The sequence below is a fragment of the Plecotus auritus genome, assembly GCF_963455305.1.
Source record: "Plecotus auritus genome assembly, chromosome: 3".
NCBI classification, from domain to species: domain Eukaryota; kingdom Metazoa; phylum Chordata; class Mammalia; order Chiroptera; family Vespertilionidae; genus Plecotus; species Plecotus auritus.
Window position 1 is genome coordinate 88,765,843 of NC_137772.1, and position 1,153,433 is coordinate 89,919,275.

Genomic DNA, 1,153,433 nt, shown 5'->3' on the forward strand with positions numbered 1-1,153,433 from the left:
ATTTCCTCCCATAAAAGCCAATAGCACTGTAGTAGTGACACTCTTCATAAGTACATTGCACAATAGGACAAATTACTTCCATATATTTTTTCCATTTTATCCTTATAATTTCCCTAAGTCAAAATATTGAACAAACGTTATTCTCTTTCCACAGATAAGGAGAAATTTGAAGAGGGTTAATGGGAATGCTCAAGGAACAAGCCTAGAAAAAAAAAAATACACTAGACTCAGATCTCTTCCATTCTCCTAGTCCAGTTCTCTTTATACTCTGTACAATGCATGTGCTCATGTTCTGGCATGTATTGCTATCACTCTGTGTCAGTGTTATTTTCCCTATGAGACTGTAAATTCTTATAGGCCCTAACTTATTAGGCTTGCTAATAAAAGTAACTAAATGAATAAGTTAACAGACCCTCAAACTTTAAATTCAGGAATAGAAAAAAGAAATATTTCTCTTCTTGTAAGCTGCTTTTGCAATGAGTATAAAGGGCAAAAATTCTGCCAAGTCGGTACAGGAGTTGGAAAACAGTATACAGGCTTCATTTGTTGGTTAATTTTTGCTCAAAAAGGCTTGACTTAAAAATTAATAATATGATGGGTCTTCCTATATGCAAGTCAGCACAAAACCATTTGTGGGGAGTGAGATTTCTTCTTTGCAAACTCATTTTAAAAATAGTCATTCATATGGGGGAGAGGGTAAGCAAATTGCCTCTAATATTGCTTTCGGGCATGGGAGAATTGTGGCATTAAAGTATGATCAGTAGTTGGGTGTAGGAAGAAGGGTCTGGTGTGGGTCAGGAACCTGCAGGCACTGCAGTTTGATGAGACCAACATCAGCTCTAATGATTAAACCCAGGCCCTTGGCGCTGCTTGGGGAGGCCTAGTGTTGGCTTTGGACCCGAGAATCTGAAACATACAAAACGTCCTCCATGTCCCAGGGGACTCACACTGAGTCTGACTCTTGGCTTAATGGAACAAGTTGGCCAGCGCCTGGGTGAGAACCAGATCTCCCCGTGGTGACCTACCCTCTTTCACCTGCGCAGAGGCCCGGCCTCGCCTAAACCCGCGGAGCAGCGCGCTCACTAGTTTGTCCCTGCGGCGCCCCGTAGGCGGTGCCCGGCGTCTCATCTCCCTGGGCGCAACGCCATGGCTGCCTTCGGCGGCGTCGCCCCCGCCGGCGAGGGCACCCGCCACGCCGAGTACTCGCCGCCCTCCACCAAACAGCCTGACGCGGACATCGACCGGGGCCTGGTGAGTCCTGCCGGTGCTCCCGCCTCTCTCCGGCTTCGGGCGGCCCGCTAGCAGCCCTGAGTTCCGCCCCTAGTCCCCGCCTCACCTCTGCGAACCTCCTTCCCCTCGAACCCCGCTCCTGGCATTCATTCTCCATCTCTGCCCCACCGTTCATCGGTGACCCGCCGTTCCGGCGCCGAAACTAGGCGTGTTCAGAGAATGTCTGTTCCCTCAAGGAGCTTCCAGTCTCCTGGGGACGCAGACCAAAACGGGCCGTTGGAGACCGAGCATTGCGAGTGCGGTAGGATGGTTCCCTGCATCCCTTAGGAGACCCCAGGCTGGGAGGGGGCTGGGAGTGCGGTCAGGAAAGGTTTCTCAGGGGAGCAGTAGTTCAGCACCGGGATGGGAGGATGAGGAGCAGGTCACTCAGCGAAGAGAAGACGAAGTGTTTCAGGCACTAGTAGAGGTGTCTACAAAGTCGGACACAGCAGGTGGTTTATTCAGGCCGAAATGTGGAACCGGGGAAAGGAATCCTGCAAGAGAAGCATGCTGCCAGTCTCATGTAGGTTTAAGTTTTCGGTAGTCACATTAAAAAAGTAAAAAGAAATAGGTGAATTTAATTTTAACAGTGTATCTTATTTAATGCAGTATAGCCACAATAATGTTTTATCGTGTAGTCAACATAAAAATTGTTCCTGACATTATAGATACAGATATATGCTGTCTAAAACCCAGTGTGTATTTTACACTAACAGGACACCTCAATGTGGGCTACCCACACTGCAAGCACTCACATGTGGCTAATGGCACCTTATTGATTCGTGCAGTTCCCAAAGATAATTGGGGGCTAGAACGTCGGAAGCATCTGCTAAACCACCGGAAACAGTTGGGGTATTCTGAGGGCCATGGTGCCATTTTGCTGTTTTAAGCAAACAGGTGATAGGTGGGGCCATTGTAAAGTTCTGTGTGTAAGATGAATGAAGTCGATGGGGAAAGTACGGAAACATGGCTGTTTTAGCCATTTTCTACACCACATTCCCTGCTCCTCCAGCCCACAGTGATCTATTTTGCCTACTTAATCTCCAGTAGAGCCTTAAAATTTTGGGGGATGAAGACAGTTCTTTGTTGTGCAGGGTTGTCTCATACATGTTAGGATTTCTCAGATCAATAGTTCCCCATCCACCAAGTGTCTTCCATCCTACCCAAATTATTGTGACCAAAAGGTCGACAAATTTTCAAAATGTCCCCAAAGGCCTGTTATGCTTCTGTTGAGAACCATTGGTCCAAGTATTGACCAATGATGAGGTAGAAGATAAGAGAGTTGATAATAACTTTGGGGAATTTGGAAGTACTGAAAATAATGGGAAATTGACAAAGGTAAGTGTTAAGAAAGAATAAATGACCTAGGTGTGGGACATATTCAATAATCTTTTAGGAACCAGTAGAAAATAGTATGTTTTTCAAGGAGTTAAAGAAAAAAATTTCAGACCATTTTAAAAAAAAGGTGCAACGTAAAGTTTTTGAAATATGTATCTGCAGAAGTAGATGTCAAATAACTTTTTCTAAAGTAAGCTTCTCTTTAGGAACTACGAATTAATGTTTATTAGTCTGCTTAAGAGATTAAAAAGATTAAAATGTTGGCAAAAATACCTGTGTAGTACCTTGAATAAAATAGTAACTTACAATTAATTGTTAATAATTAGAAGTCATGTGAAAACTTTGCTTTAGCAAAGCTAGTTCTCACAGAAAAGTAGGAAAGACACTTTAAGATTAAAGAGAGAATATCATCGCCCTAGCCTGTTTGGCTCAGTGGATAGAGCCACGGACTGAAGGGTCATGGGTTTGATTCCATTGTGGCTCGATCCCCTCAACCAATCAGTGTGTCTCTCTCACACTGATGTTTCTCTCTGTATCTCCCCCTCCCTTCCATTCTCTCTAAAAAAAAGGAAAATTATCCTCAAGTGAGGATTAACAACAACAACAAAAGAATATCATCAATTTTTAAAGCAGTTTGAATAAAACTCAATTTGTATGAGTGTTAGCCTTTTAGTTTCCAGTACCTTCCTGGATAATATAACTCCTAGTGTTGTTAGAATAGTGCAGTGATTTTCAACCAGTCTGCTGCAAGAATTTTTAAAATATGCGATAACTGACTACTTAGTCAGGGTTACTACTGACCTCTTTTACCTTAGGTTGTCACATAAAAAAATGATAACAGCCAATACAACAATAGCCAGTGGTGTGAATGAATCAAACGAACACCTATTTTTTATCAGATTGCCAAAAATATATATTTTTTGGTGTGCCAAAGAATTTTAGTAATTAGTTTTTGTGTGCCATGAAATGAAAAAAGGTTGAAAAATCTCTGGGATAGTGTAATGTATAAGAAAATTAGCCACGCATGTATTTCAGTATGAGCAAACCTGATACATCTGGGTAAAACCTATCAAACACATAAATTATCAAGTATTCATTACCGAAAAAAAGAGACCACTTCTATTATTTTTCAATTCCAATTTGATTTAAAACATATTTAACATACCTGGAGTCTTCCCTTTGAAGAAATTACATGGATCATGTACTATCGTATATCCATATTTTTTTTGCAAAGTTTTCCCTTACTCTAGTTCCCTTTTCCTAGTAGAATTAAATTACTTTATCCAACGTATTTCCTTATAAAGTCATACAATTTTTTTTTAAAGTTTTTTTTTTTAATTTTTATTTTTTAATATATATATTTTATTGATTTTTTACAGAGAGGAAGGGAGAAGGATAGAGAGTTAGAAACATCGATGAGAGAGAAACATCGATCAGCTGCCTCCTGCACACCCCCTACTGGGTATGTGCCCGCAACCAAGGTACATGCCCTTGACTGGAATCGAACCTGGGACCTTTCAGTCCGCAGGCTGACGCTCTGTACACTGAGCCAAACCAGTTAGGGCATCATACAATTTTTTAATTATAGTATTTCTTGTATCAAAATTATATTTGCATAAGAACCTGTGAAGTCTTTAAGGCAAGGACTTTTATATGCTGAGATTGGCATTGTAGTTACTTAATTGTTTATTAAATAAACAGCTATTAAGTTTACTACTATTAGTAACAATAAAAAACTTGGATGTTTGGTTCTAACATATTGATGCATATTTTCTATAGGGTTTCTCCTTTATGTTAGCCTCTAAGGGAAAACAGTAATCTGTGTCCGTCTTTCTCACTGCGTACTCTCTCTTTCTCTCTAGAACTTAGCACAAGGCCTGGTGTATACAAAATTATTTTTGTATATTTATATGGCAAGTGTTATCAATGTCATAAATAAATGTTTGTTGAGTGAGTGAATAGTCTCCAACTTTCCTCTCCATCACAATTAATACTTCCCTTTTTTAGGCAGAAGAATAATTATTTTCCTTGTTAATTTCCCTCTGGTATAACTGTTGTCTATCTTGAACTTAAATGTTGCAGTCTCAAGATAGAAGTTTTAGCATTTTATAACACTTTCAGGCAATTTATATTTATCTAGAAAGTTATTTACTGCTTATGCTGTTTTGAAAGAATAAAATGCCTCAGGGAATTTGTAAACAATGTTGATGCCTCCCCCCCCACCTCAGCAGTAGCAGCTATGATGGAGTACACTGTTTTACCAGTTTTCAGAAATTCTCTGATTCATGGTAGATATTTGAGACTAGGTGACACAGATATCTGACTTGGTCTACTTGTTGATTTGCTGGGATTATTTCAGTAGCTCTTATTTTCCTGTTTGAAATATGTGTTTTAACTAAAATTAGATATTTTTTATAGGCAGGGACCAAGTTTTAAGGATCCTCATTCTCAGCTCCTAACATAAACCAGGCACATGGTTGTCACCAAATAACATTTTTGTTGAATGATTAAATTAACAAATGAATAAAACAGCTGGATGGGAGAAAAATAGAGGATTAGAGAAACATTTTCTAGAGTGAAGAACTGATGGCCTTAAGGAATAAAAAAGAATAAGATAAATGAGACTCTATTCTTTGACATAAAGAGAGGCCTAAATATAAGTATCTAATGTTGTATGTAGTTTGGTTATTTTATTGCTTAATGCCTTTAAAAACACAGGCATTCTCCACTTTATTTTTAAAGTTTGTTATTTCAATTTAGTGTAATAGATTTTTTTTTGAACACCAAATAAATGGGAGCAATATACTAAGTGTGTGTGGAGAGCATAGGAATAAACCAGAATTTCCACCCTCAAGGACAGAGGTCAGCAAACGTATTTTGTCAAGGGCTAAAAAGTAAGAATTTTAGGCATTGCAGGCCAAATGGCCTCTGTCACACTAGTGAACTCTGCCAGTGTAGAGTGTAAGAAGCAATGACAATACATAAATGTGGCTGTGCTCCAATAAGCTTTATTTACAAAAATATGGGGCCAGAGTTGGCCTGTGGGTCATAAGTTTGCCAACCCCTGCTCTAGAAGGCAAATTGGATCAAATTTAAGCATCCAATTGAAGACAAACTTTATTAGGTGCTATCATTTATTTGCTCATTTAACATGTGTTTATAGTGTCTCACTTTTTTAGGTTAGGTACTGAGGCTAAGTGCTGTAGTAGACAAAAGATGAATAAAACATGGCTTTTGTCCTCTAGGGACTTGAAAAGTAAGAGAAGCCAGAAAAAGAAAAAAACAACACGTTTTTCCAAAATATAGATCATATCAATGAAACAAAGTAAGGAAAATAAGTTGGGATAGACTCTTGATAGCCCTGAATGGTGGGTTAAGGACTGGATCATGTCTGTACATAGTTGAAGTTTTGTAGGAGCTGTGTGATCAGGGAAGGGCTTTGGGAAGGTTAAGCCTAGAGCAGTATTTAAGAAGGGTACAGGATAGAGAAGCAGAAGCAGGCAAGACTATTAAAGAATGTGGGCAATATTCTGGGAGTACAGTACAGAGGAGAAGATGATGGCAAGGACAGTGATGGTAGCTAAATTGTTTTGTGCCAGATTTTAAGCTAATGCTTTAAATGTGAGAACTCATTTAGTCTGTGTGATACCTTTGTGAGGTATAGATGCTGTTATAATCCCCCACTTATAAATGAGTCACTTGAGGCTTAAAACAGTGAAATAATTTGCCCAAGGTCACACTGTTGGTGCATGGATGAACCACAAGGTACTCTGCTTTCTTGCCTCTGTGTTCTTACTCAGAATATATTCTCTCTTTATTTCTCTTTCCTTTTCCATTTTTCTGTGAGTGTCAAAGACTAATCAGGAAAACAGACATAATTTAAGTTATATAAAACAAATGTAATGCAGAGAATTGGCTTTATAGGTAATGGAGTTGTAGAGAAGCCAAACAAGGTTGTGAGGCAGTCCAGAGGTTGAGAACAGCAAGAAACCACTAGCATTCCTAGGGCTGGTGGGCTAAAGGAAGAATTCATGTTTTCAAAACCACTCCAGTTAACTGGGTTTTGTCCACAGGGAGGTGGAGCCACAGAGACACTGCTGCTGCTAGAGCTGCTGCTCATGACAGAGGGAAAAAGGGGGGAAGCAACCTGCTCTCCCTCTCTTTACCCTCCTATTCTTCACCATTGCATCTCATTGGTCAGACTCAACTGGAGCCAGCTGACACCAGAGCCTGCAGGATTCAGGTCCTTTCCAACAGATCAGAGGAGGGAAGGGCAGGAAATGGATCAGTGAGTGCAGACAGCTCTGGGACCAACATACTCATTTTATTTTCAGCTGCAAGGTGATTTGAATGCCACAGATGTTGAAAAGTTTGAAAGCATTGGCTTCTAAAAGCAGTGTTATAGAACACTATTATGAATGGAGTTATTCCCTTAGCCCACAGAAATCTATTTAGTCTACAGGGTCAGAGAAAGAGAGTATTTTTTCATGGAACTCCATTTTCACTGTCTTATGCTTTCTGGATATTATTTTAATGCTATTAGGGATTAAATAAGCATTGTTAGCTCTCATGAAAATCTGATTACCATTTATAACATTTTTTTTCCTTTTAAATTGACTTTTTTCTTTTAAAAAAACAGTAGTTTTAGATTTACAGAAAATGAGAACACAAAGTCCTCACATACCCCACACTCAAGTTTCCCCTATTAACATCTTGTGTTAGTGTGGTACAGTTGTTACAATTAATGAACCAATATTAATGCATTATTATTAATCAAAGGCCATACTTTATTCAGATTCTTAGTTTTTACCTAATGTTCTTTTAATGTTCCAGGATCCCATCCAGGATCCCACTTCTCTTCAGTTTTCATGTTTCTTTTGGCTCCTCTTGGCTGTGACAGTTTCTTAGACTTGTCTTGTTTTTGATGACTTTGACAGATTTGAGGAGTACTCACAATTCTATTCAGGTGGGAGATGCCTCTCTACTGAAATTTGTCACTTGTTTTCTCACAATTAGACAGATTATGGGTTTTGGGAGGAAGAACAGAGAGTCAAGTGCCATTTTCATCACATCATATGTAGAATACATATAAACATGACTTATCACCATTTATGTTGACCTTGATCCAGTCTGATAAAGTATTTGTCAGGTTTCTCCATTGTAAGGTGCTCTTCCACCCCTCCCCCATTTCCATATTATTATTTCTGAAAGGAAGTTTTTTTGTGTGGTCCATATTTAAGGAGTGGGGAATCTTGATCCCCCTTCTTAAGGGTGGAGTAGTCTATAAAATTATTTAGAATTCTTCTGCATGGAAGACTGTCCCTTCTCCCCCATTTACTTTTTTTTTATCAATCTAGATTCACGATACTTATTTTATACTTTGGTTTATAATCCAATACTACTATTTTGTTGCTCAAATGGTTCCAGCTTTGGCCATTGGGAATCTCTTATTGGCTTCTGTGTACCCTTGACATACCACCGTTACTGTGGATTTTTTTTTTAGCACTTCCTTACATTAAGCACTTACAGGGTGCTATAGCTCTCTGTGTATATTTCTTGCCCCCAGTTCTAGAATCAGCCATTTCTCTAAGAAGACTTGTGTGTATACTATTTTATCTCATGAGAAACTTCATTCTAGGTCACAACCCTGGATCCTAATAATCACATTTTTATCCTCTTACCCAACTCTTTCCTAGTTTTCTTATCTTCTCCCTGGATAGCTAATGAGGTATGCGAGTAAAAGATTTCCTTGTCTTGGGATCAGTGATTACTGCTTTCAGTCCACCAGGGAAAGTGGAATTACCCCTGCAGCTGCAGCGAAGCTCTTTTTTGGTTGATTAGTTTTGGCTTTATTTTTGTTTTTTGATATCTGGTGTTAGGGACTGCTAATGGAGGGTCCTAAGGGATTGTAAAAGGAAGGAGAGACCCATCAATCTTTCTGTATAGGCATTCCTCAGAGATATATCGGGTTCCGGTCCAGACCACTATAATAAAGCAAGTATTGCAATAAAGGGAGTCATAATCTTTTTCCTGGTGGAGGGTCTTGCCTTCAATTTGTAAAAAACATAATACCTGTGAAGTACAATAAAGTGAAACTCAGTAAAATGAGGTATGCTTGTATTCATACTTTCAAGTTTGTTATGGAATCTCATTATGGGTCAGTGAGCAGAAGCACCTATCTCCAGGTCTAAGGTAAAATATGACTGCGCATTCCTCTAAATCAGCCGTGGGCAAACTACGGCCCGCGGGCCGGATCCGGCTGTTCTATCCGGTTCTCTTGCTCTCCCCTCCGCTCCTTTACTTTGAATTTATATTAGTTCACACAAACACTCCATCCATGCTTTTGTTCCGGCCCTCCGGTCCAGTTTAAGAACCCATTGTGGCCCTCGAGTCAAAAAGTTTGCCCACCCCTGCTCTAAATGATTAAATGTGATCTTCCAGAGAATAATTTTCACTTTCTTTTGGAATACCTAGAATTTAACAACCACCACCACCACAACTGAAAAAAATAGTTTGTATAGCAGATATATAAAACTGAAGGGAAGAGAATTAAACCAAGGGTGAAAACCAATTACAGAATGGTAGTATAAGTAGCATTTCCCCATCCCAGGTATTGCCTAGTTACAGTGATGGTAGTTTTATTCACCAAGAACTGTACTACTTTATAGAACTTAGAACATTTCTAAATATATTATACTAGAGGCCCGGTGCATGGGATTTGTGCACTGGTGGGGGACATGGCCTGCGGGGATCGGCCCACTGTGGCAGCACCACTCATCCCGGTCAGCTGAGCGGCTGTGGACCCGCCTTCTGAGTGGCTGTTCCCGCTGTGGGAGCTCCGCTCATCCTGGTCAGCTGAGCTGCGCTACCACTGTGGGAGCACACTGATCACCAGGGGGCAGCTCCTGTGTTGAGCGTCTGCCCCCTGATGTTCAGTGCCTGTCATAGCGACTGGTTGACTGGTTGTTCTGGTCATTTCACTTTTTGGTCACTGGGCTTTTATTATATAGGATGGTTTTTATAAAGTATTTTAAGTAAAAGTTTTAATAAGTGCCATGAATTGATACCCTAATGTGTATATTCTGTTTAACTATTTTGGGGTAATCCATTTCAGCCTTTCTTTCCATTCTAGAAAACTTGTGGTATTCTACCATTTAGAAACAGTTGGAATGTCATGCAGTTTAGAATTGTTGACTCATTCATTCTTATTTTTAAGTGTCAATAGATCTATTTCTAACACTAAATTTATTATCTGTATTTTATCAGAGCTATAAGATTTTTTGACTATGAGATTTTTAAAGGATCATTTAGTCCCTTGCAGTAAAAATTCACTTTTAGCCAGTACAGGTGGTTTTCTGTGTTTGTTTGCTTTAAAAAAATTTCCCAATATTTTTAGATATAATGTCTTTTTTAAGGTGAAAATTTTCATAACTGTCTCCTGCCCCATAATATCAGTTGTATTTTCTATTTTTATTTATTGACTATATAAAATAAGATAAAAATTAATGATATGTATGAATATATTGAGTTCATGATGTGCAAGCAAACAGTTAAGGAGGAAGTGAATCAACATTGAATGAATGTCTGCTATGTACCAGGCACTGTGTTATTTTCCCATTTCTCATAATAGCCCTGTGAAGTTAGATGTTACTTTTCACCATTTTCATATAAGAAAACTGAGGATCAAAGAGGTTAATCAACTATCTCAAGGTTATACAGCTAGTAAGTGGCAGGATTGGATATGAAACTAATTTTGACTCCAGAAGTTGTTAACCATATTGCTGCTCCATCATTTAGATATCAGAAATTGAGGAACTGCAACTTAAAGAAATGGTTTATAGTCTTAGTATTTGTGATAATTTTCAGAGTCTTCAGATGCTTCAAGGTATGTTTAAGAATTCTTAAACTTCAAAGCACAGTTCATTTTATTTTACCCTAACTGAAAAAGGAAGGAAAGAATACTGTGTAATGAAATTTAAGCTGTAAGCATTACCATTTTAAGAAATTGCTGCCTTGAAATAAAATAGGCTTTTGTGAGAGAGTAAAAGCAGTTTTCAGAAAATTGGGTGATTTCCTAAGAAGAATTAGCAAAGCTACAAAGTGTTGCAGGTAAGGTGTACATCAGATGTAGGCCAAGAGAGTTTAAGGGGTACGTGCTAAGGACTTCACAGTCAGTATGATAAAATTCTGTAGAAGTACATGATAGGGAGGAGGCTAGCTAGCAACGCAGCCAGATCAGGTACAAGGATAAAAAGGGGATACCAAAGATCAGTGCGTTTGTTTTCATTGAAGAGTGCCAGGAGAAATTTGTTTTTAAAGTTTCTTTTAAAGTAGAAGTTTTTCTGACTTGAGAACTTAAAAATTATTAGGCTGCTTTGAACAGGCAGGATCTTCCCAAGATTTTTCTAATAACTTTTATTTTTCTCCTGAATTTTTGTTGTTGTTAATCCTTACCTGAAGTTTTTTTTTTTTTTTTTATTGACTTCTAGAAAAAAATGAAAGGGATGGTGGGAGGGGGGAGGGAGAGAGGGAGGGAGGGAGGGAGGGAGGGAGAAAGAGAGAGAGTGAGAGAGAGAGAGATTGAGAGAGAGACATCGATTGGTTACCTTTTCCATGTGCCTCAACTGAGACCCGGGACCAAAGCTGCAACCCATGTACCAGCCCTTGGCTAGGAATTTAACCTGAGACCCTTTGGTGCAGGGACTGATGCTCTAAACACTGAGAACACAGGCCAGGGCTTCTTCTGATTTTAAAAGAAACAATCTATATATGTAAAAGGCTAATATGCAGAGTGTCCCCTCGGGAGTTAGACTGGGAGACTGGGAATTTGATCACTCACTATGACGTGAGCTGACCACCGGGGGCAGCGCGGAACATGGCGGGCGACCAGTGGCGGTGGCAGGGCGCTGAGGGAGCGAGGGAAGGAGGAGGTGGAGAACTGCACGGTGGCGGCACGTGGATGGTGAGGGAAGGAGGAGTCGGGGAGGTGGGGAACCTGATCAGCAATGATCGCCGGCCAGGCCTAGGGACCCTACCCATGCACAAATTTCGTTTACTGGGCCTCCAGTCCTATATAATAAAAGCCTAATATGCAAATTGTCCCCTTGGGCGGTGGTTTGGGAGTTTGACTGAGCGATTGGGAGTCCGACTGCTCACTATGATGTGCGCTGACCATCAGGGGGTGGCACGGAACATGGCGGGTGTCGGCGATGTGGCGCTGGCAGTGGGTGGCAGTGGAGGCTCTGCCGGCCCCGATGGGCCCCAACGAGAGCAGGACCACGGCGGGATGGTGGAGCAGGTGAGCAGGCAGCTCCAGGCCAAGGCGGGTGTGAGCAGGGGCCCGAATGCCCTACTGATCGCCCCGCAGACGGCGGGGGGCAGGGCAATTGCCTAGCTCCCAGGCGCTGAGGAAGAAAGGGCAAATAGCAATATTAAAATGTTTCTTCTAAATATTTCCCTTTCAATGTGCATGAATCCGTGCACCGGACCACTAGTTGTTAATAATATTATATGGTAATTGTATAGCTACAATTTATTAAATATTTACCACATGTAAAATACTAGGTGATTTGTATGGATGTCCTCATTTGTGAAAATTCATACCAACTTGAGGAAGTAGACATAATTATTACCCTCATTTTGCAGGTAAGGAAACAGTAGTATAGAAAGGTTAAGTAACTTGACTAAGGTGAGGGACTTGACAAGTAGAGAGCCAAATTTCAAGCCATATTTCTTTAATATGTAATCCAAAGACATTCTCATGATAAAAGATAGGTACTAAGAATATATAATTACTGTTAATATTTTGGTTTATATCATTTTGGTTGTTTTTCTGTGTGTATATGTGGTACATTTTGTTATAATTTGCTTTTATTTATATTTAGCATATTGTCTGTAAATTTTCCTTAATATATTATGTAATTGTCAATGCATATTTCAGATATGTCCTAATTTATTTACTTATTCACCTACTTTTGTGTATTCTAATTGTTTCCAGTGTTTATGTTATAAATAATGCAGTGATGTTATTCTCATGTATAAGTTTATGCACTTCTCTGATTATTTTCCTAGGATAATTTTTAAGATTGTAGTTATGTCAGCGGGTTACTAAATAAATGCAAAACAGTACTTAAAAGATTATTCTTAAGAAATCACTGTGTAAAGCAAGGATTTAAGTTTGGAGAATTTTAAAATTATATTAGAGAGTGGAGAAGTACTCATTTGTCATAAGCCTAAGAGTTTTGTTTCTTATTATGTTTGGCTTTTGGTTTTGCTTTGCTTTGTTTCTGTTTTGCCCTCCTATTTACCCTAGTATTGCTGTAGAAATGAATGCTTATCTGTAGTTTAAAATAAATTAAGTGACTTTGAAGTGGAGCAAATACAAATTAATTAGCTTTGCCTTTCCTTTTTACTCAATTTAAGGTTTTCATGGAAATTGGTGTTTTGTAAGAAGTTCAGATGTTTTTGTTTTTGGCAATGGAATAATAATGGTAAGGGCTAGGTAGATAAGTGGATTGATTCAGTTTAGATATGAAAATCTGTGAAAGTCATGTTGGCTTGTCTTGAAAATTTTAGAGAATGATAATTGTAAAAATTCTCTTTCTAAAGTCATTTTACCATTTCTGATACCTGAGTATAAATTCCCTTCCCCTCCTTTTGATCTGCATATTTAACACCTCTCCCAAATTCTGATCTTCTGGCAATCTTTCTTGTTTCCTCTCTTTTTTCTCTTCCACTTGCTTTTGTTTATATTCAAAGAGCTTTTCTGGAAATTGAATCAAATAATAAGGCAGCATAAAACACTGAGTTCAGCAGAAAGTGATTTGCTTGTGATTGACCCATAAGAATTGAATCACTATAAGATAAAGAAAGCATGTTTTTTTGAGACAACCTGCTCATTCTTCTTTTCCACTTACGTGAGACTTTTTTAAAAATTTTTAAAATAATGCTGTGCTTGGGTTTTTATTTATCATCTCATAATGGCATGTTTTTAGAAAAAGAAGTCCAAAAGAGAGCTTATGACATCCTTTCTGCCCCCAGTCCTCTCATAGTCTTTCAACAAAAGGAAACTCCATTAAGGCAGTGGCCTTGGCATCCTTTTTCTCCCGCAGCTTTAATTGACAAATGAAACATTGTATATATTTAAGGTATACAACATGATTTGATATGTTTACACATTGTGAAATGATTACCACAGTAAGCTAATTAACACATTAATCACCTCACCGTTACCTTGTGTGTGTGTGTTTGGGTGTAACGAGATCACTTAAGATCTACTCTCTTAGCACATTTCATATATAAAACTTTTAAAGTTTGACCAACATATGCCTATTTCTCCTACCCCCAGCTCCTGGAAACCACCATTCTACTCTCTGCTTCTATGAGTTTCACTGTATTTTACATTTTTTTTTAAATCCATTCATCTGTTAATGAATACCAATTTCTCTTTTTCTTTCATACCTCATATCTAATCTCTCAACAAATCTTGTTGGTCAGAATATTTCCAGAATCTGATAACTTTTCCCTATCTCCATCACTAATCACTTTGGTCCAAACTACCATTATATCTTTCTTGGATTATTTTAATAGTTTCCTAACTCACCTCCATGCCTCTGCCTTTGACATGTTTAATCTCAATATGACAACTAGGGATCATTTTAGAATTCTAAATAAGATTATCTTAAGCCTCTGCTCAAAACAGTAATGTCTCATTTCACTCTGGAAAAAAAAAAAAAAAAAAAAAAAGCTGAAGTCTTTATTTTGACCCCTAAGGCCTGTCATAGTCTAATCTCCAGGTTACCTTTCTGACCTCATTTCCTATTCTTTATTTACCCCATCTCACATTCTGCTCTGTGCACACTAACCTCCTGGCTGTGCCCAAGTACACCAGACATACCCTGCCTTAGAACCTCCAACCATGTTCCCTCTACCCACAGTGATTTTTCCTTAGATATTCCTTCTTCATTTTCTTTTTTTTCTAAAGGCACCTTTTCAGTGAAGCTTTCCTTGCTCACTCTGAATTTGCCACTCTCTCCATACTTCATTTACTTGCTTACTTTTTCTATGTAGCTCACTATTGTATATTTTCCTTACTTAGATTGTTAGTATTTGGTCTCACATTAAAATGTAGCTTCACAAGGATAGGGATATCCCCAGGACTTCGAATTGTGATTGGCAATTCTAATAAACACTTACTGAGTGTTTTTTGAAATTAGTCAACCAATCAGAGATAGGAGATGACCTTCAAATGGCTACTTGATAAATTACCTAACTCTTTTATTGGGAGTTTCTTTATTTTTGTTAATGTTTGTTTAGCAAGTCAATTATTCCTTTATGCTTTCATACTGTGGATTATCTTTCTTTCATTTTTATAATAAAATTTACCTGACACAAGGCCCTAAACATCATTTTCTTTGTCTTCCATGAGACTTTTGGGTATATTTACCCTAGTCCAGAATATTTTGAGGCATGGTTACATGTCAATCTCTTAATCAAGTTTAACTATCATTATTCATAATATTTTCTCATTTCAAAACATAATTCCTGTCACTAGTAGACACCAGTACAGTACACAGAGCCATCTGGATGGTAGGGAAGCTTTTTAAGACCATTTTTATTCCATTACACAAACTTTTTAAAAACACACTACGGGCCAGGTACTTTGGTAGATTTTGGAACTCCAAAGAGGGAAACATAGTTCCTACCTCCAGAAGCTCACACTTTAAAGAGATTTGAAATAGGTAAACCATCTATACCAGGGGTGGGCAAACTTTTTGACTCGAGGGCCACAATGGGTTCTTAAACTGGACCGGAGGGTCGGAACAAAAGCATGGATGGAGTGTTTGTGTGAACTAATACAAATTCAAAGTAAAGGAGCAGAGGGGAGAGCAAGAGAACCCTCCGCTATTTCGGCTCCGCGGGCCGGATAGAACAGCCGAATGGGCAGAATCCAGCCTGCGGGCTGTAGTTTGCCCACGGCTGATCTATACTAATAATAGAGGAATATGCAAATTGGTCAGTACACTCTCACGCAATGACCAAACAGCAGGCTGCGTGGGGCGACCAGGCTGGCAGGGGGAGCAGTGAGGGGTGACCAAACGACCGAACAGCGGTCTGCGTGGGGCGACCAGGTCGGCAGGGGAGGCAGTGAGAGGCGACCAGGGGGGCAGTGAGGGGTGACCAGACCAGCACGGGGGGGGGGGGGGTGGTGAGTGGTGACCAGGCTGGCAGGGGGAGCAGTTGGGGGCAATCAGGCCTGTGGGGGGGGCAGTTGGGGCTGACCAGGCTGGTGGGGGGTGGGGGAATTTGGGGTGACCAGGTTGGCAGGGGGGGCAGTGAGGAGCGACCAGGCCAGCAATGGGGGGCAGTTAGAGGTGATCAGGCCAGCAGGAAGAGGTTGTTAGGGGTGATCAGGCCGGCAGGTGGGGCAGTTATGGGCGATCAGGTGAGCAGTTAGGAGCCAGCGGTCCCAGATTGTGAGTCGGACATCCCCTGAAGGGGTCCCAGATTGGAGAGGGTGCAGGCTGGGCTGAGGGGATCCCCCCCATGCACGAATTTCGTGCACCGGGCCTCTGTTCCTATATAATAAAACCCTAATATGCAAATCAATAGAATGGCAGAATGACCGGTCGCTATGATGCACACTGACCACCAGGTGGGAGACACTCAACGCAGGAGCTGCCCTCTGGTGGTCAGTGCACTCCCACAGGGGGAGTGCTGCTCAGCCAGAATCCGGGCTCACAGCTGGCAGTGGCAGTGGTGGGAACCTCTCCCACCTCCACAGCAGCGCTAAGGACCCCTTGGGGGATGTCCTGCTGGGAGTGGGCCTTAGCTGGCAGTTGGACATTCCCCGAGGGGTCCCGGACTGCGAGAGGGCGCAGGCCGGGCTGAGGAACCCCTCACCCCTCAGTGCATGAATGTCGTGCACTGGGCCTCTAATTATTAAATAATATACTAGCTATAATAATAGAGAGGTCTGCTAAGTACTAAGGGACACTGAGGTGAGGAAGTGGGGAGGAAAAGCTTTACTGAGAGATGACCTCGAAGCTGTTTGTTGGTAAGTAGGAATTTTCCAGGAGCACCTAGCAGAGTGAACAGAGAGGAGTAAAGTATGCAGATGTATGCCTGGAGAAAGGACTAACAGAGTTTTTGCCATGTTTAGACTGTGTGCTGGTTACTTTTGTAACCTTATCTTATAAATCATTATGAGCATCTTACAACATAGATATTCACAATGCCAATTTATAGATGAGGAAATGGGCCCAGGGAGATCAGTTCAGGGTCACAGCTGGTAAATGTTAAGTTGGAATTGTAGTCCTAGCCTGGTTAACTTTGAAGCTCATGGACTATCTATCTGTAGCACCCCTCTACATACATGCAAGGGTGAAGTGGTGGAATATTGAAGGAGTTCTTGCTTGCTGCATGGATGAGAAACATGAAGGCTTATGAAAAAAGTGAAGGTTTACCATAAGATACTAAGGGCAAAAAGGGAAGGGTACCAGTTAAGGATGAGGAAGATGATGATATAGAGCAGAGTTGAAGGCTCATACTTTTGTAATGATCCTATTTGGTGTGGACATAAATTTTTTTTAAATTGATTTCAGAGAGGAAGGCAGAGAGAGAGAGATAGAAACATCAATGATATTTCTGCCTCCTGCACTCCCCACTCTGGGATCGAGCTCACAACCCAGGCATGTGCCCTTGACCAGAATCTAGCCCAGGACTCTCCAGTCCTCAGGCCGAAGCTCTATACACTGAGCCAAACCAGCTAGGGCTGGACATGACTTTCCTTCACCAACACTTAGTGATCTTGGAAAAGGATTCTCTATGATAACTGTCGCGATTTTGAAACCAACCAATGATTCTATTGAGCATTTACCTCTAAGCTGATTGCTGTGGTGCTATTAAGCATATGCCTGGAAATATTTAAATCTAACTTATTCATGCATTGTATATGGTCAAAGGAAATGCAGTGCAAACTATGTGTTTTGGCCGTTTTGACAAATATAATCTAAAGTCATGCATTTTTTAAAATTTAAATATTTTTATCAATATCAGATAAATTTGTTATGCACATTTTTATCATGTTTGTTTTCCATGGTGACCATGGTGCAATTGTTAAAAACTGAATTTACAAATATGGTGTAAATACAATGTTTTCTATTTTCCTAGTCTGGCCCAATTATAAAAGAATTTATTGGTGGGATTTTTAACTGGTTTGTAACTGGTTTATATTTTAGGTATATATGTGCACATATTTCTCGAAAGATCATCTTGTTCTATGTATGTGCTAGCCCAGTTTTGTACAGCACACACACACACACACACACACACACGTATGTATGTGTATATATATACATATATATATATATCTCCTATATAATAAAAGGCTATTATGCAAATTGACTGAACTGCGGAATGATCGGTTGCTATGACGTGCACTGACCACCAGGGGGCAGACGCTCAGCTCAGGAGCTGCCCCTGGTGGTCAGTGCGCTCCCATAGGGGCAGGGCTGCTCATCCAGAAGCCGGGCTCACGGCTGGCAAGCACAGTGGAGGTGGCAGGAGCCTCTCCCACCTCCGGGGCAGTGCTAAGGATGTCTGACAACCATCAGTAGGACATCCCCTGATGGCTCCTGGACTGTGAGAGGGTGCAGGCTGGACTGAGGCTCCCCTCCCCTGCCCCCCCCCCCCCCCCCCCCCCCCGCCGCGAGTGCATGAATGTGCACTGGGCCTCTAGAGTGTGTGTGTGTGTGTGTGTGTGTGTGTGTGTGTGTGTGTGTATATATGTATATATATACACATATATATATATGCATTTAACTAGATCTTCTGCAGGCTTAGAAAATGTTAGTTATTTTTATTTATTTTTAAAAAAATATATTTTTATTGATTTCAGAGAGGAAGGACAGGGAGAGAGAGATAGAAACATTAATGATGAGAGAAAATCATTGATCCATTGCCTCCTGCATACCCGCCGTTGGGGATCGAGCCAGAGCCCGCTACCTGCATATGTGCCCTGACTGGGAATTGAGCCGGGACCTCGTGGTTCACACCAGCCGGGCTGTTAGTTATTTTTCTAACCCATATACATCTGACTCTTCAAAGAAAATGTTTTAAAATTAAAACTTGCCCAAGCAGTCTTGTAAATATATTTTTTTAAAGTAAAGAACAAAGAAAAGCACCTTGTATGGCATCTACACTTACAATTCACTATCTCCTACATATGTGTAACATGTATGGCAGTTTTAGCTTAGGCCACTGTACTGGTATATACACACCTTTCTTTTTAAATCACACTGCCTGATTTTATTTTCAGCACACATTCTAATTTTTCTAAGTCAAAGAAATCACAGCATTTCTCTACTTTCTATAAATGCACAGATGTACCATGCTGTCAGTCAAGTTGCTTGAGCAATTTTAGACATTTAACCTGGTTATTGCCTATTTGGTAGAAAATGATTGTACTTGCTGTACTAACACTATGCCTGATTCACCATTTTGCTTTGAAATTGCCTTTTCAATATCATTTGTGTCATCTGTTACAGGCAATTTAGATTTAAAGCATCATTGTTTAAAAAATATTCAAATAAAAATTGAAGTACATCTTTGTTCTTGCCACTGAATCAAATACTATGTTACATATGTAAAAGAAACAAAATAGATCCTGGTAACCTGAGGATACAGTACTGAAGTTTAAGTAAATGTGAAATAGCATAGTGATAAAGCATATGTGAAATTTTTTCAACAGAAGTAAAATACAGATGTTGATGGAATTCTCTATTAACATAGCTATGCTAAATGAACCATGGGCTATTTAAAAACTCCACTGTGTGTTAAATATTATTTTACTTTTAAAATTTAAATAAAGGTTAGGTCAGAGTTCTGTGTGAACTACTTGCTCAGGTATCAGATTGACTGTATTGTACTACCTATTTCCTAAATTTGCAATTAGTTTCTTTTCTGTTTGGGTCATTCACAAATGTGGAAGGTTGGGGGAACTTGTGTTAGAACTCTCTACATTTGGGTCTGAAAAAAACAAAAACAAAAACCAATGACTTTAGTGAATGAAAAAATGTTAGGTAGTAGATACGTATTTTTTTCTTTCTGGGAAACAAATAATATTTCTATTTTGGACCAGTTAACATTAAAGGTTTAAGTTAATTGAGTACATCTAACAGCCATAGTATTTTTATAGAAAACTTTATGAGGACCTTTATTCTTATTTGAGAGGACAAAATCTAGTTGTGTAGAACACATTATATATTTTTTTAAATTTCAAGTTGGGCTCAGCTTCCAAGTAATATATGTTTGTTTGTTTCAATTGTTTATGCTAAAAAAATATAAACTGATTTAATATCAAGTTAATTAAAATACAATTAAAGAGGTAGATCAGGTATAACACCTTTCTAACAAGGAATTTTAGTTCCAATAAAGAAATGAGACTTTGATTAGCTGTGCTATACTTTGTCTTCTCAGTATGGATCAGTAAGATTTTGATTGCATAGTTTTTAGTCATTTATTGAACATCCTTTTTGCTCTAGTGATCCACCTAATTTGGGTTTCTTTTTGTTGTTTTTAAAGGTGTATTTATCTTTCAGTAAAGTTGGTCTTTAGAAATAGAGATCAGTTCTTGGAATCAAAGTTATTTTTCTTGTATTATTGAATGAATAAAAAATGTATATATAAACAGCAGGTCCTTGTTCTAGAGCTTAAAGGTGAATGAGATACTCCCCTGGACCTCAGTGAGCTTGTTATTTATTTATTTATTTATTTATTTATTTATTTACTTACTTACTTACTTATTTATTTATTTATTTCAGGGGTTCTTATGTTGGGGTTTGTGGACTGTATACATATATACATATATGTATATATGTGTGTATATATATATGTGTGTATATATATACACACACACACATATACATATATATATATATATTTTTTTTCTGGTTTACTGTGGTGTCCATAGAATTTCATCATATTTTTAAAAGGCTCTTGATATCTACAAAAGCTAAAGGAGGCAGAACACCTAACTATAATTTAGTGCAATAAATGCCATAATAAAGGTCTTTGGGAGGTTAGCATAAACATTGGAGGCCCACTATGTTCTACACAGGACCCTTTGCCTTGTTCCATGCTACTATATCTCTTGTACATAGTATAATGATTAGTATATAGTGTGATGTTTGTATCAGTGAGGGTCCTGGTAGTAATAGATGGATGGCTTTTTTTGAAGATAGTTTAATGAAGGGACTAATTGCAGAGGTGTGGGCATGATTAGGTAATAAAAAAGGGATGATCATTCTGTCAGGGACTTGGAACAGTTGAAAACTGTTAACCACCCAGGCAAAGGGACAAGGAAGGGGATTGGAATTGTATTCTAGAACTCAAGAGTTGTTGGCATGGAAGAGGAGCCACAAAATAGGAGCTGTGTCCAAAGAGGAAACAAAGCTGGGAATAATTTGTACTATTATTTCTACCTCCTTCCACTTTTTGCTTTTCTGCTGATGCTTCCTGTTGAGAAAGGCAATGTCACGTGCACAGGCTTTTGACTGCCTACTCAAGCTTCCAGCACTTCCTTACTAAAAGATGAGAAGCCACTCTGACTTTGCTCAGTTTATCACCTTCCTGGGACTATTAGTCCCTGATTCAGGCTCTTTAAGTGGTCTTTGTTCTGCTTAAGGCATAGTGTCCTCAGACATGCCTCCAGCTTTCAGTATTTTAGAATCCATGGGTGGGATGAAGTGGGGTGGAGGGGAGGGTTATGGGGTCTTTCTGCTGCAGAATTAGAGCATGCTCCTAGGCTTGTTTCCTTTTGACCACTGCCAGGGCACCCACTAGCTATAAGGGACCCATGCTCACACTTGGTGCTGACTTTGGTCTGTTTCTTCTCTATGTGAGTAGAGAGCATTGTTCTATCCAGTACTTGACTGTGTTGTGTTTTCCTTGGCAACTTTGACACAGAGATATAATGGGCAGAAGTATTTGGAGTCCTGTGTTGGGATTGGTAAACTAAGTGTAGCATTCTGTTCCACATGTAGTCCTTAGAGATAAGGGAGGCAGAGGTGCAGAATAAGGCAAAGAAGGGTGGAAAATGCATCTATAGGGACAAATGGAGAATAATAAACAGTGTTAAATATTTACTTGTTCATTTAAACTGAATTCTTATTGTTAAACACAATTTAGCCTTATATATTTATGGTTTAAAATGAAAAATGAGCAAATGCCTCATAGCTTAATGTTTCTGATAGAAATACCTCAAGATAAAAATCCCTTTGGAATTGTAGAGGCAACTGTTTGTTTCATATATTTTGAATAGTTGAAATAGTAAAAATGATGCAATAATTATTAATCTATAAAAATGTGAAATTAGGCCCACCTGGTGTGGCTCAGTGGTTGAGCGTCTACCTATGAAGCAGGAGGTCACAGTTTGATTCCAGGTCAGGGCACATGCCCAGGTTGTGGGTTTCGGGCTTGATCCCCAGTGTGGGGAGTGGTTCTCTCTCATCATTGATGCTTCTATCTCTCCCTCTCTGAAATCAATAAAAACATATTTAAAATGTGAAATTAGGTTAACTCAACTTTTTAAGGTTTTATATTTTTGAAATAATGCATTTTTCATAATGTGAAAATTTGAATTATTTAATCTAGGGAAGTACAGTACATTTTCTCGAGGCTACCTCAAAAACCACTTCTATGAATTTTCTCAGACAAATTTAAATGTTATAAAACATTATTCATACTTCTGTTAAGCCACTTATATTGAACTAGAGGCCTGGTGCATGGATTTGTGCACTGGTGGGGGGCAAGGCCTATGGGGGATCTGCCTGCTGTGGGAGCACCACTCATCCTGGTCAGCAAGCGGCGCTCCCACTGTGGGTGAGCACTGACCACCAGAAGCAGCTTCTGCATTGAGCGCCTGCCTCCTGGTGGTCAGTGCACGTCATAGCGATTGGTCGACCAGTGGTTCTGCTCATTCCGCCGTTCGGTCACTGGGCTTTTATATACACTCAGTGGCCAGATTATTATGATCTCTGAACGCATAATAATCTGGCCACTCAGTATATATATATATATTAGAGGCCCGGTGCATGAATTTGTGCATGGGTGGGTTCCAGCAAGCCTGACCAGGGGGAGGGGACATGGGCAGTTGGCTGGCCTGCCTGCTGGTCGAACTCCTGGTCGAGGGGACAATTTGCATATTAGCCTTTTATTATATAGGATATACACTGAGTGGCCAGATTATTATGCATTCAGAGATCATAATAATCTGGCCACTCAGTGTATATAGATAATAGCTAGTTGTTTTTACCATGTGCCAAGTTTCTATACATACATTAATAATATATTTTTATTGATTTCAGAAAGGAAGGGAGAGAGAAAACATCAGTGATGAGAGAGAATCATTGATTGGATGCCTCCTGATTAATCTAGTTTTAAAAGATTTTTGTTGGCTCTGACTTACCTTTCACACCACTAATCAGACAAAAACATTTCTATGGTATATCTCCTTAATTCTGTATCCATACTAAGGGAGGCTTGGAAATATATGTCTGTCTAAAAATGTAATTCTTGATCCCATAGAAGAAAAGGAGAATGGATATGGTGGGGCAACCATTGATCTGTGATACATAAGCCTTTTTCTGTTGTGGCACACCTATTTTTCTAAAGTGATTAGTGTGGTGTGAGAAGTAAATCCCTAAGATCCAGCAGAATTATTATTATTTTATTTTTTTATTGATTTCAGAACAAGAAGAAGGGAGAGAGAAAGAGAAATAGTGATTTGGTGTTTCACTTATTTATGCATTCATTGATTGTTTGGCATATTGAGACCATGCTGTAACCAACTGTAAGATGGAGGGCTGAGACTGAAAAGCATATAATAATATGGGGTATATACCAATTTAAAATAGATTTTTATCAGAATGAGCTCATATCTTTAGATTCTGAACTCTTGACTCTTTTTTAATAATTTTTACATCATACTAGGAAGGTAGAATTAGACTAGCTTTTAAATTATTTACATTTTAAATGGTTTTTGGAAATTATACATATTTACTAAACATGCATGTAATGTTTTACTAAATTTTTACATATAGTAAATGTCATTGAGTATTGCAAGTGTAATGGAGGAGGAAAAATGTGCCTTTTATCTTTATAAAAGATAAATATATTAAACCCACTATTAAGAATAGTCTGTAGAAAACATTTTAGCAATAGGTAATGTAAAAGCTCTAGGTTATAATGAATTCAAATTTATGCAAATTAAATGGAAATCTAGAATTATTTTAGTTCACTGAAAACTAACTGATATAGTGCACAGCAGATATAATCCCATCAACTACAGATTTTTAAGTTCTATTGACAGAAGAACTTGAAGAAAATGTAGTATTTAACATAATTATTTACATTACTAGAGGCCTGGTGCACGAAATTCGTGCACAGGGGTGGGGGGTGTGTCCCTCAGCCCAGCCTGCACCCTCTCCAATCTGGTATCCCTCTCACAATCCAGGACTGCTGGCTCCTAACTGCTTGCCTGCCTGCCTGCCTGATTGCCCCTAACCACTTATGCCTGCCAGCCTGGTCACCCCCTAACCACTCCCCTGCCAGTCTGATCGACGCCTAACTGCTCCCCTGCCGGCCCGACTGCCCCTAACTGCCCTCCTCTGCCAGCCTGGTCACCCCTAACTGTCCTCCCCTGCAGGCCTGGTCGCCCCCAACTGCCCTCCCCTGTAGGCCTGGTCCCCCCCAATTGCCCTCCCCTGTAGGCCTGGTCCCCCCCAACTGCCCTCCCCTGTAGGCCTGGTCCCCCACAACTGCCCTCACCTGCAGGCCTGGTCCCCCCCAAATGCCCTCCCCTGCAGGCCAGGTCCCCCCCAACTGTCCTCCCCTGCAGGCCTGATCGCCCACAACTGCCCTCCCCTGCCGGCCATCTTGTGGTGGCCATCTTTGTCCACATGGGGTCGGCCATCTTGTGTGTTGGAGTGATGGTCAATTTGCATATTGCCTCTTTATTATATAGCATTAAAAATGATTTACTTTTAAAACCCAGTGTGTAATACTGTGATTATTATTTTTTCCTCCATAGGCAAGAAGCTTGATAGCTGTAGGACTGGGTGTTGCAGCTTTTGCATTTGCAGGTAAGATAAATAAAGCTTACATATGAATAAATGTTAGAAAAGAAAATTTTCCAAATCACTCCTTAATATGCAGACTCCTCGTATTCTAAGGTTTTGGGTTTTAAGACATACATTCCCATTCCCTTCACCATATATAATTATTGAACATTTGTCAGTGTAGCAAAATCTAGATAAACTTTGTAGTGAAGAAAAGTGATGATACAAAAGTTAGGACAACTAGCCCCAATAATAGTGGATATTCCTGGCAATTTTTAGTCTGAAATATTGTGTACTACGAATAAAACATCTTTAATATGAAACAGTATAATTGATATGGGGTTTCTTTATTCTTCCATATTTATTTCTTCTTGAAGGTAGGATTAAACATTTCCTGAGCTGTCAGTTCTTTCTGGTGAGTGTAGCTATTCCCTGTAGTGTATTTATTACTTCATTTTTAAAATATTGGTGTATTGTCTTTGATAAACTGCCAAAATCACTTTTTTAGAAAGAACACTTATAAAGAGTTAAAGCAAAATTGCTGTCTCTTCAATTTATAGTTTAGAGTCATCAACTTACAGTTTTAAATTGCATAGCTACTCCCTAATTAGTGTTTATGTTAGAGCATTTCCTTGTTGATAAAGATTCACAATATTTTCTTTTAGCATTTGTGTCTAAGTTCCATGGATTTGCTCTTGTTAATTGGATGATCTTTTTGGGTGAATTTACTTTCCATTGTGGTTATATGGGGTTTAGTGAGATCCAATAGAAAACTGAGCAAAACGAAAAAAAAAAATTTTTGTTTTTTTTCGTGTACTATTTAATTTTGTACAAGTCTTGTTTAAAGCACTTTAACAATAAGACCTTTAAAATCAAGAAGATCAGTGATTCAGATTCTCTTGGTCTTTATGCCATCAAGATCTTGTGTCTCATTATATAAATTACTGAGTTTTCCTGAGAAGAATATCATATCTAAATAGAATTCTAATAAACTTGCCACATAACCATAAAACAATTTTAGTAATAATAATTATAGAATGGGCATAGTTATTTCAAATTCAAATGTAAGATTTTTATTTGAAATTAGAGAAAGATGTACTTTTGCTAGGGCCTTTCTAAAATCAGAATTGGTATTTATATTCTGTACATACCACACTGTTGCCAAATTCCTATTACTAAATAGAATTCTATATAATAAAAGGCTAATATGCAAATTGTCCCCTCAACTGAAGTTCGACCAGAAGGTCAACCAGGGGGCGAGGCCAGCTGGCCAACCACCTGCGAACCTTCCCTGCATCTGGCCCTGTCCCTAATCGGCCCCCCACCCCGATTAGGGGTGGGGCCGGCCTGCCAGCTGCCCTTGGCCCCTCCCCCCTGGCCAGCCCTGATCGGGGCAGGCTAGCTGGACCTCACCCGTGCACGAATTCGTGCACCGGGCCTCTAGTCTACATATATAAAAGCCCAGTGACCAAATGGCGGAATGACCAGAACGACCAGTTGACTAGTCACTATGACACGCACTGACCACCAGGAGGCAGACACTCCACGCAGGAGCTGCCCCCTAGTGGTCAGTGCATTCCCACAGTGGGAGCACCGGGATGAGTGGCTGCTCCTGCAGTGGGATCAGCCGCTAGCAGGCCCATGGTGAGGCTGAGTCTCTGCATCTATCTGATACCTGAGACAATGCAGACTCTGGCCTGACCCCACCAGTTGATGCAGGCCCTCTAATGTGTGTTCTGGAAAGAGCATGGGGAGCTGGCATAGGCAGATGGCAAGAGGGGATGTGACTGTGGGCCCCCTGGGAAGGCTGTTCTGATGGCTGAGGGTCCTGGATCATGGCTGCCCTCTGTCTCAGGATTCAATAATTTTTATTATTAGGATATCTAAGAAAGTAAAGCCCAAAAATAAAATAAATGTTTAGAAATTGCTAATAAATATCCTTGGCAAATATTTCTTACATATTGCTCTTTTAGTTTAGAGCTAATTCCATTAAAATCACTCCTGCATTTTATAGATTCTGAACAGTATTTGCTTTCTATATATTCCTAAGTGATTATCACTGTATAAAGCAATACAAATAATCATTGCAGATTCATGAGTATCTTCATGTTAAAAGACTTCATCTACAGTTTTTGTGACCTATAACATTGCATAAGAAATGTATAACATTGACATTTTTGATTCTATAATGAACTAGAACTTGATAAATTTAATAGCCATGATAATGATATTCAATAAATTTGAAATTTGAAAAAAAATATTGAAATAAGCTATATAAAATAAAGTATCAATAAATACTATGATAAGCACTTTGTGGGTATTGATTTTGATTATAGAAAATATATTTGCTTCTATTCCTTTTGCTGTTTAGGTCGCTGTGTATTTCAGATCTGGAAACCTCTGGAACAAGTAATCACAGAAACTGCAAAGAAGATTTCAACTCCTGTAAGTTAAAGACAGCTTTCATTAGAAAGCTCATTTTGATTTTTAAGTATCATATTTGACAGTAATTCAAAAAAATGTCTTGGATTTTCCAATTTTGTGTAAAGTTTACTTTTATTATATCCTCAGAGAGTTTGTCTCATTTATTGATATAGATTCTTTTAAGCTTCTTGGTCACATTTTTATGTCCAAACTTTTTCATGGTTTTGACATCTAATTATTTCTTTATTCTTTTAGTATTATTACATCAATTTTGAGGTAATTTATTTTCCTTGTTTAATTAATATTCATTTGTTCACTTAGTGACTTGAAATAGAATAATAAGAATGAAAATAATGACATAGTTCTAAACTTTTTATTTTTTATTTTTTTCCATTTTTAAAAAATATATTTTTATTTTAGAGAGGAAGGGAGAGGGAGAGAGGTGGAAACTTCATTGACGAGAGAAAAATCATTGATGGGGTGCCTCCTGCACTCGCCCTACTGGGGATTGAGCCCACAACCCGGGCCTGTGCCATAGACCAGAATCAACCACAGACATCTTCAGTCTGCATGCTGATGCTCTAGCCACTGAGTCAAATCAGCTAGGTCTCCCTATTTTTTTTAATGAAAAAAAAAAAAGGTGAATGAATGATATAGTTCCTTTTTTAAAAAAAAAACATTTCACATTTATTTACACCAAAATTGAATGTTTTATCACCATTCACTCACATTTAAAATCACTCTTGCCTGGTGTTCTATTTCTTTTTTATTTATTTATTTATTTATTTATTTATTTATTTTCATTTTCTTTATTGATTAAGGTATTACATATCTGTTCTTATCCCCCCCTTTACCTGCCTCCCCCCCCCCCCACCCCACGCCGGCTCATGCCTTCAGCCCCCTGGTGTTTGTGTCCATTGGTTAAGCTTGCTAGTACTAGTATATGCATGCATACAAGTCCTTTGGTTGATCTTTCCTCCTTACCCAACCCTCCCCTACCTTCCCTCTGAGGTTTGACAGTCTGATCGATGCTTCTCTGTCTCTGGATCTGTTTTTGTTCATCACTTTAGGTTCATTATATTCCACAAATGAATGAAATCATGTGATATTTATCTTTCTCTGACTGGCTTATTTCACTTAGCATAATGCTCTTCAGTTCCATCCATGCTGTTGCAAATGGTAAGAATTCCTTCTTTTTTTATAGCAGCATAGTATTCCATTGTGTAGATGTACCACAGTTTTTTAATCCACTCATCTGCTGATGGGAACTTAGGCTGTTTCCAAATCTTAGCTATGGTAAATTGTTCTGCTATGAACATAGGGGTGCATATATCCTTTCTGATTGGTGTTTCTAGTTTCTTGGGATATATTCCTAGAAGTGGGATAACTGTATCAAATGGGAGTTCCATTTTTAGTTTTTTGAGGAAACTCCATACTGTTTTCCACAGAGGCTGCACCAGTCTGCATTCCCACCAGCAGTGCAAGAGGATTTCTGCATCCTCACCAGCACTTGTCATTTGTTAATTTGTTGATGATAGCCATTCTTATTTGTTGATGATAGCCATTCAGGTGTGAGATGGTACCGCATTGTCCTTTGGATTTGCATCTCTCGGATGATTAGTGACTTTGAGCATGTTTTCATATGTCTCTTGGCCTTCCTTATGTCCTCTTTCGAAAAGTATCTATTTAGGTCCATTGCCCATTTTTTGATTGGATTGTTTATCTTCCTTTTGTTAAGTTGCATGAGTTCCCTGTAAATGTTGGAGATTAAACCCTTATCGGTGATAACATTGGCAAATATGTTCTCCCATGCAGTGGGCTTTCTTGTTGTTTTGTTCATGGTTTCTTTTGCTGTACAAAAGCTTTTTATTTTGATGTAGTTCCATTTGTTTATTTTCTCTTTAGTTTGCATTGCCCTAGGAGCTCTAAAGGTGAAGATATTGCTTCAGCATATGTCTGAGATTTTGCTGCCTGTGGATTCCCCTAATATTTTTATGGTTGCCTGTTTTACGTTTAAGTCCTTTATCCATTTTGAGTTTATTTTTGTGTATGGTGTAAGTTGGTGGTCTAGTTTCATTTTTTTGCATGTATCTGTCCAGTTTTCCCAGCACCATTTATTAAAGAGTCTGTCTTGACTCCATTGTATGTTCTTGTCTCCTTTGTCAAATATTAATTGAGCATAGTGGTTTGGGTCGATTTCTGGGTTCTCTATTCTATTCCATTGGTCTATATGTCTGTTCTTTTGCCAGTACCAGGAAGTTTTGAGAACAGTGGCTTTGTAGTACAGCTTGATATCTGGTATTGAGATCCCTCCTACTTTGTCTTCGTCTCAGGATTGCTGCAGCTATAAGGGTCTTTTTTATTCCAGATGAATTTTTGGAGAGTTCATTCTAGGTCTGAGAATTATGCCATTGTGACTTTAATGAGGAGTGCATTGAATCTATAGATTGCTTTGGTAGTATGGACATTTTAATGATGTTGATTCTACCAATCCATGAACATGGTATGTTCTTCCATCTGTTTATGTCTTCCTCTGTCTCGTTTTTCAGGGTCCTGTAGTTTTCCGAGTACAGGTCTTTTACCTCCTTAGTTAAGTTTATTCCTAGGTATCTTAATTTTTTTGGTGCAATGGTAAATGGGATTGTTTTTTAAATCTCTCTGTAAATTCACTATTGGTGTATAAAAATGCCAAAATTTTTTTTTAATTAATTTTGTATCCTGCTACATTGCCGAATTCATTTATTAAGTCTAATAATTTTTGGATGGAGTCTTTAGGGTTTTCTATGTATAGTATCATGTCACCTGCAAATAATGACAGTTTTATGTCTTCTTTTCTCATTTGGATACCTTTTATTTCTTCTCCTTGTCTAATTGCTATGGCTAGCACTTCCAGTACTATGTCAAACAGGAGTTGTGAAAGTGGACATCCATGTCTCCTTCCTGTTCTTAGGTGAAATGGTTTTAGTTTTTGCCCATGGAGTATGATGTTGGCTGTAGGTTTGTCATATAATGCTTTTATTATGTTGAGGTATGATCCCTCTGTTCTCATTTTGCTGAGTGTTTTTATCAAGAAAGGGTGTTGTATTTTGTCAAATGCTTTTTCTGCATCAATTGATATGACTGATTTTTTTCTCTCAATTTATTTATGTGATGTATCACGTTTATTGGTTTGTGGATATTATACCATCCTTATATCCCCAGGATAAATCCTACTTGGTCATGGTGTACGATCATTTTGATGTAATGCTGGATCTGATTTGCTAGAATTTTGTTGGGGATTTTGGCATCTATGTTCAGGAGGGTTATTGGCCTGTAATTCTCATTCATTGTGTTGTCTTTATCTGGTTTTGATATTAGGGTAATGCTGGCTTGATAGAATGAGCTTGGAAGTGTTCTTTCCTCTTGCATCTTTTGGAATAGTCTGAGGATAGGTTTTTGTTCTTTGAATGTTTGGTAAAACTTCCCTGTGAAGCCATCTGGCCCTGGGCTTTTGTTTGCTGGAAGCTTTTTGATGATTGTTTCAATTTCCTCCATAGTTATCTGCCTATTGAGATTTTTAGATTCTTCTTGATTGAGTTTTGGAAGTTGTATTTTTCTAGGAATATGTCCGTTTCCTCCAGGTTGTCTAGTTTGTTGGAATAGAGTTGTTCATAGTATTTTTTTTAAACAATCATTTGTATTTCTGTGGAATCTGTTGTTATTTTGCCTCTATCATTTCTGATTTTGTTTATTTGGGTTCTCTCTCTTTGCTTCTTGTTGATCCTGGCTAGAGGTTCATCAATCTTGTTTATCCTTTCAGAGAACCAGCTCTTGGTTTCATCGATCTTTTGTATTATTTTTTTGCTCTCTATGTCGTTTATTCCTGCTCTGATCTTTATTATCTCCTTCCTTCTGCTCACTCTGTGATTTTCTTGTTGCTCTCTTTCTTATTCTTTGAGTTGTAGGATTAGATGATTTATTACTATTTTTTCTTGTTTTTTGAGGTAGGCCTGTAGATCTATAAACTTCCCTCTCAACACTGCTTTCACTGTGTCCCATAGATTTTGGATTGTTGTGTTTTCATTGTCATTCATTTCTAGGATGTTTTTAATTTCTTCTTTGATCTCTTTGGTAACCCAGTCATTGTTTAATAGCATGCTATTCAGCTTCCAAGTGAATGACATAGTTCTTTAAATAAAGGTTGTTTATGTCTTTACTATATTTATATATAGTAAAGGACAATTTACAAATTTTAGAAATCTTTTGTCTTACGTTATAGTTGTTTTTATAGTAGAGGCCCAGTGCACGAAATTCGTGCACTTGGGGCAGGGGTCCCACAGCCTGGCCTGCGTCCTCTCGCAGTCCAGGAGCCCTCAGGGGATGTCTGACTGAGGAACCTTAGGGAGCGGTCCTAAGCCATCAGTCAGACATCCTTAGTGCTGCTGTAGATGTGGGAGAGCCTCCTGCCAGCGCTGCTACGCTCGCTGGCCGTGAACCTGGCTTCTGGCTGAGTGGCGTTCCCTCTGTGGGAGCACACTGACAATCAGGGTGCAGCTCCTGCATTGAGCGTCTGCCCCCGGTGGTCAGGGCAAGTCATAGCGGTTCAGTCGATTTGCATATTAGTCTTTTATTTTATAGGATCATGAATAGAAGACTCCCATGTTTTGTAGAACTAAATTCTTTAATATTGTAAAGGATGTGAGAGAAAATGAGAAAATTTTCATTTGTCTGTGGAGGCTCACAGATAAGGTAGAGTAGTTCAAGAGGTTGTCCTGGGTATACTGAACTTGGCATCTGCATTTCTTGAGAAAGAAATGATGCATGCCCACCTTTCCCTTTCCTGTGGCTTTCAAGTTAAGAAACATGGCTTTTCATAAATTGTGCCTTGTTTTCACAAAGTTCTTGCAGTTTGCAGTGAACCATTTTAGAATATCTTTATAAAATTTTTCTTAAAAACTTATTTGCTTCCTCTACACTTTAATATCATCTTGTTCTTAAATCTCATATTTCTTTTTCTCATATTTTTTTTTGTTCTTTTTTCATTTTGCTGGAATACTGTCTACAGTAAATTTTCCTATGGGATTCATGGATGATAAATGTTTTAAGTTCTTTGTTAAACAATTTGTTTATTTCGCCTTCACTGCTGGCTCCTTGGAGTCCGGTGGAACCAGTACTAGAGAAGTATAGTCATCTTCCCTCAGATTGAATCTCAGTGCCCTTGTGCATGCTTTCCTGTGTACTCGCAGCCAGATATTTTTGGTACTCAGACTCTCAGCAGATTTCCAGGTGTTCTTATTCCTTGGTACTCTTTTGATTTTCTTTTGTTGTTTGTGCTTTTGGTTTTTAGGTTTTGGTGATTTTTGTTTGGTTAGTGCTTCAAACTTAGGGGGTTTTCTCTTTATTACTGATGTTCTGAAACTTTAAGAAATTATTAGTGAGTCTTAATTATGTGAAATTGTCTATCCATTTTTTTGTAAGATTCTCTGATATTTTTTGTTTGTTTGTTATTTTTTTTCTATTGTCTCTCTTTTCTGCTCCTGGAACTCTTATCAGAAAGATGTTGGACCTCTTAGTCTATCCTTTATGTCTCTTGACATTTTATCTCTTAATTTCTATCTCCTTTATTTTTTTATTCTACATTCCACAGTATTTCCAGAGGTTATTTTCTAGATCACCAGGTTGGCAATGGCCATTCTGTTATTCAGTCTATCCAGTAAATTTTTTACATCAATAATTATTTAATATACAAGAATTTTCTTGGCCAAAACCGGTTTGGCTCAGTGGATAGAGCGTCAGCCTGCGGACTGAAGGGTCCCAGGTTCGATTCCGGTCAAGGGCATGTACCTTGGTTGCGGGCACATCCCCAGTAGGAGGTGTGCAAGAGGCAGCTGATCGATGTTTCTCTCTCATCTATGTTTCTGACTATCTATCCCTCTTCCTTCCTCTCTGTAAAAAATCAATAAAATATATTTAAAAAAAAAAAGAATTTTCTTGTTTCTTTTTCATAGCAAATTCTTTTATGAATGTGTTATTTCTTTGAATAGCTCTAAAAACACTAATTCGCATTTCTTTCTCTTCTGCTTCCTTATTTATCTTCTTCCTTCAAAGCCAGTTGTTAACTGTTCATCTTTTTTTTTATGAAGGAAATATTTATCGCATATTATTAGTGATCATATTTTATAGCAAAATTAAATGCATGCACTTCCACAAACATAAACTGGAAATCCAGGCATCTATCAAATTTATATGCTGAACCAAAGTTCTGGTTTTCAGAATTCAACAGTCAGTCATTATTCTGGTCCAGGGCCACCAGTCCACGATTTCTAAGTGTTGAGGATCTTGTCAGTAATTTGAACAAAATCTCTTTATATGTGACAGTTGTTTCCTACATAAAACCCTTTTGGGGGCACATTTATATCATCATTTTGCTCTAATTTACTAGTTGGCTCAGGGATTTCATTTGTTGAGACATCTTTTTGTTCTACTTCATCATCTAATGGTTTGCTCTTTTTCTGGTTGAAAAAAATCAAGGAGCCCAACATGGTCCAGGTGCCCAATGTGTAGACTATGGACATCCACCAGCACCAAGACATAGCCTGGTCCAGACCCATGGCCTAGTTGTTCATCTTGGTTCTCTTTTTCTCCCTTGATATTGGATTTGTTCAAATACCTGATGATCCTTGGTTATTGATTTATGTTTATGAGGACCAAGTTGATTAATATAAGTGTTCTTCCTCAGCAGTTTGGTAGGCTTGCTTCAAAATTTAATTGAATATGGATTAATATTCAAAAGGATTCTAAAAGTATTATTGGTGGTCTGTGAATAAATAGGTGGGCCATGTCAATAGTTATGTCTTCCAAAGCAAGGAGCCCAGAGACAGGCTTCGGACCTCCAGAGTCTAGGAGCAGAATATTACGTGTAACTGCCCCCCTCTCCAGCCTTCTGAGATTGGAAATGTGATCTGTTGGTACTCTTCTTTGTTTCTCTTTGGATCTACCACCCACAATAAGATGCATCACAGACATGATTCTCTGTTTAACCTGAGAGCTAAAGCAGCAGGTGGCAGGCTTCTTATGATCTGTATTAATGGAGTTAGGAATGTATTGCCTCTGCTGTACTAGTTTAATTACTCTGATATTATTTTTTCTATTTGTTTACTCTGAATTTAGTGGCTTTTTCCCTTGATTTCTGAGAAGTGCTTCTCTTTTTCCTCTGGGGATTGGGGTTGCTATGAGTTTTGAGTATGTGTAATCTTATCTTTTTTCAATCTTCCAGGATTTCTTTAAACTTTCTGTTTTTCTACTTGTCCCATTTCTTGTTTTCTAGGCCTATTATGGATTTTTGTTGTTTAAAATAACTCTGTCCTCATTTCAAGGTCACTTTGGAAAGCAAAATACCTAAATTATTCAGTGTGCTGTTTTGAACCATTACCTTTTTGCTTGGTTCTTAAAGTATTAATGTATATTATTGACTCAGCTAATGTCTAATTATCCCTATTTTTTCCTCTGGTGGGGGATAAAAAACAAGTCATTTATCTTCTTTTGAGGCTTTTATTTTCCTATATGTGAATTTTTCTTTTTACTTGAATACAGTTTTTCAAATTGAACTTCTATTGTTTATAGTTAAGCAAAATTCATGGAAATAACGCTAATTAAAACCATCCTTCTATGGCTCTATAAATTAAATAGATTATTGTACATAATAAAAGTTTACAGTTTATGGTAAATAAGACAATGGAATGATATAGTTCTCTGGTAGTCTGGAGGGTTTTTTGTATTCCAAGCTATTGACTGCTTGATTAAAATAGCTAATGACTTTTTGTAACTTGATGCATTTCATATATGCATCCTTCAATAATATATGGCACTACAACATTTAATGCTAATTTTAGAAGGAAAACAATTTTAATTTCTATTGTTTATATACAAAGGTGGGCAAAAGTAGGTTAACAGTTGTGAATATATGAAGCAGTTTATTCTTGTACTGTTATTTATTCTTATATATTTTTTCATATGAACAACTGTAAACCTACTTTTGCTCACCCCTGTATGTACTTTATGAATAGAAAATACAAAATAATGTGTAAAGTTCAAAGTGTATATCAAATAGACAGCATAATAAAACTAGTGGAATTCCATTGTTTTTGTTCTTGGAAATTTTATTAGAAATATATAACCCCCTACTTTGTCTTTTTTATTATATTGTTGTTCTTTATTATAATAATCTTATGTTTATGGATCTAAACATTTCCTTAGCCCACTAGTGTTGTCAAAAATGATTCTGCATTGTGTTATATCTATATATCCTAATGTAATGCGATATTGGTATATTATTTGTAAGCTTGAAAGGGCCTTTTAGTTCTATTTAAGGGAGGAGTCAAGGGATACAGAATTATAACTTTGTGCTTGCTCATGATACAGATAACTAATTTAAATTGAATAATATATTTAAAAACTCATAACATTTTATTCTACTTAAAATTATGTAATATATGACCTAAATTTTATATGAGTTTAGAAGGCATGATTTTCTCCGAAGAAATGTGTATCATGAGCATTTTTTTTGCTTTCTGTTTTTCTGTATAAAGTTCCCAAACATTAAATTTCTATCCTCAAAAGGATCTAGTTCTTTTAGAAGGGTTGAAATGATTGTATATATACAGATTGACTTACTCATAAGTAGGCGTGTTTTAGGCTATGAGCCTCATCCAGATGTAGTTTAGTCTTTTCTGAGTTTCTCCTTTTTTTCATATCCCACATGTAGTCCACGAAGCAAATGTTAGTTCTGTTTTCAAAATACATCCAGAATTTTACCACTTTTCACTTCCTCCTTTATGTTAATTCATACCACCATCATCTCTTGTCTAGATTATTGTTATGCCTTCTTAACTGGTCTCTTGCTCCCACTGTTGCATCTTTCTTTCTATTCTGTACATAGCAGTTGTTGGAGGAATCCTTTCAAAACAAAGTCAAATTGTGTTACTTCAGTGCTCTGGCTTCTGAGAATAAAATTCTAAATTATTTCCATTGTTTATAAGGCCTTCCACAGTTTGGCCCTATTTACCTCTCTGATACTACTCTCCTTGCTCATGCCCCTCCAACCACATTGATCTTTCAATCCAGTTTTCTGGCATTGCCTATCTGTTATCCTGACATCCTCCCCACTTTGTCAGTTTCTCTATCAGTCTGTCTATTAGTTCAAAAACAATGTTGGTCATATCACATGAACTGATTTGGTCAAGGTTATCCAATGAGAAAATTACTTCAAGACTTAGAAAACGATCAAGCCTTTTGCTTTTACTGATCTCATATTCTTTCAGTTATATCTAAGTATAGAAAAATTTTTATATTTGACAGTTAAAAAATTGGTAACATTTTTTAGGTGTTCATCTTGCTATTAGTAAAGGATCATTGTTTAGTGCCCCTCCCCCCCATAATTTCAAGATGACTTCTAGTAAAATGTGTTCTTCTTACTGCAACTATGTGAGGGGATTGAGGTCAATGCCCCCTCATATATGGAATTAATTCTTTCTTGCTCTGTTTTTCCTGTACAGAGCCTTTCATCCTACTATAAAGGAGGATTTGAACAGAAAATGAGTAGGCGAGAAGCTAGTCTTATTTTGGGTGTAAGGTAAGTGTGCTGCATAAGTATTATTTTGTTTGTGCCCAAGCTTATATTTAAAAAGGAGAAAATGTTACTGAAAGTTATTCTTATATTTTAAATTATGAATAGGAGGCAGAGGAGAAAATACCAAGTTTTTACATTTTAAAATCTCTAAGAGAAAACCTCACACTCCTAAAAAAAAAATCAGGCAAAGTTGTAATGCGTCTTTATTCTGTAACAAGGAGCTATTACATTTCTTCCTTTTCTTTTTTAAAAAATTGATTTGAGAGAGAGAGAGAGAGAGGAAGGGGGCGGGCAGAGAGAGAGTAAGAGAGAGAAACATTGATTTGTTGTTCCACTTATTGATACATTCGTTGGTTGTTTCTTGTATGTGCCCTGACTGGGGATTGAACCCACAACCTTGACATATTGGGACAGTACTCTAACCAACCAAGCTACCTGGCCAGTGCTCAGGAGCTATTATATTTTCAATATTAAAGTTTAAAAGCAGTTATCATAATATCCCTCATTATGATACTGAATTGTTTCTGGATTCAATTTTATAATTTGATATGTATCATATTTTCTATTATAATATGGGCCCTGTTTCACAATTATTTTCTAGTTCTGCAATTTGACATTTAGCATATTTTCTTATACTTGTTTCACCTTTTATCCATTAGGCCCGGTGCACGGATTTGTGCACCCAGTGGGGTCCCCCGGCCTGGCCTGCGCCATCTTGCAATCCTGGACCCCTCGGGGGATGTCGGACTGCCAGTTTTGGCCCAATCCCTGCAGGCCAGGCCGAGGGACCCCACTGGTGCATGAATCCATGCACTGGGCCTCTAGTATGCATATAAGATCTTTGGTTAATCTCTTCCCACCCTCCCCCCTCCCCCCTTTCCTCTGAGATTCATCAGTCTGTTCCAGGTTTCCATGCCTGTGCGTTGAGTGTCTGCCCCCTAGTGGTCAGTGCGCATCATAGCTAGTGGTGAAACGGTCACTTAGGCTTTTATATATATAGAGATTTTCTAACTTTGGTCAGTATAGGAGAAAGTTAATGATATTGTATGATTCCTGTGTGATATCATTTAACACTTAAAGTTAAGAATACTTTCCCTACCATAGATTTACCACTAGTTATATTCAGTTTTTTGTTGTTATTAATCCTCACCTGAGGATTTTTTTCCCCATGTCTTTTCAGTGAGAATGGGAGGTAGGAAAGACGGGGGAGAGAGAAAGAGAAACATTGATTTGAGAGAAACATATCAAAAGGGGGTGGGGAATGAACCCATAACCCAGGCACATGCCCTTGACTGGGAATCCAACCCGAGACCTGTTGGTGCATGGGCTGATGCTCCAACCACTGAGCAACACCAGCCAGGTATATATTTACATTTTTATCTGATGTTCCTTTAGAGCCTGTTTAAATTTTTGTGGGAGTTGGCTGTAGTATAATACGTCATATACAACAAATCTCCTGGTGATTTAATCAACATAATTAAGCAAATAGATCTTAAAGTCTTATATTGGTACAAAGTTTTAAAATCTCTTATACACTAGCAGATTTTTAAGGCCAAAACATTTTATTATTTCTTATGACTTAACAAGAAAAACAAAAATGGGGAGAGAGGAAATAAAAATAGATCAGTTTAGCTTGGTACTTTATTAAAATACTAGAGGCCTGGTGCATGAAACTCGTGCATGGGGGTGGGTCCCCTCAGCACAGCCTGCACCCTCTCTAATACGGGACCCCTTGGGATCAGGCCTAAACTGGCAGTCGGACATCCCTCTCACAAGCTGGGACCACTGGCTCCTAACTGCTCAGCTGCCTGCCTGCCTGATCGCCCTTTACTCCCCCCCTGCTGGCCTGGTCACATCCAACTTCCCACGCCCTCCTCCCCCCCCCCCCCCCGGACGGTTGCCCCACATAGCCTGCTGTTCGGTTGTTTGGTCACCCCTCACTGCCCTTCCACCCGCCGGCCTGGTCGCCCCACGCAGCCTGCTGCCCAGTTGTTTGGTCATCCCTCACCAACCCACCTGCCGGCCTGGTTGCCCCATGCAGCCTGCTGCTCAATTGTTTGGTCGCCCCTCACTGCCCTTCCACCCCGCCGGCCTGGTCGCCGCACACAGCTTGCTGCCCCGTTGTTTAGTCGTTCCTCACTAACCCCCTGCTGGCCTGGTCACCCCACGCAGCCTACTGCTCAGTCGTTTGGTTGTCCCTCCCTAACCCCCCTAACCCCCCTGTTGGCCTGGTGGCCCCACGCAGCTTGTTCGGTCATCCATTCGGTTGTTTTGGTTGTGACGGTCGCTTAGGCTTTTATTTATATAGATAAGAAGAGATGAGATCTCTCCTTATCTGAGAATAGAAAAATTATTTTAAATAGGGGAACCAAATTAGAAAGTTACTTATATTGCTTACTATATCTTGCTTTACTATTATTCAGAATAGCATTGTAATTTTTCTTGCATTTTTATTGGGCCCCTATAACATCCCATTCATAGTCTTGAAATGCACCTATGAAATGTTTTATAGATACATTATAAAACCAAACACAAAGGTTTTTGAGAATCCTATCTAATAAAAGAGTAATATGCAAATTGACCATCACACCAAGACACAAGATGGCCGCCCCCATGTGGTAAAAGATGGCTGCCCCCATGTGGACACAAGATGGTCGCCACAAGATGGCCTGCAGGGGAGGGCATTTGGGGGAGACCAGGCCAGCAGAGGAAGGCAGTTGGGGGAGACCAGGCCAGCAAGGGAGGGCAGTTGGGGGGACCCAGGCCTGCAGGGGAGGGCAGTTCTGGGGGACCAGGACTGCAGGGGAGGGCAGTTGAGGGGGGAGGCCTGCAGGGGAGAGCAGTTGGGGGGGGACCAGACCTGCAGTGGAGGGCAGTTGTGGGGGACCCAGGACAGCAAGGGAGGGCAGTTGGGTGGGACCAGGACTGCAGGGAAGGGCTGTTGGGGGGGACCAGGGCTGCAGGAGTGGGCAGTTGGGGGGGACCAGGTCAGCAGGGGAAGACAGTTGGAGGGGACCAGGCCTACAGGGGAGGGCAGTTGGGAGCCAGCAGTCCTGGATTGTGAGAGGGATGTCTGACATACCTCAAGGGGTCCCAGATTGGAGAGGGTGCAGGCTGGGCTGAGGGACACCCTCCCCCCCCATGCATGAATTTCGTGCACTGGGCCTCTAGTATCATATATCATTTAAGGCACTCCTATTGTTAAGACAGAAAACTGGAAGTTGACTTAAAGTACATTAGGTACCTGGTTGTAAAGTTTTATCCATTGAGCTGGAAGTTGTACAGAATTTTACAAGGAAAATTCAGTGGTTAAGAACACAGATTCTGATAACAAGTGACTCTGGGTACGAGTATCAGTTTTACAATGTACTAGGTGTGTGACCTCAATTTTATCATCTGGAAAATAGAGGTTCTATTAGTATCTACTGCATACAGTTGTGCAAATTAACACACATGAAAATTTTAACATATTCATGGCACTTAGTAACTACCCAATAAATGCCAGTGAGGCAAAACAGATTCTTATTCTGGTCAAATTATATTTAGTTTTTCTGTACTTTAGTCTCTTCATTTTTTAAATGCTTTTATCTATTTTTAGAAAGAGAGGAAGGGAGAGGGATAGAGAGATAGAAACATTGATGAGAGAGAAACATCCTCGATCAGCTGCCTCCAGCATACCTCCCACTGGGGATTGAGTCCACAACCCCATCTTGTGCCCTGACTGGGGATCGAACCAGCAACCTCTTGGTTCATGAGTTGACTGCTCAACCACTGAACCACACTGGCCGGGCTCTTCATTTTTGAATTGGAATTAATAATATGTAGCCTTGTTAGAATAATATTAAGTGATATAATGATATGTTTTTATTTATTTATTTGTTTGTTTATAATATGTTTTTTATTGATGATACTTTTTTATATAAGTATCTACCAAATAACAGGTGCTGAATAAATGTTGGCTCCTCTTTCTTCCCATTTCCATCATGAATACAGAAGTTAAATATTTGCCCTTAACCATTAAATAGAAAGATAAAACTTATTTGCTTCTAGCTCTTTCATTCAGGCAATGATGATTTTGAGAAAATTTTCAAGATGTAATTACAATGCCATTTTCTCTGGTCAGTGAATCTAAACTACTTAGACTATATAACCAAGTAGGTAAAGGCAAAATGCAGCTGACTCTGTTGACTTATTTAAAAAATATTGTGTGCTACAAGTGATTCTGTACATTCTTACAAAATCTAAAATATTTTACTGTCCAGGAAAACTGTTACTACACCTGGTGTTTTCTGAAATGATGCACATTTCTGACTTTCAAACTTTCTAAAAGCTTCTGTGCAACTCTGTTTAAATGTTGTTCAAAAGAAAAAGATGAAACCAGATTCTACTCCATTTGCTGCAGGCTTAAGGAATACCTCAGTTCCACCCCACTGCCGCACTCCCAGCAAAGTGTGTTCCAGGGAGCACAATTTGAAATGGCTGATCTAGGCAACATGGTATTTAAAGTTACATTTTCAGTTTCATGGTGAAATTGTCTACACTGGAGATACATCAGAGCTACATTTCATTTTTATATTATGTTTAAGAACTAGGATTCTCCCCTGGCTGGTTTGGCTCAGTGAATAGAGCATTGGCCTGCAGACTGAAGGGTTCCGGGTTCAATTCTGATCAAGGACACATGCCTGGGTTGTGAGCTCGATCCCCAGTAGGGGACGTGCAGAGGCAGCCAATCAGTGATTCTCATCATTGATGTTTCTAGCTCTCCCTTTCCCTTCCTCTCTGAAATCAACAAACAAACAAACAAACAAACAAACAAATAAATAAATAAATGTGTGTGTGTGTGTGTGTGTGTGTGTGTGTGTGTGTGTGTGTGTGTGTGTGTTAAAAGCCTAAAGGCAGGTGGACATCTCTGAGGGGTCCTGAACTGCGAGAGCATGCAGGCTGGGCTGAGGATCTCCCCCCTCCCAATGCACAAATTTTGTGCACTGGGCCTCTAATCTATATAGCGACCATTGTAACTGAATGGGCGACCAGGCCGGCAGATAGGGGCAGTGAGGGGGGGCAGTTGGGGGTGACCAGGCCAGCAGGGGGAGCCAATAAGAAGTGACCATGCCAGCGGGGGGGGGGGGGAGGAGTTAGGGGCGACCAGGTCGGCAGGAGGAGCAATTGGGCATGACCAGGCCATCGGGGTGCGGGGGGAGTTAGAGGTGATCAGGCAGGCAGGCAGGTGAGCAGTTAGGAGCCAGTGGTCCCGGATTGTGAGAGGGATGTCCGACTGCCGGTTTAGGCCCAATCCCACAGGCAGTCAGACATCCCCTTAGGGGTCCTGGATTGGAGAGGGTGCAGGATGGGCTGAGGGCCACCCCCCCCCCCCCCGTGCATGAATTTTGTGCACCGGGCCTCTACTATAAAATAAAGAACTAGGATTCTCCCATCTTGTTTAATCTTTATAACAACAGGCACATGTATTAAGGTCCTAAGGACTTAAAGAAAAGGGGATAAACCTTGCACACAAAGGATACTACTTTCTTCATCCCAAAGCTAACCACTAGGAGTCTGATCATTATTTTCTTAAAGGTAGAAATGTGCATATGAACTTTCCACTGACTTCAATCTAGTTCATTGGTTGGTGGACCTTAGTGTACGTAATGCTTATGGAATTTTATATACAAACCCACATGCATTGTTATTATAGGCAATTCAAATGATTTTCAAGGATAATTTTGACAGAAGTGCTAAATATTGTCTTATTTGTTAAATTAAAGCTTAATATCCAGAATAAGGTGCAACTTACCATATACTTCCTCCCCAAAAAAATACATACAATGAAAATTTGAATGAGTAGTCTGCATTTGATTAGCTTTATAAAATAAGGTTTTTAAAGCTTCCCTTTTTCATTTTAAGATTTTCTACAGTACAATAATCTTTTAAAATGCTCATATTTACTAATACAGAGCCTTTATTCTTTCAAGGACTTGAACTTTTTACTGCCATTTATTTACAATTGGAGGGTGGTATAAAATGTGTTAAGCACCTATTGCACATTTAATACTAGATAGTATTTTAAGATCTGCCCTTTAGTAGTTTAGTGTCTACCTAAAGAGACATGTCAAATATATACACAAAACTAGGAAACATAACTAATATAGGAAAGAAGTGTTATAGAGCAAAAGAGGGGGGAAATTATAAATGTAGATTAAATATAGTAAACTAAATCATACTAGAATTTTTCACAGTAACATCTTTTTTATTCTTGAGTGTTTGTTGTCCTGGTACAATGTTAATGATTTTTCTCTCAAAACTTGGTAGTCTTTGTCTCTTTGTCTGAGGAGGACTCTACAAACCAAAAGTAAGTTTGAAATAGTCTCTAAAAGACTTCTACAAACAGCCAAAAGGAATACCCATAAGTCTTTATACAAAAATACTTATTATTTATTTGTTATTTATTAACATTTTTAAAATACCTACATCCCAGTTTTACTGAGATATAATTGGCATATAACATTGTACATTACTTTAAGTTGTACAACATAATGATTTGATATTCTCTATAATAATAAAAGTGTAATATGCTAATTAGACCAGACATCCTTCCTTTTGACATCCTTCCTTCCGGACAAAGCCTCATCAGGCAGAGACCGAGGCAGAGGCAACAGAGGCCCCCAGCCATGGTGATGGCAGGCAGGGGCCGAGGTAGAGGCGGCCGCTGCAGCAGCGGGGCCAAGGCCCTTGCACGAATTTCGTGCAGTGGGCCTCTGGTATATAATAAAAGCCTAATATGCCAAGTGTACAACCGTTCAACCAGTCGCTATGATGCGCACTGACCACCGGAGGGCAGATGCTCCGACCGATAGGTTATCTTGCTGCTGGGGTCCGGCCAATCGGGACTGGGTGAGACGTGCTGAACACACCTTGGAGCCCTCCCACCGTTCCTCCCCGGCTGTGATCATGCACTGGTGAGATCCCTCGGCCTGGCCTGTGGTCTCTCGCAATCCGGTACTCATTGGGGGTTGTCGGAGAGCTGGTTTCAGCCCGATCCCCACAGTCCAGGCCAAGGGACCCCACTAGGGCACTGGGCCTCTAGTATGTATATATTGCAAAATGATTACCACAGTAAGTTTAGTTAACATCCTTCAATTCATATAGTTACAGTGTTGTTTTTTTTCCTTGTGGTGAGAACTTTTAAGATGTACTCTCTTAGGAACTTAGAAATATATAAACAGTATTGTTAACTAGTTACCATGCTGTACATTCCATCCCTGGGATTTACTTATCTTATAACTAGAATATGTACCATTTCATCCATACTCCTCCACCTCTGGCTTCTACCAGTCTGTTCTCTGTTTCTGTAAGTTCAGCTTTTTTAGATTCCACAAAAAAGTGAGATCACACATAGTATTTGTCTTTGTCTGACTTGTTTCACTTAGCATAATGTTCTCAAGGTCCATCTCATGTTGTCACAAATGGCAAGATTTCCTTTTTATGACTGGGTAATATTTCTTTTTTTTCTTTTTTTTTTTTAAATGTATTTTATTGACTTTTTACAGAGAGGAAGGGAGAGGGATAGAGAGTTAGAAACATTGATGAGAGAAAAACATCGATCAGCTGCCTCCTGCACACCCCCCACCAGGGATGTGCCCACAACCAAGGTACATGCCCTTGACCAGAATCGAACCCAGGACCCTTCAGTCCGCAGGCCGGCGCTCTATCCACTGAGCCACACTGGCCAGGGCGACTGAGTAATATTTCATTTTACATATATACAGTAGTGGAATTGCTGGATCACATGGTAGTTTTATGTTTAAGTTTTTGAGGAACCTCCATTCCTTTTCCATAGTGGTTGTACCAATTAACATTCCCACTAACAGTGTACAGGGGTTTCCTTATCTCCACATTTGTTCCAACACTTGTTATTTCTTGTTGTTTTTTTTTTTTTTTAGTGATGATGTGAGGTGTGATATCTCATGGTGGTTTTGATTTTCATTTCCCTGATGATTAGTGATGTTGAGTATCTTTCATGTACTTGCTGGCTGTTTATCTGTATGTCTTCTTTGGGAAAATGTCTGCTCAGGTCCTCTGCCTATTTTTTAATTGGCTTGTTTTTCTGAAATTTAGTTTTATAAGTTCTTTATATATTTTGAATATTCACCCCTTATTGGATGTATGATTTGCAAATGCCTTCTCCCATTCAGTAGGTTTTCTTTTTATTTGTTGATAGTTTCCTTTGCTATGCAAAAACTTTTTAGTTGGTTCTAATCCCATTTGTTTATTTTTGCTTTTGTTCTTTCTTAAGGAGATTGATCCAAAAAATATAGCTAAGACTGATATCAAAGAGTTTACTACCTATGCTTTTTTTCTAGGAGTTCTATGGTTTCAATTCTTATGTTTAAGTCTTTAATCCATTTGAATTTATTTTTGTAAATGGTATAAGATAGCAATCTATTTTTATTCTTTTGCATGTAGCTGTCAAAGGCTGTCTTTCCCCATTGGATATTCTTGCCTCTTTTGTTATGGATTAGTTGACCACATATCTATGGGTTTACTTCTGGTCTCTCTATCCTATTCCTGATCTATGTCTGTTTTCAGTTACAGTTGGCATTCAGTGTTATTTTATATTGGTTTCAGGTGTACAGCATAGTGGTTAGACATTTATTTAATTTACCAAGTGATCTTCTAATAAGTTTACTACTCACCTGGCACTAAGCATAGTTATTACAATATTATTGACTATATTCTCTGTGCTGTACTTTACATCCCTATGACTATTTTGTAACTACCAATTTGTACTTCTTAATCCCTTCACCTTTTTGGATGTAATCTCATTTGATTACTTTTTCTTTTGTTTCCATTGCCCAGGGAGGTATATCAGAAAAGATATTACTAAGATCAATGTCAGAGAGTTTACTACCTGTGTTTTCTTCTAGGAGTTTTATGGTTTTGGGTCTTACATTTAGGTCTTCAATAAATTTTTAAGTTTTTTCTTATATATGGTTTAAAAAGGTGGTCTAGTTTCATTTTTTTATGTATCTGTCTAATTTTCCCAGTACCATTTATTCAATAGACTGTCTTTACCCCATTTTATATACTTGCCTCATTTGTCATCTGTTGATTGATCATGTAAGCATGGGTTTATTTCTGAGCTCTCTATTCTGTTCCATTGATCTACATGTCTGTTTTTATGCCAATACCATGCTATTTTGGTCACTAGAGTATTGTAGTATAGTTTAATATCAGGTAGTGTGATACCTTCAACTTTGTTTTTATTTCTCAAGATTGCTGTGGCTGTTCAGGGTCTTTTGTTATTCCATATAAATTTTAGTATTTGTCCTAGTTTGATGAAAAATGCCGTTGCTGTTTTAATAGATATCGCATTGAGTCTATAGATTGCTTTGGCTAGTATGGGCACTTTAAAAATGCTGATTTTTTCTATCCATAATGTAAGAAACATGCCTCTGATTTATCTTCATAGAAAAGAAGCAGCATGTGGCCAGGCAGCTACTGAATTTCTGCAGAGCAAACAGGATGTGGGGGTGGGGAGAGGAACACGTCGCTGATAGCACATGTCCTAGGAAGATTCCCCTAGGGAGATGGAGGCAACTAGAAAAGGCTCTAGCCCATATTTTCAATAACCAATGGGAGACAGCAAGACCTAGGCAACCTATTAGGAAATAGGTGACTAAATAGTACTCAGCCAATGAGGAATTGGAAAAGGGTCTAAATAAATAGACTATGTTCCCTGCCCCACGTGTGTTCCTGTATAATGGTCGCCCACTCTCGAGTGTTATTTAGTCTCATTTTTGCCATGCTTCTGTTTCCTCGTCCATCATTTGAAATTTGGAGAGGTGAGCCATTTCTCACAATTAGTATGGTATATAATTCCATTTATTTGTATCTTCAATGTCTTACAATTTTCCAAGTATTCCAGGTATTTCACATCTTTGGTTAAATTTATTTCTAGGTATTTTATTTTTTGATGTAATTATAAATGGATTGTTTTTTAATTTCTCTTTCTGATAGGTTAATATATAGTTCATGTATATAAATGAAACCTATTTTTGAATATTAATTTTCTATCCTGCTGCTCTACTGAATTAATTTTTTGGGCTGTAATTGCTTTTTGGTGGAATCTGTAGGATTCTCTATATATTGTATTATGTCAACTCAAATAATTACATTTTTACTTCTTCCCTTTTATTCCCTTTTCTTATTTAATTGCTGTGGCTAGGGCTTCCAATACTTTATATATATACATACACACACACATACACATACTAGAGGCCAGGTACATGAATTTGTGCATGGGTGGAGTCCAGCCAGCCCGCCCCAATGGGGACCGATCAGGGCCAGGCCAGTGGCAGGGAGGGGATATGGGAGGTTGGCCACCGGCCCCAACCCTGATTGGGGCCAGGCCAGCCGGGGGGGGGGCCGTGGGAGGTCACCGGCCTTGCCCCTGATGGTGGAGGCCAATTGGGGGTGGGGCTGGCTGGGGGGAGGGGACATGGGCAGTTGGGGGGGCGATCAGGGCCCTGATTGGGCTGGTTGACTGCCACAGTGTGTGTCATAGTGACCTGTCGTCCTGGTTGTTCTGATCGTACCATCGTTCCAGTCACTTGGTTTTTATATATATAGATATACACTAGAGGCCCGGTGCACGAAATTCGTGCACGGGGGTGTGTGTTGCTCAGCCCAGCCTGCACCCTTTCCAATCTGGGACCCCATGAGGGATGTCCAACTGCCCGTTTAGGCCCGATCCTGGTAGAATTGGGCCTAAATGGGCAGTCGGACATCCCTCTCACAATCCAGGACTGCTGGCTCCCAACTGCTCGCCTGCCTGCCTTCCTGATCACCCCTAACCACTCCGCTGCCAGCCTGATTGATGCCTAACTGCTCCCCTGCCAGCCTGTTTTCCCCTAACTGCCCTCCCCTGCAGGTCTGGTCACCCCCAACTGCCCTCCCCTGCAGGCCTGGTCCCCCCAACTGCTTTCCCCTGCAGGCCTGGATCCCCCCCAACTGCCCTTCCCTGCAGGCCCGGTCGCCCCCAAATTCCCTCCTCTGCCGGCCTGGTCACCCCTAACTGCCCTCTCCTGCTGGCCTGGTCCCTCCCAACTGCCCTCCCCTGCTGGCCATCTTGTGGCGGCCATCTTGTGTCCACATGGGGCAGTCATCTTTGACCACATGGGGGCAGCCAACTTGTGTGTTGGAGTGATGGTCAATTGCATATTATTGTTGTATTAGGTAGGATTAGATAGGATAGATGCCTGGTGCATGGGTGGGGTCCGGCTGGTTTTCCCTGAAGGATGTCCCGGATCAGGGTGGGGGTTCCCTTGGGGTGTGGGGCGGCCTGGGTGAAGGGCCTGTGGTGGTTTGCAGGCTGGCCACGCCCCCCGGCGACCCAAATGGAGGCCCTGGTATCTGGGATTTATTTATTTTCTATAATTGAAACTTTGTAGCCTTAAGCGGAGGCCAAGGTAGGCCAGGGCTGTGGAAACTTGGCTTCCTCCATTGCCGGGGGCAACTCAAACCTCCTGATTTCTCCAGCTCTGTGGCTGCCGCCATTTTTGTTGGGATTTATTTATCTTCTATAATTGAAATTTTGTAGCCTTACGCAGAGACCAAGGAAGGCCAGGGCAGGCGGAAAGCTTGGCTTCCTCCATTGCCAGGGAAACCCAAGCCTCCTGCTCTCTCCATAGCCGCAGCCATCTTGGTTGGGCTAATTTGCATTAGCCCTGATTGGCTGGTGGGCGTGGCTTGTGGGTGTAGCAGAGGTACGGTCAATTTGCATATTACTCTTTTATTAGATAGGATATGGCTAAGCGACCATCTGACTGGTAGTTATGACGCACACTGACCACCAGGGGGCAGACGCCCAACACAGGAGCCGCCAAGCTGAGGTGACTTGGAAGTGGCAGTTTTCAAGTGACGCACCCAGAATCAGAGAGGAGGGAGCCTGATTCCAGGGTGCGTCACCTGAGAACTGCCCTCAGCAATATGGGACCTCTCGGGGGATGTTGGAGAGCCAGTTTTGGCTTGATCCCTGCAGACCAGGCCAAGGGACCCCACCTGCTGGAGGGAATCTGCTCACTTCGCAGATGACATTCAAGCCACGGCGCCGCCCCAAGTGCGGCTGGCCGGGGAGGGACCGCGGGAGGTTGGCTTCAGGGTGTGTTTGGCCCATCTCGCCCAGTTCCACCCCACTGGCCACCTAATTAATTTCCTTTCAATGTGCACAAATCCGTACACTGGGGCACTAGTATGTTAAATAAAAGTGGTGAAAGTGGACAGCGTTGCCTTGTTCCTGATCCTAAGGGAAACACTTTTAGCTTTTCTCCATTGAGTATGATATTAGCTGTGGGTTTGTCATATATGGCTTCTTTATGTTGAGGTATGTTCCCTCTATTCTCACTTTTCTAAGAGTTTTCATTATAAGTTGATGCTGTATTATGTCAGATTTTTTTTTCTGCATCTATTGATATGATCATATTATCTTTATGACTTATTTTGTTGATGTGATTTGATTTGCAGATATTGAACCTGTTGGGAGGTTCTTATTAATTTAATTGCATTACTAGTACTAGATCTATTCATAATTTCTATTTCTCTATCATTCAGTCTTGGTAGGTTGTTAGTTTCTAGAAATTTTTTCAAATATTTTAGATTGTCCAATTTGTTGGCATATAATTGTTCATAGTAGTCTCTTACGATCCTTTGTATTTCTGTGGTATTAGTTTAATGTCTCTTCTTTTATTTTTTATTTTATTTATTTGATTCCTCATTTTTTCTTGGTGAGTCTAGCTAATGGTTTGTCTATTTTGTTTATCTTTTCAATAAGACAGCTCTTAATTTCACTAGTCTTTTTTGTTGTCTTATTACTCTCTATTTCATTTATTTTCATTCTAATCTCTATTGTTTTCTTCCTTTTACTAACTTTGGACTTAGTTTGTTCCTTTTTTCCCGTTTTTTGAAGTGTAAAGTTAGGTGGTTTATGTGAGCTCTTTCTTTCCTCTTAATGTAGTATTTTATTGCTATAAACATTCCTCTTAGAACTTCCATTTTTATTGGCCTCAAAGTATTTTTTTATTTCTCTTTTGATTTTTTTCTTTAACTCAAGACATATTTATTTTATTTATAGAAGGGTATTTTAAATGCTTATTTAGCAATTGATAGTACACTTTAACATGCTTGGTGAGTTGTTTAACTCCAGGAGGTTAGAAGTAACTGGCAAGAGATTGAAACAGTGGCGGAATCAAGGATTGACAACTGACAGCAAGGGAGGCAGTGTTCATTCAAAACAGATTGAAGTTAAATGAATAGCATTGTACAACCATTTAGTAGAAGGGCAAGCAATCTTAATTCTTTCTTTGTGTGTGTGTGTGTATGTGTGTGTGTGTATATATATATATATATATATATATATATATATATATATATAATACCTGTCTTTTACTCTCTCTCTCTCTCTCCCCATATATATATATATATATATATATATATATATATATATATATATATATATTCATTAGCATTCTTTATATTCATAACTAGTGACCCAGTGCACGGATTCATGCACATTGAAAGGAAATTAATTAGAAGAAAGATTTGTGTGGTAATTACATTACTGCAAAAAAAAATTACATGTCAAAATAGTATTATAATATAGTATTATAAAATTAAAACATGCATTCGATTGGCACCAGCCGGAGCTGTATATGTATCGCGCATGCGCGAGTCAACATTTATTTTTAAATTGCCAGTGTGTGTCATATGTACCGGCTGGTTGGTTGGTCGGATGGTTGATGAATAAATCACTATGTGGTTCACTTTGAATGTCAACAAAAACAACCAAAATCACGATCGACAATGACAGATCGAAACACATGGGTGCAATTGGCACCAGCGAGAGCTTTATATGTATCATGCATGTGCGAGTCAATGTTTATTTTTAAACTAGAGCCCCAGTGCACGAAATTAGTGCCTGGGTAGGGTCACTAGAAGCTGCTGGGTGCCGGCTGGGGCCTCCTTTCCCCTCGGCTCTCTGCCCCCACTGCCCCCTGGTGGTCAGCATATGTCCAACTCCCAGTTGGTCGAACTCCTGCCCATGTGGACAGTTTGCATATTAGCCTTTTATTATATAGGATTGGCAGTGCACATCATATGTACTGGCTGGTTGGACGGATGGACAGACGAATGGTTGGTCACTTACCCTTTTATATACTGTATAGAGATAACTACAATTCTCTGAACACTAACTGTATGCTAGTCATACTAATCTCTTTACTTCTATTACCTAATTTTCCCTTAAGGTAATCCTGGAAAGTTGTTTTATTATTTCCTTTTTCCATATGAGGAAATTATAATTTATGAGGAAATTAACTAAACAAAACAAATTGTATGGCTAATGAATGGTGGAATCAGGATTTTGAAGATTTTTCTGAATATTTCTATAAGTACCTGCTTTTATCCACTACAGCATGAATCACCCATACAAATTAAATTACTTTTAGCTTAACAACAACCAACCTGTACTTTGTCAGGTACTATTATTCCCATTTGAGGTCCAGATCATTTGAGTACCTTAGATAAGATCTAAGTAGCAATACCAGGATTTTGTTGTTCTTGATCTTATTTTTTTTCTTGCTTAGAAAATGTACTAATGAGAAACATTTCTAATACTAGATTTTACCAAAATAGTTTTAGGTTTATATAAATTAGGTTTTACCAAAATAGTTTTAGGTTTATTTAACTTTCTTTAATTATTGTTTAGAGCATAGATTCTAGCAGCCAAGCTTTTCCCATAGAGTTCTCAGAAAGTTAAATAAATTTTGAGCTATGACATGTTTTGAGATGCTCTGTTGAAACATAATAATAATAAAGCAAACTATTATGGGACACCTGTTACACAGCAGGCACCATTTTAGCACTTTGTTGGCATTAACTAATCCTTACAGTTGCTCTACTAGGAATATGTTTTTCCTGTGTTTTACAATGAAGAAACTGAAGCACAGTGAGTTAACAAATTGACCAAGGTTAACCCATTCTAAATGGCAATGGGATTAACATCCAGCAGTCTAGTAGCTCTGGAGTCCAAATACCTGTCTTTTACACTCTACACTGAGTGGCCAGATTATTATGATCTCTGAACGCATAATAATCTGGCCACTCAGTGTATATCCTATATAATAAAAGGCTAATATGCAAATTGTCCCCTCGACCAGGATTTCGACCAGCAGGCAGGCCGGCCCAACCACCCATGTCCCCTCCCCCTGGCCAGGCTGGCTGGACCCCACCCATGCATGAATTCATGCACCGGGCCTCTGGCCAGATTATTATGCGTTCAGAGATCATAATAATCTGGCCACTCAGTGTATATACTGCCTTTCCCCCAAATAAGTTGAAGCATGCATTTTCAAACTTAAAGTATAGTCTATATTGTTTTTTTTTTTTAATGGGTTGATAATAATGACTGATATTACAAAGGACTGAAGAAACATACACGCAGCATTGAATCAGTTGTTTATTTTGGTGGTTACTGGGATTAAGTGACAGGCTGTAATTTCATATTTATCCACAAGATGGTGAAATCCTCATTAGTTTTTAATTTCTTGAAACCCATATAAATTGTTAATTTATAATTTGACACCATTTCTTGTAAGCACTTTAATTTCTTTTTACAGCCCATCTGCTGGCAAGGCCAAGATTAGAACAGCTCACAGGAGAATCATGATTTTGAATCACCCAGATAAAGGTAAGTAAAATTCTTACTTTTTATAATATGGGGATCAGAATCTGCTCTGAATTCCTTTCAGTTTACTTGAACTCATTATAAATGATTTATAGTTTAAATGGAAGATTATATGCCATTGTATTGTGATGTTTCTTATAATAAACTAGAGGCCCAGTGCACGAAGGTCCCTTGGCCTGGCCTGCGCCCTCTTGCAATCCGGGACCCCTCGGGGGATGTCAGAGATCTGGTTTCGGCTTGATCCCCGAAGGCCAGGCCGAGGGACCCAACCAACTAATCTGTGCATTGGGCCTCTAGTATGCATATAAGATATTTGGTTAATCTCTTCCCACCCTCCCCACTTCCCCCTTTCCCTCTGAGATTCATCAGTCTGTTCCATGTTTCCATGCCTGTGCTTTCAACTCCTGCGTTGAGCGTCTGCCCCCTGGTGGTCAGTGCACATCATAGCTCCCGGCTGGTCGGCCGGGTCGGCTGGTTGCTTAGGCTTTTATATATATACTAGAGGCCCGGTGTATGAAATTTGTGCATGGGGGGGGGGGGAGGTGTTCCTCAGCCCAGCCTGCACCCTCTCCAATCTGGGATACCTCGAGGGATGTCCGACTGGCCGTTTAGGCCCGATCCCAGTAGGATCGGGCCTAAACGGCCAGTCGGACATCCCTCTCACAATCCAGGACTGCTGGTTCACAACCGCTTGCCTGACTGCCTGCCTGATTGCCCCTAACCGCTTCTGCCTGCCAGCCTGATCACCCCCTAACTACTCCCCTGCCAGCCTGATCAACGCCTAACTGCTCCCCTGCCGGCCGATAGGCCCTAACTGCCCTCCCCTCCCAGCCTGGTTACCCCTAACTGCCCTCCCTGCTGGCCTGGTCGCCCCCAGCTGCCCTCCCCTGCAGGCCTGGTCACCCCTAACTGCCCTCCCCTGCTGGCCTGATCGCCCACAACTGCCCTCCCCTGCCCTCCATCTTGTGGTGGCCATCTTGTGTCCACATGGGGGCGACCATCTTGTGTGTTGGAGTGATGGTCAATTAGCATATTACCTCTTTATTATATAGGACTAGAGGTCCAGTGCACGACAATCGTGCACTGGGGGTGGGAGTTCCCTCAGCCTGGCCTGTGCCCTTTCGCAGACCCAGAGCCCTCAGGGGATGTCCGACTGACAGCTTAGGCCTCTCCCTGCCAGGCTCCCGCCACCACTGTTGCGCTCGCCAGCTATGAGCCCAGCTTCTGGCTGAGTGGCGCTCCCTCTGTGGGAGCGCACTGATCACCAGTGGGCAGCTCCTGTGTTAAGCATCTGCCCCCTGGTGGTCAGTGCATGTCATAGTGACTGGTCGTTCTGCTGTTCAGTCAATTTGCATATTACCCTTTTAGTATATAGGATAGATGAGGCTTTAGATTGAAGTTCAGTGACCTGCAGAAGTAGCAGGGTATATTCTCAGCTTTTACGAACTTAGTTACTGATTTTTATGTAGGAATACCTCACCCCTTTTTGAAGCTGCTAGCATTTTGAGTAAGAAAGAGAAAATGTGAGTTGTAGATTTTCTGATTATGTAAACTGATTAGTGCATCATGAGTTATATTTGTTTAACCTTAAATATAAAAGCACAATATTTAGAGGATGTCCTCTAAATCTCTGAATGTGATATGTCATAGATGATTCTGAATGTCTTAATTTTATTCTGGAAGGTTCTGAGGCTGAGCCATTTATTTTTAACTGGCCAGGTTTTTAATGTAAATTTATCTTACAGAAAGACAATTATTATAACTTTAACTACACTACAGCTGCTTGAGAGTGAAAGCCCATATGTTCATTACTGTTTTTGCTCTAAAATAACAGATGGTATAAAGTTGCACTGTATTTCAGAAGTCAAGGTGGGGAGTGGAGGGAGAAAAAGGAAGTGTTCCGTGGATTCTTAATTTAGACTTTCAGTTTTATAATTATTTTGAAAAAAATTAAAAAGAAATTTTGGATTCATACCCATCTTAACTGACACCCAAAATAAGACTTTTTCCCCCCAAGCTTTCCCACTTAATTACTTACTATAACAATTATTTTTATTAAACATTATCTCCTTTGGTTTTTGATCTTGCTGTTTTTAGTGTGAATAAACAAGGGAATAAATTTTGAAATGAGGTTTTTCTTAAAATTTCTAAACAGCTTCAACAGTTACTGAAAGATCCACTCAACTAATTAACTTTGTATTGTGGGCTTTCAGAGTAATTGCCTCAGAAAGAAATGTGGTTAAGTGCCTCCTTGAAGCCTTCTGTCTCCTAAACATCCTCTGTCCCTTCCAGGTTTAGTGTATGCCCTTCTTTTTTTGATCACAGTAGGATCAAGCACTCGTCTTTTAGATGATTGACAGATTATTGATTGTGCCCACTGGCAAGGAAGCAAATTCTAAAATGTATCTAAGAGAATATGTATTTTTAGATATCTTCAGTAAAAAATGTTTATATATCTTATGATCCATTAATGTTTAAATAATTAATAACTTGATTTATTCTGAGATTGTATACTTATCAGAGGTAGATTTGTATACTTATCAGAGGTATTGTTGACTGCCTGTAGCATGTTTACTAATATCCTCCTGTGTGTCCCTGTGTGGGTAGCAGGTGTGAGGGCCTGGAAGTAGGAAGCCAGCATTTTTCTGTCTTCTGTCTTCTAGTTAGCCACAGCCTAAACACTCTCCTTAACCTCTCCAAATGTCAGTTTCATTATCTACAAAGCGAAGGGATTTATTTTTAAAGCCCTTTTTGATTATATGGTACATAATATCTTTACATACCTATTTAATTAATGAAGAACCTATATCATATATTTCTATTCAGATCACATTTTTAATTTAATAAAGATTCTTTTAATCTTTTTTGGATTATTGTTCTCTATAAGAATGTACTGACAACTGTGCACATTTGCCCATATAATTGCTCATTCACCCAAAATTTTAAAGTATTTGAATATAGGACACTTCATAAAGTTCCTAAAACTTACTCGTATACACATACTTAAGAATTCTTTCTCTAGTAAAAATATGGTGAATTAATGAATACTGGAACTACTGTAGGGAAAGAACTCGTGTATGATAGAGTTGGGAGATGAAAGCTTATAAATCTGTAAATTGTCTTGTGAGAAGGAAGGTTGTTTTATTTTGTTTTTAATGGGAAGAAGATAACCAGTTTTAAACAAAAATGTCTGATTTTCCTTGGAGAGAAAGTCAGGAGTATTTGAGAAAGTATGAGACTGGCAACACCTTTTTAAAAAAACCATTTAAAATTTTACAATTACAGTTGACATTCAATATTATATTGATTTCAGGTGTACAGCATAGTGGTTAGACATTTATATAACTTAGGAAGTGATCCCTGCCCCCATAAGTGTATCTACTCAGCACCATACATAGTTATTACAGTATTATTGCCTATGTTTCCCCTGCTATACTTTACATCCTATGACTATTTTATATCTGCCAATTTGCACTTCTTAGTTCCTTCATCCAGCTCCCCAGCCCCCCTTCCATTATCTAGCAACCATCATTTTGTTCTCAGTATCTATTAATTTGTTTGTTTCGTTTATTTTGTTCTTTAGATTCCACATATAAGTGAAATCATATGGTATTTATCTCTCTCTCTGTCTGACTTATTTCACTTAGCATAAAATCCTCTAGTTCCACAAGAAAGTGTACTCTTAATTTTGCCTCCTCTTTTTATAATTCTTCACCATGTTTGTTTTGGCCAAATCTGGGGATTACAAGTGGTTGCAAAAATTTAAATCCTTTACCCAGTGCTTCTGAAATTCATGAAATGTTCCCCCACCTCTACTCCTCCACTACCCCCAAGAGATTTTCTGTTGCATTTGCTACCTGATGGTAAAATAAAGTTAGAACTTCAAATGTGTAATCAACTGTAATTTATTACACATTTCATTATTAGCATGTGCAAAGAAAGTGACACCAGAAAATTAAGTGTGAGAAATGGCTGAAAATAAATCTTACGTAACCAGTTTCAAATGAGCATTAAGATGTGTTTTGGTAGAAAAGAAAATTTTGCTATTTTAATTTAATTAGATAAAAGGTTAATTAACGCAGTAAAAAAATAATGCTTTTAAACTAATACCTTTTAGATTATGCTTTTTCAATTGCTGAAGAAAGCAGTTTCTTGTCATGAAATTAGTAGTTTGATATTTATGCCCAATGACTATAAAAAGGAGGACAGACGAGGTAAATTTGAAAAACTGTAGAACCGCAGAGATATCTTACAGACTGTGTAATCCATTCAAAGTGTAGTCCACCTATTCATGCCAAAACACACTTTGTTACCTATGCGTACCAAATTAAAAACAAAAGTCAAAAGTAAGCATTTGGGACAGCAATTTTCAACCAGTGTGCCACAAGAATTTTTAAAACATGCAATACCTGGGCTGGCGTTAGCTGAGCATTTCCTTCAATACAAGCCTTTGTTTGCCAACCACTCTTGCTTGAGAGAGTGATTTGAGACCTACAGGTGCCCTCCTGCCCTTAAAAAAAAAAAAAAGAAAACTTGCAAACATGCAATACCTATTTAGTCAGGGACACTGACCTCTTTTTCCTAATATTGTCAAATTAAAAAAAGGACAATAGCTAACACAACAATAACTGTCTGGTGTGAATGCCCTGTCTTGAACCATAAATATATGTCATATAATGGAGTTGCATCTTACTGGTAGCGTGGCATAATAAGGTTGCGTCTTATTAATCCTTGGTACCAGAAATCCTTATATGTAAGTATAGGCAGCTAATTTTTTAAAAATATTTTTTTATTGGTTTCAGAGAGGAAGGGAAAGGGGGAGAGAGATAGAAACATCAATGATGAGAGAGAATCATTGATCGGCTGCCTGCTGTACACCCCCTACTGGGGATTGAGCCTGCAACCTGGCATAGGCCCTGACCGGAAATCGAACCATCATCTCCTGGTTCATAGGCTGATGCTCAACCACTGAGCCATGCCGGCCCGGCCACCTAATTAAGTCACTTTGCAGCAATAACAGTAGGTAATTACTATTATTTTTTTAAATCAATCAAAATTATACCCATTTTTATGGTCAGTTTAATAAAAGAATATATTTTTTAGTGTGCCCCAGAATTTTAGTAATTAATTTATGTGTGCCATGAGATGAAAAGTTGAAAATTGCTGATTTAGAAAAATTTATAGCGATTTGACATTACCATGACATCCAAATGTGGGGTACTTTTGTATTGTGTAAGACTATTGGTCCAACACAGAGTGGAAAAAATTTTTTAAGTGTTTTTGGCCTTAGTTTGAGGGACACTGATCCAAATCAATACTGCTTTCTAAGTCTAGATTGTTTCTGCTCTCTTATGAAAAACAGCTTGGTACCTCTCCTTAGAGATTTTTAGTGATGGAGAACTTACTGTTTTTGCAAGGCAGCCCTCTGGTAGGCAGCTCTAACTACTAGAAAGCTCTTTCTTACATTCAGTTAATATTTGCTTGCCTGCAGCATGAGATTCTCAATCTATTTTCATTATGTCCCCTTTCAATGACCATAATATTCTCTTCTGTAATAGTATTTAAAGCAATATTAGATTAAATATTGCGATTAAAAACAAATCAAGATAATAATTATATTGTTGAATGGATTTTTCTGATTACTCTTCCTGTAACAAAATAAGCTAAATTTGACATGAAGCCTTGGTAATAATATATTATAATTTATTACAGTATATTACACTTAAAAGATGAATTGCAAACATTTAGAAAAAGAAAGGTGATCGTCAAGAGTCAACATGAATTCAGTAAAAAAAGAGTGATGCCTAATTAGCTCAATTTTCTCTTTTGATAAATGTATTTAGATTATTATTGGTTTCAGAGGGTTCATCTTCCCTTCCTTTCATTTCAACATGTTTATTAGATTGAAGGCATTGTATTTGAGTTCATTATTTTTTTATAAAAAGATTATTTTATTTTATCATGTTGCTTTTTCTTAATAAATGGTGAGACCTTTAAAAGTAAAGAACATCACATAAAATTTATAAACTGTATGGCTGACATTTAGTAAACTCCCACTATAGTATATATAGTGAATGAACAAGCAAATGCTTAAAAAAAAAGGCATACAAATAAAATTTATAGACACAAAAGAATTGAGTAATAACTAATATAATTATACCAAAATTTATAAAGACTCTTGATTGATCTGAAACTATTATTTTATTCATTTAGAAATTATTTATTCAACTTCTATAGGGTGCCAGACATTGTACTAAATGTTGGGACTTTAACTGTAAAACAAGATAACTGGATCCTTATCCTCATTGAGCATACATTCTAATGGGATACAGACAAAAATCCAGTAAATCTATTTCAAGTTGTGGTAAGTGCAATAAAGGGTACAATGGACTGAGATATGGGAAAGAGGCAGCTTTATATAAGGTGATTTTGGGAAGGCTTCTCTGAGGAACACTAAAGAGCATGTTGTGCTGTGTTGTGAAAGTCAAGGAACTAGCATGTGTAAAGGCTTTAAGGGAGGAAAGAATTTACTGTGCTTAAAGACTTGAAAGAAAAATAGTGGGATGCGGGTATAATAGTCAAGGGAAGAGGTAGCATGACATGAGGTGGTGCAAGATTTTGAAAACTATAGATATATTTTATGATAATGAAACACTGTAGGTTCTGTATAATATTTGAACTTCATTCTAAGAAGTTACCATCAGTTTTTATGCAATAGAGTGATGTAATTCAATTTAATTTTTAAAGAATCACTTTTCTTTCAACCTAGTATTAGGAATATTTCTCATTGGTATATTTTCTAGGTCAATAAGTAAATAGAAGACTTAAACAACACTTTAAACAAGAAAAAAAATAAAAAGACTAACAACAACAGAATCCTAGTATTGCTACTTAGATCTTAACTAAGGTACTCAGGTTATCTGGGCCTCAAATGGGAAAAATAGTACCTGACAGGGTACATGCTATTTGTTGTGAAACTCAAAATAATTTAATTTGTATGGATGATTAATGCTTGTAGTGGATAAAAGCGGGTGCCTTTAGAGATATTCAGAGCCCAGGTCTCAAAAAGCATAGTTATTACTCTCTTAGAAGCCAGAGACTACCAGGCGAAGAAGACCAGGCTCACCTCCTGAAGGAAGAAAGACCAAACAGAGAGTCCTGGCCATCCCAGCTGAAGTCTCAGTAGGACATCCTGGACCATCCAGCCCTAGTTGACCTGACACAGCTCAGAAGAACCATCCAGCTAATGCATAGAATAGTGAGAATTAAAAAACGTTGTTTTTAGCCACTAAGTTTTGGGGTAGTTTGTTATACCATAACTAGAGGCCCAGCACATGAAATTCATGCGCGTGTATGGTCCCTAGGCCTGGCCTGCAATCAGGGCCATCTTCACCAGCTTCCCGCAGCCGCCCCCCCGCCCCCCGGTGCCACCCACCCCCGGTTCCCCATTTGCCATTGGGTGATTGATGCTTGATGGGCCAGGGGAAGGAACAGAGAGGTTGGCTGTTCCTGCCTGCTCGCCAGCCTCCCCCCAACCCCCACCCTGCAGTGGATGGCCATTAGGCCATCGGAGACTGCCGGCCGGGGATAGGGACCAAGAGGTGGTCAGTGTGCCTCATAGTGACTGGTCCAGCAGTCGTTCTGCCGTTAGGATCAATTTGCATATTACCCTTTTATTATATAGGAAGGCTGATATAGAAAATGCCATGATAAGTACTTTTAAGAAAAATAAAGCAGAATGGGGGGCAGGCAAGATAGAGATTGGCAGCTGGAGAGGAGGCAGTTGTAGTGTTTCTTTATAGCCATCTTAGAAATTCTCTGAAAGGAGATAATAGTTGAACAGAGACTTGAGGGAGTAATTCATGCAAAAATAAGAAGAAAATATTTCAACAGAAGAAACATCAAATGTGAAGATCTTGAAATGAGAGCATATTTTGTATTTCTAGAATTGTAAAATGTGCAAGAACATAGTGAGCAAGGGAGGAGTGGTAGGAAATACAATTGGAGAGGATGCCCAGGGCCGAATTAACTTGCAAGCTTTAGTAAGAACTTTGGCTTTAATTTTTAAGTGTTATGGAAATGATATCTAATTTACAATATTAAAAGGAATACTCTGGCAGCTACAGAGAAAATAGGGAGTCTAGAATGGAAGCAAGCCATAGAGAGGAAAAAATGTATCTATATATATAAAAGCCTAAGTATCCATCTGACCGGTAGCTATGGCGTGCACTGACCACCAGGGGGCAGACAATGCAGGAGCTTCCATGGCATGCACTGGGGGCCACCATGGACCTGGCACCAACAAACCAACACTCGGCTTCCCCCAAGTGGGACACAGGTCCTGCCACCACACCAGAGCAACACCCTACCAAATCGCAGCCAATGCTGCCAAGACCCCATGGCTAAAAATGCAGCCCATAGCCCAGCCCAGCCTGGAAACGGTTGCTATGGGCACCGGGTAATGACATCACATAGCAACGCCTGTCTTCCTCTACCTAGCGACTAGCCTCCTTGGAGTTCCTTCAGACCAGAAACATGACTTGCTTTATAGCCAAGTGCAAACATTTTACACTTTAACCAAATGTTGTGAAGCATTTCTCACAGGCCACATCTCATTTGATCCTCACAGAAGTCCTAGAGTAGGTAGATAGAAGACTCGGTAGAATCCTATTGTTTTCTTTTCATTAGCAAGAAAACAGAGATTTAGAAAGTTTAGAAACTTGACCCGACTGAAAAGAAGTAAGAAATGGTGGAACTTGAAAATGACTTCAGGTTTTCTTTTCTTTTTTTTTTTTTTTTTTTTTTTAAATATATATTTTATTGATTTTTTACAGAGAGGAAGAGAGAAGGATAGAAAGTTAGAAACATCGATGAGAGAGAGACATCGATCAGCTGCCTCCTGCACGCCCCCTACTGGGAATGTGCCAGCAACCCAGGTACATGCCCTTGACCGGAATCAAACCTGGGACCTTTCAGTCCGCAGGCCGACGCTCTATCCACTGAGCCAAACCGGTTAGGGCTCAGGTTTTCTCACTGTGCAGATTATAGTCAAACATGGCTACAGTTAAATATTTTACCTTTGTTCTCCCTGCATGATCTACAAAAATAATCTGCTTCATGTTGATATTTACTGCTGTGTTGCTGACAATTACCTGAAAGAGAAGTTGGGGTGCTTCACTGGGCTGGAAAAAGTTTAGCGAAATCATCAAGCAGTTTTAATTAAGCAAGTTTATTCTATATATATAAAAGGCTAAGTTGATTTGCGCATGCTTGCTACATATAAAGCTCTTGCTGGGCCAGTTGCGTGCGTTTTGATCTGTCATTGTGAATTTGTTTGACACTTCTATTATAGAGAAAGGGCGAATAGTGATATTAAAATATTTCTTCTAGTTAGTTTCCTTTGAATGTGCACGAATCCATGCACTGGTACACTAGTATATACACTGAGTGGCCAGATTCTTATGATCTATGAACGCATAATAATCTGGCCACTTGGTATATTTATACACACACACACACACACACACACACACACACACACATATGTGTATATATATATATATATATATATATATATATATATATATATACGTACATACATATATACATATATATATTAGAGGCCCGGTGCATGAATTCGTGCATGGGTGGGGTCCGGCCGGCCTGGCCAGCTGGAGGGAACATGGGTGATTGGCCAGCCTGCCTGCTGGTTGAACTCCTGGTCGAGGGGACAATTTGCATATTAGCCTTTTATTATATAGGATATACACTGAGTGGCCACATTATTATGTGTTCGGAGATCATAATAATCTGGCCACTCAGTGTATATACTAGAGGCCCGAAATTTATGCACTCGGCGGGGGGGTGGTCCCTCAACCTAGCCTGCACCCTTAGGGGGGGATGTCTGATTGATGGTTTAAGCCCAAGCAGGCCTAAGCCATCAGTCGGACATCCTTACCACTGCAGTGGAAGTGGGAGAGGTTTCCGCCACTGCGCTCACCAGCCGTGAGCCCGGCTTCTGGCTGAGCAGTGCTTCCCCTATGGGAGCGCACTGACCACCAGGGGGCAGCTCCTGCATTGAGCATCTGACCCCTGGTGGCCAGTGGGTGGCATAGCGACCGGTCGTTCCGCAGTTCGGTCGATTTGCATATTAGCCTTTTATTATATGGGATAGCTTAATCTAGTTTATCAGACTTTCCCATTATAGTTAACTAGAGGCGCAGTGCACAAAATTTGTGTACGGGTAGCATCCCTAGTCCTGGCCGGCGATCAGGACCAATCTGTGGGGCAACCAGCGGGGCAATCGGGGGGACCCTGCTGGCACCTGCCTTGGCTAGCCTAGCACTGCCCGCTTGCTGGCCCTGCCCCATACTGCCGCCACCTGTCGCCTCTCTATGGGGTGACCAGTGGGGCAATGGGAGCCCCCCACTGGCTCCCGCCTTGGCTGGCCTGGTGCCACCCACTCACTGGCTCCACCCCCTGCTGCTGCCACCGGTCAGGGCCTGCAGGCTGGGGGCCGCTCCAGCATTGAGCATCTGCCTCTGGTGGTCAGTGCACGTCATAGCGACCAGTCGTTCTGCCATTCAGTCAATTTGCATAGTAGGCTTTTATTATGTAGGACGCTTTTTTATTTTGTTTAGGAAATTTTTGCCTTTCTCAAGGTCATGAAAATCTCTAGCTAATAAAGATAATTTATGGAAACTTACATAATTATATCTATAATAAACTGGAATTGATTTTTGTATATGGTGTGAGATAAGAGTAAAGCTTCAATTATTTATATATAGAAATGCAAGTGATCCAGCATTATTTATTGAAAGAGAGAGCATTCCTTCCCCAGTGAGCCACATTGTTGCCCTGTTACTAATCAAGTAACCAGATATTTATGGAAATGTTTTTGTATTTTCTGGTCTTTTCTTAATTTATTTATGTTTGTGCCATTACCACAGTTTTAATTTATATAGTTATATAACAAATATTTTTTTTCTGGTAGTATAAATCTGTCAATTTTTGTTATTTAAGATTTTTTGGCTATGTTTGGCCCTTTACATTTTAAAATAAATTAAGAATTGTTTCAATTTGCACCTGCACATGTGTAAACACACACATTCACACACAAACCTCCTAGGGTTATGATTGGAATTAGTATGAATTTGTACATCTATTTGGGAAACATTGACGTCTTTACAATATTGAATTTTCTAATCCATGAAGAAGGCATATCCTTTCATTATTTAGGTCTCTTTTAATTTATTTCAATAAGGCTTTTCAGTTTTCTGGGTTGTGGACATATACATAATTTGTTAAATTTGTTCCTAGTATTTATTTTTTATTGTTACTATATATTATGTTTTTATTTATTTATACTGTATAATTATTTGTAGGACATAAAAGGTGCATTTTGTATATATTACTATTATGTCTAGCAACTCATTAAGTTCATTTATTACTTAATTTTTGTTGCTACATCCTTTTGGATTTTCAACAAACTGTCATATTATTTAAGAAGAATAATCACTTCTAGCCCTGGCCGGTGTGGCTCAGTTGTTAAAGCATCACCTGTACTCCAAAGTGTCATGGCTTGAATTCTCGGTCAAGGGCATGTACCTGGGTTGCAGATTCAATCCTGGGCCCCGGGCATATGCCGGAAGCAATCAATGGATGTGTCTCTCTCTGTCTCTCTCTCCCTTTCTTTCTCTTACCCTCTCTCCCCTTCCCTCCCTCCCTTCCACTCTCTCTAAAAAATATCAACAGAAAAAAATATCCTCGGGTAAGGATAAACAAACAAAAAATAACTTTTTTTCCAACCCTCTTTCTTTTTTTTTTTTTAATCTGGGATGGAGGAGGGTATTTATTACTATGATTGGAACCTCCCTTATAGTGTTAAATAGAAATAAAGATAATAGGTATCCTTTTATTTTTGTTCATCTCAGAGCCAAATATTTCAACAATTTACTACTAAGTATGATGTTTGCTATATTTTTATAACCTTTCTTTATTTTTAGTTTACTAAAAGTTTTTATTACGATTTTTTTTAGTTTCCTGCATGTGTTGAGATGATTATATGACATTTATTCTTTATTCTGTTAATGTGAATTACAGTTATAAATTTTCTAATGTTAAACCCAATCTTGAATTCCTGATATAAACCTAGTTAAATCAGAAAACAAGAAACACATCTAGGGGATCCAGTGTTTGGAAATTTATCAGTATATTAATCCATGCATCAAGGAAAATATCAGAATAAAAATTAGCATTCAGAGAATTAACAGTGTCTATTTATTAATTTGCTGGGGGGATAAAACACACCTAATGAACTTTATACTAGAATATTTAAATTTAAATGAAATAAATTCCAGGAAAAAAACATTTCAAAACTGGTATAAGAAGAAATGGAAATCAAAAGAATCCTATCTAGGGGAGTTCCAAGATGGCTGCCGATGGGACAGCAGGCTGCAAGATAGTGTGGGAGTGAGAGAGCGAAAGGAGAATACGTGGACGTGCAGGGAGTGTCTGTATTAGTGAGTGAGGGACAGTTATATTGCACAGGACTGTTGGGGACTGGTAAACAGGCTCCCCTGGCCAGGCAGCCTCTACCACTGCTAAAATCTCTCCCGGAGCAGCCGGCTCTGCCACAATGCCATCTTAAAGAGAAGAGTAGCTGTGATCGGAAGCCCAGCCTTCAACTGGGGAGATCTTGGATATCTCTCAGGACCCTACAACCACAATGCCCAGGGACCAGCTGCATCAGGTGCGAACCTACGATCACCGAGACTGTAGCCTCCACGGCCGTGGGTGCCTAAAAATTTGTACAAAGGGAGACAAGGTTGCAGCCGAATATGAGGACAGGTCCTGCACCTTCTCACAAAGCAGATAGAAGGAACAGCTGAATCGAATAACATCCACCCAGAATTGGCAAATTAAACACAGCTGGTGAGGCAATCTATGTATGGAAAGGTCAGAGATAACCTAGAGAGAGGTGAGATGTGGGATCCAGGCTGGAGGGAGAAACACATGCAGTGGGGACTAGAGTCTCAGAGGGAGACTGCGCCCTACCAAATCCACGGCCCTTGGGGTCAGTGTAGCCTTCTAATGTGGAAGGGGGTCCACAGGTCTGATCGCAGAGGGGGACTCTAGATCTAAGCCCACAGCCATGGAAGACTGTGCCCAGAAAGGCAGCCCGAAGTTCTATACCAGCCGCGCAGTGCCTGGAGGAGAAAGACGTGAGGCTGCATGGTTGCTTTGTCTTTATTCTTCCTTGCTTTCACTTGCAAAACCCAGTGCATAGGATCTTTCAATTAAAAACACTCACCGAGACTGCAGGGAAAGTTGTTTTTGTGGAAACTGTGGATCAGAATAAGGAGAAACAAGCAGGAAACCAGCTCTGGGTCAGTCTGTCCCTCTAACCCAGTATTAAGTGTGGCAGGGAAAGAAGTATCTAAACACTGGGTTGAGGGTCCATTTGATCCTGGAAACTAATAAAAGACACTCCCACCCAGGGGCTGTGTCAGAAATTGACTCTATTTTATTTTATTCTGGGATTACATTCTATTTTTATTTTAGCATTATTTTATTGTATCTCAATTTTTTCTTTATGCCAACACTCTCTTCCACACTTTTCCCCTTTTTTGTCCTGTCTCTCTTAGCCTTTTCCTGCTTTAGTTTTTCTCTATCCTTTCTTTTTACTTGCTGTTAAAAATTGATCTTACTCATATCTCTAATTTCCTCTCCCCTGCTCCAAGGTCATGCACACTTCTATCTTCTCTTTCTTCATTAGCCAAATTTTTTCTTTTTATTTTTTTCTTTTTTCCCCCTTTTTATTTCTTTCTTTCTGTCTTGTTGTTGTTGGTTTGATTGTTAGTTTTTTTCTGATTTTATTTTATTTTTTGCTTCTGTTTTTCCTCTCCTCAGTTGTTCTCTTCTTCTAATAGCTTAATCAGTTTCAGTCACCAACTCAGGGCTATCTACTCTTTATAAATTTCCTTTAATATATATATATTTCTCTTTTTTATTTTGGTTTTTTACTTTTCTTCTTATACACTCATTCCCTTTCTACCTCCTCTATACAAAATTGTGGCCATTTCCCCATTCCTTCAATTCCTTGACCTTACCTTCTGTAAATAAGCTCTGCCTCTTCAGATTCATCTGGGTCTTTGTTGTTTGGGTGTTTGTTGTTTGCATTCTTCTCTGGGTGTTTGTTTTTTGCATTTTTTCAATTAGTTGCTGGTTTGTTTGTTTTTTGGTGTTTTCTCCCCATATATATATTTTCCCCCTTCTTTTTTATTCTTTCTTTTCTCTCTTACATTTTTTCCCTTTCTCAATATCATTTTTGCACTATTTTTTCCCCTAATTCTCTTCTCTTTAGTGTTCACCTTTATTTGGGATTATTGGTATTGTGAATACATTTGTCATTGGTGCCCTGTGTATTGTGACTTATTGTGTTGTATTTTGTGCCTTTAAGTCAATGCAGGAGAGAGAGAGCTACATAACCAGAAACCCTGAGAGGAGCAAACTTGGGGAGACAAAGAAACAGCCCCCATACAAAAGGAAAGGAGGAATGACTAAAAAAGGAAATAAATGAAATGGAGGCAAGCAATATGTCAGAGAAAGAATTCAGCGCAATGGTCCTAGGGACTCGAAAAAGTATGGAAGACAACAAGTTCAACAATATGTGTAAGAACCAAAAGGAAATGCAGAAGAACCAAGAAGAAATGAAGAATAACATCGTTGCAATGAAGAACACAATAGAAAGCATCAACAGTAGACTAGAAGCAGCGGAGGACCGCATTAGTGAGCTAGAAGAAGACAGGTAGGAAAAAAAATACCCAAGCAGAGCAGCAATTAGAAGAAAAAAATTAAAAAACAGGAGAGCTTAAGTGAACTTTGGGACAACACAAAACGAAAGAATATCCACACAATAGGGGTGCCAGAAGGAGAGGAAATTAACCAATGATTAGAAAATCTGTTTGAAGAAATAGTGACAGAAAACTTCCCTGATATTGGGAAGAAAAAACTCACAAAAGTCCAGGAAGCTCACAGAGTCTCTAACAAGATGAACCCCCAAAAAACTGATACCAAGACACATCATAATTAAGTTGGCAAACACCAACGACAAAGCAGGAATCGTAAAGGCACAGAGAGACACAGAAAGTTACCTACAAGGGAATCTCCCATCAGACTGTTGACTGATTTGTCAACAGAAACACATCAGGCCAGAAGGGAATGGAATGAAATATACAAAGCAAGTACTGTACCCAGCAAGACTGTCAATGAAAGTTGAGGGGTGAAATCAGGAGCTTCACAGACAAGAAAGGACAAGGGAGTTTATTACCACTAAACCAGAAATGCAAGAAATGCTAAAGGGTCTGCAGTAAAAAGAAGAAATAGGAAGGAAAGAAGGAACACAGGCATAAAGAATAAAAATGGCGACAAACAAGTACCTATCAATAACAACCTTTAATGTAAATGGTTAAATGCCCCATTCAAAAGACATAGGGTACCTGGCCCATATATCTGCTATCTATAGGAGACCCACCTTAGAACAAAGGACCCATACAGACTGATGGTGAAGGGATGGAGAGAGGTTTTTCAGGCAAATGGAAATGAAAAGAAAGCTGGGGTAGCAATACTTATATCTGACAAATTAGACCTCAAAGTTAAGTCCGTAACAAGAGATAAGGAAGGCCACTTCATAATAATAAAGGGAACAATTCAACAAGAAGATATAACTGGTAAACTTATATGCACCCAATACAGGAGCACCCAAATACATAAAAAAGTTCTGGAAGATATCAAGGGAGAGATTGCTAGCAGTACAGTCATAGCAGGGGACTTTAATACCCCACTAACACCACTGGACAAAATCCCTAAGGAAAAAAATCAGCAAAGAAACATCAATTCTAAATGACTCACTAGATCAGATGGAATTAATTGACATCTTCAGAACATTTCACCCCAAAGCCACAGAATATACATTCTTCTCAAGTGCACATGGGTTATTTTCAAAGATAGACCACATATTGGGACACAGGCCAAGTCTCCTCCAAATTCAAGAAGATAGAATTTATATCCAGCATCTTCTCAGATCACAATGGTATAAAATTTGAAATCAAATACAATAAAAATAATGGAAAAATCAAACACCTGGAGGCTAAATAGCATCCTATTAAACAATGATTGGGTTACCAAAGAGATCAAAGAAGAAATAAAAAGTATCATGGCAACAAATGACAATGAAAACACTGCAATCCAAAATCCATGGGACACAGTGAAAGCAGTCTTGAGAGGGAAGTTCATAGCTCTACAGGCCTACCTCAAAAAACAAGAAACAATGGTAATAAATTACCTAACCCTACAACTCAAAAAGTTAGAAAGAGAGCAACAAGGAAAGCCCAGCATAAGCAGAAGAAAGGAAATAATAAAGATCAGAGCAGGAATAAATAACATAGAGACAAAAAAACAACAACAACAGTCAATAAAACCAAGAGCTGGTTCTTTGAAAGGATAAACAAGATTGATGAACCTCTAACCAGGCTTATCAAGAAGCAAAGAGAGAGGACACAAATAAACACAACAAGAAATGAAAGAGGTGAAGTAACAACTTATCCCACAGAAATACAAAGGATTATGAAAAAATACTATGAACAACTCTGTCCCAACAAAATGGACAACCTAGATGATATGGATTTATTTTTAGAAAAATACAAGCTCTCAAAACTCAATAAGGAAAAATCAAACCGGAATAGGCCGATAACTACCAAAGAAATTGAAGCAGTGATAAAAAAAATCTTCCAGCAAACAAAAGCCCTGGTCTGGATGACTTTACAGGGGAGTTCTACCAAGCATTCAAAGAAGAACTAAAACCTGTCCTCAGACTATTCCCAAAAATTCAAGAGGAAGGCACACTTCCAAGATCTTTTTATGAAGCCATCATTACCCTAATTCCAAAACCAGATAAAGACACCACAAAGAAAGACAACTATAGGCCAATATCCATGATGAACATAGATGCTAAAATCCTCAATAAAATTCTAGCAAATTGGATTCAGCATCACATTAGAAAGATCATACACCATGACCAAGTGGGATTTATTACAAGGATGCAAGGATGGTACAATATCCACAAATCAATAAATATGATACATCACATAAACAGATTGAGAGACAAAAATCACATAATCTTATCAATCGATGCAGAAAAAGTATTTGGCAAAAGCCAACACCCTTTCTTGATAAAAACTCTCAGCAAAGTGGGAATAAAGCGATCATACCTCAACATAATAAAAGCCTTATATGACAAACCTACAGCCAACATCATACTCAATGGGCAAAAACTAAAATCATTTCTTTTAACAACGGGAATAAGACAGGGATGCCCACTTTCACCACTCCTATTCAATATAGTACTGGAAGTGCTAGCCATAGTGATCGGACAAGAAGAAGAAATAAAATGCATCCAAATTGGAAAAGAAGCATAACTCCTTTTTCACAGATGACATGATCTTATACATAGAAAACCCCAATTATTCCATCAAAAACCACTAGACCTAATAAATGAATTTGGCAATGTAGCAGGATATAAAACTAACACCCAGGAATCTATGGCCTTTTTATACACGAATAATGAATTCACACAAAGAGAAAGTAAAAAACAATACCATTTACCATTGCACCAAAAAAATTAAGATACCTATGAATAAACTTAACTAATGAGGTAAAAGATCTGTACTAAGAAAACTATAGGACATTGAAAAAAAAGAAAGACATAAACATATGGGAGAACATACCATGTTCATGGATTGGTAGAATCAACATCATTAAAATGTCCATACTACCCAAACCAATCTACAGATTTAATGCAACCCCCATTAAAATACCAATGGCATATTTCAAAGATCTAGAATAAACTCACAAAAAATTCATCTAGAATTAAAAGAGACCCTGAATAGTTGTAGTAATCCTGAGAAAGAAGAACATAGTTGGAGGGATCACAATACCAGATATCAAGCTATATTACCAAGCCACGGTTCTCAAAACTGCCTGATACTGGCACAAGAACAGACATATAGACCAATGGAACAGAACAGAAAACCCAGAAATTGACCCAAGCCATTATGCTCAATTAATATTTGACAAATGAGGCAAGAACATACAATGGAGTCAAGACAGTCTCTTCAATAAATGGTGCTGGGAAAATTGGTCAGATACATGGAAAAAAATAAAACTAGATCACCAACTTACACCATACACAAAAACAAACTCAAAGTGGCTAAAGGACTTAAATGTAAGACAGGAAACAATAAAAATCCTTCAAGACTCCATATGCAGCAAAATAGCAGACATATGTCCTAGCAATATCTTACCAACATAGCTCCTTGGGCAGTGGAGACTAAGGAGAAAATAATTAAATGGGTCTACATCAAAATAAAAAGCTTCTGCACAGCAGAAGGAACCATCCACAAAACAACAAGAAAGCCCACTGCATGGGAAAACATATTTGCCAATGCTATTTCAGGTAAGTGTTTAATCTCCAAAATTTAAGAGAACTCATACAACGTGACAAAAGGAAAATACCCAATCCAATCAAAAAATGGGCAAAGGACCTAAGTAGACACTTTTCAAAAGAGGACATACAGAAAGACCAGAGACATATGAAAACATGCTCAAAGTCACTAATCATTCATGAAATGCAAATCAAAAATAACAGAGAGATACCATCTCACTCCTGTCAGAATTGCTATCATCAACAAATCAACAAACGACAAGTGCTGGCGAGGATGTGGAGAAAAATGAACCCTTGTGTACTGCTGGTGGGAATGCAGACTGGTGCAGCCATTGTGGAAGACAGTATGGCGTTTCCTCAAAAAGTTAAAACTGGAACTCCCATTTGACCCAGTAATCCCACTTCTAGGACTATATTCCAAGAAACCAGAAACACCAATCAGAAAGGATATATGCACCCCTATGTTCATAGCAGCACAATTTACAATAGCTAAGATTTGGAAACAACCTAATTGCCCATCAGTAGATGAGCGGATTAAAAAACTAGTTCATCTACACAATGGAATACTATGCTGCTATAAAAAAGAAGGAACTTTTACCATTTGCAACAGCATGGATGGAACTGGAGAGCATTATGCTAAGCGAAATAAGCCAGTCAGAGAAAGATAAATATTGCATGATCTCACTCATATGTGGGATATAATGATCAACATATTTTGATGAACAAAAATAGATCCAGATGCAAATGGCAGGGGAGGTAGGGGTGGGGGTTAGAGAGCAACCAAAGTACTTGAATGCTTGCATATCAGCATAACCAATGGACACAGATACTGGGACAGTGGGTGCTTGCCCAGGTGGGAATGGCTGGGGGGCAGGGGGTCTATCAGGGGAAAAGAAGACATATGTAAAACTTTAGACAATAAATTTTAAAAAAAAGAATCCTATTTATTTGTAGTTAAAAACTTTCTTACAAATAAAACATTTGGCCAGGATAGTTTTACAAGTGAATTTCTTCAAAAAACCAAAGGAAAAGAAAATGCATTCTAATTCTTTTTATGAGGATAGCATATCTTTGATAGGAAGCCCTGATGAAGCAAGTTCTCAAAAGATATACATAAAAACAAACAAAATATTAGCTTATTATAACTGTAAAATTTCCTTGATGTTTGTTCGCATTGCCAGTCTGTATCCCCATTTGGGCTACCATACATTAGGTATCTCTTTTCTAGCATTCCGTATAAGTGGAATTGTATAGTATACCAGGGGCCCAATGCACAAATTCGTGCATCTTTAAAGGAACTGTGGGCCACGAGGCTACAGTAGGCACAGAGGTGGGTCTCGGCCCATCCTCTGTGCCTCCGTCCAGCCCCTCCTGCCGTGATCCCCGGTTCCCCTGTCTGCCAGCAGCCCCACTCCCTCCACTGCTGCTCCCACACACTGTCGGCGCTGGCCCCACTCACACCCACCGATGGTGAGGATCGATTGGGGCCAGCGCCAGCAGCCGGTGGGAGTGGGGCCGGTGCCATCAGCAAGTGGGAGCGGCAGCTGCTGCCCTGATCACCCTTCAGGAGCAGGGGGAGGTGCAGAAGCCCTCAGGGATGACTAGGGCCATCAGCCGCCGCTCACACCCGCTAATGGCGCTGAGTGATCAGGGTCGGTGCCGGGCACGAGCAGTGGGTGCGAGTGCTGGGCGGGATCGTGGTGCACGGGAGCAAAGATAGTAACTACCAGAAGCTCGCCCAATGACAGCGACTAGTTCTCCGCCTTCGTCTGGCGCCTCCGCTCACCTGCTCCACCATCCCGCTGCGGCCAAGCCCGCCATGTTCCGCACATGCCCCCTGGTAGTCAGCACATGTCACAGCAACTGGTTGTTCAATTCTGTTCTATTTGCATATTAGCCTTTTTTAATATAGGATACTATCTGTTGTTTAGCTTCTTTGAAGGGAAAAATCAGTGCAGAATGTTGGGCTCATCACAATGCAATTTCCTTATCTCTAGGATCTTACCCTCAACACTTGGCTGACTGGTTAGACCTCCTGTTCTTTCATATTGATGTATTGTATTTTATTCAACTCTTCTAGTTAGTGTTAATGGGAGTGTGGGTCTAAAATATGATAGTTCATGACAGCCCAAAGCAGAAGAGCTCCAGCAGTGTTTAGTGGAAGTACAAAGGTGCTGAGGTCAAGGGTGAGATGAGTATTCTAATTAAGTAGAATCTAGATGGTTCCCCAAGAAAACTGAGCAAAATTGAAAGATTCAAGTGTATATTGTTCCCATTAAACATAGGATATATATCACATATTGTTATAGCAATCAAGAGTCAGTGCCAGAAACAAGATGCGTTAAGCAGGAGGGCATTTAGTGCAGGGAACTAGTGGTTTCAAATTGTTGGAAGATCTGAAGGAATAAATTCTAGGCCTATAAGAATAACTCCCCAAACCAGCTGCTCTGTCAGGAAAGCTATTGCCTCATAGACTGCCACTAGAACTGTACTGAGGCACTGTTGCTGTCACTGCTACTCCACGACCTCGCTTGCTGGCAGCAGTAACAAAGAGGCCCAGCAAGAAAGCCTTTCCCTCACTTCAGCTTTTCAAATTTCACAATTGTAGCAAACACTACTTGAAGGGAATGTAGGAATTGTAATTTTTGGCTTAGGAACTTTTCCAAATCTTAGGAGGGTGGAATGAGAGTCAAGCCAAAATTTCTACCGTGCACGTAAGTGAAAAGTCCAGCATTCTTCTAGCATTGCCATCAATGAGTATAATGTTTAATGAGACTTTCGATTTGTATTTTTTATTTTTTTGTCTGCTAAATGAGCATTTATAGCCTGTGATTTAAATATCCAGAATGCATACCAATCAATTAAAGATTGTGTTTGAGTTAATATTTTAATATTTATTGAGGACATACAAGATGCCTGACATTACCTTGGTAAGCTCTAAAAATTTAAACAACTTAGAAAGATTGGCATTACCTAATTCCAAGATTATTTTCAAATCATGAAATCAGTTTGTTTCATAATCAAGTTTGTATGGAAACTTTCATCAACTTCATATATAATTCTTATTGTATATTCAAGGACACTCTGTGATACATTCCATAAGTATAGCAATTCAGATCTTGATATGAAAATGTAACTGGTATACTCAAGGGCAAAAAGCTAAATTTAGCTTCCTCCTGCATTGTTCTTTATACTACAACACCATGTTTGTTGATCTGTTTTCCCTGCTTTCTTTTTCCTTAATCAATAAAAGGTTTGAATAAACTCAGGACAATTTACACCAATAATATCTATATGTTTTTTGGATTGTTTTAAGCTAGTGAGGTCTTATGATGTTTTCAATAGCTATCGATGATTGAAAACTCAAGGAGAGAATAAAAACAGAGAAACTGGTAAACTATAGTGATTGTTAGCTTGACTGTTAAGCAATAAAGTGTTTAGGACTAGAAGTTCGAAGATGTACGATGCTTAAACAGGTTTAAAATGACAATGTGGGGCTAGTATTTTTGTATGTCAAATAGGTTCTGTTTGTGATTTATAATGATTCTGAATTTGAAATTCAGCTCAATTTTTCTCTTGCTGTTTGCATTAGAAATAATTCATTTCAAAGAACCCTAAGAAAAAACTGTTTTAATTTTATTTTAGGGCACAGTAAATGTGAGATTGTATTTCATAAGTATTTTAATAGGATCATTTCAGAGACCAGGGAGCATTTCCTTTAACATTATTTTTATTATCATTCATTTATTCGTTCATCTGTATTAGTAAATATGATTTTTAGAATTGGGTAGTACATAGTTGCCTTTTTAACTTGTATTTTATTTTTGTGAAATTCTAAGGTTTAATTAGACTCTAAATGAGCCCTTGGATTTCTTTATTTACCTAACCATTCACTTAACTTCAAAAAATTCTCTGGTTAAATATTTGAATGGTAATGTCTGATCAGCAAAATGTTTGGGTGTTTTTCAAATTATTCCTGATTATAACTTTCTTTCATTATCTTTCTCAGATGTTGTCTTTGATTATTGGGTATCTGTAGTGCTTCATTAAACAAATTTAATTTATGCTGTTTTGATTTCTAGTCAACTTATACATTAATTTGTCAGAGAATGGATGTGTGGGAAAATATCAGAGAATTATAATTAAGATTGTATTTCTTTTTGAGACTTAAAAATGTCAATAATAAAGTGTGTTTTATCAATTATTTTTCTTTGTCCTCAGGTGGATCTCCATACTTAGCAACCAAAATAAATGAAGCAAAGGACTTGCTGGAAGAAACCACCAAATATTGATTGATGCTCAAGGACTATAATGAAGGAAAAAAAGAGGGTGCTTAAAAAACAAAGTCCTGTGTAATTAATCTAAACCACTACTGGCCATCGTAATTCCCATGTGCTAACCCTAAATAATTTATTCCACTGTTATGTGGTATAATAATAAAAGATTAATAATCTGTCTTTTTATTATCTTTTAAAAGAACACCTTAAAATTCTATAACATCTTTTTTTCTTATTGTCTTACTTTCTCTCTGATAAGCATGCATTTTAATATTTCTGTTCTATTAGTTTTAAATTCCCCATATTCTTCTCTCCCAAAAAGTATCCAAAAAATATGATCCTCTATAATGTAATTGGTATTTGTGAGCAATAAATAGAAATGTCTTTACTGTTTATACAGGGTAGGCAAAAGTAGGTTTACAGTTGCATTGTGGTATTCTTTTGAGTTAATAAAGCTACTTACTGTAAATCTACTTTTGCCCATTCTTGTGTTTATACTCACATTGTTCCCATTTTCTCAGAGAAATTTAGTAGTCTAGTGTGTAAGGGGCTTTAAATGTTTTGAAACCTAACACTGACTGCTATCCCATGGTGAAATGATCTGAAACTTAATGGAATTTACAGAATGGTATTTTCTAAAGTAGTGGTTAGGACTCGTTAAAGAACTCTGCTCTCTCTGAGACCCTATAGCTGAAGCATGAGAACTTGGAGAGCTACTAAAATGATTAAAGATTTACAAAATGAGCCCTCTGAGGAAAGGCTGAAAGAGCTGTGAGAAGTCTGAGGAGTTTGTATTTAATTATAGTCATCCAGTACTATATATTTACTCAATTATTCATTCAAATATTTATTGACCACTTACAATGTGTAGGATGCTGTTGTGGGCCCTGTGGGAGTTACAGGTGTGAACCAGACATGGATCCTGACCCAAAGGGTCTTATATTTCAAAAAAAGATAAATCATATGAATACTATTAGAGACATATAGATGATATGCTAAGGAAGTTAAAGAGAAGAAAAGAATATTTAAAACTGAGAGCATTGGGAGAGCTCCATAGAGTAAGTAGCATAGAGCTGGGCTTTAAAAACAATAAGTGGTATTGTTTTTATATGATTGGAGAGTCAGTATGTTTTTTCTGAGATCAGTCAGAATAGCAGAAATGGGATATTTATTACTGTGACTAGAGTGTGGGATTTCTCAAAAGCAAAGGGTTAACATATGGTGTTGAGGGGCTGGCCCTTTGGTTTACACTGCATTAAATTACTTCCTTAAAACAGCCACTGGTCATCACCACTTTACTATTCCAAAGGTGAAAAAACAGATTCAAATACAGATTTACCAGCATTATTTTTTAGCATGTACTACTTTACAAATTCTGAGTTCATCCTAGATAAACTGAACTACTGTATTTTATCTATCTTAAAATAATTTTTAATATCTAGATGCATCTTTGGTTTATTGCATCCTGTAGTTCGGAAGTTCTCTATGTTGGCAATATTATCAGTATTGAGTTGAATAATTCCTGTTTGTGGGAGCTCTCCTATGCAGTGTCAGGTGATTGGCAACATCCATGCTTGTACCTGCTAAAGAGCAGTAGCACCTCCTCAGTTGTGACAACTACAAATGTTTACAGACATTGCCAAATGATCCCGGGGGTGCAAACTTGCCCCTGATTGAGAGCCATGCTATAAATGTATAGTATGTTTTCTTTTGGCACATAAACTAATGGCCTGACTCAAAGTTGATTGAATTTCAGAGTTAGTAAAATATCATTCTTGCTTTAAAGTCTCCTTGCACATCTTAATTTTATTGCGCTTTAGTGTTTTTCATTTTTCTGCTCACTATTATCTTTGTACCTTAGATGCCCTTCTAATCCTCAGATCTTCACATGCTCAAAGTCTAGAGGTCCTGAAGCTACATTGGCACCCAATAAATATTTGTTAGTGAATGAATGAATATTCCCACTCCACTTTATTCCTCACTTTATAGTACTTACATCTTGGTACTGTGTGTAATATGCCTTATTTCTCCATTAAAGAACTTTTTGAGCAAACATGTTCATTTATCTTTGTAACCTCTTCAGTGTGGAACATTGTATTTAGTAGCCATCATAAAGTTGTAAGTACTAAGAAAATGTTTTCTGAATACTATACTTTACAAAATATTATCGCTAATTTTGAAAGTTATGCTAAGCAATATATAGGCACCCTGAGGACATACCTTTTAATTGACATATTTTCTAATGCATACTATATTCATGAGAATTTGAGTCCCCAGCATTAACTTGGAATTTCTTTCATTCCCATTTTCCTCTAAGCATGTGCCTTAGAGTTAGATGTGGTTTTGAATATTATCCTCCTATAACATGATCTTGGGCAGTGTCTGTAATTGCCTCATCTATAGAATAGAGGAAATGATAATCCTAATAAGGTGTTTTAGGAAATAAGGATGTGTAAAGCATTTAGTCACATAGCAAGTACTCAAAAAATGTATTACTTCTTTCACTGCTCCTTTAAATTTAAATCTTTGAATATCTTTAGTTAAGGTTTGAGGTGTGCCCTAGTAATCATCTTACTCTTGAATCTGCAATTTGGGAGCACATGGTGGGGATGGCTCATCTCTATTTCATGCAGCCTCAATTGGGGCAGAAGGAGCCACTTCAAGTTAGTACTGGCTGCTGGCTGGGAGCCCCGGTTCCTCTTCCATAGAGCAGTGGTTCTCAACGTTTCTAATGCCGCGACCCTTTAGTACAGTTCCTCATGTTGTGGTGACCCCCAACCATAAAATTATTTTCGTTGCTACTTCATAACTGTAATTTTGCTACTGTTAATGAGTCATAATGTAAATATCTGTTTTCCGATGGTCTTAGGCTCCACAGCAGCGGTTGAGAACCGCTAGAGAACCGCTAGCAGGGTCGCCTAAGACCATCGGAAAACAGATATTTACATTACGACTCATTAACAGTAGCAAAATTACAGTTATGAAGTAGCAACGAAAATAATTTTATGGTTGGGGGTCACCACAACATGAGGAACTGTACTAAAGGGTCGCGGCATTAGAAAGGTTGAGAACCACTGCTCTAGAGGCTTCTCCAGTGGCTACTAGAGCATCATCACACAATGGTAGAAAGTGGTCCAAAGAGACAGGAAGTGGAAGCTGCAATTCCACCTGATCTGAACAATGACAGTCATAGAGCCTGCCTAGATTTCAAAGGGAGAGGATAGAGAGGATTGTGAAATAATTAGTGGTCATCTTTACTATGTATCAGGGCAGGATTTGGGTCCCCCCAACCCTAGTCAAATCAGTTAAGACATTGTTTTTAAAAAAGATTATCAGGAATGTCGAATTTAAGTACAACTACCTGAAACAGTTTCAGATGATACAACTGCTATTTTAGGTAGATATTAATTCAGTAGTCATTCTCTAAGTGGCAGTGTCATAAAATAGGATTTTAAATAGCTACCCATCCTCCTTATTATCTGTAAAGGCTTATTTGAATGGTTACCTTTCTTCAGTAAAGATTGCTTTTACATATTTGCTGTCATTGCATATTCTTCTTAATTAAGTCTTTGTTGCTATTGCAGCTTCTGTTTATTCTTATATCTTAGATGCAATCTGAGGGAGCAGGAAAGACCTTTTAAAAACAAAACAATTTCTTAGATTCCAGAGAAAGTGTAAGTCAAATGGACAGCTAATTAAAGGGGAGTCCAGGATGCCATTTAGACTATGGTTGATGGTGCCAATCTCCAGCATAAAGTCAAAAATGGAGAGGAGTTACTAAGGGAAAAGTGTGTCAATTGTGGAAGACTGTTTTATTCAGTTTTAAACCATTTATTTATTTGATTTGAAATGCATTTTAGTCATTCAGCAAATATTGTACATTTACTATGTCATGCAGTAAAGATATAAATTCATCCTTAAAATGTATAGTATGCTCAAACTAAATAGAAAAGATTCTTAAACATGGAGAGTTGTCTTTTTTTCTTGGTACTTTTGAATTAAGAAACGGAAGCTTATGATTACCCAGCAGGGTCATTAGAAATAACATATTTTATCCAAGTACAAAAATCCTTTGGTTGTCATAGGAAACCTTGAACACAGTAAAGAGCTTCTAATGACATATCTTCAACACAGTTGGCAATTAGCTTAAGGTAGTTTAATGACATTTGTCAGAGAAGATGAATTAGCCAGGCCCTTGATGTCAAAGATGTGACGTTTCTCTGACTCAACCCACTTAGGATGAGCTACAGAGGCTGAGTGAGGAGTGAAAATCCAAGTAGGCCAGCTCATTTCACACCGTGGAACCATGCTCTCTCAGGCACTGCACCTCGCTCAGCAGTCACCTCCTGAAATAAGGCCTCTGCTGCATGGGGGATTTGATGGCAGTGAGTAAATGTGTCAGATCGTTCCTCCCTCCTAATGGAAAGGCAACCAAAAGAGCCTATCTCATTAACACTAGATCAGTACCATGTACTTGTCAAAAACATTGCATGAATTATGAGCTGAAATTTCATTTCTGGTGGAGTTACACATATTATGAAATTAAGATTTTTGTTAGAATAATTTATTAGCTGGTAAAATTGAGAAGGTTTTCGGGGCTCATTTTTTTAAGGTAGAATCTAAGTGATCTGGATTATTGCCTACCAGTGAAATTGCTGGGCATGGTAGACAAAGAAAATGTTCCTTCTAATGATTTTTATGAGCTGAGTAGCTATTGTTTCCAGGAAAGTGCTCTTTTCCTTTTTATATTGTAGCTGAGCAAAAGAATTTATAAAAAGCTTTAAAAAATATTAAAAACCCTGCTCAATTAAAATTCAAGTTCATTAAGTACTGTTCATTTCTCTTCCTGCCATAATAACCCTTTCCCCCTCTGCTCTGTTGAACAGTGCCTAGCAGCACTGGTCAACATTTGAAGTCTAAACAGACTATGATACAGGTATTCAATCTCCAGCATTCAAGGTGAGTTTAACATTGGCAGGATAAGATCACTCAAGATAGATGTTAGCCAAAAATTTCAAATTCTTACCTCAACTTAGAGAAAGAAAGTGCCCCTGGAAAATAAAAATCAACAGTGGGAAACTTAACTTGATTTTGACAAGATGAAAATCATCTTGAGATACTGCTGCAATGCTGACATCTAAGCTTTAGTGCTAAAGACCAACAAATTAGAATCAGCTCCTTTCATTAATCCAAAATAAATTTTTAAAGTGTTACTGATTTCAGGGAGAGGGGGAAACTGATTTGTTGTTTCCACTTTTTCATTCATTGGTTGCTTCTTGTATGTGCACTGACTGGGGATCGAACCCATAACCTTGGCATATGGGGATGATGCTCTAACCAACTGAGCTACCTGACCAAGGCTTTATATATATATATTTATTTTTTTTATTTTTTAAATCCTCACCTGAGGATGTGTTTTAATTGATTTTAGAAGAGAGGAAGGGAGAGAGAGACAACAATGTGAAAGAGATACATCGATCAACTGCTTCCCCTAAGTGCCCCAGTCGGGGATCAAATCCGCAACCTGGGTATGTGCTCTGACGGAATCGAACCTGCAACCTTTTGGTGCATGGGACAATGCTCCAACCAATTGAGCTACCCAGCCAGGGCTTAAAATATTTTTAAAAAATTTTTTTATTAATAGCTAATACTTGTTAAGTACCTTATGCCAAGCTTCCTATCCCCATTACTTCTCTTAATTTTCATAGCACCCCTAAGAGATTGGTACTATTATTATCCCCATTTTACAGGTGAAGAAACAAAGGCTCAGAAGGGTTTAGAAACTTTGCCAACATTATACAGCTAGTGAGTAGTGGGACTAGGATCCGAATCCAATTTGGCTTGACTGATGCTCTTCCCATTATATTGTACAAATTCTGGATGCCTGGAAGTCATAGTCAAATGAAGGGGCTTGCATGGCTCTTGGCTCATTCTTTGGTGGTTGTGACGCTTGGTTATAGATTGTGAAAGTAGGTTTATGGAAAGATCCAGTGTCATTGGCATGAGCAAGGAGTACCTAATGTCTTTAATTCTGCCCTGAAAGCTTATGATGTCCATCCAACTGCACATAGCAAAAGTTCAGTTGCAAAGTTTATCAGTGTGGGTTTCTCTGACTTAGAGTGAGGAAACTTTGAGATTTTATTTGAAACATTAGCAAGAGCTTCCAAGGAGAACATGTAGAGCAGGCTCAGAAGACAGCTCATGATTGTTCAGTAAAATTTTTAAAAATTGCTTTCCAATATTCTCAACTGTGAACTGGGTTATTTGTTCATGTCATGCTTTTATGTCAAAGTCCAAATTTATATTTTGCACAGTTATAGGGTGTCTATTATAACCCATAGAACTTTAGTCACCACAAAGAAAGTCTTAGAAATTATGCTTTTCAGCTGCTCAAATCAAGTAGTGAAAAGATTCTAACCCCTAGAGGTTTCTAACACCTCCTCATCATAATGATCATACTTAACTTGTGAGTTCCCTGAATGTTAAGTACACCTATATTCAAAAATAAGTGCATTCTGAAGCCAACTCAATCATTTTTCCATTTACCTCCTGTTTTGGACTATCAGTGTTTTTGCTCTTCCCTTCTATGAATATAGATAATCAGAGTTGATTTCAGAAGTGTTTAATGTTGGCTTCCAAGCCTCTGGAGCAGGAAGAAATGATCTAATAATGTCTGTCCTCTGGTGGTGAGATGTCAGACTACCCCTGTAGTCTGCTTCTCTCGGGCTGTCCTGGAATGCTGTATAGTGCAGCGTTTGCAGAAAGAGCAGCAGGTACACACAAATGCAACCCTCCTAATTAGCCCTGCTCAGATCTGACTTATGCTTTGCTCCTCAGCTTCTAGGTACTTAGGTATTCAATTTGCATTCTAATCTATTACATTTTATACCCATACTGTATACTTACAAACAGATTTTTAAGTCTAATATGTAAAAATAAATAAACACAGTTGTGTTTGTTTTGCTTTAAAATTGTAAGAGAAAAACTAGATACTTTTATCTTTCTAGTTTCCCCAATACAGTTAAAATAAAATCTGACTTGCTAAAATTGAATTGATACTCAGTTTTTCCGCGGTACAACTGGTAAAAGATGCTAAACTTGGGTAGCTCTTCCACACTGAGCATGAAGGACTGCTGCCTTTTCCTCCTTACTTCATGAGATGTTTGGCCTAGTTGTCCCTCAGGATACAGTATTGATTAGTTCACTTCTAAAAACAACTACCAGAAACCAAAATCATAGACATGCACATTTTCTCAGAAGAAATTAATGAAACTTGGGTTTTTACCCTTATACCCAAATAAGCAATGAAAATATAGAAATCAGCCCAACAATACTTTAACATTGACTTTCTGCAGCACTTTAGACTGCATGAAGAACTCTAAGCATAGGCCTTGGTAATAGAAATGCTGACACAACTGAACTGTAACCCCTAAAATATATTGTTGAATATGTCTGCACAAATGCCTGGATCCCATACTTCATGTAAGTGAAGAATAAGGCCACTGTTCAGAGTCCAGCGTCTAACGGGAAGAGAGGAGAAATGGACATGCCCTCTGTTTCTCCTCTCGCCCTTTCATCATCTTCCTCCCCCTCCCCCACACACTATGCCCCATGGAATGGCCACACCTTAATGATCCACCAGGGCCAGTTGGACATTCAGTGGTACAGTGCACTCACTTCACTGGCATGGAGATTCTCTTATCTGTGATCTGTTTTCAGATCAGATGAAGGGTTGACAGTGTTGGGTTAACATAACATAAAGGGAATATCTACCATAAAGCACAAGTCTGAATTTTGTTTTGTCAGGGGAGGAATGTTTTTCACAGTAGTCTTCTGAATTAAGAACAATATATAGGATCACATGGTGAACATATTATCTCTGACTCTGTTGATGGAATTTATGTATGGAACATCAATTTTCTTTACAGACATAATTGAGTACATATTACCATGATATGAAACTGCAAGAATCCGTATGGAGTGTGGTATGTTAAATTTTAACAAATGTAAATGAAGGGGAAAATCAGAAAAGCTGAAAATATATAATTGATAAAATTATTCATTTGAATTTTTTTTGCTCAAAATATATGCAAAGCAAAACCATTCCCTACATATTCTCTGTGTAGAAATACAAAGGCAGATTATTTTAAAGTGTTACCATGTTTGTGTGTGTATGTGTGTGTTTTTTAATACAGCATGACGGACTAAAGGGTGGTTGCTAGGGTCTGGTGTGTGGCTCAGTGATGCGCTCAGCTCCTTCCGTAGGGCTCTGAGTAGTGTCCAGTATCAGCGGGTCTGCGGGCCTCTTGTATTTCTTAATATAAAGAAATTAGGGCTTTTTCCCCCAAAGCTGAGCTGACAGTTACTCCTGGGGAAGGAGAACCATCTGGCTAATTTGTCACTGGTCTAACTGACTGGAAATATCTGGAGCCACGGACACCTCGTTAGTGGAGGTTAGCAGGAGGTCAGGCGGTAATTGCTCAGAATCTCATCACTGGCGGCAGTGGAATTACCCTAGTATAAATTGGTTTTAGGGGAAACATTGATCAACCAAAAGAGGTTTAAAGAGTTTTAGTGTTCAGATTCCAGCGAGGGTTCCTACTTTCTGGACTCAATGAGGAAATGCATGGCCAGGGACTCTATGGTTTGTGTTCTCCTTCTCACCCCCTACAGCCACTTCTGTTCTCAAGGCTGCTAAGCCTAAGACAGCTTTTGGTCTTTGCTGTCTTGGAGTTATAAATCCACAATGGTAGGAAAACTTGGGGATTTTTTCTCCTAATAAGGCTGTCTGCCTTTGTCTTCTCTGACTCTTGCCCTTTTTTTACTTTTGTACCAGTTACACCATCAGCCAGCGAGACACGGCCTTTGGGCACTGAGGCATGATGCCTGCTGGGCGGTTGGTAAGCTGTGTTCAGAGCTCAGCTCCTCAGTCTGCCATGCCTCGCCTTGCTTTCTCGTGGAATACCACCCACCTTCCTGCCCACAGAGTGAGACCGCGAGTCTAATGAGAAAGGTGTGGGAAGTAATGAGAAATGCATTGAATGTTCTGGACTCCTTGAAGAGAGGTGTTTGTTTGAGGCATTACTAATATTTTTGCGAGGAACAGCAACATCAATTTCTCATCTGAGAACCATTCTGCATTTGCACGGTCACTAGAGTGTTGAACCTTTCTCTTTTCTAAATGGGGGAGTGCCTCACCCACGACCTAATAGCACAGACTTTGACGTTGGTAGTTTTTATTTCCAGCTCCAAGCATAAATCTTTGCTGCATTTTTCAGGTAGCTGGCTAGGAGAGCTTATATTTGTTTAAATCTATCTTGGGTAATTCTGCATTATTTTGTTTTCTCTCTGGGGCTGGGTATATGAGTCAGCCAACATCCAGCATGTACTACATTGTGCAGAGTGCCCTGGACAGGCCCCTGCTGAAACTTATCACATTGACACATTTAAAATTTCCTTTGCAACCTAAGCCAATTAGAGTTTTTCACAGAGCCAGGTGCAAAGCTGCCAGGTAACATCTGCAAATGACTGGCATTGCTCTAATGGGATCTGCATATGTTCGGCTCCATATGAAGATGTTTTTCATTTGACACAGTCATCTTTGGTCTTGTTCTCCACCCACTCCATTAAGCAGACACACCTACACGTGTTACCAACTTGATCCACTTCCATGGGCAGGTGGTGCTCAGTGTTTCTCTGCCTCGAGCTAATATTTATGCGGATGCCTTTTGGGAAACTATCCACCCATCTCAAGCACTTTCAGAAGGAGAGGGGCAACAAATCTTTATGTTATTATCAAGGCATTTTCTGACAGTTACTGCATGTCTTACCTAAGTTATCCAATAAAGGTTCATTTAAGAATTTTATTTCTTTTTAACAATATGTTTAAAGATGGCAATTTTTCTCAAATGAGTTTCTGTAAGTTGGAGGACTGAATACTTGGGTTCTAGTGCCCTAGATCTGCAGCTAATGAGCTCTGTAACTCGGAGCAGGACACAGCCTTTCTCTGAGTCAGTTGGACTGGCCACTCCTGCTCTCCAAGGAGCATACTATACTGTCTGTAGAAGCAACACACATTCCCGAGTCACTTCTCTGATACACTTTCTGTCAGCAGAGTGATCTTAGGGAAGTTTTGGTTTTCTGACTCATAAAATGGGTATAGTAATGTAGACCTTAAAGGGTTATTTGGGAAGTTTAATGATTTTACAGATATGGATGTACAAGTTAATGCCATGGTAGCTTTTTAAAAATGTTCATTTGTATTGCTTATCTTTTCGGCTCTACTGTTTTTTTTTTTATTTCAAAGACAGTACAAATATTACAACAATAATAAATGTTTTATAAATTAAAAAAATTACCAGTAATCTCAACATCCTGATATTAGTCATTTTCTTTTTTTCTGGAGCCCCTTCCAGTACATCTTAATATAGAGACTAAGGGATTTGTCATAGGAAATGCCTGTGAACAAATATGCATGTGTCTTGATTGGAAATCAAACTATAGTATTTTACAGTGACATTATAATGAAATTAGGATCTCTTCACTAAAATAAATAGCTGATCAGCAATACTTTGCCTTAGTTATTGTCTAATAGCTGGAAAATTGATCCAAGAGAGTTTAGAGAAAAAAAGATAGCTCTTTTGCCAGGTTTATGGCAAAACAGGTATGATATTAATAGCTGTCAATTACTGAGTGGCTGATATCTGTGCCAAACATTATGTATATACATTATCTCTTTGATCCTTACAACAACCCAGCAGCTAGGTATTTTTATCCCTGTTCCTTCCATGGAGAGTCGGTTCAAGAGCTTAAGCACCTTTCTCAGAATCACAATTAGGAAGGGACATAGTTGGACCTGCTGCCAGGTTGTCTCACCCCGAAGTCCAGAAGTCTGTGCTCTGTCCCCGTATCCTGCTGCCTCCCAGGGAGCATTCCCAGCTGAGTACAAAGCTTGCCCCTAAGAGTCTCAGCCTAAGTTTCTGAAAATTTCCCTCCTGGCTTAAAGTGCATACCTGGAATTTTATTGAATTTTATGGTCATTCATTCCGAAGTGACAACAGTTCAAGGACCGCCCGGCCTCTCAGGGCATCTGTCACTTGTCATGTTGCATTTAGGACACCAGAGAAGGCATCCAGCAAAATGAACTGGAGTCACTTTTGTGACAGACTGAAGAAGCTGAAGCTGGAACTGGAAATGACCTTGTGGATGTCCAGACCTTTAGCTGCCGTCTGATGGATTTCCAGATCTGTGGCATTTTTTCAAGCACTTGATTACCGCGAAGAGAATAAACACTGAGTCAAAAGGGAGAGCATTAGGTCTGGGAGCAAGAGAGAATGTTATCACATGTATGTTCGCTCCATTGGGAAACAGCAGGATTCTAACAACTCAGGCTTTAGAGACAGACTAATGTGAGTTTAAATTCTAGCTCATTTGCTTACTTGCTTTGGACAAATTACTTAACCTCTTTGGGTCCTCAGTTTCCTTATCTCTAAAATAGGGATAACATTACCCACTTCACAGGATTGCTGTGAGGATGAAATAAAGTGATGTGTGTGAAACATCAAACATAGTGCCTGGTCCATAGCTGTGTTCGTAAATGATTTCCTTTGTTACTTTGGCTGTTTCTTGGAATCACCTGTGTAGCTTTTACAACCCTAATGTTCAGGCAGCATGCCAGACTGGCAGACTTTCTGCAGTGGGAGCCAGGCAACAGTGTTTTTAAAGCCCCACTGGTATTTCCACGTCCAGCCTAGGTTGAGCATCCAGTGCTAGATGCAGGCTGAGTGTCCCGGTACTTGCTCAGGCCTGGTCTGTCTGCTTGGGGTGTGGGGGCATAGCTCAGGAGGCAGCAGGGACTGAGGCCCTGGGGCAGTGTGAGAGGGCTCTTTCTGGAAGCTGTGGGCAGGGACATCCCCAGGGCCTGATGGAGGTTTACCACTCTGGGGCCTCTCCGTCTCCCCTCTGCCCCCCTATTTTTATCCAAGTGAAACCAGCTTAAAATGGAATTCCAGGGGAGCCTAGCGAAGAATCATGTATAAAGAAGGCAGCTTAAGGAAGGGTGGTAAGCCAGGGGGAAAAGAAACAGAAAAAGGATATGGTGAGAGCAAGCCTCTATCCACAGGTCCTGACCTTGACAGCACTCTGACTTTCAATGTAAGATGCTAAGCGTGATCATCTCTTTCTCCCTCCAGGAGGCAAGAACTGATAGACTCATCACTGAAAATGCAGTTTTCTCAAATTATTACCAGGAAGTGCATTGTGGTCATTCCCAGAACCAGCAGCAACAGCCTCACCAGGGAGCTAGTCAGAAATGCAGAATCTCAGACCCCCTTGCAAACCTGCTGAGTCAGAGTTGCTAGGGGTGGGGCCTAGGGCTGTGTGCTTTAACAGGATTCCCCAGTGATTAGCACACTCATTAAAGCCTGAGAAGCACTGACAGCATGGATGGACCTGCAGGGCATTATGCGAAGTGAAATAAGTCAGACAAAGAAAGACAAATACCATGTGAATTCACTTACATGTGGAATCTAAAAAACAAAGAAAACTAGCAAACAAAATAGTAACAAACTCAGATACAGAAAGCAAACTGCTGGTTGCCAGAGGGGTTGGGGAACTTGCTGAAAGAGGTGAAGGGATTAAGAAGTACAAATTGGTAGTTACAAAATAGTCAAGGGCAGGTAAAGTACAGCACAGGGAATACAGTCAGTAATCCTACATAATAAAAGCCTAAAATGCTAATTGTCGGGTCATCCGGTCCTCCATTCAACCAATCAAAGCATAATATGCTAATGATATGCTAAGGCTGCTCAACCACTTGCTATGACATGCACTGACCACCAGGGGGCACACACTCGGACTGGTAGGTTAGCTTGCTGCTGGGGTCTGGTGGATCGGACTGAGCGAGATGGGCTGGACATGCCCTGGAGCCCTCTCACAGTCCCTCCCTGGCTGGCCAACCTCCTGCATCCTTCCCCAGCCCCTATTGTGCACTGGTGGGGTCCCTTGGCCTGGCCTGTGCCCTCGCGTAATCCAGGACCCCTTGGGGGATATCGGAGAGCCAGTTTCCGACTGATCCTGCAGACTATGATTCATGCACCAGGCCTCTAGTATTGTAATAACTATGAATAGCAACAGTTGGGGTACTGGAAATATCAAGGGGAACACTACATAAACTATATGATTGTCTAACTACTAAGCTGTACCCCTGAAACTAATACAAAATAAAATTGAAAGACAGAAAAATAGAGAGAGAGAGAGAGAGAGAGAGAGAGAGAGAGAGAGAGAGAGAGAGAGATTGAGAAGCACTGCTATAGTGAAAAACTTTAGGAGGAAACCATGTTTCTGAGTTTGAACTCTGGCTTATCATGTGATCTTTGAAAAGTTACTTATTGGTTCTAAATTCCTCTTTTCTCATCTATAAATTGGAGATAAAATATTTGCCTTAATAATAGACTGACAAAGGAATTGTGGATGGGATATAGGGGGGTCTATAGTCTTGAGTAGGAAAATAATCATTGGTATTTTTACTAATCTCTAACTGAAATTTAGCATGATTCCCAATTATGAATGTAGGCAACAGATCACTGTAGTGTTAGCAAACTGTACCTTTGTCAGCAGTAAAAATCTGTTACAATAACTGGGACAGATATTTTCATATTATGTTACAATTATTGCAGATATCTCTACTTCAAAATTATAGTTTATAGACTTGCTGTTAGATCTTGAGATTTTTAATGTATTAACATTGAGGCATATACATTACTTGATCATAAATGTTTTTTAGTTTTATGAAAACTATTTTAAGCTAATTGGTTTCATTTAAATTTTTATTTATTTTTTATTGTATATATCTGAAAACTTTATTCTGAAAAGGGATCCAGAGGCTTATAGCCCCCCAAAATTGAAGAAATCCCTCTCTTGCCTTGCAAGTTGTTATGATCTATACTAATAATAGAGGAATATGCAAATTGTCCAGGATGCCGTCACAGTAACAGTAATGACCGAACATAAGGCTGCATGGGGCAACCAGGCCAACAGGGAGGTTAGTGAGGGATGACCAAACGACCGAACAGCAGGCTGCATGGGGCAACCAAGCTGGTGGGGGGGCAGTTGGGGGCGATCAGGCCGGCAGGGGGGACAGTTGGGGGAAACCAGGTCAGCAGGGAGGGCTGTTGGGGGTGACCAGGCCAGTGGGGGGGGGGGGCAGTTGGGGGGTGACCAGGCTGGCAGGGGGGGCAGTTGGGGGCAGCCAGCCCGGCAGGGGAGGCAGTTAGGAGTGATCAGGCCAGCAGGCAGAGATGGTTAGGGGTGATCAGGCTGGCAGAGGGGGCAGTTAGGGGTGATTAGGCAGGCAGGCAGGTGAGCAGTTAGGAGCCAGCAGTCCCGGTTTGTGAGAAGGATGTCCGACTGCCGGTTTAGGCCCGATCCCCAGGATCGGACAGTCGGACATCCCCCGAGGGGTTCCAGATTAGAGAGGGTCCAGTACCCCAACTGTTGAACCCTCTTTGGGTTCCTCTTATTTGGGACTCTGTGCTTCCTGGACGAATTTCATGCACCGGGCCTCTAATGATTAAATAACAGAATCAAACCTGTCTAACACTTAGCAGGCAGAGACACCCATAACAGCACCCTGATTATGCTGATCACATTATCCTGCTTTATCCTAAACCTAGACCAGATGATTTTCCAGCCTCTTCTGGGGGTACATTAGAATGCACATTGTGTCTAGTCAACTTTACCTGCAGGCATTTGTCTTGCTAGTTTGGTTTTTATTGAATGAGAATTATTGCTTATTGAGTGCCTGCTCTATGCCAGAGAGGTGAAGTATCACACAGCTAGTAGCAGGGAAGCTGGTGTTCAACATCCACACTGTCATGCATACTCCTAGATCCAGATGTGGGGGGACAGGTGAAGGGCTCCTATATCCGTTGGTTCAAGAAGGTAACAGAGGTAATATCAGCTGGATCACTGAACATCTACAATCTCTTAACTCTTATATATTCAACAAACATTTATTGAGCTCATATGATGAGCTTGGCCCTGTGCTGGTTGCTAGGATATCCAGCTCATGAGCTCTGCCTCTAAGAAAACACTATGTGCTCTGGAAGTGCAGAAAGAAAGCCCCTAATCTAGCAGGGGCAAGAGGTGAGGTGGAAATAAGAATGAGCACTTTGGATACAATGCAAAGACTGTAATGGTTAATTTTATGTGTCAACTTGGCTGGGCCACAGTACTCAAATATTTGTTGAAACATTATTCTGAATGTTTCTCTGAGGGCGTTTTTGGCTGAGTCTAACATTTAAACTGATGTACTTTAAGTAAAGCAGATTGCTCTTCATAATGTGGGTGGGCCTCATCTAATCAGTTGAAAAAATTAGTACAAAAATTAGAGTGACTTTCCCTGAGCAAGAAGGAATTCTGCCAGCAGACAACCTTCAGACTTAAACTGCAACACTGACTTTTCCCTGGTTTCTAGCTTGCTGGTTTACCCATCAGCTTTTGGACTTGCCAGCCTCCATAATCATGTAGGCCATACTCAAAATAAATTTATATTATTTATAAATATATATCCTATTGGTTGTGTTTTTTAGGAGGACACTAACTGATATAAAATCCAACTGGACCAGGACAGTCAAATAAGATATCCCTCAATTATAAACTTCCCTACAACAACAATAAGTTAGCTCTAATCCATGGACAAAAGTGTCTTTGGCAGATGTATAGGATCCAGCATCACACACTAGGGTCCCAGAAAAAAATTTTTTTTAATCTTTATTGATGAAAATATTATAGATGTCCTCCTCCCCCCCCCCCCCCATTGGTCCCCTCCACCCAGTTCCCACCCCACCCCAAGCCTTCACCACCCTATTGTCTGTGTCATAGGTAACACATATATGCATATAAGTTCTTTGGTTAATATCTTCCTGCCCCTCCTCCTGGCTTCCCTCTGAGATTCATCAGTCCATTTCATGTTTTCATGCCTCTGGTTCTATTTTATCCATTAGTTTATTTTGTTCATTAGATTCCTTGTTTGTTTATTTTGATTTTTAGACTCAATTGTTGATATGTATTTATTGCCATTTTATTGTTCATATTTTTTTAAATATTTTTTTTTCCTTCTTCCTAACTGCTTTTCTCTTGATGCTTTTAAGATTCTCTCTTTGTCTTTAACCCTTGAGATTTTAATAATGATGTGTCTTGGTATGGGCCTCTTTGGGTTCCTCTTATTTGGGACTCTGTGCTTCCTGGACTTGTAAGTCTATTTCTTTCACCTGGTAGGGGAAGTTTTCTTTCATTATTTCTTCAAATAGGTTTTCAATATCTTGCTCTTTCTCTTCTCCTTCTGGCATCCCCATAATATGAACATTGGCACCCTTAAAGTTCTCCCAGAGGCTCCTTACACTATCTTCATATGTTTGATTTTTTATTTTTACTCTTCTGATTGGGTGTTTTTTGCTTCCTCATATTCCAAATTGTTTATTTGTTTCTTGGAAACCTCTACTCTACTGTTGAATCCTTATAAATTATTCTTCATTTCAGTTTGTGTGTGTTTAATTTATGACTGGTCCTTTTTCATGTCTTTGAAATTCTCACTAAAGACCTTGAAATTTTCACTAAGCCCCTTGAAGCTGTCATTAAGATCCCTGAGCAACCTTATAACCATTGTTTTGAACTCTGTTTCTAGTAGTTTGTTTGCTTCCATTTCATTTAGTTCTTTTTCTGGATATTTCTTCTGTTTTTTAATTTGTGACATGTTTCTTTGTGTCTGCATTTTGGTGTTTGTTTCTATATGTTAGGTAGAGCTGCTATGACTCCTAGGATTGGTAGAGTAGCCTTGTGTAGTAAATGTCCTGTAGGGCCCACTGGCTCAGCCTCCCCAGTTACCTGATCTGGGAACTCTAAGTTTGCCCCTGTGTGGGCTGTGTGCACAATCATATTGTAGTTGAGCCTTGATTGCTATTGCCATCACTGGAAGGAATTGACCTCCAGGCCAATTGGCAGTGAGGACCAGCTGCAACTAAAGTGGAAGAACTGCTGTTCAGGAGACACCTCTATGGAGCAGGACTTGCTTCAGTGGGGCTTTGGTGCTCACTGAGTCTGCCCCGTGAGTTTGTTGCTCATGGATGTGTAAAGTTGTTATCTAGTGTGGTCTGAAGCTGTCCACCAGTTGCACTAGCTCTTGGGCCCCCAAGAGGTACAAAGTCAGCCACTGCTTGGGGACACTGGGCAGGAGTTACAGAGAAATCTGCAGATGGTTGCTACCTGTGTTGTGCTTGGAAGAGCCCAGGTGAAGTCAAGCTATCTTGAGTCTCTTATTGATGGGTGTGGGGCATGTTGATGCTAGCTGCTGCTTGTTTGAGAGATTTTAGGAAAGTTTGAAGCCTGAGTCAGGATAGTCCATTCATATGGAAAAGTCACTGCAAATAGCTTGGGTGGGGCTGCAAATTGTGTCACACGAGGTCTCAGGGAATCACCAGGGTGGAGCAAACAATGTGAGCCAGGCTGCCAGTCAGCTCTGCAACAGGGAGGTCTCAGAATGGGAACAATGACCCCTGCAAGCACCCCTGTCTGGGAGAAAGCATCTCTGAGTCTGATACCAGACAATCCAGTTTCTCCCTGTATGTCTCCAGATCCCCCGAGCCACTGCCCCAGCTCTGGAGCTCAGAGGGAGTGGGACTGTGTAAGTTCATGTGGTGGTCCTTTAAGATGAACTGCCTGGGACTCCAACACCCACTGTGTCACTCAGCCACAATCCCCACTGGTTTTACAGCCTGAAATTATGGGGACTTCTCTTCCCAGCTCTGGAACCCTGGGCTGAGAATCTGGGCTGTGGTAGGGACCCCTTAATCATCAAGGGAGGCCTCTGTAGCCAAGATATCCCTCTATATTGTAAAAAAAATGCGACATGTGGGAGTTGAAACAGCCAGTTCTGTGCCTCCGCTCCTCCTACCAGTCTCCATGTGCTTTCTTTCTTTTTTTAAATAAATCTTTATTGTTTAAAGTATTACATATGTCCCTTTTTCCCCCCATTGCCCTTTCCACCCCCTCCTTCCTAAGCCTTCATCACCCACTGTCTGTGTCCTTGGGTTATGCATATATACATATGAGTTCATTGGTTGATCTCTTCCCCCTCCACTCTCTCCTGTCCATGTGCTTTGTTCTTTACTTCTCCAGTTGTAGAACTTACATTCAGCCAGATTTTAGGCAGTTCTGAATGATGATTGTTCTGAATTTTAGTTTTGATTTTGAGGTGGCTGTGGGAGGCCACTTGTACTGGTGTTTAGCTATGCAGCCATCTTGATTCCATGGACGATCCTGTCCATGCCATGCATCTAGCGATAGGTATATAGACTTTGGTCCCACTTACAGACTGAAGAGGCCCATGAACTGGCTAGTTCCTCTCAGCCACAGTCCAGGAACCCTTGGAGAATGCTGATTTAGAAAGTTTTCATAGGCAAGAGAGCCTTTGTGGAAGTTCAGTGGAGATGTTTCAGAAAACCACTGGAGAAAAATACCTGAGATTGGATGCATGAGAGAAAGTAAGAGGAACAGTTTGACTTTGCTTTTGTTAACTACTTCTCCCCACTCCAAGATGGCACAGCTCAGGGCCAAAAGAGCCTTTCTCAACCTGTGATTTTTCCACAGGGGAAAGTGAGAGCATGTGAATAATTGCCTGGCTTCCCCAGTTGTGCTGCTAAAGAGGATCAGTTCTCTCTCACTCCATCTAAAGTACTGAGTTGTAAGTGTCATGACTAGGAACAGTGATCAACTGAGAAGACAACAGCCAGGGCTTTAGAATGGAACATATCAAAGGGATGTGGATCTTATTAACTATGTTATGGACTCCATTGGCAGGCCTTCCGATTAGCTGCTGGTTAGCTTAGCCTGCAGATCTCCCAACTGGCCCATGAGCACATCCCACACTTTGGGCACCTCATCCCCACAAACACAATCTGTAGCCAGCTCCCTATGTGCACTCCCAATGACAAGCATGACCTTTGTCAAGTGGTTTGTAAGCACATGCAGAAAGCCACCCTGAATCTGCATTATGGGAGATACCACAAACAAGCATTTAGTACCACCCTTGGGGAAGCAAAAATGAATCTGTCAGGACTTGGTCTTGTACCTTGCTGAATCAATGAAAGATATATGAGCTTAAGACTTCTGCCACAAGAGAAAGTAAAAAGTGTGCAGTAGGCATATCCATAAGAGGACTGAGATTGCCTCAGAATCCCTTCCAGGGCTGACTGATGAAAGGTATTTTTCTACTAAAAGTCAGTTAGTAAAGACTAGAGGAGATGATGCTACCTCAAATGCAAAGACAGGAATGCAAGACTTCAAGGAACATGAAATATCAAGAAGCATGACAACATGAGAGGACCATAATAATCTTCTAGTAACTGACCCCAAACATTTGGAGATCTGTGATTTACCTAATAAAAAATACATAATAGCTGTTTTAAGAAACTATAGGGAAACACAGAAAGACAATTAAGTGGAATCAGGAAAACAATACACAAACAAAATGAGAAGTTTAAAAGAGATAGAAATCATAACATAGAAACAAATAGAAATTCTGGAGCTGAAAAATACAATGTATGAAATGAAAAAGAAAATGCAGTAGAGAGCATCAACAACACAATGGATTAAGCAGAAGAACTTATGAAGTAGGACCTTTGAAATTATCCAGTCAGCAAAAAATAAAAAAAGTGAAAAAAAAGTGAAGAAAAGCTGTAAGTGTGTTTCTGCTTCTTGAGTTTCTTAAAACAGCCTTGTGAACTATGAGTATAGCTCATCAAGAGAAGCAATCTGTGGAATATTGGCATCACAGAAAGAGAAGAGAGGCAGAAGAGAACAGAAAGCTAATCAAAAAATAAATGGCTGAGAACTTCCCAAATTCGAGGGACAAGCAGATAGTGGGATAATATATTCCAAGTGCTGAAAGGAACAAGCTGCCAACCAAGAATACTTCATCTGTCAAAGCTGTACTTCAGAAATGGAAAGATAAAAAATTACCAGACAAACAAAAGCTAATAGAGTTCATCACCACCAGACCTATTTTACAAGATTGCAGAAAGTTCTGCAATCTGAATTGAAAGGATGCTAATTGTTAACATGAAAATATACAACAGACCAATAAAGATAAGTATATACTCAAATTCAGAATATTGTAATACTGTAACATGATAGTGTGCTAACCACTTAACTAGCAAAAACATTAAAGGACAAAAGCATTAAACTATAACTAAAAAATAAGTTTCTAAAAATTATCTTAAAAATTTTTTATGAAAAATGACTACAGCTACAATTATTTGTTAATGAATACACAATATAAAAGCAGGTAAATTGTGACATCAAAACATAAAAATGGAGTAAAAAATGTAGAGTTTTTATGTTATTAATGTCAAATACACTATTATCTTTCTAAGATGTTTTATGTAAGCCTCATCATAAATATAAAGCAAAAACCTACAATGGATATACAAAAAAATGAAGAGAAAGAAAGCATACCATTATGGAAAATTATCAATTCAAAAAGAACAAAAGTAAGAGAGGAAGAATGTAACAGGGAACCATAAAACAGCCAGAAAAGAATTAAAAAGAAAGTATTAGCAAGTTCTCACTTATCAATAATTACTCTAAATGTAAGTGGATTAAATTCTTCAATCAAAAGGTAAAGAGCGACTGAATGAATGAAAAAACAAGACCCAGCTATATACTGCCTACAAGAGACTCACTTCAGCTTTAAGGACACACGTGCTCAAAATGAAGGGATATGAAAAGATATTTCATGCACTTAAACAACCTAAAGAGAGCAGAAATAGTTATACTTATAAAAGACAAAGTAATTTTTTACTCAAAAGCTATAACAAAACACACACACACACACACACACACACACACACACACACACACACACACCACAAACAAAAAGCAAAGCTGTAACCAAAGAAAAAGAAGGTCATTCTATAATGGTAAGGGATCAATTCATTAAGAGAATATAATAATATATGCACCAACATTGGAGTACCTAAATGTATTAAGTAAATACTAATAGATCTGAAAGGAGGAATTGACAAAAATTTAATAATAGTATGAAACTTAAATCCCCCAATTTAACAATGAATAGATCATCCAGACAATAACCCTTACATATATGGTTAACTAATATTTGACAAAGGAGTGAAGAATAGTCAGTCAATAGAGAAAGGATAGTCTTCAGTAAATGATGCTGGGAAAACTAATCACATGCAAAAAAACACACAAAACAAAACAAATTAGGACTCCTATTTTACGAATCTCACAAAAATGAACTAAAAATGGACTAAAGACTTAAACATAAAACTTCTGGAAGAAAACATTGGGAGAAAGCTCCTTGATAATAGTTTGGGCAATGATTTTTTTTTTTTAATTTGAACCAAAAGCAAAGGCAAGAAAAGCAAAAAATAAACAAGTAGGACTGTATCAAAAGAAAAAGTTTATGCACAGTAAAGGAATCAATCAGCAAAATAAAAAGGCAACCTACTAAATGGGAGAAAATATCTGCAAATCATATATCTGATAAGGGGTTAATGTCCAAAATAGATAAATAATTCGTTTGGCTCAATAGCAAAAAACCCGCAAACAACATGCTTTAACAATGGGAAGAGAATCTTAATACACTTTTTTCCAAAGAAGACATACATATGGTCAACAGGTTCTTCTGGAAAATGCAAATCAAAACCACAATGAGATATCACCTCACCCTTGTTAGAATTGCTATCCTGATAAAGATAAGAGCTAACAAGTATTGACAAGGATATGTAGAAAATAAAACACTTGGACACTGTTGGTGGGATTATAAACTAATGCAGCAACTAAGGAAAACAATATGGAGGTTCCTCAAAAAATTAAAAATAGAACTACCACATGATGCAACAATACAATTTCTGGGTATATATCCAAAGAAATGAAATCAGGAGAGCGAAGTGATAGATTCACTCCCATGTTCAGGGCAACATTATTTTCAAACAACTTACATATCCATCAATGGATAACTGAATAAAGAAAATGTGGTTAAAAAAATGAAAATGTGCTATACATATACAATGGAATATTTTTCAGCCATGACAAAGAAGGAAATCCTGCCACTCACAACATGAATGAAACTTGAGGACATTATGCTACATGAATTAAGTCAGGCAGAGAAAGACAAACACTGTATGATCTCATTGATATGTGGAATTTTAGAAAGCTGAACTTATAGAAACAGAGAGTAGAATGGTGGTTGCAAAGGGCATGGGATAAACGGGGAGATGTTATTCAAAAGCTATAAACTTTTAGTTATAAGATTAATAAGTTGTGGGAATCTATTGTACAGCATGGTGACCATAGTTAACAATATTATATTATACTAGAGGCCCGGTGCATGAAATTTGTGCACGGGGGTGTGTGTCCCTCAGCCCAGCCTGCACCCTCTCCAATCTGGAACCCCTTGAGGGATGTCCGACTGCCTGTTTAGGCCCGATCCCCGTGGGATCCCGGTGGGATTGGGCCTAAACGTTCAGTCGGACATCCCTCTCACAATCCAGGACTGCTGGCTCCCAACCGCTCACTTGCCTGCCTGCCTGATTGTCCCTAACTGCTTCTGCCTGCCAGCCTGATCACCCCCTAACCACTCCCCTGTCAGCCTGATAGACGCCTAACTGCTCCGCTGCTGGCCCAATTGCCCCTAAATGCCCTCCCCTGCAGGCCCGGTAACACCTAAATGCCCTCCCTTGCCAGCCTGGTCACCCCCAACTGCCCTCCTCTGCTGGCCCAGTCATCCCTAACTGCCTTCCCCTGCAGACCTGATCACCTACAGCTGCCCTTCCTTGCAGGCCTTGTCCCTCCCAACTGCCCTCCCCTGCTGGCCTGGTCCCTCCCAACTGCCCTCCCCTGCTGGCCTGATCGCCCCCAACTGCCCTCCCCTGCTGGCCTGGGTCTCCCCAAACTGCCCTCCCCTGTAGGCCTGGTCCCCCCAACTGCCCTCCCCTGCAGGCCTGGGTCCCCCTGCAACTGCCCTCCCCTGCAGGCTTGATACCTCCCAACTGCCCTCCTCTGCTGGCCCGATCACCCCTAACTGCTCTCCCCTGCTGGCCTGATTGCCCACAACTGCCCTCCCCTGCTGGACATCTTGTGGTGGCCATCTTGTGTCCACATGGGGGCAGCCATCTTTGATCACATGGGGTAGCCATCTTTGACCACATGGGGGCAGCCATTTTTGACCACATGGGGGCAGCCATCTTATGTCTTGGAGTGATGGTCAATTTGCATATTACTCTTTTATTAGATAGGACTAGAGGCCCATTGAACAAAAATTCGTGCAAGAGTAGGCCTTCCTTCCCTAGGCTGCTGGCACCGGCTTCCCTCCAGCACCCTGGACTCGGGCTTCCCTCCTTCGGCCACCCGCAGGCACCCAGGATCCAGCTGGCTTCCCTCCGGCTCCAGCTTTGTCAGGAAGGACATCCGGAATGACATCCGGAAGATGTCAAGTTTAATTAGCATATTACCCTTTTATTAGTATAGATACTTGAAAGTTACTAAGAGTAGATCTAAAACGTTCTCAGCACAAAAATTAAAAATGCTAATTATATATGATGTGATGGAAGTGATAACCTTATTGTGATAATTATTTCGCAATGATTATACTGTATATGTGTATCAAATTATCACCTGGTACACCTTAAACTTATGAAATGTTGCCCTGGCAGGGTGACTGTTGGTTGGAACATTGTCCCATACACCAAAAGGTTGTGGGTTTGATTTCCAGTCAGGGCACATACCTAGGTTGCAGATTTGATCTCGGTCAGGATGCATACCAATCGATTGTTCTCTCTTACTAATAGATAAATGTTTCTCTCTCTGTCTCTCTCCCCCTTTCTCTCTTCTCTAAAATCAATAAACATATCCTCAGGTGAGCATTAAAAAACTTATAAAATTTTATATGTCAACTATATTTCAATAAAGCTGAAACAAAAATATTTTTTAAACAAAAATATTAAGGCATAAAAAAAAATAAAGTCCAACTGGCTCTATCCATTTGTGATTATTCTCCTGTGTGTTTTACTTTCTGTTTGATTATGTCTTGTATTACACAGCTCCTGGCCTGGGGTTCCAGGCCCCTGAGAGATTTTTGTTTCATTACAGACCCTGTGAGATAGTGGTGTATCTAGGCTAATGTAAGTAGTGCTGGTTCATTGGGCACAGATCATTTGAGGAGCCTGTGGTTAGGAGGAAAAGGAAATGACATTTATCGAGTGCCTATTGAGTGTGGGCACTATGCATTTTACATTCATTTTAACTTCTAATTACTAGCTCAAAATGGTAAGTACAATTATCCCCATTTCACAGACAAGGAAACTGAAGTTTGCAGACAGCCTGAAATTACCCAGCTAGCAAGAAGGAACAGAATTGGAATCCAAACCCTAGTCTGTCTGCCTGACACCCAAGACAACCAAGGTGGGCTCTTTAAACCACAGGGTATGGTCACCCACAGAGGGTGATAGGCAACGGGAAGAAGAGCCTTGCTCTACAGAGCCATTGCTCCCTGGCTCAGGACAGCGTCAGACCACCACTTGGCCCTTGCAGACACACCATCCCTCATGTGAGCAATTACCTTGTACCCTGCTTAAGCGCATGAGGATGTCACCGAATTATTAAATAAAGGATATTTCAGTCTCAGTAGAGTCTTTGAAATTCCTACTTTGATCTTGACTAAGAGCTCGGGTTTTATTCAGGGCTCTCAGAACCTTAGGCATGTTGGTCTTCAAGTGCCACTTGACCCCTCCCTCCAGATTTTGCTCCACTATGATCCTGCCATGTTGCCCTGCTGATGAGAATATCACCCGGGGCAAAGTCAAAACTCTCTGCCATCCTAGGAGATTGCATCTATTGCTCGTTTCCTTATCTGTGCATGCTTTCATACTACCAGACAAGGAAATTAAATTGGTCTGACACCATTTGCTCTCCAGAAAGCTACTTTGGCTGCTAAGTCTACCAAAGAGGGTGGATTTGTTTGGGTGCTGCTTTCCACAGTGAGTGAACAGTCCTTTTCAGAGTCACCCACAATTAGCTGTAAGTCCTGAGCTGCTGCGCCAGGCCCACCTGTCAAGAGGATTGCAGCCAACTGGGGCAGATGCAATCCAAGCAGGGCCAGCAGCTTGCCTCTTAATTTAGCCCCAGAGGCCTTTCCTGCTGTGCTCTGCCCTGCCTTGGAAATAGGAAAATGTGGAAGGCAAGAACATGTGTCAGAGAAAACCATCCAGGAGTCTGGACACATAGACACAGATGAACAGTGTGCTAATGCCCAGAGGTAAGGGGGGCAGGACGGGGTGGAGGTGAGCAAAGCGGGGCGGGGGCAGGGGCGAGTGGGGATATCTGTAATTGTGTCAAGAATAAAAATAAAGTTCAAATAAATAAATAAAAATGATTAAAAAAGAAAAAACACACCTTCAGACTGCAACAGTGATTGGAAGAAAATAGCTAAAAACCAAAATTAAATATTGGTTCTGCTCATGCTGCCTGGAAGGCTCTCCCTTGTCTTGTTCTTTTTTGTGAATAAATGTCTACCTTTCCACCCTCAAAGGTTTCCCCTCTCAGGAGCTTTCCTTAGCACTGTCCGCCCCCTCGCCCCCCCCCCCACACACACCTTCCCAGGCAGAGCCCACTGGACCTTCCTTATGTGTCCTTAGCATGTTTGAATGACTTTTTGGCATAATTTTGGGCACATCTCTATATATCCTATATATATAAAAGCCCAAGTGACCGTTACAATGGAACAACTGTAACAACTGGTCGCTATGATGCTCACTGACCACCAAGGGGCAGGCACTCAACACAGGAGCTGTCCCCAGCCCACAGGCCCCAATCGCTGATGGGGCCTGCCGGCCAACCTCCAGGTCCCTCCCCACGTCCCTCCCCCTAGAAAGCAGGCCCTGATCACCTGATCAGGGCTGAGATGGGGAACCAGGGGTGGGTGGTGGCAGATGTGGGTGGCAAGGGAAGGAAGAGGCAGGGAGGTAGGGAACCTGATTGGCCTGATTGCTGGCCAGGCCTAGGGACCCCACCCATGCATGAATTTTATGCACTGGGCCTCTAATATTATTAAATATTTTTATTTTGACATGCTCCAAAAGCAAGCTAGGGTAGATTGCAAATACACAATTAAAATGTAAAATAAAGCGCTTACTTTAAAGGAGGTGGCAAAATCAGGGCAAAGGGGCATCAAGTTAGAAATATAAGAAAAAACAAAGAATGAGGTTTATGTATAAAATACATAGTCTGGGGTCTTCAACTCAGATTCAGGTGGACCACGGCTTGGCCCTAAGTTTTCTGGCTGCCAACTCAACTCAGTGAGCAGTTATGAACAATAACCTGAACAATGTCCTTAGAATGGACATAATATTTTCATAAGGCTGTGTCATGTCACACCCTTTACTATCCACCTATGGCATCACACCTCAGTGCTCTTCAGGGAAAGCAATTCTGCAAGGCAACCAATATAATGGGATTTATCTGCGCAGGCTTCTGATGGCCTGGCTAGATTCACTAGAGGCTTTACTGAAGCAGAGGAACTGCAGATACTGATGGCCTCCATGAAGATTTGGATAAATGCTGTGTGGTGGTCATGAAGAAATATTCATTCTTTTCATCATTGAGCATCTGAGCCCTCTTCCTAGTTTTGTGGAATTCCCTGAGTTAAGGTAGATCCTGCTTTCTATTGTATAAGCTCAAAGTGGCAACTATTTGCTTTGCCAGACTCCTTTGCAGCTAGCAGGTAGGCAGATGACTCAGACACCCCAACCTGTCCCAGAGCTATGACAATGACAATGGCTGCAGAACGATGACCATTTGAGAGCAGCACTGGCAACCACCCTGACCAGTGGCATCTAGTAATTGATGTTAGCAGTATCAATAATGTAGACAGTGACCATTTGACCCAAGCCGCTGCAAGACCCCCAATCTGGTTCTTCTGTCTTCCCAGTGATTCTGCACATCTCTCAATATCCTTGTAATGATTTTATTTTCTTCTTATATCAACTTGAATTGGTTCTAGTTGCTTGCAAGGAAAAAACCTGCCTGATGCAAGCAGCTCTTCTACTCTGCTTTCTGCCCACCTACACACAGAGCAAAGGAAAGTCAAACTGCTATGAAAGTCATGACTGCAGAAGGACTTAAGGATACAATCCAAATCTGCCCACAGAGAATCCTGAGGAGGCATGGACAGGAAAATTGAACAAAGAAAGACTTCCAGTTTGGGCCTACCTAGAATCTCAAAACCTGGCATAGCATTGTCCAATATGGTAGCCAGCAGCCATATGTAGCTGTTTAAATATGAGTTTAAATTAAATACAATTAAAATTATTTTCTCAGACACACTAGCTACATACCAAGTGTTTGTTCAATAGCCACATGCACCTAATGGCTACCATTTTGTACAGCAAAGATATAGAACATTTCCATCATTGAAGAAAGTTCCATTGGACCATGCCAGCCTAGAACCTTGAAATTCCAGGCTGAGTAGAAGGATGACTATCTTATTTGGACACATCCATTGTTTCTGGTGGCTGATAAGGCTAGGAGTGCAAAGGCAGCAGTTCCATGCTTCTCCAACCTGGTAGACCTCACACCCACACCAGCTGGCAGGACAGGAAATACTTGCTGGGTGTACCCTATGAGAAATGGCAGAGGCATGGGGAGCCCCATTTACCCTTCTGCATCTTCTTCATTATGTCCCTTATATTGCTTGTTGTTGGCTGCCTCAAGGAAAACAAAAGTGAAGGAAACCTTGAATCTAATCCTCACCCATCATCCTCATTGTTCTAGGACCTGGACGAGGCTCTGCAGCCTTAGGGATGCCAGGACATGTGTTAGCAGTGAGGCTATGTGCTTACCCAGGATCTAGCACAATGTTTGGCATATTGGAAGCACCCAACAAACATTCATTGGTTGACATACATTTAATGCAGACCCCAAGGGACCTGATATAAGACAGATAATTTTTATGCTAAATATCTTTCATTCAAGGAATGAGGGAGGCACTATAATTATATGATGGTACATGAATAAAAAATGAAAGTTTAGAGTATGATTTCATTATAATTAAATTATGCAAAAATAGGTTACACATGTGAATATGGTTGGAGTTATGAGAATTTTATTTTTATTTATTTTCAAAAAACTTTTTTTAAAAAATAATAATATTCAAAATTCTTATTTTAGAAGTGAAAAATTATTTATTTTTTCCAAGAAAAACAATTTTAAATATAAAAATGTTACATGCACTAAACATTAACATTTCAAGAAAAATGATCTTAAATATAATAATATTTTTTAAAATTCCTAAATATTGTTATATAAATTAAAGTGGTTAAAATATGTTCAGACAAATGTAATGCCTTCTGTGAAATGGAAGCAGTAATAATACCTACTTCTTGGGATGTATGAGAAATAAGTGAGATAATGCATAAAAGCATTTAGTATGGTACTTGGCACATAACAAATGCTAAGGTGATTATTACTGTTATTTTTGCCCTGGAAATCTGAGGGCTAATAAAAGATCGAGGACCCTTGTCATTCCTTTCATGTTGTGGTTTTGATCCCCTTTCCTGAGGGCAGGGGTGGGAAGGATCTGGGCCAGAAGGTGGTTTCTGGACCCTGACAGCCCCAGCTTTCTGCCCACAGGGCAGCTGTCCTGTCTCCCTGCATGCTCCCTTCTGAGGCGCTGCCAACCTTCTCTTCCCTTTCTATGCTTCTTGGTTTAAGCCATGGGGTGGCGGTGGGGGGTGGGAGGAGGGAGATTTCTCTTTTAATTCATGTCTGTCAGCTTTGCAAACAATTTTTCCCTTTGCAGCAATTTCACCCTTAACCCAGACATTCTCTGGTGTTCTTTCTGTTGCCTTCACGCCTCTATTTTGTTTACAACCTATAGCTACTTACGAGGGCCTGTCAGCTCCCAGGAGGATCCAAGGAGTTGCTATCTATCTATCTATCATCTATCTATCTATCTATCTATCTATCTATCTATCTATCTATCTATCATCTATCATCTATCTATCATCTATCTATCTATCTATCTATCTATCTATCTATCTATCTATCTATCATCTATCTATTGATCTACCTCTCTATCTGTCGTCTATCCATCAGTATATCATTTATCTCTGTGTCTCTATATTTCTTTTCTTTTTTCTTTTTACTTTTTTATTGAATTTATTGGGGTGAAATGGGTTAATGAAATTATGTAGGTTACAATTCTATAATACATCATCTGTATACTGTATTGTGTGTTTACCACCCCAAGTCACCTCTCCTTGCATCACCATTTATGCCCCTTTTGCTTTCTTCTACTTCTCCCTACCCCCTTTCTCTCAGGTAATCACCATACTATTGTCTGTGTTTCTGAGGGTGTTTTTTTTTGTTTTATTTTGGTTTTTTTTTTTTTTTTTTTTTGCTTAATCCTTTAATCCCTTCACCTTTTCCACCCACACTGCAACTCCCCTCCTCTCTGACAATTGTCAGTCTCTTTATGGATAGGCCTGTTTCTATTTTGTTTGTTAGTTTATATTGTTCATTAGAGTCTACATATGAGTGAAATCATATGGTATGTGTCTTTCTCTGGCTGGCTTATTTCACTTACCATAATGCTTTCCAGGTCCAAAAGGTAAGATTTTCTCCTTTTTTATGACTGAGTGGTAATCTGTTGTGTAAATGTACCACAGCTTTATTATCCACTCATTTGCTGATGGGCACTTGGGCTGCTTCCAAATCTTGGATAGTATAAATAATGCTGCAATGAGCATAGGGGTCCATGTACTGTCTCAAATTAGTGTTTCAGGTTTCTTCACATATATTATCAGAAGTGGAAATGGTGGATCATAAGACAGTTTTATTTCATTTTTCGAGGTAACTTCATACTGGTTTCTACTGTGGCTGCACCAGTCTGCATTCCCACCAGTGGTGCACAAAGGTCTGGTTTTTCCCACATCTTTATCTACACTTGTGGTGTGTTGATTTATGGACAATAGCCGTCATGAAAGGTGTGAGGTGATATCTCACTGTGGTTTTAATTTGCATTTCTCTGATGATTAGTGATGTTGAGAATCTTTGCATATGTCTATTGGCCATTTGTATGTCGCTTTGGAGAAGTGTCTGTTTCGGTCCTTTGCCCTTTTTTAATTGGATTGTTTGTTTCTATGGTGTTCAATAGTATAAGTTTCTTATAAATTTTGGATATTAAGCCTTTATCAGATGTATAATAAGCAGATATGTTCTCCCATTGCATAGCTTGTCTTTTTTTTTATGGTTTCCTTTACTGTGCAAAACCTTTTTAGTTTGATGTACTCCCATTTGTTTATTTTTGTTTCTCTTGCTCGAGGTGATATGTCAGAAAAAAGTATTGCGAAGAGAAATGTCCAAGTTTTTATTGCCTATGTCTCCTATGATTTTTATGATATGAGTCTGACTTTTAAGTCTTTAATCCATTTTTAATTTATTCTTGTGTATGGTATAAGAAGGTGGTCTAGTTTTATTTTTTGCACCTATCTGTCTAATAGACTATTTTTACCCCATTATATGATTTTGCCTCATTTATCAAATATTAATTGACCATAAAAGCATGGTTTATTTCTGGGCTCTCTATTCTGTTTCATTGATCTATATGTCTGTTTTTATGCTAGTACCATGCTGTTTTGATTACAATTGCCTTGTAGTACAGTTTGATATCAGGTAGCGTGATTCCTCCAATTTTGTTGTTCTTTCTCAAGATTGCTGTGGCCACTCAAGGTCTTTTGTGGTTCCATATAATTTTTGAATACATTTTTTTTAGTTCTGTGAAATACACCATCGGTATCTCTTTTCTTTAAATATATATTTTTTATTGATTTCAGAGAGGAAGGGAGAGAAAGAGAGATAGAAACAGTAATGACGAGAGAAAATCACTGATCAGCTGCCTCCAGTATGCCCCACATTGGGGACTGAGCCCACAACCAGGGTATGTGCCCTGACTGGGAATCGAACCGTGATTTCCTGGTTCATAGGTCAATGCTCAATCACTGAACCATGCTAGCTGGGCTACACCATTGATATCTTTATAGAAATTGCATTAAATCTATGGATTGCTTTAGGTAGGATGAACATTTTAATGATGTTAATTCTTCCTTTCCATGAACGTGGTATATGCTTCCACTTATTTGCATCTTCGTCAATTACTTTCTTAAGTGTCATAATTTTACAATATGGGTCTTTTGAATCCTTGGTTAAATTTGTTCCTAGTTATTTTATTTTTTTGAATTGTAAATAGGATTGTTTCTTAGTTTTCCATTGTAATAATTCTTTACTGGTGTATAAAAATGCAACTGATTTCTGGATATTTATTTTACATCCTACTACTTTACTGAATTCATTTTTCAGTTTTAATAGTTTTTTTTTTTGTTTGTTTGTTTTTTGGTGGAATCTTTCAAGTTCTCTATATACAGTATCTTGCCATCTGAAAATAATGACATTTTTAGTTCTTCCTTTTCAATTTGGATGTTTCTTATTTATTTTTCTTGTCTGATTACTATGTCTAGGACTTCCAGTACTATGTTGAATTAAGAGTGGTGAAAGCAGACATCCCTGTCTTATTCCTGATCCTAAATAAAACGCTTGCAGTTTTTGCCATTAAGTATGATGTTGGCTATAGGTTTGTCAAATATGGCTTTTATTATGTTGAGGTATACTCTCTCTATTCCCACTTCGCTGTGAGTTTTTATCATAAATGGATTTTATTTAATGCTTTTTCTGCATCTATTGATATATTCATGTTATTTTTATCCTTCATTTTGCTTATATCACGTTTATTATTTTTGCAGATATTAAACCACACTTGCATCGCTGGAATAGATCCCACTTGGTCCTGGTGTATGATCTTTTCTTTAAAATAAATTTTTATTTATTTTAGAGAGGAAGGGAGAGGGAGAGAGAGATAAAAACATCAATGATGAGAATCATTGATCAGCTACCTCCTGCACGCCCCCTACTGGGGATCAAGCCTGCAACCTGGCCATGTGCTGAGACTGGAAATTGAACTGTGACCTATTTTATAGGTAGACACTCAACCACTGAGCCACACTGGCCTGGCATGATCTTTTTAATGTATTACTGGATTTGTTTTGCTAATATTTTGTTGAGCATTTTAGCATCTATGTTCTCAGGGATATTGGCCTAAAATTTTCTTTTTTTGTAGTGTTTTTTTATTTTTTATATTTTTTTTAATATGAAATGCTTCACAAATTTGCATGTCATCCTTGCACAGGGGCCATGCTAATCTTCTCTGTATCGTTCCAATTTTTAGTATATATGCTGCCAAAGTGAGCTCTTGTAATGTTTTTATCTGGTTTTGGAATTAGGATAATGCTGGCTTCACAAAATGATTTGTGGAGTCTTTCCCCCTCTTAAATTTTTTGGAATAGCTTGAGAAGGATAGGCATTAGTTCTTCTTTGAATGTTTGGTGAAGCCAAGCTAGATTGTTTATTTAATATCCCCCACCCCCCCTGTTTCTGGAGATAGCCTGTAATGCAATGAATTTCCCTCATAAGACTGCTTTCACCATGTCCCATAGATTTTGGGTTGTTGTGTTCTAATTTTCATTTGTTTAGCAACATATTATTTATCCTCCATCTCTTTGTGTGTTTTTTAGTTTTTTCCCCTCTTAATTGATTTCTAGTTTCATACCATTATAGTTAGAGAAGCTCTTGAAATGATTTCAATCTTATATTTATTGAGATCAGTTTTGTGTCCTAGCATGTGCTCTATCTTAGAGAATGTTCCATGTGCACTTGAATAATGTATATTTGGCTGCTTTGGGGTGAAATGCTCTGAAGATATCAGTTAAATCCATCTGATATGTGTATCATTTAAGGCTAACATTTCCTTGTAGACTTTCTGACTGGAGTATCTATCCATTGATGTCAATGGGGTTTTATAATCTACTGTGACTGTATTACTGTCAGTCTCTTCCTTTATTTCATCAAGCTTTGCCTTTACATATTTAGGTGGTATGTTGGGTGCATAAATGATTACAAGGGTTATTTCCTCTTGTTGGATAACTCCCTTTATTTTTAGTAGTGTCTTTCTTTGTTTTTTACTGTAGCCTTTGATTTAAAGCCTTTTCTTCAGATACAAGTATTAGTACCCCAGCTTTTTTTCTTTCCATTTGCATGAAATACCTTTTTCTATCCTTTTACTTTTAGTTCATGAGTATCTTTTGTTCTGAAGTATGTACTTATTGCCATTTTATTTGTTAACTATGTATTTATTGCCATTTTATTCTTTAACTATGTTCCTCCTCTTTATCCCCCTCCTCCTCATCATCATCATCCTTTCCCTTTCCCTTCTCCTTTTTCTTCTTTTTCTCCTTCTTCTTCTGCATCTTCTTCATCTTCAAGAAGACCCTTTAACATTTCTTGTAATACTGGCTTAGTGGTAACAAACTCCTTTATCTTTTTCTAGTCTTGGAAGTTCTTTATTATTTTTTTCAGTTTTAAATGATAGCCTAGTTGGGTAAAGTAATCTTGGTTTTAGTTCCTTGCTTTTCATTACTTTGAATATTTCATGCCAATCCCTTCTGACGCAAAATGTTTCTGTTGAGAAATCAATTGACAGTCTCATGGGAGATTCCTTGCTGCTTTTAAGATTATCTCTTTTTGTGTAACCTTTCCCATTTTAATTATGATGTGTCTTGGTGTGGACCTCTTTGGGTTTATCTTGTTTGAGACTCTCTGAGCTTCCTGGACTTGTATGTCTTTTTTCTTCACCAGGTTAGGGAAGCTTCAGGTCTTTATTTATTCAAATAAGTTCTCAATTCATTGCTCTTTCTCTTCTCCTTCTGGTACTTCTATAATTGCAGATGTTGTTATGCTTCATGTTGTCCCAAAGGTCCCTTAAACTCTCCTCATTTTTAAAAATTCTTTTTTTCTTTTTGCTGCTCTGATTGGGTGTTTTTTCTACCATGTTTTCCAAATCACTGATTAGAGCCTCTGCCTCATCCAGCCTGCTGTTTATTCTTTATAATGTAATCTTCATTTTAGATATTGTGTTCTTTATTTCTGACTCGTTCTTTTTTATAGTTGTCATTTTTCATGCTCTTGAGCAGCCTTGTAACCATTACTTTGAACTCTTTATCTGACAAATTGCTTACTTCCATTTCATTTAGTTTTTTTCCTGGAGATTTCTCCTGTTATTTTATTTGGGGTCTCTTCGTCTCCTCCTTGTGTTTGTTTCTATGTATTATATAGATCTGCTAAGACTCCCAGGTTTGGTGGGATGGCCTTATGTAGTAGGTGTCCTGTGAAGTCCAGTCATGCAGTCTCTTGATTACCTGATCTGGATGCTCCAGGAATGCCCCCTGTGTTTTTTATGTAGACCATCCTGTTTTAATTGAGTCTTGTTTGCTATTGGCCTGCTTGTGCATGTGATCAACCCTCAGCTTTAATGACTCTGAAATGCAGGTGCTGACCAGATGAAGTGGAATTCACTTCAGAAGGTGGTGGTACCAGGTGAGATGTCCCTTTCGATATGCCACTTGTAAAGTTTATTGGATCCTACTCTTGTGTTGTCTGAAGCTGGATACTGAATGTATTTGTTTTGGGTCTCTTGGGATGGACTTGGGTGCAGGCCAATATCAGATGCTGCCTATGACTGGCCCTGAGCAATCTGTTTGGAGCTATAAGCAATCCACAATTTGTGGCTGACTCTGCTGTGCCTGGGTACTAACGTGAAGGACCAAGCTACACACTAAGGTGGGCTTTAACTAGCAATAGGCCTATGGGAAGGTCAGCAAAAGTCCCAAATCACCTCAAGAACCACCTCCACCTGCCTCTTCCTGCCAGTTACCTGGTAGGCTCAGTCACTGAAAGAGCCTCTGGCGATAAAGGAGTTGCATGAAGTCGATTCTCAGTGAGTTACCAGGTAGGGGCTAGTGGACTTTACCAGATTGATATATGTTCAAATTCAGTGCCAGTCCTGGGTCTGAGACCACTTAACAAATGTCCTCAGTTATACCAAGTCTAACTGCCACCTGCTGTGTGTTCAAACACCTTTGTGTTAGAGCTTGGTCTCAGGGAGTCATCATGGTGAGGCCAGCAGAGTTTATCAGGCTCAAGCAGACCATGATTTGGCCCTGTGAAGAGAAGGTTCTACTTAGTTGGGGGTGGGAGGGAAAAATGGCCCCTGTCAAAAAAAAAAAGAAAGAAAAAGAAAAATGGCCCCTGTCATTGAGTCACACAACTCAGTCTGTCCCAGATTCTGCCAGGGCAGAGGCAGAGCTCAGCAGGGTGGGGAGTTAGGACGATAAGGTTAGTAGATCTCTGGTGAGGAGGAGGTGCTAGTCAGGCTTTGGGGAAAGTGGGAGGGGGGTGGTCACTGTGTCAGAGTCACATAACTCAATTAGTCCTGAATTTCACCTCAAACTTGGCAGGGTTGAGCCACTAGGAGTCAGGTAAGTAGAGCCCCCCAAGCCAGAAATGTGGGTCTCCTAGAAGCTTGAAGGGTGGTTCTAGCAGATCTCCTATGATGGGGAAGCTCTAGTCAGGTTCATTGGAAATTGGGAGAATTGCCCCTGCCTCAAAGCCACATAATTCAGTTACTGACACCCCCTGAGTCTGCCCAGAAATCTACACCCTGGCCAAGGCAGCTGACTCCTCAGCAGGTGTATGCTTAGCAGGGTGAGACTAGAGAGTCTAGAGTGTGGGGCTATTACTTTTCCCCAGACTGATGCAAGACAAAGGGGAGTTCTGCAACCAAGAAAGATAGTATCTACAGTACAGGAGAAGGACTCAGTACAGGGATCCTGGTGTCTGTCTCTTCAGCTCTGTTCTCACAAACCCCAAATTCTCCTCGCATGGCTCTAGTCTTCTCTGCCCACACTCTGCCAAAAAACAGGCTGAGTGGCTATGAACAAAATTTTGTGCATTGGCCCTTAAAGAGGGTGCCTGTGTCTCTCCCTGATAGACAGAAGCCCTGCAAAGCCAGATGTTATGTGGATGCCTCTTCCTGGCTCTGGTGCTCTGGGCTGGGGAGCCCAACATTGAGTTGAAACCCACACTTCTCAGGAGGGATCCCCCACAGCTGAAAAATACCTCTTGAGCTTTAGCTGCTGCCCATGGGAGTGGGGCCAAGCACTTTTCACATCTCAACCCTTCCTACTAGTCTCAATGTGGCTTCTGTAAATCCTTGGTTGTAAGACTTCTCTTCAAATAATATTTAGTTGGTTATTCAGGATGATTATTTTATAATTTAGTTGTAATTTCAGTTTGGTCCTGAAAGTGAATATAGCTTCCAGCCACCCCGATGCCATTTTGAATTCTATGTAGGTGAATCTTAAATGCTGCTGGCACGTTCATGGGTGAGGTTCTCAGGTTGTCTGACTGTAAGGATAGACCTAGATCACAGTGTTTGAGTTGCTGTGCAGCAGCTTCTTCCTAAGATGGAGTTGTTCCCAGAAGGGTCTGGTCCTGCCAGAATCCTTCTTTGGTTATGCTAGTTGCATAGAGCTATGGTGTGGTCTGAAGCCCACCTCTGGTTGCATTGGTTCTGGGTCCACTTTGGTGGGGTTCTGGTGCAGGCCAGTGTTAGATACTGTGTGGACTTGGGCTACCTGTCTGGTATACCATGCTATTCACTGTGTGTGGTTGGCTCTAATAGGCTTGGTTGTGTGTGGAAGCAGCCAAGCTATTGACAAGTGTTGGCTTCCTCCAGCTCTGAGCTGGTGGAAGATCAATAAAAGGTCTACCCTGAGGTCCTTCTTTACCTTTTGCTACTTTGCCACCCCTTGAGGTTGTCTGGTCTTCCTCCAGGGTATTTTGAAGACTATAGAGTGGGCTCAAGCTGGCCACAACCCACAGACCCTTCCGTAAGGTATGAATTCGGTAGGGCAGCTTCTAGTAGACTTCTTCCTCTTTCAGGTGAACAGAATCCCTGCTGATTTTCACTGCCAGATGCTGTGCGGGCTCCTCTTCCAGGCTGTGGTGCTTTGGGTTGGGGATTCTGTCATGGGCTTAAGACCTCAAACTTCTCAGAGGTACTTTTGCAGCTGATATATCCCTCCAGATTCTTAACCACCACACATGGGTGCAGGGGAAAGCCCTTTCTGCATCTCTGTCCTTCTTACCATTCTTTTATGTGGCTCCTTCTGTAAATCCTAGGTTATAATATTTCTGTTCAGTTGTCCTTTAGTTGGTTATTCAGATTGCTCTATAATTTAGCTGTAAATCTGGTTTGGCACCAGGAATGGATGAGTGTAAGTTCTATCTACCCCACAGACATCTTGAAATCTAGAACAGAATTTTTGTAGCTCTTTGATTTAGTCTACTAATAGACATGCATAAAAACTAACAATAAAACGTAATTAAAACATTGTGCTTTATCTTAACCCTTTCATAATCTTTTTGGATTAAGTATACCACTCTTTTTGCTTCTTAGGATAACCTTTTTATAGTAGGAAAGGTGGTATTATTATCATCTCTATTTTTTAAAGTGAGAACTGAGGTTCAGAGAAATGTGATGATTTGCACACTGCCACAGAGTTAGTTTCATTGCTCCAGGACCCAGAATACTCATTTGCTAGGGAGTGTGATCCCTTGTCCTTCCCCTCCATGTCCCTGTCAGCACCAGGTCTCTTGTTCCCACCAGAAATTTCAAATGACTCAGTCCAGAGTTGCCCAAGAGAATCTGTATGCCTTTGATGCATGAGGTGTCCTCTATAAATCATGGTCCATGGCTCACATGCTTACTGCGGCTCCAGGCTGAATGGCTGCTCAGAGATCTAATCACTGTCCTGGTCTTAGACTACTGCAGTGAATCTTACATCAGAGCTGCAAGTGCTAAAGCAGAGACGCTGGCGGCAGAAGGAGCTTTCTGAGGGTTTGGTGGAATAAATTACTCAAACACTTGGGATTCTCTGAAAGCAGTGAAATTTAATTCCTGGTATGATATGGAGATAAACAAAATGTAATCTACAGCATTGTCCAGCTCATCCAAATCACATCCTCATTTTCCATGTAAGTAATTGAGAAAAAAATTGCAGAGACCTTCTGGAGCATTATCTTATTTGGATCCGATTTTAGACAGAACACCGAGTATTTCATACCGAAGGCAAGTGTATAGTAGCTGTAACTGGAGGCAAACTGCAAGGTGAAGTTGCTCCCCTGTACAATCACAAATGCAAATGTTTAAAGCTACTCAACAATTTCCCCTTGCAGCTGCCCATTTTATTTCTTGCAAAACTGGTAATGATATAAGCAGTTGATTATGGTTTACAATAGCAATAAACCTCTCACAAATGGTTGTTTCCAAAATAAATAGCCATTCTGTTAAATGTTAAATAACAAGTCATAAACTGCTGAAAACAACCAATTTCTTGTGGATTATTGCTTGAATAAATTTCAAGAGGAATGGCAGATCATTAAGCTGTGAATGCCACAGATCAAAACCATGGAATTAAAAAATCAATCAATTAACTAATCCATCAAAAAAACTTCCATTTATAAACCAAATCTCATCACATATTGTATTGTATTCTTTGGATCTTTTCCTTTGTTGGTCATGGTTAGCTCTGTTCTTGCCCAAATCCTCCCATACTTTTTTAAAGATTAAAGAGCATCTAGCCTGGTGGTTAAATTTGCCCATTTTGCAGGCATGGGATTTCACTCAGCAGTATTTAATAAGCACCATATTTAAAGTCCACAATATTCCAATTAATAAAAGACAGACCTGTTCACTAAGTTAAACATTCGAGTCAAATATATTCAAACTGCAGCCTTAATAGAGGCTGTTCTTGCAAGAGGAGCCAACTTCATTGGGGTGATTGACAGAAGATTCCTCACCATAGCAACCAGGGTTATCTCTCTGGAATAACAACATTAACCTCCTTCATGACCAGTTTTTCATCCTTAAGTATAAAAGGCAGTTGCATACATCTTGTGTGATTCTTTATTTTTGAATGAAGACTTAGCACTTAGCTAAAAATAGGACAAGATGCAGGGAAAACAAATTAATTTTGAAGTCCTTCTAAAATAAAAAAGCATTGCAATGGGTCTTGTAGGCAACACAGTTAAAGGGCAGGAAGGGTCCCAATCTCTTGTGAGCACAGGGCCATGGCAAATTTCTATTCATATGCTGCCTCTGAAATAGCCCAGTGCATTGATTTGCTTTGTGCTGTCATAGGGCTAGGGTGGAAAGTTTTTTTCAGATTTTATTCCTAGCTTATTCTTTGACCTCAAATCCCTAATAAATGTGGACATGCACGTGCGTGTGTGTGTGTGTGTGCGCGCGCACACACACACACACACACACACACCTCTTACCTGTTATTGAGTCTAAAATAATGAATGATCTGTATAAAATAGTGTGAAAATGCATATTCTATCTGGAAAAACATGCGTGTCCTACCATCTTTTTGAAAGAAATTGCTAAATGGATCCTAAACCACCTCCGCTGCCTTACATCTAATGTTCAGTGTAAGCTGTAGACATCATTGTCTTAACATGTCACCGAATTACCTCCCCAGCCCTTGGCAGAGATACTGTGCCAATGCTCTGGACCTGACTTCGCATGCCAGTCTCTGCAAGTGACAAGTGTGGTGCACGAGCCCTGAAGAATGTGGAGACTGGGACTAGGAAAGGCAAACTGTAACCTGGCTGGGCCACCACTGGGTCCTGTTCTCTTTGTCTCTGGTCTCACCTAAAGTCCATTTCCTTTTGGGTCTTTCCAGCTTAATTGCAATCGCTACTTGGAGAGGTCAGGCAATCTTTCTTGAGGCTTATGTATCATTTAAAGTCACAGTTTTGAAACCTAAGGCCTCAGGTATAACCTCAGAGAACTCCAGTCCTCTGCTGAGGGAAGGGGCTGGCAGGGGTGGGGGGTTGGATGGGGGGGAGAGAAGAAAGCTGCCACGGGGGCCAAAGCAAGAGGAATCTGGGAACATGACATTTAAAGAGTGAAACAATGTGCGGCCGAAGAGGGGAAGAGGGCAGTCTGTCAGTATTATTCCAGGTGAAGCTCTGACCTGATTTGGATTTTAAGCAAACAAACTACCCAAAAGGCATGACAAATGGATTTTGAAAGATGTTCTGTAAAGCAACTTTATACTAAGTTTGGAAATAGGGAGAACTCTTTGAGATCCCTGTTGTATTAGACGCAAACATTGGAGGCCTCCTAATATTGCCTTCATGACCACTTTATTTCTGGAGATGCTGCCCATATCCCCACCACCACCAACAGCTTTGTTGCCTTTGCCAAGTTCTGGAACTGCCTGGGCTCTAAGCTGAGCCCTGAGCCTCACAGCCTCATTCCCAATTGCTCTCCACTCCAGAATTTGGATACAACCAATGCCACAGCGATAGGCATGGGACCTTATTACCTGAGTGGCTCCTGAGGGAACAGATAACACCCAGGAGGGCAGGGTCTTGCTTCCCTGGTAGTGAACCTGGACCAAGTTACCTGAGAATTCATTGTCTTCACCCTGAGGTGCACTTTCTCCTGGAAAACCTCCTGCAGAAGCCCGTGGGGCCAAGGAGACACACCTGCAGAGCAGCTTGTGTCTGGCAGCTCACGGATAAGCAGTGTCCAAGGCAGCACTATTGTATCTCTATTGTATCTCATGCTTCCTGTCTTCCCTGTCTCTCTCCCCTTCTTTCCCACACCCTCTTCCAGGGTTTTACTCCCCAAATAAAGTAGCTGCACTGTTATCCTTGCCTGAATTTCTGCATGGGGCGGGCTTACTAAGAAAACGACCTAGAGCAGTCACACTCAGGGCTGCGGCAATGTTCTCTAAACAGCATTTTAGGGAAAGGACTGGGTGGTGAAAAACGTTGCCCTTCTCTCTGAATGAGTCCAAAGTCTGCCCTTTATTTGCTAGATGATTCTCTTTCCATTGCAGCCACCTCCGAAAGTTGCAAGTTTTCAGAAGGCTAAGGTTTGGGGAAGGGTTGGTTCACCATTTTTAAATGGGCCTTTCTTATTCATTGACAAAGGGTAAACTTGGAGAAAACTAAGCCTCACTGTGGTAAAGATGTTTTCAATTAGTTTCTCTTTAAACAGAAGAGAAATTTCTTTTAAAAGTCAGAAGAAGTCCTAGCTGGTTTGGCTCAGTGGATAGAGTGTCAGCCCTCGGACTGAATGGTCCTGGGTTCGATTCTGGTCAAGGGCACCTACTTAGGTTGCAGGTTCGATCCCCAGCCCTAGTCCAGGTGCCTGCAGGAGGCAACCAATCAATGTGTCTCTCTCACATTGATGTTTCTCTCTCTGTCTCTGCCCCTACCTTCCACTCTCTCTAAAATTCAATGGAAAAGTATCCTCAGGTGAGGATTAACAACAGCAACACAAGTAAAAAGAAAATAGTTCATTGCAGTGTTATTTACAATAGCCAAGACATGGAAGCAACCCAAGTGCCCACCAATAGACAAGTGTGTAAAAAAGCCATGGTGCATATACATGATGGATTACTTGGCCATAAAAAGAATGAAATCTTACCATTTGTGACAGCCTGGATGGACCTAGAGGTATCCTAAGTGAAAAAAGTCAGAGAAAGACAAATACCATATGATTTCACTAATATGTGAAATCTAAAGAACAAAATAAACAAAATTGAAACAGACTCATAGACACAGAGAACAGACTGGTGGTTACCAGAGGGAAGGGGGTGTGGGGGACAAGGTAAGAAAGGGGAAGGGAATAAGAAGTACAAATTGGAAATTACAGAATAGTCATGGGGGTGTAAAGTACAGCATAGGAAATATAGTCAACAATATTATAATAACTACATGTGGTGTCAGGTGGGTAATGGAAGTATAGGGAGGGATACTTATAAAGTATATGATTGCCTAATCACTATGCTGTACACCTGAAACTAGTACACAATACTATTGAATTTAAACTGTAATTGAAAAATAGAATGTAAAGTTCTTTTAAAAAATTACAAGAATAATAGCAACAGCAGCAAATCCTGAGTTGCAAATTGCTGGTGGTGTGTTCAGATTGAGGAGACCTGCTGCCTATCTGTAAACACACAGAGGTGGCACTGCCTTCCCTGGCCCAGAGGAGAAAAGCAGATGCCCTTGCTTTTCCACTCAGTGCTCTCCTCAGAAGTCTTGCTAACCCTGTGCCTCATGGAAACATTTCATTATTTACAGGTGTGTCTGTTTACTCATGCTCCGGGCCCAGCCACCCTGTGATCTCTCTGTTTTGTGGATTCTGTATGTGACTGCTTGGTTGCAGCTGGTGCTAATGAGGCCAAAGTCTGGGTTCAATCCCCACAGGGGCCAGTTAACCCCACTCTGCTCTACTGCCAGAGGCTGCACCCAACCACTCTGGCTGGGTCTTGCGTGTGGCCCACTGGGCAAGGGCACTGGGGTGTCAGGCGGTCCCCACATCTACTGAAGGATTGCCACTCCCTGCCCGTCTTCCCACTCTGCAAAGGTCCAGGATTACTGGCTTGATCCTCTCTGAGGTGTTTGTGTATGTGTTTTCAGAATCTCCCCCTTTCATTCGATCGCTTATATTTACCAAGTGCCTATTATGAATTAAAGACTGGGACACACTTCTTTTGCTTCTATTCCTTGGCTTGTTCATTCTTCATAAACACCGTCTCCGGGGGTGGAGCTGAGGGGATATTGGTGGACATCAGAAAAGAAACTAAGTGGAGATAGAGATTTTTATAGTGTTTTGTGAAAATACATAAGAAAAAATCATGCATTTATCTACTCACTCAACAAATATTTGTTGACTATCACATCTTGGGCAGTAGGGCTACAGCAGCGAAACAAAACAGACGGAAGAACTCCTGCTCTGTGGAGTTTATGTTCCCGTGTGGGGGCTGGTAAATGAGAAAAGCTGGTAAACAGTATGTATGTTACCGGATAAGTACTAAGGAGAAAAGGAGAGCCGGACTGGGGACAGAAGTTGCTGGGAATCCTATCTAATAAAGAGGGAATATGCTAATTGACCATCACTCCATCACAAAGAGGGCTGCACCCACAGCTGAGGCCAAGTTCCCTTAAAAAGCCTTAATGAGCAATCAGCAGGGACCTGAGGCTACGCCCACCCCTGTGGGGCTTCACAGGGGACCTCAGGCCATGTCCCCCACCCTGGCATCAGGCTGGGGGACCTCAGGCTGCACCTCCTGCCTTGGCACCAGGCCAGGGGACCTCAGGCCATGCCCCCCACCCAGCAGGGCTTGACGGGGACCTCAGGCCTTGCCCCCTGCCCCAGTGCCAGGCCAGGGGACCTGAGGCCATGCTCCCCGCCCCTTGGGGCTTGACAGGGGACCTCAAGGTGCACTTCCTGTCCTGGTGCTGGGTTAGGGGACCTCAGGCTGCTTCCCCACCCCAGCACCGGGCCAGGGGACCTGAGGCTGCGCCCCCTGCCTGGCGGAGCTTGACAGGGGACCTAAAGGTGCACCCCCAGTGCTGGGTCGGGGGAACTCAGGCTGTGTCCCCTGCCCAATGGGGCTTCCTGGGGGACCTGAGGCTGCGTCCCCCTGCCAGTGGGGTTTGACGGGGGACCTCAGGCCATGCCCCCCACCTGGCGGGGCTTGACAGAGGACCTCAAAGCACACCCCCAGCCCCATCTGGGGGACCTCAGGCCACACCCCCCATCCTGGCACCTGGCCAGGGGACCTGAGGCCATGGGTCCTGCCTGGTGGGGCTTGACAAGGGTGGGACTGGACAGGTCTGGATTAGCCCAATTGGGGGGGGGGAAGCCGGGTCTGGGTTTCAAGTGATTTTGAGGCGCATGTGGGTAGCCGGGGACTTGACTCTGGGTCCCCCTTTTAATGTGCACAAATTTTGTGTACCAGGCCACTAGTGAAACTATAATTATAAATATGTCAGTCAGGGCAGACTTCACTTGCAACAAGGACCTGAATGGGGACAGAGAGTGAGCTGTTAGGGGACATCCCAGGCAGAGGGAAACACAAAGGTAGAGACCACACAGAGGGGGTGTGCACAGTGTGTGCATGCGAGAAACAGTGAGGAGGCTGTGTGGCTGCTGCGGAGTGAGCCCCGGGAAGGAGCACGTGAGGCAGCAGGGATGAAGGGAGGAACGCTATCAGGAAGGTCTGCCGGCTCTGTGAGGGCTTTGGCTCCTGGCTTCTGGAATCAGAAAAGGCTTCTTCAAAGACCTGACTTTGGAGCGAGCTCTACAGGCAGAGTAGTGTTGACACATTTGTCTGCATTCCCATGTGATTTGGGAGATGGCATGTGCACGTGCCAGGCTATGGTTTCAGACTTGAAGACTGAGTGGTTAGCACCTGCTCCCTGCCCCACCCTTTGCCCCACACTGTTTCCCAATGCCACATGCTACAGCCCAGGAGTCACGTGGACACATGGTGGGGGCCCACACAACTGGGATTATTTTAGCCACCAGCCAGGCATGTGGGGGCTCAGAACAGATACAAAAGAATAAGGAATTGAGTAATTTCTTTCCCTGTAAGTTATGGTCCTCCATTCATGCTTGCCAAAGAAGTATGTGAAAATTATCAAGCAAGGCAGCCCAAGGCCAAGTGATTCAGGGAGAAAGAAGACACTCCCTGAGCTCTAAGCAGGAAGAGGTCCCCTCAGGACTACCAGGGGGCTTTGGGAAGGGTAATATAGAATACTAGAGGCCCAGTGCACAAAATTCGTGCATGAAATTCATGCACAGGTAGGATCCCTAGCAGCTGCCAGCTGCAGGCAGGGGCCTCCCTTCCCCTGGCTGCCTGTCATTGCAGCTGGCTGGGGTGGGGCCAGTGGGCCCCACCCCCTGGTCGAACACCTGGTTGAACTCCCGGTGGAGGGGACAATTTGCATATTAGGCTTTTATTATATAGGATGTAGAGGAGGTGTGACAAGTGAGTGTGTCTTGATGCTTAGATGAGATGTGGGTCTGTGAACAGGAGCAGGGAGAGCGCTGCAAGTCTATGTCCCTGTGAGGGACAGTAGGATATTAGACATATTTGGGGGTCAGGAAGAGGATTTCCCAGGCTATGATGGGTGACTGTGTTGGGAAAGAGCAGGAAAAGGACTGGCAAAGGGGGGCAGATTGTGCAAGTCCAGGCTGAGAAGTTCTGACTTTTTCTGAAGGCGATTCTCTGCTTTGGGTGGCTGGGCTGTAGCAGACAGAACCATGCCTATTTCCTTCATGCATATGTATGTGTACGTGGAAGCCTTGCCAGATATAAAATACAGGAGTCCCAGTTAAATTTGAAGTTCAGACTAACAAAAGATACTTTTTCAGTATAAGTATGTCCCACAAAATATTTGAAATCTAAATACAGGACACCCAGGCTAATTTGAATTTCAGATAAACAATAGACAATTTTTTTTTTAGTATAAGTGTGGCCCATTCAATATTTAAAACATATAGTAAAAAAAAATCAATTGTTTATGTGAAGTTCACATTTAACTGAACATCGGGCATTTTGTTTGCTAAGTCTGGCAACCCTGGTAGGTGGTGCTTAGTCAATGCTGCTTTCTGATGCTGTGGACTCCAGAGCAGAACCCCTCTCCTGCTCTACTAACTGGCCTGGACAGCTCTGTCCCCAGCAGCTCATTTCCTGGCCACCCCTAGGTGACAGCTCAGCTTACTGATGGCTCCAGTCTGTGAGTTGCTTGTGAGAACAGTCAGGCCCCCAGCTGTCTCCCAAGGGACAGCTGCAGCTCCCCAAATCTGCCTCTCTAGAGCACAGAGTAGGAACCCTGACTTTCGCCAGCAGAACTGTCGCAGAGCTGAGAGTTGATAGGCAGTCCTGATGTGCAGGGTGGGCTGGCATACCACCGGCTACCCTGAGCCACTACTGATTATGCAAGCGGGCTGTCTGTAAACCAAGCAGGCATGCTGAAATGGGATGACTCTTCAAATATCCCTCAAAGTCATCCGGGCTCAGAGGGAGAACCAGCAACTTCTCTCACTAATGCAATGCCCTGGGGAGCTGCACCATACCCTTTTTTTTCTTTTTAAATGCAAAGCCAAGGGGGTAAAAACTCATAACAGTCTTCTCTCCATTGGGACTTTCTTCAATGTGGGTCATTGTTCAGTTTAAGAACCACAGCACAAAACAGAAAAACTAATAGAAATTGCATTGAAAGCCTAGAATGTGCTGAGCATTAGGTATGTGTTATGGGGTTTTACTTATAATAATTTTATGAGATAGATATTACTGTACCATTTTTCAGATTAAAAAACGGAGACTGACCAAGGCTCTTTGTCAGGGACAGGCAGCCTGCCAGCTTGGTTCAAGCCCATGTCAGCTTGACATGCTTGTAACACTGAATGCCTGATGAAGGAGCTGGATATGTTGCATACACCACTGGTCTGTCTGGCTAGCCAGTGGTCATCAGACTCATTAGTCAACAGAGCGGCAAACCGCGGCTCACGAGCTGCAGTTTGCCAACCACTGGGCTAGCCTGTCTTTTAAAATTCCTAATTGATAAATATCCTCTGACAAACTGTCTCTGGTTGCTCTCAAAAATATCAGGTGCCTCTCTCTGCTCTCAGATGATTTCCTTCTCATCTGTGCTGTAGAAACTCCCTCGTTGTGCTATAAAAAGCACTCACCTTTTTGCATCTCCATTTATCCCTGAGGTCCTCAAGGTTAGGGTCAAAGTCTTTCTTTAAGAACAGTGTCCTTCTCTACCTACAGAATCTAGAATATTGCTTGGCACACTGTAGACTCTCAATAAATATCTATATTGGATGCTATTACTGGATTTCTAATTCTCTTTTCCCATTAGGTTAGGGAGCTCCAAGGATACTGTCTTGTGGATGTGTTTTATTGTCACTGCTGGTCTTCTGCATTCTTAACTATGGTTTTCCACTGAGTTTTATATTTGCCTGTTTTCACTGAGCATTCATCTATTCAATAACAATACTGGTAGAAGTTTCTTCCATGGTTGAATAATTGGACAAGCATGGTTGCCAAAATGGCTGTATTTGCAGAAGCCCAAGCTGATCTTCTCAACTGCACTTCTCTGCGATTTGCTGGAAGGGTTTGGGGGAAGCAAACCGAATAGGAGGCTTAACTTCCTGGACTTAAGGCCAATGTATTTTCAGTCATAGTGATATAGGGAAGAAGCTAGAAGATGCCAATGAAAGAGGATGACAGATTGGTTCTCATCCTACCTTTTCACAAAAGCTTCTTAGAAAATGTCAACCTATTTTTGAAAAGAGCACATGTTTCCATAAAACCTCCCAGGAAGTAGATAGGCAAAATTTTCTCATGATTCTGCTTGCAGAAGGAAATGGTATAAAGAGAAACGTGTGAGGTCATGGGTACCCTGGTCCTCAGGGGTGAATGGGCTGTGGAACTGATAGTCAGAACTCATGGACAGGCACTGGCAGAGAGGGTTGCATGGACTGGGAGCCCAGCCACCTGAACCTCAGGCCAAAGGGAGTATACACATGGAGATTACAGCATTGAAATGTTCTTCCGCAGGTTTAAGGTCCTTCGGGAAGTTTTGTGACTAACAGTGATTGCCCTGTCCCATGAATTCATCTCACACCGACTGTTTTTCTTCTAGGAACTGTCTGGGGTGAAGATGACTGTGACAGAAATCTGGGATTATTCTTTTTTTATTTATTGTTTAAAGTATTCCATATTTCTGCTTTTTCCCCGATTGCCCCCCTCCCCACCTCCCCACCCCCGAGCTTGTTCTTGCTGACTGTTAATTTTGGTCTGTGTCTCTTCTGCACAAGAAGAAAGCCTGAGCTGCACTCAACAATGCCTTGATGATGAGTCTGCAGGTGACTTCGTCTCTCTCATCTTCATCCTTTGCTTGTTTTTGTTACTGAACATAGTTCAGAGATGTCAGTATTTTTTAAGGCTCCACCTTGGGGGAAGCTCAAGAAATGGTCTGTGTTAACATTGGTGAGGTTGAGACAGTTTTATGAATAAGAGCATGGCTGTTTATTGATCCCATAGAATAAGAAACCATTTGGAATATCCTGGCTGTGAGAAATGTAACCCTGCACCAGCCAAAGTCATTTGTCTGCCTCCACTGTTGAGAGAAGAATATTTAAAACTAGAGGCCTGGTGCACAAAATTCGTGCACAGGGGTGTGTGTCCCTCAGCCCAGCCTGCACCCTCTCCAATCTGGGACCCCTCAAGGGATGTCTGACTGCCCATTTAGACCTGGTAAGATTGGGCCTAAACGGGCAGTCAGACATCCCTCTCACAATCCAGGACTGCTGGCTCCCAACTGCTCTCCTGCCTGCCTTCCTGATTGCCCCTAACTGCTTCTGCCTGCCAGCCTGATCACCCCCTAACCACTCCCCTGCCAGCCTGATTGATGCCTAACTGTTTCCCTGCCAGCCTGTTTGCCCCTAACTGCCCTCCCCTGCAGGCCTGGTCACCTCTAACTGCCCTCCCCTGCAGGCCTGGTTGCCCCCAACTTCCCTGCTCTGCTGGCCTGGTCACCCCTAACTTCCCTCCCCTGCAGGCTTGATTGCCCCCAACTTCCCTCCCTTGCAGGCCTGGTCCCTCCCAACTGCCCTCCCCTGCTGGCCATCTTGTGGCAGCCATCTTGTGTCCACATGGGGGCAGCCATCTTGTGTGTTGGAGTGATGGTCAATTTGCATATTACTCTTATTAGATAGGATTCTTCACCTGGGAGGAACTTCTTCAAAAGATTATTTCATGCACATGAATACACTTTGTGGACTTGAATTACAATTTGGATTAGAAAAATGAGCTTGTTATGTCTGGGCCTACATTTTGTAAGAGACCATCTTGAGAATGAGAATGTGGATTAGACAAGGGTTTCTTGTGTATGATCTATCTTGGAGTAGGTTTCAGATACAGTTTGCTCCACATCCCATAGGGGGTTTGGAGTTTGAACTGCTGACACTGTTGATTTAAAGCTACAGGTTGCTGGGGAGGAGTTTTGCATTTTAAAATAAAATGTTAAAACATGCTGGGCAGAAATGGAGAACAGTTCTCAGTTCCCACTGTGGAAGTCTTATAGCTAGTTACTGGGGGGAAAACACTCCAAAAATTAAAGTCAGAGATTCATATTTTTGTACACATTTTGAATGTGGGAGAATGTTACCCTTTCCTCCAAAGGTTTTGTTTTGTTTTATAAAACTAGCCAGGTTCTGTGAAATGCATTCTCTAAGGAATGTTGAAGAAACTTTCAACCCAGATTTTAAGTTTCGAGTGGCCCCCAGAGAGCTCCGGCAGCCAGCCTACCACCGCTGCCAGCCCAGTTGCCATCACATCCAGGGAGCAGCCTGGGAGATCCAGCAGCCACCCGACACCAAGCCTGGCACCATGGACCGCAGCACGGAAAAGGGTGGCCCCGGTGGCCTGCCATCAGTGGTGCCTGCCAGCAGGAACAAGAAGGTCATCATGATGAAGGTTTTGGGAACAGTAAAATGATTCAGTGTGAGAAATGGATGTGGTTACATGAACAGGAATGACACCAAGGAAGATGTATTTGCACACCAGACAGCTATAAAGATAGGTGACTCCAGGAGGCACCTTTGCAGTGGGAGATGGAGAGAGTTTGATGTTGAAGGAGAAAAGGGTGCAGAAGCAGCCAATGCCACAGGCCCTGGTGGAGTTCCAGGCAAGGTAGGAAATATGCAGCAGGCCGTAGCCATTATAGATGTTATCCATCTCGCAGGGCTTTCCACACAATTGCAGCAGAATCACCGGAATAGTGAATGGGGAAAAACATGAGAGATCGGAGAGCTCCTGAAAGCCAGGCCCAACAACCCTGGCCTTGCCGCAGGCTGCAATTCCCACCTTATTGCATTGGGAGACCCTCTGTGCATCGCCCACAGTCTTGCAGCCCGCCTGTGCAGGGAGGAAGGGTGGAGGGTGCTGACAACCAGGGGACAGGGGAACAAGGTAGACCAGGGAGACAGAATATGTATGGGGGCCATAGACCCTGATTCCTCGCCAAGGACAGCCTAGAGAGGACAGCAATGAACAAGATAAGGAAAATCAAGGCCATGAGACCCAAGGTCAGCAGCCACCTCAACGTCGATACCGCCACCACAACTTCAATTACTGACTGACGCCGACACCCAGAAAACCCTAAACCACATGGAGGCAAAGAGACTAAAGCAGCAGATCCACCAGCTGAGAATTCGTTGGCTCTCAAGGCTTAGCAAGGCAGGGCTGAGTAAATGCCGGCTTGCTATCTCTTCCATCACCCAGTTTAGTCATCCCACAAGCAGAAATGAATATGAAATTCCATCAATAGGAAATGAACAAAAGGTTAGAGCTGAAGACGTTAAGTGCTTGCTTTTGCCCATTGACCAGATAACTAGAACTATCTGCATTATTTATGCAGCAGGTTTTTTGTTTTGTTTTGTTGTGTGTGTGTGTGTGTGTGTGTGTGTGTTTTGTTTTGTTTTGTTGTGTGTGTGTGTGTGTGTGTGTGTGTGTGTGTGTTTTACTATTTTTCATTATTTTCTTCTTTTTGGACATCTCTTTTTGGTAATGGCAAATGTATTTTTGTTTGTTTTTTAAAGGCTGGCTTTTTCTATATACCTTCAAAGGGTTTGAAATGGTTTCATATCTGCCCAAGTTGAGATTCTTATGAACCTCATTTTTAATTTTTAATGAAGTTTACAACTTGATTTTTTTCAAAAAATTCAACAACCTGCATTGCACCTGTTAATAAAGATACATTGAAGTCCTAACTCGAAGACCTCAGGTATAATCTTATTTGGAAATAGAATCATTGCAGATCAAATCAGTTCAGATAAGGTCCCACTGGAGTAGGGTGGGTCCCTAATCCAATAACACTGGTGTCCTCATGCCAGGAAGGCTGCCTGCACACAGAAACACAGGAAGAGCACCATGTGGTGATAAAGGCAGAGGTTGCCGTGACGCACATATAGGCTCAGGACTGACAAGGAGGGCTGGCAACAAAGAGAAACTTGGAAGAGAAGAGGAAGGCTCCTCCCTTAGAGTCTTCAGAGAGAGTGTGGCCACCTTGACTTTAGACTTCTAGCTCCCAGAATTGTAAGGAAATGAATTTCAGTTGTTTTAAGTCACCTGATTTCTGGTACTTTGTTTCTGAAGATGTAGCAAACGAATCCACCCTCTTATGGCCCTTACAGCAGGATTGTAATTGCATTTCCTTGTGAGCATATCTGATGTCAGAGGACTGGAAGACCTTGGGTTCCCTAGAGCCAACGCGGACCACAGTACACAGTAGTAAATATTGGTTGAATGAACAAATTTTAGGAGATTAGATCTTAATGGTATATTAAATACAAACAAATATGGTATGAGAATTAGCAAGGGAGAAATTCTTGCTTAGATTGGTGCGTGTATTTTATTCATAACAACATCACATAATCTCATTTATGATTTGCATAATTGAACTATTTTGCTGTAATTTGAAACCCAAATGAGTGGCCTCTTTCTAAAACATGAATAAAATAAAACAAAATTCTTCACCTCCTCTCTGAATGTTAAAGGTGATTGTTGTGTTAGCGAAACTAGGCCCGGATCTTCACCATCCGTTAACTTCTCAGCAGCTTTTCTGGTTTCTCACGGAATTGGAATGGCTGCTGAGGGACTCTGCCTGCCTGTGAGATTTACATTATTGGAGATTTAAAGTAAACACTATTTCAAAACTAGCAGTAACTTCAATAATTGACTGAAGTTAATGCCTCAAGGTGGAATCTCAGATCATCAATTTAACTCACCTGCTTCTTAATCCCTGGGCAAGAGCTGGCATCTGGGTGATTGCTGTGTACCTAAAAGGCACAGCAGGAGGGACCCAGTGACTTGGGAGAGATCTGGGATGTTAATCTCATTGGGTCTTTATTTCTTCATGGATTCCTTTCTGAATAGCAGCTTAGCAGATACTCAACTGAGAGGGACAACTGCATGTGTGTGTTCATGCATGAGCTAGACCCAGCAGAGGGAAGCCCACGGAGGATCCACACTATACTCACTTAGGGAGGATATAAATAGTCTCCCTTATCCGTGGTTTTGCTTTCCAGGGTTTCAGCTACCTGCCATCAACCTTGGTTCAAAAATATGAAATGGAAAATTTCTGAAATTAATTCAAAAATTTTAAACTGTGCACTGTTCTGAGTAGCGTGGTGAACTCTGGCTTTCCTGCTCTGCCCTTTGTCATCTCTTTGCCCAGCACACCATGCTGTATGTGCTCCCCACCTTCAGTCACTTAGTATCACAATGCTTGTGTTTAAGGAACCCTTTATTTTACTTTGAAATGACTCCAAAGCTCAAGACGCAAGAGTAGTGATGCTAACAATTATGCCAAAGAGAAGCTGTAAAGTGCTTTCTTTATGTGAAAAGGTGAAAGTTCAGTACTATCTGAGGTTTTAGGCATCCACAGGGGTCTCAGAGCGTACCCTCCATGAATAAAGGAGGACTACTGCATGTGCCTTCTCACTCCCTCCCCCAGAATTAAAGTCATGAGGCCCCCAGGGAAGTCTGGCCTGACCTCCCCACTGAGTCACAGATGGAGGAGAAGGAACCAAGAGGGGAGACACCTGGCTGGGCTTCCCAAGAGCAGGCCTGTCTGGCTTGTGACCCCCCTGCCAACCCCATACCATGGAGCCTGGGAACTCACAGGAACCATCTGCCTGAGCACAGATGGGCCATGAGAGCAAGAGAGGGCTGCGCCTGCTCCCACTTTTAAGGCCAAGCAACCCTCCCCACTGCTATGTGCTATGTGATGCCGGGACTAGCTTCCTCCCTGGACTTATCAACCAGGTCATTTATTCCTCCTTTGGGAAGAGTGAAGAGAGGTTGACAAAGGGGACAAAAATACTTATGCATCTCAATGTTTCTTTCTGATCTTGAAGTAGAATCCCCCTTCCTCCCTGAAAATGTGCCTGTGCTTTGGGTGGGAGAGGTGGGTGAGGCAAGACACAGGACTGCCACACACCATCTCCACAGAGTACTTCCAAGTGTGCAGGAAGGATTAGAGTTGGAATTCTCAGTAATCATTTCTTTCTCCCACACCTTCCAGACGGGCCTCCGTGAGGAGGTTGTCCCCTCATAGACCCCTCAGCTCTGGTCTTAAATTTCTTCCCTCTAGTCACACACCCTCTAGCTTCTTCCCCAGATCTTCGTGCAGGGACCCCATAGCCACACCAGAAAATGGCCTGCCTTTCTAAATGGTTTCTCCTAGAATCCTGTGCGCTGGAGCTCTGCCTACCCATGCAATCATGTTTCCTGTTCTGTCATCATAGCTGCAAGCTGGGGTGGGCTGAGGACTCCTGACTGTGGCCCAAGGAAAGCTGTGGGTGGGCTGACCACCTTATTGGTCATCTATGAAGATGCTACTAACAAGACAAGTACAGATTTTCCTCAGGGACCACACAGCCCAATCCTAGAATCCTACGTGGGGAAAGGAGTATGTTTCCAATTTGCCTGCTCTGGGCCTTGCCTCTCAGGGATAGTGATGCCCACTGCCCACCCCCAGGCCCTGCTGCCTTTACAGGGCCACCAGGAGATGCCCCCTGCTGTGGAGGAAGGCTTGGCTCCAGGCCTGGTGCACTGCCTCGCGTTAAACTGTGTTGAGCCAGGTCTTCTCTGTTAAAAACAAACAGGAAAAAGGAAGGGTCGCTCACCCCAATATAGATACAGTAATAAGTGAGATTATTCAGGAGAGAGAAGGGTAGGGGCTCCAAGGGAAATGCTGAGAAAACTTTGAAGCTTTCATAGACTGGAAAGCTCAGCTGTGGGCTCGAGAGGCAGCTCTGGGGGAGGCAGGGGCAGGCCAGGGACACTGAGAGGGACTGGAGGGGACAAAGCAAGTCCAGCGCCTGTTCAGAAGACATGAGGGTCACCGTTGGCTGTGGTGTAAGAAATACTTCGGGAGGTGGGAAGACAGGAAAAATATGAGGGCTGAAAGCCAGGCTGTGGAGTTCACACTTCATGTGAGAGGCATCCTGCAGTTACTCAAGGAGTCTGAAGAGAGTGATCTGATCCAAGCAGCACTTTAGGAAGATTAATCCCATAATGCTGTGCAGGATGAGCTGGGGCCAGTTAAAATAATGAGGAGGAGGAGCAGGATAGTGGTGATGAAGAAGATGATTCAGATAAGATTTATAATGACATTCACTGTCTTAAGCACTTTGCATCTATTATCACACTACTATGAGATAAGACTACTGTTTCCACCATTTTGCAGATAATGACACTAGGAACAGAGAAGTTAAGTAAGTTGCTCTGGGTCACCCAGCTAATAAGCGAAAGACCTAGGGTACAGCCAGATGCTCTAATCTATCCATCCAGGCTAAACACAATGAGGGACAGCAAAAGTGTGACAGTGGAACTAGAAAAACAGGTGGGTTGTGATGTGATGGAATCAGAGGCCACCTTACCTTTTGTGATGGCAGGGGGAGTGGAGGGTTTGGGAGAAGGCAAAGTGGAAAGGCTCACTCAACTTACTGCCATAAGGCTCTGGGGAGCAGGGGCCATGCCATTGAAATAGGGGAGCCCAGAGGAGGTGCTGGTCTCTGGAACAAGATGGAGCATTGGTGTTAGCCAGCAGCATCTCTGCTCTGAGCCACTGCAATCCTACAACAGCTTTCTCACTGCGTTTCCTCATTTCCCCTGTGCCTTTAATCCATCCTTTACATGAAGATCTCTACATAATGTAAAGCAGATCACACTAGTCCCTGCTAAAATCCATGTGCCTAACTCTGACTGACAACCTCACATGAACTGGCTCCAGCCAGTCTCTCTGACAACACCTCATAACCCTTCGCCCTGGTCTGCCTTGCTTCAATCTCTCTGGCTTTTCATTTGTTCCCCATATCCATGCGGCCCTGCCTACCTGCGAGCCACTGAGTGCCAGCCAGCGGTCTCTCTCTGCTCCTGCTCCAGGCTCACAGGTCCTTGTTGAAATGCCCACTTGCAGACAGGTCTGCCTGGGCTGTGTCCTCTGCAGTGACCCCTCCAGTCACCATTAATCACGTCTCCCAGTTTTATCAATCACCATGGATGTAATCATGTTTAAGTGTACATGTATGTAAGTATTAGCTCCTTATTGCTGCTGAAACAAGTTACCACCCACTTGGTGACTTCAAACAATAGAAATTTATTCTCTCACAGTTATGCAGGCCAGGAGCCCAAAATCAGCATCACTGGGCCAAAGCTAAGGTGCCCATCATCAGGGCCACACTCCCCCTGGAGGCTCTAGAGAACCTGTTCCTGCCTCTTCCACCTCTGGTGCTCATTGGCATTCCTTGGCTGCCTGTGGCTGCACCGCTTCTCTCTCTTGTTTTAACTTCTAGAAATTGTTTGTTTTCCATCAATCTTATTTCCATTCTGTTAAGTGTTTGTGGAAGGACACCTTAGGACCACTCAGTGGTTGTTCCTACCCTCTCAGTGGCCTGAGCAGTGGGGGCTGCCATCCTGCCTTCAGTGGCAGCTGAGTGCTCCAGTCTTCAGTAGGGAACTGCAGGATAGGCCCAGAGGGCACCTGCAAACAGGTTGAGCAGCACGAACTCAGGAGCGGGGGCAGTCCATTCACCCTGAAACTCCTCTTGGTCACAGCGTTTTCAGCTTGTCTAGGGTCACGCAGCTGTGGCCTGCTCTTCTTTTTCAATCTCGTCAGGATCTCTATAGAAGCAGAGTTCAGGTATGACCTCCCATCGGCGTTCATGGTAGATGGTGCCATTCAGAACTTCCCAGGGCAGCATCCACCACATTAGAGCCCCCTTGTTTTTCCAAGGGATGGCAATGTGCCCATGGCACATAGGAAGAGTGTGTGTTACACAGAGCAAGTGATGGTAGATAGGTTGACCATAGACCTGTGAGAGGTCCTCTCTGTGAGAGGCTGATGGTCAGCCCTGGGATCAGGAACCACCAGAAGTCTCGGCTCCTGGAGGGCTCCCCGGGCTGCTTAGTGAAGTTTCTAGGAGTGAAGTGTCCATCAATGGGAGTGGCTCCAGTGGCAGCAGCAAACTTGAGCCAGCTCGCTGGATGGTGCTCCTGGACGTATGGCACTGATCCCAGTGGGCTTTTCAATGGCATGAGCTGCCAGCAGAAGCTCCTCCCAGGTTCTTTACAGATTCACGATGTAGATGCCATCACTTTTCCTTTTGTAGATGTACTATTCCATTTGGAAGTAAGGGTCAGTGCCACCTAAGTGGGTTCCTGCTGCAAGGAATTTGAGGACATGCTCTTCCTCCATTTGCTGGACATCAAGGGCTCCGGACATTGTGAAAGTTTCCCTTTATCTTATGTGGAAACCGAGAACAAGGCCACATGGGCCTCTCTCTGGGTATCGTGGCAAAGGCTGCTCCATTTCAACCCTCAAGGCCAACATTTCTCTGCTCCATCTTCCATCACCTTTTCCTTAACGAGACTGTGTCAAAATCTCCCTCTGCTTCCCTTTTAGAAGAATAATCTTCCATGTCAAGACCCCTAACGTAATCACATCTCCAAAGATCCTCTCTCTGTGCAAGGTGACATTTACAGGTTTCAGGGATTAGGGCTTGATGTCTTTGGGGGGTCATTATCTAGCTTCCGACAATTTCCATCTCCCTTCTCTTGCTCAGTGAAGGAAATCTGCTGCCTCCTGGGAGCCTAGAACTTATTGGAGTTTCCATTGGTATTTATGAAATGAGTAAAAGATTCATATAGCCAAGAGTATCGTATTCTAAAAAGTATTTTTCATTATGTGTTCATAATTTAATAATAATACTCTATGCTGTTCTAACTTCTATAACAATAAAATAGCTCTGATATGACAATCATCTTACATAAATGAAAACATGAGTTAATAAAATGGCATTTTATGAGCTTTAGGCAAAGTAAATGTTTGAATTACCTTGTTTAAATTAAATGGCTCTTTTGTGTTCAGTTGTAAGCATCATGAAGTGTGTCTATCTTACTAATACAGCAGCATGGTTATATTCTAAATTATACAATTTAATTACATGTAATTTGGAATCTAAACTGAAATCTTGTTGTGGTACAAGCCTGACCTTTGTATCCACTCATTGCTGTTTCTTCAAGTGATGTGACACCCAGAACATTTTTTAAAATCTTATAATTTTAATGGGATAAGTAAACCATAGGAAATGGACATATCTGATTCTAACCACTGCTTTCCCTCGTATTACCTGAGTAATCCCGGGCATGATATTTGAGACATGGTCCTCCCCCTATAAAATGGAGAAGAATGAGCTAAGGTAAGATGTGCCTCTCAGCTGTCAGCCACTATCAGTTACCTCTTTGTTCTTCTTTTCCCACAAACATGCCAGGAAAATTGGATCTATTTTAAATCTGATAAATATCTCCTAAAACCCACATACACTGAGTGGCCAGATTATTATGACCTCTGAATGCATAATAATCTGGCCAGTCAGTGTATTTGTATCTGAAATGGGTACCAAAAGTATTCTAGATTTTTGCTGGAGATCAACCACCTATTTGCCCTGAGCTTTCTATCAGCCAGTGCAAAGGGGAAAACTGATCAGCACAATTTATAGTATCGTTGATATCAAATAAATGAGGTACTCAAGAGAAGTACACTGAGTGGCCAGATTATTATGCGTTCAGAGATCATAATAATCTGGCCACTCAGTGTATACTATACATGAACATATTGGCCTAAAATACTAGTATATACATATTAGCGTGTGAAGCGCTTCCCCTTCCAGAGGCCTGTGCTTGCTTCCTTTGCCACTGTCCTATGCTCCCAGAGCTGCCAGAGGGAAGAGGGCAGAGGAAGGAAGAGTGATGCTGAGCCCATTCAGGGAGGATGCTGGACACTGGCCTTTGAGAGTCTGGTGGTTAAAGAGAAGCTCCACACCACAATTCAGGCTGTTCAGACTGGCAGGGGCTAGGCGAGGGGGGCTGCCTCAGAACTGAGAGAGAGAGAGAGAGAGAGAGAGAGAGAGAGAGAGAGAGAGAGAGAGAGACTGAAGCATGGAGATGACCAGGTTTCTTTCAAGGAGAAAGAAACTATATACAGGGTGAATTATTTTTGGAATATGAACAAGGGCCAGTTTACCAATCCAAGGCTGGTGCCAGAAATCACAGAGTATATGCTGAAGAAAATATATGTCACATCTCACCCATTTAAAAGAGTGTTTTCTCATTTCCCCCTGTACTTCCTTTTATTACAGCTCACTATTTATTTCACAGAATTTGGACACAGAGGAGTTGTTAGAGATAATTTGGCTCAACTTCCTTCCAGAAATCTTTACAACTTTCAAAACAGATAGCTAGTCATTGTGGTGTTGCTTTTGTTATAACCTATTTTCTTTAATAACTAGTTTTTATCGAACATCACTAAGTTAAAAAATTTATTTTTCAAGTTCCCATTGAAATGATTCTTTACTGTGTGTGTGTGCACATGTGTGTGCATGCGTGAGTGTGTGCGTGTGTGTGTGTGTGATATGGGATTAGACCATGGGACTTTCTGCCTCTGGTGGCTCCACCTATTAGCAGGGGCAGAAAAGGGGAAAGGACTTTCTGACTTAGCAACATTTCTGGGAAGACTCAGTGCCAGGGAGTGGGGAGGGAAAGGTAGGAATAATCAAAAAGAAATCTCAGCCCTAACTGGTTTGGCTCAGTGGATAGAGCATTGGTCTGTGGACTGAAGGGTCCCAGATTCAATTTCCATCAAGGGCATGTACCTTGGTTGCGGGCACATCCCCAGTAGGGGGTGTGCAGGAGGCAGCTGATCGATGTTTCTCTCTCATCAATGTTTCTAACTCTCTATCCCTCTCCTTTCCTCTCTGTAAAAAGTCAATAAAATATATTTTTTAAAAAAGAAAGGAATCTCAGCTTGAAAAAGGTCCTTCTGACCTTCAGTGTTGTTTTTTTTTCAAATAATGCCAACTGAGATTTTCTCCTTATATCAGTAACTCAGTTCAGAGAGACATTTTAGAAATACAAAAAAAAAAAAAAAAAAAAAAAGAAAACAAAACAAAAGCAAAAAACATTTGAGGGTCCTGAGATTACAATGTTTCTTCAGTTTTTACATTCTGCTCTTCACATTATATCATGGACATTTCTGTGTTGTTAAACATTCTTCTGCGACGTGATTTCTAATTGTGCACCATATTCTATTGTATCTTCTATTGTACAGCTCTTTCTAGTTTCCCTCCCCTCTTGCCTCCTCATGCTGGTCGGGGAAGCTGCCTCTGGCAGAAGCACTTCTTAATCTGCCTTGACTTTCATCCAGACACATAAACACTTGTCCCAGTGCATTTGGATGGGACGATACAATTGCAATGCATTTCCTGGGAGTAATCACAGCGGTGCTGCGGAGTCCATCTTTGGGTTTTGTGTGGATGATGTGTTAACTACACTCTGTCAAATCACAAACTTCTATTCCCCAAGCCTTTCTCAGCAAATACAATAATTTGTGTTTCATGTCACAAGTGAGAATCAGCCTAAATGGTCCCTTTAAATCAGCCTTGGCTGCTAACTTTGGCTCCATTGATGTGCTATAGTCAAGGCTCAGGCAAAGCAGGGCCAGCGGGCTCAGCCTTACTGGACCAGAAGGACTGCGCAGGACTACAGCCCCGCACGCTGTGACATCTGGCCCAGGCCAAAGGCGGAACCAGGGCTTCGGCTCCCGGAGCAGGCAGCCCTGCTCACACACCTCCCCTTTCACCTGCCTGGCTTCTGCTGTTCCTAATCCAACAGGGTGTTGTGCTGCCCTGTGGTTGCTGATAAGAAGTGGCAGCGGGGCCTGGAAGCACAAGGCAAACACTTGCAGTGGGGTTCCAGGGGAACCTCCATGACCTGCTGCTTTGTGAGGGTCATAAAGGATCGGGGCTTTTAAAGATACAGAATCTTGAATCTGCTTAGAGCTGACTGGCTTATTCACCTGGGTTATTCAGCCCTTTAAAGACACACACACACACACACACACACACACACACACACACACACACACACACTTTACAAGAAATCCTAGCCAATAAGACTCACCAGCTGGTTTGACTGATGAGTTCCCAACTCTCCATGTCATTTGGTGCCAACTGAACAGCTGTCCATAGGCCTGTCTTGGCACAGTCCTTGACCTTCCGGATTCTAATCACTTCTGCTATCTCTTCACCTAGATCCACACCCTGGATAGTGTCACATTCTTTCTTTATCCTACTTTCTCTTACATCCTGTGCCGGATATTACTACTAACTTCACTAGGGGTCTTTGGGCATTAGACTTGAATTTCCATATAAAAGAATGCCCTTCTTCCCTTCTTGGTAATGCTTTCTGTCACTTGGGCCTTTATCATGTGGCTTTGGAGGCACTGGACATAGACACAGGAAAGAGCAACAAAGAAAGACATGTGTCAGGGCCTGTGGTGACCGTTGACTTTTACTTACTTTCTCCCAGTGACAGACTTTGCCTCCTAGCTGCAGAAATGGGCACAGGAATCTGCACTAGCTAGTCACAGTGCCCTCTTTCTCGACCCACCAATCCGCCCAGGTGTGTCCGTGGGACCCACACAGAGTGAGTCTGAGTCACCCATAGGATTGATTTAGGTAGCCATGTTCTACGCCATGTGGACAAGGAGAGAAAATAAAGCCATTACATAAAGAAGAACAAAGACAGCAGAGAGGAGAGACGGGAAAGAGCAGTGTTGTGGAGGCTCTGAGCACTGGTTCTGGTCGTTGAGGCCTTGTGCCCTCCAGTGCTACTTCAATTACATGAAAATCCTCAGCATCCCTCTTAAAAATGGGAGCCAAGCATTCTCTTATCTTGCACAAGCTAGTTTGTGATGGCCTCTGAACACACATGGCCAAAATGGCCCTGACAAATGCACTTTCAGATGCCAGCAGGTGCCAGTTTGATTTGTGAATATAGGTGAGACAACCCTCTAGGGACGTCTGGAAATAACACTCTGAGAAAGACCCATTTCCTACAGGCAAGCAGGATGAGGTCTCCTGTCATAATAATTTGGAGTATAAAAGGGAAGTATGACCTTGTTCTGTAATCGTAGGCTGGTGAAACCAGTGATATACAGGTATACCCTCAGAAATTCATGCAAATCTCTCACCCAGTCTGGCCCTGGGCTGGATCTCCCCCAACTGCCGGTGCCCCAGCCTGAAACCTAGCTGTGAAATCACTTGGCTCCAGCCAGACTCACCTTCTACTTCCCCCAGCACTCTACAAAGGGTAGTTTCTAAGGGAGAATTGTGGAGGTTTTAATGGGCAGATAAATGTACAAGATGGAGAGGCAGGAGGAGGAGGAATAATTAAGGGCAAAATCAAGATTTAAGGTTGTGAGGGAGGTGTTTGGTGATGCCATTAACTTAAAGTAAAAATTATTGAGGGGAGAGGAGGTATGTGGAAGAGATCAATTCAGAATTGAACATATTACACAGACGCACATGTAGGACTGAGACCCACTGTTCCCGCTAACCAGACCCACCTGTTTAGTAGGTGTTTGGAAACACAAATCTAGAACTTAGGAGACACTCCAGGCCAGCACTTAAGAACTAGATGTCACAGGCACATAGATAGAATTGAAGCCATGAGGAATTTTAATTCCTAAAATTACTTAGGAATATAGTGTATTGGTTTCCTAGAGCTATTGTAACAAATTATAACAAACAGGGTGGGGGGCATAAAACAGCAGAAATTTATTCCCTCACAGTTCAGCACGGTAAAAGTCTTAAATCAAGGTGTCAGGGCCACACTCCCTTTGACGGCTCTAGAGAAGCATTCTTCCTTCCCTCTTCCAGCCTTCTCGTAGTTTCTGGCAATTGTTGGAGCTCCTTGGCTTGCAGCTGTGTCACTCCAGCCTCTGGCTCTGTTGTCACATGGTCTTCTTTCCTCTGTCTCTCTGGCTTTGTGTGTCCACTCCTTTTCTCATAAGGACACCAGTCCTATTGGATTTAGGGCACACCCTAATCCATTACACCTCATCTTAACTAATTAAAGCTATCAAGACCTTAGTTCTAAATAAAGTCATATTCTCAGGTTCTGAGTAGACATAAATTTGGGGACACACTAAGGATAGAGGTGAAGAGAGAGGAAAAAGAAAGCAAAGGACAGAATCATGAGAAGAGTAACCATATGGTTAGGATGGAAGTGTCAACATTGAAACGAGAGATAGTGGAAGGAGAAATGAGAGGGAGGAGGAAAGCAAGCCAAGGGAGTGAAGAGTGTTCTGCAGACACAGGAGTTAACCCACATCCACAACTTCTAAGAGGTCAAATGTGTGGGATGCAAACAGATCACTGTGTGTGTTCATTGGAGATTGCTGGTCACCTCTGTAGAGTGAACAAACATCCAAGATTGCATAAAACTGAGGGGGAGGTGGCTGCCTCAGATGCAGGACTTTCAGTGCTAAAACCTGCACAGTACCAGACCCACCCTCCCTCAGCACCAGCAGTTACTTAGAACTGAGGGTGGAGAGAAGACAGCGATGAAGCATAATGGGTTGGGGAGTGAATGGGACTTAAGAAATGTACTTGCCTGGGGCATGATTGTGGCTCTTCTGACAATTGCACCACATTGGGAATTTTCTTGGTTAGAATGTGGTTTTGGGTTTTTAGTCCAAAGTAAAGTCTTCAGTAAGGTCAGCTCAGTCCCTCACTGCCAGACTTCATGGAACAACCAAATTACTAGAGATGGAAGTGCCCCTCAAATGCAGTGAAAGCCTCTGTGACTGTCCTTGTCTGGTGTTCTATCCATCTACCTATCTATCATCTATCTATCTATCTATCTATCTATCTATCTATCTATCTATCTATCATCTATCTATCATTTATTTTAAATATGTCTTTGTTGATTTTAGAGAAAGAGAGGAGGGGAAAGGGAGAGAGGAAGAAACATTGATGACAGAGAACCGTCCATCAGCTGCCTCCTGTATGTCCGCTATTGGGGATTAAGCCCACAACTCTGGCAGATTCCATGACTGGGAATGGAACTGGTGACCTTTCAGTGCATGGGATGATGCTCAACAAATTGAGCCACACAGGCCAGGGCTAGGGCATGCTATTTAAATGAACTCAATTTTGAAAGTTCAAAATTGAGTGTGAGAGCTATCTTGCTCTGCCTTCAGAGTCCTTATCTTCAAAGCATTCAATGCTAGGTAAACACCTTGATTTTTTCCTTAAAAGGAAATTGTCAGACTATCTGACTCCATCCAGACCTTTGGAGGTGTGATTTCTTTATTCATGGTCGGCGCTCCTCTTCTGGCTTTTGATCTGTAGTTTACAGAATACAGTATGTGCATAAGGAGGCTCTCTTTTCCATAAAGTGATCTCTTTACCCTCTCAGCCCAGAATAACTTTCCATTTATTCCTCTGATAAAGCATTGATGCCATGAGCCAGCATATATTAAATCTATCATTATACAAACACAGCACTAGACTTTTATCCAGCCCTGACCAGCAACCAGATCACTGTCAGTGCTCCTCGAGTGTTTGCTGATGATGGACACTAAAGGGACTTAAGGAAATTTTCATGACCATCAAATCTGAAGAAGGGCTCTCTTCTGAGAACTGTTCAAAAAGCCTATTGCCTGTCTCCCAATTATATTACTAGCTTGCCAAGCTGGTTAAATAAACCATCTCAGTCTTTTAAAATACTCATTCAAACACCACTTAAATAAAATACTTCAGTGGCATCCCCCCCTCTTTTCTGATGGAGACCAATATTGTTTGCATGGCTTCAAGGACACTGCCTACCTCTCCAGCCTTGCCTCACCCTACGCTCTCTTCCCCTTCTGCTCTCAAGCTTGCTGCCTATTCTCTAATTCTTCAGATGTGATATTTTCTCTTCTGATACTTCCTCTGAGTTCAGCTTTCTTCATTTTCCCTTCCATCTGGTTATCTCCAACTCAACCTTCTCAATTTTCACATGCTCAGGGAAGCTTTTTCTGGTCAATCTTATGTCTCACTCTCCTACTCACCCCAGATCCCTAGGCTAGATCAGAGTCTTTTATTTGCTTTCACAGAACCTCTACCAAGTCAAAATAGGCTGGATTTATAAGCACAACATCATCAAAATCTCAGGGGTGGCTGAATGAGGATTCACTGAGCTAGAGACACTCATCCTTCGAGGGTCAATGCCAAGTCTATGAACCTTCCCTCTCTTGGGAGCTCACAAGTGCAAGTGTTTATCTGTCTATCTGTCTATCTATCATCTATCTATCTATCTATCTATCTATCTATCTATCTATCTATCATCTCTATGGCTCTATATAGTTTTGTAACACAATTGTGTTAAATATAGACATACAAGTCTTATTTATTATTCATATTTCTAGATAATAAGCTCTTCAAGAGCAGGACGATATTGTGTCTGGTTCACCTCTGAGTCCCCTACAATGCTTAATCATGCACTTATATGGTAGATAGTAGATGCTCTATAATGTTTATTGAATTAATTAATTAGCTAATGTATGAATACTTATTGATAGTATTTTCTTTACTTATGTATTTCTGAGAAATGTAAGATTCTTAATCTCCTCTTAATAAAAATATTTTTAGAAAACTTCATTTCCAATGGCTGTTAATAATGTAATTAAAAATCAAAGACATTTATCTAAATATGTATGTGTGATTTAAAAAAATGATTTTAGAGAGAGGATGGGAGAGAGAGAGAGAGACAAACACTGATCAACTGTCTCCAGCATAAACACACCAAGGATCAAACCCACAACCTGACCTCAGTAATCAAACCACCACCCTTGGTGTACAGGATGACACTTCAACCAATTGGCCACACCCGCAAGGGCTATCTATAATATTTTTTTTATATATTTTATTGATTTTTTTACAGAGAGGAAGAGAGAGGGATAGAGAGTTAGAAACATCGATGAGAGAGAAACATCGATCAGCTGCCTCCTGCACGCCCCCTACTGGGGATGTGCCCGCAACCCAGGTACATGCCCTTGACTGGAATCGAACCTGGGACCCTTGAGTCCGCAGGCTGATGCTCTATCCACTGAGCCAAACCGGTTAGGGCTATAATATTTTTGACCTCATAAAGAGTCAACATAGTGTCAAGTGTCTGTGCTGTCCAAAGATCATAGTGTGGCAATAGTATGCTTATTTCAGTGGGATAATTTGGGATGAAAAAATCTCCAACAAGTTTGGATTCTCAAGTCTAATTTTAGCAGTCATATGGCAATTCTTTCATTTTTACACTATGGCCCTTCTTCCCTCTCTCCCTTCCTCCCTCCCTCCCTCCCTCCCTCCCTCCCTCCCTCCCTCCCTTCCTTCCTTCCTTACACGAAACTTTGTTGAACACCTATTAGACATGGTCATGGAAGCTCTGGATTAGATATTTTGGAAGGAGTGAGACAAAAGAAGTGCTTATCTTTGCTCATTTGGAAAGAAAAAGTTCGGTAAATAAGGCATTTGACAGAGAACAAGAAACCTGGGTTTAATTCCCACCCCTGCTCTGTCACTAAGTAGCAAAGTGAACTTAGCAAGTCACTTCCACATATCTGGACCTCAGTCTGTTATATATAAAAAGAGGCTATCAGCTTGATATCAGAATATTAGGAATTAGAAAGTCATTGCTCCAGATGGCTTTCACCCGTCACTAGAGCTGCTTGGCAGGAAGACATAATACCATTTTTTTTGGCACCTATTGATCCCTATCCCCTTACATGGGACAAATGTTGCAAGAATCCAGTGGCAAGTAGGTCAAATAGGAGGTCCTCTCACAATACCAGGGACTGAGTCCTGCTGCTGCACTTTGGCTTCCTCTTATATCTACAAAGATGGAAAACATCTCAAAGCCCAGCACACCCTGTTGAACCTAATGCATAGGATTGGATATTTTATTAGCATTTTCAACTGAACCAGTGATTTGGAATAGATGATATGTCTCTTAACTAGTAATTATAAACCTTTATGGAAATATAGCTCAAAATCTAATAATTTCTATTTACTTTCTAATATTTTATATGATTGCTCTGAAGGTATATTTAATTTTTAAAATTTTGGTGGATAAACATAAGTAATGAAAATAACTGGAGACACTCATGTATGAATGATTATCAAAATGCTTCTTAAAAAGACAGAAAGAAGGCCAAGAGGCATATGAAAACATGCTCAAAGTCACTAATTATCAGAGAGATGCAATTCAAAACAATAATGCGGTACCACCTCACACCTGTCAGAATGGCTATCATCAACAAATCAACAGATGACAAGTGCTGGCGAGGATTCAGAGAAAAAGGAATCCTCGTGCACTGCTGGTAGGAATGCAGACTGGTGCAGCCACTGTGGAGAACAGTGTGGAGTTTCCTCAAAAAACTAAAAATGGAACTCCCATTTAACCCAGTGATCCCACTTCTAGGAATATATCCCAAGAAACTAGAAACACCAATTAGAAAGAATACCTATATGCATCCCTATGTTCATAGCGGCACAATTCACCATAGCTAAGATTTGAAAACAGCCTAAGTGCCCATCAGCAGATGGGTGGATTAAAACGCTGTGGTACATCTACACAATGGAATACTACACTGCTGTAAAAAGAAGGAATTCTTACCATTTGCAAGAGCATGGATGGAACTGGAGAACATTGGAGATGTCCTCACTGCCCTCTGCCTGCCATCTTGACTCAGCCATTCTGTATTTCCAGATATGTTATTTGTGATGCTCTATTTACTGCAACCAAATAAAAAAAGAAAGTGTTTAGCTACAAGTAAGAGAGAACCTCAATAACAGCGCCTTAAACAATAAATATGTTTTTATTAACTTAAGAAGTCGAGGTGGTTCCCAGGTAAATTTAGCATTTCTATGACTTTAAGACACCAGGTTATTATCTCATCCAGTTTTTAGCTTTCTGCTTGTGGTCACAAGGTGGCTGCCACAGTTCCAGGCACTATATCCTCACCTAAACATGTCCAAAAGACAGAAAGAAGGGTCACATAAAAGTGTTCTCCTGCATGCCTCCTTCCTTTGACCGGGGAGGAAAAATACTTTCCAGAGGCCTCTCAGCACAGTTCTATTTATTAGCACTAAAGACTCATGTTGCTAAGAAGGCTTGTATCATGAGTCTGTAGTATTTTCACTCTTCAAAGTGGGAGGAAGGAAAAAGGGAAGGGAGATTTGAAGTGCATATAGCCAGACAGCAGTGTTTGCCATAGGATTATGCCTATCTATCTCAGTCCTTCAACCTCCAACTTGGAAATAGATAAACCAGCTGTTTTCCCTTCCTGGGGAGTAGCAAGTTATGAATAATTTGTGCTCTCAGAGCCTAGAGAGTTTTTAAAACAATGCCCTCATTTCATTAAACCTACATTAATTTCCATTGCTTTTGTAATGGCATCTGATTGATTCCTAGGATAGAAAGTATTGGAAGGATAGGAGAATGGAAGAAAATTACCTCAAATCTACTCTACTATTCTTCTCCCCAGTGCTGAATAATCATGAGAACCCCAGGTACTTTACTCATTTCTGAGTAGCAAGTGAGTTGAGGCTATAGGTAGGGAGATTGATAAGTTCCAGAAATCTCTTTGCTAGGGTTTTGGATAAGGCCATTCATTACAAAGAGAATAGATTACTGATGGTGCAAACTTAGCCACCAGTGAGGAATTGGAAGTATGGAGGAGCACTGTGCTTTCATATGCCCCTGAAACAACATCTTGATAAAGCTGCTGTTCCACCTTCCTGCCTTCAACACTATTCTCACCTCACTATAATTGTCTTCTCAATTTTCTTAATCTCAGGATTCTTAAAAGGTTTTAAGCAAATTTCCTTTCATTTCCAGATGTTTCCTATGGAAGAGGCCTGGCTGATTGTGAACCCATAGATGTCATCTAGAAAGCTTGAACATATAAGAGAATGAACAAGGCAGGGTTCCTTAAAGAATTAACTGTAGCCATGTAAAAGTTATTATCACTTCTGGCCTGAATCTTTCACATTGGCCCAGCCTTCCTATGCTAAAGCACTGGGAATACAAACACAGACACCAGCTTGTACCTCTGCATCCCCTCTACACTTCTCCCTTACATATCTCACCCACAACTCTGGTTTTCCTCTTCCTTTCTTTGACCCTCATTGCTTTGCCAATCTGGCTCATAACTCTGATGCAATTTGTTTCTTTGCTCCCTGATGTTTGGGGACACATACAAAGGCCCCACTGACCACTCTAGGCTCCTAATGACCCATACTGCTCTGGTTGGCCTACTCAGGTTTCCTAGGTCCATCATTCCAAGCACAGAAAAGTAATTGTAATTGTGAATACTTCCTGGATCTTGGAGGTTACTCTAAACTTTAATTGGCTTCTGTGGACATTTTCTGGATCTGGCCTGCACCTTTCCTGGTTCATGGTCAGTTCCCATGTTTCCCCCTCATACTCTGGCCAGTGTTGGTCTGGTTCACAGAAATGGGAATGATTCATGCCTTTCACACCAATGCCATCCACTATGATCTCACCTCCATGGGCTGCCAGGGCTTGCTTGTGAGCCCTGACTTGACATCTGGTTTCTAGGTGCGCCAATACACTCACAATACCATCAAAACTTGGCCCAGCCTTGAATTCATTAGTTTGAAAACTGTGAATCAGAAGAATTTGTAGCCCGATGGCACTTTTTTTTTTTGCTTTTGAGATTCAAATGGCATTGGCTTCAGAGCACATGAACCGAAATATGGGCCCTAGACTCTATTTTCCCAGATCCCACATCTGTGTACTCTTTTTACTCACTGCATGATCATGTGCAGGTGACTGAGCCTCTCTGTTTCTTTGTAAAGTGGTCATAAAAACATCTTTGTAAATTTGAGTTTATGATTCAATAAATATTTCAATTAAAGCATTAAGAACCGGGCCAGGCACACAATGTCACCATGAGCTCTGCCCCAGGAGGAGGAAATCCCTGTGGAGTAAGTTTACAGTTCTTCTGGTTATTATTGGCTCTGAATTTCTGCTTCAGCTAAAAGAGGCCAGTTCCAGGGACTGTCTTATCATCTCATGTTGTCTGATTCTTTTCTACACAGCCGCCCCATGCTCATTGCCATCCTGATGTCTTCACTTCCCCAAATACCTCTGCTCTATAAGGTTGGGTATGCAGAGGGATTTCTGAGGTTTTGGGGCAATGAGTGGGATTTATAATGTAGCACTACAAAACTTAGATTTAAATATAAGACATCTGATCCTTAAAAGTTCTTTGAATTCCACAGCCCTCAGCCTTTATACCTGTTCCCAACTCTCTTTTCTGATTGCTTCTTTCCTTACCTTTGTTTCTTTGTCTCTTTAGGGCTAAGTCCTTGGGGCTTTATCTTCTCTATCAAAATTCCCCACAAGTTATTATTTTTTTTTAACAAAGACAATTCTCTTGTCCTAAGAGGAACTTAAGTTGCAGTGTTTTAAATAATAAAAATTCCCCTTTGTATATGTTGATGAGGCCCGGTGCACGAAATTCGTGCATGGAGGGAGGGGTGTCCCTCAGCCCATCCTGCACCCTCTCTGATCTGGGACCCCTCGAGGGCAGTCGGACATCCCTCTCACAATCCAGGACTGCTGGCTCCCAACTGCTCGCCTGCCTGCCTCCCTGATTGCCCCTAACCGCTTCTGCCTGCCAGCCTGATCATCCCTAACCACTCCCCTGCCAGCCTGATTGATGCCTAACTGCTACCCTGCCAGCCTGTTTGCCCCTAACTGCCCTCCCCTGCAGGCCTGGTCCCCCCCAACTGCTCTCCCCTGTAGGCCTGGTAGCCCCCAACTTTCCTGCTTTGCCGGCCTGATCACCCACAACTGCCCTCCCTTGCAGGCCTGGTCTCTCCCAACTGCCCTCCCCTGCTGGCCATCTTGTGGCAGCCATCTTGTGTCCACATGGGGGCAGCCATCTTTGACCACATGGGGGCAGTCATCTTGTGCGTTGGAGTGATGCTCAATTTGCATATTACTCTTTTATTAGATAGGATAATAACTAAGTGTGACAAAGATTTAAATGGGCACTAATAATAAATGGCAACTAACAAATATCATTATCATGTTTTACAGTCTACAAAGCACTTTTAAATTCATTGTCTCATTTGAATAAATTTCTTTTTCTTTTTATGCCCTAAGGCATAAAGGGTTTACAAATAAGGGCTTCATACTAGAGGAGGGACAGGCATAAATACACACATAGACACACATGCACATAGCTTGCTGCTTTGCATGGGCTCTGTGATGCTCACAAAGAGCTGCATGAGGGACAAAGGGTCAGCCCACAGACAAAGTCATTGGTGTGGTAGCTATTGATCCTGAGTTCTAGGCTGGAAACCCTTGAAACTCTGGGCCACTGTGGGCCACCTTGGGGAGCTATTACATTCTTGATCTTTTAGTGGATACACATATTTGGTTTCTGAAAACTCAGAGAATAGATAGGTTCATCTTTCTCTTGGATCATTTCTCAGTATGTCTGAAGCCTGAATAAGAGTGAGGCCCTGATGGATCACACTCAGCATTCACAGTTCAAGAAGGAGAAATCTGAAATTTGAATAAAGATTTAAGTACTTATAAGCACACAGCCTTTCATCCCGAAGGACTAATTCACAGTATGCATTTTATAAGTTTTTATAGGGTCATGTTGCCATTCCTGGACCCTATTTCTTAGCAAATGGGAGGGGGGTTGGAGTGACATGTATAAGTGAATGTATTCAGTGGAAAAGCTTGCCTTGACACACATTACATTGGGAGAGGCCATAAATATTTTCTGCACATGTGTTTGTATATCCCCATGATGCTTCATTTTGGAAAGCAACATTAATAATTGCATCATTAAGCAACAGAGAAGCTAATGTGTCAGCTGGCTGAATGGGGATGACAAACCAGTGGTCATCTTGTCAAGTCATAAAATGGACCATGCTCTGCCACCAGCTGCCTGCTCGTTTCCAGGTTTCACAGTTCCAGGACTTGAATTTATTAACCTTATGATCATGACCTCAGGCAACTTACCAGCTTCCTTCTGCTCTCCAGGGTCCCAGCCATGACTGAGATGGGAAGTTGCTGGACCCCACACTGGGGATAGTCATTTCCCAGGCCTTTTCAAAGTGTCCCTGAATAGCTGCAGAAATGGAGCACAGGCGTGTCCTTAAGGGTCTTTGCCACCTTTTGACACACAGCATTGTAATGGCTTATCACTTTTCAATCTCCATCATTAGATCAAAATCTCCGTGCAGGCAGAGACTGTGTCCTATTTATCTCCATATATTCAGCTTCTAACACAATGCCTAGCATATAGTAATTCATTAATAGGCTTGTTAATTAAGTGTATGAATTGCTGTATCCCAATTGGACAAAGGAATTTAGTGTGTGTGCAGTTTTTTTTTGTTTTTTTTTTCTGAGCTGAGTAGTTCCTCTATAACAATGCTTACCTCCCCTAATTCCATTTGGATTATTTTGTATTTCTTGTGCTGCATGTAGGTAATGAATATTGAGAACATTTACACTTTATTTATTCTCTCTCCCCTCCAAATATGGCAATATATATGGCAAGAAATAATCAACAGATATGGCAATAAATATTCTGATCATAAAATCAGATCAAAGGTTAAAGGGAGATATAACGGCTAGCAACATAGGAGTAGGGATGCCTAAGTTGGTCCAGAAGCCAAGCAACATGGTGATGTATGAGCACTTCAGCTTAGAGTAGGTCTTAGTCACTTCCTAGGGGCAGTTTGAAGTGTGGGTGGTTGTGTTTTTCATGACTAGAGAGAATTAGTGGCCCTTGATGGATGAGACTGCAAGATGCCATCCACTCAGTAACACTGGGTCAACCCTTACGATGAAGAATTATCTGCTCAAATGCCATTAATGTCCCAAATGGAAGTCATCTTTTATATTGTAAGTTAGTTTAACTTCAGGATATGATGTTTCTCTCCTCCCTCTATATCTTGAGTTACTGAGATCTGTGGGTGTATTTGTTACACTACATCATAGCCTAGTATATACTGTTGATTTGGGTTATTTTCCTGAGCAGGATGCAAAGGTGATTTCTTTCTTGGGTCCTTGTCCAGATGGATTAGAAAAATACAGCCATGGACAAAAGGTGATAGGTGAAAAGGGTGGAAATTTATTGAAAGCAAATACAAACTCCCACGTAAAGAGAGGGTCCCAAGGGGGTAACCCACTAAGCCCATTTTTCTAAGGTTTATAAAGGCTGCAGTTCTTTGTCTCTTCATGCTCCCTTTTAATTGGACCCCTTCCCCACTTTATGATCCTATGCTCTTCTAATTGGTCACTCTTTTTGCAGAATATCAGCTTCAAAGCCCAAAACCCCACGTGGTGCCCTCCTCCCTCTCTCCCCCTTTCTCTATCTCCTGTGAAAATCTGTTTTCCTCTTTCTGCCATTTATCGGCATTTCTCTATCCTTTGTGAAAGTTTGTTTCCTTTTCCCCATACTCTGTAGCTTTTTCTTATCTTCTGTGAATGTATGTCTTCCTCTCCCCTTATCCTGTGGCACCCCCCCGCCCCCCATTTTGTTTTTCCTCTGTGAATGTATACCTTCTGGTGGCTCCAAGCCCTCACCTATGCATTCCTCCCCCATGGACCCTCTTTATTCCTAAAACTCCCTAAACCTGCCTATTTTATTCCTAAATTTCTTTTCACTATGATGAAAGATCAAAAACGTTGAAAGAGCACTAATCAATGAACTGTTGCTGGTTACCAGGAGAAAGTGATAAATTGCTGTATGACAAGGCTCTGCTATCTGCGTATTAATGATCTGATAAGGACACTGCTATATGCTGATCAAATTGGAAACTGATAGGAGACAGGAGCGTATACCTTGTATATCTGATGATAACATAACAATCTAAAACTAACTAAAAAAAATTAAAGTAACGGGCCAAAATAAATATATATTTCTATAGGGCTGAAAGGAAACTCCTACACTTATGTTCAAAAAGCCAATTTTACAAGTTTAAAATGGATGGTATGTGAAAAATGACTTTAAGGTTTAACATGACAGTAAGGTCAATATAAGTTAATATGATGAGCATATACAAAATAATCTTCAGCTACATTAACAGAAATATGGAGTCTGAAACTAGATATAGTCCCATGCTACTGGTATTTAACACTGATCAGACTGGTACTGAACTTTTTCATTGTCTCAGATTAAATTTTAGAAATATCCCTGTAGAAAATAGTCACCAATATGTAGGGAGTTAAATTAATGGTATGGGGAATGATTGAAGGGACTGGACATGTTTTCTCTGGAGAAGTCTTACAGGGACTTTGAAAAAAATATTTTTGAGACATAATTCACATACCACAAAACTCACTCTTTTAAATTGTATAATTCAGTGCTACTCATTGACTTTTAGTATATTTACAATGTTTTGCAAGTATCACCACTAATTTCACATACCACATGTGAAATGTTTGTGTCGCCCCGAAAGAAATCCCACATCCGTTAGCAATCACTCTCTATATTCCCTTTCCCATAGTCATAAGAAATTACTAATCTACTTTATGCCTTTGTATTTGTCTATTCTGGACATTTTGTAAATAGGATTATATAATATGTGGCATTATGTCTCTAACTTTTAACACTTATCAAATTATTTTCAAACTTTTTCTATTTTGTCCCTGCCAGGTAGCTCAGTTGATTAAAGTGTCATTCTAATACACCAAGGTAGCAGGTTCATTTTCCTGGTCAGGGCACATACAAGAATCAACCAAAGAATGCATAAATAAGTGGAACAACAAGTCCATGTTCCTGTCTCTCTAAGATCAATAAAACACAATTCATCTATTTTGTAGGAGGTATCAATATTTCATTCCTTTTTATGACTAAATAATATTCCATTGTATGGATATACCACTTTTGTTTACCCATTTATCAGTTGATGTACATTTGAGTCCACCTTTTAGCTATTAGGAATAATACTTCTAGGAACACTGATTCACAATTTTTTATGTGACATATGTTTTTAGTCCTTTTAGGTATATACTTAGGAATGGAAATACTGAGTCATCTTGCAACTCTATTTAATGTTTTGAGGAACTTCCAAACTTTTTTTCCAAAGCTGCTGCACTGTTACATTCTTACCACCAATGACAAACATCACAACTTCCCCACATACTGACCAGCACTTGTTATTTGTCCATGTTTTCTTATTATAGCCCTTCTAGGGATGTGAAGTAATATCTCACTGACTTGCGTTTTCTTATTGAGCATCTTTTCATGTGCTTATTGGCAGTTTGTATATTTTCTTTGTAGAAATGTTTATTCAGATCCTTTCTCATTTTTAAATTGTCCTGTCTTTTTATTGTTGATGTGTAATGGTTCTTTTTATATTTTGGATACTAGACTGATCAGACACATGAGTTGCAAATATTCTATTCCATCTTGTGATTTGTCTCTGCAGTTTCTTGATAGTGTCCTTTGATGCACGTACATTTTTAATTTTGATGAAACTCAATGTATTTTTTCTTTGATTGCTTGTTTTTTAGGTGTTATATCTAGAAAATTATTGCCTAATTCATGAAGATGTAACCCAATTTTTCTACTCTTATATTTAGGTCATTAATCTATTTTGAGTAAATTTGTGTTTAAGTAAATTTATTTTGAATAAAAACATGTTGTGACGTAGAGGTACAACCCATTCTTTTGCATATGTATATCTAGTTGTCCCAGCATCATTTCTTGAAGACACTTTCTTGTCATATTGCATGGTCTTGGCACCCTTGTCAAAATCCATTGGCTACCTTGCAGCATGGATCCCGCTGAGCCACCACTTTAGCGTTTTTTGAGTCAGGAATTCCCAGTCAGGCGCGGGGTGTCCTGGGGCTGCGGGCCCCAGCTCAGGTCACTATGGACAGTTTTTTTCTTCGGCTGTGAACTCTCCAGCCACACCCGTCCTTTCACCTTCAAGGTAGAGGAGGAGGAGGATGAGGATCATGTGCTGGCTTTGACCATGATGAGGATCATGTGCTGCCTCACCAAGGGCGCCAAAGATGAGTGTAATGTGGTATGGGGCCCCAGACCATGACCACCGCGAGACTGCAGTCCCTGTGGCAAACCTCAAGTTGTCTGCTCAACCTCTTGTAACCTTCCGACTGAAGTCAGGTTCTGGACCTGTGCGGATCACTAGGTGGCACCGGCTTGTTACTGTAAGCAAGAAGAGAGCGAAGAGAGGGGAGTGAGGAGGAGCAGAAAGCTCAATTGTGCTCTATCCTGCCTACCAAGAAGCAGAGGGCCAGGCCTTAGCCCTCCTTGGTCAGCTAGCTGCCTGCCATACCTGCCATGCACCACGTTTAAGTATCGAGAATTTTAAATGTCTTCTTCATTGAAGAGAAGGGGTGAGAGGTCTTGGGCTGGTGCTAGGAGAAAGGGGGTCCCATTCTTCAGATAGCCCTGATGTTCCTCTAATTTTATGCTATGCCTGGGGCTTCCCTTTTCTCCAGGAGTGGGTGGAATTCTGACCTGTCCTGGCCCTCTCTTTCTACTTGCCTTTGAGGTTGAAGAGGTGAAATAAAGTGGTGTAGAGTTGTTGTTTTTTGGAAAAATAAAAATTAAAAAAATAAATGAATTGACCATAGCCTTGGTCCATGTTTCTCAGTGGTTAGAATGTTGGACTGTGCATCCAAGGGTCATGGGTTTGATGTACCTGGGTTGCAGGGTTCCATCCCCCACCCTGGTCAGGGTGTGTGCAGGAGGCAGCCAATGGATGTTTCTCTCTCACTCTCAAATTAATAAATAAAAAAGAAAGAAAGAAAACCCGCACTGCTGGAAATGACCAACCGTTCCATCCGTGGCTGGGAGTCATGCTTCTGAGTACCACCAGAACCAGCACATGGGATCTGTTGATTGTTTTCTTTGGGGTGAAGAAGCATTTTAGATTGATGCAATCTCACCTACCTATTTTTGCTTTTGTTCTTTGTGCTTTTAGGGTAATATCCAAAAGCTCATTGTCCAGACCAATGTGGATATTTTTTCTGTTTTCTTCTAGTAATTTTACAGTTCCAGGTTTTACTAGGTGTGCCAGTTAATAATGCGGATTTATTTCAATAGATGGAGTTACACATATGTTGATATATATGCAATTTGATATGTATGCTATTTTGTTGTATTGACAGCAAGCTTCAAAACTTCATATGTCAAAATTGTTGAAGGTGTTAACATCATAGATATTTTTACTCTTAAAAATGTTGAATTTCGTGCTAAAAAAAGAGCGTTTGTGGGAAGTTTTAATACATTACTTTAGTTATCGTATACTTCGGGAAGCTTATGGTGAACATGCTCCATCTCAAGATACTTGTGAACTCTGGTTTAAACGCTTTAAAAGTGATGATTTCGATGTGAAAGACAAAGAACATCCAAGTCAACCAAAACAGTTTGAAAACCAACAATTACAAGCATTATTGGATGAAGATGTGTGTCAAACTCAAAAACAACTTGCAGAAAGATTAAACATTGCTCAGCAAACAATTTCCGATTGTTTACAAGCAATGGGAAAGATTTTAAAGGAAGGGAAATGGGTGCCACATCAACTGAACAAAAGACAAATGGAAAACCGAAAAATCATCAGTAAAATGTTGCTTCAACGGCACAAAAGAGTCTTTTTTGCATCGAATTGTGACTGGTGATGAAAAGTGGACTTATTTTGAGAATCCCAAATGCACAAAATCATGGGTTGATCCAGGTCAACCATCAACATCGACTGCAAGGCCAAATCACTTTGGAAAGAAGACAATGCTCTGCATTTGGTGGGATCAGGAAGGTGTGGTGTGTTATGAGCTTCTAAAATCAGGTGAAACCATTAATACTGATTGTTATGGACAACAAATAATCAATTTGAACCACGCTTTGATCATAAAATGACCAGAATGGGCCAGAAGACATGGCAAAGTAATTTTGCTTCATGATGATGCACCATCACACACTTCAAAACCAGTTAAAGACATGTTAAAAGACACGTTAAAAGGTCTTGCCTGGGAAGTATTAACCCCACCCGCTGTATTCACCAGATCTTTCTCCTTCAGATTACCACTTGTTCCGATCGATGGCACACGCACTTTCTGAGCAGCACTTCAAAACATACGAAGAAGTGGAAACTTGGGTGTCAAGTTCTGTTGGGACGGTATCCACAAATTACCTGAAAGATGAGGGAAAAGTGTAGGTAGTGATGGACATTACTTTGAATAAAGCACTTTTGATTTTTCTCTTGAAATTATCGTGTTTACTTTGATTACAAAATCTGCTATTATTAACTGGTACACCTAGTACATTTAAGTCTTTAATACATTTAGAATTAATTTTTGTATATTGTATGGGGTAAGGGCCCAATTTAATTCTTCTGGATGTAGATATGCAGTTTCCCCATCACCATTTGCTGAAGAGACTACCCTTTCCCCATAGTGTGTCCTTGGTACCCTGCTTGAAAATCAATCAAATTTGTTTCTGAGCTCCCTATTCTGTTCCATTGGTCTGTACATCCATTTTTCCCAGCACCAGATTTTTTTTTGCTTCTTTTTTTAAATTTTATTATTTTATATTTATTTTTTCCAATTTTTTAAATTAAGGCATTACATGTGTCCATATCTCCCCATTGCCCCCCCCCCCCACCCCCCAGCCTTCCCACTGTAATTTGACAGTCTGTTCGATGCTTTACTGCCGCTGTATCTATCTTTTTGTCCATCAGGTTATAATGTTCTTTATTTCCCATAAATGAGTGAGATCATGTGGTATTTTCTTTCACTGACTGGCTTATTTCTCTTAGCATAATGCTCTCCAGTTCCATCCATGCTGCTGCAAATGGTAAGAATTCCTTCTTTTTTAAAGCAGTGTAGTATTCCATTGTGTAGATGTACCAGTTTTTTAATCCACTCATCTGCTGATGGGCACTTAGGCTGTTCCCAAATCTTAGCTATGGTGAATTGTGCTGCTATGAACATCCTTTCTGATTGGTGTTTCTGGTTTCTTGGGATATAGTCCTAGAAGTGGGATTACTGGGTCAAAAGGGAGTTCCATTTTTAAAAAAATATATATTTTTTATTGACTTTTTACAGAGAGGAAGGGAGAGGGATAGAGAGTTAGAAACATCGATGAGAGAGAAACATCAATTAGCTGCCTCCTGCACACCCCCTACTGAGGATGTGTCTGCAACCAAGGTACATGCCCTTGGCTGGAATTGAACCTGGGACCCTTGAGTCCGCAGGCTGATGCTCTATCCACTGAGCCAAACCAGTTACGGCGGGAGTTCTATTTTTAACTTTTTGAGGAAACTCTATACTGTTCTCCACAGTGGCTGCACCAGTCTGCATTCCCACCAGCAGTGCATGAGGATTCCCCTTTCTCAGCATCCTCGCTAGCACTTGTCTTTTGTTGATTTGTTGATGATTGCCATTCTGACAGGTGTGAGATGGTAGCGCATTGTTTTTTTGATTTGCATCTCTCTGATAATTAGTGACTTTGAGCATGTTTTCATATGCCTCTTGTCCTTCTTTATGTCCTCTTTCAAGAAGTATCTATGTAGGTCCGTTGCCCATTTTTTGATTGGGTTGTTTATCTTCCTTTTGTTAAGTTGTGTGAATTCCCTGTAAATGTTGGAAATTAAACCCTTATCGGAGATAACATTGGCAAATATGTTCTCCCATGCAGTGGGCTTTCTTGTTTTGTTGATGGTTTCTTTTGCTGTGCAGAAGCTTTTTATTTTGATGTAGTCCCATTTGCTTATTTTCTCTTTGCCCTAGGAGCTGTATTGGTGAAGATATTGCTTCGGCAAATGTCTGAGATTTTGCTATCTGTGTATACCTCTAGTATTTTTATTGTTTCCCTTCTTACATTTAAGTCCTTTATCCGTTTTGAGTTTATTTTTGTGTATGGTGTAAGTTGGTGATCTAGTTTCATTTTTTTGCATGTATCTGTCCAATTTTCCTAACACCATTTATTGAAGAGACTGTCTTGACTCCATTGTATGTTCATGCCTCCTTTGTCAAATATTAATTGATCATAGTGGTTTGGGTTTATATCTGGGTTCTCTATTCTATTCCATTGGTCTATATGTCTGTTCTTGTGCCAGTACCAGGCTGTTTTGAGGACAGTAGCTTTGTAATACAACTTGAAATCTGGTATTGAGATCCCACCTACTTTGTTCTTCTTTCTCAGGATTGCTATGACTATTCAGGGTCTTTTTTATTCCAGATGAATTTTTGGAGAGTTCTTTCTAGGTCTGTGAAATATGCCATTGGTATTTTAATGGGGATTGCATTGAATCTATAGATTGCATTGGGTAGTATGGACATTTTAATGATGTTGATTCTACCAATCCATGAACACGGTATGTTCTTCCATCTGTTTATGTCTTCCTCTATCTCTTTTTTCAGTGTCCTGTAGTTTTTTGCATATAGGTCTTTTACCACCTTAGTTAAGTTTATTCCTAGGTATCTTAATTTTTTTTTGGTGCGATAGTAACTGGGATTGCTTTTTTAGTCTCTCTTTCTGTATGTTCACTATTGGTGTATAGAAATGCCATAGATTTCTTGGCATTAATTTTTTATCCTGTTACCTTACTGAATTCATTTATTAAGTCTAATAATTTTTTGATGGAGTCTTTAGGGTTTTCTGTGTACAGTATTTTGTCATCTGCGAATAGGACAGTTTTACTTCTTCTTTTCCAATTTGGATGCCTTTTATTTCTTCTTCTTGTGTGATAGCAATGGCTAATATTTCCAGTACTATGTTGAACAGGAGTGGTGAGAGTGGACATCCCTGTCTTGTTCCTGTTCTTAGGGAAATGGTTTTAGTTTTGTCCATTGAGTATGATGTTGGCTGTGGGCTTATCATATATGGCTATTATGATGTTGAGGTATGATCCTTCTATTCTCACCTTGTTGAGATTTTTTATCAAGAAAGGGTGTTGGATTTTGTCAAATGCTTTTTCTGCATCAATTGATATGACTATGTGATTTTTCTCCTTCAATTTGTTTATGTGATATATCACATTTATTGATTTGTGGATATTGTACCATCCTTGCATCCCTAGGATAAATCCTGCTTGGTCATGGTGTATGATCTTTCTGATGTACTGTTGGATCCTATTTGCTAGAATTTTGTTGAGGATTTTGGCATCTATGTTCATGAGGGATATTGGCCTATAATTCTCTTTCACTGTGTTGTCTTTATCTGGTTTTGGTATTAGGGTGATGCTGGCTTCATAGAATGAGCTTGAAAGTGTTCCTTCCTCTTGAATATTTTGGAATAGTCTGAGGAGGATAGGTTTTAGTTCTTCCTTGAATGTTTGGTATAACTTTCCTGTGAAGCCATGTGGCCCCGGGCTTTTGTTTGCTGGAAGCTTTTTGATGACTGCTTCAATTTCTTCCATAGTTATTGGCCTATTGAGATGTTTAGAATCTTCCTGATTGAATTTTGGAAGGTTGTATTTTTCTAGGAATATGTCCATTTCCTCCAGGTTGTCTAGTTTGTTGGAATAGAGTTGTTCATACTATTTTTTAACTATCATTTGTATTTCTGTGGCATCTCTTGTTATTTTGCCTCTATCATTTCTGATTTTGTTTATTTGGGTCCTCTCTCTTTGCTTCTTGGCTAGAGGTTCATTAATCTTGTTTATCCTTTCAAAGAACCAGCTCTTGGTTTCATTGATCTTTTGTATTGTTTTTTGGTCTCTATGTCATTTATTTCTGCTCTGATCTTTATTATCTCTTTCCTTCTGCCCACCCTTGGCTTTTCTTGTTGCTCTCTTTCTAATTCTTTGAGTAGTAGAGTTAGATGGATTACTACCAATTTTTCTTGTTTTTTTTGAGGTAAGCCTGTAGAGCTATAAATTTCCCTCTCCGGAATGCTTTCATTGTGTCCCATAGGTTTTGGATTGTTGTGTTTTTATTGTCATTAGTTTCCAGGATGTTTTTAATTTCTTCTTTGATCTCATTGGTAACCCAATCAATATTTAATAACATACTATTCAGCTTCCTAGTGTTTGAGTGTTTTGGATTGTTTTTATTGTAGTTTATTTCTAATATTATGCCTTTGTGGTCTGAGAATATGCTTGGTATGATTTCATTCTCCTTGAATTTGGAGAGACTTTGCTTGTGACCCAATATGTGGTCTATTTTTGAAAATGTCCCATGTGCACTTGAGAAGAACGTATATTCCGTGGCTTTGGAGTGAAATGCTCTGAAGATGTCAATTAAGTCCACCTGATCTAGTGAGTCATTTAGGATTGCTGTTTCTTTGCTGATTTTTTTGTCTAGAGGATTTATCCAGTGATGTCAGTGGTGTATTAAAGTCCCCTACTATGATTGTATTGTTGTTGATCTCTCCCTTGTTATCTTCCAGGAGTTTTTTTATGTATTTGGTTGCCCTTGCATTGGGTGCATATATGTTTACCAGAGTTATATCCTCTTGTTGTAGCCATCTGTTTAGTATTATAAAGTTGCCTTCTTTATCTCTTGTTATGGCCTTCACTTTGAGGTCTATTTTGTCTGATATAAGTATTGCTACCCCAACTTTTTTTTCATTTCCATTTGCCTGAGAGATATTTTTCCATCCCTTCACTTTCAGTCTGTGTGAGTCCCTTGTTCTGAGATGGATCTCTTATAGACAGCATATATATGAATCATGTTTGTTTTTTTTTATCCATTCAGCCACTCGATGTCTTTTGATTGGAGCATTTAGTCTGCTTACGTTTAACGTTATTATTGAAAGGTACTTGTTTGTAGCCATTTTATTTTTTTGTGCCTGTGTTCCTTCTTACCTTTTTATTTATTTATTTTTTTACAACATTCCCTTTAGCATTTCTTGCATTGCTGGCTTGGTAGTGATAAACTTTCTTAGCCTTTTATTGTCTGTCAAGCTCCCGATTTCCCCTTCAATTTTGATTGGTAGTCTTGCTGGATAGAGTATTCTTGAATTCAATCCTTTGCTTTGCATCATTTTGTATATCTCCTTCCATTCCCTTCTAGCTTGGTGTGTTTCTGTTGCAAAATAATTTGATAATCTTGTGGGGGATCCTTTGTAGGTAACTCTCTGTCTCTCTCTTTCAGCCTTTAGGATTGTCTCTTTGTTATTAACATTTGCCATTGTAATTATGGCATGTCTTGGTGTGGGTCTTTTGGGATTCATCTTGCTTGGGACTCTCTGTACTTGTGTAACTTTTTTCTTTCCCATATCAGGGCAGTTTTCTGTCATTATTTCTTCAAACAGATTTTCTAATTATTGCTGCTCTTCTTGTCCTTCTGGCAGCCCTATTATACACATGTTACTTCGTTTTGCATTGTCCAAAAGCTCCCTTAGGCACTCCTCCTGCTTTTTAATTTTTTTCTCCAGTTGCTGTTCAGATTGGGCTTTTTTCTGTACTTTATCTTCCAACTCACTAATTCAGTCCTCTGCCTCTTCTAGTCTAATGTTGAAGCCCTCCATGGTGTTTTTGATTGTAGCTATATAATTTTCATTTCTTCCTGATTTTTGCATAGGTTGTTGATTTTCTCATCCATCTGGTGTATGAACTGTATGACCATTACTCTGAATTCTTTTTCTGTCATGTTGCATGCTTCCATTTCACTTATTTCCTTTCTTGGCTATTCCTCCTTTTCTTTCCTCTGGGGATTGTTTCGTTGTCTCCCCATTCTGACTATCACCAGAAGGTTTAAATGTTGAGTTGTGGGGGCCTGGGCTGTGTGCAGTGGGAGTTTTGCACTCCCTCAAGTGTCACTGTAGAGCTCTGACACCAAGACGTGCAGCTGCTGTGGGTTTGTGGGAGCCACGCTCGTACCGGGTCAGAGTCACAGGCACTTAGTGTGGCCTCATGTGCGCACCTAGAATCAGGGACCCTGTCTGCACCATGTTGAAATAGAGAACCTGCTGGGGTGTGCCAAAAATCAAAGTTCCCTAGTGCGTGTCAGGGGTCAGAGGCTCCCTGTGTCTGCACCAAGAATCAAGCATCAGAGTCTCTGTTGCCTGGTGCTATCTCGCACCGAGAATCAGGGTCCCTGTGTGCGCATGCACCAAGAATTGCAGTTGCTGGCTCTTAGTGTGAATGTACTGGGAATCAGGGATCCCAGGTGCACGCAATGAGAAACAGAGTCTAGTCCAGGGGTGGGCTAACTTTTTGACTCGAGGGCCACAATGGGTTCTTAAAGTGGACCGGAGGGCTGGAACAAAAGTATGGATGGAGTGTTTGTGTGAACTAATATAAATTCAAAGTAAAGGAGCGGAGGGGAGAGCAAGAGAACCGGATAGAACAGCCGGATCCGGCCCACGGGCTGTAGTTTGCCCAAGGCTGGTCTAGTCACTGGTGCTCATTGCTGCCTCTTGCGTGGAGATTCAGGGTCCCCCATCTGCTTGGGAGACCGGGTTACACTGTCACACTGTGTTGGTAGGAGTTCCACTCCTGCCATGTGATAAACAGCCTATTGTGTACGCTTGCCCTGAATCAAAGTCAGGTGGCACTGCTGCTTAGTGTGGGTGTGGGGTCTGGTCACATGGGTGTGCACTGTGGGAAACAAACTCCCCGTGTCCATGCACCCAGGCTCAAATTCAGCACTGCCCCCCTGTGTGGGAACAGGGTCTGGTTGTGGGGAACCATCTCCCTGAGTTCACACATCCAGGTTCAAATTCAGTGCAGCCTCTCTGCTAGGGTGCAGGGTCTGGTGGCAGAAAACAATCTCTCACCTATGCTCAAATTCAGCACAGCCTCCCTGCCTGGGAGCGGGAAACAAATTCTCTGAGTTTGCACATCCAAGCTCAAATTCAGTGCTGTCTCCCTGCCCTGTGTGGGCATGGGATCTGGTCACAGAAAACAATCTCCCCAAGGATGCACACCTAAGGTCAAATTCAGCACAGTCTCCCTGCCTGGGTGCGGAGCCTGGTCATGGGAAACAAACTTCCCATGTCCGATACCAAGGCTCAAAGTCAGGTAGAGCTGCTGCTGCTGTGTGTGTGCAGAAAGCCCTATTGTGCAGCCAGGGTCTGGCAGTTCCTATGCGGCTGCCTTGGGGGCAGCAGGGGAAAGGGATTGGCTTTGTGACTCACAGAAATCTGCAGCCGGGGTGCCTGTAGTCTTGGTGTCCCTGGGTCTGCAGCTGTGGTCGCAGGTCTTCTACCAGAGCGGCTGTAAGGTCCCGGTTTGCTACCGAGACCAGACTGGGTGGTGGCGAGGCTAGGATCCTAGTCTCCAGCAGTTCTGTTCTTCAAGATGGCGTGGTCTTGGTGCTGCCTGTGTCCTCCCCAGAGTGTTTGTGGTGGCAGCAGCGTTTTGCTGTCTAAGACTGCCCGGATTGGTAGCCCCTTGGAAGACCTGCAGGATCTAACTGTCCCTATTTCACTCACACACACACCCACACATGTCCACACGCTTCTCTGTCGCTCCCTCACTCTCTCACACATTCTCCTTCCCTACCTTCCTGCCTGTCACCACCTTTTTCCCTCATTTAAACTTTTCAATTAATAGGCCTAAAATTGTTGATAATAACCTCTTATGATGTTTCTAATGTAGGATGTTTCTAATGTAATGATATCTCCTTTTTCATTCCTAATTTAGTTGTTTGTGTTGCCTTTGTCCTATTTTCTCTTCTTTTTCTCTTTCTTACAGACATGTTTTGCCCATCTTGCTAGAGCTGATCTTTTCAAGGCTGGCCTTGGGCCAAATCTAGCCTTGTGCCTGTTTTTATAAATAAAATGTTATAGAGACACAGTCACACCTATTTGTTTATTGTCTCTGGCTACTTTCACACCACAAGGCCAGATAAAGAGTCACACAGAGACCTTAGGCCTGCAAGTTTAAACGAAATTTATTTTGCTCTTTAGAGAAAAGTTTTCTTACTTCTGGTCTATGCTATTCATCTACTGAAAGAGCCAACTTTTTTCTTTGTTTCTCCTCTGTCTATGTTCATTTCAATAATACCTTTTCTTGTTTTTATTATTATTTCTTCTTGTTTATTTCTAGTTTTAAAAAACTTCTTGCAATGGTTACTCAGATAAATTGGTTTTCAGTTTTTTTCTTTACTAATTTATTTATTAAGAGATAAACTTCCCTCTAGGTAAGGCTTTAGTTGCAACTCACAAACTTTGATAGGTTTTCAATACTATTCAGTTAAAAATGTTTTGTAATTTCCATTGTAATTCCCTATAATCCTTGGACTATTTAGAATTGACTCAGCAAGTCCAATTCTGTGAACAAATCAGAAAGAAATTATTAGAGATGCCAAAAAGAGATTTATACATAAGGATATTCAGTACAATATTTAGTAGAGAAATGGTTGTAAAGAAAATAGTTAATGGTTAGGACAATAATTAGATTATGGTACATCTACATGATAAAGTAATGTGTGGTGGTTAAAAATCATGTTTTGAGAAGTATTTACTGATATGGGAAAATAGAAGATATAAATAAAGAAAAAAACAGAATATTATAGGTTTCATATGGTATGATTCCAATTTTAAAAATAGGTATATCTTCAGAGCTAAAATGCTAGAAAGTTATAAAACAATTTTTAGTGTACTTAACTCTGAATGATAAAATTAAAGTTATTCTTTTTTACCAGATCATTTCCCCGCCCCCAGTTTTGTTGAGATATAATTGATATTCAGTATCATGTAAGTTTAGGTGTAGAGCATAATGTCTTTCATATATTGTGAAATGATTACCACAATAAGTTTAATTAATACATCCATCATCTCATATAGACACAAAATTTTTTTTTTCCCTGTAATGATAACTTTTAGGACCTATTCTCTTTAACAACTTTCAAACATACCATAAAACAGTGTTAACAATAGTCATCACATTGTACATTATATTCGAGAGTTGTTTTAATTTTATTTTAATTTTTATATGTTTTTGTATTTTCAAAATTTTTTTATATTGAGTATGTACTATTTTTATAATCAAGAGTCACAAAAAACTAATTCCAAAGTTCACTTTTAATTCAGTGGTTATATAAATTATTCCTTTAATATGAAATCTTTAGCAAGCTAGAGATTCTTTACAGTTTTAAAGATTTAGTTCCTATATTTCACACTGAGAAATCAGACAAAGACACTTGGAGGGAACCATATAGGAGGTGGCTGGAAGGTGACCCTGGGCATCTTTATGTTGTTCCAAGGAGTAGTCTGCTCCGTGGCTCCAGTGTCTGTTGAATAGCTTTCAGCCCTTGCAGCCTTGGTGGTCTTCAGAGCTTTATTGATTGAATCGATACTTTCTTATCTTCCAAAGTAGAATAGACTTTTTAAAAGTCTTTCTCATTAAGGAAGGATTCTAAAAAGAAAAGAAAGGAATGTATCCAACCAGATTCTATTAAGTAAACATTTTGTTTTTATTAGATCCTATTAACTAAAAATTTGGTTGCAAAGAAAAATTACATTTTCTTTACAGCATCAGGTCATTAGTGGAAGGATCTTCAAAGAGGAAAGCTGAAAAGGGGTATTTTGGTTACTTGACTGACTGCACAGCATTTCCATATGGGATGTTTAATTTCACAATCTTGAATTAATCTTTAGCTAGTTTCTCATATCTGATGTCTAGTCCATTTGGGCTCATATAACAAAAAGACCACAGACTTGGTAGCTTAAACAACAAACATTTATTTCTCATGGTTCTGAAGGCTGGAAGTTCCAAGGTCAAAATACTGGCAGGTATGGTATCTGGTCAGAATGCACTTCTTGGCTCATAGATGGCTGCTTTTTGCTATGAGCTCTCTTGGAGGAAGAGGCAGAGGGAACTATCTGGGGTCTCTTTTATAAGGGCACTAAACCCACTCATGGGGGCTCAACCTCATGATCTAATCACATCCTAAAGGCCCCACCTCCTAATACTATTACATTGAGGGTTAGGATTTCAAAATACGGATTTTGGGGACACATGAACGTTCAGTCTATAGCAACAGACTTTTCTTCTTTCAAATGTTGATGAACTAATATATTCTTTTCACCCTATCAGCCTTCTTTTCCTAGCTGAGTTTCAGAAAACTGGTGAATTTACTTTGAGTATTTCTTCAGACATGGATGGTTTAGGAACTTTCCAGTTTTTCATTGATCATCTTGGCCCAAAATTTTCCTGATATTCCCAGAACCCTGAATTCTGCCCTAATTCTATGATATGGTCTGTTTTCATTTTAAAATTTTGACCTGTAAGAGTAAGACCTTCTTTTTTTTAATTTAAATTTTTTATTGTTTAAAGTATTACATAAGTCTCCCTTTCCCCCCATTGACCTCTCCCTGGCTGACCCTATCCCTCAGCAAATGCCCTCACTCTCCCCAATACCCCCCACACCGTGTGTGTCCATTGGTTATGCTCATATGAATGCATACAAGTCCTTTGGTTGATCTCTTACCCCCTCACCCCCACCTTCCCGCATAGATTGGACAGTCTGTCCCACGCTTCTATGACTCTGGTTCTATTTTTGTTCATCAGTTTATGTTGTTCATTATATCCCACAAATGAGTAAGACCATTTGATATTTATCTTTCTCTGACTGGCTTATTTCACTTAGCATAATGCTCTCCAGTTCCATCCATGCTTCTGCAAATGGTAAGAATTCCTTCTTTTTTACTGCAGCATAATATTCCATTGTGTAGATGTACAACAGTTTTCTAATCCACTCATTTGCTGATTGACACTTAGGCTGTTTCCAAATCTTAGCTATTGTAAATTGTGCTGCTATGAACATAGGGGTGCATATATCCTTTCTGATTGGTGTGTCTGGTTTCTTGGGATATATTCCTAGAAGTGGGATCACTGGGGTAAATGGGAGTTCCATTTTTAGTTTTTTGAGGAAACTCCATACTGTCTTCCACAGTGGCTGCACCGGTCTGCATTCCCACCAACAGTGCAAGAGGGTTGCTTTTTCTCTGTATCCTCTCTAGAACTTGTTGTTTGTTGATTTGTTGATGATACTCATTCTGACAGGTGTGAGATGGTACCGCATTGTTGTTTTGATTTGCATCTCTCGGATGATTAGTGGCTTTGAGCATGTTTTCATATGTCTCTTGGCTTTCTCTATATCTTCCTTCAAAAAGTGTTTATTTAGGTCCTTTGCCCATTTTTTGATTAGATTATTTATCTTCCTTTTGTTAAGTTGTATGAGTTCCCTATAAATTTTGGAGATTAAACCCTTATCTGAGATAGCTTTGGCAAATATATTTTCCTATGCAGTGGGCTTTCTTGTTTTGTTGATGGTTTCTTTTGCTGTGCAGATGCTTTTTATTTTTATGTAGTCCCACTTGTTTATTTTCTCCTTAATTTCCATTGTCCTAGGAGCTATCTCAGTAAAGATATTGCTACAACAAATGCCTGCTATTTTGCTGCCTACAGCTTCTTCTAGGATTTTTATGATTTCCCATCTTATGTTTATGTCCGTTATCCATTTTGAGTTTATTTTTGTGTATGGTGTTAAGTTGGTGGTCTAGTTTTATTTTTTTGCATGTATCTGTCCAATTTTCCCAGCACCATTTATTGAAGAGACTATCTTGACTCCATTGTATGCTCTTGCCTCCTTTGTCAAATATTAATTGAGCATAATGACTTGGGTCAATCTCTGGGTTCTCTGTTCTGTTCCATTGGTCTATATATCTGTTCTTGTGCCAGTACCAGGCAGTTTTGAGAACAGTGGCTTTGTAGTATAGCTTGATATCTGGTATTGTGTCCCTCCAACTTCGTTTTTCTTTCTCAAGATTGCTGCGGCTATTCAGGGTCTTTTTTATTCCAGATGAATTTTTGTAGAGTTTGTTCTAGGTCTTTGAAGTATGCCATTGGTATTTTAATGGGGATTGCATTGAATCTGTAGATTGCTTTGGGTAGTATGGACATTTTAATGATATTGATTCTACCAGTCCATGAATACTGTATGTTTTTCCATTTGTTTATGTCTTCCTCTATTTCTTTTATCAGCATCCTGTAATTTTCTGAGTACAGATCTTTGACCTCCTTAGTTAAATTTACTCCTAGGTATCTTAATTTCTTTGTTGCAATGGTAAATGGGATTTTTTTTTTTTTTAGTTTCTCTTTCTGTGAGTTCATTATTGATGTATAAAAAAAACCATAGATTTTTGGGAGTTAATTTTGTATCTTGCTACATTAGCAAATTCATCTATTAGTTCTAGTTGTGTTTTGAGGGAGTCTTTATGGTTTTCTATGTACAATATCATGTCATTTGAGAATAATGACAGTTTTACTTCTTCTTTTCCAATTTGGATGCCTTTTACTTCTTTTTGTCTGACCCCTATGGTTAACACTTCCAGTACTATGTCAAACAGGAGTGGTGACATTAGGCATTCCTGTCTTGTTCCTGTTCTTAGGGGAAATGGTTTTAGTATTTGCCCATTGAGTATGCTGTTGGTTGTAGGTTTGTCACATAAGGCTTTTATTATGTTGAGGTATGATCCTTCTATTCCCACCTTGCTGAGAGTTTTTATCAAGAAAGGGTGTTGGATTTTTTCAAATGCTTTTTCTGCACCAATTGATATGATTATGTGATTTTTGTCTCTCAGTTTGTTTACGTGATGTATCATGTTTATTGATTTGCAGATATTGTACCAGCCTTGCATCCCTGGAGTAAATCCCACTTAGTTATGGTGTATGATCTTTCTAATGTATTGCTGGATCTGATTTGCTAGAATTTTGTTGAGGATTTTAGCATTTAAAATCAGGGATATTGGCCTGTAATTTTCGTTCTTTGTAGTGTTTTTATCTGGTTTGGGGATTAGGGTAATGCTCGTTTCATAGAAAGAGCTTGGAAGTGTGCCTTCCTCTTGAACTTTTTGGAATAGTCTGAGAAGAATAGGTTTTAGTTCTTTGAATGTTTTGTAAAATTCTCCTGTAAAGCTGTGTGACCCTGGGCTTTTGTTTGCTGGACACTTTTTGATGACTGCTTCAATTTCCTCCTTAGTTATCGGACTGTTGAAATTTTTTTATTCTTCTTGATTGAGTTTTGGAAGGTTGTATTTTTCTAGGAATATGTCCATTTCCTCTGGATTGTTCAGTTTGTTGGAGTAGAGTTGTTCACAGCTTTTTTTTTTTTTTTTTTTTTTTTTACAATCCTTTGTATTTCTGTGAGGTCTGTTTTTATTTCGCCCCTTTCATTTCTGATTTTGTTTGTTTGGGTCCTCTCTCTTTGCTTCTTGGTGAGCCTGGCTAGAGGTTCATCAATCTGGTTTATCCTTTCAAAGAATCAGTTCTTGGTTTCATGGATCTTTTGTATTGTTTTTTCTTTTCTTCTTTTTTTTTTTTTTTGTCTTTATTTCTGCTCTGATCTTTATTATCTCCTTCCTTCTTGTTGGTCTCTTTCTAATTCTTTAAGTTGTAGAGTTAGATAATTCTACCAGTTTTCTTGTGTTTTTTTTAGGTAGACCTGTAGTGCTATGAACTTCCCTCTCAGGGCTACTTTCACTGTTTCATAGGTTTTGGATTGTTGTGTTTTCATTGTCATTAGTTTCCAAGGTGTTTTTAATTTCTTCTTTGATCTCTTTGGTAAGCTAATCATTGTAATAGCATGCTATTCTGCCTCCAAGTGTTTGAGTTTTTTTTATTGTTTTTATTGTAGTTGATTTCTAATATTATGCCATTGTGTTCCAAAATGATGCTTGATATGATTTCAATCTTCTTGAATTTAGAGAGACTTTGCTTGTGACCCAATATGTGGTCTATTTTTGAAAATGTCCCATGTGCACTTGAGAAGAATGTATATTCCATGGCTTTGAGGTGAAATGCTCTGAAGATGTCAATTAAGTCCATCTGATCTAATGAGTCATTTAGGATTGCTGTGTCTTTGCTGATTTTTTGTCTAGAGGATTTATCCAGTGATGTCAGTGGTGTATTAAAGTCCCCTACTATGATCATATTGCTTTCAATCTCTCCCTTGATTATCTTCCAGAAGTATTTTTTATGTATTTGGTTGCTCCTGCATTGGGTGCATATATGTTTACCAGAGTTATATCCTCTTGTTGTTTCAATCCCTTTAGTATTATGAAGTGGCCTTCCTTATCTCTTCTTATGGCCTTCACTCTGAGGTCTATTTTGTCAGATATAAGTATTGCTATCCCAGTTTTTTTTTCTTTCATTTACATTTGCCTAAAATATATTTTTCCATCCCTTCACTTTCAGTCTATGTGAGTCTCTTGTTCTAAGTGGGTCTCCTATAGACAGCATATATATGGGTCATGTTATCTTATACATTCAGCCACTCAATGTCTTTTGATTGGAACATTTAAGCCATTTATGTTTAAAGTTATTATTGATAGGTACTTGTTTGTAGCCATTTTTAATTTTTGTGCCTGTGTTCCTTCTCCCCCCCCCCTTTATTTTCTTCTTTTTGCAACAGTTTTTTTGTTTGTTTGTTTGTTCTGTTTTTTTTTTTAGCATTTCTTGCATTGCTGACTTGGTAGTGATAAAAACTCCCTTAGCCATTTTTTGTCTGTGAAGCTTTTGATTTCCCCTTCAATTTTGAATGATAGCTCTGCTGGATCGAGTATTCTTGGATTCAGTCCCTTGCTTTGCATCACGTTGTATACTTCCTTCCATTCCTTTCTGGTCTGGTGTGTTTCTGTTGAGAAATCATTTGATAATCTAATGGGTGATCTCTTTTGGTAACTTCTTGTCTCTCTCTTGCAGCCTTTAAGATTCTCTCTTTGTTGTTAATGTTTGCCATTGTAATTATGACATGTCTTGGTATGGGTCTTTTGGGGTTCATCTTGTTTGGGACTCTATGTGCTTGTATGACTTTTTTCTTCCCCAAATCAGGGAATTTTTCTGACATTATTTTTTCAAATAGGTTTTCTAACCCTTGCTCCTCTTCTTGTCATTCTGGCACCCCCATTATACGTATGTTGCTTCATTTCATGCTGCCCGAAGCTCCCTCAGGCTTTCCTCCTGTCTTTTGATTTTGTCCTCCAATTGCAGTTCAGATTGGGTATGTTTTGCTTCCCTGTCTTCTAATTCGCTAATTCAGTTCTCTGCTTCTCCTAGTCTACTGTTGAAAGCTTCCATATTGTTTTTTATTGTAGCTATATCACTCTTTATTTCCTCCTGATTCTTACATAGGTTGTTGATTTTTTTCACCCATCCGGTTTATGAACTGTATGACCCTTATTCTGAATTCTTTTTCTGAAATATTTCATGCCTCCATTTCATTTAGGTCCTTTTCTGAAGATTTCTCATTTTCTTTCCTTTGGGTGTTGTTCTTCTGTCTCCCCATTTCTGCTCTCACCAAAGGGTCTAGGTGTCAAGTGGTGCAGGCCCTGTGGCTGAAGTGGTGAGCTTGGTGGCAGGTCACATGGTCGTGAGCGGCGCTGCTCCTCAGGTGGTCACGGGCCGGCTGCTCCTTGTGCATTCGCAGGGCAGCAGCTGCTTGTGGAGCAGCTGTTTCTCATGTGGTTGTGGGGCAGCTGTTCCTCAGGCAGTTGCAGGTGTCAGTTCCTCCTCGGGTGGTCTCGGGTGGTTCCAGGTGGCAGTTGCTCCTTGGGCAGTCACGTGCATTGGCTGCTTGTGGGGTGGCTACTCCTCATGCTGTTATGGGTGGCAGCTGCTTCTTTGTGCAGTCACGGGCAGTAGCTACTCCTCTGGTGGTTGCGGGTGACAGCTGCTTGCGTGGCTGCTAGAGTGCTCATGGTTCCTGGGGCTGCTGTGTGAGGCTTGGCTGTTTGCATGTGTAGTCACAGTGCCTGGGGCTAAAGCCTCTGGCTGGGGGGAGGGGAGCGCCCTCCAGAACTCACAGGAGCCCTCAGCTGGGGTGACTGGAGTCCCAGTGTCCATGGGTCAGCAGCCAAGGCAGCAGGTCTCTGGCCGAGTGTCTGTAGGATCCCGGTGGTATCTGAGAGCACCCTGCAAGGATATGAGGCTGGGCTCCCAGTCATAGAAGCTCTCCCCTTCAATATGGCACAGCCTCTGTGGCAGAGCCAGCACTCTGAGAGAGATTACAGCAGTAGCAGAGGCTTCTGGTTATGCAAGCCCTGTCCGCCAGCCACCAAAGGTCCTGCGAGATCTAGCTGTCTCTCATTCAGATACACACACACACACACACACACACACACACACCACAGGTCCACACACTCCCCTTTTGCTCCCTCATTCACTCACACTGTCTCCCTCATTGCCACCATCCTCCCAGCCACCATCTTGGAATTCCCAAGTAAGGCCTTCTTGATACAGCCAGGGTCAACTACCCTGAACTGTCACTCAAAAGCATATTTCAATTTTACTTAAAAGGTGTTTTTTTATGTGTATTCCCCAAAAATAACATTAGCTGAAAATAAAATTTTAGTTTAGAGCTTTCTCTAGACCAGCCGTGGGCAAACTACAGCCTGCGGGCTGGATCCGGCCCGTTTGGCTGTTCTATCCGGCCCGCGGAGCCGAAAGAGCGGAGGGTTCTCTTGCTCTCCCCTCCGCTCCTTTACTTTGAATTTATATTAGTTCACACAAACACTCCATCCATGCTTTTGTTCTGGCCCTCCGGTCCAGTTTAAGAACCCATTGTGGCCCTCAAGTCAAAAAGTTTGCCCACCCCTGCTCTAGACCAATGTCTCTTTCTTCATTCCTGTATACCAATAGAATTGTGCATTTTATTTTAATCTCAATAAAATTTTAAGCTAGGGTTAAGAGCTTTCTCTGCTAGCAACTCTACCTGAACATATTATTTCCAAATAAATCTGTCCTGGAGAACACACAGCTCAGCCCTACTATATATGCCAATTTATCTGTACTCCCTTAGTTGCAAAAATATCAGAATCATTTAAGAGCTAAAGTTTTGTTTTAGCTTTTCAATTTTATAAGACGTTTCCATGTTATCTTGATCAGCATGATTTCTGGAGCTGCTGTTTCTCTTTGCTCCAGTCCCACAGCTCTTATCTCTGGCTGGGGGAAAAGAACCTCCTGTGGTGATTAAGAGGCATTAGGGTGGCTACCCCTGGCCCTCTCCTGCTGGCCCTGTGCCTGCCTTGGTATGTCTCAGTGGAAAAAGAAGGAGAAGCCTTTAGGGAAGGAGATGCCTCTCCTGGACATTTTTGGAGTGGATCCTTGATCTAGCCCCCAATGTTTCACTGACCTCGTTTCCTTCTCTCCTCTTTGTTCATTCCTCTCCAACAATGTCAATCCTCAAACATGCTGAGCACTCTCCCACCTCAGCATCCTTGCACTTAGAATTCCCTCTGCCTGCAGTGCTCTTTCTCTACATATCTTCATGGCTCTCTCTTCAACTGCTCAAATGGCTCCCCATCAGACATATTATTCATATATAAAATTCATACTCCACTCTCAGCTTGCTCTTAATCCTCTTACTCTGCTCTATTTTTCTTTTCTTTTCTTTTCTTTTCTTTTCTTTTCTTTTCTTTTCTTTTCTTTTCTTTTCTTTTCTTTTCCTTTTTATAAAATATAGTTGTTATTGATTTTTTTTAAGGAGAGAGAGAGAGAGAGAAATATCGATGTGAGAGGGAAAGATCAATAGTTACCTCCTGCACGCCCCTACCATGGATTGAGCCCACAACCCAGGCATGTATCCTGACCAGGAATCAAACTGGCAATCTTTTGGTGCATGGGATGATCCCCAATCAACTGAGCCACAAGGGCTAGGGCTGCTCTATTTTTCTTCATAGCACTTGGCATCACCTGACATAAATATATATTTGATCATCTCTCCACAACTTATGAAAAGGTAAACTCTGTAAGAAATAGGACTATGCTGCATTCCAACCATATCACCAGAACCTAGAACAAAGCTGGGCATGTAGTAGGTACTCACTGTTTAATGAATGAGTGAGTGAATAGAGATGACCTCATACATCTCTGCAAGAATTGGAAAGCCTCCTACAAGAACTTCTCATAAAGAAATACAGACTGCAAGAGTTTTAAACAAGATCTGAGAAGAGTAATTCTAAAGACTGAGTAGTGGCTATCTTTAGGTCCCAAGCCCATTGGACACATGTTTGAACTTTGGCAAACAGTAAGATTGTAAATAAAATCAGAAAGATCCATTTTCCTGAACTATAGAATATTGGTGCTGAAACAACACTGCCCTGGGGCTGTTGAATAGAGATAATTGTTTCTCTGATTTTGCCTTGTGTTAGTTTCCTGTTTCTGTATAACACATTTCTAAAACTTAGCAGCTTAAAATAGCTATTCATTATTTCACAGTTCTCTAGGTCAGAAGTCCAGGCAGGCTTGGCTGGGTTCTCTGCTTAGGATCTCATAAGTCCGAAGTTGGTGTGATTCAGATGGAAGCTGCAGACTAATCAAAGGTGAGTTATTACTGATCAATTGACTGTGTTTGTGTGCTTAGGGTAGAGAGGACTGGAAAAACGTACTCGGGTCAGAGAAGATGTTACTAACTTAATCTGATGAGGTCTTGAAGATCTGATGTATGACCTTCTATGGCCTTCTCCTTTCAGTTTCAAGATTGAACCTGGCAAATAGCTAGCCAGCATTCACCTGCAACCTGTCAAGCTTAGAAGCCCATGACTTCTCTTAAGCACTCTGCCAGGGATAGGCAACATGTGGCATGCTTGCTGTGACTCACCACTCCCATGTCCCGTCATTGGCTGACCACACAGACCTTCCCTCTGTGACCTGTGTAGCCTCAGAATCATCAAGACTGTGCTCCCGACTGCCATGTCAATTACACAGAGTTGAAGTCCAGGGCAGAACTCGTCTCTCCCTATCTGGGCTACACTTTACCTCAAATTTTAGGAATCCCAGAAACAGCAAGATTTCCACCTATTTCTTATTTTAGCTGCAAAATTACATATTGTAAATGTTAGAGGAACACCTTGACTCCCTCTATTGTGTACCATTAACTGAATCTGACTAGAGAAAGGGAAGTGCAGAGAAGTGAAATCTTTTATACATTTTTTAGGGCTATTACTTAAACTTATATGAATTCTGGGATTCTCCTCTCCTAGAATTTCTCTTTTCTAAAGAGTGTAAAATGAATTAAAATGATTAAATAGAAGGAATATAGACTCAACATGCATGTAGTAAAACCATTTGGGCTGTTTAACCTTCTTAAAGGGAACTGAAAATATTACTATTAAGAGGTTGTATTCTGTTCCCACAGAGAGGTGAGACAGCCTTAGGTGAGTCATTGGGAAGCTCAAGCTTATAGGAAGTTACTGGAAGCTATGAGGTCTGTTTTCCTGAGAGGTAGAGGGGTCTCCTGAATAGTGTGGCAGCTCTATTTGGATCTGGGAAGGTAAAGAAGGGGCTGCTGGAGCCCTGTGCAGTTCTGTGGTTTGAAAATGGAAGATTAATGAACCCAATGATCTAACCCCTGCCTACTCATCATTTCTCATTATCTGGATGGGAGTCTTGGGGGTTGCAAGTCTTTCTGTGTGACTGTTCTTTCTCCCTGGTTTGCTCTTTCCTAACTCTTTGTCTAGCTAACTCCTATCCAGTCCTCAGATGTCAAATTAAATGTCATGCCCTGCTGTCCTGACCAGATGCCCCAGTTACACACCTGCCTAGAGCCCTGCACTTGGGCTCAGTTACACTTGTGATTACTAAATAATTCATTGCATAGTTCTTTGTTTAATAGATTGAAAGTTCCTTGAGGACAGGGTTGAACTCTTTCTTCCTCACTCCTTTCTTCGCAAAGCCTGGCTCAGTATTTGAAACTCAGGCAAGAGCTCAGTAAATATTGGTATGTGTTAAATGAATGATCGAAAGAACCAAAGGTTAGGACAAGACGTTTGGAGTGCTTGCTATGATAAAAAAAAAATGCCATAGGTGGGCTTTATTTTTAGTATACCTTTCCCTCTTGTAGCACCTCTCTTTTTGCAACAAACATCCACATATTCTGGGCTCATGTGCATAAGACTTAGCTCTCGGTTGTCTGTTAGGTATTTCCTCATTGTCAGGAACTAAGCTGATAATGACCAAGGTTATTGTAAACTATTTTTGGAGAATCTTAAACAAGATATTTCAAAGTTCAGCTGCTTGGAAGTTTCTAAACTGGTAACCAAGATGTTGATCTAGGACAGTGGTCGGCAAACTCATTAGTCAACAGAGCCAAATATCAACAGTACAACAATTGAAATTTCTTTTGAGAGCCAAATTTTTTAAACTTAAACTTCTTCTAATGCCACTTCTTCAAACTAGACTCACCCAGGCCGTGGTATTTTGTGGAAGAGCCACACTCAAGGGGCCAAAGAGCTACATGTGGCTCGTGAGCCGCAGTTTGCCGACCACTGATCTAGGACATGTCATATGCGATAAGGAAGTTTTCCCTAGACTGCTAGAGGAATCTCCAAAATCAGGCCACATGGCAGCTGGGGATGGATGGGAGGAAATTTTTTTGTGGTGGTGGTAGTAGAGGGGGGTTGATCAAGTAAGGAAAGAAAAGGGTCCTGAAGCTGGTCCTCTAAATCAATATGGAGAGATAATGATGAACCTCCCTAAATTCCTCATTTGGCATGAACCCTGGGGGCTAGTCAGTACACCTCCTGCAGAGTTTCAAACTAAAGGTTAATGATTACAGAAAACAGTGACTGTCCTTTCTAATCCAGTTAAAAATCATCTCAAAGGCTTTCAAAGTAATTCGGTTGTTTCTAGATTCCCTGAAGCCATGGGGCACAAGGACTCAACCTTATCTTTCCTAGACATTCTTTCCTTTTGTTGTAAGACTGTTTATTATTAAAATGTATGGACTATAATTGAAACTTTTGACTTTTCTGCCTATAGAAGCACCACTCCTTTTGGTTGGGGAACTCTTGCAAGGCTTCTGGGTTATAGTCCTCAGTAAGGCCCAAATAAAACCCTTAAATTTTCAGGGATTCTATTTTTCTTTTTGTTGACAATTGTGATAGTTGAAAATGCCTGACAAGACATCTGACATTTTAATTAAGCATCCAGAAACTGAACATGTGCCTTATAGTCAAAGGCTCTTCTTGGTTGGTTGATTGATAGGTGGATTGGTGGGTAGGTGGTTGGCTGGTAGGAAAATTGGTTGTTTGTTTACTTCTGGTCAAGGTTGGACTTTCTAATTCACTAGCAAAGTCATGAGGCCTCCTTTACCTTGTTTGAAATGGGACTTTTTGTTCAGGATTAATCACATGGGCCTTGGTGATCCCACAGGCAGCAGTCCACTTAGGACAGGAAGGTGGCCACTCTTAGTCCCCTTACTCTGCTCTGTTTTGTGCATCACAAGTTAGTCCTTAAGACAAGTGTGTTCATTTCAACTGATTTGATTTTATTAGAGTTGTCACCATCACTGTCCTCTCCATCACTACTGAGCATTGATTTGCCATGGAGAAATAGTTCTAAAACATTTGGCTTCCTTTCTTTTCCTCCCTCCCTCCCTCCCATCTTCCTAATTTCCTTTCTTCCAAGTTTCCCTTCTGCCTTTCCTTGTCTCCTTTCTTCAACCTTCCCTCTCAGTCTCATGCTCTGTCTTTTTCTGTTACTCTCTTCCCTTCCTTCTCTGTGCCATGTAAGGGTTTGTAAGGTGTTAACTGCACAAGGACACCTTGCCAAGAGGAGAAATGAGGGCGGAAATCCAGCCTACACTGTGCTTGCTGAAGCATAAATGCTGGCATGGGGTTTTGTTGGCCCAGAGGAGTCATCTTTTCCTAATTTACACAAAAGCATTTTTGGAGCTAACAGTGGTTTTCTCTGCCCTAGACTATTGCCAGGGGAAGCAACTCTTTTGCATTTTTCTCTTGACTCAGGCTTCCTCTGAATTTTAATAGAAACCTCCATTGCCCTCCTTCTCCCACCTGCTGACCAATCCTGGGCAGGTTGCAATTGCATTTATATCAGAAACGTACTATTAAAGTGTTTCTGCAATATTCTAGAGCTTTCATCTTTTGTTTGCTGATCTTTCAATTTTGCTGAGACTCTTCTGAGTAGAAAGAGCTAACCTTTCAATCACTTGCCTTAGATGTTTAACTCTAATTTTCTCTTCTCAGTTGTCTATATAACTAAGCTCTCCTAAGCTCTTGTTGATCCACTGGCAATGGTGGTGCCTATTTGACAGTGGTGTTTGTTCCATAATCTCTGACTGAAAATATTGAGGATGGGTGCCTCTGTTTCTACAAGCTGTTGGACTATCAGAGAACTGTGGACTTGGAAGTTCAAGTTCTTGGAATGCTCTTAAAATTAAGGTTCATTTCTAAATTTCCTTTGTATCAGTAATGCTTAACACGCTACTTGGCACAGAATAGGCATTTATCAAGACTGTTGAGTGTCTGAGTGATGATGTGCCTAAATAAATCCTCCTCTAACTGTGGGCTTCCTAGGAGACTCATCCCTGGTGCTAAAAGTAGCGATTATAAATCCACATCAAGGATGGTGCCCTGACCCTCACATCCAGCTGTCTAGGGGTATAGTGAGATGATACCTGTGTTAGGTTCTTATGAGATGCAAGAAACAGGTGCATGCTCAAGTTAAGCCAGTTTAAAAAAACATAAAGTATGCAGGGAAAGCCAGGGAGATTGGAAATCAGCTCAACAGCCATAGAGAAAGGCCTCATGTCAGGTCACTCAGGAGAGAAAGAGAGATTGTTCCTTGATTCACTACACTACCATTGTGGTGACAGCAATTTCAGTCTGTCTATGTTGTTCCTATTGACTGACTTTTTTGCTTTTTAAATCCTCATCCAAGGATATGTTTTTATTGATTTTTAGAGAGAGGAGAGAGAGAGAGAGAGAATCATGATGTGAGAGAAACATCAATCGGTTGCCTCCCATACATGCCCAATGGAGGATGGAACCTGCAACCTAAGCATGTACCCTGACGGAGAATCAAACCCACAAACTTTTTGGCTTATAAGATGACCAAGGACCATTGACTGACTTTTGCTGTCCTCCAACCTTACAGTTTCTGATTAGTGCCTGGTCTTAGAGTTCCACCTTTCTATGACTCTTACTCTAGTCCCATATCCAGCTTTTAGAGAGGGCTGGCAGGCAATATTCAGCAGAGGCCCGATTGCAACATGCAGAGTCCTTGTACCAGCCTGCCTCAGGGATAAATAGTGAGCTCCTCAGACAGGGGCTATGGGAGGCAAATATTCGAGGCTTCCCAGGTATGGTCAGAGAGAATGGTCTACATGCCTCCTGAGGATTGCTGCTTTCTCCTGAGCGTCAAACCAGAATGTTTTATGGTTACAGTCATATCCCATTCAGTACTCACCCATTTAGTGCAGCTTGTCCCAGGAATAATTTTTTAAAAAATTTTATTGATTTCCGAGAGGAAGGGAGAGAGAGATAGAAACATCAATGATGAGAGAGAATCATTGATTGGCTGCCTCCTGCATGCCCCCCACTGGGGACCGAGTCTGAAACCAGGGCACATGTCCTGACGAGGAATTGAACTGTGATCTCCTGGTTCAAAAGTTGATGTTCAACCACTGAGCCACGCCGGCCAGGCAGGAATACTTTTATGTTACATGTTCAAATCCAGTATGGTACTGAACTTTGTAGTAAAAGGACAGTGAAAAGACGATGGAACAGGCCAAACAGTAGAGGAGCACCATTGAAGCGCCCCACCACTGGGCACGTGAAGTTCATGAAGACCTACTTTCCCTTTTCACAGTCACTTTTACTTGCCTGTGAGTTCTCTTTATGTCACTGAGTCACAATGGCTGCCAAAAGGTACTAGAGGTTCCTCAAAAGTGTCCAGGAAAAGTACAACAATGGTGTGTTTTACTGAAATTTGAGTCTCCTTCAAAAAAATGGTTCAGAAAACAGAATTAGGCCATTAGGCAGAATCATTTGACATTATGAAAGAAGGGCATCATAAAACTCACTGCAGCCTGGGAGGACTAACTATAGTTTGTATGGGATTAGGAGAAATGATGGTTGGAACTTGTGAAACTTCAGGGGATTTAATGAGAACTGTCACCATTTCTATTTGTTTCTCAATTGAAGCTTACATTCAATGTTATTATGCATTAGTTTCAGGTGTACAACACGTTGGTTAGACAATCATGTACTTTACAGAGTGGTCCCCTCTGGGGCCTCTGCTGAATATTGCCTGCCAGCCCTCTCTAAAAGCTGGATAAGGGACTAGAGCAAGAGTCAGTATTTTAAGTACCCACCTGGCCCCATACACAGTTATTTTGATATTATTAACTGTATTCCCTATCATGTAATTTAAATCTCTGCGACTATTCTATAATTACTATTTTGTATTTATTACTCCTTCCACCTTTCTCACCCAGCCCTCCAAATCCCTTCTGCTTTGGCAACCATCAGTTTGTTCTCTATATCTATGAATTTGTTTCTATTTTATTTTGTTCTTTAGATTTACATATAAGTGAAATCATGTGATATTTGTCTTTCTCTGACTGAATTATTTTAACATAGTACCTCTAGGTCTATCATTCGTGTTGTTGCAAAAAGGTAAGATTTCCTTCTTTTTTTTATGGTTGAGGAGCATTCCATTGTATATATGTACCACAGCTTTTTTATCTACTCATCTATTGATGAATACTTGGTTTGCTTCCATATCTTGGCTATTGTAACCAATGGGCAGTGAACATGGGGTGCATATGTGCTTTCAAATTGGTGTTTTGGTTTCATCAGATATATTTCCAGAAGTAAAATTGCTGGGTCATAAGGCAATTTCACTTTTAATTTTTTGAGGAATCTCCACACTTTTTTCCATAGTGTTGCACCAGTTTGCATTCCCACCAATAGGGCACAAGAGTTCCCTTTTCTCCACATCCTCACCAACAATTTTTATTTGTTGATTTATTGATCATAGCCATTCTGATAGTTATAAGGTGGTATCTCATTTTGGTTTTGATTTATATTTATCTGATAATTATTGATGCTGACCAACTTTTTATATATTTATTGACTTTTTTTACATCTTCTTTGGAGAAGTGTCTATTTAGGTCTTCTGCTCACTTTTTCATTGGGTTGTTTGTTTTTCTGGTGTTGAGTTGTCTGAGTTCTTTATAAATTTTGGATATTAACCCCTTATTGGATGTATCATTGCCAAATACTCCCACTCATTAGGTTGTCTTTTCCTTTTGTTGATGATTTCTTTGCTGTGCAAAAACTTTTTAGTTGGATGTAGTCCCATTTGTTTATTATTTTTTGTTTGTTTACCCAGTCACCATCTCTTTAAGGATATTTCTATAATGATTCAGTTTGTGCTCTCATTTTGGGAAATGCATTATCATTACTCTGCCCTACCCACCCCCCATGCTATTTTCCAAGAAATGAACACAAAACAATAACCAGGAGAAGAGCCCAGATCTTTCTCCCATCCTCACACAACTGTCAATTACTGGCTGGCACCTTCTCTGTTCTGTGAGAAATAAATGCTGCTGCATCTCTTCTCTTGTTCCACAGTGAGTGTCATGGTGAGTCCAGGTTGTTCCACTTTTGGGGCCTTGGCAGGTAGCTCAAGCCTTCTGCCAGGGATTGGGTTGTAGGGACTTGGAGAGAGGCTGCTCAGGTCATTGTTCTTGTCCCCTTTGATCTCTTCCTTTAAGCAGCAGTTTCAGTCACTGGCGCTATCAATCTAGCACATTTCATAAACAGTAAATTCATTTTAAAAAACCTGCTGCTGAGCAGCCATCTGTCTCCATTTTTGTCAATCTGTTATTATAACAGTGCAACTGTGCTATGAGGTCGTCTTTCATGGAAGATTCCTTGATCTGAAGGCGAACATGTTAAATGTGGAGACAAGAACTATGGGCCAACTGACAACATTTCCGCCCACTAGCCTTTCATCACTGGAGCTTGGAATTTAAATCTTGTTTTTGACCTAAGGTGATGATATTGATGGTTTCTATATGTTGCTGTGCTTGATTTATATACTTTAAGATTACAGAATGTCCCAACATCCTGATTTATTATTTGTTAGGTGGGAAGAAGGAAGACAAATGTTACTACCATTTGAGTACTGCTGGTAGGTAAACTAAGGCACAGAATGCCCACGGTCGGATAGCAAAAGAGGAGAAATGGTAATGTGTCTCAGAGCTATGATCTCTCTCCTGAACAACTGAGTCATCTTTCTTTATCTTTTTTGGTACCATTTAAGCAATTCACAGAACTGCTACATGTGGACATTTTGCTCTCCAGAGGTCAGTCTGAACATAGGCGAGAGAATTGGGATTGGCTCTGAGCTGAATTGTAAGAAGAAGCTGACACCTGCACCCCAAGCCAGTTTTTAATACATTACATCCTACAATGTATTCTCCTTGCAGCACTTATGACCTCTTTCCACTAATCATTTTTATTAGGGGAAACATTTTAAAAAACCTTCAACAACATAAAATCAATGAAACCACCCAAGGATGCAGACAGCACCAGGGGGGATTGTGGGCACTGGAAACTCTTATTGCAAAGGCGGCTTGTTAACTTATGCTAAGTTCCCGCATGCTTCTCTCTAGATGGGACCATTTACAAAAGCATGGAGTGCATTTTACTGTACTTACCATCAATGAATACCTTTAAAAGCTATTTTGGATGATAGAAGAATTTAGGTGGGTAGCAGGTTTTCAGAGCTCTTGAAAATTCCATTATTTCCATGACTGTGGCACATCTTATCTGTTAACATGGAGACTTATCTAAAACAAGTCAAATCTAACCCTGTAAGCATGGATTTCAAGGAAGAAGCCAACCTGTTGTGCTCATTCCTGCAGAATCCTGGGCTGTTACTACCTCAATCAGCCCCATCCACCTTCCTCTGACACATCCCCTCTAGTCTCTGTGTTAACCCTCTTTGTAGCTTTCTCACTGCTTTGTTTTTGTTTTGAGCACAGTGCCTCCTTCCTGCTGGAATGGAAAGGGCCAACTTTCCTGTGAACAATCAGTGGATGTCAAGAATAACACTTTTGATTGCCTTACTCTTCTTCCCTGGAGTGATGGTTAAATTTAAGTGTTAACTTGGATAGGTTATGGCACCCAGTTGTTTCGTCAAACACTAGTCTAGATATCTCTGTGAAGGTATTTTTTAAGATGTGATTAACATTTAAATCGGTAGACAGGTTTCATTCAATCTGTTGAACACTTTAAGACAAAGAGAGTTTTCCCAAAGAAGAAGCAATTTGCCTCAAGATAGCAACATAAAAATTCTGCCTGAGTTTCCAGCCTACAGGACTGCCCTGTGGTTTTTACATTCAAGACTGCAACATCAACCTGAATTTCCAGAAAGTTGTGCTGCCCTATGAATTTTGAGTTCGCCAGCTTCCATAATTACATGAACCATACCTTAAAATAAATACAGGGTGAGGCAAAAGTAGACTTACAGCTGTTTGTATGGAAAATAATACAATAATTAATAAATAATAATCTATATATATAAAAGGCTAAGCAACCATTATGACTGAAGGACCAAATGACTGACCAGTTGCTATGATGTGCACTGACCACCAAGGGGTAGATGCTCAACACAGAAGCTGCCTCCTGGTGGTCAGTGTGCTCCCACAGCCAACCTCCTGTGGCCAGCCAACCTCCCTTGCTCCTTCTCCTAGCCAGCCAGTCCAACCCTGATTGCCGGCCAGGCCAAGGGACCCCATCCATGCATGAATTCATGCACCAGGCCTCTAGTACAAGAATAAAATCTGTTTCACATACTCACAATTGTTTTACCCCACCCTGAATCTCTAACTCTATCTCTGTCTCTGTCTCTCTCACAATTTCTCTCTCCATATCTATCTATCTATCTATCTATCTATCTATCTATCTATCTACCTACCTACCTACCTAGATACTTCCTATGTATTGGTTCTGTTTCTCTGGAGAACCCTGACTAATACACTTTGCCGGGGGCCATAAAAGAAGAATTTGGTCTTACTTCCTGGTCAGCCCTACTTCCTGATTGAGCAAGGACAAAGCAAGGACAAGAAAAGCCCGCGCGCCCAAGGGCCAGAAGAACCCCCCATATCAGAATAACCGATCAGCTAGGACAGATACCCAGTCCCCAACCAATCATCCCATGGCAACTCCCTATCCTACCCCTCCCCTCTTGAGTGCTTATATACCGCAACACTCGAATAAAAAAACGAGGCTTGATCAGGAACCTTGTCTTGCCTCCGTTCTTCGAGTTCCTTGTTTGTTTCATTCTCTTAGGTGGTTCCTGCGTGCCCTCGTTGCTGCCCCGCGGGCCGGGGCATCTGGCGCCCAACGTGGGGCACCCTGGGGACCCCCGACGAGAACGTCTACCGGAGAAGCCCTGGCCAGGCACCCCCCAGAGTCGCCGCGAGGACCCGCGAGTGAAGACTCAGCATTAGATCGCCACGGTCCCACCCGCCGTGAGACAGATCGGAGGAAGGTAGGTAGACGATTTTTCAAACAAGATTTCAGAACATTTCACCCCTTTTTGCTCGACTGCTATTATTGGCTCTCTTGGTCGATTCTTTCCTGCCCACTAATAAGCACTCACTTGCCGATTTGGGGAAGAGTGAAGGGTACCCATCTCCGGCTGTGAGAACTCTGATTCACTTGAATTAGTACCGTCGCCCGGCTTTCTTGTCGTGAATTCTCTCCAATTAGATCTACTCTTAAAACCTTGAGCTTGCTTTGAACAAAAGGTCGTTCACCTCACAGACTCAACAAAGGGAATTCCTACTCCCTGAAAAGGGCAAAAGGGGTCTTCCCGTCTGTGTGGATCCGTGTAGGCGGATTATACCTACCGACTGTTTCACGCAAGCAAGGGAGTAAAGGGTAGAGTCGAAAAGAGAGTAATTCTGCCTGAATCCCTGGGTTGACGGGAAAATTCAGGCTGACCTGGAACGGGGATTATACGTCCCAGAGGCTTACGTGGGGGAAGGAGTCACTCGGAGAGCCATCCAGTCGACCAATAATGGGGAATTCTGAGTGCCCATGAAATGTTCCTTGACGGTGTCAAGATATCCCTCAGAGCGCGAGGAATAAGGGTTAAAAGAAAAGACCTTAGGCAGTTCTTTGAGTTTGTTCATGATACCTGCCCTTGGTTCCCCCTAGAAGGAACTATTAATCAAAAACGCTGGGAACGGGTAGGAGATGCCCTACAGGATTTTTATCGGGCCCTTGGCCCTGAGAAGATTCCCGTTACTGCCTTTTCTTATTGGAACTTAATTCATGACATTCTAAAAATCCATTCTCAAGACCCTGATGTTAAAGAGGTCATCAAAACAGGAGAGGAGATTCTTAAGGAAAACTCCCGTCCATCTGACCCCATCAGACAAGCTAAAATAACCCTTGCTGGAGAAGTTTCTTCTTTAAAGGAAATTTTACAGCAGAAACGAGAGCATGTCCAACTTATTAAAGAAATTCAAGCCCTGGAGGCTGAGCTTTCCACACTAAGTCCTACCCAACAGAATACTCCTCCCTCAACAAAATCACCCCCCAACAGATGAAAAACTAAAACTAAAGCCCCGCCCCAGGCCCTATCAGCTAAAATACAATGCTAATGAACCTTGTTAAAAAAGTTAACTTTTAAGGCCTAGGAGAACATAAATAAATTTGTCTCTCTTATAGAATTTATCCAAAGTGAATGCTTGAAAATAATTATAATTGACTCTAGAATCTCAAAGAAATTGTTGAAATATAGATAAATAATGTATTAATTATAAAGAGCTAAGTAGCCCAGGTAGACGCCCTTCCCCCAGAAGACAGGTAATCTAGTTTCCTGCCAGGAACTATCTTTGAAAAATGTGGTAATTTACATTAGAATAAACCAAACCGAGTTTTACAGAGCTACTGGCAAATAAAAAGTAAAGTTTAAATTTGCCTCATAAAAAACCTAGAGGACAGAATTGAATCTATTAATTGATTATGTCTTGTATTTTTCTTAAAAATGTAAAAGTATTATTGATTTGAGAAATGCTAAGTATTTAATTTGCTACCTAAAATTTGAAGCTCTGAAAGTTTAAGGTCTCTTTTCTCGCCATGAAAAGGTTTTAAAGCTAACGCCCTTTGTTAATGGAGGAAGGGGTAGACGCCCTTCCCCCAGAAGAACAGGTAGACCAGTTCCCGCCAGCAGCCATCTTTAAAGAATGATAATTTGCATTTAAATGGCTACAGGTTTGCTAGCCGCCCTTCCCTGAAAAGGTCAAGCGGCTAGGCCAAAAAACCTGTTTTGGTAGCCTAAAAGTTTTTCCTTTAGTGGCAAACTCTTAAATAAAAAGTGGCTCCTTTGAAATCAGCTTTCCGCCAGTAGCCATTCTTTAAAGGCCATTTTACATTTGAATACCTACAAGTTTGCTTCTCAATTGCCCCGGGCAGAAAAAACATGGTCCATTTAAAGTTAATTATTGGATTTTGAAATATATTCTTAAAAGTATAAAGGGTTATTAATAAAGAACTACTAAATATTTGACTTGCCAGCTCTAAAATTTCAAGGTTCAAATTAAATTGGGAGAAATTATATAAATGTGGTAATTAAATGCCTAAAATATAAAAATGTGTTTTTGAGAAAATAAAATACTGTTTTCTCTGATAATTAGGAATTCAAAAAATATTACTTATTGATCTGATTTTAAAAAGAGGATTAATTCTGTGATTCAGTATAGATTTAATTGATATTCTTTAAGATAATTTAAGTATATAATCTTTAAAACATATACATAAATATATATATTTGATCTTTCCAAGTATATTTCAAGGTTTTGAGAATAACTTTTGGACATTTCATGGGCCCTGAAATGTTTTTCAAAAGTCTGTTCTCTCTTAAAAGAAATATTTTTAAATTTAACCGATCTAATATACTTGAAATCGCATGGAAAGCGTTATCAAATAAAAATTAAGTAATATATTTTACACACATATATATATATTAAGTGTTATGAAGGTTTTCGCCTCTGAAAAGGGCAAAATCAATATATTTCTTAAATATAACCAAAAATTTCAACAGCAGTAGAATTTCAAGAAAGACAAAAGTTACAAGCAGCCTGCATTTTGAATGGGCTGGGGTAGAACAGTGTTTATGCTTTTGGATCAGACCAATAAGTATCAGACTTATAATTTTTACTGAATAAGTTTCTTTGCTTTTTAATTAAAGATACCTACTTAAGTTAACTTATAAATTAGCTTTTATATTATAATCAAGGTCTCATATAAATTAAGTTACATAAGAAGCCAATGTTTTTATCCAAGTAAAATTTAAGAACAGATTAGAAGCCACCATTTACTGCCTGACTGGTAGCCGCCTGCATTCTTAATTAAGCTAGAGGCGGGGCAACATTTGTGGCTTGTGAATCAGATGTAATTTTGCTTTATTTTTAAATGAAGATACCTACTTTAATTACTTAAATAAATTAGCTTTTTAAATTATAATCAAGGTTTTCAGCTAAATAAAAAGCCAATATTTTTATAAACAATTCTAATAAAGACCAGAAACAGCTAGTGAGATTTTTGTTTGTCTGCAATATAAATTTGACTGTCTTTTAAAGGAACGGATTAGACAGCCACCATGATGGCCACATGTCTTGCCGCTCCCCCTGGGGCCGCCACCTTGGAAGCCATAGGGGCCAACCCTTTCCTTTGGAATAAGCCAATGTCTTTGTAAGCAATTTGATTAAGTATTCTAAGAAAGTTACTGAAGGCTTCCCATGATCCCTCTGTATATGCAAATTAGCTAATGGGGATACTCTTAAAAAATAAAATTCCAGCTTAATAAAAAAGGAGAAATTTGAGAGGTGCAGAAATGTAACTAGACCTTGTCTATACAAAAAGAAATTGACAGCCAGTTTGAAATTGAATTGTCATGGCTTAGAGCAAAGAATATCCTTACATGATATTATTCTACAATGTCATAATTTTTGATATTTTACAAACAGCATATTGTACAATTAATCCAAACAAACTTAAAAATCTAAAATTTTTTTTTAATGTTTGGCAGCAATTTAAAAGGGACATGAAAGGATTCAATTCCTTCCACTGTGTGAAAGGCCCCTTGGGAAGGTACTTGAGCATTCTATATTGGCCCTTTTTGTCAAAAGGAACCCTCTTCTCACAATTCAATTGCCCACAGCTGTTGCTTGAGTTTTCAGTTCATTCTGAGGTTGAAACCTCATGTTGGATGGTACCATAGATCTGTCTCTCGCACAATGGTGTGAGCTGGGTCCTCCCTGGAGAAGAAACCTGGGTTCCCCAAGATATATGATCAATGCCGGGCCCCCCCACCAGTGGGGGGATCCCAAGGCAGGTGCTGGGCATGGAGGCCAAAGGGGCATAGGCTACCAAGGAGACAGAACTGAACCTCACATCACCCTGCTTGGCCCCGGAGGATGGCTGGTTAGTCAATGACGGGTAAGACTCCTCAAGGGAGGGGCAACCTAAGACAGGCACAGTCGCAGGGGGCCATCAGGAGAGAACTTGGGGGTCAACAGAGGTGTGGCACAGATCCTCACCCCCCCAACATTACAGGGGCTTGAACACTCGCCCCTTCTGAGGGAGGTCTCCTGCCCCATGGCTGCTTCGTGCTTCCCATGCCCAGCTCAGATTGGGACCCAGGCAACAAACAGATTTGGCCCAGCTAAGACTGAGACCCAGGCAACAGAGAAGTGGTTGATGGCAGCTGCCCTATACCTAAATCTAGCCTAAATCCAGGAGTGCTCAGGGCTTTCTCAAGGATGCATATAATCCTTTCCATTAACTAAAATTGTTGTTAAAATATTAAATTTGACAGTAAAATAGTCAAGTTTTCAGATTAATTTAAATTGGCTAAATGAAATAAGGGAATATTCAAGAAAATCTAATTGTACAAAAGGCTGTTCCTAAAGTATTAACCAAAATTTCTATTTGTAGTTCATTTCATGGTAAAATTGCTTAACATGCAATGAACCTAAAGCAGTCATATTTTTGTGCAAAAAATTAAAATTTAAAGTTATCAAGACTGTATTATATATTTTCCAAAAGCCTCCTAATAATTAAATCAAAAAAGGGGGATAGTGGAGTAATATTATGTAAGGAAAAATACCTTGTAAGTAAATTACATCTAGAAAAATTTTTACTTTGAAAATTAATTTTCATTTGTTATGCTAACAGCAAGACACCCATGAAAAACACACATGATGTCAAAATAAGCCAAAGGAAAATTAGTTGGGCAAAAATAAAAAGGATCCCAAGTCAAATTTATAGAAAAGACACCTTTATTAACTTTTGGTCGAGAATATGTTTGTATATTTTCAGAAAAAAACTCCAGGACCATGTGGATTCCTGCAACAGAGAGGAATTAGCAGGAAATAATTCAGCCATGAAGACAAGAGGAGACAGTCATTACCTGTGGGCTTGGGAAACCCATGGGAGGAGCCGTGTCACTACTCCCTCGCTAGGTTAAAGCCCACTCCCGCTTAAAAACAGAAAGGGAGGAGATGCCGGGGGCCATAAAAGAAGAATTTGGTCTTACTTCCTGGTCAGCCCTACTTCCTGATTGAGCAAGGACAAAGCAAGGACAAGAAAAGCCCGCGCGCCCAAGGGCCAGAAGAACCCCCCATATCAGAATAACCGATCAGCTAGGACAGATACCCAGTCCCCAACCAATCATCCCATGGCAACTCCCTATCCTACCCCTCCCCTCTTGAGTGCTTATATACCGCAACACTCGAATAAAAAAACGAGGCTTGATCAGGAACCTTGTCTTGCCTCCGTTCTTCGCGTTCCTTGTTTGTTTCATTCTCTTAGGTGGTTCCTGCGTGCCCTCGTTGCTGCCCCGCGGGCCGGGGCACACTTAATACCAAACTCATTTCTTTCTTTCCAAAGGACCATCAGGTGATTAAAGCATTTCAGAGTTTGTCCAGTTCTGCCTCTGGCTAGCTGTGTGATATTTGTCAAATTATTAATATCTCTGTCTCTGTTACTCAGAATTTACATAGGAATAAAGAGCCTTTCTCTACTACCCAGAGAGGTCCATATGGCATTGTTTTGGGTTCACATTGAAACTTAAAAGGAAACTTTTTTTTTTTTAAAAAAAATCTTTATTGTTGAAAATATGACTTATGTTCCTTTTCTCCCTATTGACTTCTTCCAGCCCACCCCTGCCCCTCACCCCAGGTCTTTAGAACCCTATTGTCTATGTCCATGGGTTATGCATATATGCATACAAGGTCTTTGGTTGATTACCTCCCACCCATCCATCCTCCCCCACCTTCCCTCTGAGATTCCTCACTCTGTTCCATGCTTCCATGTCTCTGGATTCATTTTGCTCATCAGTCTATTTTGTTACTTAGATTCCACATATGAATGAGATCATGTGATACTTATCTTTTTCTGACTGTCTTATTTCACTGAGCTTGATATTCCCCAGGTCCCTCCATGCTGTCACAAAGATTCTTCTTTTTTACTGCTGCATAGTATTCAATGGTATAAATGTACCACAACTTTTTAATACACTCATCTGCTGATGGGCACTTGGGCTGTTTTCAGATCTTAGCTATTGTAAATTGTGCTGCTATGAACATAGGGGTGCATACATTCTTTCTGATTGGTGTTTCAGAATTCTTAGGATATATTCCTAGAAGTGGAATCACTGGGTCAAATGGCAGTGCCATATTTAATTTTTTTGAGGAAACTACATATTGTTTTTCATAATGACTGCACCAGTCTGCATTTTCACCAGGAGCGTACTAGGGTCCCCTTTTCTCCACATTCTTGCCAGCACTTGTCATATGTTGATTTGTTGATGGTAGCCATTCTGACAGATGTGAGGTGATACCTCATTGTCATTTTAATTTGCATCTCTCTGATGATCAGTGAAAGGGAAACTTTCTTTCACAATGTCCAGAGCCCTTGATGTCCAACAAATGAAGAAGGAGGATGTCCTTAATTCCTTGCAGCAGGAAACCACTTAGGTGGCACAACCTTGACTCCAAATAGAATAATGCATCTGCAAAAGAAAAAGTGATGGCATCTACATCGTAAATCTGAAGAGAACCTGCGAGAAGCTTCTTCTGGCATCTTGTGCCATTGTTGCCTTTGAGAACCCCACTGAGGTCAGTGTCATATCATCCAGGAGCACCAGTCAGTGAGCCACTCCCATTGCTGGATACTTCACTCCCAGAATCTTCACTAAACATATTCCAGGTGGGCTTCTAGGAGTCGAGACTTCTGGTGGTTACTGATCCCAGGCTGACCACCAGCCTCTCACAGAGGTGTCCTATGTCAACCTGCCTACCGTCTCTCTGCTCTGTGTCACACACTCTCTGTGCACTCTGTGGATATTGCCATCCTCAAGCAAAAACAAAGGAGCTCATTCAGTGTGTGATGTGGCCTGGGAGGTTCTAAATGGTACCATCTCCTGTGAACACTCATGGGAGATTATGCCTGATCTCTGCTTCTACAGAGATTGCACAAGAAGAACAGGCCACTGCTGAAAACACTGCTGAAGGCCTGCAGGCGCCCTCTGTGCCTATCCATAATTTCCCTACTGAAGACTGGAACTCTCAGCTACCTCTGAAGCCTGGGCTGAAGCTCCACTGCTCAGGCCACTGAATGGGTAAGAACAACCACTGAGTGGGGTTCAGATATTCTTCCTAGATTCTTAAACAGAAAATGGAAATAAGGTTGACAAAAAAGGTTTAAAGAGAGTGTTTGCTCTGTTAGGTTGTTATAAGGATTAAATGAGCATCTATCTGCCACATAGTGAACACTATATGTTATTTAAACTATCTAGTATTATAGTCTATTGATTTGGTGTTGTGGGCATAAAAAGATGTCCATGTGCACACTGCTGTGTGAGGAGAGGCAGGGAGAAATGTGGGATGTCTGTCATGGTGCTCCCAAACCATTGTTTCTAGTTTTTCTGAAGGAATAGTGTTAGTAGCAGTGAAGGAAAGAGCATAAGCATTTGGAGGTAGATAAACCCATCTTCAAATCCTGGTTCTTCCATCTGGTAGCTGTATGCTTTAAAGCAAATGAATTAGTTGCCCTAGCCAGTTTGGCTCAGTGGATAGAGCACTGGCCTGTGGACTGAAGGGTCTGGGTTTAATTCTAGTCAAGGGCACATGCCTGGGTTGCGGGCTTGATCCCAAGTAGGGGCGTGCAGGCAGCCGATCAATGATTCTCTCTCGTCATTGGTGTTTCTATTTCTCCCTCTCCCTTCCTCTCTGAAATCAATAAAAATACATTAAAAAATAAAGTAAATGAATTAGCTTTTTGAGACTCCAGACTTTTTAACATTCTAGTTTGATCTTAGCTCAATAAGGGTGGAGGTCTTTTGTTCTTAGATGAGTCCATGGAGACTTCACTCTGAGAGAGAAGGAACTGGAGGATGCATGCTTTGGTGTATCACCCTGGCTCACAGCACTGGGAAGTAAGACTTCTGAATATGACACTTTGTCATGCCACTGTAATACTCCCGAATTTTTCCACTAAATTTGTCCCAAAGTGCTAAAGAATGTGGGCTATAGAAACTTGGATAATGATCACCTTATTAGAACCTTGGTAAGGAGCTATAAAGCCTGGTGAGTAGACCAACAAATGGTATTGGGGGTGCAGGGCAAGTGGAAAAGAAACGGAACAACTGCCAAAAAAATCTGACTTGAACATCTGTGAGAAGTCCCGACTACACACAAAGGCGATGGGTTGGAGGGAAGCTTGGCACCTATAAGACATTACTTGGTTGCGGTAGGAGTGGTATCCATTTTTAACCAAAAAAAAAAAAAAAAGAAAGAAATAAAAAGAAATAAAAAATAAATAAAAATTGGGATTTTTTTTCCCCTCGCATTGTAGAGCAGTGGTCTTTAACCAGTAGAGAATTTGCATCCCGGGGGATGTTTGACAATGTCTGGAGTGCTTTTTGATTGCTACGCCTGGGGTAGGGAGTGCTATTGTCATCCAGATCTGTTAAACATGCTATGCACACAAGAGCACCACAGCCAAGTACTATTTCCAGGCAAAATGTCAATAGTGTTGAGTCGGAGAAACCCGCACTGGAGGCCCTCCCTGACCTAAAGGACAGGGAAGCTAGCCTAGTATATACTGCTAGATTGGTGGCAGTAGAAGTATAGGAGCTGTGTTGCTTCCTTCTAGAACAGTAGACTTAAATATATTTTAGATGTTTCCTCCAAGGCAAAGAATTTCATTGAATGCTTAGTGTGGTGCTGTGTGGGTACTGCCTCACCAAAAACAGATATTAGACCATAGATCTGGAAATGACTTTGAGACTAATGCACCTCATTGCCTCTGCCTCAGCAAGATGGTGAGATAAAGCCAAAATGGATCTCATGACAGTAAAATGGTTTCTGTGACAAAGTGACCATACCTCTGCCAATCAGTTGGTATTTTCCATGTGGCCTCAAGTTTTATGTCCCTAGGGCAAACACAGAGCAGCCAAGAGCTATGAATTCTTCTTTTTTTTGAGCCTCCTACCATTCCTACTAAAGGGCAAGCCCTCAGGAAAACAATGTTTAATAAAGGAAAGTTACCACATAGTGTAATGTAGTCCAATAGGCTGACAACCTGAAAAAAAAAATTAGGACCGGAAGAAGGAAACCATCTTTAGTGATTAATGTTCTAAAATTAGAGTCTGCAGTACTGGTATTTCCTCAGAATATTAATATGCCCTCACTGGAATACATCATTTAGATTTCACTGGAAAATTAGATAGGGCTAGGGCAGAGTTTCAGGCTGCAAGGATATTTTGAATATCTTAAATGATTAAAATAAACACATTTAAAAATGAATGTGTTATGTTCAGGATAAGGTTAATAACAAGGCAATAAGTTTTAGTTTTAGGTCATTTTTATGGTGGCAGATGGGGAACCCTTATAGAATTCTTGTGTCCCAAAGAGCTGTTCATCAAAACATTTCCCAGATTCTTTGAGCTGCAAGGGAACATAAAGCATGGCACGTCCAATCTACTCTGCTTAAGAGGTTGTGACCTACTCAAGATCACTTAGGTAGTAGCAAAGCCAGGACTAAAACCAATTTCTCAATTGCTAGACTGTCACCGTGTGCTGCTGTGCCTGCCATTTGTCATGGTGTCTGACATTCTACCGCTGACAGGAAAACAGATAAAAGATGATGGGGTTTGGTCAGGCAGACATGGGTATGCATCCTAGCTTCGCTACACTTTTTCTGTGGGGGTTCCTTAACTTTTCTGAATCTTTTTTTTTCCATCTGGGAGCAGAGAGAATGATTACTATGAGCAGTTATCTGTGCCATGGAAATGTCTAGGTCTCCTAAAGCTCTTTATTGGGGTGCAGTTATTACAATGAGTTTTCTCAGACTGTGACTCAGGGAACACTTGTTCTGCAAGATGGGCTCAACTGTTTTCTGTGATTAATGTTGTTAAAGAACAAAATTTAACTGAGCAAATTTAAATGTCTAGTCAGCTTTATTGAAGGATTCATGCATCAGGCACCATCCTATCTACTAAATAGAAGGGGGCTCCTAGGAGTTGTACAAAATGGAAGGTTTTTATAGGCAGCAAGAGGATGGGACAAGGAAATTTAAAAAAGTAGGTTCTTTCAGTCAAGGTCACCTTCTTGAATGCTCTTCCCTTAGGAGAAGGTAGGGTGTCTTATTAGACAGATTTCAATACTAGAATTGACCAGGAAATTCTAAGCTGATTGGTTTAAAATTCCACTCCCATGAGAGACTGATATTGCAGTCAGGCTAAGCATTAAGTCTTGTTGTGGCCTAGCACTACTGATTTCATTTCTTTTAACAGTGTTTCATGGTTAAATAAGTGTTGGAGGAGATACCAGTTAAACCAAGGTAAAGAGACATAGAAATTCTCAGAGGCTTTAATAGGTTAATGGGAACTGTGTCTTACCAAGAGGACATAACATGCAGAATTTCATAAATTTGCATGACCATAAAACCACTTTTTAGTGGAATATCCCATAACATCTAGGACACTTGTTCTCATGGCAGACACTTGGGAATTATAGTGGGTTGATTGCATTGATGGCCCCAACCCTTGTTTCTGGATTAAGCCAGGTGACTTATTTTGGTCAATCAGTTGTTAGCAAGTATGATGCAAGCAGAGGCTTGGAAAGTCCTTGTGCTTTGAGGCTGACTCTCTTGCTGCTTTTCAAAATCATGACCTTAATCATACTCTTCTTTTGCTCCATGAGTGTATGCTAGGACTAGTCTGCTGAAAGGATGAGAGAGACTTGTGGAGATTTGTCACAAATGAGATCATTTGGGATATGCATGCCCCAAGCCAAACATCACCAAAAACATGATTCCAACAGCAGCCAGCTGACCTAGAAAACATACAAGTGAATTCAATGAAGATCATGAGAAATATTCAATTTATTACAAACCTGCAGACCTGGGAGCTAAATAAATGATTGTTGTTTCAAGCCATTCAATTTTGGGTAATCTGTTATTCAGTGTTTCGCGTGGCAATAGAAAACTGATACAGTCATTGGAATGGAAACTGATATAGAAGTGGAATGTGTATAGCCTGGTCCCAACTACCCATTTTATTTCCACATCCAAAACTCACTCCTTTCTCCCAATTTCCCTAAAGATCCCATCTAATCATATTATCAGGCTCAATGTCCAGGATCTCAAGATATATAACAGGTTCAAATTTGGCTCCTTGGATGCAGGTCCTTTGAATTGAAAACCTATGAACTAAAAAGACAAACTATTTGCCTCCAAACTTAATACACAAGAGCAACAAAGGACAGGGTAATCATGGGAGAAAATCCCATGTTAAAAGAAGAATAGAAAAACACATTTGAGTCACTGGTTTTTACCAGTTCTGAAGTCTAACCTAGCAAATGCTTTAGGACCTCCAGTTCAAAGGAGGGGAATGCTCCTGGATTAGGCCTCAGTTCTGCCCCCTGAGAGTGACTCTCCTGTCCATTGTTTCTGTGGCTCTGTGCTCTACCATCTGAGACGTCTTTACTTTTGCACTCTCCTTGGTCATCTCTGTGTCCTTTGAGCAATTTTTTCAGCCTACTTCATGCTTGTGGAAATGAGAAAACCAGGGGTTTTCTTTCATTTTCAATTTTTGACAACTCAGTACCCTAAAAATTTTTGTGGGTTTCTTACAAATCTGATGAGCGTAAAGTAACACCTATGATTCTTTTAGAGTTAGATCTCTCTATAGACTTAACCACTGTTATTTGTGTAAGTCAGGTTGCTGTGGGACAATGTTCTTAAGATTCCCTTTTGTTTACTATAGAGGTTCTGCTAGGTTCTACTTTATTTCTTTAAGAGACCATTAATAAAAGTTCTTAAATATAAATATTTGATTGGGTCATTGCCCCAGACTATGTTTTACTTTGAGAATCTTTTGCTAACTGGAGAGACCAGAGATGAATAACAATTTCAATTTTCGACCAAGAAGTTCTGGTTCCTCTGTAGACCATCTAAATTTGCCTACACAGTGGTCAGTTATTTCTCTAACCATTCTTTCATGCAGAAACATATCAGTATGCAGTTAGTAACAGCCCCTGATATGTTCAGCAGTCTGCCTGAAAATGTTATTGCAAAGTTCATTAGGTAAATTTTCTATCTTCTGAATTACTATATACAGCAATTTTACCATTTATTTTTTTGCTGCTGGACAACCCATGTTACCATTTTCCACCTTCTATAGCAGTTGTCTCATCAGTTTTCCATACTTTGCCCACTGCTTGATCTCAAAGCCAATGCCACATTTTCTTTTCTTTTTTTTTAGTTTTTGCTTATAATAGCACCCTAACTCTAAATCACAATTTCTGTGTCAGTTATCTATTGCTATAAATAATGCTGCATGACAAGTCATACTAAAATTTAGTTGCTTAAAACAAACACTTATTTAGCTCACAAATCTGCTGATCAACAATTGGGGCTGAATTTTACTTCTTTCTCTGACATGTTGTCTTGAGAGATCAACTGGCTGTCAGCCACTTGCCTCAACTACATATATTGTTCATTCTCCTACGGGCTAGGCCAATGTGTTTTCATAACCACATCAGAGTGCAAGAGTGCACAAACCTAGTCATGCAAGGGGCAAGCAGGAACTTAAAGGTGCTTGTCCAGCTTCTGCTAACTTTTCATTAGACAAAACAGGGTACATGACCAAGGCCAGAGGTGGAGTGGGAAAAGATCGCAAAGTTACATGGAAAGAGTTTTGGATATAAGTCATCCATTAAATTGATTATTAACAGCCTCCATCTATGACAGGAATCTTTTCTGTGGAAATAGAAAATTTACTAAGTTAGAAACTTACCTCAGTGCCTCTCTGGACCGTGACTCACTGATGTACTGCTCATGGTTGGGCTAGCTTACTTTCTTTGCTTTTTTGGCTGTTTTGTACATTTGTTTGGGATATTTACAATCCCACCTCTATTACTTGACAGTATCATCTTTTCAAAGTAAGTCCCATATATTTATTACCTACAGGGTTGAGTGGCATCTTTTCTTATTTGTCCTAAGTTAATCATCCTACTGGGAAGCACGAATAGCTGATAGAAATGGAAGAAGGAGAGGGAAGAACCTGAGGGATCTAAATTGCTGAAAGTAAAAGTATTTGAAGGTCAATGAAATTGTGAATGTGTGTAAATGTGGCTGTGTCTGAACATTTGCATTATGTGTTATATGTGTATGTGTGACAATTTTTATTAGTGCACATGGTGGTAGGTATTCCTTCCCAGTTTATTTAAAAACACCATTACAGCCCAACCGGCGTGGCTCCGTGGTTGAGCATCAACCTATGAACCAGGTGGTCACGGTTCAATTCCCAGTCAAAGCACATGCCCAGGTTGTGGGCTCAATCCCCAGTGTGGGACATGCAGGAGGCAGCTAATCAATGATTCTCTCTCATCATTGATGTTTCCACATTTCTCTCCCTCTCCCTTCCTTCCTGAAATCAATAAAAAATATTTTAAAAATAAAAAATAATAAAAATACCACTACATTTGCCCTGATAAATCAATGAAACAGTGAGATAAGTATTGAAAGGGCAAAGCCACAAGGGAAATGAAGGAAACATGAAATAGGAGTCAACTCTCGGGGGCTCGTGCACTAAAAGGTTTGAGACTTTCCAAGTGGCAGTAATGAACATTTACTTACCCCTTCTCTCCATATATCCTTCTTTAAACTTGGATGATGGGGAAATATGGGGTAAAACATCCATGTTGCCTTTTCATGAAAGTAATATGAAACAAAGAAGCACAAGATAGATTTTATCCCTTTAATTCTCTCACCAAAATGCCCCATCCTAATTGGAGATAAAAGGATCAGAGAGAAGATATCTAGTTCTTTCTCTGTCTCAAAAGTGGGTTGTTGTTCTATTCCCTCTGAAACACTTTATATTTGGAAAAAAAAAACCACCAGGTGAGTCTTTGCCAAGACTATCTTCCAAGAGGCCTGATTTGAGTTAGGAACTTTACTGGTTATTCATTGATTTCATGAGTCCCTCAAACCTCCCAGTGAGGCCACGGAGTTCTTTGGAAGTCCTAGTTCTAGTCCCACACAGTCCACCAGGCTCTCGGGACAGCTGGGAGGTTTCCTGTTAAGTTTTGTGAAAGCATTTGTTAGTCCACTTGATATGTTAGTGGTGACCTCTAAGAGGAAATACTTTTCAACTGGCAGGCGAGTGTGAGGCCATGAGATTGAAACTTTTATTAGAAGAGTTCTATAATCTTAGATGACTTAGTAAAACCCAGTTAGTGGATAAAATTACAGAAAGCCTCTATAATATAGTTGCTACTATTATCCCCATTTCAGAGATTAGGTATCAAAGAGATGAAATCATGTGCCTATGATCACTCACTTGAGATGAATCCAGAATAATGCTCTTGAACACCTCACTGTATTGCCTCTACTGCCAGGGCATCTGACCCCTTCCAAGACCCAAAGGCTGGAAGCTTCATTTGCCAGCCCCTCATAGTAAGAATCAGTACAAATACTTGACTCTAGGTTGGTACAGTCTAGATTTCACTATCTGTTCTCTGCTACCCTAGTTTGATTGCATACCAGACCCAGCACCACAAAGCCTTCCTTGGGTATGCATTGAACCTAAGTTACCTTCATGTGCTCAAGGAACAGATAATGTGACACAAAATCCTATTCAGATATTGCTCAGAAGTTACAATTATCCTCAGTAAAAATGCATAGCACTTCCTACTTGAAACTTGATTTACTGTGATGGTAAGTCATAAAAATGATGCATGATATATTGATTTCATGTAACAATCAATATCTGTTTAATAATAAAAAATGATTCATACTGGTTTTTATACATTATCTTTACCTGAAGACAGTTTTACTTCCCAGTCCATTCTTCACATTCTGTCTTAAAAAATACTAGAGAAACAAATCCTTACTTTTGTATAAACATATTCAAAGGCAAAGATTTATTTATTGATGAAAGCCTCAAATTGATCAATTTTTAGCTTTTTCTTCTGAAAAGAAGAATGCTTTTTGAAAAGAGATTGCTACCAGATGTAGTGGATTACATAGCACTTGTTCAGATATGAAAAACAGATGAAATGAAATATTCTGGCTTCTGATTCAGTCCTTTTCTTATCTACACTGTTCTTCTTAAGTGAACTTGACTGTATTGTGGGCTGATATGAAGATACACTACTTTGGTAAACAAGAAAAAAGGTTTTTATTCCCTACAATAGCAAATGAGCATTATAATAGAAATTTTCTTGTGCGGGGGAAGATATTACAATTTTCAACACAATAAATATATTTTCTAGGCAAAAAAATGCATTTCATTACATGCAATGTTCTATTGTATATTAACCACTTTTTGCCATGTATGGAAAAATGTCATTCTCTACTGTAAAATGTCTGCAATTTATTTTTATGAGTCTGTTTTTCCTATGAAGTAACAACATTCCATTACATAGATCCATACCAATAAATGTACATTAAATTAGAGGTGATATGTGCAGTACAAACGTCTGAGCTTTATTGTCTGGGTATCTGTACAGTTCTGAGAGCAGGGAAACCATTAAAATTTGGCCCAGAATAGCTAATTTTATTAATACAACCAGTCTGTAATTACTAGATTTACTGGAGTCCTTTACTTTGATACTCTCAGCAACTATAATGGATGTGTATATTCTCTAAAATAATACCATTGCATGCTCCTACTACAACTATATTTTTTCCTGACAATGTTTCTGCTGGGTTAAAAAAAAAACACACCATAATTAATACTTTATTTAATCCTTGCATACTCTGTACTTAGTTGACCATCATTCAAAATGGCAGTTGCCCAGAGCCATATAGTTTCTTCACAGTTGAGTGTATTTGACCCTGATTAGTGTTTATTGGAAATACACCAAATAAGTGAAAAGGAGCTGCAACAAAGAATTCCAGCTCCACATTTTCCCAGTGCTGAGGGTTATTGCCCATCTGCTTTGTAAAAGTTGCACAAGTCTTTGCAGCTTAGAGAATTACAATTATTTTGCTTATGTCAGTCTTACACTTGAAATATTTAATGGATATTTTGAAATGATTATGCTTGTCTTATATTTATTTATTTATTTTTATGTTTTTATTGTTTAAGGTATTACATATGTCTCCTTTTCCCCCCATCGACCCCTCCCCAGCCACTCCCACCCTCCAGGACAAGCCCCCACTGTCCCAGTGTCCGTGATCATTGGTTATGCTAATATGCATGCATACAAGTCCTTTAGTTGATCTCTTACTGTGCCCCCCTGCCCGCACCCCCCGCTCCCCACCTTCCCTCTGAGTTTTGATGGTCTGTTTGGTATTTCTCTGTCTCTGGATCTATTTTTGTTCAACAGTTTATGTTGTTCATTATATTCCACAAATGAGTGAGATCATGTGATATTTATCTTTCTCTGCCTGGCTTATTTCACTTAGCATAATGTTCTCCATCTCCATCCATGTTGTTGCAAATGGTAAGAACTCCTTTTTTACAGCAGTATAATATTCCATTGTGAAGATGTACCACAGTTTTTTAATCCACTCATCTGCTGATGGGCACTTAGACTGTTTCCAAATGGTAGTTATTGTAAATTGTGCTGCTATGAACATAGGGGTGTATAGATCCTTTCTGATTGGTGTTTCTGATTTCTTAGGATATAGTCCTAGAAGTGGGATTACTGGGTTGAATGGGAGTTCCCTTTTTAACTTTTTGAGGAAACTCCATACTGTTCTCCACAGTGGCTGCACCAGTCTGCATTCCCACTAGCAGTGCACAAGGGTTCCTTTTTCTCGCCAGCACTTGTCATTTGCTGATTTGTTGATGATAGCCATTCTGACAGGTGTGAGATGGTACCTCACTGTTTTGATTTTACATTATATTTAGAAACATAAACATTTACTATTTATCCCTAAGGACTGGGATAGGCTGATAGTAGGAAAAGGGCTTGACTATTTTGCTTGGTTGGGATGATGTATCTAAAGTACTATTTTTGAGGAAGCCAATGTCTTCAGTCTGCCTGGTTCAGTGTTATGTGCTGTATGCAGGCTATCTTATTTAATCATCAGGGAAACCTTATGAAGTAGGTAGCTACATTATTTCATGAATCTGGGACTAGTGCCTCACTGTGGTTAGGTAACATGCTTTAACATCCCAGCCTCTAACATTAACAAGGCTAGTGAATACTGTGGCTGAGACTAGACCCTGATACAAACTCAACACTTTCTTACACAATATGAGTAATTCCCAAATGTTTGAATTCCATCAAAACACACACACACACACACACACACACACACACACACACACACACACTGTATCACTTCAAATCAAAAGAGGAAATTTAGAGGTAGTAGAACTAGACACAATATTTTTAGTGAGCTAATATATAAACACATTCAATATAACTTGTTTAACTCTGAAATGTTCACGTTTGGTGTGCCACACACAAAAAAGTATTTTTTAATAAAAAGTAGTTTATTCAGATACTGATGACAGACTGATGGAATTATTGTGTAAACCTTTTACCATTTTAATATGAAGTGAGCCAAGCTGTAGGATTTTAGGAATCTATCATCTTTTTATTTTCTCAGCTTATAAGAAGAAACTATGAATTTTATGGTATCATAGTTCTTATGTTTTGGAGGTAAAATATTCTTTATTGAGTCCAACAAGTAAACACGGCAGCCATTTTTAGAAAAGAGTTGAAAAAAAAAATAACAAACTCCAAGTAAAACATCCCCAAACCCAAGAAAAAAATGCATATCACATTTATTACAATGGGTATTTGCTTAAATAATCTTATTTTCTACAAATTACTACCAACTTCTGATTTTGTCATTTCATTTTATCACCCTACTAGAGGCCTGGTGCATGAAATTTGTGCATGGATGCGGAGTCCCCCAGCTTGCACCCTTTCCAATCTGGGACCCCTCAGACATCCCTCTCACAATCCAGGACCACTGGCTCCTAACTGCTCACCTGCCTGCCTGCCTGATGACCCCTAACTACCCCCCCTGCCAGCCTGATCACCCTTAACTGCCTCTGCCTGCCAGCCTGATCGCCCCTAACTGCCCTCCCCTGCTGGCCTGGTCTCCCCCAACTGCCACCCCTGCCAGCCTGGTCACCCCATGCAACCTGCTGTTCGGTCGTTACTGTTACTGTGACGTCGTCCCGGACAATTTGCATATCCCTCTATTATTAGTATAGATATAATAAAAGCCTAATATGCAAATTGTTTAACTGGGAGTTCAATTGCTTGCTATGATGTGCACTGGCCACCAGCAGGCAGTGTGGGACATGGTGGGCATCGGCGATGCGGCGCTGGCAGTGGGCAGCAGTGGAAGCGCTGCCAGCCCCGATGGGCCCCACTGGGCCCTGACGAGAGTGGGACTGCGGTGGAATGGTGTAGCAGATGAGCAGGTGGAGCCAGGCCAAAGCAGGTGGAAGCCGGGGCCCAATCCCCTCACCAATCGCTCCACAGGCAAGATGGTGGAGTAGGTGAGGGGGTGGCACCAAGCCACGGTGGGGTGCCAGGTGGGGCTGCGGGGCTGCGAGGTTGGGGGTGAGAGCTGGGGCTGCGAGCCTGGGGGTGCGAACTGGGGCTCGATCCCTGCAGGGCACCCTGAGGGACCCTACCCGTGCATGAATTCATGCACCGGGCCTCTAGTCCTTAATAAAAATGAGAGGTTTATCTAAATAGAAACAAACTTTCTACACTTTCAAATGTTATTTTTGATGTTGTATTTAAAAAAAAAAAACACATTTAAGTACAGTATTTTCAAACATAGACCACTGACTTTTCCTTGCTGTAATAGGTAAATGATACCTAAGCCAGCAAGAAGAGTTTTCTTATAATGGAATATTATTCAATCTTGAAAAGGAATTAAGTTTTGCCACATGCCACAACATAGATTAACCTTGAAGACATTAGGGTAAATGAAGTGAGTGAGACACAGAGGACAAATAATGTATGATTCCAGTTACATAAGAGACATAGAATAGGCAAATTTAAAGAGACACAAAATAAGAATAGAGGTTACGAGGGACTGTATAGGGGTTATTATTTAAGGGCTACATTAAATTTTTTGTGGGAATGATGATGAAAAAATTTTAGATATAGAGGTGATTGGTTACATAACATTATAAATGTATTTAATGTTATGGAATTGTATAATTGTGAATGGTTAAGATGAAAAATATGGATATTTTACTACAATAAAAGAAATAGGTAAGAATTCTGCCGAGATTTTACAACTGAGGGACAGAAAATTTAGCCTCTATTTCTGGACCTAATACCTGAATATGTTCCATTTCAACAAATTCAGAAGGTTCATGTGTGGGCTTTAATACATTTGGTTTACTCAGCCAATAAATATTTATTTAAAAGTCACAGTATGTCATGTCAGACTTCCAGGGACTAGATGGATGGTCTCCTGCCACCAGGACTGGGAGAGACAGCTACATTCATAAACGATGAAAATACAGTGTAAGGGCTGCAGTAGAAATAGAAGGAATAATAGTGGGAACACAGGGGGAGAGGTTTCTGCGGGGATCAGGGCTGCAGAGGAGAGCTGATAATTGATCTAGGTTTGAAGTGTGAGAAGGAATTGGATTGCTCAGATGTATTTCAATATGCAGAACATTCTCACATTTCTGCCTTTAGTCTTAGACTAAAGTATGTACAGCCTTTTCAAATATTTTAAATTTTTCCCCCTTGTGTACAAGCAGACTCATCCCTGGAGTCAGAAAAAACATCTTGGTTAATTCTCTGTCCCATTTTTTAAATATGTGTAAGGAAAACCACTTTGAGAAATAACTCCAAGTCAATGAAACATGCTAAGATCCCGTAAAAGTATGCAATTTCATAGGGAGATGAGACAGAGACAGTTGGCCAATAAGTCTGAAGAAACAGTCAATGCGGACTGGCTGTGCAGAGGCAGGAGAAATGACTTCTGCTGGGAGATGGAGCAGCACTTCCTGGACAGGGCGGGTGGGGCGGGAGGCGTTTGCATTTTCCTCTGAAGGCTGTGCAGAATAAGGATAACTAGGTGTAAGTTCACTTCATTTGGATAGAAATGTATGAGCAAAAGCAGAAAGGCAAAAAATATTAGTCTTACTCAGGGAAGCAATGAAAAGGCAAGCCAGAAAGGCCCGTTGGGGCCAGATTATGAGGCTCTCCAAACCTTTAATGTTCTGCTTATTCTTGGAATCCGAGAAGCATGATTTGTTACTGTGTAGATTTAGGAGAGAGAGGCCAAGGAGTCTTCACATCTCTATCCATGTACAAGGGATGGTGGAGAAGAAAGGAGAAGAAAGGCAGTGATCCAAAGGCGCGGCATGGGCACTGGGCTCGTGGGAGGCGTGGGAATAGATTGAACTAGAAGCATGACATGGTGATAAAAAGAACATGTTTTGGAGTCAGTCAACCTTGGGTTCAATTTCTGTATTCAAAACGTACTAACTATGCAAACTTAGTCAAATTACCTAAAACGTCTGAGTCTTATTCTCCTTGTGGGAAAATAGTACTAACTTTATATAGGGCTATTCTGAAGATTAGAGAGGATGGGGTGACAGACTTCTGTAGACTTCAGATGGCCCTCAGAGATACCAGGGCTAGCTCCTTCCTTGGTAATTTCTAAAGTACCAGCTGAACACGAATGCCTGTGAAAGAATTTAGAATTTTTTTTCTGCAAAAATAAGTGATTCACATAATTGAAGTTAAAACTTATAATTAATATATTCCTAGATAACTACTGTAATTACTTTTAAGTATAAATAAAAATACCATAGCTGAAATAGATTTTCCTAGTGCAGACAATTATCTTTGGGGCTTACTCAAATATTTTTGAAAGCTGAATTAAGCATTTCATTCCTCTTAGTTGCCATTTAGGGCTCAGGACCACATGTTTAAAAAATAGTGTCTTGTTATCAGATCTAATATAAGGTCCCTCCAATTCCTTTTCCTAATCAGAGCTCTGTGTTAGGGTTTTACCCTGTGCAGAGTATACTTCTGCTAAAGTGACTATGGGCCATACTCAAAAGTATGAATGCAAATTTGAAAACATCCCCCATGCTTTCAATCAGAAATAGTCTACATGGTGGTACCTTATGTCCCTTCCAGACTTTTATGTCTTAACTAGCTTTTTCTTCTAATTATATTTCAGGTGACCCTCTTAGATTTTATATTTTACATAATAACATTATCTGTAAATAAGGTCATTTTTTTGACTGTTGTGTCCTTATTTGTGCCTCCAGATGTAGAGATAAATGTGCCAGGATGATGGTGGTAGTGGGCATCAACAGATGGAATATTAGTGTTTCAACATTTGATATGACATCGCCATTTAGTTTGAATCCCATAACACCCTTGTCACATCTTTCCTGTCACCTGGCTCACATCATATAGGAACTTCTGGGAAATGTCTTTTCCTCACTGAGCTCTGTGCTCATTAAGGAGAGGGTCCTTTCTTATTCATCTCCATATACACAGCATTAGCATTGAGCCTGAACATAACATATGTGTAGATATTTATGGGAGGTACAAAAAGTACCTTAATTAAGCAGGGCTCAATAAAAAGATCCTGAGCACAATAATCCAATAGGAAATGATGAACCTCTTTTTATAATTTCAAAGATCATTCACTGTCAGCTATTTACCTAAAAAATGTTTTACTTAATTGAATCAATCTTGAATAGTTTTCTTTTTGGTTATTCTTATATAAGAAAGCAGGAAGGAGATGCAATTTAAAGCTCCATTTTACTTGTAATTAAAAGAAAAGGAGAAGCTCAAATTCTGTTTAGATTATTAATCCAAGTATGAATCCTTTAATTTTTTTGTAACTTGTATGTATTCCAGCAAACATACAAATAAATAAATCCAGGAATTAATAAGATTAACTAATTGGTTACTCTGTAACTGCCCATAATGCACAAAACAAAGGTAAATTTTATGTTGACTATCTTTGGATGTTATTCTTGGTATTCTCAAACAATTACTCTAATGTTATATGATCTCCTTTTCTTAGTACTTCTCACTTCACAATTTTTATATATTCCTGTTTTAAATAATGTTTTGTCTCTTAATGTCACTCATGTATTTAATAATTTGTAAAAGATGGGATATGAGATGGGACTGAATAATGTGAAAATTTCTTAAGGAAGAATTAAAATATAACAAAGAATAATTTGCAAAACCAATATGGTAGAAGTCATATTTATTGAAAAAAATTAATATCTTTGCTATAAAATTTGTAACAGGAATATTTACTGAATGTTTATTTTGATGCATAAACCTGAATATTACATACCAAATACAAGACAGTAGCACTAGTTTTTCTTTTATTTACATTTTATGAAAATTTATGCAGTCCGTGTTAAAAGAACTTATGATGGAGAATTGTTACATTAGAAAAATAATATTCTTGGTAAAGCATAGCAAGGAGTCCAATCACATTTTCTGCCTCTTCAATAAGGCAAAAATCCCTGGAATACCATATAACTTAATTTACAAAATACAATAACTGTTCAGACACATATTCAAGTGTTCTTTTGGTATGATTTTTCCTCACTGTAAAATTACTTTTTTCTCTCTTTTCCCCCTTTTTTTGCTAAAACAGAAACATAGATTTTTAGGAAAATGTCATTGAATGATTTTAGCTATACATTACATATACAACTCTGTAGCCTAGCAACAACCATTGCTACACCATCATTAACTTTAAATATTTTGTTTGGTGAGCTATTCTCAAATGTAGCATATTTTAAGATTTTGCCATCATTATGATTGTGGAATCATTGTTTGGTTTGCAGAGGACACAGACCTGTCACTGTAGAAGCTCTGTTTGTTTAGGGAACTGGTACACAATTACATTTCCACTCACAAGAGAACGCCACAGATACAACTAAAGTCAGGCTCTGATGGCTCCACCGAGGTTCTGCCCTGGACAACCCCAACCTCCTGCCCTCACTGCACAGCCCTGGACAGGTGCAGGCAGCTTCATTTCCAGACATGTGTCTAGTTTGTTTTTCATAGTTAGGTGGTTTTAATTCCTTCAAAGGCACATAACTTCCACCTTTTCTCCAGCGTTGCTCCCACGCCTGTGAATTCCTGTTTAAACATGCGAGGCAGCCTCATCAAAAGCATTTCAATTTCATTTGCAGATATCTGTTAGAAAAGAAGTAAAGTCAGTTTTAGGAAAGGAACTCATCTTAAAGGTGGCGAGGGGCTGGGATGTGCTTTTTCAGTGCGATAAACAGCATGTGGTTTTATACGTGGCTGTCAAGTAGGGTCCTTATAAAAGGAGCATGAGGAAAGGGCTGAATGTGATTATTTCTCATTCTGTGAGCAGCTGGTGGTGTGGGGCTTGGGGCAAACAGACAGAAAATTCCAGGTTCACCCTTCAGATGGATGGCACCCTTGCTGGTGGTGCCATGCCTAACCAGCCCTCCCTTGATATAAAAGGAGATGGGGGAAGGATTTAAGAGAGCTCCGAGTAACTTACCACCACTCCCAGAAAACCACTGGTGTCCTCACTCTGCTCTACAATGACAGCACTTGTATTAAACTCGGTGAGGGTAGTGAGGGCATGGGTAGACTTCTTGACAATCTAAATTCTTTATCTACCTTTAACTTTCATTGGGACCAGATCACAATAAAGGATCAGGAACAGAAATAAAACCCAAAACCTATAGCAATAAATCTTTTTATTAAATATATTTTTATTTATTTCAGAGAGGAAGGGAGAGGAAGAGAGAGAGAGAAACATCAATGATGAGAGGGAATCATTGACTGACTGCCTCCTGCACATTGGACCAAGCCCGCAACCCAGGCATGTGCCTTTGACCGGAATCGAACCTGGGACCCTTCTATCCATTGAGCCAAACCACCTAGGGCAAAAGTCTTGATATCTAGTCATAAAATCCAGGTAGATTTTTTTAATTCAATTTTTTCTTCTACCAATTTTTAAATTTCATACCTTTTCATATGAATAATTCATTTTCTCTTAAAAAAAAAAAAGAGCTAATTAACCACAATCCTGCTCGAACACAGCCACTGCTCTTGTTTTCTTGTGCATGCTTCCTAACTGTACATGGAGGAGGATCTTATATAGCCAGGCGACTAAGACCTTGGGTTTGGGGGTCTGACATTTCTGTTTGAATCTTCTATCTACTATTGTTACGCACTAGTGACCCCTACCAAGATAGTTAGTCTCTCTAAGCCTCAGCAAGTGGGAGTAACATTAGGATGTGTAAAGACCACTGGCTTAGCACAGATTGGGGCACATAGAAATGTTGGATGAATCAGACCGATTATTATTTTCCATTTTAGAGTCTACACTTTTCATTTAACACAATTAAGACTAATTTTAAAGAGAGACCAAAGAGACCAGGAAGTCAATTCAACTGTTGACTTAATATTCACATGGAAAAGATTTCACATGGTGAATTCAGTATTTCTGAGCCTATAATACAAAACTTTAAGTAGTGGTAGCTCTAAAAGTTGAAATCAACAGTATTCTAAAATTTTCGGGTGAATTATTTTGAAATCTGGATACATTTCCCCATAAAATCATGTTAAATGGATAATTGGATTCTCAGATCAACTCACAAAAGCCTACTAAGCAGATGATGAAAGGTTCACAGTGGTTTTGACAAGCATACTTCAATGAGCACTGTGCAAAACACCTCCACCAGTGTCCTCATTTCATTCTCATAGCACTCCTGAGACCTGCGAGGCAGCTGTTACATTCTCCACTTTATAGCTAGGAAACGGGAGTGAATGGCAGAACTGCTTTATGAAAGATAGACTTTGGGGTGAACCTGCTGCATGTCGTTGGGACCAGAGCACTGGCATGTTGTAAGCTCTCCCCAGGACTGTAGTCAGTTGCAGGTGAAGACTCACGGGTGCAGCTGTTTTTTTTTTTTGTTTTTTTTTGTTTTTTTTTTTTTAAATATCAAGCACCTGGGGCACTTACTAAAAAAACAAATGAGCCCCTTCTCTGGAGACTCTGATTTAGCTGATCTTAGGTTATGGACCAGATAATCTATTTTTAACAGTCACCCCAGGTATTTGTATGTTCAGGCATATTTAGGTTAAGAATGAGAACTTAAATCAGACAGGCTTGGATTTTAATCTGCACTAGTTCTCAAACAAGCTGTGAGACTTTGGACAGGTGATTGAGTAGCTGCAATTCTCAGTTTCTTCATGTGTATAATAGAAATAACACTATCCCTCCCAGTGTTATTGGGAGAATTATATATAAAACTAGAGGCCTGGTGCACGAAATTCGTGCATTGGGGAAGGGGGGTGGTTGTCCCTCAGCCCAGCTTGCACCCTCTTCAATCTAGGACCCCTCAGGGGATGTCCAACTGCTGGTTTAGGCCCGATCCCACAGGTCTCCCACAGGGATCTGGCCTAAACCAGCAGTCGGACATCCCTCTCACAATCTGGGACTGCTGGCTCCCAACTGTTCACCTGCCTGCCTGCCTGATTGCCCCTAACTTCTTCTGCCTGCCAGCCTGATCACCCCCTAACCACTCCCCTGCCAGCCTGCTCGACGCCTAACTGCTCCCCTGCCAGCCCAATTGCCTCCAATTGCCCTCCCCTGATGGCCTGATCGCCCCTAACTGCCCTCTCCTGCAGGCCTGGTCCCCCCCAACTTCCCTCCCCTGCCAGCCTGGTTGCCCCCAACTGCCCTCCCCTGTAGGCCTGGTCCCCCCTAACTGCCCTCTCTTGCAGGCCCGGTCACCCCTAACTGCACTCCCCTGCCAGCCAGGTCACCCCCAACTGCCCTCCCTCCCCTGCAGGCCCAGTCGCCCTCAACTGCCCTCCCCTGCTGGCCTGGTTGCCCCTTAACTGCCCTCCCCTGCTGGTCTGATAGCCCACAACTGCCGACCCCTGCTGGCCATCTTGTGGTGGCCATCTTGTGACCACATTGGGGTGGCCATCTTGTGCGAGGGCATGACGGTCAATTTGCATATTACCTCTTTATTATATAGGATGTAGCACAGTACCTAGCACAAGTACACTTTCTATATATAGCATATGCCAATGCTGATAGATGTAACACACTAATATCAAACCTTTTGTGATAAGTGGTTCAAGATCTGTGTTCCTAGAACACAAGAAGTGAGTACAGAGAGACAGTATTTGAGTAACCTTATACTGTCAAACCAAATTTCTAGTTGGTCTGGGAGGCAGTTTTCCTTCAGCTTTATGAGGCCAAGTTCTCCTTTAAACAAGCTCCTGTGGATGAAAGGGGCCACATGCTGACCTGACAAGCTCAGGGAAGGCCTGCATGGCGGTCTTGCAAACTCAGAGACCTAAAGTAACCACAAAGGATGGTCTGAAATTAAACTTTAACTAAAAGTAGTTATGGTGGGTAGTTACATCCTAAGCCGGTATCTTCACTGACAAGGTCAACCTTTACCTTAACTGAGCCTATCTGTCTTTTTGCATCTATGATAACATACCCTTGAAATGTCTGGGTAACTTGTAACTTCCCTTTTTCTGGACACCCTGGGCACAACCTAATGTGCTGGGTGCCAGGACAGATGCCACAAATTCCTTCATTATCATGTTTATTGTTCCTGCACCCACCTAAGTATCTGTCTATCATTTTACTTTTTATCCAATCCCAGGGGTTTCCCTGCTTTGCTTTCTCCTGCCTCTCTAGTCTATCACCAATGGATTTCATGTAACCCACCTATGTCCCTTCCCTTTGATTGCAATGTATAAATATAGATGTAACCCACCATTCTCCAGAGCATTATCTCAATTCATTGAGGTTCTGCTTCCTGGCATATGTCAACAGCTTGGCTCAAATAAACTCACAAAAATTCTTTACAGGTTTCAAAGTGTTTTTTTTTTTTATATATTAACACTCCCTTCTTTCTTTGTAGGAGGACAGCACAGGATGAGCAGTCCTTCCTTAGATCAAGCAAAGACTATAGAGAAGCTGGCAGACCAAGGTGACAGCCCATCCTTCAGAAGATTATTTCTAGTATAACTACCACCTCCCTTAGCCTTGTGCTATTCATTAGGAAGGAAGAAAAAGCTGAATTCTTTTTTTTCATTCAACTTAGAAGATTCTAAGGATATTTTTAAAAATCTTTATTATTCAGATTATTACAGATGTCCCTCTTTTTTCCCCCTCACAGCTCCCCCCCACCTGGTTCCCACCCCACCCCAGGCCCTTACCACCCCACTGTCCACGTCCATAGGTACTGCATACATGCATATAAGATCTTTGTCCAATCTCTTCCCGCACCCCCCCCCACTCACTTTCCCCCAAGAATTCTCAGTCTGCTCCATTTCCATGACTCTGATTCTATTACATTGACCAGTTTATTTTGTTCATCAGATTTTTTATTCATTTGATTTTTAGATTCACTTGTTGATATGTATTTGTTGTCACCTTGTTGTTCATAATTTTTTATCTTTACCTTTTTCTTCTTCCTCTTCTTAAAGAATACCCTTCATATACTACTGGTTTGGTTGTGAAGAACTCCTTTAACTTTTTGTTGTCTGTGAAGTTTTTTATCTGACCTTCAATTCTAAATGATAGCTTTGCTGGTTAGAGTAATCTTGGTTGTAGGTTCTTGCTATTCATCACTTTGAATATTTCTTGCCACTCCTTTCTGGCCTGCTTAGTTTCTGTTGAGAAATTAGCTGACAGTCCTATGGGGACTCTCTTGTAGGTAACTAACTGTTTTTCTCTTGCTGCTTTAAGATTCTATCTTTGTCTTTTGCCCTTGGCATTTTAATTATGATGTGTCTTGGTGTGGTCTTCTTCGGATTCCTCTTGTTTGCGGTTCTCTGCACTTGCTGGACTTGTAAGTCTATTTCTTTCACCAGGTAGGGGAAGTTTTCTCTCATTATTTCTTCAAATAGGTTTTCAGTATCTTGCTCTCTCTCTTCTTCTGGAACCTCCATAATTCAGATGTTGGTAAGCTTGAAGATGTCCCAGAGGCTCCTCACACTATCTTCATATTTTTGGATTCTTTTTTCTTTTTGCTCTTCCAGTTGGGTGTTTTTTGCTTCCTCATATTTCAAATCTTTGATTTGATCCTTGGGATCCTCTAGTATACTGTTGAATCTCTGTATATTATTCTTTATTTCAGTCAGTGTATGTTTAATTTCTGACTGGTCCTTTTCCATTTTTGGCATTCTCCCTAAGATCCTTGAAGTTCTCACTAAGTTCCTCAGAGGTTTCTAGGAGATTCTTGAGTAACCTTATAACTGTGGTTTTGAACTCCATATCCAGTAGTTTCCTTTCTTCCATTTCTTTAATTTGTGACTTGTTTCTTTATCTCCAAATGTTGGCTGCTTCCCTGTGTTTGTTTCTATGTATTGGGGAGCTGCTAAGTCTCCTTGAGTTGATAGAGTGTCCTTGTGTAGTAGGTGTCCTATAGGGCCCAGTGGCTCAGCTTCCCCTATCACCTGAGTTGTACACTCTTGGTGCACCCCTTTGTGGGCTGTGTGCACAGTCTTGTTGTAGTTAAGCTTTGATTGCTGTTGGTATCACTGGCCAATTGGCTGTGAGGACCAGCTATGTCTACAATGGAAGATCTGCTGTGCAGGAGACACCCTTATGGGGCAGAACTTGCTTTAGTGGGCTTTGGTGCTCACTGAGTCTGCCGCTTGAGTGTGTCACTTATGGATGTGAAGAGTTGTAATCTGGTATGGTCTCACACTGACAACTGGGTACACTGGTTCTTGGATCTCCAAGGAGGTGCAAAGTCAGCCACTGCCTGGGGCCTCCCAGCAGGAGCTACAGAGAGATCTGGAGATTCCTCCTCTTTGTATTGGGTTTGGAAGTGCCCAGACGAGGCCCCGCTGTGAAGCAAGGCAGGCTGGTGCTGGTGCCGGGCTTGGGCCTTCTTTTGATTGCTTTGGGGCTCCCTGACCCAGCTGCAGTTTGTTTGACAGGTTTTAGGCTGACAAAGGACAGGGCATTCATGTGCAAAAGCTGCTAGGCACAGCTTGGGTGGGGATGTAAATTGGGTGGGGCAGGGTCTCAGGGAATCTCCAGGGCAGAGCAAACAGCAATGGCTGCCAGTCAGCTCTGCACCAGGGAGGTCCCAGCACAGGAACAATGACCGTTGCGAGTACCTCTGTCTGGAAGAAAGCTGCCCCCGTGTTCCTGCCCCAATGCCAAACCGTCCAGTTTCTCCCTGTGTGTGTCTGGGCCCCCCACAGTCTCACCAAGCACTGGAGCTCAGAATAAGTGGGAGCTTGTATCTCCCTCCCGATTAAAAAAGCAACATACCCAGGTGCCAGCACGTTCCATGCCTCTGTACCTCCTACCAGTCTCAATGCACTTTCTTCTTCACCCCTCTAGTTGTAGTACTTACACTCAGCCAGCTTTCCCACAGTTCTGGATGATAGTTGTTATGTATTTTAGTTGTAATTTTGATGTGGTTGTGGGAGGCAGCAAGTACAGGTGTTTACCTATGCCGCCATCTTGGTTCTCTCAAAGTTGAATTCTTGAGGGTAAAATAAAGACCTGATCTGAAGATAATCTGTATGTGAGAGGCCAGCTGGGGTCATCAGGTCAGGCAATGCCACCCAGCAGCCCTGCAGCTGGTTGTAAAAGATGTAAAAGCTGTCACCTAGAACCTTTTCCTTGCCAGACTCTTCTGAGTAGGGGAGAGCCTGTAGGGGCCATGTGGGAGGCAGTCGATCAATGATTCTCTCTCATCATTGATGTTTCTATTTCTCTCTCCCTCTTCCTCTCTGAAATCAATAAAAATATATTTCTATTATAAAAATGAAAACGCTTTTTTTTAATCTTACTACACTCTCATAAAGGAGGTAATAATTTACAAATGACAAAACTGAAGTCCAGAGAGATTAGGTACCTAGTGCAGGGTAACTCGGCGTAAGTGTGGAGCTGGGGTACAGATCCAGGCTCCTTGGCCTTGTTCTGAACCACAGTTGTCAATCACCACAGTGGGTGGGGACTGTGGAAGGAGAACCAGAAATAATCCTCTTGGTCATTGCTTCCCTGTTCCTGGATAGGGGCCACTGGGGGAGGGCTTCTTGTAAGGAGGGCAGGATCTCTGTGATAAATACTTTAGAGTGACATCAACATCAAAGCATAAAAATGGAAAATTCCCAACTCAAGAGGCTTGTATGCATTCATATGCTAACAAACCCCACATGAACCTTTCACCAAAACAGCAAGCAGATCATGGGGAATCTTGTTTTCCATGGTTTTTTGACCTGAGATTAACTAATTTCAACCGCAAAGGCAGCAGAAGAAAGGTAGCTGCCATTTCCTGAGTCCTCACTGAATAGGGCACGGAGTGAGTGCTTTATGTGCGTTATTTCGTAGAAAGTTTATTAAACAAGCAAACAAACTCCTCACTTTCTGGAAGAAAGAAATGTAGAGGTAAAAATTTGGATTCTACTCCTGGCATAACCATTAGACAGCTTCATCACCTTGTCTAAATCACTTTATCTTTTGGGTGTTTTCTCATTTGCAAGACAAAGAAATGGGGGAAAAACTCACTGAATGATCTGAAGACTTGGATTTGAGTGCTGGCCCCACCATATATTAAGCTCCCATCTTTGGGCAAGACATTTAAAATTAATCTGCCCACTAGGTTGGGACAAAGATTTCAAATTGAGAGGATGTAATAGGTCTTTTGGATACGTTAAAGCACAAAACAAATGGCAGCCAGCACTTAGCACTTACTGTGTGCCAGATAATGTCCCGAATGCTGTCTATATATTGTCATTTAATACAGAGGGTAAAATTGAGGCGCAGAGATGTTAAATAAGTTGTCCAAGGACACACAGCAACAAAGTAGTGAAACTGGGATTTGAAATGCTTCTGAATACTTACTTTGAGTACCCAATTAACCATTCCTCAGATTTTGACATAGCTAGAAATTAATATGATGGAAATTAGTGTCCTCAAAAGTAATTAACTCTAAGTTGCTGTTCGTAGTGCACAGTGATAGCCTGATTCTGCTATTATATGTAAATAATGTGAACAGGGATGTGTCACAATTATAGAACAGACCAGCTCAAATGAAAGTCTAATATATCCATTTAATAAGGCTCTCAGCTGAATTCTGGAGTATTTCCTTAAAGATGTTTGTATCTCATGCCAGAAGAAAGTTCAAGGAGAAACTGCTTTCAGGTTAGGTTAATGGTTTTTAAACATTTTCCAAGCCCGAACAAAATAACTTTTGTAACATATTCCATTTTGAATTTTCAACACAAATTCAAGAGAAAATTCAATTTGTCTTCCTTTTTTTATTTTATGGCCAAAGAATTTTTACTTTACAAATATCTTCACTTATTTTATTTCCATTTTCTGAAATCTCAGTTTCCCACACATCTTGTATTTGGTGCTCTAGAAGGTGAGGAAGGATGTCATAAACAGTTTTACTACCCTCTTACCCAGCTGGCTTTTGTTCCAAGAAATTGGGGGTCTGTGTATTTTCAGCCTTTGATGTTGTCAGTGAACCCTCCCATCCCTGTGTTGCTTAAAAATTTCTAAGTCTAACATTTATTCTTTTAGAAAAGATAATTTTGCTCTAATTTAAAAAAAGAAAAAAAGGAATGATAATAAGAAATAAAGGCTCCATGTGTCAAAGGGGCTGTATGGTTGGTAACACCACAGAAGTAATTTGTAAGGCCTGCTTGAATTTTTTTTCTGATTTGTTGATTCTAGTCCAAGCCCTCTGCCTCCTTGCCAGGCCTCTAAGCACATGTGTAAATTGACACAAGCAGACCTGAACCAATTTTATTATTAGGATGGTTGGCTCTACATCAGTCAGGCAAGGGGAGCCGAGGGATAGGGGTTCTTGTCTGAGGCACAGAAGGACACCGGCATAGGCTTTGTCAGGGCTGTGCCATCAGAGTAGCCGACTGTAAACCCAGATTTCCTTCCACAAGATAAACTGACTGGTAGGCTGTGGTGCAGTTTTCAAAACCCTGGGCAAGGCATGGCCTCCCGCACAGATACCGTGCCGGGAACATTTGCGAGAGAAATACAGCAAGTGGGTTTGGGGAGGGGAGGGAGTGGGAGGAGGACACAGGAAGGAAGTATGGAAGAAATAAGGAAAGAAGATAAGTGAGGAATGAGGAACAGAGGAAAAGAAAAGGAAAGAAGAAGATAAATAGAAGGAAACAAATAGGAGAAAAGGAAAGACCTGGATGGAAAAATGGGAGAAGGAAAAACAGAAAGAAGGAAGGAAGGGGAGAAAGAGGAGAAAGGGAAGAAATGTGGTAAGAAGAGTTAACATGTCCCAGAGGGAAGCCACAAGGATAAGCATGGATTCAAGGATATTTCCCGTTAATAATCATGACTCAGTGATTTCACTCTTCTCTAACTTATATTTCACTAAGTATTTGTCTGCCCAACCTAGCACTTCATTAGTTCATGTCTGATTCTCAAGATGGTTTATAGATATTAAAGCATTTCCTCAACTAGACCACAAGCTTTTTTAGAGCAGGGTTCTTAAATTTCTTTTGTTCTCTGGCTATTCCCTATTCTTCCTAGTCCCTAGGACAGTGCTGAGTATCTGAAAAGCAGTGAATTACCTGAGCATTCACCAGGTCCCTGGTAACTTTGCCAATTTCTCTCGCTGTAGGTGAGCAACTGTCTTTTTTAAAATATATTTTTATTGATTTCAGAGAGGAAGGGAGAGGAAGAGAGGGATAGAAACATCAATGATGAGAGAGCATCATTGATCAGCTGCCTCCTGCACGCCCCTCACTGGGGATCAAGCCCACAACCCGGGCATGTGCCCTGACTAGGAATCTAACCATGACCTCCTGGATCATAGGTCAAAGTTCAACCACAGAGCCACGCTGGTTGGGCAGCAACTATCTTTTTATTCTTTATGTAGCCAAATGGAAGTATTGTTACCTCCAATGCTTGTCATATGTCGTAAGTTTTCCTGAGGTGTTGTGGTATCTAAAAAAACACATTCATTATAGCCTGTCTAAGCAACAGAAAACTAATTCAATCATTAATACATTGTGACAGGTAGTTATTTAGGAGAACATACATACTATTAAATATACATAGTATTAAAAATCACTCAGGTGGGCAATCTTACAAACACTACTGGAAACATTTAATCTACCCCTTTGCCTAGCTACAGTCTGGGAATGAATGCTCTCCAATTAAGGCTGATTTGAATCTCCTTGAAACTGACCAGATATTTTAGTTTTGTATTTCAAGAGATATGTTTGTTTTTTTTTTAGTACAGAAATGCAAATGGTTCAACCCCGTGGTGGGAAATGTACATGTGGCCATGCACCATACAGTGGTATCGTGCCCAAATGAGAGGCCTTTCTAAATCCTCCAGCATCTGCAGCTACGTTATGTCAAGTCTGGTTTCAGAATCAAAGCTTCCACTCAGTGGGCCTTGGGAAGAGGCTGCAGGATATAGAAGGAGCAGCCAGACACACTTGGAGAACTGGGTCTTAGTCTCCAAAAGAATACACGAGTTGGGGGAGGGGCAGAGGGTCTGCCCCATTGACTGTAAGATAGGCATATTCACCTGCTAATGCTCCTTAGGATTGAAGAGTTCTGGGCTGATGTGGAAGAGTCTATGTATTGATCAGAAACCATTTTCAAGATGGTGCTGCCATCTGAAGAGCTTACCTGCCTGTGCCCAGGACATGGTTTTTGACTCAGCACAGCTTCTGTGAGCCATGAGCCCCTACTGCCTTTTCCCTGTCTTCCTCTGAATGAATTATTTACTTGGTCATGTTTTTGATACGGCAGAGCTAAGTGAATGAGAGCGAGTGGTTTTAAAGCAGCAGAGAAAGATATGCAATTATCATTTTCAAGAGCAGGAATAATATTTAACTGGAAAATGGTCCATTATTGGCTTTCACAGTTTTAGGGAGCCTGTGCAATTTACATGACCAGGAGAACTTAAATTAATTCCTGTCTCTCCTTCCATTTCTCATCATTCTTATACCCGTATGTGACCTTCGGGAAAATCCTAATAAAAACAGCTGCAGGCTGGATTGAGCCTGTTTTCCTTGCTCTCATCAGCACTGGGATAGGCAGAATGTAAATGTAATTTTACAACATGTGTGGTGATGGCGATGATGTCCTATGTGAAGGAAATTGTTGTTCTAAGTGGAATTTTTAAAAAGTATCCTACTGGAGTCAGCACCCCTCCACCCCTGTGTTATGAAGGGCAGAGGGCATTTAAGCCACTACCTAAATGCAACATTGACCAAACCTTGTGTGTGAGGGGGTCAGGGGAGTGCACCCTGTGACCCTTGAGGCAGGTGCACCAGGCCACTGCACTGGACAGCCTCAGCATGACCAGGCTGGCTGCGGCTCTGGCTCCAGGATTATGAGCCTTTCGCAGCTGATGCAGGGACAAGGCCCTGGTGGATACTTAGCCAGCAACCTTTCATTATTTTGTTTTCTGCTTAAAGCCCCGAGGATATGGAATCCCAGCATAGAGCAATAATTTGCTCTCTGGATTAAAAAGTCAATATCCTTTCAGCTTCGCTGGGATAGAAAGAATATTTAGTCCAATCACTAGCACCCAGGAGTTTTTAAGTCAGAGCACTTTCTCCATATTTATTTATTTATTTTTTTTTACCTCAGGCATGAGAAAAAGGTTTGACAGTTCTCCTGAGCATTTCATTCAGGAGATGAAGGGCTGTCTGGGGGAGACCCTGTGTATTTCGTCATTATCTTGTAAATGAAAGTACCAGTCTGAGATGCAGTAGAATTCCCTTTGATTGAATCACTTCCTGGAAGGCCCATCATTTGATGACCAGAGACCAGGTATGTGAATTCCCTGCTCTGAGATGTCTGAGGAGACCACACAAGCCTCACCCGAGCAAACGGATGACGGACACTCTGTTTTGAGGGTGAGAATAAAACAAGAGCTTCTACTTCACCAAAATAATTCATTATTTATCACCCCAGGTAATTCTACAGGCACGTACACACACATACACACACACACACACACATACATACATACTTTACAGATGCACAGATAAGCAACCCACAATGCTGGAGCAGATGGGACAAGTGCCCTGGAATACATAGATAAAGAACAAGTGGATTCTTTGGCCATTTCAGCTCATACTAAAACCCAACAGCTTCTCCACAAAGGCTTCCCACTAAAGATTTCCATAAAGGGAAGGAAAGACATCAACAATACAATATAAGGGAAGATAATGGCAACAATAGGAATAATTTATTGAGGGCTTATTCTAGGCCAAACACATTGGTGCCAACGGTATTACATTTAACTATCCAGGCAAAGGTAGTGGACATATTAAGGAAGAGTGGTATTGGTGAAGGGAAAGAAGGCAACAAACTAAGAATCCTTTCAAAGGGTTATTTCAACAAAGTGACATCTCCAGCTCTCCCCTCTCATTTCATGTGAGCTAAAATGAGCATCTTCTGTCACCTCCCTATCCATACGAGGGGAGCCCACCAAGAAGACAACATTATGACTCTGAACTTCAAGAATCCTACAGTCTCCTCATTCCCTTTCGCTCTGTTTGGCCTACCCTATCACCAGCTGTGAGAGAATAAAAGGGCATGCATCTCTGTGACTAAAAAATACTTTTTGTTCCAGTTGACTTCTCTCAAAGGCAAAGTATAAGCCCCATTAGAAAGGGCAAACAGTTGTGGGATCATGAATTGGTAAAACATTTGAATCAAAATAAGAATACAGTGTAGTGATGTAATTGATACTGACCACCGTAAATTTAGAATGACTTAATGCGTGCATTTCAGGATCAGAGGACTGCCAGCTGTGCTCCTGGTCCTACACACCCCATGCACTTTGCTGTGCTCCATGGAAGAGCTTCTTATTTCCATTTTTCTTCCCAGCTGGACGTTTAACAAGCTACTCAGTGACAGGCCCTGCCTCTCGGTTTGATTCTGTATCCATCCCTTTCCAGGGCTTCCGCAGGCAGTACTGGCTAATGACATCACTTTATTTCGTCAGGGGCCCTCTCATTGTTCCCTGGAATTCCACACAAAACAATTTGTAGATGGAAGAAACAGCCACAGAGAAATGAGGAGTGATGTCCTGACTCTGGAAGTGACCCTGGAGGGACAAAGCTGACTCAACAGTTATTTTGTCATTTAGAGAATAATGCTGAAAAGCAACCATTAGTACAGTTTTCTTGAGAGTCATATGAGATCTTTATGTTATTTGAGGTGATTTTTTCCTCTCTTGTGTGGAGTCCTTAACATAGAATTCTGTGAGAACATGGTCTAAGGATAATGCCCCATTAGCTATCCTGACCTGATTTCTCCATTGTTTTGGGAACTTTTGGGACAACCTGCAATTTTAAATCCCTCATCTGCTTTTTAAAGTAATTTGGCATCTGCTGAAAAAGTCACTGCCATTTTGGATAACTGCTCTTCTTTCTACAAAGACAAAAGTGAAAAGAAAACAACAATCTGCCCCAAACCCAGGTCTTGTAGAGGAGAAGTACTGACTGACCTCCATATGTTAGTGCACCCCTAATGCAGCTCACAGGCCCCCCTGCAACCAGAAACTGGCATGTCAATTCCAGCAGTGCAAGTCCCCTGGAGAGAAAGAGTTTACCTTGGAGTCCAGCTGCTGCATGTATGACCAAAGATATTCTATATTGGCTCCGAAAGGATGGACATGAAGAAACGTTGATATGATGCCTGAATTAAAGAGAAAAACATTGGACATTATTAAGAGGCAAATAAGAGTCTCATCTATGAGATGGCATGTCATAATGTCACCTAACTCCAATGAGGTTTTGTCAGGCTAAGTTATTTATGGTCTTGCCATTTCTAACAGCATTCAACAAGCATTCAGTGACAGCTGCTCTGAAGTCAGTCACAGTAACACAACAGACAGAACTACCTCATGGATTATAGCAGCTGGAGAAGCAAGAGCCTGAGAGAAGATGTAGATGAATAAAGGTGTTGCTAAACAAAGGCCCCTGGAAGCATTTCAACTACCAATTTTATGCTTGATTTACCAATATAGAGTTGTAGTTATTAGAAGGATAAAATTATCTCCTTTCTTTCCCTCGGTGGACTTCGTCGTGTGAAAAAGGCTCGCACAGCTGTGTCAGAAATTACTCTGCCTCAAATGTCCCTGATAATTATAGCTGCTAGTTACGAAAAGTATTTAATCCATATTTCCCCTAACTGCCACTGAAGGAAGCATAAATCCTTTCTGAAACCTTTGCTATTGCTCCCTGGTTGCTGCTGCTGTTTGAAGGGAGCCCGTTTGCTTTCTCCTCCTCTCTGCTGTACTAGTAACTTACACGATCATTCAAAAGGTCCAGGAATGGATGGTTTGGCTGGAGTCTGATATAAATCAGAAGGCTTTATAAATAAATAAATAAATAAATAAATAAGTAAGTAAGTAAATAAGTAAATAAATAAATAAATAAGGCTTTTCTATCGTGAAAAAAATCAGCTGTCAATAGTATACTGATAAATGAAAAGCTTGATGTTGGTGTCAGGGCTGAAGTAAAAGCATTGCCTTTCTACTCTCCCTGCTCTCACATACAAAATTAAAGTAGTGGGCATGAGGACCTTGCTTCTATTTGCTAAGAAACCGTATTTGGATGACACTTGTTTAGTTCTCTGTTAAGCAGGCTTTGAGATGACTTAAATCTGAGGATAAGCCCTCACATTGTTTACTTGGAAGCTTTGATGCTTGAAAGCGAAAGCAAAGGGACGCCCACCTTGTATGAAATGCAGTCAGGGAGAGCACTAGAGAGCTCCACATTCTTGTGCGAGGGCACCCTGTGAGTAGCCGGTGACCCTGGATTAATCTGGGATAGGCTCTCACGGTGCCCTGATCTCCTGTGTGATACTTGAATCTCTGGGATGCTTGCCAGTTTTTAAAGAAAAGTTACCAGTTTATTCTGAAGTGTCTGGATAAGCGCTCTCAAACACCTGTCCTCAGAAGCCTGCTTTCAGGTGGGCTGTATTGGTTTGCAGTGAAATGAGGAAGATAAAAATAATTCATCACATTTCTCCTTAAAGCTCAGACCTCACTTCCAGAAGTTGATCTCTTTTTCTTGAGATATTAAAGCCCTACTATTTTATTCTGAGTTCACATTCTTCCTTTGTTTTTCCTGCTAAAATGTCTTTTTATGAAATAATGATGATGATAAAAGGTAATAATGGTAACTTTAGTGTCTTTAGGTGGCAAATCGCCACTTTTAGTGTACTTAGGTGGCGTTGTTTGGCGCCCCTCCTAACCGCTGGGTGCATGTGGGAAGGGCCAAGCTGCACAGCAATGCTGGCTTTTCCCAGCACCAGGTCCAGGGACAGGTCAGCAAAAGTCCCAAGGCACCCCAAGATGCACCACCCCCCTCTCTCCCCACCAGCTGCCTGTTAGGCTTAGTCACTGAAAGAGCTGCATGAGGTAGGTTCACAGTGGGTCACCTGATAGGGGTGAGTGGTGTTCACCAGACTATCGGTTCAAACTTGGTGTCAGCGCTGGGTCTGAGGCCACTCAGCAAATGTCTCCAGTTATACCAAGTCTGGCTGCCACCCACTGGGTGCTTGCACACCTTTGTGTTGGCGTGGGGTCTCAGGGAGTCATCAGGTGAGGCCAGCAGAGAGTGGGCCTACACTGACTAGTGCTGTTTAAAGATCATCAGGTCTTGTGGTTTGTCACCGGGCCAATCCCTCCTACTCCCATCTTTTTGTTTTGTGAATGTATAAAATTTTTTGTTTATCTGATGTGATCAAAATATCAAGTTGTACATTCAGTTTAGTCAGTGCAGTATTCTCTTTGAGTTGAATGAGAAATGGGACCCTACCAGAATATACTTTCCTTCCTCAGGCTGCTTGGAGTTTCATTCCACACTGTGTCACCTTGTATAGTTCTGGCTGAGATTAGCTTTCCCTACATCCACACTGGTTGCTAGTCTTCTGGGAAGCCCGGAAAACTGTGGGCCTATCAGCTCACTGGAACAGGGGGGCAGTCCTAGGATGTCCAGGAACCTTAGCACTGCAGAGGAACAGCTAACTCTCTAGAAACCAATGGAGGCCTGACCATAGCCAACCTGAAGTATTCTTGCTTCCTATAGCAGCCCATACAAAGGCTCTAAGGGCAGTGACCTGGAGAGTAGCAGGGATGATGCTATGTGAAATCTTGGTTTTCCACGAAGCCACAAGGGCACAGTTGTCTGTGGGCAGCTGCAGAGTGATAAAGCAATTATGGGATGTGGAGAGAGTCAGTGGCAGAAGGCTGATCAAACACTTGTGGTTTGAGCTGATGGTTCTCAGCACCTTGGGATTCTAAAAAGCTTAAAGTCCAAAAAGTAGTTTGGTCCACTTATTTGGTAAGTACTATATTTGAGCCTTTCAGTAAATTTCTCCTTGTGTCTGAAATGGCCTTGGAACTCCCTTGTTTATCCAGAGAAACTTCATGTATTGTTTCTTCTGACAAGGCACCTATAGCATAAGTAGCCCCTCTCTGTGTTTCTGATTTTAGGATGAATTACATTTCATTGTCATTAACTGCTTTCTTTCTCACTCATCTATGAACTTCTTGAAGTAAGAGAATGTCACCACCATTCCTTTGCTAACACAGTTCTTGTCATATGGCAGGCCAGTAGTGCTCAAAACATGGTCCCAGAAGTGCCTGCTTCAATATCACCTCAGATTTTAATTTCACAATACACAGAAGCTGTGCAAGTGTGGCTAAAGATTCTGCCTTTTAAACAGGCTGCTTAGATTAGTGGTCACCAACCTTTCAAACCTCAAGGACCACCAGTGGTCCATGGACCCCCGGTTGGCAACTGCTGACCTAGATGATTCATTCCCACAATGAAGGTCATTTTTATAGAAAGTTCTTGACAAATGTGTTCTGATTTATTGATATGGACTTTTGTGTCTGGAAACAAGATTTAGGTTACCTTTCATGTGCAATTACAGTAAGAGGACAGCTGTCTATGAGGAAGTGGGCCCTCAGAAGACACAGAATCTGCCATACCTTGATCTTAGACTTCCCAACTTCCAGAACTGTGAGAAATGCATTTTTTGTTTATAAGCCCCCAATCCACCTCCTCCAAAAAGATTTAGGTCAATGACTCATTCTTTATGGTCAGTAGTTTCTAGAGGAGAATACATTCCCCCGATTACTTTTTTCAGGTGCAACCTACTAGTATAGTCTCAACTCTATTCACTGAAAACATCAAAAAATCACCACTCAACCTTTGTTAAGTGCATGTGTCTACACTGCATTCTACTTCCTAATACCCAGGTATTAAGAGGAACATTCCAATTCAGATGTAAACTGGTCTGTGCAGATGTGTGAAATCAGACAGTGATGGAAACCATGGTGGTGGTAGGGGAGTGCTTGATATAAAGGAGCATTTTGGTTACACATAAGATGTATGTCCTGATCTGTAGAGGAGCCGGGATGTATGTAAAGAGTGTGCCTGAGCAGTAAGACCTGGAGGATGCAGTAAGACCCGGGGAAGTTCAGAAGATCAGCTGTTTTATAAAAAGAGTTGTTGAGAAGGTTTGGACTGTATCTGAGTGGGATTTACAATGATGACTAGCATTGACAGGGGGCCAGGGCTGCTGGGATTAGAAATCTATGGTAACAGAACAAATTAAAAAGCAAGAGAATTTGGAGTGATACAAACGCAGAGTTTCTCTGTCAACATCTCTTCAAAGCTATTTGTCTATCAATAAAAACATTTTGACCCATTTTCCTTCAAAACAATAGCCAGTGGTTTCCAGCCAAACACAGCTCCAAAGCTTTGGTACTAAATCAAAAGTATTGACTCATTTTATCCCACACAAGTTCAATGCATGCCAAAACCAACATGTAGGCCATATGTGAAATGAAGGAGGAGTTACAGCATAGGCACCAGGCAATGTCAGGCTGCTCTAATGTGTCGTGGGATATAAAATGCTATGCCCCCATAAAAATGTAATCCTTTTATGTCCCATTATATGTCAACCTGTCTTCACAAGGACTGATTGCTAAATTATCCAGACATTGCAATAATAAAGTGCTTTCTAAAGGCCTATCTCCTTTAGTTGAATTGAAACATAGCACTCTGTCCCCATTACCTGCCAAGCAGAAAATCTGACAGAAAGTTGGAACTCCCAAGGGACTTAGGATTCAAATCTATAAAGCTCCAAATAATGTTACCAATGAAATCCCACTGATCTTCTGTGATAGGCACCTAGTTTATATGCTTAAAGACTCCAATTTTATCAAAACGGTCATGAGAATGTCTAGAAAGAATACATACTTTTTGCCCAGATAAATTAGCGTCACAGATCATCACTAATAACTAGGATTGCCTGTTGTTGGGAAGTTCTAGCCCTAGTTTTTTAAATCCTCACTGGAGGATATATTTCTTTTTACTGATTTTTAGGGGTTGGGGGGGGAGAGAGAGAGAGAGTGAGAGGAAAGAGAGAGAGAGAAAGAAACATTGATCTGCCTCCCATATGTACCCCAACTTGCAGGGATTGAACCTGCAACTAGGCATGTACCCTGACTGGGAATTGGAACTGCAACTTTTTTTTTGGTGTGTGTGTGTGTGTGTGTAAGGCATGATGCTCCACCAATAAAGCCACCTGGCTCTGGCCTGGACAAGCCTCAGTTTTATGTTTTCTGTAGATGGAAGCCATTTGAATAGCTTATTTCTCACTCCCTCTTTACCTTTAGGCAATTAAGACAAGATTGTGCCACTGCATTTTTTTTATATAACATTTGTCTGTCTCAAAAGGGTATTGAATTGTCTGAATATATTCACATATAGCATATACTATAGGCATCCAGATGTGATGAAGAGTTTACCAATAAGTATTTCCAATAGAGGGCAGATTTTTGTTGTGCTCCTGGCCTTCCAGACTGACTTAGAGTAGGCCCATTGTCTTCCATGTGATGCAATTATTCTAAGGGAAGATTCAGGGAAATTGCTAAGAGTATTCCTGACTACAGACATATCAGACATCCAGGAAACTCCCCAAAATTCTATTTATAAATATTTGTTGGGGGAAAAAAGTAGCTCCAGCACTAGAAACTCCTCTCTTTAACTAAGGCCAGAGTTGGGACCCATATTTTGTCATTCTGTCCCTATCAGAGTTCTTATCTAGATCCTAGAACCTGTAGGAGTGGTCTTTATTGTCCAACATTCAGGTATCTGCAAAGTATGAATGGCCAAAGTCATTTAGCAGAGGGACTATTTAGAAGACTGTGTAAATAAACTGTGTTCTCCAAGTAGAACATAAAAGGAGAAGCAATCTGAAGTGAGAAGCGGGAAATGAAATAAAGAAAATAGAGGCCCATTCCCACTTTTTTGAACCTTAAAGTGGTCTGTATTATTCAGACTTAAACAAAGAGGGAAAGTGCACTGCTGGTCATTATGGGCTTTGCTCAGACCCTAAAAGCATCATGGGGGAAAATCACAACTTTGTCACACTGAGCAAAAGAGAAACAGTTGTCAGAGTTTGACATGTTTTCCAATAGAAGAAAAATCCAGTTGCTAAATCCATATGGGTTCATTTTGGGTTCTTGGAAACTGATAGCACATCAGCATGTCTTATGAAACTGGCGCAGGGCATGTTATTACAGCTGTATATCATCAGAGAGAAAAAAATAATTGGTTTTCCTTGGAGTATCTCTAAGTTGATGTCATATTCAATAACCCTGTAGTTGAAAAATCTATATATGATGGATGAAGTTTGGACTGTCTTCTGAATTTATTCCTCCTGTGCCAGCTTCTCAAGCCCTGGTGTACCTGTCATTTTGAGGTGAGTGTATGTAGCATTTTGAAAATGCAACCAGGTGCTCCTTCTGCCAGATAACGACCTAGAGAAGAACAATGTGTCTCACATGGATAGCAGTCTCATTCTTCACTCGTAACCGTGCCAAGGAGGAGCCCACACTGGGCCCAGTGCCAAGGTGCAGCTGGAATCAGTGCTGTGTCTCCAGGAGTGAGAATGGCAGCTGCTCCTTCTCTGGATTTGAGGACGTGGGGGAGTCTTAAACACAGTGGCTTCTAGGGTGGGGTTCCAGGCACATCACCAACACGGCCTCAGCAAGGACTCCTCCTTGTGAGGATAAGTACCATTGCTGGATCTGCTGCTGATGATTATCAAAAGAGAACTTTTAGAGCTTTGTCTCTGGTCCAGACAAAGAAAAAAAATTAGTTGTATTTGGTGGGGCAACTGAATGTTTTTTTTTTTAATTTTAATTTTATTTATTTTTTAAGAGAATCTTTATAAGAGCTTATTTGACCTAAACTGATGACATCCGCTAGGGAGCAAGATCTGAAATGCCCTCTGACTGAACATTTTTAGGTGAAAAGCAATGTCCTTCTTCTTTTCTCTTCCTTAATAGGCAGCTTATTTTACTTATTTGGATTAACAGATCCGAACGGGCAGGCTGAGAAGCCAGGATTAGACTGTACCGGTGCAGCCTAGCATTGGTATTGATGTCCCTATATGGTCAGTGTGGGGTCCAGAACAAGTCACCACAAGATGTGCTTCTGTGCTATGCAGATTGTTTTGACCTAAAGACAACATTAGCCACAGGCTCAGGAAAAACTTCTGCCCCAACACTTAACTACTTAGAAGAATCTGAATTATAGTCTTTGCTCATAAACTTTTCAACCCATGTGCATGGCAGGGTAAACTTTTATTTACTAAACATCTGCTCTTCTTATCCTGCGATGACCCTTTGAAGACTCCAAGGTGCATTACATCATCCCTAGCTCAGAATGTCTTATATACCTCAAACCCCTCTCTCCTGCATGTGGGGTCTCTGATTCTCTCATATATGCAATGTTTCCACACATACATATGTATTAAATTTGGTTACTTTCTCTTCCTGTAAGTGGGCTGAAATAGGGTTGCTATTCACTTGACCCCCGCTCCCAAAAACACACAATCATACAAATCAGCAGGTTCAAATCTGTATGCACTTTAAGAACACTCATGAAACCGCACAGGCCTTCATGGGTGTGCATATCCGCAAAGACACTGAAGGCTGTCACTATACAGAAGCGATGTGTGCCATTCCATCGTTACGATGGTGGAGTTGGTAGGTGTGCCCAGGCCAAACAGTGGGGCTGGACACAGAGTTGGTGGCCCAAAAAGGGTGCTGCATTTTTGCTGCTTAAAAATGCAGAGAGCACTGCAGAGTTTAGAGGTTTAGCTGTAGGCTCTCTGGTCATGGAGCACATCCAGGTGAACAAAGCTCCCAAGAATTGACGTAGAACTTACAGAGCCCCGTGGTGGATACAGGAGCTCTCCCTGCCACAGTGAAAGGACTCTGCTGAAAAAGAGGAGGCTGTTCCTAAACCAGAAGAGGAGGTGGCACAGAAGACAAAGATATCCCAGAAGAAACTGAAGAAACAAAAACTTATGGCCTGCATGAATTCAGCATGAGATGAATGCTAATGAATGAAAGTAAAAGGGGAAAATTTTTTTTTTGTCTACTTGTTATTTTCTCTTGCTAATCTGTCTCATGTCTATTTAATTATTAGACCAGCCAGAAGAACCTTAGGGGCAGAGGTATTTGTTCCTCCCCGAATAGTTGGCTGTGGCTGGAACCTCACACTTACCCATGAGGCTGCTGCAGGTGAGGGGTTCCTGGGGCATCTGACACAGGCCGGCAGAAGCCCCAGCTACACTTCTGTAACTGGACTAAGGGAAATGGGACTTTGAAAACCCAGGAATATAATTCCACAGAAATAAAACTTTCTACCTGTGGGGCCTCCAGAAATGCTTATTCTAGCAGTACCCCAAGAACCCCACTCCCACTAGCAGTGGGATGAGGAAAAGCACATGGATGCTTTTCTCTGATAACAAAAGCTCCAAAATAGGGCCAGACAGAAATGTGGGCTGAACTCTGTTAATGGCTATCAAACTGCTGCTAGCCTTCAAGGAAACTGTAAGCTAAAATGATAATAGCTATTATGAGGAATGTGCCAATTAGGAAAAAAAAAGGGGGCTAAATAAAGTGAACCTTGATGAAGTTAAAACAAAGATTTTAGCTCAGCACTACCAAAGACTGAATGGGCCAAGGTGATCCCCAGTTGGTCACCTAAGATTAAAGGGCTCCAAACAAGTCTGCTTCGAGTGGAGAAATTGAAAAGACTCTGAGGAAGAGGTTGCAATGAGAAACCTGACCAGCAATCTCTGTGGGCAACATTCAGGCTGGTTAAATACCAGGTCTACGGTCCCATGGCTTTACCCCTTGCTGGGGACTCAAAGCCTTTTTACTCAGGAGTGGGTAAAATGATCAGGAGATTGAAAAGAGAAATTTCCAGAAAGCCTTTATATGGGAACTAGAGGCCGGGTGCACGAAATTCGTGCATGGGGGAGAGGGGTGTCCCTCAGCTCAGCCTGCACCCTCTCCAATCTGAGACCCCTTGAGGGATGTCCGACTGCCCGTTTAAGCCTGATCCCAGTGGGATTGGGCCTAAATGGGCAGTCGGACATCCCTCTCACAATCCAGGACTGCTGGCTCCCAACTGCTCGCCTGCCTGCATTCCTGATTGCCCCTAATTGCTTCTGCCTGCCAGCCTGATCACCCCCTAACTACTCCCCTGCCAGCCTGATTGATGCCTAACTGCTCCCCTGCCAGCCTGTTTGCCCCTAACTGCCCTCCCCTACAGGCCTGGTCACCCCTAACTGCCCTCCCCTGCTGGCCTGGTCCCCCCCAACTGCTCTCCCCTATAGGCCTGGGTCCCTCCCAACTGCCCTCCCTTGCTGGCCATCTTGTGGTGGCCATCTTGTGTCCACATGGGGGCAGGATCTATGACCACATGGGGGCAGCCATCTTGTGTGTTGGAGTGATGGTCAATCTGCATATTACTCTTTTATTAGATAGGATAGAGGCCTGGTGAACAGGTGGGGGCCAGCTGGTTTGCCCTGAAGGGTGTCCCGGATCAGCGTGGGGGTTCCCTTGGGGTGTGGGGTGGCCTGGGCGAGGGGCCTGTGGTGGTTTGCAGGCCGGCCACGCCCCCTGGCGACCCAAGTGGAGGCCCTGGTATCTGGGGTTTATTTATCTTCTACAATTGAAACTTTGTAGCCTGGAGCAGAGCCAAGCCTTCTGCTTGCTCCATGGTGGCAGCCACTTTTGGGGGGGATTTATGTATCTTCTATAATTGAAACTTTGTAGCTGTAAGCGGAGGCCTGGCCCGGCCAGGGTGTGCGGAAAGCTTGGCTTCCTCCATCACCGGGGGCAACCCTAGCCTCCTGCTCTTTCCAGCTCCATGGCTGCCGCCATTTCTGTTTGGGTTTATGTATCATCTATCATTGAAACTTTGTAGCCTTGAGTGGAGGCCTAGGCCGGCAAGGGCAGGCGGAAAGCTTGGCTTCCTCCATCGCCGGGGAAACCCAAGCCTCCCTCCTGCTCTCTGTGGCCATAGCCATCTTGGTTGGGTTTATTTGCATATTTGCTCCTGATTGGCTTGTGGGCGTGGCTTGTGGGTGTAGCGGAGTGATGGTTAATTTGCATATTACTCTTTTATTATATAGGATTCCTGAACTGTGGTACCAAAACCCAATGGTGAAGTCCTGACTCAGGCTGCAATTAGATTAAAAGAATATGGACATGAAAGGAGAAGATTATGAAAACTGAAATTGTATCAGAGTGAAATGCTTCCTCTCTCTGGCCTTCAAGTTTGCTAATAGCTCCTGCTATACATATGCTAATTAACTAGAGCAGCCCCTTTGGCAGTGAAGAGGTGGGGAAACATGCACTAAGTAATGACTCCAGAACCAACTCAGATCAGCAGGTGTCAATAGACTGACCAAGAACAAAGGGATTTAGAAGTTTTGTGCTTTTCCTCAGCTCCTGGCTTTCTACAGTCCCCACCTACCTCTTTCTTACCCATCCTCCCTTCCCCTGATACATAAGATGCCTGAATTTTTAGCTCTCTTGTTTGCCCTAGCCAGTTTGGCTCAGTGGATAGAGCATCGGCCTGCTAACTGAAAGGTCCCAGGTTCATTCTGGTCAAGGGCACATGCCTAGGTTGTGGGCTCAACCCCCAGTGGGGGACTTGCAGGAGGCAGCAGATCAATGATTCTCTCTCATCATGGATGTCTCTATCTCTCTCTCCTTCTTCCTTCCTCTCTGAAATCAATAAAAATATATTTTATAAAAAAAGATGGATTTGAGAATTTGTTCTTCCATCTTCTTGAGCTAGGCTTTCACAATCAATAAACCTTTCCTTGCTCCGGAACTCTGATCTATTGAATTTGGTCTTTCTTTTGAAACACTGTGAACACAAACTTCGTACTGATTATAAAATGTTTAAACAGGCTTTATGTTAAAAAAAAAAAAAAAAAAAAGTTATGTCTCCTGGCGGGTATGGCTCAGTGTTTGAGTGCTGACCCATGAACTAGGATAGAAGATCACAGTTCAATTCCTGATCATGGCACATGCCCAGGTTGCAGACTGGATCCCCAGTAGGGGGTGTGCAGGAGGCAGCCAATCAATGATTCCCTCTCATCATTAATGTTTCTATGTCTTCCCCCTCCCTTCCTCTCTGAAATCAATAAAAATATATTTTAAAAAAGTTATGCTAAGTTTCGTTGACTGCATCTCTTTTACTTGATTGTATTATAGAAAAAGACATTGTGTCTCATTGGGGAACTGGGACATGATGGCCATCAGTTCTTTCTTTTGGCTATCAGAGGGAAGGTAACCTTTGCTCTCTCTTGGGTCCAAGGACTTGTGTAATAATGCTAGAAATATTTACTATATGCCCCAACTGAAACCTGACAATATATTTGAAAGGATTTACCAACTTTTTGATTAGAAATTTGGCCAAATTGGAAACTAATGTCAGGGCCTGATAAGAAATCTATCTAGGGGGAAAAAAAGCTTCCAAAAATGGTTGGATGAATCTGTCAGTCCTCTGCCAACATTTAGGCGGCAACCCATTTCTTTAGGTATTATAAAACAACTGTCCTTTTTATTTTCTACAAATGAAGTCTTTACAGTGCCAGAGTTGTGTCTCTAGAAACAACTCAAAGCCTACCAATTCCTTTTTTATTTCCCAAACCTACCCTATTCATCTCAAAAGGCTTATAAATATTGGCTTTATGAAACCAAAGTCCTTCTAGGAGGTGCTTGCATTTCTTTCCTTGTACCTTTGAGATGTAAATACATAGTCTCCTCCAGGAACTCTTATCTGGGCCATCTTTTAAAATGAAAATTTCAGGGAGGTAATCCTATATAATAAAGGTAATATGCAAATTAACCCTCACACCCTCACAAGATGGCTGCCTACAACTAGGCCAGCAGGGGGGTTAGTGAGGGACAACTAAACGACTTAACAAGCAGGCTGCATGGGATGATCAGGCCGCCGGGGGGGGGGGGGCAGTTAGGGGCGACCAGGCCGGCAGGGGGGGCAGTTGGGGGCGATTAGCCTGGCAGAGGGGTCAGTTAGGGGCAACTAGGCTGGCAAGGGGGGCAGTTGGGGGTGACCAAGCCAGCAGAGGGGGGACAGTTGGCAGTGACTAGGCCAGCAAGGGGGGCAGTAAGGGGTGACCGGACCAGCAGGGGGGGCAGTTAGGGGCAATCAGACCAGCACACAGAGGCAGTGAGGGGCAATCAGGCTGGTGGTGGTGGGGGGGAGCAGTTAGGGGTGTCCAGGCAGGCAGGCAGGTGAGCAGTTTGGAGCCAGCAGTCCAGGATTGTGAGCGGGATATCTGACATCCCCCGAGGGGTCCTGGATTGGAAAGGGTGCAGGCTGGGCTGAGGAGACCGCCCCCTGCCCCATGCATGAATTTCATGTACCATGCCTCTAGTTCTTATTAAAAGAAAAAAACAAAAACAGCAACAGTCATCTGAGCAGTTCAATTTAATTTACTCAAACTATTTTTTTCTAAATTAGTGACATTTGTTTTATGCTAAAAGATCTGTGTATCTGTATGTTAATGTGTATTATAGTATTTTCTATCTCTGCATGGTATTGTTGATTTATTTTAAAAAGAGCTCTATTATATTGGCTTAAACAAGCTTTTATATGAAAATTCTCAAAAATATAATAGAAACTAACCCAATGCTTTTCAGAATCATGTGATCTGGAAAATATTTGATATTAAAGTTGTTTTTTTAGTTTAGTTTGTATGAATAGGAATATCTCTAAAATCATCAGCATTAAATTACTACTTTTGTTCTACCTGGGTTTATTAAATAAGTTGATGATATCTCTGTTGCAAGATTTATCAGCAAAAAACTTGGTTTGATGAAGTTTTCACAAGTAATCTAATCTTAATTGTTAGGAACAAGTAAATTAAATAAATGTAAATAGGATAAAAGGTTTTTAGGTGAACTCTTCAGCAATAATTATATTGTTAAAAGTTGTTTCCTAAATCTCTTTGGTAACCTGAAACTATAAAGTTTTGCTAGCTAAATTAAATGATGGATATTCATTGTCTGTCTACTCTAGACCATTTCCAAATAAAACAGAATAATGAATCATTAATTACTGAACATAGATTTATCTACTTTCTGCTTATTATAGAGGAACTAAAGATATTTGGGTCTGATATCATTGTAATTACCCAGTTATTAATAGCATAAAAGGAGCAAAGAGAAGACCAAGTATTATAGGCATGTCATTTGAGCAGCTTCGCCAGGACACTACGACTTTACATATTCCAGGGATCCAATGGAGGGGAGATAGACACATGTCCAATAAAGTTGGGGTGACATAAGGAAGGTACTTGTTTGTCAGTCACACCTGAGAAAAGGTCATTGGGCAGAATAGGCTTGGCCACTGCAAAGGCATGAAATTTGAAATATTTAAGCCCCTAACAAAGGAGTTTTCTCTATTGTGCTCTTGATTTCTCTTGGCTTTCCTGGGATTCTTGTTGCTTGGGGCATGTTTTCTTGGCTCTCCTACAATCTCCCCCATGGTCCATGCCATGTGGACCCACACACACAATGGACTAATGGACTGCAACCAGCCTGGTACTGAACTGAACCCAGCTCCAACATGGAAAGGAAACTCTGGACACTTGCTTTGCTTTTAGCTCTACTGAAACCCCAGCTACACTTCTTCGGTGACTGGAATGGGATTTTAGATAGCCAGGAATGTAATTTTGAAAAAATAAAACTTTCTACCATATCTCACCCTCCTGTAAGAGCCTCTAGAATGCTTATTCCAGCAGCACCTCAATAACCACACTCCCACTAGTAACAGGGAAAGACCACCCATGCTTTCCTCCAATACCAGGTCCATTAGCAATCATGTCTGGTGCCACATTAAAAAATGTGCTATGAGGAAATATATTTTTAGAAATTTTTAAATGTGTTTATAAATGTATGAACCTAAAAAAATACTGGTATAACATATAATACACAATTATTTACTTCTTAGTTTTCACTAGAAATTAAGTTTTTTTTAAGGTTATGAATTCTGATATATGTAATTAAGGCTACAGAAATCCTATCTAATAAAAGAGTAATAGGCAAATTGACCACACCTCTGCTACACCCACAAGCCATGCCCACAAGCCACGCCCACAAGCCAATCAGGAGGGAATATGCAAATAAACCCAACCAAGATGGCTGTAGCCACAGAGAGCAGGAGGGAGGCTTGGGTTTCCTTGGCAATGGAGGAAGCCAAGCTTTCCGCCTGCCCTTGCCGGCCCAGGCCTCCACTCAATGCTACAAAGATTCAATTATAGAAGATAAATAAATCCCAACAGAAATGGCAGCAGCCACGGAGCTGGAGAGAGCAGGAGGGTAGGGTTGCCCCCGGCGATGGAGGAAGCCAAGCTTCTGCAGCCCTGGCCTGCTTTGGCCTCCACTTAAGGCTACAAAGTTTCAATTATAGAAGATACATAAATCCCAACAGAAATGGCTGCCGCCACAGAGCGAGCAGGAGGCTTGGCTCCATTTCAGGCTACAAAGTTTCAATTGTAGAAGATAAATAAATCCCAGATCCCAGGGCCTCCGCTTGCATCGCCGGGGGGCGTGGCCGGCCTGCAAACCACCACAGGCCCCTCTCCCGGGCCACCCCACACCCCAAGGGAACCCCCACCCTGATCCAGGACACCCTTCAGGGCAAACAGCTGGCCCCCACCCGTTCACCAGGCCTCTATCCTATCTAATAAAAGAGTAATATGCAGATTGACCATCACTCCAACACACAAGATGGCTGCCCCCATGTGGTCATAGATCCTGCCCCCATGTGGACACAAGATGGCCACCACAAGATGGCCAGCAGGGGAGGGCAGTTGGGAGGAACCAGGCCTGCAAGGGAGGGCAGTTGTGGGCAATCAGGCCAGCAGGGGAGGGCAGTTGGGAGGGACCAGGCCTGCAAGGAAGGGCAGTTGGGGGCAATCAAGCCTCCTGGGGAGGGCAGTTAGGGGCAAATAGGCTGGCAGGGGAGCAGTTAGACATCAATCAGGCTGGCAGGGGAGTGGTTAGGGGTGATCAGGCTGGCAGGCAGAAGCGGTTAGGGGCAATCAGGAATGCAGGCAGGCGAGCAGTTGGGAGCCAGCAGTCCTGGATTGTGAGAGGGATGTCCGACTGCCCGTTTAGGCCCGATCTTAGTGGGATCGGGCCTAAATGGGCAGTCGGACATCCCTCAAGGGGTCCCAGATTGGAGAGGGTGCAGGCTGGGCTGAGGGACACCCCGCCGCCCCCCCCCCCCCCCCGTGCACAAATTTCATGCACCGGGCCTCTAGTTAAAAATAATAGGAAAAAGAACTGTATACAAGAGAAATAGTGTAAGTTTTTGCTTTTAGAAAGTGGTATGAGATATGAAGATGTGTTTTTGTTAAGGAAAGTGAATTCTGTCCTGGTTATTTCTGAATGTGTGTGCATGTATTAAAAGGGACACAGAAAGTTTTAGAAAGTTTATAAAAAAGGAATGTTGAGAAAGGAAGTTTTATGTGTGGTGGAGCTGAATAAGACTGAAATTTAATCAAGTAAATAAATTAAAATATCACAAGTCATGTGATACAAAATCAGAGTCTGGTTCTCTGGGAAAAGGACTATTAGTCTGAGGCTGATACCATGAAAACACGGAGCCACGATTCTGTGTTTTATCACAATAATTTCTCTTGTCTATTGTCTCAATCAGGTCCTTGATTATTAAGAAAATTGAATTTCCTCAGTAGTAGCAAATAAGGTTTGCTAACAATTATGTAAACTTCTGTATTTTCTTCAAAAATTTTCATTGCCACTTTGGTCAAATGGATAAGTAAGTATCACTTCATAATGTCTTATGATCCTATTTAGTCAAATGTCCAAACCTCTTTATATATTTTGACAAACTTCCCAAAATTTAAATTATAAATAAGAGTATTGACCGGGGAATGACTTTGAGGCTTCCAGAAGGGCCCCTGGAACACCTCAAAAAAGTCTGTTTTCTCTCCTTATAAAAGAGGAATGTTAAACAAATTAGGCTTATTTTGGTGTGTTGAAATTACATGGGAAGCACTGTCAAATAAAAAAATAATGTTGAGCCTTCTTTATGTTGTATTTATATAAGTTTATGCTATAAATGGTCTAGAAATACTTGTAAAATTGCTGAAAATCTGAAATGTCCTGAACCAAAATGTCCATCATCAAAATTGAGGGACACACTAAACAGCTGAACCTCAGTATCAGATTGTGACACACGTGGATGAAGGCCACTGTATTTCTGCATAAATGACCTCTTATTGCCAGACTTTTGCCATCCTGATGTCCATGTCACATGGCAACACTCTGCTCCTGAATCATAGAAATTAAGATGGGTAAACAGTGACTGTAAATGACATGAATACTTGGGGCTAAGGGAAAGCCAGGACAGCTGCGTGGTTCTTCCCGGCTCCCTGCATTTTTTCCAGTTTTTACATTCCTTCATCCACCGTAGTTCATTTGGGCTGGACTTTGTTCAATTGCCACTTCATCCGGGTTAACAGTATATTCTTGTTGTGTGAATGTTTTCCTACATGAGCTGAGGCTTTCCTTTGTCACAAGGCTGATGTCCTCACAGTGGCAAAGAAACTATTAAAGGATTAGAAAATGTGTTTTCCCATTTGGGGTGTACCTTCCAAAATCTCTAGTGAGCGAGGCACCCACTTCACTGAGTAAAACATGAGCTTTGATGGACAACCTTGCAAACTTCTTGGAATTATCACTGGCCGTATCACCCTCAATTTTCAGGTAAGGTTGATAGAACTAATGGGAAAACTAGAATCAGACAAACCAAGTTTAATTACACAGGACAGAATGAACAGATAAGAAGGGTCATAATTTTAGACATTTTACTTGAAATATTGCTAATTTTTAAAATCTTGTTTTCCAAATAACAAATTTTTCTGCTTTACACCTTTGTTATTTTTTTTTCTCTAAATAATCCCTCCAGACTTTGCAAACTCAATAATTAAGTAATTTTATATTCATGGATATATATATATATATATATATATATATATATATATATTGCATATGTTCAATAGGAATCTGTTCTCTTTATAACAGGGCACAGTTGGAAACTAGATATATTATGGGGCTTTGATTGGAATGTCATATTTGAGAGAGAAATGCCTAAGCTCATATATGACTAGAAAGCTTTAAGGAATTAAGATTGACTTTGAAAGCCAATAAAAACAGTGAATAAAAAAAAAGGTACCAGCTTGAAAAAACAGTCTGGTACCTTGCTAACCATGGTTCACCATGGTCTTTCCAGATAAGGAATGAAAGTTGCTTGCTGGGAGATGCAAATAAAGAAATTCAGGATATTCTGGGAACCCTGAGAAGAAAGGAATTAACCCCAAATCTAGAGTTATTGTAGGCAAAGTCTGATGGCTAGTATGCAGCTTGGCTTCTTAGCTTTGAGAGGACTTCAAAATTCAATCTGAAGATTCCTTCCAAAAAAAGTCCAGCAAAGCCAATTTAAGAGAGCCTATGTGGTTGATTATTATTCTTGCTGGACTTATATCAGGCCAAGTTTATTGAAAATAACTTGCAAATAAATTCATTTCCATTTGGCTATCTTTGACAAAAAATGAGGGTCATTTTAGAGAGAAAATGGTTTCAATAGAAACTATAATATACCTCTGTGGATATTAGGTTCTAGTGCTGTTTATTGTCTTTTCAGTTAAAAAAAATTTTTTCTGCCTATAAACTAAACTGGGTCCTGAATTTTTGTATTTTTCTTAAATATCTGGCTGCAGTGCTCCAAATTAACATTTTCATTTTCCTATCTATTGACTCAGAATCATCGGAGACTGAAACTGCCTGTTTGTCAAGTCCAGGCAATCTAAAGTGGGACAACTTGACGTAGACTTCGGAGAAATCACCACAACAACTCATCTATGTACAATCTTTGTTCCTGCTACAGAAAGATCACCACAGACAGTCAAACTTCAGACCAGGGAAATCTATCAGACTGTCACTCCTACCATCCACCATATGAAGATGATTTGAAACAGACAACTAGAGATCTTGATCACCTTGCCTTCAGTACTCAGAAACTGAGATTAGAGTCTGCTCTAAGCATGAAACTTGTTTTTCTTTTGTTTCCATAGAGAGGCTTCTTACTAAATACCTGACTGCATGCACCATAGGCTTACCCTTGGGAGCCTACTTGCATCACTGCCTCCTGAAATGAGACTTAACTGTTTACCTGAACTGAGCTTTCCTCAAGTCTGAGACTGGTTCAATGACATATAGAACAATCTAACGATCCAACTTCTGCAGTGTCAGACTTCCAGGAAGTTTCAGACAAAAGTCACCCTAAGATGTGCTTCTGTGCTATGCAGATTGTTTTGAGCTAAAGGCAACTTTAGCCACAGGCTCAGGAGAAATTCTGCCCCCAACCCTTCTGTGCCTAGAAGAATTTGAATTGGAGGACTTATTCATAAAAGATTATCAGTGATAACCTTTCAACCCACCTTCATGGCAGGGCAAACTTTTATTCATTAAACATCTGCTCTTTCTATTATTCTGCAATGACCCTTTGAATCCCTCAAGGCGTATTTCCACATCTCTAGCTCAGGATGTCATATATGCCTCAATCCCCTTTCCATGCCAACCTCTTCTGCATGTGGGGTCTCTGACTCTCCCACTTAAGCAGGGTTCCCATTCACATGTACGAATTAAATTTGATTATTTCTCTTGCTAATATGCCTCATGTCTATTTGGTTATTAGACCAGCCAGAAGAACCTTGAGGACAGAGGAAAGTTTTTTCTTTCCCCACATCAGCATTATAGTTTTGGCCTCAGAACATGGCCTCTCTTGAGCCTGGGAAATGTGGCTTGGTTTGGTACTTTTGGACTGGACACAACTTGGCCTCTAGTTAGAAGCGATGTGTCCCAGTTTTGAAATTCAGATTCATAACATGTGGGATGCATATTAATCTGTCTTCCTGTATTCAGTTTTATGTCGGACAAACAACTAATATACATGGTTACAGAAGAGCAAAACCCCCATTGATTTGTACATTCCTAACTTGAAACGTATGTAATGTAATCTTGATGAAGCAAATCTCCCCTCTGCCCAGAAGGCAATGCTGTTTAAATTGTTAACATGTTGGAGGTGAACTGCTTAAATATTTTTAATTGAATTACCTAAGAATTACTTAAAAGAACAGATGAGGAAAACAGAACATCCTTACCAATTAGTAGAGCTTCTTTCTCTGATTTTAAGCCTTGACTTCTCTTCTCAATGTTGTTCTCTCGGTCTTGGTTGACCAATGCAACTGTCAACACATTGATTTCCTATAAAATTAAAAAAAACAAATAGATATTTATGTAGATTCTGTGCATTTCAATAAAAGCACCAGGTCCCTTAAACTCTAAAAAGGAGGTCATCACTTATATTTATAACTGTATATCAATTTTTATAAGTAATTGCTCTATTTGCCCAGCGGTAGAAAATAATTCTAAAACTTAGGCTCCTGGCTACAGCTCCCAGAAAACCAAGTAATTCTCTGCAAAAATGGCAATTTGGTGCAAATTATCTTAGGTTTTTGTCCATCTTCTGATTTAACTGTTACCAAAAATGATATTTAACTGTAGCTACTTTAACAAATTTTATTTAAAATATGATAAATTTTCTGAAAAGCATACACAGGATGATTTATAATTCTATGCTAGTAATGTGTGTGTGTGTGTGTGTGTGTGTGTGTGTGTGTGTGTGTGTAAACAGGGCCTATTGGGAAAGTGAGATAGAGTTGTTAGGAGTGTTTAAGTTGAGTAGGTATATATCCTTATACACAACTGCAAACAGTAGATAAAGAAAATGTTGGGCAATTCTTTTCTTTGGAAACTAAAAATGAAGAATTGTACAACAAACCAGTAACATGCAATATTGAGGCTTGGCTATTTTTAGTTCTTTCTATAGTCTTTTTTATTTAAAATCAGAGAAGAAAGATTTAATTAATCTTTTCAGACTTGATATTAGGACTCAAAATGGAGAGTGATTTAACAGAAAGTCAAGTTTAATTATCAGAGACCTGAATATGTGGGGCGGTAGAATCATTAGGGTAGTTGAATCCTGTTGGGGGGGAATTTCTTTCTGATAGATAGGTCTCAAGGAAGAATTAGTATATTGAGCAAAGAGTTAAGGATAATGTTCTAATAGATAGTAGGGAATCTGCCAGAGGACACAGGATAGGTAGGTAGGAACGAAGGAGAACTTAGAAAGTCTGGGCAAATGATTTGGCAGGTCTTGCCAGGACTGGAACTGGCTATAGGACATTTAGCTAGTTACTACAAATTAACAAAATTGGCCAGGTAAAAGAATACAGGAGATTGTTTGGAATAATGTTGAGCATATAAAGAACACAAGTCCCATCTGAAGGCTTTCAACTAAGAGAAGGAAAAAATAACCCTCAGTGCATGCCAATAAAAATAGATCTATGAGCTGATTTTAATTTACGATCTACTACTTTGTAAATCAGGGATAATCATAAATTACCAGGAAAGAAGGTCTTGTTAAAAAATTGCAGTTACTAAAGCAACATTTGTTGAGCATGTTGGAGGCTTCTCTAAAGGTCACACTTACCTGCTGAAGACTGAGTGATCAAGTCTGAGTGAAAGGTGAAGATAGGTAAGACTGGGGAATCAGTGCTGTAACAGGTCACAAGGAAGGTTTTGGTAGACTAGAGGATAACAACTGGGGCCTGAGGCTGGTGGTAGGAATGTGCCCATGAGGACAGGGGTCAGAAAGTTTGGGGGAATGGGCTAAGGAAAGTATGGAACCAGCGGAACATACTAGTAAAAGGTCATTAGAGAAGAAAAATGTCTGGTAGCACATGATAAAACCTCAAATGGACAGTTGCCAAAACCCCTCGCAGTAGGGACAGATGCACCATAATAATAAACACTAAGGTAGCACATTCTCAAGGACATCAGAGAACACAATCAGTTTATGCTTCATATTTAACTCTGGAGAAAATACGGTCCGATTCTTAAGTGCTATCTTAAGAGTTTCATGTTCTCTATGTAGGATGTTCTAACTTATCTAGTTAGTAATTGGGCAACACATTTTACTGGGACATTGGATCATGAGTTAGCAAGGCTTGTTCCTTTCTTTAAAACTTCACTGTCCTTGTTACTTCCTCCCACCCCAAATCCTGAGACAGTGGACAGAACATGAGAATGGGAAAGTTTCATTATTAGAAATACAAAATTATGAAGATCCTTTTTATTTATCACATTAAAATCCTTTTCCAATAGATCTAATATGCCCTGAAGAATGATATATCTACTAGATGTTCAGGAAAAGGTTCCAGATGCATAGAAATTGAAAACTGGACATGGATAAGAGCGGATGGGGCTGGGAGGTAAGGGAGGTTACTAAGAACAAATTGTTAATGGTGTGAAAATACAGAGGGAAAGAACTTGGGGGTTGGAGGATCAAGAGTTTCTGCACAGTGTGGTCAACAGGATTATGAAATAGTATTCTAAGGAAAGTGGTAAAAGTATCATTCACTTACAGAGTGAGAAGCACTCCAGACTAGAAATGCACAATAGGTAACAGCTCTGCACTGGGAAGCAGAATGGACAACATTATCTAATAAGTCTTCTCTCTTACCTTTGACTGTAATTTCTAGAAGAAATCATTAAAGGGCTGGAAGAGGTTTTCAATAACTAGAAACTAGATTTCATGGCCATTTTTTTAGACTTCTTAAAGAGTTAGCTACTTGAAGTCAGAAATTTCCCCTCAAAAGTGTCCTTATCAATTACTTTGAGAAATGATCCTTTTAGAAAATCTCTTTTTCAATAACTTGCTGAGTTAGAATTTGGTTGTTGTTTTGTTTTTGTCCCACTCTACTTACCCAAGCCCCCAAGAACCAAGAATAATGGTTTTCAGATATTATAAAATCCGTTCATTATTCCCTTCATTTCATTATTCCGGTGGCCTCCTTAACTTTGGTGCAGTTTGCTTTCTACTGCGAAGCTTCTTGAACATGTAGTGTTTACCCACTGTGTCTACTGCCTCATCACTTGAAATCTCAGCTTTCTCATGAAACTATCTTTTGAAAGATTTTCAGTGACTTCTGTATTTTCTCAGCCCTCTTACCATGTGATACTTGACATCATTGACATCAGCACCTCTTAAACCATCTGCGTCACTTGTTTCTGTTACATAAGATGTCCTGGTCTTATTCTTCTTAATTTTTTTTTAGTCTTCACTGGCTTTTTGACCCCCCTCTGCTGGCCCAGCATACATGGAGAAGGTAGCTTTCTTCTTCTTACGCTCTGACTTTGGTACTTGCCCAAGTTCAGTCACCAACTTTTCTTCTCTTTTCCCTTTTATCAGAATTCTTTTATTTTCATGGGTTCAACTATCATCACACTTAATTTTTTAACTGTGTCTTATCATCACCTGACCATTGGGCTTGTCTTCTTGAACCGATCACTGCCCAGTTCGAATTCAAAGTGAGAGGGGGTTGGGGAGGCAGACTTTAGCTGTGGCTCTTTCGCTAGGAACTGGCTGACCTTGGGCAAGCCCTCTCCTTAATTACACTGTTACACACAGTACAAGCCCCGTATCTCTCAGAGGCATTTATTCCAAGCTGCTTGCAAGGTTTCCTTATCTCAGCACATTTCCTTTGTCACTCATGTAGCAGTTGATCACTTACATGGTTAGATAGAACTGACTTTCACCGGAGTTTGTTTTTTTCCAACAAAACCAGCAATTCCTTCAGGGCAGTCACAATACCTGACAAGGTGAATCAGCATGGCCAAGTGGAACTGTGTTCTGATTCTGTTACTGTTATTTATGTGTTAGATAATTTCAGGTAGGGCATCTCTTAACTCCCTCTTATGTAAGACATGCTATGCCTGCCTATTACCCAGGGCTACTGTGAGGACCAAATGTCAAACGTGAGATGGTGCTTTTGAAAATTGGAAGCATCTATGAATATATTGTGGCATCATTATTACCAATATTATTTATAGGACTGACTGGATACATAACAGCTGCATAATACATACTTGGGGTACAGAATCCATGTAAAAATTATGTATTAAACTTTGACTGCAATCATCCATATATATATATAAAAGGCTATTATGTAAAGTGTCCCCTCGGGAGTTCGACAGGGAGACTGGGAGTTTGATTGCTCGCTATGATGTGCGCTGATCACCAGGGGGCAGCACAGAACAAAGGAAGGCCCTGGCCAGCAGCTGAAAGGGCCCTATCGGCCCTGATCACTGGCCAGGCCTACGGATCCTACCTGTGGATGAAATTCGTGCACCAGGACCCTAGTATAAAATATGTATGCAAAAACATATACACTATCTGTGGTAGTGTTCAAATAGTGCATATTTTCTATTTTCTACATGTTCTGTGGCAACGCTGTTATACTGCTATCCTTATAATTTAAAAAGAAATAAGAAGAAGCCAATGACATACAGATATCATTTTAAAGAGCTACATGTAAGCATAGAGTGTAGCTGACTACTTCATTGAATAACACACTGAGCGACACTCCACTACACATACACAGTAAATAAGGACACTATAATGTGACTTCCTCTGTGGGCCTCCAAGGGCTACAGCTACTAGTGCAAGGTGAGTGGGACAGTTGTCAGGATCTGCATGGTGAGGATTCACCAGCTCACCTCCCACTCTGTCAACACCATCACAAGGTTCTTCTCATTCCTTCTCTGCTTTCCTTGTTCCACAGCCCCATTTTGCTGTTTGCTTCTAAATCCTGCTCTGAAATATTAAAGTCCACAAAAACAGGGGCATTGTAGCCACAGTCAACATGCCAATCAGCTATTTCAATATCCTTTACTCATTTTTTTTGTCAAGGTATCAAAAGCAATCCACCAACTGATATACCAGTCTCCACTAAGCTATTGCTCTTAAGATTAGAACTGTGGTTGAGAAGGAAGGAAATAGCAATACCTCTCACACTTCTCTTCCAGAGCCAGTGACTAGCATGTAGCAGTTGCCCAGTGGCTGATAAATAAAGGAGTGACCCACAAAAATAAACGTCTTGAAATAGTGAAGAAATGATGGATTTAAAAACAGTAGAATGGTTTTAATGCCACTGACTTGCTATAATCTTGTTTCCCTATTTTTATTTGTAGAAACAGATGATCTACAATGTCTTTTTGCTCTAAAACTCCATGCCTGCTTTGTTTCCTCTTTCCTGAGATGGAGTTTCCCTTCAGAGTAAAGCAGCTAACTTGGTGCAGACAATATGTACTTATCCTGGATTTCAATGCCAAAAATAAAATTAGAAAGGGAAGAGGAGGTAGAGGGAGAAAAACAATAAAAATGCAGATGGATGAGAAAAGGGTTGATGAGAATGAGTGATGAGTAAGTTTCAAAACATTTTATGGTTTCAGGGAAAGTAAGAATTCGCCAATCCCCAAGTGCAAACAGGATCTCAGGACCTTTCTGTGGGTAAGAACTCCCAAGGCCCCACTAATACCCGCCTGTGCAGAGGGTTGTGGACTCCCACCGATCTGTGCCCTTTCCCCAGAAGCCTTTGATGCTTAGGGCCTGCATGAGGGAAGCAAGAGGCCCAACAGGCTTCCATGTCAGAGAGACCATTTGAAAGCAGACATGTGAGACTCCTGCCCTCAGCCAAGATTCAGCAACTCATCACAATGCAACCACATTCTGCATGCTGAGATGTCCCACCTCGTTGGGGTTCAGCTGCTGGCCATGCAGCATATATTCATGGATCACTCCAAAAACTGTGTTTTCTAATATTTCCAATTGCACAGATTGAAGTCTTTCAAGAAACAGGTGTGGTTTAGGTGCCAGAGATCCCAGATGCAGCACTTCTCCTGGCGGCCTTCCTTTCAGAGCATCCTTCATTATATTTATCGAATAAATCTTACGTAGTGCTTACTCTGCACAAGTAGTATTAGAAGAACTTAACAAATATTAACTCATTTAATCCCCACCATAGCTCTATGAGGTCAGTACTACTGCTTTCCCATTTTACAGATGAGGAAATTGAGACATAGTGATGCTGAAGGTCACAAACTAGTAAGAAGCAGACTCCGGACTTAACCAATGCTTTCTCAATACAGATTCTTTACTGTACTAGGTCACCTCTCTTGACTGCACTCTGGGTACCTATAACCCTTGTCAATTGAAAGTGCCGAGTGAGCACTGGGACCAAATGCCCTCCTGTCCTGACCATTCAGAAGCCAGCAGGGGTTTCAGGCAGGACCAGGGAGCAGTTTGCACAGTTATGAATGCAAAGGGGAGCAAGGCGGGCAGCCAGGAGGGGCCTGGCTGAGAAACAGTGCTGGTAGGGACGGGGCCAGCTCTATGCTGCTATTAAGTGGTGACAGTCTTCCTTTGTACAAATGTGACTTGTAATCATGCTCTTTGTAACAGGGAAGGGATTCAAAGGCAGAGTGCCGGGACAATGAAGAAGATGCAGCACACTGCTCTCCTGGTTGGGAAGATGTTGGGGAGGAAAGCCAAGATCAACGCAGCACTCCAAAGACCAAGTGTGGGCCATGTGCAGAGTGCAGGGCTGACTGAGCAGGTGAAGAGGCTTGGGCAGAGGGCCCATGTGGTAATAAGGCTGAACCATTGAGATGAAGGGAAGAAAAAGGGGTACAGAAGCCATTCTAAAGGAGAATAGACCAATTCTGTGTGTAGATGGAAAAAAGGAGAGTGAATTTTAAAAAAAATTTAGAGAAGTCTGGATGACTAGCAGAATAATACCAGAATCAAAGATCGTAAAGAATGAGAAGTTACTGGCCCCAATATTTCAGAAATATAGGCCGTGAGGCCTTGGAAAGGCAGCAGGAAATACAGGGCAGCGTCAGGACACCTGGGCTGGGAGTCACTGTGCAGTCCTTCTTCTGCCTCTCCCTGTCCTGCATGGTCCCAGTGCACACCTGTTGTTCCTGTCACGTCCAGCAGTGCACCTGCCTGGACTGTATGTGATGGCTCTGTCTGTAATTATCCCTCTACACAGGAACAATGTCCTCAGCACCTAGCACACTCTCCTGCACAGGCTAAATCTGCAACTGATACTTTCTGAAAGAACCGCAGACCTTTGGTAATATTTATTGCATTATATCAAGTGACTCTGTTACTACATAGATAGGATAAATTTCAGAGGTGGAACAGACTGGCCTCTGAGATTTGGTTAGTATCCTTGGCCTGTAGTGATTTATTAAAAGTTGGTAAGGAATATATACAGTGGCTAGTGAAGAACAATGCAATCACTTTGGGTATTTTACATCATTTTGGTCCCTAAAATGCATTTATGATTGTATCATATTAAAGTAAAATAATTTCTTTACTATCTCAGATTAAAGAAGGTGAAAGGTTAATTTTGAATTTGTATCTATTATTAATGCTTTCAATATGGCTTTAATCTAAATTAACTTTTTTGAAAACCATAAGCTTATAAACTTTTCCCTTTCCTTTCTTTTCCAAAATTTAAGAAAATTCTCTAGTTAACTTTAATTCTTAGTAATAACATTTCTTGGTTTTCTCATTGTAAATATTATATATATATATATATACACACACACACACACACTCAATGTGGAAAATTTACAAAAAGAAAAAGAAAATTAAAAATAACTGAAATTCTACTACTCAGATATAAGCACTATTAATATTTAAATATTTACCTTCTATACAGTTTACAGTTGTTTGTATGGAAAGCAATGCAATAATCAATAAATAATCAGAATAAACTCTGTTTTGCATACTCACAACTGTAAACTTACTTTTTCCCCACCCTGTATTTCATATATAACCCTCCTCCCACACATGCATATATGATACATATACTAGTACATGTGTGTATATGTGCACACACATGTGTATGTATATATTACTGTTGTTTAGTTCCTTATTTGAAAAATAGGATGATTCCCACATATACTTTTAATCAGAGAACAAAGACTTTGATGAGTAATTTCAATTTGGCGACGTTTCCCATTAAATACTAAGAGCATCACTGCTGCCTGGATCATAACTTAATGATGGGTAGCACAGTTCACACCACACTTAAACTGTGGTCTCAAGCTGGCAATTAAATGAATTTCTTTTGGCATAGTTCTGTGACAGCCATGCTAAATAAAATCTACTGAAGAATAGAAAAAAAAATTCTTTGTATTCTAGTAACTCCATTCATGATTTAAAGTGTAGGTTGTAGTATTTTATTTTTAGTTGTATTATATGCCACTGTAGATGTTACCCAATGAAAAAATACACTTGATCTCAAAAACATCTTTGTGTTTCTCACCACTATGTAAAAATGTCACCCACACTGCCATATCCATGTAAGTCCATTCCGTTCATAGCCTGAAAAAGTGCTGACATGAAAAATCTTCTCTACCAATAAAAATGAAGCAGCAAACAGAAGAAAATAAAGTGAAATACTTTTAAATGTATTTATGTGCATCCAGAATTAGTCGGTTTGATTTATCTTATATGATACTGACTTTATTCCTGGTGAAGATTAATTGTATTACGGTGCTCTTGGCATGTTATTTTCCCAGTCCATTTCTCAGTATGATGTTTCTTATTTTTCTCTGCTACACAGCACCCACCATCATAATTTTCACCTGCAGAGTTTACATTACTAATGGTAATATTAAAATTTAGAGTATTTTTGACCTTTGTAGTGGTAAACTGGGTCATGAGAATAGATGGGATGTAGTCTGATAAATAAGAAAGAGAGGCATTTAATTATTAGTAAAGTAAAATCAAATTTCACAAGGTTTGCTGGGCATGCTATGAGATCTCAGTAAATATTAAATATTCTCCCCTTCCCAACAAAAAATCCAATTCTCTCTCCTCACTGCCTTCTCGCAGATACTGTGCATGATAAATGTTCCGAGAACTGTGTGCTCTGGATTGCCGATACATGGTGCCTGGTGGATGAGGAATTTGAGGTCCTAAGTAGGAAATAGTATGACTAATGACAACGATGATAATACTAATAGATAAGCTTACTGGGTGTTTGGTAGATACCGGGTTCTAGTACTTGTATCCATATTTTGCAAATGAAAAAATTGAGGCACAAATAAGCTTCCTAAGCTAACGTACCTAAAATGTGGCGGTTCCAAGACTGGGCCCCAGGCGGTCAGACCCTGGAGCTATTAGTCTTTACTGCGTGTGTCTGAGGGAATCACAACTTTTTACTTTGTTCAAGCCCCTGATCCCACCCAAGTCTTCTTCCTTGTGGAGAGAACTGAAGCCAATCTTCGTGGAGTTTCCTTTACAGTCATATGCTACCTCTTCAGTGGGCCGTTGCCCCATGAGGATAGTGACTGGGCTCCCTATGTCCACGTGGACTTAGATGGACATAGTTAGGAGTGGCTCGCGTCCGTCATGCATACTCTCCAAATGAATACGATTTCTTATGAACCAGAACCTTAAAAATTAGTAATTGCATATTTTTCTCATTGGGTTAAGTAGCAACAAAGTTCAACATTTAGACTGAATAAGGTCTCAGTTCAGTATGATCTTATTACAATTTATTCAGCCTCCACCCTTCTTCATTCATTAAATATTTATTGAGCACCTACTATAAAATAGGCTAGACAACAAAATTCCAAAGTGATTAATAGCAGTTGCTGCTCTCAGAGAATGTAAGTCTAGAGGATGGATAGGTATGTAAAAATTGTTAAAATACAGTGAGATAAAAGCTATGACAAGGGTTGGCCCCAGGTGCTATAGAAGCCCAGAGCAGCACCTACCCTGGACTGGGATGGAGAGTGAGCAGCAGTTACTCCATGTGTGGTCCACAGACCGGTAGCACCGGTATCCTCTGGGAGCTTAGTAGCCAGACCTTCCCAATCTTAAACTCTGAGGTGGAGCCCGGCAATCTGTGTTTTAAGAAGCTCTCTGATTCTGTTCCTTACTCAAGTTTGAGAAATATTGCCTTTGAAAATGTAAGACTCACAAGTACATAACAATTAGTCAAGAACACATACATCAAATTAAAATCTGTAAAATAAGAAAGTTGGATGAGGTGACCTCTATCACCTCTATTCTAACTTTCATAATCCACAGGATTAATGCACATGACTTAAAGTGAACTGGAATGAAATGTGCTTATCTTCAAGATCCCCTGCAGATCATATACAGAAGGAGTGTTTGCATCACTTACCTAACCAGGCCAAACATACTGGCAGAGCTGTCTGAAGTTGCTAGAAACTCTATGTCAATTCATCATCAAGCTAATGTATTACAGGTGTACCCATCTGCATAGGCTTATCACTGTGTGAGATTCTGTAAGGCACACATACACAACACCTCTGCAAGGCACTTAGATCTGAGCTGAAGATAGACCTATCATAACTGGGCTATTCAGAATGTCTGCAATGATGAAAAATACTGTGGGAGAATGAGGCAATGGTAATGTTTGGGCTGATCTTAGAATAAGGCCCCAAGAAATAGGAATTGAGCTGGGCTTAAAAACAGGTGGAATTTGCATTGCAGGCAAAAAGGAGGACATGATAGATGGGAAGTGGAATTATCAATAAAAAATCTAATTACTTAGAATTTTTAATGAATGGTGCAGTTAGCTGAATTCGACCTATTGACTAAAGCCATTTATTCAACATAACCAGGCCAACAGTTATTCTGTTCTTACCAAGGGGGACAATTTGAATATTGTTATATAAAATAGCCAGGAACAGTATGTAAGCTCCCTGCTGGGAGACGTACTGTGCCCGTGTTCATGGGTATGTGTGTGTTAGTGTAGCCAGGGAGTGGGGATTACACCCACCCAATTCGGGGGCTTCACACAGCCTGTATTTGTAGACCTTTCTCATAGTTTCAAGTCATCACTCTCAAAGCTGGCATGCAAAGAAACTGCCTGTGAAAATTAGATTCTGAAAGTCTCATAAACATAAGTGCTCATCAGCACACACTGAACAGTCTGGAAATTGCCCAAAGAAAGCCACTCTGTAATCTCATGGGGAAGCTGACATAATAAACACAATAGCGATGCTGAGCATCACAGCCACAAATCTCCTCCACAAGGCCAATGCCAGGGTCCGGAAGTCTGAGGCATGTAGAATTTTCTTGATAACAAATAATCAAATGAACAGAAATCTGGAAGTAGCTATTAATAGTTCCGACACTGGTCAGCCTTTCCATGGGAACCTGCAGCGTTTTCGGAGCAGGACTTCCAGAGACCTGGCGAGGGACCGCTCGCTGTCTCCCTGGGACTCTCACATGTCCACACGGCTGCGGCCCGGGCAGAGGGCGACTGCCCTGGCTCTGACACTGGCACAGCTCAGAACTGCAGACCCATTTCTTCAGGAAAACCCTACAGCATCTCTAGAACAAGCATATCAAACTCAAAGGCTAACATGGGCCAAATAAACAAGGTTTAAGTTTATGTGGGCCGCAAAACAACAAAAGCTTCAATTTTCATAGAAACGTTGGTTTATTTAGAAAAGTATAGTATATAAAAAAAGAATAAGAGCAATGATGAAATTAATGTTTTCTTCCTGACACTTGGCATCTCTTCTCTGCTACTATCTTTCCTGCTTCCAGGGAAATCTTGTTCTCAGTGATTACTTTCAAAACTGACCCAAGGTGAATGTCAGTAATTCTGGATCTGACAGGAGACTTATTTCCTTTCATAATTGTAAATAACTGCTCACACTGTTATATTGGCTGGGCCACAAAAATATTTGTTGTGGGCCGCATGAGGCCCGCAGGCCACGAGTCTGACATGCTTGCTCTAGAAAGAACAGAAGACATGCAGGCCTTTTGCTTTTGAGAACAACTTTTCTTCACAGTTTTACTTTTCCTCTGTGTGAATTAGGAACACATGGAGGGGACTTACACCGAGGTGTGGTTTGCTGAAGTTCTGAGGCTTCATGATGTCCTAAATAAGATTTAAGTGTGAGGACAGCAACTTTCTTGGAGGTTTGATTACAATGCCGTTACAGGCGACTGCAAACAAACATGGTGTCCGGTGCCAGGGTGAGCGGCTGGGCTGGTTTCTGATCTCCAGTCCTGGTGTCCCTCTGGGCCCAGTGGGCAGGGAGGTGAAGCTGGCGGACCCACCGGTTAGACCCTGAGGAGGGAGGGGTCATGGAGAGGCGGCCCCAGAAGAGCTGGGAAGACTTTTGAGGCTGAATGATTAGAACACCTTTTACTTTATTGTGGGTGTTTGAATATATTTATTTTGATGTCCAACCTTTGTAGTTTGCCCCAGAAAGCCTACCAATATTTTATTGGCAGATTAACACCTGAGCTTTTAGCTTCGAATTTGAGAACCTTATTTTTGGCTCAAGTTTGCACTACGTGTTTATATTGGGGCAGGCGATTTCCCTAGGAGAGTGGCCAGGGTGCAGGGATGGTGAAAGCCCTTGCTCCTTGACCTGCTAGGGTTGACCTGGAAGTGCTGGCGGGCCCAGCAGGGGAGCAAGCCGGAAAACTCCTCCTGCTGCCATCTTGCCTGCCCTCACCCCCTGTCTTCTTTCTCACCTTCCCACCTGCTTTCCTGCTTTGTCATCTTCCTACACATTTCCTCAAAGAAATGCCACAGTTCAGTGCATTATGTGGCAACATGATGGATGAGCTCTGGCAACGAGCAGTGTGTGGAAACTGCCTGCCCTTTGCAGCATTGCCGAGTCTCCCAGGAGAGCCGGGTGTTGAGCTGAGCCCCTCAGGAAGGCCAGGGGCACAGCAGGTGAGTGGAGCAAGGCAGGGCCAGCCCTGGCTGCTACATTTCATACCTCTCCCCTCCCGGGCTCCCCTGTGGTCAGCAGAAACCAAGAGTGTGGAAGTCACTGCGGAATGTTTAATATTATAAATGACAACCACCACCATCCAGAAAGCCCTATGGCTCCTGAGTCAACTTACAGAACTATCAAGAGCAGGTTCACCTACTAGTGAATCTTTGTTCCTTTCTGTTTTCTAATCTTTAATCCTCCTGACACATCTCCTGATGCTCCCCTACTGTCTTCCAGAGGCACTAGGAGAAAATTCTGCTTCTGTCCACCTTTTGGGTTCCTGGCTTTTTTTTATAAATGCTCCTAAACTTCTTTCCTGTTCACTTTTGATCAACACACCAGGCAGTGCTAAGCTGTATCTCTTGGGAGGCAGGGATACTGTGACTGAGACTTCTAGGTTTATTCGACTTTAAAATTATTCCTTGCACTCAAGGCACATCTGTATGTTTATGTATGCCTCTCTTGTTGATGCTTTAGAGCTTGCATGCATTGCCTCGGCCATATTAGAAATAAAACCTTAATGTTCCGTTTGGGGCTAGGACTTGTTTTGTTCTTCTACTTACTAACTCCTCTCAATTTCATGTATTCTCCTGAGAGGGCAGACAAGTCCCATTTGGGTCGTGATGGCCTGAGTCCCTGAGCCTTGGTCTGGGTTCCCACAGGGCCCGGCTCCACAATCCCCAGACCAACGAGAAGACTGATCTGCAGTTTCCAGCACAAAACCCTAAATGGCAAATCTCAGCATAGTTCTAAATTATTTACCAAGTATAGACAATTTGCCTTTTTTCTCCCAAATTCAAATATTCTTGGGAGTTATTTTCCTGTCCTGTGGAGGAACTCAGAATCCTCTCTATGTAGTACTACCCCAGACATTATTATTGGCTGTCTATTTCATCACTTACCAGGGAAGGGCTGCGCTTGGATCTTTTAAAAGAAGCAGTGGATCTCCCTCTATCTCTAAATCCCAATCCAGTGGAAGGGTTCTCCATTTAAAAAGTGCTTAAATGCCCGGCTGGCATGGCTCAGTGGTTGAGCATTGACCTATGAACCAGGAGGTCACAGTTTGATTCCCGGTCAGGGCGTGTGCCCGGATTGTGGGCTCAAACCCCAGTGTGGGATGTGCAGGAGGCAGCTGATCAATGATTCTCTCTCATCGTTGATATTTCTCTCTTTCTCTCCCTCTCCCTTCCTCTCTCTCTCTAAAATCAATATATATATAGTGTTTAAATGGTGTATGAATTAGCTAATACATTGTTAAAGAATATTCATTGCATACTATCTGTGACAGCAAAAACAAATAATATTTTAAGTCCCACGGAAGGGGCTCCTTAAATAAACTGCAGCATATCTGTGGCATGAAGTATTAGGCACTCATTAAAAGTCATATTAAGAAAACATTTAATAACATGGGAAAATACTCATGATTTATTAGGGAAAAAGTCTAGACTGTAAAACTTCCATATGATATGCTATAAATTTGGTAAAAAACATATATATGTGCACAAAGACAAAGATGAAGGACACACAAAGAAATGGAAGCACTGATTTTTAAGTGGTGAGACTGCAGATGTTGTTGTTTTTTCCTTATATTTTTTCTGCACTTTCCAAAATATTCACCCCCAAACATGGAACTGTTAGGATAAGAGCATTTATATGTATGTATACTGACTCCATAGAAATTACAACCTTCTGTTCTAATTGACGGCGTTTGCTTCTGCATCAGGTAGGATCATCGTGGATCGTGTGGGGGAAGTACAGTCTGCAAAATGGAACACGTGCATCTCAGATCTTGGCTGCAGCCCTGTAGGTGCCAGGAGCATGCAGACCATCTCCCTGGAGCTGGCATTCGTGTCTCCTGCTTTTCTTGAACCTGGCCTCGGGGAAGAAGGTATTTTCACTTCTCTAAACCCAACCTGTCAGCTTTACTAAACATGCGCTCATCCTGTTACATGCTCCAAATTCACTGGTGGCAAGCGGGCCTTACCAACTCCTGTGCTGACACGAAGGGCAGACGGTAGCCCCAGGTTCCAGCTGTGGAAACACACTGTCAGCAGGCAGGCAGGCTCCTGGTAAGGAAACTTCTCCTGAGTGTTTACTGGAAAGGAGAGCACTAACCATGAAGCCAGCCCCCGCCTCTGCTTCACGCAGCTCCCTCGCTTCCTGTGGGAAAGCGGGGGCACTAGCAGGGTCTCCCCTAGCCATCAGCCTTTTTCAAGGGTGCTGGGCTGGGATGTGAGTGGGTTTTTCGGATAGGATTATGGATCTCACAGCAGAAAACATGGTTAACCAGCCGGAAAAGCCCAGCTGGTGGGGGCAGATTTAGAGAGTGGAGGTGGGGAAGGAAGCATCAGTGGCAAAAAGCAATAATTTACAGGAGCTGCAACTTGAGGAAAAGGCCAAGTTCGAGGTGTGAGTATTTAATATGGAAACAGGGTCATATATTACAGGGTAAAGGGAATATTAGTCCATGCAAAGTCTGCCTTATTGATTTCAGACATGTTCAGAGCAAGGGTAACCTCAGGCATTCACAGACACGAATCCATCCTTGCCTGAAGAAAGAGACAGTGGTTTTTCAGAGGGCCTTACACCCTATATACCCGCACATTGCACCCAATTCCCATCAGACTCTCCTCTCCATAGAGCCAGTCCTTCCAATAAAGGTCTTGTGTGTGTGCAGAGAGTTTTTGGAAACATTCAAACAAGCCTGTTATTCCCACCATATAACTGACAGGGACACGGAGTCCCGATGGAATGAAACAGTGGACAAGCTTTGGCTAGGACAGTGAGGCAGCCTCACCTGGGGCAGGAACCCCAAATCTCTAGAGCCCCGCATCAGGCACGCAGAAGACTGGAATGCTAGCAATACCTAGCATGCACTGCCCACATTGCCCTGCACGCAACGCTCACATCCACCCTATGAGGCAGGTGTGAGTATTACTTCATTTTAGAAAAGTATATCGTTCAGGGTCACCCAGACAGTAACCAGCAGAGCTAGGATTAAAACCAGGCCACTTGGCTCTCAGCTCTGTTCTGAACCTTACACTCTGCCCTCTCCTTCAATGGACACTTGTTGATTTACTGAGCACAGTAGTACAGTAGGCTGTGTGGGAACACAAACTGAGGGACTCTGTACGGGCCAGGGACAGAAGGAGATGGTGAGAAGAAAGACAGGCAGGGGCTGGAAGCACCGTGTCATTGCAGTCTCACACCACAGTGTCTGCCAGCTCATCCTCGGCCCTCTCTCCTGCTCCCTGCTCCCTCTGACAGAGCCTGTGGGATCAGGAGCAGCAGGTGTGAATCCTGACAGGAGTTGTTCCTTACTGTCTCCTCTACTCCTCTTACAGTTCAAGGTCAGGTCTCCCAAGAGCAGGGGGCAGGTGGTTACGGGAGGAAAGCATAGAGCCTGAGTGGTCTTTGCCCTTTGAGGATGTGGTCCTATTTCCTGGTGGGGATTTTTCTTTCCCTTTCTCACCTTGTTTAATACATTCATATGTATTCTTAGCTCACGTGGTTAGCTGCCTAAAGCAGTGATTTTCAACCTTTTTCATCTCATGGCATACGTAAACTAATTACTAAAATTCTTCAGCACACTAAAAAAAATATGTTTTGCAGATCAGACAAAAATAGGTATAATCTTGATTCATTCACAGCAGATGGCTATTGTTGTGTTGGCTGTTGTCCTTCCTTCCTTCCTTCCTTCCTTCCTTCCTTCCTTCCTTCCTTCCTTCCTTCCTTCTTTCCTTCCTACCTTCCTTTCTTTTCTTTTCTTTTTTTTTTTGACAACCTAAAAGAAAAGAGGTCAGTGCCCCTGACTAAAAAGCCAGGAATTGAATATTTTAAAAATCCTCACGGCACACCGGTTGTAAATCGCTGGCCTAAAGGATGAAAGCCACGTTTCAAACTGGGCAAAACACTGGCACTGGTGAGTTCTGCCACACACACCATTAACATGCGTGGTAACAGGAGCTTGCTGCTGCTGCGTGCTAAAGCTGAAGAATGCTCTTTGCACAGCATTTCTCCCGTGCACGCCTAACATCTTTACTCTGCCAGGTTTTTTTTTTTTTTTTTTTTAATATATTTTATTGATTTTTTACAGAGAGGAAGGGAGAGGGATAGAGAGTTAGAAACATCGATGAGAGAGAAACATCGATCAGCTGCCTCTTGCACACCCCCTACTGGGGATGTGCCCGCAACCAAGATACATGCCCTCGACCGGAATCGAACCTGGGACCCTTCAGTCCGCAGGCCAACGCTCTATCCACAGAGCCAAACTGGTCAGGGCACTCCGCCAGGTTTAAAGACAACTCTTATGGAGGCAAAGTGAAAAACTGAAGTCTTTTCTCTTTTGTGTGTCTATTGTGGGGCGGAAAGGGTGTTTACTTGACAGTGGTAACCTTCCTCATCACAGATTAACCCTCTTTACAGACTGCAAATGATTTCTCTGACCACAGTGTGTGAGCCTGAATTGTGCATGTAGGGAGTATGGGGTGGCAGCTCTCCTGCAGCAGAAACAGGGCGGGAGGAGAAAAAAATTCATGGGAAGCTCTTAGACCAGATTGGCCATTGAAGGCTGAGGCTGCCACTTTACTTGATTCCTCCTATTTGTTCCTACATTCCTCCTGTCCTCTCCCTTCCCCTCCACTTTTCCACCAAACATACACGTTAGGTGCCTCTGGGAGGAAGGTCACCAAAAAAGATGCCAGATGGGGACTTTATCTTTTCTTAACTTAAGATTAAGTTATCCATTATGCATAATTGCCAGGGACCAGGCTACTCATTCAGCACTTCTGGAGATTGGAAGACTGCTCAGTGATGGAGATGAAACAACAACACATAGCTTTGCTTTTAAGGAAAGAAAATTGGATCTGGAATAACTGAACTCTCTAAGGGAACTGTGATAAAGGCCAGTTTTAAACTTGGGTCCACTTAAAAGGTTGAACTGCCCACTGTCATTAATACGTCCCGTTCCACATACAAAGAAAACCCTGTGTAAAATCAGCGAGTGCAGTCCTCTTGGCGAGCAAGGCCTTTGAGGCTGATCTCAGTGTCTGGCTCTCACGGTTTTGGAGTAGTCTTCCCAGAAAACTTTTCTTATGGGCACAGGCTTCCAGAAGCTCTGTCATGTGGGGACAAAGGTGGGCCTCCTGAGGGTGCCTCTGTTTGGGGACCTCAAGAACACCAAACAAGGTGGTCAGATACTGTGGTTGCTCAATAAAATGTAAAAACAATAGAAAAGCAATAGTAACCGACCAAATCTAGATTAGCCGGCATCCTGTAAGCTTCCCAACTCTCGAGACTAAGGCAAAGGGTTGTTTGTAAATTGCAGGACTCAACATATCATTTGGAGGCTCCCTCCAGGACAACTAATGGATTCCACAAGTGAGCATCTGCCACGCTGACGTTCTGAATGCCAACGACTCTGTGAGTCCGAAGCTGCCTACCAGACTTCATGGCACAGAGATTAATATACAGAATGCCCCGGAAACAAATATGAGAGAAGCAGACTGAGATTTATGGGCATGTTAATTGCAGCATTATTTATAATTGTTAAAAAATGGGAAGTTAAATGCCTAACACATAGGTGCATAGTTATATTATTTCATATCTACATTATTCAGCTATTAAGAATCATGTCTTCAAGGAACATTTGGTGACAAGAAAAAAAACTTATGATATAATGAGAAATCAAAAAGGTACAAACTTGAAGACAATGGTAATATTTATTTATTCTTTTATTTATGGCTTTCCCCTCTGGTCATATACATGCACATGGTAGAAATGAACTAAAATAAAATATTCATAGTGGTTATCTTTGAGTAATGAGAAACTAAATTACTTTTCTTTATCTCTATATTCTTTTCTGTAAATTTTTAGTTTCATACAAAGTTTACCTTTCTACTTGTATAATAGTATAGTTTTTAAAAACCAATTGTCAACCTTCACAAGAATACCCAGCTATACTAGCACCATTCTACTGTGTAATTATTACTAATAAATGATAATATAGTGAATCACTACCCTAATATGTGAATAATTATACACACAAAAACCATCTATTTGTCTCAGTCAACAACCTCTGGGCCAGAGGCTTTAAGCCTTAAGATCTGCATTAAAATGTATCTTGTCAAAGTACTGCCTACTATTCTATATAATAATAGAGAAATATGCAAATTATCTGGGATGCCATCACATCACGACCATTCAGCAGGGTGGGCGGGGCTGTGGGGCCCTGGGGCGGGACTCTGGGTCTCGTGCGATTTCATCCCACCCAGGCAGACTCCCCCATGGCCTTGCAGCCAAATCCCGATGCAGACCCGGAGTTTACTAAACTTAACTGCTCCCCACACCCCCACCCCCTGCCCCAGGACCATGCTGCCCACAGCAGGGCACCCTGGCAGTCTCCTGACAGGCAGATGGCCAGGGAGAGCCAAGTGGGGCAGGGGCAGCCGGAGCCAAGTTCCTGGGGGTCTGAGGAGAGTGCCTGACAGGAATCTGGACTGCAAAGAGGGAAGAGGAAGCTGCCATGGGGAGCTCTTCCAATCCCCCTGCATGTACACCCTATCCCAGCCCCCGCACCTCTGGGGGGCGGGGCAGGAAGGCTGACTGGACGGGGAGAAGACCACCCAGCCGTGGGGGTAGCCACAGCCCACACCTCCCACATCCAATTTCTTCCCCTGCCACTCCCACCAGGGGCACTCACAACAATAGCACGCCAGTGAGGACCCATCAGCACCCCTGGGGCCCATGGCCTGCCACTGCCGGGCCACCTCTGCTGGGGCCTGGCACGCCTCTCCTCCCTACAACTCCAGACCTGGGTGGAGACAGGCCTGAGTGGCCCCCCAGGGTCAGACCCATCCCCCCTGACAGCAGCGGCGCCGTCTCTGCAGCAGAAGTGCACTAAACCTCGCTGGGGGCCATGGCTAAACCCTCCTAGCCTGCCTAGCCCACCTCTGGCCCGGCCCCCACCCCGCTCCAGGAGATCGGAGCCCCGCCCTAAGCATGCACAGCTGCAAAAATACCATGTACAATTTAAAGAATGTCGCCAAGCGGGGAGGTTTGACAGTTACTCCCCCTTTGGCTTCGCCTCCCTCCTAGCACCCCCCTACCAACCTCCCAGTCAGTGCGTCCAGATATGACCACCTACAGGGCTGCTGGCCAGAGCCCACCCCTCCGAGGCCTGCGGAACCCTCTGCAAAGCTTCCATAGCTACAGTCCCAGGAAACAATCATGCCCTCCTCCTCCAATCAGCACCTGCTTCCTGCAAGGGTACCCGTGGGCTTAAAAATAACAATCCCTTCCCATCTAGACATCACTTACTTGATGAAACATTTCTAGGTTTATTAGCTCAGAACCTCCTCATGACAACCCAGTGAGGTAGGCAGAGACGAGATTACAATTCCCATGGTATATGTGTATGTATTCAGAAATGAAGCTCAGAGAGGAAAAGTGTCAAGTCCAGTGGTTCCCAAGGTGCAGCACACGCCCCACAGGGGGGCAATTTGATTTTAAGTGGGGGCAGTTTGAGAATGAGTTAACAGTGAATTTTTTGCATTTCTTATGGTTCCAGGGGTCCTCATCTACAGCGTATCCTACATAATAAAAGGATAATATGCAAATGACTGAGTGGTGGAATGACTGGTCACTATGATGCATGCTGACCACCAGGGGGCAGACACTCAATGTAAGAGCTGCCCCCTGGTGGTCAATGTGCTCCCACAGGGGGAGCACTGATCAGCCAGAAGCTGGGCTCACAGCTGGCGAGCACAGCGGTGGTGGCAGGAGCCTCTCCTGCCTCTGTGGCAATAATGCTAAGGACGTCTGACTGATGGCTTAGTGGGCCTAATCCATCAGTCGGACGTACCCCCAGGGCTCCCAGACTGCGAGAGGGTGCAGGCCAGGCTGAGGGAACCCCCCCCCCCCACCCCCGCACAAGTGCACAAATTTCGTGCACCAGGCCTCTAGTATTAAATACTGTTGATATTGATACCAGAGAAGGTCACTAATACTTGAGTACATGCCCTGGGCCAGGTGTTTATCTATGTGCATTCATTCAACACACTTAAGGATGAGGAAGGTGAAGTTCAAAAAGGATCAGATAACTTGCCATGGTCATAAGGCTGTTTAGTGATCAAAATAGATTCAAACCTTCTCCTCTCAGTCTGGTGTGAAAGCCTTGTCTTCTTCGACCACCACGGGGCTGGTGGAAACTTCAGATGACACCAAGACTTCATTTCAGACATTTAAGAATGTCCTCACACAATATTTTGCTAGCATCCCCAATGTGTGGCCCAAATAAGTGATTTTTGTTTCTTTTCTTTCTCATAACGCTCGAGGAGGTGCTAGGGGAACTGTGCAAAGGAGACAACATTACAGACAAGAAAGAGGACACGTGCACAATTCACCTACTGGGAACCCCTGAGAAAACAGGTTGTAAATGTAGCTTGGACCTCTGCAGCGGAGACTAATAGGTGCTGCTGGTTCTGTGGCTCCACAAGTATCTCACCTGCCATTGGTCAAGGTGCTGCTCCTCCCTCCTACTGGACCTGAACCCCATCTCTCAGCAGACAGGTCTCTGGGTTGGTTGCAAAGCCCACATCATCGACCCAATACAGGTATTTTTAAAATCTAAAAACGTTCCCTTAAAAAGGCCAAAGCCTTCAAAGATGATCTCCTTTAACTTTTTCCATCTCTATATATAAAAGCCTAAGTGACCATCAGACTGTCCAACCATCTGACCGGTAGCTACAAAGTGCACTGACCACCAGGGGGCAGATGCTCAATGCAGGAGCTGCCGAGCTGCAGTGACTAGGCAGCTGTGGTTACTTGGCAGTTGCAGTTCTTGGGTGACATACCCGGAACCAGAGAGGAGGGAGCCCAATTCGGGGATGCATCATCCGAGAACTGCCCTCTCACAATTGGGAACCCCTTGGGGTGTCAGAGAGCCGGTTTTCGGCCTGATCCCCATAGGCCAGGCCAAGCGACCCCACCAGTGCAGGGTCTCCAGTTTAATAATAAATGCCTTTCAACATTCCTCAAAACAGAGCCTCAGGGCTAGATGTGTGTCATCTAATTTAATTCAATCAGCAGATGAGATTATAGTAGTAACAACATCCTACTCAGGTAGAACCTCACTGTGACCAAATGCTTCCACATCCATCAGCTCCTTTGCTTCTCACACTAAGCCTCAAGGAAGGAAAGACAGGCAATATTACCTACAATTTACAGATCGAGAAGTTAAGGCAGACTGCCACTTTCTCTGGCCCACTGGATTACCCACAGCTTCCTTGGAAGGCACAGAGGGCCTGACTTGGGGGAGTGCATATGAAAGTTTGGGCTGAGAATATGGCAGCAGTGTGTCCCTGAAGCCAGGATCCTGAAGAAGATTTTTAGGGTAAGAATAGGGATAATGAAACACTGAGGTGGAAGACATCTCTACTTAGGTCATAGTGTCTCCTATGGGGATCTCTGAATGAATGGCTTCCTCCTCAAGCTTTCCATTTTCTTAATTCCATCCATTCTTCAAAGTCAAACACCAATGCCACAGATCCAGGAAGCATTCTTTATTATCCAGCACAAAGAAACCTCAATAATAACACCTTAAGGTTTTCATGTTCTTCAGCTCATTACAACGTCATGATATGTTTTTGAGGAAAAGGAAGCTCAGAGGTTTAAGTAACTTGTCAAGTTGACACAGTTAACAAGCAGCAAAGTCCGAATTTCAAACTACATCATGTCACAGTGGCCTGGACCTTCCTGTATACTTACCACATCTTATATATTGCCCATGTGCTCTTTAACTCCTCAACGGCTTCACAAGTTCTTTGAGGGCAGACAGCAAGCCTCACAATTCTTTTTGTTTAAAAATTTTTTTAATCCTCATCCGAGCATGGGTATATATATTTCCCATTGACTTTTAGAGAGAGTGGAAGGGAGGGAGGGAGGAGGGGGAGAGAGATATAGAGATAGAGATATAGAGAGATAGAGATAGATAGATTTAGAGATAGAGAAAAATCGATAGATAGAAAGATGATAGATAGAAAGAGAGAGATTGATGTGAGAGAGACACATAGATTGGTTGCCTCTTCCACGTGTCCTGACTGGGGCCTCGGGGATCTAACCTGCATCCCAGGTATAGGCCCTTGACCAGGAATTGAACTCAAAGACCTTTGGTGTGCAGGGCAACTCTCTGACCACTGAGCAACTCCAGTCAGGGTCTAACAATTCTTTGTAAACTACTCCCTCCCCAGTACCTTGCAGAGCTCCATGTACACAGTCAGGTCTCAATAAGCATCATATATTAACTATCTGTTTGGTGGGAATAGTAATTAATAAGAGGGAATTTCTTGTACTCTGAATGTCAGGCTCTCTGCTGTATAAAATTAAAACAAGAGTAAACATGAAATGAGTCATTTCTCCTAGCTCTAGTTAATTAAGCATTGATTACCATGTCTGATTCTGTGTTATGTGAAAAGAACTGCTTAGTAAGCATTTTCTGTGATGAGGGTAATCAGATACATACAGATATCAGATATATTTTTAAAAAGACAAAAACAGGACCATCAAACATATGGAGAGACAGTGATCTACATGGTATAATATTGCACCTGAGACTGAGAAACTTCCAAGGCAAAGAGAGCACTTAACTAATTTGGGGCAATTTAAGGAGCACTAAGAGCGGAAGTCAGGCTGCTAACTGGGGCCTGTACCATTATGCCTGTATCAAGAAGACAGATGCATCATGCTACTGTTGTGGGTCTGACACAGAAGAGGGGTACACTTTCCAGGGCTTTACTGGGAGAAGCAGTTTGCCCTGATACCTCCTCAACATAGCGATCATTTCATTACCATCTGCATTGACAGGCAAATTGAATAAATATACACGCAATGTCTTACTTATTAACCTGTTGGGTCTCATTCCATCTGGCCTCCCAACACATCATTAGTTTATAGCTTTGGAAATATAAAGGGCTCAAACAAATTCATTAAGATTAGAATTTTTATGGTAGAGATTAAGTCAGATACTTCTATGTTGGCATCCTGTAACCTGAGCTATCAATAGCAGCACCTATCTACTATATTTGATTGTCAAACCAATCACAGTGATCTTAATAAGCCACTGAGAGGCAGGAATTCTGATTTCCTTTGTGTTATGAATAAAATGCCACATTCCCATGAGCATTCAACCAACATCAATTAAGAAAGAAGAACAAATACCAGGTTTAGGGTACCTACATTTGTATCCTCATGGCTGTGGCCATTGGTCTCCACCAATTCCTTGGTACCTTTTAACTGCAAATTAAAAAAAACAACAACAACAACAAAAAAAAAACAAAAACACCAAGTGAATAAGCAAGTATATCTATTAAGTGATTTTCATCTTATTAACTCTGGTTCGTCTGAGGTTGCACTTTATAAAACTTCCAAGGAGGAAAAACACAGATGGGGCCCATAATTCTAATGAATCTTACTGAAACCACTTTGAGACCAATATTTTATGAAACTTGATGGCTGGCAAAAAATAAATGGATCTTTTTCATTATTTTTTAAATAATAAGATTTGAAAGCAATTCCATAGGCATAAAATGTACAAAAATTGGTGCTTAAGAATAAAAAATGATTTCATTTCCCAGTTGCATTGCTATTAATTTAAGCCCTGCAGTGCTTGCAAGCTGCCACCAGCCAAATGATGTGATAGTAACAGTTACTGGTGAAGGATGATTGGTTGACTATGCCACAGAGCTACTGTCATGTCCTCTGTGAACATGTTTCAATGGCTGACATGGTGTCTGGAGGGGAGGCCTAAACGAAGATGGTTTGTTTCTTTTCGTAAAGGAAGAACTGGGAAAACATCTCCTTGGTCACCGAGGCATTAGCAGAAAAGCTATTTTGGACAGTGAACATTTGAAAACACTACTCCCTGGACTCTCTCTCAGAGGATCAGGAGAAATCAGCTGTTACAAGAGTTCTGGAACCTTTAATTGGCATTTTATCCTAGCCTGACTCAAAGCAGACATATGGAGGCAGAGAGCAAGGGCAAAGGGTGAGCCGGCCTTGCAGCTGGTGCCAGTATTTCTTCCTGGCTTATTATGCTTCGAAGCAGCACCTTCTGTGCCATTTTTAATGCCTAAAATAAAGAATTCATGGTGAGAAATGAATGCTTAAAGTTTGAAAGAAAATAAATGCATATATACCATCCATGTGCTTGGTTCGAACACTGGTTTTCATGGCTATTTGTACACATTAAAATGAAAGCTTCATTATATTTTTAAGGAAATCTCAAACTCTAAGCAAGAAAGCCATATGTTCTTTGTGCCAAGAGAGGGGCTTTGCCAAAAAAATGGTGACTGGAAGACAGTGAGTGTGGGGCAGCTGGTTATGGACCAGTGCAGCTGATCATGGCTCATGTCCACATCTCTCCCACTTACGAAAAAAATTCTGCCCACTAGGCTTCAGGGCCACATCATTGATGTTTTTACATATGACAAGTATAAGGGAGCATGGGCAATGGGTGACAGGTATGAAAAGAAAAGGGCACGCAGTGATACAATTGCCATCTATTATCAGTGGGCACAAAAGGACTTTAAAAACCCCTCTACATTTTCCTATTTTAAGGTTTTCTTACTGTAGGTGTTCCTCACCTTCTTCCTCTTTGTCAACTCTCTCTGCTCATCCCACCTTAGGGCTGTAACTCATGCCACTGTGAGTTAGAGTGGAGTTAGCTCAGAATGTTTTGTTATTTTCAGCAGAAGTACAGGACTGTGCTGTTAAAGTGCTTCACCTTTGCAAGCTTAATGCCATCAATGTGCCCTTCTCCCCTTTAAGTCAATTCCATCTTCCTCCTCCATGTTCTCATTATCTCTGCCCTCGCTTCATCCACTATGAATTTGTTCTCATCTCTCCCTCTTCACCAGCATTGCCGCTCCCCTGCTCTCCTCTGCCAGGACTGATGACCACAGGTCATGCCTCCCTCCTGCAGATTCCCCTTTCCCAACAGCTGGAGCCCCTCGCTGGCCTGCTCCTTGGTATATGAGTCTTGCTAACAAGACTCCCTGTTTGCCTCGCTGCTCCCTCCTCCAGATGGAGGGATCCAACATCATGTCTCATGGGACTTGGGTCTTTTGAACAAGCTCCAGGTATCAAGCCAGTGGGGCCTGGAGGGACCTGGAAGCACTGCATCTTAGCAAACAGAGAACTCAAGGAATGAGTCTGCCCTCCCTGGAGGGGTGGGGCCGCTGATGTTAAGGTGCCCTCACAATCTAGTCTTTCTTTTCAGGATTCCCAACAAGTGGCAGTCACTTTGAATAGCAAAATTCCAAGTCTTCTGGGAAGGATCCGTGTGTGTGTGTGTGTGTGTGTGTGTGTGTGTGTGTGTGTGTGTATAAAAGCAAGACTCCAGATCCAAACAATCAAAATCTCTAGCAGTGAGGCCATTTATCGAGGCCCTATCTATGCAGGCACTGAAAAGGTGTTCATACATGTAGTTACCCTACCCAAGTCCAAAGAAAGTCTCGGAAGGCAATGCTCATGGAAGTACATGTGCGTTTTAAATGTACATCTTGGCGGGGAGGGGGGAATGGGTGGCTACAAGATGAAAGGAACACGCTCACTGCATGCCACCATCGGCAGGGGTGACAGGGGCACCAGGACAGGGGCTATAAAAAAACAGCTGGTGGTAGGGGTAGCACCCAATGCATTTGGCTGCTGTGGGCCCACTTAGATTTAAATATTCTCAGTGCCTTTGCTTAAAAAGAGCCATCCCATTTAAATAGTACAGCAGAATTAAAAACGCGTTATTCCCAGTTGTGTTTCCTAGGTTTGTAATGCTTTTAGTGGTTCTGAATCTTCTCCACATTCCCATTTATTTTTTAAGTAATGGAGAGTGAAGTGCGATGCCTCACCAGTGACTGTGTCTGCGCTTTGCTATTTAACAATGCAAACCCTACAAGAATATAACAATACTCTCTGCAAAACTGGGGTTCAGACTTCAAATCAAAATAAAGGATTTGAGTCACTCAGAGAGAGACTGCACACATGCAATCACAGGAGTAGAAACCAGGAAGGTGAGAGCTGTCTGTTTGATGGGGAGCAAGTTTGAACCAAATCAGCTCCACTTGGCTGGGCGTCTCAGCACTGCAAAGGCGGAAAGATCCGTGACTGCAGGTCTCAGAGACAGTCGGCCATGTGAATTTAGTAAAAAGTATTTTTCAGCTCCATCTAACTTATCCAAAATCATACAAATTCAGCCTCAGTCTAAGTTACTGAATATATATCAATTATAGAATGATTTGTGTTACAAAGCATCTTCCTCCAAAGCTATAGAAGCTTATAAAGTATCCAACACCTTCACTTTTCCCTCACAAATCACTTACACTTTTAGGGGAAAGTAACTAAAAATATATTTTCTTGACCTCAACCCATTAAAAATAAACATTTGTAAAGTGACTGAGTCACAGCTGACTAGGGTCATACTCTCCCAACTTCATAATTTAAAAATGTCACTTTTGCAGTTACTTACATTGTACAAATAATGTTTCCATAGATCACTGTAAGTTAAAAATTTAAAACGCCTGAAATTTGGTTAGGGTTGGAGTTACTCTGTGTGAGCTCCCCTCCCAGCTACATCTCAGGCAGCAAGTGCAGGCCCGGCCCAGACTAGGGAAGCATTCCAACAGCTCCCCCGGCACCCCCACACACCACCCCCCGCCCCTGCTCCTCCCGTGTGGATGCTGGGCTGGACTCACTCTGCGCCGAGCCTTCCGTCTTACCCAGCTGTAAGATTGCACTTTCAAATCCACTTATCACTGTCAGGCCACACTTTGCTATCACAGGAAGCCAGGATGAAACTATCAGATTTACAAACTTCATATAAAAGGTTTGCTGCTCACCGGGGTGAGATCGGTGCCCTGGGGCACAGGGAAGGTATTTCTTTAATGTTGCCATGAATCTGTCCTTCTTATGCACACGTCTTAGGCGTGCCAGGGGTATGCTAAACTCATTTTCCTCACTATTAGACTTAAGAGGAAACTAGCTGCTTGCTAGGAAATATATCTGCACCTCCAATATTTTAAAACTTTATCAAAATTCATTTATCTTCTGGAAGAAACTCTCCCACATCACTGGTGGGCTAGGGTAATCTAAATAGGGATCTAAGAGTGGCAACAGAGGTGCTGGGAATGAGATTATAAATTCCACAGAGCAAAGCCCTGGGAGCCTGGCTGGGCAGGAGGCAGGCTAGTTGCACTGCAGGTTCACTTCCGTCACGCTTGCGCTCCCAGCGCCCAGGAGACGCGTGCCCATGTCTGAACCAGTTCCCCAGGCAGAGCTGCTGCGGTCACTTACTTGCTCCTGGAGGACTTTGAGTAACGCCTGTGTGTGCGACTGCTCTTCCTTTGCTTGTTCCAGTTCTGACTTTTTGTTGTTTAACTCCTCCTGGATGGTCAGCAATTGCTGTGAAATGAAAGGATATGTAGGGTAAGTAGGACTGAAGGCCAGTGATGGTAAGACATCCAAAATATCCACTCAAGACCATGAGGAGATTTCTACAAGTCTTAGAGCTTAGTCCATAATTCAATTAACTTCTGCCTGTGTTCCTTCCCCCCCAAATGAGTGTAACAAGTCTTGTAGTTTAGGGACACATAGGCTGTTTGTGACATTGCTGCACAACAAAGCCAGTTGGTTGTAGTATTTGTAAGGCACCGTTATATTCCTTTTGACAAATGCATATTTGTGAAAATATGTAGAATAGTGTTAATGAAAATGTATATATCCGGTCATCTCGTCCAAGATGACTTCATTTTACTTATGACAGTAAAACTACTTCACCAGGTGGCTGGGGCCACGAAGGATCCTTTTACTTTCTCTGTTATGACAGTGATGTTTTATTAGATCAGCAGGACTGAAGTCCAAACTGCAATCAATATATCAGCCGAGAAAACTGCTGATATAAGCTGTCAAAACGCTAAGCTATGGCCTACACTGCTATTTTTAAGCCGGGCCACTGAGGGGATTTTGGTAAACCTTTCCTCGCCCTCTCAACTGTAACTGGTGGAGGCTTGCCTGTCTGCCAAGCACAGCGCTGCCCAGCACTAATTCTTTGGAATGGGTTGTATATTAATACACACATAGGCTGGGGCACATTCAAGAACCTCAGAACAGGCTCTGGAAACAGCTAGGTCTATTCAAAGCCTCCTGACAACAAAGGACAAGTTTAAAAAGACAGAAGCACATTTCTTCTGCTACTGTCCATAACAGATGCTGCCCTAATGCTATGAAAATATTAGTGTTTCCCTGCCACTTCAGGCCCTTGACAAACTGGCTGCAGAGCTTCCCGGCCAGTTCTTCCCTGAAAGGCCTGGATAAACACTGGCACTGGGTTTCTGATGCATAAACCCACCAACTGGAAGGATTAAAAGATTTCCTTCAAAACCACTCGTTTCAGGGCATGCTTTCCCTTGTTTGGCTTGCTCTGTTCCCTACTCTGGCACCAGATACAAGCTGAAGAACCTACCCTGGTCCTCTAGCATAAACAGTGATTTCCTTGCAATTTTCTAAAAACTCAGTGCCTCCTATTTCACCAGCTGCTCGCAGGTGAGGTAATACACACACCCCACACTGGCTCCCTGAACACTTCATGTGATTTATGAATCGACTGATTAAGGTACAGAAACCAGGGAGCCCATCTTGTACTTCGGCACTGTGACAAGCACCTCAATTGACAGTTTACAAACAGTGAGCAATGGCTCTGTTCCTTCATTCTCATTCATGACTCGTCCAGTTCTGAGGGGATCTGGTGCTGACTTTGATAATGTCAAGTAAATGTTTTTTGTTTTTTTTAATCCTCACCTGAGGACATGATTAGAGAAAGGAAGGGAGAGAGAGAAGAACACGCATGTGAGAGGGAAACATCAATTGGTTGTTTTTCGTACACTCCCTGACTGGGGATCAAACCCTCAATCCAGGTATGTGCCCTGACCAGGAATCAAACTAGCAACCTTTCAGTGCACATGACCCTCAACCAACTGAGCCACTCTGACCAAGCAATGCCAAGTAAATTTTTACATCATTAGATAATTTTAAATCTAACCTTAAGCCTCCTTTAAAAATGAACCAAATTGAAGGGCGGGAAATTATCTTCATAGGCAGGTTGCTTATGTTGGTTCCCTGAGCACTTGGAATAGCAAAATTTAGAACAACCTCTGTCCAGCAGAAGGGCTTGGCTGCATTAATGATGGCACATCTGTACAATGGAAAACTATGCAGCCATTAAAAATGAAGCTGCACAGCCTGGCCAGAGTGGCTCAGTGGTTGAGCATCGAACTATGAATCAGGAGGTCATGGTTCCATTCCCAGTCAGGGCACTTGTCTGGGTCTCGGGCTCGATCCCTGGTAGGGGGCGTGCAGGAGGCAGCTGATCAGTGATTGTCTCTCATTATTGATGTTTCTATCTTTCTTTTCCTCTATGAAATCAGTACAACTATATATTTTTTAAAAAATGAAGGTGCACAAATGTCTCAGGACATAGAAGAAGTGTATCAAACACTGTTCCCTGAACAAAAATTTCAGGTTTCTAAAAGGTTTCACTGAACTGCAACATATTCATAGGAAAGGATTAGGATACCATTTCTGGGTGAGTGGGTTTAAGAATCTTTCTATTATTTTTGCTTGTAATTTTCTGCTGTGTCTCTAAGGAGCATATACTGCTTTAGTAATGAGAAAAAAATCAAAAGAACTTGATTAAGGTTGGGGAAAGGACAAAGAAAAGAATACTACTTGGGTTTAACTCTCAGTTATTATTACCAATGCTGTGAATAAAGAAGAGGGAAAGTGAGAATCCCATTAGAGTCTGCTATTTCATTTACGCATTTATAACACTTCTTCATTCTATTAAATCACGCACACACACAATGTCATGGGGATGTAATGTATAGCGTAGGGAATATAGTCAATAATATCATTAAAAAAACAATATAAATGTACTTAACACTAATAGACTACACTTAAAATAGCTAAGATGGTCAATTTCATGTTATACAAACTGTACCACAGTTAAAAATTAAAATTTTAAAAAATTAAATACACATATACACACACCCTTTCCCTTTATGTCACTGCCCATTTTTAAGCTTTTGTCCTATCTCATTCTTTCTTGATATCACACTTTTTAAATAAAATGTCTTCTTTCTTATTCTTACTTCCTTTTATTCTCATATGTAGGTAATCACTTCCAGTGGTTTCTACTTTTTTATTCGAATATGTTTTTCCAAAAAATATAATGTTCTTGAGTATGCATTTTTATGTAAGTGACATTGTCTCATTTATTTATTAAGCATTATGTTTTTAAGGTCCATCCATTTTAATATGTACACAGGTGGAGCAAAAGTAGGTTTATAGTTGTGAGTCTACAAAACACAGAGTTTATTCTTGTATTATTATTTATTAACTAGAGGCCCGGTGCGCGATATCAGTGCACTGGCGGGAGAAGCGGGGGAAGTCTGGGTCTGTCAGCCTGGCCTGCGCCCTCTTGCAGTCCACAGTCCAGGACCCCTCGGGGGATGTCCAACTGCTGGCTTAGGACGTCCCCCGAGGGGTCCTCAGCATTGCTGTGGAGGCAGGAGAGACTCCCGCCACCACTGCTGTGCTTGCCAGCCATGAGCCCTGCTTCTGGCTGAGCGGCGCTCCCCCTGTGGGAGTGCACTGACCACCAGGGGCAGCTCCTATATTGAGCATCTGCCCCATGGTGGTCAGTGCGTGTCATAGTGACCAGTCATTCCACCGTTCGGTCGATTTGCATATTAACCTTTTATTATATAGGATTATTGTATTATTTTTCATACAAACAACTGTAAACCTACTTTTGCCCCACCCTGTATAAATAATCTATTGCTGCTGACACTGCATAATATTCTTTGGAGTGCATTCCCCCAATTATACCTAATGTACTCTCCCAGAGAAGGCCACTCAGATTATCTTCAGTTCTCCCTCCCCTACACAAGGCTACAAAGGAACATGCTGGTGCACGTTCCCTAATGGGCCTAGGGAGGATCCCTTGCCATGTTTCCAGCAGCAGAACTGCTGGTCCATAGGGTGTGCCTAAGGAGTTACTTAGCCAAAGCTGCTCCACAGAATGGCTTCACCAGTCTACCTACCCACCGGCAGTATGTAAGAGTTACTGTGCCCACATCCACAAAAACACTTATCATTATCCAACTTTCTAATATTTGTCAGTCTAATAATATAAAGATTCTTCATCCTTTAAAAGTTTTGTACTTCTCTGAATCCTTGTGGTTTTAAGCATCTTGTTAGCTGCTGAAGTTTATTTATACTTAAAAAAAAATGTTTTCCTTACCCAAGGACATACTTTTTCAAAACTGATTTTAGAGATAGGAAGGGAGAGAGAGGGAGAAAGAGAGGGTGAGAGACATCACCAGGTTTCCCCCAGTACAGGTCCCACCTGGGAATTGAACCCGCAACCCAGGTATGCGTCCTGACCAGAAATTGAACCTGCATTCTTCAGTGCATGGGATGATGCTCTAACCAGTGGTCGGCAAACTGCGGCTCGTGAGCCACATGCGGCTCTTTGGCTCCTTGAGTGTGGCTCTTCCACAAAATACCACAGCCTGGGCGAGTCTATTTTGAAGAAGTGGCATTAGAAGAAGTTTAAGTTTAAAAAATTTGGCTCTCAAAAGAAATTTCAATCGTTGTACTGTTGATATTTAGCTCTGTTGACTAATGAGTTTGCCGACCACTGCTCTAACCAACCGAGCCACAAAGAATAGTCAAGGATAGTGTTTTTTAAAGCTGGGGGCCCTTGAATGCTGATTCCTGGGCCACATAGAAGACCAATTAACTCAGAATATCTAGAGCTGTGACCCAAGCAACTATGCTTTTTTTTTTTTTTAAAAAAAGCAAACAACTTCACATATAATTTCACTTATATGTGGAATCTAAAATCCCAAATAAACAAACAAACAAAACAGAAACAAACTCGTAGGTGCAAAAAACAAATTGGTGGTGGCCAGATGGGAAGGGGGTTGGTGAGATGGTTGAAAAGGTGAAGGGATTAAGAAATACAAATTGGAAATTACAAAACATTCACAGGGATGTAGAATACAGCATAGAGAATACAGTCAATAATATTCTAATAACTATGTATAGTATCAGATGGGTACTAGACTTACCAGGGTGATCACTTCATAAGTGATGTAAATGTTTCATCCCTATGTTGTACACCTGAAACTAATATAATATTATATTTCATCTGTAACTGGAAGATAAATTAATTTTAAAATATTGACAAAGCAAATAACAAAAACCTATCACAGATAATTCTAAGGAGCAAATGGGATGAAAACCCATTTCCTTTCATGATTATTTAACCGTCATTCTACTACAATGTGAGTTCCATCCAAAGTACCCTACTCAAACTGTTCTCACTGAAGTAACCAATGGTTTTCTAATTGCCAACTAAAGGCCAAGTTCTGTTTTTTTCTCTAGATACACTCTCTCTCCAGGTGATCCTATTCACACCCATGGCCTCAAGTACACATCTCATCCACTTATGCTTCACAAAGCTGACTATATAGTCTCCACCTCACTCCTACCACTCGCTAGACACTTACTGTTTCAAACCAGGCCTATTATTACCATCTCTCCACCCCAGCCTAACTCTACTACTGGGGTATCTACAATTAAAACCTTGAAGTCAAACCCTGCTCCTTCATTGCCCTCACAGCCTCTCAGCCCATTCCTCTGCCTTATCTCCACCCATCTTGGCTGTCATGGTTAAGGTGACCACGGATTTGCTCCTTCCCTGTCATCCACTCCACACTCCTGGGAGAAGTGACCATCTAGGAATTAAAGTGCTCCCATTCCTGAAAAATACTGTTGGTTCCCCAACCTCTACTGGATAAAATCCAAACCACTGGCCTCTTGTCCTTCCCCAGAAATACCAGGTCCTTTCATCACTCTCTGACCAGCTCACTACCCAGAATCAGGCCTTCAAGTTCCAATTCATTTTTTAAGCCAACTTAAAGAATGCATTTGAGCTAATACCAACCCATATGCTGACTTTATACAATAGAAAAGAGGCCCACCCTATAGGGAGACAAAATTTCCCACAGGAGCACATGGTTAGGTAGGGAGGTTGGGCTTGATTTCAGTCCCACTTGCCCATTTGGCCTGGTGCCCTCCTCCAGGACAGAACCTGCACAACTCTGCGCAGTATGCATGGGTTCCTCCTCAATGAAGATCTTGTCCAATCACCCAAGCCAAGTTAGTTGCTCTAACATCTATACTCCCAAAGCACTTACTATGGTGTATTACATTTCATAAATATTTCCCCAACCAGACTACACCCATCCAATAATAGGTTCAGTCATTAGGTTATCTCTCACACATAGTAGGTGATGAAAGAATGAACCTCTAACACATAGTAGGTGATGAATGAGTGAAGAAATGAATGAATGCTTGCTCTGGTTTCTCCCACTTCTATAGGATTAAGCCATGATCTAGCAAAAACAAAAGAAAACTGCACACACAGACAAAAACCAAAACAACCACAATAACAAAAAACACCTGAGAATCTATGACTGGATTATTTATTGTTCTAGACATATGGACATATGAAACGTTCAGAGGAAAATAGCATTTAAGACATTTTGATTCATTACTCTGGCAGTTCCAGATGTCTTTCTTAATATAAAAGGGAATATTTCTTAAAAGGCTAGAGAAATCCAGTCAATGAATTTATCATTATGTAATTTCTTTCCCATGTTCCACCATAAAAAAAATTAATAAAAATAACAAAACCACCAATGGAGGAAAAATAAAATCAATACCCCTAGACTGTTTTCTGCATTCTTCAAAATTAATGCTTTATTTTGTTTATGAAGCATAAACTCGTGAATCTAATATTTATGTATTCAAAACAGTGGCGATTCAAACATGCTCTTCTTCACTTGACTAGATGTCCTATAAAAGCAATGTGATAATCCACAACTACATAACTGAAGTCAGTCTTTCTGGTCCCCTTTCAGTTGAAATTTATGAGCCTGTACAATATTCTTCTAGTTTGAATTTTTAAGCACCAAAGTGCCTCAATTACAGAAGTTCACAGGCAGCTAAAACTTAATCAGAAGAGTCTCTCGGTTGGATTGGCTGACTGCAGCATAATTTTAATTTAACATTGGAGAGTATGGCATTAAACAGATGCACTATTACATTTTTTTTTTTGGTGGTTACAATCGAGTGTGTTCCAATTAGACAATTATCCATATGCCAATCAAGTTCAAAAACTCTGGTGGACAATAACAGGTAAAATAGATGCGGTACCTGATACATCTTGGTATTTCTAGGCCACTGACTTAATAGGATCATTTGTAATGCTCTTTGGGGATGCAGACTTCAGTGTGTACTGGGTCTTTTTCTCTGACAAATTCAAAGAGCATTACAAATGTTATTTGGAGCCCCAGAACAAGTGAGGTCATATTTCCATTTTTACAGATGGGTGAATCATAGGCACACAGAGGTTAAGTCACATATGCAAGGCCATACTGGGAGAGACCACATGCACAACTCAATTTCCTGCTTCAAACTATGATTTCTACCCTGGCAACCACACTGCACTGTCACTTTGAAATGGAAATCAGGACACGCCAAACTAAAAATCCTTCTAGCTACAACTTCTACCTAGGTGTTCGCCATGTCCTTGAAGGGATGGGGGCTGTTGGCGACATGCTTTTGTGTATACGTCTGAGTGGTGTGGTGGATTTAAAGCTGTAAAACCACCCCTCCTTGCCTTTTTTTCTTAAATTTTACAATTTTGTTACCAAGGTGAAGTTTTTATATAACTAACAGAATACATAAGGTTAGATCTCATGAAAATCACAGACTAAAGTGCAAATACTCAATATGAAATATACCAGCAGCATCTCATTGTAAGCTGACATTCACAGAATTGTGATAACTCAGGAATCTTTGGCAGGACTGATGGGTGGCAGGGGGGTGGAGGTGGTGGCTGGCATAAGATAGAGCAGACCCCTAAATGGAACACTGATTTTTGTGTCATGCATGGTGGTGGAAAAGTAGTTTTTCTAAATTTAGGTCAGTGGCAGGTAAGGTGAACTCCTGCTTCCAGGTAGCTATATACTGATAGTGACTGACACCTTCATACACACACAGACACATGTGCGTGCATGTATCAATGCATACTTTTCCTCTTCCCGTCTTCCCCTCGCTTCAGGATTTCCCCAGTGCTTGGCTCTATGTTCAGTTCTTTTATAAGAATCCGTTGATATTCATTCATTCAAGTCATTTGATCAATCAATAATTCATTTATTCCTCAATCAACACTGATCTACTGTGTACACAGTGCTGGGCTAGATCATGTGGAAGATACCAAGGAAACAGACACTAAGCAGCCTGTCCTCTCGATGCTGGCTCTTGAGAATGCTATTATACACACCACAACTAATTTAAGGAGGCACAAGGTACCAAGAATGACTATATCCAGTGGGATTTCCATAGCAGATTTGGGGGGATCAATGTAGGTGTTAGGAAAATGGGCTCAGGAGATCCATTTTGAATCAGCACTTGTTCTACTTGTTAGAAATGAGCCACGGAATATTCATGCATGAAAGCCTGGAAACATGAACCCATGGAGTGTCATCAAGTTAATGTGTTTTTGGTTGATTCAGCTTTAATAAATGTTATTCCATCTCTATGACTTTGCTACAAATCAGATGCCCTACTCAGTGGGCTATGCATTTAAGGCCAGTAGACTGTCACCTGAGAAAATGAGGCCCAGTGACATCCAAAGAGAATTGTCCGCCCAAAGCCATGGCGGGTGTGGCTGTGCCTGGTGGACTGTTTTCATATCCATATTGTGTCATATTGACTATAATCAAAGGTCTATGTGGCGATGCCCTGCCTATGCACCTTGCCTCCACCCTGAATTCTCTGCATGTTTCAGCCTGCCACCTGAGCCCCACTGTGGCCAGCTCTGCAGAGTCTTGTTCCCTCTTCTTGCTGTACAGGGAGAGGAAACATCCATTAATCTTGCCTCCCTTGGTGAGATCCTGCTACCCAAACACACAGTGTACAGCTGCTTCTTCTCTGCCCAGCACTCTCAGGGCCGCCCCCTCAGCCCTGCTCTGGCTCTCACTGACTTCAGAACCATTCGGGCCAGTCAGCCTTAGGTCCTGCCCATGAGGTCTGCCTGTGCCTGTTTTACATCTACCACTGTCAATCCCGAGCCAGATCCAATTGTTAGGAAAAGTTTGAGGTGTAAAAAAATCAAATACTATTATTATAACTTAAGAGCAAGGCTTTGCCTAAAGGCAAACATATCTAACGGTGGCGGGGGAAGGACAGTCATTTACCACCTGGAACTACAAGGTTCGCTTTTCTCCTTGGGGGAAAAGAGATGGAATTGGACTAGCTTAAATTTTCTTGTCACAGGAGGTGGTAAGGCTACTCAAGATCTATTCTCGTTTAAAATGTCATCTGCTTCCACCTGGGGATGAAACTGCACTTCAATTTAGGGCGAGATACAAGGGTAACCAAGCTCGTGGCCCGGTTTATGATGCCTGGCGCCTGCCTCTCTGCCTCCAGCGCCGAGACCCCTGGGGGAGAAACATCTCTGGAAGAGAACTCCACATTCAGATGACTGATAACAGGAACACTGGATCATAGAAATGAAATTGTGCTCAGAGTCTAATATCCTATTACACTAGGCTATACATATTTAATTCCTTGGGTCTTTCCTCATAAATCAATTCCTTCAGGCCTTTAATCTCGTCAATATCTTTTCTGATACTGAATTTTAAATGCCATTCTCATTGCTAGGCAGAAAGGCAATCTCTTCTTGTGCTGGAATGCGGCTTCATTTATAGCCTGGAGCTTGGACCTGTTCCCTGACCCTCCTGTTAAGATCCTAAAGTCAGCCAGAGCCCACAGCCCAAGTGCAGGCCTGACTGGGCTTGTCCCCTGGGGTCATGCCTTTCAGTGCCCTGGGAGCCTGGGGCAGCTCTGGAGACTGGCGCAAAGGCAGAGAGAAATCAGTGTTTTCAATGTTCTGAGACCTCAAGATGGGTGCCTGCTCCCACACACACAAGGATTCTTTGGATTTAGAATCATTTGAGCTTGTTTTAGGGACAGTGTCTCCAACCCTTACATATATGCCTACATTTCCACATAAGATCTGAAATCAACGATGACAGTACAGTTACGACAAAGACTAAGAACTGGAATTTGAATTACTTCAATTCATTCCACAAGACCTCTTAGAGAATGCTTACATTTAAAACTTAAAACAGCGAAACATTGTGAGAAACATGAGTTGTATTATTTTAGGTTGGTTAGTGCAAATTTTCATATGTAAAACATTTTTACTAAATTTTAATATTTTAAAAATGGAAATATATTCTTTTAAAATTGTTAATAGTTTGCTCTGAAACAAAAGAACAAATCAAGAAAATGTACCAGTGGTACAATCAGTAGTTGTACTGGCTTTATTAAAATTCACTTACTGGATAATTATTTACATACTATGTTATATTAACTATAATCAAAGGATCAAAGTTCAAACTGTTAGGTAGATTACAAAAAACTATTGAGTAGATAGTTGTGATTTTTTTTTTCATTTCACTGTACTATTTTATTTATTTTTTACAGGCATAATTATATGTGAAATTTAATATAAGAAACATTTCACTGCCTGAATTTCTTTCTTGGCTATTATGATTATTACTAGAGGCCCGATGCACAAAATTCATGCAAGAGTATTCCTTCCCCCGGCTGCTGGCACCGGCTTCCCTCGCAGCCCCGGCTTTGTCTGGAAGGTTGTCCGGGGACGTCCGGTCTAATTAGCATATTATGCTTTTATTATTATAGATTTTCATTTCATGATTATTACTGCAAATAATTTTGTTAGTTAGAGGAGGAGGACCTTTACAAAAGGATCCTCTCTTAGTGTCAAATTACACTAAGCATACCACTGGTAGGAAGCCTGATGTCTGAGCTGGAGAAGGAGATCATGACCTTGGCCTTTTGAGTTGGGGAGAGGAGGAACTCTTTCAACAGATATAGCCTTAGATACCATTTATTTAACGTGAATATCCTACTGGGAGGGACTTGTGAAAGACAGATACTTTTTAGCATTTGTAAAATCCAGTGGAGTTACTGGTCATGATCCACTATTTCCTGATAAGGCAACATTATTACAAAAAATATATATAGCCAAAGATTGTCCAAAAGGGAAAAAAAAAAAGCCACAAGTCATTATTTCAAAGGTTAGCATGACTTGCTGTGTGACTTTGAACAAGCCACCTTACTGCTCTGGTCACCTCTTTTTCCTCACAATTGTCTCTTGAGAATAATGTATCATTTGCAAAGCAATACATCAATTTCTTCAATGTTGAACACGGGGAAAGAAGATGTAAAAGTGGTTTGGAAGGCTCTAAAACCCATCTTCTCCTCTTCAGCTGATTTTTCAAAATTGTGTAATTTGCAGGGTCATTTCAGCTTCCTGTTTTTTTTGTTTTTGTTTTTGTTTTTTTTTTCATTTTCTTCACATGTTAAAGTTAACAATACTCACCATGGAGTACTGTGAGACTAAAGAACATCAATTAAGTATGTGAGGCTCCTTGGATGGCAAAGGGTACCAAGTTAAAGGAAACTGCTGTCATTATCCTCTTTGCAAAAAAGGAGAGATTAAGACCCAGCAAGGTTAAGTAACTTTTAACTGGCATGAGCAGGCACTACTGGGGATTAATATTCAGAGAGAAAAAGGTCTGTTGTTGAGCCCCACCCTCTGGTTGCCCTCCTTCTGCCAATTTTCAAAGCACAGGGCCAGCCAGCTTGAATTAACACCATTCATGCAATTCTCAGGAGATAGTGTCAAATGCCTTGCTGAAGCAGGTATATGTATCAGTGATATTATCTCCATTGCCTATGCTGGCAAGTCCAGTGCAAATGATTATCCAATTTGCAGTGATTTATTTATTCTTATCACTTTCTTTTTTTGCAACTACATGAGGTAGTCATCACCCTGGCCTCTGGGCACATGTACAGCTGGTAATGTCGAAATTTAAAATATTAACATGCTTTCCAGCCAGGTTGGCCCATTTACTTCAAACAAGAACCTGATTGAACAGCTGGGCCTTGTACTGTGGCCCAAAGGCCAGTAGAGATTTGTTGGGTTTATAACTCAGTCATGATCAGAGCTTATAGCTAGAAAACCCTTTTTGGATGGCTTTTGACCAAAATCCTGTGGCCATCTTTGGAGGTGTCTTACACAAAGTGACCTGGGCCTTGTTCCGGCAGCCCCTGGGGGGCCGAACCATGCTCATTCTAGCATCATTAATAGCAGATATTACCACCATCACTAACTTCCTTGACTGCAGTTTTAGGAAAGCAGCTTTTGACTTAATGATTATGGAATAAGAATGTGTTGGGGTCTGAGATATTTTGGTTGAATCCTAGTGCTGAGAAAGTTCTAATGATCAAACATGTTCTGCAGATAAACAGATATAATATAGCTAAAAGTTAGTGTGTCTCTACATCAGCCACAGATGTCTAAGGATGGAAACTCTCTGTATTGTCCATCTAGAAAGCCTTCATCACCTATGCTACTTAACTCCTGATTAACTGTAGAACTTTAGGGAAACTAATTCAGTGATTACAATATTCCCAATTGTCGGAGCACAATTGGGAATATTCTCTGCTAGGGGCTGTATCCCCGTGGACGCCAGGTATTGGAAGACCATATGAGCAGTCATAGGCATATAGGAGACACTTTATTGCAGACCAAGTAGCCACTGTTAACAAGGAGCCATCAGACAAAACAGTTCTTCGAAGTAGCCCCATAAAGCAGCCAGCTGGTCAGTAACACATCTTTATAACAACTCAGACAAAAGAGGCTTCTTGTCAAATAGTGATATCAATATTTGGGTTACAGAAAGGTACGCCTGTGCAGTGTATACAGTAAGATTGCTGTGTCATTACCTTTGCATATGCGCATGGCAAATTAGCCTTGACCATCCAAGGTACTCTGATTAGGGTTCCCACACCAATTTTTCTTTCTTAATACAAGTTCACATTTTTATGAGGAGGAGACCGACACTTTAGGGCCCGGTGAGAAGAGAAGAGCCCTGAACTGGTTGCCACCGGATCTTTAGGTGCCTCTGGAACAAGCTCTGCAAATAAATGGGCGCATACATCTATCCCAGGAGAAGTGTACGGCAGACCACATCTGCTCCTTCTCCCAAAGTTTCCCAGTTGTTTTAATACACTTAGGTTGGTCTGGAACCCCATGGTTTAGGAGTTTCAGAGTAATCAGAACCTCCTGGAAATTCCAAGTTTCACCTGTTCCCTATGCCAAGCCCTGGAGAGACAGGTGAGGGCTGCAGCAAGTAAAACCAGCTTCCCTGAATGGCTTCGCTCCTCTGCACATAGGTGTTCCCTGTGGCAGCTACGTAGCCTCTAGCGGCCTATCTCAGTTTTGCCCTGTCTCTGAACTTCAGATTGCCTTTAAGAAAAAAAAAGCAATAGCAGCAGCAGCAACAAAAGAAAACCTCAACAAATAGTGCCATTGCAAATAGTACCATGTTCCCCGAAAATAAAACATCCTCCGAAAATAAGACCTACTTACAGGTTTCCTTCTGAGTGAAATATAAGGCATCCCCCGAAAATAAGGCCCCCAGGCTCTGTCTCAGAATGAAAATTAATTTACCATAAACTGGTCGCTAGGGCCACCCCGACTGGCGTCTAGCAACCAGTGACGTTACGCGGAGTCCTGACGTCACTGCTGTGTGGAGGCGGAGTGGAGGTCGGAGTGAGCGGTGAGTGCGGGGCGGGAGAGAGGAGGAGACTTTCTCAGATGCGTGTAGAAGAACAGGAGGATTAGAGGGGATGGGACGCGGTGAAGGTGGTGAGTGCTGGTCTGTCTCTGGTGACACTACCTGATGCTCGCGGCTGCCTTCATGATGACTGAAGGTTCTCAGTCAGTGGCAGACCCTGCTCCAGCCCAGATCCAGGCCCCAGCAAGCCCAGTGACAGTCCCCAGGCAGGTCCCAGGGGGTAAATGTCTGATAAAGGGGTAGGGGGGATGTCTGGTGAAGGTGTTCAGTGGCACAGGGGTGGGGGGAGGGGGATCACTTAAAATGACACAGGAGGATCAGAGGGGGCAATCAAAATGACACAGGAGGATCAGAGGGGACAATCAAAATGACACAGGAGGATCAAAAGGGGTTACTAAAATGGTAATCCCCCCTCTGATTCTCCTGTGCCATTTTGATTTTCCCCTCTGATCCCCCCTGTGTCATTTTGAGTGATCCCCCTCCCCCCACCTTGATACCGCAATTCCTTTTTTTTTACCCCTACGGTAGAAATGAACGCAAAAAGAAAAAGCTACTCTGTGGAGTACAAGAAAGGAATCGTGGAAGACTCTTAGACCCGAAATCTTACTGCTTTCTGCAAAGAGAAGATGTTGAGTATTCGATTGGTCCGAAAATGGCGAGCAGAGTATGGTAACCTCATTGAACAAGTGGACAAGGGAAATGCTAAAAAGCGCAAGTGTGGATCAGGTCGGCAACCATTACTTTCCGAGCTGGAAGACCTGATCTGTGAATGGGTTGTTGACAGGAGAGCAAAGGCTTTGGTTGTGAATAGGGCTCAGATTCAAGAATTTGCCCTTGCAATGGCACCACAGTTTGACATAGCCCCCGAAGACTTCAAAGCATCACAACACTGGCTGGATAATTTCCTTCAGCGAAGTGAACTGTCTTTAAGAAGATCTACAACATTGTTTAGGTTGGAAGATACTCAAGTTACTAAGCGAGCACTTGTATTCAAGTCCTTTATTGATGATGCTGACTTCTCTAAATACAATCTTTCCAACATGATTGCTATGGATGAAACTGCAGTGTTTATGGGCCAATCATCTCAAACAACAATTGAACAGCGGGGTGCCTCCTTAGCGTACATTCCCTCCACTGCTTACAAAAGTGCACGTGTTTCCTATATTTTGGCAATTCATCTGTATGGCACTAAAATCCCACCTTTAATCATTTCTAAGGGCAAGAAGGAAAAGATTGAACGTGTTTTGGGCGTTTTTATTCTTGAAACTGAAAAAGCCTGGGCCACACAAGCAGTTATAAGGAAGTGGGTCGATTTAATGCTGCCGCTTGTTATGCGAGGGAGCCAAAGAGGTCTGCTAGTCTGGGATGCAGCCAGCACTCACTACGCTAAAGACATGAAGACATTTCTTCACGAAAGAAAAATAGATCAGATAATGATTCCCGCAGGAATGACGGCCTATCTCCAGACTCTTGATATTGCAATAAACAAGCCATTCAAAGACAATTTGTGCATGGAAATTAATGACTACGTTGAAAATAGAATGGAGAGAAATCAGAGTGGAAACTTTGTGAAACCTAAACTGCAAGAAGTTGTGACTTGGGTGAAGAATTCATGGGAGAAAATCACTGCCAGTTGCATTGCAAATGCACTGCGAGCAGGCTACCTTGACAAGAAGTACTCATTTAAAGACAGTGCTATTGCTAAACATGAGAGATTTGGCCCACTGATTCTGAAAGAAATGGAGTCACAAGAAATTCACCAGGAAATTCAGGAATTGGATTGTTATGATGATGTTCCAGAAGATGATGACATGATTGTCATTGAATAAATGAATAAATTCTTGATACTGTAGGATTCACAGTTTGTCTGGTTTGTGTTGACAACTACCGTACTACCGTACAGTATACAGGTAATAAATTTCCTTTATTTTCATTTAACAATAAATGTGTACCGTATTCTTCTTCATGGAAAAATAAGACATCCCCTGAAAATAAGACCTAGCGTGTCTTTGGGGGCAAAAATTAATATAAGACACTGTCTTATTTTCGGGGAAACACGGTATTAGTATCTGGGGCTGAGATCTATTTGGTAAAATAAAATATAGTACTACCCAGCCTGCACAGATCTCAAAATCTGTGCAGACAGAAAATTACCATTTTTAAACCAATCTCTTCTGCTTCAGAAACATTAAATATGGAAGGCATTAAAGAAGTGAGCTGAATTACCCAGGCCCTTTACATAAATGGTGTCAGGATGGCCATGAATGATAACAGCAAAAAAAGAAAAGAAAAAAAAAAAAGAAAGGCTCCCAAGGTATAAAAATTAGAGCTGTTACAGCTGTAGCTTTATGCTTAATGACCATATCCATTTATCCTGTGATGAAGTGTTCCTCCAACCTCAGCAATCCCCCCACTCGTGATCAGCAATTGCATGCATTTTAAATTACATGTGGAAGTCTACCCATGTCCTTTTAATGAAAATTTCTATCACAGGTTTTGCTGAATTTAGCTGAAAGGCCAGCTCCTAAGGATGATGGCACAGATGAGATCATCATCTGTGATATGAAGCTAGTTCATTAGGGAATAATACCAAGGTTAGTGTTGACTTTTAATTTTTCAAAAGGAAAGAATAGGGAAACCACAATTTTAGGGCCTGCTAATAGACTTTGAACAGCAATCTTTTTAATTTTTTGTTTTTAGATGACAATTTGAAAATGTAAATTCTTATACAAACCAAGTGATATAAAGCAGTTACATTCTAATCCAAGTACTGTAATTGTATTGGGATTAAAAGGATTATATCAAGATTACTCTGGGAGGGTTAAAAAAATCAATTGTTTTGTCACTGAGCTCACTATGGATAGTCTTTAACAGGGTAAGTTCTCTTGTATTGCAAGTTGATTAAAACCTCATTTTCTTTTGGTTGTTTTAGTTTTAAATCATGAATGGATATTCTGTAGCCAATTAAAATGATTGTATTAATCTGGTTTAACATGTTGTAATGGAATACATTATATTAATAGACATTTGTAATGTAGAACCAACCTTGCATTCTTGGAATAAATCCAATTTGTGGTTTACACAATACCAGAATAAAATAGCTTTTTTAAAAAAGAATTTAAAATCTATATTCATAAGTGAGAGTGACTTGTAATCACCCCCCCCCCTTTTTTTTTTACGGCCCTTGTCCTATTTTGGTATCAAGTATACTAGCCTTATGAATGAGTTAGGACATGTTTCCTTCTTTTCTATTCTCTGAATGACTTTGAGTCTTACTTTGATGACACATTTTAAGGTACTAATTTAATTTTTAAATGAGATCATTGAGGCTTTCCATTACTTCCTGATTTAATTTTAATAAGGTATTTTTCTTCCTATAGGATATCATGTGTCTACATCACCTAAGTTTAAAAGCTTGTCATAGAGCTATTCCTGATATTCTCACATCTCTTTAATCTGTCACATCTGTAGTTACACCTGACTTTCATTTTTTATTTATTTTTTCCATTTTAATTGCTTTCAGAGAGGGAGAGGGAGAGATAGAAACATCAATAATGAGAGAGAATCATTGATTGACTGCCTCCTGCACTCCCACTACTAGGGATCAAGCCCACAACCTGGGCATGTGCCCGGACCTGGAATTCAACCATGACTGCCTGGTTCATAGGTTGGTGTTCAACCACTGAGCAACACTGGCCAGGCCTCATTTTCATTTTTAATATTTTTATTACATCCTTCTCTTTTTTGTGATCAATGCTGACAAAGGTTTTCAATTTTATTAGTCTTTTCAAATAAATAACACCTGGCTGTGTTGATCTTCTCTATTGTATGGCTGTTTGCTATTTTAGTAATTTCTATCCTTATCTTTATTTGTCCTTTCTTCTTTGATTTATTCTCTTTTAATAAGAGTTGTATGTTTACTCTAGTTTTCTCTTCTCTTAAAGCAAACATTTAAATTTTTTAATTTTTCCTCGAAGTTCTGTTTTAGTTGAATCCCACAAGTTTTGATATGTTGTATTTTTATTATCAATTACTCCTATATATTTTAAAATTACAATTCTGTTTTCTCTTTGGACCTGTGGGTTCATATGTACATTTTTAAATTTCCAAATATATAGGATTATTTTAGTTAGCATTTGTTTCACTGATTTCTAAATTTTTTGTGTGTGATCAGAAAATATGAAAACACTCCTTCGGAATGACTGAGACTTGCTTTCAGGTCCAGCATGGGATTACTCTCTTTAAGTGTTTTAGGTATGTCTGATAAGTACAGTTTTCTATGCATGTTTTACTCATCAAGTTTGTGGAGGCTGAGTTGTATGGAAATGCTTCATCCACTACAAACACTGGTAGCAATAGCAAGAGGCAGGGAACAGCAGAACTGCTTAGAAAAATGTCCTCACTCCCTGACATCTTCGAGGGTCTAGCACTGAAGAGTTTGATTGGCATGTTCCCCATTGCCCTTTATGTCTCAATTTGTGACATGTTCTCACTTTCGACATCAGGACAACCAATTAGAAAGAAGTTGTAAGCACTGTACTGTCTGGTTTGGAGACGCCTCACCCACCCTTTCTAAGCCTTGGTTCGTTGATAATGAAAACATCATTAAGGCTTGTAAAGCATCTGGATAGTAGAAAGATGTTCTGAAGAGAAACACTGTTGACTGCACATACACATACTCTACAGAATTGAAAACACCACAGCATAATTCCCGAGGGTGCAGTCATTCTTTGGAGTCCTGGGGCCTCAGGGGTTGCTCTGAGTAAGGTCGGTGACTAATACTCTAGGATCTTTAATACCAGCAGAGAGCATTTGTGACCTTTACAGATAGAATGACCTCATCAATTTTTAAACTTCTACACAGTCTGCCAGAAAGCTAGTTACTCTCAGTGAAATGAGGTACTTATTTACTTGGGCCTAAATAGGGAAAGCAGTGAAGATTAAGAATTAGGGAAGTTGGTTCAGTCTTAGAATAAAACGTGTGTAGTAATTCAACAATTTGTTCTTTTCTTCATTCATTTATTCAGATAGCTGGTGGATATGAAGTACTAAATTAGCCATAAAAGACTGGTCTTAGGTGTCAGAATCAGTTTCAAGTCCAACATCAGAAAAAAACCACAAAAAACTAATACTTATTTAACATGTCAGGGGGAAATCATAGCCACTGTGTCTCAACTCGTGTTTTCAGGGAGGGAGGAGACAGATACAAATGAATGTAAAAGGAAAAGATTCTCAGAATGCAAGCAGAGTATGAACTTGAGGGCCAGGAATCAGGAGCTCTGGGCAGCTAGATGAGGCTGGAAGGGCGAGGGGCTTAGCTCAGTGACTTAACCTCACTATTTGATTAAAACTAGGAAATAAATGTTAGAGCCCGCTCATGGCCCTCCTGGTTTTAACAGCCTGTATATTGCTGTATATATGCTGTAACAACAGTGATAAAATTGAGCCCAGGTCCAGTCCAAATTTTATATCTAAAGCAGACTCCTCATTATTGCATTCTATCACGCTTTCTTACTGTGAGTGGACCATGTAGCCAAAGCAAGGCATGGGTTTCACATGAGTAATGGCCAGAAAATTGTGGGTTTAAAATCAAGCAAGTTGGTCACCAGCTGGGCAGAGAAGCTGTCTGGAAGGCCCAGTGTAATCAATGGAGTCCTAAGGGCCCAGGAGGGAAGGGCCAGGCCTGGGAGTGCTCCTGAAGTGACCTGGCGATTCTCTGAGATCAGTCTGAGTTCATATTATCAGGTGTAGGGCAGAGAAACTACATTATGAACTCCTGTTTTTTTCCTTTCCCCCAAATGATATGTAGGAGGATTACTGCAGGGGGGAGGGGGAGACTATATTTGTAAAGAGAAACTCGGCATGTCAGCTTTTTTATGGACTTTACAGTTAGGTCATTATCCAAATCTTCCTGAAATAAACTGAGTAGCGCTGGAGATAATAAATACAAACCACGAGGGAAGAAATATAAACCCAGGAGAAGAGAAGACAAGGCACACAGAGAATCACCAAGGGACAGACCTGCAGGGTACCACTCTGCTACATGACGGAATGACTCCCTCAGGACAGGAGGTAAATCGTGGGTGAGAGGCTACGTCTCCAATACTGTGAGTGAGAGACCCTGTCTTGCCACTGAAACCCCTCTGACTGGAATACCTGAGTAAGGCCTGGCTTAAATCAATTAAATTGGTGCTGGTGGTAGAAGACATAAAAAATAGAATGTATATGCACAAAGACACCGCAGAATAAATTAGGAGAACAAAAGGAAGAAGAAAAAGAGATAACAATAAAGCTTTGAAAAGTCACTCTGCTCGCCCTGCATTTAAAAGCATTACTTGCAACAACCCTTCCTTGGAAACCCACAGAGTTCAAGTATATTGTCTCCTTTTCTATAGTCTCCATCACTTCCAGCAAATATAGCTGTTGTGGCTATTTACTAAGTGGTGTGTGTGTGTGTGTGTGTGTGTGTGTGTGTGTGTGTGTGAGAGAGAGAGAGAGAGAGAGAGAGAGAGAGAGAGAGAGAGAGAGAGAGAAAGGAAGGAAGGAGAAGGAGAGGGAGGCACAGAGACACTCAGAGATGAAACAGAAACCACAAAAACATGGAGAGGTAATAGCCAAACTGAGGAAGTTGCATCCAGAAAAGAACTTCCTGAGGCAGGGGCTTTGCAATGATCCATGGAATGAGATGGGTGGTCTGTAAAGCGAGGACCAGATTGGGCAGTAACTTTGTTTAGGTTTCCCTTGATGACTATTCAGGATGCTTTGTTAACAGGGGAGAAAACATAGTCTTTAACTAACCATCTAACAATATCTTGGAACTGAATTCCCCATTCCACACTGTGGGTACAGTTCCAGAAACTTTAACTGACTAAGCTTGGCTATTCCCTTGGTCAATATTTAAAAATGATTACCCTTATATGTGTATGTGAACCTAGAGAAAAAGACTGAAAGGATACATGTAAATGTTAACAATAGTTTTACCTGGGAATCATTTGTTTCCTTTTATATGCTTCTTTTATGTTTCCAAGTTTTCTGCATTGGTATATATTCTTTTATAAAAAGGAAAATAAAACAAAAATTAAAATGACAAACCTAGATCCAGAAAAACTGCAACTCCCACCTACGTTTCTCTTCCTCTCTGTTTATTCTCTTACTCAGAGAAGGAGGACTTTTTTCTCTGACTTGATCTTCTCCTTTCAGATTGTTTTCATGTGGTATTCTCTCACCCCCACCACATGCCTCCCTGCTTTCTCTTCACAGCCTTCATTTCTGATGAGAAGAAAATTGGCTGGTCTTTCTAATCCTCATGCTTCCTCCCCTAACCAGCTGCATGGAGAAAGCCCTGCAGCACGAATCCCTCCCAACTGCAGCCCACTGTGAGAGATGGATAATTACATCAGTCTGGCTGCGAGCGTGGCACCTGCTGTATACAGGCGGCGGTGTGTATGCCCGTGGTCAGGGCTGCAGTGTGGATGAGGCTGCGGCCTTGCACTGGCAGACTATACCGAAAGGAAGTCAAGGCCAGGCCACAAGGATTCATTTTAGCATCCGTGCATGGAGGGAGACACAACAGTGGTCAGACAGAGTAAAAGGCCAGTATGTGTCTGCAGCAAAAGCCTGTTTTGATTTACAGCATTTAAGGAAAGATCCATTTCACTATAAATCTGGCACTCGTGGTGTGATATGGCCTACAAGGCAGGAGGCAATTTCCAAAAGAGGGGGTGGAGAGGAGGGTCACGCAAAGGTCATCCAACCACACAGCTGATGTGTTGGGAACAGCAGAGCTCCTTTGTCCGGGGAATGGCTGCAAGTCTGCGGGAGACGCTGCAGCCTTTAGGGACGAACAGCAAAAGGAAGAAGCCTGAAGATTTTAATGTGTGCAGGGCAATGCCATTAGTTCTACCCCTGGCTTCTACATAGATTCTCTGCTAGCCTCATTATTTTTAGAATGGACAATTACTAATGAGGAGGAATTTAATGATCAGATTAATCAATGGCAGTGCAGGATAACAAATGATGTGATGAAGACTCCCCATAATTAAGTTTTATTAGGGCTTCTCTTTTCATTCCCAGAAGTGAAGAGTTTTATTTCTACAGTCCAAATTAATAAGGAAAAGCCACATATACGTTATTTTCTTTTTGCTAGCTCTCACTCCACTAATGTAAAGACCAAGTTAAGGGCTAAGGCATAGAATCAGAAAACAGGCAATGGCTTTTGCCAATAATATTTCCAGCAATTGACAAGCACAGGAAGGATAGAGCGGCCTGTCTCTCCTGCTCGCGTGATGACAGCGTTCTGAGCACGGTGTCCAGAGCACCAGTGTAAGCTGCAGAAAATTACGGGGTAACAGGGAGAGCACCAGGGGCTGGAATGTGCCAATCACAATGTGCATTTGTACAACAGCTTTTCAAAATGCATTCACATACATAACCTCACTTTATTGCAACAAGTTTGGTCTGAGATTGGCAGGACCCATTCTCCAGAGGAAGGACCCAGGGTCCAGACAGCTGACTCTCAGAAAGTTGTACAGAAAACAGGCTGGAGCCACCTTTTCCTTCTACTGGTGCACTGTTTTCATGTTCTTGTGGAAAAGTCTGGCACCCCTTGGGTGGCATGAAGGCAGCTTATCTCATTCCTTATTGTGTGATCTCTGTTCAATGAAAACAGCCAGATGCCCAGTGGCCCCTTCTTGTTTGAAACTGCTAAAAAACTTAGAAAGGCTTCCTTTCTATTATCTTTACTTTTAGGCTTTGTATCTTGGACAGAGTCAAATGGGAATGTGCTTTAAACTCCAAACCCCTTAGCAGATGTCAGGTGTGATCATTTCTAACAGGTAGAACTTTGTAATGTAAAGCCCTGGGCCTGGAATTGAAGAATTGGTTTCTATTTCTGGTTCCAAATGCACCAACCATGCCTTCGATAGTCTCACACTGCAGTGGGATACACGCTTTCTTCAGATGTGCCAGAGAATGCAATCTGCAGATGTTAGAAATGCAAAGGCTGCCAGCAGGAACTCTGCAAATGCTTCAGCCGCCTGATGAACGGTGCTGCTGAATTATAAATGAGGATTATCGTCACCATCTTGTGTGCTGCTATTATAAGGCAACATCCCAAGGTGCTTGGCTAAAGAATGGGTAGGAAATGAAACAACAAACTCTAGGGTAATTCAGTGAAAGGAAAAGAAGACCAGAGTGGATTCCAAATTTGGCAGTTACTATGTACACTGATGTCCAGTCATTAACCTTTTTAAAGCCACATCATCTGACAGATGTGCATTTAATGACTATTCTGATTCTACTAAAATGTCAAAGAACTTCTAATATGAATGTGGGAAATGTCTTGTGAGTTGTTTTCAATTTAAAAAGAAACTTCAGCCCTAGGCAGTTTGGCTCAGTGGATAGAGCACCGGCCTGCGGACCAAAGGGTCCCGGGTTCAATTCTGGTCAAGGATAGTACCTTGGTTGCAGGCTACTCCCCAGTCCGGGCCCTGATCAGGGATACTGCAGGAGGCAACCAATCGATGTGTTTCTCTCACATTGATGTTTTTCTCTGTCTACTCTCCCTAAAAATCAATGGAAAAGTAACCCCAGGTGAGGATTAACAAACAAACAAAAAAAAAAGAAACTTCATCTGGGTCATTGAAATAAAATCAAATAAATATAGGGTATGTTACTGCAGTAGTAGCTTGTAATATTCCATATTTTTTGTATGTATATGATATTTATAGTCACACATATTTTTTGAACTTTTAAAAACTAAATGTCTTTCTATTTACCCATGAAAATCTAAAAGAAAGCCCCTTTCTCTATACCTCAATAATGTGATTTTCCTGCCCTGTCCAGCGATACTGAATTATTTTCTGCACTGATGTATGTTTCATATATTAATGATATTATGATAATGCTGTTACATGCTTCTTCCCCAGTGAGTAATCAACCAGATAATCATGGATGTGCTATTCTCTTCCAATTGAACAATTCTGAGCTTCTTGAGGGAAGAGTCCTACTTAGAGGGCAGATCCTCATAATATATCCCACGGATTCCAAGCTAATCAATCTTTCGTTTTTCACATTCTACATCTAGTTCATTTATCTAAATATTTTGCAAAAGATCTTAAAATATAATTTATCTTTATACAAATGTTGAGTCTAATCTTTTAGACATTTTTTTTCTCTTTTTATCCTTCCATATTTGTGTCATTTTCCTTTAAAAAAAAAAAAAAACTCTAGAGGAAGAACTGCTCTTCCCCTGCCTTTCCCTGACCTCTGTGTGTCCTCACCCCTCCTGCCCTCCTTCTCCTCTTCTCCTCTTTGCACATCCAGCTGCGCTTAGGCTGCCTGCCTTCGTACTGTCAGTTTTGTTTTCTGTGTTTTTTTTTTATTCCCTGCCTTCTTTTCTTCTTGGTCAAAACATCAAATCAGAATGGAAAATGATTAACCATGCCCCTATTGTTATTATATATTGCAGCCTCTTCATGTCACCTTTTCTGGACTGTCTTCCTTTCCTCCTCCGTCAAACCCATCTAATCTGTGTGTCTGCCTCCTCATTCCGAGGCAGCTATCTGTAGTCCCCACGTTCTTTTCTCTTAGACATTTGGAAAGTGCTTACGGTTGGTTCTTCCTCTCCCTGTCTGCTTCTGGACAACCAGAATAACCTGTAATACACCACCCTGCCCCTCCCTGGCTCACATGCCAACCAAGAATTCATTCCAGGGCTGCATTAAAGTTAAAAGCCCCTAGAAGGGTTTTTGTTCAGACTATCAGACGCAGCCCATGGGTGTTTGCGTTTTGTTTTCCTTCCTCCAGAGACTCTATTAAAATGCCTGTCAATGAATAAACTTCAGGCAGCAAAGGGAATGGGAAGGGAGTTCTAGGGAGTTCCTAGTGTAGGGCAGGTGTGGCGTTTGTGGGATCTCCAGCTCTCCTGCAGAGGAAGCCTGCCAGCCAGTCCTCATTCATGGGAGAAAGACCATGTGGGGAGACAGACACCTGGGCTCAGCAGGGAGCCAGCCAACCCTTTCACTCCCCAATACAAACAGAACACCAGGTCCCCTCCCATGAGAAAAAAACCTGTGGCATGAGAGAAACAGACTGAGATACAAAAACCAAACAGCCAATCCGGGAATATATAGAAATGATTCAGGAACAAAGAGAATTTTTAAAATTCCGCTTAGTATTCTCAAAATGATTTGAGAAGATAATGAAACAAAAAAATAAGGATAATATTACATGAAGAGATAATAATCAAAGAACAAAAATAACATTTGCAAATAAAATGATTATCAAATAGAAACTTCAATAGAAAGGATAAAAGATAAAGTTTAAACAGATAATATGAGAAAAAGAAAAATGGACACAGAGCATCAGCCTAGTAGTTCATTTTCTGACCAGTGAACATGTCAGGAAGGAAACAGAAAACGAAAGTGTAAAATTATCAAGAAAACTCTGATCACTTTGGTCTGGTTCTTTGCCCGCAGCACCTCACCTAATGTAGCACCACCTTTTGATTTCCACTGGGAGCAGTGGGGCTGGGCTTTCGAGGATTTTCACAATTTTCAAGGGACACGCTTTTTTTTTCAGAAATAAAAATAAATCTCTAAAATTTTCTTGGATATGCTCATTTTTACCTGTCTGTCCCCAAATTTTCTAATATAAAAAACACCACCATCCCTGCCACAGCCACCTTCTCCACGGGCACCTTAACCACTATAGCCATCATTGTCACCCCAGTCACCATGGTCAGACAGCCACGTTCGTCAACACAGTCCCCTTCATCACCCTCAGTCCTACTGCCATAATAATTATCCTGATTTTGACATGTACATATAAAACTTCATCATGTATGAATTTCAGAGAGCAATTGAGTGCAAACTATGTACTATCTCTAAATACTAAGCAACTGAATAGCATAATGGAGATTTTAGAAGAGATGCTTAATGTAAGTGGTCAGATGCACTCACTGATGTTCTATTTTCAACACACTTTCATTTATTTATTAATTATATTTCATAGACCATTTCTTGCCCAATTTGGCAAAACTAGCTGGGGTTACTTTATACTTTAGTTTCTAAAATGGTGTTGATCATAATAATCTTCTTTTTCCCAATTTTTCTGATCTTCCCTTGTTGCAAGTTATCCTGACAGCTGACCTGCCCTGGTCTTCATTAGTGTCAAGCTTCTGCTCTTTGTGAATCAATGATTTACTGGCCGAAGACAGCTGGTCTGCAGACAGCATTTGTTAATACTACGTAAAAGCATCAACTTAAAGTATTCATGAGAACGTCTTCTGACATAATCATCATTAGTCATACATAGTTTTATGATCAGCAGCTTATAATTGTTTCCTGTTATTTTATGAATATTTATCAGTCCTTTCAATATGATTTATACATGGCTTCAAAAAGAATTCTGATTTTTTTTAAGTCGGTTATTTAAAAATATGACATATTGACCTATCCTCAAGAATGAAAATACAAGTATTGTTTAAATTTAGGTGTGGTTAGAACACAATGAGATAACACTGTACACTTACTGTAGTGGCTAAAAAAAAAAAAGACAAACCAAAACTAACTGGCCATATCAAGTGCTGACTGATGGGGACACAGAACAACTAGAATCCTCATGTAGTCCCATGGGAATGCATAATGGTCCAGACATTTTGCAAAACATTTAATCAGTTTCTTAAAAAGTTAAACACCCTTACCATATGACCCAGCAATCTTACTCCTGGGTATTTACCCAAGCAAAATGAAAAATATGTCAAACAAAAAGTTTGTAAGTGAATGTTTACAGCAGATTTATTCATATTTGTTCCAAACAGGAAATCACCCAAATGTCCTTTAATTAATGACCAGATAAACAAATCGTGGTTCTTCCTTACAATGGAATACTATTCAGCATAAAATGGAATGAACTGATACAGCAACATGGATGGATCTCAGCTTCATTATGCTACATGAAAGACGCTAGACTCAAAATGTTGCATACTGTATGATTCTACTTACGTGACATTCTGTAAAAGGGAAAACTACAAGGACAGAAAACAAATCAGTGGTTGCTGCGAGTGAGGGTAACTAAAAAGAAGCATCAGAACATTTTTTGGTGATGATGGAACTGTTTCATACATTGACTGGGGTAGTGGTGGTTACTTAAGTGTATGAGTGTATGAATTTGTCAAAATTGTTAGAACTGTACCCCTAAAAAGAGTATTTTATTGTATGTATTTTTTACCTCAGTAAACCTAAGAAAACAATTCAGTGTGGAAATCTGAAGATAAATAAGCATTTAAAATATGCATTATTGCCCTAACTGGTTTGGCTCAGTGGGGAGAGCGTTGGCCTGTGGACTGAAGGGTCCTGGGTTTGATTCTAGTCAAGGGCACATGCCCAGGTTGCTGGCTTGGTCCCCAGTATAGGGCATGCAGGAGGCAGCCAATCAATAATTCTCTCTCATCATTGATGTTTCTATCTCTCTTTCTCCCTCTCTCTTCTTCTCTGTAATCAATAAAAATCTTAAAAAAATAAAATAAAATATGCATTTTTTTTTCAATATATACCTGAAAATACGAATGAAAGCCAACAACCTCACTATCTCTGTGGCAAAAACAGGTTACTTCATTGCTAGCTTAAGATCAGGAAAAGGCTACTGTGTTACCATGGTTGCAAGCTATTACTGAAACCTCTAATAATAAATTATGACTCACATGTAATGTAGGGGTAGAGTGAGAAACAACCTGACAAAATCACCCAAGGACTTTTCATTTTTAGGGACCTTGCCCATGTTTTCTTCATGAACATAAGAGATACTCTGTGATGCTAGTGAACATTTACTTAAGGAATTGAAAGAAGAAAGGTTAGAAACTTTTTGGCTAAACTTGAAGTTAATTCTAAAATTTCTATGCTAGTTCTAAGGCTGTGGAAACTTTTTTTTCCCTTTTGTTTATAACAGAAATAATTTCCCATACATGGATTGCTAAAACAATGACATGTGGGAGGCTAACCCCTTCTCTACCTATTGACTTTCCCATGACATCATGATTTTTTAATTTAAAAAGTAGACAGCAGATAGATTGAGAGTAGGTTTTAGAGCAGTGGTTCTCAACCTTTCTAATGCCGCGACCCTTTAATACAGTTCCTCATGTTGTGGTGACCCCCACCATAAAATTATTTTCGTTGCTACTTCATAACTGTAATTTTGCTACTGTTATGAATCGTAATGTAAATATCTGTGTTTTCTGATGGTCTTAGGCTCTACAGCAGTGGTTCTCAACCTGTGAGTTGCGACCCACAGGTTGAGAACCGCTAGCAGGGTCGCCTAAGACCATCGGAAAACACAGATATTTACATTACGATTCATAACAAAATTACAGTTATGAAGTAGCAACGAAAATAATTTTATGGTTGGGGGTTACCACAACATGAGGAACTGTATTGCTAATTCTTGCTTCTGTGTCTTTGTCCATTCATTCCTCCATTACTATCTGTAAGCCACCCTAATATTCTTTTGATGTTGTTTCTGTAAATGCTGACTCTGACTAATATGTAGCTTGTAGATAAACAGCATCATAATGTATAAAAACCCTGGGTTGTACCATCCGGTAATGACTGAGGCTCGACCAACCAGAAGTCAGTCCTGCAGTCAGTGCTGGGTTGCCATGGCTTCTTCTGTAAAATGGTGCCCCAAAACTGACTGCTGAGGGGGCTGCAAATCAGGGCCAGAGAGAGGCCTGAAGAGAGAAACAGGGACTGATCCATTGCCTCTGTGGCAACTTTTGATCAGGACTTGCCCCTCTCTTTTTCTCCCAGTCTGGCCAGCAGCCATGCCTCCATTTCTCTCTAGGCCTCCACCAGGGCAGCTGATAAGCCCCGCCTTTTTGATCAGGCCCCATTGATAGGCCCAGAGACTCTGAATAGCATAGAAACCAACCAATCAGAACCAAATCTGGGTGAAGTGTGAGGAGCCAATGGCTGCCTAGGAGGCGGAGCTTTTGATGCTGACTGGCATAGAAACCGACCAATCAGAACCAAATTGGCCAGCAAAGGAGGGCAGTTGGGGGCAAGATCAGGCTGGCAGGGGAGGGCTGTTGGAGGTGAGATCAGGCTGGCAGGGAAGGGCAATTGGGGACAAGATCACGCCAGCCGGGGAGGGCCATTGGGGGTGAGATCAGACTGGCAGGGGAGGGAAGTTGGGGGCAACCAGGCCAGCAGGGGAGGGCAGTTGGGGGCAAGATCAGGCAGGCAGAGGCAGCTGGGGGCGAGATCAGATTGGTAGGGGAGAGCAGTTGGGGGTAAGATCAGATTGGCAGGGGAGAGCAGTTGGGGGCGAGATCAGGCCAGCAGGGGAGGGCAGTTAGGGGTGGGCAGGCAGAGGCAATTAGGGGCAATCAGGCAGGCAGGCAGGTGAGCGGTTAGGAGCCAGCGGTCCCAGATTGTGAGAGAGATCCCTATGGGATTGGGCCTAAACCAGCAGTTGGATATCCCCCAAGGGGTCCCCGATTGGAGAGGGTGCAGGCTTGGCTGAGGGAAACCCCGCTCTGTGCACAAATTTCATGCACCTGGCCTCTAGTGTTTGTATAAGGATCCTAGGAACTAACTTCAGAAGATACAGACTCTAACCTTCAGTCATCCTAGTTCTAGGAGAATTGCTGATCTTCAACCATAAAACCAAAATGACATAAAACCAGGATAATGAAAATCAGGGTAATGAAAACCAGGATGACTCACAACAGACCCTCATTTGACCAGTTTCGAGGTCCTTGTTGGAGTGGACTCCGCTGGTCTGCATGCAGAGACCTTTTCAACCCTCTCCCTTTTATCTCTTTGTTCTGCTTTCCTTCTTCCTCTCTATAAAAACCTCTGCTTGCACTGACATGTGAAGATGGCTTTAGGACAAGACTCCCTCATCTTCCAGAGGGTCAGCCCCTGAACAAACCTTTTTCCTTTTTCACAAGCACCTGACTCAGAAGTTTGGCTTTTGTGGCAGCAGGTAGCCAAACCTTGGTCTCGGTTACATATATACTATGTGATTGTTACTGATTGAACTGTATATTCTCCCACCAAAATTTATATGGTGAAGTTCCAACCCCATGCACCTTAGAATGTAACCTTACTTGAAAAGAGTCATCACAGATGCCATTAGTTAAGCTGAGGTTACACCGAAATGCAGGGGCCCCTTAATCCTGTAACCCCTCCTGCTGCCACTGCTGTGCTTGCCAGCCGTGAGCCCGGCTTCTGGCTGAGCGGCACTCCGCCTGTGGGAGTGCGCCATCAGGGAGCAGCTCCTGCACTGAGTGTCTGCCCCCTGGTGGTCAGTGCACATCATAGCAACTGGTCATTCTGCCATTCGGTCGATTTGCATATTAGCCTTTTATTATACAGGATTTAATTTCCCATTATCCTACTTATATTTCCCTTGTTTAAATAAAAGCAATCTCTTTTTGCCAGGAAAGAATGGTTAGATTTACATATTCAGAGGGGTAAAAAAAAAATGCCCATGTATGATGATATTTTGTGCTATATTATTCTATGATAACTCAAAGGTCCAAACACCCTAAGTGTATCAGATATCAATTGATGTTTTCAGATATAAATCCAGCTGTGAATCTTTGATTTGGTTCCCCCACTGCCAGGGCTCAGCTTTCCCCTCTCTTCAACCCCTCATTTCCCACAGTCTGTGTTCCATCCCCTTCTTTAGAAGCCCACAGTATCTGCCTCCTTCTAGTAATTGCTGGAAATACACATTAAACTTGCAAGGTATCTGGAATTCATTAACAAAAGCACACATACTGACTTATTTCTGAAGTTGCCAGTTCCCCCAAATTCCAGTGCTTCATCCTTCCCTTCAACAAGTATGTCTTAAATATAGTGTGCTCATGGAACCTGACTAGATCCCATGTATAACCCAGAAGAAGTGGAAACAATGTAGCTTATGTTTTCATTGATCTTGAAAATAAACTCCCCATGCTTCTGTAAATCAGTCAGCATGCTTTTAATTTAAAACTTCTGAGATTACAAAGCACTTGTGTCACAATCAGGATTTTTTGACCATTTGCTGCGAGGCTCAATGTCATATGCAATCCTTTCCATCGCCTAGATTTTCTTCCTGTGTTTCCTACCTCGAGGGTGCTTTTCTCAACATAATTTCTTTATCTGGGGTTTTCGCCAGGTTCTACCCTCCCACACATAGTCATCACACGTTCCTGTCCTAGCAACTTCACTTTTCAGTTGTCATTTCTTCTCCTTCACCTGTCCTGCAAATGGCTCTCATTGCACTTCTACTGACTACACACATCCCTTTTCTAAAAAACAAAACCAAACAACAACAACAACATGCCTGGGCCGGTACCTGCTGCATGCCTTGCATGGTCTGCTGCAGGAACTGGAGCTGCTGGTCCTTGGTGAGGTTGTCTTCTGTTCGGAAAAGCTGCTCTTTTTCTTGTTTCAGCAGCTCCACCTCATTCCTGTAGGCATCCAGCTGCCAGCGGAGACTGTCATTCTCCTCTTTCAGGGCGTAGGCCTGAGCCGCCAGGGCTGGAGGGCAAACAATGAGTTCAGGTGAGTTACCTTCCTGCTTAGACTGACGGGGCCTTCTATGGGAAGGGACTCTCACCCAAACTCTTAACAGCTGGCCCCAGCTCAGAAGGAAAACCAAAACGCCTTATTCCAGGGCTCTCTGCAGTGGGTGAGCATCATTTCTTTTGCAATTTTCATCTATTCTACTTGTCTTGTCTTACATAGGAATGTTTACTGTGGGCATAGGATTAATGTCTCCCAAAGTTTTGTCTCATGACCTCTCCCCCTATCTAGGCACCCTCTCGAAGGTCAGTATGTGCTGCTCAGCGAGGGCAGTGTTCTGCCTCCCAGGCAACAGCCCCATCCACACCCTGCGCCCTCTCCCCTCTGCTGGGCTGCTCAGCTCCTCACAGCGCCGCCTTCTCTCACACCATTGGCGGTTGCACAGGTAGAGGCGGCAGCAGCAGCCCAGGGGCGGGTGGGTTTATCTGCACACCATCTGCCTGCTCTACTGCTGGGGCAAGTTGTTCTAATTCCTATCAGAATGGTAACCTAGTTCCATCTGCTTTACCAACAGTTTAAGCCGCTTTTTCTCCACAAGGCTGAGTGGGTCCGCAAATACTCCTCCCTGAAACCTAAAGTTCTCTGTATGTAGATCCAGGCCTCAGTCACATCTCCATCTACTGAGAAACCGAGACAGTTCACTCAGGCTCATACACATCAAGGCTTCAGAAACAACGAGCCTGAATAAAAGCGGAGAATGAATCATCAAAGAGAAAATTAAGGATGGGGAACTCTTCCCCACATTCCAGCTAATTGCTTCGTGGTCTCTCCAGTATGAGTAACAGCTTGCTGAACACTCACCATATAATGGACACTGGGCCCTGAGCTTCCGATGAACTGACTCACTTTTACAACTACCCCCCACGAAGCCTGCGATGCCGGTGCTGCTGTTATCCCACTCTTTGCAGATGAGAAAAATGAGGGATGGGAAAGTCAGAGAACCTGTCCAGTCCCACAGTGTAAGCAGCACAGCGTTCACACCCAGGCTGCTGGCTCCGACTTCGCTTTCAGTCACTGGGCTGCTGTGCCGTCCAGATGTGTTCAGTTCCTACCAGATTGTTCAAAACCAGTCTTGCACTCTCCCCTTTCCCTCTCCCACCAGTTTTCCACACTCTTTTCTTGCTCCCACAGAAAATTCATTCTCTACTCTTGGAAGCAAGAGACAAGTGAGAGAGAAATGTAAAAGCTTGTTATCAGTAACTTCTGCCTAGACGTTTGTGGGGCATAGTGTGGACCTACTGCACAGCTGGTTCTCAGTCCGTGCTCACTGCCACCACCACCCCGATCCCAATCAGAGAGCAGCCTCCCAGAGGCTCTACCTGCCCCTCACAGTACAAGGATGACAGGTGTGTGCCGAGCGCTGTGACACCCGCTGCATTCTCTCCTCAAATAGCAAACATCAATTTATGTCACTAATAGTCTTACAGTTGAGTGTTTTACGGTATTCTGCTTTTCAAAATGATAATCTATGTATAGTAAACACTAAATTACTAATCAAATAGAACATGCAATTAACCAGAAAATTCCCTACCCCCAGCCAGCCATTAGGGATCAATTAGTCAACAATCATTTACTGCATACTTACTCTGTGCCCAGACCTGTCTGGGCATCTTGGATCAGGAAAAGGAGACAAAACATATCTCTTCTTGGAAGGAGCTTAAAATGTAATAGAAAGTGACACATTTGAATGAAACTAACACATTCAAAGGAAGAGAGGGCAGTTTGCTGCCTGCCATAGAGTCAGCACTCAATAAATGTTGGCTGAATGAGTAAACAAGCAACTTAGTATCAAGGGATGTAACAAGGGAATCACCAATGGGAGTTCAGAGAAGAGAAGGAAAAATGCAGGCTGGAATCATCAAAGTGGCTTAGAAGGATGAAAGCCAAGAATTGGGAAGGGCAGCTAGTCAGGGGCCGAAGCACAAGCAAAAGTCCAGAGACCAGGACTGAGGAGCGAGTATTTGGGGCAGGAAGCCGGGGAAGGTTGACAAAACAGGGAAGGGTCTGTGTGGAAGCAGAAAGAGACAGGTAAACGGTGTCAGGTGATGAGAGAGGACGGAGGCTCAGGAGTAAGAATGCAGAGTTGGGCTCACTGGAGTGACCAAGTGAGAAGGACTGACGGTGCTCGGGCAGGGGGAGCCGTGAGGAAACTGGTGACTGAGGATAATTAGTTTGGTGCTGGTCGTGGGATGAACTGGAAGCTGAAGTGAATGAATAAGGGAAATTCTATTTGGGGTATATGTGGGAGTGAAACTAAGGATCAGCTGATTTTAGAGTTTTCAGGGACTGAGAAAACCAGAAATGGCCCAGGGTACACCCAGGAACATGAGCTAGTGTGTTTTGGCTCTGGGCAGCCCAACTTCAGACCTTGTCCACACCCTGAGACACCAACTCCTGACAATTCAGTTTCCCAATCCATAAGGAAATAGTTATGAGGCATCATTGGAGAGAGGGATGTTGTAATAGGACAAAATTACAGAAAATGCAAATGATGAAGAAAGTGTTGGCACTACATAAGCACATTACTACATTTAGCAGCATTCAAAGACACTTAAGTCATTTCCTTAGGAAGCTCTATTTGGCCCTTTCTCAATTCAGACTGGCATTTTTATTATCATAACTGATAGCAGGTGTTTGTGAAGAAATCGATTAGTATGCAGGGATGAAAATTACATTTTCCAAATGAATTGCATAGTCTGCACGATATGCTGAAATCTGTGTAGCAAATTCCAAGCAGCTATAAAGCATGAGCCAGCAACATTATTTAAATAAATTATCTGAACATAATATGTATAGGAGAGTGCGCCATCCATTATTTTATGGGTTCTCTTATAAGCCTGTGAAGTGGCACTACTGACAGTTCTTATTCTTGGCTAAGCCAAGTGACCACTGTGCCTGCCAAGCAGGATACAATGTTGTTGCAATTCTGGAATTAGAATGTGATATCATTGTCTATATAAAAAACCCAACACCTTTACCTCCTCTACCCTGCCCCCTATTTCCACGCCTCCCCGCCCCCTCCCCCCCAAATCAATGCCATAGCCAATCGCATCAATGTTTTTATAATTGGGCATATAACTGATTTACATTCTTGATTAAATGATTTCAAGCAAGATATTTAAAAAAATGTGGTTACTCATGTGGCAGCAAAATGGTTATCTTCTAAAGGGTGAGAAATTGTATATTGACTCCACTTAACTCCAGGCCACCTGTTTGTAAACATTATTCAGCATCATGTTGCAGCCAACACTGACTCCACCCCGGAGGAAGCTATTTTATGTTTCTTGGACCGGAGCTCTAAAAGAAACAAAATCCTATTAATTTCTAACCAACATAATTTCTCAGTGTATTAAAAATTCCGAAATTTAAAAGGTCCACTCATTCATTTCTCTTTAGTTCTTTCTGGGACACTGTATTAAATTAAATGGTTTTGAAAAATGTGTAATGAAGCTTCCATGGTAAAATTTACCCTTGAGAGACTGCACAATAAATCCACTATTCAAATAAGCTTAAGGATTAAACATAAACTATGGTATGCATCTTTTTGTAAGAATCCCCAAGGAGTGCACTGTGTTCTAATAAAAGGAATATTTAGCTAACAGCTACCACATGTGGATGACTGATTTTCAATTTAAAAAAAAAAACCATACAATACGACACTTTAAATGTAAACTCTTCTGAACATAATTAAATCTTCCTTTGGCGATTTTAAAGGAGCTGCTGAGTGTGGTGATGCCTCTGGATTATCATAAATCATTCACCATCTACCACTGATCCAGAAGCAGGTGCGAGGAGCTGTGGCAGACACCAGGGTAAGTAAGGCAGGGCAGCCATCGCTGTAGACTCACCCAGGACCTTAGAAAAACTGCTACTGAAATTTTTGGATTGAATAAAATGAAATAACAACATTGAAAAAGCTTTGCTAAACAAGATTAAATTACACTTTAAAAATTAGCACCAGATTACTAAAATTACCAAAGTGATACTAGTATGAAAATTGATCCAAAGGTTAAATTACACTGCTGAAGAAGGGGTTTTAAAGGTATTACGTCACCTCACTGTACTCTTTCCTAGATGCCACATAAACCATTATCCTTTATATTAATTATGGTCAAAGCGACCTCCTCCTCTGTCTCTTGTATTACTTATGTGTGTTTCTATGGAAACAGATAAGGGCATGCATAACTTCTCTAAGTAAATAATCTGATGAAAGCCTTGAAATCTCTCTCTTACCGGGCTGAGCCAGCCTCAGAAAAATAATTAGCACTAAATGAAAAATGTAAGTTATTTTGGGTTATGTCCCAGTAAGCTAATAGTATGTTAATATCTTTTTCATGCTCAGGCAAGAGGTAACTAACTAATAAAACGCTTTAACAAATTGTTTCTAACAATATCGAGATTTCTCAAGAACAGTTTGTCTTTGTGTCTTTGGGGAACTCTGTGTTTAACATCTTCCCTCTGCTTTGCCAGATGTCCTTCTGGAATGTGGGTGGAATGCCCAGGGATGCGGCTAAACTGTGCTGCTTTCCCATGTGCCAGGAAAGTCCTTTCCGAGGATTTCATCGGTTGCTGCCCAGAGAGGGGGTGTGCTGGCAGGTCCAGAACCCTGGATGACTGGATGGCTCTGAGGCCTTGAAGGTATCCCCGGGGTATCTGCTCGCCTTCCGGCCTGGGTGGCCTGATGACTTAGAGACACTCCAGGCTGCAGGCCTCGCTGCAGCCTTCTCTCCCGGCAGGGCACGGGGTCTCCAGGTGGTCTTCTGTGGCAGAGACGGTCTTCTCAGTGCAGTGCTGCTCTTGAGAGGTGAGTGCCTCAGGGGTCACCGTGTGACTAGTTTTCACCAGTGGAGCCTGAAGGGAGAGACCTTTGCCTTCTGTTCAATCCCTAGTTCTCTCCCTATTGCTGGCATGCGCCTGGGTCTCTGAATCACCACTCAGAGGACAGGTGCCCACAGATCAAGAATATCCGTTTTGGAGTCTTCTGTGCCCATGAAATAAACGTACGCTTGCTAAGCCACTGAAGATTCGGGACTTACTTATAAAACAGTGGTGTTATTCTAACCCCGTGGTCGGCAAACTGCGGCTCGCGAGCCACATGCGGCTCTTTGGCCCCTTGAGTGTGGCTCTTCCACAAAATACCACGGCCTGGGCGAGTCTATTTTGAAGAAGTGGCGTTAGAAGAAGTTTAAGTTTAAAAAATTTGGCTCTCAAAAGAAATTTCAATCGTTGTACTGTTGATATTTGGCTCTGTTGACTAATGAGTTTGCCGACCACTGTTCTAACCCAGTGTTCCCTAGATATTGGCACATCAGACTCCGCTGGTGGGCGTGCTGAAGCACGTATTTCTGGGCGGTACAGTATGGTTTATCTGGGATGAAGCCTGAGAATTTGCATTCCTCCGAGTCCCAGGTGGTGCTGCCGCTGGTGGTGCCAGAGGACGCTGAGAACCACTGCTCCCGCTGTTACCTGGCTCCGGGACCGCGGCTCTGGTGGCTTACTTGGGCAACTACTTCTGAAGGAAACTATGTGCTTGGCTTGTCCTTCTGGTTTCATTCCTTGACTTTCTTTTGTATGGACCCCTGCTCCATGCTCTGCACCCTGAGGGCGGTCCTATGTCAGCCCTGTCCTGGTGCCCTGAGCACCTCCGTGGGGAGTGAGGAGGAGATTTGGGCAAAAAGCCACTACTCTGTTTTCCCCAAATAACAGCAGCAATAGCAGCAGTAGTAATAGTAATAGTGGCAATAAGAGCTAATATTTTTATGTGCCAGGTAATGTGAAACGTTTGCACCCTCACAGAATCATCAGGCAGGAATTAGCATTTCCATTTCCAGCTGATGAGACCGAGTTTGCAGACACGAGTTGCACAGGCTGATGCTGGGTGGAGGGTTTGCACTCAGCACGTGTGACTCCAGAGCCTAAACTAGGATGCTCTGCATCGGGGCCTTGGGACAGGTGGACGCAGCGGCTCAGGAGGGAAGGGAGCCAGGGCCCTCTGCATGGCTAACTTGCTCCTGCAGAGGGAAACTCCATCCCTGCCTCTGTCTGGGGAAGTGTTCTGCTGGAGGGAGGTTCTGCTAGGAAAGCAGAGAGGATGCCCCCTCCCCCTTTAAGACAAACACGAATATGTTTACTGCAGGAGAAATTCGGAAATGGTCCCTATAGAGGTTAAACCCACCTGTCTGGCTGCCTGAGGCTGACAGGAGCCACTCAGGGATCCCTTCTTCTGCCCCGCGGTCTCTACGGAGCCACGCTGATAGCCAGTAACTGCTGAGCTCAGGAGCCTCAGCAGTTCCTAAGTTCCATTTGGAGAGCTGTGTCCCAGGACTCATGCTGCTCTTGGGACTCTGGAAGCACCTAGAGTGCCTACCAACTGCCTCCTCACCTACGTTCTGCTTCTGTAAGTGTCCTGCGCCTTTAGTTAGAGTAAAGGCGGCAGAAACCCCTCTGCCCACACAGGTCCGGCCCCAAGGTCTGAAGGGGCTGAGGAAGGTGCAGCCCTACCCTCAGATGATGAGGTGAAGCACTGGCTCCTGGGGCTGCGGTCCCTCAGTCGTCCCTCAGTCGCCCCTCGGTTGCTCGGTGCTCCCAGCATCCAGGCTCTGATCTGGGAAGCATCGTGAGGTGCCTGAGCATGGCCGGTCTCCTGCTAGATAGCCTTGTATGGTATCCACGAACCACAATCGATCTGTGTTTCAGTAACACCTGTCTCACCACTGATACAGCAATCTTACTCAAATTGCTCATGGAAATTCCTTCTGCTATATTGTTGCAGGATGATTATTATTACAACTTAGCATTGACATAGCATTTTATACTTGCAGTGTGTATTACAGTCTGCACATTAGTTATTATTGGGGAGAGCTAAACAGAAGCACAATGCAGTGTCTGTTTTCCTTCTTTGCGTGAGACCAATGGAATGAGGGTAATTTGGAGAGTGCAGGTAAAGTAGATCCTGTTATTATAATGGCTTAAATGTTAGTCTGAAGGCACAACCAACAGCAGGCGACTCGGAAAAAAATCCTCTGCCCTCCTTCCACACAGCTCTTCCTAATGAAGTGGTCTGCACAGAGGCAGCCACTGAGTTGCTTCTGGGCTACTGACACTATTGAGAATTCACATCACGCTTTATCACTTTTCCATTGACATTATCGTCAGATGCCTCCCGAATCTGCCCCCACTGTCCTCAGAGGAAAGAGGGGAAGGAAATAGGCTTCCAACAGCAGGATGCCTCTGCCATTTAGAAGGTCGCTGCAGGGCGCTATGCTGGTGAGGGATGCCTAACCCCAGGGAAGCACATCTGCAGTGACTCCTGGGAACCTTAGCTAAGTGCCTGCTCTAGGCTCAGAGCGGCTCCCACCTGGCCTCAGAAGTGCCCCCCCGCCCCCAACACAGGTATGGGCCTGGGGCAGCCTCTGAGAACTGCCCTGGGGGGGAGGGCTCTCCCCACAGGGTGTTACAGTGGTAGGATCCAGGGAGAGGAGGCTCCAGGCTGGGAAAGCAGAGCTGAGCGAGGGCTCTTTCATGAAGAAGGCGAGGCTGGGCAGCAGAAGTCAGCTGGGGGAAGCAGGAGTGGGGCTGCCCGCCCAAGCGGAGACATATCCACAGAGGCCCAGCAGTCTCCTGGGAGAGTGCCGAGGCTGAGGGCAAGGATCAGTGAGGCTGAGGAGAGGAGGCTGCGCCAAGAGCCCCAGGTCCAGGCGGCAGGCACATGCAGAGGGGCATCGCCTGGACACCTTTCTTTTGATTAGACTTCTGTTTCCTTTTTCACTTTCAATCCCTGTTTCCAATTCCAAGGTACAGGACTACTTTTTCCTCCACCCTCTGAGGCGTTAAAGATTCTTTATAGGGAGTCAGACTTAGACCAAGGTAAATCCACGCTGACATGGTGACCCCGCCCTGGGCCCCGGCCCTCCTTGGGAACAGCACTCCACCAGTGGGCTCTGCTCTGTAGACTTCACCCTGCGTTGTCATAGACCTTGTCCAAAGAGAGAAGCCTCTTTCTTTCTTTTCTTTTCTTTTCCCCCTCCTCCTCCTCCTCCTCCTCCTCTTCCTCCTCTTTCTTCTTCTTCTTCTTCTTCTTCTTCTTCTTCTTCTTCTTCTTCTTCTTCTCCTCCTCCTCCTCCTCCTCCTCCTCCTCTTTCTTCTTCTTCTTCTTCTTCTTCTTCTTCTTCTTCTTCTTCTTCTTCTCCTTCTCCTTCTCCTTCTCCTTCTCCTTCTCCTTCTCCTTCTCCTTCTCCTTCTCCTTCTCCTTCTCCTTCTCCTTCTTCTTCTTCTTCATCTTCATCTTCTTCTTCTTCTTCTTCTTCTTTTTCTTCTTCTTCTTCTTCTTCCTTTTCCTCTTCCTCTTCCTCTTCCCCTTCCTCCTCTTCCCTTTCCTCCTCTTCCCCTTCCCCCTTCCCTTTCCCCCTCCTCCCCTTCCCTTTTCTTTTCCCCTTCCTCTTCCTCCTCCTCCTCCTCCTCTTCTTCTTCTTCAAAAAATAATTCTTTATTGAGAAAAGCTTTGAACAGCAACCCTTCCCCTGAAGGAATTACTCCTCTCAGATGATCTGCCGACAATGTTAAGACCGTCACTTCTTCCTCCTTTTAACTTGGAGGTTTCTTTCCCTTTTAACAAAAGATCACTTCTAATTTTCTTCAGGAAATCTTGCCTCAGGAAGTAATTTTTCCTACTCTCCCTAACCCCCCTAAACCTCCCCCACACAGTCCTAAACTGGTGGCTACCACAGAAAACGTCCACTTCCTGAAATGTGAAATGAGGGTCAGCCCCAAAGTAAGTGTGTTCTCAGTATGAGGCATTGCCATTTGCAAGGATCCGTGACTTTTCCCACAAAGTCTTTACTTTATAGTAAAACAGCAAATATTCTGGTAACAAAGATGAGTTGAAAAGCCCCCCTTCCCCGCTTCAGGTGTTGCCTTATATAAACTCTGTCTAGTCTAAATGGGAACCAAGACTTGGTTTTTAAGCTTGGTGGGAAGGGACAGGCTGCCCGGCAGCCTTCTCCTGCCCATATCCTTGGCACCAACGTTGAGAGTGATTTATGCACGCCTAGGTGTGCCTGGCATTACCACTCAGATCCTCCCTAAATGTGCAGCCAAGTAGAAGGACACTGGTGTGGCCTGGAGATGCCAGTGTGTGTGCCACAGACAGCCCCTGTCTGTCTCACCTTGGGATCTCTTAGATGAGACTTCTTGATCCCATCCCAGATTTCTGAACCCGAGTCTTTGGAATGTGGCCCAGGGACATGCATTTCAACACATTTCTAGGATGATGCCAATGCATGCTGAAGTTTTAGAACCACTTCCCAGCCTTTTAAAAAATGTTAACAGTATTACAGATGTCCCTCTCCAATCTCCCCCGCCCCCACTGACTCCCTCCACTCTGCCCCCTTCCTCTCCCTAGGTCTTCCCTGCCCTATTGCCTGTCCATGGGCTATGCATATATGCATATACATTCACTAGTTAATCTCTTCTTGCCCCCCTCCCATCTGAAATAGGTCAGTCTGTTGCATGCTTCTATGTCTCTGGATCTATTTTGTTCCTCAGTTTATTTTGTTCATTAGATTCCACATATGAGTGAGATAATGTGATACTCTTCCTCTGACTGGCTTATTCACTTAGCACAATACTCTCCAGGTCCCGCCATGCTGTCTCAAGGGGTAAGAGATTCTTCTTTTTTACGGCTGCCTAGCCTTTTAAAACCATCCCTATTTCCTCATGCTTTCTTTATGACCGTCTTCCACTCTTAGAATTCTTTCATTATTTTTTGACACCTGCTTTCTCTCAGGCTTTTCTAACAGCTTCTCTGTTATTGAAAGACCCTCTCCTCTCCAGCTTTTACCCATCCAACATGGCCGTTAGGAGTCTCTGCCACTTGTCTTGCCTTCTTACATTTCGTTAATCTACCCACCTGTTCCTCTCTGAAAGCCGCTCACGGCCTCTCCTGTGAGGATGCTGTGATGGCATGCTTTCAGAAATCCTCAGCGCAGTCTCTCCAAAACACAGTGTTCTGATCTCCTAGATGTTGGCTATTACTTTTCTTCGCAGCCCTGTTTCTGGAGAAGGTTCCTGCTGCAGCGGGCTGTGGCCTGCACCCAGGAGCGGCCCTGCAGTGCTGTGTCTGTGGGAACTCACCACGCTGGACCAAGCCTCTCACAGGAGGAGTCAGGGCCAGGCCTGTGTGCAAGCTCTCCCCAGTCAGCCGCTAGATCTGCTGTCTTTTCTCTTTGTTATATGTCCACGCATCCCTGCTTCCCTCTCTCACCACTGACAGATGAGCAAACAGTCCCTGGCTGTTCTCCCAGAGTCAGAAAAAAAAGAAAAAAACAGGGATTCTGTCCTTGGTTCTCATCACATGTCTCTGCATCAGCCTACCTTCATGTCTTCTGTCCTCCCAGGTTGCCTTTTTCCCAACTAACCACAGGCTACTTCAAATGCCCCTGGCACGCCCAGGATCCGGGGAATTCCCCACCTGTGTCACATACGTCATACTTAAATTAAAAAAACGACCTCCCTTTCATTTCTTCCTTCTGTTTTTTTTTTTAATTATTATTATTGCCTATGCCAGTCACTTCCTTCCCACTATACCACTTTATCTCTTACTCCATTTTTATTTTCCTCTCATTCTCATATTTTATTGCCTTACCTCAACCTGTGTTTTTTTTTCCTTCTTCCCAACCTATTATTGACAGCCATCAATCCTCCTGTTACATGCCAGTGTCTTCAATCTTTTGTGCCCCAGAATCACTGAGGGGCGTTTGAATAACACAGCCGCCAGGGCATTAACTCCCAGCCATTGGTATTTGTATGTAGCTCCCCAGGTCTGCCTCATGTGCAGCCAAGGCTGGGAACAACTCATCTATACCTTCTGTTAATGCTCGCCAGTGTCAATTCTCAACATTGCCAAAGTGCCTGGAATTTGCAGCTGCCACGGAATCCCTTAACTGGTTATTTCTTACAACCGTGAGGAAACTCTTCTGGGATGAGCCTTATGTCACTGCCGAGGCTTGGAGAAGAGACCTCATTTGCCAAGTCTCCCCGGAAACAAAACTAAAATGGTTCAAGGGGCTTCTGACCTTGTCTGGTTCACTCATTTCTTTGCTCTTTTCAGTGACCCTAAACTCTCTCTTCCAGGGATACCAGTTCTCACTCAGGTGGGCCACCTTTTCAGAGCCTTTCTAACGATGCGGCTACCCACATGACCCTCTCTTCCAAAGAGCTTCCAGGAGAGCTTGACATTCCCCAGTCAGTCCTAGAAAATGGGAATGAGGTCTCTTAAAATTTACTTCAGAACTCTTAGCTTCTCATTCATTCAGTTGGCTCCACTTCACATTCTTCAATAGGACACATCTTCTCATTACTTCTTCTCATCCCCAGAGCCTGAGTACTACAAAATCCTGCTTCCATAAACTTAGCATTCATCTTCTCTGAGTCCTTGGGCAGGGAGAATGCTCATATTTTAAAAACTGTCTGCCCCTGGCTGGTGTTACTAAGTGATTAGAGCCTTGGCCCACACAATGAAGGGTCTTGGTTCCATTCCTGGTTAAGGGCACACACCTGGGTTGCAGGTTCGATCCCTGGCCCCAGTAAGAGCGTGTGCAGGAGGCAACCAATCTGTCTTTCACATCGATGCTTCTCTTTCTCTCTCTCTTCTTCCCTCTTTCTCTCCCACACTCTCTGAAAAGCAATGGAAAAAGTACCCCCTGGTGAGGATTATCAAAAACCCACACAAACAAACAAATAAATGAAAAACTGTCTGATAGCTAAATTATAGCAATATTTCCCTGGGAGATATTAAAACCCTCTATGTATTGATCATGATAATCTCTCTCAGTTCTCCAGAAAAAGCCATTTTTGCTTTGCTCCTTAAGATGATTTGTTTTTGGTTTCTGATGAATATATTTTCAGATAGCAATGATTTATTCTTACTAGCAAGTCCTTAAAAACCCTCTGCAAGTGCTAAAGCCCCAGTTAAGCACAAATAATCAAACACTAATGCTTTTAAACACCTCTACCCCTTTTTCCAAGTGAGAAATAGAGCTGTTTGGGCAGGTTTATGAGGTGACCTTGATTGAATTAAAGAGGTCAGGGATGGAACAGATTTCAAACTTATGCTCAATGATTTTAAAGAAATGACTTCCACCCAATTAAGCAGGAATTAGCATGAAATATTTTATTTCTGAAAGGTTAAAAGAATCCCTCTGAGAAAGCAGCTCTCTTGTTACTAGCTTTTTATTGAACATGAGAGAGAAGGTGCCATGTATAGTTTTACATAAAGTGCTTTGTGAACATGGTGCTGATGATCTGGCATCAATTATACTATTCCTTGGGGCCTAAACGTTCTATGGAAGGGGCAAACAGTCCAATTAAGTTTTAATTTCTATTTCAAAAGCCAAAGGACCTAATAAATTCCAATTACTGAAAAAAATAAAATAAAATAAATCAAGATATATTTTCCAACTGCAGTAGTCTCAACCGAGTTCTAGAGGAAAAAGTTTCAAATGTTACCTTACTAATTTTTTTCTTTTAGCTCCATCCTTTACTTTGCCATAGTCCCCCATCTTTTAATGACCTGAGAGAACATGTCATTCTTCCTGCTCTAAAGTGTAACAGAGTCTCTGATAATTAATTGTGGAGCAGAATTCCACAGAGGAGTGAGGAGAGACTGGACTCAGTGGTAGTTTGGGGACTAGGAGGTGTTTCTAAGGAGCAGAGACCTGAGAGGAACTATGGCGATGCCGATCAGCATCTCACGTTTTGGTACAGTTGACCTCAGAGTGCCATGTGGACATGATTATATATTGGAAGGAGGCCACAGGGTATTAGAGAGAGGTGGGGCTTTAATTATACCTGGGGTCCTCATCTGGAAAACAGTCAGTACTGTGACAATTAAGTAGATAGTGTTTTGTTGTTGTTGTTATTGTTGTTGTTGTTGTTGTTGTTGTGTGTGTGTGTTTCCTTTGGACTAAAGTGAAAAAAAATATCCTTCAACAGATTAAAATTTAATTCTTCCTAGTTTTTTAAAATCCTCACAGAGGATATGTTTTTACTGATTTTAGATAGAGAAGAGGGGAAAGAAAGTTAGAGAGAAGCACTGATGTGAGAAAAACATCAATTGGTTGCATCTCATACGAGTCTCAACTGGGATCAAACCAGGAGCCCAGGTATGTGCCCTGACGGGAATCAAACCTGCAACCTTTTGATGTACCAGATAATGCTCCCACCAACTCAGCCACTAGCTAGGGCTCTTCCTAGTTTTAATTTCCTATCTATTCATTGAACAAATTCTTGTCCACTTACTGTGTAAAATGCAATGCACTGGCTAGAGAGAAAAAGATCCCGAACTAGTCTTTAAGGAGCATATGGGGTAGAAGGTCTTCCCATCTCAGCATGTTTTCAAAGAAACAAAACAGCCCTGGCTGGTTTGTCTCAGTGGATAGAGCGTCAGCCTACAGACTGAAGGGTCCTGGGTTCGATTCCAGTCAAGGGCACATGGCCAGATTGTGGGCTCGATCCCCAGTTGGGGGTGGCAGAAGGCAGCTGATCAATGATTCTCTATCATCATTGATGTTTCTATCTCTCTCTCCCTCTCCCTTCCTCTCTAAAATCAATAAAAATATATTAAAAAAAGAAACAAAACAAACCTTCTCCAGGTATAAGACAGAGTTCTGAGGAACAGATTTATACAACTTCTCAGATACTCTCAGCTCTCGTAGTTTTTTTATGGTAGACTTTATCTGTTAGTCTTGCTGAGACTTCTGAGAGTAGAGAGCAGGCACTGTATGAAACCATGACCCAATGCTATTCCAGAACAGAGAGAACTCTGATGATGTGCTACTAGGATTTTTTTAGAGTAGATAAGCAACACTCTTAGATCAAAACAGAATATTAGTCTTAGAAGACTTCACTTGCTAATTTTTTCCTTAATCTGGCACTGCAAGTAAAATGATATCATGTACTCATATACATCATGAGAATTCATTGGATATTTGTTGTTTTAGTTTTATCACTGCTTTATATTATGACATTGCTTAAGACAACTCAAGGAGGAAAAGAGCTAAGGATAGAAAAATGAATGACTAGGATGCTCAGATCATGTAAACTACACTAGCGAAGTCTAGGAGAGCGGGTGGAGACATTTCTTAAACAACTGACTGATAGATAACTAAAGGAAGAATGAAATCCCTTATCCTATCTCCAAAAGATTTGCCAAATAAGTTGTGCCTGAAAACTTGTAATTACAAAAATTACCCACTATAAACTTGCAGAACTTTTTCAGCCTTCAAACTAATTATTGTGGGGGATAAAAACAACAACACAAAACACACACAAAGAAAACACCCACATTTTCTCATTAATTTAGAACATGGGGTGGGGTGGGAGAGGTCATATTACTTCTAAGATCTCTTCCAGGCCAAATCTTCTCTGAGTCTGTGCATCTCAGTAAGATTGATATTATTGTAGATCTTCTCCCATAGATTCTTATTTTAAAGATTTATTGGGAGGTACATCTCATAAAGAATAGCCTCAGGAACAGGAAGCAGGAAGAGCACTTCAATTAAATGCTGAAGTTAGATGGAGAGTCAATAAAATGGTGATGGGCAGGTAGGCTCTCCCCGGCCCTGGGAATGCAAAGAAACATGGGAAAAGAAGGGAAGTCAAAAGGCTAGTACTGTAGCTCAGATCATTGCAGATCAACCATCAACTCTATGCCTGTGCTTTGAGAAATGTCCTTTTTTAATTTTTATTTATTTATTTACTTTTTTTTTTGGAGAGTTAGGCAGTGTAAACATGGGTTGTGACAATGTGCTCTTTACCAAAGGAACACATTTCTTCTTTCTCTTGCCTAAAGCCATTGAGCAGATCGTTTCTGAGAAAATACATATCACCCAACTAGAAAAGGGATTGTGCCAATTTCCTGAATATTTTTAAAAGTTGGAATGAGCTTAAAAACAGTTTCTGGATACACCACCTATGTTGAAGCCAATCTCCAGTTAGCAGAAAATACAGAAAATAATGGAAAGACTAAGCATAAGCCCCAGCCAGCTTTGTTTGGGTTAACATGTAATAAGCATCTCCAATATACCTTTGCCTCCAAATGGCACCATAGTGCCACACACATAGCAGACATTCAAAGTCCCTGGTGGATTTTATTGGGCAACTGACTCTTATGATGCCACTTAAGGCATTTCAGGAATATTCTGGAGCTTTTCTCCCATGAAATTAGTCATGCCATAGAAAAGTCATTAGCCTAGAACAGTGGTCGGCAAACTGCGGCTCGCGAGCCACATGCGGCTCTTTGGCCCCTTGAGTGTGGCTCTTCCACAAAATACCACGGCCTGGGCGAGTCTATTTTGAAGAAGTGGCGTTAGAAGAAGTTTAAGTTTAAAAAATTTGGCTCTCAAAAGAAATTTCAATCGTTGTACTGTTGATATTTGGCTCTGTTGACTAATGAGTTTGCCGCCCACTGGCCTAGAATGAAGGAAACTGGTGTTGACTTCTAGACTTTCCACTTACTATCTTGGACAAATAAAATTTCTCAACATGGGACTTCATATTTCTATTTGTGAAAAAAGGAGGAGGCTACACAAGATGATTCCTAAGGGTCTCTTCTATGCCGGAAAAGACTCATCATTGCCCATCTCTGTGGGTAAGAACTCAACATGTCTGTCTGGTTTAGAACTTGAATTATTTATTGGATCTTTAATAAATAGTTATGCAAATATGATCAGCCCTTGAAATAGGAAATGGTAAGACAGCGTGGTCTAGGAAGGTAAGCATATTATGGTAAATTAAATGTGGAAATTCCCTAGTTTAAAGCAAAAGAAGGCAATCAGTAAATGTCCATCTGATACTTGTTACTGTTCTTTACTACTTTTGACTGTCCCTAATGATTGAAAATGGCCAGGTAGTACTGCCCTATCACTAAGAATTTTACCAGATTCTCTTAATTTAAAATTAATATTTATGGTAGCTTAATTATTAAAATAAAGCAATACATGTATATATTGTGGAACTTTTTCTGAGATGCACAAAGAAGAAAACAAAATCATCTTTTCTCACACCATCTAGAGATAATCACTCAGAATGTTTTGACCTATATCTTTACAGATTATCCCCTAACATACAAATTGTGAGTCTAACACATACACAAACACACAACTGGAATGGCCTATACATTGATTTGTAACTGCTTTGACTATGTGAACAGAAATATCTGAAATGGAGTTGCTAATGTCAAGGGGTCCTGAGGTGGAGACAGAAGGCCATGGGGGCAGTTGGTCTTATGCACATCCATACCTGTATGGCACCTGGCCTCTTAGATGGTGCCAACCACAACCAGCTTCATCTGCTGCCATGCTCAGACTGAGGCTTACTTCTATGAACTGCAACCTAGCAAACAGCATGGTAACCTATCCCACATAAATTAATGTTAGTTACTGTTGTCTATACCAACCATAACTCTTTCAAATCAACTACATAAGCCTGCGGGTTGTACTTTTATAAACATTGTCTTTTCCTCCAGCCTCAGAGCACAGTTCCTCTTGAATCCCTAAAGTCCCCACAAAGATTTGGACTGCTTTGCAGCCTCAGTTATTTCTTGTTTAACAATCACTTAGCAATATATCAAGAACCTTCTCTCATGCCATTATATAGTTTTCTAAACATGATTCATTTCAAGGCTGCATATCTATAATAATAAAAGCATAATATGCTAATTAGACCTGACGTCCTTCCGGGCGAAGCCGGGACTGCGAGGGAAGCCTGGGTTCCAGGTGCCTGCCAGCGGCCAGAGGGAATCCCGGGTCCCAAGTGCTAGGAGTGAAGGGCGGGTCCCGGGTGCCAGAGGGAAGCCGGTGCAGGCAACCGGGGGAAGGAAGGCCTACTCTTACACGAATTTCGTGCATCAGGCCTCTAGCAGGCATATAATTAATTAACCAGTGCCCTGGTGTTAGATATTTACATGTTTCTAGAGTAATTCTGATAACTGGAGAGTTAGGTAACTGTGTCAAGTGGCAAGGACCCACATGGCCCAAGTGGAGAGCTAGGGCCTCTGGGACCCAGCAGCTCTAGAAGTTACTGTGGGCTCACTGAAGAACCTGCAACACCCAGCCTGAAACACTATAGCATAGACTCTGCCTTATAACATCCGTCCCTCCTTCTCTGCTAGTATGGGAGTCAAATATAACTTCCTTTCTCTAGCCACCTCCCAGAAGGCTTCCACATTGTGCCCTAGAACTGGGGAGAACAGTTGCTGAGTACTTATACCTCGCTGGTATCAACAACATTCACCCAAGTGAGAGAAGTGTCTCTCAGCCATTTAGATATGGGAGGGCTTACTATCACAATTTTTAATTAGCAAACTTCAATGTCCAGGCCTTCTCAGTACAGTTAAATCCTCACTTAACATAATCCATATGTTTTTGAAAACTGTGACTTTAGGTGGAACAATATACGACAAAACCAACTTGACTATAGGCTAATTGATATAAATGGGAGTTAAGTTCCTGGAGCATATTTCTGGTCACAAAAACATTACCAAACTTCTAAGCTTAAATACTTCTAATATTAAACATTGAAATAAATGTAAGCCATACATTCATTTAAGAAAGATTAATGAAGACAAGTAGTAAGATCATTATTTCCAACCCCCATTGTTCCAGTTAAGGGTTGAGGTGGGTCTGCAGAGCCTATCCCAGCAGCTCAGGGCACAAGGTGGGAACTAGCCCTGGCCGGGATAGGACACCATTCCATCACCGGGCGCACTGACACCCATATCGCCCAGATGGGGACAACTTAGACACTTAACCAATTCACCTCTCCTGGACATCATGGGGACGTGGGAGGAAACGAGAAACTGGAGAAACCCATGCAGATGTGGGAAAACGTGCAAATTTCACACAGACAGTAACTCCAGCCAGGAATCAATTTTTTTTCTCATAAACATTATAATGAAATGGCACTGAACAAAAGGATGTTATATGAGGACCTGCTGTATCAGTATCATATAGCAGCAGGTGGAATTTCTAAGAAAGGGGAGAAAGTAATTATTTCTTTCAATTATTTTTTTTTCATTAGTTACGTGGCACTGAATGTGTATGACTAATTGGAATTCTGTAAGACATTCTCCTGTCCTCACTTTTTATATTCATACAATAAATCCAGCATCTTTAGGTCTTTGATTAATGAAGCTTATGAGCAACAGCATTAGGAATCAAGATATAATAGCTTTATGCCACCAACTGTGCTTTGATGAACAATGCAGTATGAAAGCAGAGGAGAATTAGGACAATGATGCTCAGAAACAGTAAGTACATCAGTGTGCTAAGAAGTTGGTCACAACATATGTTTTAATATGGTCTGGTATTGATTCTTTTGGCCAGTGTCCCACTTTCACAGTGTTAGAGTCACAATTGAAGGTGTAATTGGAGAGGTACAGAGGAAAATCAGTAGATGCTCTCTTTCCACTACCAACCAGCTAGGTATATACAGCTTCTCTGCCACACTCACATTTAAGGGATCTGGAACATGCTTTTGGGAGGGCTGGTCCAGTTTTCAGGATTTTAATAACCTTAGGCATCCACTTTGAACACCTCAAAGATTATAGCATTAATTCTCATAGGTTCCTGTGAAAGAGCCCATGATCCTGAAAGGATACACATGATTTGCTCTAATTTTCTATTTCATTAACATATAAAAAGAAAGCTTAAAAATTCACTTGTTATAGAAGATCTGTCTGAAAACAAAATCACGTAGAATTATTGTGTCTGAGCTTTAAAAATACATAGAAAAATGCTTACATAGTTAACCTGTGCAGAAGAAAAAAATTAGAAACCACACAGTCTTTTTAGTGCTGTAACTAACACAATTTTATTTTCTTCTTTTTTTAAAAAAGTTCTCACCTAAGGATAATTTTTAAATTGAATTTAGAGAGAGAGGAAGAGAAAGGGAGAGAGAGAGAGAAACATCATTGGTTGGTTGCCTCCTTATATATGCCCTGACCAGGATCGACTGTGCAACCTAGGTATGTGCCCTGACTGGGAATAAAACCCGCAACCTTTTTGGTCTATGGGATGACCCTCCAACCTATTGAGCCATCTGGCCAGGGCTATTTTCTTCTTTCTTTATTATTCATTATTAGATCTTCCCAAATGACCAGGTGTTATTTTTATATGAAAAACAGGTTTGCCTTGGCTGGTGTGGCTAGGTTGGTTAAGCATCATTTCATGCACCAAGGGGTTGCTGGTTTGACTCCCAGTCTGGCACATGTCTGGGTTTGGGGCTTGATCTCTGGTAATGAGCATGCAGGAGGCAGCCAGTCAATGTTTCACTCTCTTATCGATGTTGATGTTTCTCTCCCCCTCTCCCTCTTCCTTCCTCTCTTTCTCAAAATCAATTTAAAAAAAAAAAAAGTTTGAAAAAGAAAAACAGAATTTATGTTTAACATGTTACATGCTACTGGAGGGCAGTGAGCTGATCTACTAAAAGTGTTTTCTATGAGCTCCAATAGAATTATAGAAGAGCACTTGACAAATTGTGTCAATGTTGAAAAGGATAACCCCTATTCCACAATCAGAAATTCCTACTTATTATTTACAAACTAAAAAGCAAAATTAGGAATAAATATTACTAAGAATTCTTTCCTACATTTAGGAAAGAGAAAGAAAACTTACAAACTTACCCAGATAAGGTCATCTAAATTCCCTCAAAAATATTCTGATTTTTTTTTCAGAAGTTGTGAAAACCGCACTTAAAATCTAACAGCACAGTGTTAATTCTGCTCAAATACAACCTGAAAACATATTTTAACATCCTGTCAGAATGAGATACTAAGAGTGTCGATAAAATGACACTAAAATAAATGTAAATTTAGATTGCTGTTACAAGTGGCTGCCTGGCTCTGGAAAGATGTTAGGTTGCTATAGTATTTTCCATAGCAACTTTGCATCCTATTACATAAATATTCCCTCAGTGTCCTGAAAGCCTGCTAAGAAAACAGGATTGCATCTACTCTCCTATGCAATGAGGCTGCATCAACCTATCAGAAGATACGCCCAGAGAACATAATAAACTGTAATCTAGATCCCAGTGTCCCTGGCAGCGGAGGGGAATCCACGCACCAGGGGCTGTGCACCAGCAGCTGGGCTGGGGCCTTGTGCTCCTGGTCCTTAGGCTACACTCTTCCTAGGACAAGGTCTGTGTGGTTCTTTGAAAATTGGCTGTTAACTTCCTCACTCTTCTCCTCTGCCTGCGAATGGCCCAGCAGCCCAAGCCCTTCACAAGGCTCCATAGGCTCATGTCACTAGGCAAGAAGCCAGGGCTACCAGAGGCCGAGTCTACTCTGCACATGCAGCTGGAGAAGGTGCTGGCCCGGAAACCAGTGAGAGCCCACCAGCTCCAAGCCAGCATCAAGCAGGTGGTTTGTTTGAGAACCTCCGTGAGGGCACGCCCGGTTTTGTGGAGGTGCAAGGCAGGTGAGTAATTAGCATGGCAGGGAAAATCCGTGCTTTCCTACACACAATGCAATTTCAGCGGCACGGACCAACTTTACATAAAACACTCAATTACGGGAAATGTGTGCATATCTGAGAGCGATGTCAGGAATAAGGCATTGTCAGGCACCACATAAAAATACGATTCTAAGGGGGCTAAACTTAAAGACAATGTAGGCTCCAAATGTGAATTTACAAAACAGATAAACACAGCCTGGCTGGGCAGAAGGAGTGCTTCCCTTCCATTTAATAGCACCTGTCTCTTGCATTTAAAAGGTAAAGCAATTTACAAAATGATGATTTTATAGTTTCCAGGAACATGTTCATTATGAAAAGAGAACCGTAACAGTATATAAAATCAGGGCACTGAAAAAAATCTATCCAAAATAAACATATATTGGAATTATTTGGCAAGATTAGCAAGGAAAAAAAGAAACAGAAAAAGCCTTGGCTCCTTGTAAATGAAGCTCTGTTCCCAGAATTTAGGAATGAAGCAGGCTACCATGCCCACCTCGGAAGTCTTATTTCATCCTCTTGAAGCCATATTAGCTTTAATTAATCATCTTTCTTGTTAAGCATTTGGGCTCCCAGAAGACATTCCTTTGTGGTGAAAATAAAACGCTTGTCTTTAACGTGGTGGTCGCTGCTAGACACACACCACTGCGGGGTTCCTCCCTCAGGCTGTCAGTACATGTGCACACAGAAGGCGACAAACAGCTTACCCTCCCAGGCCTCCTCTCACCACCACATGCCTGTCTCTGGGGTCTGCTGGTGCAGGAGCTCCACCCCTACGGCGAGTGGCGTGGACTCACTTCCCCCGTCTGCATGCTACTGGCCCTCTACAGAGCTCCGAACAACTCCAGAGTAAGCCTGCTCAGATCCCACTCAATTCAATGGGAAGCGTCTACCAACTGCGAGTGTAATGGCCCCGGCCTCCTTCGGTTGGCCCTGGCCATGGGCTGGAGGACCCTGGGCTCACCTCCAGTGGCCCAGTGTGGGGCTGGGGTGGCAGTGAGCCTGACTGTAACCTTCCCGTTGGGCATCCTTTATGTCTATCAAAAGCACTCCCATGCAGGAAACAAACTAAATCAGAAAAACAGGCAGTCTTGGTGTTCAAAGAGATGAAGGGGATAACAAGAGAGAGCCTTATTATTAATTTTTTTTAAACTAATGCTTCCAGCTACATATAAAACTATTCAGGCAGACTGAATACTGCTAATTCCAACTGAACTTAATTATGAGTCTCAAATCTGACTCGGTTGGCTGAAAGATTTGGCAAATCTTTCCAAATGATTTCATATTGAAATTTTGTAAAAAGTCTGTACCTATGATGTGGTGCATTTTCATGGAAAATTGACAACCCAGAAAACATTCTTTATAATTAAAAAAGTATTTGCTCCCCTAAAGAACTCAGAGCTTAAATGAGGTGTAATTAAAACCCAAGAACATTTGTGCATTATGGAATGGTTTAAGGGTTGTCTATTAAGCAAAGGACATATAGTTTTATTCTTCTAAAATTTGTGTTTGATATACAATGTATACTCACTAAATATTGGATGAGGTACATACACTGGGGTAATTATGTTCATTTTGGTTTATACTGAATTTAAATTCATGGCTTTAGAACATATTTGCCATTAGGCATTGTATTTTTATTAGGTTAAAATGTTTTTTCTCTTCTAAAAGCATCTCACATGCTTGAGGGCAGGATAGACTGTCTAACCTTCGCCCTATGCCCAGGGTCCACAGAGCCTTGAACACAGAAGGTGCTTGACAGATGTTTAGTAATAATTAGAATGACGCCGGGTTTCAACTTCTGAAGTGTAGACTATTAAGAATGTGGTACTGTATTTTGTATGTATACATGTTCAGACCATGTAAGGGAAATGAATTATCTTTGTTTAAACATGCTTAATACTTGCCATTTAATATTCTTTTTATTTTAATTAATTTATTTTTTTAACCTTCACCCAAGGATATGTTTTTTATTGATTTGAAAGAGAGAGGAAGGGAAGGAGAGAGAAAAACATCAATGTGAGAGAGAAACTCATCGGTTGCCTCCCATCCGCACCTGGAAGAAGGATTGAACCCCCAACCTGGGTATGTGCCCTGATGGGGAATCAAACCTGTGGCCTTCCAGTGTATGGAACAGCACTCCAACCAACTGAGCAACACCTGCCAAACTAATGATTGCCATTTAATTAGAACAAATGTTCTTAGGGTTGCCATCTTCCTATAAACTTATGGGAAAAAAGCATAAAAACAAAGACCAGAAGAAGGGAAATATGCAGCTGAAGTCAACACACTTTGCTTGAGTGCTGACTTGGTGAAAGGCCTGGGGCCAGGAGCTGGAGGATGACCAAGATAATAAGCAGAGTCAACACTAAGCAAGGGCTTTGCATGCATTGATTCATTGGACGCTCACAGTGCTAAGACTAATCAGGTTCTCCTGCAGCCTTAAGACCTAGGACAGACTTCCTCTTTTTTCTCCTTTTTTCCTTGAGCTTTCTTGCCTCACCCCTACAGTCAACCTGGGGAGGAGGTGGGACGAGGAGGAGGAATTAAAAGAGAAAAAGAAGAGAAGGGGGAGGAGGAATAGATATGGCTTTTAAAGTTTGGCTTGATTTCAGTAGGAGGTAGACTAGGCAACAATAAATTTTAATTTTTATCAAAAACTATCTTCACAGGCTTCGGAACAGGATGCCAATCTTCTTGAATGAATGCTTCGATAAATCTGTCTTGGTTTTCAAATTTATTAACGAAACTCATTTCATTTTTATCAGCATCTTAGTTTTGCTTCAGCAAACTGTGTTCCCCTTTAAGATCCAGCTGATGAGGAGCAGTGAACAGCCTGCCCAGAACTATATTGTAGTGAGAGCAGTACGGGGAACTGTAGCCAGACATGGTAAATTATTATGTGTGGTGAAAAGTGGAAGCACAATGAAATATTCTTCATAACCAGAAGATCAGAGACATATTGACCAATTTTATTATTTTTTTAAATATGTGTTTTGTTTTTTTGTTTTGTTTTGTTTTCTTTTAAAACATATTTTATTGATTTTTTTACAGAGCAGAAGGAAGAGGGATAGAGAGTTAGAAACATCGATGAGAGAGAAACATGGATCAGCTGCCTTCATAACCTTTCAGTCCGCAGGCTGACGCTCTAGCCACTGAGCCAAACCGGTTAGGACAGCAAATTTTAATTTTTTAAAAAGAATTAAGCACAAGGTATCATACAAATCCTTCCACATAATACATTGTGTCTTCTCTAGAAACCAGTTCTCCCTGGCTGTCCCTCAGAAATAAAACTGCGTGTTAGCTTTTGTTCCAGGACACAGAGGAGGAGGAGGAAAGCCAGCAGCACTGGTAGACCAAACTCAAGCATCCTGTGGGGGCGGCCTCACCACAGGCCTCCCACAGGCCAGGGCTCCCAGAAGGATATTCCTCTCAGATTTCCAAGAATGTCTGGGACAGCTACTGCTCAGAGCATCCAAGACAAAAATCTCATTGTTTTAGCAGAAAGGAAAAGGACAAGAGATTCTTTAGAAGATAGAGGATTTTACTTCTATTTCAGCATTTGGCAATTCCCCTCAGTGAATTAGAACTACATTTTGAAGAGGCCTGCTCACAGGCGCCTGACAGATGCAAATGTGTGCCTACAATTAGTGCTGGGTCACCTGAGGAGTTACCACTGAAAGATCCCCTCAGGTTGCCAGGCCCCCCTTCTCGGTCCCTGGGTCCCTGCTTCAAGCAGAGGTTGGAAGGAATCTGTCTTAGGCTGGGTAAAAGACCAGATGGGAATTCCTGCTCTCAGACAGTGGCCCCAACATGCAGCTGAAAGAAAAACCGCTGCCTGCTTTTGGCAGGATCTTCAGGGCCCAGTGGAGTAAAAAAGGTTAGTTGCTTTCCTTTCCCTCTAATCAGTCCTGAGCTTTCCTCATAAACCACATGCCACGTTCCCTGGTCCATCTCATTTTGAAAGCACGAAAGACTTTGAACTCCTGGGGGCCTGGCATTTGAACTCCATTTCTTTCATCTTTTCCCTCAGCACTCAGTGGAGAACATGCCGTGTTGTGCTCATTAATTCTACTGACCAAGTAACAAGCCTGGTGAAAGCTTCTGAAAGTTCAGGTCCCACTTCCGGCTCTTGCCAGATGCCTGGGGAAAACGAAGAGAAGTCTGGGAAGACAGCTCTTCAGTCAACCTTCCAGAGAGGACCCTGTGGTCCCTGTCAGGGGAGAGGTCTTGGCACCTCTGTGGATTCTTCTGCAGCATAGCTCAGGGGCGGTCCTACAGGTACACTCCTGCTGCCGTGGTCTGTAACCTCCCCTCTGTCTGCCACTGTTCTCAGTCATCGTTCTGGCCCTATCCTAAGCAGACTACAAAATTATACACATTTCTTACTTGGGAAATTGATAGGTTGTTTTTTTAAAAAAAAAAATGTCACCCCTTTCCTTGCTGAAAAACCACAGGTTCAAATAAAAATTTCTCATTAACTCAATTCCTTTCTCCTACACCTACTCATTAGGTATGTTAAGGATACAAGTTTCATGTAGACCTGCCTCTCACTTAGAAACTTCAAAAATGACGAAAGCTTTTTTTGAGAAAAAGTATTTTATATTTTTATGGGAAGATGCCATTGAGTTTAAGAAAATCACACTAAAACCTTAACTGGTTTGCTCAGTGGATAGAGCATCGGCCTGCGGACTGAAGGGTCCTGGGTTTGATTCCGGTTAAGGGCATGTACCTTGGTTGCGGGCACAACCCCAGTAGGGGGTGTGCAGGAGGCAGCTGATTGATGTTTCTCTCTCATTGATGTTTCTAGCTCTCTATTCCTCTCCCTTCCTCTCTGTAAAAAATCAATGAAATATATTTAAAAAAAAAGAAAATCACACTAAAATTTATTCTTTTCCTTTGATAAATGAAGGTGCGCAGAATAGAAATGCCGTGAAGAAAATTGTTTCCTCAAACAAGCAAATCTAAACCCAATAACCGAGCAGTCCTGAGAAATCTGTACCATCTTACTAGGAGGCATACAGTGACACATACATGCTAGCTTCGTTATTCAGACAAAGGCTTCAGAAAAGAGTGGCATGGTGCCTTCGTTTATGCCAAACTTCTGAAAGATATAAATAAGTGGAATTTGAGGCTGAAAGGAAAATGTTCTAAGGCAGTGGTCTCAAACGTTAGCATGCATCAGAATTCCCTTGCAGGGCTTAAGTCACAGATTGCTGGCTCCCACCTCCCCCTCCTTGAGAGTTTCTGATTCAGTAGGTGTTGAGCAAGGCCTGAGAATGTGCATTTCTAATAAGTTTCTAGATGATGCTGGTGTTCCTGGACTGAGGACCACACTTCTGAGAACCACTGCTCTAAGGACGCTGAGCCCCCTCTGCTACCCCTGGACAAAGCAGCTTTCCTTGGGACCATCATTTACGCCTCTGATTCTCCTTGAAAGGCCTGGAGAAACATGGCATGCACGCCAACCTCTCTGCAACCCTGATGACATGACCATTTTTGGAATCTTGATTTTGGCTTCTACCAACAAATTAGCAAAGGTCACCTGTTTCTGCTTACCCAAATCTTCCTGTTAAAAAGCTTGGGACAGGTGAGTGTTTATTCACCGGTACATACAAGGAGACAGATCAAATCTATGCCATGCCTCTATTTGTCTTTTATTTTTGCAATAGTGGCAACTGTGGTTCTTCATGGGCCCTTTAGACCACACTCTTACCCTTGGACAAGCAGTCCCCCTTGGTGTCCCCTATGTGGAGTGACCATGTCCCTGGCCTACTTCTACAAGACCAAGGGGTTTACATATACACAATTCAAGGACAGAGTTTTATATCAGCATCTCAGATGAGACGGAGTACGTGAACCAAGGTTCATTCTGAGCTCCTCTCCTTTTTACAGCTCAAGAGTGATGCCCCTTCCTTGGTACAAAGTGGGCCAACCCTCTGACGGCAGGTTAGGTGAACTAAAGTTCACTGGAGAACAGTCTAATTCTCCAGCAAGCTCTTTCAGAGGCTAGAAAGCTTCCTCAGGGATTAAACAACTCGCATGTTAGGACACTGACTGAAGCTAGATTTTATCTGTATTTCAGTATCAGTGGTGGCTACCATACTATGGAAAAGGATTTTTATGGGAACAGGCAAATATCCCTGAAAAAACTATAATGGCCCCGGACCTACTCATGAAGAAACAACTGGAACAATTTAAATTACTATGTTCCTAAGAAGTGTAATGTTCTATTAATAAAAAACACAGTCACTCAGAGATGAAAGTTTAGTATAACTCAATAAAGGTGAGTTATGTGTTCATTTCCCAATCTATATGCCCCACCTGGGATTAGGGAGATCATTGAGATACCTCACGGTCTGTGGCAGTTTTCAGCATTACCTGATTCATCGACTCTCATTTTCTTAGTTGGGCTGTCACAGTTCTCATCATCTGACATTTCCATCTCCTCTTCGCGGCGGATGCCCATGAGTTGCTCACTTTGAGCATTCCGGAGCTCCTGAAAGTTAAGAGTACACAAACGTCAGTCACTTTCCCAATGGTCTTTTAGTGTATTATGGCTGACACATGAGCACCTAGAATCTGCAGTTTTTCCCTTCCAAACATTGCCCCACCTAATCTAGGAAAACATCCTGAGGGGTACAGAGGGTGGGGGTGAAAAGACAGGAATCTGGTATCGGACTTGGAATAATTCCTGCTCACCAATGACTAGTTAAGGGCTTTTCAGAAAATTATTCATTTTCTCAAGTTTCAATTCCCACATTTGTAGAAAAGGAGATAATAACATCCACCTAGCAGGGCTGTTGTAAGGATTACACAGAAATACCTATCACCATGAGTGGCACACAGGAGGGGCTCACGAGCAAGGGAACGTTTAAGAGACCTGGTCTGCTACTGACCCACTGTGTAGCTCTAGGGATGTTTCTTCATCTCCCTTAGCCTCAATTTACTCACGGAAATATTGTAATGATCATACTTCTGAGAATAAAATAAATTAATGCAGGTAAGATACTTAGCCTCATGTTAAGCACATGGTTCTCCAAGTTGAAAATGTAGACCTCTATTATTCTTCCTGCAGAATAAGGGCCCTGCATGTGAGCATGTGGCCCTGTGTGATATCACCCACCCTACACACACACACACACACACACACACACACACACACACACACACACACACCATTCATATATCCAAGTGGTCAAATTTAAAAATATGTTGGAGGACAAAATAAAAACAGATGCCTTCTTTTTCTGGTGTTTTACATTTATTGTTTTTGTTGTGATGGTTGTTTTAGCATTACTTTATGATCTTAGGATTATATCTTACCACCTATTACAGGAGTGACTGTAGCCAAGGCATTTAATTTCTTTGAGCCTTTGTCAACTCACACATAAATGGGGAATAGTAGTAATAAAGGACATTTGAATGCAAACATGCATGTGAAAACTTATAAAAAGTAAAGAATTACAGAATATTTTTACAACTATATCTAAAAAATCAGGACACTGTAATCATTTATGTTAAATAATTACATTATCTGTATAAATTTCTATATCATGTATTTGTGAATCCTTATCTATTCTGTTTTCTTATATGTGTTTCCATTTTTTACCTCATTTAAACTGAAGTCTCTAAATAAAGTCAAATAGTTAAAATCATTCCACTTTATAATAAACCTTTGAGTAACAATAAAGCTAAAGTACGATGAGGTACTGATGGCATGACTTCAAGCATAGTTCTAGGGCCCATTCAATCAATGTGCACATATTAGTCTGTGTTATAGGTTCTTTCAGTTGTCTTCCCTGCTTAGCTCACAGATGTGTACCGCAGCATGATGGGAAGGAAAGTGTTTCTTGCTGACAGTATTTGCATGGTCAACTCTGAACCCTGGGAATCACCATTACAGAGGACAGGGAGGGGGATCAGCAGAGAGGCAAGGTCCCTGGGACACGCATCAGGGCAGTCCTGAAGGCCACCAGGCTGACGGCTCAGGCCTCCTTGCTTGACCATGCCACCGAGTAGGAAGGGGTGCCAATCCTGCCTTAAACAGCACCATGGTGTAAGAGGCAGATGTCACATGTGATTAGTGGGGAAGTTTTTAGGTTGTGGACAGCTAATTTTTCTGATAAAGAGGCCAATTCCCAAAGAGGTGGCCTGAAAATACTCCAAACAAGGAAAAGTCAGGCGGAGAGAATAAGTGAGGCTGAAAGAACCTGTTGTTGAGTCCCTACAATTAATGACAAGCTGTCATACAGTAGCTGTTCCAGCGGGGGAGAGTGGCAGAAAGGAAAACAATGGGTGGAAAAAAAGCAAGCTGAGGGTGTTTCCACAGGGTGCCTCTGGTTCAGCAGTAAATCACTAGCACACTCTAATAAATCTGCAAAGGTGTTGCAGATAATTAACAGATGCTGTACATGGGAACGCGGAAAAAATCAAGCCAATTATCAAGCTTATGTGCAACTGAGAAATCATCCACAATGTAAAATTACCAACTGGTACTTAATCAATTAAGCAACATGTCGGAGAGAAAATCAAAGGTAATTTAGAATCCTATTTCCTAGTACATCCAAAGAGCTGGCGGGAGTGGCAAGCAGCCATAAAGGCCCTTTGCAGGTGCAACTTCAGGACAGCATCCTTTCTGCCCCTCAGCAGGGAGCAAGGCTCGCAGGCTCCCCTGGAACAAAGCTGGAGCCTGGAGTATCCTGCTCCGCAATGGAGAGGACAGCCCTGGCCCCAGCACGGGGGACGCCAGGGGAGGGGACCAGACATGGCAGGAAGTGTGAATTAAATCAGTAGCCGATATTTGCTGACACTCACTACTAATGCCAGCCTTTTTATGCACAGGTTTATTCAGCATCATGCCACTTGCCTTTCTCTTAATATTTCTTTTAATCATGTTGGTTTTTACGTGAAGGAAAAGAATAAACAATTCATAGATTATTCCCAAATCTGAATCATGGTTCATGGATTCTGTGTTTCATAACCATCAATTTGTATATTTCATCATAAACTAGGGCTCTTTCCTCCAGAAAATCAACCCTTGACTGGGGTCTCGATTCAGTGTCTGGGGGAGCAGTAGGGAAGCATCCTGGCCCCTGAAAAGTTAAAGAGAAACCCCACCTCCTTCTTACTCACAATCCTGAACAGAGGAACAGAACTGCATCACTCACCATCCACCTTCTTAGGCATTTGTGAACAAAATAAAAAATGTCCTTCTTAACAAATTGCACTAGCACTTTAAGTGTCCCATTATTGTGAAGTCATTGGCATTCACCATAATAACAGTGATAATAAAGGATTCATTTGCTATTCATGTGGATATTATATCTAGTGCCATTGGTATTCAACTGTAATTTAGCATTAGTTAATGGGCACTTAAAATGCTACCCAAATGATTGATATCACAGTACTTTGTGGTTCTTCAAACTCTATGTAAAACGCTTATTTTACAAGTGGGAGCCAAAATCATTAAATAAATAAACCTTACCTTCTATAAGTTTGGGATTTTGAAAGGGGAATATCATTTAGAGAACTCTGATATCAACATGCTAGAGATGGAGAGACATCCACATGAAAAACATTCTCTCATTAAAAAAAGAAAGAATAAGCAAACAAAGACAGTATACTTACTGTTAAATTACAGGTTCAAAGCGTACACTACACTGTGGAGTTAAAAATAACAGCCGGACGACCAATGACTAATGACACATTTTGGCCCTTCTAGGTGTCAAAGAAGGTCAAGTTCTGGACTCTTTCCTTGGGGTGAATACTCACATTCACACATGCATTGCTGCAGAGGGTAGAGGTGGCTAGCCCGGCTGCTCCCTCCCCTGAGGAAGTTTGCTCTGGGAGAGAGAGGTGTGGTTTAACCTGCTGGCTAGCACAGGGACTAAGGCATTGCTCATGATGAGAAAACGTGCGTGAGAGGCATACCTGCCATTCTAGACCAAAGAACAAACTGTCCTCATCACGTAGCAGAACAGCGAAAAAAAACACCATATTTATTAAAAACTGGTTTTCTGTTTTACATTGTATTTTATTTCATAACCACCAGGCAAAGTGGCTTGGTTTATTTCTGAGTTCTTGGGTATGAATGGAAGACTTTCTGCTCTCCCACTGCAGGGGAGAAGAGCTCTCTGTCCTCTAAGCAGGAAGTCAGCTCTTTGCTGGGTCAGGAACAAATCTGAGCTGGATTTGGGTGACAATGAGACAGGACAACGGCAAGATGACTGCCCACTGTAACAAAAACCGTAATGATTGCAGCCACACTATTCTCTGCCAATCCAGCTGTGTGATGGTGTTTAAAAAGTAACAATAAAATCACCAACCTCAGAATGTTTTCGCCAAATGTCTATGTTCTTGCGCTGAGCTTTCGAGAAATGGTCCCAAGCTTTTTGTCTGGTAGAAGCGTTGAAAACGGCCACAATCTGCTCAACTTTGGTGAACAAGGAAGTCAAACAAGACAAGTAATTTATGTTGTGATCACTATAGGGAAGCAAAGCAAAGACACTAGGAGTCTATGGATGATGTCACAGTAGAAATAACATCATCAATATCCATCCAATTTGTGCCTTTTGTACTTACATTTTAGCAAGGTTGGGAAGTCTCCCTTCAAGTCTGTCTCCATAACTTTAGGTTAAAACAAATTCTAAATATGACTGGGGAAAGTCCAGGGGAAGCTGGCTTCCATGCATTCTTTACCTTGTTTACAAATGGACTTGGTATATCTACAGACTGCATGGGCACTGGAGTTGGCATACAGATATAGGTATATAGACAATGTGATGCCTTGGTTGGGGGCTTAGACATGAAGTTGGGGTGGAGTGGCTGAATGAGGAAGAGCCAAACATATATCTTTTTCTCTTTTGGTCTCTATCTCAAGGGGTCAAATGGAGCCCGCTGAAGACATTACTGGGTCCAAGTTCCAAGTTGGGGCAATGAGTAGCTGTGTCACATCTCCCCTCAATCTCAGGGCCATATTTACTCCTTGGCTCCTTTTTCTTCCCCTGTTGTACCCAATGCAGCCAGCCCACCAGCCCTTGGGCAGGGAAGAGAGACTGAGGCTCGCCCAACCAGCAGCTCTGGCATGCAGACCTTACTTTCACACCATATGGCACCCTCCACAGTTCATCACGACAACATAACATTCTCTGTTATTCCATTTTTCACTTTCTTAAGGCTCCCCTCCCTTGGCTCCCAAACCCCTTGAAGTTCCGACTCTATCACTTAGACCTCATTTAGAACTTCCGTGGCTTGCAGGCACAGTGCTATTGGAATAATAAATGCCGAGGGGTTGTGAACAAAGCCATGAAGAGAAAGGAATGGGCTCTTAATAGTGGATGCCACAGGTGGGGCCAAGCAATTGCAGATTCAGTCTTGCTTAAACAGTTATTTGTTTAGTAGGCATGGGATTAAGGAAATTATAGCACTGAATTAACCATATGATTAAACATAAACTTCTAAATATTAAGTTAGGAAGGGATAGTTAAAATTAGCTTCTCATAGATGCTAACACTCTATCAAACATATTTTTTTCTTAAGTGATTTCCAAGGCTCTATTATAAAAAAGGACATCAAAGCTCTTCCAAATCTTCCAGGTGTCCAAAGAATGTCAAAGAGCAATAGGATAATCTGAACAGAAGAACAACACCTGGTGCCACAATTTTAAAAATCAGCACACAAAATAAACAACTGTCTGATGGAGCATAGGAAGCAAGCAGAGTCCATTGACGTCTCACACTGTAAATATCTTCTCATGCTAATAAGCAGCTATTTCCCGACCTATGGGTAGTTCTCACGGGGGCTTTTATGTTTACTGTTTTCCACCTCAAGAGAATTCCAACTCCAAACTTTCCTATCTATCAAACTTTATCATCATGCCATACAATGAATTTATTGCACTTAATGTTAACAGGAGGATTTGCCATCCGCTTATCTCACATTCTCCTTGAGTGCTGGGGGTGTCCCTCTCCTCAGCTCACCTGGAGGAAGGAAGGCTGCCAGGCTAGCCAGGCTGAACTGCTCTGAGGGTTGCCTTTCACCTGACCACCTAAGCCCAGGGCCGGGCTGCCCCGCAGCATCGCTAGCAGAGGAGAATGCTGCAGCTCACTGCCCGGGCTTCCTGCTGTTTTGTCTGCATGCAGGCTGGGTTCCCGGGAGACTTCAAGCTGCCTTTGCAAGGGCAACATAGAGTAGTCAGCCCCAACGGTCATGGTAAAACCCTGTCAGATGAGAGTATCTGGCAGGGATAGCGGTGGTAGTGATTGTGAGATTTTTTTTTTTTTTTTTTTTTAAGATTCTGTGGTCAGAAGGGACTGTTCAGAAGCTGATGATTTTTTAAAAATATATTTTTATTGATTTTCAGACAGGGAAGGAGAGGGACAGAGAGTAGAAACATCAATGATGAGAATCATTGATCAGCTGCCTCCTGTACACCCCCCACTGGGGATCAAGCTCACAACCCAGCATGTGCCCTTGACTGGAATCAAACCAGGGACCCTTCAGTCCACAGACCTATGCTTTATCCACTGAGCCAAACCAGTGAGGGCTGATTGTGAAATTTTTAACGAGAACTGGTCCCTTTGCTTTTAATAGCAGAACAATTGGTTGGAATCAGAAGAATAAGAACTGTGGTGTCTGAAACCAGGCCTAAGGGGAAGGCACAGTAAGGGTTGAGGCTGAGAATTTGGGTCATGATGGCCAAAATTCTGCCATTGATCGGGGAAGGCTGTTAATAAAGGTGATAGCACTAGAGAGAAAATTGTGTTCATATGTTTATGTGTGTGTAGAGCGGAGGGAAGCTAAGAGAGACTAGTAATGCACTTGGAGGTGTACAGGAGGGAAAGCACTTAGAAGAAAGACCCAATGGCCAAAAACTGCACATGTTCAAGGTTAAAACTAGGTCCCCGAATGTTTATTCAAGTCCTGTTGCAGATATTCCCTGTTTCAGGTTAAGTGCCTCAGTTGCTTAGGCCATGCTATTAACATATTCTGGGCCATAAGTTTAATTAATTCATTCAGCAAACATCTGAGATCCTACTGGTTACTAGGCACTTGACTGATTGCTGGAAATATATGATTAAGACATGCTCTTGCCCTTGATGAGATTACAGAGAAATCTCATCTGGGGAAAAAGCAGATAATTACCCTATGCCAGAGAGGTATGGATGACACCTATGGGGACACAGTAACTAACTCAGTAGGTAGAGTCAGGGAACACATCCAAAGAAAGCCATATTTTTGCCAAGTCTTAAATAGTGAATCAAAACCTGCTCAATTGAGAAGGCAGGACTGCCAGTTAAAGGCTGGCGTGGAATGTGTAAGGACTTTGTGTGAACATAGGTGGCAGGGAAGGGGCTAATGCTGGCTGAAAATAAATAAGGACCATGTATGCCAAGCCAGATTGTGAACTTTATATTGCAGGCCAGAGATGGCAGATCTGAGTAGGATTTGCTTGGGAGAAATGAGGAAGGCTTGAATTAAGGTGGAGCGCTGGAGTGGAGGGAGAAGCAGGAAGTCATTTGACAGAGCAAGATATAGGACACAGTGTGACTGACTTGCTGTGTGGGAGGTAAAGAGGGAGACCAGCACGACTCAAGCTTGGGAAGTACATCAGAGCCCCAGAGGATGAGCACAGGTGGAGGTCTGAGAAGAAGATAAAGTATTTGCTCTTGGACATGCTGAATTTGAGAGGACTGAAGGTCATTCAGATGGACCTGAAATACATACTGCGGGTCCAGGAAGAAGTCAGAATTCAAAGAGATATGATGTCTTAAATTGTCTGGGCATATCTCGATTTCATGTAATTGTATTCTTTTCAATAGGGGAATTAATTAAAAGCAAAACTAAATGTGATTAGGTTTATACTTCTTTTCTTATTAATTTTTATACTTCCCCCTCCCCCACAGTAACAAATAAAAAAAAAGAACCCAAAGAACAAAATCTGTAACTCAGCTTAGGTTTAAAAAATAGTCTCACAGTATTTCTATGGCCCAGTTTTCTTTTGTCTTGCAAATGACAGCTCTTGGGCACTCAAAAGGACCCAGAAAGAGTGCTCAGATCAGCATAAATTCATCATTAGAGAAAAACCACCTCAGAGCCTCTACCCTAATGAATGTGACTCAAAGACAGCATATTTTAAAGACCATAAATGGGGTGACCACTACAATTGATGTCACAGGTAAAGACCATACACTATTCACTATCTCTAGCAGAGAGTACCAAAAACATGTCCATAAATTTGACTACCACACACTACTTCTCCAATATAATTCTTACACTCATTCCATATATAATGAAGCTAAAAGCAGTTACTAACTAAATGGGATATTTAAAATTCTACTTAGAAGCCCAGAGAAGAGATAAGTAGTAGACAGGATGGCATTGTGATGCAAGCAGAACAAATTCATATCTCTCTCCTCCACCACCCCACCCGTCCGCCACCAGTGCCTTTACCACCTCTAGTGGTCTAAAGTGATGGCCAAAGGCCCACAGGAGCCTATATCAGTTAATATACATAAACATTCTTGGAAGTATTATCAACAGAAAGAGTTATCAGTCAGAAAATTTAAATTTATACTTTGCAAATATTTCTTCCTTAATTCTATGTTTGACATGTTTTGCCCAAATTAGGTTGTTTGAGGAGCATAAAAAAAAATTACCTGACTTTTCAGAAATATGCTTGAATGTCAGTCGTAGATGTCATAATATAGTCCCTCATATATATCCAGCAGGTATCAATGAACAGAAGGGGAGGATAAACAGAGCTGTGATGAAGTTGTTCATCACTCTTTGCAAATCTTTTGTTATAAGATAAACTAGGGCATATTAAAAATTTAAAGAGTTTATTTGAGCAAAAATCGATTCAAATTCGGCAGTGCCAAACTGGAAGTGGTTAGGAAAGCTCCAGTAACAGGAGCTGGGGAGGGGCTTTTATAGAGAAAAGGCAGAAGGAAAGGAAGGAAATTCTTGATTGGCCATAGCTTAAAGTCCTTAGGTTTCAACCTTTAGGCACCTGACAGGCTTAGATTTTGGTTTGCTTACATAGGCCACCATAGCCTTAGAGCTACCCCAGGCTAATGGCTCCTTGTTTGATAAGTGTAACACTCTACTAGTGGTTGATTATTCACTATCTTATACGTGTGTAAGTGAGGAAACATGGATACCCACATGCACACATATAACATACACACATATATGTGTATAGTTTTCAAAATTTCAAAAAATAATCTATAAAATCAAGCATATTTAACACCCTTTTCAGTACTTTCCCCCAAATGCTTGAACATCTGCTGAGTTCAGAGCATACTCCTTACTTGAAAGGGGACTTTATAAATGATCTTGAGAAGAAGTTGTCTTCAGCCTTCTCAGGGAAGAACAGCTTAGGACAGGGCATCCATTTACCCAGAAACAGGACAATTTAGACAAGCTTCCTGAACAGGGCACCCAGCACAAAACCTCAGATTTCTGGGCAGCCCTCTTGAACTTTGAGCTCTGGACAGAAAAGCATTGGAAGCAGTGGAAGAGAAAGGTTAGGTTCCTCCAACGAACACTAACAGGGCCCTTTCTCCTTCAGGTCCTCCTTGCTGCATTCCTTCTCATAGTTCCTGCACTTTCTGCATTTTTTGTTCCAGCTAAACAGCTGTGAAAGAGCCTTAAATCCACTTAGTGTCCCAAATATCTGGAGAAACCGATTAAGTCCTCACCAGCAGCAGGCCTGCCTAAACAGAGCACCTGGAACAGATCTCCAGGCTTAATTTTTGGTTTTAATGCTATCCCGGCTCGTGATAGAGCCTTAAGTCTGTAGGGTTCAGAGGAAATTTCATTTTCCTTTAAGGGATAACATTTTTTTCCAAATCCTCTCTGAGTAGCTCATAAGAAATTTTCAAAGGCATATAACAAATCAAATAGGAGACCTCTGCCACCCTAGCTTGTTATTGTTGTTTTTAAATACTCAAAGCTGGGTGGGACTGATGAGCCTTGGCCCTGAATTGAATAATTATAATGGAAGGAATGTAGTAAGTGATTTGGGCTCTCAGGACACCCAGAGGAGCAAGATGAAGCCAGAGGGAGGAGCAGTTAGCATCAAACACGACGGGGACATGGTTAAGAGGAAGTTGCTAGGAGAGATCCCGGAGAGGTTTCTGCTCACTCAGGCAGGCTCTGCATCCTGAGCTCCAAGGAGCCTGCCCGTCTGTCTGGCGGGAAGCCCAGGAAACAGAGAATTAATATGCTTAAACCCATACATTAAGGAAGCATTGACTGGAATTTCAAGTTGAGACGGAAAAAGGGCATTCTGGGGTTTTGTCCTGAGATGAGTAAAAAGAACATTGCGTGACCCCGTCACTCCATTATAGCCGCCTCACCCCCGAGGCCAGCAGCAGGCATTTCTGAAGTCCTGACTCTGTGAGAACAGAGATTTGTTCTTCTGGGGAATGGGATGGGGAAAGAAAAACATGCTGATCAAATTATAAAAAAAGAAATAGGATGTTTTTGCAACTATCAAGCAAGCCAGAAATGGTCATGTTGTTCAAATAAATTAAGATATACAGTGACTTTTCAAACTCTGTATAAATTCCAGTACATTTCAGGGAACTGTAGATCCCCTTATGAATGCATATATTCAAATATTTTGTAAAATGACAAAATAGAAATCTATGAGAATATTACCATTTTAATAGTTTTTACAATATATTGCCTTTATTAGGCTTTTTAAATTCAATAAATCCCCCTTCCTAGATTATCCTTATGGGCTAATTAAAGTAACACACATATATAAGAAAAAAGGAATAAAATGAAAAGCAAAGTCTACTTTCCTGAGTGCCCCTCTCCCCATTTTTTTCTTTAAAGGTAATGTACAGATTCTAGCACACCCACACAGAGAATGTATGCAGAGAGTGTACACTGTGCATAGTTTCCTATGTGTAACCTCTTTTTTCACTTACACCAAAGTGCTAATATAATATACACTGTGCTGCACCTTGCTTTTTTCACTTCACATATTATGAAAATCTATCCATATGTACATTAACAAGACTGCAGTGAACATCCTCAGACAGATATCCTGACATTCTTACATACATTTTTTTAAAAATATATATTTTTATTGATATCAGAGAAAACGGGAGAGGGAGAGACAGAAACATCAGTGATGAGAGAGAATCATTGATTGGCTGCCTTCTGCACACGCCCTACGGGGATTGAACTAAAAACCTGGGCATGTGTCCTGACAGGGAATCGAACTGTGACTTCCTGATTCATAGGTCAACACTCAACCACTGAGCCACACCAGCCAGGCTCTTATATAAAAATTTTTTATAAGAAATTCTTATCAGTGGGAAGGACAGATAGAAGGATATCTGAATTTTAAATTTTTGAGAGCTAAACTACACTCTAATTTTACAACCACTAAGTGTTTTTCAAATTATTTTCCTATCCCTTGTCAATAGTTGGTTATCAAATATTTATTTTTTGCCTTCCTGATAGATGAGAATAGGCATGAATTACATGATAGCCAGCTCTCTGTACCAGAGCTATCCACATTGCAGGTGCTTTATAAATCACAGAAATAAGTCCACAGACTCACCAGATCCCCTTTTATCAGTAGTTGACTCTTTGCTAAGAGTGATTATTTGGCAGGAAGGGGTTTCTAGGCATTTCTTCTCCTTTGTTTTTTTAAAATATATTTTTATTGATTTCAGAGAGGAAGGGAAAGGGAGAGAGAGATAGAAGCATCAATAATGAGAGAGAATCATGGATTGGCTGCTTCCTGCACACCCTCCACTGGGGATTGAGCCTGCAACCCAGGCATGTGCCCTGACGGGAATCTAACCGTGACCTCCTAGTTCATAGGTCAACACTCAACCCCTGAGCCACGCCAGCCGGCATTTCTTCTCCTTTTTGACCCTAAAAATGGTGGCCCTGCTTTCCTTTGAGTTGCCAATAAGTTAATTAATGTGCTACAAAGATTACTTAATAGCAATTGGCTATTTCTAATTATTTAGATTTTCTGGGCCAGGCACTCGCCTGACGATGAAGCAATAGTCTTCAAAGTGTGGTTCCTGCGCCAGCATCACCGTCATCTTTTGTGAATGCTCAACCCCAAACTTACTGAATAGAAACTCTAGGGGTAGGTTCCAGCAGATTATTTTTTTAAATACATTTTTCCAGTTTTCTTGAGATATAATTGACATGTAACATTGCATAAGTTTAAGGTGTACAACATGATTTGATATATGTATATATTGCAAAATGATGACCATACAAAGACTAGTAAAGACCTGGCTGGTATGCTAAGTGGTTAGAGTGTCAGCCCACACACCGACAAGTTGTGGGTTCAATTCTCCATCAAGGGCACATACCTGGGTTGCAGATTCATTCCCCAGCTCTGGTCCGTGTGCATGTGGGAGGCAACCAATTGATGTATCTCTCTCACATGAATTTTTTTTTCTCTCTCTCTCCCCTCCTCCTTCCCTCCCTCCCACTCTCTCCCTAAAAAGCAATGGAAAAAATATCCTTGGGTAAGGATTAACAAAAAAATAAAATAAATAAAATAAATTAAAAAAAGCCTAGTTAACATTCATCACTATGTAGTGTTACAGTATTTTTTTATTGTAATGAGAACTTTTAAGACCTACTCTCTTAGCAACTTTCAAATATGCAAGACAGTATTATTAACAACAATCACCATGCTGTACATTCCATCCCTGGGACTTACATATTTTATAACTGCAAGTTTATACCTTCTGGCCCCCATCATCCATTTCCCCCACCCCACCCTCTGCCTCTGGCAACCACAGGTCCAGTAAGTTTGTACCATTTGTATATGCATTTATACTACAGGCCAAAGTCTTATGTGTACTGAGAAGCATAAGGAGCCAGATACGGAACTAGATGCTAAGAATGGGATAAAAAGATCCAAAACCATTGCTGGTCCCTGCAGTCCTGCAGGTAGGGGTGGGGCAGGGGAACACACGGCCATATACAGTATTCCCTGCTATTTGAAAGTTTGCTTTATGACACTTCACTTTTATGAAAGATCTAATATCAGTACCTGTTTTTGCTAACTGGAAGAAATCTGAATAGGATGTTTGCTTTTATGAAGAAAAGTGAAAACAACATTCAGCGTTTGTTTTGCAGCAGCCGCCATTGGAGGCAGCGCACACCAGCAGCATCCACAGTGCCCTCCAAGCTCCCCGGGAGCCACGTGCAGTCTCTCAGCATCCATCAAGCCCCAGAGCTTTGAACAGCGTCTGAGCATCTGTGCTTTATTTTGCTTATTGTGTGCGTCCCTTAGCAAGACGTGTCCTAAGATATAATAAGAAAAGCCTAAGAGAGCATGTAAGAGTGTTACACTTAGCATAAAACTGGATGTAATTCAGTGCATTTAGTATGATTTGGTAGGTTATTTTGGGGGTCTGGGAACCCTCAAAATTTTTCTATAAAAATTAATGATAATTGTGCCTTCACTTCATGCCCTGGGAGCTTACAAAATGCTTCATAGGAACGTACATTTCTGGATGGGGGAACCTGCACATGACTGAATCACAGTGCAGGAAGTGCAGTAGGGGAGCTGTGGAGATGCCAAAGGAGGCAGGAGAGGCTGGAACTTTAAGGGAAATGGAAGTTTGTACTCGCCAAGAAACCAAAACATTTCATGTTATGATGGAGCAAGGACGGCATATATCCCTCTCCAAAAGTGTACTGAGGACTCTTAGCACACACTTTAATCTAAAACCCATCCTGCCCTATTTTTGTTTATCACTGTTGTTGAATAATAAGCCTCGACAGAAGAAACTAATGAGGTGGGGCCTAGGAAATGCTGGCAGGGTCGCACTCTTGCCTGTGAGAGCAGAGAATCAGGACGCCGGTGTTGGTCAAGTCATAGCTCCACCTCTGAGTAGTTGTGTGGCCTGAAAAAACCTCCCTGTTCGGACCCCCAGGCACTGGGGGCGGGCTGGATAAGCCCAAATGTCCTTTCCAGCTCTGTGATCCTGCAGAACAGAGTCAGCAAACGTTCTGCAAAGGAAGATGGTGAATATTTTTGGCTTTGAGGGTCACAACCTCCTGCTAGAGAAGGTGTCTCCCTACTCAAGCAGTGTGTCCCTTATCTGTGGCTCCTCTCTCACCATTCTCTCCGGGCACAGACTTCTTTTGTTTGAGCTGTACTCTGTTTCAGCTGCACAAAGAATCAAGAGCATGTCATTTCTGCCTTAAAGTAAGTGGACTGATGCCTCACTTTCCCTCAGATCTAGCATGAAAACATCCTGGCTTTAAAAACACTTTGTGGATTCTTTCCACAGCAGCACAGAGGCTATTTCCTCAGAGCCCTCCATACCCCTCCCCAGCAGCCAGAGTGTGTAAGCATATGCACACACACACACACACACACTCACATACTCACTACCTCACACACACTCACACACACACTCTCTCTCACACACACATACTCACACATTCACTCTCTCTCACACACACTCTCTCTCACACACTCACACACACTCTCATACACACACATACACACTCACTCTCTCACATACACTCACACACTCACTCTCACACACACTCACACACACACATACACACTCTCTCACACACACACATACTCACACACTCACACACACTCACACACTCTCTCTCTCACACACACACATACTCACACACTCACTCTTTCACACACACACACTCACACACACTCACACACTCACTCTCACACTCACACACACACTCTCTCACACACACATACTCACACACTCACACACACTCACTCTCTCTCTCTCACACACACACACTCACTCTCTCACACACACTCACACACTCTCTCTCTCTCTCACACACTCACACACTCACTCTCTCACACACACTCACTCACTCTCTCTCACACACACACACTCACACACTCACACGCTTCCCCATTACAGTGTCTTTTTCTCCAGGCCCATGTCAAGGTGTCAGGGTTTCCAGCTTTAGCTTCCAAAGTTATATCTTTCCTGAATGATTATGCTTCTCTCAGCACATATTATGCTAGTTCTTGAACTCTAGCCTTCTACAATTCTCTATTTTTCTAGAGTGTAAGACTTCATTTCTCTCTCATATTTTGCTATCAGTAAAAGAATGTTCAAAAGTTAATGTTGATAGTGGTATTAATTGGCTCAGTTTCTATATTTTCAGTGAGAGTGAAAGGAGATACCAAAAAGGCTCAACACAGCCCTGGCAGCCCACCCCCACCCCCACACGGTCCGCTGGGGTGCCCGGTGCAACAGGAAATGCTGTGCTCGTCCTTGATTTGGAAGTTTTCACAAAAACTATTTTCTCTGGACATCTATTCCCTGAGAGTGAAGAGGTATTTTTAATAAATATTATGCTTCCTGCACTTAAGATATTGCTATCAGGATGATTTCGAGGAGAAATAGAAAACCTGCCAAGCTGCTAATGCAGTTAAGGGCTTTTTCCCCATGGATGAATGGATGGTCGCCATGATGGCCACAGACATGGGAGAGCATTTTAACAATTCATAAAGTTCTTTTTCCACAGTAGGGACAGAGGAGCCAAATTTCCCCTGGCAGGAATAAAATGTTCAGCTGAGATGTTCCTAAGAAGTTAGCAATTCCAGAAAGAGCTTTTTAGGCAGAAGAAATGTGGCCCAGGACACCAATCTGCCCGAAAGGGGGGTCATGGTGCACAGGGAGATCAGAAAGCCCTCACATTTCACTGCCGTACTTGGTGCACTACCTGACACTTAATAGGAACCCAATAAATATTTGTGGATGAATTTCATCATTCATTCAAAGGCCTGAGGCTTTTATGACTTTAGTCAAGCAATGAGACAAGGATGTGACGGAGGGGATGGTCAGTGCTAGATGTGGCCTCTCTGACAAGACTTCTGGCCAGTGTGCCGCACCAGGGGATGGCCCACATGCTGTCAGGATTAAAACGTGGCATAAAATTCACAGTGCTGTCAGCAGTCACAACCTCCACTGCAAGGCAGAAATGGAACATGTGTGTGGAGCAATATCTAAGCGTCTGGTCTGTGATCAGTTCGGAGCATCTGACATCATGGCTAGGTCCTAGCCCATATTTGTGTTTGGATATTCAGAGATATTAAAGGATTGAAGTCATTGATAGGATGAGGGCTGTAGAATTTTCAGAGTGGTAATGAAACTCATGGAACTGTTTAATCAAACCCTTTCACTGCAGAGATGAGGAAACGGAGACCTAAGAAGCTCAAAAGACTTTTCTAAAGTCACCTGGCTAATTGATGATGGAGCTGGGATTAGAATCGGGATCTCTTCATAACTAATCAGTCTCTCTACTATTCGCTATTTTCTTTTTAAATATATTTTATTGATTTTTTAAAGAGAGGAAGGGAGAGGGATAGAGAGTTAGAAACATGGATGAGAGAGAAACATTTGTCAGCTGTCTCCTGCACACCTCCTACTGGGGATGTGCCAGCAACCAAGGTACATGCCCTTGACCGGAATCAAACCTGGGACCCTTCAGTCTGCAGGCGGACGCTCTATCTACTGAGCAAAACCGGTCAGGGCACTATTTGCTATTTTCAAGATCTAAGATGAAATTGATGCCAATTCCTATGATAAATGTATAAAACAAATTTGCATGATGGTTCTAACCTTCCCAATCTCCAGGTTAAAATAATATTAATAACAGTACTGTAATACCACTACTGTAAAATTCTCAACTAAAGTATATTCTACATATTCTAATTTAGGGGGAATGGTATATTAGCACAAACATTTAGAATTTGTTTTGTGGTTTTTAAGCTCCAGCTTAATTTAAATATCATGTCACTTCCATTTTTGATATTTGATTGACAACCAGTGTTTGTATAAGGTGCTGTACAAGAATTATGCCAGGCTTGGGAGTGGTGCAGTCAGGTGGGAAATGGGAACAGTAAATGGCCTCTGTCTCTATTAGGCCTGAAATCTTGCTAGAGGAAAGAAAAACCACCAATAAACAAAAACCTATGCTTAGAAAATAACTAAATGCTCAAGTAGACAGCACTAACAGGTGCTGCAGAACGCAGGAGAAAGGGAGATGGCCATGAGTCATAATAGACAGAAAAGGTCTATTGTGAAAGGAGGAAGTGTGAGAGAAGCTGGGCTGAATTCTGGCCTGGGGAGGAGGGGAGGAATAGAGGCAAATGCTTCATTTCCTAACCAGACAGCAGTGTGATGTAAGCACACTTCTGCACTTCCACCTGGAAACTATGCATTTACAGGGAGAATATCCTCCTCTGATCACTTTTCTTTTCTTTCTTTCTTTTTTAATTTGGATAAGTGTCAACTTGATTTTTAAAAAAATCTTTATTGTTGAAAGTATTACATATGTTCCCTTTTTTCCCCCATTGACCCTTCTAGTCCACCCCTGCCCTTCCCCTGCTCCAGGCTTCTGATCATTTTTTCATGAAAAAAACACCTGGTAGTAGAAAGCAAACTGTTCAAGGAGCCGACAGTCCTGGATTCTAATCTGCCCACAAATTTCCAAATGACCAAGCATGTCTGCTCCCTGAGCCTCAGTTCCTGTCTCTGTAAAATAAGAGGTTGGAGCCAACTAGTGCCTCAGGTTTTCTCCAACTCTGGCATTCTACAATTTCTACTTCTCATTCTGTTCATTATGTTTATGGCATGTATTTTTAAATTAATATTAATAAACCTCTTTCCACTGCCATCTGCTTTCCTGTTTGCCTTTTTCCCCACTTTGCTTCCTTTTCTTTCCTCTCTCACCAGGAAGCATGTTGGCAAAGTACCAAAGTGGGGATATCACGGAGTGTTCAAGCTTTCATTAGATGTGTGTGTTGTAACAAGGCATGCACAATTGATCATCCTGACATGCATATTAATAATTGAATGCTGTGGTACATGCTTCCTGAACTTTATAAAGGACTTCTCCCTGAGCTTTGAAATAATAAGCTTTTCTCATAACTGAAAAACTAAAAGTGGGCAGTCCTACAAGGAGTTCCTAGGAAGCATACTTTTTTTGTAGAATAAAGAGAAACAATTTTATTAAAAGCCATATTTGAATTAGGTGTTGTTTTAAGAATATTTGAATAATCTATAGTCTTTGAAATTTTAAAACTCATTTGCAACGTTGTACTGTATTATCATGGGTTTAATTCTGCTTAAGAAAGGGGACCCACAAAAACAGGGGACTCTTTCCACCGGAGATCTGTTTTATTTCACAAGTAACAAATGGTATGTAATAATCTCATTATGAAATTTGGGGTCAGAAGCATATATTTTTTAAAAGCAAAGAAGATCAAAACCCAAAAGTCTCTCAGTTGGGAGACGTGGGGAAGTTTCTGCCGATGGACAGTTTAAGAAATGACATAAACATGAGACAAGGATGATATAAGGATACGATCGCATATGAATAAGATGATTCATATGTGCTGGAATTTTTTTCTCCTTCTAACATATCTAGCAAATGAGAGCTACCCAGCTGGCCCAGAAAGGAAGAAACAGCCCCACACCAGGACAGATGATGTCCTCATCTAACATCTTTGATAACTGCACATCCATGGTCAGAAGTAAAAAAAAATGATCCCAAACAGAAGTGAATGGCGGCTATCCTCCCCCAAACTCTTGGTTGGGTTCAGTTGCTGCCCCTAGATGTGTTAATCCAAAGCTCAGATGGAAACAATGTCTGTTTGATTATATTTAATAGCTGATCCTGTGGTGAAGTCCAGAGACATGAAAAAAAGGTTCGAATTTAAACAAATGTTGGTAGAACATAATACCAACACAGCTAGAAGGTAACTGCTAAGCTTTGATGAAGTAAATCACATTTTTAAATTTATGTTCTTATTAATGGCTCTTAATTTTTTCCTCTTTGAGCAAATGTCACTTGCTCAAATAGGAGAGCAAGGACAAATATGACAACAAGGAAAGGAGAATGGGGCATCTAATTCAGCTTAATGGGCTGAAATTCCCTTTTCCTGCTCAACTAATTGGCTATTTCAAGCAAAAATTTATATAGGGACCCACCTATTTACTGTGCCTGGAGCTTTGCAATGTACCTGACGTTTCCTGGGAGTTGCTAAGTGACTCTCCCTGCAGGACACCAGGCCCACCACACTTGTTGTCATAAGCTAGTTCATCAATATACCTGCTTCCAAACCACTTCAGAACAATTTCCTGACACTTTTGGCTTTCTGATGGAGAGACTGCCTTTCTGATGGAGAAGAGCACTGACACTAGAATCTTTATGTGGAGGGAGTGCTTGGGGCTACTTCTGAATAACCAGGAGTTTTCCCACCACCAGGGAGAAAGCTGAGATGCCATTCCTGCATTTTGGTGCTTAAAAATCCTAACCTAATTCGAAATGAGAAAAACAAAGTGTGATTCCTATGGTGTTTGCCAGGAATATAATGCAGATAAAGGAGAGTATGACTGGTTCTGTTTTGGGGAAATACAGTATGTAAATCATTGTGGACAAAGCAGTTATTGTTTTAAAAGCAACTCTAGGCATGGATACCAAAGTCACTCTACCACATAGAACCAAGCTGGAGGAGGCAAAAAATATGGTTGAGACAAATAAACATAACTCCACCAGATATGACATGAGAAATATTTGGAATTCAAAGGATGATTGCCCTAGCTGGTTTTGCTCAGTGGATAGAGCACCAGCCTGCAGACTGACAGGTCCTGGGTTCGATTCCAGTCAAGGACAGATGCCCGAAAGCAGCTGATCAATGATTCTCTTTCATCGTTGATGCTTCTATCTCTCTCTCCCTTCTTCTCTGAAATCATATATATATATATATATATATATATATATATATATATATATATATATATATATCTCAAAGGATAATGAAATGAGCATCTACCTAGAGTTTACCAGGTTACTGCTAATATTTTTATGATGAATGCTAGGACTTGGTTCCCCTTTGCATCTGGGGAGCAATCAGCTTTATAACAGCACACAGAAGAGAATGAAACATCCTGAGGTTGCTCAGTGAGATATCCGATCTTCCTGTTCCATCTCACAGGCTTCATTCCAGCTCAGGCTCACATTTAAGGTATCTCCCATCTTCAAGTCATCCTGAAGGGTCTTGGCTATCAAGGACTCACAGGAGGGCTGCTCAGGTACTCCATGTTTGGGATGTGTTCCCCTCAGCCAGGACTGAGGTTGTCAAGATCAGCTAAAATGTCTGTAATCTCTGTTGATATCTGCTGGCTGCTGAAGTATTTCCCAGAATCAAATTACAGGGCTAAGTGTGATCTCCCACATAGTAATAAGGGTATGGGAAATGTGAAGGTCGTTGGACAGTTAGTTACAATTGGGAATATGTAAAAATGAATTTTTTTGTTGACTCTTCCACTCCGATTCTCCTCATATCTCCTAGCCTGCGAGCAAGTGTCTGGTAAAGTATAGTAATTTCCAATGAAAACATAGCTAGCTAGCTCTTTTCATGATTTGCTTGATTACACATGCATGTTGAAACCTCATTACCCATGTGATGGGATTTCCTTTGTGATGCTTGTTAAAATAATCAAAAGCAGACATATCACTAAATCATCACACATTTTGATAAATGCTCCAAGGGACTTAATAAGATGCAGTGATGGTGAACCTAGTAGAAGAGGGTGGATCAGACCTAAAGGAGAAGGATTCAAGCATGCAAAGGGTGGGGGGAAGAGCACATCAGGAGAGGGAACAGATGTGCAAAGGCTCCAAGGTGGGAGGTAGCTCTGAAGGCTCAGCAGGAAGGATGATGCAGAGTGAGTCAGGGAAGACTGTCGTGGAAGAATAGGCATGGAGAGCTTTTTAAGTTAGGGAGAGAGACTATTAAAGTGAAATGGGAAGCTATGCAGGGATTTCAGCGAGGAAGATAAGATATGCATTATATCAGACTAGAGGGCCCGTGCACGAAATTTGTGCATGGGTAGGGTCCCTAGGCCTGGCCAGCGAACAGGGCCAATCAGTGGGGCGACCAGCAGTGTGATCAGGGGGCCCCCACTGGCACCCGCCTTGGCTGGCCTGGGGCAGTTCTTGCATTGAGCGTCTGCCCCTGGGTGGTCAGTGCGCATCATAGTGACCAGTCGTTCCACCAGTCATTCCACTGGTTGTTCTGCCATTCAGTCGATTTGCATATTAGGCTTTTATTATATAGGATAATGTGTAAAAACTAGCCGAAAGTGGAATAAAAGTGGAAAGGGAGGACCTACAGGGGTGGGCAAAAGTTGGTTTACAGTTGTTCCTATGGAAAATAATAGAATCCTATCTAATAAAGAGGGAATATACAAATTGACCATAACACTGTCACAAAGATGGCATCGCCCATAGCCACAAGATGGTGGCACCCAGTCCCCTCAGCCCTGCCGGAGTCCCCCAGTCCTTTCAGCCCCGCCGGGGGTGGGGGGGGTGGCAGGCGCATGGTGCGTCCAGACCTGCCCTCAGCCCCCCAGCTGCCCAGGGCCGGCCTGTGGCGCAGGCAAGCCTGGGATGTCGGCTGCCAAGCTGATGCCAGAGGCATAGGCAAGCCTTAGATGGCAGCTGCCCAGCCACCCAGGGCCGCCCAAGGCTCAGGTAACCAGGACCAGCTGAGGCTTGCGCTGCCAGCAGTGGCAGCAGCAGAGGTGTGATGGGGGCGTCACCTCCCCCTGATTACCTGGTTGCCTCCTGCCCCTGAGGGCTCCTGGACTGTGAGAGGGGGCAGGCCAGGCTGAGGGACCCCCCCACCTCCAGTGCATGCATGAATTTTCATGCACTGGGCTTCTAGTACAAGAATCATTCTGTTTCATGTACTCACAACTATAAACCTACTTTTGCCCACCCTACATGTATGGCAGAAATTGCAACATGTGTTCCCATTAGCCATTGTCCCCTTCTTGCTTACTATGAGAACTCAATTTTATTCTGGAGCACAAAGGGTCTAGCCAAAGTAGGATATTTCCCATTTTCTTTGAAGGTGGTCAAATCCACATGTAATAATTCTGCAGTTAGACATGAGTCTGCTGAGGATCTTTGGGCAAGTTTTGCTTTCTTGATCTAAAGTTTTGAGATTCATATATATATATATATATATATATATATATATATATATATACACACACACACACACACACACACACATATATGTGATGGCAGGAGCCATAGCAGTCATCTTAGACCACCATCTAGGAAAAGCTAATCATATCATGGAAACTTAGGCTTGAAGTCTTGAACCACTGAATTGGTACTGACAAACACCAAAATTGGGATTTTACTCTGTGTGACAAGAAAAACCTCCATTTATTTAAGATAAAGTTGGGTCTGGTTTTCCGTTCCTCACAGGTTGACACAGTGTCTAACTGACACATCAGGCTATTATTGTGCCAGGGCAGCCTGCACTGGAGTGGCGGCAGTTAAAATGGAGAAAATTGGGTCTATTTGAAGTGGAAGCATTGGGACTTCCTGATGGCCCAGATGTGGGGTTTATGGTGGGAGATGATGGGTGTAAAAATTATAGGATTTTGGCTCGAGAATTTATAAAAATGGGATGGAAAACCTAGAAGAGGAACAGATTTGAAGATTAAAATCAAGAAGTCAATATTTGATATTTTCCAGTTGAGGCACCTTAGAGGTATCTAATGAGAGTCATCTCCACTCCTGTGGTTTCCACGAGGTGGGATTTCCCTCCAGGACTCCTGGCCCTGTTCCAGCCTTTCATGTTCTCCTCAGCCAGGGAGTGTAGCAGCCGGCCTGGAGAGACACGCATTCCCAATGCTCCTCCACCTGCACCTACAGGTGCAGACTCCAGGGGAAGAGGCCTGTGGCCAGATGCTCAGCCCTGTCAGGAAGCCCATTCTCCATTATTGCTGCAGATCTCAGCCTTGTTTTCCAATTTGACTTTTCTCAGTAATGAAATACGGAGTTTTGGATTCCTACACACTAGACTTCTTTGTCTGGTGCTCAGTGGTCTCAAGCCTAGGCCAGCTTATACGTGTATCATGTTAGACAGGCACATCGTATTCTTCCAGCCAAGATTGAAACCTTGTTTTAATGGGTGCTTCTTTCAACAGATATTGCCAAAAAAAACTAAATTCACCCCCTTTTCTAATACATGGCTGCCTTGGTCTTCATTGTTAGAGTTAAGGATTCAGTCTTGCCCCCCCAGGCAGGACTGTGAACTGCATAGGAATGATAATTTATTTAGAATGGATGCCAGTGATCATCTATTGTTCGGGCATTTGGCTTCTTGCCTTAATTTTACAGGAATCATATTATTAGAATTGTGTGGTTTTTCCCTCTCTCCCTTTTCTCCATTTCTAATTCACTCTTCCCTTCCTCTACCCACTAATCCATTCTTTGCTTCCCTCCTTTGAAAGGTGGTATCAATATTAGTGTTCTTTATCCTACCCCTAGTGGCCCTAACTTCAGGATTGCTGGGCATTCACAGCTGGGTAAAGGGCCATTCCTCATGACTGGGGAATGTGGGGAAGCTTGTCTGATAGTGGCCTGTAGAAGGCAGAATATGTAAAAAGATAGGTATCCCTGGTTGGTCTCACATTGGAAATTTGGCCACTTATCAGAGTTTATCTTTGGGAGTTTCTTAGATAATATTTTACACTGCCACAAAAATGGTCTTTTGACAGCAAAGTTATATAAAACCCTTCTACACATAAGATCCTGGTTTTTCTTGACCCTTTCTCTTCCCATTCTAACAGATATATTACCTCTTGGGTTAACACTCATGAGAGAAGTGCTAGGCATTTTGGCACATTATATCACTGACAATAACACATTCCCAGAATGAATATGTAAATCACAGTCACCCTCCAGTGTGAGATCCTGCACCTGGTGTGGAAGGGAGCACGGAGCAAGGCATTGTTACCGTGCCATTCAGTGGCTTTTACCCAGCCAGGGAACATCGGCAGCTGTGATGCATTATGCTACTGTGACGTTAACTACAGACACAGATAGAGTGCCCATAAAAATATACGCCCTTTTTTTTAATAGAGCCTTGGGCAATTACCCTGACTATTGTTCTATGAGAAAGCCCCATTTACACTCCTTCATCAATTTAGGACACAGACATGAAAAATCACCAGCATTAGGTAGTTAAGGCAATTTGCTTTCCAAATGAAGAAAGGACAAAAGAATAATACTGCAGAAAAATCTCTGCTCCTGAGTTGCCGGAGTTGACAGTCAAAAAAAAGCTCACCTCAAATAAAGGATCCTGAGGAGGAGTTTTCTGACGGTACCTTCTTCCTAAACAGAGCCCAAGGGCAATGTGTTCAGGGTCTCTTCCTACTGTCAGCACTAGGAGGACATGTGGGGGGTGGACAGCCCACAGGTGTGGTGTGGATTGTGGTGGGTCCACCTGGTGGCCGGGCTGGGTGTTCTGAGGAAAGGCTACAGAAACGTTGCTCACCTTGAGAAGTAAGCTCTTAGGGCAGGTCCGTGTTCCTCCAAGTTGCCACAAAACATGAAATAGGTCATGAGGCTTGCCATTCGATATGGAGTAAATGGGAAATTACTGAACTACTTACCCCCAAATGAAAAAATAAAATGAATACAAAAGAAAAGGCAAAATCACAACAAGACAGATGGCCCCCAAAATCTTACTTACATTGAGTGAGGATTCCGGTTAAGGCATTTTTAAAATTCTCCTTGGCTTCCTCCATCTCTTGCTCATGGGTGGCCTTTTCATTCATTAGCCGGCGGACGTGGCTGTTGGCTGACTGCACCATGGAATAGAACTGGTTTGCGGAACGCCGATTCACTTCACCCCGTTCAATCCAGGAAAGTAACACTGTGATAGCCTCTGAAAATTTGCTATCATCTGGAAACAGAAAACCACCAAGTAAAAATCATGCCAAGGCAAGAAAACACATTTTACACTGGTACCCCTCAAACGACAGAGCTTGACCCATCCTATTGGATTCATTTTCAGAATTTGACACATTAGTTCTCCTGAGACTAATCATTCTATCATCACTTAGCTTTCTGTTCCCATCTAACTCCCTGGCATCACAGACATAAAGAAACAAAGGGACATTCACCCTCCTATCTACCAACTTGCTGAGCTCAGTGTTAGACCTGTTCTGGGCATTCCTTGTAATTACATACAATTTCATTCTTCCCCCAAACCCTGATTTCTCTTTCTGAAGTCTGGCTCAAAAACTGATAGTAACCTATATGGACTCCACTTCATTTATTTATTCTTTGATCAGAAATAATTATATAGTGATACCAGTTTTTTGACTTAAAGAATCAGTTGAGTTAGTGTCAAACTGAGGAGGAGAGATTAAAGCACTATAAAACTGGTTGTAATATAAGATATTATTCCCAAGGTGGTAGTAGGAATAAGTCAATTCTTGTTCTACTACAGTTCAAAACTAATTTTATTTTAGGTTTAGTATAACATACTTGAGAAGGCTGAAAAATAGAATATTTCCTTGTTTTCAATAAAAGAGGACCTGGGGTAGTCAGTGTTTGCTTGGGAGGCTACTGAAAACCTATTTGAACCTGGTTTAAGGCATGTATGTGGTGGAGGAGGGGGATAGCAGTGGGGAATGAGGTTCCACTGGTAAATATGTAATAAAGTTTACTTCAAAGAAAACAAATGGATGTGCCTGTTTGGAATTGGTTACTGGAACAGACCTGTGTTGTATGGCTTGGAGGTGGAGAAAAGGCATGTCTGAAGGTGATTAAGTTAATTGGAACTGGAAGTTACATGTCAGTTATTACAACATTAATCAATCCTATTGCTGAAGACTCATTCGCATTTTCCAGGTAAACTTAAAGGGTGGAGTCTTTTGGTGGTATTTTTCTACCTCTGGAAAATGTGATTTAAGAAAAATATTCTACATTTTTCAAATAAAATGGGTAGAGTCTGAATTCTGAAAATAAGGAGCAAAATTAGAAGAGTCAGATTCTTACTCATTTGACAAATACTGAGTGCCTACTATGAGCCCTCCCCTGGAGGAACATCAGAGACATCCTTATGCATTGTGTGTGTGGGGGTGTGTAGATGCATGTAATACATATTACTATATAGAGTTTACATATTAGTTACAGTGTTTATATATATATTACTCATCCACATGTACACATATACATATACACATATATATACACATACAGACATCTATATACATAAAAGTCTAAGCGAATGAATGACTGAACCACTGGTTGACCAGGTGACCGGTTGCTATGATGCACACTGACCACCAGGGGGCAGACGCTCAAAGCAGGAGCTGCACCCTGGTGGTCAATGTGCTCCCACAGGGGGATCACTGCTCAGCTGACCAACCCATTCCGGAGGTCCACCAGCCCGGTGGCAGCCACTCACTCCCTCAGTAGTCCTGCAGGTCCAATCTCCAGAGAAGAGGCCAGTCATTGACAGACCGGTGCCACTGGCACGATCCCAACAGCATCACCAGCCTCCTGGAAGTTGGCTGAGGTGCTTCCCCTCCCTAATGCTCCATAAGGAAGAAACGATATAAAAGCGACCACCAGGTGGCTCCGGACAACCAGCGTGAACTTCAGCAGGATGGATCTGGATCCTGGGCCAGCAAGGGCATCCCTCCGCCCACCTGGAGGGCTGATCACATCCCGCCTCCCCCCACCTCGGGATGGGTGCCAGACACAGGGCCCACAGCCACCCTGAGGGACCCCACCCTTGCACGAATTCATGCACTGGACCTCTAGAATACATATACTGTATACACTCCAGATGAATGGATAGAGGGTGATTTATATTTGGTAAGGGAATTTTATTTTATTATCTTATCTTACCTTATTCACCAGATGTTTTGGAGTCAACCATTGCTACAATTTTACCTATCATACAAAAGCTGCATTTGTGGGGCGCTTTGTGAATTTTGCAGAGTCCTGTAGAAATACTGTATCGTATTTTCGCAGAGGCCACTCCCAGACAAGGTACAGCTTCATTGCTGTGGCTGTGGCTGGGCCAGGAGGTACGCAGCTGCATGAGGGTGGATTAGCCTAAGCAGTGCTTGTGGAGTGTGCTCTGCCTTTTCCAGGACAGAAGCAGCTATTATCGAGGCACTACTGACAAGCCACTCAGGCCTCCCCTGCTGCGCAGAGGCAGCCTGAGCTGGGGACCAAAGCTTTGTGTCTGTGCACACCTGCCCCCGCTGCCCTGGCACTTTTGCCAGAGGAGATAACTGGCTTGGGGAATGCCCACAGGGCACCCTGCAAATGAAAGACTCACATTTTCTTGAAAATCTCAACCCACAGGCACAGAACACACTTGTTCAGCATCAAGCTGGCTCACACAATTTTGTTAACTCTGGAATTTCTGTCTAAGTTCAACCTCCGTGAACTTCAGCTGCAGTGATTTCTTATCTCATTTTGTGGACCTGAGCGGCTTGTACAAGATAAAATCCATCATACAACTTAACATTACATTCAGGCCACGGAGAGGCCCATAATTTAGCCTTATGTTTGTGAGAGACCCGCTGCAACTGTTACAGCCAGAATAAATTTTGCCTCCCTCACACTCTCTACCTCTCTCCCTGCCAATATATGTTAGGAGAATGGACCTCCAAAAAGACAGCAGAAATAAAACTAATGCTCATAAGAAATCTTTTTTTTTTTTTGGCCTCAAAAAATAACAACAACAAAAAAAAGAGGGCACAGACTTCTTGTACCATTTTCCCCTTGCCTGTGGCTTTCATCTCTACAGAACACAAAGAAAAAAAAAACACAAAAAAAACCCTCAACCTGTTAGAAGAAGCAACACTGTTCTATCTTTCCTTCCCTCGCAAACTGGTAATTTTTCTCTCTTGCTTGTAGTCACTCAGCTCATAGGTACCCTAATTTACTGTTAGGAAGAAAATATATGTTTGCTTGAATTGTCTAAAAACCAAATGTTATTGTTCGTCACTCCTTGTCCTAGAGCAGTGGTCGGCAAACTCATTAGTCAACAGAGCCAAATATCAACAGTACAACGATTGAAATTTCTTTTGAGAGCCAAATTTTTTAAACTTAAACTTCTTCTAACGCCACTTCTAAATAGACTCACCCAGGCCATGGTATTTTGTGGAAGAGCCACACTCAAGGGGCCAAAGAGCGGCATGTGGCTCGCGAGCCGCAGTTTGCCGACCACTGTCCTAGAGCATAAGCTCACGAACAGATTATTGTTAGCTGACAGTTTTTAGAAAAAGAAAAAACATTCTTAGGATTGTGCAATTGCAAATATGCAATTTAAAAAGTAAGTAGGAAAGAGCCTTTCTAACATTTTAACAACTAATACTAGATAGAATTCCATTAGCTTAAAAGAAGTACATAGGTTTGAAAACTCCCAATTTCATTCTCTTTTCTGAACTTTCTGAAACTGGCAGGCCAATGTATAATTGATATACTGACATCCCAATTCAATGTCAAAAAACATTAGGTAAGGCACTTTTTGTAACTCTAGTCAATATCTGTTACCATGTAAGAAGTGATTTTGTATTAATCAAAACTAGGCCAGTAACTCTCTGAATGGCTACCGAGGAGTACTGCGAGTGGTCATTTTCAATATTTAATTGCTTTCAATATCTATCTATTTTCAATATCTAAATTCAATTTTGCAATCACTGCAAAGATCACTGAAAAACAGAAAACAATATAAACTAAACAGGATTTAGATTGCAGGATTATTAAAACTATTCACGTGAAAAGAAGTTAACAGATTTCATAAAAATCACATCAGACACACTTATAAGAATTCCAAGTACTTCCTATGAGCATGTTTAGGCACAACTCTGAACGTGGGTGCAGATGTGCTTTTTCCACAGTAAGAATTCAGAATATTGGTACAGTATTACAAAGTGACTATGGAGAATTTTCTCGTTAAAAATTGACTAACGTTTTGTAACCAGGGTCCTTACAATGTCACACATGGGTTTACCTCATATGTTTTATTCCTTAATTTTCATTTTCCCCTTCAATCCATCCCACCATCTCTTTGTCACACTCCTCTTTGTTCGACGCCTGGCATGCCTCCCTGCTTTTGCACATGCTCTGCACTGGTTCTAGGCCCTCACACTCTGGTCCACCTTGCTATTAGTCTTTGCTCCAGATTCAGTCTAGGTGACTTTCATAAAAGAAGCGTTTCTGTAACCCTAAGATGAATTAGGTGCCCCTTTGCTACAGTTCCACAATTCTCTACATATCCTGCTATTAAAGTATTATTTTGTACAATAATTGTTGGTTTATGGATCTGTCTCCAGTTTTGAGAGGCTAATATCAGAATAAAACTTCCAGGAAAAATATGCAGTCTGCTATTTACTCTGAGTTTTTCCCTTTGAAATCTATCTACAGAGTAGGGCAACAGTAGCTTTACAATTGTTTGTATGTACAGTTGTTTGTATAATAATTAATAATGCAAGAATAAACTCTGTGTTTCATATACTCACAACTGTAAACCTACTGTTGCTCCACCCTGTTTATTTCCTTACACTCTATTTCTAATAGATTTGCAGTGATTAACACTAGAAAGCTCCAAATTCAAAGTTGGGAAACATCAGTTAATTTCATGATAAAGAGTATTTCCACATTGCTTATCAGAGATAAATGGCACTTAACTGGCTGATTCTATTATCCTTCAGGCCTCTGAGGTCATTACCATTGGCAATAAAAGTTAAGGGCGATGTCAAATAATCACACAGAAGCACAGCCTCTACAGCCAGGCATTAACCAGCTTATCAAATGGCTCAAAAATCTTTTTGAAAGCATTTTTAATTCTAAGAAGGCAATAGCCATTTTTAGTTTTGTGAGGACAAAATAATATGATGATTATCTATCATATTTCAGTGTCACTTCCTGAATCCATACCCATCTCATTTCATTCCTGGTTATTTCAGATTGTCAACCTCCCTCCCTTTCCCTCTCTTCCATGTTTATTGAGCATGTTGCACAAGGTAGGTGTTAAAAAATCACAAGTGAATAAATCTTTGCTATTCAAAAACCACAAGCATGAGTCTCCTTTGGGAGCTTGTTTGCAAATGCAGACTCCCTCTTGGGCCTTCTGATTCAGAACCTGCATTTTCTTTCTTCCAGGTAATTCATATGCACATTAAAGTTTGAGAAGCACTGGAAGAAATTGCTCAATGAAGCCAGGGAACTGAATGGGAGCCCATCTAAGTTCAGAGATCATGAAACCCTGAAATGGAAAGTTTCAGCTGGGATATTAGAGAATATTAAAAAGATCTGATGTGATTCTTAGGAACTTTGAGAATTCCTGTCCCCAAACTCCCTACCCCATTTAAAGAATAGCTGCTAACCATCTGTCATCTCTATCCTGGAAGAAAACAAGTGGAAAAAAAGTTGAAGACTTGGAAATGGGCCTAGAGGTTACTGCAGATCCTTTCAATGGAATGCTGGGCACAGACCAGAGGCCCCTCTCCAGTGCCCCTGGGTGATCTGATTCTACATGGGTGTGAACCTTAACTGTTTTTGACTAGGCTATGTTAAAATGTGGTAGGGAATAGAACATAAATTGTGGAAAACTGATAACAATGCAAATAATTCTTCTCTATAATAATGCAAATGATTTCTGACCAGTAGGAAAAATAAATATTTAGAAAGCAAATTCTTTTTTGAACCAGTTTTAACTTCTTAATTGATTCCTTCATTAATTAAAGAGTTAAATAGAATCACTGGCACATGGTCATTTAATATTTGAAAGGCAGTCATGATTTCACTGTCATTGTGCACTTTAGCACCCATAGAACTGCCACCTCCACAGGGGCAGGGCCCAGGCTGCAGTCAAGTCTGAAAGCCCAGGGTGCAGCACAGAGCCCAGGACTCAGCAGGTGGGCACTTGGTGAACTTTTAATCAAACTGATGTCCAGTTAACAAAGGGGGAAAGGAATCAAACTGGTAAGTAGCTATTTTCTCCCCCTTTGTGTGCAGAGGCTGATCTGGCCCTAAATTTCAGAAGAGCACATGGGATAAAAGTCAGGCCATGAACAATGAATATGAAAACATTGGTGGCCGTAGTACCCTTATTTATGGCTGGGTCTATAGAGGAGCAACAGGAGGGGAGATTCCAGGTTTGAACACAATGTATTGAAAATGAGAAGAAAAAAAAAAAGGAAGACATTCTATAGCACTTTTGTTTTCAAAGACGTGGGACACATAGACACGTATACACACGTGTACATACACACAATGGTGTGTCTCTACAGCTGTCATTGATTTCTGACTTCTGTGATAGCTGGAAACAGTAGTTCACAGTATATAGTGAACTATACACTCCTTGGTGCAAGGAGAATGGGAATTCCAAGATGCTACAACTGCTACTTCCATGTTTGTAAAATTTCACCGTTTCCCCACACATTGGGCATCCCTACATGTCTCCATTTTCTGGCTACTCAATTAACCAGCCAAAGGGGTGGTACCTTAACTGTTCCTCCAAATCATGAATAGCATAAAAGGCTATATACATAGTATTCCTCACTATCCCCAACACACCTGTAAAAATGTGAAAACTAAGGGGGGCAGTATGAAAATACCCTGATTATTCCTGCTTTGGAGTTTAGCAAAATGTTGCTAAATGAAATGGCATATCTTCCTTTTATGAAGGTGAGTAATGTTTGAAGTGATTCACAAACAGGCTCCTGTGCCCTCAGAAGGAAGTCTGGCTTTTAGCTAATGGAACTTGCACTTGGCTAATAGTATTATCGATTTTTAGATTCTTAGAATCATAAATAGTGGCAGCCAACTCAGCACAATGCTGGCACCACGTCCACCCTTTCTCCCCCTATGAGGCAGACACTGGGCCGCTCCGTATGCAACCCAGAGTCCAGCCCCTGAAAATTTGGGTGTTGATCCCAAGAGGTCCAAATATCTGACAACACATCGGGAAATCCCAAGGGCACTGCTTGCCAAGCTTTGTCAAAACTTCACCTGATACACAGAAAAAACTCTCCATTTCATCACATAAAGATTATGTGAAGCTTTCCGAAGCAGGGGAAATACACAAAATATTTTAAATGCTCTTGCTAGGAGAGATCCTCAGTGAATTAGGATATAATCTCTCCTCACTGTCTGATCAATGTCTTCCTTCCACAGTCCAAACACAGGGTTCCTCCAGGGGTGGATGGTCTGTGTTAGACACCGAAATTCATTATCTTGTCTGCCTGGTGCTACTGTTTCCAATAAAGTGTAATTACGGTGTTATTGAGCTCCTTCTCACTTTCTCGAAGCCCTGCTATAAACTTTGGTCTGTGAGCACTTCCCAGTCAGTCTTCATTAAGTTGAATTGTCTCAGAACAATGTCTATTTAATCAGCAGGATGCCTGCTAATTTTCTTTTTTAGAATTTGTAGCAACCTAACAGACACTGGTTCTTCATGCCTTAGGTACTACACAGTTACACCTCATTGTTTCTTCTGACTTCAAAAGGCCCTGTGGCCACTGAGTGCAGGTTTACTCTTCCCAGAAGATTCCCGTCTCACCCTGCACTGGGAAGGTGGGGTGCCTGTCTCTCCTGGGATAGCACCCTGCACTTGCCACTTGCAATAGTGGAAGTACAGAGTGCTTTGTAAATTGCCTCTACCACTCAAAAAACTCCAACTAAGTGAGGTAGAGGCTCGTATCCTGTTTTCTTTTCCCACGTGCTCAGCACAGAGCCAGGCATATGGTAAAGAGCTGGACAAATACTTGTGGAGTGATTGGAATAATGGCCTAGTGCACATCACTTCCCTAACTTTCGGCCGTGGGTCATGCCTGGTAGCACTGTTGGCCAGAAATGCAACATGCTTATAGATCCAAATAGCTAAGAAACAAAGAAAGCAAATAATTTACTGAGCATATATTATGTGCATAGTTTTAGCACTGAGCTGGATATAAAAAGCCTTGTTGGTTGTAATGAAGACTTGGCCTATACAGATTTTGTTGGATAAAACTGATTTTCAAAAAGAAAATTGTAAGAATAAACAAGTACAATGTAAAAATGGGGAAAATTTTTGTACTAAACACAAGATAGTAACATTTCTCTAGGGGAAACAAAATCCAAGTAGGTATTTTTCAGATTGCTTTTCCACTTCTTTCTGACCTAGGCTTCTTTACCTTGGACTTGACTGCATTTTATATCCCCATATCAATGAAATCATCTTCAGGGAAACAGTTTCCTTGGCTCCTCCTGTCTGGCTTTGCAGCATTATAAGGAACATGAGTGGATTTCATCTCTGAGGCAGCCAATTTCCTAAGCAATTAAATGCTGTTTATATTCCAAACTCTGTGCTTGGGTTGAAATCATCAAGCTTGATATTACCTGACTGTTGCCTAAGATGTATCCCCAGCTAGTTCATTCTACTGTAACTGCCATCTATTTAAATTTCCAATCTGTTCTCTCTCAAGGGATCACACAGTACTTTTTAAAGGTGCAGCTTCTAAATTCTGCAAATTATACATATATATATAATTTATATATATATATATATATATATATACACACACACACACACACACACACACACACACACACACACACACACGTGTGTGTGTTTAATGGCAAGACTTGCCAATTACTTTACCAAACTGACATCCCAATCTGCTATCCCAGTTTTCCGCGGTTTGCCGCTCTGTTGACTAATGAGTTTGCCGACCACTGCCTTAGGGAAAAACACTTAAAAAAAACATTTTAATAATGTACTAATGTTTTTAACCTAAAGTCAAAACTTCTGGGTAAGGGTAATGCCTTACAGCAGTTTGCCGACCACTGTGCTATCCTAACAGGAAGGGCAATGCAGGGTTCCGCTGGTATGCGTAGATACTCTGTGTTGGCTCCTTAAAAATAACATAATGTAGATGTCAAACTTCCTGAAATTCCTTCATGAGGTCACAGAATCAAGGTGATAGTTTTTGTCACTCCTAGGAGTGGACACGGCAGAAGCTGATAAATACAGAATGCACTGAATCTGAAAGAAACAGGTATTTGTTCCCAACTCAGCATTCCTGGTCGAGGATGTTGCTCTTTCTCTTTCTGGCCACTTGATATGGCCTCAAGTCTAAATGGAAAAGTGAGAAGATGTATTTACATTTTATAGGCTTTTTATTAGAGGGACAGTCATGGCCTCTGTGTCACAATGGAGCATGTCAGGGCAGCTGCAGATTACTAGAGCTCCCAAGCCCAGAATAGGGGATGAGGGCTAGAAGCAGAAGTTTTTTTGTTTGAAAATTCTTTTTTTCAAGCATAGAAAAACTATTTTCCCTATCTTTCTAAAATAAGGTTTGGGCAGTTGTTCATACACTTCCTTTAATGAAAACATCCAATCCACTTTACACATTGACATTTAATGCACTGGCTATGCTCTCAAATACTCTAAGGACCGACTGCATCTCTCCCCTCATAAGAAAGCTTCAGTGGCTTTTTCACTGCAGATGGAATAAACCCCAAACCCAGCAGCAGCCTTCAGGCTGCACCGTACGGCCCAGCTGCTTTTCCAGCTTCACGGGCCTCTATGACTTTCATGCAGGCCTCGCATTTGCCAGAGCGGGCCACATGCCTTTCTCCTTGGGTGTCAAATTCTCTCTGCTTCCTTCTCTCTTTATTCCCAGGGCTCCAGCCTCTGACTAACAATGTGCTTATCCCCATTCTTTTGTCGAGGAAAAAAAAAATCTTGTGTATCCTGCGAAGTTCAAATTCGGCCTCCTCTCTGAAGACTTCCATGACACCTTCACCATCAGTGTTTGCACGCATTCCTCAGCTCTCAAAGCACGTTGCTCATACCTTGAACAATCTTGTCACTGACTTTGTATTACCGTAATCGTTTACTTGTAGACACCTCTGTGTGGCCCGTGACTGTGACCTGTGTAACTCTCATTAAAACCTGACACGCCCAACAACCTGAGGACAGACTGTTAAACACTCAGATGTTGCTCATGTCACACAACTTTGATTAGTAAAGCAAAAAATTCACATACACACCCAATCCTAATTTTAAGACATGGCCCCTCCCCATTCATTTGTAGTTCACTAGGGCAGGCAATAAAGCCTCCACGTGTTTATCTCTCATAGCATCAAACACAGGAGAGGAACACAGAAAGCATCTGAAGAAGTGAAATATACACACTTCTAGTCCTAATTATCTGGTAAGTGTTAGGAGTGCCCCTTCAACTCCATCTCTGAAGCCAGGAACCCTATTCTACATGTCTCTTCTGCCCAGTGCGGGGTGCTATGGTTAAGGAAGGCCTTGTGAGGAGTCTGGAGTAGGTGCGAACTCTACAGAGCAGGAGGAACACCAGGACCGCCTGCCCACGGAGTAGACGCCAGCCTAGCTCATGCAACACAAGTCGGAAGGCAGTCGCCTGCTTTGGGGCCAGCGCTCATGGCTCTTCTGCGCCACTTTCCAGGAGATTGTTGAGTGGCAGTGCACACACATTCCCAGGCCACAGTGGTGACAGCGCTGGAAAAGGGCAGGGCTCTGTCCCAACAGCAGGACCAAGCCCAGCAGTGTCCTTCCTCCCAGTGACTCCCACTCACCACCCCCCGCACCCCGCCCCGTCATAGGGAATCAGCTCTTGAAGGAACAGAAAAACACACAGGGCTTCGGTGTTGAGGGGCCACAGCCTTTCTCTTTCACTGGGCAATGGCCTCCTACCTTTCAGCTTTTCGGCCAGAAGTGCAGCCTCGTGCTCCGAGTAGTGCATGATGGCCGGCGGGGAGGGCGGCCGGAGCCGGTCCTCCTCCAGCTTGCGCCGGTGCCGCTCCTCGCGGGCACGCATCCTCTGCTTGCATTCCCACTCGTAGAAGTCATCCCTGGCCTGGGCGAAGTCCACGTGAAGGCGGCCAGAATCTTTTTTGTCCGTGCTAGACCCTAATCGCATCCGGTAACCTGAAACCAATGGAAAGTCTGGTCACATAGCAATGTCGCTGCACCAAGGTTTGGTCCAGGGCCTTGGTCAAGGTGCACTAAGCAAGTGCTGCTATTTCTTTGTCCTCACAGAGGACACCCTTCCCACTGGAATTGGGAGGCAGCTCTCCTTCTCCCCTGTGACCCGGAAGCACTGCCAAGTCAAGCTTCTTGGAGATTAGGGGATAAGCACACTGCTGCGAGGTGTCTTAGAGGGTCTTCTAATTATTTGCAAGCCAGCGTTACCAAGAGGGTGATCTCAAGAACCTAGGCTAACTAATTCCTTCTTCCCTCTGGTTTCCAGGAAGCTCAAAAACAAATTTGACACATAGCTTTTTTTCCTCCCTTCTACCTTTTCTATGGCCCTGATTTTATATTTTAACTTACTGTAACTCTATTGCATAAACTCTCTTAAATTCTTTTTTAGAAAGAGATGGAGTAGGAGTAAATAAAGAGTGTCTATGATATTTAAAGAGATCTACAAAGTAAATTCCACAACACCTCACTCATAGGCTATCACTTTATTCTCCTCGAAAATGTTACTGCTCAGTTCTCTCTCGGCAGCTGCAAAAGCCACAATTACCAAGGCAATTTTGCAATGCTGTTTTATTTCCACTTATCCTCTGGGGCACGCAGGAGAATATTTTACCTTCAATCAAGGGGCCTTGCCGCTGTCTTCCTTACAGCCCTGCAGCAGCTCATCTGGCATGCAGCACCGCACGAATTGTCCGCACAATCTTTGAAGGCCACAGGAGCCAACACGAGAGCCCAGAGCTAGACCAAATAATGGGCCTGCAAATCTTTGGGGGATTTACTGTGAGCTGCCCAACTTACAAAGATTGTGAGCAGAAACTTGATCTGAGAAATCAACAGAAACGGAACTGAAAACCAGACAGCCAGCCAAACTTCAAATGAAGAAGACTTGGCTTTGAGGTTACTCTTCAGTTTGGGGTACTCAGAATTAAAAAAACATCAATTCAGGTCCCAGCAGGATCAGGGCTGACAGGGCCTGCCAGAGGAGAGAACAAAAGAAGCACTTTTGCTGTGTAGGGGCTTTGCAAATAAGACACCACTGTGAAATGCTAGGCCACACTGGGCTGATATTCAAGATTTTGTGGCAGATTTCTATGGATTATCATAGCATTTTGGGTTGAAACTCAGCTAAAAATCCCTGAAAAGGCTGACTTCTCCCCAGTAGGGCCCTTCACACATTTGAAAAGTTACAAATATGAAACAGATCTCACATCTGATTCCATTATGCCCTTCTTGCGCCTCAATTTCAACTGTGTGATCTAAAAATGGAAAGGCATAGGAACAATACCTATCAAAAATGCAAACATCTGATCACAGATGAGCAGAATTAATTCTAAAGCAGAGTGTATCTTGGTTGTGGGCCATGGAAATTTTACAAATCCGCAGGCCACCGTGATATATATATATATATATATATATATATATATATATATATATATATATATATATATATATATATATAACAGCTGAGCAGGCAGGGCAGCTTGAGACTGGCTAGTGTCCCAACTGGCTAAGCAACTTTCCCTTGCTCATGTCCACAGCACTGCTTTTCAGACATTTCTGGTTCCAAAAAGCACCCTCTCTTTCACCAAAACATTATCATTAAGGCCTTAAAAGAGATCTGATGAGGCTGTTTCTAAAATTAGCTTGGCCTTCAGATGTGAACCCGGTCCTAAAATTAGACAAGCCTTCCATCTGGGCTCAGGCTTGCAGAAGCTCACACGCAGGAGGAGCAGCCCTCCCTCCTTCCGGTTCCTCAAATTAACCAGCCTTTCAGACCTTCCTGGGACTGATGCTGCAGCCTCCACAGGGCAGCAGAGGCATAGCTGGGAGATGCCCATGCCCCCAGAAGGGGGGCTGGAGGTAAGGCCTTTGCTGGGGGTTCCTCCTGTCTCAAAAGGGCAGACCAAGGAGCAAGGCAGGCCCTGCTGAGAAGCAGGACCAGGGTCCAAGCTGGCAAAATCACAACATCAAGGCATAAATAAAGAAGTACTTCACCGCCTACCTTGGGCATGTTCATCTTTGGCAATGTCTTATGGGATTTCTGATTGGGTCTAAACATTGTGTTCTGTTGGTGTTAAAGCACTTTTCATCTACTCTAACCCTCTCATTTAATCAGGTGGGATAAAGTAATAGTTTTATTGGTAGTGCTGTGATTAGAAACAAATCAGTTCTTTATCATCATCAGAATGTTTATGTTAAAAATAATCATTTACGTACTGAATGGTTCCTATGTTGCAGATGCCTTGCTAAAGCACTTAAAATCCATTATCTTGATTTATTCCCCATAACAATCCTATGAGGTAGCATTGTCACTATCTCAGTTTTGCAGATGAGTGAAAGGAGTCTCAAAGGGAGGTTATCTTGCCCAAGGCATGTGAAGCCCAGTGCCAGGCACTCAACCGAGTCCCCAATTGTCTAATGGATTGCTCTGAGGCTACAGCTCAAGAATACGTGAAAAGTAAAACATAGCTGTCTGTGTGTTGTAAAATATTTTTATCCTATGTTTCATCTTCCATCTCCATTTTGGAAAGCTGTCAGATTTTTTTTTTTTCACTTTGTAAGGTTTTATGGGAATAAGGGGTTTAAAGTTCTCCATATCACTATCTTGCTCAGGAAAGTTTCTGCCTTATTGGATTAACCCCAAAGCTTCTGGGGTTTGCAAGAGAATTTCATGGCCGATTGCAGAAATCAAGTAAACCTTACAGTAATGTTCAGATGTGCTTTTTTTTTTTTCTATTATTTTTCACCTTCCCCCATTGGCTTTGCCTCAGGAATAAGGAGGTGGTGTCCAGAGTGACTTGCTAAAATATGCAGATTGAGAGTGTGAGGAAATTGCAATGAGTTGAATCTAAAATACATCCTTCTAAAGCCACATATCAATACCAGCCCCCCAAATTCTTAGATTGGGCAAAGGCCTTGCAGAGAGATACCACAGACACCCACAGTGTGAAAGGCAGTATTAGGTCTAATTACAGCAACTGTAAAAATCTCCCATGTAAATTGGCACCAAAGAAGAAGGGATCATGGGGTGGGCTTAACCATGATAAGTGCACAAGCAATTGGGCAATGATACTGGGTCTTCCCCTGGCTCCTACACACTACTTTCTGCAAAGAACTGATCTTGGTTTAGTTCCCTGGTGTCTAGAAAGTGAATCACTTCTGAAAAAAATGGAAATTATGCTAAGAGAGTACTTTAATCTCCCAGAGAATTACATCCAATAATCATAATGGTCCTTAGTATTCATAATATTGCTTTTCATCTAATAAGCACTTGAGATCATTAATTAGAAGCTTGATGGAATTCCTAAAGACTGGATGTGGGAAACCATTCCTGCAGCAAGGTGTATTCACAGACTTAACGTGGAGCTTTTGACAGCCTAGGGAAAAGGCAGAATCCCTCCTTTTCTAGCCCCAAACTGTAAGGATTTTTATTGTGCATTAAGGCAAGAGGGAATAAACTCACATTAACATCATAAAACATAACAAAATGCCTAGAAAACCCCTTATGGAATGCAAAGTACCAGAAAGGTAAATGGCTTTATCAACCATGAATTCCTCTGCAAAGCGAATGTGGCAAAAATTCTTCTTGCTTTTCCGAATTGCTGTGATATCACCACACTGTTCAAAGACTTCTTGAATAATTTCCTCAGTAGCATTTTCTGGCAATCCTCCGACAAACACAGTCTTACATCCAGGAGGTCGTTCTCTTGTGGAAGGAGGTGGAAGATCTAATAATTAAGCACAAGAAACAGAGGGTTTTGCCTTTGATTTCTTTGTGCTCCTTTTTCTGGTTCACGTGGCAAAAGTAAAGCTGGCAGAGTAACTGTCTCCACTCTGGATGATAAATTTCTACACGGACTTACATTGATAATGGGCTGTCTTGTTTTTTAGTTCCTCTCCCCTCCTCTTCCCAACTTTCTTTTTATTTTTATTTTTTGGTTCATTTCTACACAGAGTAGCTAGGCTTGTCCGTGAACAAAGATAAAGCAAATGTTAGCATAATTTCATTTCTCCTTCATAATACGGAAACCCAGAAAACGAGGAGAAATCCTTTGCAAGGTACAAAGCATGATGAAATGACAACATGATGAAAAGCCTCGGTTCGTTATCTGCTTTGTCTTGTTGCGGGATAAGGAAGCAGCAAGGCAGAACGCAGAAAGCCGAACCTGAAAGCTTGCGTGGTACTTACTTGGCTGGGAAACCCCGGGCTTGAAAAAAACTTTTTTTTTAGTATTATTCACATTGAAATGAGCAAACTATTAAATTTGGGGAAGGCTGTATAAAAAGATAAAATGTACACTGTCACAATATTTTACCTAGTTTATATGTAGATTACTAAAGCAATCTCCTGAAAGTCCACTTAAAAAAGGCAACACTGATTAATATGAATAAAAAAAAAATCCTAGCTATTTAAGCCCATAAACTTAGTATCTGAGGCTAAATTAAAAAAAAAAAATCTGACCCACTTATTTCATCAAACGTATGTTTCCTTCAAGCAAATGCAATTTGGCCCAGGAAGTCTGAGATGCAGGCTCCCCCCAAAATTGCTAACCGCCAAATTAATTCAATTTTCCATCTAGCAAAAAACATTTCAGAGTTTTTCTCCCGCAACTGTGAAGATGGATGGAAGTGCTCACATATTTCACACTATGTTCTGCAGCAAAAGTCAGACCACATTGCATGCAAAAAGATTCTTAATGCTGGTTATATAGTTCCAAATCACAGGTACTGCCTTTTCAGTGTTGAGTCAGCTCATGGACAGACATATGGACATATCCCCCCACATGCATTCTAATCTAGAGACAAAAAACTTCTGTAGAATAGATCCCCACTCTAGTATTGTTAGGTTTGATGGAGCAATTGAATTGATACCCCTCCCCCAGGAACTGGCTTTTCAGGACATTTCACTATGGACATTCCCTTTGCTGAAGACCACTTTTCACTTGTGGTGACCACATTCCATTCTCTCCCATCCGGGTATGCATAAAGAGGTCTCTGCCCAGAAAAAATCCTGCCAAAAGTCCTTTAAAAGCTGCTGACTGCCCTCACTGGGTGCTGGAGCCATCCAGGCCCAGCCACCTGGTGTGCGGATGATCGAATAAATTTGTGATCCCTCACCACTCTGGCCTCATGCATTCCTCCTTAGGAGACCTAACAAGTATCTATGTGAAAGAATTCTGAGTCACATCTGAAAATGAATGCAATGCCATGATAAAAACAAAATAAACTAATTTAAATTGATAAGCAAACGTTCTTCACAGCCATCACTTACTTGGATTTTGAGGGAAAAGAGTGCAACTCTTGCAGTGGATTATTTCTTTGATGACAGTCACTTCTGTTGGCGGCGGGGGTGGTACCAGTCCCAGGCCTGGGATCATTGGGTTAATGGGGGTGATCCCAGTCATCATGTTGAGGCCTGGATCAAAGCCTGGTACACAGATGGAGTCTGGAAAGAACACGAGATAACATTTTGGCTGGAGGATCTGAAATCTTTTACATTTTTCTAAAAATATCATTTGACTTTATGGTTTTTATTTTTTAGGAATTTCTCCTAGCACTGTAGAAAGCTATTCCAGAACATGTGAGGAGAAAATAAAAGATGAACTTAAAACTACATGAAGAAGAAATTATACTATTTAAAACACTAACATGGCAGAATGGGACACGGCATATTAAAGTGTAAAATCATGCACTATGAAGCTTTGCTAATATTGTGAACTAGAAGCCCGAAGCACGAAGATTTGTGCTAGAATGGGCTTTCCTTTCCCTGGCTGCTGGCACCGCCTTTCCACTCTGGCCTGGTCCCTTTCCACTCAGGCCCCGGAGCTGCCTCTTTCTGCTCTAGCCCTGACTTCCCACGCTGCCCAGAGGCCCTGAGAGACCGGGGGTGGGGCAGAGCGCCTGTGTCGTTGCCATTGCGATTACCCAAGCATCCCACCCCGTCACTCAGTGGCCTGTGTATGCAAATTAACTTCCATCTTTGTTGGGTTAATTTGCATATCACTCCTGATTGGCTGGTGGTGTACCAGAGGTACGGTCAATTTACATGTTTGTCTATTCTTAGGTAAGATGTGATTTCTGTTTCTTAACATTGATGTATTACTTACACTGCTTTATGACCCAGGATGTAGGAAGAAATATCATTTAACACTGAAGTGGCCTGTGAATCTAATTGTCAACCTGCTTTTATCAGAAGAGACTTCTTACCCAATTGACCTAGATTTAGAAAAGTTCAATTTACATGTGCACATTTTATAATGATGCATTCAGGTCCAACCTAACCCATTTCCCACAAGAAATAAAAAACCACACAAAGAGATATTATAATTACTATGGATGGGTTAAATACATGCAGGCTTAAAATTAACTATATACATTTTTTTATTGTTTAAAGTATTACATGTCTCCTTTTTCTCCCAATTAACCCCCTGCCACTTCCACCCCCAAGGGCAAGCCCCCACCACCCCAGTGTCTGTGTCCATTGGTCATGCTAATATGTATGCATACAAGTCCTTTGGTTGATCTCTAACCCCCCGCCCCTCCCCTGCCTTGAGCAGACTATTCAACTATATACATTTTTAAACCATACTTTCTTCCAGTAATTCAATCAGCAAATAACTGACCACTCTTCTGAAATCTTTATTCCCTGTATAAAAAAACAAATTTACGCCCTTTGTAAAAATTTGAAGGAGGAGGCAAAAAAAAAAAAAAGTTTTCCAATATAAGCACTGAATTGTTCTTTTAGTGTGATAAAGAAGCAAGTAATTTCAAAGGTGATATAAAGGGACTTTGTTGTTTTCTTTTTTAATAAGTAAGTCTTTTCTAAGAGCGTGGGCTGTTCAAATGTACTGAGTTTCTAGAGTAGCTGCGAGGGGATCCCTCTCCTAAGAGTTCTCCTGTTTGCAGAAAACAGACACTCCCACTGGTGGTGTGATAATGTTCCCAGAAAGACAAATAGTAGCACAGATGCCACCAGGCATAGTAGTCATGGTGACCCTCCACCACAGTCCTCAGGGAGGACATTCCCTTCTCTTACTGTTCCTACCTTTTCCCTCCTTCTTCCACATCATTCTTCTCTCCTGCCCCCTCTCCTCTGTGGCTCTCAGGTACTGCCTGTGCCTGGGCCCTGCTCTTTCCTCACCTGTGCTGAAAGGTCACATAAGCCCAGAGGCAGATGGAATGACAACTGCATCTGGGTTTACGAAGCCATTCCAGAGCATGCAGAAGGACCCACATACACTTTTCCTTTCTGGGAAAAGGCTTATGATAGCTTTACTCCAGCCACCCTGGATATTCCACCCCTCCTCTGAGCCGCACAGAATAAGCAGGGTGATGCTGATCTATAATCCCAGGAGGACTGCTGTCCCATTTATTAAATCCATTTAATTTGATAGTGTATCACCAGGGCTTCAGCAAAATGAGGTTGTTGTTGTTATGTTTTTATTTATTTATTTTTAAATTCTTACCTGAGGATATTTTTCCATTGATTTTTAGAGAGAGTGGAAGAAAGAGGGAAAGACAGAGAGAAATATTGATGTGAGAGAAACACATCCATTGGTTGCCTCCTACACAAGCCTCGACCAGGGCCGGGAAGGAGCCTGCAACCAAGGTGCGTGCCCTCGACTGGAACTGAAACCAGGACCCTTAGGTCCACAGACCACTGAGCCAAACCAGCTAGGTGAGGCTGTTATTTTATTTTAAATAGTTATTTATTTATTTTTAACCCTAAATATAAATGCAAAATGAGCATTGTCTTTGAAAGTAGCCACCTTGGCATTCTAGTCACTTCCTCCATAATTATGATTCTCATTTTCTTCATCTGTAATGGGGATTGTTGACTGGAGAATTTCCTGGAGCACTAGCGTTCCAGACTCCAGGGCTCTGTGCTGATGTTGCTCAAAACCAAGGTTTTACCCAAGACATAAACATTTGGAAGTAACAGAGACAAGACTCAAACTTGGGTTATTCATTTGAGATCCTCATAGTTTCATAGATCTTATTCCCACTTTACCAGTAAAGAAATTGAGGCTTAAAGCATTCAGTGACATTTCCAGCATCACAAAGCAAACATGGCAGAGTGAGAACTAGAGCCAGGTCTCTGCTCCATGTTTAAACAGGTCTCTTTTTAACTACTTCAAAGTTCCCTCCTAGAATGACCCAGCTTGACCATTCACCTAATACACACCACGACTAGAAATTTACTCTTTAAAGAAATCAAGACGTAGCCTTCTGATCCCCAGGCCAATTCTAAAGGAAAAGTTCCAGAACACAATGGTTCTCAATGTCATCATCACTGAAATAACATACTGGCTTTCACGATGAATATATTAGAAATAAAAATGGGAATATCAGCATGTTTATGCCTTTATTTAAGCTCGTTCCAAACATAAGCTTTGCCTGTCTCTTTCCTGGCCTGTCCCTCACTATTGTTTGCCAATCCAGGGTGATTTAAGGCTGAAACCGCTCAGGGCTGCAAACCCTGAAATGAGAGCCCCGTGAATGATATTAACCAGATGTTTCCCACAAATGAGATGAGAAGCCCAGTGCCTGCAGGCTGTTTTGGCTTTAACAGACTTACGTTTTCTTTATGAAGGGCACATAAATAAATAGTCAGAAAGGAAAATGAAAGACACTACTCCTGAGCAAAATATTTTAATGTACAGCATGCGTTACTTTGCTTTTTCTGAGATGCCTGGAGAAGAGACTCTGGGGTTTAATGGAATCTACATGGTGAGAGAGCTAGCTTGAAAAGAGCTTAGAAAGGAATTAACACCTAAATTATGTTGGACCTCAAAGGATCTGAAATTCAGTATTTGAGGAAGTAGGGAAGGATTAAACTTTTTTTTTTAAGTACCACTACTTTTTAACAGTATATGAACAGATGAAAATTACTTTCTCGAACAGCACAGGAACCTACTATGTACTAACTCCTTAAAGCCAATGCACTATTTTCGAAGGTCTGAGAAAGACACACACACACACACACACACACACACACACACACACACACACACACACACACAGGATGACAAAGGTGAAGAGAGAATGTTTGCTCTGAAAGTCAGTTCCTTGCTTAGAAAAGGTGTCCCTGTGAACTTCAGAGATAATGAGCTATAATCCCACTCGGGGAAAAGAAGAAAAAGGCTTAAATTGCAGCAAGAAAGAATCCAATTAAGTATATGGTAGAACTTTCTTTTAGAAACTGCACTTGAACAAGAGGGAGGGTTATTTATTTCCAGGACTGCGGCCCTGTCAGCTCCTCTCTGTATTGCTGACTATAGGCACAGAGGCAGCAAGGCCAAAGCTCAGCAATGTTTCTTTTTAGTTGTCTTTTCCCAACAGAACAAGACAAAAACAGAAACACATATCCCATTCACTGGTTCATACGGAGTCCGGTGTTTAACAATTAGATGGGCATTTTTCAGAGGGCAGTTGGGGTTTTCTATTCAGGGCTTTGGAGGCATGGTGGTTTCATTCATTCATTCATTCATTCATTCATTCATTCATTTACTGGGCACATACTATTGCCAGGATCTGGAGTGACAGAGGTAACTGTAATATGTTCCCACCTAGGGAAACGACTAGGTTTGGGGAGAGCAAAAAGGATGGGCACCAAACTCAAGAGAAGAGCTAAAATATGATCTGAGGCTCAAAGGATTCAAAGAGCCATCCAGGAAGGACCTTCCCAGGAGAGCCTGAGTGGTTTGGGAATTCCAAGTTGTTTCCTAAGTGGGCACTCAGCAGTGTGGCTACAATATTCTGAGGAGCCATGGGAGTCAGGTCCGATCAGAAGCCACCCTGCCGTTCAAGCTAGTAGGTTCAGCCTTATTCTCTCTGGGGTGAAAGCAACTGAAGGTCAGTCAGATGTGCACTTGGCCTGGCCAGAGGCCCATGCCGGCTGGGCTCCCCTCCCTCCCTCCTTCTCTTTCTGTCTGCTGACCTTAAAAGGCTTGCCCCTTTTCTGCCTTAGCAAAGAGTCTCATTTGAGGTGAGAACTAGACTCCGTTTGGAAGAATAGAGGCCTGCCTCCAGTCAGGGCTGGGCATAACTAGGTTAGGTACAAGTGTGGATCCTGGGCTAGGCTGGGCTGCAGCTGAGGGGACACAGGGAAGTTGTCAGTGCCAGGATCAAGTCTGGCCCAGAAAGTAGGACACAGTGCTCTAAGAGAAAAATACAAGAGAGGCAGCAATCAAGCCAATGGTAGCACTACACGTCTAGTCCTGGGTAGGGATTGTGAGCAGCAGACACAGGACAAGTCTAGGCAGGCCAGTGTGCCAGGGGGTCCCAGGCACATGTCACTGGGCCTGAATCCTCCCAGTCTAGGGTTCTGACTCAGTTCAGGGGGACCCGAGGTTTGGCAATAACATTAGTCACAGGTCAAGAAATACCAGGTAATCATGCAGGTTAACTGAGTTGTGACTCAGACTGGGGAAGCAAGACAGGGTCCAGACACCAGAACCGAGTCCTGGGGTTTGGGGATGGAGGCAGTTCCAGTTATCTGTCCTGGGACACAGGGCAGAGCCTGACCAGTGTCAAGCCCAGCTGGATGCTGGGTCCCAAAAGGCAGGGCTCCAGGGCCTCCTTCCTCCTCCATGAGACCCAGATGAGACCTCAAGTGCATGGAGAGGCTGAACACGTGGGAGCAGCGCCCAGGATTTGTGCCGGGCAGAGGGACAGACAGAGAGGCTCTGACGCACCTGCAGTGGCTCCTCTCCCTTCTCCAGAAGAATTATTGACTCAAAATATGATCTATCGTCACTCAACATGAAACCACAAGATACACAGGACATTCTGTTTCCTGGAACAGGATGGAGAAACTGTTTCTCACAACGGTGTCCCATTGCAATTTCCAAGCCCTATTCGACCGTCAGTTAAGGTCATGAACTATTAAAGTAATGCTTTTTTTCAGTTCCATGTCCTCCTTTTCTAAAATATTCTTAACAATTATTTCATGATCAACAAAGAAAAGCCATTTTTATAAAGGTGACCTTGAAGGAAAAGGCTCTGGTCACAGCTGGTTCCTTCACCTCTCTGGGCCCAGGGTCTTCATCTGGTGAATGCGAACATGAACACCAGACAAGCTTCCTCCACAAAATGGGGGCATCAGAGAGGTCAGTCTGTGCGAAAGAGTTATCAAAGTGCTAAGGGGCTGAGTCTGCCGTCCAGTACACCTGTGATGAGGTCCTGGGTCGGCCATGCCCTGGCTTTGTGACAAGTAATCTTTCTAAGCCTGATTTACAAGTATACTATCTATAAAGTGGGGATAATCATATTTAAATGTTAATATTCTTGCAAGGATTAAAAAAACCAAAATGTTTAACCTAAATGTCCAGCACATGGTAAATACTCAGTAAATGGTAGCAATTACTTACAACATTAATACATATAGATGTTATGGAAAATAAATATGACATTGTATACACATAGAGGATCATGATGACGATGGCGAAGTGTTTCCTGTGACAAACATGTGTGTGCCTGCTGGTTGCTCTATGTTTTGCTAGGTGCTTTGTCTGAAAAGGCATTACACAGTATGAGTCCTTCCTTCATGGAAGTGAGAGTCCAGTGGCAGAAACAACTAACCAGAAAACGACAATACAGTATGACAACTTTTGTGAGACATTTGAATAAGAGGTGCTATGGAAACACAGAGAAGGGGCCATGAAAACCAGTCTGGGTTGGGGGCTGTGATGGGTTGAATTTTGTCCTCCTGAAAATATATTTTGAAGACCTAATTCCCCTGGTACCTGTGAATCTTATATAATAAAAGAGTAATATGCAAATTAACCATCACCCTGCTACAGCTACAAGCCACGCCCACCAGCCAATCAGGAGCAAGTATGAAAATTAACCCAACCAAAATGGCAGTTAATTTGCATATCCAAGAGCATAGCGAAGACTGAGCCAGTGTAGAAGGAAGCCAAGCGTTGCAGAAGGGAGTGAAGCTGCAGAGAAGCAAGCAAGCGGGGCTGCGGAGAAGGGAGGGAAGCAGACCACGGCAGGAAGCCCTATTGCAGGAATCTTCCTGCAATGGGCCTCTAGTGTTACTATATTTGGAAATAGGGTCTTAAAAGGTGTAATCAAGTTAAGATAAGGTCATACTCAATTAGGGTGGGCCCTATGTCATATGACTGGTGTCCTTATAAAAAGAGAAGAGCCCCGGTCAGTTGCTCAATGGTTAGAGCACCGGACTTGCACACAGGTTCAATTCCCGGTCAAGGGCACATACCTGGATTGTCGGTTCACTCCGTGCCCCTGATTGGGGCCTGTGTGGGAGGCAACCAATCCATGTGTCTCTCTTACATGATGTTTTTCTTTCTCTCTCTCCCTTACTCTATCCCCCCCTTCCACTCTCTCTGAAAAACAATGGAAAAAATATTCTCCATTGAATATTCTCCATTGAATATTTGAGAGGGGGGATTAACAAAACAAAACAAAAAGAAAAGAGAGAGAGAGAGGAGACATTGACAGACAGACAGAAAGACTTCCATGTGCCAATGGGACAGTGATTGGAGATCAGGAGCTACAAGCAAAGAAATGCCAAGGACAGCAACAAACAGAAACTAAGAAAAAGGCATAAAACAAGTTCTTCCCTAGATCTTTTAGAATGAGGGTGGCTCTGGCCAATACTTGATTTCAGGCTTCTGGCCTCTAGACTGTGAGAGAAGATGCTTCTGGGTTAAGCCACCCAGTTTGTGGTACTTTGTTGTGGCAGTCCTAAGAAATTAAATGGGGGATAGTATCGTAGAAGGAATCCTTGAGTGGGTGACAGATGACTTGAGTCTTAAAAAGGTTAACTTCTGTGTATGCAAATGGAAAATAAAAATGGTATTCCCCAAATATACCCATCAGAATCAGCAATGCAAAGATATTCTAAAGGTTCTCTTTGGAAAAATGTTGAAAACTAGTCCCCAGGAGGCAGACTTGCTCTTATGTTTTCCCCTTTGTGAAAAGACAAACCTTGAAGATTGTTACCTAGTTATTGAGGACAAATTAACCACTCAGATTATAAATTAACATAATAGTGTACTTATAAGTAAATGCCAACAAGCAGAATCTTTAAGAAAGTAAAATTAAAAACTCTTTGGTGATCTTTCTAAAAAGATCCAGAGGTGGGGAGATGTGTCTTCCATTGAAACCCAAAATGTATATCTAAAGTGAGTTCCTTGCCGAAACCGGTTTGGCTCAGTGGATAAAGCGTCAGCCTGCGGACTGAGGGGTCCCGGGTTCGATTCCGGTCAAGGGCATGTACCTTGGTTGCGGGCACATCCCCAGTGGGAAGTGTGCAGGAGGCAGCTGATCGATGTTTCTCTCTCATCGATGTTTCTGGCTCTCTATCCCTCTCCTCTCTCTTCCTCTCTGTAAAAAAATTAATAAAATATATTAAAAAAATAAATAAAGTGAGTTCCTGGAGCCCTGCTGTGCACACACTACAAACAAAGACCTCATTCTGTCAGTAAATCCCTGTCTCCTTTGACCAGGGATGCAATGATAGCAAACAGAGGATTGCAACCTTCAATGGATACTTAAGTAATGTTGACTTGAGTGGGGAGATATGTGTCCATATTTGAAAAGATGACACAACACACAATGAAGAGAATTTCAAAAATTCTAACCAAAACTGGTGCAGAGAAGAGCTGACTGCTGAAAAGAGTCTGTCAGATCTTTCCAGCAACCTGCACACGAAGCATGCAATCAGAACCAGATTTGTTTTGAGTGGGCAGGAGGGGAAAGCCTAACAAATGTTCTATGAAATTCACTTACACTGGGCCAGGGACTTGAATTGACACCAGAGCAATTCTGTGCAGAGGCCTGAGCTGTCACATTCAGAGTAAGTCACTCTGTGTTTCCTGAACCTACTGAAATGCACTCTCCAGATGCAATGGGCCTCATAGCTCAGGAATAAAAATCATGCCAGCACATATCAGTAAGGCATGGAGGGGATCACTTTGACAGGAAGCAAAGGACATTGGGCGTTACCAAAGATCCTGACATTTCAAAGCTGAAAGAGACTTGGACATTTCTTAATCCTACCCCCTTGATTGAGAAAATTGAGGCCCAGGGAGGTAAGTGACTTGCCCAAAGTCTAGTTAAGAGTGGAGCTGGAATTAGAATCAAGAGTCCTGCTGCTTCATCACTGTGCATTTGAGTTCTCCATCACTCCATCCTGTCTTCCTCAATACACATCTAGTCACAATACATTCACTGTCTCCCAAAATGGCCCATTTTATTTTCTATTAATTTTTCCAATGAGAGATTTATCCCTCATCTGTTGACTCAAAACCTGATATCCTGTAGTAAAATCCATTGCCTTTATTCTGCATTCCTGGGCTATGCTCACAGGTACTTCTCTTTCCTACCATTATTGACCAGATTCCTTAAGAAAGCTCACAAGAATAGCCAGTCTTCTCTCAGCCAGCCTCACCACCCTGCTTCTTTTAATCTTCCCATGCAATGACTCTCCTTCTCTAAAACCCACTTTTGAAGACATCTAAGATTATCACCAGAAATGGTACAGGTAGAAGCTGACCTATTAGATTAGCAGTGCTCTCTACCTTTCTGAATCCTAAACCTTATCTGTTTTTTATGGACTTGGAACTAAACACCATGGTCATGTTTGAAGGCTTACTTTGTGTTAGGCCTGTGTTGAAAACTTCACATCACGTTGTTACATGAATCTTTCCCACGGTCCTGTCACAGCTGACACAGGTCTAATAACCTAATTCAAGTAAATCACAAGTCTTGTCTCTGCAGGGTGCCATTAAGCAACTTTGAGGTTGACATTTTGAAACAAAATAAAAGAGTTTGCATTTTCCATTGACTTTTCCAAAATTTGTCTTCATAGGTTTTCTTCCTGTTTCAAATTTTCCCTCCTGGCCCTCAATATCTATATATTGGTAAGACAACTCTTTCTTAAAGTTCCTGCCCCTTCTAATTCACCAGCACATTTCTCTTTGCAGGTCAGACTCAGCCACAGAAGCACAGAAAATCCTCTTAGATAAATCCATTTAGACACCCTCCCTAACATTGACGTCTTCTGAACCCTTGTTGTTGACTTCCAGTTTTAAGGGCCATTGCCAAGTCTCATTGCATGTGTGGTTATTCTTAATTACTTGTGTTGGAGGCTCATGCTAATTCACTTTCCCTGCTTTGTGACCCACTGGTACCTGCTCACTTGTTCTACACCTTGTCTGAATGTACTCCATAGCAAATCATTTACAATATCTGGGCCATGCGTCCTACCATTCCTGGTAGTCACGCTTGAGCAGATTAAGTAATGTGAGATGAGGGTCTTCCTATTTCCTTCAATGGTACTCTTCCTTCCTCTCAGTTCCTAGTTTAAAAACCATCATATGCCAAGACTTTTCAGACAAACCTACCTTTGAATGGTTTTCTACATCATCATTTTTGTCCCCATTGTTATTTAGGTTCTCGTTTGGAATATTGCAAAAGCCTCTTTGTGTGCCCAGAAGCTATAGCTTCTATATCTTCCTCCCTCTTCTTCTGCCCTTTCCTCCTTCCACCCCTCTCCCCACGCCCTTCTCATACCCCTGGATCTGGAATCAGCCAGTGGTGCCACAGAAAACCCATGAGACCAGACTCTAATTGGGGCCTCTAAATGACTTCTTTCGAACTTCTTTTTACATCTCTATCTCATTAGCTGATGATTAATTTTCTCTCTGTACTATGTTATGTGACTTTGTACAGCAGGACTGTTATATAATGATTTTTTAAAAAGCACCCAATAGGCACTTGGTGTTCTTCGCTTTGTCCTGACAGGCTCATGGCAGAGGAGCAAAAGGAGAGGAAAAACACTGTTGAATCTTAAGAAATATTTTTGAATATTCAGTCAAGCACACTAAAAGCACTCCCTAATTAGATCATCCTAATTACCTATTTCTCCATTTATCTGTCTGTCTTTCTAAGGTGGGAGGGATACTCTAGGTATACGGTGAAAGACTAAATAATTTATGTCAACATATTTCTTTCTGGCATTCAATGCCTCCTTGCTTTGTTGTATTGACCCCTTCCTTTGAAGTCAGGATAATAGCCTGGAGTCACATTGATGCCAAGCCCACTACAGTCAGTAGGGATGACAGCAGAGGTGGCATTTCCCAGCACAGAAACATCTTTGTAGTGATCTCCCCTTTGAAACCTGCATCTTTCCAAGGCAATATGGAGGGGATCACCTTTTGATTTCATTTATTGACCTTGGTTTCGGTTTAAAAGCATCTGGGAGATAGGTAACATCTCATAAATTTAAACAAGAACAAAGGAAAGCTTATTCAATATTTAGGTTCAAAGAAAACATTCACATCTTATTATTTAAACAATTTATGTAGGTTTCAATTTAAACTTACTGTTTGAAGGCATTGAAGTAATACAGAGTTGGTCTCTTTAAATAAGATCAGCACAGAGCTGTGGACTTGGGAAAGAAAATAAGGCTATTTTAAAAGTAAACACACCATGAGCGCTCCTAAAGGAAACTGCAAATCACATGCTGTTTTTAAATAACTGGGTAGTCTAGTATTAATTTAACTTTTCTACTAGACTGTGTGGGAAAGGACAACTGGCTGACTTATCACCTTATCTACCATGTCCAACACAGTCCTTCCAACATAGTATCACCTAAAAGAATACTTGTCAAATGAATGAAATAAATTACAAAGTTCACAGAATTTACAGAGTTCACACTGAAGGGACAAGACTATGAAATATTTGGTTGTTCAATCCACAATATCACCATGTAAATTCACATAAGGTTCTAGAGCAAATGACGTCTGCATTTATATTCACTTCATTAACTGAACAATGGGAGCCTTGAGGGTTTCTGCTGGGTGTGCCTCTTATTATCCTTAGAAAATGTTGATGATTTTACTTACATGTTACAGATAATGAGACAGAGAGGCACAAGGATTGAGATGGCGCTCAGGATCACAGAGTCCATCGATAGGACTGTTCTCTGAGCGCTGGTTAACACATCTCTGTAAGATGGCACTCGGACTCACCCTCCTGGCAGCCCATGGCTGCAGAAACACAGATCTGATCTTAAAGGAATGAGATGGAGAGACAGGAAATGGAAAAAATAAAGGAAATGTAGATTATGGGTACGAATGAGGAAATAAGGGGCAAGAAATAGAGTTTAAGAGGGAAAGAAAGGGGAGGGAATCTTTTCTCTGGGAAAGACAGATGAGGGATAGTCTGAATCCCAGGTTCAAAGGCTGGTTCAACCTCCTGCCCAACTGACTAGCTTCTCTACATATGGGTTCTTAATCTTCAAAAGGAGAACTAAAAACCATACTTACCTTTTGGGTGGTTGTGAGGGTTAAATGAGTTAGATACGTAAAGAGCTTAAAAGAGTGGCTGGTACAATGGAACCACTAGATGCATATTAGCTATCCCTTTAATGATGAATATTATATATATTTTGATGTGTACAACTATGGATGTGTGTTATACAGTATACATAATACAACATTGCCTTCCTTTAAAAAAAAGGCATATGCCAATTTTCTGTTGCTCCCTAAGTTAATATTTTATTATCTACTAGAGGCCTGGTGCATGCATTCATGCACAGGTGGGGTCCCAAGGGTGGGGGTGTGTGGCCCAGGATGCTATTGGCCCTCCGGACAGGCAGTGGGATACCCTTGCTGGCCTGGAATCCAGATCCGTCCCACTGACATTCATGCAGGTTTTCGAGAGCCATCTGTCGGCTACTTTCATATTGTTTCTTCCTTGGGGAGTGTCTAGGGAGGGGAAGCAGCCACAGTGAGGCTGACTTCCAGGAGGCCTGCGGTGCTGTTGGGATTGTGCTGGTGGCGCTGGTCTGTTGGTGCCTGGCCGGTTCTCTAGAGATTGGACCTGCAGGACTACTGAGGGAGTGAATGGCTGCTGCCAGGCTGGTGGGCCACTGGGACAGGTCAGTCAGCTGAGCGGCGATCCCGCTGTGGGAGTACACTGACTACCAGGGGCAGCTCCTGTGTTGAGCATCTGCCACCTGGTAGTCAGTGCACGTCATAGCTACTGGTCATTTGGTCATTTAGGCTTTTGTATATATAGATTCTAATTTCAAGAAGTGATTCTTTTTTAAAATTTTTTTTTGATTGTAGAGAGGAAGGGAGAAGGAGAGAGAGATAGAAACATCAATGATGAGAGAGAATCATTGATTGGCTGCCTCCTGCCTGCCCCTTTCTGGGGATCAAGCCCACAACCCAGGCATGTGCCCTTGGCCAGAATTGAATCTGGGACCCTTCAGTCCACAGGCCAATGCTTTATTCACTAAGCCAAATGGGCTAGGGCAATAAGTGATTCTTTAGGTGGAAATCAGGAGGGTCTTCTAGGAAAACAACTGAGGAGGCAGTGCCACATGGTTTCCCCACAGGAGAAATCGCTCCCAGTTTAATCTTAAGAAAAAAGCTTCTCTCTCCCCAAGGACCCAAAGCATTTCTCTGTGTCTGGAAATGGGAATTACAGAATTCAGAGCTGTTTTCTCTTTGTTTTTTGTGCCAGGTAGGTTAGGTGTTAAAACCATACATGCCAACTGTGTGTTCATTCATATACTCAGCCTATCTGCTTTCCCCTTAAACTTAGTTTTCCCCTTTGTAATCCCACGTTTTTAACTTAAACGAATATGTCTATGTTATTAAGCTTTTACACACCTATAGGCACACACACACACACACACACACACACACACGTGTTTTTAATACATTCATATGCTGCTTAATGGTAGGGATACTCTCTAAGAAATGCATCTTTAGGTGATTTTGTCATTATGCAAACAGTGTGTGCTTACACAAACCTAGAGGTTATAGCCTAAGACACACCTAGGCTAATGGTATAGCCTCGCGAGCCGCCGTGGTTTGCTGCTCTGTTGACAAATGAGTTTGCCGACCACTGGCATAGCCTATTGCTCCCAGGCTACAAACCAGTACACATGACCAAAATGCTGTGTGAGCGCAAGAATAAATTAAAATAGAGCAGCACCAGACTTTAAAAAACTTCATTATATCTGAGGCCCTGGCCAGATTTAATTATTTACGTGTTGGTGTGTATTTTAATTTAGAAAGCACCAAGGCCAAATCATGCTCTCTGGTAGTCTTTCATTCTGGCAACATCCTGAGTGATTCCAGTGGCTAACTTTTCAGAGAAGTAAGCTAAGGAGAAATAATTTCACTAACAAATTGCCACTGAAACATAACTCAGCTTTTTGTCTGAGTGCAGTATACTTGGAGGATCATTTCTTCCTGTCTTTCTTTCATTTATTTACTAGAGGCCCAGTGCACAAAATTCATGCACAGTGGGGGGGCGGCCTTCAGCCTGGCCTGCACCCTCTCCAATCTGGGACCCCTGTGGGATCAGGCCTAAACTGGCAGTCGGACATCCCTCTCACAATCCGGGACTGCTGGCTCCTAACTGCTCACCTGCCTGCCTGCCTGATTGCCCCTAATCACTTCTGCCTGCCAGCCTGATCATCCCCTAACCATCCCCTGTTGGCCTGGTCGCCCACAAATGCCCTCCCCTGCCGGGCTGATTGCTCCCAACTGCCCTCCCCTGCAGGCCTGGTTGCCCCCAACTGCCCTCACTTGCCAGCCCAATCGCCCCCAACTGCCCTCCCCTGCTGTCCTGGTCTCCCCTAACTACTCTCCCCTGCTGGCCTGGTTGCCCCCAACTGCCCTCCCCTGCAGGCCTGGTCCCCCCCAACTGCCCTCCCCTGCAGTCCTGGTCACCCCCAACTTCCCTCCCCTACAGGCCTGGTTGCCCCCAACTGCCCTCCCCTGCAGGCCTGGTTGCCCCCAACTGCCCTCCCCTGACAGCCATCTTGTGGTGGCCATCTTGTGATGACGTTGCACGTGAGGCCACCTAGGCTTTTATTATATAGGATTGTTGACACTATTACAGATGGCCTGATTCCCCATCCCCTTTACCCACCTCCTCCCAGTCCCTGCCTCACCTACCTCTGGCCATCACCACATTGTTGTCTATGTCAATTGGGCTATGTATATAAGTGCTTTGGCTAATTCCCTCACCTTCTTTCATCCAGTCCCCTCAACCCCTTCCCTCTGACATCTATCAGTCTGTTCCATGTACCATGTACCCATGGCTCTGGTTCTATTTTGTTTGTCAGTTTATTTTCTTTATTAAATTCCTCATATAAGTGAGATCATGTGATACTTGTCTTTCTCTGACTGGTTTATTTCACTTAGCATAATAATCTCATAATAATGCTGTCACAAAAGATAAGAGTTCCTTATTTTAATTTTTTACAGCTGCATAGTATTCCATGGTATAAATGTACCCCATTTATTCACTCCTTTACTAATGGGCACCTGGGCTTTTTCCAGGTCTTGGCTATTATAAATCACACAGCATTTCTTAATGACTTGTTTTGAATTATTTTCATTTGAAATAACTTCCTGTCCAGTTGTAAATTCAGAGAAAGTTTTCTTCATTCGGGGGTCTACATCTCATTCTCATTCCCAGAGGCTTTAAATTGTTACAAAATACTATATTTTAAAAATATTTTTCAACCATTTAATAAGCTAGTTCTCATTACAGCTCTCCACGATTTTTCCCCCTTTCACAGATGAATGAGAAAGTTGAGGCTTTTACAAATGGCATCGTTACAAATGGAAGAGAGGTGCCCTAGCTGGTTTGGCCCAGTGGAGAGAGTGTCAGCCTGTGGACTGAAGGGTCCCAGGTTCAATTCTGATTGTGGGCTTGATCCCCAGTAGGGGGCATGCAGAAGCCAGCCAATCAATGACTCTCTCTCATCATTGATATTTCTCTATCTTTCTCTCTATATTTATATATATATACACAAAAACCAAACAAACAAACAAACAAACAAAAAACCAAATGGAAAAGAGGCAGGTTGTGGGCCATACTGCCCTGGCTGCAGTAACGGTCTGGTTGTCTACAGTGCCCAGGGAGGCAAGGGCAGAGGGGAAAAGCTGGGATGAACAATATTTGGGGTCCAGTCTCATGTCTATCCCAGGTTCCGCATCTCAGAGGTAAGGCTACCTGCACTGCCTAGTTCGTTGTTATTAGGGATGCCAAATTATGTGACTGGCATTTGTGTGCCAGAAATTTACAAACAAAAAAATCACTACTCAAATGTAAATTACAGTTAGAATTTTCTATTTCAAAGACCTCTGCAACTCCACAATGGTGCTAAGTGCTTATCTTGTGTGAAAAGAAATTTCAATATATTATTTCACATATTATTGTGCTTTAAAGTATATACATAAGCATGACAGGAGGGAGGGGAGAAAAGAGTGAGAGGGAGGAAGAATGGATGTGGGTGTGTGTTTTCTCATTCTTCTCACTATGACCCATAGTGAAGGGTCTTGGTCTCAGCAGAACTATGCTATTCTGCATGTTGAGGTCATCTACTAAGTTTTATTTCTGAAAAAATTGATGAGTGAGTGGCACATTGCCCTAAGTCCCTCTAAGATATTTGCTCACTGAACATATTTAATCATACAAGGTTGCTAGGCAATGTGCTAGAGGCTGGGGCAGAGGGATATGTTAGGATCCCGGGCCCAAGGTGCTCAGTGCACTGGGACACAGACATGAGCACACAGCTGCATGAGAAAGTGGAATTAGGAAGGCATACACAGCATCCAGGCCATCATCCTGAAAACAGCCCAAGCACACTCTGAATTACAAGTGGTTTTCCGCTTTGAAAGCATCTATCTAGCTGAGCCATTATGTCTCCAAACCCAAGCACAGAACACTTTGTAAATACATACCCAAGTCACAGCGTGGCTGCCCTTCGGGGCTGGAGCCACACTTTCAACCACAGTTATTTTTACTGCGTTTATCAAATGAATTTTTAAAAATGCTTACCCGAGGATATGTTTTTATTGATATTTAGAGAGAGAGAGAGGAAGGGAGAGAGAGAGAGAAACATCAATCAGTTGCCTCCTGTATGCGCCCTGAATGGGGATCGAACCCTCAACCCTTTGATGCACGAAGACGAGAAACCAACTGAGCCACCCAGCAAGGGCTCACATGACTTTGTGAGGGCAGAGGACTGTTGGGTGTTTTATTATCTTTCTTTGTATATGTTACTGTACGTCCTGCTCCTCCTCCTAACACCAGCACCATTCTGGATCAGGTGGAGTTTACACTGTGTGGAAGACTGAGATTACAAAGTATAGCCTTGTCAGCGAGGGGTACAGGGCTAGCTAATCTGTAAATGCTTGTTGCAGATGAATGGAGAAGTCACATGGGCCAGAAACGTCAGAATAGGAACATTAGCTTGGGCATTTATGTTTTTTATTTGTTTGTTTTGGTTGCAACAAAAACAGGTGGTCACATTTTCCCAAATACATTCGTTAACTCAGTCAAAAGAATTTGAAAACTTCCTCCCATCACAGAGGGATGGGACAGAGGCATGAGTGAAGTGAATACCAGTAATTTCAGCATAAAGTATTTGTTGAATACACAGAGCTAAGTTAAACTACAATAGAATATAATAAAAGAGAAAAAGTTTGAATGAAAACAAATAGATAAGTGTTTAGGCTTATTGCTTCCAGAAGGATCAAAATTTTCAGAGAAAATTTAAGGGACAAATAGAGTACCTTAATTTGTTGGAAAGCATCCCCAAAGAAAATGAAAGGGCTGACTGTACATACAGTTACAAGACTGACACATTCACAGTGGATTATAAAAAGAAAGTCAGATGTGTAGGGGGTAAATCCTCATCTTTAAGGACAATATCAGAGAAATCAAGTCCCACAGAGCGTCCCTCACACTGACGCCCTCTGCCATCATTTGTTGAGGAACTGTGCCAAGACAGCTCTGTATTGTTTCACCTTCAGAAGCAGAGAGGTGTGAGCAGGAGATGCAGGTCGGACAACTTCCTGCCAAGGTCCTTTAACTGAATTGGGGTGCCTCTCCCCGCTTACTCCTCCACACCTGCTGGGGCTGGCATGCCTTGCACTGGCCTCTCCTGTGGCCGTGGGCACCAGCTCCTCTCCGACTGACTCCACACCATACTGCCTGGATGGTTTCTTAGCTGTGGTGACCACTACCCAATTTTCTCCCAACCCACCACCTCTGTGCTGATCCTTTCAGATCCTTTCCCCATAAACAGCTCCTAGGTACAGTCTCTTTTTCTCGGGTGAACTGCCTTCTGAGTAAAAGTCTGCTGTTAGCAAAATATGGTGTCTGGCCATGAGGAACCGAATGGATTGCGGAGACTTACAGAACGGAGGAAATGTAAGTCAAACTGTCAGCTAGAAATGGAAGAGTCCAAACTCAAAACCAGGTTAGTCTTATTGCAAAGCTCGTTTTGTCTCACTGGGATCGTCAATGACAAGTCCCTGAAGTGGGTGGGTTATAGGGTTTCCCCAGTACACAGAACTGACCTTTAGCTGGAAAACACAAGTGTGGCCATATCATTCTTTCAGGCCAGCCTCCAGTTAGTGCCCAAGACCTATCCGTTGTTAAATATTTGATACCATTGTTGCCCTTATAAAAATAAAATATGTGGCAAAAAAACACAAATGTTTGGCTTCTACTCCTGGCAAGGAGAAAGTAACAAAGACCAGATACACTCTTCCACCTAAACAACTAAAAAGCCAGATAAAATATATGAAACATACTTTTCAGACATTGGATATAAGACAGTGCAAGGCAAAGATTCCTGAGAGAGGGGAAATGAACAGGATGAGTCATATAATTTCCCAGTGCAATGCCATGAGAGAGTTTCCAGGTTACAGCACAGGAAGGAGGAACCCTGAAGGGGCCCTGCAGTCTTCCTGAGTAAAGATATTGCTGGTAGTTTGAGGAGGCCAAGGCCACTAGAGTTTGCAAGGCAGAATACTGGACAAAAGAGAACTGCACACACACACACACACACACACACACACACACACACACTAACAGGCATATACACATACACACAGATCTCAGAAATAGGAGTACACCTCTGCCCTAACTGGTTTGGCTCAGTGGAAAGAGCGTCGGCCTGCGGACTCAAGGGTCCCAGGTTCAATTCCGGTCAAGGGCATGTACCTTGGTTGCGGGCACATTCCCAGTGGGGGGTGTGCAGGAGGCAGCTGTTCAATATTCCTCTCTCGTCGATGTTTCTAACTCTCTCTCCCTCTCCCTTTCTCTCTGTAAAAAATCAATAAAATATATTTAAAAAAAAAGAAATAGGAGTACATCTCGAGTCTTCAGCTGGGACCTGATCAGTGTATGTGTGTGTAGGTGAGGAAAATACTCAAGGCTGGAAAAAGCACCACCCTAAAGATCAGAAGGAATACTCCATAGAGATCACAAAGGCTGGGAAGAGTTTGTTACCTTATCAACTAGCGTAGAAAAACTTGAAAATTCATGAGGTTGTGGACAGAATATTCAGAACGAATGTTAAGAATTGTGCCCCAGTAGTAGGGCACAATTAACCCTAGACTAAAGACTACTCTGATCTCTAATAGCAAAGCTTAAACTCAAGCCTCAAAAGGTTCAAAGTGTTTCCAATTAACGTCAATGTATCCTAGAATAAACCTTAGGATATTGATAGGAATACAAAAATATCCAGCACCTAAAAAGGTGAGATTCACAGTATCTGGCAACCAATAAAAACACCAGGTGTGAAAGGCTAATCCTTAAAAGTGTAATTATTTTGCATGGCAAAGAAGAATTAAGGCTGCAAATGGCTTTGGTGTTGTTGTTAATCAGTTGACTTTAATATAGAAAGATGACCCTTAATTATTCCAAGGGGCTCAAAATAAGCACAAGATTCCTAAAAGGGGACAGAAGGAAATGTTAGAGTGATTTGATGTGAGAAGAATTCAAGCACCATTGCTGGTTTTGAAGATGGAAGGGTCCACAAGCCAAGGGATGCAGCCAGCTAGAAAAGGCAAGGAAACAGATTCTGCCAGGCACAAATGCAGCCCTGACAACAACTTGATTTTAGCCCCTGAGATTTTCTAATCTACAGAACTATAAGATAATAAAGTTATGCTTTTTAAAAGATACTAAATGTGTATTAGCTAGTTACAGAGACAGTAAAAAAATAATATAGCAAGTATACACAGAAGCAGAAAAATGTGACCCATAATAAGGAGAAAAATAAAGCAATAGGAAAATACCATAAATGATAGAATTAGTAGACAAAGATATTAGAATTGTTATAACTTTGTTCCACATGTTTAAGAAGGTGGAATAAAGATTGAACATGTTAAATAGGCACATGGAAAATTAAAAAGACTGAAATTGAGTAAACGATGAACAAAATAGATCCAGAGACATAAAAGCACTGAAGGGATTGTCAAACTTCAGAGGGAAGGTAGGGGAGGAGGGTGGGTGGGAAGAGATCAACCAAACAACTTGTATGCATAACCCATGGACACTGAAAATAGGGTGGTGAAGGCCAGGGGCTGAGGGCAGGGGTGGGTTAGAAGAGGTCAACAGGGGTAAAAGGGGGACATATGTAATATTTTCAACAATAAAGATTAAAACAAACAAACAAAAAGACTCAAATTGAACTTTTAGAGATGAGAACTACAAGATATGAGATGAAAATACACTGCATGAAATTAATAGCTAATAAAATATTAAATTTAAAAATTAGTAAACTTGCAGACACAGTAACAGAAACTATTAAAAATGAAAAACACAGAGAAAAAAAGACAAAATATAAAAAAGTCTCAAATAAACAATCTAACCTTACATTTGAAGGAGCTAGAATAAAAAGAACAAACAAAGCCCAGAATGAGTAGAAGGTAGAAAATAATAAAGATCAGAGCAGAAATACATGAAATAGTCCAAAAACACAGTAAAAAGGAGCAATGAAACCAAGAGCTGGTTCTATGAAAAGATAAACAAAATCCATAAACCTTTAACCAGTCTCATCAATAAAAGAAAGAGAGAGGACCCAGATAAATAAAATCAGATATGAAAGAGAAGTGAAAACAGACACCACAGAAATACAAAGGATTATAAGAAAATACTATGAAAAATTATATGTCAACAAATTAAAGAACTTGGAAAAAAATGGATAAATTCCAAGAAACATACAATCTTCCATGACTGAAACAAGAAGAAACAGAAAATCTGAACAGACTGATAACTGCTCATGGACTCAAATCAGTAATCAAAAACTCCCTGCAAGCCAAAGTATTAAACCAGATGGCTTTACAGGTGAATTTTACCACATTCAAAGAATAATTAACATCTATCCTTCTCAAACTATTTCAAAACATTCAAGAATAGGAAGGCTCACAAGCTCACTTTTCAAGGCCAGCATTACCCTGATCAAAAACCAGACAAAGACATTACAAAAAAAAAATAGGGATGACATACCTGATGAACATAGATGCAAGAAATTCTCAACAAAATATTAGCAAACCAAATTCAGCAATAAATTAATATACCATTATCAAATGGAATTTATTCCTGGATGTAAGGTTGGTTCAATATCTGCAAATCAATTGACATGTAAACAAAATGAAAGATAAAAATCCTATGATCATATCACCATGACTTTTCTGCATCAATAGAAACAGAAAAAATTTTGATGAAATCCAGCATCCATTTACAATAAAAACTCTCAGCAAAGTGAGAATAGAGGGAACTTACTTCAACCTTATTAAGGCCATCTATGACAAACCCACAGCTACGTCATACACAATGGTGAAAAGCTAAAAGGTTTTTTTCTTGAGAGCAGGAACAAGACAAGGATGTCCACTTTCACAACTTTTATTCATTGCAGTATTGGAAGTCCTAGCCACAGCAGTAAACAATAAAAAGAAAAAACAGGTATCCAAATTGGAAAAAAGATTACATGATATTATATATAGAGAACCCTGTAGATTCCACCACCCCCCCAAAAAAAAGCAACAACAACAATTTGAACTGATAAATAAACTCAGTAAAGTAGTAGGATACAAGATTAATATTCAGAATTGGTTGCATTTTTATACACCAGTAACAAAAGAGAAAGAGAAATTAGAAAAAAAAACACATGTAAAATTGCATCAAATAAAATAAAAGACCTGGAAATAAATTTAAGCAAGGAGGTAAAAGACCTATACTCATAAAACTGTAAGACACTGAAGAAAGAAATTGAAGAAGATATAAATAAATGGAAACATACACCATACTAATGGATAGGAAAAATTAACATTGCTAAAATATCCATACCACCAAAAGCAATCTAAAGATTCAATGCAATCCCTGTCAAAATACCAATGGCATTTTTCCCCACAAAAGTAGAAAAAATAATCTTAAAATTATAGGGAACCACAAGTCTTCAAATAGCCAAAGCAATTTTGAGAAAGAAGAATAAAGTTGGTGGTATCAAATTACCTGAAATCAAACTATATTACAAGGCCATAGTAATCAAAATAGAATGGTACTGGTATAAAAAATACATAATTCAATGGAACAGAATAGAGATCTCAGAAAAAAAACCCATGCCTGTATAGTCAAATAATCTATGACAAAAAAAGGCAAAAATATTCAATGGGATAAAGATAGTCTCTCAATAAATGGTGCTGGGAAACTGAATAAACACATGCAAAAATGAAACTAGACCACCTCTAACATCACATACCAGAATAAACTTAAAATGGATTAAAATCTTAAATGTAAAACTTGAAACCATAAAACTATTAGAAAAAAAAGATAGGCAGTAAAATCTCTGATATTTCTCTTAGCAATATTTTTTTTCTCATATGTCATCTCAGGTAAGGAAAACAAAAGACAAAATAAACAAATGGGACTACATCAAAGGAAAATAATTTTGCACAGCAAAGGAAACCATCAACAAAATGAAAAGACAACCTACTGAATGGGAGGAGATATTCACCAATGATATATCTAATAAGGTGTTAATATCTAAAATACATAAAGAACTCATACAACTTAATACCCCCCTAAACACACACACACAAACAAACAATTAGATTAAAAAATAAGCAGAGGACCCAGATAGATATTTCTCCAAAGAGGACATACAACTGGCCAATGAACATATAAAAAGATGCTCAGTATCACTAATCAATGCAAATTTGAAGCACAATGTGATATTATCTGTCATAATGGCTATCATTAATAAACCAACAAACAACATGTGTTGGTGAATGTGCAGAGAAGAAGGAACCCTCTTGTACTGTTGATAGTATTGTAAATTGGTGCAGCCACCATGGAAAATATTATGGAGATTCCTCAAAATATTAACAATATAGCTATTGTATAACCAGTAAATCCCATTTCTGGGTATTTATATATATATAAAAACTCAAAACACTAATTTGAAAGGATATATGCATTCGTATGTTCATTACAGCATTATTTATAATAGCTAAGATATGGAAGCAACCTAAGTGTCCATTTATAGATAACTGGACAAAGAAGAAGTGGTACAGATATACAGTAGAATATTACTTGGCCATAAATAGAATGAAATCTTATCATTTGTCACAACATGGATGGACCTAAAGCGTATTAGTCTAAGTGAAAGAAGTCAGACAGAGATAGACAAATACCTTATGATTTCACTTTATGTGGAATATAAAGAACAAAAACAAAGAAACAAACAAAAGAAGAACAAATTCATAGATAACACAGAACAAACTGATGGTTGCCAGATGAGAATGGGTGAGTGGTATGGGTGAAAAAGTTGAAGGAATTAGGAATTAGAAATTAGCAGTTACAAAATAGTCACAGGATGGAAAGTATAGCATGGGGGATATACTAGTAATCAACAATATTTTAATTAGTATGTATGGTACCCAGTGTGTACTAGACTTATCAGGGGATCACTTCTAAATTATCTAAATGTCTAACCAGTATGCAGTATACCTGAAAACCTTATAATATTGTATGTCAACTGTAATGTAACAAAAAAAAAATTTAAGAAAACAATACAAAAAAAGAAGAAATGAAGAGCATAAAGGATCTGTATGACAAATATAAGTAGCCTAATATACTTGAAATTAAATTCCCTGAAGAAAGGAGATTGAAACAGAAAAATATTTGAAGAAATAATGGCTGAAGATTTTCCAAATTTGATAAAAAGTATAAACTCAAGTCCCAATAAGTTAAAAAAATAAGACACAAGAAAACTAAAGAAAAGTTTTCCAAGACATGTTATAATCAAGTTACTTAAAATCAGCAATAAAGACAAATTCTTAAAATAACCCAGAGAAAAAAAATATGTTATATACAGAGAAATAAAAATCACAATTAGATCAAATTTCTTATTGGAAACAATAAAAGACAAAAGAAATTGAAGTGACACCTTAAAAAAAAAAAAACTGGTGAAAAAATGTCAGTCTAGAATTCTATACCCAGTAAAAATATCATTTAAAATGAAAGCAACATAAAGAACTTTTCAGACATAATAAACTGAAATAATCCATCACCAGAGATCTACACTATAAAAAATAATAAGAAAAGGCCTTTATGCAGAGAAATAGTATAGGAAATGCAAATCTTCATCTTCATCTACACAAAGGAATGAAGAACATCAGAAATGATAAATATGTGCTTCATTATGAAAGATATTATTAAAGTTTTTTAAAAGGATAATTGACTGAAAAGTAAAAATACCAAGAATGTATTTTGGGTTTATAACACAAGGTAAAGTAAAATGTCTGGCAGTAAATAGGACATAGGACAAGAAGGGGAGATAAAAGTATCTTGTTGTAAGGTTCTTATATGTAAAGTGATGATCCAACAAAAGAGATAAAATTAGAATCATAAAAGATAGATACTCCATCAAAATAAGGCAGAAAAATAGAAAAGATGGAATAAACAACAGAATAGACAAATAAAATCACTTAGTAAGATTTATTTCAACTCAATCATACTGATAATCATATTCAATGTAAGTGGCTTAAATATCCCAATTAAAATGTAGAAAATATTAAATTGGATTAAAAAATAAATCTCAATATAGGCTTTGTACCAGCAAACCACTTTAAATATGAAGCTACAAATAGGATAAAAGTAAAAGTATTGTGCCAAAACCGGTTTGGCTCAGTGGATAGGGCGTCGGCCTGCGGACTGAAAGGTCCCGGGTTCGATTCCGGTCAAGGGCATGTAACTTGGTTGCGGGCACATCCCCAGTAGGAGGTGTGCAAGAGGCAGCTGGTCGATGTTTCTCTCTCATCAATGTTTCTGACTATCTATCCCTCTTCCTTCCTCTCTGTAAAAAATCAATAAAATATATTAAAAAAAAAAAAAAGTAAAAGTATTGAAAAAATGTACACCATGCTAACAAATCAAAAGAGAGCTGGAGAGAGAGCTATATTAATATCACACACAGTATATTTTGTTCAAAATAGATTTCAGAACAAAGTTACCAGGAATAAAGAGTGTCATTTCATAATGATAAAGGTGTCCAATCATCAAGAGAACATAACAATTCCAAACATTTATGCATTGTACAATAAAACTTTAAAATATAGGAAGTACAAACTGATAGAATGAAAAGGTAAAGGAGACAGGTCCTCAGTAACAATCAGAGATATCAATAACCCTCTCTCAATAATTGCTAGGACAAACAGACAGAAAATTAGTAAGGACACAGAACATTTTAATTACATGACCAACCAATTTGACCTAAATGAGATTTTAGAATACTTCATCCAACAATAGTGGAAAACACATTTTCAAGTGTATATGGTATATTTACCAAAATAGGCCATATTTTGGCCATAAAGCAAATCATAAAAGTATATTCTTAGACCACAATGAAATTAAATTAGAAATAAGTGACAGAAAGACATCTGGAAAATCACAAAGTATTTGAAAACTAAATAACATTTTTGAATAAGCTGTAGGACAAGAAGAAATTAAAAGTTATTTTGAACTAAATGAAAACAAAAACAACATGACAAAATTTATAGGATGTGACCAAAGAAATACTTAGAGAAAAACTTATGGCACTAAATGCCTTTATTAGAAAAGAGTCTCAAATCAATGACCTTGGCTTTCACCTTTCAAAAACTAGACAAAGAAGATCAAATTAAGCCTAAAATAGGCAGAAAAAGAAATTAAGAAAGAGGAGCAGAAATATAAAATAAAAACTTTAGAGAGATTCAATAAAACCAAATTCTAAGTTCTTTGTAAAGATAAATGAAATTGATAAACTTCTGGCCAGGAAAAGAGAGAAGATACCAACTAACATTAAGATGGTACTAAACAACATTTTTGAATAAGCTGTAGGACAAGAAGCATGTACTAACATTAAGCATGTGAGAGGCAAAATAACTACAGGTCCTATGTAAATTGTAAGTATAAAGGAACATTATGAACAAACTCATATCAATAAATTAGATAACTTAGATGGAATAGATTTCTTAAAAGATACAAATTGTCAAATAGCACTGTAAAAATATATATAGTTCTATATCTACTAAAGAAATTGAATGTGTAGTTAAAATCATTCCATAAGGAAACTTCAATACCAGATGACTTCATTAGGAAAATCTACCCTAGTAGAAATTAAATATTAGAGAAGAAAATAATGTAATTTTCTATAATCTCCTCCAGAAAAGAAGGGAATACTTCTCAATTCATATTATGATGCCAACATTACTCTGATAACAAAACCAGACAAATACATTAGAAGAAGAAAAACTTATAGACAGTATCTGTTATGAACTTTGATGCAAAATTTTAACAAATTGAATCTAGTGATCTACATAAAACATAATATATCATGACCAAGTAGGTTTTTACCGTAGGAATGCAAATTGTGTTTAACATAAAAAAAAAAAAAAAATCAATCTGTGGCCTGGCCAGCATGGCTCAGTGGCTGAGCATTGACCTATGAACCAGGAGGTCATGGTTCGATTCCTGGTCAGGGCACATGCCCAGGTTGTGGGCTCAATCCTAGTCGGGGGCATGCAGGAGGCAGCTGATTAATGATTCTCTCTCATCATTGATATCTCTATCACTTGCTCCCCCTCCATCCTTTCTGAAATCAATTAAAAATATATTTTAAAAAATCAATCTGTGTAATCTACCAAAGTAGCAGACTAATAGAGAAAAATCCCATGATTATTTCCATCAATACAAAAAAATCATTTGAAAAATTTCAACATTTATTCTTTTAGCAAACTAAACTTTGACGGAAAATTCATCAATTTAATAAAGATGATGTACTTAAAACTTACAGCTATCCTCATATTTAATTGTATTTTCCTTATAATGTTTGGAATAAGGTGAGGATACCCTCTCTTACAACTTCTATTCAGCCATCAATGTATGTGACAACAAAGATGACTTTCAGAATAATTATGCTCAGTGAAAGAAGGCAGAAAGTGAGTACATTCTGTACAATGCCATTTATATGAAATTCTGGAAATGCAAAATAACTTATAAAGACAGATAGAAGATCCAAGGTTGCCTGGGAATGGGGGAAGGAGGGTTGGTCTAAATATATGGGAGGGAGAGATTATATAGGCACCAAGGAAATTTTTGGTGTGACACAGATATGTTAATTATTTTGATTGTGATGATGATTTCCTAAGTGTATACTTATGTCAAAGCTTATAAAATTATACAGTTTAAAAATATGCAGTTATTTTATATTAATTAAAAGCTATAATATAAAATTGATTATTTAGGTCATCTGTAAAAATGCAAGCATTGCCACAGTGAACCTAGTTGAATCTAGCGCAAGTCATAGGAATGCATTATTTGCAGTTCTCCCTGACATCAACATGAAAGCGTTAGGTGTGCATATATTAAGCTTTTAAGTCTCTCAACAAGAATTACTTAATAGCTTCCCTTTTAAACAAACACAGTCCACCATTATGCCAATTCCACAATATCAGAAGTCAACAGGAAGAACATTGGGGATTACACATAAACTGAGCTAAATTTGGCAGGAAATATGTTTCAGGACTGAAAGTTTTTGAAATTGTAGATGATTTGGAAGGTGAGATTAATTCCCACTCCCAACTCAATCTAAGAAAGAAAAAGGCTCCTACATAACATAAAAACTTGCAGGGCTTTAGATGTCACTTTATATCTGAATTTGCGCTACAGGAATTCTTCTCCCAACTTGTTAAATTTCAAAACTACTCCTTGGAGCTCTGAGCAGAATAAAAACACACAGATGGCTCAACCACACCGTAATAATGATTCAAGGCAAGTAAAGCTTAAGCTGTTTGTATTTCAGATTAAAATAGAATTGAGGAGAGGAATGTAATTATCCTGGGTACTACAATGAATATGAAGACAAAGCTAGTTTTCAATATTGCTAATATTGTGATATTATTACTTTGGGTTTGCAATGCATGGGAAATCCGTACATCCTTCTATTGCTTCCCTTAAAATTAGTATTTTAAATAAATTCTACATGCTTGATAAATAAGGTCTATTCATTTACTCAAAGGCAACAGACCCTATGGTACTATCAACAAAGGCTTCCTTCATAGTCTAGTATTGCTGATGTTGATAGGGCTGCAAATACAGAAAAGGGTTCTTGGCAAAACAAGAAATGACACCATTACCATCAATAGGAATTCTCCTGGCCCTGTGGAGATTCTTTACTGAAAGAAATACAAAGCCAGTTTGTTGTTAGCAGAATGTATGGATTTTGTTTAGCCGGGGCTTTGTCCTTCTGGACACCACCTTGCAGGTAAATGACGCTCAGCTCTGAGCATCCCCCTTCTCCCCAGAAGGTGTTTTCACACTTTTCTGAGTTAAATGTCCCAGAATGAGAAGGCAGGGATTCCAGGGAGGCATCAGAGCAAAATGTGTGAGACTGATGCACAGGGGAGCCCACTGCTGGTGTTCGCATCCTGGCCATTCCACTCACTAGCAGTGGGACTCAGAAAAGACTCCTTGGCCTCTCGGCACATTGATGTGCTTATTTGTAAAAATAAGGTAGTAATAGCATATATTTCATTAGATGAACATTAGATGAGATAATAACAATGAGGTGCTTAGAAAAAGGTCTGGCACATACATGATAAATGCAAGCAATTGTTATTAGTAACATAGCTTTGCTGACACAACAGCAGTTGTGGAGAAAGGATGACAGAGGCACCTCTAATCTGCCCCTTAATGGCAAGCACAGTAGGAATAAGAAACATAACTACTTCCTCTAATGATGTAGCAAACTCTTCTGGGAAAGAGAAATGTACAAGACCAGTCTATCAAATAATAATTATACGAATACCACCAATTACTGAGTACCTTCTGAATGCACTGCAGTATATAAAGGGTATCACATACACTACATTATTAATTTCCACAACAACCCATGAAGGAGAAGAGAGAACTCCTATTTTCCAGACCAGAAAACTGTAAGCCCAGAGAAGTTAAATACTTGCCTCAGTTCATGAGGCTGGTAAGAGCATTTCTGCACAAAACTGTCTGGCTAGTAGCCCATGGTTTCCCCACTATACTGTGTGGCTTTTCAATCCACAAAGTGATGGTGTGTGCTGAGCGAAGGTATTCAGGAGGAAAATAAATCTGTCAGGAGGCAGAGTTTCCAATAGTACATAGTTTTTTGAAATCATTAAAAGAAGGAAAACCTTAAGTACTGCTAGGTGAAACATAGTTTTCTTGCTGCACCAGAATATGGAGACAACAATCATTATTTTGGGATTATCTCTGTATATCAAGAGAATATATTTGAAATAATAATCAATTTTTCCTTGGTTCCTACTTAGTATAGTAATTCAAATTAGGCTGTTTAGTGCTCACTTCCTCAGAGCAGGATATTATGCAGGAAGCACAGAGAAAAAGAAATGTGTGGGATTTGTGGCATCATCATATCACAGGGGTCGGAAAGCCCTGAGGCATCACAATCTAGGTTAAGGTTTTCCTGCTTCCTGGATACAAGGGGAAGGTTATCTGACTAATGCTTAAATGAATGCATTTTTATGAACATTGAAAATATTTTATAGATAAAAATACTAGTAAAAAGTAATTATAAGCAGGAGAAATTCTTATCTTATACCATCAAAATATTCTCAAGATGGATTCAGGAAGAAATAATAATGATTAACTTCTATAGTAAATAACAATTCTATAAAAACATAGTAACCTAAATTAAATTCAAACCCTAACTACTATAAATATTTACAACAAGTTATATAAGATATAAAGGAGTAAAATCCTTAATATACAAAGAACCCTAATTAGTAAAAAAAAAAAAAAAGAATGCTCAATAGAAAACAAACAGGAAATTCATGAAAGAAGAAATATAGTCAATTAAAATCTAAAAAGGTCAAACTTATAGAAAAGAAGGTCAGATCTGTGGTTACCAGTAGTGGGGTAAGGATAGGAGAAACTGGATAAAGATGGTCAAAAGGTACAGACTTCCAGTAATAAGATAAATAACTACTAGGGATGTAGCATACAACATGATGACTATAGTTACCACTGCTGTATGGTTAATATAAAAGTTGTTAAGAGGGTAGATCCTAAGAGTTTTTATCACACGAACATTTTGTTTCTTTTTTTATATTGATATAAGATGATGAATGTTAACTAAACTTATTTGGTGATCTTTTACAATATGTGTAAGTCAAATCATTACATTGTACATCTTAAATATATACAGTGGTGTATGTCAATTATATCTCAATAAAACTGGAAAAATTTTTGAAAAGGTTCAAATAAAAGTCTCACTACCAAATATTTAAAATACAATAATATCAGTTTTAATAAGGATTTGAGGAATGGACCAACAATGTAGCTAAGATAACTATGCACCCCCAAATATTAATTGACATGAAAAAACTGTGTTTTTCCCCATTGGTAGGAAAAAGTGATAGTTATATATTTTAAATGACACCATGTTTTAAAAATTAAACACATTTGTTTATACATTTGTGAAACAAATACATCTATGAAACAGTGATTATATCTAATCACAACAATTTTTTCTTCTTCAAATTTTTATGTATTCAAAATCCTAATATATAAAACCCAGGGTCCCTAACATCCTCAACGACCAGAGACTAGACCAACCGGAAGTCAGTGCTGGATTGCCGTGGTGAGCCAGCACTGACTGCTTCGGCTGCGGGAGCCTGGACCCATCACTGACTGCTGAGGGGGCTGCAGATCAGGCCCAGCAAGAGGCCTAGGGAGGGAGAAGCAGGGTCTGATCCTTAGCCTCCATTGCAGCTGTTGATCAGCACTTGCCTCTCTCTTTTGCTCCTGGCCTGGCCAGCAGCCACACCTCTCTTTCTCTCTGGCTCTGATGGGGCTGCTGATCAGCCCCGCCTCTCTGATCAGGCCCATTGATAGGCCCGAAGATGCTGACTGGCATAGAAACCGACCAATCAGAACCAAATCTAGGTGAAGTGTGAGGAGTCAATGGCTTCCTAGGAGGTGGAGCTTTTGGCACGGACTGGCATAGAAGCCGACCAATCAGAACCTAATCTGGGTGAACTGCGAAGGCAGAACCTAAGATGGGGGCTAAGAAGGGGTTTTAAGGGCAATAGATGTTTGGTGTAAGGTGTAAGAAAGCAGTTCAATTTTTTAATTACCAGTTTGGCAGTATAGTAAATATGGCTGGCTCTCAGTCCAGATATAGGGATTATGTATTTTTAAAAAAATATATTTTATTGATTTTTTACAGAGAGGAAGGGAGAGGGATAGAGAGTTAGAAACATCAATGAGAGAGAAACATCAATCAGCTGCCTCCTGCACACTCCCCACTGGGGATGTGCCCGCAACCAAGGTACATGCCTTTGACCGGAATCAAACCTGGGACCCTTCAGTCCACAGGCTGACACTCTACCCACTGAGCCAAACCAGCTAGGGCAGAGATTATGTGTTTTTGTCTGCCAAGAGCATCTCCTCCTGCTGAAAAAGGCTTCCCTCCTCCCCACCCCATTTAAGTAATGCTATTCTATATAATCTATCTATAGAGGGTAATATGCTAATTAGACTGGGTCGACTAGCCATCTTCCGGACGTCTGACTTCCTTCCGGACAAAGCCATGGTGGTGGGGGCCAAAGCAGAGGTTGTTAGGAGTGATCAGGCTGGCAAGGGAGGGCAGTTGGGAGTGAGATCAGGCCAGCAGGGGAGGGAAGTTGGAAGCAAGATCAGACCAGCAGGGGCGGGCAGTTAGGGGTGATCAGGCATGCAGGCAGAGGCAGTTAGGGGCAATCAGGCAGGCAGGCAGAAGCAGTTAAGGGCGATCAGGCAGGCAGGCAGGTAAGTGGTTAGGAGCCAGCAGTCCCCAATTGCAAGAGGGATATCCGACCGCCTGTTGTGGGATCGAGCCTAAACCAGTGGTTGGACATCCCCCAAGGGGTCCCCGATTGGAGAGGGTGCAGGCTGAGCTGAGGGAACTCCCCACCTCCCCACTGTGCATGAATTTTTGTGTACCAGGCCACTAGTTTTTATAATAAAATCTTGCTATTGAAACTTTTCTCTGTACATTCCAAGTTCATTTTATTCTTTTGCCTCTATCTTTGATGGGAAATAGGTGTAACAGGGTTTACATTACACAACCCTCCATGTCACTACCATGTCATGTCAGGCTGATGATGTATAAAATGTGTTTGTAACAATGTTGTTGTTTTCCTAAAAGAATTATTTAAGAATGAAAGAGTAGGCCTATTGGAAAATTTCACTTTACATAACATAATTTTTAAAAGTTGTAGTTCAGCAAAGAGAAAGTCTTTTATGATAAAGGCATAAAGAGAACACAAATTGCATTTTGATATTATCATTTTTCCCAAACAAATTATATGCTTAATAGCTGCTTCCCACTCAGTAAATTTATAATTGGGGAAAATATAATTAAAATTAATGTTCTTCAAAGAATAATATTTATCTACTATTTTTTAACCACCCATCACTGACTTGGATATAAAATTTTCAGCTTTTTTTTTTTTTGGACAATTAAGAAATTAGAAGCGATCTAAGATGGCAGCAAAGTAGGTGGAAGTTACACTCACCTCCTTCCAAAATTAAACTGGAATTACAACTAAAATATAGAACAATCAACCTGAATAACCAAATGAAGACTAGCTTAACGGAAGTCTTATAGACAATGATTGACAGAGGAAGCCACATCCAGACTGGTAGGAAGGGTGGCGATGTGAAAAGAGTGGGCTCATAGCCATGTGCTGTGGCCGAGAATCTGGAGGGATATCTCAGCTGCAAAGGTCCTCCCTGGGGAGTGAGGGGGTCTCAACCTCACAGTGTGTTCCCTAGCCCAGAGCACCACAGCTGGAAAGAGGTGCCCATATATCATCTGGCTGTGGAAATCAGTTGGGATTCTGACAGCTAGGGAGAGACAGGAGTTTGCTGGAAATCCAGGTGCCCCTTAAAGGCCCAATGTACAAGATCTTGTTTGTAGCTACACATCCTGGGCTCCAGTGGAGGGAGGGTGGAGCAGGTGAGACTCATGTGAGGAGAGGATAGGTTTTGTGGCTCTGGAGAGAGAGCTGAAGGGATAGCAGCCAATGCTGCATTGATATACTTCCCCCGGCAAATATGAATATATGCCCTCTATGTGCCAGGCAGTAAGAACTGGAGAGACAACTTTGAACAAGATAGGCTTGCTCCCTGTTCTCTTGAAACTTACATACTAGTGGGGATTGATGGAGCACAAAGAAACAGTAAAGTGAGAAGTTAATTTCAGATTGTGATTAGTGCCAATTTTAGGGACACAACCTGGGGTGGGAGAGGAGGGAGGAAGCCATTTAGCTGGTCTAGGAAGGTCTCTCTGGAAACTAGACATTTAATTGAGCTCCTAATAACAAGGAGCCAGGCTCAGAGAATTCAGCATAGCTCAGAGAGAAGATTCTGGGTGGAGGTAATGGATGGAGCAAATGCCTGAGGGCAAGAACAAGCTTAGCTTGTCCCAAAACTAAAAGGAGGCCAGTGTGGATGGAGCCTGGTTGGACAGCGGTAAAGTGAAGAGATCTGAGATCAGGGTTTTAAACAGTGCTCCCAAGAGCCTCCTCATCCTTACAGTTAACTGGATAATCACTATTTTTCATGCCTATTGACTTTCTGCTTGAATGATAATTCAAAAGTGCTCTAATGCTAAAAAGAAAGATTTGAAAACTCTGTAAATACTTTTAACTCTCCTACTTAGTAGAGGATATAGAGATATATACACATATATTTATGTATATGTAATATATGTATATGAGGCTATATAAACATGCATGCATGTTTATAAACATATATACTATATATGCATATGCATAACATGTACACACACACGCGTGCACGCGCACACACACACGCATGCAGTGCTTTTGAGCATTTGACAAGGATTCATACCAGAGAATCAGTGTCTTAGAAACTGTGGTAAAGAAGGTAAAACTGAACACTCATGGTTTGGAACCACTTTAAGCTGGGGAGGCAAAGTTAAAAATAGGTGGGTGGAAGCGTCTCCCCAGCTGGAGATACTCAATACATCAGTGAAACCAGAGGTTACTAATAAAAGACATGAATGACATTGCAGGCATATTCTGAAAACAGAAGAGTTGAAAAAAGCTAACATTGGAGACAGAGTCAATAAAAACAGTGAAGACACCAGTGTTTAAGTGGATTGTGTCTCTTAAGAGATCTGATGTAAATGGAGAAGAAATTCGACGCACTATGTGAGAAGGCTTAAGATATTTTGTTAGAGGAGAAACAGATCTTGCTCACTGGAAAAAGTCAGAAAAAACCACACACAAGAAAAGACAAAGAACAAATAAGACTGACATGAAAACAACAATGTCTAAAAGCAAAGCATAATAATAAATTGCATTTGCCTGTTCAGAGTTCGAGATGTGATGTGAGGGGAGAGCAGGCTTTCGTGTGCTCCATTAGCCTTTGGAGTAAAATCTGTTTGACAAGGGATTTAGTTCAGTATGACTGACAATATTAATTTTGCACTTAAGTGTGGCTAGTACTGGACAAGAAAGCACCTCTGCTCACAAACAGCAAAAACCTACTAAAGAGGAAAGGCACGAGGTGAACATCACCTGGCAGGTGGAGTATATCCATCTTTCAAAATCCTACCAGCAGGGAAAATAATGGAAACAAATTGACTATAGCCCAGGGTCAAACCATATGGTAATACGATAATTGCCTGGATGTGGGGAGCAAAGGGCATCAATGAAGTTGGCCAGAGCTACCAGGGAAGGCTATTCAGTGGAACTATGAAGTAGGATTTAAGGTGCCCTCAAAGGAGCTGGAAGAATTTAGACAAGTAGAGAGGTAGGGGAAGGTGTTCTGAATCATTAACAGCTCAGCAAGACCAGTTCAATCTGATCCAACTGTGAGTCTGGAAATATTGCCCAATTATTAACTAGCCGGTGAAAGAACAGAAAACAAACCTCTGGTGTCACTGCCAGGCTTCCATCTGGCTGCAGGACCATTGGGGGCCCTTTAAATTATGGCTCCTGGGCAATAAAAAGAAGACATAGCTTTTGCTTACTAAATTAGAAAATTATTTGAAATACAACCCAGAGTTAGCAAATATGTGAAAGAGAAGATATTCAGGCATCTCTGATGATAGTATAAATTGTAAAACTCTTTTGAAGATAATTTTGTGATGTCTCAAGAGTAATTGAAATGATCATATCATTTGTTGACTTGGAAACTGACCTTAAAGAAATATTTTTAAATGGGAAAAAATGTCAAAGTAAAAAAAAAAAAAAAAAAGAAGAAGAAGAACTGCAGAGTTGTTTATACTATTTGAAAATCAGGAACAGCTCAAAGACTAACAACAGAGTTGCCAAAGCAAAGCAAATAGATGGGTAAGATCATTTTTCACTATGGAGATAGTAAAGTTTAAAATAATTTTAAATATCCACCATTGGTGTGAGTGTAAAATGGTTTCAATTTTGAACAGAACAATTTGGCAATATGAAATTTTTAAATCTATACTCCTTTGATTCAGTTTTAGAAACTTAGAGAAGGGAAGTGATTATATAGTTAAAACGCTTATAATGTGTAAAAGATCCCAAGGCATCTCTTAATTTCTTGTTTTAAACACTTGATCCTTGGAAAAAGGATAGCACAATAGATATTATGGATAGGCCCATTTTCTAATGAAGAACCCGAAGGCCATAGAGATTAAAGGATTTACCCTACTAGCCCTAATTTTATATGCCTAGCAAGTTAAGTCAAATATTTTACCAGTGTTCCATGATGCAGATGGTGGGAATTTCACAAGGCTAATATAGTCATCTGTTAATGTGAAAAAAAAAACACACAAACCTCTTTGTTTAGGTGTAGGACTCCATTCAAGGAGGCAAACCTCTGGGGTCTGGGGAAATAATGGCTGGCCCATTCTTTTCTGTGGAAGAGCAGATAACACTTCCCCCACTCCATTTGGAGGGAAGGGAGGAAGAGAAATGATTTGTTCCTCTGACTTAGCATGTGTGAAAAAACAAACAAAAATAACTTGTATACATATAGAAGATGCAATGTGAATGCTTACAAGGAGGTGAGGATTGTGACAGATCTAGTCTTCACAAGCATTGCGTATACTTGGAGAACAGGTCCAAACAGGGAGGTGAGGCATTATTAGTTCACAGCAAGAAAATAATTCTCATCACTTCTAAAAGCCATGCAGACTTCAATGGGTTTTAAAATAACCAATTCATTAACCAAAGTAAATATTTAGAATGTGTTACAGCACAAAGATAAGAAATCAAGGCATATAAATGAGCTTTAGACATAAAATTACTCTATAGAACGAGAGATTACTCAAAAGGGAGAACTGGTGTTACATCAGATGGCTGTGTCCAATAATAACTTCAGTGGACACATATTATAATTATTCTATTATTTATAAGGGAAATTGTCTGCAAAAAATTCAGTCATTATATATATATATATATATATATATATATATATATATATTGTTATGTAATATAAATATATATAACAATTTTGGCAAATATAAGACTGTCAGTCAATAAGGTATTTCATTTTGAGTTTTAAAATCCTCCTTCTCAATGGCTCATTTATCTGATTGTTATCATTGTAATTAGCTAGTTATTAATAATAGGAAAGAGCAAAAGGGAGGCCAGACATTATAGGCATGTCATTTGGGTAGCTTCACCAGGAAGCTGCAGTTTTACGCTTCTCAGGGAACCACTGGTCCCTTCCCTGCAGTTCACTGGGGGGAAGGACTGAAAAAAGGGGAAGATGGGTTCATGTGCAGTGAGTAGGGTTGACAGAGGGAAGTTGCTTGCTGCCAGTCAAACCTGAGAACAGAGATCATTGGCCAGAGTGGGCAGGGTCCTGCAAGTCTGAGATAATTTGGGAATACAGAATCCCCTAGACCAGGGGTGGGAATCTTTTTTCTTCCAAGGCTATTTTGATATTTATAACATCATTGACTTAATATAATTCACTTAATCAAAATTTATGTTGCCATGAAAAAAGCTCCTAGATTTATTGAATTTCAAGCCCTGCCCCATTTGGTAGGACCAGACCAAATGACTTCACAGCCTTATACAGCCCTCGGGCCAGACATTCCCCACCCCTGCCCTAGACAACAGAGCTCTCTCTCTTGATGCTCTTGGCTTTCTGGTTTCTTTGGTTTTACTCCTGCTTCCTTTCATTCACCCATGTCCCCTCTATAGCCATGTGGCCCTGTGGACCCCACATGCAATGGACTGATGGACTGCAGCAGGGAACACAGCGAGGCTAGCCTGATGCTAGGTTACACTGTGAAGACATGGAATGGGGACTCCAGGCAATGGCTTTAATCCTAGCCATACTGAAGTCACAGCTACACTTCTTCCATGGTGGGACAGAGGGAAATGGGACCTTGGAAACTCAGGGGTATAATTCCATAGAAATATAGGGACTTCTGAAAACTTATTCCAGCAACACCCCAAGAACCCCACTCTCACCAGCAATCAGTGGGGACAAGGAGCTCTCCCCACCGATAACAATCCCAGAATAAGGATCCACTCACTGTTTTTGTGTGCCTCAATTTCACTATATGTAACATGGACTGATAAGCTTCATCCAAATCTGTAGCTTTGGGGTTTCTTGCTTTCTACAATAGCCCCTCTATCCAATCAATCTTCTTCCTACCAATGGATATTTCCAAAAGTTTATTGTCATACTTACTCTACTTTGTCTAAATGTTCTCTTGATTGCATATCATACTCAACTTACCTCTAAATTTACCTGCCTCCTTTCTAGACAAATATCTTCAAAGACTTGACTACGAAAGATGTTTCTATTTTTCATTTTTCATTATTCTTTCTTTCCCTCCCTCCCTTCCTACTTTCCTCCCTCCCTCCTTCTTTCTTTCCTCTTTTTTTCAGAAAAGTGGGTTGCTAGTGGGTCAAAATTTAAATGTAAAACAAAAATGAAAAATAGCGACACCATTAACATCACAAAGGTACTATTACCACTGATAAGCTATTTTCTTTGCCCTTTATGGCTTTCACATGGCCTCCCTATGCACCATCCCACTTGATCCTTATGATATACTTCCATTTTTAACTCAAACCTGCTTCTACCCCTACAACTCCACCAAATGGCTCTTGTTAAAATCACCAATGCCTTCACCCATTGCAGTCTTTCTACTTGACCTTTTCTAAGAAATCACTCCTGCTGGCTACTATGTGGATGATATATATGGCTTGGCTCCCATAATGTCACACATTTCTGTTTTCTGTCTAATTTTTTTGGCGGTTTCTTCTTCTCAAAATCCTTTACTGGCTTATGTCCTTCTTTCTAAAAGTTAAATGCTAGAATTTTTCAAAGCCTACGCCCACACCCTCCTCTTTCTCTGTTCTCCTCATGCCAGTTCCCTCACGGCCATAGTGCCAATCATGTTCTACCTGCTGTTGAACACAGATATCACTATATGTATAAATGTGTGGCTCACATTTCTGTCACTCAGACACATATATCCATCTTTCTTCTTCATATCACCCCTTAGATGTCTTGTGAGAGCTCAAACCTGAGATGCACAAATCTGAATTTGTGACTGTCCCCTTTATTTGTGCATCCTGTGTTTCTCATTTCATGCAATACGACCACAATTTACTCAGTTGCTTAAGATAAAAACTTGGATTCATCTCTAATCTCTTTTCTCTCATCTAATCAGAAAGTCCTAAGTCCTCTACCTGAAAAATGTATCACAAATCGTTGTACACTCTCCAGCCTTACTATTATCCCCTAGTCAAAGCCTCACCCCTTGCTTATCTGAACTTCCATGGCCTCTTTACTCATTCCCTTGCTTTCATTCCCACTGACCCTCAAAATCCATTCTCTTTCAACATTCAGATTCCATCATGGAACACCTCTGTTGAGCGAATGAACAAAAACAAACAAACAAACTTCAGTTAACCTTAAAATTAAGCCAAACTCTTTCCCAGGACAGCCAAGGCCTCTAACCACCTCTTCAAACTCTTCTCATAACAGTCTCCACCTCACCCACTAAACTGGCCCTCTAGTTGATCTTCAAGTAAGTCAAGCTCCTTCTGCCTGGAGAGTCCTCTCATACACTCTTCCTTCTACTCTTTCCAGAGCTGGCTCCCTCTCACCCCCAGGATCTCAGCTTGAATTTTGTCTCCACAGAGAACCTTTTCCTGATTATGTGAAGAACCAGGGCAGATTTTCCCCTTTATGCTCTATCATTGCAACATCCTATTATTTACTTCATAGTAATTATTACAATTTTAATGATATACTTATTGATTTGTTTACCATTTGTCTCCACCGTCAGAGTATGAGCTGAGAGAGAAATAACTTTAGTTCTTCACAATTAAAGCTAGTCAACAAATATGGAAGGAAGAAAGGAAGGGAGGTAGGATGAGAGGGAGGGATGTAGGAAAGGGAGAAAGGGAGGATGAAAGGAAGAAAAGATGAATATTGTCAAACTAAGATATTAGAAATATTATGGCATCCCTAAAGTGTGTATGGGGGAGGTATAATATTAATTCAAAAATCCATTTGTTTTTCTTCAGAATAAAATTTTAGTTTCAATATTTTCTGTATATTTTGGCTTGCTTTATCTATATACCTTAAAAATATGGTTTTCCTTAAAAGCTATAATTTCTTTACAAATTTGTTTTTTCATTCAAAGTGTAAAATACTTCTACTAAGAAGTATTTTAAAGAAATCCCTTTTCTGTGTCCTTTTATCTGTCCTCAGACCAAAAAATACTAGTGTGGGGTTGCTAGAATGGATGGTCCCCTATCATGACCATTATAAATTGGTAACAAAGAGTTTGAGGCAAACTCAGGCACAGCTCTGCAGGTATTTCTGATATTTTGAATTAGTCACTATAAGTAATCCTATATAATAAAAAAAGGAATATGCAAATTGACCATCACTCCATCACAAAGATGGCTGCACCCACAGCTGAGGCCAAGTTCCCATTAGGAGCCTTAACGAGCAATCAGCAGAGACCTGAGGCTACGCTCTCCCCTGCCCCTGTGGGGCCTGAAAGGGGACCTCAGGCCATGTCCCCCACCCGGCAGGGCTTGACAGGGGACCTCAAGGTGCGCTTCCCGTCCTTGTGCTGGGCTCGGGGACCTCAGGCTGTTCCCCCCGTCCCAGCACCAGGCCGGGGGACCTCAGGCCGTGCCCCCCACCTGGCGGGGCTTGACAGGGGACCTCAGGCCACACTCCCCACCTGGCGGGGCTTGACGGGGGACCTCAAGGTGCACCCCCAGTGCTGGGTCGAGGGAATTCAGGCCATGCCCCCCACCAGATGGGGCTTGATAGGGGACTTCAGGCCACAACCCCCATCCCAGCACCAGGCCAGGGGACCTGAGGCCCTGCCCCCCTGCCCTGCAGGGCTTGACGGGGGACCTCAAGGTGCGCTTCCCATTCTGGTGCTGGGCTAGGGGACCTCAGGCTGCTCCCCCACCCAGCGCCAGTTCGGGGGACCTCAGGCTTTGCACCCCACCAGGTGGGGCTTGACGGGGGACCTCAGGCCATGCCCCCCACCCCAGCACCGGGCCAGGGGATGTGAGGCTGTGCCCCCCCTGCCTGGCTGGGCTTGACAGGGGACTTCAGGCTGTAACCCCCACCCAGCGGGGTTGACAGGTGTCCTCAAGGTGCATCCCCAGTGCTGGGTCAGGGAACTCAGGCCACACCCCCCACCCAGCGGGGCTTGACGGGGCACCTGAGGCTGCACCCCCCCCTCCTGGTGCTGGGCCGGGGGACCTAAGGCTGCACCCCTCCACCTGGTGGGGCTTGATGGGAGACCACAGGCCATGCCCCCACCCAGTGGGGCTTGACGGGGGACCTCAAGGCATGCCCCCCACCTTGGTCTGGACTGGGGGACCTCAAGCCATGCCCCCTGTCCTGGCGCTGGGCCAGGGGCCTGAGGCTACACCCCCTGTCTGGTGGGGCTTGACAAGGGTGGGACTGGCCAGGTCTGGATCTAGCCCAATGCGGGGGGGGGGGGGGGGGAGGGGCGGGGCTGGCCAGGTCTGGGTCTCATGCGATTTTGAGGTGCATGTGGGTGGGCGGCGACTTGACTCCGGGTCCCACGGTGCACCCTAGACTCTGACAGGAGGAAGGTTTTTATATACATTTTATTAATTTTCTTTCATCTCTGACACTTCTAGAGAAAGGGCAAATAGCAATATTAAATTATTTCCTCTAATTAATCCCCTTTTAATGTGCACGAATTTCGTGCACCAGGCCACTAGTTCATATATAAAGGTGGATCACAAGGATTAAGAAAAATAATATGAGGCATTGTATGTTTTTGAATTGCTGATGGAAAAAAAATAATTTTTAGCTAAAACACAGCAGTAGTTCCCTTGACATGCATTTGGTTGGAAGTACAAGTATCTGGAAACAAGTAACGTACATGTTCTTTGAGCGGCCAGCTGTGGACTTCAGTAGGAAAGGTAAGCAACTTCTGCCAGGAGCGTGGGGATAGTATAAGACACATCTGCCACCAGGGAGGATGTCACCAAATTTTAAATGAAATAGTGTATCTGAAATTGCTTAGAAAAATTAAACACTAGATACCTATGAGAAATTACTACCTAAAGTCCTCTCTAACTCCCAAGTCTTATTATTTCTAAGGAATTGGTAATATCAATGGATACCACATTACAACAAATCCTTAATCATCCATACTTCAGTTATTTTTTTGCCCCAAGTCTCGTTTTCAGATTCTCATTAACAATGGGAGCAAGCACGGCCTTATTTACTTTCCCTTGCTAAACATGGGACCCAGCAGGAGGCCATTTAAAACAGACCACTGAGTTTAGGCATTCAGGGAAGGAACCGGGGGCACAGACTGTCCAGGTGTGGCACAGATGCTGCGGCCCTTTCCCGCATTTCTAGCATGGGCTTGAGAACAGCAAGAGCTTTGCAAAGGAGGTATGAGGAAATGTACATCTCTGGTTCCTTCTTTACTCATATTTTTACAGAGTTCCTAATTTTCTTTAAGGGACTCTAAATTCAAAAATCAGATATAGCCATGATAAAGACAATTACAAATAAAAACAAGCAAGGCTACGTATTTAGAATTTTAGGCGGTTGGTAGTGTATTTTACAATGATGGGAAAAACTGAAATACAAAACACTCTGCTCACACCCTTCCTAAGAGTGCATGAACTGAGACCCTCCAGTTTCTAGCATCTACACTGCTGCTCATTTTATATTTGCCCTTAACTATTGGTTACTCAGCAGGAATAACCACTGCTGTGTCAAAGGCCTTGAAATGAGCAGGGATATGTCCTTCCTTCTCCTGTAACTTGATTCTTCTAAGACTAGAAAGATTAAAGTTCCTCACCACAATTCTCCCACGTCACTCACATGGCTACCTGTGTGATTAACTCTGCAGGTGCTCTCTGTATCCATTAGAACAAATACACAAACAAACAAAAACACAACCACCACCAAAAAGATTATCTTAATTATAGAGATACTCTTCTGGTGGTTCCTGCTAAAAGTTCTTCTCTTGCTTTACTTAGGCATTAACTGGGTGCTGACCACTCTAGCATTGTGCGTAGTAATGTCTTATAATTTGATTTTAATGGTTTTCCTAAATCACAGAATTTCAGTGTTTTAAGGGAACCTGACACCCTCATCTGGCAGGTAGGTGTATCAAAGCCCTTGAAATCTGTGTGACTAGCCCCTGGTCCCTTAGCCACCATGTGACAGAACAGAGAAGGAATAACCATGTTTCTTGTTTCTGGCACTCTGCTTCCTCGTATGTCACTGATTGGCTTTTTCCTGACCTCGGTGCCCTTCTCAGTCTTTGCTGCTCAGTCAGGGCCTGCTGCACACACTGGGCTCCTCCCCTTGCTCCTACAGAGACTCTGGCCTGCCCCTCTCCTGGTCCAGTCCCAGCAAGATGACACAGAAATCCAGACAAGGATGAAATCATCATCTTCCTCTATTAGTTTTCTAAATTGCTTTTTTCCTACCCATGACTAGGCAGTATTTTCTCACAGCTGGGGATAAACAAATTCAAAAGATGTTCTCAAATACATGGTTTCCAAGAGAGAGGCCACTAAGTTTTGAAAATACAAAATGAACATTTTGAGTGATTTCACAGCTCATGCAAATGTCTCTGGTTAGAACCTCATCAGCAATGATTCACTCTGTGAGAAGATCCCCTGTGGAGACTTTAGTCACCTCACGTTAGGGCGTTGAGGCCTAGTTTTCCTGCTGAGATGGAATACATGACTAGGAAGCATTAACTGATGGAGGCCACAAGAGTCCCATCCCATGAAGTGAGGAATATTTCTTTAAAGATGACCTTATGGTCTGAAAGATTTATGAATGTGAAGTCTACAGTATTTCGTCTTCCCCTTAAGGATAAAGTGTCCCTTTGCCCCACAAGCATAAACTTCCAGAAGTAAAGCTTCAAGGTCAAAATGTTTCTTCTATGGCAGCAAGCAAATGTCCCTGATGAGGAGGAAAATATAGTTTATTACAGTCCAAGGTTGTGTGTCTTGATGTCCAGGACACCCTTTTCAAGATAAAACCTGACTAAATGAGATTTTACTGATTGCTTGAGCATAGTAGATACTTAATATATGATTTTTACATTTGCATCTGCAGTTACCTTTTAGGTACTTTTTGCTTTAGGCTCAGCTACTTTTACAAAACTTTTTCAGTTGTAAAACCGCATTGTAGTTAAGACTACAGAAATGTAGCAAGAGGCAAGCTTCCCTGCCATTCCCAAGCCGGGCTATTTTTGTTGTTGTTGTTACTTCCCACCAGTTCAGCCTCTGAGGGAGGTGACTGGCATCACTTAAATCAGCTTTAGGACCGTCAAACCTTAGAGGGAAGGTAGGGGAGGGTGGGGGGAAGGAGGAGAGATCAACCAAAGAACTTGTATGCATGCATATAAGCCTAACCAATGGACACAGACAGCAGGGGGGTGAAGGCATGAGTGGGAGGGATGGAGGGTAATAGGGGGATAAGGACATATATATAATAACTTAATCAATAAAGAAATTTTTAAAAAATCAACTTTGGGGAGCTGCTGTCTTAAGCTTTAGTTGTAGTCTCCAGGACCTCATGGTTTCGAAGGCCTGAAATAGGCCCTGAAATCTACAGCCCAGGACCAGGTGACCCGTGACTTAGGGAAAACACTTGAAGTAATGCTGTCGCAGAGCTACAGCTAAAGGGCAGGCCCGGGGTGCCGTGGACGCCTCCACGCGGCTCTGGAAGGGAATGGCTGGCGCTGCTCCTAGAACAGGGAAAAAGTCTGGACAAAGGAGTCATTTTTCACAGGAGCCAAGTCTTCCTTTAAAATAGAGAGCCATCCAAAGTCCCCGTTCTCCCCTTCCCTACTCCTTCTTAAACTCTTCAGGGATAGCAAAGAAAACGAAAATGCATGGGTTCCTACAGTATGTCCCACATTTTATATGACCAATTCTGAAAGCTGCAATAATTCTCTGATATTGATATTATCTCCCTCTTTACAGACAAACTCAGAGAAGTGAAATTTACATCCTACATTCCATGGAAGAAAAGATAACTATATTTCAGATGACTATATTATATTATGTAAGCATTTGAAAAGGACTTTCATTATATAACCTCTCTAGCCAACAAGGATATATAAGCTGTGGTCACCTATGAAAAGTTACTTGACGGAGCCTTGATTTGTTTTAAGTGATGTCAATTACCTTGTGTGGTCCACAGCACAGGCCGAAGCACATATTTTTTTGGAAACAATTTTCTCCAAATTCTCTTATCTCTAGAAACACTGTAGACATACACATCGTAAACACAGCACTAGAATGACACTCCAGGAGGATGTTTGTGTCCCCATAACCTTGGCAATGCCTGACACATAGTAGGTGCTCCATATTCCAGCCCCATGTGGACATAGCTAGGCCCTCTACTCCATAATCTCTTTCTGGACTTCCATCAGCCCTCTAGATCGACTCCCGGACTCCTTTCTTGCCATTCTTCAATCCAGCCCCTAAAAAACAACTCAGGTAATTAAAACAAAATTAAGTCAGTTAGAGCTTACTTCTCCACTTAAAATCTTTCCAAAATTTGCACACAAATAATATCTGTCCTCTTTACTTTGGCAGGCATGATCTGGCCCCAGCCAATCTACTAACCCCACCCCACCAAGCCCTCTTGCCCACATATGCCACCTTTTACTTCCTTAAAGGAGTCAAGCTTCTATCATGTCAGGCCTTTGTGCAGAGCATTTCTGCTTTTAGAACTACCTTCCCAAATTACCCTTTCTTCCTGCTCTTCCCTCCTGCTACCTGGATAACTATCATTTATCTTTCGGGTCTTAGCCTCTTCAGAGAAGCCTTTTTTTTTTTTTTTTTTTTTTTTTTGAGGAAGGGAGAGTAGAAACATCAGTGATGAGAGAGAATCATTGATCGGCTGCCTCCTGCATGCCCCTTATTGGCGATCAAGTCACAACCCAGGCATGTGCCCTGACTGGGAATCAAACCATGACCTCCAGTTCATAGGTCAACGCTCAACCACTGAGCCACGCAGCTGGGCCAAAGGAGCCTTTTCTGAGCCCCCTCCAGCACCTCCCAGTTAAGTTAGGCTTCCCCATACCTCTTTTGTAATACCCCACAATTATAATTAAATAATCATTTGCACAGTTATTTGAATAACATCTGCTTCTTTAGAAATATGTATTCTCCACAGGAGTATCACCTGTCTGTTGTGTAAATTGCTATTTCTCTAGTGTCCTGTAAAACACACTGCATATTTTGAACCTCCAGTAACACTTTGGTGAATGAATAAATATACCAATGTACTTGCCCTAATGTCCTGGGAAGAAAGGGTAAATAACTCTGGAAAGTGTAACAGAACTGTCAAGAATACAGGAAATCAGGTACATAAATTGTGAAACGTAAGTCAACAACCTATTTGTTTTCTGACACTTGATAATGAGAAATCTTTCAACAAATGGAAAATAAAAACAAAAGAGGACTCTGAGCATTATCTTATAGAGAGCTCAACAGCTATAAACCAGGCTATCTGCATCCCCTGAATCACTCCAGTGTCAGAGTATGTCACCATTAATATCTGAGGGGACTGAAGAAAGGAAGTTTGCTGGCTCAAGTATCATTTTCATTTTAAAAACAAGTATGTGGGATGGTTTATCAACAGGCAGTCCATCTAAATGTCTGTGAGCTGATGAAATGGTTTCAGTGTAGAATCCTAGATTATATTTGTTTTATCTAGGACTTTTTTTTCTCAGTTCAGACCTTGCAGCCCAGCAATGGACAGGAATCTAGTGGGATAAAAGAGAGGATATAGAGGAAAAAAGAATATGTGGAGACACAACTGGAGGTTGGGCTGACACTTGAGTGAGAAGTTAGGGGTCTATTTCTAATTTCACAGCAAAAGTGTTGCCAGGGGAGAAAGGTACAAAGAGTGTCAGTGACAACGCATGCGGAGGCTGTTAAAGTCTCCATCGACTTTTTTTTTTTTGGTGAGCCCTAGAACCCAAATGTGACTGCCTACCACATGTTTTCTTTCAACTGGCTATTCAAATTCAACACATCCAAAAAGAAACCACCTCCAAACCTTTTTTTTCTTCTAGCCTTTCCCATCTCAGTAAAAGACCCCACCACTTACACAATTTCCAAAACTAGAAACCCAGGAGTCATTGTAGGTTCTCCATTCTCTTTACATTCTGTGTGGTCTCGCTCATTAATTCCTGCTGTTTCTATAATTCAATGTCTCACGGGTCCCTTCACTTCTCTCCATCTCCATTGGCATGATCATTACTGCCATTACTGCCATTATTATCTCCTGTCTGAATAACTGCTACAGCCCCCATCCCATCTCCTTGCCACCAACCTTTCCATACTCCCATTAGTTATCTGCAGGACTTACAAAAGTGCTTTGTAAAAATACACCTCTAATCATACTACTCCCCTGCTTAACACTCTCCAGTGACATCCTATAGCACCTTTATCTGTTAGTGGCAGAACCACTTATCATGTTGATTTGTATTTTGTTTATTTACCCTTCTCTGTGTCTCCCAGTAGACTCTAAAACATGAAAGTAAGGTGTATGCCTCATATTCCTGTATTCAGCACAACGTCTGGCTCAATAAATCCCAGTTAAAAGAGTGATGCTTTAGGAGATGACAGAATTTAACAAATGCCTCTTCAAATCTGGCATATTAAAGAGGATCAAGGTGCTCCTGGGAGGATTAAACAACCCAAGAAGGAAACTAGAAAAAATATTCAAGGAAGCAGAGAGGAATAAAAATGGGTGGATGCATCAGTGAATGGGAGAGGGTAAAGAGGGGACTGTAACCCATCTTAGCCCTCTCCTCCCCCCATGAGTTACAAAGCTAGCCTCTCTTCAGAGTGTCAGGGCACAGAGGAAGTGATAGTAAACTCAGGGCTTCTGAAGGAGAAACAGCAAGGTATGAGCCAAAGGACAATTCAGGGTGTTCACATCTACAAGATATTCTTTTCTTGGCTCTATGCCAGTCCCTGATAAGGCATGTGGCACTGTTTTGTATATAACCCTTCACAGCTAATAGGGAGGTGTGATGCTTGTTCAGAACATGTATGTGAAATATAACAAATGGCATGCTAAGGAACCTGGGGTAAAAAATATGTCAACTTAAACTCAATAACAACTAAGGGGGAATTGCTGACATCAGGAAAAAAATTCAAAAAGTTTAGAGACAAGCAAGGTATAATCTCATGGCCAGGGTAATATCCAGAAAGCATTACAGTTCCCCTGCATGCCTGGACAAGAAACTTAAAACCTGGAGACTCAGCTGCTTTTCAGCTCTTCCAGTTGATGATTATAACTTTGGAAAAGAAGCCAGGGCATATAGGAAGGGAGCAGCTGGTCCCTCAGATGGTTTCAAAACTCAGGATGTAATATTCTGGATGTCAGCTTATGACCCCAGAGGTGGGGGCTCCTGGAAAGCAAGACTGCAGGTCATAGAAAACTGGGAGGGCTCAGGCAACCCCTGACCACAAGAGGGTTATTTTGAGAAGTGAGATTATGGCGTGACACTGTTCGGTGAAAACACAAACAAACAAAATTGTAAGCCAGATCACAGGGAAGATATCGTCTATGGCAGAGAAAGATAGATAGTACTGGGAAAGCATCTCCACGGTTGGTGGGGAAATTTGGTAGAGGGCTATATTCTAGTGTCTCCTGAGATGCTAACAGATTTTTTTAAAAGGCTGACTTAAGTTTGGGGAATCCTACATACTAGATATGACTTCGGAAACTACACTTTGCACATTAGCAGAGTAAAGGCTCTGAGGAAACACACAAAGAAAGCAAATTGCTTGAGTTAAACACAAAGTTTACCACAGTTGTTAGACTATGTAAATGCTTATATGACATCTGCCCTACCTAACAATAACTGTGGGACACTGATGTTCCCACAGAGCAGTTTAGAAAACCTGGATCTACACTCTGACCCCGAGAAAGAAGATACCTGCTAAGAAGAGCTCCTGGTGGCTAACTAGCTAAAATTTAAAAAACAGAATCCAGCAGCCATTTCTACACAGGGGCTTCTCATGCAAATTGCACTTCAGTGAGAAGCCTGCACTGAACTGCCTGCCTGCACTGTTTCTGCCAGCTGATCCAGCCTTTATAAAGGAGTTATGGAATCCTATTTAACTCAATAGGACTGAGGTGTTCTCCATCTAATCAGAGCTACACTGACCACTCAGAGCAGTTCTATTCTGACCAATCAGGAGAGTGTCTTTTGTATCAATCAAACTTCAAGGATTTGGAGTCCTCATTTGCATGAGGACAAACCAATCAGCAACCAGGGGCAGAACCTTTTATCTATATAAGTCAGCTCCCCTCTGCTTTCCCTTTCCACCCACGACTAAAGACTGTGTTTCCCTGGCTGGAGCTGAAACACCAAAGATGTCTCACACAGCAGAGCAGAGCAAACCAGCATAGGGCAGAGCAGACCTGTACAGAACAGAGAGAGTGGAGCAGAGCTATCTAGCTGGAGAGGGGCCTGGTCCCAGGGCCTCCTAACAGCCAAGCTGTTTTCACAGCTGTGCTGAATCACAATTGAGCTGTTTGCACTGAGTAAAGTTTCCTTCTCCACTGAACCTCAAATTGGGGAAGCCTATTGATGTTGAATTGATGCCAACAACCATAAATTGATAATGCCAATCACAAAGTAATAAGAACAAATCAACAACAATAAAAATAATTCTACAAAACTAAAAGTATGGGGAATAAAATAAACACAAAACAGTAACATCGGAGGTAAATATTACCTTATAGATAAACCAAGGCTTTGGAGTATGGGATTTAATATAATGATATATTTTGGATAAAATAAACAAACTCAACGTAATGAACCCAAGTAGCACTTCATATTGAAGAAAGTAAAAGGGAAGTTCCTGAAAGTGGAAATGGGATTGCAGAGGGGAACATTTGGATGATGAAGTGGGAGGAAAATTGAAGAGGCGGAATTGTGGGAACTTACAATTACAGCTCAGAAAGGCCTGTAATAAGTGATCTAATGTCCTGAAAAATCACTTTGCTAAAATCAGAGAATATGAAACTATACACCTTGCTTTGCTAATAATTTTATTAAACAGAAGAAGTAGTAAGGAATGGATTTAGTGTCAGTTTAATTTTAACGAATATGGGAAGAGTAGTTGGTCATTTAGAAATATCAGAAACTTTGGGAGAAAGCCAAGTGCTCATAAAATCCAGCCTCTCCGTAATCCTGTCAGAGATATTTTAGAGGCCATTTCTTGGAAGGAAGGTTACACTAAATAATCTTAAAATCCCTTCTGAGACATTAAAGAGGGTCTCTAACATTCTATGGCCACACTGAAGAATTCCAGAGGTGGTGTATGAAAACTGAGAGAGAAGCAACACTCTGTGGCTCTCTGACTATGCCAGAAAAAAAAAAAAAAAACAGCTGTATTTTATGCAATTTACCATATTTAAATCTCACAATAGTCCCATGAAAGAGGTACAATCATCATTGTGCAAAAAAGATGAAATGCTTTTATAGGCTTGAAGAAATTAGGGTCTCCAAAGAAATTTGGCTAGTCAGAGGGAAAAAATGGAATCAGCTTAAATGTAAAATTAGAATAATTAAATAAAGTAGGAAATATTTATTCAACGGAGTTTTATTTTATAATTTTTAAATATAAAACTGTAAAATGGAAAATAATTTAGAAAGGTGTTAAAATGCATATAGAAAATCTTATATCTAATATGATTAAAATATTTGTACAGAAAAAAAAGCCTATAAGAAAATACATGAACACTAATCGAATAAAACAGAGCCTGACCCTGAGATACTGCATACCCCGCTGCTGGCAGCCAGCCCCGAGAACAAAGCGAAGTTGGAAGATAAAGAAAGGATTCTTAGGAAGACCATGAAAGGCAGTTTGGCTAATAAGGAGATACAGAATGTAATTCAGGACAGATATGGTAAATCTTCTATAATGAGTAGGGCTGTAATTCTTTACATGGTAAGTTGCTGAGAAAATCATAAATTGGTCATGGTTAAAATGTCAGAAGACTCAAAATAATAAGAAAAAATAATGAACTATTGAGGTGTGGCTCACTCTGGAAGCCAACCAACATTTTCTGAGAGAAGTGGAAGGTGGAGACAAAAGTAAAGTAATTTCTGTTACATGAATATTTCAATTATGTGGATAGAAAATGAGGAAAAATGTGGGTAGAAAAATACAAATCTTTATTCTCAAGTTGTTAGAAGCAAGTATCTGTCTAGATTAGCTTTGGGAAAAAGGAGTCTGAATAAACACACATTTAAAGCGTTGGAAATGTCATTCATGTGCATATACACACATCCCATAGCAGACTAATCTTCAATTGTATGACGTTTCTAACATTTTGGAGAATTATATAAATATCTTAAGTATAATGTTTTATAACTCAATCTTTGACTTTCCTTTTGCCGTCTCTCACTTTCCCCATCTCCCATCCTCTCTTGTGTTCATTCTTGTTATATTTAAGAATTTTATATATTTTTATATATGTGTATATGTATATGTATATGTGTGTACATATGTGTATGCATGTATGTACACATATGCATAAAATTATGTATAATTTACTATAGCTAGTTTAGACTTTCACATCTGTGGCCAATATTGACCCCCCCCCCCCAAAAAAAAAAGAAGAAAGAAACTAAATGCTTAGTCAATTCAGCACAAACTACACAGGCCTGTAGGCATGGAACATAGTGCTATAATTGACTGTCTCCTCTCTATTACACATTCTGGAAGGGCAAGGACCATGCCTGTTATGTTTACTGCTGGAGTCTCTGCACCAGGATAGTGTCTCAATAAATATGTGTTGAATGAATGAAGGAAGGAGTGAATACATACAAATCCTATGTATCTTTCCAGACAAATCAACTCCCATCTTCCTGATAACATCTTCCTCAGAGCCTCAGTAATAGATCTTTCTGGAAATGACTACATTCCTAGCATGAACCACTACTTAACAACTGATTCTACTATGCTGGGTTTTGTTGTTGTTGCTGTGTTTTTCAATTTAGGGAGACATGCTCCTCAAAGACACTTATGTAGGTATATCTTTTATTTCTCAACGCTCTTGTTAGAGGGCACATGGAAAATCTCAACAAACTGTGTCAGAGTAAATGATGGCTTCCTGCTCTGTGACATTTCTAAACATCTTACCCATTGAATGCATTCTATTTTGATTCCAAAGTGTGGTGGAAAGAAAAGGTGGAACTAAATGAATTTCTAGCTCCGCCACTTCAATGCTGGAAAACGGCCTCTGCTTCCCTGCTTTTTAAATGAGAACATTAACAAGAGCAACAACAATACGTATCCATCGGTGTCAAAGAGAAGACTGTGGAGTCATGTGGCATAAGGCATGTGAAAGAGTTTTGCAAATTGGAAAGCAAATATTAGCCCTCTGTTTACCAGTTTTAAAAAATATAAGGTTGATGTTGCAATGCTGCAGATGATAGATGTTGCATACGGCCCTTTTTTTCTGAGAACAGCTATTAGGCAAAAGAGCAAGGTGATGAGGAAAAGAATCTCAAGCACAACCTGCCAAACATGCCCCAGTCATAAATCACTGGCCATGCTCAACACTTGCGTGCGGAGAGATTACTGGGCACCTGTCACCTCCACCCTTTGGCACTGCTGCTTCAAACCCCACGAGAGAGAGCTTACCAGACACAAGCTGCTGTCCAGGCAACCCCACGGGAACCATGCCCAAATTATTCATGGCGGTGGCCCAGGCTGTGGGATCTGTCACGGACATGTTGAGCTGGGTTGTGTCTATCGCTATACTCCCCAAACCATCCGCGGCTGCAAGAAAAAAATACACAATGACTGAGAGTCAATAGCCAAGGGTATTTGTTTTAAAGGAAACCACGTTTCTAGAGATGTGAGGCTTCATGCAGCATTTTCCCAAACCACACACACACACACACACAAAAAAAAAAACACAACAAAGCACATAATCTACAGCAATGTTTCCTTCAGACATAAATATAAAGAGTTGCCGAACACATTCTGGGAGGAAACTTAATGACATGCAGTTTATATTATACACAGAATGCCATTAAGAAAGTACTTCTGGAAACTTGAAGAATCGCTTTCTTCTCCTAGTGAAACAACATCAGTTAAGCTCCAAGGTTGCCAGATGAGGCAGGAATACTCGCGTGGTAACACAAGTCAATTGGCTTGGTAGATGGAGGATACATAAATGCTGGAGCAGGCACACCTTTTAACTAATAGAATCTCTAGAATAGTTGTAAGTCATGAAAATGGTCCTGACTGAACTTGTAACAGATTTTCTCCTTCATAAACTCTTTATAGCATTGCATTAAGAAAATGTGACTTCTCCAAAATATTTCTCATAAGCACACTGTCACTAAAACCAAATAAACAAATAAATGGTACTACAAATAGCCCAGAGCTAAAACAACAAAAACACATACAACCACAAAATATGTCAAATTTGACTTAATGTTCTTTGATGTTCACTTGTTCTACAGCCTGATTTCTTTAAGGATCCCAGGTTCTGGGTCCATGCATATTTTCATGCCTGGGCAAGCTTTTCCACTAAGAACTCAAAATGCCTTGCGTCCTGGGCTGGCCACCAACATTTACCTGCAGCCATCATCTGAGGAAGATGTTTGGGACACTGGGTGATGCTTTCAAGGCCACCAGCATCTACTACTGAATTACAAGCATCCTGGGGGGCAGGAGCACTTTGAAGGCTGAATGCAGGGTCCCCACGGAGATCATCAGATTCTGCAAAAAGGGAAAAGGAGTGAAAACCATAATAGTGAACGGAGGGAGCCTTCTAAAGAAAAACTGTCTATTCAAAAACAAACAACAAAGAACAACATCCAATCACAGGCATGGAAGTAGAGCTGTCTCCTGGCTTGGTTTCAGAGCCCTCTGAGAAGGTGGGTCAACTCTCAACCCAGCTAGGGCCAGTGCTGGCTGAATAAACAGCCCATTTGCAGTGAGCGCCTGGCCACCTACTGAAGAGACTTCACAAATGGGCCTTATCAGTCCCTACACAGCCTCTTCCACACACTGCACATAAATGGAGAGGGCAGACTCAGGGCTAAGTATGATTTTTTTATGTTAAAAAATTAACTGATGTTGTTATTTTGGAAGACAGTCATCTGTGAAATGTATTCGAGGAGGAAGAAAAAGTATGGAAGAGGGAGAAAAAAAGCATCTATTCACCATGAGACTGGTAAAGGAGTGCACCCAAACTACAATAGTCAGGGAAGGCCCAAGGAAATAATGGCATGCTGCTCATAAAAGGAGAGCTAGAGCGTGTTGAGGCAGCAAAGGAAAAGCATTTGTCTTTTTAGCTCTATGGAAAGATAAATTTATCTGGTCACAATTTATGTATAACAAAATCTAATTTTAATATGTATAAAATTAGATTTTTCAAAGCACATTTCTAACAAGAACAAATAACAATAAAACATTAAATAAAGTTGCAAAGGGCCTGTCTATATCACACTCTTTGTAATATTCTATGCCTCCTCTCCATCCTTAAAAATGCAAAAACATAACATTCATACATATGCATTTTAAGTGCACTTGCACCATTCCAAAACTGGATGGTAAAACATGCTGCTCTTAGAAGAGTGATGTGAGAAGTTTGACTTTTAAGTAGATTTAATCTAACAATTGAATTTAAATAATTATTTTTATTTAGGTATAGATTTAGAAAATTTTTAAAACCATGTTTCTGTTAATGGATATTCTAGCATTATATGTTATAAGAAAGGCCTTTAATGTAAGGACAGGAAAAAGGCCCTTCTTTTTCCTTGCTGTGGCCTTCCACAATTTATGAGAAGCACTTGGTAATTAAACCCCAAGATTGTTAGCTCCTCTGATTCAAACAGACCCTCTGTTCAAACTGCAAGACAAGTTACTCTTGAGGCTACATTCTTGCATACCTCTCCTCCCTGCTGTTTTTACATCTCAAGGATAATTTGCACCAGGGTGTCTCTAGTTAGTTGAAAGTTCCCTTCCTCTCTCTCCTTCAAACAAGCCTCTTTTGAACTCTTCATAACTTTTGCTGTAAGCATGTTTTACAGACTTTGGAACTATACTGATAAGACACCTCCCTAGGACATCTGCTGGACTGCCTCAGCCCCAAATCTTCCTCCTTTCCTTGTCACCTAGCAATTGCAACTGTTACCCTTTAAAGGAGGAAGCTGCCTTTTGATTCTTGTCCCTGTATTTATTAGCAGTGCACAGACCCTTTCCCTTTGGGGAAAGTAAAATAAACTCCTTCTCTCTACATCTATCTCTTCTCTCAGTTGTGAATTCTTTCACAGTTTGCATCACCTGCCAAACCCTATATGGTCTGTTTGTCAGTGTATCTAGTGTGAAGTTTGGACCTTTTATGGTGTTCTCTTTTATTTCTTTGATTCTTCCATGCAAGAAACAGTAACCCTTTGAATATGGAACTAAGAACAAATTGTTGACAATTGAGAATACATTTAATTTCAATATCTCAAGGACATGTGGATAATAAGCAAATTGTTTCCATGCTCTCCACAAATCTCTAGCCCTCAACTAGAGGAGCCTAAGAGATAGTGGAAAATTTTTTCCAACAGACTGTAGAAAGATGAAACATCTTCATCATGCAGTAGTGAATAATTCCAACTTTGGGAGCAAACTGTATGCAATACAAATTTTTTATACCTTGTAATTAAACTCTACTACCCAAATGAATTCAGAACTTGCTTATATATGTGCATCAATTATCTCAGAGAATGGGTACCATCAGACAAGAGATCCTCACCATGTAAAATAAACTCAGTGACATATATATGTAGCTAACTGAAATGTTTGCCCTTTAGCTATCGACACACCAGCAATATTTCTGTGATGAAACCTCAAAGCAATTTTTTTTCTGTTTATCTCCAACCATTTCAGAACACCAAAGCAGAGTCGGGTTAGAATGTGTCCATTTTTCTGCTCAAATGGGCCTATAGTGGAGTCCTTTCAGATTATCAGAAAGTCACTATTTATCTTACTTATCTCCCCAAATGAAGTTTAGTTGACTGGCTTCCTTGTAGCTCAGGTTCTCCCCAAATGGGTTATATTCACTTTTTTTTTTTTTTTTCTGTACAGTGAGTCTCAGTTCTGGACCACTCTATCGGAGAACATCCCTTTACTTTGTAGGCTTTATGACTGTGCCTGAGCAGCCTTGTTTCACATTGCCTTTTTGATCCAATGTTTTAGAGATGGTGTTCACTTTCCTTGGCTCTGTAAATGTCTGCCCCAATAGTAGTTTTCACCTTAGTGATTATGGTCTTACAAAGGGGTATCAACTGTCCTGGAGGCCCATAGCTTCTACCCATCTTCACATTATTCATACCCATCTTAATAAACTGCTACTGTTTCATAAAAAAGCATTGGCAAGATGTGATTTGTAAACCTGGATTTATTCCCAATGAGAGGCTTTGGATTTCATTTTATTGCACCTCTTCAATCGACCAATCCAATGGTTTGAATGACACACAACTTCATGTGGCTACTCCAATAGTATCAAGGATGCCATGTAATTATTTAAAAAAAATAAAATTGAGTTGATTACTCAGCTTGCAGGAAAGGTGATATTTTCAATTAATTACTATCTAGTAATTTATGAATAATCACAAGAGCTATTTTTGTTCTCTGCTAACATCTATTGTTCCTATTGAATACCTGCCTCTTCAAATGATTCAAGATCATAATGCCTAATTTATCATTCAAATCAATTTCTCTGCCTTAGTTTTCTTATTTATAAACCATAGAAAAATTAATATTTTTAGAGAAGCTTTATGAGTTTATTTGAGCCAAACTGATGACACATGCTGGGGAGCAAGATCTCAAATGCTCCAGAAAATAACAGTTTTGTAGCTTCTTTTATGCACTTGAAATTAAAGAAGACTGGAGAAATGAAGGCAGGGTTTGGGATTATAGGATAGTTAATAAGGTCATGTGCTTTTTTAAGAGTTAATAGCCCCTTTGAGGTGTATAACTTCTGGCATTTCAAAAGTGTGTTACCCTAGATGCACAAGAACAATGGACAGGTTGGCCTGGGATGTGACTACCCACCATGACCTGCCTAGTTAGGAATTAATGCTCAGATCATCCCGTGAGGTTACTTCCCATAGAACCCCTTTTTTTTTCACCCGCAGTTCTCCCTTTTGGTCATGCATCAGTCCAAAGGATGCATTCATGACCATTTTTTTTTTTTGGTCAGACATTGTGGTCTCACTGCACTAAGAAGCCACATTCATAAGCAGTCTCAGTATTGACATTTTGTTTACCATTGGGAATGGGGTAATATAACTATGGGATCTGAGTTGAGGGCAAATTTTACCAAAAAGGGAAAGACAGGTCTTACAGCCTTCATTACAAAAAACCACTCTGAACCATTTCTATCCTATCAACTACATGATCCAAGTCCTGCTGTATTTGCCATCTACTATAAAAGAAAGATTAATATCATTAATGATATTTATTTACACACAGAGATGTGGGTAGTTAAAAATTATAGCAAATAGAGCACTTGTAATATAGCAGGTGATAATTATTTTATTTGGAAGTGTAGTGTTCCCATTAAGGTACTCTGGGATCTTTGTGTTCTGCTGGATAATTAAGTAATTAATTCTAAAACAGTGAATAACACTTGATATTTCTAAAAGTAAGTGTCGCCCTAGTTTTCCATGCCACACCTAAATTGTAGCAGAATATTTCATTTTCCACAATTCCTTTATAAAATAATATAATGTAATTTAAAAGATGTATGAATTTTTCTACCTAAGTTTTTTTTCTGCCATGCAACTACAAAAGCTTTCATAAAACTCATGACCAATTGTGCAACTGGCTTTTAGTGAGGTAAGATTTTCACAACGTACAAAGGCCAAAGCTTTGTCTAGGGATCACCTAAAATTCAACCTGTTTTTTGTTAAGGTATATTCAAGTACAAAGGTTCATGCCCAACTTTATAACTGTTCAATGAGATATATTTATGCTCAGAATTTCATGGAACTATATCAACAAGGCAAATAGTTTTTGAAACTCACTAAGCCTATAAAAATACTATTAAGCCTAAAAATGGCACTGGCTTCTCCCACTCTTTATAACACAACTCTTTCCAACTCTGTTCAACATTTACAGGTCCCAAGGAAACACACACACACACACACACACACACACACACACACACACAATAATAAAACCCTTCTGTAACTGTCCACAAAACATAGATTCCTAATAAAAGGGGGTGGAGAGGAGTTCAGATTTATTAATACCTTGTTAAAGTTGATTCCAAAGAAACTGTTTTCATTTGACATCTGAAACATTCTTATTTTTAAAAAATTATTCATTAGCATTATCATATATGTATTGTAAAAAGAAAAATATATTACCAAAGTTCTACTTTCTTCTTCTATCACTAAGAAAATATCTCACTTTGCTCATGTAATCAATAGGCTACTCTGTTGAACTTATGAAAATGTTCCATAGTTTAAAACAATATAGAATATTGTTAAATGGATGTTACTTATGTATTAACTTCATAATTTTTAATCAACTGTCTATGATTAATAATGGGAACATTTTTTCTTCTCATAATGGCAAATTAAGTTATTCATACCAACTCTCCCATTGAGGAATAACTAGAAAAGCTTAATGTCTTTCATCAGTTTTATACAATTCTCACTTTATCTTTCCAAACTCTAAAAGATCCCAAAGACAAGCTATAATTACTGTAGGGGATTACTAAGCAGGCTTCTAAAAAGAATAGGCTTTGTTAAGTGCTGGGTCTTTTGTTTTATGAACCTAGGAGGTGAGTGAATCTGCAAGTTTTGAGGCAGAGTGGAATTGCTCTGCAAAATGTGGTAAAAGAGGGAACTAAGGATAAATACTTTGATGGGAAAGAAAGAAGGAATCTTTGATGGCCATCCAGGAAAAAGGGGACTCCAGAGAACAGAAATGACTAAGGCAGATTCTCAGGTGGTTCCCTAGAAAGTACACTATATAAATCTTTCCCCTGCCCCTTCCACAAAATGTCATGAAGTCTACATTGGTTGGGGTGTTTTGGAAGAGAAAGCTTGAAGAGGATAATAAAAAGGCAGCTGAAAATGAAGATTACCTAAGGTACTACATCATAAAGCATGATAAAGTTTTCAAGTCTGTTAAATATAGTCATGCGCCATATTGACAACATATTGCAAGGATACCATGCAATTCTTTACAAAAAATAATGGTTGATGATGGAGCACATATATGACCAGGTGTGTAGTGGACTATACCATCTAGGTTTGTGTACGTGCATTCTATGATATTTGAAAACAATGACAAAACACCTAATGGCTCATTTCTCCTGACATAGCCCCAACATTAGCAGTGTATAACTGTATACTGGAAGTTGGTTATTAGTGATAAAAAATCTCATTATTAATGGTAAATAAAAGAATTAAGATTTTGAAGAAGAGATTTAGAATAGATTAGATTTTATGAGATATTGCATTTTATAGGGAATTTCTAATGAGAGAATTATAAAGTAAGAATATTAGATCAAATAAAGCTAAAAAGATCCTTCTCAGTGTTAGAGAGAAAAGTCAGCATTGGGAAATGGTATGAACAGAGGATGGGACCAGGCAAAAAGATCAATTCAGTCAGGGCTGAACCAGACAGTGCGTTATGTCCAAGTCATTAAATTAAAAGGTCTTCTTTAACACCTGACCTGTCACCTTTATATTTATAAAATCACCGAACTCTTCAAAAATGTCATGAATTGACACATCACAGCACATTACATCTGAAGGAGATGCCATTTCTGTTCCATGTAGTTTTTAGTTTGTTATTCAAGACAAGAGGACAAAAGAACTATGTACTCCCTCCTCTGTGCTCCATAGCACTCTGTGCCTTTCTCTACACCAGCATTTATAACTTCGTGTTCTAATTAGTTGTTTATGTCCCTAATAAACAAGATTGGAATGATTAAGAAAACAAGTCACCTTTGCATACCCAGCTGCTAGCACAGAATTTGGAATGTGCTTTCTCTCTTTGTCTCTTTCTATCCTATTTAATAAAAGAGTAATATGCAAATTGACCATCACTCCAACACACAAGATGGCTGCCCCCATGTGGTCAAAGATGGCTGCCCCCATGTGGACACAAGATAGCTGCTACAAGATGGCCAGCAGGGGAGGGCAGTTGGGAGGGATCAAGCCTGAAAGGGAAGGCAGTTGGGGACGATCAGGCCTGCAGGGGAAGACAGTTGGGGGGGACCCAGGCCTGCAGGGAAGGGCAGTTGGGGGGAACCAGGCCAGCAGGGGAGGGCAGTTAGGGGTGACCAGGCTGGCAAGTGAGGGCAGTTAGGGGTTACCGGCAGCAGGGGAGGGCAGTTGGGGGCAATCGGGCCAGCAAGGGAGCAGTTAGGCATTGATCAGGCTGGCAGGGGAGCAGTTAAGGCATCAATCAGGCTGGCAGAGGAGTGGTTAGGGGGTGATCAGTCTGGCAGGCAGAAGCAGTTAGGGGCAATCAGGCAGGCAGGCAGGCGAGCGGTTGGGAGCCAGCAGTCCTGGATTGTGAGAGGGATGTCCGACTGCCCGTTTAGGCCCGATCCCAGGGGGATCTCAGATTGGAGAGGGTGCAGGCTGGGCTGAGGGACACACACCCTCCCCGTGCACAAATTTTGTGCACCAGGCCTCTAGTAAATTTATTAAAAAATATTAAAATTATATAGAAATTACATGTATATGCATACCTATATATGTGTTCAAATGAATTTAAGCATAGAAGGAAGAAGGAAAAGTAAAAAGGAAAGTAAAAGAGAAAGAGGAATTCTTGAAGGAACAAAGGGTCCAATCCCAAAAGTTGGAAGTTTGAAAGCTAAAAAACACAAAAGGGGAAAATGCTGTCGGAGACTAGAACACAGATGAATTTAAAATTAAAAAACTTAGAGAGAATTAAATAAAAATTTAGATCTTTCCAGATAAACTTTTGGTGAGTGTAACAGGGTCATTCTCTGAGATCTAAGAGCCCACACCTCTCTGGCAGCCAATGTAGGGTTGTAAGCAGGTTATGGTGATGTTCTCCTTTTGTGAGATTTCTTACAGCTGCTCATTGAATGAGCCGAAATCTATAAATAAGGGCATCTCCAGACTCATTAGACAGTGCATTAGTGTAACAATGGGATATATGTACAGTGCTAAAGAAGTGAAATCCCTGGAAGAAAGAAGTTTCAATTTGCATGCATCACAGAGGATCAAAAGCAGATCTGGCCATTTCTCAAACACAAAATGCCATTAAGAGTCTGTGATTACATCCTCCACTTTTCCACCTTATCTAGCAGCCAATTTTTTTTCTAAAAATCACTGTTCTATCTTAGGAAGAAAATGGTTACTGAATGAATGGTAAGAATGCATGAACTCATGTCTTCATGAGTTCAAAGAACTCAATGTGGAGAGAGAATGAAAGAGAACAAAAGTTCTCCCTCTGAAACCATGCAATCGAACAAAATAACCAATTTTGCCAAAGAGACAACTCAACCAGGATAGTAGATAAAACCAATTATCTTTTGATACAAAGAAAAATACAATTTGGCATTACTTACATAAGTGTAGAGAAATGAAAGAGGCAAAATTGTTTTGTTTTCAGGAAACCTGTGCTTTTAAAACAATTACTCTTTATATGTTTAAACTGAACATAATAATAAAAGAGAAAGCTTGAGACCTTAGGAATAAAGTACTTCCCCTTGCATTAAAAACAGAAAAGAAAACAAGACTAGCTGCTACTATGGTAATATATAATTTCAAAGTCTTTTAATAGACAAGATTTAAAATATATGGCCTTCCACATTTAGACTATTTCAGATTTTCTGAGGACAATATTACACTTGAAGATTGTTTATGAAGTATGTAATGAATCAGCTCATTCCTCTCATTAATGGAAATCTGTCAAGTACATATACAATATGTGATCCTATGCTGTTTTCTACCTTCCAAAATACACTTATTATAGGAAAAAGTTATCATTGCTGACTCTGCTGTGAATTATTAAAGAAAGCAATCTAATCTGTAAACATAAGCCTGCATTCTTTAAAGCTAGAAGAGTCTCACTTTAAGCAAAGCTTTTTCTAAGTCCCTGAGGATTCAGGACAAACACTCAGGTTCATAAAACATCAATGTTCAAGCCTTAGAGTTCATCAATTCCAACTTCTCAAAGATATAGAAATCACAAAATATGTCTGACAGGCAACTATTTCAAAATAGCCTTACAGTTCAGAAATTCTTCCTTCAGCTGACACTTTATCTAGAAAGTAAGAGATTTGAGCTCTGCCCTTGAATCCTACTTCTGCAGTGATGTGTGGCCTTGGTAACGTGATTCATCTATCCCCTGAATAGGGATATTAAGGTCTAATTGCAAACTAGTCACAGACAAGTAAATAAGGACATATCAGAGGGTTCTTGCTTTTACTCAATCAAGTTGTTGTTGTTTTTTTTTTCTGTTTGCACTCTCTGTTCTCTTCAAATCCCCATTCAAAAAAGTTCTACAGAATAGACAAAGTAAACAGAATGCTGCAGCTACATAAAATCTTCACTTGAAATGGCAAAGCCATGATCTCCAGAGAAAGAGCAGCAGAGAGACCAGAGGAAGGAGCCCTTTTGAGAAAGGGGCAACACTTTTGAAACACTGCAGGTGGATGTCAGGCTTCAAAGACACAGCCATCAAGAGAGGTGAATTCTATAAACCACAAACACCACCATAAATCAAAGAACAAATTTTTATGCATGCATAGTGGAAAAAGGCATATTGGCACACACTGGTCTTTTCAGCCACACTTTCACACAGAAAGCAATTTCTATAAATATTATTTTCTTATAGAAGGGAAAGCAGACAATACAAAATTCTCTTATTTGTGCTGTTCTGTACTTTTTTTTTTTTTGTTCTGTACTCATTTTACACCTTGACCCAACCATGGAAAACATATTAAGCTACAAGGTGGAACATTTTAATTGTAGTGGGTGAATAACTGACCCTTAAATGGCTGCAAACTCTGGTAAATGAATCATCTGTTTCCCACAAAACCCTGATTAGAGCTCTTTCATCTATGGAAATTTACCTGCCATAAAACCCAGATCAGCCCACATCCAGCCTGAGCCAGTTGCTCATCCTGTTTAACATTTTTCCTAGAAGAACATGTTAGTTACTCTTTAAACTAATGTGCTCTTAATGAAGCGATTTCGACATGATGAATAAAGCATTAGCTCTGTGGTCATGATCGCCCAAGGATTTACAGACTTAGCGGCCACCCTACCTCCTATAAGTTGCCCTGGGCTAAAGACCTTGTTTTCCCTTTCTCTAAATGACCACCTACATGCTCTGTAACCAGTGGGCTCTCTGGGACGGTTGGTTTCACTCTGTGGAACTCACAGGTGTGGTTATGTTATGCAAGTGAGTTCCTCAAGGGAGGGGTATTGCGGCACAGTGCCTGACGGAAATGCATGTGCAGTGCAATATCCAATTGGAAAGTTCTAGACTGGCAAGAAGCATTCTGTGGAAACAGGTCAAACCTCTGGTGCCACTGGCTGTGCTCAGCAAGATTCAAACAGAAGTGCTCAGACAAGCAGAAGGCTTGTGGGGCCCAAAATTTCTTGAGACTTGGGGTGAAGGTGGTTCTACCGCAAAGGACATTCATGATTCAGTAGCTAATAGGAAGACTGTCCTGATTCTTTCTTAGTAAAAGTGTTTATGGTCTAGCTGTTTTGGAGGTCAGGCCTTACCATCAGAAGTAAGGCTTGTCTACATACAGTGGTCCTGGCAAGGCTTACGACACAGAAAACCTCCATGGAGGTTCCTGCTCCCCACGAGGAGAGTGTAAAATAAATGCTGATGGGAAGGTTCTAGCACTGGAAAAGTTTGAAGATCGCTGTAAACACCGCTGCTACAGCTATAACTTCTTCTCCACTCTTTTTCTATCTTGGTTACAGACTTCCATAAAAAGGTGAAAATGTGCTGCTTTCTATCCCACCTTCTCCCATGTTAACTCATTCTTCCCATCAGTAGGAGACAATATTTGCCTCTTAAAAATGTCATATAGAGCCGAAACCGGTTTGGCTCAGTGGATAGAGCATCGGCCTGTGGACTGAAAGGTCCCGGGTTCAATTCCGGTCAAGGGCATGTACCTTGGTTGCGGGCACATCCTCAGTGGGAGGTGTGCAGAAGGCAGCTGATCGATGTTTCTCTCTCATCGATGTTTCTAGCTCTCTATCCCTCTCCCTTCCTCTCTGTGAAATATCAATAAAACATATTTTAAAAAAATGTCATATAGAAATCCTTTCCTACAAGAGAGGATTAAGCTCCTCAAATAGAATCTTTTTCTATTCCAATCTTTCAGACCAAGGACTCATTGGCCCCTGGGAAAGTAGCCCACTTTTCTAACTATGGTTGTATCATCAACTAGACCCATATAACAGGAGGTCTATAAAAATGCTGGAGAGCTGAAAATGTTGTGGCAACAAAACATGAGTTATCAAAAACAAATGATCTATATATATAAAAGCCTAAGTGACTGTTAGGACCAGATGACTGGACGACCAGATGACCGACTGGTAGCTATGATGCACACTGACCACCAGGGAGCAGACACTCAATGCAGGAGCTGCCCCTTGGTGGTCATTGTGCTCCTACAGCCAACATCCCGTGTCTGGCCAATGTCTCACGGTCCTTTCCCCCGGCCGGCCAGGCTGAGGGACCTCACCCATGCATGAATTCATGCACCAGGCCTCTAGTTATTTAATAAAATTCCTATAAATTTTGTATCATGACAACTTTGCTAATTATCAAATTTAATACTCATGTTGTCATTATTATAGTTGAATATCATTTGTAAGTGGGGCTTTCTCACTTTGTAAATAATTTCTAAGTCTGAACAATTATGGAGAAATCAGAGCTTGTTTTAAATAAAAGGAGTAACTTGTAGGCAAATAATTTCAAAGCAAAATTATAAAAATCTGGTCCAAATGTCCTTTAAACAATATTAAGCAAATGTCAGATGTAAGTGTATTCCACATGTTTGATATGATGTGGGGTGAAGTCTCCAAAAGTAAAGCTGCTGCTGCCTGAGCCCATGGAGGCTAACTGGCTGGTCGGAGGCACCATCTGTGTCCTTTCTGCCTGCTACATGTGGGATAAACAAATCTATCTTTCCCCCCATACTCGCCAAACTTGGATCAAGTGCCATCCTGGTTATTTATTCATAAATTACTTACAAATTATCAGGGGAAGGTGGAGAAGCAAGCAAAAAAGTGACCCTAGAGAACACAGACATGAAAGAAAAACATCTGGCCAATGGTACCAAATGTAATTTCATGTTAGCTTAGTGTAACCATATTTATTTATGGTTTTATTATTTATAAAAAATTAGGCTGAATGTGCTTTGTGGGAATGACAGTATATTGCTATTGCTACCATGGTTTATTATTTTCACAGCTAGATGGCTTAAACTCAACCTAAATAAATATTGTAAAAGAATTCCCACTAGCATTATCACATTTCTTCCTTTCCAGTCAATGAAAAAGACCTGCTCTTCAAGTCCTGTGATGTTCTCACTCTTGTGCAATTCTAAATTTTATGGTTGATTATGAGATACTGTTTATTATAAAATAATTAGTGTCCTGGTGCATGAAATTCGTGCACACTAAAAAGGAATTAATTAGAGGAAATATTTTAATATTGCTATTTGCCCTTTCTCTATAATAGAAGTGTCAGAGATGAAAGAAAATTAGTAAAATGTATATGAAAACCTTCCTTCTGTCAGAGTCTGGGGCACACCGTGGGACCCAGAGTCAAGTCCCTGCCCACCCACGTGCGCCTTGAAATTGTACGAGACCCAGACCCGGCTGGCCCCACCCCCATTCGGCAAGATCCCGACCCAGCCGGCCCCACCCCCATCAAGCCCCGCTGAGCAGGGGTGCAGCCTCAGGTCCCCCGATGCACCCTCAGGTCCCCAGGCCTGGCGCCGGGGCAGGGGCATGGCCTGAGGTCCCCTATCAAGCCCCACCGGGCAGGGGCGCAGCCTGAGGTCTCTGTCAAGCCCCACTGGGTGGGGGTGCAGCCTGAGGTCTCTGTCAAGCCCCACCATGTGGGGGGTGCAGCCTCAGGTCCCCCACCCCGGCCCAATGCCACACAGCCTCAGGTCCCTGATGATCACTTGTTACAGCTCATTACAGGAACCCTGCCTCCGCTGTGGGCACAGCCATCTTGTGACAGCCTGATGGAGTGAGGGTCAATTTGCATATTACCTCTTTATTTTATAGGATGGCTAAGAAAACAACTGTCAACTATTAGTGGTTAAACAGTGCAGTGTACCAAGTGATGGCATTTGAGAAGTGCAGTGGCTATCAACCCCAGGCCTTTCACATTGATGCCATTAGGATAATTACTCTATTACTTGCACAATGAAGTAAATATGTGTTCATGTACTGATCCAACATATCAACCTGACACAAACTCTACAACACCAATAGTTTTATTAATAAGCTAAAAAAGGTAGACATAACAATATTTACATAATCAACCTTAAACTAAATGTAGCATTATTCCAGACTTCTCACAGTGCAATCTCCACACACCAAACTCTTACTTGAATAGCAGACATCATCTTCATTCAGACATATTCCCCAAACTCTTGCTATCAATCCTTGCCACCAGCTAATTTAACTGTCCTTTTGTCTAGTAGTGAAATTTGCATGAAAATACAGTGACACAGTTCTTTTCAATCTGAGAACAAACATTAATATACATTAGGTAGATGGGAAGTAATCCTATATAATAAAAGCCTAATATGGTAAGTGTCCGGTTGTCCAGTGACTGGTTGACTGTTCAACCAATCAAAGTGTAATATGCTAATGATATGCTAAGGCTGCTTAACTGCTGCTATGATGTGCACTGACCACCAGGTAGCATATGCTCCAATGGGTAGATTAGCTTGCTCCTGGGGTCCAGATGATCAGAACTGCGTGAGATGGGCCGGACAAGCCCTGGAGCCCTCCTGTGGTCCCTCCCTAGCTGGCCATCCTCCCATGTCCCTCCCCAGCTGGCCCCAATTGAGACTGGGAGAGACGGGGCCAGACATGCCCTGAAGGCCTCCCATGGTCATGCACTGGTGGGGTCCCTCGGCCTGGCCTGCACCCTTTCCCAAACTGGTACCCCTCAGGGAATGTTGCAGACCCAGTTTCAGCCCAATCCTGCAGGCTCTCCCCTCAGGAGGGCACCAGATGCAGGGCTCAGGGCTGGTGAGTGCTGCTGCAGTGGCATAAGCCTCTCCCAATTGTGACTGATAGGGCACAAGCCTGTAGCAGGTACATGAGCAGGAGCAGCAGGTTGGAGCTGTGGGTGGTGTTGGACTACGGGATTTTGGCCTGATCCCCACAGGCCACCCAGAGGGACCCCACCCATGCACGATTTCGTGTATCAGGCCTCTAGTATTCTTATAAGAACATTTTAATTTTAAAAGGTATTATTACTCACACTAGTACTTGTAATGAGTTAAAAAGCTAAAGTCACAAATTAAAGGAGAATATCATCCCCTTAACCATTCCCCCAGAGGCACCCACTGGGAAAATAGCTTACTACGTAACAGTCCCACATAATTGATCTTATGAAAACCCACAACAACCTATGAGATAGATGTTATTAGCAACTTTTTACAAAAGAAAAAAATGAAGATTCATAAAGTTAAAACTTTGGATAATTTACCCAAGGTCAAAAAGCTAATGAATAGTAAGGCCCAGGGTTCTGTTTGTCTTGGTCTGGAACTCTATTGCTCTAGATTTGGGGAAATAAGGTTTTCTCCAACAAAAAGGCAGACAAGGAAGTCCTTCTTGGTTTGACTGGCTCTAAAGGGAGAGGAATCTGGGGTAAAAGGATTAATTTCTTGCCCTAGGGATGCATTCACATAACAGATGTGTAATGCTTACTCAATGCAGATCACTGTGCTTGAGATCTGCTATATAATGGTGATTAAGACACAGACCCTGGCCCTGGTTGGTGTGGCTAAGTTGGTTGAGCATCATTCTGTGTACCAGAAGGTCACAGATTTGATTTCCCATTAGGGCACACACCTAGGTTGATCAATGTTTTTCTCTCTTCCTTCCCTCACTCTTCAAGGTGTTTGCAAATTAAAAAGTGTTAGCAGACTTGAGCTTACTATAGGGCACATACTAGATACTTGCAGGAGCCTGCCTAGTATAAGAAAACAACAACTAGATTCTGAATATAACTACTTATTAATGTATTGCTGGGCTTGCAGGAAGGAAGGAAACTTATTAAGATTATTCCATCCCCCTCCCACTCCTCAGAAGAAAGAAAGACAAGTAGAGGAGGAGCTGCTGTGAGCAGTAAGAAAACATGAAGCCAGAGTTGCTTGGAGGGAAAATGCGAGCATCAGCATTGCGCCAGGAGACAGCCTGCAGTGGCAAGGAAAAGCAGGCTGAGGATGCCACGTGATCAGGACCTGGAAGCTTTGTTGTTTTGCATGGCCCTTACTCCAGGCCTCAGTCAGCCATCCTAACCCCTCTACTTCAGTCATACAAGTAGGCAGGGAAAAGAAGCTGAGCAAATCAGCACAAATCACTGCCAAAAAAACATCTCAAGACCCATGCTTTATTGAGTAGCACATTTTTCTTAAAGTCAGAATATTGATTGCACATTAGAGAAAAGGAGAGGGAGAACAAATGCATAAGACGTCCACCTAGGGTTGATCTGTATGTAGCCTGAGAGTTTCAATGGGCTAGAGTTTATCAGAAAATCTTACAGACGCCTTAGCCCAAACTGGGCTTAATTTTGTCTGAATACATCTATTGAGGGTAAATCTGTGGTTTGAGCTGAGAGGTTGGTATAAGCATCACTGCCATCAAGGACTGCCTGGAACTCTTCTTCCTGTGCAGACAGCTCCTTCACCAATATCCCACCACACTTCTATCCCTAACAAAATATAATACTGAGAGATAGGAGGGCAAGGTGGGAAGGCTGGTCAGGGCAAATGAGTGGGACGGACGCCTGGGAGGTAAAGTCAGATTACTAACTCCTTTTCCTACCCGCTTTGTGCCAGAACCCCTTCCCATCCTAGTCCCACCACTTCTCCCCCATACAATGTCTCTAACACAGCTGTCTAATTACATTGTCAGCTAGCTACAAGGCAGGCCTGGAGTTCAGTTCTCCTTTCTGCCAGCGAACAGGAGCTATGGAGTAGGAAGTGGAGGTACTGTGGAGCTCGGCAGAGCTACGAGCTAAGTAAACCAGAAATCCCAACTTCTAATTCTTATTTCAAGGGAACACCAACCTACTGGAGGTGCTGGAAGCACAAGAGTCTATATTATTGTGGGATGTACATTTGAATCAAAGTCTCACTGTGTTCTTATCAGATTCATTACCATTTGACACTTAGCTTTTTCATTCCCAGTAAAGACATTCTTAAGCCCTGAGAGCTGATGTGGGGACATCCCTTTTCTGCCTCTCCTATTAAAAGGTGCACAGCACTGTGGCAGCACAATTTGCATATCATAGGAGAGCTCCTGTCACAAGTTCCCTGTGGGCCAGTTTCCTGAGCTTTTCCACTTTATGCCTTCAACCTTTCTCTCACAAGTTATTTGAGGGGCTAAACGCATAACGCCCTTTGGAAGAGCTGAAGGAAATGACACGTAACTGGCAACACTGTCAGACATTTTGATAGTTAAAATCCAGCTCTTTAGCTAGGTTCTCATACAGGAATTCTTTCCATTACAAAATAGCAGCAAAAACTCCACCCAGGACAATTTCGTAAGCATATTTTCCCCCCACACCCCCCTCCCCCCTACAAAAAAGTACATATTCTGATCTCTCTGTTTTTTTTTCTATCAGCATTTTGGTTCAATTCATTGTTGGTGTAAATGACACCAGACTAATAATTTAGGTGGTCTGAGCCTTTGTGTGGCAGGGTTTCACTGTAGCATTGCTGTTTTGGTCTGTAAACTCCTGTGGTCCAGTAGATCAAACAGAGGGAAAAGCTAGTAATCTTGCTGTCTTAATCTCACCAACAAAATTCAAAACAGCAGCCAACAATGGCAGGACCTTTTGGATATGTTATGTGCCCTTAGATCACACAATTGGGATCCAAGGAGATGAGCAGACCATTTTAGGAAGGGCAGCAAATTAAAGAGAGACTGTGAATTGATACTGAAAACGTGATGCAGAATAAAATAGAGGTTATAGTCATATCCTTCCAATCAGAGCTGTATTGAGCTCAAATTGTTTCTGAATTTGCAAGTGCCTTGTTGAGTTAAATTGCAAAATTTAGTTTATATGAGGATAAAGGTGACATCTGAAATATATTATACGTAATACAATGGTTATAAATTTATATATGAAATCCAGAAAAGTGTATTTCCTCCATGCCATGTGATCACAGTTTTGGTGTATGTGTAAGCAGCAGGGGCTCAACATGGAGGTAACCAAAGCAGTTGGTGCAAAGCATTGCAAATCTTGTCGACTGCAGCAAACAACATGCACAATATTAATAAGTGATAGGTGACTTATGCTTCTTTCATGCGGATGGAGAGGTGTTAGAACTAGAACAGAGAAGTAGCTAAGTGAGCCGACTACTCTTCAGTTTCCTCCCTTACCTGAAACAAAACAACTGACCAGCTATTAGTTAATAGCACATTTAAAGTTTGCTGAGATGAAGAAGTTAGTAGCAGTAACAACTTGCTGCAGTTAACAGAAGATGGTCCATTTACCTACATACACTGAAACTAAATTGGTAAACTTCAGCATATTGGGTCAGACGGTCTTTCTATTTATAATTCTTGCTTTTTTTTTTTTTTTTTTCTTCAAAGAACACCTTTGTAGATATGGGTGTTTTAAAATTCTGATCAGAATTGGCAGTATGAAAAGAGCTGGGGAAATAATAGAGATTCCAATACTTATGTGATACATTCACAAACCCTATGAACTTTTAATGAAGGAACAATGTCCACAATTAGATTTGAAATGAGCTTTTCTTTGTGGGTGCTCTTGTGGTAAGTGAGGCGTGCATAAATTTTACTTTATATTCAGTAAATGACACAAGTGTAAAAAACACCATGATGCAATAGAAAATAAAAGCAAATTATTGATTGTTCACAGATTTTCCTTCTCCTAGATTTACAGAAGTATGGCAGTTTTTAAATTTACATTTCATTTTATTTAAATGTCACATATATGCCAAGGAACTCAGGGCATTTTCAAACCGTCATGACCTAAAGCTGTCCTTTTGTATCATATAGTGAAATTTTTTATTTGTTTTTGATTTGTTTAAAACTGAAAAAAAAATGTTAAATTTAGAACTTTGGGGAGAAAGATATTAAGCTTCCCCATTTACAAACTGAGACATCACAATGAATATAAAATATTTAATAGTATAGAAGATAAGGAAATAGAGTGGGGTGATGACGATTTAATTTGCATGTTGAGGCTAAAGCTGATCTCTTGTCTTCAGATGGCTTAAGTTTCTAGCACCACAGAAACATGCACAACCAGCTTCCCATTGCTCTTGGATGCCCTCCAAACTCCTTCAGAATCTGCCTTCTGGTCACCTTGGCAACCTCAGTTCCTACGGCTTTCTATCCCCTAGAGCTCCCAGAACACAGGGCTTATTACTCTTCCTTGAGCCTGACAAGCATTGTCCTCCCTCAGTGACTTTGAACTGTGGTTCCTCTAGATACATGTACAACCACCCTGCTCGCTCCCCTCAGTCCCTTCTCTGCTGAAATATCACCCTGTGCAGGCAGGCCTTTCCTGACCTTCCTAAAATAGCGTCTTCACTTACCTTCTGTCCTTCTACCAGCCCTATTTCTCTATAGGATTTCTCAGCCTCAGAGGTTATATTACATAATTATTTCTTTGGTAAGTTGGTCTGCCATAAGGACAGGCTGACTTTTAAAATGTTTAAATAGTTTTTCTGCTACATCACCACCAGCCAAAACAGTGTCTGGACACAGACATCCATCCTCCCTCCCCTTCAACAAATTCACTGAACAAATATTATGAGTGTGTATGTTGCATGTGTGTACATATTTACACACACACACACACACACATATATATAAATACTGTATTAATTGTGTTTTCTATTTTCTGTGTTTCTGGATGCTTTGACATCTGGGGACTTGCTGACACTAGAGGGCTAGCCCATTCCTAGAGACAGCAAACAACGCACCTGGAAGCACACCCTTCCAATGCAAATCAACTTTCCTTTGTGGGGCTCACACACCAGCCACTATCCCCAGGGCCAGGGCCTGGACAAATAGGGCCAGTCCTGTACCTCAGAGCCCTGGAGTTATTCAAACTAGCCAATCCCAAGCCGCATACCCTGCTTCACCTGTAATCTCCCTGGGAAGCCACAATAAAACCTTTGACCAACCTTTTCCCATCACTCCCTCGACATCCTGACTGACCCATGACCCTGGTGCATCTGGTGCGGCCTTCTGTGGTGTGGCAGCTTCTCTCCTTTTAGGAACTGTAACAAACTATCTTTTTTTTTTTTTTGTTAATCCTCACCAGAGAATATTTTTTCCCATTGCTTTTCAGAGAGAGTGGAAGGAAGAGAGTGGGGGGAGAAGGAGAGAGAGAGAAACATCAATGTGAGAGAGATACATTGTCTGGTTGCCTCCTGCACACACCCTGACCTGGGGCTGGGAGCAGACCCTTGATGGGGAATCTAACCTGCGACCCCTCGATGCATGGGCCAACATTCTAACCATTGAACAACAGCACCAAGGGCACAAAATATCTTTTCAACGGCAATCTTCTCCTGGTCTTTTGGCTTCACCGTACCGGAATAATAATGAAGTCTGTATTTTAAAATGCACATATATAAATTTGTTGAATGACTCAATTAAACATATGGAATTCACTGTATCTTCAGGAAAGGGATATGTAAGCATCACCAGGAAGTATGGTTTCCCTGGACTCACAAGAAAGAAAAGGACTGTGACACCTTCAGGATTTATATGTAATTTAGCCCTCGTCTTGGCTCTGAGATGTGTTGTTTTTATGGTTATTATTGTTGACTTCTACTTTGAACCTCAAGCTTTTTTGGGGGCGGGGGGAGGTTTAGACACTATTAACTCAAGGAAGCAGCAACCCTGCCTTGTTCTTTTTGCCAGACACAAATAATTAACTGTAAATAGCAAACACCAATAAATTGTCAATAAGACATATACAAGTTTATGCTCTTTCAATATAAGGAAATAATAAGGCCTACCCATGATTTTCTAAATTACAGCAAGCTCTAAAAATAATAAGGACACAGTCCCACCACTTGAAGTACTCAAGGAGGTTTTATTTTTGTTTGTGTTTTTTTTTTTTAAACACATCAGAGCACAGTTGTTCTCTTTTCATTCCAAGAAAATATAGTTCATGTTGTTCCGTGGCCCGTGGGCAGATGCCTCGATGTTCCCTGCTGGAACACACCTCAGGCAGGGTTAAGCCTGGGCCTGACAGCTGTGGAAACTGATCCTGGGAAACTGACCTTTGATTCCCCCTCATAGTAGCTCAGAGGAATGTGCTGGGTGGTTACCCATTATTTGCACCTGGGAAGGTGGAAAGCCTGAGGCTGGAGTTTTCAGCGCAGTAAAGAAGGGCCAGAGGGATATGAAGACATCCACAGGAATGGCAGAGAGAGTGCCTTGAATGGGCTGGAGAGAGATTCGCCCCTGTCAGTTGCTGTCTTTGGCAGGAGAGCCTTCACTGGGCTTTGACAGGCAGGGAGCCTGGCTCTCTAAGGGGGAACGTGCCATGAAGCCTCCCACTCTACGCAGCTGTCTTCCTGCAGGCACACCACTGCTCCTGTGCTTACATTACATAGCTCTTCCCAACCACGGTCACCCTGCTGACAACCACATACTCCCCGATGGAAAAGCCTGACCCTGCTTAAGGTATTAGTAATATTAAGAGAATATCACCTTACTTTTCAAATAAATTCAAGGATTAAAAATTTGCATTAGAGGAGACAGGAGTGTTCTCTCTGGTCCATCAGCCTTCCTTTCTCACTGGAGGTGCACACGTCCTCACTCATGGCTGCTCCCTATGAACATGGACCCCCTTCTCTTCTCTATGCATCCTTCCCTTTAGGCTCACATCAAGGCCCACCTTGTCTGTGAAACCTTACAAACCAACTTGTTATGACTGTTTGCTCCTTCTAGCTCCAGAATTCCTCAAGGGTGGTATGTCCTAGAATTTAATGTGCGACATGGAATCATTCATTTAATTTTTAATAGTTATGTTTACTTTGAGCCATGAAATCAACGTTTTCACGGATTACAAAAATTGTCAAATATTAGCAGTTTCACATAGTTAAAATTAATATGTTCCAGAAAGAAGCGTAAGATTTTGCTGATATTATTGCTTAGGAAGAGGCTAAAAAAGATACTTTTCTGAGTTTTATATAAAGAAATAAGTAAATAAATGTTCTAATGGTACAAGTAGAGCAAAATTAACTAAGCTGGTATCCACCATCAAACTGCAGAACAACGCCATGTTGGCAAGCAGTGTTCTTTATGCCCCTTTACCATTTAACATGACCCACCTTCTTGTGGTTATTTTCTATGAGTGTTTTTCTCTCCGACTTTCCCAAACATTGAAAGGCAGGGAGCAATCTGAATAATCAACCTCTTAGCATTCACAGCAGACAAGACCTGTGATAGGGATTTGTGTGGTCACTTATGATGATATCTCTTTAGGAAACACGATTTGTTCTCCTTGTTATTTATTCTAACACTGAAAACTGACAGGCCATGCTGTTCCGGCCAGGAAGCTTTACACCAGAAGCACTTTAAAACTCAGGCCTCTGAGTAGCACAGCATGTTAGAAACTGCCCCGAAGTATTAAGATGCCGTGTGGTCTGTTGGAGAAAACATGAGTTGACCATCTGGACTCGCTATATTTAGCAGCATAATATGCAGTCTCCTCCACGTCCCAGTTCTAACAGACAATGTCACAAACAGGTGGAAGAAAAAGACTGTGGGAATCAGATTCTCCTAAAATATCCTCTCGGCACCTGTCCTCCCTGCATAGCTACTGACCACTGCAGCCAGCACCAGGTCCAGCTAAATACTGTCCTGTAAACTATGAAGCCCTAAAATGTGTGGGGAAAAGAATGACTCATATTTCAAGACATTAATTAATGTGACTCATACATTTCTCTTTTAAAAATGTACAAAATTTTAAAGGCAGTTGGCATTCTGAAAGCTACTGTAACTTATGCTGTTTTTTAAAAAATACAGTAAAGAAAAAAAAGTATTCCTACTAGCCAGTCTTTATTGCCATTTATAGAATGACTAGAGGCCCGGTGCATGAAATTTGTGCACAATTTGTTGTCTCTCAGCCTGGCCTGAACCCTCTTGCAGTCCGGGAGTCCTTGGGGGATGTCCAACTGATAGTTTAGGCCCACTCCCTTAGTGCTGCCGCACAAGTGGGAGAGGCTCCCGCCACCGCCCCTGCACTTGCCGGCCGTGAGCTGGACTTGTGGCTGAGCGGCATTCCCCCTGTGGGAGCGCACTGACTACCGGGGGGGGGGGGGGGGGGGCAGCTCCTGTTTAAGCATCTGTCCCCTGGTGGTCAGTGCACATCATATCGACCAGTCGTTCTGGTCCATTTGCATTTTTATTATATAGGTTACGTCTCCACAGTAGGAGCCATCACTAGATGTTGAAACTAATTATGTTTTTAAAATATTGTAGAAATGTGTAATGAGGAGAAGGGAAAGCATGGTTTTTATCTGGGTGTCAGGGAAGTACCACAGCAAAGACAAATACAGACTGAGTGTTGAAAGATAAAAAAAAAAAGGCCTCAATAGGAAGAGGAAGAGGGAAAATGAGCAGGCATCTGCAGAAGGGACAGCAAACCCCAAGGTGTGAAGTAGAGAGTGTGTGAAGGCCACTGGGAGGCCTTTTAAATGCAGTTGGTATTCTGAAAGCTATCACATTTAAGTGAGCTTATTCGGATCACACTGCTCTCCATATCTATATAATGACAATGGTAGCTTTAGTCTCTAAAAGGCTGCTTTGAGGGGAATGTCAAGGGATTTAAATTCATACTTCTTAAGTAAAATGTTTTTCTACGTAAAGATGCTAGCTTATCAACTAGAAACCAAAGTGAGCTTTTTTATAAAAGATAGACTGAAAAGATTAGAGAAGTCTTGACAATATAAACATGTATTTACACACCAACTCATAAAATACTGAAACTAGGAATTTACTGCTCAAAGCATAAAGGAGATCATTTTCGTAGAAAGAAAATAAAGTGCATTTTAACAGCATAGAGAATAATCTCAGAATTCATTAGCCAAGAGAACAAAAAATATGCAAGGTATCATATATATGAAGACAGTTTTAAATAAAGTCAGGGAGAATAGATTTAAAGTGGTTTACTTAAAATAGAATAGGAATGACAGGAATCTGTTTGCAATATTTAAGGACTGGGAAGGACTACATAATAACTGTAATATTGACCAAGTGTAAAAAAAGTCAATAACAATATGAAGATGACAGGACTCTTAGAAGAAAGTTTCTATATCAGCCTGGCATTCATAATAGCGAGGACAGAGAACATTAATTCTAATCAGATTCATGCCATTGACTTATAAAAAACACTTTAAAAATTCAGCAAACTTTTATAGTCATAATCCTAGTGAATGAAGAGGGGATGTCACTATAGAAATCACTATGTCTTTATGAGAAATTCTCTTACAAATTCTGATGCCAAAAGGAAACGAAATAAATTGAAACAATTACAGAAAAGTAAAGACAGTCACAAAAGGGCAAGAAGACAGAAAGAAGTCTTAGAACAACACTGGGGAGGCCTAAATCCAGAAGGACTGGGACTGAACATTTTGAAAAAATATCAAAGCTACTACATGGAATATATTTTTAAATATCTGAAGGGAAGGAACAAGGAAAAATAGAAATACTTTTTGGGAAGTCCACTGACAATAAATAGTAAAGATGACAAAATTGTTCAACTCCCATTTTGTGAGTCTCTTTCTGCAAGCAAAATAATCCATAAACAATGCAATCATGAAGTGTTAGCCAAAGATGGTGGTGGGAGCGGAGAGAGGGAAGACAGTAGAGCTAGCAGCAGATATTCTAAGAACAAGCAGCAAGTGTAATATTCAATCCTGGAGCCAAGGTGATATGCTACTACGTCAAATGCTACCCACTCTTTTGCAAATCTGAGTTTGCAGCACATTTATCAGGATTAGGTTATGAGACCTTGAGAACTGGCAACTTTGGAAACTGCCCATAATGACTATTGGAATTCCAAAGTTGGTGTCAGTTTTGGAATGACAACTTACTAACTTTGTGACTTGGTGGTGGGGGCGGGGGGGGGGGGGGAGATGAAAGTAATCTTCACATATTAGAAAGAAAGCTAATATAGGTGATGGTCTAGATTTTTTTAAGTAATATGCCAAAGAAGAATTAGAAATAATGAGTAGGAGAATGGCAAATTGGTTTCAGGTTACTTCATTCTTTTCCCCTTTCACTCAGTGAATATTTAGTTAACTCCTTCTGTGGGTAGCACCATTTTAAGTTCTTGGCAAAAATAAAATAAAACTCTTTCCTAAAAAGGGAAGGCCAGACAGATAGGTCAGTATAGAGGCAGGTATGTAGATAAATGGGTACATTAATTAAAATACAGGTTAATATAAAGAACACAATGGAAGAACCAGTCAACTCGGCCAGTGAAAGTGATTTTAGATTTTTCTGAAGAATGGACGGTAAAATCGGGGAAGGGGGAATATAAATATTAAAAGGTATTTTAGGTATCAACATCACTATAAGCACAGACACTTAAAAGAAAAGTATATGGCATGATGTAGAAAAGTGAGTAGTTTTGTTTGGCTAGAGTTTAAGGGGCAAATGGTGAAATGATGAAGAATGACACTGATATTGACCAGGGCCATGCTGAAAAGTTTAATTTCCATAGGCAATGGGGACCTAACAGTATACTGTAAATCTGGAGTAACAGGGTCAAATTTGTAATTTAGAATGATAACCTTATAGAAGTGGACTGTAAACTCACAGGCAGAGAAGCTCGAGGAGACAGAACCTATTCCTGATAATTAGCAGAGACCAGGGAAAGTGAGGTAGCAGTAGAGGAGGTGGAGGGAGGGGATAGATTTGAGAGATATGTCTGGAAATCGAAATAATAGGATTTGAGCAATTGGAATTAGGTGATGATGGTCCAAGAAGGTATACTCAAAAACTATTCATAGCTTTCTCACTTGGGGACTTGGTAGATAAAAATAGGAGATTTCCACAAGAACAGTTAAAGTGATTTCTTTAGTTCATTTTGGAATGAGAAAATGTGAGCTTTCTATAGAGCAATCATATGCTCCCATCACTGAACTTATATAATACGTGAAAGCATGTTTGTCCCCTAGCAGATATCCGCTGTCTTGGTAGCCACATAACTAGCCTCTGTGCCTGGTGCACAGCCTCTTAATGTTTCAAGGGCATTAGAGTCAGTTGAAAAGGTTTTTACAAATACATATGCTGGTCTCCAGCCCCAGCAGATTTTGATTCAGTGGATCTGATGGGAGGTCCAGGCATTATTTAAAAAGCTCAAGGAAATTCTGATGTGCATAAAATTTGATAGCCACTGTCATATATATTCAATAAATATCTGATTAATTAGAAAAAGAAATTGAAGGAGAGAAGGCTTCTGGAGTTTTTGAAGTAGCTGGTTGACCTTCTATATTTAACAGTTTAGTAGTTTTTAATGTTGTTTTATTTTTATATATTTTAAACTTTATTTTTAAATTACAGATTACATTCAATATTATTTTGTATTAGTTGCAGGTGTTCAGCATAGTGGTTAGATAATCATATACTTTATAAAGTGTCCCCTCAGATATTTCCAGCACCTACCTGCATCATACATAGTTATTGTTGACTATATTTCCTATTCTGTACTTTACATCCCCATGACTATTCTGTAACTACCAATTTGTACTTCTTATTCCCTTCTTCTTCCTTACCCAGTCCCCCAACTCCCTTCCCCTCTGGTAACCATCAGTCTGTTCTCTGTGTCTATGAGTCTGTTTCAATTTTGTTTGTTTGTTTATTTTGTTCCTTAGATTTCACATATAAGTGAAATCATATGGTGTTTCTCTTTCCCTGACTTATTTCACTTAGCATAATACCCTCTGGGTCCATCCATGCTGCCGCAAATGATAAGAATTCATTTTTTTATTGCTGAGTACTATTCTGGTCTATGTATGTACCCTGGCTTTTTTACACACTTGTCTATTGATGGGCACTTGGGTTGCTTCCATATCTTGGCTATCCTATATAATAAAAGCATAATATGCAAATTGTCTCCTCGACCCAGAGTTCGACCCGGAATTTGACCGGAGTTCAACCGGGGGACGGGGCCGGCTAGCCAAACTCCTTCAGCCCTTCCCCCCAGCCAGCCCCGCCCCTATCGGCCCCAATTGGGGCAGGCCAGCTGGATCCTACCAGGGTATGTAGATAAATGGGTACATTAATTAAAACACAGGTTAATATAAAGAACACAATGGAAGAATTCGTGTACTGGGCCTCTAGTTGTAAATAACTCTGCAATGAACATAGGGGTAAATATCTTGTTTTGAATTCGTGTATCTGAAGAAACTCACCCGTATAGTTTGATTGGAAAGTTTGAAAGATGACCTTTCAGATCTTCCAATCTTAAGGATTCATGAATATGATGTTATGGTATTACTGGCTTTGACTTTTATAGACAGAGCACTGGCTGGGTGATCATTGGTTTGATCGGATGAATCTTTCCTTACATCTCTTACATTATAATGGCCATCCTCTTTTATAGTAACCTGTTCTTTAACTACATAATATTTGTGTATTTGTCAATACATATTTTTCTCCACCTACAATTTTTCCAAATGTCTGTCTCTCCTACTAGACTGAACTTCATGCATTGTTTTTTTTTACTCACTATTGTGTATCTAGCACAAGGGTGGGGAACTTTTTTGTGCCAAGGGCCATTTGGATATATTTATAATATCATTCCTAGGCCATACAAAATTATCAACTTAAAAATTACCCTATTATATTTGGTCAAAAATTTAATTAACTCACCCCTAATGCCTTGGTAGGGCCAGACCAAATGATTCCGAGGGCCTTATGTGACCGGTGGGCCAGGCCAGACATTCCCCACCCCTGACTATAGCACCTAACTAGAAAAACACAGATTTTCAGTGAGTAAATGATCGATGAGTCAGATTTTTCTTGTGAAAGTTTTTAGACCACATTGCATCACTATTAATAGGCCAAAGATCTATCCCTGAGTGAATTATAGACCCTGAAAATGGTTTCAGATAACTAAAAAAAAATAAATAAAAAATAAAAGAAATACAACTAGAGATAAGGTATTTTTAGATTTTTTGATGCTATATAAGACAGCTTCTTATACAAACCAAATAAAATTAAAAATGGAGGATAGATATCAAATAGAGTAAAAATAGGCATGATGTTTAACCTGAAAAATAAAATTTAAACGCTAGGCTTGGTCCTTATCCAGATCTAACAAGCCTTAGCCTCAAAGTCTGATGAACCTAGGATTTTCATATTATTTATAGGTTATAATTAGGCCTAACAATTAGGCACAAAACAAATAAATGAACTAATAGGAAAACCAAAGTTCATATTAGTAGAATAACTAAAGAAGTGAAAACAAGCAGCTAATTTAAAGAGCCTGATTGTGACTGATATGCTCCTATATGTTTGAACAGTTAAACATTTGCTGCAGTACTGATTACAATATTTCACTAACTCTTGACAGTTTTTGACATTTTACTTCCCTGAGACTGAATGTGAGGTTTCTTTTTACACAAAAATGATCAAAATCACAATTCCAGTTTACTTAAAATTTGCCACATACCTCCCAAATACTATCACTTTCACATATATCATCTCATCTAATTCTCACAACAAATTTATAGAACAGGAACTATAACTCAGAGTAACTTAGATGTTTGTCTAAAACTAGAATGCTGTAAAAAGTGTTAATTATAATTTTAAAAATCCCTGAAGTATCATTTAAATTCAGATGAAAATGTATGTTATATTTATAAAAGCATCCTATATAATAAAAGAGTAATATGCAAATTACCCATCACTCTGCTACACCCACAAGCCATGCCCACAAGCCATGCCCACAAGCCAATCAGGAGTGAATATGCAAATAAACCCAACCAAGATGGCTACGGCCACAGAGAGCAGGAGGGAGGCTTGGGTTTCCCTGGCAATGGAGGAAGCCAAGCTTTCCACCTGCCCTTGCTGGCCTAGGCCTCCACTCAAGGCTACAAAGTTTCAATGATAGAAGATACATAAACCCAAACAGAAATGGCGGCAGCCACGGAGCAGGAGACTAGGGTTGCCCCCGGTGATGGAGGAAGCCAAGCTTTCCCTACACCCTGGCAGGCCGGGCCTCCACTTAAGGCTACAAAGTTTCAATTATAGAAGATACATAAATCCCCCAAAAAATGGTTGCCGCCACGGAGCAAGCAGAAGGCTTGGCTCCGCTCCAGGCTACAAAGTTTCAATTGTAGAAGATAAATAAACCCCAGATACCAGGGCCTCCTCTTGGATCACCAGGGGGCGTGGCCAGCCTGCAAACTACCATAGGCCCCTCGCCCAGGCCGCCCCACACCCCAAGGGAACCCCCACCCTGCTGGCCCCCACCCGTGCACCAGGCCTCCATCCTATCCAATAAAAGAGTAATATGCAGATTGACCATCACTCCAATGCACAAGATGGCTGCCCCCATGGGGTCAAAGATCCTGCCCCCATGTTGACACAAGATGGCCACCACAAGATGGCCAGCAAGGGAGGGCAGTTGGGAGTGACCAGGCCTGAAAGGGAGGGCAGTTGGGGGCGATCAAGCCTGCAGGGGAGGGCAGTTAGGGGTGACCAAGCCGGCAGAGGAGGGAAGTTGGGGGCGACCAGGCCTACAGGGAAAGGCAGTTGGGAGGGACCCAGGCCTGCAGGGGAGAGCAGTTGGAGGGGACCAGACCTGCAGGGGAGGGCAGTTAGGGGTGACCAGGCCTGCAGGGGAGGACAGTTGGGGTAGACCAGACCTGCAGGGGAGGGAAGTTAGGGGTGACCAGGCTTGCAGGGGAGGGCAGTTGGGGGCAAACAGGCTGGCAGGGGAGTGGTTAGGGGGTGATCAGGCTGGCAGGCAGAAGTGGTTAGGGGCAATCAGGAAGGCAGGCAGGAGAGCAGTTGGGAGCCAGCAGTCCTGGATTGTGAGAGGGATGTCCAACTGCCTGTGTAGGCCTGATCCCAGTGGGATCTCAGATTGGAGAGGGTGCAGGCTGGGCTGAGGGACACCCCCCTCCCCCATGCACGAATTTTGTGCACCGGGCCTCTAGTATTTTTACTAAAATACTAAACATAAACTGTAATCATTAGAATGTTAGAATACTATGTTCTAAGTAATGATATAATTTGGACAACTAAAGAGAAAATATTGTGCCAACTATATTATCAAAAAGATGTTAAAACTAGTAATAACAAATATTAACATTATGTGCGCCCTTTGATACAATACACTGAGAAGGGTATATCACCTCTGTAGTATTCTTGCTAAAATGATATAACCTCAATTTAATCATGAGAGAACATCAGACAAAAACAACTCAAAAATATCCTACAAATAACTAACCAGAACTCTTGAAAACGGTCACAGCCATGAAAGACAAAGAAATAATTCGTTTCGGATATGTCTGATGTATTCAGATCATCATTCTGAAGATCGGTAGTCAATACACAGTACTGGATGTGTTCATGTAGGTTTAAGAAATTGGGATAATTCCACAGCATATCCAAAATATTAGCTACATCCTATGATATAAACTTCTTTTTACATTATTTGCAAGTGTCACAGGACAATTATAAATCAAGAAAAAGATTCCCTATGAACCAGAGACTTGTGTGAACTGGTTGCAAATTACACTAAGTTAAATTTACAAGTCATCTCTTACAAAGGCTGTATGTTTCTCTACATAAGTATCTCAGCTCAGATTATTAGAGTTATGATGGTTACTTCCATTGGACAAACAGAAAAGCAGACAAAGAAAAGCAAAACAAAGTGCAGTGTGTGTGTGTGTGTGTGTGTGGTGGGGGGGAGGGGGCGAGAATTGAAACAAGAACGAAGGAAACACATTCATTAACCTGGGAATGCTACTAGATGCTTCAGGCTAGAAGTGAGCAGCTTGCTTCTAAACAGATTTTAATTTTTAATCCAGTTGAATAGGTCAGATGTAGCTCTCCCAACTGGAGGCCCCATCCCAGAACCTACCTGCCCTAAGGCAGTACTGCGGGTCTGCTGGTAATGGTCACCTTTGGGTAAAAGCAATCTCTAGGCAGCCACTTGGCTCTGTGTATTCTGATCCCAAGGACCAGTAATAAAACTTGGATGAACTCTCACAATGGGGTGGGGGGTTTCTCCTTAGGTATATTTTAGGAGTAAGAAAAGACATAGGCAATAAAAACATTTTTTAAAATAGTAGTTGGGGGGATATCTATGTTTGAAATAAAATTCTAATAAATAAAGATCAGCTTTACCACTTAATTAAAATTGGGTGGAGGCATATATGTTGGTCCAAATGTGATGCTTACGAGACAAAAGCTCAGACATGAGAGAGAACTCCTGGGAAATTAAGTCGCCTGTATGGAGGGAGTATTGAACAGAGCAGGCCTCAGAGCTTCCACGCATGGAACTAAAACAAGCAAGGATGAACGAGTCTGACTGATTTCCAAGCATTTCCCAGACCTCAGGTTAGCTGGGTGTCAGTGCAGGCAGGTCTCAGCTGTCCATGAAAATGAGAACACATTTTTAAAAGCTGTGTTTGAATGTTAAAGGTACTCAACATTTCTAGTATTGTTTACTGAAAAAGGTCAACACTCCAGTGTTTGATTTATGCATGCAGAACCTCAGTCTAAAAGCACTAGGTTTCCCACATGGCATTTGCTGAGAATGTGTTAAATGCATAGTTTCAGAGTCAGGAATATTTATTTCAGTGAATGCATTATTAAAGGACCTCTGCTGTGCCCACCACCGGGAGACAGGAGATGAGGCAGCAGTGACCTGCAGTCTGAAGGCCAAGGACGCTGCCTAATTGAGTCACTCACTATAAACTCTTACAGCAATAACCCCAAACCCACACTCCTCCACACCTCGCTTCAATTCCCTTTTGACCAGTATAGAAATAAGGAAAATGAAAGTGCTCAAATAAAACTCACACAGAACTTTAGTTCTAAGCATGGCAGTTTAAGGCTGGTGTCTTTTTCTATATCAAGATCTATAAGCATTCACATCAGCTCTTAGTTCTTACAAATCAAGAGTTGAACATACTCCTTCCACTAGATTTGAGTTAAAATCATTAAATGACCATGCAAATAAATTTTTATTAATTGAACCAGAAATAATGCATACCAATTTTATGATAGTGAGAGGAGTTATTCACTTTAGTAAGCCAAGAATATATGCTGTATCAATTGAAAACATTCTTAGGAGTAAGTCCACTGTTTTAATAGACTATGGAAAAGCATAAAATGAATGTCAGGTAAATTTTGACTGGAACACAGGAGAGCCTCCCTTTATAATTCTAGAAAATATACTTCTCTAGTACAGGCAAATTCCCTGATAAATTCAGACATTATCCTTTTTATATAAATACTTTTCACTTGGAAAAGTGTTTTCTTTGAATTGAATCCTTAGTGCATTTTAATACATAATTCGATTTATGCACATTAATTAGACTTACATACAACTTTTCTAGAACACATTGTTTTCATAAAGCCAAGTGAATCTGTGATAAAAAGTTCTATCCTATTTAGATGTGGGGAACAGTCCTCTCATATACATAGTAACATATACCTAGTTTTATATAATAATTTCTCCTTAAAAAATAATAACATAAAAAACGTAAGTCTCAGGAAATTTCAGAAGACTGTGGTGTTTAAATTACCCTTTTACTTGATACATTTTCCAAAACCCTTATATTAAAAGAGGTGGTGCTGACATGATTTGATTCAACCTCATAAATATGTACAGAGCCTCCCGTGCACTCCGCCCCTGTGCTCTGTGCCGGTGATGCAAGATGAACCAGGCACCGTCCGCTCTGCCTGTCTCGGAGGAGGTCACCCTGGGTTGGCAGGACACACACACACAACTGGTTGTAATGCCCTGGGATTATACTCTCGTGGTATGAATAAAATGCTCTGGCAGCACAAAGTAAAGAGTGAAAATTATGGAAGGGACATGGGAGCAGAGAGGGTAGGGGCCCAGTAGAGGAGATGACATTTGAGCTGGATCTTGAAGGATGAATGGGATTAGACCAGGCAAAGGAGAGGATTCAAAGTGTGTGTGTGTGGCGTGGCGGGGTGCGGGGGGGGCGAGGGGGGTGAGGGGGAATCAGCCCATGCATGCCAAGTTTTAAAATTTGACTTTTAAAAGTGTTTTACTTTAAAAAGATTTAAGTTTTCAATCTCTGTCATAAAATAAAAATCACAGACTGGATGGTTTCTCACTGGCCTGCCCTTCCTCCCAAGCACCCTACCTGTGCTAAGAAGAAGGAGAGGACTTAATGCACCTTAGCCCGGTAGGCCTGGGAGTGAGGAGCGCTACCACCACTGAAATGAGAAAAAGCGACTGCAATAATCACCTGTTTGCAGTGAGACTAAAACACAAGTTAAATTAATCCTCGTGAGAAAGAAGGTCTGCTATGAAAAAAATAGTCTGCAAATCAACTACAGGGTTTATAAGAATTTTTCTGTGTGCTGGAGAGCAAGGAGAAACTGCTCATTTTCTTTTAGTAATTTAATCGCACTGGTATCCTGGGTGGAGATAAAGGCTGGCTCCTCTGCTGGCACCGAAGAAAAAGGAAGGAGGGAAAGCGAGCTCCCCTGGGTAGACCTGGAGAGAGAGAAGTTCTGGGAAGTCCTCGTCTTTAGTTGGGTTCTAAGTAATGGCTCTAAGCCCCAAGGATTCTAATGCTCCGAGGATTCTAATGCTCAAGTGAAGATGACAGGTATGTATATGCCTAAGAGACTAAGACAAGGCCAAGACTGATGGGTTTTCATGGTGCTTAGAAACTAACTAGAGTTAAAATCCTCAGGGAGCTCTGGCCGGGTGACTTGGTTATAGCATCAACTCATACACCAAAAGGTTTGATTCCTAATCAGGGCACATACCTACTTTTGAGTTGATCTTCAGTCATGGTGGCAACCCATCAATGTTTCTCTCTCTCCCCCACTTCCTCTCTCTCTCTCTCTAAAAAAACAAGCAAACAAACAAAACAAAACAAAAAAACTAAGGGAAATTTGTTAGCTAGAATCCAAATATAATGAATCATATTTTGTTTTTTCATATTTTATCTAATGAAGTTCATTCACATTGCTATTTTTCAAAGATGTGTACATGTGTGAGTACACCTGTGTGTGCAAGAGAGAGAGATTAAAAAAATAAACAAACCAAGTATGTATGTGAATTATGTTCACTGTTTACTTTTCTTTGAGCCATCTACATGAAGAGTCAAGCTGTAGGAAGTTATTTAGGAGGACAAGTCTTAGAGAGTTAACTCTTTTTTAACCCCCCCCCCCCCCATATAAAAGAAGGCAGCTTCCGAGAGCTAAGCACTTGGGTTCTTGCATCCCAGTGTCACCCGCACAGCCGCCCCTGGGGGAAGCACGGTGTGCAGGCTGCCTTGGCTTCCTGAGTTTTGGGCTCCCGCTTCCAGTTCTGGGTCTGCCTCTGACTCAGTGTGTGAACATGGGCTGGTCACGTTTTTTTCAGCTAACAACAAAAGCCAGGGTTTGGATTAGACACTTTTCATGGCTATTTCCTTCTCCAATGTCCTCTGATTCAGTAGTACAATATCATGTTCTAAAGAAATGTTTCCATCCTTCTGGGTTTTATATATTCGCATTTTAGAGCCACTGTAATAATAACAATGCCCCATCTAGTGCCAACACAGGGAACATTGGTACAGGAGTGCGGAGTGGGGAAGGGCTTCTCTAGATTCGGCGCTCAGCACAGCAGTTGCACACATGGTGCCCCGGTGAGCTTGTTATACCCAATGACCCAACCTGGTGATGCAGGGCATCTTTTAAGAGACTGTGTTTTACAACTTTTATGTGTACAACACTAGCACAATAGAACTTTTATTAAGGTTGCACGAAATAATCATTCCTATTATTTTTACTGGCAGCTGTTACCACAAACATCAAAGAGCCTCCAGGGGTGGAGATCCACAGGCAGTATCTTCCTGATGGAAGATGAGAAGGGACACCACCTGAACCTCAGCCAGATTCTGGCAGCTCACTGAGGTTTTTCAGACATGGACCTGGGAGTTCAGCAAGGTTTTAATCATTTCACCATTCCCTTTTTATTTCTTTCTTTCCAAATGCTCTCACAAGGAAAACACTGCTGACTGGCTAACACCTAACCACACACTCTTAGAATGTCCCAGGTTCCACACCATGCTGTCTCTCTTCTCACTTAATGGCATTCATAGGAAAGAGACCAAGGCAGGGAACAAACACAATTACTGTGTTCGTATGTATCCTTTAAACAAACAATGTGTGTAGTTCCCCTGTGCTTATTTTTCTCCATTAAGTGCCAAGGTAATTTACTTTAAACGTTTTGTATTGCCATGTAGAAATCACTTAATTTTGGAACCTCCTTTCCTTCCATCTTCCCTCCCTCCCATAAGCCAGGTGCGTTCAGTGGAATATTTTTGGAGTGTCTACCGCATGCCAAACATCGTCTTAATGATGTCTGGGCTGAGAGAACATAAAGAGCCCAAACTCAGAAATTCCCCATCATGCTGCCAGTCCTGCTCATAGCCCTGTGACCTAGATTAGTAGAAACACACTTGACTTCTTGTGGCCAAATTCTCAGTGGCAAAGAGTTTTCTCCTTATTATCCCTGATCCTGATTCTTTCAATGGTTGAACCCACCCCAGCAGCTGCTTGTCTTTCAGAATACTCCAATTTGGACTGGGCTAATGGCTCTAGTTGATCACCTGCTGGTTAACCTTCTCTGACCTCTTCTAACCTGCTCCCTTTTCGTGACCTTCATCACCAGTCTGCCTTCTGTCCTTACTACATTCTAGGCAATCACTTGGAATTCTACCAGCCCAATGCCCCTTCTGCCAAACCCTCAACCTTGACTTGCCAGTTTAATCTGCTTCTACTGTGATCCACATTCCAAAATCAGCTTGATCCCAGGTGTCCAAAATTGTCCTTAATTCCCTCAGTACACAGCCCCATATTCCTGCACCATGATGTTCATGTCCATCCTGAGGGCAATGCAGCCTTTGACTGATGGTCAAAGGTTCTAAGTGATGGTCTCTGCTCAGTTCCACTGATATCAACCCAGGTCTGGCAGCTGTGGTACTCCTGAGTACAGCTATTACCTGGTAACCAGCAACTGAGGTAGCTCAAACTTCCCTAGAGAGCCACTGGAAGCTAGGGGTCTCTAAAAAATACTGAAGAAAGGGAACATATAGAATAGTGCCTGGTGCAGGACAGGGCCTCAAATTTTTTGACAAGTTATGTAAAGATATCTTTTAAATAACCAATTGCCAATGTCCAGAGTCACGATTGAATATTGTAAGCTTCAGGATAGGAAATCATTTTGGTTTATGTCTCTATCCCCAGGACCTTGCACAGTGCCTGGCGTAATGTATGGTTGATTAACATTTATTGAATTAAAATGACTTTGTTGAGAAAAGTATGTCAAAGGCACTTTTGGAGGGTATCTAATTTCCCAGGAGTTTAGATGAGACACCTTAAGATGTCCAGACAAAACTATCAGATCTTTTGGACCCCTAAATCTACATGCTGCAGCAGTACATGTGGGAGTCTATCCCGCGGGCATGGACAACACAGGAGAGGAGTGAGAACTCTGCAGGACAGCCTGTGACCTAATGTCCACTCCCTTCCTTCTGGGATCTTCTGCACCTTCAGGTTTGGCCTAGGTTGTGGGAGGTCCTTCTGATCAGCTACTTACTCATAAACAAAAATAAGAATCTGGGTTTGGTCAATCATCTCCCATGTTTGAAGCACATAGGAACATGAAACAGCCTGCTCTAGGCCCTCTAATGGAACCCAACACAGCTGCCAGAACAGCTGGATGACAATGGGCTAAGAATGTAATGCTCTTAGTGAATGGTCTGAGGTTAGTGGAGCATTTAAATTTTTTTTAGTTCAAACAATCCAGAAATGTATAGAACACTATACTTAGATCAATCAAGGGAGCATGATTTTCAAATTATATTAGCACTCATTTCACATCATATCTAATAAAAGGGTAATATGCAAATTAACTGTCACTCCATCACAAAAAATGGCGGTGCCCATAGCCACAAGATGGCGGCGCCCAGTCCTCTCAGCCCCACCAGAGTCCCCCAGCCCTAGGGGGCAGCGGCCACTGAGAGCAGGCAGCATGAGCGGCCTGGTGGAATGCTTGCCTTGTCGCCCCAGTGACGAGGCAAGCATTCTGCACCCAGCCGTGGATGGGCTTCTGAGCCATGGAGAGCCTCTGGGGAGTGGGCGTGGAGCGGCCAGGCCCCACAGAGAGCTACTGGCGCATGGATTCGTGTACAGGGCTACTAGTTAAATATAAAGCATTTGTTTTTTAAATGCTCATTGCAATCCATGAGCAAAAAAGCTGAGCGCAAAACAAAAAAAAAAACACAAAAAAAGGCATATATAGATACAGAAATGTTTAGTCCTAGCTGTGGTTCCTGACAGTCATCTTGAGATAAATTTCCACAATGGATGTTGCAATTAAGACAGTAATATTTATTGAAAGGTAAACCATAAATGTATAGCCCCTTGAAACATTATCGAACAGAAGTAATTTATACTATAGCTGGTGCACTGCATTTTAGCCCTGCTTTGATTTTATCAGCATTTGTCAATTAATCAACTTGAACCTTGTAAAACATGTTATCGTATTAGTGGAAACAAGCAATTGCTTGCAGACTTTGAAGGAAAGGTCGTTTAATAATTTGCTAATTGTGCAAAGATAGATTTAAATTTAAAAAAAGGTAAACACTCATTACCACAGAGTATAAATTGCACTTTGTTTCAGATTAAACTTGCTAACTTAAATATAGTCAATGGTTTCACCTCTTTTTTTTTTTTTTTTTTTTTTTACCGAATAGCAGACAAATTTGACAGAAAGAAATTAATCTAGCTTCAAGTTTTTAAAATTTATTTTAAGAAACTTTTTTGTTGTCACCTTTGCCATTTCAATATGTTGCTAGCCTTGAGGCTATAGTTATAAACAAATCAACCATATTTTTTTAGCAGAAAAGTGAAGAGAGAAAAGACAAAGCACAAGAAACCGGAAATGGAGAAGCACAAAAGAGCCATGCAGTCCCAGTGTTCCTTCCCTTCCCTTCCTTTCCTTTCCTTCCCTTCCCTTCCCTTCCCTTCCCTTCCCTTCCCTTCCCTTCCCTTCCCTTCCCTTCCCTTCCCTGCCCTGCCCTGCCCTGCCCTGCCCTGCCCTGCCCTGCCCTGCCCTTCCCTTCCCTTCCCTTCCCTTCCCTTCCCTTCCCTTCCCTTCCCCTTTTTGTTCATTTTGCCTCAACTCATCCTTCATTCCAATAGATGAGATGTCAGCTCCCTGCTTCTGACTGCTGGTTCATTTTAAGTTCAGTATGTGAGAAAGAAGCTGAGTCAAGCTTCTCCAGCAACCCATGCATCAGCACACTTGCCAACTCTCTGGCAACCAAGAAAGCACTTTAACTCACTGCCACAGCATCACCACTACCAACGACTCTGCAGTCATAAAGGACTCCACGAAGTTTAAAACGTACCTCGGAGAGCAATTTCTACACTGGGGTCTGCAGGGCTGAATCGAGAAATCCGCACCATCTTAGAAGTGTAAGTGACACTCGAGATGAGCTGGCCTGCCTTGAGGCATTTGTAAGAATATGAATTTTGCACGGAGTTTACAGAGACAATGCTTGTTGAGTGGAGATGGGTCTTGCCAGACCCAGTCTTGGCAAACTGCTTTGCTGCACAACTGCTTTTATAAGAGTCCTAAGGCCCAGGTTGCCCTCTGCCTGCTCAAACTGGCTTATCAATCCATTCCATTCCATTCTGTTCTGTTCTCTCTCCTAAATAAGTCATTATTACAGGCACATTTCCCTAAGTAGATGCAAACACTCTTTCCCTGTGCCACACTCCCTTGGGCAAATTAGGTTTCTTGGAAAAGGGTCAAGGAGCAAACAAAATACCTACTGAAAAACAAGCCTGTGGTTTCAGGGGCACCGTTACTCACACAGGCCACAGTCATCTTGTAGGCACTGCCTGGGCAGTTCAGTGACTCTAGTAGGTGCAGTTATGGGGAGCAAAACCTGACATCTGCAGCCAAAATTCCTTTTTGTGGCCATAAAATAGGTTTCTTTATTTATATTTTCCAGTTTTAATGAGGTCTAATTGACAAATAAAATTGTATCAATTTAACATGTGCACATGATGATGTAATATGCATATATATTGTGTAATGATACTGCGATAAAGTGAGTTAACACATACACCACCTCATGTAGTTACGTGTGTGTGCGTGTGGTGAGAAGGGTTTATTTCTTATGGAAATAATTCTGATAGTCAATGAAAAATTTCCTTGTCTAATATTTCTAATTAAAAGCTGCTAATCAAATTCTAATTTCTTAATAAGATGGTAGTAAAGCTTTTATAACGGAAATGTTACTATAAAATTACTATCTTCTGTTCTCATCATCTTATCTAACAAATGTGGAATATTTCTGAAATAGATAATCCTTATTGTATTTTTGTACTTTAAGTCATAGGGAAAAAGTCCCTTTTAACTTCTTTTAACATTTGCTTTTATTAATCTCAGCTTCAGTTAGCTCACTTCCACATACCAAGAATCTTTTCAAAACAGAGGAGATAAGAGGTAATGCCCGTGTGGGAGGGAGGCGGCATGGCGACAGGAGACGTGTCCACCTAAAGCACAGATACCATAGTAAGAAGCCACAGGGAAAATGAATGGATGTGGATGGCAGGTTCTCATTTGTTCCCTTAACCCCTCAGCATACTGTAAATAAGTTTTTGTGTTTCCATTCAAACGGTTCCATTATCTTGAAAATCTTAATCATTTCTAATCACAGTTTCTGAAGTGTTCAAAGCTGTGCTTCAGGAGCGTTATTGGTATTCAAAGTAGTCATACTACATTAAGCAGATTTACAGCCTTGTTCATGGTTATCCTTGATCATCTTTATTTAAAAGCAAGTTTAGGCTGATGAGGTGGCTTAAGCATCCTCCCATGTTTCAGCCTGTTAGTCATGCCACACTAGAACATCTGGCTCTGCTGGGCACCCTCACACTTCTTCAAATGAAAATGAAGCTGGCAAGTTAAAGGGGGAGGGGGAGCAGGTGGCAGTGAACTAGGAAAAAATTTAAAAGGGCAGCCTTGTTTTAAAATGTACCTGGGATTTGGTTTTATTCAAATTATGGCATGTTTGCCACTGAAAAGATAGTTTGCTACTTACAGTTCCCAAGAGGGGGGCGGGCATGCAATACCATGCCGAGCCACACTGGGCCACAGGGGCAGGCACCAGAGTAGGCCAGGAGCAGAGGGAGTGAGGGGAAAACATGGCCAAAAGCCTTTACTGTGGTTTCCACAGGAAAGGCAAAGCAAGGCAAGGTAAGAAGGTATAGGATTGGGCAGTTTCAATAATGTCAGTGTGATTCAGTTGTTTGAGTGCTGTCCCACTCACCCAGAGGTCTCAGGTTCAATTCCCTGTCAGGGCACATGCCGTGGGATGTGGGCTCAATCCCCAGTAGGGGGCGTGCAGGAAGCAGCTGAGCCATGGTTCTCTCTCATGGATGTTTCTCGCTCCCTCTCCCTTCCTCTCTCTCTCTCTCTAAAATCAATGAAAACATTAAAAATAAATAATTTCAGCGGGTTTGGGGTAGTTCCTAGTTGTCCAAATACTAGCCCTCTGTTGATTTAGGGAGGGGGATCGTGTTCTGGACTGCAGGAGCCTGATAGGGTGAGGCTGGTGAGGACATAGACTCAGGATGTAGTCCCAGGCAAAGTGTTTGCTATTTCTAGAAATTAGGGCACCCTGGGAAGGATCGTGCCTCCACCTGGGGTCTCCAAGGCCCTAAGATAGAAAGTAGCATAAAATACAGAAAATAAATACATGAATAACATAAGCCTGTCTGGAACACTGCTACAAGAAGCATAAAAACAGCTGCTCAGACCTTACTGTGCGTAAGAATCACCTGGGTATTCTGTTAAAGTACAGATTCTGATTCATTAGATCAGGTGAGGCTTGAGACTGCATTTCTAATAAACTCCTTGGTGATACTGGGACCACACTTGGAGTAGTTACAGCCAAGAATACATCACTAAGAGTCTTCTATCTGAGGCACCTCTGTAGGGAAAAGGGAACCCTGCCTTGAATCAGATACTGCTAGACACTGAATACACAGATTCCATTCTGTTTTGCTTGGACAATACCCTTTGTTCATAGGAAAAATTATCCTAATTTTATAGGTAAGGAAACAGATTCAGGGTGTTCAAGTAACCTCACTGGCTCATCTACCTAAAAGTTAGAAGATATAAATGTATCTGACCTAAACAACCCCCCTCCCCAAGCATAACTACAGCTGGTACCACTGTGACAGAGAAGTGTTGGTAAAGGCTTCCTAAAATACAAAGTCCATGGACTTAAAATGTGGCCCACTTACAACTTGACTTCTGCAAAGAAGAGAGATTGTGAATGGTGTTCATTATCTCAGACCCAAAAATAAATAGTGCTGACTAAATAACTTCTATTTCATTATAGCCATTTGAGGAACACTTTAAATGGGATTAAGCTAGTGTTTTTATTTTAAAAAGAGATACACATACTCTCAAAGTTAGTCTTCCACCCACATACTCCTAGTTCAACTGCTCAGAGATCTCTACTGCTGCTGGGTTTGGTAGGCATCCAGAACTGTGCTATGCAAATAATAAACTTCTTTTTTCCATATTGATGCATCCAGTCATTGTAAGGCACTAGGAGGCAAAACAGTAAATAAACACACAAAATACCTCATGCAGCTCACATACCAGTAGAGGAGATAGATCATAAACAAATGAATAAAATATATATTATGTCAAGTAGGGATAAATGCTAATGGAGAAAAAGCCGGGAACAAGAGCGGGCAGTATTTGCTGTTATAAGTACAGTGGTTAAGAAAAGCCTTATTGAAAAGATGGTACTTGTAATGACATAAAGGGGCAATCCTACTCCACACTAACTTTTTTCTGTTGCAATGTATGTTAAAGCCCTCACTGGATCAGATCGCATAGATTCTACCTTATTCTGTTTAATGGCTCCACGGCACTCCACTGTTTGTACACACCATAATACTGATGGTCATCTGGTTATCTGTATGAATGGAAAGTTTTAGGTAATACTGTTATAATTTGTGAGGTGGTCATTTGAATGGATATAAAGAGATGTGGGAATGTGATATAAAGTGTGATGAAATGGAAAAGGGCTTAGCTTGGGAAGCTGTGGGTGCCAGCCCGAGCTGCACTCAGTGCCTAGGTGACCATGTTATGCCATGGAGTGTGTATTGACTCCTTTTGATATTAGTGGTCTGGCCTCATGATAGGTTTCCCCTTTGCCTGCCACACCTTGAGCTGTGTTACTGCCCCTCAGGTACAAGGGCCTGTCCAGGAGCTCCTCCTCCTGGAGGCCAGGAGATGTCCTGCTTGCAACACTTTCCTCAGCACCAGGCTACCTGTGACCCCTGCAGAGACAAATAAAAACTTCAACATGCAGGTGACCAGTGTTTCACATTCCTCGCAGAGGCAGCATGCGAACAACTTTAGGGAGCAGTTTACCCTCTGGGCTCTGAGCAGGATCTTCCCCCTTAGGATAGTGGTTGGCAAACTGCGGCTCGCGAGCCGAGTCGCGGTTTGCCGCTCTATTGACTAATGAGTTTGCCGACCACTGACCTAGACTCTCGATTCCAATAATTACAGGCTGTTGTTGTTCCTTGTGATTAAGCCCCTATCCCAGTGGTCGGAAAACTCATTAGTCAACAGAGCGGCAAACCGCGGCTCACGAGCCGCAGTTTGCCGACCATTGCCTTAGGAGAAAGCACATAAACTGTCTTAAAATTAAAACAAACAAACAAAAAAACCTTACCTCCAGTCCTATTTACTTATATGTGTACAGATGTTTAGCATCGGGCCATATGACTGAGCAGATTTCACATTTAATGAAAGATTAATTTATTCATTCAATTAGTATCTGAGTCAATACCTGGAATATGCCAGCACTCTCCCAGGCTCTATTGGAGGAACAAATATCACTGCAATATGTCACCTTCTGGCTCTTAACAAAGACAGGACAAGTTAAAAATCTACTGTGATGCGAGGCTGCTTACGGTAAGTGGTGCCAAGGGCAATATAATAGAAATTAAAAGAAAGGGAAAATGCTACGATCCATGAGCTGAGATATGAATAGGTAGGGATAGTGGTGGAACAAGAGGAGTTTGTGAAGGGATGAGAGTGTGTGTGAGTGTGTGTGAAAGAGAGAGAGAGAGAGAGAGAGAGAGAGAGAGAGGGAGAATGTGAACAGAAGGGGAACAATAACCGCACTATAAGCAAAGGCTCCGGTGAGGGAAAGCACAGGTGTTGGAAGGGGAACACGAAGTGGCCCAGCAGAGCTTAGACACAGCATGTGGGGAGCGGTTGTAGAGACAGGAGATGTTGACTGGAGTGAGCCTGGCAGAGGGTCCTGAGGCCCCTACTTTGTTAGATAAGGGACATATAGATAAGTTCTGAAAGATACCAAGAAAAACACCATCACTGTCTTCCTCTGTTTTTGGTTCTGCTCTTTTTTGGTTCTGCTCTTTTTTTTGTGTGTGTGTACTCTGTATTTGTGTACTCTGCTTTTATAACCTCTAGGTTCACTAATTTTTAAAACCAACTTTATACTTATCCAAGTAATATATGCCTATAGGATAAAAAGGCAAATAACACTGTACGGCCTATAACCCAAACAGGAAACCCCTCGATTCCTCAAAGGAAACCATTTTGTTGTTTGCTCCTGGTGATGAAAGATATTTATTTGCCAGACTGAGTAAACACCGATATGGGTATCACTTTTGCCCAACAATTGTTCTCAGTTTGGTTATGTAGGGGCTTGCTTAGGGCAGGAAGACTAACCAGTATCTCTAACCTAACCCCCCCCACACACACACCCCCAGGGAGGGTGAATCCTGTCATGGGAGACGGACCTGGAGAGTATTATGCTAAGCCAAATAAGCCAGTCAGAGAAAGACAAGTAACACGTGATCTCACTCATATGTGGAATCTAATGAATAAAATAAGCTGTTCAACAAAATAGAAGCATGGAACAGACTGTCGAATCTCAATCTCATAGGGAAGGCGAGAGAGGGTGGGTGTGTGGGAAGAGATCAACCAAAGAACTTGTATGCACATGCGTGTGTGTGTGCGCGCGCGCACACACACACACACACACTAAGATGGTGGAGGTCTGGGGGGAGGGGTGGCAGAAGTGGGCTATAAGGGGTCAATGGGAGAAAAAAGGGGGCATATATAATACTTTAAACAATAAAGCAATAAAGATTTTTTTAAAAAGCTTTGCATGCTAAATAAACTTCCTCAAGCACCAAAAAATACCGCAACCATTTAAAACTTTTTAAAAATATATATTTTTATTGATTTCAGAGAGGAAGGGAGAGGGAGAGATAGATAGAAACATCATAGAGAGAGAATCATTAATCGGCTGCCTTCTGCATATCCCCCTACTGGGGATCGAGCCTGCAATTCAGGCATGTGCCCTTGACCAGAATCGAACCTGGGACCCTTCAGTCCGCAGGCTAATGCTCTATCCACTGAGCCAAAATGGCTAGGGCCATTTTAAACTTTTAATTATGACATTTGATTCCATATAGTTAAGTAATGTGTGCATAGTGATGTTTCTTAAATTACCATTTTCAGAGATTATCTAATGTCTTACTACTATGCAAAGTGAGAAAAATGTAGCACTCTTATCCCATCACCCCCTCCCAACAAGCTTTCTTCCCTCATCTTTCTAGGAGGTTAAGTAGCAATTTGAGGTTAAACTGATATTCTATGTTTATTAATATGACCATGTAATATTGTTACTGTTAAGCAACGCAGTTTAAGAATACACTTCCTATCTTGTTCAATATTTTGTTTTTCCTGATGTTCACTTTTATTTTTTCCTTTTTTGTGGGTTTATTACTCACTGTTCCTGAACTATTTAAAGGAACTACAAAAGCCCTATTAAAACCATTATGTGATGAACTATATTGGTCAATCTGTCACATCTATTTCCCTTATGTGATGAACTCCATTGGTCAATCTGTCACACCTATTTTTCCCTCTCAGAGCCTCACATTCAGTCCATCTCATCGAGCAGTTTCCCAGGCCAACTGCCCACCTGTTGTCCTGGGGCTTTTTTTGGACACCATCTTGCAAAATCCCTGTGCCTCTTGCCTGTGTTGGGTCCCCTGTTTCCTGGATTTCATGGTTTCCTCTTTCTTGGTTTACAGCCTCATTTTTGTGGAGCACATTCTCTAGAGCTTCATAAAAAAAGGCACATGGAAGGTAAATTTGTTGAGACCTTCCTTGTATGTCTGAAAATCACTTAATTCTACTCTCACACATGTTTGGTAGTTAAGCTTGTAATTAAATTCTAAGTAAAAGGTCATTTTTCCTCAGAATTTTAAAGGCTGTACTTCATTGGTTTCTAGCTCCCAGTGTTGTAGTTGAGAAGCCTGATGTCTTGGGTATTAAATGTGACATGTTTTATTTCCCTGGAAGGTTTTTAAATCTTCTTTTTAATCCCTGCTGTTTTAAATTCTCATAGTAAGGAATCTGAATGAGAATATTTTTTAATCTGCTATTCTGGGTACTTTCTCTTCCCTTTAAACCTGTAAGTTCCTGTTATTCTATTTTGAAATTTTTTTCTTGTATTATTGTTTGACACTTGTATCCCCACCATTTTCTTCTGTTTTCTATTTCTGGATTTCTTATTATAAAATGTTAAGCATCATGGACTGATCCACTATATTTCTTACCTTATTTTCCCTCCATACCCACTGTACATCTTGGCCTATTAGTCTACTTTTTAGAAAGTTTATTTGACTTTATCCTCTATACCTCTCAATATTTTTTTACTGTTTAATTTTGAAACCTCATTCTTATTTTTTTATTATTCTCTTTTTTATAGAATGGACTTTTTATACATGGATATAATATTGTCTGTCATCTTTCTAAAAACATTACAGATTTTTGACGAAGACATAGCATCATCAAATGGCAAAGGTTAAAGACAAAAAGAGAATCTTATAAGCAGCAAGAGAAAACAGTTACCTACAAGGGAGCCCCCATAAGACTGTCAGCTGATTTCTCCAGAGAAACTTTACAAGCCAAAACAGGTTGGCACAAAATATTCAGAGTGATGGAAAATAATGACCTACAACCAGTACTATTCTACCAAGAAAGGCTATCATTGAAAGAAAGGCTATCATTAAAATTGAAAGAGCCCTGGCCAGGTGGCTAAGATGGTTGGAATGTCATCCCATAGACTAAAAATGTTGCAGGTTTGATTACTGGTCAGTGCACATACCTAGATTGTGCATTTGATCCCCAGTCAAGGTGCATATGGGAGGCAACCCATCAATGTTTCTCTCTCATATCAATGTTTCTCTCTCTCTCTCTCTCTCTCTCTCTCTCTCTCTCTGCCTTATCTCTCTCTAAAATAAATAAAAACATGCCTGGCTGGACTGGCTGGTGTGGCTCAGTGACAAAAAGAGAATCTTATAATCGGCAAGATTTTATGAGCATTGATTTATGAACCAGGAGGTCATGATTCATTATATCAGGGCACATGCCCGGATTGTATTGATCCCCAGTAGCGGGTGTGCAGGAGGCAGCTAATCATCTCTCATCACTGATGTTTCTAACTCTCTCTCCCTCTCCCTTCTTCTATAAAACCAATAAAAATATTTATTTAAAATAAATAAATAAAAATAAAATCAATAAAAACACATCCTTGAGTGAGGATTAAAAATAAATAATTAGTTAATTAAGATTAAAGGAGAGATAAACAAGAAAATGCTAAAGGAGTTCACTGCCAACAAACTAGTATTATAAGAATTGTTAAAGGGACTTCTTTAATAATAAGAAGAAAAAAGATAAATATGAATAATAAAATAACTATATACCTATCAATAATCACTTTAAATGTAAATGGATCAAATGCTATAATCAAAAGACATAATGTAGCTGAATGGAAAAAAATAAAAAACAAGACTCAGAAATATGCTTCTTATAAGAGACCCACTTCAGAGGGAAGGACACACACAGACTTAAGTAAAAAGATGGGAAAAATATTTAACACAAATAGAAACAAAAGAAAGCTATATTTATATCAGACAAAATAGACTTTAAAACAAAGGCTCTGTTATAATGATAATATTGCATAATTATAAAGGGATCAAGAAGGGCATTGCATAATGATAAAGGGGTCAATCCAATAAGAGGATATAATCCTCATAAACATTTATGCACCCGTCATAGTAGCACCTAAATATATGAAGCAAATCTTGATGGGCATAAAGGGAGAGATGGTAAGTAATAAAGTCATAGAGGGGTTTTAAAACCCCATTGTCATCAATGGATAGATTTTTCCAGATAATCAACAGGAAAGCAGAGGCCTTAATGACACAATAGATCAGATGGATTCAATTGATATCTTCAGAGCATTTCACCCCAAAGCAGCAGAACATACATTCTTTCCAAGTACACATGGGACATTCTCTAGGATAGACCACATGTTAGGGCACAAAACAAATCTCAATAAATTTAAGAAGATTAAAATCACATCAAGTATCTTCACTGACCATAATAGTATGAAATTAGAAATCAATCACAAGAAAAATGAACACAGGGAGACTAAATAACATGTCATTAAACAATGAATGGGTTAACAATGAGATCAAGGAAAAAATGAAAAGATACCTTGAGACAAATGAAAATGAAAATACAACAACCCAAATCTTTGGACTACAACAAAGGCAGTCCTTAGTGGAATATTCATAGCAGTCCTAAGTCCTATTTCTTGAGGTATACAGGCATACCTCAAGAAATAAGAAAAGAATCAAATAAATAATCTAACTTTACAGGTAAAGAAACTAAAAAAAAAAGAACAACAAAAGAAGAAAGAGGTTGGAGGAGAATAATGGCGGCGGAATAGACAGACGTGTTCCGAGCCTTGTCCCGGAGCAGAAAGAAAGAACAGCTGAGGGTCGCGCAAGGAGTGTTTGTTGGCTGGTTGGGAGACAGCTGAATTCCAGAAGGAGGTGGGGGACTGCTGAACGGGGTTCCCCTGACCTGGCAGCAAGAACTGCGGCTGGGTCCCCTCCCGGAGCTGCGGGCTTGGACGCGGAGTCTGCACCATCTTGATCCGGAAAGTGGAGCTTATCTGAAGCCTGAGAATCCACAACTGCGGCACCCCAGGAACAGCTGCGAGCCCCAGAACAACGCTCCCCAACTGGCGCAAGCACACGGGTTCAGAGAAGCTCTACACTCCACCACGGAAAGGTCAGATTTCGCCTGGGATAAGGTGAGGTCTCTGGTCCCGGCGGGAGAGAGGAACGCGCGTTTTGCGGGAGCTGGAGGACCAGGGAAGTCTGTGCCTAGAAAAATCCGTGGCTGTAGGGGCTGGCGTGATCTGTGACTGTGGAAAGGGGTCCTCAGAGCTGCTAAGAGAAGGGCACTCTAAAAAGCAACCCATTTTGATCTGAAGTGCAGGGACACCCTAAGAATTTCAGGCAGTCCAGACTTACGCGCAGCCCGTGCGCTCCCTGGGTGCCTGGGCTCACTCGCAGTCCCAGAGTTCGCACACTTGGGCTTTTTCCTCTTCAAATCCTTGCTTCTGATTACTAAGCCCAATACATAGGATCACCCAGTTGGGGACACCCTGGGAGACTGCAGGGGAAGGTTGTTTTTCTGGAACCTGGGGATCGGAGCGGGGAGTGACCATCAGAGAGCCAGCTCTGAGGCAGACCACTCCCACAGGCCCGAGTGCCACAGGGAAAGAAGGCTCTAACACTCCCTAGAGAGGCCATAGATAGACCCGGAAGTCAATCCAGAAACACTGCCACCCAGGGGCTGAATCACAAATTGACTCTTGTGTAATCAAAAATAAAGGAATACGAGAAATTAAGACACACCGCCTGCTTAAAATCAGGACTGGCTTACAACACCGAAGAGCAGTGGATCGCAGGGAACTGCAATACTGTCTGGACTGAGAAACAGGCGTGCCAAACAGAAAAACAGAGGAAGTGAATGACCTTCACTACTCCACATTTTATTTTTACCTTTTATTTTTTTTATTTTTTTATTTTTTTTTAATTTTCATTTTTTGCATCTTTTAATCAAGAAACTTTTTTTTCTTTTTTCATCACTTGATTTTGCCTTTTTAATGATTACATTTTTATTTTCAATCCGTATTATTACTACTGCTATTTTATCTTTTTTTTTTTTTTTTTTTTTTTTTTTTTTTTTTTAAAGTGTCATTTTATTTTCTCTTCATTTTATTTTGGGATTAGGGTTCTACATTCTATTTTTTATCTTTCCTTTAGCATCGTTTTACTCTATCTCAACTCTACCTTTAGGCCATCACTCTCTTCCTAACCTCCCCCTTTTCAGTGTCCTGTTTGTCTTACCCTTTTACTGCTTTAGATTTTCCCTATTCTTTCTGTTTACCCCTTGTTAAAATTTCACCCTACTTACATATCTAATCTCCAATCCCCTGCTCCAAGTCCACATACACCTCTCCCTTCGCTGTCTGAGTTATCCATAAACTTGTCCTTATCTCTGTCCTTTTGTTGTTGTTTGCTTGAATGTAGATTATATCCAATTTTTATGCTTTTTTTGTGAGATTGTTTTGCTTATTCTTCTTTTGTTTATTCTTTTGTTTGTTTTGTGCTTCAGCTTAACCTTGCCTCACTCCATATTAGTTGGTGTTGTAGTTTGTACTAATCCCCAGGCACTTGTTGCTGGCATTTGCTGGGATTAGTGATTGTTCTATTGGAGTTTTATCCCCAATATATATATAGTCTGTTCCCCTTTCTCTCTTAGTCAATTTCTTGTCTCTTACTTTTTTTTTTCTCTTTACTTTCCCTTTTCCCAATTTCATTTTCACACTCCTTTTTTCTTTCTTTCTTTCTTTCTTTCTTTTTTCCTCTTCTTCTTTCTCTCCTATCACCTAATTTGCCTTTCTCTGGTGGTCACCTTTATTGGAGTTTATTAATATCGTGAATACATTCCTGTTCAGTGCCTTGTGAGTTGTACCTGGTAGTGCTGTATTTTGTGCCTTTAAATCAACCCAGGAGAGAGAGAACTACATAACCAGACACCCAGAGAAGAGAGACCATGGGGAGACAAAGAAGCAGCCCGCATATGAAAGAAAAGCAGGCATCACCAGAAAAGGAAGTAAACGAAATGGAGGCAAGCAACCTTCCAGAAAAAGAATTCAGAGAAATGGTCATAAGGTGGCTGAAAAGAATGGAAGACAAATTCGACAATATGAGCAAGAACCAAGAGGAAATGAAGAAGAACCAAGAAGAAATGAAAAATGACATCGCTGCTGTAAAGAACTCAATAGAAAGCATCAAGAGTAGACTAGAAGAAGCAGAGGACCGCATCAGTGAGCTAGAAGACAAGATGGAAAAAAATACCCAAGAAAAGCAACTTCTAGAAGAAAAAATTAAAAGGCAGGAGGAGAGTCTAAGGGAACTTTGGGACAACACGAAACAAAACAACATCCGCATAATAGGGGTTCCAGAAGGAAAGGAAGCTGAGCAAGGAATAGAAAACCTCTTTGAAGAAATAATGACAGAAAATTTCCCAGATATAGGGAAGAAAAAACCCACACAAATCCAAGAAGCTCACAGAGTCCCAAGCAAAATGAACCCCAAAAGACCGACGCCAAGGCACATTATAATTAAATTGGCAAACACCAACGACAAAGTAAGAATCTTAAAAGCAGCAAGAGAGAGACAGAAAGTTACATACAAAGGAACCCCCATCAGACTAGCAACTGATTTCTCAACAGAAACTCATCAGGCCAGAAGGGAATGGAATGAAATATACAAAGTCATGCAAAGGAAGGGGCTGAATCCAAGAATACTGTACCCAGCAAGGCTGTCAATCAAAATTGAAGGTGAAATCAGGAGCTTCACAGACAAAAAAGGACTAAGGGAATTTATTACCACCAAACCAGCAATGCAAGAAATGCTAAAGGGTCTACTGTAAAAAAAAAAAAAAAGAAAGAAAGAAAGAAAGAAAGAAAGAAAGAAAGAAAGAAAGAAACAGGAAGCGAAGAAGTAACACAGGGGTAAAGAATAGGAATGGCGACAAATAAGTACCTATCAATAATAACTTTAAATGTAAATGGATTAAATGCCCCAATCAAAAGACATAGGGTAACAGATTGGATAAGAAAACACGACCCATATATCTGCTGTCTACAAGAAACCCACCTCAGAAAAAAAGACGCACACAGACTGAGGGTGAAGGGATGGAAAAAGGTTTTCCAGGCAAATGGAACTGAAAAAAAAGCTGGGGTAGCAATACTTATTTCTGACAAATTAGATCTCAAACTGAAGGACATAACAAGAGATAAAGAAGGCCATTTCATAATACTAAAGGGAGCAATCCAACAAGAAGAAATAACTCTGGTAAACATATATGCACCCAATACAGGAGCACCCAAATACATAAAAAAACTCCTGGAGGATATCAAGGGAGACATTGACAGCAATACAATCATAGTAGGAGACTTTAATACCCCACTATCACCATTGGACAAATCCTCTAAACAAAACATCAGCAAAGAAACATCAATCCTAAATGACTCACTAGACCAGATGGAATTAATTGACATCTTCAGAACATTTCACCCCAAAGCCACAGAATATACATTCTTCTCAAGCGCACATGGGTCATTTTCAAAGATAGACCATATGTTGGGACATAGGCAAAGTCTCTTCAAATTCAAGAAGATAGAAATCATATCAAGCATCTTCTCAGACCACAGTGGCATAAAACTGGAAATCAACTACAATAAAAACAACCCAAAGAAATCAAACACATGGAGACTAAACAGCATGCTATTAAACCATGACTGGGTTACCAGAGAGATCAAAGAAGAAATAAAAAACATCATGACAACAAATGACAATGAAAACACTACAATCCAAAATCTATGGGACACAGCGAAAGCAGTCTTGAGAGGGAAGTTCATAGCTCTACAAGCCTACTGCAAAAAACAAGAAACAGGGGTAATAAATTACCTAACCCAACAACTCAAAGAGTTAGAAAAAGAGCAACAAGAAAAGCCCAGTGTAAGCAGAAGGAAGGAAATAATAAAGATCAGAGCACAGATAAACGACATAGAGACCAAAGAAACAATACAAAAGATCAACAAAACCAAGAGCTGGTTCTTTGAAAGGATAAACAAGATTGATGAACCTCTAGCCAGGCTCACCAAGAAGCAAAGGGAGAGGACCCAAATAAACAAGATCAGAAATGAAAGAGGTGAAATAACAACAGATCCCGCCGAAATACAAAGGATTGTTAAAAAATACTACGAACAACTCTATTCCAACAAACTGGACAACCTGGAGGAAATGGACATATTCCTAGAAAAATATAACCTTCCAAAACTCAATCAGGAAGAATCTAAACAGCTCAACATGCCAGTAACTATGGAAGAAATTGAAGCAGTCATCAAAGAGCTTCCGGCAAACAAAAGCCCGGGGCCAGATGGCTCCACAGGAGAGTTCTACCAAACATTCAAGGAAGAACTAAAACCTATCCTCCTCAGACTATTCCAAAAAATTCAAGAGGAAGGAACACTTCCAAGCTCCTTCTATGAAGCCAGCATCACCCTAATACCAAAACCAGATAAAGACAACACAATGAAAGAGAATTACAGGCCAATATCCCTCATGAATGTAGATGCCAAAATCCTCAACAAAATTCTAGCAAATAGGATCCAGCAGTACATCAGAAAGATCATACACCATGACCAAGTAGGGTTTATCCCAGGAATGCAAGGATGGTTCAATATCCGCAAATCAATAAATGTGATACATCACATAAACAAATTGAGAGATAAAAATCACATAGTCATATCAATTGATGCAGAAAAAGCATTTGACAAAATCCAACACCCTTTCTTGATAAAAACTCTCAACAAGGTGGGAATAGAAGGATCATACCTCAACATCATAAAAGCTATATATGATAAACCCACAGCTAACATCATACTCAATGGGCAAAAACTAAAACCATTTCCCCTAAGAACAGGAACAAGACAGGGATGCCCACTCTCACCACTCCTGTTTGACATAGTACTGGAAGTATTAGCCACTGCAATTAGACAAGAAGAAGAAATAAAAGGCATCCAAATTGGAAAAGAAGAAGTAAAGCTGTCCTTATTTGCAGATGACATGATATTGTACATAAAAAACCCGAAAGACTCCATCAAAAAACTAACAGACTTAATAAATGAATTCGGCAATGTAGCAGGATACAAAATTAACACCAAGAAATCTATGGCATTTCTATACACCAACAATGAACTTACAGAAAGAGAGACTAAAAAAGCAATCCCATTTTCCATCGCACCAAAAAAATTAAGATACTTAGGAATAAACCTAACCAAGGAGGTAAAAGACCTATATGCGGAAAACTACAGGACACTGAAAAAAGAGATAGAGGAAGATGTAAACAGATGGAAGAACATACCATGTTCATGGATTGGTAGAATCAACATCATTAAAATGTCCATACTACCCAAAGCAATCTATAGATTCAATGCACTCCCCATTAAAATACCAACGGCGTATTTCACAGACCTAGAAAGAACTCTCCAAAAATTCATCTGGAATAAAAAAAGACCCCGAATAGCCACAGCAATCCTGAGAAAGAAGAATAAAGTAGGAGGGATCTCAATACCAGATTTCAAGCTGTATTACAAAGCCACTGTCATCAAAACAGCCTGGTACTGGCACAAGAACAGACATATAGATCAATGGAACAGAATAGAGAATCCAGATATCGACCCAAACCAATATGCGCACTTAATATTTGACAAAGGAGGCATGAGCATACAATGGAGTCAAGACAGTCTCTTTAATAAATGGTGTTGGGAAAATTGGACAGATACATGCAAAAAAATGAAACTAGATCACCAACTTACACCATACACAAAAATAAACTCAAAATGGGTACAGGACTTAAATATAAGACGGGAAACCATAAAAATACTAGAGGAATCCACAGGCAGCAAAATCTCAGACATATGCCAAAAGAACTTTTTCAGTGATACTGCCCCTAGGGTAATGGAAACCAAACAGAAAATAAACAAATGGGACTACATCAAAATAAAAAGCTTTTGCACAGCAAAAGAAACCATCAACAAAACAACAAGAAACCCCACTGTATGGGAGAACATATTTGCAAATGGTATCACTGATAAAGGTTTAATTTCCAACATCTACAGGCAGCTTATACAACTTAATAAAAAGAAGATAAATGATCCAATAAAAAAATGGGCAACGGACCTAAATAGAAGCTTTTCGAAAGAAGACAGAAGGAAGGCCAAGAGACACATGAAAACATGCTCAAAGTCACTAATTATCCGAGAGATGCAAATCAAAACAACAATGCGATACCATCTCACACCTGTCAGAATGGCTATCATCAACAAATCAACAAACGACAAGTGTTGGCGAGGATGCGGAGAAAAAGGAACCCTCGTGCACTGCTGGTGGGAATGCAGACTGGTGCAGCCACTGTGGAGAACAGTATGGAGTTTCCTCAAAAAACTGAAAATGGAACTCCCATTTGACCCAGTAATCCCACTCCTAGGAATATATCCTAAGAAACCAGAAACACCAATCAGAAAGGATATATGCACCCCTATGTTCATAGCAGCACAATTTACAATAGCTAAGATTTGGAAACAGCCTAGGTGCCCATCAGCAGATGACTGGATCAGAAAACTATGGTACATCTACACAATGGAATACTATGCTGCCGTAAAAAAGAAGGAATTACTACCATTTGTAGGCACTTGGATGGAATTAGAGAACATTATGCTAAGTGAAATAAGCCAGTCAATGAAAGAAAAATACCACATGATCCCACTCATTTGGGGATAATGAAAAACATTATAAACTGATGAACAAAAAGATAGTTACAGAGGCAGTAAAGCATCAAACAGACTGTCAAATTACAGTGGTAAGGTTAGGGAGAGGTGGGGGAAATAAGAGATCAACTGAAGGACTTATATGCATGTATATAAGAGTAACCAACGGATGCAAAACATTGGGGGGTGAGGGCATGTATGGGAGTGGGGTGGGGGTGGGGGGCAATGGTAAGATATGTACACATATAATACCTTAATAAAAATTTGAAAAAAAAAAAAAAAAAAGAAGAAAGAAAATAATAAAGATCAGACCAGAAATAAACAAAATAGATTCTAAAACAATACAATGATCAATGAAGCCAAGAGCTGGTTCTTTGAAAAGATAAACAAGATTGATAAACCTTTAACCAGATTCATCAATAAAAAAAAGAGAGGGAAGCCAAGTAAAGAAAATCAGAAATAAAGGACAGCTAACACCACAGAAGTGACAATTGATACCACAGAAATACAAAGGATTCTAAGAAAATACAATGAAAAATTATATGCCAACAAATTGGAAAATCTGGAAGAAAATGGTAAATTTCCAGAAACATACAATCTTCCAAGACTAAATAAAAAAGAAACAAAATTTGAACAGACCGATTACTACCAATGAAATAGAATCAGTAATCAAAAACCTCCCCAAAACAACCCATCTGGGTGTCATCATGTACACCAAAATGTTGCAGGTTCAATTCCTGGTCAGGACACATATCTAGGCTTCTAGTTCAATCCATAGTAAGGAGGCAATCATATTGATGTTTCTCTCTTTCAAATTCTCTCTTGCTCACTCTCTCCCTCTCTCTCTCCTTCCTCTCTCTTTAAAATTATTAAACAAATAAACATATTGTGGGATGAAGATTAAAAATAAATAAATAATTAAAGAAAAAGAAACCCCCAGAAAGCAAAAGTGGCTTCACAGGTGAAATTTGCCAATAATTGAGAAAAGAATTAATACCTATCTTTCTGAAACTATTCCAAAAAATTCAACAGTAGGAAAGGCTCCCAGTCTAATTGTTCAAGGCCACCATTATCTTGATTCTAAAACCAGACAAAGACACTATAAAATAGAGAATTAGATGACAATATTCCTAATGAACATAGATGCAAAAATCCTCAAAATATTGGCAAATTGATTTCAGTAATACATTTAAGGGATCATGCACCATGACCAAGTGGGAGTTTTTCCTGGGATGCAAGGTTGGTTCAATATTCACAAATGAATTACTTTGATAAACCACATAAAAAATGAAGGATAAAAGTCCTATGACCATATCAATAAATGCACAAAAATCATTTGACAAAATTCAGCACCCATTTATGACAAAAACTCCCATAAAAGTGGGAATGGAGAACATACCTCAACATACAAATACCATATATGACAAACATCATACTCAATGGAGAAAAGCTGAAAGCTTTTTTCTTAAGATCAAGAACAAGACAAGTTTGTCCACTTTTACCACTTTTATTCAATACAGTATTAGAAGACCAAATCACAGCGATCAGAAAGGAAATAAAAAGCATCCAAATTGGAAAAGAGAAGTAAAGTTGCCATTATTTACAGAAGGCATGATACTATAGATAGAGAACCCTAAAGTTTCCACCAAAATATTATTAGAACTGATAAATGAATTCAGTAAAGTAATAGGATACAAAATAAATATCCAGAAATTGGTTGCATTTTTTTAAATACATATTTTTTATTGATTTTCAGAGAGGAAGGGAGAGGGAGAGAGATATAGAAACATCAATGATGAGAGAGAATCATTGATCGGCTGCCTCCTGCATGCCTCATACAGGGGATCGAGCCCACAACCCAGGCATGTGCCCTTGACTGGAATCGAACCTAGGACCCTTCAGTCCGCAGGCCGACGCTCTATCCACTGAGCCAACCGGCTAGGGCTGGTTGCATTTTTATACACCAATAATTAATTATCAGAAAGAGAAGTTAAGAAAACAATCCCTTGCCTAGCCTGCGTGGCTCAGTGTTTGAGCGTCAACCTATGAACCAGCAGGTCATGGTTTGATTCCCAGTCAGGGCATACCAGTATGCCCAGGTTGCGGTCTTGATCCTCAGTGTTGGGCATGCAGGAGGCAGCCAATCAACTATTCTTTCTCATCACTGATGTTTCTATCTCTCTTTCCCTTTCCTTCCCTCTCTGAAATCAATAAAAATATATTTTAAAAAAAATAAAACAATCCAATTTACAATTGAAGCAAAAAAATAAAATACCTACGAACAGATTTAATCAAGGAGGTAAAAGAACTGTACTGGAAGAATTATACCAGTAAGACACTGAAGAAAGAAACTGAAGAAGATACAAGTTAGTGGAAGTATACCCTGTGTTTATAGATAGGGACAATTAACATAGTTAATATGTCCATACTATCCAAAGCAATCTATAGATTCAATGCAATACCTATCAAAATACCAATGGTGTATTTCGCAGAACTAGAACAAATAATACTAAAATTTATATGTAACCATGAAAGTTCCCCAATAGCCACAGAAATATTGAGAAAGGACAAAGATGGAGATATCATGCTACCTGATATCGAACTATACTATAGGGCTATAGTAATCAAAAAAGCATGATACTAGCATTAAAACAGACACATAGATCAAACCACAAAATAAACCCACACCTACATGGTCAATTAATTTATGACAAAGGAGGCAATAATATGCAGTCTATTCATTAAACGGTGTTGGAAAAATTGGACAAATACACGTACAAAAAATGAAAAAAAGACCACAATCTTATAGCATATATAAGAATAAACTCAAAATGGATTAAATACTTAAATATGACTCAAAACCACAAGACATTTAGAAGAAAGCATAGGCAGTAAAATCTCTGACATTGTTCTTAGTAATACTTTTATCTGACATATCTCCTCAGGCAAGGAAAACAAAAGGAAAAATAAACAAATGGGACTACATGAAACTAAAAAGACTTTTCATGACAAAGGAAACCATCAACCTACTGAATGTGAGAATATATTCGCCAATGGTATATCTGATAAAGGGGTTAATCCTTTGTAGCCACAGGTGTCTGTAGACGCAAGCAGCAGACCTTCCTCACACGCCATGCCAGTCCATAGCCGCAAACCTCGCATATCCACTCTGGTCGCCCAGTTTTAAAATCATACTTGTTAGTGACATCTCTGGGTTTGTAAAGAAAATTATGGTAACTTAAATTCATAAATATTCCAGCGCTTATGGAAGAAATTCCAATATCAATATATCAGTCAGTATAGAGCTGTCACGCAAACTCACAAGAGATAAACACTGCGACACTTGAGATAGTTTTTTGTTCATTGTGACACTTGAGATTTGTTTGTGTTATCATGAATTTCACGCCTAAAATGGTAAACATGGTGTGCATTATTCATTTTTTTCTTTTTTATAGATTTTGTCTTTGGAGCATCAACAAAATTTAGTGTTTTTGAGGCTTTTTGTGTCAACAATTTATTTTTATTTCATGCTCACTTTTGTTGATATTTCCATAGAATTAAAAATTATTATTATTTTATTATTGAACTTATCATTGTAATATATTGTGCAAATAAAATTCAATTCCCATAAATAGCATCAGATGAAGAAATAATCATACCAATCACCTCACAAGAAGAAGATGACATCTTTTATTGGTTTCCATTTTGGACGCATGATAGTTAACTGGTTTTATTCAAAATTCATAAAGAGCTCATACAACTCACCACCAAAAAATAAAAATTCAATTTTTAAAAAATGGGCAGAGGAATTGAATAGACATTGCTCCAAATCCATACAGATGTCCAACAGACATATGAAAAGATGTTTAACATCACTAATCATCAGGGAAATGAAAATTAAAAGCATAATGAGATATCACTTCCCACCTGTCATAATGGCTATCATCAACAAACAAGTGTTGGCAAGGATATCCAGAAAAGGGAACCCTCTTGCACTCTTGGTGGGATTGCTAATTGGTACAGCCTCTATGTGAAACAGTATGAAAGTTCCTCCAAAAAATTAAAAATAGATCTACCTAACAACTCAGCAATTCAACTTATGGGTATATATCCAAGGAAATCCAAAACACTAATTTGAAAAGATATATGCACTCCTATGTTCATTGCAGCATTATTTACAACTAGAGGCCTGATGCATGAAATTCGTGCATGGGTCCCCTCAGCCCGGCCTGCACCCTCTCACAATCTGGGACCCCTCGGGGGATGTCCAACTGCTGGTTTAGGCCTGATCCCAGAGGAATCCCTGCAGGATAGGGCCAAAACTGCCTCTCGCAATCCTGGACCACTGGCTCCTAACCGCTCGCCTGCCTGCCTGCTTGATCACCCATAACCCCTCTGCCTGCCTGCCTGATCACCCCAACCACTCACCTGCCTTCCTGATTGCCCCTAACCACTCTGCCTGCCTGCCTGATCATCCCTAACTGCCTCTTCCTCAGCCCCTGCCACAACAGCTTCATCTGGAAGGATGTCCAGAATGACATCAGGAAGGTTGTTCGGCTGTCCAGTCTAATTAGCATATTACACTTTTATTATTATAGATAGCCAGGATATGTAAGCAACCCAAGTGACCATCAATAGATGAACAGATAAAGAAAATGTGTTACATATAACAATGGAATATTACCCATCCATAAAAAATGAAATCTTACCATTTCTCATAACATAGATAGACCTAGAGAGTATTATGTTAAGTGAAATAAGTCAGCAGAGATGTGTAGAATCTAAAAGAACAAAATAAATGAACAAATCAGAAACAGACTTGTAGATACAGAAAATAAACTGAGGGTTGCCAGATGGAAAGGGACTAGGGGCTAGGTAAAAAAGGTGAAGGGATTAAGAACTACAAGTTTGTAGTCACAAAATAGTCATGGGGATGTCAAGTACAGCATAGGAATATAGTCAATAATCCATATATATAAAAGCCAAGCAACTGGAATGACAGAACAACTAGAACAACCGGAATGACCTGTCACTATGATGTGCACTGTGGCCCCAAACGCCACGGCCCCTCGCCCAAGCTAGTCCCCCTCCAGCGGTCCCCCCATCCCAATCGGGGGCGGGGTGGCCGGCCAACTGCCTGCAGCCCCTCCCCCAGCTGGCCCTGCCCCCAATTGGCCCCCCCACCCTGATCGGGGGTGGAGCCGGCCAGCCAATGGCCTGCTGCCCCTCACCCTGGGTAGACCTGCCCCGGTTTGCCCCCCCACCCCAATCAGGGGTGGGGCCAGTTGGCCAACCTCCCGCGTCCCCTCACCCCCACCAGTTGGCCCGATGGCCCCCATTGGGGTAGGCTGGCCAGACCCCACCCATGTACAAATTCGTGTATTGGGCCTCTAGTATTGTAATAACTATGTATGGTGCCAGGTTGGTACTAGACTTATTAGGGCATCACTTTGCAAATTATATGTGTCTGACCCCTTTGTTGTACACCTGAAACTAACAAAATAATATTGATGCCAACTGTTGAAATAAAGAAATATTTTTAAAAGATACAGGTTTTTAAAAGCTTTTCTTTTATTTCATGAGTTATATGAGCTCCCTTCCCCCTTTCTATCAATCTCTGTTTGATCTCTACAGGGTGTCCCCCAAAAATGTATACATACTTTAACAGCTGATAACTCAATTTTGAAAATGAAAAAATTTTAATAAACACTGCCTTTATAATTATTCAAAGTGTATATATACATTTTTGGAGAGACCCTATATATTTTATTCTTTATTTTATATTGGGGGCTATACTCAAATATCTGGTGACCCTCTCAGTATTTATTTATATTTATGATTCATATATATTATATATTATACTTCTTTATATATATGAATATCTTAAATGTATGGATATATAAATATATATATATATATATATATAAATATAAAATTCATTTATATTTAGGAATAGTCAGTCCCAATAAGACTAATTAGAAACCCTGAGTAGGGGTAGAGTGTCCTTAATACGTATGATACTACTGGGTGAGGATGTAGCCATTTCCATGGGGATTCTAAATGCCAGTCAGGTAATTTCTTTTGGACTATTGAATTTATTTAGCTAAAAATCTGGTGACCTAAGAGGAATGGTGGTGTGAGAGATCCCCTTGGCCTCTCCCCCTGAAACTTCAACAAGTTAACCAACTATAATTCAATGAAGAATTCCGTACTCAATGAAGAGGCATACCTAAGAGACCCATGCATTGAAACATCTAATGGTGGGCAACCAGTAATAAACAGGGAGACAAGAAGGGAGGATAGCACAGAGGGCTTGAAAACACAGACCTGTAGCCTGAGCTCAAGGCTCAGCCTGGAGAGGGGAGGAAGCCAATGGTATCATGTTCTTTCTTTGGCCTGGAGGAACAGAGAGCTGCAGGGGCAGTCTAGCAGGGCAAGTGTAAAGCAGAGCAAACAGAGACTGAGCCAGTAAGTGCCTGACAGAGCATGGGTTCTACTGTGCAGCTCTTTTTGGGCCAGGCAGTGGTGTTTCAGAAAGAGAAACATTATCACAGTGCCCTGCTGCCACCGCTTAAGCTACCAAAACTCACCTCCCGTTGCCCTTGGGGTCAGGTCGAGGAGCCTATTATCTGTAAACCAAGATCTATTGTAGTAGAATTGCTGTTTCCCTCTGTGACTGATCCCCAGATGGGGTGCTTGAGGTAGTGACTCCAAGGAGGTCAGGGGTCACCATTATGGTGAGGGCAAAACAAATCCCACCCCCAAGCAGCAAGGCTGTACTGTCTTAAGGAATCCATGGAGGTCAAGACTGGGAGATCACAGGGGCAAAAAATCTTCAATTCAGTGCCACCTACTGGAAAATATTAGGAAGACTTCTTCAGAAGAAGCTGCTCTTGGCCATATATATAGACATATATAAATGCCTAGGCAAAGGAGAATAGAAAACACCATGAATATCCACGGTAACAAGGATAATCAGAAAGAAAGTAAAAAATCCCCAGAAATCAAGCTGGAATACATAGAAATATATTATATAATAGACAGAGATTTCAAGATTGCAGTTTTGAAAATACTCAAAGAAATGGGAGAAAATAAAGACAGGCAATTCAATGCACTCAGAAAACAAATTAATGAACAAAATGAGTACTTTAACAAAAAAATTGAACATTTAAAAAAGAACCTATCAGAAATCCTGGAAATGAAGCATGCAATTAAGGAGATTAAGAGTGAACTACTGAGCACAGAAAACAGAGACAACCAGATGAAGAAAAGAATTAGTGATATCAAAGATAGGAATCTAGAAATGATGCAGGGGGCATAAGAGAGAGAAAAAGCAAAGAGCTCTATGAAAACTGTCTGACTCCATCAGAAAAGGCAATATCCTATCTAATAAAAGAGTAATATGCAAATTAACCATCACTCCACTACACCCACAAAGCCACGCCAACCAGCCAATCAGGAGTGAGTATGCAAATTAACCCAACCAAGATGGCTGCAGCCACAGAGTGAACAGGAGGCTTGGGTTTCCCTGGCAAAGGAGGAAGCCACGCTTTCCAGACACCCTGGCAGGCCCAGGCCTCCACTAAAGGCTACAAAATTCCAATTATAGAAGATAAATAAATCTCAACAAAAATGGTGACAGCCACAGAACTGAAGAGAGCAGGAGGCTTGAGTTGCCCCTGGCGATGGAGGAAGCCAAGCTCCAGCAGCCCTGGCCTGCCTTGGCCTCCACTCAAGGCTACAAAGTTCAATTATAGAAGATAAATAAATCCCAACAAAAATGGCTGTGGCCACGGAGCAAGCAGGAGGCTTGGCTCCACTCAAGGCTACAAAGTTTCAATTATAGTAGATAAATAAATCCCAGATACCAGGGCCTCCACTTGGGTTGCTGGGGGGCATGGCCGGCCTGCAAACCACCACAGGCCCCTCGCCCAGGCCGCCCCACACCCCAAGGGAACCCCCACCCTGATCCGGGACACCCTTCAGGGCAAACCAGCTGGCCCCCACCCGTGCACCAGGCCTCTATCCTATCTAATAAAAGAGTAATGTGCAAATTGACCTTCACTCCAACACACAAGATGGCTGCCCCCATGTGGACATAAGATGGCCACCACAAGATGGCCAGCAGGGGAGGGCAGTTGGGAGGGACCAGGCCTGCAAGGGAGGGCAGTTGTGGGTGATCAAGCCTGCAGGGGAGGGCAGTTTGGGGTGACCAGGCTGGCAGAGGAGGGAAGTTGGGGGTGACCGGGCCTGCAAGGAGGGGCAGTTGGGGGGGGGGGACCCAGGCTTGCCAGGGAGAGCAGTTCGGGGGGACCAGGCCTGCAGGGGAGGGCAGTTAGGGGTGAACAGGCCTGCAGGGGAGGGCAGTTAAGGGCAAACAGGCTGGCAGGGGAGCAGTTAGGCATCAATCAGGCTATCAGGGGAGTGGTTAGGGGGTGATCAGGCTGGCAGGCAGAAGCGGTTAGGGGCAATCAGGAAGGCAGGCAAGCGAGCAGTTGGGAGCCAGCAGTCCTGGATTGTGAGGAGGATGTCCAACTGCCCGTTTAGGCCGGATCCTACTGGGATCTGGCCTAAACGGGCAGTCGAACATCCCTCGAGGGGTCCCAGATTGGAGAGGGTGCAGGCTGGGCTGAGGGACACACACCCCCATGCACGAATTTCGTGCACCAGGCCTCTAGTTAGAATAATAAGCATACTGAAGGAGGAAGAGAGGGAGCAGGGAATGGAGAATCATTTCAAACTAATAGTGGATGAGAACTTCCCAAACCTATTGAAAGAACTAGATCCTCAACTATAAGAAGCAAACAGAACACTTAGTTACTTCAACCCAAAGAGGCCCTCTCCAAGGCACTTGGTATTAAAACTGTCAAAAAATTAATGACAGAGAAAAATTCTCAAAGCAGTCAGGGAAAAGAAGGAAGTGACCTACAAAGGAAAAGCCATCAGAATTTCATCCTACTTCTCAGCAGAAACTCTACAAGCCAGATGAGAGTGGAATCAAATATTCAAACATCTGAAAGAGATAAATTATGAATAATATATCCAGCATAATTATCATTTAAACTAAAGGCCCAGCACACAAAATGGCATGGCCCCGCCAAGGCGCACATGCCCCTCCCACCTGCCTGCCACCCCACCGTGCTCTCAGCCCCTCTCACCTGCGCGCCTCGCTGCACTCACCTTGCTGTGCCCTGTCCACGCATGCGCTGCCCCACCATGCTCGCTGACCTACCCACACCCATGAGCCTCGCCACGCCCGCCCACCCACTGCCCTGCCTGCCCACTGGCTGCCAGCCTTGCTGTGATCAGAGCCTGTGGGCCACAGGGGAGGGACTGAGAGGTGCTCCATGCACCTCCTGGTGACTGGTTGTTTGGTCGTTATGGCGTTACGGCTACTGCCCTTTTATAATATAGAATATGAAGGAGAAGTAAAGACATTCCCAGACATACAGAAGCTGAGGGATTTTATCACCAGAAAACCTCCATTTCAGGAGATACAAAAGGGAGTTATTCTACAGGAAAAAAGAACATAAGGTCACAACACTAAGAATAAGATCACCAAAAAACTTACAGCATAAAAAGGGATAATTTGTGAAAACAAAAACATAAAAGGGGAGGGGTAAAGGTTTGAAATGCCAAAGGAGGATGAATCAAATCAGATGCACTCAAAAGAAAACTACTGAATATATGCAACATGAGAAAATATTGAAACCTTAAATATAAAAGTACACCTTCTTTAATAAACTAGAGGCCCAGTGCATGAAATTCATGCACGGGGGGGGGGGGGGGCGGCCCTCAGCCCGGCCTGCACCCTTTCCAATCTGGGACCCTTCAGGGGATGTTTGACTGCAATCAGACATCCCTCTCACAATCTGGGACCGCTGGCTTCTAACTGCTCACCTGCCTGCCAGCTTGATTGCCCCTAACTGCCCTCCCCTGCCAGCCTGGTCGCCCCTAACCACCACTGCCTCGGTCCCCACCACTGTGGCTTTGTGCGGAAGAAATCCAGATGGATGTCTGGAAGATGTCCAGTCTAATTAGCATATTACCCTTTTATTAGTATAGATTATACAACGTAAGCTTTAAGGTAGAATTGCATTAATAAAAATGAAGAGACATTTCATTAAAATATGTATATTGGTTTGATATGATTCAAATCCACTTGTTTATGACAAAAATCAAGTCTTTAAGAATAGGATTGCTTTCCCTAGCGGGTTTGGCTCAGTGGCTAGAGCTTCAGCCTGAGGACTGAAGGATCCCAGGTTTGATTCTGGTCAAGGGCACATGCCTAGGTTGTGGGCTCGATCTCCAGTAGGGCGCGTGCAGGAGGCAGCTGATCACTGATTCTCTCTCATCACTGATGTTTCTATCTCTATCCCTCTCCTTTCCTCTCTGAAATCAATAAAAATCTATTTAAAGAGTAAAAGAATAAGATTGCTTTGCTATCAAAGCCAACTAAGGTGTGTCATTTGTTGTCCCCGATGAAGTCTGAGCAGCTCAGTTGATAAGTGACTTCGCTGGGTTCTTATCAAATAAAATCTGTGGAGAAGCAACTAAACCCACCATGCATTTAGGCTATAAAGACCGAAAGCTGGGGAGGACAGAGTGCTTCTGGGGTAGGAGACAGTGAGGGTCAGTGGCTGGGAGACAGGGAAGACTTGGAAATGCCCAGTGCTTGGAAGTACCGGAGGGTCTGGGGTATGCAAATCTTCTGGGGGCGGGGTCAGGCCCTGTGCTCTGAGAGGTCAGGTCTGGAGGGAGGGCAGGGGTGTGGTTCCAGGGAATCCCCTTCCTGCAAGGCTCCTCCTCCTCCCCTTAACCCCCTCCTAGACTCTCTATTCCAATAATTACAGGCTGTTGTTGTTCCTTGTGATTAAGCCCCTATCCTGTCCATTTGGATGAAGTGGGTGGGAAGCAGGTATGCAATGCCTGGGCAGGATGCCCCTCAACCCCGGATCTCTCCGGGCTGGGGTGGGGTGTTTGTATTGGTTTATTTGATTCTTCTTACACGTTGAAGGGGGTGGCAGGGGAGTGTCTGCCAGAGATGGTTTCCTTCTGCTTGCTCGCCAGAGCTGCCCTGCGTGATGCCTTTTCCCTTCTTTCCCTGCTGCCCCGAGCTAACGCGAGTGAGATCGCCAGGGACAAAACTGGGGCCCCTGTATTGCGTGGAGATGGTACTCCACAGGAACCTACCTGATCCAGGGAGGGTTGGGGTCATTCACTGCTGGAAAGGCTCGATTTAACCAATCCTCCACTTGCTGCCCCTTAGGCGCTGGCTGAGCCTTTTGCAGAGGGTTTATCATCCCTTCTGGCTGTTTCCTTGGAAACCACAAACTCAAGATAGCAGAGCAGGGCTGCGCTTCTCAGTGCAGCTCTCCTCAGTCAGCTGCTGAATTTACTTGAAGGATGCAGAATAATTTGTAAACGATACTAAAGTGTGTAAAATTAGGTCAAAGCATTATGCAGTTGTTTCCTATTAATTTGTATGATTGAGGGTCCTGAGTGTTTGAGGATGTCAGCTCTCACAGAGCATAGTGATTTTAACTATTTAATTTAACCAAAGTTTCCAGTGATTTTTTCGGCCAGACGGCCTTGGGCTGGGCATGCCACGCCTGCTTGTGCCTCTGCTGGTGGCCACTGCCTCCAGGGGCAGCTCCCCGGCCACGCCTTACTGGTCGTGATTATTAAGCACCTGACTGGTCATGACTGCTAAGGTGTCCGGGCTAATTAGCATATCCATCCATTATTTTAAAGGATAATTTTTGCTTCCATTTTTTGGCATCATATCACTGATAAGCTGGTCAACTAGAAGCAGTCATCAGCTACTGAGGAGACATGAGGAAAGTTCTTACAGGCAATTAGGGAACGCAATGTGAAAATGGGGGAAAGGAAGCCTGGAAAAAGATTAAGGAAAGTATTTGACTCAAGATCATTTTTTTAACCTTTTTGAAACTGAGTTTACTACAAAATTAGAAGGTTGGATGGAGTCCCTCCAGAAGTTCACTCTAAAGAGTTCTGTGACTAGATAATTTTGGAACATGCATGTTTTGTCTCATGTCCTCCTCCCTCCTCCATTCAATGCACCAGTTTAATTTTGTTTTACCTAACATATTATTAACTTATTTGCCTACAAATCCTCCCTATTATTTTTTCCCTTCACTACTACTCATTCACATATTTTAGAAATGAAGCTTAAGTTGACATGCAATTTCCCATTCTACAATATGTTTCACTGAGTTTACAACTTCAGTTAAATGTTTTGGTTACAGAAAAAAAAGGGAAAACATATCAGAAGTTTTATTCACTATGCTTTCTTTTATAATAGCATAGAACTTTTAGAGTGGGAGAAAAATCCACCACAATTTCAATGAAACTAGACATTTCTAAGTATAGTTTAACATCTCATCTGTGTGGTACCAGCAATATCTTGGGCAGCTGATCACCAAAGCATTGGCTGAATTGCTGCTAATTCAGTGGGTTTTATTTGGTTATGAAGATAGCTGATTGAGACACATCTGACAATTTTGGCAATCAATGAATGAAATAAATCAACCATGTGGTGACTGGACTGGCTTCTCAGTGATCAATGTGACTTAAACAGAAAGAAACTGTGGGCAAAGTTAATCCTTAAGCTGCAGGATTATACCATGATATCAAAATAAAACTCAAATGGGCATTCATGATGAACACTTTTTAATGCTACAATTATAAATTAAACTGTTAAACTATTTCTATTATTAGCCCATGTACACAGATAATGATGTGTTGAAGACCTTGGGGGGTGGACAGGGACTGGGTGGAGGGGGGCCATAGGCGGGGAATGGGGGAAATAGGTAATAGTGTCAACAATAAAAAATAGAAATAAAATTAAAAAGTGACCCTTTTCTTAAACACTGAAAAAAATTATGTTATTAAAATACTTTTACTTTTCTGTCTACTATCATTCATATTATTTGAAAGGAAGAGATTATGCTAGATGCTTGAAGGAATAAAAGTATGTATAATAGGAAAGAGGCCAAAGAACCTATCAGAAAAAAACCTGGGAGCCAGATACTTTATGTAAGTCACTTTTCTCACAGACTTGAATATGTCTTGGTTTTCCTACTTGTAAAAATAACTATCCGCAAGGAGCTTATAGTTTCGTTGATTTTATTTACAAGTTTGAGATTTTCATGCAATGCCTTCTTAAACTAAAAAAATCATTCTTAATTTATCTACATAATGAAGATAAAAGTGAATAAATATTTTGATGTTCTTTAATTAATTACATGTAATAAATTCCCTACCTTCATCTTAATAGCAGGGATTCTATTAAGAACCTGTTGTAATGTTTTCCCTTTTCTCTTGATATGTTTGTTTGCCCTCAAGGCTGCTAAGTTTGAAAGTGTTCTAATTATTTACATTTTCCCAGTAAATATTGTACCCCCACACCCCTGCCACAATACTTTTCCTTCTTCTCAAAAGAAAACTTATCTAAACACTAGAGGCCTGGTACACGAAATTCATGCGCAGGTACAGTCCCTAGGCCTGGCCTGTGATCAGGGCCATCTTCCCCACCTGCCGTCAGCCAGCCCAGCCCTCCACCACCACCCCACTTCCCCCAGTTCCCCATTCGCCTTTGGGGGATCGGAGTCTGCCAATCTGGGGGAGGGACCAGGAGGTGGTCAGTGCACCTCATAGCGACTGGTCAAGGGGTCATTCTAATTGTTCTGCCACTCAGTCAATTTGCATATTACTCTTTTATATATATAGATAATTCTGTAGTATCCAAAGAATGAGTGTATGGGTTGTAGGTTGACCAACTGTCCTGGTTTGTCCAGTGCTGAGGGATTTCCCCACTGGGTAGGACTGCCCACAGTCCCTGACAGACCAAGATCGTGGGTCAATCTGATTGGTAGCTTGAGAGAAGGACTGGATGTAGCAATGGATGCCTACATCAAAAGTTGCAATTTCAAGCCTCCTATTAGGAGGCTTCTTTCATTGCTAAACAGCTGTAGGAAGCAATCAAACACCCGATGGATAAATGAATTTAATGACCTTTAAGTTTCCCTTACATCAGTGGTTCTTAATTCTGGCTTTCTACTAGAATTATGTAGCTAGCTTTTTTTTTAATGATACAATTCTCTTGATATACTGGATCTGAAGGTGATTCCCAGCCATCATATATGTGTTTGAAAGTCCCCAGCTAATTCTAATGTAAGCCAGAGCTAAGAAACACTTTACATTCATTCTGATATTCAAACTAGTATAGGTCTAGCAAGAGCCATTCAAAACAGGGGAAATCTAATTTATGATCTCTCAATTTTAAAATATTACATATGAGTTTCCACTTCACATTTTAAACAAATGAGAACCCACAAACTGACTTTAAATGTATTCCCCTAGAGTTCATGATATATGAGTTTCTCCCCTCATTATTTTCATTCTGATTATCAATCACTACCATCTATTGACATAATTTTTGCAGAAGAAACTGTATTAGGCACTGTGGGGACACAAAGATATAAAACTCAAGAACTCTGCCTTTAAGGTAGTTCACAGTAGAATACATGAAAGATGACTAAATGAACAAGCAAATGACCTCGTAAGGGGAAATGGCTGTGGCCTGAGATGGCTGAGAATTTGCACAAAGCCGGCAGGATTTTAAGAAGGTTTTAAGAACTGGGTAAAATTTCTATGAGAGGGCCATAAAAGGGAGAAAGGCAGTATTGAAGCAATCAGATTACCAAACTTAAATATATATGCAAATAATAAAGTTCACACTGAGCAATTCAACTATATCTAGGGATACACATAGCCCTACATGAGGCCAACTGCTGAGCAAGGGGACATAATTAGCATGATCACTTTTCTGGTGCTAACTATCCATGATATTAAAAAGAAGACAAGCAGATGAAGCAGTTGGTTCAACATAGGTATGAAGACAAGCTTGGCCTCTAACTTGGAGAACAAGCCACTGAAGAGAACTGTACAAGTCCCTTCCCTCTCTGGAGCTGGGCCGAATGAAGAGACCTAATCATCTGGGAATCGAGGCAAGTGCTGCAGACATCATTGCCAAACCCTTGAAGTTCCTACTCTAGTTGATAAAATTATTATTTAATATTAAAGAAATACATTTAGAACAAAAACCATACAAAGGTTGTATGCTATCATATGTCATGTTATGTGATTATCAATCATTAATTTATGAATTACTTTTATAATGCAATGGGCTTTTCTCTGCATTTAAGAATCAAAGCACCACTGTTCCATTTGTCTTTGCCTCCTAAAATAGTTAATGTTCATATTTATTCCATTATCTGGTCTTCATGCAAGACACTAAGTAAATGCCAATGAGTGATCTGGATGTGCTTCATCTTAGGAAGTCAGTTGGCAAAATTAACATTTAAAAGGAGGCACCACTGGTTACTTCACACACTATTAACTTATATTACAATTCAAATAAGCTTACAGCTGGCAAAAAAAAAATCTCTTCTGTAAAGTGATCGCAAACATAATAGGCTTAATCAGAGATAAATTAAATTAGGCAGCCATGCATACTATGGCATATTAATTCTGAGTAGTTATTAAGTACATTTTCTGTTATCAGTGGTGTGAACAACATTATATGCAAACACATTCTTCAAGAGGGTAGCAAATAAAGTTTATGTTTGAGATGCTGTGTGGCTGACATTTTCCCTGCCTTCTTAAAATGTTAAATAATCTTTTCTGCTAATAATAGCATGAGGTTAAGTCCCCATAAATGAGCTGACTTCACTCCCAGGCAATTAAGCAAAAGAACATCAGACAAAACTGCCAGCATGGCTTTAGACTTTCCAAAGGGAACTTTTTTACCTTTCTATGACCATTTTTAAAAGAAGGCATTAGTGCATAGTCATAGCAAAATTGCCCAAAATATAAGCTAGTAAAGATATAAAACATCTCATTCTGCATTTTGGGTAACCTGTGTTGCCTGGGAATATTCAAAGAAGGGGATTATTGAGGTTGAATGTTATTTTGTAATAAAGATCCTACCTTTTTCTCTTTCCTTAAATGGTAGTAATTTAAGCCATCAACTAGCACTAATAAGTTAGCAAATGGTGCTTCTGTGAAAGAAAATGAAAAGATACATCTGAGCCTTCATACATATAAATATATATATACAAACACTTACACAGGAAAGTATGTATGTGTGAGTATATAGACACACATTACCTTTCTAGATGTACTTTTGCCATATCATCTTGTTCTTTTTTTTTTTTAAACATTTTATTGATTTTTTACAGAGAGGAAGGGAGAGGGAGAGTTAGAAACATCCATGAGAGAGAAACATTGATCAGCTGCTTCCTGCACACCTCCTACTGGGGATGTGCCTACAACCAAGGTACATGCCCTTGACCAGAATCAAACCTGGGACCCTCCAGTTTGCAGGCTGACGCTCTATCCACTGAGCCAAACCAGCTAGGGCCATCTTGTTCTTTTATTAATCAATCAATCCCAGAAGAAAGTGAAGTTATGAGGTATGATGCACACACCCAAGTCTAAGAAACATGTTTTACATTCTTTGTGCTTTGCACATTTAAAACCCAATGTAAGGTGACAAGAACATTAAGCTGCCCAGTGAGCAAAATGTGAAACTAATCACCATCTGTTCTTAGCTGTGGGTACAATAATTGGCAAATTAAAGTGCCTGAGAATAGCTGGGCCACCTGCATCACCTTGGAATGGCTAATGAAGACAAATGTATGCAGCTAGCTTTACTGAAAACTCCTTCAAATGGAGGAAGACTGAAAAGGCAATGTCACAGTACATATTACATTTACTGTAAAGTGCACACCATGTAGAATTTTTGTTATTTAAAGAAATAAAACCCAATCACCCTCAATATTTTGGCTGAATTAAGACTATCACTTACTCCTGAAAATCCAATGCCTTTCTTTTTAAGCTGGCAAACTGGGATCAACTTGCTTATTCAGATGTTCAAATTGTAATTTTATAACAACTATATTCAAATAAATATAAATGTTACCAAAAGGAAATACCTTGCCCTGGCCAGTGTGGCTCAGTGGTAGAGCATAGGCCCATGCACTAAAGCAAGCATGTCAAACTCACGGCCGGCAGGCCACATGCCTGTTTATTTGGCCATGAGTTTGGCATGCTTGAAAAGGGTCATGGGTTCAATTCTCAGTCAAGGGCCTATACCTGAGTTGCAGGTTCCATCCCTGGCCCTGGCTGGGGAGCCTGCAGGAGGCAACCAATTGATACCTCTCTCTCACACTAAAGTTTCTTCTCTCTCTCTCTCTCTCTCTCTCTCTCTCTCTCTTCAGTCCCTCACTTCCTCCCTTCCATTCTCTCTAAAAATCAATGGAAAAAATATCCTTGGGTAAGAATTAACACAAAATAACTTTTTTTTAAAAAAAGGAAATACCTCAGTTTCAATAAACTTGCTACTATTCATCCATTCTATCCATTTATTCAACATTTACTGAATACCTACTATGTGCTAGGCACTGTGCTTGATACTGGCATACAGAGATGAGTGTAATCTGCTTTAGAAGCTTGCCCACTGTTGGAGGAAAGGTTCATGCATACGGAGATACATACAGTCAACTAGGAGGGACTACAGGCTATTGTAGGAATACTTTCAGAATCCCTCTCTTCAGACTTCAAAGAGGACTTTTGAGCTGAATTCTAGGACCATGTAGAGAGGGCATGAGATGAAGAGGTGTTTGAAGCTGAAAAAGCTTGAGAAAAGTTTTCCAAACAAAAAGAATAGCACGTGTACTATCAAGAAGAAGGTCACGGTCTGCTTGAAGAAAAGACACTGCTTTCAGAATAGATGAAGGAAATAATACAGGAGGCAAGAGGTCAACAGATGATTAAGATGAAAACAAGGCAAGGGTGAAAATATAAAGGTCCCCAGAAGACATGGCAAGGAGTTTGGATTAAATTCTACAGGGTGGCAGTTTGCAAAACACATTCCAGGAACCGGGGGTTCTAGGGAGGAAGAGAGGCTGACTGGGAGGTAGTGAAAGGAGTGTGGGAGAGGCCAGGCAGTCAGGACTCCGGGCCCTGCAACTCTACTTCAATCACAGTAGCTTTGCTCATACCTGTTTTATATTGGGCCTTCTTGAGTTTTTGATAACTTTTTTCTTTGGAAAACTTTAGACTTACAAAAAAGTTACCAAGATAATACACAGAGTTCCCATAAACTCCTGACCCAGTTCCCCTATTTAACATCTTACATGGCCATGGCACGCTTGTCACAACCAAGAAACCAACACTGAAACATTGCTGTTAACTAAAATCCAGACTTCATTCATATTTCACCCTCTTTCCACTGGTGTACTTTCTCTGTGCCAGAATCCAATCCAAGACACCACATGGCATTTAGTCATCATGTCTCTTTGATGTGTGGCAGTTTCTCAGCTTTTCCTTGTTACCCATGACCTCAGCAGTCTTGAGGAATATTAGCCAGGTATTTTGTAGACTGCCCCTCATTGGGGTGTGTCTGATGTTTTCCTCTTGACTAGACGAGGGTGATGGGTTTTGGGAGGAATACCACGGAGACGAGGTACCTTTTCTACCACAGCATATCAGGAAACACTCACATATCACTTGTGATATGAACCTTGACCATCTGGCTAATGTAACATTTACCGGGTTTCTTCACAGTTAAGTTACTTTTATTTTCTTCTTTACATGCTCTCATATTTGGAAATCGGTCACTGAGTCCAGCCCACATTGCAGTGTGAGGGTAAGCTTCACTGCCTGGAGGGAGCTATGGCTACCTGCATTATTAGAAATTCTTCTGTAAGAAATATTTTTCCTTCTACTCCAATTATTTATTTGTTCAGCTATTTATATTAGAATGAACTATGTGTATTTATTTTATACTTTTGGTTATAATCAAATATCATGTTCTCTATTTTGTGCTCAGACTCTTCCAGCTTTCACCACTGGGAGCTATTTAGGTTGGTTCTCAAATCTCCTAACTTGCCCTGTCCTTGTGTGTGTGTGTGTGTGTGTGTGTGTGTGTGTGTGTTTTAGCATTTTATTGCTTTAGAGTATCCAAGATGCTCCAGGCTTATACTGTATTTTTACTGTCCCAGACCTAGAACTAACCATTTCTCCAAAGACCCCTAGTTCCTCTTATTTAGAAACCAAGATCTGGGCACTAATGTGCAAGGTACCACAAGGGTATCACTGCCCCCAAACTCTCTCAGCAGAAAGAGCTAGGAAATACAGAGGTACATGCACATAGCTATAGTTGTTTCTATATCTATATCTATATCTATATCTATATCTATATCTATATCTATATCTATATCTATATCTATATCTATATCTATATCTATATCTATCTATATCTATGCTAAACATGAGTTCCTGCTGACATGTCCAAGTCTAGTCCAGTATCAGCCTTACCTTCTTCCTTACCTAAAAATGCCCTGTCGGGGAGAAATGTGGCTCCCACCATACATTACTTATTTGTTCAATTCCAATATGTGAACTTTCTTTGAAAACAGATTTCTATTACTTTAATATAATAGAAAAAAACTTGAAAATAAATGCTGTAAAAGAAGGCCATTAAATTATTTAATGTAGAAAAATGACATAATTATATTAATATTTTTAGAAACATTATTCTGAGACAGAGTAAGGGATAGATAGAAGGTAGCTAAGGCTTGAGGTAATGGTAAAGGTTAGCAATAATGCTATGATATTCCACACAGAATATTATGAATCTAAGTAAAATAGCAGTTATGGGAATACAGAAGAAAAAAATCAATATCAAAGATATTTTAAAGGGTTAATACATAGAACTTAAATGATTGTATGTGGAAAGTGAGACAGAGAAGTTGCCTATTCTGGGCATTTCATATAAGTGGAATTATACAATGTGTGATCTTTTGTGTCTAGTTTCTTTCACTTAGCAAAAGGTTTTCATGGTTCATCCACACTGTGGCATGTATTAGTACTGCATTCCCTTTTTGGCTAAATAATATTGCATTGCATATGTATACCATGTTTTGTTTATCCTTTCATCAGTTGGTGGATATTTGGGTTGCTCATACATTTAGATATTAGACTAGTATCACTATGAACATTATTATACAAGTTTTTGTGTGAACATATATTTTCAGTTCCCTTGGGTCTGTACTTAGGCATGGAATAGCAGGGTAAAATGACAACCCTATTATTAGTTTTGAGAGGAAATGTCAAAGCATTTTCCATAGTGGCTGCAGCAATTTTACATTCCCACCAAAATATGAGGGTTCCAAATTCTTCACTCCTCACCAACACTTATTATTGCCTGTCTTTTTTATTTTTCCTATAGAGAATTGTTTATTTTTTTAATATTTATTGTTGAAAGTATTACATATGTCCCCTTTTTCCCCCTACTGACCTCTTCTAGTCCCCCCACTCCCTTCCCAGGCCTTCACCACCCTATTGTCTGTGTTCATGGGTTATGCACATATGCATATGAAGTCTTTGGTTGATCTCTTCCCACCCACCCACCCTCTGAGATTTCACAGTCTGTTCCATGCTTCTATGACTCTGGATCTATTTTGTTCATCAGTTTATTTTGTTCATTATGCCTTTCTTTTTTATTATAGTAATCCAAGTGGGTGTGAACTGATATCTTGTGATTTTAATTTTCATTTTCCTAATGATGTTGAGCACGTAAAATATTAAAAATTCATAAAATTCTTAGTGATAAATAAAACAAGAGGTATATAGGAATTCTATACTAAAAACTACAAAATATTGCTGAGAGATATTATAGAAGAGCTATATAAATGTAGAAAGACTATATGTTTACGGATTAGAAGGATCAATATGGATAATATGTCAATTCTTCCCAAATTGAGCCCTTGATTGAGCATATTCCCAATCATATCCCCATCAAGCTGAGTATTTTTAGGCACTGGAAAGCTAATTCTAAAATCTGTATAAAAATTTAAAAGAATTAGGATAGCTAAACTAATCATATAAAAGAAGAACAAGAATGGAGTGCTTGTACCATCTGACTTGAAGACTTACTATAAGGCTACAGTAATCAATACATTGTGGTATTAGCATAAAGCGCAACAAAATCAATGGAACAGAATAGAGAGCTCAGAAATAGATGATCACTTATATACAGTCTTTGGATATTTGAGAATAACACTAAGGCATTCCAATAGAGATAGGCAAGTATTTTCAACAAGTAGTGCTAGAAGAATTAAACCTCAATAATAAAAATACAAACAACCTGCCCTTGCTGGTTTGGCTCAGTGGATAGAGCGTCAGCCTGTGGACTGAAGGGTCCCAGGTTCGATTCCAGTCAAGGGCACATGCCTGGGTTGCGGACTTGATCCCCCGTGGGGGGCATTCAGGAGGCAGCCAATCAATGACTCTCTCATCATTGATGTTTCTATCTTTCTATCCCTCTCCTTTCATCTCTGAAATAAAAAATATATATTTTAAAAAATACAAACAACCTAATATAAAGATGGCCAAATGATTTAGTGGATGCTTTACAAATGAAGATACATGAATGACCAGTAAATACATGAAGATTTCAACATATTAATCATCAGGGAAAATGTGTATTAGATCACAATGAAATATCATTGCTAACTACGAGATGGCCCAAGTTAGAAAACCTGACAATACCAAATGTTGTTGAGGATGTTTAACAATAAAAACCAGCATATATTTTTATGGGGATATAAAATGGTGCAACTACTTTAGACCAGTGATATTCAACTTTTTCATCTCATGGCACACATAAAATAATTACTAAAATTCTGTGGCATACCAAAAAAATACTCTACTTTTTGCCTATCTGACAAAAAGAAAATAGGTATAGTTTTGATTCATTCAGACCAAACGGCTGTTGTGTTGGTTGCTTTCATTTTTTAAATTTGACAATTTAATGAAAAAGAGCTCAGTATCCTGACTAAATAGTCAGGTATTGCATGTTTTAACCATTGTTGCAGCTCACTGGTTAAAAATCACTGCTTTAGACAAAGATCTGGCAATTTCCTCTAAAACTAAATATACACCTACTTATTATTAAAACTCTACTCTTAGATTTTGACCTAATAGAAATGAAAGCCTATGATGACAAAAAGACTTGTTCAAGAATGTTCATAGCATCTTCATTCATATATTCATAATCTGGAAAGAGCACAGGTGTCCATCAATAGAAAATGAATAAACAAACTGTGACACATTCATACACTTGAATATCACTTAGCAAGAAATAGAAAAGAGCTGCTGATAATCTAAAGAACAGATTAATCTCAAAAACATTACAATGTGAAAGAAACTGACACAAAAGATTATATAGTGCATGATTCTATAATGTGAAGTTCTAGAACTCAAATTGATTTACTCTGGGAGATATTTGCTTGGAAGGGGTGTAAGGGATCTTTCTGGCATGATACAGATTTGGTTGGCATAGGTGTACACATTTGTTGAAACTCATGGAAATGTACACTTAAAATGTGTGTTTCATGTAAATGCACAGATAAATTTTACCTTAAAATTTTTACTTAAAAACCATAAACTCTGAATTCTAATAATATACATATGCCAAAGTATTTAGGGGAAATTGTAGTGATTTTTATACAATTTACTTTGAAATGTATCCAGAAATAAAATGGATTCATGGATGGATAGAAGAATGGAATGATGCATAGTGGTGGGTATATTAATGTTCAATATAAATTTCTTTTGCCCTAACTGGTTTGGCTCAGTGGATGGAGCCTTGGCCTCCGGACTGAAGGGTCCCGGGTTCGATTCCGGTCAAGGGCATGTACCTTGGTTGCGGGCACATCCTCAGTAGGGGGTGTGCGGGAGGCAGCTGATCGATGTTTCTCTCTCATCGATGTTTCTAACTCTCTATCCCTCTCCCTTCCTCTCTGTAAAAAAATCAATAAAATATATTAAAAAAATAATAAAAAATAAATAAATAAATACATAAATTTCTTTCAACTTTGCTGTACAATGAAACATTTTCAAAATAAAATGTTGCAATAGAAAAAAAAATTAAAAATTATTCACAATCTATATATATAAAAGCCAAGTGACCGGAACAATGGAACAACCAGAACAATTGAAATGACCAGTTGCTATGACGTGCACTGCAGTGGCCAACTGGTCTGATCAGGGCCCCAAATGCCCCCCCCCCAAACCTCCCATGGATCCTCCCCCCAGTGGCTCGGTCCCTGATTGCCCCCCTCACCCCAATTGGGAGCGGGGCTGGTCGACCAACTGCCCACAGCCCCTCACCCCCACCAGCCCAGCCCCAATCGGCCCCCATTGGGGTGGGCCAGCCAGACCCCACCCATACACGAATTTGTGCACTGGGCCTCTAGTAAATAAAAAAATAAGTGAAAAGACAAAAAGAAGAAAGCAATCCCAGCTTCATAGTTATTAGCCATTGTGAACTTAAAAAGTTTTTAAGTAAATAGTCTATATCTTAATTTTCTTATTTATAAAATGTAAATGATAATATCTACTATTCAGGATTGTTAAGGGACTACACTTGCTGATACATGTAAAGAACAGATCATGGGATAAATAAGCACTTATTAAATGTTTTAGCTACTATTTTTAGTCCGCACGGAGGGCCTGTGGCCATAAACCTACAAAATTAAAATGTCTCTGAAACTGAAGAGGAAGACAATGTTTGCACTTTGTTAAAGCATTTATTATGCTTGTTGCATAGATAAAATTAGATCCCCTGTGATTTTTTTCCCCTGTGTGAATGTCATTTATTGGGATTCCTAAGTAAATAATCTAGTAGAAAGGAAATATTATATTTTTTAAAATCCATAAAACATATTTTTAGAAATGGTATTTCCTTGACTTTCATTCCAGGAAAATGCTAACACATGGCATGGAGCATGCTAGGCCCAGAAAAGAAAGCATGCCAGATGCCACAGCAATAAACAGAGTACGGTTGTGGAGAGGAAATGTAAGAGGAGACTTGGAGCATTAAGTCTCCTCCACCCTTCCCATCTGATAGTTTGCCCACTGAAGTTATAGGCTTTTGGGAAATTCACCTTTGTAGGTCACCTTTATTAATTTTCTTATTTATTTGTTTAGCAAAAACTTAAATGACAGACTACTTTGGCAAAGTTCTATGCATGCCTCTAGAACCTAAACAAAATGAAGCTGGGTAAGGTAATTTTAGAAAAAAATTCTAAGTGCACTATAAGAAGAGGTAAATATTGCCACCTCCTTTTTTATATTTGTTTTAAAAAACACAATTTTCAATCAATAGATAAAGCAACAGCCTATTTTTACAAATCACGGGAATTCTTAGAGGAAAAAAGGTTACATAATTTATGTAAATTATGTATTACTTGGCTGAGAAGTACGTAAGTAAAAAAATATTTTTATAAATTACTAGGAGCCCAGCACAGGATTCGAAATCGTGCGGCGCCACCCACCCTAGAGTTGCCTCTGGATATTTTCCCATTGATTTTTAGAGTTCATGGAAGAGAGAGGGAAAGACAAAGAGAAACATCAGTGTGAGAGGGACACATCGATTGGTTGCCTCCTGCATGAGCCTTGACCTGGGCCCACAGTGCAGCAGCCCCTGCAGCCGCTGCCGGTCCAACCCTGCCTCGCTCCCCAGGCCCCACAGCAGCCGCAGCCACTGCTGATCAGGCCCTCCCCCAGCGCAGGCAAGGAGAAGCCTCTGCTGCCCCGCCCCCAATGCTGCAACCACAACCTCCTCCTGCCCTGTGGACTCATTACAGAGTCCCCACCTAATTTGCATATTACCTCTTTTTATTTATAGATAGATAGATAGATATAGATATTTTCTAAAGCACTTATAAGTATCATTTTTATAAATAGATATTTTAAACACATCGGGATTTCTTAATGTGATGTCCTTTAGTTTCAATTTAGTAATGTTTCTGATAAGAAAAACTGAGCTCTAGAATGTTAACTGTTCCATCCTATTAAGATGCTGTCCTTTGGGTTGTCAGATACAAATACTTGTGATAATTCTAGGAAAATGTGATTAGTGGATTTTTACCCAGGATTTTAAAACAACAAAAAATTCTTTAAAATGAAAGGAAAAGTAAATTCTATTCCTTTAACTCATCTTTATTTTGGGATTATGCATTCTCTACTAAAATTTAGAATGGGATTCCTAACTGTGATGGCATTGTTCAGTTAATAGCAGTTCTCTGTGTGTCTGAAAAATTTCAAATGAATGTAAATGTTCTCATACATTTTCAATGGAAAATGTTCCCTTAGTATTTATTCAAATGTTGTCCATGTTTTCAGGAAATAATTTAGAAAAAATATCTTTCTATACCAAGATGGTTCTTTTTGCCAATTTAAAAAGGAACTCCTACTTTAGCCACTGTGGCTCAATTGGTTGGACATCGTCCCATGCACCAAAAAGTTGCCCATTCAATTCTCCTTCAGGGCACATGCCTGGGTTGTGGGCTCCATGCCAAGTAGGAAATGGACAGTAGGCAGCCAATCAATGTTTCACTCCCACATCAATGTTTCTCTCTCTCTCTCCCCCTCTCCCTTCCTCTCTCTAAAAATCAATGTGTTTTTTTTTTTTTTTAAAGAAACTCCTTCCCTTACTTCCAGCACACACATACATACACAAACCCTGTGCTATCAATGCAACCTAAAAATCAAATTAAAGGAACATTGGCGGCAAGCCAAATTCTGGGATAACAGGAAAGAGAAAGCTGGTCAGCAATCACCTCTCTTAGCTCTTGTCTTTTCCTCCCACGTACTTCAACCAGGCTAGGGGGGCTGGATGTTTATACTCTATGATCTCTTCCTTGAGTGGAAACACAAGCTATGAATCAGGTGTCCTGCACTTTAATACTACATTATTCTTCCCCTTGAGTGGAACCTTGCTGTTAAGAGGAAGTAAAATGTTATATATAAATGAAAATAGTCATTTGGAAATCATCTTTCTGGGTTTCACCACCAATACACTTGTAATCTTAAAGCACCCTTTGAATTTAAATAGTAATGAATTTGTCAAAGAACTATATTAGGAGAGCTTTATTCAAAGAAAGTTTACACTGACTTTAGGTGAATCCTGTTTTCTAAATTAATGCAAGTTGTTTAGGAGGACAAAAAGCCAAACTTTAATTCCTCCCAGTGTGAAGCATGATAGAGTAAAATTATCAGGGGGAAACTAGGGATTCATGAAGCAGTATAGAGGTTTTGGTTGTTGTTTGGTTGAGGTTTTTATTAGCCACAAGTTTATACTACTGTATTTACTTGAGAGTGTTTAACTGTCCTTGAAATTAATCATTACATAATTCCAACAAGTGCACTCTTTAGTTTACCCAAATTAGAGAGGCTTCCCTATATTAATTTTGTGTCATTCACAAGCATCCTTGAGATTATTTGTCCTTAATTATTTATGTCTATGTCTCAAGTATTTAGAGCGCATTGAAACATAATTTTTCTAAGTTCCCTAACACATTAGCTTTGTTTTCTGCCTAAACTGTTAACCTTATTTTTGTCTTCAACAGTTTCTGATAATGCATTGCTTATCTTTAAATTTGGCATAGTGTGTCTGTAGTAAAGAATCCAAATTCAGGTTTCAATTTACTCACAACGAATTTGCTGACATCCTAATCTGAATTGAAACCACACTTATTTTCTCACTCTTCTCCATTCCATTTTGAATTTTAACAGATATTTTCTCAAATGATAACTTGAAAATTTTATAATCCAACATCATAACTAGTCTTATTTCTGCCAAACCATCATTGGCCTAATTGTCTTCTTTTTCTTCCCTTTCTTTTAAAAATATATGGACCCACACACAGGGATTTAAACAGAAAATGGAGAAGGATGACAGTCAGCCCATTTTCCATTGCAGCTTGATCTCATTGGCTGGTGTCAGAGCCCAGCTGCTCCACTCCAGCTCCTGAGAGCATGAGCCTGCAAAGGAAGGGAGAGAAAGGCAAGAAAGGCTGCTGATCTGGTGATCATCTGAGCTTCGTCCCAGTGCAGCAACTTGGAGGCAGATGGGTGGATAAAGCAGCCATTAGACTTTATAAAGAAAAATCTACCAGAAATAGTGTGCAATTTGTTGAAATTTCATCACACTTATTAACCAATAAGCCAGGTGAGAAGCCAAGGCTACCTGTGGATCTATTATTACATGGACTCTAATAAAAATCATACACTTCTGTTAGAAAATAGTACTAATAATATCATACTAGAACAAATTCTACTGAAAAATACGTGACTAAGATGAAAAGCATTTCTCCACTGATTCTACACATACATACAGGCTAAATAGTATGCTGATGCCCTGCAACAGCTATAGGTACTATTTGCAAGAATTTCTGACAGGAACCCTATTTTCTGAGGTCTTACACTCAGTCACAAAGTCTGCTAAAAACTAAACTTGGCACAAATCTTAGCTGAGTAGAACTCCGTCAAATACAACAAACATAAAGATTAAAGGGGGAAAAAACCCTATATAGTTGACTTTCAAAAATGAGCAGAACAGCCAAAACCGGTTTGGCTCAGTGGATAGAGCATCAGCCTGCGGACTGAAGGGTCCCGGGTTCGATTCCGGTCAAGGGCATGTAACTTGGTTGCGGGCACATCCCCAGTGGGAGGTGTGCAGGAGGCGGCTGATCGATGTTTCTCTCTCATCGATGTTTCTGACTATCTATCCCTCTTCCTTCCTCTCTGTAAAAAAACCAATAAAATATATTAAAAAAAAAAATGAGCAGAACATTGCTTGCAAGGGATTCCAAAGGAAATTCTCAATACTTGTTAATCTTTTCATATAGAAAATTATATTTGGCAAATGGTAGGATCATTTACAGTCTAATAATTTCCAGTATCTTGAAGGGAATAATTAAAAAGAGTGAGAATTACTAGTAAACCCAGGAAAGGTTCCATCAGTTCTAAATATAATTGCTTTTTCTCTTGAATTTTTCAAAGTTGCATTTTTTTCGTGGTGTCAAGTGGCTCAGTCCTAATTATATACAAAAATATAATTGACCATAAAAAACTTTCATCTTTTAGAGTAATGAAACAGAACAGAATTCGAGGAGTCTAAACTCTAAGATATATAGCTCTTATGATTTTAAGGGAGTATACACTTATTTTTTAGAGCCTTAAATCATCTGGGAACTTTAATCAGAGATTTTGATTGTAATAACTCTTGGGAATTGATGCTCTCAGTTAGCTCTTATCTTTCATTTGTTTTTAGACCTCAGTTTAAAACTGAGGTCTAAATGTTGCAGTTAAGTGTTCTACCAGATGACAGATGATTGCTAGGAATGCTAAAATACCTCCAAGTCAAATGACCGTGTAACCTCAACAAATTTTTAATACTTTGTTTATTCATTCAAATGTTCAACAATGATTTATTTAGCGCATGCTAGGGAAAAACAAAACACCCCTAAAATCTACTAAGAACTATAAATACAGATTTACTTGAGGATTTTTTGACAGGTTCCATTTTTTGAAAGTACCAGATACTAAACAAACATTTACCTTGGGATAGATCTTGAAATCATTAAAACTGTACCCGACTCATGGATACCAACTGAACCTCAGAAGCTAAGGATTAGAATATATCCCTTCTTCCTTTGTTCATTCTCTCTTCTTGTTTTTACTCTATTTCTTTTGTCTTTCCTCACTGTTCAGATATAGCGCCACTTGATGAGATGGATTTGGTAAAGCCACATTAGAAACTACTCAGAGGAAAGGGCAGAGGCACATCTAACAGTAACAAAATAGAAAACTGTGTTGAGAAGAAGGAAATAAAAGGTTTTGTAGTTTAATTTAGAGAACAAATACTTCCAAAGTGCCTATTTTATGGCAGGCAGGATAAGGTAGTACTACATGGCAAATGTATGTCTACTGTGAAACATAAAATGGGTGCAGGAAGATGGTCCAGAAAAAAAAAAGACTGCTAAATGTTCTGTTATGAGAAGGTAAGCGCCCTTTATTTGTGGAAGACTATACAACAATTAACTACTAAGAATGAGGTCAATGTCCTTATATTAACAGATAATTTAAAAATGTTCAGGAAAAGCAAGTTGTAAAGGTATGAATTGAGTATAATCACATCTGAGTAAAGTTAAAAATAATATTCTCTTTATAAATAGATATAAATATATATTAGCTAGGGATATATTTGATATATATAGAGAGATATCCATAACTAATATTTACATATTATATTACCCCTGGGGATGGATGAATTAGAATAGTGAGTTTTTTAAATTAAAAAAAATAAAGATCCAAAGCAAATATGGTGTTATCAACAAATATCGGGGTGGGTACATGGGTTTATTATTGTCTTTAAGTTTAAAATACTTCATAATAAAAATTAACCTGAAACTAATATAATATTGTATGTCAACTGTAACTGAAATTGTTTTAATTTAAAAAATTAATATATTTTTAAAAATTTATGGTTTAAAAGAAAAATACTGTAGAAATTCTGTTGATTAGAAGGAGATGTTACAATAAGTCCAATTTTCTTACTTTTGAGTCCAGAATACAAAAGGCTGATTATTTTTGATCTTTAACAAGAGGAGCAATAGAGACTTAATGTGGAAGAAAAGACTTTTCCTGATATGATAAGTCAGTGGCAATTTTGCAAATGGATGATTATTTCCAGATAGAAGTGAATTATCTGAACCTAATTATACTGAATCCTTTTAAAAAGTGTTTTAACTCACATAACATCCATACGGGTTACTCTTTTTCTTCATTACAGGGTGTGGCTGTGATATTTAAGAGACAAAGCTAATGAATGCTACATTTTTTATTGCTGTTGAAAAGGTATGATTAGAGTCAGAACTTTGGAATAATAATTTGTACACTTAAAGTACTGAGTAGCTGTGCAAGACTACAATTGACTTAAAAAAAAACAAACCCTCACTAAGACTTCCTTTTCCTTCAAAATTGCCAATAAACATTTTCTAATGTAATTCTGAGGAGCTCATTGGATACTTGGCAACTCAAACAGGGAGGGAAATCACAAACATTTTATTAACTTTGGATTACATATAATTCTTAAAATTAATAGCAAGAAACCAGAAGTTTTTGTTTTTGGTTTTGTCATAGTGGTAAATAAGTCTGATACATTTCACTGGTGAGGCAAGAATCACGAGATATATTGTTAAATATGAGGGGTGGAAATATATCATATAAACAAGTGGTATTACATAGCAACATTTTTCTAAGAAAGTAGTCTCCATGCATGAGAATAAGATATATACCCACAATAAGAGGGCATATTGACCTATAATTTTCAATATTACATCCTTGTATTTTTTTAATTATATGCTATTTTTCAACTAGCGGAGGAACATGGTCTCATAAAGCTAATATTTACTCTGCCATGTTTATAGAGCCAGTAGTGCATTGCAGGAAATGGGGAAGTATGAGAAGTCAAATACAACTTGGTGTCCTATGCACAAAGGAAGGCAGGACAGGAGGATCACCATGTTTAAAACATCCGGCTCACGACAAACTCACCACCACAGATGCACACATTTCCAAAGGACAGGCACCCTGAGCCCATATATCCACAGGGTCCTCTGCAGAGCTGCTTTGAGCCCCTGCTGGGTGTGATTCTGTACAGACAAGGACGCACTGCCCCACAGTAGAAATTCTGAACTCCCTTCTCCTAAATAACTGCCTGCAGACACCCCAGCTGTGTAACTTCAGCACCAGGGCCCCTCAAAGTGCATCAGAGCTCTGTGTCCAGCAAACGCACCGCCACAGACATGTACATTTCCAAAGGTCAGGCACCCTGAGCCCATCTATCCACAGGGCGCTTATGGGAACTCCTGTGAGTTCTTGCTGGGTGTGATCTTGGACAAACAGGGATGCACTGCTCCCAGCAGTAGAAATTCTGAATTCACTCATCCTGGATACCTGCACACAGACACCCCAGCAGTGTAACTTCAGTGCCAGGCCCCCTCAAAGTGCATCAGAGCTCTGTGCCAGCAAACTCACAGCCACAAACACACATTTCCAAAAGGCAGGCACCCTGAGCCCATATGTCCACAGGGTCCTCTGAGGAGCTGCTTTGAGCCCCTGCTGGGTGTGATTCTGTACAGATAAAGACACGCTGCCCCACAGTAGAAGTTCTGAATTCCCTCCTCCTGAATAACTGCCCACATACACCCTAGCCGCTTAACTTCAGTGCCAGGGCCCCTCAAAGTATGTCAGAGCTCTGTGCAGGCAAACGCACCACCAGTCCACGTGCATTTCCAAAGGGCAGGCACCCTGAGCCCATCGATCCACAGGGCGCTTGTGGGAGCTGCTGTGAGTCCTTGCTGGGTGTGACCTTGAACAAACAGGGACGAACTCCCCCTGGCAGTAGAAATTCTGAATTCACTCATCCTGGATATCTGCACACAGGTGCCTCGATTACGTGGCTACACTGCCAGGGCCCTTCAGAGTACTTCAGCGCCCCTCGCTGGCAAATACACGGCGGGTGCCTCTGTGATCCTCCACTGGGAGCATGTGCATATCCACCACAGGTGCAGCAGCAAAAGCTGAGTCTGCCCACCCACAACTACAGAACTCTGGATACCACAGTCATGCCTTTCCAGAACGCTGGCCTCCTGAGACCTATCACCCCAACAGACGGTTTCTGGGTGCCACTGTGAGTCCCCACTGGACACACGTGATTTCAATCAAGGGCACAAGACAGCAAAAATTGTGACACCTCCCTCTACGGCTGCTGATTTCTAGACACCACATTTGTACCTTTCCAGCTCACAGGCCTACATCAAGAGAACTCAAATAGTTCAAGTAGGGAGTTACACTAGATTACCAAGCCCAGGAGACCTGAGAGATCACACCAATAGCACCATCCCTAAAAGGACCTGAGTAGCAAAGCAATCGGATCTACAATTAAAACATTACAGCAAAACATGGGAAGACAAAAAAGCAATCCCCAAAAGAAAGAAAAAGGAATCACCAGAAAGGGAGTTAAATGAAATTAAGGCTAGCAGCATATCAGAGAAAGAATTCAGAGTAATGGTTATAAGGATGTTTAAACAGCTGGATGACAAATACACACAACTCAATGACAAATACACACAACTCATGAGAACTATAAGGAGCTGAATGAGAATGTCACCAACATGAAAAGGAACAAAGAGGAAATGAAGAACGACATAGCTGCAATAAAGAACACAATGGAAGGCCTAAACAGTAGACTAGAAGAGGCTGAGGACCACATCAGCGAATTAGAAGACAAGGTAGGAAAAAACACACAAACACAGCAGCAACTGGAAAGAAGACTTAAAAAGCAAGAGGAGAGCCTAAGGGAGCTTTAGGACAACACAAAATGGAACAACATTCGCATAATAGGGGTACCAGAAGGAGAGGAAGAGAAGCAAGGAATAGAAAACCTGTTTGAAGAAATAATGACAGAAAACTTCCCTGATATTGGCAAGAAAAAAAACGATGCAAGTCCAAGAAGTACATAGAGTCCCAAACAAGTTGAACCCCAATAGACCAACACCAAGACACATCATAATTAAATTGGCAAACACCAACGACAAAGTAAGAATCTTAAAGGCTGCCAGAGAGAGACAGAAAGTTACCTACAAGGGATCTCCTATTAGAATATCAACTGATTTCTCAACAGAAACACTCCAGGTTAGAAGGGAATGGAATGAAATATACAAAGTGATGCAAAGCAAGGGACTGAATCCAAGAATACTATACCCAGCAAGGATATCATTCAAAATTGAAGGTGGAATCAGGAGCTTCACCGACAAAAAAGGACTAAGGGAGTTTATTACCACCAAATCAGCAATGCAAGAAATGCTGAAGGGTCTGCTGTAAAAAGAAGAAATAGGAAGTGAAGAAGGAATGCAGGGGTAAAGAATAAAAATGGCGACAAACAAGTACCTATCAATAATAACTTTAAATATAAATGGATTAAATGCCCCAATCAAAAGACATAGGGTAACTGAGTGGATAAGAAAACATGACCCATATATCTGCTGTCTACAAGAAACCCACCTCAGAAAAAAAGACACACACAAACTGAGGGTGAAGGGATGGAAAAAGTTTTTTCAGGCGAATGGAAATGAAAAAAAAGCTAGCATAGCAATACTTATATCTGACAAATTAGATTTCAAAGTGAAGGACATAAAAAAGAGATAAGGAAGGCCACTTCATAATACTAAAGGGAGCAATCCAACAAGAAGAAATAACTCTGGTAAACATATATGCACCCAATACAGGAGCACCCAAATACATAAAAACACTCCTGGAGATATCAAGGGAGAGATTGACAGCAATACAATCATAGTAGGGGACTTTAATCCCCCACTATCACCATTGGACAAATCCTCTAAACAAAAAATCAACAAAGAAACATCAATTCTAAATGACTCACTAGACCAGATGGAATCAATTGACATCCTCAGAACATTTTACCCCAAAGCCACAGAATATATATTCTTCTCAAGTGCACATGGGTCATTTTCAAAGATAGACCATATATTGGGTCACAGGCAAAGTCTCTTCAAATTCAAAAAGATAGAAATCATATCAAGCATCTTCTCAGATCACAATGGCATAAAACTGGAAATCAACTACAATAAAAACAATCCAAAAAAATAAAACACCTGGAGACTAAATAGCATGCTATTAAACAATGACTGGGTTACCAGAGAGATCAAAGAAGAAATAAAAAACATCATGGCAACAAATGACAATGAAAACACAACAATCCAAAATCTATGGAACACAGTGAAAGCAGTCTTGAGAGGGAAGTTCATAGCTCTACAACCCACTGCAAAAAAAAAAACAAAACAAACAAGTAAGAAATAATGGTAATAAATTACCTAACCTTACAACTCAAAGTGTTAGAAAGAGAGCAACAAGAAAAGCCCAATGTAAGCAGAAGGAAGGAAATAATAAAGATCAGAGCGGAGATAAACGACATAGGGACCAAAAAAACAATAGCTTTTCAACAAAACCAAGAGCTGGTTCTTTGAAAGGATAAACAAGATTGATGAACCTCTAGCCAGGCTCACCAAGAAGCAAAGAGAGAAGACCTAAATAAACAAAATCAGAAATGAAAGAGGTGAAATAACAACAAAATCTACAGAAATACAAAAGATTGTTAAAAAATACTATGAACAACTCTATTCCAACAAACTGGACAACCTGGAGGAAATGGACATATTCCTAGAAAAATATAACCTTCCAAAACTCAATCAGGAAGAATCTAAACATCTCAATAGGCCAATAACTATGAAAGAAATTGAAGCAGTCACCAAAAAGCTTCCAGCAAACAAAAATCCGGGGCCAGATGGCTTCACAGGGGAGTTTTACCAAACATTCAAGGAAGAACTTAAATCTATCCTCCTCAGACTATTCCAAAGAATTCAAGAGGAAGGAACACTTCCAAGCTCATTCTATGAAACAAGCATCACCCTAATACCAAAACCAGATAAAGACAACACAATGAAAGAGAATTACAGGCCAATATCCCTCATGAACATAGATGCCAAAATCCTCAACAAAATTCTAGCAAATCAGATTTAGCAGTATATCAGAAAGATCACACACCATGACCAAGTAGGATTTATCCCAGGAATGTAAGGATGGTACAATATCTGCAAGTCAATAAATGTGATACATCACATAAACAAATTGAGAGATAAAAACCACAGTCATATCAAATGATACAGAAAAAGCATTTGACAAAACCCAACACCCATTTTTGATAAAAACTCTCAGAAAGGTGGGAACAGAAGGATCATACCTCAACATAATAAAAGCCATATATGACAAACCCACAGCCAACATCATACTCAATGGACAAAAACTAAAACCATTTCCCCTAAGAACAGGAACAAGACAGGGATGCCCACTCTCACCACTCCTGTTCGACATAGTACTAGAAGTATTAGCCATTGTGATTAGACAAGAAGAAGAAATAAAAGGCATCAAAATTGGAAAAGAAGTAAAACTCTCCTTATTTGCAGATGACATGATATTGTACATAAAAAACCCTAAAGACTCCATAAAATAATGATTAGACTTAATAAATGAATTCGGCAATGTATCAGGATACAACATTAATGCCAAGAAATCTATGGCATTTCTATACACCAATAGTGAACTTACAGAAAGAGAGACTAAAAAAAGCAATCCCATTTACTATCGCACCAAAAAAATTAAGATACCTAGGAATAAACTTAACTAAGGAGGTAAAACACCTATATGCGGAAAACTACAGGACACTGAAAAAAGAGATAGAGGAAGACATAAACAGATGGAAGAACATACCATGTTCATGGATTGGTAGAATCAACATCATTAAAATGTCCATACTACCCAAAGCAATCTATAGATTCAATGCAATCCCCATTAAAATACCAATGGCATATTTCACAAACCTAGAAAGAACTCTCCAAAAACTTATCTGGAATTAAAAAAAGACCCCGAATAGCCACAGCAATCCTGAGAAAGAAGAACAAAGTAGGTGGGATCTCAATACCAGATTTCAAGCTGTATTACAAAGCTACTGTTCTCTTACTGGTACAAGAACAGGCATATAGACCAATGGAATAGCATAGAGAACCCAGATATCAGCCCAATCCACTATGCTCAATTAATATTTGACAAAGGAGGCATGAACATACAATGGAGCCAAGACAGTCTCTTCAATAAATGGTATTAGGAAAATTGGTCAGATACATGCAAAAAAATGAAACTAGACCACCAACTTATACCATACACAAAAATAAACTCAAAATGGATAAAGGACTTAAACATAAGATAGGAAACCATAAAAATATTAGAGGAATCCACAGGCAGAGAAATCTCAGACGTATGTCGAAGCAATTTCTTCACCGATACCGCTCCTAGGGCAATGGAAACTAAAGAGAAAATAAACAAATGGGACTACATCAAAATAAAAAGCTTTTTCACAGAAAAAGAAACCATCAACAAAACAACAAGAAAGCCCACTTTATGGGAGAACATATCTGCAAATGTTATCACTGATAAAGGTTTAATCTCTAACATTTACAGGGAACTCATACAACTTAATAAAAGGAAGATAAATGATCCAATAAAAAAATGGGCAACGGACCTAAATAGACACTTTTCGAAATAAGACAGAAGGAAGGCCAAGAGACATATGAAAACATGCTCAAAGTCACTAATTATCCAAGAGATGCAAATCAAAATGGCAATGCCTTACCATCTCACACCTGTCAGAATGGCTATCATCAATAAATCAGCAAACGGCAAGTGCTGGCGAGGATGCGGAGAAAAAGGAACCCTCGTGTACTGCTGGTGGGAATGCAGACTGGTGCAGCCACTGTGGAGAACAGTATGGAGTTTCCTCAAGAAACTAAAAATGGAACTCCCATTTGAACCAGTAATCCCACTTCTAGGAATATATACCAAGAAACTAGAAACACCAACCAGAAAGGATATATGCACCCCTATGTTCATAGCAGCACAATTCACCATAGCTAAGATTTGGAAACAGCCTAAGTCCCCATCAGCAGATGAGTGGATTAGAAAACTATGGTAGATCTATACAATGGAATACTACGCTGCAATAAAAAAGAAGGAATTCTTGACATTTGCAACAGCATGGATGGAACTGGAGAGCATTATGCTAAGTGAAATAAGCCAGGCAATGAAAAAAAAAAATAACACATGATCTCACTCATTTATGGAAAATAAAAAACATTATAACCTCATGAACAAAAAGATAGATACAGAGGCAGTAAAGCATTGAACAGATTATCAAATTACAGCGGGCAGGCTGGGGAGTGTTGGGGAGAGAGGGAAAGAGATCAACCAAAGGACTTGTATACATGCATATAAGCACAACCAATGGACACAAGACACTGGTGGGAGGGGGGGATGAGCGCATGTGATAGGGGGTAGAGGAGGCTGGGGGAAGGTCAATGGGGGAAAAAGAAGGAGATATATGTACTACTATATGTAATACTTTAAACAATAAAATGAAATTTAAAAATAAAATAAAATAAAAGATCCGGCTCAGGAACTGGGTCATAAAGCTTCAAATAATTAAATCAAAGAAGATAAGGAAAGCCTTTGGTGTTATTATTTCTCTCTCCATAAATGTAGCCTTTTTATAGATGATAACTCTTATCACGTAGGATTCTTCACTTTACTTGAAAGCACTGAAGACTCCTTTAACCCAGCTCCAATTTCTCAGCTCTGCTCTTACTGTGTGTCTTGGGAGAGCGGAGGCAGATAGTAAGGGTAATCCAATACAACAATGGAGACACCCCTGCTTAGAATTGTACCTTTAAGTCATGAATTCTTCTCATTCTGTTATTAAGTGACCTCTGTATTAGGGAATTCAATGAATTTTCATGCTAAATTCAAAGAAAATAGCAGTGAATGAGAATCTGTTTTTCCATGGACTGCTTGGATTGTACTTGTATTATGGTAAATGTCTCAAGAGATCAGAGCCTTAAAGAAAGCTTCAGTGGGAGAACTTCCCGGAAGCTCATTTTTTCTAAATCTTTCCTTTTAATTTATAACTTTACTTGACACTTTGGAAGGATCCAGAGAAATAAAAGTCACCATGTCATGTCCTATTCTCTGCATGTGTAACAGATGAAGTGGGGGCCTCCAACAAGTAGTGAGGGCTAAGACAGAAACGCTGATGGAGGATGGAAGGTGGGTGAGGCAAGGGAGAGAATTTCAGCTACAGTCAGGGCCCTATGAGTCTCCCACAAACTGATCCTCAATTTCAGTGACATGGAGTAGAGAGTGGAAATTGGGCAGAATGGTGAAAAGACAGTGAAAAGGTACTTCCTTTGTTACTTACCTTTTCCAGTTTTCTCTCAGATTTTAGATTTTCTAGCCCTCTCTATCTCAGTGACTGCACTGGTACCTTGACAACATTAGTCCCATCATTTCCTTTGGTCCAGGCCCCATCTTCTCCCGAAATCCCCAGAGTTGTCCTCTCTGCTATTTTCCTGCACTGAGTTTTGATATTATCTTTCCCATATTTATGTTCACATACCAAATAACAGTGATCTCCTTTAAGCACCAAACCAGAAAATGTGGGCCTCCAAAAAAGCATTCATATATATATACATGTTCATGTTAGTGTGCTTCTAGACAGCTAAAAAACATGTAAGCCCAGAGTAGAGGCATGCTAGAATGGGCAGGAAATGGTGCCCGGAGCTCAAAGCTGGAGTCTAGGCTCAGCTCCAACCTTCATTCAACTCTTCTACTTTCAGTATTTTTAACTCTAAGTGAGGCGTTTACAGTCTGGGCAGTCCTGGTCCCAGTGCAGGGAAATGCAGATCTGAATCTGGTTATCAGTGCCCAGGACCTGGGGAGCTAACTTTGGTTCCTGGGAACCAGGGCTATTAACTATTCTAAAATCCATGGTATGATCTTGCATCATAAATATCAATAGTTGTACCCTTTGAGAAATACCAGTAGATGATTTTTTAACGCTCCTTCAACGAGTCTGAGCTCTTAAACTTAAGTGGAATATAGAGAACTTAAGAGACTTGGAAAGGAACAGTGAGAATACATTTTTGGATTACACTTTTATAGGAAGAGAAAAAGGGTGACCAGAGTCTATGATGATACAGAGGGACTCTGACCAATAAATTCTCTCTTTCCATGGAAGATGAAATAAATTGCTATCCTAGGAGGTTAGGAATTACTTAGGCTTTCTTGACAACAAGGTCTAAGAAAGAAGAATCTATATCGGGTTCAAAAGAAAAGTGAGTACCTAAATATGAAGGTTTCAAAACAAATAGATTCTCATTGGATTCAGAAAGTTCAAGTGAGATCTTGTTTGCAGACTAGGGAGGAATACTTAGGTAGCTTCTCAAGTCCTTTCCAGCACTTCTGTTTCTATGCATACACTTATTAGGTTTCTACGCATTACAATATTCTACCACATTGACAGAATGGAGAGTTGAAGATGGAGGCACAAGTTCCCATCCACTTTCTCCCTAATACACATGGTATGCCTCACACTTCAAAGCAAGTCAATCATGAGGCCCAACACAAAGGGTGCAGTGGGAAAACTGGAATCTAGCCCAACGCTGCAGTAAAATCTACTTTGATTTCTCAGTAGAAATAAAAGATGGGGGAAAGCACACATACACACACAAAAAAACACACACAGTACCACAGTTAATGGCTTTCAGGGGAGAGAATATTTGTCACCATGGACAGAATAAAAGTTCTACCAAATGAAATAAATGTTTGTGGGAAAAGATGTGTTATTCCAGGGAAAGGGCTGTGTTCCTTTTCCCTCACTCTTTATTTAGTTTTTCCCCATTCAATGTACCAAGCTGTATCCTCTCCATCCATAAAAGATGCATGGATTGAATGTATCCTTTGGGTAGGTCTTTTGTCAGAAAGCACTTTGAAAATAAAAGAGTTTTACTTGTACTATATCAACAGCAAAACATGTACTTCCAAATTGGTTTGCTAGCAAGCTTTTTCCTTGAGTAAGCAACACTATTGTTAGTAATTTTTCAAGCTATTAATATACACCCATTAAAAGAAACAACAACCCTCTTCTACCATTATGAATCATAGGGTGAGCAGCCCTTGCTAGAACTAAATGAAAGCATTGTGGCCACTGAGACTTTTTATACTTTGAAAAAAGTCATAATGATAATACTAACTGTTATTGACAAATGAAGTTTTGATTTTCAATGTTTCAAAAATATCATTCATCCACAAGGCCTTAACTAATTGAAAGTACTTAACAAAATCTGATATATATGGGCATGCGATGTAAATTTATTTAATCTGTTCAGTTAGAATCTATGAATGCAGAAATCAAATTTGTTTAAGCCAATATGGAGAATATTCTATTTTTAATAGCTTATAATATCAGAGTACAGAGTAATAAGTATGAGAAGTAGCATATCAAATTTCTTTTCATTGATATCAATCTTCCAATGACATCAAAGGATTACAGTCTGTCCATAATCCACTTCCAGAGTTCTAGTTGCAATAGAGAAGGACTATTACCCATTTTAAAATATCACTCAGAATTAATATCTTCAGTGAGACAAATGGGTAAATTAACACAAACCTTAAGACCTCCAGCAGACGGAAGACAATGTTCTTTAGGGACTTGATTGAAGCAATGTATTCACCGCGGTCTTTTCAATGGAAGCCTTTCACAAAGGAAGGTCCATGGAAGATGGTGTGGCTTTGACAGGCAAGGTGCTTCTGGAGGAAAGAGAAGCACACCGTTAGATCATGGCCACAGCACGGACACTGCCCATCTTAGCCTTTGTGGTCAGAAAGCACTGTTAGCATGTATTGCTATTATTAAAATAATGGTAGTAAATTTTGTTAATTTTGTTCCTCCCAAGTCTCCTTATGTATAAATGTCAGAGTGGGAAAGAGTAACCTTCCAGCACTGCTTTTAGAAATTTCTAAAGGTCAGATGTATTTTACTAATTAAGTGAAATATGCTTTTCCCTTTATCTAAACAGGCCCAGGATTGAAGAACTGCGGATGGTGTATGAGTCCAAAGGTAGCAGCACTACAATTTACTGAGTGCCCACCTGCTGCAAGGCACTGTGCAAGAGGTTTCGTATACATGGACATTTTAATCTGAAGAACAGCCCTACAATGGAGAGTACTGGCCCCATTTTACAGATGAGAAGACTAAAGCACAGTCAGGCTTAGAACTCGGGATTCTCAAAGCCCAAAGGCCTCAGGTATGGCTCTTACCCTCATTTCACTCTGTGGCCTATGAGGTTCAGAAAAATTTTTCACAAACAAAATTGACGAGAACAAATGATGTTGCAATATACTAAATTAATTCGAATGTTAATAAATTAATTAAGAAATTACTTATTTTGATTTTTTTTTACCAAATATTGTCTTTTTTTTTTTAATCCTCACCCAAGAATATGTTTGTTTTCATGATTTTTTTTTTTTTTTTTTTTTAGAGAGAGAAACATCAGTTGTCTCCCATACTCTCCTCTACCGGCGATCCAACCCAAAACCTAAGTATGTGCCCTGACCAGAAACAGAACCCACAACCTTTTGGCATATGGGACGATGCTCAATCAACTGAGCGCAAATATTGTCTTATTCAGTCAAGCCCCACAGAAGTACACACTAAGCTTTAAGCAGTGCACTTTTTCTCCCATTTTTCTTTCTTATGTGAAGAGACAGAACTCATTGGAAACCCAGTAGCTCCCTTGTGTTATGGGGCACGTTTGTGTGTTATGTCCCATCAAAGATAGCAACGCAAACATCTGGTCTTCCTACAGTCCCTTCGCATGACTCACAGACCCTTCACTGTCTCGGTGAAAGCAAATACCCTCTTTCCCAAGGGTTTTCCTGATGCAATTAGAAATGGAACCCCACCTTCTGTGGATATCCCTGAGTGCTATTACTGTTTCTCCTCATGGCTGTCTCCATCATAATGGTTGAGAGTGATGAGCAAGGCTCAACAGGGCTCCATCTAGATTTCTACTCCCTTTTTTTAGTCAAATATCTGCATGTTTCAGGTGGTTCTAGTGCCCACACAGATAGTCCCACAGCTTTCCCTCCACCAGCTATCCCAGCATCCACTCCTATAGTGTGTTTCAGGGTCACTGCCTATCAATTAATCACTTCAAAATTTCTCTTGAAGTTCCAGCCTTTAATGCCACAGACTTCTGTCTGGGTCTTGGAACTTTTAGCTCATATAGCCACACTGCATTGGGAAGGTTAGAGATTAATGGAATAGGAAGGTCACACTTAGCTTTTTAAATTTTTTCTTTTATTTTATTTTTGGCACCAAAAGCTTAAGTCATGAGTAAGAAACAAGGAAAAAAGACTGATAGTATTTTCAAAGCTTTGCAGGCATGTAGCCTTGGATTATTACATTGGGAATAAAAGAAAAAAGAACAGAGCCAGAGCCGTTTATCTTTGCATAAAAGAAGGGGGAAAAGCATGACAAAGAATGGGGAGGTATTTGGACTGCAGAATCTAAACTAAATAACAGGAATACAAAATAAATGGAAACTTGTTTTAAAACATCGTATACTAGTGTTCTTTTTTTCTTTATTCCGCTTAAAAACGAAGTATCATATTATATGCCTAAACTTGTAGACCCCTTTCGCCATAAAAGCCCAATAGCAATTTTCTAGTATTCACTCAGCCACTGTTTATTGCATACTTATGAGTCAATCAATAAGTAAGAAAATTCAAGGAACACTAAAATAAGCAAGATAATCTTTCCCTGATGCATGTTACTACCTTGGAGAGAGACACAACTAGGATGTTAAAAATTATAAGAAGGTGGTACTTGAAAGAATGGGGTCTGGACCAGACTGCCTGGAGGTGTTCCTGCTTTATCACTTACTAACTGTATGACCTGGGAAAGGTACTTAAACTCTTTAACCTCAGCTTCTTCATCTGCAAAATGCAGAATGATATACTTCTGGCACAGGTTGTTGTGAGCATTAAGTAAAAATCAACATAGAGTGCGTGGCCCAGCCAGTGGCACTTGGCAAGAACTCATCAAATATGAGGAAGATGTAGAATTAGTGCATAGCAGAACAGGATGACATTGGTGAGGCAGAAAGTGCTCAGACTCCAATGGGGAAGGTAACATGCATAGCCATCCATAACTAAACAGGCACACATGATAGGTTTTTACAGCTTCTCTGATGATTATTGAAAAGCTAGACAATGTGCTACTTTAGAAAACAATAGATCTATGGAATTAGACATTATTTTCTAGGATTTTGTGTGAAAGTAGGTAACTACCATAACAACATAGCCAGAGAATGATAAAAACAAAATCTTTGTATTGCCATTAAAAAAGATACAATATCCTGCTGGATCCTGTTCTATTCAATTGTAATCCAAAAATGACACTGTAGCTTTTAATGGAATTTGGCAAGATCTATACATACCATTTTAAAACTTAGCCTCAAATTTAAATTACTGGGCTTGTGATATATAATAGTGTTTTTCCATTATTGATGCTTTTAGTAAGTCTTGAAATCAGGGAGCGAGAGTCCCCCAATGTTGTCATTCTTTTTTTCAAAAATGTTTGACTCAATAAAAAATATAGAGAAAAGTGTGATTCTTATAAGAACTTGTATTTCCATTAAATTTTAGAACCAATTTGTCAATTTCTCCAAAAAACACACACACACACCCCACCTTTTGAGAACCATATTCAATCTATATATTACTTTGGGAATAAAACAACATCTTTATAACACTGAGTCTTCCATTCTAGAATATGTATTGCTCTCCATTGATTTAGGTCTTCTTCAATTTTTATCACAAATCTATATATATAAAATCCCAATATGCAAATAGACCGAATGGTGGAACAACTGAACAACCAAATAACCAGTTGCTATGACCACTAGAGGACGCGCTATGAACATGGCAGGCGTCAGCAGCAGGGAGCAGAGTGCAGAACATGGTGGGTATTGGACACGGCAGGAGGGTGGAGCAGGTAAGCGGGGGTGCCAGACAAGGAGGGGCATCAGTCACTCAGGGCAAGCCTCTGGTAGTTACTGAAAACTCTTTGCTCCTGAATGCCGTGCCGCAGTCCTGCCTGGTGATCGCACCTGCTGCCAGTGCCCAGCACCAGTCCTGATCGCTCTGCGCTGTCAGTGGGTACAAGTGGTGGCTGCTGGCCCAATTGCCCCTCAGGGTTTCTCCACCTCCCCCTGCTCCTGAGGGACCATTGGGGCAGCAGCTACCACTTGCACCTGCTGCTGGCGCTGTCCCCAATCAGTGGGTGCAAGCGGGGCCGATGCCTTCAGCACATGGGAATGGCAGCAGCAGGAGCAGGGCTGCCGGCAGAGAGGGGACCGGGGGCGCAGAGGATGGGCCGAGAACTGCCCCTGGGCCCACCACAGCCTCTCGGCCTACAGTTCCTTTCAAGGTGCATGAATTCATGCACTGGGCCCCTAGTATTTTATAATTTTCAGTGTACAGGTCTTGTACTTCTTCATCTAAATATAGAATCTTATGGTTTGATAGTATTATAAAAGGTACTGTTTTTTCATTTTATTTTCAAATTACTTCTTAGTTTATAGAAATACAATTGATATTTTTATATTGATGTGTATCCCGAGGCCTTGATAATTTCAATAAATTTTTGCTAAGTTCAAATGAAACTTTTTAGATTCCTTAGGATTTTCACAATCATGCTATTTACAAATAGAGATCATTTAATTACTTTGTCCTATCCAATATGTTACCTTTTAAAATTTATTTTTAGTGAATCCTATTGCATTTGCTAGGACTTCCAGTATAATGTTAAACAGAATTAGTAAGGGTGGATACCCATGTCTTTTTCCTGATTTAGGAGAAAAGTATTCATTGCCTTATATTGTTAGTTGTAGATTTTTCATAGATGCCCTTTATCAGATTAAGAAAAATGCCTTCTATTTCCAGTTTTGTTGAGAATTTTTATCATCATTAGGTGCTACATTTTGTTAAATGTTTGTGTTTTTTTTTCTGAGTCTACTGTGATAATCACATGATTTCTCCTCCCCTTTATTCCATTTATGTGGAAAGATTATTTGAATGTTAGTGTATACTTGCATACCTGGAATAATTTAAATTTGGTCAGGATGTATCATTAGTTCTATATATCACTGTACTCTATTACTAATTATGGGTTTAATATTTTAATATTTTTGCATCTATAGTCATGGAGGATATCAATGTGTAATATTTTTATAGTGGCCTTATCATGACTTAGTACTAAAGTTATACAGATTTCTGCCCTGGCCGGGTAGCTCAGTTGGTCAGAGCATTTTCCCAATATGCCACGATTGTAGGTTCAATCCCTGGTCAGGGCACATACACAAAGCAACCAATGAATGCATAAACAAGTGGAACAACTAATCGATGTTTCTCTCTCTCTCTCTCTCTCTCTCTCTCTCTCTCTCTCTCTCTCTCTCTCTCTCTCTCTCTCCCCGCCCTCCGTGTATGTGTGTTTTTCTCTCTTTCAATGTGTATTCTCCACATTGGTTTTCTTCATGTATCAGGTAACTCTCATTTCAAGACTGTCTTTCTGAAAATATGTTTTCCTAAGGTTTAATGCTATCTGCTATCTGGAATAATTCTTTAATTTAACTGATGGATCTTTCTTTAAGGATCCATCTCCCCCTTCCTCTCACACTCTCTAAAATCAATAAATAACAAATAAAAAAATAAAGTTATGCAGATTTCAGACAATGACTTGGGAAGTGTTGTCTCTAACTCTATTTTCTGTATTTGCTCAAGATTAATATTATTTCTTCCTGAAAAGTTTGAAGGAATTTACCAGTACTAATACCATCTGCATCAGGAATTTTCTATGTGGGACAGCTTTCAATTACAAATTCAACTAATTTAGCAAATACGAAGTTATTCCTATTTTCTACTTCTTCTTGTATCAGTTTTAGTAAATCTTATCTTACTAAACAAGGAATTTCTCCAATTCATCTAAAATGATTTTCTTTATCTCTTACTGCTTCTCACACCCTATAGTAACAATTCCTGCACTTAATGTCTTTTCCATTCTACTTTACTTGACTAAACTACAACCATTTCTCTGAGTCTCCTTTATTGACATATTCCTCTAAATGACACTTTTTTCTTCTTTTCTTAGCTTTTCCAGCCCTTACTAATTTAATCTTATACTGCCTTATATTTTTCATTATCTTTTATTAGTTTCCTTTTTTTCTCTGAAAATAGATTATGGGATCCTTGAAGGAAGAAGTTATATCTTAAACTTCACTGTTTTATAATATCTAACACAATCTTTAACATTAAATTAATATTTATAAGATTATTGATTTGTCCACTTTTGGGGTTAATTTAACCATCCATTGTGGATGAACTTCGAGCATCTTACAGTACCAGAAAGCATGGAAGTGTTAAAAATAATAATAAAGCCCAGCCAGTATGGCTCAGTGGTTGAGAGTGTGTCTATGAACCAGGAGGTCATGGTTCAATTCCCAGTTAGAGCACATTCCTGGGTTGCAGGCTCGATCTCCCATGTGGGGTGTGCAGGAGACAGCTGATCAATTATTTTCTCTTATCAATGATGTTTCTATCTCTCCTTATCACTTCCACTCTGAAATCAATAGAAGTTTATTTTTTAAAATAATACTAATTAAATACTTTTAAAATAATACTAATTAAAATAAAGAAGTAAGTTTGGGCATGACAAAAGGCACAGGAGTCAACCTAAAATGGCTCCCAATGGCCACAACTTAAACAACCTGAGTAACAAAACAAATAATGATAATTTTAGACCACATAACCCAAAGAATAAAATAAATATCCATGAGTCCATAATAATATAAATAAATCATTGAATAAATAAATCATGGGAAAGAAGAGATATGTCTTCCTAATAGAATTCCAAATAAGAATTTAAAAGACAGGAGATAAATAGAAAAAAATGAGAGCCCTGCCCAGGTGGTTCAGTTGGGTTAAGTGTCATCCTGTACACCAAAAGGTTGCAGGGCTGATTCCCAGTAAGGGCACATACCTAGGTTGTGGGTTTGATCCCCAGTCAGGGCATGTACGGGAGGCAATGGACCAATGTTTCTCTCTCACATCAATGCTTCCTTCTCTCTCTCTCTCTCTCTCTCTCTCTCTCTCTCTCTCTCTCTCTCTCTCCCTCCCTTTCTCTCTCTCTCTCCCCCGCTTCTTCTCTCTAAAATCAATAAACATATACTTGGGTGAGGATTAAAATAATAATAATAATGGGAACACCCATTCATAACTGCTAGATCCAATGACAAATACTAAGATTAATGAGCAAGACTTTGATAAAGATATAAATAGCTTCAAAGTAACCTCCCTAAAATATTTATTAATTACTCTGGTAGTTTTAACATATATTCAAATGTTTTACATCCTCTTCATTCCATAAGATGTGACTTAATTCCTCTCCCCTTGACTGTGTGCTAGACTTAGTGACTTGCATGAAATAAATGTAACAAAGAGAAAATAGTAACTGTGAATAAACCTGGCAGCTATGACCTTTATCAAGTGATCAAAGTTCACAGCATTTGTAAAAATCATACTCTATCATACTAGTGGCCTGGTGCATGGATTCGTGCACATTGAAAAAAATTAATTAGAAGAAATATTTTAATATTGTTATTCACCTTTTACCCATAATAGAGGTGTCAGAAATGAAAGAAAACTAGTAAATTGTATATGAAAATAATATATAAATTGATTAATAAACAATAACAACAACAAAGACATGATATAAAAACAAAAACATGATATAAAAACAATAAAAACATTTTATAAAAACAGCAAAAACATGATATAAAAACAACATTGATACAGTGACTAATAAATTGATTAAACTTATTCTAATATCTCCCTATATACCACATTAACAGTAAAAACACTTTCAGAGTGCTTGACCAATTTCCCCTGTGATGAAGTATTTACAACTTTAACTTTAACATCACATGCTCTTTGAACTCGAGAGAAAGCAACATATAACTGACCATGTACGAAAACAGGTTCAGGTAGGAATATTCCTACTCTGTCTAGAGTTTGTCCTTGTGATTTATTAATAGTCATCGCAAATGCTGGCATCACAGGAAACTGTCTTCGAATTAATTTAAATGGGAGGCTAGTGTCAGACAGGGACAAATCAATTCTTGGAATCAGAACAATCTCTCCTTTCACAGATCCTGTTAATACTTCAGCTTCAATTATGTTAGGTTGCAATCTTGTGATAATAAATCTAGTACCAATACAAAGACCCCGTTTACTATTAAGATTTCTCAATAGCATGATGATTGCACCCACTTTCAATTTTAATTTATGACACAGCATTCCTGAAGCAGTAATACTATTAAGAAATTCAATGGGAAAATGTTCCTTTTCTGCATCATCTGTTGAATCGATGGAATCATCACTCAATGCACGAGTCAACGTTTATTTTTAAATTGCCAGTGCACGTCATATGTACCGGCTGGTTGGTCAGTCGGACGTACGCGACACCACCACTTTCTTTCGGCCTCAGAATGTCAACAAAAACTACCAAATTCACAATTGACAATGACAGATGGAAATACACGTGTGCGATTGGTGCCAGCGAGAGCTTTATATGTATCGCGCATTCGCAAGTCGTTTATTTATTTTTTTTAATTTTTTTACTAAGGTATTATATGTGTACATATCTTACCATTGCCCTCCCTGACCCCATACATGCCCTCACCCCCCCAATGTTTTGCATCCGTTGGTTATTCTTATATGCATGCATGTAAATCCTTTGGTTGATCTCTTATTTCCCCCACCTCTCCCTAACTTTCCCGCTGTAATTTGACAGTCTGTTTGATGCTTTACTGCCTCTGTATCTATCTTTTTGTTCATCAGTTTATAATGTTTTTTATTATCCACAAATGAGTGAGATCATGTGGTATTTTTCTTTCATTGACTGGCTTATTTTATCCCATTCCTAGGAATATATCCTAAGAAAGCAAGTCATTTATTTTTAAATTGCCAGTGTGCATCATATGCACCAGCGGACAAACTTGGACGAATGGATGGTTGGTCACTTAGCCTTTTATATATATAGATACATTTTATACAAGGAAAAGGGTACTTTTCTCTAGAATCCAAAAGCCTCATCCATCCATAACAAAAAAAGGGGAAAAAACTGAGTTCTAGTCTATAAAACATTTGACTTATATTCTTAAAACTGAAAGGTCATGAAAGACAAGGAAAAACCAAGATACTATGACAGATTGGAGGAAACTAAGGGGACATGGTCCTTGTGGTATCCTAGACTGGATCCTGGAACAGAAAAACAAGCAAACACACACAAAACAGAATTGAAAAACTGGTGTAGTCTGGTTAAAGTATGAAGTATAGCTAATTGTACTGTACCAATGTTAATTTCTTTGTTTCGATAAATATACTATAGTTAGGGAACCATGGTACCACAGCTACCACAGAGGAAGCTGGGTGAAGGATATACAAGAACTCTATGTATTGTCTCGGTAAATCTAAAATTATTTCAAAGTCAGAAGTTTTTAAAATGAAAACAAATCTATTACTTCATTCCACACGTTTATGTTTGGATTTACTGGTAGTCTGTGCTCCTTGTGTTTATATTAATAATTGAACTTATGTTCCCTTTTATGATAGAGCAGTTTGGATTTATAGTTAAACATAAACTAATTTTATAAAATGAGCTAAACAAGAATAATTTATTAGTAACATTATAATTTACTAGTAATATTACTAATAGCCATATTAGTAATAGCCATAACAACCGCTTCTAAGAAGACACAGGGTACCATAAGGGAAGTAAATAATAAAGGTCAACATCCATTACCACTCTTACTTTAAAAATAATGGAGATAATACTGATTCTCTAAGAAAATAAATGATGAAATGAAACATAGTTATCCTTAGTGAGGTAGTACCAAAGTACTTCACACGGTAACTTCTTATGTAACTGTAAAAAGACATGAGATGTATACTGGTTTCCAGCTCAAGATGGCAAACAGATCTCATCAGTTTATTCTATGCATTTTTAGGTTCCCATTAACATTAAAGTCAAAAATACTAATTTTCATAAATCTATAAAAACAAAGAAAATGGGAACTGATGAAACATTCTAGCAAAATTCTAGATAATAGAATTGAACAGAGACTGATAACTTGGATACATGTAAGAAGGGAGGATGATCAAAAGAATCAGAAACTTAGAGACCCTGCTGGGAAACACTGTAAAAGGTAAGATCCTGGCCATCATCTCTATGACCCTGAGTTGCCAGTAAAATTTTCATTCTTAAATATATTTGGATAATGACTATTGAAAGACATTTGAAGAAAGTTGGAAAGATTAAAGAAAATATCTACTATAAGCAAACAAACAAATAAGTAAAAATGACCTTGAGGAAACCTGAATAATTTTGGGAACAAACAGGAACTTAAAAATCTTTAATAAACAAGAACAGAATTCTACAAAGAAAAAAAAAAAAGGAACAGAGAATAGGAAAGAGTATTAGAAGATTAAAGGTATAATAGTAAAAAATATTTAAATCAATATAAGGTAAGAAAATAGTTTTGAATGAGTCTTCCAACAAGTTAAATAAAACATTCATTGAAAGAAAAATGGAAAACACAAGAGAAAAGATGTACAGAATCCAACTTGGATGCCCAACAACTAAAATTTCTAAAGAGAATTCCAAAGACAAAAAACAGAGGAGAAAGAATAATCAGAGAAATAATTTAAAAGAAATTCCCACCACTAAAGGTCACAAGTTTTCAGAATGAAAGGACCCAATAACAGGCCCATCAAAAGGGCCTATCAAGAAAAGAACTATACTTAGATATATTTTACTCAGAAATCCTAAAAATAAGTTTCTAAAAATTGAGGGGAGAAAAAGCAACTTTCAAAGGAACAAGAATCAGATTTCTTATCAGTAATACTGGGTGTTAAAAATAGAGCGATGTCTCCAAATTTCCTAAAGAAAATTATTTTTAAGCTACACTTCTTGATTTAGCAAAAACATTAATCAAGTCATTTTTAGATATGTAGAAATTCAGAATATTTACCTCCTATATGCCCTTTATTTGCAGATTTCCGAGGATTTGCTTCGGCAGCACATGGAAATAAAGTGAGAAAGAGGAAGACATGGACCCAGGGAGGATCAGTGCCTACCCAGCAGATACTCCAGCCTGGGGCAGAGGAAGGTGTCCAGGAAAAGAAGGAATTTCAAAGATTTCATTCTACCTACTGAGAAGCTGAAGGTAGGTAACAGTAGATGATGCAAAGAAAAATAAAAGCAATTAGGAACTCTAAGAAACACAAAACACTGTGTGAAATAATTCAGTGTAATCATAGTATATTACTTTTGTCAGCAGTGAATAATAATTACATTTTATTGAGTTTTACCTTTAGAATCAACCTAAAACAAAATACTATATTTGTTTTGTGGTTAAAAAACAAATTTAAAGGATATCAAGCATAATAATACAAAATTAAAAGCACAAATGAGAGCACTAGAAGGTATTAAAGAAAGAAAAAGTTATGGAAAGAGTAACATTCTTATCTTACAAAGTAAGAAATCATTAGATACTATCTACAGTTAATAAGATTCTATCCCATGTCAGACAATATCACAGAACCATTTTAAAATACATGACAAAATAACCTACTTCAGGGATATTATTTGTTAAAGAATTTTTTTTAATATGGTCAAAATATTTGTGAAAACTACATGAGGTAATTAAATGCTAGTCCATCATTCTCTCCGGATGGGACCTAACACATATCAGAGGAAAGGGCCAGATCAGTCTCCTGTGCTCACTCACACAGCAATGGAAGCTGCTTCAATTGGAGCCATCCTGAAATATACTGAGCCTGTCACTTATGTCCTCTGGAATTGCCAATAAGCAAGATGACAAATGGCCCATCAGAATCAGGATCTGTGAGCCACATCCCCAATTTTCATCTCTAGGACACAATACCTCCACCATCAAACATGATATGGCTCAGATGACTTCAGGCATATTGGGACCCCACAGAACTTATGTCACTTGAAATTTGGGATGTACCCAGCATGGCATGAAGTTGAATTTTCTGAATATAAGAACGATTCTGTGATATAAATTTGTAAAAAATAAAAATGATGTGGAAAATCTTTAAAAATAAACAACTTTCAATATAAGAAAGATCATAGAGCCTGTGGATGATATTCTCATTCATCTTCAAATTCCCTTTGCTTTGCATTTAAACATCTCAAAGAAAGAGTTTTCTAATGTCATTCAATATAGGCCAACATCTGAAATTCAACAGCAGACTTCAAATACTTCCCATCTTGTAGGAGCTTTAAAAATAAACGTTGGCTTGCTTTTCATAGGGAAAAAAAAAAAAAAAAGCAGGACCTCCCCCGCCCCCTTTTTTCCTGAATGAGAATTTTCCAGCTGCTGCAAAGTTTCCAGACACATGTTCTCAGGGTTGGGTAGTCCTACATATAAATACTCACTTTTAACAAAAATTAGGGCTTAGAAAGGTTCACAAGTAGTAACAGACTTTAGATCTCTTTTGGAAATCATGGAAAGAGTAAATCTGTATATATTTATGAAAGAAGTCACCAAAATGTTTTTCCAAGAGAAAAACAAGAAATAGAATAAGTTCCATGCGAGCAAGGATGTCGTCTCATTTACTTCTATATCCCATTATCAAGATTCTAGATCAGCCGTGGGCAAACTACAGCCCGCGGGCCAGATCCGGCCCGTTCGGCTGTTCTATCCAGCCCGTGGAGCCGAAAGAATAGAGGGCTCTCTTGCTCTCCCCTCCGCTCCTTCACCAGCAGCAGTGTTAACATGGCAACGTCGGGAAACACGGCCACAGCTCCTTCTTCTGAGTGGGCAGATTTATATCTGCCCATTCAGTAGAAGGAACAACCTCTCAATCTTCCAGAGGCTCCTTGTAATGCCTGCGGACGCGTCTCCCGACATCACCCTGGGAATGCGTAGACACGTTATCGTGGTGATGTAAGGAGACACGCCCCTGGAGAGCACAGTATCAGAGCCTTTCTGAGGTAAGATTAAGAGCTCTACTCAAACACAATTTTTTCCTTTTCCCACATTCTGTACATCACAATGACTTGTTAATAAAACAACAAAGACTTTCAGCTTTTAGGGCTTGTATCCATTGCAGTTTTTTTTTCCCACTGTGGACGCGCGCAGCAGGAAAAAAGACACACAGAGGACATGTCACACTAGCCATGCTGCGGCTGCATTTTTTTGCTGATACGGATGTGGTATCAGTAACACTACTGTGGCCACTAACCGCATGTGTTAGCGGCAAAACAAATGCATTTTGCGCTGAGTTTGCTTCTCCCCCTTGCGCCTGTAAAAATGCGTGCTACAGGGCATTTGTGTTAACATGCACCACCGCACATTAGCATCAACGCAAACATGATGGAAACCTGTGTACCCTGCATTAACCCTAGCTGCGCTGCATTGCAGTACTGCACCACACTGCAACGGCAGCACGGCTAGTGTGAACGAACCCTAATTCAGTGGGTTGAACAAAAAGATTGTATAGAAATGTGATGAACTAAAGATTTTATTACAAAATCGCTTAATTTCAGGGTTTCAGAAGTAATTGGACAAATGAAAAACTGAAAATCAAATGTTCATATCTAATACTTGGATGAAACCCTTTCCTGGTAATTTCAGCCTGAAGTCTTGTACTTATGGACATCACCAGATGTTGGGTTTTCTTCTTTGTAATGCTCTGCCAGGCTGTCACAGTAGGGGTATATATATATATATAAATATCCTGCCATTTCCAGCTTTTAATAAGAAAAACTGTTGCAATGGGCATTTAAAAGTGGCACTTGGTTGTTTTTATAGAGTCCAGTGGATGCAATCTGACATTGATAATGGGCTCTTTCACACTATGTGCACTGCGGCTATTTTTTGCCAGTAACGGAAGTGCTAGTGGTAACTACTGGTTACCCATGTTTTGCACTGCCCTAGCACCTCCCATACAAGTGTGTCTGGAAGACACAGCAATGTGCAGCTATGTGTGTTACCAAAACAAAGGGCCTGTGTGAAAGATACACAAGTTTCTTATGGAGGAAAGGGATTGTTCTCTATGGTCAGGGTGTGCCTCTGTCCCATGTCTGAACTTTTTCAGATGATTTTGTTATATATATATTTTTTAGAAGACCAAAAATGTTATAGTAGAGCAAATTTAATCACTTGTTTTTATACTTTACTGTCTTATTTTGGTAAAGAATTTAATAAGAGAATGGTACTGTTGGTTTTAGCCCAATATTAAACATGAGTGGACCAAAGAAAAGGAAAGTGGACAGTGAATCCCGAGTGTTTAAGAGGGAATGGACAACAAAATATTTTTTCACCGAAGTCCGATCAATGCCGGTATGTCTGATATGCCAGGAAACACTTGCAGTCTTCAAAGAGTACAATCTCAGCCGTCACTTTGCCACAAAGCATGGCAACTATGCTAGCAAGCAGTCACCTCAAGAACGGGAGGCTACTGCACAGAGGATGATGGCTAAATTACAGGCTCAGCAAAATGTCTTTCACGGACAAACTGAAATTCAAGAGACAACTACCAAAGCAAGTTTTATGCTATCATTCAAATTAGCAAAAGCTAGCAAACCTCTCTCTAAAGGCGAGTTTTTGAAAGAATATATGATAGAGACAGCAGGTCTCTTGTGTCCAGAGAGCAAAGGCAAGTTTGAAAAACTCAGCTTATCGCGCAGGACAGTGACTCGTTGAGTGGAACTGATTGATGAAGACTTGGCCAGCAAGTTAAATAGTAAGGCAGAGTTCTTTAAGTTTTATTCACTAGCATTGGATGAAAGTAATGACGTAAAGGACACTGCTCAGCTCTTAATTTTTATCCGAGGGATTAGTGACAATTTTGAAATTACGGAGGAGTTTTTAGCCATGGAGCCACTGAAAGGAAAAACATGGGGAAAGGACTTGTATGACCGGGTGTCTACTGTCATCGAGAAAATGAAGCTACCATGGAGTAAACTTGCTAACGTCACGACAGATGGATCTCCAAATTTAACTGGAAAAAATGTTGGACTGCTAAAAAGAATTCAGGATAAAGTGAAAGAGGAGAACCCTAACCAAGATGTTATTTTTCTTCACTGTATTATTCACCAGGAATCATTGTGAAAGTCTATATTATAACTTAATCATGTTGTTAATCCAGTCGTAAAGCTTGTTAATTTCATTCGAGCAAAGAGACTTCAGCACCGTCAGTTTATTAAGTTTCTGGAGGAAACTGATGCGGATCACCAGGACTTACTTTACCACTCTCGTGTCCGCTGGTTGAGTTTGGGCAAAGTTTTCCAATGAGTGTGGGAGCTCAAAGAAGAGATTGGTGCATTTTTGAAATTAAAGGGGAAGTCTGACGAATTTACTGAGCTGAGTGACAAGAATTGGCTGTGTGACTTTGCATTTGCTGTAGATATATTTTCACATTTGAATGAGCTAAATGTGAAGCTACAGGGAAAAGATCAGTATGTACATGACATGTACACTAATGTGAAAGCCTTTAAATCGAAGCTGATTTTCTTTTCCAGACAAATTTCAGACAAAGTCTTCACTCATTTTGCCACACTAGCCACACAGAAGGAGACCATCCAAAACGTGAAGAAATACAGCAAATCACTGGATGACCTGCATGCAGAATTCTGTCGTCAGTTTTCTGATGTTGAAAAAATTGACCAGTCACTTCAACTGGTGGCCTGTCCTTTGTCACAAAACCCTGAAACAGCACCAGAAGAGGTGCAACTGGAACTCATCGATCTTCAGTCTGACTTTGTCCTAAAGGAGAAATTCAGCTCTCTTGAACTAAGAGACTTTTATGCTTCACTTAATGAAGCCACTTTTCCAAACATCCGGAGGATGGCACAGAAGATACTGGTGCTGTTTGGGTCAACCTATGTTTGTGAGCAGACATTTAGCATCATGAACATCAAAAAAGCCCCTCACAGATCCAGCTTAACTGATGAACACCTCAGATCTATCCTGAGAATAGCCACAATAAAACTAACTCCAGATTTTGATGCATTAGCTAAAAAAGGAGACCAACAACACTCTTCCCACTGAAGTTGATGTTTTAAAGACCAAAAACCTTTCAACCCAGTCTACATTGCCATCTACATCTACGTCCCGGGCATAATTTGGAAGTTGCACTAAAGAAAATGTTTAATTTACTGTTTACACATTTTGTTCTTTTCTATTTGTTTTAGTTTTAAATTATTTTATTATATTTAAGTTTAATTTGAAAGTCTTTTGTACCTTTCCTTTGTTAGGCAATTTTATTTTGCCTTTGCCATCTTCAGTATAAGGTATGTTATTGTGCTATGATTCCTACATTTTTTGAACTTTCAAATTATAATAATTAGTGTTTACATTCTTCTTGTTAAAATGTTTGAAATGAATAAAACTATTGAAATAAAAAAAAAAGACCGTACCCTTTTATGTAATGATGTTTACTTTGAATTTATATTAGTTCACACAAACACTCCATCCATGCTTTTGTTCCGGCCCTCCGGTCCAGTTTAAGAACCCATTGTGGCCCTCAAGTCAAAAAGTTTGCCCACCCTTGTTCTAGATAGATAATCCTACATGTAATAAGTATTCTATAAATGACTGTAAATAATTTTATTGTAAAGAGCAAAGGAGCAAGTGCAGGTAGAGTGCTTTGCAAATTCTAAAACATTCTAAGAGTTTAGTTTTCACTGTGGTTATTTCACACAGTTCAATCCCCTGTCCAGGCCCTAGCAAAGCCATTCCCTGTATTTTGAATGCTAATACTGCCCTGTGTCAATAGTTTCACCTACAGGCGAGGCAGAAGAGTGCAGTTGTTCAGAGGATAAACTCTGGAACCAGATTGTCTGAGTTCAAATTCTGCCTCTAAGACTGATTTATTGGCTGTATGACTTTGAGCAAGTTATTTAGCCTTTTATGCTTCGTCTATCCATCTATAAATTGGGAGATAGTAGTGCCTAACTTATGGGAATGTGAGAATCAAATGGGTTTCTGTAGATAACTCACTGAAAATGGGCTGGCACACTGAAAGCACTAAGTGCTGTTGCTAGTGCTGATGCTACTGTTTTACTACCGGATGTAGAAAAGGAAATTCAATGTTATTTCTTTAACTAATGTGATATAACTTTTAATAATATGTTTTATATTCCCGAATTCTTTACGTTTCACCTTGGTGTGCCATTTGTCTACATACTTATCTGCTTAAAGAGTCCAGTGGAGTTCCAGCTCAGTAACTTACATGTTTTGAATACATTCTGGATGTTAGTTGAGGCATTTAATCAAAGAGGCAGCTTCAGGGTCTTTATCCTCTTTGCATGCTTTTGAAAGTACATTGCTACATGTTTGCTCTGTCATGAAGGCCTTTCAATGTGACTTGGACATGACAAGCTTCTTTAAAAGTAAAACAGTTTTAACTGTTAGTGGGATTGGCTTTAGGAACATTCTTTTCTTTTTTAAAATTTTATTTTATTGTTTAAAGTATTACAAATAGTAGTATATATGTCTACTCTTTTTCTCCTTTGACCTTCCCCTGGCCTCCCCTACGCCCCAGCACATGCCCTCACCACCCTCTACCACCCCCCTGCAAGCCCCCCCACAAGTGTCTTATGTCCTTGGTTATGCTTATATGCATGCATACAAGTCCTTTGGTTGATGTCTTACCTCCCCCCAGAAACCCTCCCCAGCCCTCCCTCTGTAGTTTGACAGTCTGTTCTATGTTTCTCTGCCTCTGTATCTATTTTTGTTCATCAGTTTATAATGTTCTTTATTATCCATAAATGAGTGAAATCATGTGGTATTTTTCTTTCACTGACTGGCTTATTTCACTTAGCATAATGCTCTTCATACTACTTAACAAAAGGAAGATAAACAATCCAATAAAAAAAAAATGGGCAAAGGCTTTAGGAACATTCTTAATGTTGATGAGCTAACATATTTTCAGATAATTTAATTCAGAAGACTTTAATTATGATTTTATGAAAAAATATATTGTTTGTTCAGTTATATTTATATGATATCTTTGCTCCATTAATATTGAAATCCAGATGTCAGTTTATTTCCATGTAAACACATCAGATAGATGTGAAGTTTTCTGAATACTTTAAAAGGAAAAATCCAAAATAAAACAACACACCACTTCTAAATCATATTCTGAGTTGGGAGTAAGAACTTGCAGTTAGAATTTACTAAATTAGATCAAGGGGATCTTTGGTGGGGGGGTTGCCAAAGAAATTCTAAAATTCCCAAAATAAAGCATAAAGCAATATGCCATTTCACTTGTTCTTTTGTAGTGCTTTGGGAAATGTTAGACTGCTGATCTCCAACTTGTCACCTCCTTATAGGAGAAAAACTATCACCAGCAGCTGCTTCAAAGTGTAATAATCTTGCAGGATCATACTAAGAAATGTGAGAGGAGGTCACCAGAAATTTTCTTTCCATAGGTGATGCCAGTGTGAAGCTTAAAAGTATGTGTGTGTGTGTGTGTGTATTCATATTTATGTATGTTATAATATATATACAATATACATACAGAAGATGGTTCATTTATTTATACTTTTATAAGATCAGGTTGAGTTTTTCTATTTGCAGTAGGTCTAAAAATGGCTGTTCAGCTTTAAACTGTTACAAACAGTTCCACAGAAATCTTCCTAGAGTAACAGAGCTACTTCTAACTTGCTTTCCTTCTCACTGTACCGTACACTTCTAATTACACAAAACTGTTTGAGGCTTTCATACCATTTTGCATATTTTCATCCAAAAATTCAAACCTAGTCCATCCTGAGAACAAAAGCTGGCAAGAAGCACTCAAGTGATGAGTGAGCAAAATGCAATAAAAAAGCAACATACTGACATAGAAATGTCATGTGAGCTACTGAACAGCACACAACTCCAAAGTTTACCAAAATATTTTGAAACACTTTGCCAATGAGCATATAATTGACTGAAGGACTTGCCAGCACTATTCTAGAGATGTCTGACATACTACATAATAAAGAAAATCATTTACAATAAAAAATTAAATGTTAGAAATACATTTTTAGAGTGCTTTAAAAACCAGTGCAGTTTGCCCCCAATTTTAGCCAAGGAAATAACTTGATATTATCATCTTTCATATTTTACTTGCTGCCTATCACCTGTATTTTTGCAAGTCAAATAAATCAGTCAATCAACTTGTATTTATTTTAAGAACCAAAGAAGTATAAATTTCCTGGCTAAATTATTAATAGTAAGATCATGGTTCATGGAGCCAGAATCTGCCATTCTTTATAAGTATTATATTCTTCCATACATCCACCTACCCATCCATGTATCTACCTAGTTAGTCATCCATCCATCTATCCATTTCTTCTGACAAATATTAGTCAAGTACCTAAGATGTGTCAAGCATTTTGCTGATTGCTAGAGATACAATAATGTATAAAATGAAGTTTGTGCCATCATGGTATTTATAGGATAGCTGGGAAGACTCACAGTAAAGGGGAAAATAAACACAATTTGTGCTAGTCACTAGGATAAAGAAAAAACAGCATGGGGAGTAGAGAGATCATAAAGGATTCCTGAAAGAAATAGCATTTATGCTGAGGCCTTAAGACTATATAGTACTAGAAATTTAAAAAAAGAGAATATCCTATCTAATAAAAGAGTAATATGCAAATTAATCATCACTCTGCTACACCCACAAGCCACGCCCACCAGCCAATCAGGAGCAAGTATGCAAATTAACACAACCAAGATGGCTGTGGCCATGGAGCAAGCAGGAGGCTTGGGTTTCCCCAGCAATGGAGGAAGCCAAGCTTTCCGCACACCCTGGCCGGCCCAAGTTTCCACTCAAGGCTACAAAGTTTCAATTATAGAAGATAAATAAATCCCAGATACCAGGGCCTCCGCTTGGGTCACTGGGGGGCGTGGCCTGCCTGCAAACCACCACAGGCCCCTCGCCTAGGCCACCCTATGCCCCAAGGGAACCCCCACCCTGATCCGGGACACCCTTCAGGGCAAACCAGCTGGCCCCCCACCCCACCCATGCACCAGGCCTCTATCCTATCTAATAAAAGAGTAATATGCAAATTGACCATCACTCCAACACACAAGATGGCTGCCCCCATGTGGACACAAGATGGCCGCCAAAAGAAGGCCAGCAGGGGAGGGCAGTTGGGAGGAACCAGGCCTGCAAGGGAGGGCAGTTGGGGGCAATCAAGCCTGCAGGGGAGGGCCATTGTGGGGGACCAGGCTGGCAGAGGAGGGAAGTTGGGGGCAACTGGGCCTGCAGAGAAGGGCAGTTGGGGGAGACCCAGGCCTGCAGGGGAGAGCAGTTGCGGGGGGACCAGGCCTGCAGGGGAGGGCAGTTAGGGGTGACCAGGCCTGCAGGGGAGGGCAGTTAGGGGTGACCAGGCCTGCAGGAGAGGGCAGTTAGGGGCAAACAGGCTGGTAGGGGAGCAGTTAGGCATCAATCAGGCTGACAGGGGAGTGGTTAGGGGGTGATCAGGCTGGCAGGCAGAAGCAGTTTGGGGCAGGCAGGTAGGCAGGCAGGCGAGCAGTTGGGAGCCAGCAGTCCTGGATTATGAGAGGGATGTCCGGCTGCCCGTTTAAGATAGGGCTTAAAATGGGCAGTCGGACATCCCTCGAGGGGTCCCAGATTGGAGAGGGTGCAGGCTGGGCTGAGGGACAACCCCCCCCCCCCCCCGTGCACAAATTTCATGCACCATGCCTCTAGTGTAGTACTAAAAGAAAAAAAAAAAAAAGAATAAGTAGTACTGGGTCAGAAAAACAAACAAACTAACAAAAAACACGAAGGGAGTAATGGGCCAGAGGGAACAGCACAATGAAATAACTAGGAGAAGGTGTGAAATATTAAAAACTCAGAGAAGGAAGGGCTAATGTGTAGACAACAAGGAGAGAAGTGGCAAGAAATAAGACTAGAGAGATGGGCACAAGTTGGGACTATACCTATTTTTCTGAGATTCATTCTTTGCCCTTATGCCTCTTCTCTGATAATTTATCATTTTAATAAATATTGAACAGGGTAACTCTAATAATACACCCTGAAGTAGTAATAAACAATGTAAGTATTATTCCATTATTTTTAACACAAATCTCACCTTGCAACACAATGAACTGTCTATTACTAAACACAAGCCACTATCCACTTATTCCTCCAGGAAATTTTACAGATCTTTTTAAATGATAGGTCAAGCATTGCATCCACATCTCCATCTCTGATTTACATTTCCTTTATGAGACTTATTATGATGGTGAAAAATAACACAAATGTAATGAATACATTTAAAATCAGTAAATAAAAATTGAGAAAAATCACAAGTGCTCCTTTACCGTCAAGAAAAAGTTCTCCGTTAGCTGTTGAGAACATAGTTTGAAAAAAAAACCAATAGTTTTCAAATAAAAATATGGATCTTAACACTACAATCTTTCATTAACTTATTATATAAACAAATATTTCCATAGAAAACATCAAAATCTTTAACAATGAAATGCATAGGCTATGCTTGTTTACATTCAGACACATTTATACACGCATTTGCAGTGCATATATTTCTCTCTGAGCAGGCAGAGAAAGGAGCAGCATTAATTAGCTTTTATCCTTGTGGGTTAAGCAGAGCAATACTACCTACTTTGTATTCAACTTCAGAGACAAAGAGGCAATTTTGGATTTCAGCCATTTTTCCTGCTGGATTCTATTTAAATTAAAGTAGAATAAAATATACTTCATTTTTATATATCCTCAATTTCCAATTGAGAATTTAAAAAAAAATTTAGTCCTAAATATTTTGTTCCATCATGTGAGTCCCTATGGGTAGTTGCTAAATTCCTAAAGCAGAAGCAACTATATTTTAGGAAAATTTTTATATCTAACACCAAATACATTTTTAATCTTACTCAATTATAAAATGTCTCTCCAACCCTTACTTTTTTCCTAAATCCTTTCTTTTCACTTTGGCATGTGAACTTGTAGCTGTAGCTAAACATGACTTGAGAGGGAATGTGATATGTTGCCAGCCAATCCTCCTCTGTGCTCTCCCCTCCCAAGTTCTGGGTTCAGGTCCCACTCAATCCTGTTCTAATGAACACTTCCACAACTCAGTTGTTCTAAAACGATATGCAGAAACCTACTGGCAGGCCCATTTTGGCTTAATATGTACAACTTTCTTACAAGCAGACCTGTCTCATAATGGGATTGTTTGCCTTATGAAGCAATAACTCCCTTTACCTATGTCTGCTGAGTGCTGGAACACTAGCTGGATAATCAATCAAGATGTCATAGGTGGATTCTATGAAGAAAAGTGGCCCGAAGTCCAGCTTCAATAACCCTCACGCTCCCTCCACAATTCTAAACTCACCTTGTTATCAAGACTGAGGCTTCCTGTCTGCCCAACTGTGGGTTCAGGCACCCTCATTTCTAATAACAATACCACTTAAAAATGGCCAGTTTCAGATACACATTGCATTTCATTTTTATATAGTGCAATGATATTCCCAAATAACAGGATGTTCATAGTTTTAACTGACTTGTCTGAGGTCACACAACTAGGAAGTGACAGAGTTGGGACAGAACACAGGAGTCCCTGTGACTCACAGGCTCCAAAAGCTCAGGAAATGCTTCTTCTGGGCCAAATATCTCTGCTCTGCCCCCTGGTTAAAAACACACTATTATTTCTCTTAAAAATTGATCTTATGGGATGAGTCAGGGATGAATCAGGGAGTGCTGGGACATGACCAAAGAGAGCATCTCCAAAACAAAACCAATCTAAAGAATTCACTCCTCACCAAGAAGAGCTATCAACCATATCAATAAGGTTCCTCTCCTTTAATGCCTCCCTTCCATACCTTCACTCAGTTCACTCTCAGAAAGGGTGTTGTGGAACTGATCTGAGCCAATTTGATCATTCATTGATATTAGGCTCTGTCGGATAGATGACACCTCTAAATCTCCTCTCCCACAACCTTGCTACCAAATTCTGCCACATATGCAAAAATTTATTAGCAAATAGGTATAAAATAGCTATGTAATTATTCCCATGAGAAGTCTCTCTCTGTGTTCTTTTTGGTGTTCCAACAGCATTTTGGATCAAAAGTTTAGTACTAGTAAATATCAGAATACTCTCATGCAGCACTCAGCTAACTCTTTTAGTTATTTAGAACAATCTTGCATATACGATGGTGGAGAACTATACATCTATGGTCATATTCAAAAGGTGATTGGATTTCCAATATTTGCTTTACTAGATTCTTACATCTTGTTCATGCACTGGTATGGAATCTACAAATCTTGAACCCCACTCATTTTACCACTGGGGGTAGGGGTTCTACATCCTCCTTGTTGATCAAATACAAAGATCATTGAAGCATTTGTGTTAAACATCTCATGAATCTTTCAAATACTAGCCATGTGTTGAAACCTAATGCCCAATGTGACATTAGAAGGTGAGGCCTTTGGGAGGTGATTAGGTCATGGAGTAAAGCCCTCATCAATGGGATTAGTGTCCTTATAAAAGAGGCCTGAGAGCCGAAACCGGTTTGGCTCAGTGGATAGAGCGTCAGCCTGCGGACTGAAAGGTCCCAGGTTCGATTCTAGTCAAGGGCATGTACCTTGGTTGCGGGCACATTCCCAGTGGGAGGTGTGCAGGAGGCAGCTGATCGATGTTTCTCTCTCATCAATGTTTCTAACTCTCTATCCCTCTCCCTTCTTCTCTGTAAAAAATCAATAAAATATATTAATTAAAAAAAAAAGAGGCCTGAGAAAGATCCATTGCACCTTCAGTCCTGTGAGGTTACAGTGAAAAGACCCCAAGAAATGGGCCCTCACTAGACATGGAATCTGATGGTGCCTTGATCTTAAACTTCCCAGCCTCCAGAAATGTGGGGGATAAAATTAAGTAGTTCATAAGCTACCCAGTTTAAGGCAGTTTTGTTACAGCAGTCCAAATGGCTAAGATAATTGTTAACAAATATTGACTTATATCCTACTATGTGGAAGGAACTAGGTTAGCTGGGTGGGGTCCAAAAATGATATGACATCATCTTTCTTCTCACAGAGCTTTTTATCCTCACGGATATGTACCCAGGAACAAAACCACCAGCAAGTGAGCTACACAGGATGCGAGACTAGGCAGGCTATGCTGTGGTGGCCACTGGCCAGGCAGAGTAGAGGGTGTTTGAGGAGAAGGTGGCACTAAGATAGAAGGTGTGATGTAAGCGCTTAGGGGTCAGAGAAGTGACAAGCAGGTCTAGGCCCTAGGATGTTTTGCAACAACCTTAGCAGCAAAGGCACCAGGGTCAGGATCAATGGGAAGGCAGGGAAGAGGCAGGCTCTGTGTCCGGAACATGCATGTGTCAGAAATCACAGCAGCAGGCTCCCCCTGGGCAATAACTGTCACCTGCACTGACCATTACTCTTTAAAAGCAATCCTTTCATAAATCTCTCTTTCTCTTTAGACGTTAGGATAAAGAAACAATGCACTAAACTAAGCTAACTTAAGCTGCTGGAAACTTTTCGGGGTGGCCTATTTTTACTAGATAGAAAAAGTGATCTGGCAAAAGCAGGGTTGCTAAAACCACCCCAAATTAACCCCAAATGGCCAGCTACTTTAGTGACACTTCAGCAGATGAGTAATTAAAGTGGACCACATTTAAAGGCGAAGGGCACAACTACATAACATAGCAGAACTTCCTTCTTCTTCTGGGCAATCTCCAACCTCATTTAACTGCATAAAACCCAAGAACCCTGTACTTTAGAGGTTTAGCTTTAAGGATTTGGCATAAGAATTCTAGACTTCTGTCTTTCTTTTCATAGACACATTATAAGATATCAGCACAGCACCTGGAATTTTCATCAGAATGAAGCTGAATTTTCATCAGAATGTTTCTCCAATGCAGAAACATACATGTTTTTATTATCTGCAGAGGAGTTAGCATCATCTCTGTAAGTTCAACAGGAGATATGTACTTTTAAAAAATTATATTACTTCAGAGATTTGAAATATAAAGAGTGTACCTACTAATTACACCACAGTCATTTCCTTCCCTCATGTATAGTCAGACTAGGTGGGAGAAAGGGAGGGAACACCAACACTGAATGGCTACTTTATTTAACTTCTATAGTCCTGTGAGGTAGGTGAGATTATTTTAATTTTAATAGATGGTGAAAGTGAGGCTAGAAGAGTAATTTTTCCAAGCCATAAAGCTCATAAATGGTAGAGTTGGGGCTCATACCCTGAGTCAAAAGAACTCTTTTGTCCTTGTACACAAGAGAACAGGAGTCGAACACCTCGCAGTGTTCTGTGGAGGACAGAGGAGAGTAGGCAAGAAAAGGGGCAGTGTGTAAAGAGGCTGCTAATCCCTAGGCCCTAGCACTGAGCAGAGTGAACTGTGATGAAAATATTCATGACAACTGGGTAAGGCCAGGGGAGGCCTAATCAGGCTCAACTGAATGGAAGGGGAGAGATATTTATATGGATACTTGGAGTCCAAAGAATAAAAAAAGAGTGCTTAGCCATACATACGGATATACTTACAGCTATCAGATGCTATGGTTTTAAAAATAAAATTTCATGTCAAATAACTCACTGTAAATAAACACAATTGTCTATCTAGATGATTTGGCTGTCTGCAATTACCTTGGGATGGCAAATGTGCAGAGATGGTGGGTCTCCAACAGAAGACCCCCATTATTAACTCTGTCACTCTACTCACTGACCCCCAACTATCGTATACTGATTAGCACGGGAGATGTACTTATATATAAGATTCCTGTCCTTAAGGAACCACAACACTGTGGGGGAAGACTGACAAACAACAAAGATTCCGATACAGTTAAATGAAAAATGTACAGGATCAATAATAATTACCTTAGGAGTCCAGAGAAGGGAGGAACACAGCCTCTCAGGACATCAAGGACTATCCCAGCCACCCCACCGCCACTACCCCCAGTGCAGATAAAAGCAGAAAGGAACAAATGAGTAGGGCCACATTTTACCCTTGTCATCTCCCACATCTAAACCATGTGATTCCTTCCAACATAGCTAACAGGGGAGGGAGAGGGAGCAAGAAAGGGGAGGGGAAGGAGGGAGGGAGGGAGCAAACTCCTATGTAGTAACTTCCAGTAATTTGCCAGAAACTCTGTATAATGCGAACTTTGTATGTTTACTTTGCCAGAAACAGTTTTCTTTAACATAGTGATGCAAAACAGATCACTATTTTCTAACAAAAGAAGAGCATGCTCAGGCCCAACGCTCTCATTTGGAACTGTGTGAAAAAGTCAACATAATTTGACTTTCATCCAGACCCTTTGCATGAGGTACACTGACCTCTTGTGTCTGGAAACAGGCTTTTTTTCTATAATAAGAGAACAATTAAATTCTATATTTATAGGTACATTATGAAAGACACAAATTGATGAACTCCAATGTTTTACTGACATGAACAACTGAATAACAAAACACTAAGCATCACTTTTAGAACAAGGAGATATGCACACTTAGCAGACATTTTTGGATACACCTGATGTGCTGATGCATTCTATGCAGGACACCACAGTCCTTTCGGAGAGGAGAAGTCAGGATTGCCCCCAGGACTGATGCCAGAGGCTCAGCCCAGTTTGGGGCCAGTACTCCTGCTCCATAGGAGGGGCTGTGCCCCAATTCTCTTTTCTATCAGACCAGTGACTAACCCCACAAGGAAGGCTACAAAGTCCCCCCATACACTATATAGCTTACACATAAGTCAAGTCCTTTGGTATCAAAGTAGTTCTTTGTGCCTGAGCCCTACAAAGGTCACTGTCATGGAGGAAGGACAACAGAGAGCCGGAAGGCCAAAGCAGCCTCTGCAGGTTATGGAGAGGAGTAAGCACACCAATGGCCTCCCTGACCTACACCAAAAGACATGGTGCCCTAAAAGGCCACTGCTTGAAGCAAACATGACCAGAAGTTTGAGTGTAAAGACTGAAAACATAAATTTTCCAATATGCATTCTAATCATGTATTTGTAAAAGTAACGCCTCTACTTGAAGAGGAACTCCCCAAGGCCCAGGACTGTGTCCTCAAGGCCTAGCTCAATGTTTAGCAGATAAAGCAGGCTCATTATATGATTGCTGGATACACAAGAAACATAAATGCTGCAAGGCAAGAGGGTTGCCCCAAATGGATATTTGAGTTTTAAAGCTGACATGGCATTTGAGTGTTTATAAGACACTATGGAGACTGAGTTGCACAGAGGCATGAATCAAACTCTAAGTATCTGATAATTTATTTGTGGACCAAAGCAGTTGAGTAGAATTGTGGATATCACCTTCTGAAAAGCCAGAGACTGATGCTCACTGGTATAGACCTCTCAGTCACATCCAGTTCATGAAGTCTGAGGAAAAGCTCTATTTAAAAATAGGGTGAGTGTTGCACTAACGAAATTCAGATAATTCAATATTTTTACTACTAAACCACAGAAATCTAGATTACTAGGGAATAGCAATTGCTTTGAATTAAATACCACTCTGGGTAAGCCAGTATTGGCTTAATGAGTTTTTGTATACTGGACTTAATAAAAAATTGTATTAGTCACTTCATACAAATATGGTAGAGTTGATGAATTACTCATAATGAGGAAAAACAACCCCTAATCCATTTTAATAGTTCACTTATTTAAAAATATAGAAATTTATCTTTAAGCACACAAAATCCTAGATAATGATACAGGCCCAGAGAAATGTACCTACTACCTTTCACCACTTCAATGTTTTCAAACAGTGCTCTGCAGAGCCCGCCAGGCACCCGGGAGGGCCTTGGAGGGCAGCATTCCACTGTTTGTCTCATGCTTTCTTTCCAGGAAGACTCATTTGACATTAGTGCATTGGTATCCAGATTTGTGGATCTTGTGGTATTAAAAAGTGACTACATACAATTACCATTATGTTATAAAAGAAGGGATATTTTAAAATGAAAACATTTAGAGGGACAGAATCTCAGAATAAATAGAGATTCTTGATAAAATATAATACTGTCCTACATTTTCCTCATTTCACTATGAATCACACAAAAAAATACAAACCCAGAAAGTCACTGTTTTGTAGACCTGCATTTGGGAAGCAATGGTTTTGTGGGAAGAACAAAATTTAGACCACATCACAGTAGCAGGACATCCTTGGGTAAGTCATTTTGATTTCTATCTGTTTTCTATCCATGAAGTTCAAAAATAATTCCTGACCTACCCACTAAAAGGTTGTTCCTTCTCCCTCCCTCCTTCCTTCCCTCCCTCCCTCCCTCCCTCTCTCTCTCTCTCTCTCTCTCTCTCTCTCTCTCTCTCTCTCTCTCTCACACACACACACACACACACACACACACACACACACACATACACCACACACAATCTAGTTTGGTTATTCTCAAAATGTGCCTCAGGACTACCTGCATCAGAATCATCTGAGATGCCTATTTAAAAACCTAAGTTCCTTGGCCTCGCCTTGGATGAGGCTCTCGGGAAATGAGGTTAGAAGGCAGGAAACTGGGATCTTATTTTTTAAATGACGGTTTACAATGTCTGCTCCAATTGCTGGTGGTAAAGTTACAAGGAAAAAATCCTTTGAAAATCTGCAATAACTATAACAGTAGAAAAGAGGAGAACAGGGAAAGGAGGACAAGAGTAAGGACTAGAATAAAGAGGACATCACTTACCTCACAGTCTGTTTTCTCATTTGACAAAAAAGGTTGGTGGACAAAACCCATGACGTTAACCCCACTCTTAGCAGTTAAGCTATTTTCAAGCAAAATCTTTGAAGGAAAATCTTTCCACAAATGCAGAGGTGCTCTGGTAAAAGTGACTGGATGCTGTGTTCCTTTGCCCCCTTCTTAGACACCCTCTAGGGAGCCTCTGAGGTTCCCTATCCCAGGAGACAACAGAACTACATTCTTCCTCTCTGAGGTATCATTCTGACTTCAGAGAAGGTAAATATCTAACCACCAAACACCAATTAATGCCATTGGTTCTATATATAATTAGCAAAGGAAATGTAGCCACTCAATCACCAGTGGACATATGCATTTTATCCTCACCGGAGGACATATGCATTAATGTTGAGTGAGAGAGAGAGAAAGAGAGAGAGGGAGAGACATTGATGTAAGAGAGAAACATCAGTAGGTTGCCTCCCATACGTGCCCCAACCAATGGACCAACATGGGATTGAACCCACAACTTAGGTATGTGCCCTGACCGGAAGTGAACCTGTGGCCTATGAACAACACTCCAACCTATTGAGCCACATTGGCCAATGCCAGATTCTCCTTGACAAGGGATTCACATTCAGGTGAAGTGGAATAGCCCACCATAAACAAGATCAATGAGTAAATACTACCCTTCACTTTTCTTTAATAGCAACAAAAAAAACTTATTTAGACCCCCTGGTATTATTCTGTTATATTTCTTTCTAGTCACTATCAATATGGCATATCATATTTACATTGTAATCATAGTGTATGTACAACTTTATTTATACATGATGCCATTTTTCTTTTGTTTTTTCTTGTTTTTCAGTTATAGTTGACAGTCAATATTAAATTAGTTTCAGGTATACTGCATAGTGGTGAGACATTTTATAACTTAGCAAGTGATTCTCCCGATAAGTCTGGAACCTATCATATATAGTTATTACAATACTATTGATTATATTCCCTATGATCACTCTTATATTACCTACTCCTCCATCTTGACCAGTGGTCCTCAACCATTTTTTTAAATTAATTTCTATTCTTCACTTAAGGTAGAGCTCCTAACCAAGTACTTTGTTCCCTTTTTCTCTTCACAATAAATATGCAATTTGTCTTTTCCATTCCATCCTCTATGACCACGGCCACCCTATAATTTTCTAGAAACTATCTGAGCCACTCAACTGCCTTTTTCATATTGTCCCAGACTTTAGATCCTTTTAGTTAACTGCAATCTTTTCTAACTCATTGTTTTGATAATGGCATCTGAAAATCCAACTGTGATTGGGTTTAAGTTCTCACAGTATCTTTTTCACAAGGACACATTAACTGCCACATTCCCTAGCTCCCCTCATTGACAAGCATATTTGTCTAGTGTTCTTTTTCAATCATTAGGCACTGACCTCTTTTCCCCACCCTGGACATGAGTTCCTCTCAGGGTCTCTGTCTAGGTGAACAGCAGATTCCACTATTCATCTACCTGCTGAGGTAAAATATTTGGATTCACTCTTGATACATTTTTTCTTTTTTTTATTGATTAAGGTATTACATGTTTGCTTACCTCACATCTGATCTAGCACAAGTTCTGTCCTAGACATGAAATACGGCCACTTTCCCCCTTGCTCGGCTCACTCTGCTCCAGATATATATATATATATATATATATATATATATATATATATATATATATATATATATATATATATATATATAATTAGCAAAGGAAATGTAGCCACTCAATCTTCCCCCTTGCTTTTCCAGTTTCCAGGCCTTTGTACATGCTGGTTCCTCTACCTGGAATACTCTTCACCCAGATGTCAGAACAGATATATCCCTCTTTTCATTCATGTTTCAAAGAGGTCTTACTCCATTTAAAATAGTGCTCCCCTTTATTTCTCTATCATTACCCTGCTTTATTATTTTTATGTGTTTATTATCTGGTTCCACTCATATAAATTACTCAGCAACATGAGTTCTAAACAGTAACTTTGTGTTTGACCCAGTATCCCAGGTGTCAAGAATAATACAAGACACTTAGAAGGTACTAGTATTTTATAAATATTAGGCAGGAAGAAAGAAAGGGAAAGAAGGAGGTGGGGGAGCAAGGAGGGAGGCAGGAATGAAAATTTGACCTTGTTCTTAAACCCCTTATTTCATCAACTACCCTTTTACATGCAATGTCAAAAATGTATATTTATAATTTTTATTATGGTAAAACATATATAACAAAATTTACCATATTATTTTCAACTGAATAATTCAGTGGCATGAAGTACATTCACATTGTTCTGTAACCATCAACACACTCTATCTCCAGAATTCTTCTCATTTTGCAAAACTAAAAGTTTGTATCCATTAAACAACAACTCCCCATTTCCCCTACCTCTGGCCCCTGGAAACCACAATTTTACTTTCTGTTTCTATGAGTTTCACTATTCTATATATCTCATATAAGTGGAATTATACAGTTGTGTTTTATGGCCGACCTTTTTTACTTGGCATAATGTTCTCAAGGTTCATACATGTTGTAGCATGTCAGAATTTCATTCCTTTTAAAGGCTAACTAATATTGCATTATGTGTATATATCATGGTTACCCATTAATACATTGATGGACAATTAGGTTGCTTTCAACTTTTGGCTATTGTAAATAATACTGCTATGAACATGGGTGTACAGATGTCTTTTTGAGACCTGCTTTTAATTCCTTTGTATATATACCCAGAAGTAGGATTGCTGGATCATAAGGCAATTCTATTTTTACTTTTTTTGAGGAACTGCCATACTATTTTTCCATAGCTACTGAATCATTTTATATTCCTACCAGCAGTCCATACATATTCCAAGTTCTCTTTATCCTCACCAAAACATTGTTATTATTTTTATACTAGCCATCCCAAGGGGTATGAGGAGATATCTCACTGTGGCTTTGATTTGCATTTCCCTAATGATTAGTACTGTTGAGCAACTTTTCATATTATCTGTTGACCATTTGTATTTTTACTTTGAAGGAATGTCTATATGAGTCCTTTGCCCATTTTTCAAATTGAGTTGTTTGGTTTGTTGTTGAGTTAGAGGAGTTCTCTATATATACTGGATATTAATCACTTGTCAGATATATGATTTGCAAATATTTTCTCCCATTCAATGTGTTGCTAAAAAATTATATTTTAATTGCTGCCCGTAATTTATTTTGGATGATGTACTTCCAGAGAACAGAGAGTGTGCCTGCTGGCTTGATCCATGCAATTCTTAGCAAACAATTCTCTATGCAGGCTTGATGCCTAAAGTTTTCTGAGAACGATTATGAACCAATGTAGGATACTATATGGTATCACTTTTTCTAATGGAAGTACAGCTGGAACCTATCATATATAGTTAATTAAAAGCAAATAATGCTGCTGATTATGAATAAAATGTCCCAGCTCACTACAGCACAATTCCTATAACATTAGTAGAGAATTAACTAGCTTTATTAAATATTTGGAGGACTAGTTACTTTTTCATCATATTTTAATTAAAACCTCTACATCTTGCACTTGAAAGCATTTGCTTCTTAACCATTATTTTCATTCTTTATTCTAGCCTTGAAAATCCAGGATGAAAAAATTTTAAAAGTATGAAAGTTTCTAAATAAGCTTTTCATACTCTGTAAAAATAGAAACACATAGTTTTCTAAAATACTGGAGGAAAGGGGACTTAGAAAAGTGGGGTCCCAAAAGTAAAAGAAAAGAAGGCCAATTTAAAAAAAAAAGCTGTGGTGAACAAAACATTTTGGATTTAAAGTTTTTTTATAGTCTATAATAAATTTATATTAATATATAACTTCTCTCTACTTTCCTACTCACACTGACTGAACAATACCATAGTTCAGAGGTACCAGTACAAAGTCCTAAAGTGGAAAATCATCTAGTTATAGCACAGCTTACTTCACTTTCTTCTTAATTTGAAATAGTTGTTTGCTCTGAAGTACCTGGTACAGCAAGACATGACCTCTCTCAACCTTGGTTACGTTCTTCCCCCAAAGACCCATACATGAGTGCCTCACACAGTGCCTGACATGTAGCACTGACAATAAAAGTTTGTTACATAAATTATTAATTTGGATCACATTAGCTAGGATTTGCTGGGTATGATGTGCCAGGCCTTGTGCTATATGCTGCATTCATGATGCCACAACTCTAGAGGCAACTGTTGTCACTTCATGAACACTATATTTGACTACTCTCAGTTCCATATTGTTCCCCACAAGCCCCCAGTTATGAACTTTCTCTCCTCTAAAATTTCTACTGTATGCTATGTAAAGAAAGGAGAACTTACTTGGCATTTCTTATATGTATCTTGGGACCCCGCATTTCTAAATCCCTTTATAAAAGTAGAGTTTACTACATAGCTAATTTCAGCCCAACTAAGAACTCAAGAACTAATATTTTTTGGTTTCATCCTCTGTCACTAAATTTAGCTTGATGCATGTAGCAAGAAGAAAACAATATTATGATATGATAAAAAAAAATCCAAGTGATAGAGAGCAATAAGAGAGCCAACTAACTTCCTACACCAGAATTATTATTTTTTTATTAAAATATAAAGACACCTGGTGCCCTGGCCAGAAATTTATTGCTGATTTACTTGCATGTAATAAAAAATCCCCTATTTTGCTGAAGGCCTTCAACCCATAAGAGGAAGATAATTAGTTTTTGGAATATTAGAAAGTGGAAAGTTTCTCTTAAAAAAAAAAAGACTCCATAGTTTCTCAATTCCATAAACCCTTTCTTCAAGAAAAATAGGGGGATGAGGGCATGTGCTTGGGTGTTGGGGTGGCTGGGGAGAGGTCAATGGGGGAAAAAGGAGACATATGTAATACTATATGTAATACTTTAAATAATAAAGAATTAAAAAAACAATGTTCTGGATTCACTTGAATTTGGAGAAGATTCAACTCAACCTTTTCTCTGTTGATTACATGAGATAGTTTCCTATAAAAGTTGATCAAGGCTTAATATCCTTTTTATTGTTGCAGTCTCTGACAGACTTCAGGACCCATTCTCCTTCTGAATTCTTGGGCACTTAACATAATTACTTAAGTCATGTAAATGGTACAGAAGACTACTGAAATGATATTCTTTGCTCAATCTTCCATTGCTACCCCTTGCACAGTGTATCTCCAAGCACACACCTTTTCTATACTTAGGTCTGTTGTCTCACTATACACATCTAGAATTGTTAGATCAAATGGAATGTTCATTTAAAATAGTAAGATATGCTGCCAAACTATCTTATAAATGACTGCATTAAATCATTGTAACTTCACCCTGGGTTACATTTATGATTGTACACATTCCTCATATTCACCAACAATAAATATTATCAACATGTTGGATAAAAATCTTTATTGTTATTTTAATATAATTGTTATATCATTCTACAATCATTATAAGTTTTAATATTTTATTGTCCATTTTTTCACTCTCTCACTCACTTTGCTTTTCATTTTGTTATGGTAGATCTGTAAGCTATTCTTTCAGAGAAGGTTTGCATCTCTAAAAATATCTTTATTTTACCTTCATGTTTGAGATTTCTAGTTTCAAAGTAATTTCCATGACAACTTTAAAGCTTTATGCTTCACTGTGTTACAGAATCCAGGGTGGCCTAAAGAAGTCTGCTAACATAATTAATGCTCTTTTTTTCTTAGGTAGCGATTTTACTTTGCATCTTTGGAAAACAAGTCTTTCTTTATCCAAGAGTTCTGAAATTTCATCAAGAGGCACCTGGTATAATTTGTTTTCTTTCATTGCAATTGCAGTTGGCCAAGCCATTAAATCCCAAGACACAAGTCTATCTTCATCGTAAAGAAATTGTCTTCTGTTATTTCTCTGGTAATTTCTTTTTTGATTATTTCTTTTCTATTTTCTCTGTTACCATCTAGAGCTCTTAGTCAATAATTGTTTGACCTCTTGGATGGATTTTCCATGTCCCACTTTCTCTCATATTTTCATTCTTCTATCCCATTGCTTTGTATTTTGAGAGGAGTGCCTTATCTTTCCAAGTCACCATTTTTGGCATTCAGCATTTTCTTTCTATTATTCAAGAATTCTATTTTTTTTAATTTAGTAAATTACATGTTTACCAGTATGTCTTTCTTGTTCTCTGAGACTACTATTTTCATGTTCTTATTCTTGTCTAAGCAGTATCATGTTCTCTTACACTTGAAATAGACTTTAATGAAGCGAAAGTATGCAAAACTTGACTTCCAAACTCTGTGTACTCTAATATGGTATTTTAGTTTACATTGCTTAATGCAGAAATTTGGGTTCATTGCTTAACAATATTGTGTGCTTACCTAAAAAAATAATTATACTACTACTACTAGTACTAATAGTAGTTAACATACGTTGAAAGTTTTCATGTATTAGCTCATTAATCCTCACAGAAATCCTGTTTTTCCCATTTGACAGATAAAGACATTCACAGAAAGTTGTTAACTAACTTGCCCAAATGACCACTTGAAGTGAAAGAGCCGGGTTTAACCTTGGGCAAAGTATTTCCAGCACCCACTCAACTTACAAAGACAATAGTTTAACCATGCATAACTATTAAAGCAGCAAACTAACAATTAATGCAGCTGTCACACTAAGCTGTCCAACCTGGATTAGTCTAGTTCAGTGGTCGGCAAACCGTGGCTCGTGAGCCACATGTGGCTCGCGAGCCGCGGTTTGCCACTCTGTTGAGTAATGAGTTTGCCGACCACTGCTCTAGTTTATACACCAATAATGCCTCTGACTCAGAGTGTGTCTGAATCAATTATTACAGCCAGATGACTCTCCTGTGTATACATTATGTTTTAATATTCATTTAATATTTCATGTGACTTGTGAGTGAAGGCTATCTTGAAGCAGAAAGGAAGTTAAACAAAGATTCCCATGGTCACAGTATTTCAAACAATATCTATCATCTTCCATAAATCATCTGATTCAATGGAGGTAACAAACTTGACATAGATACTGTTAAGAACTGAAGTATATAATCAGAATAGACAAAATGTTTGAGGGATTTACTTTGTGATAGAAAAAGCAAACTTTATCTGAAAGAAGCAAAGCTGTACAAAGGAAAGGTGCTACAATTCATTTATTTCTTACTTATCACTTTTGATGGAAAGCCAACTGGGAGTGAACCTACAGAGTCTGCCTGTGTTAAAATGCCCCCATCTAGAGCTTATCATACACTTGACAGGAGGAAATGAAATTATATGACTTAGAAATGGGTTGTAGCTGAATGCCAATCAGCAGAAAACTCTCCTATGTAGACAGAACTTATAGTCATCTTTTCACATTAGCCCTAAGTAGTGCAGAATAAACCAGGTTGTGGTTAAAAGTTAAACGAGTGTAGTTACAGTGACAATAACATTAAACAAAACTGCCTAAACTAAAGTAGCTCTGCTATTTTCAGATTTTTAAGAACAAACAGGAATTTGATAAATCATTAAAATCAAATTAGTATAATTTAGGATCTAAAATCATTCATTATTAATATAATAATTACATTTCTTTAAACTCAGTTAATGAAAAATCACTGCTACTTTTAAGAAGAAATTGCATTAACGAATGTCATTGGGTAACATTTAGATTATCCAGTTCATCTCTATATGAGCCAAAATTTGTACCAGTAATAAAAAGGCTAATATTTTCTATATACTGTAATTAAAATGAAGCTTCTTGGACATATACAACAATAAGTGAAAAAAATAAATTTTCTGCTACTCTATGAAAAACACTATTCAAATACAAATAAATATATAAATACAAATGAATAAAAACTAAAATGAACAAGAAGTAAAAACAAATAAATTCTAGAGATTTGTTGTACAACATTGTGCCTAGAGTCAACGTTACTCTATTGTACACTTAAAAAAGTAAGGGTAGGCCCGGTTGACATGGCTCAGTGGTTGAGTGTAGACTTATGAACCAGGAAGTCACGGTTCAACTCTTGGTCAAGGCACATGCCTGGGTTGTGGGCTCAATCCCCAGTGTGGGGTGTGCAGGAGGCTGCTGATCAATGATTCTCTCTCATCACTGAATATTTCTCTCCTCTCTCTCTCTCTCTCTCTCTCTCTCTCTCTCTCTCTCTCTTTCTCTCCTCCTCCTCCTCCTCCTCTCCCTTCCTCTATGGAATCAATAAAAATATATTTTTTAAAATCATCATAATTTATTTTCCTTACTGTATCAAGTGACTTTTACTTATCCCTCTTACATCACCTGATACAGCTCTGCTCCTTGCTCTGTGCAAGAATGTTATAATTTGCACATATATATTATAATTTGTGAGTGTATGAATTATACAGTGTCACATTCACTAGAATAATAATCTGTAGCATAAATAAATAGGACCGTATGAAAGGTATATCCTTTAGGCTCTGCAGTTCAGAAATGAAGTTCTGTCTTACATCATTTTATCCATTCAGGGAAAATTACTTAAAAGGTAAAAGCTCCATTTAGATGCTGTATATTTTTCATTGATTTGGATTAACCCCAACTGATTATTTTTAAGTGAATGTAGAAATACTGTGGAAAAATAAATCATGTTTTAATTGCCATAACGCTGTATCGTTTACTTACACCAGAAATGATTGGTGAATCTGGTCTGGTGGTATGTCCTAAACATGCCAATTAGTACACAGATTAACCTCTGCAATCACTCTCTAGCCAACTGCTTTTCATAATATTTTAATAAAATTTGTTTGCACTCATGTTTCTTCATGAAGCAGGTAACTAGCCTTGCATTTCAGGAATTTGGTCTTCAAGCATAGAAAAGTTTACAGAATTTTCTTTGGAGAAATTTATTGCTGATTTACTTGCATGTAATAAAAAATCCCCTATTTTGCTGAAGGCCTCAACCCATAAAAGGATAGAAGATAATTAGTTTTTGGAATATTAGAAAGTGGAAAGTTTCTCTTAAAAAAAAAAAGACTCCATAGTTTCTCAATTCCATAAACCCTTTCTTCAAGAAAAATACACATTCCAAACCAGAATGATAAAGGAGACAGAGAAGTATATGCATGATGGCCTTTCTCCCTCAAAATATAACACCACATTCCATAACATCACTTATTCTGGTCATTCACAATCTTATATGACCCGGAAGGAGTATTTTTAATACCTAATTGTGAAGAGCATTCAGCCATTTCCTCTTGACGTAGAAGGATACTTATTTGTGTCCGAGCTAAAGCCCCGTGTCCCCTCCAAGTCAGGTTTTATCTGGTATTTCTGGAGAAGTGAGAGGTGGATTCTCTTTGGACAAATCTACTAGAGAAACCAAGGGGCCTCCTAGTAGAGAAATGCGAAGGAAAAGGAGTGACATGGAAACAATTTTCTTCTAGGACAACAGAAAATAATATAATGAAAAAAAAGTGATGTTTTGAACAATATGTTTGTTCTTTGAATATGGAGAGACTGTCCCAGCAGGCACACAAGAGTCCCAAGTAGAGAAATTACAATAAATGCAGTGCCAAAAAACATGAGCAATTTATCTGAAATCTCAGTGGGCCATGAGAAATGCAGGATATTAGTTGATTCGTCCAGTAGCATGTGTCAATGTATGGGAAATGACACTCAGTCCTGGGCTGCAGCTCAGTGCCCTCAATGTGAGACTCTGCCACCCTTCGATGAGCATCAGCAGAAACCACAGAAACGCTCAGTTACCAATGACACCAGGACCACAACCCCTTCCCTGGTTTCCAGTAAACTGGCTGGCGATCAGTGATCATCCGGACATGCACTCAGGGAATATATGTCAGACGCTCACTGGAGACTCCAGCACTGTTTGCAGGAATCTAGCAAAGCCAGCTGGAGCCAAAGAAATGTTGTCTTGTACTGTTATTGTGATTTGTTTTTATTCCCAGAATGAAGTGATTGGGGACATACCACAAACATGCAGAAGTAATGATGACTGCGATAATAGCTACTTTGTTTTCTATGTGATTCTAAGAATCGTTACAGTGAAGTAGGGCAACTATATCAAAATATTTCACTGGAAACTAATAAGCTCTCAAGTTAAATTATAAAAGCCCCTATGATGTAAAGCATAATATCAAAAAATATTGAACCAGGTGGAGGAAACTGCTAAAAATCAATTTTTCTTCTATCTTCTCATGATGATAAACCACAGTCATAAAAAATTATCCTGGTTTATTACTGACTGGAACCGAGGAGTAGAAGAACTTTCTCATTTACCTGGAGTCTAAAGGCTATTTGGAGCACCCCTAGCACCTGAGCAGCTTCTTGACCAGAGACAGTCTGTCTGGCCACAGTTAACACCCAGGAGGCAGACTTCTCACCCCGCTCTGGAAGCAGAAGTCACGCTATCGGAAGCTTCGCCTCTGTCCTCCAATCAGACAACAGCCCTGTCTCTTGATGAATTTGCATTTCCTGGGCTCTGGACCCAGCCCCCTGGCTTCACAACAGCTACCCATCCTCTCAGCACTAGCTGGTTTCTTTCAGTTGGTCTAGGGCAGCAGTCACCAACCTTTCGGACCTCACAGACCACCAGTGGTCCATGGACCACCGGTTGGCAACCGCTGGTCTAGGGCTCTACTTTGACCTTCTTTCTAGGCCTGGACCTCTCTGCCAACTCTGCATTCCTGTGGAAGCTGGCATTCTCTCAGGCAATACCTAACTTCAAATCATCTATATATAAGCAACTGGACGAACCAGCGGGTAGCTATGATGCGCACTGACCACCAGGGAGCTGCCCCCTGGTGGTCAGTGCACTCCCACAGCAGGGGAGCCACTCAGCTGACCAATGGACACCAGACTCCAGGCTCATGGCTGACAAGCACGAGCCTCTTCTGCCTCCACAGCAGCATTACCACAGCAGCAGAGGCAGACACTAGACACCACAGGGCTGGGATGAGCAGGAGCTGCACAGCACCCAGCCTGGGCTCGGGCTCCTCCCCAGACTCCTGCTGCTTTGAGCACTACTACATCCCCCGAGGGGTCCAGGATTGAGAGAGGGCACAGGCCAGGCTGCGGGACCCCACCCTTGCACGAATCCGTGCACTGGGCCTCTAGAAGTGATATATTTAATCTAATTTTTTTTAAAATATATTTTATTGATATTTTACAGAGAGGAAGGGAGAGGGATAGAGAGCTAGAAACATCGATGAGAGAGAAACATCGATCAGCTGCCTCCTGCACACCTCCCACCGGGGATGTGCCTGCAACCAAGGTACATGCCCTTGACCGGAATCGAACCTGGGACCCTTCAGTCCGCAAGCCGACGCTCTATCCACAGGCCAAACCGGTTTCGGCTATTTAATCTAATTTTTATAGGAATTCTATATGGCATCAACAAAATTTTTCCTTAATTTTCCTTTTATTTCGTCTTTTTTGTTTGTTTGTTTTTATAAAATGGCAGAGAAGATAAGTAACTAAAGGTTGAATGTCATAGCACAGGTCTGAATGAGGCCAGAAGGACCCTTGACAGGACACAGGCTTTAAATGTTGATTTGGGATGCATATATATAAAATACACTGTAGATACCGTTTTCAGATTAAGAAAACTTCCTCTTTCCTGGTATACTAAGAATTATTATCCTTAACCAATATTGAATTTGACTAAATACTTTATTGGCATATAATGAGGTAATCATATAATTTTTTTCCTTTATAAAATTAGCATGGAAAATTACATTAAGCCAATCTTGTATCCCTGGTTTAAACACAATTTGTTCATGTATTAACTTTTTTATATGTTAATTGACTTAACTTGCTAATATTTTCTTCATAAAATTTGTACTTGTTAAAGTTTATTCTAATTTCCTTTTATTATATTTTCAATGTCTACAAGAAACTATAATGATATCCCCTTTTTCATTTCTAATGCCTGGCTATTTTAATCACTTTTTCCTTCTTTGAGCTTGCCAATTTTAATAAACTTTTTAAAGAATAAACTTTGGCTTTGATGATAATCTCTGATATATGTTTTGTGTTTTAAAATTATCATTATTTGTTATCTTTATTTTTTTTCTTCCTTATATATTTTTTCTGCTTTTTTTTTCCTTCGTTATTCTAAGCTTTTGAAATGGGTGTTCAGTTCATTAATTTTTAGTCTTTATTTTAACATATGCATTTAAGGCTATAAATTTCCCTCAAAGATGCATTTTATACATCCTTATATGTCAAAATTTAATTGTCATTCATGTCAAAATATTTCTGATTGTCATTGAGATTTTTTTCTTTCATCCATTATTTATTTAGCAGTACATATTAATTTTACATATAGGAATATTTAATATTTTACTGTTGTTTTCAAGATTATTGTTATTGATGTAGCTTAAATGAATAGTGATAAATCTTTAAACCTTTGTAAAATTTTAATCCTTTCAAATATCTTGAGACTTGATTTTTGACTATCTTGTCAAGTTTTTTGTGTTCCATGTCTACTAGACAAAAGTGTTTTTGTGCACTTGTGTGTTCAATGTTCTTTATATGTCCATAAGTAAAGTCTGTTGTCATGTTGTTCTAACTTTCTAAATGCTTACTAACTTTCTGTTAGTAACTTTCTGTCTTTATATATCTCAGTTACTGAAAGAGATATATCACAATCTGTTACTATTTATAATTTTTCTCTCCTCTTAGTTCTGTCAATTTTGTCTTAATTAGATTATATTATTAAGTAGCTACAATTTGAGAATTATAACTTCCAGGTGAATTAAAGCTTTTACCAGTGTAAAAGCTCTGCTTTATATTTTGGTAATGTTTTTGCTTTGAAGTTTTCTTTGTATTAATATAGCTACACTGCTTTTTGGGGAGCATGTAGAAGGGGGACATTGGTATTTGCATTTTGTGTTTTTCCCATTTCTTTATTTTCAACCTTTTTACATCCTTGTATTTTAAATATATCTCTTGAAAGTAGCATAAAGTTGTGTCTTATCCAATCTGACAATCTTCATACTTTAATTGAAGCAGTCTATTTATAATTAATACAATTGCTAATATATTTAGACTTAAGTCTATCATCTTGTGATCTACTTAGCTTTTCTGAACAGAATATCAACTTCCAAAATCTCTGGCATCAGAAGGTACTTAGGAAGATTCTGAGAAGGATAGGGGCTCAGTGAGTTCAAGGAATGGAAAGCAGGCCAGTGTGGCAAGAAGTGGTGACATTAGTGAGATGGGCATAAGCTAGATCCTGAGGAGCTTGATGGGGTTGTTTACTATGTTATAAATGCACTTCCCAGTACACAGGGCAATGTCATGGTCTGATTTATGTTATTAACAGTTCAATTGGACAGCTATGGTGAAACCTGATTAGAGAAGGCAAAAATGGAAGCGGGTGGATGACAAGGTAGCCATTTCAGTCTCCTAAAGACATCCCCCACAAGAAAGAAATGGTGCTTTGACTTGAGAAACAGAAGCAGGTGAATTCGAGGTATATTTGAGGATAAGATTAATAGGACATAAGAATGGCTCATAATGTGTGGAGTGTGGGGAAGGGTGGTCTCTAGGATGATGTCATGATTCTGGCTCAAGAACCAGATGCTGATGGAAAGTGTTTGTAGTGAATTTCTGTTTACAGTGAAGTCTCATGCTTATAGACCAGGGGTGGGCAAACTTTTTGACTCGAGGGCCACAATGAGTTCTTAAACTGGACCGGAGGGCCGGAACAAAAGCATGGATGGAGTGTTTGTGTGAATTAATATCAATTCAAAGTAAAGGAGCAGAGGGGAAAGCAAGAGAACCCTCCGCTCTTTCGGCTCCGCGGGCCGGATAGAACAGCCGAACGGGCCGGATCCCGCCCGAGGGCCGTAGTTTGCCCACGGCTGTTATAGACCATTTACAAAATTGACTGTTTATTATCTTATTTCTATGATCTTATCATCTTATTCCCATTACTTACTAATTTTTTAAAATCATAAGCTTATTAAAACCTCTCATAGTTCCACAATCAAACTCCAACTGCTCTTTAATATTTTTCCTCTGTAGTTTTTGTGCTCAAAATGACATCAAACAAAACTGAACAGTGCATCACATAGCAAACTGTATTATTACCCTTACAAAAGACACTATGAAATTTGGCCAGACACTCGCAGTGGTTCAGACCAGCTTAACATTGACTCTAAAAAAAATTAAAACACAAAAATTTTTGTTCGGTTGCATTTTTCATGAGAAAACAAAAATGAAATAGATAATTCTGGTGAAAAGCAATTTATTTTTCCCTAATACAAAACTCCAGTGCCACTATTTTCGAAAGAAGATTTCTATCATAAAAACCATCATGTTTGTAATTAAAATGATAACCCTCAAATCATTTATTGGGCCTGCATTTCATTTAGGTTTTCAAGTTTTGACCTTTCTCTAAAATAAAAAGATAAAGTTCCTAATGAAATTATAAAACTTTGTTAATTAACAAGTTTTTCTTTTTTCAGTTATAAAGTTATGTCAAAAACCATCCAAAGAAGGAATATATTTTCTGACCATTAGAGAAGCTTCATTTACCAGGGGGAAATCCCCACAGCCATCAATCTGCAGAGCATCACTGACAAAAGAGACACTTCGCCCATGTGCTGCCAGAGGTCCCTGGTATATAAAGCACAGATAGGTGTGGAGGATTGGCGGGGGAAAAGGGGAGGGCGGGGGGGAGGGGTGTGAACATGTGTTGTACACGAGGATGTGGAACTAGGAAGGGTGTTAGTGGTTCTATTTTTGCTAGTGATGTTTTATCTGGGGTTGAGGGATAAAGAGAGGAGAGGGAAAATGTTGAGGAATTAGAGCCTTGCTTTTCAAACACATGTTGTGAGCCATTAGCCAGTGGAACATGAGCAGAATCTATTGTATTAACTAAAATAGAAGATGTCACAGTATTTCATATGTAGTAGAGGTAATATGTCATGGAACTCTTGTTCCATGTATATCAGTATATTTTGTGAGAATATATCAATGTGTGTGCTTTAATTTGCCATACAAAATGTTCTTGACTATGGTATATAGTAAAAAATGAGTCAGTCAATGAGCTACAGTAAAGTTTCCCTTCCCTTTCCTTCTAACAGGAAAGGATGGCTACATTAAAGGCCTGTTGTTCATTTATCACTTGGGCTTTATACCTTCAAAAAAAAAAAAAAGACCCAAAACACTGGTTTTTCACTTTATTCCTGTTTGCAACTTTTCAGAAATTATCTCTTCTTTGTTTCAGCAGATGCCATATGCTGATTCTCTGTTAAATCCTTATCAATCCCTTTGCCGTACTAGGTCATTGACCTTTTAAAGAATGTAAATATAACATACCTCCCTTGTTCATCTCTTTTGTAACGATCTTTGAAAACCTGGCATAGGAAGTGGCTTTATTTAAAAATACGTTCCTATCTAAATTATCGTCCAACTGAAAAAAAGTACCCAGTGAATCCGAATCACCTCCTTGCTGTATAAACTTGGAAAGGCATTCATTCATCCTCTCTGCACCTTAGTTTCCTTACCTGTAACTTACAATTAATACTGTCTCTTTAGCCAGCTTTTTGCAAGGAGTGGAGATGATTTGTGCAAAGTGCCTGACAAAAGTGAAGTGTTCAATTAGTGACTATCCTATCTAATAAAGAGGGAATATGCTAATTGACCCTCACACCATCGCAAAGATGGAAGTGCCCACAGCCAATAAGGAGGGAATATGCTAATTGACTGTCCCGCCCGGCACCCACAGCCACAAGATGGCGGTGCCCAGTCCCCTCATTCCTGGTGGGCCTGGCCACTCCACAGGCCTGCCTCTGAAGTCCTCCAGTCCCCTCAGCCCCCCAGCTGCCCAGGGCCGACCCGAGGGACAGGCAAGCCTTGGATGGCAGCTGCCCAGCAGCCCAGGGCTGCCGAGGCTCAGGTAACCAGGGCTGGCCAAGGCTTGCACTGCTGGCAGTGGCAGCAGCAGAGGTGTGATGGGGCATCGACTTCCCCTGATCGCCGAGTTGCCTCCCACCCCTGAGGGCTCCCGGACTGTGAGAGGGGGCAGGCTGGGCTGAAAGACCCCCCCTCCAGTGCATGAATTTTCATGCACCAGGCCTCTAATTTGAATTGCAATAAAATGAGAACCCAAGCATACTACTGTTTCTTATAGGCATATATTTTCTACTTTCATAAGGAGTGTGTTCCATTTCCTTTCATCCCCTGAGTGTAGCACATGGTCTGACACATAGTAGATGCTTGATAAAAGTTGACAGCTTTGAATTAAGGAAAGATGTTGTGTGTTTCTTAATAAGAGAGTATACTTATTGCCAAAATAATTACAAAAGCTGATCTTTTTGCCCATATCAGCTCACTGATATTTTGGACTGGGAGTGTAATCTCAATAGAAAACACCACCTCTCAAATGGTCCAACTACAAAGGGGCCAAAAGACCAATTAAGCTTCCATCGGGTGAGCTTCATCCTCCCTGACAGGACTTTATCACATCTCTTGGCTCTGGGAAGCAGTAATTGAAAGCGCTTGCTGGTCAAGACAAACAGAAAACAGTCTGAGGAGAGAGTGATATTTTTGCTTATCTTTAAAAAGAAAGAAAGAATCCTATATAATGAAGAGCTAATATGCTAATTAGACTGGATGGCGGAATGACCTTCCAGAATGACCTGGAACAATCTTCCGAAAGACCAATGGGAGGTGGTGGGGCTGCGGGGCCGCGAGGCAGCCTGTGCTGCGAGGGCCAAGGCAGCTGAGGATACAAAGGCCTACCCTTGCATCAATTTTGTGCATCGGGACTCTAGTCCTATCTAATAAAAGAGTAATATGCAAATTGACCATCACACCAAGACGGCCTCCCCCATGTGGTCAAAGATGGCTGCCCCCATGTGGACACAAGATGGCCACCACATATGGCCACCACAAGATGGCCTGCAGGGGAGGACAGTTGTGGGAAGTTAGGGGTGACCAGGCCAGCAGAGGAGGGCAGTTGGGGGAGACCAGGCCAGCAAGGGAGGGCAGTTAGGGGTGACCAGGCCTGCAGGGGAGGGCAGTTAGGGGTGACCAGGCTGGCAGGGGAGGGCAGTTAGGGGTGACCAGGCCTGAAGGGGAGGGCAGTTGGGGGAGGACCAGGGGTGACCAGGCCTGCAGGGGAGGGCAGTTGGGGGAGACCAGGTCAGCAGGGGAGGGCAGTTGGGGAGAACCGGGGGTGACCAGGCCTGCAGCAGGGGGCAGTTGGGGGGGACCAGGGGTGACCAGGCCTGCAGGGGAGAGCAGTTGGGGGAGATCAGGTCAGCAGGAGAGGGCAGTTTGGGGGGACCAGGCCTGCAGGGGAGGGCAGTTGAGGGGGAACAGGCCTGCAGGGGAGGGCAGTTGGGGGGGAACAGGCCTGCAGGGGAGGGCAGTTGGGGGGGGTGGACCAGGCCTGCAGTGGAGGACAGTTGGGGGGACCCACGCCTGCAGGGGAGGGAAGTTGGGGGAGGACCAGGCCTGCAGGGGAGGAGAGTTGGGAGCCAGCAGTCCTGGATTGTGATAGGGATGTCCAACTGCCCATTTAGGCCCGATCCCACTGGGGTCCCAGATTGGAGAGGGTGCAGACTGGGCTGAGGGACACCCCCCCCCACATGCACGAATTTCATGCACCAGGCCTCTAGTGAGTTAATAAGAGAGAACAGTCATTTTGCTCTGAAATAAGCCTAGGAGAAACCAGGTTGAACAGACACCAGCCCTTCTTTTCAAAACTTCCTTTCTTCTGCCCCCATCTATACAGAAACACTGCATACCTAGCCCTGCCTGCTTTGTTCTGTGCTCTCAATCAGTAGCCCCAGAGGTCTCAGGGCTTCTGTGAGAGCCTGTCCAGCTAACCTCACCAGTGGCCCCACTGTCCTGTGACCATGGAGCTGTGTCTGAGGGAACAGAAGAGCAAGATGTTCGAGGACAGTCCTTTGAAATTTCAAAGGAATTCCAGATATCATTCAAACCAAATGACCGTGCCTCCAAATAAAATAGGTCATATGTGTCTCAGTAAACTGACCATCATCTCTAAAGGACCTATAGGTGTCTGAAGTACCAAGTTTTGCCATCCAACCATCTTCAAAGTAACAAGGAAAATACAATTCTTTTACATTGAGCCTTTCCAGCTGACTCTAGGGTAGCATTTGCTATCCATTCTGCCATTAAATTGGCTCACAAAAGATAATCTTTTTGTCAGGTTTCTTTCTGTTTCCTCTATCACACACCAGGGCAGGAGGAAATGTCAGGCCGGGAGGGAAGAAATGGGATCCTGTGACAGCCTCCATCAGAGGCCTGGGCTGTGGCCCCAGTCACCGGGAGGCCGGCCAGGAAGAAGGGGTGTTCCCAGAGCTCGCTTCTCCTGCTCCTCTGCCAGGATTACACATTTCATAAAGCAAACTCAAAGGCCACGCGTGGAGAAATGGCAAGAAACTTTCAGAAATTTGATGACTTCTGGAAACTGAACGCTGTGCATGTCCCCAGGATGGTGAAGAAAGGCCAACTGCTGTTGGGACAGAAAGATGTTTCAGAGGAAGGCGTGTCCTCCAAGCAAGAAATACATGTCAATTGTTAGCATCCACTGTCCTGTCTCCTCTTTCAGGCAATAAAGTCAGCCAATTTGTCTGAACCACAGGGACCACTGGCAGGTGTGGGGTGGGAGGGGCGGAGCTTTCCCCATAATGGTAAGGGGCAGTAGAATTGTTCGTGTACATTTGATAATTATATAACAATGGGTCAGCATTTAAATAGGCCTAGAAAATTCAAGTGGTCATTGTTAATTGAGCCCCTATATTGTGCCAAATGATACTTAAGTGCTAGGAGTATGGCAGTAAATAAGCTCCTGTCCTCATGGAATATACTGTATATTGCAGTAGATAGAGCCAGAAAACAGGCAAGCTAAAAAATAATTTCAAATAGTGATGGGCACAAGGAAGAAAGTAAAACATGGTTATTGGAAGAGTGACTGGATATGGAGTAGAGGCAATTTTAGGCAGGTTCAGAGAAGGCATTGAATGCCATTCAAACTGGAAGTCAAAGGGTCAGAAGGAGGGGCCAGGCTCTGGTTCTGGTCAACAGCACTCAGGTAGCAGGTGCAAATGCCTGGTGGTGACAGCTGAGGGTGAGCTGGGCCCATGTGCTGCAGCCTGGTAAACAACAGGCAGTGGCAGGAGAAGAGGTCACAGTGCAGTAGGGCCAGATCCTACAGGGGCTTGTGGATGGTGAGTAGGAGTTCCTATGTCACACTAATAACAAAGGGAAAGCACTGGGAGGGACCTAAATAAAAAGAAATATCCTTTGACCCCTCACTGCATGTCTCCAACTCACCACCTTCTAAGGATCCGTGCTTTCCAGGCCTCTGCAGAATCAGAAGCACAGAGATGCATTCTCCATACTGCAAAATTCTCCTTTTTCATTATCTGTGATTCAATCAAGACTAAACTTTGATGATAAACTGTTCATATTCTAAATTAACCTATCTTTAAAAAAGGAATCGCTCACCTACAGCCACACTTCACTTACCATTCTTGTACTTTAAAATGGCTTGAACAGCAAGTAACAGGTGCCAGAAAATAGTCAAAACTGTACAAATGAATCTAAATTACCTTTCACACAACAATCCTGAGACTGATTTGCCAAATCCTATTGTCAAATGGGATTCCCTGGGAGTGAGTGCCTTCTGCAAAGTATCTCAGACGCAGATAATGCGGGCTGGACTAAACTGCTCTTCTTCCCCTATGAGCTGCCAACATCTCCCTTTGGACCAATCAAGGATTATTGTTTCAATACTCATGCAAGCTCATTGTTTGTAAGCTGGTGCAGCCAACCATTAAATCATACAGGAAGCAGGCCTGGCCCATCTTCTTGCCTCTGAACTCTATCATAGTTAACATCTCCAAGAATCCCACCCCGTGTCCACAGACCAGTTGAAAACTATGCCTCTTTAGTGAAGTCTGAATTTTCTTTCTACGTGGAAAGATTCTCCTAACACAATCAACTACTTTTGTCAAGTTAATGTTCTTAAGTCTGTATCTGCTTTGATTTCCTTAAGTGAAAACAAACCAGAGACAAAAGTACAGAAATGAAACGGTTTCGAACAGCCAAGAAGCCCACAGAAAAACATTAACTTAATTTGTACTGCCAGATAAATGACAAGATATATGCACCAAGGAAGTAAACTTCCAAAAATTTCATCAGTCATGTGTGAAGATAAAATTTCTCTTTGACTAAAAAAGGTAACTGATAATGACATCAAACAGAAAGATCTGAAAGAGCACTTGCTAAATAATCACCAGATTAGTTGCAATTCTGGCTTGTTTTAGATTATAGGTCCAAAGGGAATGCGATCATTTGACACAGTGAGCAAACACCTCAGGAAATTTTACTATTTGAAAGAACTAGTTGGAGGTAAAAACAGTGATCAGATATTGTAAAGCCATGTTCTGCCTAAATACATGTGCATATCTTCAGAAGGCTCACAAAACCTACAGTGAGACTACATAAGAGATAACCTCCTCGGAGGCACTTCTGAAAAGTGGGACTCTCTGGTGCTGAGACACCACACTCAACCCAGAAGGGAGGGGTCTGAGACCCATGCACTGTCAGGCAGGGCAGGTACAGACCCTAAGCTGGTGTGCAGCCTGACTGCCCCACAGCCAGCAGCACCTGGTCTGGAAGCCTAAGTCCTTCCCACCAAGAGAGTGACGGGAGTAGGTATAAACACAATAAACCATTTACATAACACAAATGACTTTCTAAACCTAAAATTTGGCTAAAGACTTCTTTTGATTGTAATTGATATACAATTCTGTTCTGAAATAAGAGAAAAGTTTTAACACTGACATTAAATGTCTGATTATTAGAATGTATTAGAAAGAGAAAGTAAGTTTCCCTTTCAGAGGAAACACACCTATCTGGGAACTGCCACTGTTTCTTTTTAACTCAAAACTAATAAAATTACTTGAAAGCAATACAATTCTTAAAAACAAAACACTTCATTAGAACTATTCTGGTTTCAAATGGCAGAAACAGAATTCGAAGGAGCTAAAGTAAGAAGGGGGCTTATTGGCACAGGTAACTGAAAAGTCCCAGGGATGATGGGCTCAGCTATGTCTAACTCTATGTACTAAAGAGTCTTATCAGAAACCTTCTCCACCTCTTAAGTCCACTACCCTCTGCACTGGCTTTATTTTTAAGCATGTTACCTTTACCAGAGACAAAATGACTACCAGAAGCTCCAGGTATGTGTTGTATCATAAGGCAACCTAAATTTAAAATAAACCAAAAATAAAGAGCTTTTTCCGTGAGTTCAGCCAATATTTTAGGATGGGGTCTCATTAACCTGGCTTGCTTCCATGCCATCTCTGGGGTCTGCAGGGTGAGGAAGAAACACTCTGAATGGCTGACTGACTGGGCCTGGGGCCTTCGCTCCACCCTGCAGCTGGAAGATGATGGTAACACCACGTGACTTCGAGGGTTAAAGAGAAACCTGGCTCCCAAAGGACAACTTGAGGTGCTGCTACCAAGAAAGGAGTGCACGCTGCCATGCAAGGCCAACACTCATCATGTAATGTCCATGCTGTTCCCTCCACTTAACTGTCCCCTCCCTTTTCATCATAAGCCTATGAAAACTGAGTTCAAGTTCTGGTGAAAATGGTAAAGTAGGTGAACACTGTGCACACCTTCTCCCATGACCACTTCAAAATGGAAATTAAATTACAGAAGAATCAAACTGGAGAACCATCTGAAGACGAGCTGAGCAGAAGTCCTGTAATTAAGGACATGAAGAAGCCACATCAAGAATGGTAGAAAGGGCAGAGACACAAAACTGGTGGGCTCCACACTCATATGTGGGGTTGAGAATTGGGAGGGATATCTCAGCTGCAGAGGTCCCCCTTAGGAATGAGGGGTCCGAGCTCCACACAGGCTCCCCAGCCCAAGATTCCAGTGCCAGGAAAAGGAGCCCTCACAACAGGTGAGATGGAAGGCTGCTGGGAAAGCAGGCATCCTCTTAAAGACCCTGCATGCAGAGTCTTTAACTGGCCGAGAGGCACGTACCCTGGGGTCTGGTGGAGGTAGCTTTGGAGGTGCTAGAGACATACAGGGAGAAACTGAGTTGTGTGACTTCAAGGTGAGGGCTGGAAGGACAGCCTCATTGTTCCTGTGGTAACCCTCCCCCACATGGCCAAATCCAATCTGTATTAGCCTAGTGTACTCAACTCACTGCACCCTGATGACTCCCCAATTCCCTCCCCCACCCAACTCATGCACTTCCAGGGGCTATTGAGGGGCAGGCAAACAACCTTGGCCTGAGTTGCAGCTTTTCTTAAAAAGTCTCAAAGATCCACAGGCCCAGGCAAGTGGCTTCTGCCTGGGTGAGCCCTATGCCTTTCACTGAATGGACCCAGGTTCAGCATTGAAGCCAAATCTGAATGTGCATTAACATGGTCCCAACCTGATGACCCCTGAGATGCAGCCTCACCATACTCACATTCTGCCCCAGGATCTGTTAGTGGCTGGTTACAGGCATGCCCTCTGCATTTGCTGATCTACGCCAGGCCTGGTACTGGTGGCAGCCCCCTTAGTTTGCAGTGTGGCCTCGTCTGTAAGCCCCCCAGGTACTGCACAAGCAGCTACCAGCCCCTCCCAAGAGGTCTCAGAACTAACATCCCTGGTAGCCACCTTCAGACCACAACAGAATACCACCTGATTAGCTCCACAAGTGGCAAACCCAAAGGGCAGTCTCAGCAGGCACCAGATCCCGTTCCTTGAGGTCAGCCTCCACACAGCAGCTGGTACACTATTGTCATGACCAACACACAGCCAGTCAGCCTGAGGGTCAATCCCACCCACAGTATGGCAGTTCTGAAAAAATTTAAAAATGGAACTGCCTTCTGACCAACAATTCCACTTCTGGAAATATATCCTAAGAAACTCAAAACACTAATTTGAAAGAATATATGGCCCCCTATGTTCATTGAAGCATTATTTACAATAGCCAAGATATGGAAGCAGCCCAAATGTCCATCAGTAAACAAGTTGATAAAAAAAAATGGTGGTACATCTATATAATGGAATATTACTTGGCCATAAAAAAGAATGAAATCTTACCATTTTCTACAGCATGGATGGAACTAGAGGGTATTATGTTAAGTGAAATAGATCAGACATAGAAAGACAAGTATGATATGATTTCACTTATATGTAGAATCTAAAAAACAAAATAAAAGAATAAGCAAAACAGAAACATACTCAAAGATACAGAGAACAGACTGATAGTTGTCAGAGGGGAGGGGGGTTGGGAGGCTCGGAGAAAAAGTTGAAGGGATTAAGAAGTACATATTGGTAGTTATAAAATAGTCACAGGGATATAAGGTACAGCATATGGAATATAGGCAATAATATTGAAATAACTATGTATAGTGCCAGGTGGGAACTAGACTTATTGGGGGTATCATTTCATAAATATTATAAATGTCTAACCACTATGTTATATACCTGAAACTAATATAATATTGAATGTCAGCTGTAATTGAAAGATAAAAAAAGGGAAAAGAAATATATGGCATATTTCTGCTCCAGGAAGCTACTGACCTTTTAAAGCTACAAAGCATTTTTATGTAACAAAACATTTTTTTCATCTTAAAAGGTATATTATAATTTAGTCAAATTTGATATTCATAATCTGCAATAGTTGAAGATTGTATTAGATAATAGGACCAGCAAAGCAAAAGGAAACTATCTTAACATCATTTAAATTGCACATAATATCACGGTGGAACAATTGCCCACAAAACTGTTCTAGCCTCTGGGCTTCCTTACAATTCTCTCTCCCAGCTAACTTGGCCAGAACAGCAGAGGATGGGCCCAAAACAACTGCGCGTGGACACCGACTCACACAAGATGAGATTGTTTTGACTTAACGTGTATACAGTAAGCTTAGTGTGTTTAAATTCTCTTCACAAACACTTAAATCCTCCCCTGCCTCTTGCTTCTTCAGTTTAGGAAACATTAATTGTCTAAGGAGCTGGGGGTTTTCTTAGCTTCTCTGTATTTTGACTTACTGCTGGCCTGCCCTGTCTCTATCTGATGCATTAATGCCTGAGCCATCTGCAATCTCTGTCAGAAAGAAGGGGGGGGGAGCAGAGGGGTGGGGGGAGAGGAGCCTTAGCCCAGCCACCCAGAGAGGAGAGGCTTTTGATCTCTTACCAAACCTCTTTGCAGGTTGTGGCTTAGAAAGGAAAATGCATAAAAAGACAATGCTGAAGTATTTATTGACAGCCTCAGCTCACAGTGGGAGATGCTCTCTGATGTCAGCCAAGGGCCATGCCAGGAAGCTGCATAGCAATTGGTTTTTAAATTCATAGAAGCCACATACAAGGGCTCACCTTTGCTGTCAGAGGTAAACAGCACAGCATCATATATTTATTAACGTGGAAGCATTTAGCTAAGAAATATACCCTTTTACTGTACTTAGTCCAGAGCCCTCCTCTTTCCCCTTTCATTCCATATGTTATTTCCTCCCTTTTTCTTTCTCATGGACACAGAATTTTAGGGTCAGAAGAGACCTTGAAGGTTAAACCATGCAGCTTCTCTAGCTATCCTTCCTCCTCCCTTTGCTTCTCCTGCATGTCCAAGCCCCAGCTTGCCTGCTCTCATCTCCATAACTGCTCTTCCTCCTCCAATTTGCTCTGAAATTACTGCTATCTGTGGAAGGTAGGATCATGGTCATGCCTCCGTATAAACAGTGGAACCAGGACAAGCCTAATATAAAAGTTCAGCTAGTGTCAACCCTCTCAAAAGGATCTACTGACCTCCACTCCTTTATCCATGTTAATACAGAAGGTAAGACCAGGCACTCAGTTATCTACTGAAGTAATGAATGAATTATTGCTTATCTAATAAATAGCATACTTGAAGACTATCATTCTCCTTTAAAATGGAAACACAACCATAGGAGCCTTAAGGAAGGGACCTCTTCTGTCACCTTACTATGAATTAGTTTAATCATATAACATTTTCCTAATTTACCAGCCATAATAAAAGAAAAACAAAACAAAACAGAGTTTGTAACAACACTGAAGAGGAATAGGTAGTTTGGGGGCCTGAGATATTTGTATATGGGCAAGTGGAAGAGTGGGGATGGGGGCTGAATGGTCCTGAAACAAAATGGAAACTTTGGGCAGTCAGAGGCAACCTAAAGGTGCCATAGCAACTAAAGACAGATGAGAAAGTGGGAAAAATATACAAAAATGAAAGATGGCAACCAAGATGAACATAAATATTACTATTTGGCTGTAGTTATCACCTCTATATACTGACCTGGGGAGACTTGCACTGAGTAGTCTATGAAGAAGCATGGTATAAGTTTACAGTGACTGTAAGACAACCACCATTCCACAGTTATTTTAATTTTCCAAAACAAACAAGACAAACAATGCTACCCCATGAGACAGACTGGGCTTGACAGTCTGCCCTAATGATAGATCTGAAGAGAAAGTTCATACTTTACTGGCTCACTTAAATATATCTGCCTCCTTCCTATTTGGTGTCATTTATATGATTCAATTTTGCTTTGGTTTCTGGTTTTACAAATTGTTAGTTCCTACAGATAATGACAAGTAGAGGGATTAAAGGAAGTGCAGGATAATGAACAAACAAAAAGCATGGCATAAATCAGGCACACAGTAATGTTTACTTATTTCCATTCTAGGCCTAGAATACTGTGAAAAAGCACAAAGTGTATTTCCAAGTGCATTAAAGCCACTTGGGAGGAAATATAAATAATTGCCAGTGGTTCTTGGATAATGGGGTTTCTTTGTTATATCTAAAGCAATTTCAAAGAGATTTTCCATCCCTTTCCATAATGTATATGGAATGGCAAAGGCAGGGGCACATGAGGACCCAGCCACACATCTAATAAGAAGGAACAACACAGGCCAGAATAGTTGGTTATAGCATCATCCTGATATGCCAAGGTTAAAGGTTTGATCCCTGGTCATGGAACATACAGGAAGCAACCAGCCCTGGCCAGTGTGGCTCAATTGGTTGGGCATCATCCTATTCACCGAAAGATTACTGGTTTGATTCCTGGCCAGGGCACATGCCTGCGTAGTGGGCTTGATCTCAGGTAGGGGGCGTACAGGAGGCAGCTGATTGATGTTTCACCCTCACATTGATACTTTTCTCTCTCTCTTTCTCTTCTCTCTCTCTCTCTCTCTCTCTCTCTCTCTCTCTCTCTCTCTCTCTCTCCTCTCTCCTGTCCTCTCCCTCTGAAAATCAATAAAACAAATCTTTAAAAAAGGAAGCAATCAATCATACTCAGTGGGCAAAAACTAAAACCATTTCCCCTAAGAACAGGAACAAGACAGGGATGCCCACTCTCACCACTCCTGTTCGACATAGTACTGGAAGTATTAGCCATTGCAATTGGACAAGAAGAAGAAATAAAAGGCATCCAAATTGGAAAGAAGAAGTAAAGCTGATGACATGATATTGTACATAAAAAACCCGAAAGACTCCATCAAAAAACTAACAGACTTAATAAATGAATTTGGCAATGTAGCAGGATACAACATTAACGCCAAGAAATCTATGGCATTTCTATACACCAACAGTGAACTTACAGAAAGAGAAACAAAAAAAGCAATCCCATTTACCATCGCACCAAAAAAATTAAGATACCTAGGAATAAACTTAACCAAGGAGGTAAAAGACCTATACGCGGAAAACTACAGGACACTGAAAAAAGAGATAGAGGAAGATGTAAACAGATGGAAGAACATACCATGTTCATGGATTGGTAGAATCAACATCATTAAAATGTCCATACTACCCAAAGCAATCTATAGATTCAATGCACTCCCCATTAAAATACCAATGGCATATTTTACAGACCTAGAAAGAACTCTCCAAAAATTCATCTGGAATAAAAAAAGACCCCGAATAGCCACAGCAATCCTGAGAAAGTAGAATAAAGTAGGAGGGATCTCAATACCAGATTTCAAGCTGTATTACAAAGCTACTGTTCTCAAAACAGCCTGGTACTGGCACAAGAACAGACATATAGACCAATGGAATAGAATACAGAATCCAGATATCTACCCAAACCACTATGCGCAATTAATATTTGACAAAGGAGGCATGAACATACAATGGAGTCAAGACAGTCTCTTCAATAAATGGTGTTGGGAAAATTGGACAGATACATGCAAAAAAATGAAACTAGATCACCAACTTACACCATATACAAAAATAAATTCAAAATGGATACAGGACTTAAGCATAAGACGGGAAACCATAAAAATACTAGAGGAATCCACAGGCAGAGAAATCTCAGACATATGCCAAAAGAACTTCTTCACTGATACTGCCCCTAGGGCAATGGAAGCCAAAGAGAAAATAAACAAATGGGACTACATCAAAATTAAAAGCTTTTGCACAGCAAAAGAAACCATCAACAAAACAACAAGAAAGCCCACTGTATGGGAGAACATATTTGCAAATGTTATCACTGATAATGGTTTAATCTCCAACATCTACAGGCAGCTTATACAACTTAATAAAAGGAAGATAAATGATCCAATAAAAAAATGGGCAACGGACCTAAATAGAATCTTTTCGAAAGAAGACAGAAGGAAGGCCAAGAGACACATGAAAACATGCTCAAAGTCACTAATTATCCGAGAGATGCAAGTCAAAACGACAATTCGATACCATCTCACACCTGTCAGAATGGCTATCATCAACAAATCAACAAATGACAAGTGTTGGCGAGGATGCGGAGAAAAAGGAACCCTCGTGCACTGCTGGTGGGAATGCAGACTGGTGCAGCCACTGTGGAGAACAGTATGGAGTTTCCTCAAAAAACTGAAAATGGAACTCCCATTTGACCCAGTAATCCCACTCCTAGGAATATATCCTAGGAAACTAGAAATACCAGTCAGAAAGGATATATGCACACCTATGTTCATAGCAGCACAATTCACCATAGCTAAGATTTGGAAACAGCCTAGGTGCTCGTCAGCAGATGACTGGATCAGAAAACTATGGTACATCTACACAATGGAATACTATGCTGCCATAAAAAAGAAGGAATTACTACCATTTGTAGCAACCTGGATGGAATTAGAGAACATTATGCTAAGTGAAATAAGCCAGTCAATGAAAGAAAAATACCACATGATCTCACTCATTTGTGGATAATAAAAAACATTATAAACTGATGAACAAAAAGATAGATACAGAGGCAGTAAAGCATCAAACAGACTGTCAAATTACAGTGGGAAGGTTAGGGAGAGGTGGGGGAAATAAGAGATCAACTGAAGGACTTATATGCATGCATATAAGAATAACCAACGGATGCAAAACATTGGGGGTGAGGGCATGTATGGGAGTGGGGGTGGGGGGGCAATGGTAAGATATGTACACATATAATACCTTAATAAAAAATTAAAAACAAAAAAAACAAAAAATGGAAGCAATCAATGAATGCATAAAAAGTGGAATAGTAAACTGAATGTTTCTCTCCCTCTCAAAATCAATTTAAAAAATGTTTAAACAGTCACTCCAAAAAAATTCTTAGAACTAATAAAAGAATTGAGTAAAGTTATAGGATACAAAATTAACATACAAAAATCAGTTGCATTTCTATACATTAAAAACAAACTATCTGAAAAGAAACAAAGAAAACAACCCCATTCGCATCAAAAATAATAATATACTTAGGAATAAATTTAACCAAGGAGGTAAAAAATCTATACATTGAAAAGTATAAGACATTGATGAAAGAAATTGGAAATGACTCAAATAAATGAAAAGAAATTCCAGGTACATAAATGGAAGACTTAATATTGTAATGATATCAGTACTATCAAAATTGATGTACAGATTTAATGCAATCCCTATCAAAATCACAACAGTATTTTTTGCAGAAATGAAAAAACTCATCTTAAAATTCCTAAGGAATCTCAGGGATTATAAATAGTCAAAGCAATTTTGAAAAAGAACAAAATTAGAGGTCTCATACTTTCTGATTTCAAAAACTTACTATTAAGCTACAGTAATCAAGATAGTATGGTACTGACATGAAGACAGACATATAGACCAATAGAACAGAACAGAAAGCCAGAAATAAACCCATACATATATGGTCAAATGATTGTTGACAAGACTACCTAGACTATACAATGGGAAAAAGACAGTGTCTTCAACAAATGGTGCTGGGAAAATTGGATATTCACATGGAAAAGAATGAAACTGGACACCTATTTTATACCACTCATAAAAATTAACTCAAAATATATTAAACATTGAAATGTAAAATCCAAAACTTTAAAACTACTAGATGAAAACAGGAGGAAAAAACTCCTTGACCTTGTTCTTTGCAACAATTTTTTTTTGATATAATACAGAAAGCACAAGTATCAAAAGCAAAAATCAAACTAAAACTAAAATTTTTTGCACAGCAAAAGACATAGTTAGCAAAATGAAAAAGCCCCCTATGGAATGGGAGAAAATATTTGCAAATCATCTGTCTGATAGGGGTTAATATCCATAGTATTATGAAACTCACATAACTCAATAGCAAAGAAACCCCACAAATATGTTGATCTAAAAATGGGCAGAGGACTTGAATAAACATTTTTCCAAAAAAGACATACAAATAACCAAGATACATGAAAAGGTGTTCACCATCACTAACCATTAGGTAAATGCAAATCAAAACTATAATGAGATATATCCTGACACCTATTAGAATTACTATTATTTTAAAAAAGACAAGAGACGAGTGTTGGTTGGTGAGAATGAGGAGAAAAAGAAACCCTGTTGAACTGTTGTTGAGAACATAAATTGGTACAGCCACTAAGGAAAAAGTATATAGGTTCCTGAATAAACTAAAAATAAAACTACCACATGATCTAGCAATTCCACTCCTGGTTATATAAAGGAATGAAATGGAATAACTATTTTGAAGAGATATCTGCACCCCCATGTTCACTGCAGCATTTTGCACAATAGCCAAGACATGGAAGCAACGAAAGTGTCCACTAACAAACAAATGGATAAAGAAAATGTGATGTATATATAGTATATAAGCATTATTCAGCCATAAAAAAGAAGGAAATTCTACCTTCTACAACATAGATACTCCTAGATGGCATTATGCTAAGGGAAATAAGTCAGACAGAGAAAGACAAATACTGTATTCTCTCACTCTTATCTGGAATCTAAATATGCTAAACCCATAGAAATATAGAGTAGAATGGTGGTTACCAGAGGCTGGAGTGCAGGAGAAATGGGGAGAGGTTGGTCAAAGGGTACAAACTTCCAGCTATAAAATGAATAAGTTCTGTGGATCAATTGTACAGATGATGACTACAGTTAATAATACTTGAAAGTTGTTAAGAGAGGAGATCTTAAATGCTATTACCACAAAACACACACACACACACACACAAAAAAAAAAAAACACCCAGGTAATCATGTGAGGAAATGGAGATGACTAGCCTCCATCATTTGATAATATATATGTGTAATCATTTGATAATATATATGTGTATCAAATCACCATGCTGTATACCTTTCATGTCAATAAAATCTCAAAGCTGGGTGTGGGGGGAAGAGTTACATCTCTATACAATTTACAAAGTAAATTGGACATTAATTATCTCCTTTGATTTTTACCACTTTTTTTGCATCTTAGCTCCAAACTGCTTAAATTGGTGCCCGAGAGACTTATGCAACCACTACAAGGACACATGGTGAGTGGTTACAAAGCCAGGAACCAAACCTGGTCTTCTGACTCCTCACCCATTACACTTTCAGTGACATCAGCAATGTTTTCCTTATTTTCAAAATTGGGTTAATTATACCTTAGACAATAATTAAGACTTGAAAATACAAAGTAGCTTTATAGATAACAAAATTTCTACCATGTCTTTCTACCCAAGTGTTAAATGATATATTCTTGTTCATAGGTATCTTGATATAACTAAACTCTAAAAAATGCTCTAAAAGAAACTCAGAATCCACTAATATCACTAAGATTTCATAAGTAAAAAGAAGTTAGGGTCAAGGAGAAAAGCTATAGAGGAAAAGTGGTAATGTGACAACATCGCCTTAGCTGTGTCCTAGTAATCACCAGAAGACACCTGCCGTCCGGAGCATGTGTCTTCGGCCACAGGTGTTCTCAACCCTTGCTTCTTTGCCGTGTATCTAGCTTCGATAATTTCCCAGTACTGTACAATACTTATTTGTATTATATAAAAAGTAATCTATTTAGACATGTTGACTTCACTAATTAGTGTATAAATACTTGACTTTTACCCACTGCTTTGGTAGGTGAGTTAATTGTGGGGGAAAGGCCAAAGCACTGACCGTCAATCAGATGACGAGAAAGGGGATATGGTCTTTCAGCTAAGTCAAATGTAAAATGCTGTGTGGCAAGGCAGAAGCTATTAGCAGGATCAATATTTACCCCAGACCTTAATAAGTTATTATATCAAAGCCCCAACACAGGATGGAGAAAACCTGTCTATCTACATGGAAGAGTCCAAATTGGAAAATAAAATTCTATTTAAATTACAAAGACTTAATTGGTACACGAAGGCAATGACAGTTACAAAGCCGGTCTCCAAATTCGGAATGTGTTAAGAGTTTTTGAAGCATTAGTGCAGGAAGAAAAGCAGAAAGGCGAAGGACACGGCTACTGTCTGGGCTCTGTGTTTGTAATTTGCAGCTGATGAATATGTATGAATCTGCTCCATGGCAGCTACGATGACATACTGCTTTACAGAGACAGCACACAGCACAGAGATCAAAGGAGAGGGAGGCTCAGCAGTTATAACCTACCCACTCCCACATTTAATAGTTTTCAATCTTGTCAAATCTCCCTTACTTAAAATTCTCATACTTTGATGCAAGAGGGATAGTCAAAGCATAGCAAAAAGTGTCCCATAGAGAGTTTTATCTGTAAGTAACAGTATTTTTTTCTAAACCCTTAATCTCTCCCATTCTCTTTGCTGCTTCCAGGAAAAAAAGCAAGCAATTAAAAAAAAAAAGTTGCCAGTCTTAGTTGTTCAATTATTTTAAAGATAGAACAAATTATTTTTTTTCTAATACATAGCAAAAGACAAAAAACACACACATTTTTCAGTGATCGATATAGAGAATACTAGGCTTTTCATTAAGGGCACTACATTTCTTTTAATTATAGAGATGATAGTGAATATAGATACGTTTTTTACTCTACTACAAATTTTACTTTGTAGTTATGATATCATTTTCTCACAAGCTCAAATTATTTGACTGGTGTTCCCTCAACTCTCACAGCAAGTTAAAGGTGGGAACTAAGAGGTCATATCAAGAAATTTGTTTCAGAAGGCCATAGCTAACAAATCAGTAACAAAAGAAGGCAAGGCTCCCTAACATCTTAAAATGTTTATCTAGGATTGATGAATTCTTTCCTTCATTCAACAAACATTTATCGGACACTTCAATATTAGAGATAAGTTTGATGATAATTATATCCAAGAAAGTTTCCAAAACATTTTATCCCCAAAGAGCTTGACAATCTAAGGTATATAAGGAACAAAACACTTGAGAAGTTAAATGGCATTACAACATTTAAATTATAATACAAAATACAGTTGTATTGTCACAAGCCCTGTATATAATTATGTGCCATAGAGAGGCTCTAGTAAGATTTAAAAGAGAAATTTCTATGGACCAATGTTTTTAAGGAAAGGGTCAACGACCTGAGCTAAACAGGATTTGAGAAGACGAAAAGGAAATGACAAATATTTCAATCAGTAGGAAAAGCAAGGACGAAGAGGTAAAAGCTCACAGTCCAGTGTGCAGCAGGAGAAAATTACTGTTGCAAATCAGAGGTGCCTAAGGTAGAAAAGTCCATCCCAACAGGCAGGAAAGATGGCAGCAGGACTGAGTGAGCCTTGAGGTAAGAAGGAGAGCCAGGCGAGTTCTCATACCATCTCCAAGCCCAGGAGCATTGCGTGTATCAGAATCGCAAAGGAGGGCTATCCTCTATATGAGAGAGAAGTTTCAGTTATGACTAGGAGGTGGTAGGGGTGGAAGATTCTATAAAGAAGTCTGAGGCAACCAGGAAGCCTGCTTACCATAGAAAATGGGTTTCAGAGGACCTAGGAGCACGCCACAATTTCAGGGCAGGGTGTTGGGAGGAAGGTTCTGGTAGAAGAAACTCCATGACAGGAACAGAAAGAGTGTATGAGAGAGGACCTCCCCTCTGGGAGGGCTTTCGTGTGAGAGGGGCAAAGATGGCAGAGATGAGAAGCATTGTGGCTTTGACTGGTTCTGAGTGGAATCTGGTGTCATGCAGTACAGGGAGCTTTACTTAATTCTGAAATAGAACCCTACTCCACCTTTCTACGCCCCATCACTGACAAATTCATTTTGTGGTTGAAAGTAGGAAAAAAATAAAGGAATGGTGAGAAATATAAGATATAAGGCTTTTTTCTTTTTTTTTTTTTTTTTTTGGTTAGGAGGTCATAGCTGATTTGGCCAATAGTACTAGAACTGATATTCTCCCACACTCTTACATATCTCCTGCCTTACGAAGTTTCAGCAAATCTTGGCCCAGGATCTTACTGTGGGAAATCACAACAAAGAGTTGGAGGGGGTCCTGTCCATGAGATTGCACTGGGAGCCAATGCCTCTTGGAGGCTGCTTTGGTGGTACCTTCTGAGACTGGGAAACAAACATGGTGTGAACTGTAAGTAGGCAGCATCTGCTGATTGGGTGTCTCCGGGGAGAAGAGGAGACTCTTTGCTAGGCTTCTCATTGGTAGCTGCCCTTTTCGCTCTCCATAAGCAACTTTCTGATTATTTCAGTTTTTCAGCCAAAGCCCATCAGCTGTTGTGCTGATGATGGGGCTTGACTGGTTAAACAAATTTTGCAATCTCCAGTGTGAACTATTCCTCTGGGTGTCCTTGTTCAAGCAGCAGTTAATCTGAAAACAATTAGCCAATTGCTCACTTCCTGAGGCATAGCAAGGCTAGATGGCCTATCCGACTGGACTAAGTTACTGGCCCCACTCTGAAGGAGCCAGCAAGTTCCCAGGATGTGTTTGGGTGCATGTCAGCATCAGGGAAAGTTCAGTGCTCCTTGCCCTGATCATAGTGCATTAGTCACCAATTTGCCTTGCTCTGGCAGGCTTTTATTTGTTTACTCTTGCCTCTGTAACAAGGAGACACTTCCACCTTCCATCACTAAACAACTCATTATTTTTCTTTTTTCCCCACTCTTCCAGGTAAAGGGCAAAATGGATCACTATGACAAATTATAAGTGAGAAATCAACAAAAGATACAAAAAATAAAAAGAGGTGGATTTTTATTTTAAAAATAGAGGCCTGGTGCACAAATTCATGCATGGGTGAGGTCTGGCCAGCCCACCCCGATGGGGGCCCATCAGGCCAGGCTGGTGGTGGGGAGGGGCCGCAGGTGGTTGGCAGGCCAGCCCTGCCCCTGATCAGGAAACTTTCAGAACAGTGATAGGAGTGAGAGTCATGTTAGAGTCATGTAAAAGGTTAACAAAACATATGGTGTTTATAATTTATAACAAGGAAAGCCTTAATTCTTAATAGGAATTACAACATGCCAGAAGCATGGACCACAAGGGAAAAGATTTAATTCTTTGAGCTAAGTAACTTTTAAAAAATTCTGAAGCATACTGTCCTTTAGTAAAGTGCTTTAAGTAGATTCTTATTAGGGCTTTTCTTTAAAACTAACATATGATCAAAGTAAAAGCTTCAATTGGTTCAAAAGTAAGAAATGTAGGCTTTCCTCCCACCATGGTCTTATTTTCTAGAGATAATAATCATAAACAGTTCCATGTGTAGCCTGTGCATTTATAAGCATGTATATCTTCCTATTGCCACATGTGCACATTTGCTGTTATATACTCAAACTATGTGGAAATGTTTGCTATTTTATTCAAATGTGTTCACCTATATATAACATTTCCTGAAGAATTGGTACATATTATTGGCAGAGATTCACTTGCTCTTTTTAATAGCTACATTGCATGCTTTCAAACAAGTTGTTATAATGCCTAGTTCCTTATTGATGTACTTTCAGGTTACTTCTAAGTTTTTAAAAGAAGATGCAATATACTCTCCTATAGTTATAGCTGCATATATTATCTAGATAAAATTAAAACTCCTCCAAAAATATTTTGCCAATCTCCACTCCTTCCAACAATGTGAAAACTTCTCACCATCACTGGATGGTAGCAACTGTTTTCACTTGACAATTTAAAAATACTATCTTAAAACAACAAGAAAGCCCACTGCATGGGAGAACATATTTGCCAATAATATCAATTATAAGGGTTTAATCTCCAACATTTACAGGGAACTCATTCAACTTAACAAAAGGAAGATAAACAATCCAATCAAAAAATGGGCAACGGACCTAAATAGATACTTTTCGAAAGAAGACAGAAGGCCAAGAGACATATGAAAACCTGCTCAAAGTCACTAATCATCTGAGAGTTGCAAATCAAAATGACTATGCCTTACCATCTCACACCTGTCAGAACGACTATCATCAACAAATCAACAAATGACAAGTGCTGGCGAGGATGCAGAGAAAAAGGAACCCTTCTGCACTGCTGGTGGGAATGCAGACTGGTGCAGCCACTGTGGAGAACAGTATGGAGTTTCCTCAAAAAACTGAAAATGGAACTCCCATTTGACCCAGTGATCCCACTTCTAAGAATATATCCCAAGAAACTAGAAACACCAAGCAGAAAGGATATATGCACCCCTATGTTCATTAGCAGCACAATTCACCATAGCTAAGATTTGGAAACAGCCTAAGTGCCCATCAGCAGATGAGTGGATTAAAAAACTGTGGTACATCTACACAATGGAATACTACGCTGCGGTAAAAAAAAAAAAAAAAGGAGTTCTTACCATTTGCAACAACATGGATGGAGCTGGAGAGCATTATGCTAAGTGAAATAAGCCAGGCAATGAAAAAAAAAAATAACACATGATCTCACTCATTTATGGAATATAATGAACAACATAAACTGATGAATAAAAACAGATCCAGAGACAGAGAAACATCGATCAGAACGTCAAACCTCAGGGAAGGTAGGGGACGGTGGGGGTAAGGGGGAGAGATCAATCAAAGGACTTATATGCATGCATATAAGCCTAACCAATGGATATAGACAATGGGGGGGAGGGCATGAATGGAGGGATTGCGGGGTAATGGGGGAATAAGGACACATATGTAATACCCTAATCAATAAAGAAATTTAAAAAAATACTACCTTATTTTAACTTTTTTCTTTCATTAATAAGACATGTTTCTTGGCCATTGTATTTTTCTTTAAACTGACCATTCATATTCTTCACTTATTTTCTTCTGGGTTGTTACTTTTTATTGTGTGATACATATGAGCCCTTATTTAGCAAGGAAATTAGCCCATCATCTATTGTATGCATTGCAAATACTTTTCTGAATTTTTCATTCAATAACTTTGGGAGTTTTTTGTTTGTTTTTTGGAGGGGGACAGTCTTCTAGAAGAGAACACGTTTTAAACAATACATCAGTAACTATCACACGTAGATTGTATGGTGCTAACCATGATCCTATTGGGGTGCTATGCTTATCTTAATTAAAAAGGTCCTAAGGACTAATTGGCTGAAAACCTCCTAAGTTTCCACAGTCACAAAGGCCCTCTACGAAGTGCTCTCTCTTACCTGGCCACTTCCTGTTGTATTCTAAGTGGGGATCCTGACCCAAACGTACCTGCTCCTTGTACCTAGAAGTCATGCAAAGGATAGTAAACAAAATTTATTTACTCTTTTATTTCCCCTTCCATTCCTACCAACAATTCTGGGAGGAGTAGGGAGAGAGCGAAGTGTGTAACCAAAAGACAGGTCTAGAAATTATTATTTCACTGATGAAATAATTCAACCGATTCCTTTGTTTCCTTTTGCATCTTCAGAGCGATTCCTGAGAGCTTATATTTTGGGGATTTGCATCATCTCCCTTATTATTATCACTAACGTACAATAGTGAGTGTGTACTCTGTGTAGGGCATTGACTGAACTTGCAACTGGTATGCAGAGAATGACAGGCCCTGAGCCTAGCCTACAACGCCCTCACCTGTACTGTTCAAACAGAAAGGCCAAGCGTGGGCATGGGAGCCAGCTGCAAGGTGCAAATCCTGCCCCCCAATGTGGTCACTGTATTGCCCAGAGCCAGTTGACTACAATGAGTGTGAATGCAACAAAAGGCTGTGTTTGGACAGAAGGAGAAAATAACTTTAAAAATGCATATAGCATATTGGACAGGGTTCCGTTTTCTCCACAACCTCACCAGCACTTGTTGATTTATTGATGATAGCTATTCTCACAGGTGTGAGGTGATATCTCATTGTGGTTCTCATTTGCATTTCTCTGATGATTAGTGATGTTGAGCATACTTCATATGTCTATTGACTATCTGTATGTCCACTCTGGAGAAGTGTCTATTCAGGACCTCTGCCCATTGTTTAATTGGATTGCTTGTCTTCCTGGTGCTGCAGCCACTGTGGAAAACAGTATGGCATTTCCTCAAAAAGTTAAAAATTGAACTGACATTTGACCCAGGGATCCCACTTCTGGAATATATCCTAAGAATCTCAAAACACTAATTCGAAAGAATATATGCAGCCCTATGTTCATTGCAGTGTTATTTACAGTAGCCAAGATTTGGAAGCAGCCCAAGTGCCCATCAATAGATGTTTAGATGAAAAAGTTGTGGTACATTTACACAATGGAATACTATGTGGCTGTACAAAAGAAGGAAATCTTACCCTTTGTGACAGCATGGATAGCCCTGCAGATTATGCTAAGTGAAATAAGCCAGTTAGAGGAAGACAAATATCACATGATCTTACTTATATGTGGAATCTAATGAACAAAAATGCTGATGAACAAATCAGAAACAGAAGCATGGATACATGGAACAGACTGACAGCTGTCAGAGCAGAGGGATGAGAGGGGACTGGATGAAAGAAGGTGAAGGGATTAGCCAAAAAACACACATATCTCTATCTCTGTCTCTATCTCTGTCTCTATCTCTACATCTGTATCAGTATCTATATGTCTATATATCTAAACACATAGACACAGACAACAGTGTGGTAATATCCAGAGCGGAAGGGTATTGGATTGGTTGGAGGTGGGAAAAACAGGGGGAAAATAGGGACAGAAAGAGACTTTGCTTGAGGTGATAGGTGGCCGATGCAGTGTGTAGATGATATTTTGATGAGTTTTACATTTGAAACCTGTATGATTTTGTGAACCAATGTCACCTGAATAAATCCAATTAAAAATGTATACTGCCAAGGAGTTAACCTCTCAAATATCTCAGCCCTGTTTATTTAAATAAGAAAGTGTTTACTTATTCTTTGCTCTCAATTAATAAGCTGAATCAGATGTTATCACAGAAGTAGAGCTAATCCCTAACTTAAGTAAGTTGTGCTCCAAAAGTTTATCTCTAGGGCAAATATTTGTAAAGAGAAACACCTGTCCTACTGTGTAGGATGGAGACTTTTCCAAGCTGGTTTCTACAGCCCCTATAAATCCTGCTTAGGCAGAGCCATAATACTATAACCTCCCTCCCTCCCTCCGTCCCTCCCTTCCTTTCTTACTTCGTCATTTGACAAATGCTTACCACCAACCAGTGCATTGCTCTCCTAAGAGAGGGTTGACAGTTATGAACAAAGAGAAACAAAATTTCTCAGGGGGCTTATATTTCTCTGTGAGGAAGGGGAGAAACAAGGAACACAGAACATAAAAATAAATAAACAGATGAAAGATGTTATTCAGGCACTAAAAAGTGCTATGAAGAAAGTAAAAGTGAGTGTCATCATGTGGTAGAAGGCCACTCTGCGGAAGTGACATCTGGCTGATATCTGAATGATGAGCCAGAAGACAAATGGCAGGCAGTTCCCAGCAGAGAGAACAGTGAGAGCAAGGATGCCAAGGCTCGAAAAGGCTGGTGTGTTCACAGAGAGAGAAAAAGGAGGCCAGGGAGCCTCTAGCAGAGTGAGAGGGAAAGTGCCATGGGCAATGCTTCCTAAACAAAAAGAACTTTGCATCCCAGCTTTGTACATCAAACACACATCTCCCTCTTCCATCTGCAGGCTGCAGTTTTTGTTGGCAGAGCCTGCCAGAGGCTTAGCTGCTCAAGCTGTTGACACAAAATGCATGAGATTGGGGACCTCAGAAGCTCAGTGGCCTGAAGCTCTCACCTATGGATCCAGGATGGGACCTTAGTATCCAAAGAGCCTGATAGGAGAAAAGTGAAAGGCTTGGGTGAGTGAAGGGTGAGAAGGAGGTTGCGGATCCTGTACCTACAAAGACACACTCTAAGGAGTGAGAGTGGGAAATTTCAATGCATCTTCAGCATAAATTTAGTACAATTTGCTTAGTTAAGGAAAAGATTCCTGCTTTTTGTTTCCTTATTTTGTCTGTGAGCTTCCAAATTAGCACTTTGGATAAAATCAACTGGAAATAGCAAGAAATCTAAGAGTGAGTGATATGTAAATCAAGAGCAGGGAATAAAGACAATTGCTGGTGCATCACTAACCATTTAAAATTTATGTAAAAACAAACAACAATAACAACAAAGCATACCAGCCTAATAAATGTCTCTCGGGATCACTCTGACAAACAAAACAAAACCATTGGTGGATGGAAAATAAATCTTAGCTATTATACAATTTTTAAAAGTATTTTTCTATTTCACTTGTTGGCTCATTTTTAAATGCTTAAACTTTATAATCACCATGAATATTATAATATCAAAATAACTTGTGACTGATGGTAATTTAGAATAGGAAATTCAGAAAATACTGTTTTTATAAGCCAAGTTTCAACCAAATGTTTCTGCTACTAAAATTTTGCCCTTTTATACAAATGTTGAATTTAAGTAACTTGTTTTGGAGATATCCAGGTTTTTATTTTTCCCATTTGTTATTTATTAGCATGGATTAAGAGCTGGTCTACAAACTCTAAGAACTTAGTATTTTCAGGACTGGTATCATTTGAGAGGAGAATAATTATAAGACATTATTTCCATTCTCAGAAGAGTAGACAAAGATCTTTGAAAAGTTTAATAACTTACTGCACTAATTGTATTGTATTGTATTGTATTTTTTTATTGATTTCAGAGAGGAATGGAGAGGGAGAGAGAGACAGAAACATCAATACTGAGAGAGAATCACTGATTGACTGCTTCCTGTACCATCCCCACCAGGGATCAAGCCCGAAACCCAGGCACCCAGGCATGTCTTGACCGGGAATTGAACCATGACCTCCTGGTTCATAGGTCAACACTCAACCACTGAGCCACACTGGCTGGGCTATCCTTATATTTTAAATAAAATGAGGTTAAATGTTCATGTGTATGAAAATGCTTTGTAAAGCACATAAAGTACTGTACAATTTAAGGCCATGCCATTATTAATATTGGAGCTGTTTTATTTTGCCAATTACTATGACTAAAATCCTGTCTATTATTTTTTCAGTGACCAGGCTACATCATCTAAAATGAGAATAAGTGGAGCAATCTTCTCTCTTAGAAGTAGAGATAGCCAATGGAAAATGTTATTCTATTCAAGAAATAAATGTGTTTATGTATAATCTGAACAAATACTTCCATGTCAATTCCTGACTGGTCTCTCCAAGAACTTTCTTAAACTCACCAGGACAGATAGAGCAAAAAACACACTAAAACTTGACAGCGTAATTAGTGGTTTTGAAGCTTGGAGTAAAAGCCATGTAATAAACAAGTCCTTAACAAGAAGGTCACTATCAGGGCATATTCCTTACCATTTATACTTTGAAGAGATAAAAAAGTAACACTGTTTTTATTTATTATTTATTTCAGAGAGAGGAAGGGAGAGAGACAGAAACATCAATGTGAGAGAGAAATAACAATAGGTTGCCATACCCTGATGGGAATCAAACCCACCACCTTTAGGTGCAGAGGACGACATTCCTACCAACTGAGCCACACTGGCCAAGCAAAAAAGTAACACATTTTAACACAATATCAGCATCAAGTGTTTTTTCTCCACATCAGCACTCATTTTAATTGTTTTAAAAATCATGTGATCTTCAAATGATCTATCACTTTTATCTAACCTTTCTATAGTAGTTTTTAAAATGTTTATTGTGCTTTAAAATGGAGAAAATTATATCCAAAAGCCAAACTGCTTGGCAAGAGGTACTTTGTTTTTTGTTTTGTTTTTAAAGACTGTAATTACCTGAATGATAAACATAACCCCTGAAGTTAACTTTACCCCTGTCTAGATGTGATCCAATATTAACTAATCGTTACATATTTTATGGAAAGTGGGAAAATGAGAATGATGAGTGCCCCTCATTTATATAAGAGAAACTGAAGCACAGAGAGATGAGTACCTGGTGGTGGAGTAATCACTGTATAATCTACACACCCACAGGAAAGGAAAGCAGAATTTATAGGGTAGATCTGTAAAATCATGATAGCATGTGTCAGGGTATGATTATGTAACTTCAAACATCTTTGATTTTAACAAGCAAAAGACCCAGAGCTTGATATTTACTGAATTGCATACATACCTTTTCCTGATTTCTTGTTTACAATAAATTTTGTGGCAGGATTTTTCAACTTGTGAATTCTAGCCAGTCTGCTCCCTAATGAGACTCCAGCCTGTTTGGGTTTAAAGCTTCCTGACATTTAAAACTGTTTACTCTGGGCCTCTAAAAACCACAGGAAATATTCCCCTGCTATAAAAATGCTGATTTCTTGTAGTTTCAAAACAAAATATAAAAAATCCCTAGGTGATGAATATTTCCTGTGATAGAATACAGGCATACCTCAGATATACTAGGTTCCGTCCCAGACCACTACAATAAACCTACCATCTTGATAAAGCAAGTCACACGAAAGTGTTGGTTTCCCAGTGCATGTAAAAGTTATGTTTACTCTATAGTCCATTAGTGTGTGATAGCATCATGTCTAAAATAACAACATACATACTCTAATTAAAAGTACTTTATTGCTAAAAAAGGCTAACCATCATGGGAGCCTTCAGCAAGTCTTCATCTTTTTGCTGGTGGAGTGTCTTGCCTGGATGTTGATGGCTGCTGCCTGATCAGGGTGGAGGTTGCTGAAGGTGGGGGTGGCTGTGGCAATTTCTTAAAATGGAGTCTGCCACATCGACTACCTATTCCTTTAACAAATGATTTCTCAAAGATCACTGATTAGAGATCACCATAACAAATATAATAATAATGAAAAAGTTGGAAATAATGTGAGAATTACCAAAATGTGGCACAGGGACACAATGTGAGCAAATGCTGTTGGAAAAATGATGCCAATAGACTTGCTTGATGCAGGGTTGCCACAAACCTTCAACTTGTAAATAAATAATTTTAAAAAAATCTGTGAAGCATGATAAAGTGAAGTTCAAGAAAAAGAGATATGCCTGTATCACTCTTTTTTTCAATTCTTTGATAACCAGCACTATTATTTATAAACTTGATTTAAACCAGATATTATACGTATAACTACATCCACATTATTTTGATTAAAGGTGTCAGATAAACGCTTTACTCAAAAGTCTAATGCAGACATCATTTTTCCCCTTCACTGATATGCATGAAACGTTCTGTAACAGCTGGCATGGAATGCACTGTGCATGGAGAATAACGTGTGTGAAGAACACCCAATATCCAAGTTAAAATTTCAGCTTTTGACAGTGAATGAAGAGTTACCCTCAGCAAACATGTCAGGGTGCCTTTGAAAGAAAGTCAGAGACTCCGCTGGCCATTTCTGTCGCCAAGAAAGAGGAAAACCACACTTTAACCAAACCAACGTCGACATGATAACCTCCTCCCAGAAACACTTTGTGAGATCTGCCCAGCCCTCCAGAGGGTGAAGTCAGATCACAAGATGGAAGAAGAGAGAGCAGCACAAGTAAGGAAGAAGCAAGCCCTGAGGTGCTGGCCCCGACATGGTCAGCAGCTCTGTCTGCAGCCACTCTGTCACCGAGGGCAGACCCTGAAGCTCCAGAGCTGTGGGTTCTGGATCTGCCAAAATCCAAGCGCCATTAGTGTAATTATTATTTTCATCACCAAAATCATTAAGTTTTAAAAACTCATTCTATTAATGAGACTAGATAGACAGAGGAAGGCAAACACACTTCATTTCAAAAGCCAGTTTTGATCTATTAGCAGTGGCTGCTAGGGGTCTGAGCTGAGAACTCTGAGGCTGGATACGGCAGGAAAGCACAACCTAATGATTTCACGTTGCCCGTATGGATGCAGGTCTGTCAAATCCCCAGTGCTGACCACACAGACAGGTAATCAATAAATATTTATTGAAACACTGATTTTATGCAATGTGGCTGAGGTTTCTCTGTAAGAAAAGCTTTACAAATTGGGTAACAGACAGTAAATAGCTGTATGCCCTTAGATATAAATGTATTCCTTCATTTAAGTATCCACTCACTTAACCTTTCATCTGGAATACTTCAATAGTTCCTTAAGGCCTCTTCCTGCCTACATCCTCACCCCTTTCCAAGCTGCACGGATAGGAAAATGAACTTTTCCATAACAGTGTTGAATCACGTGTGCCCGTCTCATCCCTCCTTTATTCTCATTGGGCTCTCTTACGAAGCATGCCATGTATGCATACAAAAGCCAGCCATGAGAAATAGATTGTATCAATGGATGGATGGATGGACGAATAATACATGAGATGATAGATAGATAGATAGATAGATAGATAGATAGATAGAACCTCAGATAATTCATCCAGGACATTTTGTTAATCAATTTACCAGTTATTCTCTGTTTTCTGTTCCCCTGAGTCTTCTTGAAAGCTTTACTTTCCTTGTAACCCACAGGCTTGGGTAAAAGAAATTCCCAGTGAGACTTTTAGCAGAGAAAGAGTATCCTGGCATTACTACATGAAGAGTAATATTGAAACAATACCTCTTCCTTTGTTAAAATCCTTTACTTGGAGTATAAAGAACAAGCTCCTGAGCAGCGGCTAAACGGCCTTTCTCCTTCTGGCTCCTGCTGCTCTCACTCAGCTTCATCTATCATCAATCTTCATTGCCCAAGAGTGAGCCCCCTAGAGCTTCCTGATGTTTCTAATTCCATGTCTTTGTCTTCCTGGCCAACCCCAACTTGGTTTTGAAAGCCCAATTCATAACTTATACCAGGCCCTGGTAAAAGTTAATCATTCCCTTCTCTGGATTATCTCTGTACCGCTCCCATAAATACTTCTGTAGTTGTACCAACCACATGCTTTGTTAATTAATTTCAATTAATATCTGAGAACTGATTGAGAGCAGGAACTTTGTCTTAATTTGTCTCTGTTTTCTTAGCACTCACTGAATAGAACTGAGGATGCCTTCAAGATTTTCAGTTTAGGAGGCAAAGGGAATCATGATAACATTAACCAGGAGAAGGAATAAGAAATAGAAGCAGATTGCTTTAGATGTAATTTGTTTCATTTGGAGATGTTCAAATTTCCAAGTCACAATGAGTTGTGCCCCAGAAGAAACCAGAAAGTTGGGAAATCTGGGCCGAGAGCTGAAGGTAGTCATTTGGGATTCATTAGCATGTAGGTAGTAGTGGAAGCCATGGAGGGAAAAGAGGACCCAATAAAATATAAGAAAAGGAGGTCAGAAAAGAACCAAGAAGAAAGGCTTTGGGAAACAATAAGATAGCAAAGTACTCAGAGGAATTAAGAGGCCAAAGGCATTGAAAATTTAAAATTAGAAGGTATATCAACCCTGTTAGTGTCTTATAATGGTCAAGTGGTATGAAAACTAAACAGAAATGACACATTTTACAACTTTGGGGGACAGGGTGTAGGAAAAAGTGAGACATCATTGACAGCAATTCAGTGGAAGAAAGGGACCAGGAAAAAACAAACTGTGGTTGGTCAGACTGAATGAGTGTCTTTCTTCCCGACTCATTACGGGGACTCTGAGTCTGCATGAAAGATGACTTGATTAGGAAGCCTGCCGTGGCAAACCTGCAGGGAGTCGGAGGAAAGAAGGATGGCAAGCATGTTGAAAAGGAATTCTATTCTTCCCACTGCAACATTTTACATATTTTATATTTTGTGCAAGATGTCTTTAAGAAAATTAGCTTCACAATTCCTATTGGTGATGAATGTTTATCCCCCCATTCCTCATGTTTCCTTAGAGGAGAGAGAACATCAACTTTACAAGATGATACAGTCACTGCCTTTCTTCCCATTCACTTCTCCTTGGGAATAAGTAATTTATTTGATTTTTGTGTTTGGGCAAACGAATTGAGCATATCCAGCTCATCGCCTTCCTCCCTTAAATTCATAGGAAGCGTGGGACCTCCTTTGTGTTACGCTTTCAACAGCCTGACACAGCTAGGGAGGGCTGGGGCTGTCTAACGCTGCCTGTAACTGAGGGGTCAGTTCATATCAACCCGGCTGTATTAAGAAGCCCAGTTGTAAGCCATATTCTCCAATTCAGCCATATTGACAATAAAGCTTGCAGTGCATGTTCCATTTGACTCCTGTTTGCTTCTCAACTAGACTTGAACTCAAGGAAAAAATCTGTACTTGAGATTAATAGCCTTAATCTTTCAAAGAGGTTGTTTAAAAAGGAGAGAAATATAAGACCTCCAACCCCTCATTTGAGATTAGAAGGAGTGGAAGTGGGTAATCTCTAAAGTCCCTTTCATCAATCTTCAAACATTTGTTTGTTATTTTGTACAGGCATACATCAGAGATATTACAGGTTCAGTAACAGATCACCACAATAAAGCAACTATTGCAATAAAGTGAGTCACACAAATTATTTGAATTCCCAGTGCATGTAAAAGTTATGTTTACACTATACTATCGTCTATTAAGTGTACAATGGCACTATGTCTAAAAAACAATGTACATACCTTAATTAAAATACACTTTATTGCTAAAAAATGCCAACCATCATCTGAGCCTTCAGCAAATCATAATCTCTTTGTTAGTAGAGGGTCCTGTCTTGATGTTGATGGCTGCTGACTGATGAGGGTGGTGGCTCCTGAAGGCTGGAGTGCCTGTGGCAATTTCTTAAAATAAGGCAACAATCAAGTTTGCCACATGGATTGAACCTTTCTTTTATGAACAATTTCTCTATAGCATGTGATAGCATTTTACCACAGAAGAATTTCTTTTTAAATTGGAGTAAATTCTGGCTGCTGCTTTATCAACTAAGTTTAGGTAATATTCTAAATCCTCTGTTGTCATTTCAATAATCATCACAGCATTTTCATCAGGAGTAGATTCCATCTCAAAAAACCATTGTCTTGGCTCATCCATAAGAAGCAACTCCTCATCCATTCAAGTTTTATCATGAAATAGCAGCAATTCAATCACATCTTCTAATTAGAGGCTCCATGTCTAATGCTAGTTCTTTTGCTATTTCCACCACATCTGAAATTACTTCCTGCACTGAAGTCTTGAACTCCTCAAAGTCATCCATGATGGTTGGAATCAACTACTTTCAAACTCCTGTTCAAGTAAATATTTTGACCTCTTGCCATGAATCATGAATGTTCTTAATGGCATGGAGCATGGTGAATCCTTTCCAGAAGGTTTTTAATTGACTTTGCCCAGAACACCAGAGGAGTCACTCTCTATGGCAGCTATAGCTTTATAAAATGTATTTCTTAAATAATAAGACTTGAAAGTCAAAATTAGTCCTTTATCCATGGGCTACAGAATGAATGTTGTGTTAGCAGGCATGAAAACAACATTAATCTCATTGTACATCTCCATCAGAGCTCTTGAGTGACCAGGTGCATTGTCAATAAGCAATAATATATTTGTAATCCTCACCCAAGGATATTTTTATTAATTTCAGAGAGAAAGTGAAGAGAGAGAGAGAGAGAGAGAGAGAGAGAGAGAGAGAGAGAGAGAGAGAGAGAGAGGTGCTAGAGCAGGAGTGGGGACCATCTGGCCCATGGGCCATATAAGACCCATAAAATCATTTGGTCTGTCCCTGCCAAGGCATTAGGGGTGAGTTCATCACATGTTCAACCAAATATAGCAAGCTAATTTTTAAGTTGATAATTTTGTATGGCCTGCAAATGATGTTATAAATATCCAAATGACCCTTGGCAGAAAAAAAGGTTCCCCACCGCTGTGCTAGAGAAACATCAACTGGTTGACTCCTGTACGCACCCCAATTGGGGACTGAACCTGCAACCCAGGTATGTGCCCTGACTGGAATCAAATCCACAAACTTTTTGGTGTACAGGATGATGCTCAACCAACTGAACCACCAGCTGGGCAAGCAAATAATATTTTGAAAGGCATTGCTTTTTCTAAGCAGTAGGTCTCAACAGTGAGGTTAAAATATTCAGTAAACCACATTGTAAACAGATGTATTCTCAACCAGGTTTTGCTGTTCCATTTATAGAGCACAGGCAGAGTATGTTTAGAATACTTCTTAAGGAACATAGCATTTTTCAGAATGGTAAATGACCACTGGTTTCAATTTAAAGTCACCAGCTGCATTAGCACCTAACAAGAGAGTCAGCCTGTCCATTGAAGGTTTAAACCAGGTATTAACTTCCTTTCTAGTTATGAAAGTCCTAGATTGCATCTTCTTCCAATAGATGGCTATTTTATCCATATTGAAAATCTGTTGTTTAGTTCGGCCGCCTTCATTAATTATCTTAGCTAGATCTCTGGATAACTTGCTGCAGCTTCTATTATCAGTTCTTGCTAATGTCTTCTTTCCTTAAACCTCATGAGCCAACCCCTATTCATTTCAAAATTTTCTTTCACAGCTTTCTCACCTCTCTCAGCCTCCACAGAATTGGAGAGTTAGGGCCTTGCTCTGGATTAGGCATCGGCTTAAGGAAATGTTCAGATCTTCTACCTGAACCACTAAAATATTTCTCCATGTCAGCAATAAAGCTGTTTCACTTACCATTTGTGTGTTCACTGAAACAGCACTTTTAATTTCCTTTAAGAACTTTTCTTTGCATTCACAACTTGAGTTATCTCAGCTTTCTATAAGCCTTCCCCACTAAGCTTAATCATTTCTATCTTTTGATTTAAAGTAAAAGACATGCAACACTTCCTTTTACTTGAATACTAGAGATTATTGTAGGGTTATTAATTGGCCTAATTTCAATATTGTTATGTCTCAGAAAATATGGAGGCCCAAGGAGAGGGAGACAGAGGAATGGCCAGTCTGTGGAGCACTCAAAAAACACACAACATTTATAAATTAAGTCGCCATATTATATGGGTGGATTTTGTGGTGCCCCAAAACAATTACAATCACCACAACAAATATACCAATAATGAAAAAGTCTGAAATGTTGTGAGAATTACCAAAATGTGACACAGACACATAAACAAATGTTGTTGGAAAAATGGTGCTGACAGCCCTGCTCAATGAGGGTTGCCATAAACCTTCAATTTGTAAAAAGCACACTATCCGCAAAGCACCATAAGTGAAGGACAATAAAATGAAATATGCCTGTATGTGTACATATCAGACAAGTAGGCATAACCAGGAGTTAGACCCATCTCAGAAGCAAAAGGGGGTGAGAATTTTAAGTAGATACAGGTGATCAACAGTATAATACAGTAAAAAAGACCCTTAGAATAAAGACAAATTAAGAGATCATACGATATCTTATTAACAGCATTCTCTGAAAGAGGAAGGGATTAATAAAATGAAGATTGCTATATATAAACAAAAATGCTTATCTGCACCTACAGAAATATAGACAAAGACATACACAAAAGAAAAACAAAATAAATAACCTGAAAAAAAAAATCCTCCCAATTCCATCAGTTGGAATTCTAAGTTTTATATAAGCCTCTTACCTCACTAGATTATAAAACTTTGTGCCTTTGCATCTAAATTTTCTCTAAAAGTCGGGGGGGAGGGGGAAGTAGCCACAAAATGCTTAAAAGCAAATGCTAAGACCTGTTTGGCTCAAAGAACAAAACAGAGTCTGTTAGCCAAGCTGAAGACAGTAGAATGTTATTTTGCTCTCTTATCCCTCTGAGACCTTTCACTTCCAACAATCAACATACAAGGTGCTTGGTGAGAAGGGTTTCCAGGCTCTGAGATCAATGAAAGCAATGATGATCCATGGGGGTCATCACAATTGTGGCTTAAGGACTAATGGATTTCATGTGATTCATCAGTCAGCACCTCCGGGATCAGAGTGGAGAAAGCAATTTTTGCTGCTGCTGTAAACAGAAACCTCATTCAGACTTGCCCTGAATTCTTCTACAGAAAATCTCTGCTCACCTGCCTTTTGAGACACAGGTCTCCATCAGGAACTCTCCAGAGGCAGAGAAAGTAAGATGTGTTCTGTGCAGTGAAATCAGTTGCTATGTGTTCCATTGTGGCAACCACAAGTCACAGGGGCAAAGCGGATCCACCACAGCTTTCACTAAAATCCCTCTGGAATCTAGCCTGCCTGTTACAGGAATCGTTATCTGGTTATCCCCAAGGCCAGTTCTTACAGTTTTCACATAAAAATCATCTCTTGGGCCCTAACCGGTTTGGCTCAGTGGATAGAGCATAGGCCTGCGGACTGAAGGGTCCCAGGTTCAATTCCGGTCAAGGGCATGTACCTTGGTTGCAGGCACATCCCCAGTAGGGGGTGTGCAGGAGGCAGCTAATTAATGTTTCTCTCTCATTGATGTTTCTAACTCTCTATCTCTCTCCCTTCCTCTCTGTAAAAAAATCAATAAAATATTTTTTAAAAAACACCTCTTGGGTAAGATGTGAAATTTAAAATCATCCTTTTATAGATATCACTGAGTCACTCCATTACCTTTGGGACAGATATAAATTATGCATTTTTTAATTCTCTTTACATTGTAGAGGCACATAGGGACAGAGAAGGGTCTCTTTGGTACAAAATATAAGGCATTCCAGGAAGAAACAGATACATGTGTGATATCACATGCTATGAGTGCCAAAGGTTCTCTTCTTGGTCAAGGAAATTGTATAAAGCATGGAAAACTAACAGCGGGCAAGATCGCTAATTACTGCTGGGGACAAGGAGTCACTGAATGTTACTGCTTCATGTCCTTATGCTGCTCACTTTTCTTATCTCACTGACTTTTCCTTTCATATACCCTGGTGAATTAGCATCCTTCTAAGTAGGCACTAAAAATGTCCATATGCACCCGTATGCCTCTCTCTTATCCCAATTTCACTTGTTAATATTGAGGAAGTTATTTGTTTGTACCATGGAGATGGTGCTGTATGAATCCTCTGGAGCTAGTTTGATTTTTACCTCTAGAAGCTGCCAAGGCTTGCTATCACACGTGTATTGATATTTCAGAGAGGGTGTGACATTTTCATAATTAGCACGAACAAAATACAATGGCTGTCACTGCAGGAATACTGAAATTTGTGTTCTCATACTCTGCTCCTACGATGACCTATTTTACACCAGCATCTGTTTAGTCAGTACTGATAAACTAGTCCAGATGTAAGCTGGCAACACACCATTGCAACTATGTTACCCAGACACCCACGGATGGCTACAGATGTTTTATTCCATAGTCCCCTTCATTATGAACCTGAGCTGAAGGGTTCATAATGTTACTGCTTCATGTCCTTATGCTGCTCACTTTTCTTATCTCACTGACTTTTCCTTTCATATACCCCAGTGAATTTTTTAATAAAGGGACATTCCTTAAAGATTCAAACCCAAAGTATATTATTTTCCTCAGATGCCTGGTAACTTTGGGACAAATAAAAGACTAATATCCAAAACAAAAAAATCAGTTTTGCTACAGAGGTTAATTCAACTGCTTGGTTTTTACAGCTGCTGGCTAGAGTCTGAGGACTTGTCTGACTTATGGGAAAAGTGAGACAACTTCAGTATCGTGCCTTAAAGGCTTTCCTGAAGCAAAATGCACTGTGCAATATTAATTTTTCAAGTTAAAATGAAATGTATTTGAAATCTATGTTCCCCCAAACAGAAAAGAAAATCACCGTTCTGATGCTAAAACACGTACCATTGTCACCAAAACATGTGCCAATTTTGTACAAAATGCCTCTAAGCCCTTGACCTAATGACAGGGATATGAATGACTAGAACAGAAAATGAAACTCAGAAAGAATTTTGTTCATGAACTGCCATATTTCCCCTGTCATTTAGCCAATTTCTCCCCACAAAATGACAACATGGACCACAAATCTTCAAGGCTAATGCTGCCCATGACAGACTAAGTGCTTTTTAAAATGTAATATTATATGTGTCAATCTGATAGGGAAAAACAAGAGCCCATGCAAAGGACTTTTCAGATACAGAGGGGTCTTAAAAGGTTACAAAGATGCCAATCAGGAAAGTGAACCACAAAACAGCGTCTCCCTCCCAACTAGAAAAAATACAGGGTTGTCTCCGGTTCTGCAAAGGAAAGGACCTCTCAGCCTGAGCAATCAGAGGCATGTACCCACTACATTAATTTGACTTCTGATGTACAACAACTTCTACTCAGTTAATATTTTGGGTTAAAATTAGTCCTTTGAAGACATTAATGGAGATGATTTAATGTGTGCATCAGGCATACTGTTTCCAAAGTTTTCAATCTTTGAACTAACAGGAAGCTTAACTCCATCATAAGCCCAAATCATGAGAGATGGAAGAATAATCAGAATTCTAAAATTTCTAAAACTGCTGACTAAAATGTACACTTTTGTTTTCAACTTTCATCCCAGTTAGGGCACCCGTGTTATTTATTTAGTTATTTATTTATTTATTTACTATATTTATTTATTGTGGGCAGGTACTATTATTTTATTTTACCTTTTAATTTTTTCTTTATTTTTTCCATCACCATTTATCCCCCCATACCCTCTTCCACCTCTACCCACTCCTCTCCTCACCTCAATCACCACACTATTATCCTGTGTCTATGAGTTCTCTTTCTCTCTCTCTCTCCTTTTTTTTTTTTTTGCTCAGTTCCCCCCCCCGACTCCTTCCCCCAACACCTCCACACACACCAGGCACTAGCGCTGTCTGCCTGCTTTCTATCTGTGGGCATCTGTGTTATCTTAACACCTGTCATGCTTGAATTCTCAGTAAAGACAAAGCACTGACTTTCTACAAACATAGCTCATCACAATAGGGAACTTTCTCCCCCCAGAATCACTGCATGGACATTGACTGGGGTTCACTCCAGAGACACAATGGGTGGAAAATCCAGGTTACTAAATATTCCTCCAGAGTGACTGGCATCCATGTTGAGAGATACCAATTGCATTATGCCTGAACTTACTAATGCTCTAGGAACTATATATCATATTTAAACGTGACGGAAAGGGAAATGGACTAGTCCAAGCTGTTATGTTCTCTTTCCTTCCCTTGTAGAAGTTTCTGAGAAGTGGGGCCTGAAAACAAAGACAAGACTAAGAAAATAAATGGGGCCGTGAGATACAGAAGGCAAACAGGATTAAGAGGACTTATGAGACACCTCTTTTTAGGCAGCTGAGTGGCAGGCAGAGGGCACCCCTCGCCCCTTGCATTTCTGGAGAGGGGGTACAAGAAAGACTCAGATGTTCTGTGGGAGTTCATTGCTGTAAGAGGCTGGACTCAAGTTCACCTAAAACTGAATTTAAAATGTATTTTAAGCACCTGTAATTTTTTTAAAAAAAACTTTTTATATTTTGAACGAAAAGGTGCTAGAGTCAAGTATGGAGTGAATCACCTGACTTTTAATGGTTTACTTTATTGAAAATAAAGCAACATAAAGACCTTCTGTAAGGAGGCAGAGGCTTTATCTATTGATAGCTAGCAGGAAGTTTAACTCCATCTGATGCCTAAAATCTCTGAGTTCTCCTTGGAAAAAGAGGCAAGCATTATCAGGTGAGGGTGGAGAAGAAAGTTTGCCAAACAGACTGTTAACATAAAACAACCCAGGTAAATCTCAGGAAACTATACAGCTGCTGTTTTCTTTACCATCCCTCAACTCCTCTGACAGAGGCAAGAACATGGAAGATTTCAGTAGGCAGCATTCAGTCCGTATCTTCCAACCATCTAAAATTCATTTCATTTAACTACTCCTAAGAGGCGCCTCTGCCTTCCTGCTGACCATGAATCCTTAAACTCTTCTTGAGAGGCTCCTGCTACAGTAACTTTTATACTTTGGTCATTAACAACACATTTTCTCCCCCAGCGGCTCAAAATTAGGACTGTCACCAAAAGAATAAGACAGAGTTTTCTCAGTCATTTAGCAAACTGCTAGCGATGGTCCTCCTCACCCAATAAAATGCCTGTCTAGCCATTTGGAATGTTTTGGGGTTTGTTTTTTTTTTGCTCAGTCCCCAGGTTCCACATCTGTAAAATCACCAACACAGGTAGAGTGGCGGTCTACTGTAGTTACAAAGGATGAGGATGTATACCTTGATTGTATGTATCTAGGGGCTAACTGTCTGGGTTGGGAAAAATTTAAGAAAGGGCATCCTAGAAATAGATGGTAATATGTAGTTCCTAAAGGCTAAAAAGAAAAAATATAATAATTTACATTCCATTGAAATATGTTGACCTTGTGGTCTAATGGGAAACATGAGAAAAGATAATGGAACAAAAGATAACTTTTCAATTAAAAAGACCACTCAGGGAGAAATGTTAAGAATAAAGAAAATGGAATCTTAAAAGCAATCAGGGTAATTGTATAGGAAATACATATATAATCCCATCATTTTTCAATGCAGATTGGCCCCAAATCCTTAATTTAAACTTTGGAGATAGGACAACGAAGCTATTTAAGGATTTTGAACTGGGAGGGAGACCATATAACCTCTCCTCTGCTCTCCTGACCACAATCCCTTTAGTCATTCAGGTTTTTGCTTTTTCCAGGAAATGGTCCCACAACTTACTATGAGGCTAAGCTCCCTACATTATGACTGTGCAGGGCCCTGGAATTTTTCTTGATAAATATCACTCGTACTTGTAATTATCTTTCAGTTTTTACCCCCTCTAGACATGTGCTGTTCAACACTGTAAACACTAGTTGAGAACTTGAAACATGGTTGGTTCAAATTGAGATGTGTTTTTTTGTTTGTTTGTTTGTTTGTTTGTTTGTTTGTTTGTGAAGCCCAGATTGGATAAGGATTACTTAGTATGGATTCCTCCAGAAGGAAAACAGCCCTGCTGACACCTTCATTTTAGCCAAGTCAGAACTACACGCATCTCCTGAACTTCAAAGCTAGGAGAACAAATTTAGGTTGTGTTAAAGCCACTAAGTTTGTGCTAATGGTTACAGCAGTAATAGAAAACATGAGGCTACTGGAAAGTTTACATATATGGGTCACAGACTTCTATTGGATAGCACTGGGCAGGGACATACCTGTTTTACTCCATGAGGGCAGGGACATACCTGTTTTACTCCTGCTCCATGCTCTTCTCCAACACAGTGACTTGCTCATCCTGGTCAGCCCAAAATAGTGGGAATGAATGAAGCAATTTAAATAAAGAAGCTTCCTTTCTTTTCAGAAATTTGTAATCCATTCATTATTCTAATAAACATTCATGAAGCACTTCCTCTGAGCTAGGTACTGTGCAAAGCCCTGAGGATTCAAAAACAAGAAGTGGTTGCCAGAGGCTGGGGGGAGGGTAGGATAGGGAGAAGCTGCTTGGCGAATATAGGGTTTCCCTTTAGGGATGATGAAATGTGTTGGAACTAGATAGCAGTGGTGGCTGGACAACATTGTGAATGTATTATATGCCATTGAACTGTTCACTTTAAAATGGTTAATTTTTTGTTATGCAAATTTCACCTAAAAATAATTATAAAATAAACAAGAAAAATGGCATGATTCCTCATCCCTAACCTTAAGGATCTCAGTGTAGCCTAGTATATATGTGCCATAAAGCACTAGAGGCTTTATGCCAGCTCATCGTATCCAGGACACAGCTGCTTAGGAGGGAGGATAAGGGCAAAGTGGAGGATGTGCAGAGATTTTTAAAAGATATGGGTGTCAGGGAAAGTTTCAGAAGTGAAATGGTGGCTGTTTTAGCTAAATCTTCAAAGATAAGTAGAAGAAATTTTAAAAACTATTAAGAAGGAGTATTCCAAATTGAAAGCTTAAACATTTATAGCATTCCTAGATGACTTTTCAAACCTTGGCATTCTCTATCAATTGGCAACTCAGCTTCCATGCCCCTATCCTAATTGATAGTCCTTACAGAATAAAATTTTAATCTTAAAGTCACAGCTACCGTAATTACCAGAGCAATGAGCTATTTAAAGTGGTAACAATAGAGAAAGGAAAATAGGAACCAGACACTTAATTGATTCTATGAGAAATCCAATCAAATGTTCATGTAATATATAATTAGAAAGAAAAAGGAGGGAAAAAAACCCACCAATTTTACTTAGGCTTTATCTGACTACAAATGACAGCCATTTGATACAAGCAAGATGTACAGACCTAAGCACAATTTGGAAAGAACTCTAAGGGGTCATCAAAATCACAGGACAGGGCCCTTGCTGGTTTGGCTCAGTAGATAGAGTGTTGGCCTGTGGACTGAAGGGTCCCAGGTTCGATTGCAGTCAAGGGCACATGCCCAGGTTGGGGGTCATGCAGGAGGTAGCTGATCAATGATTCTCTATCATTATTGATGTTTCTATCTTTCTCTCCCTCTCCCTTCCTCTCTGAAATCAATAAAAAATATATGTATTTTTAAAAAAATCTCAAGACAGGCATCAAAGTAGATAAGCCAATTGGCTTTTATTCTGGTTGAGAAATATTTAAGTGCAACCTAGAAATATCAATAAAATGATCTCAACTAAAAGCTAACTCAAATTCAATAGTATTCTCAATAAAGAAGAAGAAAGAGGTAATGTAGAAAAATGTATTATATTTATGCTCTAGGAGGATTTTATTTTATTTCTATAACTTTTGACATATTTGGAAACTTTAATTTTAAATCTATATATATAAAAGCCTAAGCAACCTTTACAATGGAATGACCGGAACAACTGGAACAACTAGAACAACCAGTCGCTATATGCACACTGACCACCAGGAGGCAGATGCTCAACGCAGGAGCTGCCCCCAACCCACAGGCCCTGGTCACCGATGGGGCCTATTGGCCAACCTCCCGGTCCCTCCCCCAGGCCGGCAGGCCCCAATCACCCAATCAGGGCCAGGTCCCCAGGCTGAGACAGGGAACCAGGGAGGGTGGTGGTGGATGTGGCCCCTTTCCCAGGGGGGCTGGCAGCCAACCTCCTGGGTCCCTCCCCTTGTTTTTCCCGCCGGCCAGCAGGCCCCGATCAGCCCATTGCCTGCCCACTGTGGTGGCAATTGGCCCCTCTCCCCCACTGGCAGGTCCCGATCACCTGATTGGGACCAGGCCTTGGGCTGGGACAGGAAACAAGGGGTGGGTGGTGGCGGACATGGGCAGGGAGTGAAGGAGGTGGTGGGGAGGCAGGGAGTGGGGAACCTGATTGCCGGCCAGGCATATGGACTCCACCGGTGCATGAATTTTGTGCACCAGGCCTCTAGTCCTTAATAATAATGAATAAAATACCAAATATTTGTTCTTAGTCCAAATGTTACCTCCTCAAAAGATCTTCCTATCTAAGTAGAATCACTCAGCAATTATAATAAAATCATCTTGCTTTATTTCCTTCTGATCATTATCTGATACTTTCTTGTTCACTGTCTATTTACATATGCCTCCTTGCTTTAGAATGTAAGCTGTTATGTCTTGCTCACTGCTTTACCTGCAGCATCTATAAGACTACTATAGTATGTACCTTTGTTGAATGAATGACTGAATCAATTAATGAACAAGAAATTCAAATATAATCAATCATCTGACTTAATTCCACATCCCATCTCCTCTATGCAATGATTTATAAAACTTTATAATTGGAAGATGTATTAATTTTGTATCTAGTCTGGAACTCATACTAGACTTATTGAGTATTGCAGGGTTAATTAAGAGCATGGGACCAGAAATCCTATAGCCTAGATAGAAATTCTAGTTTCTTCATATTTTTTCTTCTAGTTTTTCAGCCTTGGATAAGCTACTTAAACCCTTCTATGACTTTGTGTCCTCATCCATAAGATCAAGTTATTAATATTAGCTATGCTACAGGTGTTTTTTAAGATTAAAAGTGTATATAATAGTTTCTGGAACCTTTAAGCACTCACTTAATATAAACTCCATAATGGGTTGAAGTCACAGAGAAAAGAATGGTAGCTTAATAAAATGTTAGGATTTTCTATCCTCAGATGGTGTTAGGAGTAAGTTATCTATACCTAGAGGTGTTCAAACAGAAATATAATTATCAACTTGACAAAGATATTGAAGAGAGATTCATGCATCACAAAGCCATTGTATTAGATAAATTTTAATATTCCCCTTCTTACTCTTCCAAACCCAATATTCTATGGCGATGACTAACACTGTGAACTGAAGCTAAGAAGTATAGAGCGCAATTTCCAAATGCAAAAACAAAGAACATTTCAGCCTTCAGTATCCAGCAAATGCATTTAGACTATTTTCACAAGAGAGTCAATGTTATATGGGGAACTTCCTGCTGACCTCTGACTATTGGTGTCTATGTTCCTGATCTCTTCATAAACTACAAGGAATTGGGGGTTAATGAACAGGTGTTCTTAGAGACACAAAGAGTTAGCCTTGCTTAAAAGGCTCATGAGAAAGAAAACTAAGAGTAAGCCTAAAGAGAAGTTGTAAAGACCTTGAGATCTGCAAATGAGACAAAAAATAAAAGACCCCAAAAGAGTTCTTCATGGGAAAAGAAGTATTTAAATGTATTCAAAATCTAAAAGCCCGTATCTTACTGCAGACAGAGGAATAGGAAGGTGGAAACAAGCCAGCCTTTCCCAAAGAAGCCCTAGAGCAGGGGATAAGCTTCAAGGGGTTAATTGAGGTGACCATCGATTCAACTAGCACAGAGGGCAGGGGTGGGCAGTGAGGGCTACGCGTGTAGTGGGGAACACCCAGCAAGTAGCTGGTAGTTGGGTCTTTTAAAGGAGGGGAGACCTGAAAAATCTAAATCCAGGTTCAGAGAAAAAAAAAAAAAATGAATCAGTGGGCTGCTTCTAAGTCTGTGGCATCAGGACATAACCTGGGATACACTTGTCCTTGAGATATACAAAATCCTAACTCTCCAGAAAGGACCAATTAGAGGGCATTCTGCATTAATTTTTATGTTAAGTGGAATTTTATCATATGCTAATTCTTTACAAATTAGCAATCTGGGTGCACTTGATTAGCTGACCTTCAGCTTTTTTTGTTTTTCTAAACAATAACATACCCTTTTAGCACCAACAAGTAATGTTATGAGCATTGACAGACAGGGTATAACTCAATTCTCACCAGTGGTAGATTTGGAGTAGCTTCTCTATGAGGTATTTTCAAGTGCTGACCAGAATAGCAGCTGCAGTAAGAACAGTTCCTGTATGCTCAGGTGAATACCTAAAAATATACACTTATTCTCCTTTCTAGAGCAGTGAAAGTCATTTTCAACCACCCTACAAAAGACTTTGATGTCAATGTGTGTATCCTCAGCTAAGCTGTTTCCTATACACACATTACGGGGGAAGTGGGAGGGGGGAAGGGTTCTTTCTAATTCTGATAAGCTAGCCAAAAGTTGCTTTGAAAGTGTTGTACTCCTTCCACACTGTTTGCACACAATTTTTAGTAAGCTCATCTTGAACTTCAAAGAACTTCAGAGTTTATTTTTATAGGTAAGGTTCCACCCTCTCTCAGTGAAACTCTGGTGTCTTTTGTACTACATGGACATAAATTTGCTGAAGCTTTTAGGAATTTATTTTGGAATCTTGGGAAGTTTTAAATACATGTATATATGTTACTTAGTATGCAATATTTACATTCACGAACTTCTTAGTTTAATATAGCTTGCCCTTTAGGAGATTAATTGCAGCACCTGGTAATAAAAGTTATGACTCTGTTGAAATATGATATATAGATTTATTTTAAGTCTATTGGAAGAGTTGGTTTATTTGGTAGGCCTTGCAGTCTCTTGTACACAAACACAGAGCAAAATATTGGAAGGGGGTGTGTCTGAGCTAAGCAATTTTAGATTCCTAATGGCTCCTTTTGGCATCACTATTTAATTGCTTTCATCCAGTTCCCACACAGAGGGAAAAAAACATTTATTTCATACACAATCAAAAACAAATCATTTAAAAATCTTAAATCTTCTCACAAGACATAAAGAACTGTCATATAAAGAAGGAAAAAAGTTTAAGATAGGAGTCCCAAAATGGCTATGAAGTAGGTGGAAGCTACACTCACCTTCTCTGAGAACCAAACCGCATTTACAAATAAATTATAAATCAATCAACCTGAATAACAAATTGAAGGCTAGCTGAACAGAAGTATTATAACCAAGGATCTACAGAAGAAGCTACATCGAGACTGGTAGAAAGGGCAGACACTCGAAAAGGGCTGGCCCTGCACCCACCTGTGGCAGTTAAGAATCTGGAGGGATATCTCGGCTGCAAAGGTACCCCCTGAGGAGCAATGGATCTCAACCCCATGCCAATATCCCCAACCCCAAGTGCCAGGATCAGGAAGAGAGCCTGAATAGCATCTGTAGGTGAAAATCAGCAGGAATTCTGTCTGCATGGGAGAGATAGGGAGTTTTCTAGAAACCCAGGTGCTCTCTTAAAGGGCAAGCACACAAGATGTTGTTCTTGGACATTCACCCAGTAAAGGGAAGGTGATTCAGGGCATACTGGTATCATACAGAGAAAATCTGGGTGGGGTGGCCCCAAGGAGAGATCTGGAGGGTCAGGCACTGAGATGCCTGTGCAGAGGCTCCCAGGGGTGGGCAAACTGTTTGACTCGAGGGCCACAATGGGTTCTTAAACTGGACCGGAGGGCCGGAACAAAAGCATGGATGGAGTGTTTGTGTGAACTAATATAAATTCAAAGTAAAGGAGCGGAGGGGAGAGCAAGAGAACCGGATAGAACGGCCGGATCCGGCCCGCGGGCTGTAGTTTGCCCACGTCTAACCCATACTCCCCACAGATGCCATCTTCCCAGGGTCAAACACTCCTATTCTTACAGTACCAGTCTGGGGAGTGCACTAGCCTAGTCCTCCAACTACTGGCAGCACCACCCTGCTGAGCTCAAGTTCTGCAAACAGGTCTGCTGGATGTACCCAACCAGGACCTTTGGTGTGCTTATTTTCTTGAGAAGCCTTTGGCAGGGAGACATTGATTTGTGTAGCTATACAGCATGGGCCATTCTCCCACCCTCTGTGGTGCTGGAGCCCCTCCCTTAACAGGAGACCCACTTGTCCTGTCCTTCTGAATTCTGGTGGTCCAGCTCTGCTGAGCTCAAGTTGCAGAGGGGTGGACTGGCTATGTACAGCCAGGATCTTTAGTGCACATTTTCTTGGGTAGCTAAGGTCAGACACTTGGACAGGCACTGAATTGTGTGGCTCTCAAGCAGGGGGCATTTCTCCCTGCTGTACAAGGCCAGTTCCAGTCTCCCCAATGGGAGACCTATGCATCCTGTCCTTCTGACTCAGTGGCCCCTACCGTGATAAGCTTATGTCCTGCAGAGGGATCAAATAGTTGTACCTCGCCTGAGTCTGCAGTATCATCTTTCACCAGGGGCTAGGGTCTGAGACTCGGGCAGAAACTGAATGGTATGGCTCTGGTGTACAGACCAATTTCCCACCATGGAGTGCCTGATGATGCTGTCCCCAAATAGTAGATTCATTAGTGTCGTCCTCTCAATCCTGGTGTCCTCATCCTATCAAGTTAGCACCTTGTGGAAGAGATGACAAGTTGCAGACAGCCAGGGCTCATGCTGCAGACTTTCTTTGGAGAGCTCTCAAGGAAGACCAGGCAGCTTCAGGGGGTTGCAGAGCAGCTGACAGGGGAAGGCAGATCTCGGAGTGCCTTAGGTCTTTTATTGATCTGCCTCCAGCTACATAATTGGAGGAAGCTGACCTTTGTACACAGCCTGGCCCTCCCATTATACCCAGGCCCAGGAGAGATACCCACAAACAGTGAATATCTTGATAGTTCCAGATAGGTAGCTCAAGGCTAATGGCAGCATCTAATATTGACCTCATTGGGACCCCTCCCAAGTAGACTCAGAACCAATACAACAAGTGGTGGGCTTCAGACCACAGCAGAGCACAAGTAACTAGCCCAACAAGCAGCACAACCAACAAGAGATCCCAGCAGGCATCAGACTTTGCCCAGGACAACTCCTTGGATGGCAGCTGCCCAGCCACCCAGGGCCACCCGAGGCTCAGGTAACCAGGGCCAGCTAAGGCTTGCGCTGCTGGCAGTGGCAGCAGCAGAAGTGTGATGGGGCATCGCCTTCCCCCGATTGCCAGATCGCCTCCCGCCCTGAGGGCTCCCGGACTGTGAGAGGGTGCAGGCCGGGCTGAGGGACGCCCGCCCCCCCCCCTCCACTGCATGAACTTTCATGCACCAGGCCTCTAGTTTACTAATAAACAAGAAAGAATAAAAAAATAAATTAAACATCCAAATTTGGAAGTTAAAAAAATAAACTATAGACAGCCAGAAAAAAAGATTAATACACATAAGTATAAATTAATCAGAAGAAAGTATAGTATATAAATAAATCAAAATGATAGTCCTTAAACTATTACCTAACCAAGTCAAAGGGGATGAGGAAGGAGGTTGATACAATTATACAAAGTAAGAAACTATACGAGGCAAATAATACAGGACGTTTTTTAATCATAAATTTCTTTGCTCAATTATGTGCAAATAAACTTCAAAACTTGGATAAAAGAGATAATTTTATAGAACATATTACTGGTATGCCAAAGTGTCTCCATAAGAGAGAAAAGACCTAATGAGGTCAATTGCTAATTATTAAGCTGTTAAATAATTACCACCAAAACTGGACACACACACACACACACACACACACACACACACACACACAAACGCGCGCGCATGCGCTCCAAATGTTTTTTCAGTATAAACTGCCAAACTTTTAAAATAATAGATAACTCTAATATACCTTTGAAACTCTTCTACAGCACAAGGAAAAAAAGAGAAGGATAGTTTCCAAGTTCTTTTTACAAAGCACTAGTAATATAGATATCAAAACCTGACAGACTGCACCAAAAAAGAAAATTATAGAGCAAACTCAGGAATGTCAAATGCAAAAAGCCTAAACTAACTATTGGCAAATGCAATGCAATTTAAATAATACTATGCATAGCCAAACAGAATTTATTTCAGGAATATAAAGAATAAGAAAAAGATTAAAAAATAAAAAACCTTAAGAAGAAGTCTGTCAATACCAAATTCCTCACTATAATATTCAGTGCCTTTTAGAGTATGATAGTTTTCCTTTCCACATTCATCCTACCACACTCCAATGTTAGTCATTTAGTCTTCTGTGTACTTGTACAATTTTGCAAACTGAAGACTTATGAATAGTGGTTTTCCTTAAAATGTTACTGCATGTGCAGAGAATGAAAAGTTAGAATCCGAATTCAGCAGGGCTGTAGCCACACCAGCCCCACTATCATCCCGCAGCCAGAATCATGGCAGCATGAAATGCACTCAAGCTCCAGACGAGAAACTCTAATTGCTTTCAGCCAGCGAGTAAGCTGACAGTAACAGACACCACAGAAGCCAAAAAGGAGCTAAAACCGTCAATCTAAGGCATGGAGGTAGAATGAGTAAAGACAGCAGGATGGAATTGTTGGTTTCATTAGATAGTTGTTTTGGAAGCAAGTACTACACAAACACATACATACACAGACTATACATACTTACCCTCTTCATATTTTCATTTTCTTAAAGCCCAAATGCTAACCTGTATTCTAAAATTTCACTGAAAATGTATAAGCTCATGAGAAGTAATAATGCAGTGCTTCAAATGTGTGTGCAATTTGCTATGAACAACAGGGTCAACAGTCCTATCAGAATTGCACAAAGGTTCGCTACGAACAGAATATTAAACAGAGAAGAGACGATGGGGTTGAAAGTGAAAAATTGACATCAGGTTAGGATGGTACAAAAGTCCATATTCTAACCATCGTTGATATACTTTTTGAGAACTGGATTTTCAAAATAAACCTGTTTTTCTGGGTACAATTTCAAAAGCAATTAAATGATAAATTTCTAGTTCATTCTGAATATAAGTGTTACAGTTTATTTTAAAACCATGTAAAATAAAGAAGTGGACATACCCAGTACTGTCCTAGTATGGAAATCTAATAGCTACTTTTTTTCCTGTTCCTCATGTAGATGCATCCCTCCTTTCTTAGATTTGACACATTGCTTTGGTTTCCTCCTACTTTTCGGATGTCCCCTCACCTTCACAGACCCCCTTTTCTCCATTGGCTCGTATGTTTCAGTATTCCTCAGGCCTCCATATGCAGCCTTCATTTCATCTCATGTCATTTCAGATCTCACTATTATTCATGGTTCAACACTAAACCAGAATCAAAGTCTTATATCACCAAAATGTCTATGTCCGGATAAGAATCACATACCCACTGGCCCCAATTTATCAACCTCCTGTGTATATAGTGAACTCACTTTGCTCCATCCCAACTGAGAGAGGCTGAATGATGGTCCCCCAAAGATGTCTACATCCTAACTCCCAGAACCTTTTATTATGTTACCTCGTCTGGCAAAAGGGATTATACAGGTGTGATTTGATTAAGGATTTTGGGATTACCCAGGTGGACTCAATGTAGTCAAAAAGGTGCTTATGAGACGGTGGCTGAAGAGACAGTATAAGAGTGATTAAATGTGGTGAAGACTTGACTGACTGTTGCTGGTTTTAAAGATGGAAGGGGGGCATGAACAAAGAATGTAAACAGACTCTAGAAACTGGAAGAGACAAGGAAGGGTTTTCCCGGGGCTTAATCACAAGGAACAACACCAGCCTGTAATTATTGGAATCGAGAGTCTAGGACAGTGGTCGGCAAACAGAGCCAAATATCAACAGTACAACGATTGAAATTTCTTTTGAGAGCCTAATTTTTTAAACTTAAACTATATAGGTAGGTACATTGTTATTAACTTAATTAGGGTACTCCTTTAATCGCACTGTACGTGCGCGCCCGCACGTGGTATTTTGTGGAAGAGCCACACTCAAGGGGCCAAAGAGCCGCATGTGGCTCGCCAGCCGCGGTTTGCTGACCACTGCCCTAGAGTATATGAAAGGAGTACAGCCATGTTGGTGCCTTGATTTCAGCCCAATAAAACCCACTGCAGACTTATGACCTTTGGAATTACAAAATAATTTTGTATTGTTTTAAGCCACTAAATTTGTGGTAATTTGTTGCTGCAGCAATAGGATACATAATACCACCAATTCTCTTCCTACTCTAAGTACCACTTTGGAGCATCCTTAGGTTCACTGATCACTCTTGATAGCACTCTGCAACATGACTTGCCAAGACCTACTGCCTCCTAAATTCTTTATGTTCCCTTCAACTCCATCTGTTCCTATCTCCATGGGTACTCTCTGAGACAGATCTGCATCCTGCCAGTCCTTACGAGTTTCCCTGCATCTACTCAGGCCACTGTCTCCCTATCCCAACCTGGGCAAGTTACATTTGCAAATTGTCCTCAGAAGATTTTTTTTTCAAGATACAAATCTGATAAAAAGTCTCAAGCAAAATAGCACACTTCTGACAACAGAATGACAATTAAGTTTCTTTACTTGACAAAGAGGTCTTCGTATTTCAACACCCACTTAATCATCCAATTTTAATTTCTGCCCTTTGTCCAAACTTGGTGTTCTAGCCTATCCACCATTCCATTCACACCTGGTACTTCATATTTACTCTATCTGTCTGTTCTCCCACTACTTGTCAACCTGGCAAACTCCTACATATTTTTCCTTACTAAGCCAGCTCTATTGGCAGGCTCTTGACCATGAGCTCCTCCATCTCTTTCTCCACAGTACTTAGCCCAGCCTTACGAGGAACAAATAGGGAAGACAAGCCTTCCCTTCTTATGACCTCTGGTTTATACCTGCTCTATCTTTCTCCTAATTTGGGCTCATGTTTAACCTTGAGAATTAACTGCAATATACCATATCCTCATACTCCTGTATTTTCTATAAGCAGGTGCTAGATTTGAGAAGTAGTACAAGAACAACCAGTTCTGGCATCATGGCTAAGAACTTCATCTAAAAAGATAGATTTAGAAGAAGAGGTACCTGTCAGTCCCAAATTTGCTATCGATAAAAACCCACTCAACACTACTCTTGTGTCACCCCTTTGCTTTCTTTTCTTGGTTATAAAGAATTCCACTTTCTGTTCTCAGCATAGATAAATTTTTGTATTTTAAAATCCTTTTTGCCCTGACTGGTTTGGCTCAGTGGATAGAGCGTCGGCCTGTGGACTGAAGGGTCCCAGGTTCGATTCCGGTCAAGGGCATGTGCGGGCACATCCCCAGTGGGAGATGTGCAGGAGGCAGCTGATCTGTGTTTCTCTCTCATCGATGTTTCTAACTCTCTATTCCTCTCCCTTCCTCTCTGTAAAAAATCAATAAAATATATTTAAAATAAAATAAAATCCCTTTCATTCCTGTTCTCTGGCCCATCTCCAACTTCCTAATATTGTGTTTAAAATATGGAGATGAAAATTAAACTGTAACATGGCTTTATCAATGTTGAGCACAGTGCATGGATTATTTTATGGTCTTGAGTGGTACATTCTGGTTAATGCAATCCCAGGTCATGCTTGCCTTTCTGATAACAGCCCTATATTGCTGACTCATGTCCCAAGGTGACAGGGTGAGAATGGGTTTTTACCTGCAGAGTACTTATGTGTCAATTCCATTCTTTATGAGGACTAGGATAATTTATCAGCATTTTTTCCAGACTAATAAAAACCTCACACTTTTGCAAAGAACTGTCTGGTGCAGAATTGCAGTTCATCCTGACTAGATGTTCCACTCTATAATTGAAACCATTTGAGTCAAATTAAAACCTCAGAAAGTTCTCTACTAGTTTTCTTCATTTATAAACATGTAATATATTAATGTAGGTAACAATTTGATTCAAAGTAAAAATAAATACACTTACGTTTTTAACTATCATTGATACAACTTCATTATAGAAGCTATAAACACCAGAGATCATGATTTAGACAGACCATGTGGAAACTGTTTAGGGTTAGCCTCTGATTCCACTAACCACTGTGTATATTTTTCTTTTAAGCCTACAGTGAGAGAGACACAGTTAAGAGCAGAGAATGCTTTTTCAGTTAATCTGCCTTTCTGATAAAGCAGTGGAATTGAGGCCCAAATTATGTTTTAAAGTGAAATGGGACAAGATTAAAAAAAAAAAAAGTTCATCTTTAATTGACTCCTGGCAAAAAGAAAATCTCAATCCAGACTATGTTTCTATTATTTTATTAAACTAGTGGCCCGGTGCATGAAATTCGTGCATGGGGGTGGGGGTTCCCTCAGCCCAGCCTGCAGTCGCTCCAATCAGGGACCCCTCGGGGGATGTTCAACCACAATCTGGGACCGCTGGCTCCTAACCACTCACCTGCCTGCCTGCCTGATCGCCCCTAACTGCCTCTTCCTGACTGCCTGATCACCCCTAACTGCCCTCCCCTGCCAGCCTGATCTCTCCCCCACCTGCTCTCCCTGCTGGCCTGATCTCACCCCCAACTTCCTCTACCTGCCTGATCGCCCCTAACTGCCTCTTCCTGACTGCCTGATCACCCCTAACTGCCCTCCCCTGCCAGTCTGATCTCTCCCCCACCTGCTCTCCCTGCTGGCCTGATCTCACCCCCAACTTTCTCTGCCTGCCTGATCACCCCTAACTGCCTTCCCTTGCCAGCCTGATCTTGCCCCCAACTGTCCTCCCCTGCCAGCCTGGTTGCCCCCAACTGCCCTCCCCTAACGGCCTGATCTCACCCCCAACTGCCCTCCCCTGCCATCCTGATCTTGCCCCCAACTGTCCTCCCCCCTGCCAGCCTGGTTGCCCCCAACTGCCCTCCCCTACCGGCCTGATCTCACCCCGAACTGCCCTCCCCTGCTGGCCTGATCTCGCCCCCAGCTGCCCTCCCCTGCTGGCCTGGTTGTCCCCAACTGCCCTCCCCTGACGGCCTGATCTTGCCCCCAATGGCCCTCCCCTGCCGGCCTGATCTTGCCCCCATTGCCCTCCCCTGCCGGCCTGATCTCACCCCCAACTGCCCTCCCCTGCTGGCCTGATCTCACCCCCAACTGTCCTCCCCTACCAGCCTGATCATCCCTAAGATCCTCTGCCTTGGTCCCCACCACCATGGCTTTGTCTGGAAGGAAGTCGGACGTCCGGAAGATGGACAGTTGACCCAGTCTAATTAGCATATTACCATTTTAGTAGTATAGATAGATTATATAGGATAGGATTACTTAAATGGTGGGGGGGGGAAGCCTTTTTCATCAGGAGGAGATGCTCTTGGCAGACAAAAATACATAATCCCTATATCTGGACTGATAGCCAGCCATATGCACTATACTGCCAAACCAGTCATTAAAAAATTGAACTGCTTTCTTACACCTTACACCAAACAGCTGTTACCCTTAAGACTCCTCGTCAGCCCCAACCTTAGGTTCTGCCTTAGCAGTTCACCCAGATTAGGTTCTGATTGGTCAGTTTCTATGCCAGTCAGCATCAAAAGCTCCACCTCCTAGGCAGCCATTGGCTCTTCTTATAGTTCACCCAGATTTGGTTCTGATTGGTCAGTTTCTATGCCAGTCAGCATCTCCGGGCCTATCAACGGGCCTGATCAGAGAGGCAGAGCTGATCAGCAGCCCCAGTGGAGGCCCAAGAGAAAGAGAGAGGCAAGGGCTGCTTCTCTCTCCAGACCTCTCTTCAGGCCTGATCTGCAGCCCCCTCAGCAGTCAGTGCTGGGTCGTGTACCCACAGCGGCAGGCAGTCAGTTGAGCCATCAGTCATTTTGGATGTTATGGACCCTGGGTTTTTATATATTAGGATTAGTTCATTTTTCTCATATTAACCTGATAAAACTGAAGCATATATATTTAAAATTTTTACATACTTTACTAGTTTAATATTATCTCATTAAAACAAGATATAAAGTGGGTGCATTTAGAGTGGAAAAACTTGGATCATAGTCTCAGCTCATTTGCTATTAAATAAAAAACTCATTACCCCTCCAGATCTTCATTTCTTTTATTCAGTAATGCTGATCTGTATTCATACCAATGTTTAATATCTTCTTTCCTCTGCTGTCAGCATGGCTGAGCAATCCACACTACACTTAATAGAATAACAAATAAGAATAAGGTCCAAATGCAAACCTGTGATGTAGACAGTATAATCAGTGGAACAGAGCCTAGCACGCCAGTGTAGAAAAAGTGGGGTTGAAGCATGAGTCTGAAAGTCTTCTTTGAGCGGCATTCTCCACACCTCCTAGAGGTGTGCCTTCTGAGCTGTAGTTAGGTCATCAGTGCAGGAGACTGACTGCACCAGTTTCAAATTCGGTCCTACCGTGGAAATTCTACTTGGAATTTCAATAAATAAAGAACAAAAACAGTGGTTCTTTGTTGGTGCAGATGTGTGGATGCAGGATCTTGCTCACTCTAACTCTCCATTTCCATCCCACACCCAGAGCAAAATTTTAAAACCAATGAATGAGAAATAAAAAAAAAAACAAAACCGCAGTGAATGAGATTGAAATATGGCTGTTTCTGAAACTAAAGTCTCCGTGTCTCCTAACTATAATGTAATTTTCTTGCCCTTAAAGGCATATCTAAGAGGTTCCATCCACAAATTCTGCCAAAGGACTATGTGATAATCAAGATTTCAGATAATAAAAGTTTAAGGTAACTCTTTCCAATGAGCCTTTGAAGTCAAAAGACCAGGTTTGGTTTTGAAGCACTCCCCATAACCCGCACATCTGCCAGGTGACACCTCTCGCAGCTCCCCTGCCACCACACAGTTCCACGATGGAGGTGACTGGAGGAGCGGCCTGCAGACCACTTCAAAGGGCTTCCCGGAGCCTCTTCCAGACAGCTAATCACTCCCAATTATCCCACTGCTCTGTATATGTTTTTCATGGTGTATGGTCAGTAAGTTCTCAAGCATTCATCTTACTGGGAAAAACCATTTCAACATCTTTTTGACTAGATATGAAATGTGAAAGGAATTCAAGAAAGTGTGCCAGTACAACTTCTTGTAATTAGATAACCATTTAAAGATGAGTGACTTCTGGATTTACTAGTAAGACCTGTTACTGTATGTCAGCTGATCCATGTTCCTAAAACATTCAGCCCTTAGAAACACAACTTAGTATATATGCAATATTTTAGAATCTTGAGCATCTGGGACAGGTAACAATGTGTGATTATGTAACTTAAGGGAAAATTCATGTGGTTTTATTCATAGATGATTTAAAATACTATCATTGTTTGCTCTGGCCAGTAACTCACTTGGTTAGAGCTTCATCCCCATATGACAAAGTTGTGCATTCAATCCCTGGTCAGGGCACATACAAGAATTAACCAATGAATACATAAATACATACCAACAAATCGATCTTTCTCTCCCCCTCACTTCCTACCTCTCTTCCTCCCTCCTTCCATCTCTAAAATCAATAAATAAAAAAATTAATACTATCACTGTTTTAATAAAAACACATGCATAGAATGAAAAACAAAATTCTAGTAAATAAACATTAAGAATCAGGCCATTTGATTTACTCCTGTAATAACAGAACATCAATATCTATTAGTATGTGATTTAAATTAATTATTCACAATTAGTTTGGTTGAATTTTTGTTTTTTACATCAGTATGCAAAACTTATTGGTATAGTTTTTTCTATGCTAAAAATCCTATCTTAAAATATATTATGGAAGGAAGGAAGGAAGGGAGGGAGGGAGGGAGGAAGGAAGGAAGGAAGGAAGGAAGAAAGGAAGGAAGGTAGCACTGTTAGCTAGACTGTGTGTGCCTGGAATAACAGTGAATACACACACACACACACACACACACACACACACACACACACAATGCATATATCCAAGCACTCCTCAAAACATCATTTAAGTAAGAATTGTTATCCTATATAATAAGGAGGTAATATGCAAATTGACCCTCACACCCTTACAAGATGGCCGCCTATGACCAAACCAGCAGGGGGGTTAGTGAGGGACGACCAAATGACTGAACATGCAGGCTGTGTGGGGCGGCCAGGCTGGCAGGGGGGTTAGTGAGGGATGACCAAATGACTGAACAGCAGGCTGAGTGGGATGACCAGGCTGGCGGGGGGAGGGGAGTTGAGGGCAACCAGGCTAGCAGGGGGGGCAGTTGGAGGCGACCAGGCCAGTGGGGGGGGCAGTTAGGGGCAACAAGGCCAGCAGAAGGGGGCAATTGAGTGTGACCAGGCCGGCGGGGGGGGGGGGCAGTAAGAGGTGACCATGCCAGCAGGGGGGCAGTTAGGAGCAACCAGGCCCCCCTTATAATTAGTATTTTGTTGCAGTTGTAAGAAGAGGGGGCTGAGGATGCTATAGGACTCACAGTGTCTAATCTTTGGCATACAAAGGAGGTGGTTAGGATATGCCAGGCTCTGTATTGCCTCCCATTTATTATTTCACTGAATTTCATGACAACCCTGGAAAGTAGGTCTTATTATCTCCATTTTATAAATGAAGAAACGAAGGGTGAGAGAGTTTACATAACTTCCCATGGTCCCGTTGCTAACTATTAATAGAGAAGAGCCAATATTCAAACCCAGGCCTAACTCTGAGTCTTATACTTGAGCCTACAATACTATTTATTGGGAGATGGTGTATGGAGGCCATGAAGGTGCCCTGTTTCAGTCTCCCTTCAAGAGAACCTGTTGCAGGGAGCAGGGCTGATGAACAGTTGCTGCATCTTTGCATCCACCGTGGCTTTCCTCTGAGACCACAATTCCCTGGGGTTTCTCTCAGCCCATGTCTGAGCATGGTGGGTACCAGAATTGATCCATTTGCCCAAGAACTGGGATTCCTTCAAAGTTGTGCTGTACAATTCAATAGCCACTAGCCACATTTAACTACTGAGCACCGGATATGTGGGTAGTGTCACTAAGACACTGAATGTTTAATTTCATTTCATGTTAATTATTTTACATCTAAATAGTCCCAAATGGCTATTGGCTACCATACGGGATAACACAGACACAGAACACTTCTACCACTGCAGGAAGTTCTATTAAACTACACTGCCCTGGAAGGGAAACTTTTGCTTAAACAGATCATCGGGCTAAACTCTGTACAGATCCAAAAGGGAGGTAAAAATGACTTACCTTAGAGGCACTTGCCTTTGAAACTGTTGTCTCAGAAGAACCTGCGGACACTAGTAATGTTATCAGGGGTGAAGGAGCAGTGGGCATGGACCTCAGATTGTTACCACTATAATTAGCAAGTTATGATATTAATATTAGAAAGAAAGCAAAAGGGAGGCCAGACATGAGAAGCATGGCCATCTGGGCAGCTTCACCAGGAAGCTGCAACTTCACACTCCCCAGGGAACCACTGGACCACTTTCTGCAGATCACTGGGGGAAGGGGTCCAACAAAGTGGAGATGGACTCATGCACAGTAAAATTGGGGTGATACAGGGAAGATGCTTGCCGTTCAGTCAAACCTGGGAACAGAGATAATTGGCCAGAGGGGCGGAGTCACTGCAAGTGCACAAAATCTTAGAAGGCTAACATCTACAGATGAAGGAATTCTCTCTTGTTCCTCTGACTTTGCTCCTACTTCCTTGCACTCAACTATGTTCCCACCATGATGCCATGTGGCCCTAGAAGCCTTATGACACATGGCCATGCGGCTCCCCATGCAATGAACTGCAGCTGGGAACACAAGCTGAGCTAGCCTGATGCTGGACTGGACTGCACAAATATGGAGCAGAAGCTCTGGATGCTGGCTTTAATCCTAGGTCTGCTGATGGCAAAATGAACTTTTCCTTTACAGGACAGAGGGAGATGTGACCTTGGGAACTCAGAGGTTTAATTCCATGAAAATAAGTATCACTCATTCTCCCATGTGAGTATCAGAAAATTCCTTTTCTCATGACAGTGCAAGAAGCCCACTTCCACTGGCAACTGGTGGGGATATGGCGGACACCCCACAAATAATAAGATGACTCAGAGATACCCCTTTTCTCTGGGACTAGACCCATAACTAGAGAAAGAAATGGAGAGTAGCATACCTAGGTTAGAATGGGGTTTAATGGATTTTGTGTGGCTTATTGAGTGAGAAGGGAAAGTAGAATCCAAATGAAGTAAAGGCTAGAAAGAACAGAGTTTTATGAAGTAATGCCTGGTGGAGGGAATTCCTTTTATTTTTTTCTTCATCAGTTTCTCTTATGCTCTTCTTTCTCTTTGATTATTTGACTCTAATCTTATTATTAAAAACACACCTTATTCTCCCTCATCTTTTTCACCCTCCAGTCACCATAAAATATTTAACTCAATAAATATTTTATTCCTTTTATACATTACTTTTATGTTCATTGTTCTTTATGCAGATTATTGAACATTAAATATTTTCTTTCTCAAAATGAGTTAACTGCCCTTTTTAATATGTATTATGGCCCTCAGTTAACACTTTTTCATAGCATCATGGAGTCAATGGCAAGGAGAGGCTATACTTTTTACCTTCATTAGAGGTATTTTCACAGGAAAATATTGGTTAACATTAACTTTCTTGTATGGAATAAAAATAAAACACTTGTGAAAGTCAAATGCACTTATAAAATATGTATATACAATTTTACTTACCAAAGAGCTATAATCAAGGCAAAGTTCTTTTCTTAAAACAATCAACTTTAGGAGCTACTTGCAGATTAAGTGTCTGTTCTTTACCAGGCATTAGCCTGAATTGGTACTCAAGCTATAATATAAGAAAATAAAAGATTCCCATAGACTGTTTTAAATTCTGTAGTCTCAATTACCAGGCATGCTCTTATTAACTGGTTCTATGAATTCATCTTCAGAATGTGTGGAATTAATACATTTATCTGGAGAAGCAAGTGAGTATTCATATACAGTTTAAAAATACAAACTTCAGAAACACAGATGTTCTACCAGATCCTCACTTGCTCACTCTGAGCTAAATTCAACCTCTGGGCTTTAAAAAGATTTTCTAAACTGTTAAAGAAAAAGAAAATGACATTATACATTAACATCTGGCTCTGTCACCATTTAGGGCATGTTATTATAGACATTAAACATCTGGGTGGGGGGAGGATGTATTTGGCAGCTTCTGTCTACTATGACAACTCAAGCATACTGTCTCTCAAAAAGTTCAGTCTCTGCTCAGCTCATCTCTATTTTTGTTTGTTTGTTTGTTTAAAGTATGACATATGTCTCCTTTTTCCTGTTTGACCCCTCCCCGGCCACTCCCACCCCCCAGGACAAGCCCCCACTTCCCCAGTGTCTGTGTCTATTGGTTATGCTAATATGCATGCATACCAGTCCTTTGGTTGATCTCTTACCCCCACCCCCAACCTTTCCCTGCCTTCCCTCTGATGTTGAATGGTCTTTTCGGTGTTTCTTTGTCTCTGGAACTATTTTTGTTCATCAATTTATGTTGTTCTTTATCTCACATATGAGTGAGATTATATGTGATACTTATCTTTCTCCTACTGACTTACTTCGCTTAGCATAATGCTCTCCGGGTCCATCTATACTAAAGGTAAAAGTTCCTTCTTTTTTTATAGCAGTGTAGTATTCCATTGTGTAAATGTACCACTGTTTTTTAATCCACTCATCTGCTGATGGACACTTAGGCTGTTCCCAAATTTTAGCTATTGTAAATTGTGGTGCTATGAACATAGGGTGCATATGTCCTTTCTGATTGGTGTTTATGATTTCTTGAGATATATTCCTAGAAGTGGGATCACTGGGCCGAATGGGAGTTCCATTTTTAGTTTTTGAGGAAACTCCATACTGTTTTCCACAGTGGCTGCACCAGTCTGCATTCCCACCAGCAGTGCAAGAGGGTTCCTTTTTCTCCACATCCTCACCAGCACTTGTCGTTTGTTGATTTGTTGATGATAGCCATTCTGACAGGTGTGAGATGGAACCTCATTTTGTTTTGATTTGCATCTCTCAGATGATTAGTGACTTTGAGCATGTTTTCATATGTCTCTTGGACTTCTGTATGTCCTCTTTCAAAAGGGGTCTATTTAGGTTCTTTGCCCATTTTTGATTGGATTGTTTATCTTCCTTTTGTTACGTTGTATGAGTTCCCTATAAATTTTGGAGATTAAACCCTTATCAGAGATAACATTGACAAATATGTTCTCCCATGCAGTGGGCTTCCTTGTTGTTTTGTTGATGGTTTCTTTTGCTGTGCAGAAGCTTTCTACTTTAATGTAGTCCCATTTGTTTATTTTCTCCTTAGTTTCCATTGCCCTGTAAGCTGTATTGGTAAAGATATTCCTTTGACATATGTCTGATATATTGCTGCCTATGGAGTCTTCTAAGATTTTAATGGTTTCCCATCTTATGTTTAAGTCCTTTATCCCTTTTGAGTTTATTTTTGTGTATGGTGTAAGTTGGTGAACTAGTTTCATTTTTTTGCATGTATCTGACCAAATTTCCCAGCACCATTTACTGAAAAAACTGTCTTGACTCCATTGTATGCTCTTGCATCCTTTGTCAAATATTAATTAAGCATAATGGTTTAGGTTGATTTCTGGGTTCTCTGTTCTGTTCCATTGTTCTATATGTCTGTTCTCCTGCCAGTACCAGGCAGTTTTGAGAACAGTGACTTTGTAATACAGCTTGATATCTAGTATTGTGATCCCTCCAACTTTGTTCTTCTTTCTCAGGATTACTGTGGCTATTCGGAGTCTTTTTTAACTCCATATGAATTTTTGGAGAGTTTGTTCTAGGTCTGTGAAATATGCCCTTGGTATTTTAATGGGGATTGCATTGAGTCTATGAATTGCTTTGGGTACTATGGATATTTTAATGATGTTGATTCTACCAATCCATGAGCATGGTATATTCTTCCATTTGTTTATGTCTTCCTCTATCTCTTTTTCAACATCCTGTAGTTTCCCGAGTTCTTTTACCTCCTTAGCTAAGTTTATTCCAAGGTATCTTAATTTTTTTGTTGCAATGGTAAAAGGGATTTTTAAAAAATTTTTTTCTGTGAGTTCATTATTGGTGTATAAAAAAGCCATAGATGTTTGGGTGTTAATTTTGTATCCTGCTATATTGCTGAATTCACTTATTTAGTCATTTTTTGATGGAGTTTTTAGGGTTTTCTATGTATAATATCATGTCATCTGGTTTTGGAATTAGGGCAATGCTGGCTTCATAGAAAGAGCTGTGTCTTCCTCTTGAATTTTTTGGAATAGTCTGAGGAGGATAGGTTTTAGTTCTTTTTTGAATGTTTGGTAGAACTCCCCTGTGAAGCAGTCTGGACCAAGGCTTTTGTTGGCTGGAAGATTTTTGATTACTACTTTAATTTCATCAGTAGTTATCGGCCTATTCATGATTTTTTTTAATTCTTCCTGATTGAGATTTGGAAGCTTTTTGTTTTTCTAAGAATATGTCCATTTCCTCTAAGTTGTCCAGTTTGTTGGAGTAGAGTTGTTCATAGTATTTTTTAATAATCCTTTGTATTTCTGTGGGGTCGGTTGTTACTTCACCTCTTTCATTTCTGATTTTGTTTATGTGGGTCCTCTCTCTTTGTTTCTTGGTAAGCCTGGCTAGAGGTTCATCAATCTTGTTTATCCTTCCAAAGAACCAATTCTTGGTTTTATTGATCTTTTGTATTGTTTCTTTTGGTCTCTATGTTGTTTATTTCTGCTCTGATCTTTATTATCTCCTTTCTTCTGGATACTGTGGGCTTTTCTTGTTGCTCTCTTTCTAACTCTTTAAGTTGCAGGGTTCGATAATTTATTACCTTTTTTTCTTGTTTCTTTTTGTTTGTTTGTGTTTTGTTTTTGTTTTTGTTTTTGTTTTTGTTGTTGTTGTTTTCTGAGGTAGGCTTGTAGAACTATGAGCTTCCCTCTCGGGACTGCTTTCATTGTGTCCCATAGATTTTGGATTGTTATGTTTTCATTGTCATTTGTTTCCAAGAAGCTTTTTATTTCTTCTTTGATCTCTTTGTTAACCCAATCATTGTTTAACAGCATGCTATTTAGGGTTTTATTTTTTTTTCCATTGTTTTTATTGTAGTTGATTTCCAGTTTTATGCCACTGTGATCTGAGAAGATGCTTGATATGATTTCTATCTTCTTGAATTTGAAGAGACTTTGCTTGTGTCCCAATATGTGATCTATCTTTGAAAATGTCCCATGTGCACTTGAGAAGAATGTATATTCTGTAACTAGCTCATGTACTTTTAACACCTCTACAGTCCTTTCATTTTTATTCCAAAAGCTGAGTAGAATCATTTTAAAACACCAATCATCATAGTAAGTAATATTTATGTGTAGAAAGTGAGTTCCCAGGGGATGTTTCTCTGGCTTCTGTCCTATATTAGTACTATGGATACTAAAAATGTTTTCAATTTACAGTGATACATTTAAAGTAGTTTGAATTTTATGGATTTAAGACATGGAAGGTTTCTACTTTTGAGTTACTCAAGAGATGCTTCTTAATGAAAGAGTCTTAATGAGAACTGTGAATATTAGCCACCATTATTTTTACTATGAAGAAGCCTCCATTCTGAATGTTCACAAGGTGGTCCCTCCCACTTCATCCCATTCTAAATGACATAAAATATGAATAATAATAATTATAGCTTCAATATATTAATATTTTCTGTTTATTGCACTTTGATACATCATTTTTCATTTAGTCTTAATGAAAGTTGGTGTTATTATTTAGATCTCACAATTGTGGAAAATAAACTATGGAGAAAGGTCCAACAACATTTACTCAACAAATATTTACTAGGTTCTTACTATGTGCTGGCTACCAGGAATACTCTATATAATAAAGAGGTAATATACAAATTGACCCTCATGCCCTCACACATGATGGCCTCCCCCATGTGGTCAAAGATGGCCACCACAAGATGGCCGGCAGGGGAGGGTAGTTGTGGATGATCAGGCAAGCAGGGGAGGGCAGTTATGGGTGACCAGGCCAGCAGGGGAGGGCAACTGGGGGTGATCGGGCTGGCAGGGGAGCAGTTAAGCATGAATCAGGCTGGCAGGGGAGTGGTTAGGGGGTGGTCAGGCTGTCAGGGAGAAGCGGTTAGGGGCAATCAGGCAGGCAGGCAGGCAAGCGGTTAGGAGCCAGCAGTCCTGGATTGTGAGAGGGATGTCCGACTGCCGATCCCTGTGGGATCAGGCCTAAACAGGCAGTCGGACATCCCTCAAGGGTTCCCAGATTGGAGAGGGTGCAGGCTGGGCTGAGGGACACCATCCCCAGTGCACAAATTTTGTGCACCAGACCTCTAGTAATGATATAAAGTGTTAAAGCATGTTCCTACCTTCATGGACCTTATTGTCCAAAGGCAAGGCTACAGGTCAGCCCAAAGAGAAACAAAGAGCTAGTGAGAGACAGATTAGCCACAGAATCTAAGTCTGACCTCAAAACAAAAACAAAATCTCAGGTCTAACTGACTTCTAAACCAAAAGCCCTAGGTGTCATCTTTGACACATCTCTTCCTGTCACACACTATACATCCAAACTGTCAGCAAATCATGTTGCCTCTAGTACAAAATAAACCCAGAATATGATCATATCTGACCACAGTAGTCCAAATGATAACCATGTCTCACCTGGATTTATATCAGCTCCTAATTAATCTCCAAGTTTCTAGCCCTTTCTCCATTTATTCTATTCTCATTACAGAAGCCACATAGGTCTTGTTGAGTCAGACCATATCACTCTTCTTTTTAAGACTTTTCATTGTTTTCCATGTCACTCAGAGAAAAAGGCAAGTCCTTCCATGGCCTGGAGGGCTCCATACAACACAGCCCTTACCACTTCTCCTACAGCTCACTGTCTTGCTCATTCTTCCCTGGCCATGTTGGCTTTGTTGTTTTCCTTTAAATGTACCTTCTACCTTCTCACTTCACAATCTTGTACTTGCTATTCCCTTCGCCTGGAACTTCCTTCCTAGGTATCTGCATGCTTGCTACCTCACTCCTGAGTTTTTACCCAAATGTTACCATCCAAGCAAGGCTTTCCCTGATCATCATATTTATGATTGCAACCCTCCTCTAACATTCCCTCCCTGCTTTATTATCTTCTAGAGCACACAGAATTATCTGGCATATTACGCATTCTACCTATTTATTTTGCTTATCGGCTACCTCTCCTAGCTCTCCTCAACTCCAGATTGTTGATTATGCACCTCTTTCCCTAACTCCCATTCATTGCCATTGCATTGGTAGCCTGAAATCAGGTCAACAAATGCTAAATGGTAGGCCTTTTTCCACTGAGAGGCAAATTACTAGTATAATCTCCTCCTAAAAATATATCACCCCTCCCCACCAAGAAAATATGCTTCATGAAGGTAAAGTCTTTGTCTAGTTTGCTCAATGCCTTTCCACAAGACCTATAATGCCTGAAAATTTGTAGAAACTAAATATAGGATGGGCCAAAAGTAGGCTTACAGTTGTTTGTATGGAAAGTAATACAATGATTAATAATACAAGAATAAACTATATTTTCTGTACTCAAAACTGTAAACCTACTTTTGCCCCACCTGTATTTATTGAATGAATTAAAATTTTACTGTATCTCCTATACTCAGACTGAAAAAGTAGCAAAACTCCAACCCTCTATTTTCAGATCTTCCATAAATAACTTCTGGGGTTTAGAAAGCCTGGCATTTCCTGAGACTACTTCATCTGTTCATATAGGGACTCCTCTCCACTAGCTGGGTCATGAGCAGAAGATGCAGAGATTTCCAGTGAACCCTAGTCTCAGGAAATACCTCCAACTGAACAAAAGGCAACTGGTAAATTTCAGAAAGCATGGCACAGCTGGGGTTTATTGTTATTGTAACTTGTTAAAGTAAATAGTAAACTATAGGTGATATAGTGTGTTACGTATAAAAATGTAGGGAAAGTTTTGAGCTCCTTTAAAATGCACTATTTAGGATTCAAGGAGCAGTTTAACAAAAGTTTTAGAAATAAAATAAAATCCTCCTAGAGCATAAATATAATACATTTTTCTACAAAAGCTCTAAAGGAAACACCAAGCTGACAAGGATCTGTAAAGGTTAAATGCTATTCTCTGTGGTAGGTAAAATGTTTCTATCAGAGAGAGAACATTGCTGACCACTTAAAAGTGTTAATAGGATCTTCACTAGATTGAAGAGAAAATACTAGAGTTTTAGTGAGCTTGCTGAGAACTGTGGAGGCGGTCATAATTCTGCTGAGAATGTGAAAGAGTCTTTGATGAAGATATGAGAGTACTAGAGTCAAAGTGTTGGATTAATTGGGCCAAGAGTATATAGTTTGTATTTATTGTGCAACAAGGTTCATTCTTCATAAACAACACTTTCTAATTTCCTTTCATTGGAGTTACTAATATCGTATATAATAAAAGGCTAATATGCAAATTGTCCCCTTGACTGGGAGTTCTACTGGGAGTTTGATGGACAACTGCCTGTGGCCCCTCCCCCCAGCCGGGCTGGCTGGACCCCAGCTGGGCTGGCCGTGCAGGAATTTGTGCACCAGGCCTCTAGTACCTTAAATAACTCATTTGTAACTGCATACCTTATTAGTAAAAAATTACTTATAATTTTCCTTATTTTAAACCATCATCCGTGGTAGTAAGATAACACATCCTTTCAGCAAAGCTACCAAAAGTTGGTCTGGCCACAGAGAGAACCCTGGGCTAATGTGTGTATAGTGCTTTCAAACCCCCCCACCACCACCACATCAGACAAATCATTTCTTATGATCTGACCTATATGTCTGTAAGGCAACTATTATAACACTTATAATTATGAACACCAAAGCTCAAGGAGGTTACAGCTCACCAGTTAGGACAAATATGATCACTGGAATCACAGGCCACAGACTTAGAACCTATTTTTCTTTTTATCACATGATGCTAATTCTCTTGGTCCCTTCAGGGATGTGTTAGGCCTGGGTAGATATAAGGATTCCCTGGCCAAGCCTCAGTTCAAGATATCTTATGGAATGTCTATAGTCCTCATCCCTGACTTTAATCTGGCAAGTCCCACCTTGAGGTTAGGGTACTCCATGAGGCTAAGGCGAGCAGCACCCACGTCTCCGAGCTTAGAATCATCTCAGAAAAGCAGGAGTGGGGGAGCTTCTGTCTGGCACAGGTGATGCACATGGTAGAGAACAATCCCTCCATGTGACTGCACCTTTACAATACCTTCCTCTGTTAAATGTCCCTAAAAGCATATTAGAAACTTATCCCCTTTGTTATGAAAGATGCTTTAGTAAATGAACCCTTAATTAAATGCATAAAAACATTATCTGATTGTAAGGGTTGAAAATGGGTAGGGATATAGGTAGGGCAATGGATGTTTTCTGGGATGTTTCCTGATAATAGGAACATTGGATTCTAAACAACATGATTTTTGCCCACACTTAAATGTTCTGTTCTGTTCACTGTCACAAATATTTTACCTACTATGTAGAAAACATTGTGCTAGACACCAAAACTATAAAGATGAGTAAGAGATGATCTCCTCCCTCAAGGAATCATCAATCTAATGGAGAGGTGGAAATCTTTCTCAAATATGTGTTTTACCTGAATTTACCTTCTCAGAAAGAATACACTGAATATTATACAACTTTTCCTTGGTGATTTCAGGGTCATCGTATGAATGTGAGCTGCTGTCCTGGCCACAACAACAGGCATAGCTGTAGTTAGAAATGAATGTGACATAGGAGCCAAGAGCTACTGATCACAGGAATTAACCAAGAACTTTCTTTCTGCCTTCTTGAATTGGATAGATGGACAGATAGATGGATGGGCAGGCAGATGGACAGAGAGACAGATATAAGCAACCCTGTTGTCAGTTTGTTTTCTGGTCTATTCCTGTTCTTCCCATGCCACATATGACCCATAGATCTTCTGTATGACAAATGTGCTTCTAAATGAGCACAAACCTGCCTTTAGTAACCACTGCGCACAGTGGTAGCCTTCCCCTGCTGGGCAGCCTTCGGAGTCTTCAGAGCTGCCTCCTCTCTGACATCAGCAACCCACCGCCCTTTCATCACCTGAGGTTCCACACCGATCATACCACCCCTTCTAATCTCTGCAAATTACTCTGCTGTTCATCACGCTCTTCCTTCCTCTCATATTACAAGTGCGTGAAATGCCTGGCCCAGTGCTGTCACAGAGTGGCTCGTTCCTCACCCCTCAGGCAATCTCTGATCTGACACTTTGCCCAGCTCCGCGGACTCATATTGCTCCTCTTTGTGGACAGCAAACCAACAAATCACAAACCATCACTTTTTGTATGTGCATATCTGTGGGTCAAGTTTTCTTTATTCTTTCACCCTGCATAAGACACTTATGTTTGTAATAACACACTTATGTTTGTAATAACTCACTTGTGGCAGAATAGTTTGGGAGCTTAAAAGTTCCTTATTATTTTCATAAATTTTCTCAACCCAGTGGCTCTAATTTAATAAAATAGCCACTTTCACTTTATTTATATTTTTATAAATTATTTATATTTCAGTTACAGTGTACAATTCTGGGTCTGAGTTATGTTATCACGGATATGCAAATCAAGCTTTCTAGAAGCCGTCTCAAGGCATTCTGATGCTGCTTTCTCCCACATAAGGATGACAAGAGCTGTAAGTCTGTGGTTTATAGCTAAAAGGCAAAACAATTTTAAAGTATGACACATGTAGTATCTGATTATTTCTCCCCATGTAACTTCACAATGTAATTTTAAAAGTTCTTCTCTTATTTATAACATAAAGCATGTCATGCGATCCTTTTACTTTAATCTCCTTATAGGCTCTTATTAAAGCTAGCATATATAGTGTAATTACATTATAAGAATTAGTGATAACTAATAGTGATAACTATTACATTATTATGGCATAAAAACTAATGTAAGATGAATCAGCACACATGTTAAAAATGACCACTGCATGAAAAACACTACACCAATATACTCTCAGGCACTTCATTTCTGTAAGAACTATTTCCATCTCCTGCTCATCCAGGCAAGAGCCAGATAAATCAGTGTCTTGTTCTAAACATATCTTTACTCATAGGGTTGTTCTCTCAGAAAATAACTTCCCATGATTCCCCCAGTTTTAAAATTCTGCACCCTTTCTTTCATAAGCATATGAAAATTCCAGCATTTTACTCTGACCTATTTCAAATTTAGGTGGCAGCATTCCAAATGCTGGGAATTGCATAGTGCCCATTCTTAGCACTTAGCACGTGATATCAACCATCTGCCCTGGCCATCAGGACAGAGTCCAGATATTTCTCCAATGGGATATTATAAAGTCAAAGTGCTCTTGGCATTTACATAATGTTTGTGCAAAATTTTGCAGGTGATAAATGGATTCTAGCTTTTACTCGCATCTCTCTCTCTCTCTCTCTCTCTCTCTCTCTCTCTCTCTCTCTCACACACACACACACACACACACACACACACACACACACTCATGCATGTTCTGCCAAATTGAGATTGAATCATAGGGGTGTCCCAGAACAGCTAAAGGTTTGGTACCCAATCAAACTGCTATTTTTGAAGTATTTACTCAACATTTATTAAATAGAGTTGGGTAAAATTTGTTTTCTATTAAGAAAATTGTGTATTTCTTTATGGTTAGTTAACAGAGTTAGTTCACTTACTGAAAAAACACATCAATAGCACTTGCTTCAACCTCTTTCATTGCACAGTTTTTTGGCCTGTCATTACTGGATAGTATTAGTTACTCATGCTCATGAGGGCAGAGGTAACTGATACAGATATAACAAAGTCACAAAATAAATTTCAAAGTTCTTTTGTTTGTTAATTTACTTTTATGTTAACAAAACATTTCCCACTTTTCCATGCTCCTTTTTTTCAGTTCAGTTTTCTCAAACCAGGCAAATTCTTGTGAAGCACACTAATAAGTTGTAAATTTAAAATCGCTCATTTCCAATAAAGAGACCTATTTAAAATACTACTAGGTATAAAATTACCAAATTCAGATGATTCTAAACTCAGATGGTGGTAAGGCTTGCATAACATGGTGCAAGATATTCAAGAGATAGTTCAGCAATGTCAACAATTTTTTGTTATTTTTATGAAAATATTTAGTAGAGATAGTTAAACAATGGCAACAATTCTTATTGTTACCTGGTTTTCACCCCATGATGGTGCTGGAATTAATGTTTTCTTGCCAATTGCCTAAATGTTACATGTTGACACCTGAGTTACCATGTGCCATGTTTCGCTTTTATACCTATAATATTCCACCAGCATGCAATGGTGCCCTGCAAGCTGCCATTCCCTAATCTAGCTCTGCTCACCCAGACATGCACATGCATCCATGGACCCATCTGACAGGCACCATGAATTACAATACTTAGACAAACAATCCTGTCGTCTAAATGTTTAAATGTTAAATGCTAAATATACACCGAAGGGTTTGAATCAAGGAATTTGCAAACATGACTCAGTCACACATCTGGTTGTCAGAATCCATTAGTCATTTTGAACTTATTTATTGTGAGACAAATCAAGTCACAATCTATGTGGTCTCAAAGGTCTACTTAGATGATGAAGACCTATGATACTCTCTGAAGTATCGCTGACTCTCCAACATTACTAAGAATACAGTAGTACCTCCTTATCCATGGGGGTACTTTTCAATACCCTAGTGGATGCCTGAAATGCAAACCCTATGTAAATTATATATTGTTCTATACATACATACACTTTATAGCTTCTTTTTGGCATATCTGAATTGCCAGTACCACTACTCTTGTGATCGATTTGGGGCCATTATTAAGTAAATGAAGGGTTATTTGAAAGCAAGCATTGTGATACTGTGAAAGTAGGTCTGATAACCTAGACAGCTAGTTAAGTGACGAAGGGCAGGTAGCATATGCAGCCTGGATACTCTGGACAAAGGGATGATTCATGTCCCAGATGGGATGGAGCTGGACAGCACAAGATTTCATAACACTATTCAGAACAGCATGCAATTTAAAACAAATTTTTCATTGAATTTATTGGGGTGACATGAGTTCACAAAATCAGACAGGTTTCAAGTGTACAACTCAACAAAACATCATCTCCACACTGCATTGGGCACCAATCATCCCAAGCAAAAATATCTTTCTGTTCCTATTTTCCCTCAATTTTGCCCACTCCACCTCCCTCCCCACCCCCAACCTACTCCCACTTTCCCTCTGGCTATCACCACACTGTTGTCTGTTTCTATTTGTGTGTGTGTGTGTGTGTGTGTGTGTGTGTGTGTGTGTGTGTAATTTTTGCTTAATGCCTTCACCTTCTTTCATCCAGACTCCCCAAGATCCCTCTCCTCTGACAGCTGTCAGTCTCTTCCATGTATCCATGCCTCTGTTTCTATTCTGTTCCTCGGTTCTTTTTGTTCACTAGATTCCACATATAAGTGAGATCACATGGTATTTGTCTTTCTCTGACTGGCTTATTTCAATTTAGCATAATAATCTCCAGGTCCATCCATGCTGTTGCAAAAGGTAAAAGTTCCCTCTTTTTTTTACAACTGAGTAGTAATCCACTGTGCAAATATACCACAGCTTTTTTATCCACTCATCTACTGATGGACACTTGCACTGCTTCCAAATCTTGGCTATCTATACTAATAAAAGGATAATATACTTATTAGACTGGGTCAATCAGACATCTTCCTGTCGTCCTTCCTTCCTTCCAGACAAAGCCATGGTGGTGGGGGCCAAGGCAGAGGTGGTTAGGCGCAATCAGGCTGACAGGGGAGAGCAGTTAGGGGCGATCAGGCCAGCAGGGGGAAGCAGTAAGGGGCAATCAGGCAGGCAGGCAGAGGAGTTAGGGGTGATTAGGCAGGCAAGCAGGTGTGCAGTTAGGAACCAGCAGTCCCGGATTGCGAGAGGGATGTCTGACTGCCGGTTTAGGCCCGATCCCGGACATCCCCCAAGGGGTCCTGGATTGGAGAGGGTGCAGGCCAGGCTGAGGGACCTCCCCCACCGTGCACGAATTTCATGCACCAGGCTTCTAGTTGTAAATAATGCTGCAATGAACATAGGGGTGCACACATTCTTTTGAATCAGTGTTCTGAGTTTCTTTGGATAAATTCCCAAAAGTGAAATTGCGAGGTCACAGATAGTTCCACTTTTATTTTTAATTTTTAAAAAACCTTTATTGTTGTAAGTATTACATATGTCCCCTTTTTACCCCCATTGACCTTTCTAGCCCACCTATGACCCCGTCCCAGGCCTTCACCACCTTATAGTCTGTGTCCATGGGATATGCATATATGCATACAAGTTCTTTGGTTGATCTCTTCCCACTCACCCACCCTACACCAACAGCTTCCTTTTGAGGTTCAACAGGTAGTTCCACTTTTAATTTTTTGAGATAACTCCATACTGTTTTCCACAGTGGCTGCACTAGTCTGCATTCCCACCAATAATGCACAAGGGCCCCCTTTTCTCCACATCCTCTCCAGCACTTTTGTTTGCTGATTCATTGATGATAACCACTCTGACAGATGTGAGGTAATATCTCATTAGTTTTAATTTGCATTTTCCTGATTATTAGTAACAGTGACATTGAGCATTTTTCATATATCTATTGGAGAATTATCTATTCAGATCCTTTGCACAATTTTTAATTGAGTTGTTTGTCTTTTTGGTGTTGAGTAGTATAAATTCTTTACATATTTTAGAAATGAACCCCTTATCAGATGTATCATTGACAAATATATTCTCCCATTCAGTGGTTTTGCTTTTCATTTTGTTGATGTTAAAACATAAATTATTGATATCGAGAATTTTCCAGTTAGTATTTTTGCACTGCAACGGTTCACAGATAACTAAAACCGCAGAAAGCAAAACTGCAGATGAGGGGGGACAACTGTATAAGTTTCTCACATTTAAAATACCCTAAGTCAGTGATTTTAGCCACTTGGATAAAACATGTTGCAGCATGTAATTTAGATTATTTCAACAAAGCCAGTTCAATCCTAAATGATCATTTCTAATTCATTCTAGCAATGCTTCTTTTGTAAAGTCACTTTGCCCAATAGTGCTAGCAACCACAGAATGTGACTTAACAATAATTACTTGTACAGTTTTCAAAACAAGTGAGCCTCTCAGTGACTGGGAGCTTTGCCCGGAGGCCTGAGCTTGCCCCTGGCATGGTAACTTGCTCTTCTTCTTGAGTTCCAGCAATGTCACATTGCTTTCCAGCCTGCTAATGCCTTGGCCTCATAAACAAATTCACTAAATGCTCTCCAAGATTCTGACATTACATTCAGAATAGACACTTTTCCTTTTTGAAAATTCTGCAGGTATTTTTTTTCAGCAACTAACATCCAATCAATCACTGCCAATAATCATCTTCATATATGAATGTTAATACTGCATTATTAAAGAATTCTTGGGCCCTGGCTAGGTGGCTCCATTGGTGGGAGTATCATCCCGTACACCAAGTGGCTGTGGGTTCAGTTCCTGGTCAGGGCACATACCTAGACTGTGGGTTTTATCCCTGGTCAGGGCCAAATGAGAGACAACTGATGGGTGTTTCTCACATTGATGTTTCTCTCTCTCTCTTCCCCCCTTTATCTCTCTCTCAAATCAATAAAAACATATCCTCAGATAAGGATTTAAAAAGAAAGTTCTGGTAATTTGTTTTATGAGGCGAGTTGAGTAGGGTTGCTGTAGGAGGGCAGCCAAAGGAAAAACATTTCAAAGAATCTGGAAGCTGGCCTCTGTGAAGCAGTCCAGTGTGTCACAGCTAGGAAAGGCAAAGAAAGTGGATCCCACAGTGACCTGGGCAGTTAACAGTAGCCGAAAATGTAAAATGAAAACACAGATGTGCCCCGCATGGATTACACTCATACTTATAAGTCACTAGTTTGAAAGTGCCATATTTAAGAACAGAGTTCTTCTGGATGGCTGAGAAAGATCTGGAATGGAACTGGATTATCACTGGCAAACAGTTCTAAGTCATAGAAATAACATCTTTGTTGGTGTCCTACCTGTCATCAGCTATAAAGGACAAATTTTCATTTTCTTTATTTTTTTTATACTTAAGGCTTAGACATAGTATTATGGGTACTTTGCAAAAGACTAAAAAGGAAGTAGACAATATGACTTTTGAAACATTTTTACCCAACAATTCCCTATAATTAGATTTTAAAATAAATGCTTTCAAAGGAATTTATCAACAAAATAATCTGGCTAATTAATAATCATAAATTGTCCTTAACATTTTTCTCTTCAAAACTTTCATGTTATATTTCCCCAGTTAAATCAGTAGCATTTTGTTCTGTGCCTTCCACTATAAGCCAGTATTTTGCCCCATGAATATGTTACAATAAATTTAATTTCCCATCATCTATCACTCTTTTTCTTACCTTATCAACAAAGGTTACTCAATTTGTAGTTGCAAAGAATATTAAGCCTTACATTTTATAATAAATATTTGGAGTGATAAAACTATTCTTAAAAATATGTCTAAGTGATAATAAATGTATATACTAGTAAATAACAATCAAATATTATCTTAATAAATTTTATTGTTAGCAAAATCATATACAAAAATTCATCATATTAACTATAGTCAAAAATTGGTTCTCAAAGTTATTCATATTCATTCCAGTCAAAAATAGCTTCTCAGAAGTCCGTAATATTTATATAGTTAAATATGGCTTAGCCTGCTAATGAGTACACAGTTACTTTTTTGAATGATGAAAATGTTCTAAAATTAGATTGTGATAATGGTTTCACAACTCTGTACATATGTTAAAAACCATTGAACTATATACTTAAAATGAGTGAACTTTATGGTATGCAAATTACATTTCATTAAAGCTATTTTAAAACTCGGTAAATCAATGAAACTAAGAGTTGATTTTTTGAAAAGATAAAACTGATAAACCTTTAGATAGACTAAGATAAAAAAGAGAAGAGTCAAGTACACAATATTAGAAATAAAAGAGAAGATATTACAACCGATGCCACAGAAATGAAAAGGATTATAAGAGATTTCTATGAATAATCATATGCCAACAATTTGAATAATCTAGAAGAAATAAATTCCTAGAAACATACAACCAATAAGAGTGATTCATGAAGAAATAGTAAATCTGAACAGACTTATAATGAATAAGGAGATTGAATCAGTAACCAAAAAATCCCAACAAAGAAAAGCCGAGGATCAGATAGCTTCAATGGTGTATCCTAGCAAACATTTAAATAAGAATTATGCCAATCCTTCTTAAAATCTTCCAGAAAATTGATGAGTACGGAACGTTTCCAAACTCATTTGATTAGGCAGCATTACCCTGATAACAAAGGCAGGCAAAAATACTACGAGAAAAGAAAACTATTGGCCAATATCTCCGATAAATAAAGGTATAAAAATCCTCAACAAAATACTAAAAAACTGGAATCAACAGCACATTAAAAGGATCATATCCCAAAGATCAAATGGAATGTATCCCTGAGGAGCAAGAATAATTCAACATTTGAAAATCCATCAATGGGATACACATATTAATATAAAATGAGTAATAAAAATCACATGAAAATCCCGATACAAGAAAAGCATTTGACAAAATTTAACAGCCTTTCATGATTAAAACAAACAGCTCACTGAACAAATTAGAAATAGAAGAAAAATAACAACATTATAAGGGCCATGTATTAAAAGTTCATCACTAAGATCATACGCAATTGTGAAAAACTAAAAACTTTTCCTCTAAGATCAGGAACATGATTAGAATACCACTTCTAGTCAACATAGTACTGAAAGTACTAGCCTGAGCAGTTAGGAAGAAATAAAGGTATCTAAACCAGAAAAGAAGAAATAAAGCATCTTTGTTTATACATAACATGATCTTATATGTAGAAAACCTCAAAGATTCTACATATTTACAAAATTATTAGAACTTATAAATGAATTCAGCAAAGTTCTGAGATACCAAATCAACATACAAAATCAGTTGTATTTCTGTATACTAACAACACACAACCCAAAAAAGAAATTAAAACAATCCATTAACAACAGCATGAAAAAGAATAAAATACTTAGAAATAAACTTAACCAAAGAAGTGAAAGACACATTGAAAAGTATAAAACATTGATGAGAGAAATTAAAGGAGACACAAATAAGTGGCAAGAAATCATGGCTAGAGAGACTTAGTATTGTTAAAATGTCCATACTGCTCAAAGCAATTTACAGATTCAATGTAATCCCTATCAAAATCCCAATGATATTTTTACAGAAATAGAGAAAATATTTTTTAAAAATTCATATAACCACAAAGGTGTAAAAAAAATCTTGAAGGGGCAGGGAACAAAGTTGAAGTCCTCATATTTCCTGACTTCAAAACATATTATAAAACTACAGTAATCAAAATAGTGTGAAACTGGCATAAAGACCGACATATAGACCAATGGAATAGAATAGAGAGCCCAGAAATAAATCCAGGCATGCATAGTCAAATTATGTTTTACTAGGATGCCAAGACTATGCAATGGGGAAAGATTATTCTTTCTCTTCAACAAATAGTTCTAGGAAAACTGGAGGTCCACATGCAAAAGAATGAAATTGGTCACTGTCTTATACCATTTACAAAAGAAAAAAAAACCCTCAAAATGTATTACATAATTAACCATAAAACCTAAAACTATAAAACTCATAAAAGAAAACATAGGAGAAAACTTCATAACATTGGTCTGGACAATTGGGTTATTTGTTTATATGTTTGTTTTTGATATAACAAAAGCATAGGCAACAAAAGCAAAAATGGATAAGTAGAACTACATCAAACTAAGAGGCTCTGCACAACAAATTTCACAGTCAACAGAGTGACAAGTCAACTTACAAATTGGGACAAAATATCTGCAAACCTACTAAGGAGTTAATATCCAAAATCTATAAGAAATTCCTACAGCTCAATAGTAAAACAAAATAAAACAACAACAACAACAACAAAAAAAACAGACAAAAAAAAAAAAAAAAACACAGATAACCCAACAAATAGGCAAAGGACTTAAATAGACATTCCACCAAAGAAGACATACAAATGGCCAACAGGTATAAGAAAAGATACTCAAAATCAGCTTAACCGGTTTGGCTCAGTGGATACAGCTTCAGCCTGCGGATTGAAGGGTCCCAGGTTCGATTCTGGTCAAGGGCACATCCCCAGTAGGGGGCGTGCAGGAGGCAGCTGATCGATGTCTCTCTCTCATCGATGTTTCTAACTCTCTATCCCTCTCTCTTCCTCTCTGTAAAAAATCAATAAAATATATTAAAAAAAAAAGATACTCAAAATCACTAATCCTCAGAAAATGTAAATCAAAACCACAATGAAGTATATAATCTCACATCTGTTAGGATGGCCATTATTTTAAAAGTGAGGGGGAAAAAAAACACAGAAAACAACAAGTGCCAGTGAAGGTCTGGAGAAATCAGAACCATTGTGCACTGATGGTGGGAATGTAAAATGGTGCAGCTGCTGATGAAAACAGTAAGGATGATCCTCAAAAAAATAGAATTACCGTATGGTCAAGCAAGTCTACTTCTGGACATATATCCAAGAGAATTAAAATCAGGATCTCAAAGGGTTAGCTGCACTCCCATGTTCATTATAGCATTATTCACAAAAGTCAAAATGTAGAAACAATCTAAAAGTTCACCAGTGAATGAAAAAGAAAATGTAGCAAACAAACGCACTCACATACAATAGAATATTTTTGATCCATAAATTGGAAATCCTGCCATCTGCCACAGCATGGATGACCTTGAGGACATAATGCTAAGTGAAATAAACCAGTCAGAGAAGGGCAAATATCGCATGATTCCTCTTATATGAGGTATCTAAAGTAGTCAAATGCTCAGAAACAGAAAGTAGAACGGTGGTTATCAGGGGCTGGAAGGAAGGGAAAATAGGAGTTTCAATGGATTTAGAGTTTCAGTTTTGTATGATAAATATACATTCTAGAGATCTGCTGTACAACATGTGTTTATAGTTAACAATGTCCTATTTGAATACTTAAACATTTGCTAAGAAGATAGATATTATGTTATGTGTTGTTGTTTTTTTACTACAATTTAAAAAGCATGGATTATCTCTCCTAGAGATGCATAATATCAAAAGTAGGAGACCAGAGCATCTAGTGCTCTCTCGTAAACCCTGGTAACACAAAGTCCTATCTCTGTCATTGCTGGAATAGTGTTGCAAAAGCAGCCTCTCCGGAGCCCTCCATCCTGTGCTGCTCCACCAGGAATCTGCAGTGAGCTTCACAGCATACGAGCGCAATGTCACAGACTTCTTACCTTGGCACTAGGAACCCGAGAAACACTGGCCGCAGTCAGCTCCAGACGATAATCCCAGAAGAAGTCACAGGTGGGACAGGCTGCCTGCTGGAAGGGTTGTCACCGCACTCAGCATGCCCTGAACCCTGAAATGGAAACACCCACATCTGTGTGATCGCAGTTTAACAACTAAGAGTCTCTTTTTCTAAACTTCTAAATCCCCCAAAGAACTTCACACGTACTGCCTCACCTGTGCTTCTGATGACAGGCCAAATATGAAAACAGCCCGCCTGTCAATGTACTCATAAACAGGTCCCCAGAGCAGTGGGTGAGGAAGTGTCTTTCTCAGCACTGGCTTGCTGGTGCTTGCTCTCTCACCCTTATTCTCTAGCACACATCTGCTGTCCTTGGCTGTGATACTTGCTTCAAGTAATCTAGATCCTACACTTACATTCCTGGTTGCATAACACCAGCTGCCTCTAAGGGCCACTAGACCAAAACAAAAAGTCCCCTCCCTGTGGAGGGCATGAGGGCAACCCCCACACTTCTGACTGGGGGGATGCTGGGGACAGGTTAGAATGCTGCGTAGCCTTGCCATCTACAAAGTGTGGTCTGCAGACCAGCTACAGAGGAATCCCATGGGGGCTTGCCGAACATGCAAAATCCTAGACCCCATTCCAGAACCCATGAGTAAGAACCAGCAGTTTAACAAGATCCTGAGATGATTTGGATGTACATTGAATTTTGAGAAGCCCTAGTATGAAATCTAAATATATTTTAAAGCTAGATTTTAGAATTGGGAGAGGGGTAAGTTCTTGAGTACACAGCTATTTACAGGAGTAAATAAATAATATTAATCAAATATGTATTTATTAAATAAATGGTTTACTTTCTTTAAAATAAGAGCAATAAATAAATCCAATTATTATATGTATAGGGCCTTAAAACATCAGTAAGCTTAACAGCCTTCAACAGTAAGGCTTAAATACATATTCTTTCTTTGTATTTTAATGAATTCGTTTCTATATGGTATCTTTAAATTGTATAAGTAGATGTGTTATCATAACTTAATAATATTAGGCAATAATTCTCTCAAAAAAAAGAGGGAATAGGGCATCAGTAAATGCAGCTCACATCTTAATAAATAACTTTTGCATGAATCAAAGAAAACTAAAGTGCCAGAGCCCCCATTCCTATAAGCTCCTACCAAGTATCAGTAACTAGAATTATACTCAAAACCAGGTTCTTTTTTTCTTAAAAACCATAAAACTTTAAAACTTCATAAAACCTGGGACCATCCCTGGAAGGAAATTATGAAAACTGTTTTTAAGTTTGGAGAATCCAAGACTTTTTAGTTTCTTTCAATACACTAAAAAATACTTAGAATTACATCACTACCATTTAATCTATACTGGTAAACAATTATAACTTAAATGAAAGATGATATAAATAATTCTTATTTGTAAGAAAGAAAAACTCTTAACAATAAATTTCATATTTTTCAATATTATCATTTAATACCATTAAACTTAACAAACATATGGTTTATTCAAATTTCTCTCTCTTCCCTTTCTTTTTTCCTTCCATTTTAACTTCAAAACCTGATTAATGCCAGGGTCAGGGGGAAATTAACTGGAGGAAATATACAAAAATACTTTTCAAGTGTTTCCGTTTACTTTTGTTTTGTTATTTTCTTCAGGAGTTTAAAAGTATACTTTTTTTTTTTTTTTTTTAGATTTACAAAGGGGAAAAAAAAGAAGAGAATAAAAAATATCACACAAAAACCTAGATAAATTATGCTGACATTTTAGTGACTAGTGTTTTGGGTGTTTTTAAAAATGTGACTTTGAGTGTGTATATGGGTGCATGTGTGTAAGTATGAGAGAAACAGACCTGAAAAATGTTATTTTTGTCACCAAACTACTCATATAACTTTCTACACAAATAAAAGTAGCCTTGCCTCAGTATATCTGTCTACAACATATTCCACATGTACCATTATTAGTTAAACTCCTAATGCTGGGCATTTAGTTTGTATATAATTTTTCATTTTTACAAACAAAGCTACTATTATATTGTTTCCATAAGATATCTTTGGAAGCTCCCCCTTCTAATTTTTTCATTCTCTTCTTAGGATAAATTTCTTTAATGGAAATTGTTGAATAAAATTTAGCAACACAAATAACAGCCTGTCTTTTGAAAACTGTTATCATATATAGTGTAACCAAAATAAAATTTCATTTAAAATATCTTATTTGTATGTTTGTTTCTAAAACCACTTCATTAACATAAAATATGCATACAGAGTAGTATATGGCTTTATGCATTATCACAAAGCAAACACCCACCTGTATCACCTGTACTATCACCCACAATTCAGAACATCAGCAGTACCATGGAAGCCCCCTCATGCCAGTCATTACTCCATCCTTCCTCTTGAAAACTAATCAGTATTCTGACATGTAATGCCGCAGATTGTTTTGCAAATAGCTTCTTTGGCTCAACACCATACCCTTGAGATTATCAATGCTGCTCCTTGTATTGGTGGTTTTAGTGATTTTTGTTGCTGTGTAGAATCAATTTTATATGACTACCTTGCAATTTATTTTGCCACACTCTTGTTCATAGGCATCGTATCACTTAATGTAGTTTATATATTTCAGTACTGCTATTTTGGTCATACAAAAGGGTAAACCTTTATATGACTAAATCCATTATTCTTTTCCTTTATGATTATACTAGAGGCCTGGTGCATGGATTTGTCCACCGGTGGGGTCCCTCAGTCTGGCTTGCGGGGATTGAGCTGAAACTGGCTCTAAGACATCCCCCGAGGGGTCCCGGATTGCGAGAGGGTGGTTCTCAGGTGACGCACCCAGGAATTGGGCTCCCTCCTCTCTGGTTCCGGGGGCCTGCCATCACCTGAGAACCACAGCTGCCAAGTCACCGCAGCTCCTCGGCAGCTCCTGCATTGATCATCTGCCCCCTGGTGGTCATTGCACATCATAGCTACCAGTCGGACGGTAGAAAAGTCAGATGTTCGCTTAGGCTTTTATATATATAGATTATTAGTGCTATGCTTTTAAAAATAAAGATGCTGAGCTGAGAGTGGCTTCATTACCACTGGCAATGGTGAAAGTCCTGAATCTCCACAGGTCTCTTCTGTAAGTCTCAGTAGGAAGGGGGAAGGGTACCTACTTTTTACCAGATGGAGGTGAAAGTCAAGGTGCCCCAAATGATCTCTATTGATATTGCAGCAAGGCAGAGGAGAGGAGCAATTCATTACTGGCCAGTGGGGATGAAAGTCCCAGCTCCCTACTTTGCCTCTGATGCCACCTCAGCAGGAATATCGACACAGCCTCTGGAGAGTACAAGTCTAGACTCCCCACTCAGCTTTTCCTGGCATGGCTGGGGTGAGGCCAGGTTTTTCCTGGTGTCTGGTGGAATAGAGAGGTGATCCTCTAAAACTGTTCTATCTTGCTATGCTCTTTTACTTACTTTTCTGATGGAAAGAGTTGACTTTATTGCGGCTTTTTTGTCTGTAGCACTGGAACTGCCAGGTTGCTGGCTTCTTCCGCATCAAGTTTTGGATATTGAGGCAAGAAGGAAATATAGGGAACACATCATTCTGCTGGTCCTGATGTCCCTTAACCAGTATGCCTCCTTCTCTTCTTCACATTTCAGAATCATCTATTTGTTCTATGTATGATGTCCCAGGGTTTTTATTTGTACTTAGTGAAAGGAACAGGAAAAGGGTATCTACTACAATTACCCCATGAAAGTGTGCATTTTTTATTTAGATTATTATTAGCTATTACTTAATTGCCTTCCACAGCTATTATACCAATTTACACTTCCAGACAGTTGCTCTTGCTTTATGCTATTGGTTTACATTACAGAAATCGGCATCTATGTTTGCCCTCACAGCTAATTTTTCAAGGTTATAGGGATTCCATGACATTTTAGAGTCAACTGAAGATTTCTTATAGGAAATTCTTTCTTATCGGGTAGAAAAGAACTAATGACTGCCATTCAGAAGGAAGCTTTCAGTACACGCACTCCTTCTTTCACCCTCCTGCCTTCCACCCTGTCCCTGCTTATCTAACTTGAATGCTATTAGTGGAGCTTTTCTAAACCTCCTCCACTTACAGGAATAAATGCTACACAGAGACATGAGAAGGGAAATTTTATTCCAATTCCTGGTTTTCTCTTTTAATTAATTTTAAATCAGACTATATTTGACAAAACTTTCTTGATATTTGCTGTATTCTCCTGTCTCACCATCCCCTCAACCCCCCTACCACCACTACGCATGCTTGTTACTGTCTGTTTTAGCCAGCATTTGGAGAATATGTGTATGGGAACTTACATCTTTCAGAGAAGCCTTGACTGCACACTTTTTAAAAATATATACATTTCTTTTATTGATTTCAGAGAGGAAGGGAGAGGGAGGTAGATAGAAACATAAATGATGAAAGAGAATCATTGAATGGCTGCCTCCTGCACGCCCTCCATTGGGTATCAAGCCCATAACCCGGGCATGTGCCCTTGGCCAGAATCAAATCTGGGACCCTTCAGTCCACAGGCCGACGCTCTATCCACTGAGCCAAACCGGCTAGGGCGAGTGCACACTTTTTATCAGTTGTTTCTTTTCAGAGACAGACACTCACAACATATGTGAGAAAATCAAGAATGAGCAACAATAGTTTTCTTAGATGAGAATCCATGTTCACTTAGCCTCAGACTTGATAACACCACGTTTATCTCCCAGGCACTTTTGCCTCATTGTCCTTAAATGCTACTTTGAACACTAGTTGAAACAGAATATTCTAAGAACAAGATAGAAATACAACGCAGAAGCCCTGATAGGAATACAATTAAAACAGCCTCCCTTGGTAAGCTTATTGACATTAATACACATTCACCAAAATGGGTTTTGTTTGCTTTTTTAATGGAAGCTCCTGCTTTTCTCTACAGAGAATCACATATACATGAATTAAAATAATTAACTACCTGTAGACCTCACTGTAGGGTATGAGGATGTGTGTATATGCGTACACACTTCTTAAAAAATATTTGCTCACAGTAGAATATTTTTTTTGGGAAAAAGAAATGCATAAAAATATAAATCCACATAATACCATCTAGCTAGAAACTACTGTTAAATTTTCTTTAAAACAGTCCACTCTAGTTTATTCCTATGCAATTATAACTTTTTTTCTTTTTCTAAAACGGGCTTATACTATAAATGTCATTTTGGACCCTGCTTTATTCACCTAATAATGTTTTCCCATTTGGTTAAATGGTCTTTAAAAACACAAGTCTTAAATGTCTATAATAATATTCTACCTTAAGAAGGTGCCATAATTTATTTAAACATTCTTTTAATTGAAGGTGTCTACATTTTTGCCATCTACACTAATAAAAGAGAAAGATGCAAATTGACCATACCTTCACGATGCCCACCAGCCAATCAGGAGTGAGTATGCAAATGAACCCAACAAATATGGCGGGTTAATTTGTATACACAGGTGCCCAGAGGTGGGGGTGGGATGCTTGCATCATCGCCATGGTGATGACACAGGCGTTTTGCACTGCCCCAGCCACTCCAGGCCTCTGGGCAGCGTGCGAAGACAGACAGGCGGCTCCGGGCAGAGCAAAGGCTGTGCCGGCAGCCAGGATAAGGAAGGCCCATTCTGCATGAATCTTCGTGCATCAGGTGTCTAGTCCTATAATAAAAGGGTAATATGCAAATTGACCAAACGGTAGAACACCAGTTGGCAGGGGGCGGAGCTAGCGAGCGGGCAGAGCCAGGCAAGCAAAGGCAGGTGCCAGCAGGCAGAGGGAGGGGACGGTGGTCGGGGGCAAGGCAAAGAGCAATATTAAAATATTTCTTCTAATTAATTCACTTTCAATGTGCACGAATTCATGCACTGGGCCACTAGTTTTTAATCATGCAGTAATGTATATCTTTTTACATAAATCACTTCTTTATTTTTTTTAGAGTATACTGTTAGAATTTGGATTAGTGAATTGCAGCTACTGATAGTCCATGGCTCTTTCTAGAACAGGAAGTACTGCTGTGGGTCAGACCCAAGTTCACTTTTGGCCACAGCTCTGAAAAGAGATTGCAAATTCTGCATCCTCCTGAGAACACTGTTAGGGTTCTCTTCAGAGCACTCATCTCCTGTGCACTAGTGTGTCAGGCAAACCCAGGGCTCCTCCAGCTTGCACAAAGGCTTATTTGCCTCCTCTTCTTAGAGGAGCTGCTGGGAGCCAGGGAAACTGAGTCATGTGTATGTTTTCTCTGGTCTGTACCCTGCCTCTTTTCACCACTGGAGTATTAGGCCCAGATGAGAGCGTGAGTCAGGAGAATGGTATGAAACATCTTATACAGGAAGCCCAACTTACTAATGTATTTCAGACCAATAAAAAAGTTTCCACGCTACAAAGAAAGAGTATCTTTAAAACAAAATCAGGGACACTCCACCTACATGTAACTTTTTATGTTTCTTTTTTATGTGGCTAAAACTTAGAAACTGCAAGGTTTTACACACTGTGTGATAGTGCTGTGCCTCTGATCCTGTTTTGCTGTCAATAAGGCACTTTTGAATCCTTTTCCTTAATAGATCTTGTATGTTACTTAATTGCAAAAATGTGGCTTGTCATATACTACCTTTCAATATTATATTCTTTAAAACAAGAATGTCTTCCATTACTGTGAAGACAAACAATAGTATTTTTATACAAAAGAAGTACTCAACTTCTTTTGTCAGCTTACTTTGAAACCCATTTTCAGATATATTGGTGAATATGTTCTCCCATTCAGTGGGTTGTCTTTTCATTTTATTGATGGTTTCCTTAGTTGTGCAAAAACTTTGTAGTTTAATGTAGTCCCACTTATTTATTTTTTCTTTTGTTTCCCTTATCTGAGGTGATATATCAGAAAAAATATTGCTAGGAGAAATGTCTGAGATTTTATTGCCTATGTTTTTTCTAGGATTTTTATGATTTCTAGTCTAACATGTAAGTCTTTAATCCATTTTTAGTTTATTCTTGTGCATGGTGTAAGAAGGTGGTCTAGTTTCCTCTTTTCCCCCCACCTATCTGTCCAATTTTCCCAACACCATTTATTGATTGGACTATCTCTACCCTATTGCATGTGTTTTTGCCTATTTTGTCAAGTATTACTTGACTATAAAGACCAAAAACAACAAAAAATCCAATTAAGAAATAGGCAAAGGACCTGAATAGACACTTCTCTAGAGAGGACAGATAGCAAATAGACATATGAAAGGATGCTCAATGTCTAATCATCAGAGAAATGCCAATTAAAACAACAATGAGTTACCCCTCACACCTGTCAGAATGGCTATAATCAATAAATCAAGAAAAAAGTGTTGACGAGGATGTGGAGAAAAGGGAACTTATGTGCACTGCTCATGGGAATGTAGATTGGTACAATCACTGTGGAAAACAGTATGAAATTTCCTCAAAAAATTAAAAATGGAACTATCTTATGAGCAATTCCAGTCCTGAGAATATAATCAAAGAAACCTGAAATACTAATTTGAAAAAATATATCCATCCCTATGTTCATTGCAGGGTTATTTACAACTAGAGGCCTGGTGCACAAAATTCGTGCACGGGGGGAGGGGGTGTCCCTCAGCCCAGCATGCACCCTTTCCAATCTGGGATCCCTCTCACAATCCAGGACTGCTGGCTCCCAATCACTTGCCTGCCTGCCCGATTGCCCCTAACTGCTTCTGCCTGCCAGCCTGATCACCCCCTAACCACTCCTCTGCCAGCCTGATAGAAACCAAACCACTCCTCTGACAGCCTGATTGCCCATAACTGCCCTCCCCTGCCAGCTTGGTCACCCCTAGCTGCCCTCCCCTGCAGGCCTGGTCACCCCTAACTATCCTCCCTGCTGGCCTGGTTGCCCCCAACTGCCCTCCCCTGCTGGCCTGGTCACCCCTAACTGCCCTCCCTTGCCAGCCTGGTCACCCCTAACTGCCCTCCCCTGCCAGCCTGGTCACCCCTAACTGCCCTCCCCTGCCAGCCTGTTTACCCCTAACTGCCTTCCCCTGCTGGCCTGGTCACCCCTAATTGCCCTCCCCTACAGGCCTGGTCACCCCCTTCTACCCTCCCCTGCAGGCCTGGTCCCCCCAAACTTCCCTCCCCTGCTGGCCATCTTGTGGTGGCCATCTTGTGTCCACATGGGGGCAGCCATCTTGTGTGTTGGAGTGATGGTCAATTTGCATATTAACTCTTTATTATATAGGATTATTATATAGGATAGCCAAGATTTAGAAGCCACCCAAATGCCCATCAGTAGATGAAAAGGTAAAAAAGCTGTGGTACATTTACACAATGGAATACTACTCAGCTGTAAAAAATGAAGCAAATTTTGCCTTTTGTGACAGCATAGATAGAACTAGAGAATATTAGGCTAAGTGAAATAAGCCAGTCGGAGAAAGACAAATACTATATGATCTCACTTATATGCGAAATCTAATGAACAAAATAAACTAACAAAATGGAGACAAACTTATAGACACAGAGAACAGACTGATAAGGGGAAGGGAGTGGAGCTAGGTGGGAAGGGTAAAAGGATTAAGGAAATAAAAAAAGAAAGACTCATGGACACAGACAATAGTACGATAACTGCCAAAGGGAAGCGGGGGGGTGGCAGTTAGAAGAAGGTAAAGGTGGTATTGATAGTGATGGAAGGAGACTTGACTTGGGGTGGTAAACACACAATACAATATACAGATGACAGATTGTAGAATTGTATACCTGAAACCAGTACATTATTATTAACCAATGTCACCCCGATAAATTCAATACAATAAGAAATGCTTAAATTTAGTACATTAAAATATATATTTTATTTTAGCGTTTGTTTAGTACAACTTCCCAAGTCCAGAACCATATACTGTATATATGCTATACATTTTTCTTCTAGTTTCATTATAATTTTGCTACTTCAATATGATCTCAATTTAGTTTTATTATGATTTTAAACAATAATATATCATTTTTGAAAAGTTATTTGACTCATTGACTTTTTTTTTCTCAGCCCAGGATATGCTTTATTGATTTTAGAAATCAAGGAAGAGAGAGAGAGAGAAACATCTATTGGTTGCCTCCTTTACACTCCCCAACCGGGGGTCGAACCTGAAACCTAGGTATGTGCCCTGACCAGGAATCGAACCCACAACCTTTATGGTGTATGGAACAAAGCTCCAAACAACTGAGCCATGCTGCCAGGGCAAGATACTTCATTCATTGATTTTGATGTAATTCTATTATATCCTAGACAATTTCATATACTAGGTCTTTTATAGCCCTTGTTGTACCACCGTGTTGTTGATTCATAACTGTTTACTGGGGGCATATCAGATATTTAATATCTTATAAGAAAGTTATTATGTCTATTACTAATCTTTTACTTTTTATTTTCCTCAAAATTGTAAGTAGTTCATCCATTTATTCTTCTAAATAAATTTTAGAATCAATAATTCAAGTTTCAAAATAAAAATCATCTTATATTTTAAAGATAGTATTTAAATTTTATGATTACTAAAGATGTTTACAACAGTAAAACACATAAAAAGGCATTCAATTTCACTACTAATCATAGCATTGCAAGTTATCTAACAAGTAATAAAAAACTTTAAGTTTGATAATCTCCATTGAGGGTCTAAATATGGCGGATATGGGCATTTTCATTGCCCACTGATGAGCAAAGAAATTGGTAGCTATTTTAGAGGGAATTGACAGTATCTATCAAAATGCAAAATGTATGTACCATTTAATCCAACAATTCCCTTCTAGGAGTCTGTCCCCTAGACACTCTTACACATGTGCACAAAACAAAGCAGTTCATTGTACTATTGTTTATAGTAATCCCAATTGGAATCCACAAATAGTCCACCTGTAATGGAATGATAAAGTATATATGTAACAATATGAAGCAAAATCTCTAAGATTTATTATTGAATAAAAATACAAGTTTCAGAATAATATGACTAACATAATGCAATATATATTTTAAAAAGTGTGTGTGTGTGTGTGTGTGTGTGTGTGTGTGTAGGTAAGGAGGTAGGCAGGCATTGTGTATATGTATAAAAATTATTTAGAAGAACAAATACTAAAATGGTAATTGTATTTATTTCTGGGGAGGTAAGTGAGATTAGGAGTATAAAAACAGCTTATAATTTTTATCTAAGTATTTTTATATTATTTTATTGATCCACATCCACTACAAGCTTCTGTTCATGCACAAATTGTATGTTTTAAATAAAAAAAAATTCTTAAACAGCACCTACTCACCACTAACATTATGTTTTCCTGCACTGCTGTTTGGGGCATCTTTGTGTCTGTTCGCTACAAAATTGGGGGTAAATTACCACACTTAGAATTGGCCAACAGACAATATCTATGACTCCTGGCTGGCAATGCCTCATGGGTGGCACTTTCTGAATCCTTTTCTTAGTTCTAACTCTGTGGTTCAAGTTGGCCTGGATACTTCTAGTGTTTAGTTCACGGACATCCTTGACTACATTAAGTAACTGGGTAAAATTTTTTTTCCATCATTGCATATTTTTTAACCCCAAAACCCCATCAAACGAAGAGTACAAGAAATGCCACTACCCATGCCACTAGGTAGACAAGCTCATCCGGCCTCTACTGACATAGTCTAATGGTATGTTTTGATTTGGGGGGAAGGGAACACGTACCACCAGGGATGGATTTTATTCTTCACCTCCAGCACCACCCACTATATAAGGAGAGTAAATTTCTAGGAGTTGCAATCTATGAATATGTATAAAAAGTTGGTAGAAAAGAGAAGATCGGCTACAGGATTTTGAACATATCAAAAAGCACATGGCCCACAGAAGGTAAATGCTCAGGCCTTCTCATTGGTGCATAAATCCAATGTTAGCCAATGATTTTTATTCTCAATTCAGTTCCATCAGCCTTGCAATCAGTAGAATTTCCTGCAGGAACCCTGCAAAAGGCTCTCAGTTTTATTTCTCACCAGTGTTATATTTGTTTGTTTGCCTTTTCCTGTGTCACCACTGGTATTTAAGTGGAAGATTGAGAGAGGCTGTATCCAGGCCTATCAGCCACCATAATCATACTCGTTTGTAAATTTTAAAAAAGGCCCGAACATAATATAGCAATGCTAATGGACCAAAGAGGCCATATGCAGGGGAGGCATATGTGGGCAAACACAACCCTCAGAAAACTTTTCTACACCACGGTGGGTTTGCCTGCCACTTGCTAATCAAGCACGGTGGCTCTCCAGGGTGCGAGTTCCCCAAAGCACAAATAACCAATTATTGTCTATGTGTGCAGAGAACAGGGAAACGTTTCTGTGGCAAGAGCCAAGGGAGAGAAGGGAATGAAGAAAAGCATTAAGGAAATCAAGAGGCTGAAATGTGAGTGGGAATAAAGGCAGACAGTGGGGGATAAATAGGGGTTAATACCTGTGACATGATGAAAGAGGACAGAATCCAAGCAGGGGTGCAAGAGAAAAACTAAATTATCAGCGGGAAATAGAAAAGGCATTCAACTTAATTTCTTCTGGACTTAAAACTGGGATTTATTGCCACCAGAAAATAGTAGGTAAGCAGGAAAGCTGAGGCAATTTATCATAGTTATCATTTCCACTGATAAGCATTTCTTTGTTTGAACAAATGATTATTATTTTTAAAAAATCACAATTGAATTAACAACTTGGTTTCTGGTAATATTCCCTGTAAAGAAACTTGGGGAAAAACATAATATGGAAAGTATGAATATGTGATGTTTTTGGACTTTTGACAGAGATAAATGTGCTAGAAGGATATCTTCCGCTATTTACTTTAAATGTAGAAATATATGTTCAGTTCATACACTTCCTGTAATTTCCACATTTGAGAAGTGAGATACAGTACTTAGAATTACCCAATATCGGTAAAACATGATATATATGAGGATATTGTTGGGTCTTGTCAGCTATTCATAACAAAATAAAATAGAAAAGGAGAGGCCAGAACTTGTATCAGACTTGGAGCAAGGTGTGTGTGTGTGTGTGTGTGTGTGTGTGTGTGTGTGTGTGTGTTGCATTGGGTAAAGGCATAATGCTCACACTGACCTCAACTCAAGGTAAAAGAAACACAGAGAGTTCCAGGACGCGGACAATATGCCGGAATGGACCATCAGACCTTGGAAGCTCTCCTGCCACGGTCAGCAGGCATTTATCTGTCAATACGGAAGCCACAGGGGCCAATCCCTGGGTGGGACATCTGGGGTAGCACAGTTCAGGGGCAGGGGCAAGTTCAGCCAGCGGAATTAGGTAGGGCCTCATTCCTAGAATTGAGACCAAGTGATTGAATAAGAAAAGAATTCTAACGTAAACTACCTTCAAGCTGCCTAAGATTTGGGAAGTCAGGAACATGTTTTGCTTTACTAAAGGACATCAGGAAGGGCTAATATCAAATGGGCAATGCTGACCATGGGTCATGAGCACTGGGTAGCATGTCCAGGGTTATGCAAGCAGCAGTGACACATAGCTAACACTATAAAAGGGTATCTCTCCTATCATCACATCCAAATTCAAAAGACAGAATCTTCTCAAAGGTGAGATTGGGCATTTATAATCTGTGATTAATAATTCTTTCACATAATTATGGGAAGATAACTCCAGGCAGATCATCCAGAATTACCCAGGCTCCAATGTAACTGGCTATTTAACTTTGAGCATCTTCATTTAACCTTCCAGGGCCTCAGTTTTCTCACCCCAATCCACTCCATGGCCACCTCTAGAACCTCTTCAAGCCCACACTTTGTTTGTTTTGAGGCTCTTATTACAAATATTTTCTTAGTAAAAATTATCCTATATTGTGACATTGCTACTTATCCAATAAATCTAGAGGAAAGAGTCACACTCAACAATGGATGTTCAGAACACTGCAGCTTCCTTCACCAAGTCCTCTGTAAAGCAGACATAGTAACAAGCATACCAAACTTCGGTGGCAGAGATCCAAGGAGACAAGCAGGAAGGAGCAGAATGAAGGGAAGAAGGGAGATCAGTCACTGAAGAAATACTGGGATGCAGTAATCAATTACTAGGAAAGAAACCAAATTTAGAAAATATACCAATCAAAGCAAATAAATCAAACAAGCAAGTGGGTATTCTATGTTATGTGAAGCACTAGGGAAAACAGAACCATGAATGAAAGGTTTGAGTCCTAAGTCACGCCAGAGCTCAATTTGAGACCTTGATCAACTTACAACTTTTCCAGGCTTGGGTTTCTATATGTAAGATAAGGAGTCGGGATCGTTGAGATGACAGTTAGGAATAAATGGACTTCAGATACTTTGAGACAAATGGAGCAGAGCCACAGACTGTCTGGGTCTCATTTCATGGAGAACAGCATAACCTTTCTAATGCTACTGCTTGGGAGCACTGCTGAGTAAAGCCGTGACTCAGCTTGCAGCCCCTCATCTTTCATAGAATTTCAACCCTGGCAGAGCACACATGCCTTAAATTCACTCAGAAGCAACTTCTATTGCACACAAGTACTAGTACGTGTTTTTAGTAATCTACTATATCTTGTTTAGAAACTGTTTAGAAATGAAAGATTTAAAAGATTTTAAAGAGAACAGACCATCTACCACAGATGATACAGAAAGTTAAGGAGAACACTTGGAAATACTGGTCCCTAAAGGAGGAAATAAAAAAAAAAATCAGTGGCATATCCACTAGCCTCTGTCCCCTGAAGCTCCCTGCCCGAAGACATCTGGCAGAAGCCAGGCCTCCCCAAAGCCCTTCCTATGCTCAGATACAGCAGGAGGCAAATTCTGAGCGTGTACAGTAGGCTTCCCTGACCCCAGTAGGCAATCACCACATTTGAATCAAGTCCTTTAGGAACAACACTAACAAATGCTCACTGGTGTCTCACAAATGCTTTACCTACAGAAATTTTCAAAAAACTCTTTCACCTCTTGTTTCTCCCCACTTTCCTAAAAGCCTCCCCGACATTTACAGCATAATGAGTTTCTAACAGTTCCTCAACTAGTGAGCCTGAAAATGGCCGGCACACTTCACCTTAGTTCTGCTAGGATTTCACAAGGTTGAGAACCCGGGTTTATTTTGAAATCCCTCACCACAAAACCATCCTCATGTGGCAAAGAGAAAAACACCAATCATAATTCTCTGCTGAGAGTCATTAGAGACAGCCAAAGAAGAAGCAGGGAAAAGGGGCAAAGAGCAACTCTTGAACTTACAGAAGCATAGGCCACTGTGTTCAACTCGTAAAATCAGAGCATGCTTTATGCAACAAGGATATATACAGACTAGGAGATTTTTATCACTGCTATTTGGTTCTACAAAACAGGATGGCCACAAAATAACAGTACATGTTGTAAATGTATGTTGGTTACTTCAGGGAGGGGGGACAGGAATTAATTTCAAACCTATCTGTTTCAAGTTATTTCCCACAAGATTTCACACCGGGCCACAGCACTAGAAGCCATAATTTCCATATTTATTGGAAACAACATCTCAGCCAAAGTGGTGCATTGTGTCCTCTAGAGAGACCTCACCTGGGGAAATAGAATTAACTCACACCATTTCTTTAAATGTTCTGTACTTTAGCAAAGACTATAATTTAAGGAACTGATTTCTAATCTAATAAACTTCTTTGCCAACTAAACCAAAAAGTTTAAATCTGTGCAGCACATACCAGTAATAAATAATAATAGAAACAAATGGCTATTTTTTAAATCTATATGTCTGCTAGCAGCATTGTTTAGCTAGGTCTTTGATAATTTATGGTTATATATTTCACTAGAGGCCTGGAGCATGAAAATTCGTGCAAGAATAGGCCTTCCTTCCCCCAGCTGCAGGCACCAGCTTCCCTCCAGCACCTGGGACCCAGGCTGCTTCCCTCCTCCAACCACCCGCAGGCCCCGGGACCTGGGCTGGCTTCTCTCCGGCCCTGGTATAGTCAGGAAGGACATCTGGAATGACATCCGGAATATGTCCAGTCTAATTAGCATATTACCCTTTTATTATTATAGATTGTCTGAGAATATTTCACAATCTATAAATACTAGTATATATATATGAGAGAGATGTGTTTATGTGTGTGTTTGCATGGGTATATGTTTATATGTATTTATGCATGTGTGGATATGTGTGTACAGGCTCATGTAAATTTAGACTCTGATGAAACAACAATAAATAATGTGTAATATATGTGAATATTGAATTTTAAAACCATTGCTGGTGGTTGGCAGTATGTAATTAATTCTCTATGGCCTCCAGCTTAGAATACAACTCTCTACAAATTTGGATTTTTAGTTTTAGTTTCCTTTGTTATAAGAGTATTATATAACAATGGATTACATAACAGTACAGAGTTGGCATGGACATAAACACAATTACAAAAAATGTGACATATACAAACACTTGCACACAAAATATTGAGAAATTTAGTAAAATTAGTTAATGAGAACTGGCTATTGTATCAAATTGTTAAGAATCCAATATTTTCTTAAGATTTGCCAGCACCTGATTTGATTCATGCTTATAAACTGAATTGAACTGAAAATAATCAATATTGATTGGGACAATCTGAGTTAGGAGCAATCATTTAACCTTTGGGGTTGACTATAGAACCCTTCCATGATATATCCTATTAGGTGGAGAAAGAGTCAGCCCAATCTGGTTTTTCTTTTTGTTTTCAAAAATGCCTTTCACATATATAAGTGATTGTTTACAGGTTTTTCAATGCTATTTTAAATAAATGAAAATATTTGTTATTCTTGATATTATTATATAAAAATACATATTTTGCCAGTCTTGCAAAATTAATCTTAAAAAACTAGTAGTTCCCCAAAATTATTACATTCAAAGCTAATTTATACTTCTAAAAGGAACATGTGTTTTTATCTCTGAGTATTTATGTTATTCCCTATTTAAAATGTCATATTTAGCCTTAGACAGTTGTTCTGCAGGCGTCCTCAAACTACGGCCCGCAGGCCACATGCGGCCCGCCGAGGACATTTATCCGGCCTGCCGGGTGCCGCTGCCTGTCCTGCTTAGCAGCCGATTCGTCCCGGGTCCACAGTGCACATAGGAATTTGTTCATAGTGGTTTTTTTTAAACTGTAGTCCGGTCTGAGGGACAGTGAACTGGACCCCTGTTTAAAAAATTTGAAGACCCCTGGGTCAGAGCATTGGCCCTCGGAATAAACGTGTCACAGTTCGATTCCCGGTTTCCTCAGTTGCAGGTTTCCCACATCAATGTTGCTCTTTCTCTCTCTCCCCTTCCTCCCTCCCTTCCACTCTCTCTGGAAATCATTGGAAAAAATATCCTTGGGTGAGGATTAAAAAAATCATATTTATAAGGAAAAAAATGTTTCAGGTTCATCATAATCATGTCTAATTCCAGAGCTCCTCAATTCCAGGATACATGATTTTTTCACATTTTAATATTTTTGAAAATGAGATACATCTTAAAATAATATCTACATTAAGTGTGGGTATTCTCTTTTTTTTAAATTCTAAAACACTATTACTGCATCTAGCAATCTATAGCATATTAGACATGAGAAAATATACAATTTTCACACAGTTTTTCTGTTTGCCAGGTTCTGCTAGATGCTTCATATAATAGTACTTCTCACAAACAGAAATCTCTAGTAGTTTGATGTCCTTGTGAGCTACTATCCACAAACAACACCCTTTTTTGTTTAAAAGAGAAGAAAAGATGTGGCACCACCAGCCACTAAAAATAATAGAAAAGTGAATACTTGCTCCTCCAGTTCCTTCTTCAGCAAGCATGGGCATATGATTCAGTCTAGCCAATGGGAAGAAAGCAGGGAAGTAGCAGTTCTAAGAAGGCTTGCATTTAACTGATTAAGAGGACACTGGCTGGCATGACCCCTTTTCCTCCCTTCTTCCTGCCTTGCCCTTTAAGGATGATGGTACCAAGGCTCAGAGAGGTTAAAATAAATAACTCCTCCAAACAGCGCAGTCAGTAAGTGGCAGAGCCAGAGTCAAATCACCCTCCCACCCCCAGCAATTGCCCAGTTCCTTAGGAGCCAATTTCTTTAGTGCTAAAATTTTACTTCAGTAATAAGTACCAAACAACACAAATTTCATCAATGCAATCCTTTATATATTAGCAAAATATAAAAACAGCACAGCACTCTCCAGTAGGAAAAAGCCTGTCCCATGCCCCACCCACGCAAAGAAAATCTTCCTAGAATCACCTTTCTCTCTTGTTAGAGTAACCACAGTTATGTCCAGCTAACATTCTGAAATCAATGAGCATGGCTTGTGCTCTTTGACTGATGAAAGGTCTTTTATTATCTAAGATACATCTTTTATATGCCTCCCAATTACTTGTTTTATTTAGAAAACACACACACACACACACACACACACATATAGAATGTACAGTAAAATCAAGAAAAAGGAAAACAGAAAAATGTTCACTACTTTTACCCCCAGAACATTGATCTTGCCTTAGCTAGAGAAAGTACATAAATTAATGGATCTGTTCATGTATTGCTTTTTATTACTGCAAATAATTTCTCCCATGCCTCCAGTAAAAATGTTAAAGAAATATTTAAAGAACATAGATTTGGTGCAATTAGGAACCCTCACATACCTTGGACCAGATCTCGGCAAAATCAGAACTCAAATCTCAGGTCTTTCTGTCTCCAAAGCTGGCTTTAGGACCTCAGAAATCTATAGTTCAGAAAGGTGAATGGAGTAACCACACAGCTGGTAAGAAAAAGAGCTTGGTCCAAATGTGGTGATCGCCTGCTCTGAGTATGCACCATCCCAGAAGTGATGAACAGAAGAATGAGACACTCCTGCCCTCAAGGCCCCTGAGTCTCTGTGACCAACTGCAACATTTAAATCAACTTAGCTAAAATCAGAGACACTATCAGTAATAAAAATATTTCAAAAGAAATCTCATGTGCCTCTTAAGATATCGCAAATTTTTTTAAAAAAAAATGCTTTTGATTTGACAAAATCTTCAAATACAAATGATCACAATAAAAATGACAAAAATGACAATGGCCACAGTGGTAACACTTTTTGAGCACTTACTATGTACTATTTCAAATGCTTTCCAAATTTTAATACACAAGAGGAGCATTACAGCCTATTCTTATCCTAATTTTACAGATGAGTAAACAGGAAAGCTTAAAGAATTACTTAATAACTTGCCCAGATTTACACATGTTAATAATCACTTTTATTTCAAAAGATCCTGCCGCTATCCTATAATAGTTCTTTAAAAAGGGATAACAACTACCGTGGGGGGAGGGGGGAAAGAGAGAGAGAGAGAAAGAGGGTTTTATCTGTCTCTACAGGTTTGTTTGCTTTAAATATCATAAAATTTAATCGATATCAGGAAATAAAGTTAGGAGCTGGAAGGTGAGAGAAATGCTATTTGGCATTTGTTGTAAATAAGTAAATCAATAAGGTGAAGAACAGGAAGATTTTAAACAAAAGTTTCTAACATTTTATGCTTTAAGTAATTGTTATTTGAAGAAATTACGGGAGTAAAAGTACAGTATTATTCAAAGAGCAATTAAATTTAGCCTATAGTGTCACTGAGACTAAGGTCATTTCAACCAAAAAGGATTTTCAAAGTAATAGAAGCAGAACTTAAGGTACAAAGACCCAAGAGATTCCATACAATAGAATCAAAGACCTACTTGGCCCAGTTTTCAAGAAGAAAGCATAGACCTCATTTCCCAGAGATTCCACTGGGATTGGATGCCTTTACTTAATTAACTACTCATCCATGATACTATCTAAAAAATGCTGACCCTGCAGCTTTGTGCAGATACTTGCTGTAGCCTCAACAACTCTATTTATTGGAATATACATTTCCTTGACTAATAGAGCCCAGAGTTTAAGCTTCCTCCACTGGAGTTGATATTCTACTTCCTCCTGTATGCTACAGCTGTGTTTCTGGGATATTTGTGTCCAATCATATATAGTCTAAAGCAAATGAAAATACAAGCAGAAAAGAAAAAGGAAGAAAGATTCATTTCACTGTCTTTTAAAATAAAAAAATGTACAGTTATGTAGAAAAAAATATCACCTATAAAAATTAACTCAAATCCTTCTTTATTTATTGATAACGAAAAATTGTTGCCATAAGGAACTGATTTAAATATATACATGGTCTTGTCTCAGCAAGTCTCCCTACCATATTATCAGGTTCTTGTAAGCAAGGGTTAGGGTTAGATTCAGAAACCTAGTCTCTAACGTGGGATGCCAAGGCCTGAGGTGGGTACATAGTGCTGGTTGGGAATAAGCTGAGAAGATATGCTAATGATGATGATCAGTTTAGTCTCTGAGGACCCAGTACAGCACTCTGCCCATGGTAGGTGCTGAATGAATGAGTTGGAGTTAGCAGAAATAATGTCAACATTTTCCAATTACTGCCATAAACACTAATTTAGACTAGCTTTGACATAATTTGCAAATTGTTCATTTATTTTCTCCCTTTAGAATGCTATTTTTAAAGTTTTGCATATGATAATACTTAGCCAGAAGTAAATATTTAACCCAATCTATACTAAATAAAGCCCTTAACATTTTATATACAATCTGAATACATATTGCCTAAAAATGAAATTTATATGTATGTATACACACACATACACACATTTGGTGTAAAAACTGGTCTCCTCAGATAGTGCTGTTGTCTACATGGTAGCAGGGAATATAGATTTACACATCAGAAGGAGGCAGGCACCTTAACATTTATCTTCCATCATCCCATCTGCTGAAATACATCAACTTTTCTTTTCCTTTCTCCTTACCTCTGTGGTCGTGGCTGCCTTCGTAAAGTATAGTAGCTGCTTATTTTTAATAGCATAGAACTCAATAATCTTCTGTCCATTGTGCTTTCTCATTCCATTCCTATTGCAAAGCTTTAAAGTTGTTTGTCAAATCTAAAATTTATTTCCTACTTTTCACTGGAGAGATTGATTAAATTGCCAAAAATAGACTCCCAAACTGCCATAGCTCTTCTAGTCATCTTAATTAATTGTAATTACTTTTTAAATGTTCAGTTACTGATTTTCTGTAAAACTGAGGGCATCACACAGGTGAGCTGTCATTTTTTTCATTCCAGCCCTGGTAACAGAAAGGTAACTGTCCAGTATTCCCTGTCGTCTTTCATATTTTCAAACCTGATTAGTATGAGTGTGGCTGGGAAATAATTGAGTTAATTTTATAGTGAGCAACATATTTTGAAATCTGCAAAGCATCTTACTCTGGGACTTTAAACCAGCCCTGCTTTTCCCTAGATAGCTCTGTGTACGCCTGCAATAATAAGTTGGAGCAGATTTTTTACTTTCCCATTAGCATCTAGCAATTTATGAACTTTTGATATCCATGGAAAGATTTTTAAAGAATGATTTTAATTCCCCAATGCACCTAGATAACTAGAGAAATAACAGACAATAAATGAGTACTTTAGAAAGGAATTTAACTAAGAATTTAAAGCTTCACCCAAGCTGAAAGTAATGAAGAAAACTTTATAATGGTCCTGAGCTGACTTCAATATCAGCTTGGAATAACTTGTTTCATTTAGGTCACACAACTCTCCTAGGATGCAACAGGCATTATGGCAACTTGTAGATGAGGAAACTGAAGTTGCAGTTCAATCCAGAGCCAGCTACATCTAAAGCCTTGTCCATAGCACTGCACCAACTCCCATGCAGCACTGGGGCCTCGAACTCTGACATTTACAACACCAGGTGGGTCCTTATATCCAGTTTAAACCTAAAAAAAATCTCATTCGAAGTTCTTATCAATTATCCAAGTCATTTGGGTTCAGTTTGGTACTGACTACACATAGATAGGCAATGATAGACCTGCAATGTTTAACCATAAACATAAATAAAGACAACATATTTAGGAAATTAACTGAAAAATCAAATATAAAGAAACTTTTACATCAAATAGTAATTTGTCCATAAGATTTTCCCTGGAAGTTTACTGTGTATAAGTTTCTATCAGTATCACCCATTATCAAAAGCATAAAATTCTTACTTTTGTTAATCATGTACCTAAAGCTGATCAAAGAGACAATCAACCTATGCCTTCTGAACACTTTATGTAAATAATTTTAATTAAAATATCATTTAGTTACCAACTCATTAGTTATTCTGAACTCCATGGTAATTGAGTAGTTAAGCAATAAGTCTGGCTGAATCACCATCCTAAAAATATTGAGGAGAACTCACTAAGTGAAGAGAATTAGAAATGGATATTTTTCTCAAACAAAATTCAGATTTTATCAACTCACTGATACAATTATGTATATTTAAGACAAACACCTTTTATGGGTCAGCAAAAATAATTTAGCTAATTATGCATTCGTTTCTAATAGCTGGCTTTACTACAATGCCTTGTGACAGCTTTTGTCCCAGACAGTCTTGTCAAGGATGCTTATAAAGCAAACAGCCTGAAAAGAAAAAAAAAAAAAAAAAGCAAACAGCCTGGAAAGAGAAAGAGAGTCTCTGGGCTTTCTGACCAGGATAATAAAGGGTAGGTAAGCTTGTCAGCAGCCCCTTATAAGCCTGGTGACTTCCTAGCCTCTTTGTTCCTCAGCTGTGACACAGACCTGCTGTGTGTGAAACACCCACCTGGACCTGCTCTGCATTGCCCTGTGGGGTGGGGAGCAAGGGACACCCTCGATATAAGCATGAGGATCATGCTGCCTGCTGTGCCATGAGGAAAGTCCTTTGTGTCCGGGCCAGGAGTTTCGGGTCTTCGGCCAATATGTATGAGACCGTGGTTGGCTGACGTATTAACTTACAGACAGGGTAAAATCTCAAAGCCTTCACTGCTCTTGAAATTATGTATGATTGATTATTTGCATAAGGATTTGCAGAGGCTCACTAACTCCAAAAGGGGTGTCTGTACCTTTCTATAAAGCCTGGAGCTCACAGCTGCCACTTGTGCTTACACAATTATGGCAAAGCCACTAAAGAATACCACATTCCTACAAGGCATTCTTGGGATTGCCTGGCTACCCTACAGCTACTAAAATGAAGCGGGTGGACAGCAATAACCACCATTTATAGAGAAATCCCCAATAATCATTTGATCCTCCCCTGGAGGTATAGAGGGAACAGGATTTGTATTCTCTCTTCACAGAGGTTCAGTGGCTTGACCCAGACCTGCTCTGGTAACCGAGGAAGCATACATAAACTCAGGGCTTTGAACCCTTTTCTCTGCATGTTCGCTCTTTCTACTTCATAAAAACCAGAAGCCCAACAGATGGTTCAGCAAGTTGTTTGGTACAGGATGTCTCCCTCACAACCCCTCCCAGGGAATGCCTGTGGGCTGTGTGATTCCGCCTCCTCCTAAGCACAGACATATCTTCACATCTCCTCCCTTCCCCCACCCAACCGGACCTCCCTCTCCCTGCCCACCCCCTGCCCCACAGGCTCCTTGGCACCCACCCTGGTCCACTCACTGGCTCCCTCAGCCACTCTATAATTGGCCCCAGGAGAGGTTGGAGGGACAGGGGGTATAGTGCTTAGGAAGCAGGGTCTAGAGCCAGATGGTCTGGGGTTTTGAATCCTAGCTCAATCACTTATTAATGATATTAGACAAGTTATTTAACCTCTCTGTGCCTTGGTTTCACCATCTGTAAAATGGGAATACATAATAGTACCTCTATTACATGATAGTTGTAAAGATCACATGAATTAAACAATTTCTCCAAAGAAGCCTGTATTCAATAAATGTTAGCTGTCACCACTATCACCACTACTATAGCTGCTCCAAGTCCCTTTTGGACACAATGATCCATTTTGGTTAATAACCCAATTTCTGATTGTCAAGCCTAGTTCTAAATTCAGGTAAACTTTTCCAGGGTCCCCAAACAGAAACCTACAGAACAGCAATCTAGTCTGGCCTACTCTGCCACCAGAAACAATATGTCAAGAATATGACACTCTCCACAAATATTTCTTGTTGAATGAGTAAATGAATTGGGAACTCAGTCTTTCATGATATATATTCTGGAAGAGAAATGATGCTCTAAGCTGGACTATCCCTCCACTCTTTTTGTGAGTAAGTCCATCTATTTGGCAGAATAATGACATTTCCACACCACCCTCCACCCCCAAGTTGTCCATATTCTATTCCCTGGAACCTGTGAGTATGTTACTTTACATGGCAAAAAGGATTTTACAGACATGATTAACGTTAAGGACAATAAGATGAGAGATCTCCCTAAATAACCCAAGTAAACTCAACCTAAACACATGAGAGATTAAAAGCCAAGAACTTGGCTGTAGAGAATCGAAGAGATAGCAGCACACCCCACCCCCATTGCTTGCTCTGAAGATGAAGGGATTATGTGTGTGGCCTCTAGAAGCTGAAAAAGACAATAAAATGAGTTTCCTCTGGAGCCTCCAGATAGGAATGAAGCCAGCTGATACCCTGATTTTATCAGACTGAGACCTACCTGAATGGGAATCCTAACCTCCAGAACTTTAAGATAATAAGTCTGTATTGTTTAAGTTGATAAATTTGTAGTAACTTATTACTACAACAGAAAACTAATATAGTCCCTTTGGTCTCTTCTACTAAGAAAAGACCACAACCCAATACCTGGGCATGATTCTGTGAGACTGAGCAACAGAAAAGCACATATTAACTCACTCATTCATTCATAGATTGATTCACTCAGGGAATTTACTAAGCACTGCAAATAGGCCAAATACTGTTCTATGTGCTACGAAAAACAACAGTAAACCAGAGGGTCATGGTTGGCTCCTGTTTCCATGGAGTTTATATTCCAGAGGTGAGAGAGAGAGACAAAACCAATAATTTTTTTTAAATCACTTGAAAGAGTGATGTGCTATGAGGAAAATAAAACAGGATGATGAGATGGAGAATGCACAGGGCAGAGCTAGGGGAAGGAAACACTGGACTGGGTGGGGAGAAGGCTAAGAAATGACTTTGGAACTAAAATCATGCAGGTACAAAGATCCCAGTGAGCTCCTGAGCCACTAACCCATGGCTGACCTGGCCCTCTTAAGGGCCCTCAAAGAAATATCTACTTTGAGAAAGTGACACTGGTTGCTCCAAGGAAAGGTGCACCCGTGAATTGCTATGCTCATTTTCCTATCCTCACCCTTCACAAGCACTACTTTTAAGGCTTATTTTAACATATTTTTAACATATTTATGAGCAATGTAAAGACAGCATTATCCCATAGTCCCTCTATGTCATTCCCGGTGAGAGCATTCTGTGTTCTCCTTATCTGAAAGTGATGTGGTTAGGGTCCTCCCAGAGATGGCCAGATCGCTATGATTGTGATGGGTTTCCCTGTGGCTGGCTGCTGCATGTGTCAGCGATATTGACTCCAGGACCAAAGCCATTGCTCACGGTCACATTGAGCCTCTGTAGATCACACTAGCTCCCCTGCACACTTAATTATGACCAAAAATAAATAAATAAAAGCATGTTCATGGTGAGAAAATGTATAAAATTCTTCTGTCCTATCATGTAGGAAGGATGGCTTTTGACATCCAAGGCATACATACACAGAACAGGCCGCTTGCTTGACCTACCGCAGTGTGCTACTCTGACATCTGCGGAAGATAGTGAAAACATCTCTAATTTTGATTAAGGTTGTCATAATTATTTCTCAAATTATTTCTTTCAGAAGTTCATTTTAAAGATAGAACTAGATTGTCCAAGTAATCTGTGCTAGCCCAGAGTCCCCATACACACACACACACACACACACACACACACACACACACACACAACCTGGAGTACTATGCATGACCTTGCACTCTCTGGGAAGAGTTTCTCCTGCATCTACCTTCCCATGTGAGAAGGTGATTAAGCTGAGACACACAAAACAATTCCAGTTCTAACCATTTCTATTGTTTTATATGTCAATAGAATGAACTTACAAATAGACTTACTATTGAGAAAGCTTTTGTGCTGGGAGAGTGAGGTGCCGAGTTAATACTTTGTGGCGATAATTCATTGGTTTTAGAGCCAGAATACCTGAGTTTTATTTCCAGCTCCACCAGATAAAAATATAAGACCTCTGATGAGGCATCAATCCTTTTATTCTCTATACATTGAGGTCAAAAGCAACTACCTTTCTGTCTGCTTCATAGGGTTCTCACAATTACAAAATGAGACACACTTTGTAAACCAAAACCCCCCAGCCACCTCACTCCTCTGCTACAAATACGCTGCGTTTATGGCTGTAGCTCAAGTCCCAGTTCTCTGCACTCCACCCAGGGACTCCCGCCAAGCTGGCCTGATGGTACGGGGAATGGGTGTCCTCCACAGAAATAGAGCCAGGGCCTGGTGCTTTGATGGCCCTCTTTCCTCTCTATTGCTCTTCCTCTGCCCCACTGACCTTTATCATTGCTATCTAAAAGTCATAATCAACCCTCTGACAACATTATCTGGACAAATAACTTCCTCTAGAACACCAACCTCAAGGCCCAGGCCTCAGGAAAGCTATGTACACTCTTGGACCTTCCTCTTTGCAAAAAGGGCCACCAGGAAACAATCGTTAGGCATCGCCAACCAGTTCTTTGCAGGGGTCAGCAAACTCAATCTGTTAAGGGCAACATAGTAAACATTTTAGGCTTGATAGGCCTAAATATTATGTCTCTGTAGCACACTTTTCTTTGATTGCTTTTTATAATGTTTTTAAAATGTGTGGACAATTCTTAGCCTTTGTTCCTTACAAAAACAGGCCACAGGCTGGATCTGTCTCAAAAGCTGCAGTTTGCTGACCCCTGCTTTATGCCATGACCGGAGTTTATGCCACAACATGTTTGTTTTGTGTGTATGAGGAGGAGTCTGTTTTGGGTAAGGGGGGTGGAGGGGAAACTAGTTAGGTCAGGGGAGGTACCTGGAACCACTGCTCCCTCAGGCACCCAGATCAGACCCTGTCCCTCCGTCTGGTCTCCTCTCTGGCAGATTTCTTCACTCATGGCTTTCTCTCGGGGACCCCATCACTTCCCTCCATCCAGACTCTTCGGAGAAATCCTAAATTCTGTCTTCCTTGCACATATACAGACTACCCCAGCTTCTGTGGGAGAGATCAATACATCTCTGAACTCCAAACGTGAGCCAAGTCAAGTTGTTGCACTCTGGGCCCCTGAGCTCTATGTAAATCAAGCATGAAGCGCCCACGTTCCTAAACATTCTATGACAGTTAGAAGCCATGCTGCCCACAACCCAGCCTGGAAAAATGCTTCTCTGACCCACTCAGAGTATTTTATAATTTACTAATGGCCCAGTGCACGAAATTCGTACACATTAAAAGGGAATTAATTAGCAGAAATATTTTAATATTGCTATTTGTCCTTTCTCTGTAATAGAAATGTCAGAGATGAAAGATAATTAGTAAAATGTATATGAAAATCTTCCTCCTGTCAGAGTCTGGGGTGCACCGAGGGACCCAGAATCAAGTCCCCACCCACCTGCACATGCCTCAAAATCACACGAGACCCAGACCCAGCCGGCCCCACCCCTGTCAAGCACCACTGAATGGGGGGCACAGCCTCAGGTCCCCGGGGCCTGGTGCCAGGCGGGGGGTGCAGCCTCAGGTCAGGTGGGGGGTGCAGCCTCAGGTCCCCCGGTGCACCCTCAGGTCCCCCGGCCTTGTGATGTGGCGGGGGCATGACCTCAGGTCCCCCAGCCTGGCACTGGGGTGGGGGGTGTGGCCTGAGGTCCCCCATCAAGCCCTGCTGGACGGGGGGCACGGTCTGAGGTCACCCAGCCTGGTCCGGAGTGGGAGACATGCTTTGAGGTTTTCTGTCAAACGCTGCCAGGCAGGGGGTGCGGCCTGAGGTCTCCCAGCCCAGGCCGGGGTGGGGGGTGCAGCCTGAGGTCCCCTGGCCTGGAGCTGGGGTGTAGGGTGTGCTTTGAGGTCCCCCATCAAGCCCCGCCAGGTAGGGGGGGCACGGCCTGAGGTCCCCTGTCAAGCCCTGCCAGGTTGGGGGGCATGGCTTGAGGTCCCCCATCAAGCCCCGCCAGGCCAGGGACACGGTCTGAGGTTCCCCGTCAAGCCCCACTGGGTGGTGGGCATGGCCTCAGGTTGCCTGGGCCAGTGCTGGGGCAGGGGGGTGCAGCCTCAGGTCCCCCCGCTCAGGGTGGGGTGCACAGCCTGAGGTCCCCTAGCCTGGCACCAGGGCAGGGGGCATGGCCTCAGGTCCCCCATCAAGCCTGCCAGGTGGGAGGGGCGTGGCCTGAGATCCCCTGTCAAGCCCCACCAGGCAGGGGGCACAGCCCCAGGTCTCTGCTGATTGCTCATTAAGGCTCGTTACGGGAACTTGGCCTCTGCTGTGGGTGCAGCCATCTTGTGTTACAGGATCCCTGCCTCTACTGTGAGCGCAGCCATCTTGACTGTTAAAGCGAGATGGTCAATTTGTATATTCCCTCTTTATTAGATAAGATTAGATGCTATATTTATCATCAAAAATATAGAAGGAGGAGGAAGGGTATGGAGGGAGAAGAGAGAAGATGAAGAAAGGAGAGGAGAAAGGAAGAAAAGGGAAGAGAAGTAACGGCAAAATATTTTGCCTACATGTTATTATTGCAAAACTATTTTCACCAGATACTTATATCAAATTCCTCAAACACTGTCACATAATTCAAAAGCAAAAGCAAGATTCCCTACCATTCATGGTTTCTAAAGGAGAGTGAGTAGATTTGTTCTTTCTTTTGATATTTTTCCCCTTTTAATAGAAAACTTCACTTTGTTTCTTCTTGAATTTTCCATATATACCATGAGTCAAGGCCTTTACAAGCTTACAGGGCACCCAGCTACAAATTAGTAAATGATGTCCCCTCAGCCAGCAAATGAGTTAGAAAATGGTGCCCCTTCAGCTCTGTGTCTCAGCAGCGTGACCAGAGAAGGTGCCTTTGCTGGGAGAGGAGAGCAGTGGGAGGTCAGTCACCTCGTAGCCTGGTAGATGCAGCTGTGCCCGTGGACATGCGGAGCTGAGCAGAGCCAAAATGAATTCTCATCCCCACTCATGTCCTTCGCCAGGCTTCACAACACACAGACACCCTGGCTTGGGTTTGGATGGATGTCTGCTCTCTGCAGAGAATGCTGTACCCCCAGAGGTGGAAGTACTGCAAGATGACTTTCTTCGATTGCGGGAAGGAAGGTTTGGAAAGCCTCTTTTGAGACTGATAGAAGAGGAAAGAAGCTGAAAAGCCAGGAGGAGGGTGACAAGGTTCCAACTGTCCAAAGGGGAAAGAACAGAAGCTGGGGTGGTCTAGAGATGTGTGAGGAAGACAAAACTTAAAGCTGCCCGGGAGCTGCCAGGCAGAACCCAGCCACAGATCCGAGGGCTGGAGGAGAAAAGGTCATGTGGAGTTAGGATGACTTGAGTTCTCGTATTTCAGTTGCCAAGACAACAGGCCTAAATGACAGCCAGAGAGGCTACAGAGTCTCTCTCTGGGATGTTCCTGCTGTCTGTTATGCAGGGCAGAGCTGACCTTCCACCTAAAAGCACAATATGCTATTCTGATATGTGAGGTGTGTTTACCAGCTAACATGTCTCGCACCTAATTGTACCAGGTTGCATTCATGCTTCAGAAACACAAATTGTTCAGCATTGTTAATAGAGACAATCATCTGCAACACCTAATCCAAATCCATTCATAGGACAGAGAAGTAAAAATGTTCTAGTCTTTAGCATTGGGCATAACTTCCTTAAACACGGAGAGCACTTCAGCAGAGATTAACCTTCCAGTAGAAAATGCACTACATATTTTTCTCTGGAAACAAAGATACTACATATAAACTTGATAAAGTATATTCCTTCAAAGTATTAATTTCTAAAGCAGCCAAAATTACTAGTAACCATGGAAAGTACCAGTTTATAAATTATGTTCTCAACATATAGTATACATTGTGAATTTGCATGCATATCAAATGCAAATAACCAGAATAGCATAACATTAAGGATTCAATTTTATATGTGCAAAAGACAGTAAATTCTAACATTAAAATTCTTCCCAGAAAATATTAACTCCCCACATCCCATGTGATTGTCACAAAGTCAGGTGATCAGGCTCACTGCACAGCTTGAGAGATCAACAACCTGCACCCCTTCCTACCCCTGCATGCCACCCACTCTCCAAGAAGAGCAGATAAGACCATTTGATATCATGTGAGACAGAATTAAGGTGCTGATGTCACCTGGATTTTCAAACACTTTTTGTAATTTAATAATTTGACAAAAAAAAAAAAAAAAAAAACAGTACCACTAAAACTGCCACGATTGAACCACTTACAGAATCTCTCTCCATTGTAAAGATTTCTACTTTGAAGAAACGGGACAAATAACCTGACTCAGCTCTTCACTGTAGTGAAAAAACGAGATGTGTGATGATAAAACTTTGTCTGTCAACACCGTGGGCTATGGTGCCCATCTATGTGGTCCAACGCTAGTCTAGATATTGCTATAAAGCTATTTTGTAGATGTGATTTAACATTACCAATCTTTAGGTAAAGAAGATTACCCTGCATAATCTGAGTGGGTTTCATCCAGTCAGATGAAGGCCATACATTAAAAAAAAAAAAAACCTGAGTTTGCAGGAGAAGGAATTTTGCCTTGAGACTGTAACATGGAAATCCAGCCTAAATTCATAGCCTGCTGGTCTGCCCTATGAGTTTCAGACTTGCCACCAACCACAATTGTAGGAACCAATTCCTTAAAATAAATGCCTTAATACATATATACTATACACAGATATATACATCTATACACACATATTGATTCTGTTTCTCTGGAAAACCCTGACTAATTCAAGATTCCAAAGGATTTCTGGTTTAAAACTAACTAACCAAGTACACAATATTATAGTTGATCCTGGTGTGTGCTGCTTGATTTTTATTAATGTAAAAGTTAAAGTATTTTTTGTTTAAAAAATTTTATTGAGATATAATTGACACATAACATATTATTTCAGGTGTACAACTTAATTATTCAATGTACGTATATATTGTGAAATGATCATCATAAAAACTCTGGTTATTATCCATCACTACACATAGTTACAAAATGATTTTTCTTATTAGAAAACTTTTAAGTATACTCCCTTAGCACCTTTCAAATATATAATACTAGAGGCCTGGTACATGAATTCGTGCACAGGTGGGGTCCCTCTGCCTGGCTGGTGATTGGAGCCAATCAGGGCAATCTTGCCCAGTCCCGATTGGGGCTGATGGGAGCCAGGTGGACGGGGGGGGGGGGGGGGGGGGGGGACCGTGGGAGGTTGGCCAGCTGGGGGAGGTTAGCTGTGGGAGCGCACTGACCACCAGGGGGCAGCTCCTTCATTGAGCGTCTGCCCCCTGGTGGTCAGTGGACATCATAGTGACTGGTTGATTAGTTGTTTGGTCAACCGGTCGTAACGGTCACTTAGGCTTTTATACATATAGACTCGAGGCCCGGTTCACGAAAATTCATGCACTCAGTAGGGGGAGTCACTCAGCCCAACCTGTGCCCTCTTGAAGTCCAGGACCCCTCAGGGGATGTCCACCTGCCAGTTTAGGGCCACTCCCTGGGGGACCGTGCTTAAGCTGGTGGTCAGACATCCCTCTGGCAGCCCGGGAGCCCTTGGGGGATGTCTGACTAACGGCTTGTGGCTGAGCAGAGCTGCCCCTGTGGGAGCACACTGACCACCAGGGGGTAGCTCCTGCGTTGAGTGTCTACCCCCTGGTGGTCAGTGCACGTCATAGTGACAGGTCATTCCTGTCATTCCATGTTAGGGTCAATTTGCATATTAGCCTTTTTTATATAGGATTATATAGGATAGGTTAATTTCAGAGAGGGAAGGAGAGGGAGAGAAAAATAGAAACATCAATGAGAGAGAATCACTGATCAACTGCCTCCTGCATGCCCCCCATACTGGGGATCAAGCCCACAACCTAGGTATATGCCTGACTGAGAATCGAATCATGACCTCCTCGTTCATAAGTCAATACTCCACCACTAAGCCAAGAAGCTGGGTGAAGTTTGTATCGTTTGACCACCTTCATCCATTTTTCTTTGTTTGTTTAAATAGCTCCACCACTGTGGAGTACCAGAAAGATTTTCTCTCTCTTTTTTTTTTTAATATTTTTGTTTTTGTTTGTTTGTTTTTTTAAGAGAGAGAGGAAGGGAGAGGGAGAGAGATAAACATCAATGTGAGAGTGGACCATCTATTGGCTGCCTCCTGTATACCATCTCCTGAGGATCTAACCCAAAACTCCCTCATGTGACCTTACGGGAATTAAACCATCAACCTTTTGGTGCATGGGACTACGCCCAACCAACTGAACCACACAGGGTAGGGCAATACAAAATTTTCTTAGAATTTTCCTTTCTGGTGCCATTTAAAGAATTTTCGTGGTCTACTCTAAGAAAAATAAGGGTGAATTACATTTGTAAAAGATGGAAGACTCATGAAAATCTTTCTGGTGGTTGAATATCTACTCAACTATGCCAGTTGGGGGTCTGACTTTGCTGTATCTAGATTGTGAATTCTCTGTCTTGGGGGGTGAATCTGTCCTTTCATTTATGGCCTAAAAGTACAAATTATACTGTCAGGTCTAATGAAGCAAATATCCAATTAAAGTGTAGATCGAACACTTTCACAGGTTTAATGCCACTCTGATGGCTTCTTCTCTGGTTCTTTTCTCCCTTGGCCTTCTCACAAAGCAGCTCACAATATCTCCGTCCAAGCCTCTTCCCTTCTTTCTGTGACATGAAATGCTTAGCCACACACCCAGATCCAATGACTGTGCATGCACAGATGATCCCCAGCCCACACCCTCTTCCCTGACCACTAACTCTGACCACACGCCTTTATATTACTGTCCTAGGGAATCCTGGGAGCCAGTGGAATGGAAGGAAAGGACATAGCACATGCAACTGAGAAATGACCAATTTAGATTTCTATCTTTTTCCAACTGTTCCATTTCCACTATTCCACCACTTGTAAGCTGGGAAGAGAACTGACCTATTTCAGAAGGCATTTAGTCATTTGCTGTATAATATCCTGGATAGCCTGCTCCTTTTTCTTTTTTGGGGGGAAAGGGCTGCTAGGAATGGGGCAAGTTCTCCAAGGCAGCAATCTAGCTTTGACTAAAAGATATCTGTACCTTCTTTTTATTTTCTCTCTTTTCTATCAATCCTGTCGCCAAGTCCAATCCCTTCTCCCTCTTCCTTCCTCCACTTCAGTCCTTGCCATGTGCCAGTCTTCCTCCTCCTCACAGTTACTTTATAAGTCACAGCAAGAATCATCTCCTCCAAATGTCATTTTGATCACATCACTTGTCAAATGCTCTAAATGTTTCTTCTTAAATTTCTACCCCAGATCTAAAAGTCCACCAGCTGACTCCCTTCTGTGTTTCCCTGACTCTCTCCCTCCTGGCGTGTGCCTGCTCCCTTGCTCACCCATCTGCTGAGCCCACTCTGCTCTCTAGACTGTAACAAACCCCCATTACTCCCCCTAACAGGTGCCTGCTCTCCTTCAAATCTCCACTCAGAACAGATATCCCTTAACATAGAAAATGACCCTGTTCATTTTTCACTGGAAAAAGTAAACAAATGATGGGTTTCCTTGATCTAAATAATGAATTCACCATGATTTTTCACTGTTCCTAATTCAGATCATAAAGTGGGGTTCATCTATAGCTCACACCCAGGAAATCCTGGGGCAAAAAGTAGACCTGAATAAACACTACCTTGATTTCACCTGAAAGCACCCTATTTTTACCATTCTTAGTCAAGTCTCATATGAGGAACCTTCCCTCAATTTAACCTTTCCTCTTACAAATCCTTGTAAGCCTATCACACAAGTGTAATGCATGCATATCACAACACATTTCACATTGTGATTTATGCACGTTACTTACAGTTATGGACATATTTTTGGAAAATTGCTTTTTAAATATTAAATAATCATGAAATAGATAAAGTAATACTTTGCTCCTTACAGAACAGTAAGAATTCATTCTAGCACTTTTTGCAAGTATTTGCCATTATAATCAGGATTGTGAACAAAAAGAATGCCAATGTTTTCAAGCAACACTGAAAAAAAATGTAACTTTTTAAAAATTAAGACTATAAGGTTCACCTGCATTAATCAACTGCTAATGCAAGCTGGGACTATTTTCTAGGATTTGAGTGGCTTAACATCATCAACACATGTCACAAGCTTCATTCAAATTATTCAGTGCATACCATGCATTACTCTGAACCTCGCAGAAGATAAAACAAGAAGAGGCAATGAGAGTGAAGAAAAGAAAAAATGAAGCACAGAGACGAGACCTCAGGCTAACAGTATAAAACCCTTGAGGGGGTTTTAAGAACATATTAGAGGCCTGAAAAATGAGAACAAATCAACAGGCCCATTGACTGAGTGGTGAATTAAAGCACCATTGTTTCCCATTTCAGCCTGAATACGGAGGGCACCAAAGGACCACTCCCTGTCCCCTCTGCAGAGAGCTTTCTCTATGAATATTCTCAAGTGTCTCTCTTCCAGTTGACTTGGTGAAAGAGTGACTGTCCATTTCCTAACTCTTCTCCCAAAACATTATTACTAACTTCCCTAGGAGTATGTTAAAGGGACAGCAGGAAAATAATCAATGACAGATTGAAAACAGAAGCTATATTCCCCATTAATTTCAACTTCTTCTTTTATTTACATTAAAAAAATGAATTTTGCTATCTTTATATGAATTGTCCTTTTCTTTATCTTAATTCTTAGGATAAAATGGTACAATAAAACCTGTAGGTAATTCATAAATAGCCTCCATGTAGACTATATTTTACAATTGTATACATTTTATTATCTCATCTCATGAAAATAGAGCTGAAAGCAGCTCTCTCCAATGCCTGGAATAAGCCAGTCAGAGAAAGACAACTATCACATGATCTCACTCATATGTGGAATCTAATAAACAAAATAAACTGATGAACAAAATAGATCCAGAGACATAGAAGTATGGAACAGACTGTGAAATCTCAGAGATAAGACAGGGTGGGTGGGTGGGTGGGAAGAGATCAACCAAAGAACTTGTATGCATAACCCATGGACACAGACAATAGGGTGGTGAAGGCCTGGGTTAGGAGGGGTGGGGGTTGAGGTGGGGGGTAGTGTGGGGTGGAGGAGGTCAATGGGGAAAAAAGGGAACATTTGTAATACTCTCATCAATAAAGATACATTTTTTTTAAAATGTAAAAATTAGAAAAAAAGAAAATAATAAAAATGTAAAAGAATACTACTACTAATAATAATAATTTTAAAAGGTCTGAAAAATCTAGTATGATCACACAGGAGACTTTAAAAAATAGTTTGGCCTTACCTGGTTTGGCTCAATGGATAGAGCATCAGCCTGTGGACTGAAGGGTCCCAGGTTTGATTCCGGTCAAGGGCACATGCCTGGGTTGTGGGCTCAATCCCCAGTGGGGTTGTGCAGGAGGCAGCCAATCATTGACTCTTTCTCATCATTGATGTTTCTCTCTCTCTCTTCCTCTCCATTCCTCTCTGAGATCAATAAAAATATATTAAAAATAGTTTGTATTAATACCAAGTTATTCAGTTGCAACTGTTAAATAATGGTAGGCCCAGAGATTAACTGCTTTCACCTCTTTATGTAATTATTTTGGACTCTGGTTCTACATCATCTGGAAATCATTGCTTCCCAACAGCTATCTCCTGACACATTCTGTGCTTTAAACTGGCTCCAGGTTTGCTAGGAGGTATTGACACCCTCAGCCCCAGGGAACCAGAGCTGGGGCAGCTGGCACTTCTGGACAGGTCCCTCTCACCTAGAAGCCTTCTATTTTTATCATCTCTACAGAAAAAATAATACAGTCTCCATAATACAGTCTTCATTCTCCTGTGGGAGTGGAAGAGAGGCAGTTACCTGCTTGCATACAATTAGAAAGCAGATCTGAATTTTCAACCACTACTCTTAATTTTAATCCAAGGAGTTCTTGTTGCTGAAAATTCCTGAGCCTTGCCGAGTTCATGTAAACTGGGCTGTTTCTTCCCTGCTCTACCAAATTAAAGTTCCACTTTCCCAGGCCAGCTCTAAGCTCACTCTTATCCAGCTGTACCCCAGACTTCAAAGTGCTGTAGATTGTTGCCTCATTTCTTTGTTCTTCTAGGTGTGTACCTTTTTTAAAGAAACCCCTTAAACATAATTTTAATGGATTTTTGGGAATGGTCAGAAACTACAACCTTTAACCTGAAACCAACAGTCACACTTCTTCCTTTTAAACTGACGTTGAAATGAGAATTAATCAATTTTTTTTCAACAGTAAAACAAGGTCCAATATTCAGGAAAAACGAGATGTGAGGAAAATAGCAATTGGAGGATTTAAGTGAAACTGAATTTAATAATTGCATGTTCTTATAATCTAGTGTATCTCATTGTCCTAACAATGCGCTGGGCATTATGGGAAGTAAAACTATGTCCTTATTTCAGAACAGCCTCTAAGAATTCTCAAATTGATAATTAACCTAAAAAGGAGTATTCAGAGGAAAAAAAACCACGAGGCAAAACAGTGAAATTGTAAGAGGCATATTCATGGGAGAAAAAATGGCTAAAACTCAGTTTTCAAAAATAAATGGTACACACATTTCTTCTGCAGAGTTTATATAATATGCAGTAGATATAAAGTGATCAATTGATTGAGGAATAAAATTTATTTTATGCAGATTAAGGTTGCTGGCATATGATTAATAAAAAGCCCTCCTGCTTACAATACAGCTACTTTAAGTCTTTATTCTCTCTTTTTTCCCCCATAGTGTGTCATTAAGATTTTGAAATAGTTTTGTTAAATACCAGTTTAGTTCACTACAAGCTTGTGAAAAGTGATATAGTAAAACATTGCATTTTTCAGTGATGCTCAGGTTTTTATGTTATATTCCTATAGAGATTGAAAGTGCCATCATTATTGAAATAACTGCGGGTAAAATAACTTTGTTATTGTGCACCTGCAACTCTATAGTCCCTAACACCATCTAACCACTAAAATAATTCTCTTCATAACATGGTTTTTTATAATGCACAGTTTTAAGAAATCTACTATTGCCTTAGGCAGAACTGACTCTAAACCGGATAGATATAAATATGGAAGGAAGAATTCCAAGGAGAATATTGTGCATGTTCAAAAAATGGGATGACACAATGAAGAGACAAATCTGTCTGCCCCAGTGTGTCTGGGTATGACGCTGGTGGGAATTCAGCGTGGACGGGCAGTGGGAGGTGTCTGAATGCAGAAGCTCTTCAAAGCCATCTAGTGGGGAATGAACTCTGAAGAACAATGAGCCTATAACTTTGTAGACAAACAGGAGACACTGAAGTTTTCTGAATAGGGAATAATTTCATCAAAATGGTGCTTCAAACATGTAATCTGCCAGTATAGGGCAGCAAGTTTAGTGACCAAAAAAACAGTTCAGACCCTAAATAATGCAAAGATCCAAGGTCACACAAAGCAGGCCTGGATTGCCCAGTGGTAGAAATGTGAGAGAACTCACTTCAGAGATCAATGAAATTGCATAATCTACATTTATGATACTGTTAGGTAGGCAAGTAAAAGGAAGAACCTGAATTAGCACCGACGAAAGGACTTACACTGAAGGTGTTTTTAAACTAAATCCATGCTATCCTTTCATTTTTTAATTTTAAAAAATATCTACTAAATATCTATTGTGTGCACGGCATATAGTCTTTTTTCATCATTCATCTCATTATCTTATAAGCTAACTATAAAAAAAATCCAGTGAATTGATTTCACAGACTGATTGATGTTCTTCTGTAAGAACAACAGATTGATTTTTTTATAGACAGCAATACTAATTCTTCCATTATGTCCTTCTCTTTCTGTGCACATAGTCCAATCGACTTCAGGGCCAACTCAATACAAAGAGCAGAAGAAAAGCATTAAGAGAACAAGGTCCATTAGGCCCAATATTGCCTCAATTACTTTAATTCCATTATTCCTGTTCATATTACTTCTTTAATCAATATCTCCTTTCAGTTTACCCTTTTCAAAATCACAACTAATAAGATTATGGTCTTTTGAGCTCAGTGGAAATAGACTTTCATAAATATATTTCTGAATATGTGGTTGTCTCCAGATCTGCAACTGAGAAGTCTTAAATTAAATCAAGTTTTCCAGAGGCCATCTCAGGTAAAGAAGCAGAGTGCTGTAATGCAGTGTAGGTGTTTTTACCTGTTATGTCATTTGTCACTCACTGTCCAGACCAGTCACATGTGGCTTAATAGCTTTCTAAGTTTTTTCCCTCCATGTCTGAGCCTTGGGGCAGTTTAAATAGTTTTTAAAGTGAACCTCCTTTCTGTACACAGCCCTTCTTTTTGTTTAATATAATCCTTCTACCTTCACAGACAGTTATTCTGTCCTGCAAGAGTTTCATCTGGACATTACATTAACCACTGCCTCTTTCATGTGACAATCCCTCCATTCCACCTCTGTAACAGCCTTGCAAATCAAAGAAACTCTTTCTCCCTCCATTGTTTTAACATACATCAATGCAGTGTCTACTCTATGCAAGAAGAAGCTGCACTTTCAGCAGAAACAGGATAGATAGCAGGTAGATAGCCCCCCCTTCAACATGTGGCAGTCCTTCCACAAGTGTTATAAAATAACATGTGATATAAAGAAGCATGTGGAAATTGTGATGTGAAGAGTCCATTTAAAGTTCTTCTGGAAGTCAGACAGGGTAAAGTACTTATGAGTGGAGAAAAGTTTCATAAAGGATATGAATTTGAGTGAGATGTTGAAGGATGTTGAGTGAGATGTTGAGTGAGATTGTGAAAATGGAAGCTAAGGGGGAAAGGAACTGTGTGTGAGAAACAAAGTAGGACACTCTAGCTTGAGGAAAGAAAAAAACCTATGGGGGAAAAAAAATGGCGGCGGAATAGACAGACGTGTCCCGAGCCTTGTCCTGTAGCAGATAGAAAGAACAGCTAAGGGTCACATGGGTAGTGTCTGTTGGTGAGTTAAGGGACAGCTATACTCGAGGAGAAGATGGGGGACTGCTGGATGGGGCTCCCCTGACCGGGCAGCCCCACTGCTGCTGGGTTCCCTCCCGGAGCCACCAGCTCGGACGCGGACACTGTGCCATCTTGAAGGGGAAAGTGGATATTATCAGAAGCCTGAAAATCTACAACTGTAGCACCCACCAAACAGCTGTGAACCCCAGAGCACCAGTCCCCAGTTGGCACAGACACACGGATTCAGAGGAGCTCTACACTCCACCATGGAAATCCACAGATTTCTCCTGGGATATGGAAAGAGAGAACTACATAACCAGACACCCGGAGAAGAGAGACCATGGGGAGACAAAGACAAAGCCCGCATATGAAAGAAAAGCAGGCATCACCAGAAAAGGAAGTAAACGAAATGGAGGCAAGCAACCTGTCAGAGAAAGAATTCAGAGAAATGGTCATAAGGTGGCTGAAAAGAATGGAAGACATATTTGACAATATGAGTAAGAACCAAGAGGAAATGAAGAAGAACCAAGAAGAAATGAAAAATGACATTGCTGCTGTAAAGAACTCAATAGAAAGCATCAAGAGTAGATTAGAAAAGCAGAGGACTGCATAAGTGAGCTGGAGGACAAGGTAGGAAAAAATACTAAAGTAGAACATCTTCTAGAAAAAAAAAATTAAAAAGCAGGAGAAAAGCCTAAGGGAACTTTGGGACAACAGGAAACAAAATAACATCCGCATAATAGGGGTTCCAGATGGAGAGGAAACTGAGCAAGGAATAGAAAACCTGTTTGAAGAAATAATGACAGAAAACTTCCATGATATAAAGAAGAAAAAAACCACATAAACCCAAGAAGCTCACAGAGTCCCAAGCAAAATGAACCCCAAAAGACCAACACCAAGGCACATTACAATTAAATTGGCAAACACCAATGACAAAGTAAGAATCTTAAAAGCAGCCAGAGAGCGACAGAAAGTTACCTACAAAGGAACCCCCATCAGACTAGCAACTGATTTCTCATGAGAAACTCATCAGGCCTGAAGGGAATGGAATGAAATATACAAAGTCATGCAAAGGAAGGGTCTGAATCAAAGAATACTGTACCCAGCAAGACTATCAATCAAATTTGAAGGTGAAATCAGGAGCTTCACACACAAAAAAGGGCTAATGGAATTTATTACCACCAAACCAACAATGCAAGAAATGCTAAAGGGTCTGCTATAAAAAAAAAAAAAAAAAAAGAAATAGAAAGCGAAGAAGGTACACAGGGGTAAAGAATAAAAATGGAGACAAATAAGTACCTATCAATAATAACTTTAAATGTAAATGGATTAAATGCCCCAATCAAAAGACATAGGGTAACGGATTGGATAAGAAAACATGACCCATATATCTGCTGTCTACAAGAAACCCACCTCAGAAAAAAAGATGCACACAGACTGAGGGTGAAAAAGGTTTTTCAGGCGGATAGAAATGAAAAAAAAAAAAAAGCTGGGGTAGAAATACTTATATCTGACAAATAAGATCTCAAAGTGAAGGACATAACAAGACATAAGGAAGGCCACTTCATAATACTAAAGGGAGTAATCCAACAAGAAGAAATAACTCTGGCAAACATATACGCACCCAATACGGGAGCACCCAAATACATAAAAAAACTCCTGGAGGATATCAAGGGAGAGATTGACAGCAATACAATCATAGTAGGAGACTTTAATACCCCACTATCATCATTGGACAAATCCTCTAAACAAAAAATCAGCAAAGAAACATCACTAGACCAGATAGAATTAATTAACATTTCAGAACATTTCACCCCAAAGCCACAGAATATACATTCTTCTAAGTGCTCATGGGTCATTTTCAAAGATAGATCATATGTTGGGTCATAGGCAAAGTCTCTTCAAATTCAAGAAGATAGAAATCATATCAAGCATCTTCTCAGATCACAGTGGCATAAAACTGGAAATCAACTATAATAAAAACAATCCAAAGAAATCAAACACAAGGAGACTAAACAGCATGCTGTTAAACAATGACGGGGTTACCAGAGAGATCAAGGAAGAAATAGAAAACATCATGGCAACAATGACAATGAAAACACAACAATCCAAAATCTATGGGACACAGCGAAAGCAGTCTTGAGAGGGAAGTTCATAGCTCTACAAGCCTACTGCAAAAAAACAAGAAACAATGGTAATAAATTACCTAACCTTACAACTCAAAGAGTTAGAAAAAGAGCAACAAGAAAAGCCCAATGTAAGCAGAAGGAAAGAAATAAAGATCAGAGTGGAAATAAACGACATTGAGACCAAAAAAAAACCAATACAAACGATCAACAAAACCAAGAGCTGGTTCTTTGAAAGGATAAACAAGATTGATGAACCTCTAGCCAGGCTCACCAAGAAGCAAAGAGAGAGGACCTAAATAAACAAAGTCAGAAATGAAAGAGTTGAAATAACAACAGACCCCACCAAAATACAAAGGATTGTTAAAAAATACTACGAACAACTCTATTCCAACAAACTGGACAACCTGGAGGAAATGGACATATTCCTAGAAAAATATAACCTTCAAAAACTCAAGCAGAAAGAATCTAAACATCTCAATAGGCCAATAACTATGGAAGAAATTGAAGCAGTCATCAAAAAGTTTCCAGCAAACAAAAGCCCAGGGCCAGATGGCTTCACAGGGGAGTTTTACCAAATATTCAAGGAAGAACTTAAACTTATCCTCCTCAGACTATTCCAAAAAATTCAAGAGGAAGGAACACTTCCAAGCTCCTTCTATGAAGCCAGCATCACCCTAATACCAAAACCAGATAAAGACAACACAATGAAAGAGAATTACAGACCAATATCCCTCATGACCATACATGCCAAAATCCTCAACAAAATTCTAGCAAATCGGATCCAGCACTACATCAGAAAGATCATACAAAAAAAGTCCCTTTAACTTAAAAAAAAAAAAAAAAAAAAAAAAAAAAAAGATCATACACCATGACCAAGTAGGATTTATCCCAGGAATGCAAGGATGGTACAATATCCTCAAATCAATAAACGTGATACATCATATAAACACATTGGGAGATAAAAAACACATAGTCATATCAATTGATGCAGAAAAAGCATTTGACAAAATCCAACACCCTTTCTTGATAAAAACTCTCAACAAGGTGGGAATAGAAGGATCATACCTCAACATAATAAAAGCTACATATGATAAACCCAGAGCTAACATCATACTCAATGGGCAAAAACTAAAACCATTTCCCCTAAGAACAGGAACAAGACAGGGATGCCCACTCTCACCACTCCTGTTTGACACAGTACTGGAAGTATTAGCCATTGAAATTAGACAAGAAGAAGAAATAAAAGGTATCCAAATTGGAAAAGAAGAAGTAAAACTGATGACATAATATTGTACAGAAAAAACCCGAAAGACTCCATCAAAAAACTAACAGACTTAATAAATGAATTTGGCAATGTAGCAGGATACAAAATTAATGTTAAGAAATCTATGGCATTTCTATACACCAATAGTGAACTTACAGAAAGAGAGACTAAAAAAGCAATCCCATTTACCATCGCACCAAAGAAATTAAGATACCTAGGAATAAACTTAACTAAGGAGGTAAAAGACCTATACGCGGAAAACTACAGGAAACTGAAAAAAGAGATAGAGGAAGACGTAAACAGATGGAAGAACATAACATGTTCATGGATTGGGAGAATCAACATCATTAAAATGTCCATACTATCCAAAGCAATCTATAGATTCAATGCACTCCCCATTAAAATACCAATGGCATATTTCACAGACCTAGAAAGAACTCTCCAAAAATTCATCTGGAATAAAAAAAGACCCCGAATAGCCACAGCAATCCTGAGAAAGAAGAACAAAGTAGGTGGGATCTCAATACCGGATTTCAATCTGTATTACAAAGCCACTGTTCTCAAAACTGCCTAGTACTGGCCACAAGAACAGACATATAGATCAATGGAATAGAATAGAGAACCCAGAAATCGACCCAAATCACTATGCTCAATTAATATTTGACAAAGGAGGCATAAACATACAATGGAGTCAAGACAGTCTCTTCAATAAATGGTGTTGGGAAAATTGGACAGATACATGCAAAAAAATGAAACTAGACCACCAACTTACACCATACACAAAAATAAACTCAAAATGGATCAAGGATTTAAACATATGACAAGAAACCAAAAAAATACTAGAGGAATCCACAGCCAGAAAAATCTCTGACATATGCTGAAGCAATTTCTTCACTGATACTGCTCCTAGGGCAATGGAAACTAAAGAGAAAATAAACAAATAGGACTACATCAAAATAAAAAGCTTTTGCACAGCAAAGGAGACCATCAATAAAACAACAAGAAAGCCCACTGCATGGGAGAACATATTTGCCAATGATATCAATAATAAGGGTTTAATTTCCAACATTTACAGGGAACTCGTGCAACTTAACAAAAAGAAGATAAACAACCCAATCAAAAAATGGGCAACTGATCTAAATAGACACTTTTCTAAAGAAGACAGAAGGAAGACCAAGGGACATATGAAAACCTGCTCAAAGTCACTAATCATTAGAGAGATGCAAATCAAAACAACAATGCAGTACCATCTCACTACTGTCAGAATGGCTATTATCAACAAATCAACAAATGACAAGTGCTGGTGAGGATGCGGAGAAAAAGGAACCCTGGTGCACTGCTGGTGGGAATGCAGACTGGTGCAGCCACTGTGGAGAACAGTATGTAGTTTCCTCAAAAAACTGAAAATGGAACTCCCATTTGACCCAGTAATCCCACTTCTAGGAATATATCCCAAGAAACTAGAAACACCAATCAGAAAGGATATATGCACCCCTATGTTCATAGCAGCACAATTCACCATAGCTAAGATTTGGAAACAGCCTAAATGCCCATCAGCAGATGAGTGGATTAAAAAACTGTGGTACATCTACACAATGGAATACTATACTGCGGTAAAAAAGAAGGAGTTCTTACCATTTGCAACAACATGGATGGAGATGGAGAGCATTATGCTAAGTGAAATAAGCCAGGCAGAGAAAGATAAATATCACATGATCTCACTCATTTGTGGAATATAATGAACAACATAAACTGAAGAACAAAAACAGATTCAGAGACAGAGAAACATCAATCAGACTGTCAAACCTCAGAGGGAAGGTAGGGGAGGGTGGGGGTAAGGGGGAGAGACCAACCAAAGGACTTATATGCATGCATATAAGCCTAACCAATGGATACAGACAACAGGAGGGTGGGGTCATGAATGGGAGGTGGGGGGTAATAGGGGAATAAGGACTCATATGTAATACCTTAATCAATAAAGAAATTAAAAAGAAAAACCTCTGAGATCTTCAAGTGCTAAGTTAGTAGGAAGGCTTGACTTCCCTTTAGGAGCAGCAAGACCTGGGAGGAGCTAGGCAGAAAACAAGCATTCTTCAACACAGTCAGGCTGCTTGCAGCGTGCAAGATGAACTGATTGTGAACCTTGCAAATGCAATATGTAGACATGAGATAAAAAGGAAGACTCAACAATATGTAAGGGGGCCTCCAAGATTTGATTCATCTTTCCCCACCACCTGCACAGAGCCTCATCCAGCCCAACATCCTCCTCCCACTCATGCTCCAGTATCACCCAAGCATCAAGGTGTACACGAATACACCCAGATCCCTCCTGCCTCCCTGCCAAGATTCCTACCCTCTATCTCCTTTGAAATGTTCTCTGTCCACCACACTGGTTCACCTGGCAATGTCCTATTCCTTCCGATCTCCACTCAAGTGCCATCTTCTCCATAAAGCGTTTCCTGACTCCCTCCATCCAACTCAGTTGTTCTTCTTCCTATGTATAAAGTATACTTAATATATAGCTCCATCATCGTAACCATTTTTGCACAATCACCTCCCACCTTTAAAATATAACATCCTTGATGTTATCTCCAGAGCAATTTTTAGTACATGTGAGAAGGATAATACATGAATAAATGGATGAACAAATAAACAAACAAAAGAACGCACAACTGAAGAAACTGTATGGTAGAAAAAAAAAAGAAAAGAAAAAGGAAAGAACAACCTGGTCATAGGTGAAAAGGAAAAGGGAAGTAAAAATATGAAAGCATTATAGAAACTTGACACAGAATTCAGTGATAACTAAATATAGAGGAAGTAAGAGATGGAGGAGAATGCAAGCTTCTGAGCTCCCTGGCAGAAGCCCAGTACTCTTCTTCATTACTTCTATATTATCAGTTTAAAACCACTGAACATAAGCCCTGTCCAGGTAGTTAAGTTTGTTAGAACCTCATCCTGATATGCCAGGGTTTGATCTTTGGTCAGACAAATGCAAGAGTCAATCAATGAATGCATGGATAGGTGGAACAATAAATCAATGTTTCTCTCTCTCTTTCTCCTTCCTCTCTCCCTAAAATCAATCAATAAAATAATTTTAAAGCACTGAACATAAACTCATGGATTTTAAAGAAACAAAGAAGAAAGCATCAAGAGATAGAAGCAGAAGAAGAACCCAGAGAGAACAAACACCAAGATTCTTGGAGAATGCAAAACAAAAGTGGGCAACAACACATTAGTTTTTAAGGCACTAGAGGTTTTATTTTTGGTTAGTTTTCTCTTTAATAGTAGAGAAGTACTAGTTACACATAAAATAGCCTATTTATTAAGATAATATTTATTAGACTGTTATGATTGTAGTGGTGCACACTTTAGAGTACTTAGCAAGATATTTAAGGACCATTTAAGAACCAGAATGCAACTGATCACTTAACTGCATATAATTTTCAAAGGACTATTCCACCATAGCTCTGGTTTGGTCATAAATTAATTGCTTCAATTTTAATAAAGCCCTAGACATTCTCACAAACCAAACAAGGAGAGTCACATGAAAAGTTACAGAAGACTTCTAAGATAGGGAAGTAAGCTCTTGAACAAAATGGCAAAGAAAAGTAAACAGTGGAGGCACTGGGGTGAAGTCATATATCTGTATATGGCATTGGGTAGAACTGCACTTTGATGCATAACACACTCCATAAATGTGTGTCACTTGATTTACCAATTTTCTTAGGACTAATGTTGGCATGGAAAATGAATTTTTATTTTCATATTCATTTTTTACTACCTGTCATCATCTTATAAATCCAGTGCTGTCTAGACCAATGGTATCAATTGGCTATAAGACAGCCTGAAGTCCCACGCCCAAGAATAAGGGAATAAGAAAGCTCCTGTGGGGTTGGGAAGCCTATAAGCCAATTATTCCAGCCCACCTGCTCTTCAGCCTCGGGGAGGCCAGGGCCTGAACTACACAGTCAATATCTAGACTTTGGTCTGTCTACACTAACCCAGGGACTGTAATGAACTCACCAGGTTCTTAAAGATGCTAACTTCACTTCCAGAAGAAAATCTGCCACTGGCCTTTGCCTTCTCTCAGAAGAAGGCTTCCTTTTGGAATAAAAAAGTAATTCTTTCTTGGAAGTCAGAGTAGTCATTTTCTGAAAGCTCTCCCCTTACAGAAAATAAGGGTTTTCTAAACGAACATCTCTAAAGAATGGATTATTTAAGTGCTACCCTGAGATCCGTATCCTCATATTTTATCAACACTCAAATCTAAACATTCAAAAGATATAACTTCTAATAATTTTGCTCTAAAGAAGCATAGAGCAGAGCGAAGATGCCACTATAGTAGATCTGTTTCAGGACAGTATTTATAAATGAGAGCCTGAGAACAAAACGTTAAATTTAATAAGTACAAAGCGATGCAGCTGGAAAGAAAGAATAGCCTGCCTAAGTGTGATTTAAATGGCGTTGAATTAGCTGGAAAGATATCTTGATGTACTGATAGAGCAGCATGTAAATTGGCAATTCAGCCTGAGATGCCAGCAGAAAAAGCATGTCTTGCTCCCACAGAAGGCTATGCTATCTAATAAAAGAGTGATATGCAAATTAACCATCACTCCACTACACCAGCAAGCCACGCCCACCAGCCAATCAGGAGCTGGTATGCAAATTAACCCAACCAAGATGGCTGCAGCCACGGAGTGAGCAGGAGGCTTGGGTTTCCCCAGCAATGGAGGAAGCCAAGCTTTCCACACACCCTGGCTGGCCCAGGCCTCCGCTCACAGCTACAAAGTTTCAATTATAGAAGATAAATAAATCCCAGATCCCAGGGCCTCTGCTTGGGTCACCAGGGGGCATGGCCAGCCTGCAAACCACCACAGGCCCCTTGCCCAGGCTGCCCCACCCCCCAAGGGAACCCCCACCCTGATCCGGGACACCCTTCAGGGCAAACCAGCTGGCCCCCACCCATGCAGCAGGCCTCTATCCTATCTAATAAAAGAGTAATGTGCAAATTGACCATCACTCCAACACACAAGATGGCTGCCCCCATGTGGTTAAAGATGGCTGCCCCCATGTGGACACAAGATGGCCACCACAAGATGGCCTGCAGGGGAGGGCAGTTGGGAGGGACCAGGCCTGCAGGGGAGTGCAGTTGTGGGCGATCAGGCCAGCAGGGGAGGGCAGTTAGGAGGGACCAGGCCTGCAAGGGAGGGAAGTTGAGGGTGATCAAGCCTGCAGGGGAGGGCAGTTAGGGGTGACCAGGCCGGCAGAACAGGGAAGTTGGGGGCGAACAGGCCTGCAGGGAAGGGCAGTTAGGGGTGACCAGGCCTGCAGGGAAGGGCAGTTAGGGGAAAACAGGCTGGCAGGTGAGCAGTTAGGCATCAATCAGGCTGGCAGGGGAGTAGTTAGGGGATGATCAGGCTGGCAGGCAGAAGCGGTTAGGAGCAATCAGGAAGGCAGGCAGGCAAGCAGTTGGGAGCCAGCAGTCCTGGATTGTGCCTAAACGGGCAGTCAGACATCTCTCGGGGGGTCCCAGATTGGAGAGGGTGCAGGCTGGGCTGAGGGACACCCACCCCCGTGCACAAATTTCATGCACCGGGCCTCTAGTATTTTATAAAAATGCTACTCATTATTGCTTTTTTAAAAACCTTATCACATTTTAATGTTTCACTTGGACTATCCTGACAATAAGAGTTTACTGAGGACAAAGGTCAGCATAATACCTAGGCTCACCTCTAGTCACTACACTTTGCTTTTTAAAATCTAATTTTACCATGGCCATTATAGCCTTTGCCACTTAACCAATGATTCAGCAACAGGTACTGTATTAGTTTCCTTAGGGGAAACCAAAAGGAATTAAGTCTCCTTCCCTGGTATAGACAGTGTGATGGGTTGAATTGTGTACTCCAAAACATTGTTGAAGTCCTAATTTTTCACAAATGTAAATGTGACTTTACTAATATTTAGAAATTGAGTCTTTGCAGATAGTCCAGTTATGATGAGATCATTAAAATGGTCCCTGATCCAATATAACAGGTGGCCTTATAAAAAGCAGAAATTTGAACACAGAGACAGACAGACATACAAGGAATTCTATGTGAAGACACAGGGAAAAGAAGGCCATCTAATGCCAGGAATGCCTGAGGCTGCCAGCAGTGAGGAGAAGGTGTGAAACGGATTCTCCCTCACAGCTTCTCAAAAGGAACCAACCCCACTAACACGCTGGTCTAGCCTCCAGAACCATGAGCTAAGTGTCTGATGTTTAAGCCACCCAGCTTATGCTACTTTGCAATAGTCACCAGATTAGGTCACAAAAAAAGTGAAACCAATGACAAAATTGCCATGGTCAACAGAACTCCTTACGTGGATCTAGCTACAGATGCTTTGGCTCAGTTAATGGGGCCAGGGCCAGTTGCTGGACCACAGATCACCACCATCTACATCAGTTCAATCAAAGAAAGTAATGGTTCATGTTCTTTACAAAGGCTGACCCAATGGGGACTGTTTAATCCTCTAAAGATGATTAGAAAGAAACAGAAGCAATAAAGGTTAATGGAAAATTAATCCTGGTGACCTACTTGGGCAAATCAAAGTTGTAAGAGATGTGTTTATTTAAAAAGAAGATGCAAAGAATATTTAGAACAGCAACTTCAAATAAGGGGACAGAGATAAGACTTTAATTAAAAGAGTCTTCAGTATTCACATATTTACATAAATGCTGAAAAGATAAAAGCCTTCCGATAAGGTAATAAAGATGAACAACAGTAATAATTCTATGTTAACCCTGTAGAAGATGGTAAGAGATTTCAGGTGACCATCCTGTCTCTTTACTGGCTGTTTACAGAGGCCCTGTTGTAGGTACTTTGTCGATGCTCCCAGCTGCACATTAGTTCACTGAGATCACCTATGACAGGCCCTCTGCACCCCAGGAGTAAGTGAGTAAAACACATAAAGAGAATGATGACAATGGTATAATTAAGCTGATTCACTTCTCATACAGTGACAAACATCCTGCCATTAGTCATGCTCATCACTTGCCATACACACCATCCTTTTACCTGAGCATGGTGAGCTTCCTGTCTTCCATGTGTTATAAATATGATACAATGCTGGCTGCAAAGAGCCTACAAAGATAAAAGCCATTTTGTTAGAAAAAAAAAAAACTTCAAAAATCAAATTCAGAGAGTTGTTTGAATGTATGTAAGCAGATGCAAGGTTTTGCCTGCCAAGTGCCAGCTGAGCATTGCCCTTTCCTATTTCCAGCCATTCCAACTCACTGCCCTTGGAGAAGGTCTCCACATGGTGCTAAGCTGGTAAATGTGAAGGTCTCACCATAAACACAGCCCTGGTGCTGTCGATCTTCCAAAGAATATTTCTGCTTCAAAAGTAGTCCTTGTTGCTGAAGCAGCTACACCAGGGCCAGGGCCAGGGACTCCCAAATCTGAGAAAGATTAAATAAAGCTGTATGTTAATTAAGGGCAGTATAACCTAAACTATCATTGAAAAGAAGTTTGAGGAGCTGGCCAGTATAGGAGTACTATTTTTAAGTTAGGGAAAGACTTCTTGCAAATTTCCAAATTGAAATAAGATTTAGAGACTTCTAAGTTTTCTCTCAGAAAATCTGTGGTGTTGCAAACTATAAAAATACATCTCGATATTTTCACATAATAAATCCCAACTTTATTTTCTAGGAAGTTTTTTGAAGCTTTGTTTCTCAAGCCAGGCGCATGGACCAGCACCATGAGCATCACCAGAGAGCTGAAGTGCTGAAGCTGAGAACCCACTGGAGACCGATTGACAATGAATCTGCACTTGAACAAGATCTCGAGGTGATTCCTATGCACATTATAATCCTCCCCCGAGGATGTGTTTTTCATTGATTTTTAGAGAGAGAGACATACACACACACACAACACACACATCCATCGGTTGCTTCCCACATGCTCCCCAACTGGGAATTGAACCCACAACCTAGGTGTTTGCAGTGACCAGGAATCAAACCTGCAACCTTTCAGTGTAAGGATGACACTCCAACCAACTGAGCCACTGGGACAGGGCTGAGAAGTGCCTTATGCATCTGGCCAGAATCACACATAATAATTGCCTGAAGCTTTAAGACTGTCCTCTGGTGTCCAGGAGTTTATGAAGTCACAACCCCTTTATTATAGTTGCATGAATCTGGAGACATACTAAACTCCCCAAAAGCCACTTAATGCTGGCTAAATCAACTTTTCTTTTCCAGAACATGTAGGCTGGTTATAAACTGACATCTAAAAGCATAGCTGATTCTAGAAGAATTTTGTTTTATACTCAAAGACCAGCATCACAGGCTATTCATTCATTCCATAGCAGCTAGTGAACAACTACCTAGGTATTCCATAATAATCAACATTGTGCAAAGAGCTCCAAGTCTGGTGGAGGACAGACATTACAAAATGGCATGGTAGCTCTAATAGGGAATGGTCAGCACAGGAAGCCAGGGTGCAGAGGAGGACACTGGTGCGCTCTGGGAAAGCACCTGACCCAGACCTGGAATACTGGGGAAGGCTTCCTGAGCTGAGCTTGATTACAAGAAGATGAGAGGTTTTTCCAGCAGGAGCCCACCTATAGGCACAGTGAGTGTGCTGCTGGGTTAGGCCAGTGGTCGGCAAACGCATTAGTCAACAGAGCGGCAAACCGGGTTAGGCCAAACACCCAGACCAGCAATGAAAGAGTCAACTACCTTATTTAGAAAAAATATTGGATCATGGTTTTCCAGATTTTTTTCAACTGCTTTGAATATTTGCATGCACAAGCTGTAAATGTGGCAACCCTTAGGAACATTTTTTTTCCCTTTCAACTCGCCTACCTGTAGACGAGGGGGAATGGCAAACATCAAACGCAAGAAGCACTGACTCAGAAGTCTGCTGAACACTGCAAGGGGGCAGGCATAACAAACTGTGCCTCCACATTTGCTATTTGATCACATAGAGTGTCAATGAAACTGCAACCAGCAATACAGGGACCATAAAGAGAATCGCATTAAACTTAATACAAAAGTTAGGAAAATGTCTTCAGTAAGAGACACTGGCTATTTGGCAGGTGTACCGCTGGGAGCAATTGAAGGCACTCAGTGTCACCACAGGGTCGACTCCCCTCTCTGTGCCTGTCTCTTCTCCCTGCGTTTAAATAGTTCTTATCCTGTCTCCTTCCTCCTCACTTTTGTGATTTTTCTGACTCATTTTCCTTCTCCCTTACTACCTCCAAGTGCTCTCCCATCTCTAATTCAACTCTCTTCTCTCCCCTTTCAATCTGCCTGCTATTTTACACCCTCCTTTTGTGAGAAGCAGGAAATAGGAAGAGAAGCAAGGACAATCAAACTTCTTTCTACTTTCCCCTCCTTGATCCCATTTCACTTTTATCCCCACATGTCTATTCCCAACTTCCTTGCTCTCTTTCCTTCCCTAGAGTTGAGTCTCTGTTATCAGCTCTCCCAAATACAGAGCTCAGCAATGACAGGAAAATTGCTGGATTCTTCTACTGTTCCATTGTCATACTTAAGAGTTCTCAGATTCTCCTAACCTGCTGCCAACTCAAGAATTGAGAGGGAAAATAATCCTTTTTAAAATGTAGTAAGCTAGATGCATGTATTTCTTCATTCCCATTTCTTAGCATGCTTTAAAAAGCAGGACAATTCTTGAATGTTCAGCCACTGTGCTCAAAGGGTACAAAGATCTAAAATATGTTGGGCAACAAGATTTTATTTTATCCCCAGTTTTCCCTAAGTACATTCCCTCTGGCACACCGTGAATCCTACCCTTTTGTTAGTCTTATCCCTCCTTGTGCAGATTCCCCAAACCCTCCTGGAATGACTGAAATGTGCCTCCTTACCAGCCCAAGGCAAATGATTGACACAGATTGGAGTTAGCAGGGTGCTGATTGACAAAGACACAGGTGGCACACAAAAAGGCTCACTTAATGCCACATGAAGAAGCCTTACATGTAACAGCTTAATAAACATATGAAAATTATCGCAACAGAGAAAATGTCTGGTACCACTTCCCACAGGAAATGCACCTATGGAGAACTCTATGTGATGCAGGATAGTAAGAAACTAAGAAAATACCTTGGCGAGTGGAATGGGGAAACTGAGACAGATAGCTAATTCAAACTGGCACCATCCATCTCCCTCACTCACCTGTCTCCTTCTCCCTTGCAAAACCTCTCCCTTAAGCATTAATCCCTCAGGACAATAAGGTCCTGATTAAATAATCTTAGGAACAAAGTCTTAGGTCTGTTGACCACAGAGATAGAATTTTGGTTAAGCTAACATCTGGGCCTCAGTTGTGTTTCAGCTCCAGGCCCAGAAAAGCAGCAAACCCAGACAAAGTGACCCCATGATTGACATCAGGACCAGCTGCAGTGACTAATGACCCCCTGCCCTAGTGCTGATCAATCAGTATAGAGTTTATAGACCATGACTAGACCATGACTCTGAAAGGACACACCAGGAACATTGATGAATACTCTATTGAGATCTTCCCCTGATGACCTCCCCTAAGATTTCGGCCTTTAGTAAACAGATAAGAACCTTTAAGGCAAAAGACCCAGCACACTGCCTCTCTCTCTCTCTAGAGCATGCCTGCATCCTTCCCCACTTGTTTCCTTGGATATGTATCCTTCACTTTTTTTTCTCCTAAGCTCCAAGGGTCCTTCTTTTGTCTCTGTAATTTGTTTTCCCAAGTCCACACAGCCCAGCTGGCTCACTTCTTTTTTTTTTTAATTTAATAAATCTTTATTGTTCAGATTATTACAATTGTTCCTCTTTTTTACCCCCATAGCTCCCCTCCACCCAGTTCCCACCCCACCCTCTGCCCTTACCCCACCCCCACTGTCCTCATCCATAGGTGTACAATTTTTGTCCAGTCTCTTCCCATACCCCCTGCACCCCTTTCCCCCCGAGAATTGTCAGTCCACTCCATTTCTATGCCCCTGATTCTATTATATTCACCAGTTTATTCTGTTTATCAGATTTTTTTATTCACTTGATTTTTAGATTCATTTGTTGATAGATATGTATTTGTTGTTCATAATTTTTATCTTTACCTTTTTCTTCTTCTTCCTCTTCTTAAAGAATACCTTTCAGCATTTCATATAATATTGGTTTGATGGTGATGAACTCCTTTAGGTTTTTCTTATCTGTGAAGCTCTTTATCTGCCCTTCAATTCTGAATGATAGCTTTGCTGGGTACAGTAATCTTGGTTGTAGGTTCTTGCTATTCATCACTTTGAATATTTCTTGCCACTCCCGTCTGGCCTGCATAGTTTCTGTTGAGAAATCAGCTGACAGTTGTATGGGTGCTCCCTTGTAGGTAACTAACTGTTTTTTCTCTTGCTGCTTTTAATATTCTCTCTTTGTCTTTTGCTCTTGGCATTTTAATTATGATGTGTCTTGGTATGGTCCTCTTTGGATTCCTTTTGTTTAGGGTTCTGTGCGCTTCCTGGACTTGTAAGTCTATTTCTTTCACCAGGTGGGGGACGTTTTCGGTCATTATTTCTTCAAATAGGTTTTCAGTATCTTGCTCTCTCTCTTCTTCTGGCACCCCCATAATTCAGATATTGGTATGCTTGAGGTTGTCCCAGAGGCTCCTTACACTATCTTCACATTTTTGGATTCTTTTTTCTTTTTGCTTTTCCAGTTGAGTGTTTTTTGCTTCTTTGTATTTCAAATCTTTGACTTGATTCTTGTGGTCCTCTAGTCTGCTGTTAGGTCTCTATAATATTTTTTATTTCAGTCAGTGTATGCTTAATTTCTAGTTGGTCCTTTTTCATACCCTCGAGGGTCTCGCTAAATTTATCTGCCTTTTCTAGAAAATTCTTGAAAAACCTTATAACCGTGGTTTTGAACTCTATATTCAGTCATTTGCTTTTCTCCATTTCTTTCATTTGTGATCTGTTTCTTTGTCTCTGCATTTTGGCTGCTTCCCTGAGTTGATAGAGTGGCTTTGTGTGCTAGGTGTCCTATAGGGCCCAGTGGCTCAGCCTCCCCAGTTACCTGAGGTGGACACTCTTGGTGTACCCCTTTGTGGGCTGTGTGCACAGTCTCGTTGTAGTTAAGCCTTGATTGTTGTTGGTATCACTGGGAGGAATTGACCTCCAGGCCAGTTGGCTATGAGGATCATTGTGTCTATGCTGGGAGAACTTCTGTGCTAAAGACACTCTTGTGAGACAAGACTTGCAAAAGCCTCTGTGCTCAGCTTGCATGGGGCAGAGTCTCAGTGCGGAGCAGACAGCATGGGTTTCCCGTCAGCCCTGCCCTAATAGGCCCCTGTGTCTCAGTGTCCCATGGTAATCGCTGCAGGCACCTCTGAGAGAAAGCCGCCCTCGAGTTCCGCTCACTGCCAGACAGTCCAGTTTCTCCCTGAATGAGTCTGGGTCCCCAGAGTCTCGCCCAGAACTGGAGTTCAGTGCAGTCGGGAGCTTTTGTCTCCCTCCCACTTGAGAAAGCCAGCTGCATACTCAGTTGCTCGCCTTCTCCACGCGCGCATGCACACGCGTCTCAGTACCTCTGCCTCCTGCAGCTCCTCTGAGTCTCAGTGTGCTTTTCTCTTTCATTCTAGTTGTAGAATTTCCACTCAGCCAGCCTTCCTGTGGATGATGTCTGTTTTCTCTTTTAGTTGTAGTTTTGAAATTGTTGTGCAAGGCAGCCATTTAGGTGTTTACCTATGCAGCCATCTTGGTTTCTCCTCCCCAGCTGGTTCACTTCTTCTGCCTCCATGGCTTTCCTTCTAAAAGGTTAAATAAACTTCTTGCATTAGAGTTCTTGACTCTGAATTCTTCCTTTGCTGAGCTCACGAACCAAGGTCTAACACAGCTGCTACCATGAGGAGTAGGCTGTGATAGGGCAATCTCACACATATGCTTAGAAATGAAGAAAAACAATTTGGTTTTCTTTAGGTATTTCACTCTTTAATTTTCAATCCCTATGTACTATCATCAAAACTTTAGGGACAAATTTGGTTGACTACCCTTGTATCCAAGTACTTAGATATAGTATATGCTCCACAAATATTTGATGAAATGAATATGTTAATCAGACAATTAAAAGATAAATCAATATAAGCCTACGGCACAAACACAATTAAGTAGTTGCAAGAAAATACTTCACACACTAATACACTTTAAAGATTTCCTCCAGATTTTTATTAATGTCACCTATTAATGTCATAGGGTCAACATAGGCTCTTGGATATAACTCGCCTCCAAGAACTAGGAAGGGAAGAGGGCTGCTTTGGGCAGGGACACTGAGCAGTCAGAGGAATGACTAACATTCTAATAGAAAATGAGAAAATAAAAAGCAACCAAAAAGCAGACAAAAATTCTCAAAAAAAAAAAAAAATACAGTAGCCTGGGATAAATTAATCCTTCCATTTGTTCCCGTGATAGTTTGTACATACCCTATTATTACTAGTGGTTTCATCACACCATTACACTTCTTCAGTGGTTCCTGAGTTATGTAGAGAGTTGAGGATTTGATCACAGGACACCAAGATTTTCTAAGCAAGCAAAGAAGGCTCCAGAATGGGTTTACTTCAGGAAAAGAATTGTAATCCTATCTTTGATAAGTGGAAGAGTAGACATAACAAGTTGAGCTGTGGCTGAACAGAACCCTAAGCAACCTAACCTCTCTGGATTCAACTCTTAATTCAGAAACCAGGTTTTCAGGTCCCCAAAACGGGGAATGCAAATCATTCCATAGCAATAAACCAAGAGTTTAGAGGTAGGACTAGCCCAGCTGCAATGATAATTTGTTATAGCTTGCTTGGAAGCTATTTAAAAAAACACATATTTTATTTATTTACTTTTAAATATATTTTTATTGATTTCACAGAGAAAGGGAGAGGGAAAGAGAGATAGAAACATCAATGATGAGAGAGAATCATTGATTGGCTGCTTCCTGCACGCCCCCTACTGGGGATCAAACCCACAAACTGGGCATGTGCCCTGATCAGGAATCGAACTGTGACCTTCTGGTTCATAGGTTGATACTCAACCACTGAGCCATGCTGGCCGGGCTGAAGCTCTTACTTTTAAAAATGTATTTCATTTTGCATGATCAACAGAGTTCCAGAAATTGGAATTCATTGTCTTCATGTTTAAAACCTATGAGAGGTTTTTTGACATTAATGTTAACATTGGATTGAGATGGCCATGCCTCCTTTTCTGAAGAGAAAAGAACTCTTCAGAAACCTATTCCATCTTATCAGATAGAGAGAACTTCCTCTGTTAACTTTCAACTCCATTGCCCACTCAGACTTAAACCAGTTTTAGCAAATGCCCTGCCTCACATCTGAAAAGAAGGGCTTGACCCCTTGAAGAAGAAACTTTGATAGCTCCAAGACACATGTATTGTAATCTACAAAGTACCTTAGTAACCCATCAATAGAAAAAGAAAATAATAACTACTGTAAAATAACCCCCAGAAACTACTCATATCACTTCACTGCATATCATGAGATCTAGCTTGTTACCACTCAGCAAATAGGGTTTTCTAATCAGAAATTGGAGAAAAGATAGTGTGGTTTAACCTCCCCTAACCTTAAATTTCATTTTGAGCTTTCAGGCAATATAGTTTCCTAGCTATATAAGAACCACAGTTCTATGATTTCAGACTTGTCTACTATATTTCACTATAAGTATTTCCAGGAAGAAACAAATTATTGTTTTTGCCTTCTGCATTCACTACCTAAATTCTAGAGCTATGTTTTGTACTAGGGCTTTAAAGATGGCATAGAAAAGTGTGGGAAAGGTGTCACCTCCCAAAGCTAGTCCTGCGTGCCTTCTCCCCCTGTGATTCACATGATGGTTTTTCCAGATGAAGTCCCTGCTCAGACTCACCAGAACATCAGCATTTTTGTACTTCTTATATTCTCATCTCAATAAGCTACTGCTTATGGGAGAGCAAGAAATAAAGCCATTTCCTTCCATAATATTTGTGTGTATATATGTGTGTTCATATCCTGTATCATTTCCAAGTTAGAACTCCAGATCAAGTAATCAAATAGTGAACTCAAAACAAGACCTACAGAATGGAAATAAATGAATGAAGGGGTACTCCTAGCAAAAACTTCCTCTACATCGCTGAAAAATACAAGCCAGATAATCTACTTATCAGACTCTGGATCCAGGTGAGCTCTCCATTAACAGATCTTCCTGGCCTGGCCGTTGTTGCTTAGTTGGTTGGGCGTTGTCCCGTGGACCTAAAGGTTGACAGTTCAATTCCTGTCCAGGTTGCAGACTAGATTCTGATTAAGGGGAGTGCAGGAGTCAGCCAGCCGATTGATGTTTCACTTTGGTATCTCTCTCTCTCTCTCTCTCTCTCTCTCTCTCTCTCTCTCTCTCTCTCTCTCTCTTCCCCCCTCTCCCTCTCTCTCCAAAAGAAAAAAAATAAATGAAAAAATAAAAACACATTAAAAAACAGACCTTCCTGACAGAGAACTAGGTGACTGTCTCCACAAGAGATCACTGTTTTCATAGTTTACTAGGATAAAGCAATTACAGTTTCAACCATTCATGAATAAAACCTCTTTAACATTTTAATGGGAACATTAAACTTAGCTTCACTTGGTTTGGCCTCCCTAGAAAGTCTTATCCTTAGAGAAAGATTCTTTAAAAAGCAATAATGAAATTGCAGTCCTGTCTGTGCCCCACAGGGCATGACTGGGCCGCAAACACCCACTGCTCTATCTCTCTCCTGAACTAGCCTATATATTTTGGTAAGATTACACGTTGGTAAATGAGAGGAGGCATCTGAAGAAATACCTTCCTCTCTGCAGTATTTGTGTGCTTGTGTGTGCTCACTCATTTTATATCTGACTTGTCTCCTAATTTGCTTTTTAGGTTATACACAGCTTTGAGTACAATGTGTGACTCAAGAAACGTTAAATCATACTTTTCTGCTGTTTTCCCTTAATCATCTTCTACTGCCTCTGCTCCCCCGTACAATGTGAGTGATTCCCACCAGAGCTACCCACTGCTGTTTATCTGGAGACCCATTAAAATTGGCAGATAACCAGGAGAGCTTCAGAAGCCAAAGGTGAACAAGAAATAATTCTCCGTCTCAGTGACTTAGCATGAATGTCTGCCTCTTTGTCTGAACAAAATCTGAATCAGTGTGAATAAAATAGTTTGTCACTTAAAAACCAAGTAATAAAGAAGAGTAAAATTAAAGGGGATGGATATTCAGGTCATTCATGTACTCAACTCTTCACACATTTACTGAGCACCTGCGATGGACAAGAACTGCTCTAGGTAATGGGGGGTCCAGCCAGGAATAAGGCCAAGACTCACACACAGCTCAAGACATAGTGGCAGAAACTGCAGTAAACAAAAAAAGAAATGTCAGGCCCTGATCTGTTTCTCAGTGGTAAGAGCACTGGCCTATGCACTGAAGGACCATGGGTTCCATTCCCAGACAAGGGTATGTATTTGGGTTGCAGGTTCGATCTCCGGCACCCTAGGGCATGTGTTGGGACACAACCAATTGATGTGTCTCTCTCACATCAATGTTTTTATTTTTTTCTCTCTCCCTCTCCTTCCCTTCCGTCCACTGTCTGTAAAAATCAATGGGAAAAAAAAATACGCTTGGGAGAGAAATGGCAAAAAAAAAAATGTCAGAGAGTACTAAGTGCTATGAGGAACATACAACAAGGCGGTGTGATGGCAGAAGCTACTTAAATAGGGTGCATAGGAAAAGCAAAGCAGAGCAAGAGGCTACAGCAAAGTACTTAACTTCATGAAGAGACATGGCAGAACCTTAAATGCATACCACTAAGTGAAAGAAGTCAATCCGAGAAGGCTACATACTCTATGGTTCCAAGTAAATGAAATTCTGGAAAAGATAAAACTATGGAGACAGGAAAAGGATCAGTGGTTGCCAGGGGTTGGGGAGAGGTAGATGAACAGGAGAAGGGCAGAGGATTTTTAGGGCAGTGAAATTACTCTGTCTGATACAATAATGGTGGACACATGTCATTATACATTTATCCAAGCTCTTAGAATGCACAACCCACGAGTGAACCCTAAGGTAAACTATAGACTCTGGGTGACAATGATGAGTCAATGTAGGTTCATCAGTTGTAACAAATATTCCACTCTGCTGTGGATGCCCATAGTGGGAGAGGCTGCACATGTTCAGGTCCATGGGGACAAGAGATACATGACAATCTGTATTTACTGCTCGATTTTGCTGTGAATCTAAAACCACTCTTAAAAATAAAGTGTTTTTTAAAAACCTTAAGGGTAGAAAGAGTGCAGTGTGTTGAAGAACTGAAAGGAGTCCAGCTTTGCTAGAGGGTAGTGAACACGGCAGGGAGGGGAATGATGTCAGGGTAAGCCATGGAGGTCAAGGTTAGAAGTTTGACTTTCATTCTAAAAGCACCACAAGGTACTGACTAAGTTAAAGCAGGGCTCATCATAATGTGTTTTCCATTTCTGAAAGCCACTCTGGCTGCACTGTGGAAAATGTGTGGAAAACCAAGAGGCAATGAACAGAGGCTGAGGATGGTAGACATGGCAGATTTGAAATGTGTTTTGAAAGAAGAGCTAACTCAACATGGGGGTCGGAGAGTCAGAGAAATAAAAGATTTACGAATGGAAGGAGATACCATTTACTGAGACAGAAAGATCCTTCTAGGAGACTACATAGGAAGACCATGCCAGGTGCCATGTGTCATGTGGCCGACCTATGGAAGTGGTGGGAATGTTCAGGTCCAACAGGAGAACTCACATTCGGCTTGCTTGATCTCTCCCTTAATGTAAATAGCAAATGTATGTGTGTGTGTGTGACATATACACACATACACCCCCATATATCTCTATGTATGCATATCTGGGTATATAGAAATATATAGAATGTTTAATAGATGATCTTTGCAATTAAAAGCATGTTGGTATCATTTCAACAATCTTTCAAAGACCAAAGAGAAAGAGTTGTTATTGTCTGGTTCCCATTAATTGCAAAGAAGTTGAGGGCAGATAAGGTGAAGAATCTTGCCGAGGTCACACAGCGAGTTGTCAGCAGAGCTGAAGCCAGGACCCAGGTTTCCTTGCAGGAGAGCACACACACACCACACTCCTCTGCATGCCGTCCAGCGCACGCAGAGAGCCCTCGAGCACTGTTCTCCACGTGAGAACTCGTGTGCTGGATGCAGCAGAGGTGGAGGAGCTGCTGCCACCTCCGCTTGACTCGTTCTGTGGAGATGCTATGTAAAAATAATCTATAAGCCGAAACCGGTTTGGCTCAGTGGATAGAGCATCGGCCTGCGGACTGAAGGGTCCCGGGTTCGATTCCGGTCAAGGGCATGTATCTTGGTTTCGGGCACATCTCCGGTGGGAGGTGTGCAGGAGGCAGCTGATCGATGTTTCTCTCTCATCGATGTTTCTAGCTCTCTATCCCTCTCCCTTCCTCTCTGTAAAATATCAATAAAATATATTTTTTTAAAAAAAAGTTTTTAAAAAAATAATCTATAAAATGTGACCGACAAAACTGAAAAATAAATAATATAAAGGCAGACCTTACAGAGAACAAATCAAATATTAAAGTGCAATGTGACACAGATTTTTAAAAAGACATTTTAATTATGAACTGCAAGGCCTCTCATACATAAGCCCCTCAGAAAGCCTCATCAGGGCCACCCAGCTGGGGCTTCCTCATAAATGTGGAAAACACAGGTGCCCGTGACTCACAGGCTTACCAGTACCTCTTTATACACCTCCCCTGGAAGTCCTCACATATCTTTTAGGATTCTCAAAGAACTCCAAAAGCATTACACAAATTTTAGGGGGTGAAGGGGGGGGGACAAAACAAAACAAAACACTAGAACCTATGAGGTGACAGGTCTGGTCTTTGCAACACTACTTAAAAGAGTAACATTGGATGAAATTACCACCCAAATAATTCAGATCATATTTAAAGCAAGCAAACATTGGGGGTGGGCAGGAGGCCTGCACATGCTGTTTAGTCTGCATACTACCTGCACAAGTTTCAAAAATAGGCCCCATTTTCATCTGCCAGGCTCTCTGTCAGAAGCCGCCGAACTCCCAGCTCTCCACATTTTGAAGTATGAAAGGGAAGCAGTGAGGGGGTGTCTGCCTCTGTGTTTGCCTCTGTGAGTCATACATTCTCTGTTCTTATTGAATGTGGGTTGTTTGTTTTCTTGTTGATTTGCAGGCTTCCTCTCTGCTGCTTTTCTCGAACAATGTTTTTCCAAAGGCCCCTGCGTTGCTAGCACAGACCCACTAATGAACACCCTCGTCACAGTCAGTGCTCCCACAATAGCTGGACTAGGAATAGCCAAAGAAGGGGGTTCAGGAAAAAGAAGTTTGAGGTGCTTGGTCAACTGCACCTTGTCCTCCAACCTGGAGATTCAAAAAATCACTTTTCAGGGCTAAAACCATGACGGTCATATATGTTAAGATGGGAACCTCTCTCCTTCACCAGTGATTTTTCTTACCAAATGCTTTCACAAAGGTACATGAGACTGACATGCTCCCAGCACACACAAAGGACAGCTGACACTGCCCTGTGTTAGATAAATACTCAGGGGGATCACTCTCTGAAACTGACCGCGTCTCCCTCCCCACAGTCCCACTCACATCAAGATCATCCACCTGGGCCTTATCTCCCCATCCGTTCTGCCTGTAGAACCCTTTCTACTGCATCGATCCATTGTTTTCCTACTTACATTTTCTCAAATCATTAAATTTTTCCTTCTTTTTGATAGTATGGTGATTGAGATTTCCAAAGAGAATCCAGGAAAGGCAGATGGCAAGAGTGAAGGCAAACAGGGCAATTCACAGGGGACTTGCTTCAGAGTCTGTTCCTAAGAAGATGCTAAGCCAGTAATTAAGATAGACCAATGATGGGAGGCCTGGAGAGCAGACAAGCACACAAGTAGGAGTGACTGAAAGGAAACAGTGGATTAGAAACCAGGCAGGCACTCAAGGTGGTGGGCCTTTGACACCACTATGAGCATCTCAGAGGCAGCTCCAGAGGCCTGAAACACAGGCAGTGGATGCCAGCGGCATCTATCACTGGAGATGGTAAGAAAGTGAGTAGGCAAAAATAAGGCAAATACTGCTGACACTCTACTTCCTTTATAGTCAAAACATCCTCTCTCTGCATTTCTATTTTTCTACATTCTTCCTCCCTTCACAGCTTGAGCCCAATGTCAAATGCCCTATTATCCTCATATGACACCTGAAACCATGGCCTGCCAATTATCATAGTGATGATCCTATAAAGATGTGTACACAAACACATACCATAACTTACTTTGCAAAGCATTTTTCACATCTGCACTGTTAAATAAATAAATGCAGGCTCAAAGAGAAATTTTGCACAAAATAACCTTCATTCAAACCTAGATCTTCTAACTTGAGATCCTGTGCTTTCTAGAATACACTGCTAGTATATTTCTTGTTTTCCAACTGTATATGCCGAAAATTTCATTAGTTTCAGTGATTCAGAATTGGTGAGGAAATAAAACATCATCATTATTTGATACCCCACTTACTTGGAAATCTAGGAGGTGCTATGAAAAAAGGTTGTACATCAAATACAGGATATTGAATGGGAAGCTATCACCCGAAGGTGGAGAATAAGAAAATTTGCCTTTGTGTAGTCATTAAGGCCAACATCACCAAGTTAGCATATATATGCAAATTTTTAAATGGATTTACTAACTACAACGACTTAATTCTGTTTCATAGATTATCAATGTGGTTTTTTTTAATAAGTACAATTTTGATTCATTCACACTGGATGGTTCTTGTTGTGTTGGCTGTTGTCATTTTTTAGATTTTATTTATATCAATGGTTTTTAATTTTTTTAAAATTTCCCCTGAATAAGAACTCTGATCTTAAAGTAATAGTACTAAGTCTGTAGGCTAAAATTAAAAAACACACACACTCATATGGTTTTGTCAATTACCTTTATTATTTACTATATTATCTTGTAGTTCAATTTTTCTATCAATTCATATCTGCCTTTCCTTAAAGAGTCTAGCTGATTTTAAAATATTTGTTGAGTGGGTGAATGGATAGATATAAATGAATGCACATGTTCATCAAGCTGCACTCTTTGTCCGTTGAAGAATAAAATGCCACTTCCTTCAGACCCTGTGGACCAAGCTTTGGCTTTAGAATCATTTAGATACAGATTCAAATCCTACTCTGTGGCAACTACATTTCTTGGGCAAATTGCTTCACTCTTGATTCTAAGTTGCCTCATTTGCAAAATGGAAATAACACTGAGTACCAGGCAGAATTGGTATGAGGACCAAATAAAGTCGCAGACTTGGCACATTTCTTAGGTTTTAGAAGTTGCTACATTTAGTGGAACTTTGCATGCCAACCTTTATAATTATGCTTCACTATACAATACCCTATTGTAAAGTTAGTGCTAAATATCAGCCCTAGCTGGTTTGGCTCATGGGATAAAGCATCAGCCTGCGGAACAAATGGTCCCAGGTTCAATTCTGGTCAAGGGCACGTAATCTTAGTTGCAGGCTCCTCTCTGTTCCGGACCCTAGTCAGGGCTCATACAGGAGGCAACCAATTTATGTGTTTCTCTCACATCGATGTTTCTCTCTGTCTTTTCCTCTTTCTTCCACTCTCCCTAAAAATCAATAGAAAAATATCCTCGGGTGAGGATTAACAAAACAAACAAACAAAAAAATCTACTTTATTTATAGTGATCAGCAATTTTCCTTCCACTAACATCATATTCATCTATTCACAGTCTCGAGATAAGTTATCATGCACACTAGGTGTTCAACCAATTTGATGACTTTTGATTAGACGTCTCAGAGAAATGAAGCTTACCTTTTTATGCACAAAAATTCTATCTGAAAGTTTTCTAAAATGTATTATACACTTAACCACTTTGCTAAAAGAGCAGTTTGAGAGAACTTTAACCTTTTCTTGACTCAGGATTACCAACATGAACTTATTAAGACTTAGCACTGAAATGAAAAGTTATAATTCTTTGGAGGCTTTTCAAGTCAGTAGATTTGCTTACACCAAATGTTTCCAGATTTATATGCTGTAATCATTCCTTTCATTTCTTCCTGTGGTCAGCAGTTCTATTTCCTGAAGGCATGAGACACTGGGGAAGTAAAAAGACAAAGTCCTGTCATCTTCAAAGAGTTGACTACAACTTGTTCTCAGATATTTCTCATCTGTGGCCCCCTGACACACGTTTGGTAAGAGCTTCAAGGAGGGCCCGTATTTTTGTGAGTCCAAGGACTGATCCATCCCTAATCTCTTACTCATAATAGGTACTCCACAAATAGTTATAAAGTGAGTTAATAGAATAAACAGCCTGCAACCTTTGTAATTATTGTTTTCTATTTGGAGACTTTGTTCCAATCCATGACTAATGACTTTGTTCCAATTCATGACTAACTAGGCCCCTTCCTCATTTGGGGCTGTACTTTTTCATCTGCAAAACAAGACAATTGGACTAAATTATCCCTAAGATCCTTTCCAATATGAATTTCCCATGATCCTATACTTCTGGGCAAATATATGCCAGATGATAGAGCTGCTAGAAACCCGACCACCAGATAAGTGAGCTATGAGAAAACATAATAAATAAACAATGTATTCTTCACCCTCTAATACAACACCCGAGCAAAAAGGTATTATCCTTGTACCATCCTGATAAATATTCCGTTCTCTAACCCCTAATATCATATGTAAGAGTAGAAATATTGACCTTGGAGTATAAACATAAGGATCTTTTTTTTTTCTTCTGTGTCAAATGTTTATAATAAGTTAAAAAACCTATTATATCTTAAAAGAAGTCAACTGAGTTCAGGTAGTTTTCTTAAAGGAATATTTTTTCTAAGAACTAAGTCTAGTGCTTTCATTTACCCTTTATTCCAAGCTTTTCCTGAAAATATCACTTGGTTCATATATTAACTTATCAGCTACATTTGTTTAAATAATACTACAGCATCAACCTTTGCATAGAAATCTAAAGTCTCTACACTACGGTCTAATTTGTTCTATTAAAACTGAAACTTCTAGATTAAAGAGTTCACGAGTCTCACACAAAATGGGAAAAAAATGCTTTCAAGTAATAAGTCAAATATCTGTCAACAAGCTCACTTGGGAGGCCTGAGGAAGGGAAGCCTGGGCAACTTTCTCCTTCAGGCAGCGTTGTGTTCCTTTAACTCAACTCTACACATACACAAAGTATGCTTTCCTCAAATGGTGTATCAAATGCTCAAGGGGATACACACACAAAAATGGAATAAGAGATAGCATCTCTGCCTTGAAGGAGATGCAGCAAGGCTGAGGGGTAAGAGCAGTGACCCTGTAAAAGGACGGCCTAGGAGAGAATCCCAACTTTGCCATAATTAGCTGTAAAACTTGGGCAAGTTACTCAACCTCCTGATCCAATGCCTTTATCTACATAACAGCGATGATAACAGGCCCTATCTCACAGTGCCATTATGAAGATTAAATAAGTTATTACTCCTGAAGCATTAAGAATAGTTTTTTCACACAGTCAGCATTCAAGATCAGTATCATCATCATGAATATCATCATTATCTTCATTATGAATTTACAATCCAGGAGTTTAAACATTTCTTTTCTTGGGGCTAATCCTCACTTGAGGGTATTTTTTCCATTGATTTTTTAGAGGGAGTGGAAGGGAGGGAGGGAGAGAGAGAGAAAGAGAAACATCAGATGTGAGAGAGACACTTCGATGGGTTGCCTCCCGCTCATGCCCAGACCTGGGGCTGAATCAAACCTGCAACCCAGGTACATGCCCTTGACCAGGAATCAAACCCAGGACCTTTCAGGCTGACACTTTAACCACTGAGCACCCCAGCCAGGGCTCATTTATTTATTTAATAAAACTGAAGCTATAGCAGATTCTAGGAAATGAAAAGGGGGTGGGGGGAGACTAGAAAATGATTTTTCTTGTACCTTCCTGACAAATTCTTACCACAACCAGTCCTCGATGACATAAAGATAATGATGAATGAGGGTGTGGAGAAACATGTAAATACACAAAGAAGCATGAGAAAGAGGAGAGAAAAAAGAGAGGGAACAGACAGGAGAAGCATTTATGAGTTATCTAAGGCAGGAATTAAACTGAAGATGGAGGGAAAGAGAACATTTGTTGCAGCCTTGCCCTGACTTGTTTTCTTCTCTACCCAGAAAACCTGTCCTCACGCACTGAGCTACCACACTTAGCTTTTCCTTATACTTCATGCTTCTCTTTCCATTTCTGTATTACCAGCACAGAATACTAGATATAGAAAGGACCTAATCCAATGCCCTTATTTTATACATGAGAAAACCTACGGCCGGTGAGACAGTCACTTGCCCCGGGTTGTACAGCTCTGTAATGGCACAAGCGAAATTAAACCTGGGCTCCCTGTGCCCTAGGTCTGTGCTGTCTCCCTTAAGACAACAAAATAGAGTCTTGCTGGCTCTATCCCATTTCGCAGATATATAAATTTTTATCTTGGAAAGAAAATCTTGAGAAATATTTTTAAACGAATTAACAAGAAACTTACTGGTTTTAATTCAATAAATGGGTTTTATTATTAATGTCATTGTCTGTTAAGCCTAAAATTGGGTTTTCCTCTGCTTGAGCAGATCCTGCCTAACCAATAACAGGACAATCAGATTTCAATTAAAGAGATGCTCTCACCTAGGCCATAAACATAAACATAAACACACACACATGCACACACACGCACAGGTGGATACACACATGGACACACACAATCAAGAGGCACTTAAAGTTTTAGGCTATTCTTGGTGTTATTTTCTGGCCTGTGTTTAAAAAAAGGATATCTTAAATATTACAAGACCAGTGACCCAGTGCACGGATTCATGCACATTAAAAGGAAATGAATTAGAAGGTGGCTATTGAGGCAGGACTGGGTGAGATGGGCTGGACATGCCCTGGAGCCAACCTCCTGCAGTGCCTCCCTGGCATCTGCGGAGTGAGCGGGGTCCCTCAGCCTGGTCTGCAGGGATCTGGCAGGAACCGGCTCTCCAACATCCCTCTAGCTAGAGGGCACTCTGCAAAGTTGCTATCGTACAGGGTGTGGAACGCAAACGCAAGTGTGCAGTAAACCAGATTCGGGGCTGACAGTCCTCCAGCAAGAACATAACCCACGGCTGAAGGTGGAAGCGCGGCCCTGTGAAGAATCGGGCTCCCTCCTCTCTGGTTTCTGGGTGCATCACCCAAGAACCAGCACTGCCAAGTCACTGCAGCTAGGCAGCTCCTGCGTTGAGCGTCTGCCCCCTGGTGGTCAGTGCGTGTCCGGTCAGATGATGGGACACTTAGCACATTAGCCTTTCATATATATAGATAAGGCTCTCCTAATGTAGCAACTTCAAATAATTAATCTTCCAAAACAGAAACAGGTTTCTTACTATTGCTCCATATACTATTTCTAATTCAACAACAAAAGGCAGCCTAGTCACTGTATTACTCAATGAGCTTTCATATCTGGTTCCTGGGTGTCCTTGTATGCTTTTGCCCAAACCAGGTCAATAGTCTCCTAAATGTTTCCTGATTCCCAGCTTTGAATTCCATGGTGGAAGACTGAGGTTCTGAAACCACATCCTTTTAATACCCTTTAATAATATATTTAAAAATCGACCTTGTAAGTATGTTTTTCTGTTGTTATATCTCAGATCTGTAAGTAGACTTATCTGGCTAAAACAAACATTTTGAAACAAGAAAAAGCCCCTGGCTTGTTTACACTCTCCCCATTTCCTTTCCCTAGTATCAGGGCAGCATCTTCGTTCTCAGTTGCTTCACCAAGTGGGGTTTCAAAGGTATGATGTCACTGTGATTAAGGGAAAGATTTTGGCAGTCTTCTCACAGTTGTTTAGACTACAGAAACATCTGAATCTGGGCCACTAAAAAAAAAATCAGCTCTGCTGTATAAATAGGTGTTTACTTTTAGTAGACTAGACATGCTTAAAGCTGATTTATTAGAACTGTTTAGTAAGTATTATTTACATGGATCTATACTCTACTATGACTCTGTGTTTTATTTTCTTCTTTTCTCTACTTTTCTTTTACAGTAAATATAGGCTGGCCATCATGGCTGGTGGCAGCTGTGGTTGCCATTCTCACTCACATGAAATTCAATAATAGGAAAAGCAGAACCCAGCATTATAAGAACAATTGAAAAATCAAACACTCAAGCTCATAAGGACTTGAGCCAAGATTTGAAAGTTTCTAAAGACGGGGGGAAAAAACACGTTGCTGCATCCTCCTACCCTGCATGCCAACTAGCAGTGGTGGCTCATCTCTCTGGATGCTTCTCAAAGAAAGAAGGAAAGAAAGAAAGAAAGAAAGAAAGAAAGAAAGAAAGAAAGAAAGAAAGAAAGAAAGAAAGAAAAAAAGAAAGAAAGAAAGAAAGAAAGAGAAGGCACAAATGTAACAGGAGCTGAGATCCTGGGGGAACCAATTAAATTTAAGACACTTTCAAAATTCTGTTAAAAAAAACCACATGAAATTAGAAAAAAACTTGGCACTTGAAATGACTTTTTACATGTTCTGCGTAGGGCTTGTGGAATAGCACTTATATAATGACAACTTGTCACACTCATAAACCTTGGGTTTTTAATATAACAGAATAGAATCATTAGCTAGTAAAACAAACAGCTACAGAGGAAGAATGTGGCAGAGCATGTCTAATAGGTACCTCACCCGTCATCTTTGGAATTATCAGCCAAAACATGACAAATTAGGCCAAGGTCAGTGGCAGATAGCTGCAGAGAAGCTCTCCTCTGAATGGCTGGATGTGTACATCTTTGAGGTTCCTGCAATTGACTAGCAAAGTGAAGATGGGGACAGTCCTGCAAGGTACAAAAAACTCTCAGATCCCGCCGCCCACCAGGTACAAGTTTCTCAATGGCCTTTTAATAATCTACGGCAGGAGAGGCTGGGGTTGGGGGAGACGAGCAGCTCTTAGAAAAGGTTGCCACCTCAGTTGCAAAATGCATCTGGAGAGACTGAGCCACCACTACTAGTTAGCATGCAGGGTAGGAGGATGCAGCAATGTGTGTTATTTTCTTTTTCCTTCCTTAGCAACTTTAAAATCTTGGCTCAGTTCTTCCAGAGCTTGAGTGTTTGATTTCTGCGATTGTTTTTGTAATGCTGGATTCCATCAGTTGGGTTTCAGCTGGTGGTGGGAACAGAGGACCTGTGTCCCCTGACTCCTGGATCTCTCCAGAGCTCACTACACTAATCGATGGCTTCTGAGGGTTAGGCATAACCTTTCTTAAGTAGATGTAAAGCAGATGTGTCAAATACAACAGAACTAGGCAAAAACACAGTAAGACTTAAAAATACACCCATTCAGTTTAGTTTCTGTGATGGCTTCTCTCTGTTCCAGGATGAAGTAGACACAGATCCATCTCCAAAGCAACCAGACTCCACCCCCTTGACCCTCATTTACTTCTCCGGCCTCTCTTTGATATGACATCAAAGTAATTGTGCCAACGAAAACAACAAAGAGTTCAAAGGAAACGCCCTCTTGAGAAACATCCCAGGGCTACTGGGCAAGGATATGCTTTTGTTTTACTATGTGGTTGAATGTTTCAATCGCATCACTTCAAATCCTTCTCCTAGAAGAAATGGTTAGTTATGCCATTGCCTCTGTTGACATATATGCATGAGGCATCTCCTCTGTGTTCAGCAGTGACCATATGTCAGGGGGAACACTACGGAAAGAGAACTCAGATCCTGCCTCCACAGAGATTCTGCTCTAAGCTATTGAAGATGCACATTTCTGTGAAGGAAGCAACTCACCTGTCAAAACCTGATCTCTTTCAAGGTCTGCCTTAAATAGAACCGGTTCCAAGCAACTATTCTGATATCCTAATCAGGAATAATATCTTCCTCACTTGGGTTCCTATGTCCTTTTCAATTTTGTGTTTTAGTCATCTATGTAATTGTCTTATTGCCCTTTAAACTCTTTGGACAATCATATTTTAATGACTAGAAGGAGCAAAATATGTCAGAAAATGCCAACTTCTTGACTGTGTGGTAGAGACAAGTACCTCAGTTATTGAAGAACCAAAGCAGTCAGAAAGGACTTTACCCAGCTACACTTGATGGAACACCAGAGTTATACTGTCAGAGGGAAGTACAGGAGCACGTCTAAATCAAGGACAAAGAAAAAAAAGAAAAAAGAAAAAGTCTGATGTCTAGGGATGTCTCCTAACACAGATATTTAAAATGTGGTAGGTTCTGATGGCCCTCTAGGTGGCCATAAAGGGCTATGAAAAGTCCTTTTAAATCCTACCAAACCCATGATGGAGCTCCTTAGCCACACCAGCCATAGGAATGACTAGGGGATAATAAGACCTTTGTTTGTGAAGCCCTGGAACTCCTTTGAGGACCATCGCCCTACAGAGAACAGGTAATCTGCAGAAACAATTGAATTCCCATGTTTGCATTTGCCACAGTGAATAATGTGACCTCTTTGCACAGAAGGCTTATGCACAGTAGCTATAGCCAAGCACAGACTGTGACAAGCTATGTCTCTTTATGGGCACTTTGGAACAATATTTTCCCTAGATAATTATAAAATGAGAATACATATATTGTATCAGCCAAACCAAAAAATTTCATCGTCATAGCTAAATAGTATCACTATAAATATTTGAACTTTGAAATGGTTTTCAGACAAATAATGTTTAGAGTATCTCTTTAGAGTTGATAATTTTTAGAAATTATTGCTTTAAGCATTTACTTTCTTTTTTGGCCTCATTGTGTAAATCATGCTGCTCTTCCTCTATTTCCCAGGATCCCCAAGGTCATTCTCTACGGTATTTGCTTTAAACACAACTTGGTGCCAAAGACTGCCTCGGCTTTCAATTTCAAGTTCTCTCAGTGACATTTTCCCACACTGGGTCTCTTCACATTTCCCTACATCCAGATCTAGCCGATCTGCATTTTCTGCAAAAAAAATTCATTTCCAGTAACTGCAATCTACCTCTTACATAGTTTCCTTCCATTCCCCTGGGTAGGTCACTGCCAGGAAGACTGCAGAGAGGAGGAGCTGTGTGATACTAATGAGGCCTCAGTGCAGGACTCATAGCTAAAGTGAGGAGCTGAATCTGGCATTTCTCTTGGGAGAGCAGGTGAGCGCAACTGTAAGGGCACAGCTGAGAGTCATTTGGGCACCTTGCTATTAGCCTAAAGCAGATATTCCAACATCTGAGCAGTGACCTGTTAATGGCTTACGTAATGAAGAAATGAGTCAGTGTACTTGGCAGTTCAGACCTGAGCTATGTAAGGCCTTAATTCAAAAGGAAATTCAGGAAGAGAAGTAGTGAATGGTGACGAATGGTGACAGATTTTTTTTTTTTTTTTTTTTTTTTTGTCCTTTAAGTGGCTGCTTGTGGGACAAAGGCTAATAAATTATGGACATTTGTATTCTGCTGTTGCCATTTTTCTAGACTTTCAGACCTGTGAGCCCCACTTTGAGCCCAGCTAGTGTTGCTTCCCAGGTATCCTGGGGAATGACAGCACCTTGGCCTGCCGAGAGGCATACCCTGACTTAAAAGATTAGCTCATCTCAGCAACAGAGGAAACTTGCTACAGCCTTTTAGAAGAACTGGGGCAGGGGTGGAGGGGGAGATTTCACATAGTTTTAAACACTGAGAAATCTCCTGAAATAAATGAAGTCTCAACCAACATATACCAACCAACCAAAGAATCCTAAGTCATGTATGAGACCTTAGGGTACTCTTACAGCAGGCTCTTGCCAGTCATGGTTGGAATGACAAAGGGAAAGTGTCTGACATTCCAAAGAGAGAAGAAACAGCCTAGCTGGCATAGCTCAGTGGTCGAGCGTCGACCTATAAGCCAGGAGGTCACAGTTCGATTCCTGGTCATGGCACATGCCCGGGTGGCAGGCTTGATCCCCAGTGTGGGGCATCATCCTTGATATTTCTATCTCTCTCTCTCCCTTCCTCCCTGAAACAAAAAATATGTATTTCTTAAAGACAGAGAGAGAGAGAGAGAGAAGAAACAATAGGCAAGCCTTATATTTTTAGACCTAATAACAAAAGATAACCTTAAGGAGCTCTTAGATATACCAAAATTTTATTTCTATTATCTCATTTAATCTCCACAACAATCTTTTGAGGTAGATGTTGTATTAATAGTCTACTATTTAAGATGAGGAAACTGTGGCTCAAGAGCTTAAGTAAATGATCCAAGTCTCCCCAGTTAGTAAGTGCCAGAGATGGAATTTGAATGCATATTATCAATTACTTACATAGCAGAGGCCAATGAAATTGTTTGTTTTTAAATCAAGATTAGTCTATTTCAAAAAAAATCTGAAGAATGAAGGAAAGGAGTGATCAGGGGGAAAAACAAAAACAAAAACTGAGGAATGAGGGAAACAGAATTTCTCCAACCATATTGTCAGTTCATTTCTGTGTTATCTGGCTTTAGGAGGCAAAAAAAGATTCTAATGTCAAACCATATGTATGTTTGCCCACAAAGACTGGGGTTTGTTCTTAGCCGAGTGAGTCATATATTTTAAAAGTCTCCCATGTAGACTTGAACCTCATTCACATGGTATCATTCTTATTTCAGTGTGAATTGCCCCATTTGTCTATTTCAAGGGCTCCACAGCCAGGAACTGAGTTTTCCTTCTGTGTCTCTGCCTTGGAGAGGCCAGGGAGGGGTGGTGACATCGTGGGGACAGTGTCTGTCTCCTCCCCTATGACTCAGTTGTATATGCCAAAGAAATGCTGCTATTACTAGTCCTGCAGCAAGGCATTAATTATTCGATCTGCCCAGCAAATTCATGGGGAAAACAGCATCCTCCATCTCAATCCCCAAAGAAAAGTGGGAAAGGAAGCAAAGAGGAACTATTCAGGCAAAAGCAAACCACAAAAGAGGAAAACTTTACCCACATCCTTCACTCATACAAAAAATCTGTATATACTAGTACATTCCCATTTTCAACTTGCCAGAAGCAGGTAAAAACAGAATTTGCTGTTTTTTCTGTGCTCTCATGATACATTGTACAAATTCCTAAATTGCAGTGCTTATCATATTGCCTGTAACTGTATTTTAGGTGTCTGTCTTCCCATTTATGTACTAGCCCCCTTTTTACCCTTAATATTTGTATCCCATGCACCAGGTGTGATGCTTAACAAATACTTGTTAAGCAAACAAATGAGAGATTGAATGTAACAATAAATGAATGACAACGTGCTTAAGGCCTCTAACTAGGACAAAAAGACATGTTCTCTTCCCTCAATTCTTAATGACTAAATGTGACACTGTCACATTTAGACTAGGGGCAGATCGTGTCTCTTTGTAGTATTTCGTGTCTGGAATGTTTTGGCACTTAATGAATGAGAGTGTTCTGCATGTGGTTACACGTGCATACATTTTGCAGGTTCCTCTGTTCCTATATTCTAAACAGTTCATCTCTCTCCCACCTTGCACCCACCAAACTTGCCTATCTCATAACTTACTCCCTTAATTGCTTATTATCTGTGGACTTAATTCTATTAGAACCATTATTCTTTTAAAAAAAGGTCTTCTCCCTTTTATTGGAGGTTCCTGGAGGGAGGGAAGAACAGGAACTGTGACTTGGTATTACCCACAGTGCTGCCCCCAACCGGCCAGCCATGTTCCAAGTATGACGGTTACTGATAGTCAGCAAGACTCACCACAGACACAGCCCTCCTCTTGCAGAATTTACAGTCAGTGGAAGGAAGAGAGATAAATAATAGGGCCAGTAAAGTACAGTAACTGTAATGACAGAGGAAACACAGGGTGCTGTGAGAGCACATAGAAGAGAGACCAAACTTAATCTGGAGATCAGAAAGGACTTCCCAGATAAAGCACCTTTTAAATTTGACCTGAGAAATTAAGTAAGGCTATCCAGGTGAAAGGGGGATATAGGGAATGGGAGGAGAAGACCCAGAGACAATGAAGAACCAGTGTAAGCAAAACACTTAAAGAGATTAAGAATAGCTGGCATTTCAGGGAAGAGGCAAGTCTGGGCCTCAGCTGTTTTATTCTAAGGGCAATGGGAAGCCACAGAAGGGTTTTAACCAAGGCGATGATAATTAGATCTGAATGTCAGGAGAGACACTTGGCTTGCAGGTAAAGACACGTAGATTTGGGAGTTGTGTTATTAGACTAGGCTACATATAGTAATAAACAGATTTTCAACAGTTTCCTTTAGCAAGATTACTTTGGAGAATGGATTATAAGACTGTGAGACTAGATCACAGAAACCACTCAGGATGCCATTTCTGTAATCCAGATAAGGTCTTTAATGGTGATAGTGGAAATGGAAAGAGTAGATGGGTTCAAGAGAATAGTAAGAAGACAAAATTAACAGAGCTGGGCAATCGACTAGATCAGAAGTTGGCAAATTTTTCTATAAAGGGCCAGAGAGGCAAAGTTTAGGCTTGCCAGCCATATGGTTCCTGTCACAAATACCAACCCTGCAGTTCTAGTGAGAAAATAGACATAGACAACATACAAGGAAATAAGTGTGGCAGAGTTCCAATAAAATCCTATATAATAAAAGGGTAATATGCAAATAGACCGAATGGCAGAAAAACTGAACAACCAATCAAAGTGTAATATGTTAATGACATGCTAAGGCTACTCAACCACTCACTATGATGTGCACTGACCACCAGGGGGCAGATGCTCTGACTGGTAGATTAGCTTGCTGCTGGGGTCTGGTCGATCTTGGGACTGAGCAAGATGGGCCAGGCACGCCCTGGAGCCCTTGCATGGTCCCTCCTGGCCCAATCATGCACTGGTGGGGTCCCTCAGCCTGGCCTGCGCCCTCTTGCAATCTAGGACCCTTCAGGGGATGTCGGAGAGCCGGTTTCAGCCCAGTTACACAGGCCACTCCCCTTGGGAGGGCGCCAGATGCAGGGCTCATGGCTGGCAAGAGCTGCTGCAGTGCAAGCCTCTCCAGATCGGGACGGATTGGGCGTGAGCCTGCAGCAGGCATAGTGGGGCCAGGATGAGCAGGAGTGGTAAATAGGAGCTGCAGGCGGCTTTGGACTGCAGGTTTCTGCCTGATCCCCGCAGGCCACCCAGAGGGAACCCACCTGTGCACGAATTCGTGCACCGGGCCTCTAGTTTGTGTATAAAAAAGCAGGTCAATGGGACAAAATTAGCCCAGAACTGAGGTTTTCTGACACCTGAAATAATGCAGATATGGCAGTGAGGGCAGTCAAATGGCTCCCAGGTATGCATCTTGAGCATCTGCTTGGCCAGGGCCACTATTTACAGAGGAAGGGGCACTAGAAAATGAGCAAGGTCAGAGAGAGGGAGGTAGCAGTCAGTGTTTAGACACACTGAGTTTAAGATACCTGAGAGACATTACCCAAATCACCTCCACTAAGCACTCACATATTTGGATCTCAGTTTCAGGAAAAAGATCTGGGCTCTAGGTAAAGATACATGGATTTGTGAGTTGCCTTAGTTAGGTTAGACTGAAGTTTATGAATAGAACACCAAAATTCAGTGGCTTTGTAATAAGAAGTTTAATTTCTTTCTCACATGGTAATGCAAGGAACTTGGATGGGGGTGGGATAACAGTCATTCCTGGACTGTTATCAATAGCAGCACCCATGTCACTCAGCCAAAAGGAGAAAAGTTGAGAGAGGAGCACTTGGAGGAGGTTTTTATGGACCAGGCCTAGAAAAGGCACACATCATACCACTCACATTCCCCTGGAATGATCCCACTCACTGGGCTACCTAACTGCACGAGAGGCTGGGAAACGCAACAGAGTTGTATGTCTAGGATAAGGGCAGAGTGGATGTTAGCCAGAATCCACCTCCAGACTCAAAATATATACATAGGCCAGGAATATATGAGGATGAATAAAAGTGACTGAGGCAACTGAGAAGAGTGAAACCATGTCCAGAGCTCTGAAGAACACCAATGTTAGGAGATAAAATGAGGAGTGAAAAGACCCAGCAAAGGACAAAATGAAAATAAAACTGGGAGGTTGTGTTAGATATTTAAATGAACGTATGTAAAAATGAGTACAAATGTAATCATTAAGAATTGAGCCCATAATGAGTCAAATTGCCTTTAAGAGAAAATGGTAAAAATCAGCTCCTCTAAAAAGCCAGATTTTTATTACCATTCAGATGGACTACTTTAGGGCTATGTATTATAATATTCATTTTTACCATTCATCTTTGCATCAATAAATCAACCTATATAGGTAAAATGTATATTCTGCATCAAAAATTATATGTGATCTTGGTCTCCCGCGAGGGAGGTGCAGGTCGACCAGATGTCCCAGAAAAAAGAAAAAAAAATTATATGTGATCTTATGCACATGTAAACATCCTATATAATAAAGATGTAATATGCAAATGGTCATTACGCCATGAAGCATAATGACCGACGGCATAATGACTGGATCACGGATCAGCAGGAGGGTGGGGCAGCAAGCTGCAAGCGGGTGGTGGAGAGCTACGGAGGGGGCAGGGCAGCAAGCTATGAGTGGGGGCAGGAGATCTACAGGAGGGCAGGGCAGCAGGTGGAGAGCTACTGGAGGGTGACAACGAGCTACTGGCGAGCTACTGGCGAGCTACTGGCACATGGATTTGTGTGCAGGGCTACTAGTATTAATATAAATATGAATATATAACTGTCTGCATATATATACACACTCAGCACTCACAGGTTTCATTATCACAATACACTTCTTTTTCATTTCCATTTTTTGTAATTCTCCATGCTCTCTGCTTTGTGCAAGGCTTCTCCCAATGAGAAAACCACGGAAAATAAGTTGGATTCCAACCTGATAACATTTTAAGCATTGCTTCATTATTTCAAAATACAACAGAGCCTGTAGCTTAAATTAAAAAAAAAAAAAATGCAGGCCAGAATACCCATGCCCACCTCCTCAGCAATTCTGAACCAAGGAGACTTCAGCTAGGAAAAGAAGAGCCTGAGACCTTACAGAGCTGTGTCTGCCAGCCCACCCCCTTCACTCTTTTTAGAATGTTAAGTCTTTGGGACAAGGAGTGGGGTTCTGAGGTTTTGTATCTGGAACACTCTTCTTCACAGAAGAGCAAACATCCTTTCTCATAAATAACTAAAAAACAAACAAACAGATTCTTAACTGATAATCTTTCCAGCAGGCACACAGATGAAAAAATAAAATCAGTAATCTCTTCCACTTGCATAATTTATTAGTATCTCAACCTGACCAAGTGGCTATTAAAAGCCTACCCTCGAACACAGTGGTATTCAATAAATATGAATTGAGGATGTTGACAAATGCTACCAATGCTATTTCCTTACTTAATGACACACAGTTGGTGGTTCAGTGGCACAAATCATATGCATTTTATTCTTCCTATGAGAGGCCCGGTGCATGAATCCATGTATCAGTTGGGTCCCTCGGCCTGCAGGATCGGGCCAAAACCGGCTCTTCAAAATCCCCTGAGGGGTCCTGGATTGCGAGAGGGCACAGGCCAGGCCTAAGGACCCCACCCGTGCATGATCGGGGCCAGGGATGAATGCGGGAGGTTGGCCAGCCAGGGAGGGACCACAGGAGGACTCCAGGGCATGTCCGGCCCATCTCACTCAGTCCCGATTGGCCGGATCCCAGCAGCAAGCTAACCTACGGGTCGGAGCATCTGCCCTCTGATGCTCAGTGTACGGCCTTATCATATCATTAGCATATTATGCTTTGATTGGTTGAGTGGACAACCAGATGACCAGACAATTAGCATATTAGGCTTTTATTATATAAGATACTGATGCTCAACATTGTAACTCATATCAGTGTAAATCTAACTATTATAAATAGTCTTTCAATTAGCAAAGTTAATTCTTCCTTTATTTGAGAGAGATGAGCCTGTGTATATAAGCAGAGAAAAACTTTGCAAGCAGTATTTCTCTCCTGCCTTCTATGAGATTTTCTGCCAGCTGCAAGTCTTTCTTATTGCTACTTTCATAGAGTCATCATTAGTCAGTCAAATATTATCTGCATAGCATATCTAGAAATTCAGCTGCTGATGCAGATAATGTATGAAACTGAGAAATAGTAACTTGTCTCTCAGTGGCCATGTTAAATATATAGTTAAAAAAAAAAAAATCTGGACTGTCAGCTAGTCCAAGGGAGAGTGTAGAAGAAGGGGAGGAGTTCACCACCATGATGTATATGTAGCCTGGGAAGAGTCACAGGCATGCGTTCAAAAAGCATACGTGGATTTAAAATTCACAATTTGAACACTCTATCTAATGCCTTCAAATGGCAAAGGGGCTGGAAGCCCATTAGTTTGTTTTGTCAGATCCTGTCCTTCTCCTAAGACACTAAGTTCACTTTGCCATCTCCTCCATTTCACAAGACAGGCTTGTCTGGTGGCCACTGACCCATGCTGGGACACTTGGAGCCACCTGTAGCTCTTCCACCTGTATCATCCACCATTCCTCAAGAATAATCACCACAACGGGCCTCTCATTTGCCCCTCCTCTCCTTCTACCACTTCCACCTTGGTTCTGGTCCCTGTCACCCTTATTTGGACTGCTACAGACATGTCTAGTAATCTCCTTGCCTACAAGCTACTTTCTCTAGAAAGGGTCATATGCGTGAAAAGAATTTATAACAATCTAAAACACAAATTAGACAGTGTCAGGCCTCTGTTTAAAACACTAACAATATACAACATCTGAAAAGAAATCTAAATTAGTTACCTGACTATGTCGTCTATGACCTCATCATTTCTCATGACATTTGCCTCATATTTCACAACACACAACACACACACACACACACACACACACACACCCTGCTAGTTCTAACCTCTGAGACCATTCACACTGAAGTCTTTGCCTAGAACAGTGGTCGGCAAACTGTGGCTCACGAGCCGCGGTTTGCCCTTCTGTTGACTAATGAGTTTGCCGACCACTGACCTAGACTCTCAATTCCAATAATTACAGGCTGTTGTTGTTCCTTGTGATTAAGCCCCTAGAATGTACTTCCACATTACCCCACCTGACCTTCACTTGGCTCACTCGTACTGCATCTTTAAGGTTCATGCAGAGGTCCTCTCCTGAAGTTTTAGAAATCCAATGCTTTCAAAAACTCTACCTAGCGTTGGCCAGGTGGCTTGGTTGGTTGGAGCATCATCCCTTACACCAAAAGGTTGCAGGTTTGAATCCCAGTAGAGACACATATCTAGGTTGCGGGTTCAATTCCCAGTCAGGGCACACACAGGAGGCAACTAGGCAACTGAATTGTGTTTCTCTCTCTCTCTCTCTCTCTCTCTCTCTTTCTCTCTCTCTCTCCCTCCCTCCCTCCTATCCCCTCCCACCCTTCCTCTCTCTAAAATCAATAAAAACATATTCTTGGGTGAGGATTTAAAAACACACACAACTCTACCTAACTGGGAGGGACAGCTAACACTGCTGTATGGACAATATGTTTTTGTATCTCTGACTTAGAAGCACGATACTAAATTTATGGAACAGAAGAAACTGGATTAGATCTAAAGGCCCAAGGGAATTTTACGTATGATGAAAGTGGAAAAGCAATGGACTCTGAAATCATGGTGCTGGGCTAATAAGTTCGACATGTGGAGATAATAATTTTGGATCCTGAGCAAGTATCTTTACCCAAATTAATTCTAGATAGAGTAAATATTTTAAAAATCACAGAAGAACTAGAAAATTTGAAGGACAATTTCCATAATACAAAGTGAAGAAGATTTTTCCAAGCATTTTAAACGTGAAAAAACTACAAAGATTAATATATTTGACTAGCTAAATAAGTATATTTTTAATTGGGGGAAATACTATAAATTCAAGTGAAAAGACAATCAACAAATTGAGAAAAATGAATATTTGGCATATTGGCTGGACCTAATTTATTTTGATGAAATTGATTTATAGAGCAAAAGGTGACGCTCTTTCCATATATCTATATCTATAGCTATATATATGTCTATATATAGAGATAGATATTATATGTAATATATATTATTATATGTATTAATATATGTATTATATGTAATATCTATCTCTATATATAGACATATATATCACTATCTCCTAAAGGTGGGAATATGAATTCCTTCTTCAGACCTTCTTTTCCTCTTCATACTCCTATATTATCTAACTTTTTAAACCAGAAGCATGTATATTTTTATAATTGAAACATTACCAACAACATAACTGTTCCCATTATATATATATATATATATATATATATATATATATATAGTCTCCTTATGACCCAATATAAAAAGACTAACCTTCCTATTAGAAAAAGCAAAACAAACAAATGATATGAACAGGTACACAAAGTACCTCTAAATTTATGTGCAGTTTTCAAACTCTGAAATCAAAGAAATTCAATTGTTCAATGATATTTTGCACACCAGAATGACAAAGTTTAAAAATACATTCTGCTATTGAATGTATGGAAAAATGAGCACTGTTAAATACTGTTGATAAGAGAGTTCTGAAAAGCAGTTTAACAGTTAGTATCAAAACTTATGACCCAGAGTTTTCACCAGAATTTACCTAAAGAACATCCTAAAAGCCCATCAAGAGGGAGTTGCTTAATACTATATATTATAGTAACTCTTTATACTGCAACATCAGATAGCCATCAAAATCAAAGCTATATGCATATTTACTTACATAGAAAGCTACACATAACACATTACAGAAGTTTTTAAAACTGGGTTAAAGACAATACATAACACTGTCCTATGTTAAAATGTTTGTTTATATACCCAGAAAAAAGTGAAAAAACAAACAAACAAACAAGCACACACTTGGAAGAATATTCACCAAAACGTAATCATTATCTCCTAAAGGTGGGAATATGAATTCCCTCTTCAGACCTTCTTTTCCTCTTCATACTCTTTCATGTTATCTGACTTTTCTTAACCAGGAGCATGTATACTTTCATAATTAAAATATTACCAACAACATAACTATTCCCATTGTTTAAAAAGAATGAATAAAATGGACAGAGGAGACAAAAGCATGTTCATATGAATGGATTGAGAGAGCAGGGTCCCATGTCTAAAAGAGCCGACATTTTAACTAAATTGTACCAACCAAAAACAAGAAACACTCATAAAGTTCATTCTCCACAAGTTTTCCAAATAGTTAACAAAATACCACAGGGCCACTTAAACTACTGCTTGAAAAATTAACAGTATAAATTCACTTTTTTGAATCTTTCTCATACATAAGACAGTACGTAATGTAGCTATTCTGATTCCTGTGAGCATAAAATAAAGATGAACTGTTCATTTTTATAATATAGGAGGTAGAGTGAATTTCCTCCCTCCAGCCCCCGCTTTCTCCCTGTCTGTTTGCCTATTCTTAGTCAGGAAAAGAAAAAGTTGGAGACCTTTCAAGTGTGAGGATAAAGCCAAGAATAGGTTACCAGGACGTGCTGCAAGTCTATACATATGTTACATATGTTTCTTTTTTGTCTTTTGTCTACGATTAGCTAATTGTAGTTCTCCCAAAAACAGATGGCGATCAGAATAAGGTTAGAAAAATGCAACAAACAAAATGTCAACTAAGTTTTAAATTCAACAGATTTTATTACCCATTATCAGTTCAAGTCCATCATTTTAAAACTGGGCTTTTCAGCCATAGGAACTAGGGAAAGCTAGGTCCTAGTGACTGGTCTTTCTGTAAACAAAAGAAGTAAAAGTTATTTATAGTGACCTTTTAATGTTTACCTTAGAGCTGGCTAATCAGATGTAAATTGTCACCCCGTGGATATGCTTAATCAACTTTATTCCCTTTGCTAATTGAGAAATAGAGCTGTTAATGTCAAGAAACATTTGAAAAATGCACCAAGCTTGCTCAATAGAGCAAGTTCTTTATAAAAGTCAGAGTTTCCATATGGTAAAATCATGGAAATTAGGCTTGGAGGGGGGGAAAAAACACTAAGAAAGACTAATTTGTTATCGAGCTAGTCTGTGCTGGAATAAAATCAGTCTTAGCACCAAACCTGGATTTTTTTTTTTTTTTTACCACTTCTTATATTCAAAAATAACTCCTTCAGCTCTTACAAAAAATCATTCCACCATGTTACTCCAACGCGCCTCTCCTGCTGGGTTTATGTTTTCCTAGCTGCAGTAGTTCTAGTAAAAGCCACTTTGCCAGGACACTCATTTACCTACAGACCTGGTTCCCACAAGTCAGTCTTCCCCTTTCTTTAACTCTCCACAGGTCTTCTCTTAGCTTCCTTGAAACCTACCACGCTCAGGTAAATGAGTTTCACTTCCACTGTGCAGAAAGGGGACAATATACTCCCTTGAGTGATGCTTCAGGGTTGTCTCCATCTTTGCAACACCAGTAGATGTATGCATAATTTCAATGTATTCTTGGCGCAGAAGCAGATATGGTTAAAGCAGTAGCTAACTGCAAAGGACCACCCTACCTTCTCCTGTTCCAAGATAAGACCCACCTCCACCCTTATTCATTGACTCCCTTGTTTTATGAAACACAAGTGTTCTCCCTCCTCCTTAATACAATCCTCATTAATGAACATTCTCTCTCTTGCAACAGCTTGAGTATAATCCTCTCCTGGATTATAGTGCAGGTTGTCTTTCATGAGATGCATTTAAGAAATAAAAGTCACTCCGAAGCATAGGCCCCAACCACTCTTCTCTCATAGAGATGAGCAACCACCACTGTTTCCATTGAGGATGGGAAACACAGGCACCGAGTGAGAAGAACCCACATGTCGTTCGAATAGCACACATGTCTCCCACACCCTCCAAAGAACCAGAGGCAAACAACAGGGTGGGGGGGGGGGGGCCTTCATCCTGAGAGTCTAGACTTCACACTAATTCAGTAACGGAGCCTCGCAGAGTGATATGTTCACAAAGCACGTCTAATATGAGATGCATGATCTTCTGAGAAGGAAACAAAATCAGCGGAATAAGAATGCATTTAGAAGAAGAGATCCTTACTCCATCCCCATGGCACAATGCACACTGCAGCGTCCCCAGTAGGGTTAGTTAACCTCTCTGAGACTTGATTTCCTCATTTATAAAAGTCCTTTAACTAGCTTAACCACCGTGGTTCAATGAAACATTCAAACCCTTTGTTTATACTGTAACATCAGATAACCATCCCCTAACATCAAAGAGCCCACCTTGGTTCAACAAAACATTCAAACCCTTTCTCCTGTTACCTTTAAATTCTTTAATCTTTTGTTTTTATTATTTTTATGTTTTAATGTGTGTGTTTTTTTGTAAGAGAAAATTTATTGGGTAAATTATAGAAGTAGAAAAAGTAATTTCTAGAAGAAATGGGCTTGGGAAATAAGTTCTAGGGTAAGGCCCTTGGAGTCTGGGAGTGAGGAAGCTAATGGTTATGTGCGTGGGGGTGGGGGAAGTGGGGTTGGAGGGGGTTAGAATTGTTTTTATTTTTAGTAACAACTTTATTGACATTTAAGTCACATATCATAAAACTTTTACCTTTTAGAGTGCACAATTCAGTGAATTTTATATACTAGTATTAACAGAGTTGTACATCTATTACACTATCTAATTCCAGAAATTTTCATCATCCCCAAAAGAAACCCATACCCATTAGAAGTCACTCTCCACCCCTGCCATCACAATGCATGGCAGCCACTGATTTCTACTTTCTGTTCCTACGCACTTGCCTATCGTAGACATTTCAGATAAAGTGAATCAGTAAGTGGATTTTGTGGCTGGCTTCTTTCACTTAGCATAAGGTCTTCAAGGTTCATCCTTGTAGCTTGTATTAGAACTCCATTCCTTTTTAGAGCCAAATAAAATTGCATTGCATGAATAAACCACTTTTTGTTTATCCACTCATAAGTTGGTAGTCATTTGGGGGTTTCCATATTTTAGCATAATACAGACTAATGCTGTTAAGAACATTTGTGCACAGGTATGTCTGTGAACATGTATTTTCAGTCTCCTGGTTACATACTTAAGAGAATTATTAGTTCATATGGTAGCTCTATGTTTAAACTGTTGAGAAGCTCCCAAACTGTTTTCCAAATTGGTTACACCATGTCTTTGCTTTTTTGCTTCTTTTGGTTGTGTGTGGGCTTAGCTGGGAAAATAACTGGGGTGACTATAAAGACATTTTCTGCAGAATGGAAATGTTCATCCATTATGTGGACACAAACACAAGGTAGATGAGGTGGTTTGGGGGCCACAGAACGTGGTGCTCCATAGCACTCAGAAACATATCCTCTCACTCTCTGCGCTGCTCAGGAAAGGCTCAGAAACCAAATGCAATGAGCCTGCAGGTGCTTGGCCACACCAGAACCAGGGCTGAGGAGGAAAGGATAGAGCCATAAAGAACACCCACATCTGGCAGGGCAAAGAAGGAAGAGGGAGAAAAAGGATACATCAGAGAAACATTCAAGCAACTCTCTGTGCATCAGCAGAGAATGAGGACGAAGCAGACCAGGGAAATTAGAGGAAAGGACCCAGAAGAAATGGGTGCATCACCGGGAAACCTTTTGATCTCACTGGTTTTCTCTCTCACAAATAATGCTTCCTTAGCCCATTTTACAAAGCTCCCTTCTTTGTTTGTGCCAACCAATATGTAAGAGTGGCAATACCTACATAAATACCATTTGGTAACTTTGGTAAACATGTTCAATCTTGACCTAGAAGCTATCTTCAAAGCAAGGAAAGATCAACAATATAAAATTGGAAATGTAGGCCTCCAATAGCCCTCCTAGAGTAGCCAGCAAAATATCAGAAATTCTGCAGCATGTTAAGTCACAACATAAATAACAAAATGTAAAACTCAGCAGTTAAAAAATAGAGTATTACATAAAATTTAAACAATTAAACTATACTATAAAAAGGCATCTTTTGAAAATTTAAATTGTTACAATTTTAATACAAATAAAAAACTCACAAAAATGAATAGCTGTTTTCCCCCCTCACATTTTATTGAGGCTAAAAATAAAATAGAAATCATCTTAACACCAAGATCAAAAATAGAAAATTTCAATCAACACTGCACTTTTCACAAAATTATAACAGGCTGAAAATGGCAAGTAGCACATGTCAAGTCTTGTGCACACTTCACTAAAGATATATTTATTCAAAACAAAATGCCTCCCCGTGATCCTGCTCTAGAAGGAACATGAGTCATATATGCCAAGACACTCTCCTCGCAGTTTTAACCTTTTAGGTAAAATTCATAGCTTCCAGGATATATACTAGTAAAGGAGCCTGTGAAAAACAACTTCACAGTTTTAAAAAGCAAGAATTGCTTTGGCACTTTGATGCCTGATACCCAACATTTTAGATATACAAGCAAAGAACTCATCCCAGTTCATTATTGCCTTACAACGTGTGAAGCAATTGCATGACCCAATCTAGAACCAGTACAGAGACTGGGACAAATTCCACAAACCTTGTAAAGGAAAAAACAAGAAACAAACAAACAGCCCTAACCAATTTGGCTCAGGGGATAGAGTGTCAGCCTGCGGACTGAAGGGTTCCAGGTTCGATTCCAGTCAAGGGCATGTACCTTGGTTGGGGGCACATCCCCAGTAGGGAGTGTGCAGGAGGCAGCTGATCAGTGTTTCTCTATCATTGATGTTTTTAACTCTCTCTATCCCTCTTCCTTTCTCTCCGTAAAAAATCAATAAAATATATTTAAAACAAACAAACAACAACAACAACAACAAAAACAAAACAGGGGATAATAAATCAGCATGGTGGCTCTATGTAATATCTCATGGAAAAGTTTGGTGGCCTTTAATATCACTGGGGCATCAGCTTAGAAATGAACTGATGAGAGAATGCCTACAATGGCATGATCAACAAGCCAAACAAATCACTTCATGTTTACACAGTGGCTTCTGGTTCACAGGTATGATTGGGACTCTGCAAAGAAACACACACTCCCGTGCTAGGGAAGAGCAGAAAAGAGATTTGTTCTCCATCTCAGATGAAGAAAGTGCCCCGGAACAATAGCAACTGCTAGAGGGATCTCATGCTCCAGAGCAGTGGTCGGCAAACTGCGGCTCGCGAACCACATGCGGCTTGTGAGCCGCAGTTTGCCGCTCTGTTGACTAATGAGTTTGCCGACCACTGACCTAGACTCTCGATTCCAATAATTACAGGCTGTTGTTGTTCCCTGTGATTAAACCCCTATCCCAGTGGTCGGCAAACTCATTAGCCAACAGAGAGGCAAACCACGGCTCACGAGCCGCATGTGGCTCGCGAGCCGCAGTTTGCCGACCACTGCTCCAGAGCATTCTTAGAGTTACTCCTTTCCCGAATACTAAAGAATTTTTTGGCTTTTTGAATAAGCTGAAAACCAGGTTTGCAAGATAAGATAATAAGCCATTTCTATAGGTAAAAAGAATATTAGAGATTATTTACTTTTCTAGAATTACTTTGGCACATAGAAAGATTGGCTTTCAAATGCTACTCATTTTGCATACAGAGTTTTCAATAATAAAGAAAAATTAGTTCATCTTTTGCATATTTAGGGGTTTATACTATATATTTCTGCTAAAGAGTGAACACTGGTTAATGCCTGAGCAGTAAATAATTACCAAAAACATTAATTGTTCCTAAGTCTGTACTTCTTCCCCCAAAACAATAATTTGTTTTTAAAAACAATAATTTGTTTTTAAAAATCTTAATTTTATTAGGGCCAATGGTAAATGATAATATCTATACTAGCCTTGGCAAACTACGGCCCGCGGGCCGGATCCGGCTGTTCTATCCTGTTCTCTTGCTCTCCCCTCCGCTCCTTTACTTTGAATTTATATTAGTTCACACAAACACTCCATCCATGCTTTTGTTCCGGCCCTCCGGTCCAGTTTAAGAACCATTGTGGCCCTCGAGTCAAAAAGTTTCCCCACCCCGATCTATACTAATAAAAGGGTAATATGCTAATTAGACCAGATAGACCAGACGTCTTCTGGACGTCCTTCCGGACGTCCTTCTGGACAAAGCCACAGCAGCTGCGAGGGCCGAGGGCCAGAGGCGTGGGAAAGGCGGCAGCGCGAGCTGGTCCAGTGCTGCAGCCCCTTCCGCAGAGGCAGCAGGAGAGGGGGGCTGCGCAGTCTGGGTCCCAGTGCTGCCCCTTCCACAGAGGCAGCCACAGAGGCAGCAGTGCGGGCCCAGTCCTGGCACCATGCCTCCACAGAGGCTGGTCGGAGTGTGACCTGCTGTGCCTCAACCTCCCACAGCCTCTCCCACAGCCGGCCTGGCCCCAGCACTAAGAAGCGAGGGCTGAGGGCTGGCAGCCACGGTGGCCAGCAGTGGCAGCAGCAGCGGGGTGATGGGGGTGGCACCTTCCCCTGATCAGCCCGGTCGCCTCCCGCAGAGGGAGGCCAGACTGTGGCTTAGGCCCGCTCCCCCTGGGATATCCCCTGTCAATAGGATATCCCCTGAGGGCTCCCAGTCTGTGAGAGGGGGCAGGCCAGCCTGAGGGACCCCTGAGTGCACAAATTTTCATGCACCGGGCCTCTAGTATTTTTGTAATCACAAATGAGTTTGTGTTTCCTAAGTCTTGGATTTTAAACAAGGAAGCAAAGCAGCCAACATCTCAGCCATTAAGGGCAGAAACTAAACCTCCTTTTGAGTTTTAAAAAATCTTCAGAAAGAGATAAATGCACTTTAAAATATTACTGGATATTTTCTTAGTTTTCAAGATTATGTGTGTGATGACTTTAACTGGAACAAAATACATTACTGCGAAGGCTCTCATAGCATGCTTGGCTTTTAAGTTCTAGCTCATCCTTCCCCCTCCCCCTGCTTTTTAGATGAGGAACTTAGATTAAGTGGCAATGTTGGCTCACTTTTTTAAACTTTTTATTTTGAAATAATTATCAACTCACAGAAAATTACAAAAATGCTACTGAGAGTTCTGTATACTATTAGCCTAGCTTCCTGCAAATGGTAACATCTTACATATCTATGGTACAGCATCAAATCCAAAAAACTACATTGGTACAATACCCCTACAGATTACAAGCCTCATTCAGATTTTACCACCTTTAACATGAACTCGTGTGTGTGTGTGTGTAGTTCCATGCAATTTTCTCCCCTGTGTAGATTCATGTCACCACCATTACGTTCAAGATACAAAATTCTATCCCCACCAAGGAACTCTCTTATGCTACTCCCCTCATGCCATCTCTGTCCCCTGGCCACCACTAATGTGTTCTCTATCTCTAATTCTGTCATTTAAGAATGTTATATAACTAGGTTTATACACCATGTAACATCTTGAGATTGGCTTTCCCCCAATCAGCATAATGCCCTTTAGGTACATCTAAAACATTATAAGTATTCATAATTTGTTTGAACCATTTTTATTGCTCTAAAATATTGCTATTATTTTCATTATTATACAAACTGATTTTGGGTACAAAAATACAATGTTGGATTTTAAAGGTTGACAAGACTCCTCTCAAATTCCAAGAAAAATCAAAAGGCTAATGAAGCAGGCAGATAGGGATAAAGACATATCAGTGCTTTACTGTTCAATCCAATTGGAGAACATGGCTTTATATCAGCTGCCAAAATGTTGGCTAACATTCTCCTGAAGGATTAAACCTATCCCCTGACATAGCTAAAAAACAAAAACAAAAAAACAACAACAACAACAAAAAAACAACTACTGATGGGCAGATCTCAAAGTCCAGGGCATGCCAAGTTTCTATTCCCTAACTTATCCCTCAGGGAACTTCAAACCCAGCAGAGGAATGAGTGAGGAGACACACTGAAATGGGTACTGTTCTGTCCATAATCTTCCTTCCTCAAATGTATAAATTTCCTCTCTACTACGGAATAATTGTTCCACCCAAAAACTTAGCTTTTTTCTCTCATTCCATTCAGTTTCTTTATGCTTATCTCCTTCATTTATGGGTACCCAGAAATGTGTGTGTCCCCCCTGAGAAAAGGTACTTATCAGGACCATAAATCCAGGCAGCTACAAATGGTCTTCTCAGCTACCTCTGTAAGGCTTCTCTGGGAATGTTACACATCTATCTCCTCCCTTTGTCAAAAGGCCCAGTGATGAGCCTATTCTAAACTGCGTTCTACAGAATACCCAACATTATTTTTTGATAGTGGATTGTTACTCAGGAGTTGAGGCATTCAAAGCAAAATGTATATAATACATGGGTGATATGTTAGGAGTTAAGGAAGCTTTCCTTAAATTCCTAATAAAGACATGTATTGTTTCCCCATAATATGTGTTCACAAAGAAAGCACTAACTATAACAAATAAAACATGTTTACTAATTCCTTCAGAAACTGTTTATTAGTCTCTCAGTTTTACATTTTAAAAAATAACCCTGTATCTAATGGAATTACATTTTATTTTGAAATAACTATATTCAATTGATGGCAAATTGGAAACTAGACACTGGATGTTGTATCTACTCCATAGTCTCAAACCTGAAGACAGTAACTTTGATGACAAAGAACTGGTTCTAAAATACCAAAATGACAGGGGTGGCAAAGACACCAAAGACAGGTATACTATTGCACTTTTCTTGAAAGGGAGGATTGTGAATAACAAGTTGATTTATTCATAGAGAAAGATTAGAAAGAAGAGTATATTTTAATAAGTTAGGGAGAATCACCCAAAGAATATAAATAGAATAAATATTTTTTAAATTATATATTCAAAGGAAATTTTAAAAGAAAAAAGAACAAAAAATACCCAGTAAATATAAAATATAAGGCAGCAGAAACAAGTCCTGATATTACAGTACTTAACATCATTATAAATAGTTTAAACTCACCGATCAAGACCTTCACAGGGGTTCTGACTTCTAATAATGCTAGGGAAGCTTTTATCAGATTAACCCTCCTGCTGAAAATAAGTACAAACTCAACACAAAATATACAAGCAGCTATTTGAAGTCATTGAAGAGAAAGCAAACAAAGGAGAACTGACCTTTGAAAGAAAGAAACCACACTGGATAAGATCCAGTGTGATACATCCTTTCCCCTGGGGCAGTAGAGATGGAATTCAAGCAGAAATCCATAGTCTTATTGGTCTGAGGAGTCACTGGACAATCTGGGACTGCCAGAGCACTGTGAAAAGTGGCCCGGGTGGGGGTCCAAGAATGAATAAATCCATAGAATAGAAACACAAAACCTACAACCTGCAAATAATCCTTGGCTGATTACTTAAATAGTGCATGCATGCATGCATGGGGTAAGACTCCAAAGAGCACAGGCCACAACTAACCAGTGGAAGCCTGAATGGACCAAATGTAGATTTCAGCAGCTGCTCACCTCAGAGGAAACAAAATTTGCAATTCAAGTCCTGCCTACTTAGGTGGAGCTTGGAAAACAATCTGAGCTTTCTAGTGACACCAATGAAGACCCAAAACTTAGAAGAAAAAACTATGTTGAAAGACTAGTTCTCACGGGACTAAAGGCAAAACTAAAGTAGACTTAACCTAACGAAGTCTAATACCAAGCCTCTACAAGTTTAATGTGATCATTATGTAACACATCTGGCTGCTACAACACAACACAGAAGTAGTCAAAGGAAATTAACAATCTGGAATATCTACCACATATCATCCCCGATATTAGCATGCAATAAAAATTCACTATATAGGAAAATAAATTTAAAAATGTGATACACAGTCAAGAAACTCAATCAATAGAAACAACTTTTAATGTTGGAATTAGCAAACAAAAACTTTAGAATACCATAATGAACATGGTATTTGGGTCTAATGCATCAATTTTCAACCTTTTTCATCTAAAGGCACATATAAAATAATTACTAAAATTCTACAGCAGACCAAAAAATATGTATTTTTGCCAATCTGATAAAAAATAGATAAAATTTTGATTCATTCACACTAGACAGCTATTGTACTGGCTGTTGTCATTTTTTTATTTGACAATTTAAGGGTGAAAGAGGTCAGTGCCCTGACTGTCAGGTATTGCATGTTTTAAAAAATTCCTGTGGCACACCAGTGTGCTACAGCACATGGTTTGAAACTCGCTGGTCTAAAGGATGACTCTAGGGGAACTTTAGGAAAGATAGAAACAGTAAAAACAGGACACATGGAAATCCTAAAATAAAAAACACAGTATCTGAATTGAAATGTTTACTGGATGAGTCTGGGTGTGGCTCAGCGGTTCAGTGTCAACACATGAACCAGGAGGCCCCGGTTCGATTCCCGGTCAGGGCACAAGCCCGTGTTTTGGGCTCAACCCCTAGTAGGGGGCATGCAAAAGGCAGACAATCGATGATTCTCTCAACATTGATGTTTCTATCTTTCCTCTCCCTTCCACTCTGAAATCAATAAAAGTATATTTTTAAAAAATTAATGGATGGGATTAACAGCAGATTGGCCACAAGAAAGAATCAATAAACTTGAAGTGAGGCCAACAAAAATAATCCAAACTAAAGCATAAAAATCAGAAATAAATACACAAATAAGTGTATTATTACAGAGGCTCAATAAACTGAGGGATATTAAAAAGTAGTCTGACATACTTCTGATTGGAAACCTCGGAGGAGAGAAGAGACAAATTGGAAAAGAAAACTGTTTTCAGAAAACATACTATCTGAAAATTTTACAAATAAAAAACAATAATGACAAATCCAGTATAAATAAAAAGTAAACCACAGCTTAGACAATCAGTCACACTCCAAAAGCAAATATAAAGAAATAAAAAATAGTCTATACACATATGCACACATCCTGGGAGGTGGGGGTGGCAGAGGAGAAAATAAGAATGATAACATATCTACTATTAGAAATAATGAAGACCAGAGATAATACGACATATTTAGATAGCTGAAAGAAAAGCATAACTAAAATTCTATATTTGGCAAAATAGTATTCAATATCTTTCATTTCAAATGCAAAGATAAAATAAAGATTTTCAGAGAAGCAAAAGCCATTTACAGCAGGTCTGCACAACAAAGAAAGATTAAGGGAAGTATTTTAGCTGAAATGAAATGGTACTGAGATCATTTCAAATGTTGGATATTGGACATTGAGATCTACAGGAAAAAATGAAAGATTGAAATAATTAACATATGGATAAATATAAAATACTACTTCTTTATTTCAATTTTAAGTCATCTCACTAATACAAAAGCAGCAATAATATATTCTGAGTTTGATAACATATAAAGAAGAAAAATATGATACATCAATAGCACCATGGCAAAGAGAAATAAAAACAGACATATATTCTTGTAAGGTTCCTCCATTTCATATTCAGTTTTATAACATTAATTGAAGGTAGTTTGCAATGAGATAAAATTGACTATTGTGATCTCTAGAGCAACTATTAAAAATAATACAAAATTTAAATTAAAAAATAGTTATATAAAATGGATATTAAAATATTCAATTTAAAAAAATAAAATATTCAATTAACTTAAAAAGGACAAAAAAGGAGAAACAACAAAACAAAAAATAGAGGTGACAAATAGGAACCAAATATCAAGATTGAATAATTAAATTCAAGTATCAATAGTTACATTAAATATACATAGAATAAATCAACAAATTACAAGGCATAGATTGTTAAACTAGATAAGAAAGCAAACAATTACATGTTCTATAAAAATGCACTTTAGATATAAAGACACAGGTTAAAAAAAAGAAAAATATATTATGTAATATGATACATAAGAAAGTTGATTGAGTTGGCTATATAAATATCAAACAAAGTATACTTCAAACCACTGGATATAATCAGAAAAACTGAGTTATTTCCCAATAATAAATGGGTATTATGTAGAAGGCCATTTTATTAATAAAGAATAACAATCCAAATACGTAAGCACCTAAGAATTTTAATATACATGAAGCAAAAAATTGACAGAAATTAGGAGAAAAATTAAAATATTCACACATGTAGTTAGAAATTATTAACATCTCTCTCTCAAAATGTGATAAAGAAAATAAAAGACAGATAAATAAGATATGAATAATAATATTAACCAAATTTAACTTGAAATATATGTAGAATACTAAATTCAACAATGCAGAATGCACATAATATACATTCTTGCAAGTCCTTTGAAGAATATTCAATAGGACAGACCACATATTGGAAGATAAAATCATTCTCAATAAATTTTAAAATATCATGTAGAATATGTTATCTCTATGGCATATGTCCACAAAGAATTTCCATTAGAAATCAATAATAAGCCTGGCTGGTGTTGTTCAATAGTTGAGTGTCCACCCAGGAACCAAGAGGTCCCTAGTTTGATTACCAGTCAGGGCATATGTCCGGGTTTCAGGCTTCATCCCCAGTAGGGGGCATGCAGGAGGCAGCAGATCAATGTTTCTCTCTCATTGATGTTTCCACCTCTTTATCCCTCTCCCTTCCTCTCTCTCTCTAATAAACAATAAAAACATATTTTTTTAAAAGAAATCAATAATAAAAGGTCTAGAAATTCCAACCCAATTATTTGGAAATTCAGCTACCCACTTCTAAATATCCAAGAATTCAAGGAAGAAATTGTAAGAAAAAATATAAAATATTTAGAACACATAAATATAAAAATTTCATGAAATTAACCTAAGAGTGCTTAGCAGAAAACTTATAGTTTTAGATGAAGCTTATATCCTGTATAATAAAAGCCTAATATGCAAATTGTCCTCTTGACCAGGAGTTTGACCTGGAGTTTGACTGGGAGTTCGACCAGGGGGCAGGGCCAGCCGGCCACCACCTATGGCCCCTCCCCCTGATCGCCCCCCCCCCAACCGCGTCCCCCCACCCCAATGGGGCAGGCTGGCTGGACCCCACCCATGCATGAATTCGTGCACTGGGCCTCTAGTTAAAAGAATAAGAATTGTTTAAAACCAAAAACCTATGCTGCCAAGTTATAAAGCTAGAAGGAGAATGCAATTTTAAAAGTAACTAACAGACTGGCAACCCTCCATGGAAACTAGAAAAGCTGGCAGATACATTCCTTATCTTCTCCCTCTAGCCAACTCCTAGTTGCTTCTATCTCCCTAGAAGGAGCCTGTATGCAAGTGTGGTACCTCAACTTTTGCAGATGCTGCCCTAGGGAAAAAATCCAAATCACCTGGCTCTGATGGAGGAACTGGCATTCTTAAGTCCCACAGGACTGTTCTGTAGTTTGTAACAGCACAGGAGCACCCCCATCTTCCAGTGCTATATATTAGGGTGCAATGCAGAGACAGCAGGCAAAAACACCAGTTTCCTAGTTTGTCCCTGGAAGGAGCTTAACTGCATACATTCCCAGCTGCTGACTGAGGACCCAGTTTCCATTAGCCTGCATCTAGGTGCTGAGTATGGTCCTCCCCTTGAGAAACTTAAAGGTCTGGACACCTCAACTGCTGAGAGCAACTGAGATCAAAGAAGGCAGCTGGTACAACCACAAAGGTTTAACAGACAACCAGGAACTCAGCCCAGGCTGATTGACTGGGTTCACCTCCCACATGAGACCATTCTATCATCAGTCTCTATCAGGTGAAAGAAAGAATCTATGAACTCAAAGACAGGGCAGTAAAATCATCAAAACAGAGAAACAAAAACAAACAAAACAAAAAAAAGAAAATAACTGAAGATAGTTTAAGGGTCTTATTGGATACTATCATACAGATCACTATACACCAACCAAGGCCACTCTATCTGGCAAAATCATCTTTTAGAATTGAAGGAGAGATAAAGAGTTTTCCATACAAACAAAAGCTGAAGGAATTCAGCACCACCAGACAAGCTTTATAAGAAATGTTAAATGGAGTTCTTGAAGCTGAAATGAAAAAATACTAGTTAGTAAAACATATGAAAATATAAAACTCACTGGTAAAAGTAAATATATAGTTCAATTCATAATACCCTAATGCTGTAATGGTAGCAGATAAATCATGTATAACTTTAGCATAAATATTAAAGCCCATATATATTGAAAATAACTATAATAATTTGTTCATGGATGGACAAGGTAAAAAGATACAAATTATAATATAAAAAACAAAACATAGGAAGGGTGAAAAAATGTAGAGTGTTTATATGAATTTGAAGTTAAGTTCTTATCAGCTTAACATAGAATAAATAAAAGATTTTTTCGGAAGCCTCATGGTAACCACAAAACAAAAACTTACAGTAGATACAAATGATAATAATAATAATAATAATAATAATAATAATAATAGAACAAACTAAGCCTGAAGTTACTAAAGGAAAGGATATAACAAAGAACAGAGCAGAAATAAATTAAACAAAGACCAAAGGTCATTGAAACTAAGAGCTGTTTTGTGTTTTGTTTCCAAAGTTAACAAAACAGACAAAACTTTAGCTAGACTCTCCAAGAAAAAAGAGAAAGGACTAAAATAAATGAAATAAAAAATGAAAGAGGAGACATTACAACTGATACCACACAAATAAAAGAAATAAGAGACTGCTATGTACAATTATATGGCAACAAATTGTACAACCTAGAAGAAATGGATAAATTCCTAGAAACATACAATCTAATAAAACTGACTCATGAAGAAACAGAAAATATAAATAGAACAATTACTATTAAGGGACTGAATCAAATAATAAAAAATCTACCAACAAACAGAAGTCCAGGACTGAATGGCTTCACTGGTGAATTCTACCAAAAATTTAAAGAATTAGTACCAATCTTTCTCAAACCCTTAGAAGGGAACACTTCCAACTTGTTTAATGAGGCCAGCACCACCCTCAAACTAAAGCTAGACTAGGAAACTATAAGAAAAGAAAAGACAGGGCAATATCCCTAATGAGCATAGATGCAAAAATTCTCAAAAAAATATTAGCAAGCCAAAATTAACAGTACATTTAAATGATTACATACCACGGTCAAGTGGTATTTTTTCCAGGGATGCAAGGATTATTCAGTATCCTCAAAACAATCAATGTGATTCACTACATTAACAAAATTAAGAATAAAAAACATAATCATCTCAATACATGCAAAAAAGCATTTGACAAAATTCAATATCCCTTCATGATAAAAACTCTCAACAAACTGGGTATAGAGGGAAGATATCTCAACATAATAAAGTCCATATATGATGAGCCCACATTAGCATTATACTCAATGGTTAAAAGCTGAAAGCTTTTCCTTTAAGATCAGAAACAAGACAGGATGCTTACTCTGGCCACTTCTATTCAACATAGTAATGGAAGTCCCAACCCAAGCAATTAGACAAGAGGAAGAAATAAAAGACACCCTAATCCCTAGAAAGACAGAAGTAAAATAGTCTCTATTTATACAGTAGATAATATATTATACATAGAAAATCCTAAAGACCCCACCAAAAATCTGATAGAACTAATAAATGAATTCAGTAAAGTTGCAGGATACAAAATCAATATACAAAACTCAGATGCATTTCTATACACCAACAACAAACAATCAGAAAGAAATTAAGTAAAAATCCTATTTACAATAATATCAAAATTTAAAAAATACTTAGGAATAAATTTAATCAAGAAGATGAAAGATCTATACACTGAAAATTGTATAACATTGATGAAAGAAATTGAAGATAACACAAAGAAACTGAAGATAACACAAAAAAATAGAAATATATTCTTTGCTCATGGATTGGAAGAATTAATATTGTTAAAATGTCTATACTACTCAAAGCATTTAACGTGTTCATTGTAATCCCTATCAAAATTCCAATGGCATTTTTCACAGAATAAATTTTAAAAAAAGCTAAAGTGTGAATGATACATGAAAAGGTACTCATTCAACATCACAGGAAAATATAAATCAAAACCACAGTAAGCTATCACCTCACAATAAGGCTATTATCAAGAAGAAAAAATATTACAAATGCTGGCAAATATATGGAGAAAAGAGATTCCTTGTACACTGTGTCTTGGGATCTCCTCTGTAAGTAGCCATGTAGTCTGGAAAATAGAAACAGTTTACTTCACACACACACACACACACACACACACACACACACACACGATTGGATCTCAAAAATCCATTTAGTAAGGCAAGATGAAAGAAAGTGACTAGACAAAAATCAACTCTATTTCTATATACCAACAATGAAAAACTGGAAAAGAAATTTGAAATGCCATTTGTAATAGCATCACAAAATATTAAATACTCAGGAACAAATGTAATGAAAGATATGCAAGGCCTCAGGAACAAATGTAATGAAAGATATGCAAGGCCAACAAAATATTAGAGAATAAAATAAAGACCACATAAATAAAGAGATATATTTCATGTTCATAAAACTGGAAGTTCCAATAACATTACACTGTCATCTACCCCTGAGTTCATCTATAGATTCAATGCACCCCAATGAAAATCACAGCAGGGTTTTTGTGGCATTTGAGAGCTGATTCTAAAACTTATACAGAAATATAATGGACTTGTAGTCATCAAAATAATCTTTGAAAAGAAGAACAAAGTTGAAGGATTTATGAAACCTGACTTTAAAAATTACAAAAAATGCTACAGTGATGAATATGAGGTGCTGATATAAGGACTAATAAATCAGTGAAATGGAATAAAGAATTGAGAAATATGTGTGGACACATATGACCAATTAATAGCCAATGAAGTTACAAAAATAATTCAACAAAGTAGAAACTATAAATCTGTAAAAATTAATGAGCCTCAAAATATATAGAAAAAGTAATCCAAGGTATTTTATAGTCCTAAACATAAAAACTAAAATTGTAATGCTGCTCCGTGAAAATATAAAAAAATACCTTTATGGCCCTAGGATGGCAAAGACCTTTCTGCACACAAACTCAATAAGGGGAAATTTGATATACAGAACTCATCAAAATTAAAACTTCTGCTCTTCAAAAGACATCATTAAAAAAAATTGAAAAGACAAGCCATATATAGGAAGAAAATATTGAAAATACACTGCAGTGAAGGCCTGGGCAGGGAGAGGGAGGGGAGAGCAATGGTTACAGGGTGGAAGAGATCAATGAGAGAAAAAAGTGGGACATCTGTAATATTTTCAACAATAAAGATAATTTTTTTAAAAAAAGAAAATACACATACTTGACAAAGGACTTATATCTAAAACATATTTTAAAATTCTGTAATTGAATAAAAAAAATAGACAACAAAATAAAAATATATAAAAGAATTAAATAGAACCTTCACACAAGAAGATACAAATGATCAAATAACACATGGAAAGATGTTCAATTAGACATCATTAATTGACTAAGAAATGTAAATTAAAACCGCAAGACCTAATTACCAGAAGAATGGTAACTAAGAAAGCCTGAGAACGTGGTACAACTAGAACTCTCAGACATCACTGATGGAAACATTAAAAAAACAAAAACATAAAACATCACTGATGGCAATTGTTTATATACCTATCCATGACTCGGCAATTCCATTTCCAGTATTTACACAAACCTCCCCTCCTCCCCCAAAGAAGGCATTGTACACAATTTTCGTAGCAGCTGTATTTATAATAGACAATCAAAACTAAAAATCTCATCAATAGGCTGATAGATAAATACAGTATGGTAGCCCCAGCTGGTTTGGCTCGGTGGATAGAGCTTTGGCCTGTGGACAGAAAGGTCCCAGGTTCGATTCCATTCAAGGGCACATGCCCGGGTTGCAGGCTCGATCCCCAGTAGGGGGCATCCAGGAGACAGTTGATCAATGATTCTCTCTCATCATTAATGTTTCTCTCTCTCTCTCCCTCTCACTTCCTCTCTGAAATAAAAAAATATATATATTTTTTAAAAAATAGAGTATGGTATATCCATGCAACAAAATACTACAAAGCAATAAAAGAAATGAACTGCTGATACAAACAAAACTTTGGAGAAATCTCAAAAATGTCACACTATGTAAAAGAAACCAGACATAAGAGTATATAATTTAATTTATATTAAATTCTATAATAGGTGAAACTAAGATACACTGATAGATACTGGAAAACTGATTGCATCTGCACTTCAGAGAAGTGGTGTGCAAAGTGACTGGAAAAAGGCATAAGGACTCATTCTGGGATCAAAACTTTCTATTCTTTGATTGGTGTGAGAGTACATAAATATATATATTCGGTACTTAATATCTCTGCCATTCATGTCAATTATACCCTCCATACCAAAAACCAAACAAAAAAACACACAAATATTCCCCATATGACTTTAAAAAGCAAGTAATATCTTGTTTGTAAAAATCATAATTTTAAAAAAGGTATATAAAATTATAGAAACAAAAGGTAAAAATATATATCAAGTATAAATGAAAAGAAAGCTATTATAGCTATTTTAATATTTGACAAAATATAGAATTCCAGGAAAAAATCATAAGGCACAAAGAAATTACACATCAGTAAAAGGAATAGTAGATTGACAATATAAGTCCATCATGTATATAAATGCACCTAACAAGATTCCCTTACAATATACAAAATAGTAGTTGGAAAAATATAAAGAGAATGAGTAAATCTAAAATCATGATTGTAACATTAACACACACTTTCAGAAACACATGGATCAAGCAGACAATAGGTAGCAAAACTATAGAATAGAATAACGCAATGAATAAACTGAAACTAACAGATTTAGATGTCCCTACATGAAAAGAGAGAAATGTTCATTAAAACATTCTCCAATTTTGATTTTGAGTAAGTCACAAGAAATAGTAAGTCCTGCCTAGCTGGTTTGGCTCAATGGATAGAGCATCAACCTGTGGACTAAAGGGTCCTGGGTTCAGTTCCAGTCAAGGGCACATGTCCAGGTTGTGGGCTCAATCCCCAGTGTGGGGCATGCAGGAGGCAGCTGGTCAATGATTCTCTCTCATCATTGATGTTTCCATCTCTCTCTCCCTCTCCCTTCCTCTCTGAAATCAAAAATATTTTCAAAATAATCATAATGATAACAATAATAAGTTCCATAAGGTCAGTATCATACAGAAAATGTTCTATGACCATAACATGTATTAAACACAAACTGATAACAAGAGAAAGCTAAAAAGAAACAAAAATATATGTCTGAAAAATAACAAACCATGTAACAACCATGAAAGAGAAAATTTTAAGGGAATTCTAATTTTAAATATGTTTTTAAGTAAATAAGAAATACTAAAAGCAAACAAGTTAAACATTCAATACAAGAATCTGGAAATAAAACCAAGCACACAAAAAGGAAATAAATAAGAATGATGAGGATAAAATAACAATGTAAAAAAAAAAACATTTATAAAAGGGGGATGGAGAAGGGAAGGGGAAGAGGAAGGAGGGATGAAGAAAGAGGAGGGAGAAAAAGGGAGGAGGAATGAAGAAAGAAGATTACAAAGGCCGTTTTTTTAAAGATTCCAAGTTAAACATATCGCAGACAAATCTAAATAAGTTTTTGTAAAGTTGCAGATTAACATTAACAACAAAAAGAAAAGGGGTTGGAGTGGGCAAAATTGGTGAAGGGGTTCAAAAGGTACAAATTCCCAGTTATAAAATAAACTAGAGGCCCAGTGCATGAAAACTCATGCACTGGAGGGGGGATCCCTCAGCCCGGCCTGCCCCCTCTCACAGTCCGGGAGCCCTCAGGGGCAGGAGGTGCCCCGGCGATCAGGGGAAGGCAATGCCCCCATCACACCTCTGCTGCTGCCACTGCCAGCAGTGCAAGCCTCTGCTGGCCCTGGTTACCTGAGCCTCGGGAAGCCCTGGGCACCTGGGCAGCCGCTGTACGAGGCTTGCCTGTGCCTTGGGCTGGCCTTGGGTGGCTGGGCAGCCGCCATCTGAGGCTTGCCTGTGCCTCAGGCCGGCCCTGGGCAGCAGGGGGCCGAGGGGACTGGGCGACTCTGGAGGCAGGTGCCCCGGTTGGCCTGAGAGGACTAGGTACCGCCATCTTGTGGCTGTGAGCGCCTCCATCTTTGGGGGTGTGGCAGTCAATTAGTATATCCCCTCCTTATTGGCTGTGGGTGCCACCATCTTTGTGAGGGCATGACAGTCAATTAGCATATTCCCTCTTTATTAGATAGGATAAGTTATGGAGATATACCGCTAGGTTTCCATAATTAAAACTACTATATTACCTATTTGAAAGTTGATAAAAGAGTAAATTACATATTAAATACTTAATATTAAATCATTATGTTATATGCCTGAAACTAATATAATCTTATATGTCAATTATACCTCAATTAGATTAAAAACAGAAATAACTACAAATAAACAATCTAAATGAGGAAAGAATAGCTGTTTGTCATTCTTGAAAATATTACTAGTAAATGTCAAAATTATTTAAGATAAAATAAAAACCTGAATTTAAAAACAAGCATAAAAAATCAAATTTTGTAATAATGATAATTTAAAAAATCTCTTCCACAACAAAAAAGATCAGGCCCAGATCATTTTGCTGGTGACCTCTAGTTTCAATAAACAGAAAATTCCTACCTTATATAAGTTGTTAAAGTACACAAAAAGGAAAAGAGGAAAAGCTGCCTACAATATAGAATGAGAACAATGATATCTTAATTATAAAACACGATAAAGACAATCTAAGAAAATAGGTGCAGACACCTTTTTTAAAAAATGTATTTTATTGATTTTTTACAGAGAGGAAGGGAGAAGGATAGAGTTAGAAACATCAATGAGAGAGAAACATCGATCAGCTGCTTCCTCCTCACCCCCTACTGGGGATGTGCCCGCAACCAAGGTACATGCCCTTGACCGGAATAGAACCTGGGATCCTTTAGTCCACAGGCCAATGCTCTATCCACTGAGCCAAACCAGTTAGGGCAAGATGCAGATATATTAAAGCAAACATTAACCAATCAAATCTAACAGAGTATCCTATATAATAAAACCCTAATATGCAAATTGACCAGTGGAATGACTGGTCGCTATGATGTGCACTGACCACCAGGAGGCAGACGCTCAATGCAGGAGCTGCCCCTGGTGGTCAGTGTGCTCCCACAGGGGCAGCCACTCAGCCAGAAACCAGGCTCATGGCTGGCGAGCGCAGTGGCGGTGGCAGGAGCCTCTCCTGCCTCTGCGGCAGCTCTAAAGAGCAAGCCTAAGCCAGCAGGCAGACATTCCCCGAGGGGTCCTGGACTGAAAGAGGGCGCAGGCCAGGCTGAGGCTCCCCCCCCCCCCCCGCCCAGTGCAGGAATGTCATGCACTGAGCCTCTAGTTAAAATAATAATGGGGGAGAAGGAGGAAATAGAAGAGGAAAAGGAGAAGTCATGATCAGATAGTTTATCCTGGTATCCAGACACATTCTATGTCTGGAAAATAAATATCCTGGTAATCCAAGCATAGTTTGACATAAGAAAATCTATTAAAGTAATCCACTACATTAATAGATTAAATGATAAAATCAAATAATTAGCTCAATAAACGAAGAAATAACATTTGAAAGAGTGCAACATTAAAAATTTCCAACTACTAAGAATGAGGCTAACTTCTCTATAAGATAAACATATACCAAAATCTACACCAAGCACTATAACTGAAAAACTGTAGACATCTAATACTACCTCCTACTTCAGGCCAACACTATGAACAAAAAGAAATAAATCAGAGGCATAATGATTGAAGGAGGACAGAAAAAAACAATTAGCAGAAAGTGTAATTATCAACATAAAAAAATTAACACAAGCAATAGATAAATAGAAAATCTGACCATCAATATAAAAATAAACAAAACCAATAGGTAAGAATTAATAGAATCAATGCATAAATAGATTAAAAACAGAAAAATAGAAGAAATTTTATCAAGGTGATTAAATTCAAGATCAGCTTATACAAATCCACAACACTGTTCTAATAACCAAAGAGAAAATATAAAATAAAATAACAGCTACAATAAAACAAAAGTATATTTTAAATTAATTTCAGAATATACAAGACCTCTATGGAGAACTTTAAAACTATGTCAAAACCAGCTATAATCGATATAATGAATTCAAGGGGAAATACTCCATGCATAGGAAAAAATGATTGTTAGTTGCTGATTTCTTTTTTCTACCACTACTCTTGTCCACCTCTCTCTGAAGGCTCAGGGTCTAGTTCCAAGCTAATCTCAATGTAAAACAATTAGCGCTTAACTTCATACTGGCCACTGTTCCATGAAAGTTTGCAGCTAGTCACTCTTCCAGAATCACCAAGATTCCTAAGGCTCTTATATTGCCTGTTAGAAATCAGATGTTCTTCAGCAGTGATAACTGGGTACTTACACTTTCCACTAAGATGTACTGCTCCATACCTACCCATAGATACACAGAGAAGCACACACTCATTCGCATACACATGCACATACATGAATCAGCACTTACATGTTCAGGGTTATGTGTGACTCTGTCTTGTTCTAACCTGTCCCTCTGCCTGAGAGCTGGAGCTGTTCAATGCACTGAATGAACATTCAGGTTCCCCTTGAATCCTCCCCAACCCAATGGTCATAATACAGTGGCTGGGAAGCTGTGAGATAAGGAGAAGAAGATAACAGATAAAGGAGAGGAAACTATGCACCAAGCCCTAAGGCATTCATAGAAAAGACACCTGATTTAAGCCCTCCCCGCAACATAAGGAATCCAAAGCTGCAACCATGGAAGGACGAAGTGCAGCTTACCAAACATGGACAGCCTGGGAACATGAAATGGAGCAGCCAGGACTCTTAGAGACTAGCCAGAACCCTAAAAGGGCTTTCCACACCCTTTACCATGGACCTAGTGGGCCATACCGCCTCCCAACCCTTAGCCAATCCAAACGAATAACTCTCCTGCACAATTCTGACCTCTTGTCTCAGGCTTCTAGAGAAGGTCTCAGAAATCATATGCTATCTCTAAGACATGATAAGGGCAACATATTTAAATTCACTGGAGTTTTCACATATAAAGAAAAGAACCTACAACATGTTCACCTAATCCTCTCTTCAAGCAGACATATTTGAAAAAAACTCAAGATTTAGATCTCTAACTGTAATCATTCTAAAAGCAAACCAGAGAATCAATAGTATTTCATTTGGGGGGAAATTGTCTAAAGATTATATAAATTACTTACATTATTATTGAAGTATCTCATATATAAATCTGATGATTCTCTCAGGACTATGTTTTCAGATTTATAGATCCTATGCAATATAAATTAGAATAAGGAAACAAGGATCTTATTCCATAATTTTTGTGCAACAGAGAGTAAATGTTCTTATAAAACTATCATATTCTCTTTTCTCAGACCACCCGGGGCTGCAGCTGCTCTCTGAACCTAATCCCCCATGCCTTAGCACAAGTTTCCCCTCATGTAGAAATCCTTTTCATACCTCTCTTTTTAAAACTGAGATATAATTGACATATAACATTATACAGTAGACCCTTTAATGGAGTTCTAAATGTTAGCCAACCATTTATGCTGAAAATGACATAGGAAGAAAGGGAAAGAGAACGTAGCCCCTGGTTTGTTTTCCATTCAGTTCTTCCTTAGCTATCTGTAAGCCAGAGGCAGAGAGTATTGGGTAGAATATGCAATGTCAAGACCTGAAATAAAAACAACTGAGGTAGTTTTGTGCAGTGTTTCCACTGTTTTGGTAAGAATAGAATACATATGAACTGTGTAATTTCAGTGTTTCCACATACAAATTTAATGATAGTGATAGATATTGTCTCTTGGTGTATCCTAAATGTTGAACACAATGAAAAGGCACTTCACATATCTTATTAAATCATAAAAACAAATCCATGAGGTGGGCAATATTCCTCTAATTACTTTTATTCTTACTCTGAAGGTAAAGAAGAAAGGTTAAGTAATTTATTCAAGATTACAAAGCTACTATATTATGAAGCCAGTCTTCTTCCACTGAATTTTCTTTAAACTCTGAGATTCCAAAATATTGGGCAACATTTACCCACATGCTAAATGCAATAAGAATGACTGCAAATCCCATATCTGAATGTGAAATATTCTCAACATGTTACCCTCAGTTTCACACAAAGGTGAAACTATCCATCTGAATCTCTATGAGAAAACCTAAAAGATACATTAAACCTATTAAAGAGAATTATCCTATATAATAAAACCCTAATATGCAAATTGACCAAACAGTGGAATGACCGGTCGCTATGATGCGCACTGACCACAAGGAGGCAGACGCTCAATGCAGGAGCTGCCCCCTGGTGGTCAGTGTGCTCCCACAGGGGGAGCGCCGTTCAGCCAGAAGCCAGGCTCACCGCTGGCTAGCACAGTGGAGGTGGTAAGAGCCTCTCCCACATCCATGGCAGCACTAAGTACCCCTTGGGGGATGTCCGACTGCGAGAGGGCACAGGCCAGGCTGAGGGACCCCTCCCCCCAGTGCAAGAATATCATGCACTGGGCCTCTAGTATAATTTTAAAGTAGGGCTTTTAAACAATGAAGGAGCCAAAAGAGGTTTTCTTCCAGGAACATCAGCATAGGTATTGAGTTTACAGCTTTCTCAAAACTGTCCCACCACTTGAAGAAACATTCGAGGTCCCGCAGCTCCATCACTCTGCAGAGACCCTAAATGGAGCCCTTAGCTCAACCTTGGCAGAGGGAGTGAGAGCCTGCACCTGTCACACCGCAGCTTTGTCCCATTTTAAGACATGTTTTGTAGATTTTTATACTTCAACATCTTGAAAATCACTCTAGGGAAGCCACATTTGGCACTTGGAAGTCTAGCAGGTGTGAAATTACTTCTTGGCGGGACACTCTTTCCTTTTTCTAACTTATCTCCTACCATTTAAGCCTAGAACCAGTATCTATAAAAGCAAAGCTGGGATCCTCATTCAAATGTTTCCACTTTCCATAATCACTCAGGAGCCATGTAAGTGTTCTGTATTCTACCTATTGGGATTGTTTTGAAATGACATCACCACAAATTTCAACTAAAAATTAAAAATTGGAAGACAGCTGACTCTATCTGTTATTTCTAAAAGCACTTTATTTTTTTTTTCCTTTATTGATTAGAAACTTAGCCTTCTTATATTCATTTCAACTAGGTAAAAAGCACTCAGTGAGTACAAATGTATTTTAACACACTTTTATAAAAGGGAAGGCCCAAGACAAAATGAGAGTCATTGAAGATACTCAAAACTAGAGGTGAGTTGATATCATAGCTATAAATGGGATTCAAGACTCTTTCTGCCTGGGTGTTGCTCTCTTTCAAATTGGTGGTGGCACTTTACACATCTAAACAAATGCCTGAGGAAACTGAAAAGACAAGAAAGAAAGAAAAAGAGAGAGAGAAATAAATAAATAAATAAAATAATTGTACCAAACTTTCCAGCTACAAGTAGGAAAAATATGAAATTAGACTCCTGAACATTTCATTAGGATAAAAATGTCAAAATATAAGCTTTGCCACTGAAAACAGTTATTCTGGGCTATCTAATCAGCTGTACAACACCTTATCTCTTCACATCACTAAGCAGTTTTTATATTTGAAACTACATAATATATTACACTCTAATACCTATCTGCTTCTAACACAGTAGAAAAATACCTACACAGCATAAATCATATGTGACATCACATTAGGTCTTTTAAATAATGCTGTGAACACCAGGAACAGATTCTAGGAATTCATTTTTCATGTTCTTTTGCTATTGCCCAAATGGAAGTGCCTAGTTTGCCTCTTCGCCAGTTCCTTTCAATTAAATAAATCAAATGTATACAAAGGACTTCTCACGCATGAAAGGTAACACATGCTTCTGCAGAAATGGGAATGGCATATCTATCCTCCCCAGGACCCTGAATGCTGGGTCCAGACTGGCCTGGTCTCTCCTCTATGTACTCTCCCTTGTATGCCTGACACCTTGTTTCTTCTTCTGTCCTCCTTTTGACATCTGTTTCTTTAATCCCATGGATGGAAAGGACAGTAGAGAGAACTCCCAGAGCACCTATGCCGCCCTCTCTCCTTGGCAGCACAATCCTACCACATTGATGAAATAATCTATTTTTCTGTACCTGAGCACAAGAAATATTTTATTCATTTGAGTATCTCCCTTGACCAGCACAATAACCAGAACTCAATAAATACCACAAGCATATGTAAAGATTAAACAAAAACCAGTAAGTTTGCGTTTGTATTATAACCCCAATAATAGACTTTGGAAGAAAATGAACTTAAAGATTCCGCATGGTTTCTAATTCATATTTATCTAATTCTTCCTTCCTCAAAGGAAGACTCTCTTTCTCTCCCCACCCCTTTCTTTTTTTGTTTTGTTTGTTTTTTAACTTTTATTGAATTTATGAGGGTGACACTGGTTAATAAAATTATATACGTTTCAAGTGTACATCTGTATATTGTATTATATGTTCACCACCCAAAGTCAAATCTTCTTCAATCATTACTTATCCCCCTTTTACCTTCTTCTACCTCCCCCACCTCCCTTCCCTCTGGCAATCACCTTACTTGTTTGTGTCGGAGTTGTTTTTTTGTGGCTTAATCCCTTCACCCTTTTCACCCAACCCCTAAACCTCCTCTCCTCTGACAGCTGTCAGTCTGTTCTCTGTATCTATGAGTCTGTTTCTATTTTGTTTATTAGATTCTTGGAATACTACTCAGGTGTAAAAGAAAAAAAAAGAGGAGCCCTGGCTGGTATTGCTCAGTGCTTAGAGTGTCAGCCTGTATGTAGACCAAAGGGTTGTGGGTTCGATTCCTGTCAAGAGCACATACCTGGATTGGATGTTTGATCCCCAGCCCCTGTCAGGGCGTGTTTAGGAGTCAACCAAGTATCAAGCGATGTGTCTCTCTCACATCAATGTTTCTCTCTGTCCCCCTCTCCCTCTTCCAAAATCAGTAGAAAAGTATCCTCAAGTGAGGATTAACAAACAAACAAACAAATAAAGGAAATTTTAATGTTCGCAACAGCATGGATGGACCTGGAGAATATTAAGCTAAGTGAAATAAGCCAGTCAGAGAAAGACAAATACCATGTTTCACACACACAGAGCTTCTATTTAAATCTATGCAAGAAATACACTCTTACTTTAGTGACTATGAATGCAGCATATCCAAGATCCCTACAAAAGAAAAATTATCTGACTCCACTATTCTCAGCATGAGGACACAGAACCACTGGGAGAAGGGGAGGAGAGCAGGACTGCCACCACTGAATCTCTGGTGTTCGACACGACAAAACTAATGTTCTCTTGCATGTGGAGAACTCAAACATATTACATGGGATGTATGTCCCAACTTTCTTGATTATTAAGTTGTAATTCTAAAGCACTTGACCTTGGCAGGAAAGGATAAGCTAATATTTTTCTGACTGGTATTTAGAATGAGTGATGGAAGCTTTTTATTTAATTATGAGAAAGCCAAATATGGTTTCCATTCCCACTGAGTAAGCAACCATTAGCCAATCACTCTGAGCCAGTTGACTGTAGAGAACCTTGCTTCCCTGAAATGACTGAAGGTTAAGAAATCAGGACATGGCTAATTGGGTCTTTATAATCACCAGCAATCTAAGGAATGCAGGCCTCAGGAATCACCAAGTAGTGATGCTGTTATTCTCTTGCTGCGAGGTGTCCCAAACAGAGGGCTCCACAGAGCTATGGAGTGTCAGTCAAAGTCATGCTCCTTTCCCTGAGGCCAGGGCAGGAATTGGGAAGTCAGACTTTTAACAAATGAGAGCATATCTTTTGTCTCCTGAGTTAAATTTATCTTCCACAAGAAATATCTGCATGAAAAGTGACTGTTGATCTCTGCTGTTGTTATTTCTATAGCCACTTTCTGTTTCTGACCAGCTGTAAGCCACTTTTAGATAGTTTTGATGTTCCTAACTTTTTTGGTAAGGAGATATGGTCCAAGGAGCACAGGATGCCAATATTACTTCTCAAAGCAAACCACATATTTACAAAACAAAAGATGATCATGCAATTTAGAACACATAAGCCCATAGGAAAGCACACAGCAAAGGACAAAGAAAATCTTGAGGATTTAAACTCTGACTTCAGCTAAGCAAAGTTTCACGTTTCAATTTTAATTATTCAGTGACCATTCTATTATCTGCATGATTTTGAAAAATGAACCTTGAGAAACACCTGAATCCCTCAACAAATATTACACATACTTTAAACAATTAAGGACAAGAAGAATTGGCTTGATGGGGTAAGTAGAAATTCTCCTTTAGACAGAATACAGCCCTGAAAGACTGAGAAAACATGTTTCTTTTAGCAGAAGTGTTTGAACGTTGACCCCAAGGCCATGTTTGCACTAAGGAAGACCTTGAACCTCTCCATGATTTTCCCTGTGCAGATGTCAGTACTGACCGCCCCGCTCTTTCCTGGTGCACTTCTCCCCATCTCAAACTCCCAGCAAAGGCGGATGTGCCCAACTCATTTTCATGGGGTCAAGTTACATCCTTCCGAATGACTGTTCTGTGGCTATTTCCTTATCACACTTGTTAAACCAGGTGGGAATAAAGAGCAACACTTTCCTGTAAACCCAACAATAACGGGTCGTTCTCACCCCTCCACACCCAGTTCAAGTTCTGCTTTGCAAGGATCCTGGGAACTGTGCTATCCCTCATTCTCTGTAGACAATACAGACATCGAGTAAAATGAATTCAATCTGTGTTCTTTTCCATTTGACTGACAGACAACGTAATTAGGCTGTCATTACAAAGTTGTTCTAGAAAGTTTATTTTAGGCATGTGGCTCCCTGAGGTCAGGGCAGCAAAAGTGGCTGCTGAGGAGGAAAAGGGGAGAGAGGAAAGCCCAGGCAGAGGTATGGCAAAGGGGTGGTCTGAATAAATCTTACATTGGCTGACTGTTATAGACAGCCCCTCTCTAATCTTTTCCCAGACCACCCTCTCTATTGCCCCCACCATTAATGAAATGTATGAAACCATTTGAAAAATATTATCAACTTTGAGGAGGTTTTTTTTTTTAAGACTTTGCTAGAATTATTATCATTATTTTTAGGGATTTGCTTATTGATTGTTTCATTTTAAAGAAATCAAGTATTAAGGTTATTGTAGATCCAAAATAATCATTAGCACATCTCATATAAATACTATTATCACCAATCCACAACAACAAATCATTCCAACTTTAAAACAAAAACTCCCCTTCATATTATTTTCTACTATAAAAATGTAGAATAGACTAATTACTAAAGGCCATGATGCCAGCTGCCAGAATGCAATACCCCTAGAGCTTTTATAAGCACAATCACCCCTCTTCCTATTCTCCTTTCCTCTTTTCTTTTCATCTTTCTTTTCCTTCTTCCCTGGAGAAAGGAGAAGGGACCGAAATGAGGTAGGGATTGGGCTAGAGACCTAAGAATCAATCCAGGCAGCGTTTCACAAGTCAGGGCACATTCTGTTTCTAGGACTGTCCTCACAATGAAAAAGTGAAAACCTCAAATTCCTGAGTTTCAGTTCCATTATCTTGCTTACTGTGCAGTTAAAGACTATCTGAATAAAAATGGCATTACTTGTCAGTTTAAAGCTCTTGGCGGGGGGGGGGGGGGGGGGGGGGGGGGGAAGCATTTTATTTCATACTATATGCATTTTCCAGGCTTCTTTAGATTGTAAAAATTCACAGGGTGGTGATATGCATCTGAGTATAGCATAGCACTCATCCCTCTGGCATTTAATACCCTATACCTTCAGTGAACATCTGGAGAGCTTAGGCAAATACATCATTGTTCCCCATAAAATTTTCTAAGATCAAGGACTCTCTGGGATGGTAACAGATTCTGAGTAAAACAGGAATTCATTTGAGAGCTGCCAGAATAAAAAATATATCTGTTTGCAGGAGAAATTCCTGGAAAATGTGAGATGCATTGAGAATGTCTAAGAAAGGGGTTTGGTAAGTAGTATTTTCCAGGACTTTTCTAAACACTAATTCCTTTGGTTGAATGCCACTAATCAATCTATAATAATAAAAGTGTAATATGCAAATCAACCAAATGACCGAACAGCAGAACAACCATCCAGATGATCTCCGGACAACCACACTATGACATGCACTGGCGTCAGGCCAGCCAAGGCAGGTGCGATGCAATTGGTCAGGGGGCCCCCACCATCGCCCCACCATTGCCCTGCAGAGGGAGGCCCAGGACACCCTCTGTGGGGCAGTCGACGGGGGGGGGGAGGGGGGGCGGGAGGGGGCTCTGCAATTGATCACCCCAAAGAGGGAGGCCCAGGCCACTCAGCCAGTGGCCACACAGGGAAGCCCAGGCCACCCAGCTGGCAGTGCTGTGGTGGGTGGGTGGGGCCTCCCTATGCGGGGTGATCAATCTCGGGGCCCCGAAATCAACTGCCCCACAGAGGGAGGCCCAGGCCACTGTCCAGTGTTGCTGTGGCGGGTGTGCAGGGCCAGCCAGCAATCGCCCGTAGGGGGAGGCCCAGGCCAGACAAGCAATCGCACCCGACACCTGTCGCCGGCAGAGGGAGGCGACCAGTGGAGGCAGTGCCACACAATGGCAAGCAGTGGCAGGGGCGGGAGCGGGGCCAGCTGCCAGCAGCCGGGGGAAGGAAAGCCCCAATAGGCCCTGATCACTGACCAGGCCTAGGGACCCTACCCGAGGGGTCCCGGATTGCGAGAGGGCACAGGCCGGGCTGAGGGACACCCTCCCATGTACGAATTTCATGCACTGGGCCTCTAGTATTCTATAAAACACAATTTGGAGAAAAAAACCGGACCACATATTTATAATCCAATCATGAACCTTTGTAAAACATTTTGTCTAAATTATTTTATTTTTAAAGATTCATTTTTGTTGTTTTTAAATGGTTTAACATGTGTTTTTTTAAATTTATCTTTATTGTTGAAAGTAGTGCAGTTTTTCCCCATTGACCCCTCCACATCACACCCATCCCTCCCAGGCTTTCACCACACTATTGTCTGTGTCCCTGGGCTATGCATACATGCATATAAATTAATCTCTCCCCACCCATCCCTGCCTTCCCTCTGAGATTCATCAGTCCATTATTTTAAATGGCAAATGGAGGTGCGTGGAACATCAAGAATCTGAGTGATTGGGAGAAGAAGAGAAGTTTCTGCCCTATCTTTGGCCAGTTAAGCTCTTCCTGAGTTCCCTGGAACACAGCTACCTTCCAACTCAAACGTGAGCCTCCCTCTTAGCTTTCATCATTTAATCAAGAATAATAATCATAATAACCACAAAGCCAATGACTTAGTCCAGTCCTTCTGTTTTACCCATGAAGAAAACAGAGGCCCAAATAAGTTATCTCCTTTGCCTGATGTCATTCAGTGAGAAAGTGGCAGAACATGGGACAAATAGAAAATTCAATCTTCCACAATATCCAACATTCCCTACATTTGCATTTACTCAATATATATTCTAAATATAATTATATATGCTAAGATAAAGTAGAAAGTCTAAATAAGTATTTGACTCCGATTAAAACACTCCTTTTTTATTAAATTACAGTAGAACCTCTTACCTCATACTCTGCAAATTTGGTATTTGGGATAATTCAAGTAGGCCAAGTAAATATTTCTCTTTGCATTGTTTATGAAGAAGACATGTGTCTAATGTAAATGCGATAAGCACTAGAAATATTTAATTCAAGTGATAGACAAAAAGTGATTTTCAAACATCTGAACAATAACCCACCAAAAATTCATGATTTTTCATCTATTAACACATTTGTAAAACTTTGTTCATGTTTGTTATCTTCAAAAATAAATTGGCACACAAAATATTCCTAGGGAAGTCTTAGGTAAACATGTGTAGAATAATCTCTGCTATTTCCCCATCACCTCACAGAAGCCAATGTTTTGATCAAAGTGGAATCAAACTGTAAAAGTTAATATCTTAAAGGTGATTATAAAAGAAAGCAAATGGCAAGTAGCCTGAAAATATTAATGTCTATCTAATGGAAAAAGTGGGTAAACCTTTGTCTTAGTGACAGAAAAAAAGTGAACTTTGTAAATCAAACATATCTTTTCTGCACTGGGTCCCTTTTTGAATTACCACCCAAAAGGAATTTAAGGAGGAATCCCCTCTGCTCCTGCTCTGGGAGTCCACCCCTCATTTTTGGAAGAGCCTTTCTATGCTCTTGGGGGATCCCCTCTACTCTTGGGGGGGCGGATCTTTTCCACTCTTACAATTTTATCTTCTACCCATATGTAATGACTCCCAAATCCATTACTATAGTTGGCTCCAATAAATCTGTTGTGAAACAGCAAAGAGAAGATAAGAAGGGAAGAAGAGGAAGGTGGTAGGTGTTATCTCCAGGGCATGCCTTGTACCAGAGGATCTGTTTATATCCCATGGCATATCAAATCAGGCAAATCCCCATCCTTCACCCAAAACACTGATCCTCCACTTTTGTTCTCAATTTCAGTTGTTAACACCAGCAATCCATTAGATATCTAAACAAGGTATCAGAGATTCATTCTATTTTGTTCCATTGCCCTCAGAATCTATGGTATATCCAGTTAATCTCCAAGATCTGCTGCTTTTACTAATGAGATTCTAATGTTTTCCTTTTTTTTCCCTAGAAAACTCAAAAAGTCTCCTAACTACTTTGCATGCCTCTGGACTTGTTCCAGCCTCAAATCCATCCTCTATTCAAGAAACCATCCCCCAGAGATCTTTGGAAGACACAAAACTGACTCCATTACATATTTACTTGAAACCTTCAGCAGCACCATATCATCTACAGGACAAAGCCCAAACTCCTTAACGTATGTTCCAATCTGGCCTCTGTCCACTCCTCGCCTTACCATCACTGCCCCTCATCTCTGTGATCCAGGAACTGCTTGGGGCTTCCTGTTATGCCTGTGCTATTTCTGGCCTCAGTGCTTTGTTCATGCTGTCCCCTCATCATCACCTTCATTCTTCAGGATTCAGCTCAGGCATCACCTCCTCCAGGCAGCTTTCTCTGGCTCCTGGGCTGTCTAGCTATCCATTCTCAGTATTTCTATGATAACCTGTAACCTACCACTGACCTTTCATGTAGCTTCCTAACCCTTTCTTTACGGTGTGTCTCATCCCAGAAAGCAATGTCTTACTCATCTGTGAATGCCCAGATCCTAGGACAGTGCCAATTACACAATAGGTGCCCAATAAATGTGTACCAAATGAATACAACAAGTAACCAGTTATGACAAGCACAGATCCACTAAGCTAGCCCAGCTTTTCTCTGAGTTCCTCCCCACTACCCAGAACCTCTGCTGAATTCTAGGTGATGGCCTTGGATAATCACATCAATTTGGCAGACACTAGAGATTACGTTAACTTAAACTTCACTATTTTAAATTTCCAAGTCCATTTAATTAATGAGGTTTTCTCTGTTGAGATAGTTCACATGGAATGTTTTCTGAACTGAATTATTCTGATTATGTGCCTCAGTTCTCTGACACTTTTTTTTTTTAATATATTTTATTGATTTTTTACAGAGAGGAAGGGAGAGGGATAGAGAGTTAGAAACATCGATGAGAGAGAAACATCGATCAGCTGCCTCCCGCACACCTCGCACCAGAGATGCGCCCGCAACCAAGGTACATGCCCTTGACCGGAATCGAACCCGGGACCCTTCAGTCCGCAGGCTGACGCTCTATCCACTGAGCCAAACCGGTTTCGGCTCTCTGACACTTTTTATGGATGGAGCCTTCTACAGTAAATGACAGAGTTTAAAAGTTCCTGTTGAAGATATTTCTAAGTAGAATATTATAGCCACCTGTTTTCACTCAATCATAACTCCCTTCCTCAGCCAAACCTTTTTAAGTTTGGTCCCAGTCTTATTTTTCCTTCTTTCTTTGGTAATAATTGGAGAAAAAAAAAATCCACTTTGCCATGCTGGAGTGAGAAGATTGAAAATGATTAAAACATACTTTATATTGAAGGTGTATCTGCTTTTGGCTCAGAATAACAAACATAATTTAAAAAGGCATTTAAACCACATGTCAATTTAGTGCCTAGCTCAGTCTTTCTTATGAAATCACTGTCTAACCTGCTAAGTAAAATAAAATATTTTCAAGTTGAAAGGACCAAAGCTACCACCTAGAGTAAATGCAATCAGCATAATACTTTAGCAGAACATCATGATTATTATAATGCATAATAATAATAAACATTTCTGCCATTGGGATCCTTCACACTACAGAGGTGGGAAAAGGAGCCTGCACATGGGCTTGTAATCTAAATTAAACAAGCAATATGAGTCACACAAGTTAGGTGAGAGTCAATTAACATTTTATCCCAAGCAAAGAAAGAAAATGGAAAGAAAATTAAAATCAATACTAACAGCATTGGAATTCATTTCAAACCTTATCGGAGTCATATGTAATGTGAATATAATTGAAAAGGTTTACAACACCACCCCCTTGCTCCTGCACCTACATATCTAACCCTTTAAAACAGCATATTGGCAGTGTTAATCTTGTACAGCCTCACACAGCCAATAGCAGACCTGCCTGGAGACACAAGACAGATAAAGATGAACTCCAGGGACCCACTCCTGTTTTATGACTCAATAATTTTTAGTATTTTGTCTTCCCCCACTCCTTCTGACTAAGCATCCAACAACAGGATGCACATAAAACCTCTATCTCACCATGTTTGTTCAAATCTTTATTACCAATTGAAATTGACATATGACCATTTAAAACCTCTAGAATACACAGTTGATCCTTAAATAACATGGGTTTGAATGGTGTACATCCACTTATATGTGGACTTTTTTTTCAACAAATATGTACAATGCTGTAAATGTATTTTCTATTCCTTAATTTTCATAATAATGATTCCTCTAACTTTTTATAAAAATCCTATATAATAAAAGCCTAATATGCAAATTGACCAAACAGCGGAACAACCTGTGGAACGACCAGTTGCTATGATGCACACTGACCACCAGGGGGCAGACACTCAATGCAGGAGCTACCCCCAGCCCACAGGCCCCAGGCCAGCCAATGCGGGTACCAGCAGGGGCCCCCCCGACTGCCCCACCAGTCACCCCACAGAGGGAGGCGACCGCCACAGATTGGCCCTGATCGCCGGGGAGGCCTAGGGACCCTACCCATGAACAAATTTTGTGCACCAGGTCTCTAGTAGAATATATAATACATATTATGACATACAAAATATGTGTTAATCAACTATCTGTGTTATTGGTAAGGCTCCTTCCAGTCATCAGTAGGCTATAAGTAGTTAAGTTTCGGGGGAGTCCAAACCTATATGCAGATTTTGACTGCATAGGGCAGGGGTCCTCAAACTTTTTAAACAGGGGGCCAGTTCACTGTCCCTCAGACGGTTGGAGGGCCGGACTATAGTTTAAATTCCTATGCGCACTGCGGGCCCGGGACGAGTTGGCTGCTAAGCAGGACAGGAAGCGGCACCTGGCAGGCCAGATAAATGTCCTCGGCAGGCTGCATGTGGCCCGCGGGCCGTAGTATGAGGACGCCTGGCATAGGGGATCGGCACTCCTAATCCTCACATTGTTCAAGGATCAAGTGTATTTCCATTCTCATAACATTAGTTTCATTTTCCACCAAGTCATCGAAACACATGTACCAAATAAGGATGAATGCCCAATTAGCCCCCTACCATTTACCAAAAAAAACTTAAGTCAATTGGCTTCCAACTGCAAAGCACTGAAGGTAATACCAAACATAGCACCCTTACAAAAAAATACAGTGTGCTATTACATGAAAAATATATTAAGACATATTCACCTTAAATCTTGCTCCAAGATTTTCATAATTGAGAATCCCCTTAAGAATTAAGGTGGTATTTTCAAAAAATTCAGAAAATAAAGCATGGCAGTATTCAAAGCTCAGGCAGTATTGTCTATTAATATTTTTTTTGTTGTTTTACTGGCCCGCAGCATTCACTGGATTCTCTCTGGCCTTACACTCCATCCCAGGAAGGCAAGACAAAGCAAGTACCCCACCTGCCCATCAGACTGCTCTGGGTGTGGGAGTCAGTCGCCAGGCTGAATGCAATGACAGCTCACATCACTGACACAATACATCTAACTGCACAGAAGCACACACACAGAGTAAAAGTCAGCCCACACCTAATGGGCTGGGCCAGCTGCAAGATTCATGTCACAATTAACTACCCCCTCAATGGAACCCTCCTTCTAGACTAGGTAAAGGGTAAACCACTCTCTGGAGTATACCTTCTTACCTGAATGACCAGACCCCATTTTACACACACACACAAATATCTGTATTGTGTGGGATGGGAAACAAAAATATCAGTATTTCATACACCCTAAATAGTTTTATGCCATCCACATAAGAGAACTAGAACAACAATAACAAAATACAACAAATGTATGTAAAACACCTTCTGTAGCAAACAAAGAGCAAAGACCAGACAGCAATTGCTATGCGGAAGGTCAGTAACTGTGTTATTGAAAAACACCATCAGCTCAGTTATTTTCCACACAAAGAACTGAAAGATAATAACCTCTATGCACAAACGAATCTTGGGCTTTACAAACATGTCAGGAGCATCAAAAGGCTTTAGAGAAAGCCACCTCCAATATGGTGATTTATCCTGGATTTTGTCTGAATGTTCCAAAGGGAAACAGAGACCCAGATTTTCAATGCACCAAAGGCATTGTCCTTTAAAGAGCTTTGCCATCTTTCCTTGTACCATAGACTTCCAATTGTTCCGACCCCTGACCTTCAGTTTTAAGCCACACCAAGAAACTCTCTGTAGCTTAGACAAGGAAAAAAGCTTCAGAATTTTTATGTGTTGAATTGTGTTCCCCAAAATGTTATGTTGAAGCCCTTATGTCCAGTAGCTGTAAACCTGACCTTACTTGGAAATTGGGTCTTTTAAATTATGATCAAATTAAGATGAAAGCATCAGGGTGGGCCCTAATGCACTGTGACTTTATAAGAAGAGAAAGACACGGACACACGAGGGCAGACTCCATGTGACAACCCAGGAAGAGATGAGAGTGCTTCCAAGACAAGGAAGGCCAAGGATTGCCAACACACCCCCAGGAGCTAGCATGAGGAAAGGAAGGATTCTCCCCCCACAGGTGTCAGAGGAAACATGGCTTAATTTCAGACTCCTGGTCTCTAGAATTATGAGACAACCAATATTTGTTGCTTTAAGTTACCTGTTCATGGGCACTTTGTTACAGCAGCCCTAGGACACTAATACGAGGATGGTCGCTCCCACTCCCGCTTCCAGCAGGACTTCATGAAGATCAATCCTGATGGGCAGACTGAATGGGGCCACTGACCTCCTCTGTAACCTATCCCAATGGATAAGATCCCCTCAAATCAGAAATTCTTATCTGTAACCAAGAGATAAATGAAAAATCATTACTGCAATTCACCACCTTCAAATCTGAAAGTATCTCTGGAAACTGCTGGGGTCCCCTGCCTTCCTTTTCTAGGGGAATTGTCTTGGGGAAGGCAATGAGGCAAACCCAGAAGTGCAAGCAATCAACTTCTGAACCTTGTCATCTGCTTTGTAGAACACCCGGATCTAAAGACCTTTAGTAACGTGATGTTTTAACATCTGCAGGTATGAGCACATAGATAATGACAACTCTATATCATTTAATGAAATCACAGCACACACCACCAGCAATTGGGGAAATTGAGCATTCCTGTTAGAGAGACTATAATAACGTCCAATGTAAAGGAGATTCCAGTTTGCTCTGCTTGGAACAAAGCTTTATCGGATATCTCTTAAAGACACAAAATCAGAGAACTTGCTCTTAGGGACTAGTTACATTTTTAGAGATCTCATATCATAATCTTGAACATACGTTTGCCGACCTTGATTTAGGCAGGCTTCCTACCAGACTGCTGCTATCTATTGGTTTCTCTGTCTCTGAAGGGGGGTGCGAGTGTGTGACTGTATTGTTTGTAATGTACTTTTAGATATCTCAGCTAAAGCCAATTTTATGTCAGAATTTCTTTTTAAAGGCCTACCATTTTAAAATGGAAAATGAGTTTAGGAAAATAGAGAATGTATCCCTATGCTATAAAATATTAATCAAAATGCTCAATGTTTAAATGTATCAGAAAACATGACATTTAAAGGAACAATCCAGTAGCTGGGCCTTTAAAGACTACAATTACAACTTGACTTTTCTGAACAGACACAAAAAATTCCTCTTTGCTATATCTAACAAAACAATAATGCAATCAATAAAACATGTTATGGTATTTACCAAACTGAAACAAACAATAAAATTTATTACCAGTCATTTTTAATAATGTAAGTATTTGTGGAATCAGAAAGTATGAAAGGAAAAGGGCAAATTTGGAGAAAAATAAAATGTGGAATATAAAAGACCATGGGGAAAAAGAATTCAAAACCCTCAAGTTGGATGACACATCAGGAGGTCATTCAAGGTTAAGGCTTAAAACAGCACAGGCCTTCCACTTAGTACTGACCACAGCACAGGCAATGATGTGAAGAATCCCTGCTTCCTCAGACTTCCCGTAAAAGTGCAACATTAAAGATGGTAAAGTGAGCAACAGAGAATGATGATCAAAACCCATTTTCAGGAATAACTCCTTCTATTTCCCTCCTTTTATTGATTTTTAAACCCGCTTTGCCCTCTCTCAGTCAGCTTGGTTGCAGAAAACATCGTTAAATGTATCTTATTGATTCAATTGCACACATTTATACTTGTGTAGAAACTTCTGCTACAGTGCACTTATTGATCTTTCAATTATTAATGCAGGCCAGAAAACTGGAAGAGCTTTGTTGTAAATATTTTCTTTTATTTTCCCAAAGAAAATTATCAAAAGTTTTCAGCAAATCAAGCATGATAGTTGCTTATTCCCTTTAAAAATCTAGTTAACAGGCTATGTTTCAGAGGGGATATCAGTAAGAATGTTTTCTTACCGTCAGAATTATACAACACTGAACAACTCATTGGATGAAAATGTTTTTTCTTTTAATTTCTAGGAATATTACTGGCATGTCCTTAATTTGGCCCTGAGAGTGGCAAGCATGTGTTCTATTTCCATGTGACCATATTCAGGTTACATAGAGCTCATCGGGTAAGCAAGCTTTCTGGAAAAATTGCCACACAAAATTCAGACCTGTGCTAACAGTTGTGGATAAACTGTGAAGTGGCATATATTGTCTGGTGAATTACTTTATCACACTTAAAGTAGTTCTTAATATTTTGTCTCTAATCTGCAGCATGGCCCTCTAGCTCTAGAAAAAGACTCATTCTCACAAAGATACTTCGTAATGTATTAACAATAGAAGTTAAGGAGACTGGGGGCGGCGGGGGATGGACAGAACAAGTTCTAAGGCTATAATGAAAAGTGGGTTCTGGGGCCTTTAGTAGAAGTGGAAGGGGTGGTTCTGAGCCCTTATTGAAGACCTGGGAGGCAGCAAAGACACTGGATTTGAGGTAGAAAAGGATGAACCATTGTCTGGTTATCCTTTCTTATCCAAACTCGTCCCTCACTCTCCCCGCAGATCCCACTTTAGGGAACCTTAAAAAATAGTCAACTTAAACTTGTATGAATCAAGTGAACCAGAGATAGAAACCTAATGTAGGTCAAGTCTACTCTGACTCTGCCATAGAAGGTTAATACTGACCAACAAATATATTTCCCATTACAGCTAGTACTTTTCAATATCAAGGCAATGATATATGTAATAAAATCTAGTATAGCCTCTGAAAGACATCCCCAGAAACATGGATCAAATTGGGAAACATTTGCATTGCTACAGAGCCTTGTCCTTTAGGTTTTTCCAATCCCAGACAATAGTGGGAAGAACTGCTACTTCTGGCCTGAATGGTCCTGAATATTAATAGAGTGGCTACATATCTTGGAGTATTTATAGTAAATACCAGACATCCTGGGCACTGGGCTAGTGACTGACACAGACTTCCTCAAGCAAGTGTTGGTCTGGATCTCTGGGAAATCTTTGCATTGCTCAGCAGTGGCAGTAAATGCTTGAATAGTATGACAGATTCAACTCTTCCAAGCTCCACTGTTCCTGAGCACGGTGCTCCTTCCATTTGGTTCAGATCTTCACTAAACTATTTCAGGTTGGTGGGAACCCTTCCTCAGAAGTGATCCCACTAGCCAAGGACACCACCCATGTGCACAAGTTATATCCATTACCCAGATGCACATTGAACATATTTGCATTCCATGAGTGAAAAAAGCAGGATGATATATTCAACAAGAAGAGATCTGGCTTGACCTTCTAGAAAAGACCACCAGCTTAAAAGTCTGGTATCCACATATATAAATGTTATCAAGCAAGTTATAATTTGTGAGTATCATGAATGTACCTTGACTTTTATTACTTAGAATCCATGGATAGCTAATTGCAATCACACTGAACACACAATGGGCTCTTACATAGCAAACATGCCTAATAATGTAGGGTCTGATTCCTATTCTGCTCAACATGCCATGCTCGGGATCTGTCTCATTTGAACCAATTCTAATAGAACTGGGAGTATGATTTTAAACCATTTTTCTCTTCCTTCTATAGAATTTTTTACCTTAATTTAAACCTAAATATATCACCATAACTAGTTTCCTTGAAAATCTTGTGTATTTTAAATGAAAATGTGTACAAAATGTTATTAATAAGATGGAATTTTCCAAATCCTATCTAATAAAAGAGTAATATGCAAATTGACCATCACTCCAACACACAAGATGGCTGCCCCCATGTGGACACAAGATGGCCACCACAAAATGGCCAGCAGGGGAGGGCAGTTGGGAGGGACCAGGCCTGCAAGGGAGGGCAGTTGTGGGCAATCAGGCCAGCAGGGGAGGGCAGTTAGGGGTGACCAGGCTGGCAGAGGAGGGAAGTTGGGGGTGACCGGGCCTGCAGGGAAGGGCAGTTAGGGGTGACCAGGTCTGCAGGGGAGGGCAGTTAGGGGTGACCAGGCCTGCAGGGGAGGGCAGTTAGGGGCAAACAGGCTGGCAGGGGAACAGTTAGGCATCAATCAGGCTGGCAGGGGAGTGGTTAGGTGGTGATCAGGTTGGCAGGCAGAAGCGGTTAGGGGCAATCAGGAAGGCAGGCAGGCGAGCAGTTGGGAGCCAGCAGTCCTGGATTGTGAGAGGGATGTCCGACTGCCCGTTTAGGCCTGATCATACTGGGATCGGACATAAACGGGCAGTCGGACATCCCTAGAGGGGTCCCAGATTGGAGAGGGTGCAGGCTGGGCTGAGGGACACATCCCCCCGTGCACAAATTTTGTGCACAGGGCCTCTAGTATTATTATAAACCATTGGGAATACCACATTTTATTTTATTTTATAGTGTAAATACTTTCAAAAGCCCTTTTACACCAAGCTCAAAGAACACACAGTATGTGATATAGCCAAGAAGAAAATAATTTCATGAATTAAGCCTTAGTATTTTAAATGTAAGTCTTTAATCCATTTTTAACATAGCGATATACAGCTGTACAGTCAAATATATAGTCAAACAATCTAGTAATTTAAGGAAAAGTTCTGTGACATTACGTGAAAAAGAAAAAGAAATGTCTTACACCAAAAACACCTATTTTATGATTAACTGCCTTTCTCTAGTGCCATATATGGATTTGCAATAGCACTATTTTTTAAATTGTCAATTTTAAAGATTAATTGGTAAAAATAATATTAAACCATCCTTCACCCACATTTAAATAGAAACGTTTTCTTTTTTTTTTTTTTTTTTTTTTTTTTTTTTTTTTAAATAAATCTTTATTCAGGTTATTACAATTATTTCTCCTTTTTTACCCCATAGCTCCCCTCCACCCCTTTCCCACCCCACCTTCTGCCCTTACCTCCCCCCCACTGTCCTCATCCATAGGTGTATGATTTTTGTCCATTCTCTTCATGAACCCCCCCATACCCCTTTCCCCCTGAGAATTATCAGCCCACTCCCTTACTATGCCCCTGATTCTATTATATTCACCAGATTATTCTGTTCCTCAGGTTTTTAATTCACTTGATTTTTAGGTTCACTTGTTGATAGATATGTATTTGTTGTTCATAATTTTTTCTCTTTACTTTTTTCTTCTTCCTCTTCTTTAAGAATACCTTTCAGCATTTCATATAGTACTGGTTTGGTGGTGATGAACTCCTTCAGCTTTTTCTTATCTGTGAAGCTCTTTATCTGCCCTTCAATTCTGAATGATAGCTTTGCTGGGTAGAGTAATCTTGGTTGTAGGTTCTTGCTATTCATCACATTGAAAATTTCTTGCCACTCCCGTCTGGCCTGCATAGTTTCTGTTGAGAAGTCAGCTGACAGTCGTATGGGTGCTCCCTTGTAGGTAATTAACTGTTTTTCTCTTGCTGCTTTTAATATTCTCTCTTTGTCTTTTGCTCTTGGCATTTTAATTATGATGTGTCTTGGTGTGGTCCTCTTTGGATTCCTTTTGTTTGGGGTTCTGTGGGCTTCCTGGACTTGTAAGTCTATTTCTTTCACCAGGTGGGGGAAGTTTTCGGTCATTATTTCTTCAAATAGGTTTTCAGTATCTTGCTCTCTCTCTTCTTCTGGCACCCCCATAATTCTGATGTTGGTACGCTTGAAGTTGTCCCAGAGTCTTCTTACATTATCTTCAACTTTTTGGATTTTTTTTTTTGCTTTTTGCTTTTTCAGTTGAGTGTTTTTTGCTTCTTTGTATTTCAATTCTTTGACTTGATTCTTGTGTTCCTCTATTCTGTTTCTGGGTCTCTGTATAATATTTTTTATTTCAGTCAGTGTATGTTTAATTTCTAGTTGGTCCTTTTTCATATCTTCGAGGGTCTCGTTATATTTATCGGCCTTTTCTAGGATATTCTTAAAAAGTCTTATAACGGTGGTTTTGAATTCTATATCCAGTCGTTTGTTTTCCTCCATTTCTTTCGTTTGTGATCTGATTCTTTGACCCCGCATTTTCACTGAATCCCTGAGTTGGTAAGGTAGATATTTGTGCTAGGTTTCCAATATGGCCCAGTGGGTCTGCTTCCCCAGTTAACCCGAGGTGGACACTCTTGGTGCACCCCTTTGTGGACTGTGTGTACAGCCTTGTTGTAATTAAGTCTTTATTGTTGTTGGTATCACTGGGAAGAATTGACCTCCGGGCCAGTTGGCTGTAAGGATCAGCTGTGTCTATGCTGGGAGAAGTTCGGTGCTGGAGACAGCCTTATAGGATTAGACTTGCCAAATTGCAATAGCCTCTGTGCTCAGCTTGGATGGGGTGGAGTCTCAGTCTTGGCTTCCTGTCAGCCCCGCCCCTGCGCGCATGTGCGCTTTCAGTCCTCCGCCTTCCCCAGCTCGAGTCTCCGCCTGAGAGTCCAGACTCCCCCCACAAGAGCGTGGGTCCCCAGGGGCTCGCCTGGAACTGGGGTTCACTGCAGTCAGAACTGGGGCTCGGTGCAGTCAGAATCCTCTGACTCCCCTCCACTAGGGAAAGCCTGTGGCAACCCCCGCAGCCTTTGTGCGCACCGGCGCGGCGCGTGTGCGCACTTTCAGTCCTCCGCCTTCCCCGGCTCCCGAGTCTCCGCCCGAGAGTCCAGACTCCCCCCACAAGAGCGTGGGTCCCCAGGGGCTCGCCTGGAACCGGGGTTCACTGCAGTCAGAACTGGGGCTCAGTCAGGATCCTCTGACTCCCTTTCACTAGGGAAAGCCTATGGCTACCTCCGCAGCCTTTGTGCGCACTGGCCCGTGTGCGCCTTCAGACTTCTGCCTTTCCCAGCTCGCGGTCCGAGGCTTCCTTCCCCCTTCCGCCAGAGGAAGTCAGCCAAGCTCTCAGCCGCCCTTCCTCTCTGCGCGCACAAAGACCCTTTGCCGTACCTCCAATTCTCTGTGAGCTTTTCTCCTTCCTTCTAGTTGTAGAATTTTCACTCAGCCTGCTTTCCTGTGGTTCTGGATGGTGTCCGTTCTGTCTTTTAGTTGTAGTTTTGAAATTGTTGTGCGAGGCAGCAGTTTAGGTGTTTACCTATGCCGCCATCTTGGTTTCTCTCCTAGAAACGTTTTCATTCACTACTTTTCAAAGAGATATGACGTCCAAACAATAATCCTTTCATTGCATAGCATTAGAAATGTTCAAAATAATAATAAAATGAGTTAATGTCTACAGACAAACCAAGGTGACAACCGATTTTCTTGGGTTATGTTTCTTCACTTCCTTTTCATGATACCTAACAATATCAAGCATATATTGATATTTTTTTGTTTTGTTTTGGCCTCAAAAATTCTGAAACTGTCTCATCTAGTCATATAAGTTTTGCTAACCAGTAACTCAATTCTTAAGAAGGTCCAGCACTAACATTAACTCTATTTAAGCTGCAAAGAAAGAGGCACTACCTATTAAGCAGCCTTCTTCTGCTTCACTAGTTCCTTCAGCCTGTTTCCTCTCTGAACCTGTTTCTCAACTAGCACCCAAGACCCTCACCTTCCAAATTTGGGTCTTAGTAGGCTTGCCCCATTACGGGCAGAATCTACCATCCAAAACTTGAACTGATCTGCAAAGGCCCATTATAAAAAAAAAAAAAAAAAAATCTATCCTATTTCACATTTCTACTGCTTCCTGGGTTTCATATTAGGAAGTAGCTAATCACATTAATTGATACCAACTGTTCACTAACAAACTTATATCGATTCTTTCATTCAACAAATATCCACTGAGCATATGCTACATGCCAGCACTCTTCTAGGTTCTGGGATGTATTGGTGAAAAATAACCAGACCAAACTTCTTGCCTTCGTGAGAGATTAACACAATACATAAATTAATTAATATATATGCATGTACATATGTGCATGTATATATTCTGTTAGATGGTTCTAAAAGCACTAAAGAAAAATAAGAGAAGGGCTGTTGTAATGAGGTTGCATTTTAAAAAAAGATGATTAGATAAGGTGATAGCTGAATAAAGATCTGAGAAAAGTGAGAAAGGCATGTGGATAGTTACATGGGAAAGCATTCCAAGCAGAGGAAACAGAAGATTCCTAAGTAATGAGTTAGAAATCTTAACATTTCTGAGAAACAGAAATGAGTCCAGTGTGTCTAGAGTTGGGGTAAATAAAGCAAAGTGTATTCAAGTCAAGGAGATACCAAGCACCACTGTAAAGACTTTACTTTTACTCTGAATGAAAGGGCAGCTATTGGAGGGTTTTGAGCAAAGAAGTAATATCATTTATTATTTTTAAAACATCTGTATTGAAATATACTTGACATAGCATTCATTAAGCCATTTAAAGTGTACACTTCAGTGGTTTTTAGTCTAGTCACAGAGTTGTGAAACCATCACCACAACTCAGATCCCATCTGGAGCTGACAGGATCAACTTCAGAATATTTCATCACTCCAGAAAGAAACCCCACACCACTCAGCAGCCACCCCCCATGCCACAAACCTGTCATATGCTTTCTGTCTCCATAGATTTGCCTATTCTGGACATTTCATACAAATAGCATCCTGCAATATGTGGACTTTTGTGACTGCCTTCTTTCACTTGGTCTAAGAATAATGTTTTCAAAGTTCATCCTTGTTACAACATGTACCAGTATTTCTTTTCCTTTTATTGCTGAATAACATACCATATTTTGTCTACCCATTCATCAGTTGATGAGCATTTAGTTGTTTCCACCTGTTAGTTATTACGAATGATGCTTTGTGAACACTTGTGTACTATTTTTTATGTAGACAATACATTCAGTTTTCTAGGGTAAATATCTAGAGTGAAATTGCTGGGTTATACGGTAACTCCATTTTTAACCCTTGAGGAACTGTCAAACTATTTTCCAAAGTGGCCAAACATTTTTACATTCCACCAGCAGTGTATGAGTGTTTCAACCTCTCCATATCCTCAACACTTGCAATTATCTTTCTAGCATAGCCATCTAAATTGGCATCTTATAGTGGTTTCTATTTGAATTTCACATATGGCTAATAACAGTGAGCATCCTTTTGTTTGCTTATTGATCATTTATATATCTTTGGAGAAATGTCTATTCAGATCCCTTGCTCACATTTAATTAGGTCATGTCTTTTATTGAGCTGTAGGAGTGCTTTATATATCATATCTACAAGTCCCTTATCAGATATATGATTTCCAAATATTTTCTACCATTTTGTGGGTTGCCTTTTCACTTTTTTATGGTGTCCTTTACATAAAATGTTAATTTAAATTTTGATGAAATCTAATTTATCTATATTTTTTCTTTTGTCACTTGTGCTTCTAGTATCACATTTTAAAAACTGTTGCCTACTCCAAGATCATGAAGATTTACATCTATTTCATTTTTAAGGGTTTTATGATTTTAGCTCTTACATTTAGGTCTTTAATCCGTTTTGAATGAAAGTTCGTATATGGTATGAGAGAATGGGGTCTATCTAACTTTTTTCTTTTGCATTTAGAAATCTAGTTGTCCTAAACTATTTCCTTAAAAGACTGTTCTTTCCCCCATTGAATTATATTGGCACCCTTGTTGAACTAACTTACATTTTAACAGAATTTGTCTAGCTGCTGTATTGGGAACAGGCTAAATGGGCAAGGGTGGAAGTAGAGAGAACAGCCAAGAGATTACTATGATAAATCACAGTGACCTCAACCAAGGGAATGACAGTGGAAGTGGTGAGAAGTAGTCAGATTTGGGATATGTTTCAAATTCTGGAGCTGATAGGATCTTCTTAGAGATTGGGTGTGAGAGAAAGAAAATTTGAAGTTGACTCCAACATTTTTTTTGTTTTAAAATCAGACAGGCTGCAATTTTGGTTTGGGGGAGAGCAACATGATCACCCTGGCTGCTATAAGAACAGACAGAAGAGGGGTGAAGATAGAAGCAGAGGGACCAGTCAGAAAGCTGCTGAGATAATCCTTCATTGAGAATCTGTTCAGATCATCATTAGTACATCTTAGAGACATCATGACTCACCCCAAATAATGAATTGTGAAAACTACAAATCTCACCACAGGCCAATGGAGACAATATCACAGGCTAGATGAGATTTGGGGCACCCCTCAAAACACACTCCTCCAAAACATTTTTATTGGAAGACAAGAGAGCCTCATTTCCTATGTGCTCAGAAAATGTTTTAAGCAGCTTTTGAAGTAGATTTTCTAATAGGTGCAACCCAGGGGTTTCTTAGGCATAAATCTTTAAATTCTACTAAATCCAGAGAATGGTCAAGACACAACTCAAATACATCAGAGCACTGCAAGGAGGAAAGCACTATCTCTAGTGTCTCTTGAAGGGACTCCATCTTCCTCCCCTGGCCTCGGGGAGGCAGGTGTAGCAGGATTAAGTACTACAACACAAGGAGGAAACAGAAAGCTTAGAGCTGTCTTTTTCTGCATAAAAAGGATGATTTTTCTTCTGGACTTAGCAGCTTCCCACTCTCTTCTATCCTAGACAAGATTTCCAATTCCGTGAAAATCTACTGAGTTCACAGGACATAAGGAATGGTTAGTGGTCCTTTCCAGTGAATGCATGAGGCTTCAAGGCTTCTCTAAAACACATCTGAGCAACCCCTGAATTAGTTCTTAGAACCTGTTACAAAAACAAACAAAAAAGCTCCACTCAAGACCCTAATAAGCCCCTCAAGTAATTGGTTTTTTTCAGTGAACCAACAGCTAATGAGAAAGCAGTACCCCCCCAGCAATAGAGATATTCAGAGCAAAGGAGGCCAGACTACCAGGTCAAGGATTTCTAAGGCACACAAAGGGAAATTTAAATCTGTCCTCAGGCCTGGAGACAAGACAGAAGCCAAATGGAATCCTGGAATAAGCTGTTATGCAGTTATATGCAGAGGAATGAAAGATTTGTGATGAATCACTCCAGGAACTGATATTAAAACAAACAACCCAAATGTAAATATGGAGACTATTTACTTCAATTAAGTCTAAGCTACAGGAGTGTGAACTTTAATGTTTCCTCAGTGTACAGTTCTGCCAGTGCTTTCACCATTATTAAAGTGTGTTTATACAGGGTCTGGCTTTTCATCTATTATGGAAAAATTACATCTTGCCAACAGCACTACAGAGGCCTAACCACAGTAAATCCTCCACTGACCTTGAACCCAAGCTAAAGCAAATAGTCACTCTCCTTGGTTCTGAACTGCCTAAATAATGCACTGCATAAATAGCTCTGAATATAAATTACATCTACAATGCATCTTGGCATTCATAGATTACCAACAGGATATACTCCTTTTTGTAGAGGACAGTATTTATAGAGGCACTGCAATGTGTAGAAAATTCTTAGGGAGATAACTGAAAAGCCACTCAGTCACAAATGATGATCATGTACTAGTATATATTAAGCACTAAGAGTCTGTGTGCTGGGTCTTGAGCCCCACAGAGGAGGTGGCCAAGGATGCCGCTGCCTCTATTCAGAAGGTTTCACAAGAGCACAGAGAAAAGAAGCTGCTTAGCAGAGAATATGGAAGAAGAGGGGTGACTGTAATGGAAAGGCTGAACCAGTGAAGTATCATGAGACGGGTAACAGAAAGCAGAGTAAAAGTCAAAAACATCAACCAAGAAATCAATATAATGGAAACTGAAATTTCCATTAGAACCACCAACAAAGTTTATAAACATGGAAAAAGTGCTTATAAAATAATCCTATATAATAAAAGCTAATATGCAAATTGTCCCTTCAACTGGGAGTTTGAACAGGAGTTAAACAGGGAGTGTGACCAGGGGGCAGTGCCAGCTGGCCAACCACCCTCTTCCCCTCCCCCCAGCCCCTGATCACCCCCCCCACCCCAACCAGGGTGGGCCAGCCAGACCCCACCCATGCACAAATTCATGCACCGGATCTCTAGTGTTAATGATAAAAGATATCCTATCTAATAAAAGAGTAATATGCAAAGTAACCATCACTCCGCTACACCCACAAGCCACGCCCACAAGCCACGCCCACATGAATCTAAAAATCAAGTGAATAAAAAATCTGAAGAACAGAATGGACTGGTGAATATAATAGAATCAGGGACATAGAAAGGGAGTGGACTGACAATTCTTAGGGGGAAGGGGGGGTGAGGGGTGCAGAAAGAGATTGGACAAAAATCTTATACCTATGGATGAAGACAGTGGTGGGGAGTAAAGGAATGGGGTGGGGTGGGGAATCAGGTGGAGGGGAGCTATGGGGGAAAAAAAAAGAGGAACACCTGTAATAATATGAACAATAAAGATTTATTAAAAAAAAAAAAGTAACCATCACTCCGCTACACCCACAAGCCACACCCACAAGCCAATCAGGAGCGAGTATGCAAATTAAACCAACCAAGATGGCTGCGGCCATGGAGAGAGCAGGAGGGAGGCTTGGGTTTCCCTGGCGATGGAGGAAGCCAAGCTTTCCTCACACCCTGGCTGGCCCAGGCCTGCATTCCAGGCTACAAAGTTTCAATTATAGAAGATAAATAAATCCCAACAAAAATGGCAGCAGCCATGGAGCTGGAGAGAGCAGGAGGCTAGGGTTGCCCCCGGTGATGGAGGAAGCCAAGCTTCTGCAGCCCTGGCCTGCCTTGGCCTCCACTTAAGGCTACAAAGTTTTAATTATAGAAGATACATAAATCCCACAGAAATGGCTGCTGCCACGGAGCAAGCAGGAGGCTTGGCTGCACTCCAGGCTACAAAGTTTCAATTGTAGAAGATAAATAAACCCCAGATCCCAGGGCCTCTGCTTGGGTCACCAGGGGGCGTGGCCGGCCTGCAAACCACCATAGGCCCCTCGCCCAGGCCGCCCCACCCCCCAAGGGAACCCCCACCCTGATCCGGGACACCCTTCAGGGCAAACCAGCTGGCCCCCACCCATGCACCAGGCCTCTATCCTATCTTATAAAAGAGTAATATGCAGATTGATCATTACTCCAACACACAAGATGGCTGCCCCCATGTGGACACAAGATGGCCACCAGGGGAGGGCAGTTGGGAGGGGCCAGACCTGCAAGGGAGGGCAGTTGGGGGCAATCAAGCCTGCAGGGGAGGGCACTTAGGGGTGACCAGGCCAGCAGAGGAGGGAAGTTGGGGGTGACCGGGCCTGCAGGGAAGGGCAGTTGGAGAGGACCCAGGCCTGCAGGGGAGAGCAGCTGGGGGGGAACCAGGCCTGCAGGGGAGGGCAGTTAGGGGTGACCAGGCCTCCAGGGGAGGGCAGTTAGGGGAAAACAGGCTGGCAGGGGAGCAGTTAGGCATCAATCAGGCTGGCAGGGGAGTGGTTAGGGGGTGATCAGGCTGGCAGGCAGAAGCAGTTAGGGGCAGTCAGGAAGGCAGGCAGGCGAGCAGTTGGGAGCCAGCAGTCCTGGATTGTGAGAGGGATGTCTGACTGCCTGTTTAGGCCTGATCATACTGGGATCAGACATAAACAGGCAGTCGGACATCCTTTGAGGGGTCCCAGATTGGAGAGGGTGCAGGCTGGGCTGAGGGACACCCCCCTCACAAATTTCGTGCACTGGTCCTGGTAGGTGGTACCACTCAGTATAAAAAGTAAAATGATAAATACACTGTGGTTAAAACAATGTATATAAAAGACTGAATTGTGGGAGGGAATATAGAAAACTCCAAACTACTAGATGTGAGTAGTAGAATAACAAACATAGTTTTCTTTGAAAATTCCCTTTAATCTTATTGTAGATACATATATTTACACACACACACCCTATATTTTATAGGCAATTAGAGTATATATGAATATTGATTGCAGCTCTGTGATGATTAAAAATGGGAAACTCAAATACCCATCTATAAGAAATAGATTAAATAAATTCTTACATATATAAAAAATGACCTCCTATATCACTTTAAAAATTCCAGTATATCTATTTATGTTAACATGAATATATACCTATGGGATATGACCAAGTAAAATTCTTTAAAGCAAGTGGCAGAAATATATGCATGATATGATCATTTATATGAAAATAAAGAACTGTATTAATGTATGTTGGTCTATACACAGGAAATAAAGCATTTGGAGTAATAGACACTACATGAAGGGGAAATTATGGGATTTCATATTTTTATTTTCTACATTATTGTATTTATGAAATGTTTGAATATTGTATGCCTTTGTATTATATGTCATTGGAAAACTTAAAGAGTAAGAATTGAATTAAAAATGTTAAAAACAACAGGTACATGGGGAAAAACTTTTTAGAAGTTTATTTTAGGGTAATGAGGGATAAAATCTAAGAGGAGTTTTGAAGGGCAGAGGGTAGTTAGGGATAGGGAGGGCAGGCTAGCCAGGCAGGGTAACTAAGGAATGAAAATGGGTGGTCATACTGAGCTCTAACCTGAACAGATATTAACCAATCACCCTAAGCTGATGGGCAGCCAGAGTGTGAAAACCACCTGAACATAAAGGCAGGAGAAGGTATTTCACAGGGTACAAAAGCTCACTGTTCATCTGCAGAGTTCTGGCAAAAAGTAATCGAGAATTTATAAAAGGTAAAAGAGAAGAGGTGGCAAAAACACGGAAAAGTGAGGTTGATAATGAATGGGTAATGGTAAATAAAACAACACAAAAGAAAAACAGGAGAAAAGTAAACAGAATTTATGAGCAGACTCAGAACATATGGCCGATTTACCAAAAGCCAGTCAAGCACAAAGTAATCTGGCTCCAAATCCATTAACCTGAAATCCACTTTCTTGCTTCCAAATAGCAATCTGAACTTCAAAATGCAGTTTGTCTGCCCTTAACAAGTTCAGCAAATTTCAGTTGAAAATCACTGTTCCTATATATCATGTTAATCTGTGTCACAGTGTCTTACATGTTCCTGGGAATCAGGCAGCTAAATTGTTCAGTTACTGAGCCCTCCCCTCCAGCTGGTTAGGCTGGAAGAGTTGGAAGAGTAGGTGGTACCACTCAGTATAAAAAGTAAAATGATTCGCTCTACCACTTACAAGCACATCAAAACCACTGCATATCTCAGATTCCTAGACTAAAAAATGGATATAATTTCAAAGAACTGTGGAATTATAATTGACTAGAGGCCCGGTGCATGAAATTCACCGGGCCTCTAGTCAATTATAATTGACTAGAGGGGGCGGGGTGGCCCTCAGGCCAGCCTGCACCCTCTCCAATCTGGGATCCCTCTCACAATCCAGGACTGCTGGCTCCCAACCACTCGCCTGCCTGCCTGCCAGATTGCCCCTAATCACTTCTGCCTGCCAGCCTGATCACCCCCTAACCACTCCCCTGCCAGCCTGATCAACGCCTAATTGCTCCTCTGCCAGACCAATTACCCCTAACTGCCCTCCCCTGCCGGCCCGGTAACCCCTAAGTGCCCTCCCTTGCCAACCTGGTCACTCCTAACTGCCCTCCCTGCTGGCCTGGTCACCCCCAACTACCCTCCCCTGCAGGCCTGGTCCTCCCCAACTGCACTCCCCTGCTGGCCTGGTCACCCCTAACTGCTCTCCCCTGCAGGTCTGGTTCCCCAAACTGCCCTACCCTGCTGGTCTGGTCCCCCCGAACTGCCCTCCCCTGCAAACCTGGTTCCCCGCCCCCCCAACTGCCCTTCCCTGCTGGTCTGGTTACCCCCAACTGCCCTCACCTGCAGGGCTGTTACCCCCCAACTGCCCTCCTCTGCAGACCTGATCCCCCCCCCCCCCCCGCAACTGCCCTCCCTGCTTGCTCCCCGTGACCCCTGACCGGGCCGACAGGCCCAAGCACTCCAGCCTCGCTGCTCAGCCCCAGACACTCCAGAGGTGGCAGAGCAGTGAGGCTTGATCCGTTACCAGAGTGGGCAGATCCCGCCTCTCTGCTTGGTCCCCATGACCCCTGGCCAGTCCGACAGGCCCAAGTACTCCAGTGGCGAGGCTGAGGGTACTGGGCGCCGCCATCTTTGTGACGGAGTGACAGTTAATTTGCATATTACTCTTTTATTAGATAGGATAGACAAATGGATAACTCAGTGCCTGGGACATAGTAGACAATAAATATTTCTGAATGAAAAAATGAACCAATATGATATGGTACTATTACTGTGCATGAAAAGAAGGTATGGGAAAGGGTAATAGTCTAATAGATTCTATCAGGGTAGCAAAGTCAAGAAATTTACTGTCAGCATCAAAGTCTCCCATTTAATGCTTTTATTACTGTTATTGCCCTTCATGAGCAAGATTCCTAGGCAGTGTCATCCCATCCTCAACCTTGAAAGTGTTTTCTGCTACTGTCATCTCTCTTTAGAACTGTAAAATCTAAGATAGGGCTGAGTCTTCATACTTCATGAGTAGGCAAATAACCAATTAACAACATAAAGGCATTTCTAAGTCTTCCTCAGGCTCAGGAAGAAACTCTACAGGGCGACAGTAAAGGGGAACCGAGATCGTTTGACAATGTTGAGGCACAAAGTTTTGAGGGTCTAGATGTAAACAGCACATCAACTTGGATAACTTGACTTGAAGAGCATAAGATTAATCAATATGCTCTAGAGTTTGTTAATCTGGGTTCGTGGCTCCCAAAGGGATCCATAGATAGAATTCATGGAGGTACTTAAACTCAGATGGGGAAAAATTAGATCTATATTTTCACCAATAGCTAACTGAAATTTAGCCTTTGCTTCAGTTATGAACTTAGACAACAAATCAGGGTAGCATTAGCAGCACTTGTGCAACTGTCACCAACAGAAATCATAGGAATTTTCATATCGCATTATAATTGTTGATATTTCAAAATATCATCTAGGTTCATAAACAGTTTATAATTACAGTGGCCATTATGCCCAAAGCAAGATCTAATAGCATATGTTAATAAAGAAACACATGTATTACCACAAAACAAATTTGTTTTAATAATTTGATAACTCCTTCAATATAACTGGTTCCTTATCATCCTATGTACTTTATTTTATGCATGCACATACTTTACTCGAGAAGAAGGAAATAGACTCTACAAGATAATCAAAGATGCCCATGACACTATACTGCCCAATAATTCAAAGCATTGTTCAGGCACCAGTCCCATTGTTTAAAACATTTTTAAATGTGAAGATAAAATCATTTGAGAATCTTCAACCATTCTGATATGTGTGAATTATTTATTTTAACTAAAACTTCAAAATTAATGGTATGACTTATATAATAGAGATGCTTATACATGAAACAGTCCAATTTGGGTTCTTTTCATTACCTTTTAGCTCAGGATTAAAAACAAAAGCATTTGAGTCAAGGACTTGGCTTTGAATCCTATCTCAAATTTACTGTCTGGCCTTGAGCAAGCCAGTAAACCTCTCTAAGCCTCATTTTTCTCATCTACAAAATGTGAATGATAATACCTGCTTCAAACATTATGAAGAGGATTAAATAAAATGTGCAAAACACTACATAGTACATGCAAAGTACTTAGCACAGTACCTGGAATAGTAAGTACTCAATAAATTGCAGCCATATTACTGCTTTATTTTAGCTCTTAATGCCATTTAAATCATAACTTAAATCGAGCCTTTAAGATGATTTCTTCAAAAGATTATATAATTAAGAGGCAATATCATACATCATTTCAGAACATAGACTCTAACATAATACTGCCTGGGTTTGAATTTTCCTCCACCACTTACAAGCCATGTAATACAAAGTTATTTCATTTCACTGAGATTCAGTTTCTAGATCTGTAAAATATGGAAAATAATAGGATCTACCTCATAGGATTGTTTAAACATCAAATTAGTAACAATATGTGAAGCACATTAAAAAGTGCCCAGCACACAGTAAATACTTTGTAATTATCAGCTATTACTATCATCATCATCGGTTATATAATGGCTATTATATAATGGTTTCTCATCAAGTTACACAGAACATTTTCTTCCTCCTTTATCTGAATTTTATTAAGATCTATTATAAATGAAATGGAGTCAGTCCCATTTAAATGAAATTATTTATGTGAATATATTTTGATGATAATAAGAGCAAGGCAGGGGGCATATTCAGCTACAGTTATTCCTGGGAGGGATTAGAAAGACCCCACTTCCCATAGCTTTTTAACCAAGTCAAAGCCTATACAGGAAAAGCTTTCTAAAGTTCGAAATGCTTATTTTTTTATAACAGATTTGTGTCATATTTAGATAAACATAACTTTGCTTTTGTATCTTTAAACAGGTATGGAGAGGGGCCCCAGGCTGGAGCTCACCTTGGAGAAAGGAGCCATGGGGATGCTGGGCTTGATGACAACAGCAAGGGCCACGGGCCGCATCATGGGAGCAGAGAGAGGCACCTATTTCCCAGCGGGGGACTGGCCTTGCTCCTCACCTGGCAATTAGCAGGGTTTGACTTCATTTAAAACCTACACAAACCCCTGATCTCTGAGAATGTGCTTGACGTTATTTTCTGAATTAGGAGTCACAGTAAAAACAATAATAATGATAATAAGAAACACAATCAGTTCTCTCCATATTTTAAGGTAGTTGAGTAATTAGCAACTCAACAAATAGTCACCAACAGCTAAATTTTAAAACAAATGAAATTATTCTAACCATCATTTCATTTCATTGTTTTTTACTTGTGAGTTTTAAGAATCCAGGATTCTTTGCTGAATATATTAATCCTCCCAGCATATAAAATAATGAATATTAAAATCAAATGATTATATATATATATATATATATATATATATCCTAATAATTATAATATACTATGAAATTTAATTGCATCACCATCCCAGTACTCAACAAACATGCAAATGCTGGATCTGATTTTCAAAATAACAATGAAAAGATTACTAGACCACTAGTACTCAAGTCAGAGGCAAAATATTTAGGTTTTCCCCAGATGCACACAGAAGTATCTCTTGAAGACTTAGTTTTCCAAAACCTATGGCTAAAGGTCCATTCTCAGTAAGAAGAAAAAAACAAGGTTTTCCTACCAGATAAACAAATCTGGCATACTCTGGGTTTAGTGGCCAAAGGTGATCAGGAAGTGGAAATGTTTGTAGTGGAATCAAAGCAGATTTGGTAATTAGAGGGCTCTGGACTTTAATGCTCCACTCATGCCAGAATTCATATTTCCAGCATCGCTTAAGCCTTAAGGGTTTTCAAGGTGTAACATTCCAGCTGAGGAATTATCAGCTGCCATTGCAATGCTGGCTTTCAAACACCACAAGGGGTGTTTCAAAGCACTCCGGGGAGAGGTAGGCCTAGTCGTTAGTGCTTGGCCACTGAAGCTCAACCACACAGACGTGCCTCCAAAATCTCCAGGCTGCTGAGCTTGGTTCTTATATCCATTCTGATGTGATTCTTCAGTGAAGCACTTTCATAATTTCGATTAAGGCAAGATTTCTGATCTGGAACCTTTTGACAAAAAAGCCTTGGAATAAGATTGAGAATGCGCCCTCTATGTCAACAGGTGGGGTGAGTGAGGACAGGAGAGAAATCCAGGAATGCATGTCCATGTGTATGTGTCTGCACAGTTGGCTCCTGGTACCATATCTTCCATGTGATCAAATTTTTTTCACACCCTTTAAAATAAAATATTTTCATAGAGAGTGTTCATATGGAACATTTATCAATGGAAAATTCTCTTCTTACTTAACTAAAATCCTACATATCCTTAATTATCATATAAGCATTCCTTCTAATAGGAAAATAATCTTCCTGAAAGTGAATATGGTCTGCTACAGCTCAGTGGCTCCCCTGTCCCTATAAACTAAAATCTTAATACTTCAGAATGACCAGCAAGACCTCCTATGGTCTTGCACCTACTTACTTCTTGAGCTTCATTTACCTCTATGGCTGCCAGGATGCTAAACCTCTCCATGAGTCCTCAATCTTGTTGCCAAGTTCCTTCACACCCATTAGCCCTCCCTGAAACTACCTCCTTACCTAGAATGTGTTGTGTCTTCCTGTCAGTTCCTACAAATGTTTCTTCACCTTTCCCCGCTCAGCAAAGACGACCTTCCCTGTAAAGCCTCTACCACCTTGACTCCCCAGAAAAACTAACCCACTCCTTTCTTTGTGCCCACAAAATGCCCTGTACCACTCCTACTCTCCAGCCTGCCATAGAACTTTAATAGCTTTATGGAGGAATGATTCAAATTCAACACACTGCACATTTTAAAGTATACAATTTCATAAGTTTTATCATATGGCTATACTTGTGGAACCATTGTGACAATCAAGATAATGAACATATCCATTACCTCCAAATGTTTTTCATGCCCTTTTGTTCTCTCTCCCTCTCACCTTTTCCCATCCCCAGGCAGCCACTGATTTGTTTTCTGACATAATGGATATGTTAGCATTTTCCATAGTTTTGAATATACAGAATCATATAGTATGTACTTCTATTTTTCACTTGCTTCTTTCACTCAGCATAGTTATACTGTGATTCATTCATGTAGCTGCATGAATCAATAACTCATTACATTTTACTCCTGTGTACTTTCAGCACAGACATGGCTGTGCTACAATGAATGTCCTTTCACCTGTTGAAGAACATTTGAGTTTTTGGCTATTACAAAGCATATTGCTATGAACATTCATATATAAGTCTTTGTATGGACCAGGAGTGGGGAACCACTTTTGTGCCAAGGGCCATTTGGATATGTATAACATTTGAGGGCCATGCGAAATTATCAACTTAAAAATTAGCCTGCTATATTTGGTCAAACATTTAATAAACTCACCCCTAATGCCTTGGCAGGGACAGACCAAATGATTTCATAGGCCTTAGGCAGCCAATGGGCCGGACATTCTCCACCCCTGGTATAGACACATATTTTTTTCCTCTGGGGAAAAAAAAAGATGTCAAAATAAATGAACTATGTGGTAGATCTATGTTTATTTATTATTATTTTTTTATCTTTATTGTTGAAAGTATTAGAGATGCTCCCCCAACTTCCCCCAATTGCCCTCTTCCACCAGGATCCACCTCACCCCAGGCCTTTACCACCCTATTGTCTGTGTCCATGGGCTATGAATATCCTATATAATAAAAGCCTAATAAGCTAAGTGTCCAGTTGTCCGTTCAACCAGTCAAAGTGCAATATGCTAATGATATGCCAAGGATGCTCAAAAGCTCATTATGACGTGAACTGACCACCAGGGGGCAGATGATCCGACTGGTAGGTTAGCTTGCTGCCGGAGTCTGGCCGATCAGGACTGAGTGAGATGGGCCAGACACACCCTGGAGCCCTTCCTCAGTCCCTCCCCGACTAGCCAACCTCCTGCATCCTTCCCCAGCCCCGATCGTGCATCAGTGGGGTCCCTCAGCCTGGCCTGCAACCTCTCGCAATCTGGGACCCTTCAGGGGATGTCGGAGAGCTGGTTTCAGCCCGATCCCACAGGCCAGGCCGAGGGGCCCCACTGATGCATGAATTCGTGCACTGGGCCTCTAGTGTGCATATAAGCTCTTTGGTTGATCTGTTCCCATGACCCCTCCCCCCTTCCCTCTGAGATTCGTCAGTCTGTTCCATGTTTTCATGCATCTGGTTCTATTTTATTCGTCAGTTTATTTTGTTCATTTGATCCCTTGTTTTTATTTTTATTTTGTTTTTTAGATTCAGTTGTTGGTAGATATATATTTATTGCCTTTTTAATGTTAATATGTTTTATCTTTTTTTTTTCTTCTTCTGTTTCTTCTTAAAGAAGACCTTTCAACGTTTCATGTAATACTGGTTTGGTGGTGATGAACTCCTTTAGCTTTTTCTTGTCTGGGAAGCTCTTTATCTGACCTTCAATTCTAAATGATAGCTTTGCTAGGTAGAGTAATCTTGGTTGTAGGTCCTTGCTTTTCATCACTTTGAGTATTTCTTGCCATTCCTTTCTGGCCTGCAAAGTTTCTGTTGAGAAATCAGCTGACAATCGTATGGACACTCCCTTGTAGGTAACTGCTTTTCTCTTGCTGCTTTTAAGATTCTCTCCTTGTCATTAACCTTAATTATGATGTGTCTTTGGGTTCCTCTTGTTTGGGACTCTCTGCACTTCCTGGATTTGTAAGTCTATTTCTATCAGAAGGTACGAGAAGTTTTCTATCATTATTTCTTCAGGTAGGTATTCAATTTCTTGCTCCCTCTCTTCTCCTTCCAGCACCCACATAATGAAAATGTTGGCAAGCTTAAAGTTGTCTCAGAGACTCCTTACACTATTCTCATATTTTTTGGATCCTTTTTTTCTTTTTGGTGTTCTGATTGTGTGTTTTTTCTTCCTCATATTCCAAATCCCTGATGTGATTCTTGGCATCCTCTACTCTACTGTTGATTTCCCAGTAAATTTTCTTCTTTTCAGTTAGTTGTATCTTTCATTTCTGACTGGTCCTGTTTTAAGTTGTTGATGTTCTCACTAAGTTCCTTAACATTCTCACTAAGTTCCTTGAATCTTTCATTAAGTTCCTTGAGCATCCTTATAACCATTGTTTTGAATGCTTTAATAGTTTGCTTGCTGCATTTCATGTAGTTCTTTTTCTGGGGATTTCTTCTATTATTTTATTTGTGACATGTTTCTTTGTCTCTATATTTTATCTGCTTCCCTGTGTTTGTTTCTGTAAATTAGGGAGAGTTGCTATGTCTCATGGAATTGGTAGCGTGGCCTTGTGTAGCAGGTGTCCTCTAGGACCCAGGGGCTTAGCCTCCCCAGTCACCTGGGCTGGGCACTCAAGTTGCACCCCTGTGTGGTTGTGTGCACTGTCCTGTTGTAGTTGAGTCTTCATTGCTGTTGGTGTCACTAAGAAGAATTGAGCTCCAGGCCAATTGGCTACAAAGACCAGCTGTGACTACAGTGGAAGAGTTGCTATGCAGAAGACACCCCTATGGAGCAAGACTTTGCTTCAGTGGGGTTTTGGTGCTCACCAAGTTCTCCCATTGATTGTGTCGCTTGTGGGTGTTGTAGGGCTGTAATCTGGTGTGGTATGAAGCTATCCACCAGGTGCACTGGCTCTGGGTCCTACTGGGAGATGCAAAGTCAGCAACTGCTATGCCTTGCCTGAGGCCACCCAGCATGAGCTACAGTGCAATCTGTAGATGGCTGCTACTTGTGTTGGGCTTGGCAGTGTCCAAGAGAGGCCAAGCTGTGAACCTTGGCAAGCTGCTACTAGTGCCAGGCCTGGGGCCACTTATCAAGAGGTATGGAGCATGCTGAGTCCAGCTGCCACTTGAGAGATTTTAGGAAAATCTGAAGTCTGAGATATGAAAGGCCATTCATATGGAAAAGCCATTGCAAACAGCTTGGATGGGACTTCAAATTGAGCAGGGCAGAATCTCAGAGAATCACCAGGACAGGGGGAACAGTGTGCGCATCAGGTTGATGGAAACTCAGATATGGTCTGCCACTTGGCACTGTGGGGGAGGGGGAGTCTCAGCAGAGGAACAATGGCCTCTGCCAGCATTTTTGTCTGGGAGAAAGCTGCTCCCCAGTTCTTGCCCTGATACCAGACAATTTAGTCCCCCTGCCACCTCACCCCCATATGTCTCTAGATCCTTTCAAGCTGCTGCCCCAGCACTGGAGCTCAAAGGGAATGAGTCTAAGTAAGTCCATTTGTGCCCTTTAAAAGAAACTGCCTGGGTCTCCAGCAGCCTCTGTGTCACTCAGCCATAATCCCTGCTGGTTCTGACAGCCCAAAGTTATGGGGACTTCTCTTTCCAGCACTGGAACCCTGGGCTGACAGTGCTGGTGTGGGGCTGGGACCCCTTGTTCCTCACAGGAGGCCTCTCAGCCAACATATCCCTTCTGATTAAAAACACACCACACCAGGGTGTCGTTCCAGCCTGTTCCGCACCTCCATCCCTACTACTAGTCTCAATGTGGTTTCTTCTTCAATTCTCTAGTTGTAGGGTGCCATTCAGCCAGATTTCAAGCAGCTCTAAATGATGGTTGTTCTGTATTTCAGTTGTAATTTTGATGTGGTTGTGGGAGGATGCAAGTGTTACATTTACCTGTGCTGCCATCTTGGTTCTATATGTTTAAATTTTTTTAAGAAACTGCCAAACTATTTTCCAAAGTATCCTTGCCATTTTATAGTCCCACTATCAGTGAATGAAAGTCCATTTCCTCCATATCCTTGTCAACAATGGACAAGGTAGGTGTTTTAATTATAGCCATTCTAATGTAATCTCACTGGGATATCAATTTGCATTTCCCTAATGAGTAATGATTTTGAGCATCTTTCCATGTGTTTATTTACCACTCATATTTCTTCTTTGGTAAAACATCTGTTCAAATCACTTGCCCATTTTTTTATTATTAAGTTTTTAGAGTAAGTTACACATGTTCTGAATGCAAGTCATTATCAGATATATTCGTAAATATTTTCTCCCAATCTGTGGCTTATCTCTGCATTTTCTTCACATTACCTTTCAAAGAGCAGAATTTTTTTTTAATTTTGATGAAGTCCAGTTTATCAATTTGTTCTTTTATGAACTGTGTTTTTAGTTTCACATCTATGAAATATTTACCCAACCCATTACCACAGATTTTTGCTATGTTTTTTTCTACAAGATTTAATTTTAAGGATTACATATATGTCTGTGATCTATTTCGTGTCCTTTTTATTTATATACTAGAGGCCCAGTGCACATATTCATGCACTGGTAGGGTCCCTCGGCCTGGCCTGCATCCTCTTGCAATCTGGGACCCCTCGGGGGATGTCGGACTGCTGGTTTCGGCCCAATCCCTGCAGGCCAGGCCAAGGGACCCCACCAGTGCACAAATCCATGCACCGGGCTTCTAGTATGCATATAAGATTGCTCCATGTTTCCATGCCTGTGTGTTGAGCATGTGCCCCCTGGTGGTCAGTGCACGTCATAGCTACCAGTCGAACGGTTGAACAGTCAGCTGGTCACTTAGGCTTTTATATATATAGATACTATAAGATATGATTCAATGTGCATTTTTTTGCTTATGATACCCAGTTGTTCCAGAGTCATTTGTAGAAGAAACAATCCCTTCTCCACCGACTTGCCTTTGCATCTTTATCTAAAATCAGTTGTCTCTAAATGTATGGATCTATTTCTGACTCTCTCTTGTTGTTCCAGTAATCTATTTGACTGTTGTGATACCAATACCACACTCTTGACTACTAATCTTTGTAAGTCTTGAAATCAGGTAGTTTTAGCCCTACAAATTTATACTTTTTCTAAATTGTTTTAGTTATTTCAGCTTCTTTCTGTATTCATGTTACTTTTAGATTTATCTTTTAAATTTCGAAAATTGCTGGCATTTTGATTGGAATTGCATTAAATCTATATATCAATTTTGGGGGAATTGTGAGATTTCTGACTATGTGAAAGTTATAACTTGGCATTAATTTAGGTTTTCTTTAATTTTTCTGAACAATATGTAATGTTTTTCAGTACACAGGTTTTGCACATCCTTTGTCAGATTTATCCCTATGTATTTCATATTTTTGATGCTATTATAAATGTCATTTTTATTTCAATTTCTAATTGTCCATTGGTATTATAGGAATATAATTGATTTTTGTATCTTAAAATTGTATCCTGGAATTGTATCCTTGAGAATTAAGATCAGCATCTCAATGTGCAGGGGAAGAAAGAAAGTTGATCACAGCTACCTATAGGCAAAGGTATGCTGTGGAGACAGATTTGTTAGGGGAGAGAGGCAAAGCAAATATATCCTCAGCATTTCTTCTTCTATGTCTTTGGCCTAATATGGTGAGTGTTTAAGACATCAGCCAAGTGGTTTGGTTAAATTCTAACATGTAATGCACATGGTCCTTCCTAAAATAGTTTCTGAAATGTGCAACAGTACAATCCCTCCATCAGTAACAGTTATGCTTCACCTTTCTTTTGGTCTTTATTCCTTTGGGCTGGTTCGTGCTTCTTTTCCTCATCCTTCCATGACCTGGTTTTCTTCATATGAATCTAGTCCTTACCTTTCAGAACTGGGCCATAAGCTGGAGTATTTCCTCTATGTATCTGCTTATATTCTGAATGACTAGTCTGGGGTTGCTGACTCTAAATTCCACTTGTAACTCTTGTTGACTGTCTGCATAACTCTGCTATGTTCTTGTTCACCCATAAACAGAATGCTTGCTTCACAATGCAGCACATCCTGCTGCTTGGTTCTTCACAACAGAAAACTGAGAGGTCACATGTTTCTCCATCCTTCCCATCGTCAGAACGCTATCTGCTTGGGGCATAAAAGAAAGCACATCATTGTTATAAATCCCAGAACACAAACCACTGCACTACTCCACCCTGCACAGAAAACTTCAGAGCACTCCTTCACTGCTGGTGGGAATGTAAAATGGCATAGCCACTGTAGAAACAGTTTGGCAGTTTCGTGAACATGAAACTACCAACCACATGTACTCCTGCACATTTATCCCAGTGAGCAAAAACCTGGGATGTTTTCAAACAGAAAACCTATACATAAATGTCCACAGCAACTTTATTCATGGTAATCAAAATGTGGAAACAACCCAGAAGTTCTCTGACAGGAAAATGATTAAAAAGTTGGACTACTCCTCAGCAATAAATGGAAAAAAACTACTGGTAGAAGCAACAACTTAGATGAATCTCCAGGGAATTACGTTGTGTGGAAAAAAAAAAAAAAAGAAAAAAAAAACTAACCCCAGAGACCACACATAATCCTCCTATACAATAAAGAGGTAATATGCAAATTGATCCTCACACTGTAACACCATCACAATATGGCGGCGTGCACAGTGGGGGCAGGGCAGCAGAAGTGGGACTGGCAGCCGCTCCACGCGGCTTCCACCGGGGTTTCCGCGCCCCCGTGTGAGCGCTGCAGGGGTGGGGCCCAGCAGCCACTGCAGAAGGCCCAGAGGTGGGGCATCGGCACGGCACTCCAGGACTTGGGGCCATCCCGCAGTGCACCAGCCACAAAGGGCAGGACTCGGGGCAGTTCCATGGCACATGCGGGGGGTGGGGGGGGGGGTCCTGGGTCTCACACAATTTTGCGTGACAGGTCACTGGTATTTATATAACAATCATGAAATGACAGAATCATAGAATGTAGAAAACAGATTGGCGGTTGCTGGGGTCCTAGCCATGGGAGGAGTAAGAAGAGAGGAGATGGGTGGGAGCATAAAAAGGGCAACATAGGGATCCTTGCGGTAGTGGAAGTGCTCTGCATTTTGATGGGATCAATGTCAGAATCTTGGTTGTAATATATACTGTAGTTTGAAAGATGTTACCATTTGGAGAAACTAAGTATACAGGGATCTCTCTATATTATCTTAAAACTGCATGTGAATGTACAATTATCTCAGAATGAAAGGTTTAATTTAAAACTAACCACCTGAATGGTTTTGGGCAAATTACTGAACTTATTTATAACCCTGATTTCCTTATCTGTAAAATGGGGATAAAATAGTGCCTAATGGGGCTTAAATGAGATGGTTAAATGAAATATTTCTAGAGGATAGTAAGTATTCAACAAGTGTTGTTTTGGTAATATTAGTAGCAATAATAACAAATAATAAATACAAATAGTAACAAATAATAAACAGTCACATAAATAAATATTTCTGATTATTTTAAGTCCAGCCAGATTTTGGGGCAGGACAGCAAGGTAGACAATATTCCTGTTGTCATGGTGTTGACCTTATCCTACCTAACTTTATCTGCCCCTCATACTATGCTGAGTCTCTACCATGCCCAACTAATGAAATATCTCAATATTCAACTTCCAGTGATGAAGAAGCCACACTCTTTCTGAGTAAAATGTAATTGTAAAACTCTACATCAGAGGCTGACATTCCAAGCTGCACATCAGAATCATCTGATAGGCATCTTAAAAAATAAAGATTAATGGTTTCTACAGGTATGGCATTTTATATCATCTTGGGATGATAGAGTGTGGTGTCTCTTCAGAATGTAGCTATAAGGCAACACTTAAGATATTTACTTCTTGGTTGGTTTCTGAACCCATCCAAGATACAGGATAATCAAGCTGCATTATTGGTAGGTACATCCATCCATTCAATATATAATTGTTTAGCATTGCTATGTGTTACATACTGTGTTAGATGCTACAACTACAACAATGAACACGATTGACATGGTCTCCATCTCTATAAAACACATATTCTATCAGGAGAATAATATCATTGCTTGAGTATCATAAAATGTACAATACTGGGGATTACTGAGGGGCTTTGGGAATACCGCCCTAGATGCCGAATCATCTACTCATTTGAAAGGTTATGAATAAGACTCTCTTCCATACATGATGCACTGTGAGAACATAGCTCATTTTTTCCATTTACATAATGAAAATAAACACTTCAATTATATACCATCATCAAAGAGTATGGTGGTCTGATTAAGTACCTTCTGGAAAGCTGGAAAGTATCACTGTGCTAAAATTTATTTAAAACTTCTAAAAACGAAATCCTTCTAAAATGCAACAAGTTATACACTGTCCTGGCCCCTAAAGCAAATGAGTGATTGTAATTCACTCTGTTTCAGTGGCCTTGGTGATCATTATGAATGCCAGTACCGTGCGCTCACTTTGAACTCTCCTGAAGTATGGAGAGAGGAGAAGTCTTGCTGTTTGCTGCAGCCTGCTGTCTGTCTGCGGCCCCACCCCCTGCAGCCAGGGACTGCCCCTGCACTGCACATCCCAAGTGCACTGATGGAGTCTGTTCCTTTAGGGCCCATTGACTACACGGGCACCTGTCCATACTGCCCGCCTCTGCCATCATTCCTCCCTCCGAACCTCTTCTTTTGCCACAATGTTCTGCATGTTATTACACTAGATCAAAAATGAAAATTCCCAAGGAACCCAAACAACAGGCACCATATAAAAAGGAAAAAAGACCCTTTGCCTAAAACAAAGTTCAGATGCACAGGACTTGTGGGACATATTTTCAGGGGGGCTGAGGGGTACGGTGCTTTCCTGACTTTACTCCCAGGAACACACATATCCCAGAGTGTTTGAAGTAGAAAAAACAAAGAAGTAAGTAAGATCTGCCTGGTAGTGAGCATTATGCTGCTTATGCTTATATAGTATTTTTCCCTACAAAGAGCTCAAACATTTGCACTATTATCTCATTTATTTCCCCCAAATTTCTGAGATACAGAAAAAGGCAAGTATAATTATTAATACTTTGAGAGAAAGTTGTGACTATCAACACTTTAAGGGAATTGGCCAAAGTCACAGAAAGAGGCCTGAGGGTCTTCCTGCCTCCTGCCCTGATTTTATTTCTAGGAAACAGCACTTCCCCAACAGAAATGCCCACAAGATACCTACTCTTCTCTCAGACATAGTGAAACTGAGGTAAGGTAAAGCAAGTTCCTCAGGAGTACAACAGTAAAAATTTCATTAGTGTTTTCAATCCAAAGGAAACCACCTTTATTCCATACAAAAACTAATGCAGAAAACACCTAAGATTCATAGGAAAATACCCTCAACTTTCTACACCATGAAACGAACATGTCGCCTTTCCAAACACCTTGCAAGTGCTTCAGATAAATGCAGCAACTCACTTTTCATACCATGGAAACACCACGCTATTCTATGACAGCATATAAAACTACACATTTTCACAGAAATGCCTTTCAATTGGCATGTTACAAAGACCCCCAATCATTATCTTGGGGTGTCATCTCACTTTACTGCGTTAGACTGGATTGCTTTCAATGAATTTCACTGTTAGGACTCCACTCTCCTCCCTATTCTACTAGAGGGACTGTGTTTCCTCTTCTTTCTCCTCATTTGTGTCAGATGAGTCACCCAGGATTCTTGCTGTATATAGCATTTTTAAGTGTTCACACTGTTCTCACCGCTTTAAGCCAAACCTGTATCACTTTTCTGCCTCAATTAGTGCAGTACTACACACTTTTACAGGATCAGGAATTGGAAAGTGCCCCAAGTAGTCAGGAACGGAACAGGAAGAAAAACAAAATCAATAAAATAAAAACATGTCCCTGCACTTCTCTGGGTCATGCTACCACCTCCTGGAAACCTAATTAATGCACCTCCTCCTTTGCTTTCCCTAAAGTAAATGTCAGATAAAGCTGGGCTTACTGGTGCGAGTAGGAGAATCATGTTTAATGTGCCTTGGTATATTTGAGATGAATATGGCTGCTGAGATATGTCTTGAGGGATAGCTCAGCATTGGCAAAAGTCTGAAGAATTCACCTGGCAGCATTTCCAGTTACGTGAGAAACTCATGTATTAAAGCAGCTCTGGGGCAATTTAAACTTTGTCACCAATTGTGTCTCCCCTTCTCCAGTGCTCGCTCTCTCTCTGTTGGGAGTGCCAGGACAAATGTGAGCTACAGGGGCAGCCATTTCCATTTCTTCCACACACATCTCCCTTCAGTCTTCCCTTTACTCCCTGGGCTGTCAACAGCCAACTGTTGCGAAGAGGAAAGGGTGTGATGTTGGGAGGACAGCCAAGTCTCAGTTTTCTGAGATAACTGAGGTTGGGTATAAAGGAGCTTCCTTTCAATGATAAGATTTGAGTTTCTTCCTTAGCAACTTTCTCACCTGTTATTTGATTTGGACTCCCTAAGACTGTTCCTATACCTCTTTTTAAAAATTTATTTTTAGAGAGAGAGGAACGGAGAGGGAGGGGGAGAGAGAGAAAGGGAGAAGGTAAGAGAGAGAAAAACATTGACGTGAGAACGAGACATCAATCAGCTGCCTCCAGAACACCGCCTATGGGGATCGAGCCCAAAACCCAGGCACATACCCTGACGGGGAATCCGGCAATCCCTCAGTGCATGGATGACACCCAACCAACTGAGTCACATTAGCCATGGCCCTATATCTCTTTTAAGTGATAGAGTAGTAAGTATTAAACAAGACAAAACACAATATAGAAAGAAAAATAGAAGCACAATCTGGATCTCTTGCTTCCAATAAGAGTAAGCCAGTGGTATCTACTTTCACCAGATGGAAGTTAATAATCTGGGACAAGCACTCGCTTGGAATCCTACAGTCTTATAAAGGCGCTGTTAATGGCCAACTGTGAGAATTAGGCTAGATATTTACTCTCTTACTATTTACAATACAAAACAATACTCATTCCACCTGAAGTTAGAAGATAGTTTAAGGGGGAAAATGGTATCACATTATATGAAGCCTGTGAATAGGCATATTTGTGGAACACTTATATTATTGTTCATGTAATTTAAAAGCTACCTAAATAATTCAATTAATTCTTAATTGTCCCTAGTAATAGAATTGATCAATATAATGGATAGCCTAAAAAGGCAGACTGTATAGTTTATAGTTCATAAATCCACTCTCTTTATCATTGGCAAATGAGTGCACTAAATATTATTCAGATTTAATAAAATTTGTCACTTCAGAGCAGTTGAGAATCTTAAAGAGTCATTTTTGTCCAACTGTCTTGTTTTGCATCCAAGGGAAATTTGTCTTAAAATGACTCAGGGATTTACCCAGTTGTTAAATGGAAGAGTTGGGCTTTAATCTAGCCATTCCAACTGACATTCTGAGGTGGAGCCATGTGGACTATATTCAAAAGATGTCTGAAAACCAACTAGTCAGTGTCTTCCCTGCCCAACCCATCCTTAGTTCAACCCTCAGGCTTTATTCACTTCCCTAATACTAGTAACAAATACCTCCTATGTATAGTCTAAGATTGATAAGATACTCCAACTTAATAGGGCTTAAGGTCCTTTTATCTTTCTATAGCTTGATTGATATCTTCCTTGAGGAAATAATTAGCAATTTTGATTTAAAGAAATGCTTATTGAAAATGTTTCTAGCCTATAATAAGCAAAAGGATTTTGTAGATCAATTATGCAAGAGGAATAACATAACAACTTTAAAATGTAAACACAATCTATAAGTAGTTACATGTACCATCACAAATCTATGACTCATACAGAATTTGTATCCTATACATATGGGAATTTCCAATGTTCCTTAAGAATTCCAAAGGAGATTCCATAGCTTCTCACAACATCCCCTAGCAGCACCTTTAAATGTTCACCTCTCTCACCACCATCATCAAACACCTATTGAAAACCTGCGTCCTGCAGTTTAATAGGTATAGTGTTTATTCTAATTTTGCCAAAATGAGGTGGTGAAGATATAAACTGGGGATATAGTGCCTCTCAAGTGTCACCCAAGAATAGCAGGATAAAAATTCCCCAAAACTACCTCTCCCTAATCCCAGACCATTTCCTGAAATGTCCATGAAAACATTTTGTTGTTGTAACTTTTTATTTTATTTTTATTAAATTTATTGGGCTGGCATTTAAAAATAAAAATTATATTTAAACATAAGAAAAATTTAAATGAGAGAAATCCTTAAGATGTCTGTGAAAGAAAACCTGCTGGAACAGAAGGCCTTAATTCCACTATGAAACATCCTCATAAACCCAGCTGAGAAATGAGCCCACTTGTAACAGCACAACCAGGAGCCAGGATAATTACAATAGAAACACTTTACTTCAAATCATGAAAAGAGTTACACTTGATCTTCTTGTTAGCAGAGGCTGTGCAGACAGCAACATTTACTGTGAAATGTAAGGGCAGATAACAGCTGATTTGAAAAGGGATTGTGTAAATCTAGTTAAAGAGCAACTTTAGGAGATTATTTTCAATTACTAAGATAACATCATGCCTCTTGGAAAAAAATGGAAAGGTTTGTTCTTTACACCACATACAGTGTATAAAATCTAAGAAAACCGCTTGCTTTTAAGCAATAGTATCAGCCAGCAGCTAACATGCCTTACCTCCACTCTACCCTCCTTCAAGTCATTTTCAATTATTTCTAGCACTTACTCATCTCTGTGAACAAAAAGTCATTTTCAACAAGAAACATAACTTTAAAAAACGCCATCCCCTTCAGAATAATTACTAAAGCTTTTAGATTTCCAAGTAACTGTGGGCTGAGGCCCAAACACTCTCAGTAAGTGTCCTGACAGGAGAAGCAAAGGCAATTTTATCAACCACAAACAGGTACACTTTTACTGCATGATCCCAACCGTAGTGCAGAGGTCTTAGCTTTTATTGTACTTAGCTTTATTGCATTTCACAGATGCTGGTTTGTTTGTTTGTTTTTTTACAATTTGAACGCAAGACCCTCCACCAGCAAAAAGATTCGGTGATCTGGAATCAAACCCACAATATCTCTGAAGTGTGCCTGTACTGCCCAGTCCACTCAAATGTTGCCACCTCAAAACTTTTTAAAAGCAAAACAGCATTTCTCTAGGAGGATAGGTCCATGATGCACTAAAGGGCTGAGGCAGCTCTTTGAAGAGAAAAAGGTAACTAAGGGATTTGAAAGTGAGCAACAGCAAGATAATTATCTCATATTTCAGCTGTAGGTAACTAAGGATTATATGTTAAACATTTCTCTTCAAATAGCTCTGTTCTTTCTGACCAAAATACTCTCTTATCACAAAGATAAAGAATTCACTCATTTGATCAAGACCACTTCTGTCTCTATAATAAATCCTAAAGCAGTTTCAATAGTGTGGGGACATATAGTGTCATAGCCATGTACTCCAGCCAAAGCGGCATGTCCTCTCAGGCCCTGGGACAATGGGGGTATTGTCACTGCAATAGCTCAATTGTGGAAAGATCGGCTTTGGTATACTGAGGTCTAAAAATCCATAGGCTCACAACTGTTCCCTTATTTGCTCATCATGGTTATTTTAAGGTGACAGATAACTAAAATGATGCTCAAGTCCCAATGTTCCCATTGCTTAGAAGAGCTAAACAGATCTAATTTCTAAACTTATAGACATACAAGGTCAAGCAATGGCCATTCAAAATCCTACAGAGGAGTTCAACTAATCAGCTCGTTGGATAGAAGGATGGTCACAGAGTTCTCACTGAAAGAATGAAAAGGCTATCCCAGCTGCGAGTTATCATAAGCTTACTGGCTCATCATCTGCCTGGCCACAGCTGTATCCAGCTCTCAGTTCACCCAGAGATTCATGCTCTCCTTGTGCCAAAATGTCTCTCTTAAAAAAAATTGCCCAATTGAAAACTCTCTGCTCTGCATCTTTCAATAGAACTGAAGTGCACTTCACCAACACAGAGCAGGGGCATCTCGAATTAGCAGAGAACTATTTTTAACACATGAAGGATAAGATATGAAATTAGTTTCACGGGGAATGAGAACCTTGGAGATTATTTACTTTGCCTTAATTACTTTGACTTGCCATTAATTTGGCTTTCCTGGGGTACTAAATATTTCACGCTAAGATTTTGAGAATAAAGAGACATGAGTACACATTTGGAGCACTGGAAGTCTGCAGCAGCATCTTCAACACCGAGCCACAGACGCCCCCACTGGGCATCCAAGGCCATTCATGGATGCACTGCTCAATGACATTTGCGTTGCTTTTCTCTGTTGTTTTAACCCTGGGACCGAAAGCTCTGCCCTGAAGTGTGCTGGGAGCCAAACTTATTCAGCTTCTGTTTCACTCCTCAGCCAATAACCTCACTAGTGCTCACAGCTACTCATGGTGACTGCCAAATAGGGCAGGCAGCAACTGCCTCAAGCCAAGGAGAGAAAAGTTTACACTGCACATTAAAAGTTTTAATGATCAGTGCAATTGGACAACAGAGTCAATTCTAATAAAGGTGACTATGGAGATATCATAGCAGGTATTCTGTAATGGGTTCATTACAGCATCAATGGGAGAGATGCACTCCGCTCCCACCAAAGCACTTAGAGTGAGCGGGGTGTGCCATGGAGCTGCACACTTGCCAAAGCTCTGTGCTCTCCCCATGGCTCTTAATGGGTTGTGCACTGGCAGACACCACAAACACAGGCAGTGCCTGGCAGCCAGCAGAGCTCGGGGAGAGCAATGCAAGTGCTGCCAGATGCAATAGGAGACTCACTAGGACTACTCAGTCTGTCAGTGCCCTCCAGCTCCACCTGGCATTTGGCAATTAGCAAGGGGAAGAGCAAGAGAGACTGGGAGCGCTGGAGCCCTCCTTTGGCCCATGCTCACAAAGAACTCTTGTTCTAAATGTGAGCAGAACTGGCCGGTGTTACATAATTCCATTCCTGTGAGTTTAAGCCATTACTTTCATCCACTAAGTACTCTATACCTTAACAATCTCTTTTATAGTACAAAAGTATCTGATAAAGTTGTGCATTTATTATAAACTAGAGGCCCGGTGCACGAATTCATGCATCAGTGGGGTCCCTCGGCCTGGCCTGCAGGATCAGGCCGAAACTGGCTCTCTGACATCCCCCAAGGGGTCCCAGATTGCAAGAGGGCTCAGGCCAAACCAAGGGACCCCACTGGTGCATGATCAGGGCTGGGGAGGGATGCAGGAGGTTGGCCAGCCAGGGAGGGACCACAGGAGGGCTCCAGGTTGAGTCTGGCCCGTCTCGCTCAGTCCCAATTGGCCAGACCCTGGCAGCAAGCTAACCTACTGGTCGGAGCATCTGCCCCCTGGTGGTCAGTGCATGTCATAGTGAGTGGTTGAGTGGCCTTAGCATATCATTAGCATATTGCACTTTGATTGGTTGAATGGCCGACAAGATACTTAGCATATTAGGCTTTTATTATATAGGATTCCTCATTTTTTCTACTTCTTGATAAGGATATTGTTTGGCTTAATTGAATCATACCCTTCTAGAATCCTGAACCTAAACAAACACAGCAGCCAACCAAGTTCACACATCTCCAAAACCCCGCTACTGCTCTACTATGTAATAAAACCCTGCCATGGAAATATGCTTTCATGATAAACATTTCTGATTGGACAAGAATAATTTCTTCATCCTAGTCACAGCTTTAGAATGTGCTCACATATACCAATCACTTTATCTTATTAATTTTCTCTATTTGGCCCCTCTCCACATGTCTCATACTCATGGAGCTCTCATCCTGTCATCATTTTCCACAGGTAAGCCTGTTCCCTGTTGTCCCAAATTTATTTTCTAGGTCACAGATCTCATTTGGGCCATTTGCACTTTCGGTCATCTTTATCATTTACAATTTTCAGGTGAATCTTCAATGCCGTATCTCAATTTCAATACTAAACATGCATTCCTTCCTTTGTACCACCAATTAAAATGAAATAAATCAAGTTGCTATTCATAATTTTTATTTTGGGAGAGAAGGAACAGCAATGTGTTGGAAAGGAGAGTTCAAAATTCTTGTTTCCTCCACCTACTAGCTATGACAGCAGGCAAGTTACTTAATCTTTCTGAGTTTTTCCTCTTACTACTGACATAGAAATTGTTGCCATGAGGACAACATAGGATGGCATATGTAGCTGTGTCTGAAAATACTCAAGAAATGGCTATCATTTTGAGATCCGCTAGGTTTCTATTCAAATGCCCTTTTTGTTCACATCAGTAAAGGCTATCCTGGCTGTTGCACCTGAATGCTACTGGGTACCTATGAGTATGTCATACCAATGAGCTCTCCACTCACATCCTCAAAGCAAAAACCAAGGCATACATGGTCCTGCCATCCCAGAGATCACTGATTTCTAAGTTAACTTTTTGTAGTAAATTCAAATGTAAAAGTCCAGAAGTATTGCAGGTAAAAGTGCAGAGTAAATGCATGGATAGCCATCAACTGCCAGCACTTCCAGTTACACCTGACTGATCTTTATATGACACACTGGAATGGGAAGATGAGCAGTAACAGTGACTTCAGAGCATGGGACAATGGCAAGGCTCAGGTGGGCACTCAGGGGAAGGCAAGTAGTCTACTCTAAGCATCGCCCACCAGACTTGCAGCTGGTAGAATACTTTCCTCTCCATCCTTTTCTCTTCACTTTCCTGGCCCAAAATTTTTACCATAGAAGTGTTTTTTTTTTATATATATAATCAATAATAATTGATTATAATATATAATTATAATTTATATATATATTATTGATTTCAGAGAGGAAGGGAGAGGGGGAGAGAGAGAGATAGAAACATCAATGATGCGAGAGAGGAGAAACCAAGATGGCGGCATAGGTAAACACCTAAACTGCTGCCTTGCACAACAATATCAAAACTACAGCTAAAAGGCAAAACGGACACCATCCAGAACCACAGGAAAGCTGGCTGAGTGGAAATTCTACAACTAGAATAAAAGAGGAAAGCACATTGAGACTCAGAGAAGCTGCAAAAGGCTGAGGTACGGAGACTCACACGCGGAGAGGACGGGCGGCTGTGTGCATGGGCGGCTGAGTGTGCGGGTGGCTTTCTAAAGCGGGAGGGAGAAGGAAGCTCCTGACTGCACTGAACTCCAGTCCCGGGCAAGATGCTGAGAAACCAGACTCATTCGGGGGGAATCTGAACTGTCAGGAACAGAGAAAGCACATTGAGACTTGGGAGCTGCGAAAGGGAGAGGTTCGGAGGCGCGCGCGCACAGAGAGGACTGACTGCTGAATGCACAGGAGGCTGAGTGTGCGGCTGGCTTTCTAAAGCGGGAGGGAGACGGAAGCTCCTGACTGCACTGAACTCCGGTTCTGGGCAAGTTTCTGGGAACCCCGACTCATTTGGGGAGAAACTGGACTGTCTGGCAGTGGGCGAAACTCGACGGTGGCTTTCTCTGAGAGGTGCTTGCAGCGATTACTGAGGGACACTGAGACCCAGGGGCCTCATAGGGCAGGGCTGATGGGGAAACCAAGGCTGTCTGCTCCACCCTGAAACTCCGCCCCATCCAAGCTGAGCACAGAGGCTTTTGCAATTTTGCAAGTCTTGTCTCATAAGAGTGTCTCCAGCACAGAAGTTCTCCCAGCGTAGACACAGCTGATCCTCACAGCCAATTGGTCTGGAGGTCAATTCCTCCCAGTGATACCAACAACAATCAAGCTTTAACTACAACAAGGCTGAGCACACAGTCCACAAAGGGGTGCACCACAAGTGTCTACCTCAGGTAACTGGGGAGGCTAAGCCACTGCCCTAGAGGACACCTACCACACAAAGCTACTCTACCAACTCAGGGAAGCAACGAAAATGCGGAGACAAAGAAACAGGTCACAAATAAAAGAAATGGAGGAAAACAAATGACTGGATATAGAGTTCAAAACAACGTTTATAAGGTTTTTCAAGAATTTCCTAGAAAAGGTTGATAAATTTAGCGAGACCCTCGAGGATATGAAAAAGGACCAACTAGAAATTAAACATACACTGACTGAAATAAAAAATATTATACAGAGACCTAACAGCAGACTAGAGGACCACAAGAATCAAGTCAAAGAGTTGAAATACAAAGAAGCAAAAAACACTCAGCCGGAAAAGCAAAAAGAAAAAAGAATCCAAAAATCTGAAGATAGTGTAAGGAGCCTCTGGGACAACCTCAAGCATACCAATATCTGAATTATGGGGGTGCCAGAAGAAGAGAGAGAGCAAGATACTGAAAACCTATTTGAAGAAATAATGACCGAAAACTTCCTCCACCTGGTGAAAGAAATAGAATTACAAGTCCAGGAAGCGCACAGAACCCTAAACAAAAGGAATCCAAAGAGGACCATACCAAGACACATCATAATTAAAATGCCAAGAGCAAAAGACAAAGAGAGAATATTAAAAGCAGCAAGAGAAAAACAGTTAGTTACCTACAAGGGAGCACCCATACAACTGTCAGCTGATTTCTCAACAGAAACTATGCAGGCCAGATGGGGGTGGCAAGAAATATTCAAAGTGATGAATAGCAAGAACCTACAACCAAGATTACTGTACCCAGCAAAGCTATCATTCAGAATTGAAGGTCAGATAAAGAGCTTCACAGATAAGAAAAAGCTAAAGGAGTTCATCAACACCAAACCAATATTATATGAAATGCTGAAGGGTATTCTTTAAGAAGAGGAAGAAGAAGAAAAAGGTAAAGATAAAAATTATGAACAATAAATACATGTCTATCAACAAGTGAATTTAAAAATCAAGTGAATAAAAAATCTGATGAACAGAATAAACTGGTGAATATAATAGAATCAGGGGCATAGAAAGGGATTGGACTGACAATTCTCGAGGGGACAGGGGTGTGGGAGGTGCGGGAAGAGACTGGACAAAAATTGTATACCTATGGATAAGGACGGGGGCGGGGAGGTAAGGGCAGAGGGTGAGGTGGGGACCGGGTAGAGGGGAGCTATGGGGGGAAAAAAGAGGAACAATTGTAATAATCTGTACAATAAAGATTTATTAAAAAAAAAAATGATGAGAGAGAATCATTGATCGGCTGCCTCCTGCACACCCCCTATTGGGGATGAAGCCCGCAACCCAGGCATGTGTCCTTGATCGGAATCAAACCTGGGACCTTTCAGTCTGCAGACTGATGCTCTATCCACTGAGCCAAACTGGCTAAGGCAATACCATAGAAGTTTTAACTTCAAATTATGTCACTTCAAATGTGTCTTGTTCAGATAAATTATGACTACTGAAAGTCTGCTTTAATTCTGAAGTTTCCACTTAAAGATTCAGACTCAAAAAAAAAAAAAAAAGCCGCTCACAACAGGCAGTTGAGGGATTTCAAGGTATAATAGCATATAATGAATGTATAATTGGCAAAAGTGTGGTTTTACAGCTTTGATGGCTTATGGTTATCAAATTATAAAATTGACAAACCTTTTGATCCAGCAATTCCTCTAATAAGAATTTACCCAAATGAGACTATTGCAGAAGTATAAAATGGTACACAAAGAAGAATGCTTAGAGCAGTGATGATTTTTAGATTGAGAAACTGGAAACAACATAAATGTCTCTCAGTAAGCCTTTTAAACTCTAACAGATACCATTAGCTGCCTCCCCAGCAAGCCCTTTCCCCGTCTTTTCTAGCAGAACTCTGAGTTTCCTGTTCATGAAGTTTGCATGGGAGTAGCATTAACTTCTATGCAAATCTGAAGCAATGCAAAGGGTATCCCCTGGTCCCCTGGTCACATTACCTCAGGTGGTCCAAGTAGAAGGCAGCCCAGGATTTTAGTCTGATGATTAAGAGAAGCTCTCCACTGAATAGTGAAGGGGCCTTTAGAGGTGCAGCTATTTTGCTACCATAAGGAGCATGAAAAAGAGTAAGAAAGAAAAAAGTATAAAGAAAGTAATCCTAAATCTGAATTAAATCATGCCAGAAATCCCTACCCACTGGAATTTTCAATATATTCTTATTATTTAAGCTAGTTTGCCTTAGGATTTTTGTTAAAGGAAAAGCATCAAATAAAAGTATTCAGTCATTAAAAGATAATATATATTTACTGACATGGAAAGATTACCACCACATGTTGTTAGGAAACAGCAGCCTATAGAATAGCACATAAAACAAAATCCCATTTATTTAAAAATTTATCTCTATACAGTATGTACACGTGAATATATATTTATACTGTATATACATGTTGTCATTGTGTGTGCGCGCGCGCGCGTGCATGAGAGAGAGAGAGAGAGAGAGAGAGAGAGAGAGAGAGAGAGAGAGAGAGAGAAAGAGAGAGAGGCCAAGAAATATGCCTGGAAGAATTTTATTAAAAGGTCAACAATTATTATCTCTAGTATTTCTGAGTAATTTCACTCTCCTTTTTGTATTCCATAGCATTTGCTCTTATATGATGGCATAAATTTTTGTGGAACAGAAAAATTAAGCTTAAACAAAGCTGGCATTTATATTTTTAATCTTTATTGTTGAAAGTATTGCATATATTCCCCCTTTTTTTTAATTCCATTGAAAAGCTGGCTATTGACTAATTCTATTTATCTTTAGTGTAAAATTAACAAAGAGCTTTGCCTCATATTCATCTCTAAAGTTAAGTGTTCCAAGAAAAAAAGTCGAAGAAGCTAGTCAGGCGCTCAAAATATTATTTCATTATAAAATTCCATGTTGATGCAATGAAGCCACTTTAAGAGATAAATTTACACATGCTGAAAAAGAAACAGAGCCAGAGGTGCCTTAGTGTCTTTCTGGAAGTGTGGAAATAATATTAATCAAAATGAAACATCACCTTACAAAAGCCGAGCACTTCCTATTCTAAAAAGGTAGAGTCACAGTGGAGAAGGGCCAAGGGTGCAGGGAAAGCATCACACACAGCTGCTGCCAGAAAAGGGCAAGTGCCACTGAGGCCACTCAGAAGCTGCAGAGGGCGGCTGGTTTGAGGTGCTATGTTGTTGGATAGAGTAGAGGGCTTAATCCCTGACTGCCATTGCATATCAAACACACATTCTTATGGGGATAAACCCCCAAGGACCAAACCCCCCTCCTCAGTAACAGAGCCTTATGCCAGTCACTTTAAGCACACTGGATTAGAAAAAAAAATAGCAGAAGTCAAAAACACAATGTTGATTTTTTTATTGGTGATTTTTACTACAGCTTGTAGTATTTTCTGACTATAGTCTCCAAAACTCTGGCTTCTAAAATCAGTTAACTGTAGTTAACATCTCTTTAAAGTAATAGGAATCTTGTAGATACAAGGTAACTGTAAATAATACTACAATGATTTGTTTTACAAGTTAATTTCCAGCAGTTATTTGTTTCTTTTACAATAAATTATTACACTGTAATTGCATTGTATTTCATGGTAATGCCATTGTTCTCAGTCAGTCACCATTTAATTCTGGGAGAGTCACAATACTCCAAGAAAGAAAAGAATAAAAAATAAACACCACTCATAAAATGGTGCATATAACATATCTGCCTTTAGGATCAAATTTAAAATGCAACCCCCAAAAAGCATCCCACACACTCAAAATTACAAGCATGCACTAGGTCAGTGGTCGGCAAACTCATTAGTCAACAGAGCCAAATATCAACAGTACAACGATTGAAATTTCTTTTGAGAGCCAAATTTTTTAAACTTAAACTTCTTCTAACACCACTTCTTCAAAATAGACTCGCCCAGGCCATGGTATTTTGTGGAAGAGCCACACTCAAGGGGCCAAAGAGCCGCATGTGGCTCGCGAGCCGCAGTTTGCCGACCACTGCACTAGGTTATCCTTTGTCTATTCTGTGTCTCATTCTTATTCATTCCCCCTTTGATGGACTCTTGGTAGTATTCAATCTTAAAAGGCACAAGAATGACAAAGAGGACAACAGTGAGTGGTTCTCAAGCCTCATTTGCAATAAGAATTCCTTAGGGTCCCTCCTCGGTCCATCGGCATTAGTATCTTGAGGTAGACTTAAGTAGCTGTGCTTTTAACAAGCATCCTAGATAGATCTGAACAGGGTATGGATCAATCTTTGGGAAACAGTGATGTAGACAATTACAAGGTGACTGGGTCACTTATAGGTAATCAAACCTGATTATATAATTCTGTCTTGGATAATTCCACTCTTCTCCATATCTGCGGTCACTGTTCTTGTCTCTTGTCCAGGAAGCCACCAAGACCATTATGCTCTGCCTGGACTTGAGCATAATGTCCAGTGGGCTGTCTTGCTTCCACTCTTGCCATCTCCAATCTATTCTCAGAAACTTGCAGAAAGATCATACATACTACAAATCATACCACATCACTCCCTTAAAACCCTTTAATAGGTATTGGGTTTCCTTTTGGGGTGATGAAAACATTTTATAATAGATTCAAGATTGTGGTTGCACAACATTGTGAATACACTAAATGCCTCTGCTTTGTTCACCTTAAAATGGTCCATGTATGTTACATGAATTTCACCTCAGTTTGAAAAAAGAAAATGAAACAAAACAAAAACACTTTGATGACTATCCATTGCACTTAGAATAAAATCCAAAATCCTTAGTAAGGCCTAGTAGGTCCAGCATACTCAGGCCCTAACCTACATCTCAACAGCCTAACTCCCAGCCACTGTCCACCCTCATTCTCTGCATTCCAGCCACACTGGCTCTCTTTCCATGATTTCAAAAGCCAAGCTCTTTCTCACATCGGGGCTTCCAACACTAGACTCCCACCTGGATAATCCCAATTCCTATTTGGGTCTTAATTTCTAAGTTCCTATCCCATATAGGCCTTCCCTGACCACTCCACCCTCTTGATAACCTTTCAGAGAAAACTGGTCTTTTCCAACTACTTATCATGAATTCTAATTATATAATTACTTTTTTTTTTTTTTTTTTTTTTTTTTTTTTTGCTTAATATCCTTTCTAGTAAACTGCGGACTCACAGGAGGACAGAAACAGTGATCGTTTGTGTTCATTACTGCATTTCATAGCATGAACATGGCACAATAAACACCCATTCTTCTGGCACAATGAGTATGCAGCATGCCTTCTTCCAAGAATGTTAAATCTCTACTATAAATGGGGTATCAAGAGAGGCCACAACATTATGTGAGATTTAATATATATGTCAACATTTTTCTTTTAACAACCAGATGAGAATAATCAGAAATGGCTTAGAGCCAACTCAACACAATATACCAACCAATGCACAGAAAACAGCTTCTCTAACTTCTGCTGCACCTGTTTCATTTCTGGACAAAGTCAAGTCCCTACTGCCTAAAAAATTTCATTTAAAAACATTCTCCTTGTGCCTCTGCACATTACTAAGTCATAAGGAAAGAAACAGAGACTATATTTTTGCAGGAAGATGCAACTGAAACGGGTAAATGACCAGTCTTCAGAAAGATGTCATGGGAAACTGTTGGGGGCTCTCCGGTGGGCACCACTTTCCTGAAGGAAAGGGCATGGAGTACTACCAGGGAAAAAAGGGCCCTGCACTCAGTCCGTTCTGAGAAATAAAGAAAAAAGGTAAGTAAGAGGAAAAGCTCACATAACAGCAGGCATAAATGGTGTTTTGTTACTGAACAAAATGCTCCTTAGTGATTATAAGTGTGCAAGTGGTTTACTTTTTCCAGTCTTGCATTTGTATTAATGAGAACCCGGATTTGTCCATGAGGCTAAAGTGTGTCTTAATTACTTACATTCAAAGCTTATGCCCATTAAAAATAAACATTGTTTTTCTACTGTTAGTTTACCCAGAGCCGCTTCATCCACAGTCCTGCTGCCACTTGTGGTCATTATGGAGAGCAGAGGTAAAAGAGTGGTCTAACGGGCAGCCCCAAAGAGCTCTGTCTGTCCCGAACTGTGTCCACCAGCCCACAAAACATCCCCAGCCCTGTTTCCCCTGCAACAGCAGAACATGAAGACCTGAATACACTTAAAGCCCATGCCACAGCCTAGTTTTCAATATTTATATTCTTCTTCAGCCACAGCTTTGAATTTCCCAGGCCTAATTCTATAGACCTAGTAGTGATTCCCATGGCCACTGATTTTAAGACTATCTTCATGTGTACTATGTTCCTAGAGGTACTGTTTCCGGCATCTGAGGATGGGGTACCTACAATTGCATTGTTTGTGCGACCTTTTGAACATCTTAGTGCAGAGAACTCTAAATCTTTCTCCCTGATCCACACCCCAGCTCTCTGTGCTCGGCGAGGGAATGCTTGGAGAAGGGATGAAGCTGCCTAATGTGCCAACTATGGGACCACTATGGCAGCAACCACCAAGACTGCCCCCAACAGGGGAGGAGCCAGAGCCTTCACTCCATCCCCTAATACCTTTCCTAAAGTACCAAGTGTCTCTTTTGTGCCCCTTTTGTTAAGGCAGCTGTGTGTCCACCACATTGGCCCCAGCTTTGCTTCATCTGACAGGGCTTCTAAACCTGCCTTATATTTAAAGATGCTACTTGAGTCCCGTTTCCTTCTTCCAAAAGCATCCTTACTAACATTCTTACTGTTGTTTTTGTTACAGAATCACATGTACTTCTATAGGAGATGAGGTAAAGGAGTCTGATAATACATATTTTAAAAGCACTCTAGTGCAGCGAAGTGAAGTGCCAGCAAAACCAAACCCTCAAGTGGTAGAGGTCTGACCTGTGAACCAAAGTACTTTTAGGACTGAGTCATGGGACCAACTTGTGAATGCAGGCATAAGGATATTAGACACGGCAATGAGGTCAGTAAGTACTACTGGCAGAAGATCAGATAGACACACTTGGTAAAAGAGGAACTCAAGAATAGATTAACAAGACAATGGGGGAAATTGCCAAATGCCAAATATATTTGACAAAGAGAAATGAGTGTTATATTTGACAAAGGGAAATTAGTGTTTGGAAAAAAAGAGACTAGGAAAGAAGGAAGAGTCAGTAAAGGGACAGAGATCCCTGGGAGAAGGGCAGAGGTCCTAAATGCAGGTATGTTCTATTCTGATTGTAGCTGGCAAGATTTTTGCAGTGGAAGACATCAGAATGTCAGAAGAGGAAATCTCATCAGATGTATATCATCGCCATGCTTTGAGGAACTGGGGAATGTCTAACTAGAAACATAATAATCTCTTCAAGTATTTTTTCATGGAGGAAATTTAATATAGAGAATTGGTTGGCCAGGTGATGGAGGAGCAGAGAGCCTGCCACAGGATACTGAGGTAATCCAGAGGCTGCCAGGAGCAGGAAGCTGCTACCTGCCAAGGCTAAAGAGACAACCGCAGCAGGTGGTGTTGCTGGAGTCCATGGGCCAAGCTAGAATCAGAAGTCTGTCAAGTATGAGCGGTGCTACAGAAGAGGCATTCCCACTGTCAGAGATGCCACAGGAGGCTAGAGGAAAGAAAACAAAAGGCAGGCTTCTAATAACCTTGTATATGAATACTAATACTCTGCCCTTCTCCCTGCTATCTCCCATGTGCCTCTCACATGGGAGCCAGCTGACTCAGAACTGTGGAAAAGCAACACAAAGAGGAAGAGGGAAGGGCGGGGAATACTGGAAGGGAAGGATAGAAATGCTGGTGCAAGGAAGAGGAGTAACAATACCTTTAATAAGCAAGCTTCTTTTACAACAGTCACACTTTTAAAAGGTTTTCTTACTGCCATATAATGGTAACCAAGGAATAAATAAAGTGAAAGCTACATTTGGCCAAATGCCCTGTGACCTTGCTGGCACGTTCAGGTGGCCCCTGATGATGCGCTGCAGAATCACAGACTTGGAAGGGGGTTGAGGAATTTGTTCTATAGCACCTTTCTTCAGTTACAGTCAAGCCAGGACTAGTCTAAACAAGTGAATTTTATTTTCAAAATTCTAGAATGGAAAAGGCTCTTCTCAAAATAAAATATCACCAGTATTAAATGGGAAAAAAATGCACATATGCACATATGCAAACACAACACACCCAAATGAGTAGAAGTAAAATTGGAGAAATCTAAATGAGATTAGTGGATTATATCAATCAATATCCTGGTTGTGATATTGTAATATATAGGTTTGCAAGGTGTTACCATTGAGGGGAAATGGGTAAAGGGCACACAGGATCTCTTCAATTATTTCTCACAACTCCATATGAATCTATAATTATCTGCAAATAAAAATTTTAATTTAAAAAATCATAAATGGCCCGGCCGGCAAGGCTCAGTGGTTAAGCATCGTCCTATGGGGTCACAGTTCGATTCCTCGTCAGGGTACATGCCCAGGTTGTGGGCTCATTCTCCAGTAGGGGGCATGCAGGAGGCTGCCGATCAATGACTCTCTCTCATCATTGATGTTTTTGTCTCTCTCCCCCTCTCCCTTCCTCTCTGAAATCAATAAAAATATTTTAAATAAATGATTAAAAAATTAAAAATCATAAATGTGTATAATATGCTAAATTAATACGGCCTCTTCCTTTCTACCGTGTTACTCCCATCATGTCTCCAGCCTCTTTACACTCATATGTTCAGTATTTCTACTGTCATGATTTGTTCTCACTGTCAAGTAAGGCCAGTGAGCTCCTTGCTGACCACTCAAGAGTTTCTCATAATTTGGTTTCCTCTTTGTCACTGGCTCAATTCTACTTTTGCAGAAATGTGACGGTCTCAGGGTGCCCTGTTTTCATTATTCGGTCTTTGCCTTTCTCACTAGACAGAGCCAGAGTACTAGTATTCATACACGAGACAATTAGAAGGCTGCCTGATCTTATTTCCTATCATCTAACAAGTTTAAACCTGCTCGTTTCATAATTAAGCATTTAATTCAAAATGGTTCTCTTTATGGATTTATACTTTCCTCCTCCCACCCTCTGATCTCTTTGGGGAACTGGTGGCCTAAGACTGGGCAGGAGAAACTGCAGTCAAAAGCCTGGCATTTTGACAGAACAAGAGCAAAGAACCAGCCCCACCCCCAACTACCATTCAATCACTTAGCTAAAATACAGGATAGTAGAGGATCGGGGAAACAATAGACATAAGTGCATGCTAGGTTTTCCAGAAATTGATGGTAGATGAAAATTACCTCTTAGAGAAAAGAATGGGGGGGGGGGGACCACCATTAATCACAAAGTAAACATGCATCACAGACATCTTCCAACTCTTCTTTTCTACAGTATGTACCTTTCTTCTTTTAATAATCTGGTAGTGAATTATTTATATTCTTTAATTTATTCTTTTCCTTATGCCCAGAATCGCCCTACCTAAATCTAGTGATCACAATTACAGGAAAGACAGAGGAGTCTCAGCCCCTCAAGGGGTGCCAAGCCTAATGGGCTGGGCAATGGTGCAGGGTAGAGTAAATCCTGTTTTTGGAATGGCAGTGAACTAAGTGACCACATGTCACAGGCCTCTGTGCCATGCTGACGTTTCCAAACAGCTTCCCATCAAATCCATCTTGTATCGTTTCCCCACCGCCACCCCAGAGTCACTCCCTTGGATTAGGTGCTCATCATTGTGTTTGCCTGGACATCTCCTAGCTCTTCTCCATGTCCCCAACTCTCCCTCCACCAGTTCATTCCCCACTCACCTGACCACATGATCTTTCTAAGTTGCCAATCAAACAGTGGTAATGCAATGCCCTCATCTTAGTCCTTCAGTAACTCTCTATCACCTAAGGCTGGGTCTTCTAAGTTTGCTTCATTATAAAAACCAGTGGGGACATTAACAACAAATAAAATTAAGCATATTCTTCACTATCACATGTTGGGTTCCTCCAGAAACAGACCTTGAGACCTAATGTAAATGCAAGTTATTTATTTGGGAGGAATCACAGGAACTACTGGTAGAGGAAATGGAGATAGTCAATAAAACAGGTTACCTGGCAGACTGCCATTATGGACAACTGAGGCTCAGTTTCACTGGGGAACTCTGGGACACAGTGTAGAATGTGTGTCAATTATTGCACCTGAGAGTCCAGGATGCTAGTGCATTACCACCCAGCTCTCTTTTGTTATTGTTTGAAGTCCACTTTTGAGGCAGTTTCCTTCACCGCCCTACCAAGCTGTCCCACATATGAGTGAGGAAGCTCTCAGATGTAAAACAGTAGGTACCTGCTGAAGATTTCTGCAGACACGTGATACAGCTGTGAGCATCTTGGCATATGAGCATGAAACTGACCATGCTACTTCTCTGAAGATTTTGATTCAATGGGTTTGGGGGCAGGGACCCAGGAATCAATACTGTAGCAATCATTTCATGGGATTTCTTTGAATAGGTAGGTTGTGAAACACAGACATATCATTAAGTGCAAAATCTTTGGTGGGCCTTACCAGGTCCTCCATGGTCTGTCTCTTGCCCTTCTCGCCAGTCCTACTGACCACCCTGCATAGTCATTTTAAAACCACACTGAATGTATACACTTCATGCAAATAGCATATGTTCTCTTCCATGAGCACAAACTGTGCCTTAACAATCTTTATGATAACTAGAGCCAAATACTATGCCATTCACACAGTAAGTGCTCCATAAATGTTTGTTAAAGAAATAGTCCTAAAAGAAAATAGTATGGTATTGTCTAAGAAGGTTTCCTAAGAAAAACTGTCTTCCATATCAAAATAGCAGGTATAATTCCACTAGTAAAACTAAACAAATAAATACTGAGCTCCTACTATATGCAAGACCCTCAATAATTACTCCAAAAAAATACTGTAACCATTTTTAGCATGACCTTAACAAAGACTTTCTGATAAGAAACTGAATTAAATCCTACAAAGGAAAGAAACACCTAGAAAGTGGTAGAAAGCTGAAGAATTCTTCAAGAGGAACTGGAAGCTTGTCAGATTTTTCCTGCCTTGTGATTCTGCCAGGGTTTCCCCAAGAGACTTCACAAAGAGGGAGCAGGATAAAGAAGCAAGTCTTCTCTCAATGGCACTGAACTCTTGGTTGGGATGGTGACTTCTTCCAATGACCAGAAATGTGGTACGGGGAATCTAGACGGGCACCCTGGGCTCTAGCCCTTACATGCACAACAGCCTCGGCAGTTTTCAAGCTCTTCAAGGTGCTCTCTGGCAAATGAGACCAAAGCAGAGGTCGTAAGTCACTAAAGACTTCATCGTGGATTTTCTCCCAGTGTTTGGGATGTGAAGCACAGCACCTTGGCCACATTCCAGTCTGGATAATTACACTGTGGATAGCAAGCTTCACCCTCCAGCTCCAACTAAATAAAGTATTCCTTCGGACTAGCTGCCATAACCTTTGTTATGCTGCTGTGGGCTATTAAAGAGCTAGTCTGTACTCAGGATGGCTGTGTTTGTGAAAAATCAATATCCCTAGTGTAACTTTCTATACTAACAATAAATATATTCCAAAATATCACCGGATAAGTTAATTATTTCTACCCTTTAATACAGTGTCAGAATCAATTTTAGAAACCACAATAATATCTTCTCCATTTTTTCAACTTTTACTCCTCATATAAATACAAATTGGGACATTTGCAACATTAGAAAAAGAAGGGAGGCCAGTGCACAATCCATAAAATACACACTGAGTTCCTACCAGGTGCCCGGCTCTGTTTTTGTAGGCACTGTTGTAAGGGCCATGAGTTACAGTCTCAGCATAAATTTGAAACATCTCCAAAGGGAATACTTCAATTTAATTCTTCCAAATGCTATTGCATTTTTGAAAAAAAAAATGAATATGTAGTATTTGCTTTTTAAAACTGCCATACACAGGTTTCCCAATCAAATACTCTTATAATAAAAAACAAGAGTCTATAGGACCTTAAACTCAATATGTATGTGGGTGTGTGTGTGGAAATATAGGTGTCTGAGAATGAGAAAACATGCTTTCTTGGCTAGCCTGGAGGATAGCAAATGGGATGATGCTTAGATGTATATTTATTTGTTTCCTTGTTTTTAGTAATCATCCTATTTGTGTGGGTGAGAGTTTACAGGCTATAATAGCAGAAGCTGACATAAGAAAATTGAAAACGTAAATATCTCTTGCTTATGGCTTCTCTTTACTATATTAAAAAAGAACACAAATCAAGTTCTTTTGTGTTCAATCATAAGGATGAAAACAACAAAAAGGAAAAAATGTAAGTACTGTGTATATGTTTGCATATATACATACACACACATTATCTTGTACATGAAGGTAGGACAGGGAAGTTAGTTAAATTTCAAGATTCCGGTGGATTAAACTAAAATGTGTGAACAGCATGTTTAATATGACACAATATAAAGAGAAATAAATAGATCAGAATTTAAAAAAAATAATAACCTTAACATTCAGATTAATCCTAGAAGATCCAGAAAAAAAAAATACTTGTCTTGGACAAATTCATAGCCAGACTATGGAAAATGCTTTGTTTTGTTTTAAATCAGTTGACGTTCACTTGAAATCTGCCAAATTATTATTCTGCTTGAAAATCCTCTAGCTAGAACAAGTTAATAGCAGACTTCTAAAACTAGGTTAAACATGCTGTAAATCAATTTATTCCCCCCTACAAATCTGCTAAAGTGCATGCTTTTCTGGTCAAAATGGCTCTTCAATGGTACTTAATACTGTCACTCCATTGTTTCTCCAACCAGTCCAGTCCAAAATTTTCTACTTTAAGTGTCATATTAAAATTAAATGCCTACCTTCATCATAAATATAACAAAGGATTATAGATTCTTTAAAATAGCATAAGAAACCTCAAAACACATCACCCATGCGATATACTTCTTAAGTTAGAAGGGATGCTTAGTAATACATATGTGATCCAAGTTTGCCTCCCCCAACAATCTATGCATTATCTTTCAGAGTTGAGAAACAATCTGCACTATCTTACAGATAAATGGCTTGTCCTCCACAAACAGGCCTCAGGTAACACTTTCGGCAAGACAGCTATGATAAAAGACTGAAACAAGTATTATGCAATGACACAGTCCGTCTCACACACATTAAAGAGCCCAGATCACTACAACAACAGTATGTCTATCATGTTGCAGACAGAAGGCTGGAACCAGTGATTAATTAGCTGTAATGTGTAAACTCTTGCAGGTATACAAGCTGACCAACATTATCTTCAATCTCATCCCTGTTTAAAATTCATATAGAGAATAGTAGATCATTAAAGATTGTCCAAAGCTGTAAACCATTACCAAGGAAAAGGACTGGGCTTCTCCAGTCTGGGGAGAGGTGGGAGTCTGCACTTTCAGAGGTTAAAGGCAGAGTATACAGTATACAACGGATCCTAAACCACAGTCTAGTGTCAAAACTGAATTCCCATTTCCAAATATCACTGGATTTTCTAAGTATCTTTATTAGGATAAATATCTTGGTTATAAATTTTATGTAAATAAAGAGCAACAAAAAAGGAGGGGGAAATTTTTTCAGGTGTGACCTGAGGGAAGACATTATGGAAATGGCTTTGTCCCCAGGGTCAAGTCACATCACTTCACTGTGCCTCAGGGTCTGAAAATTAAAGGGTTAGGCCAGAGCATCAATCTCTAATCTCCTCCTAGCAATTAAAATCCAGCCTTTTATTTAGGTATCATAGAGAGCTCCAAAGTTTTTGTAAAATTCTAAGAGTACCGATGGCAGCAGAAAGCGTGCTTACTGGACTATAAAGGGGAGAATAAGAAGAGGCTAAACACTCCTCCCAATCTTGCATTTTTCAGTTTATACTGGACTAAAGAGGGCAGTTGAAATTAGATGTTTCATTTCACCTCACAATAACAATATAATTATTATTATAATAAAAGGTTTAAATATTCTTTTTTAAAACATCTCCAAAAAGAAACAGCTTCACTTTACTCAAATGAAACTTAGTAGATTTGTCTCATTTGAGGGTTGCAATTCCTGAGCTACAATATGAGTATCAGGATGTGGAAGCAGCTGTCACTGCTTTGTTTTTCATTCACAGTAAGTGGTTGCCAAGCAACAAAATACTATTGTCTGTTTCCATGATCTATTGGCCAATTCTACTGGTGATAATGCTTTCTACAGTTTAAAACAGGGCCACCTTTTGGACAAGAAGATATAAGAAAATTTTCTAAGAATGACGACAACATATATATAAACAAACACACTGAATGTGTTCCAAAACTATATATATTAATATATAGCTGTGTGCTGATATACATGCATATATTTTGCATATATGCATATGTGTGAATATATACATTCTTCTCCTGACTACCTCCAAATACATTATATTTGATAGGCCAAAAACTGGAATCTAAATCCCTGAGGGCAAATCAAGGCATGACTTAAAGATATGAAAACATAGTAAAAATTATTTTCTCAACAACAGCAATAATTTCCAAATTGCCAGTTGTATCAAATTCATAGTCATAATATTCTGTCTACTTATATAAAATAATAAATGGAAAGCCTTTACTATCTACTTCATAATCATCTAACATTTAATATGCTACTTTATTTAATATCATGTGCTACCACTGTGTACAAAGATAGTAATTCAAATGGGAAAATTCAGTTGCTATTTACACCCAAGAATCTTAAAATATATTCATTTTTTAAATAATTGAATTATTCTCCCTGGAATAGCCTTATGTGATTCCCACTTTGTTTTGATATGGGTCCCTGGGGAATAACAGTCATGCTATGTTACTCTTGCATATTTTACAAGCTTACAAATAAAGTAACACACAGAGTACTCAATATAAAGTTGTCAACATTAACTTGCATGAGTTGCTGTTTGTTTTGCGACAAGACTTCTAAAGATAAGAATTAACAATATTCTTGATGTACAGACACAACATCAAAACAGCCTGAAGGAATTAAAGCTTTACAATGCTAGAGCCAATCACGCTTTGAAATGAAGAGAAATCAGTATTATTTATGCATACTTATATACTTCTGCAAGGGCCCTAAATAATGCCAGAACAATCTTTGGATTTTATGCAATGCTCACCAGTCTTCCCTCACAATATTTCAAAAGCACTCTAACTTAACCTATTTCAGTGAGTCCCTCAGAGAAGCCTTTGAAATTCACTTTTTGAAATTCATTACTAGTTGCAAATCTATATATTACAAGAAATTGGAATAAGCAAAATCCACTAAATGGATTGACATTATTACTATAATGTCTCCAAGGGCAAAACAGAAATTAAGTATGTTAATAAGGAATTAAATCAAAACGCACCTACCTCCACCTCCCAGGAGCGCCTGTCTGGGTTTCTCTTTCACATCTCACCCCACAAATGACCCACTTCCATCTCCCTCGGCTTTCCAAGCTTGCTCACTTCTGTCTCTCCTCCAAAAAACAATTTCCTTCCCACCTTTTCAACCCTCTTCAAATCCCTTATGCACCCATTACTTTCTCCAAACTACTGGACTCAAATGTGCAGCCCAGTTTGCCATGAACCTCCCACACAGTTTCCTTCATTCTTCTAGATCTGCTTTTAAAACCAGAACTGCCAACGAACAAATATAATATTAATAAAAGTAGGGTTACAGGCCAATTTTTAATGTTACAGCAGTAAAATGTTGAGAAAGAGACAGAAAAGGAGAAAAGCAGGAGTGTATGTGGAGGAAAGAGGGTGGTTGAGTAGCTATACACAATGGGACACGAGGATCCTACCCAACCAGCTTCGCTACCTGTAGACCCCACTTCAGCCCCATGTGCACGCCTGGGGATGACAACTACAACACACCAGAACCACCCCCACTCCGAAAAGGAGGCCGGGTTACCCCTTTAGCCAATCAGGTCCCGCAAGCCCCGGGTGTTCAACCTATGGGGTGGCCGTGGCCGTGGCCGTGAAGGGGGAGGACAAGGGTAGTCGGGGATGGGCCGTGTCTGTCCGTGGGAGGCGCGCACGTGTCGAGTCCCGGTAGGTGGGAAGTCGGAGAGGCGCGGGTTCTGCACCCTGGCAGCTTCAGAGTCCAACTGCTCACTGCCTCTTTTGCCTTGGGTTCCGCAGGGCAGGACATGCTCCCACCGAGGAGGACCCACCCAAGGTGTCTGAGTTACCCGCGTTAAGGGGACAGTCACCAATAACAATAGTACCTAGCGCAGGCTAGGCAAAGAGGAAAGTTTCTGGCCCGCACCAGAGCGGAGTCCGCCAAGGCAGGGAGGACAAGGGATGCAGGGCAGAACGGTGGCAACCTGGAAAGAAGAAGGCAGCGGGAGGATTGCGGGAGCAGGACGCAGTCCCGTGTGCGGTTCAGGGGGCGATGGGAGGCGGGGTGCGCTGTCCAAGGTGCACGGGAGGTAGGAGGCGCGCGGCGGGTGCGGAGCTCGGAGCCAACACTGGCTGCCCGCAGCGGGGAGAGAGGCGAACAGCTGTCTGGGGCGCCGGACACCCCCGGGCTCATAAAAGTGACATAGCTGGAACTGGGGTAGGACGAAGAAAGGCTCGGGGGTGTTGCCCAAGCCCCCCACACTTCCAAACACCCACCCTACCAGCCTCACCTCTGGCTCCAGCCACCTCCCCCCACCTCTGCCCTCTCCTCCCCAAGCCTGTACCCCGGTGCTTTGGCGGGGGCGGGGTTGGGGAAGCCCGGCGGCAACACCGGACGCTCCTGGGATGCTGCGGGCCCCGGAGCTGCTTACCTGGGGCCGTGATACCAGGAGCGGAGACAGCCCGTCGCGCGGAGCCCGGCGCCGGGCGCGGCTCCTCCTCGTCTCGGTGTCCTCCTCCGCTTCTCCCGGACTCCGTCCCGGGCACAGAGCTGCGAGAAGGGGCCGGGCTGCAGCCGCGGTTCCGTCCGCCGCCTCCGCCGCCGCTGCCGCAGACAGAGGACGCCCCGTGGCGGCTGGAAGCCTGTGTGAGTAGCGGCGCCCGAGAGAGTGGGCTCTGCTGAGCGGCGCTGGAGACTCCGCGACTCGGGGCTCGCGCACGCGCGCCTGCAAGTGGGAGTGTGTGTCTGTGCGCGCGCGCCCATGGGGTGGGGGAGTCGCGAGGGGAGGGGAAGAGAGGCCGAGATGTTCGTAGGGACCGAGGCGAAATTCTTCACCCCCGGAAATCCGTCAACCTGGGAAGAAGGATGGACCGAGCGTCTCGCCTAGAGGAGCTGCCCGCGGGGCGGCGGCAGAGGAGGAGGGGAAGGCAGCCGGGCGCGCGCGGCTCCGGATCGGAGCGGGGCTGAGCCGAGCGAAGCACACGGAGCCACGGATGCAGCAGAGGCGGCGCCCAAAGCCCACTGTCGCGCTGCCCTTTCTAGGAGCGGCCGAGCCACTCGCTCCCGCCACCGCTGTCGGACTCTGGCTGGGTGCTGGGGCGGGGGCGGGGGGGCGGGGGGCAGAAATCGGGAGCCCACCGTTACCACTGCAACACTGGGGGCGCCGGTACCAATGAGGGGCCGAACGGAAGACCCGGGCGCACGTGGCAGATCGCTGGCTGGAGCCGGCTTGTGCGAGGGCTGCAAGCGTGGAGTGGGCAGTGGAATCCGGCCGAGCACGGCCCACCGCCTGGCCTGAGTAGAGGATGCGGAGCGGGGAGCCAGGGGGAGGTCGATGGAGGATGCGGTCAGCTTGCACGGTTGGGTAGCTGGGGGCGCTTCTCACTCCAGGTGGAATGTTGCCCTTTTTCCTTCTTGGAGGCCACTTTTCCTCCAAGTTATCCACATCCCAGGTAAAAGTGCCAGCCTCCTTTGTTCGGATTCAGCTAACTGTGCAGACAGCTGATGAGTGCCTCTTTGAAGTCAGGCTCCTGAGAGAAAGAGCTAGTGTGGCCACCCTGGCGCCTTCAGCCCCTTAAACCCCCTACTTCATTCATCCGCCACACTGTATAACTTAGAAATAATATTTTCAAGCACATTTACATGCCCTGCCTCCTTAAGGATGTATTGCCCTAGCAGTATCCTTTTCCATGTTTATTTAAAATACTAAGCGCAATTTTATTCACCAGAGAAATTCTTGAAGGGTCCTAAGGTCTGGGGATACTTGAAACAGCCTTCCTGTCAGGAATCCTCTGGCCAGGGATTATGTTTTGCCTACTCTTGCATGCCCTCCAGGATTTAGCACAGTACCATGTACTTTGTGTGTTCTCTATAAATGTTGAATGAAAAACATTGTTTTCTGTCTTCATGTATCCTGAAGGCAAAGACTTGGATCCTGGGAAAGTCATTACCCAACCAGGCTTGCATGATTTTTACTTATGCCATTTCCCTGTGTGTGTAGCTATTTTCCCCTCTGGAAGCCAGAGCCCAGTGCAAAGACAGACAACAGAAATTACTGATCCATTGTGCAACCTTCCCAGAGGGTGCAAGCAGAGAGCATTCTGCAGGGAATCCAATGGGATACCCTGGGTGGGAGAAAGCTAAAGGGTGCTTTATTTCAGCTCTGGGAAAATCTGATCTCTGAAGGCATGAATATCACCATTTATTAGCAGTTTGTAATGTCCCTTCTAGATTAGAAGTCTTTTAAAAGAAATGCACCTTTCTAAAGGCTTGTCAGGAACAAGCTTTCCTCTTGTAAAGAGCATTACTTCATGGCCATTCGCCAACACCTGCAGGGTCACCCTAGACTACTAATTCTGCTGTAACACCAAGCCCACATGCTTCAACCTTGGCATTTCTACAATCATACTCTTAGAAGCAAAAGTCCTCAATTTTATATTCCAAGCTAAATTTCAATTCTTTTCAACTTAGGCTCTTCTATGAGCTGCTTCTCTCTCCAGTCATGAGATCACAGCTTTGAAATATAACTGAAATAAAGTGAAAATTAAAATGGATTTATTTTGGGTGCTGCCTTGTGTTCTTAGTGGGGGTTCCTTTAAATGACTTCTCTTCTGTCACTCAATTTACAATGTTCTTAGAAGCCATTTACTGTGATATGGAAGTCATGTGCTTTTTTGTTATGTTGAAACCTTAGATATTTAAAATTTTTACTTGAAAGGAAGCTCTGGAACTTACAGCAGGAGCAGAAAAACTCTGATAACCAAAATGGACTCAACAGCCAACCTTTAAAATGGGTATGCATCACAATCTTCCAAAATAATTTTAAAGCTCTGTTTTCCTTAGAAAGTTCCCTTTAGGATTTCAACAGCATTTCGCATGCTTTCCTTACTTGTGAGACTGAAGACTGTAACAAAGCCATATCTTCTCTGATGACCACCAAAGGGAGCAGTCTTGTCTTTGTAAAAATAAATACATTTATTTACAAGAAGCCAACATTTGAAAATAAGAATGTAGGCTTATAACAATCTCAATTTATGTTATTTAAAAGATAAACAATAGAAAGAATAAACAATAGCACTATAAGATATATAGTATTTCTGACCCACTTAAAGGTAAAAGTTGGAACAGCTAAGATTAAAATACTATAAACCATAGCCCTTCATGTTACTTAAACACTAAATATAATAAAATGTACTACTAAAAATCATTTTCATATGTTATTATCATTTGGATTGAGAATCAGTAGCATAATTATAAAGGTTTGATTTTTCTTCCTAAAAAGGGAATGTTCCTTAGTATAACTGCTTTTTTCAATTTGTAGCAGTGCAATAGACTAGTCAAATATTAACTTCCTTAAAAACACATTATTGGGAAAGGGTGGGGTGTGTAGAGAAACACTTTAAACTGATTTGATCACAACTAACTGATCTTTTCTGTCAGTGTATGTAAAAACAAAAACAAAAAAACAAAAGCTTTCTACCTCTGAAGACTGGTGAATTTAGGCTGTGAGGTGTACCATAAGTTCCAAAGTCAACTCCTCATGCTGAGAGCGGATTGCCCCAAGTTCTTTGAAGTGACAAGGCAGGGACCGTTAGCTGAAGTGTTGCCCTGGATTTTAGTGGTTGTGAGCATGCATAAGGATATAGCTAATTTCCCTCATAATTAGGTCCCAGATCACTTAGTCCATTTGAGTTTTAAATGATAAAAAAAAAAAAAAAACACTTTGACCTGTACCTGAACACAAAGTGCCAACTTAGTACAGAGCATAGCATGGGATCAAGGAGAAGTCTCAAGTTATCCTGCGTGTTGTCATGCTCCATACATTGCTTTATTCCAGATAGTACTTAGGGCAACAATTCTAACTGGAGATCAAGCATCTTTAGGAAAATCAAAAATAAGAAAAATTTTATAGCTTATTCCAAGCAAAAGTAGATAGGTTTTCTTAGTTATCAGAGCTGACATTTCAGGTGCAGATGGATATTAGACACCAATGGTTCTTCATAGTTTATGGACTTGAGGGTTTCCTGAAAGCTGAAAAAAGCTATGGATTATCTCAGGAAAATGAACATATGGACACACAAACAATTTTTAATATAATTTGAGGGAGTTAAGGGAACCTCCTCTGAAGCTCAGGTTAAGAGTCCTGTTTTATATAGCTCCTTTGCACATTGCCATTTATGGCTAAAGGGAAATGAATTGGTCGATCTACTAAGGTCCTCACTTCTATTTTTAACCTAAAGAAGAGGCAAAAGCAAATCAGTAAACCAAACAAGTTATTTATTAAGTACCTTCTGCATAATCAGTTCTGTTCCTCATGCTGATTATATTTATTTATATTTATACCAATAAAGTATAAAACACAATCTATCCCTGCCTTGAAGAAGCCTAAAATCTAGCTATCATTGTTCTTGGGAACAAAACAGTGAGCATAAGCATAATTTATCACTTGACCAGGTACAACAAACTTCTATTTGAATTACCAATACAACTTAATGAAGCCATTTATTAAATAATTCAGTTGAGAATTGATTATTAGTGGCTACTGTATATATGCATATTTTTCATATTTTATTCCCTAGTAGTAATCACTTAGATTATCACATGCAGTAAAGAAGAAAGCTATCCTATTTCCATATTCTGAATTTTAGATTAGGGAAAAGAAGAAAATTACTGTCAAGGAAAAATGGACCATGCTGTCGATGGCAGCTATGGATTAGCTATCACTGGGATCCCTGGGTAGGGTGGAATTGATTAGAATATGCTAGAGTTTATATTCAACTGATAAAAAAAATAGTAGTCAGCAGTCTATTCTTGGATAATTTTAACATAATATTTTATTATGACTTTAAATTTTTAAATTGTTACCTTCTCGGGATTTTTTTTACTTATTAACACGGAATTATTTTGGTTACTGTAACTTTAAAAATACAACTCCTTCATTCAATTCATAACAAAATTATAAAGTGTGGAAAAGCAATAGTTGAAGGAAACAAGAAGTTTTCGGTGCTCTAAAGGTAGCATTACCACCAACTTCATAGTGTAGAATGGCCATAAAGCCAGTCACATAATTAGAGCTGTTGAAAGCCCAAACATCCATGTATTGAACACTTTACATAGCCTACTTCCTCAAGGACCTCAGGAAAATCAGGCTGTCAGTTTTCCAGATGTAGTTTTAGTGTCCTATAAAAATAGCACTAGGCATCAAGTCATAAGATCTGAATTCAAATCCCAGTCTGGGAACAATTTGCTGTGAGACCTTAGACAACTCACTTTCTCAGCTTCAGGTTGCCCTCCCGCTCCGCCCCATATAATGGAGATAGTGAAAACCACTCATTGGTTAAGAAAACTACACTAAGTAAAGGTGAGAAAGTGTTCCTAATGTTGCAGAAGGTCAGTAACTCTTTGTGTAATCTTGGGTCTAAATCAAAAGTGTGTGGCAGATCATTGGAACACATACATGAATCGGAGGCTCCTGCAGAAATTCTGGAAGCCTTGGTTAGATTATAACTGAAAGAACATTGAACTGATTTGATGATTCCTGGAAGTTCCTTCCAAAGATATTTTAAGAAAACCACAGACAACCAAAAGTTGGCAGAAACAGACACATGCAGGAAATTGTGGGTTCCATAATTCTAGAGATGCTATAATTCTATAAATTCTGCTGCTGTTGCAAAACCCAAGCTTTTGTGTTCATTTGTTTTTAATTAGTCTCTGATTTTTTTCATCACACAGACTGTCTTCCTAATGGTGCTTTGCCCTACTAATTTAGCTATGCAAACATTTATTTTACAGATTAATACCAAGCTTAAAATTTACTTAAAAAACAAAACAAAAATAGTTTACTGTTTTCTTCTCCTTAATTGTAAAAGCAGGGTGTGTGCTAACTGTAGGGAGGAGGGGGAAATAGGCAATACAGAAATGTATAGAGAAGGAAAACAATTCTTAACATCAACTCTCAGGGATGAACTACCAATACTATTTTGGTATATACCCTTCCAGGCATTTTCTTTACATAGGTGTTTTGTTTGTTTTTATAAAAGTCATTCAAGTCAAAGTTCAGCCATTTAAATGCTAGCATTTTAGCAAAAATAGTTAAGACACTTTCACAAAAGGTTCAAAAGTATTGTGATTTTTTTTTTCCTTTCATACTCTTTCTTTCCAAGATGGGCTCTTTGTTCAGCAAGTCCTTCAAATGGGATTTTAGCTAGTCATTCTTGAAACCTGGCCTTTTTATTTCCCCACTTTCACCACTTCTAACAATGAGTGCATTTTAATGGCCCTTTTAAAACTTAATCTCACCTTCAGCTGATGTGTTCTGGAGTCACAAGCCCTGCTCCTTGGCCTCTGGCCATTCTGTGGATGCTTTGCATTACTTAACCTCCACCCCAAGATGAGGTCCAGCTCTGACCTTGGATCTGGTACTACATTCCCTGATGGAGCAGAAAAGAGTCTTGATTTTCAATGAGTAACCGGAGTGTTTACTGGAGTGACCATCTACTGGTTCTGCAGAAGGTTAGCCTGGAGGTAAATTATTTGAGTTCATGTTTTATGTCAATTGCCACAGGCAAAATTAGGGATTTTTTTTTTTATTTTGTTTTTAGGAGTTCATAAAGTCCTTCACAATGCAAATGCTGGCTATAATTCCAACATATTTTCCTACTTTTGCAATTGAGCATGTTGACTATTTTATCCAGAAAGCTATCATTATTAATTCAATGTATAACAATGTTTATAATTTTTCCAATGTGCTAGTTGTACAGAGGGCTGTTGATTCCCAGAGTGAAACAACCTCAATTCAGCCTCTCTCTACTCTGGTACAGTATTTTAAATGAAAGCTAAAGAATTGACAGTAGGAAAGAAGGAAAAAATAAAATAAGGGGAGAGTAATTATCTATAGTAGTTCTCTGAAGAATATATCCCCTACATTGCAAGTTATGAAAGTTTTAAGTAAATAAATAAGTTACCATCCTGTATGTGCAACTCATAAGAAAATAATGAGGTAATAAAATGCAACATAAGAGAGAAGCTATAATCTTGAAAATTGTTTACAGTATTTGGCATAACAATAGGCATTAAAAAGCTTTGGAGAATTGATGGCATGTCTCTAGCATTAATCAAAGGAGAGAGCCATTGTATTTAGCAAATCAGAGAATTTTAGCAACTAGAAAGGTGTCCTTTTCTCACTCTGGATCATTTATCTTGATTCTTTACTGTGCTAGGTGCTACAATTTTCTTTAGGTAGGTCCACCTTGGGCTGAGAAGTAATCTTGAGCAGAAAGAGTACCAAAGTCTTTATTGAGAGATACCAAGTATACAGCATTGGATCTGAAAGGTGATGTGAGGGCAGAAACAGAAAATTTGAAACTGGGATGGAGCCAGTGGTCCAGAACCAACTTCATGTGTTGAGTAGCCATGGACTACCTTTCATATTCAATACCTGGCTTGGTTGAAGCTCATAGAAATGGGTGCTCTCCACTTCCATTTCTTTTTACTTCATTCTCAAAAATCAGTCTTTATATCAATATGATAAAACCATATTTCACCAGAATAATTAAGAAAAATGATTAATTTAATGACTTTGTGGCAATTCTGCTAACATATAGTATGTTGCATATCTTTTAACCTAATCTTCACAAATCAGAATCACTAGAATAAATGTTAGTATTTAATACTAAAAAATAGAGCATAGAAAAGTAAAATTATGATAAGATTTAAGATCAGATTGAGCTGGATTTGAATCATGAGTTAACTTGGATAAGTTTTTTAACCTTTAGGCTTTGAGAACTCAGTTAATAATTTAATACAGATCTCTTAGGACAATTTGTGAAGATTAAATTAAACATACTAAGGATATTCTTTTTCCTTCATGTTGACATGCCCCTGGTGCATACTGGGGGTATATAGAATTTACACTCTGGAATGGTAAATTTTTTTATCAACTTGACTAGATCATGGGACACCCAGATATTTGGCTATTTCTGGGTGTGTCTGTGAGGGTGTTTTTGGAGAGATTAGTATTTGAATCTATAGACTGAGTAAAGCTGATTGCCCTCACCAATGTGGATGGGCATGATCCAATCTGTTGAGGGTCTGAATAGAACAAAACAAAAAAATGAAGAAAGAGAATTCACTCTCAGCTTGATGCCCTCTCCTCTCTTGGTTCTCAAGCCTTTTGACTCCAACTAGAACTATACAACTGGCTTTCCTGAGCCTCCAGCTCACAGGTAGCAGCTGATAACCACGTGAGCCAATTCCTTATTATAAATATACTAGAGTCCTGATGCACGAAATTCGTGCATGGCAGGGTGGGGTGTCCCTCAGCCCAGCCTGCACCCTCTCTAATCTGGGACCCCTTGAGGGATGTCCGACCGATCCCACCGGCAGTTGAATATCCCTCTCACAATCCAGGACTGCTGGCTCCCAACTGCTCACCTGCCTCTGCCTGATTGCCCCTAACTGCTTCTGCCTGCCAACCTGATCACCCCCTAAACCACTCCCCTGCCAGCCTGATCAACGCCTAACTGTTCCCCGGCCGGCCTGATTGCCCCTAACTGCTCTCCCCTGCTGGCCTGGTCACCCCTAACTGCCCTCTCCTGCCAGTCTGGTCACCCCTAACTGTCCTCTCCTGCAGGCCTGGTCACCCCCAACTGCCCTACCCTGCAGGCCTGACCCCCCCAACTGCCCTCCCCTGCAGGCCTGCCCCCCCCCAACTGCCCTTCCCTGCAGTCCTGGTACCCCCCAACTGCCCTCCCCTGCAGGCCTGGTCCCCCCAACTGCCCTCCCCTGCAGGCCTGGGTCCCCCCCAACTATCCTCCCCTGCAGGCCTGGTCCCCCACCAACTGGCCACCCCTGCTGGCCTGATCTCCCCTAACTGCCCTCCCTGCTGGCCTGATTGCCCACAACTGCCCTCCCCTGCAGGCCTGGCCCCTCCCAACTACCCCCCACTGCAGGCCTGTCCCCCCCAACTATCCCCCACTGCAGGCCTGGTCCCCCCCAACTGCCCTCCCTGCAGTCCTGGTCTCCCCCAACTGTCCTCCACTGCTGGCTCGGTCACCCCTAACTGCCCTCCCTGCTTGCCTGATTGCCCACAACTGCCCTCCCCTGCAGGCCTGGTCCCCCCCAATTGCCCTCTTCTGCAGACCTGGTCACTCCCAACTGCTCTCCCCTGCAGGCCTGGTCCCCCCCAACTGCCCTCCCCTGCAGGCATGGGTGGGTCCCCCCCAACTGCCCTCCCTTGCTGGCCTGGTCTCCCCCAACTGCCCTCCTCTGCTGGCCTGGTCACCCCTAACTGCCCACAACTGCCCTCCCCTGCAGGCCATCTTGTGTCCACATGGGAGCAGCCATCTTTGACCACATGGGGGCGGCCATCTTGTGTCTTGGAGTGATGGTCAATTTGCATATTACTCTTTTATTAGATAGGACTAGTGGCCCAGTGCATGAAATTCGTGTATGGCGGGGGAGGGGGTTTCCTCAGACTGGCCTGCACCCTCTCCAATCTGGGACCCCCCGAAGGATGTCCTACTGCTGGTTTATAGGGATCAGGCCTAACCTGGCAGTTGGACATCCCTCTCACAATCCGGGACTGCTGGCTCCAGCTGCTCACCTGCCTTCCTGCCTGCCTGATTGCCCCTAACCACTCTGCATGCTGGCCTGCTCGCCCCCAAATGCCCCCCCCACCAGTCTTATCACCCCCAACTGCACCCCCTGCTGGCCTGCTCACTCCAAACTGCCCCCCCCATCCTGATCACCTCCAACTGACCCCCACTGACGACCTGCTCACCCCCAACTGGCCCCCCTGCTGGTCTGCTTACCCCCAATGGCCCCTGCTGTCCCATCCTGCCTGATCACCTCCCGGCAACCCAAACTCCCAGCCCCTCCTTTTTTTCTTTTTCTTTTTTTTTTTTCAGCTCCTCCTTGAGCAGAGGCCAGGTCTGGCTGGAAGCAAGTATCTAGGATTTATTTATCTTCTATAATTGAAACTTTGTAGCCTTGAGTGGAGGCCAGGGCCAGCCAGGGCGGGTGGAAATCTTGGCTTCCTCCATTGCCGGGGCAACCCAAACCTCCTGCTTGCTCCAGCTCTGTGGCTGGCCGCCATCTTGGTTGGGTTAATTTGCATACTCACTCCTGATTGGCTGGTGGGCGTGGCTTGGCGTAGCAGATGGTTAATTTGCATGCTTCTCTTTTATTAGTGTAGACTAGTGGCCCGGTGCATGGAATCATGCACATTGAAAGGAAATTAATTAGAAGAAATATTATAATATCGCTTTTTGCCCTTTCTCTATAATAGAAGTGTCAGAGATGAAAGAAAATTAGTAAAATGTATATGAAAATTATATATAAATTGATTAATAAACAATAACAACATGATATAATAACAACAAATACATGTTATAAAAACAACAAAAACATGATATAAAAACAACATTGATAAAAATAAATGACTGATAAATTGATTAATCTTATTCTAATATTTCCCTGTATACCACATTAAGAGTAAAAACACTCTTAATACATTCTGTGGACGACACCAGCTTCTTTTGGCTTCAGAGGTACATTGTGCCAATAGTTGGTCTTCAGACATATTCTGTCGATGAGACTGCTTTCTTTCAGCTTCAGAATGTCAACAAAAACAAACAAAAACAAACAAATTCACAATGGACAATGACAGATCAAAACACAAGTGCGACTGGCGCCAGCGAGAGCTTTATATGTATTGCACATGTGTGAGTCAACATTTATTTTTTAATTGCCAGTGCACATCATATGTACCGGCCAGACAGTCGGATGGACGGACCGTTGGTCACTTAGCAATATATATATATATACATACACACACATACATACACACACATAGTTGACAGTTCACCCTTGAACAACACAGGGGTCAGGGGTCCAGTCAATATCTGCATATAATTTAAGTTGACCCTCCACATATGTGGATTCCCAAACTTGGACCGAAAATGTTTTTTTTAAAATATATTTTTATTGATTTCAGAGAGGAAAGGAGAGGGGAGGGAGAGAGAGAGATAGAAACATCAACAATGAGAGAGAATCATTGATCAGCTGCCTCCTGCATGTCCCCCACTGGAGATCAAGCCCACAACCAGGGCATGTGCCCTGACTGGGAATTGAACCATGACCTCCTGGTTCATAGGTTCACTGAGCCACACTGGCTGGGTGAAAATATTGTTTTTGATGTGTACTTGGTTGAATCTGTGGTTGCAAAATCCAGGGATATGGAGGGCCAACTGTATATTTATTGAAAAAAAATCCATGTATAAGTGGACCCACGAAGTTCAAATTTGTGGTGTTTAAGGGTCAGCTATAGAGTATTGGTTCTTTTCTCTGAAGAATCCTAACACACCCCTTCCTCCACCACATAGACTTTGAGTTCAAATGTCTACTTTTTCTATATTTCTTTAAGATGTCAGTTATCTCTTCTTGTTTCTATCAGTATAACTGACTGTAGATTCTTCTCTGATCAAAAGACCTCCATAGGTAGAATTGGGAACATCTATTTTTCACTACAAACAGCTCTTTTTACTTACTTTCCATGTCTAGGCTATATTCTGAATAAATTATTATTGAAATTGAGTTATTTAGATACATTCATATCTAAAGAACAACCCAACGGAAAAGGCACATACCTGTCTTTCCTCCTTCTTGTTCAACTTCCCAGCCCTCACATAATACCACATATTTACCCTTCTAAGTCAGTTTCCTGTGGTTTAAGTTAGCATAAATCAGTTCCTCAGGGCCTGACCACCCCTAAATGTTTAGAAACTTCAAAACTCTACACCAAGCCACAAACTATCAAGATTTCATCAAGGGGTTGCATCCTGTGTGACCCAACCTGAAACATTCAGTGGGTTTCATATTATAAAAATCATAACACAAGTTTTTGTGAATAAGTGATATCAAGTAATTTTCTATATAGAACATATTCTAAGAGTCAAGTTTTCACATACAAAGATTCAGCCTATATATTTGTATTTCTTAATCTGTTGCAAACAAGGGATTTAATCAAAACATAAAGACTTTTCTGAACAATAAAGTGATTATATCCAGATTGAGTTCATTAGAAAGATGGTGGAATTGTCCATTCTGAAGCTCTTTTTAAATAGGTCTAATTAAAAGTATTTATACACAGTACTTTTTAAAGCCAGATATTGTTTTTTTAAAATTTTTAAAATATATTTTATTGATTTTTTTACAGAGAGGAAGGGAAAGGGATAGAGAGTTAGAAACATCAATGAGAGAGAAACATCGATCAGCTGCCTCCTGCACACCCTCTACTGGGGATGTGCCTGCAACCAAAGTACATGCCCTTGACCGGAATCGAACCCGGGACCCTTCAGTCCACAGGCCGATGCTCTATCCACTGAGCCAAACTGGTTAGGGCTAAAGCCAGATATTGTTGATTAGTAAAAAACTCTTCTAGTCAGATGATTCTCTGAAAATCCAGACTAGTATGTTATTTTCATACATTTTGATAGTTTTATTTCATGGCTTTTATAGAAGAAAAAAATTAACAGATATTGGACTTCAGCAGATTTTTTTTTTTTAAGTGAGACATCTCCATTTTATATTTCTAGAATGGAGACAGTAGTCTAGGACCGTGATCGACAATCTGTGGCTCGCGAGCCACATGCAGCTCTTTGGCCCCTTGAGTGTGGCTCTTCCACAAAATACCACAGCCTGGGCGAGTCTATTTTGAAGAAGTGGCATTCAAAGAAGTTTAAGTTTAAAAAATTTGGCTCTCAAAGAAATTTCAATCATTGTACTGTTGATATTTGGCTCTGTTGACTAATGAGTTTGCCAACCACTGGTCTAGGAGAGAAGAAACAACATTGTATTCTAATTGTGGTTAAAGATGTTGTTCCTATTGTGGTAGGGTGGATGGGGGAAAGGGAACAAGCTAAATATGCTAGGTTACCTACTATGGACTGAATGTTTGTGTCTCCGCCCCCACCCCCCCACCCCAAATTCATATCTTGAAATCCTAAACCCCAATGTGTTGGTATTGGTATTAGGAGATGGGGCTTTGGGAGTTAATTAGGTCATAAGGGAAGAGCCTACATGAATGGGATTAGAGCCCTTAGAGAAGACAGAGAAGAGTTTGCTTTGTACCATGTGAGGAAACAGAAAGATAACCATCTGCAAGCCAGGAAGAGAGTCTTCAACAGCCCCTGGATCCACCAGCACCTTAATCTTGGACTTGACGCCTTCAGAACTGTGAGAAATAAATGTTTGTTGTTTAAGCCACTCAGTCTATTATTTTCTGTTATAACAACCTGAACTAAGACACTATCCATAGACTTACTGTAGTTGTTGTTATCTTGTACCCTAACTTTGCAAAGGGGGCATGTAGTAATTTGTTCTTGGACTAGAAGACTATTCAAATTTATAGGAAATCATTAAAATTTTGCTAACAACAGTGCATAATTATGTAAATGTGTATGGGCTTTTACATGTATAGCTTTGTCATTAATACTGTTAACTAGAATCTTATTTAATTATTAAAATGGAAATGTCAATTATGACTTTGTTTTTTGGCTTATATTCTCTAAAGCCATTTCACGTTTTAGGGTATCTCACATCAACATATCAATCTCTTTTTTAGGTATGCCAATAATACTATGAAATAAATGTATGCTACCCATATGTAGAACCACAATCCACAATGAAACTTGCACAGTGACATTCCTTAAAAATACACTGTTTGCTCAGAATGACCTTTGAACAAAATCCTTTTAATGACTGCATCATTCTGGAAACCAATAAGAATTGATTTCCAAATACTACAACTGGAATAAGAGGAGAGGTATGAGGGACTATGGTTCCAAATTAATTCCATGCTTTAAATTTGCTTTTTAGTTTATTTTCCAGGTTTCTTTCTTTTTTCATCCCATTGTAATGATGCTTTGTTTTAGACTGCTCATTTATTCGTGTGAAGTGAAGATGTAAAACACATCTTAGAGTTACAAAACCTGGGTTCAAGCCATAGGTATCTCACTTCCTGTTTTTCTTTGAGTGAATTATTTTACCTACTCCTGTCAGATTTTTCACCTCTAAATTAGAGATAATGGTGATGCCATCTCACAGTTATTACAAAGTTAAATTAAATGGTCCATATAAAAATTTTGTAAAATTTAAGGCATTGTATAAATGCTAAAATATTTTGAGGTTTTACTATAGTTGTTATTACTTAAAATATTAATATTTTAAAAGCTAAGTATAGTATCATAGTGAACTATGAGATTCAGAACTACTTGGCATAGTTATTAGAGTAAAATAAAGAATCCACTTGCAAACTGAGTTGCTATTCATCTCATGTCAGCATCACTATTTCCCCAACCTGGGGTTGTAGCATATTACAAAGCATAGTAAAATGTTCAGTACATCCTGTTGGAACCAACTCCCCATGTGTTATTATTCCCTTCTTTTTACTTAACTTCACTTCTTTTCAATCCTCCTGTACCATTCTTCTTGTTTCACATTATGTAGGTTATTTTTGCACACAAAAACAAATACCTGAAGGACTAAGAAAAATGCCCATAGCACTTTCCATCTAAGAAATGCATAGACCTTCTATAAAGATAGTAATGGCCATCATACAATATTGTCTACCTTGAATGTTTTCTCATCATTTTATCATGTATGTCTGCCTAGTTTAAAATTACAGGGCAGGAACTCTGTCTAATTCTATTTATAAATCAAGGACAGAGCACTGTTGTTCAATAAATGTCAAGAAGCAACATCATCCATGTGAACTGAATAGGTAGAAATTATTTCTGTCTATTGCAAGGTGAAAATAAAATAGGTACTTTACAATATTCAAAGCATTTTCATATCGAGTATCTCATTTGTCCATCACAGTGACACTACAGAGAAGCTACAGAGCCTCCTTGTATGGAAGCAGACAGTGAAGCTACAAGTTTAAATGCCTGTCCAAGGCCCCTCTGCAAGCCAGCAGCATAGCCAGAGAGGAATCCACACCAGCAGAATCTCTGCCTCGTGCTCTTCTCAAATGACGCCACAGGGACGTCATAACAATAACCGAGGTGGTTCTGCGAACACGTCAAGAAGCACGTCTATTTTCTTTCCTTTGTGTCTCAGCACTTAGCTCTGACCTGGCCCACAGCAAGTGCTTCATAAAAAGTTGTTTAATTTATTAATTAATTGTATGGATATCCTATCAACAGGACTCAAGAATCCATGGCAAGGATATTCTTGCCATGTAGGCTGCTGCTCAACCCATGAAAACCACTCTATCTTGCTAATTTTCTATTTCATTTAGTAAAATTTGTGATGCCAGTTTTCAATATTACTTTCCAGTCAAATCATTCTTCCAAGAAGTTTCTACCTCTGTTCAGTAGATCATTGCTACTTCTCTATTAAGCTCAACTATTACCTGCAAAATGTAGTAAGTGAAAGAGCCTTTACAAAGTTCAAGCTTAACCTTTCATTTCATTAAGAAAATGTGTGATATGTTTACTGCTAAAATCTTCTGCGTTTCCCAGAATGCAGATACTAATATCAGGACACACATGACTTGCAACTGAGAGCCTGCTATTAATGGCCTCTCGTTCGTGCTAATGGCATAAGAGTTTGGAGATATTTGTGTGCTATATTGAGCTTTGAAACGTCTTGGGCACACAAGCTGGATTGTGCAATAAGAGAGTTGGGGAATAGTAGAGAGTAATGAAGGGAAGGGTGTGTGTTTCTCAGTGGCTACTTTCCTTAGGTGTGGCAGGAAACAAGCAGTATTCTTACTAGCTAGATGGGATTTGAGCTTAAGGTAGTTGCTCACATATTAGTTGTTAGGAGTGTCTTATAAGCCCTTGATGTTGCCAGAATCAAACGACAATGCATATGCTTGATATGTGCACTAGTTTAGGAACCAAATCAACATCCTCAACATCCTTTCTATGTATGCTATCATTTTGCAAATGTATTTTAGTCTTTTAGTAGCATTTGGCTAATTAGGTGTTGCTCAAGTAGGGGAGCTTGTTTTTATTAATATGTGTGAACAAATGAATGGCCTAGAAGCAACATAATGCCTGGCCCTTTGGTGTTCTACAATATATTTCATTGTACTTAATAACGTTTTCTACAATATTATTTTTGTTAAAATGTAGATGCTTTTTAAAGACATTTTGTTATTTCTCTTATAATTATGTTTAAAAATAATTGTCAACAGCTAATTTTTGTAGTTGCAAATCCAGATTTTTATATAAGAAGTTGTTTAAGGGCTCACCTATGCTCTGAGTTAACTTTTATTCAGATATTGGGCATCTCCTTCATTTCTGGCATTGTGATAGAATATACCAATCGTCCCTAGCTGGTTTGGCTCAGTGGATAGAGCATCGGCCTGCGGACTGAAGGACCCCAGGTTTGATTCCAGCCAAGGGCACATGCCTGGGTGGAGGGCTCGGTCCCCAGTAGGGGTCGTGCAGGAGGCAGCCAATCAATGATTCTCTCTCATCTGATGTTTCTATCTCTCTCTCTCTCCCCCTTCCTCTCTAAAATCAATAAAATATATTGGAAAAAAAAAAGAATATACCAATCACTTCCTTTGGGGCATGCATCATTAGCCTCACTTTTTATAGATAACAAAGCCTGCTTCAGAAAGGTTAAATAAGTTCCCAACGTAAGAAAACTAATAAATGCTGGTATCTATCTAGGAATCCAGACCTATGTTTCTCCAAAGCCCATGCTTTTTCCAGTATATCATGTGGCCTCTCAAATTTTAAAACCATCAAGTTTGATATAGATATATGTACTTGCAAACTTACATGCACACAAGCGGAGTAGGATTCTTTCCTTTTCAAAAATAGCCATGAGGTGTGGCACCCAAGAACCATCTCGCAATCCTGGACCCCTCTGGGGAAATGGGAGAACAGGTTTCAGCTGATCCCCACAGGCCAGGCGGAGGGACCCCACCTGCTGGAGGGACCCCACTCACTCCGCAGATGCCCTTCAAACCTGGCGCTGCCCCAGGTGCGCCCGCTGGGGAGGGACCTTGGGAGGTTAGCTCCAGGGCATGTCGGGCCAGTCTCGCCCAGTCCCGCCCCGCTGGCCACCTTCTAATTAATTTTTTTTCCAATATTCACGAATCCATGCACCTGGGCACTAGTATTAATAATAAAATAAGAAAGTTGGTTAGAAAAAAAAAAAAGTCATGGCATCCAGGAAACGATTGCATTGGAAAGACATGAGTATGAGTAGTGGACTTCTGACATTTTGGTACATACCTGCCTTGGTTCTAAGCTTTGGGCCAATCTTGCTGAATCATCCTTGCTCTTAATAATGCAGGTATGATTTGTGAAGGAGACAGTTCCTATTTGATGAACTTCTAAACATTTGTGTCAAAGGTATAAAAACGAACAGTAGGTTTCATAAGTTATTCATTTCCATTATGAGAGAAACCCTTATTATTCACTAGGAATAGACTGCATTTTGGGATACTGTAGTAGGTAGCAGAAATAACAATTGAAATTCTGAACACATAAGAACCACAGTATGTTGCAGACCAATTAAAATTGACAACCAAGTGAAGCAAATACACACGGATAAATATAGAAAATTCAAGTTATTACTAGGGTGATTTCCCCTCCTTTTCTCTTTACTATATATTTTTTTCTTTTTCCTTCTGAATATTCTCATTTATTTTGTTAATCTTTTTCTGTTGGTTTCTGAATTTTAATCAAATCAAATGTGAACAGATATCAAATTTTAATTCATAGCAGAGGATCTTGGAATTTTGATATATTTAGTGTTCTTATGTTGGAAAACTATCACTAACTAGAAATACTAGCTTTTGTAGACAATATGTAATTTTCATAATCTTAAAGCAAGATGGGAAAAATATACACTGTGCCAAACATTTCAGCCATGTGTTCACCTCTTTGTGTTAAATTAGTATTGGCAGCTGAGAAGGAGATTACAGGGTACAGCTGCTTTAACCTTCAACGGTAAATGCTATTTGCTGATTGCCTCCATGTGCCTCTAAAGCCCCAAAAGCTTAAAAATATAGGTTTGATGCTAATGATAAGAAAACACAGTAACACAGCATCACTCGATTGAAGGAGAGTTAGTACTAAATATATTGCTAATGTAAAATTATGGAATTTATTTTTCTGAAGTTCTTAAAGTTTTGTGTAACACATGCCTGACTCTAGGAGTTTAATATATACATAAACAAGATACCACTACTTGAATACCTACTATGCATCATGCATTGTACTGGATGCTTACATTGTCTAGTTTCATTATCATAATATCCCTGTGGCATAGGCATTGTTATCACCTTTATACACATGATAAAATGATTCTCAGAAAAGTTAATTATAAGTATTGTTAATTAAATGATTCTCAGAAAAGTCTTATAATTATTGTGGGACTGGAACCCCAAAGCCCATACCAGTGTCCCTATGATTGCAGTGTCCTACCTCATCAGTTACACATTTGTTCTTTCTCATGTCAAAAGACAATAAAATATTTGTTCATAAATGTATTATAATGTTGGTGGGGGAAAGATGCTAGAGAACTGATAGGTGTAATTCCAATACAAACACAATTTCATTTAAACAGTGCATTCTGGTCTGATATTGATTTTTTAACCTATATCTTTTTTGGAGAGAGAGCATCTGTAGTTGTATGGTGGGGGCAGGGGCAGAAGAATACAGCTTCCTAGCAGCATTGGAAAAAAGAAGAAGAAGAAGAAGAAGAAGAAGAAGAAGAAGAAGAAGAAGAAGAAGAAGAAGAAGAAGAAGGGGAAGAAGAAGAAGAGGAGAAGAAGAGGAAGCAAGTTAACTGCTTTCTGCTCTCAGACAAGATTAATAATCCTTAAGTACTTTTCTTTTTAATAAATCGTGACAGAGTTACTCAATGTGGGTTCGGAAAAGGACATAATGATTGGGCTCCTTGTAAGTAATGCTTTTTAAAAATGGAAGTTGGGTTTATATTATTGTCAAAACAAATAGGTTTGGGGATGAGGGGAATGTTTTCTCACTGAAGTAACTTGTAAAAAGCAAACAGTGCCATCTACTGGACTTTAATTTTCTCTTTCTTACATGTTTGCAGATGATCATAACTGTTGTGTATATTCAATACCTCTACACAACATAAATAAGAAAAGACCTGTGTTTCCTGTCAGGAAGACTTCAAGACATTTTTTAAATGGCTGTGTTTATTTATTTATGAATGCATTCTAAGTCACTTTACTATTGCTATTAAACGAAATATTTTATAAAAGCAAAATAATTGCCTTCATAGAAGCCTGTAGATATTTTAAAAAGCCTTTCTAGAAAGTATCATGTAAGCATCACTCAGTAAAAATGGAAACCTCCACTTGTGAAATAATTAATCTCCTCTGCTGAGCTGACAACTCTTCTCTCCATCCTCAACTGGATCCACCTTGGAGGCTTACTAATCTCTTTCCTTTTTTATGAAGAAGAGGAAGAGAAACACTTTTTTTTTACTAAGTAGGCCATGACCTATGTGGTGTAAACAAATGCCTATTTTATGCTTCCCACATGATGGAAAGAAGGAGCTGGGCTTCTCTACCACTGGGTGTACATTCAGTCCTGCACAATATGGTTTATATGGTTTGTGATCGTGTTCTGGCAACACCCCCACACAGTGTCTCAAATTGTTGTCCTGAAACCACCTCTGTCAGGATCATCTGGGAGCTTATGAAGGACACAGGTTTCTGGCCTGAACCTAAGACATATTGAATCACAAATCTCTGGTCTGGGGCTCAGACACCTTCATTTAACAGGCTATTCTAATGCACATTGGACTTTGCTAATCACTGTCTGGATCCTTAGGATTCTTTACTCAGTAGCTTCTGTGGTGTCCAAGATAAAACTGAAAGTGGGCAGGCCTCCAATGATGCATTCCACACCTTCCTGGGAGGGCTGTGCTAGAGCACTGTGTGCTCGCTCAGTAGCACCATCTGTGGCACTTTTTAAACTGGGTCCCCTCTCAGTGATTCCTATTCACTGGGTATCTCCCCAGGTGATGCCAGTGTACAGCCAGGCTTATAAGCTGCAGCTCTGGACAGCTCCAGGACCACTCTGCAGACAGTCCTCAGGAAAACCGTGGAGCAGACAGCACTTGTTAGGCTGTGTCTCACTGCTTTTTGAGTGCCTCCTCCTTCCTTTTGCCACCCCTATGGGCCCCTTCTACTCCTTTATTCCCCGCTTTCAGATTCCTTTCATTTATCCCATTCTTTTTTAAAATATATTTTTTATTGATTTCAGAGAGGAAGAGAGAGCAAGAAACATCAATGATGAGAATCACTGATCGGCTGCCTCCTGCACCCCACCCCTACTGGAGATTGAGCTTGCAACTATGACTTCCTGGGTCATAGGTTGACACTCAACCACTGAGCCACACCAGCCAGGCCATTGATCCATTCTTTTTGTTGTTGTTAATCCTCACCTGAGGATATTTACCATTGATTTTTAGAGAGAGTGGAAAGGAGGGGGAAAGACAGAGAGAGAAACATCGATGTGCGAGAGACACATGGATTGGTTGACTTCCACTCACTCCCCGACCAGGCTGGGGATCAAGCCTGAAACCGAGGTACAAAGTGCCCTTGACCAGAATCAAACCAGGGACCCTTTAGTCCTAGGGCTAACCCTCTATCCCCTAAGCCAAACCAGCTAGACCATTTTATCATATTCTTGATAAGGTTCATTGATGACAACCAGCCTCTTTCAGAATGAACTTGGGTGCCCAAAATATGACCTATAAAGTCTAGAAACATAAACTATTATTTTATTACCCTATCTAATAAAAGAGTAATATGCAAATTAACTATCACTCCACCACACCCATAAGCCACGCCCACCAGCCGCACCCACCAGCCAATCAGGAGCAAGTATGCAAATTAACCCAACCAAGATGGCGGTTAATTTGCATATCCAGGAGTAAAGTGAAGACTGAAGACAGTGTAGAAGGAAGCCAAGCGTTGCAGAAGGGAGTGAAGCTGTGGAGAAGCAAGCAAGTGGGGCTGCGGAGAAGGGAGGAAAGCAGGTGGGGCGGGGGAGAAGGGAGGGAAGCAGACCGCTGCAGGAAGCCCTATTGCAGAAATCTTCCTGCAACAGGCCTCTAGTGTATTATAATATCAATAAACCATTTATTCTATATTCAACTATGTTTTCAGATATAGTACTCCTTATTAGATACTAGAGGCCTAGTGCATGAATTAATGCATGGGTGGGGCCCCTCTGGGTGGCCTGCAGGAATCAGACCAAAACCCAAAGTCCAAAGCCGCCTGCAGCTCCCACCCATCCTGGCCCCACTGCACCTGCCGTGGGCTCAAACCCAATCAGTCCCAATCAGGAGAGGCTTTCGCTGCCACAGCAGTGCTCACCAGCTGTGAGCCCTGTGTCTGGCACCCTCCCGAGGGCAGTGGCCTGTGGGATCAGGCTGAAACCGGCTCTCTGACATCCCCCAAGGGGTCCCGGATTGCAAGAGGGCACAGGCCAGGCCGAGGGACCCCACTGGTGCACAATTGAGCCAGGGAAGGACTGTGGGAGGGATCCAGGGCATATCCAGCCCATCTTGTTCAGTCCTGATTGGCCGGACCCCAGAAGCAAGCTAACCTTAATTTTAGTGACTGGTCGACAAATCAACTGTCTGCTCCCTGGTGGTCAGTGAACAACCTTAGTATATCATTAGCATATTACACTTTGATTGGTTGAGTAGTGGACCAGTCACCAGGCTACTGGACATTTATATTAGGCTTTTATTATATAGGAATAGAGGCCTGGTGCATGAAATTCATGTGGCGGGAAGTCCCTCAGCCCGGCCTGCACCCTCTCACAGTCCAGGGCTCTCCCAGTCCGGGACTCCTTGCTCCTTATCGCCCGCCTGCAGTGGAGGCAGGAGAGGCTCCTGCCACTGCCGCTGTGCTTGCCAGCCATGAGCCCAGCTTCTGGCTGAGCAGTGCTCCCCCTGTGGGAGCGCACTGACCACCAGGGTCAGCTCTTGCATTCAGCATCTGCCCCATGGTGGTCAGTATGCATCATAGCGACTGGTTGTTCTGCTGCTCAGTCGAATTTGCATATTAGGCTTTTATTATATAAGATAATGTCAATTGCATCCTTTTGCAGAAGTTGGCTCGTGTGAGGTGCAACCATCCTGGTGATGCTAGTGCACACGATGAAAACCACAGCACTTACATTCTGACCCACTACATGATATCTAGTTACAGACTTTAAATAGTTCTTATGTGTGGTGAAGAACAAGGATATAAATAAAGATGACATGAAAGTGAAAATATGCAGTGATATATAATATAAGCACTGCTCTTACAATTATTGCAATTCATTGGAAATATGTTCATTAGAGGCAGGGACCATGTCTTGCATTTATTTATATCTTTTATAGCATCTCATACAGAGTAAGTGTTCAGTAATTAGTGACTCATTTGATGCAACTTTTTCTCTCATACATCTCCCCAGGAATAAGACATGAAATTTTTTAACTGTTCAAAATATATTTAAATGCACAATGTGTTGACTATTCCACAAATTGGTGATTACAAGGTCACAGAGTAGAATATGTCTTAGATTAAGAGATGTTCTGAACATCATTGTCTTGTCATTCATATTCAGACCCTTCCCAAACCAAGTCCTTCTGACTTGGTGATTTTAGAAGCCTGCTTGCTTAGTTCTGTCAAGCTCTCATTGGTTCTCCATGCTTTTCTCTTTGTACAGAACTGATCCTGAGGCAATTCTAATTTTCCCTAAGCACATTTTTTGTTCTGTTCTCCAGTCTTCCATAGCCATAAAATACATCCTCTTCTACTCATTGTTAGTTTCCCTTTTCCAGTGGGTCTCAATTCTACTCACACACTGGAAATATCTAGGTAACTTTGTAGAATTCTGATGCCCAAGCCTATTAAGAATTTAATTGGTGTGGAGTGGGGCCAAGGATTCAGTGCGTGTTTTTTAACATCTCAGATAATTCTAATATGCAGCCAGAATTGAGAACACTCTACTTTTCTTGTGCTCAGTTATAAAGTTCCTATTTTGCCTTTCTCTTCAAATTTAGGTCAAAATTCCTGACTTGAGGTTTTACTATTAAAAATTGATATATGGCCTGGCCAATGTTGCTCAGTGGTTGAGCATCGACCTATGAACCAGGATGTCATGGTTCTATTCCTGGTCCAGGCACATGAACAGACTGTGGACTCGATCCCCAATAAAGGGTGTGCAGGAGGCAGCCAATCAATGATTCTCTCTCATCACTTATGTTTCTAGCTCTCTCTTCCTCTCCCTTCCTCTCTGAAATCAATTAAAATATATTTTAAAAATATATGAAAATATGGACATATTAATTTTATAAGAAGATAGTTATAAAAAGTAAGAATACAGTTATATAGACTATTGAAACCTGAATATAACTATATGAGTACAGTGTAGAAGAATATTATACTCTACCCTACTTCTATCACCCTATGGGGCTAAGTAGAATCCTCACATATTTTAAAGGTTTAAGTTCTAGGGATCCCTGCAGACTGGTGCAACCATTATGGAAAAGAGTATGAACTATCCTCAAAAAATTAAATATGGAACTGTCATTTGACCCAGTGATCCCACTTCTAGGAATATATCTTAAGACACCTGAAACACCAATCAGAAAGAATGTGTGCACTCCTATGTTTATAGTAGCACAATTTACAATAGCTAAGATCTGGAAACAGCCCAAGTGCCCATCAGCAGATGAGTGGATAAAAAAGCTGTGGTAGGGCCAGGGGTCCTCAAACTACGGCCCATGGGCCACATGCGGCCCGCCGAGGACATTTATCTGGCCCGCCGGGTGCCACTGCCTGTCCTGCTTAGCAGCCGACTCGTCCCGGGCCCGCAGAGCGCATAGGAATTCGTTCATAGTTTTTTTTTTAAACTATAGTCCGGCCCTCCAACGGTCTGAGGGACAGTGAACTGGCCCCCTGTTTAAAAAGTTTGAGGACCCCTGAATGGAATACTATGCAGCAGTAAAAAAGAGGAATCTCATACCCTTTGAGACGGCATGGAGGGACCTAGAGAGTATCATGCTAAGTGAAATAAGCCAGTAAGAGAAAGACAAATATCACATGATCTCACTCATATGTGGAATCTAAGTAACAAAATAAACTGATGAATGGAGTGGATCCAGAGACATGGAAGCATGTAACAGAGTGCGGAATCTCAGAGGGAAGGTGGGGAAGGGTCAGTGGGTGGGAGAAAATCAATCAAAGACCTTGTATGCATATATGCATAATCCATGGACAGAGAGAATAGGATGCTGAAGGTTTGGGGTGGGAGGCGGGGCAATCTGGAGGGAGTCAATGGGGGAAAAAGAGGGGACATATGTAATACTCTCACCAATAAAGAAATTAAAATATAAATAAATAAATAAAGTAATAGATAAATAAATAAATAAATGAAATCTAGGGGTCCCCCAAATGTATTTAAGAACTACCTAATTAATATATGAATTATTAATTAATATGAAATGAAAAGCTCTGTAAAACAAGATCTTAGGGATCTTCACCAATGTTCTCTCTTCCCAAGCATTTCTCCTAACCTCTAAGGCTAGAGAAATTAAGGAGTCAAGAGATGTAATTTGCTTTGAGGAGAAGATTGCCTTGAATTTAGAAATATGACTCCCATTCAAATGTGCTGCCCAGTAGATGATGTTGCCAGCTATCATATCTAACCTGTTTACTGCCCACTCAGTGCACTGTTTCCAGGATTTTAAATGTTAATTACCACTGAATACAATAGCATGGGATATTTCTCAGCCCAACACTATGTTTTGCATAGCACACAAGTGTCTTGGGGATATGTAAATGGCTAATAAATATATGTGTGTAATAGGTTTCATAAAAATAAAATGATTCACATTAGGACAAAATTCCCTCCCTTCATCCATTTGAAATTGCTTTATTTAATTGGATGCCATACTATCAGATCCCTTACATTCCTGTCAGTAATCAATGGAAATGATGACGGCATAAAATTTGCATGTCTAACACCTATTTTACCAGGAAAAACTAGCTGATCTGGAATATACAATTAGTTTGTAAACTGCAATTTTGAACAGTTGAAGAATGAGAGTTTTTATCTGCCAGTTTCCATAGCTGGGCATTTATGGGAATATAGGGAACTTTGAGGACTACTGTAAAAGAATTCATAACCAGTTGAGAGATGAGCCTTAGAGAATAGTATTGAACTACTGACCTGAATTGCCATGAAACTATGTCATCCTCCCCAAAACATATTCAATGCTGTGAGCTGAGAAGAGCCATTTCTATTTCTCTTCCACCTTCCTTGCTTTTCTTTCCTTTTTTTTTCTCCAGAATTTTAACAGATTTGCCACTTTTAATTTTGTTTTTCCTTTTTTTTTTCTTTTTGAGGATTCAGAGATGTGTAATTGAAAAAGCAAAAAGATTTGACAAGTCTGAAAGCCAGAGTGAGAGGCAGAATACATAGATGTGTGATTCTTGAAAGGCCCCACGCCATGCTGCCTTCTTTTCAGTTTGCAGACCCATTTTGTAGGTTTATTTTCTTTGTTTTTTTTCCCATTGACTAAGCATGTCAGAGATGACCCAACAGCACAGTAAAGGACTTTCTTGTTAACTATCTTGAAAATTAAAAGAGAAGATCAATGGAAAAGAAAATTGTCAAAACATCATGGCCCCCTCCTGCCACAGCAAGGATGAGATAAAATCTAGGGAGTAGGTGATGAATAGAAGCCAGCTTTGTGACAATTAGTGACAGCAGTAACTTCAGGATTTTAAACTACTACTGATCAATTGACAAAAGAAGAAAGAAAGGGCGAGGAGAGGAAAGGAGAGGAAGAAACAGCTTTTCCACATTGATTTACTAAAGAAGAAAGTTTTTAAACCCTTGAATGAGAAACCAGAATGCACTCCTCATTGGATATCATACCGGTAGCTTCCATGGTTACAAACTTGTTAGAAAGTAAATTGTTCCTTCAGCTTCCTGTAGGAAAATGATAATTGAGTCTACAACTATTCCAAGGAAATCCAAAGAAATTTATTGCAATGGGCAAAACATTCTTAGCCTAATTTAAAAATATATATATATACTTTTATTGACTTCCGAGAGATGGGGAGAGGGAGAGAGAGCTAGAAACATCAATGATGAAAAAGAATCATTGATCGGCTGCCTCCTACACACCCAATGCTGGCGATCGAGCCTGCAACCTGAGAATCGAACCTGATTCATAGATTGACGCTCAACCATTGAGCTATACCAGTTGGGCCTTAGCTTAAATTTAATAGATGATTAGAGCCATGTGCACACTATTTCAAGGGGCAGCATTCATATAGTAGGCTTACTGAGCCATATGGCAGGTATGACTCCCAAGCTATAAACATAACTGTGTGAGAAATATCCATTTATTTTCTAGAACTCAGTTTCTGACTCTGGACTTCACATTATTCCTGTTTGGAGGAAAATTTAACCTCTGCCTTTCTTGGAAATCTCTCCTATCCCCAAATGTGTCATTGCTGTGGGATTTTACATATCACTTCATGGACTCCAGAGGGAAGCCAGGTTTGAACCTGCTCAGGAAGCTGCCCCTTGAAATGAAAGGACCCAGCAGAAAAAGACTGTGTGTCTGGAGCTGCAGGGAATAGTAATAGTTATTTGGAAGTTATCTCATTAGAGAATGGTGCAGCCTGGAGGCCCCTGACTGGGGAGTATTTAAATAATTTGCAAATAACCTAAAAGGGAGAGAGTCTACAGCTGACAGAACTACAAACAGTAAATAGGCCTTTGTTCTTTCCTCTCAGCCTTATTCTCCCCCCTCCCCCCCTCCTACATTGCAGTGGTGTTGGGAGCTGGAAGAAGACATCAGTAGAAAGAGCCTGCACTTCCTATTCTTGGTACCCAAACAAAGCCAGAAGTCAGAAGTCAATTGAGAGAAGAGAAGAAGCTTCAGTTGAAATAAGAAATTAAAGTCAGATTTATGCTTCCCTAAAGATGAAGCTGTAGCTATTCTTGAAAATAATCATAAATGCTATATGCATCTCTGAGATGTTGCAGAGTGGTAGAGAGTATATACCTACCAGAACACATGAAAAAGTGGTTTCCTGATTGTGTCCTACTGAATTCACACCCATTGTCTCCTTCCACATGTGTCATCTTTTCCAGTCTGGTGGCTCTACTATGCTCTCATGTTCTCATACCTGGCCAGTCACAGCTAGCACTCAAAGTCCTTCTGCACTAGGCTCTCCTACCTCTGGGAAGTTCCTGAAGGTTGCATCCCACTCCTGCTATAGGACCTCCCTCTCTGGGAGAGTCCTTCTCTTCCTTCCACTTTTTCCATCCACTGCTTGCTCCTACAAACATTTCTCCCGTATGCATCCTCTAGATAGTGCTGAGTTATTCTATGAACTTAGTTTAATTTTAGAAGAAAAAAAAAAGCTAGAAAAGTTAGAGGTTACTTTACTTCCTATATATGAGGTAGTGGAGCACAGAGCTAGCTATTGACTTGAATATGGAAAGAGGTAAGGGGAAAATTAGATGAGAAACATGTAAACTATATATCAAAATATTATCCAACTCCACTTTGATTTCTGGTGAAATTTAGTAATCCTTGCTCCAATCGAATTCTGCTATTGGACACAGAAGACAAATGTACTTAAGTTAATCACAGCATATTTTATTTTATTTATTTTTTTTAAATAAATCTTTATTCAGATTATTACAATTATTTCTCCTTTTTCCCCCCATAGCTCCCCTCCACCCAGTTCCCACCCCACCTTCTGCCCTTACCTCCCCCCCACTGTCCTCATCCATAGGTGTATGATTTTTGTCCAGTCTCTTCATGAACCCCCCAAACCCCTTTCCCCCTGAGAATTATCAGTCCACTTTCTTTCTATGCCCCTGATTCTATTATATTCACCAGATTATTCTGTTCCTCAGGTTTTTAATTCACTTGATTTTTAGGTTCGCTTGTTGATAGATATGTATTTGTTGTTCATAATTTTTCTCTTTACTTTTTTCTTCTTCCTCTTCTTTAAGAATACCTTTCAGCATTTCATATAATACTGGTTTGGTGGTGATGAACTCCTTCAGCTTTTTCTTATCTGTGAAGCTCTTTATCTGCCCTTCAATTCTGAATGATAGCTTTGCTGGGTAGAGTAATCTTGGTTGTAGGTTCTTGCTATTCATCACATTGAAAATTTCTTGCCACTCCAGTCTGGCCTGCATAGTTTCTGTTGAGAAGTCAGCTGACAGTCGTATGGGTGCTCCCTTGTAGGTAATTAACTGTTTTTCTCTTGCTGCTTTTAATATTCTCTCTTTGTCTTTTGCTCTTGGCATTTTAATTATGATGTGTCTTGGTGTGGTCCTCTTTGGATTTCTTTTGTTTGGGGTTCTGTGGGCTTCCTGGACTTGTAAGTCTATTTCTTTCACCAGGTGGGGGAAGTTTTCGGTCATTATTTCTTCAAATAGGTTTTCAGTATCTTGCTCTCTCTCTTCTTCTGGCACCCCCATAATTCTGATGTTGGTACGCTTGAAGTTGTCCCAGAGTCTTCTTACATTATCTTAAACTTTTTGGATTTTTTTTTTTTGCTTTTTGCTTTTTCGGTTGAGTGTTTTTTCTTCTTTGTATTTCAATTCTTTGACTTGATTTTTGTGTTCCTCTTGTGTGTTTTTGGGTCTCTGTATAATATTTTTTATTTCAGTCAGTGTATGTTTAATTTCTAGTTGGTCCTTTTTCATATCTTCAAGGGTCTCGTTATATTTATTGGCCTTTTCTAGGATATTCTTAAAAAGCCTTATAACCGTGGTTTTGAATTCTATATCCAGTCGTTTGTTTTCCTCCATTTCTTTCATTTGTGATCTTATTCTTTGACGCCGCATTTTCACTGCTTCCCTGAGTTGGTAAGGTAGATATTTGTGCTAGATTTCCAATATGGCCCAGTGGGTCTGCCTCCCTACTTAACCTGAGGTGGACACTCTTGGTGCACCCCTTTGTGGACTGTGTGTATAGCCTTGTTGTAATTAAGTCTTTATTGTTGTTGGTATCACTGGGAAGAATTGACCTCCGGGCCAGTTGGCTGTAAGGATCAGCTGTGTCTATGCTGGGAGAAGTTCAGTGCTGGAGACAGCCTTATAGGATTAGACTTGCCAAATTGCAATAGCCTCTGTGCTCAGCTTGGATGGGGTGGAGTCTCAGTCTTGGCTTCCCATCAGCCTTGCCCTTGAGCGCACGTGTGCGCTTTCAGTCCTCCGCCTTCCCCAGCTCGAGTCTCTGCCTGAGAGTCCAGACTCCCCCCACAAGAGCGTGGGTCCCCAGGGGCTCACCTGGAACTGGGGTCCAGTGCAGTCAGAACTGGGGCTCAGTGCAGTCAGGATCCTCTGACTCCCTTCCACTAGGGAAAGCCTGTGGCAACTTCCGCAGCCTTTGTGCACACTGGCACGCACGCGCGGGCGCTTTCAGTCCTCCGCCGTCGCCGGCTCCCGAGTCTCCGCCCAAGAGTCCAGATTCCCCCCACAAGAGCGTGGGTCCCCAGGGGCTCGCCTGGAACTGGGGTTCACTGCAGTCAGAACTGGGGCTCAGTGCAGTCACACGCCTCTGACTCCCTTCCACTAGGGAAAGCCTGTGGCAACCTCCGCAGCCTTTGTGCGCACTGGCCTGTGCGCGCCTTCAGACTTCTGCCTTTCCCAGCTCAAGTCTCCGCCCGAGAGTCCAGACTCCCCCCATAAGAGCGTGGGTCCCCAGGGGTTCGCCCGGAACTGGGGTTCAGTGCAGTCAGAACTGGGGTTCAGTGCGGTCGGAGGCTTCCTTCCCCCTTCCGCCAGAGAAAGTCAGCCAGGCTCTCAGCCGCCCTTCCTCTCTGCGCGCACAAAGACCCTTTGCCGTACCTCCAATTCTCTGTGAGCTTTTCTCTTTCCTTCTAGTTGTAGAATTTTCACTCAGCCAGCTTTCCTGTGGTTCTGGATGGTGTCCGTTCTGTCTTTTAGTTGTAGTTTTGAAATTGTTGTGCGAGGCAGCAGTTTAGGTGTTTACCTATGCCGCCATCTTGGTTTCTCAATCACAGCATATTTTATACCTTGACTAGAGGCCCAGTGCACGAAATTTGTGCACTGTGGGTGTACCTCAGCCCGGCCTGTGTCCTTTCGCAGTCCAGGACCCCTTTTGGGATCAGGCCTAAGCTGGCAGTCAGACATCCCTCTCGTAGTCTGGGGCTTTCTCAGTCCAGGATCCCTCGCTCCTTACCACCTGCCTGCAGCAGAGGCAGGAGAGGCTCCCGCCACCACCACTGTGCTCGCCAGCCATGAGCCTGGCTTCTGGCTGAGCGGCATTCCTCCTGTGGGAGCTCAATGACCACCGGGGGCAGCTCCTGCGTTGAGAGTCTGCCCTCTGGTGGTCAGTGCTCATCATAGCGACCATTTGTTCTGCCATTGGGTCTATTTGCATATTAGGGTTTTATTATATAGGATGTGTGTGCTTCTTCCTCCTGTGCTTTAGAGGGGCCGTGTAGGGGAAGCTACTGAGCATGGTGGTTGAAAGCACCTGGGTCCAAACCCTGGCCAAACCATTACATCACTATGTGACCATACACAAGTTTCCCCATATGTGAAATGAGAATGATGATAATAGCACCTACCTCATAAGCTATGAAGGTAGATGTTATGCTTATAAATGCCTACGGGAGTGTATGAGACATAGCAAGTACAAAAAGAGTGCTTGCTTATGATAATTTGCTTGTCCTCAATGTGATACTAGAATCTCCACCAGGAAAAAAAAAAATGCTACATGTGTAGCATTCCTTAGCAAGACAAAGTCTTACTTGAGCTCCCAGACTACATCATTCTCTAGGGCTTTCCCTGCTTCTTCAGAGCCATTACTATTACTGTCTTTACAATTCAATAACTAACCTCGTAGTTATTTAGCATCTGCCTTCCCTGCTCAGTTATATGATCCATAACTTCAGGAACTACATTTATGTTTCTTCACTGGATCTCAGTAGCTTGCACAGAGTGGCTGATCCATGGGAATTTTTGTTAATAATCTGTGGAAATGTCAATCATGGTGAGAGGTGTGGGCCAGAAAGTGTGGCAGCACAGGCCAGACTCCTGATCTAGCTGCTTTGTGACAGAGCAGGGGATTTGGGAGGGGTGAGAAGACCAAAACTGTCCTTTCACTCATGCAACTGTCCAGGGTTTTCTGATTCAGAGGCAGCTTGGTGTTGTGTCTGACTTGCTGTCAGTTGGGGGTTATAGGATATATTCTGGCAGGTTTTGTTGAAGCATTTGTCAAAGTAAAACTTACCAGGCCATTTCTTTTTATTTTCAAGAGGCTTGATAATATGGCATCAACCCATTAGCTACTTTTAGAATTATAAAAATAAAAACATCAGAGCTTAGTTTTTGGCTTTAAGAGAGAAATTAAATATTTTAAATTGCTACCTTTTCATATTTATTTAGAATAATTTAAGACTTTCAAAAGAAAAAGTATAGGTTGCTTTTTTAAAGGCCTTGTGGCTTGCTCCCAAGTTAGCAGTTTCCAGTTTAACTTGGGTGAATGACTTGGTTGACTAAGGGTAGCTTATGGGAGAGAGAATTAGTTTAATGATTACAGAGAACACTGTTCTTGCAGATTTCATGTTTTGAAATCAGTATGATGGAATTATTATACATAACAATACTTATACAACACTATATAAAGAAGCATGCAGAGTGGTATTTTATGTCCAAAATACCCCAGAGGAGCCAGAATCGGCAGATGAACCAATGGTGGCAGCTCTGAGATGTTTCTCTTCTCTCCCTCCACCAAGCAGCCCGCCCAACCTTACCCAGTGTTGGTGCTCTTGTTCCAGCATTAAGAAGTGTTCAGCAATCTGGAAAAAGGCCATGTGTAGATTAAGTAGGAGTCCAGAGACGAAAGATAATTTTGAAAGGCATTGGGGGTCAGAGGAGCCTAGCTGAAGGAGCTAAGTTCTCTTTGTCTCGGGACCCCTTGCTTTTTATTAACACAATTTGTCCCAAGGCAAGGTGGAAATATACATTTCAAAGAGTAGGGTTTCCTACAGAAGCATTGTCTGATTGAGGAATAGCCTTCAGCTGTTCAGGTGTTTGGCCAACAGGAGGCAATAACATGTAGATTAAGATGCCCTGAGCTGTCTGGCAGCAAACAATCAATCTTTTTTGGGTTTGGGGGAAATGCCTTTAGCCGTTCCAACAGGAGATAACATATGTGACTCAGCCCTTGTTGAGTCCACAAGTTCCATCAACCTTTTGATGAAACTTTTGCAATTATGACATGCTGGAATTGGCTTCAGGCAACCCAGCTTCTGAATCTCAGTGTATCTGAAACATTCCCCTTTATTCCTTCCCCAGTTAGACCTGCTTGCTGTGGTTGTTTCTGCACACAATGGCTCTGGTTTGAAATATCCAAGCTTTTCCTTTTCTTTCTATCCAAATCCTGTCCATCATCCTGAAGATAGCTCATGTGGTTTTTTTCCTCTTCAAATGTGTGAAGCATAGTGGGATTTCATCATACTTCCCCTTTCAATGTTGCTGAACTGATGCATCTTTTTCATGTCTGACTGGCACAACAGGGTGTAGGACAAAGAAAAGAAAAGAACATATATTGCACATTGTATTATGTTGCAGAGAGATTCAGTTAGCACATGTACAGTTGCTGAGTAAATGATCCAGAACCTTGGAATACTTAATTACATCAAGGTACACATTTGCATGGTGCCCTAGCAAATGTCCAGCAGGTCTTATGTGTTCAATAAATATTAGCACTCCACTTGTAATCTGAGATATTGAGATTAGTTTTAAAATAAGCCAACAGCCCTAACCAGTTTGGCTCAGTGGATAGAGCATCGGCCTGCGAACTGAAGGGTCCCAGCTTCGATTCTGGTCAAGGGCATGTACCTTGGTTGCAGGCACATCCCCAGTAGGGGGTGTGCAGGAGGCAGCTGATTGATGTTTCTCTCTCATCAATGTTTCTAACTCTATATCCCTCTCCCTTCCTCTCTGTAAAAAAATCAATAAAATATATTTTTTAAAAATAATAAAATAAGCCAACAAACCAAACAGACAACTTCTCAGGTATATTTAGAGTTGGGCCTTATCTTTTACAGCTTCTATATTTACCCTACACTACTATATTGAAGGAATAGCTATTCAAAATGATGAAGTAAAGATTTATAATTATTAAGAAACTAGAGGCCTGATGCATGAAATTCGTGCAAGAGTAGGCCTTTGCAGCCCTTGCTGCCTCAGCCACCCACACAGCCCTGGCTTCATCCAGAAGGTCATCCAAAAGGTCGTTCCACCGTTCGGCCATTTATTATGGATAAAAATTAAAATGTGTTTGATGTACTCAAATTACCTTATTGCTATTGTGATTTTGAAAAATAAATATTCATATTAATGTGATTAGAAACTAAGATTCTCAGAATTAAAGAAAAAAATACACCTATAAATTTTAAGATAGTAAGTAAAACTCCATATAATATTTGAGTTGAAAATACAGTATGACCTTATGATTTATTTATTTATATATTGTTAAAAAATATTGATATCTCCTACTTCAGCCTGCTGAAAAGCCCTAGGAACCAGACAACTCCAATATCAATGAACATCCTTTGTGCTCAGCTTTTCCCTAAATATCACTTCCTAATAAAGTAATAAGATCTTCATGGTAAAGTAGCAGGTTTCAGATCTGAGGCGGGGAATGTAGAAGATAAGTCTGAGACAACTTGTCACTCTTGAATGCAAATAAGCTATGAAAAACTTGGGATTATGCCAAGGGATATAAAAGCTAACCTGCAGAATCTCTCACTGGTCAAAGGTGGGCTATTTGAATGTTAATAATAATACTGTCATTGATTAAAACATTAAATATGTACAAGTCTATGAGCCCTGACCTGGTAGCTCAGTTGATTAGAGCATTGTCCTGGTACCTCAAGATTGAGGGTTCAATACCTGGTCAAGGCACATACAAGAAGCAACCAATAAATGCATAAATGAGTGGAACAACAAATCAGTCTCTTTCTCTCTCTCTCTCTCTCTCCATAAATTAAAACAATTTTTTAAATCTACGAGTTCATTATAATGCTTTAATAATATAATGAGTTATAACCATTAGAAGTTGTTAGATGTAGATAGACCCCAAGAAGAAAATTATCTACTAAGATGGACTCAGACTCCCAAATTATCTACTACATTGGACCTAAATTTAAAACTAGAGTCTACTGGACATTTACTGACAGGCCTCTAATGTACTCTCTATAGCAGGGAGAGCCACAGGCTGATATGGAAACCATGGATAGAAAGTTCTTCTGTGCCTCTTCTTTGTCTGCAGAGCATACTTGGTTTCTACTGGAGGCTGCATCTCTCTGGTTGGTAAACTCTTATCTGAATTAAGTTTCTCCTTTTTCATTCCAGTGCCTTGTGGATTCATTTACAAAGGACATCAGCTCATTATTCTAAAACTTGAAAATTAAAGTGAGCGAATCTACTATATATATTGCTTCTCTTTTATGAACCACATATATTTCTGGTTACCCAAAGATTTGGTGAAGCAAATATTTTCTTTATGTAAGAACCTTAGGGAATAAGTTTTTCATCTCTAAAATGGAAACATTTGTAATCTATTACATAGTGTCTCACAGTAAAGACTCAGTAAATGTTAGCTTTTGTGACTATTCTTTTGAAGAGTATAATTTCTCTTTACGAAGATGTTATAGAAAGAACACACATTCTATTGAGAATATTATTAAAATTTATTTTCCTAATTATACAATGTTTGATTTCAATTAAAAATATTCACTATCCTAAACAAATTTTGTTGTCAAATATTACATTTCATATGCCATTTCATAAGGTTCAAGGTGAGTCAATAAGAAAAATTTATTAAATTACAATAAATAATGGTTCCATGGTCAGGCAAAAAATTGAACTCTTTGAATGCCAACATAATCTGTTTGAGGAGTGAGTTCAATATGAGTGAGCAGTATGATAGGACTACCATAAAAACCCTTGTAAACTTGGGTTGCATTAAATAAAAAAATCAAGTCCTAAATATGGAGTGAAATAGGCCTCTTCTACAATAGCTGATCAGACCATACCTTAAAGTATCATTTCTGTTCTGCATCTTTCATAGGACAATACCAAGGCAGAGTATATTTACAGGGTTGTGACGAGGATTGTGAAGGAACTCAAACTTAGGTCACATGAGTTGTCATAGGAAAACTGGGGATTTTTAGCTCAGAGAAAATAGTACTTGGTCTAGATGTGAGCTAAATGTCCCCAACTCTTTGAGACACAGCTCATAATCACTTTTTAAAAACATAATTAGAATTATTAATTGTAACTATTTTCTCTCTTTTTCACGTCCAGTGCAGCTAGAGAGCGGGTCCAATTCCTGAGTAGAGGCAACTGAGGATTGAGAAATAAAAGAAAGAGACAAGACACAGAGATAGAAAGAAAAGCTGGGGCCGGGTGGACTGCTGCCCTCTTCTGATGGAGAGATAGTGACCCAGAGCCCATGAAGTGTGTTTATTTTATACCCCCAAATACCAGGAAGTTTCACAAAAGGTCAAGACAAAGGAGATTATTTGCATTCTTGAGTAGGCCCTGAGCATTCCTGGTGCTAGGCTGGATTTAGATATCAAAACACACTTCCCCACACCATGGACTGAAATGAAGGTCAAGCTGACAACACCCTTGCCCTTTTGGCAAGGCGTGTTCCCAGGGCGTGGCCTTGCCGACGCCACTGGGTTCAGCTGACAGTAATTAAAGAATGCCCATGTGCCTTCCCAGGGAGCCCTCTACATCTCCCCCGTTTTTCATTTGTAAATGTAGCTTGTGGACATCTAGTTGGAGCCTTCGGACTTGAGATCACAGGAGCTTGCTGATGACTGAAAAAAGGCAGGATAAGATTAGTATTACACAAAGGAATCCAATTAGGTACCAGGTGGTGTTTTTTAACATATTCCATGGATTAAATTCTTTTAAATCATCCAGCAATTCTTTTGCCAGTTTTGCCAGAGATATAATTTCATCATGACTATTCTGAATGGCTTGCACATGTTTGTGTAGCCGCACTAGGTCTATACTGATATTATTATGATGCCATATTCCCTGTAGGTGCATCTTGATTTTATTCCAATCCCATAGAGAACTGTTATAGTGGGCTGAAGTCACACAAATATATGTAAAAGCACCATGGCATTGCAGTTGCTGTCTAATCTTGGTACTTTCTAATTGATTACCTAGTCCTATCACTACAGCTTCCAAAGCGTTTAGCTTTGTTTCAAGCCTTTTGTCTATATCTTCTTGATCATGAAATGTAGTTGAGGTGTTCTGAGCCAATTCATTGACAAACTTTGTGTTCTGGATGCTTTGGGTCAAAGCAAGAGAAGCAGTCACAGCAAATGCAATAACAGTAATTAGGGTAACAATACCAAAAATAATAAGTCCCATGCCGAAACCGGTTTGGCTCAGTGGATAGAGCGTCGGCCTGCGGACTGAGGGTCCTGGGTTCGATTCCGGTCAAGGGCATGTACCTTGGTTGCGGGCACATCCCCAGTGGGAGGTGTGCGGGAGGCAGCTGATCGATGTTTCTCTCTCATCGATGTTTCTAGCTCTCTATCTCTCTCCCTTCCTCTCTGTAAAAAATCAATAAAAATATGTTTAAAAAAAAAATAAAAAAATAATAAGTCCCAAAGCATGCTTTTCCCCGGACAGTTGATTGTGTAATTCCTGCAATGCCTGGAGATCCGCATCATGATACCATTTTCCTGTTATGTTGGTAGGAAGCATAATAAAAGAAGGCTGCTTTAAAATTAATATATCTTCATTCAGGTTATGCCTGGAAACACAGCTGGTAAGGTTATAGTAATGGCATTGGACAGCATAATGGGTGTCCAATCTGGTGATATTCACATTTCTAGTCACCAATACATATGGGGGCTGGACACAGGCTCGTAAGCCATAGCAAGGGATCGATGTGCATGCTCCTTTAGTATTAGCTAAGAAAGAGCCAGTAAAATTAAGAAAGTCAAGAGCAGCGGCTAAATGCCACAGATCTTTCTGTAAATTTCCTGTTTTTGTGGTTAGGGCATTACCTACAAAACCTCCTGGTGACATAGGCTCGTGATAGGGATATTTAGCATCAAGCCTGTGGGAACAATCTAATACATACAAGTCAGAGCCAGAAATATTATGTCTCATTGGTACAGGATTGGCGCAGTCTTGCCATTGAGGAAATGCTCCCAACTCAGTAGTGGTGCTATTAGGGCAGAAGGGGAGCGGGGGATGTTTATCAGACAGCCATCGGGTGGCCTTAGGAAATCCTAGTTTAGTAACTGTCTGAACATATTTTCTCATATATCCCAGGGGCCTTCAATGTTAGCAATGTTTGTGCCTCCATAGGATGTCTTGTTTTCTTGGCCAAGCTGCAAACATCCCGAAGTCCCCCTTTTTGATAAACAAATAGGGAGCTCCCCACTAAAACCATTATAAGTATAATCATCTAGGGAAGAAGGAGTTATATGCTTGTCGGAGCTACCCCTGACCATATTAGTGTTGTTAGTAAACACTGGCACTGATTCTCTGGTCCAGGTGGCTGGATTAATCATAGGGGGATCTGGAACATAAGTCCAGTAAGTTTCTGCTGTGGCCATACTTACCTGGCAGCTGACAAGTGCCTTCATAGCAAGAAAAAGGTTGGAGGGGGTTACCTGAACGCCCTGTTCTTTCACCACTTGCTGAGCATCGGTGGTCAGCTTCTTCAGTTGACCCCATGTGGGGACACTAGCTTCTCGGGTGGTTTTGGCCAGATGCCTCCTGCTTCTCTCCTTCTTCGGGGCCGGTGGCTGGGCTGACATCATCACCAGAGGTGTGATCTTCAGCTTCTTGAATGGTGGGATGAGTTGTTCTCCCAGGTCCATGGTCGTGACGCACTGCTCGCTCTGGCACCCAGATTGGCTGCGTTGCTCCTTCTGGAAAGATATAAAACACAAACTCTTCCCCACATTATTAATCTGATAAAACCCTTGTCTGGTTTGTACTTCCTTCCACCTAGCTAACTTGGTGGAGGCTATTGTACAGGAGGCCTGATGCCTTTCGGCTGCTGTACAATCCTCTGCTTCACAATTCAAAAATTTTAAAGTATAAAGAGCATGACTGAGTTTGTTTTGAGGTGACACAGAACATCCGTCTCCCCCTTTTTATTTTAGTAATTGCATTTTAAGATTACGATTGGCTCTTTCCACTATTGAGTGACATCCATTTTGCCAGATTTGATTAGGTTTAAGTCCTCGGGGATTTACCCCTAAAGTTGGCACAGGGAGGTGGATAACACACTGAGAACATTGCTTCCAATAAAACATGGAAATTGTCATTCTCAAATAACATTTTGAAGGCTGAAAAATAAATGAAAAAGTTCCTCTGAATTAGTGTGCCTTATAGTAGCTGTTTCAATAATTTTGGCCATACTTACCACATAAGCACTATCACTATGGGTTGACGGGCTCCATAGCAAAATCTGTTAAGGCATAAATAAGAGCTTGTATTTCTACTGAAATATAAGGGGTTTGAAGGACCTTTGCTCCCCTGACACAGTAGATCCAGCCTTTCCAGAACTGGATCCATCTGTAAAAATGGTTAAAGCCTGAGGTAATTTTAATTTTTGCACAGAAATATGACTGCTTTGTATTCATTGCATGTTAAGCAATTTTTATATGAGATGAACTATCAATAAAACTTTTAGTTAATACTTCAGGAACAGTTTTTTTGTCCAGTACAATTAAATTTTCTTGAATATTCACTTATTTCAAGTAGCCAATTTTAAATAATTTGAAATAAGGTTTATTTTTTAACTTCACTTGTAAACTTCTACAATTAGTCTTTAAATAACTTTAACATAAACTTTATCAGGGAGGCAAAAACACAAATTATTTACTTCAGTTTATGAGGCCAAATATATTGACTTTCAATTACAATCCTTATGACATTTGAAGGAAATCTCTTTATTTCCTTTCAGAATAATTTTCAGGCTACAGAGAGTTTTATTTAAAAATCTTTGTCTTTCTTTACACCAATAATAAGTACTGGGTCATATGTCTGAGTAGCCATATCACAAGCACTTTTACGTTAAAGTTGACTACTAATTTACTGTCAGACTTAATACTGAAACAACAATCTTAGTTTACACTGTAAATATCAGTGAAAGAGATTTCAAAATTTTTAATTTCTCCTTTTTATTAAGCTAGAATTTTATTTTTAAAGAGTATCCCCTTTGGTTTATTTCCATATACAGAGGGATTATGGGAGGTCTCAGTAACTTTCTTAGAAGACTTAATCAAATTGCTTACAAAGACATCGGCTTATTCAAAGAAGGAGTTGGCCTTTGCTGTTTCAAGATGGTGGCTCCCATGGGAGTGGCAAGCCATGAGGCCAACATGGCAGTTGCCAAGCCAGGCAGTCCTCATGGAGTCTTCTAATCTGTTCTTAGATTTTACTTGGATTCAATTACTTATAAAAACATTGGCTTCTCATGTAACTTAATTTATATGAGACCTTGATTATATTTTAAAAAGCTAATTTATAAAGTAATTTAAGTAGATATTTTTATTAAAAAAAGCAAAGCAAGCAAATTTAGTAAACTTATAGGTCTGATTCACAAAGCACAAACGCTGCCCCACAACCAACCTATTTAAAATGCAGGTGGCTATGGGTTTTTGTTACTTTAAATTACGTCTTAAAATTTTGCTATTGGATTTTAAGAAACATTTTGCCCTCCTTAGAGACCAAAACCTTCATAACATTTAATATATGTATATAAGTAAAATATATTGATTAATTTTTATTTGATAAAGCTTTCCATGCGATTTCAAGTATCAATCGGTTTAATTAAAAAATATTTATTTTAAGAAGGAACAGACTTTTGAAAACATTTCAGGGCCCATGAAATGTCTGAAAGTTATTCTCAAAGTCTTGAAATAACATGGAAAGACTATATATATCTATATCTATCTATCTATCTATCTATCTATATATGATTTAAAGATTATATACTTAAATTATCTTAAAGAATATCAATTACATTTAATCTGGTTCACAGAATTAATCCTCTTTTTTAATTAGACCAATAATTAACATATTTTGAATTCCTAATTATCAGAGAAAACACAAAAATTATTTTCTCAAAAATAAATTGCTATACTCTAGGCATTTAGTTACCACAATTATATAATTTCTCCCAATTCAATCTGAACCTTAAACTTTCAGAGCTTCAAATTTTAGGTAGCAAATTAAATACTTAGCATTTCTCAAATCAATAATACTTTTACATTTTTAAGGATACATTTCAAATAAAATACAAGGCATATTCAATGAATAGATTAAATTCTATCCTCTAGACTTCATACGAGGCATACTCAGATCAACATTTCAGTATTATATCATATCAATATATTTAGATATAAGTTTTTATCATTTGATTTAGTAAACTTCAAAGTTTTTAAGTTTCCAGCCTACAGGCCTGGCTCAGAAGCTTGACTTTTATTTTTTCCCAGGTTAAATCTGCCATCTTTAAGCATGGTGAAGATGACACCATTTAAAATGGCTTTCCTGAGGAGTGGGCATCCATATTGGATCGCCACGTGTCTTCCTTCCCCCACCTCCTTCTTGCTGTGGGGGAAAATTCAGTGATGGTCTGGCATCTACTGTTTTTATTTTCATTATTATTTCAATTTTTATTTATTTTTATTTTAATTTTTTTAAGGAAAGAAAAAGATTTTTTAAGATAAAGAATCATTGGCAGTTGCTGAGAAATTCCTTTAATCCTTTCTACTTGGTTCAGCCTAATACAAGTAGTTTGAGCCTCCAACAAAATGAAATATGAAGTCACTTTCGGCCAAGCGCCAGCATCCAACCTTAAAGGCTGGGCAGCTGTGAGCAAAACCTTTCTTATCCCACTCACAGTGATGCTTGTCCCGCTCTGCCTCAAACTCTAGCTCCTGCTCATAATTACGAGATAAATCTTTATCAGGTGGGCTTTTGACTGTGGTCACAGGAGTGACATGTGGAGGCGGAGTAGGCGCAGAGCGGGGAGGTAGTATTCTTAGAGATTTGCACCCCTCCACTGTAGGCTGTAAGGCCATGGACACATCCCGCTTAGACATGCTTAAACTCTCCTGTGCTGGATCAAGGCCATCACGAATTAAAGTAGGAATAGGAATCTTCTCTGGACCTTCTGCTGTGTATTGGTCACGCAACTGCTTTCTGACCTTTTCCCACATTTCATCAACAAAACTTAAGAAATCAAGAATCTGACTACGCTTAACATAGAATCCTTGAGCTTTGAGCATAGTTTTAAACATTTGAGAATTACCCATGTTTTATACCCAGCTAATACAACTTGCAACAATCCGCTCCTTACCTTATTCTGTGGTGCGCACACTTCTTGGAGAGACCCCCTCGCCTCTTGCCTCTGTACTCAGCCAGACCACATGGGCGCCAGATGTAACTATTTTCTCTCTTTTCCACATCCAGCATGGCTAGAGAGCTGGTCCAATTCCTGAATAGAGGTAGGCTGGGGATTGAGAAATAAAAGAAAGAGACAAGACACAGAGATAGAAAGAAAAACTGGGGCCGGGTGGACTGCTGCCCTCTTCTGATGGAGAGACAGTGACCCAGAGCCCATGCAGCGTGTTTATTTTATACCCCCAAATACCAGGAAGTTTCACCAAAAGGTCAAGACAAAAGGAGATTATTTGCATTCTTGAGTAGGCCCTGAGCATTCCTGGTGCTAGGCTGGATTTAGATATCAAAACACACTTCCCCACACCATGGGCTGAAATGAAGGTCAAGCTGACAACACCCTTGCCCTTTTGGCAAGGCGTGTTCCCAGGGTGTGGCCTTGCTGACGCCACTGGGTTCAGCTGACAGTAATTAAAGAATGCCCATGTGCCTTCCCAGGGGGCCCTCTACAATTAATAATGTTTTATGATGCACTTTCCCTCTTAACTCATTCAAGGAATTCATACTCTTGGTAATATGTATATTAATAAGCTTCCCCGCCCCCATTATTTAATAAGGTATGTTTGGCCTTTCATTTTTTTATATTTTACTAATTAAAGCCAATTTGTAATTTGTAGGACAGATGATACAATCAGTCAAATATTTGTTGATAACAAACTAATGTTTTTAAAGCTTTATCACTGATTTAGAAAGTACAACATGTATATGTAGTGGTGAAGGGGAGTCATTATGGAAATGCAAACTTGGATATAGCCAGTTTTATCTCTATGGAATCTGATTGGCATTGGTTTAGAATTTTGTCAGTCCATTTAAAGATGATATAAGAGGTAAATGTTGGACATAATACACTTTGCCCTTTTACACAATACATTTTGCTGACTTGAATACCACAGAATGTGAGAAAGATATAAGAAACGTGTCTTTGAGACACCAAGTCTAGGAGTGTCTTAACCAATCATACACTTCAATTAGTTAAACTTTCTCAGTGTTAACATTTTTCTTTTGTTTTATGAGGATTTATATTATTTTTATTTTTTAATTTACTTTTTTTCTTGAATTTATTGGGGTGACATTGGTTAATGAAATTGTATAGGTTTCAGGTATACAATTCTATAATACATCATCTGTATATTGTCTTGTGTGTTTACCACCCCAAGTCAAGTCTCCTTTATCACCATTTATTCCCCCTTTACCCTCTACTATCTCCCTCCACACCTCCTTTCTTCTAGCAATGACCATACTATTTTCTGTATTTATGAGTCTTTTTTTTTTCTTTGCTTAATTCCTTCACTCTTCTCACCCAGCCCTCAATCTCTTCCCCTTTGACAGCTGTCATTCTGTTCTCTGTATCCATGAGTCTGTCTCCACTACATTAGTTTCTCTTGTTCATTAGATTCCACATGTAAGTGAAATCATGTGGTACTTGTCTTTCTATGACTGGCTCATTTCACTTAGCATAATACTCTCCAGGTTAATCCATGCTGTTGCAAAAGATTTCCTTCTTTTCTGTGGCTGAGTATTATTCCACGGTGTAAATGTACCTCAGCTTTTTATCCACTCATCTACTGATGGGCACTTGGTCTGCTTCTAAATCTTGGCTATCGTAAATAATGCTGCAATGAACATAAGGGTGCATATATTCTTTCAAAATAGTGTTTTGGTTTCTTTGGATATAGTCCCAGACCTGGAATTTTAATGAGGCAGTGCCATTTTTTATTTTTTGAGTTAACTTCATACTGTTTTCCACAGTCACTGCACCAATCTACATTCCCACCAATAATGTACTAGAGTTCCTTTTCTCCACATCCTCACCAATACTTGTTGTTTGTTGATTTATTGATGATAGCCATCCCTACAGGTATGAGGAGATATCTCATTGTGGTTTTAATTTGCATTTCTCTGATGAGTAGTGACATTGGGCATCCTTTCATATGTCTATTCACATATATCAGTATGTCCTCTTTGGAGAAGTCTCTCCTTATGTCCTTTGCCCATTTTTTAATTGGGTTGTTTGTTTGTTTTTTTGTGGGGGCGGGGGGGCGGTTTTTTGGTATTGAGTTTTATAAGTTCTTTAAAAATTTTGGATATTAAGCCCTTATCAGATATATTGACAAATATGTTAATACAGTGGGTTGTCTTCCATTTTCTTAACTAGAGGCCCAGTGCATGAAATTCATGCATTGGGAGGGGCTCCCTCAGTCCAGCCTGCACCCTCTCGCAGTCCGGGACCCCTCGCTCCTTGCCACTCACCTGCTTGCTACTCCTTACCACTTAGCTCGCTGCTCCTTAGCGCTACCATGAAGGTGGGTGAGGCTCCTGCCATTGCCATTGCATTCACCAGTCTTGAGCCCGGCTTCTGGCTGAGCGGCACTCTCCCTGTGGGACTGCACTGACCACCAGGGGCAGCTCCTATGTTGAGCATATGCCCCCCTGGTGGTCAGTATACATCATAGCGACCAATTGTTCTGGTAGTTCTGCCGTAACAGTCACATAGGCTTTTATTATATAGATGGTTTTCTTTGCTGTGCAAAAACTTTTTACTTTGATGAAGTCCCATTTTTTTTTCTTTTGTTTCCCTTTCCCACAGCAATACATCAGAAAAAATATTGCTCTGAGAAATGTCTGAGATTTTACTGCCTATATTTCCTACTAGGACCCCAAATAGCCACAACAATCTTAAGAAAGAAGAACAAAGTTGGAGGAATCACGCTACCTAAAATCAAACTATACTACAAGGCCATAGTAATCAAAACAGCCTGGTGCTGGCATAAAAACAGACACATAGATCAATGGGACAGAATAGAGAGCACAGAAATAAACCCACACTTTTATGGTCAATTAATATTTGACAAAAATAGCAAAAACATACAATGAGGTAAAGATGGTCTATTCAAGAAATGGTGTTTGGAGAATTGGAAAGATATTTGCAACAAAACAAAACAAACAAACAAACAAAAAAAACTAGACCGCCTTCTTACACCATACATATGGATAAACTCAAAATGGAATAAAGACTTAAGTGTTAAACTTCAAACTATAAAAACCAAGAAAATATAGGCAGTATAATATTGGCCTTTCGATTTTTATTTACTCCACCCTGTTGTCCATGATATTAAATAGTGCTGCATTTTAAATTCAGATTCAAAGAATGTTTAAAGTTTCAAGGATTCTCATATTCTTTGAAATTATTTGCCTAAATTACAATAGTTAATATTACAGAATACACATTTTTCTCTTTAGTATATGGAATATCAAACCAGGTTATTGTGGTTGTTTATTCATTGACAACTCAGTGCTTTTTCATTTTGCTATGTAGATTATTTCTAAGATATCCCTGGTTAAAGCAGTCCTAATTGTACTAAACTGTATTTGAAATTAAAGCATCTGGGAAACATGCTAATGAAAGTTCAAAACTCCCTTGGTACAAGAAAATTATCCCTCTCTAAGGCCTAACAAGCAGGTTAAGGATACTTCTGATACCAAACTCTGAAAAGTACCTTGTACCATCAGCTAATCGAATATTGTAATTCTAAGGGGAAAAGTAAGGAATATTTGAAAGTGATTAAAATAGAGTTTATTTTCAGGGGTGTAAAAAATAATAAATAAACATAGGTTTTCTGAAAATGATGTTGCTACAGATGTAATAAGAAAAGATATAAAGTGTGTCATTGGGAAAAATTATATTAGAATGATAGTTAAGCTCCATAATTATGCATAACCCATATAGAAACAATAAAAACAAAGTGAAATTGCTCAAAATTATCCTAAATATGCAGTAAATTTATTATTAATGTATAATATATTTAGAGAAATGCTATGATTTCAATTTTTAATAAAATTTTCTTTTCTATTCCCATACAGTCCCACTTGTTAGTTGTATTTTCATGAAATTTGTTCCAGCTTTCTTTTTAAAAGGATGAAGCATTTTATATACCTTTTCAATATATAAAACTCTTTAAAAAGCATGGTTCATTCAAAATATTTATAATCGAAGAACACAAAAGCATATCTCTTAGGGCTTTTAAAGCATGTTTAGTTTAACTAGAGCTATCCAAAAGTATAATTTTATTTTCTAGAAAGGCCTTTTTTTTTAAGTTTTAATTTTTATAAATATTCAAATATGTTGGTTCAAAATTATAAACAGATTTTGGGAGCAGTCATTAAACAACTAATTATCATTTTATAAATGATGAATGAATTATTATTTGGTATCATTCTATGTCAATCAAATAATTCCATGCCAGAATGTGCATAATAAAGCCCAATTTTAAAAGCTTAAAATCATTTTAACCTATTTTAAATAAGAATTTCTATGTAAGTTCTCCACATTATAAACATTTATTTTTATTCAGAAATCATGATATAGGTTTTTTAATACTTCTAAAGTGTGGCATTACAGAGAAATTGAGGCATTTTAAATGTGTAGCTTTACAATTACCATAACCATTGAACTTGGTTCTGAAAGTGAGTTATAATTTATTCCTACATGTAAGAGAGAGAACTTTCAGCAGAGAAAACAGTATATGAAAATACATGCTTATAGAAGAGTCAGAATTTTGTTTGGGTTCAAGTAGAGTTTAATATTAAACAGGTGAGGGGAAAATGAGGGTGAGGGAATATCCATTAGCAACATTTAAGGAATCCCATGGGTGATGAAAGAGATCTATAAAAAGTACTCTAAGGGACAATTGGTCAAGGAGGAACAGGAATGCATCTGAGGAGACAAGGTGAGAGAGCAAGAATGTCATCCCAGTGGAGTGAGTGGAAGCTACACTGACATGCGCCCAGGACCAAATTGGAATTACAACTAAAACACAGAAAAACAATTCTGAATAATCAACTTAAGACTAGCTGGAGAGAACCCTGATGGCCAAGGAAAGAAAGTGGAGACCACATAGAAATTGGTAGGAAGTGTGGAGGGAAGAAAGAGATAGCTGGGCTCCCACAGACAGGAGCTGAAGGGGGACAGTGAGAACTTGGGGGTCTAAAACCCAAGCTGAGCTCCCCAGCCCAGAGCACCAGAACTGAGAAAGGTGCCCACAGAACACCTGGTTGTGAAAAGCAGCAGGATTGCTGTCTGCCAGGGAGAGACAGTTGGGAATGCAGGCAACCCCTTAAAGGGCCAACACACAAAATTTCATTCACAACCACTCACCTTGGGCTATGGCAGAGGGAGAGAAGCGTGAACTGGAAGCCACTCTGCTTCTGTGAGCAGAAGCCAGGGTTGGGGGCTCTGAGGTTAGAGCTCAGAAGGCAGACACCCAGTTTTCTCTGCTAAGTCATTCCTTCATACTGTAAAGGACATCTTTCCCTGGCGAACCTTTAACATCCAAGCAGTTTTTGCTTGAGAGGGGAGGGGAAGCAATTGCCCCACCCTATTGGAAAACCCCTCGGCCCACCCAGTGGAGTTTCTGAGGCCCATTAAGAAACTGAGAATAACAACCATCTTGCAGGAATAAGCAATTGTCCCACCCTGTTGGAAAACCTCTTGCCCTACCCTGTGATTGATGGCCTGAGGCTAATCAGACTACAGACAGAGGCAGGTCTCTGGAGGCTTTGAGTCTTTGCCTGTTCTAATTTGAGGACTGGGGCTAGGGAAAGCAGACCTTGGTGCACATATTGGTCTGTTCAAAAGGCACCCAGCTCCAGCAGAGAGAGCCACAAACTGTGAATTGCTGATAACGCCAAACAGGATATTCAGGGCTAGTCATAAACATTGTCCTGCACTAGAGATTGTGAGTCATAGCAGATCTATCTAATATATAGACACAAACTCAAACAGGCAGCCAAAATGGGGAGACAAAAAACAAGCCCCAAATGAAAAAAACAAGAGAATTCTCAAGAAAAAGAGCTAAATGAAATGGATATAATACATTTATCAGATATAGAGTACAGAATAATGATGCCAAGGATGCTCAATAGTAACTCTGAAAAAAGACTAATCACAAGTCAAGATTGAGAGAGCACTAATAAAAAAAGACATGGGAAGGAATACTCAGCAGATTAGGGGAAGCTGAGGATCAAATCAGTGAATTAGAAAACAGGATAGAAAAAAAAATCACTCAAGCAGAGAACCAAAAAGAAAAACAAGAGAATTAAAAAACAGGAAGACAGCTTAGGGAGCTGTGAGAAAACATGAAATGTAACAATACTTGCTTCATAGGAGTGCCAATAGGGGAAGAAAGTGAGTGAGGAATAGAGAACATGTCTGAAGAAATAATGGCAGAAAACTCCCCTAACCTAGTGAAAGAAAAATTCACACAAGTTCAAGAGGCATAGAGAGGCCCAAGCAAGAAGAACCCAAACAGGCCCATGAAAAGACACATAGTAATTAAAATGCCAAAAATTAAAGACAAAAAGAGAATCTTAAAGGCAGCAAGAGAAAAGCAAACTGTTACCCACAAAGGATCTCCCATAAGGCTAACACCTGATTTCTCATGAGAAACTATAGATGAGAAGTGAATGTCATGAAATACTCAATGTAATGGAAAGAAAGGATCTGAAACCAAGATTACTATATCCAGCAAGGCTATTATTCAAAACTAGAGGCCTGGTGCACGAAATTCGTGCACGGGGGAGGGGGTGTCCCTCAGCCCAGCCTGCACCCTCTCCAATCTGGGACCCCTCGAGGGATGTCCGACTGCCTGTTTAAGCCCGATCTCAGTGGGATCGGGCCTAAATGGGCAGTCGGAAATCCCTCTCACAATCCAAGACTGCTGGCTCCCAACTGCTTGCCTGCCTGCCTTCCTGATTGCCCCTAACTGCTTCTGCCTGCCAGCCAGATCACCCCCTAACCACTCCCCTGCCAGCCTGATTGATGCCTAACTGCTCCCCTGCCAGCCTGGTCACCCCTAACTGCCCTCCTCTGCAGGCCTGGTCCCCCGCAACTGCTCTCCCCTGCAGGCCTGAATCCCTCCCAACTGCCTTTCCCTGCAGGCCTGGTTGCCCCCAACTCCCCCCCCCCCTGTAGGCTTGATCGCCCCCAACTGCCCTCCCTTGCAGGCCTGGTCCCTCCCAACTGCCCTCCCCTGCTGGCCTGATCTCCCACAACTGCCCTCCCTTGCAGGCCTGGTCCCTCCTAGCTGCCCTCCCCTGCTGGCCATCTTGTGGTGGCCATCTTGTGTCCACATGAGGGCAGGATCTTTGACCACATGGGGGCAGCCACCTTGTGTGTTGGAGTGATGGTCAATCTGCATATTACTCTTTTATTAGATAGGATAGAGGCCTGGTGCACAGGTGGGGGCCAGCTGGTTTGCCCTGAAGGGTGTCCCGGATCAGGGTGGGGGTTCCCTTGGGGTGTGAGGCGGCCTGGGCGAGGGGCCTGTGGTGGTTTGCAGGCTGGCCACGCCCCCTGGCGACCCAAGCGGAGGACCTGGTATCTGGGGTTTATTTATCTTCTACAATTGAAACTTTGTAGCCTGGAGCGGAGCCAAGCCTTCTGCTTGCTCCGTGGCGGCAGCCATTTTTTTTTGGATTTATATATCTTCTATAATTGAAACTTTGTAGCCTTAAGTGGAGGCCTGGGCAGGCCAGGGTGTGCGGAAAGCTTGGCTTCCTCCATCGCCGTGGGCAACCCTAGCCTCCTGCTCTTTCCAGCTCCATGGCTGCCGCCATTTCTGTTTGGCTTTATGTATCTTCTATCATTGAAATTTTGTAGCCTTGAGTGGAGGCCTAGGCTGGCAAGGGCAGGTGGAAAGCTTGGCTTCCTCCATTGCTGGGGAAACCCAAGCCTCTCTCCTGCTCTCTGTGGCTGTAGCCATGTTGGTTGGGTTTATTTGCATATTCGCTCCTGATTGGCTTGTGGGCATGGTTTGTGGGCGTGGCTTGTGGGTGTAGCAGAGTGATGGTTAATTTGCATATTACTCTTTTATTATATAGGATAGATAGTGAAATAAAGAGCTTCCCAGACCAAAAAAAAAAAAGCTTAAAGGAGTTTATCACCATAAAACCAGCACTGCAAGAAATGTTAAAGAGACTGCTGTAAAGGGAAGAAGAAATAGAGAGAGACACATAATCATACATAATTAAAACGGCAATAAATAAGTACCTAATGATAATAACCTTAAATGTAAATGGATTAAATGCTCCAATCAATAAACATAGGGTAGCTGAATGGGTACAAAAACAACACCCAATTACATGTTACCTACAAAAGACCCACCTCAAAACCAAAGACTCACACAGGATAAAGTTAAAGGATTGGGAAATTTTTTTATCAAATGGAAAAAAAAAAGCTGAGGTAGCAATATTCATATCTGACAAAATAGACTTCAAAATGAAGGATATTACAAGAGACAACAAAGGTCACTACATAATACTAAATGGATTGACCCAATAAGAGAATATAGCCCTGGTAAACATATATGCACCCAATATGAGAGCACCTAAATATATACAAAATACTTCTAGGGGACTAGGAAGAGATCAACAATAATACAGTCACAGTAGGGGATTTTAACACCCCATTGACTTCACTGGATAGATCTTCCAAACAAAAAATTAACAAGGAAATAGTGACGCTAAAGGACACACTGGATCAGATTAATTTAATTGAAATTTATAGAACATTTCACACTAAAGCTGCAGAATATACATTCTTCTCAAGTGCACCTGGGTCATTATCAAAGACAGGACATATGTTAGAACACAAAACAAGTCTCTACAAGTTCAAGAAGATTGAAATCATATCAAGTGTCCTCTCAGATCACAGTGGAATGAAATTAGAAATCAACTACAGTAAAAACACTCAAAAACATTCAAACACATGAAGGCTAAATAGCATGATATTAAACAATGAATGAGTTACCAATGGGATCAAGAAAGAAATAAGAAACTTCCTGGAAACAAATGAAAATTAACACACAACAACCCCAAACCTCTGGGACATAGCAAAAGCAGTCCCGAGAGGGAAGTTTATAGCAGTACAAGCCTACCTCAAAAAACAAACAAACAACAAAAAAACACATGCAAAGAAAAAAACAACAAGAAAAATTAACAATAAACTATTTAACTGTACAACTTAAAAAATTCGAAAAAGCACAATAAGAAAAGCCCAGAGTAATTAGAAGAAAAGACATAATAAGGATTAGAGCAGAAATAAATGACATAGAGTCTAAATAGAAATAAAATCAATAAAACCAAGAGATGGTTCCTTGAAATGATAAACAAGATTGATGTACCTATAGCCAGACTCATCAAGAAACAAAAAGAGAGGATGCTTGAGGATTATGATGGCAACCAGCAAGAAGGTAGGGAGAGAGAGAGTGTGAGAGAATGAGGGAGTGATAGTGGAGTGTGTGGATGTGAGTGGGTGTGTGTGTATGAGCTAGGGACAGTTAGATCCTGCAGGTTTTCCAAGGGGCTGCCAAACCGGGCAGTCTTAGATGGCAAAACCCCACTGCCACTGCAGACACTCCGGGGGGCAGCCAGTGTGGACACAGATACCATGCCATCTTAAAAAACAGAACTGCTTGAGAGTAGGATCCTAGCCTCAGCACCACCCAATCTGGTCTCACATGCAAACTTGGACCCTACAGCCACTAGGGACAAAGACATGTGACCACAGCTGCAGACCCACAGACACCAAGAATCCAGACATCCAGGCCACAGATTTCTGTGAGTCACAGAGTGCATCCCCCTCCCCACAGGCTTGCTGCAGCTCCATAGGAACTACTAGACCTGCCCCTGGCACAGGGCTGCAGCTCTGCTATGGGAATTTGAGCCTGGTCATGTGATCAGACACTGGGAATCTGTTCCCCGCAATGCAATTGGGCAACCAAACTCCACACCCACACTGGGAGGCAGTACCACCTGACTTTGATTATGGGCAAGCACACACAGAAGTCTGTTTTCCTCAGCACAGGAGTGGACCTCCTGTCGACACAGTGCGACTGTGAAACCCGGTCCCCCAAGCAGACCAGGGACTCTGATTTGCCACACGAGAGGCAGCACTGATCAACAGTGTTTTGACTGTGTTTCTCATCTCACACGCCTGGGATCCCTGATTCCCAGTGCATTCACACTAAGAGCCAGTGACTGCAATTCTTGGCACATCCACACACAGGGACCCTGATTCTTGGTGTGAGGCTGCACCAAGGAACAGAAACTCTGATACTTGATTCTTGATGTGGGCACAGGGGGAATCTGACTCCTGGCACATGCTAGGGGACTCTGATTTTCAACACACATCAGTGGGGTCTCTTTTTCAGCATGGCTCAGGCAGGGTCCTTAATTCTAGGTGTGTGCACGAGGCCGCACTGAGCACCGGTGACTCTGATCATGGGAAAGCATGGCTCCCACCAACCCATGGCAGCCACATGTCTTGGTGTCGGAGCTCTTCAGTGACACTCGGGTGGTGCAAAGCTCCCATGCACATGGCCCAGGCCCACGCAACTCAACGATTGAACCTTTTGGTGATAGTTAGAATTGGGAGACAACGAAACAATCCCCAGAGGAAAGAAAAAGAGGAATTGCCAAGAAAAAAATAAGTGAAACAGAGACATGCAACATGACAGAAAAAGAATTCAGAGTAATGCTCGTACAGTTCATACACCAGATGGATGAGAAAATCAACAACCTATGCAAAAATTGGGAAGAAATGAAAAGTGATATAGCTACAATCAAAAACACCATGGGACGTTTCAACAGTGGACTAGAATAAGCAGAACACTGAATTAGTGAGTTAGAAGATAAGGTAGAGAAACAAGCCCAATCTGAACAGCAACTGGAGAAAAAAGTTAAAAAGCAGGAGGAGAGCCTAAGGGAGCTTTGGGACAACACAAAACGAAGTAACATATGTATAATAGGGCTGCCAGAAGGACAAGAAGGGCAGCAAGGATTAGAAAATCTATTTGAAGAAATAATGACAGAAAACTTACTTCCCTGATATGGGGAAGAAAAAAATTACACAAGTACAGAGAGCCCCAAGCAAGATGAATCCCAAAAGACACACACCAAGACACATCATAATTACAATGGCAAATGTTAACAACAAAGAGAGTATCTTAAAGGCTGCATGACAGAGACAGAGAATTACCTACAATGCATCCCCCATCAGATTATCAAATGATTTTGCAACAGAAACACATCAAGCTAAAAGGGAATGGAAGGAGGTATACAAAGTGATGCAAAGCAAAGGACTGAATCCAATAATACTCTATCCAGCAAGACTATCAATCAAAATTGAAGAAAAAATCAGGAGCTTCGCAGATAAAAAAGGCTAAAGGAGTTTATCACTACCAAGCCAGCAATGCAATAAATGCTAAAGGGAATGCTGTTAAAAGAAGAAATAGAAAGGGAGGAAGGAAGACTGGCATAAAGTACAGAAATGGCTGCAAACAAGTCCCTATCAATAATAACATTAAATGTAAATAGATTAAATGCTCCAATCAAAAGACATCATGTGAGTGAATGGATAAGAAAACATGACCCATATATATGCTGTCTACATGAGACCCACCTCAGAACAAGAGACTTGCACAGATTGAAAGTGAACATATGGAAAAATATCTCTCAGGCGAATGGAAATGAAAAAAAAAAAAAAAAAAGCTGGGGTGGCAATACTTATATCTGACAAAATAGACCTCAAAGTGAAGGCCATAGTCCTAACCGGTTTGGCTCAGTGGATAGAGCATCGGCCTGAGGACTGAAGGGTCCCAGGTTCGATTCCGGTCAAGGGCATGTACATTGGTTGTGGGCACATCCCCAGTCGGGGGTGTGCAGGAGGCAGCTGATCGATGTCTCTCTCTCATCGATGTTTCTAACTCTCTATCCCTCTCCCTTCCTCTCTGTAAAAAATCAATAAGATATATTAAAAAAAAAAGTGAAGGCCATAACTAGAGATAAGGAAGGCCACTTCATAATTCTAAAGGGATTGATACAACAAGAGGATATAACTCTGGTAAACATTTATGCACCGAATGCAGGAGCACTCAATTACATAAAAACATTTCTGGAAGATATCAGGGGAGAGACTGACAGCAACACAATGATGGTAGGAGATTTTAATACCCCATTAACATCACTAGATAAATCCTCTAGACAAAAAATTAGCAAAGAAACATCAAGCCTAAATGACTCACTAGATCAGATGGACTTAATTGACATCTTTAGAACATTCCACCCCAAAACTACAGAATATACATTCTTCTCAAGCACACATGGGACATTTTCAAAGATAGACCACATATTGGAACACAGGCAAAGTCTCTCCAAATTCAAGAGGATTGAAATCATATCAAGCATCTTCTCAGATCACAATGGCATAAAATTAAAAATCAACTACAGTAAAAACAAACACAAAAATTCAAACACTTGGAGGCTGAATAGTATACTATTTAACAATGAGTGGATTACCAAAGAGATCAAAGAAGAAATAAAACACTCTGGAAACAAGACAATGAAAACACAACAATCCAAAATCTTTGGGACACAGTGAAAGCAGTCCTGAGAGGGAAGTTTATAGCATTATAGGCCTACCTAAAAAAAACAAGAAAAACTGGTAATAAGCCATCTAACTCTGCAACTTGAAGAATTAGAAACAGAGCAACAAGAAAAGCCCAGTGTGAGAAGAAGGAAGGAAATAATAAAGATCAGAGAGAATATAAATGACATGAAGACCAAAAATAAATAAATAAATAATACAAAAGATCAATGAAACCAAGAGCTGGTTCTTTGAAAGGATAAACAAGATTGATGAATCTCTAGCCAGGCTCACCAAGAAGCAAAGAGAGAGGACTCAAATAAACAAAATCAGAAACGAAAGAGATGAAACAACAACAGACCCCACAGAAATACGAAGAATCATAAAAAAAAAAAATGCTATGAGTAACTCTACTCCAACAAACTGGTCAACCTAGAAGAAATGGACATATTCCTAAAAAAATACAGCCTTCTAAAACTCAACCAGGAGGAATCAAAAAATCTGAATAGGCCAATAACTATGGAGGAAATTGAAGCAGTAATAAAAAAACTTCCAACAAACAAAATCTCTGGACCAGACAGCTTTACAGGGGAGTTTTATCAAACTTTAAAAGAAATAAAACCTATCTTCCTCATACTATTCAATAAAATTCAAGAGGAAGGAGTACTTCCAAGCACTTTCTACAAAGCCAGCATTACCCTAATCCCAAAACCAGATAAAGACAATACAAAGAAAGAGAATTACAGGCCAATATCCCTCATGAACATAGATGCCAAAATCCTCAACAAAATTCTAACAAATCAGATCCAGCATTACATTAGAATGATCATACACCATGACCATGTGGGATTTATTCTCGGGATGCAAGGATGGCACAACATCCACAAATCAATAAATGTGATACACCACATAAACAAACTGAGAGATAAAAACCATATAATTATATCCATTGATGCAGAAAAAGCATTTGACAAAATCCAACACACTTTCTTGCTAAAAACTCTCAGCAAGGTGGGAATAGAAGGATCATAATTCAACATAATAAGACATATATGACAAACAGCCAACATCATACTCAATGGGCAAAAACTAAAACTATTTCTCCAAGAACAAGAACAAGACAGGGATGCCCACTCTCACCACTCCTGTTCGACATAGTACTGGAAGTACTAGCCATTGCAATCAGACAAGAAGAAGAAATAAAAGGCATTCAAATTGGAAAAGAAGAAGTAAAACTGTCCTTATTTGCAGATGACATGATATTGTACCTAGAAAACCCAAAGACTCCATCAAAAAACTACTAGACTTAATAAATGAATTTGGCAATGGAGCAGGATACAAAATTAACACCCACAAGTCTATGGCTTTTCTATACAGCAATAATGAACTCACAGAAAGAAAAATTTAAAAAAGCAATCCCATTTACCATTGCAACAAAAAAATTAAGATACCTAGGAATAGACTTAACCAAGGAGACAAAGGACCTGTACTCAGAAAATTTCATGATGCTAAAGAAAGAGATAGAGGAAGACATGAACAAATGGAAGAATATACCATGTTCACGGATTGGTAGAATCAACATCATTAAAATGTTCATACTACCCAAAGCAATCTATAGATTCAACACAATCCCCATTAAAATACCAACAGCATACTTCAAAGACCTAGAACAAATTCTCCAAAAATTCATCTGGAAAATAAAAAAGACCCCAAATAGCTACAGCAATCTTGAGAAAGAAGAACAATGTTGGAGGGATCTCAATACCAGATATCAAGCTATACCACAAAGCCATTGTTCACAAAACTGCCTGATAGTGGCACAAGAACAGACATATAGACCAGTGGAACAGAACAGAGAACCCAGAAATCGACACAAGCCAGTATGCTCAATGAATAGTTGACAAAGGAGGCAAGAGAATACAATGGAGACAAGACAGTCTCTTTAATAAATGGTGTTGGAAAAACTGGACAGATACATGCAAAAAAATGAAACTAGACCACCAACTTACACCATACACAATAATAAACTCAAAATGAATAAAGGACTTAAACATAAGATGGGAAACCATAAAAATCTTAGAAGAAGCCATAGGCAACAAAATAGCAGACATTTGTCATGGCAATATTTTTACCAATACAGCTCCTAGGGCAATGGAAACTAAAGAGAAAATAAACAAATGGGGCTACATCAAAATAAAAAGCTTCTGCACAGCAAAAGAAACCATCAACAAAACAACAAGAAAGCCCACTGCATGGGAGAACATATTTGCCAATGTTATCTCTGATAAGCGTTTAATCTCCAACATTTACAAGGAACTCATACAACTTAACAAAAGAAGATAAACAATCCAATCAAAAAATGGGAAAAGGACCTAAATAGACACTTTTTGAAAGAGGACACTCAGAAAGCCAAGAGACATATGAAAACACGCTCAAAGTCATTAATCATTTGAAAGATGCAAATCAAAACAACAATGAGGTACCATTGTCAGAATGGCTATCAACAAATCAACAAATGACAAGTGCTGGAGAGGATGCGGAGAAAAAGGAACCCTCCTTCACTGCTGGTGGGACAAAATCCAACACCCTTTCTTGCTAAAAACTCTCAGCAAGGTGGGAATAGAAGGATCATACTTCAACATAATAAAAGACATATATGGCAAACAGCCAACATCATACTCAATGGGAAAAAACTATAACCATTTCCCCTAAGAACAGGAACAAGACAGTGGCTCTACTGGTGCAGCCACTGTGGAAACAGTATGGCTTTTCCTCAAAAAATTAAAAATGGAACTGCCATTTGACCCAGTAATACCACTTCTAGGAATATATCCCAAGAAAACAGAAACACCAATCAAAAAGGATATATGCACCCCTATGTTCATAGCAGCACAATTTACAATAGCTACGATTTGGAAACAGCCTAAATGCCCATCAGCAGATGAATGGATTAGAAAACTGTGGTACATCTACACAATGAAATACTACACTTCTGTAAAAGAGAAGGAATTCTTACCATTTGCAGCAGCCTGAATGGATCTAGAGAGCATTCTGCTAAGTGAAATAAGCCAGTCAGTGAAAGATAAATACCACATGATCTCACTCATTTATGGATAATAAAGAACATTACAAACTGTTGAACAAGAATAGACAGAGGCAAATAAGCATCGAACAGACTGCCAAACCCACATCAGGAAGGTAGGGGAGGGTTGCGGGGTAAGGGATCAACCGAAGGACTTGTATGTATGCATATAAGCACAACCAACAGACGCAAGACACTAGGGGCGGGGGATGAGGACAAGGGCAGGCTGCGGGGAGGTCAGGGGGGGCATAAATAGGAGACATATGTACTACTATTTGTAATACCTTAAACAATAAAATAAAATTTAAAAAAAGAAACAAAGAGAGAGGGCCCAAATAAAATCAGAAATGAAAGCAGTGAAGTAACAACTGACACCACAAAAATACAAAGGGTTGCAAGAAAATACTATAAACAACTGCATGCCAATAAACTGAAAAACCTGGGTGAAATGGACACATTCCTAGAAAAATACAATCTCCCAAAACTGAATCATGAAAAATCAGAAAACGTGAATAAGCCAATAACAACTGATGAAATTGAAACAATAATCTAAAACACCCAGCAAAAAAAAAGCCCTGGTCCCGACGGCTTCACAAGGGAGTTTTATCAGACATTCAAAGAACTAACATTTATACTCCTCAAACTATTCCAAAAAATCCAAGAGAAAGGAACACTTCCAAGCTTTTTTTATGAGGCCAGCTTTATCCTAATTCCAAAACCATATAAAGACACTACAAAGAAAGAGAATTGCAGGCCAATATCCTGATGAACATAGATGCTAAAATCCTCAACAAAATATTAGCAAATTGGATCCAGCAATATATTAAAAAGATCATAAACTATGACTAAATGATATTTATTCCAAGGATGTAAGACTGGTACAATATACACAAATCAATAAGCAGGATACATCACATAAACAGACTGAAAGACAAATCCACATGATCACATCAATAGATGCAGAAAAAGCATTTGACAAATCCAACACCCATTTTTAATAAAAACTTTCAGCAAAGTGGGAATAGAGTGATCATACCTCAACATAATAAAGACCATGTATGGCAAGCCAACATCATACCCAATGAGCAAAGAATTCGTCCATTTCCCCTAAGAACAGGAACAAGACAGGGATATATACTTTCACCACTCTTTCAACATAGTTCTAAATGTGCTCGCCACAGTGATCAGAAAAGAGGAAAACATAAAAGGCATCCAAACTGGAAAAAAGAAAGTAAAACTCTCATTTTTCACAGATGACATGATATTGTACACAGAAAATCCTGAAGACTCCACCAAAAAATGACTAGAATTAATAAATGAATTCAGTAATGTAGCAGGATACAAACTTAATACAGAGATATCGATGGCATTTTTATATACCAACTAGAGGCCCAGTGCACAAATTCATGCATGGGTGGAGTGCCTCAGGGTGGCCTGCGGGAATCGGGCCCCAGCTCATACCCCCATCCTCACAATCCCAGCTTGCACCCCCCAGCCTTGCAGCCCTGCAGCCCCGCCTGGCACCCTGTGATGGCCTGGTGCTGCCCCCTTACCTGCTCCACCATCCCGTCTGCAGGGTGATTGATCAGGGCAGAGCCTCCCGCCCAGCTGCCTCAGTGCCTGGGAGCCGGGGAGTGGCCCCGTCCCCACCACCACCACTGGTCACCATCTGCGGGGTGATTGCCTGGGCTACCAGGCCCCCACTTGCACCCGCCTTGGCCTGGTGCCGCCTGCTCACCTGTTCCACCATCCCCCCACGGTCCCACTCTCGTTGGGGCCCATCAGGGCCAGCAGCGCCTCCATTGCCGCCCACTGCCGGCGCTGCATCGCTGATGCCCGCCATGTTCTGTGCCACCCCCTGGTGGTCAGTGCATGTCATAGCGAGCAGTCAAACTCCTGGTTGAACAATTTGCATATTAGGCTTTTATTATATAGGATAATGAATTCTCAGAAAAAGAAAATAAACAAACAATCCCATTTATCATAGCAACAAAAAAATTAAGATATTTAGAAAAAATGTAACCAAGGAGGTAAAAGACTTGTACTCAGAAAATTACAGGATGTTGAAAAAAGAGATAGAGGAAGATATAAACAAGTGGAAGAATACACCCTGTTTATGGATTGGTAGAATTAACATCATTAAAATGTCCATACTACCCAAAGCAATTTATAGATTCAATTCAATCCCTATTAAAATATCAATAGAATATTTCACAGATCTAGAACAAATATTCCAAAAATGTATATGGAACCAAAAAAGACCCTGAGTAGCCACAGCCATCTTGAGAAAGAGTAACAAAGTTGGAGGGATCACAATACCAGATATCAAGTTATACTACAAAGCCACTATAATCAAAACAGCCTGGTACTGGCACAAGAACAGGCATATAGACCAATAGAACAGAACAGAGATCCCACAAATCAACTCAAGCCATTAAACTCAATTAATATTTGATAAAGGAAGCAAGAGCATACAATGGAGTCAAGATAGTCTCTTTAATAAATGGTGTTAGGAAAATTGGACAGATAAAGGCAAAAAAATGAAATTAGACCAACAACTTACCCCATACACAAGCATAAACTCAAAAATGGATAAAAGACTTAAATGTAAGTCATTAAACCATAAAAATCCTAGAAGAAACCATAAGCAGAAAAATCTCAGACATCTCTCATAGCAATATGTTTGCAGATACATTTCCTAGGGCAAAGGAAACTAAGAAAAAAAATAAACAAATGGGACTACATCAAAATAAAAAGCTTCTGCTCAGCAAAAGAAACCATCAACGCAATGAAAAGGTTTGGGAAAACATAACTGGCATCTGATAAAGGGTTACATCTGATACATCTGATGAAGGGTTAATATCCAAAATACATAAGGAACTCATACAACTTAACAAAAGGAAGACAAACAATCCAATCAAAAATGGGCAAAGGACATAAATAGACACTTCTCCAAAAGGAACATACAGAAAGCCAATAGACATATGAAAAAATGCTCAAAGTCACTGATCATAAGAGAGATGCAAATTAAAATGACAATGAGGTATCACCTCACACCTGTCAGAATGGCTACCATCAGCAAATTTACAAATGACAAGTGCTGATGAGGATGTGGAGAAAATGGAATGCAGACTGGTACACCATTATGAAAAACAGTATCGAGTTTCCTCAAAAAATTAAATATGGACCTGCCTTATGACCTAGTGATACCACTTCTGGGAATATATCCTACGAATTCCGAAATAGTATTTTGAAAGAATGTATGCACTGCTATGTTCACAGCAGTGTTATTTACAATAGCTAAGATCTGGAAACAGCCCAAGTGCCCATCAGTAGATGAGTGGATTAAAAGATGTAGTACATTTATATCATGGAATACTATGCAGCAGTGAAAAAGAAGGATCTCTTACCCTTTGAGACAGCAAGGAGGGACCTGGAGAGTATTATGCTAAGTGAAATAAGCCAGTCAAGGAAAGACAATGTGAGAACCATGTCAGGGTCCAAGGATAGTCAAGGCCAATGGGAGCACAGAGGCCTTGTTATCAATATACCAGAATGGCCAAGGTTACTCTGAGCATGAGCCTAATCAGGGTACCAAAGGCCAAGATACCATACACAGCTGCAAGGCCACAGCGATCACATGATACGCTGTGCCCTTCTGTAACCCAAATGATTGATGTCACTATTGGCAACTAGCCTCTTTTGTCTAAGTAGTATTAAAAGTATATTATAAGGCCAGTGTGCTGGAAAGAGAGTGGCTAGAGAGCTCAGAGAAACAGATGAAGGGGACACAGAGGATATAGCTATCAGAGAGGAGAGCTCAGACAGAGCTGAGCTGACATGATGTAAGGCTAAGAGCTCATAGAGAGTGCAGATATAACTACAATGTTGACCAGCCAGTGTGCTGAAAGAGAAGCTAGGAGGTAGTTACTATGTGAAGCTATAGAGACCAGCCAGTGTGCTGGGCAGGGGAGACAGGAGACACTGCTGAGTCAGAGAGGCTAGAGAGGCTGCTGAGGCAGAGAGCTTAGGTACAGCTCGGATGTGAGGCGGTGAGTCTAGGAGGCAGCGTGTGGCTGCTCAGATAATAGCTGTGGGTACAGAGACTATTGCTGCTTTGTGGGAAAGATGCATCTCTTCACCAGTCGGTGTACGGCTGCCTGTCTGTATGGACTTTGCTGTGAAGGACTGTTTTGGCTGTATAGAACTATTGTGCCACTGGCTTCTGCAATAAAGACTCATACTTAATATACCCACAACTTCTCATGGCTTCTCCATCTGCCCTGCCACTAAGAATTGACCTGTGTCTCTGACAGACAAGTAATGCATGATCTCACTCATATGTGGAATCTAATGAACAAAATAAATTGATGAACAAAATAGATCCAGAGCCATAGAAGCATGGAACAGACTGTGGAATCTCAGAGGCATGGTGGGTGGGTGGGTGGGTGGGTGGGAAGAGATCAACCAAAGTTATATGAATACTAGAGGCCCGGTGCATGAAATTCATCCCTCAGCCCAGCCTGCACCCTCTCACAATCCGGGACTGCTGGCTCCTAACCACTCGCCTGCCCAGCTGCCTGATTGCCCCTAACCACTCTGCCTGCCTTCCTGATAGCCCCCTAACCGCTCCCCTGCCAGCATGATTGACACCTAACTGCTCCCCTGCAGGCCTGGTCACCCCCAATTGCCCTCCCTTGCCAGCCATCTTGTGACGATGTGGGGGCGGCAATCTTGTGACGTGAGGGTGTGAGGGTCAATTTGCATATTACCTCTTTATCATATAGGATATGCATAACCTATGGACACAGACAATAGGGTTGTGAAGGCCCAGGGCAGGGGTGGCTAGAAAGGGTCAATGGGGGGAAAAGTGGACATATGTTATACTTTCAACACTGAAGATTTTTAAAAGTAAAATAAAATAAAGAAAAAAAATGCATGAATGAGAGGTGGGGGGTAATGGGGGAATAAGGACACATATGTAATACCTTATCAATAAAGAAATTTTTAAAAAAATGAGGTTGAACAAACAGGTTGGGTTAAATTTTTAAGAGTTTCTGTTTATTTGTGAACTGAATTTTGTGTCCATGGAATGTTTTTCCTTTTTCTTTCTTTTTAGTAAAATACTGCACACTCAGTGTTTACTCAAAGAAGAGAACTTAAGCAATAGTACTAACAGTAATATTAGAGGTAGGAGTGACAAAGATAGGAATGTTGGGAAATACTGATAACAAGAATAATGGATGATTATCTTATTCACTAATTCATCCAGCATACATCAGAGCACCTCTTATGCATACCAGGTAGCTACTAGCTGGTGGAGATACAAAGGGGAATAAACTAGAAACTTTCTAATCTAATGGGTGGAAACTATCATGAGAGCTTAATTGCTTCTCAGCCTACCTCAATTCTCACCCCTTCTTTGAAGCTCTCTACCCCTGTTTGAAATTAATTGCTTCCTATTTTGTGTCTCCACAAGTCTTGGTTTATGCTCCTATTGCAGGGTGTTTTATGTTGTAGTTGACTCTCTTGCCAACGAAATTGATCTTCTAGATGGAAAGAATTACGTTGTATTTATTTTTGCAGCTACCTAACACGGAGAAGGTAGAACATAAAATTTTTTTATTTGCTATCAGCTCTCTGTTTTTGGCTCTAAACCATACCGGTCAGGTTCCATTTTAGACTGTGTCACCAAATAAAAGTCTTTATTCAAGTTATGCGCCCATTGCAGGGCCCCACTCCATAGTGTATGACATTTGCAGCAGTTTTAATTATTTATGCAGAGTCGGGGGAGGGGAGAGTAGGTTTGTAGCTGTGAGTATGTGAAGCACAGAGTGTATTATTGTATTATTATTTATTAATTATTATATCATTTTCCATACAAGCAACTGTAAACCTACTTTTGTCCAACCATGTATATCAGCTTCAAGTTTTGAACTTAAATGTTTACAAGTTCAATGTTTACAAATGTTTAGGAACTTGAATATTTACAAGTATTTTGAGATCAAGAGCAAAAAAGGTTATATTTTCTTAGCCTATGATAAAATCATTATCACAACACCAATAATTGTTTTTGATAACTGTTACTTAGTTTGTATTTTGATGTTGCTATAGTAAGGACATCACAAAGACATTATAATATAGTATTAGCAATAAATACTCTTCAAGTCACTGTAAATTTTCTGATCCCATTACAGATTATACAACTTTATTATTTCACAATGTTCTGTCTTATAAAACCATGTCTTTGCCATTCTCTGAGTTAAATTCTCTTGATCTACAATAGACCGTGATTCTACTGTTCTTGAACTGTAGGTGGGATAAACAATAATTATAAAGGAGGATTGCTAATTTTTTTAAAAAAATGGGAAAGATGGGAAAACCTGGTTTGAGAGAACCAGGAAGATGTTAGGAGCCTCTTGGCTCTGAGCATGTGCACCATGATTGAGTCCTGTCCCATCTTTGTCATCTAGTTGGAATAAGAGTGACCAAAATGTTTTCCCCAAATAGCACCTCTGTTGTCTGGTTGCATGAATCTTCTAATAAATCTGTCTAAAATCATGCGATTTCAACACGGTTGAAAAATATTTGGAAGTTTTAAATTGGGGTTTCAAAATGAAGATTTATTTACTAAATTTATTATATGTAGCAACATGGTAGTTTCTAAGAACAGTAACATAAAAAATTAATATAAAATAGTGATTGATTTATTATATTTGAAGGTTAATAGTATACTTTTATTGTTGTACTAAAACTTGGAATAAAGTTTGTGTTTTTTGGCTTGCTTTTCTACTTTAAAACAAATATTATAAATATACTAAATGGGACAGTGATTAGATTTCACAGGTGCTAAATTTCTTTTTCTTCTGCAGCTGCTGTTGTTGGAAGTAGAATTGATCTGGAATGAAGAACAGAAGTAGAGTAATAGTCATCTCTTGAAAATAGAGTTTTCAATGTGTGATTATTTTTTTGCAAGATGACTTAGTTTGGGATTCCCAGAAGCAGACTCTGAGCAAGTGATTTGTTACTGAAGTCCTCTCAGGAGAAATTGGTAAGAGAAGCTAAACTGATAAGGAGAAAGAAGCCAAGCAAGCCTGCCTTAGCAGGCAAAGTTCTTTTGAGGGTAGCAAACCTCCCCTAGTCAGTCTTAGATGACAGCCATTGGAAGCAAAAGTATGTCTCAGTTGGGAGAAGAGTTTTCAAAAAATACTTAAAAAATGTGAGAAGATCTGGGCAGAGTACTGAACTTGTCCACTATACAACGTTTCTGAGGAAGTTTATCTCTGTGAAGCATTTAATTTTTTTATTTTTTAAGCTTTGATTTTTTTCATTACATTTTGTTGTCTGTTTCATTTTTAATTGATGTATATGTAGATATTAGTTAGGTGTACAATTCTATGAGTTTTGATAATTGTATACACATGTGTAACCACCACTCCAATTAAGATACAGAACATTTTCATCATTCCCTGAAAGTTCTCTTATGCCCTTCCAATCATTCCTACTCACCACAGCCCATCCCCAGGCAACCACTGTTTTGATATCTATCACTATAGATTAGATATACCTGTGGGGGTTTTTTGTGGGGTTTTTAAATTAAATCTTTATTGTTGAAAGTATTGCATATGTCCCCTTTAACTCCCCCACCCCCCAACCCTAGGCCTTCACCACCGTATTGTCTGTGTCCGTGGGTTATGCATACATGCATACAAGTTCTTTGGTTGATCTCTTCCCCCACCCCCCACCTTGCCTATGAGATTCCACAGTCTGTTCCATGCTTCTAGGGCTCTGGATCTATTTTGCTTGCCACCCCAGCTCCCATCTCAGGTCTCTACTTCCCTATTGTCTGTGTAAATGGGTTATGCATATAAGCATACAAGTTCTTTGGTAGATCTCTTCCCAAACCCTACCCCCTCTGCCTTCCCTCTGAGATTACACAGTCTATTCTATGACTCTGTGTCTCTGGATCTATTTTGTTCATCAGTTTATTTTGTTCTTTAGATTCCACATATGAGTGGGATCATGTGATACTTGTCTTCCTCTGACTGGCTTATTTTGCTTAGCATAATACTCTTAAGGTCCCTCCATGCTGTCTCAAAGAGTAAGAGATCCTTCTTTTTTACTGCTGCATAGTATTCCATGGTGTAAATGTACCACAGCTTTTAATCTACTCATCTACCGATGGGCAGTTGGGCTGTTTCCAGATCTTAGCAATTGTAAATTGTGCTGCTATGAACATAAAGGTGCACACATTCTTTCTGATTAGTGTTTCTGGTCTCTGTGAAGCATTTTAAAGAAATGATCAGTTCTCTCGCATGAGTCAGTTTTAAATGAAGAAACTGTTTTAGTTTTTGGGATCTAATTTTAGGCCAGTAAATTAAATTTTGGAGTAACCACAAAAATGAGAATTGGAACCTGAAGATGATACAACTGTGGCTGTTCAAAAACTAAAAGATGGTATGATTTGAACAAGAAAGTGTCATTTTTGATGGAAAGAAATGAAAGAGAAATGAGAGAATTACACTATTTCTTAGGAAACCATTTATGGGTAAATTACACTGACAGATTGAGACTAAAAGGCTTAGAATATGAACAATCCAAATTAGTGAAAGATTAGAAAAGAATGAACCTTTATGAGAATTGAGTGCTTTATACAAATCTTATATGAGCCACAAATTAAAATAATATTAATACTATATAACTGCCCAACAAAGTCAATATCACACCTAAGGGATGGAGTATCGTCAAAGAGGTCTCACTCTGAGAAATGACAGATGCTTGAGAATGACTATGTAGGTCTCTATGGGAAAGGTAGATGAAGATGTAACCGGACAACCAAGGGGTTCAGGTTGCCTGTCACCACTTGGGCCAATTAAGCAGAGACAGGGTTGAATTATATATGAGCTTTTATTCCAATAATGCCAGAAGTATGGGAGAGTAGTCAGTCACCCACAAAAATCTGCTCTGACCACCCTTGCCAGTTGGCTGGTTATATACACACGAGGGAGAAGATAGCTACATGCAGCTGCCAGCTACAAGTGTAACATGGAAAGGGGAGGGTAGAGTCTGCAGTCTGGCCTTCAGGAGCTCAAAGTCTGATAACAAGGAGGCTAATCTTCTATGGTGTTACAAACAACTCAGCCTGTCCCTGGGACCGGAGTGTTCCTGAGGCAAATTCCCAGAGGGGGTCAGGGTCCAGGCACAGCAACCAAATCAAAGCTTGCCCTGTCCTTGGTCTGTTCTCAAAATGTACTTCTTTTCTGCGTAATGGACCCATTGAGGCATCTTATCTTTTTACAGCCTTGTTCCATCCTCCAGTTTCCCAGGGTCTGTAAGAAAACGTATCTATAGTTAGTAAGGTGAATAATTATTAGACAGCTGTGTCTCTGTTCTCATTACAGGTCCTTCCTCACTCTCAGAAGCACTATGGGTTCAAGGAGGAACAGTCTTGAAAACACCTCCAGGAAGCTTCTCCAGTGCAGGCATGGGGATTACATAGGTCTGTTCTATGTAAAGCAGTGTCATGGGGAGTAATGAGTGATAACAGATGAGGTGGATTGTACGTCTTGACAACATTTTGGACAAAAACTATTTGAAAATGTATCTTAGACTAGCTGTGGATTATTCTTGCCTCTAAATTACCTTGTGCTCTGTGACTGAGTGATACGGGCAAATATCTGTAATTTAAGTGTTTTATTTCAATTTGACATGATTGTTCTGTAAGAAAACTTTTTGGAGAATATTTTTAAAGCTACTTACCACATGAACTCTAGTTTTGCTTTTGGAATACACCATCTCATTAATCAAGAGATTGAAGTTTCAAAACTTCATGTCTGTCTTCATTGGATTATATAACCAGAGCTCTGTCATTAGCAAATCATATGCTATTTTTATTTTCTCGAGATCTAGATTTCACAGCCATTATTTAGATGAAAATTACAGAAGAGAAAAAGGCAATTTGGGGCATCCCATTCTTAGCTATGTATTGAATAAATCTATTGTACTACTAGTTTCTATTTCAATTTATTTTTCCTGATTTTGGTCATAGTTCAGTAACATTTAGGAGAAAGTGTTCCATAGTAGCTAATGTGATATAGAAGACATATTTTTTGCAGAAAAGTTAAACAAACAAGCAAACACAAACCTCTTCCCTTAGAAACACATTATACATTCAAATAAGCCTATATAGAATAGGCTATTTTTGATTTGCACATAACTTTTAGCCTCTGCTCATTAGCTTTAGTAATCATTGGCTTAGTTAATGAAAAAGAAAGTATTTATAATATTGAAAATATGAGCAACTAGTTAATGAAATCAGTTTTTAGTTGCAAACCACATGTTCTTCTGAAACTGCTGGATCAACTCATCAAAAAATGGTCCCAAATCTCCATAGTATTAGTATAAGTCTTAATGATTTTTGTGGATGAACATTAGATTCCATATTCAATGCAAGGTGATACAAAATAGAGTTTTAATTGCAATCACCTATGTAAACTTTAAAAGATTCTAAAGCAGTTTTTTAAAAAATATATTTTATTGATTTTTTACAGAGAGGAAGGGAGAGGGATAGAGAGTTAGAAACATCAATGAAACATCCCCTCCTACTGGGGATGTGCCCACAACCAAAGTACATGCCCTTGACCAGAATTGAACCTGGGACCTTTCAGTCCGCAGGCTGACGCTCTATCCACTGAGCCAAACCGGTTAGGGCCTAAAGCAGTTTTTATAGCAGGATATCACTTTCCTTACCAAACTTTTTTTACTGACACTGATGCTCATTTGGTATTATCTGTGCATTTGGGTGCTTTTTATTTTTAAAAAATAGCTAATTTTTTAGGAGAAGTTGAAGGTTTACAAAAGAATTGAGTGGAAGGTAAATAAATTTCCCATATATGCCCTATACCCACACATATATAGCCTCCTCCATTATTAACATCATTTACCAAAGATATACATTTCTTTTTACCAAGGATGAATCCACATTGATAAACCACAATCAACCTAAGTCCATAGTTTACCTTAGGGTTCACTCTTGGTATTTTATATTTTATGGGTTTGGACAAATGTATAATGACATTTATCCATCATTATAATATCATACAGAGCGTTTTCATTGCCCTAAAAATTTCCTTGCTCCACCTATTCATCTCTTCTCCAACCCTACTTCCCTCAATTCTGGCAACCATTAATTGTTTTACTGTCTCCAGAATGTTATATAGTTGGAATTATACCATACATAGCCTTTTCAGATTGGCTTCTTTCACATATGTAATACAAATATAAGTAATCATTCAAGGTTTTTCATGTTTATGTCATGACTTGATAGCTCATTTATTTTTAGTATTAAATAATATTCTAGTGTCTGGTTATAACGAAGTTCATTTATCCATTCACCTACTAAAGAATATCTTGCCCTGGCCAGTGTGGTTCAGTTGGTTGGTCATCGTTCCATGCACCAAAAGGTTGCCAGTTTGATTCCAGGTCGGAGCACATGCCTGAGTTGTGGCTTGGTCCTTGGTTGGGGGTGTGGAGGAGCTGGCTGATCAGGTTGATGTTCTCTCTCTCTCTCTCTCTCTCTCTCTCTCTCTCTCTCTCTCTCTCTCTCTCTCTTTCTCTCCCTCTCCCTTCCTCTTCCTCCAAAACTCAGTAAACTATTCTAAAATATATATATATATATATTTTGGTTGCTTCCAAGTTTTGTCAACTGTGAATAAAGCTGCTAAAAGCATTTGTGTTTTTTTGAGTGGACATCAGTTTTCAATTCCTTTGGATAAATACTGAAGAGTGTGATTGCTGGATCATGTGGTAAGAGTATGTTTAGTTTTGTAAAACTGCCAAACTGCCTTCTAAAGTGGCTGTACCATTTTGCACTCCCACCAGCAATAAATGATAGGGTTCCTGTTGCTCCACATCCTCGCTAGCATTTGGTGTTGTCAGTGTTCCAGATTTTGGCAATTCTAATAGGTGTATAGTGGTATGTAATTGTTGTAATAATAATTTATTTGATGACATATGATGTGAAGAATCTCTTCATGTGCATATTTGCTACCGGTATATCTTTTTTGGTGAGATGTCTGTTCAGGTCTTTCCCCCTTTTTTAATCTGGTTGTCTTCTTACCATTTGAGTTTTAAGAGTTATTTGCCTATTTTGAATAATAGTTCTTATCAGATGTGTCTTTTGCAAATATTGTCTCCCGTTTTGTGGCTAGTCTTATTCTCTTAACTGTGTATTTTACAGAGCAGAAGTTTTTAATTTTAATGAAGCTGAGCTTGTAAATTATTTCTTTCATGGATTGTGCCTTTTTGTTTTTGTTTTGTTTTTTTGTTTTTTTTTTGTGGGGGACTAAAAGTTTATTTTAAAAATTATTTCATTATTACATTTTTGGGGTAACCAGGTTAATCACATTATAAAACTTCACTTGTACAACTTTATAGTGCAACAGAGCACACTCAGCTATGTGCTCACCACCCAATGTCTGTCTCCTCTGTCCCCAGGCAGTTGACCCCTTTTATTCACCTGGTCCTCCCTCATGTTTTCCTTTTTTTAACCACCATGATTCCATTTGTATGTAGGAGACTTTGTTTCTTTTGTTTGTGTTTCTACATTCCATTGATGAGGGAAAATATGGAATCTGCCACTTTATACTTTTGAGTAATGAAATCTTCCACTTTGAGGTTTCACTCTGATGAGCATTAAATGAGACACAAATATCTTTGAATATTTTTGACCACTGAGTGAGAACATCCAATAAACTTTTGCTCAAAAAGTTTGTGAAGGATCTTCTAATTATGCTCTTTTTAATGTCTCTGCCTTATGTTGCAAAATACTAAACAGAGCCATGAATCAGTATCTCCTTCCATAGCTGGACAGAGTGAGTGATAAGGTGAACTGCCCCAACCTCTGCCCATTGTGAAGGTTTTGTTACCCACTGTCCTTCACGGATGTCCAGAGATGGTCTGTAGTGCTGAAGCTGTCCACTTTCTGGTTGGCCATCAATACAATGCATAATCATTAGTAATCCAGGCCACAACTTTACTTCCTCTGTATTGAGGTCATAGGACACTTTCCAGGAATCCATAGGTCTAGGCTGAAAGATGGATTCATTGTATAGAAGTTGGTACTGAAGTAAATTGGGTCACAGATTATATTACTGCTTTGGTCCTCCCAGGTTTGATCATGCTTGACACCACACCCAGGTCATAACGGACAACTCAGGTAGCATGGAAACTTGGGTACCCATCTTTAAACACTCCTTCCTTCAAACCAAGGAAACGCTTTGGGACAAATCTCAGTCCATTTTCAGTGTGATGACAGCTCGTTGCCCTGAATATTTGCCCCTCCTGGCTAAGACTACTTTGGGCCAAAGAAAAGATAGAAGCCATCAGTGATGCCCAGGTGGACATCAGTCTGAGACTGGAATCATTCTTGCCCTACAGGTCTGGGAGCCAGGACACCTATACAGCTTGGCCTCTAAGGTTTCTTATAGCCCAGCTCTCTCCAACCCAGGGAATCATGAGGTCAGTTGCCAGCTTTCTACCATGAATCTTTCCAATTTATCTAACACATCTGTTTTGGAATCATTTAGACAAGTATCTGCTCATGTCCCGAAGGTCTTCAAGCTGAACCTGGGACCTTGGATGTAAAGCAAATAAGCGATCCATGTCTGCTGTTGCAGACCACTCAGAAAATTTTTAGAACGTTGATGTCATCACCACAGACATGGAAACTAGAAATGAAAAAGCACATTGGATTGCTACAGTGGTCCTCACTCCTCCATCTAGTGATGCTGTGACCACATATTAGAAATTGTCTTGTTTGGCTTGACTCTAGAATCTCAACTTGGTAGTAACTCATAATGAAGGATTTTCTTAGGCAATGTTCCTCTTTAAATATCTGATGGTTAGTGCCCTACAGTACACCTGCTGCTGCCCACTTGTAGCAGAGACTTCACCTGATCCTTTGTTCCCAAAAGGAAAGTAAACAAAAGTATGCTCATATTATTCTAAAACTAAAAAGTCTCTTCTTTCCTTAAACAAGAGGGGGAGTGACAAAATTTCTTTGTGGAATTATTTCATTATTTATTATCGAAGGATAGCCTTGTTAATAACATTATATAAATGTCACCTGTACTACATAACAGTACAACCTCGTATACTCTTTATGTGCTCACAGCCCAAAGTCCAGTCTCCTTGTATTTGAGCCCCTTTGCCCCCTTATCATCACTCATGATTTCCCTCTCTGGAAACCAGCATAATTGCTTTTACATGTCAGTATGTCAGTGATTTTATTTGTAGCATTGATTTGCTTCTGGCTTTTACATTCCATAGATGAGGGAAAATACAGAATGTGCCAACATACCCCCTGGATTAATTAAGTCCTCCACTCTAAGGATATTTTGTGATAAGCATCATAGGAGGCACAAATAGCTTTTTATATTTTTGCCCATTGAGTGAAAGCTGTCCTCACACCTCTGTCCCTCGCTGTTGATGGGAAATAGTGGCAGAGCCATGAATCAGCATATGCTGTCATGTAGATCATTTGACCTTCAAGCACAGTGAGTGAGGAGGTGACCTGCAGGAAGCTGCTCACTGTGATAGTTTCCTCACCCCTGTTGTTCAAGGATATTTACAGGGGCTCTGTTGTGCTGCAGCTATGCACTCTGCAGTTGTTCACCAAAATCTCTATCATCGTACCCATTGAGTGAAAACTGTCCTCACGCCTCTGCCATATTCCAATGTGAATAATTTCCCATTCATGCTTCTTATCTGCCCATCTCTATGGTAGACATTTTGGCCAGAGCCATGAATCAGCATGTACTTGCATCTCAGATCATTTGTTGTTCAAGCAGAGTGAGTGATAGTGACCTGCTGGGAACTCTGGCCCCTGGGATGGGTTACCTGGCCCTGCCCTTCAGGAATGTCTGCAGGGCTCTGTCCGGCTGCAGCTGCTCGCTCTCTGCTTGGTCATCAAGATCACGCTAGCTTATTGCTAAGCCAGGCCACATCGTTTCTCCCCTTGTCAACAGGTCATCAGGAGTTTCTCATGAGTCCAAAGCCAGGCTGCAAGCAGGATTGAGGACAATTGGTCCAACACTTACATGACTTCCTTGAGCTTCCTGAGTCCTCCCAGGTGAGATCACGTATGAACCTCTTTAGATGGATGTTGTAGTCATTCTGTGTGTCACCAAACTTATGGCTCCATGGGTTCCATCACATCCAGGTCATAATGGACAGCTGGGTTTCCTGGTCACTTGGAGGCCCATGATTAGGCTTTTCCTCTTTGAAACCAAAGAAACCTCAGTGCATTTTGAGGGGCAACAGGCCCTTCCCCTGCCTGTTTGCCCCTTATGGCAGGGTGACTTCGGACTGAAGGGCGTTTGGAAATCGTCGTGTGGTGCTCATGGAACTGAGAAAGGGAATGTTTCCCTTGACACTTAGAGGCCCCTGAAGGACCTTGGCGCCTGGGGTTACTTCTCCCAAGCACTGCACAGCACAATGCAACATGAGGCTCCGGTTTGCCAGCTTCTGACTCAGTTCCTGCTGTTTCTCTGTGGCTCAGGAGGTGGGAACATCGTGGAGGGATTCTGCTGCCCTGTGTTGTTGTCTTCTTTAGTTTTCTCATTCTGGACATGTAGCCTCATTGCAGACCGTGCACTTCACCACGTGCTGGTGGAGCTTGCGGTCCAGGCTGATCAGCGACTGGCGCATGCAACAGTTTATCACTGCGATGGCCCGGCGTTGGGGCTGGCGAGGCGGTGTATGGAGGGGGCAACTCCGCTCGCAGGCTGCAGGCTGCTTTCCGTTAAGTGCGGCGAGGCGGTGGGAGTGACGTGTCGCGAGTGGGGGGCGGACAGCAGAGGCGAGCGCTCATCCGCCCCATCTGCAGACACGGCTGCTACGGCGCCGGAGGAGGTGCCCGCCACGCTGCTGGGCGGGAGACCTGTGCCTTTTTGTTATATTTAAAAAGACATCATCATATCCAAGGTCATGCAGGCTTTCTTCTAAGTTATCTTATAGGAGTTTTCTAGTTTTGCATTTTACAAATGAGTTAATTTTTAATCCACTTTGAGTCAATGTTTGTGAATTTTCTGTGTCTAGATTCATTTATTTGCATATGGGTGTCCAGTTGTTCCAGCACTGTTTTTTGTAAGAACTGTCTTTACTACATTGTATTGCCTTTGCTCCTTTGTCAAAGAATAGTGACCATGTTTATATAGCACTATTTCTGGATTCTCTATTTTGTCCTATTAATCTTTCTATTATTTTACAACTAGTGCCCTGGTGCATGGATTTGTGCACATTGAAAGGAAATTAATTAGAAGGTGGCTGGCGGGGCAGGACTGGGCCAGAGGGGCCAGACAGGGCCCTGGAGCCAACCTCTCGCAGTCCCTCCCTGGCCGGCTTACCCTGGGGCACCGCGGCTTGAAGGTCATCTGAGGAGTGAGCAGGGTTCCTCTGGCAGGTGGGCCCCATCCTCTCCCCAGCCCGGCGTGTGGGGATAGGGCCAAAACTGGCTCTCTTACATCCCCGAAGGGGTCCCGGATTGCAAGAGAGCAGTACTCAGCACCCCAGAATCGGGATCCCTCCTCTCTGGTTCTGGGTGTGTTGCCCAAGAACCACAGCTGCCAAGTCACCACAGCTTGGCAGCTGCTGTGTTGAGCATCTGCCCCCTGGTGGTCAGTGCACATCGTAGCTACCAATCGGATAGTTGGATGGTCACTTAGCCTTTTATATATATAGATACCATACTGTTTTGGTTACTATTATTTTATAGTAAGTCTTCATGTCAAATAGCATCAGTTCTCCAACTTGGTTCTTCTTCAATATTGTGATGACTATTCTGGTCTTTGCCTCTTTCCATAAACTTTAGAATAACTTGCTGGGGTTTTTATTAGAATTTCACTGATTCTATATTTAAAGTTAGGAAGAACTAACATCTTTGCAATATTGAGTTTTCCTATCCATGAACATAAAATATCTCTCCATTTATTTAGTTCTTCTTTTGATTTCTTTTACCAGAGTTTTATAGTTTTCCTTATAAAGAGCTTGCATATATTTTGTTATATTTATACCTATTTCATTTTTGAGGTGCTAATGTAAATGGCATTGTGTTTTTAATTTCAAATTTCAATTGATCATTGCTGGTATAGAGGAAAGCAGTTGACTTTTTATTTTTATACTAACCTTATATCCTGTAACTTTTCTATAATTGCTTATTGGTCTTGGGAGTTTTTTGTTAATTCTTTTGGATATTCTACCTAAATGATCATGGCATCTGCAACACTTTATATCTTCCTTCCCAAACCATATATGTTTTTGTTTTCTTGCTTTATTGCATCATCAAGGACTTCCAGTATAATGTTTTAAAGACTGGTGAGAGGGGACATCCTTATCTAATACCTGATCTTAATAGGAATGCTTAGAGGTTTTCACCATTACCTATGATGTTAGCTGTTGGTTCTTGGTTGATAGTCTTTATCACATTGAGAAAGTTTCCCTCTATTCTTAGTTTGCCTAGAGATCTTATCATGAATGCATGTTGGATTTTGTTAGAATATTTGTATGCATCTATTGAAATGACCATGTGATTTTATTTTTTAAGTCTATAGATGTGGATTACATTAATTGATTTTCAGATGTTGAACCAGCATAGAATACCTGGGATAAATCTCACTTGGTCATGGTATATAATTCTTTTTTACTTTTTTGCATTTTATTTGCAATATTTTGTTGAGGATTTTTGCATCAATGTTCATGAGAGATATTGGTCTATAGTTTTCTTTTCTTGTAATGTCTTTGTCTGATTTTGGTATTAGGGTAATGCTATCTTCATATAATGACCAAGTTATATCCTCTCTTTAATTTCTGGTATTTGCGATTGGTATCCTCTCCCTCTTTCTCCCCCTCATTTTTTTTTAATAAGCCTGGCTAGAGGTTTATTGATTTTATTGATATCTTCAAAGAATCAGATTTTGATTTTGTTGATTTTCTCAATTAGTACTCCATTTTCAATTGTATTTATTTATGCTATAATTCTTGTTTTCTTCCGCATACTTTGGATTTAACTTTCTTTTTTCTCTGGATTCCTAATGTGGAAACTTAGATGATTAATTGTAGATCTTTCTTCTTTTCTAACATATGCATTCAACTCTATAACTTTCCCTCTTAGCACTGCTTTCACTGCATCCTACAAATTTTGGTAAGTTGTGTTTGCATTGTTAATTAGTTCAAAATGTTTTTTGTTTAATTTCTCTTGAGATTTTTTTTTAATCAATGTGCTATTTAAAAAATGGTGGGATTTTCCAGTTTTTCATTGTTATTTTGGGATTTTCAAGTTTTTTATTGTTATTGATTTTTAGTTTAATTTCATGTGGTCTTACAGAACACAATTTATGGTTTCTATTCTTTTAAATATTTTTTTAAATTTATCTTTATTTTTAAAAGTATTATAGACCCTTTTCCCCCACTGGCCCCTCCAGCCTGCATTGTCCCTCGCCCCAGGCCTTCACCACCCTATTGTCTGTGTCCATGGGTTACACATATATGCATTTAAGTTCTTTGGTTGATATCTTCCCACCTGCCCACCCACCCACCCATCCCACCTTCCTTCTAAGATTCTTCAGTCTGTTCCATGCTTCTATGTCTTGGATCTATTTTGTTCAACCGTTTATTTTGTTCTTTAGATTCCACATATGAGTGAGATTATGTGATACTTGTCTTTTTCTGACTGGCTTATTTCACATAGCATAATACTCTCCAGGTCCCTCCATGCTGTCTCAAAGGGTAAGAGATCCTTCTTTTTTATTGCTGCATAGTATTCCATGGTGTAAATGTACCACAACTTTTTTATCCACTCATCTACTGATGGGCACTTGGGCTTTTTCTAGATCGTAGCTATTGTAAATTACACTGCTATGAACATAGGCATACATATATTCTTTTTGATTGGTGTTTTGAAATTCTTAGGATATATTCCCAGAAGTGGGATCACTGGGTCAAATGGCAGTTCCATATTTAATTTTTATATTTGTTAAAGGTACTTTATGGCTCAGAATGGCATCTATTTTTTTGAATGTTTCATGTGAGCTTGACAAAAATGTGTGTTCTTCTATTGTTGGATGATGTAATTTATAAATGTCAATTATATCCAGTTGATTGATGGTATTGTTACCTATGTTCTTATCCTTACTGATTTTCTGCCTGCTATTTGCTTTTTCTATGTTCTTTCTTAGTATATATGGACCCATTTCTGATTTTAAAAAAAGATAGTTGAAATCTGCAACTATAATAAGTAGGCTCATCTAATTCTCCTTGGCAGTTCAATCACTTTTTACCCCAATAATTTGACTCTCTGCTGTAATATATGTATTTATCTCTGAAAACTTTTTTTTTACTTTGAAGTCTGGTCTGTCTGAAATGAACAGAGCTACTCCTGCTCCCTTTTGATTAGTGTTAGTATGATATATTTTCTCTATCCATTTACTTTTAATGTATGTGTGTCTTTATATTTAGAGTGGGTTTCTTGTAGACAAATATGTGGGTTTTTTTTATCTACTCCGTCAGTGTGTTTATTGATTGATGCATTCAGATCACTGACATTCAAAATGATTATTGGTGTAGTTAGATTAATATCTATCATATTTGCCACTATTTTAAACTTGTTGTCATTGTTTTTTGTTCCTAATTTTGTCTTCCACTCTTTGTGGTTTTAATCAAACATTTTATATTATTCCATTTTTTTTCTCCTTGGAGAATATCAGTTACACTTTTTTTATTTTTTTTTAGTGGTGGTTCTAGAGTTTGTAGTAAACATTTACAACTAGTCCAAGTCCACTTTCAAATAACACTATACCACCTCACAGGTAGTGTGAGTACTTTATAATATAATAACAAAATAATTCTAATTCTTTCCTTCTGTCCTTTGTATCATTGCTGTCATTCCTTTTACTTCTGTATAAGCACTCATAAGTATATGTATATATGTATAAGATGTATATATGTGTATGTATATATGTGTAAGATGTATACATAATTAAACATAATCAAATAGAGTGTTTCTATTTTTATTATTCTTGAACAATAATAAAAGTATCTGTTAACTTAAATAAGAAGAAGAACTGATGAACAAGATAGGACCACAGACATGGAAGCATGAAACAGACTGACAGATATCAGAGGGAAAGTGGGAAGGAGAGCAGGAAGAGGTTGGCCCCGATCAGGGTGGGCCAGCCACCTGGGACAGGGACCGTGGGAGGTTGGCCAGCCCACCCACGCTGATCAAGGCCAATCAAGGCAAGATGGGAGGGTGGGGAGGCGCTGTGGGAGGTTGGCTGTGGAGCGTACTGACCACCAGGGGGCAGCTCCTGTGTTGAGAATCTGCCCCCTGGTGGTCAGTGCGTGTCATAGTGACCTGTAGACCAGTTGTTCAGTCGTTCGGTCGCTTAGGCTTTAATATATATAGATATGCATAGTCCATGGACACAGACAATAGACAGGTGAAGGCCTAGCGTAGGGAGGGAGATGGGTGGAGGGGGGCAAAGGAGGTAAAATGGGGGACATCTGTAATGCTATCAACAATAAAATAATTTTTTTAAAAGAATAAGGAAAATGAAAGCTTTTATTTGAACTTCACTTATTTCTTTTTTAATATTCTTTCTTAGTTTATGTAGACCCAACTTTCCTATCTACATTATTTTTCTTCTCTCTAAAGAATTCCTTTAAGCATTTCTTATAAGGCATATCTACTGGCAACAAATGCTCTCAATTTGTCTGAAAAATCTTTATTTCTCCTTTCCTTTTGAAGGATAATTTCATAGGGTACAGAATTCTAGGTTGATGGTTTTTTTCTCTCAACACTTTAAACATTTCACTCTATTCTCTTTTTGCATGGTTTCTGAGGAGAATTCTATATAATTATTACTTGACGGTAAATCTCACAATATTGTTTTAACTCTCAGAGTTGTCCACACTGCACCTTCAGAAATTCATCAATTACAGTTCAGGTTTTCCTATCCTGCCACTGGTTCCCATGGTGTTTTCTACCTGATTTCTCTGATCAGCAGTGACTCCCTGTATTCACCTGTCTGTCATTCCAATCTTGGGGGCAGCAGTTTGACCTCTGTCCTCACTTCTCTTAGGGATCCAAGAAGAGTTGTTGATTTTTAGCCTGTTCAGTATTTTACAAGCTCCTTTCATGAGGAAACCCCTGTTTTTGTTTCTTTTAATCATAAAATTTATACTTTTGAATAAATTCATTTTATGCACTGCAATCTATTAAAAGAATTGATTGGATATAGAAATAAATTATTATTTACTAGAGGGCTGGTGCACAAAATTTGTGCATGGGGGGGGGGTGTCCCTCAGCCCAGCCTGCACCCTCTCCAATCTGGGACCCCTAAAAGGATATCCGACTGACCATTTAGGCCCGACCCCTGTGCTTTGGGTTTCTATCTGCCCATGACGAGCCTTGTGATAAAATCTCAAGAAAGTTACTTAACCTGTACAAGCCTTAGTTTTTCCATCTGTAAATTAGGGATAATAATACATGCCTTACACCAGTATTCTGGCAATTAAATAATGCAATATATACAATTTCAGAGCATCATTGCTCAGTATATTACTGTTATTAGGGTTATTTCATATCTGTAAAATTTTGAAAAATGACATGATTAATCAATTGACTGGGAAAATATGACCTACCAGATAACATATAGATCATTTATGGTGACCATGACCATTCCATGATGGCTGATTTGACTGGCTTTAATGTGTACTATCTTGTGTTTTCCATGGCTTAGATATGGCTTAAATGTAAATATCTATTTCTTTACATTGATAAGCTATACTTTTCCTATAGATTGCACATATAATAAGTAATATTTTGTTATATTAATTGTGGGATATTTTTCCTCCCTCTGCTTCCTGGCACTAGTTACATTTTCCTAATCACTTGGGTAATAGAATCTAGCAGAGTTGCATCAGGACATATACTGCTGAGAAGTAAGAAGTCATCATTATTTTGGAGCATCATATTAGGCTTTTTAAAAACTCTACAGTAAAAGCAATATTCTTGAAATAATAGCTTTGCTTTGCAGAAGGCTGGGTATTTTTAGAGAGGAAAAAAATTGAGTCCCAATGCACTGGGAGCCTTGAAAGACTCATTTATACCGGAAATTGAGTGAGGAAGAAGGCATGAGTAAATAACAGGCCCTCAAGAGGGAAAATTTAGCTAACATACAGAAAGAGAGAATTAAAGAGGACCATAAGAAGCCTTATGATTGGATCAGGAAGTTGACCACATTGACTGGAGAAAACCACAGCCCTTATAATATGGACAAAATCTGATACTTAAGATGAAAAAGAACTGATTACACCTATGCAGAGGCCAGTGAGGATGAAAAATAGCACTTGGACCAGGACACTTCTACTGATGACAAAGCAATATAAATCCCCTAGAAACTTAGACTTCTTTCAAGAAGAAAATGAGGAAAATAAGGGTAATTTTGAACTGAGTAGTTTCCAAAAAGAGATGATTTTTTTAAACCAAAAGCATATGTGAGAAGGCCATTAAGCAGAAGAGTTCGTATTCTAAGCTAGGTTCAGTTATAGAGAAATTTTAAAATTACTTTAATTTTCTATCTTCAGAGTTGTGGCCATGTTGAAATATCAGATCCACTAAATACATGATCAGACTTGAGTATACATCAAGTGTTAGATCTTCTTGGTTAATGTGAAAACCTCCATCACCTGAAATGGTTTTCAAGAGCAAGTTCAGAAAAAAAATTTCTTTCAAATAATTCTTTCAATTGTCACAAAATTAAAAATAGGTACATCTGTTAACATGGATATTTTAGAAAAGTAGGCTAAAATTACTTTCTCAAATAGGGAACATTATCTTAAGCAGATTATACCTATTTTCTTTATATCTTACTTTAATTAAAAACATTTTTTCTAATTACAGTTTATATTCAATATTTTTTCAAAATCTTTATTGTTCAGATTATTATAGATGTTCCTCTTTTTTCCCCCATAGCTCCCCTCCACCCAGTTCCCACCCCACCCCAGGCCTCCCCCCACCCACCCCAGCCCACTGACCTCATCCATAGGTGTAAGCTCTTTGTTCAATCTCTTCCTGCACCCCCCCATAATCCCTTCCCCCCGAGAATTGTCAGTCTGCTCCTTTGCCATGCCCCTGATTCTATTACATTCACCAGTCTGTTCTGTTCATCAGGTGTTTTATTCATTTGATTTTTAGGTTCACTTGTTGATAGATATGTATTTGTTGTCACTTTGCTGTTCATAATTTTTTATCTTTACCTCCTCCCCCTCCTCCCCCTCCCCCCCCCCCTCCTCCTCCAATAGCCTTCAGCATTTCATATAATACTGGTTTGGTGGTGGTGAACTCCTTTAGCTTTTTCTTGTCTGTGAAGCTCTTTATCTGACCTTCAATTCTAAATGATAGCTTTGCTAGGTAGAGTAATCTTGGTTATAGGTTCTTGCTATTCATCACTTTGAATATTTCTTGCCACTCCCTTCTGGCCTGCATAGTTTCTGTTGAGAAATCAGCTGACAGATGTATGGTAACTGTTTTTCTCTTGCTGCTTTTAAGATTCTCTCTTTGTCTTTTGCCCTTGGCATTTTAATTATTATGTGTCTTGGTGTGGTCCTCTTTGGATTCCTCATGTTTGGGGTTCTCTGTGGTTCCTGCACTTGTAAGTCTATTTCTTTCACCAGGTAGGGGAAGTTTTCTGTCATTATTTCTTCAAATAGGTTTTCAATATCTTGCTCTCTCTCTCTTCTTCTGGCACCCCCATATTTCAGATTTTGGTACGCTTGAAGTTGTCCCAGAGTCTCCTTCCACTATCTTCATATTTTTGGATTATTTTTTCTTTTTGCTTTTCCAGTTGAATGTTTTTTTGCTTCTTCATATTTCAAATCTTTGACTTGATTCTTAGGATCCTTTAGTAGTCTGCTGTTGAATCTCTGTATATTATTCTTTATTTCAGTCAGTGTATACTTAATTTCTGATTGGTCCTTTTTCATATCCTTGAGGGTCTCACTAAATTTCTCAGAAGTTTCTAGAAAATTCTTGAGTAATCTTATAACCGTGGTTTTGAACTCTATATCTAGTATTTTGCTTTCATCCATTTCTTTCATTTGTGACTTGTTTCTTTGTCTCTGCATTTTGGCTGCTTCCCTGTGTTTGTTTCTATGTATTGGGTAGCTGCTAAGTCTCCTTGAGTTGATAGAGTGGCCTTGTGTGGTAGGTGTCCTATAGGGCCCAGTGGCTCAGCCTCCCCAGGCACCTGAGGTGGATGCTCTTGGTGCACCCCTTTGTGGGCTGTTTGCACAGTCTTGTTGTAGTTAACCCTTGATTGCTGTTGGTATCACTGGGAGGAATTGACCTCCAGGCCAACTGGCTGTGATGACCAGCTGTGTCTACACTGGAAGATCTGTTGTGCAGGAGACACAACAGATGCCAGACAGTCCAGTTTCTCCTCATATGTGTCTGGGTCCCCCAGAGTCTCGCCCAGAACTGGAGTTCAGAGCAAGCGGGAGCTTGTCTCTCCTTCCTGATTAAAAGAGCAGCACATCCAGGTGCCAGCACTTTCCGCACCTCCACTCCTCTTACCAGTCTCAATGTGCATTCTTCACCTCTCTAGTTGTAGAAATTCCACTCGGCCAGCTTTTCTGTGGTTCTGGGTGGTAGTTGTTCTGTCTTTTAGTTGTAAGTTTGATGTAGTTGTGAGAGGCCACAAATATAGGTGTTTACCTATGCTGCCATCTTGGTTCCTCTACATTTAATATTAAGGTGCTTGGTATTTATCCATTTTTTTTTCCAGATTGTCCAATTTGTTGGCATATTTTCTTACAATTCTTTGTATTTCTGTGGTGTCAGTTGTTACTTCTCTCATTTATGATTTTATTTGGGTCTTCTCTCTTTTTCATGATGAGTCTGGTTAAAGGTTTATAAATCTTGTCTAACTTTTCAAAGACCTAGCTCTGGTTCTTGGTTTCATTGACTTTTGTATTATTTTTTAGATTCTATTTCATTTATTTCCACTCTGATCTTTATTATTTCTTCTCTTGTACTCACTTTGGGCTTTGTTTGTTGTTCTTTTTATAGTCCCTTTAAGTGTAAGGTTAGGTTGTTTTATTTGCTTTTGTTAAGTGGAATTGTCCATTTTTTTTCTGAGTACCTATAGGGCAAGGACATTGCTGTTTTTACAGTACTGGCACATTTCACGTTCTCAGGGCACATTTACTGAAGCAAGAGCTATGTTGTAACATCCCACCACTAACCAGATTAGGTATTAGGGAGGGATTCTAATAATAAGTGGCACACATCTTGCTGGAACTGGAAAAGGGCAACAAGAGGCAAGTTGCTCCAGCTGAACCCGCTGGACTCAGGAAACCCTGGTGACCAGCACTATAACTGCCTCTTGAGCAGAGAAAACAATGCTCAACATACTCTCTTTGAGAGCCTCCAAGGCATGGGCTCTCCTGGGCTAAGAGCGACAAAAGAGCAGGACCTGCAGAATCCAGTGGCCTTTAAGAAGTATCTCAGAACCTTCCCCTTTCTTTTTCATGTCTGCTTTTCTCTGGGATGTCTAGTTTACTCATGAAGCTTTCTCATTAGTACTAAGGTGGTGATTTGTGGCCTTTTTCCAAAGGAACTACAGAAACTAAGCCAGATTGCCTTGCCCTGAATTAAGGATGAGGGGTCCAATGGACCACTGCTCGGTTACTGGCTGCTACACACACAGACTTCAATCCCAAGGCACCAAGCCTCGTTGTGCTCAGAAGATTCTCTAGCATCTTCTAAAACAAATATAAGCATTTTCACTATTCTGACTTTGATGTCCTTATGAGGATATCAAGGACTCAGCTCATGTTATCCTGGGAAAATGAGACTCAGTGCTTGGAAGACAGCAGACAGCATGGACCCGACCACTGCTGTGCTGAACAGATCTTGTATCTCTCAGAATTTCAGCAATATCTCCATGGTCTTATGAGTGGACCGCTTGCTACTAAAACATTCAAGGATGTCACTTTGGGTTCTCAGTGCATGACTTCCTAATCTCCCAAAGACTGGTTTGATTCCCAGTCAGGGCACATGCCGGGGTTGCGGGCTTGATCCCCAGTAGAGGGCATGCAGGAGTTAACCAATTGATGTTTCACTCTCATTGATGTTTCTATCTCTCTATCCCTATCCCTTCCTCTCTCTCTAAAAAAGCAATAAAAAATTTTTTTAAAAAAGTCCATCGGATCTAGTGTGTCATTTAAGACCACCCTTTCCTTGTTGATTTTCTGTCTGGAAGACCTATCCATTGATATCAATGGGGTGTTAAAATCCCCTACTATGATTGTATTACTATCGATCTCTCTTTCTATGTCCATTAAGAATTGCTTTATATATTTAGGTGCTCCTATGTTGGATGCATAAATGTTTACAAGGTTTATATCCTCTTGTTGGGTTGCTTCCTTTATCATTATGTAGTCATTTTTTTTTTTTTTGTATCTTACATAGCCTGTGTTTTAAAGATTATTTTGTCAGATATGAGTGTTGCTATCCCAGCTTTTTTCTTTCTTTCCATGTGAATGAAATAATTTTTTTCCATTCCTCTACTTTTATTCTGCATGTGTCTTTCTGAGGTGAGTCTCTTGTAGACAGCATATATAGAGTCTTGTTTTCTTATCCATTCACCTCTTCTATGTCTTTTTATTGAAGCATTTAAGCTATTTATGTTTAAAGTGATTATTGATACATACATATTTATTCCACTTTATTCTCTATAACTATGATCTTATTTTTTTTTTAATTTCTACTTCTTAAAGAAGACCCTTTAATATTTATTGTAATACTGGTTTGGTGGTAATGAGCTTCTTTAGCTTTTTCTTGTCTGGGAAGCTCTTTTTATGTTTTTGGTTCTAAATGATAGTATTGCTAGGTAGTTTTGGCACTAGGTCCTTGCTTTTCATCACTTTGAATATTTTGTGCCAGTCCCTTCTGGCCTGAACTATTCTGTTGAGAAATCAACTGACAGTCTAATGGGAGCTCCCTTGTAGTTAACTGTCTTCTCTTGCTGCTTTTAAGATTCTCTCTTTGTCTTTTACTTTTGCATTTTTATTTATGATGTGTCTTGGTGTGGGCCTCTTTGTGTTCATCTTGTTTAAGGCTCTTTGTGCTTTCTAGGCTTGTGTGTCTTTTTCCTTAACCAGGTTAGGGAAATTTTCAGTCATTATTTCTTCAAATAGGTTCTGGATCCTTTGTTCTCTCTTTTCTCCTGGTACCCCTATGATGTGGATGTTGTTATGCTTCATGTTGTCCCAAAGGACATTTAACCTACCTTCACTTTTTAAAATTCATTTTGTTGTTGTTGCTCTGATTGGGTGTTTCCTTCTACCTTATCTTCCAAATCACTGACTCAATCTCTTGCTCACCCACCTACTGTATTCCTTCTAGTGTATTTTTCATTTCAGATATTGTATTCTTCATTTCTGACTGGTTCTGTTTCATGGTTTCTATGTCCTTCTTATGTTTACTATCTCTTTAAGTTCTCATTGATTTCAACCATTCTTCTCCTAAGTTATTTGCACATTCTTATAACCTTTAAACTCTATATCTGGTAAATTGCTTGCCTCCATTTTATTTAGCTCTTTCCCTTGAGATTTCTTCTATTTGGGGTATGTTTCTTTGTCTCCCCACTTTGGCTGCCTCTTCATGTTTGTTTCTATGTGTTAGATAGATCTGCTATTACTTACAGTCTTGAGAGGGTAGCTTAACAGAGTGGGGCCATAGGGAGCTTGGAGGGTGGGGCTGTTGCAATCCCTCAAGCTGATGCTGTGTGGAGGGGAGTCCTTCACCCAAGAAAGATGGCATCTGTGATGTGGGAGAGGGACTCAGAACAAGGACACTAGCCATGGTCCCTTCCACACCCTCCCTGGAGACACAAACCCCAGTCTCTCCTCACAAAACTCTAGGCCCCTCTGCCCTGTTTCTTCTGGAGCCCAGGGTGAGTGGCTACAAAAGAGATTTTGTGTGCTATCCCTTTAAGAAAGTGCCTGGTCTCTAGTAGGATCTCAGCTGTCCCTGATGGACAGAATCCCCACTGTATTCACACCCAGATATATCTGGGTGGCTCTTCCCAGGTCTGGTACTCTGAACTGGAGTGGCTGGCATGGGATTGAGACCCTACACTCCTCATGGGGAACCTTTGCCACTGAGCTATCCCTTCAAAATCTGTCACCACCTGTGGGAGCAGGGTGAGCCCTTTTTATGTTTCTGCTCTTCCTACCAGTCTCTGTGTGGCTTCTATATATCCTTGGTATCATTTTAATGATGTTGATTTTAAATAATTAAATCCTAAAGCAAATATATAAAAATCATATATTCAGTAAAGTACAATATAGGGAGTATCCTATATAATAAAAGCCTAATATGCAAATCGACCTAGTGGCAGAATGACGGGTGGAATGACTGGCCGCTATGATGAGCACTGACCACCAGGAGGGGAGACGCTCAACACAGGAGCTGCCCCCAGCCCACAGGCCCCAGGCCAGCCAAGGCGGGTGCCAGCAGGGCCCCCTGATCACCCCGCTGGTGGCCCCACAGAGGGAGGTGACTGGCGGTGGTGGTGGTGGGTGGGGTCAGCTGGCGAGCAGGCGGCAGCAGGGGGTGGGGCCAGCCAGCAAGTGGGCCGGCGCCACCGCCCCTCCCCCCATCACCTTGCCGGTTGCCTCCCACAGAAGGAGGCAACTAGTGGCGGCGAAGGGGCGATTGGGGAGGTAGGGCTGGCAAGTGGGCAGCGCCAGGCCCGCAAAGGCGGGTGCCAGTGGGGGCCCCCTGATTGTCCCACCGGTCACCCCACATATCAGCCCTGATTGCTGGCCAGATGTAGGGACCCTACCTATGCATGAATTTCATGCACCGGGCCTCTAGTAGTCAATAATCTTGAGATAACTATGTATGATTCCAGGATACTGAAATATAGAGAGGGGAACACTTTGTAAAGTATATGATTATTTAATCACTATGCTATACACCCAAAACGAATACAAAATAACACAGAATGTAAACTGTAATTGAAAAATAAAATTTCTTAAAACAATAAAAACGATGTACTTAGTAATTAATATTTTGTTTTTGTTCCTAAAAATTTTACTCAATAGAGTCATGAGTAGGAGCACTTTTATCTTACAAGGGACAAATTAAATTTTGATTTTGGCCATGAACATAGTATTTGCCTTTTAATAAAAATAAACAATAAAAACATTTGTCTATAATGATTAACATTTTTAAAGAGCTTATAATTTTACCTTACACAATGTTATTTTAGTCATAGAATAGTAATAAAGAATTTATAGACAGAAGCATGAACAAAAAAATTATGTTTTTCAACACTCTAAAAATATGTTATCTAATAACAAAGAAAAGTGATTGCCAGCTTCTGAATGAAACAGAAAACTAATATCTGAGGCACTAAACGTATAATATTATTGTAAAAGTTAATATTTATGGACTGCTGTGAAGGCAGTAGTAAAAAAACAAGTTTTAATAAAGTTTGAAACAGACAACCATTTAAATATCTTAACAATTTAAATCATTGTAAATTCAAGAGTTTCTTTTCTTCTGAATTTTTACTTCAAATAACAGTGAGGGCAACAGTTTATAAACAGGAATTCATGAGTACAATACATCTTATACATGAAAAGTGTTCACGGAGTCATCTACTATTCTTCTGTAAGCATTCCTATTGTCTTTCTACTGCTATCAATTGTAGGGGTGGAAGGACTAATTAAAAAAAGATAAATATATCTGCCATTAAGACAGACCTCTGACAGTGAAAGCTGATTGGTAAGATATATAAATATAGAATCACCGTGTTGCACACCTGAAACAAAATAATATTGTATGTCAACTATACTTCAATAAAAATTAATTAGTTAGAAACAAGAACTTGAATGATTTCTCAACATTCTTGCCTGTAATTTTTGTGGCAATACTCTGTGCTCTACATTGTCCTATGGCCATGTTAATCTTTCATTGCAATGCATTTTCTTAGTTCAGCTGCAGTTTTTTCTAGTTGTTGAATGTTCCACTGCCATTGCTTTCTATTTGACTGAAGCTTGTTCAGCTGACAATGCAAACGCTTAAGAATTGCACCATATCTCTTATTTTGTACCTATGAAAAGAAGAAAACACATCAACAGGGCTTTACTTGACACTTAGTATATGTTAGATAGTGTGCTGAGAGCCTTTTACATATAATTAAATTCTCATTACACCTTATGATGTGCATATTATGATACCCATTTTTGTATAAGGAAAAAAAAGATAAAGAGATTAAGTAATTTGACCAAGGTTTCAGAATAAGCAAGTGATAATGTTTGAGATTTGAATCCAAGTAAACATCTGTGATGAAGTGCTTTCTACTTATTAAGCAATTACCAGTTAAGAGTAATTTTTTTTCTGTATCTAGTTATTCACTGAAACAGATTAATTAACCTAAAAGTTCTATATAATGTCCAATTCCTTGCCAATTAAGTAGATCATTGTGTATGCTGAGCCAGACAATGCGACACTGGAAGGCAATGAAGCACGGTGAAAAGTATAAGGGTTTTGGTGTCCGGGCACAAGAAAGCAAAAATGTCATCATAATTCCTGAGGTTAGTGTTGGCTCTACAAATAACTTTTTTTTAACAGTTTTATTGACATACCATACAATCTACCCTTTAAACTGTAACATTTAATATATTTTAGTATATTCACAGGGTTGTGCAGCTATCACCACAATCAATTTTAGAACATTTTCATTAGCCCAAAATGAAAGGTGGTACCCATTAATAGTGACTCCCCATTTCCCCATCCTACCCTTAGCACTAGGCAACTACTAATCTACTTTCTCTTTATATAGATTTGCCTATTCTGGACATTTTATAAAGTGGAATCATAATATGGGGTCTTTTGTGACTGGCTTCTTTCACTTAGCATAATGTTTTTAGGGCCATCCATGTTTTAGCATGCATCAGTACTCCATTCCCTTTTATTGCCAAATAATATTGCACAATATACTACATCTTACTTATCCATTTTATCAGTTAATGAGTATTTCACTTGCGGCCACTTTTTGTTTATTATGAATAATGCTGCTACGAACATTCATGTACAAGTTTTTGTGTGGTCATGTTTTCACTTCTCTGGGGTTTATACCTAGGAGTGAGATTACTGAGTCATATGGTAACTCTATATTTAACCATTTGAAGAACTGACAGACTGTTTTCCATTTTTACATTCCCATGATTAATATGTGAGGGTTTGAATTTCTTCACATCCTTGAAAACTTATCTTTTTTAGCATAGCCATCTTAGTGGGTGTGAAGTGGTATTTCATTGTAGTAAAACACCCACGTTTATTATTATTTTTTTAATTTATCTTTATTGTTTAAAGTATTACAGATGCCCCTCTTTCCTCCATTAACCCCCTCTACCCTGCTCCTGCCCCACCACCCAGGCCTTCACTGCACTACTGTCTGTGTCCATGGGTTATGCATATATGCATATATGTTCAAACCAGTTGATAGAATAATGGTGCTGAGAACTTTTCTCTTCATTCTTACATCTATTTAAGAGAATGCTCTACTAAGTCAGGTGGGTGGTTCTAAGTCAACTCAAATAGGGGTCAATTTGTCAAAACACCAATTCACCAAATTAATCAAAATAAAATGTCAAAAGTAAATTTATGGCCTGGGAGATAAGACTCTGAATTTCTGTCCCTGTCCTGACTCCCTTTTCTCTCCCTCAGCTGTTATTGGGACCCAGATTGTACTACATGCTGAATCTTATTAATTTCTTCCCCAGGCAAACTTCCCTTCTTTCTTTCCCAGCTCCTCCCTTAGTGCAGGGCTTTTTTACCTTTATTTTGCTATGGATCATTTTTACAGTATGACTACAGACTCCTCAGAATAATGCTTTTAAATGCATAAAACAAAACATACAGGATTACAAAGGAAAGCAATTGTATTGAGGCACGGTTCTGCAGCAAGCAGAGGAACTGGGACAGAGACACTCAAAGCCTTCCAAAATATTGTTATAAAAGCAAAGTGAAAACTTATAACTAACACTTCACATAAATTGCTATAAACTTAATGCATCTTTTTTAAGTTTTCAATTTTTGGTAATTTTTCAAATTTAGATAATTTACTCAAATTGGTAAATTAGGCCTGCTGGTATGTTGGCAAATAGAAAATGACTTTAAAAGTATTAGAAATAAATATGGAATAAACTGAAATACTATATTAAATAATAAAGCTATATTCAAAAGATTTTTTATACATTGTATACAAGAGGATATATATCTATTGACATGTATGTGTGTTTATATATATATATGTCATATATCTCATATAATAAAGAGGTAATATGCAAATTGACCCCCACGCTCTCACAAGATGGCTGCCTACGACCAGGCCAGCAGGGGGGTTAGTGAGGGACAACCAAACAACTGAACAGCAGGCTGCATGGGGCAACCAGGCCGGTGGGGGGGCTGTGAGGGGTGACCAGGCTGGTGGCGGGGGGGCAATTAGGGGCAACCAGGCCAGGAGAGGGGTGCAGTTGGGGGCGACCAGGCTGGTGGGGGGCAGTAAGGGGTGACCAGGCAGGCATGTAGGTGAGTGATTAGGAGCCAGCAGTCCATGATTGTGAGAGGATTATCTGACTGCCGGTTTAGGCCCAATCTTTGGGATCGGGCCTAAACGGGCAGTCGGACATCCCCCAAGGGGTCTCGGATTGGAGAGGGTGCAGGCTGGGCTGAGGGTACCCCCCATGCACAAATTTTATGCACTGGGCCTCTAGTATATATATATATAATTGAAAAAAATTCTGGTTAATCAGTAAGTGTGTTTGGTTGCATATGAGCCTCTTCTGAAATTCTTCAATTGTTAAGGTACAAAATGAATATAAAATAGATCAGAAAAGAGATGTGCAAGTTCCCCTTAGTGTGACTCTAGAGCACCAGCCACAGTGAGTGCTACATATCTTATTTAAATATCTTTTTTATGTCTGTCTCTCCAACTAAAACACAAGTTCCCTGAGAACAGGGGTTTTTATCAATTTATTTTGTTATATACTCTCTTTTAAGCACTTAAAAAAGTAATTGGCACATAGTATGAACTCAATAAATATGTTGAATGAATTGATGAGTGAATACATAAGTAAAATGAGACAGGTTTGTAAATCAAAGTGCTAACCTATTTTGAGAAGAACATTATGTGAAATATATTGCTAAATTCTGTATTGTTCACAATTTCTCCATATATGTAACAAACACACAATGTCATTGTTTTAACATGGAGAATATACTGCACTTAAAAGACTAGGTGCTCACTTGCTGTCATCTGTATGTCATGCAACTTATATTTGCTTCCACTATTTAAAGAGTATGGTTAAATAGTTTTAATATAGTAGATTTTTTTATCCTCACCCAAGGATGGTTTTTTATTATTATTGATTTTAGAGAGACAGGGAAGGGGAGAGAGAAACAATGATGTGAGAGAGAAACATTGACTCGTTGCCTCTGTAGGTGCCCAAATTGGGGATTGAATTCACAACTGAGGTATGTGCCTTACTGGGAATCAAACCTTATGGGATGATGCTCTAACCAACTGAGCCACTAGGCCATGGCAACTCAGATGCTTATTAATTGTATCAAATTAGTCACAAACAAGTTAAAGACATCTATCTTTTTATTTTACAAATTAACACCTTAAAAGTGAAAATTATTTATTTGAGCTTAACAACATAGTCTCCATTTTCATTTCCTTTCATCTAACCAATAATGACTACAGAAGTCTACCAGTGGTATCCCAAACTTGGTCTCACTTTTAATTTTGTATATCAGTTTTTTAAAATTAGACTTAATAATTGCAAATAGGAAGTCAGAGCGGTTTGTAGTACTGACTTCCATTGTGTTTTACTCTACTTTGAGGAGTCTCTGATGTATATCTAGAAAAGGTCATCTTTTCTGACTCAATAACCTGTTTTCTAGCCATTAATTGGGTGCCAGGTTGTTGGTGGAATTAGATTTGTAACAATTTTAGGACAGATTGAAATAGGAGTGAGTGCTTGCTTTGTCTAAACAGATTCATATTTGAATACCTTCAAACGAGGGCGTTATCTCTAATTATCTATTAACTAGGGGCCTGGCTCACGAAATTCATGCACAGGTAGGGTCCCTAGGCCTGGCCTGTGATCAGAGCCAATCTTCCCCAGCTGCCAGCAGCCGGCCCTGCCCCTTGCTGCCAGTTTCCCTCTGTGTGTGGGGTGACCAGTGGGGCGATTGGGGCCCCGCTTGCTCGCACCCATCTTGGCCTGGCACCGCCCATGTCTGCCGCCACCCACCCCTGGTTCCCCATTCTCCATTGGGTGAATGGAGCCTGCTGGCTTGTGGGGAGGGACCGGGAGTTTGGCTTGCAGGCCCCAATCAGGTGATTAGGGCCTATGGGCTGGGGGCAGCTCCTGCGTTGAGCATCTGCCCCCTGGTGGTCAGCGCACTTCATAGTGAGCAGTTGAGCAACCTTAGCATATCATTAGCATATTACACTTTGATTGGTTGAATGGACAACCAGACAATTAGCATATTAGGCTTTTATTATATAGGATGTGTTAGACTTTTCTAATGCTTTATGTCGTTCTTTATTGTTCTTTAGCTATTTGGGGATTGAGAATAAACTGTGGAAAGTATTAAAATAATTGTATGTTTAAGAAAGGATTCCATAAAACATTGAAATCCAGGTGATTAAGACTTACCTCTATTTCTTTTCTTAATTTTTCATGTGTCTTACTTTCTTCCTCAAGAAAACAAGTTTTTTCAATGATAGATTCTTTTGTAGTTGTGATTTTATCCTTTAGCTTTGTAATGTCTTCCTGTATGTTTATAAAATTTAATATATACAAGTCAGTGAATGATCAATATAAAGCCAAGATTTTCAGTGTTTCCATAATTTAATAAAACTAGCTGTAATATTTCTTTTTGATAAATAGAATTAGAATATTACTTCTACAGATACAAATAATAAAAAACTACAATACAAATAAACAAAACTTATGTTTGAGCATTTAGAACTAAAATCCAAATGAAATAACACGTAAAGGATAGTGGTAATTATAGTGACAATTGTCCAGCAACAGTGTAAAGGATATTCGTCTCTAGCAAGACATAATAGATATTTTAAGTTTGTCTCTCCCACTGTCTTCAAAGAACAGTAAAAGAAATAGAAAAATGTATAAGCTGCAATTATTAATTCATATTATTTGCAAAACAGCATTAAGCATACTAAATTGCCTTGGATTGGTCTGGATCCATTAGCTAAGAAGCTAGGGCTTCAACATTTTTGTTACACTTTCTGCAACAAATGTATTAATTGTTCACTGTGATTTTGTTCGACTATGCATTTGTATTAATCCACATGGAATTTGGGGATGTTTTCTTTATGCATTTGCACATGTGGCATAGTTGTTCCATAACTCATGTGCTTATCCAAGTTTTTTATTTATTTATTTTTTAATTATAATATATTTTATTGATATTTCACAGAGAGGAAGGAAGAGGGATAGAGAGCTAGAAACATCGATGAGAGAGAAACATTGATCAGCTGCCTCCTGCACACCTCCCACTGGGGATGTGCCTGCAACCAAGGTACATGCCCTTGACCGGAATCGAACCTGGGACCCTTCAGTCCGCAGGCTGACGCTCTATCCACTGAGCCAAACCAGTTTCGGCATTATCCAAGTTTTTTAAAGTTGTGAAAATAGTTTTTGAATTTCATTAGAGCAACCATGGGTATTTGATTAAGTTAATGATAAATTTATCACTTAATAAGTGTACATGAAAAAAGAGAATAGCTCAGCCTGAGTGGTTCAGTTGGTTGAACATCATCCTGTGCACAGAAAAGTTGCCTGTTCAATTCCCACTCAGGGCACATACCTCGGTTGCAAGTTCAGTTCCCAGTTGGGGCATGTAGGAAGGCTACTGATCTTTCTCTCTCTCTCTCTCTCTCTCTCTCTCTCCCCGCCCCCACTCTTTAAGCATGTCCTCAGGTGATGATTTAAAATAGAAGAAAAAGAAGAATAGAAAAAGTTTTAATAAGTGTTATTTCAAACCTGCACTTGTTTCATCCGGTTTCCTTCTGGATTCTGGAGGTCCTGCCTAAGTTCCTCTTTCATTATCTTCAGTTTTTTAACAAGATCTTGTTTTTCATGTAGTTCAATCATAAATGACCATTTGCTTTCTTCCTCCCCCGAGCTATCTTTATGCACTTTAATTTTTGCATAGTATTCATTATATTTTATCATATGTTCCTCAAAATCTTCTTGGGCTGCTTCTATGTCAAATTTAAGCTTTACATTTTCTGTATGTAAGGATTTGATTTGTGTTTCCAGGTTTTCACACTGAAGTTTGCTATTCTCTATGGCAACATCTTGCTGATAAATTAGCCTTTCTGTTTCTTTAGTTTCTGCAGAAACAGTTGCTATTTGTTTTTCTAGCTCATGAAGTTCATTCTGTAAAATATTTCAACATTATTATTATTAATTCATGATACTCAACATGAGAGGAAGTCATTTTTATATCCATACTGCATGTAGGAAATCACAACATAAAAACATTTATCAGATATAGAAAAATTGGTGTATAATGGAAGGAAACATTCAATAACATAACAATTATAATCTCAGTGGAAGCCCAATTGCTGTATATATTTCTTATTTTTAATGTTCATATAATTCTAAATGTTAAAATTTCATCATTTGTCTTAACATTTTATATGTAAACGATACTTTACAATCATTTTAATAATATATTACATCAGAAGTACGCACTAAAGACAGACAACATGATAAAAATGATAACACCTTGGGTTAAAAAAATGAAAAGACCTAGGTTCTAGTTCCCTTACTGTTATTTACTAATTGGTATGATCATACATGGCAAACTTAATTAACCTATCCAAACCTCATTTGTACAATGTGTATAAAGATATCTACCTTACCTCTCTCAGCATTTGGCAATTCTAACAATATTATTGGCTATATTCCCTATGCTGTACTTTACATCCCATGACTATTTGTGACTACCAATCTGTACTTCTCATACCCTTCACGTTTTCCACCAGTCCCCCAATGCCCTTCCCCTTTGGCAACCATCAGTTGGTTCTCTGCATCTTTGAGTGTTTCCTGTTTTCACATCATCACTCTTATCTGGTTCTCCCAGATATTGCTGAGCATTCCTTCTCAGTCACAATGGTTCCTTCTAAAGCGGGTCTTCCTTAGGGTGCCGTCATCAGAATTTTCTCCTTTTATTCTATATATAATTCCTTGGGTAATCTTATCCATACTTATATGTTGAGCTGTGTCTATGCTGATAATTCATAGAACTTAAGTGGCTGTTGAGTCCTACATCCAGTGGCCACTTGCCATCTCAAATGCAACATGTCAAAAATCAGACTAATCCTCCCCTCTATCCCATTCTGTTCTTCCTTGTACCAATTATGTAGTGTCAGAATGGTAAAACCTCAGTGACTTACAAAATAAGTGTTTATTGCTCACATGACTGGGAGAAGTTGAAGTTGGCTAGATGTTGACCTTGGTTGGATTTGCTCAAATGTCTGAAGGTTGGCTGGCTGTTACATGATTTCGTTTGGCTAGCTGGCATGTCCTGCCTTTGCATAACATGTATTTTATCTTCCAGTGGGCCATGCCAACCATGTCCTTCTCATGATGATAGTAGATGCAGAAGAATGGAAGCCCAATTTTTCAAGCTTCTCTTCAAATGACATCGGTTCACACCCCAGCTGGTCACATGATGAAACTCACCATCAAGGAGCAGATGTATGTGCACCACTATGGCAGGCCATTATAATGACACATGGCAAAGGGTCTTATATACACAAGGATGAAGAATTGGTACCAAAATGCAAATTACCACACCCCTATTTTCACAAATTAACTAATGGTACTACTTTGGGAGCCATCTTATGTCCTTCCTTCTCTTTATTATCTAACTGCCACCAAAACAACTCTGCAAGTCATCCTCCTTTTTTTTCCTATCTAGTATGATTATATTCTTTGAACACATAAATTTGAGAGGGAGCCACTATACAAAAAAGGCAGACCCAATCTATCCATTTCCTAGCAGAGACAGAGAGGGAAGTACACTGAAAAATGCAACAAGCTGATGAAACTCTATCTTTATCTCCAGTTGACATTTCTATTTCTATGTCTAATAGACATATCAACTATTCATGTTCAGAAAAGAAAATTCCATTTACACACTCAACATGTTCCCCTTAATCTTCTTGATTGCAATAAGCTGTATCACTTTTCACCTGAATACTCAAAAATCTAGAAGTCTTTCTTAGGTTTTCCCTTTACCCTTCCCCCAACACCTATTTGCCAGCAAATCTTGCTGGTTTGGTCTCCAAAATAAAATCCCAGATTCACTTCTGATCAATTTTTTTAGCACAGCCTAGCTTCTACTCGTCTTCCTGTTTCCATTATTCTCCCTGTACCTCAACCAGGCTCCATATATAAGGCAGAAGAATCTTTTAAAAAACATAAATCACATCATGTTACTTATCTGCTCAAGATCCTCTAATGGTTTGCCACTGCATCTATATAATAAAAACCCAGTGGTCATAACACCATGAAGACCAAAGACCGGTCACCAAGAGGTGCATGGAGCACCTCTCGGTCCCATGGCCCACAGGCTCTGATCTCGCAGCATGGCAGACAGCAGGCGGGTGGGGCCATGTGGCAATGAGGGCATGGGGGATGGGCGCCAGGCGGGCAGGGAGCATGGCGCGGGTCTCCAGGTGGCAAGCAGAGGTGCTCCCGCCACGGGGGGGAGGGGTGGGAGTGCATGTGGCCAGCAGCAGGGGGAGGTGGCATGTGGGGGAAGGGCACGAGCTGGGAGAGGAATTGAGGCAGAAAGTAAAAGCTGTTAGTAAGGGAAAGAGCCAAATGGTTCAGAGGAGCCAATGGCTCAGATATTCAACACTGGGGAGAGAGGCATGGGGACCAGCCAGGCACAAATGAGGTTGCGAGGCCTGTGGCAGCAGTGGCGGCAGGGTCTGGGGTCTTGCACTCCCACCATCCCCCGCCGGGGTGCCAGCAGTGACGGCGGAGCATCGCAGGGTGCTGGCAGCATCCCAGAAGTGTCACAGAGCGCTGGCAGCATGCACAGAGCGTCACAGGGTGCAGGGCGCCGGCAGCATCCATGGAGCGTGCGAGGCGTTATAGGGCAGTGGACATGTCCTTGATGGCAGGCTAGGCCTAGGGGACCCTACACGCACACAATTTAATTGTGCGCTGGGCCTCCAGTTAATAATACAATTCAAATTGCCAATGTGCCTTACAAGCTCATGTTTGCTCTAGTCTCTGTCTACATACAGTTCCATCTTTCTCATATTTTCTCCCCATCTCCCAATCCCCTTTCTGTTTATTAAATACTAGTAGCTTATCGCGTGATATCACATGCAGTAGGCTGCCCACTGCTTCCACGGGAGCCGGCTAGAACCGCAGCTTCTGTGGGAGGTGGAAACCGCTGCTTCTGTGGGAGGAAGGCCCGCCATTTCCTCTCCGGCCTGCACTCGGCCGCGGAGGCTGTGGGCCAGCCCCCCTGTCCCTGAGGCCCTCCGCGACCAGGGCATTGCTGTGGCGATGAAGCAAGCATTCCACCAGGCTGCTCACACTGCCTGCTCTCAGCGGCAGCGCCCCCAGGACTGCGGGACTCCGGCGAGGCTGAGAGAACTGGGCACTGCCATCTTGTGGCTATGGGCGCCGCCACCTTTTTGACGGAGTGACAGTTAATTTGCATATTACCCCTTTATTAGATAGGATGTTCTCTCCCACCTACAGGTATTTGTAATTGTTCTAATTTAGAGTTCTCTACCCCTAGCTACTAGCTGTTAGTGCAGAGGTTCTCAACCTTTCTTATGCCGCGACCCTTTAATACAGTTCCTCATGTTGTGGTGACCCCCAACCAAAAAATTATTTTCGTTGCTACTTCATAACTGTAATTTTGCTACTGTTATGAATCATAAATATCTGTGCTTTCCTATGGTCTTAGGCGACCCTGCTGACCCACAGGTTGAGAAACGCTAGCAGGGTCGCCTAAGACCATCAGAAAGCACAGATATTTACATTATGATTCATAACAGTAGCAAAATTACAGTTATGAAGTAGCAATGAAAATAATTTTTTGGTTGGGGGTCACCACAACATGAGGAACTGTATTAAAGGGTCGCGGCATTAGAAAGGTTGAGAACCACTGTGTTAGTGTCTTTTTTGTCTTTTCTTTCATACTCAGTTTTATCATTAATCCTCAGAACAATCTTCACAGAATCAAAATATAAATTAGTCACCCACTCTCCACCACAGCTACTCTCTATACATTATTCTATTGTATTTCTATTTTTCTTTTTCTTTTTTTCTTTCTCTCTTCGGAATTAATTGGTGAGAAGAGTAAAAAAGTATGAAGGAGAAAGGTCTCTTTAGATTACAGACAGAAATAAAAAGGTAGCAATCAATAAAAGTTATTAAGAGTAAGCTCAGCAAGCCCTAACCGGCTTGGCTCAGTAGATAGAGCGTCAGCCTGCGGACTCAAGGGTCCCAGGTTCGATTCTGGTCAAAGGCATGTACCTTGGTTGTGGGCACATACCCGGTAGGAAGTGTGCAGGAGGCGGCTGATCGATGTTTCTCTCTCATCAATGTTTCTAACTCTCTATCCCTTCCCTTCCTCTCTGTAAAAAATCAATAATATATATATATATATATATATATATATTATTTTTATTTATTTATTTTTTTTAAAGAGTAAGCTCAGCAAGAGAGAAATGATAAACGATTCCACTGCCTGATGACTCTGGCTCCTGAGCAGAGAAAGCTCACATCTTTTGTGGTATTTGTATCCTTTCCTCTGTCATCAGAAAAAAGAGTAAGGCAAAAGGTGGTTCTTTCCTGTTTCAAATGAGTTGGAGATACAGGATGAGGCTGCCTGTAACCTTAACTTCTTTCTTTCTAAATTTAAAGTCTTTTTGCTATTTGATATAGACACCGAGTTGGGTTGGGTCATGCTTGCTGTCAATGTCAAGTGTTGGAATTAGCACCACAAATCCATCAGGACTAAGTGTTGGCACCAGGCTTTATCTATCATCAACTTGAATATGAGAAAAGGCAAGCAGAATGCCACTCTTGGGAAGAAATAGCAGCTGTGAAGTGAAGGAAAGCACAGGAGAGAGCAAAGCCTGCGGAAAAGAATGGTAGTAAGAGACAAGAGGTTGAGCCCTGACCGGTTTGGCTCGGTGGATAGAGCATCTGCCTGCAGACTGAAGGGTCCCATGTTCGATTCCGGTCAAGGGTGTGTACCTTGGTTGCGGGCACATCCCCAGTAGGGGGTGTGCAGGAGGCAGCTGATCGATGTTTCTCTCTCATCAATGTTTCTAACTCTTTATGCCTCTCCTTCCTCTATGTAAAAATCAATAAAATATATTTTTAAAAAAAAAAGAGAGAGAAAAATGGAGGAGAAACCAAGATGGCGGCATAGGTAAGCACCTAAACTGCTGCCTCGCACAACAATTTCAAAACTACAACTAAAAGACAGAACGGACACCATCCAGAACCACAGGAAAGCTGGATGAGTGAAAATTCTACAACTAGAAGGAAAGAGAAAAGCTCACAGAGAATTGGAGGTACGGCAAAGGGTCTTTGTGCGCGCAGAGAGGAAGGGTGGCTGGGAGCCTGGCTGACTTTCTCTGGCAGAAGGGGGAAGGAAGCCCCGGACCACACTGAACCCCAGTTCTGACTGCACTGAACCCCAGTTCCAGGCGAGCCTCTGGGGACCCACGCTCTTGTGGGGGGAGTCTGGACTCTCAGGCGGAGACTCGGGAGCTGGGGAAGGCAGAAGTCTGAAGGCGCGCGCGTGCCAGTGCACACAAAGGCTGCGGAGGTTGCCACAGGCTTTCCCTAGTGGAAGGGAGTCAGAGGCTCCTGACTGCACTGAGCCCCAGTTCTGACTGCACTGGACCCCAGTTCCAGGCGAGCCCCTGGGGACCCACGCTCTTGTGGGGGGAGTCTGGACTCTCGGGCGGAGACTCGGGAGCTGGGGAAGGCAGAAGTCTGAAGGGGCGCGCGTGCCACTGCGCACAAAGGCTGTGGAGGTTGCCACAGGCTTTCCCTAGTGGAAGGGAGTCAGAGGCTCCTGACTGCACTGAGCCCCAGTTCCAGGCGAGCCCCTGGGGACCCACACTCTTGTGGGGGGAGTCTGGACTCTCAGGCGGAGACTCAGGAGCCGGGGAAGGCGGAGGACTGAAGGCACGCATGTGCGCGCAAGGGCAAGGCTGACAGGAAGCCAAGACTGAGACTCCACCCCATCCAAGCTGAGCACAGAGGCTATTGCAATTTGGCAAGTCTAATCCTATAAGGCTGTCTCCAGCACCGAACTTCTCCCAGCATAGACACAGCTGATCCTTACAGCCAACTGGCCTGGAGGTCAATTCTTCCTAGTGATACCAACAACAATCAAGACTTAATTACAACAAGGCTGTACACACAGTCCACAAAGGGGTGCACCAAGAGTGTCCACCTCAGGTTAACTGGGGAGGCAGACCCACTGGGCCATATTGGAAACCTAGCACACAAATCTACCTTACCAACTCAGAAAAGCAGTGAAAATGCAGCGTCAAAGAATCAGATCACAAATGAAAGAAATGGAGGAAAACAAACAACTGGATATAGAATTCAAAACCACAGTTATAAGGCTTTTCAAGAATATCCTAGAAAAGGCCGATAAATATAACGAGACCCTCAAAGATATGAAAAAGGACCAACTAGAAATTAAACATACACTGACTGAAATAAAAAATATTATACAGAGACTCAAAAACAGACTAGAGGAACACAAAAATCAAGTCAAAGAATTGAAATACAAAGAAGCAAAAAACACTCAACCGAAAAAGCAAAAAGCAAAAAAAAAAATCCAAAAAGTTGAAGATAGTGTAAGAAGACTCTGGGACAACTTCAAGCGTACCAACATCAGAATTATGGGGGTGCCAGAAGAAGAGAGAGAGCAAGATACTGAAAACCTATTGGAAGAAATAATGACAGAAAACTTCCCCCACCTGGTGAAAGAAATAGACTTACAAGTCCAGGAAGCGCACAGAACCCCAAACAAAAGGAATCCAAAGAGGAACACACTAAGACACATCATAATTAAAATGCCAAGAGCAAAAGACAAAGAGAGAATGTTAAAAGCAGCAAGAGAAAAACAGTTAGTTACCTACAAGCGAGCACCCATACGACTGTCAGCTGATTTCTCAACAGAAACTATGCAGGCCAGATGAGAGTGGCAAGAAATTTTCAATGTGATGAATAGCAAGAACCTACAACCAAGATTACTCTACCCAGCAAAGCTATCATTCAGAATTGAAGGGCAGATAAAGAGCTTCACAGATAAGAAAAAGCTGAAGGAGTTCATCACCACCAAACCAGTATTATATGAAATGCTGAAAGGTATTCTTAAAGAAGAGGAAGAAGAAAAAAGTAAAGAGAAAAATTATGAACAACAAATACATATCTATCAACAAGTGAACCTAAAAATCAAGTGAATTAAAAACCTGAGGAACAGAATAATCAGGTGAATATAATAGAATCAGGGGCATAGAAAGGGAGTGGACTGATAATTCTCAGGGGGAAAGGGGTATGGGGGGTTCATGAAGAGACTGGACAAAAATCATACACCTATGGATGAGGACAGTGTGGGGGAGGTAAGGGCAGAAGGTGGGGTGGGAACTGGGTGGAGGGGAGCTATGGGGGGAAAAAGGAGAAACAATTGTAATAATCTGAATAAAGATTTATTAAAATAAAAAATAATAAAAAAAATAAAATAAAAAAAGAGAGAGATGAGGTAGAAAGCTAGTTCTTAGCTTCACCAAGGGCTAGCTGAAAAGACCTAGGGTTAGAAACTCCCTGTGTGGCAGGTACATCAACCATTTGAGATTGGAAGATGCCCCAGGAAATGATCTGGCATATTCCCTGCCTGCTTATTTTTTCTAACAATGTTGGAAATATTTGGAGATCTCTCTCTTTCTCCTTGCCTCCCTCCCTCTCTTATCTAGAGATCATAGAAAAGGATGAATAAAGATGGGAGACAATAAAAAAAACACACAACAGATTAGGACTGGCTGGTGTGGCTCAGTGTTTGAGCGTCAACCTATGAACCAGGAGGTCACGGTTCTATTCCCGGTCAGGGCACATGCCTGGATTATGGGCTCAGTCCCCAGAGTGGGGTGTGTAGGAAGCAGCCAATCAATGATTCTCTTTGTTCATTGATGTTACTATCTCTCCCTCTCCCTTCATCTCTGAAATCAATAAAAAATATATTTTTAAAAAGCAGATTATGAGAAAAGCCCTCATTACACATGGGTAGAATTCACCCCACAAGTCCAAGAACTTTGAAAAGTACAAGGGAAGGAAGGCAGAAGGCACTGCTTCTGCAAAGAGACAAACTGACAAAGCTAGCTTAGTGCTGGCTTAATAGCACTGTCTCCTACCACTTGAGATTTTGTCTTTATTTAAAGAGAGACAGGGGGAAGAGTTCAGAGAGCCAGTGTCACAGATTAAGATGTTTGAAAGAGAAGTTGGGCCTTTCTTTCACTATTAGTTTCCTTCATCAGAAAATACATATAGTGGACCTATAGGAAACTGCAATAGGTTCATCCAATGACTCCATCATGTACTTCACCTATGCCCTTGCCAGATCTGGATTTCCTATTTGGTAAGAAAGGGTCCTGAACTCCCATTATTTTCTTTACTAACATTTAGAAGATATCCTACATTTAGAAGATAAAAAGCTTATTTATAGTATGCTTAGTCTTAGGATCTCCAAATCAGGGTTAGGAAAGAAACTATTCTTTCATAACCCAACATGTCCACACATCACATGTCCTTATCGAAGTTATGGGTTCAGTTTTCACACTTCTAGGAAGAAAATCTGCTCCCTGGCAATCTTTAAACTACCTGACAAACATTATACACCCTCAGCCCAGGCCCCTCAATTCCATCAACATCCCAGCAAACAAAAAAATATATATCCACTAATCACAGTCCAACCCCACTTGAGCATCTATAGCCACTATCTTGATATAATCATGTTCCAAAAGCTGAGTGTCTGATAGCAACAAAGGTCCATTAGGATAAACATGTTGGAGCCAATAATACGGAAATTTGGTTTTTAAATGCATTTTTTGTCGGTTTTGCTGGGAAGATCTGGACAGCTGGAAATGAGCTTCTCCGCCATTTTCTGTTTCCTTCTTTGTATCAATTTTCCACCTGTGAATCCCAACACCCCACCACTGAGTGCAGCTGCAATTCCTGCCACTTTGAAGCCTGCAAGGAGGCCAATCGGACCCCCTATTGCTCTTCTGAGGAATGCACCTACCACAGGCAGAATTGTCAGGTTATATTTTGCAGCCTTCCCCAAGTTTCTGGTACCCTCTTCAACATTTACAGCAGCACTGTTGACATGGTCTTCAATGCTGTCAATCTTCTCCTGCTGAGAATTCACTAGGAGAGAGAGTTCTGTGACCAGTTGGCTAGTTCAATTAGGTCCGCTTCTAGGGTTTCCCATGATTCTGCAGCATTTTGATCTCGAGGGATTTCAGGCAATGCATGTATTTGAGTCAAACTCTGAGGATCAGCTTCAGCTTCAGTAGTGTGAAATGCTCCACCAACAGTCATAGACCTGATCAAAGAAGGCTGTAATAAAGTTTCTTCATCATTACATTGTTTCTCAAGTTCTTCTACAGTTTCCTGATAGAGCTGGAGAAATTCCGCTGCCACCCGCCTCTGCTGCTTCTTTAACAGGATCAATCATTCTACTCAAAAGTACTAGGTCATCTTTCCGGACTTTCAAACAAAGCTTCTCCATATTGGAGTGGAGTTGCTGAACTCCACGTCCTGCATTGATATGTTCTTCATGCAACTTGTCCCAGATTCTACATCTCTGATACTTCTCAATATTTATCTGGTGCTTTCTAAACCTATTCAGGTCTGTAGGGATTATTATTTTAATGAATTTCCGGATAGCTAGTACAAGATGGCATAATTTCACTTTTTCTTCATCTTCAGACATCCTAAAAATGTTGTCTTCTACTTGCAACAACTGTCTTCTCTACTCATATAGAAAAACCACCAACCTGGGTGCTCGAGAGCAGTCCCCCTTTTATTTCTTTACTAGAGGCCTGAAGCATGAAATCGTGCATGAGTAGGGTCCCTAGGCCTGGCCGGTGATCAGGGCTGATCCTGTGGGGCAACCAGTGGGGTGATGGGGGGGGCCTGCTGGCACCTGCCTTGGCTGGCCTGGCACCGCCTGTTCAACTGGCCCTGCCCCCCGCCACCAGCCTGCAAGCTGGGGGCAGTTCCTGCACTGAACATCTGCCCCTGGTGATCAGTGCGCATAATAGTGACCAGTCATTCTGCAGTTCAGTCAATTTGCATATTAGCTTTTAATTATATACTAGAGGCCTGGTGCACGAAATTTGTGCACGGGGGGCGGGGGATGAGGTCCCTCAGCCCAGCCTGCACCCTCTCCAATCTGGGACCCCTCGAGGGATGTCCGACTGCCCTCTCACAATCCAGTACTGCTGGCTCCCAACTGCTCGCCTGCCTGCCTGCCTGATTGCCCCTAACTGCTTCTGCCTGCCAGCCTGATCACCCCCTAACCACTCCCCTGACATCCTGATTGATGCCTAACTGATCCCCTGCCAGCCTGTTTGCCCCTAACTGCCCTCCCCTGCAGGCCTGGTCACCCCTAACTGCCCTCCCCTGCAGGCCTGATCACCCCTAACTGCCCTCCCCTGCAGCCCTGGTCCCTCCCAACTGCTCTCCCCTGCAGGCCTGATTGCCCCCAACTTCCCTCCTCTGCCAGCCGGGTCACCCCTAACTGCCCTTCCCTGCAGGCCTGGTTGCCCCAACTTCCCTCCTCTGCCAGCTTGGTCACCCCTAACTGCCCTCCCCTGCTGGCCTGATCGCCCACAACTGCCCTCCCTTGGAGACCTGGTCCCTCCCAACTGCCCTCCCCTGCTGACCATCTTGTGGTGGCCATCTTGTGTCCACATGGGGCAGGATCTTTGACCACATGGGGCAGCCAACTTGTGTGTTGGAGTGATGGTCAATCTGCATATTACTCTTTCATTAGATAGGATAGAGGCCTGGTGCATGGGAGGGGGCGAGCTGGTTTGCCCTGAACGGTGTCCCAGATCAGGGTGGAGGTTCCCTTGGGATGTGGGGTGGCCTGGGTGAGGGGCTTGTGGTGGTTTGCAGGCTGGCCACACCCCCTGGCAACCCAAGCAGAGGCCCTGGTATCTGGGGTTTATTTATCTTCTACAATTGAAACTTTGTAGCCTGGAGTGGAGCCAAGCCTTCTGCTTGCTCCATGGTGGCAGCCATTTCTCTTGGGATTTATGTAACTTCTATAATTGAAACTTTGTAGCCTTAAGCAGAGGCCTGGGCTGGCCAGGGCTGCAGAAGCTTGGCTTCCTCCATCGCCGCGGGCAACCCTAGCCTCCTGCTCTTTCCAGCTCCGTGGCTGCCACCATTTCTGTTTGGTTTTATGTATCTTCTATCATTGAAACTTTGTAGCCTTGAGTGGAGGCCTAGGCCGGCAAGGGCAGGCGGAAAGTTTGGCTTCTTCCATTGCCGGGGAAACCCATGCCTCCCTCCTGCTCTCTGTGGCTGTAGCCATCTTGGTTGGGTTTATTTGCATATCTGCTACTGATTGGCTGGTTGGCATGGCTTATGGGTGTGGCTTGTGGGTATAGCGGAGTGATGGTTAATTTGCATATTACTCTTTTATTAGATAGGAGGATTTCTGTCTTCCTTACTGGAAAGTAAGCTCCACAAGGGTAGTAACCTTGTCTATCTTTTTTACCATCATCTTCCCAGTATCTGGCACAAAATGGTGCTCAATAAATATTTATTACATTAGAGGCCCGGTGCACAAAATTCATGCATGGGGGGGGTCCCCTCAGCCCAGCCTGCACCCTCTCCAGTCTGGGACCTCGGGGAATGTCCAACTGACAGTTTAGGCCCGATCCCAGGGATTAGGCCTAAACTGGCAGTCAGACATCCCTCTCACAATCCTGGACCGCTGGCTCCTAATCGCTCACCTGCCTGCCTGCCTGGTCACCCCTAACTGCCCTCCCCCCTGCCAGCCTGATTGCCCCTCACTGTCTCTGTGTGCTGGCCTGATCACCCGTAACTGACCCCACTGCCGGCCTGGTTGCCCCTAACTGCCCCCCACTGCTGGCCTGGTTGCCCCTAACTGCCCCCCCTGCTGGCCTGGTCGCCCCTCACTGCCCCCCCTGCCAGCCTGGTCTCCTCCAACTGCAACCCCCTGCTGGCCTGGTCACCCCTAACTGACCCCTCCCGCCAGCCTGGTTGCCTCTTACTGCCCCCCCTGCTAACCTAGTCGCCCCCAACTGTCCCCCCTGCCAGCCTGGTTGCCACTCACGGCCCCCCCACCAGCCTTGTCACCCCATGCAGCCTGCTGTTCAGTCGTTTGGTCATCCCTCACTAACCCCCCTGCCGGCCTGGTTGCCCCATGCAGCCTGCTTTTTCAGTCGTTTGGTCGTCCCTCACTAACCCCCCTGCTGGCTTGGTCGTAGGCAGCCTTCTTGTGAGGGTGTGATGGTCAATTTGCATATTACCTCTTAATTATATAAAATGAGTGACTAGTGATGTACATGCAATGGTCAGGAAAGGAGCACATGCACTGCCAAGCAGATCAAGCTATTGACCCTATTGATCAACATGAGAAGAGATGACATTTCCCCTGATTGGGTAACCATCTCTTCTCTTTCCTGGACTAATGTAATAGAATGTTTACTTTTCTCCATGGCTTTAGACCAGGGGTGGGCAAACTTTTTGACTCGAGGGCCACAATGGGTTCTTAAACTGGTCCGGAGGGCCGAAACAATAGCATGGATGGAGTGTTTGTGTGAACTAATATAAATTCAAAGTAAAGGAGCAGAGGGGAGAGCAAGAGAACCCTCCACTCTTTCGGCTCCGGGGCCGGATAGAACAGCCGAATGGGCCAGATCCGGCCCGCGGGCCGTAGTTTTCCCACGGCTGCTTTAGACAGTTCCTTCTACACTCCATTTCTCCTTCAATCCTTTTCACTAGAATTATAGTTCTTGCTGTTGTTACTGTTCATCTCCCCCTTCACCTCTCCTCCTCCTCCCTCTCCTCCTTCCCTGTCTTATCTCCCTCCTCCCCTTCTTCCCCTTTTTGTCTTTTATAGATTTATTGAAGTACACTTGATGTAAATAAACTGAAGATACTTAAACTTTACAGTTTGATGACTTTTACATAGTTTTATGCTCATGATACCATCACAATGAACATAATAAACATATCCATTGCCCACAAGTTTCTTCCTGCTACTTTACAATCCATCTTTCCCTCCTCATCTGTATTTCCAGATAACAATTCACCTACTTCCTGTCATTAAAGATTAGTTTACATTTTTGAGAATTTTTAAAGTAGAATTATACAAACTATACTTTTTAAAGTCTCACTCCTTTCACTCAGCATAATTGAGATTCATCCATGTTGTTGGATATATCAATAGCCCTTCCTTTTTATTGCAAAGTAGTATTCCTTTTGTGGATGTATCACTTTTTTTTTTTTATCCATTCATCTAATGGGCATTTAGGTTGTTTCTGGTTTTCCAATAGGCACACACTTTTATTTCTCTTGTGTAAACTAATATCTGGACATTGAACGGCTGGATTATATGATAGATATATTTTAACCTTTTAAAAACTGTAAACTGTTTTTCCAAGTGTTTTTACATTCAAAATAACAGGGTTTGAGAGTTCTGTTCTTGCATATCTACATCAACACTTGGTATGGTCAGTCTTTTTAAATGTAGTCATTCTAGTGGGTATTGAGTGCTATCTTATTGTAATTTCAATTTGCATTTTCTTAACAATTAATGATATTGAGTATCTTTTCACATGCTTGTCTTTTATAATAACTTCTTAGATGAAATGACTATTAAAATCTTTTGCCCATTTTTAAATTGTTTGCCTTCTTAAATAATAGAAGTTATTTATATATTGTAAATACACGTACACTGTCAGATATGTTGTCACCCTAGTAAATATTTTCTCCCAGTCTATGACAATGCAAATTCTAAGAGGGTACCAGAAAATATATCTCACATTCATTTTCATTAGTTTCTTTTGAAAAAAAACTTTAAAAAGTATATTTGATAAGCCCTGGGTGGGTGGCTCAGTTGTTAGGAGCATCACCCCGTACGTACACCAAAAGGTTGTGGATTCAATTCCCAGTCAGGGTACATACACAGGATGGATGCGGGTTTAATCCCTGGTCAGGGCAGGTATGGAAGGCCATTGATCAATATTTCTCTCTCCCTTCCTTTCTCTCTAAAAATCAATAAAAACTTATCCTCAGGTGAGGTTAAAAAATTTTGATGACATCCAATTAAAAAAAATTGTGTCCTATTTAAAATATCTTTGCCAAATTCAACATCACTAGGCTTTTTTCCTGTGTTTTCTCTTACACTGTGTAGTTTTAATTCTTACATTTCGGCCCATAATTCATTTTTAGTTACTTTTTGTATGTTGTATGAGGTGAAAATTGAGATTCTTTTTCTTTCTTTCTTTCTTTCTTTTTTTTTTTTTTTTTTTTTTGCATATGACTGTGCTCCACTATTAGTTTCTCTAATGAACTGCTGTGGCACCTGTCTTAGCTCAGACTGCCATAACAAAATACCATAGACTGGGTGCTTAAACATAGACACTAATTTCTCATAGATCTGGAGGCTTGAAAGTCCAAGATCAAGGTGCAGGGGATTCTGGAATACTACCCTTCTCACCCCTTAACTCTTAAGCCTGTCCCACACACCCAATCATTGAAGTGAACTCTAACTCTCCTTTAAAACTCAACTGAATGTAACTGTCTTTTTAACTCCTTCAGTGTTAAATCTATATTCATGCCTCTATTGTTGACACTGCTGCCCTTCATGTAATTATTTGTTTACTTCTTTGTCTCCCTCTTCAAAAGATAATGAGCAACTTAAAAAGTGGACCATGTTCAGCAAAATGATTAATAAAAAGTAGACCCTCAATATAAGTGAAATAACATCTGTGACATTCTTTGAAGACTGAAAAGTGTTACAGAAAATTTCTTTATAGAAATCAAAGACATTACTTTTGTATTATATTCTAAACATGTATTCTTTCTAATAGTGACTAATGTAATGCAAATATTTATAAGGAATACATATTATCATGATAGTATAATTATCATCATATCTCTGTTGATGCATTAATATCTAAAGCCAATATCAAAATTAAAACTATATGTCCACTGGTCCCCAGCAGGATATCTTACATAATATGGTATTTACAAGAATTAATTAATTTAATCATCATGAAAACCTTATAGGCAGGTCCTATTATTATATCCATTTTAAAAAGGAGAAAACAGAAGCACAGAGAAATTAAATCACAGAGCTGGAAGTAGCAAATCTTATCTTTCAAACGAGGCAGTTCAGCTCTTAAAATTTTACAAAGCACATAGTAAAGGTACTGTTTCCATTTTGCTTTTTTAGTTATATTAACTGGATATAGTCATCTAATTATGCTATATGCAAAAACCAAACATGCCTTTGGGATTCCCTGTACTGGAATTATAAATATATTATAAAATATAAGAAACACAGAAATGTTCCTTATCTACTTAAAATGTTCACTGACAACTAGCAACTCACAAGTCATAGCTTTCAAAACACTAGCTTAAAACTTAACCTTCCTTAAATTCAGCATCTTAGGAAAAAATATCAAATAGAAGTGAATTTGAAATAATTCTATGTGAGACATTGGGTTTCATATGCTCATACTACAGTTGCAATTACACTGTTGAATATTTGTATATTGGGTGTATAAAATGTTCCACAAAACTGGAATACTCAAATAGATTTCACTTAGGGATAACAGAATAATTAAGAAAGAGGTAAATATAAAAATATGTGTTTAAAATTGACTACCAAAATTAAGTATCCTCAATAACTTACCTGTTACTAATTTAATATAGTTTTGAAGAAAATAAAGACTCATTTAGAAAACAGTATGAAACAGTTACCTGTAAATGAAACAGAACTTTTTTGTTTTTTTCTATTTCTGATGCTTGTGATTGTTGTTGCTTTGCAACTTGCTCTACAGCATCAGTTAATGAAGATGTATCTTGGTTAGACAGAGCTAGACAAAGGAATAATGTATATCAGAAAAATTTAAATGCAAACAAGTCATGTTTCTTTACTTGAAGTCATTATAAATGTGATGTTTTTTCATAAGAAAATTTAGGGTTTGCAATTTTCCCTTTCTGACTATAAACAAAACCAAAATTAAAGGCCATAATAAGAGACAATTCAAAATAGCCTACTGCAATGTTGTACCTGTTTCTTTACAGAACAGTATAAATATTTTGTTTGTCCCAACTGTTTCTATCCAGACCACCAGCATACATACTATAATTGTACTGCCACCATAGCAACAATATAGCAATTATAGTTGATGAATTTTCATTATAGGCCTGCATTTTCAGGTTGTTATACCTTTTTTAAACACTAAATAAGTTTCTTCCTAGAAAAATTTAACAGCTTCCCAGTATCTTAATTTTCTATAAATTTTAATACAATTATTCTATCATGTGCTTTCTTGTTGCTGCTTATCTTTTAATTATTTATTTACGATTGCTTCATTACCATCTTCAGAAACTCCTTGACTCTTCCTTTCTTGGTTGACTGACATTCTTCTGTGACTTTTCCCCCCTTTTGGGGTCACCTTCTTTATTCCTACAAAATAATCAACGTTGATAATCTTTCATTTTTCTTTGTTGGTTTTTTTCCCCCCGTATATCCTGGTAATCCTGAAAATAAATTAATTGCAAATACCTCATAGGAATGGCAATGACATTTCAACATTAGTTCCAATAATTAAATTACAATGGTTGAATTTTTTGGAATAAAGTAGAACAGTATTTGAATCTTGGTTCTGCTTTTCAGCTGTTATGATCTTGAGCAAGTTTCTTAACATTTTTGGTCATTGCTGTCTTCATCTGTAAAACCTCACAGGGCTGTTGTAATAATTAAAGTAATATCTATGAAACATGCTCAGCACAGTAACTGACATACTCAGTGAATAATTAATTACTATGGATTAGTAGAGGTATTTCCAGTACTGTGATGAAATGGACTCTAAAACTATAGCCAGAGTCAGAGAGAAACAGTGCCAAGCTGGATTAGCAGTATCTGCCATAGGTACAGGATGTAGAAAATATAGCAATCCTGTCCAGTGCTATTCTGGCCAGAGTAAGCCCTATGAAACTTCAAAATCGTATTTTAATTTCTTCTATATATAGGACTAACTGATAAGATGAAGGGGTAGATATTCTACTCCTTGGAAAGATGGAGACAAAGAGTTCCTACCTCTACCAACACAGCAAATGAAAGCTGAGTTGGCAGTTAGGTGAATCCCGTTTCTCCCCCAAATCATTGTGTCATCTCACTGGCAGCATTAATCCCATTAACCCCACTCCATAGAAGCCTAAGGCCCCCAGGTCATTCCTACTTATGAAGACTTGCCCTTATTAGTCTTATAAAGTCCCCTAATTTGATATGTTACCAATCCCCAATTTGTTTATATACGTCCATTGTGATTCCTGGGACTCCCAGTCCATCTTCAGCAAAATTGGCTCCATATTCAACCTCTTCAGTGAACTTTTCCTTCATCTTTTTTCAGTTAGAACTGATATCCTCAAAGATACTGCTTTCTCATCCTCAAGCCACTAAGTCTGGAGGTGAGGCACTTTTTCCTGTTCACCGTTTACTACTGCCAAACTATTATTCTCTACTCTCCCTAAGATTACCTAGTTTCTTTGAAGTTCATGCCATCAGGCTACTATATAAGCTTTACCCTTCCTTGCTGTTATCAGTTGACTTCCAGATCTCTACTCCCCACTCCTAGATTATAGCATCTAATTTACTATGCCTCTATTACTACTCCTCTTATATTTCTTTGGGATTTCAACATCCAAACAATGGTACTTCTAATAACTTGACCTCTTAGTTCTTTGATATATACTCTCGTCCATCCTGCCCAATCATCCACAGATTATAACTGCACCTCATTCATAATCTCAGATTTAAATTCTTATTTTTCATTTTCAGCTCATTCCTCCTAACATTTTGACTATAAGAGCTGTTCAACCACAGTGACTCTTCTATATTTTCACACTCCCTCAGCCCATCATGTATTCACTTCACCCTTACCTGGCTTAGATTCCTTAGCATTATCTTACAGCTCTTTCACTGTCCTATTTCCCTGGAAAAATCCCAACCAGTTGCTTTGTTTATGCTCTGTTAAGCTGATATGCCTATATAAAAATACCTACTTTGTGGTCCCACTTTAAATTCAAAACTATTTGTGCCAGCTGGACCATTGATGTTAGGCCATTAGGATTTACCAAGTTTCACAGGTCTTTATTTCACTTCTCCTCTGTCTTCAAACCTCCCATATCTTTCCCCTTCTTCTTTTAGTTGATAATCTAGCTACTTATTTGAGAAAGTAGAATAATCAGAGAGCATGGTAACACCTCATCTACTAGTCTTCCTGCACTTATACCTATATCTAGTCTATCTTTTTATTGCAATGAATAAAGGGTCCTTGTTCCTATCTTAGGCCAATCCTCCACTTTTGTACTCCTTTCTCTACTACTCAAGGACATTACTACTTCAATTGTTCTATCAACAAAATTTTCTTAACTTAGTCAAAAATATTATTCCTAACAGCCCATCATAAAATCAACAATAGCCACCCTTGCTTTACCCTGTAACCCCCTTCAGCTATTTCTTTGTTCTTTATAGCCAAGATGCTTGCTGTCCACTTCCTTTCCTATCATTCTTCTTGAACCCACTATAATTAATCATTCACCACTTTACCTTAAAAGTTCTATGTTATACACCTGAAACTAACATAATATTGTATGTCAACTATAATTAAAAATAAATGTAAAAAGGATAGGCAAAGTTATGCTGCAATAGCAATCTCGAAATTTCACTGGCTTAAAATAATGGTTTATTTCTTATGATGCTATAGGTCAATACTAGGTTGGCAGGGAGGTTCTTCCCATCTACGGAAACTCAGGCTGATGGAGGCTCCATCTTGACATGAGCTTCCACAATCACCATGGTAGAGGAAAGGAAACATGGCAAATCATGCTCTCAAAGTCTTCTGTCTAGTAATGGCCCAGATAACCCCTACTTACATTCCATTGGCCAAAGCCAGTTCATGGTCAGACCCAAGTTTATAAGAAAGTTATTTCCACTATATACCCAATGAGGAATGGAATCAGAATGCCAATGAACAGCCCTAATAACGATAATCCTGTTGCTGATTTTTTATTTTTTTATTTTTATGGACAGCCATATGCCTATCTCTGCCAGCCAGACTCAAAATGCCTGCATGCACATACTTGAGGCATGACAGCCTAAGACAAGTTCACTTGGAAGAGATTGCAGATAGATATAAGACAGAACTTCCTTATCCTACATGTCCTGTTATCAACAGGGCCTTCACAATATCTTTTCTGGGTTCTTCAGGAGTTGAACAGACTAATAACAACCCTTGTTTGCAGGAAAATAGAAGTTAAATGTAAGCATAGTGTGTTGGACTTTCCCCTGTTGGTACATATAACTCTGAAAAGAGCAGGAACCTTACTTAGTAGGTGGCAGAAAAAGCAAATATGAATATGCCCAAAATATATACCTTTAACCAGTGTGCTAGACCAGTGGTCGGCAAACCGCGGCTCGCGAGCCACATGCGGCTCTTTGGCCCCTTGTGTGTGGCTCTTCCACAAAATACCACGGCCTGGGCGAGTCTATTTTGAAGAAGTGGCGTTAGAAGAAGTTTAAGTTTAAAAAATTTGGCTCTCAAAAGAAATTTCAATCGTTGTACTGTTGATATTTGGCTCTGTTGACTAATGAGTTTGCCGACCACTGTGCTAGACCATTAAAAAATAGATTCTGGTGGTCAGTGTGTTCCCACAGCCAACCTCCTATGGTCCCTCTCCAGGCACCAGAGAATCTGGGTCCGGGAGGCCTGTAGGAGGAGAGCGACCCTGATGCTGATCGAGACAGAGTAGCAGTTCAGAGGGGGCAGAAGGAGCAAGGCAGCAGCTTAACTGCAAAGACTTAAAGTAAGCACCACCGCCATCTTACCTCTGCCACGGCACTATGCCGATCGCCCTTCTGCCCCCATCAAATATTTCTAGGTTGGCCCTGCACCTTTCCAGACTCCCAAGCACTGAATGGCTCTTGTTCCTATGGCAGTGTGCCACCACTGGCTGAAGTCAGCTACCTATCATGCTTGGGGCCGGAGCCCCGAGAAAATGTGCAGCTGAGGTAGAAGAGAGGCCCTGTCTGTCAGCAACTCTGCCCCCGGGGAGAGTGAGGTGGCCTGAGTGCAGGCAGCAATATAGAGCTGTATTTCCACCTCAGAGCATAGCTGGTGTTCAGGCCATTTTGGGGCGCTCTATCTGTGGTTTTTACTTGCCACTACCTCAGCACATCTACACAACTAGGTCGGGGCCTGCCAGCCAACCTTCCATGGTCTCTCCCACCTACCTGTGCATGAATTTGTGCACTGGGCCTCTAGTAGTACCATAAACTCTCAAGTAGTGCCCTAACTGGTTTGGCTCAGTGGATAGAGCATCGGCCTGTGGACTGAAGAGTCCTAGGTTCGATTCCGGTCAAGGGCATATACCTTGGTCGTAGGCACATCCCCAGTAGGGTGTGCAGGAGGCATCTGATCTATGTTTCTCTCTCATTGATGTTTCTAACTCTCTATCCCTCTCCCTTCCTCTCTGTAAAAAAATCAATAAAATATATTTGAAAAAAACACAACTCTCAAGTAGCAATAAAATGCAAGTTTATGGGGAAAAATAAAAAATTTCTAAACTCACTTTTATTTTAGATGGTCGGCTACTGTATGGCTTGCTGTCTATAACCCATCTCTCTGAATCATGCTGCATAATATTCCAAGTAAACAAATATATTCAAGGAATCATGAAGGTGTGGTAATTTAGAAAGCCCTGAATATATGTCACTCTTATCTGAAAGTACTTTCTTTACATTTTCAATTTATGTTCCAATTTAAATAATAAAGGTTTTTTTTTATTCTCACTAATTCATGAGATATTGTCTGAAGTCACATAAATGTGGGGAGAGATTTAAATTGATAAGTAAATTAAGTTACTGTGTAGTCTATGTCAGCCAAACTCACAAGCTGGCTCCCCATTCCCACATTCAATAAAAACTCGCCCAAAGTCCATCAAAGAGTGAATTGCCCATCTTTGCATCTCCTTTTTATTTTTTAGGGATTTAAAAAAAATCTAATGTTGAAAGTATTACATATGCCCCCCTTTTTCTCTGATTGACCCATTATAGACCACCCCAGCTCCCATCTCAGGTCTCTACTTCCCTATTGTCTGTGTAAATGGGTTATACATATAAGCATACAAGTTCTTTGGTAGATCTCTTCCCAAACCCTACCCCATCTGCCTTCCCTCTGAGATTACACAGTCTATTCTATGACTCTGTGTCTCTGGATCTATTTTGTTCATCAGTTTATTTTGTTCTTTAGATTCCACATATGAGTGAGATCATGTGATACTTGTCTTCTTCTGACTGGCTTATTTCGCTTAGCATGATACTCTCCAGGTCCTTCCATGCTCTCTCAAAGGGTAAGAGATCCTTCTTTTTCACTGCTTCATAGTATCCCATGGTGTAAATGTACCACAGCTTTTTAATCCACTTATCTACTAATGGGCACTTGGACTGTTTCCAGATCTTAGCTATTGTAAATGCTGCTGCTATGAACATAGGGGTGATACATGCTTTTTGGTTAATAGTTCAGGTTTCTTATAATATATTCCTAGAAGTGGGATCACTGGGTCAAATGGCAGTTCCATTTTTAATTTTTTGAGGAAACTCTATACTGTTTTCCATAATGACTACACCAGTCTGCATTCCCACCAGCAGTGTACTACGGTTCCCTTTTCTCCACATCCTCACCAACACTTGACATTTGTGGATTTGTTGAAGATAGCCATTCTGACATGTGTGAGGTGATACCTCATCATAGTTTTAATTTGCATCTCTCTGATAATCAGTAACTTTCAGCATTTTTTCATATGTCTCTTGGCCAACTATATGTCCCCTTGGAGACATGTCTATTTAGGATTCTTTGTCTTCCTTTTGCAAAGTTGTATGAGTTCCTTATATATTTTATATATTAACCCTTTATCTGATGTATCATTGCCAAATGTTCTCCCATACAGTGGACTTCCTTTTAATTTTATTGATGGTTTATTTTGCTGTGCAAAAGCATTTTTTTTTGATGTAGTTCATTTAATTATTTATTCCTTAGTTTCCTTTGCCCTGGAGATGTATCCACAAACATATTGCTATGAGAGATGTCTGAGATTTGGCTGCCTATGGTTTCTTCTAGGATTTTTATGGTTTCATTACTTGCATTTAAGTATTTTATCCATCCTTATGTACAGTGTAAATTGGTGGTCTAGTTTCATTTTTTTTTTTTTGCATGTATCTGTCAATTTTCCCAACATCATTTATTGAAGAGACTGTCTTAACTCCATTGCATGTTCTTGTCTCCACTATCAAATATTGAGAGTAATGGCTTGGGTTGACTTCTGGGGTCTCTGTTCTGTTCCATTGATCTATATGTCTGTTCTTGTGCCAGCACCAGGTTGTTTTGATCACAGTGGCTTTGTAGTCCATCTTAATATCTGTTATTGTGATCTCTCCAACTTTGGTCTTCTTCATCAAGATTGCTGTGGCTATTTGGGATCTTTTTTTGGTTCCATATAAATTTTTGGAGAATTTGTTCTAGATCTGTGAAATATGATGTTGGTATTTTAATAGGCATTTCATTGAATCTATAGATTGCTTTGGGTAGTATGGACATTTTAATGATGCTAATTCTACCAATCCATGAACACTGTACATTCTTCCACTTGTTTATATCTTCCTGTATCTCTTTTTTCAACATCCTGCAGTTGTCCAAGTATAAATCTATTAACTCCTTGGTTAAGTTTATTCCTAAGTTTCTTAACTTTTTTGTTGCTATGATAAATGGGATTGTTTTTCTTTTTGAGAATTCATTATTGGTGTATGAATAAGCCATTGGTTTATGTGTGTAATTTTATATCCCGCTACATTGCCAAATTCATTTATTAAATCTAGTAGTTTTTTGGTGGAATCTTCTCTGTACGATGTCATGTCATCTGCAAATAATGAGAGTTTTACTTATCCTTTCTAATTTGAGTGCCTTTTATTTCTTCTTCTTGTCTGATCACTGTAGCTAGGACTTCCAGTAGTATGTTAAATAAGAGTGGTGAAATTGGACATCCCTGTCTTGTTCCTGTTCTTAGAGGAAATGGTTTTGTTTTTGCCCACTGAGTGTGATCTTGGCTATAGATTTGTCATACTTGGTCTTTATTATATTGAGGTATGATCCCTCTATTCCCAGTGCTTAGAGTTTTTATCAAAAATGTGTGTTGGATTTTGTTGAATTTTTTTTCTGCATCTATTGATATGATCATGTGATTTTTGTCTATCAATTTGTTTATGTGATGTATCATGTTTATTGATTTGTGAATATTGTACCAGCCTTGCACCCCTGAAATAAATTCCATTAGGTCATGTTTATGATCTTAATATATTGTTTGATCTGATTTGCTAATATTTTGTTCAGGATTTTAGAATCTATGTTCATCAGGGATATTGGCATATAATTCTCTTTCTTTGTAGTGTCTTTATCTGGTATTGGAATTAGGATAATATTGGCCTCATAATAAAAGCTTAGAGGTATTCTTCCCTCTTGGATTTTTTGGAAGAGTTTGATGAGGATAGGTATTAAGTATTTCTTTGAATGTCTGGCAAAAGTTCCCCATGAAGCCATTCACACCAGGCTTTTGTTTGCTAGGACTTTTTATTATTATTATTATTATTATTATTATTATTATTACTACTACTACTACTGCCTCAATTTCCTCGGTTGTTATTGGCCTATTAAGCTTTTCTGATTCTTCCTGATTCAGTTTTGGAAAAATGTATTTTTCTAGGAATTTGTCCATTTCATCCCCATTGTCCAGCTTGTTGGCATATATTTGCTCATAGTATTTTCTTACACTCCTTTGTATTTCTGTTATGTCAGTTGTTCCTTCACAGCTTTTGTTTCTGATTTTAATTATTTGGGTCCTCTCACTTTGTTTCTTGATGAGTCTGGCTAATGGCTAATGAATTTTGTTTATCTTTTCAAAGAACCAGCTCTTGGTTTCTTTGGATCTTTTGTATTGTGTTTTTTTTTTTTTTTAGTCTGTCATTTTTGTCTGCTCTAATCTTTATTATTTCCTTCCTTCTATTTACTCTAGGCTTCTCTTGTTGTTCTCTTTTTAATTCTTTAAGTTATAGTTTAAATATTTTATTATTAATACTTCTTATTTGAAGTAGACCTGTAGTGCTATGAACTTCCCTCTCAGGACTGCTTTTGCTGTGTCCCAGAGATTTTGGGTTGTTGTGCATTCATTTTCATTTGTTTCCAGGAAGTTTTTTCTTTCTTTTTTGATCTCATTGGTAACCCATTCATTGTTTAATAATACGCTATTTAGCTCCATGTGTTAGAATGGTTTTACTGTAGTTGATTCTAATTTCATTCCATTATGATCTGAGAAGGTGCTTGATAAGATTTTAATCTTCCTGAATTCATAGAGACTTGTTTTGTGTCCTAAGATGTGGTCTACCTTTGAGAATGATCCAGTGACCCATGTGCACTTGAGAAGAATGAATGTACTAGGTGTACCAGTTAATGCGAATTTTTTTCAATAGATGGAGTTACACATATGTTGATATATATGTGATTTGATATGTATGCTATTTTGTTGTATTGACAGCAAGCTTTGAAACTTCATGTCAAATTTGCTGAAGGTGTTAACATCATAGATATTTTTATGCTTAAAAATGTCGAATTTCGTGCCAAAAAAGAAGCATTTGTGGGAAGTTTTAATTCATTATTTTAAAGAAAAGTGCTGCTGAATACTTCAGGAAGCTTATGGTGAACATGCTCCATCTCAAGATACTTGTGAACGCTGGTTTAAATGCTTTAAAAGTGACTATTTCGATGTGAAATACAAAGAACATCTAGGTCAACCAAAAAAGTTTGAAGACCAACAATTACAAGCATTATTGGATGAAGATGCATGTCAAACTCAAAAACAACTTGCAGAAAGATTAAACATTGCTCAGCAAACAATTTCCAATCCTTTACAAGCAATGGGAAAGATCTTAAAGGAAGGAAAATGGCTGCCACATCAACTGATGAAAGACAAGTGGAAAACTGAAAAGTCATCAGTAAAATGTTGCTTCAACGGCACGAGAGAAAGTCTTTTATGCATTCAACTGTGACTGGTGATGAAAAGTAGATTTATTTTGAGAATCCCAAATGCACAAAATCATGGGTTGATCCAGGTCAACCATCAACATCAACTGCAAGGCTGAATAGCTTCGGAAAGAAGACAATGCTCTGCATTTGGTGGGATCAGGAAGGTGTGGTGTATTATGAGCTTCTAAAACCAGGTGAAACCGTTAATACTGATCACTATTGACAACAAATAATCAATTTGAACCACACTTTGATCATGAAACGACCAGAATGTGCAGAAGATCTGGCAAAGTAATTTTGCTTCATGATAACGCACTATCACACACTTCAAAACCCATTAAAGACACATTAAAAGATCTTGCCTGGGAAGTATTAACCCACCCGCCGTACTCACTAGACCTTGCTCCTTCAGATTACCACTTGTTCCGATGGATGGCACATGCACTTTCTGAGCAGCACTTCAAAAGGTACGAAGAAGTGAAAAATTGGGTCTCTGAATTGTTTGCCTCAAAACAAGAAAAGTTCTATAGGGATGGTATCCACAAATTACCTGAAATATGGGGGAAATGTGTAGCTAGCAATGGATATTACTTTGAATAAAGCACTTTTGATGTTTTTCTCGAAATTATAGTTTTCTTTGATTACAAAATCCGCCATTATTAACCAGTACACCTAGTAAATGTCTGATGAGAGACTGGATATGCAGTGACAAGACTATATATAAAAATAGAACTGTGACTCACAACCTGAAGCAACCAACCCAGGAAACCACCACCCACCCATCTATTATCTAAAGTAACCAGCACAAGAAGCCATTTTTTAATCTGCAAATCAGATTTGTAGGAAGTTAAGACCACAATCTCTAATAATAACAATTGAAAAAAACAAACAACCCCTGTAACAGTTGGCTCCAAATGACCAGTGCTTGATTAATAACTGACAGCTTCCCTAATTTTTGTCCCCACTTCCACCTTGGGATCAACCAGACAAAAACAAATATGCATCCTTAACCAATGATATAGGGCCTCCTGCTTCTAGTTAGTCCAGCCATGCCAACAACCTCCAATCAGGGCATACTTGAAGATTTTCCTTCTTCCACTATACTGGTAAAGCTTTCCCAGTTCTCTGCCTGCCTTTGAGTCTCTGCCAAAATATAAGTGATGGTGGCTGGCTCCTTTGCTCCAGCAAGCTGCGAATTAATAACCTTTGTTCATATATGGTGGGCCTTTCTTTATTTCCACACCCATCTCCTTATTCAAGAAAAATAGAGGGGGATTTGATACTCAGACACACAGGAAAGTAGACCATGTAAGGATGAAGCCATAGAGCCCTAAGCCATGGAGCCACCAGAAACTAGAAGAAGCACGGAAACCTTTGAAGGCAGCACGGTCCTGACAACACCTTAATTTGAGACTACTGCCTCCATAACTATGAGAGAATACATTTTTGTCATTTAAAGCCATCTAATCTGTGGAATTTTGTTATGGCAACCTTAGGAAACTAACAGAACTTGTAACAAAAAAATTTGCATGTCATATGTCTTTTTCTGGAAGAACCCATAGACCTTAATGTAAATGGCTTAAAAACAACTGTTCAGATTTTATAAATTCCACTTGTTCTCATGAGAAGATTTACATGGTAATATGAAAATGTCTGGGGATTTCCCTAATAGTTACCCTTAACAGCCAGGCACTATCTCTGCCATCAAAATGCTCTAAGTCTCTATGAAGGAGACAGACACATAGTCAAATAACTAAAATGTAGGAGGTAATGGAGATACTAAGTCTAATAACAATCTCTAACCAATTAACTCATTCTATTTATTTTGTAAACCATAAGCTGCTAATTCCCATATTATGCTTAATCCTAATTGTTTAAGAAGGTCTTTTGTAGAGAGCCTGCCTAGTTCTGCTCCTAACCAATTGATTTGTACACTCTGAGGGGTTCCTTGTGTTTGTTCCCAAACCTGTTTATGTCAATTGTACTTGTTACTGTGCCTTCACAATTTAATAAATGTTATATAAACCAATGAAATCATGTGGAAATAAAGTTTGTTGTTACTTTAAAATCTATGTTTAATATTTTGGCAACACCCAATAAAGGTGAGTTTTTTGAATGTTAGATACTATGAAAGATTATAAAGAAGAGATCATACTCAGCTTCACAAGTGTCTTTAAGGTATTTTCCTCTTAAAGGAAGAAAATCTTGGGATAGCTTAATTGATGGTTTAGAGGCATAGCTTATGCAAGAGATATAATGCAGAACTCTATTAAGCAGGCCATCTACACTAATAAAAGAGAAAGATGCAAATTGACCGTACCTTCACGACGCCCACCAGCCAATCAGGAGTATGCAAATTAACCCGACAAAGATGGCAGGTTAATTTTCATACACAGGCACCCAGCGGCCCAGGGGTGGGATGCTTGTGTCATCAGGGGTTTCGCATTACCCCAGCCGCTCTGGGCCTCTGGGCAGCATGCGAAGACGGAAAGGCGGCTCCCGGCCAGAGCAAAGGCTGTGCCGGCAGCCAGGGTAAAGAAGGCCCATTCTGCACGAATCTTCATGCATTGGGCGTCTAGTGTATAAAGAAAAGGCCTTGGTTTTCTCAATCAAGTGACAAATGAGCAAACAGTTGTTTTAGGATAAAACAAAATATTTAAGGTATTTATGTTATACTTTTTCATGACTCTCTGGTTTGACTGACTTTCTTTTTAAATAGATTTATTTAGATATAATTTATATACCAGCAAGTTTATCCTTACAAATATAGTGTACAATTCAGTGTTTAATTTTTTTTTTTCCAATTTATTGCTTGGCTATAGGTCCAGGCTGCATCTATGAGAGGGCTTCTTCTGTATGAACAAAATGCTAAAGAAGCAATTAATTCCACTTGGTGAGGAAATGGGAATTCAAGGAAGGTTATGTTTGAACTTGAAGGGTCTTGAACAAGTAACAGTTAAATACGTGAAGGGAATCAATGGGGCGGGGGGAACATCTCTAATACTTTCAACAATAAAGACACATTTTTTAAAAAGAGAGAGAAGAGTATTCTAAGTGAAGAAATAGCATATGTAAAGGATGAAATCATGTGGCCCTCCCAGGAACAGCCTTGAATTTGAGTGGCTTGGGAATGGGGAAGTTGTTTTTTCAAACCTAATTATGCATTTGAATCATCTGTAGAGATTAAAACAAAACAAAAGAAAGCAAAACATGCCTAGACTTGACTACCAGAGACTGTTTCAAATGTATATCTGGAGTGGAGTCCCTGGATTTATTTACTTATTTACTGATTGATTGTTAATCCTCACCAGAGGATATTTTTTCCAGTGATTTTTAGATAGAGTGGAAGGGAGGGGGAGAGACAGAGAGAAACACTGATGTGAGCAAGACACATAGATTGGTTGCCTTCTGCCTGCGCACTGACCAGGGCCAGGGATTGGGCCAGCCGGCAACCGAGGTTGACCCGAATCAAACCCAAGGCCCTTCAGTCCATGAGCCAATGATCCAACCACTGAGCCAAACCAGCTAGGGCTGGATTTATTTTTTTTAAGTTCTACTTATCATTCTGATGTGCAGCCAGGATTGAGACTATGGCAGTTGGTGACTGGAGATGAGGTAAGAGAGTGTTAGGAGATGAGCAGTAGGACCGGATGAAAGAAAACAGTATGTCAATAAAACAATGACAAATTCTCTCTTCCCTGACAGCTTCTCTACATTGAAATATTTTTAAAATTTTTTTACTGTCACTGTTGTAACATGGAAGAAAATTAATTCCCACCATTTTCTATAAAAACAGGGATAAACCTGTTAAACTGGTTTTGTAACTAAAAGACCTCCTATTCTGGGTTAGTGATCCCATTCTCTAATTGCATAGAAGCACTTGCCCCCTCCAAGTACTGTTCTCAACTCCCAGATATCCAAGATTCTTTCTCTTTCAGGTAAAGCTTCTTTAGCCCTTATTATCTGAGCGACTATAAAATAAAAGGGATCTCTTCCTTCCATCATGTCCAGTTCCACTGAAAATATCCTTTCTCCTACTCTTTACCTTAGCATCCATCTTCCACATAATATGCTTTTAAATTTTTAAAATAAATGAATGTTATACTCCTTGGGGGCTGATAGAGTATGCCAACTTGCACCTTTATCACAATTTTAATGGTTAGTAGCTTCTAATTTCCTATTAGAGGCACATATTTTTATTTTTATTTATTTTAATCCTCACCTGAGGATATGTTTTCATTGATTTTTAGAGAGGAAGGGAGAGGGAGACAGAGAAACATCCACGTGAGACAGAAACACCAATGGGCCGACTGCCCCCCTCCCCGCCCACACCCGACCAGGAATCCAACCCGAGACCTTCAGGGGCAGAGCTGATGCTCCAGCGGGCTAGCGGCAATTTTAAAGGCGAGCTGTGCACCTGTCAGCACCGGGGAAGGAGCGGTGCAGTGCTGGTCCAGGCAAGAACGGCGATGGATCAACTAACTCGTTTCTGAAAATAAAAACAGAAAACAAAACTTCCCTTAGGAGGCCCATGACTTAAACCTTGGACAAAACAAACTGCCAGGTGCTAAGGCCCTGCGTTCTCAGGCCTGGGCTCGGGCGACTACCGGGGTCCCGGCCTACAGCAGGGCAGCGAGCCGTCCGCGCTGGGAGGAAGGGCGGGCGCGGGGAGGGCGGCCCGGCGCCGCGCGGAGTCAGCGCGATGGGATCCGGGACGCCCCGCCAGCGCCCGCCCCCCTCTCCCGCCCGCGCCCCTCTAGCCCCGGCTTCCCACCCGCCGCCCGCCAGGCTCTGGCACGAAGGCCCTTTCGGCGTTCTGGTTCCTGTTCCTCTTCCCTCCATGGGGCCGCGGGGAGCGGACTCGACCGGCCGCCTTCACCCGGAACTGCTGACTCCGCCGCCCGCCGCCCGCCGCCCGCCGCCCGCCGCCCGCCGCCCGCCGCCCGCCGCCTCCCCACTCGCCCCGGCCTCCCTGCCGCTCGCCTGGCCCGGCAGTCCGTCCGCAGACTCCGGGGCCCTAGGCAGGCGGGGTCCGGCAGGGTCCGCGCTGAGGTGGGTGAGGCGGTGCGTGGGCCGCAGCCGTCCCTGCAGGCGCGGAGCCGGACCGAGACTTCAGGTGACTCGCCCGCGGCTTCAGGGTGTCGCTGGGCTGGGCTCGGGATGGGGGGTGGGGGGGTTGGGGTGAGTTGGGGTGGGGTGGGTGGGGGCGGGCCTCACCGCAGGCCGCGGGCGGGGGTGCGAGCCCAGGATTAGTGCGGGAGGCGGGAGGGGCGCGGCCCGCGGAGGGCGTCGTCCGTCTGGAAGTCCCCGCGGGGCGGGACGGGGCGGGACGGGGCGCCGCCGGGAGGGGCGGGCGGGGCGGGTCCGGGCTGGTGGAGACGGCGTCCGGGAGCCCAGCGCGGGACCGCCTGGACCCGCCGGTGACAGACGCGTTCTGTGGAATTTCACCGTCACCCCGCACTTCTTGTAATATTTTCAAAACTGGCGCGGTGCACCCGAGCGGGAGTCCTGTACGGTAGGGAGCGGACGGTAGGAGCGGCGGCGAGAGGAAGCCTGCGGCCCTGGGGGTCACGGAAGCGGGTCCCCAAAGACGGACCGACCGCCTGGGTGGGAGGACGGGCTGAGGTGAGAAAATGCGGGCACGGGAAGAAGTAGGGGAGCAGGTGGAAGCACGTCTCCCACCAATCGCCGTCGCTCTGTGGTAATCGCCATGCCTGGAGTATTGTGTAAACCCTGGAGAGAAATGTACAGGTCATGTCAGCTTTTTATCTCTTAAAAACGCGGTTTTTAAAGTGCAGCTCCGTTTAACACACTGAATGTAAGGCCCCTGTATTTCCTGTGAAGGGATGTGACCTAACATGGCAGTCATGTCAGGATTAACGCTATGTATATCACATACATTGATACCATGTAGTTAAAAAACAGGGCTTTGTCTAAGTCAACAGGTAGATTCCTATTGAAAATTCCCTATATAAAAACAAAAACACAGGAACTGTTGCCTTTCTGGAAAGATGTACACATCCTTTTGGAAATGAATGAAGAAATAGCTTTGCTTTAATTGTAATGATTCTGTTATGACAATTTTCTGACTTTTCTGGGAGGGGTCTAGAGTTAGAATTTTGGTAACATTTTTAGATTAATGCGATTCTTTTTTTTTTCTTTCCCCCAGCCATATATTTCTGTTGTAACTATAAGATTGATCTAATTTTGCATTCTTATTTATGCTAATATTTCTTTACAGGTGATTGGGGGGGGCACAAAAGTCTTTGAAGAGCTTTGTACAGTTACTGAAGGATGTCAGAAGCAGTGTTGATTGATCTATTTGGCTTGACATTGAACTCTCAGAAAAACTATCAGACATTACTGAAGACATTGAATGCCGTGAGATTCCACCATGCAGCCAAGGCCAAGTTCCTTTGCATAATGTGTTGCAGTAACATCAGCTGTGAAAGGAACGGTGATCTTGATACTCATGAATTAGAAACAACCAGTGGATTATCAGCTCTCTTGAGAGAATTTGAGATTGTTAGCAATCCCAGTATGGCTGCCTCTTTGTATACCATTAAACAAAAAATTGATGAAAAAAATCTGAGCAGCATTAAGGTAATTGTACCCATGCACCGGAAGACATTAATGAAGGCTTTTATTGATCAACTCTTCACTGATGTTTACAATTTTGAGTTTGAAGATTTACAGGTAACTTTGAAGGGAGGTCTTTTGAAACAGTCCACTGAGATAAACATGATCACAAATCAAGAACTAGAAACTATACAGAATGAAATAGAAACATATTTGAGAAGTCTGCCAGCACTGAAAGAATTAACCATTATCACATCTCCTTTGATCTCAGGTATATTACACACTATTTGTTGTTTTCACCAGGCATGTGAAAAACCAGTCATTCTTTAGAAGTTGTTCATGTCTTTTTTTCCTTCTTTCTTTTGTAGACTATCTGGGCTTATGTGCTCATTACCATCAATTGAAACATGGGAATGTCATGTGTGGTCTGGTAGTGTTAGGGATAGTCCCTTAAAAGCTATCTACATAGATGAATTTGCTTTATGCAAATTCAGCTTTAAGACAAATCTCCAGGCTTCCTTTAAATGATATGTCCTATTTAGCAATTCTGAAATCTTAACTCATTGTCATCATTACAGAAGAGTGAAATTTAAAACAGTTAATCTTCTTGGTTAAATGATATTTATTATGAGCTATAGACTATTGGGAATAACAAAGACAAATGGGACAGATGATACCCTTTGAAGAGCAATACATCCATAGGAAAGGTAAAACAAACACAAAGCAGTGTATAATAACATACAGAGGTACAAAGTGCTATAAAAATTAGGTGCTAGATAAACAAAAGCAGGCTGAAATGATCAGGGAAAGTCTTACCAAGAGATAGGGTCTGTAATGCTTTATATAACATACTTTTAATCCTTTTAATCTTCATTACTTACCTTCAACAGATATTTTCATACATGGATTTACTACAAGAACAGGTGGGATATCTTACATACCAACTCTCAGCTCATTCAATCTCTTCAGTAGTTCCAAACGAAGAGATCCCCAGGTAGTTGTTCAAGAAAATCTGCGTAGGTTGGGGAATGCTGCAGGATTTAATGTGAAGAAATTTTACAGAATAAAGGTAAAATATGTTTCATATTTTGGAAGATCTGAAGTATATTACTGACTCTGCTAATGATTAATGGATCTTAAACAAGTTATTTAATTTTTGCATCTGGTGTTTTATGTAAAATGTTAGGATACTTCTTACAGTTGATGTTGTTTGATCCGTATACCATGGCCTAAAAATCAATGCTGTGTGTGTGTGTGTGTGTGTGTATTCACCTGGAGCTCCTCACATGTAAAAGTACAGTTAACTCTCAGAGAATATAGTACCACTGCCCTTTTTGATTTAAAAGAAAGGTTCCTGAACTGTGGAAGAGAAAGGCCATTATTTTCTAAGTTAACACCAGGGTACAATTGATGAGATAGTGCTTTGTTTGCTACAGAATTCTAGTTTTAATTGAATCTAGGAAAAGTAAAACTATCATTGACTTGGTAATTAATTTCTTTCAATGAATTAGTTCATTGTGGAAAGTACTACATGTAGAGATTTACCCATCTCTAGTAGGAGGTATTCATGAAGGACAGTATTGAATTTTAACATGTTAAAGTCTGCTTTCCTTTGAATAAAATATGCAGAAATTGTAATACCAAAAGTTAAATGATTATAAATTGGTATTTTACCATATACAGAAGTGATGTATTTAATGAATGCTAGTAATCTTAAACTGGTTATATAATTTTATACAAAATGAATACTTTTAGAAAAGCTTATGGTATAAGAAATCCTACTTTCAAAACATTTTTATTGCACATCTTTGGTATTAGACAGATCATGCCAATGCCGTCTGGGTTATGGGAAGGAAGGAGCCGGAATCTTACGATGGAATCACCACAAATCAGAGAGGAGTCACAATAGCAGCTCTTGGTGCTGACTGTATACCAATAGTTTTTGCAGATCCTGTCAAAAAAGCATGCGGGGTTGCTCACTCTGGTAAGCAAATTTAATTAAGCATTTAGGATTTTACCATTTTTAAAGCACAGGACATATTATAATTTTTTTCTGGTAGGCATAACAGACACATAAACAGTTAATTACTTTACATGGTAATAAGTATAAAGATGGGGTAGGTTCAGCATACTCCTATTATAGAAGCAGATAAAAGCAGTAATTAAGTCAATTTATATGAATCAGAATAGAATTCCCCCCAAAAGTAGTACCTAGGCTGATTCCTGAGGAATTTGTAGAGTTTGGCTAGGTGCCAGTGTTTCTCAGGATGGGTGCTGGGAACATTTTGGGCAAGATAATCTTACATTGCAGATAGTTTGCTTGGCTTTCGAAATTTCCAGTTTTAATAAAAAAAAAAAAAAAAAAAAAAAGCCTTCATGCTTTTCAAACACTCCCCAGAGTGTGACACTGCCACTGAGAAGCCTTGAAGTCTAGACAATGAGGAATAGGAAGGTGGGGCATGTTGCAGAGAGGTGTTCATAAAGATGCAGTAGCATGTGTAAAGGTATGTAGGTTAAAAAAAAAGTGAGAAATATTTGGCAAGTTGAATTTAGCTTAATATGCTAAGAACAAAGGAGGATTTTTAGATTATGTGCTAAGGTTATGGAATTTTATTTTCTGGAGGTGTTTTAAAATACTGTTTTAGGTTATCCAGTGGTTGTATATCTATGTGAAGTGAGGGATGATCTTTTGGATTTCCTTCTATTTGTAAATCTATGACCACTTTGCTTTTTAGGCCATAGTTAAATAAGAAAGTGGCTAAAGTAAAAGAATTAGACCACTAGACATTGCTAAAGTTATTTAAAATTTGAATCTTATTTCCTGGATATAAAAGGGAAATATTATTTGTTACTTTTTAGGCTTTAAAACATTTTTAAAATATCAAAGATAAAGCTGATTAAATGAAACTATTGAAAAAGAACAAAGTTAGAGGTCTCATACTTCCTGATTTCAAAACTTATTATAAAGCTACAGTAATCAAAGCAGAATGGCATAAAGACAGATATATACATCAATAGAATAGAATAGAGAATCCAGAAATAGACCATTTCTTATATGGTCAGTTGATTTTTAACCAGGTATGTAAACTATACAATGGGGAAAGGACAATCTCTTTAACAAATGATGCTGGGAAACTGGATATTCACATGGAAAAAATGGATGGTTATATCTTATAACATATAAAAATTCACTTAAAAGTGGGTCAAAGAAGTAAATGTAGAGCTAAAGCTATAATACTCGAAGAAGAAAACAAGTGTAAATTCTTATGATCTTGGATTAGGCAATGGTTTTTTAGATATGACAATAAAAGCACAGGCAACAAAATTAAAAATAAATTGAATTTCATAAAAATTAAAATTTATCTGCATCAAAGGACACAATCAACAACGTGAAAAGATAGCTCACGGGCTGGGAGAAAGTATTTGCAATTCATATATCTGACAAGTGATTAATATACAGAATATATAAAGAACTACAACTCCACAAAAACAACAGAAAACAACCTACTTAAAATATAGGCAAAGTATTTGAATATACATTTCTTCAAAGACAATATACAAATGACTAACAGCATGTGAAAAGATGCTCAGCATCACAAATAATTAGGAAAATGCAAATCAGAACCATAATGAGATATCACCTCATACCTATTAGGGTGGCTAATATTTTTTAAAAGGAAAATAACTAGTGTTGATGAGGATGTGGATAAATTGGAACCCTAATGCACTACTGGTGAGAATGTAAAATGGTACAATGCTGTGGAAAATGGTATGGTGTTTCTTTAAAAATTTTAAAATAGAATTACCCTATTATCCAGCAGTTCTACCTATGAGTATGTATCCAAAGTAACTGAAAACAGGTTCTCAATAAGATATCTGCACTTCCTTGGTAATAATAGCATTATTCACAATAGCTAAGATGTTGAAGCAACTCAGGTGTCCATTAATGGATTAATAGATAAGCAATGTGTGCTGTATACATAAAATGGAATATTATTCAGCCTTAAAAAAGAAGGAAATCCAGCCCGGCTGGCTGTTGTGCTCAGTGGTTGAGCACATAGACCCATGAACCAGGAGTTGGAGGTTCCATCCCCCACCCCCACCCCCACCCCTGTCAAGGCACATGCCCAGGTTGCTGGCTCAATCCCCAGTAGGGGGTGTGTAGGAGGCAGCCAATCAATGCCTCTCTCTCATCATTGATGTTTCTATCCCTCTCTCCCTCTCCCTTCCTCTCTCTGAAATTAATAATGACATATTAAAAAAAAGAAGGAAATTCTGATGCATGCTACAACATGAATGAACCTTGAGGACATTATGCTAAGTTAAATAAGCCAGTTACAAAAAGAAAAATATTGTATGATTCCACTTACATGAGGTACCTGGAATAGTCAAATTTACAGAAACAGAAAGTAGAAAGGTGGTTGCTAGGGACCAGGGAAGGTGGGAAGGGATATTTATTGTTTAAAACTTGTATATTGTATAGAGTTTCAATTTTGAAGATGAAAAAATTGTGGAGAGTTGTTGCACAACAATGTAAATATGCTTAACACTACTAAGTGTCTCTTTAAATTGGTTAAAATTGTCAATTTTATTTTATTTTTTACAATTTTTAAAAATGAGGGGGGGGAAAGTGAGGGTGGGAGAGAAAGAGAGAAGAATAAGAAGGCATAATGCCAGTGGAAACTAAAAGTACAGGACATTTTTAAAAGGAAGTGGAAGGGACACCTCTCCCCCATTAAATATCTTCTGTATCACGGCTATGTATAGTATACCTCATTTAAAAGCCAGTATTTTAGTTAGTTAAGTGATAGCTCAATTTTGTGATTCATTTACTATTTCTGGATTTGGAAAAAAATACAGACTGATTGTGCTTATTTTTAACTTAGATAAAAATTAAGGTAAAATTGCTCTGCCTGGTGTAGCTCAGTTGATTGGAGCGTTGTCCCTTATCAAACGGTCTAACAGGGGTCCTCAAATTTTTTAAACAGGGGGCCAGTTCACTGTCCCTCAGACCGTCGGAGGGCCGGACTATAGTTTAAAAAAAAAACTATGAACAAATTCCTGTGCGCACTGCGGGCCCGGGAGTAGTCGGCTGCTAAGCAGGACAGGCAGCGGCACCCAGCGGGCCGGATAAATGTCCTTGGCGGGCCGCATGTGGCCCGTGGGCCGTAGTTTGAGGACCCCTGGCTAGGGTTTGATTCCCAGTCAGGCCAATTGATGTTTCTCTCTCTCCCTCTCCCTTCCTCTCTCTCTCAAATAAATAAATAACATATCTTCAGATGAGGATTAAAAAAAATTAAAGTGAAATTTTGTTATGTTTTAACTGTCCTTATCTCTTTTTCTTCCTGTTTACCAGGTTGGAAAGGTACTTTGCTAGGTGTTGCTATGGCTACCGTGAATGCTATGATAGCAGAATACAGTTGCAGTTTGGAAGATATTATTGTCATACTGGGACCTTCAGTAGGACCTTGCTGTTTTACTCTTCCAAGGGAATCTGCAAATGCATTTCATAATATTGATCCTGAATGTGTGCGGTTATTTGACTCACCAAATCCTTATGTTGACATTCGTAAAGCCACCAGGTATGTTTGATTTCATTCCAGAACTGCAAGTTTTCAATGAAAATTAATTTAGAGAACAATTAGTAATTCCAAGAAAAATTCATTTGGCAGATATTGAAATAGCTGACAAATACGTGTGCACAAAAAACTAATTTAAATATGAAATATGTTCTCATCTAAGTTTTAATAACAGACATTTTCCTGGCTGGTATCTCTTTGATTTAAAGGGGAGGTTAAACTTTATAGAGAAAAGTTGGAATGTGTTTTATTTCATAGTTATTCCTCAGCTAAATTCTCCTAAATATAATTAACTATCAGGAAACTGATATTTTAAAATTCTTTGTATTCTCTAACTAGAGGAATATACATCGCAGCAAAAATATTAGATATAATAAACACATAGTCACTTTCAAGTTTTTTTATGGCCCCTTAACATTTTTGAATTTATGAAGTTTTGCTATTGAATAGCTGTTAAAATTATTTGTCTTTTCTACAAAGGAAAATTGATATCTGATTTGAATCATGTTTCTATTTTACTCAGCTAAACCTTGCCTAGGTTCTGTCTCATTTAGCACATTAGCAGAGAGTATTGAAATATGCTCTTAAATGTTACTTGCAGAATAAGTATCACTAATTGATAGTCATATTTCATATCATAAAGTCTTATGGAGAAGCAAATTTTCTGTGAAAAAATTGGTAATAGGATAAAGAAGATAGGAGGGTCAAATGACTTAAAGGCATGCTCTGTCTGAATCAAAGGAATCTTGTCTACAAATACCCTGGTAACTTTTTTTTTTAAATATATTTTATTGGTTTTTTTTATAGAGAGGAAGGGAGAGGGATAGAGAGTTAGAAACATCGATCAGCTGCCTCCTCCACACCCCCTACTGGGGTTGTGCCCACAACCAAGGTACATGCCCTTGACTGGAATTGAACCTGGGACCCTTCAGTTCGCAGGCGGATGCTCTATCCACTGAGCCAAACTGGTCAGGGCTACCCTGGTAACTTTAAAGTTTCTTCTAAAATAAGAACTTGATTTTTATTACGAAATTCTGTACCCAGATTATATCTGCAGTACAATAAGAAAGATTCTATAGTTCACATATGAATGTAGGTGACAAATGGTGATAAAATCTACCATTTCCTGACTAGTCCATGTTCTGTAACTGAATAATAGTTTGCATTGTTCCAAGCATATCTTTCCCAGAATTCTTTTATATCAATATCCATACTTATTGCATATTGCTTTGGCTTTTCGTAAAATAAACTTGCTATCTTTTGAAAAATCTTTATCCTAAGGATTCTTCTAGAACAAGGAGGAATTCTACCACAGAATATCCAGGACCAGATGCAAGATCTCAACCTCTGTACATCCTGCCATCCTGAGAAGTTCTTCTCCCATATCCGCGATGGCCTTAATTTTGGTACACAGATTGGCTTCATATCAATTAGAGAATGAGGTACAGTATCTTCTTTTTCCCCTCTTCCCACTTCTTCTCTCCCTCTACCCTCTCTACTTCTTTTCCTCCTCTTATTTTAAAAAATTATTATATTTAACTTTAAGCCTTTATTCCTTTTTTTTTTTTTTTTTAAATATATTTTATTGATATTTCACAGAGAGGAAGGGAGAGGGATAGAGAGCTAGAAACATCGATGAGAGAGAGAAACATCAATCAGCTGCCTCCTGCACACCACCTACTGGGGATGTGCCCGCAACCAAGGTACATGCCCTTGACCGGAATCGAACCTGGGACCCTTGAGTCCCCAGGCCGACGCTCTATCCACGGAGCCAAACCGGTTTCGGCAAGCCTTTATTCCTATAGGAAGAATTAAGTTTCTGCTTTTTAGTAAAACAGCAGTGGTAGAAAATATGCTTTTCAGTGGAATACTCAAATATAAAGAGCGGCCACTACTTTTCCTAGTTAGTGAAAAATAATCAAGTAGGCATATGTTAAAGATATTGAAATAAGATAATTTATTCTTTAAAAAATATTTTGCATGTATGCCCTTTATCTCTCCTATCTAGTTGACATCTGTACATTTCTAATCATAACATCCCTTTTAAAAAAATAAATTTGGGGGCAATATTGGTTAATAACATTATATGTTTCAGGTATACACCTTTGTAATACATGGAATGTATATTCCATTGTGTGCTCACCACCCAAAGTCTGGTTTCCTTCTGTCACCGTGTATTTGACACTCTTTACCCTCTTAATCCTCCCCCCAATCCCCTTCCCCTTTGATAACCACCATAGTGTTGGGTGTGTCTATGAGTTCATCTGTTTGCTGTTCCTTTTTTTTAAAATATATTTTTTTATTGATTTCAGAGAGCAAGGAGAGGAAGAGAGAGAGAGAACAATGATGACTGGGAATCGTTGATTGGCTGCCTCCTGCACGCCCCCTACTGGGGACCGAGCCCGCAACCCAGGCATGTGTCCCCGACCAGAATCAAACCAGGAACCCTTCAGTCCACAGGCGGACGCTCCATCCAAACCGACCAGGGCTGCTTGTTACTTTTTATTCTATATTTCACATATCACTGAAATCATATGGTTCTTATCTTTTTCCATCTGACTTATTTCACTTAGCATTATACTCTCAAGATTCTTCCATATTGTTTCAAATGGCAATATTTCATATTTTTTATGGCTGTGTATATTGATCATATCTTCTTTATCTAATCATTGGTTGAAGGACACTTAGGTTATTTCCATGTCTTGGCTATTGAGAATGGTGCTGCAGTGAACACAGGGGTACACATATCTTTACATATAAGTATTTTCAAGTTTTTCAGGTAAATACCCAAAAGAGGGCTTGCTGGGTCATAACATCTTTGTACCTTTTTTAATGTTGTTTTTTGTTTTTGTTTTTTTAGTTTTGAGAAGGAAACTTTGCATAAGTATTCTAAAGTCTAGAATAATAAATTCTCACATATACAAACTAGCTTGGTTTTCAGCTAGACTTTTTCTAACTGATTATCTACAGCAGGAGTTGGCCAATTATCTCTAAAGGGCCAGAAAGAAATATTTTAGGCTTTGCGAAACATACAACCTTTGTCTGAACTACTCAACTTTGCAGAATAAAAGCAGACAGGAACAATACAGAAACAAATGAGTATGGCTGTGTTTTAATAAAACTTTATTTACAAAAAAGTAGGTTAGGAGCCAGGTTTGGCCCACAGACTATAGTTTGCTGACACCTGATCTACAGTCATAGAGCAATATTGAATGCAATTTCAACATATTATCAATTATTAGATTTTTTAAAGAGTTATAAAAAATATTTCATGACCGTGATTTAACACTGACCCTTTAGCATAGATCTATTTTTCCTTAAAGTTACTTTTAATTGAATTAATCTTTTTAGTCTTCAACATGTCTTTAACCCTTTAACATACAAAAGAGTTTAACAAACTAAATAATTCTTACTTTGATATTCTAGTAGTATTAGTAAGGATCTCATATTTGATTTCTATTTATTTTTATAGATACTTGACTGGATTTTTAGGTAACTATTTCCTGCCTGACTGCAAGAGAGAAATTTAGTTGTTTGATTTACTTAGCACCAAAAGGATTACAATGGAAAATTCATGTTTAGGGTAAATGTTCACTATTATCCAAAGTCCAATGATTTTCATTTGATTCTAACAATAACTGACAAAATAATCAGTGGGATGTGGTTTATACATTTTATATAGGTAAGGATTATTCTTAAAGTTTGTTACTCTGTTTGTTACATAAATCAAGACCATGTCTGTTCAGTTCAGTATTTATTGGGTACCCTCTCTCAGTCTTTGTGTGAAGCTTGGGTGAAATCAAAATAAGACTTTTTCCTTTTGAGTATAATACTGTGGAGGAGATAAAAACTTCTAACACTTAAATTTAATTTTAATAGCAGTAAGAAAAGTACAGAAGAAGGAAGGATTAATACTACCTTGAAGGCAAGATAGAGAAGATGTTGCAGAGAAAATGACAGATTACATGGGCCTGAAAAATATACAGGCTTTTGACAAATGAAAACAACCATAACAGATTAAGGGAATACCATGAACTAGGACATGAAACTGAAAGTTTATAACATGTTCTAGAAAGAGAAGGATGTGGACAGAAATTACTGGCAAAATAGGTTAGAAAGATTATTTAGGATCTCAAAGGCCATGTCAAAGAGTTTAGAGTTTATTTCCAGGGAAGGAGTAGGCATAAAAATGTAAGGGAGTGTTTTAATATCCTTAGCATTACATTGAGAAAGGTTGATAACTTTCTAATTTTTCACTGGGCATTATTTTGTTTGAAGTTTACAAATTTACAGAATATTTTACTTTATGTATGAAAATATTCAAAAGCCAAATAAAAATTGTTTGATTACCTATGATTTGGGATTATCTGTACCAAAGCATATAGTGAAAAGTTGTCTTCTTCGGTTTTATTCAGTGAAAAGTATGGATTCAGTAACTCAGAAACAAAATGGCTAGGTTCTAAGTAATCATATCGTATTGCCTCTACAAGATCTCTATCACTCTTAAGCATTTGTATATAGGTTTCTGGGACATTTAGTCTGCAACCACATTGATAATTTTTTAAATTATTTTATTTTTTTAAATCCTCACCCAAGGATATGTTTTTTTATTGATTTTAGAGAGAAAGGAGGGAGAGGGAGAGAGAAACATCAATGTGAGAGAGAAAGTCGATCTGTTGCACCCCAACCGGGGATGGAACCTGAAACCTGGGTATGTGCCCTGATCAGGAATTGACCCTAGGACCTTTCAGTATATAGGACGATACTCTGACCAGTTGAGCCACAGGGGCCAGGGCCACAGTGATAATTTTTAATAAGTCTTATTTTGTTTTCAATCTAAGCACTTAACTTTGCATAGGACATATCAGTTGTAGTTTTATTAAGAAGAGAAATTAATTTTAGAAATCAAACAAGAGTTCATGATATGATTTTTGGAGGTACTAATTACCAAACTAAAAGTTACTTAATTGTAATTTTAAATTATGAAGAGTAGCACAATGACTAAATATGCTATACTCCATTGCTTTGTAAAACATGAAAAAAAAATGATCTTTCTACTAGAAGTAGTATTTCTACAAGTAGCTATGCTCTTTTTTAATATATAAAGTTAATTTACTAGTACAGGAAAAAAGGAGGGCATTTAATGTTAATGTTTTGCTCTTAATTTAGATGTAATATATTATAGTTCAAGTAGATAAAAGCATTTAGGAACCCTAACCCCCCCCCCTGGATTTCACTTCTTACAGAATCTCCAGTAACTGCTTTTCCGTAAGTAGACTTTTTTGGGGAGGGTGGAGTCGGGGTATGTGCTCTGATCAGGAATTGACCCTAGGACAATTCCTGATCAGGGCACATAAAGATGTAAAGAAACTTACTCTGTATTACATGACAAAAACATAAATAATACCCATGGATTCAGAAGCTGGAAGATTAGATGACAGTGGCATCTGAATTATATCATTTTATATCTCAAAGTGGGATTTGGTATTTGTTTTCACTAGATTGTCCATTGTACTTTCACTAGTATATCCATTTTACTTTTTATGTGAACTCTGAGAATGCCACCAACCTATGAAAATCCACCACTTTAAAGAAAACACTGCTCAGTTATCTGTGTGTTTGTATGTGTGTGCTAAATGGTAAACAAGAAATATGTATCTGCCATGTATGATCTATATATAGTCTCTTGCTCTAGCTGATATAAATTCACACAAACATTAGATGCAATAGGAATATAGATTTTTCTCTATTGTGCAGTAAAAATGGAAAATGTGGTCCATATGCCTACTGTATATATGTATAACTCTGGCCTAGAGCATGTATTTCCACTGTAGGTCGTGTTTCTAAACTTGTGATTTCAAAGACTGCAGAACTGTTGTAAGCAATGCCATTGTTCTGTGCTAAGTCATTGCTTAATGAAAAGAAATGAAGTCTGCCAGTACTTTTTTCCTAATACATTTAGTCTGGACTCACGATCACATGTCAATTGTGTGGAGACGAACTCTTTATACTCTCCTTAGATGTATTTTCTTTGTAGAGAAAGAAAACACGCATTCCCTGTGTGTTTGTGCCAAATGCCTGAGGTAACTATGTTTTCTCTGTATCTGTGTAAAGGTTTTTTTGTTTTATTTAATTCGCAGGCTGGGGTGTCCAGTTACTGTATTTTATTAAACAATTACAATTTCCAGCAAACTCTCTAGTTCAAAATACCACATGGCTTTCTAACAACAGCAAAAGAATACTCTCATTTCATGGGAAGCATTTGTAGAAAATAAGTTCATTCCTGGTGACAATTGGGTTTTGAGTTTTTAATATCCTCATTTTTCTTAGTTTTTAGTTTTGCATCACACATTGCTTTAGTTTACATCTTACCAGTACTTCCATATTCTTTTAATTTCCTTAAGCATGTATTTAGTGTTATATTTTCTTATCCACCTCCCCAACATCCTTGTTTTCATAATTGATACTTCACAAGTTAACTTAATTCTTTTGAGTTTTCTACTTTTAAATATGTATTCAGACTTGGTTATAGAATTGCTTGTTAGATATGTCCTATGAGCCTCTCAAATACAACCTCCTACAAACTCAGTTCATCATTTCTCTCCAAAACCTGTTCTCCTCTGGTGTACTATCTCAGATAATGAAATTATTCATGCAGTGGCCCCTCCAAAAACCCTAGAGTGTTTCTGAATGCCTCCCTTTTCTCCCTTCCCTTCCCTCACTACTATCTGTCCCTGTGTCTCTATCTCAACTCCCACAGACATTCAGATCATCACCTCTCACCTGCCTCACTGGAGCAGCCTTCTGATAGTCCTTCTTTGAATCCAAAATACAAATCTGGTCATATTACATACCTCAAAATTATTTTGTCTTTTTAACTTTCCTAGATAAAGACCTCACTAAAGTTTAAAACTGCTGTCACGATCTCACCCTGCTTACCTCTTCAACTTCCACCACTCCTCACACAATACCATATATTCCAGCCATTCTGTACTTTTTTTCATTTCCTAGAATATGCCATTAAGCTAGGTCAGATCACAGAAGTGGGTGTACTTTATTCAAAGACTGATTAGAACTCAAATTGGATTCAAGGCTACTTTCACTTAGGCTTTCTACTAAATTAGCAAATAACGAGTATCAAGGACATATACAATATATACATCTGAGTGAATGAATACAGCACTAGTGTCCCTTAAGTTCCTCATGGAGATATAACCAAAGTTACATTATAAATGTAGTATATGCACAGTGAGTAGTATGTCAGGCCATATAAGGAAGCGCAGTAGCTTTTCCATTAGGCAGGGCGAGGGGCCATGTCAATGCAAAGCTCTACATTCTACCACATAGGGTAAGTTTTGCTGTATCTAAAAACATGAACAAATATTTTTTCTGTGTCATTGGGTCCACAGCAGATCTTGTCATGATCTTCCGCAACCATGTTTACTCTTGCCTCCTGGTTTCATACCTAATGCTGGTTCTGGATGCACAACAATTCTCAATCCCACTTCTCTTGAATAACTTAATAACCATCCTTTAAGGCTTGGATCAGGGGTCACCTCTTCAGAACAACCTCTTGGTGGTTTGTCTTGCTAGCATCCTGTGCACTATTTTTAATAGTCCTTAGTGCACTGAGTTTTAAATATTTGTTTGTTTACTACCTACTACTAAATATGAGCTCAATCAGAGGAAGGACCGTGTCTTACCTTCATATTATTAGTCTCTAGCAAGGTTATTAATACAATGTAATCATTAATATCTATAGAAGGAAAAAGAGAGGGAGGAAGGGAAAGAAATAATCTAATACAAAGTCCGGCAGAATAAAGATGATAAACCATTTTTGGGTGGTGTGTGTGTGTGTCTGTGTGTGTGTGTTGCCAGTTTTTAAGGTGCTTGGCCATGTTACTTTACCTATTATTAGATTTTCTGGTTTCTAGCTTGTGACACATTTTAGAATGTTAACAAGTTCCATCTTATCTAAATTTAAAGTGCCTCCTCTCCCCAGCTTGGACCAGACAGGTATTGAGGAATAAGGCTTGATATGTTCTCTATTTCCCCTATCTTTTTCACCTGCTACTGCCAGAGTTTTGATAAAGGATGAGAGATGAGTTAGGTTAGGGGGAGACTTCTTCAAGTTACCTCCTCCACATATACACATGCAGACAAAAAGTGCTCTCCGGTTGAGGGGTTAGCTCCTGCTTTGATGGTACAGTCTATACAGCCACTCTCTATTCCCCTGGACAAAGTTTTTTAAAGAGTACTAATCTAGCTATGGTGCATTAGCCTACAGGGAACTTGGCTGTTTTGCCCCTTCAAATTCTAGATATGCAGCAGAGCCCTCTCTCTCTGTTATTCCAGGCAGCTCCAACCCCTAGCCAGCATCCTTTCTTTAAATGGGAGAGTTAGGCACAGATCCCAGTGCATGCAACCCCTGAACTTGGGAACCACAGGTCAAGTTTAGTAAGACTTCTTAAATGGTCTGCTTTAGCCTGGTTGAAAAATGATTACTATTTAATACTTCATGAAGCTGACAGTCCTTATTTAGAGAACTACAAAATGGGGCAAATTCTGCTTTCTGTGCTTGGTTCTCTAGAATATGGGGCCACTGTTTTTAACTTTAGCCATTCAACAAAGACTTCACAATAGGTAAAAAATCTAATGTTCTGTTATAAGTTTATGGGAAATCACATCATCTCAAATTTTCCAACCTACTCTAGAAGAAATAAAAGAGACATATGTAGAAGGAATCTGTATCTGCTTTATCTTTTCTTTGCCCTGTTTTTATTCATATAATTTACTTATGTAGTTTTTAATTTATAACCCTCCAAAGATCACATCCATATATATAAAAGGCTAATATGCAGTGTCCCCTCGGGAGTTCGACCAGGAGAACGGTAGTTCGATCGCTCTCTATGACGTGCACTGACCACCAGGGGTCAGCGTGGAACGAAGGAAGGCCCCATGGCCGGCAGCCAGAAGACTCCGATCAGCCCTGATAGTTGGCCAGGCCTGGGGACCCTACCTGTGCACGAATTTCCTGCACCAGACCTCTAATCTATTTATAAAGTACATGATGAGATTAGATTCCACATATGAGTGAGATCATTTGATACTTGTCTCCCTGATTGGCTTATTTCACTTAGCATAATACTCAAAATAAACTGATGAACAAAATAGATCCAGAGACATCAAAGCATGGAACAGACTGTGTCAGAGGGAAGGTGAGTGGATGAGAAGAGATTAACCAAGGAACTTGTATGCATATATGCATAACGCATGGACACAGACAATAGTGTGGTGAAGGCCTGGGGCAGGGGCAGACTAGAAGGGGTCAATGGGGGAATAAAGGAGGGAATATGTAATGCTTTCAACAATAAATATTTTTTAAAAATAAAGTACATGATGAAAATCTGGCTTTGATAATAATACTCAATGATTAACTGCCGATCTTACTATTTGAGAGTCACAAAATGAATCTCTTTCATGACTCTACATTTTTCCTTATAAAAGCTGTGGGCTTGGTTGGAGATATAGTTGGAATAGGATATGCCCCAGATTTCATTTGCTAAAATTCTTATTCTATACTTCTCGTATTGTAAGTTTTGAGCTTCTCAGGCCTGCTTTTTTTCAGTGCTAAAGGGATTCCTGTGCTTGGCCTGAAACTGTAGGCTATTCAAAGTTCTGGTGAAGGAAAGAAAATAAATCACATGATGGGAAAAATTTCTTCTTCTCTAGTTGCAAAACAACAAAACAAAACTATGCTTGTAAAAGTTATTTCTAACAACCCTCATACAGGCACTCAGAGTTCAGGACTTGTTAGAATGCTCTGTGATAATAACCTTTAATCTCTTTTTAAAATATTTGCAACTCTAATTGATTGTCTTACTGAATAATTTGTTGGGAAGATTTGTGATCATGTAGCAGTTTTCAATAATCACTTCAAATCTCTTACTGAAGACCAAACAGAACAAGATAGAAAAACAAACAAACAAAAAGCTTGATAGCATCTTTAACAAAAGTTGGTGACATGAAATCCCTCAAAATCTAAGAATAAAGGTGCAAGTGGCCAAATCACCAACAGGAGCATGACCTAAGCAAGATGAAAAACTATGCTTAAAGAGTCGCTAAAAGTAAAAGGGGTTACAAAACCAAAACAGAATGTCTAGAAAATAATGATAAAAATTAAAATCTATGGGATACAACTGAAATGTTACAGAGAACATTTATTGCTTATTTACATTACATGACCTCTACTATTATTTACATTTTCTATTAAAAGTATTAAATACCTTTACCAATAAAAATAAAAAAAATGAATTAAATTTACAACCCAATGGAACACACACGCACAAGAAAGTTAACTAAAAGTAAGCAGTAGGAATTGGTAAAAATAAAGGAAGATATTCATGAGCTACAAAAGAGAAAAAAAAACGTTTAAAAAATGAGCTGCTTAAAGAGATTAACAAAAATAAGCAAGCTATTAGTTAACCAAATTAAAGAAAGTACAAGTTTACAAAATATAAAATGATAGGAAAAATCTTTGAAACAGAAAAAAAATGAGAGAGAGAGACTACTTTGTATAATTCTATGCAACTGCACTTAAAAACCCTAAAAAGTTGTCAAATCTTCTCTTGGCTACTCCTCTACCTCAATAATTCCTTCAGGCTTGATTGATTTCACCAAGGAATTCTACCAAACTTTTTAAGCTCAGACATACCCTATGCTACTTAATTTGTTCCAGAGTATAGAAAAACAAAAGAAAACTTCCAAATTCTTTTTACAAAACAATCATCTATACTAATAAAAGCCTAGGTGGCCCTCGCGCACTTGCGCAACGCCTTCACGTCATCACAAGATGGCTGCCACAAGATGGCCGGCAGGGGAGGGCAATTCAGGCCGGCAGGGGGAGGGCAGTTGGGGGCAATCAGGCCAGCAGGGGAGGGTATTGGGGGCGATCAGGCCAGCAGGGGAAGGCAGTTGGGGGCAACCAAGCTGGCAGGGGAGGACAGCTGGGGGTGACCAGGCCTGCAGGGAAGGGCAGTTGGGGGCAGTTAGGGGCGACTGGGCTGGTAGGGGAGGGCAGTTGCAGGTGATTGGGCCGGCAGGGGGAGGGCAGTTGGGGGCAATCAGGTCGGCAGGGGAAGGCAGTTGGGGGCCATCGGCTTGCAGGGGAGGGCAGTTAGGGGCCATCGGGCCAGCAGGGGAGAGCAGTTGGGGACGAGATCAGGCCAGCAAGGGAGGGCAGTTGGGGGCGATCAGGCTGGTAGGGGAGTAGTTAGGCGTCAATCAGGCCGGCAGGGGAGCGGTTAGGGAGCTATCAGGCTGGCAGGCAGAAGCAGTTAGGGGCAATCAGGCAGGCAGGCAGGCAAGTGGTTAGGAGCCAGCAGTCCTGGATTGTGAGAGGGATGTCTGACTGCCAGTTTAGGCCCGATCCCGGCAGTCAGACATCCCCCAAGGGGTCCCAGATTGGAGAAGGTGCAGGCCTGGCTGAGAGACACCACCACTGCCCACCGCCCCTCCCCGTGCACGAATTTCATGCACCGGACCTCTAGTTTATATATATAAAAGCCTAAGCGACTGTTTGTTCGACCAGTAGCTATGCTGCACACTGACCACAAGGGGGCAGAGGCTCCGACTGGTAGGTTAGCTTGCTGCTGGGGTCCAGCCCATCGGGACTGGGCGAGATGGGCTGGACACTGGAGCCATCCTGCAGTCCCTTCCCAGCCCCCATTGATCCCAATCAGGACTGGGTGAGATGGGCTGGACACGCCCTGGACAAATCAATGCACCAGGCCGATTTCAACCCGATCCCCATAGGCCAGGCCAAGGGACCCCATCAGTGCATGAATCTGTGCACCGGGCCTCTAGTATTAATACTAAAACCTAATAAAGATTATTTAAGAAAGAAAATTACAGGTCAATCTCACTTATGAATATCAATGCAAAAAATATATGATTTCACTTATATGTGGAATCCAGTGAACAAAGTTAACAAACAAAATAGAAACAGACTTATAGATACAAAGAACAGACTGACAGCTGTCAGAGGGGAGGAGGTTTGGGGGCTGGGTGAAAAAGTTGAAGATATTAAGCCCCCCCCACAAAAAAAAACACCCAAAATCAAAAATCTCATAGAGATACTGTTGTATGGTGATTACCAGAGGGAAGGGGGGTGGGGCAGGTAGAAGAGGATAAAGGGGGGATAAATGGTGATTAAAGGAGACTTGACTTGGGGTGGTGAACACATAATACAATATACAGATGATGTATTATAGAATTGTACACCTGAAACCTACATAATTTTATTAATGACACCCCAATGAGTTCAATAAAAAACAAAAGTAAAATAAAATAAATATTAAGTTGAATAAAAAACATTTAAGAAATACAATATAAGCTAAGTGGGATTCCTTTTGGGAATTCCAGAATTCAATATTAGAAAATCCACTTATATAATTTATAAATTCATCATACCAATAATTATAAGAAGAAAAATCATGTGATTATCTCCACAGATATTTAAAAAGCTTGACCAAATTCTATATATGTTCTTGACAAAAGAAAGGGGGGAGTGATAGAGGGAAAAAAGGAGGAAGGAAGGAAAGGAAGGAAGGAAGGAAGAAAGGAAGGAAGGAAGGAAAGAAAGGAAGGAAGAGTAAAGAAGAGATTAACCAAAGAACTTATATGCATATATACGTACATAACTCATGGACACAGACAATAGTGCAGTGAAGGCCTGGGGAGTGGGCAAGAGTGGGGTGAAAGGGGTCAATGGGACATCTGTAATACTTGCAGTAATAAAGATAAATTTTTTAAAAAAGAAAACCTCAGTAAGAGTCGATGGATATTTCCTTAATATGGTTTAATCATAATGAGGCAACCAGACATTGTTGCTTCCCAATGTGCTGGGTAGGAAGTGCACAGAACCACCTTGAAATACTCCTCCCACAAATATTGAATCTAAATCTAATCTAAATATAGAGCTAACTATCAATTTATAAGAAATAAATTGAAATAAATAAATATGGAAGAGGGAGGATTAAGTTTAAGATACCACAAATTCAGAGTGGTAAAAAAAAAGTGATCTATTTTCCCCAACTGGCTGATTTTAAAAAAAGGTGGGAGTATTCTGATCAAAATAAATTTAGAAGACATTAAAATTCCATGCAATGAGTGGACCTAGTTTGGATTGCCATGAAAAGAAAACAACTACAACAACATGTTTTTGAGACAATTGGGGAAATTTGAATATGGCTAGGTAGTAAATAGTACCACAAAATTATTGTTAATTTTTATATGTTGATGACAAAGCAGTTATGGAAAAAAATACCTGCAACTACACTTGTTGATCTATATTGGACTAGATAGGACTTAACTAATGTGTTATCTCTGAGTTGCTACCAAATCCTTCAATAATAATAATAATAATAATAATAATAATAATAAAAGGGACAGATGATGCAAATGTGGCAAAACCTTGATAATTGTTGAATCTGAATGATGGTTATCTGGAGGGTTTATTGTACTACTTTCTTTACTTTTCTGTATGTTTGAAATTTAGTCAAAATTCAAAAAAATTTAAACTTATTTCCCTGGTAGTAATATTTAAAGTAACATTTCTATTTGTACATATACATGCCAGTTTTCTTTGTTAAAGCAGAAGATAAACATTGTCAACTCCCTATTTTCGTACATGTGTAGTGTGAGGAGGAAAGGGAAGAAAGCAAAAATCTCTGACTATTTGATTCTTATTAAAACAAAGAGCATGAGAGTCTATGCCATGTATTTTAACACAGAGAACAATTTTTATAGAGGTCCATAATTCACAAAATAGTAGACAATAAGGAATTACACTTTTCTGCTAGAACTGCTAAATAACAATTAAAAGAAGGAGCTTACTCTTACATTTTCTGTTATGTTAAATGGACTCTGGTTGGTGATTCCTTTAATATGAAACTATGTCAGAATAACAATAGAAGTTAAGTGTATGACTTAATAGCAGTTTGAGGTAAAAGTCAGGTTTTTTTTTCAGTGGGAATTAATATGATTGCCAAAAAAAAGCTCATGGGATCTTAAGTAACCATATAGAGGTATATTTCTAGAATAAGCAAAGTATGTTTCTATTCTGCCCTGAAGTTATTAGACCATACTGGGTTATTTAGTCTCTTTTTCAGATCATTCCTTCCATGGAAGGAATGGTGGAAGGCATTAGAAAGTATTAGCTTGGAGAAAAGATCTTTCAGTGGCATCTGCAGTGGCACACTGCAGATGTTTGAAGTACAGCATTCTGAAGGGACAGAAAAAAATTAGAACTAATTATGGAAATTATAGGAAAGCTGATTTTGGATTAGCATGAATGCTGGGAAAGGCAATCCACCATGGACCTGAAGTAGCCCAGCAAGGCCCTAACTTCTCTTTGTTGAGGCCATTTATCAGTGTTGAGTTTGCAGTAAGCAACCATTGAGGGATATATTGATTCCACTTTGGAAAAAAGGTGGATTTTCTTTCCACTTATTATGAAAGCAGTGGATTCCTCAAGCTCAGTACTCTTAACCTAAGACACAAACCTGTTTTGTGCACGAGATACACCTGGGCCCCTCTTCGGTTCCTCCATGGGACTTGGGGTATAAGAGAAACTAACTGAAATGTGATGTTCATCCTGCTTGTTAACTGCAAATAGTAAAATCTTTTGCCTCGGACTCAGGCATCTCTGTCTTCTGCCAACATTCATGAAACAGTGATAGGCCGACTTACTAGCTTATAAGTAGGGTTAGATCAATAAATCCCAGACCCAACAAAGGAGAAGCACTTTACTGGGTTTCCTCTCTAGAGGTATTCAAAGGGGAATGGGATAAACCTCTTGATACGAATACTGCATAAACATAGCAAAAAATAAAACTCTAGATTAGTTTTCCTTGGATTTTCAATGTCATTTAAATTGCATGAATTTTATTATTCCTTTTAGGAAACACAATATATAGAATTGGCTGCAAAATACCAGAAGATTTTTAGCACCCCAGGAAGTCAAGATTTGAATCTCTGAACTCTGCTTTGACAATCCTCTTTCTGCTCTATTATAAGTATCTCCAACTTGTCTTATTGGAAATTCATGAACATAAGTTTTATTAGTATTAATGAGACTTTAGTATCTAATGTGGTAGTAGGCATACTCATAACATTTTTCTCTCATTGTTGAAGGCCTCTGATAATATTTATCAGAATATTTTGAAAATGTGTATAAAAATCTACTCTGGCAATTTAAATAAGTGGTGTGATTCAGGTTTGGATCACATAACTGATTTTTACTGACCATAAACAAAGCTTTACTATCTTCCTTTGTCTTTTCTATTGCAAATGTTTTGTGCATCATACACATTTGTCCACTGGGTGGCAATATGTACTCAAGAATGTTTACTATTTCTAGTTTATCAATCTAGTTGAATCCAAGATGTCAAACTCCTTTTTGCATCTGGAAATAGCCATTGTATCAGATCTTAAGAAACAGTATTATCTGAATTCAAGCTGCTACCTAGAAGTCACTAAGGAGATTTTGATAATATTAATACTTCCTAAACTTAACTCAGCCACACCCTTTTCTCAACATGTTCATGCATCACACATTTGCAAAATAGATTATCCCTCCTGGTCTTGTCATTCCTTGCCCTTTTATAGTTGTTCATACCCCACTTCTTAAACATATACCCTTTTTAAATTTCCCTAAACTATTTTCCAACTCCAATACTCTTAGTGCCCTATCTCTTATTTCAGTAGCTCTTGCCTGACAATGAACTATCCCCCTTTTTTTTCATTTTGTTTCTTGATTTCACTCCTCCACAGTGAAATCAAGAGCCATACCATTAAGCTCTTGTGTGATACCATATGCATCCGCTTTGGTTTGGTCCTACATCCTAGAGAAGTAGAGTAGATCTTGGATATTCATGTAATCTTGGGAAGTCATATAGTTCTTTTCACTTTAATTCTGTCCAAAATGCAGAATACAACCAATTAACTAGCTCTATGTAAGATTTATCTTCAGTTAAGAGAGGAAAAAAATTCCAAGAAATGAAATTGGATATTACATATGATTACAACATGAGAAAACCCACAAAAATACATATATACATATTTTAAAAATTGAAAACAATAACAATAGTAGTTGTGTTGGATGATGAAATTATGAAAGCTTGCTTACATTTCTCCTTTTGGCTTTTTCTATATTTTTCCTATATTTTATTTAATAAAATATATATTTTTCAAGTGAAAAAGTATCACTGTGCAAAAACCATCTTTTATCTTCCTCCTTCCTTGATTGAAAAAAATTCCTGTTGCTTTAATATATCCTCCTATCTAATTTTCCAAAAAGTACTTAATAATACTTTGACATTTTCTTGAATTTCCACATGGTGCTGAGTGTAATAGGAGGATTGGCTTATGCTCTTTTTTTTTAAAAAAAAATATTTTAGAATAGCTTTTAGATTTATAGAGAATTGCAAATATCCCATGCCAGTTTTTCCTATTACTAACATCTTATGTTAATTTGGCACATTTGTCACTATTAATAAGCCAATATTGTTACATTACAATGAACTAAAGTCCATGCTTTATTCAGATTCCCTATGTTTTCACCTAATGTCCTTTTTCTGTTCCAGGACCCCTTCCAGGATACCACTTTACATTTAGTCACCGTGTCTCCTTTTGGCTGTGACAGTTTCTCAGACTTTCCTGATTTTCCGTGACTTTAGCAGCTTTGAGGAGTACTAGTCAGGTATTTGGTAAAATGTCCCTCAAGTGGGATTTCTCAGATGTCTTTCTAATGATTAGACTTGGATTATGGATTTGGGGATGAAGACCACAGAAACAAAATCATATCAAGGGTAAGTACTATCAATATGATTTAGCGCTGTTGGTCATCTGGCTGAAGCAGCATTTGCCAGGTTTCTCCACTGTGAAGTTGCGCTTTCATCCTCCTCCATGCTTTCCTCCTGGGTGATGCCTACACAGCCACCAATTAACTTTGCTCCACCTCCGTAGGGCAGAGTATGTACAGAAATTATTTGAAATATTTCTGCACAGGTAACTTGTTTACTTTCTTCCATTTATTATTTATGCAATACTTTATAGCAGTATAGACTCATGGGTATTTATTTTATACTTTGGATTATAATCAAATAGTATTTCATTTTCTTGCTCAAATTGGCCATTTGGAACTTTTTCAGTTGGGCTCTTGTGTCCTTTGGACATAACTCTATCATTATGAGTTGTTTTTTGTTGTTTTTGTTCCTCCTCCTTTTCTGGCACTGCATGTCTTCCATAATCATCTTGTATAATTTCTGCCTCACTCCTAGAATTGGCTCATGCTTTTTAACTCTCCATTATAAACATAAATATTAAAAAATACTGAATGTCTATTGCATGCAAAACTTTGTGTTAGGAATACATTTTTTAAAAAGTCTCTTAAAATGTGGCATATCATGCATTTTAGCTGACAAAGTTAGACAACCATATACTATCATAATTCCATATATTAAGTCTTATGTTAGCCTAAAAATTCATAGTAATATTTGTTCATTCTTTGCTTTCCACCCACTAATATTTGAGGGAGGGGTCAAGTATGCTGTAGGGGATCCTGGGACTGGGTCCAACCAGGAGGAATGGCATCTAGAAAGTCATATTAGAAATATGTACCTGAGGAGGACAGATGAAGACACAGTCAGAAGGGAACCTAGAACCAGAAAGATTCCTGCAGCTGTGAGTTCAACTGCTAAAAGTTTGCGTGTCACCTCTGATAAACTTTCTTATGCTGTGACTTTCCAAGGAGTTTTGGTCCTAGCTAATAATTTTCCAGAAAAATTATGTTTTTATATATATTTAAAAAATAACAATCGTATAACTTTAAGGGGTTTTTACGTATAATCAAGCTTGACTAGCTCTTTTTTTTTTCCGGACAAATAAACAGAAGCCACAGTCAATAATGTTAGGGCTGGACATAACCCTTAGGGTCACCCACTTAGAGATTCTACATACATCAATACAGAGACACAGAGATCTGGTAACTTTCTTATGGTCGCCGCGCAGTTAATAGTGTGGAACTGGATGCCTTCTGTCGGGAGCAGGAGAGAATTCCCTCACCCCACACTTCTTTAGTTCTTTGGCTGAACTAGTTAGAGAATAATGAAACTGACATAGGACTAGATTAACAGGAAAAAAAACAAGTTAATATGTGCGTAATCACAATATGATGCTTAATCATAAATTGAGGCTCGAAGAATTGATCAAACTAGGCATCTTTTTTTAAATAGTGTTTAGACAAAGAAACAATAAATGTGTGAGAAATTGACAGGATAAAGAAAATCAGTGCTCATAAGAGAGGGATCTAAAGTTTGGGCTTGAGTAGTAAATTAGTAAAGGTGTTATAAAGTTTTTACCTGCTTTTTTCTTTTTCTTTTTTAAAATATATTTTTTATTGATTTCAGAGAGGAAGGGAGAGAGGAAGAGAGATAGAAACATCAATGATGAGAGAGAATCATTGATCAGCTGCCTGCTACACGTGCCCCTTGGGGGTCAAGCCTGCAACCCTGGCATGTGCCCTGACTGGGAATCGAACTGTGAGCTACTGGTTCATAGTTGACGCTCAACCACCAAGCCACTGCATACAGTCTATACATGCTTTTTTGACCTGAATTTTATCTCTTGTGATAAGGTTGACTCTCAGTCCTTTAGGAGTGAGGAGGGCTAGCATGGAGATTTATTTCTTGCTTTTAGTGGGACAGAGGAGAGTGAGAGAGCTCTCAGTGCTCTTGCTGCTTCTCCGGTAACATGCCATGTGGCATATCCTGGGCAGCCTGCCTTGGGCCCCTGCACTACTCTCTTGACCTTCAGATCAGAGCACTTTTACCACAGAGCTTTGCTATATTTAATCATTGATGTATGCATTCAACTCATTAGTTAATTCATTCAACAGAAAAATATTTAAATAGCTGCTTTATGCTTGGCACTGTTAGGGTTTGCATGTACAAATTTGAAGAGTTAAGCCACTTAAAGAACTGAATCTGAGATTGGATTAACTGCCACCAGGTGGAGTAAGCCCTCGGGTTGGCAAGGACATTGTTGGTAGGTAACCATTCAGATTTTCCTCTTAGACCTATTTTCAAAATCAGATGGTGGAAACAGGTCTGAATGTGCAATCCAAACTTATCATTTTCTGTGAAGGTGCTACCAGTCTTCCAGCATCCCAGGCAGAAGTCTTTAAGTTATTTTTTCTGTCTCACTTCATGTTTTACTTATCGAGTCACTGCTTTGTTCAAATTGGCTCCTTCTCTCACCGTTAGCCCCTTCATGAAAATCTCCAAGTTAGCCATGTCAGGAAGTAAACACTCTGAGAGGGTCTCAGCCAACCGCAAGTTCACTGCTGCTTCTGAGCCTTTGCTCCTGTTGCTCTCTCCTCTGAGATTCCTTCTCTTTTAAACTCTTTCATCATTGACTTGCAGTGTTCAGCAAATATTTGAGTGGTTATTATGGTGATAGCAATACATGGAATGCAAAACTATGTACTCTTCCCGTACCAGAATCTGCTATGTCCTTCCCTATCCTTCTGAGAGGATGAAAGTAACTCAAATAGTTTAAATAGATACAGTCATAGATGGTTTTACATGGTGAGATGAAATGGCATAGTATTTCAAAATCTGACAATTTTAGCATGGGAAGAAGGCATGGTGCACCATAGGAAAATGGTCAAAATTGATATGAAAAGAAATGGCAGGTGCCAGACTATGAGGGTCCTTGAATGACATGCAATAAAATTAGGGACTTTGTCTTTTAGGCATTAAAGGTCATTACAATATTTAGAAAGAGGAATGGCTCAAACAGTGCTCTGTATGTGGCATGGGTTGAGAAAGGTGAGACCACATTACAAGGCAACCAATTAGTAAATGACCATAGAGTCTGGGTAGAGATACCAAGGCCTGAATCAAGATAAGAGCTGTGCTGAAGGAGAGGCAGGAATGGATCTGATATATATATATATATATTAGGAGCCCTGCATGCGATTCGAAATCACACAGCACCATCCATCCTCGAGTCGCCGGTCCAGCCCTGCCTCACTCCCCAGACCCCGAAGCAGCCACGGCCGCTGCCTCCCTCTCTGGCCCTTGAAGCAGCTGCAGGTGTGGCTGATCAGGCCCTTGCCCAGCGCAGGCACGCAGAGGCCCCTGCCGCCCCACCCCCAACACTGCGCACACAACTCCTCCTGTCCGGTCGATCCATTATGGCATCCCAGTTAGTTAGCATATTCCTCTATTATATATATAGATATCTGGTCTTTGTCCCCATTCCCAGCACAGAGCTCCTAAAACCCTTGGAATTTCCTTTTATGAGAGCCATAAAGGTGTCCTTTGTTATGATAATGAGATAACTTTTGGAAAGCTCTAAGTAACCTAAAGATGGAGACTGGTTGACAAAAGAACCAAACCTATGACCAGAGGGGTGGAACTTCCAGTTCCACCCACTAACCTCTGGGAGGAGAGAATGGCTGGAGGTTGAATCAATCACCACTGGTCAATGATTTAATCACTCATATCTATATAACATAGTGCTCATAAACAACAAAAGATGAGGTTCAGAGAACTTCCAGGGAGGGATTCTGGGAAATTGGTTCATCCAGAAAGACTATGGAAGCTTTGAACCTTTTTCCACATACTTGGTCCTATGCATCTGTTCCATCTGACTGCTCCTGAATTATATTCTATTAAAATAAATTAATGACCTAGTAAGTAAAATGTTTCTCTGAGTTCTGTGAGCCACTCTAACAAATTAATTGATCCTAAGGAGGCTGTCATTGGAACATAGATCAGCCAGTTGGTCAGATGCACAAGTGACAACCATTTCTAGGTAGCTAGTGTCAGAATTGAGTGCACTGTAGAACACCCAGCTGGTGTCAAAGAACTGCTTTGTAGTGTGGGGAATTGTGATATGGAATTGGTCCCAGAACCTTTAAAATAGGAATACAAAATGAGAGTAAGGACAGAATGCTGGGTAACTACCATGTTCTTGGCTCAGGACACTGGGTGTATGGTGATGTTATTAATTAGGATAGAGGATACAGGAGGCTAAATAGTTTTTTGGAAGGGCTGGGGTAGGTTGATGGTAAATGTCTTGAATGTATTTTGGGACATATTATCTGATTATTTGCACTAATCAACTTCATATATTATCCTATCTAATAAAAGAGTAATATGCAAATTGACCATCACTCCAAGACACAAGATGGCCGCCCCCATGTGGACACAAGATGGCCTCCACAAGATGGCCTGCAGGGGAGGGCAGTTGTGCGCAGTTAGGGGTGACCAGGCCAGCAGAGGAGGGCAGTTGGGGGAGACCAGGCAGCAAAAGAGGGCAGTTGGGGGGACTCAGGCCTTCAGGGGAGGGCAGTTGGGGGGACAAGGCCTGCAGGGGAGGGTAGTTGTGGGGAACCAGGCCTGCAGGGGAGGGCAGTTGTGGGTGATCAGGCCAGCAGGGAGGGCAGTTAGGGGTGACCGGGCCAGCAGAGGAGGGCAGTTGGGGAAGACCAGGTCTGCAGGGGAGGACAGTTAGGGGCGACCAGACTGGCAGGGGAGGGCAGTTAAGGGCAATCGGGCCAACCGGGGAGCAGTTAGGCGTCAATCAGGCTGGCAGGGGAGTGATTAGGGGGTGATCAGGCTGGCAGGCAGAAGCAGTTAGGGGCAATCAGGCAGAGGCAGGCGAGCAGTTGGGAGCCAGCAGTCCTGGATTGTGAGAGGGATGTCCAACTGCCCATTTAGGCCCGATCCCACTGGGATCGGGCCTAAACAGGCGGTCAGACATCCCTCAAGGGGTCCCAGATTGGAGAGGGTGCAGGATGGGCTGAGGGACACCACCCTGTGCACGAATTTTGTGCACCCGGCCTCTAGTTAACATATAAGTTAGAATGCAAGGTCTCAGTAAAGAAAAACTTCTTTATTACCATTCATCAATCAATCAATATACCAGTCACACAGATTTTAGTGCTCCTTTTTGTTTTCTAAGGAGTTCAGTGCAATGGATACTGTGGACTATACATCCCAAATTTTCCAAGATATTTTCACTTTCCTACAGTATTATTCTGTTCAACAAATGCAATTAGTTAAATAAAAAATTAATGTAATCTAATTTTTATATCTTGTAAGACTTTTCTCAGAAGCAAGTTCATAAATCATTAAAAAACTTAAGGCATAAGTCTTGCAAGTAAGGAATCTGTAGTCTAATACAGATGAAGAACTCAACCCCCATTAAAGAGCCATGTATTGGTAAACTGTGTCTTGTTAGGATTCGCAGATATCCAGAAAGTGACTGCTGTTTGGGTGGGGGAGTTAGAGAGGGCTGCACTGAGGAGAAGCTGAACTGTAGCATGGCTCGGAAGAATGAACAGTATCTGAAAAGTCAGACGGGGTGAGGAGAGCAGCATTAGGAAAGACAGGCAGTTGGAAATGATCTCAACGTGTTCAAGGAAGATTGAGGACTATGGCCTGTCTTGATTAGTCTTTTGACTCAGCCAGATGGGTTGTATGACTCCTATTACTGCTCCCTTTATCCATCTCCTGTTCAGAATTCACTTTGTAATAATTTTTCTTAGGTATGATGAAAATTCCTAGTTGTGTGGTGTATAGAATATGTTTTTCCATTCCCTTCTGGCTTTTTATAATTTGCATCTCATTCTGAACCTTAGCTTTTCTGACCTCAGTCCTAAATGCTTTTGCTAAATTTTAGTTTCCCCTTGCCAACTTAGTTTCTATTTCTGATAACATTTCCATTTCCCTTTGAGGTCGACATGCAGCCTTTTGAGGCAATGAAATAGAAATTCCCATTAGAGTTAACTGTATAATAATGAACTATTCTTCTAGCATATTTTAAAGAGCTGTGGATCAGCCCAGCTGGTGTGGCTCAGTGGTTGAGTGTCGACCTATGAACCAGGATGTCATGGTTTGATTCCCGGTCAGGGCACATGTCCGGGTTCCAGGCTTGATCCACAGTGGAGAGCGTGTAGGAGGCAGCTGATCAATGATTCTCTCTTATCATTGATGTTTCTATCTCTCTCCCTCTCTGAAATTAATAAAGATATATTTTTAAAAAGTAAAGAGCTGTGGATGAAATAAACACGATACTGAAAAATCGGTAATGTAACAAGGATATATAAAAGTGCCTCCTGCATAGTTGGCATCCAATAATCTTTTCTAAATGAATGAATTTTACATAATAACCTATTAATAAAGAAGAATACTTCTTTTGTGTTACTTACTTTTTACAAGCCCTGTTTACTGGCCAGAGCAAAAAATACCTTAGGCAGTTCAGGAACTACGCAGCGAGGTGCTGGTTCCTCTGGATACACTTTCCCCTAGGTTCCCCTTCATCAAGTCAAACTTTGATTTCTGCAGCTCCAGGTTAAGATGAGTGAGGGTCAGGGACCTGGTGCCTTCACCACACCCCTGCCTTGTTTCAGGGGGCCTTAGCTCAGGAATCTGTATGAAGTGTATCAAAACACTAGTCCAGTGGCTGACCTCCACTGCAGCTATTTGTTTACAAATAGGAGCTTTGAACACTTTGAAAACAGTTTGTTCGTTACAGTTGGTGAGCATTCCTTTTATAATTTGTTTACACCGTGTGTTGAATAAGCTACTGACGCCACTGATAGCAAAAGTAAAATTAAAATTCAACTAGCCTCACTCTGACGGCTAATCATAAATTCCAAATTAGCAAAGTGCAAATTAACAAGAGTTCATTACCTGTGTCTTTATATGTATCTATATAGGGTTCACATGCATGTGAATTAAGAGTCATAGCAATTTAGAACAGGAAGGAAACATTAAAAAATTCTGTTCAAATCTTACATTTTGCAGATAAAGATTGTTCTTTTTCTTGTACCCAAGAGACAAGTTCTATGTTTAAACACAATCCAGAAATAACCTCCTTCTTTACAGATATAATTTGCTGTGATTCCATGGCTCCACTGAGCACATTAAATGTTACATAATGCTCTTCTATTAGTTGTCTTATCATGTCCTGTAAGTCTCTCGGGACTTTGAAGGCAGAGGTTTTGTTTCATTTACCTTTGTGCTACTCCCAGTGTCTCCCAGTCTAGCCCACATCTGATATGGGATGGAATATCAGTCCATCTGCGGACAGCCTGATCCTACACTGAGATGAAGAAAACAGGCATTAAGGAGCGAGGTCTCCTGCGGGCTTTGCAAATGTTCTCCTTCAGGACATCCAGTTTCCCTGGATAGCCTTGTTTGCTGTTTGGAGCCCTGTTGTCTGCACTCTTCATCTGATAGTTATGAAGCTGTGCCCCAAAGTTCAGGCCCTCCTACCCCAGTGTTCCCCCACCTATACCAACAGCTACATTGGACTGGGCTGGACTTGCCATTCCCTGGTTTGGACACAAATTGGAATTGCTGCCGCTCCCCAGCCTCCCCCTTCAATGTGCCCCCTAGCTCAACCTCCTTTGTCCTGGAGTGCTGCATGGTACATAACTCAGGCAGCCTGCTGTGAGCCACGCTGAGGGGTCTAGCCATTGCTTACCTGGCACTGCTACATAAAACAAATGGGTGTTGAACAATTCAAAAAATGAATTTTGGCATTAATTGTACACTCAACATTTGCCATACCAGACCCTGTTCTGGGTACCAGAGATGCAGCAGGGACCAAGACCAAATCCCTGACCTCAGGGAGTTTACATTCTAGTCATGATAAACAATAAATGAATAGATATATAATATAAAATGACTGCTAAAATGTAAGTGCTGCGTAGAAACATAAAGCAGAAAAAAGAACAGCAAATGGCAGGAGGGGGTATTGTTTCAGGAAGAATGGTCAGGTAGGTGTGAACTTAGAGATGTTTTGGATTCATCTGCACATAGATGTTATTTAAAACCATAGGAGGAGTGAGATCATCTAGAGAATAAATGCAATTAGTGAAGAGAGGTCTGAAGATTTGACTCTGAGAATTCCAACATTGTATTAGGTAAGGAAGATGAGGAGGATTCAGGAAAGAACGTCAGGAGGGAATAGCCACTGAGGTAGAAGGACAGGCAGTGTTCTGGAAGTCAAATTGAGAAAGTATTTCAAAAATGGGGACAATCAACTGACAGCAAGAACTGACCTTTGAATTTGGCAATGTAGAAGTTAAAGGTGACCAAGGAGGTAGCAGTTTTATTGTAATGGAGGAGACCCTGATGGAGGTCTGCTCAAGATGGAACAAGAACTGGGGGGAGTGGATAACCCAGTGCTTTGAGGTGCACTGCTGCAAAAGGAAGCAGAAAAGGACAATAGCTAGAGAGGTCAGTGGGACCAAGAGAGGTTTTGCTTTTTCTAAGATAGGAGAACTCACAGCATTTTCAGGTGCAGGGAGAAAACTGGTGTTGCAAGAGCGGGGTTATTGTACAGGTAAGAGGCAATATGCACATAGACCACATTCCCCAGCCAAAAAGAGAACTTTCAGCCAAAGACTTAGTCAAAACATTTCAAAAGAACACAAACAGATAGTGGTAAATTCACCAATGAGCAATCATGCATTTTGTTTCTGCTCTGTTTTGCTTGCTCATCATTAAGTTACTATTCATGATATAAGTGTAGTTATACTGATAATATTAATGTCATTATAAAGAATTTTAGAAACTGATCCTTCGTGAAGTCAGTGGATCTTAATGAGTTACTTTCAGTTTCTAAACCTAGAACAACTTGAGATTTCCTCTCTTCAGGGTATGATAAATAATCTGTCACGTTATTATGATTAGATAATCTAACATTATTAGATTATCTAATAATCTGTCACGTTATTAGAGCCATATTACTAAAACAATAGCAGCTTCCTTTCTGTAGCACTTCTGTTAATGGGGTTTTGATTTTCTTGAGGAAAGCTTCAGAAAAATAAAACAAATGGGAAAAGTGTGACCCTATGAACAGAAAATACAACCTTTCCTGTTTGGGTTTTTCTCTTTATAGTACCTCAGTTATAAGTTCCCAGGCATAAATAGGAGTAAAAACTGATCAGAAGTTCAAACTATTTTTTCCTAAAAAAAAAAAAAAAAAAATGTTTTCCACAGGATAAAAAAATTAGATAAGGCAAATAAGAAACAAGATTTTCAGGACGTCAGAGTTGTGGTCAGAAAGAGGAGCACACTCAGTGAGAATTAAGCCTTAATTAAGACAGATGTGATTGATTCCTATTATGTAAAACTAGAGATTTTTAGCTCTGGCCCATGTTTCCAGTGGTTAGAGCGGCAGCCTGCACACCAAAGGGTCTTGGGTTCAATTCCTGGTCAAGGGCACATACCTGGATTGCAGATTTGATCCCCAGCTCTAGGCTGGGTAAGCATGGGAGGAAACCAATCAATGAGATGTTTCTCTCTTTCTTTCTCTCTCTCACCCTCCCTCCCCTCCAGTCTCTCTAAAAATCAATGGAAAAATGTCCTTGGGTGAGGATTAACAACAACAACAAAAATGCACACAAAAGCTATTTCAGATCTAGATTAAAATATTAAAGATCATTTATTCCAAACACTTTACAGATAAATAAACTCAGACCCAAGTGATTACATAACATACAAAGGTACTGAGGTGATTACTGACTATGTTGGATGAGTTTTAAAATTAATTAAAAGAAAACTGAAATAGTAATCATAGTAATAATAATTATAACATTATTGAGTGCTTTCATATACCAGGCAATATGCTGACCACTTTATAGTCATAACCTCATTTAAAGTTTATAGCATCTCTAGGAGATAAGAAGTAAAAAATTTTTAATTGAACTTATTGGGGCGACATTGGTTAATAAAATTATATAGATTTCAGGTATACAATTCTACAATACATCATCTGTATATGGTATTGTGTGTTTACCAACCCAAGTTGAGTCTACTTACATCACCATTTATCCCCCCTTTACTCTCTTGTACCTCCCCAATCCCAATACCCCCTTTTCATCTGGCAATCACCATACTGTTGTCGTCTAAAAGTCTTTCTTTTTTATTCTTTGCTTAATCCTTTCATCCATTTCACCCAGCCCTCACCTTCCCCATGACAACTGTCAGTCTGCTTTCTGTATCCATGAGTCTGTCTCAATTTTTAACCAACTGTTACTTAATTGACTTACAAAGTACACAACTTATCTCCATTTCCTTCTCTGTAAAAAAATAAAGAATGACTGATGCCCATACCATGTTGAATGATTCAGGTTGCTAAATTTCTTCCCACTTATCTAATCTGCAATCTGCAGGCACAGTCTACATGGTATCTGCATCTATTGGGAACTTGTTAAAAATACAAATTATGAAACCACACCCAGACTCCCATGGCTAGATGTCATGCTCATTGCCTTATCTCCTTCAGCTCACATAATGCTCCCATGGAGAGTTCCTTATGCCCTTTGCCTAAGGAAAAGTAATTTGGTTCTGGTTTACAGATGTTTCTGCCCAAAATGCCAGCACTAGGCATTCAACGGGACCTAAACAACAATGGAAAAGGGAGGAAACCTGATCATTAAATACAATTTCAAACATTACATTTCATGGTAAACTTTGCCTAAGGAGGAAAATATCTTGTTTCAGAAAATTGTCCTCAATTTTAATCATATAGCACTGGAAACATCACACAAATAACGCATTTACATTAGTAGGTAATCTACTGAGTTCAATTAAACAATTGATTCATTCAGTAGTTATAAAGTACTAGAGGCCCGATGCACAACATTCGTGCACTGGTGGAGGGGGGTGAGTTCAGCTTGGCCTGCACCCTCTCGCAGTTCAGGACCCCTTGGGGTATTTCCACCTGCCGGCAGTCAGACATCCCTCTTGCAGTCCAGGACCCCTCGCTCCTTACCGCCTGCCTTCAGTGGAGGCAGGAGAGGGTCCCACCACTGCCGCTGCTGCACTTGCCAGCAGTTAGCCCGGCTTCTGGCTGAGTGGTGCTACCCCTGTGGGAGTGCACTGACCACCAGGGGGCAGCTCCTGTGTTGAGCGTCTGCCCCTTGGTCAGTGGGCATCATAGTGACCAGCCATTTTGCCATTTGGTTAATTTGCATATTAGCCTTTTATTATATAGGATGGTCTGCTTTGATAACTAATACAGTACTCTAGCAAATGGTGCATATTCTTTAAAGGAACACCATCTCTATTAGTTAGCTATGCCACAATAATGCTCTCAAAACTCAGTGGTATTGAGTAGTAATGTTACCAGAAAGGGGGCTTGGCCCTTAGTAGGTCTGCCTAGGACTGACCAGTAGTATGTGGGTTCTTAACTTCTTGCAGGAAAAATTTCACAGCAGGAGTTCAGGTGACTATGAGGGAACATTTTTTTAAAGCTGGGGACAGTAAAACAAGAAAGGGCTTAGCATAGAAGAAGCAACAGGAGAGCCTAGGCTGGGTTGCCTTAGCTCTCTGGGAAATAAGGGAAAAGTGGGCCTTGGGAACAGGTATAGGGTTAGCTTGGGACAAGTTGCCACTGCCCATTGCTCCCTTGGTTGCAAGAGTTTAGGAGATGCATGCCTATGGGAGAAGTAGGGTAAGAAGAAGGGGAAGGGAATGGCGTGCAGGCTGCTCCTCAGAGGGAGAGCAAGGCTGGGTCCTTTGTCTTGAGGCTTATTATTTCTTTCTTGTAGGCAGGAATCTTAGGGGAGGTCTCAGAGGAGGGATTTAACAGAATATTTGTCAGTTATCTAGGGTCAAATGAGAAAAAATTGAATAGACCGTTGTGTTCTTTGGTCTTGAAAAGTAGAAAGGATTGTGAGCAATAACAAGGAATTCTGAGGGCTGGAGTGTATGTGTAATTATGACTTTCAGCTCTGTTAGGCACCACAAAGCTATTACTACAATATTCTACACCAATATTTCCAATATAAAATGGCTCCTTATATTTGTTCAGAAGACTCTCCACAAGCTAATGTCTGCAGAACATTAACCATAACCCTGTTATGGCAAATTATAGGTACCATATTATTGTTCCCATGTTTAAAAAGAAAAACTAGAGAGAGAAATAAAAAAACAAAAACATGCATTTCACTTAAATTAACAAATCACTGGAAGAATCTAAATAAGCCAAAAGTCTAGCCTGGACAGTAGATTTCTAATTCTTTAAACAAATCTTTTGGGGAATGTTAGGGCACAAAAACAAATCTAATCACTAAGGCTTACTTTTGTGTGGCTTGTCAGAGAGAAATTTAATAAGCACATTTAATGCTTAGGCTAGAACCAGCATAATTATGAATATTAAAAGGATTAGGAAGCTTGGTGAATCAGAACAATTTTTCTGTGCTATCATTTTACACTGGAGGATGTTTGTCTTTTGTTTATTTCTTTCAGTGAGTATCATGTTTGTCATTTGGGGTCTAGATTTTAGTTAACTTCATTTATACTTAGTGTAATACTGAATGCCAATATTTTGTTACTTCAATTTTCCCACCTTTTTCCTAATTCCCAAGCTTGCCAGCACTACAGGGATTCCTTTCATGGAGGCTCAGTATTGAAATCTGTCTTAGTTTTGTGAGTTTCTTACACAAAGGCCAAGTCAAAGCTGCAGGCATTGGTTCCCCTCCTTGATGACTGAGCATTGCAGCTGAGTTGGGCCTGTTTTTCAGGTCACCTTCACTTTTGAATCTATTTAGAAAGCACAGTCAATAGGTCTCTGATGGAATCTGGAAATAATGACAAGAAAAAAAAATGTATACATCACTCAATGTCAAGTCTAGATACTCAGACAATATCTTATTTCTCAGTGGGAACACATCCTTAGAGATTTTTAGGAGCTATTCCCACTTGTGAGCGTTTGCTGTAGAAATAGAGACTCAAGTGTCTCTAACTCCTGACAGCATATTTGTTTACATAAAAGAAAGGTGAGATGATGGCATGAGGTTTTGTTGTTTGTGTTTTTTGTTTTTTTTTTTGATGGCATGAAGTTTTAAAATGACTTGTCTATGAACATATGTGACCAGATCACTCTTATAAGAAACTGTATCTATTAGAAATCAATATTTTTGTTCTTATTTTCTTTTTTGTCTTATTTTTAGAGACTTGTGGATGGAAAAACCTACTGGCCCTCTTACTTCAGATCAGAAGGTAAGCATTTTCTCATCATGGGATAAATTATTTGGGAAAGGGTATATTAAAGAGATAGAGCAATTTGAGATGGGAATGCTCAGCCTATTTCTATGCCAATAATGGATTTTTACCTTACAGCTATGTTTGAAATTTTCCTCAGCCTGCTTGTAAGAGCTAGAATTAATCAATTCAAGCATTTCCAGTTTGATATTTCAACATCTGAATTTTACACAGTTGTTTCTAGCTAGAAGGTAATTTGTCTGGCTCTTTATAAAAAATATTGAAATAGCAAAAGTTTCCAGGAACGTTGCTTTTTTTTTTTTTCTTATAAAACTAAACTGTTTCAATAGTCAGTTTCCAAATTAAATGATTATGTCCTTAATTATTCCCATGGTTTGCAGGGTTATGGTTGTAAAAATAAAATGTCCTACAGAAAACTCATGTAACTTGTACTACCATCTTTCTTTTTTAAAATTCCTGGCATTTTCCCCTCCCATGCAGATTGAAATATGTGTGCACCCTTTTTGTATTAAGGCAGACTATTCCATTTCTTTCAGGCTGTTAATTCAATAATTATATCCTCTATTATAGGTATGACTCAGCTAAACTTATTATAATGACTTGTTTCTTTTATCTCTTTATTTGGGGGATATATTGGTAGTGCCTTTCTTTCCTGAGAGGGGTCCTTCTTATTCTTAGGGTGAAGGTTCTTAATTTATTCAGGTATCTCTAAGCTATAACTTGTTTTATGGTGGTTGGACTTTTTTTTCCCTTTGATCAATAGCTATTCTGTGCCTTTCTCTTTTTCTACTTATGCTTCAAATGATATTGTTCTTCTATTTTAAGGAATATTGCTCTTCTATCTTATAGAAAATATTTTCAGGTGTGATTCAGGCTTCTTTTGTCCTATATTAGGCACAGCAGATATGATTATTTGATGAAGTATCTACACTAATAAAAGAGAAACATGCAAATTGACCATCACTCCACTATGCCCACCAGCCAATCAGAAGTGAGTATGCAAATTAACCCAACAAAGATGGTGGCGGCCATGGAGCTGAAGCAAGCAGGAGGCTTCAGTTGCCCCTGGTGATAGAGGAAGCCAAGCTTCCCGCCTACCCTGGCCCCACTGAAGGAGTGGCTAGGATCCTGGGTCGCCAGGGCGTGTGGCCAGCCTGAAAACAGCCCTCAGCCCCTCACCCAGGCTGGCTATGCCCCCATGGAGTAAGAGTCCCTGCTGGGGGGCATGGCCAGCCTGCAAACAGCCATCAGCCCCTCACCCAGGCTGGCCATGCCCCCCCAGTGGGGACCCTCACCCTATGGGGGCATGGCCATTCTGAAAACCACCATAGGCCTCTTGCCCAGGCTGCCCCATGCCCCAAGGGAACCCCCACCCTGATCCAGGACACCCTTCAGGGCAAACCAGCCGACCCCCACCTGTGCACCAGGCCTCTATCTATTCTAATAAAAGGGTAATATGCTAATTAGATTGGGAGACCTTCCAGGAGACCTTCTGGACGTTCTTCTGGACAAAGCCATGGTAGTGGGGCCGAGATAGAGGCAGTTAGAGGCCAAGAGGGGAGGGCAGTTGTGGGTGATCAGGCCAGGATGAGATGGCAGTTGTGGGTGATCAGGCCGGCAGGGGGGGGGACAGTTGGGGGTGAGCAGACCAGCAGGGGTCCAGTTGGGGGCAAGAAGGCCGTCAGTGGGGGTCAGTTGGGGGTGATCAGGACAGCAGGGGGGGAAGTTTGGGCTGATCAGGACAGCATGGGGGGAAGTTTGGGCTGATCAGGACAGCAGGGGGGGAAGTTTGGGGTGAGCAGGGGGGCAGTTGGGGGCAAGCAGGCCAGTGGGGAGGGCAGGTGGGGACAAGCAGGCCAGCAGGAGGGGCAGTTGGGGGCAAGCAGGCTGGCAGGGAGGGAAGTTGGGGCCAAACACGCTGGCACAGGGGGCAGTTTGGGGGTGATCAGGCTGGTGGGGGGGGCATTTGGGGGCAAGCAGGCTGGCAGGCAGAGTGGTTAGGGGCAATCAGGCAGGCAGGCAGGTGAGCAGTTAGGAGCCAGCAGTCCCAGACTGTGAGAGGGATATCCGACTGCCAGTTTAGGCCCGATACCTGTAAACTGGCAGTAGGACATCCTTCGAGGGGTCCCAGATTGGAGAGGGTGCAGGCCAGGCTGAGGGATACCCTCCCACTCCCCATGTATGAATTTTGTGCACTGGGCCACTAGTATATAAATGAAAACTAGGAGTTGAGGTGGAAGAGCTGATTTTTCAAAGTGCCATAGAATGCCAGTATCAAGGCCAGAACCCAATTGCTCCTCTCTGATTACAGATCCTAGTTTTGTTTTTTGGCTCTGTTGTCATTCTCCATTGACCAGTCTCTAAGGGAGAACAGTGACTGAAAAACAACAATAACCAGTTTAGATATTCTAGGACAGATCTGGCTCTGGGAACTCTATCTTTCTGCAAAGTACCCTTTGAAAGTCCATTGGCATTCTGAAGGAAAGGCATTAGAATTCTTCATCACTTATCTATTAGTTATTCAATCAATATGTATCTGCTATGCCAGTTATAGTGGGTATACAGAGGTAAATGCAAATAAACCTTCCATTATTGAGAAAAACTTTTCTAAGAACTTTTTTTAAATATCTCTTTCTAATCATCACATCCATCATTCAAGAGAAGAATTGTTCTCTCCATTTTACAGATAAAGTTACCATACACAATCAGTAAATAGCTGAATTGAGATATTAAACTCAGGTCTGTGTGGTTCCAAACATTCTCTTTCTGTTATGGCATATACTGTCCATTAATTCCTCCTTCCATGAGCAGGACATGGTCTCTGCTTGTAAAAGATTTACATGTACACAAAGTATCACATATTACATTATTGCATTCATATGAAATGTCCAGAATAGGCAAATCTATACAAATAGAAAGTAAATTAATGTTTTTCTAGTGCTAGAGATAAGAGGGTAGGAATGACTGCTAGTGGGTATAGGATTTCTTTTTGGGGTGACAAAATGTTCTAAAATTGTGGTGATGGCTGCATGCCAGGACTGACCGGCAGATCCTGAGCGATGGATGAATGTATTACTCTGACACATGTTTCTGTGAAAAAGAGAGCTAAGGGACTGCTTGGCTACAGGAACCAAACAGTGCCATTTGCCTGCCTCCTTAGGCTTTTATTGTAACAACAGCTTGAACTAAAATTAACTATTAGATACTATCAGCAGGATATGTATCCTTGAGAAAGTACATTCTTCTACAAGATTGGATCTAAAGATTAAACATAGAGATTCCAGTAAAACACCTGGGGATTCAGACTTGTTTGGAAAAGTCAAGGCAGGGGCTGTTGCCTTTGGCAAGGTCCCCCTAGGAACCCCCGACCTTTCAGAGAATCCTCTTTACAGACTTTCCAACCAAGTCCCATGCTTCCCCACAACTGCACAACTCTGTAACTATACTAAAAGTTATTCAATTGCACACTTTAAATGAGTGAATTGCATGCTATGTGAATTAACCTCAATAAAGCTGGTGTGTGTTTTTTTTTTTTTTTTAAAATAAGATTAACAGTGTAGTAAGGAAGACAGATCTATAAACGGCTAACCTTATACCAGACAACATGAAAACAGATATGAACAATGCACCCTAGAAATTGAGGGAAAGGTAGAGTTGTTAATTTCAAGGTGCTGTAAGATGCCTTTATAAAATAGGGGGAATTAGAGCTGAATCTTAGAGCCAACTTAGAATATTGGTACGCAGAAGAGAAGACTCTGAGAAGAGAATGGACGCATGAGCAAAGTACAGTTACATGTAAGGACAAGGTTTTTCTGAGAGAATGGCAAGTCATGGTAAGTCACCCACTTGGAAATTGATGAAGGGTAAGTGGGGCTATAGAGGGGTATAACATCTGGCCTTAAAATGATGTGCTAAGAAGTTAGGCGTTATTCTATATATTATGGAGAAGCTTTTTCATGTTGAGAGAAAGTATATTTTATTTTGTAACTTCTTTTCAGCTTTATTGAAGTATAATTAACAAATAAAATTGTATTTAAGGGGACCCCAGCCGGTGTGGCTCAGTGATTGAGTGTTGGCCCATGAATCAGGAAGTCACAGTTGGATTCCCCATCAAGACACATGCCCTAGTTACAGGCTCGATCCCCAGTGTGGGGTATGCAGGAGGCAGCCAATCAATGATTCTCTTTCATCATTGATGTTTCTATCTCTCTCACCCTCTCTCTTCCTCTCTGAAATCAATAAAATATATGTTCTTAAAAATTGTATTTAGAGAGGGTGTAGAGGGATTAAGAAAAAAGAAAAAAACTCATGCACATGAACAACAGTGTGGTGATTGCAGGGAAGGGGGTGGGGAGAAGTGGAAGAAGGTATAGAGGGCATAAATGGTGATGGATGGAGCCTTGGCTTGAAGTGGTGAAGATACAATATAGTGTACAGGTTATATGTTGTAGAATTGTGCACCTGAAACCTGTGTAATTTTGTTAACCAGTGTTACCCCTGTAAATTCAATAAAAAGGGAAAAAAATTAAAGGCCCATTTCCACTAGGCGGGGAGAGGGGTATTATAGGAACAAGTTTATTAATATTTTTAGCTAAATTCACACATAGCAGTAACTCCATTTTCCTAACACTGCACACAAATTGAAAAGTAGTAGCTGAAGAGAGATAAACACAATAGGGAGGGAAAAAATGCATTTATAGTGTACAATGTGCCCTGGCTGGCATTGCTCAGTGGTTAGAGCATCAGCCTGTGCATGGAAGGGTCCAGGGTTTGATTCCCAATCAAGGGCATGTATCTGGGTTGCAGGTTTGATCCCCAATTCTTGGTCAGAGCCCGTATCAATGAAAAAAATATCCTCAGGTGAAGATTTTTTTAAAAAGTGTACAATGTGATGATTTACATACATATACTTTGTGAAATGATTATGACAATTAGGTTAATTAATCATCCATCACCTCACATAAAGGGGTGAGCAAAAGTAGGTTTATAGTTGTGAATACTCGAAACCCAGAGTTTATTCTTATCTTATTATTTATTAATTATTGTATTTTTCCATACAAACAACTGTAAACCTACTTTTGTCCACCCTGTAGTTTCTATTTTTTATTTGTGTGTGATTAGAATATTTTAAGTCTACACTTTTAGTGGATTTCAAGTACATAATACATTATTAATTAGAGTCACTGTGCGGTAGATTAGCTCCCCAGAGCTTATTTATCTGATAACTGAAGGCTTGTGCCCTTTAACCAGCATTTCCCCATCTTTCCCACCTTCTGAACCCTGGTAACCATCACTATAGAGAGAGTATATTTTAAAACTAAATCTGGCCTAGCCGGAGTGGCTCAGTGGTTGAGCGTTGACCCATGAACCAAGAGGTCACGTTGGATTCCAGGTCAGGGCACATGGCCCCTTGCAGGCTCGATCCCCCGTAGAGGGGGATACAGGAGGCATGATTCTCTCTCACCATTGATGTTTCTCTCTCCTCTTCTTCCTTCCTAATGCTGAAATCAGTAAAACATATTTAAAAAGTAAAAATTAAAAAAAAAACTGGATTTGAGTTTCCTTTTTTCTACATCAGAGATCTAGTTTCAGCAAACTACGATGCATGAAATTAATGTTGCAAATTTAAATTTTCCTAATTTTGTTTTGAAAAATGTATAGTATGTAAATTCCTCTTGATTTCATCATTGTATAATTGTTTAAAGTGGAAAGAATTTATACCTAGTTGTATGCTTTCATTAAAAGAAAATAAATGGATTATTAAAAAAAATTATCCCTTTAAAGGGAGCTCATAATTTACTTAAGTGAGAAATATTAGTCTAGAAGTTAAAATATTAATCAATGACTCTTCCAAACCTGGCCTGAGAGGCACCAGTGTGTATGAGGGGACATTCTGGGTTTCCTATTCTGCAGAGCTGAGAATCTGTACCTAAAATTCAGCACCTAATGTACATTATAGTAGAATTTTTGTATAAATTTTATAGTTTACAGGACATCTGACTTATTAAGGAATAAAAATTTAGATAGTCGAGCCATTTGGAGTAGGCATTAGGTATATCTTACTGGAGGATGGTACCTTTGCTATTAATTTTATCTGATGATTTCAAACTTTCTTTAGGTAATATGGCTCTAATTATCGCTATGGGGAATAATGAACAAGTTTCCAGCAACTTTTTCCCTTTTCCACTCATCTGATTTAACATTTTGGCAGATTCATTTGATAGAAACAAATTGGCTGACCCTTTAAGTCTTCTACCAGAAACAAAGAAAAATAAAAGAAAAAGCGATATAAAGAGAAAGCAAACAAACAACCAAACAACAACAAAAACCCCACACACATACACACACACACACCATACACACACACACACACACACACACACACACACACACTCCATTGTATTTTAACTAATAGGCATTGGGAAACAGTATCTTTTTTCTTCCATTGTTTCAGAGAGACAATTGACATGCCTTTGAAGACAAGCTCAGAGTTCATTTTCTGGTGAAGAAGAACAGGAACTTTGAAAGTGAAAAAAGGAATAAGGCTTTCCTCCATCTCTTTCTATTTCACCTGTTCCAATTATTGTATCATGATGCCTTTCAAAATGATGCAAGAAGGAAAGTTATCATATTTTGTTAAATGATACCTTGTTAGAATTTGAAAATTTCCAGATAATGATATTTTAACAATTCTTTAAAAATTATAGAATTATAAAAAATTCAAATGTTTATATGTTCCCATTGTCAACATTTAACTGAAATGGTCATTACAAATTCAATAAAGAGAAAGCAAAGGGAATGGAAGGGAGAGGTATTTTATAATTACTTCAGTTTTTACCAGTAGTCATTACATTTGTTTCTCTTATTTTTATTCGTATATCTGACTCCTTTTGGTTACTCTTCTCCTCTCTCATGCCTATCTCCCTTTCTCCTCTTTATTCCTTTTCTATTTACCAGTTTCTCTTTTATTGCCTTTTTCCCCTTCCCTTTCTCTCTTAATGGACCATACTTGGGACTAAAGGATAATTTATAGAACTAATGCTGTGTATTGAGTATAACTAAATATTATTTATTATTTTCTTAAGATAGAAAGAATTAAACTTCTTATAGTTTTTCTTTAGAAGGAAGCAAAACAATTATGTAAGTAACTTTTCTTTTGTGCATAACCATTGATGAGGATGATGGAACTAATGTGAGGGGATGGAATTAGGTGTGCGCATGCACTCACTGTCATTGTCTTTAAGAGAATTCTTTGAGGGTATCAGTACCTATGCCAGGCCTTTTCTTTGATTTCTCCTTACTCCTTATTGTGGTCCTGGCATATAATGCTCATCTGCAGTTGGGAGTATATCAATTTAGTATGAGTTTTGCTTGCATATGTAAACTAGCTAAGTGCCCTTAACTCCAACTCTAGAAGCAACATCAAGTGTGCCTGACTTAGCTTAACTGCTCTTGTCATTGGTGAACTAATCAGGAATTGACAACAACGTGTGGGCACTCCTTTCTGCAATTTCAACAACACAGCTGAGAAGCAGAAGCAAACGTTCCTCAACCTTTAAGAATAATAACCTTCCTTTTTCTTCTAGGACTCACAGTTTGACCCTTCTGGTTCCTTTCCATCATTCGAGACCTCAAATTGCCTTTCTAACACATTCTTAAAACGCTTGCCCATTTAAAAAATGAAATTACTATTCCCATTTATTGTACTTGAAGAACAGGAAGTGAAGCCATTCCTGTGGTCACTGAACAAATCAACCTGGGCGCCAGAAGTGGCCCTCAGTAGCACTGCAGGCCCATGACCGCTTGTTATCTAAAGGAGGCAAAAGGAGCGTGGGTAATTCCTGTCCTTCCAGTGACTTCTGGGGGAAAATTTTCACTATCTGATGCCCATGGTAACCATATATTTACAACTACAAGTATTAGGCTATATCTTAAAAACAAGATCTATGACACTGAATTTAGAATCCTAATAATAAATGAACACATTCTATTCTATGACAAACCTACTCTTCTGAATTTATTTTATTTCTCTTTCATTGTCAGGCTCTAAGGCTGTGGGTTTGTGACTGGAAAATGGACTGCTATGGGAATGCTGATGTTTTGATTCACCCAGGATATCCCCACTCCACCTATCTTAAGAAAATTGACTGTTTGGGGGAAATTCAAGTCTAGTGTCCATTCTGGGGATGTTACCAGTTTGACTTTCTGGTCCTCACATTAGTGCCCTTCCTTCAGAAGATCTTGTCTTCATTTGTTTTGGTTTCTTTCTCTTCTTTCCATCTATAAAGTGACTCAGTCTCACATGTGCTCATTCTAAATTCTAAGAAAGGGAACTCAGTTTGGGCAAGGTACTCATATTAGTGTCAATTTGCTTAATTAAAGAAGAAGAGGTAATATTGTACAAATACAGGGTGTCCCAAAAACATGTATACACATTTTAACAGCTGATAGCTCAATTGATGTTTCTTTTTTTTTTTTTCAGCCAGACTAAGCTTTGAACAAAGGAAATTCAACCTAAAATGCTACTGGAAGTTTGAAACTGCAGATGAAGTACAAACACTGCCTTTATAATTATTCAAAGTGTGTATACATTTTGTATACACCCTGTGCCCCCCCCCAAAATGTACACACACTTTAACAGCTGATAACTCACTTAATTTTCACTCCTTTTCAAGTTTAACTGGTTTGAAATAATGGGTGAAGCCAGACTAAGCTTTGAACAAAGAAAATTTATCCACTAGCCTTTTTTTATGAGGATACATAAAAAATAAAGTTTATGGTACAAAACTGGCAACAGTTGACAAATTGAGGGCGCACAAATACCAAATTAAATGATTATTGATGTTTGTGGCCCCATTGCTTCGCATTGTCAGCAGTACTTGGACCAGAACCGTCATCAGTTTGAAAACAGGCATTGATTAAAAAAATGTATTCATTTCTGTAGATTCTTTTAAATTTTGAAAATGAACTATATGTTAATACACACTGACTTTATAATCATTCAAATTGTATACATTTTTGGAACACCCTATGTAATAGCAGAGGTTCAGAGTTGAGAGAGCAATTACAAAGAAGGGGCATGGACTCAGCAGATATTAGAAAATGTGTTTACTTCAGGTTTGTAGTTTTCAATAGTCCACTAATTAGTGACAGGGCATTGGTGGTTTATTTAAAACACCTATCTAAATTTAAAAGAGTTGCAATAACTATGTGCCTCTAAAAACTGAGATTTGAGCTAGGTAAGAGCTATATGCCTAAACGCGGTCTGTAGTTGCAGACGAAAGATGAACCTAACACCTCTTAAATGAGGAGTGAATGGTAGAGGTTCCACTTCTGTCAGTATGGCTGAGAATTTTCCAGAATTCGTGAAGGCCACGAATCCTCAGATTTAGGGAAAACCATGGGTCCCATGCCAAAAAGCATGCAAGACAACAGTATAATGAGACTACAGAACACAAAAGATGAGAAGAAGTCTTTTAAAAGCAACTAGAGAAAAAAATATCAATATCAAAAGATAACTCTTAAAAAGCTGCATGTGTTTGGAAATTTAGCTACAGATTCAATTTTTAAAAAAAGATATAAGGGTAATCTAGGCTATTTAATTCTTCTTAGGTGAGTTTTGGTTATTTGTGTCTTTCAAAGAATTTGGTAGTTTATGTGTTTTTTTCTTTACCTGATCAGTCTAGCTAGAGATTACTAATTTTATTTATATTCTTTATTACTTTTCTGTTTTTTATTTCATTGATTTCTATTCCTATCTATTTCAATTCTTTTTATGTTTTTGTTGGGCTTAATTTGCTCTTATCATTCTAGTTTCTTTGGTTACAAACTTGAATCTTTCATTTTAAGTTCTTCTAGTTTGCTAATGTAAGCATATTATGCTACAACCACTTAGTACAAGTTTATGATGTCCCAAAGCTCTCTTTAGGTGGATTCAATAGATTTTGATATATTGTGTTTTTGTTTTCATTCACCTTAATTTCTAATTTCTCTCATGATTTGTTCTTTGATCTATGGGTTATTTAGAAATGTGCTGTTTCATTTCTGAGTATTTTGAGATTTTCTAAATATATTTTTATTTATTGATTTTTAAGTTGAATTCCATCATGGTCAGGGAATGTACATTTATGTGATTTTAATCTTTTTATGTTTATTAAACCTTGTTTTTGGTCCAGAATATGGTCTAATCTGATGTTGTGGGTTGACTTGTGTTTCACAAAGTGATATGTTCAAGTCCTAACCCCTGGTATCTATGAATATGACCTTATTTGGAAATAGGATTTTGCAAGTCTAACCAAGGTCATACTAGTTTAAAGCGGACCTTAATCCAATGACTGTGAAAGAATAAATTTCTGTTGTTTTAAATCACCTAATTTGCTATTTTGTTATGGCAGCCTTAGGAAACTAATACATCTGGTGAGTGTTCCATGTACATTTGCAAAAAATCTATATTTTGCTAATATTGGGTGGAATCTTCTGTGTTAATTAAGTCAGGTATGTTGGTAGTGTTGTTCAAGTCCCTTATATATGTAATGATTTTCTATCTAATTTGTCAATTATTGTGAGAGCAGTATTGAAATCTCTGATACCCACAGTGAATTTGTCTTTTGGTGTATACATTTTGTTTTGTTTTGTTTTGATGTATCATCAATTTTTGCTTCATGTATTTTCAAGTCCTGTGGTTGATAGGTACAAATCCATTTAGAATGATGTCTTCTTGATGAATTGCTTCTTTCATCATTATAAAATGACTCTCTTTATTCCTGCTAATATTCTTTCCTGAGCAATCCACTTTGTCTGATATTAATACAATTTCAGGTATTTTTAATTAGTGTTATCATGGACTATCTTTTTAAAATTCTTTCACTTTAATTCTATCTGCTTTTTTATATTTAAAGTAAGATTCTTATAGATAGCACATATTTGTGTTTGACATCTTAGTTGACCTGACAATCTCTGCTTTTTATCTGGTGTGGTTAGAACAATTACATTTAACATAATTAGTAATATTGTTGTGTTTGATTCTATGATTTTTCTATTTACTTGTTATTGAGATCATAATAAATTACAAATTTTAGAAAGCTGACAAACATAAAAAATTCAGATATAAATAACATGTTTTTAATTACAAAGCTGCTTAAATATATTTTGATTGCATATCCTTTTAATCTTTGTTTGATTTTTATATGACAATTTTTTATAATAGTTTCTATAAAAACAATAGTAAGATAATACTATCTGTCTTCTATTATCATTAATACAAATTGTTTCTATTGTTGATAAGGTTTAAAAGTTTTTTTTTCAGTTTCATAACTCGTCCTAGGAATGATCATATATATTTTAAGGATTGTTGTCAAATTTGGGAAAATCCCAATCAAGTTTCTTTTATATATGACTTGTAATTGGAGAAATTTTCCATAGATTAGCTTCTGGCTCCAAATATTTCATGTCTTATTTCTTTGCTACCTATGCATTTTTAGTGCCAAGTGCAATGTTGATATCACTATATGTCCTCTGGCCACATATTCTCTCACAATTTTTGTGACAACTGGTATGGTAAGTGGTAGAAACATTCAAGAAGCCATTCTCATATTAGGACAGCTAGGAGTAACTTAAGTATACATGGAAATGACTATAATCCACATAAATATATTTCACTAAACCCAAACTAAATAAATTCCCAACTCAACAGCCCCTTAGAGGATCTCAAAAACCTAAATTAAAGGCTTAGTGACAATTCTGGGTCAGTAAGAAAAATCATTGATTTCTTCTGTTCTTGCGTGTTTTGCTCTAGACTTTGGTCCCTTCTCATCCTCCACATTCTCTCCAGAATCTTTCCTGTTCCCATCAACTCAACTGCTACCAATATGTTAATAATTTCCAAGTAAAAATCTCTAGCCCAGTCCCTCTTCTGAGCTTCAGACATGTATATTCAACTGTTCAGTAATATTCCCACCTCAAGAACCTCTTGTCTTCCTTATCAACCTCCCTTTACTGCCCAAATTGAACAAAGCAAAATCCTGAGAGGTTCTAGGGCACCTCCTGGCCACCTAGCTGGTGTTAGAGACTTGCTCATTGTCGTGAGGAAAAACTTACACACGTTTGTTTGGTGACCAGAAGTGTCAGAAGTGAAGTGTTTGGTGTGAGTAGTACAGGAGACATGCAAGAAGGAGTTTTTTCCTTCATAGTAAGGGAAAAACTGAGTTTTTGAATAAATAAACTGTGGTACATCCAAACAATGGAATATTATTCAGCACTACAAAGAAATGATGTGTCACGCCATGAAAAGAACCTTAAATGCATATTACTAAGTGAAAGAACACAATCTGAAAAGGATACATACTGTATAATTCCAACTATTTGGCATTCTGGAAAAGGCAAAACTATGGAGACCATAAAATGCTCAGTGTTTGCCTGGGTCAGGAAATAAATAGGCATAGCATAGGGTTTTTTTAGGTCAATGAAAATACTCTGTATGATATTTTAATGGTGGATACATGTCATTATACATTTATTCAAATCCATAGAATATACAACACCAAGAATTAATCCTAAGGTAAACTATGAACTTTGGGTGATTGTGATGTGTCAATACACATTCATCCCTGATAAAAATGTACCATGCTGGTGCATGATGTTGATAATGGAAGACACTATACACATGTGGGGTGCAGAGGACATATGGAAAAATCTCTCTACCTTCTTCTGAATTTTGTTGTAAACCTAAAACTGTTCTAAAATAAATAAAGTCTTAAAAAATTAAATGTTGGCTTCTTCACTATACCCTGAAAATAGATTGACCACACAAACATGACACTATTCAGGTGGTTCCAGTGTAGCTAGAGGGACACAGGGTCCTCACAGATTTTAGGTTTAGACTTATTTATTATAGAAATACTAGAGGCCCTGTGCATGAAAATTCATGCACTGGAGGGGGATCCCTCAGCCTGGCCTGCCTCCTCTCACAGTCTGGGAGCCCTCAGGGGCAGGAGGCGACCTGGTGATCAGGGGAAGGTGACACCCCCATCACACCTCTGCTACTGCCACTGCCAGCAGCACAAGCCTTGGCCGGCCCTGGTTACCTGAGCCTCGGGCAGCCCTGGGCGGCTGGGCAGCTGACATCCGAGGCTTGCCTGCGCCTTGGGCCAGCCCTGGGCGGCTGAGGGGGCTGAGAGTGGGTCTGTCCACACCATACGCCTGCCACCCCCCGCCAGTGGGGCTGAAAGGACTGGGGGACTCTGGCGGGGCTGAGCGGAGTGGGCACCACCAACTTGTGGCCATGGGTACCGCCATCTTTGTGATGGCATGATGGTCAATTTGCATATTCCCTTTTTTATTAGATAGGATTTGACAGAGCCCACTTCCTGCTTTCTGTTGTTTGCCATTTTTCTCATCAGTATCCCATCCCTGAGGGCCAACCTCTAACAGTATAATAATAAAGGAACAATGTTTTATTTATCCTAAGACTCCTATCTTACTCTACCTCACACTCCTATCTTACATTTCTTTTTGTGCTTGAGTTATTGACCCAATTAGATTGTGAACTATGTCTTAACTTTTTACATAACCTCTGCAGCTTTTATATCTGTCTTTAGCAAGGATTCCATAAATGCTTGTTAAGCTGAAATGGATTTAACTGGCAGGCAAAACAGACCCAACTAATCTACTCTAAAATGTAGCAGTAATCTACCAGAAGAATTAAAAAACAACAACCATGAACATAGAACCTCAGAATACTGTGGCATACACAAAAGCAGTCCCTATAGTTTGGCAAATTGGCAGTACTGGCAAGTTGGGAAGGTAGCTATGCCAATTACAGGGTGAGAAGGTGAATAGTACCACTGAGAATTAGGAGCAACAACACAGACTGAGCCCCTATGTCCTGACTTAGCCTCTAGTGGTCCTCAGGGGAATCTGACAGGCAAAGCCCCCTGGTGATCCAGGAAATATTGCAAACCCAGGGAGTTCAGTCCATCATTACCATTGGCCAAGAATCATACACAATATGAGTTAGAAAATACAAGAATTCACAAAACAAAAATGTTTTTGTCTTTTTTGTAGACATCTAAAAGTGGAATCATCTGCCAATGGGAAAGAAAAGAAGCAACCAGATTCCTCCAGAGGAGGGGAGAGGCTTGAGTCCTCTTTTTTTCTTACAGATTTTTCTATGGCTAGCAAAACTATGCTCATTGGTCCCTTGGTATTACACAGTATCTGCCAGGCTCTGTCCATCTGTAAATCACCCACCTTTTCCCAGACTTATGGCATTTGGAGGTCCCCTAAGGGGCAACATCCTGCTTGAAGCTGAAATAATTGCTTATTTTTATGGAGGCAGAGAGAGGCCTGAGGGAGGGAATAATGGAAATAGAGACTAATGGTAATAGGAAAAGGGGAGAGTGATTGGGATGGGGAGGGGTGAGTTTGCACTTGGAGGCAAATTGACCAGTTTTCAAAGTAACCTTTTCCTAAAAAATTCAATTGAAAGCATTCACACGTCTGCACAGCCAACCCTTGTTGCCTGGTCTTTTGCAGTAGCAGAAATCAGAGATGATGACAAGGCTCTGTGAATTCTGGGTGGAAGAAAGATCTTCATTCACATGGTGTGCCCCATGGGACGTTCTACCTTCCAGCTGACAGCATTGTCTGTTTCAAAAAACACACACATAGTGTCTAAACAAGCCAAAGGAAAATTGTTTGGGCAAAAAATGAAAAAGGATCCCAAGTCAAATTTATAGAAAAGATTCCTTTATTAACTTTTGGTTGAGAATATGTTTGTATATTTTCAGAAGACACCTCCAAGACCATGTGGATTCCTGCAACAGAGAGGAATTGACAGGACTGCTCCATCCATGAAGACAGAAGAGAAACAGTCCAGAGATGGAAGACACTGACAACGCCTTGCCATACTAGCAGTGAGCCGCTGTGCGTCGCAGCAGGTTGCCCAGGACCAAACCAGAGAGGGTCGGACCTGCATTACCACCATTTGTCCACCATCCAGAACTGAAATATCATCACTGACATGTACACATAAGGAACTGTTTGACATTGAAATTGGGACTCCAAAGAACTGTTGGCCCAGAAAGAAATTCACTACAGACTGATTCATTTGCCTCCCAGCATAACCATTATTGCTTGTCTCATTTTTGGTTCTTATAAGTGTATTTCTAGTATCACATGATCTCACTCATCTAGGGGAAATAATGAACAACATAAACTGATGAACAAAACAGACCCGGAGACAGGGAAGCATCGATGAGACTGTCAAACCTCAGAGGGAAGGTAGGGGAGGGTGGGGGTAAGGGGGAGAGATCAACCAAAGGACTTGTATGCATGCATATAAGCCTAACCAGTGGTCACGGACAACAGGGGGGTGGGGGCATGCATGGGGAGGGGTTTGAGATGGGAATGGGAGGATGAGGACAAATATGTGATACCTTAATAAAGAAATTAATAATAAAAAAACACACCACACACACACACAAACAAAACCTTTGTGTTTTCAATTAAAACTGAAGCTGAGAAATTTTCCTGACAGGGGTGAAAGTTGTAACATGCATGGCCTGTCAGATTTGCATTCTTTGTACGGTGAGACATAAAGTCACTATCAGCAAATTGAAATACCTGGGATATGCTATCTCTCTTAGTCTTTCATTCATACACTTACCCCTACTCTACATGTGCACGCACACATACACACACCCCACTCATTACTTTTGAATTAGGTCTTATTTTTTTATAGTTATAGGTGGAAAACCTCTCTCTCTTTTTCTCTCTCTCTCCCCACCTCCCTCCCTCTTTCTCTTCATTTCTCTCTAATATTTCCTAAATAAGTGACTAATTGCCCCCCACCCCGCCCCAGTTTTCTGGTTTTAAATTCAGGGCCACTCTAATAGTACACAGATTTTTTTTTCTTCTTTACCATTAAGTAAATTTGAAGGGATAAAAAGTGCCACATTTCTAAAGGAAATGCCAAAGGGTCATTCTAAACATTTTTTTTGAATAAGGATTAATTTTGGAAATAGAGAAATAAGTGATAGTTTCCCACAATGGCTAATTTGAAGGACACAGAGGCACCTAGAAGTATAGAGTCTGGTGTGTTTCATTAAAAACAAAACAGCCTCCTTACTTTATCATTATAGCTTGTGTTATACATTTCTTCCTAATGTAGAGATGTTGCCAAGGCAATACCTTGGCAATCTTCTACATGGTTGCTTTTCACATCAATCCACACAAGCTTCACGGACATTAATCTTTATAACACATCTATGCAGTCCAAAGCGGAAAATACATTTTTAGTCTCTGTTTCATGGTAGGGAAAGAACATTAGAAGGCAAGCTTTTGTGGTCTCCTTTCTCCTTTCCAGGACATGATGTCCGTGTCCAGACCATGGATTTTGAAGTGGCCTTCGAATTTTACCCCAAGACAGTGGAGAAAAGAAATCAGGAGACCTAAATGGAATTATGCAACAAACCAGATCAGGGGCTGATGGTAAGAGATGGAAATTCTGCTACTGAGACAAGGTGGAAGCCAGGAGGCAGAAACCAGAAAGGAACCAGAGCCAAAAGTCACAGTTAGCAAAGCTCAGGGCCAATGCCCAAGACAGGAACTAGAGGAGCAATTAACCGGGAGCAAGAATGTCCAGAGTCAGCATTCAGAAACTGCCCTCATGACAGTCTTTCCTCACCCTGAACGGGGCAGCTCCTTTGGAAAGCACCCACCACATCTGGGCTTTGGAAGTGCAATTAATCTTGGAGTCATTAGTCTTACACTATGAGGAGACAGATGAGAGACAAACTCTTTACACCCTAGATGACTCTGGAGTCTTAAAGCTCACTGAGTTAGTATCACTGAGGCAGGGCCTGGACTAGGGTGGGCGAGTGAGGTGCCTGGGGTGCCCACATAAGGAGGCATTCACTATTAGAGCCAGACAGATGCAGGCCGCTGAGGCTCTGGGATGGGAAGGCTGAGCCCCACCGGAATTGACTGATATCTGATGGTCTCTGTTTCCCTTTGACATTAGGACACAAGTCCACTCTGAATCAGTCTGTGGAGTTCATGGTGTTTCTTGAATCAAAATACCTGATTAACATTTGCTGTTCCCTGGCATTTAATGATGGATAAAAATAAACTCCTAAATTAATGCAACAGAGAATTTTGGTTTGCACCATGGTAACGGCATTTTCCCCCCTTATCCTTTTGCTGACCAAGAAGTTCTAAATATCGTTCAAGAATATATTTGTTTCAAAAAGAGCAGAGAGGAAGTTACTGAGAGACCCCAGTAAATGCTGAATGAGTATATAATGAATTAGAACTGAGGACAGGGAGAATAGGACTCACATTAACTCTATGAAAGCATCCAGTTCTTTTATCTTAGTTTCATCAGGTGGTTGAAGTAACAAGCTTGTTTTATTTTATAGACTTTTTAAAGCATCCTTTTACAGAAAGCATAAGAGGTAGTTGTATTAAGTGCCCACAAGCTTTTCTCTGAAACTTATTTAATGATGTGAAAGAAAGAACAACAGAAATGGTATAAAACTTTATCCAACCATTTAAAAAGAACTTGTTAATTTCAATTGGGGTTGAGTATGAAGAGATTCCCCAAATCTATATTGTAAATCTAAACAGAAGTTTATTTCATTAAAATATGTTTTTATTGATTTTAGAGAGAGAGGAAGGGAGAGAGAGAGAAAGAGATAGAAATATCAATGATGAGAAAGAAACATTGATTAGCTGCTTCCTGCACGCCCCCTACTAAGGATTGAGCCCACAACCCATTCATGTACCCTGGTCGGGAATCCCACCTGCGACTCCTTGGTGCAGAGGATGACCATTCAACCAACCGAGCCACACTGGCCGGACTAAATAGGAGTGTCTTTAATTTTCCATCCAAGAAGACATTTTTCTTCCCTTCCTTTTTCCCACTAGGCTCCACAGATTGGGCTGTATCCTTGCTGCTTCAGAGGCTGTCATCTGCTACCAGGATATACTGTTGTTGACAATATGTTTCAATAATTTATAAGGAATGGGGTTCACTTTTTGTTTTCCCTTTTCTCAGTTGGCTCAGTGATGCAGAAAGATTAACAACATGCTTTTTATCAGTGAAGTAAATTGAGAGGAATCAGAGACACGCTAAGAGGAGTAATACATACTGAAGGAGTTACTGCATTCCCACCAATACACAACTAGATAAAAACAAAAATACCAGCATCTGTGGTGAACCTTGAATTTTGCTCTCCTGGTGACTGTACTTAAGCCTGCTCTCTTGCCTATCCCCCAAAATGTGGAGTTCATTTATACTGAATGTGCTGGCTTTCAGTTTTAAGGAAGGGACATTTAAGAACAAAATGCAATTCTAAATTCAAACACTCACAATTTAGAACCTGTGGCATTTATTTTCTAATTATGTTAGAAAAGCAACTATTATGCATTGTTTCTATAGCTCTCTTCAAAAGAAGATGCCTGTTATTTCTTTTTTTTTCTTCTATTATTATTTTTTAATTTTTTTAAATAAATCTTTATTCAGATTATTACAATTGTTTCTCCTTTTTCCCCCCATAGCTCCCCTCCACCCGGTTCCCACCCCACCTTCTGCCTTTACCTCCCCCCACACTGTCCTCATCCATAGGTGTATGATTTTTGTCCAGTCTCTTCCTGAACCTCCCCATACCCCTTTCCCCCTGAGAATTATCAGTCCACTCCCTTTCTATGCCCCTGATTCTATTATATTCACCAGATTATTCTGTTCCTCAGGTTTTTAATTCACTTGATTGTTAGGTTCACTTGTTGATAGATATGTATTGGTTGTTCATATTTTTATCTTTACTTTTTTCTTCTTCCTCTTCTTGAAGAATACCTTTCAGCATTTCATATAATACTGGTTTGGTGGTGATGAACTCCTTTAGCTTTTTCTTGTCTGTGAAGCTCTTTATCTGCCCTTCAATTCTGAATGATAGCTTTGCTGGGTAGAGTAATCTTGGTTGTAGGTTCTTGTTATTCATCACTTTGAAAATTTCTTGCCACTCCTGTCTGGCCTGCATAGTTTCTGTTGAGAAATCAGCTGACAATCGTATGGGTGCTCCCTTGTAGGTAATTAACTGTTTTTCTCTTGCTGCTTTTAATATTCTCTCTTTGTCTTTTGCTCTTGGCATTTTAATTATGATGTGTTTTGGTGTGGTCCTCTTTGGATTCCTTTTGTTTGGGGTTCTGTGCACTTCCTGGACTTGTAAGTCTATTTCTTTCACCAGGTGGGGCAAGTTTTCGGTCATGATTTCTTCAAATAGGTTTTCAGTATCTTGCTCTCTCTCTTATTCTGGCACCCCCATAATTCTGATGTTGGTACGCTTGAAGTTGTCCCAGAGTCTTCTTACATTATCTTCAACTTTTTGGATTTTTTTTTTTGCTTTTTGCTTTTTCGGTTGAGTGTTTTTTGCTTCTTTGTATTTCAATTCTTTGATTTGATTCTTGTGTTCCTCTATTCTGTTTCTGGGTCTCTGTATAATATTTTTTATTTCAGTCAGTGTATGTTTAAATTCTAGTTGGTCCTTTTTCATATCTTCGAGGGTCTCGTTATATTTATTGGCTTTTTCTAGGATGTTCTTGAAAAGCCTTATAACTGTGGTTTTGAATTCTATATCCAGTCGTTTGTTTTCCTCCATTTCTTTCATTTGTGATCTGTTTCTTTGATGCCGCATTTTCACTGCTTCCCTGAGTTGGTAGGGTAGATTTGTGTGCTAGGTTTCCTATATGGCCCAGTGGGTCTGCCTCCCTAGTTAACCTGAGGTGGACACTCTTGGTGCACCCCTTTGTGGACTGTGTGTACAGCCTTATTGTAGTTAAGTCTTGATTGTTGTTGGTATCACTGGGAGGAATTGACCTCCAGGCCAGTTGGCTGTAAGGATCAGCTATGTCTACGCTGGGAGAAGTTCGGTGCTAGAGACAGCCTTGTAGGATTAGCCTTGCCAACTTGCAATAGCCTCTGTGCTCAGCTTGGATGGGGTGGAGTCTGAGGGCAGAGCAGACAGCCTTGGCTTCCAGTCAGCCTTGCCCTTGCGCGCGCACCTCCAGACCTCTGCCTTCCCCAGCTCCCGAGTCTCCGCCCGAGAGTCCAGATTCCCCCCACAAGAGTGTGGGTCCCCAGGGGCTCGCCTGGAACTGGGGTTCAGTGCAGTCAGAACTGGGGCTCAGTGCAGTCAGAAGCTTCTGACTCTCTTCCACTAGGGAAAGCCTGTGGCAACCTCGGCAGCCTTTGTGCGCACTGGCATGCGCGCGCCTTCAGACCTCTGCCTTCCCCGGCTCCCGATCTCCACCCGAGAGTCCAGATTCCCCCCGTAAGAGCGTGGGTCCCCAGGGGCTCACCTGGAACTGGGGTTCAGTGCAGTCAGAACTGGGGTTCAATGCAGTCAGGAGCTTCCGACTCCCTTCTGCTAGGGAAAGCCTGTGGCAACCTCTGCAGCTTTTGTGCACACTGGTGCATGCCTCCAGATGCCTGCCTGCCGGGGCTCCCCCGGGTCTCCCCCGGGTCTCCGAGTCTCCGGGTGCCTTTCTCTCTACCTGACAGGCCAGACTCCCCCTGTATGAGCCTGGGTCCATGGGGTTTCGCCCGGGACTGGGGTTCAATGCAGTCAGAACTGGGGTTCAGTGTGGTCAGGGGCTTCCTTCCCACTTCCGCCAGAGAAAGTCAGCCATGCTCTCAACTGCCCTTCCTCTCTGCGTGCACAAAGACCCTTTGCCGTACCTCCAGTTCTCTGTGAGCTTTTCTCTTTCCTTCTAGTTGTAGAATTTTCACTCAGCCAGCTTTCCTGTGGTTCTAGATGGTGTCTGTTCTGTCTTTTAGTTGTAGTTTTGAAATTGTTGTGCGAGGCAGCAGTTTAGGTGCTTACCTATGCCGCCATCTTGGTTTCTCCGATGCCTGTTATTTCTGAGTAGCCTCAGACATCAGGGCAGAATGGAGAAGGCCCTGCAGCCATAACTTCCAATCCTCCGGTCCAGGAGGAAGAGCCTCCTGGGGTCATGCCTCTGTGGCATGTTTCTTAAATATTAAATGTAACAAGTTCTGTGTTGGGCTCAAATCCCAGCCTGACCGGGTATATGGAGTCCTGACTTTGTTGATTGATTCTGCTCACTGAAATTCAGTGGAGGAAGAAAGTGCCTCCTCCCTGCAGCTAGCTCCTCTGCCAGAGCAAACAAGACTGCAGCTCAAAGGCAATGTAAACCACAATTTCCACAGCCAATTCCAACACTCATACTTGGTTCCTCTCTGAAGCCAGCCACTAGACACACACCAGGAGGTCACAAACTCCTTTAGATAAAGAATGTATTTATTTAAGTTCATGCAGAAACCAAAGAAGGAACACAGTGATTGAGAAAATCCTCCCCTGGCCCTTGCAGCTGAGCAGAGAGATGTTTCTGGCTGAGCCTGGCTTACCACTCCAGCCTGCTTGTGTACACATAATGCCCTTTTGGACTTCAGATGCCTTGAATTTTCAGTTTGATTTTGGTATTAACTGTTTTCATAAATTTTTCTTCCTTGAGTTTTCACATATCTCATGCCATTATTAAAAGTGTGTTTTGGGCCTTAGACAGTTTGGCTCAGTGGATAGAGTGCTGGCCTGTGGATTGAAGGGTCCCAGGTTTGATTTCGGTCAAGTGCACATGCCCAGGTTGTGGCTCAATTCCCAGTAGTGGGTGTGCAGGAGGCAGCCAATCAATGATTCTCTCTCATCATTGATGTTTCTATCTCTCTCTCCCTCTCCCTTTCTCTCTGAAAAAAAAAAAGTGTTTTGGATAGACTATTCCTAGCAATTGAGTAAAAATCATGGTCTTGAAGAGTGTTTTCAATTGAATATTACAAATATCACTATCTGGAAATCAGCTGACATCTGATGCATCCTATTCTTTAAATAGCTATACTAATAATAGAGAAATATGTAAATTGGCCGGGCTGCCATCACGTAATGACCAATCAGGATGGGTGTGGGGCTGGGGGAGAGCTCTGAGCACGCCTGCACCAGGGATCCAAAGGTTGCGGAGAGGAAGGGAGAGCAGATAGGCAGTTAGGGGGATCAGGCCAGGAGGAGAGAGCAGATAGGCAGTTAGGGCGATCAGGCCAGGAGGGGAGAGCAGTTAGGGGGATCAGGCCAGGAGGGAAGAGCAGTTAGGGGGATCAGGCTGGCAGGAGAGAGCAGTTAGAGCCGTCAGGCAGGCAGGCAGGTGAGCAGATAGGAGCCAGTGGTTCCGGATTGTGAGAAGGATCCCTGATTGGAGAGGGTGCAGGCCGGACTGAGGGGACTCCCCTCCCCACCCCCCGTGCATGAATTTTGTGCACCAGGCCTCTAGTGCAACTATACAAATATTTGTATAGTTTTAGGTATAAAATATTAAGTAATTTATTAGTTTTCTTTAAGTAACTATATATAAACTTTAACCTCAATTCCACTTGGCTTTTGGCAATAAGTTGGCATCTGATTTTTCATCTGACAAATGCACATAGTTAATAAATGAGTTTAAAGAATATAATTTTTACTTTTGTTTTCTTTAAAATGCAACTTGAGATTGGAATAAAACAGAGTAAAATAAATGGAGGCAGAACCTTCCTTAAATTTTAATGCAATAAACTTTGGTGCCTGGCACCATAGCCCTTGAAGATTACATTGCTCCAGAAATTCTAGTTATTTAATCTGATTTTTAACTTTTCCTTCATATTCTGAAGCTTGTGGTAGCCCTAAAAAAGTTGCCAGTTCACTCTTAGAATTTTGCCCCAGGCTGAAGAGAGACCTTACTCAAACTGTGTCTGACAACACCTTTGGCTCCACAAAGGTGTGTCCTCTTAGTGTTAAAACTGTCATGGCTCCAGATACAAGAGGTGTGGTATAGGCCTCACTGCAGTGGCTGCTGGGAGCAACAGGCTTCCCCTGGTGTATGCCATATTGATACACACCAAAATACTCCAATTTCTTTTTTCTCATACTATTACCACTGAATAGTAATTCCTCCAGTGATGAGTAAATTTTCCCAAGGTTATCTCCTTTTATTTATTTCTCCCCCACCCCCAAATATCTAGTGTTCTCTAGATGACATCCAAAAAATACAAATGATCTTGAGGTATCTTGTATAACCTTTAGACCTTTACATTCTGGCTTTGAATACAAGGAGAAAGGGGGGGGGGGGGGGCGGGGAGAGAGGAAGAAACAAAAAACACAAAAGAACTCCCAATCTAACAATGAAATTGCTTCCTCGAATAAAATTTTATAGATTATCTTTGATTATTTTGATAAGGGTTATAATCAGTTTAAAATTTATTCATTCAAAATTCAGTAATTATTTAGTGAGAATATACCTATTACATGCCAGGTAAGTAAAATATCTATCCTCATGATGTTTATTTTCAATTAAGGAAGATATTTAATAAATGAGGGAATGTTTTTTAAAGCACAATAGTTTCAGATAATGACGCATGCTTGTAATGAACTCTATGATGACTCTTCCAGATACCCCTTTGGGTCTATTGCTCTTATTTCTCCAGCCACTGGGAATGCTGCCAGCATATGGCCCTCATTTCTCACTGTCCTTTGGGAATTATTTTAAAGAGAGTCACCTTGCCCTTTCTGGGGTAGTCTATCCTATTTAATAAAAGGGTAACATGCAAATTAACCATCACTCATCACAAAGATGGCAGCGCCCATAGCAGCTGGGGCAGGACACTGTTGGCATCGCCCCAGCGACACGAGCTCAGCATTCCGTGCCCTCGCTGCATGGAGGGAGGGAGGGGCCTCTAGGGGCAATGCGAGCCCAGCATCCTGTGCCCCGGCCACATGGAGGGAGGGAGGGGCCTCTGGCCAGAGGCTGGGGCACAGGACACTGGCATCGTTGCAGGCAGGGCTGAGGGACCCATGCACGAATTTCATGCACTGGGCCTCTAGTATCCAATAACTGGCCAACACAAAGGTATAAAGAATAAGCACCTCACTCCAGCTCAGGACAACTCTGAAGGTCCATACCAGCTTTCTGTATGGTCAGCTGAGGCCTTTGTTTAGACTGTATCATAACCCAACTTCTTCCTCTGCCCAATCCTGCTTTTTTCCTTTCCATGGGCACTATCTAATAAACTTCCTGTTTATGAATCACTGCTTCAGTCTACTTTTTGGAAGCTCTGACCTACAACAGTACTAGCAGGGGACCAAGGAAACAGACACTGAATTAGAATTTGGGGTCTGAATTGTCTATAACCTAGATAGGAATAAAAACTGGTGGCAGAGATGAATGCTATTCATGGCCCCAACAAGAGTCCAACTTGCCAGCAGCAGAGACCAATGCTGAGTTCCCTATATATCACCAACCCTTGAGGATACCACCAGCCACTTGAGGGCAAGTTAACCACAATAGACGTCTTCTACCCAGGAAAAGAAAGCGGCTCATTTTGACATAAATAGAAATATGTTCTGTGTTTGGGTTTGCCTTTCCTTCCCACAAGGCTTCGGCCAGCACCACTATTTGTGGTCTACAGAATATTTGACCAATGGGCATGGGTACCTCATATACTGTATCAGAGTTAGGGACCCACTTTCAAGAAAAGGGAATGCAGGAGCATGTGCATAACTATGAGATCCACTGGTCCTATCACATCCCGCACCATCAGAGGCTGCTAGCTCGGCAGAGTGATGAAATGGTACATTCAAGGCTCAGCCGACACAGTAGCTTTGAGATTATACCTTGTGAGGAGGAGAGTGGTCATCATCTAGGGCACAGTGTGTACTTGATATCAATGAATTTTATATGATGCTGTATCTTCAATAGGTAGACTATAGTACATGAGGCAGAAATGCAGGGTAGGGATGGTCATGCTTATCATCACTCCCAATTACCTGCTTAGGGGAATTTGTCTCTCTCTCTTTGCATGTCTGGACTCTGTGGGTTTAGTGGTTCTGGTTCCCAAACAGGGAATGTTTCCACTGATGGACACAGCAAGAGCTCTATTAAATTGTAAGCTCAGCTGGCTCCTGGGCACTTTGGGTTCTTTGTGCCAAGGTACCAACATGCAAGAAGGGAAGCTCCTGGCATCAGGAAGAGATTGCATGACTATTATACAATGGAGAGAGGAAAGATACATTTGGCACCCAAGTGATTTATTTAGGCACCTCTTGGTAAACATCTGCCCCATTTTGACAGTAATAGATAAGTTCAGAAGCCTTAGTCAGAGAAGGACATGGTGACTAGGATCCCAGACCCCTCAGGCATGAGAGTCTGGTTCATGTCAACAGGTTTGACAACTAGAGCTGCGGAAGTACTAAGTGAAGTTGGAGAAAATATAGAATGGATAGTAGAGGAGGGAGACAATGTGTTTCACTTGTGATCCCAAGCCTGGCTGCAGTGATTAGGGCTGTAATTCATTACGTTTCCCCGAACCTCATTATGTTTTACCTGAAAAAAAGATGCATCCACATCCCAACAAAGCTGCTTCAAGAATATATTCAAAACAGTGTATCCAAAGGGTGGGCCCAGGTAGACTCTTTGAGGTGCTGCCCATATCCTCATTCAGCACACAAAAAAAATATTCCTCAAGCTGCTGTGAATGCTGCAAACAACACTTTGGGAATTGTCTCAACTGAAGGGAGCTGCTGCGCCTCCTTGGATCAGCCGGTCTACAGGTACAAATTGACGTGGGGATATAAAAACCTGTCATCTCTTGCTGAAACTTGGTATTGAAGCCTTTGAAGTGTCAGAAGTTAACTGTGGGGTTGGCTGAGGCCATTTTGAACAGCAATGTTCTGGTGAAAATAACAGAAAGACCCAGCTTAGAATTATTTCCCAGCCAATTATTAGTTGCATCGTATTGGACCACTTATATCTTCTCAGACTTTTAGTTTCTTGTAAAAATAGGAATAATATACCTAACTCATAAAGTTACAGGAGGATTAAATGATTTCATGAGCATAATGCAAGCAACCCAGTTCTTTACGCACAGCAGTGCTCACTAATTTAGTCTCACTCTCTCTCAAAAAGTATAGTCACAAATTATATTAGCATTTTAAAAAGTCATATAAGATCTTTAGAGAGTTTTAACATGTGCAGTTCTGACTATTGCTCAATAACTCCAGTGGTCCACGTTATGTATTTTGAAGTTTTCAGAGGTGCACATTGAATCGGACACACTGGGAGAGGCTGGTTGGCAGAAGTGAGTCACTTTCCTGGGGTGGAACCTACCCAATGCCAAGCATTTTCATCTTCGCCTGACTTTTTGGTTCTTATTATCTTCCCATCCATGTACCTTTTGTGAAGCAAGAAAGTATCTGTTGTTGTTTTTTTTATGGAAAATAACCCTGCTAAACAAAAGAACAAACAAACAACTAAAACCAACCAGTGATGAGCGTTGACATGGATGTGAAGAGAAAAAGCTAAGAAATCTGAGCAATTGGTGATGCTTACACAGTGAAATTGAATTTGGGGATAAATTACAGAGTAGAATTCCACGTTTGCAGTGTTTTGGATTCATGATATGAATGCTTTTACCATGTGCTCCATAAGGAAATGAGGAAAGGCAATTCACAAACGATTTCAATAAATTTTCCAGACAGAATTCTTATTATTAGCTTTATAAATGAGTCTAGTCCTCTATTTATAGAATTATAAAGGTCTTAAGGGGTCAATTAAAAGGTTTTAGTGATACCCAATTGAACTTTATGAGAGAAATTCTATGCTATAATTGTATCTGTGATGTTGGGACTTTGTAAATGTCTCAGCATGTATCTCTTAAGAATGTCAGGGTATGTGTAATTATTTTTAATACTACCACATAGTTCCTGTTGTATAGCAAAATGTAAACTGTAAATTATTAGCCATCGGGTTGATAATCACATTGTAAAGAGAGAATTTGCATCATTAATTGCCTGTTTTACAGTAAGGATATAGCATTTGTCAATAGATATTCAACACCAGGTACAAAAGCTCCATGTTATGAAGTACATGGACAAATTAAACATGGGTCATGCCCTCTTTTAAGGAAGAAAAAAATACTGGTTCCAAATATAATCCTGAGAATTGGGAAGGTAAAGTATCTTGAGGAAAGAATATTGGGTTCTATAACTGGCAGAAGGTCATAATATTGGTTCATTTAAATGTTGTTTATCCCCCTCATAACATTTAGAGAGACAAAAGGGAAATATCAGCACAGAACTGTCTCTAAGAAATATGACATATCCTACATGTGAGCAGTAATTCTCAGCACTTTTCATCTCTGTTAAGTCACTTAACTTTGTGTGACTGAATACTCCCTGTGGTAGGTAGATCTAACATTTAAAGATAGATATATTTCCACAAAAATGAATTTTACTCACCCATCCATAAAAAATAGCAGTCTCACTTTCACAAGGCTCCCAGCAGTCTCAACACTGTGTTCCTTTCATTTGAACTTTGCAGTCCTTGTAGGAATGAACAGTGATCCCATATTACACTCTTTGAAGAGTCTGAGTTGAATTCTGTGGACAATTAGACTATGTTGCAGAAAGACTGGTATTTCCTGGGGCAGGATAAGGGGAAAAATCCACAATTGATTATAATTCAACTGGGCGCTAACTTCTTCATATTATCTTCTGGAATCCTCATTTAAATTGCAAATACTCCAGGGAGGTAATATGTTACAGAATATTAAAGAGTGAAGCTATTAATTAAGAGAGCTGCCAGTGTCTATTTCTATCCTACCCCTAATGACTTCCACAGAATGTCACTCATTCTTACAAGTGCTTTTAAGACTTCTCAAAAATTCATTTGGAAGTCTTATCAGAGATTTCCTGGTCTCCTGAGAAGATGTAGGCTACCCATTAGTATATAGAACCCAGGGAAGTGTATGTGGGGTGGAGGATGGGGGGATATAGAATGGTATTCAGCTATTCTTAATCAAAGGAGGAAAATAAACTTTTGTTGACTGTCTCCCATATGACTGTTCTGTCCTATGTGTTTGCATATGCAATCTCATCAAATTTCTTTCTCCAATGTATTATTGTTACCATTATGACCATTTTATGGATGGGAAACTGAGGCTATGGGAGGTTAAGTAATTACCATGAAGATCTAGTGAATCAAACTTGGATCTTGGAGTCAAACTTGACCTTATTCATTTCAAAGTTCATTAACCTAAGAAAAAGATAGAGATTTTATCAGTGGAATTTGATTCAAAGTATTTTGGTTTTATTCCTCCCACTCAAGTTTACTTGATTCTGATTTGTTGTAAAGAGGAGTTCAGAGGCTCCTTCAAGAGAAGAAAGGTAGAGGATAAAATATTAAAACATCAGCTATTATGATATCTATTATTGAGCAAGATTGGCGTAAGCAATGGAAGAAAGGCTATTTCCAATGTCTTATTTTGAAGAAGTTTCTAATCTCTTTATTTTTAGAATGTTAAAAATAATATTCTATGACAAAGCTAAACATAATATTACCATATGATTCCTCACTCCCAGGTATTTACCCAAGTGAATTGACAAATCACTGCTTTAAAAGATATAGTAATTTAAAAAATTATTATAGAACTATCTCATTCTTCATATGGCATATTAAAATATATCAGTTATAGCTAGAGAGAACAGAAGGAATAAGAATAGTGTAAAAGAAAGGGCGAGGCAGGGAAAATATGAGAATTATAAAGTGATAAAGTGAAACTTGTGCCACCAGGAAAAAAAGTTTAGAAATTGACAGAGGCATCTTTTCTTTGTTTGTTTGTTTTTTCCTGCCTTTGTTCTTTCTGGGGGTATGGGAAGGGAGCAGGGCTTGAGCAAGCTTAGAATGTGGGGTAAAACTATAATCTATATAGTTTCCCCAAGAGCAAGCATTTTACTTAGAGTTGATGTCTGAAACAGTATGTGTTTATGAGACGATGAAGCTTCAGATGGTTAAACTTAAACTGAGTGGATGGAGAAGAGAGGTTGATGTGACACTGGAAGAATCATGGGGCTGAAAAGTTGGGAACCTACTTTCAGCGTGGCTCCAAGAGTAAACAAGACACCCCAGGGTTACTGGAATTCAGAGTGTAATGGTGATATGGAGACCCAGAGTGAAGTAAAGGAGCTTAAAGAGGATGTAAGAGGATGTCCCCCAAACAAACCTTTCTATTGAGGTATAATATCCTATCTAATAAAGAGGGAATATGCTAATTAACCATCACTCCATCACAAAGATGGCTGCACCCACAGCTGAGGCCAAGTTCCCATAAGGAGCCTTAACAAGCAATCAGCAGGCACCTGAGGCTACGCCCTCCCCCGCCCCCGTGGGGCTTGACAGGGGACCTCAAGGTGCACTTCCCATCCTGGTACTGGGCTAGGGCACCTCAGGCTGCTCCCACAACCCCACTGCCAGGCCGGGGGACCTCAGGCCACGCCCCCACCAGGTGGTGCTTGACAGGGGACTTCAGGCCCGCACCCCACCCTGGCACTGAGCCAGGGGACCTGAGGCTGCGCCCCCCCTGCCTGGCGGGGCTTGACAGGGGACCTCAAGGTGCACCCCCAGTGCTGGGTTGGGGGATCTCAGGCCACGCCCCACGCCCAGGGGGAACTTGAGGCTGCACCCCCCTGCCAATGGGGCTTGACAGGGGACCTGAGGCTGTTCCCCCTCCTGGTGCCGGGCTGGGGGACCTGAGGCTGCGCACCATCCCCCCACCCCCCACCCCGCCGGCCTGGCGGGGCTTGAAAGGGGATCTCAGGCCATGTCCCACACCTGGTGGGGCTTGATGGGGGATGTCAAGGCACACCCCCCCACCCCGGTCTGGACTGAGGGACCTCAGGCCACGCTCCCCATCCTGGCACCGGGCCAGGGGACCTGAGGCTACGTTCCCTGCCCAGCGGGGCTTGACAAGGGTGGGACTAGCCAGGTCTGGATATAACCCAATTGGGGTGGGGGGGGGCAGCCGGGTCTGGGTCTCACGCAGTTTTGAGGGGCATGTGGGTGGGTGGGGACTTGACTCTGGGTCCCATGGTGTGCCCCAGACTCTGACAAGAGGAAGATTTTCATACACATTTTACTAATTTTCTTTCATCTCTCACACTTCTATTATAGAGAAAGGGCAAATAGCAATATTAAATTATTTCCTCTAATTAATCCCCTTTTAATGTGCACGAATTTCGTGCACCGGGCCACTAGTATACAATAAAGTGCATGAATCTTAGGTATTTTGTTGAATTTTTATTTATGAACATATCCATGGATCCACCAGTCATATCAAGATACAGAATATTTCCAATATTTCAAAATGCTCCTTTGCAGTTCTTTTTATCAATACTTTCTGGAAGTATGGAAAGGGAGCAGGACTTGAGCAAGTTTAGAATATGGTAATCTCTCTGATGTCTATCATTAAAAATTAGTTTTGCCTGAAAACCTCAGATAAACAAAATCATACTAATGTATTCATCACATCATCAATGTGATGTCTGTGAGATTCATCCATATTGTTGTATATAATTAATGGTTTTTTAAAAATTGCTACTCAATCTCTCTTGAACAAAAATACCATAGTTCATTTATCATTCTATTGCAGATGAAGATTTGAGTTGTTTTCAGTGTTTTTACTTTAATGAATAAGTGGGCTACGCACATTCTTGTATATATCTTTTGGTGGATGTATGCATTCATTCCTCCTGTGTGTATGCCTAGGAGTAGAATTGCTGGCTCATAGTATAAACAGATAGATATTGCCAAACAACTTCCCCAAATGGTTATACAATTTAAATTTCTACTGGCAACATATATGAAGATTCCAGTTGCTTCTTCTTTTTGACAACTTTTACTATCACCTGTATTTTAAATTTTAGCCATTCTGGTGAGTGTGGAATGGTATCCATTCTGTGTTTGTTTGTTTTTTCTTCTTTTTTCTTTTTAATCCTCCCCCAAGGATATTTTATTTCTTTGATTTTTAGAGATAGTGGAAGGGATGGAGGGAGGGAGAGAGAGAGGAGAAGAGGAGGAGGAGGAGTAGGAGGAGGGGATAGAGAGAGAGAGAGAAACACCAATGTGAGACACATCAATTGGTTGGCTCCTGTACGCATCCAGACCTGGGCCAGGGATTGAACCTGCCCTCGCTTGACTGAGAACTGAACCAGAGACCCTTCGGTATGTGGGCTGGTGCTCTGACCACTTAGCAACACCAACCAGGGTCCATTGTGGTTTTAATTTATATTTGCCTAATGAGTAATAAAATTAAGCATTTTTTTCCAAAATAATTATTTGGATAGCCACTTTTGTAAAGTTTTAATATAAATGTTTCATTTTATTTATATTTTAAATTAATCTTTTATTTATTTTTAAATTAAAAAGAGTATTAAATTTATCAAGGTAACATTTTTTTTAATTTTATTTATTTTTTTCTTTTTTTTTTATTAAGGTATTATATGTGTACATATCTTACCATTGCCCCCCCCCCACTCCCATACATGCCCTCACCCCCCAATGTTTTGCATCCGTTGGTTACTCTTATATGCATGCATATAAGTCCTTCAGTTGATCTCTTATTTCCCCTACCTCTCCCTAACCTTCCCACTATAATTTGACAGTCTGATGCTTTACTGCCTCTGTATCTGTCTTTTTGTTCATCAGTTTATAATGTTTTTCATTATCCCCAAATGAGTGAGATCATGTGGTATTTTTCTTTCATTGACTGGCTTATTTCACTTAGCATAATGTTCTCTAATTCCATCCAGGTGCCTACAAATGGTAATAATTCCTTCTTTTTTATGGCAGCATAGTATTCCATTGTGTAGATGTACCATAGTTTTCTGATCCAGTCATCTGATGACGGGCACCTAGGCTGTTTCCAAATCTTAGCTATTGTAAATTGTGCTGCTATGAACATAGGGATGCATATATCCTCAAGATAACATTAAAAAATATCTATATCTATATCTATATCTATATCTATATCTATATCTATCTATCTCTCTCTCTCTCCCTCTCTCTCTCTCTCTCTCTCTCTCTCTCTCTCTCTCTATATATATATATATATATATATATATATATATATATATATATATATATATATATATTTCAGAGAGGAAGGGAGAGGGAGAGAGAGATAGAAACATCAATGATGAGAGAGAATCATTGATCATCTGCTTCCTGCACACTCCACACTGGGGATCAAGCCCACAACCAGGGCATATGCCCTGACCAGGAATTGAACCTCCTGGTTCATAGGTTGACACTCAACCACTGAGCCATGCCAGCTGGACTATTAGGGTCACATTTGTTAATAACATAAAAAAAACTTTAGGTATATAATTGATTTGTAGTTCTTTATATGGTCTAAATGCAAGCCTTTTGTCAGATGTATGTATTGCAGACATCTCTCAGTCTGTGACTTGTTTTTTATCTTAGAGATATCTTTTAATTAATATAAGTTCTTAATTTGGATGAAATATAAGTTATCAATCTTTTGTTTCATAATTAGAATATACCTTGTACTACTTAAATCTTAACCCAAGTTCATAAATACATTATTTTGTCCTCTTCTAAAAGCTTTATTTATCTTTTTTTACTTTTAGATATATAATACATTTCAAATTAGCTTCTGTATATGGCATTAGGTAAAGGTTAAGGTTCATTTCCTCCACCCTCAAGGATATCCAATTAATTCTGCAACATTTATTTAAAATTTCAACCTTTTCCCCCTAAACTACATTGATGCTGTTGCTGCAAATCAGATAACTGTGTATGTATGGATATTTTCTTCATTCTACTTTGTTTCATTACTTTATTTGTCTAGTTCTCTGTCAGTACCACTCTATCTCACATATGAAGTTTTACAAAAAGTATTTACATGCCTTGACTATTCTAGATACTTTGCATTTTCATATACATTTTCGAATCAGTTTTAATTAAGCTCTTCTTTATAACTTGGTACCAGTAAGTTGTAGCTAGCACATTTTCAAATTTTTATATTTAATTTTATCTTTAATCAAAGTTACATATATAAAAGTTTAAATACTCAAATAGTTCTATAAGTCTATAGATGAAAAATCAGTGGTCTCTTACTCTACCTCTTTCTATCCCCAAATCCCACTTCAAGAAACAATCTCTTCAACTTATGGAAGGTTCTGGTAGGCCCCGGAGAGATCACCTACCCTGGTGATTCAGTACATGTACCCCAAGTGCAACTTTTCCAGGGAGTGCTTCCAGGGCCCCTTAGACTCAGGGCTGTAGCTCCCCTCACCCCTCCTCCTCCCACCCCCTATAGCAGAAACCAGGTGGACAGAGAGAGTCTGAAGAGAACTCGATGAGGCACCAGGAGGGTGGGTCTTGGTGGCTCCCAGACACATGGAGCACTGACATCTAGGACATATTTTGGGAATCTCCAGGCAATCTAAGGTGTGTCCTGGAATTTGGGTCTGTGATTTGCTGCAAGAGTCTGGCCTGCTGGGCTCCAGACAAGGAAGAAGGGAGAGGGCCAACTCTCCCTGCTGGCACAGCATCCCCCCTCTGCAACCAGTACCTTGGGTGGAGCTGGGAAGTAGTCCAGGCAGCCGCTGGGATGCTCTTGGCGGGTAGGAGAGGGTAAGCTGGACTGGGTGGTCAGTTGGAGACTGGAGGTCGGTGGCGCTCATTGGTAATCAGGTATTTAGAAAAGGGAGCAGAAAATCTGATGTGAAATTGCTGGATAGGGACTGGGAAACAGTGCACATATCCTTAGAATTTAACTTGAAGCCACCATGAATGCTGCGGAAACAATTCCTCTGTTTGAGCCCTATCATGTGACTGAGCCCAGCACCCCTTCTAGAGAAACACTGCACTCAACCGGTGGTGGGGGCTGGTGAGGGGCTGACCTGCCCTTGGGCCCACAGGGAGGAGGGTGTGCAGGGAGGCGGAAGCCCAGGTGCACCAAGTCCACGCCTGGAGTCTGGGCTCCTGGAGACCGTGATTGCTCAGCTAGTTTCCTCCTAACAGAGAGGCTCTAACACACGTAGGACCAGCAGTTCTGTTGACCTTAGCTACCCAAGCAAGACTGACATTCCTCCAGGCAGTCACAGCTGCAAAGGTCTTTTCTCTGGGCCTCCAGCGCTTTAGCACAACCTGGGACGATGTGGCCTTCCAGAACTGCAGACTGGGCCAGACTTTCCTTTCAGACCTGTGTTGGTGGTTTTTAAGGTTCGTGCCAAATGTGTGTTGTTGTTGTTTTCTCCAATTCTTTGTAATATACATTTTCTGACTGGGAACTCATTGTACAACACTTTGTAAACATTTTGCTTTAAAAAAAAAAAAAAAAGGCAGACTCTTTCAAGTCTTTTAGCTTTCTTTTGGCATTTAATTTTGTATTTCTCAATAATATGCTTCAAGTTTTATTTCCTGGTTGTCAGCTTTAGATATTATCTACTAACTTCCTACTACGAAAGGTCACTTAACTCACATTTTCTCAACATAATTTTTCTTAGATGAATATTCATTATTCGTTAGATGCATTATTATTCCCTTGTAAATATTATTCACAGCATTCTTTTATACCCTTGTTTTCCCTACAGTTAATCATCTCCTTTTCTTCATTTGTTTCATTTTATATACTGTTTACTACTGTTAATTCATTCTTTTTAAAATATATTTTTATTGATTTTAGAGAGGAAGGGAGAGGGAGAGAGAGAGAGAAACATCAATAATGAGAATCATTTATTGGCTGAATCCTGCATGCCCCCTCCTGGGAGTTGAGCCTGCAACTCAGGCATGTGCCCTTGACCAGACCCAGGCATGTGTCCTTGACCAGAATTGAACCTGGAACCCTCAGTCCGAAGGCCGATGCTCTATCCCCTGAGCCAAACCAGCGAGAGCTGTTAATTCATTCTTGAACTCTCTACCAAAAATACAGATCTCTTCTGAATATATTTAATTACATCAGGTAAACTATCACATCATTTTTTTTTTCTCAAAGATAACTCTCTTGTAACCATCGATCCTCTCCCAGGTCTGTGCTGGCTCATCTCTCCACCTGGTTGCCAAGAAATCTTCCTTCATTATCATATTTGGGATTCCCCTTCCCTCCCTTCTATGTTGGACCCATTGTTTGTAAATCCCACATCTTCTTACTTTTTGGTCTCCTTCATTGTTTTGATGGAGCATAACTTGTGGTAGCTTCCTAGGAAAGTGTTAATAGGAAATAAGTTTTTTTGAGAACTTGCTGTCTTTATTTTAGTCTTATAATTAATGGATCATTTCGCTAGGTTGTTAGAATAAAAATCATCTTCCTTAAGATTTTGAAGGTTTTGCTCCATTATCTTCTAGATTCTAATGTTGCACTTTATGTTATTTTGCAGTTGTTGTAATAACATGATCTAATCAATGTTAGTTTGATTCCTGATCTTTGTGTTTCATTCTCTGGAAGGTTTAGAATTTCCTTCAGCTGCTATAATGTCATGACTCCAGGAATTGGTATAGATCTTTGCTCATGCATTGTGCTAGGCATTTTGTGGGTCCTTCCATTTGGAAGTCATTTTTTTTTTTTTAGTTCTCACACATTTTCAGATTATTTCTTTAATAATTTCTACCCTCTGTTTTATTTTCTCTTTTTCTGAATATTCCATTAAAATGATGTTTGACCTTTTAAATTGATCCCCTAATTTTTTTTACTTTTTATCTTTTTAACAGATAAATTATACTTTGTACTTGACTTAGCAAACTTTATCTTCTATTCTTTGTATTAAAATGTTTATTTCTGCTGCCTTTTCTTAATTCCCACAAATTTGTTTATATTCAATAAATGTTGCTTTTTTATAGCCCCCTTTTCTTGTTTTGTGGATATCTACTTTTTTTTCTGAGGATTAGTTATGTTTTTTTGTTTGTTTGTTTGAAGTTTTTCTGACTCTTTTTAAATAATATTGTTTATAAGAAAATGGCTTTGTTCTTTTTTTTTTTTTTAAATATATTCCTATTGATTTCAGAGACGAAGGGAGAGGGAGAGAGAGTTAGAAACATCGATGTGAAAGAAACATCTATCAGCTGCCTCCTGCACACCTCCTACTGGGGATGTGCCCGCAACCAAGGTACATGCCCTTGACCGGAATCGAACCTGGGACCTTTCAGTCCGCAGGCCGACGCTCTATCCACTGAGCCAAACCGGTTAGGGCTATAGTGAGCTTTTTAATGAATGACAGCTGATGTTGTAGCAGAGAAACTGATAGACTGCTGTAGAATTTAGAGTTTGAAGCTGATGCAAACTTAAAAAGCTATGAGCCATGTGGTTTAGTCTGTAAGCTGTGTCACATTTACAAAAGCAAGTAGAAGTAGGCAACTCAAGCTTTAATATGGTTCCCAAACATAGCCAAGAAATTTCAAATATGTGACTCTTGGCATTTCTTACTAGCATCCCTTCGTTTTCTGATCTGCAGCACTCACTTCTCAGATGGTTATGTGTGCGGGTCTTTAAACTTCACCTGTCTTTACTGAGAAGGTTATCTAATAAATGAGACTAGACCTGTTTTTGGATATTATTAGTAGGCTTTTTGAGAAGGGCATTGGTACCTCCTATAATCAAGTAGCTTCTGGATTATTGGAGGCTTTCTATGGACATCCATTTCTATGCATCTAACCAAGTTAAAGGGAAAGGTGAGCCACCTACATTTTTTGGCCTTCAAACAAGTGCTGCAGAATCCCAATAGTTATCATGGCCTATTCAGTGTCTTTGTGCTAAAAGCTTTACTGACATGGCTGCAGTTGTTACTGAGAGCTGTGATGCCCCTATTCATTCTTCTTGAGTCATTATCTTCTCAGGAAGGAGACTACATAGAGGGCATAAAGGAGATACATGCTTTTCCAAAGGAGCCACAAGTCCCTCTTGTGTATTCTCATGTGAACACCAGTGCATTGGAAAAAGTTACCACAAAGTACCTAGTAGTGTTAATTGAATGGTTAAAATCTGTACTAAAAGAATATTATTGGAAAAATTCCTGTAAAAATTAATACATTAGAATCAAATAAATTGATTTAATAATTCAGCCAAAGCATAGTTTATCCTTGTTAAGTTACAATTATGAGAAAAGCTCAAGTTTGTATATCATAACAGACTAAAGGACAATCCATTTTATTTTTATATTAAAAATGTTTTTCTAAATCCAATCCATAAAGTCACAAATGGTTAAAATATAAAATTTGACTGAAAAGTCCACAACAAAAAATATCATTCGTTTTAATTTTTCACCCTTGAGAAATTCTGGGGTAGATTTAGGACTCTTTATAAAATCAAATCAGAAGACTACATATTCATGAAGCACATATGATGTGCCAAGCTTTGCCTTAAGTCCTATAGGAGGAACAAATAAGGTCTTCGTAAAATGTAATAGAGGAAGATTGTTAAGAACTGAAAGTTTAAATGACATCATGAGATAGAAGTAATACTTTAAGACAGCAATGGAAACGCAATACAAAGCCAATTATGAATACAAGTCAGGCATTAAAATTATTTGGGGACTCAGTAGTTCAATTATTGGCCAAATAACAGGGTTTTTGAAAAATAAAGGAGATAAGCTTAGAATGATAAATTGGGTTAAAATTATGGGCCTTAGATGGTAGGCTAAGGTTTCAGAACTTGATTTTGTAAGAAAACCATTGAAAATTTTAATTCTAACCTTAAGTGAAGAAGTGACAACATTAGAGCTGCATGTTGGGGAGATGGATCTTCCAGTTGTGCAGACAGGACAGAGAAACTACAGGTGCTGAGAGATGTTGAAAGGCTACTGCCATTTTTTAGATTGCTCCGATCAGCCCGTGAGATGGGCTCACCACCACCCCCAAATATGGATCAGGTATCTAGACTGATAATATCACACAGATACAGTAAAAATATTTTTTATTACACAGACATAAGGTTACAAGAGTGATAAAGTGCTGAATGAGGGTGCTATGTTAATGTTATAGATGAACTATAAGCCTCCACCTATAGAACCTGCATTGTGGGAGGCAGGTCTTTGCAAGAATGGATGTTTCCGTTCTTCCAAACATGTGGTTATATAACATTCAATTTACAGGCCCATTGAGAGACTTTGGAATGTCAGAAAGGAGGTCTCCAGGGCTTTGAAATAAACATCCCAGCAATCCTTGACCCTTTGTTTATGCATTCCTTTTTTAAAAATTCTAATATATTGTTTCTATTTTGAAGAAAGATTTTTAAAAAAGATGCAAAGCTAAATGGAGATTGCATCTGGGGTTAGAATTATAGATTCTAGTATTTAATAAATCAGTCAGCTTTGGTTTGAGCGCCAGTTACATGTTGTGGACTTACGTGTGCAGTGAGAAACATCTAGGAAACTTGTTTAAAATGTCAATTTCTGCCCAAACCCCAGGGATTCTGGGTGAGAGGTCTTGGGGGTTGGGTCTCAGGAATGTTCCTCATGATCAATCTTTCTTTTTATTTAAATTTTATTTTTAGTTACACTTTACATTCAACATTATTTTGTATTAGTTTCAGGTGTACAGCATAGTGCTTAGACAATCATACACTTGACAAAATGTTCCCCTGACTATTTCTAGTACCCACATGGCACCATGCATAGTTATCGCAATATTATTGATTTTGTCCCCTATACTGTACTTTACCTCCCCATGACTATCTTGTAACTACCAATCTGTACTTCTTAATTCCTTCAGCATTTTCACCCCTCCTCCCCTCTGGCAACCATCAATCTGTTCTCTGCATCTATGAGTCTGTTTTAATTTTGTGTGTTTATGTATTTTGTTCTTTAGACTCCACTTAGAAGTGAAATCATATGGTCCTGATGCCAGGTTGACATAGCTCACTTGAGAAACATTGTCCCACATGCACCCAGCACTGCACCAGGCATTGTGAAGGTTTCGGGCAAGAGTCTAACACAACCACAATGAACAAAGAGTTGGCTGCTCTCCCAGCTTTTTCCCTGCTTTTAACTTCTGAACCTGTGAAATTTTCCAAAGCAAAAATAAAACCAAGACTACAGTTTTGTTTAGTTATGGCTTAGGATTTAGCAGTGCTTGAATGCTTACTATGAGAAAAGGCTTTATACATCTTTTCTAATTTAATTTTCAAAGTCAAGTAATTTCCACATTATAGTGTAGACGATTAAGACTCAGTAAGATTAAGTGACTTGCCTAAGTAATGCAGGCGCTTTGTGGTAAAGCTAGATTTCAAACCTAGTTTTGTCCAAATCAAACTTGTCTTATTAACCAAGACACTCTATTATTGCCAGGAGCCTGATACTGACTTTATGGTCTCACTTGAGTGATGATGTGGGTCCCATGATTCTCAGAGCAGGAGAAAACCACACAGTTGCCCACTTAGTTTTTTTCATGTATTGATAGTAAAGTGACAGATGTTGGTTGAATATCATGAGGAACTTTGTCTACCAGGGTAGAACCTTCCTCATGACTAACATCTCAGCCCTTCCATGGGCTCCAGAAGATCTGAACCTTGGAGGTTGCTTTGCTGCAAGTACCGTTTGTCTGGTTTGGAATAACACCTTTTGGACCAGGCACTTTGGAGAGGCTGAGAGGAATGAGAGTGTCGGAAGAGGGTGAGAGGGAAAGGGTGACATGATTTGAGGCAGGTAGGTATAGAGGGCCCAGATCATAGAAATTTGGTTTTTATTCTAAGTACTAGAGGCCCAGTGCATGAAATTTGTGTTCAGGTGCCATCCCTAGGCCTGGCCAGTGATCAAAGCGTGAGCATCTGGCATAGAAGGGTGGGTCCCTGCTGACCTCTGGGCCCTGGGCAGTAGCTGGGCCCCCCAGGCCCTCACGCACCCCCATCCTCCTGAGTCACAGCGCCCGAGTCTCCACATGGAGATGTGGTGAGTGCGGCTGGATGCCGCGGGCTGGGTGCAGCATTGGCCCTGGGCCTCCCAGTGGTGCCACATGGAAGCGGGGTGGACAGCGTGCTCTCTCCAGGCTGGCCTCGCAGACCGGCTCCTGCACGAACCCACTGGGACCCCAACTGGCCCCTGTGGTCCTGATGGCTGCAGCCTGGCTCACCCAGAAGAGGCCACGCAGGTGCGGGGCTGGCTTCTTGTGGCCACCCGACCCTGAGTATGGGGGCTGCCCCCATGCATGAGCCCTGGTGTCCCAGGGGAGGGTAGCAGGGGGAGTGAGAGCGAATTTGGTGGACACCCTGCATTCTCACCGCACCTCTGTCCCCATCACCCCCGCCCTCAGGTAGTCAGCGAGAGGTCTCAGGCCCCAGCCCAGGCGCCGCGGAAGGGTGGTCACTGCCACCCACCCCCAGTTCTCCATCCCAACTCGGGGGCCAGTCCCCAGGGCCTGTCAGCTGCTGCTCACCAGCTGCAGGGCAATCAGTTGGGGCAGGGCCGCCACCAGGCTCCCTCAGTGCCTGGGAGCTGGGCGGTGGCCCCGCCCCCACCGCCGCTGCTGGTCGCTGTCTGTGGGATGATCAGAAGGATGATTGGGCCCCCACTCACACCCACCTTGGTCTGGCACCATCTGCTCACCTGTTCCACCATCCCGTGCAGTCCCACTCTCATTTGGGCCCATTGGGGCCAGCAGCGCCTCCACTGCTGCCCACTGCCAGTGCCGCATCACTGATGCCCACCATGTTCCACACCACCCCCTGGTGGTCAGCACACATCATAGCAAGTGGTCAAACTCCCGGTCTTCCAGTCGAACGCTCGGTCAAACAACCACCTGAGGGGACAATTTGCATATTAGGCTTTTATTATATAGGATTGTAAGAAACAAATGGAGTGTTTTAGACAAAGCAATTTATTATCTAATTTTATGTTTTAAGATAACCTTTTGTACCAGAGCTGATCAGCAGACCCTGAATGACGGATGAATGATTAATCTGACACATTTCTGTGAAAGAGAAGCTAAAGGGCTAGTTGGCATAAAGAGCCAAAAAAGCCTCAGTTGCCTGCCTCATTAGCCTTTTATTGTCACAACAGCTTGAACTAAAATTAGCCTCTAGATACAAGCAGCAGGGTAAGCATCCCTGAGAAAGCACATGCTTCTACAACGTCGGGTCTAAAAGTCTAAACATAGATTTTAGCAAAACACCCAGGGGATCAGACTTGTTTGGAAAAGTCAAGGTAGGGGCTGCTGCCTTTGGCAAGGTCCCCCCAAAGCCCCCCGACCTTTTGGAGAATCCTCCCTATAGACATTCCAATCAAATCCCGTGCTTCCCCATGCTTTCGGTTGAATGAGCGGGAATAAGAAGTGAAAGGTGAGTGAGGAGGTTGTTTTACCCTCTGAATATTTTAAGTGAGTAAAAACCCTCATGAAGGAAAAACCAACAAAGTAAAAACTTGATGGACAGGAGTGAAGTGAAACTCAGAAAGAATTCTAGAAGTTCCACCACCTCCTCCTCAAAGTAAGCTTGGAGAGAAGGTAGAAAGTGAAGGAGAAATAATCAGAACTTGAGCATGTTTAGATTTCATTTTTGTTCCTTTTTGTCATTCTAAAATTCCCCTAAGTATTTTTCTCCTCACCTTTAGCAGTGTCAACTCTGAAAGCCTAGATGTCAGGCAGGTACCTAAGATGATGATACTCTCTTAAGGAAATTACAAATGTAAAAGTGTTTTCCTAGTAGAGCTGAAGAGAGCATTTTTTGAGGGTGGATGAGAACCCAGCTCTAGAACCATGCTCCAGCACATAAAGTACCTGAGGGGTGGCTTGAAGATGGCATACTCTGTCAGAAGGCACGTTTCTACTTGTCTGAGGTAACATAACCCAAGCTGCCCTGAGACCAGGACAAGGGCTGGTTTCATAGATGCTGTGCTTTTCCACATATATTAAGTAGAACTCCTTTGATTGTGACAAAAACCCAACTTGGATTACCATAATGGAAAATAATGTTTCTTTATAAGGATAGAAGCATAGCTCATGGAAACCAAGGTCAGAAAAATAGCTGGGCCTTTGGAACAACTGGAATTACATTCTTGAAAACCCTAACTCCCCACATTCATTTTTCAGCAATTTTATTTTTATGACAGAAAATATAGCTGCTGAGAGCAAAGCTCTCTAAGCTTTAGCGGGAGGGAGGGAGAGAGAATGAATGCAGTTCTCTCAGTTCCAAGCCCCAAACTCCCAGAGAAGGAGGTTGTTCGCTCTGTCTGAGTTAGGGTCTTACCTGTGAGAGTCAGTTGTGTCAGAGGAGGGTAGCACTGGGCTAACAGAGTAGACCTTACAGCATCCATGGAGATAGCAGCTCTCCTGGGAAAGTTGAAGAAACACTGTTTCTTTAGGGCTCTCCAATGATAGAAGGCTACTAGGTAAAAGTCCCATACGTGTGCACAAGAGATTTTTGTGTATGTAAATATTGGAGAACCAGGTCACTTAATTAAATGAATGACAGACCTAAACTATCAAAATGGCAAGAAAACAATCTAAAGCAATATCTAAAAATCAAGAAAATCCAATGAATAACAAACAAAGATAAGTTTGTGTTTTCCTGTTAACTGTTATTTGGGTAAGTAATTTCATGGAAGGATTGGCTACTCTGTCTTTGCTAATTAAATGGTATGATACTTTCCACCAGCTGGATTTTCTTACACTGGAGTAAAATTTAGCAAAGGCCTTCTTAATGACCCTCCCCCCAATTTGCCCAATTCTCAATATGCTGTGTGTAAGCTATGAGGTAAGCTCATTGGAGGGTCTTATGGGCAATAGGAGTCTGTAATAGCACATGGTTAATGAGGACACTCCTGGTTTACCCTGGGAGAAGGGTACATTAGTCAGGGCTTTCCAGAGAAGCATAACCAACAGGATGAATGTGTGTGACTGCATGTGTGTGTGTGTGTATTTACATGTGTGTGTGTGTATATATATATATATATATATATATATATATATATATATATATAGAGAGAGAGAGAGAGAGAGAGAGAGAGAGAGAGAGAGAGAGACAGAGAGAGACAGAGAGAGACAGAGATGCAGAGACAGATAAATATATACATAGATTTTAGAAACTAGTTCACATGATTGTAGATGCTTTGAGAGTCCAAAATCTTCAGGGTGGGACAGCAGGCTGGAGACCCAGGGAGGAGTTGCAGTTCAAGTCCAAAGGCTGTCTGCTAAGGGGAAGCCAAATCTTTCTTTCACTAAAACAGGGGTGGGGAAACTTTTTTCTTCCGTAGGCCATTTGGATATTTATAACATCATTATCGGGTCATACAAAATTATCAACTTAAAAATTAGCCTGCTATATTTGATCAAACATTTAATTAACTCACCCCTAATGCCTTGGCATAGCCAGACCAAATGATTTTGTGGACCTTATATGGCCTGCAGGCTGGCTGTTCCCCACGTCTGCACTAAAGTCTTTAGTGCCCACATACTGTAGGGAAATCTGCTTTCCTTAAAGTCCACTTGATTTAAATATTAATCTCACCCAAAAAAAACCTTCACAGAAAGATGAGAAATAATGTTTGACCACATATATGAGCATCATGGCCCAGCAGTGTGGACACATACAATTAACCATCACAAAGGGGATATAGTAGACTATCAGGTAAGGCAGATGGACCAGAAAGTAGACATTCAGAAGCAAAACAGCCTCATCTCAGCCTGAGAAGCAGGAGTGTTGATTCAGATTTCTGGTGCCTGGAAATCTATTTCCTATATAATAAAAGGGTAATATGCAAATTGACCCTAACGGTGGAATGACCAGAACAACTGCTCGACCAGTCACTATGAGGCTCACTGACCACCTCTCAGTCCCTTCCCACATCCATCAGGGTCTGATCACCTGATGGCGAACAGGGAACTAGGGGTGGATGGTGGGGCTGGCTGCAGGCAGCCAGGGAAGATGGCCCTGATTGCAGGCCAGGTCTAGGGACCATACCTGTGCACGAATTTCGTGCACTGGGCCTCTAGTATACATATATAAGGCTAATATACTAAGTGTCTGACCATCCGTCTGGTCTCTATGACACGCATTGACCACCAGGGGGCAGATGCTCAATGCAAGAGCTGCCATGACATGCACTGGCACCATGGACCTGGCACCCACAAAGCAATACTTGGCTTCCCCCAAGTGGGACACAGGCCCCACCACCACTCCGGAGTGACAGCCCATCAAATCACAGCCAATGCTGCTGAGACCCCATGGGACAAAATGCAGCCCACAGCCCAGCCCAGCCAGAAATGGTCACTGTGGGTGCCAGGTAATGATGTCATTTAGCAATGCCCAGCTTCCTCTTCCTAACGACGACTAGCCGCCTTGCAGTTTCTTCAGCCCAGGAACATGACTTACTTTATAGCCAGGTGCAAACATTTCACACTGTAACCAAATGTCTGTGAAGTGTTTTCCCATACCTCATCTCATTTGATCCTCACAGAAGTCCTGGAGTGGGTAGATAGGAGACTCAGTGGAACCCTATTTTCTTTTTGTTAGTCAGAAAACGGAGATTTAGAAAGCTTAGAAACTTGACCCGACTGAAAAGATGTAAGAAATGGTGGACCTTGAAAATGACTTTAGGTTTTCTCACTGTGCAGAATATAGTCAAACACTGCTGCAGTTAAATATTTTACTCTTTGTTCTTCCTGTGTGATCTACAATAATAATCTGCTTCATGTTGATATTTACTGCTGTGTTGCTGACAATTACCTAAAAGAGAAGTTGGGATACTTCACTGGGCTGGAAAAAGTTTAGCTATATCAGAAAGCAGGTCTAATTAGGCAAGTTTATCTATATCTATATGTGTGTGTGTGTGTGTGTGTGTGTATATATATATATATATATATATATATATATATATATATATGGCTAAGTTGACTCATGCATGTGCAATACATATAAAGCTCTCGCTGACGCCAATTGCATGTGTGTATTTTGATCTGTCATTGTTGATTATGAATTTGGTTGGCACTTCTATTATAAAAGAAGGGTGAATAGCAATATTAAAATATTTCTTCTAATTAAATTCCTGTCAATGTGCATGAATCCATGCATTGGGCCTCTAGTATTTGTTATAGTTATGCTGGGAGAAGGAAAAAAATTGTGAGAGGGAGATAGATGGGGAAAAATAACCCCTCACTGACTACAGTAAGGACATTTCCCATGTGGCAATGGGTTCTCACAGTGGTTTTGGAGCAGAGTGACCACCTAGGTATACATGGAAAAACAACAGAAGTCTGAGAGGCAAGAGTGACAGTGGTGTCCTGCCTGTGGCACAGTGGTACCAACTTCTTACGATTGTTCTGTGGTCTGTTCTGTGTCTGCACATGGAACTGGGACATGCAGGCAGATGGTGGCCTTTCTAGGTTACACAGTGGTGCCAAGAGAATCTTGGCAATGATTCTCAGAGGCCATGTAAAAACATGAAAAATATCAGGCAACCTAGGAACACTACATTCCCAGGGCCAGACTGATTCATGTAGGGAGGCAAGGAATTTAGTACTCTTTCAAACTAATACTTGAACAGAAATATTCTATTTTGTTACTGCTGTTGGTGGGGGTGGGGAGAAGCTGGCTTTCTATGAAAATTATACAGCATATTTTAATTTGCTCTTTCGTCCCTCCCTTCCTCCTTTCCTCCCTCCCTTTTTCTTACTTTCTCTTTCTGTCTTTCTTTTTTTTCTTTGTCTCTTCTCAGTCTTTATTAAAAACAATGCACAGTCTCTGGAAGTTCTCCAGGCTGATTTTCCTGCCATATCTCTGCACTTACAGGCAAACCACCACTTATTTTTCACCACCAGAATTAATTCTCTGACCTTTCTCCAAGTGTCTATGAGTGGATCACTTTCTTCTTTAAGACACTGCTATATCCTCCCTATTCCTCAACTGTGGCACCATGTTGACATTATTTCTCTCTCTTCCCTTCTATCAGACCCTAAGTTCCTTTTCAGAAGTTATCTTCAGTGGCTTAGCATTATGCTGAACTTGGTATAGCCTCATGCCAAACTCCACATACAGTTCATCAGATAAATTGTAAGATGTGTTTTATAAAGGAGAAAAACATTTTCATTTATGTGTATCCTGACCTACACAATAGGTCTAAGCAAAGATTCATAGCAGACAAATTGGTGGGAGGGAGGCAAATGATTCTGAAGTTGATTACATTTTTTCTTTGTAATCCAAATTCTTCAGGATTCTCAAAAAGAAAAATTCATTGAATATTCTTCTCTCCTCTCAGCCATTTTAAAACCCACTTCTATAAAGAGCAAAGATAGCTGATGGAAGTGTGCTGCTAATCTCGTTTTTATGGTGCAGCGCAGGAGGCCTGGGAACAGGGACAATGAGTCCTCATTCATATTTTAATATTGGACAGACCCTTCTGGAAGAATCTAAACAGCAAGAAGTCTTAAACACAAGGGCTTCAAGAAACACAAAAAGGAGAGTGGTCACATGAGTGTAAAGAACTTATAAAACTAGGATTAACCTGTAGGTTTAAAGACTGCTCATAGAATTATAAAATAAAATTTTAGAGCTTCAAGGAACTGTCACAAACATTTAAAACAGATCTCTAACCTATCAACTGTCAATCAAGTGTTGATTGACATTGTTGAGGGGTTAGCATGTTCCTCTCACCTCACTTTCAGCACAGGAACTTCCAGAGAATCCCTGCCTTAGAGTGATGCAACAGTCTGCTCAGCTCCTGCTGAGAGGGTAGATCCAAAATAAAATCAATGGAGATAAAACAAAGGATAAATGACTTTCGGAGTGGGGATGGGCTGTCATTTATTCATGTTATTTATCCTTTGCTTTATCCCCCAAATTTTTGAGGATGTATCTGAAAATATACATTCAATGATACAGAATAGTCAAGGAAATCAGAGGGAATTGAAAAATAAAACCAGAGTCAAAATGAAACACAAAGTTAATATCATATTAGAGAAAAGACTTGTAAAGAATAAATTTTCATAGACATGTCTGAGTCCACATTAGCATTTGAAATTAGTGCTTATCAATTACACTAGGAAATAGCCTCACATTTTGAATTTTCAGTTTTAGAAAACTGTGAATGGAAATGTACAAATATATATAAAGACAGAATTATAGTATCAGTGCCTGTGTACCTACTACCCATTACCAATTTCAACAACTTTTAACTCATTCAATTTTAGTTCATTTCTATCTTTACCTTATCCTCTACCACTGCTACACCTGATGACTTTGAAGCCAATCTCAAATATCATGACTTAATCTATTAAGGTTTTATAATGTGTTCTAATAAATTGAATTATACTAGTAATCTGAAATAAAGTTAATGTATTGCAATATGCTTAAAAAAATGATTACCCATATTTAAAATACACTGCCTGAAGTGGGTTCCAGATTTGGATCTGAAATTTCTAGCTGCCAAATAAAAGGAAACATAATTGATTAAAATGTTTGGAGTGTCTAAAAAGAAAAAAAACAAAACACATACACAACACATTTTTTCAGAGATGCATCTTCCTGATATTGAAAGCTGAGAGAAACATCTCCTGTGATTTCCCATGGAGATCAACATCCTCAACAATATTTCTGCATAATAAAATGGCAAGTTTAGACCGACTTCTTCTTGTTACCTCCCTGTATGCAAGTCAAAGGCACACAATGCCAAAACATTGTTCATATATGAGAGACTAAAGCAATTAAATCTAAAGCAATGTTTTATCTCTTTGACTCTTTTAGATTCAAGAGGAAGGAGTGAATTCTATAGTTTTATGGTATTTTTCCATCAATGATAATTCTTAAAACTAAGCTTTATATTTTCAAAAAAAATGTTCCACAAAGAACTTCACAGTATATTGTCTATGTAAAACCCAACCTCTAGGTTACTGATAAAGATAAATTCCCTACATATATTTTGAGAATAAACTGAGAGAAGGGCAGGTTTGACATCTTCCAATAAGATTTTATAAATAACGAGTCTAACCAGGGCATGAGGCTGGGTTGAGGATGTTCCCTTAGGCAGGGTCAATTAATTGTTTAATTTGACCCCTCAGATAGACTTCCAGCTTAGATGTATTATTGTATAATACATGCCCACAAAATTCTAACCTGGAAAATGTTACAATAGAGTGATATTAATCACTTAAAATGTCCATTTAAAAAACTCTCTAAGATAGTCTAATGTAACAAACTAATGTCAAATACTATTTAATATAAACTAATTAAAATTTAGAGTCTCTGAACTCAGAATGATAATTAGGATTTGGAATGATCCATGTTCATTGTTGTTTGTAGAAAAAATGTCATTAATTTTCAACTATGAAGAAATAGCTTGTGGCATACCTATGGAAAATAAAAGCAATTAAAAAAATTCTTTTTGAAGTGCTGCCAAAGCAACCAGGACATAAGGGGCTAAGATCCCAGAGAAAAGCGAACGGCAGAGGTGCACTGGATTTTGTGTCTGCTTTTCCTTCTGAGCATTTGCTGATTCTTGGTCTAAAGCAAGAGATGGGAATCTGGGCAGAGAGCCACAGCTAAGAAGCATATCCTATATAATAAAGAGGTAATATGCAAATTGACCATCACTCCAACACACAAGATGGCCACCCCCATATGGTTAAAGATAGCCGCCCCCATGTGGACACAAGATGGCCACCACAAGATGGCCAGCAGGGGAGGGCAAATGGGAGGGAATAGGCCTGCAAGGGAGGGCAGTTGGGGGCAATTAGGCCTGCAGTAGAGGGCAGTTAGGGGTGACCAGGCCTGCAGGGGAGGGCAGTTGGGAGTGACCACGCCTGCAGAAGAGGGCAATTGGGGGGACCAGGCCCGCAGGGGAAGACAGTTGGGGGGGACCCAGGCCTGCACGGGAGGGCAGTTGGGGGGGGGGGACCAGCCTTCAGGGGAAGGTAGTTGGGGGGGACCAGTCCTGCAGGGGAGTGCAGTTAGGGGCAACCAGGCCTGCAGGGGAGGGCAGTTGGGAGTGACCAGGCCTGAAGAAGAGGGCAATTGGGGGGACCAGGCCTATATGGGAGGGCAGTTGGGAGGGACAAGGCCTGCAGGGGAGGGCAGTTGGGGGTGAACAGGCCAGCAGGGGAGGGCAGTTAGGGGCGACCAGGCTGGCAAGGGAAGGAAGTTAGGGGTGAACGGGCCAGCAGGGGAGGGCAGTTGGGGGTGACCAGGCTGGCAGGGGAGGGCAGTTAGAGGTGACCAGGCCAGCAGGGGAGGGCAGTTGGGGGCAATCAGGCCAGGAGTAGAGCAGTTAGGCAACGATCAGGCTGGAAGGAGTGTGGTTAGGGGGTGATCAGGCTGGCAAGCAGAAGTGGTTAGGGGCAATCAGGCAGGCAGGCAAGCATTTGGGAGCCAGCAGTCCTGGATTGTGAGAGGGATCCCAGATTAGAGAGGGTGCAGGCTGGGCTGAGGGACACACACCCCCCTGCACAAATTTCATGCTCCAGGCCTCTAGTACTAATATATAAAAACCCAGGGTCCATAACATCCAAAATGACCAAAGGCTTGACCAACCAGAAGTCAGTGCTGGGTTGCTGTGGTGACCCAGCACTGACTGCCCTCTGCTGCAGGTGCCGCAGCCCAGCACTAACTGCTGAGGGGGCTGTGGATGAGGCCCGAAGAGAGGCCTGGAGAGAGAAACAGGGTCTGATCCATAGCCTCTGTGGCAGCTGTTGATCAGCCCTTGCCTCTCTCTTTCATTCCAGGCCTGGCCAGCAGCCACGCCTCTCTTTCTCTCAGGCTTCCACTGGGGATGCTGATCAGCACCACCTCTCTGATCAGGCCCATTGATAGGCCCAGAGACACTAACTGGCATAGAAACTGACCAATCAGAACCAAATCTGAGTGAAGTGCGAGGAGTCAATGGGTGCCTAGGAGGTGGAGCTTTTGACGCTGTCTGGCATAGAAACCAACCAATCAGAACCTAATCTGGGTGAACTGTGAAGGCAGAACCTAAGGTGGGGGCTGAGGAGGGGTTTTAAGGGCAATAGTTATTTGGTGTAAGATGTAAGGAAGCAGCTCAATTTTTTAATCACCGGTTTGGCAGTTTAGTGCATATGGCTGACTATCAGTCCAGATATAAGGATTATGTATTTTTGTCTGCCAAGAGCAACTCCTCCTGATGAAGAAGCTTCCCCCCCCCCCATTTAAGCAATCCTATCCTATATAATCTATCTATACTACTAAAAGGGTAATATGCTAATTAGACTGGGTCAACCAGCCATCTTCTGGACATCTGACTTCCTTCCAGACAAAGCCATGGTGGTGGGGGCCCAGGAAGAGGCCATTAGGGGCTATCAGGCCATCAGGGGAGGGAAGTTGGGGGAGATATCAGGCTGGCAGGGGAGGGCAGTTGGGGGCGATATCAGGCCGGCAGGGGAGGGCAGTTGGGGGCAAGATCAGGCCAGTAGGGGAGGGCCTAAGCCGGTGGTTGGACATTCCCCAAGGGGTCCCCAATTAGAAAGGGTGCAGGCTGGGCTGGGGGGGAAACCCCCCCAACATGCACAAATTTTGTGCACTGGGCCACTAGTCTATATATATAAAAGGCTAAGTGACCAACCATCTGTCCGTTCAACCAACTGACCAACTGGTGGGTACATATGAGGCACACTGGCAATCTACAATAATAAAAGAGAAACATGCAAATTGACCATCACTCCACTATGCCCAATCAGGAGGGCATATGCAAATTAGAAGGACAAAGATGGCAGCCGCCCAGCTGCTCCAGGCGCACAGTGGCTGGTTGGGGCAGGACGCCTGCTATGAGAGGGAGGGCAGGGGGTGAAGGGATCTACAGGAGTGGCACTCTGGCCACAGCAAAGACGAACACTGCAGACTCTGGAGTCTGTAGCAAAGACGAAGATGGCAGACTCCAGCTAGAGTCTGCAGCGAAGCAGCAAAGAAGAAGATGGCAGACTCTGGCCTGAGTCTACAGTGAAGACGAAGGCGACAGACTCTGGCCAGAGTCTGCAGCAAAGGCAGCAGACTCTGGCTGGAGCAAAGGCCTGGGTCTTGGGTGCTGGAGGAAAACTGGTGCTGGAAGCCAAGGGAAGGAAGGCCTATTGCACGAATCTCGTCATGCAACGGGCCTCTAGTGTATATCCTATCTAATAAAAGAGTAATATGCAAATTGACTGTCACTCCAACACACAAGATGGCTGCTCCCATGTGGTCAAAGATGGCTGCCCACATGTGGACACAAGATGGCCACCACAAGATGACCAGCAGGGGAGGGCAGTTGGAAGGACCAGGCCTGCAAGGGAGAGCAGTTGGGGGCAATCAAGCCTGCAGGGGAGGTCAGTTAGGGGTGACCAGGCCAGCAGAGGAGGAAAGTTGGGGGCAACTGGGTCTGCAGGAAAGGGCAGTTGGGGGGGGACCCAGGCCTGCAGGGGAGGGCAGTTAGGGCAATCAGGCTGGCAGGGGAGCAGTTAGGCATCAATCAGGTTGGCAAGGGAATGATTAGGGGGTGATCAGGCTGGCAGGCAAAAGCAGTTAGGGGCAATCAGGAAGGCAGGCAGGCAAGCAGTTGGGAGCCAGCAGTCCTGGACTGTGAGAGGGATGTCCGACTGGCCAGTAGGATTGGGCCTAAATGGGCAGTCGGACATCCCTCAAGGGGTCACAGATTGGAGAAGGTGCAGGCTGGGCTGAGGGACACACACTCCCATGCACAAATTTCATGCACTGGGCCTCTAGTATATATATAAAAGCCTAAGCAACCATTATGACTGGAATGACCTAAATGACCTGTTGCTATGACATGCACTGACCACCAGGGAGCAGATGCTCAATGCAAGAGCTACCCACTCATGGTCAGTGCACTCCCACAATGGGAGCCGCTCAGCCAGAAGCTGGGCTTACAGCTGGCAAGCACAGTGGCAGTGGCAGGAGCCTTTCCCACCTCTGCGGCCGTGCTAAGGAACTAAGGAGTGAGCGGCAAGTGGTAAGGAGCAAGCAGTTAGGAGTGCCGAGTGCCGAGCACTCGGGCTCCTACCCAGGCCACCTATCACTTCGGGCACTGCTACATCCCTCAGGGGATGTCAGACTGCCAGTTTTGGCTGATCCCCATAGGCCTGTTAGTAACCAGCAGTCCGACAACCCCCAAGGGGTCCCAGATTGCAAGAGGGCGCATTCCAGGCTGAGGGACCCCAACAGGTGCACGAATCCATGCACTGGGCCTCTAGTTTAAAAATAAATGTTGACTTATGCATGCACAATACATATAAAGCTTTCGCTGGTGCCAATCGCACACGTGTGTTTCGATCTGTCATTGTCTATTGAGAATTTGGTTGACACTTCTATTATAGAGAAAGGGTGAATAGCAATATTAAAATATTTCTGCTAATTAATTTCCTTTCAATGTGCATGAATCTGTACACTGGTGTTTAAATAATGAAATATTAACTCCTGGGGGAGATATAAATGTAGAAAGATAATTAAGTGAAGAAAAAGTAAACATGTGTACCTGGCTAGGAGCAGGGAAGTCAATCTCCCACTTTTCCAACCCACAGCTGGTGGGTGAACCCCCCCAAATTACAACTTCTGCACCAGGAGGCACTCAGTACCTGCTTTAAGGGTGGGTAAGAGGTCCAGTCAACCCAGGAAGGGGAGATGCCATCCTGTTGTGCATGTCCTGTCCCAAGATGGTGAGAGGCGCATTAGCTCTAATTCAACTTCTCTGCTGCTTAAGCTCAGCAGGGACCATAGGGTAGCAGCATTCCCTATAAAGGAGCAGGAAGGGGAGGCTGACATGCAAAAGAGTGGAAGAATGGGTGCCTAAGAGCCCATGCCGGGAGGTGAGTTGAGATGGGCTCTCCTGTAGGCTGAGGCTCTAAGCTAACAGCACACATTTCATTGTTTCATTAGACTTCATTTTAAAAAAACACAAATTCAAAGAGAAAAATAGAAATCTTATGAAAACAACCTCCTAAGATAAACACCCTGGTGAGTCTGGGGCTCTGTGAGACTTCACTCGTGCTGTGCTCCTGAAGCTGGACATGGTAGGGAACGTGTTAAAGGTTATCAAGCCCAGTCACCAGCTGTTAGTTGAGTCCTCTTCTTGTGCCAAGTATTTCCTTCTTCAAACTTTGGTTTTTCATGCATTATGTTTCATGTTAAGCACAGCATTCTTTTTCTTGCTATAAATTGGCTTTAACAATTTCCCATGTCTGAAATCTTTCATAAAAATGTGGAATGAATGTACTGCTAATTTTCAGGGATAGTGGATTCATATTCTTAATTTCAACAAACAAACAAAAACCCAGTTTGATTGATTAATTTTCACTGGGTTGGGTTAAATTTTGTCTCCATGATTTCCTGTCTTTTCTTTATTTTGATCATCAAAGGCACTATTTAATTCTCCAAGGGACTCTTCAGATAGACTGGTTTTCATGGTTTATTTTGAGTGGAAAATTAGAATCTCCCTCTGGTTTTTAAGTCTGGATCTGATGAATGAGAATATTGTAGTTCTACTTGGAAAAATACATTTTTAACTCCCAAAGAGGTAAATATGATTTTTTGGTAAGTTGTTTTTATTTTGTTTTCAAGATTTCTGGTAAACACTGGAGCCCAAAGCCAAATAATACTACTAGAAACACTTTGAGCTAAGATTGACTGTTAAGCCCCTCTTCTAGAAACTTGTATGATATTCTTACTTGGACAACGAAAACAGGATCTTGAAATTATACCTTCTCATGGCAAAACTGACACACTTTGTTTCCTGGATACAAAGAAAAATATAATCTTAACATGTGTCCAATACCTCTTAAAATATACTCTGACTCATCTTCCAAACTTCAGACCCCATATTCCTGCGGTAAATTAGATATCTAAATACATGTTAAAGCCTCAGGGATGTGACCTTCATTAGAGATGAACCCTACTTCTAATATGCAGTCTCCATTTATTTTCCTCCTCTTTATGAGACATTCCTGGCACATTCAACAAAACTGGGTTGGAAGTATTAGGAAAGAACTCAGCAGCTTGGGCAAAGTAATGGAGAAAAGAAGCCTTTGAGGAGGGAATGGATCCCTCCAGGGCCTGCAAGATTGGACATGAAGCATGTACAATAGGACAGAGCAGCTTTTTGCATGCCTAACCAGGTCAAAAGTTGTTATCTAGTGCTCCCAATTTTGCTTGCCAAGAACCTCCAAAAAACACCCTGGTTTACCTGCAGAGTGCATGGGATGGGTGGCAATAGCTGAATGATATGGTTTTGGGAGGTCATGGTGATGGGGGAGAAAGAAGATTTCCAAAAGGGTGGTTGGTACGCCCTGATTCCATGTGATGCTGGAGAAAATTTGTACTGGCTTGAAAGAGACTCTTCTTAAATACATTGGTAACTTGTATAAATTAGGCCCCTTGTCCTCCCCTTCCCCTCCCCACCAGCTAGTTTACCAGTACTACACTGTCTGATTTTAAGCTCGTTCTAATTTCTAGAAATGTTCTTTGGCTCCCTCTGATTGCCTGTGACACTTCTTTTGGCCCTTATCTCAAGTTATCATCATTATTATGTACCTGCCTCAATTCCTGGCCATATGGGCCATAATGTTTGGCATATAGTAGATGCTTAACAAGTATCCTTTATATCAATGGACCCATAAAATGTGTATTTCCAGAAGCATTTTTTTCATTCTTTTATTCATTCATATAACATTTAGTGAGCACCTATTATTTAATACTATACTAGGCACTTGGAATTTACCAAATAGTAAGGCATTATAATTTTCTTCAAGAAGCTCAGTTTTCTGGGAAGACATACAAGTATGTAAAGAATCATACTAATTCTATCTATGTATTAATAATAAAATATGAATAAAGGTAACAGTGTTCAATATTAAGAATGAGTGTGTTAGAGTATGAGTGTTTTTACAATGAGTGTGCTCAGAATTTTAATCAATAAGGGACTAGTTAAATAAATTATAAAATAACAGCAAAATGGAATAATATAAGTATAGCCTCTGGAATTAGGCATAGTTATACATGCTGATATGGAAAGAATCACAGAGATATATTTTCCAAAGGAAAGAAAAGAACAAAAATTTGCATGTGTATAATAATCCATATATATATATACTGAGTGGCCAGATTATTATGATCTCTGAACACAATAATCTGGCCACTCAGTGTGTGTGTGTGTGTGTGTGTGTGTGTGTGTGTGTGTGTGTATATATATATATATATATATATATATATATATATATATATATATATTAGAGGCCCAGTGCATGAATTCATGCATGGGTGGGGTCCGGCCAGCCTGGCCAGGGGGAGGGGACATGGGCAGTTGGCCGGCTGCCTGCTGGTTGAACTCTTGGTCGAGGGGACAATTTGCATATTAGCCTTTTATTATATAGGATATACACTGAGTGGCCAGATTATTATGCATTCAGAGATTATAATAATCTGGCCACTAAGTGTGTGTGTGTGTGTGTGTGTGTGTGTGTATTTGTATGTATACCAGAATGCTATTACATGCATGCAAAAATGTAAAGAAAACAGTGTGGTTACTTTTAGAATAAATTGTGGAGAGGTAGATTTTTTTTCACTTTTCAGCTTTTACATTTATATATTTTGATTCTATATTGTAAATTTAGTAGAGGCTATGGAACATTTATGGGTTTTTTTTCATACTTTTCTACATTAACTCAAAAACTTTCCTTAGAAGACAGCGAGGTTACTATTCACATGTGTTTACATTTATATAACCATTTGGTAATATATCAAAAATTCAAAAGTGCTTGCCTTTTGTTCCAGTATTCTCACTACTAGGTATGTATCCTACCAATATTCCCAAACAAAAGCATGAAGCCTTCTGTAAAACAATGTTCGGTGCTTCATCCATACTAATGAGAACCTGGGGCAAAATGCCCATTTACAGGAGAGAGGTTAAAGGAATCACAGTACATCGAAACAATGGGATATCAGACAGTAGTTAAATATGAGATAAATAAAGACTAGAAAAATTCTCATGATTGCAAATTATTATAAATAAAATATATTTATATATACAATGGAGTCACATCCAGTGAGGGAATTTGGTCCTGAAGCAAGTTCATAAAATAAAAATCAACCAATCAAACCTGCACCTGTGACTGGAACCACAGACAGCTCCACGTGAGGTTCATCTTCCACAGGCCTGGACACTTAGCTCTCCAGAGGGACAGCAAAGTCACCATTTGCATCCCAGAATCTCTCAGGGCTACATGCTCACCTATATACTAGTACAAACTGCAGCTCGTGAGCTGCCACGGTTTGCCGGTCTGTTGACTAATGAGTTTGCGGACCACTGACCTAGACTCTCGATTCCAATAATTACAGGCTGTTGTTGTTCCTTGTGATTAAGCCCCTATCCCAGTGGTCAGCAAACTCATTAGTCAACAGAGCAGCAAACCACGGCTAGTGAGCTGCATGTGTCTCGTGAGCTGTAGTTTGCCAACCACTGTACTAGTATATAAAAGCCTAAGAGACTGGCCAACTGGCCGACTGGTAGCTATGATGTGCACTGACCACCAGAGGGCAAATGCTCAATGCAGTAGCTGCTGAGCTGCGGTGACTTGGCAGCTGCGGTTCTCAGGTAACACACCCTGAACCAGAGAGGAGAAAGCCTGATTCCGGGGTGTGTCACCCGAGAACCGTCCCTTACAATCTGGGACCCCTCGGGGGATGTCAGAGACTGGTTTCGACCTGATTCCCGCAGGCCAGACAGAGGGATCCCACTGGTGCACAAATCCGTGCACCAGGCCTCTAGTTAAGAATAATAGCTTGTGCCCTGGCCAGTGTGACACAGTTGGTTGAATATTGTCCCATGCACCAAAAGATTGCTAGTTTGTGGGCTCAGTCTCCAAAAGGGGGCATGCAGGAGGCAGCCAATTGATGTTCTGCTTTCACATCACACTGATTTTTCTCTTTCTCTCTCCTTCTACGTTCTTCTCTCTAAAAAAATCAATAAAAATATTTTTTTACAAAGAATAATGTCCTGGATCTCTCCATTGACATTGCTTTCTCTCTATAAGTTTCTCTCTATTTCTATGTAGTTTTTTATGTGTGCATTAGCTGTTTTGGCAAGTTATAATGCAACTCCAATACATAAAAGTTTATATAGAAAAAGAACTGAAGGGCTACCCACCAAAGCATTAACAGTTTATTTCTGAAGGGAAAGAAATGGAGATAAAAAGAAGAGGCTAAGCCCTGGCCAGTGTGCTCAATGGTTAGAGTGTTGACCAGGCACAGAGGTGGTTCAATTCCTGGTCTAGGTAGGGCACATACCTGGGTTGCAGGTTCAATCCCTGGCCCTGGTTGGGGTGTGAGTGGGAGGCAATTAATTGACGTGATGTTTCTCTCTCTCTCTCTCTCTCTCTCTCTCTCTCTTTCTCTCTCTCTCTCTCTCTCTCTTCCTCCCTTTCACTCTCTCTGAAAAGCAATGGAAAAAAATATCCTTGGGTGAGAATTTTAAAAAAACACCAAAAAGAAGAGAACAAAATATTCTTGGTGCTATTTAAATTGTTTGATTTTTGAGTATGTATTCTTTTATATTTTAAATATCTAAAAAGAAATTTAAAAAATTGGTATGCCTAACACAAATTCAAGGACATGTGGAGAGGCATGAGAAAAGGAAGTGAAGGAGTTTGGATTTGATCCTATAGAGATTGAAAATCACATGGAGATTTTTAACTTGAAGGGTGGAGTGATTCAATCTATATTTTTGGGAAGGTAGCATATAGGACTGAGAATTAGAGGTGGCATTGGTAGGATGAGTTTAATGGACTCATTCTCTTTTACTTTTTATTTATAAAACAAAAAAGTTCTTCTATCTAGTTTTGGGTGGAAATAACTTGCACTGGAAGTTCATAGGGTGTGATGCTCGGGTTCTTTCATGACTATAAAATTAGACAAACAGTAGACATTTAGTTCCTCCTTCTCATCTTGTATCCTGGCATCCATTACAGTGTTTACAGGCATCCATCATGGGAAGGGGTAATTCAGTCTCCTTCTGATTCATATGGATGGACCATGTGAATCAGGGCAGAAAACTCCTGGGGAAGTGCAGAAAGCTCCTAGTAGAGGTTGGCCTTGCTGGAAATGCGGAGATGGAAGTGTAGGGTGCCAGGGTGCAGTTTAGAAGTTATAATTTGAAGGTGGTCTGGGTTGTATTCGGTGACACTGAGTTCCAGCCAACTGACTAGGTCCCTTTGAATTATAACAATTTTGATTTTTTCACCTAGTGACATTCAGAAGGTGCAATCTCCTCTAGGGCAGAAGAAAACCTGTATATGAACATAAGGTGGGTGAGAGCCCTATGGGGTACAAACCACTGATTGTGAGGATCACGTGGGGTGAGGTGACCCAGGAAACCTCCCACAGAAGAAGAGGCTGGCAGGGAGGAGAAGCAAGTTGCATATTTGAGTCCAGAATGCTGCTTACTCTAGTTGGCAAATACTGCCCAAGAACATGTTAGCAGGCTGGCGAGCTTCTCTGGTTTGTCAGAGCACTGTCCTAACCACAAGCCTTTGAGGGAAGATCACTTATGTCCATCACTCAGTTGAGATAGTGTCAATCTATATGTCTGAGGCCCATGTAATATCAATTATAGAGATTGTTCCTTTGATTATATACCTACCCAGTTCACAGGACAGGCCTTCCTGGGTCAAGACTAGTTCTAGTTGTAGAAAATAATCATAGAAAATAAACAACTATCTCCTTCTCTGTTTCTAACTCAAATCCAGTGACAGTCTGGCCCCATCTCTTTTTACCTTTGTGGTAACTTCGTTTTATTTTATTTTATTTTTTAAATCTTTATTGTTGAAAATATTACATAAGTCCCCGTTTTCCCCCATTGACCTCCTACAGCCCGCCCCTGGCCCCCACCCGAGGCCTTCACCACCCCCTTTTGTGGTAACTTTATTTGGGACATTTTGTTATCCTCTTGCCCATTTACCTGGAGTGGTATTACCCTAAATAGATCTTTTCAACTCATTCATTCAAAGCAAAGAGAGCCACAGTTTTTGCCTAAATGCTGCTTAAAGCCTAGAGGACCACTGAGGTACTAAACAAAAAGTAGCAGCATAGACACAAAGCCACACTGTGATAATACTGGAGTGGTTCAGGTGAGGTTACATAAAAGGAGGTCACCTGTCAGGAAAGTCAGAGGTCTTCTTGGGGAAGTGACTCTGCTGAGCTCTTCCTTCGGGAATAAAGAACTCAGGCTTCTGTCCAGGCTGGTTTATTTCCTACCAGAAGGTGAGCAACATCTCCAAAGTCACTGAAAAAAAAAAGAGAGAGAGAGAGAGAGAAAGAGAAATAAAAAAAGTTGTATTATTCCATAGTTGGAGTTCAGTGGGGCTTACTCAGCCATAGCCACATGACTGAGAGCCACTGAAGTGACTCTGAAGGACAAAAAGAATAAAAAGGAAGCAAGCAGATGGACCTCGCGGTATTCACTAAAATGCTGCTCAGTGTTTCTATAATATCACGGAAAGGATAGTCTCTTCCTGACACCTGAATCTGTGGGGCCAAAAAGTCAGACATGTTCCTACTTTGGGTGCTTTCTCCCCCCTGAATGTTCTGTTTTGTGGGCAGCTTATTAAAGCCTGTTTCCAATCACTTTTCCAGTTTTTCAAGGTCCTTCAGGATTTCGATCAGCAGTTATTCATCTTCTCCTCATAAGGAGCCCTACTTTAACTTGTCTATGACTAGAACTGATTCAGTTATTTCATTATAACGCTGAAGGAACTTTGAGAGGTAAATATGATTGTCAGATGACAAACTCAGCTTTCTAGAATTCCCAGGATAAAATTTCCAGTCATAAGCAAGGGTGCTATTTGACCTTTCTGAGTGGAGAATCTGACTAACAATCTCCCTTCTCAGGAACCCACAGGGCCTGTTGTCTGGCGCTAGTTGGAGCAGTTGTGGGACTGCCCCGCACTGAAGTGTTGCAAACACCTCTTCAGAATTCCCCCAGCCAATAGAAGACTCATGAGTCAGAATGTTGGGAACTGCACAGGCAGGCACCTTGCTTTTCAGGGAAGTTTGGTTCACAAGTCATAAAAATAAATACATGCTATCTATTTAGAAACAGGTACAGGGATGTATAGGTGTGAAGAGATTAAAATGGATACAAACACACATCATGTAACTCCCTACTCACCAGAGACCCATAAAAATGATGGTTTCCAGGGCAAATGGATGAAAATAATTAAAATTAGTTTGAATGGCTTACTGTGTTTTGTAAGTTATTAGATCCTACACAAGTCACAATGCAGTGAACTCACACATTAAGCAGGTTGATTGGTAGTAAAAGAACACGTTTAGCAATAGAGGAGAGTGTTGCACTGCTGCTGAGAAACTGAGCAACTCTAACATGTAGGGGTAATTAAAGCAATTCCAAAATAAAGGAGTTTATTAATGTTGAAAACAGGAAGAGATGGTCTCACTGTATATATTAAATATATATATATATGTGTGTGTGTGTATATATATGTGTGTGTGTGTGTGTGTGTGTGTGTGTGTGTATTTACTAGAGGCCCAGTGCACGAAATTTGTGCACGGGGGTGGGGGGGGGGGTTGTCCTGCACCCTCTCCAATCTGGGACCCCTCGGGGGATGTCCGACTGCTGGTTTAGGGGTATTAACTCCAGCCATTAGGAAAATCACACAGAATGTCCTTGACATACAAACAGTGTGGTTTTATGAGATGTTTTAATAATAATGGCCATTCCTTTAAATAATATCTGCTTACATATAATACAGCTGGTACTATGTGAATTCAGAATGTTAATATCACAAAATCATATAAGGTTGTAGTAGAAATAACCTTGAATTGTCTAGTCCAAACTTTTATAAATATTGGAATTCCCTTTTCAAAGCTTTTGAATGCTTTTTGTCCTAAGAAGCTTAACCAACTTTTGAGGCAACCCATTTTCTGAGAAAGGACTGGGGGACTCTGGCGGAAGGTGTGTGAAGCAGCCAGACCGGCTGGGCTGAAAGGACTGGGGTATTCCAGTGGGGCTGAGGGGACTGGGTGCCACCCTCTTGTGGCTATGGGCGCTGCCATCTTTGTGATGGTGTGATGATAAATTTGCATATTCCCTCTTTATTAGATAGTATACTTAAATTGTTTATTTTTTCACATCCATTATTCCTTGTGAGCATCATGACAATCTTTTTTTTACATGTTGATATGAATTTCTCATTCTAATTATTAAACAAAACATGTTTATCATGAGTAATCCAAAGAGATAGATATAAAGTTAAAAACAAAATTCACATGGAGTTCCCTGCTGAGAGTATTATTGTTAAGATTTTATCAGCATCCTTGAAGACACATCTTTGTATATATATGTAGATATTAGTACAATAATTTTGTATTTGCTACTAAGTTGAGACATCACAGTATACACATGATCATTCTCTTTTCCTCCTACTCCCTGGGAAGGAAATTTTGTTCACTTAGCAGTTTCTTCTCTCCCCACCTATTATTCAGATTATGCAAATCAGTGAAGGAGGAGGGACCAGAAACTATGAGAGGTGATTGACCAATTTTGGGGTGAAGTTTATGATTGAGACAGGAAAAGGCTGTGGGGAGAGAGCCTTCAGGAGCTATTTCAGTGTGAGAGTTGGAGAACAAGATGAAGAAGGTGGGGTACAGGGGATATTTTAAGATGTGGTGCTGTGGGTTAAGAATTATATGTTCCTTAATGTTTTCTGAAAGTTGAGAGCAAAGGCTGAAATTACTTTGTAATGCCTTCTGGTAGCTAGCTGGACTGCTTCTTTCTGTAAATGCCATACTGCTGAGACAGGATTATAGCAGGATCTTGTGTTTATGGGATTTACACATAAATTAGATTATATCAACTATGCTGCTTATAATTCCTTTTCTTTAAAAAATATGCCATGATGTTTCTACTCAATTCTACAAATACTAGAAGCCTGTTGCATGAAGAGACTCGTGCAATAGGCCTTCCTTCCCTTGGCTTCCAGCACCGGTTTTCCTCTGGCACTCAGGACCCAGGCCTTCGCTCCGTCCAGAGTCTGCCTTCTTTGCCTTTGCTGCAGACTCCAGCTGGAGTCTGCCATCTTCACTGCAGACTGCTGTCTTCATCTTTGCTGCAGACTCCTGGACTTTGCAGTCTTGTCTTTGCTGTGGCACTCGGCTCCTGTAGATCCCTTCGCCCCCCACCCTTCCTCTCATAGCAGGTGTCCTGCCCCGTCTGGCCACTCCGCGCCTGGAGCAGTTGGGCAGTGGCCATCTTTGGCCTTCTAATTTGCATACTCACTCTGATTGGCTGTGGGTGTAGCAGATGTACGGTCAATTTACATGTTTGTCTATTATTAGGTAAGATAAACCTCCATGGTTCTTTTAGTAGATGCATAGATTCTCTTTCATGATGTACCCTTTTTTTTTAACTAGTCCCATGTTGGTGGGTATAGGTTGTTCCTCACTGTGATGAACATCTTTGTAAGTCTTTACATATTTGTGTGACTATCTCATTGGATAGATTATTTATCAGATATAAAATTTTGTGTATAAAATGGAATATACATTTTAAGTTTTATTACACAATGCCAACAAAAAGTCATGCTAATTTATATTCCCACCACAAAATAAAGACGTCCCACAGCCACACAATCTCATTCTTATCATTTCTTATTAGTTGGTGAGGATTACCACAAGTTTGACAACATATATAGAACACACATAAGAAGAAGCTGCAACCCAGAGAGGCTGAGGGACTCCCACCTCAAGTGTTAGTGACATAGTCCTAGTCCGCTGGCCTCTTTAGAGGTGTCCTGTCCCTGGAAGAGACAAATGACAATAATATCTGTTAGGCTACACAAAAGCTAATGCTACCCAGAGGGGAGAGGAAGATACTTAAAACTGACAATAAATCTATTTTCAGTTCAACCCACCGTGTAATAGGCACCCACACCATGGTGGTGAGCTGACGTGTGTAAAAGTACTTTGTAAATCACTAGAGATTGAGGCACCATCTGGGAAAACAATCCCCCCTTCATCTGTATAATTAGAACTGATTGTTTAGCAGCTAAACTTTAGCTCATAGAAGGGAATTATATACTGTGTGGTTTGACCTCAGATTTGAGTGTCATTTTTATCTTTTGCAACCTGATAGTCATATTTCCAGTAAATGAAGCATTTATTATAAAAAGTGCTGACAGGGACAGTGCTAATCTGGACCACTTTTCCTTGTGATAGCCTGATAGTAAGAGCCAGAATATCCTATTCTGTACTTTCTCATAGCAAATGTACTATAGACAGTATCTTCCTCTTTAAGTCCGTGACCCCAGGTTGCCTCTGACTTTGGTCCAGGAGGCCTGTTAATTCTATGCTTATTTATGCGTACTTTGTTTCTAGAAAAGCCGGTCCAGACAGCCATCCCTGAGTTTATTTTACCAGCTCAGGTCCGGCTGGACTCTTAAGGACTTTAGGCACCAGCACATCTGTGTTTAACTTTGTTAGTCCCTGCCCAAGAAACCCATCTGAATTGGCAATGCTTCTGAATACACAAGTTTGACTAAATTACAAATGGAGAGAGTCTGGGTTAAAATAAACTGTCACCAGAAAAAAACAATCTCCTTCCATTTTCTTTTTTCTGCAATAAAAACAGGAAACTGACTTTGATCTTATTCTTAGGTGAGATTTGCTGCCCTAATCCTCTTAGAGGCACTTATCCCAGAATCTCTGATCAGCAATGAGAAGGGAGTGGGTCCAGGGATCTGCTTGTACTAATAAGATCCAAATCCAGTTTCTGAAGTTCTTTCTGCCTTTGAACTAGAATAGCACAGTACAGTGGATTGAGGACCACATAATTGGAGCATGTCTTGTGTTGCCTGGTTACCAGGACCCTCAGCAGATTAGACTGTCAGGATATTAGATGCATAGAAAAGCAAACAAAACTTCTGGCTCTGTTATTCCTCTGTGAGGACAGGGCAGCCTCTAAGGTTGGAAACCTAGGTGAGAGGAGGAAATAGTTTCTGTTAGCAGAGGATGCGGAATAGTAACTATTTTCAACCATGTCTTCCTTGAGAGGTGGTGTCACCATCTGAAAGACATGGTCAGTGAGAAGTGGCCACATTCAATATGGTCTAATTTGGGGGATCCTCCAATGATTTTACACAGGCCTGCATTTTTTCAAAGGCTGCCTTGCAATCTGCAAAATAAGACAAGAGAGCTTTCTAATTCACTGGTCTTGAAAGAAAATAGAAGCAGACTTTCCAGTATCCCTAAGGAGGGCCCTATAGGATTTATGTTGGATATGGATCTGAAGACTTAAGAAAGATTTAGGAGATCAGAAAGGTAGACAGGCCGATTCTCCCTCATCAGCTAATTTACAAGTGTCTCAGCTTCTGCCAAATGATCTGATTTTAGCTGGCATCATGCTTGTCACTTTCTGTGTTCTCTTCTGCATCACATGAGAGAGAGCCAGAACAGCATTTTCCCGAGTCTCTTCCCAGTAGAATTCTAGGTGAAATCTGCCAATGAAAGGAACTTAGGTGAGATTTGAAGGTGGAAGTGGGGAAGGTATTTTTCTCCTGCGACAGCCCTAGATGGAGAGTGAGATCATCACTGATAGCTTCCCTCAATGTTTGGGTTCCTTGACAGGAGGTGAGGCCACTGGCTGTGGCTTTCCTGTCATCACTGTGTCTCCAGGTCTCCTAATGTGAACCTGCGTTCCCTCAGCCAATTTTCTATATTAAATATCCTTCCACTCAAAACAGTCACTTTTTCCTCCCCTAATAATCCTGAATGACAAGAGGTATAAGCTCAGTCTTTGGTCATCCATGTTAATAAATCTGAATTTTGATGAGCATCAAATTATAGACAAATATATGGCTTACAAACATAAAAATACATATGATGCAGTTTCATTTTATAATGTTCAAAAACAATGATATTAGAAGTCAAGATAGTGGTTGTGTTTGGGGATGGGGTGTGCCATGAGGAAGACTTGGGATGCTGTAATGTTTGATTTCATCAAGGTTGTACTTATATGGTTGACTTCTTTTTGTGACAATTCTTTAAGCAAGATAATTATAAGTTATGTACTTTTCTTTACAGACGTTAACTTCAACCAACATTTTATTTAAAAGTATTTAAGGCTGGCAAGAAATTTCATTTTTAGTGTTAATCCTAAAATGACAACTTAATCATTGAGTGCCATCTTGCTTTTTGACAGATGGTACAACTGAGGCAGCAAGAGACCCAGTAGCTTGTTCAAGTTCTGCCTACAAGTAGTGTTGTCTATCCATTTATAATCTGATTTAATGTGAAAAATTTAAAAATCAGGTTTTCCTAGTTATCTTTTACCCATTTTTCTAATTTATAAAGAAATACAATCAACTTTACTTAAAAATAGATAAGAGGAATTATTCCAAGCTAGTTTGTCATCTCAGGAATTACTTAAAAAATCAAACTCTGTAGTGAAAAGGTCTATGGATAACATCGGTAGAAAAAGTGCCATCCTTGCCAAGGTATTTAGAATTTAGGAGTTGGAGGGAGAGAAACCGCTTCAACAATGAACCATTGTGAATTGGATGTGGCTCTAAATCAAGGAAAAACACATGTTGTAAAATATCACCAAGAAAGGTAAAATGGAGTAACTAGACTTACTGTGGTTATCATTTTATAATGGACATAAAGGTGGAATTACTATGCTATACACCTCAAATTAATTTAATAATGTCAATTATACTTTAATAAAAAATTACTGGAAAAACACACACAAAGAAGTTAGATAAAATGGATAGTGCTTAAAAATTCACACTAATTTCATCCATTTCCCACAGCTTCTGCTATCATTGGGCCACGTAGATTGTCATCTCTTAGGGCTTATAATTCCTAAGACCTAATGGGCCCATTGGCTCAGCATTATTTTCCCTGCTATTCTTGCCCTGATAATACAGGCTGACCTGTAATATCCACCAAGTGAACCCTGTCCAGCAGGGAGTTTCACCAAAGGAGGGCTACTTCTGGGGCAGCTGCAGATTTCATAGTTAACAAAGGATGAGCGGTTCTCTCTGCAGAGTTTCCCCACCACCTTAACTACAGCCTAAAGCTTAATATATTTAGGACATTCTAGGTTTGTTACAACACACATATGGTTTTGAAATCTTTTAACCCATTACTTTCAGAAATCAGCAATAGTGTGTGCTTTTGAGCCCCTTGGTTTTTTCTGCTCTTGCAACCAGCATAACTCAAAAAAGACTACTTCTCAGAATCTATTCATTTAACATACATATACATTGAACTTTCACTACATGCCTAGCAGTGGGCGAGGTGCTGAGGTCATATGATGAATAAAATGAAGGCTCTGCTCCCAAGAAACTTATGATTGGCTGCAGAATAGTTGTACAAAATAACAGTTTAGTTACAAGAATAAATGTTGGTACTGGATAAAGCATGTCATTTAAGTCTTAATTATGAGTTTTAAATTCTGTCTTCTTGATAGCTCTTTGCTGGTGACCTTCCAATATGAGGGTCACTGCTATTTTGGATAAAAGGCTTTTTTTTTTTTTTGAGAACTTATCCTGTTTGAATTTATTTAAATGTACTAAACTTGGGCATAGTTGGGGAGCATACCAAATCCAGATGATGAAAAGAATATACACATAGAGAAAAATAGGCTGGGGCTTCGTGCTTGAAATTGATACTGATTAGAAGTCCTAGAAGTAAGAAATTGTATGGAAGAAGCGCCTATAATGGTGACTTTCAAACTAAGTTTGAGAAGGTTCTAAGAGAAATACTGATATTGGGTTAAAAAAAGGTCAAAGATAAGTTTGTTACCTGGTCATTATCAGACAGTATTTCAGGCTAACAGCTCAGAGCATGGATATTTAAGGGTAACTTCCCTAGACTCTGAGTTTGTATATCTTCTCAGAGCAGGGAAATTCTATTGCAGATCAAGAGATACCCAGTTGTAGTTATTTCTGATTTGTTGTTAGGAAGATAAATTATCTGCCAAATGTGATTAAAGACTTGAGCCATAAAAGATTAACAGTCACTCAAGATACTTTTGACCTAACTTTTATCACCCATGGGTTTGAAAGAATCAGAAATTGTTTAAAAACCCTGCTGCAGGACTCTCCTTTAGCCCTGATGAGAAGATCTGGTGATGAATATTCAAAAGATTAGAAGTCATAGGTAATGGGACTTGGACTGGTTGATAGGAGTGGAGGGAACTGGCCTGAAGTGAAGGGTGCCCACCTTGAGTTAAGCTGTGACTAACCATTGTCTATAGGAATACAGGCCAAGTGTGTTCAAGAGAACCTACTTTCAAGAGAAGCTAGAAATATGCATATTTCTTTGGGTTTGGGTTTTCATAATTTTTAACTGCTGTCAAATATATATATATATATATATAGAAAAGGCTGTACTTCCAGCTAGGATTTACAAAGATGAAATCCCTCTGCTCCCCATGATAACAAAAAGAAACACCAATACAAACTTCAAATCATACTTTTCTATGAGGCTAGCAAAGAGCAGAGGACACAAGGATGCCTTGATGAACAGAATTGGCTCAATCATTCTCCCTCCAAACCCAGAGAAGAGCGTAGTGAACAGAGAAGAAACGACATAAACCCTATGTTCCTGTGGTAATTGGATTGCAGGGCCCTGGCTGAGTTGAATCTAAAGGTGAACCCAAAATACCTACAACTGCAGCCAAACTATCTCCCACTTCAAATACCGACAAGATGAAAGAAAAGCTGTGGCAAGGAAGGCTGTGGTGTGCTCCACATCAGTTTTTATCAGAAAAATGGTAGTGTATCTGTTCAGATTACTTAAAAATTAAAAAGAAAAAGCACCAGGAGTCTTTGCACTTTAAATAACAGGGCATCTTGGGGTCAAGTGGTGGACTTTGCTTCCATTGGTTAACATCCAGGTAGGGCAAATGGCATTTCTGTTTTACAACCATCTCTTTAATAAATGACAAATGTTTTCTTCTGGCCATTGACAGTGGGGATTAGTTTGTTTTTCATCTTACATGGATCTGGGGTAAAAACAAATTGGAAGTCCTCCTCCAAGAAAACAAGTTTATCATATGTCAATCTTCTCAGCAAACCACTGAGATTTAAATTGCGCCTTAATATTATTCTTCCATCTTCCAAACAGTGTGGCTGGAAAATTTTTGTGGGAATGAAAATCTGAAACCTGGGGGTAGAAGCTGAAGAGGGCGGTTCAATTTCACAGTGTTTAGCAGATAGGATTTGGCATGCTAAGCTGCATTTGCAGTGTTTCTTCCTATTCACTGAGGTCAAGCTAGAGAAAAGTATTATTTCTCTAAACATTTCTCCTGACCACATTTATGTGCTTGACATTTATTCATCTTGTGCTGAAAGTCTGAACCCAAAGAATAGACTTCATTTCTGTGCTGTTGATTGAAAGAGGAAAAATGTGTTGAGTGTCATCGGTACTTTCTTCTAAGAAGACTAATTTTATCCTTTTTTTTTCCTGCTAAAGAAATTTTAAAAAATGAGAGAAATATGTGAAATGCATTTTTCTAAGCTGCTCTCATGAGCACACCCACAAATGTGCACTGAACTGAGGTTAGCATCCTCCAGATTATAACGAGCATTCCCTACTTACTCCTGCAAGTGAGTACATATGGGTGGATGCAGGGCAATGGCTGGCAAATTGCCACGTGTCCTTTTCTCTGATATTAGCATGGCTAGTGTGCAGAGGCCCTGGGGAGATGCTGTTACCTGTCAGGCTGATGGATGGGAATGCATTTCAAAAGTCCTTCAACCCTGCCTGTCAGAAACCTGCCTTCAAGAAGACAGGCCAGAGTGATTCAACAGAAAGCTGGGCATCCCCAGGGGGGAAGGCTGCGGGAGGCAGTGAAGGAAGATGGAGGGGGAGGAAGTGCTGGTTTTACCTGTTTGACTTGTTAGGTCTGATTTCTGTGAATAGTCAAGGCAGTTATTCTTGGTGTCATCTTAATTACTTTCTGTGCAAAGAAAAAAAATAAGACAGAAAGTGCCAATAATTTGCACTGTCAATAGATTATTATTATTCTCCTTTCAAAGAATTCTTTTGACTCACAAAGCAAATTATATACCATCTGTTTTCCCCTGAAGATGAGTTCTTGTTAGATTTACTAATTTTGCCTCCTCAGAAGATGTGCTAACATTACCAGTATTGGGCATCTGTGTGCGTGCAGGAGACTGGGGAGAGAAGGGCAGATATTAGGTGGTTTTCTTTTTTTCACACAGGTAAAGTATTGTGTCTCTTCTCTTAAGAGAATCCTTGAAGTTTCTCTTGCTTTCTGGCCTCCAAATTCCAGTGGCCATTCTCACTTAGGACAGATGCTATACAGAAATCAGAGCTAACACATGTCTTTCTCGGCGGGCTTAGATGGGAAAGAGAACCTTTTCAAGGTGATAATAAGGAATTCGTGCAACCCAAAACTTCCAAGGAGAAGATCTAGGCTATCTACTTATTTAGCACCATCCTTAGAAAGCACATCACTTATCCATTAAGTTTTTATTTTCTTTCCTAGGAAATGGAGAGAGTAGTACATCCTTCCTCTTTTTGAATAAAAACAAACAACAATCATGGCAAGATCAAATGAACATAATAATTCTCTGCTTTTCTACTCAATTTCTCCTTTTTGCTTATTTCTTACTCTATAATAAATGGCTAGTATTCTCACCTCCTTCACCCATTCATCAATAGTGTTGCTAATGTCAGAGAGGTAACATGTCTGCGGAGGTGCAGTGGGGGCAGTGGGCATGCCCAGTGAAGACTTGGCTTACAGAAGTTTGCTCGAAGAGAAGGTTGTGTCTGAAATTAAAGAAGAGGGCACTTGTTGGGAAGTGACATAATGAGTGGCTTATGGCTGACTTCTCTGAAGTCCCTTCATCCTTTAGTTTTGGACACTGGGCCTTCTTATTTTCTACGCATGGGTGAACCAATGAACTTTCAGACCAGGTTGGACAGGAAAGGAGTGGGTGGTATCTATGCACATGGCGAGCCTTGGAGTGCTCTCCCAGCCCACAGCCCAGAGATCCCTGCCTCCACGCCCCACCTGCAACTAAACTTAGCACGGTGTCCTGTGCAGAGTAAGGACCAAGTAGTAGTATTTATTGAGTCCATGAAAAAACGGATGAAAAAGCGAATAAGCCTGTTTATGGTGCCTCTGCTTACTGTTTTTAGTCTGAGTGAAGATGAGCCAGGAGAACATACTTTGAGGGTAGGTGAAACCAGCAGGCATTTTTTTAATGCCCAAAAGAACAAGCAAAAGCATCTGAAGCAAAGCCCTCCTAGAAAGCCCCTGAGCTTCTTGGGCCACTGATCATGATGAGGGTTAGAGGTAAGTCAGTGGAGCAGAAAGAACCCTGAGAAAAGAGGCTCCTGGGGATCCTGGGCCCTCCGCTTCACTAGCTTGGAAATCCTTAACAGCAGCGTCAGTGGGAAAGTAGGCAGCGGTCAAAGGAGAAGAAATTCTCAGTTCCACTCAGGATTTGGTGATACAGCTTATGGAAGAGACTTCTTTAAATAGCAAATGATAAAGAAGGGCTGACACTGTGGTTTGGAGAACTCTGTGGGCTCACCGGAGAAGTGGATCTGTGCTCTGTCTGCAGAGTTAGCAATGCCGGCGCAGATGGAGGTTCCATTCCCAGGACAGGAATCTAAGCTTTATAATAGCACACTGTGTTCCTCTGATGGCTAACCTTTGGAAGCTGTAGTGTGGGTCTTTTCTGACCTGCTATATTCTCATTAAAAGTAGGGGCCTTCTGGAATCATCTCAGTAGCTGCTTTACTTACAAACTTCCATGGACACAAAGTTGCTTTAGTGGTTCCTCTAAGAAATAGATGAGCGATATGACCATTAGTGACTCATCATTCTTTAGCGGTTCGCAATGAAGACATATTATCCACTGTTTTTTATCATTTGAATCAGAAGAGGCATCTGTAATACGATTAACAAAATGTAACATAACAGTAGAGCAATTAGTCTTTCAAGAATATATTTTCTTAGCGACTCTCTGGAGAGGCTGTGGGGAAAGTCTATCTGCTTTGGACTTTCATCATTTCCAAATTGTTTTATGTGCACAGCAGCTCATCTCCTTGTGCTTATCTCATTCTGAGATTCTCTTCTGCTCCTAGTGGACCCTTTTCTCACTGCACCTGCCTCTTCATCTCTCTACATTTGTTTCCTCTAAATTTTAACATTTAAAATACATTGTAAAACTTCCAGCCTCCTTGAAGCCTTTTCATAAAACTCATCTCTAAACCTGAACTTCACTTTGGTTGGCTCAGCCAGAGCTCGTTTGAAGCCTTAATAAGCTGTATGTGTGACCTCTGTGTCTTATTTGCACAGTGCCTTGTCTTTCCAGTTGGGTAGACTCTGTATCTGTCCCAGGTGGGCAAGGAAGGTCTTTGATTTGGCCATGATCCTGAGAAGCGTGTTCTGCACACGGCAGATGACGTTAACAAAGTCTACCTGATCCATGAGATGGGGTGTCAGATTTAACTTGGCAGATAGGAAATGAGACATGAAGGCCTCAGATGTGGCTAAAAAACAAGGGCATGGAGTTACCCAAATGGACTATATGGCATTTAAATGTTCCTGTTCAAATGTAAGAGAACAGTGGTGACTCAATGCGCTAACATTGCCATCTGATAGACATTTGGCTATTTCCTGCTTTGGGCTTCCAGTCCAGCTCCTGGAAGACATATGCCCTGCAGACTCCACATTCCAATTAGAGTAAATCACATTTTAAAAAAAGTACCATTTCCAGAAATATAACATAACTAAATAAGATCCAGTACTGAAGGCAGGAAGCGAGACCAGTCTCTCAACACTTAGTTGAACAGTACACGGACACATTTTGTTTAGTTCCATCATTGAAGACAGATTGGAGAAAGGAGAAGCAGTTGAGTTTTGGAAATTATTATGTCAAATGATGTAATAAATGCTTTACATGTAGGATTAGATGGACGTCCTCTGGGACTAGGAGCTGAGAGACAGCATGGGATAAGACGAGGAAAACAAAAGCAAAATGTCCCCGAGTCAGTCATTTAATCAGGCCTCCGGCTATAAGTGTTTGGGGTTACAGAGTGACAGATGCACTCTGCATTCTCATGGACACCTGGGCATAATCGGACGCAGGTGTAGCCCAATCTGTGAAGAACAGGATTGAATTGTACTCGTCTGGAATTCTGCCCCTCATTCCAGTTGTGGGATTTAATTAATTCTTACTCAGAAGTCAGTCACTTCAAGGTAAATGTCATAGAAGGGCAAAGAAGTATCTTAATGTGGTTTAGAGTTAGATGTGGCTCATTTTCCTTTTACTGCTATTATCAATTGTTTAAAGGACTTTGCTGAATGATTTCGTTGTATGGGTGCCTTCAGGCTCTCTAGAGCAATTTGGAAAATACAATATAGAATAAAGCATAGAATTATTAAAATGACTTTAAACAGTGTGAGTCCAATTTCCAAAGGAGATGGTAATACCCATATTTATTCATATTTTATCACCTTATGTAATTATTCACACTCCAAATTTGAGAATAAAATTGGTAAGACTGTGTCCTCACCTAATCATCTCACCGCCTCCTTATACTTTTTCTTCTGTTCTTTCTTTTCTATGAAGCAACTCTGGCTTCTAGCAGGAGCTCACAGGGGAATTTTAGAATTAGAGGCTGAGTGATCTGGATGAAAACACCAGAATCCCTCTTTCATGGCTTTCCTTTCAGCAGATACATTTTTCCCCATCAAGGAAAACCTTTTGAACAAAATAGAGTGGGGTTGTCCTCACCATGGGTGACAACAATTAAATTCCAGGTTTCTTCCTACTGCTTTTTTATTGCCTGTTTCTTACCTGGTTCTGCCCCAGTGTTCCCTGAAGTGTTGGAGGTTGAGCTGGAACCTCTGTTAACTGCCACCAAGCAAGGTTGGGACAAAGTGAATAACAGCTCCCCTGTGGACATCTCTGCCTGTGGTTCTAACCCACCACAATACTGGGGTGGGGGCGTGTGAGGGGAGAGGAATAGATTCAAGGGGACTTGCCTGAAGAGGTTGCCTGGTAACCTATTTTGGACCAAACATATTGAAATAGTAAATATGAAACTTGAAGAAAAGGACATTTTAAATAAAGCCTACCTTTAATCACTTCATAAATATATTTTCTTCTCCCCTTTTTTAATTCATCTTGCTTTTCTAATCCCTCTCCTTTATTAATTGTTATAGGTATATTTCAAATCAAGATCTCTATCATGATCAATTTCTTAAAATGTTGGCTACAGAAGGATGGGTTGTCATAAAAATGTAAAATAACTTGCCTGTGTATGTTGGTAGAATAGAAAGAGCGCTGGGTGTATAGTCAGACCTCCAGTGTTCAAGCTTTGCTGCCAGCTTGTGGAAATGACTTAACCACACTGTGCCTCAGTTTATTCAGTTGCAGAACAGAATAGCATGATACTTAAAATGCTTTCTGTTTCATTAAGAAAGCTGAAATGAAAGAAATATTGTATAAAACTTAATATGGAAAATACATACTATGGAAATGCAAAGCATAGTGCGTGGTAAAGAGCAGTATCATAATTTGACCTTGTTCTGTTTGTTTCTTTCTTCCATTACCCAAGCAAAGAATAATAGACAATATTTATGTTTCAAGCACTGTGCTAACTAGTTTGAATTTATTATTTACTTACATAATTATTGAGTACTATCAGCATTCCATTTTACAGGTGAGGACATAAAAGCACAGAGATATAAAGTAAGTTGCCTAAGGCCACACAACTGGCAATGGTGCTGAATTTTGCCCCCCAAAAACCATATGTCGAGGTCCTAACTCTCGGTACTTGTATAAGTAACCTTATTTGGAAAAGGGCCTTTGCAGATGTAATTAAGTTGAGGACCTGAGATGAGGTAATCCTGGGTTGGAGTGGGCCCTAAATGCTCTGCAAGTGTCTTTATGAGAGACAGAATGGACACACAGACAGACAGAAGGGAGACCACCATGTGAAGAGAAAGGTAGAGATTGGCGTGTTGCTGCCTCAAGCCTAGAAATGTCTGGGGCACAGGAGGATGAAAGTGACAAGAAAGGATTCTTCTCCAGAGCTTTCAGAGGGAGGATGGCCTGCTGACACCTGGACTTAGGACTTGCAGTGTCAGGACTGTGAGAAAGTACATTTCTGTCACCTTAAGCTACCCATTCTATGTTAAGTGGTTGTGGCATGGGCGGAAAGCTCTTACAGAGCCCCAGGACTCAAACTGAGGGAGTCTTACTCCAGAACATAAACACTTGATCATTTTGCTTAATTTTACTTTTTTAATTGAAATATAAGTAAATTCAGGAAAGAAGGAAATTGTCCAAGTGAATGTGGTATGATTGTTTTGGTGCAATGAAATTGTTAATTGTGAGTGTGTTCTTACACAAGGTCAGATGTTACAATTATTGTTTTGAGAGCATGTGACTGTTGAAACTCTTAGTTTTTCAAAATGTCCAGTCTAGAAGAGGCTAGAATAAATTTGTTTAACTAAACAATTAAAAATCCTTTTCTGAAAGAGGAAATCATTTGTTGATACTCAGTAAAAGTAAACAAAGTTAATAACAAGTAAACCCAATAATGCCAGAATACAGGAACATTCTACGTGATGAGCTGAGATTTGTGTCACAACAATGACAATGTCAATTTTAGATCAATATTGTCTTGCGTACTTAGAAAAAAGTTATTTGTTTCTTGGAGACAGTGGGTATCTTTGGTTATGCTAAAACTTCTCTGAACAATCCAGCATTTCCTAGCCATGGCTAATGTATTTTGCTCGTGTATAAATGTTTGTTGTATAAAATATTCTTCCCATGTCCACTGATCTATACTAATAAAAGGGTAATATGCTAATTAGACTGGGAGACCTTCCAGGAGACCTTCCGGATGTTCTGGACAAAGCCATGGTGGCGGGGCTGAGGTAGGGGCGGTTAGAGGCCAAGAGGGGAGGGCAGTTGTGGGTGATCAGGCCAGGATGGGATGGCAGTTGTGGGTGATCAGGCTGGTGGGGGGGCGGGGCCATCGGGGGTAAGCAGACCAGCAGGGGGACCAGTTGGGGGTGAGCAGGCCCTCAGTGGGGGTCAGTTGGAGGTGATCAGGACAGCGGGGGAGGGGACAGTTTGGAGTGAGCAGGCCAGCAGGGGGGCAGTTGGGGTGAGCAGGCCAGTGGGGAGGGAAGGTGGGAGTGAACAGGCCAGCAGGGAGGGCATTTGGGGGCGAGCAGGCCGGCATGCAGAGTAGTTAGGTGCAATCAGGCAGGCAGGCAGGCAGGCAGTCTGGTGAGCGGTTAGGAGCCAGCAGTCCCAGATTGCAAAAGGGATGTCCAACTGCCAGATTAGGCCCGATCCCTGTAAACTGGCAGTAGAACATCCTTCGAGGGGTCCCAGATTGAAGAGGGTGCAGGCCGGGCTGAGGGACAACCCCGCCCCCTGTGCACGAATTTCATGCACCGGGCCTCTAGTTTATAAATAACACCCTTAAAAGCTTTTTAAAGTGTGATTCTCCAGAGGTTAGAAAAGCTCTGGGTAATGGCTGCCTCTGTTCTTGCCTGGCCTCTTGGAAGTCAGCGTGGCATGATGCCGCCCAGTCAGGTGGCTCAGGAGCCACCAAGTGCCTGCCCACCTTTCTCCAAGACCCACGGAGGAGTAGAGAGCTTCAGGGAATGAGGAAGTGAGTGCCACAGCCAGGATCCAAACCTGCCCACAGAAGCTTCATCTTCTTTTATTTTTTTTTTTAATTTTTTAAAAACGTATTTTTATTTATTTCAGAGAGGAAGGGAGAAGGAGAGAAAGACAGCAACATCAACAATGAGAGAGAATCATTGATCTTGATTGGCTGCCTCCCACATGCCCCACACTGGATACTAAGCCTACAACCCAGGCACGCATGCCCTTGATCAGAATCGAACCCGGGACCCTCCAGTCTGCAGGCCGACACTCTCTCCACTAAGCCAAACTGGCTAGAGCCATCTTCTTATGTTCAGTAAAATTGAAGTCTGTTTGAGTTTATCCTCTAATGTCTCCTGAGCTCTGATGTCCCTTAAGCTCTGATCCCACATTTATGACTGTTTATTGCAATCTGCCCTTTGGTTTTCTGCCTAGTCAAAGGGATTCAAATGCTTTTGGTGTAACCCTTCATTGCCACTCCCAACCGGATCCTAACTGGGCCTTCACCTAATAACTCATGCTGTGGAGGGAGCAGCATTCTCCCAGGAATAAAGGCTCACAGCTTTGCCATCATCTTTGATTCTCACACTTCATGATTTGTGCTTCCGATCAGTGACTGAGGGCTGCAAATTGTACTCCATAATGTCTTTCCCATTGTCATGACCTGCTAAGGTCAAGTTATGACACTGCCTCCTGCCTAGACAACTGAAACAACCATTTACTGGCCCCGAATCTTAGACTCTTTCCCACTCAATACATTACACACCTGGAGATGATCTGCCCGTCTCCAGCTTTTCCCTCTCTGCGTGTCTATGTCACACAGTTTGATGTCCTTAGCCGGTCACTGATGTCACCTTACAGTTTGGTTTCAGAATACCTTTCAGACTTTGTCCCTGCCACCGCCCTTCTTCCTTCCTTTATGCCTCTTTCTACCACAGCCCTTCACTGCTTACTTTTCTGTCTTCTTTTATTCCATTTCCATAGCTTGCAGAACCAGTTCTCCTCTTTTCTGCATGTCTGAATTTTATCGCAAACAAACATCTCTCAGATGCCACCTCTTCCGGGGTCCCAGCACTCTTACTTTAGTGTTAGATGCAGAAACACAGAGAAAAAGACCCCTTTATCCCAAGGTTCTCACAATAGTGAGGTGGCCAGTTAAGCAACAAACAACCACTCTGGGTGATATGGAATTAGATGCTTAGGCTGTGGCATAAAGAGCATCTCATATCGGGTTGGTGGAGAGGAAACAAGTAGAATAAAAGCAGGGCCTGTGAGTAGGGCAGACATTCAGCTGGTTCGTATGGTGCAGGTGTACCAACCTGTGAACTACTGCAATGGTCTGTCTCGACTGCGGCTCTGATGTCCCAGCTGCTGGGCCCATTCCTGGGGTCTCCCTGGACCTAGACTGTCAGGAGCTCTCTAGCTCCTGCTTTGACATTCTAGACCAGATCGTTCTGATGAGTCAGACCTCACCATTTTATTTATTAAACTAGAGGCCCGCACTGGACGGCGGGGGGGGGGGGGGGGGAAGGGTCCCTCAGCCTGGCCTGCCCCCTCTCACAGTCCAGGAGCCCTCAGGGGCAGGAGGCGACCTAGCAATCAGGGGAAGGCAACGCCCCCATCACACCTCTGCTGCTGCCACTGCCGGCAGCACAAGCCTTGGCCAGCCCTGGTTACCTGAGCCTCAGGCAGCCCTGGGTGGCTGGGCAGCTGCCATCTGAAGCTTGCCTGCATCTTGGGCATCAGCTGGACAGCCGCCATCCAAGGCTTGCCTGTACCTCAGGCCGGCCCTGGGCAGCTGGGGGCGCTGCGGGGACTGGGGAACTCCAGAGGCAGGTGTGTGGCAAGGCCCGGTGGGGCTGAGGGGACTGGGTGTCATCATCTTGTGGCTGTGGGTGCCGCCATCTTTGAGGGTGTGGCAGTCAATTAGCATATTCCCTTCTTATTGGCTGTGGGTGTCGCCATCTTTGCAGCGGTGTGAGGGTCAATTAGCATATTCCCTCTTTATTAGGTAGGATATCTCAAATATCTCCCCTGCCTGTTTCTGTAACAACAGGTAAAAGCTTGGGATTGACAGAGATGGTGAGGAATAGAACCCTATTTGACCAGGGCTTTACCCAACTCTTCCCAACTTGGTTACTCCTTCAAGATAGATGCTCTCCTCTTGAGTTCGTACTCTGTGATCTCAGAAAATCCATGTCATGTCCGTTTCCCTTAAAGTGTTTCTCAGCCTCATAAGTTCCCATTATTCTGCTATTTTCAATGTTTTTGCATTTCTTGTTTCTTGTGCATTCAAGACCCTGCACCAGGCTTCAAATTCTGGGATGTACAATCAACAAAGGTACAGTAGGCCCACACCCCCCGTTATCTGTGGTTTTGCTTTCCACAGAATCAGTTACTTGCAGTCAATCTCAGTCTGAAAGTATGAAGTAGAAGATTCCAGAAATAAACAATTGCATGCTGTTTTAAGTAGAGTGAAGAAATCTTGCCCCTTCTCACTGTTTCACCAGGGACCTGACTCATCCCTTTGTCCAGCTCATCCATGCGTATAAGGTCGCCAATGGTGAGTCACTTACTGGTAGCTGGATGGACTGTCACAGTATCGCAGTGCTTGTGTTCAAGTAACCCTTATTTGACTTAATAATGGCCCCAAAGCCAATCACAAAACTTGTATTACAGTGTATTATTATAATTGTTCTATTTTATTATTAGTTTGTTAATCTCTTAGTGTGCCTAATTTGGAAATTAAAATTTGTTATAGGTATGTGTGCAGAGGGATATGTACCCATAGTACATATTAGTTTTGGTAATTATCTGCAGTTTCAGGCATCCACTGGGGCCTTCGAATGCATCCCGCTCAGATGAGGGAGGACTATGATAGTGAAGCAATTGAGGCTTACAGATTTAATCCATGACTTTAACATGCATTTAGCAGAAAGGCCCTCACCTATAGACACCCCTTCCTTCCAGAAGAGAGAAGTTCTTCTGATGACATGTCTTGCTCACGTAGTTGCCATTCCTTCTCTGTCTTCTCTGCCAGGCCTGGACTCTTGGCATCCTAGTAAATACAGAGGCCTGGCTGGATCATGAAAAGACTGACTGTTTGACTTGACAGTCTCACTATTGTCTACTGAAATTTTACCAGTAAGTTCAAGTGACAGCTGGAGAACATAGCAGAGAAAAGGTTTCTACTATCAGCGGCCACAGCAATCTGTGCTCATTATTAAGGTTCAGAGGGGCTGGAACTCAAATAGGCTGAGCCTTGGTGAAGCCAAACATCAAGTGATTCTCAGCACATTGTCAATACCATGGGCTTCCCAAGTTTCTTGGACAAATGCTGCTGATTGTCTCTGAAGCAGTTTATGTGCTCAGCAGAGAAAGCAGAACAAAGTAAGTACAGATTGGAGCACAAAAGCTTCAGAAATAAGATGAACACAGGATAGGAGTTCAATTTGCAACATCCTTGAGACCTAGGGACTGACTACACACATACATTATTTTATCCTGTGCTTCCTTGAGTTTGGTGTTGCAATTGTTTCTTTTTGTTGTTGTGTTTGTTTTTGCCTAGCAGAAAATACAGCTAAAGCCAAGGAATGCTCACTCGCAGTTTGTTTTTGTGCCTTAGAGACAGGGGCTTGACTTAGGCAATCCCCAGAAGCCTGCACTGGGTGGGCATAATATTTTACTGGTTAAAGCTCTAGGTGTCTTGCAGGTTGGACCAGTTCCCACAGCCCCTCAGGGGACTCTTGGACTCTAGTAATGAGCTGTGCTGCTCGTTATTTCCCACAGGCTTGCCCCCTGCCCCTGCCCCCAGCCCCTGCCCCTTTCTGGAGCAAGAATGCAGGGCTGTCCTCTGGCCTGTTGGCATGCTAAGATTTCTCAGAGTATCTTCTGCTAGGCAAAAACAAGCACAGCACAACAAAACAGTTGCAACACCAAAACTCAAAGAAGCACAGGATAAAATAATGTATGTGTGTAATCAGTCCCTAGGTCTCAAGGATGTTGCAAATTGAGCCGCTATCCTATTTTCATCTTATTTTTGAAGCTTTTGTGTTCCAAACTGTATTGTTCTTGTTCTGCTCCTTCCTTGAGGTTGGAGCTTAAGCTCTCATTTCCGATTGGTAGCTGTTCTGGAGATGTTTTTCCTGCATAACCTACTTATCTATCTCTTTTTGGCCTCTGTTTGACTTCAGAATTGTCTCATAGTTCTCTTAATCAGCACTGTGACTTATTCTATGTTGTACCTGGTATTTACTACAAATAAATAACTTTATAACCAATCATTTTTATGATAGTAGGATCACCTGTTCGCCTTTATTTGCAATTGTAGTTAAAAGTAGCATCTAATATATTAAATATTTCTAGCAGAGTAGCCTGCTTTTACATTATTTTGCCAAAAGTGCTCTTCTTGATTGAGGTAATCAAGGTAGGATTTTGTAGAGTATTTATTTGTTGTTGATGTTTTTTTGAAGCACCCTTTATCCTGGTGCTTAGATATTAAAACACTGTATTTAATAATTTGAACTATTCTAAGATATTTAAAACACCTTTTTGTTCAGGAATTTTTTCCTTAATTTTTATTAAAGTATAATTGACATATAACTTACTATTAGTTTTAGCTGTACAACATAGGTTTTATATTTGTATACATTGCAACGTGATCACCACACAAGTCTAGTTAATATCCATCACCTTACGTAGTTATCATTTTTTTTCTTGTGATGAGAACTTTTACGATCTCCTCTCTTAGAACTTTCATATACACAATACAGTTTCATTAATTAACTATAGTCACCATGTTGTACATTATGTCCTGAGGCCTTATTTATTTTATAATTGAAAGTTTGTACCTATAATCTATATTTTTAAAACTCCAAACAGACTGCTTCATCCCTGCCCAGGTGTCTCTCTGGCTGACACTTCATCCTGTATTTTCCATCTTGGCTAATAATGTTTCCATCTGGTCTGCAGCCAAACTAGAATTTTCAGCATTTTTCTCAACTCTTACCTTTTTAAATTTTTATTTGAAATACCACATTCCATTTGTGGCCAGTCCCACAGAATCTGCTTTTTAAAGTGTCTCCATGTATGTCCCTCTTTTCCTGGTTCACTGATCCTGCCTGGGCCTGGGCCCTCATCACCTTTCACCTGGGCAGGTGGAGCACCTCCTGATGGCATTGTTTCCCCAGGTCTTGCCACCCCGCTGCTCCCCTCTCTCCTCCCTGCCTTGGTTGTGTTTATTTTGTGCCTTACTTCCTGCTGTTTTCTCTGCCCGCAAACCACTTCTCAGCTGGGAACTTCCCAACTCACAATTGCTTCAAATCCTTTTTGGAACATGTTAAATTAGGAAAACAAAATAAAACCAAGAACAAAAGTCTACTCGGTTTTCAGACTCAGGCTCCAGGCTGCCTTCCCAGAATCCTTCCTGATCCTGGAGACAAGGCTCACAGGACTGTCATCAGACACACACTCTTCTCTCACAGGGCCAGAAGTCTGTGGCCTTGGGGAGGACAGGCACCAGGTCACACCCATCCTCCTGTCCTTCTTCTCCATTTATTGTTTTAAAAGCCCGGGTCAGGGAGGTCCTGCTGGGTCCAGAGTGGTTTCCATTTCACTGGCCTCTGCTCTGCCCCGCAGAGGCTCAGCCTCAGTCCCAGTGCCTGGAAGAGAGAGGCATGCTCCCAGGTGAGCCACAGGTTCTTCATGGGCTTCAAGAAGTGCACTCTTGTTGCCATCTTCTTTCTTCCTGGAAATTACCAAAATTCCTGACTATAATGCCTTCATTTTCTCAGAATCTGGCTCTGTCTGTTATGAGCATAGATGATGTGATCTGCAAACTTTCTGGGTGACCTTATCAAAAATAGAGCTTTGTATGGCTTGCCCCCACATATTGTGATTAATACCCCAGCACACTGATATTAATTAACTGATATTAACTAAAATTAATTGATATCTCTACCTCATTCACATCTAGGGTAGAGGAAGGGCATCCTTCACTTCATCAGCAACCCCACATCATTAGCTTTGCTCTGATTGGCACTGTTCACCCCAAAATAATCCTGATGGCCAAAGTGTTGGATGTAGCCATCCAAGCTATTGATTTGTCTGCAGGACACAAAACAAAGGCTTAACGTCTTTACCCAAACTGATAGAATTTAATCTGGCTTTGTGTAAGCATGGTAATGAAGTGATAACTTTGGGCCCCTAAACATTGAAAAAGTGAGAAATACGATCAGGAAGAATTGTGGCTCAAGAAGAGCTACAATACTTTTCCCTGGTAGCTGCAAACACAGCCAGAATCAGCCTGTCAGGCCACATTAGAGGCCTCATGACATTATATCTTACATGTGGGAGCTACTCCATAATCTACAGCAGCATTTGTCAAAGTGATCAAAGGGTATCCAGAAATGCTTGCAAAAAGTACAGGTTCCTGCCCTAACCAGTTTGGCTCAGTGGATAGAGCATCAGACTGTGTACTGAAGGGTCCCAGATTTGATTCTGGTCAAGGGCATGTACCTTGGTTGTGGGCACACCGCTAGTAGGGGGTGTGCAGGAGGCAGCTGATCGATCTCATCAATGTTTCTAACTCTCTATCCCTCTCCCTTCCTCACTGCAAAAAATCAATAAATATATTTATTTTTAAAAAAGTACAGGTTCCTGGACCCTCCTCCCTTAGTAATTCTAATTCAGTAGGTCTCATGGGATTGTATATGTTCCTATCTAATAAAGAGGGGATATGCTAATTGACCATCACACCCTCACAAAGATGACGGTGCTCACAGCCAATAAGGAGGGAATATGCTAATTGACTACCATGCCCTCAAAGATGGCAGCATCCACAGCCACAAGATGGCAGTGCCCAGTCCCCTCAGCCCTGCCAGGGCGGCAGGCGCGGGTCTGGCCACTCCACACGCCTGGCTCTCGAGTCCCCCAGTCCGCTCAGCCCCCTAGCTTCCCAGGGCTGGCCCAAGGTGCAGGCAAGCTTTGGATGGTGGCTGCCCAGCCGCCCAGGGCCACCCGAGGCTCAGGTAACCAGGGCTGGCTGAGGCTTGTGCTGCCGGCAGTGGCAGCAGCAGAGGTGTAATGGGGGCGTCGCCTTCTCCTGATCGCCGGGTCGCCTCCCACCCCTGAGGACTGTGAGAGGGGGCAGGCTGGGCTGAGGGACCCCCCTCCAGTGCATGAATTTTCATGCACCAGGCCTCTAGTAAAATATAAAAATCTGTGTTTTTAATAAATTCTCTAGGTGCTTTTTTTATTAAGCAAGCCAGGGGAACAGTGTTTCAAAGGAAGAAACCAAATCACTGTGTGGTAGAAAGACCCAGGTAGGAATTTAGCACAGGTACTGATTGATGGGTTCCACTGGGTGTGGCTCCTCCACTCACACATCAATTTTAGTTCAGTTTGGTCCCACAATTTTAACTGTCTCCTTAGGTTTAAATCAATGCTTTGGGATAGTTGCTCGGGCTTTCAAATTCTTCCCTTTTTTCTTGGCACTCACTCAAAGGTGGTGTTTGGGTAATGGGGGAGGGGCTCACATAACCTCAAGGTGTAAGAAGAAGGGGACCTCTGGCCTGGTGCTGCACCTTGAGTGGGCCTTGGCTGTCACCTGCTGAAGGGAGTTGGACTGGTTTCATTGTTGACATCTGTGGCTGCTGCTGCTGACATTGTGATTTTTCTTTCTTGACTTGTTCTGTCCCAGGGCCTCTGCCTGCTAACCCTACTGCTCTTGGCTCTCTCTAGCTAGTAAATTGCTCTGAGTCTCCCACATCTGCCATGGTCCCTGCCAAGACTGTATACCCTTACAGCTTTTACAGGATAATCTGTCTTACCCCTACCCCTGCCCCATTATGTCAGGCCCCAAGTTCTCAACCTACTGCCAATGCTACGCAGGAGTCGGGCGAGGTTTAGGAACAGCATCAAACCCTTTCTCTGCTGAACAGTCCTGCCTGTGCCCCTGGCAGCCTAGTCTGGCCTGAAGAGGAGAGAAGGTCATATAGTCAGAAAAACCTAGCAACAGTTTAAAATATTATCTGATTATCCTGATATAATAAAAAAGAGAGGATTTTCTTTTCAGTTTGCCAGCTCAAATAGGCAACTTTTAGTTTCTACAATCTTCCTTTGATACAAGTTTCTGAAACACTTTGATATTCCTTTTTTTGTGTGTCTTCTTTTTGTAAATTCCTTTTTCTCCCCCCAAAAAATGCTTCAAATGTGAGATTACAATAAATTTGATCTAAGTTTTCTTCAACAAGGGTGGAGTAGTGAAAGAACATTAAATTTGGAGTCAGTTAACTTTGATCCTTATCCATATCCTTCACTTCTGGACTTTGGTTATGTCATGTCTAATATGGGATAATAATGAAACTTATTGGGCAGTTGTGAGGATTAATTAAAATGTTAGTGTGGAGTCCTACAGATGTGGTTCCGTTGGTTGAGCATCATCCCATGCACCAGGAAGTTGCCAGTTTGATTTCTGGTCAGAGCATATGCCCTGGTTGTGAGCTCAATCCCCAATAGGGGCGTGTAGGAGGTAGCCAATTGATGTCCTACTTTCACATCAATGTTTCTCCCCCTCTCTCCCTCTCTCTTCCTCTCTCTGAAATCAATAAAAACCATATATTAAAAAAATGTTACTGTGTATGTTCTATAAAATATTAAATCATGTAGATGATTTTTTAAATCTTACAAAGAACTAGAGGCTTGGTGCACAGATTCATGCACCGGTGGGGTCCCTTGACCTGGCCTGCACCCTCTTGCAATCCATGACCCCTTAGGGAATGTCAGACTGCTGGTTTTGGCCTGATCACTGCAGACCAGGCCAAGGGGCCTCACTGGTGCATGAATCCATGCACCGGGCCTCTAGTATGCATATAAGATCTTTGTTTAATATCTTCCTGCCCTCCCCCCTCTCTCCTTCCCTCTGAGATTCATCAGTCTGTTCCCTGTTTCCATGCCTGTGCATTGAGTGTCTGTCCCCTGGTGGTCAGTGTACATCATAGCTACTAGTCAAACGGTTGAATGGTTGAACGGTTGCTTAGGCTTTTACATATATAGATTAGGTTTCTAGTATATGCAAGGTTGTAAAGTATTAAGTCCATGCATACAAGTAAGGTAAATTTCTGGGAGTCACCCAAACACCATGATTTCTACAACTTTTTATCAAGTCCCAAAGCACAGGCATTTTTAAAAACCCCTGTTTGTCTTTAGCTGCCTGGAACATGATCAATGAGGGGGCCCCCGACTCTGGGCTCTTCTTAACCTCCTCTTTCAAATCATACTTACCTCCATATATCACTTCTTGGCAGAAAATAGGTTCACCTGATAGATCAGCTATTTTAGGAATCTTTTGATTGCAGATGAGAGAAGCATTATTCAAATACTCTGCAGCCAAAGGGTGGGAATTGCTGGTTTTCCTTTTCAGAAGATTGTTATTCATTGTTATTCACTATATCTTCTTATTCATCTTTATGTTTAGCCACTAGTAGATGCTTGGTAAATGAGTGGAGCTCATTACATATTTGTGGAGGGAATCCTATATAATAAAAGGTTAATATGCAAATTGACTGAATGGCAGAATGACTGGTCACTATGATGCGCACTGACCACCAGGGGCAGATGCTCAACACAGGAGCTTCCCCCTGGTGGTCAGTGCGCTCCCACAGGGGGAGCGCTGCTCAGCCAGAAGCTGGGCTCATGGCTGGCGAGTGCAGCGTTGGTGGTGGGAGCCTCTCCCGCCTCCGCAGCAGTTGTACATCCCTTGAGGGCTCCTGGACTGCGAGAGGGCACAGGCTGGGCTGAAGGACCCCCCACCCTGAGTGCACAAATTTCATGCACCGGGCCTCTAGTGAATACGTAAGTGAATATATCTTTATTATAAGTACTTGAGATGTGTTGTAACACAGGAGGCTGTGTTTCATTTACTTTACATGTCATAAGGCTTTGTGTTGATGTATTCTGTCCCATGACAACTGAACATCTTTTATTTTTTAATTATTCAAGCATTTCTTCCCTCCCCCTCCCCCCCATTGTCCTTCTCCACCAGCTTCCCACCTGGTTCAGGCCTTTACCACCCTATTGTCTGTGCCCATGGGTTATGCATATATGCATATAAATTATTTGGTTAATCTCTCCCCCCGCTCTGAGATTGGTCAGTCTGAGATTATTATGCTAAGTGAAATATGATAGTCAGAGGAAGATGAATATCACATGATCTCACACGTGGAATCTAATGATCAAAATAAAATAGAACCAGAGTCAAGGAAACTGGAACAGACTGACTGAACATCTTAATGGTTGTATCATCACAAATCTCTCCATGTAATCTAATGTTACAGAATAATCAAAGCATTAAAATCATCCATCACTAAGAGATATGCAATTAAGGCAAAAAGGTCAAAGGTAACAACAATAAGACGCACATGTTAGGAGTAATATTATAATTTAAATTGACCAATAATGCTATTTTTTGTTATTAATATTATTGTTCTTAATTTTAAACATTCAGGATATTGATTTAACAGAGCTTACTGAAAAACACTAACATCAAATTTATGTTTGCTACAAAGCACGCTTTATCTTAAACTGAATCTGCTTTCTTAAATTTCAAAATCAAAACTGGATTAAGGAAAAATCACTTTTAAGCCTCACTAAATTGCCTAAATATATCCTTTGGCAAGTTGACTTCATTAGTTATATGTTGCTACATAATAACTCACTCTAAAATTTAGTTATTTAAAACAACAGTAGTTTATTTTTATCATAAATCTAAAATTCTGTCAGGGCTCAGCAGGAACGACTCATCTGATAAAGTGGGAGTTAGCTGGGGCAGCTCGATTTGGGGCTGGTGGATCCACTTCTATGATAGCCCAGTCACTGGCCTCTGTTTACTGGCAAGCTAGTGCTACCTACTAGCTGGAAGGTTAGCCCAGGTTATGCATCAGGGTCTTCGGTTCCTCTCATGAGGGTCTCTTCATGTGCTGCTTGGGCTTCCTTACAGCATGGTGTTTGGATCTCAGGTGTGAGCATCCCAAGAGTCAGGAAGGAAAAGCCAGTATTTTTAAGGCCTGGGTATAAAAATGAGCACAGTGCTCTTCCTCTGAATTCTACTAATCAAACAGTCAAAAAAACCCAAATTTATGGAGAAAAGCCATATACCTGTCTTTCCATAGGAGGAGTGTGAAAGAATTTTATGGCCATGTTTACAAATGCCACAGTGATCTCAGTCTTGACTCTTGCCCATATAAATGAAGTTTCACTGATACATTGAATTGTAATACTCTCAATTTTATAAGAGTATCAGAACAAGTTCAACTTTTTAGAATATGAGACATCTCCCTTTGATTTAAGAAATCTGGTTCCAAGTCTTTAATGAAATTATTCCCAAGATGCATAAATTCCCCTTGAGACTTATGCTGACTAGCCCCTGTAGGTCAAGGTGCCCTCAGCTGGAATTTGGTTCAGGGCTATAATACCCTACACTGCAGCTAAAGAAGTGGAACTGAGCCTGCTGAAAGACTTGTCAGCCAAGTGATGCCTACGCTTCTTGTGTGAGAAATAGCCCCAAACTTGGAACACTTCACTTCTTGCCAGAAAAATTTCCAAAACAATTCATGTGTGAACTCTTTATAGTACCTCTTTGCTTGAGTTATTTTTGGGGGTGTGGTTGGTTAAGCACAAAGTGAATGCAGCTTCCTGAGAAAACAGTGGGCCTATTCAGTGTGTCCCCAGGAAACACAACTCTTTTTGTAAGATTGGATCTTCTCTTGTGAAAAAACTTCAGCATCACACAATCTGTATTTCCCCTGCCAAGGAATTATGCCAAAGTTGGGAGTACCACACACATATCAGAATGGGACATGGGGGTACAAGAGAATAAGGGTGAATTTCTTTTTTACAACCAGAAAGTTTAACATGGGGACCTTTCTGGGGACCCAGCATGATCTAGGACAGTGGTCGGCAAACTGCGGCTCGCGAGCCACATGCGGCTCATGAGCCGCAGTTTGCCGCTCTGTTGACTAATGAGTTTGCCGACCAATGACGTAGACTCTCGATTCCAATAATTACAGGCTGTTGTTCCTTGTGATTAAGCCCCTATCCCAGTGGTCAGCAAACTCATTAGTCAACAGAGCGGCAAACCGCGGCCCGCGAGCCGCATGTGACTCACGTGCTGCAGTTTGCCGACCACTGATCTAGGATATAACAGGAAGAAATCTACTTTTTGTTGTACTCTTCTTGCTGTTTCTCTACTGCTCAGATTACTCTGGAGACTTCCTCATAAAGTGGCAGAAAGCAGTACTGGTCACTCTGGCACATAGCATCCAGTCCCTGGAAATAATGTGGTCGTAGGCAGAGGCTAGAATGGGGACAAAGAACAATGTGGATATTGCAACTGGCCTTTGCTTACTCCAAGATTTATATGAAGTTGGGAGGAGTAAAATCCTAGAGACTCATTTTCTATTTGTCAAATATATATATGTTGTTCTGGAATTAGGTAGGAAAGTTTGCTAATGTAAACACAGAGAGGCATTCTCAATGTGTGCAAAATGCCATCCCCCAAATTTGGCCAAGATCAGATAATGTAGATTTTCATTTCCTGCCTACCCTTTTCTTAAGATTTGACACTCCCCTGGGATGTTCTATTTTTTTTTAGCACAAATTTATGCCAACATTAGTAGCAAAAACCTATTTGCTTCCCATGTGATGGTGAAGAAATGTCAGACACCCTGAAAGGGTGGAACACATCTTTGTCATATTTCCCTTTCAAGAAACACCCACAGCCAATTTGTCAAGGAAACTAGAAAGAAATCCAGGTTGAGAGTATTGTTAATTAGTTTTTAATTAATAATTCTAAAAAATATATAAATATGAGTAACTGGTTCTTGGAGTAAAACCAAATTTATTCAAAAACAAAAAGCAAATATTTGTATTGCCTTTGAAATATATTTTCCCTGTATCTTCAAAATTGAATATACTTGGAATCTAACTCTAAAGAATTCTCATGTAAGTGAATTTATGGCCCCTTTTAACCTTATACATTTCTCGTGCTAATGCATTTCTATTTTTTAATAAATCTTTATTGTTCAGATTATTACAGTTGTTCCTCTTTTTTCCCCCCATAGTTCCCCTCCACCGGGTTCCCACCCCACCCTCTGACCTTACCGCCCCCCTCCACTCACTGTCTTCATCCATAGGTGTACAATTTTTGTCAGGTCTCTTCCCACACCCCCCACACCTCTTTCCCCACAAGAATTGTCAGTCCACTCCCTTTCTATGCCCCTGATTCTATTATATTCACCAGTTTATTCTGTTCATCATATTTTTTATTCACTTGATTTTTAGATTCACTTGTTGATAGATATGTATTTGTTGTACATAATTTTTATCTTTACCTTTTTCTTCTTCTTCCTCTTCTTAAAGCATACCTTTCAGCATTTCATATAATCCTGGTTTGGTGGTGATGAACTCCTTTAGCTTTTTCTTATCTGTGAAGCTCTTTATCTGCCCTTCAATTCTGAATGATAGCTTTGCTGGGTAGCGTAATCTTGGTTGTAGGTTCTTGCTATTCATCACTTTGAATATTTCTTGCCACTCCGGTCTGGCCTGCATAGTTTCTGTTGAGAAATCAGCTGACAATCGTATGGGTGCTCCCTTGTAGGCAATTAACTGTTTTTCTCTTGCTGCTTTTAATATTCTTTCTCTGTCTTTTGCTCTTGGCATTTTAATTATGATGTGTCTTGGTGTGGTCCTCTTTGGATTCCTTTTGTTTGGGGTTCTGTGCGCTTCCTGGACTTGTAAGTCTATTTCTTTCACCAGGTGGGGGAAGTTTTCTGTCATTATTTCTTCAAATAGGTTTTCAGTATCTTGCTCTCTCTCTTCTTCTGGCACCCCAATAATTTGGATGTTGGTATGCTTGAAGTTGTCCCAGAGGCTCCTTACACTATCTTCATATTTTTGGATTCTTTTTTCTTTTCCGGTTGAGTGTTTTTTGCTTCTTTGTATTTCAAATCTATGACTTGATTCTTGCGATCCTCTAGTCTGCTGTTGGATCTCTGTATATTTTTCTTTATTTCAGTCAGTGTATGCTTAATTTCTAGTTGGTCCTCTTTCATATCCTTGAGGGTCTCACTAAATTTATCAGAGGTTTCTAGGAAATTCTTGAAAAACCTTATAACCGTGGTTTTGAACTCTATATCCAGTCGTTTGCTTTCCTCCATTTCTTTCATTTGTGACCTGTTTCTTTGTCTCCACATTTGGGCTGTTTCCCTGTGTTGATAGAGTGGCTTTGTGTGCTAGGTGTCCTATATGGCCCAGTGGCTCAGCCTCCCCAGTTACCTGAGGTGAACACTCTTGGTGCACCCCTTTGTGGGCTGTGTGCACAGTCTTGTTGTAGTTAAGCCTTGATTGTTGTTGGTATCACTGGGAAGAATTGGCCTCCAGGGCCAATTGGCTGGGAGGACCAGTTGTGTCTACAATGGGAGAACTTCTGTGCTGGAGACACCCTTATGGGGCAAGACTTGCTTCAGTGGGGCTTTCGTGCTCACCGAGTCTGCCCCCTGAGTGTATCCCTTATGGATCTAAGGAGTTGTAATCTGGATGGTCCCACTCTGACCACTGGGTACACTGGCTCTTGGATCTCTAAGGAGGTGCTAATTTAGCCTCTGCCTGAGGCCACCCAGCAGGAGCTACAGAGAGATCTGAAGATTCCTCTTCTTTGTTTGGGGTTTGGAGGTGCCCAGATGAGGCCCAGCTGTGAAGCAATGAAAGCTGCTGTGGGGCCTTGGCCCTTCTTTTGGATGTTCTGGGTCTCTCTGACCCAGCTGCAGTTTGTTAGGTAATTTTAGATTGCAAAGGGCCAGGCCATTCATATGCAAAAGCCTCTGCTCACAGCTTGGGTGGGGAGGGGTCTCAGGGAATTAACAGGGCAGAGCAAACAGCTATGGCTGATCCTCAGCCCTGCCCTAAGAGGCCCCCGGGTCTCAGTGTCCCACACAGTAATCGCTGCAAGCACATCTGAAAGAAAGCTGCCCTCGAGTTCCGCCCGATGTCAGACAGTCCAGTTTCTCCCCTTATGAGTCTGGGTCCCCAGAGTCTCGCCCAGAACTGGAGTTCAGAGCAGTTGAGAGCTTGTGTCTCCCTCCCGATAGAAAAAGACAACTGCATCCTCAGTTGCCAGCCCTTTCCGCATGCACACCTCCATGCCTCCACACTTCACTTCCGCACCTCCTCTGAGTCTCAGTGTGCTTTTCTCTTTCCTTTTAGTTGTAGAATTTCCACTCAGCCAGCCTTTCTGTGGTTCTGGATGATGTCCGTTTTGTCTTTTAGTTGTAGTTTTGAAGTGGTTGTGCAAGGCAGCAATTTCAGTTGTTTACCTATGCTGCCATCTTGGTTTCTCCTCTTTCTCTGCATTTCTATTTTAATCTAACTATTATCTTTTAAATATCACATTTCAAAATACAGCACATAAGGAAGAGCTATGCAGTTCTTTATTTTTTCACAAGCTGGGAATGTAACCTTCCTTCAATACTTGTTCTCTTGGTGACTGGGTCTTCTCTGTGTTCAATATGGACCCTTAAGGCCTAGAGGTTGCATCTTCAGTTTAGTTGGTCATTCTTCACAGAAGCAGACATTTCTCTTGCCACTAAGATATAAAATTCTACATTTTTTATTTTGCCCATTTCGCCTTTAGACTTATTTTTTTTCAATTTTTTTTTTTTATTGAGTAAGGTATTACATATGTCCATATCTCCCCATTGCTCCCCCACCTCACTCCCATACATGCCCTCACCCCTCAGTGTCTTGTGTCCATGGGTTATGCTTATATGTAGACTTATTTTTTTCTTTCTTTCTTTTTAAAGTGCTCTTTTTAAACACACACACACACACACACACACACACACACACATTATTGAGAGAGATAGAAACATCAATGATGAGAGAGAATCATTGATCGGCTGCCTCCTGCATGCTCCCTACTAAGGATCGAGCCCGCAACCCGGGCATGTGCCCTTGACTGGAATGGAACCTGGGACCCTTCAGTCCACAGGCTACGCTCCATCCACTGAGCCAAACCAGCTAGGGCTAGACTTATTTTTCAATTTTTTTTTTCTAGCAGACAGACCACTTTCAACTTTGTTGTCCAAATCTTTTTTACTTTATCTAGAACATTGAATATGAGAGTTCTGTCTTCATAGTTAATATATCCATGTCCTTCACTCCTTTGTTTATCCTGATTATCTTATTTTCTTTCATTGACTTTTTAAGCCTGCTCTCTCTCTCTCTCTCTCTCTCTCTCTCTCTCTCTCTCTCTCTTTCTCTCTCTCTCTCTCTCTCTCTCTTACTGTCTCTCTCAGTAAGAAGGACAGAGTTCATGAGTGGTCTGTAGTGTGGGATTGGGGATGCCAGTTTTATATTTATTTATAAGTGGCTGACAGGATTGGAGGATGGGGGATAAACTGGATTAAACCACCAGAGCTATACGTCAGAGAAATATGAATTATTCAGGAAATTTGCTTGTAATGCCTATAGAGAGAGGGGATGCTGGGCTAAAGGGTCTGACGACGAAGATGACAGGTGAACACTTACAAAGGATAAAATAAAAGGACTGTATCTCCATGGTTATAAAAATCTAGAAGGGAAAAGACTGCTCATCAAAGGAAGCGAACTTGAGTTCCAGTAGAGGTCAAGGGTGTGTGAGGTCATAGGGTTTGGATCATAAAACCCAGAAGAGGAGCAAATTACGCACCAATGATATGAAAAAAAGATAAACATTACACTTAAACTAAAGAGAGTACATTGGAGTTCCATAGAAAAGAGTATCTCTAGAACAGTGTAAAGAGGGAGGTGGAAAGTGGAAAAAGCCAGACTTGGGTGTGTGCTCTGTAGACTCAGCAACTGGCTGCATACTTATAATTTAGGCCTCCAGGTAGAGTTTGTCACCGGAAATAGCAAGGCCTCTAAGACAAAGGAAAGTAACAAAGTAAATGAGTTGATGTTTGAAGATGAGCTTAAGCCCTGATACTATTCCTAATAGCTGGGGTGTTTCTGCAAAAAAAGGGTATGTGGAGAACTCAGTGTTTCAAGGGGTCCTAGGCAGATATTTGTCATTATCCTTCTTTAATTTCTTCTTCATTTTGTGTAGTCTTACTCTGAGTCACCTATAGTAATTAGAGGATTTCCTTCATTTTTCTCCTTAATTCCGTCTCCCACTTGTTGGGAGTGAGGACATGGTACAGATTCAATAAGACATGATATTGAGGAGCACCATATGAGCAGAAGAGCACAATAGCTGAATGCACCCCATCTGAATTGGGACTGGCTTTTTAAGATGACCATAGTTCTTACCCTCTGGTTGTATTATGATAAAGTAAACCCCAATGTAACATCATAAGATTTTGTAATGAAATATTTTTCAACAAACATTTATTGAGCCTGAAGTAGGCATTTGGGCCTGGGCTAAGCAATGGAGCTACAAGATAAAGACCCCAAGCTGCTATTCAGGTCTGCATGGGAGGCCAGGGGCATTCAGGCTTGTGGAGCCTGAAGTTTATGTGATTCCCAGGGCTCTCTGGAAGGTAAAAATACTAAGTTACAAATATAAATGTAAATATAAAAGAGAAGTTTTATTTACAGTGAGAAAAGAAATTATAACAAATTCTAAATTTAAAAAAAATCTGATGACTATAACAAGTATCACAAAATCCAGGGGGAAAATACACAGCACAATATTTCTATTAACTAGCTGCATTACAAACTTCTATAATATTTCCCCTATATATTTTGACTGCATGATCTTTGATCATCTCTTCATGACAATGATTGTTTATGATCATTTTTCATAAACAGAAATGTAATTCAGGTGCTCCTCAAGCACAATTCATTAATTTTTGTTTTTATTTTTGATCATTTTGATTAAGTGCTATTAAAGGTTGAGTCATTCACTTACAATTTTACATATTCAAAGATTAGAATAAAGCACCTGTTTCACTGATCTGCCCTTACAGTCACAGTGCCCAGAGGACAGGCTGTTTCCATTCGATGCAGCCCCTGGCCTCCTGCTGTGAGTGTCACCTCGCAGGGTGAGTCAGCCCTGTGGGCAGCAGGAGTGTTCCCAGGAATCATTCCACCATTCCCGCTCCGGCACAGATAGTGTCATTTACCGATACATGGAAACGTTTATGAGCCTCACAAATGCATCCGATGAAATTCAAATTAATGTCTCATTCAACTCTTCCTGAACTGAATCTCCCAAATGCCCTCGGCTACTCCAAGCTATCCAATGTCAAGAGGAATGTGCCAAGTGGAGTGAGGGCAGAGTGGAAAGAGACAAAGCACTTCATGTATTAAAATGAAAATAGATTACATCTTCAAATTCTACAAAGATCTGTGACCTCATAAACGCATAAAATTTGGGGCCTTTCAAGGAGCCTTTGCAAATGAAGTGTCCTGATGCTCACGTTTAATTAACATCCGTGCAATATCACCTCTGAAGAGGCAGATAGGTAACTTGAGTGGGTGAGCAAAGACTCCACAGTGGTATTGAACTTAGAATCAAGTCTTGAAAGATAAGGAGATATTTTTTAGAAGGTCAGTGGGAATGGCCAAGCCTAGTAGGAGGTGCCGGTAAAAGGGGCAAAGAAAGAATGGTAAGAATGAGAGGATACGCAGATGAGAATGATGCCTTTGAAGAGTTTTAGAGAAAATTCAACGAAGAATGGTTAAAAGCTGTATTGGGTCCAGGTAGATGAGACTGTGAAGGAGTCTGCTGGATTCGGCAGCTAGAACACCATGTGTTAACATCACTGCAGCAGTCTCCGAGATGTGGCAGGAGTGCAAGCCTCACTTCAGTGGGATGAGGATTGTGAATAGATTTAAGAAAGTTGACATTTTGAGTCTATTCCTTCAAGAAGTGTGCCTGGGAAGGGAGGCGGAAGCAGAATATTATAGTTATAAGGAAGCTTTGAGATAGGGAAATCTTCATTAGGATTATTTTTTAATTCAAGAAGAGTGTGACCAAGCACATTAAGAATGCCCTGTAAGGCAGTTGCTAAGTAGAGAGACGTTTCTCCGGTCTGAGCAGAAAGTGTGTGGTCTTCATCTGCTCATCATTTCACCCACCTGCTCCTCAGGATCCTAAAATTCTCTAGAATAGCTTACCAACACCAATAAACAGAGCTACTGGGCAAGTGAGCCAGTCCTCAGAAGAGTCAGTACGTGCTCATCTCAACATTATAGGCAGTAGCCCACACGGGGGCCCTGCCCTGCGACCTCACTGTCAACAGTACTCTTCACACTCTGTTCTCCCCAACTCTCCCATCTCCTTACCTCACCCCTTTCCCAATCCTCTGTCTTTGTCTCTATCTCTTTCTCCACACCATTTCTTTTCATTTTATAATATGAAATGTTTGCCATTAGTGTGCTTCAAAGGTATAGCTTTTAAGTAACTGTATAGTGTTCTGTAACAGGATTAATCATGCTGTATTCTAAATTTCTTGTTGGACATGCGGCTGCTTCAAGATGATTGTTCAGTTATCTAAATTTTTGTATTCAGCAGTTGATTATTTCCCGAGAATAAATTTCAAAACATTTCAAGAAATAGAATCACTTGCGCAAAGATATGCATGTTGTTATGCCTTTTGACACACATTGCCAAGTTGATTTCCTGGTAGCTCAAGTGTTTGATGATAATAAAGCACTGGGAGACCATAGCTTTTGTGTTTGGTGGAACACATTTGAATAACACAATGAAATGGAAAACCTGAAGCAATTTTCTGACATATTTGGGTCAAAACTGGTTTTGATTGTTTTTGTCTACATTTTTAATTTACTCAGTAATAGAAAATCAGTCTCCACATTTTTCACTTATTGTGAAATTTTAATTAAGGTAAATGAAATTGCTTCAGACTTGGTTCCCAGACTGTGGTTACTACCCTGACTGGTCAGCCTGGGGTGAAAACACTTCCTGGCAGTCATCAGGCACATTATGCTGGAATCTAGAAACATGAGAACCAATAAGAGGTAGGCTTTATACACCAAATACAAAAACCATGGTGAATGCAAAAGGGGCAGCCAGCCCCGGACAATAAACCTACTGAAAGGGAAAAGGCTAAAAGATCCACCTCCAGCCCAGACCTCAGGGGATTCCTAAATCCTGACCCCTTCCTGGTCATTCCTGGGCCCTGGGTTCTAGGATCTTGCTGAATAAACTGGGGACAAATGAGATGATAAAAACAGAAGCAAATCTTTCCAGAAGCTTCCTCTCAGGAGATTTTGCCATATTTCTGGGAATGCATAATAAACTTAGGCCACAGAAAGCCTGGGTGATCCATGAATATACACACATCACTAGGGGAAATCCAGCTTTATATATTTTTAACAAAAGCCCCTTTTTAAAATGTCTTGGTTTAAAAATGCGCCTTTTTCCAAATTACACTTGCATAGTGGCATCAAATAAGAAAGCTCTTTGATAAAACCCTGCCTATTTCTGAAAGAGCAGAGATGAGAAATGTGGGTGGGAGGGAGCCACGGTTGGTAAAGCGTCTTAGCTACTGAACTTGGATCATTCAGCAGAGAAGGGGCAAGACCATGATGCCACCAGTTCACAGCCTCAAACTGAACTTGTTAATAAGTCATTAATGGAGTCACCTACTCCATTAATGATCAGCAAGTGACTGGCACTCTGGCCAAGAGGCCCAGACATCAGGACAGTGTCAAATAACAGCTGAGACTGTCAGCTAAAAATAGTACTTTGGATTTAAATGGGTGACTCAGAATTGATTTTCTTTGCTTGCCTGTGATAATACTGTACATAGGAGAGCTGTTTTAAAATGTTTTTCTTTTCTGTGAAAGAAGGGTTTTATTGCAACCATCTGGGCAATGAGCTCAGACTCAGCTCTGTGGGAGTTGGGTGCACCCACACATCTACTTCCAAGGCCCTGGAGGCACTTGGCAATGTTAGCCTCTTAAACACGTCTGTGCACTTGACTCTCCAGGCCAGGTCACCAAAGAACAAGAGGACAGCTCAGGAAATTATGTAAATGTTTTAAACCATTTCCAGAAACTTCTCTTTGTGTACTCTTCTCATCAGTCTCCTTCTTCATAAGATGGGAGCAATTAAAAGGCTCACTAGTCAATGACGAATGACACAAGCTAAGCAACCCAGGAAACTCCTTGGCAGGATGGTGAATTGAAGAACCAAATGTATCTCTCCAAAATGTGCCCCTATGCATAATAAATTTAATATGTTGGCCAAATTGACCAGGTAATTTTTAATAAAGTCTATAACAAAATTTATTGTTCACTGGAGTTGAATATTTTTTTCATTGAAATTGTTAATTGTGTATAGGCTAATCAGATTTGCCAAATGTGCTTTTTCTGATTTTAATTAGTATCACTATAGGTCAGGCCAATGAAGGATGTTTAAGCTTTGCATTCTCAAGGTTTTTGTCACCATGAAATGTATACCGCTCGAATCTAGAAAAGTTTCTGTTTTATGTGTAAGCTTCTCCTCCTCTCAGGCCTTTTCCTGTCCCACAGCCAATTGCCAGATCCCATTACACCGAGAGAACATATTATCTGTCCAACAGCTTTCCCACAGCCTCCCAGGCCTTGGACACTGGTGTGGGAGGAACATGTAAAGAGCGACACAAAGCAGACACAGCTGGTCCGAGGCACTAGAACTCAGAATCAGAGCCCCTAACAAAATCTTACTAAGCGTTTCCAACCTACAGACCCCAGTCCAGAGAAACTGGACTCTACACGGATGCATGGAAAGAGCAGAGGGCCTAAGTACTGTAAGTACATCTGTTAGTAACATCAATACCACCCTCGGTCCCTGTTAAACCAAGGTTAGCTCGCTGTGAAGAACCTTTGTGAGGTCCAGAGGTGTATTGTATGGTGGCGGGAGCTGCACAGCAAGGGAGCAAACCTCTCTGGCCTTTTTTCTGTCCACATCCTGTTCTCTCTTCTTACTCTCACCCTTATCCATTCTCTGTTAGGTTTCAAACTGCCATCAGACTCCTTCAGCTCCCAAATCCCAATGTTAAGACCTGTAGAAATGCCTCGGCGTGCCTGCTGAGTGGCCCGTGTGTGCAAGTCAGGCACTCGGTCTGATAGCACTCAGGGCCACTCTCCCCTGTCCGCCCTCACCCGCCCCCATGAAGACCCTGCTGCTAACAGAGTCTTGTTCCAATGCCAGTTTTGAATCTTTGCCAACATACAGGGAGCACAGCCCGTCCCCGGAGAGTGCCCTCTCCTCCCCAAAGGAAGAAGAGTGGACAGTTATACAAACAGACCTGGAGACGGCATTTTGTGCTCCAAGAAGGGTGATGTCCTAAGAGGGAGAAATGACCTTTATTTGTCAAGAGGGAGCAGCTGTATTTCAACTGTGTCTTTATCTGTCAAAAAGCAGGCTGTGTAATGGCTTCTCAGGAGAGAGGCAGAAGGGAGGAGAGAGAAGGGGGAGAGACAGGCAGGACAGGGGGTAACCCCTCATTTTGTTATTGCAAAAGAAGTTCTAAAGAAAATAACAATACCTGGACAAAGGTAAATGACACAGCTTTTACCCAATGGTTCAAGGCAGCAGTGGGGACAGACAATGGGCTTTTCATTTAAAAACGGAATGGTGCCAGTGGAAACTGGTGGTGATTATGCAGGCATGTAAGCTGTGCAATCTTTCCACAGGTTGGAGGGTGAATGGGTTACTGCCCGGGATCTCACTCATTACTTGAATTCTTTTCTGAGGGCATCTGTGATAAATGGCTGGATTACAGTACCAGGCAGGAGCTGCAAAGTGGCCTCAGTGATGATAAACAAATACCAGGAAAGACACAGAAAAGATCTGAATATTCTGGAACCAAAAGAAGAGCTTGCGACTCGCACTCTATTATCCTGTCAGTGTTTTTACAAAACCACAGCAACCTTATCTAGTTGACACCTTGGAATTGCCTTTTATTATAAACTTTCAAATGATCCTAGAATGAAACAAAATTAATTCCTGGTTTATTAGACTCATTATGAAATGTTATTGGTAATCAGAGTTATAATAGGCATGTATTATCATGCATAGAGGGTCCAAAAGTGATGTGGGCCCTAGCCCTAGTTGTTCAGTCAGTTGAGTGCCATCTCTCCCCTTTCTGTGCCCGAAGGGTTGCCAGTTGGATTTCTGGTCTGGGCACATTCGGGTTTGATCCCCAGTAGGAGCGTGCAGGAGGCAGCCCATAAATGTTTAGCTCTCACATGGATCTCTCTCTCTCTCTCTCTCTCTCTCTCTCTCTCTCTCTCTCTCTCAAAATCATTAAACTGGATCCGATCCAAGATGGCGGCATAGGTAAACACCTAAACTGCTGCCTCGCACAACAATTTCAAAACTACAACTAAAAGGCAAAACGTCTATCACCCAGAACCACTGGAAAGCTGGCAGAGTGGAAGTTCTACAACTAGAAGGAAAGAGAAAAGAGCATTGAGACGTGCACAAGCACTGAAAAGCTGAGGTACAGAGGCGGCGAATCGGGCTGGTGGCGGGCAACTGGGTGCGCGTCTTTTTTCAACCCGAAGGGAGACAAGCTCCTGATTACTCTGAACTCCAGTTTCTGAGGAGATGCTGGGGACCCAAACTCCTACGGGGAGAAGCTGGACTGTCTGCCATCGGGTCAGTCAGTGTTTACTGCACTGGGGCACGGGTCACGGCAACTTGGAAATGTGGAGACCCAGAGACGGCTGACTGGCAGCCATCACTTTTTGCCACGCCCTAGCCTAGTGACTCCCTGAGACCCTTCCCCGCACAATCTACAAACCCACCCAAGCTCCACACAGCGGCTTTTGCATATAAATGGTCTGCCTTATCGCAGCTTAACCTAACAAACTGCAGCTCTGGTCAGACAGCTCCAAAACCTCCAAACCCCAAGCAAAGAGGAGAAAACTGTAGTTCTCGCTGTAGCGCCTGCTGGGTGGCCTCAGACAGTAGCTGACCTGCACCCCATTGGAGATCCAGAAGCCAGTGTACCTAACGGTCAGTGTGAGACACCAGATTTCAACTCCTCACATCCATAAGTGACACATTCAAGAGGCAGACTCAGTGAGCACCAAAGCCCCACTGAAGCAAGTCCTGCCCCATAAGCATGTCTCCAGCACAGCAGTTCTTCCATTATAGACACAGCGGGTCCTCACAGCCAATTGGCCTGGAGGTCAATTCCTCCAAGTGTACCAACAGCAATCAAGGCTTATCTACACCAAGACTTTGCACTCAGCCCACAAAGGGGTGCACCAAGAGTGTCCACCTCAGGTGATAGGCTGAACCACTGGTCACCTACCACAGAAAACCACTCCATCAACACAGGGAAGCAGCAAAATGTGGAGACAAAGAAACATGTCACGAATGAAAGAAATGGAGGAAAGCAAACTACTGGACATAGAGTTCAAAACCAAATTTTATAAGGTTACTCAAGAATCTTCTAAAAACCGCTGAGAAACTTGATGAGACCTCTAAGGAGCTTAGTGAGACCTTCAAGGACCTTAATAAGAATGCCAAAAAAATGGAAAAGGACTAGTCAGAAATTAAGCATACACTGTCTGAAATAAAGAATATACAGAAATTCAACTGTAGATCAACTTACCCCAAGAATCAAACCAAAGATCTGAAATATGAGGAAACAAAAAACACCCAACCAGAAAAACAAAAAGAAAAAAGAATCCAAAAATATGAAGATAGTGTAAGGAGCCTCTGGGACAACTTCAATCATACCAACACCCAAATTATTGGGGTGCCAGAAGAAGAGAGAGAGCAAGATACTGAAAACCTATTTGAAGAAATAATGACAGAAAATTTCCCCCACCTGGTGAAAGAAATAGACTTACAAGTCCAGGAAGCACAGAGAACCCCAAACAAGAGGAATCCAAAGAGGACCACACCAAGACACATCATAATTAAAATGCCAAGAGCAAAAGACAGAGAGGGAATATTAAAAGCAGCAAGAGAAAAACAGTTAGTTACCTACAAGGGAGCACCCATACGATTGTCAGCTGATTTCTCAACAGAAACTATGCAGGCCAGACCGGAGTGGCAAGAAATATTCAAAGTGATGAATAGCAAGAACCTACAACCAAGATTACGCTACCCAGCAAAGCTATCATTCAGAATTGAAGGTCAGATAAAGAGCTTCACAGATAAGAAAAAGCTAAAGGAGTTCATCACCACCAAACCAGTATTATATGAAATGCTGAAGGGTATTCTTTAAGAAGAGGAAGAAGAAGAAAAAGGTAAAGATAAAAATTATGAACAACAAAATGACAACAAATACATACCTACCAACAAGTGAATCTAAAAATCAAGTGAATAAAAAAATCTGATGAACAGAATGGACTGATGAATATAATAGAATCAGGGACATAGAAAGGGAGTGGACTGGCAATTCTCAGGGGGAAGGGGGTGTGAGGGGTGCGGGAAGAGATTGGACAAAAATCTTTCACCTATGGATGAAGACTGACAGGAGGTAAGGGCATGGGGTGGGGTGGGGAATCAGGTGGAGGGGAGCTATGTGGGGGGGGGAAAGAGGAACACCTGTAATAATCTGAACAATAAAGATTTATTTAAAAAATAAAAATAAAAATCATTAAACTATTCCTTAAAACAATAAAAAAATAAAAGTGACTTGGAGAGCTCTGGTCAAAATTATGGTTCCTTAGATACATGATCCCACATGAAGTTTCCTTTTTTGGAGATAGATTTAAGAGCACTTACACACTGACTAGGTAAGGAGGAGGATGGTAACTGAGATTTTAAAATACAATGGCCAAGGAAATTGAGTTTTCACTAATGTAAATAGGAAATACTGGCTTGAGAAAAAGCTGATTTATTACATATTGAATATGAAATGTTGGTAAGACACCAAGTTAGAAGCAGCACCTTGGCAGTAGGTGCAACCTGGAGAGACTTTCTGGAACCAATAATATAGTAGAAGCCAAGGATATAGATGTGATCGAAGAGAGAGCTGGCCAGGGAGCAGAGGAGGATGAGGAAAGAGCATTAAGAGAACCCAATTATGAAGGGTCAGCTGAGGACAAGGCCCCTGAAGGAGGAGGAAAGGAAGACACTGAAGAGAGAACCATCACAATGCATTTATGGAAGCCAAGGGGGTGTATGGTCAATAGGACTTGCAGGCTCAGGATGGCTTGAGGTCCATTAGCTCTCTAACTTCTCCTACCACCTTCCCCTCATCTCTCTCCTTTACAGTAGCATGCTGGTGTCCTTACTATTTCTTGAACACACAGATACATCCCACCTTGGGGCCTCAGCACTGGCTACCCTCTCTGCTTAGAATATCCCACCCCCTCAGATGTCCACTTAGCTTCCTCTCTCAAGTCTCTGCTTCCTTGTACCATTCTCACTGATGTTTACCTGACCACTCTTTGAACACTGAAACCTCTTACTACCTGTGCCTGCCCGACTCTCTTACCCTGTCCCACCTTTCCTTTTTTCTCTGGGACCATTTAATATACCAGGTAATTTATTTACCAACTAGAGGCCCCATGCACAAATTCGTGCACCAGCAGGGTCCCTCGGCCTGGCCTGTGGGATTGGACTGAAACTGGCTCTCCAACATCCCTTGAGGAGTCCCAGATTACAAGAGGGTGCAGGCCAGGCCGAGGGACCCCACCGGTGCACAATTGGGGCCAGGGAGCGATGTGGGAGATTGGCCAGCCAGGGAAGGACCACGGGAGGGCTCTAGGGTGTGTCTGGCCTGTTTCACTCAGTCCGGATCGGCCAGACCCCAGCAGTAAGCTAACCTACCAGTCGGAGCATCTGCCTCCTGGTGGTCAGTGCATGTCATAGCGAGCAGTTGAATGGCCTTAGCATATCATTAGCATATTATGCTTTGATTGGTTGAATGGCCAACCAGATGACTGGACACTTAGCATATTAGGCTTTTATTATATAGGATTTGTCTACACAGTAATTTTTTTGTTTATGTTGTTTGATGTCTGCCCCCACAGTCTAATAAAATATAACCTCTACCAGGGAAGGAATCTTTGTCTTATTAACCTATCCAAAGTGCTTAGAACAGAGCACTTGGTATAGAGAAATACTCAATGACTTTGTTGAAGGAAAGAATGAACAGTGGACAGTGCTGAGAAGGTGAAGAGAATAGAACAAGGAGAGTGGGCAAGGTCTTTAGACTGATGTCTCATGCAGCCCTTGGCAACCCTAGCTGAGCAGTTGCAGGAGAGTTTTGGGGGCTAACTCAGGGAGGGTGGAGGAAGGGGAAACAGCAACAATCATAGTGTTAACCTATAGAGCAAATTAATGTTTGGTCATAATATTTAAAACTCCAGAACTATAAGTAACTATATCAGCTCTCTAGGATGCTGACACTGAAAGACGAACCTAAGGCACACACTTGGTTGGCAATCACAAACAGCTGGCCTGCATGGAGCTGCAATTCAGAGAGTGGGATGTGACCGTCAATGTATCCAAATCTGTGTAATACTGAGCTGTTCTATAAGGAAGGCACACAGAGTGTTCAAGTATCATCTATTTTAAAACAATATAATTTTGTGCAAAATCCAAACTTACAAATCTCAGGAGCTCAGAGTGATGTATTTCAGAGAGGACAGGGAAGTGGGAAACAGAGAATGCAACTAGAGCCAACAAAAAGCACAGGATGAAGAAAGGACAGGGAAGACACCCCTTGCTGAGAAAAGGCGACAGTCTGGGCCTGCCCCGGAGAAAACAACCCTGTCCAAAGGCCTCAGGGAGGAAAGGGCAAAGGGAGGAGGCCGAGCTCGGAAGTTAAGACAGCCAGGGGAGAACAACAAGCTCAATTATAGAAAGTCTGCAGGAAGAGGATCTGCTGGAGGGGGGCGGGGGGGGGGGGAGTGTTTGGAATTTGAGACAGTGAGTAAGCCAGAAATCAAGGAGTCAAAGAGGATAGGGAAGGAGAAGACCCTGAGGGCAGCCAGAGGAGGAATGAAATCCGTGTCAAGAATGGGAATATGCAAGGCTACAGAAAGAGCTAAAGGCGGAACTTGAGAATCAAAGCAAAACAAAACAAAAAGGAAATCAAAGAAAGGGAATGGAAAATCTGAGTGTACCTTTAATACGAGAAACTGGTAAGCATTCAAGTGTGTGTGGAATCTGTTTGCTGATGGGTCATTAATTCATTCTGGTCCGCCATGCATTTGCATATGTAACCTATAAACACCTTGTGAGGGTCAAATGCAGAGAAGTGAGGCCCAGAGGAGGGAAAGGGTGTCTGAGTTAGAGCCACATGATGTTCACCTCAGGATTCAGTAGAGCATGACTCTTGAGAACCTGGGAAGTGGGCTCAGCAGGAGATGTTGCTGCCATTTGGGGAAAATTCTCAACGCTTGTCCCATAGGAGATACAAGGCCTGAGCACTGGGCTAGGCCCATCTACTCTTTGTCTTGGAGAAGAAATATCTCCGTTGGTTGTCACCAGCTGGAGGGAGCACTGGGGTTTCCAGCAATTGTGGGGAGTGGCCTTGGCAGAAGATTTTTCTTAACAATCACATAAGAATGACAATAGCATTTATTGGGGGTTTCATGTCAGTACTGTGCTAAGCTCTTTAAAATAGACAGCCAATCTTCATTATTTGTGGATTCCATATTCACCTACTTGCTAAAATTTACTTGTGACTCCAAAAGCAATATTCACAGAGCTTTTGTGATCTTCATGGGCAAGTGCAGAGCAGAAAAAACTTTGAGTCCCTGACACACGTGTGTGTTCCCAGCTGAGGTCCATTTTCAGCTCTCAAACTATAGACAAGTATCCTTCATGTGGTCCATGTAGTGCCATGTTTTTCACATTTTTGTGCTTTCTCTTGGTGATCTCATTGTTGGAAAGGGCCCCCGAGTATACTGTTTAGTGTTGCTAAGCACAAGAAGGTTGTGATCTACCTTAGGGGAAAAATAAATTATTAGATAAGCTTTGTTCAGGCATGAGTGATGGTGCTGTTGGCCATAAGTTGAATATTAATGAATCAGTACTGTATATTAAATAAGGTGTCTTTAAACAGAAAAACACATAAAATAAGGTTACATATTGGTCAGTTGCCGAAAATATGGCCAAGGCTCACAGGAACTTAACTGTATATTTCCCCCAGGCATGATGTTCAGTATTTGCTAATTCAGTGTTTGTGGTGACTTTATAAAGCAGAACTACCTATTGTGATTAATGAGAATTAACTCTACATTATTTCACAAAATAGTTACAGTTCCAGAACATACTGTATAATAAAAGTGTAATATGCAAATTGACCAAATGGCCGAACAGCAGAACGACCATCTGGACGACCATCCGGGACCACGCTATGACACCCACTGGCAGCAGGCCAGCCAAAGCGGGTGCGATGCAATTGGTTGGGGGCCTGGCCATCGCCCCATGATCGCCCCACAGAGGGAGGCCCAGGCCACTGACTGGTGGCTGCAGTGGGTTGGCAGGGCCTCCCTCTGCGATGGAAGTCCAGGTCCCGGGTGCCAGCAGCCAGAGGGAAGCCTGGGTCCTGGGTCCTGGAGGCCAGAGGGAAGAAAGGTCTACTCTTGCAGGAATTTCATGCATGGGGCCTCTAGTGATTCTATAAAGGCCATATTTTACAAAAATTAGGCCAAGAGGAATTTTAGACCAAGAGAGGTGAAATGTGTTCAAAGCTTTAATACTGGCGAGGAAGTAGAGCCCAGCTCTGACCTCAGATCGCCAGCTCATGGTGACTATGTTACTGTGGCTGGAGGGGAGGGCCAGGGAAATGCTGGATTCCACACACTGCAGGGAGGGTGATATTTGTGAACTACCATAGTTCACTCCAGGAGACTCCTAGAAATTATTTAGTGGGAATTTAAAACAGAACTGAAATTTCTGAAATCACAGGTAGAGAAAGAACCAGGAAAACACGATTTGTTATTGTTGCTATGACCTTAGTTTATATTCCCGAATGGTATGGCCTGAGGAAACCTGGGGCTACATAAGGTTATGATGACACTTTTAAGAGAATGAAGCATTATACAAGTATGTGGTACGCTAGAAAAACACTGAGCGGGAAGCAGGAAGTTCTAGTTCTAGTCCTAATTCTGCCAGAAACTTGCTGTCAGCCTTTGAGAAAATTCTCTTCAGGGCCTTATACCTTTGCTGCTCTACCTGTAAAATGAAATTGATGCAGCCTGGCCGGTGTGGCTAAGTGGTTGAGTGTTGACCTATGAACCAGGAGGTCACAGTTCAATTTCTGGTGAGGGCACATGCCAGGGTTGGGGCTCAATCCCCAATAGGGGGTGTGCAGGAGGCAGCCAATCAATGATTCTCTCTCATTGATGTTTCTATCTCTCTCTCCCTCTCCCTTCCTCTCTGAAATCAATAAAAATATATTTTTAAAAAAGAATTTTAAAAAAGAAAGTGCTGCAGATAATTCCCACTGCTCTATTTTTTTTTTTTATGATGTGAAAGTATATAGCTCTAAATAGCTTCTGTGTGACTATAAGTCCTATTTTGCCTTGATTAGGCTTAGTTTTATACTTTTAACTTGCCATAATTATTAATAGCATTTTTCACTCTCAAAGTGTGCCAGTTTGGACAATAAATTATATGATTATCCTGTGCTTAACCAAAATTGTTCCTTGTGTTTTCTTGGGTTGGGTCCTTACCCTTGTCTTAGTAGTAAGACCACCTGGGTTCCTTCTTCCAGACACAGTAGGTTTTTGGTATCTGGGTATTAAGCTACTTGGCTCCTACCTGCTGACAGGTTCCTGGTCCATCTAACCTGACTCTTCATTCATACCTTGGGTCTTTAATACGAACTGTCCTGATGCTTAAGCTGAGAAACAATTCTGTAAGCCTTTAGACTCCCAAAAAGAAAATTGTGTCAGATGGACTATAAAAAGGGGGAAGTCTTTAATATAGAAAAAAATAGTTTGATATAGCACTGCTAATTCAAGGACAATATGCCACAATGAAGTCATTCCCTGTCATATTAGATTTTGTGCTTTTATTCATCAAATTGCCTATAATTATAATATAATTATATCGATACTTATTAAATATAAACAATTTAAATATAGAAATACAAAAACTAGACTAAGAATTGAAATATTGAAACAAAACTCCTGGCAGTTTTTATGTCTTTCTAAAAGTACTATTTCATTCTCTTGCTATCATGTAAGAGTTATGTGAATTACTATGCAAAACTAATAAAATTTTCACTATTAAACAAAACATTATATTCTCCTTCACCCATTCAAATTCAATAGTAATAAATCACAAAAAAGAAAATAGTTATACCTTATTGTTATTCTTTTTAATAGATTACAATGCACTCTATAATTTTACTAAATGATTAATTTGCTTAGCAAAACATTTCTTCCCAGATAGTGAAATACAAATTTTAATGCAGGCCAGATTAAATAAATCTCCACTTTCTGAATGTAGTTTGGAAAATTAAACAATCAATTAGTCTAAGTCTCTCATCTGTGTTTCTGTTCAAAATCTCCTTCCCTAACTTTCTGGGTAATCTTCAACTATTCAATCCAGAAAATGTTATATGTTAATGATTAAACAAACATCATTGAACAGGCATCTTAATTGAAACACTGTCTCAGTATGCTGCTCACAGGTTACAAATAAATACTTTCTCAGTAACAATTGCTTGCTTTCTGGAAAGAGCTATGGTTCAGAAAGTGTTAGGAAAGAATTTGTACTTGTTGCAAACATGATTGACTAACTTGTATCTGCTATTACAACTCTTTGGGACAATATGGAAATAGATGATTGCCTAAAAGATCATATTCCTTAGAACATGTCAACCAGAAATTCAAATGGAAGGCTGTACCATCAATGCTCGAAAACAATGGTTCTCAACCTTTCTAATGCTGCAACCCTTTAATACAGTTCCTCATGTTGTGGTGACCCCCAAGCATAAAATTATTTTCGTTGCTACTTCATAACTGTAATTTTGCTACTGTTATGAATCGTAATGTAAATATCTGTGCTTTCCGATGGTCTTAGGCGACCATGCTAGCGGTTCTCAACATGTTGCGACCCACAGGTTGAGAACCGCTGCTATAGAGCCTAAGACCATCGGAAAACACAGATATTTACATTACAATTCATAACAGTAGCAAAATTACAGTTATGAAGTAGCAACGAAAATAATTTTATGGTTGGGAGTCACCACAACATGAGGAACTGTATTAAAGGGTCGCGGCACTAGGAAGGTTGAGAACCACTGTTCTAAAACAAAGATGTCAAAGTTGCCCCATGACCCTCACTCCACAGTGTCTGCTCTGTGGTCAGGAAATGACCCAAGGAAGGCCCAAGGCCTGGCAGGGGTTCTGCTGGTCTAAGCTTTATAGAGGAAGACACCACCAGCAACCTTTACCTGGTTCAGTTCAGTTTAAAACAGCATTCCCTGTCTTTGCCAAAAAGGATCAATTTCATCTTATGTTCAAACAGCAGAAGGCACCTTACATCTAAGAAAACAAAACTTTTTTGTTTGTTCCTAACAGCTTTCACAATTATCTTAATTTGAAATACTAAATATTGTTAGGACATTTTTCTTTGTTTCTGAGACATGTATTAAGCAAAAGCCTTTTATAATGTAGGGCATTTATGCTTACTCTGTTTTCTGTTAATAATCCTCATTTGATTATGAAAAAAATAAAACAAATGTCTCTACCTGGTGTCTTGTTCAAGATATTTGACTTTTAAATGGCAGCTTACAGAAAAGATTATGCAGTTGCTATTTGCTGAGCCTGGAACAATGGAATTTGTTGTCCTGGTTGAACTCTGGGACTACTATTACATGCTCCATGCTCCTTACCAGCCACTTTCTCATTCTTTGAAAGTTTCAGCAACATGTACCTCACTTCTGGGCATGACTGTGTACATAGTTTCATCTTCCTCTTTTATCCAACATTTTGGGTAAAATAAAAGTTACATACTGCCCTAGCCAGTTTGGCTCAGTGGATAGAGTGTTGGCCTGGGGACTGAAGGGTCCCAGGTTTGATTCCGGTCAAGGGCACATGCCTGGGTTGTGGCTTGATCCCCAGTAGGAGGTGTGCAGGAGGCAACTGATTAATGATTCTCTCTCATCATTGATGTTTATATCTCTCTTTCCCTCTCCCTTCCTCTCTGAAAGCAATAATATATATATATATATATATATATATTTGTTATATATATATATATATATTTGTTATATATATATATATATATATATATATATATATATATATATATATATATAAAGTTATATGGTAACCACTTCACATATTGAACTATTTATTGGCAAAGATTGAGCAGGCCAATCCCAGGGACAGAGATCATGTTTAAGACCAAACACAAAAGGGGAGGAGTGAAGATCCAGGCTCTGAGCTAAGAAGGCCACAGGCTTGAGGTGCTGAATAGACTCTGCTTTGGGGTGAGGAATGTCCTTTGCTCTCCTTTTGGACTTTCTGCTATGAGCAGGTGTCTTTGAGGCCACCTCAGGTGAACAGTCCTACTGGGAATGGGGGCCGCAGGTATTCTCTGCCACCGACTGGAGTAGGAGCGCAGGTGCTAAGAATCTTGGAGAGTTTTTGCCTTCATAACTTTTATTTTCTCTTGGTTAGAAACAAAACTAAGCAATTTAAGTAATTCTGTTAAATAGAAATCAAGAAAGAAAAAAAAGGTGACTATGAAGTGTTTCATACTGTGCATGGACCATAATATTCACATAGACGTGGGTGGATGCTAAGGACTGAGAACACCCTGTGCGAGGAAATAATAAAAGCAAGTCCTCCAAACACTCTGATGAAGCCAAATATATTTAAAGTAACAAAAACACAAAGAGTGCCATTTTGAGTCACAAAATTGACAAGTGAAGCCAAGAGTGGATTTTGTACTTACTTGAGGCATTGTTAAATGAGGGAGTGAAGAGAGAAGTCATCAAATGAGTTTGGTGAGTCGACAAGATAATTTTCCTGATTGGAAGGAATTATCAAGGGTGAGAAGCCCAGAAGAGCAGAAAAGAGAAATACTTTGACCAGTTGCCTCCTTTTCCTCCTAAAAAATACTGTGAAGCTTCCCAAAAGATGGGCAAGTAGCTCTCCTTCAGAGAAGGAGGAGCTATTCCTGAGGCTTAACAGGTGAAAAATGAACCCTCAGTAGCCTTCTACTAGAAAGGACAGGAGGGGAAACCGTGGAGAGAATTTGACCCCCTGATATTGGAGGTCCCATAGACAGGATAAGGATCTGCAACTGGACTGTGATTAGCAGGTTCCGGTGATGGAGCAAAGGTGCCCCGGGAGGAGAAAAGAAATACGTGGATTTCTTGCAACGAGTAATGACTGATAATTGTTGAAATGTGATAAAGAGACAGATAAAGAGATCACATAATATTGAAGGATAGTCCTTCAAATTTTATTCTCTATTATATTGTGCCTTATATGTGTGAAATAACTTAATATGAAAATGAAATTTGTTTTATTAAAAAGCACAACTAGATGTTGTCCGAGTCAGCCAGTTTTTCCTAAGTAAGGAAAGCCTGTCTACAGACCCTCTGTCCCCTAGGAGGAGATGCCAGAGCTCACGTGGTGGCATGCACGATTTTTTCAGGTTTAGTGTACGAATAATAAGACTGGCCTTGAACATGCATACCTATTAAGTGATGGCAAATGTTAAACCCCAGAAACAATAAAATCCCACTCAGATCTTAATAAGGGAAAAAAAAACAAGCTTTGGAATCAGACCGATCTGGGCTCAAAGCCCAGCTGCAGAGTAGCCAGCAGCATCACCTGTGGCTTCTGCAAGCTTGGTTCCCATCTGTACTAGCTATAATTTCTAATAAGCTGTACTGCCGAAGGAATTAGATGAAATATGTCTATGCAAAATGCTAACACAGCACCACACAGAGCTTTGGGACTTCAGTAAGAGCTCATTGCTGCTATTACGGGGGTACTGTTGACCATTTACACTGAGTGGCCAGGTTATTATGATCTCTGAACGCATAATAATCTGGCCACTCAGTGTACATCCTATATAATAAAAGGCTAATATGCAAATTGTCCCCTCGACCAGGAGTTTGACCAGCAGGCAGGCCGGCCAACTGCCCACGTCCCCTCCCCCTGGCCAGGCTGGCCGGACCCCACCCATGCACAAATTCATGCACCAGGCCTCTAATATATATATACACACATATACATACACACACACACACACACACTGAGTGGCCAGATTATTATGTGTTCAGAGATCATAATAATCTGGACACTCAGTGTATATTTCCAGAAATATGAATATTAGATAGATGGAGCCTTTTAAACCTGATGATTTAAAAATCCCTTCGATCACCTAAATATCTATATATATAAAAGCCAAGTGACCGGAACAACGGAAAGACCAGAATGACTGGAACGATGGGTCATTATGACACGCACTGTGGCAGCCAACCAGCCCGATCAGGCCCTGATTGGCCCCCCCCCCAACCTCTTGTGGCCCCTCCCCCTGGCCAGCCCGGCCCCAGATCGGCCCCCTCTGACTGCAATAGGGGGTGGGGCCAGCCAGCCAATGCCTCTGTGCCCTCCCCCCTGCCGGCCCTTACCCCTGATCGCCCCCCCCCCCCAGATTGGGGGTGGGGCTGGCCAGCCAACCACCCACAGCCTCTCCCCCTGGCCAGCCCCCCTGATTGGCCCCCATTGGGGTGGGCGGCTGGACCCCATTGTGCATGAATTCATGCACCAGGCATCGAGTGAAGTCATAATACAGCAAACTTGAAAATGGTTTTTGGAAATCTTAAGAACTGCAAATTTTCTATTCAAACCAGCAATATTTTTGGCCTCACCTAGGGTGAGTAACTGTCCTGGTTGGACCTGAAATGAATGAGTCCCTGGGATGTGGGACTTTCAGCACAAAAACCAGGAAAGTCCCAGGCAAACCAGGGTGGGTTAGTCACGCAAGCCTCACCTCACAGGTATCTGGACCTTTCACTACAACTGGGATTCTCCAAGTTGGGTTCTAGCACCAACATTTGTACCTGGAAACCTGTTGGAAATGCAAACCCTTGGGTCCCAACTCAGGCCAACCGAGTCAGAAACTCTGGGGATGGGGCCCTGCGGTCTGCTTCTTAACAGCCTGCAGCATGCAGAAGTCTGAGAAACATTGGTCAGTAATACGTCACTTATGTCAGACGGAGACATTTTACAAAGATCAGAAAGAAACAATGTGTTAAGCCTATTTCAATTTCTTTAAGACATGAATAGTATTTTTCATAGCTAGTAGTCCCCATTATTAAAATTCCTCAGGTTCTCTATCATTTCATCACTGAGCTCTGATAATGAGAACGAGGAAAAAGAAAGAAGACATAATACTGCAGCCAGCAGAATAGTTCAGCTCAGGAAGGAAGTTGCATCCTGTTCAAGTTTTGAGGGAAAGTTGGGTTGGGGAGTGGAGTTATGCAAACTAAAATGCAGGCTATCGTCTAACAGCTCCCCTACTTTTGCAAAGTGTCATACATTCAGAATTCAAAACTGGGACAAGGGCAGGAAGAGTACGGATAGGGTCACATGACAGCTCTGAAGGGAACAGCCCAGAGCCTCCCAAACTGATGCCATTTTAGTTCCTCCAACCACCACACAAGTCAGTTCCTCAGGAAGGCACACATTACTTTTGCAAAGCAAACCAGAGGAATTTTCATAATACCTGGTCACTATGTATGCCTTCAAATATTTGAATGTCTAAGACTCAGGATTGTGCAACAATTCATTTTATTCCATAATATTGAAACCTTCACAAGCCCTCGGCAGCTAACAGAGTATTCTTCTCAGTGAAGGGTTATCACTTTTCGTGGGGGATGGGGAGGGGTGAGAAAAACAGCTAACCCATGTCACAACCATGAGTGTAAATGACTGGTGGAACAGTAGGAGGTCATTAAACTCTAGTTGTTGCCACTATTCCTGTGGGAGTTTGGGAATGTCAGCAAATGACCATCATACAACAATCGTTTTCTTCATCAATTGCCTTATTTTTGCATAAAAATATGACGTAAGTACCTATCAACATTAGATTTGCTACAGACCCTAATTTTTTCTCCAATATGACTTCTAGCCCTTTTTTCCCTTTTTTTCCCCAAGAAGAACTATCTCTCTTTGACCAGGGATAATTGGTTCAATTAACAATCTCAAAGGTAGTCATTTAAATAGATGGCAGGTAACCTTTATATAGTCTCACATTATTTTCCTTTATTTAACAAACAAAAATGGATGTTGAAGTTTCTTTACAACAGAGTAAGGTAAAGCACACTTCAAACATTGCATACTGAACATACCCATAGCTTATTACTTTCTAAAGCAATGGAAATGACATCTTTATTTTGTTTCAAATCTCCAACCCTGGTGGCTGTCCAAAGTTATGGCAGACACAACTGCCTTAGGCCATTATAGGAAGAGTGAGTAAACATTGTATTAGCGACCTCTAAAATTAGGAATATGACTACAGAGGGACGGAATTTGGGACTTCCTGACAGCTCTCTGTTTCTGTTCAATCCTACTTTTCTGATCTCTAAATCAATGGGAGAGAGGGAAGGGCCACACTTTTGTGACTCTTCTAAAGAGTAGGGTTGAGTTTGGGAAACAAAGCTGGACTTCTGAGAGTGCAGTTAAGGATGAATTGAGGGTGTAGAAGAAACAAGCTTGTGTACAAGTATCCCTCTCCTAACAGACTCATCTTAGTGTGCACAATAACGCCAAAATCCACTAAAACACCTAGAGTTTTTTGTTTTGTTTTTTTAATTTTTCTTTTCCTAGTTCTGGGTCCAATGTGGAAAGAAATCTGAAGGTAAAGGAAAAGCAGAAAATTCAAAACTGAGCAAGTGCATGCTAGAGAGGGGCAGCATCACCATAGTCTATAGAGAAGGGACCATGATGCCCTGAGTGATGCTCGGCTGAAACCATCATCATTTCCCATCGTGGTTGGCATCATTGACCCCAGCTGGGAGCCAGAATCAAGCAGAACTCTCCCTAGATCTGTCCCACTGAGTGCTGCCTCTGTGAAGCTCCTCTCAACACCTTGTCATATAAGCCTTTTAAAACTCTGCATTCAAGGGGCCCTACTAGGAGTGTCTTCTGAGTTGGCCCACATAATCTTCTAAGCACCGAGCCTAAAGACAAAGCTGCCAGGATCTGCTCCCTAGGCTGACTTCTCATTGATTCCAATGTCAGATACCAGTTTGTCATTTTTTTTTTACTTCAAAAGGGGAAGAGAATCATGCTGTACATCAGTGAGAAATGTTCAGCTCTCACCTGTCAGCCAATTGTTTTTGCTATCTCTCTACACGAGAAGACATGTAATCATCATCCGCTGGACAAACAGCACTGTCTGGCCTCTGCAGGCTGCAGTTTTAGCTTTCTCATCAAAACAAGTGAGAAATAATAGAATTATGAAATTTGGAAGATGAATTGCTTCAAATCTAAAGATATTTTATCCCTTTTTCGCCTTCTTTAAGTAATATGAATTGAAGCTAAAATAATAGATTTGAAGTATAAAAGTTTTACTTATTTTATATGCTGAAATTTCTATTTTTGTGGTTCCTTTTAAAAGTCTGGTTATTACAACCTAATCATACAATTAAAAATTATATGCTACTGAAAACAATTACATCAGGCATTTCCAATGGAATAAATACATTTAAGATTTAAGATATGAGGAACAAATCTACAGAAGAAAACAATTCAAATGAGACTTCTTATTTTTAAAAATGTAGGTTTATTCCTAAACTTATGAGATATTATAAAAACTTGGCAATGATGAATTATAAGATTGAAGATATATTTATATTTCTTTAATAAAAACAATTCATAAAAGTTAGATTGTGACTAAGAGAAGGAGAGAAGCGTGAAGGAACTAAATATTACAGAGTGTGGAGAGATTTATATACTCTATCTCATTTAACAGTTAGAACAGTCCTGTGAAGTGGTATTGATAGTCTCTCTTTGAAGTTGAGGAAATGGAGAGTTGAGGAAGTTGAGAAAACTTAGAAGAGACAGAGAGATGGAGATAAAAACTATCCTTTTTTCTTACTTATAAAATGACTGAAAAAGATGGCTTAGCAGCAATCCCCCTTCCACACTGTCCAGGGGCTGAGGCCCTCATGCTGCTGTTGAATTGTGTTAGTAGAGAATATTCCATTCTCTTCTCTCTGTTCTAAGGATGACTGTTGGTCTGTGTGGTTAAAAGCTTGGGGTATTGAATCACTGGACTGGGTTTCCGTGCTGTTCTACTAAAGCAAGTTTCTTAATCCCTTTAAACCTTGTTTTCCTCAGTCAAAGATAAATGGTACCTCTTCAGGGGTGGTTGTGAAGATAGTGACTAAGAGTAGGTATTTTATTTCTTACCCACTATTGGCCTGGATATAATTTCTTCAGAGCAAACTCTCTAGCAAGTACAGGATAAACTAGTTGAAAGACCTGGTTTAAGCTCTGACAGGCCATCAGTTATAGCATTTCACTCTTTGGTAGATAAGAAGACATGAAGTGAAGAGTTTAGACCAGACCAGGTAAGGCATAAGAAAGGTGAGCTGTGTTTGCCAAAATACCCCAAAGGAAAGCTGCTTCCACAGTCTCTCTCCCTAATTACAGCTTTTCCTCTTTTCCTCCCCCCCTCCCCCTTATCTCCTTTCCTCTCTGCCTTCTTTCTTGCTCCCTTCCATTTATTTCTGCCTTCCTTTCCCTTTCCAGAAAACAGAATTCCAAACTTGGTAACTATTTGTTTCTTTCAGTTCAGCAAAACAAATGTTCTCAATTGTTCCTTCATGATTTAATTATCATAGGATCAAAATGTAATTTCTTTCTCTGGGAAAAACAAAACACTAAACAAAAAGCCAAAGCATTCAGAAACAAGGTTTCAGGCTAATGTCATCCTTTTTAAGAGAGGAAAGGAGGAGATTTGTGCAGCGGAGATGCTGGGAGGCACTGTGTGGTCGGACCTGGCAGACACTCAAGGCATTAGGTCTCGGTTTGAAACTAGAAAAGCATTACTTTTTTAAAACCTTGACAGTTTTGGCTAAGAAAAGTCTATGTGAAGAGATACTAGTTTGGAAAGAATTTATGATTTCATAGAACTAGACAAGAGAAAAGTTTCAACTGCTATCTTTTCTGTCCTGCTGTAGAATATCTTTGTTCCATTTCTGTCCTGGACCAATCCAAGAAGAGACAGTTAGCATTCTTTGCCCAGCTATAAAACCACATGTATATGGACAGATGATTTTTTACAAAGGAGCCAGAAACACACAATGAAGTAAAGATAGTCTTTTCAATAAATAGTGCTGGGAAAACTGGAAGGCCACTTGCAAACGAATGAAACTGGATTACAGTTTGTCCCCATGTACAAAAATTAATTCAAAATGGAGTAAAGACCCGAAACAATAAGTTACATGGAAGGTACCAAACTTATGGACCTGGGTCATAGAGAACATTTTATGGCCTTGACCCTAAGGGCAAGGGAAGTCTGAGGTTCCAAGTAGACATGAATTGCAGGCAGGGCATTATTCTACCAGTACATTATTCTATCAGGGCATTATTCTACCAGGGAGGGACCTTGTTGACCCCCATTCACTGCCCAAATCCCCAGACAGGATCATCTGGTGGTGACAGTGCTCAGAACAACAAATTATCATTTGTCCTGGGTTCCAAACTGGCTTAGAAAGACCCTGGAAAGACTCATGATTATGAGCTTCTAGTCCTTACTGTGGAGACTACAGCAGAACATTTGTTGTGCTCCCTGCTGGTTATGAAGCAGGTAAAAGACTTAAATAGTTTTGAAGGCTAACATGGATTTTACAATCTGATATGTGGTTCATTATACTTTAAAGCAATAGAAAAAAATGCCCTGAAGATTTTGAAAATATAAGGTGTAAAGCTTGTATGGCAGTCAAAGAAGAAACACATCAGCTTGACAGATGATAGAAATAACTTTTTAAAAACTGCCCTGGCAAAAAAAAATGAATTATAAAATGTGCTTGCCAAATACAGCTCTCATAGACCACCATGTGCCTGCTATTTCTTTTCCAACTTCAAAAGTAATCAGGGCATTGAAGTCACTTGAAAGAAAAGTTTTTAAAAAATTCAGTCATATATGAATTGTAGCAGTTCCACCACCTTCATGCACCATGCCCACCCACATTCTGACAAGCTGGTCAACACAGGCCTAAAGCAAAAATCAAGATTTTTGTCCCATGATCAATAGCTGAGTGATATTTGAGGGAAAACAAGGACACTTCATTATCCTCCATTAGCCAAACTAGATGTATAGTCACAACAGCAATCACAGAACCTGGAAAGCAGATTGGGAACTTGGATGGATGAAAATTACCTCAATTTAAATAAACTTTAAGAGGATTGCTGGATATAATTACTTAAATAGCCTAAAAAGATCTTTACCAAATGTTTTCTATCTGAAAAAAATAAGCCAGTCTGAGAACAGTCTGTGAAACTCTACTCTTGGTATACTGACTTTTTCTCATGAGGATGGGAGAGCTCAGGATGAAGATGGGCAGGGGACTGGAGAGACCCACTCCTTTCTAAGTCTAGAGATTTGCAAAAAGGTGGGAGAGTCAGGGATTGCTAAACAAGCAGAGGGCATGGATATTTTTAAATCAGGCAAGCTCTTGGACTATTGAGCTTGTCTAGAAGGCTTCCTTAATGCCTTAAGCAATGGTTGCCAGGAAGCACCATATGAGATTAATTAACAGCATGGACTTGGGAGCCAGATAGACTTGTGAATGAATCCCTCCTATGTCCCTATGAGCAAAGAAATTAATTTTCCTACATTTCATCATATCAAAATCAGAACTTATGAGAGTATTACATAAAGTTAGTTAAATAAGATAACAAGTGCAAAATGAATGGCACATAAAAAAAACACACAAAATGAATGGCACATAAGTGTTCAATGAATATTACTAATGACTAGAAACCCTTTTTTTCCATTTTTTTATTTGGTTTTTGAATGAGTTTAACTCCATCACCATGTAAAAATCTACCTTTTTGGTGGGATTTGCACTGCAAAATGCATAGGCATGATGGCCAGGGGTTTGTGTTCCTGATGTTGAGGTCCCCTCAGCTGTTGTGTAATATACAGTATGTAATGAATCCAGAGTTAGCAAATTTGGATTGGAGTCCTGATGCTGCCACTAACAACTCAACCCTTCCTACCTGGGCCTGATTCCACAGCTGTGAATGGAACCCTTCCAGCTCCAGATTGCAATGTCTATGGCTATTGCTAATGACAGGTGAGCCAATAGAAAGGATAGGTGACAGGCCATAGAACTGAAATGCAGACAAATGATTATTAGGGTTAATATACAGGCAGATATAAAGTTTAAGAGGAAAAGGGAAGACGGCATAAGAAGAGGAGAATCAAGTGATCACAGTGGAAAGAGATGAAAAGGTGAATGAGAAAAAGACAGGGAGGAGGAGGAAGTGTGAAGAGTGGAAAGAAAGAAGAGAAGAGAGGGTAGAGTGGGAATCCCTGCTCTTCCTGGTTATGTAAATGAGACTGTACATCCTTGTAACCTGACTGAGAGCTCAGGGCTGTGGCTGACAGCAGCTGACTGGCCAGAGTGAGGAAACTTTGTGACGTCAGCATAGCAGTTCCCTTCCTTTCCAGGAGCTAGAGTTTGGAGATACCATGTTTCTCTGAAGGAGTGTGTGTGGATCAGGCTGAAAACAGGAGGGCTGTTGAAATGTCCTTAGAAAGGGGAATGAAAATCAGAGGGGAAGAAATTACCACAGAAATAATGCAAGAAAACTTTCCTGAAGTGAAAAACTTAAGAATTCAGATAAAAGAGGCTTTCAAATGCACAGTAGCACCAAAAAAAAAAAAAAAAAAAAAGGAAGGAAGAAAATAAAGAGACAGCAAAGCTTACATCTTACAATTTTATGATATTCTTGAACAATAAAACATATTTAAGTTTCCAAGAGGAAAACAGGTCACACAACTAAGCTAGAAATGAGAACAGTAACAGTCTTCTCAAGGATAACACTGAAAGATAGAAGACAATTGAACAATGTCTTCTCTTCTGCAAGAAACTAAGTTTTGACCTAGATTTCTATACTAAAACAAATGCTTACTTAAGCAATTTTCAAAGGTAGTCAGTCTCAAACATTTACTTTCTACACACAGTTTCTTGGGAAGTAAATATGGTGTTATATCTTATTAAGAAAAAAGAAAGAAAGAAAGAAAGAAAGAAAGAAAGAAAGAAAGAAAGAAAGAAAGAGAAAGGAAGGAAGAAAGGAAGGAAGAAAAAAGGGATTCAGGAAACACAGAATAGAAGCAAAGAGAATTACCAGATTGTTGGTAAGGTTTAATCCCTAAGAGTCCCAGAAACAGTGAAAATTGGAACAGGCAGACAAAGGACTACAGGAACATTGTAGGAAGAATAAATTGAAACTGATGTCACCTGAGGCATTTGATCATGTTGAGAGGCTATTTGTAGCTCAGGTGAAGATTCAGAAAAGGAATTAATGAAAAGTAAATAGAAAACAAAATAATTATAAAACATAAAAATAACATGGGGGTTGGGGGAAGTTGCCTAAGAAATGAATGTAATTACAGTAGATTTCATGGTTAAGCTCTGAACATTTTATTGCCATCCTATATAATAAAAGGTTAATATGCAAATTGTCCCCTCAGGAGTTCAACTGACCAGGAGTTCAACAGACTGGGAGTTCGCCTGCTTGCTATGATATGTGCTGAGCACCAGGGGATGGCACAGAACAATCCCGGCCAGCAGCCAGCAGCCAGGGGAAGGAAGGCCCCGATTGGCTCTGATCGCAGGCCAGGCCTAGGGACCCTACCCTTGCATGAATTTCATACACTGGGCCTCTAGGCTATATATATATAAAAGGCTAATATGCTAAGTGTCCCTCCAACCATCTGACCAGTTGCTATGATGCACACTGACCACCAGGGGGCAGATGCTCAACGCAGGAGCTGCTGTGACGTGCACTGGCCATTTACAAAGACACAGCACTGCGGACCTGGCACTGACAAAACAACACTAGAGCTTTCCCCAAGTGAGACACAGGTCCTGCCACCACCTCAGAGCAACAGTCCACCAAATCGCAGCCAACACTGCCAAGACCCTGTGGTGCAAAATGCGGTCCACAGCCCAGCCCAGCCCAGAAACAGTGGCTGTGGGTGCCAGGTAATGACATCACATAACAACGCTCAGCTTTCTCTCCCTAGCAACAGGTGATTTAACAACAAATGGCACTACAGATTCGGCTTCCCCGAAGTGGGACACAAGGCCTTCCACCACCCGGGAGAGACACCCCACCAAATCGCAGCCAATGCTGCCAAGGCCCCATGGCGCAAAATGCAGCCCACAGCACAGCCCAGCCCAGCCCAGCCCAGAAATGTGGCTGTGGGCACCGGTAATGATGTCATGTAGCAACACCCGGCTTCCTCTCCCTAGAGCAGGGGTGGGCAAACTTTTTGACTCGAGGGCCACAATGGGTTCTTAAACTGGACCAGAGGGCCGGAACAAAAGCATGGATGGAGTGTTTGTGTGAACTAATATAAATTCAAAGTAAAGGAGTGGAGGGGAGAGCAAGAGAATCGGATAGAACAGCTGGATCTAGCCCGTGGGCCGTAGTTTGCCCACGGCTGCCCTAGAGACTAGCCTCCTTGGAGTTTCCTCAGCCCAGGAACACAGCTTGCTTTATAGCCAGGTACAAACATTTTACACTTTAACCAAATGTCTGTGAAGCATTTTCACGTGCCTCATCTCATTTGATCCTCACAAAAGTCCTGGAGTAGGTAGATAGGAGACTCGATGGAGTCCTGTTTTCTTTTCATTAGCCGGAAAATGAAGATTTAGAAAGTTTAGAAACTTGACCTGACTGAAAAGAAGTAAGAAATGGTGGAACTTGAAAATGACTTCAGGTTTTCTCACTGAGCAGAATATAGTCAAACACTGCTGCAGTTAAATATTTTACCTTTGTTCTCCCTGCATGATCTACAATAATAATCTGCTTCATGTTGATATTTACTGCTGTGTTGCTGACAATTACCTGAAAGGGAAGTTGGGGTGCTTCACTGGGATGAAAAAAGTTTAGCTAAATCAGAAAGCAGAGCTAATTAAGCAAGTTTATTCTATATCTATAAAAGGCTAAGTTGACTTGTGCATGGGCGATACATATAAAGCTCTCACTGGTGCCAATCGTGCACGTGTGTTTTGATTTATCATTGTCAATTGTGATTTTGGTTGACACTTCTATTATAGAGAAAGGGTGAATAGTGATATTAAAATATTTCTCCTAATTAATTTCCTTTCAATGTGCACAAATCCGTGCACCGGGCCTCTCGTAATGAATATAAAAATTAAATTTAAAGTGTATTCAGCATGTAGAGAAGAACATTAATGGCTGATGTAGAAACTCAAAATCCCTAACAGATACACATTACATCTTCACTCCACCTGCGAAGAAATTGAGGCTAAGATACATTCTGCAAGTTGGCATTGTTACTAAGTGACAGAGCCTGGGATCACTCCCAGTATTTCTGATTTCATATTTCAGGCTTCCTCACAATACCTTCCCGCTTCTCATTATCTTTTATCTTAAATTGTCATGTTACTTTAAATAGCATCACCCACACGATAGCAACTAAAAAAATCAGAGTATACAAAATGACATTCTTCATGAGTCATGTCTGAGCTAATTGAGCAATCTAATGTTATCTTAAGTCTCAATTGCACCCTTGGTTTGGTGACATTCTGAGGACTAGAGATGAACATTCATTCAGGTGAGTAGGAGGTACAGTTTTGGGGTTTAAAGCTTTTCCTAATGGATACATGCTTCCGATTAGATCATCCCAAGACACAAGGAACGAATATCATTGCTTAATAAATATCCTCAAATTGAGTTAGTGCACCTGGGAAATAACATTTCTATTTGCTGCCAGGGCACAGTTTCATTAAACCTTAATGATGTACCTGACTCTGGGGTTAGACAAGAATATTTTAATTGAGTATCAACTATATCACTAGAGTGCTCTTCTAGATTTCCTTTTTCAAGAAACTATAAGCTTTGATGAACTCTCAGTTCTCTTCCATTTTAGTTTGATATATCCACATTAATATCGCCTCCCTTTCATAAACTAGTCTTCTCCTTGGTAACCAGATTTTTGGGTGTCCTTTGGCACTAGTTCCTGAAAATCTGATTATTGGGTCTGCAATTTGCAAAATTTAATGGCAGTGCCAGTAAAATAAACAAAATATAATTATGTCATAATTGGGCCTTGCCTGAGGAATGGTTTTCATTTTATATAATATGTGAGCACCTGCAATAATGGCAAATGTGAAGAAGTTTCTTAGAAAACTTTACTAAAAAAAAACAGTAGAGGAAATTTAGATCGAGTTGCTACATATCCTATCAATTTGATCTTCCTAGTCTAAATTCTTGGGTTTTATATTTATGACTTCTGGAATTTTATGCAAATAGAAGCATGTGTATGAATTTAAAAAAAAAAGATGGTTCAAATCTTTCATCAAATTTTTAAATAGTTTCATAACCCTTAAAACATAAAGAATCACTACTATGCATAAAGAAATTGAGTTTATTTGGAATTTTTAAATTAGATTCTTCTTAGTGTATCATAAAGGTTATAGATATTAGTAAATTTTCAAGAGATAGAAAGCATTAAATATGCCCCCTATCATTACCATCCAATTGTTTTTTCTATTTCTGGAGCCATGAATCTCAAAGTCCATCTAAGACAAATTTGATCTCCCTTTCTACCACACCCTCCAAATTCTTCCCCCGGACACACACACACTGTTTTTGAAGATTCAAATGAAATTATCAATAGATTATATTTTCCATTGTGGCTTCCTATTAAATTTTCTACTTTCTCGGGATGGCATCCTGAACAGGGGTTCAGGATGGAACAGGGAAAATTTCAAGCATCATGTTATTTAGCGATATCAGTGGTATAACCCTGATCATCTTCCCCTTGTTCTTTCATTGATTAGAAAGTTTTTGTGCCATCTCAGCTAGAGCTCCAAAAAGTCACTTTCCATTAAGCAATTATTAAAAAAATAAATGTGTGGCCTGGTTTTCTGAGTTATATGTATCAGAAATACATATATATTGCCAAGAGATTTCATTATTGTTAAATTTAATCTCTGGCAACCTGGAAATTAATTGATTATTCTAGTTAATGAGCATTTTTATTTAATATTTTAAATATCAACTATAGAATAGTTTATATTATTAAGAAACTCTCAGAAACTTAATAGTCTACTGAGAACAATCTATGTACTTTAAAGAGAGAAGATATGCAGAGTCAAGCCCGGTGTTCAGGTACATTGATAACAGCTGAGTCACCACATTGTGGATGTACTTTCTTATCTTTCCACATCTAGGAACTAAATTGTAACAGTACAGCTAGGCTTACCAGTTCCTTAGATATCACTGATGGTGGCCAAATTAATAAAACACTAAAGTATAAATCAGATGCATGTGTATTTAGTTGTCAGAAGCATAATATATCTACCAATATCTGTTATACTTGAGTCTTCTACTTTTTGTTTTTGCTTGTTTGTTTTTTAATTTATCTTTATTGTTTAAAGCATTACAGACATTCCCCCCTTCATCCCCATTGACCTTCTCCACCCTTCCCAGGCCTTCACCACTCTATTGTCTGTGTCCATGGGTTATGCATATATGCCTATAAGTTTTCCAGTTAATCTTTCCTCACCCTTCCTCCTTGCCCCTGCCTTCCCTCTGAAATTCAACAGTCTGTTCCATGCTTCTGTGTCTCTGGATCTATTTTGTTCATCAGTTTATTTTGTTCATTAGATTCCACATATGAGTGAGATCATGTGATACTTGTCTTTCTCTGACTGGCTTATTTCACTCAGAATAATACTCTCCAGGTTCTCCATGCTTTCTCAAAGGGTAAGAGAGCCTTCTTTTGTAAAGCATTATTCCATGGTGTAAATGTGCCACAACATTTTTATCCACTCATCTACTGATGGGCACTTGGGCTGTTTCCAGATCTTAGTTATTGTAAATTACATTGCTATGAACATAGGGGTGCATATGTTCTTTCTGATTGGTGTTTCTGGTTTCTTAGGATATGTATCCTGAGTCTTCTACTTTTAATATCCAATTCCTGGAATCAGGAAGCAAAAACAATTAACAGCTGAGAGCTGAGCAAAGAATTCTAACAGAGAAAACCAGCTATGGGAAATTTCTAATGTATGATCTTGATTTCACCAAAAGCACAGGTCTCAAAGTGGTTTTGAGACCACTGGGCCAGTTTTTCTGCAATCTGCCACTTCATTGCAATGAATCCTTGGGTGAGATATTTAGCCCTTCTGAGCTGCATTTGCCTCAACTTTTACTAGATGAAATAATTGTACCTACCTTATAAGGGTATTGTAAGTTTGAAAAAAGATAATGAATGTAAAGAACCTAGCACTATGTTTGTACATAGTTAATAATTTATATAAAAAGACCTATTTGTTTAATTCATTTTTCCTTCTTTTACCCTTATATGTTTTTCTTCCATTCATTTTTTTTTTTTTATCCTCACCAGAGGATATCTTTTTCCATTGCTTTTCAGAGCAAGAGTGGAGGGGGGAGGGGAGAGAGAGAGGAGAAAGAGAGAGAGAGAGAGAGATGAGAGAGACACTTCAACTGGTTGCCTCCTGCATGCACCCCAACCAGGGGTCAGGGAGCAAATCCGAAACTCAGGTACCTGCCTTTGACTGGCAATTGAACCCATGACTGTTTGGTGCACGGGCTGGCACTCTACCACTGGGACGAGGACTTCCCTTCATTCTTAAATGACATTCTTTTTTTACCTTAAAAAGTGAGAGCTAAACATATATCTGAGAAATACTTAGCATTGTTTTATGTGTCTGGTTTGAAATGTTTACATAAATGACATGCTCTAGATCTCATTCTGTTTCATACATTCTTTATGTTAATATATGAGAATTTAATTCATTGCTTCTGACTCTTACATAGTATTCTGTCATGTATATAAGCCATCTTTTATTTATCTACTAATGGCCCAGTCCACAGATTCGTGCACAGTGAAAAGAAATTAATTAGAAGAAATATTTTAATATCGCTATTCGCCCTTTCTCTATAATAAAAGTGTCAGAGGTGAAAGAAAATTAGTAAAATGTACATGAAAATAATATGTAAATTGATAATAAAAAACAATAACAATATGATATAATAACGAATATTTTCCATGAAATTTTTTATTGTCAGAATCTTCATTTATCATTAATTTTTTAAAATATGCCAGGTATTCTGGAAAATTTATATCATTTGGACAAACTTTGCCTTTGCTACAACATTGAGTAAATTTTCCATCATATGGTTTTTAATCGGAGAAATTTAGGGATAGGCAAAATTGACATGTAACAGTCATTCCACCACAACTGTGTTTAATAATTGCATCCTCATTTACCTTTTAGTATCAGAGGTACATTGGCCAATAGTTGCTCTTCAGACATATTCTGTCGACAAGTTTGGCTTCAGAATGTCAACAAAAACATGACATCATTACCCGGTGCCCACAGCCACCGTTTCCGGGCTGGACTGGGTTGTGGGCTGCATTTTGTACCATGGCAGCCTCAGCTGCGAATTGGTGGGCTGTCACTCCAGGGTGGTGGCGGGGCCTGTGTCCCACTTGGGGGAAGCCGAGGTCTGCAGTGCCGTTTCTCTGTGCACGTCATGTCAGCTCCTGCGTTGAGCGACTGCCCCCTGGTGGTCCGTGTTTGTCATAGCAACCGGTTGGACAGTGGGAAGGACACTTAGCATATTAGCCTTTTATATATATAGACTAGAGGCCTGGTGCACAGATTTGTGCACTGGTGGGGTCTCTCGGCCGGGCCTGTGGGTATCGGGCCAAAAATGGCCTGGTGCACGGATTCATCCAGAGCATGTTCGGCCCTTCTCTAGTCCCGATCAGGGCCAATCAGGGCCGGGAAGGGACCATGGAGGCACTCCAGGGCACGTCCGGCCCATCTCGCCTAGTCCTGATTGGCCGGACCCCAGCAGCAAGCTAACCTACTGGTAGGAGTGTCTGCCCCCTGGTGGTCAATGAGCATCATAGAGACTGGTCAGACGGTTGAATGAACAGTTGGACACTTAGCATATTAGGCTTTTATTATATAGGACTAGAGGCCTGGTGCACAAAATTCATGCACGGGTGCGGTCCCTAGGCCTGGCTGGGGAATGAAGCACAAGCATCTGGCATGGAAGAGCAGGTCCCAGCTAACCTCTGGGCCCTGGGCAGCACCTGGGCCCCCGGGTCCCCATGCGCCCCCTGCTGCCTGAGTCAGGGCGTCTGAGTCTCCATGCGGAGATGTGGTGAGAGTGGCCGGACACTGTGGGCTGGGGCACAGCGTGGGCCTCTGGGTCACCCAGCGGCACTGCATGGAAGCCAGGCGGGCAGCACGCTCTCTCCTGGCCAGCCTCGAAGCCTGGCTCCTGCACAAACCCATGGGGAGCCCAACTGGCCCCTGTGGTCTGGGCTCACCCAGAAGAGGCCGCACGGGTGCAAGGCAGGCTCCTTGTGGGCTCCTGGCACCTGAGCATGGGGGCTTCCCCAGTGTGCGAGCTCTGGCGTCCCAGAGGAGGGTAGCAGGGGGAGTGAGAGCTAGCTTGGCAGACACCCCGCATTCTCACCGCACCTCTGTCTCCATCACACCTGCCCCCAGGTAGCTAGAGAGAGGTTGCAGCCCCCCGCCTGGGCACCACAAGATATTGGTTGTTGCCACCCACCCCCAGTTCCCTGTCCCATTCTGGGGCCCAGCTGCTGATGGCCACCTGCTGTGGGGCAATCAGTGGGGTGATCAGGCCCTTGCTCGCACCCATATTGGCCTGGTGCTGCCCACTCATCTGCTCCACCATCCCGCGGCAGTGCCGCCTTTGTCGGGGCCCATTGGTGCCAGCAGCACCTCCATTGCCACCCGCTGCCAGCACTGCATCCCCGCCACCCACCACCCTTGGTGGTCAGCGCACGTCATAGTGAGCGGTCGAACTCTTGGTCGAACTCCCAGTCAGACAATTTGCACAGTAGGCTTTTATTATATAGGATTCACTAAGTGATGGTAGAGGTGGCCTCCATCTTTTTTGCTGCTTCCAAACATCTCTGTGATAAACAAATAGGTTCACAGTTCCTTGTGAACATGTATGAGCTTTTCTCTGAGGTATATACTCAGGAACAAAATTGTTGGGTCATAAATGCATATGCTTACATATGGTGGACCCAGAAGGACAGACACACTGTTATATACTTTTCCAGTAGAGTGAGGCAGAGAATGGGATTAGAGATGGGAGATGAAGGGAGAAGTAATAAAAAAAATCAAGGACCTTCCTCAGAAGAATGCTAACTTGGATTAATTAGTGTGATCAACTCAGTCCTGTGTACCTGAGGTCCTTGAAAATGAAATAAAAGTGAAATAAAAAAGAATACAGCTTAATGCATTACCAATGCAAGTACAATGCCTACAACAATTCTTAGCATCCCCATCTGTGTTCCAGGTCCAGGATGTTAGTCTCCCAGGACCCTATAAAGATGCTGTAGAAATCATGAGATGATGTCTGTGCGGCTTTTAAAACTCTTAAGATTTAGGCTGTATATGAACAATGCAAAATGTTATTTTGCATAGATAACTTTTGAAATAAGCTATCTGCAAAGTAACATTTGCTAATCAACACTGGGGATGGTTGGGACTTAAATGGTCTCTCTAAGCTTGACTATTATTGATTCCCAACAAGCCTATAAAGATATCTTATTAAGTAGACAGTTTTGACTCTTTTGACCATTTCATCCAATCAAAGCATAGAGGGTCCACACTCAGGCAACATATTATTTAGTCACATATATTAACAAGAGGTATAGAATCAGGTGATCTGAAGTAAGCACTGCAAAAAGAAATGTGAAACCAGGGTTCAAGTGTGAGTTTAAATTTACACTCATAAATGGATACAGCTTTTAAAAAGGAATAAAAGTTATTCAAATTTTACCTATGCCAAAAGATTGAAATAATTAAACTTTTCATTTTCAATAGCACTTTCTGTTTTTTCACAGGCCCAATGTTTAATAACAAGTATGACAGGAAGTTCACTCCTTTAGTTTAGGATATAATCATGTTAATTAAATTAGTTCATTTTGCTCTAACGATTATAATATTAATCAATTGTTATTTTTGGTAATACATATCACTATAATTCTTTTACTACTTAGAAGCCAGAAATAAGCAAAGAGATATTTAGAAGTAAGCAACACCACTAATTAAAAAATATATTTCCATTTTATTGAATTGGATTTATTTAAAACTTTTCTCCTTTATCTTTGTCAGTATTGTGTCTATTATTAAGATCATTGCATCACTCAAATATGATCTGTATATGTTTTGCTTATAATATTGAACACACAAATTTTATTTTAGTAATGCACACAGAAATTAGCCCATGTATTTTCTATAAAGGAAATTTAAAATGTAGTTTACAAAGGATTAATTTTATGTATAAATACCATTCTTATTCAGTTACCTTTATCCAAGAAAAAAACAGTTTTTCATTTGTAAAACCTTTATGACCAGTAACCTAAGTATACAAGAGGTGAAGCTGGGGATTTGGGACAATAATTTGTGGTTAAATCCAATCTTTAATCTAGCTGTTGGGAGTTGACTATGAAACCCGTGTCCTCATAGCTTTGCTCCTTTTAATTCTAATTCCTTGCATACTCATTGATTCAGAAAGCTGGAAGATTCACCTACTATAATAGGACACTTCCTAAATTTGAATCATTTTAAGGGGTGTTTGACATATTACATCATATTATTACAAAGCTGTGACCCTTTTAGCAGGAGGTAACTAAATGCTGGTATAAAAACACCAGTTAGTACTCATATTCAGCCCTGGCCGGTTTGGCTCAGTTGGTTGAGTATCGTGCCATGCACCAAAAGGTCGCCAGTTCAATTTCTATCAGGGCATATGCTTGGGTTGCAGGCTGGATCTCCAGTAAGGGGTGTGCAGGAGACAGCTAATGGGTGTTTCTTTCTCACATGGATGTTTCTCTCTCTCTCTCCCTTCATCTCTCTCTCTCTAAAATCAATAAAAACATATTTTAAACTCATATTCATCTCTGTTCTACATATGGCATATGCTTACACATCCTTTATTATATATCTCTAACACAGCCTTATTTTCCAAATCTAACCTAAACTGTACCCCTTTTCTGGGGCACAAAAAGCAACTTGTGGTATCTTCTGGATCTTTTGGGCTTGAGGGTGTGCTGGACATTCACCGGATTGTCTTAATTCACCTGTCTCCCGCCTTGTGTCCCTAAACCCTCACAAAAGATTGAACTGTTCATAATAGAGATACTTCAATTTTACAGTTAAAATATTGGAATTTGATAACAAAAATTATTTCTTCTGTCTCTAACATGTCTGATGAACAAAGGGATATATGTTTTATATATTAATATATATTAAAATATGCTCCAGCAACTCTGTAGCATCTTCCTTATAAGCAAAGCGTTGAGCATCGCCCACTATCTGGCCGCTGCTCCACTTTGAGTCATCTGAAGTTGATTACCACCGTCCTTGGAGGATGGTGTAAAATGTCAGTGAAATCGTGAACTAATTTAATGATATGCACATTGTTCCATCCATTTAGGCAAGTGGTTTTTTGAATAGGGAAGCATTTCACGTAGTCCTGACTACTAAATTAACTCAGACATTTTAAGGATTACTTTGCTGTTTCTCTTTAGTTCTCAGCTGTTATCCTGGGGTACCAAACCCCCAGAGTCTTCTCAGAGAAGAGAGGACCTGTGAGCACTCAGAAAAGCATGAACAAACTGTTGTTAGGCCACAGGGATTTGGAAGCTACAGCATATTCAGTGGCATTGGTGGTATTGCCTCAGTAGAACTGATGTCTTTAATTATAGGCAGCAGAAGGAGCTGTGAGTGAATGAGTGACCTTCCTGGGCCCCTTCCCAGGTAGATTCTGTGTTATCACAGTTCAGAGGCAATCACTGTCCATCAATTCCAGCTCAGCCTGCCATGCCTGTCAGGGGCCTGGGCTTCAGAAAGATGCTGGCTGAACACCCAATTTCCCTACTCCCAGGTGCAGCTAAAGGAGAGAGAGGCTCATTGCCTTCTAGAGCTCTAAGTGCTTACATGCTGATGGGAGCTATTATTTCCTGGATTTGGCACAGCTGGGAAGTACAGCTTACTCTGGAATATAGAACACCTGAGACTCAGCAGCTAATGAGGATCAGAAACAGGCCAAATCATAGAGAGACAAACACTGCATCGTTCCACTTGTAAGATGTACTTAAAATTGTCAAATTCATCAGATCAGAGTGGAATGGTGGTTGCCAGGGGTGGGGGCGGAGGAAGTGGGGAGTTACCAACCCACAGCATTAAGTTTCAGTGAATCAAGAGGCATAAGCTCTAGAGCTCTGGGTACAACACTGTGCCTGTGGTCAACGATACTGGACTGTACACCCAGACATCTGTTAAGAGGGTAAATCTCATGTTAAGTGTTCTTATCACAATAAAGTAAAATTTGAAGAAAATAAAAAACCAGAGGAGTCCGATTTATGGATACTTATTTAGCAGCTTACAGGACCCAAGTATCCTTATCAAGGGTAGACTGAAGCATGACTCAGGCCAGGTGAACAGATAATTAGAAGAAAGACCTTTCACTTCTTAGAATAGGAATTCTCTGCCTTTAGGTAACACTTTACGCCACATTCCTAAGGCAAAATGCTTTTCTCAGCTATAGAAAGCTATGGTTTAGTTTACCTGAATCTTGTTATGATTTCTTTTAGAAGAGCTGCATAGATGAAGCTGGAGTGTAAAACCTGAAATAATAGGATTTTACAGGAAATAATGTAAATCAAACCTCTTGCCCTTAATGACCCGTAATAAAACGCTCTTGTTACCAAGCTTGGCAGGCAAATCCAGAGCGGGTTGCCATGGTAACACCCAGCTGCGCCTCAGTGCTGTTGCTTAATGATCAGTGTGATGTCAGGCTCTTGAGATAACCACAAGCTTCTACAAACCTTTACAGCCACAGAGACAGTCCACGTGGGACTTCAGTTATGCCTGGGTGTGGGCTGCTGTGTCCAGGTATAATTAAAATACACTCAGGACTATGATTGGAAAGACTTTCAGCAGAGAATGAGGTCACCTTTGTAATCCTCCATTCACTTTCATTTCTCCGCATGACAGCCCAAGCAGAAGTGAGCCAGGAACGGGGCAGCCACGGTGTTTTACAAAGATGGTGCTTCTCATATCTGTGGCTGGCTTCGCCTCTTGTATGGGTGGGATGAGTGGCTGGTCTGTGCTGGTCCACACCAAAAAAGGACACATGAGGACCTTTTTGTCCCTTCTTCTCATGTTCCCTGCATCTATCTACCTTCCAATGTGACTGAGTCCTAAATTCTATCATTACTTTGATTTAGACAACAAAGTCGGGACCTTTTACCCAGAATGTAATTTTCACAATTTGTTTATTATCTGGGATGAAAAGATAGGCCCTGGGGAACCCATCCTTTCCTTCCTTCTTTTTCCTCTTTTCTGCTTCTCTTAAAAGTGTTCATTAGGTACCTGTTATTTGCCAGGCAATTACCAGGAACATAAGAATGAAAAAGGCTCAGTTCCTGTCCTCTAGGAGCCCACAGGCCATTAGATGGGGACATAGCATGTAAGCAAATGCGTAAGCTAGAGACCGGTGTGCAAAGAGCACGGTGGGTAAATCCTACCTGAGGGGAAGCAGGACAGGCTTGGAGAGGAGGTGATGCTTGGATTAACTCTTGAAAGGAAATAAGAGGGATTGGGAAGGGAGGCAGAAGGGACACCGAGTAAAGACCGAGGCATGAAATAATTTCCAGTGTTTGGGGAACTGCAAGCAATTTATAATGGTTGAAGCTTTGGCCATGAGAGCAGTCTAGGGAGAAATAAGACTGAGAGGTAGGTACAGAGCTAGATTCTAATGAGTTTTTACTTTATTTTGCAGGCAAATAGGAGCTACTTAAGGCTTTAAAGAGGGAAGGCAGAGACTTGTAATTGCCATTTAAGAAGATTGTTCTTTCAGCAAAGAAAAATATGAACTGGGGAAATCATGGGCCAATTAGAGCTATTGGAATAGTGTGACTATGGAAGACATCTATTTTTATTTATTTTATTTATTTATACCTGCGTTTGGAAGAGAATTGCCATGTTCTCAATCTCTGGCTCACCCACCTAGGCATGGACATAGGAACCTAACCCAGCCCATTATGGTACCCTATCCCTGGTACGCTGAGATCAGTCCAGGTGGGCACGTAATCCAAGCCGCACCAATCAGAATTCTCCCATGAAATTTCACTTTTGGCTCCTAGGCATTTTCCCCCCTTTAAGATGAAAGGATATAGTTTTTGGCTTTCAGAAGCCATTTTTCCTGCTACAAGGAGAGGGCCCTCTAATCATTGAGCCTATACTTAGAGGAAAATGCACTGAAAGATGGGGAAACAGAACTTTATTGCTATTGTTGAGTCTCTAGAATTTAGGACCTGGGTCTAGCTGTCTCTCTGAAACCAGTGCACCAATGGACTTGCCAGTTACCACACCAATACACTTCTTTTTGATTGAGCAAGCTTGAGTTAGTTGTGGGGTTTTTTATTTGTTTATTTGTTTGTTTGTTTTTGTCACTTGCAATGTGATGTCTCCAGACTAGAAACCCAGGTAAAAATAATGAGAACCTTTGTTGAGGCTGGTTTCAGGGAAGTTAATGAAGCTATTCACAGATAAGAGATGTGGGCTGAGAGCAAAGTGCTACCAGAGGCACCTACAAAGTGCTAGGAAAAAGCAAAGGTCAAATTCACCAGCATAGCCCTCCAACTGCTTACACCTAGGGGCTGTAAAATTTCTGCCTTGCTAGGTGAATTGGTGAAGAATTTCTTCTTCTATTCTGGCCTCTATCTCCTTTGGAGTGAACAGATTAATAGAAAGTTTAATCTGGAGTCAATTCTGTCTTACTGGCCCTGGTCCTATTCATGGCTTTAGGGACTAAATTTAGTCAGTCTCCTACAGAAAATCCCTTGTCATCCTATATAATAAAAGGGTTATATGCAAATCAACTGAAGGGCGGAAAGACCGGTCACTATGACATGCACTGACCACCGGGGGGCAGATGCTCAATGCAGGAGCTGCCCCTTGGTGGTCAGTGCGCTCCCACAGGGGGAGCCCGCTCAGCCACAAGCCTGGCTGTCAGCTGGCAAGTGCAGCGGCGGTGGAGCCTCTCCCGCCTCCGTGGCAGCGCTAAGGCTGTCCGACTGCAGGAGCAGGCCTAAGCCGTCCATGGAACATCCCCTGAGGGCTCCTGGACTGCTAAAGGGTGCAGGCTGGGCTGAGGAACCCCCCCACCCCCCCCCCCACCCCCGGTACATGAATGTCGTGCACCGAGCCTATAGTGTTTTAATAAGACATTTGTGCGTCCCTTTCATCTTCCGCTTTCTGGGCTAAATGTGTCATCTCCAGGTTCCTTCCAATGTGCTTCCTGGGACAGGTTAGATCTTTAAAGTGACACTTAACAGTTAAATTATCTTATAAACTGTTTGTTTATCTCCTGTTTTCATTAAACAGTCATATGCATGTGTGTTTTGTTCATTTATCCCAACATTTATCAGCACCTTCCAGTGACTGAAAGGGAATAGGCACTCAATGAATATATGCAGGTGACAAGTTTCTAGTTTCTAGCCTATCATCATCTCAATGGAGCTCTTACAAATGCACTAGTTTGCGTAAGTCCGACTAATAGGCCATGTCCAGTGGAGAATATAATGCTCTGATCTCAGTAGAACCTGAACAGAATAGGGGAGGGTGGTTGTCAATTTGCCCTAGATCAGTATATTTATATTGTGCACCCCAACACTGCACTGGCTTTTGGGGAGCTACATCACATTGTCACCCTGTATTGGTCATCTCAAACTATTAAGTTTTTTATGAAATAGTTGTGAAGCCGTATCTTGCTATTCTGTAATGGCATTGCTAGATTATTATATTTTTAGATCCTTTGTTCAGAACTTCACATATATCTTTGCTAAATTTAGCCCAATAAATATCTGCATGGTTTTTGCTCCTGATTCTTTTGTCCAATCTTTAATTCTCCCAGCTTTCTATCATCAGCATAATTAATGAGCCTGACTCTAGGCTCCCAGAGGTCAGGCTTTCCACATCTTCCATGTTGCTATCCCCACATCCTGGCACACGGCCTGGCCTCTAGAGCATACTCAGTTAAATATTTATTGGGCAAAACTCAAAAGATATATCCCCTATATTTTTAAATATTTTTATTTAAAATGTAAAAAACACAGAGTATTTTAGCTTTCTTCCAGCAAAATCCTTCCTTTGGTATAATTCCAATGTATTTGGATTCAGCTGACTTTTCTCCTTTATTTTGGTGATAAGGAGGGTTTGGGGATATTTTGCTGTCATCTGGGTACACTGCACTTATACTGTAGAAACCATTTCAACAAAACATGGGTTTAGACTGACATAACTGGATCTTAAGGAACCTCTACAGCGTCCCGGTGATTGCCAGTTCCTTTTCCAGAGGTTCCAGGTCCTCCGGACACTCTGGTGGGAAAAGCATTAGCAGGTGTCAGGTGCCGCAGCAGATCAGGATCTGTGAAGAGGCATTGGGGAAGCAGCTACAAAAGCCCTAGGGTATATTTTTAAAGCCTTTTTTTGGAGTATATAAATTTTCATTGTGTTTAGAAAAACATCACATACCCCTGTCTATTCAAAATATGCCTATTGATCATTATAATCAGAGGTGTTCAGAATGGAATCTGTGACCCCTCTTTTAGCGTCAGGATTATTGCTGACGGATTGCTCCTCCTGGGTTAGGGCCAAGACGAGGCTGAAGGGACGATGCAGGAAGTAGGGCTGGGGCTTACTGTGCGCCACAGCCCTCTCCAGGGGCCCCTGTGACTTGAGTGCATTGGTTACATCAGCACTACTTTTTCTCTGGAACACTATGAAGGGCCTTCCTAAGGTTTCAGTGTCCTTAACAACAAAGAGCATATGCAATAGACCAAGCCAATAGCCCTTTTTAACATAAAACAGTGTGGTCCTTCCGCCTTAAGTGCCTCTGTCCAGAATCCATTGGCATGAAGAGCCGCATTTCCTACATGATTTGCGGCTGCCTCTTCCCTGTGGATTTTGGCAAGGAGAGAGGAACTCAGATTGGACTATACATGGGCCAGCTCATATGAGGCTTGTAGTGTCATTTTGTTCAAGCTAATTTGAGGAGGCTGTCACTTTCCTCAAATCTGTGGCAGTTAGTATAATTGCTATCACATCTCTATTATCACATTCCTATTCTCCAGAGCCTGTACATTAGGAATGGGTAAAAATGGAGACAGCTCACAGGAATGTAGCTTTTTCTCATGTAGAGATCTTACTAAAAAATGTATCCAAATTTTTTTTTTTTTCTTTGTAAGGCATAATAAAGTTTTTCCTTTCCCCACCATCCCTTTCCCCATTATTCCCCTTCATTTGATATGCTCAGAAAAGCATGAGCATCTTAGGGTCAGAATATCATTATAAAGCATATTACTACTAAAATGAGCTAAGTGGTAACCTCATAGTTTTAAAGAGTATCTGCCTTGTCCTGTGTGTTGAATTTATTATTAGAAAATAACTAAACTGTAGAAGAGCTTTTCATAATGTAGTATTTCACAGCCCTTCCAGGGACAAGGACTGAGTTTGGCTAATTCAGAGAGTATGGTGCTTAATGATACCAAATGCCTCAATAAGTACTATTTGAATAAATAATAAATAATAATAATAATAATAATAATAGCCCCATAAACATCGTCTGACTGGTGCATTTATGGATTCAGTGAAGAAATGCTTGGTTTATTACTTAAATTTATTGCTTTTCTCTTTCTCCACCAGATGGCAGAAGAAAGGCCAGGTTATTGAGTTTGATATATTGTATATTTTTAAGTATTAAATATGAGATGATATCAAGGTAGGAAATAAATGCTTGAATATATTGCTATGATTTTGTTTTTATTATACTGCCTACACGAAAGTATCTTGAAATAGATAAGGGTAGTGGAGAATTTAGGTGCTAGGTTGGAAGTTAAAAATTAAGCCAGGGCTTAGAGACCAAGGGATGTATTAATCCTCTTCTGGTGTCCTTATGAGCAACAAGGACAGAAAAATTACTTAATGAGGGTTTTTCACCCATCCTCTCTTCACACTTGGAAATGTAAGTAAAAAGATGTGTGGATGTGAGATTTGTTTTTTATCCAGTGCTGAGATGGTTCTAGGTCCTATAAGAATTACGTTCTCTACAACCATTTAGTGTTACTTTGGAGGGCAAACCCTTATAATTCATCTTACAGAATAAAGTATATGAGGAAATAAAAAAGGTTAGTCAGGGACCCAATGGCCATCAGCCAACAAAAAGAAAAGTTTGAATTCTTACGGCCAGTAAATGTTTAACAGCTTGGCACTGTCCAGTGTTGCCCGAGTTTATTTACCAAGTTCTTAAACAAACTGGAAAAAATATTTTATTATTCCTGTATAAATGGATTTAAAGGGGAGATTTGAAAAAGACAGTGTGCTTCAGTAGGAAAACAACTTCATTAAACTGTATTCTCACTGGCATGTCTCATCCATATAAGAAAAAAAACAAAACTTTTCTCATGACTTACATAGTCTGTCTTTTGAGATAAATGGACATTAGATTACAGTTTAGAGAGAAAAGGAGTGAGTTGAAAGAGATTGTTTTGGAAATATTCTTAGGTAGTAACCTACTGACTAGTAATGGAAAATTAATTTTAAGACAGTGGGTCTAAGACTTTTTTGATCCATATTGGGGAAGAATATTTTAGGAAGCACATATATTTATGATGTTTTTTGCACAGCCACTGTTTTCTGAGGCTTTGGCTTTAACCTTTTCTAGTCACCATGGCAACAAGGACACAAATACAACATCCATATCTTGATCTGTGAGGACACAAATACAACATCTGTATCTTGATCTGTGAGGAAAAATTTCCAACTGTATACATAGCATGTACATTTGACCTAGTATTGTGAAAAGAATTTAATGTAGTCTTAAACATAGTAAATTGTCTGAGTGAGTCATAAACTGGAATTAGTGTATACGGTTAGGAAAATGTAAGCTCATAAGTGAATCAAGGGAAAACAGTGTTGGATTCCCCTTCTCTCTAGAAATCGGTCTTATCTTCAACACATCTTCCTTCCTGATGTAAAAAATGTCATGGAAAACTTGAAGAAAACCATTCTAAGACTTTATTTTCTTTCTTTCTAAAATCCAAGCCTAAAATAAATGATTTATTTTTAAGCAAATCATAAACCTGTAATCTAAGACGTTATAAGCAAAAACACTTCAGCTCTGCCAATGACTGGCTGTAAATTGCTTCCCTAAAAACCCTTCTAAATGTTCACTCTGCATCTTGAAAGAAGAAAACAGACCTAAAAGCTCTAACGACTGGCGAGGGTTTGCTTAGAACCTGTGAAAGCTGGGACAGATTCTACAGTGAGGTAAATTCACTCTTGAACTTTGAATAACACCTGGAGAGGAACCAAAGGGGTTCCTGCTCTGGTTGTGATAAGAATAACACCAGTCCTGAGCTGCACATGCATTGGGGCGTTTTCTTGGGCAGAGCCACAGAAGAGAAGCAGGGAAGTGTGAATGCCAGAGACACAAAGAGAAGGCCCTGCAGGGAGCCTCACACAGATGCTTTATAAACGCCCTTTGATTTGACTGAATGATCAAAGTGTGGTGTTAGTGTCAGGCAGTTTTAGCACCATTGCCTATGAATGCTTTCGGCAATCCAAATCTCAGTTTATTTTTTTGGAGAGGAGTTGAATTGTTTGTCAGAAGGGATGCTGTGCTCTTGGGCTCAATGTGAATAGGCAGCGACAGTTCTTGCTTGAGCCACATTCCTCCGTCAAAGCCTGTATTGAGCACTTGCCCTGTGAAGAGTAGTCTTGGGTGTATTTTTCAGACTCTATGGGAGTTGCTGCAACTCAGTTCTTCTGTTTTATGACGTCCAAAATGAGGATAAAAATAAATTAATAATAGAAAATAATGTTTCTGTACAAACCCTAACTCATAATATTGCACAATGCTAAAGAAATTTTTTTAAAGAATTTTTATTGATATTTAGAGAGAGAAAAGGTGAGGGAGAGAGAAAGAGAAACATTGGTGTGCGAGCAAGCCATCAGTTGGCTGCCTCCTGCACGCCCCCTATCAGGGATCAAGCTTGCAATCTGGGCATGTGCCCTGACCTGGAATTAAACCAGCAACCTTTCAGTGCACAGGACGACACCCCAGTAACTGAGCCACACAGTCCAGGGCAAAGAAAACATTTTAAAACAGCCATAAAAAATATAAGACCCCTTTTTTCAGAAAATTCTGCTAGCATCCTATTAAGGAGGCAGCACAGCTGAGTGGAGAGAATGTTGTTCTGTGAAGCCAGAGAAGCAAATTCAAGTTCCCCCTGGGTAGGAACCAGCTGTGAGACTTGACAAAGTCTCTTGGCCTTTCTGACATTCATTTTTTTCATAGGCAAAATTAATATGCTGATCTAAAAGATCTTCTAGTACTTTATTATTCTAGAGAGAATTAAAAATATTGAAAGCAAGATTCCCTGGGGAGGTTAGTTTCACATCTGATTTCGTCAGGTAACCCTCTAGACATCTTGAAATAGAAGACAGGCATTTATATTGAAATTTTCCAGTTGGGTTTGGAAAATCAGAATAAAATCCAATATATTTCACATGCCCAGAAACATGACCTGATAGTGGGAAGGAGAGGAAAGCACTTGTTATATGGAAAATGTCCAACCTACCTTGCCTTTGCCCCTTACCTACCCTGGCCAGACACACCCACACACCTGTACAGGTGAACCATTTGGGAAGACCAGCAACCAAATAGTCATGTGCATAAAGAACAGGGGAGTAGGGATAGAGTAGAAAAAGCAAACAGCTTTTCTGGGCCCGAGGTAAATAGAATTTCTTTGATATTAAATGGAGAAAAAAGGCATTACCATTGGTGATTTGAGTCCAATTTTTAAGACTTTCAACATTCCAGAGACTTTTACAATGAACAAAAAAATGTGTCTGTATCCATATACATATTATATCCTACATAAGAATCCCAGGAAAGCTCTCATCTTCTCACAAGTGAGCTCTTTTCTGTTTCCACATCTTACTCTCTGTCTTTTACCACCAGGCACAAACACAGTGAAATAGAGACTGAGAGTGGAAATGTGCAGAACTCTGTTCTATATTCCTCTTGGTGTGAACTCTCCTTTCATGCTGCCCTCTGCCCTAGTGCTCCCATCATTACAAAAAGTAGGGACAGGCCTTGAGAGTTCTCCACATTTTGTGAAATTGTAGATGCCCACACTTTTTACATTTGCTGCTGTTTCCATGACAGATCGTTCTTTTCAGGAGGAAGGAACATTTCTAAAAGATCAAAATTTAATCACTTTGAAGGATCAAAAAAAGATAGTGGCTCTAGGAAAGTATTAAAATGGAATAATGCTGAATATATCTGAAATTATTTGTAACATTTCTGAAATTCCCCAAGTAGTTCAAATTAGCTAAGTTTAAAGACTAGTCTTCTCCTTATGTGTTTTGTCTATTGGCACAGTATACAAAAGGGCAAATATCTTTTTAATTATTTGGTGACACAATAAAATCTGGATTCATTGATGGAGATTATTGGTGAGTGAGACATTTCATGCTGAAGAAGTGATCACTATTTTGGCACAGAACAGAAAATCTCTTATCTATCTATCTATCTATCTATCATCTATCTATCTATCTATCTATCTATCTATCTATCTATCTAAATCCTCATTCAGGAAACATTTCTCTGTACCTTCCCTATGTTATTTTCCAGTTACTCACACAGGATTTTAGTATTATCAATCTATTTACCAATTATTTCTATAATTTCAACATCAGTTTTGGTGCTCCTCCTGGAAACTGTTGTAAAATGATATGCGATGGCTGTTAATTCACATCCCAAAGGGATATTGCTCCTTGGTCTGGACAGACAGACAAGATTGGAGATCTAGCTGATAATACACAGGTGGCTGCCACCACACACACTGCATTAACAGCAACAACAAAAGTAAACTCACTCTCCTGAGTCCTCATCTTGTGTTTCTCTTTTTGATCCTCCACCAATACAGTTAGAGATAATGTGTAAGAATGGGATAAAATAAGAAGAGGACATAATCCCACTCTTGGCCATATCTTTATATAAGTCAGCCCATGAGCAATTACTGACAACTGTGAATGAGTTTATCACAGTCTCTGGGCCCTAACAAAAAGAGACAGATAACTTGTTATGAACCACTATATACCTGAAAGGGGAACAGAGAATGTTACCAGAAAAAAATGTGTAGAAGAGAGCATGAAGAGAAGGAAAGAGGAGGGATTGAAGAAAAACTTCACAGTATTATATGGAGTCTAATGGGACAGGATTCAAATCCTGGCTCCTTCATTTAATGCTTGTTTTGTATGCTGACTACAATAAAACTAAATCAGAATCAATAATACAGATACATTCGGAAAATCCTCAAATATCTGGAAATTTAAAAAGCACACTTCTAAGTAACCTGTGGGTCAAAAATAAACCACAAGAGAAATGAGAAAATATTGCAAACTAATTAAAAAGTGAGAACAAGCCCAGCTGGGTGTAGCTCAGCAGTTGAGTGTCGACCCAGGAACCCAGAGGTCACCGGTTCGATTCCCAGTCAGGGCATATGCCCAGGTTGCGGGCTTAATCCCCAGTGGGGGGCATGCAGGAGGCAGCCAATCAATGATTCTCTCTCATCACTGATGTTTCTATCTCTCTTTCCCTCTCCTTTCCGCTCTGAAATGAATAAAAATATATTTTTTAAAAAAGTCCTCACAAACAGTGAGAACTGTTACCATAGGTAGTTAGCTAATTATTAATAAAGGAAGGGAGCAAAGAGAATCAGACTTTAAGCCTAATAAACTAGGGAACTGAATCAGACATTAAGCCTGATTTACGAGGAAGCTATAACATTCATAGCCTCCCCAGGGTACTGCCTCATCCTTCACCCTCGGGACTTAATCCCTGAGCAATCCCAGGAAGAATATCCTCAGGGAACAATCTGGCCAGTAGCAGGATTATTGAAGAAAGAGGCGGGAAATTCCTCTGCTAGGCACAAGTCCAGTAGAAGCCAAGATGGCCCAGGAATAGGTCCTTCCACTATGAGGCATGCTCAGTAGGAGCTAACATGGTGAGCATCAAGGGAAAGAATCTAAGTTGGGAAAAAGAATCAGATTGGATAAGGGACACATAAACCTAGAAGATGTAGGAAATGGATTGGTCCGAGGAGGGCCCAGCACAAGCCCATGAAAAATTGGGAAAGATTGGTTAGTTTAAAAGCCAACTGCTCTTTCTTAAGCCCAATGTGATATAATCAAAGCTTAACCCTCTCAGTAGCAAGTGCTCGCCCTGTTTATTTGCATGTTCTCAGCCTTGTGGGACTGCCAGCCACAGCAGACTCAAGCGCAGCTCCCAGTGGGGCTCCCGTAACAGTCATGAGGGCCCAAGCATAGGCAACGCAGGGCCAGCAGGAGCCCAGCAGGGAACAGAGACTAGGCTAGCTGGACAGGAACATAGACTGAGCTGGACTAAGCTTTGGCATGGACTCAACTTAACTATACTCTGCCAATGTCAGGCCAATGGCATAGAATTTCTGGACCCTTGCCTTTCTTTAAGGTTTGGTGAAGACAAGGCAGGACTTCTTCCATAGTAGTATGGAGCTGAGCCATCTGATCATGGATGAAACACCAGGCACCTAGGGGCAGTTATTTATTTCTACCCTAATAAATCTTATAAGTACACCTCATCCTCCCAAGTGTGGATCCCTGGAAATGCTTTTTTTTTTTCAACTTCATGGAAGAACCCCATAGCCATTGGCAATAAAACCATATGAAAATGTATGGGACACAGCTAAAATAGTGCTTAGAGGGAAACCTACAGCTATAAATGGTTATGTTAAAAGGGAAGAAAGATCTAAAATCAATAATCTAAGTTTCTATCATAAGAAGCTAAGAAAAGAAGAGCAAATCAAACCCAAAGGGAGTAGAGAAAAAGAATAATAAAGACCTAAATAGAAATCAGTAAAATAGAAAACAGAAAAACACTATAGAATTTTAATTACACTTAAATTTGGTTATTTGAAAACATCAGCAAAATTGGTAAACCTTTACCTAGCCTGACCAAGGAAAGATGGGAGTAGACAGAAATTAGCGCAAAATCAAGATTGAAAGAGACACATTAACACAGATCATGAAGAAATTAAAATATTTATAAAGGAATATTATGAACAACTTTATGCTAATAAATTAAACAATTTAAGTAAAATTAATTGACAAATTCCTAGAAAGACACAAATTACTATACTTAACATAAAGAAATATTAAATCTGAATAGATCTATATCAAGTAAAGAAACTGAGTTACTACATAAAACTCTTTCCACATAGTAAATCCAGCACCCATGCATGTTAATAACTTCTAACACACCAGGAAGAAAAGATAATTTAATTAATTTAATAAAGGGTATCTATTTAAAATAACTCACAATTGATGTCATACTTAGAGGCAAAGGACTACATTTTTTCTCCCTTAGATTGGGGAAATTCATTGTATTAGAAATTTCAGCCAGTGAAGTAAGGCAAGAAAAAATAACTAAAGGCATATAAATTAGAAAAGAAGAGCTGAATGAAATGATCTTGTATGTAGAAAATCCTAAGGAATCTAAGCAAAAAGTCTAATAGAACTAATAATAGAGTTTAGCAAAGTCACCAGATACTAGATACCACCAAGAAAATGAAAAGAAAAACAAAACAAAAACAAACAAACAAAAAAAAAACACACAGACTAGAGGAATATATTTGCAAAGGACTATCTGATTTGAGAGAGAGAGAGAGAAAGAGAGAGAGAACATTGACTTGTTGTTCCACTTATTTATGCATTAATTGGTGGTTTCTTGTATGTGCTCTTACCAGAGATCAAACCTGCAACCTTGGTGTATCAGGACAACACACTAACCAACTGAGCTACCTGGCCAGAGCTAAAGAGCTTTTATATAGAATACATTTTACAACTCATTCACAAGAAGACGAACTGCTTTGAAAAAATGCACAAATGATTTGAATATACACTTCTCCAAAGAAGAGATACAAATGGCTAATAAACACATGAAAGTAGGCTCTATGTACATCAGTCATCTGGGAATGCAAACTAAAATCACAGATGCCACTGCATACCTAGTGGACTGCCTAACTGAAAAAAAGACTGACTATTCCAAGCCCTAGCCTGGCAGCTCGGTTGGTTAGAGCACCAAGGCTGCAGGTTCAATCTCCAGTCAGGTTACATACAGGAATCAACCAATGAAGGCATACATAGAGGGACAACAAAAATCAATGTTTCTCTCTTTCTCTCTTCCTTTCTCTCTAAAATCAATAAGTTACTTAAAAATAAACAACACTGGATATTTCAGGTGTTGGTAAGGATGTGGAGGAAGTAAAACCTTCATACATTACTGGTAGGAATAAAATAGTATGATCACTTTGGGAACTGTTTGATAGTTTCTTAAAATGTTAAATAGAAACTTACCAAACAGTCCAGTAATTCTGCTCCTAGATATCTACTCAAGAGAAATGAGAATATATTTCCATATAAAAGCTTGATGGAATACTACACTGTGGTAAAAAAAAGAAGGAATTCTTACCATTTGCAACAGCATGGATGGACCTGGAGAGCATTATGCTAAGCGAAATAAGCCAGTCAGAGAAAGATAAATATCACATGATCTCACTCATTTATGGAATATAATGAACAACATAAACTGATGAACAAAAACAGATCCAAAGACAGAGAAGCATCCATCAGACTGTCAAACCTCAGAGGGAAGGTAGGGGAGGGTGGGGGTAAGGGGGAGAGATCAACCAAAGGACTTGTATGCATGCATATAAGCCTAACCAATGGACACAGACAACAGGGGGTGAGGGCATGAGTGGGGGGCCGGGGGGGGGGCAATGGGGGGATAAGAACACATATGTAATACCTTAATAAATAAAGAAATAAAAAAAAATAAAAAAATAAAAGCCTGGTCATAGTAGCATTACTCATAATTACAACAACAAAAATTTGCAACAACCATCAACTGATGAATGATTTTTTACTACATGAAAATGCAGTAAATCCTTACAATGGAATGTTACACAGCAATAAAAAGGAATAGGTTACTGATATATGCAACAACATGGATGAACCTCAAACATGTAATTCTAAATGAAAGAATCCAGACACACCAGACTATGATGATTACATTTATAAATAACTTATAAAAAATGTAAAACTGACAGGGAGTAGGGAGAGAGCAGGGTTTGACAGCAAGTAATTTAAGGAAATTTTTTCAGTTGATGGAAATATACTAAAACTGAATTGTTTCTGAATGTTTTGGGCATCTTTTTTCATAATCACCAGAAACTGGAAGCAACCAATATGTTTTTAAATAGGTAAATGGGTAAATAAACAATGGTATATGCATACAATGGAATATTAAACAGCCATAATGACAAATGTGTGTATTAAGTCCTAATTAACTATCTTAAATGCTGTCAGCTATGTAAAAGGAGCTAGTCGGAAAGTTATATTGTATAATTCTAACTGCATAACATTCTGGAAAAGGCAAGAGTTAGTAAAATTTGAAAGAAATTAACTCTCTTTTCTTTGTAATTTTACAAGACAGATCAGGGAAGATCTGCATAGGAAAGCCTGGGATAAAATGAACTGATATCACAGATGCCCATGTCATTTGGCTCTGTGTTGGCTTTGTGCTAAAGTGGCAGCCACCAAAGGTTTAGAGTTGGTATCATTATTACATATTTGGCAGAAATTTCCATTATTAGCAGCTGAAAAAACAGGACATGAATTCTTGAACAGATCTGAACAGGAAAATACAAATTCCTTCGATGTCGTTTTCTGTATGCAGCTGACATCTCCTAAGGAATAAATGGCTCAATTTTTCTTTTAAAAACCCACAAGACATTTCTTTTAGAAAAATCTAGATTTAATAACAATAGAATAATTTTCAGTGCTCAAAGCCCTCCTAACTCACTTGATGCCTAAAAGGACTCTGTGAAATAGGTTTTATTGTTATTTAGAGGAAGAAATTAGTTCAGAAAGGGTAGGTGATTTGTTCCAAACACATGTCTAAAAAGTGGTAGATTTAAAACTTAAATTTAGGTCTTGCAAATTAAAATCTAATACCCTTTCTATAACTAAATGAGTTTTGAGAAAGCCTTTGTCCTGTTCTTTGTCACGTTAGCAGATCTCCGGCACCTAGAACAAGATATCAGCTATTGAATTAAAGCACCAAGGTGGTCTTTGGCCTTCTAAATGGGCACGGTACAAACAAACCACAGAATCCTTCTGAGCATCACTAAGTCTCAATTCTAGGAATTTATTTTCTTCTTTCAATTTGTTCTCCAACTGTTTTCACCATCTCTGTTTCTTGTATGAATCTAGTCAGATTTTTAATTCCCTGATTCCTGCTCAGCAGAACAGACACTCTATACCTTACTTGATTCTGCTTCTATACTATATAATTCAGTTTTTTAAAAATCTTATTTTACTTTATTTTATTTTGGTGATAAAATTTAAGTTCTGCTTTCTTGGCAAGTTTCAATCATATACAGTGTTATCAACTATAGTCTCCATGCTTTACATTAGATCCTCAGGCCTTATGCATCTTCTAGCTGCAAGTTCAGTGTTAAACTTCTCACTCACCTGCCTGATGCCGAGACCTTGGTCCCTGTACCTGTTTTGCATTGTTTTGACCAAAAGTGATACCTGACAAAGAGATTAGACTGTTAGAGACAACCAAATGCTATTTTAAATAGATTCTTTGTCCTATTTTTAAAGGACTACTGAAAATAAAGTACTTGAGAATTCACAGAGTTATTATGAATATCTAATTCCACCTCATCTTTCTTCTCAGGGAGATAAGTCTTAGATGTGTCACTTCTATCGAAGGAGATGAGGAATTGGGTCATTATTTGCAATCTCACAGTAATATTTCACTGACCTCTAAAAATACTTTCTATTAAAATGGTATAGACATTAATTCTTTAGCTAAATCAGTCTTTAATAGAAGAGAAGAAGAATATTATGCATTAGACGAACAAGGTTTTCTTCAGAATCAACTGAAGGTTTTTTTTAACATATTTTTATTGATTTCAGAGAGGAAGGGAGAGGGAGAGATAGAAACATAAATTATGAGAGAGAATCATTGATTAGCTGTCTTCTGCACACCTCCTATTGGGGATCAAGCCCTTGACCAGAATCAAACCCAGGACCCTTCAGTTCGCAGGCTGAAGCTCTATCCAATGAGCCAAATTGGCTAGGGCTCAACAGGCTCAACTGTAGGTGTTAAGAATCCAACCTGCTCAGGTACACAAGAAGATGGATTTAATTCTTATCCATGTTGGCATTTTTTGAAAAGATTCACATGTCACACAGTGTTGTGGGGTGCCTGGGGAAATGGAACTGATGACTTTTGAAGTCAGTCTTTCAAATCTTTATATAGAATAAGATTTCATATTGGGTCATTCAGTCCTTTAAAACTCACCTCATTGGTGTGCCAGGAGTGCTGACTGTTTTCCTGATTCAGCGCTTTGTCATTTCTTTTGCTAATCATTCTGCATTTGGGTTTATATACTCCTAAGGAGGTTGAGAGCCTTATACTTCTAAGGTTGCAGAGCCAGTGGCTTTGTCTCCATGTGCCATGTATGGATGGCAATGTTCTCTTGCCTCCCAGGTAGGCTGGGGAAGAGCATGCTGGGAGGGACAAGGACTTAGAATGGGGAGCAGGGAGATGGGTTCAACTACAGGTGCTGAGAAGTATAGCCTCTCAGATTCAGAGGGTTGGGAATAAGCCGCAGATACAGGAAAGGGGCCTTGGACGTAGGAAGAATGTGTTGTGAAGTTGGTGCTCAAAGCAACATGGAAGGGAAAATATGAGAGACAGGCAGAGAAAGGCAGTGAAGACTGAAGTATGAAGTGATACTCAGAGGTGCAGGCACACAGAATATATAAACATTTTGTGAGCAAGTAGCAGGGCTTCACCTCCTAGGTCAAAGTTCAAAAATAAGACTGTAGTCCCTGTGGCTAGGGGGCAAGGAGTTGGCAGGCAAGGCCAGACTCTATATAAGAGGCAATAGCCAGCAAGCTGAGCAGGGGCCACAGGGCTGTGGGCAGGGGTACTGTGGAGTCGGTGTTTCATGAGTACAGAGTTTCAGTTTGAGAGGATGAGAAATTTCTGGAGGTGGATAATAGTGATGGTTGCTGAACAATGTAAATGAATTTACAATGCAAATGTACTGTGCATTTTAAAATGTTTAAAATGGTAAAGTTTATGTTATGTATATTTTGCCACAATAAAATGTTGTTTTTTAAGAAGAAAAACATTTTGAAAAAAGGGAACAGTAGCATCAGATTTCCAGTGCAGAAACTCAGACAGTATGGATGGAGGAGAAGCAGGATTCTCAGAGCAGGCACAGTAGGTAGAGACTAGCTCTTAGGTATAAGGCAGAGGGGCCTGCATACAGGTCCGAGCTGGGCTGGAGGCACACATGCCTTTGAGTCAGGGAGTGGGCTGCTGGGAAATATCTGAACCTGCTATGGGCCTAAGTTGCCTCAGCTCTGGAGGGAGAGGAAGCCTGAAGAAGCTGGATATTGGACAAGACTAATCCGTGCTGGTTTGCTGTGATCACATTTACTCACCTGGGACTCATGTTGGGTATGACAATAAGAAACACTGGCCCTGAAGAGAGCCAGCCCTACTGAAGGAAATAATTTGACAGTGAACAGACTGGAAACAAAATATAGAGTTCTTAATAAACTCACCAACTGGTGGGTGATTTTTCCTTTTAAAAAACTCTGTGCCTTTTCACTAATGAATTCATGTCCCCACAGAGTCATAAAGGATGAGAATTTGGCCCAAATGTATACTTATATTGGATCACTTGGTAAGTATGCTTTAAAAAGTAAAATGCAGCCACCTGTGACCTATTAAGACTGCTAATATACTCATTGACATAAATACCTGAAGGCTTTCTACAACAGCTGGAACATGGCTCAATGATCTTTTGTGTCTGCTTTTTAATGTACTTCTAAAATGACTTCATAAAATGGTAACCACTGCCACCCGTGTGACTGAGGTTTTAACTCCCAGAGTCCTCATCTTCCACCACTATTGATACAAGTGATTATTAACACTTCCTGTGATAAAGTCCTGAAGATAGAAATCAAATCCCAAATAAATAGCCAATTGAGAGACGAGGCTTAAAAGACATAGGTAACTAAAAAACTCCCCTCCCCAGCCACAACTCTAGCTCTAGCCTCACACACTCTCAAATTCTTCTCATAAGTGTCCTAGCCAGGTCCAAAGTCTTCCCATATGGCACCACCTAAGGGTTCAAACAACTAACTGAGGCCCAATGGGAACCCAGTGTGTACAGCCTTCCATGGTGTGGCTTTGCCTCTGCTCTGCCTGAGGCAAGAACGTGACTTTCACTGCCCACCAGAGAGGCCAACTGTGGCAGATGTCCACACTGAGGCTGATGGTGACCAGGGCCCCTGCTGCTTCTTGTGACAGACCCTGTACTGTCCTCAAAACCACCCTTCTACTCCATCCCCATCCACTGTCTCTGAGCTTTATTCAATCATTTGTCTGTTCTCTCAGTCAGCAAATGTTTATTGAATATCTATTATTTGCCGAGCACTAAAACAGGCTCATGGTGTAGTTAAGTACAAAAGAAGCATCATGGAACTTATATTCTAGTACACAGACTGACAGTAAAGGAGTGAAAAGTTAATAAATGGGCAACTATCAACATGAAGTGTTAAGAATAAAAAAAATGTTGTGATAAAGAACAAGAGTTGATGGAGTTGTCAGGAGGTGGCTTCATTCAGGAAATGACATTTAAATTGAGACCCAAAGGGTGAGAAGGAAACAAACCATGAAGGAATTGGGTGAAGAGTTTTCCAGGCAAAGGGAATAGCAAAGGCCATACGGAAAAAAAGCATGGCACATTTGATGACCTAAAGTAAACTTGGATTGAGTGTGGCTAGAGCTGAAAGAGAGAGAGGCGGAATGTTAGGGGGTATGATTGGAGCAGTAAGAAGTGGCCAAGCTATACTTGGATTTGTGGGCTGTACCAGGGTTGCCATTAAAGAGCAAAGCAATGGCATACTTTTCTTTACATCTTACCAAGATCATCTTGACTGCTATGCTGCGAATTAGCAGTCAATTAGCAGTCTAATTAGCAATTAGAGGGGAGCAAGAGTGCTAGTAGGAGCAGCAGTCAGGAAGCAAGTTATAGTCTTCCAAGTGAGAGATAACAGTGGCTTGGAGAAGGATGGTGACACTGGTGATAATTATAAGTAAATGGAAGATGTATTTTAGCATAGGAAGGATTTGCTGATAGGTTCAATGTGGAGGCACAGTAAAGAAGAAGAAAAGAAGGAGGAGGAGGAGGAGGAGGAGAAGGAGGAGGAGGAGGAGGAGGAGAAGAAGTATTATTATTATTATGGTCAACTACCAAGGTTCTGCCTGAGTAACTGGGTGGATGTCGATGCATTTACTCAGATGAGGAAGTCAAAGAACAGATTTCAAAGGGGAAATCAAAAGTTTGCAAACATATCCAATTTGATGTGCTTATGAATCACTGAAGTGGAACATTGGGTAGGCATTTGCATATACCCACTTATTTGTGTAACAAATATTTTTAAGTGTCTATTGTGCATAGGAACTGAGTCAGATTTCAGGGGGTAAACTGTAAGCAAAACAGAGGTGGTCTTGACTTCCTGAAATTTACAAGCAAATAGGACAGACATTGGACAAGTAACTAAGCATGATGTAGAGACTGATGTAGAAACCAGGAGGCTTTGGGAGGAAAAACAAGGGGGATGACAGCCTGGGTGGCAAGGCTTCCTAGGGAAGTGATAGTTAAACTCAGCCTGAACTGTAAATGACATTCGCTCTGTAATGCTGGGAGAGTTTCAGGGAGCACATGTGCAGAGCATGTGCAGAGGCCTGGAGGCAGGAGATATTAGGCCTTTCCAGGAATGAGTCTTATGGTACTAATTTTTCCCCCAGAGAGTCTCAGTCCAAATGAAAACGGCCTGTGGTGGGCTGGGTTCTCCAGACATAGGGTCAACAGCTGACACTTAAGCCAGGACTCCTCCTACACTATGTTTAAAAGATCTAAATTCATTCCCTCAATTAATAATTTCTTGAGCACCTAACTATGGGTTGCAGAGCTTTAGATGAACTTCTTCCTTTAAGAGAGAACATGTCACTTACTAGAGGAATAAAAGTGTTACATTAAAATGATGTATAAAGAATTATGGGGAGATTAAACAGAGTGACTGACTCATCCTAGAACCACAGAGAAGACTTCACAAAGAAAGAGGAAGAAGAGAGCAATGGTAATACTCACGTCAGCCCATGAGCACGTGGAAAACATATGTGAAAAAAAGAATTATGTGAATGGGAAATGGCAAGCAATTCTGGGAAACAAACCATTCTTATGAACTTGGTTTATACAATGAACATAAATCATTTACTCTCTTGAATACATTATCTTCCTTAGAATTAAGAAGACTTCTCTGCATTTAGCAATAGCTGTGAATTTGTAACAAAATTTTATGTGTCTATTGTGCATAGGAACTGAGTCAGATTTCTCCGATGAGATAACCTCGTATTGAAAGCTAAGTAAATGGCCCTAACCGGTTTGGCTCAGTGGATAGAGCGTCGGCCTGTGGACTGAAGGGTCCCAGGTTCGATTCCAGTCAAGGGCATGTACCTTGGTTGCGGGCACATCCCCAGTAGGAGGTGTGCAGGAGGCAGCTGATTGATATTTCTCTCTCATCGATGTTTCTAACTCTCTATCCCTCTCCCTTCCTCTCTGTAAAAAATCAATAAAATATATTTTTTTAAAAAAGAAAGCTAAGTAAATGATCCAATGCCAGTGGTCATATGAGTAAAGGAGAAAGGGACTCCCAGGAGCCAAGCTGAAGACCACAAAGCTTTACTCCCTGCTGCCACATTTTGGCTGCCTTCACAGGTGGTCCAGGAGTGAATAGAATACTAGAGATTTGCTCCTTATTAGGAAAGACAAGTCATTCACATAGCAGTCCCTCTCCCCCATCCCCACAGAAAGATGCTCTGCCCTTTGGTAGCTCTCCCTGTTCCCTATCCCAGCCCCCAAGAGCAATATTAGAGCATCTGCCACTTGGCAAGGTTTAGGCTTTGTCTTCCCCCAGGACTGATGGGGAAAAATTCAATTTGCTTGTGGCTGTTTCTTAATTAAGGTGACATTGCATAAAAACAGATTTAGAAATCTAAATAACTCAACCCTGTTAGAAAATGAAGACAAGAAAGGGAGGGAGGGATGTGAGAGTGGGGAGAATCCTAAAGAGAGAAAATGAACCTATGTGAGAAACTATTTCCCAGTGAGCCCCCAATTAATCAGGACTTTCAGACACAGCCTCTAAGATCTCAGCTGGGGAATAATTAGGAACCCAGCAATTTTTATGAAAGGAGTATAAGATGAAATATTGTTAGGTAGGTTTCTTCCCCCCCCCCTTTTTTTAACCCAAGAAATGTGTTGCAGTTCCTTAAATAGCATTGAAAAGTAAGAAATTAAACATGAAGGTAATGTGTCAGGAGCAGCAGAAAACTCTAGTGTGGGCTTTCTCATGTCTGTCCTGGGAAGAGTCCAATCATTGAGTTACATAAAATCAGAATACTCCAGTGATTGCCAAGGGCTGGGGTGCATAGGTGGAGCATAGGAAATTATTAGGGTAGGGAAACTATTCTATATGCTACTATAATGGTGGATACATGGCATTACCCATTTGTCAAAACCTGTAGAACTGTATAACACAGAGTGAACCCTGAGGTGAACTATAGGTATTAGTTAATCTATATATATAAAAACCTAAGCGACTGTTATGACCAAACAACCAGAATGACCTGTTGACCAGTTGCTATGATGCTCACTGATCACCAGGGGGCAGACGCTCAATGCAGGAGCTTCCCCCTGGTGGTCAGTGCGCTCCCACAACCAACCTCCCCCCGCCAGCCAACCTCCTGCGGCCCCTCCCCCGTGCAGGCTGGCACCCTCCTCATAGGCCCTGATCAGGGGGCTGGCTGGCCAACCTCCCAGGTTCCCTCCCCCTGGCTGGCCAGCCCCCCAATATGCCTCGATTGCCGGCCAGGCCAAAGGACCCCACCTGTGCACGAATTCGTGCATCAGGCCTCTAGTCTATAATAATAAAAGCGTAACATGCTAATTAGACCAGACATCCTTCCTGGGACGTCCTTCCTTCCAGACAAAACTACAGTGGGCAGGGGCCATGGCAGAGGTGGCAGAGGCCCTTGGCCATGGCGCCGCGAGCGGGGGCTGGAGCCAAGGCCCTAGAAGGAATTTCATGCATCGGGCCTCTAGTAATAATATAATGTGGATGAAAAAGGAGCTCTATATCCCAAGAAACCAGAAACACCAATTAGAAAGGATATAGGCACCCTTATTTCATAGCAGCACAATTTACAATAGCTAAGATTTGGAAACAGCCTAAGTGCCCATCAGCAGATGAGTGGATTAGAAAACTGTGGTACATCTACACAATGGAATACTACGCCGCTATAAAAAAGAAGGAACTTTTACCATTTGCAACAGCTTAGATGGAATTGGAGAGCATTATGCTAAGCAAAATAAGCCAGTCGGAGAAAGATCAGTATCACATGATCTCACTCATATGTGGGATATAATGATCAACATAATTTAATGAACAAGAATAGATCCAGAGACAAAGGGTAGGGGAGGGGGTGGGGTTAGAGACCAACCAAAGGACTTGTATGCATACATATTAGCATAACCAATGGATACAGACACTGGGGCAGTGGGGGCTTGCCCAGGATGAATGGCTGGGGTAATGGGGTGGGGGGGTCAATTGGGGAAAAAGAAGACATACGTAAAACTTTAGACAAAAAAAAAAAATACTTTTTTTTTTTTTTTTTAAAAAAAGGAGCTCTATAATAAATCCGACAAGTCCAGTGACTGAAAGCAACCTCACAAGGTGATCTGATCATAAATTCATAACTGGGCAGGTCAAGGTGGGTAGTCATGACCCCGGGCATATTACATCTTTAGTAAAAGGTTTCTCTTTGCCTTAAGCAAGCCCTGTGCATTGTTTTGGGGCTTTTATTTTTTGTTATTATTTTGGTATTTTTAAAAATATGTTTTTATTGATTATAGAGGAAGAGAGGAAGGTAGAGGGAGAGAGAGAAACATTGATGAGAGAGAATCATCAATAGGCTGCCTCCTGCACGCCACCAATGGGGATTGAGCCCACAACCCAGGTATGTGCCCTGACTGGGAATCAAACCAGAGACCTCTTGGTGTATGGAACAATGCTCAATCAACTGAGCCATATCGGTCAGGGCTTGGGCTTTTAAATTGACACAACTTGAAATATTGTTTTCATACCCTAGGATGCTACCCTCAAGAGAGCACATAATCTTGTTAACTCTCCTGTAATCTAGTCTCCACCTACCTTGCTTTCAACAGCCTTCCTGTATTCTTCCCTACATTCCCTCCTTCATTCGGAGTGTATAAATTAAACTGCAGAACTGTGTTCTCCTGAACTTTTGAAATCTTGCTTCTCAACATATGTTATCACTTTTGGCTCAAATAAACTGGTCATAATTCTCTACAGGTTTGTATGTTTCTTAAGTTAACAGTGTTAATATTGGTTCCTTAGTTGTAACCAATGCACCACACTAATGCAAAATGTCACAAATAGGGGGAACTGGAAAGAGGAAAGGAGTATATGGAAACTCTCTATATTTTCTGTGCAATTTTTCTATAAATCTAAAACTGCTCTAAGAAGTACAGTGTTTTAATTTTTTTAAGTATTTTAATTTTTAAAAATACTCCAAAGTTAATTGCTGGATTTGATCTCCTCTACTTCATTTCATATTCTAGGGCATTTATTGAATTTATATACTACGTGCTATGTCTTATCTTAAGCACTCAGGATGCAACACTTAATAAGAAAAAAAATCCCTGCCCTCTTGGAGTTTTATTCTGGTTGGGACACAGATAATAAATAAACTTACAAAAACACAAATAATGTCAGGCAGTAAATGCTATGGAAGAAAATGAATTGGCACAATGCCATGGCAGGGTAGGCAGAACAGTGCTGGTTTAGATGAGGTGGTTAAGGAAGTGCTGTCTCAGAAAGGAACTTTTGAAGGGAGCCCTGAGGAAAGTGGGGGAGGAACCACATGCACCGCTCAGAGAGGAGTCCTGGAGTGCTGGCAGAAAAAGAAACAGCACAGGGGTGATGGAGCCTGTCGTGGCTGGGGTATGGTGAGGAGGAGCTTAATAGGCAAAGAGCTCAAAGCGATGGCAGTGATCAGATCATATATGGCTAGGTAAGCCATTGGAAGGACTTCACCTTTTATTCCAAGCATGATGAAAAGCCATAGAAGTAGCAATCCCAGGGGTCCACTGATAGATGAAAGAATAAACCAAATGTGGTATATATACAATAGAATATTGTCCCGCCTCAAAAAGAAAATTCTGGCACATGCTACAACATGGATGAACTCTGATGATAATATGCTAAGAGAAATAAACCAGTCACAAAAAGCCAAAAAGAATGAGATTCTACTTATATGAAGTACCTAGAGCAGACAAATTCATAGAGACAGAAAGTAAAAGGGTGGGTGTCAGGGGATGAGAAGAGAGCACTGGAGCACTGTTGTTAAATAGATCTACAGTTGCAGTTTTGCAAGCTGTAAAGAGTTCTGGAGATTGGTTGCAGAATAATGTGAATGTACTTAACACTGCTAAACTGTTCCAACTACATCAAAACTTCCATCTAACAGATAGCAATTCTAAGATGCCATGATTGTTAGATCCATTTTTATCTTAAAGACGTCAAAATGTAAAGAAAATAGTATGTCTGTATCAGTTTCCTATTGCTGCTGTAATAAATTGCCACAAACTTTATGGCTTCAAACAACAGAAATTTATATTTTTATAGTTCTAGAGGTAAGAAAGTTCAAATAGTCTCACTGGATTGAAACCAAAGCCCCATTCCTGCAGAGGCTCTAAGGGCGAATTCATTTCCTTGTCTTTTCCAGCTCTTAGAGTTGTAATCCTTGCATTCCTTGGTTTGTAGTCCCTTAATTCACTGTCAAAACCAAAAGCAGAGCATCTTGCTTTAGTCACCACATTGCCTTCTATCTCTATACTTAAATCTCCCTTTGCTTCCCTTTTATAAAAATACTTGTAATTACTTTAGGGCAAACCAGAATATCTTGGACAACCTTCCCATAAGGATATCCTAAACTTAATCACATTTGCAAAGTCCTCTGCCATTAAGGTAGCATTTTCAGATTCTAAGGATTAGGACCTGGATGTCTGTGAGGGCCATTATTCAGCCTATCACAGAACCTTAAACTTGAAGAAATATATAGATGCTATTTAAAGCCATAGTTTGGATGTGAACATCAAGGGAGTGAATATGCATTAAGAGGAGTCTGAGGATTTGCCCCAGTGAGCTGCAAAATTCAGAAAGCAAGAGAAGAAAATGACCCACGAGAAGAGACATAGCTGCCTGTGAAGTCTGATACAAACTAGGCAATTATGTATCTCTGTAACCAATTAAAAAAAGTTTTATTTTTAAGTAGGGCATTATCACCTGCATCAAATGTTGCTGATTAAGATAAGTATGTAGAGTTTACTACTGGCTTCATGCCTTTGATAAGAACAATTTAAGAAGAGTGGTATTCCCAGTAGCCTGATTGGAGTGGGCTTAAGGGAGAATGAGTAGAGAGGGAGTAGTTAGGGCAAGCATAGAAAACTCGAATTTTTCTACAAAGAGAAACGGGTCAACAGTGAGAAAGTTTAGGTTTTGCCACACCTTCATAATGGAAGGGCAAGTGGCAAGGAAATTGAGTGGGAGACACAGTGATTGTAATTATGGGCTGTGGATTCTAAACCCAGTGAATTGAGGACATGAAGGAAGTGATGGATAGTGTGGTAAAGTAATAAAGTAGAGGTTCTTATTCATGAATAATTGTTGAAGTTGTGGTACCAGAAAGAGCACACTGATCAGTGTCAAGGTCATAGTGTCACAATTAATTTTGTTTTTTTAATCACTGATGACAAAGAACTAAGCCTACATTGAAATCCTGTATTCAAATAAATGGAATACAAATCATAATGAAAAAGGCTACACTTTGTTTGATTTCCTTTATTTCTCAACCTTATAGTGTTTAATTGTTTTATTTCCCCATTAGAAATTACTAATACCTCCTGGGATAATTATTATAAATTCTTTTTTTTAAAATATATTTTATTGATTTTTTTACAGAGAGGAAGGAAGAGGGATAGAGAGTTAGAAACATCAATGAGAGAGACACATCGATCAGCTGCCTCTTGCACACCTCCTACTGGGGATGTGCCCGCAACCAAGGTACATGCCCTTGACCGGAATCGAACCTGGGACCTTTCAGTCTGCAGGCCGACGCTCTATCCACTGAGCCAAACTGGTTTTGGCTATAAATTCTTTTAATGAAATAATTATCTCACCCTTTGCTGATTTAAGATGGCTCTTGTAATATAAAAATTGAAAGTTCATTCTTAAAGAATCTTTAAGGCAAATTGTCTTCCACACAAATGATTATATGACAATAATTAACTAGCTATACATTATTATCCTGGAGGTTTTGAGAAAGAGATAACAAGAATACCAATTATTTATTGGGACCCTATTTATGTCTGTCATTTTGCTAGGAAATTTCTAACCTGTGCAACAGCATTACAAAGAAGATATTGTTCTTATCTATACTAATAATAAAGGAATATGCAAATTGTCCAGGACTCCGTCACAATAACAACCAAACAGCAGGCTGCGTGGGGCAACCAGGCTGGCGGGCGGGGGACAGTTGGGGGTGACCAGGCTGGTGGGGGGGGGGCAGTTAGGGGCTATCAGGCTGGCAGACAGAGGCAGTTAGGGCTGATTAGGCTGGCAGGGTGGGGGCAGTTAGGAGCCAGCAGTCCCAGATTGTGAGAGGGATGTCCGACTGCCGGACATTCCCTGAGAGGTCCCGGATTGGAGAGGGTGCAGGCTGGGCTGAGGGGACCCCTCCGGTGCACAAATTTCATACACCAGGCCTCTAGTTTTGCAAATAAAAAAGCAAAGACTCAGGAAACACGACTAAGACCACATAGTTAAGAACATGAAACTTTCAACCTAGTTTCTGTGACACCAAAATCCTTCTCATTTCTCCACTTCCCTTTGGATTTCTCCCATATACTCTGTGGTATCACCTACTTGGTGAATTGTAGCCTCACTCTCTGGTAGTTTAGCATTTTTGTTGTGGGAGGATGTGTTAGTGGTTTGTTGGAAGTTGAGAACCCAAGCAAAGTGTCTAAAGGTTGTGTTTGTTCATTTCATCCTTCATTCACTCATTTCACATATCTGCTCTTACTATAGAATGGGCACAGAATAACTCTTCCCACCAATGCTACCATGCTGTGCTGTCTCTCATATAACAAATGCATCTGTGATTTTCAACAGCTGAGGAAAAGAGGCTGCTCAATTCTGCCATCTGATTTTCAAAATTTCAGCAAAAACTAAATGATTACTATTACCTGCCTTTCAATTAACATCTTTTACCAAGTCACACTTAAAGATCATGGTGTTACCTGATAAATGGTCATATGTTTGGAATGAAAAATATGTATTTCTAAAAACAAATGGGCTATTAATAGTTATTTTCCTCATACACACACCCACACTGGCATTGCAGAAATTGTTTTCCAGTACCTTTCCCTTTGGTTTCAACTACATCCTACATCTGGTAATATGATCTGGTTTATTTCTTTCCTCCTATCACCTGGTTTCTAGCATGACTACAATGTAGTCATCTATTAAAAATGTGGTTGTCCAGTAATAAGAGTCCTAACTTCAAGCTGTTATTTTGCTTGGCAGAAATGAAATGATTCTTCGATATTTAATTTTTTTATCAAAATGATATTTAAAAGTGAAAGAAATTTCGAAGTGTAATTTATCTACATTTAAAAAAAATTAGAGTAGCTTATATCAAATCAATTCTCCCTCTAATAACATTAAGCAAATCTGGACAAATACTAAAATGTAGCAAGTTGAATGCATTAGGACACTTAAGGGAAAAAAGGAGTTAGGGGGTAAATATTCTGGAAAGGAAAAAAATGCAATAAAACAAGCTGACATTTTATTTTGCTTTTCCCCTTGAAACATGTTGCCATTGCTAAACTGTTCAGGGTAGAAGGATTAGAAGACAAATAGAATGACACCCAAAAGAGGTTAGAAAACCAACAAACTTTTGTTAATATCGTGCTGCAGGGGAGACTAAAATTGGAGTTCATGTCCCAACCAAACATGAGAGGCAACGGTAAAATTCTATTCTTTGAACTGAGACCAATAGAACTACATGTTGAGAGTAAAAGCAAACTGAAAATAGCCAAACGCTCACAAAAATTGAAATTCAACCTTGATTTTTCTCAGTCCCCAAATGCATTCTACTCTAATCGCCTTCCAGAAGAACGGTAAAGATTTTATGGAAGAAAATAATACCATAAGAGCCTCTATGATTTTTTCATAGGCAATACAAGTTATTTAGTTGAAAATTACTGAGCATAACCTGGAGACAGGACCAGATGACTAAAAATCAAGAAATAAAAGAAAATAATAGAAATTGCTCCACAGGCAACCCAGATGTTGGGAGTTATCTGAAAGAGACCTCAAATTAACTGTAATAGATATTTTTTGAGAAAACTGATGACTAGCTGGAGAATAGAAAATTGGAATATTTAAATAAAGAATCTGATAGAAATATTAGGTTTGAAAAGTACAGTATCTTAGGTTAATAACTTAGTTGATAGCTATAACAAAATATTAGACAGACTAAGAGAATTAATAAACTGAAACAGGTAAGTGAAGGAAAATTTAGATTGAAGCACAGAGAGAAAGGAGGATGACAAATGCAGTAAGGGTATACAGATATATAAAATACAGTTTACAAAAAGAACTAACATTTGTGATTGGATTAACAAATATAGAGGAGCAAGAACTGGAACAGGAGAAATATTTCAAGAGATAGTTACTGAGAAGTTCCAAAATATGATGAAACTTATCAGCCCATGTACAAGAAGCTCAGAGAACCCAAAAAGGATTAAATGCAAAAAAAAAAAAAAACAATCTTGGCACATTGTAGTCAAACTGCTGTAAAGTAAAACAAAAGCAAAATCAATCAAAGTAGCTGGAATAAAAATCTTGTTACTTTAAAAAAATAATTGCAAATTGATCGCTTTGCAACAGAAGTCAGAAGATATACATATCTATAAAGTGTAAAATAAAATAACTGGTAACCTAAAATTCTATATTTAATGAAATTATTGTTACAAAAATCAAGGAGAATGTTTTCATGTAGAAAAAAACCCAGGTAATTAAATGACAGCAAAACTACACAATATTAAATATTTAAAATACTTCTTCAGAAGCTAGAAAAATTATTTTGAATGGAATCACAGAAATGTGCAAAGATGGGAAGAGTACTAGAGAAGGTCAATATGTGAGTAAATATATTTATAGAAATCAATAAAATAAAATAAAGTAATAATATAAAGATAATATCTTTTGGGATTTCAAATAGATGCAGAATTAAAATACATGACAACACCTGATAGCACAAAAAGCAGGAGGGAGTAAGTGGAGTTAAAATATTATAAGTTCCATGCATTATCTAAGAGAAGTAAAAAAAATACTAATTTTGTTATAAACAGTAAGAAACCTATGTGAATATTATAATCTATACATTATCACTAGAATAATAGCTAACAAACTAATGAGAGAAGGAAAATAATAAAAATACTTATTTAATCCAGAAAAAATTGGAGTTGAGAAACAAAGAAACAATGGGTTGCCTGGCCAGTGTGACTTAGTGGTTGAGCATCAACCCATGAACAAGGAGGTCATGGTTTGATTCCCCTTCAGGGCACATGCCCAGGTTGTGGTCTCAATCCCAGTAGTGGGTGTGCAGGAGGCAGCTGATCAATAATTCTCATCACTGATGTTTCTATCCTGCTCTCCCTCACCCCTCATCTCTCTGAAAACAATAAAAACATATTTTAAAAAAAGAAACAATGGGTTCATAAAAGAAAATAATAGAATGGTTGAAGAAGCTCAATGACTACAGCAAAATAAAAATAAAGTAAAACTATACAAATTCATATTGTAATTAAATTTTAGAACACCAATAATAAAAAAAATCTTAAAAACAGCAGGGAAAAGGTACATTATGCAAAGAATTAAATATAAAAATTACAGCAGAATTTTTCAGAATCTATACAAGTCAGTAGGCAATGGAGTAAAGCACCAAAAGGAAATATATATATATATATATATATAATTATAATTATAATTCTATACCCAGAAAAAATATCTTTCAAAAATTAAGAAAAAATAAGAGAGGTTCTAATCAAGATGGTAGCATAGGTGAACGTGGTACTTGAATCCTTGTACAACCGCATCAAAATTACAACTAAACTACAGAACAACCATCATCCAGAACCACCTGAAATCTATCTGAACAGAAGTCCTACAACCAAGGATATAAAGAAGAAGCCACATCAGATGAGTGGGAGGCATGAAGACTCAGAAGGGCTGGTTCCACACCCACATGTGGCAGAGGAAAAAAAAATTGGAAAGGGATACCTCAGATGCAAAGGTTCCTCCTGAGGAGCAAGGGGTCCAAACCCCACACGAGACCCCCCAGGCTAGGGTTCCAGTGCCAGGGAGAGAAATCCTCAAAACTTCTTCCTGTAAAAGATAGTTTGGATTATTGCTAAGTGAGATAGAGGGCTTCTGGAGCCAGAGGCATTCTTTTTAAAAGGCCCATTCATAGACTTACTCAGACTCACTCACTCTGAGTTCCAGTGTTGGGGCACTAGGGACAAACAGGGAGGGACTGAGTTGTCTAACATTGAGTGGCAGTTTTCTCCCAGACAGAAATGCTGACAGAGGCACATTGTTCCTTTGCTGGACCTGCCCACCACTGAGCCAGCAGATGGGTGCCATAGTTGAGTTTCTATCAGACTGGCTAACACAGATTGCCCACCCTGGTGATTCCCTGAGACCCCAACCTCACCCAACTTGCAGGCCCAACCTAAGCCATTCCAGTGTTTTTTCCATATAAATCTCCTGTCTTGGCTCATATTTCAAATTTTCCTAAAATCTCTCAAACAAGCAGCATCTGGCCTTGGCATGCTGTGTACCTCTCATTAAGTAGTCCCAGGCCTGGCACTATCAGCAGCTGGTCTTAGTTCACATCTTTGGCCTCTCCTGGTCCTGGATACTTTCAAGCCCAGCACAAGTAGCATCCATCTGCAGATCACTTTGTAGATCATTCTGGATTGTCCTAGTCAGGGCACAGCTGACCTTGGCCTGCACCTCCTGTGGGTCCTCAGAGCCAGAGTACCAGTAGACAGCTTCAGACCACTTCAAAGCACCACCTAACCTCCTCCACAAGGGATACACTCAAGGGGCAGATCCAGCAGGTACCACAGCCCTGCTGAAATAAGTCCTGTTTCATGAGGTCTGTCCTTGTATGGCTGATCCTCCACAGTTGTCACAGCCAGTCTTTGCAGCCAATTGGCCTGAGTGTCAAACCCTCCCATTGAGATTCCAACAGCAATCAAGGCTCAATTACACAGAAGGGTATACATGGTCCATGTTGGGGGGTGGGGGGAGTGGTGCATGGAGTGCTCAGTTTGGGTGATCAGGAAGGCTGTGCCACTGGATCCTACAGGATACCTACTATATCAAGCCACTCTCCCAAGCCTGGGAGACATAGCAGCTCTACCTAATACATAGAAACAAACACAGGGAGGAAGCCAAAATGAAAAAGCAAAGAAATGTGTCCCAAATAAAAGAACAGAACAAAACTCTAGAAAAAGAACTAAATGAAATGGAGATAAGCAATCTACTAGATACAGAGTTCAAAACACCTGTTATAAAAATGACCAATGATTTTAGGGGAAGAGCAGATGAACTTAGTGAGAACATCTACAAACAGGTAGAAAACAAAAATAGAAATAAAAACATAAAAAAGAATGAGTAGAAAGGAAGATAATGCTAACTGAAATGAAAAATACATTACAGGTAATCAACAGTGGAGTAGATGAAGCAGAATATCAGATCAGAGATTTAGAAAGAAGGAAGAAGAAAACACCAAATTAGGATAGAAAAGGAAAAAAAATGCAAAGAAATGAGGATAGTATAAGGAGCCCTGGGACAACTTCAAGCACACCAACATTTGCATCATGTGGGTGTGACAAGGAGAAGAGAGAGAACAAAGAATTGAAAATCTATGTGAAAAAGTAATGACAGAAAACTTTTCTAACCTGGTAAAGGAAATATAAATACAAGTCCAAGAAGAAAGATAGTTTCAAACAAGATTAATGCAAAGAGAACCATACTAAGACACATCATAATTAAAATGCCAAAGGTTAAAAATAAAAAGAGAATCTTAAAAGCAGCAAGAGAAAAGCAGTTAATTATCTATAAGAAAACACCCATAAGACTGTTAGCTGATTTATTAACAGAAACTTTGTAGGCCAGAAATGATTGGCAAAAAAATACTCAAAGTGATGAAAAGCAAGGACCTACAACCAAGACTATTTTACCCAACAAAGCTATCATTTAAAATTGAAGGAGAAATAAAGAGCTTCCCAGACAAGAAAAAGCTAAAGGACTTCATCATCACCAGACCAGTATTATAGGAAATGTTAAAAGGTCTTCTTTAAGAAGAAGAATAAAAATAAGAATAAAAATATGAATAATAAAATGGAAATAAACACACATCTATCAACAATTACTTTAAATGCAAATGCATTAACTCTCTAATCAAAAGACATATAGAGGCTGAATGGATAACAAAACAAGACCCTTACATATGTTATCTACAAGGGACTTACTTCAGATCAAAGGACACACATGGACTGAAAGTACAGGGATAGAAAAATATATTTAATGAAAATGGAAACAAACAAACAAAAAAAAGCTGGGGAAGCAATACTTAACACCAGCCAAAATAGATCTAATGAGCAAAATAAACGAACAAGCAGAACAGAAACAGACTCATAGATTCAGAGAACATTTTGATGGTTGCCAGATAGGAGATGAGTTGGGGGTATGGTTGAAAAAGATAAAGGGATTAAAACTGGTAGTTACAGAATAGTCACAGGGAATATAGTCAATAATATTTTAATAACTATGTATGGTGTCAGATTGGTATTGATTTATTGGGTGATCACTTAGTAAGTTATACAATGCCTAATCACTGTATTGTACACCGGAAACTAATATAATATTGCATGTCAATTGTAATTAAAAAACAAAAAAAATCTTTATAGTAAGAATATTAAGAAAAAATAAAACTTTTTAACAAGAAAAAATTGAGAGAATTCATTGACAGCATGTTATAGTACAAGAAAGAGAAGCAGAAAGAAATGGTATTTATTTGAAAATGCAGACCATATTAAAGAATGAAGAATGGCAGAAATATGTGGGTAAATATAAACATATTTCTCATGTTTAATCTATTTAAGAGATTATGGACTATTAAAGAAAAATTAATAGCAGTATATTGAAGGGTTTAAAATACGTAGAAGTATGTCAGTCTGTTCTCTGTATCTATGAGCCTACTTCTATTTTTTTTTTGTTAGTTTCTTCTGTTTATTGGATTCCACATATAAGTGAAATCATATGGTACTTGTCTTTCTCTGACTGGCTTATTTAACTGAGCATAATGCTCTCTGTGTCCATCCATGCTGTAACAAAAGGTAAGATTTCCTTTTTTATGGCTGAGTAGTATTTCATTGTGTAAAAGTAAAATACCTAGGAATAAATTTAACCAAGGATGCAAAATACCTATACTTGGAAAATTACATGACACCAAGGAAAGAAATTAAAGAAGATATAAATAAGTGGATGCATATACTGTGTTCATATATAGGAAGAGTTAACATCATTAAAGTGTTCATAGTACTCTATAGATTTAACGCAATTTCTATCAAGATACCAATGGCATATTTCACAGAACTAGAACAAATATTCTAAAAATTTATATAGAACCACAAAAGATCCCAAATAGCCACAGCAATCTCGAGAAAGAAGAACAGAATTGGAGGAATCACACAACCTAATATCAAAGAATACTACAAGGCCTATCAATGAAAACTGCATGGTACTGTCATAAAAACAGGTATATAGGTCAATGGAACAGAATAGAGAGCCCAGAAATAGACACACGTTTTTATAGTCAATTAATATTTGTCGAAGGAGGCAAAAACATACAATGGGGTAAATATAGTCTATACAATAAGTGGTTTGGGAAAATTGGACAAATATGTGCCAAAAATGAAACTAGACCACCTTCTTACACCATACACAAGAATAAACTCAAAATGGACTACACATATTCTTATCTAAGGCCTTTGCACTGTTTGTTCTCTCTGTCTAGAACACTTGTCTTCCCCCATAAATTTGCATGACTTATCTTACCTCCTAGAGGTCCTTGCTCAACTGTGACATTCTCAGTGAAACCTTCCCTGTGTCATGATCTAGCACCTTCTCTGATTAATTTTTCAACATAGTACCTCCCTGCTATGCTTTTCTATTTAGCCCTTACTTATTTTTTCTACCCCCATCCTATATAATAAAGAGGTAATATGCAAATTGACCATCACTCCAACACACAAGATGGCCACCCCCATGTGGACACAAGATGGCCACCACAAGATGGCCACCAGGGGAGGGCAGTTGTGGGCAATCAGGTCTGCAGGGGAGAGCAGTTAGGGGTGACCGGGCCAGCAGAGGAGGGCAGTTGGGGGCAACCAGGCCTGCAGGGGACGACAGTTGGGGGGGGGCAGGCCTGCAGGGGAGGGCAGTTGGGAGCAACCAGGCCTGCAGGGGAGGGTAGTTAGGGGTAACCAGGCTGTCAAGGGAGGGATGACCGGGCCTGCAGGGGAGGGCAGTTAGGGGCAACCAGGCCAGCAGGGAAGGGCAGTTAGGGGCAATCGGGCCAGCAGGGGAGCAGTTAGTCATTGATCAGGCTGGCAGATGAGTGGTTAGGGGGTGATCAGGCTGGCAGGCAGAAGCGGTTCGGGGCAATCAGGCAGGCAGGTGAGCAGTTGGGAGCCAGCAGTCCTGGATTGTGAGAGGGATGTCTGACTGCCCTTTTAGGCCCAATCCCTCCAGGGATCCCAGATTGGAGAGGGTGCAGGCTGGGCTGAGGGACACACACCATGCACTGGGCCTCTAGTTAAAATATAAGCTCTATTAGGATAAGAATTTTGCCTAATTTGTTCACACATATTCCTAGTACCTAAAATGATGCCTGGCACATAGTGGGCCAACCTGCCTTTGCATATGCTTTTCCTGCCACCTAGAAGCCTCCTTCTTACCATTCAGGTTTCAGCTTAAGTACCACCTCTTTCCTGACCACACTATTTAAAGTACTACCATTCCATACTACATATTCTTTCTTCCAAGACCCTTTTAAGTTTGCTTCCCATGTCTATACACATCTGAAATTATGTTACTATTTGTTTACTTTATTTTCAATTTCTTGCTGCTCTGATGTAGAGGACAGAATCCTTCTCCACTTGGTTCACAGCTGATCTCAGAATCCAAAACAGAACACTACTACATAGTAGGCGTTTAGTAAAAAAATTGATGAATGAATGAATGGGTTTGAGTCCTTTGCACTTTTCATTACATTTGTTGTAATATACTAACCTCTAAACCTTACTCTATGCCTTTTTCCTTTGAGTAATCTGGCCTGTAGTTTTACAGAAAATAAAATCTCATACAGTTACCTAGTGTCTTCAATTTTTGTAAAACACTCCAGTCTTAACATAAACAACAATACCAGCAAAATCCCAATTTGAGAATTTTATCCAACTATCCTGGGGCTAATAAGGATAAGTTCCTCCTCTTCAATCCCCTGTTGTTCCATGGCAGTCATCCTACTTCTATATCTTTTACCTTTCTGGGCTCAAATTACTCAGCAGCAAAAGTAAAATCCTTTAATCTTCCATTTGGGAGCCCATGTCTGAAATGGATTAAAGAGTCAAACAAAATTAGTTTCCAAACCTTCAATTTTCCAGGCCCATGGGCATTCTCCCTCTCATGCAGAAATGAAGGTGGCTTTGAGCCATCTGTTACTTCCTATGAGACATTTCCCTTGGCTGTCACAGCTGAGTTCTCTATATAATTCTTCTTTTCATGTATAGGAGAAAAGGAGAGAGAGAGAGAGAGAGAGAGAGAGAGAGAGAGAGAGAGAGAGAGAGAGAGAGAGAGAGACTGGCCACCTGCATGCACAGCTTTGCTTACTGGCCCTCTACTTTCCTTGGGAGACCCTGCCAAAAAGAAGCTCCATTTAGCTGACAACAGCCACTTGTCATTAAACCTCCAATTCAAGTATGACCCAAAATGGAAAACTGCAAAACAGGAAGCTTGCAAATTAAAGCCATGTTATTACACCTGGGAATAAAAGACCCTTTATGATGCGGGCTCTCGGGATGAGAACTAGAATTCTGTAGGAGGCATTTAGGGCTTTGGATGCAGGCTCCTCTTCATCGAGTCACATAGATCCTGGAGAAACATGAGCCTGCTGACAGTAAGCCAAGTTACTCTGAGAGGTGAAAATACTGACTACAGGTTGGGTGACCATGTGTCCTGATTTGTCAGCAGATACAGTCTTATATGATACCTATTGTCTCATGGCAATTATTAAGAGTACCTCCTTTCTCTTTCAAAAGTATCCCTGTTTGAATAATCAAGTATACACTCATCCAAACTAAAGGTCAGTGTGGCTGATGAAGCAATAAAAGACTCCCATTCTCCTTTGGGGAAGATTGCAGACTTGTTTGGATGACAAAGAGAAATCTTGCCAAGTTTCAAACATATGCAACCAAGTGCATCCACTGATTGGCCTTGGCTGGCTGGAACCTTGGACACTCACATGAGACTGTTTGAATCTAGGCTTCTTAGCTCTGAACTCTCAAAAACTGAAGGCAACCAATCCCAGAGAAGTGTTTACAATTTGCCTCATGAGCCACCCAGACAACCGAACTCAGATACTCTCTTACTTGGTTACTTTCTTCTCTTGGCTTATTACTGCGCCCTGTGCCCTTCAATGTGGGGTCCGCTAGTCACAGATGCCTACTGAGCACTTGAAATGGGGTAGTTCAAATGGAGATGTTTCTTCAATATAAAATGCACCCTGGAGTTAAAAAACTGAGTACAAAATAAATAAGTACCTCAATAATTTTTATATTGATTACATATTAAAATAGTGATATTTCAAATATATTGAATTAAATAAATAAAATATATTATTAAAAACTAATTTCACCTGTTTCATTTTAACCTTTAAAATGTAGCTACCAGAAAAATTTTAAATTACCTGTGTGGCTTGTATTATTTTTCTGTAAGACAACACTAATCTGGTGTTTTAATTTCTACCCAGGGAGACCCACTGAACTGGAACTAAGTAAAAGATTCAACTTTATTTCAGACTGCTATTTAGTTTATTTTTCTTGTATCGGGTATTTATTAACATTACCAGACTTAGGAGAGATAGCAAATATTAATTATCTACCACAGGTAGGAACTGAATAAATGTCAATGCACTTCTAATTCTACCTTCCTAAAACAACTGATTTAATCTGTCTTAAACAGTTATGGTTTTTACTGCAGAAAACTCACTCTTCCTATATAATCAGTAAGGGAAAAACTGCTTCCACCCTGCACAGTTTAGCAATGACAGTGGGGAGGTTGCAATGGTTCAGGTAAGAAAGAGATGATGGCAGCTTGGATATACACTATAATAAAAGATTTTAGGGGATAAACACGAAAAGAAAAAATAACTCATAATAGTAGCACTTTGGGGGTCAGAGCGAGTCTCCCCAGGAAGTGCCACCCTGACATGCAAATTATTTTAAGCTGAAAACAATTAAAGCCAAAAAAAAAAAAAATCAAAAAAAAGTTTCTTTTACCTCCTCCTTTACTTGTCTAAAGAAATTCTGATAGAAAACTTGCTTCAGGTAGAGAGTCTACGCATGTTTACCTTAGCATACATGAATTCAGTGTGGCAGACCGGGAAGATCTGAGCAGAAACCTCTTCCCTAGATTCCCCTTTTTTCCCTTTGTTTCTGGGAGGCCTTGCAAAAAAGTCCACGTGTTTACAGTGGCCATGCCCATTCTGGCCAACCATCTCTATTCCCATGTATGATTGACAGCGAACACCTTATTTATATCACCCCAATTTTACTGGACATGTGTCTATTTTTGTTGTTGTTGTTCAGTCTCCATCTTTCCCCCAGTGTTTTACAGGAAACGTGTCTATAATGTCTGGCCTTCCCTTTGCTTCTTTTCTATTTTTAATAATTAGCTAACTGTAATGGTATCAATATGTTCATAACCTCTAGCTTCCTAATTACACTTTTGGCATTCAACTTTGAGAATGTGTTAATAAAAACTCAATATCATTTAAAATAGCATATTGTTTAATGCAGCCTAAAATGACCCACAATAGGAAATAGTTATGTAACCAATGGCAACTGTTAACAAAATATTATACAAAAATTAAAGATTATATTTATAAAGCACTTTGTAACATGAAAAAGTTTTATAATATTAAGTTTATAAAGTTCTATTCTAAATTACATATAAAGTATAAACACAACTAGGCTAAAACTTACCTGTCTTAAATCTGGAAATGTTAATAAATACCTGACACAAGGAAAACAAAGACATGTTTACTCTTTCTCATTTACCTGTGAATTGTCTATCAACCCCACCCCCTTAGTCCAAAATGACATATACCCGGTATACCACATTTTGTCTCACAGTCTTTCCATGCTTATATGAATTTCCTGTGGGTATGTATTAAAATTCGATTTTCTCCTGTTAATCTGCTGTATGTCATTTGAGTTATTCAACCAGACAAAAGAACTAAATAAGAAAGGGGAAAGTTTCCCTGCCCCACCCTCAGGTCCTTAAACACAGAGAAGTTAATTTACTTCTCCATTCAGCAGAGTCAGCAGACCCAGGAGAAAGGACAAAGACTTGATATTCCTCATGCAATGGAGGCTGTGAAATTGGCAAGATATGGATGGACTTGGTGTTGATCATCTTTCTAGGGTTGAGTAGCATGTCCAGGGAAACAGAGAAAGTAAGGATACTGAGAGAAAAGGGGATTAAAAGGAAGACATCAAGAAGAGAGGATTGTGGTCTAGGAAGGGAAAGAGGAAGAATCCATGGAAAATCCCTCAAAATCTAGGCCTCCTTGTGTGGTGCAAAAGAAAGGCAGCAAAACACTCCCCTGCGCCCTTGATCCTTTTAGCTTTAAACTAGTGGCTCTTACCCTCAAGAATCCTTGGTAACTTTTGGAAATATATTTGGTTGTCATAATTAGGGGAAGGAGAGCTACTGGCATCCAATGGGTAGTGGAGGCCAGGATACTACTAAGCTACTGGCATCCAATGGGTAGTGGAGGCCAGGATACTACTAAGCATTCACTGGTGTGGAGGGCTGTACAGGACAGCCCTCCACACCAGTGAATCACCCGTCCCAAATGTCAATAGTTTCATGGTGCACAGACCCTGCTCACACCTATGAACTGCACCCTTGAGTAAAGAACATGTTTTGTTATTCTCAGCATCTAGTGCATTTGCTATCATTTTAGGGAAGACAGATGAAGTGATATGCAGGAAAAGGAGGGCCTAGGACTCTCCTCTACAATTACTGGTGCAGCCCAGTTGGCAGGTAAGTTAGATTTCCCTGACTCCTCATTCTGTGCCCACCCCTCTACGCAGGACCTCAGTGGGTGAGTAGGGAGACACATTCAGCAAAGTGCAAAATAAGTAAAGGGCCTACCATGCAGGTTTCATTTTCATGATAATCAGAAGAATTCTGGTATTGGTTAGTTTCCAAACCATGAAATCTACTTAGTTTATGTAACCGGCATATAGTAGTAGTTTAGATTATGGATCAAATAGTTAGGGTTTAAGTTAAAAATATTTAAGAAATAACTCAAAACCCTAAGAATCACAACATGGCTGCCATGGACAAATGTATTTCAAGTCAAAAATGGGCCAGGCCCTGGCAGTGTGACTCAGTTGGCTAGGCATCATCCTGTACACCAAAAGGTTGCGGGTTCGATTCCCAGTCAGGGCACACACCTAGATTGTGGGTTTGATCTCTGGTCAGGGCACATACAGGAGGCAACCGATTGATGTTTCTTTCTCACATGGGTATTTCTCTCTCTCTCTCTCTCTCTTTATCTCTAAAATCAATAAACATATCCTCAGGCGAGGAGACATAAAATAAATAAAAAATGGCACATGTACGGCATATCCTGTCTCTTACGAATAATGGCCATTTTGTTAACCCTGATTCAAGGTGAGACAAATATTATGAAGGTGAAGCTAAGTTAATTATATTTCATGTTGCAGGCATTGCAAATTAGATTGCTTATTTACAGTCATTTATTACAGGTAGGAAGTACTGTCATCAAATTTGATTTAGATGGATTTTATTGAGCAGAGGGAGCTGGTTTAATTGAAAAAGTTTCTACTTCAAAACACACTGGAGTGTTCATTATCTGGTTTTGGACATGCAAGGCCTATATCTACTGCTCTTCTAATATTTCCTCCATGTATTTGATTTAATTAAGTTGCATAATGAAACATGTAACCAGAGCAGAAATTTCAAATTAGAAAGGTATAAGAATACCACAATTATTTGAAAAGACATAATTGTATCAACCTATTTTCAGACAATATAGTCTACATTAACTAATTTCATGTCTTTGAGCAAAGGCCCAACTCTTAAATGGTCTCAAAAGAATCAAAATAATACATATGTATCAGAAGGACTCAGATCTTGACTTCAAGGAAGCATGCCAAGCTATATAGCTTCATTGCACACTGAGCGCACACTCCATATTTCCATCTGTAACTATTAGTTCAACACAGTGTGTATGGAAGTGCAGGGGATGCTGTATAGAATGCATGGAGACTAGAGGGGAAAATTTAACTGATAAAAAAGGCTCCTTCAAATGGCACTGAAGAAATCAGAAACAGACTCAATCCAATAAAACAAACAAACAAACAAACAAAAAAAACAACTAGCTCTAAAGACTTCTCTACTTCATATTTATTTTTCAAAGAGATACTTTTTGTAAAATCCAAAGTCCTTAATCAGGACATTTTACTACTATAGTCTCCTCTCTCTTGGCATTTTACCTCAAAACCTATGTCCTGCTGCAATGCTTCTCAGATCATGCTGCACCTCATCATACTTCCAAATATCTACCCAATACATTCTGTTGGACTGGAATCCCTGCCACTCCTCCTTCTCTAATTCAACCCGGTGAGTGTGTACTCATCCCACAGCCCAACCTTCACATGACCCATGAAGACTTTTATAAAACATTTTTACTCTCCATTGATAAATTCAAAAGAATTTACCATTCCGTCTGTATTAATTTGCTAGGGCTGACATGACAAAGTACCACTGACTGGGTGGCTTAAGCAATAGAATTGGATTGTTTCACGGGATAGAAATCCAAAATCAAGGTGTTGGCAGGATTGGTTCCCTCTTAGTGCTATGAGGGAGGCAGCTGTCCCACCCCATCTCCTTGGTTTGTAATTGGCCATCTTTTTCCTGTCACTTCACACTGCCTTCCCTCAATGCATGTATGTGTCCCAATTCCCCCTTCTTATAGGAATACCAGTCATAATAGAGTCCATCCTAACAACCTAAGTTTAACTTGATTACCCCTAAAAAGACCCTATTTCCAAATAAGGTCATATTCTAAGGTACTGGGGGAGAGGGGTAAGACTTCAGCATGATTGGGGGAGGGGGACATAATTTAACTCATAATAGCCACTTTTATTCCTATTTCCTTCTTTATATTGTAATAATTTCTTGTACCAGTGTATCTTTTTCTGCATGATATCTTCCACTAAGGTCATAAGAATGGGAACCACATTTGATTTTTCTTTATTCCCCTGAACTAGTGTAATTCCTAGCATGAGAGGTGCTCCCTAAAGTCGGTTGGTTTACTGGTGGAATGGTGAATGAACAAAGACCCAAAATGATAGTAGTGAAGCCTCTCCATTTAATTTATAGGGAGAACCATAGAAATGTGTCTGGAATTGTACATGTACCTTCTTTATAGGTCTATCTCTCTCACTAAACTATGCATCTTTTGAGAACAGAAAACATGCTTTGTTCTTGATTGGTATGGAAATCATTAATTAGTGGCTTATTTAATATGCACCTTATTTTTCCTTTTTACAAACAAAATGAAATTTAATTGGGAGAGGCAATTGTCTCAGTTCCCTGGCAGATAAGTGAGGTCTAGGCAATGAGATGTACGTGGAAGTGTGAATGGGACTTCCAGGAAAAAAGAAGTGGACTCAACTGCATGTTTTCTTGTCCTTTCTGTTTTCCTTTTTCCTACCCAGAATGCAGAGACAATGCTTGGAGGTGAAGCAGCCGTTCTGTGACAAGGCAAGTCGCACATAGGAAGAATGGTTAAGCAAAAAAAAAGAAAGAAAATATCTTTATTTCATCTCAATCTTGAGGGTAGTTCCCTTAGTATAAGATTCTAAGTTGATGTTTATATCCTCTCAGCATGAAGAAATTATTGTTGCCAATGTTGCTTTTAAGAAGTTAGCCACCACTCTAATTGCCTTTTCTTTGTAGGTTGTTGTGTCTTCCTACTGGCTGTTTATTTAAAATCTCTTTTTCTTTGGTGTTTTGCTTCACTATGACCTGTTTAGATATAATTTTATCTTTTTAAAATCATACTTGTGATTATTGACCTTCTTGAAAATGAGTATTACAGTCTTCCAATAATTAGGGGAAATTCTCAGTCATTATCTCTTCAAATATCTCCCTTTTCCCATTATTTTGATTATTGCCCTCTGAAACTATCATTATGTACATCAGCTATTCCTACTCTAGCCTTCATGTCTTTAACCTTTCTTTTATATTTTTTATTTCTTGACCTCTCTGAACTGTATTCTGTATAGCATTTTTAGCTTTATCTTCCAATAGAATAATCTCTTTTGCTGTGTCTGTCTTACCTGCTGTTTACATTGCCTAATTACTTTCAGTTTGTGTATTTGTTATTTCTCTTAATTCTATAAGTTCTCTAGTGATTCTTTTACAAATATATTTTGTTCTTGTTTTAAAATTTCTATCTTTTATTCATATTCTCAAGCTTACCCTTTATTTTTCAAAACAATAAATATAGTCTTTGGAAAAATCTTAGAATGCTTGATAATTCCAATACATGAAGTCTTTGCAAGTCTGATTCTCCTGTTTACTGTTTCTGCTGGTTTTTCCTTATGGTGTCTTGATCCCTTATATGTTTTGTGAATGTTGTCTATAGGCTGATCAGTTTTCTTATAACATTATCAGTGAGCATTCTTTAAGGTTGGGATTAGTTTTGGGTTTGTTTGCTTGCATAATATGCCTAAAAGCATCACTAACCTGAGTCTACTTTATATGGTTTTAGGAAATATAAAACTAAACTATATTATAAAGCCACATGAAGTCAGGGTTGTGGTTTTGAGTTCACAGAAGTGATTATCCCATGCTCTGTCCAGCACCCAGCTTGAGCCAGGTAAGTGTATCTATTCTTCCTTCTGGATGAGGTTTTACTTCTTGTTTACCATTATACTGAAGGCATATCCCTTAGGATGCCAGGGTTATGGTAGGTATTTTCTATTGGCTTCAGCTCCTTGTATGGACAATAAGTTTTACCTCCTGACTCCCGCATCTCACTGAGCAGTAGCTCAGATTTTCCTGAATTCAGTAGAAAACTTCAGGAAGAAAGATAACTTTGTCAATCTCTGCTCAGCAGGTTTTCACTTTGTCTTTGACCTCCAAGGATTCCTTCTTTATGCCCCAGGTGATATATTCTATGTTTTCTCCAGCATTCTGGTTGTTTTAATTAGGGCATCATGCAAACGTAGCTATCTGGCATATTACCAGAAACAGAAGTAGAAATAATTGTTTATATTGATGAAAATTTTGAAAATAAGCTTAAAATCATATAAAAATTGGAGATACATATACACTGTAAATGTCATATGCCATTTAAAGGAATGTGGTAGATGCACATATACTGACAGCAATATCTGTAACACACACTTTTAAATGAAAAAAAAATGCATAATAAGATTCTGTTTATGTAAATAATAAGAAATGTATATACGTTTGCAAGAACACATTTTTTTATTTAAATGCACAGGAAAAGATTTAGATGCTTACAACTTAATTCAAAGGAATTTTCTTTCTTTTTCTTTTTTTTTTTTTTACTTTTTGTAATTAGGATATATTTTTGCACTACTTGGGCTTATTTAAAAATAAACAGAATTTTAAAGGAATAAATGAGATAAGGCATATGAAGCACTTAGTAAAGCACCTGACACATCATAAAAACAATAAATTTTCACTTACACTATTATTTTCATTTAAAATTTTAAGTTATTGATGGTGTATAGCAGGATATGATGGTGGTTTGTGATGTGCTACAAATCAGTAGCAGACTTTGGGTTGGAAACCTTATCTTTAAATTCAGAGTACTGATCTGCTCTCAAACTGTAATTCATAGGTCATTTATTTTACTTGCTATTTCCAGTTAGGTATTATTTTAAAAATGAGTTTTAAAAAATCTGATCTGTGATCAGAAATATGCTGAGTTATACAAAGTATAATAGTTTTGTTTTGTTTTTAACAGGAGGAGTTGTAAAAGCTATAAAATTCCATTATACATTATGAATCTCAAAGAGGGAAAACTTGTATGAAACACTCCCTACAGTTATTGAACCTCAGAATCTTTCTCTCAAGCATCTTCAGGAACTTCTCCTCCATGAAATGCCTTTTTAAGAAATACTTCAGCCCTAGCCAGTTTTGCTCAGTAGATAGAGCGTCGGCCTATGGACTGAAGGGTCCCAGGTTCAATTCCGGTCAAGGGCACATGCCCAGGTTATGGCCTTTATCCCCAGTATGGGGCATGCTGTCAATGATTCTCTCTCATCATTGATGTTCCTATCTCTCTATCCCTCTCCCTTCCTCTCTGAAATCAATAAAATATAAATTTTTAAAAAGAAATACTTCACTAGACAATAATACAGATAACAAATGTCACAATATCTATTTACTGACTCAGAACAAATTGTGAGTTTTTATAGCCAGGTTTCATTATGCTTAATAAGTAGTACATTCTCTTTTTTCCATCTAATTTGTTTGGAACAGGTTCCACGTATAAACACTGATTTGTCTTGTAAGTGAAAGAAAGAGGCCTTTTCTGTCCATGCCTCATGCTTTTTAGGATTAGTATTGATTAACGGGTGGAAAATATTAGGCATCTAGAGTCCTTTCTCAGCATCCAAAAACCTAAAGCCAAACAACAAAGGACAGGCATGGAAGATAATAGAGAGAAGAACCAGACTCCTGATGTCCTTGTTCCTGCTGATTGTTACCACACAACCAAGGTCCCTGCAGATTGGGAAAAAAATACATTGCCAGCTGTAGTTAGATAAAAATGCTTGTTGCACATGCTTGGACAGCATAAAGGAAAACTCAGTAGGGTCAGAAGATTTCAAAATAAATACGCAATTGCTCAGTTGTAAACTATTAATAATGAGTGTATACATGCTAAATATCTCCTTCCTCCATCTTTAACATCTGCCAGTTGCATCGTGTTTAAGGGGAGCTTTTGTCCTTGCATTCTCCATCAATTTGAAAATATGCCATTCAAACTTGCTTGTTCTCACAACACCAACTAACCAAAGGGCAAGCATGGGAAAGAAAAGGAGACAGACCAAGATCCATGTCTTTGTTCCTGCTGACTGTTATCATCTTCAGAAACAACCATCCTCGAGGCGCACCTATTTTGAAGACAGAAGTCACAGGCTGGAGATGTAGAATGGGAGCTTGTGATGTATTCTGAAAGGAAATCCTTCCATTTGTAACACTGAGGTTAGCACAGTTTTGCTTCTATAATACGTTAACTGGGCTTGCCTTAGATATTTTAGCTTGTAAGGAAGCAGGGATTCCTTGCCTCCAAGAGCTGTCTACAAAGCAAAGGGCCCTCTGTGAGACATGACTGTTTAAAGCCTCTAGAGGGAAAAGATCTCTTTGGTGTCATCGAAAGAACTTCCTCCTTCTAATTCACCAGAAATTTAATTGAATAGAAGTGTCTTCACTGCCTGAAATTATACACAAATGTTTTCTTCTCAATTATGTTGAAAGTAAAAAAAAAAAAGTAAATTCTTTAATTTTTTTAAACATAAAAGTGCTAAGTAAAGTCAGTGGTTCCTGACCCTTGCCTCATGAGTGGTGCTAAAAGGCACTGGTGAGAAGGAGGTATACGGTGCATTGTCTATGTCCAGGAAATTCTAGGTTCTGATAAAAGCTCAAGTTGGTTATGCAATTAACAACAGGTGACAGAGCCTGCAATATGTCTTCTGCTGTCCTATATTTGTTAAAATTGTTCATCTGTGCTCTCTTATTTGCCGTGAAAGTTACAGTGAAAAAAAAGCTATTGAATACTACAAAAGTAAAATGCAGTCTCCTAATGATGCTTGAAGCTTCCTGCAATGCTGGGATTTTTAGCACTCATTAATAATAAATTACCAGCTATGCCATGAGCAGCTGATAGCTCTTCTCTTTGGGAGGTAAAGCTCTCCATTATAAAATACACTAGGTCATATGTCACAGCCTCCAGCAGTTTCCTTAAGGTCATTTTACCTGTATCATCAACATTGAGTTCATTTTCCAGGTGGGAAAACCAAGGCTAGTCTACCAAATAATTGTTCAGAATGAATGACAGTATTGCAACTGAGATCACCATCTTAACTCCAGGTTTAACATGACAGGCACAAGTGGAAATCACTGGTTAATGATTTGGGGTTGGAGTGGAAATGGGGTTTCATTAATCACAAACTCTAGGTCATTTGTTTCATCCATCAAATTCAAGAACAAGCAACATGATAAATTATTAAAAGGTGAACTTGGCCCATGTTTCTCAATATATAATTTGGAGCCACATGGGGAGTAAGCAAGTGTTCTCTTAAAGGAAAGGAAACAAAATCAAAGCTTGCCAACATGAAAGCAAAGGACTCAAGTCCAAGACCTTTGTCCATCAGCTCAAGAGCTTAATACTCAGTTTTCAGTGTGTAGGAGGGGTCCAAAGCAAGGTGCTAGTGCAGACACCTTTCTAAGTGCTCTAAGATACTTCCCTCCTCTCAGTCCCCTCAATTCCACTCAGCAATTATTCAAGAACCTGATGGCTTTCTCCTAATTACAGAATCTGCAGGAATCTAAAATGGAAATAAAAGTGGCTGAAGCACACTCAAAGCCCAGACCCCACGGAGAGGGACTTCATGTAGAATAGTTCTTCCCAGTGCTGTCATTTGAGACTTTCTCTCTGTTACATGCCAGATTAGTTTATTAGAATGAAAACTGGCTCTTGGCTATTTTCTCTGAAGAAAATGTATGGATGAGTTCTGAGATACAAACCATGTGAGTTTTACCAGGACACTTCTCTGGACTTTATTTCCTTACTAGAGGCCGAGTGCAAGAATTCATGCATGGGTGGGGTCCAGTCAGCCCAGCCCCGATCAGGGTGGATGGGGCCAGCCTGTTGGGAGGAGGAGATTGTGGGAGGTTGGCCGGGCCAAATGGGGTAGGGGGGTCCAAACAGAGGTCAGCAGCCAGGAGAGGGCCTGTGGGAGGTTGGCCAGCTAGCACCACTCCTGATTAGTGTAAGGGGGGGGGCAATCAGGGGAGGAGCTGGGTGAGGGGGGGCCACAGGCTGATCGGGGTGGTGGGGGCCCATTGGGGGTGGGGCCAGCCGGGGGGAGGGGCTGAAAGAGGTTGGCCAGCCAGCTCTGCCCCTATTGGGGTAAGAAGGGGCGATCAGGGGCAGGGCTGGCCATGGGGAGGGGCTGCGGGCTGATGGGGTGGTGGGGGCCCATCAGGGGCAAGGCCAGCCAGGGGGAAGGGCTTCGAGTGTTGCATAACCAACTTCGAGATTTCCACTTGGCTGGCTATCCCCCACCCCATGGGGCCAGTTCGCTGGCCACAGTGGGTGTCATAGCGACCAGTCATTCCAGTCGTTCCGGTCTCTGGCTTTTTATATATATAGATACCATAATCAAATTTCTTACCAGACCTTAATAGATAGAAATTCAGTTTCTTCTTTTAAGTTAAGCAACCCCCTCCCTTGGAATTAAAGGACAAAATGGGAGTGGACACAGACAATAGTGTAGTGAAGGCCTGGGATGGGTGGGTGCAGGGTGAAAGGGGTCAATGGGAGAAAAAAAATGAATATCTGCAATACTTACAAAAATAAAGATAACTTTTTTAAAAAAGGACATATGGGGGCAGAAGGAGGGAAGAATATTTGTTGGGAAAAAAAGGGCCTGATACATTTTCATAAGGTCAATATTGAAAGAGAGAAAGGGAGCGAGGGAGAGAGAGAGAGAGAGAGAGAGAGAGAGAGAGTGCCATGAATATACGTTCTCTTTTTCTGGGTGTGAATTGACTGTACAGGCTGTCATCTCCACTGTGTTCTTTCTCATGGAAAAAATTTCAAAACAACTTGCCAACAGGATCTCAGCCACCCTGGAGCAAGGGAGATGGCATCTCCCATCCTGGGTCTCCAGCAGGAAATTGCTTTGGGAGAGTTGATTGGCCTCTCTTTCAACAACACCTGATTCATATCACTGGCAGGTTTAATTTTCAATGGAAGGAGAGCTCATTAGTGTTTCTCTGAAACGGCCCTGTGTACTGGGAGCCAAGTCCCCTAAATTTCGCTTGCTCACCCTTGTGCAGCATCTTCAAGAAAAGCAACCCTGCCACATTTGCTGGCCTTTGACAACCAGATCCAGGAAAGTTCCCTGACACATTTGGACTCTAACTGGGGTCAGTGTCCAGTATCCTGCAAGCACTCCTGGGGATCACAATAAATTTTCCATCTTCTCTCTTGTTTGCGTTACTCCCTGGGAAGGTTCAAACTAGGCAAGTGTCAATATTTTGATGCAATGACATGATAAATAGCCACAGTCAGGGCCTGCAATTGCATTTTTGAAGTGTTAAACTGAAGGAGGTAAGAAAAGTAAATAAAGCAAAACAAACTCCAGAAAGAAAAATCAATAAGGAGCCTTGATAAGACAATTCTATAAAACTATCTCTAACAGGAAAAAAAAAAAAAGACCACCCTCAATCTCAATATGTCGAAAACTGAATTTATAATCTTTCCTCAAATCCTGACCCTCTTACGGTGTTTTTAATTTCAGAGAATATCATCACTGTCATTAAACAAACAAAAACCTGAAAAGAGACCCTTGATGTCTCCCTTGCCCTCAGTCATTGTAGAATCTTTCACCGAGTCCTGGTGATCTGACTTCTTCAGTGTCTCTTGAATCTGACTCCTCTCCATCTCTACTGTTTACACTACCGTTCTTCATTTGGTAAAAACTACTGAGTTGTTTATCCTCTGTTGATTCTTACCTTCCACAGTCCCTTCTCATGACACAGCTAGAATAATCTTTTTCAAGCATAAATTTTATAATAATATAAACCTTTCTTAATATTCTTAATTGTCTTCCCATTGCTCTCTGGCTAAAGCCGAAGAACTTTAACATGGCCTACAAAATTCTCAATGTTCTGCCTGTTCGCACCTCTCTAGCCTGGGTCTGAGCTACTTTCCTTCACACACAGGGCCTTGGTCACTCAGGTTTCCTTTCAGTTCTTCAAACTCAAATGCTTCCTCCTGCCACAGCGTTTTTGCAGATGCCATGATGCCAGATGTCTGACTCTTTACTCCATGCTTTTACTTCCACTCTCCTAATTACCCATTACTCATTTTTCAGATCTGAGATGTCTCAAGTCTGAGATCAAGTGTCACTTTCTTGCAAAGCCTTTTTTGGTTCCCTCAACCCAGGTCATGTACACTGTCATAGAACTGTCTTCCTTTCCTTCCAAGCACTCAGCTAACTTGCAATAGTCATTCATGTGCTTATTTGATTACTACCTGTCTTCCTCACTCTAATGCAAGTTCAACACAGACTGGGATCATGTCTAATTTTTTCTCACTATTTTTTTTTATCAGTTTCCATGAAAAATATTTTTAAAAGCTTCCACTGTGCCTGGCCAGGTGGTTCAGTTGGTTGGAGCATCGTTCCATACACGAAAGAAAGGTTGTGGGTTTGATTCCAGTCAGGGCACATACATAGGTTTTTGGTTCAATTCCCACTAGGGGTGCATGCAGGATGAAACCAATCCATGTTTCTCTTTCACATCAATGTTTTTCTCTTTCTCTCTCTAAGAATCAATGAAAACATATCCCCCATGACCATTAAAAAAAGTTTTCACTGTGTTTGTGGATTTGCCTACTTCTCCTTTAAAACACTACCAATTTGAGACTATCATCATCCTAGTAGATTGAGTCTTACATTTTACTTTGTTTGATATTAGTATAACGATGCCTGCTTCCTTTGGCTAGGGGCTGTGAGGTATGTCTTTCTCCATTCTTTCACTTTTATTCTTTCTGAGTCTTTGTATTTAAGAGGTTACTTTTGCAAGCATTGTATTATTGGGTGTTGTTATTTTTTAAATACATCTGACAATATACATTTAAAATTGTTTCCATTTAATATAATTGCTATAACATTTGAGTTTAATTTTACCATCTTAATATATTTTTTTTACAATTTATCCCATTCATTTTATATTCCTTCTTTTTCTCCTTTCTTTCTTTCAGGTTAATCAAGTAGGTTTTATTACTTCAGATTTTTCACACATCTTGGCAGCTCTATAATCTTTTGCATTCTTTCAGAGTTTACCTTAGAAATTTAACATTATCCTGGATTTATCCTACATAATAAAAGCCTAATATGCAAATCGACCAAACAGTGGAACGACCATTCAGAGGGGGGGGTGGGGGACAGTAAGCAGGTGGCGGGTGCCAGCAGGCAGAGGGAGGGGATGACGATGGGGAGGGGGTGGCCATGACCAGCAGCAGTGGAGGGGTGATTGGGGGACAGGGCTGGCCACTTGCCGGCTGGCGCTGGTCCCCAAATGGCCTGCTGGTCACCTCCTGCAGAGGGAGGCCAGACTGCCGCTTAGTGGGGAGTGGGCCTAAGTCATCAGGTGGACATCCCTGAGGGCTCTCAGACTGCAAGAGGGCACAGGCCAGGCTGAGGGACCCGCCAAGTGCATGAATTTTCATGCACCAGGCCTCTAGTTAAAATATAAAATAGTACTTTTATTATCAATTCTCATGCCATAAAAGGACCTTTGAACACTTTAAAATTACTCATCTTCTTTCTGACTTAAAATATATATTTTTTAATTGATTTCAGGGAGGAAAGGAGAGGGAGAGATAGAAACATCAATGATGAGAGAGAGTCATTAATTGGCTACCTCCTGCATGCCCCACATTGGGGATAGAGCCCCCAACCTGGGCATGTGCCCTAACTGGGAATGAAATTGTGACCTCCTTCTTCGATGCTCAACCACTGAGCCACACCAGCCAGGTATTATTTCTGATTGTTATGCTATATTATTGTCATATATATACATAATATATTTTTAAAACCCCATAAGACATTATTAACACTGTTTTAGAGAGTCAATATTTATTTAGTTTTATTTACATATACATTTTTCCTTACTTTTCTTTTGTACAATTTTTTGCTGTTAATTAGCCTCACTTTTCTTCTGCCTGAAGACCTCCCTGTGTAGGTATGATATAACAAACATTTTAAAATAGACAAGTCTAGAAATGCACATTTGGATAACCAAAATATAAAGATAAGAAAGAGATTGCAATAAAAGTGTGATAAAAAGGCAATGGTTGCTCTTAGGGAAGGTAGAGCATTGCAACTGAGATAGCACACAAAGAGATGTTTCTGAATGGCTGGCAAGGTTTTCTTTTTTAGAGTGGTTGCACCTTTAAATAATTTATTAAGCTATCCATTTGTTTTATGTGGTTTCCATATCTGTACTTTATTTTATAATAAAAAAGAAGCAAAATAAAAAATAAATGAAAAATTAGTAAATTTTATCTTCAATGTTGAAAGACAATATTTAAATTTCTAGTTTGAAAGGGGTATTTTGCACCTAGGATGCTATAATTTGTCTTAAGAGTTCATCTGTTAGCCTTATTGTTCTCCTCAAAAATAATGTGTCTTTCTCCCATTTTGTTATTTTTATCTGTGTCTATGGTTTTCTGCAGTGTTATTATGGTGTACCTTGCTGTAGTTTACATGTGTTTGTCCATCGTGGATTTATAGGTTTTTTTGTATCTGTGTCTTGAGCCTTTCATCAGTTTGAAACTCTCTTCAAATATTGCCTCTGCCAGTCTCTTTCTCTCTTCTGGCACTACAATTTTATATTTACATAAGATAATTTGCAATGCCCCATACATCTCTTACCTTCTTTTCCTATATTTTGCATCCCTTTTTTCCTTTTTGATTCAGTCTGGATATTTTTTATATTTTGGTTCATTATTTTTCTCTTTAGCTATGTTCAATGTGCTCCTAATTCATTTATTGAATTTTCACTTTTATTTATTGTATTTTTCAGTTTTAGGATTTCCTTATTATTCCTTTTCATCTATTCCACTTTTCTGTTGAAATTCCCCATGTTGTCATCAATTTTCTTTTGATACATGAATTCATGCATGGGTGGGGTCCGGCTGGCCTGCCCCGATGGGGCGAATCAGGGCTGATCAGATTGGGCCGGCTGTGGGGAGGGGAGGGAGCTGATCAGAAGCGGTGCTGGCCAGGGGAAGGGTCAAAGGTGGTTGGCTGGATGGCTGGCCCCACCCCCTGGTGGAACTACTGGTGGAACTTTTGGTTGGGGGGACAATTTGCATATTAGCCTTTTATTATATAGGATATTTAACAGTATTTAAAGTATATGTTTGCACAGGAAGAGACTGCATGGTGTGGCTTTTGGAGAATGGCCATATTTTTTCAATGCTGGGCACCACCGTTCCTATGTTTGGCCTGGCCCACGCCACATGGCATCAGCCTGCAGAGATGAACTAGCCCCTCCCTGCCACCTCCCTGAGGCCTCGCAAGCCAAGCTCACTCCCAGCTCCCGGCTCCCAGCTCCCAGATTCCACCCAGGGATCTTCGGATCCTAGCCAGGTTCATGTTGCAACCTTTCTTGAAACACTCTCAGAAATTTCAGGCAAACGCAGGGACTACCAGAGACACACATTTGTGTGGCTTTCCCAGGAGGGCCATTTTCCTGAGGACAGGTGCCACCTTCCTTTGTTCAGCCCACCTGCACTCTACCTACATATCAGCCTGGGGAGAGGCACTAGCCCCTCCCTGCTAACTCCCTGAGGGATCTGCTGGTGACAGCCAGCCTGGGCCTGCATTTCAGTCTTTCTTGAAAAACTCTCCAAATGTGCCACCTTTTCTGTGCACAGGCCTACCTTCCCATGGCCAAATCTTAATTTGTTCTAACCTGATGAACTCTGTTGGCCTGACTCTGACAACTGCCTAAGATACCACCCCACCAAAAAGGTCTGCAGGCTCCAGGCAGGTAGCAGCTGGTCTTGGTTGTGTGCCCTGACTTTTGCTAAATGGCCTCAGACCCAGAAATATTGCAGAGTTTGAATCTGTGGAACACCACTCACCCCTACCTGGTGACTCACTAAAAACCTGCCTCACCCAACTCATTACTGTCTGAGGCCATTTTAGTATCTGAGCCTAACAGGCAGCTGGCAGGTGGCAGTATTTCTCGGGGTGCCTTGGGCCTTTTGCTGACCTGCCCCAGGCCTGGCACTAGTGGCAGCCAGTCTCAGTACACAGTGTGGTTCCTCCCACACACACCCAGGCCAAGCACAAGCTGTTACCGACTGTGGATCATTTTATAGCTCCTAACTGTTAGCCAAGTACCAGTCACAAGCAGCATCTTACATTGACCTGCACCTGCGTTCCCCCCCCCCCCCCAAAGAGACCCCAGAACCAACGCACCTGGTGGCAGCTTAAAACTATAACAGAACATGGTCAGACCAGCTCCACAAGTGGTATACTCAAAGGAAGTCACTGCATACACCAGACCCTGCTGGGGTGATAGCCCCTTTCATAGTAATGCATGCTCTGTGGTCCAGGTCAAACATCACAGTCAGACAGCCTGATGGTCAACCTTATCCACATTTGGGCTAACAGCAATCAATATTCCACTACATCAGGAGGACTTGCATAACCCACACAAAAGACATTCCTGGTGCACCCAGCCCAGGTGATCAGGAGGATTGCACCACTGAGCCCCACAGAACACCTACAACATCAGGCCACCTTAGCAAGGCTGGGAGATAAAGCATATCTACCTAATACATAGAGACAAGCACAAGGAGTCAGCCCAAAAGAGGAGACAAAGAAACGTGCCCCAAAAGAAAGAACAGGAGAAATCTCTAGGAAAAGAACTAAATGAAATAGAGACAAGCAATCTACCAGATACATAGTTCAAAACAATGATTATAAGCGTGCTCCAGGCACTGAGGAGAAGAATGGGTGAAACTGTGAGAATGTCAACAAAGAGATAGTAAGCATAAAAAATGATATAGAAACCATAAAAAAGGAACAGTCAAAAATAAAGAATGTAATATTTGAAATAAAGAATATGCTAATAGGAATGAATAGCAGATTAGATGAAGCAGAGGATCAAAACAGCAATTTTAAAGACAAGGTAACAGAAAACACCCAATCAGAGCAGCACAAAGAAAAAATAATTTTAAAAAAATGAGGATACTTTAAGGGACCTCTGAGATAATGTCAAGCATAGCAACATAGGAGTACCAGAAGAAAAATGGAGAAAGCAAGGGGTTGAGAACCTATTTGAAGCAACAGTGACTGAAAACATCTCAAACCTAGTGAAGGAAAAAGATATACAATTCCAGGAAGTGTAGAGAATCCCAAACAAAATAAACCCAAATAGGTACACACAAATGCATGAAACACATCTTTAAAATGGCAAAAGTTAAAAACAAAGAATTTTAAAAGCAGCAAGGGAAAGATAGTTAATTACCTGCAAGTGAACTCCCTTAAGACTGTCAGCTGGTTTTTCAACAGAAACATTTCAGGCCAGAAGGGTTAGTTAGCATGAAATATTCAAAGTGATGAAAAGTAAGGACCTACAGCCAAAATTCCTTTATCCAGCAAGGCTATCATTTAAAAATAAAGGAGAAATAAAGAGCATCCCAGACAACGAAAAACTAAAGAAGTTTATCAACAACAAACTAGTATTACAAGAAATGTTAAAGGGACTTTTTCAAGAAGAAGAAAGAAAAGAAAAGGAACATAAATATAAATAATAAATAAAACAGCAATAAATATGTACCTATCAATAATTACTTTAATGTAAATGGGTTAATTGTTCCAATCAAAAGACATAGGGTAGTTGAATGGATAAATAAATAAGACCCATATGTATGTTGCCTACAAGAGACCCACCTCAGAACAAAAGACACATACAGACTAAAATAAAGGAATGGGAAAAGATACTTCATGCAAATTAAGATGGAAAACAAACAAATAAACAAAAAAACTGGGATAGCAATACTTACACCAGACAAAATAGACTTTAAATAAGGCAATAATCCTATCTAATAAAAGAGTAATATGCAAATTGACCATCACTCCAACATACAAGATGGCTGCCCCCATGTGGTCAAAGATGACTGCCCCCATGTGGACACAAGATGGCCACCACAAGATGGCCAGCAGGGGAGGGCAGTTGGGAGGGACCAGGCCTGCAAGGGAGGGCAGTTGGGGCGATCAAGCCTGCAGGGGAGGGCAGTTAGGGGAGACCAGGCCGGCAGAGGAGGGAAGTTGGGGGCGACTGGGCCTGCAGGGAAGGACAGTTGGGAGAGGACCCAGGCCTGCAGGGGAGAGCAGTAGGGGGAAACCAGGCCTGCAGGGGAGGGCAGTTAGGGGTGACCAGGCCTGCAGGGGAGGGCAGTTAGGGGCAAATAGGCTGGAAGGGGAGCAGTTAGGCATCAATCAGGCTGGCAGGGAAGTGGCTAGGGGGTGATCAGGCTGGCAGGCAGAAGCGGTTAGGAGCAATCAGGAAGGCAGGCAGGAGAGCAGTTGGGAGCCAGCAGTCCTGGATTATGAGAGGGATGTCCGACTGCCCATTTAGGCCCAATCCTGGTAGGATCAGACATCCCGACTGCCCATTTAGGCCCAATCCTAATAGGCCTAAACGGGCAATCGGACATCCCTCAAGGGGTCCCAGATTGGAGAGGGTGCAGGCTGGGCTGAGGGACACACACCCTCGTGCACAAATTTTATGCACCAGGCCTCTAATAAGAGATAAAAAATGATAAAGGGATCAATACAACAAGAAGATATAGACTTTATAGACATTTATGCACCTAACATAGGAGCATCTAAATATATAAAGCAAATATTAATGGGTATAAAGGGAGAGATAGATAGTAATACCATCATAGTAGTGGATTTTGCACCCCATTGACATCAATGGCTAGGTATTCCAGACAGAAAATCAACAAGGAAAGAGGGACCTTACATGACACATTAGACCAGATGGATTTAATTGATATTTTTAGAGCATTTCATCCTGAATTAGCAGAACATACATTCTTTTCAAGTACATATGGAGCATTTTCTAGAGTAGACTATATGTTAGGTCATAAAACAAATCTTAATAAATTTAAAAAGTTTGAAACCATACTAAGCATCTTCTCTAATCACAATAGAATGAAACTAGAAATCAATTACAAGAAAAAGAAAGACACATAAACATATAGAGGCTAAATAACATGTTATTAAATAATGAATGGGTTAAAAGTGGGATCAAGGAAGAAATCAAAATATACATTGAAACAAATGATAATGAGAACACAAAAATCCATAATTTATGGGACTCAGCAAAAGCAGTCCTAAGAGGGAACTTCATAGCATTACAGGCCTCCTTCAAAAAACAAGATAAATCTCAAAAAAACAATCGAACTTTACACTTAAAGGAACTAGAAAAAGAACAACAAATAAAGCCCAAAGTGAACAGAAGGAAGGAAATAATAAAGATCAGAGTGGTAATAAAAAAAATAGAGTAAAAAACAAAACAAAAACAAACATAAAAGATCAATAAAACCAAGAGCTGGTTTTTTGAAAAGATAAATAAGATTGATAAACATTTTACCAGATTCAACAAGAAAAAAAATGAAAGAGAAGTGACAACTGACACCCTAGAAATACAAAGTATTATAAGAAAACGCTACAATTATATGGCCACACATTGGACAATCTGAAAGAAATGGGTAAATTCATAAAAACATACAATCTTCTGAGACTAAATTAAGAAGAAACAGAACATTTGAACAAAATAATTACAACCAATGAAATTGAAGCAGTAATAAAAAAATAAAAAAACTCCCAACAAACAGAAACCCTGACTGGATAATTTCACAGATAAATTCTACCAAACATTCACAGAAGAGCTAACACCTATCCTTCTCAAACTATTTCAAGAAATTCAAAAGGAGAGAAAAGACTACCCTACTCATTTTACAAGGCCAGCATTACCCTGATTCCAAAACCAGATAAAGATATCATTAAGAAAGGAAAGTATAGGTCAATATCTCTCATGTGGTACATATATACAACATATGCATATATATGTATACTAGTGACCTGGTGCACAAAATTCATGCACATTAAAAGGGGATTAATTAGAGGAAATAATTTAATATTGCTATTTGCCCTTTCTCTATAATAGAAGTGTCAGAGATAAAAGAAAATTAGTAAAATGTATATGAAAACCTTCCTCCTGTCAGAGTCTGGAGCTCACCATGGGACCCAGAGTCAAGCCCCTGCCCACCCACATGCACCTCAAAATCACATGAGACCCAGACCCAGCCACCCCCCCCCCCCACTTGGGCTAGATCCAGACCCAGCCAGTCCCACCCTTGTCAAGCCCTGTCAGGCAGGGGGCGCAGCTTCAGGTTCCCCTGCCCAGCACAGCCTCAGTTCTCCTGTCAAGCCCCATCAGCCGGGGGGCACAGCCTCAGGTCCCCTGTCAAGCCCCATCAGCCGGGGGGCGCAGCCTCAGGTCCCCTGTCAAGCCCCGCTGGGCAGGGGCACAGCCTGAGTTCCCCTGACCCAGCACTGGGGGTCCATCTTGAGGTCACCTGTCAAGCCCCACTGGGTGGGGGGCATGGCCTGAGGTCCCCTGTCAAGCCCAGCCAGGCAGGGGTGTGCAGCCTCAGGTCCCCTGGCCCAGTGCTGGGGTGGGGGGCGCAGCCTGAGGTCCCCCATCAAGCCCCGCTGGGCGGGGGTGCGGTCTGAGGTCCCCCGGCCTGGTGCCGGGGTGGGAGGTGCGGCCTGAAGTCCCCTGTCAAGCCCCACCTGGTGGGGGGTGTGGCCTGAGGTCCCCTGGCCTGGCGCTGCGGCAGGGGGAGCAGCCTGAGATCCCCTAGCCCAGCACCAGGATGAGAAGTGCACCTTGAGGTCCCCTGTTAAGCCCCGCTGGGCGGGGGGCACGGCCTGAGGTCCCCTGTCAAGCCCTGCTGGTTGGGGGAGGGCGTAGCCTCAGGTCCCTGCTGATTGCTTGTTAGGGCTCCTTATGGGAACTTGGCCTCAGCTGTGGGTGCCAAGTTCTCATCTTTGTGATGGAGTGATGGTCAATTAGTATATTCCCTCTTTATTAGATAGGATACAATGGACTTGGTAGTAATAACTTGGCTATCAAAATGAATTAAATCTTACTATTTGCAATAGCATGAATGGACCTAGAGGGTATTATGCTAAGTGAAATAAATTGGACAGAAAAAAGACAAATACCATATGATTTCACTTATATGTGGAATCTAAAGAACAAAATCAACAACAAAATAGAAACAGATTCAAAAATACAAAGAACAGAATGATGGTTGCCAGAGTAGAGAGGCATTGGAGGGCCCACTGTTAAAGGTAAAGGGATTAAGAATCACTAATTACTAGTTACAAAATAGTCACATGGATGTAGAGTAGAATACAGGGAATATGGTAAAAAATCCTATATAATAAAAGCCTAATATGCAAATTGACCGAACAGCGGAATGACTGGTGGCTATGATGCGCACTGATCACCAGGGGGCAGATGCTCAACACAGGAGGTGCCCCCAGTCCGCAGGTCCCAGGCCAGCCAAGGCGGGTGCCAGCAGACCCCCACCCCCATCGTCCCACCAGTTGTCTCACAGATCAGCCCTGATCACCAGCCAGGCCTAGGGACCCTACCTGTGCAGGAATTTTGTGCACCAGGCCTCTAGTATCATAGTAACTATGTACATGTATGGTGCCAGATGTTTAATTGAAATATCAGAAGATCACTGTGTAAAGTATATGATGTCTAGCCACTATGCTGGACATCTGAAACTAATACAAAATAGTGTTGAATGTAAACTGTGATTAAAATATAAAATTTAAAAAATAAAGTGTGTATTTGATAACTCCCGTATGTGAATAGTATTTGTATTCTCTATGGATCTGTTTCTATTGTCTTTACAAATTTTTTTTAATATATTTTATTGATTTTTTACAGAGAGGAAGGGAGAGGGATAGAGAGTTAGCAACATCGATGAGAGAAAAACATTGATCAGCTGCCTCCTGCATACCCCCTACTGGGGATGTGCCCACAACCAAGGTACATGGGTACATGCCCTTGACCAGAATCAAACCTCTGACCCTTCAGTCCACAGGCCGACGCTCTATCCACTGAGCCAAACCGGTTAGGGCTGTTTCTATTGTCTTTAAATGATTTTTGGTCATTAATTTGTCTCCTAGTATAGTATAATTTTAAAAACTGAATCCTGAACATTATTTTATGAAAAATTATAGAGATTACTGAGGCACTGGGTAATGTTATCTTTCTTCATGGAGGATAATTTCCAGGTAAACTAGGTAAATTGCATTCATCCAATCTAGATTGAAGCTGCTTTTAGTTTTGTGAGAGCTGGCCTGTACCTAAACTGCCTTACTCTTACAGTGTTGCACTACATAACTCCCAATTTACAAGCCCAGGGTGTTTCTCAGTACCCCTTGTCCTTGGAATGCCAATTTTGACCCATGAAAGTGCTGAAAACTATCTCCACCCACTCACTAATGAACCTGAGGATGCTTGCAGGAGAAAGTAGAGCAGCATTTTGATCTTATCTCTTTCTATTTACCTTCTCTCTGGAATCTTGTTTACAAAAGCCTTTCCTGCCTTTGGGAGCTCTTGTGTTTCTTCAAACAGATTCTTTTTTAAAAATGTTATCCAGTTTTTCCCAATTATTCTTTGTTATAGTTGAAAAAAAAAGTGTGTCTTTAAATAACTACTATTTATTGATTATAGAAACTACCATTCCTATAGATTAGTTTACCTGATTTACAACTGATCTACAGATAAATGGAATAACAAAGTTGTCATCTATTGTATTTGCTTCTTTTGTTTAGCATGTTTTTAAAGTTTTTCCATATTAATGTAGATCAGCAATTAATTCCTTTTTTATTACTCAGTAATATTTCTTTGTATGAATACATTGCAACTATTTATCCATTTTTCAGAGGCCCTCTTATTTTCACATAACACTCTGAGTTCTTCCTTTATAGAATTCTCCACGGTTCATTATTTATTATTTTTCTGTTTCCTTGTTTGGCTTCTATCTCTCCCTCTAGATTGCAAACTTGATGAACCTGGAGAAATCACTATTTTGCTCACCTTAAATATTTGGTGTCTAGCTTGTAATAAGCTCTCACTAACTATTTTAATGAATGAATACAAGTTTTTGAGCTAAGAATATTATGTACATTATATAATTTAATTCTCACAATAACCATATGAGGTAAATATTGTTATACTCATTTTAGAAAATAAAAATTAAAAAAAAACTAGAGAAGTGAACAACTTCCCAAGGTCACCATGTATTAAATGTTCTCTAAAACTCCTCTTCTTGGACACCTAATCATTATGCTTTTGCAACATAGATATGCAGCCATCTTTTTATTTTTTTAATACCCGGACTATTAAAGCACCCTTCAAGCCCTGCTCTTTCTTTTCCTCTCCTTCCTTTTCATATTCTATGGCTTGCTTTCTGAGGCCTTCAGTGCTCATAAGCAGGTGACCTGGAAAATAAAAGGTGATGGAGCTCACAATAGTAGAGCAAGGTGTCCATGCTCAAACACACCAAGAGAAGAGCTCACACTCCTTCGTCCTCATGAGCTTTGAGACTTGGGCTCACTCCTTTTTGTAGTTATTGTCATTTTATTTTTAAAATAAGCTTTATTTCTTAGAGTAGTTTTAGGTTCACAGCAAAATTGAGTAAAAAGTACAGAATCCCTACATACTCCTACCTACACACACACACTTGCACAGAGTGGTACATTTGTTATCATCCATGAGTTCACATCAGTTCATTTATTTTTATCTCACTGTATGAAACCATCTGGGAATGAGCATTTGCCCAATTTCAGCAATTTTGTGTTGAGTCCTCTTTTGACCTGGAGTTAAAATTTAAAAATCTCTGCTTCTGTGTCAGCATTTATTCTGTTCTTAACATGCTGCAGTGAAGCGCACTTACCCTGAACTTTGGCCCTCCTAGCACATTGCAGTGTTTGCATACTCAAAGCCAGGCGATTAACTTTAATATTGCATTCTTAAAGGAAATCAGGTGTGATCTCTAAAAGCCATGGTGGTCACATGAGTCTGAAATCTTTGTGACACCGCTGACACTCCTGCCCACCAGATCAAGGTCCGGCTTGGTCCCAGCACATCTGCAAAGCCTGCCCTAACAAGTTCCATCCACAACAATTCTCTTTTCCTCTTCAGCACCATAACTGGCATCAAACTGTCCTTGAGGAATTCATTACCCACTCTGAGCCTTAGGTCCCTCATTTGAAAGCACAGATCAAAATACTTCCAGACAAGTTTGTAGGTGAATGCAAATGTGTTCGCGTGTGTCCATGGTGACACACAACAGCTATGCAGTAAATATCAGTACTCCCTCTCTCCTTACCTTCCCGGGTGTGTCATGAGGATAGATGCACAATGTGAGAGACAAAACTGAAATTATAACATGCTTAGGCGTAGATTACAGCAGATATCAAGTCCTTTGT

At 40.4% G+C, this 1,153,433-nt stretch overlaps 4 protein-coding genes and 4 pseudogenes across 14 annotated transcripts; 4 read left to right on the forward strand and 4 right to left on the reverse strand.

The window, feature by feature from the left end:
• The first annotated feature begins 894 nt into the window (after positions 1 to 894).
• On the forward strand, positions 895 to 77,337 carry DNAJC15 (DnaJ heat shock protein family (Hsp40) member C15). Its single transcript, XM_080659392.1, has 6 exons — positions 895 to 1,251; positions 24,698 to 24,749; positions 27,097 to 27,170; positions 36,683 to 36,759; positions 52,428 to 52,498; positions 75,219 to 77,337. Exons 1-6 carry the CDS (start codon positions 1,147 to 1,149, stop codon positions 75,287 to 75,289), a joined length of 450 nt encoding a protein of 149 aa, XP_080515518.1. The 5' UTR covers positions 895 to 1,146; the 3' UTR covers positions 75,290 to 77,337.
• A 47,070-nt stretch (positions 77,338 to 124,407) lies between these two features.
• LOC308244084 (Y-box-binding protein 1-like) lies at positions 124,408 to 125,420 on the forward strand (annotated as a pseudogene). Its single transcript has one exon. The product of its transcript is annotated as a Y-box-binding protein 1-like (transcript).
• A 5,187-nt stretch (positions 125,421 to 130,607) lies between these two features.
• Positions 130,608 to 131,476, reverse strand: LOC308244611 (small ribosomal subunit protein uS2-like; annotated as a pseudogene). The gene has a single exon. The product of its transcript is annotated as a small ribosomal subunit protein uS2-like (transcript).
• Positions 131,477 to 202,559: 71,083 nt separating this feature from the next.
• Positions 202,560 to 801,356, reverse strand: ENOX1 (ecto-NOX disulfide-thiol exchanger 1). Of its 5 annotated transcripts, XM_080662707.1 has the most exons (18): positions 801,020 to 801,356; positions 677,978 to 678,086; positions 629,203 to 629,327; positions 509,579 to 509,718; positions 415,773 to 415,916; positions 414,828 to 414,965; positions 362,546 to 362,719; positions 360,795 to 361,001; positions 356,986 to 357,219; positions 345,994 to 346,206; positions 325,748 to 325,854; positions 321,801 to 321,918; positions 294,686 to 294,870; positions 263,826 to 263,933; positions 259,719 to 259,775; positions 235,946 to 236,048; positions 216,939 to 217,024; positions 202,560 to 203,526 (listed from the first exon to the last, which is right to left on the reverse strand). In XM_080662707.1, the coding sequence occupies exons 5-18, from the start codon at positions 415,783 to 415,785 to the stop codon at positions 203,395 to 203,397; spliced, it is 1,875 nt and encodes a 624-aa protein (XP_080518833.1). In that variant the 5' UTR covers positions 415,786 to 415,916; positions 509,579 to 509,718; positions 629,203 to 629,327; positions 677,978 to 678,086; positions 801,020 to 801,356; the 3' UTR covers positions 202,560 to 203,394. The 5 variants fall into 5 exon arrangements, with proteins under 5 accessions (XP_080518833.1, XP_080518835.1, XP_080518832.1 ...); XM_080662709.1 differs by lacking the exon at positions 677,978 to 678,086 and having other exon boundaries at positions 801,020 to 801,345; XM_080662706.1 differs by lacking the exons at positions 677,978 to 678,086; positions 801,020 to 801,356 and adding an exon at positions 629,432 to 629,573.
• Positions 222,756 to 224,752, forward strand: LOC308243279 (large ribosomal subunit protein uL22-like; annotated as a pseudogene). The gene is made up of 2 exons: positions 222,756 to 222,809; positions 224,213 to 224,752. The product of its transcript is annotated as a large ribosomal subunit protein uL22-like (transcript).
• An 85,296-nt stretch (positions 801,357 to 886,652) lies between the features above and the next one.
• Positions 886,653 to 910,606, reverse strand: CCDC122 (coiled-coil domain containing 122; the record flags this gene model as incomplete). The annotated part of the gene is given in 7 exon segments (XM_080660580.1): positions 886,653 to 887,826; positions 892,448 to 892,564; positions 893,801 to 894,199; positions 909,863 to 909,978; positions 910,485 to 910,543; positions 910,545 to 910,585; positions 910,589 to 910,606. Coding segments are annotated over 7 exon segments (900 nt in total). The 3' UTR covers positions 886,653 to 887,676.
• On the reverse strand, positions 902,925 to 903,824 carry LOC308243280 (syntaxin-17-like; annotated as a pseudogene). Its single transcript has one exon. The product of its transcript is annotated as a syntaxin-17-like (transcript).
• A 13,604-nt stretch (positions 910,607 to 924,210) lies between the features above and the next one.
• LACC1 (laccase domain containing 1) lies at positions 924,211 to 937,586 on the forward strand. 3 transcript variants are annotated; one of them, XM_080660578.1, is made up of 7 exons: positions 924,211 to 924,355; positions 925,481 to 926,089; positions 926,709 to 926,887; positions 927,637 to 927,802; positions 931,175 to 931,400; positions 932,679 to 932,839; positions 933,710 to 937,586. In XM_080660578.1, exons 2-6 carry the CDS (start codon positions 925,534 to 925,536, stop codon positions 932,836 to 932,838), a joined length of 1,287 nt encoding a protein of 428 aa, XP_080516704.1. In that variant the 5' UTR covers positions 924,211 to 924,355; positions 925,481 to 925,533; the 3' UTR covers position 932,839; positions 933,710 to 937,586. The 3 variants fall into 3 exon arrangements, with proteins under 3 accessions (XP_080516704.1, XP_080516702.1, XP_080516703.1); XM_080660576.1 differs by lacking the exon at positions 924,211 to 924,355 and adding an exon at positions 924,584 to 924,864; XM_080660577.1 differs by lacking the exon at positions 924,211 to 924,355 and adding an exon at positions 924,600 to 924,754.
• The last annotated feature ends 215,847 nt before the right edge of the window (positions 937,587 to 1,153,433 follow it).

Coding starts and splice junctions, on each gene's coding strand:
- LACC1 (XM_080660578.1), top strand. CDS start 925,534: ATGTCAGAAGCAGTGTTGATTGATCTATTTGGCTTGACATTGAACTCT. Junction 926,090..926,708: donor CACATCTCCTTTGATCTCAG/GTATATTACACA, acceptor TACCTTCAACAG/ATATTTTCATACATGGATTT. Junction 931,401..932,678: donor GACATTCGTAAAGCCACCAG/GTATGTTTGATT, acceptor CTTTATCCTAAG/GATTCTTCTAGAACAAGGAG.
- DNAJC15 (XM_080659392.1), top strand. CDS start 1,147: ATGGCTGCCTTCGGCGGCGTCGCCCCCGCCGGCGAGGGCACCCGCCAC. Junction 24,750..27,096: donor TGCAGCTTTTGCATTTGCAG/GTAAGATAAATA, acceptor TTTGCTGTTTAG/GTCGCTGTGTATTTCAGATC. Junction 36,760..52,427: donor AGTCTTATTTTGGGTGTAAG/GTAAGTGTGCTG, acceptor TTCTTTTTACAG/CCCATCTGCTGGCAAGGCCA.
- ENOX1 (XM_080662707.1), bottom strand. Junction 236,049..259,718: donor ACAGCCATGAGGATACAAAT/GTAGGTACCCTA, acceptor TTAATTTTATAG/GAAATCAATGTGTTGACAGT. Junction 217,025..235,945: donor GAAAGAAGCTCTACTAATTG/GTAAGGATGTTC, acceptor TCTTTAATTCAG/GCATCATATCAACGTTTCTT.